The sequence below is a fragment of the Periophthalmus magnuspinnatus genome, chromosome 4 (genome assembly GCF_009829125.3).
Source record: "Periophthalmus magnuspinnatus isolate fPerMag1 chromosome 4, fPerMag1.2.pri, whole genome shotgun sequence".
Taxonomy (NCBI): Eukaryota; Metazoa; Chordata; class Actinopteri; order Gobiiformes; family Gobiidae; genus Periophthalmus; species Periophthalmus magnuspinnatus.
In genome coordinates this window covers 257,816-1,337,356 of record NC_047129.1, presented here as the reverse complement: position 1 = coordinate 1,337,356, position 1,079,541 = coordinate 257,816, and the positions used below count along the sequence as shown (strand labels likewise).

The following is a 1,079,541-nucleotide window of genomic DNA, read 5'->3' as shown; positions in this document are numbered from 1 at the left end:
CTTGCAAATAGTAGGCCTATCTGGAACTATGAGTAAGCCTTAACAATTTCTCACATGCGGTAAAATGGGCAGGGCTGTGGTTCAGACCAGCCCCCTAGAACTCTGCTCCCCACATTCCTGTGTCTTTGAGCGGGGCACTCATTTTGGGGTGGGTTAGTTTTGACCACCTCTTTGCCTTTATGCATACTTTGGTCCACTTCAAAGTATTTCTGAGAAAGGAAAAAAAAAGTTTTATGAAGGCTTGATTTGGCTTAAAAATCATTCGCATTCTTTGTAGACTTAGCTCAGTAATAATCACACAGTACTCTGTGCTGGAAGGAGTCAGGTGATCCACTACAGTTGAAGGAGAAAATGCACAAGGAATGAGTTGCCCTGGTTACTAAATTATATTCAATGTGTCCTTGCCTTTCCAAATTTTTGCTCAAGAATTACTTTTTCACATTTGTTTCATATGTATTTAGGTAGTAGCAATATATTACTACCTCATCAGTGACTGTCTGTATCCTCCTGCTACAGTGTTTGTACGCATGGTCAGTGCGTTTTGGCGTAATATTCTGACGGCAAAGTATTTTAAATGTATTCTAATGAGACTCCAACAGCGGCACCATCTGACATCTCTTTATGTCCATTGCTGAAACTGAGCTATGTAGGCTATAGCCCACGAAGTCAAAGTTACATTTCTATTCTAATTATATCTTTTATGTCAACATTTTCAGGATATTAACTTCAGAACCAGGGTAAACTCAGGGCTGCACTGAACTGCTTGTACAAGTGATGTGTGAATTTCTTTTCTTTTTTTTTTTTTTTGTAGCTCGTCTGCAGAGACACGGCTCTCCCTCTTGACCTCGGTCCATGTGATGCTCTGTTAGAGCCAGAGTGTCTCACATCAGCAGCCGCACACAAGACCAAAGCGCGCCCCCCTCCAGGGCATCCTCCTGCGCGCTCTCAGATCAGGCCCAGGCCGTGCACACCAGGTGACCCACGCTCTCAATGGACAACTTTGTGCTCACAGAATTCTGGGAAAGAAATAAAGCTAATTTAGGACTCTGTAATAGGTCCCTGTTACTACAATACAGCCTAGACTAGAAGTTTTTTGTAGACTACACGAAGACCACTTCAGCAACAAATTGACTATGTATACTAATTCCAGCTGGGTAATGTAGCTTCATATGTATGATAATCACTCATATGTACAGGAAAATACACTGCCTGACAGTGTATGTATGCTAATGTCTCATATGTATAGAAAAATAATATGTCCATCTTGAAAGAGCCAAGGTCATCAACTCATCTGTGCATAGAGAAATAAACGACCCACGTCCATAAGTTAATGTTAACTGTCTGCACTAAAGATGGGCTATTTGTTCATTAGTTACACCTGGTTTTAAATGAGACTGAAACTGATTATCACCATTGCAAATATAGCATTTTAACAGTCTGCTGAGCCGGGTGAGGGTGAGGCATATACTTTGGTGTGCAACTTTCAAGGTAAGTTCCCATCTTGTTCTTGGTGAAATGTTCCAGTGTAGTACTGATAGCTGAGATCTCAAATTTGATACCCCTAGTAAGCATGCAGTTGATTCATCTATTATAGAGACATGGGGCATTTAATACACATTACAGTAGCCTATATAGTATCCCCACAGCTGTACCTGAAATGTCCCAGATAGAAACCCTACATGGCTCAGCTCTGGTTCTCTGGTGGAACGCCTCTGTGGATGACCTCTAGTAAATAGTCCCTGGTCCTGGTGCTGTTTGACCCAAATACAGCCTGTAGAAGACCTGCTCCTGTCTGTCTGGCCCTTTCTGTGCTGCAACTCTGTAAAACATAGCCCTTGTTCTTCTTCCTTGTCTCAAGCCCAGCCAAGAGACATAGTCCCTCCAGCATGTCATAGGGCTTCCCTGGGGCAGCCTTCCAGTGGGATATGCCCAGAACACCTCCCCTGGGAGTCTTCCAGGAGGCCTCTGGAACAGATGCCCTCTGCTGGCTCCTCAGATGGGGAGGAACAGCGGCTCTGCTCCAAGCTCTTCCAGTGTAACTGAGCTACTGAGCTCCTCACTCCATCTCTAAGGGAGGACCCAGCCACCCTGCGGAGGAATCTCATTTTGGCGGCTTGCATCTGTGATTTTTTTCTTTGCCTTTCTACTCAGCTCCTTCTTTGCCACAACAGTCTGATACGTCTGATACAGTAATCTCATCACTGCAGATGCTGCACCAATCCATCTGTCAGTCTCATGCTCCATCCTTCCCTCTCTTGTGAACAAGACCTTGAGATACCTGAACTCCTCCACTTGAGACTCTCTGCCCACTTCGAGAGGGCAAGCCACCTTTTTTCTGGTCGAGAGCCATGGCATTGGATTTGAAGAAGCAGATTTTCATCCCAGCTGCTTCACACTCGGCTGCTACTTGCCTCAGAGCACGTTGGACGTCCTGGTCTGATGAAGTCATCAGGACAACATCATCTGCAAACAGCAGAGATGAGATTCTATGGTCCCCGAACTCTGGCCATAAAAACAAAGAACAGAACCAGTGACAAAGGGCAGCCCTGGCAGAGTCCAACAAGCACCGGGAACAGGTCTGACTTACTGCCAGCAGTGCAAACACAGCTCCTGCTCCGGTCATACAGGAATCGGACAGCCATTAGCAAAGGGCCCCGGACTCCATACTCCGGAAGTAAACGGGACAGGACACCACAAGGGACACAGGCGAATGCCTTCTCCAGATGCATAGATCACATGTGAACTGGTTGGGCAAACTCCCATGAACCCTCGAGCGCTCAATGGAGAGTATAGAGCTGGTCCAGTGTTCCGCAACTGGGACGAAAACCACACTGCTCCTCCTGAACCTGAGGTTCAAAACCAAAGCCTCAAAACAGTAAAAACAGTTACAGCTGAAGTGGAACTGTAACTGTGTTTGTGCCATAAAATAATTATTTACAAATTGCATTTTATCAAAATCACAGTCTATTAGTAAAAAAATATCACTTTGAAGGAGGGAGAGACCCAGGCAAATGCCTTTTGGGTCTTACACCCTTAAAAAATTCAGTTTTGTGGGCAGTCCTCCATGCTTGGTTATTTGCGTCTTCACACTTCAAGTTCACATTATGTTGTTAATACAAGAAAAAACATTAATTAGGCATTTTCCCCTAAATCTTTTGGCTCTAATCCTTTGACCTTTATTTTACTAAATCTGGATTAACCAACTCCCCCACTCACCTATATCCTCTCTGTATATGCAATTTCCCCCTTATCCCCAAACTTAGAATAACAAGATCTTTCTAAAAACATGTTAATCTAAAATATTCCTTCAGTTTATCATATTTCAAATGACTATATTATTTTAAGATGTTTAAGAAATCATAGTTTCTAAATGTGGCCAGAGCATGTCCTAAAAAGACAGTCTGTGACCTGTCTGACCTCTCTGACCTCTCCGCACCTTAAATCTGTGCAGTTAACTTACCCTGTGAAAGAGTGTCAGGCTCAGTGCTTCACAGAAGACAGATGTGCCTGGGAAATCTGGGAAAGACCATCTTTAACATTCAACCACTTCATCCAATACCTTATGTTTCAAGTCCTGTTCAAGCACACTCTACTCATTTGTCTGACATGGGACATGGACTTTGGGAAAACTTCAAGTTTGATGGTATACACGGAGATAGTAAAGTTGTATTTCAATTAGTTGTGGGACAATTTCCTTTAATAATTACAGCATATAACTCCAAAATAGGATTGTGCAAATAATCAAAATTTAATCAAGATTCAGTATTTTTTAATTGGCAATTTTTTTTTGTAATTTTAAATGAGACAATCCTGTCAGTAAAAGCGTGGGCAGAGGCATGACAGAGTTCAGACTTAAGAGGGAAAAAAGGGTGGGGAAAAAAAGAAAATTATGAGGAAAAAATATGATTGATTGTTTTTGTCATATTGCCCAGCCTTAGGCATATTATAATTATTGTTATTATAATATAACTACTTGAGTAAGGTTTTGGACATCTCTGACACCAGAATGAACTATTAATATTTCATATTTCACATTGGTTTGTCTGAAATACACCATTATCAAAACAGAGCTAATCTTATTGCTCCATACGTCGCCTCTGAGGTGTGTGAAGGAGTGGGAAAGTTCCTAATCTGCAGACTATGTGGGGCTGATGGTGCCACTCCCACCTCCTCCACTACACAGCTCACAGTGCCCTGACCATCTCCCTCCTTCTCTGGGGAGCACAGAAGAACAACTGCTCAGCCTCTCTCTGGCTCCCACTGTCAAAAAAACACCAGCTATTTAACTGCAGTACAATTCTGGGACATCTTTGGATATTATTGTCTTCACCACCTTTCATCATTCCATCATTATCTTCATTTGTAACCACACCCTAGTGTCTAAAGGTAAGTTATTTAATTGTATTATTATTATTTTATTTAAATTAAATTGTATGTCCTTCCATTGTGTTTCCAGTTTCATATAAGCGCTAAGAGGCTTCGGTTTAGCGGGTTTTAACCAGTCACACTGCCACATTTGAGCTTTACTTTGCAGCAATCTCCACAAATCCATTCACTTACTGTGCTCTTGAGCACATATTTATACTGTGTTAAAATAGTTTAGTTTTTTTCTTTCTTATAATTAGCGTTCAATCTAGCATTTTCATTACAGTGTCAAAAAAAATCCCAAATTTTTCATGTTTATTTAGATTAGATTTTTTTTGTCTGTTTGGGATTGAAGAAAATACACAACAGATCTGAAAATATTGGCCTGAAACTTTCACTTGACCCTGGCACTTGTTGCATGTTATCCATTCACCAAATCACTCTAATGGTAATTGTAATTTACACAGCTGATGCTGAGTTTGCGTGTTTAGATTTAACGCTGTGAATGAGAGTGGAAATTTAGAGAAAGCAAATCAACCTTGCCATCACAAGGTGCCCCAAGGCATAATGGGATACAGACAAGCCTTTCTTCTGTCTCTGTTCAGGACATCACAAGCGGCTGCAGGGGTGTTAGGTGAAATCTCATGCAAATCAGTGACGCACAGTGGATACATGGAATCTTAACAGTGAATGACTGTAAAATACTACTAATAACTTTGATTGTTTTAATAATGCTGTCTTGAGTATTTTCAATAGAATTTTCTAATGTCCAGATGTTGAATTTGATCACAGTAGACTCAACATCTATCATTCTGCAACATGTATATAACTACTTCACAAATTAACATACTAATATTGCCTGCCACTATCATCATTTTAACGCTATAATATTAAAAGGGAGCAGTGTGGTTTTTGTCCCAGTCACGGAACGCTGGACCAGCTCTATACTCTCCACTAGTTGCTTGAGGGTTGATGGGATGTTCTTTGTGGATCTGGAGAAGGCACTTGATTGTGTCCCTTGTGGTGTCCTGTAGGGGGTGCTCTCTGAGTACGGGGTCCAGGGCTCTTTGCTAAGGGCTGTCTGGTCACTGTATAATCGGAGCAGGAGCTGTGTTCATAATTCTGCCAGGGCTGCCCTTTGTCACTGGTTCTGTTCATTGTTTTTATAGACAGAATTTCTACGCACAAGGGCTGAAGGGGGTCTGGTTTGGGACCACAGGATCTCATCTCTGCTAATTGCAGATGTTGTCCTGATGGCTTCATCAAACCATGACCTACAATGTACACTGGGGCAGTTTGCAGCCAAATGTGAAGCATCTGGGATGAAAATCAGCTCCTCCACATCCGAGGAAATGATCCTCGACCAGAAAAAGGTGGTTTGCCCTCTCCGGGTGGGTGGAGCATCCCTGTTTCAAGTAGAGGAATTAAAGTATCTTGGGGTCTTGTGTACAATTGAGGAAAGGATGGAGCGTGAGATTGGCAAGCAGATTGATCTGCGGTGATGCGGTCGCTGTATCACTGTATCGCTGTGTTCCTTAGCGATAGGGTGAGGAGCTCAGACACACAGAAGGGGCTCGGAGTAGAGCCGCTGCTCCTCCATATCAATAGGAGCCAGCTGAGGTGGCTCTTGCATCTATTCCTGAATCTCCTGAATGTCTCTCTGGAGAAGTGTTCCAGGCATGTCCCACCGGGACCACACGGAAGACCCAGGACATGCTGGAGGGGCTATGTCTCTCGTCTGGCCTGGGAATGCCATGGAATCCTCCCGTAAGAGCTGGAAGAGGTGTGTGCGGAGAAGGAAGTTTGGGCCTCCTTGCTGAAACTGCTGCCTCTGTGACCTGGCCCTGGATAAAGTGGAAGAATATGGGCAGATATGAGAATTGGAGGTCAATCTCTGACTGCAACTATTATCTGAATGTCCTTTAGCCATCCTTCACACCATTTCACTCTTACAGCTTTCCTGTACAATCTATCCCATATAGAAAACAAAAAAACAAAAAACAAACAGTAACAGGTTTATGGTCATTTCAGCCCACAGTGCAGTGTTCCCCCATCCTACCCCGACACTACTGTAGTCTATGTCTGAGCTCTGAATGTCACACGTGAGTTCATGTGAGGAATAATCCTGTCATGTCCCTTTTGTGTGGACCACATGTCTGACCTCCTCCACTGACCTGCTGTTAATAGAGCCAGCAGTTCAGACAGCACTTCTAATGGACTCTGATGTTAATGCATAGACTGGAGCCGTGTATAGGTGAAGTGCACTCAGTTCTCACCAGTTACAGTGTGATCTGCATACCTCCTGGGTCATTAAAAACCGTGAGCTGGAACAGAGGGCCTTGTTCTTGAGTTTTGCCCATATGAAGAAGATGTTCGTGATGTAAAGAAACCACACAGTGTCCTTCCAGCTGTTTTGTATGGAGAGGTGTATTGGCATAATGAACGAGGCTCATGGGAACATTGGGCATTTTGCTATGGCTTCATTCAAATTGGATATATAATAATTGTTTTAGATTATACAATGTGATGATGTAATTTTTCAAGCACCAGATTTTAAAGATGTCCTGTGTAACTGGATTGGTACCTCAGAATTGCATTAAGCCTGTATATCTCCATGGAGATAAGCTTGTCACCCCATCAGCCCAAGTTACAGGTCAGATCTGTGGAAAGGCTACCCTGCTCACTCCAAGAATGCATGTTGTCAGTCAGTGTATTTTATTTTATTTTTTTTTATTTTTTGCATTAAAAACACCTTTAATCAAAAAAATGCAAGATAAATATGTTTGATGCCATACAGTGGAACGTACCTTTAAGTACACCTTTAAGAAATCTTAAAGGAAATGGGACAAGCTCATCATATATATCATTTATTAAATCCTTGAAATTGCAAAATGTGTGAGATAATATGAAAATTCAGTTAAAATATTCTATCTTCCTCAAAATGACAGTCCCATGACTGAAACCATATACAGGCCTCTAATGATTTGATGTCGCCTAAAAAGAATAACAATGCTTCTGGTGCATATGGGTCCCCATCTCTCTTATCACTAATCTGAAGCCCATTGTTATGACATTATTAGACAATCATTTTGACATGTTTTAAATTTTATATTTATTTGTCTTTAGGTATACAGAGGGAGGGATGTCCTATGTGCTTTTTGATCATAAATTGTCATCTAGGCTTTAAGAAACTCTGAGAAATACATCTGAACTAAACCTTTATGTCTTTTTCAGGATGTATCTGGAGAATAAGAGTAACCTGGAGATAGAGATGTCCCAAGCGTCTGCACAGGGACAGGGCCGCAGTCTGAGAGGTCCAGAGGGGGAAAACTTTGGGGAGCTGCGACTACTCCAGGGCATGTCCGACCGGAGGGACACCCAAAAGCTCCAGCAGTCTGGACAGTGTGTGATTCATGCAGAGGGCTTTGTGCCTGTGAGGCAGGAGGATGGGTGAGTGTGGCTCCTCTACCTTCAGGGCGAAACCGTCCATTGATGAAGACTGGGAATCAATGAGTGAACGTCATAAGACTAGACCAAACGTAAGCCAAAGCCAAAATAGAGCAGGGTTATGTGGCCTTTCCACCAGCTGATACAGTGACATACACAAGTTCATGTCACTAAAGCTTACTGTTGGAAATAAAACCGACTATTGTGCAGGGGTATGTCTGAAAGTTTCTACATGAATCTACTGAAAACATTTTTAACAGTTTTAAAATTGACTATCTGAGATTCTACAACAACATGAACATAACCTATAACATACTTTGTTTTGATTGAACACTATTATGGCACCTACTTCACAGATGTTTCACTGAGCAGTTCTGGATGTTTTAAGGAGTGTCACATGACCAAGCCCCCACTCTTCCTCCTCTTAAGTGCTGGAGTCACTGAGCAGCTGATGGAGTTTGTGCCACACGTGCAGTCACATTGCACATGGATAAATCTGCTTTATAAACATATGTGAAAGAGAGGAATGCTCTCGAGAAGCACACAGAAAGGGCTGGTCTCAGTCAAGGGGGGGTGCTAATCTCAAACCTGTGGTCATGACATTATCAGGATTAAACTGGGATTTCTTTTGCTCTGTGTACAAAGTTAGAGTTCACACATGATGTGCGGTTTTGTGTTTTCTTATTAGTTTGTTATAGTGGTGCTATCTGTGGTGATGTAGAATACAGAAAAAAACAAAAAATATGGGTATCAGGTGATATTATAACAAAATATTACATTGTAAGATTAAAAGGCCTCAAAATGGCATCCATATGAGGAAAAATGCATCTGACAATACATTTGAAAGCAACGGTGACAAAATCAGTATCATGCCAGGAGTCATTGATATTGGATTATCTCTATGTCTTTACCTTCCTGTCAAGTCACACAGAAGAGTTTGTACCTGGAAAAGCAAACTTTTGTAGAACCATAGACTGTCACATCCTCAGTCACTAGCCACACCATGGATTAGATTAGACCCGTTACTGCCCAGCTCAGATAGTGAAGGGGAAGTAACAAACAATGATGGAAAATTGTAAGACTGAAGTTATAATTTATTAAAGAATGTTAAAGTAAAACACAAAAAGGGGCTCAGAGTAGGTAAATTTAGAACTAAAAGTAATAAAGCTAACAAAACTAAGTATAGAAATTATAATAACGCAAAACAAACCAGTCTCAGAACTAAGTCACAAACTTACTAACTTACTAATCTTCAAAATAAGAAACACATGTTAAATAAAGAATGTTTTGTATTTTGCTTTTTTTTCACATTAGCAGGTAGAAAGTAAAATTCCTTAAGATTAAGAGATTAGCTAAAAAGACCTAATTTTTCAGAGTTCCTGCAGCTTGAGTTCTGACTGTGGGTGAGTTACAGAAGTATTCTTATAACATCTCTCACTGTTTTGGGTACAGAGACAGTTTAATTGTTTTAAATTTTGAATCTTCATTAAGAGTCTTTCATTATATCTCTTTGTAAAGTATGTACTATGTTGAGTAAATCAACTGAGAATCATGCATTTATGCATTATTTATTTATGCTCTACAATATCACATCTCAAGCCATTATTGGTTGGTCAGAAAAGGAGAAGAAGCATACATTATTGTCTTAGGTCACTGGGATGAAGTGCAGTAGCTGTACGGGGCTGAAGTAGGTTTAGTACACAAGGTGACATAATACAGTAGTACAGCATAGTACAGTAACCCAAAGCATGAACAGTAGGCAAATCTGTCCATTATGTAATCCTGATTGTATCGTGGTTCTAAATCTGGAGATGGGTCCCTTCCCCCGAGTTGCCCCTAGTTGTATTGAAGAGATTTTGCACAGATTTTATTGTGGGAAGTAAAATCATGTTTACAAGAATATTCACAGACATCATGACCACACAACAATGAAAAACACAATGGCCTTTCATTCACATTATCTCATACATTTGCCTTTCTGCTAGGTTATGTCACCAGTTTTATTAAATTAAATTTTCTGTATGGTAAAATAAAGTTAATGTGACAAAAACAAGTAGATACATTTAAGCTATGTATTTTGGAATATAGATTTAATTGAAATTATGTTTCAGATCATATAATTGTTAAAATGTTTAATTTTTACAATGATATTGTGAATAATCATATCTCTCAATTAACCAAATAATCTTGATATCCCTTGTCAAATGCAATATCGGCTCCCTCTGCACACTAAACTTACTTAGAATGTGTCAATTCATGTGTACTGCAAGTACCTATTAATAATTTATTGAAGAATATAGTTGTTAATATTATTGTGGTCCTGCTGTTGTCTAAAATAATAAATAACAACCATATTATATATTGATAAATATTATATTTATTGAGTGATTTGAGCTGAGCTGTTATGAGGCCTCAGTCTGAACTTCAAGGACATAAAAGAGTTACAGGGGGGTAAAAGTCACCTCTTTAGAAGCTCGTATGATCCACCCCATCTACTAACTCGCCCTCTGCAGGTGACAATAGGCATGACAGAGACAAGTAACGGCTCCAATCTGCCACACTACTCATAAGACTGTCCATTTAAAAGTTTATTGTGTGAGCATATGTAAAAGTACTTGGTGTAACTTTTGATGTTTTTGTGTTGCGTTCAGGCATAATTTCAGCATTGTTAACATCCTCAGAGGAAAGAATAATGCGGCCAACATCACAGAGAGATCTGCTCTATTGAGGTTCCCACAAGATGACAGGTGAGCTGGTGATGCACACATTTATTTACAATGGTGGAAAAATGTTCAAGTGAATATGGTATACTTTTCTCAAGGTCTTGGGGTCTGGGGAGTTTTTTTTAGCAGTACTAGTATGGTAGCAGTACAGTCAAGCAGTGCTCATAAAAGCTGTGATAGCAATAGTGTAGGTAGTAGTAAAGTATAATAGGAGTAGCCGCTGTAGTTGTTGTAACTGTGATAGCAGTAATGGAGGTAGTAGTGGCAGGAGTAGTTTACTTTACATTGCTCAAGTGGATTTATGTTTAGTACTGCTACTGATGTAGTACTTTTAACTTCTAGCAAAGCTTTTATTTGACTATAATTACCAAGTCAACTTACAACAAAAGTATTCATGCTCTAAAAGTGCTTTCCTACTATCTCTCTGCGGGTGCTGTCACATTTTATAGAGTATTACTGTATAGTTTTGAATTTACACCAGTCACAAATCCAAATAACATGACAGTGATGTGATTTAATGCTTGAATTTCTTCTAATATCATTGTCCTATGTGAATGACAGGTTCTTACAAATATGGGCCAATATTTTCATTTAAAGCATGCCAATTCCTGGTGAACCCATAGTGCCAATTTGTCAGTGAAACCATCTGCCAGGATGTGTGGTGATTGGCTGTTCTTTGGTTTGTGTCCACAGTATCACTTACATGACCGTACATGACCCTGGATTTGCCGGAGTGGATGAACATTGGGGCCACGGTTCTCTGGATTTCGAGAGGAGGTTCAGACTGGGCAGTGAGGTGACCAGTCTGTCCCTCTCCCGATCCAGCTCCTCGGACAAGAACGACTCTCACGACCTCAATCTCAACTTCAATCTCACACACAACATGAGGTGCGACCAATTTATTAGAACTGTTATTGTTTCAGTAGTTTTCAAATAATTCAAAGTATTATGTAGACCTGTGAAATTTGTTTTTGCATTAATCTTTGTTAAATACATTCTTGCATTCTGGTGTGAGGAAACACACCAAAGTTCTTTTGGTTGTTTATTTTCTGAACACAAGGGTTACTGCAGGCCATAACCCACACCACAACAAGCACAAAACAAGCACAAAACAAGCACAAAACAAACATAAAACAAGCACAAAACAAACATAAAACAACAGCAGTCTCAATTTCTGAAAACGTGTTAGACACTTTAAAAATGTGAGGAAAACTTCGGTGGACATTTCTGCTTTTAGAAAGAAAGCAGATCTTTAAGCCATGAAGACAAGTGTGACAATGGCCCAGGATACAGTTGAATCTTTCATTGAGCCCATCATTTTCTGTGTATAGAGGGATTATGTGGGTCTTGTTGGACCCTAGTGTTTCACACATAGCTGCAAAAATGTGTGACTCAAAGTTTCGCCACTGGTCTACGTGTATTGCTTTTGGGATCCCAAACCTATTGAACATTCCTTTCACTAAAGCATTATCTATAGTCTCTGCTTCCTGATCTAGAAGGCTGTACGCTTCAAGTTACTTAGTAAAGTAGTCCATCACAGTGAGGACATAGCAGTTACCCTTCTCTGTCAAAGGGAAAGGACCAAGAACATTAATCCCTACCCTTTCCATGGTGCAGCCAGCAGGAAACTGCTGAGGAAGGCACGAGACCTGTCTGTGGGCCCCTTGCGTGATGTGCATCGATCACAGTTGCGGCAATAGTCCACCACATCCCTCTTCTGTCGACATCAGTAGAATGCTTGCAGCAGACGGAGGAGTGTCTTTGTCACCCCAAAATGTCCTGTGTCCATAAGGCCTCCCACCTTCACCAACGTCCCTTAGTAGCTCTGGAGTGGGCAGCGATATCAGTTCAATTGAGTTGTTGGTGGTTTGCAATATATGTGAGTTTCAGGCTAATGTCATTGTCCGGTTCCTGTTGACGGGCCCACTCAGCTGTATTCACATCCACTAAGCCATGATAAGACAGTTCATCCAAAACAACAGTTGCACACTTTACTGCCTGCTGTTGCTCCAAGTTTTCCCGGGACATCCTTCTTTCAACAACAGGTTCAAACGATGCTCCGTGGTTTTAGGTCATTGAGTGATATACTGAGCAACTACTTTGAGAAAGTCATTTGTGCATTTGAATGGTGTGGTTGTCTGGAAAGATTAAGGCGCCTCGTTTTATGTCAATTCTGCAGTCCAGGGCCCTCAGGGTATTAAGGCCCAGTTTACAGTCCTTCACTCCGGGACAGAGAACCCTGGAGCTGTCCTGTGTCCACAGCTAAAGCAGTTGATGTCATGGTCTGAGTTTTTGTTTCTTTTTCAATGTGACGACACGCACCAGGTGAATAAGTTCCCTCAGCTCAGAGGTTTCTGACATGTTAGCCTCTGGAACACTTGTCATATTCACTTACACATTGTCCCTCAATGCAGCTGTCAAGTGCTCAGCAACTCCCTCTCTGTAGCAATGGTGGTTACACAGCTCTGAGCCAAGCATACTCGAGGTGGAGCAAGACCTGAACCTTCTCTTCAAAGCCCTGACTAAAGCTCTGAAGTGTCTCCAGACTAAACCAAGCATCCACAGTGAAACACATGTCTGATTGGAGAGCTCTCTCTTCCATGGACCATCGTGCAGCCTGGGCCAACAGTTCATACTGTGCACGAAAAGCTTCCCAGCTCAGCCTTTCCGTCATACCTCTGGGTTTTAATGGCACAAGCAGAAGCCATTTCAACATGTGGAGTGAAGTTAACATCCCTAGCTGGGCCACAGTGTGTGTCCTTGATGTGTTCCTGTGCTGCTCCGTGTAATGGGCTCAGACCGGCTTCTGTTGTGAGTCATTTGGCCATGTCTCTCACCCACTGTCTGTGATCTCCTGCTGACAATGAGGCAGTCGCACCGTAATGACTTAGCATGTCAGTCTCCTCCAGTTTAATCTTTGGTCACACAGACAAACATCTTCAACTTGGTAGCTCAGCAGAGTTGAGGTTAGCTTAATTAAGGAAGTTTGGCCTGTCACTTCTGACACCCATGTAGGGTCCTGGTATGAGGAACCACACCGAAGTTCTTTTGGTAGCTTATTTTACTGTAGGCGGTAACCCACGCCAACACAGGCACAAAAACACAAAGCAACAGCGGTCTCAATTCAGCAGCCACTCTCTGACCAACCAAGTGTCACATACAAAAACAGTTACATTAACAACAACACATAAACAGTTGCAAAAACAAAAGATCATTACAATACAGATCATTACAATACAACAATTAACATCTCAGAGGGTCACATCATTAGAATCTGAAAAAAAGTACCATAATCATTATACCTCCAATTGTGTCATTTCAGATGCTGCATGAAGGCTGCTAAAACAGCCTGTATTTTCACTATAGTAGTCCTCTGCAGTGTAAGTACATCTATGCTTTTACTTTATAAATATATATATATATATATATATATATATATACACACACACACACACATTGCTCTTTTTCAAAACATGCTTGATTGGAATTTAATAAACAATTTGATTATTGTAGGTATTCAAACACATGGCAATGTTGTTGTTTGTGCCTATATATATATTGATTGTCTTTTCAGCTTTTCTTCAGCATGTATCCAGACAGAAACAACCCCTGGAGGATGTTGGCCGTGTCACCCGCAGACAGTTTCTGTATCCTTCTCTAATGCATGATTTACATATATATTTGTTAAGGAGAAACATAAGCTACAATCAGCTGAAAAAGTTAACTCAGTCTATTTACAGACACAGAAGAGTTAAATGAATACTACAGTGATGGCAACACAATATTTTAAATTGTTCGGGTCAGTTTCCCTTGACAACACTGCACAGCCATAAACTTGACAGATTTCCATGACAATGCTCTGCTGAAGCTACAGGTAGCCGGGCCTTTCTCTCGAGGGATGGTGGACCTGATTAATCAGGACTACATCTTGATCCAGGTAGAACAGACAGACGAGCCGAGCCAGAGGAGGAGGAGAGCCCAGCAGGTAAAGCCACTGCTCCTCCCCTGTTCACTACAGCTGCACCAGGAGTGTTAACCTGTTTATATGTCATTGAGAAGGTGATTCACAACTGGACCATCCCTCTACACGGAGAGCGCAGTGACCAGACTGTGGTAACAAGGACATTTGAGATGCTCAGCAGGTAACAGAAATATTTTTATTTATTTTAAAACTAGAAACATGCTCAATGCTGGGACTGCTCAGTATATTGTCAATGTAGGTTACAGCCTACAGGTTATTAACCTGAGAATTATTATTCAACCTGAGAAGCTTAAAAGTACTAACTGTTATCATCACTGGAAAAGTTCAAAGGACTTCTTAAAGAACTGCCTTAACTCTTTGAGTAAGACATATGAATGTATAAGTCCTTCAGGCCCCAGTGACATTAATTCAGTTGGTTTAGAGTCTGTGGAGTTAGTCATGGGGTCCTGAAAAGTATCCTAGTTACTTTGAGCCTGAGGCAGTGTATGTGAGCAGACCATGCAATTTAAAAGACTAGATACAGTCATTCTTAGAAATGAGCCTGCAAATGTGATCTGATTTGTGGATTACAGCACCCCCTATAGGACAGCTCTGTTTGACCTGAAGAGGAAGCTTTAGTAACTCTCAGACACCATTACATAATAAAGACATCATCTCCAGATCACATGCACGACATGAGAAACAATTTATGTAAGATGCCTCAAAGCAGTACACTCAATACACTCTATATCAATCAATATATAGATATATTGATATCTATATCAATATGTTAATTAATGCAAGATGCTATGAATATTAGGGTAATCTCACAAAATAACAGAAATGTAATGTTTCTACAAATAGTAATATTTTGGGCTCTTGACAACTTCCTCATCAAAATGGTATCTCTGTTTTAGTTCTATGTATATTTATACTTTAATGATACTGAACTTATCTTGTCAAAACTGTATATCAAAATATTATTTATTTGCACTACATTATGGCCAGTGGGTTAGATTGCAGAGCGCATAGCACACTGACTGCCACAATGTCACTGGATTGATACTTAGTTTAAACAATTCTTAATGTCTCTCACCACTCCCTCTTTTGGCACTTTGCATGTTCCGTACAATAACATGCAAAATGTAAACATATCAATAACATAAGACACTATCTACTTGTTATTACAATTTTCAGACACCTCAGCTGTGTTTTTCTCTGTCAGTGACCCCATCAGCATCACAGTGCAGGCCTTCATGCAGGAGGAGGAGGTGGTGCCTCTGTCCATGACCCACCAGTCACTCTACGTCACTGTGGAGACACAGGTGGCTATCGCTGGTATCATCCTCACCGGGGTCTACATTCTCATCATCTTTGAGGTAATAGATATTTGAGGATTTTATCTTATGGATATTTTTATACATTGTACTAGTCAGAAATATGAATGTACAATGGCCTACATAAAGTCATGGATTATGTTATAAATGAGAACAAAGCACAATCCTACTTAAACAATGGTTATACCAAGTCTATGTTTTTGCACATTGCACTTATTATGTTAATGGTGCCAAAAGTCAACCAAATGCCAGTTTAATTTGCTAAGTCACTGCTGCGTCTAATAAGGTCATAAACACTATTAATGGAAATCATTTCAGAAAAGTAATTTTTCTACTCTTCAAAATACGCGTCATATTCCTAACATCATCTTAAATATCTTGCCTCATACTATAACCATTAACATGACTGATAGTGATATTATTAGGCCTTTATCACCATCAATGTAAAGAGGGATATGCAATGATTAATTTAGTCCACAAATTATGGTCTGTCGTGGTCATTTATATTCAACATGCAGTAGCCATTATTACACTCATTAAACTGGTGCATGGTAGGCTACATTAGTGTGTTCACACTCACTTCCTCATGTGCAGAATTCATTGATTTGAGTTGGGTTTAATTAGCCAGACTTATCTTTTGAGCTCGACAAGGTGTGAACAAACTGAACCAGACAATACCATTCAAACAGCAAAAAAGTGAAGGGGACAGTAATGCCCTAATGATCAGATGTTTTCTGCAGACCACTTATCTATTCATACTGGTTCACCCTATTGCTAGATTATTTTATGATTGTCTTCTTTTTGGTATCTTTTTGGATTATTTCTTTATTCAGTCAGTTTTTATGCCTGATACCCAGTCTCAAAACAGCCTCTGTGCAAACTGTCACAGGAGTAAACTGAATGAAGTGTCTTGCCCAAGGACTGTACTGGCACGAGGTTTGAACTGGTAACCCTCTGATTTGTGGGTATATGCTTAACAGTGCCACTCTAGTTGCTGCCGTGAATCTTGTCCAAAAATGTTATATTTATATTCCATATTGTTTCATATATTTGCCTTAAGGTTTTGTTAATTATTGTGTAAACCATTTTTATATTTTTTTTACTAATTTATTTCCTTATTACAAATCCTAGGCCTACAAAAGGCAGTATACCAAACTACTAAAAGTACTAAAAGCAAAAAATACGCAGTTATATTGGTGTTGTCTTGGCAATATTTGAACCACTGAAATAAGCCAAAAAGTCCTGCCTGTAAGACCAGAGTTTTTGATTTAAGCAGTTGTGTCAGGTCAATATGCATCAGTCACATTCTGTTATCCTCTTGACTGACAGGTTCACCCAACTTCACCTGAACCACTTTCTCTCATCCAATGCCATAGATAGATACACTTCCATTAATATTGCACTATATTTTACCCTCAGCATTTAAAATTAAGCACATGTTGACATACTGTGACATTTTTTTTAATATTACGATTTCAGATAGTTCACCGGACCTTGGCTGCCCTGTTAGGGTCCCTCGCAGCATTAGCAGCTCTGGCTGTAATCGGCGATGTAAGTAAATGTGTGGGACACTTATATGCAGTTTGAGCTCTCAGTTCTATAGAGTCTAGATACTATTGTGCTTCATGCAGAGTGTTCGTGGACACAATAATAGCTCAATTTGACCATTTTACTACTTCTGTTATGGGGGTTAAATTCTATATTTTCTTTGTCTTTCCACAGAGGCCAAGTCTTGTCACTGTGGTGGAGTGGATCGACTATGAGACTCTGGCTCTGCTGTTTGGCATGGTACATCTCAGATTTTTATTTTTTTTTACCAATTTCTTAACTTTTATTATTTAATATTAGTGTGTTTGTGTAGCAAATGTACACTGTCTTCTGAGATTTTTAGTTTTTGTTTATTTTCTATTTTTGCTTACATTGTTTAAGTTATTATTCCTCATAAATATATTGCTTTTGGTTGCATTTTGATTGCTTACTACCTACCCATCTTGCCAAGTGAATTTCTCCACTGTGATATCAATAAAATTCTTATATATCCTTTATTGTACCCAATTTGGGCACAAATTAACAAATTACCCCCCATTAAAGGTTCTCAACTTAAGAGTGCCACCTCTAAAATGTAAAACTGTCAGAAATGCTCAAAACCCAGTGGTCAAGTCCCTGTGAGCTGGTGAAACCTATATGCCCTTTAGGAAAATACTCTTCATATTGACTGCTTTATTAATAATTAATACAAGTTTATTTATACATGACCCCAGGTCCATTTCTTTATTAAAAAAATGGTGGTCCATAGCCTTATCTTATTCTTCATGTTGAATCCGGTTTCTTATTTCATTTTGTTGGCTGACCCTGTGTCCGCTTTTGAAATAATATACAGTCAAATCCTCTTTCATTTTCTTCTTTTCAGATGATTCTTGTCGCCATTTTCTCTGAGACTGGATTCTTTGACTACTGTGCTGTGAAGGTGAGGCTGTTGTGAATCAGAAGATGATCTTTAAACAAAAGTGACAAAAGATTGAAGATTTGTCTAATACCTAATTCTATTGAGGACGTTTTTATAAAGCCCCTTTGACTGTTCACCTTGTTCCGAGATGACAGCCTTTGAGTTATTTTGTGCTCTCTGCTTTTCAGACAGATTGAGTAAGAGATTAAATAAAAGTTATCTTTTTTTTGTCAAGAGTTGACATTACTTTTTTGTGCTGAAAAAGTGACCTAAAATCTTTGATGCTTTTGTTTGCATTGTGCTCAAAATATACTGTATCACTCTGAGAACATGTCATTATTGCACAAGGGCAGGACAGATAAGTAGGCCATTGCTTTCTCTTTGTATGTATAAAAGTGATTTTGGCATGGTATTGAACTACAGCCACAGAATAGAATCTTTTCTTAATTGTACAACTGTATTTTGTTCAGATTCACATGAATAGCAGCAGGATAAAGCAGACTTTCATTCAATTTAATCTAAGGATGAAAGGGAGAAAACGCTTTCAGTTTTAGTAATTAAAGAATTAGCAGTGTAATGTTAGTGGTAATGAAAGTACCAGAACAATTTAAATGTGTGTAAACATCATTAAAAATAACAAACATGGCACATTCATTGCATTTGGATGATTGCAACAAGAAAACCTAATATACAGATCTGCAAAGAGTAACCCTGGATAAATAAAATTGTAATTCTTAACTTACCTTATTTATTGATATTAGCTGGTATTAATCACATCATGTTCTATTTTGTAGACTCACTGTATTATTTAATGCACAAATAACTCCTCCTCCTTGTCCTTACATTACTGCGGTAGCTGGCCTGGTTATACCTGTCTTGCAATTGTCCTTGAATTTCCTCATTAACTTGGGATTGTCATTTCCCTCCTCTCCTTTTGCCCCTCTCCTCAGGCCTATCAGTTATCCCGAGGAAGAGTTTGGCCCATGATTATGATTCTGTGTCTCATTGCTGCCATTCTCTCAGCGTTTCTGGACAATGTGACCACCATGATGCTCTTTACTCCAGTCACCATCAGGTACAGTCTGTTACACTGCAGACAGTATTGTGATTGACTTAAAACATCTGGTCTTTTCTCAATATATGAATCCCACTATAGTTACATTAAAAAGCAAGTAAACATTATAAAAACATATATATTATCAAATACTGGTTGTGGTGGTGTCATTCTGGGCCTATTTTAAAACATGTAAAAAAGCAGAAAATATAACTTTGTAATAATTCTTCAAATAACAGGGGCCATTTTGCTGCATTTTTGTATATGTTTTTAACAAATGTGCTCACATGCAAGTACTCTGTGTTCTTGGGCAAACGTGTCTTTAGAGAATCTACAATTAACTATTGTGTTTTTCAAATGAACCGTGTGCTGCCTTTTTATTTCTGCCCCTTTGATTTAATTGCACGCTTTAAGCCATTATTCATATCTCAAAACACTTTATCTCTGTCAGTGGTCACAACATGCATGATATTTGGCCTTCTAAAAAATAAGACGTGTGCTTTATTAATGGATTAATAGAAATCTGTGTGTAAAGCTGTGACTTCAAGAAGATGTTCCTCAAGCTGTAGTACATTTACTTAGTACAGTACAGTTACTTTGATTACCACAATTTACTAGTAATAATACACCAGGTATTTCCACCCTTAACCCAAAATGTTTAATTGTGCAAAGACAAACATTTTTTTTGTAATAGATGTTTTATGGTTTCATAAAACCCTCAACTAAACCGCAACAAAAAGCAGTTTTCCTAACATACCCCTGTTGCTATACTTTCAAAATAGTCTCTTAAATAATCTCTTGAATACAAACATGTTATTAGTTAGCTACAGTCCTCTATTTTCCAATATCCTTTTTGCCCATGTATTTATCCTACCACCTGTTACCTCTAATCCTCCAAAAAAGAGCTAAAGGGCTTTGGGGGGTGTGTTTGTGATGTGATCTGTGGTCTGATATTGCAGGTTGTGTGAGGTGCTTAATCTAGACCCGAGGCATGTCCTGATTGCAGAGGTAATCTTCACTAACATTGGAGGAGCAGCCACAGCTGTCGGAGATCCACCCAATGTTATCATCGTATCCAACCAGGACCTGCGCAGACAGGTACGCACTCAAATACAACAATCGAGCGCTTAATTGGATCTGTGAAATTAGCAAATTTTATTCGTGGTTAACTCCAGGAATAATGTAGTATGTTGAAAGATCTTAGCAGGATGGGCTAGTGAGAGCTATTATATACCCAATGCACAATTATGTGTAAAGTTTTAAGTTGAAACAAAGAGGGTCCTAATAAATACTAAATCCTACTACACACACACACACACACACACACACACACACACACACACACATATATACGCACACACACATCCCCCTTTGCCCTTCAAAGACACATAATAACTAAACATTTATTCTGTAGAAGCATGTCACATTTCAAATGTTCAAAATGCTCTGTAATGAGGACTAGCTGTGGTTACACTAATTTACCACTGAAGCACATTGTAAGTGGGGAGTTAAATGGTTGGTCTGCTGTAGGTACTATAATATGTGGGTACATATTATAGTATGTGTGTTTGCTCAGTTGCATATTTAGGAGCATACCATATATGTATGATATTATTGATGTTTGTGCAAAGTGATAAATGAATGAGGACATATTGGCAAAGAACAGATTTATCTTCCTGCTTTAAATAATCATAAATCACAGAACTGACAACACACTGTGCACTCTTTATCAAGCTCTCCAACTACTGGAGCTACACCTTAATAACTAATGAGTTTTTATTTTTTGAATGTTGGTTGGATCAGAATATATCTATTGTTAGACTATCTTGTTAGTGTTCTTTCTAGTAGTAGCTCTAGGGGTCAATTTTACTTTAATTTGTCATCCTATCAGTATTATGTAGTTTCAGAATCCACTCTCCTTTGGACAACAACTAGAGATTGTCTAAGCCACTGACATGTTACAGTTACACAGTGAGATCAACCAGCTAACTAAGAGTAACTTTTAATCCATCCAATCCATTTTCTTCCGCTTATCCGGGGCCGGGTCACGGGGGCAGCAGTCTAAGCAGGAACTCCCAGACCACCCTTACCCTAGACACATCCTTTAGCTCCTCCAGTGGGACCACAAGGTGTTCCCTCCAGTGTGTCCTGGGTCTTCCCCAGGGCCTCCTCACGATGGAACAAACTATAGCTAACACAGAAGTCCAATAACAGAACATCGGGTTCTTCGCTTCACTTTGGGTGACTTTTAATCATTGTATTCAATTAGATAGATTATATTATAATCTGAATTTAAAACATGCTAGCTTTTTCAGTACATCTGCTAGTCACTTTAGTATTGATGTCATGGTACACCATCTGTGTTACGTGCACTTTTATACATACATACTCATAACTGTGGAACGGTAACACAGAAGCAAAGCCATAACCAAGACACTTTACAGTCAAACTTGCACTGTCACACCTTGAATCTGTATTGACATATCTAATTAAGTCCTTCAGTTCAGATGGCCATAAAGATGCTGCATCCTCATAACACACTTGACCTTCCCCTTTCAGTGGAGTGTGGAGTGTTCACAGTGACATTTGGCCCTCAGCAGCAGTAGTCTCCTCTAGTTCAGTCTGCAGTCTCTCTGTGTCCCGCTGTCCCGTTTGGCTTGGCTCTGTTCCCCAGTGACAGAGCCACAGGGGACCCAGAGCTCGTTCACTCATGTCTGTCGTCTGATAAGGACAGCCTGTGAGAGCATGCATGACTAGCTTGGCCCATTTGCCCATTTGCATACTCAGTTGTTTGTGTCAGGGGGATTTTGAGGTGAAATTTACAGAGTAAATAGAGCATCATTGTAGAGCTAATTTATATGGGTAGCACGAGACACAGTTCCTATGAGATGAGACAAGACATGAGATTGGGATGAAAGTTTGTAAAAAAAATAAATAAATTGTGCAATCCAGTTCACAATTTTGGTCTTACAATGGATTATTTATTTTGTATTTTGTTGTTTTGTTGTCATTTTAGTGCTCTATTTTGGAAATACAGCTTCTCAAATAAGTGTAACTCTCTAGTACTTCACCCTTTTTTTTGTCAAATTCAAATGTAAAGACAAGGAAAATGTTCACCGTCTTGTGGCAGTTTTGTCTCACAAGATTTTGTGGCACGAAATCTTGTCCCATACCTACTAATTTAGATTAAAAAAAAAAACATGTTAAACACATATTTACATATTTTTTAATATAAAACATTAAAAATAAAACTTGCAATCTATTTTATCATTACTATAACTGTCTAGATTATCCGTCCCAAATATACATGCATTTTTTAATTTCAGTTTTCTTAGTTTTATTTTGCTGTCATTTAGAATAGTAAGATTACTAGAAAGTAATCATCAAAATGTTTTTTTAATCTTCTGCTTAAAACTGTAATACCACCCTTGAGCAGTTTTCTTTGCCATTTTGAACGCTTTAATGCTTTCACTCTAAACCAGGGGTGTCAAACACATTTTCACCGAGGGCCACATCAGCAAAATGGCTGCTCTCAAAGGGCCAGATGTAAAATAAATCAAACAGATTTTTCAACTTGTTAATTAACTGTTTCTGTATTTATGACTTATTCAAGTTACAAATATTGCATATGCATTTGCCTAGATGTAAAAACATGGCTGTGTAAATGTGTATTGCCTGATAAATTGAGATTTTAAGACCATCATACCTTTTAATTTACCCTGTCGAGGGCCACATAAAATTATGTGGAGGGCCGCATTTGGCCCGCGGGCCTTGACTTTGACACATGTGCTCTAAACTCTTGAATACTTTTTCAGTCCTCTTTACTTCTACTTGAGTCATTTTACATTACACTAAGTGTTTTTAATTAACAGTGCTGGCCCTTATCTCTGTGTCCTTGTAATAAAATTTGATTTGTGGAAGACTTTCTGGTGCATAAATCATCCCTCCTGGTTGGTATGGTTTCTATTCAGCAACTGTCTCTGGCAGCTGAATGTTTTACAAAGACCCGTTGATATTGGCTTCAAATGAAGGACAGAATCACAATTAACAGACATACATTTCACTAGACAAATATCAAGTTTGTTACTCATGAACTTTCAGTGCAATACAGTATAGTACAGTAGAAATTTTGGGGTTATCATTTTTTTAAATAATATATATAATATAATCTCTTATATATTCTGTTCTGTAAATTAAAGTAATTCATAATCCTCATACTTTCACTGAACACTAAATGCATATATTGTAGGCTATAACATATATTTTTCTTTTTTGTAGGGGATAGATTTTGCCAGTTTCACTGGCTACATGTTTCTGGGAATCTGCCTGGTACTGTTGACCTCATTCCCATTTCTAAGGATGCTCTACTGGAACAAAAAGCTCTACAACAAGGAGTCTATTGAAATAGTCGGTGAGTGTGTCAAGAGCCTGTGAATCACAGGCCAAAGCTATTACCTTTACACAACAATGAATTATGTCTAGAGTAGAGGTGTCATTCACTCGGACACACAATTTCACAACATTTCAGAAATGCACCTGAACCAACATTCTATATGCATGTAGTGATCACAGTAGTGAAGTATTATCTGGTAATACATAGATATTGATATAAAGACTACATAATAATAATAATAATAATAATAATAATAATAATAATAATAATAATAATAATAATAATAATAATAATAACAATAACAACAACAACAACAATAATAATAATAATAACAATAATAATAACAATAATAACAATAATAATAACAATAATAACAATAACAACAATAACAACAACAACAACAACAACAACAACAACAACAATAATAATAATAATAATAATAATAATAATAACAATAACAATAACAATAACAATAACAATAATAATAATAATAATAATAATAATAATAATAATAATAATAGTAATAATGTTTGTCACCAAACAAATGAAAAGACATTGGAAGTGCTGATGCACATAATGCAAAAACATGTTTTTTCCAGGCATTGCCATGGCAACTCCGTGCAAAATACAAACCCATCTAAACCCATTCGTAGGGACTTTTCCTACCAGCTCTTCACTCTGAGCTCCCTCTCTCAGCTCAATCTTAGTGGACGTTCACTCACAAGATGTTTTGTTCCTATTACTTAGTGTCACCTAGCAACCTCTATGACAAAAGAAAGTATCTCCAGGCATTTGTTTCCTCACAGTGTTTATGAGCTTGTTTTTCCCTGGTCAATGCTCCCCTCATTCACCTGTATTATTCCCTGCATGAGGTTTACAATGATATGGACTGAGAAAAGATTAACTCTAGAGTGAGCGCCAGCTGCCTGACAAAGTGAACTACTCTTCTATCTAATAAAGCATATGAACTAAAAAACAAACAAAAAGCATTTCTGTTCAGAAGATGTGCCATCAGATGAAACAATGAGGAACTAGGTGGTTTGGTGAGTTTGGAATTTGGAGCAGGTCTACAGATGACAAGGCCACATCAAGCCAGGAGCCCACTCACAGTTTTGGAAATGGTCCTACTCATCCTCCTCTATTTTAATATAACTCTTGTCAAAGCTTTGAATTTTCTTGCTGTTTAATCTACTGTATGTACATTCACTTAACCTGCAGTGTTTAAAATGTCATGTTTGTTAATGTGCCCTCTGCTTACAGAACTAAAGCATGAGATCCTGGTTTGGAGACAGACTGCCCAGCGCATTAACCCTGCGAGTCGAGAGGAGACTGCTGTGAAATGCCTCCTAATGCAAAAAGTCCTCAATCTGGAAAGTCTACTTCGCAAACTGATGAAAACATTTCAGAGGTGAGCAGAAGAAAATAACTGCTTAGTGACAAGGAGAGTGCTTTTACCTTTTTATATAGTCCTCAGTGCTGTTACACAAACTACAAAATTTACAGAACTTGCATAAGGCAAAGCAGCAGCCATTTTAGGAATGTGTAGACCCTCTAAAAATCCAACAATTTAAACTCCTAAAATGCATCCCCATGTTATAATTTTAATGAATACATGCATTATATATTATTTATTCAACAGGATAATGATAATACTGACATAAGAATGAGTAAGGTGTGGTTCATTGGCACTTCATTTTAGTGTTGTTTAGTTTAGTTTTTAGACAAGCTCATAAAAAACAGATTATCTTATTAACTAGTTTTCATCTGCAGTCCCTCATTTTTTCTGGTATGTTATTATCAAACCATTTAGAAACTCAAAGTCAAACTTCTCAAGATCAAAACTTAAATCAGCATGTTTTTTTGTTCTGTTTATAATCCAAATATACATACAAAATGTCTTTTTGACAGAGAAATTTCTCAGGAGGACAAAAACTGGGAGCAGAACATACATGAGCTGCAAAAGAAGGTACACCCATCCCTCACCCCAGCCCCCTCTGCCGCCGGTCCAGATCTTATCACAATAATGAAATTCTTTGAAAGTTCACTTAAGACAAATGCAATGATAACATCATTCTTCCCGCTCCCTCTCAAATGAAATACAAATCTGTTTCAGCACAAAATCACAGACAAAGTGCTGCTGGTGAAGTGCATCTCTGTCCTGAGTGTGGTCATCTTTATGTTCTTCCTCAACTCCTTTGTCCCCAGCATTCACCTGGATCTGGGTAAGCCTCACATACGATTCATGGGTTTAATATGCAAAGCAATCCTCCATTTGCTGTAATTGGGACTTTGACTAGAGACAAATCTTATTAGGCCACACACTGACACAAAAATCACACTCTAGAATCAAAATATATAATACTTTAATCATTGAAAAATATATATTCACTATGTACTCTGAAAAATGTGATTTAATGTCTATTGATAAGTTCTAGTAGTTTTTGTTTCAGTCCCTCATAAAAAACAGTTGAGTTGCGTGTACAGACATGTATTCATAGTTATTAGTTCTAATCACTGAAATATATATCTTCAAATATATAAAAATACTTGTTTTTTGTTTTTTTTTGTGACCAATATAGTTTTATTTGGCCATGTAACAATACTTCTAAATGCTAAAACACATTATTTCCCTGTGGTCTCTCATTACTGCTATTATTTTGACACAGTCCTCTGGCGCTTATAGCTTCTGTCATGTAATTATGAGAATTGCTTCCTCTGTCTTTGTGTCTGAATGGGACCAAATAATGGGCTCAGTAGCAAAGGCCATCCGCAAATTACATGGAGACGACATTTAGACACGTCACCTCCATTCATGTGGCTTCAGAGGATAATAACTCAGTTTATATCTTCGTGGGGAAAAATTTTACATTTAAATGTTACAAATTCCGATTCACATGCCAACACATGTTTTAATGCTTATCTTAAAATTACATGTGACTTGACAATAAAGTTGGACAAGCATATTTTAAAGCTTTGTTTTCTCATTTCCTCCTTAAAAAACATGGTTGATGATCTAAATGGTCACATTTTTCTATAGCGCTTTTCTAACTTCAAGGCACTCAAAGCGCTTTACAACAAGGAACCACTCACCCATTCACACACACATTCACACACCAGTGTATGCAGACACTGAGGGCAAGGTGGGTTAAGTGTCTTGCCCAAGGACACAACGACAGCATTCATCTGTGTGAGTTAGAATCGCACCTCCAACCTACGGATCAGTGGATCTGACCGCTCAACCAATGATGTTTATGTCAAGAGCGGGATTTGAACCGCCAACCTTCGGATCAGTGGACAAAGCTAAAAGACTTTGAAAATTCCCAGTGAATGAATGTAGCAAATGGTTGTTATTTTCAATGTATATCTTTATGTAATTCATAATAAATGAACTATTTCTATTTGACGATACAACTGAGAACCGCAGGTCTTCAAACATTCTTAAATGAATTCTATATAATATATCTGAATGTTTGAAGATCTCCAGTTACAGTACGATTACTTTCTTGCTTTTCTCTTGTCGTGTCGAGTGTATCAGGTGAATGACCTGGACACAATCTCATTAACACTAACATAAGAGCTTGGAATCAAGATGGCCAACGTCACCATGGTTCCATCACTTCTGCTGCTGCCACAGAGTCCACTCAGTGCTAAACATGTAAAGTTAATTAGAGTGGGGTTAGCACACTCAGACACTTATTAAATGGAAATAACCCTCCAACAGTCTTTTTTTAGTCCCAGTGGAGAGGGGGAGGGGCTGTCCATGCCATAGCCTCACAGTATAGTCTACATTGACCTGTGTTCATGATGCTATTAAAATGTCATTAACTACAAACTGATTTAAACTGAACCTGATAGATGGGTGGAAGGAGTTTGACAATATACTTAAAATGGAGATCAGTTTTGGATAAAGAAATAATTGATTCATTTTAAGGAGCCATGTTATTTACTCATATTATCCTAACATATTTTACTTTCTTACACATTCTTGTAGTTATTTACTAGAATTTCCTTATGGAAGAAATGAATTTCCTTTTTACAAATGACACTTTAATACATTAATTAGTATCAGGAAGCGAGTGCCATGTCACGCATAAAGTGAACATGTGGTTACATTTTATTTCAGTGGAGATCTAAGCTTCATGGTCAGCCTAACAGAATAATAATGTTTGTCTTATGACTACATCAGTACCAAACAGATACCATTTCTCTGTTTTATAATTCCCTCCTTAAATTGAAAGCCAAACTGTCCTAAATTAATTTTCTGTGGGATATGAGTTGAGTTTTTATTTTGTTCATGCTTTTGTTCATATGTTTTTGTCGTCTTCAGGGTGGATTGCTGTCTTAGGGGCTCTGTGGCTCTTAGTACTGGCTGATATTCAAGATTTTGAGATCATCCTTCACCGAGTGGAGTGGGCTACATTACTGTTCTTCGCAGGCTTGTTTGTTTTAATGGAGGTAATGCATTTATCTGTGTTATTCACAGAATATATCTTCTTATGTTTAGAAAGATTAGTTACTTCAGAGTTCAAAGTTTATTGATGAACATGAAAAGTAATACACACATAAGTAAAGTCTGCACATTTTCACAACCCTTACAAATAAGCAAAATATTTTTTTTTTTTCTAATAAGTCATTCTCAATATCACATGTTTAAAATACATTTGACAAGTTTTTATGTTTTCCCAATCACTACTTGTTTGGTGATAATGACCATTTGTAAATATATATCTGACTGTTTAAAGATTAAATTAACAAAATAAAGTGTTGTCTCTAACTTTTACTTATGAAATAATAAGAATTATGTAAATTAGCCTTGGTCCTTAAATAGGTGCTAGATAACAGTTATGGAATTACTTCTATGTTTGTCACATCCACTACTCAAGTCCAACCAGAAAGTAAAATTAAAACTTTGAACACATGTTTTAAACTAAACTAGGCAAGAGTGTAGAGAAATCTGAGTAAAAAGAGTAGTCTAACCTGTCATTTGCACAGAAGTACAAATGTATAAGGTTTGCCTCAATTGTCAATATACAGTATGTCTGGACCTACTATGTCCATAACTTGAATGAATTATGTTTTTTTAATATAAATGTGAATTGTTGTATTATTTGGATAATAACAGTGTTTAATGTTGTCTTCTCACTCTCCAGGCTTTAGCACACCTGCAGCTAATCGACTACATCGGAGAACAGACCGCGCTGCTCATAAAAGTAAGTCTTGTGCTCTTTTTGTACTTTGCCACTTCACTCTAGATGCTTATTGGGCACAGGTGACGCCATCTTACATTTCATGCATATCAAACCTTCATGGCGCACTGCGTGGAATTCAATTATTTTGTTTACATCTGATTCTTGTCACCGGTTGCTTGAAGAGCCTGGGATAATTTTCTTCCATACACTTGGCTGGGGGTTTCATGCAAGCGAGGCGAGGCATTTCTTAGCAGCACTAATATAGGTACGTCAGTTTTTGCCAATTCCCTGGGATGTTATGCTGTTGGTAATGGGAGCTGGCAGGTGCTGTTTTGTTAGTGGTTCTAACCCTCAAAGACTGGACTTCATGCTGGGTTCAACCTTCCCCCACTGTCAAATTTGAAGAAGCTGAACAAAAATACTCAGCAAGACTGCTTTATCTCAGCAAAAAAAATCCCCAAAACATATCTCTATCTTTAGTCAAGCAAAGCCGAGTCACTATTTATGTAGTACAATTAAACACAACAGCTCTACCAAAGTGCTTCACAAACAGAAAAACAAAACATAATACAGTATAAAGATATAAAAACAACAACCAGACATTTGCAACAATAAGACAATAGTAAAGTAGTAGCACTAGTTAAAAGTCAGATCATAGAGATGAGCTCATTCCAAAGTTTTGGGGCTATGACAAAGAAGGCCCTATTGCCTTTGGTTTAGTCGACAGGATGGAGGAACACTTAGTAAGTGCTGTGAGGTTGATCTGAGGGACCAGAGAGGCAGGTAACCTGGGGTTCAAATGACTTAAATTCATCAATTCTTATTGTTTTCTCTTCTAAATTGAATTATCCTGTCAGTGGAGTTAGAAAACTGTATTAAGGCTGAATTTAATCCATCTTATTCAGGGGTACATAGCTGAAGGATTGTACATATTTTAGGTAGGTTTGGAAACACGAGCACCCAGATAATTTGCATAATATAGTTAACAGGCAAACTTCACATAGAAAGTCATCACTGGTCTGCAGTAAAATATAACATCTTTCTTGTAGTAAGCTGAGAATACTGAGTTTGCCACTGTTTTGTGTTACATGGTTGACATTAGATACAAATTTTGCACAGTTCTAGTAGTTCTCGTAGTTTCACACTCACACTGTGTTAGCGCTCTGGACTGGTTCAGAGCAGCACTGGACATAACTGTTGTGTTTGATATGAATCAGAAGTGTGCTGAGGGGAGAGAGAGTGTCTATAAAGAAGCACCTATCTGATGCCAATGTTATCTGTGCTCTCAGGCTGTGCCAGAGGACCAAAGACTGGCCATCGCCATCATCCTGGTCATGTGGATCTCCGCTCTGGCCTCTTCTCTCATCGACAACATCCCCTTCACTGCCACCATGGTGAGAGCTCCGTGTTTGATGACTCTGTTACACACTGACTTTATCAGTTTCATTTCACACAGAGCCATCAAGTTTTAATGAAACCAGAATTGGCTGCTTACAAATAGTTTACCATTTGCCAATTTCACTGATAAGAGCCAGAAGGACTACAGAAGCCAAGCATTTTTAATGAAACTGAGTAAAATCAGATTTTTCTGCTGCCAAAACTGTTGTATATCTTATGAATGTTGAGCTGTGTAAATGTTTGCATTGATATTTATGCATATATATGTATTTTTTACACAGATCCCAGTTCTAATAAACCTGAGTCAGGATGCAGACGTGAACTTGCCAGTAAAGCCGCTCATATTTGCTTTGGCCATGGGAGCCTGTCTTGGAGGTAGGTCTCTTGTTTTAACTTAACATTGTGTTGATGGTTAAGTAAGGATATTATATTTTGTTTTAAGAGATGATCCTTTTAATTTCTCCCACCCCAGAGCTTCCATGGTTTATCCATCAACACATCAGTCACACATTAATTCATTTTTTTTACACAACTTTCTCCTTGTTGCAATTAGCCAATATATAGAGGCTGGAGTGGGCAATTTAGCCAAATGATACAGTGGCAGATAGGCAATCATCTGAACCTGAGCTCCTCTGGTTGGTGGCCACCGTACCACTTACAGTGGGGAAAAAAAGTATTTAGTCAGCCACCAAATATGCAAGTTCTCCCACTTAAAAAGATGAGGGAGGCCTGTAATTTTCATCATAGGTACACTCTCAACTATGAGAAACAAAACAAGAAAAAAATCCAGAAAATCACATTGTCTGATTTTTAAAGATTTTTTTGCAAATTATAGTGGAAAATAGATGTTTGGTCAATAACAAAAGTTCATCTCAATATTTTGTTTCGGGGGCTGTCGATGGGCAACATGGACTTTCAACTCCCTCCAAAGATTTTCTATGGGGTTGAGATCTGGAGAGTGGCCAGGCCACACCAGGACCTTGAAATGCTTCTCACAAAGCCACTCCTTCGTTGCCCAGGCAGTGTGTTTGGGATCATTGTCATGCTGAAAGAACCAGCCACATTTCATCTTCAATGCCCTTGCTGATGGAAAGAGGTTTTCACTCAAAATCTCACGATACATGGGCCCATTCATTCTTTCCTTTACACGGATAAGTTGTCCTGGTCCCTTTGCAGAACAACAACCCCAAAGCATGATGTTTCCACCCCCATGCTTCACAGTAGGTCTGGTGTTCTTTGGATGCAACTCAGCATTCTTTCTCCTCCAAACGCGACAAGTTGACTTTTTACCAAAAAGTTCTATTTTGGTTTTATCTGACCATATGACATTCTCCCAATCCTCTTCTGGATCATCCAAATGCTTCTAGCAAACTCCAGACGGGCCTGGACATGTACTGGCTTAAGCAGGGGACACATCTGGCACTGCAAGATTTGAGTCCCTGGCGGCGTGGTGTGTTACTGATAGTAGCCTGTGTTACTCTTGCCCCAGCTCTCTGCAGGTCATTCACTAAGTCCCCCCATGTGGTTCTGGGATTTTTGCTCACCGTTCTTGTGTCATTTTGACCCCACGGGGTGAGATCTTGCGTGGAGCCCCAGATCAAGGGAGATTAGTGGTCTTGTATATCTTCCATTTTTAAAAAATTGCTCCCACAGTTGCTTTCTTCACAACCTGCTGACCTACTGCAGATTCAGTCTTCCCAGCCTTGTGCAGGTCTACATTTTTGTTTCTGGTGTCCTTTGGCAGCTCTGGTGTTGGCCATAGTGGAGTTTGGAGTCTAACTGTTTGAGGCTGTGGACAGGTGTCTTTTATACTGATAATAGAACTGATAGAGTTCAAACAGGTGCCTTTAATACAGGTAACGAGTGGAGGACAGAGGAGCCTCTTAAAGAAGAACTTAAAGGTCTGTGAGAGCCAGAAATCTCGCTTGTTTGTAGGTGACCAAATACTTATTTTACCGAGGAATTTACCAATGAATTCATTAAAAATCCTACAATGTGATTTCCTGGATTCTTTCCCTCCATTCTGTCTCTCATAGTTCAAGTGAACCTATGATGAAAACTACAGGCCTCTCTTGTTTTTTTTAAGTGGGAGAACTTGCACAATTCTTTTTTTTTGGCTTTTTTGGTTTTACTATAAGCAGCTACGTAACTTAACCAGTCATATTTGCTATTTAGTCTCTTTTTTGCTCACATTTAATGGATTACTTTTGCAAGTACAACTATTGTACAGCTCTTCTGGTAATAGCAGATTTTTACTACTGCAGCTCTAGTTTTGATTTTAATGACATGCAATTTTTAATTAAACATATTATACAAAATTAACCTTTCAAATGTTTTTCCCTCATCATTACCTGACTCAGAGTTATATTTCATGCATGTTTGAGTAATCCTTTTGTGGTAGTCCTAGTAGTACTCCAGTGTTATGACGTTCTTTTTGATTTGAAGTTTGAGAATTGCAGCCTAGTGTGGTTGGTTGATGGTCTGCCTTTTAGTGCCTTTAGTTGTTTTGTTTGTGTGGTCGGGGGACAGAGAGAGTGAGGAGAGCTGTCACAGTCTTTTAGCTTAATAATCAACGCCCTGACAGCTCTTATCGATCCTCTGTATGAAGTGACACAGTCCAGTCCTATCCCCAAACTGACACCTTTAGAAATGAGAGTGCTATTGACTTTTCGGATGGATACGTGCCATAACTGTCACCCGCTTGCCCACACTAGATTAAAAATACTAAAAGTTTATAGTGAAAGATTTTACAAGCTTGAAAAATGTTGATAGTATTATGGGTCATGGCTCTATGATGAAAAATTGAATATTTCCTTATTAATGTGTTGTGAACTTGTGTGAGGTCAACACTGGGTGAATCTGTAAGCTATTTTTAAATTTCTTGTTGTCCTAGTTTATATGATACTCAAATGTGAGTTTTTATTGCTAAACTGATTCACATGACAATCCTCCCCCTTTTTCACTACTCCCCTACTACTCTAATAAGATGTGTGGGCTGTTAATGGCTGTTTTTATGGTCCTATATTTAGCATTTCTATATTCTCTATAAATACAGGATACTTCTGTCCCCCACTCTTGCACTCTTGCTCAAGTCCTCCATGTCGAGGACCTGTCCCACACATAATGAAGTTTTTTATCTCTTTATGCACATTTTTTTCAGAGTTACAACCAATGGTCAAGGAATTAAATATATTTAAGATGTAACTATGTACAGTAACTTTACTGTTGGATTGTCCACCACCTGCTTGTTTCAATGTCATTGATTTGCCAGGAATGTTCCACAGTATGGCATCAAACTTATATATTTCCATACAGACAAGCAGATGATACCACCAGGTCAAATTATAGGTTTTATTTAGCAACTGAAAACCTACAAATGAATAAATGCAAGATTTATTTTTAATACAATACTGCTGAACATTCCAGGAAATGTCATAACCCTCCATGGAGTCATACAGGTGATGGTCTTTGAATTTCATTGGTTGTAGATTGGTCAGTTTTTGATGTGTCTTGTGATGTAGTATATGGAATAGGCCACAGTATAATCAGTCCATTTATCATGCATCTGTATTTTATCTTTTAGGAAATGGTACATTGATAGGAGCTTCGGCCAACGTTGTGTGTGCTGGCATCGCTGAGCAACACGGATATGGGTTTTCATTCATGGAGTTCTTCAAGTAAGTTGACTATATTCTCTCCAACATCTCTAGAATCAGCATTACATCAGTAGCATGTCAAACAGCCAAACACAGCACAGTTTTAAGACACTGTCATGTACCACGAGCTCCACACCCTGGAAGGGAATTATGGATGTTATTGATACTTATTGATGTTTTCATTCGAAGACAACACTGTGCTTGGCACTTGAACATGTTGTTGTTGAATTAGTCCCAAAACCAAGTCAACATCACACAAGCAAGAGTGCACCTGGATGTAGCCTTGTTTTGGGCTTGTTCTTGTCTGGTTTATTTGCCAAGCTTTGGTAATTTGATGTTGAGTGTCTGGAAAACTGCTGTATAAGACTAATGCTTTAGTATTGAACACAGTGTGTGTCTAAAAAGCAATTTTTTTTTCAACTTGTATGGCAGTGGTGACTTTGCTGCTGAGTCTGAGCTCTCCTGGTCTTTCATATGTGCTTGTGAGAATCTATGTATGTATATGTATCTGTTTGGAAACCTTGTGCTGACTCATTTAGTGCAACAGTGTTTCCAAAGCAAGGATTATGAAGTAATGCCCTTAGTTTGCACTTGTTACATTACAAAAGAGTATACAGCCAGGACACATCCAGTTCATAGATGATATTTCTCTGTGGTTATGGCATGATCCAACTATTATAGCATTTGTCCTTTAATATCATAATCTTCTCCTGCCTTGCACATCCAGAGTCTCCTGCCTCTCTTTATAACTCTAGGACTCATCAGGAAAACTCTTTTTTTCCCCTAATGTATAGTGCTATCTCCTTATCTCTTGAAAAAAAAAAAACAAAAAAAAACAAAAAACCTTCTCCAGTGTCACGTGAAAGCAAAATGGAGCTTTCATTGCAATCCCTTATGATAAAACCACTTAAAACCATAGAGGCTCACCATGTTTATAATGCATTTATTGTTAATGCATGTGCACTATTGGGTTCACTTATGTTCTAATGCTCTTATAGAAACCATGTATTTCCAAATAATAAGACTAATTATTTTTTCCCTTTCACTTAAGATCAACCTTTTTTGAGGTAGTAAAAGTAGCCTCCCCTTTTACACTGCAGTCTAGGCCCCTTCACTAAGTGCTTCAAGTGAGCTAAAAGTATCCTCAGACAGATATTGCGTAGATTGGATGAGCTTTTTGAACTCTGGTGCCCCCTCTCCCTCCCTGTGTAGTGGGTGTTTACAGTTGTCCACTGAAGTCGTGCTAGGGGTGGCTCCTCTGAGAGTAATTGGTTGTGTGTGTCAAAGGTCATAGGTGTGCAGAGGGACAGGTAACAGAACAGACAAGAAACAGAGAGTGAAGGCAGCTGGGGACGACGGCACAATATAGAGGAACATATGTGTTAATCCATTTTGAATGTAATCATATATGTCACTGTATATCTTAATCATTTAGGATATAATTTCACATTTAAAACAGAGCAGTTTTGTAATTAAATTTATTTCAAACAAACAATAAGTACGTAATTCCAAAGGTTTAAAGTGATAATCATTTATTTGTTATAACACTTGGTGAATAGGATTAAGAGGTTTTGTAAAGAGTTTCAAATGCATTTATATATTATGCAAAATGAATAAATACACCTGTCACTTTTACTTGTCTCCATGGAGCTATTGCTTTGCCTGAAATGTTCCACAATACGTCATTAAGCTGCAACAGAGACAAGCAGGTCAGACTGTAGAGAAGCGACCTCGCTCACAGAAGGAACAATAAAAGCCTTAATTTTAATAAATACAAGTTAGATATGTGTATGGCCATACTGTGAAACATGCCAGGCAAAGCAATAACATCTCCACAGATACTAGCACTTTAAGCACTTTAATAAAAATTGAGCATTTATTATGCCACATTAGGTGAGAAACCCATAGGACACTGAAAAGTCAAGGTGTGTCTGAACAAATAATAAAAACTCCCTTCAATCATCAAATTGTGCTGTTTTTCTAAGAAGTGATTTTCGGTTAGTTTATTATCAGCAGTCAATGAGCAGCTGAGAAAAAAATATGCAAAACCTGAAAAGGTAAAAGCAGTTTTGAGTGGCAAATCTTTGGTGCTGTTATCACTCACCACATTATAGTCAGAGGCAGTGGGGGTGTGTGTAGAAAATGTGACTAGGGCTAACAATTTCCTCATGCGTTTTTAGAAAAAGTTTTAAAAAAGCATGTAAAAATATGTAATATTCAAAGGCTTGGATATTGACAGGAAAAATATGAGCTGGAGTTAGAACTTTGAGTGATTTAGGTTTGGTTTTATGGTAAAGTGAATGAGATGAAAAGAGAAACTTCCCAAATGGAGTCAAACTAACAACCGCCAGTGTTCTTTGAGGATTCTGTTATAACTGTTACTGTTATAACTATCTCATTTGTAACCATTTCTTGCATCTCTACCAAGAATTTAAAAATGTCTTCTTTTTTTCCCCCCCCACAAATTAAATTTCAAAAGATTAGCATTAATATTTCTATGTGTGAGTAGTCAAAAACAGTTAAAAGAAATGCACCCATTTCTGCAGAAAAAACACCAGCACCTTAAAAGGGATTGTAAAGTAATTGGTAAAACTTAATATAATAACTGCACATTCAACTGTCTTAATAAAGCATATAAAAAGACAGGCTGTTCAGGCTTAGTAACATCTTAATTAGTGCCCTATCCCTCACCCCTTAATTAAGATGTAGTAGTTATTATAAAGTGGTATAAAGTAATTTAAATAAAGCTAAAACAAAACCTCATATCATTGTTGTTAGTATGTGTAATTAGCAAGACATGTTTTAGTGTAATCATTGAAGATCTGCTTTTTCATAGTTGTTCAAGTTGAATTTCAAAGCTTGCATTTTTCACCCTACATGGGATTAAATGCAAAAAAATAAAATAAAAATAAAAAATCAATTTTTTGTCTGTTCTCCATGACGATGCACATACCGTAAATTTCGGATTATAAGCCGCTACTTTTTTTCCACGCTTTGAACCCTGCGGCTTTTACAGCAGTGCGGCTTATATATGGAATTTTACTGGATAACGGCCCCTGGGGGGCGCTCTCTAGCTGTAAACATAAAAGTGAGACAGACGTGGGGAAAGATTCTGCTCTGAAGAATTCACTAGTTTTGATTTTGAACGATCATTTTGCGCATCATGAAATGGATATGATGCAGTTTTTAAGATAAAGAAACAGAAAGGAAACAGAGCAGGGGTCGGCCTTTAACACGCAAAGAGCCATTTGGACCCACTTTCCACATAAAATAAAACACTGGGAGCCGCAAATACTTTTTGACATCTAAAATGAAGATAACACTGTATAATAACAATAATGTAACGGAATAATGTAGGTTTTACTTTCACGGACAAGCCTTCTACACGTGGCAGATAAATATGGCAAAAACAACTTAAGTGCATTAAAAAAATACAACTCACCAAACCGCTGCATCATGCATCGCGCTGATTATGTGATTATGTCTACTCTACTCCGCAGTTTCTTTAAAAAAAACAACAACAAAAAAACTCGTAGCGTATCGTTTAATCCCAGGTGCTTATTCTCCATGTGCCAAAGCAGTTTTGAAGGTTTCATTGCCTTATTTGCTTTTCCCGTATGTTACGCAGAGCGGACTCTGTGCGTGAGAGTCACCTGCAGCGACAAACCCAGATTTTAAGTAGGCATTGTCTGTTAAATTTATCTTTCTTTTTCTTGGAGGTCGTAGTCTCCTCTTCTGGCTCCTCAGTTGTCCTTTTCCCCTTTGTTAAAAAGATCTCCAAAGACTTTTGTTTTGGCTCATTTTCACTCGCTTGTGGCTCTACTCTCTTTTGTGCGTCGTGTCTGATGTGTTATACGTGATACGTCACCGCGGAGACAAGAGCAGATAATAAACTTGCTACTACATCAAATAGATTTCTGTGGCGATTTCCAGCAGGATTTTCATGATACATCTACGGACGAGCTTATTAGTGTGTCATTAGGGACGGGCCAAAGTTGCTCCTGACCCCTGTGCGCACAGCGTCTGAAAATCAGGGCTCTTTACGCAGGACTGTGAGCTGTGTCTGTGTCAGTTCCCAAGCCACGCAGAGCCGCAGTATAAGGCTGAAAGAGGCGCATACGGCTCCGGAGCCGCGAGTTGCCGACCCCTGAAATAGAGCCACTGCACGTGAGCTCGACATCAATGAATCCAACTTGGTCAATGTAAAAAGACGACAAAAGTTTTCAGAGGAAATAAAAGCAGATTTTCCGTGTTGGTGCAGCTTTATTTTCTAAACCTGCAGATGTGTTCATCCCGTGTTGTTGTCGTGTTGGTTCCAATTTTTAGGCACAGTTTAAAAAAAAGCGTGTCGGTGCACCGTCTTTCTGTGTAAATATCTCATGTTACAATATGAAAACCTGCGGCTTTTATTCAGGTGCGGCTTATATATGTACAAAATTGATTTTCTCTTCAAATTTAGCTGGTGCGGCTTATATCAAGGTGCGCTCTGTAGTCCGAAATTTACGGTAAGTTGTCATTGAACTGAGCAGGTCATGCTTTGTCGCACAGTGCAACTTCCCATTCATTTTATCTGAAGAGAGTCATTGAGATTACATCAGGACTTTTCAAAGAGCCTCAGTCATTTGCAATTAGCCATGAGATTGCAAAGCATGATGGGAACTTTTGCACAAGGTGAAGCTGATCTCTCCACATGCTGTATTCTGGCCCCTGTCCCTCTGAGCTCCACCTGTTTCTGAAATATTGTCATTACTCAGCACAAATAGGATTTACCTGGACAGAGGTGACCTACTATAGATAACAGTGTAGACACAGACCAATTCATTTGCATTATACACAAATAGATGATTTCTTGTGTCCTGTAGCCACCAGCAGATTGGATTTAAATTGGAAAGTTAAAAAAAAAGCATACTTAAATCTCTACTCTCCCTCAGTATGATTCATGAAACTGTACTTCTGCTTCTATGATCCAAAATAGTCTGTGGGTCTGGTGCAGGAGTTTCCAACAGTCCCCTTCTGAGCCGTGTGTTTACTGTAGTTGTATAGATTGTGTTCAGAGTGGCAGGGACAGTCTCAGTAGGAGCTGTTTGCACTGATTCAAATCAATAAACTCACTGCTGAGTCTTTCTCAAGCTTCACAAGACCCGCTCTATCAACTTGTATTTGGACATCATTTCTTAGGCCTTAGTCTGAAGCTCTGTTCAGACCAGTACAGTGGTTTGAGTCAAGATAGTTACATTTACTAATACAACCTTTAGAATAAAACTAAGCTTGTAGTTGATATATGACTCTGTACTACTGGTTAATACTGAACCACTATTACCAGCAGTAGTCACACCAGTATATACATTCACTCAAGCTGAAAACAGCACAGTGAGGTTTTTTTTTTATTTATTTACATTGTCAATTTGAAGTGCAACCACTGAATAATTGGTTTGACCTTTATAATATAGTTCAACTAACACGATATAGGTACTAACGAGTGTAGATGTGAACAACAGACCTAAGACGCAGCATTCAGGCTGATTGAAAACGCAAACTCTTTCTACAACCTGGACCATATATAGGTGAAGCATTTACCTCTAAGCTAATAGTTTATATTATTGTGACAAGGACTCAGTGTGTTGGATTTGCTTGAGTTTCTGGTTAGTCTGTTAAGTTACAAAATAACAGTTGTTATTAGTACACAGTAAACCAAATGTATTGCTAGCCTGGTTTTTCTTTGCTCATCTTAAAATGTTATGACATAAAATACCTAAAATACCCTATTGTTATAAAACTTGTATGACTTTAGCAATTGATTAATTGGAAATTGGTGTCAAAATTACTAAAATTTATTCTTAACATAGTTAAGAATATAGTTACCATGGAAATCACTGATTTCTCAAAGTACTCAGACAGTACATTTGGTACTTACTATTCTCCAAAGCGTCTGTTTCTGGCGTTGAACCCTGTCTGGCCTCAGAGCCCATGTGTGCATATAGGACATGGTTTAGGTCCAGTGACAAGCCATCTGTGCATCTTGAGTCATCCCAGGACAAAAGCTCTGGAGAACAGCCTCACCATGGGATAATTAATACTGTTTAACATAGATCTGTGCCAGCAAAATTCTGCAAAAAGCCAACTCAATCCAATAATTAGTATCTGGTATTTTCCATCATGGCTAAAATTTTGTATTGTCAAAAGTTTGATTGAAAATAGATACTTTTGTGATGTGTTCCCAGCCAAAATATGTAAATGTCCCCTGATTTCCAATGTAGTGTTTAATTTTCTGATGATTAAGGGCATTGACGTCAAACAAAAAGCTGCTCTCTGCCAAGACAATGGGAGAAAATACAATGCTTAAATGTCAGGTCAGATTCATGCGCTCTCATAATTGTTTTAGTTTGATGTTGGTGCTTCAGTGAGGTTAACAGTGCCCAGTTTTATAATGGCCCTTAAATGTCCCATTGTTTGATTTCAATATGAACGAGAATGTTTTATCCACTTCCCAGAGGTCGGAGGGTCCTTCTGGCCGGTGTGTACTGGTGTTGTGTCCTTGGGCAATACAATTCACCTCCCTTCCCTATATATGTATATTTTGGGATGTGAAATCCCAGAACATTTTAAAGCATCTTCAAGTGTCTGGAAAAGTGCTGCAAAGGGAGTGTAACTTAAACAAATGGTTCTTATTCTTATATTGGTCCCTTATGGTGGAAGTTTTAGTTTTAAGTTTAAGTTAGTTCTTTGATAAGTCCTTGTTTTGACCAGATGTTTTTCATTATATGCTATTTTATAAATTAAAAACTTGTGCATAAATATTTTTATGCATTGCTCGTTTGTTATTAAAACCTGCCCAACCCTGACTATAGCTTGTACGACATATTGTACAGATGAGGTGGATTGCCACTGTGAAAATAATGGTGTCATGGTCCTATATTTGGACATTGCAATTTTCAAGTTGGTCACATGACTCGCAGCTGTATCTTGATGCTAATACTGCTGAGTCTCAGGGATGTGACCACCCAGTTTTTCATTTAAGAATGGGATCAAGTGTCCTATGCTCCATAGTGTACAGCAGACTCTAGCACAGCCACAGTGTTGAATACCAGACCAGATTATGTAAATGTGAATATGGCTCACAGATAAACATACTAAAATATTAATTAAAACCTCTTGTAATTGACTTAAGTGGTCTACTCTTGGAGCTATTGAGAATTATTAGTTGGCAAATGCTGTAAACGTTCAATTACACCCAGTTGTGTGTACTTATGTGATAGAAAGGGTGAAATACATTTTCCATTAAAACTATTTTTGTTGTGTATTTCCACAGACTGGGCTTCCCTATGATGATCATGACGTGTATGATCGCCATGTGCTACCTGCTGGCCACTCACATTGGACTGGGCTGGAACATGTAGACCTCCTCCAGTCTGCCGCCAAAGACACTTTGACCAGCCTCGACCAAGCAACTGGACTGGCTTCGAGACAATTATACGAGACACAGACAGATTTTGAACCAGGACGTTTAAGACCTGCAAATATGTCTAACACTGAACACTGCAAATATTATTGGACTCAGGTGATATTTTAGCTGTTATAAATCTGTACATTTGTTGTCAGCTAGTCCAAGGGAAAACCATCCTGCTCCATGGTGCTAGTGTCTGAAAATTCACAAATGATATCACATCTATAATAACCTTTGTTCAGAAAAGCAGCTAACTCCAAATAAAACGACTCCTTCTTATTGTGAAGTTGTTTGGCAGATCGGTGCCTTGTGTGTCCATGTTGAACCACTCCACCCGGTTAAAGGGATTTTATAATGTTCAATGTTGTCATGAGACATTTTATTAAGAAAACACATCAGAACGATTAAAACTGTCCTGCACCCTATTGTTATCTAAATTCAAATTATTTTCTTTTTTAAAATTTGGTTATTATTAAAAGTATTGTATTTATAAAAGACCCCCATTAGAGTCCATTGGCTTAAATAAACGTGTATAGACCAAGCTGTAGCTCAGTCCAGTATAGAGTCATGTAAACTGTAAACGTATGTTATCTAACCTCACCTGCAGAATGAAATGCTGGAAGAACCCTGTTTATCCTGAATCTATATTTATTGTACCGCCCAAAGACCATGTGCTCACATGATCCTTTCTCAGAAAAAGGATCCCTTGAACAATAAAGTCTCTGAATATTACATGAGAATAGTGTTTAAATACTTTGTTCTTGTTTGTGTTTTTCCTTGTACAAGCTGTGGTGGTTAAGGGGTGATATTACTCTATTTTTTATTCTATTTTATAATGTTGTTTCCTCATCAAAAACATTCCCTGCGTATTTAGGCTTTAGGAATTCTTCTCTTATAAGTAATACCATAAATATCACAATACAAGGTGACAATAAGCAATAAGCACTATATAAATCAAATGTATATTATAATTTGTACATTTTAAGAGCCTTTTGAGCACAAATACTTTAGATGAACTTTTGACCTGTTAACCAAACTTAAACGTTACTATAAATTGACTATAATGTTGCCAAGTCACTCATCAGTCAATACTAAGTTACCTCCTTAATCAGTACTGGTGGCAAATCAGTGAAGTTTGGGCTTAATTCCTTCTTGAATCACTCCAGTGTCGTAATTGTCTAACTAACAGTGAAAGATTGAAGACTATACTCCTGTGTGAGACCGGTCTATACGCACAAACTAATCAATGTAGTTTCACTTGTCCACTCTCAGTCCCTGCCCTAATCTGTGTTGTCCGTGATTCTACAATGTGCACCAGGCTCTGCTCCACAGCTTTAATTAACAGATCATTCATTTCAAATGGCTTTCCCCCTCTACCTCTAATGCATCATTCATGCAGTCCAGGAGCTGAATTTATGGCTAAAAGCTTGGAGGCTACTTTTGTCTTCTTCAGCAATAAAATGTTTTAATTGAAATGATTAAAACAGGGTATTATTCATGAGGGTTCGGCCTAGATATCATTTAAAAATTAGCACAGCACTATCCAATGCTCTGCAAACAGCTTAGTTTTAGTCAGGGAGATGTTTATATTTATAGTGACAAGGAGTACAATTTAGTGACAACAAAATCAACATTTTATATTTCAAACATGGAAATTAGAATGCCAAATCATTAGGGAAGGACTTTATTATGTTTTTTTTTTTTTTTTTTTGGTAAATTGTGCTATAAGAAGTGAACACTCAAGATGGTCAAGTTGTTCACGTCCCAAAATGAAGAAAACAATACGAGCTTCTCACTTTGGGTTGCCAGATGCTATGACTAAAACCAGTTATAAAGAAACCTGAAAGGATTTTCCTCCAACAATCTTTAATCAGTGCCAGAGAAGCCTTTGTAGTAGAATTCTGGAGGTTCTGAGCTTGTTCGTATAAGGCATGTTCATATACTAAGAATGAGAAAAACATGGTGGCTATTTGTCGTCATTTGGCGGGCAACACTGGCAACCCACAAGTTCAGTTGAGATTGTGGTACCTTTTTTTTTTTAAACCAGCAAGTGTGCAAGCTACATACCATAACTTTAAATAGGATTTGGACCAAACATAAGCAAACTTACAACAACAAGCTATTGGATTTTTCTAGTACACAAATGAAGGATATCGACACTATATAATTCATATAAATATTCTGTGACCTGAATACAACACTTTTCTGATCTCCTCAGAAAATAAACAATTTCTTCATAATTTTTCATGTTATAATTGAAAGTACCTGTCATTTTGTTCACCTTTTGTGTATCCTTGTCAAACCAATCAAATCGCTTTTCTGCAAATGCCATTCTCATTGTCACAAAATCACGTAATTACTTCAGCTCAATACCAGAGCACTCATTTCCTTCATCCACCTCTGAGCTTTCATTCATTAAGAGAGAATTAAAGCCATTGCAGTATTTCCGATAGAAAGTGACACAACAGCTCCTATCCAGCCACATAAAGGCGTGTGTGACCTTATCCGTAACGACAAAAATAGACACCACACGATTAGATGCTTCACAAAAGAGCTTAAAGTGTAACCTAGTTAAGTTAAAAGTACGCATTTGGAGTTAGTCACTGGAAGAATCATATGGTCCCAAATAAGAAAGCTGAAAGTGAATGCCATTATGTAAAGTTATACATGAATAGGCAGCAGTTATGTGGTTTGGATGCAGAGTGGTGCAGTACACTATGTATTTATTTTACATGATACTGTGAAGAGACTGTACAATGTGGAATCACAGGACAAACTGTTTGGCTCCACATGGCAGCTCGTCCACTTATTATTATGTCATTATTTGCTGTTTTATCAAGACTGGAACAGGAATGTGGCCCAAGTTATTTTTATGAAAGGCTGTGCTCCCTAGAATCACACAGTGCAATACTGACATCACACATGTTAGGTGTCTAATGGTTTGATCTAGAAATGTATATTAAATGTAAATGTTTCTATCATTTAAAGGGGACATGTTACAATGATCTTTAAAATTACAACATGCATTTTGAGTAATCCTGTATTGTCCTGTATTTGAAGCTTGAGATTCTGTTTTCACTTATGCCCATCTCCACCCACATCAATGTACATACTTGTGATTATTCAAAAGATTCAAACTCTGGGTTTACGTAGTCATTTTTAAACCACTGCTATGTTGACATGCCACTGTGACGAGCTGTAGACTTCTCACTTCTACACTTGGAACTCGAACTTCATGTTTCTGTTCCTAAGCAATAATACAGTTTACTGATGAACTAAGTGTAGATAATGATAATGATCTACTTATGTTATAATTTAATACTAAATACTCAGAAACAAGCTAAATATATCCTCTTTAAAGTGAATTGCCCCTGTTTCCTTTTATTCTTTGGGCGAGACTTTCTGCAGACTCTATCTGTACCTTTTCACAGTAAACCTATTTAGCCTCCTTAAACCCCATGAAAGAGGTTTTGTTGACCGCTGTGAGCCGTGATTGGGCTGTACCGCTCCACGAGTTTCCACAGGTCTGAAACAGCAGGGTTAGCTTTAGCATAAAACACACATTTTTCTAATCAGTTGTTTGCTTTAAAAAAATCCTCAACACACCAATCATGTTTCCAGCTGCGAAGTTGTAAGGCACCATCATGTTTTAAGGGAAAGTCATTTTGAAATCTTTGTACCATGTTAGAAAGTGGTTAACCGGTATTTCATTCTAAACATGCCTCCAATTGCGGCATTTCAATTTCAACATTGTGTTCCAAAGGTCTAAAAACTCGCTAGTTCTCATGTCCGTTTGCATACTGATAAAGGGGCGTCAGTGGACTTTTGTTTGTCGGTCTAAGATGAAAGAGGGGAGAGGAAGTGAGATGCTGAGGCGTGGACCTAATTATAATATTGTGGCTATAATTTTCTCTGCTCTCCCTCTACTGAGAGTTGGCTGTTCATTTTCAAACATCTTGTTGAGCTCCAGCTAAAGCCTGGCCAGTGGTGTGTCCCAGTGTTTTATGCAGAAAACCTGCTTTGAGCCCAAGTGACACTTGATTATTTCTAAAAGGAGCTGTTTCCATGACGGCAGCAGCAGCAGTGAGTGAGCGGTGACAGTGGCTCCTAAGCACCACTGATGTTGGCTATAGGGGTTCAAACATTTCCCTTTAATCCTGGCTTGTAACATTATCCAAAATCCTTGCTGGCTATGGTTCCAAGTAAGCAGATTTACATGAAATACCATGTTTATTGTTGCCAGTTGTGTATTGTGTATGTGGAACTGAATGTATATCCTAGGCTAGACCCAGAGCCTATTGAGCCCAGCAGTCTTAATTGGTTCTTTCATGATTAGAGCCTGGTTGGTTGCTCCAGAACCAGTGTGCAGTCACCTCAATTCACACAAGCGGGAAAAGGGCAAAATATGTCAAAGTATGAAAAAGGGGTTTGTAATCTATTGTGTACTGTGATATTGTGAAATCCTAATTAAAAAAGACATAGCAGATCAGACGCTTATAATTCAGTAAAACTTTATTTATCTACTACATTTCATAAATATAAAAACAGGTGACAGTTGCATGGACATAATCCAAATGAAAAGTGTTAAATAGCCTTTTTGACATCACCCCAGCCACAGGACGCCACATGAATCTTTTCACCATCAAACGCCATCTATGCCACAATGAGGCCACACAAAGCAGGACATGTTTACAGCTTGTAGTGATTCTGCTACATAAGATAAGACATGGAAACAGTGGACTTTGTATTGATATTGAGCAGATACATAATGACATAGAAAGGATAAAGCACTTTTTGGCCTCTTTCCCAACCAGCAACGACCACCTCACAGCACTTTACAATAAACACACTAATGCTTCATGTACAACTAAAAGTCCACACCTGTAAATTATTATATTGGAGAAAAGTTAACTGATTCACTTTAGCAAAGTCACAACAGACTACTCCCTAGAGGACCTGACCCATAAAATAATTGACAGAAACAGATGCCAGAGGTCTCAGAAATGTATGCATCTAATATGATACACTCTAGGTTGTATGTAATATAGAAAATAATGTAAATATTGTGTGAAATTATTGTTTTTGTAATTGCAGTTCTTCAGTATTCTTATTCTGTATCATAAAAATACATATATACATATTTTTAAGTCAGTACTATAATGGTGACAGACTCCTCAGCGCTATTCTGAAAACTACAAAACATACAAAAATATGACTTTTCCGAAATATTGTAATTTTCACCAGTATTTTCAGAAATCATGATATGTTTCATGCGGTGTTTTGAGTGTTATAGATCATTTCACTTCTTTGGAAGCCTATATTTTTCCAAATAACAGGTAAAATAAAATATAGTCATCCATCCATTTTCTTCCACTTATCTGGGGCCAGGTCACAGGGGCAACAGTCTAAGCAGGGACTACAAGACTCCCCCCCCCCAGACAATTCCTCCAACTCCTCCGGTGGGATCTCAAGACCTAGCGTGTCCTGAGTCTCCCCCAGGGGCTCCTCCTCATGGGACACGCCCAGAACACCTCCTCAGGGAGGCATCTAGAAGGCATAAAGAACAGATGCCCGAGCCACCTCAGCTGGCTCCTCTCAATGTGGAGGAGCAGCAAGCTCCAAACTCCACCCACCTGGATGGGGAAAACCACCTTTTTCTAGTTGAGAACCATGGCCTTGGATTTGAAGGAGCTGGTTTTCATCCCAGCTGCTTCATACCCGGCTGCAAACCGCCCCAGAGTATGTTGCAGGTCCTGGCCTGATGAAGCATCAGGACATCGTCTGCAAACAGCAGAGATGAGATTTGGTGGTCCCCGAACAGGAACACTGAGGAGTGTGAATCTCCTGTAGTTGGTCCCCCTTCTTAAACAGGGGGACCACCACCCCAGTCTGCCAATCCAGAAGTACTGTGCCCGATGCAAAAGTATGCCAGCCAAGATAGCCCCATAACATCCAGAGACTTAAGGTCCTCAGGACACATCTCATCTACCCCCAGAGCTTTGCCACAACCACCTCAGTAAAATATAGCAACTCAGTAAAATCCAAATTACTCTTAAATAATGATCCTGTATTGAAGTGGTTTTAATCATGGAGATGTTTGTACTTGTATCCCTTGATTGCCCCCTGTTCTGTTTATGGGATCACACTGTGGAAATATGTACTGTTCTTTTAGAAGCAGCAGTCACCAATGAGCAAAAACAAGAGTGTGAGGGTTCTGCATTTGAACAACACAGAGAGGAGAATAAAATAAAATGCTTTGTGGTTATGATAAGAAAAAAAGCAACATGTTCTGTCCTCCCTGTTTTCTTGATATCTTAGAAATCCTTAAAATTCCTTAAGCTTCATGCATACTTTTACTCATGCATTTACCAAGTGCTGGGTGGTTTGCAATAACGTTTGATCATTTAAAACAATCTAATAAAAGAAAGCCATGTTATGGAGATTATATATTCATTCAAAAGAGTGTAGTTATTTGGTGCTGTATATCTAAACATATTGTACACACACACACACACACACACACACACACACACCCCCACCCCCCCACGCACGCACACACACACACATAACATTAAAACATTGCTGGCCACCTATAACACTATAGGATGTTATAAGTGGTGATGTTATAACTGTGATTGGACACAGTTTAACAGTCAGGGACACAAAATTTGAAATTATCGCTTTACGTTATTCAGATGAAGAAGTTATTAAATCATAGCACCAGTCAAATGACCTTATTGCACCTCTTGTCTCTGTCAGCAGAAGGCAGTTTGAACAATGGTGGTTTAATGGGTTTGCATCATGCTTAAAAATACAATAAGATCCATTTGCACTCATGTTGAAGACAAAGGCCACATACAGAATAGAGCCACAACTGAAGGGAGGTATTCAATCAGTCAGCTGTAGTTACGAGGTACATGAACCATTTCATTTGGGACATCTAAACTAAGGCAATTAAGAGGTTTCCTGTAATGCCAAATCTCAACAACAAATAGAACAGTCGATATTAAAGTGGATGTTCGTGACAGTGAGTGGTAATGCTTCAATGTTTATTGCAAGTAGAAAGAGTCTCTTCATCTACACATTTCTCATTGAAGGTCACAGGCCCAACCCCCTTTGGGCCTTAGGCAGGGTCATCCTCATTACATTGTGTGTCAAATTCTAGCTGCTGTGCATCATCACTTGTTGGGTGTAATAGAGACTCTACAGGACTGGAAAAAAAAATGCATATTTTTAATGTGCCGATCTGATTTGATGTGGTAATATGTGGATTTTCCTTTAGATTTTTCAGTCTTTAATTTATATATCATCAATACAGAAATAAACTACTTGCTTTTGGTTTTAATAAACCCACCCAGGGAGAACATGCAAACTCACATGGCACACCCTCATGCTTTGAAAATAACCTTAGGCCACTTGTTTGTATGGCAAATTTGAAAATTGGTGAAGTTTAAGGCTTTCCATAAAAGATCCCTTATAGAGATACATATATTCGTTATAGTGTAAAACTTAGTCTCATTGACAAAAAGATGCAGACATTCACTGTGCTCAAACAATGGTGCAAAATATGACACTATATAACCGTGTTATGGTGAGAACAGCCATAGTCAGCCACTCTTCTCTGTAGAAATGGTTATTCCCTGATTATTGACAAAAATCAGATGTACCCCTCCATTGGAAGGCACTATGAATGCTCTGAATGTCCTTGGATTTTCCTCAATAGACTCATGGCTGGATAATATTAGACTCAACAACACATCTAAAAGTGCATTGTGTTTCTATGTTGCACAATCCAATATGTTCTTGCCTTGCTTTTCCTCTGTGCAATTGTAATAATGTTGTTCCTGAATAGATTGAGATTGTCCAAAGAGCGTCTGTAAAGTTGTGCTAAAGGTAGAGGTATCCGACCCAGTAGACGATGTTGAATAGTAGGAATGAAGTTGGGAAAAAGACACGTGAATAAGCATCTAGTTCCAGTACATCTATGTGTAAGCGCCCTCGTCTCCAGCCGCCATTTTTGCATTCCTCAAAGCAGCAGAAAAAGCTCTTACAGTCCTTTCCATCCAGGCAGTCGTAGGGGCATGTGTCGTCAAAATCCTGCCAGTAGAGGGAGTTGTTGAGTGCGATGACCGAAGGAGGTGGCCGAACATCCAGGATCGAGTAGTTCTGAAAAACACATATACATATAAACAAATTTCATTATGAAGAGTCTTGGGCCCAATGGACAAACATCTATTCAGCCATTTTAGGTCAATCTTTTGGGCCAAAAGTAGGCAGTGAAGAGTTTTATTACATTAACTGATTGGCTAAACCTAAGTTTATCGACACATTTTTGTCAGAGGTATATGTTATCACTTAAGCCCTTTCTAATCTTGTCCCCATCAGCGTCCCGGTTGTGTCAGTGGCTTTGACAAATGTAGATGCACCATTGATTTATGAAGCATGACACAGGTTATTCTTAGATGCATATTGTCTCGGAGGTTGTACACTTCTGTTTTCCTGATGAGAGAAACTGCAAAAGGTGAAGTAAAGTTGACATTGATATAGTCTTTGATTATACAAAATGGTAGGAAGGGTATTATTTTTACAACTTTAAAACAAACTTATGTTGCATTGTTTAGAGGGTTTCATGGACTTTTGTCTAGTAGCTAGGTATGGCAAAATAGTGTATAGTTTACAAATATGCCAAATAAAATACATGGTCATATCCAGTATCCTTTCTTGAAATGTTAGTAGTGTAACCCTTAATCTACATTCTGAGAACTTGATCACTGACTGAATCTTTATTAATTTTTTATTATTATTACTATTTTTTAACACAACAGAAGTATCATCTTTGTTGAGTCAACAATTGGTATTGTCATTTTAGTGAAGTGCAAATACATTTTGTGCATGACCCTCACCGTGACCCTCTTGTTGTGCATACAGCCGGGCCTGCGAGTGCTATAGGAGTAGAAGTTGAGTGTGGCATACTCCATCATTGCGGCGAACACAAAGAGGAAGCAGACAGTGACAAACAGGTCCATAGCTGTGACATAAGAGACGCGCGGCAGAGACGTCCGAGCCACTGTGCTCAGGGTGGTCATGGTCAGCACTGTGGTGATGCCTGTCGGACACACAGAATTAGGGTTATTGGTGGAGGCCAGTGGTATTTTCTTAAGAGATGCCCCAAACCTGTTAACCAATTATTACTTTAAATATATGCATTTACCAGTGGCAAGATCCATACCACACTATAAAATGATTACCTGCCCAGCCAAAACCACTTAACTTAAAGAAATATGTGGAACTGTATCCAGACCCACACACTCTTGTAACCAGAACCTCCACAGTACAGGGAATAATGACTGAGATTCACCAGAAGGCTGTGTGAATGAAAAGGTCAGGTGAGCACTGTACATAATGCTGAGGTTTAGCTTTATAAAGGTCACAAGGAAAAGCTGTGAACAGACAAGGCAATAAAACTTTTTAGGGGAATTAAGCCTGTAGCTTTTGTTTTACGACAATTTCTGTTCTGATATCTGTTGCACATTAATTCACTAGTCTACATTGATAAGACATACTACATGTTTTAACCATTTTATAGGTAACACAGAAGCAGACATTGTTTATTGTATTGCTCAGATACATACATGAACATACACTTCATTTAATGTCATCCTCTTTTATTTGCATATATTTATATAACGTGATAAACAGCTTGACATAGCCCATTGTAAAGACACATATGACACTAAACTCTGCTGTCCCACTTTGCCACATGCTATTTTGGGTCACGTCCTTTAGCCCCACTTCTCCACAGTGATTACCCAGAGCAGCCCTGAGAGGGATATTGGACACATTTTCCGCTCTTTCCGCCTCTAAACAATGAATCCAACAAGGAGACAACCAGGAAGCATTTATCTTCACTGACAGCTCCATCTGAACATGCTCTGAGGTGATGTATCTAATCTGTCGCAGTTAAAGAGAAAATATAGTGCAATTTAGAAAAAATCAGGACAGTGTTTGAAAAATATTTAAAAACGATCCCACTGAAATGCAAACTAATCTGGATATTCCCTTTAATAGAATAACAAAAAAAACCACATTGCATGTTCAGTTCAACTCGCAAGTTACCTCAACACTTCCGCAAGTCTCCTCCCTGCGCCAGTCTACATGAGAAATGAACAAGAGCTATATGTTCCAACGCAGTCAATTATGAGCAATCGGACAAACCACCATTCATAAAAGCAGGATGGGGAAGTGTCTTGCCTAGTGACACAAAATCAGTATGTAAGTGATCAGTGTTGCCCGGTTCCATTGCTGCATTCATTGTACAAACAATCAAAAAACCTTTCATTACGCCACTTACAATACCATGATGTGATCCAAAGATGCATTAAGTAAAAAGACCTGAAAAGACCTGAGAAGATGACACTTGAGCACTATTATCGAGCTCTTATTGGTGCAAAGTGGTTTTAGTCGTAGGATCTGTCAACCTAAAGTAAGAGGCTCCCATTACACTGAATGTAAAAATGTTTTGTTTTTTTTAATGATTACTTTCTACATTATATTATACACTTGGATTGGACATGTTTACATCATAGGACACAGATAGGTATTAAATTATTTTTATGCTATCTTTAATTTACAAAGATTACATGCAAACAGATCTTAATAAGACCTGGAATTAAATATGCAACATGAAGCCATGTAAGCCAGGTGATCAACGTGTGTCAGACAAGATTTGATCCTGTTCCCTGTGGTCAGAAGTAGCTCCCTTCATCAAAATCCTTGCAGCCAGAATGTTTCTATAACAGTCTCCTATGTACCACATAAAGCCAGAGGGAATTGTGGGGGAAATGGATGGCATCTTTAAAACGTCATATAACAGTGTATTTCCACAGAATTGGTTGGAAACGTGCTTTAGAGACACAGGTCACCACAAGGGAGAGGCCACTACACAACAAGCATTTCCATTAGTGACAGAACACAGGGAGAATCAATGTAAACGTGACTTCCTTCAACACAGATCGGACCGTACATCATCAGTCCTTTAAATGTTGTCAGCAAAATGCCCAAGTAGATTTTCTGTCACACTGAGATTACAGTGTACAATGTTTCTATGCTATGTTAAAAATTACCTGCTTTGAAATGTTCCACAAGACAAGCCGACATAAAGAGAAGAATCAAAACACAATGAGACAAAACAAAAAAGGAAATCAAACAAATAAAAATGCAGAGGGATATAGCGATGTAAGTGGATTAGTTGAATTGTACAGAGTGCTTTTATTACTTTAATAATTTGGTTCAGTGGACTTTGTTTTTTCATCGTTTATCTAGAGTGTTTTAGTTTATACACTGACAATGTCAGTGAATAGAACATTAAAAGTGTTTTGGATGAGAACACAACATTAATAACTCATACATGTTGAAAAAAATAAAGTAGGTAAAAAGCTAATAAAATTGTAACAACATAACGGCTTGAAATAAGCTCTATAAGTTGGCATCAATACTACCCCACACAGCACGCTTATAGTGGTATTTTTTTTACCTAAAGCAGTCCGAGCCGGAGTAGCGTCTTTCTTGATCCAGAAGGAGACCCAGGACAGGACTACAGTGAGGATACAGGGGATGTAAGTCTGAATGGTGAAGTAACCCATCCTTCTGCTCAAGTCAAAGTACACTGTCATCACCACATAGTCTCCTGGAACAGAAAGGATGCACCTTTGAAGTACATTTACTACACAGGTTTCCAGCCTCTTCACATAGCGTACCCCTCAGGAAATATATATATATCTAGTATGTTGTGGAAAAAAAAGAGTAATGAGAGACAGGAGGTTCTATATCACTTTTAGATCCCAACCCCTGGGTTGGGACCCCAAATTTGGGTCCCCAAAAATTCTCAGAAGGTCCCCAGGTGTTCTCAGAAAAGAGGGTCAAACTAGTTTGTGTGAATTTTAATGGAACATCTTATTTGTGCCTATGAGGTAACACATTGTGGGATATTGACATTTCATCTCTGCTTCTATTATATGGTGTAATAGAGCCTAGGATGATAGCGATTATAGACAGGGTTACCTTAAAGAACTATCATTGAGAACCGAGCTGAAGGCCGGTACGGCTTTGTAATGGAAAATTCCTCAGTTTTTAACAGACCAATCCAATTTACCTTTAAACCAAGCAAAAAGTCATCAGGTAAACACGAATGAAGACAAATAAATGAATGAAAGATGTGGATCAAAATCCAGACTGTACAAGCATTGCATCCAAGACCTTTAATACTGGATTAAACAATCACTAATATCCACAACCCAAAATCTTCAATTATGACTGAATAAGAACCAAACCAGGTCAGAACCAAACTTCTACAGCAAACCAGGACAAGGTATCTTCTTTATAAGTACTATCAGCATAAACATTATAAAAACAAAATATAATAAATATAATACATGATTAAAAGGCATTATACCTGATTTTTACTGTTTTAAAAATAGGACTAGTTCATTTTATGTGGTTTGCAGTGCTCCAAAATTATGCCTCACTTACCCTGAATCCAAATAATTCACTGTGATGAGTTTATGAGCTCTTCTCACAACTCTCAGAGACCAAAGTGGAGTTTTGCTACCAATAACTAGTAACGCAGACTTTCTGATTAATTCAATTCAATTCATTTTATTTTTGTAACGCCCAAAAGTTTTGGTTGATGTGGGAAACAGGAGTACCCGGAGGAAACCCATCCAGACACGGGGAGAAACATGCAAAACTCCACACAGAAAGGCCTGGGCGACTCGGGGATCAAACCAAACCTTCTTGCTGTGAGGCATGAGTGTTGCCACTCAGCCACCGTGCTGCCTACACACAAAAACAAACAGGAAAATCAAAGGAGGGAGGCGGCTGGAGGAGGGCCAGGCGGGGAGGAGGAGAGGGTCCGATTATCAAACAATAAATCTATTCATTCAATTCAATTCAATTCAATTTATTTTTCAAAATCACCACAACAGTTGCCTCTTAGGGCTGAAGATGAAGATGCAAATAGCCTGCAGCAGACAGCTTAGGTCATGAAAATATCTCTGGGTCACGGCTCTGGCCACATGTCTGTTATGTTTGCACCAGAGCGATTTTAATGACTTATTATATCAGGGGCTGAATATGCTGGAGGTCCAACTGAGATGTTATAGAGACAGGAAATTATTTTATCTTTTAAAATGATAGAAAGTCACTTTTATGAACCTAATCCAAGAAAGAAACTGGCCACATTTAAACTTGAAGGACAAGTGTATGAATGACGTTGCTTTGGGTAATGCACAGATCAAGAGTCTAGCAGCTGATGACACATACAAGTAACAATGTGGTGATATTAAATGACACCAAAACAAAGCTTTACAGAAGTGCTACAATATGTAAAATGTGTTGAGGTCAGCAATGCAAATGAAAAGAGATTGTAAGAGATTTAGAGATTTGCTGCCATGAACAGCTTGAGAGATGAGTGGTTGTGAGGTAGAGATCGCAGATATGATGTGATTGGTTGGAAGCAAAAGCAGTATCTTCTGTGTTGAATCTTGCTTTGAATGTCATCACTGAGGTTTCATTTTCAGTGTGTTTTTTGTAGTCTCATGAGCCCTCTTCCTACCTGCTGTTGTGCTGATGATGTCGGTGGTATTTCGGAGTCCCATGAAGTCAAACTGGTACAAACGCCAGGACTTCTGATCAGCTGCCTGCACTGAGTTCTTCCTCCACTTGTACACCATCTCGTCTCGTGGGTATCCATCTGCAGTCGAATGAATATAGATTAAAACACATGGTTAATGTTATTAAAATTCACTTATGCTTTTCACATTGTGATAAGACTTTTGTAACTTTTCTGGGGGAAGGTCTGCCACCTGCTTGTCTCCATGGTATTGCTTTTTCTGAAATGTTCTACAGTAAACGAGTCTGCCCAACAAGTACAGGTGCTTTTGTTGCTAAAAACAGATGCATTTTCATTGTAAGCAGAGTCACCTGTACACAGATCTGACCAATAACTTGGCCTTGTGGCAACAACTGCTTGTTTCCATGGAGGTAAATTAGCTGAATGCCATACTGTGGGGCATTTTTATTTCATCTTATGTACAGTAGCCAATAGGAGGTTTGTAATGAAAAATTAGGACAGAGACAAAAACAAGCTAAATTGAACTCTGGGTCAGTGGTGTTCAGAGTTGATCCCTGAATCATTACAAAAATGTTATTTTTGATCAGGTTAGCCTAATAAGCTAATATTTTCTATCGCCACTGATACTGACTGGGATCCTTGTAAATGCCTTTTGGTTCACATTATGATGATGATTCCTTGGAGTCATTTGATCCAAGAGGCTTTCAATTGACAAAAGTATTAAATGAGAAGATTTGAACCAAAGTGCTAGTAATACCCTCAAATATGACAAGGCAAGGCAAGTTTATTTGTACAGCAGTGCTTTACAGAATAACAAAGATATTAATATAATAATACAACAAATCAAAACATAAATAATCACAAATAAAAACTTTTCAGACATATGCACAGCTAAACAGAACTGTTTTGAGCTTGGATTTAAACATTGTCAAAGTAGAGGCCTGTCTCACATCTTCAGGAAGACTGTTCCAGGTTTTAGCTGCATAAAACTGAAGCACTGATTCCTCAGTGAAGTCCTCAGAGTGTGAGATGGTTCATATGGCACAAACCCTTCTCCAGCACATCCCAAAGATTCTCAATGGGGTTAAGGTCTGGACTCTGTGGTGGACAATCCATGTGTGAAAATGATGTCTCATGCTCCCTGAACCTCATTCTTTGAGCACAGACTGTTGCTGAATGTAGAATTAATAATCCAATAGGAGGCTCATACCTATTTGCTTAGTTAAATCCAGGTGGTGACTTTTTTTTGGCCAGGCAGTGTATCAACATCCACTTTATCAAGCTCGAATAATTGAACTCCCTTGTGAAGATTTCAGTCTGTTCCATTCTGATGTCCACAAGCACAATCAGCTGTTTAACTCCTTGGTGCATTGACAGAACTTTTAACAGGGGTTTTGTAATCTCAGAAACAGTGTAACTGGGATAGGACCATGTTTTAATTCCTCTGTGGCTCACATCTCTGACAGCACCATCTTCTAAAAGCAGGATGTCTCTGACCTGGATGTTTGGCGCAGATCGCCTGTTTGTGCTCTTTTGCTGAATTCATTGGTCTTGTTTTGTGACAAAAACCCATTTTCTTTTTCTATGTTAACATCAGTCTGTGACAGTGGTAAAAATAAATTTCTAGAGTGTATTTTGGGTGATGTAACTATATTAGCATTGTCTTTTATCACTTGTTGCGTTGGCTTGGCATTCTTGTCTTTACAATGTTTTTGAAAAGACACCGTATCACTCAGGTTTAAGTTGAAAGAAGCAGTTTTTTTCACCCTCTTCTCTGAAAGTAACTGTGAGCTGCTGACCACTGGAAGTCACAAGGAGCATCCGGTGAAGTCCTTTTTCAGATTCCTTTTTCAGAGCTACAGGCACAGATTCAGATTGTGCCTCTAGCTCATTAATTTCTTGTTGATAGTTTTGATAGCGCGCATAAAAAGAATTCCTTTGATTTCTTCCTCAGACATGTTGCTGGCTCATCAGAAATTTTGTTAAAAATGTAAAAATGTTGTAGACGTCTTGGTTTACTTAAAAGAAAATCAGAACTAAAAACATTTTTCAGCACTGGAAGAGGTAAAATGATTAAAAAGCAAAATAAAGAAGGAGGCAGCAGAAGCAAGCAAGGTTTGTGTCTGCACTCTTCAGAAGTTTAATCTGCCACACAGACGAGGACTACTTGTCACAATTTATATATTCAGAGTTACTAATTCACATGGTTTTCCAAATAAGGAGCTAAACTTTATGCTATATTTTAAACAAATGTCAAAGTTCAACCTACAGATGAGTGGGTGAATGATTCATTAAAGCTGGCTTTAAAGAAAATAATCAAAATAATAAAAATAGTCATTTAATTTAAGACTTGGTCCGTTTTTAATATTGAAACTTGTTTTAGACCTTATTTAGATGTGGTTAGTCTGGGTTTTTTCTTAGTCTTGTAGTTCTTGTGGATTTGAAAAGCCAAATTTTAGTTGTTGGTACATATTCTGCAGTAAGACTAATGGTCTAGGTTAGTTATTGTACATGAAAACTGTGGAGCAAATGTACAGGTCTCACAGAAAGGCCATTCCAGCTGTCAGTCATATGTATTTTTATAACTGTGGCATTTGTTTCATTCTGAGGAGAAAGATTGTGAGAGGTAAAGGGATAGTGTCATTTCATTCAGAATCATAATGGGAATAATGTTCATTTACAGTGTTATACAGAAAAATACAATTCTGCCTATAGAATAATGGTAAGGTAAAGTACATTTTATTTGGAAATTTGTCCTCTGCATTTGACCTATCCTTCAAGCAGTGGGCGCTGGGACCCATTTCCAAATGTTAAGCTAGGCTTGGTAAGGAGTACCTTAACTGGAGGATTTGAGCTGTTGTGCATGTTTTGGGTTGATGTAGAAAACCGGAGTACACAACAACAACAGCCTATAAGAAATCTTTTATCACTATGCTTTTTGGAAAGGCTCTTTTTATGAAATTGTGATAAGGTTTAACATAGTGAATACATCACTAAATGAAATAGAAATACAAAATTAGAATTAATGCATATGACATTTAGCATAGCTCCCCCTCTCTCTACGTATAGTTAAATAAGTGCTGCAAATGTCACTACTTAATATCGTAGCATTTCAATTCCTAAGTGGACACACAATTACCCTGCATACTTAAACACATGTACATTTAACTGCATGTATTAGTCCATATTAGAAGATCCATGGAGCAGAATAAATCAGAATAAATAGGTTTATCCTTGTGCACTGTTGCTGCTACTGATAATTAAGGCTTTAGATTTTTTGATGATAGAGAATGTCCCCTGCCTCCATATGCTCTCTCAAGACACATGAATAAAATACATTCGAACACATCGTCATGGAAACCAGTTGTGGTCATGTGGTGTGTGTGTTCAGGAAATGGGCCTTAATGGATCACAGCAGGTTGTATGTGCGAATGTGCGCATGTGTGTGTGTGTATAGAGCATGGAGTTCATATTAAATCAGAGGTTATTTTCATAAAACCACTCCACCTGCACAAGTGACCCTCATTTATATCCACTTATGGTATATAGGTTTCCTTTAGAAGTAGAAGGTCAACAATAATTCATCAAATGCATATTATGAAGCCATTATGTATTGTTTACAGTGCAGAATGAGGCTCTAGGCAATCGTCAAACTGGACTATAATCTTTCCTTGTTTTTCCATACCACCAAAAAACATATCTTGATCTTGTTTAGATTTTTGTTTGTTTTTCAGACTCAAAAAGTATGTCACAATTAAATAAAACTCGGGCAAGAAATTTTCATAGTTATACCTATTATGCAATGGTGTTTGTAGGGGTGTGCAAAAATATTGATATATTGTATTGTTTCATTTAATGATACAGTATCGATATCATGGGCTGTTGTATTCATACATCGCCAAGAGTATTTTTGTTTTGTACAAATTATTCTGTCACATTTGACATTTGCTTGACTGTTATGATTAAAACAAGGTTTATTTCATATTATCTTTGGTTTAACAAAGACTTTTAGTATCACAGTTGTGATTTAGTTGATATGTTGTGATCCTTCAGAGCCGTTAAACTGCACATGTCCCTGTTACATGTAAATGTGGAGCTCATATATCACTGTATCGCGATATGTATTGTATTGTGGCCTATGTATCGAGGTATGTATTGTATTGGCAACTTCTTAATGATATCCAGTGCTAGTCATAAAAATGTTCAAGATATGACGTCAATAATAGATTTTTGAGATTAAGTGTCCTGCTCATATTTTCAGTGGGATTACAAAGTGCAGTATTACAGACTGACCTATGAAACTGTGAGAAGCACCTCTTCACCACTGCCATGGTAACGGACAGAATTAGGAAAAGAAGAAGCGTCCATTTATACACATTTGAATGAGCTAATTTGCTTGTTTATTTAGAATGCAGGACCTGTGTCATACCTCGACTCATTTGTGCCACTTACAGTTTGTGCAGTGGAAACAAGTCAAGATACACAGACACAGGTTAAGAAGGGGTTAAGTTCAGATGGGAGGGTGGTTTACTGCCAGCAGTTTAACAACTGCAGCTCCTCACATCTGAGGAGGGCAGATGTCCTCTCCTCCTCGCTGTGGTTCAACGCTATGTTCAGCTCCTTGATGGTCTTCTGGTGGAGTGAGCTCTCCTCCACCATGGCCTTGTGGGTGGCGTGACATTTTTCCAGCACAGCCGTAAAAATCATCTTCTCTGAGTCCAAGTACTTATGAAGTATCTGAACTTTACTGCGTTCAATGTTCAGGCTCTCATCCAGCCTCTGTGACTTGTTCTGAACTTTTTCAGCTGTTTGCCTCTGTTCAGTGAGGACAGACTCCAGGGAGAGGACTCCAGGGAGAGAAGCTGCTTATTCAGGGTCTCTTTAGCATTCTGCCTCTCTGCTGCAATGGTAGATTCAAGGACGTCCAGGGCCTCTTCAGCTGTCCGCCTCTGCTCAGTGAGGGCAGACTCCAGGTTGGTGATCTTCCTCTGCAGAGCCTGCTTCTCCTCCTCTTCCTTCTGCAGGTCCTGTTGGGTGCTGACCAGAAGCTTGTCCTTGCTCTCCGCCACCTCAGTGGTCTCTTGTAGCGTTGACTCCAGAGCCCTTTTCTCTTCCTTATACAGTTCTAGTTTCTGGGACATTTTCATCTTGGAGGCGTTTCTCTATGGTGTCGGCATACTCCAGCTCTTCAAAGACATCAGCGCTGTAGTAGTGGCTGTTCGCCTTTTGTGTCTTCAGCTGTTCCTCGAGCTCCTCCACCTGGGCTTGGTACCTTAGGGCAAGAGTCTGCTGCTCTTGGGGGAACCTCTTGAGATTATTGTTCTCCTGGTAGAGGCCATGCACATATTCGTTAATCAACTGCCTACCCTGCTCTATCATTTGTTCTCTCTCCTTGTCTTTCTGTTTGGACCTGGACCTCCTCCTCCAGCTCTCTCAGTTTCGTCTGCTGTTTGGTGTTGACATAAACCTGCCCTTGAAGCTGTCATCTCTGGTCCTTCACCAGTGGGTTCTCCTCTAAAGAGATTTGAACTTCTAGTGGAACCTGATTTGCAGCCTCTACCTCCCTCGATCTGTGCTTCTGTTCAGTGTTGATGTGGAGCTGTTCTTGGTGGGCTCTTTGGACATGTGTTTCTCTGATGGAATGTTTCCATGGTGATGCAATGCACACGCTAGCAAACACAGGCTGATATGATTTTAGATATTTTACCAAATTATTCTGTCACATCGCTACAAAGCCGCTTTGTGTGGCTTGTTTAGAAGAAAGAATTTGATTCACTGTTTTGATGATTAAAACAGGCTTATTTCATATTATCTTTGGTTTAACAAAGACTTTTAGTATCACAGTTGTGATTTAGTTGATATGTTGTGATCCTTCAGAGCCGTTAAACTGCACATGTCCCTGTATATTTAAATGGAGCTCATATAAGCTGTGGATGAGTAACACTGGCCAATGTAACAGTCTGATGTATTTTTTTAGTTGGTAAAACACATAAAACAAAATGCACTGTTATGTTCATTAATCTTTAATAAATGGAAGCTAAATAAAGCCTTTATTTTTCACTGAATCGTATCGAATATATCTGTATATCTGTAGTGTAACAAAGTGCACTGCAATGAGATACATATTGTATTGAGGCCCATGTATCCAGCTGTGTATCGTGTCGGCAACTTCTTAATGATACTGTTTGGATTAGATTCTTAGATGGATCTGAGTGAGTTTGTGGCAGGTGCAGTGGCAGGTGCAGGACACTTACAGCTGGAGAAGATGAGAGGACAGGAGTGTTCGTCCATGGGGAAGTTATGAAGCTGGAGCTGGCATTCTGCGTTTATGGTGAGCCTGCAGAGAGAACAAAATAAAACATAAGGCTCTTCAAAAAACGATTCCAAGAGAACCATAAATTGAACCATATTGTAAGCGAGTCTGTATTTAGCCCTAAACAGTATAAAGTATCCACATTTAGCATTGCGCTTTACTATTGCACTTTTATCTCGATGCACAAATGCTACTTTTAATGATGGGGGATACCAGTAAGTTAAACACACATAGAATATAATAAAATACATTGTTGATAACTGTGAGTTCCTGTGGCCCTGCTGTGGCATAGGAGCTCACGAAGATAACACTATACAGGCCAAAAGATCCTCCTTCACACACACACACACACACACACACACACACCCCCACCCACACCCACACACACATACACACACTGATACACACTATAAAAATTGTAAACACACACTCCTCTTCAGGGCTCTCCTCTTGTGCTTTCTGGAGGGCCCGTAGCTATGCTGTTCACTTTTGCCTAGCTGCACTGTGGCTTTACCTATGTGAGACTCAATAAACACTTCTGACTTAATAGTTTTTTTGTTACACTGTGCCTTGTTGCCTGTTGTCTGTCCTGAGGCTGTCTGTCAGATCTGCGATTGTGTGGTCTATTGAAAGGTGAAGAGCTCACAAGAGTTTCTTTTGTTTATTTGACCCCTTGGACGTTACAGCTTTCCTAGACCAGATAACATCCATAATCTTACACACAAAAACCCTGCATATTGAGGCTGAAGTCTTCTCTCAAACCGGAAACACTTTGTTCCACCTTGTGATGTCACGTGGTAATATAGGAAGTGCTCAAATGTGTTTTTAAACTCCATGCACCTTCACTAGAATCATTTGGATAATTTCAGTCCTGGAATTCCAACCTTTACTGAGCTAAAGGTAAAAGGTAGTTGTTGATTTGAAAACTACCGCTTCATGACATCACAAGGTGGAACAGAGCATTTTGAGCTTTGGAAATGTAGACAGAACTAATAATAAAGGGTTACTCAAACATGTGTGAATGAAACAAAACATTACTAGGTTTGTTTTTGAAGCAGTAACAGCATTCTAACATGGCTTAAAGCTAGAGTCAATTTAAATGGCACCAGGCCCATCTCCACATCTTGAGCTAGACTTGGTCAGGACAAAGTTAGTTGGAAAATGATACCTATTGTGCATGTTTTGCATTGATGGGTTAGAAGCCCACTCACACATGGGAAGAAACATGCAAACTTTGCTCAAAAAGGCATAAGGAATCTATTCTAGAAGACTAAACTACAGAGATTGGATATTTTGTTCATTGGAGAAGACATTATACCATCTAAACAAATGCTTTTAAATTGACCAATTCAGAACATGCAATTTACAATCTTTAAGCCGTGTGATGATCTGCTGCTCTTTTAGATCATGCCAATCAGTTGTTTTGAGTCTTTCTTCAGGACATGCAGACAAAGACATCAGTACAGTCTGCTCTCAGGCCAAAGGAGCTCAATACTTCTGTTCCCTGCTCATTAATTGTAGTGGATTTCTCCTCACGGCTCTTTGCAGTGAACTTATTCACGCTCCAAAACAAAAGACAAAACAAGGTGGTTCATTTCTTCCTTTTTCAAACTATTTATCAAATTCAGGAGGTATCGATACTGAAAGGAATGTCTTACTAAATCAAAGTTTAAGTCTGACAAAATTGAACCTTTCCTGAAGCCTTTTAGAATGATACTGATCTGTATCATGAGTAGTAAGTAAGACCGCATGATAATATTAAAGAAACTAGAGCCTCTTTTCCATTGGCACGGTTTGCTCGGAGCTGCCTTGGCACAGGTCTGTTTGGTGCGACTCCCTCCAGCAGAGTTGCGTTTCCATGCTCCAGGCACAGCTCAGAGTCCAGGCTCCTTGAGCAACTGACCCAAACATTACAAATGTTACTAAAATCTAAATCATACCAAAATTATACTTGTAGTTATAAGGCCTCAGCAATTTGCAAAAAGATGTTTAGTAATTCCAAGTTTGTGGTGTTGTGACTGTTTATTGTCAGGTTTTTCTACATTTACAGTATTTCACTGTGTCTCTATGTTTATATTTGTATGTATTTTAACCTCCATTTATGTAATGCATTGGGTTTGGTGCATGTTAGATGCATTATGCACAGGAAATATAATATAGGGGGTACTATCCCCTAAAACGAGGTCCTACGGTTCACTTTACACAGTGGAGACACCAATCCGCTCCAAAGTGAACCAATGGAAATGAGGCATATGGCTATTTTGACTTGAACATTTCATTACTACTGTCTGATAAATCATGTTTTTCTATAGAATAGAATTTTGTAGTGAGTATTGATACCTGTCTTTAGTATCCAAATCAAGTTTGAAATTTTAGTATTGTGACAAAACTATCCCGAACTGACTATTTGTGCAATATTAATGGGAATAACATGTACCTATTCACAAAACATTAAAATAAAAAGCAAATAAGTTTAAAGTCAAACTATTAAATACCAACGAGACTTGTTACAAAAGAGAGACAGAAGAGACATCTTTTTAGTTTTCAGAAAGATGGATGGGAGGGTGTTTTTACTGTTAACACAAACAATATCAAACTACTTGTAATATTCACTTGTTTTAAAAGGCGGTTTTATCAATTCAGTAATTCTCTTAAACCATACTTCAAAAGCACTTGAAATAGTGCCACATTTTGCGGTAAACTCCATTCACGGAGCTGCTTATCATGTTCACATGTTGTAACTGCACTCATTTCCTTTAATATCTACAGATAAAGACAGTGACATATTAAGGTGTAATGGTTTGTCTGTTGTAAACACCGGTGACATTTTCAGATACCTGGGCCTTTTCTGCACAGTCTATTGTCCAATTAGTTTTTATAATACGCACTCTCACACACTAACTTCCATTTCCAGCTCATTTCTATTTCCATTTCTATCTCAACCATGTGAAAATGGGTTGTGGGTAAGCGTGCTCCACACTTCATTGTATTTTTGTAAGGTCGAGGGAGATAAGGGGCGAGCTCAGAGTGTCTTTAACAGTTTGTAAATGAAGGTCAACAACAGATGGGCTGCATAATCATATTCACACCAGTATACAGGGTGTCAGCAGCTGGGCACAGGCCAAACTCACATGCGGCAGTAGTAACCTGGAGAAAAGAATCCAGGTAAAAGGATCGGGCTTGAAAGGGAGTGGAAAGTGAGGATAGGCATTCAGAAAATGTACTCACACAGTTCTGACAAATTTTATATACTTTAACTGTGAGATCTTTTCACTAATACAATAAACTTCAATATAAATTAGTGGTCTATGTATAATCTAAATTAAATCAAATTCTTCATCAAAGTCACACCAAAGTCTGGAAATGTCATATTTATTTCCAACCCATGATGTGTTCAAGGTTTTTTATTTTGTTGTATCTAGATTAATATGTTATAACTGAATGTTCAACTTGAAAGAATTGAAAGGAGTAAAACATTTCTTAACTATTCCACCAAATCTGCTAAAGGTGACAAATGATACCCGCCTGAACACTGATGCAAGCAAAGTCTCAGTCTTGATCCTGTTAGATCTGAGTGCTGCTTTTCACCAGGATCGTGGGATCCTCTTAAAGACTAGAAGACTGGGTGGGCATCTCTGGTGCTGCACTAAACTGGTTGCACTGGTCAAGTCCTATCTAGAAGACAGGAAGTACTTTGTTAAAATTGGAAACAGTCTCAGATCACATGGCGCTAACCTGTGGAGTGCCCCAGGGGTCAATCCTGGGGGTCCTTTTGTTTAATCTCTAAATGCTGCCATTAGGCCAGTTAATATGCAGCAATAATGTGCACTATAGGTAAACTGTCAAAACCAGACTTGGAGAGATTTATCCATGTGTTTGTCTCCAGTAGATTAGACTAAGGCCTGCTCACTGGCCTTTTCAAATCAGCATTAAGACATCTGCTGTACATGCAGAGCACTGCTGCTCGGGTCCTGACTAGAATCAGGCATTACGAGCACAAGTCCTGTGCTCAGGTCTCTGCAGTGACTACCTGTGGCTCAGAGAATAGACTTTAAAGCAGCTCTGCTTGTGAACAAGTCTCCCCATGGCCTAACACCAAAGTACATCTCCGGCATGTTAGTGCCATATGAACCATCTCACACTCTGAGGACTTCAGGGACCAGACTCCTTCTGGCACCCAGAGTCAGGACTAAACATGGAGAATCAGCGTTTCACTTTTCTGCAACTAAAATCTAGAACAATCTTCCAGATGTGAGACAGGCCTCTACTTTGACAATGTTTAAATCCAGACTCAAAACAGTTCTGTTTAGCTGTGCATATGACTGAAAGGTTTTTATTCTGCACTTGTCTCTTTTAATGTTAATTTCATGATGATTATTTATGTTTTGATTTGTCTGTATCGAGATTTTAATGTCTTTCATATTCTATAAAGCCTGTTGAATTACTTTTTGTAGGAATTGTGGTATACAAATAAACTTGCCTCTCCTTGCCTTTTAACTTTCAAAAATATAATTTAATTCCCCTGATTGGGAAATTACAGTGATGTTTTAGGACTTGGCACATGTGAAAAGACCAATTACATGTTTTAGTATTTGAGATTTTAAGAATGAGTTTTCATGGGAAGGTACATTTTTATGGGACCATCTTTGAACGACCTCTAAAGACAATTAAAATGCGAGGAAGTTATGAACTATGGTATAAAGTGAGTAAAGATTGAGGTGCTTGGAGGCTGTCTGTATTAATGTCAAAAGCCCTAATTACCCAGAGTGCTGTGGGCCAAGAGGGTCTGAAGTTGAGCGGCAATTTGCACATACAAGTCTAATGACAGTGGGTAATTGCCTTCTCACAGTCTTTTTGGAAAATCACAAACTGTGTTTGTAAAATTCTCAGAGTTTAGGCAGCTCTGGTCTACTGCAACAACGGCTATTCTTTTCAGAGAGTCAAACGAGGCAAATATTTACTATGGAACAAACTTAGTTACTATTAAAGAGTCATTTACAATATCTACAAAGTCTTAGATAAGTTCTTAAAAAATCTTATGGCAAAAACAATGTATTCATGATGCATTCACAGAGTAAGGTTGAAAAGTAACTAGCAGTAAAAGGATGAGTTTACCTCTGCCAAGGCCCGGCTTGTCTCGTGCAATATTAAAGATACAGTGCCCAGACTAAAGTGCAGATATGTCTAGCTCAGTCTGTAGAGATTTAAACTGCAGGGTACATTGATTTTAAGTTTTAAGTCTTAAAGTGCAAAAAAGATATTTAGTTCTCTGCAAAGGACATAATAAAAGCTAATTACAACAATTTTGATTTTGTTTAGATTAATTGATTTATTAATTGTTCAGATGTAATCCACACTAAAGGGTTCTTGAATCAGGGTTCAGCAGCACAACAAATGTCAGTTTCAACGAGCTCTTTGAGTATGTCTTGGGAACTAAACTGCCAAAAGCAAGTTCTGACATAGTAAGTGAGAATGTACAATGGAACAGACTCTAAAGATTTTTGGCTATATTTAAAAATCTTTTGCAGTTGCTTACAGGAATTTGAGTTTGAAATGTGTATTTTGTAAATGTGTATTGTGTTTATAGTACTGGACATTACCGCAGTGTGTAGAGGATCTTGCCGTCGTTCCAGATGCGCAGCAACTGGTTGGGCATGGTGATCCAGTGAGAGTCTGCGCTCTTGGAGTTCCTGAAGATGGTGTCGGGGAGCCAGATGAGCCCCACCATGTTACTGTTGAGGGTCAGAATCTTCATGGTGCTGTTGTAACTCAGTCGGCTGTCCGTCCATGTCTGAGCAAAAATTATATCGATCTGGTACTCCTGAAAGAGACAGAGAGAAAGCAAGAGATATATTTGTAAACAACATAACAACTTGACAATGAAACAAGAACTAGGGTATCTGTTTTAAATCTGTTTAACGTGTCTGTAGCTCTCACAAACTCTTTGGCACATTGTTAATATGCACATGCACAAATTTCTGGCATGTACAGTTTTTTCAAACGGTAATTTGAAACACAGCCAATCAGAGTTCTCCACTTACTTCCAGGTTAATGAGAAATAAAAATACCTTATCGTTAGCTGAAAAAAAAGTTGGATACACCAGCTTTATGCACGTCACATCAAATCATCTGCAACCGATACGGAGATTCCTTTTGTAATATTACTGGTATTTGTTGTTTTGGAGACAATTGTAAGAACTGTAAGTGACAGGAGACTCAGATGACACAGGAGAGCTTTGTTTATCACTACTGTACAATGTATAACTCTGAAAAATGAACATACATTACATTGTGGTGTAGCAACAAGGCTGACAATGCTCACAGTGCAGGGTGTATTATATCCTACACACAGGGGCAGAGATGGAGGTGTCCTTGGAGTGGTTGTGCCATGTATAATTTCCCCACAATTTTAACCATGATATAAAAGAAACAAAACTCTCTGCCTTGTGCTCGGCATGTTGCTCATGAAGTGACACAACCCAGAGCACTTTAAAACCATTGGCTCTTACTAACCACGACTCCTGGTGCTGTAACCGGAGTGTCCAGAATGAGCCAAGTACAAATACATTCAAAAAGCACATTAGAGGCAACTAGAGAAGAAAGGAAAGAGGGCTTATGTCAATTCTTAGATAAACTTTTCTATTTGTATCAACCAAATGTTTATATGTTATAACATATCTAGTGTCAACATATTTTACCGCCTGGAAGTGTGAAGTGACCCTGGCCCATATGACCTATATAGTGACGTGCTTTCACACATGTAGAGCAGGGTGTACATGTTCATCAGGTCACAGCATGACCTCAGTGAGAAGGGGTCACAGCCTCTGCTCTTATTGAAGCCCTTGTATGGATGAAATGACACAAAGTGCATTCTCCTACACGCTGTGGTGTCTGGTTGGCCTGGGAACACCTTGGGGTCCCCCTGGAGGAGCTGGAGGAAGTGTTTGGGTTAAGGAAAGTCTGAAAGTCCCTGCTTAGACTGCTGCCCCCGCGACCCGGCCCTGGATAAGTGGAAGAAGATGGATGGAAATTTTATAATCATATAACGCCTCGCACAGACAACACAACTGCCACTGCTCTGTGGGCCCAGTATTCAGAGCCTGAGCTACGACCAGTAGACCAATAATAAAATAGCTGTGAAATAGATGGTTTTAAGCTTAAACTGTCATATACAATAAACCATGTTTCCATGTGTTTTCAGTCTGAGATTTTTCTATAGAGATGATTGATCCTGCTCCCTGCCACTGATGAAGCTGTTTATAGACTCACTCTGCTCTTCACTGTATGTGGCTCAGATGCCATAGTCCTGCGCTGCACTGAACACTATTCTATACAATTCTATAGAATGACATTGAACGGCTACATCGACTAAAAGCACTATGATCATCTGCTGTATGCAGCAAAATTATGGCTTTTATGGCTTGACATAAATAAATGTTAAATGTAGGGACAAAATATTTAAAAAATGTGGACATGGCATTAATGAAATGTTTAAATGTTATTGTTTAATCTTTTTGAAACTGAACACAAGTTAACTAATTGGCATGATATAATTTGACCCACATGAGCAGAATACTGATCAGCCTGTGGTGTATGCATGTTAGCCTAGGTTAAGTCTGGATCACTGAGTGTAAAATGGAGGTTAGTCAAAGGCCTTCAAACATTCCCCTTCTCTACAACCAAACTGCCCTCTCCACTGACCCCTGTGGACACTTATGCAAATCACACATTATCATCTACTTTTGAAAATGCTAATCATCTGAATACATTCATTTGCATATTTTGAAGGACCAAATACAACCTTATAAGCAAAAAAAAAAAAAAATCCCCAAACTTTCCCTAAAATATATAGTTGTAACTCCTTTGAAAGGAAATGTAATCATAATATATAACTAGAAAATTCAGCTTGCATTTATGTAATTTCAAGTTCACGTTGCATTGCTGTTACTCTGTACCAGCACAATGACAATAAAAGTCAAGAGTTACTAAAAAGGCAGGAAAAATACATGAAGTTATGGCTTGTAGATCTATAAGAAAGGGACTATGTGATTGCAACGCCACATAACCTTCTGGAGATGGCACATCATCAATCACCTACATGATTCGGTGCTAGTAAACCATACTTAGAACATTTTTCCATGAAGATGGTATGGTGGAATATTATAGCCAAAGGAAAACTGTTCCCATGGAGACAGCAGGTAGAAGTCCTCATCCAGGCCAAATAGGAGCCCAGTTTTGGAGGTGGAAGGACACGTGGTTTTCAAGCAATAAAAACATCCAAAAATGAAAAAAAAGGACTAAAACATTGCATAATTACTTTTTTTAAAGAATTAAATAAACTTAAAATGAAGTGTTGAAACCAAAACTGAATACAGTGCTGCCCTTATCAGACACTACGCTCAGTCTAAACATGCAATTTGCCCAAATATTCTCTTTTAATGGTAATCTTATGATGATTATTTGTGATTATTTATGTTTTGATTTGTGTGATTTTAATGTATTTCTTATTCTGTAAAGCACAATTTGTACACAATTACCTTGTGTACACAATTACCTTGTGTACAAATTGTGCTATACAAATAAACTTACCTTGCCTTGACTTGACATAAAGTTTCATGTCCAGCATCTAACATATTCTAATCTCCACACAGTATTTACAAACAGAATACCACTCAAACAAAATGAGCATGACCTTGAGGGAAACAATGTTCCTTAAAGTTCTACTAAACAAGCTCAAATGTACAAGTTTGAAGTTTGAGAACAATGAGTCATATGTATTTTGTCAGAGATTTGTGAGTTTGTGTGACGTAGATCTGACTCATATCCAGCCTATCCTTGTCTCTCCTTTTTTACAACTTTTAATCTAAATCTCCCATTGTACTTCTCTGACAACACTGCAGTTTAAACCCATGAAAATACCAACAGGCTATAGTGTGTAGAGATGTTAGCTCAATAACACCCAGGTTTGCAGTTTAATCCCCACTGCATAATGTTGTACTGTCCTTCAGCAAAACACTTAATCCACCTTGCAAGTATAGATATAAAAAATGGCCACTGCTTTTGAGCAATCCTTCAGTGCCACTTGGACAAACTGGAGCAGTGGATGAGTTACGTTAGGAGTATCAAGACAGAGGTTTGGGTTAATTGTGCATGGCATAGGTTGATGGGGAGAATTGGAGTATCTGGTGAAACCCAATAAAACACAAGGAGAACATGCAAACTTCACACAGAAAGGCCTAGCCACAGCCAGGAATCAAACGCAAGACTAGGAGACAAGCAGATGACTCCAAACAAAGTATTTTTTGCCAATAAGAAGGCTCTACCAATACTACTGAACATTCCAGACAAAGCAATAACCTTTCGAGACAAGTGACAAACCCTCCATCAGAAAACTTACATAGTAGCTTTAAGGCTCCAAATTTGAATACATTTGTTATTCCATGTTCTGTAAGAATACATTTTGAGTTGAAAACTGGTAAGTTCCAGGTGGTCAGTATAAACTGGGCCACAGCCACTGCAGCTCTGTTGCTGTGTAGAATATGTCCCCTCCGTTACCCACAATGCTGTGCTGTGTCCTCATTAGAACCAGTGCAGGTAAGTTTCTCCTTCAGGTACAGAGCCGGAGCCCTGAGCTACATCCCCCTGCCCCTCCTCACCCCTCCTGCTGCTGCTCTTTTAAATTTACATGAGGGAAAGTGCCAACTCAGCTTTTTCACTCTTTTTGGAGATAAAAATGGGATGAGGTTTCTTTGGGATTCTCTAGGATATAAAAATGTAGATTATGCCTACAAAAGAAATTGTGAAATAAATAATTTAAACAGTGCAAGGTGTTTGACAGAAGCAGTCCCAAATAGTAACACGCAGTTATTCCCATACGATATCACTCATTTAGAAGTAAATGTGCTTTACAAAAATATCACTTTCCACTATGTAAATAGCCTTGTAAAACATACAAATTTAACTACCTCATTACGACTACTGCTACCGCTGTTGGTGCTACTTCTACAGTTACAGCTATTGGCAATCTAGCATACTGTTTCCCTGTTGTATTGTGCCCGTAGCTTGTTGTGCCACAGGTGAAGTACCAGCATGAATATTGTATCTCCCCTGTATATACAGTGTGCTGAGATGAGAACTCTCTCCAAAAACTTTAGATAGACCAGGACAGAAAGGTTTTTTGGAAAGAAAACTCAGTATTCAAACAGTGGCATCATCTAGTATTACAACTGAGATTTAGTTCATGGAGCACAATTTTAACAGGAGTTTTAATACATCATAAATCTCAAATACAAGAATGTCATCAGAAAAGAGATATTTAATACATGGTGAGCAGGTTTTATAGCAAGTGGGGTTGCCATAGAAATCAATATCAATCTGTACAAAACCTAGTATCGAAACTAGTTTGAACAGGAAATGATACTGAAAAAATACACAAATAGAGCAAATTAGGAGCTTTTAGAATAATATTGATCTTTATCACTATAAGACCACATTTTGTGTTTACTCTTACATTCTATTGCCTATTCCTATTCTATTCTGTTGAGTGGTCCATTGTAGACTTAAGAGTATCAAAGCTTGCCCCTGAAATTCAAATTAAAACGTTACTATTGTAATTCGACATGCAGAACAGATTTGTTGTTTTGCAGTCTTTGTGATTTGCAATTTTGACCCAGTGGAGATCGGCCTTGAAGCCTCAGGACAGACCCTGGTTTATACAAGGTTTCCATGGATGCACAGCAGAGACTATTATAGGGCAGGATTGTATTTTAATTATACAGAAAGAAAGACAAGAAGTTGTGTACCTAACATACCTATTAAGAACTGTGTGTTTGGCAGTTTTCATTACCTCCAGACTTAATGAAGAATACATTCAGTATTATGTAAATATGGTCTTAAATTGTACTGCAAAGCTGACGTGTGCACTGTGTTATTAAAGATGTTTAATCAAATTACTTATGTTTTGCATTGTTTTACACAACAACATAAGGCATTGATGAAGAGATAAAAGCATTGTAGAGCAGTAAATCAAATACAGCTTATGGACAATTCTTTCTAATGGGCTATTGTACTGTGGGACTCAAGTGCACGTTTTAAATACACTGTACTTTTTCTAAAAGTTGTCAGCACTGCAGTAATGTACTCATATGTATGGTATGTTTATATGGTATGTTTTGAGTGTATATGGGGAATTTTTCAATACTTTTACCCTACTCAAGCCAGTGGCGCTGATGGGAAACATGTTCAGCACCATAGACAGTTCCAGAGCTTTACACAGGCACTGATATAACACAATGGTCCAAGTTAAAGTCCTTTCATTTTACAGTTTGTAAATAGAATAGTGACAATCGTTTTTCATCAATACTATAGATTTAGAAAAATCTGACAAAAACTCTATTCTTGTTGTTATTGTATTTTGGTGTAAGCTGACAGTTACACAGTTATAACCATAATACAGTCAACACTAGAGAACATACTGAATAGCCCTGTGGCACATTATGAGACAGCTCCATTATCTATCATCAAGTATATCATTTAACAGGGCTTCTGTTGTAGCTGCTACAACCCTGCAATTTGTGTCCTTTGACCTGCACATTGCTGAGCACTCTCCTGCCCCTCTCCTGGTTCATTTCTTCAGACAAAACTGGAGCTAAAACACTGCTGAGTCAGGTCTTTCTATTCTGGTGAGCGAGGGATGACCTGCCAAAAGAGATCAGGGAGCAAATGCACTGACTGGAGTTCCTATGATTCCCTATTTAAAGCTTCTTTTTTTTCCAATTAAGGGTGCTTTATTGACGTATTGCAAACACTGTTGCTAGGCAAAGCAAGAACATCTCCATGGGGACAAGCATATAGCAGACTATTGACCAGAAAAGTTACATAGAGCACCTTTATAATTTAGAGGTTTACACTAACTTGAGATTGTGTCTTGTTAAGCATTACTTTTCACATTGTCATGCTGCTGAGAAGACTATTATTTAGAAGTGATCCCCCAAAAAAAGGTCACACACTCTAATATTTCATTGCATTCGCTGTGGCATTGATTCAATTTCTCTTCTGCAATGTCACAAGATTTATTTCCATCCAGTGTTGCATTAATTTTTCACCAAGATGTTGCGTTGATGATGGTCGAGTCTGACCGCTGCACAAAGCTTCTCCAGCACATCCCAAAGATTCTCAATGGGGTTAAGGTCTGGACTCTGTGGTGGACAATCCATGTGTGAAAATGATGTCTCATGCTCCTGATCCACTCTGTCACAATTTAAGCCCGATAAATCCTGGCATTGTCATCTTGGAATATGCCCGTGCCATCAGGGAGGAAAAAATCCATTGCTTGAATAACCTGGTCATTCAGTATAATCAGGTGTTAGCTGACCTCATTCTTTGAGCACAGACTGTTGCTGAACCTAGACCTGACTCGTACCTATGGGCTCATATCTATTTGCTTAGTTAAATCCAGTTGGCAACTTTTTTTTGGCCAGGCAGTGTATATATTTTATCAAAAATGCCTGTTGGACATTTTGAGGTATATTTTAATTACAGTTATGCAAAACAACTAATACAAATGTCACAAATAAAATATATGTACAGACACATTTTAGGGTATTTAAAACTTTCAATAAACAGGAAAAACGTAACAGATGATTGCCCATTATTACAGATTATGGTGATGACATCTTGGAGCTGATCTTTAAAGAGACGTTTCCAGACCCAGCTGCACTTGTCCAGAAGATGCTACAGATCTCTATCCACCACCACTGTCCACAAACAGCATGCGGTAAATCATTTATTCTATGTATTTGTTTGTGTTTTTAGTTATTTCTTTTTAGAGTTTCGCTTGTGGTGAGACTAAAGTAAAAATATATATGTACAGTGTGCAATACTTGGTGTTTTTAAACTTGTTTTTGTGTAAGTGTGTTTGCAGTAAAGCACTAAAGTAAAAAGTTACAGTGGGCAATACCTATTGTTAAATATTTTTGTATTTGTCTGTGTGCATTGTCTGTAAAGTACTTAAAAATATTTATTGATACATATTTGTATACTGATTTTTTTTGTTTTGTTTGATTAAACTCCCAATGTAATAACTTTTAGCATTTGTTTGACCATTAATTTGCACCATAATCAAAAAGTCAATTGACTGTACCATTCCTCTTAGATGTAATGGTCCAAACTGTGCTGTACACGCTAATGGCATTTTGAAAGGAGGGAGTATATACTGAGACACACAGTCCTGGATGGTCCTCCGTGCATATGGGTTGGCAGGGCACTGGCACCTATCAGTAACTAAAAACATTTTTTCTGAAACAAACGCACCTTGGGGGTTTCTTGACCGCATCTATTTTCCACTCCAGTTTCAGATTGTAGCGCAGGTGTCATCACCACGATATAAACCAAATGAACTACAGCAATTGCACACATGAGCCACAATGACATACTTGATCCACAAGTAACATCAGATGTTCTGTTTCCACAAGGCTCTGCAGTGAAGTACGCACTTGTAAACAAAGTACATATGCACATGTGGTATATGGTGGAGTTTTATAAATGTGTCACCTTTAGCCGTATTTGATTAAACAGTATTATACAGCCAAGCAAACTATATTCTATTCATGAGCAAACTTCACAGATGATTTAATTTATAATAACATGCATCATCCATACATTGTTCATTGATGCACAAGGCTGAGCTGTAAGGTTCGTCTTGTTCGACATCTTTGTGCTCCAGGTCAGATTATTGTTCAAATGTGTAGGGTTGGACTGTAAAGTTTTCTTGCCATTTTCAATCGGTAGTTAAAAAGTATGATTCCATTATCTAAAGAACTACAACAATGGCTGCCGAGAGTGTGGCTCAGGTAGAAAAAAAACACTCCCAGGTGCCTGGAGGGGTGTGGGGTGTGAAGTATCTGATGTGCATTTAAAGGGGCCAGCGCAAGTCAGTGCTCTGAGCAAGGGTAGAAGATGGGACTCTGGAGCACAATTTATGAGAAATTAAGAGCATAGGATCTAATATTACAATTATTATATACCATACATACATGTTTTGGTATGTTATAAAAGCATAATATCTGTTCTTTAAATTAGGCTAAAAAGGCCCATGATCTATGAAGCCTTAGAAACTAATATTCCATAGTTACTAAGCCTTTGCACCTCTCATAATGTTACCACAGAAGTAATCTCAAGGTTATTAGAGGTTTCCCTCTCTTCTTATGTTTTGTTTGTTCATAATACTGCCTTCAGACAGATCACATACACAGACAGGAATGGCGTCATGCATGTCAGAAAAAGTAGTATTGAAGACTGATTCACTTGTCACTTGTCAAAAGCTGCTGAGCCAGTGCTACGTGGTGGACATTATTGCTGACCTGGTATTCTCCAATGCAACAGAGCACTTCATGTGGACATCATCAGCTCATGATATCTGAGGACTGAGGGCAAACTAGTTAAAGAAGACATACTGTGCTTGAGTCTCATATAGAGGTTTTATAATCTATGACTTTATGGGACATATAATTTGGACATTTCAAATCGCAATATTCATCTAAAACAACTTAATAAAAGAAACAAGATGTCCGCATTACAAAACTACGTCACCGTCAACATCAAAGAGTCACAACAAAGAGTCAGCGCCTCCGATGATAGTTGCAGATCATATAAGTGAGCAGCATAATCATGTCATTTTTTATAGGGAACATTTTTCTTTCCATTTGCAAACAGATTCATTTGGAGAAGGTCAAGGCTTGGTAATGGATACTACATAATGAATAGTAGTTGTAGTAGTATATATGGTGACACTACTGTATAGTAACTGTGGGAGTACTAGCAGCTGTACTAATTGCAAATACACTAAAATACAAATATTTACAGTGATATAAATATTTAGTAGATTTAGTTGTAAAGATTAATTCAGTAAAACATTTCCTTCTAATAATTTATAAGACAATGTAGACATTTTTAAAACATATTATTGAAATTATGGAGTCAAACAAAGCCTGTGTAAGAAATTTACATAACACCCTGGACGTCAAAGAATAAGAAATTCTTCTTTCTGAGTCTTTCAACTTCCAAAGCCGGACAGTTACAGTATGAACATATGACACTATGAGACTCAAACCAACAGCAGATCACATTATATTTCTGCACCAGCAGTTTTCCACATGTGGGGATTGAAGTATGTATATGGTAGAAAAAAAATTTGAGAATCATAAATGTAAAATCAATACATTTTATTTGATGTTTTTTGGTGTAAATAATAGTACTCCCAAAGGTTAAATCATATTTACAATAGAAAGACTAACCACCACAGTGCAATATGAGGGCACTATAACTCTCCATTATTAATATGAATTTAATATAAGCCACCTTCACCATAACTCGATGAAACCACAGTCCCTACGCAGTCTTATAGCATCATATATCCTTGTTGTATGTTCTAAGGGTCCTTGGTCAGAGACATGCTTGATGTCTCCTGTCCTGTGTGAATCATTCATCTACATTTGCACACACAGTTACACACCCGTACTGTTCCCAGATGGGGCAGATTACAGAATGACTTTGCTGACTCCAGGACATCCCACTGGAGCTGTCCACATCAGTCGTACAGTCCACGCGTTAATTTGACCTGTGTCCAATGACTTGTCTGAACATTATTTTACATTACAGGATTTAACACCAGCTTTGATGGATGTGCTGCAAATGTTTGGCTCAATTATGCCTCATTCAGAGTCACTTCAGCCACAGGTCGTATTTTAAAGAAAAATACATCATGCTTTATCAGTAGGTAACTTTCTTTTACTTTCTTTTGGAGGAACTTGCCCAACACTGCTCATAGAGAAATCCTACAGATCTTAAAAAAGTCATTTCCAGTTTTAGATAGATGAGCTGTAAGATGCAACTATGAGTGTGTGTGTGTGTGTGTGTTAAAGGACTCACCATGTTTATAGAGGAGACTGGTCCGATGCTGTTCACATAAATGTCCACATCGATGAGAGTGGGCTTCACTGTGAAAATAAACATGAAAAACTTTTTTTGAAGAAGAAGAAAATGCATCTATAATATGGAAATACAAATATGAAGCAACACACCATCATGATCTGCAGGTGTTGATAAAATGATAGCTAATAACATTTGTCTCACAACTGTCCCACACGTCTATGAAATCTTGTACTTCGGTAGATGGGGTAGTACTAGCTCTAGTCTCCCTTTCTGTGACTAGAGGAACATTTGCATGACCCAGTGTATTACAAAGACTGACCTTAGACTTAATGAAACATATGGAAAAAAATAGTCTGCATAAATAGTTGCCTGGAGCTGTCATTGTTGGCTGGAACCTACCTGAGCAAAGGATACAGACTCACTCACTTCATAATTCAGAATCACAAAAATCAACAAATACATAAAATAGAAATACGTGCATTTTTATTTTACATGTGTTTGAACCCTGTGTGTCACTACGTAATATCATTCTTAAATACTGGACTTATTGCTGTGATTTTGAGGTATTTCTCGGTGTGGCACATTTGATAATAACATCCGTCCAATGCAAATATACATGTTATTATACTGTATGCAGGTTTGGCTACTTACAACAAATGGCCTGTGACACTAAAATAGCACACTTTGTCGGCCATTAGAAACTGCTTTTACTGCTCATAATTTGTACACAGGGCCATCACCTGTGATCCTCCAGTCCATTACACAAAAGAAAAGTACTAATGACAGAAGAAGTACCACCGAGACAGCCCACAATGAGTCACTCCACTGTAACCACCTCGGAGTGATTCACAGATGACCACGACTGCATTCAACCCCCACTGTGCGAAGTAAAACCTCAAAATCTTGTATTGCAGTTCTACAATTCTAGACTGGAAAAACACTCAAAAGTTACAATAGAAAATGTGAAAGTGGAGCATTAATTTGGAAGAAGCATTGGAAGAAATGGAATTTGTATCCCATTTCACAGCTATCTATATAGTAAAAGAATACAGGGTCATTGTTCTCCTTTGGACATTTTTATTGGACAATTTGGAAGAACACAGTTAGCAAGTGCCATCATTTCCTTCAAACTTCAAAAGAAAATATCCTGTCTTTTTCTGCATATAAAACTGATAACCCTGTAGTTTAGATCTGTGCAAACATGTTCTGAAATGTACTTCTTGTATTAGTATGTCAGTTCAGATTTCAAACTGTTTGTCAGTTCTCCTGTACATGAAATATGAACTTGGAACATAAATCATAAATCTAATCACAATCACAGAAGAAATGCAATTAGATAGTTTTCCCCAAATTGTGCAACATTTCAACATGAAATCTGAGGCTTAAAAATCTAGTTTAAAAAAAATAATAAAGGTTTTAAGATGACAAACCTGCAGAAATCTGCTGAAAAAATAATAACAAAAAAACAAAAACATAACCACAAGCAGCAATGAGTGGCCCACATGTACTACACTCCGCCCATACAAGTCACACCTCACCCTCACTCCCAACCTACCCTAAACCCTAAACCCTAAACCCTAACTCCTAACCCCTAACCCCTAACCTCTGACCCCTAACCCCTAACCTCTAACCTAACCCTGGCATTTTTCTCACATTTTTTATGAGATGATTTTTTTTTTTTTAATCCAAGATGACATACCTATGGCTGTGCCATAATAAAAGATATTATTACTGCATTGCCGTAATAATATCTTTTAAATGTCTTGTCATGACAGTAAAAGTAAAAAATGTCCCCAAATTGTCACATATGTAATTGAAAATAAAAACTGTGAGCTACAAACAGCTGTGCAGATCTGCTTTCTTTTACCTGTTTTGATTTTTTTGGATCCAGCATACAGACTTAAAAGTCTGTGCCTGTTTCATTTTACATAAACTAATAAAATACAGGCTCTTTGATACAAGATACAAGAACAGTGCCTTGTTTTGTCTTGCCAGTGTTAGTGTCAACCTTCAGTACAGGTAGAAATAACCACTTCAATTAAAGTAGAATTTTTAGTTTTTGAAACCTGCAGACTGGCTCATTGTGCTTTTAGATTCAACCTGCTCTCTCTCTCCTGTGATTTCACACCGGTCGCTCCTTGGTGTCATTTAACCGTTGGACATTAGAGCAGTGAGTGGCAGCTGTGACAGATGGAGCCCTGAGCGTTCGCATTAGTGCAGACTTCCCCCATCACTTTACATTAGCTCTGTCCCAGTCCGAGTGTGTCTGAGGTTGTTAGTGCCACACGCGGGAGGTTACACCTGTCACACTGTAGTACAGCACACTATCACCATGACAACACCGCAGAGGACACCAGCCGTAATGTTCATATCACAGCATGGACATTGCACTGCGAGATTCATCACAATCAAATCGGAACTGCTCAATTAAACAGTATTTAGCTAATGAATTATTCTTTGGGAACAACAAATAATACCTTCTCTATTGGGTCCTATTTTGAAAAAACTGCTTTCCTTATTGATGACACATAGGACTGGGCACCGACACTTGGTTCAAAGTAAGAGCTGACTGAAGCTGATTTGGTTCCTTGGCTTTAAATGCCAGCGTCAATTAGCCAATATATGAAGGGCACAAACAGCACTCGCATTTTTTTAAAATAAAGAACCATTTAGGAATCAGTATTGAAAGCAGGTATCATTAAAGTACTGTATCAGAAAAAACAAAAACAAAAAAAAACCCGGTACCCAGCCCTAGTGACACATGCTTGAAAATAAAATAAAATAAAGTATGTGATCTTAATTGGGTTTAAAATGTGTGGAACTGCAGTAAGATTTGCTCTGCTTTTTGTCTCATATTGTCACTGTAATACCATTCCAACAATCTTCAGTGAGTATTATTTTTAAACAATTTTTATGACAACAAACTGAGAGGATTTTGCATGTTCTCCCTGTGTATGAGTGAGCTTTACACCAGCGACCTATAACATGCACAATAGGCTCATCCTCCAGGTAGGTACTGACCAGGGCCTGTGACACTGAGGGGTGATGTTGGGTGAATGGTCACAAATTTCCATGTAGGGACAAAATTGTAAAGAAGTGTGTTGAAAAGTCAATTTAAAGAGAGGGTGTTTTACATTGATGGGGGTATTAACTGCTAATACATAAAATATTTAGATCTCCATGCTACGGTTTATAGATTTGAAAATGCTATATACGCCAAAAACAATGTAATAACATGTTTTATGAGTTGGAGAATTGCTATGTTGGAGCATGGATGACGTAGGCCTGAGCATTGGACAGAATTTTACAACTAACAGTAAGGAGGGTCCGAATAGGGCACAGGAGAGACTGCTAAATTACTGAAACATGCATGGATGGTAAAAAGTGATTTTGCATAATAAAAAAACAGATGAACTTTTAATGTTGTTTCTTTATTTGAACGTCAATTCTCACCATAATTATTAAAACTATATTACTTTCATTTGATGACACAGAACTATGAGAAAAGCTCATTATTGTAGCACAAATGGTTTGATTTGATGAAGTTTCTATTTTAGCTTATCGGTAATATAAGCTCAAAATAAATGTGTGTAGTTTTAAAGGTGCAGGTTACATCATCAGAAGCACATTGTTCTGGCTAATATCACCATTTATATTTCATATATTTCCATTTATATATTTACAGATAAGTACATCCTTTACAGTGTATTACATTTCATTTGAGCAGAAACATGCACTTTTCACACTCAGAGGAGACGTGTTCTTCATCTTGATTACATGGCAAAAGAAATGGTAAGTAGACAAAAGATGTGGGTAGCAAGTGTTAAAAAGAAGTGATTCATACACAAAAGAAATGTATCATTAGACCTGTTATTAATCAGACAAAAGCTTGTATCTACAGCTGTGCACATGGAACCTGGAACAGGTTAAGGCAGGAAATCTATAATCTAACCTGCAGTCTCTCTCACATGCACCTACATTATCTGCAGTGTCTTTTGGTAGTTCATCCAAGATTTCAAAGTCAGGCTCAAGAGCAACTTACTCTGATGAGTCTTTGTCTCACATTTAATGCAATACTGGGAGGTTCTGCAATCTAGTAAAACATGTGATGGGTTTTAGTCAGCATATTCTGCTACACAAAGAAAATATATTTGAGTAAAACAGTATCTCAATTGTGTCTCTTGTAGGGCTGCAAGATTAATCATAATCAAATCAAAATTGCAATTTGAATGGATCCAATTAGCAAATCATAAAGGGTACCATTTTTGAGGAACTATAGTTTCCTCCATACACATCAAAATACATCTTATTCTGTATTCTGCTGTCCCAGCAGTTTAGATCTATAGAAAAATGAAAATGTATTAGTTTGTCAGTTCTTATTTCAGTCTTTTTCAGTGAATTCTTCTGTAAGCTTTTAAAATGTGAACTTTGAACAGAATCCTATTATTAGACTAAATCTAATCATAATCATAATTCTTGTCAGAAAAATTGCAATAAAATATTTTTTCCCAAATCATGCAGCTCTAACAAGCTTCACATTTCTGGCCAATAGCGACAAAAAACGCGTCTTATGCATCCATTAGTCGACTACAAGAGGATGTGGTACCGTCAAAACCTTTCAAATGTATTATGTATCTGACACAAACTGCGCCCGCAAGACCACATGCTCAAGGAAGATCATTCAAAAACAAGTATACAAAGAAGTACTTATTTAAGAACTGCATATTTGGATGTATAAGCAACTCAGAACTCAGGTTACACTTTCAATGAAACAATTTGTTGACTACGATCACACTGACCTGTTACTTGACTACTAAACGATCTTTCTCTCCATGAAATCACAGATTCACTAACCGAGCAGAAGTACAGCACATCCTACCCCCATAAGAGTAAACACAATAGCTGTAATGTGTGATGTGTCCACTTGACCTCTTACATGACAAGAGCATGAAAGAAGTCACACAGTGTGGTCGTCAAGGCAGCATGAATAAAAGATACAGATGACATTTTCCTTGTTAAGGCAGTGCTCCTGTTGGTAAGGTCTTATCTAAGTTAGAGAAGTACACACGACATATTATTTTGTATTTCTTCTGCCAGTCTCAGTAATGTCATAGACTGTATCCATGGTACAAAAGTGTATTTCTAACTGTGCATACATCTGTTCTATATTTATTCTCAGAGACAGGAATAAACCATGAGGTGTAGGCTGAAGAATAAAAACAATGGGTACTTGAGTTAATTATGTCTCATTGAAAGCCTTTCGAGATGAGTTATATTACTGTCCGTCTGCATTTTCAGTTCAGTTGCAGTTATACCTAGAAATCACTGTCGACTTTATATTTACAGATAACACTGCAGTTGCTTGTGCATCCAGAAATATAAGGTCAGTTGGTCATTCACTTCAAACCTCTTTCAGTTTATGTAAAAGTAATAGATCTAACTGGTGTATTTACATCTAAAAATGTTCCTTTTAGGGGCAGCTTTACTCCATGGTACTGCGTGTGTCCTCATAGTGAGTTAAGGTCGATTACGTGAACCATTTTAAGACATTTGCTAATTTCTGTCATTCTATTCCAACCTTGCTTCTTTCAACAGTATAATTAGATACTGTATGTCCTTGTCCGGTCAAATAGTGTTTAATGAAGGTAAAGTAAGATTGTAAGTGTAAGTATGAGAAATATTTTGTAAGTGATGCCCTCTGCTCTGCTAATCTCATATAAATGTCACTTATAAGCTATGTCTTTAAACACTTTTCAGTTTGACTGTCTGTGTCCTTTCCAAGGGGACCGCAGCCTGTTTACAAATGTCTGAAATATTGAATTTATTTAATATGAAATGACCATGTATTGCAACACCACCACAATAACTACTGCTTTATAAAAGTGCAGCGTGATGCTTGTAGTCAATGTGTTTGTTGACCTTATGAATCTCTTACCTCAACTTTTGGAAAGTCTGACCAAATTAAGTTCCATATAACTTATTTAATCCTTTGTTTATAAATAGGTTAAATCCTTGAAAAGCCAACAATTTTCTGTCTGATTGTGTTTTCATCCACTCACAAAATGCCTTAATAATATCTTAATTATTATTATTATAAGATGAAACATGACCAAACCAGAATTCAACAGCTCAAAACGCTTTGGACATATCTTGATCAAGAGTGTGTGTGTGTATTTAGTATTGCAGCCTATTTGAATTATTCAAAGTCAAAGTCAAAGAGGGAGTACTGCACTTCTACAGGGTATTAATTGTTGACCTATTTAGATCACCATGTTACCTTTTATTGTTTTGAAAAGGCTATATTCACCAAAAACAAGGTATTACAATTATAAAGTCTCCTGCCAAGCCACTCCCCGTTCAGAGTGCTAACACAAAAATCGGCATGCATTACACTAATGAAACTACTGCACATTGTATCAGGTTTGTGAAGCTGTAGTGCAATTTTGTATATCTCTTGTATATTTACAAAAAATGGCTGTGCTGGAGCATGGGTAATGTAGGCTTGTGGGCGGAGCTTTGGACAGGATCGCACTGCTAACCATAAGGAGGGTTCAAATAGTACTGGGGAGAGACTGCTAGATTGCTCAAACATGCATGAATGACATATAAAAACTCTTCAAGCATGTATTTTTGCTGAGGGAACAACATTATAACATTGTAGAAAGCGCCAAAAAGTCAATTTAGCATAATACTACCTGTTTAACAAATCTACCTGACTAATGTAAACTCAGATGTCTCTACCTCTCTTCATCTCCTTTCTCTCAGCTCCAGTGTAGTCTTTGGTGCTTTCATTAATCATCGGAGGTAACAGGTTGTCCCCATGACACACCTCTGTACATGCGGGACAGTCTATGCACGCTCCATTCTCCTGCGTCTTTCACACAGAGCCACAATGACTGATGGCACGTGGGCTGTACTCTGTGGTCACACTCATTACTGTAGAAGGAATGCTCAGAGCTCTGAAATATTCAAAATGTAAAGCAGATCTCCACCCAGGGGCTAAGTGCAACACTAACCACCGTCATATATCACTATTGAGCTTAAGGACATGAGAGGGAGCATGCTAACATTAATGATTCTATAGTCATTTTTATAGTGAAGATTCATTTCTACAAGAAGTACATGGCTGTATTATTAGCAGCATGGAAGCTGAGCAGCTGGCTTCATAGCAGAAAATTCCAAAGTTCGAGTGACAATTCTTATCCATGTGGAGTTTGCATGTTTTCCCTGTGTGTGGGTGGTTGTGTGGTTTTCATTCATCAATACAAGTGTCAAGTATCTGTTGGCCAATACTTTTTAGGGGTTTTAAATCTCCAGTAGAGGCCGATATTCTGTTTTGGCCAGCCTGCTTCATAAAGAGTACACACAAAGGTTTATTTTAAGACTTAAAAGAGAAGAAATAACTGCATGAAATGTATGGTAAAAAAGGATTGGGGGGAATTTTGAATAAATTTTAGTGACATAATAATCAAAATCGGCCCAATATTGGCAGTGCTTATTTGCCATTGGTTGCTCGGATTCTAAACAATCGGTATCGGCATTGGTCCTGAAAATACCCATATCGGTGGATCTCTAATAAATACACTTAAGACTTTTCTTTCCTTGCCTTCAAATTCCAAGAAAGGAGAAATGCATGCCAGTGTAATTTATTTTCTGACAAAGGTACTCCCTAATTCTGTTGTAATTTAATTTAAAATTTCTAGAGAATGGACATAATGAAGTAGGAATACTTTGAGGATCTCCTCAATCCCACTGTCACGTCTTCCGAGGAGGAAGCAGAAACTGGGGACCCAGAGTTGGACTGGTCCATCACCCTGGCTGAAGTCACTGAGGTGGTTGTCAAGCTCCTCGGTGGCAAGGCTCCGGGGGTGGACGAGATCCGTCCTGAGTACCTCAAGTCTCTGGATGTTGTGGGGCTGTCTTGGCTGACACGTCTCTGCAACATCGCGTGGCGGTCGGGGACAGTACCTGTGGAATGGCAGACCGGGGTGGTGGTCCCTCTATAAGAAGGGGGACCGGAGGGTGTGTTCCAATTATAGGGGAATCACACTCCTCAGCCTTCCCGGTAAGGTCTATTCCAGGGTACTGGAGAGGAGAATGCGACCGATAGTCGAACCTCGGATTCAGGAGGAGCAGTGTGGTTTTCGTCCTGGTCGTGGAACACTGGACCAGCTCTATACTCTCCATCGGGTCCTCGAGGGCTCATGGGAGTATGCCCAACCAGTCCACATGTGTTTTGTGGATCTGGAGAAGGCATTCGACCGTGTCCCTCGTGGTGTCCTTTGGGGGTTGCTCTGGGAGTATGGGGTCCGGGGCTCTTTGCTAAGGGCTGTCCGGTCCCTGTATGACCGGAGCAGGAGCTGTGTTCGCATTGCCGGCAGTAAGTCAGACCTGTTCCCGGTGCATGTTGGACTCCACCAGGGCTGCCCTTTGTCACCGGTTCTGTTCATTATATTTATGGACAGAATTTCTAGGCGCAGCCAGGGGCTGGAGGGGGCCTGGTTTGGGAACCACAGGATTTCATCTCTGCTGTTTGCAGATGATGTTGTCCTGATGGCTTCTTCGAGCCAGGACCTGCAGCACTGGGGCGGTTTGCAGCCGAGTGTGAAGCGGCTGGGATGAGAATCAGCTCCTCCAAATCCGAGGCCATGGTTCTCGACCGGAAAAAGGTGGTTTGCTCTCTCCGGGTGGGTGGTGAGTCTCTGCCCCAAGTGGAGGAGTTCAAGTATCTCAGGGTCTTGTTCACGAGTGAGGGAAGGATGGAGCGTGAGATTGACAGGCGGATCGGTGCAGCGTCTGCAGTGATGCGGTCGCTGTATCGGTCCGTTGTGGTGAAGAAGGAGCTGAGCCGGAAGGCGAAGCTCTCGATTTACCGGTCAATCTACGTTCCTACCCTCACCTATGGTCATGAGCTCTGGGTAATGACCGAAAGGACAAGAGCGCGGATACAAGCGGCTGAAATGGGCTTCCTCCGCAGAGTGGCTGGGCGCACCCTTAGGGATAGGGTTCTGGGCATGTCCCACCGGGAGGAGGCCCCGGGGAAGACCCAGGACATGCTGGAGGGACTATGTCTCTCGGCTGACCTGGGAACGCCTTGGGGTCCCACCGGAGGAGCTGGAGGACGTGTCCGGGGTGAGGGAAGTCTGGGAGTCCCTGCTTAGACTGCTGCCCCCGCGACCCGGCCCCGGATAAGCGGAAGAAAATGGATGGAAATGGACATAATGATTACAGAAGTGAAGTGAAGTACCGGTTGTGTGAAAGCTATCATTTAATCTCCTTAAATGTAGAGATGGTAACTGTCTGCAAACTACATCAATTGGACCAAACTGTGTGGAGAATGAAAGCTTGATGTAAAGCAGCACTAGTACATTTGTGGCTCCGTAATGGACTCAGAGAAAATCCGTGGTAATTATCAGCTGTGGTTTTACCATTGTGTAAAATGTCAAGAAACACGGCAGTGACTCAATAATAGGCTTTCAGAGGAAGATGGACGGATACACAAGTCAGAAGCGAAAAAAGTGACATAGGGATTTGAATAAAAGCAGTCAGGAACATAGTCAACTTAGTCCAAATAACTATAGACTCTTGGATTTCCTAAAGATAGACATTTGCGTTTGATAATGCAAAAGTTTGAGTTCTAGGAACAAACACGTTTAAAAGTTATAAAAATAAACAAAGGAAAATAAGGCGACAAGGAAAAATATGAAATTACAATATTGACTTAAAATCTGAACAATGACTATTACAGTTAATTATTTCTATTGTGGAATCATGCCATCTGTTGTGTCCATAGAGCCAGTTTCCTCACAATTCCACAGTATGGCATTAAGCCTAATTATCTTTCATTCATTAATTACAGGTATTCTTATTGTTTGAGAATGCCATAAAAAACATACATTCTTACTGTGAGTGGTGTCACCTGCTTGTCTACTTGGAATTATGAAGGTTTAATGCCTTATACTGGAACAGAGACCAGTAGGTGGTGTATGTTCCACTAGAAAAGTTACACAGTGTACTTAAGCAATAGAAATGTCAGGAAAAGAAGTAACTACAGTAACAAAATAGAACAAGATAATGGTGTTTTCTTCCACATTTTTAGAATTTAGAATTCTATGTGAAATCATTGAGATGTAAGCCATTATTTCACCTCATCTCCTGTGCAAGGATTAGTTTGTTCAGTCCTATTCTATCTCCATCTCTGCAGTCACCAGAACAGTGCACACTTCAGCCAGAGCAGGTGATTTCACTGACTCCACAATCACACTCACTATAGTATACTGGCCCTGTTATGTATGTATCCATATGCTTTAATACTCCAGGACAACTCACACTTTGCATATGTGGTAAGCTTGGAAGGTGAAATAAACGGGGATCATTTGTGATTTCTCCTCACACATGTCAACCTTTGGCATATTTCAAATGAGACAGGCAAATTTTTTGAGGAAAAGAACCATAAGAAAAACTAACTGTGACTAGGCTCTAAGACTGAATTATTACACTGTATAACGTTCTGGAGATGGAACATCACCTGCATGATTCCATGGAGACAAAGTACTGTTATACTGTTGAAAGTTATACCCATACTTTGGAAACATTCTCCATGGACATAGATTTGTTTTATGCCATTCTGTGGAATATTATGGACAAAGAAACTAAATTTCCATGGAGAGAAGCCAGTGGACACTTAAGATTTGTTATTTCAAGATAGGGCCAGCTATTTAACTATGTGTTAAGGAACACATGTGGTTCAATAGATAAGAGCAGTTACCCCCAAGACCTTTCTATAGCTGTGTATTATTGAGCATTATAAAGAAGTGCTATTATTTCCACATTAAGTGTGATACACTATGATTTTTAATGACACTATCCTATATGCACCTTGACACTCCTCGAGTATATGTTCTGTCATTTAACACAACCATAAATTACCCTCCAGAGCACTGAGTAATGCTGTTTTGAAAGACTGACCGATCACTACCTCCACTGCCCCTTCCACTAATACTAAAGAGGACAAGGTCAAAACCTTCCACAGCTATAGCCTATCAAAGAAACACCACTTTCAACAAATAGCTTTCTAATGTACTTATCTTTGCTCCAGAGCCGGGGGATTTTGGAAAAAAGGGTAATTGTTCCCAGCCCGATTTATCATGCTTTGTTACAATACAGCCGCAGGAGTTAGTTTAGCATTAGCTTTAGCAGAGAGAGACCATGGAGATGCATGTGTGGTACAAGAATAATGAGAGTGAGGGAGAGAGATGGATGATCGTCTGGACACTGGAAAGGTCACATCTTTATTAGCTTCATAGCATAGTCACTGTAAAAACTAAAAGAGGCAACAATAAGGAAGACTGACTTATTTAGGGTCTATGTGGCCAACTTTATTTTGAAGGCCTTGGGTTCAATTCCCAGACTATGTGGGGTTTTGAGTTTGAATATACTCTTCTTCCGAATGGCAGTCGAACCTCAGATTCAGGACGAGCAGTGTGTTTTTTTGTCCTGGTCGCAGAACACTGGACCAGCTCTATATTCTCCATCGTGTCCTTGAGGGCTCATGGGAGTTTGCCCAACCAGCCCACATGTCTTTTGTGGAGAAGGCATTTGACTGTGTCCCTCGTGGTGTCCTCTGAGGGGTGTTCCCGGACTATGGAGTCTGGGGCAATTTGCTAAGGGCTCTCCGGTCCCTGTATGACCGGAGCAGGAGCTGGGTTTGCATTACAGTAAGTCAGACCTGTTCCCAGTGCATGTTGGACTCTGCCAGAGCTGCCCTTTGTCTTGATTCTGTTCATCATATTTAACCACAGGATTTCATCTCTGCTGTTTGCAGATGTTCTTGTCCTGATGGCTTCATCGAGCCAGGACCTGCAGCAGGCACTGGGGCGGGTGTGAAGTGGCTGGGATGAGAATCAGCTCCTGGACGCCTCCATAGGGAGGTGTTCTGGGCATGTCCCACCGGGAGGAGGCCCCAAAGACCCAGGACACGCTGGAGGGACTATGTCTCTCGGCTGGCCTGGGAACAACTTGGGGTCCCACCAGAAGAGCTGAAGGACATGTCTGGGGTGAGGGAAGTTTGAGAGTCCCCGCTTAAACTGTTGCCCCTGCGACCCGGCCCCGGATAGGGGGAGGAAAATGGATGGATGGAATATACTCTTCTTGTAGAATAAAAACAATAAAACAGACCTAGGCCAATCCTCCAACAAGGCACTTTATGACCATGAACCTTTTGCTCGAGATTTGAAGGGTCCCATGTCACAACCCTTTGGTTAGTTACTCTTCCAGAGGTATTAACATCAAACTTCACTAATTTGTCTGTCTTTTCCAAATGACAGCACCGCTCGACTTGTGCAGTTAGTTGTTTTCTTTTTTTTTTAATAAACCGGGAGCTTAGTGTTTCAAAGTCACAGCTGAATAGTTTTACACATTTAAATTGTGCAGCGGAGCAGTGAAAAGAAGTTATGTCCTTTGACAGATAACATCTCATTTCATCATGGGATTTTCACAAGAATTCACTGTAGACACTTACGTGCTTGTCTACAGATAGTTAAAGTTTACTTTATTCTGGTCTTTATAAATTGCTTATGCATGAATATGAATTATAAGTGTTAGAAAAGAGACTTTGCATTAGTTTTAGATTAACTTTTGATTGTTATTGTTTACTGAAATATAAAACAGGTTCTAGACCTGCATATTAGTAAATTATTCAATTTACATAAAGCCTGTCTACCTCTGTTTTTGAATGGAGAAAGCAGGGTTAGATCAATAGCTAATCAATTCATTAAGGTGGCACAGAGTGATATCAAGGGCTAAACTGCAGAACGTGCCATCTCAGAGCACAGATCATATGATGGGCAACAGCAAGTCTTTTCCAAAATACTTTCTTTTTGTTTTTTTTACCTATTCTGTGTTTTATAGTGAAAATGACCTTTGTGTGGATTGTACAGGAAACTGATCTACAGATGAAGCAAAATACAATGGAACTGATTTAAAGTACACTATGTAACTTTTCTGATGAGGGGGTGGGAGATGCAGTTTCCATAAGCATTGTCTCCATGGAGATAGAAAAGATCAGTACACTACTGTGGAACATTCTAGACAAATCACGGAGACAAGCAGGTGATGGACCCTTCATAGTGTCCCTTTATGACACACAGGAGAGAGTATATGGTATTGGCAATTTAGATTTGATTGTGATTAATTTGGCAGTCCTATCTAAATTGTTTTCATCCCGTATATAGACCCCAGTTACATGGCAAGAAACAAACATAACAGTAATAGCCTTCTCTTCTCCTCTCCCGTTTGGTCCCAGCACACACCTGCACACTGTACCATACAAAAGCAATCTGACTTTGTGCACTGCAGAAAATTACATGTCACATATAGGGGTTACAGTATGTCCACTACAGCCCCTAAAGGATATGAATTTTTATGTGTTTTTGTGGGAATCAATGAAAAACTGCATACTAAAGATGTATCAGCAGGAAAGAAACATGATAAGCTTTTTTTTTTTTCCAGAAACAGAAAAATATAGGCTTTATAAAAATATCTTTATGCTTTGTGACCAAATACTTCAATCCTTTCTCGTATATAAGTTGAAAATGTTAAGCTGTGAACTCCATCTCCAATTGCCTAATATAGTCTACTGCTCTACTGTCACTAAATAATTGAATAAAAAGCTCAAATTGAACCTCACCTCCAATGTCTGGTCGCAGTTTCTTGTCGTATTCCTTCAGTAAATGATTAAGTATTTCCGTGGCGTCTGATTGTTGTGATTTGGGAGCCAGCATTTGATTCATGGTTACGTCCTCGTAGTCCTCGTCGTACTCCATTGTTAAACAACTAAACCAGGAATACAAGTTACAAAATAAGACGAACACGTGTAAATAGGGTGAAAAAGTCCTCCGTTACGCACAAAAAGAAAAGAAGTTTACGCATCGAGACATGAAGTTTATTTTATGTTGTTTAAACTTATATAGATGAGTTTAGTGTAACTTACCATGAGGGAAGAAGCCACAAAAGTAAAACATAAGGCAATATTAGGACTGGCATGTTGTTGCGCGGGTTAAGAGTGAATGAACGACGATGGCTCTACGATGCTCTGGAGACGGTGGTCACAGCGGCTGATTGGGAAACCCGAGCTCACAGCGCGCCATAGTTTGTAATCCAGTATAAATCTGAGTCATTGATGAAATCTGCGTTTAGAAATATCCCCAGAGTACGAAAAGAATTTAATGGACAATCCTGAACAGAGTTGTGGTCCTCGAGCGCAAACACTGCTGCCCTTACGCAGGTGCGCGCGGAGTGAGCCCCCAATTCATCTCGAGGCGACGTCACTGTGTCCCTCAAGACCTTACTGTAAAACAAGAGCCTCATGTCTCATCATGTGATGATTAAATAGCACTGAACATCTTATTAGTATGTTAAATGGAATACTGCAGTGTTGATGGAGAGATAATTTATCCAATACAACAAACACAGTTTAGTTTGTACTTGAGCTTTGAGCTTAATGTTCTAGTTAAGAGTCAAGACATTCTGCAGATGATCTTCCTTACAGTTTGTCCAGTGGTCATATACGTATCGTGAAGTGGTAAATAAAGCAAAAAAGTGAATCTGCTGCAACAGTTCCTGCTCTACTGGTGACCGCCAATCCTAAAATGGCAAATAATAAATAACTCAATTGGGAATAGTTATTTTCAACTATTAAATCAGAGGCGTCTGTAATTTTTATTTATTTATTTTTTATTTATTTTTTGGTGGAGAATTAACTTTTTCGAAGGAGGTTTCTGCTTCTATAAAGTATCCATACCGTGCAGCATCAATGGTTAAACACATATTGTTGAAATGTTACACTATTTTCTGATCTATGTTCTAATGTTGTTTCCTCATCACAAACAGACCTGGAGTTATATTTTGTTTCATTTGCACATGTTTAACATTCATGTTTTTCTCTCAAACAGAAAGCGCTCAACCTTGTGATGTCATGTGGTAATACAGGAAGTGCTCCACTGTGTTTTTAAACTCCATACATCTTCACTTCACTAAGCAAAAGGTAAAAGGAACTGTTAACTCGAAAACTACTGCTTCATTACATCAGAAGGTGGATCAGAGCATTTTGAGGTTTGCAGATGTAGACAGAGTAATAATAAAGTGTTACTCAAACATGTGTGAATGAAACAAAACTCAACTTCAGGTCTGTTTTTTTTAGGAGGTAACAGCATTAGAACATGACTTAAAGCTTGCAGGAGTATTTTTGTGTAATATAGGACCTTTAAAGGTCATATAGTGTTTTGTTTCATTCACACACATGTTTGAGTAACACTTTATTATTAGTCTGTTACATCTCCAAAGCTCAAAATGCTCTGTTCCACCTTGTGATGTCATATAGTGGTAGTTTTCAAGTTAACAGCTCCTTTTACCTTTAGTTTAGTTGAGATTGGCAACTACAGGGCTGAAATCATCCAAATGAGTCTAGTGAAGGTGTGTGGAGTTTAAAAACACAGTGGAGTACTTCCACCTCATCACCACATGATGACATCACAAGGTGAAACAAAGTGTTTTTTGTTTGAGAGAAGTTTGTGTGTTAAACATGTGTGAATGAAACAAAACACATCTCTAGGTCTGTTTGTGTTAAGGAAACAACATTATAACATAGATCAGAAAACAGCATAATATGAGACCTTGATATGTCAGTGTGTCATCCGTGTCATCTCTGTGTTCAGCTCAGTCCCATAATGCACCTGGACAGATAGCTGGTTACTGTACAAGCATTTGTTTCTCAGAGCTAAAGCCATAACCATCAGTGGGGTCATTCACAGGTGAGCGCCTACTGAAAATGCAAGAGTTATGTTTTTTAAAAAGGCACCATTTTGGAGGAGGTGTAAAAAAAAGATGTGGTGAATGCAGGAGACATGAATCAGAGTGGCTCCACTGGAAGGTCACACAGAGGTGGATGCTCTCTGCCCTGTCTGCATGGCTTCAGCTACAGCTCTGAGAGAAAACACAAGGATAACCTGACAAGAGCCATTTCATAGCTAGTTTCAATATCCAACCTGTGTAATACATAAGACGCCTGTCATTAAGTTTACATTCACAGTGCATAATAGATGAATCTTTCTAACAGATCCTCATAATCAGGGCAAGACCAGCCCATGTTTACAAAATTGTGTAATTGACAAATGGTTGCAAATGATGGGCTGGGCATCTAAAGTAGGTCACACAGAATTCATAAGATATTATTATTGTATAATTCAAGCAAAGCATGATTGTTGTAGATTTTTTTTTTCATATGGGTGAAAAAATATGTTATGGTTTTTTGTTTTTTTTTTTTTTTTTTTTTTTTTTTTTTTTTTTTGTTAATTATAGGCTAGCCTAGGAGAAGATGCAACACTCAAAAATAGGCCCAGCCACTGGTTAAACAAGAATCAAATGGCAATATTCATCATATATTCTCATATAAGGAGTCATTCAATTTGAATTAAATATAGCCAAGGTGAACTTCCTGAGCTGAGCCACAGGTGGTTTCTCTTTATTCAAAGCGTTCCCTGTTTGGAGCTGACTGCGGACGCCCTCTGCTGGTTACGCAAGAGTACAATTATTTATTTATTTATTTATTTATTTATTTATTTATTTATTTATTTATTTATTTATTTATTTATTTATTTATTTATTTATTTAGTTTGTTAGTTTGTTAATTATTTAGTTAGTTTAGTTTTTTGAGGTTATAGATGTAAACTAAGGTAAGCCATACATCCACATATATATTGTCTTATATATGCGGATACATGATATGATATAATTTATATCAAATCTCAATTACTTAGCACTTAATTTTATTTTATTTTTTCTATCTACAAATTTCATTTACAAAAAATGTTGCTTAGAGCTACTGAAAGGCCATCTCGAGTTATGTTATGCATTCACTTCAGTCACACACAAAGGAACAATAGTTCAACGGGTCAAATACTTGCAGGGTCATATATCTTTTCAGTAGACGTCATCATGTATAAATCAATGTGTACTTACAGTTAAAGTGCTGACTCAGCATTATATGAGTGTATGTGAGTTCTGAAGGAGTATCTGGACTCAACACTTTACCAGAGAAACAGACTGATTAGAATTTAGTCTCTAAGGTATTGCACTGAAAAAATATTTAATAATAATAATAATTATTATTAGTTGGTAAATCAGTTCAAACCCAGCCTTGAAACTGTATACTTGCCTTTACAAAAGGACACACTATTCTTGCAATGGTCTGCCAGAGGGCACTGCTCCTCCACACTATGTCCATCTCTCACACACACCATGGCACTGTCCCAGCCTCTTTAGTTCTTGTCTGCGCTTCTTACCCCTCTGTGATTGATGTCATTTGGAGGCATCAGTGTCAGCTTAATTTAGTGTAGAGTATATGGACTCGCTCAATGGAAAAAGCAACTTAAATGGAGCTAAATCCTTACAAACAGATGTGAGCCAGATGTCAGGGCTGCAGAGGATCCTGAGCTGGACTGGGTCAGATAGGAGCTGTGTGTGTATGTGTGTGTTTATGTGTGTGTACAAGTCTGTGTAATCAAACCACAGCAGCACGTGAAACCAACCTCCAATGTCCATCAACCGAGATTAAGGTTTTTGAATTTTAGCATGACTGCAGAGATGTCCACTCTATCAACCTGCCTTGTCCTACAGAGTGCACAAACATGAAGAATCAGGGATTGTTTGGGGAAGTGGAGTTGAGAGATACTGAGATAATACTTTACTCTATGCACTTATGTACAGTATATATGTATCAGAGTAAGGGCTGACTATTCATGCTACTACTAAAACCTGTTTCACTACTATAACCTTTGTTTACTTAAACAAAAAGTACTTGTTAATTTTAGTACTACCATTACAGTTATCAATATTATTAGTCCAATTACTTGCACAATTACTACATCTATTACGTTTAATAACTTTAATAATAAAATGGATGGATGGATGTTCTACTGCAGTTTTACTCACATGTAACTGGCAAGTACTTTTTTGCCTATATTGCAAATCCTTTCCACTTGCTTTCAAAGAACTCATTTCACAGTGAAGAGAAATGATGATAAAGCTTTATTTGAAGTCTAGTATGCAGAAACAATGTAGAGAAAAATGTATTAACTCAATACTGTCTAATGAGTACATAGAAAAGACAATCACCAAGTTGGACTTCTCATGAAAAAGTTATAATACTGACTCTAAAAACAGAAGTTATCATTCAAATGGGCATTATTGCTTTAGATAATTGCATTTAAGACAGCTCGTTCATAAAATCAAACCAATGTATTAATGCCAGGACACTATAACGTTGTATAAATAGTGGCAGGCCATGGAGAGAGAGGGTTAAGTTCAAGGTAAGCTATTTTATTGAAAATATCATGCGGGTCTGAAGTACATTTTAAAGTAGACTCAACACAACAAAAGCTAGCAAGTCACTTTAGCTTAGCATAATAATTAGTATACAAAGTAGCCCTCTTTCCCATTAATTTGTACAAGGGAGCAAACTGAAACTATCAGACCAGTGCCTTATCGTTATCATTTTAAACCAAAATGATACATTTTCCATTGTAACTCCCATTTTGTACTTATTTAACCTAAAAGACTTTACACTTTTGAACATAACACAAACATATTTTTAAGTAACCTGAACTGAGCTAATAATCTGGAATCTCACAATCATCCACCTCTGGTCTGCAAGGAGAAATGTTGTAGTTACATGGATTCTTGCCAAAATTAACAAAAGGCAACACAATATTTATCAACAAAAGAAGTGTGGTTACTCTTCATGCACAATGTGGTTTCTGGTGGCAAATGTTAATTATCTCACCTAAAATGTGTCACACACTAAAAGTGGCCCATAAAAGGGTCTATGACATCCATACAGACATTTGCTTTATGCTAAGATAAAGTAAGCTACAGAATTGCTAGCCTTGAGCACTATCATGTTTTTCCTGTCAAAATAATACATGCAGTTTTTAAAATGATACATGGATGTAAATTGTTACAAATGTTTCTGAGGATAGAAGTACAGTTTCATTATACAAAAACAAAAGTATGTCAAATAAATACTGTATTTTCATCAAAGCTTATAAAAACAAAATTCTAAATCAAACTACTAGTAAAAAACATAACATTTACCATCAAATCTGCGAAAGCTCAAGCGATAATACTCATGTCTCAACATCCATCAATGAAGCACTAGACTGAGTTACACTGTGGCTGCATTTGCGAGACAGAATCAAAACTTACTGGCCTTATGGTGATTGATGGTCCTATATACATTAAATTACATACATACAGTCCCTTATTATCCATCAATATAAAATAACATGGTATCCTAGCTGTTGTACAATAAAAAGGGAATATAGATTATGAATTGGCTTCTGAAAAAAGTAATTGCTGGAGATTTCAGTGCATTCATAATGAGTTCTCACACTCTGAAGGCAACACATTTTAAGCATGGCTATTTTCTTATTTCTGCTGCTTTTGACGAGAAAGTCCCACATGCCACGGTCCAAGCACAGCCCGACCTCCAGCCTCAAATTTGTACAAAAACACATAAGTTACAAGTACATGATACAAAGATCAAAGCCGGGGTTGAGTTTAAGCTTGAGTTTTAGTGTTTTGCATAGCATTTGGCCTCGCTGTACAATCTAACCAATTGTTTAAAAAAATGTAAATACCAAATGCCAAGATGCTAAGAAGCAGAGAAACAGGATGCAATGATATGTAAATTTCCAATGCTCAAGTTACTCACAATGAAAGAAAGTGTTGAAATTATATGAAGAATCATGGTATAATTTCTATGTCATAGTTTCACATGTGAAACAGTTGAGGTGCAAACACAAATTCTAGAAAAGCTACGAGTAAATTTACAAAGCATTGTGTTCTCTTTTTTACAACATTTCAATCAATATTCCAACTTTGTCACATATGGGGTTGTAAATCATTAATTTGTTGAACCTATTTTTAGTGGATTAAACAGAATTAGTTAAATATACAAACTCAAGGCAAACAATGGTGACATTTCTCAGAGCATTACACATGCAATGAAACAGACAGTTCCTATAAAACTCTATGTCTACTGTAAGTGCTTGGCACCAGATTGAATTCTGATTGCGTATAAGCTGCATTTTAAACAGCTCCTTTGATGACGGGCTCCCGGTTCAGATATGTGGCCCAGTAGACCAGGTTGAAGGTCCCAAACAGGACGGGGAACACTATCCGGGACATCTTGTCGATCTTGCTGACGCTGTTGTAAGTTTTTTTGGGGTCAGGGGCCTTGGACTCGGTGGGTTTGAGCTGAACTGCTGTGCTGTTGGAGATGGTGGAGATGGAGGCGTCTTTTGTCAGGTTGGCTGTGTAGTTCACTCCAGTCGAACAGGTGTTGTTGGGTTTCTTTGACAAAGCCAGATGGTCCTTTTTCTGTGGAGAAAGTTACATATTATATTACCTAAGTCATTAGAGGCTGGACTGAAACACCAAGAACTTTGGACCTGACAATGTAAAGCCCACAGTCACTGGACACACAGTTGTGCAGCCCTCAACGGTCAGTTTTTTTTACAACACTTGTAGCATGGAAGTAGAGAGGTTAAACTGGACCAGTCGTGATGTGTATGTATATAAAATAGACCTCTTTTCTCAAGAAAATCTTCACACTAACAGACATTAGTATTTACTATCCTCTAGTTATTTTATGCTCGTTATGATATGTGTTTATGTTCTCTTTTATGTCATGTTGAAGCTTTCACTTTCATGGCACATGAATCGTCATCAGGATGTACCTTGGGCTGCTGTGCCTCCATGGCCTTCTTGCCGTCCCAGGCCCAGCTCCTCTTTGTGAAGTAGTTGACTGTGGCAAACTCGATGAGTGCAGAGAAGACAAAAGCGTAACACACCGCAATGAACCAGTCCATGGCTGTAGCGTAGGCCACTTTGGGAAGGGAGTTCCGAGCGCTGATGCTCAGAGTGGTCATGGTCAGCACAGTGGTCACACCTACAGCAGGGGAAGTGGGTCAGGCTTCCTCTGGTCTCCACTCTCTCAGATTAAAGCCCAACACATTACAGCGCATTATAACATCAGGATATACATGCAAGCATTAGCATTAGCGGCTATCCTCTCTGTGCTCCCGTCACTGTTTCTAGGAACTCTCAGGCACATTCACAAAATCATTGTAAAGACATGAATAGTAAAAGACTGACCAAAGACTGTGCGTGCCGGGACAGACTCACGGTTGAGCCAAAAAGAGACCTGGGACAGAATGACAGTCATGAAGCAGGGCATGTAGGTTTGGATCACAAAGTAACCGATCTTCCTCTTCAGGTAGAAATGAGCCATCATCACTGTGTACTGCCCTGAAGACAGAGAGAGATGTTATTTAAAATATGCATTAATGTATACACCCAAATAATATATACATTGATTCCACATATACACAGTGTCAATCCTAGATAATGCCATATCATGCCAAAAATGATTGGGATAATGAAGAGTCCTCTAATACAATTAAATGTGATGTGAATGACAAAACAGTGATGCACATGTACCATGTGAGGGAGCTGGTGTACCACTAGTTGCACATGAGCCACAGATTGGGAACCACAGCTTAGAAGAATACACAGTGTAGTCAGTATTAACAGATATACTTAACCTACATTGTAGCAAGTTGTTTTTGTCTTTTAACTATCATTGCAAATAACAAACCCAACAACTTTATTGACACAAAATGTGAATGCCCAAAATATGTAAAAACTGGTTTATTATATATATATATATATATATATATATATATATATATATATATATATATATAAACCAGTTTATATATATATATATATATATATATATATATATATATATATATATATATATATATATATATATATATATATATATATATATATATATATATATATTATATATATATATATATTTTATATATATATATATATATATATATATATATATATATATATATATATATATATATATATATATATATATTTTATATATATATATGTATATATCTTGTTAACCAAGTGAAGATTGCATTTGAAGGATTTTTACTCAAAAATCCTGTAGAGCTGTGGAGTCCTGATAAACTATAGAAAATCCACAGATGACTGCTGCTTTCTCCTGGCAAAATCCGATTTTTCTGTCTCACTAATCCCTTGTCACAATCTGCATCCTGTAGCTCTCTCTCCCTCCCGCTCTGTCTCTGCCTCTTTCCTCGTCCCATTATGTCAGGCCAGGCCACGCTTGATTGGGGACATACATCCTTTTGCTGGAATCACTAAAAACAGGAGCAGAACCCTTGCTGATTACAGGTGCACAGATGATCGGAGCGGAGGGGGGCTGACCCTGGGCACTGCAGAGGAAAACTTTATTTGGGATTTTCTGTTTGGGACTAAAGCAACATGTCCTTAATGCGACGGACAGCCGCTCTCTCAGGGCGAATGGTCAGCTGCTTTGATCTGTGGTGCCAATTCTGAGGGCCTGCCCCAAACCTGGATGGGACTCTTGGGACTATCCTGAGGAAAGATGCGGCGGCTGTGGTGGATTTTACTGCTGGGCTTTTGGAGCGTGTGTGGGGAGCTTCCCTTCATAGCGGAGAACAACGCTGCTATGCTAGTCAACTGGTAAGTCCATGTTCTTGACCATCTGTTGATTCTTTATCCATAGTGTGTGAAGTACCACTGCTAGCTTAGCATTTCTGTTCACTTCCTATGGCCATATTGTCATTCGCTCCAGCTCAACCTGCAGAGGTCAAAGGCCAGGTATAGCTGGTGTGAGCGCGAGCTTGATCTATTCCTGGCTTGTTAAGGAGGGTTTGTACCTCAGATTAGTAATGCTAATTAAGGCCATGTTAGCTTGGTCCACCCACCTCCACTGAGACATTGAACCTGCTGCTAAAATGCAATACAAATTAAAATGTTCTTTTCTAAAACATACCATTTTGAATAATAGGTGTCAAAACAATAAACTTTTACTGTTTAAGGAACTATTTTTGCACTTGGTTTATAGTTAGTCTAATATCAGGAGAAATTACAAATATAAAAGTTGATCAACTTACCAAAATAATGTTTTAAAAGACACCTTTAGAACTTAATATCACAACTATATAAATTATTTTGAGTAATTAAAATCAAATTTCAATTAGAAGAACATTTGTTTGGAGGACTGTATTGGAGAGCCATTTGGAGGGCGTTTTAATGATATCACGTATTTAAAATATAACACTGAATCCTACAGTGCAACTTGTTGAGCCTTTCTAGTGGATTGAATGTGCAGAACGAGTGGATTTACTCTGGTCAGCTGAGGTTTTAAAGCAGCATGCTATAATGTTTAGTTCTTGTACATTATCCAGTCTATTCCTGGCTGATATGGGATAAAGCCATATCCCAGTATGAATTACAGATAGAGGGCCTCCCCAGTCATATACTCATAAGGTCCCAGTGCGAATGTATTATCATAGTTCTTTACATAACAGAATTAAGCAGATGCCGCCCAGGCCCCACGTGTCGCCTGTAACCGACCAATAGGAGCACAGTGACGTCACTCGGTAAAAGCACAACTGCGATGGGTGGATTAACTCTACAGGCCCAATGGCTCAGACCGCAGATGAGTGATTTTTTTCTCTCTTCCATCTCGACTTTAGACAGCTGGCGATGTGTGGGAGGCCTCCTCAAATCCTCATTCATTGTCTCTATCCAGCTTGATTTGAAAACATTTCCTTCGCACAGCATCTCGGGATGGGACACAGTGTGATGACGGGGGGAATATCAGGGCTTAGGAGGGGACAAGGAAGAGTGCAGGACAGGACAGAACTGCAGCAAGGGAAGGAAAACTCTAATGACATTCAAGTGAAGCTTTTACAAATCAGAAATATTTGTGCGTTATAATGTGCGTTATTGATATCGCTATGAATGAAGTGTGTGAGTGATCATTTGAAGGTTGTTGAAGAGGCCGTCAGCCCCAGGGCAGCTGTGGCTACGGTAACAGCTTCTCACACCATAGAGTGAAGGAACTGGTTTGTGGATTGAATGTAAACTGATATATGGGGAGGAGACTTAGTTCTTTCTGAGTATTTACAATAAAATAATATTGCTACGCTACAGTGCGACAGCGGTTGTGTGAGAGTACTGGTGCACCTCTGCTGGTGTATATGTCCTCTGTCCCAGCTGTCTGTCCGATCAGATGGTACTGGTTGAGGCGAGACCCCTCCTCTGCCACCACCACAGACTTTGCAGCTCCGTCCGTCCAAATGTAGACCACCTCAGAGACTGGGTACGCATCTGTGAGCAAAGCATATTTGTTAAAGATTCTAAGTCACTTTGACAGAACTGGATAAAGTTAATTATTTTATTTATTTGTCACTAGATGGCAGACAGGTGGGTCAATACTAAATAAGCTGTCAGCTGTTGAGCAGTGTAATGTAATAGCCAAAAAATTAACAGCTATAATATATTTTAAAACAGTTGTAAAATCATTGTATATATCTCAGTGGGAAAAGTGAAATGACAAAGTCGTCTGCACAAGTGGGTCAACGATTTGTCATAAAATAATATGGTTATTGTTATAGCAAAACCGCTGTCAACAAATTCCAAGTGAATGGCTTTCCATCATTATATACCACATGTCTTTATTTGACAAGCTACAGTCACTGCCTTAAAAAATCATAAAAAATAAATAAATTATTACTAGGGCTGTGGTCGACTAAAGAAATTCTTGGTCGACTAAAGAGAAGACCTGTCAACAGACTACAGTCAACTAAAAGAGGGTGTGTCAAAAACAATCTATTCATCTATCTATACTATTATGACTACAACTGTACATGAGTTCATGCAAAATCTATTATTTCATGTTAAAAGGTAAATAAACTCCCAAATCATCAGTTAACCCACACCATATATTTACTCCTTTCTGCTGCTGTCGCATATATAAATATAAATCTTTAAACTCTAAATGAAATAAATAGTCAACTAACATTTGTTTTGGTCGACTAAGACTCCATCTACCAGTTAATGGAATAAACAGCCTACAGCCCTAGTGGTTACATGACTGAATGAACATGAATAATATAAACCAGGGGTGAACTCCATCAAGTGCCATTAACTAGTGGTTAATAAAATGGCTGCATTTAGCACAGGTTAGAGTGAGTCGCCAACTCACTGCTTATTGGCTTTGTAAAAGGTTTAAGAATTTGCAATAAAATATGCAACTTACTGTTATGTTTTGGATGGCAGTTCAGCAGAGGTTAAGAGATGTGACTTTGATACATTTCATCATGCCAATAATTGCAACCATTAATAATAACACACAAGATTTTGGGTGTCGACCTCCTAAATGAGAGCAATGCATAAAGTCTGACACATGGCGTCAATCCAACCATGGTCAAAATGTTTACATGACATCATATAAGAGGGTTAGCTCTATGTTCCCACAGCCCAGTGTGTGTGTCGTAGAGTAAAGGTTAGGACCAGGGTGAGGGTCATGGATTTACTTAAAATATGTTTTAAATGTGAGAAAACAGGGCTGTGGGGATATAGACCCATGGGATCATAGGTACACTCCCCATATAGCTGGGGGGTCTCTGTTGCTAAAGCTAAATAGCGGTGGTGTTAGCAGTGACACAACACTTGACCTTTCCCCCACTTTGCTTCATTACACCCAGATTAAGTTGGTGTCAGTGCTAAGAGCGCTGCTGTTTGGGCCTCATGTAATCACAATATACAGATGTTGCTGACCATGCGCCGCATGTGTGAATGCTAATACTGTGGTAGAAAAGCCTTTGGCAGATTAATGTGTTGCTTATGGAAGAGTCAGGATTAGTTACAAGTGTCACTGTAAATATAATACATTAATGCATTTCTTTGAGGGCCTGTCTTTGTAAAATAACACAAATAAAATACTACTTTTCATTTATTGTAGTGGTGAATGTGTAGTTGTGTTGTATTGCAGAGTGCTGTCCAATCAAACAACAGCATTAATCCAGTGTTAGAGGCTCCACTGCAATTTAGAGTGACCCCAGTCAACTAGTCTGGATTACACTGCAACACACTACATTGTCTCACAGCTCTATGAACAGCTGACAGCAGCAGCAGGCTTTTGCTTCTTTGACTCAAGAAACATTTGTTGCATGAATAATATGTAAATTATTTCAGAACATAGCTGCGCACAATTAAAAAACACATGCTTTTGTGCTGTCTCTTCTGCGTAATTTACATAATTTGATTTAAATGGAAGATTGTTTTAGTTGTGATTGCACAAATGTTGTGACAGGGTGAAACTGAATATTGAGCAAACATGTACAGTAAAACAACAGGGAGTCATTTGTTAGAGAAATGTGTTAAAATAACCACAAGGTTGAGGGTTTGATCCTTGATACTGGAAATGTATATTGTTGTTGTGTCCTTTGGCAAACACCACATAAATGCTACAGAAGTGTCACACACCACCACTTTTGTGTCTGAGGAATGTAACATGCTTTGAGAAGCACAATACTGGTGGTGTACAGGCATCTGTGTTTGGATCATAGTTTCAGTGTTTGTTTATTTTCAGGTTCATTGTCTTGATGTTTTTGTCCTTCCTTCAGGTAGTTCTAGTCTGGACATGGTTTAGTTCTGTCATTTTGTTATAGACATGGTGAAAATACTGACACATAGAGCAGTTTGGATTTGGTTTAACACTTGGTCAGAACAACTACAAAACACCCCTTTAGGATTAAGTTATGCACATTTCTTACTTATGCTTAACTAGTTATATGTAACCTTAGCATTCCTAGTCATTTATGCCTGTCTGTGCTTAACAGAGTAGTTGTCCATGTTTATTCACCAGTGTTTCCAAACCAGGGGTACATGGAATGATTTCAGATTCAAAAGAAACATGAAATTAAATCATTGATATTCTTTGTAGTACTTTTTACATCCTTAACAGTGATTCAGTAGGATCATTTTGGGCATCAATATTATTAAAACTAGGGATGGGCCGATATATTTTTTAGACTATACCGATAGCCGATATTTGTTTGTTTTTTGTGACCTGTAACAGCTATTTGCCCATACCGGTATTAAGCTTTTAAGATTTTAAAATCCATTGCAAGGTCCAAATTTATGCTAAGTAATAGTGAAGTTTACAGATTAACCTTTCTCTCTCAAATGTATGATTACTAAAGAAACACTGTACACAATATAGGTGGTACTGGAGTGTGAGACTATGCTTAGGGTAATGTTAAGACAAAAAAGGTTGACAACACTGCTATTCACAGGTGTATCTGTTTGACATACTGTGAATGAGCAGTGGGACGTTAGTCTGTGCTAAACAGAGACGTTTTAGATAATTGTTGAATAAACGGTTGCGTGTCTATACACAGGTGGTATATTGTATATTATATATTTGTATTTTCATGTCTGACATACAGTATCTAACTTTAATCTGGTGTAGCCCACTGTGAGTGAGCAGTGAGACGTTTGTTGCGGCTGAAGAGCACAGAGGTGATTAACACGGCACAGGGCCGCTCTGACACAGCCTAAAGCCCCAGCTCGTGCTGAGTGCTGTCCATTAGGTCAACGGATTAGCCAGGGTTAATGCAGGCGCAGCGAACAGGAAACAGGAAACTCCATGGGACAGTATTTAACAGGGGTATGCTCAGAAAGGTGGGATTCATTTTTAATATGACAGAATGCATTCTGTTTTTTCTCAAATTCAGGGTAAATAATTTGAGAAACTATGGAGGATCTGGTAAATATCTGGCAACCATAATAATAGTGTATAATGGATATGCACTGATAACTAATCACTGTAATTTTGTATGACCCACTGGCTAGTGCTCTCAGAGATAATATGGGAGGTGTAATTATCTCAAGCAAGACCAATATCTTGAGAGTTGAGTTTTAATGTTCATACACTGTGTTGTTCCACCATTAAAAACATGTGAACTGATAAAATGGTGACTCTAAAATGTTCCCTTGTGAATGAATGTGTGACAGCCCTGAGACTATACATTGGCCAAATGAATGAATGAACAAAAAAGTCACTCAGTGATAAGTCACACATGATGAGAGAGGAACAAAAAACTAAGGCGTAGTACAGACCCAGGGCTACAGTGGTGTATTGCAACTTCAATTAAAAACATTTGGAGCCTTATTTCAGGCACCTAAAATAATGCCACTTAATGGAAGTGCATTATGTTTGCACCCCTTTGAAACTCCAATGCACACTCGGGCCTGCCGTGGTAATAAGATTTGCAGGCTTCACTCAGAGAGTTTAGATGAAAGATTTTCATAGTTTGGTATGTAAAATAAAGTTATATAATGAGCATGTTAACAGAGTCAAATATTTTCATACAGTCCCACAAGCCTCAATGCACTGTCCTCCATTGCACTGTTATACAGATAAAAACTCTCTGACGTATTTAATGACCTTTGTATTTTAAGCACTGTCTAATTGATGTGAAGGAGTTTGATCTCTCATCAACTTGGCTGGACTCCAAATCCCAGACTCCATCTCTGATCTTATCGCTCATGGCTGTGAGATGCTCTGAGTTCAGTGGGAGTGGCTGTGTAGCACTGGACAAGTGCTTTACCCTTAAGGGCAGAGAATCTATGTGAAAGTCTATGTGAAGCCAACATGGAGTCATTTCTTTTTCATGTTTAGTTATTTCACTTTGGATATGTGTTTTCACTGCCAAAACATGTAAATATTCACAATTAATGTAGAACTGACAGAAACTGTACATAATAAGTTATTATTATAAGTTATTTTTATGCCTAACGGAAAAAGTGCAGACAAAGCTAAAATTCTGCTCACATAAAGTTAAGCTTAAAAAATTGCACGTTTTGTGTATAGACTAATTCGTAATAAAGCAACAACAACACATTTATTTTGTCTGGCTCAAATGTGATCCAACAGTGAATGTGGCAAGAAGTGACTGAAAGTATGAGAGAAAAAAAATCTAGGAGCTATGAGAAGTGTCAAGTGATAGAACTGCCCTGTTTATTTATAGGCAAATAAAAGGAAAAGGAAAATTGACAAAAAAATCTGATAATCATTTGAATAATGTAACTTGCAATGATAAGTGACTTGTGCCCTTTAAATGCACAGCCTTTGCTTTAGTGTATGTCCACTGGCTCCAGGCCGCTCTCCTGCAGCTCAGTCAGAGATAGCCATCAGTACGTCACAAGGAGGACCTCCAGCTAATCTTAAGCTGGCGGTACAGGAGCTCCCCAGGTATTTTAGTCCCACACTGACAGGAAAGTTAACTAGCTTAGAAGGCAGAGGGAAAGCTGGACACTAAACGTAGGTGTGTGGGAGTAAATAGTTTCATAATGAGTTAATTAGAGAAACTAGAGTACTAACTACTTTACTTACAGAAATACTAGCAATTTTACAGTAAATAGTAAATGAGACGTATTTAGATGAAAACTGCTGATTTCCTTAACATTGATTAGACAGTATTGACACTTCACCAACATTGCCTATGTTTGAATGGGGTGGAGGTGGACATAACGTCTGTAGACACACACTGGCAGCCAAACTCCTGTCAGTCAACCTCAAGAGCTCTGGACACACAAATAGCTCACCACAACTCTTACAAGAAAGTTGTAAGAGAAGCAGTTTTATTTTGTGGTGGTATTGTCCATTCAAGTCTATTATAACCTCTGATGACGCAGGGCAGCTATAGGCAAAAAAGGTTAAGAAGGACCAAGCTGGAGGTGTCATGAGTACTGTAGGGAAGTTTAGGAAGTTGATCAGTTGCAAAGGCACATTTTATATTGACAATTCAGTACAGTGAGCATATTGAAAGCACAAATACAACAAGGAAGTATTGCTCAAATAGTTCAAATAGATGGTTCATGGGGAGAAGAGCTTATGAGGAAGTAAAGACATAAACAAAACTTTTATTTATTATCCATTATTAAATTACGCTCCATAATTAAAAGGTCGGTATTTGGTCTTAACCTTCTCCAGGGGTCATTTCCAGTCTAAATTATTTACAAACACTATTGGGGCCCCATATATAGCAGGTGTTACCTCAGTGTCCTATAGGTGTGTATTTCCTGTCTGATGTGGTGCAGAGGAGAATGCAGCAGAGTGGAGCTGACATAATGATGAATAGTTTAATCAGGAGCACAGTGTCACAGGCTGCTCCTCTGCTGTCCGCCCCACACCTGAGGGACACACATCCAGCAGCACTGGACAAGGTGAACCATAGCATAGAGGACGTTTACGGGGTAATTACTTGACTTTCATTATGTTCACATCACTGGCCACAATAACACAGAACAACACTGACCGAAAGTCTTTAAACAGGTTATGATGGGACCTCTTGTTAATTTCAGATGACCAAATGTACAGCACTTCCTGATCTGGTCCTCTTTGATATATCATTAGTCAAACTGCAAACATCTATTACCATTGTGTCATGGTGCAATGCAGGCTGTGCACATTGTGGTGAAACAATACCAAGGGCCACAGAATTTCAGGGAAAAAATAGAATTTGCAAATTGCAGTTGCATCAAGATTTACAACTTGTTTTAGGTTTTAGTTCACAGTGCACATTTTAAAAACATGCAGAAGCACTAACATTTAAATGAAGATATAAATGTAATGTACCAAAATAATTTCAGCCAATGCAATGTGACAATTGTGCAAACTGCAACTTTTATTTGATTACTTGTTTGGCCCTAGTATCTGGTTCAATCTAGAAAAAAATACTGGATGAGGAGTCCGGAAAGGATTAGTCCAATCAATTAATGTATTATAAAACCTTCTAATGTATTTCAGTTTATTATGATTTTGAAGAGTCACTTATATGTTCACTTTATTTTGAGGAATACCTCAATGCTATAATGGGCCTTAATATCAAAAAGTTCAAACGTGTGAATATGCACTGAAAGTGAATTCATGCACTGAAAACTTGTCTGCTTCCTTATTTTTTTCTTTTTTCTTTTACAAGTCATGTTGTATCAAATATGATTTATTCTTGATAAAGGTAAAATTCACTCACAACTCCCAAACTTAAGCGGACAGGCATGGGCATCCATAGGGAAATCCTCCAGTTGCATGGGGCACTCTGCTGAGATGGTTAGCCTGAAAAACAGAACAAATCTCAATTACTTCACACAACATTAAAATGAACTATTAACAGTACAAAACTGTAACATAAACTATCCTGTATGAACTCAATGAGGCACTATAATCGTCTCCATTAGGAACATGATCACTGCCTCAAACTGGTATTTCCCCTGATTATAACTCATTTGTTTCATTTACATGTGCTCAATTTAGTGTGCAGCCACAGAGCTCCGAATATAGTAGTTTGTCTTCATTACCGTAACGACAGGCTAAAGTGCAATTTACCCCACAAATGAGCAATAAGCAACGGAGGGGGGAAGGGGGAGTTTAGAAAAGTGACCAAATATTTTAACGAGGTAAGACTGCCATCTACTTGATTTGGGAGAAAACAAAATAAATGTGTCAGTCTTGTGGGATAAGCTGAGGCAGGTTCACAGGTTTGTGTTAGGGGGCCCTCTGCTGGCAGCATCTGTGCACTTACTCTATTTCTGTGGAGTGATACTGGTATTACAGATGTTTATTTCACCATTATATCACCATTTAAGACATTTTATTTATTGATTTATATCCATATTTATTTTGGGAAGTAGTAATTTGCTGTTGAATCTTGAATGAGAGTAACAGCACAGCACAGCATACTATTCAAACACACTTTAAACATAGCGATATATTTTGATTTAGAAAAAAATTTATTGACTTCACTTGTTTAATTGTGTAGGTTGAAAATTCAAAAGAAAAAAAAAAAGCCTTACTGTACATATACTGTATTTATTTATTATCATTTTTGCATTATGAAAATTTGTCCTGTCTTGTAATTTTTATGAAGAAATTGTGGCAATAATTTAAGATGGTTATTGCTTTACCTGGAATGTTCCACAGTATCGCATTTAATGGTATCTATATCCATGGACACAAGCAAATCACATGACAAGATCAAGTTATAGGTGATATTTATGGATAGAAGATGTCCACACTAACACTGACTAAATGCAAGATAGATACACTATTATGGAACATTGTACCTCTATTATAAAGAAGAAGGAAACTTAAAAGTGTACTATTTTGAATTTGATACGTCCATGGGATGTGTTTACTGGTGAGAGAAAGTGCTCATAAGATTGCATGCAGTTCTTCTGAGGGATTTGTGAGTGATGCCATCTGCCCCTCTGTCTCTGCCCCACTCCCCACCACACATCCAGAGCAGGATTACTCTATGGGGTAACACATAGACATAGACACAAGCCATTATCCTCCATACACGACTATTATGACGTACAATTTATTCAAGAGTAATGTGTTATCCTGTACCATCAGCCTTTTACTGCTATGGGCAGTTTGGGTGGAATGCTCCCTCTTGTGGGCAATTGGTGTCATAATCAAATTAGGCAGAGTTTCTGGTTCTGTCCTCTGCAGCTTCTATATCAGAAGAAGTGGACAACACAGTAATCTAGCATTCTCACTTCAGTACTATTCCCTCGAGGAGCCTTGATTAGAGCTATTTAACAGTTTTATTATTAGTAGCAGTTGCAGTACTACGAATAGATAGATCTGTAGCGTTATAAATCACGCATTTTTTTTATTATTTTAAAGTAACAATACATTTACTTCAGTGCCAGATTTGTTTACGTCTCCACCTCTGTCTAGTGTTTATGGACATTGTTCACATCAGCACAATGCTTATTTAGTATCAGCAGATGTTTTGAAGGTGGGCTCCTTAGAGTACAGGCACTATCTGAGCAGCATTAATTAGTGAAGGTGAATGCTTTTTACATGCTCCTTAATAAATCATAGCAGCCAATAAGGACAGAGAGAGATGACAAGACAAACGACCGCCTAAAGCTGAAATCATATTGTTTTACATAGACACGATCTTCTGGATGTTTCAACAAATTACACTGGTTTCACCAACGTGCAACTGCTTAAAATGGAGTTTATAAATGTATCTTGGATCGAAACTCATTCCTTTTTCTCACTCAATTCCATGGTACAATGGCCAGGGCTTGTGCTGTGAAAGTCCCATAGTGGTAAAGTAATGCATGCATAAAATGTTTCTCTAATAACTCGGTTCCCATTAGCGACCACAGCGTGCTAGCTTTAATGGCTTGCAGTGCGGTAGATTTGTAACAATTTAGAGATCAATAGACGTTTTTTGACAGTGCATTTCCTCTAGCATCTTGTGTGAATATTTGATTTTGAAGACGCTGATAAGATATGACACAGCATTGAAATAACAGTGAAAGAAGGCAGCTGAATTCACTGCAAAAATCTCTTATTTCAATACACATTCTATACAAATATATTCTAATTTTAAACAATTTGATATATTACAGTTAGAGCCAGCACAGTATTAAACTTCATATATAGTTTGGGTCTCAAATGGCCTATTAGTATAAAAAATGTACAAATATTTGACAAAACTACTGCAACTAATTAAAGGTATGTAACTTACTGGAGGGTGTCCGCTACTTGCTTGTCTCCATGGAGATTTTACTGATTTGTCTAGAATGTTCCGCACTATGGTGACGGTGATAAACCTAAATGTATCTTGCATTTATTCCATTACTGACCTCTACTCTCATCTGACATGTAACTTGACCTGGTGGTATCACTTGTTTGTATTTATGCAGATGTACAGTTTAATCTATACTGTGGAACTTTCCAGGTAAAGCAATAATATCGACATGCAGCAAAGCAGGTGGCAGACCCTCCTCCAGAAAGTTCCATAGTGCACCTTTAACTACTGCTGCTACTACTACTTTTACAATAGTACCGTATTAGATGCAAAATACTTCATATGGATTTTTTGCGAAGTCTAGTGTTTCATATTGTGGATTTTGAGCTGTACTTTTGATGATTACAATAACTGCCCTAAACCTTGTGAACAAAAAGCACTTCCATAAAATATTGAGATCACTTTTATACAATGGACACTACACTGTTTTCCTGATGCGCCTGAGCTCAGGGAGGGTCCGTCCCACACAGAGGAGTTCAGCGGCGGGAGTGACTGGGGGGTGCTATTGGAGCTGTGAGGTTGAAACATTTAACTGGAGTGTGATTGAGAGGAGACGCGGTAATAAGCAGGAAAAGGTCACGCACCCACGGAGCAAAGTAAAGGTTTCGGCGACGCGTAGACATGTTTAACAGTGACTGATGTCAATGTGAAACGCTCAACCCTCCATTTTGTGCAACATGGTGTCAAAGCATGTGGGCTAGTGTACCAAACAGTAAATGTGTACTACTAAAGGTTCAGATGACATCACTGTAGGGATGGCATGATAGTATTTTCAGATTTCGACACCAAGGGAAAGACTTTATACTTGATACAAATAATAGATAATAGATTATAGATGTTTCTCACAAAATAAATAGTATTTTCATATTACCATGTGATTTTACACTAGTCCTTGTAGTATAGACCTTTCCAGACCTATTCAACAAAAGGTCCAGTTTTGTCCTAATGTTTTTATTGTGTGTTTACTGGTTGTAGTATCGATTAGTAAGTACTTACTTACAAAGGAAATCCACAAAGGCTGAGGTGTACTATGATTCTGATGAGTCCACAAACTTGAAATTGTAATTTTACAGCTCTAATAACAAGTCAGTGAATCATGTTTGTGCGATTGCCTTGTGCTGACACAGAAGATGTTAAACCTTCTGCCTTATGTTTTAAGTTTATGGGGATAGAATGCATTTGACACAGATTGTTAAAATATTGTCTGATTGTTGTTATTGGGACAATGTTTTTGTCAGTATATCCCTAGCAAAGACATTTTTACAGTTACAATTACCAGCTGCCTCTATATCAACTCTCTAAGAGCTTTACGTTACAAACTTTGTTTAAAAAAAAAAAAAAGGATTACTATAGAATATAAAAGGAACCTATGCCCTATTGAATGAGATGGCATAAAAAGCAGCCCATTCTTTCATTATTTTGAAACGTTTCCATAGTGTAAAAGCTGTGATTACCTCATGGTGTACAGCAGCGTCCCGTCCTCATTCAGTCTCAAGAGCTTGTTGGGAGTGGTCATATTATGAGCAATGGACTTTTTCCCATTGAGAAAGAAGGTGTCGGGGGTCCAAATGTTACTGGCCAGTAGATTGTTGAGAGCAAGCTGCTTCATGGGGCCCTTAAAGCACAGACGCTCATCTTTCCAGCTCTGACGAAAGAACACGTCTATGGTGTACTCCTATGAGACAAACCCACAGATATTTTTACTTGTAAGATTTAAACACTTTTTGTTTATTTGTAGATGTAATAATGGCGGTAACATTTATTCAGAAAGCAAATATTAAAGAAGCCTCCTACCATTTCAGTGTCAGATACTGGACCAAAACTGGTGACAAAGATATTTGTCTTGATTTCTGTCACTTTTTCTGTAAAACATGAAAAAATTTACATTTTAGTTAAATAAAGTGGTCCAGCTTCAGTCTGGACCACAAAATTAAGAAACAAATAATGTCAAATATTACCTTTTACAGCAGGGGTGTCCAAACTATGGCCCGGGGGCTGAATGTGGCCCTGTGTGACTAATTTTTATTCAGGACTTCAGTTGAACTGACCCAACTGATCATAATCAGTACTTTTTATGGCAAATTTGAGTAATTCTACAAATATAACCTAAATAACATCACACTGCACTGTCACACAGACCTAATATTAATATTCCAAGCCTTATTTAAAGTATGAAGTCAAAACTATGTTAAATGCACTCATCTGAATTATCCACTGTATTGACCACTGGCCCTCCATGTCAAATATTTTTCAAGATGTGGCCCTCGATGAAAAGAGTTTGGACACCTCTGTTTTACAGCATTCAGAAAAAGAAAAACTGTATATACACAGATGTCATGTAAAGACAGCATGTATGAAAGTTGGTAAAGGATTTAGTTTTTTTTTGTCTTTTTCAATACTTTTGACTATTGTAAAAATCACAATGTTTCTTAATAATGACAACACTAAATGAATGTAATTAATGGCTCACTGTCCAGCAGCTACTCTCCCTCAAAAGCACGGAGCAGAGGATGAGCAGACACAAACTCTACAAATGACTTGTATTACATTATGCCTTTTCCTCTTCTGTGTAGGATGCACAAATATTGCACACAAAGCAGCGCTCTTAAGAAAATGAGAGAGATACACAGTGCTGATGATTAATGACCCTTCACTGCTCAGCCGCTGATACCATTAAAAAAGACCAGAAATACTGGATTTGGGCAGTGAGGAATAGTTTCAGAGCGTTTTCTGACAAATATTGCAAGCAGCAAATCTTAGGAGACTCTGGTCTATGTACCTGACTTTATTTTTGTAAATTAGTGAATTTAGGTTTGTTTTTTTTCCACCATAGAGTATACACAGTATAATGTAAAACCATTTAAGTAAAACTATTATGCAAAATCAACTTTTCAGAGCTTTTATGATCTTATAGTTATTGCCCTTCACTATTTACACTCTCCACGTTTCATCTGGAGTGATTTGTTCATATTCTCCCGTATATACTCCCGTTTTCACCGCCCCTGGTACACACCCACTTCTCTGTGCTTAGTTCATTCTCCAATTTTATTTTCTTAATCGGTGATACAAGCAGGATACGGCAGCACTGCATAGTCATTTTAGTACAAATGAAAAAAATAAAAAATCTGCTGCTCACTAGTGTGATCTGCAGCTGGCCATCGGAGGGGCCCACTCTTAGTTGTGATGATGCTTAAGATGATGTCCACTCCCATTGGGCAGTGCAGTTTTCTAATGCAGAAGTCAGTTTCTTTTAATCATTTTAGAACAAAATTGCAACTTAAAATATCCAAATTATGGCAGAATGATCCACGGCTGTCATACATTATAACTATATAGCAGACACAGCACAATATGTCCTCTTAAGTATTTTTATGGATTGCGAATCTAAAAGAAAGAGCAACAGTGAGGGTTTGTGAGCGCTAGGAATTATCTGAGCAGATTTAAGCGCCTGCATTCTGCTTCCACAGTTTGAAAAGTTTGCAATTGCAGCTTTAACATGATAAAAAAGTGAGAGTGACTATGTAATTGATAGTCACAGCTTTTTGATTAGAAGTCATCATCCCATTAAAGGAGATTTTTGTTATACTTGTAAATAAAATCTAATAATTCTTGCCACCTTAACTTGACTTACTCAAAAGTAAAACATGTTCTTTTGTTGGCACTTTCTGGTTTGTATTTTTCCTTTCTTTACGGTGGTGAGTTATTTATGGTCTGTCCCGATCCAGAGGAGGCTTAAGTCCATTGTAAATGTGTTTTGCATTCATAGCTCATTCCTAACGTCCTGCACCAGAGAGAGCTGTCAGCCCCAAAGGACAAACATCTGCAGGACAAGCAATGCACCCACACACCGCCGTACACAGCAAAATGTCAGAGGAAAACTAACTCCGCCATACCCCCTGTTAATGTTACAGACATTACAAAGCTGTATCCCTCTTTATGTCGAGGGCTCACAAGTTTGTGCCCTTTTCAAACTGGGAACAATTGAGTCGGTGTTAAATAGAGAGGAAAAATGGCTCCTTCAAGGTCGTGGCTGCAGATGTGGTCACCATGGTAACGTTAAATCATCTTTAGGAGATCCCGACAGGTGATCATGTCTTTGTCACAGGCCGAGATAAATTTAGACCCACTGCTAAATAAATGAGGGCAGGGAGCATTGTTCTACATATGGACTTATGGGTGTGATGATAATACGTGTCATCTTTGGTCTTATGAGAGGGGTTTGGGGAAGGTGAAAATAAGATTACAGGTCAAACTGGACAGACATTTTGATGCCGTATCATTTTAAAACACAACTGCAGTTTCCTTATTCTGATGTCTAAAAGGACCATAAATGGAATACAAAAATGTGACATCAGAAACATCTCATCCAGACCATAAACAAAACTTGCTAAACTTAGAAATACGGACAGATTTGCTACTGATTAAAGTTGTTCACAAATAATCTGACAGAAAGAGTCCTAACAAGCCATATTATATAAAAACATATGCAGTTTCTTCTCTCTCTTCTTAGGTATTATTATTACATTTGCATATTTAGTTATTTTATCTGTTATCAAAAGTTTAAGCCAGATGTCCTTCCACACACTATATATTGTGGCTGTGTTTCAAGTTTTCCATGAGTTTCAGAATAATGAACAAATTGCAACAAAACAAAACAGTATATAGTCCTCAAAATGTCACCTATAACAGGAAGCTGAAACCCACGAGTAGACCTTTACATCGTTGTGACGTCATCTAACCACACAAACTCTGTCTGTTTCGCCTATAGCTTAACATACAACCTTCACCTCAGAGTTTTTACATTTTTAGCCCAGCACAATGTGTTCTTACCTCTGGGCATAAATGGAGCAGTGCTAATTACCCCAGTGTTTTAGATGTAACTGTTTTGCTTGGTTTGAGCTGGCATCACAGCATTCTATGGAGGCCTGTAGAGTTCAATAGAGATAAGAGGCAGGCAAAGTGACTATTGTTTATATGGGTCAGCAGATTTTGTGAGATTTTTTTATATATACACACACCATAGAATCCGTATTGAAATAATTGTGTTTTGATAACAACGTTCTATTGTCTCGCCATCTTCAATTGATTTTTATCGCAAGATTTTGGAATAATGGACCTTTCTTTTATAAATAATAATTAGATTGAACATTTTTCCTCTGTATTTCTTGTGAAAAATACCATATTATAATTGATAAACTACTGGAATAGAAACGGAAACATACTGACATCATCGGATACTAAATGCTGAAAACAACCTATGCGTTCTTTCTTTCTGGGGCATTTACCTCCCAGTCCGGGGCGGAGTCGGTTGTCGTACCCATCCAACAGTCCATCCAGGATGCGAGTGAATATGGTAATGTTGTTATTGAGCTCGGCCTCACTGGCACTTCCTGCTAGATCCTGCGAGAGGCTGCACAAGACACAAAGAAAGAGGAGAGAAAGAGAGGGAGGGAAAAAGAGAGGTTGGCAACGATAACGACTTTGGACTCAAGGACGAAGCCATAAAGTGTATATAATAAAAGATACAGTCTAATAACGGAATGGTGTTTATGTTTTAAACGACAGACCATTAAACCTGTAAGAGGGTGTTGTCAAACTGTGGAATGGGTCCCATTTGTGGTACCCGTGGGCTTCTTCTCGTGGCACCCACGCGAGGCTTTTGTAAGAGAGATTTTGTGAGATTTCAAATGAAATTACAACTTATGGGAGACATTTTTTCGATTGTTTTAGATCTGGTTTAGTCTTTAGGGAGTTCTCATTTGGAACTGGATTTGATTCAGTTCAATTCAATATGTTTTCTTCCATTTATAGAAACAATACACATTAATGCCTGCTTTGGATAAGACCTAGTATAGAAGACTTGGTTAGAATTCCTGCTTGAGTCCTTGTTTAGTCAGACTTCAACCAGGTTTAAATGTTTTTTTAAGTCCTTTTCTTATTTAGCCCCGTTTGACGCACGGATATGAAGGTTCAGTTCTGATTTAAGGTTAAGATTTGTCTCGGTCTTGAGTAAGTCCTGCTTCAGTTTTAAATCCTTTTCTAGTCCCGGTGCTATGTCCTGGTTAGTCCTGGTCTATGGAGGACTTTGGTGCAGGCTGGTGGCAGGTGTCAGTTCTTACCTCAATCGGCAGGTGATGCTCAAAAGCAGCGCACAGATCCACACTCGTCTCATTGTAACGGCGTAGAGGCTCTTTCCATTGTCCATCCCTGAAAGCAGACACCACCACTTTGAAAATCTGATACAAGAATGAGCTCGATTGAATTACACTGACTGTCTATGCATGAAATTAAGTAGCGCTATTAAAATGCAGTTGAGGGGTCTTTCCAGAGTCACTGTCTGCCCTTTTAAGATAGCCACGGATTAACCATAGAAGCAAAGTTTAGAAAATGTGAGAAAGGCATACTACAAAGTCAGACTTAGAGGGCTTCAATAAGGCTGTTTTAAAAAGATATGTGATACACCAATCGCATTACAGAATAGATTTAAGAATATGTAAGCTTGTAGGCAAAGTGTAAACTACTTGACTGAGGAAAAAAATAAAACCACTTAAGGCTTTTTGTATCAGCCTTATTTAACAAATAATCAATAATGCATCAATCAAACTGTAGAGACTTCAATGTGTAAAACAAAAAACACAGCCTCCATAACACCATTATATGAACAATTTGAACCCTTCCATACTTAGATAACTTGTTCCAAACAGACACAGTTGAATTAAAGAAAAATAAATTAAACTGTGCTCCCCTGGCCTTAAGTTAACCAAAGAACATGGCTTCCAGACTTGGGCTAGGACCCTGCAAACTCTACCTGCATCCGTCTACATCACCACCGGGCTCCTATAATAATTGTCCCAGTCCACATGTGCCCAAACCGGCAGCAGCACAGTAAATCCCCGCGGTGCCTCGCTAAAGTGAACGCAGATCTGCACCGCATCCCCCTCATTTCATGACTCAGATCTCATTTATTACCGCCAGAAAAGCGTGAATAGCCCACCTCTCTTGTCTTTTCTCCCCTCGTCTCCTCAATGCAGTCTATCTAGATGCACTCCACTCCACTGCGTTGCCCACACGTCCCAGCGCATCTCGCCACTGTACCGTACCATACCGCTCTACTGCACAAGCGTCGAAAGCTTACCACACAAGAAGACGTTGCGCTAACTTCTCTCCTCCTCCTCCTCCTCCTCCTCCTCCTCCTCCTCCTCCTGCTGCTTCTCCTCTCGCAGCTCCGCGGGTTTTCTTCTCCTCCACTAATGACACCTAGTTCCTCTCGGCATCAAACGTGAGGGACGGCTCCTCCATCAGTGATCGCGCATCGGAAAAAGACGCACGGCTAAATTCACTGTCAGCGAGCTTTATTTGAGCCCAAAACGATTAAAAGGTTGTGTAGGGGGTTTAAAAAGCAATTCCCCACACTTGTGCTGACCGAACATCCTATTTAAACAAGTCTCAAAGGAGGCAGCCAGCAAGCTTAGCAAGAAATCACAAGGAGAACAAATCCGAGGGAGTATCCAAATAGTGCGAATTGTCTTACAGAGCAGCGTGCAGCCCGTGGTCACGCAGCCAAGAAGATCCAAGAGCAGCGATGGAGCGGAGGAGAGGCGCACAGATGGGAGGGGGTGGAGGAGGAGAGTGAAAAGTGGTCCATAGTAGTTATAAAGAGCGCCATAAGAGGGGTCTCAGCAAATACGCACACATCTGAGACACCACAATACAGAGTAGCAGGAAAAGAGGAGAGGAAGAGAGCGAGAATTCAAGTGGGTTGTTTCCAGAAGATATCCTAGTGATTGTGAAATGGTGTTCCACTGCGAGATAGGGCCACGGTTAAGTTCAGCCACAAGGGGTCAGTAGAGAACACCCGACAGCACATGAGAGCAGATAGGTTTCAGAAAATATAGCTGCTTTTTTTTGTCAATTGGCTTTGGAAAGAAGGATCTCTTGGGAGAACATCTACCATTTGGTACAGGGCGGATGGATAAGTAGTTTGTATGTAGTAGTAGTTTTTGAGCTAAACCAAATGATGCTGTTTGTCGACATGGTGAATGGTTCAGGGTGTGTTTTGTGACTTAAATGGGACAGTAACCTCCAAATTCTCCATCTTTCTTTATCATTCCAGCTCTCAAAGTCTGTCATAGAAGAAGCACACACGCAGCACGTTTCATCATTCAGCACAACACCATTAAGGCCATTCCACTGTCTCTCGCTATCATTAATCTTGCTCAGAATTTTGTCCTTAGCAGCATCTTTATGGACTTTGGCTGTAATGCAACTTATACATTTATGTGGAGTCATACAAACTAAACATGTTTCCTCTGTTTTCTTGCAGGAATGCAGTTGATGGTAATAAAAAGCTGTACGCAATCTACGATACAAGGTAAGAGTTTTGTGCCTGATTGACATTATATTAGTTGTTTAACAGAACAATAAAGACAAACACTTTTTATTTCTGTATTTTGTGCAATCAAAACCAAAATAGAGCTAAAAAGTTGCTGTAGATTAGACTTCATAGTGGCTGAAGAAAACACAATATGTATTAGCCAAATCCTCCATCTTGATGTATATTTAAGATCTGACTATTCAAACAGAATATACACAGAATATACGGTAATGTTAACCACCACAGACAACGTGTAGGGTAAATATACCTGTTTTTAAAGTGATAGAAAACAGACCATTATCGTTCAGATAGTTATGCCATACATGTGGGCCCTAGTGACACAAAATGTACATCTTTTTTGAGTATTCTGAGTATGATAATCAAAAGATATTTTGACAATCGAAATGGGCTAAATTATTAGTTGAGGTTTAAGCATTCAGATCAATTTGAAATAACTAAAATTACACACAGAAGTGCAGAAATATCACTTCATACTCATGTTTGAAAGACAAGAGTCGTTTTTATCAGCTAATTTCAACAGCATTTTTAGATTTTCTTTGTGTGTGAGTGATACACCCGATATTCCAATTGTGTATATCTTAAAAACAACAGGATTGATGTTTTGCAAACCTCTATTCACTCATTATTCTATTCTTATCAGGCTACATTGCATTTCTTATTTCAGTGTCATGGATCTCATACAACTGCCTTTTAATTGCAGATACAATTACTATCCATTTCCTTCCATTATACACTTAAAACAAGCAGTATTTTCATTCACTGGTGCAAAACTGCCAGTCCAGATATGTGTGTTGAACATGTGAATAATGCACTGTGCAGTGGCGTAGACTATCAGAGCAGAGATGAGCAGCAGCATGAGGACTTTAAGTGACACAGGAACGCCTCTGGTTTGACAAGGGCCAAATACAACATGACTGTGTCTCCCTCCAGCAGCAAGTCAAGTGTCTCTCAATATGTCTTATGATGACCTCAGACCACCTCATATCCTACCGCTTCCACTGAGTTAACCATTTGAACTTGTGCTCTGTGGTGAGACCTGAGTATATGTAGGGAGGAATTCATCATAGCTCACGTTTAATACTTTAATACTAGGGATAAAAAGTCTGTAAAGATTAAAATGTGTTGAGAGAAAATGTGGTGTTTCCTGCAGCGTGAAGAGTAGGCTATCTCAAGACTACCACCTAATAGTTTCATAGTTTGCTGCAAGAAAATGATTGGTTTTCATTATCCACAGTGTAGGCATACACTGTGGATAATGAAAAGTTAGTCCCAGCACTAAAGCAAAGTAGTAATGATCGACATACGAGTTATAAAAAGGCTCAACAGACTACTGATATTACGAATTATCATAGAAAAAAACTCCCCTTAAATACAATACCTCACACAATCCTTCAATAAAAACTCAGGAAGAAAAAGTTGAATGCTTTACTCCGGAAAGTGGTTTTACGCATGCGCACACACCTGCCGTGGACCTGTGGATCTCTCTTTGCTGTAAAGTGCTGTAGAGAGCTTACAGAAGGGCGTGTGACAAAAAAGAAAAGCGGCTGTCATGGAGAAATACAGACTAATGCAATCTAAAAGCTAAAGAGGATGGAGATACGGGACCAGTGGGTAGCTTGAGGTCCTCGGCAGAGTTTCCCTGAGCTCCTCTCCCTCCTGCCACACAAGTAAACGCACTGTCGTCTCTGCCCGATGAAGCATGTTCAGAGAGTCCGCTGCACTAGAGCAAGGCACCATGTGGAAGGAACCGTCTCACCTGATTTAGCGGTGCGCGTCAGGACCGGAGCTTCTCCATTTGCGCATTTGTTGAACTCTGGATAGCGGCTCCAGCGGCACTCAGACGCGCGCACAGACAAAGGGGGGATGCCGGGCTGGAGGCACGGGGGATCGGGGCTGTGGGACGCACTTTCTGTGGCGCTGGTGGTGTCTGTGATGTGTTGCGCCCAGAGGTGAGAGGTGGCGGGGTCCGGCGTCTGGGGAGTTTTTTGTTTTGTTTTTTTCCAAGCGCAAAAGTGGGTCTTGTCGTCAAAAAAATGGTCTAAGTGTTCTTTTTTGTTTGTTTTCCAGCGTTAACGAGCCCGGGAACATGTCCTTTGTCAAAGAGACGGTAGATAAATTGTTGAAGGGCTACGATATTAGACTTCGGCCAGACTTTGGAGGTAAGCAAAGGTTCCTCTTTACTTGATGTGTCCCACCCAAAAGTGTCCTCGCAAAGTTTCTGATTTATTGTAACCTTTTCTTGTGCATGTTCAGGTCCGCCAGTTGCTGTGGGCATGAGCATAGACGTGGCGAGTATAGACATGGTGTCAGAAGTCAACATGGTAAGTCTTTTATACCATGGACTATTGCCTTTTATATAATATAGACCTAAGTATTATAACTGATTATGATACTTAGGCCTATATGATTGTTCAAGAAACACACATCTGTTGTTTGTGGACCTTCATAACAAAAGTTTGCCATGTCTTTTATGCGTATTACTACTGCATGTGTGGTTCACTGACATTGTGACACAAATAAATCCTGCTCAAATTTAGGGTCACAGGATCACCTTCACTTGTCCTCATTCACTCTTTACAAATAAGGACCTATTTTTTGTGTAAATAAAAGTGTAATGTAATGTTTTTTTAATCTCTTGCGTGCATGCATATTGTGTTCACTGTAAAGCCCAAACAGACATTTTAGCATTTTATTAGAATCGTGACTAATGTTGAAAATGATTGTTAATTATTTTAATCAACCGTCATACCTCATTCCTATACAAGACATAACTCACCAACTAAATGCGATCAGCGGTCTTTGCAAGCACCCAGTCTGTTTCCACACTTTGCACTCGTCTCGTAGTGGCCACATTGCTGCAGCTTGTCTGACTTTACACCCCTGGTCCACTGACTGCTGCTGCTGCTGCTGCTTATTTGCGATGCCAAATGATCCTGCTAAAATATGGGGTCACCAAGTTATGCCTGCCATGTCCAATTCTGTTAAACTTGGGTCGCAACCAATTGTCACTCAGGGTTGTGTTGGCGTACCGCGGGGTCTGTAGTTTATTATCTATCTGGAATCTATCATTGGGATGAAGTGCTGACCGAGGCTGGCCAGTTGTATGCTAGCAGGAGGAGACGGCCCCTGACATGTTGCCCTGACAAGTATATGTGATGAAATGTACCCATGGTGAATTATAGTGCCCCTTACCACACGGATCACAGCTCACACTCTCACTCTCTGCTGCCGGTGCTTGGTATTCATATTTAATAATGAGCCAAATGAGTAAATTAGCCACTCTGACAGCTAAAATAGTGTGCAAGGGGACACTGGATTACTTTTGTTTTAGCATAGTTACTTTGGATTACATAGGCCTAGGGAAAGTAGCCTGTGTTTTTATATATGTGAACTGGTTAGGAAATGATCTGTTTGGCTTGTCTCAACAAAGAGAAATAAGACTCTCAACAAAATACACGGACATCCATTCTTACCATGAACAAGTTGATCTGTAATTTGACCTGGTGGTTATGTCATTTGCTTCTCACCATGAAGATGATTTGTTTAATGCCAAACTGTAGAACATTTTAGGGAAAATAATTACATCTCCATCGAGACAAGTAGGTGACAGACCCTCCAACAGAAAATATACATAGTATTGCTTAAAGATCTTAAAAGATTACTAGGATTACAGGTTGTACATATGAATCGTCAGACTAATATATTGATCCTAGCTGCTTTTATTAGAGGCTACTACATGCTTTTAACCTGAGTGTTTGCCTGTACAGCCGTATAAAAGGCTCCTAAGTGGTGATCATATCGTTTACTGTCTCAGGCATGTCCTCATACAGAGGAAGTATCTCTGCTGTGGCAGCAGTAATCAGGCACTGTCCCAGTGGCCTCAGAGCAGTTTGGTTTAATGATAAGCGGGAAGTCTTTCTGATATTTAAATAGTGGCATCCTTTATAAAACATGTTTAATTTAATTTAATTGGTAATGGTAAGGCCACTTTGACCTATAGCTGCCATTGAATTTCTATTCTGTTAAATCACTCTCACTAATATCACTGCTGTATTACTGTCACATTGCTAATACTGTTACCACTTACCTACTTTGCTGCCTGACACATATTTAATAGATTTTCATTTGTATTTGAGTTTCTTGTTCCAGGGTAATGAGAATAATGCATGTTCTTTCAAGTGTATGCTTTACATTTTAATCTTTACTTCTTGACTAACTCATCTCCCATTGTTACTCACGTACCTTTAATCAGCCAAAGAGCCAGACGATGAAACAAATGAACCTCTCCCTTTTGGTGCTCTATAATTATCATTGGACAAGCCTAAATTTGACACTGACACTAAAACAAACACGGCTGACAGTTGAGTGAGTGCTGTTTCCTGTATCCACTCACTTTCCTCCTTTCTCTTTCCTGATGTCTGTGAGAAGATGAGACCTGTCAATCATCCACTGTCCCACCTCCCCACAAATGTCATCCATCATTGCACCCACACATGGAGCTGAACTTGGCATTGCAAACTACTTCCCTGTTAAATGATTAGCTCTCTCCTTAATGCCCGACTCTCTGGTTGGTTGGTTAGGTTGGATGGTCGCTCCTAATGGTGTGTGTGTGGGTATTTGCAGTAGCTTTTAATCTGTTGATGGGATCAGCGAGTACATTTAGTGGAGTTGTTGGGTGCACATGCCCAGGCTGAAGGAGGAGTGTGAAGCAGACGGATTAGAACCGCAGTACAAGGCAGGTCTGTCTTTGTACCACAGACTACAACAAACAAGGCAACAAGAAGCTCCTTAGATAATCGGATTGTGTAAATCATATTGGTCTAAAACCAGGGTTGAACTAAAGTTTATACCACAATCAATTTAGATATCCCGGATTTATTCATACTTAAAGGTGCACTGTGTAACTTGTATGATGGAAGGTCTTTGTCTGGAATGTTCCACAGTATGACATAACTACAGTATTTAGAATTTATTTCATTATCGATGTTTTGTTGATCAAAAATATTTGAAAAACATGCATTCTTACTGTGAAAGGGGTTTTCCCTCTCCACATCGGGGGGGATGGGGGTAAATTGGCTTGGTAGTGTCATCTGCTTGTCTCCATAGAGATAGATAAGTTTAATGCCATACTATGGAACCTTCTAGGCAAAACTGTAATATCTAAGCTTTTGGCAGGTAGAGGACCATTCCACCACAAAAGTTACATAGTGCAGTCAAAACAGGATCTAATCTTCCAATTTATGCCCCAACCAGATCAGGACTAAAAGGTCGAAAGTATCAAAAATCAGATACTGATCCATACTAAAACTTGTATCAAAACTAGATGCTCGTTTGAGCAAGTATTCGTACTAAAAAAGTCACAATCACAGGACAGAAACCTTTCCTGAATAGCTTTAGAATGATCTTGAGCTGTATCAGAACAAAACCACTTAGAGTAGTATATGCCCATGGACACTATGGGACATACCTGGACCACTGAGGGATTACACAGATATAAGACATGATAATGACATTCTATTGTCTACATAGTGAGTGTTTTTTTATTTTTTTTTAATTATCATCGTGGTATTGGAATAGGTATTGAATCTCGAGTCTATTCCTTAGTATCGAAATCGAATTTGTATCGTGACAGCACTAGTACAGAGTGGTCTGCAAACCCCAGCACGAGCACCTTTAGCCTCAACAGCTCTTTTCTTATCAGATTTTGTCTCGTGAGGAGGAATTTATTTAGTGTCTGATTGCACTTTTCTAAAGGTCGATTTGTGATCAATTTCTCCTGGCATACAGCCCAGTACTTAACTATCTCATTTTAAAATCTGTTTCAATACATCTTCATTAGAACATTGGAATCAGTGTCACTACAAAAGCCTTTAAGTAGCTGCAGTGGTTGTGGTGCTGGTGTTTTCTTATTTGCTGACATAGGCAGGAAGTGAAGTGAAGAAGCAGGAAAAGTCCTGGCTCCAGATCAAATAGATCTCTGACTTTTAGAGGCATTTCACTCACACATGCTGAACTACTCTGCACTGTTTTGAAAATGTGATTATTTGTAAGATGAACACAATGCAGTCTAATATCAGCGGCTGTAAAATAAACTGGAAATATATGAACAATATAATTTATACTGTATTTGAATATGTAGAGAGTGTTGGCGTGTGGCGGCTTGGATGCTATAATGCCATGTAAATTGTCCTAAATTGTTAGATTGTGTATATATATTCTATTTGTCAACCTCTAACATTCTCTGAGTAACAGCCTTATTTTTCCTGCTGCAAAGTATAGGTTATAATGAATCGGGTAGCTTAAAAGTACACTATGGAATGTTTCTGGTGAGGGGTCCAACACCAGCTTTGCGTTGAGATGTTATTGCTTTCCTGGAATGTACCACAGTAGGGCATTAAACCTATCTGACCGTCCATTAGAAAAATTGCAGTGCCTCTTTCAGTTACCACTCAAAGGCTGTAATCAAGTTTATCATGAATTGTGACGTATAGGCTCTAAGAAAACAATGACATACATTTTTGGCCATACTGTCCACACTCATTGCATGTTGTTACATTTCCCAATACCTAACTTATTCTCACTTTATACACACATTTTGCGTGGTACAGCATGTGGTTAAGTTAGCTCTTCTCTCATTAATTATCAGAATTTGCTGGACAGATGTCTCAGTGTTAGACATATGCACAAAGCAATGGAAAAAAATGCTAATATTACATTTTTTCCCCTCTATTTTCCGTCTTTGTCAAGTCTCCAAACAGCTCTGATAGACCTATACAACACCTTAGCGTGATGCAGCGCGCCGGCTTCAAACGCTGCCAGTTCTCTGTTTACAGTAAAACATTGGAGTTGAAAGGACCTTGTTGAAATGAGTTTGGCTGCTGCGTCTGGGCTCTCTCTTCTCTCAGACTGCTTTGTGAGAAGAGGAGCACAAAAGGTGTCTGCTACAGTCACACCAGGTATACACGGGCCGATGCAGGCTGTGTGGGCGCGCTCTGCTGTTGTCAAGGAGATGGGATTATTAATATATTTCATACTCGACTCTATCTACACCTATTTTAGCTCCAAGACGACGTGTGCTGTGTTTTTTTTAATGTTATTTATAAGCCGCTTGACAAAACAGATGGACATGATACAGCTACAGTGGATGTGTAAATGAGAGTAGTAGAGATTGTGATGGTGTTAAGTGGTAGAGGAGTTAACTTTGCACAGTTGTCATAGCTGATCTGTCGGGCTACGTGATCATACATTTACACCTTGCAAAGAAATGTTGCCACGCATAAAACTCAGCATTTCATAAACTTCTTTCATTAAAATAGCTTAAACATAATAGAGCACTAACAACATTTTGTCAACATTTTGGACAGAAAATGACTGAATATTATAATCTCTCTAAAATGGCAGATGGAGTATTTTCTTTAGCCTAATAATTTTGGTCTCCTTATTTCCCGCTCTTTTCAGAAAATTTGTATCTATATAGAGAGAGAATAGAGAGTTCCCACAGTTGGAGTCCAGTTGAAAACATATCTATGCTGTGATATAAGACCCACTTATTTAGACCTGTCAACACTAGCTCCTGCCCAGAGCCACTGAAGTTTGAAACCTCTTAGTACAGATGTTCTCTCAAGTTTACACTGAGGAGCAGCTAAAACGTCAGCCATTTAAAAAAAAAAAACCTCACCTCCGGCCCTGACTATGTACAAGGTAAGGAGAACTTAACGTACTGCATTTTTCAGTACACAGCAATATCTAGGTTTCACACTGTGCATTTGGCAGCAGTGGCCACTTGCAATCCAATATTATAATCATATAAGAGGAAGTATAAAATCAAGCTTTGGAAACCTGTCACCCCGATCTGGCCTAGAAAATATATTTTGGCTTTTATTGAGTATGAATCTAATCTAATCCAGGGTTAAACCAAAATTGAAGCATGGCTATACTTTCACCCATATACTGTCTAATCTATAGCAAAAGAAAATTTCAGTTCTGTCAACTGCACAGAGGTACAATGGTGGATACATACAGGACGTGCTAGTGAAGTTCCTATGTGTAGTTCCTATAGCCATTAAAGGTTATTGCATTGATCCCTTGTGTCTTTGTACACTGGACTCAGCAATACAAATCAAACATGCACCCACTGGGCCACTACAGTTTATAGCGGTTCAGCCTATTGGTCCAGTCACCGCAAATGAAATTAATGAAATTATGGCACTTGTATTTTAAAACTAATTTCACTATTGTAAATTAAAGGTTCTATGTTACGATATTTTATGATCTCATGTTATATTGTTGTTTCCTCATCACAAACATGTCTGGAGTTGTTTTTGTTTCTTTCACACACAAATCATGCATATTTAGGCTGAGTTCTCTCATAAAAAAAAGAAAACACTCTGTTCCACTTTGTGATGCCACTCCATGCACCTTTACTGGAATCATTTGGATGATTTCAGCCCTAGAATTGCCAAACCCTTCTCAACTAAAAGTAAAAGGAGCTGTTCACTTGAAAACTATGACTACATGACAGTGGAACAGAGCATTTTGAGTTTAGAGATCTAGACAGATAAGAAAAGATTACTCAAACAAACTTGTGGTTGAAGCAAAACACAACTCTGGGTATGTGTTTGGGAAGGTAACAGCATTGTCAATTTTGTGCAATATAGGACCTTTAAAAGTGTACAGTGTGAAGGAATGTTCCTCAGTATGGCATTGTCTCTGTCTATCTTGCATTTAATAAATTAGAAGTGTTTTTGCTAAAATAATAACCAAAAAAAGAGATAGACAAGTTTAATGCTATACTGTGGAACAATCCAGGCAAAGGAATAACATCTCCTTGGAGACATGGAGTGGTGGACCCGCCGATAGTAAAGTTACATAGTACACTCTCAATATTATTTGCTATTTGAGAAGAACTGGTATTTCTTAGAAGGATAAAACTTTAAATTGAGATAAACCAAGCTAACTATGGATTTACTATGGATCAATACAATTCAGTTTGTTTAGTGGACTAGTCTCTAAAATAAGTCTCTTTATTTTGTTCTTTAAGAAGATGTTTCTTTCCCATTAAATCTGAATCACTTCTATCTTGTATAATCATCTCTTTTATGTTTGGTAAAACAGTGCACTTTAAGGCCAAACCAGGTTACAAATACAGTCATTTCTCCCTATAGAAGCAAAGCTGTAAAACTTGTAACAGGTTATGTGGGTGGATCCCAGGACTGGAGTTATTAAATGCTTGGTTTGTGAAAAGTCAGTTTCTGAATCCAGGGGGAACACTTATCTGTCTGATGCAGCGATGAAAAGGCGTTTTGTTACACGGGGCGGCCTCTCAAAGTGCTATTCTTGTATTCCCCGCTGAGATCCAAGCATTGTGTTGACGTCGGCACTTTGTGAGTGGCACACAGTTAAAACACGTCTCAGTGCAGGAGAGACTGAAGAAGACACTGAAGGTTCCCACAGGGCCTCATTTACTCTGTCCCAAATGGTACACCTGGGACCTGGCAACAGCAACTGCACCCATCATCTCTACCTGCGGTGTAGAGGAGAGAAACAAGTGAAGGATTTGGCAACATTTTGGACTGGCTTCGGTGAGCATAGCATGACATAAAATTACAAAGTATATACATGACTTTAGAACGGTGCACCATTCATTTTGACAGAGCAGATGACAGCAGTACTTACCAAACAATATTTATATGTTTGTTAACCTATTGATAAAATGATGTTTACTCTTATTGATTAGTCCTTGTTAATTAGCTAGTATAGTATAAGATTTCAATTCTATATTTCTATGCCTGATAGTATGTATGACAGTATGTAAATCATTGTTTCATATTTTTTGCCTCATCTACAATAATTTTAATGACTAAAACGGTTATATTGCTTGATTTTTTAATTATAAAATCAAGCCGAAATCAAAGTATCAGACCATTGTGATTCACTTTTTGGGGCTTGATGTTGTTTTTAATTACTGTGTACCTCATTTTGTTCATTTGCACTCCTGTGATGATTCAAAAGAAGACACATTGATGCCCGTAGGAGCCACATTTTGCCACAGCTTGTTGGTACAGTTTGTTTGAATCCCTTATAAAGGCCATGCAGTGTGTGCCTGTACAACATTAAAATGGTGGTCCAGGTTAGAGTGATACAGTGTGGTTATAGGTAGGGATACACTGATCCAACCTTTTAGCTCCAATATCGATACTTTTACTCCTACTTGATACCTGATGTCAAACAATATCGATGTAGGGACCGAAAATGGGACTTTTTTCCTTAAGACATAGTTAACGTATTGCACAATGGATCTGTTATTTATGCTTCAGCTACGGCAACTATTGAACAGCTTCGTATGAATAAAAGTTCAAACATTATGAGATGTTCATCCAGTTAAAGGCCCAATCACGATATTGGCCAACCTGATATTATGAAAACAATACCCGATCCAGCTCATTTTTCAGTATCAGTGCTGATATTCGATACCAGTATTTGTATAGGTACATCCCTAGTTCTGTAATAGGTTTCCAAAGCTGGTGATGTTTTAAGATGATTTAAGACTATGTGGATGTAGGATCTGAAGGTCTGCAGACAAGGAGAAGGTGCATCTGTGGTGATTCACTCTGGAAATACTGTAGTTCTTGATGTTTTTATCTGAGGAAAATGGGATGGGATATACCAGTAAAAGGAATATTTGATTTATAGTTATATTCTGCTCCACTGTACTGAATGTAGCATACTCCGATTGTATTCTTTAAATTATTTACAAACAATCAATACGAGATTACATTAGTCAGTAACTTTGTATGTGATTTTTTTTTTTTTTTTTTTTAATTTTGCCTCAAAACCAAGCTCTTTTTTCTATTTCCCTACAGCCCACAATGTACAGTAGCAAGTGTTAGAAAATAAAAGTACTTTTTATTCCTTATCAAGTCAGCAGTTTGTTGCGGCGAGACCCACAGGGATCTACGGTGACAATTAGTTTGGTGTTGAAACAGTAGGTATTGAATTTCTGTCTGATTCCTGGCCTTTTTTGAACACTTTATAATGAATATGCGATTGCACCAGAGGGGTAAGATGTAGGCATTTTCATTGGAGCCAAGTTTGTGTTTATTTCCTGTTTATTTATTTAAGAGAGCATTAGTCAGCAGAATGGGGAGCCTGCTAAGCCATTATAAAGGGAGAAAGCTTTTGTGTTCTTCTGATGGACCCACTCAAAGTCACTGGGAATGAATTATTGACAGCACAATGATACGCTTTGTCAATAGACTCTTAAACAAGTTCCACATCTAAAGACGTTTGGTGGCATTGTGTTACAAATCTAGTTATATTTTAATATACATTTTTAGCACTAAAAATTGAAAAGTCGCTAACATTATTTTTGCCTATCATTTGCCTGGCTGAATTATACATCAGTTTGATCCCCACAGCCTCTGGCGCTTAATGAGCCAGAACCAAGCATGTTCGTGCAATCATAATTTGTTTATTTCAGTGAGGAACAAAGTAGCTCATTGGTCAAATCAAACAGACAAACAAACAAACAAAATCACATTTCCCTCAACTCAAATTAAGTTTAGTGCTTTACTCATTCATTCTGCAGAAATCCACAATGTTTTTCAGTCCCCTGTAATATTTTTTTTCCTCCTGAGCAGCCATATTTGTTTTGATACGATGGACCATATGTATTCCTGATTATCTACCTGTCAATCATGCCCATCGGAAGTCAGGGAGATTGATTAGTGACTAGACTTAAATCTTCATATAAGAAACAATGTTTGCCAGAGTCTCTTCATTATTCATAATTTGCTATACTTGATGACAAATACTAATGGCTCAGCTCCATTAAAAAAGTGGAGCGTTTTTTCCTCTCTATTGCAGTTATATTGTTTACAAATGATAAACAGTTTGTATAAGCAGTGTTTTTCCTTTGAACCAATCCAAATGAACCACCTTCACATTTCTTTTTCTTGTAGTGGTAGTTGCTCAAAGTGATACATGGTTTTGATGCTGCGCTGGCAGTAAAGGAAATCTATATTCTTGATGCTAGTGCCAGTCGTGTTGGCAGAAGACATTTCTGAAATAGGGATGCTCTGGGCAGACTGATGGAGATCACAGTTGTTTGACAATTCTATAAATATCAACTTTTTAAAAATATCCTGACTCAGCTCTGGGCGGCAAGCTGAACCCGGTGACCTCTGAAAAAGAGCTGTTTTGGCTTTAAGGGATTCTTGGTGTTAAAAGCTATTCAGTGTATTACTCCAGGATAGTTGACTGAAGAAAGACGAGTATTATGTTCATAGTCTACTGTTAATGTGAAAAGAGAACACAACGGTCCTGGTTTTTCATCTCTCTAAAACTCATGCATAGAAACTGTAGTCAAATTATTAAACCCATTTTTGAGCCTTTTTGCTGTAAAGAATAAATGTGATTTATTATACATACACATACATACATTTATTTATTTTATTTTCATTTATGTATCTATTTTTATAGACATTGTGCCATTGTGGTCCATACACATTCAAATAAGATAAAACAATATAAAAAACAAACACTTAAAATACACATGAATCCACATAATGGAACAAAGTGTTTTTTGTGGTTTAATGGACTATAATATATGTAACAGAAATGATATAAAAACACTCATGTTTCTGTATCTGCTCTCTCCTCCAGGACTACACACTGACCATGTACTTCCAGCAGTACTGGAGAGATAAGAGGCTGGCGTATGCGGGTATCCCTCTGAACCTTACCCTGGATAACAGAGTGGCTGACCAGCTCTGGGTCCCAGACACGTACTTCCTCAACGATAAGAAGTCCTTTGTCCACGGAGTAACAGTGAAAAACCGCATGATCCGCCTGCACCCCGACGGGACGGTCCTGTACGGGCTCCGGTAAGGACTTTTAAGTATTGAGGGATTACCAAGCTCTTCTCTTAGTACCATAAAATACCAAAATCAGTGGTGAAGACCTACTGTCATAGGTTTGAAGTCAAGTTAAGGTTAATTTCATTGGACAGTGCAAGTCTAAAGTTCCAGGTCAGGTCTGTGGAGACTGTGCTTGAAAGAATGCATTTACTTTAAAGTATTTTTTTGGGCAGTACAAATATCTGTAATTGAATAAATGCAAGATAGTTAAATTTAATGCCATTCTGTGGAACATTCCAGGCAAAGCTTTAACATCTCCATGACCATAGAAACAGGTGGTGGACTCTCACAAGAAGAGTTGCACAATGCAACTTTAACAGTTACCACCAGTAACCATTCCCTGCTTTCCTTCCAAAACAAAAAAATATATATATGTTAAACCAATTCTGGAATAATGGCTCTCATTTCACAAGAGTGTAAAAGCTTCCCAAAATCCTGATAGTGCTATTAGTGGTAACTGAGAATGCCTTTTAGAGCTATTAATAATGCTATTGTATTTCTCAAACATTTCTATTTTTGCTTTTTGTGCAGCATAAAACATGATGTTTTTATGTTGTTTAGGATCACGACAACAGCAGCCTGTATGATGGACCTGCGGAGATACCCACTGGACGAACAGAACTGCACTCTAGAAATAGAGAGTTGTAAGTTTAAGCCTTGTACTGCTCATTTAGTCAGAATTTGAGAGATTATATTTGTACATGTAACTAGCGCTTATTTTATAAATGATAAACAAAAAATAAAAAATAAAAAAATCAATATAAACAACTCCCGCTCCAATGAGAATACAATGGAATATAAAATTCCTCAACCATGCCGCATGATTCCAATTGAGCCATGACCCAGGCCCGTGTCTTGAGCTTTATTATAATACACAGCACACATCTCCACTCTTTCATCAGTTAAATATGAAAAGTGATTGTCATAAAAAACTTCTCACGCTCGTCATGTCTCCGGCTCAGAAAGGGCCCTGGCTTCTGAACTGCTGTACGATTTATTAAGCTGTCAGGGCCGATGAGATTGCTCGCCGTTAGGAGCCACTGTCTCTGCCCTGTTGGGAGCAGACACAGACTCCCACAGCAGCCATAATGATCAGCTCTCCTTCATCAGGGCCCTGGCTCGGATCTCGGCTCGGTCCTCGCCATAAAACCATCAGCGCTTATGGATCCACGTGGTCGCAGTCTGTCTGGATACAGCGACACACAACTCGCCCAGATTTACGCCCCACACAATCAGCACTTAACAATGATTCATGGAGCTCACTGTAAATCAGATGCAGCTATTAAGCAACCAGTGATTTCACTCAAGCAAATAAAATACTTTATATCAAAATTGATATTGAAAAATTAATATATTGGTTATTTTAAGATTAGACTGCTATGACGTTCCACTCGCATATGGGAGGTAAGAGGCCAAGGGCAGTTTTCAGTATGTTATGAGCACCATTTTGAGGACTTCCCAATCCATAAGCGAAGACACATATTAGTAATTAAGCTCATGATCTCACTATACCACATAAAGAATTTACACATCACTTTAGCACATTAACAGTATTATTTTCACCTGGCCCCATCACTATCCATGGGTTTCAGAGTGATGAAGCATAAAAATATAATTAGAATTCATCTAGTCTATGGGGTAAAGTCCTCAAAGTTTAAATATAAACCGAAACCCATGAATAGGCTTAAAGAATGTCATAATGCCCTCTGAAGCAAATTTGTCATTATCAGAATATCAGTACATGAAATCTTCGTATGGCTAGAAGTGAAATGACCTGATTTAGTCTTTGTGTGGGTTACAGAAGGCGACTGTTTTAAAGCATTTTTTTACCTGGGTCAAAATGTTCTCATTATGAATTATATTTTCAGATGGATACACCACAGATGACATAGAGTTCTACTGGAAAGGAGGAGAGACCGCTGTGACCGGAGTGACCAGGATTGAGCTGCCTCAGTTCTCCATCGTTGATTACAAACTGGTGTCCAGAAATGTGGTGTTTTCTACAGGTAACATCTTCACAGCAGTCCGGTCGTCACAAAATGGAGGAGGTCATTAGTGGAGGTCAAAAAGAGATGCAGTTTTAGTTCCAGGTTAAGAGGCTGTCTGACTCAAATCAAAATGGTAGTAACACACTGGGTACATTTACATGGCCAATAAAATTGAGTTAGTTGTTTAGTTTGCATACAAAAGATTCCTGATCAGAACTACCTTGTGATATATATCCGTTAACCAATAGATTTTTAGAGTAACTTGGAAGATACAGTACAATAAAGCTTTTCAATCTTTAACATGATCTACACAGATGTGAACAATCAGATTACTCATATGATCAGATGTAACTGTTTACATGATATTTGAATAATCCAGTAACTCTAAATCAGATAATGATCAGATGTTTGATGACCTGACATTGTACTCTGAAGGTCATTGGCCTTTCATATCAATCTCATTATATTATATTTAGTGGCGGCAGAAATTTGTGTTGAAAAGGTTTATCCAACAAAAGAGGAATTGACTATAATGAAGCTGCAGATGCTAGCCCCTAGTCATCTTCAAAGTCTTTTGTAATTACAGGATTTTACATCACACTCTCCTCTTAGCCCTACAACTCCACAAGTCAGAATAATAACAAAGCAACAATTACCGCTGCCTCTCTGCAAGCAATATAAAAGAATGGGGGCGAGAGGGGGGCATTCTTAGTGTTTGTAAAGCATCAACAGCATGAATTATTCTGCTCCTAAACAAACACTCAAAAACACTCAAAAACAAAGGCGAGTCCTAAAGCGGTATTAATGCAGCTAGATGCAGGTCTATGGAGAGGTGCTTACAGCTCATTACTGTCAGGGTCAAATGTTGATACAAATAAAGTCCATAGAGTCCACACAGCTGGGAGCTCCGCCAGGGAGACGGATAGTAAGGAATAGTAATGTTTACGCACAATGCAATATAATGAAGTAAAGCTTTCTGTTTGGTTTACATGGGCACTATATTAAATTACACATTGTTATTCAAGTATGATTACTAACCTGCTAATGTGTATACTCCTTTAGGTTTGGTGTATGTATGTATGTGTGTATGTACCGGTATGTGTGTGTGTGTGTGTGTGTGTGTATGTATGTGTGTATATATATATAATCGGAGGTTAGGAAGGGATTTATGGACATTATTCAAAAGAAATTTTTACAAGAAAAATTATAAGCCTGGCAGCTTAAGTGGCAGCTGTGGCCATAGAAGAAACTTACTACCATCAAGTGTGTGGATTGAATAATGCAGTGTGTCTGAGTGTCTAAAAAGTGTTGAATAAATCTATAGCATTATAATTATTAGTTGCATTTTGTGTCCATTTTTCAAGCTGAGTTTGGTTCTTAAGTTTTAATACGCTAAAAACAATGAGGCAAACAGACCCTGGCAGCTGCACACTGTTACATCAGTAGTTGTACATGTTTTATTTATCAAGCGCAGCATGGACCAACACTGCTACATGTCCAGAGGCACAGCTATTTGTTCATATGGCATTTTTCTAATACAGTTTGAGTAGTACTTTAACTCTGGAGCATTTTGTTTGCCAATGATGAGCTCAAGGCCAGATTTCATCAAATGATTTCAGCCTGACCCGCACGTGCCTGTTTCCATGGAGACCAAATCTGTGGAGGCTCTGACTGTTGGGATAGTGCACAACTTTTTTGTTAAAAGCTCATTTGTTTATAAACATATAAAAAATGTGTGAAGAGCAAAGAAATTTGGCTTAAATCAAGCATAAGGCGAGAATCAAATAGAAATATAGAAGAAATATAGAATCCAATGTGGGCGGCGGCACTGTAATATGACACCCATTTGTATAATGATGACAAACATATGGATCAGAGTGATTTTGTAATATTACCTAAGTCTCCTCTGTGTTGCAGGTGCCTACCCTCGACTGTCTCTGAGCTTCAAACTTAAGCGAAACATTGGCTACTTCATCTTGCAGACCTACATGCCCTCCATCCTCATTACCATACTGTCCTGGGTCTCCTTCTGGATAAACTACGACGCTTCGGCCGCCAGAGTAGCTTTAGGTATTGTATGATGTCTATTTATTTGCTAACCAAGACACACCCCTCACAAACAAATATCAGTAACACTGGTCAAGGGAGAATTTTAAGGCAGCCTGGTAACATGTCCTTATTACAAAAAAACCCAAAACATTTTAATCATATGAGTGAGTCTCCAAAACTGCAACATTTGAGTTTGCTCATGGAAAGATCATTGTTAGTTCTTTGGGCTACAGACTGACTGTAGTTTTTTTTTTTTTTTTTTTCTTTAAAGCAATAAAACGCACAGGTGCATTGGGAGATCTGGTTTACCATAACATGACCTGGACAGGAACATCCCTAGTTACTTCTGACAGAAACACCAAATCTGACCTTTCTCTAATGTGTTTTCTATCCTATTTCAAGAGTGATACAAATACAATCCTAAGTGCACACTATTGTGGGTTAGTGAAGATGGTTGTAATAAAACTAATCTGTTTAGGAGTACCAATTAGGTCTAAAAATAGCCAGCAGGGGGCGAGGCATTTGGGGAATTGGTGTACATATTCCATTAACATTGCAGTGGATAAATATTAGATTATCCTGACAGAAGCTGAGAGACAGGGTTGTTAGTATTGAGGCATGCACTCTGTGATGTAATTTGATACTGGCCTTTGGGAACAAATCAGCCATAAGACCTGGTTTAACTCTGGGATATGGATTAGAATGAACCCTACCAGTTCATTGCTCATATAATGAATACCCAAGTGTATTTTGGGTGTGTAAAAGAAAACATAGAGGACTGTATACAACATAGATTATTACCAGTTCAGTTATAGTTCTAAAGAGATACACTTTTAAGTTGGATGCAAGTAAAAATAAAATATATAGCCTTTTTGTGCATTATTTCTTAACTTACAACATTTTTTTTTTCTATTTCTGTATTTTTCTTTCAAATGTAATTAGTGGGTCTTCTAAAACAAGTATTCATAGCAAAGGCTGCAACGGTGCAATTTTCTTGGTCATGCTGTGGCTGCTGCTTGCTTTGTTATGTAAAATTTCTCTTTTGCACTAGTAAATATTATGAGGGCTTGATTGCCATAGTTAATGTTGACTTAATGTGGTTTCCGCAGGCACAGGGATCATTTATTTTTTTCTGAAATGAATGCATGAAGCGAAATAAATGAACTTGTAACTACATATTAAAATAGCTCACAATGGTTATTTAAAACTTTAGCAATCAGTTTCGTTTAAAAGCATTCACACTCTCTATCAGTCATTATTCTTCTATGATAAATCGCTATAGGTTTCTTCTATGATGTGATGGGGATGTGATGCCCTTGTAGAAAATGCCCTAATACAGAGAGGAAATGCTCTAAACAATAGTCAGATAAGTAATGTTATAAGGAAAAGGAGATTTATGGATAATGTGCAGTAGATGCAAGTTTAAAATATGAAGTATAAGCTTAGACTGAAATACATACATTAAATCAACAATTTTCAATAAACAACAATCAACATTTTTTTTTACTTATAGCCTTGTTCAATTGGTTGTTTACAAATACTTAAATATCATGGAAACAGATATCCCTCAATTATAAGTCCTATGTCAAAGTCCATTTTACCACTACGTTCATACCAAAATATCTGAATGTTAACAGTTACCTCGCCCTCTCGGCCTGCACTACAGGCCCATGAACATTTAGATATTGCCTAAAGCATCCATGCAGTTCAAATGCAGTCTACATTCTACTTGCTGTAACTATTTTGAGGAACTCTTACACACACCGTGTGCTTCACTGAAATCGATACCATGTTACCACACTACCCTGACACTCCCACTCTCTCTTCTCTTACTCCTTCTCCCTCTCTTCTTCCTTTTATCTCCATGTCTCCCTTTCTCTCAGCTAAGAAGTTCAGGATTAATTATGTAAGCCTGTATGGACAGATATACTGTGAACTAGATGCAGATCGGTAAAACGCACGACCAGCACGCTGCAGTTATTGTTGATGGAGCATATTACTGAGAGAATGACTTCACTCTTGTTTATTTATTTGCGATATATGCTGAGTGTGTCGGCTACAAGAGCTGTAAACCAGGGCCCATTTTCTGCTTAGCAAAGCGGAGTTAATCTGACAAGTCTTCCACTGTGAGATATCCATCTATTTCTGAAGGATTTGACTTGTTTACTTGTGATTGAAAAATACAACTCATTTAAAGAGCGGGTCCTTGTCAGTATTATTGTTTGAAATGGCACCGTATTTGAAATCTATTGAGCATAGTAAAGACTAAATCAGAATGGAAGGTTATAGTCTGCAAAATGCCAATCTATTCAAACCATCAAATATTCATACGAACAATCTATCAAGTGTTGAAATTGAGATTTTAGCATTTCATAACATATAATTGCTCATTGTGGCTTTAATACAGTACCAACACTAGCCTGTATTACAGTTAATAGGAACAGCATGTCTCAAAGTGTTTATGGCACATTCAACAAAATGAATTACTGTTGAAATGTGAACCAATTACAGCGAGGTGTGAACTCTCAAAAGAAGCAGATAGCTTTAATTACCTCTTAAAGGTGATCTATACTGTAAGGTCGCTAATGACTCATGATATTATTCTATTGACCATAACCTTTTTAATTAAATTGTTAAATAAACTCCCGTGATTCACTTTGCTTGGTTTCTTTATCAGTCATTTTATTCATTCCCACAGTGTCCACAGACCTTGAATAGGCTGAGCCACTGTCCAGTAAATAACATGGGACTTATATCAGAGCGACTGGGGTCCACTCCTAGCTGACACTTCCACATATCACCACAGCGACCTTGGATACGTGTTGACACAGACTGCGCTAAACCACTGTTCATAGCTTCATGTAATCTTTCTCGTAGGATCAGACACAAGGAATATAACCATTACTATTAGCCCAAGAGACCTGAGGAATTTTTATATAAGGTTTATTGTTCTATTAAAGCGAACATCAGAAGAAAAAACACCCTGACCACTGCAATGAAATGAATAACAAAATACTATGTCGTAAAAATCTGGTTTACTAAGTTTTTAACACTATAGATTTCCTGTTTGGAAAAAAATATGTAAACAGGAAATCTAGAAATGTTGAGCCTTCTCATTATTTTGGGGGAATGGGTTCTACAAATTTACCGTGTTAATCAGGTGGCTTTAACAACTGAATAAAACTGAAATAGTCATAATAAATGTAACGAAATTGATTAATTACAACAAATATTAAACTTGAAACTTTTCGGTTCCTTTTTAATGGGTACATCAAATTCGCATTTCTCTCTTGCAGGTATCACCACTGTGCTGACCATGACCACCATTAACACACATTTGAGGGAGACTCTACCCAAGATCCCTTATGTGAAAGCCATAGACATGTACCTGATGGGCTGCTTCGTCTTCGTCTTCCTGGCGCTGCTTGAATACGCATTTGTCAACTACATCTTCTTCGGACGCGGCCCCCAGATGCAGAAGAAACTGGCTGAGCGGGCGCAAAAGGCCAATAATGACCGCAATAAATTCGACAGACCCAAGGTGAGACTCATTTCTAATACACAGGGAGGTGGCGTGACAGGAAATATATGAGGTTGTAAAGTCCTGAGAATGTGCCTATATAGTTTAGGGAAAAGAGGGTAGGAAATCATCTTTTCCTAATGACACATTGAGGAGGAGGTTGTCCCTTTTCGATTGACTGTAAAGTTGTTATTCTGTATGAAGGAAAGACTAGTGGTAACGACATAATAAGTAGCTACATCACACAAGTTTGTGTCTCCCACACATTTATAAAAAAAATACAATACTGAGAAAAATATCATAACAAAAGCTTTACTTATAAAAAGATTTGTATTTGCAGAAATATGTGGCTAATTCCTATTTTGAATATAAATGTGAAAGACGCGTAAAATATACAGTAGAAGCTTGAGCAGTATTTTGTAGAATTGGCTCTATTAAATATAACAGTAACAGCATTTATGTATCAATATTTAAATATTCTGATAATATACTTGCTATTGTTCCATACATACACACTGGCTATGTTTACATTGCACACAAAAATCAGATTATTATCAGATTCCTGATTCTTTACGATCAAACTCTGATGGGAGAAATCAGATGGACCATGCTCAGAAAGAAATCAGATGATTTTGCTTTTTACATTTCATTTTAATAATCTTATAACTCCAAGAATCTGATAATCTAACCACATCTGACTGTAGCTACTAACAACACACACATGTACTTGGCCCTTTGTTGAAAATAAATCTCTGCATATGCATAATGTGTCTAAAATGTAATGCAGTTATTTTCTGCTGATAATTTATATTTTTAAAAATGGGTAATTTTGTTGCCCCTTTTGACAAATGTATTCCATAAATCCAAAACAAAAGTCTTCATGAATCTTGTCTCCTCTGGTCAGTCGTCTGTGGACTCAGGTAACTGCAGGAAACAGTCCAATCAGTTTGAGGGTCGGCGTCACTCTCGAGGGGTGAGTTCAAATGCTGCTGCTGTGTGAAACTCAACTAAAACTTTGTCTTGCTGCAAAGTTTTACTAAGCAAAGACCTGCTTAATCTTACCCTGAACTAAACCAACCTCGCTTTCCTGTGAAACACTGACACCTCTCCTCTTGTTCTGTACCTTTTCATGCTGCTATCACTGTGGTTTTCCAATTAACACTAGCATCTGCAAAATATTGTGCTAATTGTGCAGAAAGAATAATAGAATGTGCTGCAGAATGGATAAGAGGCTATTGAATTGTTTATAACAGTCATAAAAATGCATTGATTTAGAAATGAGAGGGGGGAAAAAATAGATATATTGGATAGGATTTAGGTGAGACTGACTGGAAAATATGATGTTGTATCCTCATCAGAAAAATAAGATTTTGTATTAAAACTAGTATCAAAACAAGATACCCATTCAAGTAAGTAGCAACAGTGAAAATAAAACAACATCAACAGAACAAAATTTGACCTTTCTTAAATAGATTTAAATGGTCTTGATCTTATCAGAACTATTATAAGACAACATGGTAACATCTGTGTAATCTTCATGGTATTATTAATAAAAAAAAAATACTACTTTAAATACTATTGTGACAGCACTAATCTGTTTACAGCTGCAGCACTGCCTCGCTCATTTCTTATTTTGTATTGAACTCTCTTTATGGCAAACTATGCCTCGGAATTTCAGACATACATTATTTTAAGATTTATTATAGAAAATATCAAGTTTAAAAGCCTGACCAAAACCCTTTTTGACCTGCTCTGTCTGTATCTCCAGGTGGACTCCCAGGGAAACATTCTCCTCACCACTTTAGAGATCCACAACGAGGTGGGCACCAACGAGATCACCACCACCACCCTGAGCGACACGCACAACTCCTCCTCCATGATCTTTGACAGTGTGGGCGGGGTACAGTACAGGAAGCCAAGCTCGGCACGGGAGTCTGGGCGGCACAGTTTGGACAGGAATGCACAGCTAAAGAGGACGAGACTGCGAAGACGCTCCTCCCAACTCAAGATCAAAATCCCAGATCTGACCGATGTAAATGCCATAGACAGGTGGTCACGGATCATCTTTCCCTTCACGTTTTCTTTATTCAACCTCATCTACTGGCTCTACTATGTCAACTAAACTTTGTCTAATGGTTTAAAGACACTTTTTTATGTCAGAGAGGAGACTACGATGGCCAATGGGGAATCTCCAGTGTTTCGCAAAGACATTCTTGTAAATGACTGTTGACTGTTGGAACTCCCATGAAGACATTTTATGAGATGAACAAAAAACAGATCTGAAGTGGTACAGACATTGATATTATTTAATAGAGGCAAATCAACTGATGTGAGCAGATTACAGTGGCCCTGAAGGACAAGTTACAGCAATCAAAAATCATCATACTTTTTTTTTTCTTTTTACGTCACTTAGTCCTACTTCTCTAATTTATCTCAGTTTATCTTGTCTAGATGCCATAGCTGTCCTGTGGCAGACTAATGGAAACATGGCAATGATTCTGTGCCAATAAGCTCAAAGGCAATATGAAATGCAGAAGTAGAATTTAAACGTCTAATTTATCAAATGTGCAAATGTGTCTGTGATTAGAACCTTCTGTTTACTTTTTTATTGAAAACCAGAGAGTTTTTTATTACCAACCAACCCAATTGATTCTGATTCTGATTTTTTACATTTATCAAGTAATTTTTACTCATTCTTTTTTGTGGTTTGCTTTATTGTTTCTTGTCCAATCTGATTTCCTGTTGTGACTTGACCACCAGAGCCACCGTAGTCCACACATCTTTAACATGCATGGACCAAACATTACACATGTAACTTTGCCTTGATGCCGCTGCAGTTCACTTGTTTTGAAGTGAATCAAGAGACTGTTGTTTGACTTTTTTCAGGATGTCATAACTGAAGCTTGTTCAAGGGCAGTTTTTATTATAACAGTTTAAACCAGCATTTTATAAAATATGTCCAATCATCTCTGCCATTACCTACAAGAATCAGGAAACATTGTTTGTCTCGAGTACTGATCTGATTTGAAACCTTTTTAAGGCCAAGCATTTAAAGGGATAGTCCAGTATATGTAAAAGGATTTTTGATTTGTTTGAACTTAATTTGACAAGGAAAGTCACACTGAGGTTCAGAATATTTTTTGCAGTGGATTCCATTGTCATTGCTCCTGTCTACATACCCAAAGTTGTGACCATAATAACAAAACTATAATATCTAATACAATACATACATTATTTACATGTCTGTTCTATAATCCTTGGGGCCTAATGGATTTAGAGTACTGGTCTATCCCTTTAAGAAATGATACCAATGTAAGTTAAAGTCAGCCTGCCTTGTGTGTCTCAACTTTGACATGCTTCTTGGTAATTTGTTGAGATTTCATGCTAGGCTCTGCTAACATATCTGGTATCATCTATTTAACCTGTCACTCCAAGGCTCTGACTCACCTGTACAGTTGTGTATATGGTCAGTTTACACTTTGTCACTGTATTTCAGAGACTCTGACATCCTCCGAGTGAACACTATCACCAATCAGCCATAACATTATGACCACTGAATATCATTGTACTTGAATCGAGTAAATGTGATGGTTAGACAGTTGTATCAGAGCATCTTCAAAGCTGCAGCTCTTGTGGGTTGTCCGCAATGGCCAGCAGCAAGTGGTCCTTGGAAGGAGCGATATATTTTAACAAAGGAACTACTCTCATTAAAAAATGTGGTTAATGCCATGTTTTTATATAAAATCTGTTGCTTAAAATGTGGGTGGTCTTAGTGTTATGCCTAATTGATGTTAATTTATTTGTTCAACATCCTGGCATTTCTTCATTCTTTCTGAAAAGTGGATGTACATACTCTTTTAATTACACTGATTTGTTGTTGTTTTGCTCAGTGATTCAGGTCTCGCCATTCTAATTGTTAGTTTTCACATTTCTTATTTGTGTTGTAAATATAAAACTCTTACAACTTATATTATATTTTGTGGCAACTTTTTTATTTTGCTTCCATAATGTTCCTCTTCGCAGAATAAGTGAGACTTGTAGGGGGGCGTGTATGGAGTGATACATCAAAAAAACAAGTGTGGCCCCGGAGTGCGATGGCTGAGGACCATCTGTGTGGTCCGCTCGCTCGGCTCCATGCAGCGTGTAGGAGGGACACCACCTGTCAGACGTGCCACAGCTTGACAAGGACCAAAATCCCACAACGTAGAAAACACTCAACCAACACCCAGGCACAACTCAACATCCAACAAGTCCAAGGCCCCTGACATTAGCACAGAAAGCAGAATATTGTGAGAACAGATGACCTATAACACTAGCATAGCCTTAATAACATGTTTTTTACTCGCTCTCACAGTTACATTAGAGTGTTACATAAGTCTAATAACATTATACTATAAATTCTTCAAAATGGATGGTCTTGAATCGGGATGCACCATTCCAGCTTTTTCAGTTCCGATACAGATACTATAGCTTTAAGTGCCATTACCCAGTGCTGGGAAGTACCTGAATATATGTACTGAAAATACATATTCTAAGTGTTAGTTTTGACTGTATTCTGGTTCTGTCACTCTTTCATTCAGTTGTATTCTGAAAACAGATAACTTTTCTAAAATCAAAGATATACATTGCAGTACTCACGCAATTTAGGTTTCAAACTTCATAGTATTAGCGGGAAAAATAGAATACATAGCTCTTGTGGTGAGTGCATGTGCGATCCTTTGTGAAAGGAAATGCTTAACCAACAGTGTAACAAACAGAAAGCTGTTTATAATCCTAGTTCAATGATTTCCATCTGGAATTCTGGTAATTTATTTTTAATAGAGTTAGTTTTCAGACAAGGGTTAGTTTATTTTCATACCTCAGACAGTTTTGACTGCTCTGAGGAAAACCACTAGTGAGCAGCTGAAACTGTCAGGTATGAGCACACTAAATCTTGATCTGAAAAAAGAATCTAGTAAAAATAAAATGTTTACAATCCTATGTTCTAAGTATTCAGAAAACATTACTCTAATTGAAGCTTATATTGAAATACATTACAAAATAAATTTGAATGCAGGTATTCAGTATTCTGTAACAGAATACATTTTTAAAGTATTCTTCCCATCACTGCCAATACCCAATATCAACCAATACCAGTGCAGAGATTGAACAAAGCAATAATTTCCTTTAAACAAATATAAAATAAGACCAAACTGATGCAAATGTGTTATGTAACTGTTATTTATCTCTCAAGTAACTACAGAGCAACTTTGTATAAATGATCATTTAAACTTTCTGAGCCAACTACAACCAGTAAGTCTTATTACATCAATTTATGTCCAATCAGGATATCATCTGAGCCAATATTTGGAGGTCTCTACCCGATCGAGCAAATTTTTCAGTATTGGAACCAATATCTGATACCAGTATCAGATCATCAGCCTTGAATTAGTTGTCTATGCAAAGTGTCCCTCCCATCTCACAACCATTCCCCACCCTACTGGTCAACTTCCATCAAGCTCTGAGTGGCAGCTGGATTTAACAGTAAATGGTAAATGGTTACATTTTTATATAGAACTTTTCCACCTTCAAGGCACTCAAAACGCTTTACATCAAGGAGCCACTCACCCATTGAGGACACTAGGGGCAATGTTAGTTTAGTGTCTTACCCAAGGGCACAACGACAGCATTCAGCTGTGGGAGTTGGAATCGGATCGCCAACCTGTGGGTCAGTGGATCTGACCGCTCTACCAATGATGTTTACGTCGAGAGTAGGATTTGAACCACCGACCTTTGGATCAGTGGACAAACACTCTACCAACTGAACTGTGAACTCTCAAAAGTAGCAGCAAATGTTAAAAGTAAAAAAGTATAACCTACAAAAACAATAATCAAGATCTAAAACTATCTTTTGTTCTTTAAACTCCTTGTGATTTGAGGCAGAAATTTTTCTTTGAAGTAATTATAGTCCAGATGCAAACCTGGTTGGTGTTGTTCTAGTCTTGGTCAGCTTTAGCCAAATATGTACAGAAAAAAGTACCAATGCCAAAATGATTTTCATTTAGAAAACATTTTTAAGTGTCTGATAATAGTAGATTTCGTACTGCTCAAATATTGTTGGAGGAATATGTTTTTGTAACATAATTGTACTAATAAAGCTGGAAATTGCAGCAGCCAAACCACCATTTAAATACCAGGATGAGGTAACGATAGGACATTTTACTCAAACATCTTTCCACAGAAGTGTTGCATTGCATATTCTGTAAACATAGTTCATGGGTGTCAAACTCATTTTCACTGAGGGCCACATCAACAAAATGGTTGCTCTCAAAGGGCCAGATGTAACTGTAAGACAGTATAAATGTAACTAAATGTGACCAAATGTAATGTAAAATAAATGTAACTACTTTTTAATTTTGTCAATTAACCTTTTCTATATTTATTACTTATTCAAATTACAAATATTGCATATAGATTTGCATAGATATATTAAAATGGGTGTAACTGTGTATCTCCTGATAAACTGATCTATTAAGACAGTCATACCTTTAATTAACCTTGTCATGGGCCACATAAAATGATGTATCGGGCCAGATTTGGCCCAGGGGCCTGGAGTTTGACACATGTGGCATAGTTCCTTTGTTCAGTTTTTCACCCTACTCATCTTGTCTTAAAATTAAGTATTTTATATAAAGTAAAATTCCAATCTTTTCAAGGTTTATAGGACGCTGGCTCACCATTTAAAACTATGCTGACTATTTGCAGTTTTGCAGTCTGAAAAAGGCTGTTGCGTTGACAATAACCAGATGGTGGCATCTTCAAATGACTATTGTTGACAAATACACTGGGGGATGCTGTCTGTATTGACCCGCTGCAGAGTGCCCTCGAAAGAATCATCCAGATGTCTTTAGTGATGATATTTATTGAATGATGGAAGTGTGTTATTAATTCACGCACACAGCACCAAAGAGCAAAAATAACAGAAAACAGACAGGGTTCTAACTGGACACACAAAACAAGAGCACTTTTCTCTGCAGCCTCTACATTGGCAGCTCGAATCTCTCTGAGACCCGATACCTGGCCTCAGCCTTAGTCATGGTGGGTGGAATCAGACTCCTGATTTGTTGCTGCACAGTGTCTAGTTGCCCCCAGATTTCTGGTGGAAATCTGAACATCTGTCATGATGCCTGCATTATCTGTCTCCCTGTGTGCTCTCCCCCTCCCCTACCTGCCTAAATCCGGAGCTGGGCGGAGTTCCTACACCTCCTGCGCGCACCTGGAGCGCATCAGCATAATTACCACCACCTGCTGCCGAGTATATGAGGGCTCGGCAGAAGACACTCGGTGCCAGATCGTCCGCGTGTCCAACATTCCTACTCTCGCTCGTTCCTGCTCCTGACTCTGCGCACCAGCTCCGGTACAGTCCACCCCTTGTCTTCGCTTCCTGTCCTGTCTTGGTCTCCAGCTTGCTTCCCGTCTCCTGCCCTGGCTCCCGCTCTTTGGATCACTCCTGCTCGGTCCTCCCTGGTCTCGTTCCCAGTCCTGTCCTGCTCTGGTCTTGGCTGTCTCCGTTCCCGCTCTCAGAACGGAGCTAAGAAGCTCAGACTTTGGGTAAATAACCTGGGACAGTGAAGAGTCTGGGCGTCCTAAGGGCAGACTGAGCAAAAGGGTCCAAATCAGATATATTGGATATGACATAGCCAAGGGGTTTGGAGTTTAACATGCTCTTGACCTCCATAAGCACTGTCCATAGTACCTCTTCAGTCACCGATTGGGAGCTCACAGTGAATTGAAGCGCCTGCTTCAGAAAGCGGATCTTCCTCTCCCAGCATTCCCCAAAATGTGGTGCATTGGGGGGTTGAAGTGGAATTCAACCTGAACTTTGGCCAGCTATGCTTCCAACTCTGAATGTCTAACATAACTTATTCATCACTCATTCACCTCCCCAGAATTCGGTGCCCTGGTTTGAGATCAGCTCAAAAGGTCTCCCTCTTCTAGCTATAAACCTTTGAAAGGCCATCAGGAAAGAGTCCATGTCAAGTGAAGACAGCAAGTCTAAAATGACCTGCCCATGTTGTCAGGCATTTGAAAATAATGCCCCACGTTTCTCATTTCTTCGGCTTAAGGTAACACGGTAGGGCTCAAAATAGCCACACCCGTTGAATAAAACACTGGATTATACACCGCAGCCAGGAGGGTAGCAGATCTGCCATGCAGGGTACTTAAGGCTTGGCACACCTTTTTCGACACTCGATACATCCCTGCTGGTAGCGGCGGACAGCCTGTCTCCCTTGTAGAATTTAGAATTCCCAGCGAATCTCGGCAAAAACCCTCTCAGGGCCAGGATGTGAGTCTCTCATCAATATCCTTAATAATCAGTTGGCTAAGGGGGTGTTTATTTTCCACCATCTCTGAATGAATGGTATCTGAGCTGAGATACAGGCTGTGATGCAGGCGCCCACCAACTAGAATGAGTTGTTCAGAATCCAGTATCTCTGTGGTTGAGTCTGTACATAGAATGAAATGCCAGAGGGGTACTGTAAGTTCAGCGACAAGGACTGATGGCAGCTGGGCACCAGTCAGGGCAGCACAGAGTTCTACTTGGGGGATTGCAACACATGATCTGTCAGTGATGAAGGCCACTTCCACAGTACTGGTGCTGCTCTCAGGCTGCAGGTAGGTCACCAAACCATATGCCTTTTCTGAGGCATCACAGAAAATGTGAAGATCGTTGGAGCTGCATGTCAGGTCCAATCCTCTACTAGTTTATCAGTGTGGGAGCTGAATATTTGGCAGTTCTGGAAACTCTCCTTCCAGGTCTGAAGCAGGTCAACCGGGAGATCAGGGTCATCTCAATTTCTTGGCCCAAAGCTGTGTGGCCTGTGTGGCCAAAGCAGTGGGGCCTCTCACTGCTGACGGCAACAGAATACTCCGGGAAACACAGCCGAACGACAAGCAGTGATGGACCCAAAGCAGTTCCAGAGCAGCTTGTTGAGATTCTGTCCCTGGTATTCAAAGAAACAGTTGAACACAATTCTGTTCTAGCTGTTATGCTGAACCATGTGGTGTGGTATGAACCAGTTGGTGGGAGTGAGCTGTGAACCTGGTTTCAGTTCCACCACATATCCGGCATCTGTTAGTCTCTAAATCTCAGCTATATAGGCTGAGGCCTGCTCTGGGGATTTAGACAGTCTTTTTTCAGTATTTCCTACTGGGGGTCTGTCCACATACAGGATCTCATTTGGGATGTTTAAAAGGAAACAGTCCAACTTGCGCAACTTAGAATCAGACAGTTGTTAAGCGAGTACTTCCCATTGTCATAATAGTGGCAGTATTTCTTCCCTTTGGCTGGATTGGCACTTGATCTCTTTTCTTCGGTTCCAAGCAAAATAATGCCTGACTTAACGGTTAGTTTTGATGGTTGGTTGGGCTCCCTCTGAAACTACTGTGTGTGGTTTATCTTGATGCGTCCACTTTCTCCTTCATCTCAAATTCTAGCCAATCTGTGGCCTCCCTGGAGACGAGGTTCTTCAGTGTGATCTTCAGTCTAGCAAAATCCCTTGCGATTTGAGATGAGACGGCTGTTGATCCCCTGTATGACCGCTCCTGACCACTGACAGGGCAGGCAATGACAGCATGAAAGAACCTCATACTTGGCCTAGTACTGTTGGCGAATCTGAGGGGATGTAGCACCGTATCTGTCCCGGCACTGCTGTAGCGGCTGCTGTATCTCTCTGAAGTACGGTTGTACTGTACAGTGTGCTGAACATCTTGCTGGTGAGCCTTGGCGGGCAGGAGAGTAACAGTGGCGTCTATCTGACTCCGGGGAGGGACTGCACTGTGGTGATGATCAGTAGTGCAAATGGGAGTGTGGACTGAATGAAGAGCTGCACCTCTGACCTGGGGGGATTATGCCGTCATCTTGCACTGGACTGATCTGTGGGATGTGGCTGTAGCTGCTTCATTCGTCTATTCAAGTGTTTAATCTCTGCCCTCAGATTCTTACTCTGGGATGTGGCATTGAGCCGAATCTGCTCCAGCCTCTGTTTGCTCTGGTTCGCTCTGAGCTCGAGCTCTTGGTTCTGTAGCTGCAGATCTTTTAGAGCTGAGAAAGAGGCATTGTTCTGTTCCTCATCTGGTGGGAGCGTGTCCCTGGGCCTGGTGCTTGCAGTGTTGTAGTGGGCTGGGCCAGTATCTGGTCTGGTCCATCTTCTTGCACCACAGCAGGTGTGACGGTAGTCTGGCACCGGTCAGGTCGAAGTCCTTACAGTGCAGAGGAAGAGAGATGTGCCTCTTGGATTTTCTTTCATTTGACTTTGTGTTGTAGTAGGCCAATATCTGGCTCGAAGGACCATGAAAAGGGGTGCTGTCTGTATTGACCCACAACAGGGTGCTCTTGAAAGTATCAGCCAGGTGTCTTTAGTGATGATATTTATTGAATGGTGGAAGTGTGTTATTAATAGACACACACAGCAAACAGGGTTCTAACTGGACACACAAAACAAGAGCGCTATTCTCCAGTCTCTACACCCTCTCTCTGAACCCTAGTACCTGGCCTCAGCCTTAGCACAATACTGCTGAGTCATGGTGAGTGGAGTCACACTCCTGATTTGCTGCTGAACATAGTGTCTTTCTCCATGCGAAAGCACCTGAGGATGCAAGGCCTTTTCAACAATTGTTTTCACTCATAGCAGCATTAACATTCTCTTCTACCGCTGTACTGTACCTCTCCTTTTAGTTACATTTCAGTTCACTCCATAAAATATATTGCAGCTATGATGACATTTGCGAGCTTTAAACTCCACTTGAACCAGAGCTGCCATTTAACTTACAATCTGCTACCTCAACATTTCTGCTTATACTTCCTTTTTACACATTCCTCATAAAAAGAGCTTAAGTTATAGGCCATGCAGATCATAATGGTGAAGTTAGTAGGCTGTTTCTCTATTGTACTTTGTCAGCTAGAACAACCACAGCAGAGATGGTTTTACAGTAGGTACTGTTGATGTTGTGGTGTGTCTAGTTCCAGTAGAAAGGTATCATTCATTCATTCATTAGTCAACACATCATCGTTATTGACTTGGCTCCATTGAAATTGTCTGCATTGCTCATGAACATTTTACTGGCATGGCTTTTAAAATGAGAAAAAATACATTACTGTGGAGGGGCGACCCTGTTCACAATAAGAATGCATGTTTTTCAAGGAATCTTAATCAAGAAAAACATCTGTCATTGAATAAATACAAGATAGAGAAGTTTAATGCCAAACAGCACAAAACAATAACATCAGCATGGAGACAAATGCCAGAAAAGTTACATAATGCACTTATATTTAAATATTTTGGTGGCTATATTATGAAAATTACTCATAGGGTCAGATATCAGGGTCAGATTCAGAGTAATAGTTTTAGCAATTGGCAGACACACATTCAACATACTTTTTCCACTACATAAATATTAGACAGGTTACATGAGAACACTTTTGAGCACTCAGCACCGCCTCAGTATTATTCAAAGCTACATCTTATTTGCAGGATTTTGACTTGAAATGTGCATAAAAAGTGAATGATAGCTCATATCATGCATGGTCCTGAACAGGCTGATGAAAGGCTTTGTGCTGGTGACACGTGAGATTAATGACAGAGCCGCAGCACTTGGAGGATGTAATGACTAATAATGATTGAATGAAATGGGGATATTCTTGCTCACGCTGTAGCAGGACCTGAGTTTCATTTGTACAGACCTGGAGGCAATGGCTTCCTGTTATAACAATTACAGTTACTTCTTTGCCAGATATGTGTATATATTGTGAGATATAAGCACAACTCCTGAACTACAGGTAATTTGAGGAACAACAAGAGAGCACTTTGAGATCATTTTTTCCAAATCTAGAGCCAAAATAGTGCCTAAGTAGTGGATTAGCCAATTGCGCTTAGGTTCATCAAGATCCTATATGAAACCCACATAGATACAGGGAGAAAGTAACACCTATTAGTTTGCAGTTTCTGTTTGTTTTCTGTTCATTAGCTGGGTCTATTGAACAACACTACAAATATTTAGCATAGTGGTTCAGGCCCCCTCTCGCACCTATTAGCATAATCTAGGTCTGAGAATGGAGTCATAAATAAGAGATTAACAATGCTGAACCCCCTCATTCCTGCTCAAAGGTGGATTTCTTTCCTAAATAAAATTGCTTCTTTAGCAGCTCGGGACCCAAATCTTCCGTATATCTCCATCTCAAACTGAAGTGAATTAAAGAGGGAGTTTTTGTTAGGAAAGACAATCCATCTTTGATCAGGAATCAAGGGCTTAGACATCATTTATCTCCTATTTATACCTTCATCCTCAAATCAACACAAAGAAAACAAAAGTGATAGCCAGTATTCTAATAGGTATGAGCGCACCCATTAGGCCTGAATGATTATGCAAAATATGACTCACAGTTCACACTTAGTTTAGTTCAACAGACGTAGTTAACACACAGAAACTGTAAACAAATAGGTGTGTTAGTTTATTATTTAATGATTTATTTTGCACTAATATAATGTATAGCAATAAAAAGGACACAGTATGTAAAAAGCAGGTGCAGGAATAAGCAAAAAACTCAAAAGGGCTTATGTAAGTTTCTGTGTAGTTAGCTCCTACCTGGGACCTGCTGTAGCCACTTCCCCAGTTTGGGGGTCACTACCACAGGCATAACTGATACCTTCACTTTCAGGACTTCTCCAGCTCTTCTTTGAGCCCCTGGTATTTCTCTTGTTCCTTTTTCCTGATGTTCCCATCACTTATGTTATTTATCCACCACCAAAATGTCTGATCGCCATCACCGTTCTGTCAGGCTGTATCTGGAAGTCCCACAGGATCTTGACTTGATCTTTCTCCATGACCATTGGAGGTGTTTCCCACCTTGACTTTGCAGTCTCCAGTCCTTACACAGATGTTTCTGTACACTATGCCCTCTACGTTATGTCACTCCATGTATTCTTTCCCTGCCAGCATCTTGCACCCTGCAGTTATGTGCTGGATTGTCTCAGGGGCCTCTTTGAGAACACCTTTTCCACTCTCTTTTTCATGGGTACCCTGTTTAAAATACAAGCAGCAAAACAAAAACAAAAGGTAGCAGTTGGAAGAAAGTTTGCCCACTGACATAAAGGTTAGCAGTTCAATCCCTTCTTCTGCTGGTGCTGTGTCCTTGGGAAACACATTTCACCTGTCATGTCTTCAGTGTACGCATACACTAGCTCCTAATGTATGTGGAAAGTACAGACAATTTGCCATGTTCTACTTTTTTATATATATTAAACAAACTCAATCAGTCCTTATAAGCTTAGATGCACAGACTCCATGTTAGCTTTCAAATCAAACATTATACTGAAGTTGCTCCCTGAAAGATAATTTTGGTGGTTCTGGCTTACCACTGTGCATACAAGGCCTAACTCTCCTGTGCTCTGGTCCTGCTCAGCTCTGGCTGTGCTGCTGATGAGGAGAGAGTCTAAAGGAGCCTGGATCACATCATTAGTGTGCTGGCTCATCTCTCCATTCCTCTTCCTCCTCCACTTGTTGTTGTGTCCGCCTCCATTTTAATATCGCTCATTTAGTCGACTGTGAACACGTCCAACGTGTTTTCCTCATCATCACTATGTTTATTGTTGTCTAATTATCCTCTGAATTCAGACTCATCAAAGTGTGATTTGTTCTTTTATTGCAAACACAAAACTCCCACTGAGACACTCAAGCTCCAAATCCAATTTTCAAATCCAGAATCTGATTTGAAATTCTACAATATGATAATTCACAATTGTATGGTTCAGGTATGACCCGTTGAGGACGCTATAATCACAAGGACAGCTGAGCAGAGGGATAAGCTTTTGGCAACTAATGGGCAGGATAACAGGTGCCTGTGTCCATGCACTTTACCATTATAGCCCACTTAAATCACAATGCCAACAATTCTAATAAAAAAGAAAAGACATCCTTATTGATGTTTTTATAAAATAAATGTATTTTAGATAGAGGGCCGATGGTAATTGTTGTTTTTTGGGTTTTTTTCTTCATTTTTTTCTTCTTTTTATAAAAAAAAAAAGTTTAATATCTATTCTCTGGATAAATGCAGCACTCAAGTAAATGTCAAGCATCATAAAATTAACATTAAAGGAGAAAAGTGAATCAAAACCTTTCAGTCATATGCAGCTAAACAGAACTGATTTGAGCCTGGATTTAAACATTGTCAAAGTAGAGGCCTGTCTCACATCTTCAGGAAGACTGTTCCAGGTTTTAGCTGCATAAAACTGAAACACTGATTCCCCATGTTTAGTCCTGACTCTGGGCACCAGCAGGAGGCCGGTCCCCGAGGTCCTCAAAGCATGAGATGGTTTATATGGCACATGTCGGAGATGTACTTCGGTGCTAAGGCCATGGAGAGACTCTTCTGCTAATACTAAATTCACAACTACTAATTTTGTCAATATAGCCCAACCCTTTACACTTTTTATCTTTATCTTTTTATACAAAAACATCAATATTGCATTGTGAATTCGTAAATATTGATATAAAGTAGGAGTATTTGACCATACATGTGGGAGTAGTGAGGAGAATAGCTGATGAGGCAGTTTGCCCACATCAGAAACCCCCGTGTTAGTTCAAGGTCAGTGCTCCACGGCCCCAGCCAGTGTAGTGATAATAATTACATAAACTCACTGAAACGAGAACTTCATTCACTTTTGGTTACAGCGGATCAGACATGGTGGGCTAATAAAGAGCCTAAAATAGACAGTGTTAAAACAACGCGTCACACTGCTCCAGTTTTTATTGGTTTAATTTCAGATTAAAGACAAACTAGAATTGCACAGGTTGACATAAGCACTAAATAACATGCATTATTACCATTTTATTATAAAGGGGTACCAGGTTTGATTCCCAGTTTCCACCATAAAGTTGTAAAATGCACAATAGACTAATCCTCCAGTGGGGTACTCCAGACCAAACCTAGCTCATATGGGTCCCTATGGTGACAATAGTGTATACATTATTATGGTATAAAGGTTGGTTTCTTTTTAGTTTTCTCAGAGCCTTTCACACTGACAAAAAATTGAATCAGTTACAAAATTTGGAAAGGACAGCACGATGCAAATGAATGAAGTAATTCAGCACACATTTAAGTATGGACACGTCATCAGTACATTGGCAGGTATATATGGTACATGCACCAGCCAAAAATAGGTTGTGAAATTGAAATTCTGCCATGATTCCATAAAAATATACGTTCTCACCTCCCTGTATGCTAGAGTCAGCCAAACAGTGCACAGTCCCTGTTCTACCAGCCCCCTTAACCCTGCATGTAATGAGCCATACTGTAGATCATTGCAATGTCTCTAAACAATATTAGGGCAATGATGCTCCACTGGGTTTGGCAGGATGCACCACACTTTGGCCCAATGCCTGGAAAGCCTTTTAAATTAATGAGATGAGTACATACGCTGCACTCACCTGATGTGGGAGACACAGCACTCTGGCCCTGGAGATCTGGGACATCATTTACACCTCACTCATAAGGGAGGGACACATGGAGACACTAGGGACAAACATGCAAAAAGTTAAGAAAGTTTGTATTGTGAAAAAAACTTTTGGGGTTCAAATTTTTCTTCATGTAGTGTGGATATTTTTTGTTCATCACCTTCTTGCCTTCATGGAAAGATTATGATTTTGTCTGGAATGTTCTTCATAATGACATTAAACTTAAGGTTCATAAATGTATTTAATTACACTTATTTTATTTCTCAAAGAAAAATTGAAAAACGTGCACTCTTAGAGTGATCGGGCTTTCCTCAACACAGATCTGACCTTTAACTTTGTGATGTAGCTTGTCTCCATGGAGATAGACAAGTTTAATGTCATACTGTGGAACATTCAGATTTCCAATTAGTCAAATTAAATACATTTTGGTTGGACATGTTTTGTGCCTGAATGTCTCAAAATTATCATCATTTAATTTCAGTAAAAGCAATAACATCTGCGTAGAAAAAAGCTGAGGGCAGACACACCCCACCTGAGTGGCATAGTGCACATTTTAAGTCTTATTTAATTTTTTTCAATCTAAACTATGGCTAAAAGTAAAAATTCTTTCCTCAAATAACAATTACAAAAACTGGGGTTTAAAAGAAAAATGGGACAGTCTATGGGCATAACATTGAAACCTTCATACCTCAGTAAAAGCCAAAGTTAAATCTGTCAACTGGACAAAAAGTTGTGAGTGAAGACGTTTCGCTGCTCGTCCAAGCCGCTTCTTCAGTTCTGGTCAGATTGCTGGTGGACACTGCCTTATATCTGTCTGAAGGGAGGAGCTAACTACACTGAAACGGGAAACAGCTATTGTTTACAGCTTCTGTATGTAGGATAGATCTATTGAGCTACACTAAGTGTGCACTGTGCCTGAGACATACTTGGCATAATCACTCACTCTTAATGGGTCTACTGTCTAGCTCTGTAGTTCTCTTTGTTTCCTTTGTTTGGTTTGGGTCTGAGGATGGATTATAGATTGGGGGAAGATGATGTTTAAGGCCCCCATTCCTGTTCAAGGAAGGATTGTCTTTCCTAACAAAAATAGCTTCTTTAACTTTCATCTCAAACCATTTCTTTTCTCTGGCTCAGATCTGAACCTTACTATCTTCAAAGGAGTGGTTAGTGCTTTGAGAAGGAGACGTACAGCAGAGCACCTCTCATGACGGTGTTGGTACATTCTCTTATGGAGTGGCCGTTTGGTTTCTTCCAGTGTAACGCTCACTGCACTCTTCACTATGTTAAATGGAGTAGACACATTACTTTGTTTATGGCTCGGGGTTTTGTCCTTTGGGTGAACCAGTTTCTGTCTTAAAGTGTTTGTAGGTTGGAAATAGACCGGAATTACCATTACTCAAACTGTCTGAAAATTCTCTGAAGCTTTTCAGACACACCAGCTATTTAAAGAATAGTTACACATTTCCTTCTAGGCTCAGATTCCCTGTTGTCCTGTTTTTTTAGCTCTCTTAGATCTATTGAAGGCCCATTTTGGATATCCACAAGCAGAGAGGGCTTTCTCCATGTGTTGTTCCTTGTTCACTTTTCCCTTTGTGTTTGTGGGCACCACTTGAACTCTATGTTGTAGAGTACGGATCACTCCGAGTTTGTGCTGCAGTGGATCGTGTGAATCAAACAGTAGGTATTGGTCAGTGTGTGTGGACTTCCTGTAGACTTCTATCTGGAGTCTCTGGTCCTCTCCGATAGTTACTGCACAATCTAAGAAGGCCAGTTTGTTCTCCTCGGGCTCTTTCCGTGTGAACTTGGTGTTTGAATCCACAGCATTAATCTCTGCAGTAAAAGGTTCTTGGTCCTGAATTTTGATTTTAGTCCAGTTGACATCCACATATCGATACCAGTGTGTGGTTGGAGTGCCTGGAAATTAGGCCAATGCCTCCTGTTCAAATTGTTCCATATATAAGTTAGCCATAATAGGAGAGACCGGTGAGCCCGTGGGACAGCTGTGAATTTGCTTGTAGAAGTTTCCTCAAAACTGGAAATATGTGGTATTTAAACAAATTTACAGCAGTTTGTAAATACCTTTCATACCTTAGCACCAGAGAACTCCAGCCCAGCACTGAGATAAAGTTATATATTTCATTGGATTTAGCGTTTACTCATAAACTCACGAGATCTCACTGCATTTATTATCATTAAAGTCTTGTGGATCTATAGTATGTTATTTCTATGAGCAAAATACAGCATTTCATTCCTCATTTGAAGTGCTCTATTTCTCTGCTCCTCTCCATCTCTTCTGCACAAAGCCTATTACTAACCACAATGTCAAGTGTCTGTAAAAACGGCTGGATATTGCACTTCAATTTTTCATGCTTGTACAAATGAATAATAGGTGTAACATTCAAGTATATTACATCTGCAGCCCCTCAGTGAGATGGTGAGACACTTTTAAGCACTTTGAACATGAGCAGCCCCCAGTGCAGTGAAATGCTTGGTTTGCAGTGAGTAATAGGGACCAGAACTTGCCTTTGGGCTCAGTCTCTTTGTCCTCAATGCTCACTGAGCACAGAAGACACAGCAGACTGGGTCACACAGTGGAGGGACATTTGTTTAAGATGTGCACTTGCAAATCTGACTAATTTTTCACCTTTTTAACATTATTATTATGGCTGACATTTGGCAGCACGGTGGGTGTGTGGCCTCCAAGCAAGACGGTCACAGGTTCAACTCTCAGGCCTAGTGAGGAGTTTCCCCATCAACTCAAAACATTCATAAAAGGTTACATCCTCCAGCTAATGTGGTCCAGAACATGCCTAGCTCAAAATCTGGAGATGAGTCTCTGCTCTGGGTGGCTCATTGGTATTGAAGGCTGGGTCAAATCAAACACAGAGAATGAATTTCCTTCATGGAGGGATTAGTAAAGCATACCTTAACTTAACATATGAGTCGTGTTTTTGTTAATTTGCCAGGGGATGCATTGCGCAATTGAGCTACTGAGACAAGTAAATCTGCTTGTGGATTAACATAGTCTAGAGAGAAAAAAAGCATAACACTAACAATGCATTTTATACAGTTGACATTATAACAGGCCTAAGGGACCATCTCTGAAGTGCATGTGAATGGTAAAGTGCTACAGTCATTTAAAGCAGCAGTGAGTCCTGACATGACGGAGCGCTGGGTCACATGACTGAATTACCCCTGTGTGACCTGCGGCACCCTCCTCCGTCTTGACAGGGCAGAATAAATGCTACATAAATGGTCCAGATCATAAAAGACACATTAGGAGATTATATGAAATGCCTTCAGGAGAATTTTTACAGTTAACAGCCATTTTGACCTTGTGGTAAATAATTAAAGTACATGCTGTAATTTTTGTAGAAAGAAGTTCAACTAAATGCAACAATCAGTCAGAAAGAATGGATCCTTTTTAATTTCTTTATCCTTGAAGGGTGTAATGAAAAATACAGCTCTATGTAAGCCATTTAGTTGCATTGATGTTTAGGGGATTTTAATGTAATGTAATATGGGAGTTGTGTGTTGTTTCTTTCATGTAAGCATATTAAAGTAATCCTCTGTTCAAATGTGGATCCGATAAAGCTCAACTACTTCACTCCTCAGTGCACCAGCAGACAGGTGTCACTGTGCCCTCTGCTGGCAAGGTTCTGTTTAATACAGAAATCAGGTCATCACCTAAACATGCACTCAGCAATCACTGTACTGCGTAACTTTCTGCACGAGGGTATACCATCTGCTTGTCTCCATTGCGATGTTATACTTTTGCCTAGAATGTTAGCACTAAATGTATTTATTTCAACTGAGACAGGTGACAGTATCAGGAATCAAGAATGCAAGTTTTTCAGGGTATTTTTGAGCAATAAAAATGGTAATTTTAGAAATACAGTCAAACAATCCTCATCAAAGCAGTATCATAGACATGGACAGAAGCAGGTGGGGGACCCGGCACCAGAAAAGTTACATGTAGCACCATTAAATTTGTTTTTCATACAGTATTTTAAATCACATAAAAGCCACAGATAAAATACTTGTGTTTGATAACAACAAATTAAACCGCAACTATGCACAACCTCCCACGGGTCTACTCAATAAATTATGCACATTTCAAATATAGATTTAAGCTACTCTAAACTCTTTGATTGTCAGCTATGTAAAGTACAAAATGTGAAACAATTGATCCAGGCAAAGACTTCTACCATTGCAGCGCCTCAGGACAACATTAACAGCCCCACATTAAGTTTTATAAAGTCACATTTCTTCCAGGCGCGTAAGCTGCTGAAGAGCTAGCAGTGGTACGCTTTATTAGCAGAGAGCCATAATTGTAAACCTGGCGCCTGGGTTTGATTGGAGTTTAATGAGGAATCCCATAGAAGGAGGCGTTCCTGTGGGGTGTGAGGAGTGGGACAGTGCTCTGCTTAATTAAAGAAACATGTTTGCCATAATGATGCGGACGAGTTTAAAATTAGCATCTCCCTCAGTGACAAACCAGCGTGGGGCTTTTCAATGGCATGCTGAGAGAGGGCGCAGTGAAGCGGTCAGCTAATAAGGCTAATGTGGAAACAATGGAGAAATGGGATGGGCTAAGTGCTGTGCCGAAATAGTTATAATAATTAGTGTATAGGTATAGCTTAAAAAGATGCTCTTTCATTCACGATTGAACAACTGGAATATAGCCACATAGTCTCTAGTGAAATATTGTTGGTTTGCCTGAAATTTTTCGCAGTTTGGCATTCAAATGATCTATCTCCATGGAGACAAGCAGGTGACACCACTAGGCCAAGTTACACGTCAGATATGTGGAGTAAGAAAGGTTTAATGCCATAATGTGGAATATTACAGGCAAAGTAACAAAATACCCATGAGACAAGCAGATGGCAAACCCTCCACTAGAAAAGTTACATAGTGCATCTTGTTTTGCTGCACAGCCTTCTGAAAAAGAGAGGAGAATGGACAGTACAGAACGTGTTGGATAGAGTCGTAATGACAGAAACTACTGAGGTCCAACATTGAAGAAATGTAACTTAGAAAGCCTACTACCCACTACTGAAAGGCTGTTTGAATCGAGAGTTAGACGGTCTTGTAGGTAAGAGGGTTTGCTCTGTGATTTCCTGAATGTCACTGGGACAAGCTGACAGGAGCAGAGGGCGACACAAGGGAGAGCCTACAGGACCCTTCTCCACTTAAGCCAGTATCTTGGTCAGTACCTAAACCCAGTACCTTGACCACAGATGTAACAAAAATACAGGAAATACACTGGCCCCTCTGCAATCATTCGTTGCTGGTTTGCGAATATTTTAAAGTGATAGTATGTAACTTTCTAGAGGTGGAAAGTCAACAGCATGATTCCATAGAAACAGAAAGTTAAAACATACTTCAGAACATTCTCCATGGAGATACTGTAGATCAGTTTTATGCCACACTATGGAATTTTAAATTAGCCAGACGCTAAGGGAATCTTACTCCCCCTACTGTCCGACGCCTTCTCCAGGACTGTATCCCATGGGTCTGAAAAGATGTACGTTCCCTTGTCACGATTTATGCTCCATGGAGCTTGTTTACAGGTCCTCTTTGATACAACAGAGACAGTGGGAAATCCAAGTAAAGCAGCCTACAAGACACATCAATACACCATTATGTGATGCTTCTAACGAAGGCTACAGGCCACAGAAGAGTCAGGTTTGTGGAGATGCAAGCCCGTTCAGACTACGGACTCATGTTTTTCAGTGCAATAAACATAGTCATAATAAAAAACATGCTTTTGAGCGTACAGGATCTGGTAAGGCAAGGCAAGTTTATTTGTATAGCACAATTCGTACACAAGGTAATTCAAAGTGCTTTACAGAATACGAAAGACATTAAAATCACACAAATCAAAACATAAATAATCACAAATAATCATCATAAAATTAACATTAAAAGAGAAGAGTGCAGAATAAAAACCTTTCAGTTGTATGCACAGCTAAACAGAACCGTTTTGAGCCTGGATTTAAACATTGTCAAAGTAAAGGCCTGTCTCACATCTTCAGGAAGACTGTTCCAAGTTTTAGCTGCATAAAACTTAAACACTGATTCCCCATGTTTAGTCCTGACTCTGGGCACCAGCAGGAGGCCGATCCCTGAAGTCCTCAAATTGCGAGATGGTTCATATGGCACTAACATGTCGGAGATGAACTTTGGACCTAGGCCATGGTACAGGATCTTGCAATCAAATATGTATATTTTTGGCAAAAATTGCATGCTATGGCTTTAAAACTGAAAGTTATGAAAAATACTTGCATTGCATTTTCAAACTGTGAGTAATTATTCACATGCTTAGTTTTCTTATTACTGTTGATCCGTGGAATTTGACTGCACGAGCATGACCCAGTGCTTCTTGAACACAGCAAATAATGCACTCAGAAGTTCAGCACGGTGGCCCAAAAAAATCTAAGCAATTAAGTCCATAATTGATTTTATAAACTCTCCAGATAATATTCACAGCTTTTTGCTGGCTGTGCAGAAATGTGCTGTTGAAAGGTTCACACAAAGAAAGAGCAGGAACAGTTGGGGCTTACAGAGCCATGGGAGTATGTTCGACAAACTGCTTTACATTTCACATCTAACAATAAGGACTTTTGAGGCTTTAATCATGCTGTTCCATAGTGAAAAATAAGTATTAGCATGCGTTTAGTATCCCCATAGTTGTTTGGAGAGACAAATTAACTTTTACTAAATGAATTTCTAGATTAAAAGTATATATTCCATGTTTGTCTTTCTTCAGGCCGTGCTGGTTTCTGAGTTTAGGCTTGTCAAATCCAGCTTAGACTAAGCTTGTTAAACATGAAAATAATGTGAAATAGATTTTGTTGCTTTAGACTACCCACCACACTCAATACTTTACCTATACACCCATGTCCTTGTAAGTGTAAGTGATAGTGACTCATGCTGCCCACAGGTGAACTAAAGGTTATCATGAAAAATTCCTCAGTTCAGTGTGGCCAAAATCAATAGTTAATTACAAATTAGCAGCAGTTTGTTCTTGGGCGGTTATTGATCACATAGACCTGATAAAGAATTACTGTACCAATCACTCACAAGGCCTGCAGCTGCTAGGGCTGAGATGGATATGGGTATTGGCAAAGGGTGGTGGGTGTGAGAAGAAGTCTGTTAAAAGTTAGAGAAAGACATTTATACATATCAGTTAAGTGAGCAAAGTGTATTTATCACTAGTATTACCTCTTAATATTTGATTATATGCAATTCTGTGTGGTGACCTTAAATGTGAAATAGATCCTATGGTGGTGGAGCTTATGGCTGTACAGTACATGGCTGATATATTGCTTAATTCACTTTCTTTAAACTGATCAATGGGAACAGACCAAAGTCTAAAAGTGTCACATTTGTGGCTCTCAAAGAAAAACAACTACAGCAATTGAGCACTGCATATATTGTGGGTACTTAGCAAATTGTTTCTTGAGTAGTAAAAACACTGCTATAACTGGAGAACTACTGATATAAACAGAACTTCTTAATTACTTATAACTTTGCTGCTACTGCTAGAAAGTATAGTATTCTTTAAAAAATGGTTCAACTGCTACAATCAGCAGGCTACATCCAAAAAATGAAGTGAAAAATAAAATGAGTGAGAGAATGTGAACCAGAGAGAATAGTTAATCTTTCAAAACGATGTTGGGTTGGGTGGATTTGTATGGGATCCATCTGAACATGAGTGATGATATGATTTATATAAGGGTATGTCAGTTGTACTTGTACATTGTCATACATTTTTGCAAATTAACAACATAAAGGAAAACGAGAAAAAAACTCTTGACACATCTACTATCAATTCAAACAAAATGAGAGTATAATTACAGTATGGTCATCTCCGTTTTACCTCATGGCACTTTATATCAAATAGCCATTCACCTATTCATTTCACATTCATTCATTCATATACGAGTGTACAGATGTATAAGAGTGAAGTGTCTTGAACAGTGAAAGGTTTATAAGGAGATGTCAAGGTGGATCACATTCTCTAACAAAGTGAAAGTGGTTACACAAGCAGCTGGAATAACACATTAATGAAAAATGTCTTTTAGAGCCGAAGTCTGACTGATGCTTCTGTCCGTCTAACCAGGAAACCCAGTCAAAGTAAATGTCATTTGCTGCATTATGTTCCATCTCACACAAAATCTGACTCCCGCTCGGCACATGATGGAGCTGTCCTCCCAACATCAGTAATGAGTTGGAAATCCATGACTCGGGTCTGGGCAGCATCTACCGGAGCCTGCGGGGGTCATAAATCTCCAGTCTGCAGCAGCAAAGTCACTCCCTTGCCTTTACCATGCCCAACTACACCCCCCTATACTCAAACCCAGGGTAATAAAATAAACTTATTTCATTTAGGAATTTTCCAGGGAAGAAAGTAAAAAAAAAAAGTTTGGGTTTTGACATGATTCATCCTTGTCTTAAAAGGGCTCCAAACCAAACCAGGCTGCAACAAGACAAGAGAACCTTTATTTGTCCCACAATTGAGAAAGTCCACTGTTGCAATGCAAAGTTCAAGAACAGCTGGAGAATAGAAATATGCAATCAAAAATCAAGATAAAAAGGCATGGAAAATGTATTTCTAGGTAATCCATTAAGTAGATATTACAAATACTACAGTCTGGTTTTAAACATTATTTAATTAGTTAATATTTGGTGTAGTCATGGTAAAGTCAAGACCCTGTTTGGTCCTGGTTTAGATATGGTTTAAATCTGTTTTAGATCTGGTTTAGATCTGGTTTAGACCTGGTTCAATGTTTGTACAGTCTTGGTTTAGTCTTGGTTTATCTTGGTTTACATTTAATGTCTACCGCAGCCTGCAGGGGTCATAAATCTCCAGTTCAATGCAGAGTCGTACCACACTGCACTGGCTTTAACATGCTCAGCCACATCCTCCTGCACTCAGGTTTATTTTATTAGTTAGTGCAGTAGACCACAAACAACAGCAGGTAGACGGGTTATTTATGGACGACATGCATTTTATGCCTTGATCAGACGTGTTGGCCCAGGTCTCATTGAATGCTCTGTAAAGTTGGCGAACAACACTTTAAATAAATCTGTTGTGTTGCGTTTGTGTCCACAGTTTTCAAGCTGTCTTCCCATCTGTTGGTTAGCTTTGAATTGTACTATGTATGCGTCTTCCTATAAGAACAATATTAAACATTTATTGCCAATTTGCCATAACCCTTGCCTCAGTATATTCTACAGTGGATCTGCAATAGCACAGTGCCACAGTGGTGCTATATATTTTATGATTAAGTTAGATTGTAAACAGTTATAACAGTTGTAGTTAACAGTTGCATTGGTTTGCATATTGGAGATAATTAACAATATACGTCAAAACAAATAATAAATACAATGGCAAAGACAGTAATTTTTGGCCTATAACTTTACTAAGCAGAACAAGCACTTCACTTAATAAATGTAGGCAGCATGTGTGAAATTTGTTATAATTGCAATACTTTGCGGGAAAAGATGTGACATTCTAGCTGCAGGCTATATTTTAAAGCCATTTATCCTTTTCCAAATATATATATATATATATATATATATATATATATATATATATATATATATATGCTCTTCTATTCAGCTATTGGATGCTTCACCTCATCTCCTCATCTTGTGTGGAGAGTGTGCTCCTGTACACACACAGGGTCCCGTGTGTGTTTGTGCATTGTGCTGATGAAACAAAGCCGTGTGTTTTTCATATTAAAGGTCAGAGCTGCAGTGTATGGGATTTGGAAAAGGCCAGTGTCAGTCTCTGTGTGGATCCCTATAGTAAAACAGAGCCCATACTAACATGTGTATCCTTAGATAACCCACTGCTGCTCCCCTGTTAACTGCATTAAATATGTGGCCTACACTGCTGAGAATAAGCTGGTATATTCTGCATTGGTTGAGTGTAGTTTGTATATATTATCTTTCTCTCTTGTCAGATAAAGCGTATAAGCAGATTGTTTCTACCACAGCAGCAGTTACAGGAGCTAAAGTAATAAAAGCTGCTCTGTTCTTATAGAAAAGTACTGATTATCATGGCATTGCACTGATAGTTTCTGCTTACTAAACTAAAAGCATTTTCATAATGTTATTTAATTCTTACATATTCACATATAATGCCCAACATTGTATCAAAGTAATTGAAGGCAAAAATTATTTTCCAAATTGTTTGTTGAAATAATTTAGTAAGGTGCTATTGAATGATTATGTTTCATCTCAGTCTCAGCACATTATTGATCACTTTTTGGTTTCAAAAGTAGAACATGTCTAGGTGAGTGTTTGTGAATTCCTTTACCTTTTGACTAAATCAGAAAAGTATGTCGATATTATCAGCCTGACAGGAGGTGACTTTGTCCTGTGTCCCAGATTTACAAAGTTTACTGGTTCAAAAGTGAGTCTTCAGGAACAAAATTGGTTATTATTGGTTTGTCCCAGATAAGTGAAGCCCACAGTATATTCTCACTCTGCTACAACTTACTTGACAGATTATCAATTTCTTTAAATGTGAACTGTCATTTTAAATGCACAAAAGTATGTGCTGTCAAAGGTATCAAAAATCAGATATTAATTGACACTAAAAATTTGTATCAAAACTCTACATACTTTGAGCAAGCACCGACTGAAAAGTCATATTCACAGGACAGAAATGAACTTTTCCTGAACAGCTTTGAGCTGTATCAGAAGTATAAAACCACATAGACTAGTATACACCATGGACCACTGTGAACCTACCTGGATGACTGAGAGATTACACTGATATAACGCCACATGGGAATAGAAGAAAGTACTATTATTTAATTCTGAAAATTACATTGTATTGTCTAAACAAAAAGTGTTTTTAATTATCATTATGGTATCAGCATTGAGGATCAAGTGTATTCCTTAGTATTGAAATCAAGTTTGAAATATTAGTATTGTGACAACATTAATGCACATATATAAAGAAAACATTTACTAGTTTAGTCTACCTCCAAAACCACGTGGGTCAGGTTAGCCCATTTTGTTGGCTTGCATAATCGCTCTTCATCTCTTCATCGTTCAATGAATTGATCTGAACTGGACCTCTGCTCCAGCTGGAAACAACACAAACAAAACAGACTGTAACTTTCAAACCTCTGTTACAAAGCGCTGCACAAAATAAAGTGCAAGATCCCCTATGCACCACTTCCTCCTGCCTCCTTCACACCTACAGACACTTTAGACAAATGGAGGTGCCAAACTGTCTCCAGGCAACAGTCCACCATTCACACAACATCAACACTCACATAACTCTAAGCAAGTCTGTGCTTTTATATTATGTTCAAGGTCACACACTGCGCATGCTGATATCAAATATGCTATAAGGTCCAGTAAGGATCCAAATGAGAAGTGCAGTTTTATAGACACATATGTTTGATTGGACAGATTTGGCACACACCACCTACAGTAAAATTCCCCTCAGCTCCCACTCAGTACATGTGTGTATACAAACTGTAGTATTATGCCCTCTTCTGGCAGCTTGTTGATTCTTTAAAGAAATAGACAGTCTATATGAATTGCTGTATTTTCTGACTAGTGTCTATGGACTCTTTAATAACTTAAGATTTCTACCAGTAGGCCTACAAAATAGTGTTAAGACTAATCAGATAAGAAATCACAACACAGATGTTTAAGTGTAATTTTGCATTTAACATTTTGCTGTGACACAATGATCATCACTGGAGCACTAGCAGCATTGCTATCACGTTTTGTTAAAAGGAAATTTGCCAAAACCTTGTTCATTTAAAATGTTCAATTCCTATAGCTCACAAGTGAATGAACATAGAGGGACTAAGTTCATTATGATATTTTCTTTCTGCCTTTGTTGACATGGATGTTGTTTATATAATAAAAATAAACAAGGAACATTTAAACTCTCATGTTTCTGGACAGTTTGCAAATGCAGAACAACTTACAGCAGTGTATTTCTAAATAAAATGTGATATTGTGTGGTGGTTGCATTATCTTTTTGCGTTTTGTCATAGAATACTGTTACACATTGTACTATTTCATATTACACCAGGTTGCATCATTCCTTTTCTGTGTATATCGGGGCATATTGAATCAATGCTGTGAGGCTAAGGACATTGTTCAAAAAAATACAAGAATGGATGTGCCCACTCAAAAGGCAAGTCTTGTATTTACATTCAGCTATTATCTGGTCTGTGATATGGGCAGTTTATGTGAAGGACATTTGTGTGAAGTGGTTTAAAGTCAGCCATAGCGGAGTCAAATCACTTTATACAGTACAAAGACACCATAGAGACAATATAGAGCCCATTATTAAATGTCGAGCTTTATAAATGATACTTTTGGACATCTTACCATAGCATTTTCACATTTTTATAAATTTGTATCCATGGGTTTTAGAATGATTCAAATCTAGGATCATTGCCATAGGGCTTAACAATTTTAAACAAAATATTCTATATTTTGAATTAGAAAAAGTCCTCAAAATGTTGCCTATACCAGGAAGCTGAAACCCATGAATAAGAGACCACAAGGACAAGAGCTTTGGAGATGGAGACTCAATAAAATGGCTCACCATTTGCAAATTAAACTAACAAACTAGTTTTTTAATCCTTTTTTTTTGGTAGTGGCACAGATTTGTTGTTGACATGAAGTCACAACACAACATCCACTAAAATGTTACCAAAGTGTTCCATTTAGAAAAAAAGTCTGTCTGTGCCACTGTGTCTGGTTCTTTTCACTAAAAAATTAACTTGTATTTTGACTGATGTCATGCAGAGGCTCACCTTCACTTACCACATGCACTTCTGGGTACAGTTCTTGGATCACTTTTCATAGATACCGGTCACTGCAAGCTGGGAACCCACAAGAAGTGCACGAGATAACCATCCTGCACAGAACATGCACACTCCACTCAGAGAGACTGTGAGGTACATAACAACATCAGCATGGAACTTAAAAGAACAGTGTGCTACCTCAGACATGTGCTAATCAGTATAGTCAACCAGTATGGAATGCACTATACAAAGCAGTAATGGTCCTGCTCCTAAACAGAAGATGACTAAGTATCCAGCCAAAAATAAAGAAAAGTTACACATTTAGTCACAGGCTAACGAGAGGACAAAGCCAGGCAGCATAGAAAGCATCTTCATTGTTATATTTCACAGTGGAGGCATTAAGCATTTCCACCAAAGAACAAAAGCCCATGTAGTCCTTTCTCTCACAACCTGATTAAGTTTTTCTTATTGTTTACTGCAGTTTGCGGCCACATGCAGCCTCCTGTCTCACATCCGCCTCCCTGCAGCCATTCATCACAGGGAAATTGAATTGTTCTCCGAAGCCAAGATGCCACAGCGTACAATCAACCATTAGTTTTTCAGCCCCAACAGCTGGATGCTCCGACAGCAAATTGCTCCGTGCCGCCCCAGGATAGGCCTTTGTGATTTATCTCCAGGGATCACGCTGGTCTAAGTGGGTAGTCACTACTAGATGGAATAATACGTCTCATGTTCATTGGGTGTATCACAGCAAGGCTCATATATCCAGAAGTTTTAAGAATGTCTTTTGACATTGTCATTGAGTTGAAAAGACACTGAAGAAGAAATCAGAACAGGGCAGTTTGCTTATGGTACATGTCTTCAGATATATTATGAAGCATGGGCCATACGTTACTAAAAGGATCCCTGCGAAATACTGGTTGAGCCTTTAACTGGATGCAATAAGACTATTTACAAACTGATTTTAGCCTAGATCATAGTGTTTGAACTTTTATTAATACAAAGTTGTTCTGTAGTCATTTGAAAGATAAATAACAGTTACACAACACAACTGGGTCTTATTGTTATTATCAGATAATAAGTTAACTGTGTTGTAAAGAAATAAGTGCCATTTTCTGTCCCTATACTGATATCACTTAATAATGGGCATTGGCAGATATTTAAAGTCAAACTATCAGTGTCGGGGTCAGAACTGAAAAAGCTGGATCAGTGCATGTCCGATATATTACCCTTATAAAATCAAAGTGACAGGAAAGAATTCTCCCTGTATATGTCTTTAAACGTTATTCCTTTGACTTTCTGGACATTGCTGTATTTCAGACCTATACTATATACCTATACATGGAACACAGCAAAAACAACGAGGAATAACATAATTAATACAGATGTGATTCATTTCTGATTCAGGTGCACTCAATTGTCTCTTCTCTTTCTTTAATTCTTGCAGCGCCCCTCTACAGACCTGACCTGTAACTTGGCCTGGTAGTCACATGCTTGTCACCATGGAGACATTAAGTTAAATATGAAATTGTGGAACATTCCAAGCAAAGCAGTAACATGTTCATGACAAACAGGTGGCCTGACCCTCCTCTAATGCACCTTTAATGTTATGTGCATGTGCATTTTGTCTAATTGAAAACTCATCTCTCTCGCAGTAGTAAGTATTCCATGATTGTACTTACAGCCACTTCATCATTTCACTTCATTTTATAATAAAAGTTAATTGACTGTAAAAAGTTGAAAAATAAATATACAGTGATTTCCCGCGTGGAGCCTCTTCCTGTGGGACTGTATAAACTCAAAATTCCGCGTGGCACTTGGAGCCACAAAAAAACCCAGGTTTGGTCCGAGGAGGGGCCTGAGTGGGTCGGGTTTCCAGAGAAGTTCGACCCTTTGCCGAGAGCGACCATCCCGTTAGCGTCCTCCGTAGATTTATAAATCACCAGCCCCTTTCAGCCAATGAGAGCAGCGCTTCCGGGTGTTCTACGTATCTTCAGTTTGGCTGCCTTCTTCCGGTAGGCGGGGCAAGTTATGACTCCCTACTACCTCAGCATCCTTCCTAGCATTTGGAAAAAAAAGAAAAGCTAAACAAGCCAAAGTTTTCCTCCGAGTCGCGAAAAGAGGATCCGACATGGATGTAAAGGATATTTTTTATTGACTTAAACAAAAGGAGTGGCGGCTTCATCGTCTGCACGGTCAAAGAATGATCACATAGCAAGCGGTCTGGGTGCAAAGAAGTTTTAAAGAGTTAGGGGGAAACTTTTTTGAGGCTGAAAAAGCAGACAAGCTGGCTGTCTGGATATGGCGCGGGACAGAGGAGAAGAAGACACCGGCGGAACTAGTAACAAAAGTGCTCCAAAAGTCAAACAGAGGCAAAGGAAAAAGAAATCAAAAGAGAGCAAAACGAGGACTGTCCACGCAAACACACTTTACGACAGTGCGAAAGGAGAGGAAAACCCGAATCGCCACTATGCAAACAACAAAATCAAGACGACTAAATACACCCTGCTTTCATTCCTACCAAAGAATCTATTCGAGCAGTTTCACCGCTTTGCAAATGTTTACTTTGTCTTCATCGCACTGCTAAATTTTGTGCCAGTTGTCAATGCTTTTCAACCCGAGCTGGCTTTGGCCCCAGTTGTTTTTATTTTATCTGTCACAGCTATCAAAGATCTATGGGAAGACTACAGAAGACATCGGTCTGATAAAGAAATCAATCACATGGACTGTCTTGTGTACAGCAGGTAAGTTGTAATGTCTTGCAAAAAGTAACCTGCTATGTGAAGACAACTGTTGCTCTGAGCTACTGTTTGTTTTTCTGTACATCTTGTCTCTTTCACACATTATCCACAGCTGATAAAGCAGCTACTTCATTTAAACTTGACACTAATGCTTGGTCATGCACAAAATATTCACATAAAAAACACTGGATGAAGTTACAAAGATACATTTTCACAAAAAGCTGTCTGTTCTGTGAAAAGTGGACAGAACAAATGCCCTAGCAGACAGTTCAACTATATTGTCCACAAAGTAGATTTTTGTGAAGAAGTGACTCAAACTTTCTGTCAAAGTGGAAATTATTAGCAATGTATTCCCAGAGAGTCTGGAACCAACAACATAGAGGCAAAATTATGTCATGTTAAACAATTTATTGGACTAATCTCTGTGCTACAGTACTCTAAACATACATTAAATCTTGTTATTCTGAAAGAATAAAATGGCAAAGCAAGGGAAGTTTATTTGTACAGGACAATTCGTACACAAAGACATTCAAAGTGCTTTACAGAATAAGACAGACATTAAAATCACAATAGAAACAAATCAAAACATAATCACAAATAATCATCATAAAATTAACATTAAAACAGAAGAGTGCAGAATAAACCCCTTCCAGTCGTATGCACAGATAAACAGAACCATTTGGAGCCTGGATTTAAACATTGTCAAAGTAGAGGCCTGTCTCTCATCTCCAGGAAAAAGGAAGATCCAGGTTTTAGTGGCAGAAAACTGAAATGCTAATTCCCCATGTTTAGTCCCGACTCTGGGCACCAGCAGGAGGCCAGGACCAAACCAGGACTACATCAGGAGGCCAGTCCCTGAAGTCCTCAGCGTGTGAGATGGTTCATATGGCACAAACATGTACTTTGGTGCTATTTGGTGCTAAATGAAGCTCTTTCATAAAATAAGAATGGAAAGTAATTATCATTTCCTTCATTGGTAGTCATAGGTCTGTCACAGTAACTTATTTGGCAGTACAATATATTGTTACAAAAATTATCACAATATTATGAATTGGAAACCTTGAATCCTAAAGTCACAATATTGAAAGTACACCGAATGCAGGGTTTGTATCATCAGTAGTAGCTAAACCAAACCATTGACAACTTGCAACTTGCATTTAGTTCATGAACCTTGTCAAATGCACCTTGTATTTCTTGCTGATGGCAGAGTTAGTGCTTGTGGCTAATGAAAAGCATCACTGTCACTCATACACTGCAGAGTTCATGCTACTTCAGTTTGGCACATCCTCAACTATAAATGTATGTACAGTATCAATTGAAATGGGATTGGCTTAAGTATAAGAGATTAATATAAAACTAAACATATCAGGACCTCCAGATTAATACCACAGCTAATCCCTATTAAAGTCTGTTTTTTTTAAGCAGAGCCTGTCTGAATACCACTGTGAAATACCCATATACTACTAGTCACTACCCATCTCACACTTTGCGCTCCCTTGCACCACCAAACCATTGACAACCTGTTGCAGCCACACACATTTGGGTTTCCTCTGAAATGCACCTATTTTTCCTTAGGGCTGAGTTAGCGCATGTTGCTAATGAAAAGCAGCACTGTGGTCTGTGTACACTGCATAGTTCATGCTAATCAAAAGACTCGCTGTTTACGCTCCACACTTCATGACTCGTGTTGTTCTCAAGCCTTGGAAATAATTGAATTTCTTTTGCTATGGCGACACTGTACAAAACATGTCATTCTCATAGAGTCGTGGCAGCAGCTAGTTGTTTTATTATTGTGTTGGGCTCAAAGAGATTTTTTTTCCAATGTAGTGGAGGTTTTGAAATGATGTTCAATGTAACATGACATCCATACATGAAAATGATCTACATCTGAACTCAATCTTAACTAAAACACAGGAGTAACCAATTACAAATACTCACAAATACCACAATTGTATAGATTATTGGGGTAATTGTACTTTTTTGAGCAGGTCTTTGAACATGTGTATGTAATTGATTACATTTAAAATTATAGAAGCGACTGAAAACTACACCAACTCACAAACTGTCCCATTCCACAGTTGTCTCACGTTTGTCTCTACTCATTTCTATACAGTATTACAGTACTGCATCGCCTGCTCTGATTGGCCAGAACTCAAAGAATGTGCAGATTGTGGTTTAAAACAAGTTCATTCAGCTTTAAACTATTAAATTAATCCAGGCTTGTATAAAAGACTGAAATAAAATGCTACTAAAAATGTGTAAAAAAGCAACTAGTATGGTGAATTTTTGAGTACATTTTTAGCCATGTAAGTGTACTTTTTAAAGAACAAATATTTCCACCACCGATAAAATAAGACTAATCCAGGATCCCACTGGGACTAAATCACAGGATCCAGATCTAATCTAGGATCTAAAGTAGGTAAAACCCAGGTCCTGACAAACCAGCAGAACTAAACATGGGGTGAACCAACTTAATTGATAAATTGCAACTAATTGATTAAGGGGATAATCGTCAACTAATTTAGTAATCGAATAATCATTTCTTGACTATACACTATTCAAAACATGACATGTGCCAAGAGAACAGGTCTTATGACTCCAGCAAAGTAGGAATTACTTCAAAATGACACAAGAAACATTTAGCATTTGTGTTTTTGATGGAAAAAAGTAGTTTGTCTCATACTCATCCTTTTCGCAATTTAAACAATTAATCAAATCACTGAAAGAATAATCACTAGACTAATCGATTTAACAAAATAATCATTAGTTGCACCGCAACCGAAATCTTGAACCCTGAAGTCACATAAGTACAACTGTAGTGAAAGCCCATCGTCTGAACAGTCATGATGCACCACAGAATGAGAAACAATAAGGTGTTTGCTGTAGTTGTCCACACAGGAAGTTTCACGTGGGTGGTATTAGTTTAGATTCCAGCCATATCTCGATCCCTAATATTTACAAGTGCACCAGATATGGAGGGTCGAGTAAGGATATGTTTTTACTCATTTGTCAAACTTTATGCATTTCCTATGAGCAAAGGAAGAGTCAAATACAGATGTAGTAAAACAAAAACAAATGTTTTGGCTGTAACTACTGTCTTCATAATACTGATTTATGCATCTATCTATAAACTAAAGTTGTACTGATCTAAAAATCTACACATTACATTAAACTAAAAATAATCTAGTTTTTAATTAATTATTCATATTTCACATTTTAGCTCTATTGTCTGACCAATTGACAAATGTAAAATGTTGTTGTCTACATTTTAGTTTCTAAGAAGACAATTACATCCCGTTAACTAGATTATATTCTTATGATATCTGTGTAGTGGTCCCTTAGTTGTCCAAGTAAATTCCATAGTAGTCCATAGGCATATACTTGAAATGATGTGACATTTTTAATATTGTTACTTGCTCAAATTAATATTTAGCCTCTATACTAATTTTCGTATCAATTAGTATCTGATTTTTGATAGTTTTAATATGCCCAAACAAGAAGCATGTGGAAGTTGTTTAAAAGTAAAGAATATTAATCATATTTTGACATAGAAGTAAAAGTCTCTCGGGTTTTCCATTTGCAGTAGTATTCAGAACCATTATGATAGATATGCTTCTCTATGCGTGCGTATAATAAGGCATAGCATTTAACATAGTAACAAGAAGCAAGTGGCTGTGAGTGAACGAAAAATCCTTTGTCTAAAGTTACTCACTTTCTGATGTAGTATAGCATTGAACGTCTTGTAAATACTTGGAACTGTATATTTCTCCATTGCTGAGTAGAGTTAACACTTGCGGTTAGTCTTGGGTTGACAGGTATTGTTCAGAAAGTATTTTATTTTTGCAAATATTTGACTCTTGTACGTACGAGTCATACTCCTAAGTTTATATAGTCCTTGTTATTAAAAGTGGCATTTGGGTAATTGCTGTTTGCTGTCACACATCAGGACATCAAACCAAGTTTTTCAGGAAAGTTTTTTGAATAAAAAAAAATGAATATAATAATTATGTCTTTTACCCTTGTTTTAAACTTTTAACTCCAAAGTTTTTCCTGGTGCACAAATGTGATTCAGTCAGGAAATATTTGTCATAGTCACATTTGTTTTTGCTAAAAATATACAAAAAACTACAACCCCATTTACACCTAAAACCATTTATAGTTTATAGAACACAAGACTGTGCACTGATGAGTTGAATTGTGGAGGAAGAAAAACATGATTAAGCAAGTTATTTCAACTGATAACCCACAAAGTGTATGTCACGTAAAATATATAGATTAGAAATGTGCAACTGTAAGGTTAAAGCTACATATGTGAACTTCTTTTGACAGTGGGTGACAGTGATTTAGCAAAGTCTGGTCTTTAGGTTGTTCTCACAGCCGAGTGTTGTGTCACACATGTAAACCATGTTGTATTTGATAGTAGCCTTTAAACTTTGTTTAATTTTTTTCATATTTCTTGACCAAAGGGATGCAGAGGAAGGATCTCATCATTCTTAATAGTTTTGAGAGCTTTTGTTAACTACATCCCTACAGTCTTGACCTATACAAAAATGAGCCTGGAACAGCTTTGATTAACTAGTCCTCCTGACGACCTAAGATATAACAGTGAGACTAAATCTTTAATATCAAAAGTCAATGCACAAGTTGTATTTTACATATTATTATATTATCATTTATTGACTTTCATTTCATACAAAGTTGAATCAGTCACTGAGGTAATTTGTTACATTGGCCAGTAATGTGTATCTCTGGAACCTTAACATTTCAACACAAACATGATTTGATGAAATTGGATAAACACACATTAAACAGCGTGTGTCCACCCTCTGTGTTTTCTAAATAAACATGATTTTCACTCAGCTTAGAGCCAGTGCTGGTCCCAGTTTGACTATAGCCATTATGGTGTAGGGCTCTATTTCCTGCCTATTCAGCCACCGTTCTGGTCACGTTTAGAGTGTTTCCTTTAATAAACTTTGCCACTGTTTCCTGATCCTGTTCACACTACATTCCTCTTTTTTCAATTTCAATGGTTGTAACCCGCATATCACAAATGCCACATTACTTTAGGTAATGTATTTTCTTTATTTTAAAACATTTACAGTTAGATATTTCATAAAATCTTTCATCCCTATTTCGATGTATTCCTGGCATTACAAAATGTTACAGTTCAGGGCTCCAGAGTGCTCTAGTCAAATGAAGTTCATCGAGGTTAGCACTTACAGGGGCAAATTTGGAGCCAACTTCCATATTTGGAATTCAGAGCGTGAGTATCATAGCAACCAATGAGCCAATTCGGAGGCTGTTGAAGGTAACGCCCCTTCTTGCCCGCACCGCTGGCTTTAGCACGGAGTGGGCACTTAGCAACGCTGTCAATCAAACCTGTTGCTAACACTTGGGGAGCAACCTCGGGGAAAGAATGCACCCAATTTGTCTGTTATTAATGTTTATATCTTGATTTACTGACATAATAGTGAAATAAAAATACCAGGATTATGTAGAGCGGGTTAATAAGAACATTTTAAAACCAAAGTGACGAGTCTGAGAGCAGCAGTTACAGAGATCGCTTCCTATTTGCAACGCTGTGGCTAGCAGGTTACCTATGTCCATTTTATATGTACAGTCTATGGGTATGACTGTCTGCACCTGACAGATCCTCATCATATCCTCTCTTCTGTGTCCTTTCTTCCCATTATAAACATGAATTAAATAATATCAAACACACTTAAATAATTGTTTAAATTGAAAATTAAAAGAAAAAAGTATTAATTCATTCGTTCTGCCCTTACCTCTGACCAGACCACTAAAGACAGTCAGTGCTGCAGAGTCTCCGGTCACACACATAGAGCTAAACATGCGCCACAGAGCTCATTCATTTGTCTTTTTTCATCTATTTGTCAATGAAACACACAGTAAATCTGCAAATCATCCACATGGTTTTTAGTTAATTAAATGAGAATGCTGAAGGGCAAAGTGGGGAAAAAAACAAAACAAAACTAGATGGCAAAGATCCACTATTGAAATTGACATTGAGAGGGTTCACTCTGACTAGTTTTTGAAGCCAATGTTTACTTAATAGCTTTTTATTTATTAATTTAAAACAAAAAAAGTTAGTAAGTTTAAAGAAAAAAATCTTAATGTTATTTGATCACATGAACAATATATATATAATAAAAGTAACCAACCAAGTTATTTAGTCCTTAATTGTCAAAGCAATTTAAGGAAATATTAGAACTTTGAAAGCCTCAGCACCTGGTTTAAATGTCATACAAAATAAAAAGTCTCCTTGCTGGTAACTTTTACCGTCTTCTACTTCCTGTCTGCAGTGCTGTTTTTGCCTCTTAGCTCACAGTGATTCAGAAATATTATTTTTGGCAAAGGTTTGTTTCTGTTCCTGATGCACTCTCTCCATTTGGGCTCAGAACTAGAAATGCAATGTAAAGTCTAAGAGGATTATCTATTAAACTTTAATGGCAACAGATTTTGTTCTTTGTAAAGGACCTGTATGTAGCTGTGCTCTTACTGCTTGAAAATGGTACTACAGTCACAACTGAGTCTGGGTAGTCACCTGCCAGCACCTCAGCCTCCATATTGATGTCATGCATGTTCTTCTCATTCTCAGTGATGGATAAGCCAGGCCTCATGTGAAAGATCAGAACCTCCAGAATTCACTCACTGAGCTGCAGAGGCTGCACTAGCACTGGTTTCTGATTGGCTGCAGGTGCTGAGGTTTAGGTAATGACGATTCAGATCAGAATTATTTTAGATTAAAACCAACTGGATTTCAGCTTCATAACTGCCAACTCAAATGACAGACTTGTGAGGCTCATTCTGATTTCTGATTACATGATAATAAAAGCACAAAATTATAAGATAAACAATGCGGTCATCAGGTCCAGTGTTTTTGTAACTAAGAATAAGTGAGTCTTACCATTGTTATCAGTAAAAGCTATATTGAATTTGAATATACCCACCTTGTAGCTGGGAAACAGTATGGTTATGCTAATGGAATTCAAAATCAAAATCTTACATACGTTTCCTTTGATGTAGAGAGCATGCTGCCTATGAAGTTGAGAATTTCCATGTCGCCATTAGCATACAGGCCACACCAGTTACAAACCGCTATCGCTTTTACTTTTTTCTATAGTTTGCTCTACACCAATTATAGCTGTATCTCATAACATTTACAGAAAATAAAAGCATAAGATTTTCTCGCTGACTGCGCCACATTTGAATGACAATCTTCAGGGAAAGTGCTCTATCAAACACTCCGATATGAGTCATTTCTGTCGATGGAAGTCGTCATGAATAAATAAGCCACTGTTTTTCCTTTCACGTCCTTGCCTGTTGTTTTGAGCGTGGATTTATGTATTATTCAGCTGATTTGCAACTAGGAATATCCGAACCGTTGAGAAATGAACTCTGGTTACCATTAGCATAGCGTGGCTAAAAATACCAACATCACAAACTGAATCAAGTCATTTGAGTTAACACAATTTGGTGACAATGGAAATCTCTCAAAATTTTAGCTCTGGGTAAGCTGTGATAAAGCATTGTTATATGGATGTTAATGTGGCTGTGGATTTGAGTTAGACGCCCTACGTTGATGGATTTTTGTGGCTTTTCACCGAGATCATGTTTAGGTTTTTCATGCATTTTTGTTTGTCAAGTTTAATTGAAATATGCATGACAGGTATAGTGTTTTTTGAGAAAATATTCAGGTTTTGATCACATCCTTGTTAGGCATTGGCTTGTTGGTATAATGACTTTTTATTTTAGTTGTAAAACATGAAAAAGTCTGACCAATTAAATGACTGAAACTGGAACATGACACTCTGATGTTCATCATTAAACTATTGTCCTCTTTTGTAAATTTGTATGCAGCTTGAACCATCACTCACCAAATTAATTATATAATAGTTTGAAAACATAGAATAACAAAGACACTTTTTTTTTTTTTTAAGTATTTAGGTAACACTACAAGAACTTTTGCAATTAAATACAAGTAAGAAAACATATTTATCCAGTAACTGAACATAACACTAAAGCCACTCTTTTTAGACAATGAAAACAATAGCTGCCCATGTGTGATACCATAACTGTACCACCCTGTTATTGTTGTCCCAGGACAGAGAGGCGGTATGTGGAAATCTACTGGAAAGAGGTGCGAGTGGGCGACTTCATTAGACTGAGGTGTAATGAGATCCTGCCTGCTGACGTCCTGCTGCTGAGCTCCTCAGACCCGGATCGCTTGTGCCACATCGAGACAGCCACGCTGGACGGAGAAACAAACCTGAAACAGAGACAGGTGGTCCGCAGCTTCTACGACCTGGTGAGAGGGGCACACAATGATACACATACACACTGTATTGTATGGCTCTGCTGTGAGGTGAGCTGCAGTGCTGACTTAAGTGTACACTATTCCAGTCCAGTGTCAGCTAGGCACAATATCTCCCATTGGTGAAAACTGAATCACTGATGAAAAATTTGGGCTGCTGTCAAAGTGATTAATCATTTAAAATATTATATCTTTTGATTGGGAAAGAGTTTTCAAAATGTTGCATTTCACAGACCGCTGAATCCCATGACTAGAAATGGCTTACACAATATTCAACATATGCAATAACTACAGTTTATTAATAATAATATAAGAAGTTACTCATTGTATCCCTGGCTATGACAATATGCTGAATTTCTCAAAAATTTTCCCCATTTTATATTGCTCACTATTAAAGTTCAATAAAGCCTACATGTCAGTAAAATTTTTGCAGATGTTATAGCATATGTGCCATATTGTTTAAATCTAGCTAGTCCACAGTTGAAAGCTTTGGCCTATCATGTACTTGGATAGACAACCCAACTCAAGGCTACTCCTATTGGTTTATTGGTTTGTGTTTCTTTTTCAGTATTAAATTGTTGATTAGTTTTATTGAAGTCACATCCAAAAAAGTAATTGCTTAATGAAAAGACACAGGCTTTCAATGGTAAAATACACAATCATCTGTCTGTGTTGCAGGATTGTGACTTTGACCCTCTGAAGTACAACAGTGTGATTGAATGTGAGAAACCCAACAACGACCTGAGCAGATTCCGAGGTTACATGTGAGTACTGACCTTTCAACTTTGACCTTTTAATGAAACGTAAACAAAAACAGTTGCTTTACATTAGCAATACTGTGGATTGAAGTTATTCTGTAGTTTGATGAGCCACAAGGGATCCAGCTTATAATTATGGCTTAAACCGTTTTCCAATTCAAGGATATGATTCAGCATTGTGGCATGTGGTTTCAACCCTGTCTCTATTGGGGGTTGTGTATATGTGCAAATGTTTTATTGTCCAACTGAAACACACAACCTGCCATATTTACTGTGTAAGTGAGTTCATCAAAATCTCGAGTGTTACATGTAAAAGCCTATGTTGTTGTACTTGTAATTGAATCTCTTTACCATATTCATGCTTAGCCTCCAGCTGCTGTCAAGTGAATTTGTGAAGTTTCTATAACAGGAGATGAATATAGTCCCAGAGGTGTGTGGTGGACGTCCCTCTTCTTGTCACATGATTCAGACAGCTCCTCTGTGCTCCGGACCAGACCAGATGCTGTGGGTGTCTCTGTTGCCAGGCTGCACTCGAGCTGTTTTATTACATTACAACCAACAACAGAGGAGTTAATCTGTCTGCCCCTGGGTGGACAGAGAACTCCTTTGGTCTCCAAATATGATCAATTCGTCCTACAGTTTGTGAGCTATGAGATACCTGTGTTTGTACATTTTTAAGTGTTGTGGGGACTCAAACCTGAGTAGATATCTACTCAGGCCCAGTTTGGCTTTAGAACAGTAAGTGATGTGTTATGGGGTTGAAGAGCAGGTAGACACAAATTGTCAAAGCTGGGGATTGATTTTATAATACAGAAGTTGATGCTGTGACTGAAACTTTGATTTAAATTGAAATAATAATGAAATATGCAAATATAATAGCTTTGGCATTTTTATGTATTATCTTGGCATGTCTTTTACCTTCTTATCACTAGTAATAAGTCTGATTAGAGTTGCGGTCCGGAGTGAATGCAAAACCTTGTATTGTTGCCACCGAACACATGAATCAGTCGTGTGTGTATGAACTGTAGGCACTGGAGTCTCAGGGTCAGTGTAATGAATTTGTGCTGCTGCTGACGTGTCGGACATTGCTGCTGTCAGAGGCCAAAGGATCATTGCTCCTGTTTGTAAACAAGAGAAAAGCCAAGAAAGAGTGTGAAGGCAGAACTGAGCAATATAAAAAATATTAAGAACAAATGCATGAGATGCAACATGGAAACTCATTGAGACAAAGACAAGCAGTTCAGCATTTTGTCCTCTCTCACACTGATAACAATTTTGGATCCTGTACATTGGCTTATTTTCAAAACAAACCCACCGATTCTGGCATTAACCTAGGGCTAGGTGATATTGCAAAATCTTTTTTTGATTTTTTTTTTTTTTCATGTTCACAAAATAAATATTAAAAGCAGTTTTGATTTGTATTTCATAACAACAACATAACAGACTTTTAATTAGTTCCATTTAGCACAAAAAATATTCCGCCAATCTCTGAACCCTAAACAACATGCTTTTACAGAGGATTGGCTTTTGACCTGCTGATTAAAAAGCCCTGTGCTTATTATTGACATTTTGAAACAACTGGATCTCAAGTGAGCCCAAGCTAACAACAATTAACTCCTGTCATTAAACACTAACTTGATTTGCGTCACACCTCAGTTTTGCTTAAATGAATTTCCTGGATCGTTCCTCATAATGTGCTTCACTGTTATGGACATTATTGGCATTCCCTAAATGAGTGCTTAGACTGAGATGTTAGGGTCAAGTGGAGGCAGCAGTGGTCAAACCCAGGCCGTTTGTGCTGACAACAGGGCTCTACATGAGGCTTTACACTGTGATCAATAGACATGCCCAGAGGAGGGACTGACGATGTCTTTTGCACCAGTGGGATTCTCCCACTTTGTTGCCATGTTTCTGTCATTTTCTGTGCCTAATGATGTCCTGTAGCAAACCCTCTCTGCTGCTTTGAAAATGGTTGTTTTTGAAGTTGTTGTAAAGATTGTGTTAGATTAGATTACTGTCACAAAATATCTCATATTATTGGCTCAAACTTCAAAGCAAAACAATTTGCTGTTGAATATTGTGGAAAAGTAGACAATTACAGCTCACTATGATACTGTATTTGTTTTATTTTTAAAAGTGCAAAGTGGAAAAAGTATGCTCAATATTTTTTCTTCTTGTCTTTCATAGATGGCTCTGTATATGGGTTTTAGATATCTGTTCTAAATTTAGCTAATTGCTCATCAAAAGATATTTTTTTAAACAGGGACAAACATACAAGTCTATCACTCAGTCATCTTCCTCTCCCTGACAGAATCCATCGGAATGGGAGAAGAGATGCACTTTACAAAGACAACCTGCTGCTGAGAGGCTGCACCATCCGAAATACCGAGGAGGCAGTCGGGATCGTCATTTACGCAGGTCCCACCAACTACACATCTGTGTTATTAATGTCTATTTAGCCTTTAGTGTTCTAACCCTGTGCGTGTGCTCAGGTCATGAGACCAAAGCCATGCTGAACAACAACGGGCCGCGTTACAAGCGCAGTAAACTGGAGCGACAGATGAATGTGGACGTGTTCTGGTGCGTCATCATCCTCCTCGTCATGTGCCTCTTCGCTGCTGTGGGTAAGAACCTGCTCACTGCTGTCTGGGAACTAGGGGAAGGTTTTAGAGAGGCATCTCAAAATGTATCTTTAATTTTCGTTGTGATCATTGTTGACATTTTAAATGTTGTGACAGTCAAGTATAATTTCACATCATGCTCTGTAGGATATTGAATAGAAACTAAATTGCAGCAAATACCAAGGTAAACAAGGTGAGGTATAGAGCACAGACTTTTGTTTTTTGTCTGTGTTTAGCTTCCATCTAGTTCATCTGGTGATGACCTTTTTTTATACAGAAAAAAATACAGTCAAATACATTAAGAATTTTGCCCCCAAAATATAGAGAAATAAACTGGTTTCTTTTTCTCCATTAATCCATCACATTCTAAAGTCTTTATTCTTGTCAGGGGGGAAAACTGTCCCGCATGTACTGAAATGAAAATGTTATAATTGTGGGGAGATTTGGGAGTCTAACCTCATTAATCTCTTAAAACCTGTAAAATAGAGTAGTGGATAATCTGCAACTGTGGTTTGCTTTGCCTTGTTGACAAGTTACCTGATTTGTTTACTTAAATTGTAACATGCAAACTATCCCTCTAAATTAGAAATATAGTCCAAATACTACCCTCTGTGACCTTTGCCATTCTCAGTAAAATGTAACTTGTTTGTTTCTTGCTGTGAGTCCCAGTGTGTTTATATGTTCTGACCTTGTCGTGTGTTCATGCAGGTCACGGGCTCTGGATGTTTCAGTACGGCGATAAGAGACCAGTATTTGACGTCCTGAGTCCAGAGGGGGCCGACTTATCGCCCATAATGTCCGCCATCTATCTCTTTCTCACTATGATTATCGTCTTTCAGGTACAAAACCTAAAGAAAATGGCCACAAACAAAAGCAGCAGTGACTAAAATGAATGGGGTTATAAAACAGTATTAGAAGTGTTATCTTACTGTGTAGTGTTTAAGATTATCACTGGCCCAAGGGTGAGTTTGACCTCTAGATGAATATCTTTAAACCTGCAATGCATTCATACTGCACTGGACAAGCTATCTCAGAAATGTGCTCTACTATAAAATTGTGAAATAGAGCCACATGACAGTTATTGATCGCTGCTTGAGGCTTAAAAATGTCAAATCGTGAAGTACTGGGCAAGAGATAGGTTTCTGAGAGAAACTATGGCCAAAGGAGGCAGGACCAGAAAGAAACCTATATCATATCTTCAATCCATAGGAAGGGGGAGCTGTGGTGTAACTTCAACTGCATGGAGTGTTTCAGTACAGTGCCCTGATCGTCACAGACTAATTTAGGGGTTAATCCTCTTTCCATTGAGTCCAAATACCCTAATATCTCTTTATCTGTTACTTAGACTTTTTCATGACCAAAACAAAACTGGCATACTTCTTGTGAACTATATTTTCAACTCCTCCACAAAACCAGGACCCATTGCTGCATGTACAAATATAAGAATGTGTAAGGCCTCACTGGTATTGATTGTGGCTTTGGGCTTAGCTGTGTCAGACGCAGTGTCACCTTGTCCCATGTCAGTGAATTGAGTGAATGCCCCTAAATAAAGCAGGTTATGGACTGGCCACATTGGTCTTATACAAACAGCAGCATTGACCCAATCTGCTCTCAGTAAATAAATGATTTTATGTACCAGGATGGTCAAGCATAAGGCTGGAGTAGGCTCTCTAAAGCTATGAGTCATTTCTTCAGAACTCTTTAATGTTTCATGGAAATTCTCATTCTCCCCATATAAATAGGTACTGGTCAAATCCTTGCATTTTATTATTTTTGTAAAGCTTATTGGAAAATTATAATCACAGAGGTCTTACAATCTGGGAAATATTACACAATATGTACAGCTTATTTGTGCATACATTTGAATATTAATTTGCATTATGTTTTATGTCAGATGCATTTTCTGGGTTGAGAAAACAACATGGCACATTGAGGATTGTGGTAAAATAATAATAACAACGTTGTGAGTTAACTTCGCATTTTGTTTTTGTTATACTATTTATTTATGCATCACATTATTCGATATAAAAACTTAACACAATATTTCACTATGATTTCATAATTATCTAATATTTAACATATTTTGTGCTATCAAATACAAACTTTTTTACAGTTAGCAAAATTGTTCCCTTTAGTAGCTTTACATGTGAAGTTGTCTATGGTGTATTCTTACTTTGACCATACAATTTTAGTCTGTAAGAGATTGGGAAATAAAACTAGCAACCTTTAGCCGTTCAGAACCATTAACTTCCTCATTGGGTCTTGATTTAGTGATCCAAGTTCCAATCTCCTGGTAGTTGAAAGCACTCTGTACTTGTGTGCCTGTTTGATGAATGAGAAAGCCATTTCCCTGCTCTATCCCCCTGTGTCCTCTGCAGGTGCTGATTCCCATCTCGCTTTTCGTGTCCATTGAGATTGTGAAGATTTGCCAGGTTTATTTCATCCACAACGACTTGGAGCTATACGACGAGGAGACTGACTCCCATCTGCAGTGCCGGGCCTTGAACATCACCGAGGACCTGGGTCAAATGCAGTACATCTTCTCTGATAAAACCGGCACACTCACAGAAAACAAGATGGTGTTTCGCCGCTGCACTGTGGCCGGAGTGGAGTACTCCCATGACGCTAATGGTGGGAGAAATTTGATGAGTTAAAAACAATGGCAAAAAGTTTATATTGATCCATTTATATGATTGAAGAGCCAAATCCATGCCATGACCTCTTATTTCTTGGATGTATCTAAAAACAACAAACAACATTGTTAAACCTAGATAATTAAACACAATTTAACTTGTCTTTATAAACACTGTTGAGCCCAATAGTGTTCAAATTACCTTTATTTCAGTGTCATTCAATCTGTGCGTTTCCCTTGTTGTTTTCCTTTGTCATGGTGGAGTCAAAACAAATAAAAAACAACTTTAAACTTTCTAATGTGGTTGGTTAAGGAAAAGAAACCATTACCACAGTTGGGGCTAAATCACCAGTTGCAGCTGAATCATTGCCATCACTGGTGTAATTACACAACCACTGGTTCTTCTCTGTTTGCTCAGTGTAATCCAAGCCTGACTCATTTAAACCTCTGTACATTCAGACCATTTAGAAGTGTCTCCTTCATCTGTCTACAGCCCGCAGACTGGCCATGTACCAGGAGGTGGACTCAGAGGAGGAGGAGTGCATGTCTCATGGAGGGACTCTGCCCAGACGGGACAGTGTGACAAGCCACCAGAGCGCTCGCGTGGTCCTTAGGTCCCAAAGCACAAAGTCCCACCGCAGAACAGGCAGCCGAGCAGAGGCCAAACGCGCCAGCATCCTGTCCAAGCACACCGCCTTCAGCAGCCCTATGGTCTGTCTCATCAACCTCGTTTGATGCTTTTGATCATATCGTCCAGCCCTACCTCAAACAGCAACAAAGAAAAATCCTCACATTTGCCCAGTTCTCAATTCAATTATTAAAAACAATATCAATATTGATCTCCTGAACATACCTAAGGCAACAGCATGCTTTTACGAAAGCATTAGACGTGTCAGTTAAAAAAATATATATGTATATATTATTGCTAATTATAAATTATTGAATCTGGATCCCGATTAATATTTTGATTAATTTCATTGACCTAGTTTGAGGTATCACATTTCCAATACATTTTTTATGTAAACATTTACAAATGCACTGGTATCTAAGAGTCACACTTCTTGTAAACCTTTTGTTTTTCGAAGTAATGCATATTTCACATTATTTATCAGTCAAACAAATAACTGGTTTTATTCCCTTGGGCAATTTAAGATATAAATGTTGAATGCTTATTATAAATGATATGATAACCTATGTGACCCCAGAAGAAAAAAAACACAAAAATATGATGCGCACATTCCCCACCTGTCTGTCCCAAAGGAGAAAAATATCACACCGGACCCTCAGCTCCTGGACAAGGTGAACGAGTGCAGCAGTCAGATGGACTTCATGCGCTTCCACAGCCAGTCAATGTCCACGCTGCCCTCTGACCTCTGTGACATCATTGACTTCTTCATCGCACTCACCATCTGCAACACGGTGGTGGTGTCCTCTCCCAACCAGCCCCGCCAGAAGGTACCTATAAACACCTTTAAACAAAATACATTTACACTGCATTTACAAAGCACTTTTCAAGGTAATGAAAATCCATTAGTCTTGTAAATGCTTTTCCAGACATTACATTTTCGTAGATTATTTATTCTTTTCAGACCTGGTGGTGGTAAGCTACTATTGCAGCCAGAGCTGCCCTGGGGCAGACCCAGGGAAGGGAGGCTGCCAATCTGTGCCATCAGTCCCTCCGACCACCACCGACACTCACACCAACACTCACACACACCACATTCATATCCAAAGATGCTGAAAATTGTTTTCCAGTTTCAGCTGTCTGTTTTTTTCCAGAGTAAACAATGACCTCATCCCATGCTTGCTACTTTAGCTAAATAGTGGTTTACCTAAAATAGTATCTTCTTTTTGTCAAGTCATTACAAGTGAGCAGCACAACACTGGATCTTTAGTAAAGTTAGATTGTATATACAGAGTGTTTGTGCTGAATAAACATGACACATACTGAAGAGATAATATGTAGAATTTGAAACTGGATAATATTTTCTTTTTCATCCAACCACTGCAGATCTCCAAAGTAAAAATACAAGGTATGTACCACTAAAATGTTAGCAAGTAATTTGTAGAGTACATGTTCAAGGTGTGATCAAATTGAGAATTAGCTCTCTAAAACCTCAAAAAGTGCTTGCTATTTCACATCTCCATAGCTTATGTACATGTCTTAAATCGGTTATAATGGGTCTCAATGTGCCTTTATTTCAGATTTGTCTCAGTGCAATGTGTAACAACAAAGCGTCGGTAACAGTTGTATAACACTGAGCTGACTTGTCTCCAAACATTTGTACTCAAAGTTATTGTTTCTTTTCTTTTGAACTCTTCAGGAGCTGTTCCCATCACAAATTCATACCTCGTTACTTTGGCTTCAAAAAATGCTAAAATGGTCCAAATTTCTCCCGCTGGTGCACATAGCTTCCAGTAATTTGTGTCTAATGTTTGAAGTTCCATTCTCTCACTGCGGTGTATCCGTTTTTTGTTTTGGGACAGCCTGGGTGTGTACTGTCCTGTGCAGAGCTTACACTCACAAATCTTCATGAATTCAATACTGTAACTGGTGAGATAAGATGAAGGAAAATTGAAATGTGCACAGAAGGAGCAGTTTGTACTATTTATTATATTTTTGACCTGTGTTTGTTTAGAGTTACAGTTTCAGACATTTTAAGGTGCCCTTGTGGACATTATAAAACCTGAGTGAATTACACAGGGTGTGGGCGATTTCTGCACAGGCCAGACAGGACAAACAACGTCACTCTGTATTGTACTGGGCCACTTTGTGTTCTGTAAATTTGATCTTGGACAATTTCAGGATATTTCTACACTACCATCCTTGTGTCATTAATTGTATTAAGCCAAAAAGAATAGCAAGTACGGTAGTTGTTTAGTGTGTGTAGTGGAAGACAAGAGTACTGTATGATTAGAACAAGTTTAGTGAAAGATTATGTACTTAGTACTTACTTAATTCTCTCGAGTACCAGTGGGGACAGACTAAATATGCAGAATTACTAGCATGTGAATGAACCAAAAGGCTACAAACCAAAAGGTTAAACTCAGCCTACACAAAAGGCTGAGTTTAAACCTCAAAAAAGTGTACTTTGGATAATGAATACTTTCATCAGTCAAGAGTGGAGTTACTAAGAAACTAATCAATACTTTGAATTTGTGATATATTTACCCATTTCTCTGTAACTCTGTATCTTGTGTGTCCCAGGTGAGGATGAGATTCGAGCTGAAATCCCCGGTTAAAACCATCGAGGACTTTATCAAACGCTTCACCCCGAGTCGCCTTACCTCCGGCTCCAACAACAGCAGCTCGTCCAGCCTGAACCGCTCCAACCAGCGTGCGGGCTCCAGTCTGGTCTCCTCCCCCTCGGCGGATAGCACCCTCACCAAGCTGGACGAGGAGAAGAGCCACCCAGACCTGCAGCAGACCTTCACCCCTGTCCCACCATGTTACGACCCTGCAAAGGCCTGGAAACTTGATGAGGGGGAGCTGAGATATGAAGCAGAGAGTCCGGACGAAGCAGCGCTGGTTTATGCTGCCAGGGCTTACAAGTGTTCACTGGTGGGACGTCTGCCCGACCAGGTGACGGTGGAGCTGCCCCATCTCGGTAAACTGAGCTTCGAGTTGCTGCACACGCTGGGGTTTGATTCAACGAGGAAACGCATGTCTGTGGTGGTCCGGCACCCGCTCACTGACCAGATCACTGTGTACACCAAAGGAGCCGATTCTGTCATTATGGACCTCATCAGACCGCCCGATACAGGTGAGGACTCACTGCAACTGTCATGTGATTTAAACATATACTATTATAGAAGAATATATTATGAATATGGAAAGAGAATGTTTAATATCCATTATTGAAATTAGTGGATGAAGAAGCTGTCTCATCGCTCATTTAAAAAAAAAAAAAAATCATATGTGACTAATGCAATTCTGCTTGATGCTGCCTGCTGGCACAAAATGTGTTAGTTTCACTCCCTAAGGTTTCTATGACGTAGGTTCTTGAGCTCTATTGGGATACCAGAATAAGTCAGAAAGTGCAGACATTTGTCTTATCTTCAGATATTGCCCAGTGCTCACACAGGAACTGTCTGTCTTCTAATTCAGGGCAAAATACCTGTTATACACTTGATTTCAAAAGAAAATTGAACTATCTGTATTTGTTTGTTACAGGTGTATACCAAAATGTTATCAAATCAGCTTCTTTAAAGTTGCCTTGTTGAAACAAAACTTGGTGCAATTAAGTATTCAAAAACTGTTAAGAGGAACTCCTAGGCCAGCTGTTGTGTCTTGGCAAAGGATAAAAATGAAGTATTATTCACCTGTCACACTACTTGGTCTAATATTTTTGAACATTTTTTTCTTATTACTGGAACAGGATATATCTGTGGCTAATTTGGACCAGGTACTGAGACCAGGTTGAACAAGTTGAAACAATAGCTGGTCAGCAATGCGTTACCAAATACTTTCCAAATGTCTTTGTTAAAGTATAATTTATTACCACAGTGCTATTCACATACATACATCATGAAGTTGAATTTATCTAATCAAGCAATCTCAAGTGGTCAAGTGGTAAATCAGAATGCAGATTATGGGGGACAAAAAAGAAAAATATAAAATAAAATCAACAGAACTGAACCTAATATGCATGAAGTAACAGCTGCCCTGTTCATAACTTGAAAATACAGTAGTTCCCATGATGCATCTGGCTGGTATAGCAGCACAGCAGTCTCATGATGTGTTTCTTTGAGTCTGTCAGCTGACCACAAATCCACAAATCCTATCTGCTCATCTTCACGAGACACTGGACTCTTGCCGTGTCAGTGAATACTTGACATTCCTTATTCACTTCACTTGATGTGTATAGTCTTTGTTTTTAGTTGTTTTTTGTCGAACTGTAAACCTTTTTAATTTTTTTTAAAACTCCTACAGTTAAATTTTACAAAGCATGGATTAGTGAGTGGATTAGCAATTGCTCTTTCATGTTTTCATAAATTGCGATTGCTCAAATCGCTGGTTATTTTAGAAATATGAATTCAAACACAAGTTTTCTATTAGTAATAAATCATAAACCACCGCAGTTTTTTACCAGTAGAATTTCTGAAACATTCTTAACTGTTGCCTTGTAAAATTAAGAGGAAAAATGTTACTTCTATCACTTCTCAAAAGGCTCTGCATGTTTCATATAGTTCTAACCTCCTCTCTGCTGTGTATGTGAGCACATTTTGGGTAGTGCCTTCTCGACTGGACTTTTGTCATTTTCAACACACCCCTAACATTCACGTTTTCCACTGATGTAAAATATACACTCCAATGTTATGTAAGCGGCCGTGTTTTTATTTCTGCTTCTCTCAAAGCTCGCCTTCACCTCTCTCTGGAAAAACTCGTCTTTATGTGCTTGTTTTAAGGCCTGCTCTTTCTCTGGGTCTGTAAATGGTAAAGGTGTAGCAACTTGTTTGTATTCCAGGCACACACAGGGTCACAATGCCACCTTTTTCTAATGCTTTGTACATGGTCAACAGACGGCTTTACAGAGGTGCTTAGCCGAAACCGTTTCAGTTCACGAAGTCAAGCTTTTCTGACAAAACATGGCTTGTCTTGTGACAAAAAAAAATATGATTTTTGCGCAGTATTTCTGATGTCGTAGATGAAATGGGCAAAGCAGTTATTTTACATTATGAACGTGAGGGTTGTGTGGATAAACTGCATAAATATGATATGATTTGTGGTCCATGCCTTTCATAAGTAGCAATATGTTTAATATCTGATGATTAAGAATGTGGTTAGCATGAAGCAACTAAAGGATAACGGTGATGAGGTTGTAGGATTTCCCTTGGTTATGTGGTCGGCCTCTGCCATAATTCATGCCATAGCAGTCAAGTGATCCACCATAACCTACTACAGGAATAGGCATTTACCATGTAGTCTTTATTTTATCTTATTTAATTTTATGAATAAACAAGAGGAATTTCCCAGTTCAATTTATGGAACTACAAATGCACATATAGCCTTATGTCATTTACAAACATTAACCTATCTACCTGTCCCTCATATTAACCTCTATATGGAAGTTAATTTAGACTTATTGGGTTAAACAGCTGTTGTCTTGCTGTGTGTTTTATTGAAATGCCTTGTTAGTGCCCCCTGTCTGTTTATTAGAGGTACCTCATGAGGCGTTGGTCTAAATGACTCCACAGTGAAGCAAATTATGTTCATCTCTCCTGATTTGTTTTCATTTTTGTACCAATTTACGATATGATTCATTGCAGTCATTGCCTTACCTTTGGGTGGTATAAACTTTACTTGTGATTATCTGACTGAGCCTATGACAGATCTGCCTACTTTGAGAGCTTTCTTGTTACATTGTGATGTATTGTCTTCTACTTTTTCCATTCACTCCCTCTAATATCCAGCCTCAGTCATGTTATGATTGAATGACAGGGGGATTTAACCAATCACAGAAGTGTGGCCTGATCCTGACCCTGATCTCAGAATCCCACCTTATATTCATGTCTGGGCAGTGGACCTCATATTAAGCATGACCACAAATATAGTCCTAGATATAGTAGGTCTTTGTTGTACTTCAAGTTTAAGGTGCTCTGCTTAATGGATTTTCAAATGCTGCATTCTTCTCTGCTTTTTCCTCCTCTTGTACTCTCACACTTTTTCCTTCACCATGTGTTCAGTGTGGCCCGGCATTGAGTTTTTCTCTCACACAAGTCTCCTCTGTAAGTCACTAATGTGTGAGTCCATTGGTCAAATGCAGCAGCCACTTTGAGCACATTGGTCATGAACAGGCCTTTATATTGGCTCCATTCACACAGACAGGGAGTTGTTTGGTGCTGCTCTAATAACAGAGACATGCACCAGACCAAAGAGCCATGAGTCTTAGAAGTTAAAGACTGTAGAGCACATGTAACTTTTAAGGCCCAGGGATTGAGAGTAATATATGTTAGGGTAACTGATTGGAGGTGGTTGGAAGTGCTGTAGGCCTAGATTGACAGCCATGCTTCAGTCAGTCTGCCCAAGGCTGGTGTGTCTACAGAAGTAGATTACCACCCACTGGGGTGAGAAAAGTTATATATAGGATTAATGCATTAAAGGTATCTTGCTGAGATTTGAATATTACATATTTCATTCTTATTTAAATGGCATCCTCAATTTTAATCCTGGATATGTGGCTACATTACTACTCTTTATTTTTTCATTGCTGTGTAAATGCCTTCCTTCGTTGACTATTTTGGAGGAAAAATAAACAGCTGTGCTCACACTTACCCAGCTCTGAATGAACACTTGTTAGAATCAGCTAGTTATGACTAAAACTACAGCTGTTTGAAATGGTTTTGGGATGGAGACTTACCCAAAATCTTGCATGAACACACTTTTTTAGAAAGAAGCCAACTGAAAACAGAGCCACATAGTACTGAACAAAGTCTAAACTTTAGATTAGGGCTAGGGATGGGACAATAAATAATAATGTTGCTAACTGCGGTAAAATCTTGTGACAATAATTGTTTGCAGTACATTCTGTGTAGGCATAATAACCACCAACAAAGATAATTCCCATGACATTACAAGATTGGACCCAATTGTCAATAGGACTGCAAAAAACTAACCTAAACTTGACTAAAACAATGATTATGATTTTCCTTGTCTACTGGATCCATGTCTGTATTTAATTAAGTCAGTACAGTCTGAAAATAGCCCCTTATGAAATACCATTTGCATTCTTAAACATTTGGTTGAAGAACGGGTTGAGATGATTGACAGTTTTGCATTCATTTCCATTTTCTCTGTAAATGATTTTGTGTGGCAGCAGTGGCAGTGCATTGGATTGCTTTCTGTCCAAGCTGTTATGTTATTAGCAAGATTACATGACTGGCAATCTGAGTGTTGGCTGGTGCTTCTGTCAAGATAGCTATAAATCTGTTGCGTCCTCATGCCAAGAACATGTTAAAATCCCCAAGAAATGCTGAAAGGAGGTGTAAAACCAGACATCCTTCAAATGGTTACTTTTGGTATCTTAAAGGTCATATAAAAATGTATTTTTTTATTTTTAGTTAAAAGTTCATGTATCTCGGCGAGTTATGTAAAATATAGAGCCACATGGTAAATTTAGTGTGAGAACAGATGGCCCAATTCTTGTGATTCTTGGAGCTCGTCTTTTGCAATCTGGTGACGCTAAAACTGAAATATCCTGCAAAATAAAGATAGTTAATCTCTTTCTAATCTGTTTTTATCTTTTCAAGGAAACTCCAAAGGCAAACGTCAGAAAAAGATCCTCTACAGGACTCAGAACTACCTAAATCAGTACGCTGCAGATGGCCTGAGAACACTATGCATTGCTAAAAAGGTACAAGTTTAAAACATTGAGTGAGATGCTTTTAGATAAACCAGTGGATACTGTTGATCAAACTGAAAAATGAAAAATGGCACCTATACTGGACTGCAAGGTCCATTTGTCAAAATTAACATATTTGGTAGTGACTGATGGGTGGAATTTAACCAAATATTGATAAACTATTGTGATCTGCCTGTTTTCTAAAACACATCCCTACCAAGCTTAAAAAAATAGCATGATAAAATTACAATCCATCCTACTTAGCCCTCACCTTTTTATATGCAAATGTTATATGTTGCATAATTATTATTTTTTTTACTATTTATACACTTCTACTGCTATCTTTAACCATTCAGACACACAGTACCCATAGCTTATAAATATGTTGATAATTTGTGTTACTTTCTACACTGCCTAAAACGGCTAAAGTGTAACAAATTGGCTAATGTTTGTTTTAATTAGGTTGAGTTGGCTGTCCTATTAGCTGACAGTATTTGGTGGCTAGTATCTACTATGTCACACACATTTTGACGTTTTCACTTGTGGCACCCTCCTATCGAGCAGTCATATTGTTTACAAACATGAAGGGCTCTATAGATCTGGTGCAGAGGAGATGGTTGAGGATGTGTCTGTACCATCATGGCCGACTGTTCCACACGTTTTCGGTGACTCAGCTCCAATCTGTGCCACTCTCAAACACTGCTAATTTATGTCCTTGCAGCCGCCTCATTATATCCATGCTAGTGTTAACTGCTAAGCCTGTCACCAAAGCTAAACACTCTCTCAGCCTCTCACTTTGTCCAATGGATCACTGTATGCTACAGAGTGGAGCTGCATTATAAATATTATGCGGTGCAGATAATGAAATTAGTTCCCATAATTATAATTTGAACAAAAATATAAATCCATTGCAATAACATGAAAGTCTTCCTTCTTACAAAGATTTCTACAGTTTTTACATGCACACCATAGCATGAAATCAAGTTGTTTATTGAAAAAGTCTTGGGATAATGGTGATAATTCAGTGGTAAAGTAATGACTGAGGAAAACTAAACAACTAAACAAAAAATTTAAACAATCTTAATTTATATATTATATATTGTATATATTGTATATATTAAGAAATGTAAGGTGGCAATATATATTTTTCACACACCAGGTTCTGTCAAAGGAGGAGTATGCATGTTGGCTGCAGCGCCACCTTCAGGCAGAGACGGCCATCCAGGGGCGAGAGGAGCTGCTGTTTGAGTCAGCGCTGAGGCTAGAGACCAACCTTCACCTGCTGGGTAATGGTTACTTTTAAAATACTTACAACATCCTAAAGCTACAACTGTCTTGACGTCTGCTTCCACATTATTGATAATATAAGACCAAAATATATATTTAAATGGTAAATTGTGCTATTTAGATTATGCTAGTTGCTAATGCTTGCTATTTTTAAGATTTTTTTTACCAATTGCTTCTCTGGACATCAACTTATCCAGGCCTTGTCAGACTTCCGAATGCCCCACTCTTCACTCCATTTCACACTGTATTCTTTTGCCTAAAGAGCCTCTCCAAATATACATAACAAATCAAATGTGTTTTTAACTTTGAACATTAAGATTTTGTTGTTTACTATCCTATATTTGTTATGCCCCAAGTATATGTGTCAAGTACAAATATGTTGAAATTAAAGGTCATAGGCTATGGTTGAGTTTTCACAGTTGTGCTTTTTGACTCTCAGGAGCAACCGGGATCGAGGACCGCCTTCAGGATGGCGTCCCAGAGACCATTGCGTCCCTGAGGAGGGCGGGATTACAGATATGGGTGCTCACAGGGGACAAACAGGAGACAGCGGTCAATATTGCATATGCCTGTAAACTGCTGGACCCAGAAGAAGAGCTCCTCACTCTGAATGCTGACTCCCAGGTGACCCTCACAACATTTAAATGAGTTTGTTTTATGGACGATGAGAATGAATTTGTGCACTATAATATATGTATGAATGAATATAGAGTAGCAGGCTTTAGAGGCAAGCATAGTTTGTCAAAATGACTTGATAAATCTGTTTCTCTTTCTGAGCAGTTTACTTTGTAACTGTGCAGGTATTACTTGTCTGTGGCCCAATTTAATATTAACTTTTAACTATGGGGCACATTAGACTAATTGCAATATTCTATCTTTAAAATTTTTTACCAAAAGTTAATCAAAAAACAAAACATGTCCAGCTTGACATTTGCCATTTCCACAATATCAGCACTTTTATTTCCCTGAAATTCCAGCTCTAAACTTATCTAAAAAAGTTTGTACAACAGAGTTGCCTATTTAATTGTGCCTTAAAATGTTTTGGGGTTTTTTTATGGACAGACAACATACATTTTTACAATGGCTAATTATTCATTGTACCTTGCATATTTTTTTTATCCATAGAGAATATAATATGTTGTTCCATATACGGTCGAATTCATATTAAAGGCTGCTTTTCATGCAAACCTTAAGTTTTTGTGAAATGTATAATAAGTTTTCATTTCAATCATTTTTTGATGAAAATTGTATATTTATTTATATAATGCATTGCTTAGCCTCATCTCAAATGACTTTAGCCAAGTATTAACCACTATTTGGACTTCCGAAAAATAGTTGCCGAAGTAATTTGGATCATCTTAGACATTTTAGATTTTAGATTTTTTACTGAACGCTGGTGTAGGTGGAGTATAATATTTAGTTCTGGTCTGGTGCAGCAGCTGTTTGCCAGATGCTGCAGGTGCAGTGCAGTGCATTGAACTCCAATCTTCTTCCCTCGGTCCATCGCTGCCTGCCTCTGAATCAGGGGTTGCAAAATGCATTGCGGTATCACCTAATGTGCAATTTAGAAACTATTTTACAAAACCAACTAGTGTAATTATTCTTAAGTTGGTCCATCTAATATGGTTTTATACAATTTGTATAGAGCCTGAAATATTATTCCATGGTCATAATCTTTTTGGTTTATTTGTATTTGTATTTATTTATTTTCTGCACTGTTTGACTAAATGTAGAAATTTACATTTTTGCTTTTGTATTGAACAACTGCAATTCAGCATTGTATAGTCCCTATCTGGTGTGAACATTCAAAAAAACATTCAACTTAAAATGTTCATTTGAAACAGCTAATTAATCATTTGTTTTTCTAAATGAAGATGCATTTAAAAAAGCTTCTTAAAAGGCACGCAAATCTCCAATGCTAAGTAACAAACTAACTAACTAACTACTTAGTATACTACAAACCATGCACAATACTTCAAATTGATTGTGAAGTATTGTGAGCTGTAAATTGTGTTTTTTTTGTGTTTTTAACTGCATCTTTCCTTGTCTCTGCACCAGGAGGCTTGTGCTCTGCTGCTAGACGAGAGCCTACATTACATCCAGGCCAAATTCCTCTGCTCCTCCTCAGACCAAGCTCCTAAAGCTTACCTTTCCAACATGGCGGACAGTGATCTGTACTCCTCACTGCTTGTACATAGACTGGGTTTGGTAATAGACGGGCGGACCCTTGCCTATGCCCTGGACCGCACTCTGGAGGATAAGTTTCTGGCTGTGGCTCGGAGCTGCCGGTCGGTGCTGTGCTGTAGGTCCACGCCTCTCCAAAAGAGTATGGTCGTCAAACTGGTGCGCAACAAGCTCAAGGTCATGACACTGGCCATTGGTGAGTAACAGTACCTGTACTTGAAGAAGGGGTTCCTTTCTTTTACTACTACTTTATCTTTGCAATTACTACTTTATGCCTAAAGAACTACTACTACTGTTGAAATTACTGGTATTTGTACAAACCATACTTGACCTTATTGGCTTGGTTGTGAAGTATGGTTCATTTCTGTTTTTTACATCCAAATGCCACTGCTTCGTTGCCAATTCTATGAATACTATAATACTATATTTTTATACAATTACATACAATTAGTCTTGCAATGCTATTACACTGCGTTTTAAATTATTATGCAAATGATATTTTTCTCTGATTTTTCCAGATCATAATTTTCAAGTCATCAACCTTGTTATTGAACAAACATCCAATGATAACTGTATTTTTTCAAAAATAAGAGCTTAAAATACTGTTCCAAATGATTATGCACAACAGAGTTTCAATCCATGTTATTGTTGTAGAGAACATGCATGCATTAGCATATTACTGAACACAAAAACTATTTCAATCAAAACATCTTTACAGGCCAAGTTACATTTTAACATAGGACCCTTATTTGACAGAGACTTTACAAATGTCACATCCATTGAACTTGTGAGTTTGTGGAGAGTTTCTGCTTGAATTTCTTTGCAGACGTCAGAATAGCCTCCCGAGCTGCTGTTTGGATGTGAACTGCCTCCCGCCCTCATAGATCTTTGGCTTGAGGATGCTCCAAAGGTTCTCAATAGGGTTGAGGTCAGGTTTTCTCTTCTTTTATGCCCAAAGCAGCCAATGATGCAGAGGTATTCCTTGCAGCATGAGGTGGTGCATTGTCATGCATGAAGATGATTTTGCTACGGAAAGCACAGTTTTTCTTTTTGTACCATGGAAGAACGTGGTCAGTCAGAAACTCCACATACTTTACAGAGGTCATTTTCACATCTTCAGGGACTCTAAAGGGGCCAACCAGACTCCGCCACCTTATTGCCGACGTCACAGCCTTGTTGGGACATGGTGGTCGTCCACCACTCTTTCTACCACTCCATCCGTTTGGACCATCCAGGGTTGCACAGCACTCATCAGTGAACAAGACTGTTTGAAAATTTGTCTTCATGTCAACTGGACATGAAGACTAATTTTCTGGGCCCACTGGAGCCATTTCTGCTTGTGAGCTTTGGTGAAGGGTGGCCCAAGGGAAGGCTTAGGCATAACTGCAAGCCTCTGGAGGATCCTACACCATGATGTTCGTAGGACTCCAGAGGCACCAGCAGCTTCAAATACCTGTTTGCTGCTTTGTAATGGCATTTAACAGCTGCTCTCATAATCCGATGTTTTTATCTGGCAGAAACCTTCCTCACTGTGCCTTTGTCTGCACAATCCGTGTGTGCTCTGAATCAGCTACAAATCTCTTAATAGTACAATGATCACGCTTAGTTTTTGGGAAATATCTAAGAACTGAAGAAGCGGCTTGGATGATCAGCAAAACATCTTCACTCCTACAACTTTTTGTCCAGTTGACAGATTTAATCGCCTTTTAGTATGAAATTTTCATATCTTGTCCAAGGTATTCACCTATTTCACACTTTTCGGCACTAGAGAGATCCTTTTTCTCTCTCATTTTGCTTGAAAATAGTGGTCTGCTTAATAATGTGGAACGTCTGTCTTAAGTAGTTTTTCCTTTAATTGGACTTACTTGGCAAACTAATTGGCTCAAGTGTCTGAGATGGATTTCACTGACCCAAAGAGCCCTCAGACACAATACCATGAGTTTCACTGGAAATCAAACACATTTACTTTTATGACACTTAACCACAATGCGGTGTACATTACTGTTATGGTTACTACAACAAAAAATCAATTCTGTCAACTGGACAAAAATTTTAGAGTGAAGACCTTTTGCCACTCATCAAAGTGGCTTCTTTAGTTCTGGTCAAGAGCTGGTGAGACACTGCCTTTTATCTGTCTGAAGTAAGGAGCTAACTACACTGAAAAATGCCTATTTGTATATAGTTTCTGTTTGCTAGCTAGTTATATTGACCTACACTAAGTGTGAACTGTCCCCAATGATCTTACGCTGTAGTTCCAATAGACCTAGTGAACAAAGTGAAACTGTAAACAAATAGGTATGTTCGATATGAGGCAGTGTCCTACTAGAAACCTGACCATAACTGTAGAAGCTGCTTGGATGAGCTCCAAAACATCTTTGTCACTTAACTGTAAAACTTTTGTCCAGTTGACGTTGACAGAATTTAATTTTCTTTTGCTATGGACCTGGACGACTGAGGGATTACACAGATATTATGATTACTACAAACTTTCTACTACTACCTACTACTTTCTCAAATCTCTATTTATCGCTACTAGTTACTAACAACTAATAGACATTCAAAGAAGCAGAGTAATGTCTTCATTACAATCTCCACAAATGTAAATAAAAACTTGATATATTAATATTCAAGATAAGCTTGAGGCGAGTACCAGGTTGTACGATGTCACAGTGTCAAGACAAATCCAAACACGCTTCAGCCACAGTTTACAGACATGAACTGTGGAGATAAAATCATTTTGACAAAGTGTAAAAATTGGCTTTAAAAATAACATCAAAATATTTAAGGCTCTAAACATGTAGACACATCTAAATATTGACAGAGGTTTGTGTAGATTTTATTCATGTGGTACATGCATTTTCTGTAAAAATGCTGATCACTGGTTTTATCCCAGTATGAATTCTTGAAATCTTGTGATAAATTATAGCATCTGACAGGCACAATGGTAGCATACTGTATGCTGTTTTTGCTAATTTGGTGATTGCTAATTGGATTTTGGAGGTTTGTGCCTCTACTCAGCTGAAATACGCTGATCTAACAGAACTATGCACTAAATTAACTTAATTAAAGCTGAAATAAAAATCTCCCTAACCTTGGAGTCATTAGCCAGGCGAGCCAGATCCTTGTGTTGTTTTTCTTGAAACCAGGAGCAACTGGAGCTCTTTCTGAATAATTGTGCTTCCTGCTAAGCACTGCTTTGCTTGATTTTTAATGCAAAAGACATCTCCTCTTAAACATCCCTGTATTATTTAGGGCAAACTTCTCTCACCTCTGATTAACAATGTTACACTTCCTGATATGGCAGAAATCCACATTTCCAGTTTGCTAGTTTTGAGCACATTTTTTCAGTTTGATTTATAACCTATACTAGATTATGATAGTACTGTTGGACCAATCTACCATATGCATATATTTTTTAATCTGATGAGGTTCTGTTCATTTTCACTCAAATGTTTTCCAATGACTTCTCAAGTTCTGACACATGTATAAGATAAAATACATATTTAGTCACACAAAAGCCAGGACAAGTGATAATTTTATTGTCAGGAACTGGGCTGATGTCAAATTGTGTTCATATAATTAGCAGCCTCCCCTCTGTGCATCAGGGCATAACATTTCAAAGATGAATTTTCCTCCAAGCATTCAGTGTCATAAAGGTGGGCCTTGTCTGTCACCCCTGCAGCGGTGTCAATATGTTTTGACTTTGAAAGCTTCAATTTGATTGGGATATACAGTGCCACCCTGACTACAATTATACACTCGCTACTACAACATTTTGACGAAGCAGTCAGTCTGTCAAGAATACAAGTGGTTAGTACTCAGTTACATCTACTTGAGTTTTGTTTTTTTGTTTTTTTAAGAAATTGTACTTTTCAGACTACTTTTCTTGTAAAATACTTTTGCTCCTACCTAACTAATATTTTTATTAAAGTAACAGTACTCTCACTTGAGTAAAAGTTTTGATTACTCAATATAAATCTTTAAGTCAGGATCACATTTATTTATTTACAACTCCATCCTCAGACCTAAATCTAAACAAGGTAAACAATAGGGCGAGCCAATATGCTAATAGGCATGAAAGCACCCATTAGTACAGTCCAGTAGACCTAGCCAGCAAACAGAAATTGTAATTTGTAATTGATGTTAGTTTCAGTGTAGTTGTCTCTTTCCTTCAGACAGATATTAGACAGTGTCCAGCAGCAATCTGACCAGAACTGAAGAAGTGACTTGGATGAGCAGCAAAACACTCTAAAAAATGGTTGTCCAGTTGACAGAATTACATTTTTCTTCAAAGGATGAACAACAAAGTGAGAAAAACAAAATCATATCTGAAGGAGCGGTGCAATAAACACAAATTGTTGTCCACCTTTCCAACCTCTCATCAAGAGATGAGCGTATGTGAGAGTGACAGATGCCCTGAGCTCCCAAAGTACATGAACTTGCTAAATTAGTAGCCCTTTCCTTTCCCTGTTGGTGTCAATACATTTTGACTTTGAAATGTTTGAGGAAACTCAATACTCGTTCATCAACCTACACCTTTAGGACAAAAAGTCAGATGGGGTTATTTTAGGGCTGTATTCGTAATTACCCTTTCCCCTAACAAATGTCTATAGGATTTGGAGGTGACCTATGCTTGTCTTTCCCTGTTTACTGTTTATTTGTTGGCGCTGCGCTCAGGAGGGGCCAGGATTTTGCCCACTAAGCAATTTTCTGTCATTGCTTTGTTGGCAGTAATGTCGAGGAAATACATGCTGCAGCTTCTAATTTCATGTCTCTGTGGGTACATCATATCAGCACTGTGGACATATTAGGCAACAATTCATCTGTAACCACATTCAGCATCACTGTAAGAGCCACTGGAGATGGGCGTAGTAAGCATTATTATGGAGACAAGAGCCATAACAAGCTTGTGTGCTTTTAAGACGGTCATTTAGTCATTTGAAAATAATTGCACAACAATTATATAACAATTAACAGAATATTAAGCCATTTTTCATCCTGTAGCGGTGAGACCAGTTAGTTGTTTGAATTGAACTAATTAATGTTTTGCTGAATTGTTACATTTGTTTAATTGCCTGCTTCCTAACACTGGCCTACTTCATGATTTTCTTAGTTGCAAATCGGCATGCAAGCATGTTATTTTAATAAGATCAAATTGTTAATACAGTTGTTTTGAAAAATAAAGAGGAGGGATAGTGAATATATTCAGGCAAAGAGCCCCAGAGGCCAGATGAGATGAATAGGGAGAAAAAAAAAAAAAAATGTTACTATTTAGAGGCTAAATGGCCACTCTGGTGCTTGGTTTTGAAACCATAATGATCCACATTGTGTACTGCTACGTTTTGCTTCACAAGGCTACCTGCTGAGCTACAGTCTAGCCTTTAAACATTTACAATGGTACATTAAGCTGCAATCGCCACATACTCCCCATTATAACTCCTTTGTTCATTGGCCTTTATTGAAAATGCAGTTCTACAGTAACATTACCTGAATACATTTGAGTCCTAATGTTGCAATCCCGTCACCTCTTGAGCTCTTATCACCACCTACATCTCACATTCAGCCGAGCGTTTCAAAGTCGTGACAACAACAAAGTCCTCCTCTGCCCACCAGCTCCTCGCCGCTGCCCCTCCTGTGGTGGCACAAACTATCCACAGACAACAAAGCCTACTGGAGGCTAACAAGAGCTCAAACAAAAACGCTAATGGAGCAGCTGAAGAAACAGACTGGCAAAAGATGGTCTTTGTAAATACACAAAGTAGAATTAGCATTTTGAATGTTGTCAGATTCTGTAATGTGATGATTATGTGGTAATCTGTAATTATACAGTGTCTTTTGTTACGGATCTCCAAATCCAATCCAGATACTGTACTAAATGTGACCCAATCGGATATTTTTAAAATGCCTTGATCTGCAGCTCATCAAGGCATTTTAAAAATATCGGATTGGGTCACATTTAGTGACTCTATCGTGCCAATTCAATCTTCTCTACATCTACCCTGGGTCTATCAAAGCAACATTTAAGCCGGAGGAATTAATGCGAGTAAATGCAGTACACATTTTTGAACTATTGAAAACTTTATACATAACTTTTTGATGCTCAAAAAATCTTCTGCTTTGTGACAGTTTTCCTTTGTCAAATGTTTTCCAGGTGACGGAGCCAATGATGTGAGCATGATCCAAGTGGCAGATGTGGGAGTGGGCATTTCAGGACAAGAGGGCATGCAGGTAAAGTAGTACAAATGGAGAAAAGGGATAGTTAAACATCAGCAATACAACTGGAACATATTACCTCATGTTATGGAAGATCAGAATGTATTGAGAAGACAGACAGCATTTAGTGTGTAGCTTTTTTATTACAGAGATAGAATTTCCACTTTTTAGCATATCGGTTATCGGCCTTAAATCTAGAGCACAGGCCGATATTTTGTATCTAAAAGATGTGCCTAAAGAATAAGCATGAAATACATAGAGTACAAATTATGACTGCACTGCTCTATTATGGAGGTTGTGGATATGTATGTAAATACAAATTTCATCATTTGGGAAAAATTATTAAAACTCGCCCAATATATCAGCCAAAAAAATATCAGGTCATCAATTGCTCTAGATTATAAACGGTATCGGCATCATCCATAAAAAAAAAACAACAAAAAAAAAAACATTGGTCTATCTCTACTTTTTATGTGACTTTTTTGTCTTTTTTTAACTAAACCAACAAATTTTAAACTAAACAAAAATGTATATGAATAAATGAACGGGAACTTGATGTGTTGGTTTAATGTGTTTACATAATCATGATTTTATTATGAAGTGAAATAGTCTACACAGACATGAAGTGAAATACTAATTATTTATTACATAGCCTATAAGCAAGCCGTCACTATTAACTTTTATGAAATGGCAGAAGACATTGGCATTTGAACTCAATATTTGATTTAATGGACTTTGATTATGAGGCTGCTATCCCACACATCTTCTAAATGTGCTGCTTGGAGCTGCTGAGTCAGGCGTATGTCCACTGTTCCATACAGCAGTATGCACTTTATAGATGCTCTGGACTTTACCTCATCTCATCACCTTCTGCCTTCTCATAGTGGCTGGTGTAAGTTTTGGGCCTGAGCAAAGATAAATGCAAAGTGGTGATGGATATTTGTCTGTGCATGATTGTAAACTTCAGCGAGAGTTGGAAGCTTAATCAGTTTGAATGGCCACAATATTTGGGCAAATGTCTTTATCCCATACCTGCTAGCATTTAATCAGATTTGCTAACCCCGTAGTTTAGACCTTGTGGACGCATATGTTCAAGCATTAGTTGAGAAATTCATATTTCAGTCCCTATTCAAATGTACATGTTCCTTGATGTGTTAAAAATGTGTGACTCATGTTTAAAGTATAACCTCAATATAAAGGTCTAGCAACGTGTCCACCTTACCAGCATCTAAGGTCTAAGGTTCCATATCCCAAGAGCTTGGGATATGGACATTTCCCAAAAACATTCATTTAAAAATTGTATTTATGAAATGTCAAGTCAATATACAGGGTAATCTTCCTCTCCTCATCTCTCCTGAGCCCTCTTACATTATGTTGGTCTTAATGCATACTGATGATAGAGATCCCTAATTATTATCCAGGGGAGTCTTGACTGGCTGACTGCAGTGAAACACATCTGTTACAACCGTGTTTCCTGACTCTAACTTGACTAAAGCATTATCATAATCATTGTTAATCAAATTTGTCCTTAATGAAACAGTGAACATTGTTTCTGTAGTGTGCTGAGGTGCAGGTTTTTGAGACCAGCAGTAAATTATGATTGAGTGATTTTGGTCTATTGAACAAGGCACCACTACCGGTACTCCTGTCACTGTGTATCTAGTGTTTCACACCAAGTTTCATATCCAAAAGTGTTTACTTCCCAAAGTACCATTTATTTGTAGTGAAGGATTTATTCTGGTCTTAAATGACGTCTAAACCAGGTTTAAACCACATGCAGTTTTCTGAGCATTAACTCAAATAAAAAGAGATAAATGTGTCATAGTTATGATATAGCTGGCCATTTTATAGTCACTTTTCCTCTCTGTTGGTGGATGATAATGAATCCCACAAGGTAGCAAAAGCAAGGGAATTAATAAAAGCTCTTTTCAAGTTCATATTTGTTAATAACTGGTTGCCGATTGACGTACACAGAATAACAGAGGACTAAATGTATTGCTCTGATGTTGTGGTTGGAGATTAGCATATAAATATTTCTTAATTTTGAACTTTTGGCTAGTAAATCTACAATCCATTTCAAATTATCAGAAAAATATCACCTGCTCTTTCAGTCGTCAACATTGATGTAGCTTGAATTTGTCCAACCCTAATGCATTAGTCTATGAGGTTTGTTGTTTCTGTTTTAGGCGGTGATGGCGAGTGACTTTGCGCTGCCACGGTTCAGTTACCTCCAGAAGCTGCTGTTGGTTCATGGACATTGGTGTTACTCCAGGCTAGCAAACATGATCCTCTACTTCTTCTACAAGAACGCTGTAAGACTTTTTTTACTTGGCAAGCTCTCCATTAGTTGCTTATCTTCACCATAAAATGTATTATTATTATTATTATTATGTTTAAAAATTGCCTTTAAAGTTGAAAATCTTACGTCATGAGTCATACAAAAATGAATCACAAAGCAATGCCCCCCCTCCTCCCTTTGTGTCTTTCTCTTGCTCTCCCTCTCAATTAAACACCTCATTTGACACCCAATAACCTTATACTCACCCACATAGCCTCTACTGAATGTCACTTTAAAATGATCATCCTTGTGTATCTCCCTGTTCCTTCCTTTATGAATCATTGTGTTTTATCTGTTGTTTTGCAGATGTTTGTGGCCCTCATTTTCTGGTATCAGTTTTACTGCGGTTTCTCGGGGTCCGCCATGATCGACCAGTGGTATCTAATCTTCTTTAACCTCATGTTCTCCGCGTTTCCACAACTCATCACCGGTACCCTGGACAAAAACGTGTCGGCCGAGACACTGCAGAGGCTTCCTCAGCTTTACAAAAATGGACAGAACTCAGAGGTGACGCAACATGCATGAATAAGGGATCTTAAAATATAGATTTGTGCTGTCAATGTGCAAAGTAATGGTGCATTATTTACTACAGATCGACATTTCAATACATAAAATAACAGTAAAGCATTGACATGTTTATGTATTGTGGTTATTTTTGCTTATTGAGATCATTTATTGTTATTAATACCCCCAAAATATCAATAATAATAATATATATTTTTCTATGGCCAAGTCTATTTTACATAGTTTGCTGCAGTTGTAGATGTACGGTAGCTCAAACCAAACTTTACATTGAGTAGCCCATATATTGAATCACATATTGATCTTATGAGTGTTGCTTCCCAAAGTCACCCTTTAAGTTTGTCTTTCCAAATCTAATTTGCTGTGGTATCTCAGCTTTTTATTCCCTGCGTGAAGCACAACTCCAGTTTTTCAAAATCTACAAGCCAAAATAAATCAACCTTTGCGTGGGATATTTTTTGCTAAATATACATCTTGTCCTCTCTACCCCCAAAAATTGATCCTGCTGTTTCTCCCTCCTACTTTATTTGTAAAAAGAAATAAGCCATATACTACCTTTATAGCCACCAGAGTCTAACGTGCAAATTCAATACATGCAGCTGCTATAGTCAGCAAATATTTTTATTACACTTTAGTTCTTTTGTCACTTTCACAACAAGCTCAAGATTAAATCCACTGTCAATTGCATTGTCTTAGCTGCAAGGTGTACAAATCAAATTATATAATGTACTGTGAAAAAGATCGGGAAAACAATGGTGTATTAAAAATTCAAATCTGAAGAAGCATTAATAGACCTTTTGCAAGTGATGTTATATTTTATTTTCTCCACAGGAAAATATATCCTGTTCCTCTTCATTGCATTTTCTTTCTGCATTTTGAGTTTGTTTCAGAATAAGGGGTACCTAGCTGGAGGTTTAGCCGACTGTGCATGTCGATAGGTTGCAATGATAAAGGCCTAGTGGCCTTTTATGAGTCACAAATCTTTAAATTTGTATTATGATATTGGATCTTGTAAAACAGATTTTTCTTTTTCTTTCAATTAGTAATATTGTAATCTTAAAACAACTAGCTGGATTAACACTTTAATAATGCTTCTGTTTAATCACTGCTACTTCCAAATTTCAAAACCGGAATTAAAACAATTATTTAAAGGCTAAGTAAATGTTTTAACTTATTAAACCCGTATTTTCCACACTACTCACTACTATATTTCTTCATCTGTATCTTTTGTTTTTGCAGGAGTACAAGCCATACATGTTCTGGATGAATATGATCGATGCCTTCTACCAAAGCTTGGTGTGCTTCTTCATACCCTATTTTGTAAGGCTGCTTTCTTCTTTCTCTACTTCCTCTTCCGTTTGATGCAATATCTGATTCACCTGCTGTCCCCCCTGTATCCCTCAGGCTTATTCTGACTCAGAAGTTGACCTGTTTACATGGGGAACTCCCATCACTACCATTGCCCTTTTCACGATTTTGTTGCACTTGGGCATCGAGACCAAAACCTGGGTAAGGAGAGCTGTTTGTGTATATTTAAGAAAGAAAGTTTGAAAAGAAAATACATAAGAGGAAAATATCGCAAGTTGTTAAATAATAAATTACAAAGACGTGTTACTCCCTCTAAACTTCCATGTTTGAATTGGAACCCTTAATTACACTTAAGTCTAGCTTCATCTTGTTAGCACAGTTTTTTTTTAAGTAAAGGCAAATATTTAGGCACACAGTTTATAATTAATCCTCTCTAAAACTTACTGCAGCATACACACCCAAAATACTCCACATTTTTCTAACTAATATATTTAATTCTCAGGCTTGACAGCTTTTGAATAACAAGAATAATGCTCCTTTTTATTTCTTAACACACTATAGGCTATTCACAGTTACATTGATTCAACTGTATCTAAATATGGCAAGTAGCCCATTCTCCAACATAAAGCGTGATCTGTAAAAAAAACAAAAAAAAAGGAAAGTCAATTGTTGGCAGCTTGGTGTGTGGCTGCAAGGAGGTAATTAATTATGTGTGCATGTGTGTGTCAAACGCTACAATACTCCTCCAACTGTTTTCTGTCAGATGCCTATCACACAAACAGCGGAACATGAGAGTGGGTTTGTTACACACATTAGCACATAATAGTACAAGCTGGTATGGGAGACACAATGCACTTGTATAAGTCATGTAGAGAAGTCAGTTACATTATTTGCATTGAACTTTGTGCAACACAGCTTTTCAAAAGTTCTTTCTTAAAGATGGTGTTGGGAATACTAAGATTTAGATTATTTATGTATTCATCAAATAAAAAAAAAACTGTTACTACACATCATGTACAGAGAATTACATTTTTGAGTGAAATATTTTGAAGTTCCGAATGGTTTTTTTTGGGGTTTTTTGGCAACTTCAGAATATTTTCTTGGACTCAGCTGTGTAATGATGTGTTTGGACATAACTTTGGATACTAATGATAGGTATAAATGTAAATAAATATGCTTGATTGCTTGATAATGATTAAGTACTTACTTGGACAAGAGCTGTTTATACTGAAGAAGATGACCAATGCCCTTTCATAAACATTCAACATTCAAAAGATATATGTTTATAAGACACATAAAACCTTTTTCATTTTGAAAATCTGCAAGTGTTATAGGTCTACAAGTCTTATAGGGACATAATTTTTCCAGTAAAAATAGAAATAAGAAGTCAGATATTTTAAACTGCTCTGGTCCTGTCCTGTACTTTTAGACCTGGATGAACTGGTCATCCATCTGCTTCAGCATAGCCTTGTTCTTCACTGTGGCTCTGTGCTATAATGCGTCCTGTCCCACCTGTTACTCGCCCTCCAACCCATACTGGACCATCCAGAGGTTGCTGCAGGACCCCCAATTCTACTTCCTCTGTGTCATCACCCCCTGCTCTGCACTACTTCCCCGGTACGGACATGTACTTGTACACTATCTCTATCTCAACATTATGGAAGACACACATATTCCATATCCTTTGGTAAAAGTAAGTGATAAGTAAACGTTTTAGGTTGAGCTACAATTATAGTTTACTGCGGTGCTTGGATAGATAAAGACAGACCTTGAACCTTACCTTTGTATCAACTTTCAATCAAACACTTATACTTTTTTTTTCTCTTGCATTCCTGGTGTTATTGCATCCAAATGCCTTTCATGTTTGTCCTTGGCTTTAAACATTGTCAATGTTTTGCTTCCAGATATTTCTACAGGGCGTGTCAAGGCACTCTCTTTCCGAGCGTGGTGCAAGTAGGAAGACAGCTGGACAAACTCCCCTCCGAAACCCGCCAGAACATCCTCAGCCTTAGCGGGGTCGCTGCAGGGTCACAGCTCAGCCCACAACCTCACTTCCTGTCCACCAACAAGTCCCTCCCAAAAGACGGTGTGGGCAAAAACACTGTAGCTCAACTCTACCAAAAAGAGGATGCTGGAAGAGACAAGGAGACATGCAAAGACGTGTACTCTTTAGTTAACACAGAAGGCGACACTTTACCTTACACCAAAGATCTTCCTGGAGGACAGCTCAATATTTCAACCCAAAGTTCAGGGGGCCTAGTTAGGAGCGCTGAGGTGTCCCATGTGCTCCCCAATATAGACTGTGTGGAGCTGCCCCCGGAGCATGGGCCTTCCTGTGTCCGATACAAGAGGAGCCCAGAGGAGGCACTGCAAAACCGGACAGAGCACAAAATCCATGTGGCCTTGTGACAGGCTAAAGTTTAAAGGGAGATTTGAGGTTTTAATGTAGGGTTGTATGGGTTACTTCAGGATGGAAAAAACTAGTACTGCTGGGAGATTGTTGGAAAGTATACCCACCAGAATAGGTATTATTGGGATTTTATATAATTGCGTTTCTTGCAATGTCATACACCCTTTAAAACAAGGAAGTAAAGTACTATTTTAGTAAATATATTAGTACAAAATTTAAGTAGAAGCTTGAACTCATCTATGAGCTTTTTGGAGTGATATCGCAGTGTTTTGTATCTAGACCAGCAGGCTTACCAGTACATGACTGTGTTAATCTATGACAGTCTATGTAATCTATCCACAATGCCCTATAGAGCTCTACCTCAAAAATACCAAGCATCCCTTTAAACGCCAACTCTAATTTGCACAATAGTTTTATCTAATTTTATTGTATATTTCAAGGAGATTTTTTTATATACGAATAGGTACTTTATATTTTGGATTTAAAATATATATTTTGGAGAGAATGTCAAAGGTTTTACTCTGCTTTCATCTCAGTATTTAGTTTTAGTTTTTTGGTACCACAGCCCTGTTTGTGGCCTGGAATTTTTGTTTTTGAAGTCCAAAGGAATAACTGGTGTATCTCAACCAAAGGCAGCAAACATTGATCTCTGTTAATTTTTTATTGAAGAAATGTTGATCGTTTTTCTAAAATACATTCCACTGAATCATTGTTTAAACTAAATAATGGCATTTACACGGAGATATCATCTTTATATCAGAAATTATGCTTACTCCATGTGTGTGCATGTGTTTTTAAAAGTGCTGGCCAGTTTCAGTCTTTGCAAAAAAGAGCTACTGTTGCATATTTATCCCAGTGTAGCTCTCTTGAAGGTTCTCTTAAAAAAATATTTTCTGCCAGTTGCATTTGACAGATTTTACATTATCACCTGTCATTCTTGTTGGAACAGGATAAGCTAATAAATGTACTAGTACTAGTACTTTACAAGATTCTTATTACTATGTTTCTAGTTGGATATAAGCTCAAAATTGGGAATGTATGTCATGTTATTGACAAAATACCAAATGATTTAGTTGTAATAACACAAAGGCCTTGTCTTCATAAGAAGTATTAGGACTTCTCTCTCTAAAGTCCTCCAGCTTCTCCAAATTCCAAGTTTTTTCCAAATTCCTAATGGTGAAAATAAGTTCTACTTAATACAGAATACAGTTTATTACAATTTGTTATAATTTGTCACAATTTATCATGTCCTCATTCTTAGATGTGCTTTTGACTTTTTTGTACTGGTGTTCAGCTGGAAATCTTTTTACAGACTGTAAAATGAACATTTGCACTTTAAAAAGTTTAACTCAACATCAGAGAGTTGCTGGTGTAGCATCAAGTGCTCAAAAATGCTAACAGTGTTTAGTTTAAACTGTAAACACAGCCGCACCTTTAATATGTTATTGCAGGACATTTTACCAAAGAACAGTTATTGTTTTAAGCAACAGTTTGTGCCTTAACACTGGAAAAGTTTGTTCTGGTTCAGTGCTGTACAGTTTGATATATTTATGAGGCTAACGTGCTGCGGCTAAGTGCCTGCTGACTGTTCACACCAGGTGCTTATCTCTGTTGTTTATTTTGTTTTTTTAGTCTTTTCTCTGCTTTTAACCCTGCACTTTTGTCTCCTCGCAGCTGCATTCCTGAAATTTCTTTGTGAGATTCACAGCATGAACTCTACCTTTTTTGTATGGATGTTGTTTCTTAAAGCTAATAAAGTTGAGTTATGTAAAAATGATGACGGACCAAAGATCAGATATTTCATTTTTTTGTAATTTCAAAATTCTCACGTTTGTTGTACTTTGGCTGAACAGAGTAAAATAAAGTTTTTGCTACATTTTTCTGTGCAAGATCCCACTTTGTTTGCCGCTCAAGTATTTGTGATTATCGTGTGATTGATGTAGTTAACTTGTAGCCAGCAGTTACATTCAGATATTTAAGTGACAAGTAGAATGTGAAATTTAATCCTTTTGTTGTTCTTACGTAAGCTTTTTCCAAAATCTCAAACTTGGGTTGGCTGTTCTTGGGTTACCAAAGGTGTGAAGTAGCAGCTCTCACAAATATCTCTTACAAATATCTCTTAAAAACACAATTAAGAATGTATAAAGACTAGAAATGACTAGACCAGAAAATAATGCTTAGCAACAATCCAAACCTTTATCTGGTTTGATCTGGAGTGATCTGGAAAAAGGTACGACAAAAATGAAATCCAATTGTGCCTGGATGGGAAACACTCAGACCAAAAAAGTGAGAAAAATAAAATCTGAAGGAGCTGTGCAAGAAATCCAAACGCTGAAATAATTTTAAACTGTCAACATAAAACGTCAAATGTAGACTCACTGTGGGAAGAGTAACCAAACCCTTTACTCAAAGTACTGTTACTTCAAACTAGCCTAAATATTACTTAAGTAGTAGTAAAAGTACGCAGTCTGAAAACTCCCCCAAGTTACTTTAAGTTACTTAAATAAATGTATAGCTGATTTTCTTCTGCTGACTAAAAATATCACTAATGGCCCCTGTACCTTATTCTAGGAAACACTTTGGTCTCCCTCACTCCACACTCTTCCACATCAGCGCTACACCAGCAGGAAAAGTCACCTTCCCTAGTTCTCGTTGTGACGTGCCTATAGGATACACCCCGTGACAGGAGCAGACAGGCCTTACAAATATGGCCCTGGGTAGAAACGGTCATTTGTTTTCACTCGATTTGTAAAAAGACGTCACAAAACAAAGGGCTTTCTGACAGATCCCTCGTGTTCTGTTCTGCTATAGGCTCCTCCAGCTGCTCCAGTCCGTGTGAGAGCAGGGGTGAGTGGGGAAGATGGATGCTCTGTGGTCCCGTGCAGTGTGTGGCCTGTCACCGCTGAAGAGGGGGGAGGGAGGACATGGGGAGCAAAGCGGGCCCTTGTATACAGATGTGGGAGTAAAATGTAAGGAAAATACAATTACATGGGTGATGATTCATTTGTTTTAAAGTTTAGACTTAGACAACTTAGGGCAGAGGGACAATTTACTTACAGAAAAGGTGCCCAGACCAGGGTTAAATGGAAAATAAGGTTAGTGAACCGGCCCCAGTATAACCGGAGCAGGAGTCGTGTTTGAAGGCAGCTGGGATAAAAATGGGCTCCTCCAAATCCAAGGCAATGAAAAAAGGTGGTTTGCCCTCTCCGGGTGGGTGGAGAGTCTGCCTCAAGTGAAAGAGTCCATGTATCTCAGGGTCTTGTTCACATGTGAGGGAAGGATGGAGCGGGAGATTGACATGCGGATCGATGCAGCGTCTGATGTGATGCAATTGTTGTATCAAACTGTTGTGGTGAATAAGAAGCAGAGTCGAAAGGCAAAGCTCTGGATTTACCGGTCAATCTACGTTCCTGCCCTCACTTAAGGTCATGAGCTCTGAGTAATGACCGAAAGGACAAGATCGCAGATAGGCTAGGCGCTCCCTTAGAGATAGGGTGAGAAGCTCGGCCACATGGGAGGAGCTCGGAGTAGAGCCGCTGCCTAGGGAGGTGTTCTGGGCATGTCCCATCAGGAGGAGGCCCCGGGGAAGACTCAGGATACGCTGGAGGGACTATGTCTCTCGGCTGGCCTGGGAACGCCTTGGGGTCCCACCAGAGGAGCTGGAGGACGTGTCCGGGGTGAGGGAAGTCTGGGAGTCCCTGCTTAGACTGCTGCCCAGTGCCCCGGATAAGCGGAAGAAAATGGATGGATTGAAGTTAGTTATAATTTGCAATAGTAAAAAATTCTTGTACAACAATATCTTCAACAAAGTCCTTCTTTACTTTCCTGAGACCTGAGCTCTTGCATGAGATACTTAATTAATTTGTCTTTGTTATTTGGGCTGACTGGAACCAGATGAGTCTAAATACAAAGAATTATCTTTTTACATCATGCAGTTTCTGAGAAAAAAATATGTAAATCAAATGTCCTCATATGTGGACTTTTCATCATTTTGATAAAACATTTGAACAATGATTTGCAAAACCTATTTATTAAGACCCTGAAAACAGCAACATTTGTCCTGAATGTAAAAACAAAATGAGAAACAACAATTGTGTCTCTTGGAACAATGTGTCTCGTGTGAAGAGCTGCTGACAGGAGCAGGAAGAAAAATTTTAAAAAATTAAAATAAAATATTCTAAACATTCAACAACAAAAAACTGAATATATATAATATATTTGCATTGTTGTTGTTCTTGTATGCTGTTATTCTTCTTCTAAAAATTTGCATTGTGGCCTAGACAACCCAAAATGTGTTGTCCACATATGAGGACGCCAGGTCTCAGGAGGTTAATGGCAGTAGGATATTGTTCACAAAAACACAGCATTGCACAAGTTGTAAAATGCCTTTTGTTAATACAGTTTCTCATATCTAATGTTATTGGCTTCTATCCTGTGGGGAGACGCATGTGGGACTTTCACGAAACAACACGGTCACCCAATTTCCAAAAGCCTTTCCTCATCACCCACAGATAATGATGACTCCTCTACCCCACAGTGCATTGATCAGCTGTTTTTTTCTGCATCTGCCGCAAAGTTCGGTTCCATTGTGCAAACTAGCTTACATTTCTATGCCCCACCTGCTCTCAGTCAGTACAATAAAGGTGATCTCCACCTCCCCAATATGGTCTTTGGAGATTTTATGAAAAAGATTGATAACATAATTAAAGATGGCTCCCCTCTTTTGGTCTTCCTTCATCTTGTCTAATTGCTTTTTTGATTACTGAACGCAGGGCAGTCAGATGGGAGAGCCATTGTGCCGAAGGTAATAGACTTTGATTTGCATTTTATCATAAAGACCTCCATTGATTGTGGCCATTACAGTAGCCTTGGTGTGCTCCATGACCTACTGTTTAAACAAGTTCAAATCAAGGGCTTTTCAATTTCCTCTACTCCTATATGACATTTGGGAATCGTTCATGTTTTATTTGCACAATGTGTATTCACAAATAACTGCTCACAGGCTGTGAAATGGATGGATTAGGAAGTACCATGTCTATCATATTTTAACACTATCACATTACAGCGGCGGTGCACTTCACTAATCAAACTACTGCACGTTGGAAAGTGTATTGTTTTCTATCTGCTTTTGTATATTTATGAAAAAATGTAATGCGGAAACGTGGGTTAGGCAGGAGTGTGGGCAGAGTGTTGCACAGAATCTCTCAAACATTCATGGAAAACATTTAAAACCACTTCTGACATGTTTTTGATGAGGGAACAACGTTATTACACGATAGAAAGTTTTCACCTAATACCTCCTCTTTAAGCGTAACTGCAAGCACATGATTAACCAGAGACTATATCGATCAATCCAAAATGGTGTCCTCTAGATCCCTCACTTATTCTTTTCTCCCTCTCTCTCTCTTTCCTCTAAAAACTAATGTATTCTCATAGAGAATCCACGGCCATCTGTCCTGCAGGAGACAGGGACAATGAGACGCTTCTTCTCACCATGTAGCAGACTCAGAGCTGGGCTTAGAAAGACAGAGAGGTGAGGGAGAGGGAGAGAGAGACAGAGAGAGGTGAGGGAGAGGGAGAGAGAGACAGAGAGAGGTGAGGGAGAGGGAGAGAGAGACAGAGAGAGGTGAGGGAGAGGCAGAGAGAGAAAGAGAGAGGTGAGGGAGAGGGAGAGAGAGACAGAAAGAGGTGATTGAGAGGGAGAGAGAGACAGAGAGAGGTGAGGGAGAGGGAGAGAGAGACAGAGGTGAGGGAGAGGGGGAGAGAGACAGAGAGAGGTGAGGGAGAGGGAGAGAGAGACAGAGAGAGGTGAGGGAGAGGGAGAAAGAGACAGAGAGAGGTGAGGGAGAGGCAGAGAGAGGTGAGGGAGAGGGAGAGAGAGACAGAGAGAGGTGAGGGAGAGGCAGAGAGAGGTGAGGGAGAGGGAGAGAGAGACAGAGAGAGGTGAGGGAGAGAGAGACAGAGAGAGGTGAGGGAGAGGCAGAGAGAGGCAGAGAGAGGTGAGGGAGAGGGAGAGAGAGACAGAGAGAGGTGAGGGAGAGGCGGAGAGAGGTAGAGAGAGGTGAGGGAGAGGGAGAGAGAGACAGAGAGAGGTGAGGGAGAGAGAGAGACAGAGAGAGGTGAGGGAGAGGGAGAGAGAGACAGAGAGAGGTGAGGGAGAGGGAGAGAGAGACAGAGAGAGGTGAGGGAGAGGAAGAGAGAGACAGAGAAAGGTGAGGGAGAAGGAGAGAGAGACAGAGAGAGGTGAGGGAGAGAGAGACAGAGAGAGGTGAGGGAGAGGGAGAGAGGGACAGAGAGAGGTGAGGGAGAGGGAGAGAGAGACAGAGAGAGGTGAGGGAGAGATAAAGAGAGACAGAGAGAGGTGAGGGAGAGGGAGAGAGAGACAGAGAGAGGTGAGGGAGAGGGAGAGAGAGACAGAGAGAGGTGAGGGAGAGGAAGAGAGAGACAGAGGTGAGGGAGAGGGAGAGAGAGACAGAGAGAGGTGAGGGAGAGGGAGAGAGAGACAGAGAGAGGTGAGGGAGAGGGAGTGAGAGACAGAGAGAGGTGAGGGAGAGGCAGAGAGAGACAGAGAGAGGTGAGGGAGAGGCGGAGAGAGGCAGAGAGAGGTGAGGGAGAAGGAGAGAGAGACAGAGAGAGGTGAGGGAGAGAGAGACAGAGAGAGGTGAGGGAGAGGGAGAGAGGGACAGAGAGAGGTGAGGGAGAGGGAGAGAGAGACAGAGAGAGGTGAGGGAGAGATAAAGAGAGACAGAGAGAGGTGAGGGAGAGGGAGAGAGAGACAGAGAGAGGTGAGGGAGAGGGAGAGAGAGACAGAGAGAGGTGAGGGAGAGGAAGAGAGAGACAGAGGTGAGGGAGAGGGAGAGAGAGACAGAGAGAGGTGAGGGAGAGGGAGAGAGAGACAGAGAGAGTTGAGGGAGAGGGAGTGAGAGACAGAGAGAGGTGAGGGAGAGGCAGAGAGAGACAGAGAGAGGTGAGGGAGAGGCGGAGAGAGGCAGAGAGAGGTGAGGGAGAGGGAGAGAGAGACAGAGAGAGGTGAGGGAGAGAGAGAGACAGAGAGAGGTGAGGGAGAGGAAGAGAGAGACAGAGAAAGGTGAGGGAGAAGGAGAGAGAGACAGAGAGAGGTGAGGGAGAGAGAGACAGAGAGAGGTGAGGGAGAGGGAGAGAGGGACAGAGAGAGGTGAGGGAGAGGGAGAGAGAGACAGAGAGAGGTGAGGGAGAGGGAGAAAGAGACAGAGAGAGGTGAGGGAGAGGCAGAGAGAGGTGAGGGAGAGGGAGAGAGAGACAGAGAGAGGTGAGAGAGAGACAGAGAGAGGTGAGGGAGAGGAAGAGAGAGACAGAGAAAGGTGAGGGAGAAGGAGAGAGAGACAGAGAGAGGTGAGGGAGAGAGAGACAGAGAGAGGTGAGGGAGAGGGAGAGAGGGACAGAGAGAGGTGAGGGAGAGGGAGAGAGAGACAGAGAGAGGTGAGGGAGAGATAAAGAGAGACAGAGAGAGGTGAGGGAGAGGGAGAGAGAGACAGAGAGAGGTGAGGGAGAGGGAGAGAGAGACAGAGAGAGGTGAGGGAGAGGAAGAGAGAGACAGAGGTGAGGGAGAGGGAGAGAGAGACAGAGAGAGGCGAGGGAGAGGGAGAGAGAGACAGAGAGAGGTGAGGGAGAGGGAGTGAGAGACAGAGAGAGGTGAGGGAGAGGCAGAGAGAGACAGAGAGATGTGAGGGAGAGGGAGAGAGAGACAGAGAGAGGTGAGGGAGAGGGAGAGAGAGACAGAGAGAGGTGAGGGGTGAGGGAGAGGGAGAAAGAGACAGAGAGAGGTGAGGGAGAGATAGAGAGACAGAGAGAGGTGAGGGAGAGGGAGAAAGAGACAGAGAGAGGTGAGGAAGAGATAGAGAGAGACAGAGAGAGGTGAGGGGTGAGGGAGAGGGAGAAAGAGACAGAGAGAGGTGAGGGAGAGATAGAGAGACAGAGAGAGGTGAGGGCGAGGGAGAGAGAGACAGAGAGAGGTGAGGGGTGAGGGAGAAAGAGACAGAGAGAGGTGAGGGAGAGAGAGACAGAGAGAGGTGAGGGAGAGGGAGAGAGAGACAGAGAGAGGTGAGGGAGAGATAGAGAGACAGAGAGAGGTGAGCGAGAGATAGACAGAGAGAGGTGAGGGAGAGGGAGAGAGAGACAGAAAGAGGTGATTGAGAGGGAGAGAGAGACAGAGAGAGGTGAGGGAGAGGGAGAGAGAGACAGAGAGAGGTGAGGGAGAGGGAGAGAGAGACAGAGAGAGGTGAGGGAGAGGGAGAGAGAGACAGAGAGAGGTGAGGGAGAGGGAGAAAGAGACAGAGAGAGGTGAGGGAGAGGCAGAGAGAGGTGAGGGAGAGGGAGAGAGAGACAGAGAGAGGTGAGGGAGAGGCAGAGAGAGGTGAGGGAGAGGGAGAGAGAGACAGAGAGAGGTGAGGGAGAGGCAGGGAGAGGCAGAGAGAGGTGAGGGAGAGGGAGAGAGAGACAGAGAGAGGTGAGGGAGAGGCGGAGAGAGGCAGAGAGAGGTGAGGGAGAGGGAGAGAGAGACAGAGAGAGGTGAGGGAGAGAGAGACAGAGAGAGGTGAGGGAGAGGGAGAGAGAGACAGAGAGAGGTGAGGGAGAGGAAGAGAGAGACAGAGAAAGGTGAGGGAGAAGGAGAGAGAAACAGAGAGAGGTGAGGGAGAGAGAGACAGAGAGAGGTGAGGGAGAGGGAGAGAGGGACAGAGAGAGGTGAGGGAGAGGGAGAGAGAGACAGAGAGAGGTGAGGGAGAGATAAAGAGAGACAGAGAGAGGTGAGGGAGAGGGAGAGAGAGACAGAGAGAGGTGAGGGAGAGAGAGACAGAGAGAGGTGAGGGAGAGGGAGAGAGAGACAGAGAGAGGTGAGGGAGAGATAGAAAGAGACAGAGAGAGGTGAGGGAGAGGGAGAAAGAGACAGAGAGAGGTGAGGGAGAGGGAGAGAGAGACAGAGAGAGGTGAGGGAGAGGCAGAGAGAGACAGAGAGATGTGAGGGAGAGGCAGAGAGAGACAGAGAGAGGTGAGGGAGAGGCAGCGAGAGACAGAGAGAGGTGAGGGAGAGGGAGAGAGAGACAGAGAGAGGTGAGGGAGAGGGAGAGAGAGACAGAGAGAGGTGAGGGGTGAGGGAGAGGGAGAAAGAGACAGAGAGAGGTGAGGGAGAGATAGAGAGACAGAGAGAGGTGAGGGAGAGGGAGAGAGAGACAGAGAGAGGTGAGGGAGAGGGAGAGAGAGACAGAGAGAGGTGAGGGAGAGGAAGAGAGAGACAGAGGTGAGGGAGAGGGAGAGAGAGACAGAGAGAGGTGAGGGAGAGGGAGAGAGAGACAGAGAGAGGTGAGGGCGAGGGAGAGAGAGACAGAGAGAGGTGAGGGCGAGGGAGAGAGAGACAGAGAGAGGTGAGGGGTGAGGGAGAAAGAGACAGAGAGGTGAGGGAGAGAGAGACAGAGAGAGGTGAGGGAGAGAGAGACAGAGAGAGGTGAGGGAGAGGGAGAAAGAGACAGAGAGAGGTGAGGGAGAGATAGAGAGACAGAGAGAGGTGAGGGAGAGATAGACAGAGAGAGGTGAGGGAGAGGAAGAGAGAGAGGTGAGGGAGAGTTAGAGAGAGACAGAGAGGTGAGGGAGAGACAGAGAGAGGTGAGGGAGAGATAGAGAGAGAAAGAGAAAGAGAAAGGTGAAGGAGAAGGAGAGATAGACAGAGAGGTGAGGGAGAGATAGAGAGAGACAGTGAGAGGTGACGGAGAGGGAGAGAGAGACAGAGAGATAAGAGAGAGATAGAGAGTCAGGGAGAGGTGAGGGAGAGATAGAGAGAGAGACAGAGAGAGGTGAGGGAGAGATAGATAAATAGAGAGTGAGTGTCAAATAAGTGATGCTCATTAAGAATGTGGGTTTTTCGAGATATTTTTGAGCATTAAATATATTCAAATACTAATTCTACATATGCTACAAATGTTTTTTTAAAGCTGGACACGTGTAGTTTTTGTAAAGTCCCTGTACATTTTGCAGAGTTTACATTTCAATACAAAGCCATAAGCAAATCCTGGACGTCTGAATGCTTGTGTTGTGAGGATGCTAACACTCACTTTATGCTGAAGCGGTTGCCTCAAGGGGCTGACAGCGCTATTTGATTTACCATTCAGAGGTCAAAAGGTCAATTGTGCTGCTTGCATCAATGTATTAAGACAAACTTCCTTCATCTATTCTAATGTGCCCATGCCTTAAGTACCCACTAATGCTAATGCCTACCTGGCCTGATAAAATCACCTCAGCTGCACTACAAGAATCAACCTTCACTGTCCTCTCCTGCGGACATTTTCCCAAACAGAGTAACCGGGCTAATTGGGATGTGCCAGGAAGAGATGATCACTTTATAATGAATTCAAGAACCATTAGAAACAAGAAGACATTGAATCAGAAGGCTGAAATTGAATATGATTTTTTGACTTATGTGATGTTACCCTTAAAACATTTTTCCAGTAGGGTTGTTGGTTCAATCCTCGCCAACAGAATATACTGTTGGTGTGCCCTCGGGCAAGACTCTTCACCCATCTTGCTTGCAGCATGTCTCGATCAAAGTGAGAAGTAAATTGTTGCTGCTCCTACTATTTTTACTATGCTAGAAGAAGTCCATTTATTTCTACTGTTACCAACTCCTACTAAACCTATACAACTATTACAATCTTTACTTGCTAATACTGCTATTTCTGCCACTATTATATTTGAGTGTTACTTCAAATTGCTTTGCATTTGATACTGTGTTTCTCTATTGCAGTTTAACAATTCTTCATCTACATAATTACAGTACTTTCTGCCTCTGAACAAATGTAAATGCGGCTTTTGATTATAATGAGCCAATGTAGAAGTCTTGTGCAAATAAGAGCAGGTGTTCAGCTATTCACACCGCACAAAACAATACTGTATATAGCCTTAAGGTGTGAAACAGACTGATAATATAAAATGTGTTATTTCTGTTGGAGGCTGAGGACTATAGATAAACGTGCATTAAATAGTTATGAGAATGTGATAAATGAAGTACCACTATTTGCCTTAGGAGTTGAGCTGGTGCAAATTTACATGAGACTATATAAACATGGGTTTCTATATACAAATCTTGTGAAGAAAATTACACTGTCAATCAAGAATGCCCGAAATATCTTGGGTCAAGTGCATATTGTAAATGGAGCTCTAACTTGTATTTCAATAGATCTGCATATCCTTCTTCCAGCATTTTGTTTTGAATGGTGCCATTGCTTTTGATTCATGTTTTTCCAGTTATTGTAGCATTTGCTGATAAACTTCCAGCAAACTTTGGAAGTCTAATTACCTACATCTACAGCTACATTTTATGGCTGATAATTGACTGAAAACGTGCAATATATGTGGGACCCACAACATAGCAGTCGAAGGCTATTAGATTATTAAACTTCACTCACTAGTAAGATACTACTTCAACTACTTCATTAGGCACCTAGTTCATTTTCAACATTATCAAAAATTATAAATCTCCTGTAACAACAACCCTCACCCTTTTAAAATGTGGTTCTCAAATTGAGTACCACTGGCTCCTTCAGACTGACTCCTCTGCAATTCAAATATGTATTGAATTTGGTCCATTTAAGAGTGTAGTTCAATTTTAGACCTGATTTAACCCTAATTTCAACCTGCAATGGTCGTTTTAGACCTGGTTTAGATCTAGAGGTACTTAACTATCACTTATTGTGAAAAGTTTGAGTATCACTCTGCAGAATAACCAGATCAGAAGAAAACGTATTAAAGCAAATAAAACATAGGCTATTTCAAACAAAGAATGCATTGTACATTCACTGTAAATTCACTGCACATTCACTGCAAATTCACTGTATATTCACTGTACATTCACTGTACATTCACTGTATATTCACTGTACATTCACTGTAAATTCACTGTACATTCACTGTATATTCACTGTAAATTCACTGTACATTCACTGTAAATTCACTGTATATTCACTGCACATTCACTGTATATTCACTGCACATTCACTGTACATTCACTGTAGAGTCACTGTACATTCACTGTAGAGTCACTGCATATTCACTGTACATTCACTGTATATTCACTGTACATTCACTGTAAATTCACTGTATATTCACTGTAAATTCACTGTATATTCACTGTAAATTCACTGTAAATTCACTGCATATTCACTGCACATTCACTGTAAATTCACTGCATATTCACTGCACATTCACTGTAAATTCACTGTATATTCACTGCACATTCACTGTAAATTCACTGTATATTCAGTGTACATTCACTGTATATTCACTGTACATTCACTGTATATTCACTGTATATTCACTGTACATTCACTGTATATTCACTGCACATTCACTGTAAATTCACTGCATATTCACTGCACATTCACTGTACATTCACTGCATATTCAGTGTACATTCACTGTATATTCACTGTACATTCACTGTATATTCACTGCACATTCACTGTAAATTCACTGTATATTCACTGTATATTCACTGTACATTCACTGTATATTCACTGTACATTCACTGTATATTCACTGCACATTCACTGTAAATTCACTGTATATTCACTGTAAATTCACTGTATATTCACTGTAAATTCACTGTACATTCACTGTATATTCACTGTATATTCACTGCACATTCACTGTATATTCACTGCACATTCACTGTATATTCACTGTATATTCACTGCACATTCACTGTATATTCACTGTACATTCACTGTACATTCGTTGTATATTCACTGTATATTCACTGTACATTCACTGTACATTCGTTGTATATTCACTGTATATTCACTGTACATTCTCGTGTAGGTCTAAAGACTGACGTTTATTTAGGCCTGTGGCATAATAAGATTAAGAGCAATAAAAAGTTATAGTCTTATGGTATAGAATCCTTAATTGATAATACAAACGTGTACATAAAATAATAAAGGCTATACAGAAAAAGGCCAAACACTCAGTGAGATAAGCCTCATCTCAACCTGCTAAATTTAACCCAGTCCTTTTTGTGGAATTATGGCGACATTTAGTGGACAACAAAGTGTACTGCAAACAACGAACATGTGGAAATGAAACATAGTATTGAATTGTATAACCTTTAAATGCTGCTTATTTGTGCCTTACCTTGCTGTTAAACCTTACGCTTAAGCGCATAATGATTATTTGATATATTATTTGGCCTCACTTTATAAGTACAGGCCTCTATCAAAATGGGAGTCAAACTGTCATTAAAGCCTGGTCCCGTGGCTGGACGTAAAACTATACACTGGTGAGACGTGAACGCAGACAGAATAACAAACATCTCTGCAACAGCGTCAAGAGGAATGCGCATGGATGGATCATGCATAATTTAGACGGGCCTGTTGTTGAATGAGATGACAAGGGAGCACCCGCTGTACTTTTTATGCCTATATGATTTATGGATACTAAATATCTGGATGGAAATGAGAAATGCTTTGCATCTTCTCCTTCAGCGTCGTTGCTCTGCGACACCATTGTTTTAATTTATTATGATTCCCCACGTGGCATCCCCATTTCTGTTAATCATGTCATACTTTCACATTTATTTATGAAAAACTTCTCCAGTCCTGTCTTTGGGACACTTTGGCACCGTTTGATTGTGCATTTTAAGTAGGCTATTTACTGCCAATACTTCATAATTGATCAAAACATTTGGCTGGATTGGTTTCTTCTCAGTTGCTACAAAAGTTAATGTAGAAAATGTCTGTAGGTCAGACTGGACTTCTCCTGAGGTTAGAGTATGATGCACTGAGTGAACTGAACTCCTTTCTCCAAACCTAAGTGTGTAAACCAAACAGTCAGGCCTTTAGGACTGTCCTGTGGCTCACTGTTTTGGCTCCAGAGGAGTTCTGTGTTTCTTGCGCCCCCAAAATGAGGATCTGCCTCTAATGGGATTTTATGTTCAGTCAATGAATGAACAAATGTATGCACTGGATAAAAGATGAACGTGCACGTACAGACAGCACACTTAGGACCACCCTAAGGCCCACCCTAAGGCCCACCCTTAGGCCCACCCACGTGTCCATATTTGCTGTGGAGGTGGGGGCAGCCCGCGCTGCATGCTGGGATATATGCTCTTGTTTACAATACAGCAGCACAGAGCAGTAACAACTGTTTTATAAAGTAGCATTGAGAGAGTGTACATTTTAGTGTCGATATTCAGGGGAATCGTACAGTTTTAGCAGAGTATAACTAAGAGTTTCATGTTTGTGGCTTGACTAGTCGCTAAAAGCTGATATTTGACTTTATCTGAGAGGTGCTCGTGTGATTTTTGCAGTGTCACAGTCCTCACCGCTGTCCCAGCTCAGGTTGGTACATTCACTTTGGTTTAGGTTTTAACATAAGAGCTTCATCATGATTCTGTGCTCTATGTGTGAATAAAGTACATCCACAGGACTGCTGTCTGTGCCATGTGTATGTGCAGGGACAGGAGCAGCTCAACACTGTTTTGCAATGTCATGTGGATGTTGACACACTTTTGTTTTTATGTGACTTTGCTGGTTAAATAATTGGATCCAGCACTTTGTACATCCAATGGAAACACATAAAGGATAACACCTTTTTTATTTCTACATGGACGTTACTCAGTTTTATAGGTTTTATCCCTGTAGTTGTAGCAGTTATTTCTTGGCCTAAATGGCAACATTTTCTTAATTGTCTTTAAATGTATTATTTAAAAACAAAACTGTGTTTAAATGACCTGTTACTAATACTAGTTATACTATACTAATAATATATACTAATATATTACACTACACTATTACACTACCACACACATATGTACATACACACACAAATATACATATATACACACACACACACCCACCCACACCCCCCCCCACACACACACACACATATATATATTTTTTTATTTTTTTTATTTATTTATGTATTTATTTATTTATTTTTTTATTTATAGTAATAACAGATGTGTATTGAAAAACACATACATAAATAGAATAATACTTTGTTTTTCATTAACAGTGCCATTTCAGACCTACAGAAGTTGTATCACTGACAAGCTGAATGTAAGTTAATTCTTAACTTTTACTGTTTGCAAGACTTACATTCATGTTCTGCATTAGGGTGTAATTCTAATTAGCATTTTGTTAATGACAGCATACCCTTGACCTTGTAACCATGTTTGTTATTGCTGATTTAAAACATAAATTTACTCTTGCCCTTCCTCTGACAGGAATAAATCGGCTGCCAAGACTCTAATCGAGCGATACTTTCGTCAGCTCACAGACGGCTGTGGAAATGGCTCTTGCACAAATGAGTTCTGTGCCTCATCTCAAAACTTTAAACCTTTGGATAAAAATGCAGCAGCGGTCAAAGCTCTGGAGCTGTTTAAGAACAATGCCAAACTCTGCGACCTGCACATCCCCAAGAAAGACCCATCCTCCTTCTCTGGAGTGGACAGACAGATCAGCACTGAGGACCGTAAAGGCGACTTCTCCGGTAAGTGATATAAACCATAATAATAATAAACATTTACATTATCACTAGAGATCAACCAATATGTTTTTTTATGGCTGATTGTTTAGAATTCAGAGAAACTTATGTCCGATAAGTTCTGCCAATATTTTTGGGTGAAAATGTGGGACCAAATTAAATTAACTTTAGTTATGTTTTGTGTAGTTATTTTTTCAAATAAAGTTTTATGCATAGTCATTAGGCAACAGATTGACCAAAAAAAAGCATCAACCTCTGCTGGAGAAGGACAAAAAGTGCAAATATTGGCCCAAAATATAAGTTACCTGTCTCTAATTACAACAGAGTAAAGAAAAAAACAGAAAGTATGCTCTTATAAAGATTTATTTTGATTTTATCTCTTTTGATTTTAACAGTTGGCCAATTGGCATATCACAAAACCTAATATCACAATTAATTTTTTTTTGTTTTAAACTGCCCACTCTTAGGTTATCAATCAAATATATGAATTAAAAATGCCTAATATATACAGCTGTTTAATCTCTTTCACAAGATGTACGGTATATAAGCATTTATTTTTTTATAAATTACCTCTTCTTCCTACAGATATCCACCACCTGACAGAGAACAACATTTGTATGATACTACGTTTCTGCGAAGAGGCAAACGATTTTTCTGCCGCTGCTCAAGCCATTGGACGAGTTTTCTCCAACTCTGACTGTCTAATGAAGAGTTTTATAAGAGAGGAGGTCAAAAACACCAAACAACTACATCCCCAAAACCACCCAAACAAACAGGATGAGTCAGAAATGGGTGCTGCTGCTGCTATTCCAAACCAAGACACTAATGAAATTTTGGACTTGAGTGATATCAAAGTAGATATAAATGTAATTAGAAGAGTCTATGAAAGAATCTTATCTATTGATGAAATACAGGGTGCTCTTGTGGACGCGTTGATTTTCCTTACACCAAATTTGGAGCTGGATTTGGAGTACCTTGACGTGTATGAAACTAACCCTGACTACCTTAATATATTCTTAATAGTAATGGAAAATACAAACCTCCACAGCCCTGAATATTTAGAAGTCGCATTACCACAGTTTTGCAAAGCTATGAGTAAACTACCAGAGGAGGCACAAGCCCGATTAGCCAAAATCTGGTCCCAATTCGGGCTACACCACATCCGCCGCATGATGGAGACTTTTCAGCAACTCATAACTTTCACTGTAGTTAGCAACGAGTACGACTCAGACAATATAGTCAATGATGATGAGACAGTAGTAGCGGCAACTAAGTGCTTAAAAGTAATTTTCTACGCAAGTATCTTAGGAGGCGAGATAGATGTGGGGCATAATGAAGAAGAGGAAGAGGATTTTGATTCAGAGGAACTATCACTGCATGAGTTAATGGGAGAAGAGCGTATTTATAAGAGGGGACCAAGAGTGGATCCTTTGGAGACCGAACTCGGCGTGAAAGCAATAGACAGTCGAAAACCACTCATCCCGTTTGAAGAGTTTATCAATGAATCTCTCAATGATGTTTTAGAGATGGACAAGGATTTTACGTTCTTCAAAGTGGATGGGGAGAGCAAGTTTTCGTTTCAGACCTGCCCCTTTATACTCAAAGTCATCACTAAGAATCAAGGGTTATATTATGACAACAGGATCAGGATGTATGGAGAGAGGAGGCTGACCGCTTTCTACAGCATGATGCAAGGACGGGAGCCTACGCCTTTTCTAGAGCTAAAAGTGAGGAGAGACCATATTATTGATGATGCATTGATCAGGGTAAGGCACAAAAGTAAACTATATTAATAACAAAAAGTAACAATGACTAATAGTGTTTTATAATGTTTTAATTTTACAGTTGGAGATTATAGCTATGGAGAACCCATCTGACTTGAAGAAGCAACTAGTGGTGGAGTTCGAAGGAGAGCAAGGCATAGATGAAGGAGGCATTTCCAAAGAGTTTTTTCAACTGTTTTTGGAGGAAATTTTCAACCCAGATATAGGTGAGGTATAGTTTTGACTAGCATACACTAACCAGGTTAGTGGAGTTTTTTTCTACAAATGAACTCTAATTTGGTGTTACTACTTCACTTCACTGTAAACATCACTCTACATTACTTTGGACCTCTTCGTGTATGTTCTCACTTGATAAAGTTGGTCTCAAATATACAGTATGTAGTATATGTTGATGTTATCTCTCATTCATCCATACATTGTACAGTAAATTTAAAAAAAACTTAATATCTGCCTAAGATATTTATCTCTTTTCCAGAATATTTGACAACTAGAAAAAAAAACAGTTTGAAATGTTTTTTTGCTTCTTTGGACAGGAATGTTCAGGTACGATGAGGACACTAAACTCTTCTGGTTCAACCCATCGTCTCTGGAGAATGATGCCCAGTTTACTCTGATTGGGATCGTCCTGGGCTTGGCCATTTACAACAGCTGTATTCTGGATGTGCACTTCCCAATGGTGGTGTACAGGAAACTCATGGGGAAGAAAGGCACCTACCAGGACCTGGCCGACCTCAACCCAGTAATTATAACATGTCTCTATGGCACAGAGGGGGTAGAGAAGTAAGCAATTGTATTGAGGTATAATGATGAATTAAAAATGTTGTATTGTTTGGAAACAACATTTGCACATTGCTTGTATACCTCAAAGCTTAAATCTGATTTCCTGTAACTTTCATTTTAAGGTATTCATATTTTTACCTGTATATATATTTTTCAGGAAAAACAAAAAAGAAAAACATAGGTTGATATGCTTATAGTCAGCAGACATTTTAATAGATGGCAACATTTTTCTCACCTCTGAAGCCACACCGGTCTGGGGCCTGTTATGATATAAACCTTGTATTTTATGCAGATGTTATTTAGGAGTCTGAAGGATTTGCTGGAGTACACTGGGAATGTGCAGGATGACCTGATGCTGACCTTTCAGATCTCTCAAACTGATCTTTTTGGAAACCCAACTTTATACGACCTCAAGGAAAAGGGCGACCAGATACCAGTAACCAAAGAAAATAGACAGGTGAAGTATAATGATACAGTATGTTCACACTATTGATTTGTTGTTTAATATATTATGTTGTGTAATTATGCTTTTTCATTCCTGTAGGAATTTGTGGAAATGTATGCTGACTACATTCTGAACAAAAGTGTGGAATGCCAATTCAAAGCATTTAAAAAAGGGTTTCTAATGGTTACGAATGAATCACCACTGAAATATTTGTACAGACCAGAGGAGGTGGAGTTACTTATCTGTGGGAGCAGGGTAAAAAGTTATAGTTTATGTTGTTTCTCATAGTTTTAGGAACCTAATATGTGTTATTGTAACAAATTTGTTTGTATATTAGAAACTGGACTTTGACGCACTTGAAAAGACAACAGATTATGATGGAGGATACAGTAAGGACAGTCAAATAATTAAGTAAGTCTTAACAATTGTGTATAATTAATATAAAGCTTGTGGGCTTTGTTTTAATTGGTTGCCCAATGTTATTGACACAGAGACTTCTGGGAGATAATCCACTCATTCAGTGAGGAGCAGAAGAAGTTGTTTCTTCAGTTCACGACAGGGACAGACAGAGCTCCAGTTGGAGGGCTTGGAAAACTCAAAATGATCATCGCCAGAAATGGACCAGATACTGACAGGTACAAAGCCGCAAGATGCAAAAGATGTAAACTTTATGTTGTCAGCAATATTCTAGTGAAGCAGTTTGTTTTCCTGATTTTTCTTGTGTAATATAAATATATATAATAAAGTAAAATGTGCTTCTTGTTGTTGGCTAGGAATGCATTAGGAAAATAAGCAATACATTTGGACTGCTGCAAAAAGCTTATTATGAACTATTTATTTTTAAGACAGTGCATCCATACACATTCACTACACTTTCATTGTTCAAATTTAGACCACTAAACACTTAAACTAATATTGTCCTGTCCCTCTTTTTTGGGGTGATAAAAACAGCTTCATTCATCAGTGGACCAGCAGATACAGATGCAGACTTTGCACCCTCTGACATATTTCATGTCAATTAAGGCTTTGAGGTGTTTAGACACAAATTATACTGGACATATCAAGGCTATGGTTTACAAGGTAGTTCATATAATAGGACGTTTAAAGTTCAGCATATACAGTATTATTTTATGTTCTAATATTGGTGCCTTGAAGAGGAAATACGTAATCAACCCTAACTAATTTTGAATGCAATATTCAACTCCATATTTCTCATTAGTAATGTTGTTTCCCATTGCATTGTTTGCAGATTACCAACCTCCCACACCTGCTTCAATGCTCTGCTGCTCCCAGAATACTCCTCCAAGGACAAAATGAGGGATCAACTCCTCAAGGCCATCACGTACGCCAAAGGGTTCGGCCTGCTGTGAACTTTGTGAGGGGAAGTGTTCTCCATAAACACAACAGGGAATGAAATGCCTTTAGCCTGAATATACTACTATAGTGCCTAAGCCTTACAACCTCATGGTGCTACTTAATCTTTCTCCTAGTGGCCATTTTCAGTATTACACTACATCAGGTTTACCAAAGATTTTCTTTGCCTGTATTTAAATTCTGTTTATAGTTTTTTGTAGCATGACATTTTTGAAGCTGTGAAAGAGTTTTATTGTTTTAACAAGCAGACATTTTATGACATTTGTATTTATTTTTAGCCTTTTTGTCACCCATGTAGATGGGTGTTGGGTAGATTTCACAGTTCACAATGGAGCTTTGAATTCTGGTGCTTGTCATGATGCAGCTGTTGTTATGTGGTCATATAAGTTGCTTAATTCAATGCTATATAATGCAGTCATCAGAGGCTATGAAGTTCATACATTATATACACCAAATTATGAAGTGATTTGAGTGTGATGCCATTGATACATGCAGAGGTTTGTATTTTTTGTTTTTGTTTTTGTTTGCTGTGATCAAATTTTGCACATTTGCAGTGCCATTTTAGTAGCAATTCGACTCCTATAGTTCAGTCAAATGTCTCAGGAACATAATGCACAGATAATGCAACTCTATTAACTCAGCCACAGCCTACTGAACCCAAAGTAATTTATTTGCATGAGATGGCATTACCTTTATGTGTTGCTTATTCTAACAACATTTAAACTTGCACCTCACTTTTTTACCATTTTATTATTATTTACAACATTGCATATTTCCAATTTAGCACATTTGCTGACACAGAAAGTGGGCATATTCTGAATCAGTTGCTGACAAATTAATTGCTGTATACAATAGCACAATGGACAATCTTGAAAAAGTAAATTATTTTTGTGCCACAACTAAGCACATCTATTTAAACAAGTCTATAAAAAAAACTTTCCATTGTTTGGTCAACACTTGCAGGACATGAACCAACTCCCTTAATAAAGAATATACATCTGCATACACTGTACACATTTGACACAAGTTGAATGTACAAATTAAACATTGAAATCTGAAAAGTCTTTGCAAATAGTTTGATTATTGTACTTTTTTGTCCTTGTCAGCCACCACCTCAGACAAATCTTCCGGTTTTATAGATTTCACTTTTGCCTCCATGTCTGTGACCCTCTGCTTCATCCTAGTTTGTGTCGAAGTGAACTCTGCCATGAGCTGTGCAAACTTGGACTGCATTGAGTCCAAGTTAGACTGCAATTTCACAATCTTCTCCTCCAAATCTTTAGGGTCTGCTCCGGCGTTAGCGACTGCCTCATCAATAAGGTTATCTTTCATTAAAATGGCTTTACCTTTCTCTTCCAAGGCTTTTTTAGCTTCTGGGTACTCCGTTAAAGCTTCCATCAAATCATCTTTGGATAGGGCAAAAAGATCAGAGTATCCCACACTTCTGATATTGGCTGTTCGTCTATTTCCAGCTTTACTACCTTTGATTCCCAAAATACTAATTTCTCCAAAGTATGCTCCATCACTAAGCACTACAAACTGTGTTACCCCATCATCAGCTACCACAGCCAGCTTCCCTTCTTTGATAATGTACATTTCTCTTCCAATATCTCCCTTCTTGCAAATATAATCTCCAGGACTAAACACTTGTGGCTGCAGCTTAAGCACCAACTCAATCAACAACCCTGCTTCACAATCCTGAAAAATACGCACTTTCTTCAACGTATCCAAATGCACATTGATGGCGATTTCAGCTTTCAATTTATCAGGTAGGAATTTCAACACTTCTTTCTCATCGCATGTCTTCTTCTCTGTCCACAAATAGTCAAACCACTTGATCACCCTGGCTTCTAAATCCTTGGTGACTTTTCGAAACTGCATGTACTGTTTTATGGAGTCAATTTTGGCTTGAAATTCAGCACGGGAGGCATTCATGTTAGAAATCATAGCACCTACGTTACCGACAATACTGGCGAAAATCAGCACACCGGTAAGAAAATCTGCAATGACAAACAAAAACTCCACATCTTTGACTGGAGGCGGGGTCTCTCCAATGGTAGTGAGTGTCAAAGTGGACCAGTATAAGGAATAAATGTATTTCCTTGCCAATCGTCCATGTTCCGGGTGGCTAATATTGGGATAAACCCATGTGTCCGTCCCAAATCCAATTGTTTTTGAGATGGCAAAGAACATACATGCGTTCCAGTGGATAATAACCAGGATGTAAAGCACAAGGTTGCTAATTCTGAACATGTTTGGGTAGCTGGTTCTGGTCTCAGTCCGCTCAAAGAACTCAAAAAGTCTGGCCATTTTACAAAGGCGGTTGAATCGAAACTCTGGGTTGTTGTATCCGAACTTTAAAAACAGCAGATCGGTTGGGATCATTGAAATCATGTCGTATTTGAACTGAGGTGTGGTTCTGTATTTGGCTCGCAGTTTCTTGGCATCTTTCACCAATAGGCCCTGTTCCAGATATCCTGCAGAGAAGATTAGGGAAGATTAGACACCCAACAGACACAGTCAACAAAGTCTTCTTTTTTCCTTTCAGCCACTACACTGAATGACCTGCTCCTGTGCAATACTCTGCATCTTATTTTCTCAAACCAGCACACCTCATGTTCTCTTGCCACATCTATAAGTCCTCTCCTTAGTTTTATGGCTTTGGAAACACGTGCCCAGCTCCTATCTTATTCATGTTACATTAGGGCTATACATCCTGCGTAGATAGCAGTAGTCACAGGATTTGAGAGTCGTTTTATGAGGCAAAACTAGTGGCCTGTGTTCAACTTAGTACTTTCAAGACCATAGTAAGCAAACATGCAGTCAGTCCATTTAGAAGTAATTAGAAAGTTAAATTGTATTATAGTTTTAATCAATCTGTAATTTCAACATAAATATCCATGCAAATTGGATTCTTTAGAGATTTTTGTGAGTCCCTGGAATAATTCTTCCCTTTCTTCACTCGATTGTGTTGTGACTAGAGTGGACAGTGAAAAATAAGGGGAGTTGGAGAAGCATACTGTAGCCTACTCCAGTTTTATTATACATCTGTAATGGGCATTTCACCTAGGACACCATTAAAATCTAAAGCAAATGCATGGACATCCTTTCCCAATCCACACCTTGCACTAAACCTGACCACTGTGGCATTACAACGTATCAGTTTTCTATAGAGACTGACCTGTTCTTGACCGGACAAATGTATCTGTGTAATAGATGAAGTCTGAAGTGTAGTCAAGGAAAATCCACAACTTTGTGTAGGTGTCCTGTAGCTCGTTAAAACATGCTCTGGGAGGAATACAAAACAGGCCAATAAAGTGTTAAATGTCATCTTAAGTCACAAAAAATTAGGACCATTTTTTTTTACCTTGTTACAATCATGATAAGATTATAAAATACTGGTGCAGCGATGACAGTCAGCCATCTGTAATACATGTCTGCAGCTGGGTCCATAATCCAGATTTCTTTCCTGAAAATAACAAAAGCAGTCTATCTTTAAGTATCGAATAAGAACAAAAATAAAATTCAGTTCAAAATCTGAAAAAATTCTCTACATTTTGTTGATATTTGCTACTGAATGCATGGTACTTACGGAGGTTCCTCTTTCTTTTTATCGTCTTTTTTATCGTCTTTCTTGTCATCCTTTTTCTCATCTTTCTTATCATCCTTTTTCTCATCTTTCTTATCGTCTTTATTGTCATCCTTTTTCTCATCTTCTTTTTTGTCTTCTTTCTTTTCATCTTTTTTCTCTTCTTCCTTTTTCTCTTCTTTCTTAATCTCCTCTTTTTTGTCTTCCTTTTTGCTATCGATCACACGTTCAGTTTCATTTTAGACTTTGTGGGAAATAGGGATGAGGTTGTGCCAGGGGGCTCTAGGTTCATTATCACCACTGAGGGTCACTTGAGCTATTTTTGCTGTTCACCGTCCAACAATGCAGGTCATATCATGTCCAGCAGATGGCAGTATAAGGCCAGTGGTTTTTTTTTTGTTTGTTTTTTGTTTTTGTTTTTTTAATTATTGTACAGTTGATATAATATTAAAACTGTGTCCAAAAAGTATTTTTGTTTTATAAATGATCTGCATGCATTTTTTGAGTGAAAACAAGCAAAGAATGAACAGACAGGGGAAATTTAAAGAGGAACAGGTTCTAGGGAGGTATCTACAACAGTGGCTACCAGCTATAACACATTTTATTGAATTTATTCACTGGTTTCTATTTCTATAATCTCTATTCTCTATTGTGTTTTCCGCTACTTTTTCTACATTGTGCACACTTACTCATCTGTGTTGTTGCAATTATTCATGTTGTAAGCAGCCAGAGGCCACTTGTTTGCAAGACTTGGGGGAAAAGGAAAAAAGTAATGCTGTGTTTAAGATCTAAAGTGGATGATATGATTTAGTTTATACATTTAATCAAACTTGGTGTCTGTATTAACAAAGATTTATAAAATAGAAATTCTTCCTGTTGTTAATTCTGCAATAAGGATTCTGCTTTTACAATTCACTGTGGTTTGTCCCTATATACTTACACTTTTCATTCAGGGCAACACTCCACTATGTTGTAATTCCTCCTATGTGGCTCAAACAATATAAGACCTCTGAGGAGCAAGCTGCACGGATCACATTTTTACACTGAAATGTTCAGTTCCTGCTCAAAAGTTTCTGAACAGCCTATGTCCACCCACACCCATGTACTGACTATTCATTCCCGTGTACTCACTTCCTCTTGCGTACGGCGTCGTTGAGCCCCACAGATTGGGTGGCATTGCTCCCTCGACTCGCGATGTCTTGGAGCTCTGGACCTCGGAATCTCTCCAGAAATGAGTCATGGCGCTCCACCTCAGTGTCACCTCTGTGGATGACCCAGGAGCGCAGCATGAGGAAGAAGTGAGAAAGCCTACACAGTCAGGGCAGGAGACACACAACAGTGACACTAGCCTACACTATATTCAGCGTTATTCAAACACGTGTTATAACGGTGAGTTTACCGCGCCATCGCTCCAGCCCCAGTGAAGGAGGCTCGGGTGGACAATGCTCTGTCTGACTCCTCTTCACCACACGACAGAGCTCTGAAGGGTTTATACCATAGGGAAAAGGAAAGACATTGATGAACTACAGTAGTGGTCAGTATGATAACTAGTACAACTAAAAAACTAAAATTACATCTTAATCTGGTGATAAATAAATAAAACTTTAGATGCCTGGAACAACACTATATAAAATTATAGCCATTTCCTTCACAAACAATTGTTTTATGTCAAAATATATGTTTAATAGAATATATAAGATAACTATGATTGTGTTTTATGGTTCTACAATCTAGATAATGATCACTGGCACCAACAAACTGTTGTCCAGGTGATGATATTGTATAAGCATGACTGGTACCAAAAATACACAACCCACTGACATTTTTCATTAAAACTTCAAATTCCAAATGGTTTAGAGAAATGGCTTGCATCTCAATTCATTGGTGGTACAAAATTAATATATAATTATATATTATATTATAAGTATGGAGCAACGATAGCCAAAAATGAATTAATAAGCACGATATTTTCAATAATGCAGTTATATTTGGTAAACTATGCTTAGTGTCAATTCAAAGAGATGATATATTTGATTGGAACTCTACGGGAGATGTGTTAAAGGCTTGTAAAGGTAAACAGACTTGAGATATAGCACTATATCTGATGGAACAGTAGCACACACCTGCTGTCTCCATTCTCGATGACAGCCAGCTCTTCGTCTGTGGAGTGGGTGGACAGCCGGTGTCTCGTGATGAAGGACTTTTCACTATGGATTTTGGACATTTTCCTTCTGGCAGCGCTGTCCTGGTACAATAACATTAAACATTATTATTATTAGTGTAAAGACACCATGAGAGGGAAGGCTGTTTTGATTCCTATGGTCAAATCTGCTACCAAAGATACTTTCTCCCCAGTCACTTTTATTTATAAGATTAGAAAAATTATACACATGTGGCATAGAGATAACAATTTTATCTGTCAGCATATATTACCCCCATGGCATTATTTCTTTGCAGTCTTGATAAATGTTATTTTTTTATAATTTTTTATTCACACAGAGGACAAATCATTCAGCCACAGCATTTTACTGGTAGAATATGAACACAACCTATTCATGAATTATAATCAATCATTTTATTAACTTATTTCCTGTTTCAGTATTTGCCATATAAACTACTACACCTGTCTGTCTCGTAGCTCCTAAAACACATCTCCATTATGTCCTTAACACTAAACAGGATCAGTAGCTTCTCTCTGTCAACGATCAACTGCTTTTTAAAATAACTAAGCTATGGCTTATGTGTGCACCATGCTGCTGCTATGTTCAGTCATGTCTGCACAGGTTAAGTCCATTAGAGCTCCAGTAAAAACCCCAGAGTATATGGATACACTGACAGGCTGCACTGTTACTGTCCTCAAGCCTACTCACTGTTAATAATGCCAGATGATAATAAAGTCTACTGGGCCCTACAAATTTCTACTGTGTGATGCCATAAACAATTCTTCTTTTAGTACAATTTTATAGTTACCGCAGTTATGGTTATAAATGAGGACTAAAAACTTACCTTTTTACCTTTGCCTACAGATAAACACCGGCTATTGTTTTATTGCTTGTACACTAATTGTTTTCTTTTTTTAATGTTAATTGTCTTCAGTTTTTAATGTCTTTTTTTTTTTTTTTTGCACTGTAGCACGTTGAGATTTGTTGTTCAAATGTAAAGTGCGTTATAAATAAAATGTATTATTATTATTAATATTAAATGAATTTATTTATTATACATAAAACAAGAAGTGTGATTTGTTGTGCTAATATTTTTTCCAGACTGTCAGGAGAAAATTACACTACAAAGCACCATTAGACTTCTGTATTGATAGGAAACAATGCACATGCTATGCTAGTGGCTCCAAAACACTTTAGGGAGCGACAGAGATTACACTAATGAATTAATGCATGAATTAATTAAAGTGTACAAAAAATTATATTTTTAAAAATCAACATTTTAGTTTTATGGGATAATGGAAACCAAAACATACAGTCTCTACAGATTTCTAAACTAATGTAAGTTTTAGTTTTGTCCTTAATGCATCTGTGCTGGGCTCTTATAGTCCAGCAATCTACAAAGTGGGTGTGAGGGCTAAAGGGAAATAGTTTGAAAACCTACACAACACACTGTCAGTTTCTGCCTTGATATATAGAGATTTTTATATGAATTATTTGTTTGACATCATTATTGTGCTCTATTTTATCTCCAAAGGTAAAAAATGTCTAAAATAGCCTATAGATATGACTGAAAACACTGATTCATAAATGATTAAACTTAATTATTAAACAAATATATCATTTACACAGATAAATAGATGTGTTAACAGTGCAGGTGTAAGTAATGTCTGTGTGATCTCTGGGAAACACCAATGCTTGTAACACGTGCTCTTGTAGATTAGAGCTAATACCAGGGAGTTAACAGCCCCCTCTTAATCAAATCAGTGCAGCAGGTCCACAGTGAGGCTCAGGACTAAAAGTAACCTGTGTCTGTACCTTCTGTGACGTTACATCACCCTCAAACTACTGCCAGAGATATGCATCAGATATGGACCTACTTATACTTCATTAGCGCCGCACAACATTGATGTATTGATGTAAAACTAATGTAATAACCTCATAATAAAAGCCTACTATGAAGAACGTATGGAACTGCAGAAACAACCAAGAACTAAAACTCTCTCTGGTGTAATCTTTAGTGTGATCTGTTGTGATCTTCCAGTATGATCTTTGTTCGATCAACTTTGTCCTGTTCATAAGATTCTTCTTGGGGCCCTTAGTTTGCCAAAGTAGATCAGTTCAGCTGGATCAGCCATTTGCCCACCTTATTGATCCAAAGATCCCACAGAGCTCCGTGTTATTATACTCTCCCACAGCCTACTGACAGTTAAATCAGCTCCATCTTCTGTTCAATGAGCACTTGGATCAGTTTCCTCAACAGTGCTTAAAGGTGTTTTATTATTGATATTGCTGGAGATGATCTTTTCTGAGGTTCCCAGGGTCAAAACCCACTAAGAGGCTTGAGATTTACCCGTAACTTGTAAATGTAAAATGTCTTTTTCAAATCTTTATGTTGGTGTAGAACATTTAACACATTAGATTGATCCAAAAGACTAAACAGTGGCACAGCTCAGACCATTTACATCTCAATATTTCGTTGCTGTCGCTTGTCTGATTTAGTCTAATACAACAGGCGTTTTAGCTTAATAAATGCCGAACACATGCTAAATAAGAGACTAATGTTGTTTTAAGTAATTAAGAAAACAGCGCGTGTTCACCTGGAGGCAGCCTTCTCACGATGACTTCTCCAACTCTCCGAAACAGATCGATCCCATGTGACTCCCGTTCAACGCCATCGTCCAGAGCCAAATATTAGAATATCCCAAATATAAAGTCATCCTTTTATCCGCGCACAGGCTCACTGAAAAGGCTCACTGAAAAGGCCCGGGAAACGAACCATAGCTGTGGGCTGCTCAGGATGAACTGAATAGGAGCGGACGGTCCGGGAGGCAGGGGGAGGAGCCACGGACCGCTCTGATACACTGATGCTCCACTGATGCTCCAGCACTGATGCTCCAGCACTGATGCTCCAGCACTGGCTCCTCTGATGCTCCACTGATGCTCCACTGATGCTCCACTGATGCTCCACTGATGCTCCAGCACTGGCTCCTCTGATGCTCCTCTGATGCTCCACTGATGCTCCAGCACTGGCTCCTCTGATGCTCCTCTGATGCTCCACTGATGCTCCACTGATGCTCCAGCACTGGCTCCTCTGATGCTCCTCTGATGCTCCACTGATGCTCCACTGATGCTCCAGTACTGGCTCCAGCAGTGCGCCCAGGTCGGACCGAGCAGCCAGGCACATTCACTTCTAAGATGTATCACATACAAAGACATATTTGTATGAACTCCTACAACACACCATCCACTGCACCAGAAGATGTAGGTTTATCTTGCTTATATTGATTTAGGTTATTTGAACATGGGCACCTGCTAAAGCCACTGGCATAGCCTCGTATAGGCCTACAGCCTCCAAGTCTAATGTATAACTTACCAAGTAAGTCTACAATTAGGCATTATATGGAATATATATGGAATCCTCTTCCATTATATGGAAGAGAATTGATAGAAAGGAAGAGGTTAAGGTAAGATACTGTACATGTGGTTAAAATGTGGTATAGCAGACTACTCTTTCTCAGGCCTGGGCCATTCCTCCTAAGCATCACCCTGAGGCAGAAGGTTAAAAGAGAAATCCTTTTGCCGCACACAAGCCTGCTCTGCTAATCCCAGCTTAGACCTGAGAACTTGCTTCAGAGCCCTAATGCCCCCTCCTGGATATGTGTGTTCAAGTAAACACACATTTTAATCAGAATCATTAACAATACAAAAGATTCACTAGGCTATACCCCATGTTCAGTGTACAGCACTACTTTTGTTAAATAATTGTAGATGTTTTTATTTTCCCTTGTGTGTGTTGTTGTTCTCTAAAAGATTAACTTGTCTTTAGGTAGTCCTTAAATAGAATCTGCTGGGCAGAAAATAGTATGTGTGGGCACTAATAGACGCAATGAACTGACCCTATTTAACCCACAACCTAATTTAGATAAGATGAAAAATTTGTCACATTCTCATCTACATCTGTAGCTGTAGACTAAGAGAGAGGACAGTAACTGTCTTCCATCGTTTTGAATTAACTTGACTAAAATCATATAACTGATTTTACACTGATTTCTGATTATTGTGTCTCTGGATGCTTGGAAATCAACTCTAACAGAAGACCAGGTAATTATTAATATGCCCCGTGCTTCTCCCAAATCCACCATGACTCACTGACAGCAGAGTCTGTCATATCACATCACAAACACCACTGTTAGTATCTCTTAACCAATCACTCTAAGACAAAGGCATCTGTCAACAGCTGCAGCTCATACTTATTTAAACAAATGTAATAGCCTGTCTATTTTAGTCATAATGATTTAACTATTTGCAAACGTGCCGGTGTTTTACAGATTGAAGATGGAAAACACGCAGTAGTCATAATCAAAGACGCACCATTTGGTTAATTAATTCATAAATACTGGATTTGGTTTTGGTTCAGTATATCCATGGGTTTATAAAAAATTTTGAATGGGAAAAAGTCCTCAAAATGTTGCATATATAGCAGGAAGCTGGAACACATTAATTGGTTACGAGTCTATAGGGTCTATTGATTAGCTATTAAAATTCAAAAAATATTATTTATGATTATTACTGTGGGGAAGCAGGCACGTCGTGGTCAAAGGAGGAGGCAGACAAAATTGCCAAAATTTATTTCAAGCACCCTGGTAAAATGTGGACCAAAAATAATACATATTTACAAAAAATGTACTGTGCTCAACTTAACAAAGCAACAGAAACCAAGAAACTAAAGAGAAAAACCCACGTGTACCCTGGCTATACTGATGTCTCCCCTATTGTCTAAATGGCAACACACATGAAGCACCTCCCCCGGTATACATCGTATTCTTCACAGGTGGTGGGTATAGCTTTCACTGTACCTCTATAAACACTTAAAACATTGAAACAAAAGAAACAAACAAACTTAACCCACTTCTCCCCTCCACATGGTCCGGCCCACGACCACACCCAGGCCTATAAACATGGCAACATGGGGCACGCCCCCTCTGTGTCTGGACCATGTGATGAGTCAGGTAAGTGGATAAATGTATTAAACTGAATTGACAATATAACTGAATTCACTACATTTAACCAAATAAAATATCTTTAAAGTAACAAGTGTGTGTGGTGATTAAATTAGAAGGTAAACTAATTATAAAACAAAACAAAACCGGGATAGTTCTGATTAGTTATATGTTGAAAAAATGTTGAAAATGAACAAACCTGTGAATAAACAAAATGATGGTAATATTAAAGGGGACATAGGCCTACTTTGTCACAAGTATTATTATTATTATTATTATTAATAATATTATTATTATTATTATTATTATTATTATTATTATTATTATTATTATTATTATTATTATTATTATTATTATTATCATATATAAAAAGGACATTGTGCCAGAGTTAGAGTGTTAAAACACAAAAAGTATACATACATTAAAACTACCACACCTTTCCATACACTGAGACACACACACATTCATACATACAGAGCCTGAACCACTGGAGTCTAGAACTTGAAGAGATTGAAACCATATGGTTATGGCTTTGGGTGCTTTTTAAATGCTTTTTCGGTCAATCTTAAAGCCTTTGATTGTGACACATGACTTTATCGAGTCAGGCAGGCAGCTGAAATTAGTCATGCGATGTTTAATGTTTTTTGTCATGTTGATGTTATTTTCAGTGCAGTTTGCACTGTAGTTTATTAACTGGTTTTGCAGTTACATATAGAAATTATATTTTTGGATCTGATTGGATATGCACTACTGTTTAAAAGAATGACTCCCTAACAAATACTGGTTGATATCAGGCATCGATATTCAGAATCCAAGTATCGTATTCATATCTGAAGTGAAACATCTTTCTATCAGTGCTTGACTCTGAACCAGCCTAAGACTAGCTGCAGGCGATCATTTGCTTGGTTGCAATTATAGTACATGTTTCATTTTGACATGTAGCTTTTTCTTTAACAACATTAATATAGGCTTACTTCTCTATGTTAGACTGTGAATTCATGAATGTATTTTAGAATGAATAAACACGCCATCCGTGGCTGAATGTGCGCAACGCTAATTTAAATGGCCTCTCTCTTTGGTCTTCCAGCTGCAGTCGTGTGCTCAAGAGCCCTCAGCCAGCTCTCCTGGTGATGACTGCGCCCTGCTCATCAGCTCCAAACATGATTACATGTCCTTTGTTTTTATTATAGACATATTCATACCCTTTATCCTGTGCCAAACACTTTGTTGTCATGCCAACATCGAGTGGTGCAATGAGGTAAAATGCATAGCACATATGTGGATAGTTTACAAAGATGCTACGAATAGTAGAAGAAGTAGTAAAATTTTGAAAAGTTATTTGAACTCACAGAACTTGAAACTAGGACAAAGGTTTGGATAATAAATTATTTGATTTATTTTCTGTTAACCATATAGCCATAACAATTTTAAGTAAACATGGGATAAAAGTTGTGAAATATGAATTTTTATTTCAAAATGTCAAGTTGTTTGAAAAGATACTTGAATAGACCTAAATCTAAAGGCACTTGCACAGTAATGTTTATTATCTGTAAATTCAATAATAGTGGGATTATTATGGCCAATTATCTTTCTTAACTAATCATTTCCAAAATCCCAAGTACCTGTAATTGTATTGTCTCAAATAGAAACAATGACATAATGTGATTTTAGGCCCTTGAGTTGAGTGTCCTGATGTCATTCAATGCATCCTCCAGGCTGTGTACTGATGTGAAGAAAAACAACTTTAATCAGTTAATGGGGAAGTGAAATTGCAGCCATTGAGCAAAGCAATTTCTCTGGGTAGGTGGGTCATGGTTTGTAAGATAGGTGACTACGGAAAATGTTCGCAGTTCAGACTCAACATATCTTACCAGACTATGTCTTGCTTTTCAGTATAGTTATATGTTACATTCTTTATACAAATGGACGCTATTAAAAAAAATACCACAGACAAAATCCTGCGCAAATAAAAGTGTAAGTGCCCAAAGCTCTACTATTCACAACTATAGAAAATGTAGGTCCAGAGATGTCTTAATTCTCACATTTCTTTTTCAATGGACCAAGAGGATATAGATATTGACTTTACCAAGTAGGGTATTTATACTATATACAATAACAGAACCATCTACAAAAGTTAGAATGGACATAGCCACTTGTTTTAATTGTCTGAATTTAATTATATAAATAGGTTTATGTCTATCTTTTTAAACTTGAACATGGTATTAGAGCTTTACTAATCATATTATGTTGTCGTAACGGTGCGGATAGGACCAAAGGATGCAGACCAGAGCAGTTTTAACAGTGTTTATTTACAGCGGTGAAAATGCAGTCTTTAAACAGGTCACAAGAGCAGGTACAGGAACCGGGGAGCGGGAGACGGGTCAGGCGGGTGCGGTGCAGGTAGAGGCGGGCAGGACAGGACCAGGACGGGGATAGAAGCAGGTGCGGTACCAGGGCAGGCGGATCAGACGAAGACCAGAGCGGGGAGCGGGTGACAAACCGGAGACCAGGACCGGACAGGAGACGAGACGAGCAGGAGACGAGACGAGCAGGAGACGAGACGAGCAGGAGACAAGACGAGCTGGAAGCGATACCGGGACTGGAACGTGGCGGCAGGAGCTGGGCGAGTAGAGGCAGGAATCTGGAGGGTGCATAAATCCAAATGAGCATTTGCCGGAAAGTACCATATAACAAAGCTTAGCAAGAAACATTCACGTTTTACACGCGGACGGTCTGGCACCGAGTGTAGACTGCCAAGCCTTCTTGTACTCAGCAGCAGGTGGTGGTGATTAGGCTGATGCACCCCAGGTGTGCACGGGAGGAGTCAGGCACTCCACCCAGCTCCAGACACACAGGTAGGGGAGGGGGAGAGAGCACGGGAGGACAGGGAAAACTGACATCATGACAGTACCCCCCCCCTAAGGTCCACCTCCTGGTGGACCCCCAGGCTTGTCAGGATGAGCGCGGTGGAAGTCTCTCACCATGTCGGGGTCCAGGATGCGTGCCCTGGGCACCCAGGATCGCTCCTCCGGACCGTAACCCTCCCAATCGACGAGGTACTGGAGGCCCCTACCACGGCGACGAACGTCAATCAGGCGGCGGACGGTGAACGCCGGGTGGCCGTCAATGACTCGGGCGGGCGGTGGGGGATCGGCCGGAGGGCACAGGTCGCTGGTCCGGACTGGTTTAACCTGGGAGACGTGAAAGGTCGGATGAATCCGGAGAGACGGGGGTAACTGGAGGCGCACCGCCGATGGATTTATGATCCTCATGATCTTAAACGGTCCCAGGAATCGGGGGGACAGCTTACGGGAGTCCGTCTTCAGCGGGACCGTCTTGGCGGAGAGCCAAACCATCTGGCCAGGTTGGTATACGGGCGCCGGGACACGGTGGCGATCGGCCGTCGCCTTAGTGCGCGCTCCAGCCCGAAGAAGGGCCGCCCTGGCCTTCTTCCAGATCCGGCGACAGCGCTGGAGATGGCGCTGAACAGACGGGACGGCGAGGTCCCTCTCCTCCGTGGGAAAGAGAGGGGGTTGATATCCCAGCGATGCCTCGAAGGGGGACATACCAGTGGCGGAACTCACGAGGGAGTTGTGAGCGTACTCTATCCAGGGTAGGTGAGTACTCCAGGTCGCGGGGTTGGCGGAGGCTGTGCACCGTAGGGCCGACTCCAGGTCTTGGTTGGCCCGCTCCGTCTGCCCATTAGATTGTGGATGGAACCCGGACGTGAGGCTAACCGTGGCCCCCAAACTGTCGCAGAAAGACCGCCATACCTGAGAGGTGAATTGGGTCCCTCTGTCGGACACGATGTCCACCGGGATGCCGTGGAGTCGGAAGACATGACTGGTCAGCTGGTCGGCAGTTTCTTTGGCTGTGGGGAGCTTAGGCAGGGCAACGAAATGGGCGGCCTTGGAGAAGCGGTCCACAATGGTGAGAACCACCGTGTTCCCCTGGGAAGGGGGAAGGCCCGTCACGAAGTCCAAGGCGATGTGGGACCAAGGGCGACGAGGAACTGGGAGAGGATGCAAGAGACCAGAAGGGGGTGAGTGGGAGGCCTTGGCCCGAGCACATACCTGGCAGGCGGCGACATAAGCCCGGGTGTCTGTGTCCATCGTGGGCCACCAGAAGCGTCTCCTGAGGAGGGAGAGAGAGCGACCGGCACCAGGATGGCAGGCGAAACGGGAGGCATGGACCCACTGGAGCACCTGAGACCGGACAGAATCGGGAACAAACAGTTTATCTGGAGGGCCGTTACCTGGGTCGGGGTCGTTGGTCTGGGCCTCTCGGACGGTGTCCTCGATATCCCAATGGACCGCGGCCACCACACACGAGGAGGGGATAATTGTTTCTGCGGTGACCGGGCTATCCTCCAGGGCGAACTGGCGGGAGAGGGCATCTGGTTTGACGTTCCGAGATCCGGGGCGGTAGGTGAGGAGAAAGTTGAAGCGGCTGAAGAAGAGGGACCAACGAGCTTGACGGGGATTGAGGCGCCTGGCGGACTGGATGTACTCCAAGTTTTTATGGTCGGTCCAGACGATGAATGGTTGCTCCGCCCCTTCGAGCCAGTGGCGCCACTCCTCCAAGGCCAGCTTTACGGCAAGGAGCTCCCGATCCCCCACATCATAATTGACCTCGGCCGAGGACAATCGCCGGGAAAAGAAGGCGCAGGGACAGAGGCGGTTGTGGGGGTCGAACCTCTGCGAAAGCACGGCCCCCACTCCCGAGTCGGAGGCGTCGACCTCCACGATGAATTGCCGTGAAGGGTCGGGCTGGTGCAGGATGGGAGCGGAGGTAAATAGTCTCTTAAGCTTCTCGAAGGCTGTCTGCGCCTCAGGAGACCAGGCAAACGGCAAAGCAGGAGAGGTGAGTTTAGTTAAGGGCGAGATAACCCTACTAAAATCCCGGATGAAACGTCTATAAAAATTGGCAAAGCCGATAAATCTCTGGAGCTGTCTCCGGCTGGTAGGAACGGGCCACTCAGTGACAGCCTGGATCTTTTCAGGGTCAGCTCTTACTTGGCCCCGCCCCACAATGAAGCCCAAAAAGCTGACCTCCTCTGCGTGAAACTCGCATTTCTCAGCTTTCACGAACAGTTTATTCTCGAGGAGGCGCTGGAGAACCTGGCGAACGTGCTGATGATGCTCCTGGGGGGACCGCGAGAAAATCAAGATGTCATCCAAGTAAACAAAGACGAATCGGTTAAGGAAATCACGGAGCACATCGTTGATGAGGGCTTGGAATACGGCAGGGGCGTTGGTGAGACCGAAGGGCATAACCAAGTATTCGAAATGTCCCAGGGGTGTCTTGAAGGCCGTCTTCCATTCGTCTCCCTCCCTGATGCGCACCAGGTGGTACGCATTCCGCAAATCCAACTTTGAGAAGATGGTCGCACCGTGGAGGGGCGTAAATGCCGAGTCCAGTAAGGGAAGCGGGTATTTATTCTTTACGGTTATATTGTTCAGACCCCGGTAATCAATGCAAGGCCGCAGGGATTTGTCCTTCTTAGCCACAAAGAAGAACCCCGCTCCCACGGGTGAAGTGGACGGGCGGATGATTCCGGCAGCCAGGGACCCACGGATATAGTCCTCCATTGACTCGCGTTCAGGTTTAGACAGGTTATATAGCCTGCTAGATGGTAGTGGGGCACCCGGCAGGAGGTCAATGGCGCAGTCATATGGACGGTGGGGCGGTAAAGAGAGGGCCTTGCTCTTGCTAAAAACCTCCCCCAGGTCGTGATATTCAGCAGGCACCGAGGACAGATTGGGGGTGTCTGGGGACGGATCAGCGACAGGAACGGACCTCCCGGCCGGAGGGAGGGCGGACCGAAGGCACTTGGCGTGGCAATCGGGACTCCAGCCCGAAACTCCGCCCCTGGCCCAATCGAAAACAGGGTTGTGGGCGCGTAGCCAGGGGTAACCAAGGACCAGAGGAGAAGCGGAGGAGGACAGGACATGAAACTGACGGTTCTCTTGGTGGTTGCCGGACAGAATCACGGTGACAGGTTCTGTGATGTGAGTGATGTGCCCCAGAAAACGTCCATTGAGCCCCTGGGCATTTAAGGGGCGTTCGAGGGGCTCCAGGTAGACCCCGAGCTGCTCCGCGACTTGGGCATCAATAAAGTCCCTCTCAGCCCCGGAGTCGATAAGGGCGGAAACGCATAAGGTCTCTGTGCGAACGCACAGGGTGGCGCTGAGCCGCAGTCTATTAGAAGAGTCCAGGATGTGTTGCTCGCCCACCAGTACTCCCAGTGCTACTGGTGGGCCCCCCCTTTTGGCCGAACTGGGCAAGTGACCACATAATGTCCGCGCTCACCGCAGTAGAGGCAAGCCCCGGCCAGACGACGCCTCCGTTGACGCTCCTCGGTCGACACAAGGGTCCTGTCGAGTTGCATGGGCTCATCCGGCGGGGGCGGGGCAGCGCGTGGCTCCGGCGGGACCGGTGACCGGCGTCTCTCTCGGCGACGAGCCCGTAGGCGGTTGTCTATACGGTGAGTGAGGGAGATGAGGGTCCGCAGGTCGGGGGGTTCGTCCCGGGAAACCAATTCATCTTTCAAAGTCTCGTTCAGGCCCCGCACAAACACAGCCCGCAGCGCGCTGTCCGTCCAGTCCAGCTCCGCCGCATGTGTCCAGAATTCAATGGAATAATCCGCTACCGTCCTGGAGCCCTGGCTGAGAGTCAATAACCGGGAGGCAGCATTGTCCTGGTAGTGCGGGTGGTCAAACACCAGCTTAAACGTGGACACAAATTCATTAAAATCCAGGCTATCCACAGACGTCTTCATTAGGCGCGCCTCTGCCCACTGGAGAGCTCTGCCCCGGAGTAATCCACATATATATCGGATCTTGGTGGCCCCCGAGCTGAAACGAGAAGGGCATTGCTGGAACATGAACTCGCACTGGAACAGGAATCCGCGACAGAGGTGAGGTTGTCCAGCATACGGCTCCGGATCCGTGCCTCTCGGCTCCGGGAGGCATGGTGGCGCTCCAGCTGCAGCAGGCGGGGTGACGAGGAGCGCGGCCACCTGGTGGTTAAGCTGTGCCACCTGCTGGGACAATGTCTGATTTAGCTCCAATAGAGTTCGAATGGATTGTTCGTGCTGACCCAGCACCGCCTCGGGGTGAGAGTGCGTGAGGCGGCGCATCTGGTCCGGATCTGAGCCTGCTTGGTCCATAGTGGCCAGACCGTTCTGTCGTAACGGTGCGGATAGGACCAAAGGATGCAGACCAGAGCAGTTTTAACAGTGTTTATTTACAGCGGTGAAAATGCAGTCTTTAAACAGGTCACAAGAGCAGGTACAGGAACCGGGGAGCGGGAGACGGGTCAGGCGGGTGCGGTGCAGGTAGAGGCGGGCAGGACAGGACCAGGACGGGGATAGAAGCAGGTGCGGTACCAGGGCAGGCGGATCAGACGAAGACCAGAGCGGGGAGCGGGTGACAAACCGGAGACCAGGACCGGACAGGAGACGAGACGAGCAGGAGACGAGACGAGCAGGAGACGAGACGAGCAGGAGACAAGACGAGCTGGAAGCGATACCGGGACTGGAACGTGGCGGCAGGAGCTGGGCGAGTAGAGGCAGGAATCTGGAGGGTGCATAAATCCAAATGAGCATTTGCCGGAAAGTACCATATAACAAAGCTTAGCAAGAAACATTCACGTTTTACACGCGGACGGTCTGGCACCGAGTGTAGACTGCCAAGCCTTCTTGTACTCAGCAGCAGGTGGTGGTGATTAGGCTGATGCACCCCAGGTGTGCACGGGAGGAGTCAGGCACTCCACCCAGCTCCAGACACACAGGTAGGGGAGGGGGAGAGAGCACGGGAGGACAGGGAAAACTGACATCATGACATATGTTTAGTTAGGCCATACTGTGAGGGCGCTAATGGACAATAATTGGTATTATTATTATTATTATTATTATTATTATTATTATTATTATTATTATTATTATTATTAGCAGTAGTAGTATTAGTATTAGTATTTATTAGCGCCCTCTCGTGGCTTAATCAGGTATGTTCAATGTGCTACGTTAAAAGCAAATATTGTTATTTTAAAGTGGTCATGTCGTGGTATTGATATAGTAAAATATATATACATACATTTTACTTATATTTTCATTGCATTGCTTTTTATTTGATTAATTATTTTATTTTAACGTAAACAATTTGATGGCTGCTGTCGCGACGTTTCCATGGTAACCTCTAAACATCTCACGCTGCTGTCTGAAGAGCTGTCCTTTCACTCTACATTTCAGGGGAAGAATATATTTGAAAAAGAAGAAATGTCGTGGAATTGGAACAGTCATGGCCTGCCTTTTTTGCCTGGATACAGCTTTCAGGATGTAACAGTAAGAAAGAAAGAAAAAAAAACAACAACAAACAAACATAAAAGCAAAAGCTAAGATGTAAAAACAGAAACGTTTAGTCATTTGTTTTAAAATGTCTAGATCGTGGATTTGCTTAAACATTAAAAAAATAATAATAATAATAACAAGGTACCATTTCAGCAAAGTTTGTTTTGCCACTGCATTCCTTTAGTCGCAAGTGCATTACTTCAGTGTTAGCTTGTAGCTATAGGTGCTATAATGAGCACGAGCCCTGTGTGGAGGAGCAGGGAGTCGGCCATATTGGATCAAACCCTGGATTGATAAAATCATCATAATCTTTTGACTCCTGCAACAGATTTCCTCAGCATACTTTAAACTTGGAAAAAAGACGCAAAACCCATGTTTAAAGGTTATCAGTTACATTTTACATAAAACGTTGGGTATGGTCATGGTGATTTTTCAACGGCTCTATAGCGCCTCCTCCTTAAAGAATAACTCAAAATGATTTTACATAACGTCACCAAGAATCTACATTGCAGAATGGCCCAGTGGTGCCCTCTGGAAAATTAAAATACATTATTAGATGGGAGGTTCCAGAGCCTATTTTTTCATTGTGCGCACAGAAAACAGGTACATGGGCAGATACTTAGAGAATCCCAAGATGGACAAAAAATATATATTATGATCCCACCTCAAAACCTCACAGGATGTCGGCCATATTGGGTCAAATCTTTAATAAACTTGCATTAGGGTTTTGATCTGACAGACTCCAAACTGTGGCAGCATCATCAGGATATATCCCAGGTGAAAAATTGATTAAAAATGTACATAAGTCTCAGGATTTGGTCATACAAGCTCTTAACGAAGCAGCCATTTTGTAAGTATAAAAAGATTCAGATTCAGATTCAGATGGATCCATGGTATCATTCATGTATTTTGATTATCTGGACATAATGATGTGAATTAAACCTCTGTCTTTAAAAATGGCTCTCCAGCGCCCTTTGCAAAGTCATAATGGAACAGGTAAATTTAGTTTGTAGTAGACTAATGAAATTTGAAACACACGCCCTTTCTGTGATCCTAAGCAAAAAAGTCTATGGTGACCACACCATATCACTGACGTGAAAGCAGCCATTTTGAATCTAGAAACAGTATACAGATGTCCAAAATCTGTAACTGTAATCTGTAGCAAACACCATTGAATACAGACCAACCCAATGTAGTGTTTGTGCATTTTGATGACCTGGATAAAATGATGTGTGGTTTAAAATTCTATTCTTAAAAATGGCTTTCTTGCGCTAGAAACTTTTATTTTCTACATGACACCAGAAATATTGAATGATATATGAAGCCAGAGTTGATAGGCAGCTTTCCCACTGAAGTGTGCCCTTCCACGGTCGCAAGGGTTACGAGGGCCCTGTATCACTGCTTGGTGTTTTAATTTTAAACTATAAATGCAATTTTATACTATAGAGGACAAGATTCTTTCAGTGTTAGGAATCCTAAACTTTTGAACCTGCACATAGCATTACTACAGTTTAATTATTATTGAGCTTTTTTACTTTTTGGGAGTATGGATTGATCAATTCTGCTTCTAAAATTACAACAATTATACTTTTTATTTAGCTTAGAATTATATTGAGACCAGAATATCAATAATTTTTTCTACTTTGTCATCCATGGATTGTGTCCTAACACAGAAGCCAGCTTTTCACCGGCCTCAGACACTGGGGTATAAAAATGGCTATGCTCTACCTCGCCGGCCCACCATAGGCATCGGACAGAGTCCCCTCCTATCTGCTCAACTCAGACTACAGGAGCTCAACCAGCTACCCTTACAAGAACATGAGGCCTCCTACGACACCTACGACATTAGCCAGTGTGAGGACTTTATCCCTGCCCATGTGGCACTGGACAAGAAGGTACAGGATGCCTACAGTACTAGGACTGATCAAAAACTGTATGATTGTTTTTCCTACACTCTAAATTCTCTCCTTTCTCTTCTTCCAGGTGCTCCGTTTCTATGCGTACTTCACAGAGGATGTCTTGTACTCTCCAGAAGAGCACTACCGTATTCGTTCTGTGGTCATTCACTACTTCCTGGAGGATGACACCATGTGCATCATAGAGCCAGCCGTGGAGAATTCTGGGATACCGCAGGGCAAACGCATCAAGCGCCAGCGGCTGCCTAAGAACGAGTTTGGAGAGTACTACACTTGGATTGACTTGAATGTGGCTATGGACATGGAGGTGTACGGAGTCAAGTACCGCATCATAGACTGTGACTCTTTTACTAAGGTACAGTGTTAATACAGACAGAAATATATGATTTATTATACATAATATTATGTATTGCACCATAAAAATATCTGGAGTAGCTACATTTCATTCATGCAACAAAATGAAAGTCCTATACTACAATTTATTCAGGGTTTTTAAACTACTTAGACATCCTAATCTTGATGTTTGCTGTAGCAAAACTGTGGAAATAAACACAGTTTTACACTGCAGGCACTTAACCTGAAGAAAATGGCTTACTTGTTTATTTCATACAGGAGTTCCTGGCCAGTGAAGGCATTATTCTAAATGTTCCAGAGTCCATGCCCTCAGACCCATACACCACACACCGCACGAAACCCATACCGTGCTTCACCATGCCCTCCAAGTGTGACCCAGCCAACAAGTTCCTCACCATGGACCGCAAGGTACCAGCTGCACCCCGGAGTCCAGGAAAAGAAAACATAGGCTAGGGGAACGCTTTTACTTAAGTTTCACCATATAATAACTAATAACGTGACTACAATATGAAATAATGATATATCAAACAATGGAATAACAATATCATATACTATTTTTTCACTGAAAGTTTAAATAAATAAAAATAATCAAAATAAATACACACACTTTGAACACACACTTTCCCATACTGACGCTACATGTTCTCCTTCCAGTGCCCAAAGCCCAACTCTCTCTCCCTGCAGGTGCTGCGTTTCTTCGGGCTGTGGGATGACTCTCAGTCTCTTTTTGGAGACACGCACCCGGTCACCATTCACTACTACCTGGTGGACGACACTGTGGAGGTCAGAGAGGTGCAAGAGTCCAACAGCGGACGAGACCCTTTCCCCATCCTCATGCGGAGACAGCGGCTGCCCAAGAAGACCAAAACACACATAAGTAATATGCACTTATGTCCTACAACTCTCTCAGTATAGAATATTATTTATTAATCTTTTGATTAGTCAAGAGTCCTAAAATGGCATAGATACTGCTTTTGACAGTCGATCATAGCTTCCCCTTACAGGGACCAGAGAACGGGGTGGGCATCTCTGGTGCTGCACTAAACTGGTTCAAGTCCTATCTAGAATACAGGAAGTACTTTCTTGGAATTAGAAACTATGTCTCAGATCACATTGGCCTGGCCTGTGGGGTGCCCCAAGGGTCAATCCTGGGATCCCTTTTGTTTAATCTCTACACGCTGCCGTTAGGCCAGTTAATACACAGCAATACACCACAACTATGCAGATCTATGTCTCACTGGTAACAGGTGAATATAGACCAGTGGAGTCACTCTGCCACTGCATCCAACAGATCAGTGTGTGGATGCAAAACAACTTTCTCCAGCTACACTCAGACCAGACTGAAGTCATAGTCTTTGGCCCGCAGAAACAGTGTGGCAACGTGACACAACATGTGGCAGTGATCACCTTCAGTCACTCACTCTAAAACAAAATCAGGCAAGAAATCTGGGGGTTAATAATGGACTCAGACTCGAACTTTAACAGCCACATCAAATCAATAACATTTGCAATTTATCACCATCTAAAAACATTGCAAAAATCAAAGGTATACTGTCAAAAGCAGACTTAGAGAGACTTATCTATGCATTTGTCTCCAGGTAGTTAGATGATTTTTTTGTGAATATTTTTGTTTGTATTGTGATTTTAATGTCTTTCTTTGAAAGATGAATTGTGCTATACAAATAAACTTCCGAACTTGCCTCGCCAGGTCACAGGGAAGTGAAACCCGTCACTACTTTCTGCATTATTAGACATAGTTACTGGATATTGCATTCTTTTCCCTCATGCAGCTCATGAATATGGTGTCCTCTCTGCACAGGTAGCTTTCCCACCTGTGTCCTGGAGGTGTCCAAAGATGAGGTAGAGGAATACTACTCTCCACGGGACTTCCAGCTGGGGCAGAAGATAACCATGCTGGGGAGATGCTTTCTCCTGTGTGACTGCGATGACTTCACCCAACAGTACTACCAGAGCCACTACCCCGACATGGAGCTTAATCCAGTGGAAATGACTCGCCAAGAACCTCAGCCAGCAGACAAGAAGAAGGTACGCAGTAACACTGCAATTTAAGGCTATTCTTATAGGTATTATTTATTATGATAGTAATTGTGGATCAGAGTAAAAATTAAAAAAGCACAAACCAAATCAAAACAACATGAATGTTGTAATTGTGGTTTAATCAAAATTACAATTGTTATTACTAAAATAAATATCCAACTTGTTTTCTTCAAATCTGAGGACAGACATAGAGGAGTGGTTCTCAAAGTGCTGAGCCCCCTCAATGGCAGGTTAAGATAAGACAAAAAACAAAGTGCATTATTTATGAGTTTCCATAACTGAACAACAACCTAAACTACTACTACTACCTACTACTACTACTGCTTCTGCTGTGTTGATTTATACTGTTAAACAAGTCCCTTTCAAACAACATTAAAGTTACTGTTAGCCAACAGCTTTTCAGTCACTCAAACATGAATGCTTGTATCACAGGCTCAGATGTTGTTTGTTTTTTTTTGGGTTTTTTTTAGCTTTCAGATCATCTTCACTGTAAAAGTATTAATAGTTAAAAATGTGTGTATTTGTTACAGCTGCAGGAGGTGCCCCCGTATAATGGCTTTGGGACCCTCGAGGACTCTCTGCAGAACTGCCTGAGCCTTGTCCCAGTGCCTCCCAAAAAGAACCTAGTCAAACAGCTGGAAAACAACAACAAAGTGCTGCGCTACCGGGCCAAATTGGTGAGGCTAACTGGACCAGTGTGCTCAGGCAAACAGGGGCATTGTACTTTTTTGAATAGTATTTTGACTGCAACTTGAGGAATATATTTTACAGTGGACAGAAGACATGTATTCTCTACATACAGATACATGTCTATTATTATCTAATAACTTGTTGTGGTTAAAGTAGCCATTACCAAACATATTAGTTATAAATGCTTCTAACAAGCAAAAAGATTACCGGTACATCCTGGCTGCATACCATTTCTTGCCTGCTTTGTTTTTATAATTTTAGGAATCTCAGTTTGAAGTAGACGAGGACCGTACATTTGTCCTGTCCTATTATCTGGCCAATGACATGATCAGCATCTATGAGAAGTCCTCCCGGAACAGTGGGATCATTGGAGGGAAGTTCCTGGAAAAGACACGCATCCCCAAACCTGATTCCAGCACAGAGAATCCACAATTCTATTCCCCCACAGACTTTGCTATCGGCTCCACAGTGGAGGGTAAACTGGATTAAACATCTGAAAACTGGCAACATGTTAAAACTCCACTGGGTTAAACTGGAAGTTAAGTTAAGAAGAAATGCAATATAATTACTATAATTTCACTAGCTACAAGCCTGTATGAAATGTTATACAAGCCTTGTTATTGCACACACAAAATGTTGACAGTTTTCTTTTGTAATGATATTTGATTTTGCATAAAAGATAGAAGGATATATTCTGATATGATATATATCCGATTTTGTTTTCCAGTGTTCGGCCATCGCTTTGTGCTGACCGATGCTGACCGCTACGTGTTAACTTACCTGGAGTCCATCCAGAGCCAGGTGCCTACAGAGATCCTCAACTCTCTAAGGAGGAGGTTTGGACTGGACACATACACCATAGAGAAACACGGTAGGCCTAAGTAACAAAAATACACTAAAAATTATATCTAGTTTGAATACTTTTATACCCAATTTCTCTTTTTTCCAAATTTGTGAAAAAAGAAACCAACTATTTCCTTATAATTCCTAATTAAATATACTGAATTTTCTTCCACTGCGATTAACAAATGGTACACATTTTTTTAGCCATGTGTCTACTGTCTGTATAGCTTTATTCAACTTTATTATAGACTGCACTTACTGAGTTTAAAACAGTAAAATGAATCATCTCATCAAAACTACTCAATAAAAGTGATTGAACTTTTTTCTTCTTGTTTGTCTATAGGTGAAGATGCCGTGGTTGAACCCTCATCTCTGAATTGATCTCAGTTAAAATGCCTATTTAAGTAAAGAAACATTTCTGATTGCTATATACTGTATACTGTGAAATATGGAATGCCATGCTGTAATACCCAAGATGCATTTTAGTTATGGTATTATTTTGACTAAATTGGACATTCCAACAAATATAATTTACTGCTCATCAGATTTACCTTTTTGTTGATGGCTCATTGCTTGTGTTTTGTAACGAGGAAAAAAGAGACAGCACAACCTGGTACTTATGATGATAAGAAGTAGTCTAACTTGGGACTGTGGGAGATTATAGGTCTAAAGGTGATTCAAATCTCGACTTTGAGACGTAATATTTATTCCATGATAGTAAAAACAGTCATATATATATATATGTGTGTGTGTGTGATTACTGTTATCTTGTAAAAAAAACAAGCCATTTATCTATAAATTATATATTTATTTTGGTAACATAATTAAACTAACTTTTATACATTGAGTAGACTACGATCAGACAGTAATAATAATATGGCCTATATTGAGTGAATGTAGCGTATTCTGTCTCAAAGTTTTAACTATTGTGAAATACATTTCTCTAACTTGTTTTACTATATATATGTTAGTTCATGTTGATGCTTAATTCTTTTCATATGACTGAACAAGATTAGGAACTATAGGGCCATAATTTGACTTTCATGTTAAACTATATAAAAATCTCATCCTCACCCCCTTCGCAGGTGGTCTTATCCTTTTTTCCACTCTTGGGACCTTTACCAGACGCTAGGGAGCTTGAGGGTTCTGTGCAGTATCTTTTCTGGACTGAGATGTCTAAATGTTTTTTCCTGGGATCTGCTGTAGCCACTCCTCCAGTTTGTGTGTGTATCTCTCTCTCTCTCTCTCTCTCTCTCTATATATATATATATATATATATATATATATATGTGTGTGTGTGTGTGTGTGGGGAGGGGGGGGGGGGGGGGTGTGCGTGTGTGTGCGCGTGTATATGTATATTTCTGTGTGTGAAGGCATCCTTCACCAAAAACATTACATAGTGCACCTTTAAAAACACATGTAAATAGTCTTGTCTATTTGGTGAATTCATCCTTTGCACAAATTTTGAGGACATTCCTGGTAGTAGTAAAATTCAATGTTTTGGAGTGTTGCTTTGTGAAAGATGTCAGGCTGGTCTATGTCTCACTGTTGTCAGGACGGTGTAGCATGAGTCATTTAGTGCTCTGAAGAGCTATAGCAAACATACTTCATCACTGAAGCTCATTAAACCTGTCACATTCAACCTGAAAAGAACTGCCAATCAACTCACTTTTAAACTGTCTTCAAATACTTGAAAGAGACATGCTATCATCAGGGTTTACCTTGTTTAAATAAACTGACAAAAAACACAGGGCAGAAATTAGTACGTTAAAAATGTAGATATTATATATATATATATATATATATATATATATATATATATATATATATATATATATATATATATATATATATATATATATATATATATATATATATATATATATATATATATATATATATATATATATATATATATATATATATAAAATATTGGTAGCATGTTACACCTTTCATTACTAATATCTAAACGTATGTCCTTGTTGGAATAGAAACATATATATCTGTTGTTGTAAATATGTTATTGTCGTAATGGCTGGAGAATCAAAAAGTGTAGACGCAGGACTCAAAAATTTAACGGGGTTTATTTCAAGGAAAATACAAAGACTGGACGTGGGGAGCTGGGTCAGAGGCTGAGGTGATTGGTGGGTCCAAAAAACAGGATCTGAAGAAGACAAGAAAAAACACACTAAGTATTCCGAATAACACAATGAAGTGAACTGGGCCAAGCGGTTATAATACTACAGGAGGGTAAACTGACGATCTGGCAGCATGTGGAGAAATGAGCAGAGTCTTTGTAATTCAGAGGCTGTAACTTAATTGGTGATGGGCTGCAGATGAGTAGTGGGCAGTAACCATAGGTGAGGGTGGTGCCAGACTCTGCCCAGCTCCAGGCACACAGACTCAGAAGGGAGAGAGAAGACAGGACAAGAACACACAGGGAAAAACTGGAATCCTGACAGTTATGTTATTTTGTCTTTAAAAATATAAATTTTGTGTGCAGCAATTGCCTTCTAAATTTGCCTTATTTTTTAGATTCTATAAATCATAACTTATGGTAAAAAAAACAAAAAAAAACAACAACAAAAAACAAAAAACGGCAGTTCCTGGAAGTGGAAAGACATAACGACAAACTATATGATTTACTATCAGAGTATATCACAAATAAAAATGGAACCAACAACAGCCTTTCTAACATATTCTCACATGTTACAAATCCCCAAGTCATCGCTTAACAGTAAGAAGACAAATATACAATCTATTTGTGCACAAACAGTGAGTTCAAACTGTCTCTTCTTGATATCATTTTGTCTATAGCTCCCGCAGCTTCTGTGTTATCTTATCAACAGGTTTATGGTATATGGTATATTGACTTACAAATATAATACGTTCCATATAACTTACTTACTACAATGAAATGTCTCAGATATAATATATTTTAGGAGTATTATTTATTTTGCATATCACATATTTTGGTGATGAAGAAAACCTATTGAAGGTAAACTGCCAAAATAAATGTCTTCAAATTACAGTGTTTATTTCAGTATTGTGTGTTTGTGTTTTGGTTCTCAAGATAATTATCGATTCAAAAAAGCAAAATGTGCCTAACATGAGTCTTTCATCTGAGTTGTCAGTTTCTGAAATCCACTAGATTTATACCTAAAAGGACGCTCTCTCTAATCTGAATCCTCACTACCTAACTCTTAGCATCTGCAGCCAATCATTTATCAGTCCGAGTCCAGCCTCTGCAGCTCAGAGAGTAAGTTTTGGAGTTATACGTTTAAAAAAAAAAAAAAAAAAAAAAACTACAGCCAGGCTACGTACAGTTTCTTTATACAGTGTGTTAACGTTGTATTTCAGGTGAGTCTCTGAGCTGCTGTTTATCTGTCAGACAGCAGAGGGCGTTGTCTCCTGTGTGCGCTCCCCCTGACGCGGCGGCGCACGCGGCACCGTGCGGCGGAAGTGGACCGCAGCAGTTTCCTGTTGCAGTGGCTTTGGGCTTTGCTCGGTGGAGTTTTTCTTCGCTATGATTGACAGACGCAGCAGAGGTTTACACGGGCATGTCCTCACGTTCGCTCGGCTTTTATCGTAACTAAAGATCTACAGAAATGGCGAGTGAAGAAGAGACCCACAGTTCTCGCCATTTACTAACAAAAACGAGAACATCATTTGTCGCTTTGCTGCGGATGTTATTTATTGCTTTTATTCACACGACGCGGGCAAATCAACAAGGTTTGTAACGTTAACTTAGCTTTCACCGTTAGCCTGGGCTAACTTCCGTAGACATTTCTGGTGAAGTGTGGCTTGGGGCTAGCCTTCCCTTTAACGGGCCACTTTTACCACTTTTGCTACCCTCTCGCTAACATTATGTATTACAGAAAACCCCTTGCCTTGTGGTATTTTTTATGTTGTTCGCTGGAGCCTACAGATACAGCTATTACTGACTGTTGACAGAGATTAAAACTACCTCTGATCTCTCCATAAACCATTGCAATTTTACTAGTATTTCCTAAAATCTTGCATTGGACAACTTTATAGCAGTTTAACACCCTTATGATATAGCTCCATGCCGGTTATTTGCATGGTCTTACATCACTTACTGTATGATTTCAATCCATTGGAATGAAAAGTTGTCACACACTTGCAATAAAAAGTGACTGCTTCGTTGCTGTCAGTTTCTTCATAAAACACGAAACGTAAACGTGGCTATTTTTTGTGACGGGTCGAGTGGGCAAAGTGACAGGATCTTGTTGTTTATGTCAGATTTTCATGTCAGATCACTCTGATACACTCAGCAGCCCTCAGTAGACTTCTGCCATTCACTGACACCGCTATGATAAGATGTGCCAACTCTGAAACGTGTCTCGTGCCTTTACAATGTTTACTATAGTGCGAAAATGGAGCAATACGTCCCAGGCTCTTATCGATACTAGATATACTTCATAAAATGGCCCGGGACTTCTGCAAAATATTATAGATGTGGGAAACTTTGAATGTAGTTGTTAGAGTTGGCTGTTAATAGTAGGCATATCTGATAATCTACAATAATCCAAAAATTAAATCAGCCAACAGCATATACCATTTTGCCTTAGCCAAAAACAATATATATCACACTACTATGTTTGTAATGCTTTCACACTTGTTGTTGGTCTATCTATTAAGTAAAGTTTCTTGAAGTTACTCATGTGAGAATTTGAGATTGGATTTTGTTGGTTCTTGTTGGTACATTTTCCAGTTATGGTATTAGAATTGCGTTTTCTGTTTTAAGAGAAAACCCTAGAGTTTTATTTGCATTGTCGAAATCAATCGAAATCAATTCTGAAATTTTAGTTAACATTATCTTGCATTGTAAACTACATCAAAGATGTTCAGTACATATTTCTTACTAAATTCTTGATCTGAGGCTTGGTGGGAGTGTAGGAGACAGCACTGAAAGACTTCAGACTGAGTTCAGTTCAAGTTCAGAGATGCCACAGAGGAAGATAATGTATATCAGAGGATTACAGGTCTCTAACATACACACTGCTGTTCTAGCAAGGACTGGTTAATTCAATGTAGCGTTTCATTTGTCACTACACGTCAAGGCTAATTACTGGTTAAATGCTGGATTTGTTTTCAAACTGCGGTGTAAGAGCATTAATAGGGGGTTTTATGTCGCTGCTGTGGTGTCAGATAAAAGCTTTCCTGTTTGGTGAAAGCAAAAGTAATTATATTTTTAGTTTGTCTTAGCAGGAAGTTCTCATGACCTTGGTCCAAGCAATTTAGAAATGATGATTGTGGTTACAGGGATTATAAAATAAATCTAACTGTTAATATCAATTTGTCAGTTATTATTGAATTAAATTATGGTTCCATACTAGTATGTATTGCCCACGTGTTGCCTTGTTGTCTTAGTCTGGTCAGAAAGGACTCAAGATTAAAGTTCAAATGTACTCTTATCTTTTAGTGGCAATATTAGTGAGTGCCATAGATGGTCGCCTGAATGATGGTTGCGATAGCTAAAGCAGAAGTTACCAAATGGTTAGGACATAATATACAAAGGCAACACAGCCAACCTATTAGATAATGAAAAGTGCTGCTTTTCACACCAGGTAAATTCTCTAATATATCTTGGGCAGCTGCCATTACCTTACCCATTTTAGACTGTTCTTGCTTGTCTGAATGTTCAATGTCCGCTGAATTTCACAGTTTAAATCAAGTTGTTTCTTAAAAACAGGAACATAAATAGTTTCCACTATATAGCGGATGTTATATTTGACCAAAAACTATGGGGATATCAATGGTTGATCTCGTCAATTATTGATTATTCAAAATTGTACTAAAACCTCTCTCCTGTCTCCACAGCATTCATACAATCAGACACAATCTTAGAAGTTCTACATTTTGGTGAGGGGAGTCTATTACAGGTAATAATATGCTCTACCTTCTGTCCAAATTTGACTTGACCAGTTAACTAACCTAAGGTGTCTAACTGTTCTTTTTGCAGGCGGACTCCGACATTGATTTTAGTTTATATCATCAACAAAGGTGGGTGCTTCCCATATCAACGTTTATTTTCAAACTAAGTAAAGAAGTATTATTTTGATTGTGGTTATGGTTGTTGTTAACAACCATAATAATGTTGTTATCATTATTAATATGAATTATTGTATTATTTACGCTTGTGGTCCACCAACACTAGGGATATAAGTATTCGTTGATTTTACATTTGCACATTTTGCAGGTTTTTGTAAGAATGTTAACAGTATTTAGGACATAGGAATTAGATTGAAAGTGTAGGCATTGAAAGTCCTAATATGTTGGCTACCTTACGTTTATAAGATCAGGCTAATCCTCAATTTAAAATGCTGGTTGTGTAAATGAAAATGAATGAACAACTCTACCATTGACCTCGTCAGTGTGCAAGTGACCGTGATCGTATTGTCATGAAAACCTGTTTTTGCACACTTGTGTTGTATCATTACCTGCTGAGGAGCTGTAAAATGCATGAGGTTCTTAACACTCCAGATTACTCTTGATACAGGTCTGGAGCAGGTTTTATGATATGCGTCACATGTCAGTCTAGTACTTTCCTCATGACAAATTGGTCTGTTGTCTTTCTGAAAGGAGTAACACCTAGAGGACTTGGTGTACTGAGTTAGAGATAACATCATTGTATTAAGGCAATATTACTACAGGTGTAGCAAGAAGCTAAAGATGTTAGCTTTAATTGCATTAAATGCTTCACGCAAGAATTTTGTTCTAGACCCAAGTTTTGTGACTCTGTAGCTGTTGCAAGTTAAAACACAAGTAATAGTTTAATGTAGCAACACTTCAAATTTACTCAACTAAAAGTAGTTAAACAAAGAACTAAAATGAGACTAGGTCAGACTAGACAAACCAAATCCTACATCTCTTGTTTTCCTTGCTCCCAGTACTAAACTGGGACTAAAATCTGGAGTAAAACCCTACCAAAATGGGCCTAAACAGCAATAAACACTAAACTAGGGTGGGGATTTCCATGTGTTCTAGATGTTGGTACTGTAACTCCTCACTTGTTTTGTCTAATTGCAGTGTATGGTGTGTGCTGTATGTACACACCATGATCTTACCCATAAAAGGGTTATCTTGTACAGACATACCAGAACCACTCCCTTCTCTTCTTACATCCTTCATAAATTATGAATGTATGTCTGTATGAACTTTTCTTTTTCTCAAATCTCAATGTCTGTTCATAACACTATGTATTACTGTATAGCACATTGTGAACATGTAATTAGAATAACTGTGAGATAACGATTTTTATCACAAACACTGATAAAGACTTGTCAAATAGCAAAAGAAGAATATGTATATTGGATGTATTTTTGGTTAATACGACAAATTCTGATAAAGTATAATGAAATATGAAGGGAAAAAGAAAAAATATAAAAAGATATATTCATTAGTCAACATTGTCAATATATGTAAACAAATCAAAAGTCATTTCTTGGGCTGTTGGTTTGAAGCCCTATGTAAAGTTCAGCTTGACTCTGGACATAAGCAGCTGGAGAGGCCAAGAGACGGCATGATCTGCACCTACTCCAATTACAAGCCCAAAGCATTAGCTCCTCAGCGCTAACCCAACTAAGACTACACAGATTTTATAGCCTCGTGGTCCTGTCTATCCTAACGTGACAAATATTCGTCAAATTAAAAGGGAAAGTAGGAAGCAATTAAACATGTTTTAATATGCCCCTGTACATTTGTCTTCTTCTATTGTGTACATTGAAAGTTCAACTTTGACTTGGACTTGAGACAAACTATTGATCCACAAGTGAAATTATATGGATGCAGTAAGCCACAGCCTACTATGGCACTGCTCTTATGTTGCTCTTGGACTATATCAAAGATATTCTAGCGCAGGAGTAAATGAGCTTTTCTTGTCTTACAATGATGCAGAGGAAATGTGTCCAAATAAATAAGTAAAATAATCATATTGCTGTCACAGTCAAAAGTTCATTAGAATTCATGTGCATGTAGTAGCTTCATGTTGCTTTAAAGAGGCAACTAAAGCACACTCCTTCTGTTGGCCAATAGGAGAGTTGGGTGGGGCAAAGTACACGTCTGGCATGGTGTTAAAACATAGAGCTGCGTAAAACAAAATAACTGAATCACATTATGATCATCCAGAAAAGTATCACTGGGTCAAAATCTAAATTCAACTAATATTTCCTTTTAAATCCTTATTAAAAGATTAAATTCATATTTTTTTTGTTTTGTAGTGAGTGAAATTAGTATAATTTCATCAATATCTCCTTGACATATTACTGACCTTCTTGCCTTTTAAAAGCCCTCCTATTAACAGCATTTTTCACACCTCACTGTAACTTTTGCACTGTCAACTCAGGGACATGTTTAATCCCAAAAGAATGTCGTCGGTAGTTGTTTTATTGTGATGAGTGTGGGGTGGCATTGGTGTGTGGAGTTGTTCCAGTAGTGCCTCCCGGGAGAGAAATCCATCCCTGTCTACTCTGAGCTCAGCGGCTGTGGCCATTGTGTCCCCTGTACATGCAGACTGTGTAGTAAAGGGGTGAAATAGATATGAGTTGAGCATTTGACTAAAGGGTAATCTCAGAGTAGTGACTTTAGCAGTACAGAGATCTAATCCTGGCTCACCTCAATTTATTTCATATTTGTGGAAAAAATGGTGTTAAGTGGGATTAGTGCATAGTATTTTTGTTGTAGGGGATCTATTTTGACACTACTTTGATGCTTCACCGTCGTTTGAGTTTTTAAATTTGGAGAAAAACCAAGAGAACCACCTTATACTTAAATTACCAGTATTATGTTATTTGAGTTTGCTTTAAACTACATACACACATTTATGATTCAGTAGTGTTTGACCAATACAACTCTATACAAGTAATTATTTTCTCCCCTCTTTTGACTTTAATATTCTGGAAAACCACCACAGAGCACAGAAAATAATCTGCGCCATAGATTGCAGAAACATGTAAATTGAATAGGTTTTATACCTGATACCCTTCCATCAATCTCCTTCAGTATAGATGGGAAGGGCAATAACCCATTGTGGCTAGATTATAGGCCTTTAACAACTCATAATAATAACTAATACATGTCTCTATTATGAATATTTAGGCGTTGACCATTTAACTATGAAATGAATTGTCACTCTGAACTGTACAGACCACACCTGCATCATTAATGAACTCTTTCCATAAGATTTACATAAGGCTCTCATTACACGGAGTCTGTCCTACACCAAAGACAGGCCTGGCTCCTCTTCAGGGACAGCCCAGCCTATTGTTGCTCTACACCTGTCGTCCAACAGGTTTGGTGGGTTGTGTGTGTGTGTCCTGCACTGAGGGTGCACAGCCGATGCTCACTTGTGCGTCGCTCTGCTTTAAGAGGACTTCATACTGAAAGATCTTTGTGTGTTGTGTTGTTGTTTCACTCTTGCGATGGACACCTGTGAGGATTTTACATATGGAAATGGCGTACCATGCATGGGAGTGGTTCTTGGCTGTCATCGACACTTATAAAAAACAGAAAGAGAAAATTTTAGGACACAGTGTTTTTAGTCAGCATGGGTGCGCATTTTCCTACCATTCTCTTCTTCATGACATACCTTTTTCTGTCCCATAGCACTTCCCCGCATCGAGGGAACTGCCGCCCTATACGATTTGAACCTCCAATGTTGGACTTCCACGAACAGTGAGTGTTTTATTCTTCTATTTATTTGATTGTCTTAAAACATGACTCTGGGCATTATTGTAAAACGTGACTGAGCCACACCTAGTAGCCTGCAAAGCCAATGTGGTGATGGCATACCTAAAGCATTAACCAGATCTGTGGTATTCTCTGAACCAAACCCATGTAATGCCACGTCTAATGGAGGGGACTTAAGGTTGCCCGCTCCACCCTGACAGCCCAGTGCACACCTCCTCACCTCACCTGCATCTTTCTTTTACCTGTGTAACGTGCACAGCAGCTCTTTGGCAACATTTGTAAAAGGCCCAATATTCCATTCATTGTGCTTTAACCAAACTAGATGCATTAATGCTTGAGATGGCAGTGAAATGTACTGCAAACCTAAAAATCCTAAGAATCCCAAGCCCTTGACTACATGTTTATGGAAGTCTAAAGTAAACTATTGCTGGCTTTCAGATGACAACATCGCAACATTCTATAGGCCACTTATATTTAATACAGATGGGGTAAGCTGAAAATGAGTATTGCAGTAAATACAGCAAGTTCTAGATCTAGTCACTAATAGAAATGATCAAGTTAAAACATTTGTGATTTTACCTTTTGAATATTTATAAATGCATTCATAAATAATGTCATTAATGGGGAAAACTGACTTGGCTTCCCCCGATCTGAGAGTCATCAGATTCTGCAATCTGAAAACCACTATGAACCACTAGGGAGAACATTTTTTGAGGACATTATATTGCAACAGCAGTAGTGATTTGCTAATTGCAGCTATTTATTTTTTCATTTAATTGTGATTCATTTTGAAGCCATGCTCTACTTACAATAATTAACAAGTGAGTCCTGAATGAAGGAAAGACATAATTTAAATTGTGTTCTGATTGACAGCCATGCAAATTGTAGTAGGCAGAGTTGGTATTAGGGCGGAGTATGTGAAGGCCTTTTAAAACCGTTGACCTTAAATGAACAATCACACCTGCCAACTCTGTCACCGTGATCACTTTCATCTAATATACTATGACTTAAGATTTAGTTATCTTTAATTTATCCAAGGTCCAACATTAAACATGAAAAAAACAGAATTATTAGTATGTTTAAGCCGTATTTATAATATTACAACACAAGCTTTCAACAGGTAAAACAGTGGAAATCTACTTTCAATGGGTAAATATGTGTCTATTTATATATATATATATATATATATATATATATATATATATATATATATATATATATATATATATATATATATATATATATATATATATATATATATATATATATATATATATATATATATATATATATATATATATATATATATATATATATATATATATATATATAATCTCAGGTCCTATTATCCATTTGCCAATTAGTAATGCCTAAATTAAAAAAAAAAAAAAACATGTGAAAAAAAACTGTTTGAGCACTGAAGCTTGTTCTAACCTCATGTCTCTTGTTTGCAGGCCTGTGGGAATGCCCAAAATGGAGAAAGTTTATTTACATAATCCTAGCTCGGAAGAAATAAGTTTGATATCAATATCAGCAACAACAGCACATTTTCATGCATCCTTTTTCCAAAATAGGGTAAGTTCATTCTCACAGTGAATAAAGGTATTGTACTATCTGGGGATAGCAGTGCCATTAGACAAATTGCCTCCAAATCTAATATTAGCTTCATTTAAGAACCTCCAGATTGCCATCTTGTTTTTGCGTTAGGCACAAAGTCATGGGTTCTGTCACACACGATCCTCTCACACTGTAGATTTGCATTTGTTTTGCTTATTCTAGCACCACTTTCAACACCACAGCCCCCTTTTGTTTACTAAGAAGAGCAGTTGCATCGCCATTGGCTATAGCAAAAAGAAAGACACTCAATGCATTATCTTTTATATAGTACAAAAGTAGGGCAAAAAGTAGGGGGAAAAAAAATTAAAAATTCCCCCATATTGATCAGACTTGATTTTCGATTACATCCTCATCCATCTTATTGAAAACATAGACAGTTGGACTTCAGGCATAAAGAGCAGAAAGCCAGGATCATTGCAGTTTTTATTTCGTGTTGGTGGGATCAATAATTTCATAGAAATCTACATGTAAAGCCTGGCATTAGTTTGTGCAATATATTGAGCCTAGAAACATACACACTATACCGTTAGCAGCAGAAAGTCATGCACAAATACAGTACCGATATATGTACAGTGTCTGTGCACTAAATTATTCTCAAGTTTCACTCATAAATGGTGAAAATAATAGTTTACTTTTCATAATTTGGATTATAATGATAAGAAGCACAAGAGGAGAGAAAAGGGTGGAAAGAAGGTGAGGAGCTGCGGCTGAATCAGAGCGAGGGAGGGGGAGTGGGGCTGACGTCACTGCACACACAGAGGTAGAAGAAACTGAACACTGGCCACTGGAATTTTTATCAGATTGTTTAGATTTCAGTCAAAAGTTGGAGACATAGAGAAGAGATGCATTGTGGCCCTGGTGCTTTCACCTAAGCAAGCGAGCTGTGTCTCGTATTCAGAATCACACGCTCTTACTGCCACACAATTGTCTGTAGACCTGTTGATTAAAATGCGCTTGTCTTATCATCGAGATCGACCTAAGTTTAGATCGCGATCCATTAATCTTTTTGTTTTAACTTTTTTATGCAGAGTTGTTCTGTAGTTACTTGAGGGATAAATAATAACTACATAACACAACTTATTTTATTTTTGTTTAAAGGAAATTAGTGCTACTTCTAGTCTCTGAACTGGCATCGGTTGATATCAGGAATCGGCAGATATTTTTTAATCGAAATTGGTATCATAATTGAAAAAGTTGAATTGGTGCATCCCTACTTAATAGTTAACTAGTTGAAACCATTTCAGGATGTAGTGTCCACTGAGAATTCTGCAAATAGTTCACCTATGTAAACATGTATCTGGAAAATTAGACATGCAACAATATTTAGTGAAAGGAAATCTGGTCTTTGTCATAAAATGATTATTGTTGTTATTATTATAGTTTTATTGTTGATGATAATGATGATGATAATAATAATAATTACAACAATAACAATAATAATAACAACAATAATAATTTCAATTTCAAAATGTTTTTGATCACAGCAAATACAATTTTAAGTTGGCGAACACTCCCTTCTCAGGAAATACCTGTATCTTGGGGCATTCATTACTGCTTGATACACAGTGAGGTGAAGTCATTTAAAGAAGCTACTGCAATCCATGGCTTTTGACATGTAAACTGAACTAAAAGAGGACATATTTAACAGCAGATATACTGGGCTTGTTTGAGATATTTCAGTTGGAGGATATAGAAGCAAAACATATGTACAGGGATAAGTGGACTGTTGCTTAGGGATTTTCTTGTTCTTACAAATGCAAACAATATAGACATTATTTTGTGTGTATTCCCACCTCTAACCAGGACTAAATAAAACTATATTAACAATCTTTTTGTTTGAAAGAAAGCTTGAATTGGATTGAAATTAAATCAGGATTAAGTATACGTGAACAAAGTCATATTTAACAAGACAGAGAATAGACAACCTTTTTAGAGTATGTTTTGTTTTGAAGTTGATTATGTATCCAAGTATAATATGTCCAGCAAGAGTCCAAGGAGTATACTTAAGTTTACCCATATGATACTGTATTGAATTCTTCTCAGTTATCGGTGGCAGTGGTTACACATATTTTGTTTTAGATCTAGAGAAAGTTAGTTGATCTTCTCTCTTTGAATTTGTTAAAAAGTGCTTTGAAGTAGTGAGTGAGAAGGGCACTCCTGCTTGTTTGCCAAAGGATTTACTGTGTTTGCCACTTTGTTATCTCTGTATCAAGGACATTGTTTTTACTTTGTTCTCGGTAAAATTTTAAATGGCCAGACTCGAGTTCATTTTTTTACATTACCTTTTTTACATGACTCTAATATAATATAAAGGTACCAAATGCCATAGGAAAAAAAAACTTGCTATCACAATTATTGCTCCAATCAGATACAATAAAAAACATGATGTAAAGTGACATTACTAATAAATTATAACTAGATTTGATCTACAGGTTTACTTAAAATTACATAAATAATTATTTAAAATAATAACAGAATAATCAATTATTACCCAAATAATAATTTTTTTTCTTCCATAATCAAAAAGCTTTAATCAAAATCATCAAAGCCCAAGCATATTGGAACAGATTGTGATTAAGTTAACAATTTTGCTAACTAGTCACTCAAACACCATAACACCACTCATTCACTCACTAGCAGACCCCACAGTCTTTCCACCAAAATGCTAAAGTTAGCGCACAGCTGTAATGTGTTTGTATGGGCACCTTTAGGGTCAGGTGTTGTCTGGGTTGATTGGAGGTCACTACATTCTAATAATGTGTCTTTTCTTTTCTGCTCTTTCTACAGATAATTCCCCCGGGAGGAAACACGTCATTTGATGTTGTTTTTCTCGCTCGAGTAGTTGGAAATGTAGAAAACACTTTATTTATTAATACTTCGCATCATGGAGTCTTCACATACCAGGTACAATGTCGTTTTAAGGGTGTGTCTGCTGTCATAGATAGTTGTAAGTAAATGAATAACTATAATGAGGAAGTTAAATTAACTAGTCCACGTTATGCTTTTATGCATGACTAGCTGTATTGTTTCGGTTTCGGCTCTTTGCTATAAATTGCTATATATTGACACACCTCTGCAGACAGGACTACCTTGTGCAAGACCTTCTTATCAGCAACACTGTACTAGATAATTTAAAAAAACAAATATGTCTATATCTACCAGCACACCCGAAAAATGTCAAAGAAAAAGTAAACATGATTTCTATATAATTGTCCCTCTTATCTCTGTAGGTTTTTGGGGTAGGCATCCCAAACCCATACAGGCTGCGTCCGTTTATAGGGGCCCGCGTCCCGGTGAACAGCAGCTTCTCTCCGCTCATCAACATCCACAACCCGTTCAGTGAGCCTCTACAGGTGAAGCTCAGGCCTGCTTTATGTTGTTTAGAATAGAAGTGAATCATTGTTTGACGTGTTTCTATTTCTGCGCCGAAGGTTGTGGAGATGTACTCCAGTGGTGGGGACCTGCACCTAGAGCTCCCCACTGGACAACAAGGAGGGACTGTGAAACTATGGGTTAGTTATTGTTTATAAATGTATTTTTTATTTTGCAGTTTGACATTAATTGATAGCACTTTAAACATCATGAAGCCACTTGAAGCTACTGTACTTACTGAATTTGAAATTTACTTTAACTAACTTTAACTATATGTAGCACTGTACACTGTTGGGGAAATGTTCTCCTTTGACAATAATAATAAGCCTCATAGCCATCAATCTCTAAACTGACATTACACTTAGAGTACACAAGCTCATATCATTATTTTTACAATTTGCTACAATGCTGAATCAATTGATATAAGTAATCTTGCTAAATTGTAACTGTAACTGTGCTCAAATTGTGCTTATTACAGGAGATTCCTCCATTTGAAACAAAGGGAGTGATGAGAGCCAGTTTCTCATCCAGAGATGCAGACAACCACACTGCTTTTATCCGAATAAAAACCAACGCTGCTGAGGATCAGTTCATTATCCTCCCAGTGGAAGTGGAGGTCTCATCAGGTCTAAAGCTTTATAACCCTTTTACAAGTGCATAAATGCAATGTTGTGAGTTGAAACGATATGTAAAAAAAAAAAAGTCAGGAGACACACACTATAGTTGTACAACATTAGATAAATTTGATCTCAAGTTAAGAAGGGTGAACCAAGATTTAGAGAAGTAGAGGGCAACACAAGCATCAGAGGTTTTATTCAGAATTTGGCATTTCCACCTATACATGTATCCGTACATATCCAAATTAATTTAATAATATTTGTTAGACAGTAATTGCAGTAAACCTAATCTTTTAAAATGTGTTTTTTTCACTTTGTAGCACCTGGTATATACTCCTCCACAGAAATGCTTGACTTTGGCACACTGCGGTCACAAGGTATGGCCGCCTACAACAACTGTGAAACTTGAAAATGTCCTCCTTCAACTTTGTCTAATTTTGTGGTTTGTTCTACTTCCTCAAACAGATCGACCAAAACTGCTAAATCTACACCTTTTAAATTCAGGAACCAAAGATGTTCCAATAACAGTATGTGGCATTTTGATGACTTGTGAACATTCATAGCAGTTTATATATTTTTAGACTTTTTCTTTCTTGCCAATTTTTAGAGTGTACGCACAACACCGTCAAATGAAGCTGTCACAATAGACTTCAAAGCAGTAACACTTAAAGCAGGAGAAAGCAGATATACCAAAGTAGCAAGTATAAGTTTTGATGGTAAGTTTTTATCATATTAAATATTTCTAGTCATTTGTATAACCACTTCAGTTCTGACAGTGGCCCTTTTATGCCCTGGTTTGCGTGTTTGCACAACTTCCTCTTTTGTGTGGTGTTTTGCATATTTTTTTTAGCTCGGCTTATCTCCTGTTTCATCTGTCACTTTTGTAACTTTGCAGCATCTAAAGCCAGAAGACCATATCAGACTTCGGGTAGAATAACAGTAAAAGCAAAAGAAAAGAGTTACTCCAAGCTTGAAATCCCTTATCAAGCAGAAGTGTTAGAAGGGTGAGTCCTTTTGCACAATAACAGGTTTAGTTAAGAATTTGTGAAATATAAAAAGCATTACATGTCTTTGGATATATGAAATCAGACACTTTTTATCCTTGTTCATAAAATGGCCGTGCATTTAGGCTTTGGGTTTACATTTCTATTACCATTCCTCAATGACATCACTTCCAAAACGCTTATTTCAATATAATATTTTAGAAATAGTATTTGTGCTCTTGGGTAATAACCATTTTACATTCATTGTAGTCATAAAGTTACCATTGACAAAACCTAAAGATACATCTGCCGGTCTAGTGCACAGCCAGCATGCCCTATAACATAAGTGCGAGAATATTCTGCAGGTTCTCTGATGGACAGATTACATAATTTGCTAAAAATGGATTTGAGCCCTGAGTAGCAAGGCTTATTCTGGCCTTGTTTAATTTGTTGCCAAAAATGGTTGTTGTCTTTACTTGATTTAAAAAAAATCATTTTTATCAGTTAATTGGTTTAATTATTTCTGTTTGGGCATATTTTGATGACTTGCAGCCATAGTTCACACCTACTACTTAATTGTTGCTTTTAAATTTGTGATGTTTGGGCCGTTTGAATTGATATTTGCCAAATTTTTGCTGATACTTACACAAAACTGACAAAAACATCCAAATGTTTTCTTTTATGTTGACAGGTACCTGGGGTTTGACCACACAGCAACATTGTTCCACATCCGAGACAGTCCAGTCGACCCAGTGGACAGACCCATTTATCTCACAAATGCCTTCAGCTTTGCCATCAGGATCCATAATGTGTCGCTGCCGGACGAGGCAAAGACCATGTTCAATGTAAGACACTTTCAATGTGAACGCTTGAATTAATTGGCAACAGGGCCCTCTGCTGGCACCTTTGGGGATTTGTGGATTTAGTCAATTCAAATTGGCAGCATGGCTAATGTCAACATTTTAAATGTTTGATTTGAAATTTAATGAAGGTTTATGGAAAAAAATAAAATGACTTACTGGTTTCAATCATTTACATATTGTTGAAAGCGGTAAAAAAAAACGATGTCCCATTTAAATAGGATTCTCTGTTTAAGTAATTGAATCTTACCTGACTTGAACGGGTATTTCTCTTCCCGTCTGGTTTTCACAGATTTTTGAAGATTCTAGGTCAGCGGTTCTCAAACATCTCTCACCAAGTACCACTCAAGTTTGTTGACCCTAAAGATGAAGTTGTTTAACCAGGACTGAATAAACTATTTTAACTTATGTGGTGGGCTGACCTTTGGATGGCTTTCCATCTAATTCACAAAGACTGTTCTTAAGATCCCTTGAGGCCCCTTGTGTATTATACCTTAGCATTTATATGGCATATTACTTACTATTATTTACAATATATAGTTTATTTTATTTGCTAGCATTGCCACAAAATTAATAAAGGTTGCTTTGTTTACCTTCTGAAAGCAATAAAAGCCTCATGTCACAAGAGACCAAAAACCAGTGAAGAAACAAGTTTAGCCAATGGCAAAGTGAACCAAAATATCTGCCTTTTTTGGTCTAAAAATTAACTGAGTAAGACACTTTACTGTAAAGTGGATTACAGGAGCGGGCAAAGTAAGTAAAGTGGCAACAGGAAGCATCCAGTTTAAAAATTGGACCTTGCAACTGGTTCACAAAAAAAGATGACATCCAGTCATGCCCTGATTACAGTATTAAACATACATATAGCCCGGTCCTGATGTTAACACTAACCAAATGTTGGTAGTTTTTCTGTTTAGATATTATGCTGATCTTGAAAGCAGAGTTTGGCCAGGATAGTATCTGCATGGGAGACAGCTGGGAATAGTGGGTGTCGAAATGGGGCAGCAGTGGTTCTAGTGCATACTGGTGTTGCATCTTTAGGCAAGACACTTCACCTACCATGCCTAGTATGAGTTGTAGTGTGTAAGTGAGTCATTGTTTGTGGTTGGCACCAATGGTGCAGATTGGCAGCCTTGCTTTCAGTCAGCATGCTGCCCTAACATATTATTTACCAAAACATTACAACTTTAATTTTGATTTGACAATTGGAGTACTATTTCTGAACCTTTTTGTAACTACTCCTTTTGTTGTGTTCAGGTTCAGAACTTCAGCGCACCCATTGTCATCCCACCTCACGAGTCCCGGTACATCTTCTCCCTTTTGTTTAGACCAATTCGACCGTCCATTCACATTGACAGCAACCTCCTCCTCATCACAAACGCATCCAAGTTCCACCTGCCAATCCGGGCTTACACTGGCTTCCTTGAGGTATGTTTCAAACCACAGCAACTCCCCCTGTTGCAATCTTTTGAATTAGTATAATTATGTTTATGTTTGCTTGCTATATAAAAAATGCTTCAATGAAGGTGATCAGGGTAGTTTCCTTGAAATAATCACACACACTTATTTCTTACAGTGCAGGAATAAAATCTATTAAACTGGAACAGTGTTTACAAACTTAAAAAAAAAAAGAAGAGAGATCCATACTCATGTAACACGTGCCTTTGTTTGTGTACAGCCATTGGTCATGCCCCCCAGCCTGAGGGAAAACGTGCTGGACTTTGGCGTTCGCAGTGCTACAGACACCAGCAGCATCACGTTTGTTGTCGTTAACAGCAATCCTATAGAGGTCTGTGTACATGTTGTATGCCCCAGTCTTGCACTGTAAATATCTGAAATGTCTCTTTTGTAACATGTGTATGTTCATATATATAGATAAGGATAGAGATGCAGATTTTATTTTATGACAGACAAAAAATGGATACCATGTTCTGTCAAAAGAACTGATATTGCTTTGCCCGGAATGTATAGCATTAAACTTGTCTATCTGCTCTCCACAGATTTGAACTGAAACGCGGCCTAGGGACCACACTAGTTTGTCTCCATGGAGATGGATAAGTTTAATACCATATTATGGAACATTCTTGGCAAAACAATAACACATCCACAGAGGCAAGCAGGTCACAGACTGCCCACCAGCAAAGTTACATACAGCACCTTTATAAACATAATTTCTTCTTTCTGTGAAGCAAAGTTACCAAATTATATTTATTTTATTAATAATTATTTGGGAAAGTCAATTGGAGAAACTCCCTCTTTTTCATGAGTGCCCTTTTTGTTACAAAATACATATATTAGCACACAATAAATAACACACATAAAACTAAGATATGAAATGTCCAGCATTAAATCCATTTGAAATACAATAATTTTACATACACACACACACACACACTCACTTGCACACATATTCATGTGTATTCATGTATAATCTTTTACACAATTTATTCTGTTGCAGAAGACGAAGGTTAAGTGTGTCGACTGGACAAATTGTTGTAGGACCTGTAACAATTTCATTGTTGTCCTACAACAATTTGTCCAGTTGACACACTTAAACTTTGTCTTTTGCCATGGATCAGACCTGGACAACTGAGAGATTACACAGAATTCATTCTGTTGATAAATCTAAATGTTTAGTATATATATTTTCTGGAACCCTTTTCTAAAGCCCAATTGGCTTGTTCAGTTGGAGCTGAAGTCGTGGTTGGTGACTGGAGACAGCCTCTCGATGGAGTTGCTGAAGACAGAGAAGGGGAACACCACAGTCGCTCTGAGTCGCCTCCGAGAGCTGCAAAATGCCTCTGCTTCTCCACACAGAACGGTAACACAAGTGGGACTCCACTTTGATTCTTTTGAGGCTAATTATGCAATTTGAAGTATTCTCAATTGTGACAGACTAAAAAAAACTGGAGATAATTGCTGTTCATCCAGCTTTTCTTTTTCTATATATTTTTTATCTATTCAACATTTTTACTATTCAGATTTTTTACTGCAATGGACAAATTCAGTGTAAGTGGCTTTCAATTTAGTTTCTCTGCATGACCGTACATTCAGATTATAAATAACTCTAATTGACAGGGCTATACAGAAATTGTGATTGCTGAACACATGTTCCACAAAGCAAATGCAAACTGCGTCAGTGAAATGCAACAAAACTGGGTTGTAACTTAATAAGGCATCTGACTGTACAACCAATTTCAGTGCCAAATACATTTGTGTATAATTATCACAACTTACTAATCTTAACTCAAGTGGTACTTTTACACATTTTATGGCTTTTTGTTGCTTCCACTTCTTCAATCCATACAGTATGTTTTTAAATCAACATTTTAAGTCTAAAAGGCCCGACATCTCTTTTGAAGGCGATACTGGCGTCTGGGTATTATGCAGTGTTTCGAGTCACGCTGGTTGCCAAGGCGCTGGAGGGCACATACGATGGAGCTGTCCATATAACCACAGACTATGAGGTGGGTACAGTCTCATCTGCAGGAAATCTTTCAAAATGTTAATATTTCATCTAATATTGATTTGTTGTTTAATTTTTCTCTAGATTTTAACTCTCCCAGTAAAAGCAATCATCGCTGTGGGCGCGTTAAGCAGCTCTCCCAAACACATAGTTTTGCCACCTTCATTTCCAGTGAGTACTAAGAATTACTTGGAGTAGTGCAGTGAATTTCATCAGCAGAAAAGATTATTTGCATGAAACAAATAGTAGTCTGTGTAATTGCCCTGAAGTATTGATTTATCTTCACACTTGTGCTACACACTATATAGATATATATTGCATGGGTATGCTTTTTATCCTATCCAGCAAAACAGACTCTTGCATCTGAGAGTATACCTATAATGTTAATCAAACAAATAAAATTAAACTTATATTATTTTGTTTTGTTTTTTTTCAGGGCAAAGTGGTCCACCAGAGTATGAGTATCCAGAGTTCATTCACACAGAGAGTTCGTCTGCAGCAGATTCGGTCCCTCACTGAAGACATCCGCTTCTTTTACAAACGACTCAGAAACAACAAGGACGAGCTGGAGCCCAGACGAAAATCAAAGGTCTGTTTCTCCCGGTGAATCTCGAACGCCAAATTTGTCCCTAAGCATCGACTTATTTGCTCCACTCCATCTTTTCCAGGTGGCAAATATTTATTTTGATGCCAGCTTGCAGTGTGGTGATCACTGTTATGTGGGGCTGCCATTTGTGCTTAAATGTAAGTGTTGTTGGAACTGGTTGTGAAATATTAGAGCTGCACAGTATTAGACAACGTTCCATGTTATGTTAGTTGACCTCTGTTTCACCTTTGATGGTTATATTTTTTGAATGACAGATTTGACTGGTTTTCAGTAAACCATATTGGTCAGTTTAGGGTTTGCAAACAACATCAAAAAGATGTTCTCATGGACTAAAATCAAAATGAACTAAAAGTCAAGTATCTGACTGTCTAACTTCTACACAACTATACAACTACAACTATTTGTGTTCAGTATTTGGGTAGCAAATCATATTTTGCAGTTTAATAGCTTAGCTACGATGAAGATGATGAAGCCAGTATTGTTTTAGTATGGACAGTAAAAAGGATGTTATTTTAATCACCTTTATCACTTTCACTACTTTAGATAATTGTATTAATTTCAGATTCAAAGCATGTCTGAAGGCTACTTGGCTATTTGCATTACTACAGCTAACAGTAATTTTTACATATTGTGCAGCCCTAATTTGTCTCAAAACAAAGCATCAAATTAATAACATTTTGTTTCCACAGCTGAGTCGAAGCCTCACGAACTGGCTTTGCAGGAAGACATCTGGGATGCAGACGTTGACCTTCATCAAAAACTCCTGCGAAGATGGAAGGAGCTGAAAGAGCGCATGGGACACAAGTAAGGAATGTGTTCGTTGGTTCAGTGATTTAATTTTACTGTTAAATTGGCCACACCACAGCAGCAGACTATTTAATGACCAGTCACAGGATTTCACTCTTTGTTGTTCTACAGGATTGAGGCGGTTTTTGAAGTGAACACAGACCTGCAGAAGAATGTTCAGGCCAGAGTTACAGCTCATCTGACCTGGCCCTCGCTCGTCAACTCCTCACAGAAAATCACCTTCCCCCTCACCAACACAAACTCCTCCTCTGTGAGTAGACTATTTATATATAATATTTAATTCTTTGATATCTTTAGTTAGTTTAGTTTGTTAGTTGCCACTCATGGTCCATATTTTTATGGACTATATACATTTGGATCATTGCTACTCAGTCAATCTCAAAATTCTTTAGTGTTTAAAATAATGTGTGTATTTGTATGTGTTCTGCCTGCAGGATGAAGAGGTGATACTTCAAAACCCAGCGGATGTCCCAGTTTATGTTCAAGTCCTCCCTTTGGCCATGTTACCAAATCCCTCGGTGTTCTCTGGGAAACTGGCAGACAGGTGGACTGTTTACATTCATTTTAGTAAAACAAGATAAAATAGATTATTTTCTAATTGATTACAATCTAAATATCAGTACAGGATACTAAATATAGGTACAGGATGCTATAAAAATATATATTTATTAATTAACAAAATTTTGGCTACCGTATTTTCTGGACTATACGTTGCTCCAAAGTATAAGTAACACCAGTGAAACAATGGGAAATAATGAAGAAAAAAACAAAAGTCACACTGGATTATAAATCACATTTTTGGGTAGATTTATTTTACAAATCCGACAGCCAAGAACAGACATTTTATCTTTAATCAGACACGCTGCACTAATGTAACATATGCCATCTTGTCCGCAAACACGAGAGTTCTTTTCAGTGATGTTTACTGTGGTCTTACTTCATCACAGTTCGCACCGTAGAAGTAGCAAAAACATCAAATATAACACATGCCCTGGCTCATATTACATATACACACAAAACTGCACATGAACGCGTGGAAAATGAGACTTCACATTATCATAAAAGGCTGAACCTGAAAACAGGAAGTAGTTTGTGCGATCCTTAAACTATACTTATGATAAAATACCTTAATTGTTTTGTTTTCAGTGTTCAGAACTATCTATCTATCTATTGATCTATATATCTATATCTATATCTAAATAAAATCAACTTTTTTGTTATGTGTTTCAGGTTCCCTTTAGGAAACTTGTCCAATATCAACATTGATCTAAAAACACTGGAGTTCCAAGTTCATAGAAACCTAGTGAGTACTTCAAGACAATTTTGTAGCAATTCAATTGGACTTCAAGGGCCCTTACTCTAATTTCATTGCTAACACACAGTCACACAGTGTTATTGTTGCTGAGAGCCCATCGTGTGATAAGTATTTGCCACTAACTGTCTTTCTTTGTTCCTCAGACCTCAGTATTGAAGGGCAGCTCTGGGTTTGTGGAGGGATCGACCAAACCATTTGTTTTCAACCTGCTCCTGCTGCCCGGAGAAATCAAATCATTTAACGTTCGGTTCACTCCCATCAGTAACCACAGTGTCTCCTCCCTCCTCATTGTCAGGTATGAAGTGTGCTTGGGTTACTCTAACAGGATGCACCTCTACCAGCATGTCTTGACTCATTTTTCATTTGTTTACTCTGTAAAAACGAATTGTGCTTTTTATCATTTATTCCCTTTGTCTGCTCTCTAATAGAGAGAATTAAAGGTGATGAAGCTAATTTCAAAGATTGTACCTTGTACATTTGATCACCGATCAATTTCTAATATGAAATCAACTAATCAAACAATATTTGTTATGTTGACAAAAGCTGTCAGGACTTTCGTGCATTGCAGATGTTTGTTGTATTAGGGCCTGTGGATAGAGATTTGTCATGTCAAGTGCCTCTTGATAATAAGCATAGGATGATATTGAAATTTGGTGTCACGATTACATAGCCAAAATAATTGTAATTAATGATAATATGATGATAATTATTAAAGTTGCTGAAAAATATTATCAATGTGAATAATTATAATGTTAACATTATGAATAAGTTCCATATTTAAACTGCTATAGAGTTGTACTTTGTTAATAAGAATAAGAAAAAGTGAAAACAACAATGCTCCAGAAGAGATCATCAGGAAGTAGCTTTTTTTCTGCACATTTTGGTGGTGTAATGACAGTTATTTTGTTGGTGATTATTTTTATCACGATAAATGGTCCTCTGGGTAGAGGACTGCTGCTAGATCCCTCTGGGAATTGGCAGTTCTAAAATGAACCTTTCCCCCAAAACATCTCTTCAATTGCATTTATGTCGTATGTTTTGTATACTGTTTTCTAGTGTTAGATACACCTTTGGCACACATTAACGTTTCCTCTCTAAATTGTACTTTCTATATGTTTGTTCAGGAATAACTTGACAGTGATCGACACCATTGTGCTCCATGGACGCGGCACCACTGAGAGTCTGAAGGTAGCAGGAAAGGCTCCAGGACAGGGCAGTTTTCTGAGGTTTAAAATGACAGAAGGGCTGCTCAGAGACTGCACAGACAGTGAGTATGGGCTGGAACATTAATGACCCTGTTTGAGTTACCAGTTTCAGTAGACCTTTTTAGAGATGTATTTTTTTCAGCAGAATTTGTGTATCAGAAGGATTTGAATTTGAAAAAAAAGGTTAATGTGAAGACCATGACATTGTTTTTAAAATAATATATTATTAACAAAATAAAAAGGGCACATGTCAAAAATACATTGTGTTTTATTGTTTGTTCTCCAGAAACAAAAGTGAGGGAGCCAAACTTCACTCTGAAGCGGACCTTTCGAGTGGAGAATACTGGCCTGCTTCCAATCACCCTGAGGCCCGCCCAGATTAACGGACAGATCTGTGAAGGCTACGGCTTCAAGGTCCTCAACTGTCAGGAGTTCACCCTCAAACCAAACACCTCCAAGGACCTTACCATTCTGTAAGGGCACGGGCTGTTTTTCTATCAACTTTTACAGTTAGTTGAAAGAACCTATTTAAACCATCAAAGTTCAGTCATTTGTGTGTAATTGATACCATTGCAGCGACGACAATGCAGTGCACCAAACCTGTCCAAGAAATGTTTTTATTGTGCATGAACAACTTCTTATCACAGGGAAATATTTTTGCTATATCAAGAATAGATTTCCTCACACTGGCCAATTTTCACTTTGAGGTTCTAATTAAATTTAGCAAATTATGTTGTGTAGAGGAATCTTGTATTCCTGTGCGTAGGACTGCTTCCTCTCCTCCTACAAAGCCTGGTTCAAGCAATCATTTGTAAATTGCAAAAACTAAAAACTAGCTCATCTGTTTTGCTGTGGCATTAAGTAACATTCTGTCTAGAAACATCACACCACAAAGTAAGTAGCTCTAAGTTCCTCTTTTTAACACTAATGTTAACGATCTGACTTCAGGCAGAAATGGATTATGGCAACATATGATTTGAAAAATGCATGTTTTGTTTTTTCACAGCTCAAAGTTTCAAGTATGTTACATTAATATACTCTTTAGCATTTTTAAAAGTACTGTAAAAGTATAGATCTGATCATTTACATAAAACTCAAACTTGCAATATTTATTTATTATAGTAACATGGAACGTGCCCTGGATGACATTTTTAGTTGTACTATGTATTGTACATACTTCTTAATATTCCATACTATTTATTATACTTCTTAATAATACTTTCATTGTTGTCTGCTAAGCTCTTAATACTACATACAACACCCAACCCCCATGTTGTGGTCACATTTGTAACTTTTGAGTATTTGAAACTAGCTGACTTCCTCCTCCGTTGTGCAGGTTTACGCCTGACTTCACGTCATCTCGAGTGATCCGAGAGCTGAAACTGGTCACGTTGGGAGGCTCAGAGTTTGTGTTTGTGTTGAATGCGTCGCTGCCGTACCACATGTTGGCCACGTGCGCCGAGACGCTGCCCAGGCCCAGCTGGGAACTGGAGCTCTACATCATTGTGTCTCTGATCATGAGGTGAGGACAGGGCACTAAACACACTGCAACAGAAATCAATTACTTTCAATTGTTAGAACTAAAATTAGAATTGTATTTGATTAATGAATTAATGTAAAAAAAATATAGCTATTTTAATTTGCTTTGTTTGCAGCTCCATGTTCCTTCTGGTTATTGCTACAGCCTGGATTGAAGCTAAAAGCATCTGGGAGCCTTTTAAGAGACGGGTTTCAGTGGAGTCCAATAATCTGGAACCCGGGAAACCGTTTAATCTCAGGGAAATAGTGCACGACCACAGTAACTCACAGTAAGTCAGCTACTATGTTTTCACTAGTGATGATGCTTAAAATCAGCAGCTTTCTTGTGTAAAATGCCAAATAATTGAATAGGAATACTGGCTCCTTTCTCATGCCCTTAGTCATATAAATATACTAGTAAAATATAACTAGTATAATTGGTATAGTTAAACTTTGAAATGCATTCATTGTATTTAGTTTACACCTGGAGGACTTCACAGCTTAGAGAAAGCCAATGTGTTGCTTTGAGGTAAGCTGATGAAAGATGTGTCTTCAGGGCAGGTCTCTTTGCAAATATTTAGTTAAAATCTTGCATCATCTGCCTTAAGAGATTGACCTCAAACGTGTAGAATGTTTGTAGAGTTTGACAGTTGTTTGTATATTCATTATTCCTACAGATTGGGATTTTGTTGACATACCACAACAAATTCCCTGTCTGAATAATGGTAAACCAAATTGAGATGTTTGTTGCAGTTAAAATTGTTTAGTGTTTTCAATCTGTTCACTAGTAGTGACAGGGTGTCTATGTTTTTCAATATTGTTTTTAACTAATGCTTCTCTATGGATGCCATTGTTCCCAGCTGACATGAGGGATTGACACCATTACATTTGATCTATGACATATGATTCTGATCTCTACGGGCCTGTAAAATGTCATAACTGTACTTCGGCTACGTACTTTTATAATGGCAAATTGTAAACCAGGGCTTTGTACAGTGCTGTTTTATAAATTCAAGTTTGATTACAGTAGTTTAAAAGCCTAGTAGTTTAAATGTCTATTGTTTCTACAGTGACTTGCCCCAGAACTCCAGAGGATACTACGCAAATGGTTCGGCTCGGCTCGGTGGGCGGCAGAACAGTGACCAGAGGCACAGAACGGGCATAACCCGCTCTATGCCAAACGCCTCCACTCAGAGTGCCAAAGGGAGCACTCCAGACTGTCAGCTCACCAACCGCAAAAGCCGCTCCAAGCAGACTGAGGGCCAGAGGGGGCTCTGTCCTGATGAGGACTACGCCAGTCTGATTGGAGCCATGGACAATGACCTGGACCGGCCTGATGCGGTCAGCTCAGAGGCTCTACAGGACACAAACACTCAGCTACAAAACAAAGGTGAAAGCAACTCAAGGAACAGGACATGAAACACGAGAGTCTACAGTATAAAATAATATGCAATTTGTACTAAAGATATACAACAATACAGTTGCTGCATATTGGCTGCATTATTTTAGAACATGTAAACATTTCTCCGCAGTGGATAAGGATTCAAATAATTTATTTGTTTTAACATAAATTTGAACAAATAATTAAAAATGTAATACTCAAAACCTGTGTTTGCATATTGTAATTAGCAGAAATGACTCTGTCTCACTCTGTTTTTTTGTTCAGCTTTGGAATCCAAAGGGAAAATAAGAAAAACAAAGTCCCAAAAGAAGAAAGAAGAGAAAGAGAAAAAAGCAACTTTAAAAACTCAGGGAGACGATCTCAAAGATAATCTGGCTGATAATGACGATACCTCCTCTACAACAACAGAGACCTCCAACCCAGACGTGGAGACCAGCATCAAAGAGGTGCCATTTACACACAGGATACATGGACCTATGACTAACAATAATATTAATAATCATTTAATAGTTGTGTATTGTATTCAGTCTCAAAAGCTCAAAAGATGTGTAATTTAATGTATTTCTGTCTTCCAGGAACCAATTAAAAAGAAAGGACGATCAGTACCCACCACAAACGAAAAAGATGAATCTTCAAATTTTATACTTAAACCTAAACCCAAAAAACAAGGAACCACAAAAAAAGAGAACCAGCCTGAGAAATCTAGGTGAGATTCACAAATCCAGATTATCCATTTCAAGCATGACTGTATTTTGTGATATTAATAATTGTATTGTCTTCAGTTCTCTGGAGTTACCATACACTATTCCTCAAGAAAAACGCAAAAATTTCCAATCCAAAGGTCTGCACCCTTTGACCAACCTCCCCAAGCCCCGCCCTGTCCCAAAAAACAGACGTGAGTTACCTCTTTTACATTAATACTATTTTAATATATATTATATATTACTATAGTAATAGTCCACCATTCTTTTCTGAGATAATAATTAAGTTAGTTGATGATTATTGCAGTAATTATTTTGTCTGGATGAAGTTGTATAGCGGTTGCAGTCCTGGTGACTGGTGGACCGTCTTGGAACGTTTTATGAGCTTTTTACATTGTTGTCAGTTTTGCTTGTACATTTATTCACAATGTAAATTGGAAATTCAAATATTTTTCTATTCTTAGTCCAAATTTTACACAAGATATACCTCTATTCTGTCAATCTTTACGTATTCACAATATAACTTGACTTGTAATAGTTTTCCTGTCTGTACAAATAGCAGGCAATTGTCATAACCTCAATGAATTTGTGCCATCTATATTGTGTTGTGTAATCATGCTCTATCATTGGTAATACTGTATATATGGATAAAACTATTTATTTGCCTGTTCACTGAGTTTCCATGTGTCTTGTGTTTGTACAGAAGATGGGAAGTCTGAGGAAGCGCGCCCCTCTCTTTTAGCCAAAATGTTGTCCAGCAGCTCAGTGCCAGAGCTGGGCCACAGTAGTAGCTCAGAAGGGGAGAAGGAGTTTGCCTCTCCAGAGTGGGACATCCCAGAAAATAATATCCGTAAGACCAAGAACAATTATCCAATCACAGAATTTCATGTTATATTATGTATGTATTCATTTTATTTATTGTGTATTTGTAGAAGCTGGTAGTCTTCAGCAGATCTCGCTCCAGACAATCCACGCAGACCCATTTCTCAAAAGGGCCAACTGCTCTCCTCCCCCCACCTACAGCAGCGTCCTCAACAGGTCAGCCACAGAAAGGCACTGTGCCAAACTAAAACATAGATCATCAGGTTTAAGTACAAAGCCTTCTTAGACTGCAGTGGTACTGAATCTCTTGAAACCATTTCTTCTTGTCGGGGAAATTTTTCATAATAATAATAATGTCTCTCCTCACAATTCACCGCTATTTCACACAGCTTGTTTAATTTAAAAATATGAAGTTTAGTCACATACTAAATAGGATATAAAGAATTCCACTGTTATCAAGTGGATGTACTATATAAAACCTAAAAGATATCTTACAATTTTTCATAATTTAATATCTTCTTTTTCTATATGTATGCGAGAATTCTACAGGAAAAAGGTGTGTGTGTGTGTGTGTATATATATATATATATATATATTTTATATATATATATATATATATATATATAATTTTTTAATATAAAAAATATATATACTTGTTTGCTCGTAGTGTCTCACCACAATTGAATTATGTTCATTATTTAATTTGATGTGATGTTCTCAGTGACACCAGTCAAAAGAAGGCTCCAGGAAGTAAACTCCCCACAGCCCCTCCTCTCCCGGGAAAAAATGGAAACCCCACTTTTGCTGCTGTTGCTGCCGCTGGTTACGACAAGAGCCCGGGTAAATGATAATGATAATGAATTGAACTGTTTCACGATTGGTTTTGTGTCTGGGACACTGGTCTACTTTATATACCTAACTTAAGAAAAAATATTTTAATGCTGTGGTGTCTGATTTCTGTGTAAACAAATGAGTGATTGGAGAAGGAAGGAAGAGGTCTTTCAAAATGTACTTTCAGCCAACTGCAGATTCATTCAGGGACAACCACATGTAAAGCTTGTAGCTATAAAAAGTGAAATGCACTTAAATATTTTTATGTTTTTATCAGTATAGTTGAATTGCTTTGTACCAGAGATGTTCACACGGTATATACATTTTTTGGTATTCAAAGTTATAAGTTAGTTTGTTTATTATTAGGAATTATGCTCCTAAATACTGTAAGTAGTTTATTCTTCTATAAATGCCCTGTTAGCAACTCCCTAATATGCACTCTGTCTGAAACCTACTAAACTAATGAGTCAAACTGACCCTATCCTTTTTTCTGCCCTGTCAGGAGGCTCTGGTCCAGGGAAAGGTCTGAATCACATGACTTCAGTGGAGAGTGACAGCTCAGACAGGTAACTGTTCACATATCTTGTAACTGATATTGCTTTACTTTATTTTCATGGTTTATTGTTTATCTTATGCTACAAGCTAGATTGTTTGAGTTTTCAAATTCACCATACATCCATGTTCTATGGCTCCTGTTTATCCTTTCAAATCCGCACTCAGTGGTGTGGAGCAGAAATGATCGAATTTGGTTCAATAAAATGGCCACAGGCCAGATCAAATTTCAAAAGGCATATTTGGACGCCAGTTGAATAGACCAGTCTTAAGGAATACAAACCATACTATATTCTCACCAGATTGTACAAACTTGAGCAGCAAAAAAGGAAGCACTAATCATATCGATATAATAAAAGTTCTGTAGTCTTTAATCTTCTGGTCCCTGGATAGTTTGTGAGATGTGGGTCCTGTCTTGTTTCCAGCTCTGGGCTGTGGAGTCCCATTGACACAGTGAGCAGTCCAGGCATCCACTCCAACTCGTTCTCTGCCTTTGGGCCCAACAACAACTTCAACCTGACAGGAGGTAGGTGCATGGATCTGTGCCAATAAACCAGGAATGTAGTGGGACTAGACCAGAATACTACCAGTTCTATCCTTTGGCCGTGGTGAATGGAAATGTTTTCTTCTGTAATAATATTAATATACATTTATCCCACTTAAATAAGTGTTATTCAAATAGTTTGAAGGAGACATTCAGACAAAAATCCTTGTACATCACATATCTGCGAATGAAGATACATAGTAACTTTCTAATGAAACAAGGTAGAGTTACATAATGCTCAAGAGCTCCACAATTGTAATACTGGTTTTCATGTTTTTCTAATTATTAATTGGGTTGGTGAAATAATACCTGTGGTAAATATTTATCATAGTTTTACATACGTTCATCAGTGGTGTTTGTAGAAAAAAGTAGGAAGTAGTGGTGAGTTTTAAAACCAAATACCTCACAGAAAATTCCATCCAAAATTCAGGGACAAATTGCATGCAAAGAACACATTTTTCTGACTCTTGACAACACCTTTATTTTGATAAATTAATATTTACATTTATTTGTATTAGTCTTATTAAAACTATTGTGCAATTTAGACAATTTACCCTTGTTTACAGTATGGTTGCTTCTGGAATTACCTTTACATATGTCATATCTGCTGCCCATATCTATGTACCAGGAAGAAAATTATAAATGTTACCAAAAAAATAAAGGGGGGTTAGATAGAGCTAGATTTATTTATTTATTGCAAGATTTTAGTAAAACCTAAAAATGAATAGTCTAACCTGTCATTTTCACTGTTATAAACAAGCCAAAGTCGGTGCAGTTATCTGCTAGATGTCCACCATTGTTTTTGTGGCTCACCTCCCTCTACTGTTACTAAAAGTTGTGCATATTTTGTAGTTTTCAGTGGCATGAACCTTCCAAAGAACTCAGAGCCACAGCAACAGACCTGGCCCGACTTCACCCCTGTGTCCTCCTCAATCTGGGATGTCCCAAATAACGACCCCCTGCACTCCTGGCCTACCAGCTCCAGCTCGCCCACCGCCTCCACCACAGTAAGGCTACTACACACATATACACACACTCATATAAGACCACACTGAGACACATTTTTCTGTCACCAATCATTCACACTTGTTAAGGATTTAATTGTTCACAATACAGTAGTGCACGTTTTACTGAAGTGATGATTGTAACTTCTTCCTTTTAAATATTGCTATTATTGATTTTTGGCCATTCATTTGTTTTACTTTTAGAATATGAAAAATATTTAATAAAGAAGATGCCACTTTTTTAACTGATGCTGGCTCATCAATGTAGCATACCGAAATATTTGACTACTACATATTGCTCGACTGGGAACAAGAATATGCGCTTCTGTGTAGTGAAGCGAAGATGAGTCTGGTCATTAGTGAATCTCTCAGTTTTCAGATGCACGTGATTGACAGGTAGATTAGCCAATCAGGGAAATGTACGGTCCATCCATATCAAAACAAAATAAATAAAAAAAGAAAAGGAAAAAAGGGACTGAAAAACATTGTCTACAGAATTAATGAGTGAGGTACTAAACTGTTAATCTGAGGTGATAGAAATGTAAATTTAGATGACCGTTGAGCTCCTTTGTTTTACATGCATCACTTACACGATCACTTTTGCTTGCGACCAGACTGATATCCACCCGCATAAAAAAGCAGATCTTAAATAGATATAATTCTGGATTTGCTAGGCAAACATATTGCAAATAAATCACACAGAAATAATTAATCTGATCCAAAACAAGCATGTACTAGTAAAAAATGTATACAGTGAGGCAAATAAGTATTTGAACACCCTGTGATTTTGCAAGTTCTCCCACTTAGAAATCATGGAGGGGTCTGAAATTTTCATTTTAGGTCCGTGTCCACTGTGAGAGACATAATCTAAAAAAATCTGGAAATTACATTGTATGATTTTTTAAAAATAATTTATTTGTATGTTACTGCTGCAAATAAGTATTTGAACACCTGTCTATCAGCTAGAATTCTGACCCTTAAAGACCTCAGATACTTATTTGCCTCACTGTATAAGCCCAGTATGTTCTAGACAAAATGGCAGTGTAAATGTCAAAGTCCAACCAAATTTTCACGATCCCTCAGACCTGTTTGAAAAGTGACGTTTGGTCCATTTGTTATTACTGTGTAAACTCTTTAACCTCTCCTTGTTTGATTATTGTTCTTTAAACTGGATGACTTAAACACTGTAACACCTGATCTTAAGCTCTGTGTTCAACACAACACTTTTTTTATACGCTTTTATGACCCAATTTACAGAGATGTTCTGCTCATTGTCCGTTTAGTCAGACAGGGACTTTTAAACATTTAAACAGCACAATTTAAACTGTGGCCTTTTGGCTTATGGTTACTTTTGACCCAATTAAAGTTTTGCCATCACTGCTTTACAGCTCCATAGAATCTAGTGGTATTATCTGAAACTCTAAACACATTTCTATATCTCCATTCTCACCTCACTCTCTCTGCCCTTCTCCTCCCTCTCTTTCCCTCATTTCTCTCTGCTCTTAGTCACTCCTTAGCAGCGTCCGTAACCCCTGGTCCACCCCACCCGTGTTCGGCAGCTCCATCTGGTCAACCAGCGCTGACTCTGCTCTGAACCCCTTTCCCTCGGCGACATCCAGCGGCTCACCTCTGACCTCTGACCTGGTCTCTAGCCCCGCCCCCTCAAGTCCTGCCTCCCCAAACGAGCTGAGTCGCACCTACAACCCCTGGAGCATCTGGAGACCCACTCTGAACCGCCGCAGCTCAGAGCCCTGGCCCACTTCCAATAACAGCGAAAACTGAAAACAACAATATGATCAAGTGGAGTACTTTAACTTAGGGCTGTGCAATATGAGGCAAATGTGGTATTGACAACCAAAGTGTAATGTCCAATGTAAAACCATTCATTCAGAACCACCTCCAGGTAATGGAAAACTTGCTTACAAATCTAAGTTAATTTGGCATAATATTGACCAGTGTTTTCCATTAAGTGAAAACATTTTGGCAGTTACAAAATACTGACCTTTATATAGCCCAATATTGCAGTAAATTATTGATTTTATTTAAATATAATTTTAGTCTAAAATCAGTTATTTCTTCCAAAGCTTTCCAAATTAATTTACAGACAGAAGACATCTAGAAATTGGACGCAATACTTTTATTTAACTTTTAAATTTTTTACTTTACACATTCTTAATATTAGAGAAAAAAAATGAAAAAAATACATTTAACTGGGAGAGTTAATATATTTAGAACCATGACTAAATAAAGTCATTCACTTTCATTTGTTGATACTGCTAGAATGTTTTATAGTGTGCAGCCCTAATTTAAACCTTTCAAAATGTCTAGATTCCCCATCCCACAGCAGCGTTACCTCAAGTGTGACTTATTGGAAGCCACCAATGCAGGCGACTTTTGTTTATTTAGTTTCCATGGCTTTTTATTTATGAGGGCAATACATGCTGGCTTTTATTTTAATTTATTTTAACTGCTCGCCCCCTTCATAACAAATATTGGGAATACAGAATACTCTGTTATGGTTTCAGTACATGGTGATAAGAACACAGTAATGGCTACGTGTCTTGTTTTTCATATTAGATTTGGGTTTTTATTGGTCTGTGATTTCAAAATAATACAAAAAAGGATTATTTAAACATTATTTTAACTGGGCTAATCAAATAAGGGCCCAATAGCCCAAAGCCTTACATCTATTTGAAAGCACTCTCAGTTCAATATGGCCTCTGCATTTGGGGTTTGTATTGTACGTTACAAATATTTGTTAAGCAAATTTGAATAAAGTATTTCAGCAAGCAGCAACTGTCTTATTCCTTTTATTGAGTTTCTTTTGTAAAACATCTGGGCAAATTAAGTTGCTAACTAGTAGATATGATTTGTTTTACCCATCCTTTAAAAGTGCAACTGGCCAGATTTGTCATGTGCCAATGGTGAGCCACAACAGTATCCAAGGGCCCTTCTGTAGATCTGAGCTAGGATCTTGACCAGGTGGTTGTGAGCTGGAGGATGCTTTCAGGAAACCAGAGAATACACAGAAGGAACACACAAATGAACATATAGAGATCCACGGACGGGCTCCCTATGGTTTGAGAATTGAACCAGGACCTTCTAAATATTCTGACAAAATGAACGCACTGTAAGCATGTTGCTTTTATCCAATCAGAAGAATCACTGGAGACCAGAGAGTAGAATCACACGAGGTTTATTCCCTATACATCCAATCTAAAACAAGCCAGGCGCGATGCTGTCCCTAGTACTTACTAGTCATAAATTGCACACTTAAGTCTTTCAAATTCCTCATTGCTCTGTATTTTCAATCTAAGTAGACCACTAACATTAATGTCAAGCTCTACTGATTTAATTCAATACTGTACAAACTACAGAGGTGGATAAGTATTGGGTTATAGAAAATGTCCTATACATCTATGGAAAGGTGTTCAATAGTTTTTTGTTTTTTTTTGCCTCTAATGACCAGTATGAAGGCTTAACCTTCAAGACAATAATACAGATATGAAATGAGTAATGACCAAAGGCAATGCTTTGAGTAGATTCTAGTTTAATATCTTCTGGCAGCATAAGGGTATTGGAAACGAGGTAAACACAATTTTTTTCATAATTTACTGTACTAACCCTATTCTTTTAGACTGATGTGGTTATTGCTGGAATACAAAATGTATGATTGGTTTTACAATAGGTTTCATGACCATTAGACCTATAGGTCCTAAAATGTGGGGATAAATATAGTTTTATTGCATACATTTACAATGAATCCCTCAAAAATCACATATTAGTTTCCCATTTTGATTTCACATAAGAGTAACTAACTAATCACTTCCCCATTTCCAGCTACCAGTCTGTTGTGTATATTATGGCTGCTTGAGGGACATCATCAGTAAGTGTCCAAACTTTTCCACATCACATTTTTCGAAAACAAAAACCTTATGTGTCTTGTTGAGGTTATTTGTCTGATCTAGAGCCATCATTCCTCGCCCTATCGCCCCCTGCAGTTCAACACGGACAGGACAGTGAATGCTTTCTGTTACCACACTGCTGTCTATAAATGCTGCCATCGCATAAGCATCATATGACACAAAGCCAGGTCCAAAATACACATCCCGCTTGTTCTTCATAGACTCTTTGGAGTAGGCCCAGCACTGAGAGGTGATGGTCTTCATGAAACAAGCTGCGGGGGAATCCTGGTTTATCAACGCTTCAAAAAACTCCTGTCAAGGCAAAGATGTGGGTGAATTAAAATGGTAATTGTTTTCTTTTTCTTATTATCTTATCTTATTATTTTAAAGTATGTTCAAATGTTTATGTATGTATGTATATATGTAGGTATGTATGTAGGTAGGTAGGTAGGTAGGTTATTTGACAGGGACAATGCACATTAATTAACATTTCTGTAAATGCACCAGAATTAGCCAGATAGGCTATTTTTATCTGTAGGCCCTGGACCGATGGTAATTGATCATCCTAAAACATAGTAAAGATTTGAAAATTTGAAAATTATAAACAGTGCAAACTCTTTAAACTAATGTTTAAACTCTGGCCTTTTTCACATTAGTGTGCTACAGAGAAGAGTACTTTTTGTGCAACAGTGTATTTACAAATACAGCTTACAAAGTAATACAAATAATAAAGCTGCATAAATAGTCATCATTTGACTAGACAAAAATAAAGAAGTGACTGATTAAACCTACTCTAGACTATAGTAATTAGCCTGATATCTTACCCAGGTGAGCTTGTTCCTGCAGGCGTACTCCCAGGTGGCGATGTATGTGGTGCAGAGAAACTCCTCCAGAACCACATAGGCAGACTCAGGGTCCATCATGAAGTTAAACTCTGCACACAGTGTCACGTTTCCTTTTCCTAAGAGAGGTCACTGGTTAACTTAATTAAACTGCAAGGATTCAGATATTTGGGAGAAATTGCATCTATGGTTATGTCCATCAATAATACATTCACAGAAATTCTATAAAAACCTTTGAAATTTCTAGCCAGAAAAATGTTCACCCTCCTTGTTGCCTCCCATGATGTACAAATCCTTCAGTTTCTTTGGAAATTCAGGGTCTAGTCGTACAGCCATGGCTAAATTAGAGAGTGGTCCAAGAGCCACTAATGACACCTGGAAAAAAACAAAATACATTTTGAATGTTTTTAAACAGAGATGTAACAACATGATTAGGATATAATGTATGAACATTTTTATTGCACTATTGGCATGGCAATTACTCTGTGATCCACAAACCAAAAGATTGGTGGTTTGATCCCAGATCTGACCAGTGCATGCTGTCATTGAGTCCTTTAGCAAGACACTTCACACACACTTTGCCTACGTGTTAAAGTAGAGTACGAGTGACTGGTGGTGGTCAGAGAAGCCAGAGGGACAGAATGGCAGCCTCATTTTGCAGTGCATAGGCCTTTCTTATTCTGTAAAGCATTTGAAATTATTTTGTGTACGAACTGTGCTATACAAATAAACCTGCCTTGCCTTGCATCCATCAGTCTTTCCACCACCAAGTGCAGCCCAGGAGTGAGTGCCAATATGGTTATATTTCTATATAACAGTAATTTTAAATGTATAAATGGTTTGGTCCTACCTGGTTTGGGTGTTCTGTTACCAGTCTGATCATCGCATTGACTGCATGCTCTGTCTGGACCTTCTGCTCCCACTGTGGGTCCTTGTCTTTAAACACGTCTCCTAAACCATCTGTCCCAAAGTGATCACTGAATGGTTTATCAGCTCCGACCAGAGGCCCACCACAGCCACGAAACACTGGGATCTGTAGAGACTTGAGATGTAAGACTTTGTTGATTCACAATAGCTTCACAAGCCTCCACACATCGTATTTATCTATTCATAAGTACTTTACTATGGGGGAAACCTAATGACAAGTGGTTCAAACTTCACCCCAATATATACTGTTGTGTCACTGGACAAGACGTAGAGAGAGTTAAATTATGTTTGACCTGGTTTGCTATAATTTAAGTCTAGTTTAGACCTGTTAGTCTTTCTGGGTTTAGTGTTAGTTTAGTCCTGGCTTAGTCTTAGATACAAATGAAGAAGTATACATACTCACTTCCTCTCTGCCGCAGACAGACAGCACCCTGAGCACGTTCTGACACACACTGTTGACATCGGCGTTTCCAAAGACACAGGTGAAGCCCATCACCTGGACCTGAGGAGTGGCCAGTGCCATAAAAACAGCCTGAGCATCATCTATCCCGCAGTCTGTATCAACAATCACCAGCTTCTTAGACATGGCTCTGTAATGAGAAATTTATAGGTTCTATATAGCGCCATCTAATTTGATTTGAAGAGCTGTAGATACTATGTTAAGTGCATTTCCAAATATAGAGTTTAGAAGATGCAACTTCTGAATACTAGATTGTAAAGATGTCAACATGGAAGCTCATGTCAGCCATCATCGTGGCTAAGATAAGTGGGCACATGGCTCAATACATGAGCATAGCACAGAAGAGCATCGGAAAAGATACCAGGGGAGCCAAACACCAGTTCCTGGTAGAACAAACAGTCACTCAAGATGGCCAAACCTGTAAATCCAACCTGTGCATTGCCTGGATTGATAACAAGAAAGCCTACGACTCAATGCCACACACATGGATCACTGAAGGCCTGGAGCTGTACAACATCAACAGGACTCTAAGAGCCTTCATTGCAAACTCGATGAGGTTGTGGAAAACCACCCTTGAGGCCAATGGGAAGACACTTGCACAAGTGACCGTCAAAAGTGTCATATACCAAGGAGATGCACTGTCCCCACTGCTGTTCTGCATAGGTCTGAATCCCCTCAGCCAAATCATCAACAAAACTGGCTATAGACACGACTCAGGAATGGGGCTACCATCAGTCACCTCCTCCACATGGATGACATCAAGCTGTATGCTAAGAATGAGCGAGACATTGACTCACTGATCCACACCACCAGGGTCTACAGCACAGACAATGGAATGTCATTCGGGCTTGAGAAATGCAGCCAGATGGTGACAGAGAGAGGGAAGATAGTCCACACAGAAGAGGTCTCACTCCCAGAAGGAACAATAGCAGACATTGAGCTTGCTTATGGGATACAAGTACCCTGGTACCCACAAGCCAATGGCAACCTTGAAGGAGGAACAAGGAAATCAGCCACAGACAAATACCTCAGATGAGTATGGCAAGTCCAAAGGAGTCAGCTCAATGGCAAGAACAAGACCCAGGCAATAAACAGCTACGCCCTGCCGGTTATCAGATACCCAGCAGGAATCATAAGCCAAAGGAGGTACAGACCACAGATCTTAAGATCTGACCCTGCATGGCAGGTTCCATCCCAAATCCAGCACCCTGAGACTGTACGCGAGCCGTAAGGAAAGAGGACAAGGACTAGTGAGTGTGAGAGCCACAGTCCAGGATGAAACATCCAAGGTCCACAAGTACATCAAGGACAAGGCCCCAACAGATGACGAGCTCAGAGAATGTCTCAGACAGTGGAGTGGAGAGGAAGCGGTGCTGGAGGAACCATGATGGGAGGACAAGCCCCTGCACGGAATGTACCACCGGAACATAACTGAAGTGGCTGATATCAAGAAATCCTACCAATGGAGAAAGCTGGACTAAAGGACAGCACAGAGACACTCATCCTGGCTGCACAGGAGCAGGCCTTGAGCACCAGAGTGATAGAGGCCCAGATCTACCACACCAGACAAGACCCAAGGTGTAGGCTGTGCAAAAAGCCCCTGAGACAATCCAGCACATAACTGCAGGGTCTAAGATGCTGCCGGGAAAGCATACATGGAGTGGCATAGCTAAGTGGTGGGCATAGTGTACAGAAACATCTGTGCAGCGTACGGACGGGAGACCCCAAGGTCAAGATTGGAAACACCTCCAAAGGTAGTGGAGAATGATTGAGCCAAGATCCTGTGGGACTTCCTGTGGTGGTGGATAAATAACAGAGCAAAGCCGTTGTGGTGGACATCGAAGTACCAAGTGATGGAAACATAAGGAAAAAGGAACGTGAGAAATAGAGAAACAACAGGGGCTCAAAGAAGAGCTGGGGAAGGCCTGGAAAGTGAACGTATCAGTGGTACCCGTGGTCATCGGAGCACTCGGGGCAGTGACCCCCAAACTGGAGGAGTGGCTACAGCAGATCTCAGGAAAAACATCAGACATCTCAGTCCAGAAAAGTGCAGTACTAGGAACAGCAAAGATACAGTGCAGAACCCTCAAGCTCCCAAGCCTCTGGTAGAGGTCCCGAGTGTGGCAAAAAGAGGGGATGAGACCACCCGTGGAGGGTGATGAGATTATATAATCTTATCACACACAAATAAATAAATAAATAAATATATATATATATATATATATATATATATATATATATACACACACACACACACACACACGCATATAACTATTGTTTATCAGCATTTCTAGATGTGGCATGTGGAGTGAGCTCATCTGAATCAAAAACCTAGGACTAGATAGGTCTCATATAAACATATGTCAAAGTGGTGGTAGAAATGCCATCCAATATGGCTGACTTTCAGGGTAATATAGAGTACTCCAATTATGTTTTAGGGTTGTTTTCATGTGTCCTCTTACTACAAATTTCCTTGGCTTATGACAAAGTACATGTGTCTCACATCCCATAGAGGTCACTTAAAAGGTGACACTGTAGATACATTTTGCCTAAAATGGTAAACTCTGCCAATTATTGTGTGTTTTGGTCAATGTTTAGTGGGTATTTACACTTCCATTACGTGATTTGAGTCACAACGCTATTCACTTTGAATGGGCAATTTGGAAGACCCTAGAACAGACATGGGCAAACTATGGCCCAGGGGCCACACACGGCCCTTTGGGCTTATTAATCCGGTCCGCCGAACGTGACAAAATTATATTAAAATAGGTAAGGATAAACCTTGTTCAAAGTTTTTTCTGCTGTGTTTATTTAACTGACTGAAATGTAATAAATGAATTATTAATTTAATTAATGCATTTGGAAAACTATTTGTACAATGAGCCTTACATGTTACAGGCCAAATCTCCAGTGTTATACTATATATATATATATATATATATATATATATATATATATATATATATATATATATATATATATATATATATATATGTATATAGGAGGTGGCCCTTGCCCTAGAGCAGGGGTGTCAAACTCAAACTCACAGAGGGCCAAAATTAAAAACTGGAACTAAGTCTCGGGCCAAACTAAATATTTGTTGAAAAATTTTTAACACATCTGCATGTTTTTCAGAAGGGGTGGATTAAATTTGAGTGAGGCGACAGGTAGCAGATGCTAATGCGTGTCAACAGAAGTCATGGGGACCGGCGCCAACGTATTTGCAAAGCATTTTGGGATTTGTAGTATTAAAGGTGCATGAGCTATACTGGGGCGGGGCCAGCGGACCAGCTTTAGTACATATCTGATATGATCTGGCGGGCCAAATATACTTATATCGAGGGCCAAATTTGGCCCGTGGGCCTGAGTCTGACATGTCTGCCCTAGAGCATTATGTTTTCTCCCCAGTCCTACTGGAGTATTAAGTGTGAATTATGAATTTGATCAGTGTCAGTGTATCAAATTTCCACTTGGTCAGATTAAGTTGAAATTTGAAAATGGCATTTTTGAACCCCTGACCATCATGAAAAGTCTCACATAAGGGTATAGAGCAGTGGTCCCCAAACTACGGCCCGCCTCCACATTTGGTCCGGCCCCCTGAACAATACCAGAGATCATTTTGATTTTTTTTCATATATGTGTATTTGTATTTGATAATAAAGTTGGACTTTTGCAATAAAATGTTACTTAGTTATGAACTATTTTCATTAGTAACTATTTAGTTAGTAACCTTTTCACGCATGAAACTGCTGAAAACCCCAATGAGATCAAGATTGACAGATGAACATCTGCATCAGTGTTTGAGACTGACAGTGACTAAAATGGAACCTGACATTCAACTTCTCACCAGCCAGATGCAGGCCCACAGTTCACACTGATGAACATACAAAGGTAAGCTCACTTTTCTGACTTTAATAAGTCATTCTGAGTATAAACAAATATAATCAAAATAAGATCTACTGGGATAAAATCCATCTCCACAACCATACTGGTAGTGGTACTGGTTGTGCTGTGTAGGTGCTGTATCACAGTTTCTCAGCCTGCTTGCTTTGTGGTTTTCACAGGGAAGTTGATGAGAGAGAGCTGCAAACAGCAATGTCTACAAGCCTACTGGAACCTACAAAAGTATAAAGAAGGAACACAAGAACTTTGAGACACTGCTCATATGAGTCATTTAAGTAAAAGATTCTGCTCTGTCAACTAAGCTGAACTTGGACCTGTTAAGATTGTGCACGGCACAACAGAAAGTTTATGTTGTGAAAGTTTATGTAAAGGACTTTTTTCTATGAAGAACCCAGGGAGGGTAATTTGATTATTCTTTATTTCATTAATAGTGTTATTATTTATTTCCTGACTTTTGTTCTGTGAAGAATCCAGAAAGGGTTATTTGATTTTGTGTGGCTTTCTGGAAAACAATACATTTTAACGTTTAGGCACTCCTGCAATTGTCATACTTTTTCTGTTACAAACTGACCCCGGCCCCCCATCAGAGAAGCGAAAAGTTATGTGGCCCTCACAGGAAAAAGTTTGGGGACCCCTGGTATAGAGTCAACCGACCCCTGGCTTCAATACATTCTTAGGCATGTCTCATATCCTGTCCATGTCCTATCACTGTTCTGAATTTTGTGAGTTTATGCCAAAATTGACCTTCCACTTCTAGGCGGCGCTGTTAGAACAATTACACTTAGATACTTAGTAGTATCTAATATCCATAATGCGGTCGTTTTAAGACCAAAAAGCTCATTTTAAACGCAAGATGCGTTGATTTATTGATTTAGCGGTTTATAACGTTTCAGAAACAGATTTTAAACAAAGTTAAAGGTCTTGAGGTCATTAGTTACCACATAGCTGATCAGCCCTCAACAAGCTTTCAAACTTTTAATATATTATATAGCCTAAAAGAGAGGGATCTTTCCTTCGTTCTAAAGTGTGTCTTGAAAGAAATTTTTACTTAAATAACTTTGGCAAACAAATAATTAAATACAATCAAAGGCCAGATCACTTTCTAATCCTAGGACGAACCCTACTGAACATCTGATCTTTAACACATATGTGGAGTGAGATGTCCTCCTGAAGTTCAAAGTTGACCACACGGTCTATTTGCACGAGCACTAAACGTACAAAGCTATTTATTTATTTTCGTCTTGGCACAGGTAAACGTTTTCTCAGCACGATCGTTATAGATTTTTGGCTGAAATATTTTTGCATAAATAAGAGAATATTCAGAACTTACCACAAAACCTGTGACAGAGGTGTTGTGCAAAGCGCGTCTGTGATTGGTCAGGTTTAATTAGATACTTCCTGGTTTGACCAACTGAAGATGGGATTGTATTTATTTATTTTTTTTGGATCTCAACGACAATTCAAATCACAAAAATACACAATAAAACACTGATTTATGTTTTGTAAGGTTATGTGTTGGTGGCTGTCAGATTACCTTTTTAAATTTACTTTAATTATATTTTTCTTCGTGGTTTCCCCCCGTTTTTATACATAATGGTACGTTCCCTTAAACTGCACGGGTCAACGGAGCGACTCTGCTGTTGCGGTGTATTTTCTTTTTAATTTTATCAGTTTAATGGCTTACTAAGTCAATTGTTATGTGGCTAACTTGTACTTGTGCCGCTTGGTCCGAAGAGGCAATATCAGGTTCGTGAAATATGGCCATTTGTAAAGGCGTTTTCCAATGGGTGTGCTGAGAGCATCCCTGTGTCGCTATGGGCTCAACTGTCATAGCATACAGAGTGTAATGCAGGTGTAATAGGTCATTTATAAAGATTATGCCGTCTAATGTATAACAGAAGGGTTAGTTGGGCTTGGAAAACAAAAATCTAGTGTGCAAGTGATGTGAACATAAGGGGAAAGGCTGCAAATCGCTCTTAGATACCTCTGTTTTTGAGCAGTTCACGTGTTCAAGATTGATTTGCAACCATCACTGCATTATTTACGTACGGTCTTTATTATTTAACCTGGAACGTCTCAGTATACAACTAGTTCTGGAAGACAAGATAATAAGTGTACTGTATTTAATTTATAGATTAACTATGCTAAATTAAGCTGATGCAGCAAATACTTCATGTTAATTATTATTATTAATTTATTTTTAATTGAAGTTATTTACAAACAAAAAAAAGTTTTATTTTTATTTTATTTTTTTTTACATAAAATAGATAAACTTTATAATTCCGTATTTACTTTTTGTCAAAGTTCAGTTCTTAATTGTAGAACCTGGATTATAAACCTACTTACACAAGCTAAAAATGTGCTTTATACAAATCAGGGGGTTATTCCTTCAGTTAATCTTCAATTAAAATTGCATGAATAACACACAATGCAAGTAAGTTTTTGTAGTGGTGCTAGGTGATTTGTAAAAAAAACAACAATAGTTTTACTGATTATTGTGGCTGATTTTTATTTTTATTTTTTTCAGTGCATAATCTCTCTGTATTCCACACCAGTCCATTCACTGCATCTTGAACTGTGAGTAATGCCGAACACATCTGAACCTCCTGCTCCATCCCTGCCCGGATCTGTAGTGCAGACCCCCCTCCAGAGGACATCTAATGTGGGACAGGACCCTCTGCTCAGCCCTTTGTCCCGGGATGCCTCCAGAGCGAGAAGGGCCTCAAGCGCAGAGCTACACCTGCCATGGACCTGTCCTGTGACACACTCAAGGGAGAAGTTCTACACAGTCTGCTCAGATTACGCCTTCCTAAATCAGGCAGCCTCGGTGTACCCCAGTATCAGCAGCAGGACTGGGGCATTGCTCAAACCAGAGGATGAGCCACTCCTTCTTAAGGCCAAACCCTCACAGGTACAAAAAAGATGGGACAAGAATGACTATTGGGATATCTCAAGTCTCATAATACTGTTATGGAACATTTATAAGTAGATGTACCAAAATAATTAGTGTTAAAAATTACAAATTTAAGAAGCAAAAATATAAACAAATACAATTTTTATTTGGTAATAAATTAATTTATTATTATTATTAACTGTTATTCCCAGGAGTTCAGTCAGAGCAGAGGAGTTGAGTCAGATGAAGACTGCGACATGGAGGAAGTGTCTGCCAACACTAAACCTATTTTGGCCTGGGAGATAGACACATCTGACTTCAGAGCTGTGCCCACTAGAAAACTCAGAACAAGTAAGGAATTGTATTATTTTTAGTGTCTATATCATATTTAATTGTGTGTCATTTGCTGTAGATTGTATAAAAACAGATGATTTTATTGCAGGTTGTTTTGACACTGAACTCCCTGTGTTTCAGGCAATGTGAAAAAGTCCAGCACAAAAAAGATGAAGTCATCAGTCCGACCAATGAGAAACCTGCAGGACATCCCTCCTCACGCCTCATTAGATGACATCAAACAGAGGAAAGTGCTTGACCTCAGGAGATGGTATTGCTTTGTTAAATCCACACATGTCAGATGTTTAAAAGAATGTATTATACCAAAGTATAAATATATTTTGGAATTTTGTTTTTTTCAGGTACTGCATTAGTCGGCCACAGTACAAAACCTCCTGTGGGATCTCCTCTCTGGTTTCCTGCTGGAACTTCCTCTACAGTACTTTGGGAGCAGGCAGGTCAGCACGTCTATGTCTAATTTAAGTATAGTATATTGTATGCTTCAATATAAAATACAGTTGCAGAAAACAGCCTTGTCTATTTTCCTCATTGGTTTCCTTAGTCTACCACCAATTTCTCAAGAAGAGGCACTGCACATTTTGGGCTTTCAACCTCCTTTCGAAGAGATCAAGTTTGGTCCTTTTACAGGGAACGCTACTTTAATGCGGTTTGTCAGCTTATATCAATACAATTAAATCTGTTATATCTTGTCATAAAATAAAACTTTTTTTTTGTTTTGTAGCTGGTTCAGACAAATCAATGACAACTTCAGAGTAAGAGGGTGCTCCTACATTTTGTACAAACCACATGGAAAACACAAGACGGCAGGGGAAACTGGTGAGTCAAATGGAGTGGTTTATGAAGAAAATAAGAGCATCACTTAAAGGTACAGTACGTAACTTTCTAGACGAGGCACATCACCTGCATGATTCCATGTAAATGGAAAGTTAAAACTATACTTCGGGACATTCCCCACAAAAATAGGTGTCAGGTTTGTGGAGATGCAAGTGTGCTCACTATAAGGACACTTGTTTTTCTTAGTACTTCAGTACAATAAATACAACCAAAATGAATTAAACATGCTTAAAAGTTACATACTGTGGCTTTAAATGTTATTTTCCTAATTGATATATGTTTTTTTTTTTTTTATTTTACTTGTCTGATCAAGCTAGTTAAAACTATTCACGGGTTTTGGCTTCCTGGTTGTAGGTGATACTTTGAGGACTTTTTATCATTTAAAAGATGGAATATTTTGTTTTGAATTGTTAATGTTAATTCATTTTTCATCAGTCTGGAACCCTTGGATACACATTGAGGGGCTGAACAAATGTGAATGTAAGACTAAAATTTTGCTATACTTCCCCTAGCATTTTTGCCTTTTACGGCTTTGTCTCGGTATGTGCATTCAATCACATGTAGTATATACATTTATTTACAAGGATTAATCTTTTAAAGCAAAACTAAACCATTATAATAAAAATATAAAAACACTTATCATATGAATATATTGTAGCTGAAGGGGCACTGATGAAGCTGACCCAGGGGTTGAGGGATGAGTCCATGGCCTACATCTATCACTGCCAGAACCACTACTTCTGCCCTGTGGGGTTTGAGGCCACTCCCCTGAAGGCTGCCAAGGCTTACAGGTCACTCAAACTACTATCTAAATGTAACATTATTTTAGGATTACGCTTATACAAAGTTATTATGTTTTTTCAAGGGGTCCCTTGCCAATAACTGAGATGGAGCACTGGATTTTGATTGGTGAACCAAGCAGAAAACACCCGGCGATTCACTGTAAACGGTAATGCTCCGCTTCTTATTTTCTCATCTTAACCTATATTATGCTAAACTGTATTTTGAATGATCTTATTGTTCTCTCACCAAAACATACCCCATATGACAATGAATCCTCCTTGCATGTAGCTGGGTGGATATTGTCACTGACCTGAACACACAAAACCCTGAGTTCCTGGATATTCGTCATTTAGAAAGAGGGATCCAGCGCCGAAAAACTAAAAAGGTTTGGACAATAAACAAGTGCACTATTAAATTTTACTATTTTATATTTTTGTATACAATCAGTACATCTATTTAAATAAGTTCAGACCCATCTTTCTACTGCACTACCATCCAAGGTCCAGCTAAATGTTTATAGTTTAAAAATGTAATGTTTGCTGAATTTATATATTTTTTCATTAAATAATTTCAAATACAAGTATAAACAATACAATTACTCATCACGAATTTCATTTTTCATCATCCACTTCATAATTACAAAACATTTCTAACCACTCCATGTGCCTCAGGTGGGTGGCAACCTTCACTGCATTATCGCCTTCCAAAAGGTGAACTGGCAGAAGATTGGCCCCTGGGCTTTGAATCTGGAAACCCTGCAGCATGACTTCCATGCTCAGAACACTGAGGGGGTCCCAGGCAGCGAGGAGGATGAGGACCGCTCCAACAAGCGCCTGTCTCACCTGGGACGCTCCCACAGCACGGGCTGCCACAAGGAGCAGAGCTGGAGACGACCTCCCCACTCCGGGTTCAGACAGCGCTCCCGTGACAGTGACCTGGAAGAAGACATGGTGGACTAAGGATGCACAAATGCCACACGCAACATTCAGACTCTGGTAATAAAAGCTGAGAGGCTCAATATAAGCTGCTGACTACTGCAGGTTTATGTATAGCTCTTTTTCATTGTGGTGAGTGGTATGGGTCAGGTATGTGCTGCACAGTTATAAAACATTTTTAATTCAAGCTTTTCCAGCAAGGCTTGGATTTTTATTGTACTGTGTCCAGGAGATTTTGTCTGCTAAATTTTTGTGGTTCTGTGTCTTTTGCAATTTGCCACATTTTTACATTTTGTAAATGCAATAGTTTAGTTGACAAATTCAATGATAATCATGCTTTTTTATTAAATAGAAATACAAAACATAAAGAAAATACCTAAATACTAATGTTGCAAATCTCGGCTCTTCTGACCCTATTGGTACCACAGCAGTGAAAATAAGGTTTTATTATTGCTGGCCAGATAAGGGTTCTGTCTGTTTGTTTGGGCCCAGTTTTGAAACTGTTTCATGCAAGCATTTATTTTGAGATAGTTTCTCATTTGTCTGGCAGCTTAATACCAGCACATTTCAAGGCACATTTTGTATCTTTTCCTGACTTCAGTGCCATCATAGTCTAACAGTTATAATAATAATAATAATCATAGTTTTTATTTATAACTTTATATTTCCAGGAAATCTCAAAGCACTGTAACAGGTAGGCAAGTCAGAGTTTTAGAATTTAGAATTACACAATTAGCAGTATGATCATAAAAAAAATGCAGAAAATATTAAAATGGTCTTAAAAGTATTTTCCGGTAGAGGGAGTCAAGAGCTGAACTGTTTTATTTCCAAAGATAGATTTGGAGAAATAAAAAAACTTAAAAATAAAGGTTCACAACAAGATAGTTTGGGTAAGTGGATTGATATAAACTATACACATAAAGAAGGTGTCTAGTTATGTTAATCTGTAAAATTAGTGTATATTATCTGGAGTTATGCAATGAATTTTATACATAATGTAGGCCTTAAATTGGTGCATTACAACATGTTTTATTTAGATGGAGTAAACAAAGCCGTAAGTAGGTTTCAAACACAGATAGCACACTTTTGCTTTGGGAAAGATATTTTCCCATCAGTGCTGCTCAGAGTGGACAAGCAGAGGCACTCTGGAGTACATAGTCTGCATATCTTGTGTTAGCATTTATAAACTTCTGTGAATTGTAATGTGGAGGTTATTTCATGAAGCATTTTACCTGAAAAATTGGAGAACTCTTTACCTCATTTAATTGATTTGTTTGTGTTATGAGACAACACCTTGTCCCCGCTATAGTTCCTCAAACACAGGGTAGATTGATTCTGTTGGGCCAAAACAACTTTATTATTCATTTGTGATGATTCAAAAAAAAGTACCCAGTTTTAACGTGGTCACAAATGTTGCCCCTCATTCAGAACTGCAACTAAACTGCAACCCAGAAAACTGGGTTAAAGAGTAACCACTAGTGTGGTGTGACTAAAAAGTTTAAGGAGGAAGTCAGCTCTTTTATCCAGTTTTACTTCCTCGTTACAATAAACAAAGAGAACAGTGTAAACTTGAACCAGACAGTTGTTTAAAAACATTATTTAAATATATAATTTTCAATTTTGTGTTTGAAAACCTAGTTTTCTTTGTCACAAAACCTCTGTTTCCACCAGCATTGCATGTTTGTCTGTCATCTATATGACTCAGAACATAATGTTCAAATATTGACATTTTCAGGAAATACTCAGAATGGGCTAAAGATAGATTTTGATTAGTCTCCTGATGTAATGCATTTGAAAGAGAGTCATGTGTAATCTCAACCTAAGCCAGAAGAGGTTGTTAAAACAACATAAAAATGATATTAGGATTTTGTGGCTTGATTGATACAGCATTTACGCCTTTATGATATTATCCGTCCCTGGTCTGATATTGTAGGAATAACATGGCATTTGTTGCTTTAGTGACATGTGTAATGGGCTTTTCCAATCAGTGGTGCTGTAAACTGTGCCGTGAAAGATGTTTAGACCTTTTTCTTGTGTTTTCTGTAAATATATTCCAACAGAAATGTAAAATTGTATTTAAAAGGTCAGAGCGAAATGATTCCAAAACATGAAATTGTAAACTGCAGGTGAAAACTACATGTGTTGTTATTATTCATTAACCTTTGTTGAAACCTGTAATGCATTTATTATTATTTTTCAATAAAGTAAGATTTTCATAAATGAATACCAAACAGGCTTTCTGTCATTGCTTTCAGTCACTGTATGGGTCATTTTAATACATGCCGCAACTCTTCGATCTGCATGGGACCAATACGGCAGCAGCCCCCTGGAAGACAAAGACATTTCAAAAGGAATAGAAATTGAACACAAATATATGAGTTGTTTTCTCACCTATGAAGGCTGCTCCATGTTTCATCCAGCTTTCACAGAATTGAGAAAGAGATCCTGTTTTTTTTGCTTGAGCCAGCCATCTTTAAATGTAAAAGTTAGAAAGTTTTCAATACATTTTGAAGCTCATTTACAGAATTATTTACATCATATTATGTTGGCATATGTAAGGGAAGTAGAATAATATAATATAATACTGTATAACAAAAATTGTAGTTTAGTACCCTTTCTGAGTGTTCCACTCTTCGCCACTGTTGGGATAGGCCACGAAGCTCAGGTCTGGGTTCAGCAGAGTTTTGGCTGAGTCCAGGACTGGCTCTACCAGATCTGGAGAACAACAGTTAACTCCAACAGCCACAAGCTGAGGGCATTTAAGAGCCACTTGCACCGCATCAGAAAAGAGGCTGCCGTCTGATATACACTTCTCATCCTACAAGAAGTAATGCACAGAAAGGGAATAGAGGTTGCCACTTATGTAGCCCTGGTTTTGAAACAAACAAGACAGGGCAAAATAGTTGTCCAGGTGAGTAGTACCACTAAGACTGTGGGTTTTAAAAGGTTTTCAAAAACATTTTCAGATTTTCGCTGTGAGAATAAAGCTGTATATGTGTGCGTTTCATTAGTTGCAGTAGAAGTAGTGCAATGATCGACTGGTGCCCAGCCCATTGTTCACGAAATACCTTTATGATATTTACCTTGCAGGAGAAGGAGAGCCATGCTTTAGTGTTAGGAAACTCTCTGAGCAGCTGAACCACAGCCTCTGCTTCTTTAACACTGGGGATTGTCTCAAATGCAATAATGTCTGCTCCTGCAGCATTTAAACACTCCAGCTGTGGACAATGCCATGATTTAAGATGCTGAAAAAGAATAAAGCAAAAAAACTATCTCAAATACAGAATGTTTTTACTTTATAATTAATCCTAAATGATAGAAACTTTATACATAACACTGTACTAATTTACTAACGAATACCCTTTAACATAGTTTATCCATCTATGAACTTGTCTGGCCTCCAATTTAATCTCGTTGTTAGGGGGAGTTGCTGGCCAGGCTACCTAACAACCTGAGCTTTTATTTATTTTATGTTTATTAATTCTTATTTAGCCAGGATAGTCCAACTAAGATTTGGGATGTCATATTCAGAGGAGTCCTGGCCCCAGAGGGGATCCTATATTACATGTTCTTAATGTTAGGGACACCGGACCACAGGGAGTTAACTGATGCAGGCAGGGAGAGAACATGCAAACTTCACACAGAGAGGGCCCACGCCACCCAGGAGTTGAGCCCAAGACACACACATGTCAGGAGCAAAATATGATTGCAGTATGAATTTGTGCTGCCAAATGAGAAATGTGAACATAATGCAGCCATAAAAGAGAGTGTGTGGAGCTTGCCTCACCTCAACACTCATTTCTTTAGCGTAGTCCCCTGTGTACTCAGATCCATCATGAAGAAATGCCCCATAAGGTCCAATAGAGCCAGCCACTAATCCATGTGTTTGAACTGCAAAATAAATCAATGTACATATTCTACACACGCTCATGCAGTATATTTTATGGCTATTTACCGGTTTTATTTTCAGATATAAATTTCTGCAATGCATCTTTGGCCAGATGCACTCCAGACATCAGCAGCTCTCTGGCACGTTCACATGTCACTCCTAAATGTTGGACAAATCCTTTAACACTGGCCTGGTATGTAGCTGTGGTAATGACATCACTGCCACTGAGAAGAAATCTGGAAAATAAATAAATATCATGTAAAATACCTCACAAATCTTTATGTTGTTAGGTAAATCAACCTGTAATGGACATCTTTAATTGCTTCAGGGTTTGTGTGCAAAAGTCTGGCACTCCACAATGGGTCCCCCTGTGGTAGAAATAATCTTAGAATGATTGTAAGTAAATCAGAACTACATATAAGCAAACACATGTACATCCTTTATGAAGATGTTTGATTATAGGTAAATCACGGGTTGACATATTATGTTTTGGCTTAAATTTAACAATTTGTCTTTGGTCATGCTTTACCCCAAGCTCAAATCCTTGTGCCTCCAGCTGAGTTGCAAGACCACCATCCAAAATTAAAGGTTTATTCTCGTTAATAAAATCTCTCAAAGTAACAGATGAATACATTTATGAACAAAATTCTAATCTATATTCTGAAGAGATTTCAAGTTCTCAGAGTATCCACAATTACAATGCAATATAGTGGTTTTCAGATGCATTCAGATGTGAGGCGATCCATCCAAGAGTGTTGTTTTTGTTCCGGGTTATGAGCAAATGGGACGTTTGAGAGAACTCGGTTTTTATATTCTATTATATTAATACACCACTAGATGGCGTAAGACATAAACAAATTGTCTGTGGAGCTTTATAACGTTTTAGATGTTTGCATGTTAACTGCCCACATTGGGTTGCCCAGCTTATGGCTTCATAGTTTTCTGAATGAGCAAATTATTTTACACAGCAGCAACCTAATACAATAAAACTACCTCTTTTTTTATTCCAAAGGCTAAGATGTCAGATCCTCATACAACATATATCGTAAAAAATATACAAATTATAGAACTCCATGATTTACGAATCTGACAGTGTTACCTGAACTCCCCTCAGCTTGTCAGCCCAGTTACCATAACAACCATAAAATGAAGCGCGGAGTTAGCAGCTAGGTTGCAGTCATTACTTTTTAACACAACATCGAAAGGTTTTATGCATTCTCAAATATGGTGAGTGCAACATCACTCTACATCAGTTATGATACGTGAATATCATCAGTTTCTTTGGTACGCGACATTTGGAGGAATACGTGCGTTTGTTTGCTAACTTAGCTTAGCATAGCATCATTGCTAACCATAAGAACAGTACATCTGTTGAAGGAGAATATGAGCATATAGTTTATTTTATGCGTAACACAGAGAATAAGTGAATCGAGCTGTTTCGCTTCAAAGAGCATTGGAAATTTCGCTGTAAAGTAAAACAAAAAACAAAACAAAAAAATCCAAATTAGCCAATGTTTAGGTAAAAGTATCCAATTTTCACACTAACTAGTTAATAGTTGAAGCAGCACTGTAATTACAACTGTCTTTATGAATGAATGATAAACAAGGTTTTTTGATATAGTATTGATTTATGAAGTTACATACTTTATTTGAAAATACGAAAATAGAAGTGAGTAAATATTTAACAAACATCTTATAATGCCACTAAATCTAACAATTAAACAATAGCCAGAATTTCTACTTTCTCCCTATTAACAATTAGTAAGTAAATTAGGGTTCCTCTAGAGATGTCTTAGCTCTAAGCCCTGTGGTTACCTTGCCTACTATCAGTAAACATTACCATCAACGAATGTGTGACTGTATTAGTCAATTTATTGTCACTGAGGCAGCAAGGACAATCTTGCTCAAGTTAGATTGCTCTTATAGATAGACCTGCAGCGGCTCACTTAGGTGGACAATAATGGTCAATAAGAATGAAGTGTGCCAGTGAACACTCTTCTATCATGACTGCCATCGCTACTGATCAGATCTGTGGGCACAGTCATCCATTGCCAGCAGTTTAGTCATGACACAGGCATGCATGAAGAGGAAGCTGTTGTGCCATTGTTTTCACCAGATTTTACTGCCTTTGTGTGAAATGAGAATCTGTCACTCAACCTGACTGGGTTTATATCATTATAGACCATTAATGTGTTAGCCTTCATATAAAGTAACAACCAGCACTGTCTTAAAACAAACAGTACTAGAAATTCTTAGGCTTTTTCTTATGGTCTGTTTTCAGCAAGATCAATCATTAAATTATAAAATTTGGATTCAGACCTGCTTTACTGTTGGTTTAAACCTTGTTTATTGATTAAACAATATATTTAGTTATCATGCCATTATGTTTTTTCTGACATAAATGTTCACAATACCTTATTTTCTTTGTTTGTGTTCTAGGAGGACAGGTTTGCATTTTTGGCTGAGTGGTATGATCCAACGGCTGGTCTCCTGCGAAAGTACCAACTGCTCTTCTATCCCAGAGACAGCTCAGTGGAAATGGTGAGCACGACTTACCATAATCATGTCTCTGATAGTGGGGTCTGTAACTCCATTATTATTATTACTTTCCGTCAAATATCTCTGTTGTATTTTACTTTCATACATTTTTATTTAACGTGATTAAATTAGCTATTCTAGTACTTACCGCTGATGTATTACATATATATTAATTTTTTTTTTGGTGCATTTGACTGAATTATTCTGTGTTCTGCCCACAGTATGATGTGAAAAACCAGAGAGTGTTTTTGAGAAGGACTAAATATGAGGACTTGCACATGGAGAACCTTTTTGTGGGAAATAAAGTCAACGTCTTTTCAAGACAGCTCAATCTGATCGACTACGGAGATCAGTTTACAGCAAACAAACTCGGGAGCAAAAAAGAAAGGTGCGTAATATCACATCAGTGTTTCTTCTAGTATTGCCTATTTGCATACCTTATGCATGTAACCCATTTCAGCTCACCATCTATAAACGTCTCTAAAGGGCTATATTATGCAAGCATTACTTTCCTTAGCTTCAAATTTCTTAAGCCATATCAATATGTGGTATTGGTATTCTTTTTGCCAATTGTTGATTCAGTTTGTATTACATACAGCATTACACACAGATTTTGTCTTGTGGTGACAGACAGTGGCTCAGGTGTTAGAGAAGATGTTGTATAATTGGAAGGTTGATGGCTGATGGAATCCCAGCTTCAACCAGGTCATCTTGTTATTGTGTGCTTGAGCATGAGGTCAAGACATTTCACCCATGTTGTCTGTGCTTGAATGTGGTGTGGCTCAGTAAGTCACTTCAAAATTTGGCACATAATTTATCATTCATTCCCTAGTTTAATCCTGTAATTGCATATTTTGTATTCTGCATACTTTGACGACAACCAAACTAACAATCAAACACATAACTTGCAGAGGTGTATTGCTCAAGAACACAACCAAAGTAATGCTCCAGGACTTCTAAGTTTTAAAACAGATATACATTGCTAATCCTGCCAAAAACTCCATCCCTGTATTTTATTAGTCTGTTTGTTAATGTATTTTGTCCTCCACTGTTACAGAGTGGCATATAAATGCTCAGTTCAAGCCATGGCCACTTCTAAATGCATCAACAGATTTGATCTATCACGATGTACCAAGGAGGATGCTTTCAGGGCTAAATTAGATCAAATGTACCTGCATTAGAGCCAGCCACATGAGATTCAATCACTTTGTCCATATCCAATTGCAAGGTTAAAACACGGCCTTTGAATATATTTCCATATATGGGCCGTGTACATATCTCCAGTTTTTTTTCCTGTCGTTTATTATTAGCCATTATCAACTGTAAACCAAACAATAAAAACATATTATAGCCACTGATATTATCTATGTGTTTGCTGTACAGTGTGTCTAATGCCAAACAGTTTATCTGCTCTTCCTCCAGAACACTGGCTCTGATAAAACCAGACTCTGTGACTTGGATCGGAGATGTCCTTGAAACCATCTACAGGTCCAATCTGATTGTGACCAAAGCCAAGATGGTGAAGCTAACATGGTGAGTGCCTGTAGGCTACGAAAATTCAATTAAATTATAAATTATAAATAAAGAACTATGTCAAATACAGGCAGTGTCATTCTATAATATTTCTACATACCTGAGCATAAAGGGTCTGAAACGTAAGAAAAATAAAAGTGCTGTTGCCAAAAAGTTCTAGTAAGAAGAACTCCTATGAAATTGATGTACTTATTAATATAGAGCCATGAAAATGGAATGTCTCTGAAGCCCAAAATGTATCAAAAATGAAAATTAAAGGGACTATAATGTGCTCTTTTCTATGTTATAATGTTGCGTCCTCATCACAAACATACATGGAGTTGTGTTTGGTTTCTTTTGCACGTTTAACACGCAAACCCTACATACCCTACTATTTGAGTTCTTCTCTCAAATAGAAAACATTCTGTTACACCTTTTGATGTCATGTTGTAATACATCCACTCCATACATCTTCCCAAAAATCATTTAGAAAATTTCAACTCTGGAAATGCCAAATTGAACAACTGGAATTGCTCTACTGAACAAAAGGTGAAAGATAGCTCTTTACATGAAACTACCGCTACATGACATCAGAAGGGGGGAACAGAGCATTTTAAGCTTTGGAGATATAGACAGCAAATAATACAGAGTTACTCATGCATGTGTGAGTGAAACAAAACACAGCTCCAGGTACAGTTGAAACCAGAAATTTACAGACACTGTATTAAAAGACACTCTTTCTGTCTCATTGTCTGACATTCCTGTTTTAGGTCAGTTAGGTGCTAAATGTCAGAATAATGAAATTCTTCAAAGTCAGAAGTTTACATACATTTCAATAGTATTTGGTACCATTGCATTTAGACTGCATGACTTGGGTCAGATGTTTTGGATATCCTTCCACAAGCTTCTCACAATAGTTGGCAGGAGTTTTGGTCCATTCCTCCTGACAGAACTGATGTGACTGAGACAAGTTTGTAGGCTGCCTTTGCTGCCCAAGCTTTTTCAGGTCTACCCATAAATTTTCAATAGCATTGAGATCAGGGCTTTTTGATGGCCACTCCAAAACATCGACTTTGTTATTCTTAAGCCACTTTTGCAGATTTGCTTCTGGTCATTGTCCATTTGGAAGACCCATTTGCACCAGAGCTTTTAACTTCCTGGCTGAGCTCTTGAGATGTTACTTCGATATTTCCACATAATGTTCTTTCTTCATCATGCCCTCTTTTTTGTGAAGTGCACCAGTCCCTCCTGCAGCAAAACAACCCCACAACATGGTGCTGCCACCCCCATATTTCACATTTGGGATGATGATCTGGCCAAAGAGTTCAGTTTTTGTTTCATCAGACCACAGGACATGTCTCCAAAATTTAAGGTCTTTGTCCATGTGTGGACAAATGGTAATCTGTCTTTTTATGTTTCCTTTGGAGTAATGTCTTCTTCCTGGCAGGGTGGCCTATCAGCCCATGTCAGTACAGTACTGGTAAGTGTGTCATTATAGGACACACTCTTAACAGCTTCAGCAGCATCTTCACAAGGTCTTTTGCTTTTGTTCTTGCGTTGATATTCACATTTCGGACCAAAGCACGTTCATCTCTAGGACACAGAACCCGTCTCCTTCCTGAGCGTTGTGATGACTGGGCATTCCCATGGTGTTTATACATGTATATCATTGTTTGAAGAGATGAATGTGTCACCTTCAGGCATCTGGAAATTGCACCCAAGGATGAATCAGATATATAATATATATAATATAGGACCTTTAAATTATCCCAAAATTCAAAAGGAAATCCTGACTAAATCGAGACTTTTTTGCATTTCTCATTTTATCACAATACATTTTTTTCAGGAATTTCAGACACCCAATCAGCAAATATTTTATAGAATTCTACAACAACATACAAAGAAGACCTAATAGCTTCACAAAATTAAGAAAAAAATACATTAAAAAAAACATAGCAAACCAAGTATAGCAAAAAAACAACAACAAAAGCATTCACAAACTTAACTAGACTAAGAGATGGGCAGTGAACCAACAGTGCCAGCTTTCCCACACTTCCAGAATTGGTTTCTGGTGCATTTATTCACATGGACATAGACAGGCGCTGCCCATTCCCTGCCAAACAGATGGAGGATTTGCTGCGTCACATTCACGACATATGGTCAGCCCAGGCCCCCATCATGTTCACTTGACCGGATGCCTCATCAGGTGCTCAGTCATGGAGTAATCGTGTTATCTAAACCTCTCCGAAACACAGGTGCACAGAAACGGACTGATACTTTTCCATTATAAGGACTGTCACTTTAATAAAACTATTGTTGCTACGATAAGCTAGATGCATTTTACCTGAGTAATTGCATGTCATTTCACGTACAATTAGAATATTAAAGCATTGGTGTAGCACAGTTGAATTAGGGTTATTTTTTGTAAGTCGTGTGAAGATTTGTTATAGCTTTTGACATATCGCATTTTTATTCAATGAGGACATATGTAGTCAATACATACAGCAGTATTATTGTTTTAGCCCTTGAAATTAGTGCTGTCACAATACTAATATTTCAAAGTCGATTTTGATACTAAGGAACAGACTCGTTACTCAATACCGATTCTGATACCACAATGATCACTGCTCACTGTTAAATATAAAGTTTAGTTATGAATTAGCATGAATTAGTAATTAAATTGTACATTTGGTTAAGACACTGTATTCATTCAAAGCACCTCAACTATAGAAAATGGTATTTGTCTAGGTTAAGCTTTTATAATATGTCACCAACCACTCTCTTTTTCCATTAATATGCAGAAAGGGCGTATTAACTCATGCCCTTTGTGTGATACCACTTCTTCTTACACTGCTACAGTTCAATAGCAGTTTGCGGGGTCATAATAAAATGAGTTGATAGCGTAGCCACTTATTAACCTGTGCTGTTCTGGCTGTGTGACTTCACAGGAGCCAAGCATCCGACTTTTACATGGAACACCAGTCCAAACCTTCCTTTAAGTGAGTACCCGGTCAATCATTTACGAATTTAACAGTTTCAGGCATTTTCAGCATCAACCTTTACCAACCATCCCAATGACATTTAAGGGATTTCTACCATATCCCTACCAACTTCATTTCAAATAATTGAACTATAACCCTTTTGTTAAGCAGAATAGTTGTTAATAGAGTTTATAAAGTGTATTGGATTAAGTTTCAGGAAAGCAGACGTGAATTCCAATACCAATATATGCTTTCAGTTGTTTCTTGATGGGTTGACTTCAGTCCTGGTCAAGTCTTAGTTTAACCCTGGTTTGTCCCTGGTTTAGTTAAATCTGGGTTTGGTGTGGTTTATTTTGTGTTAGGTTATTTCTATTCCTGCTTTTCAATTAGTTCTACTGGAGTGTTTGTTCCTGTTGCGTGTTTCAGTAACCTGGTGCAGTTCCTATCCTCTGGCCCTGTGGTGGCCCTGGAGCTGATGGGGGATGAAGCGGTGTCTGTTTGGAGGAGGCTCCTGGGCCCCACAGACTCGGCCTTGGCCCGCAAAGAAGAACCCCAGTGTGTGCGTGCTCTGTACGGGACAGATGCCATCAAGAACGTGGGCCATGGCTCAGACTCATTTGCTACAGCAGCCAGGGTAATGCACTACACACTTTATTTGAGCTTGTTAGGCAGGGAGACGGTGGGGTCACTTTGAATCACACAAAAGCAATATACTTTTTAAATGAAATCAATAGATGACAAAAATGACAAGATGTAGAAAAATATAATCAATCCCAAAGCTATCTTGTTTGAGTAGGCAGGCTTTTACCACAAAACAAAGGATTAGAAAAAAAAAAAATCATCTTAATAAAATATAAGCTCAGCCTTAGATTCTCTCTGAAAATGGACCAGTTTATTGTGAAAATATCTGTGTAGTACACTTAAATTAGAGTACCAGCGGAAAAAAATGTGTAATAATGAAGAAAAAAACACATATGTAAGTCAGACTAGACTATAAATCGCATTTTTTGGGGAAATTTACTTTACAAAATCTGAGACCAAGAACAGACATTTTATCTTTAAAGGCAAGTTATAATAATAACAGTAAAATAGACAACAACAGGCCTAATAGCAGTACAGCACGCTAACGTAACACATAGACACAGACTGAATACATATATGTCTGGTATGTTAATGTAAGATATTAACAGTTAATCAGATAACTAAAGCATAAAAAACAAGCTAACAAGTTTACTCTGGATCTTACTCCAAATCACAAAATCCATTGTATTCTTCAACTTCGGTGTCGCTCCTGAACAACTCCGCCTGGTCGAGAAGTAGATGAAGCGCCACTTCCACGTGGCTGTCATACTGGTACACAAGTGAGAGTGCCCTCACGCAGTTGTCAGTGTGACAATAACCAAAATGTGAAATTGTATACTTTAATAATTTCACATATAAGTCGCGTCTGAATATAAGTCGCACCCCCGGACAAACTATGAAAAAGTGTGATTTATAATCCAGAAAATACAGTATGTAATTTTAACCATTTTGATTTAACATATGTTTAATTTGGTTGCAAATAATTTGCATTAATAATATTTCACTTCCTCACCCTTTTTCACAAAGAATTAAAGTAATGGTTAGAATTCAATCTGCCTCTTTCTCACCCACTGCAGCACCCACATGACCCTGGTAACTTATCCTATTAAAATTAGAGCTTTGTAGAAAGGCAGGAGCAGGTTTTAGCGGCTCATTATGTAAGACAGATAAAGTCTGAAAATCAAAAAGCAAATTATCGACATATAATTTTATACAGTAAAATTCACCAAGCTACTTACTACAAGTCCCACATGGAATACTTACAATACTACTATTAATAGGTTTCTACTTTGAATGTCCTTCAAAACAGAAAGAAGCCAAGTGAAACCCATTACAGAAAGAAGATTATAGAAAACACAATACAATAAAATTCTAATCTTTTTGGATTAAAAATATTGATCTCTATGCTGCTTCATTACATCACTTCAAATAAAATATGAAATCTGCTGCAAACAATATTGATATTTAAAATTTATGGGCAGAAACAAGCAAACAATTACTCAAAAATGCACACAAACGGAGGCAACTTGAAGTGGTTTGTTTGTTAAAGAATCAAGTAATAATTGACTTGCCTAATTGCTGAATCAGCCTGTGGACAACACTCCAAAGTCGAAAATCCTACTTCCGAGCTGTGCACATTCCTAAGAGCTCTTAAATGCAGCTTTATTTCTGGTTCAAAGTATCTGAAGAGGTTCTTTTCTCTTTTCAGGAACTAGAGTTTTTCTTCCCATCTACAATCGGCCATGGCCCCCAGAACACAGCCATCCTAACAGACTGTACATGCTGCATCATCAAACCACATGCCATTTCTGAAGGTACAACAGTTGGTTTATGTTTATTCAGTCTAAGTATTTACTAAATATTGTTCAAATTTAACCAGCCACCATTAGTAGTATATTTATTCTTCCATTTAGAAGGATAACGTGCTTGCACACATAGTTTAGATCCTGTATCTAAAGCAGTGTACTAGTGTTGTCCGCTTACTGTTGTTAAAGCATTTGTTTTTCTTGCCCCTTCTACAGTGCTCAAAGCTTACCAAATTTTGTTGGATTTTTCTCCCTTAATCCCAACCCTGATCCCTGTTGGAGAAGCATGCCTCTAAAGCTTTGACCTGTGAAATCTGAAATTCTCCACTCTGAGCCCAACTATGCACTGCACTTTGTTCAACTGCACTGCGTTTAAGCCTAGCGGAATACCATACCACAAGCCACAATATTACAATAGGACATGACTATATGCCTATTCTATTCAGTAAAATCAAGAAACCTACTTGTTTTTTCAATCTTAAAATATCATCACCTCCATATTATACAAATATGTGATTTTCAATACAGAATAATCATCAACATCATCATTTTTATTTAATTTTACTATGTGGTCATACTTTTGAATATTGATGCTTGGTCAAAACAGTGTAGTTTTGATATAGTTTTAGTATCGATTATAATGTGGGTGTTGATTTTTGACATCCCTAATAAGCAATTTATTCCCCTTCATAAATAAGTCAGAGTCAACAATACGAACAACACAGACTTGTATTGTAAATGACTGCTAATGGAAACAGTGTCCACATTTTTAAAATGCCCAAATAAAAAAAAAACAAAAAAAAACATCTAAATAATATTGTCCTCACAGGCAGACACAATTTTAAATTTTGAACAAAGCTAAATCTGCATATAAATCAATGCTTTCAGTTAGAGTATTAAGCTTTGATTTACCTCTTGGAGCCACACCTGGCTCTGGCTCTGTGCCCTCGTTTGCAGTCTTACCTCACCATCCCTGGGGGTGCCCTGTTTGGACAAGTCAAAAATCTGCCGTGTGAAAGTCTTATGAATGGCTAGATCATGGCCTTGCTTTGTTCAGATTCAGTTGCGCAACTGGTAAATAAAACTCCACTGCAGTTCACATGTTTGGACAAACTCTGGTTTCCTTTTTACAATAGTTCTCATGTATTAAATAGTTTAAAAGCAGAGGGTGAAACTTAGTCTCTAACTGCAAGTAACAACATGGAAAAGTACTAAATAAATAATATTTAACCAATAAGTGATTACTGGCTTAAAGCTGTCCTACAAGCTACAATAGTCTGTCATTTCAAGTATGTGAAACATGAGATTGTGAAGTTTTAAATAGCAGTATAAGTAACAGTAATATGTCTAAACAACAACAAAACAAATGCATCAAATATATATAATGTGACCTGTTAATGGTCACAAATTCTGTATTTGGCAATTTAGTGCTGTTATTCTGATGTTATAAATATTTATACCATTTTAAATCACAAAAGTGCAGATTCACAAGTTATGTGTGAGTGTGCAAAGCAAAGCTTTGGAGAGTGTAGTGTGTTTTTAAATGATTTAGCTCTAAAGCCCCAATTCCAATGAAGTTGGGACACAGTGTAAAACTTAAAAAAAAATACAGCATACAATGATTTGCAAATCCTTTTCAACCTATATTAAACTGAATAAACTACAAAGTTATGATATTTAATGTTCAAGCTGATATTTTAAACTTTATTGATTTTATGGAAATTTTCACTCATTTTCAATTTGATGCCTGCAACACATTCCAATAAAGCTGGGACAGGGGGAACAAAAGAATGGGAAAGTTAAGGAATGCTTAAAATGCACCTGTTTGGAACATTCCACAGGTGAACAGGTAAATTGGAAACAGGTGAGTGTCATGATTGGGTATAAAAGGAGCATCCCCAAAGGGCTCAGTCATTCACAAGCAAGGATGGGGTGAGGTTCACCGCTTTGTGAACATCTGCATGAGCAACTAGTCCAACAGTCTAAGAACAATGTTTTTCAACATACTATTGCAAGGAATTTAGGGATTTCATCATCTACGGTCCATAATATCATCAAAAGATTCAGTGAATCTGGAGAAATCTCTGCTCGTAAGCGCCAAGGCCGAAAACCAACACTGAATGCCCTTGACCTTCAATGTTTGAAGCGGTACTGTATTAAAAACAGACATGAATGTGTAAAGGATATTACCACATGGGCTCAGGATTACTTCAGGAAACCATTGTCAGTTAATGAAGTTCGTCGCTACATCTCCAGTTTTAACTTGCTCCATCTGCAAGTTAAAACTGTACCATGCAAAACGAAAATCATATATCAAGTGCCTGCTTTTCTGGGGCCGAGCTCACCTGAGATGGACTGACACAAAGTGGAAAAGTGTGCTGTGATCTGATGAGTCCACATTTCAAATTGTCTTTGGAAATCATGGACGTCGGGTCCTGCGGGCCAAAGAGGAAAAGGACCATCTGGATTGTTATCAGCCCTAAGTTCAAAAACCAGCATTTGTAATGGGTGATGGTCTGGGGGTGTGTTAGTGCCCATGGGGAACTTGCACATCTGTGAAGGCACCATTAATGCTCAAAGGTACATACAGGTTTTGGAGCAACATATGCTGCCATCCAAGCAATGTCTTTTTCATGAACATCCTTGCTTCAGCAAGACAATGCCAAGCCACATTCTGCACATGTTACAACAGCGTGGCTTTTTGGTAAAAGAGTGTGGGTACTAGACTGTCCTGTCTGCAGTCCAGACCTGTCTCCCATTGAAAATGTGTGGCACATTATGAAGCGCAAAATACGACAACAGTGACCCCGACTGCTGAGCAACTGAAGTTGTACATTCAGCAAGAATGAGAAAGGATTCCTCCTGCAAAGCTTCAACAATTAGTGTCCTCAGTTCCCAAGCGCTTATTAATTGTTGTTAAAAGGAAAGGTGATGTAACACAGTGGTAAACATGCCCCAGTCCCAGCTTTATTGGAACATGTTGCAGACATTGAAAATGAGTGAATATTTGCATTAAAACAATGAAGTTTATCAGTTTGATCATTAAATGTCTTTATAGTTTATTCAGTTGAGTATAGGTTGAAAAAGATTTGCAAATCATTATATTCAGTAAGTTTTACACAGCGTCCTTACTTCCCTGGAATTGGGGTTGTAGCTTGTTAGGATTTGTCCATTATGTCGTTTTCAGTGTTTGATGAAGCTTTTCCACAGAGCACACAAAGCACTTATTGCCCAGCTAATTCAAAAGGTCAAGTTACACCCACAATTAGTTTAATATGATTTAACTCTATGGCTAAAAGGCTTTTTCGCCCTTGGCCCTAGCTAGCCTTTATCTGACAGTTAGCGAGGTGTGGCAGCTTGTTCCACTGCACCACTGATGCTAAAATCTCCCTTAAAACAAGAAAATGTCTAAAAAAGCAACCTTTATTTATTTATAAAATCTATATTATACATTAATAAAAAAAAACAAAAAAAACATTTTTACTTTAAAAAAAAAAAACCCACACACACACTTCAAGAAAGTAAAACAAAATGAGGTTGAATTTGACCCAACTGAAATTGAACAATTTTGACCCTTGGAATCTTCTCTAAACTATTAGTAATTAAAAAAAACAAAAAACAACAACAACAATGTAGCCTTTAAAAGTTAATTAAGTCAAGAGCATACCAAGCACTTGACCTTTATATAAACACTCCAAATAATCAACTCAGTAAACACTCAAACCCTCATTATTTGCACTTACACAGAATTGCCTCTCCACAACTGTTTTTTCTGTGATGAGGAACAAACTTCACCTAAAAATAGCACCCTCCCTCTGTCCCACCAAGTGCCCCTGATTGCATGTTTACCACTTGCACACCTACAGCATCTAAGAATAGAATCCAAATGCTCTGGGTCAAAACAGTCCCAAATAGCATCAATAGCTCATTTAGAATTTTCCTTGAGGACCACTTGAGACACACCCACAAGGACAGACATGGCTAGGCTTGTGTTACGTCATCAAAGGGGCACCCAATGATAGAAGTGGCAGTGAAAAGGTGGCAGAGGCTATCAGACATTACTGGACATTACTGAGGCGATCATAGAGGTGACACCAAGCGGTGACGTAGCAGCGAGACATGACTAGAATAGACAAGCTTCTGTTGCCAAGCTCTTGAACACCATCGCTATAGCAACAACACCAGCTGATTTTGGAAAGTGTGTGTGTGTGTGCGTGTGTGTGCGTGCTTGTCCCGTGTGCATGGAAAGGACAGAAAGGACTCTAGGTGCTAATAGTAGTACCTAATACAAGTGTGAAAGGAGAGTAATTGTTTAGATCTATTTATAGCCTCCATAATTTTTTCTCTCCAGTCATTTCCTGTAATAGTGTTTTTCAGACATTTTTGAGGTGTGGTACACTTTTTTTTTTAATCTGCAGTGACATCCCCCTCCATCAAAACATTATCAAATTGTTCGGTCTTGTTAATGCTAGAAAAAAAAGAAGAAAAAAAATTAGAGATGGAAAGACGAGCTTAAGTTTAGGTAATGGAAACAGATGGCATCCAGCAGGACACCACTGATTCATGGTTCACACCAGGTAACTCTCTGTTTAAAGTTTTTTGGTGAAGGGTCTGAAACGTTGTTATTGTTTTGCCTGGAATGGAAAATGGCATAATATCCATAGAGACAAGCAAAGCATCTGTTGGCTCTGAACAGCTCAAAATGATTGCCCCCTGTTTATACAATTATATTGCAGTTTCTATTGCCAGGTAACTGGGAAAAAAATCTTAGTTTTAAGCTTGGTTTGTATTGATTAATCAGAACGCAAATGTGGGTACCGGGACTAAAAACGATGGATCAGTGCATCTCTAATCTATTTGTATGATTGATGCTTCACACTCACAGCGCTATCTGGATATTGTATATTGTCCAAATCCTGATTATTTTAGGAAAAATCCAAATCTGAGAACTCCTTGGGTTGTGGTTACAAGTTTGTCTAATAGAAATGAGCTGTTACCATGTTATTTATGCCAGTTTTGCGTCAACCTTAGCCAATAATGTAGACATTGTATAGGTGCAATCTACTATTATAAAAGTACATTACAATAATTTAGAGTGATATGTAGAGCAATATTTGTGTAAAATGGAGTTGGGCCCCAGGAGAATCCAGCCTGTGGTTTATCACTGTGTCAGACGGAGCTTATGAGACTGGCGCCCCTCGTTCAATTAGGTTTGTCTGCAGCACTCTGACCTTCACTGTCGCCGTGGCACCTCTATGCAGAAACACCATTTCTACTGTAACGGCCAACCCCAGTGACAAGAGCTACATTCTGTGAGCCCTCAGAGTCCTGAAATAAGGCCTGGCTAAAAATAAAAGAGTGTCCTCCCCTTTAATCGGAAGGACATGTAAAAGGCAGGACGTAGTGTGCTACTTTGTTAGGTGGCCAGCACTGTGTTTTGAATAGAGGGGAAAATTCAAGTGAAAATGACAGTATTAAACTAGGCACCCACAATGGAGAAAAGATCCATTTTTGTTTTCCTGTCAAAGATGTCATCGGAATCCATTTCATGTTTTTCCAATATTCCCTTGCTTCATGCTTCATTCAGCCACATGACTTTTTCCCATTATGGGACGCCCAAAGATATAAGAGTAATGTGTGGAATTGTTTGTCGCTATAGCTTTGAGAAACTTATGATGAACAATGGAACACTGCCTAATGAGATGCTGACCACATACTGTGAAGAAAAACATCCAAGATTTAAAAGAAAAAAATGTTTAATTGTTTATGAATACATGGACTGGCCTATGCCCATGGACTATGCATTTTTGACCTTGTGAGGCTTTTTAGTGTGGGCTTTGATCATCTTAAGCTACTTAAAGGTCAATCATAATCATAAATAATACTTACGTCATACACCATATTGTAGTCTTTGGGATTGCGTTAGGCTGCATATAGCTGTTTAAGTTTATTTTTCCCTTTTCTTTACTTATAAATTCATCCTGGGAATGTTCTGAAATGAGCGGGACATCTGACAGAGCATTCCAGTAGTAAAACTGTAACTTATTCTTATCTTATATTAGATAAGGGTTTTATTGCAGCTCTAAACACTGTGTCTAAATACACAGTGGAGATGACCATTATGACAATTAAAAGACTTTCATGTTTTCACACAGGTCTCGCGGGGAAGATCCTCAACTCCATAGCATCAGCGGGATTTGAAATCTCTGCACTTGAAATGGTAAGGGGAATTATAATATGAGCATAGCTATGCGTGACTACTGCTTATATGGGGTAATAGGGGAAAATGACCTGTTTATTCCTGAGAAAAGTAATGGGAATGTCGGTAACATTATAGATTATTGACCCCACCTCTGTTTCCCTGCTGCCCTGTGAGTTAGTGGATTAGCCTGTCTGTGGTACATGTAACTAATATGTGTCCTGTATTGATTGGCTGATGTGGATTGACCTCACGACTGTAGCCTCCATCATCAGAGCAGACACTGACCCCTCACACTCCATCCGTTTTGCTGCATTAGTCGCGATGTGTTAGGGGGCCAGGGGACAAAAATAAATCAATCCACTCACCAACACTTGGCATGTTCAGAATTAATGCAAAAAATACCAACTCAATTAAAATATTTTAGTTCTTCTACAGTATGTTAAAAAGAGTACACATTCTTCATCACTACAGGACGACTAATCCATATTTATTTATTCATTGCCAGTGAATACCAGCCTTTTACACTCAGAAAATGTCTAATCCACCACTTAACCTGAGCTTTTTTAGTATCTATTGATCATCATCTTTTTTGCATTCTTTCATATAATTAGCACATTTTCATAACATTCTGATATAATTTGGATCTTGCAATGTATGCGTTTGGCTAATAACATATAATAACATATAGATAATTTTATTTTGCATGTCCTTTCATTTGATTGCACGTATCTGGCTTTATAAATGTGTTATTTTCCAGTCTTGTATTTAATTATCTGAATCACATTTCCTACATTGAATGAAGTTTGCTGGTTTGTTTCATTTGTGTTACAGTTCAATGTAAAGCAGGCAAACGCAGAGGAATTTCTGGAAGTTTACAAAGGAGTCGTTCAAGAGTACACAGTATGTATCACAATGTTACAGGAAAATTGTATTAGATAGTATTGATCACCAAAACAAAAGCTCTTTATGCCACTTCTCATATGCATTATTATTTATAAGTAGTATTTGGAATGTGGCCAGGACATGATTGTATAAAAACTGTTAATGACAACTGAGATTGATCACTATCAATTCCAATAACATTTTTGTCTTCCTTGACCTTTGGTGAAAATGTCATCAAATTTTGACCTTTACTCTACCAAAACACAACAAAAAAATGTATGTGGTATAAAACTATACTATAACTATACTATACTATACTAACTATACTATAAAACTATAAAACGATCGTCCCTTCATTCTATCCCATGAAGCCTGAATACACATTGTTTGCTGAAGTTTAAATAGTGATTTCCCTCTTTTACAGAGTATGGTGACAGAGCTGTGTTCTGGGCCCTGTTTAGTTTTAGAGATCCATGGCACCAATGCTCCACAGGTGTTTAGAGAGTACTGTGGGCCTGCTGATCCTGTAAGTCTTCACTTTATAACACTTTTTAACACTTTATAACACAGTATTAAACCAACATTAAAACTAGGTAAACACAGTCCAAACCATAAAAGTCACAACATTAATTGTACTACATTAGCAGTGTAAAAAGTACTCTACCAACATTAGTAGCACCAGAAATCTCAAAAGATCAACATGCCACAAGATTCTTGCTTGAAAAACAATATTGTAAGGTTGTTTTTTTGTTGTTGTTGTCGTTACCACCAGTGTCACTATAACATGGCTTACATTGATTCCATTACATAAGCTTGCTGAGGGGTGCAATAGTCATAATCATAATTTGACATCTGACCAATACTTTTTTGAAAATAATGATTTATGAAAAATAAGGAAATAACCTGGGTTCCATCAGTCTGCAGCTGCATCTATAAAATTCAAAATGTCACTGCCTTCTAAAGTAAATATAAGGTTAACCAGTGGTATTGTTAATTTAAAAAAGAATATTACTCAATACAACTTGAAAAAAGTACACTTGAAAGTAAAAAGTACATCTAACTGCTTTGTCTCCCTGCATGAGAGAGTTTAGTGCTGCAGGGCTGTACTAGAGCGTGACATGAATCTAATGAAGAGTCACTTCTTATTGGGTTTAAAATGAGCTGCGGTTCCCTCAGCCATCAGGAGGCCACGACTCTGTGACCACTATCTCACTGACAGTTATGTCCCACCACTAAAATACATGGCTCTTATTAACATACAGTCAACAGGTCACAGTGTGTCCTGCTGTAGACAGGGCTCAGCCAGTTCAAGCTGGAGAAGCAGCCTGAAGAGCTTAAGAGTCTTCAATTGTGTCTATGACTTGAAAGGGTCATTTAACAATATCAAATGGAACTGTGTACTGACCCTATGACTATCTGCCAGTCTGCAGAGACTGGTGTCTTGTGAATGTGATTCTGTCTTTTTCAGCAGCTCTAATTGTAGTACATTTTCACATACTGTGACTTTAAAGTTCCGGTTAAATGTAAGTGAAACCAAAGGAAAGCCTGAGGATTTCCAGAAGACCTGAGTGGACATGCACAGCATGTGGCTGATTAGTTTAGTGACCTCCACAGATCAATAATGTGGGAGGGGTCTGGACTTGTTCAGTGGTGCACGGTCAATATGATACAACACTTTGCTCCTGCTAATTTTACACTATGAGATTTTTCATTGTAGACAATTGTGATGGCATTCTATTAGCTCTGCAACCATAACTGATTTAAATAAACTCCTTCATTAGTTTAATGATGCCAAAGGTATAAGGCCTTATCGAATGAGCCAATATTTACAGTAGCGTCAATTTCTTATGATAACATTCCTGTTCCTTTCAGTGTCTTTTGTCATGCAGTCACCCCTGATTGCTTCACACTTGTGCTGACTAACCTGCAGCTCCCAGTGCGACCTCAAATTCACCTTTAGATTATCTGACAATGAACCGCTCCCTTCAGCTGCCATTCTGCCCTGGCCACAGCCATACTGTAACTTTTAGGTTCAATACACTTTGAACAGTTCACTTTGAACTACAGTTTTTATGTTGATTATTTAGTTCTTAATTTGGTTCCTGTTATTATCCCCCTTATTTTTGTATTAATATATTTTCTCTACTTAACCCAAACATCTACAAATCCTTTTTTGTCTTTGTTAATATTGTATTAGTATAGAATTTTTATTTTATTTATTTATTTATTTTCTTGATCAAAACCAAACATAAAATGGAGGGGCAGAGTGTGGAGAGTCATTCAGAAATCCATTTAGCAAAACTGAAGCTAGCAAATTACCCTGCATATGTACCTATGTGCAGTACTTATTTAGATTTATACTCTTTTGTACTAAGAGTTAAAGGTTGTTTTAGCAATGGGTAAGAATCATTTTGTCCTCAAGAGCCACTGTCTCTTTTTTTTTTTACTCCTGGTCTGATGAAGACATTCCAGTAATCATTATATGTCAGATGGAGCAGAGCATCGCTGTAGCACCAGGCTGCATGGGAGGTCACATCTTCTATTATTAGTCCAGGCTGTGTGTGGGGAGAAGGAGCTATTGATTCTTTCCAAGGACTAAACAGGGATCTATAAACAGAATACAGCTTGTTTGGACACAGTGTGGATGTATGTGCTAGGTCAACATTGTTTACTTTTGTTAAACTAGGGAAGTTTTATTTTACATGAGAGTCCACTTAGCTCCACTGCGTCCCAAGAAAACCTCACAAATAAATAGACATTGAACCCCATTGTTATGGGGGAGCAGAAGCACAAACCAATTTGCTACTATAACCTGCCTTACCATACTCGCATAGCTCTGATGTAAAGTGCATTACAAAAGGTGCAAGAGCCCATCCAACTCCATAAATAAGGTAACAATATCAAAATCTCACAGTACAATATAATTTCGGTATGAACCTCACAGTATGATAATTACGGCGATATTGTGGAAGAGATCACGGTATTATATAAGGGCTCACGATATTGAGCATAGTAGCCATATTAGCCAGTTATTTGTCTTCATTTTTCAATTATGCCTTTTTTAAAGTGGACAATATCCGATTATGTTAAAAACAATTGCAACATGAACAATCTGGTGGAGTTGTAAAAAAGAATGTCCAAAGCAAAACATTGCAATTTTACAATTTTAACACTTTCTTGTTCTGTAATGCACTAATGAGCTAACCAATAAACAACACTGCAGTAAAATTTATAATCTTATTTTTAATCTTATTTGTTTTTGTTTTTGTTTTATTTTTTGTTGTTATTTTTTTGAAAACACGTGAATCTGGCTGTGTATTTTTGCAGCACTGTTGCTCTTAAGTCTTTTTGTTTAGACTGGTCTTTATTGTTGATGAATTTGTGGAACTTGTCACTTTGCCTCATGGCGAGTCGTCAGGGTGTTTGTATGTCCTGAGGAAACACACGCTCTGTCTCAGCAGAGTTAATGCTACTACGTTGCATGGAAGATCTTATTGTAGTTCTTATTATAAGTTCTTATTATAGATCCATGCTGCGTTGTTTTGTGTCTGTCTCCTTTTCTCTTTTAGTGCTTGGGGTCTTGGCAAAACCAACATCTGTATTTGGAACTTAGAAGCAGCAGGGGCATCATGGGTGTATCATGGGGGCATCATGGGGGCATCATGGGGGCATCATGGGGGGCATCATGGGGGCATGTCTCTGCTCAGCTTTCCTCTTTATCCATTCTCCATTTATCGCAAACGCTGCCATCCACGTGTCGTTGTGTTGTTGTGTGTGTTGTTAACATGCTGTGGAAAGTGTGCAGCGTGCAGTCCTATTGGCTCAAATACCAGATCTGACTGACGTGGCACGAACGGTCATGGTATATGTAGTGGTCTTATTTTTTTTTCCCGCTGACATGAACTCGACACTATTATTTTTGGCACAAACACATGCCGTTTAATGCCGACAAGAGACCACGACGATATCGGGATATCGCCTATATCGTTACATCCCTATAAATATCCCCAGTTCTCTTTTATAATATGCTATTTGATTACTTGACTTCCTTAAATCCAGAACAAACAATTGTACAGTGGCGCAATAAGTATGCTTGAATGATGTGGTAATATGTCTAGATAGCGTACATTATTTCCCAGGAAGAGCCCCTCCTTCATTCACACCTCCACTCTCCTCAGTCACGACATGAGGAGGTCTTGTGGTGTGTTTGCTATAAAAGCGGAGGTAGATAGAGGCTTTCTAAACTGCCCACTCTGAGCAACTCCTGTCTGATATTTCAGCACATCATATTACATCATTTAGTTCAGCCAGTTAGGCTATTAATAATATCAGCTTCAAGTTAGTAGTGCGACGACTGTTTAAAGGCTCATGCTTGTAACAGGGAATTATAGCCCTATCAAGAGGTCATAGGTCAATTGGATCTTATTGGTAAGAAGAGTCAAGCAATGATCATTATTAAATCATAATACTGGCCCATAGTATATCATTTAAAATGTATTCACTTTTTCTAGCATCCTTTGAGCCATTAAAGGTGGTGCACTCAGTTTTTAATCTAATACAGTAAAAAATAAATAAAAATAAAAATGTACCCCTGTATATTATAAAAGGGTAAAAATGCTGTGTGCTGTCTGTATTTAATGGAGCTCAACAGTAACAGCCTGCTCTGGTTCCACAAGTACATTTTCCATATACTTTTCCTATAGACTTTTAGAAAAATTCAAATATTAAGAGATCAAAGTCATCATAACTATACCCCGAACGCTGTTATTTCAAGTACGAAGAGGACATTTAAAATGCAACACTCTGCTAAATATTTTAATAACTTTGTGATTTATAAAGTTTCAGAAATAGATTATAGATATATAGATGTTTAGATATTTATTATTATTTTTTTTTCCAAAAAAGTTTATGAGAAAAATTAATGGGAAATTTAGTTACACAAACCAGGAAGGAACACACTAACTAATCGCTATAGATAGTTAGGGTGTTAACTATCCATAGTGACAGCAGCCTAAATACATGAAAGTGAGGAATACATTTGGCCCACAAAGCACATAAAAAAATAATTATTTTTACCTTTAATTTTTAGCTTCGGCTAGAACAAATATGGTGAAATATAATATGAATAAGGTGAAATACAAAAGTATTTGCAAAAATGCCCCCCAGAAATTGCTTACAGGTAATATAATTGACTAATTGTTTGTTAAAATGCTAAAATAAAATGTTATTTTTTTGCATCATATGCTTTGCAATCATCCATCTATTAGTTTTACAGAGTAACTCAAATATGCACTGGACATTGTTATTGTGACAAACACGTCACTTGCGTTGTCCCAAGCTCCAGAAGACGTCCAAAATGTCTCCTATGGGATTTCTAAATGTGCATGGAGGCAGTGGGTAGTTCATCCTGACCTTTTCCTCAGCTACACAGCCGACCAGCTCTCACTATAGGGACTATGGAATCAGATTAAAGCAGGCAGCCGCGCACTCATCTGTAACTAATGCTATTACATCCAGCAGCAGACTTTTGGCAGTATGGCAATAAATAACATCATGAGAATGCGCCTATTGTTTCTGTTCTAAAACAACCCTCGCTATTTTTTACTTAGTAGTCGATAGTGTCATCTACTACTAACATCACTAATACTACACTTGTTCCCCAGCTAACATTGTAAAAATTAGTTTTTAATGTTTCGCCTCATGAAAAAACGTTAAATAAATAAAAACTTGTAAATGCTGTTACAATTCAGCTACTTGTCACTGTTACTACAAAAACTGTTATTACAATTAAATACCTGTACTTGTATGTACTTTGGTTTAGAAATTAAACCAAAAAAATCTAGTAGTAGGCCCTCTGACTACTACTACTGATTTGAATACCACTATATCCAAATCTTTCTATTACTGTCCATATATGGGTCACATTTTCCGTAAAGTTGTCAAAGTAAAGTTGTAGGATATTATCTAGTCTTCAAAAAATGCGGTGCAAGTAACTTACTGCAGTTGCTCCCCCTCTGCTTTAGCCTTGGTCTGGTCTAAGACAATGGCAGAGGAGGGACTCTGGTTGTTTGTCCTGAATGAAAGAGTTTGAGGAGAATGGAGGTGTGACTGATGACCTCGAGTTAGATCCGGTCTTTTGTAAAACGTACTCATAAACCACGGCAGAAGAAAGGCTCTGTCATAGGAAATGTTTTCATGCCATTTTAACTTAAATTCTATAGAAATGCCCAATCAACTGGTCACTGGCATTATAATTTTGTCTATATTCTTCAGTGTACAAGACTCTTCTGTATTGTTAATTTTGTAGTTTGAAGAGAATATTTTTGAATTAGGAAATTAATCAAATCATCTGTTTCTAAAGTAGTCTGTCTTGAATCAGCAGTACAATCAGTTTTGCACATTTCTGTTAATATTATCCTGTAATGACACTGTCCGCATGCTCCCTCCTTAAGGCCCACTATCCAGCCTCCTTCAGTATTAACAGTTGTCCTGGTAAATAATTTATTGACACATTGTCCTCTATTACTGGACCCTGTGGGAGAGTTATGTTTCCTTGAAGTTGTGGAGACCTTGATTTGACCCTGATCAAAAAAAGAGAAAAGTTTAAAAGTCTTAAACCAACAACTAATGTAATGGTAACTTTATGGGATACAATTCGTTCATCTTGACTCCTTCAGATTGTTCATTGTAAATTGTGAAATGTTGGATTTGTTTCCATGATGATCAAAGTTGCTGAGTTTTCTTCCTCTTTTGGTCACATGCTTGCTGAGTAATCATTAGTGACATGAACCAGACCAGAAGGATGTCACTTAAACCTCAAAATCTCACTAAAGTGTGGCGTCTTTCTTGAGTTGTCAAAAGTAGAGACACAATTTTGAATACTACTTAAAGGTTATGCAGTTTTATTATATTGATACTTTGCAGCTGATGTCATCAGCATTCCCTGGGGTTGTGATGCTAACTGTAGGGACTGCTCTGTCTGAAGCTGTTACTCAAGTTAGACTTTAATCTGAGCTTTGTTTTAACACAATTTCAACATAAAGAACTGACTTTGCTACAAAAAGGAGAGCTGATACTGTTAAACAAGTCTCTGTGAAATAGCAGTACAGCCATGAGCTAGCTCACATTATCAGTTTTTCAGTTAGTCACTCTAACCTGTTTTGTTGACAATCAATCAGACTCCTAAAATGTGTTATTTAAATCAATTTTGTATATTTAATTGAGTTTTCAGAGAATCTAAAAACTTATTTCACAGTGTTTGCTAATGTGTACATTGTGGTCCCACAGTAATTGCTGAACATACTGCCATAGACATACATGTAGAACCTTCCAACATGTTGTCAGTGCAAAGTATCAGTTGTTTGCATGGCCTGCAATAGCTGAATGTATATTGGAATTGTAGTTAGAAGACCCCCCAGTATGGAGCCATGAGGCCGTCACAATTACTGATTTGATTATAGGCAAGGTGGTTGGGGGTTGGATTCTCTTAATCTCTTGGTTAGTGAAGTTTGCATGTTTTCTGTGTGTTACTGTGAGGTGAACTGGTGGTGATTTAATGAAAATTCTCTCCTCTTCTAGGAAATTGCTCGGCATCTCCGTCCTACAACGCTACGGGCACTGTACGGCAAAGACAAAGTGAAAAACGCAGTACACTGTACGGACCTGCCTGAAGATGGTGTGTTAGAGGTGCATACTGATATTTGTATTTATGTTATTTACCAAGGAGGAACCCTGAGAACTTGGGAACATTCATCAAAAGTTAATTTCAACAAAAGCTGTAATGCCTACTGTATCTGCTGATGAAAAATTATTTGATGGTAATTGTTACGCCAAAATACATCATGAGCTAAGATCAGCTTTTCAGTGTATCACAATTCAGCTTTAAACTGTTTTTATGAAACTACAAAACTACTGTAATTGTTTAAACCCACCTCACCAACTTGACAGAGGCTGACCAATAGTAGGAGTGCGTAACAAATTGTCTTTTGCTTAATCATAGGTCTGCATTAAACACATCACATTAGCGCCAAGCTTTTTTTAGAGCCTGGGTAATTGTATGTTTTTCATTTAACACCAGGTGGTTGCTCCTAAATCCATTCCAAATGCATCCTTCCCATCCTAAACAATACTACACCCCTGTCATTCATGTATAGTTCCTTTGATGTGTCTCATAATTCCTCCATTGTCTTAATGCTTAATTTGACATTCGGCCCCTCACCCGATGTGGTGGCCTGGGTCCCATGACTGTAGTGGGCCAGGCAGCTTCACATCACACTGGTCTGTGCAGAAGAATGGAGGGTGCGCTCAAACAAACCCGTTGTTGTAGCAGGGACTGGGTTGAGCGTCATTGTTCAGGGCACAACTCCTGATCTGCCCCGGGACAAATGCCTCTGTGTTAACCATTAGCTGTGAGCGAGCAGGCGGGCAGACATTTTCCCAAGACAGGACACAGCTGAGGCAGTCAAGAAGGAGTGCATTATTGACCTTCTTCACCATGGGCCGGGAGGGTGTTAAATTCACATTAGTTTAAAGTGGCTCATCACACTTCATTTTGTTTTGCAGGTGCAGTATTTCTTCAAAATTCTGGATGGATGAGAAGAATCTGGACTGGCCAAAGAATTCACAGTTGTCGTATTTTTCGTTTTATTGTTTCAGCCTTATGCAGATTAAATAAACAGGTGTTTGATCTTCAACATTGAATTAAGTATTTCACACCAACTAAACATTTGTACACTGGCACACTGCATTGCATCTGATATTCTAAACCAGCGCCTTTGGTATTGGATTTTTACATTACACTTTGAAAAAAATGTACAACTGCATAAATATAAAATTCTTCCACCATGAAAATGGCTAAAACATTCAATAGTAAGTTGCATCACATAATGTGACGTCTCCAGCAAAACAGATTTAAAAGCACTGAGTTGCTGCCGTTTCCATGGAGGTGACAGTCTTTAGGCTGGACCCACAAAGCTCTCTACACTATCATTAAGAAGAAAACGGATGTTAAAACAGAACGGATGCTAAACCAAAACTACAGCTAAAGGTGAACAAGAACAAAAAAGTACAACTGTGTCCTTCCACTTGGACAAAACCTGACAATAAACTCGGTCAAAGAAACACAAAGGAAGAGTCCATGGAGCGCAGTGTTAACTCATTCACGGGCCGTGGCTTCAGAGTACCATGCTGTATTTCGCACACACCTCACACACACACACACACACACAAACACACACAAACCTTGGACCACTGAAGCTGACATAAGACGAGAGAGAGGGGAAGGGGCAGACAGAGCGAGGGCTACGGCACGGAACACTCCAAAAAATATAAACCACATCAGGTGAGAGAGGCGGGACACACACGGCTCGCTAGGCGTCAGTAGTGGAATCGCAGATACAGTAATTGATGAAACACATCCCATGGCTCAAGGAATATCTCATTTACAGTAGAATAAATATTTGCTATTGCTACTCTGGTATTTTACATTCTAACCCTGGACACGCGCACAGAAGAAGCTAGTGTAAAGCACACAACAGATTAAGTGTAGATCCTGTATATCGTGAATGTTCAAATACTAGTGGTGTTTTTGATAATTCTACATGTATTTTTAGTTGCGGCTGAGGTCACGAGTTGATGGTGATCTTGACGTCGAAGCGTCCCTGGTAGCGGTCCTTTTCGCTATAGTCGATGTTTGCGCCGAACACTCTGCACTCAATGCGCAGCTCTTCCCCTAGTGTCAGGTTAGTGAACTGCACGGCCACCAGGGGCTGCAGGTACTGAGGGTGCAACAGCTTGCCGTAGTAGGGGTAGTACTGCAGGGCGAAGCCGGCACCCATACCATGGTATTTAATCTCGTTGACCTTGTCTTTGTCCTCATCCCTCTGCAAGGACATGATGGAGAATATTAGGTTTGAATGAGAAACATAAAGGCTCTGAAGGCTAAAGCTATAAGCTTTACCTTGTTCTTGCAGAAAATGGGAATCATGTTGGGTTTCAAATTTGATGCCACAGTTTCAGGGATGGAATCATTAGAAGGAGCCTGAAAAACAAAAACAAATGTAAAAATGACTACAAATGTGTCCAAATTGGAAAAATAAATGGAAATGTAAGCCAGGTTGAACTGTCTTCTACCCAGTGCAGTGCACTCAACTATAACATAATGGGACGCTATGACATTTTTAGAGTATGGTAACTGTGACCCAAAATGACTTAGGAACTACAAGGAACTTCTTTACCAAAAAGTATGATGAATTGCTCCTTGATGATGTGCTACTTTGCTTTGCAAATATTTGGTGAAATCTTTGCAATCCAGAGCAATGACTAGTATTCAATAGTCATTAGGTCTATAAACTAGGAAAGACATACTTGGATTGTATTTGACTTTAGATTATGCCTTGTTTATTAACTAAAAATTGTGACATAATAGACCTAGATATATGAAGGCTCATAATAATCATGTATAAACTGTAGTCTGTGAGAAGGGTAGTTTTTCCCACATACCTTGTGAAATAAATAAGCTATGTCAACACTGTTACTGGTATGGCATTTTAATACAGCAGTATACCGGTTACCCTCCTATCCCTAATAATGACACAATTAACACTTAGAACATTAATAACATTAATAACACTTCACGTGAAAAAATCTGTCTGTTCTGTGAACACATTATCAGAGAACCAGGGTGACGAAACGCTGTACACACCCGGGGTCTGAAGTTGACAATCCTGTTGAGTTTGACGATGAGGCAGGGTTTTCCGTCTTGGAAGCCGTAGTTAGGGTCCTGGCCAGAGCAGGGGCCCAGCCACGACCGTAAGAAGCGACAGGCTTTCCTCTGGCCGTTGTCACTTTCCACAGTACCACGCTCTTTGTATGGCTGAGGCTCCACTGCAACCACACATAATCCAGGCTTCATAAATGCTTCATAAAGGCTTCATTATATGAATTCAATCAAACCAAACCATTTAAAAGCTCTAACATATTTCAATATAAACATTGGCTGGTGTTTTCCTACCTCCACAGTTCTCAAAGTTTTTGTCCTCCGTCTGCAAATCTTCTTCATACTTTGCAAGCAGGTCTGACATACTCTTGATGTATTTCTCGAATGTAGATTTATCGTTCATATTGAAAGCTATTTCTGATTTGTCAGACCGTGGTGTGTGTGATAGACCTGCAAACACATTTATTGTTAAAAATGTGTAAAACATTGTAAGAGTAAAATGTTTGTGCATTTATGACAGCTAAAGCCGGAGAAGCAGGGCCTATTGTCTCAGGACCCTAGTTAGGTCTTGGGGATTTCCTCTGGTCCCTGTCTCTGTCAGAGCTGTAATTTTCCACAGAGCGTGCACATGCGGCCCTACGAGGCGTGGCTTCAGATGGCACAAGGAGGAAACATGACATTTATTAAGCCGTGCCAGCTGTACCACGATGCATTTAGCTCCTCTGAACATGACCAGCACTGGAGCCATTTGAGGGCTGCCGAAGAGCGTTTGGATTTCAGTGAAAGCTTGTGAAAGTTTCCCGTGCCCTGCCCCCAACCGGCTCACGTGTTCCTCTCACAATGGAAACTTTTAGCCCCAGAGTGAGAGAGGCGCACTGAGCTCTAGTGAAAAAACGTCTCTGTGCTTCCTTTATCATGCCACTACTGGAAATGCACAGCTCTGCTCCTGCTCTGCTTGTCTTTGTTATATGACATATGAAGCCACTTATTGACAATAGCAGCTAAAAATACCCCAGCGCCAGAGCAGGAGCGAGAGCTGGCACAAGGCGTCTGACCATAGCAGCTCTGAGGTTTACAGGAACCCTAAGACTTTCCATAACAGCAAGACTGCCATATTTACAATGTTTTTCTGAAGATTATGGATTAGATTTCAGCAGTACAAGCTTAGGGGCCTCAGTTATGACAAACTTCTACAATCGTGTGTTACACATGACGTGCAACTTGATCATGGTGCACATGAATGCTCTCTCCGAGAGGAGGGTGTGAACTGTAAACTACTACTGCTGTGGCCCGGGGGGAGTGCCATTGACGGGCTTAGAGCAGTGAAGGACAAAATGGCTGAACCTATCTGAGGTCAGGCAGGCTCCAGATAGAGAGGCACACCCCAACAGCCACTTTTAATATCTCCACAGGGAGCAGGGACCAAAAACACCTCTGAGTTACTGAGTAGGGCTCCAGCAGACAGCACTGAACTGCCCTCTCGTTCTCACCACAAGCTCCTCCTCACATACACTGTTCTATTGGACAAATGTATCCAACTCAGAAATAATCCAATGTCAAATATTAGAGAACTACATATTATGAAATACTGCACTTTTACCAATCTTACTGATGGCATAATCGAAACCAGTGAATTTCTTTTCATTGATAGATTTCAGATTTATTCTTGGGTTTCAAATGATGTAAAATCAGGACTGTGTCCACAGCAATAAACTTTTCAAAACATTCCTGTTCTATCTTTTGAAAGTTCATCATTAGTCCTCAATGGCATCCAAAGCCATAAATTACTTCTTACACTGTATATATTATAAAAAGTTATTATCATAATATAGTAGTCACATTGTATTATCTTGGTTTTATTAAATAAACTGACTCCAGTCTTACCTGGAGGTGCGACTCTGTCTTGATAGGTTGGTTTGTAGTTGCTTAACGTAAGCAGCATCGCCTGAATGGTCCCGATGAAGATCCCAGCCAAGCATCCATAGAAAATGATGTAGAACAAGGTGATTTTAGCTGTGGAGGGGAAAAAAACACAAAGTAAGTGTTTATTTTCAGGTCTTTTTACTTCACAGCAGATCAACCAGAGCACAGCTCAAATTCAACTTCCAACAAAAACAGAGTGCCTTTTCTTAAGTTTCAGAGTCCACACCAACTGCACCCTGCTGTGTGATTTCTTCTCTTCATTATCAGAGAAGTCATTGTGGAATAATAGTGATCTGGGGCTTCTTTTTTGCTCACCTAATTTAAAATTTATACCAATTATACAAGAGTAGGGGGCCTGCTGTTCCAGTAGGGCAGGATTGAGTCTCTCTCTTTCCAGCTTTTTGGACCCTTCCCCCACTACATGCTAAACTCACAACAGGTTTAGCATGTACCATGAGAACCCTCCTCTATGGGCAACCACATGATTCATCTCAAATCGAATCCAAATCATAGTTTGAATGGTTGCACGTCAGAAAGCCTGAAATGACAAGGGATATGTACTTTGCACACAACAGAGTATATTGTCTCCATATTTATGCATAAAATCTGCTAACCCTGTAGTTTAGAGCTTCACTAGCATGTTGTTTAGCAGTTTATACTATAGTCTCATATAAGTAACACTCCTGGACTTATTTAAAATGTGCATATACTGTGACTTGCGAATTGACCTTTGATGTTAAACAGCCACTATGCAAATAAATAATGATACAGAACATTAATAATACAATAACAACAGACTACGCAATGTTTCTGGTGAGGTTTTGGCACATGGTGGCCTCCATGCTTTGCCTGGAAAGTTCCACAGTATGGCATTAAACTACCTCAATGAAAACAGGAAGGTGACGATACAGGTGAGATCTGTGGAAAAGCAAGCCTGCTAACTTTACAGAACGCATGTTTATCAAGGATTTTTAAAAAACAATAACAAAATACAAAGATGGTTTTATACCATAATGTGGAACAAGCAAGTAGCAGACCCCCAACCAAAAAGGTTACATAGTGCACCTTTAAATGCATCCTAAAATCTACATGTAATATTTGTCATATTTGTCCATATCTAACCAAAAGGCTCCACTCTGTGCTATCTCTCCCAGTAAAAACTTGTTTCCTTATATCCACTATAGCAGTGTACAGACACGTTCCTGTGCTACCAGGCCACAAATGTAGAGAGTTACTGCCAAAACCAGTTTGTCAAGATACATGATTTAACCACCACACGAAGGTTGCATCAAATTCTGCCTGCTCATTGGTCGTGCCTGCTCTTTGTGACATGTGAAAGAAGATACTGTGTTTTCTCCGGTCTGCAGACTTCTTAAAACCAGATTTATTTCAAATTTAAGGTCCTACATGCATGCGAAAATATCAATTGTATTATTCAGGAGTTTCAGGCAGCTCCTTGTTTATAGCTGACATTTTAATTACTTTTTACTGTGCTAATATTCATAACTCTGAAATCTAAGGATAGTCTAATGTTTGTGTTGCATTCAAAGGGAGGGAGATTCAAAGGGAAATAGTGGAAGTAAGAGTCAAATACTGCTGGATATTTACAATGCTAAAATCCAACAAATCTTTATGTATGGGGGTTTCATTTATTACAGAATGACTGTATTTCTCCACCCGCTGTGCATGTGTGCCGAACTATTTTCTAATGAGAATATCGGTGACCAAAGCGGGCTGCTCCGAGATGCACCTGTTGAGACGCATTGCACTGTCGGGCTGCAAGTCGTGCTTATACTTGTCCTGCAAAACGTGCAAGTTTCCAAGAGAGAGAGAGAATAAATGATAAAGCGAATGGGAGCACTGGAGTAAGCATGTTTAGTAAGGCGGGCGGGGATTTGCAAAACAAATAAATGCATGTACAAGGTGTGGCAGCCCAGCATGTTGACACTGAACCAATTAGGGACATGCAGTTACCAGTCCACAATACTTTGGCCAACACTGAATGAATTACTATGACTTGTCTAATAAATAATTACATCATGTGACCAGGTTTTGACACTTAAAGTTGACTTTCTGGCATAGAAATGTAAAGAGGATCATTTGGTTTGTTGATCCCCCAGTAGCACACAGCGTATTTCCGCTGCTGTAAACTTAGATGAACTGTTGCATATGGCTCATATAACTATCTTACCTACACCAGATGTGTGGAGGGCTGTGTACAAAGCATGATGATAACAAGCTACCACGTCACTACTTATTGTTGGACAGTTGTGAACAGGCCTTTGTGTTTATCAAAACAGACAAAAACATCAGTTAAAGTTAGGTTGTGTGGAACTCCAGTAGTCACCTATAGACACTTCTTTATCTAGAATATTTTATCTTTATGTCTTCTTAATCATTATCAGTTTATGATTTGCTGGTACAGGTAGCTAACAGTGTTATCCTTTCACTATTCAGAAGTCAGATGTTTGGGTCATACTTTCTTTGGGACTTTTTGCCTAGAGAGGGGCAAATACACTTATTGGTCATTCAGCAATTTTAGGATGCACAATCAACTAATCAGTGTCTTTTCACTTTCAATATACAAACAGCTTATTATTATTTTATTTTTTTGCATTTACTCCAGTGTCCCAGGGTGTAGTTTTGAGTTTGAATGGACCAATCAGCGACCCTCCCCCACTCCCACGGGTCGGACAGCCCCTCTGCAGCAGCGTGTGGCGAGGCTCAAGGACCAACACATACATAGCACGTTCACATCACACTATAATACCCCATTTCATCCGTGCGTGTCTCTTTTACGACTTCATTTTAGCTGTCGCTGTTTTCCCCAACCTCATTTCAGTGTTGACACTAAAACGGCGCGAAATGCCCTCCATAAGGACACGCGCGATTAGTAACACCTTTCCCGTGAAAAAGCAAACGACACCATTTGAAACAGCAACAGCTCAATGGCCTGCGTTCATTTATTCACCTTTTCAGCGAAAGGGGAGAACAAACATGGCTACCTGTTGCTTGTAACGCAGTCGTGCTCAGTTATATCCAGTGTGCCATCGAGGTTTCGCTCCACATAGCAATTGTAAAAGACTATTATTTACAGTAAATAGACAGCACGGCTAACGCGGACACGCTAATGCTAATTCCGTCGTGTTTTTGTTTTCGGTACAAACAAACTACTCATGAATAATTACTGACTATTATGCTGAGATTTGTACGTAAAAGTAGCTATTTTGTTGACTAAAAGTTATGTCAGTGTTTAATTTGGTGAATATTTACTTTCTGTGCTAACACATCATAACGGCTAATGTCATTTTCTCTTTCAGAAGGAAAAGAGGTGGAAGAGGCGGCCCCTGAGACATGTGAGTCGTGATGTGTTCCTCAGCCCCGTGTTACCAAGCAGTTTGTGAAGCAACCCGGCTAGCCACACGAAAATCTCTTTTGTAACAACTGAACTGGATAACGTGGGTGTGATTAACGGTACATAACGCAGGTAGCGAGTTATCCCATCAAATGCCGACCGTATAAGCCGTGCATTGTCCGCCTTAAAGTAACGAAAGAGGGTTAAAACGATTAGAGTTGGCCGTGTGTTGAGCCTCTACGTACGAGCCAAAAGATTAGCACTCGGCTTATTAATGCAAGAATAAAATGTCCTTGTAGTCTACTCTAACCAAACCCAATAAGTAAAATGAATAGTGCTAACCTAACCAACCCAACTTTCACTGTTCAAACGGGCTGGAGAGAAACAAAAACTCAACCAACTGTCTGTCCTTCAAGATGACCTTTTCACGGGGACGTTTTAATCAATGCCCCCATATAGTCCAAATGTGAGTTAGTATACGCCTTATAACTATGTATTACGCCCAAAACCATCACTTATGCTAGATATTTCATTTATAGATTTAAGAGTAGCGGCCTGGGTTGCCGCCTGAAACGAGGAAAATCGTATTTCCAGTGATAGTTTTATTGATTAGTCTTTGATAATTAGCCTTCATGCAACCTTTACCGGGTCAGTGGGCTTTTCTATGGCGGCTATTCGCTTCAAATGAATGTAGTTAATGCAACTCCGTTCTCTTGGAGCAGCAGCCTCCATTGAAAGGCGAAGTCACGACACAGCCGTTTGACGGTGTGCTCTAACAGGTGCTGTCTGTAACCGTCTGTGATCAGGAAATGGCGAGAAAAACACAAAATCTTTCTTTGAACGGCAACACTGTATGTTATGTCATTGTAGTAACAAGTGATTCCAATAACTTTTACAAAGTCGTGCACATAAAACATTTACTCACCCCAACTGCCACCGGTACGTCCTAAGAACTCCTTCTTTTCTGAATTCCATACAAATTTCTTCCATCCGCCGTCATTTTCTTTAGTTGGCGACATACTCCCAGGTAAAATCCCCTTTGTGCGTTGGTCTGGGCGTCTTGATGGCGGATCGGGTAGAGTGCCTTGTGTGTTGACTGTCTCTTACAGGAAACGCAAAAGGACAGTCTTGTACCTGACTTCAGCAGTTGTAATGGTTGTTACACACGCACATACACCATTTAGCGCACAGAGAAACCGACTCCGCCTGCAAACTCGCCTAATAAGTTGCCACCCTGAGAGGGGAGGGCTCGCCACAGCAAATCACAACCCACCGTTTCTTTTTGCGTAAGATACCACGCTGAAACGAAGGGGGGTCTGTACTACGCAAGCAAAGAGCCCAAAGCACACACGAAGTAGGCTACGGAGGAAAGACTACTAAGTAGTCCTACATGGTATAATACAAACACAATAATACAATTAAAAAGGTGAAAAGCAGGCGGATTTGGCAACGTGGCGAGGGGAAAAAGTGTCCCGCGGGTTAGCTGACGTTTTTAATGATGCTGCCTATCTCCATGGCAACCATCACCGCACCCCTGAATAGGACAAGCTAGAGGTGACAGAGAAGTCATGTGAATCTGGCTAAAAGAATTAATTAAAAATGTAAAACAACCTACTGTCACTTGAATTGCATCAATGTCTCCTCCACTGTCTCACCAATTCAACAGTTTAACAATAATACTGGGCCTACAGTAGGCTTGCTGGTTGGTTATTTGCAGAATGATGTAACTTTTAGGCTAATTGAAATTGATTACCAGTGGCTTTTTCCAGAAAAGAAATAGGTATTTGGCTGAAATGAAGTAGGCCTACGATCCAATGACTGAGTAGTATGTTAGACTGTTGACAAAAACTAGTCCAGTAATAACAGAACACATCGTGCATGTGATGCAACATCAGAATTACAGTTTACAGTGCATTCATCAAGTTGTGTCACAATTTTCTTACCATAATTTGTAGTTCCTTGGACTGGAAGTCATATTTGTTTATAGAAAACCAAGGCTGCATAAGCTCTAAGACATCCTTTTCCAAATCACTCCGTCGTTCAATTCTGAACCAATGTGATTTTATGGGTTATCTGTGTGTCCACACAAAGAATAAAAGCCACAATTCCTAGCCCATTCAGTTAGTAGTAAACAATGCCACAGCCCCTTTTGTTGGACTATTGGTTGTGCTGTGATAACATGGCAGTTGTGTGTTGACTTTTGGATCAAGGGTTTGCCAAGATTACCAGGAGGTGCAGTATTCTGAGGAGGACTGTGGATTGAGTGTGGTATGCAGAGGCTGAACTGGACTTGAGCTCATCCACAATAGAGAGTCTATATACAGAGGCCTCCTGTCCTGGCTATTTGACAGCTCAGTACCACCACAGGCAAAACACCTCACTTCACCCCACGGCTGTTTGGGCTCCTAGTTCAAGTTTCGGTCGTTGGTCATTTCTTTGAATGAATTAAACTGATAATTCAATAACAAGCCATGGAAGGCAGGCTCTGCTCAAACAGAGTTTTGTTGTTGTAAAACTCTGAAGAGTTTAAGACAATTGCCAAATTACAGCTAAAATGCATTGTGTTCCCTCCTGTTACTGCAGTGCTGACAAAGGTCAGGACTCATTTAGAGGCAGACTCTGTTTAATGATCTGATGACAACAAACATAAATTCAGTCTGTAACATGTGGCTATATCGTGTGTCTCCTGTCTAGGTTTGGCATTGAAACACTCTGATTGGCTCTAACCAAAATGTTTGTTATTTTTCACTTTGATTTGCACTCCACAGGCACTGATGACAAATTTACTGTGACTTAGGGCTGAGCAATTAATGTAATTAAAATTGATTAATTTGTGGTTTTAATAATTGATATTTTGAATAATTTCCAAATTTTGAGGATTTGAGGATTATTATTAAACAAATTTACTTTTGACTTTCTTACTTACAAAAGAGAGTTATTGTGTAATTAAACAATTGACAAAAAAGCCTCATTCTAATTTAAAGAACAAATATTATGTTTTTAGAACTTACCAAAACATGTATGTATGGTATATAACAACTGTAATATTAGATCCTATGCTCTTAATTTCTCATAAATTGTGCTCCAGCCCCTTGCTCAGAGCACTGACTCATTTTGCTCTGGCCCCTTTAAATGCACATCAGATACTTCACACTTTTTTTACCTGCACCACACCCCCGGCAGCCATTGTACTCCTTTAGATAATGGAATCACATGGCGTAGAAGTTTTGCTGAAAGAAGAAGAAGAAGATTACTGATTACTTTTTAACTACAGACAAAAATGGCACAAGAAAACTTTACCGTCCAACCCTAGACGTTTGAACCAGAGTCTGACCTGGAGCACAAAGATGTCGAACAAGACGAACCTTTGGAATCTTGAATGAACACTTCTCAATGGTTTGTTGGTTAACTTGTAATTATATACTAACAAACGTGCATTTACAGCCAGCTCGAAATAAATGGTTTACTTTTAAAATACTGCTCAACCTTGTGCATCAATGAACGTATGGATGATGCATGTTATTATAAAATTAAATCATCTGTGAAGTTTGCTCATGCGTTTTCAAGCCTATTGACACGCTTGTCTTTTATGAGAAAGAAATTGAACAAAAATATAGTTTGCTTGGCTGTATAATACTGGTTAATCAAATACGGCTAAAGGTGACACATTTATAAAACTCCACCATATACCACATGTGCATATGTACTTTGTTTACAAGTGCGTACTTCAGTGCAGAGCCTTCACAATGTGCAAACATTACATTTGATGTTACTTGTGGATCGAGTATGTTATTATGGCTCATGTGTGCAATTGCTGTAGTTCATTTGGTTTATATCGTGTCTTTAGGTGCACAATATTTGGTAGATTTGAGCAAGAATGTAAGAAGGATTTGAGTCTCAGTATATACTCTCTTCAAAATGCCATTAACCTTTTCAAAGCAAAGTTTGACCCATTACAGCTAAGAGGAATAGTGGAGTAAGTTGACTTTTTGATTATGGTACAAATTTATTGTTAAACAAATGCTAAAAGTTACATTGGAAGTTCATTCAAATAAAAAAATATGATCATGCACACTGTATCAATAAATAGTTTAAAGTACTTTACTGACACTGCAAACAGAGACACATGCAAAAGTCTTTAAATAAGTATTACTGTAATACTTCTTTTTACTTTAGTCTCACTGCAAACACACCCAAAAACAACAAAAATGAATAGAATAAGTATAAGTATTTCACACTGTATATATAGATTTGTACTTTAGTCTCACTGCAATCACAATCCTAGAACGAAACTAAACTAAAAAAAACAACAAATAAGTTATTGCATGCTGTATAACTTTTCTTTTTCACTTGTTTCAAGCACAACCAAGATACCAATGTTACATGTGCTTCAGTCGTAGGAAATGTGCCTATAGAAGTTTCGTGTCATGGTGCTCGGGATGACTGGGCAGAGTTTGTGAGGTTCTGCCATCAAAGAGAAAGAAACAGGAATACCATTGCTACATAATTAAAATAATGAGGAAGTATTTTAAAAACACTTGTTTACCTGCAAAGCATTCCCAGGAAAGGAAAAGAAGCACTTTTTGGTGCAAAGCGTAAAATCACACTGTGAAATGATTCCATTGCAGTCTGCAAGTGCGAGCTCATCTTCTCTACATCCTTGAGGATCATCTAGTCTACATGATGCTGGTGTCACTTTCACCCTAAAATAAAAGATACATTTGTTAAATGGTTAATGCAAGTACATAGTATAGTATGCAGTACAATATATGCAATTAGTTCACCTGGTTTCAACCATTTGCTTTTGTCCCTTGTCGTCTGCTGTGGTTGTAAACACCGAGGAAAAGCAGCATCGTCATTCGTGTGTAGATCTCAGACATGGTTGATGACTAATATCCACTTTGCTAATCTTTCCTCTGGTGAAGCAGCTGTCCAGTAGATGGATATTTAGTTCTGTGAAGTCTTTGTTTTTAGCAATTTTTATCATGTTTTTAGAGATACCTGAAGAAGAAAACTATTATATAAAACAACCAAACAGAAATTGAATACTAAAATTCTGTTTATACTGTCATACCTTTCTCAGTGTGCCACACATCTGAGTGATGAATGATGTTCTCCTCCTTCAGGTGTTTTTGGATTTGTGGATGTCGGTCATTAATGTCTCCAGATTAATACCACGAGCATGAGCACGACCATGTCATAACTCTCTCCAACTTCATTACTCTGCAAATGCAATACAATAATGTTTTCAAGTTTTGTTATTGCTGGACTATTACATTTTATTTTAGGGATAAGTGCTGCAAATTAGCTGCAGCTGCAATTTCCGATTAGTCATTGCTTTGACTTACACCTCATCAGACACCTCTGACAAAACAGTCAGTAAATCTTCTGGATCGTGTATATAATCCTGTGAATCTGATGGAATATCCATTGTTGAGCTGTCTTCTCAGAGGTCCTCTGCTACAGTCTCTTCAAATCGGGATCTTTCCGTTACCTCTTCACAAATATCACCAAGCTTGGCCTTTTCGCAGGTGTTGATGTGATAACTGCATCTCTATGCACAAAGTCAGCAGTGGATGTACCAACAGGGACATCTGTGCACTGTGGGGTTATCAGAGTTCATATGTAAAAATATGTACAAAGAAACACTGATATTAGCCTTACAGTTCTTTCAGCCCAGCGTCTATAGTCCAAACTCACATAAGACAACAGTGTACTATTAATCTCTTTACCTCTCCTTTAATACTCCTAAAATGAGACTGGAGGGTTTTAGAGATGTGTCCCTGTTGTGCATGTCGTTATTATTTCTGTCTGGCAGCCCGTTGTAACAAACATGGCTGGTGTGCACTTGAAGTCCCCTAAACAACATGGCAATGTGCAATATTTAATCAATAAGCAACATTCCTTTAGTAGCCATTAGGTTTTCTGCTTTAAAGTCTGAAGTGTTTGTCCACTATACCCACTATATTTAGTGGTATAACAATGTGCGTTGGTTAATGCAACCAACAACTGAACACCTATTTTTATCAGTGTGCATTTTCTTCATCATGTTTAGGTTGGACCACAAACCCTAAACAAGATGGCGGACTCGGAGAGCAATTAGACGGACGTTATTGAACTTGTATGGCCTTTTATGGAGATTTCCTCTGAAAATCAGTGACACAACAGATCGAGAAAACGTAACAGATCGCAAAAAATGAAAACGCTGTATCTAAACTGGAACTGAAGATATAAAGATATCTTTACAGCTAATGGATGGTTTAAATTGAGCTTTTCTGAGTTAATACAGACCCTTTATACCCAGGAAAAGGCATCCAAAAGCTAAAACGTTAATTTAGAATAATATGTGTTCTTTAAACTGCTAAAAATAGATTACATATCTATACAAATGTTCTCTCTTAAATAATAGGATATGATAATAATGAAATCGTAAAGAGCTTCCCCTGTTTGAAAGACCAGCAGTCCCTGCTCTGACTTCAATTAAAATAGCTTAGAATTGTAAAAAATAAAATAAAATAAAAAATATTGTTGCAGCTTTGTTTATAGTAGAACATTACATTTCATGATGTGTACTATCTTAGTAAGAAGGAGATATTATTAAGTAAACTGTTCAAGATACAATCAGGTATTCACTCAAACCAGGACTAAGTCCACACTCCACACTGTTACCTCACAATTTATAAAACATACACATAGTTCAGGATTTAGATAGCAGCACGCAGGTTATCTGGGTCTTGAGCCTTACTGCTTTATGAACATATAACAGTAAAATAAGCCCTCAACAGACTCATTCTCTATGCTCACTGAACTCTGAAAGGCATGCGAGAGAAAGTGATAGCATTCTCGTTCAAAATGAGTATCTGTGTGTGGCCATAAAACATTTGGTAACACTGTCATCAAAAAAGGTAACAGAAGAGAACCGCACTTCACTCCCTGTGCATTCCTTGGGAGTCCACACAGTCCGGTCACATACAAATAAAAAGATAATAAAAGCTAATCGGGCAGATTTTTATGGTTCAAGAGCCAAATCTGTACTCCAGATTCACAAAACACATTGTGCAATGTACAATGTGTTTTGTGAATCTGAAGTACAGATACATTGTAAACATCTAAAGTGGGCACATTTTCCAGTAATGCATAATTCTGTATGATGTGGTTCAGATGTGGTTTAGTTCTGGATTAGTTCTGAGAATGTTCTGATTTAGTCTTGGTTTAGGTAATATGTTAGTTCTGTTTGTTTAGGTTTTTTTTTAATATGATTTACCTTCATTTAGTTTGGCTATTTTGACCTGGTTAGTTATGTTTTCTTAATCACTTTTCATCAACTGCTTTAATTAAAAATAAAATATAAATAATTAAATAATTCCCCATATTCATCATTTATGAATCAAATTATTATGTTAATTTGAAAGCGTTTTTGTTTTTTTCAGACTGAAATATTTGTCAGTCACTATGCCCTTTATGTGATTCTTCAACACATCTTTTTCTTTAGCAGCTCGAACAGCATGGAGGAGAGGGATTGGTGACCTCTGGGGGTAAGTTTGACCTTTGCATGACATTTGCTTTTATGGCTAGACCCTTTCCTCGCGTGCAGCCCCTTCTCTTAACGTTGTGACACAGGTGAATAAGCAAAAGTGACTGAGTACTCACACTGTGGACAAACTGACCATTAATGTCCCTGAGGCATGCCTCCGTAACCAAAGAAACCTGTTACTACTATCACAATTGAAACTACACATCAGAATGTAGACATTTGTATGGTCAAACAGGGAACTTGGACAATATTTAACAATGCTAATATAGTTATGTTTTTAAAAAGATTGTAAGCTTGTAAACTTGTCACCAAAACCTCAATTCTATTCATAGACTCAAAACACTTTAACAAGAAAGGGCTGACTCCTTATACAATTTTTTTTTGGTTAGAAAACATAAATTGTCAACACATCCAAAAGTGCCTACTTTGTCAAAATGTCCATAATGATTTATTTGAATTTCAAATTGCTAATGTCAAAGCCAATGAATACTTTAAAACAGGACTAACTCGCAACTTTATCTGGTTTAAACCTGGATTTGGACCTGTTTTTATGAAGGACTTATAAAGTCTAAACTAGGATTAAATCAAGACAAAACTAGGATTGAAGTTTAAGCAGCAGTAAGGCGTGGTTCTGCACCTCTTAGAAACCACATCAAAACCACAACTCCAAAAAAACACAAAACCTAAAATATAAATATAATTTAAAAAAAGGATTCAATAATGAGTAGCTTTGCTATTCTTGTTAATCACCTCAAAAATTGGTTTGGGCATGCTTGATGCTAGTGTTTCCAGGAGGCTCGTGGGAATGTTACGGAGGGCATCCACTGTCTGGAACTGGTGTCCAACTTCCCTTGCCAGACTCCTTTTGCAGGCTCTGGTGAATGTTGAAGCATAGACAAGAGTTTATTTCTTGCAAGAAATAGGTCCGACAGCATCTCCCCCTTATGTCAGATCCTGAATGCTGGAAAGCACCCAGTTTATATAGGTTGAGATGACCAGAGGACATACATTTCAAAGTAAGCATGTGACACTTCCAATGAGGGGTGGTCAGTCCAGCTCCTGTAGACCTTTAGGAGCCGGTTCCCCTCAGGAGGTAACATGTGGAGTAGAAACAATACTAGATGTGGAACACTTCAGGAGAGGGAGTGTGGTACTTCTGCTGAGGTGTGATCAGACTGGCTCCTGGACATATTCATGAGCTGGGTCCCCTCAGGGGGTCACTAAGGAGGGAGCCGACTGTATGGTCCGGTTGCATCTACTTTCACTTGCATTACAACACATCTTAACAAGTCTAGCCACCAAGAGGGAACAAAAGGGTTGACATGAAAGGTTTTTCTAACACTGTCTTTGACGACCAAACCAAATTAGTTTTAGTTACGAGACTATGTGATTTGTAAAAGGTAAAATAATGACACAATATTTAAATTTCCATTACACAACGTTCAAAGAGAGAAAGCTTTTTTGCCTTTGCATCAGGAGGTCGTGACAGTGTGGATACCTGACAGAAAATGACACTGAATCCACATTTTTGTGAAGATTTGGGCTTTTAAAGTTAAACTTTTGATCAGCTGATCAACAGCCTATTTCAGTTTAATGGTTGTTTGCAATAAATTGCTTACTTTTTTTTTTTTTTGTCTCACTCCCATTTCTTCTTTTTGCATTTTGAAGCACTACTAGGACCTCTTTAAGATCAACAGTGCAAAATGTGAATTCTTGCAATTTTTCAACTGGTCTTAAAATTTTGATCATGTCATGATGTCAGTTTCCCTGTCCTCCCGTGCTCTCTCCCCCTCCCCTACCTGTGTGTCTGGAGCTGGGTGGAGTGCCTGACTCCTCCCGTGCACACCTGGGGTGCATCAGCCTAATCACCACCACCTGCTGCTGAGTACAAGAAGGCTTGGCAGTCTACACTCGGTGCCAGACCGTCCGCGTGTAAAACATTCCTGCCTCTACTCGCCCAGCTCCTGCCGCCACGTTCCAGTCCCGGTATCGCTTCCAGCTCGTCTTGTCTCCTGCTCGTCTCGTCTCCTGCTCGTCTCGTCTCCTGCTCGTCTCGTCTCCTGCTCGTCTCGTCTCCTGTCCGGTCCTGGTCTCTGGTTTGTCACCCGCTCCCCGCTCTGGTCTTCGTCTGATCCGCCTGCCCTGGTACCGCACCTGCTTCTATCCCCGTCCTGGTCCTGTCCTGCCCGCCTCTACCTGCACCGCACCCGCCTGACCCGTCTCCCGCTCCCCGGTTCCTGTACCTGCTCTTGTGACCTGTTTAAAGACTGCATTTTCACCGCTGTAAATAAACACTGTTAAAACTGCTCTGGTCTGCATCCTTTGGTCCTATCCGCACCGTTACGACAGAACGGTCTGGCCACTATGGACCAAGCAGGCTCAGATCCGGACCAGATGCGCCGCCTCACGCACTCTCACCCCGAGGCGGTGCTGGGTCAGCACGAACAATCCATTCGAACTCTATTGGAGCTAAATCAGACATTGTCCCAGCAGGTGGCACAGCTTAACCACCAGGTGGCCGCGCTCCTCGTCACCCCGCCTGCTGCAGCTGGAGCGCCACCATGCCTCCCGGAGCCGAGAGGCACGGATCCGGAGCCGTATGCTGGACAACCTCACCTCTGTCGCGGATTCCTGTTCCAGTGCGAGTTCATGTTCCAGCAATGCCCTTCTCGTTTCAGCTCGGGGGCCACCAAGATCCGATATATATGTGGATTACTCCGGGGCAGAGCTCTCCAGTGGGCAGAGGCGCGCCTAATGAAGACGTCTGTGGATAGCCTGGATTTTAATGAATTTGTGTCCACGTTTAAGCTGGTGTTTGACCACCCGCACTACCAGGACAATGCTGCCTCCCGGTTATTGACTCTCAGCCAGGGCTCCAGGACGGTAGCGGATTATTCCATTGAATTCTGGACACATGCGGCGGAGCTGGACTGGACGGACAGCGCGCTGCGGGCTGTGTTTGTGCGGGGCCTGAACGAGACTTTGAAAGATGAATTGGTTTCCCGGGACGAACCCCCCGACCTGCGGACCCTCATCTCCCTCACTCACCGTATAGACAACCGCCTACGGGCTCGTCGCCGAGAGAGACGCCGGTCACCGGTCCCGCCGGAGCCACGCGCTGCCCCGCCCCCGCCGGATGAGCCCATGCAACTCGACAGGACCCTTGTGTCGACCGAGGAGCGTCAACGGAGGCGTCGTCTGGCCGGGGCTTGCCTCTACTGCGGTGAGCGCGGACATTATGTGGTCACTTGCCCAGTTCGGCCAAAAGGGGGGGCCCACCAGTAGCACTGGGAGTACTGGTGGGCGAGCAACACATCCTGGACTCTTCTAATAGACTGCGGCTCAGCGCCACCCTGTGCGTTCGCACAGAGACCTTATGCGTTTCCGCCCTTATCGACTCCGGGGCTGAGAGGGACTTTATTGATGCCCAAGTCGCGGAGCAGCTCGGGGTCTACCTGGAGCCCCTCGAACGCCCCTTAAATGCCCAGGGGCTCAATGGACGTTTTCTGGGGCACATCACTCACATCACAGAACCTGTCACCGTGATTCTGTCCGGCAACCACCAAGAGAACCGTCAGTTTCATGTCCTGTCCTCCTCCGCTTCTCCTCTGGTCCTTGGTTACCCCTGGCTACGCGCCCACAACCCTGTTTTCGATTGGGCCAGGGGCGGAGTTTCGGGCTGGAGTCCCGATTGCCACGCCAAGTGCCTTCGGTCCGCCCTCCCTCCGGCCGGGAGGTCCGTTCCTGTCGCTGATCCGTCCCCAGACACCCCCAATCTGTCCTCGGTGCCTGCTGAATATCACGACCTGGGGGAGGTTTTTAGCAAGAGCAAGGCCCTCTCTTTACCGCCCCACCGTCCATATGACTGCGCCATTGACCTCCTGCCGGGTGCCCCACTACCATCTAGCAGGCTATATAACCTGTCTAAACCTGAACGCGAGTCAATGGAGGACTATATCCGTGGGTCCCTGGCTGCCGGAATCATCCGCCCGTCCACTTCACCCGTGGGAGCGGGGTTCTTCTTTGTGGCTAAGAAGGACAAATCCCTGCGGCCTTGCATTGATTACCGGGGTCTGAACAATATAACCGTAAAGAATAAATACCCGCTTCCCTTACTGGACTCGGCATTTACGCCCCTCCACGGTGCGACCATCTTCTCAAAGTTGGATTTGCGGAATGCGTACCACCTGGTGCGCATCAGGGAGGGAGACGAATGGAAGACGGCCTTCAAGACACCCCTGGGACATTTCGAATACTTGGTTATGCCCTTCGGTCTCACCAACGCCCCTGCCGTATTCCAAGCCCTCATCAACGATGTGCTCCGTGATTTCCTTAACCGATTCGTCTTTGTTTACTTGGATGACATCTTGATTTTCTCGCGGTCCCCCCAGGAGCATCATCAGCACGTTCGCCAGGTTCTCCAGCGCCTCCTCGAGAATAAACTGTTCGTGAAAGCTGAGAAATGCGAGTTTCACGCAGAGGAGGTCAGCTTTTTGGGCTTCATTGTGGGGCGGGGCCAAGTAAGAGCTGACCCTGAAAAGATCCAGGCTGTCACTGAGTGGCCCGTTCCTACCAGCCGGAGACAGCTCCAGAGATTTATCGGCTTTGCCAATTTTTATAGACGTTTCATCCGGGATTTTAGTAGGGTTATCTCGCCCTTAACTAAACTCACCTCTCCTGCTTTGCCGTTTGCCTGGTCTCCTGAGGCGCAGACAGCCTTCGAGAAGCTTAAGAGACTATTTACCTCCGCTCCCATCCTGCACCAGCCCGACCCTTCACGGCAATTCATCGTGGAGGTCGACGCCTCCGACTCGGGAGTGGGGGCCGTGCTTTCGCAGAGGTTCGACCCCCACAACCGCCTCTGTCCCTGCGCCTTCTTTTCCCGGCGATTGTCCTCGGCCGAGGTCAATTATGATGTGGGGGATCGGGAGCTCCTTGCCGTAAAGCTGGCCTTGGAGGAGTGGCGCCACTGGCTCGAAGGGGCGGAGCAACCATTCATCGTCTGGACCGACCATAAAAACTTGGAGTACATCCAGTCCGCCAGGCGCCTCAATCCCCGTCAAGCTCGTTGGTCCCTCTTCTTCAGCCGCTTCAACTTTCTCCTCACCTACCGCCCCGGATCTCGGAACGTCAAACCAGATGCCCTCTCCCGCCAGTTCGCCCTGGAGGATAGCCCGGTCACCGCAGAAACAATTATCCCCTCCTCGTGTGTGGTGGCCGCGGTCCATTGGGATATCGAGGACACCGTCCGAGAGGCCCAGACCAACGACCCCGACCCAGGTAACGGCCCTCCAGATAAACTGTTTGTTCCCGATTCTGTCCGGTCTCAGGTGCTCCAGTGGGTCCATGCCTCCCGTTTCGCCTGCCATCCTGGTGCCGGTCGCTCTCTCTCCCTCCTCAGGAGACGCTTCTGGTGGCCCACGATGGACACAGACACCCGGGCTTATGTCGCCGCCTGCCAGGTATGTGCTCGGGCCAAGGCCTCCCACTCACCCCCTTCTGGTCTCTTGCATCCTCTCCCAGTTCCTCGTCGCCCTTGGTCCCACATCGCCTTGGACTTCGTGACGGGCCTTCCCCCTTCCCAGGGGAACACGGTGGTTCTCACCATTGTGGACCGCTTCTCCAAGGCCGCCCATTTCGTTGCCCTGCCTAAGCTCCCCACAGCCAAAGAAACTGCCGACCAGCTGACCAGTCATGTCTTCCGACTCCACGGCATCCCGGTGGACATCGTGTCCGACAGAGGGACCCAATTCACCTCTCAGGTATGGCGGTCTTTCTGCGACAGTTTGGGGGCCACGGTTAGCCTCACGTCCGGGTTCCATCCACAATCTAATGGGCAGACGGAGCGGGCCAACCAAGACCTGGAGTCGGCCCTACGGTGCACAGCCTCCGCCAACCCCGCGACCTGGAGTACTCACCTACCCTGGATAGAGTACGCTCACAACTCCCTCGTGAGTTCCGCCACTGGTATGTCCCCCTTCGAGGCATCGCTGGGATATCAACCCCCTCTCTTTCCCACGGAGGAGAGGGACCTCGCCGTCCCGTCTGTTCAGCGCCATCTCCAGCGCTGTCGCCGGATCTGGAAGAAGGCCAGGGCGGCCCTTCTTCGGGCTGGAGCGCGCACTAAGGCGACGGCCGATCGCCACCGTGTCCCGGCGCCCGTATACCAACCTGGCCAGATGGTTTGGCTCTCCGCCAAGACGGTCCCGCTGAAGACGGACTCCCGTAAGCTGTCCCCCCGATTCCTGGGACCGTTTAAGATCATGAGGATCATAAATCCATCGGCGGTGCGCCTCCAGTTACCCCCGTCTCTCCGGATTCATCCGACCTTTCACGTCTCCCAGGTTAAACCAGTCCGGACCAGCGACCTGTGCCCTCCGGCCGATCCCCCACCGCCCGCCCGAGTCATTGACGGCCACCCGGCGTTCACCGTCCGCCGCCTGATTGACGTTCGTCGCCGTGGTAGGGGCCTCCAGTACCTCGTCGATTGGGAGGGTTACGGTCCGGAGGAGCGATCCTGGGTGCCCAGGGCACGCATTCTGGACCCCGACATGGTGAGAGACTTCCACCGCGCTCATCCTGACAAGCCTGGGGGTCCACCAGGAGGTGGACCTTAGGGGGGGGGTACTGTCATGATGTCAGTTTCCCTGTCCTCCCGTGCTCTCTCCCCCTCCCCTACCTGTGTGTCTGGAGCTGGGTGGAGTGCCTGACTCCTCCCGTGCACACCTGGGGTGCATCAGCCTAATCACCACCACCTGCTGCTGAGTACAAGAAGGCTTGGCAGTCTACACTCGGTGCCAGACCGTCCGCGTGTAAAACATTCCTGCCTCTACTCGCCCAGCTCCTGCCGCCACGTTCCAGTCCCGGTATCGCTTCCAGCTCGTCTTGTCTCCTGCTCGTCTCGTCTCCTGCTCGTCTCGTCTCCTGCTCGTCTCGTCTCCTGCTCGTCTCGTCTCCTGTCCGGTCCTGGTCTCTGGTTTGTCACCCGCTCCCCGCTCTGGTCTTCGTCTGATCCGCCTGCCCTGGTACCGCACCTGCTTCTATCCCCGTCCTGGTCCTGTCCTGCCCGCCTCTACCTGCACCGCACCCGCCTGACCCGTCTCCCGCTCCCCGGTTCCTGTACCTGCTCTTGTGACCTGTTTAAAGACTGCATTTTCACCGCTGTAAATAAACACTGTTAAAACTGCTCTGGTCTGCATCCTTTGGTCCTATCCGCACCGTTACGACAGATCAGGAGAGTATGTAACAAATATTTCTTACATTTCTTACTGAAAGTTCTTCACAGTTTGTAAAATTTGACATTTTTTACTTCTAGGAGTTACACTTGGGCCCATTTTAATTGTATCTTTTTAGCTCTTATGATAGTAATATGTTTTTAGACTTGGTTGTCTCTATTTTTGCTATGTAATCAATTTTGTGAGTTGATTTCTTAATGTTTAATACTTTGAGTTCAGTGGTGATTTAGCTGAACCACACTGTTGCTGTGCTAAGCCAGAGCTATGGGACAGGATGCGATGGTGCCCTCCAGGGAGGATGGGGGAGTAGTACTTTGAGTTTCACAGTTAAATCAATAGGCAGCACGTCATGTTATTTTCCATATACTGTACTGTGACTACAGCGACTTCTCAGGCTTAGACTAGTTCAGACCTTATAATTCAATATTCAGTTGTATTGATGTATCCAGATGTTATGACGACTTACGCTGTTTATAGACCCACTGTGTGGTTTTGATGTCACCCAGGCACAAACAGGAAGCACGGAGCCACAGAATGATCATGTGACCTATGCCTGCCTGTGAATGTGGGATCACTTCCTGTTATCTCACATAACAAAAGGCATGCAAAGGAGTTTGAGTATGCTCAAAGCTTGATAGCTGGACTCCCATTTTTTGTTATCATAAAGTAAAGACAAAGAAGAGGACTGTCAGGCCAATTATGCATACACGTTTTAATACATAGTTTATACAAGCTTGCAGTTGATGTGCAGCATAAACAATTTATGTTAGCTTTATATACTAGATATAACAACTTTTCTGATTTTAAATAGACAATGCAAAAAATGCTCCCTCCTTATGGTTGCACAATTTTTTATGTATCAGAACTCACATCAACAAAGACATGTATTGTATAATATTTATTTTTAAACACAACCTTTTATTTTTAAACACTATAATCCACTTTTTTGCTACCAAACTCAGCATATTGTGTTTTAATAGCATTGTCTACTACTCCTAGTCGTTTTTGGCAATTTTTGTGCAAACTAGGTACATTTGCAGCTCTCTGGACAAAAATGGTCAGAAACAAAGTGTGCTGCCTTCAGTGGCCACTCCAGTGTCAAGTACTGCATGACATCACACAGGACTGCCCTGATTAGGTGAACAGGGGTAGAGTTTGAAGTGTGGTTACTTGTTAGACTCTGTTCTCTGCCCCTCTTTTCTCCTCACTCTAAGCTTTAGTCCTCCAGATACTGCCCAGTTTAGCACTTCTATTTGAAATGTGGTTGTGGGCCCACTTTAAGTTCATGAAATATTGGGCAGTGTCTTTTATTTTTAAGCTTTACATAGCATATCTAAAACTTATTAAAATTGTTGTACAAATGTGATTCTTGAATTTGTTTCAATCAAAATCCATACTCAAGCATGGTTTATGCATTGATGTCTGACATGTTTATAAAGTGAATGTGTGCATACTTGTATTTATGTGAGGGAGATAAAAGGCAGGTTTTATCAAAGCCTTTCTCCAGATGTACAGTGTGACCTGCGTCTGCTCTTAGATTGTCGTATCTTTAACATGCAGCTCTACTATGTCCCAGTCTGACCCACTTCCACCAACCCACGAACGAGACCCCAAACCAGCCCCAATGTGCCATAATGGAGGGTGGAAGGGGACTGTAGCCTAAATGTTGTTTTACAGGTTACATTGTGCGTGTGTGTGTGTGTGTGCGTGCATGTGTGTGTGTGCCTTAATGTCAGGCTCACCATAATTTCACAGTTGTGGAATATCCCAAAAAAAATAAATGTATCACTCAATTTCTTCAAATTCTTTTACTGGAGTAAAACTGAATTCAAAGGAGAACTATTCATTTCAGTGATAAGCTAAGGGCTACATTTAACTGACATGTTTCAGTTCTGCAACAGTACGTTTATGGTTTTTGGAAGAGTTCAGGATTTTTCTTTTCTTAAACTTAAACTTTTTGTTAAACTTTAGTTGACTTAGAGTCCATGTCATAGACCATAAACTTTAGACAGTCTCACCATCAGGGGATTTCAGACTGGAATATAAGGCAAAAATAGAATCACTTTTTATGTCAGTTTTTCCACGTTATTAAAACACATTGGCATTATATTTTTAACACACTTATCCTTTTGCTAAATCATTGATTCTGTTCAAGGACACAAGCAGTAGTTTTAGGATGCAAACTATATACTAAATACTGACTCCCCCACTGTCTTTACAGCATGTATGATCTATGTGAGCCATAAATAACACTTTTAGATTTAGATGTATTTAAAGGGACAGAGCATACTAATGAACATACAATGTAAATACGCCACAATCAGTCCAGTGGCTACTTTCCATCTGTAGTCCCTGTACACACATTCAGTAACACACAAATGTATGTAAATGTCCAATATCACACAAAATTGACTCTTGTGAGCTTTGAGACATATTAGAAAGTTGTTACCTCATACCTGGAGTTTTGTTTCATTCACACGTCTGAGTAATCCTGTATTATTAGTCTGTCTACATCTCCAAAGCTCAAATGCTCTGTTCCACCTTGTGATGCCAGTAGTTTTTAACACCTATCTTTTGTCTTTTGTTTAATAGAGGAAATTCCTGGGCTGAAATGATCCAAATGATTCTAGTGAAGATGTATGGAGTTTAAAAACACAGTGGAGCACTTCCTGTATGTTCATGTCATCACATGAACGAGTGATGTTTGAGAGTATAACTCAGTATAGTGCTCACTGCCGTGTTTGTGTGTTAAACATGTGTGAATGAAAACAAAACACACCTTTGGATATGTTTTTTGATGATGAAACCACATCATAACATAAATCAGAAAATGGCACAGTATGGACCCTTTAATGTCCGACAAATATATTTCATGTGACTATGTGACTATCATTAATAAAGACTTGTTTGAAAAGAAACCGTGACTTAATCTGTGGATTTGTGGATGTGATTGTGTTTGGTATTTGTCATAAAACAGACGTAATATTTACGCCATGTTATAAGTTTGGATGCTGTATTTAAAAAAGCAAAGTACTTTTCTAAAACCAATGCAAAACAAAACAAACTATAACAAACAAAATCGTATTTCTTGTGTCTTAAAATATTTTTGTACTACAATGCCATAACTTCCAAAAATATTCAAAATACATTCTTAAAACAACAGTTACGTGGTATTCTTCACTCATTTCAATGTAAGTTATCTAAGCTACTCCTTAACTTTTTAGTTGTTGAAAAACAGACAGAGTGACTCATAAGTCAATCATATGTCGTATTTTTACTGCAGTAAAAGTATTTGTAGCATACTTAGCAGTATGCTAGAAATGTGTTCTTGCTTTGCTCATAAAAAATGACTTAAAACGTCACACAGTACAACATGCTTTACAGAACTGTCATTTTTGTGAAGTGACAAACTAAAGCTGGTGTGCCCTTATTCTCTATTTGTTAACTTTTGTTTTGTAGCAGCTGAGGCATTATTGATTTTGCTACAGTAAAGTATTTTTTAAAGAAGTCCTGTTTTTATGTCAACAACGAAGATATCATTACAACTAAGTTGTTTGTAACTTTAAGTGCCGTGTTGTTTGTGATTGAGGCCACTGTTGTAGTTTGGTTTATTAAAACTAAGGGGTTGACTCTGAAGTCGGCTCCTTCTATTTTTGTCCCTCCCAGGGTACCATAGGCTCATCATATAAGCCACTACTGACCTTCTACTGCATGCATGTGAGTTTTGACACAGTATTTCTCCAGTTTTCAGCAGGGGTATAGCATGATATTTCTTGTATTTTAACTGCTCAGTGTGCCTCATCAAAATAATAAAAAAAAACATTACTGCCACGATCAGTGAACAGAATCCACAAACTAGGACTATACTAAATAAATAGTGTTTTAATTGATTGATTTAGTATTATACTGCAGAACACCTGTGCATGAAAATAAAAGCCCCAGGACATCATGATCCTAAAACTGTGGGGTGTGACTGTTCCCCTGTCTGTCCCATCACTGGAGCTGCCCTTTTATCAGAGCTGTCATTGGGGCTTATCAGTGTCTTGCCTCCCTGTCCCAACTCGGACATAGAGGCAGGACACTACCAGCCTCAACACATTGTTCTAATGAGGTTAGAGACCAAAGGATGACATTTGTTTTCCTCTGCTGTATTGTACTGGCCTTTTTGGATCGGCCTTTAATGTCACCAGTGAAGCGTTATAAACTGGAGTGGCTCATGCCAGTGCTGTCCTTGTCGCCTCTGTGGCAGTTACAGAACTCGCATACCAGGAATGGCTGAGTCTGTAGAGGGCAAAGGTCATGAAATTCAAGTTCAAGCTCGTAGCTTTGGTTAGAATTTGAACTTTTTAAATAAAAATTCACTTATTTTTCTTGCACATACTTTGGTGATATTGTTCATATAGTGATTTAGTGCTTCTCTGTTTGATGTGGCTCTAGGCTCAAACACACCAGCACATGGTTTTACCCAATCACAGTGAAATCTAATCTTTTACTTGCAAAGTTATGATCAAGGCATATCGTCAAAACACCCTTGTAAACATTTTTAAGTGCAAAGTATCATGTGTATGTGGCTAGTTGCAACAGGAGGGGCTCGGTTTGCATGGTTTTACCCTGGCAAAAAAGAAGAATTTTTTTATATATATATATATATATATATATATATATATATATATATATATATATATATATATATATATGTAAACAAGTTTTGTTGAAATTGTAGAACAATTATTTTTAATGTATTGTTTCTGATCTTCACAAGTATAAGATAGAATAATAATGGTAAAGTGTAAATGTATGCACAAATGTTTCACAGTACTCACCACTGATTACTGCTACAGTCACAAGATGTCAGCTTTGCACAGGCGAGCAGGAAGAGGACATTTTTCATTTGGTCACATCTGGAGCCCTCTAATTTACATACAAACATTGTTTTGCTTTGACATAATGAATGAGTGTGTGCTCGCAGACACAAACTGCTCAGGCTGTGAATGTTCTACATCCAGACTAAATAATTCATACCACATCGTAATAAATATATTTTACTTTTATTTCTGTTTGTAAGCCTTAAAGATAACTGAGAAAATGACTCTACTGCAGCATGAAAACAAAAATCTGAAAGTATCACGCAATCATGTTGAGAAACAGATACGAAGAGGCATGTGAGCATTAGCAACTGCAGCATCACCCATAGCACTTCCCATAATGCAGTGTGAGCTGCACATCTTTAAAAGGTGATGTCACTCTATGATTCAAGGATATCTGTAGTGGACACCTATGCCTTAATCCTCTAGGACATCAACAATCATTTTAAAATATAATCATAACATCTGTCAGAGAACTTGCTAATAAATCATGTTTTTAATCCTTTAGCCATGTTCATGCACTTAATATGGCCTCATTTTGTTACAATTCACTTCACATTGATGACTCACTGCCGTGCATTGTCATACTCAGGAACAAAATGTCCAAACACAGAGAAAAAGTGATAGGCTGAGATGTTGTACAGTCACTTCGACAAAATGAGATTAGAAATGAGCTGAAAAACCCCAGGTTTTATGAGCTGATGTTACTGATAAGTTTTCTAGTTTTGCTCCTACATTGTTAAATATCAAGCTTTGCCTTTATCTGAGGGTAATGTTTTGTTTGTTTTTTTGTTTGCTTTGTGGTTATTGTTTTTCACATATTAAAAAAACAATGCTAACCAAGTATAGAGCTGCACCTAAATGAATGATTTGTGTTCCTTTAAGTGCCAAATTTTAAGAGCCAGACTCCAATTGCACAACAGAAATAAATTATACTTCTTCCCACGAATGTTTCCAAAACAGCCAAAAAAGAAGGATAAACGCAGCTGTAAAATCTTGAAAATATGAAATTCTCAATAAATGTGCACATTTCCCATCAGTTACTGCTCCCATGACTCTAGACTAGATAGGAAGACAGATGTGACTTTTCAAAATGGCTGCCAGAGGGAGCGATGGGCCAGGACTGGATGTGCGTCTCTGTCCCGTTCAATGAGTAGCAGATGTGGACAAATACTTACCTTGAGAGGGGGTGCCAGGGTGTTGTTTTAAACTCTGTACCATGTGACTCCACTCCTATGTATCGTTTCACCAAATCAGTTTAAGATGTGCAGAGGTCAGACTCTACCATCATCAGTGCATCTTGGTGAAAAATTAATGCAACACTGGATGGAAATAAATCTTGTGACATTGTAGAAGTGAAATCAAAACAATGCCACAGCGAATGAGTGCTGTAATCAAAGCTAAAGGCAGAACAACCAAATATTACACTGTGTGACTTTTTTTTTTTTTTGCTGGCGACTTTTTTTTTTGGCCAGGCAGTGTATGATATTGACTAGCTGTTACGGAGACCCTCTTTATTTAGTGCAGAGTTGTCCAACTTTGTCAAGAAAACAAAGTGGGACTTGAGAGCACTTTTGGCATATTTGAGTTTGTGAAGTGCATTTTTAACATACTCTTATAGTTTGGCCTTTGGATCACTAGTTAATGTGCTACCTGGAGTTGTTGATTTGCATTGATTTAGCAAACAGATTCGTTGTGTTTTTTTTGGACATTTACCATTACAGACTTACTATGGCTCTAAGTTTGATTAAGGAGTAGCTTAGATAACTAGAGCCTGTTTTAGTAGTGGTAGTAGATGTAGTAATAGCTGTACGTGTAGGCAGAGGCTATAGACATATATCGACATATTACTGAATGCTTTTCCCCACTCTTCACCCCCTTCCAAAAAAGCCTAGGTTGACCAGTAATACACAAAAAGAACAACAAAAAGATTAAATATTTGCTGAAAATTCTTATCAATGCGGCTGCCTTATTATCTAAATGAAGATTGCCACCACTTGTGTGCATATTTGGAGAACATCTTCCACCTCAGCCATGACGCTGTTATGAATGAAGACCTTCGACATGCAGGTGCCAACAGCCAGCCTCGAAATAGCACCTGTATGTTTAACTGTGACTATTAATACATTTTGCTCCATTGGACTTTGGAGAACCTCCTCTCCTCGTCACTCTCACAGTTCCAAAACATGAGCCGCCGTCTATTTTTAGCTAAGATGATCTCTCATGGGATAAGATTTATGCACTTCTGGCCACGGTTGAAGAGAAAAACACTTGAGGCCTGAACTACAATTAGACGCCATCCTATATCTCCTATAGATTATGGAATTTCTAGACATAAACAACTTCAGCAGTAAAAATATCATATAGAAAGTGTATTTGAGAAGTTGCCACCATGAGAAGTTATGCCAAGAAACATGGCAGAATATATAGTCTATTCAGTGTTAATTTAAAAGTGCACTAAGTCATTTTTTCTGATGGAGAATACACCACCTTCTGGCCTTATTACTTTGCCTGGATTGTTCCACAGTATAGCTTTAACTATTATTTATTCAACACACATTTTTTATAGCTTAGAAATACCACAAAACATGCATCTTCATAAAGAGTGACGGGCCAGAAAAAGTTACCTAGTGCACCTTTAAAGGAGTTATCTTTGAGGTCCTTGAATGTTTTTGAATATTATATGATTATTATTTTTTTAATTCAACTTGTTTTTAGACTAAAAGATACAATTATGTAATGGGAAACACTGCCTATATTTATTGCTGCAAAAGTAGCCTAATAGACACTGTCACTTGTAACTTGCTGAAAAAAGAAAAGTGACAAGATTGTGTATGCAAAATTAAAGCCCTGGGAATGACGAGCTTGAATGACAAATTATGTCAATGACGCAAATGAGACTGTGATAAAGTGAGAATAAAGGAGCATGCGCAAAAAGATGTTAATGCAATTCTGAATATGATGAGAGTCCATTTTGCTTTTGGCTCTTTCTCATCTCTACCTTCTCAGTCATCAAAATATGGTTCACTTCATTTCTGTACAGTGCAGATAAAGTGTTCACCCCAGTCGTTCTATTGCTGCGGTAGTTTCAAATATAGCATTAGCATCATGACAAAGCAACAACACCTGCACTCATGATCCAAGTACGTCAGCGCGTAATAATAAATACTGTGAGTCCCACTCCCAGTGCAATCAGCTGTTTCCCCCCAGAGGAGAGGCGTGTCATCTCTGAGAGCTTTGGACTAAATATCATTACTCATGTGCACAATCAGTGTAGTGCAGACCAGTCCGGCAGAAATCCTTCATTACATCTGCGTGGAACTAATGGCCCTCTGCAGCTGCAAATGTCACTACGGTAATTATGATTATATATTCTGGTAATTAAATACTAGAATTGTTTTAGGGTTCATCTACATGACAGTTATAGAGTAGCTGGTTCAAAACATCACTCCAGTGCGCACAGTTTTTATGTATATGGGCAAGACACTTTACTTTACTTTGTTTAGTTCAATCATCATGGTAAAGGTTAAGATATACTTAATTAATCCTACATGTGTAATCCTCAGATCTTGAACTATAAGCTTGGTTAAGACAATCCTAGCTGGAGGATTCTACCTATTGTGCGGTTTGAATTAAAGAGGGAAACCGGTGTGCCCCGAAGAAACCCACCCTGATACAGGCGGCCATCTTGGTGTGAAGCCACGTAGCCACCGTGTCATCAAAAAGTGGATGCATTTTATCATCCATGAACCAGCACGTAAGACTGGTGAGTTGTTAGCATGCTAGTTGTTTTTAATCAACACAACATGAAGGCAAAATTTAGCTCTGGCCCCTGAAAGCTGTGAAACTAGTTGTGGTGAATAATAAGGATGCTAGGAATGCATTAAGTAAGTGAGTAATAAGTTTGGACAACTGCAAATGATTTAGAAGTAGAAGTAGATCTGCTTTTCAAGTTTTAGGACTATAAAACTCATTACGATTTTGAAATTACTGATATTTATTGTGGAGTTGCCTTATTAACAATATTAATGTCTCCATATGAGAGCGCCATGGACATTTTTAATACCAGGCAGTCTGCCATCTTTGCAAAACCTATCCTGCATGGATTGTCCTCCTGCATGGGATTTTTACAGCCTGTAAAACTTCACTGGATGAGAAGGGGCAAAAATAACTTAACTCTTATTTGGGTTGCTAAATTTAGAGCTTAGTGCCACGGCAACAGATCCTCACACACATGTGTTAGTGGAGATATAGCGTGACTTGTATGTGACATACGTTTGATGTAGTCATTTAGTCCAAGGGTGACAAGTATGTACAGACTTTATCACATTTTGCTACAAACCTTAATTCACGTTTGTTAAGGAGAGAGTGAATCTTGTTATAATACAAAAATTGCATAACAGGAAAGCTTACATAACTATATATTATGTTAGAAACTGATCGTATTATTAGTAATATTGTCAGTGGTGATTGCAAATTGCTCATTTTTTGTTGCCGTGCCTCAGTTGTTCACTAATAATTGCAGCAGTGTCTTAAATGCAGTTCTCACAAATGATAATAATAACTTTCAAGAAATGTTTGCAGAATGCAGAGTAAAATATGCAAGTAATTCACTTGTTGTAGGTGGTCTTGAGCCACAACAAAAGCCAAGCACATGCTTTGACCAGCCTAAACCCAGAACTTCCTTTTGGTTTTAATTAACAATATTTACAAAGTATTCCATGTTACGAATGACAACCCAAACATCTGACAACAGGATCATTTCTATTGCAAAACCAATACAAAGACAAATCTGCAGCAGAGACCTTGGGTTAACGCCCTGTCCAGCCTCTACCTCCCCACATCCAACTTAACTTGTGGATGTGTCCCCTGAGCTGCTGCAAATTACAGAGATGGGTGTTGGACATAAAACATCTGGCCCACAAGAGGATTATTTAAAGTCAGGCAGCTGTGACCCGCTGCTCACAGTCCATTGCATCTCTTGAACCATGTCTATCCCGCTCCTTGTCCTATCTGCACTGATGCTGGGGTCAGTCGCACCCCAGCACAACACCGACCACTACGACATGGGATGGGTCAACGCATATCGCCAAGGTTTCAACTTCCAGTGCCCCCATGGAGAGGTGCTGGTGGCTATACGGAGTTATTTCAGTGAAAAAGAGGGTTCAGATCGTCTGTGGAGCTTCGAATGTCAGGCCACACCAGAGGGTCTGGGACAACCCACGGACTGCTGGTGGGACGACATCAACCGTGCCGGGCTGGAGTGGTGAGTGCTGCTTTTTCAATCAGGTTCTAGACATGCGAGGCAACCCCCTGAGGTAGACGGGACAGCTGAGGGGAGCAGAGGATTCACATCAGAACAAATTATTTTTAGGCAACAACTGTGACGTGAATGGTATTTGTTTGTTTTTCACAATGTCCTGTCCCCTAACTATTATAACACATGTTTTCTTGTGTACAGTAAAACCTTACAAATCCTACTACAAAATTGTTTTGTAACCCACCACTACAATTGTCAGCTTGTAGTTTTTTGAAACAAAAAAAGAATTATATTTTGTAATTTAAAGGTAAACTATGTAATTTTTCTGGTTGGGGTTCCCCTGTGTGCCTGTTTGCCTGTAATCTTTTAAAGTACTGTATGGCATTAAATGTATCTATCTTGCATTGCATTCAATTACAGATGTTTTATGTCTCAAAAACACCTTGGCTAACATGATTACGGTGAGTGCGGTCACCTTTCCAAAGATCTAATTTGTAACTTGGCATTGTGGGGTCACCTTCCTGTCTCCATTAATATAGATAAGTTTAATACCATACTGTGGAACATTTCAGGCAAAGCACTCTCCATGGAGACAAGCAGTTGACAGACCTAGAAAAGCTACATAGTGTACCTTTAATGGCAGGGGGGTTGGGGGTTGCACTATTTTGAATATTATAGTGCAACCCCCATAAGAATTATATATACATACTAGAAGTGCAATAAACCAAATGACTTTTTCAACTGTAATGATTTCCATGAATAATGAATACCATTAATGTGACCCTACAAACAGTGTATTCAGCACATGCATGAGATGAGCTGGTGAGTCATGGATAGGTCTGTGTCCCATGTGATCTGTGCTTCAGATCCGTAAATAAGAATGAGTATATAAATAAACAGCTCAAGTCCAGAGCCTGTCCCGTGGCATTTGGTGCAAATATGTTCACCACATGTAAAGAGCCACTGATGGTTCCAATCTCCTGCACCAGTCCCATTCTGACTTTTATAGTGCCAGTAAACAACACAGTGCTTCATTAATATTGAATGGACAAAGTTTCCAGTAAGCAATGTGTGGCTTATACCAGAAGTACATGTGCAAGACTTTAGCAAATTGCCAGAGCCAGAAACTGATCTTAAAACACCGATTTACTGTGACTTGTAATTGGATTGGCTCAAATTTGTTGGATAAAGGATTTGCACCTGGTTCCAGACTGTGCTGGAATCAAACAGAAAGTAGGAGGGCTGGCCTCCAGGGCTAGACCAAACCGTCAAATCATTCATAGCACATGGAAACGTTAATATGTTACAGTTTTGATTTAGTGCTTATTTGCTTTGAAAACATGAAATTGTATCTTATCTTATTTTTCTGTATGTACAGCATAAATCCTAACACATTATTTTCATTCTCAGTAATGACAAGTGGTCTTATTGTCACTTCTTCATGCTAACTCCAGGCGTGCTACTTTTTCAATACCACAAGAGTGTAACAGCATGTACTATGGTAGCCCCCTCCTCCTCTCTGAACAGGAGATCCCTTTAGGTCCTGCGCGCTCTTTGTCCAACAACACTAATGTTAAGGTCGTTATTAGCAGAAGACATAAGCCCACGCAGGTGCTATTGTCATCAACAGCTGAACATCTAGTGTGAAGGTGACATCTGCAAACTTAACTAGGCCACAGTTAAATAAAGGTCTTTAAGAGCCACAACTGGATTACAAATTCACTTTCAATTTGGCTTGTATTTCCTTACCCAGAAATATCCATCTTTGACCATTCATGGAACACAGTTGATCTTCTTGATTATTCACAGTGAACAGGGGAATAGTTTTTCAACACGGCCTTAAACAACCTTGAATAATCAACCACATCATCTCAAATTACTGATTAGGGTTGACCCTGTCCAAAAACTACCCAACTTTCAGTTTGGTTTTAATAAAGTCTTCCAAAGAATTGTGCTGAATTATTCAATTTGTTTAATATTTGTTTATTTTCTCTTAAATTTCCTCACTTAAATTTTCAAATTATTTTACAATTATGCTCATTCAAAGGAACAAGGCCTGCCATTTTCTGTGTGCAGGACCTGTTTCAGCTAGTTTATTGATATCTCTATCTATCTATCTATCTATCTATCTATCTATCTATCTATCTATCTATCTATCTATCTATCTATCTATCTATCTATCTATCTATCTATCTATCTATCTATCTATCTATCTATCTATCTATCTATCTATCTATCTATCTATCTATCTATCTATCTATCTATCTATCTATCTATCTATCTATCTATCTATCTATCTATCTATCTATCTATCTATCTATCTATCTATCTATCTCTATCTATCTATCTAAGTCTGGTCCAACTGAAACAACAGATACTAATATTTGGGAACTATATATATATATATAAAAGATGACTTCTAAATGATTTAACATTCAACTATTGCAAAATAAATTTCAAGCACCATTAAGTCAAAGTTGACATATCACACCTCATATATTTCTTAACACACCATTTGCTCACAATAGAGATTTGGTAAAGTATGTCTCCACCCTGTGCCTGTGCAATCATTTTATTTAGCTGCGTTCCCCATGGTCAGACGCATAAACAATTTAGGCTAACCACCTCTGTCAGCTCCATAGAAAGGTTGATCTAATTAAAGGTCTCTGTCACCGATAAGAAAAGCGTATTGAAGGAGATTGTAGCTCTCAGGCCATTGTAAACTCCAGCATCTATCATAAAGAACCACAAATGTCTGAGTGACTCATATTTGATCCACAATATTGTTATTATTGTATGAAGTAGAGGTTATAAAACAGTGGGACTGGTATAATGCCAGAATACTGTTGCTCCAGTGGCATGAATGAGTGCTGTTCTGATTTGATTTGAAGCAAAACTATTAGTTTAATTTAAAAAGTTATATGTCACTCTGTCCAAGAACTGCTTAGTTCCGCTTTATTGACCATTCTTCAGAAGCTCTGTGTAACCTGTCGAGAACTGCAGAGCACAGGGCACCCACTGAAAAGGGAGAACATGCAAACTCTACATAGAAAGGCCCCACTCAAACTGAGAATCCTTGTATGCTTTTCCACGTGCCTCACAGCTGTGCCAGCCGCCCATCAGCCGTAATATATCATTTCTGAATCAGACCACTCAGGAGAGTGATCATCATTTTGTTATTTTTGAGATTTATTTGATATTACTTTTTGCTGTCCCTCATATCAGCACCTGTAACCTTCACTCTGCTCTTTGTCTGAGGGACTCAGTGGACCTGCAGAGATCTGTTGGATCTGTGTTGTGGGGACAGATAGTCGTATGGGCCATAAACACATAATCTGTCACCATAACACTTTTTCACTGGAAAAACACATGTTTAAAGCTATATATACTGATAGATGTACCTTCAAAGATCCCCATGGTGCTAGAATGGAGAAATCGTGTTGTCTGTAACAACTGGCCTAGTGCAGTATTTTGATTGATGTGACTGAGTCTTCGTTTGTCTCTTACAGGACATCCACCTGCTCTCGTAATGGTCTTGTTGCTGGAGTCCAAAGCAAATACTTTGAGTCTGTCCTGGACCGAGAGTGGCAGTTCTACTGCTGCTACTACACACGCCGCTGCCCCTACTCCTGCATGTATGCACTGCACATACAGTCATATTATTATGATAAAAAGATACTATACACAGTACACTGATATTCTGTCAACAGGAAAACCACAGATGTCCCAGAGTACTACAGGGAGGAGGGTGAGATGGTTGTGCCCAGTTATGGATACTTCATCAGAGGAGCTCAGACGACCTTCAGTGGCGTGCTCAGGTGTGTGTCTTATTCTTCATGAATAACATCTGACAGCTCAGTGAAATGTCACGGACTCTGCTCTTGTTGTGTTTCAGGGACCGACAGTGGAAGTACATCATTTGCAGGATGACAGACTTTGACTGTGACTATGAGAATTTATAAGCTGCACTTTATGTATTATAATACCCATTATATTCTACTTTGTACTTTTCACCTGTCAAAATATTCACTCAGCATTTTTAAACCTGTATCACAGTAGTTTCACAATGAGAGAAAACTCAAGGTAGTTGTCCTTATCATACACACATGTTATTTTTGCATTTACTTTGGTAGAGCTTCATTCCTTGGTCTTGTTGAGTATAGTTTTCCAAAGCAAACACTAATGGAACCTTTTATGCAGTCTGGATTCATGCTAAACATCACCTCAGTCCAGCAGGAACTCTATGGAGCTCTGAGATGTGGCCCAGAGCAGTATCCACACTTTGATATCATCCTCTCTTTGCATTCAAATCATGTAGCTTCAAGTGTGATCATAGACATTGTAGTAAACATCCACTACCTCACACATGAACAGAAGCTCTTAATAAAGTGTAAAAACATTTGACCTTTTGAACTGAACTACTAGATTAGATCCTTGGGAGTAATCTGCACTAAACGCCGTACTTCATACCAGCAGCCTCTGAAGGGACTAAACTCCCCTGAGGATAAAACTCTCTTTTGCCCAAACAGAGCTGCTAGTGTTTGACATCTGCGTCGGCCATTTTGGGTCATCTGTTTTGTGTCCACATGAAAATCTGTCTAAACACACACAAACATGTTACAGTGCAAGCCTCAAAGCCCAGTAATAAAATGTGGGTTAAATTCATTGGTCACATGACAAGTATATTATTATTAGACCATAGAAAAAATCTTAAGGTGAAAAGGACATGGGCTTTTTTCACTGTGTATAAACATTTTTAACCCGAGGAAAGTAGGTCACTGGTACTTTATTTGTGAAAACTTTGCCATAAAGAAAAGCAACATTAAGGTTTAGTCCATCCAAATCATAATCAGTGGTGTTTGCATTGCTCAAAGATAATACAATAATCAAGCTTGCCTGTCCACAGATCATGGTGGTACTACTTGTTTGTCTCCATCAAGACTGATAAGTTTAATGCCATATTGTGGAACATTCCAGGCAGAGCATTAACATCTGCATGGAGACAAGAAGGCTGTGTGCCGTCCTCCAGAAACGTGATAGTCTTTAATATAGTTTATGTACATTTTTTGAAAAAGATGCAGTTGCTCTTCGGACGGCAGCAACCCTCAACAGCCCCGTCTCCACCGCAGCAGCAGAACACTCAGTCACCTCAGCCTCTCCACGTCCTCCTCTTCAAAATCGCTTGTGTCTTGTTGCCCTTTAAGTCTCTCCTGGTTGAATTTACAGCAGTTTACAGTCTCTGCCAACTCCTAAACTTTACAGAACAAACAGGCATTGAGTGAACTTTCCACTGACTAATTGGCCTTTTCTGCTGGATCAAACAGGTGTTTTCACGGCCGGGACACTTGGAAAAACTGACTGTGTTGCCTCATTCCTCTTCTTTTCTGCAGCACTCTACTCTGCAAAGGCCTGTTTAACTCTATAGGGATTTAATGGAGTGAAGGGGTTGAAATGGCACAGCAGTGAAAAGGCTGGGGACAGGGCCAGTAGCTCTTTCTGTGCAGTATTTGTTTTTGGCGACTGCTGTGTTAGGAAAAAGAGCCAAGCATCACAGAGTCACACAGCTGTCCCTCTCGTCCCGCCACACGACTCTGGTCTCTGGGGTGCAATAGTGCTACCTAAGTGGATACTGTGGGGAAAGTAGCCAAAACGTGATCAAATAGTAGTAGTCTTGCTTTCATGTTCAGATCTATATCACAACATTTATGAAATACCTACACAACTATGCAAAAAGAGCCAACTAATGAAAACATGCTAAAGATTGAAAAAGTTCCAGGTGTTTTTGATGATCAGATTTATTTTGTGCATGCAAACACACACTAAATATATAATTATTGGTTTATCTGGTTAGTACTGTAAATATCCCCCAGAGAAATAGGTCCAAATAAGACAAAATATATGATGTTGTAGTAGCTGGGTTTCAGAAGACTTCACAATATTAGGAGGACCTGGTCATTAATTGAAATGAGGTTCCACTTTTTGCAACATTTTCCTTTTGGATATTTATTTTGAAAAAGTATCAAAGTATCAGAGTAACTGGCTCGAACCCCCATCTGGAAGCATTATTTCACTAATCTGACCTCACCAGCAGTAACAGTTGTGTTTAAGATTGTGAAAGTTACTGAAATAAACTCCTTACTTCTTACTAATGCTTTTGGCCTGCAGCGCTGGTGCATGCTGCTCCTCCCACGCCTCCTCTGGGCTATAGTTTAGATCATAACTGTCCACCACAGAACAATCTCAGAGCACATGTCTAAAGCCACACTGCTGCACTCCAACACTGTGTAATTAACAACCACATGAGTGTAGATATTTGATGAAAGATAAGGATAAAGTGATTTGTTGGTCTTATATGTATAGACGGGGAGAGGCCATGAGGGAGCAGGTGAGTATGTGTTTGTTCCAGAGACTGAAATAAGATGCTATTTGAGAGCAACTCAGGCTCCCTCAGTAGTGATCAGTGGGCTATATTGATGACATTATTGGTGTCATAATTTTAGATAGAGAACAGTGTGTAACTGTATGAGCAAATCACTATTTTTGAAAGAAATAACTAAACTAAACTAAACTATATGTTAATTATAGGCTTATATTTCTTTCTTAGACAGGTCCACAAACTTCTGTCAGCAGTCAAGAATCATACCTTTGTGAGTAAGTAATGCCACCACTTTTTAAACCTATGTGAAAAAATATACTTTATTAGGTTTATGTTTCGTGTCTGTCCATGCAGCAGTTTATAGATCCAAACCAAGTCAACCTCTTTATATGTTCGAATTCTAACATTCCCAGCCTATTTTAAGTAGGGTTTGAGGTCTCTAGAGGAATGTGTCATACTGTGAGCATCTGTTTGTGTGTCAGGCGTACCTCAATGTGCAGTGACCCTCCTCAGGCCCAAACCAACAGTTGGGACAGACTCTGGTTTACACTAAATCAAACTGCATCAATAATTTTTAGCCACAACTCACAAAAGGCACTTTTTCAACACATTTGACCTACTGGCTTCATGTAACACCTCACCTCTTTCCCAGCTCACTAACTCCAAAGAAAGGAGATACTGGATTCTAACAATAGGATCACTTATGGACTGTTTATTTTATCTTCCATAAATGGCCACATTTTTTAGCATTATTCACCTTCAAGACACACAAAGCACTTTACACTCATTCAAATCTCTAGGAGCTAGAATTGCACCATCAGCCTGTGAGTAAGTAGATCTGACCACTCAACCAGTGTTTATATTGACCTATTAACCTCTGGATCAGTAGACAAACGCTCTACCAACTGAGCCAAGCTACCCTCACCATCACACATTACTGGTGTCTATGTGGTAAAACTTTGATATTTTGAAAAGGTATTTGCAGATATTTAAGATTCAACTCCAAAGTGCACAGAGACAATAAGCATTTAACACTTTTATTTTGCCATTTAAGTATCAATTTACCATGTTATTAATACAGGCTGAGTTGTGTGATCTTGTAAGATGCAGGTTAAACTAAATCATGGCACAGTGTCTACCCAAGGTTCACTCTTGCTCTATTAACAGCAGACATCAGTTATTACAAGTGAAAATTATCCATCGTCTACATTACTCCAAAATTAGGCTGCACAGACTTTACCCCTTGGCCTGCCCCATTTGTGACAGATGTAAACTATCAAAGAGTCCACTAACTGATGCTTTGTAGTCCTCCTCTTCACTTACTGGCTTCTGGTCCAAATATTTGACTGGTACTCCAAAGCCTACAAAGAGCCCCCTTTAACCCACGCCAGGACTTACCATCACTGGCTGTTTACAGACAGCGACTGTTCGTGCAAAAATGCAGCAACCACCTGATATGCTGTCACTGATGCAAAGGAAAAAGCTTTACAGATGTGCTCTATGAACACTTTTTCAAATATTTAGATCCATTTCTTACACATCTTGAGGAAACAAATGTGAATGTCCTACTTGTGTATATTTTTATTCCTTTTATTTCTTCTCAGATTGTCTAACCGGTAAATGTCTGTTCACCTGAGCTGTCTTTATTTGTTTGAATTCTTAAAACTAAAATATAATATTGAACAAAAGAAAAGAAATCATGGCAAATCTTCCAAAATATGCTTCTTTTTTCTGCCTTAAAAGCTGATTTGAAATGTTTTTGTTTAGGAATTGACAGGGGAAAGCACATAGCTCTTTGTTTTGTCATGAAACGCTGAGGTATTATAATGACATATTGCATAACTTTGTCGAATGAGTCTGTAGAAATACTCTGCACTGGGGCTGTATGGCGTTTACCATTTGGGACGTGACTGGTTTCTACTTCAGACCATGGTGGCTCTCTGGTTTGTTGGGCAGGAAATTTTTAGCATGATTTCAGTTCTTGGGAGTTGGTTACAGGAATCCTATAAAAGCCAAGTGTGACTTTATAAGAGAAGTAAACATGTTTACACTGCAGCTGGGCCGACTGCTGTGGATCTGTGTGAGAGACTGAAAATGTGAACATTACCTCTGATTACCTCGCTGATTAATATCACAGTTTTTTGGTTGTTTTTTTTTTTTCCATGGAGGTAGAATTTTAACGTCAAATATTATAAGAAAGTAGAGTTTAAAGATTCAAGGCCTAAGCTTCAAATAATCAAAACATTTGAGCAGGTATTGATACTAAAAACATCACATTATTCATTATTATTGAAATGAACCTTTCCTGAATATGTTTAGAATGATCATAAGACCACAAAGATGACCGAAGAATTACATGGATATACGGCTACTTGGTAATATAAAAGAAAGTATGACTATTTAATGTTGAAAATAATAGTCTAGTCTAGAGAAAGAGTTTTTTTTATTATCATCGTGGTATTGGTTTCTGTCTGTATTTCTTAGTACTGAAATTGCGTTTTCAATTTTAGTATCATGACAACAACATACATGATTAAAAATACAAACTGGAAAAGTCAATCCATTTCTGACTGAATAAAAATATGTTTACCATTCCTTATTTTCGCTCCTGAATTGGGAATATCGTGACAGCACTAAACACAGCACTAGTTGTCTGAAGGCTTCATCAGTGCTTATTCTCACCCCCAAATCTTTTGCATTGTTTTTCTTCTTGACTGTTTTGATTGAAGACAGGGTCCCATGTGAGGGCCCTCTCCCCCCACTTTCCCCCCTGGGGCCAGCACACAGGGCCTGTTTATTTTAGGGAGCCTCAAGGACGAAAACAGCTGCCCCTCCTCATGTCTGACAAAGGGGGGCGCTCTCTTCCCCACATGGGACATCCAGATTCCACACATTATTACCCTACAGACAAAGTAAGGATCCAATATACTCTGGAACTTCCGTATTTTGGTCCTATGTGTTTTTATGTACAGTTGTGTGGCTGGCAACTGGAATCATACAGAACACGGGATATCAGAGTAAAAACAGAGGCTATATGTCTTGGTGAATATAATGCTATTGCTAATGCTCTACAGGTTGGTTAAAGGATCTCTAATGCCAAACTCAAAGCAAAACTATGGCTACATGTAGATTGACTTTAATTTAAATCACTTTCTTGTACATTAACCTCCTACAGAGAGTCTGAATAAACACATTTGTTTTTCTGAAAACATCTTGTCTCCCGGCAGCAGCAGCAGCACGAGTTGAGCACGAGAGTCTTCCAAACATCCAATCAGTCTTATAGGATTCAGAATGGAAAAATGACAGAATCTGTAGTGTGGGAATATAAAAATATAACAAATATTTCAAAAACAACAGGATATACATCTTATCATAAATAATTCTGTATTTAATTTAAGCAAAACAACAATGAGGGCAAGATATGAAAACACAGATTCCTTCATAGAATTGCACTTTTTCATTAGGACAAAACAGTGAACATGTATATGTGTCTAAGTCTACATATAGTTCTAATGTCTCTACTGAAGTGCACGCTGTAGGACACTATTGGGACACATTGGGCTCATGATTGTATTCTCCACAGTTGTGTGTCTGGAATGTTCAGTGGGAGCTCAGTCTTTTGTGTGAAGGAGCTGGAGTGAAAAGAGCCCGATGATGTGGTTGACTAGACCCACGTGTCCCGGGACAGAGAACAGCACGCACTGTATGGTGTTTAGTACTGTTGGATTATGTCTCTCATGTCCTGTAATGGCTTTAATTGGACCGACCGCACGTGTGGGACACAGAGAAAATAGACCTCATGAGCAGTAGGCTGTACTGATATTATTTTGAAGAGATTATTTCCTCTAGTTGTTGTAAACTGAAATATTCACGTCAGTCGTGTTGAAGCAGGAGTTTTTGGTGTCACCTGAAGCGAGATATACTGCAGTCCTGGGCCTCGTTCGTTTTCATTTCTCAGGCTTCAAACACTGCAGCCACCTTGTTCTCATACTGCACTAGGACACAGTCACAATCAGTTTGTTTACCTGAATTACTGCCCTTCTTCTAAACTGCATATTAACCCAAGACTCGGATTTGGAGGTAGTTATTTGAATTTCTTGTAGACAGCTTGATGCAACTAAATAAAGCAGTTCATACTCTGTGAGACGGAGAGCACAGGACAACAAACAGACAGGAAAAAAGTTTAGATCCAGTGAAATGATAACACATGCTTTCAACAGCAGTATCAATTCCCATCAAGTTTTGCAGCTTGGTGATTTAGGATGCAGCAGAGCATTGTGGGAAAAGGAGGTGTAAGGTTAGACTCTCCTCTCTTTGACAGCCTCACAAAAGCATGCGTCTGTCCTGGCTCTTGTCTGCTGAGCGCTCGGTGGAATATATTAGTCGATTTATGGGCTGTGATGGAGACTTTGTGCCTGTGTTTCAATTGGTGTTTTAGTTTAATTGAATTTCTGGAAACACATAAACAGATAGCACAGAATAATGTGGCATTTCTGGTGGGTGTCCATTCACGTGCTTGTTTCCAGAAGATATTACCTTTATCCATCTTACATTTACTCAGTTAAATGTGTTTCATTGCTAAAGATTACCTTAAAAAACATGCTTTCTTACTGTGAGTAGATTCTTGGTCTGGCAGTGTCACCTTGTCTTTATAGAGAGAAGTTTAATGCCATACTGTGGAACATTCTTGGCAAAGCAATAACATCTCTCTGGAGACAAGGAAGTGATGCCCCTCCTCAGAAAGATACATACTGCAACTTTAAGCATTTAAACTACCAAATGAGGAAGGTTAGATTCACAGTTTAATTAAACAAAACAACCAGTAATGTGTGTGAGCACATCTTGTCTGGTTTAGTACTGGTAATTATTTTGACAACTTCCTGGTCTAAACCTGTTTTGGTCACGGTTTAAACTGGATCTAAACAACTGCCTTTTCTGCTCGCCCTCCATGAAATCCACACAATTTAGTTGTACAACATGAGTTTTGACATAGTTATTTTGTCTTTGATGTAAGAAAGTGCACGCCTTTTTCATAGTTAAATCACATCTAGATCAGATAAATCAAAATGCAAATGAGCTTCTTTACAATTACCCAAATTCTGAACAAATGTAAGATAATAATAAGCCTATTCAAATAATTGTATTTGTTAAACAGATTTCAAGACACTCAAATCGTAAAACAGAAAAAACTACATAACAACCAAACAACAGCCATAAATTCCTCCACTTAAAAATCCGTCCACCATGACTCCTCTGCTCCTTTAGCCGTAGAGCGTGTGAGCGTGTGAGCGTGGCGGTGGCTCGCGGCAGGGGCAGCTCAGGGCTATGGTGTTAAACATGTAGCAGTTTGTTTCTGATGGTTGGAGCAGAGCCCGGGCTGAGACAGAGTTACACAAAACAAGGCTCTCTGCACCTCTCCACGGCAGGTTTCAGGGCTCACCCTGACCAGTCCTGCTGAGCCCCTCGACCAACACTCAGGAATCCAGTTACCAAGATATACGTGACAACCTTTCACATACTTTATACTGGGACTGAGATGGTTTTGCTACTTCAAAGTACTAATACTCAAGTAGAAGTAAAAAAGTTGTCATTCAAATAATCAGTTGCAAGTAAATATTTGATAAACGTTGTAGAGGAGGAGAATCTAGTGATCCATCTGACCACAGCTAGGCCTATAACAACGCATACTGAAAAGAGAAAAGAAGATGTGTTGTTTACTAGTGAAATGCTGAGCTGAGTATTATCAATAATTCTGGGCACTAAAATTCTCATAGTCTCAGTGATTCTCTAGCTAATCATTCCATTGTGTCATGATGCTGCATTGTCTGTCTCCCTGTGTGCTCTCCCCCTCCCCCACCTGTCTGAATCCGGAGCTGGGCGGAGTTCCTGCTCCTCCCGTGCGCACCTGGAGCGCATTAGCACAATCATCACCACCTGCTGTCGAGTATATGAGGGCTCGGCAGATGACACTCGGAGCCAGACCGTCCGCATGTAAACGTGAATGTTCCAGCTCAAGTTTGTATCCTGTACCTGCCTACTCGTGTCTTACTGGATTTAGCTGTTTCCCAGATTCCTGCTCCCTCGCTCGCTCCTGCTCCTGACCCTGCGCTCCTGACCCTGAGCTCCAGCTCCGGTACAGTCCACCCTTCGTCTTCGCCTCCTGCCCTGTCTTGGTCTCCGGCCTGCTTCTCGTCTCCTGCCCTCTCCGGCCCTCGCTCTCTGGATTACTCCTGCCTGGTTCCCCCTGGTCTCGTCTCCGGTCCTGTCTCGCTCCGGCCCTGGCTGTCTCCGTGTCTGCTCTGGACTACCCCCGCTTGGCTTGCTCCGTTCCTGAGTCCGATCCTGTCCTCGTCTGGTCCTGGTGTTCCCCGTTTCTGCTCAACACTCCGCACGCCTGGTTCGCCTCCCGTGTGTTTAATGAACTACTGACTCATATTATTTCACAAACTGTTAATAAACACTGTAAAATTGCCCCGAGTCTGCATTCCTTGGTCCGCTCCTGTACCTGCCGTTACGACACATAGTAAGCTGTAATTATACTTCATTGAAGCCTGTCAGACTTCAGCACAGTAACTGCAGTGGCCAGAGTCCTAACAGGAACTAAAAGAAGAGACCACATCAGTCCTGTACTAAAATATCTGCACTGGCTTCCTGTCGAGCTTAGAATCAAATTCAAAGTCCTCCTCCTGACATACAAAGCCCTAAACGGTATGGCCCCATCCTATCTGCAAGATGTTATTGTCCCGTACCAGCCAAACAGAGCACTCCGCTCTCAGAATGCAGGACTATTAGTGGTTCCTAGAGTGTCCAAAAGTAAAGTGGGAGGGAGAGCATTCAGTTACCAAGCTCCTGTGCTATGGAATCAACTCCCTGCTGATGTTAAACAGGCCCCCACAGTCTCTGTATTTAAGACCAGGCTTAAAACCTTCCTCTTCGGGATAGCTTATGACCAGGTTACATAGTTAGGGAGTGACATTAAAACCCGGGATAAGACAGGCTGCAGTAGGAGATAACTAGCTGGGGGAAGTATGGCAACCTGAGCACTATCCTCTGCTTTGTCCTATTTTCTCATCAGCAATGCTATTCACAAGTTGACCCCTGTCCCACTCCCCCTGTGGAGTGTACCTCTTTCAGATGCCCCGATGACAGCTGGACCCTTCCCTCCTCCTCGCCTGGCTCTCATCCTCCTCGCCCGGCTCTCCTCCTCCTTGCCTGGTCTTCCTCCTCCTCGCCTGGACGATTTTTCTTGTTTTGTCTGATTTTTCCTGTTGTTTTGTTTTTGTGTGTATATCACGGTGGCTGAGTGGCAACACTCATGCCTCACAGCAAGAGGGTTTGGTCCGATCCCCGGGTCACCAGGCCTTTCTGTGTGGAGTTTTTCATGTTTCTCCCCGTGTCTGGATGGGTTTCCTCCGGGTACTCCGGTTTCCCCCATCAACCAAAACATGAACGCCCTTCGAGACAACTGTTGTCAACAACACATCCTACAAACACTACCATAATCAAACAAGTTAAGATTATAAGTTATCAGATATATTTAAAAAAAACTGCAAATTGAGTGGTACAGTGGTCTAATTAAATTCACATTAAAGTGAGGTTCTCTGGAAAGCAGTACCATCACTCTGACTGTGGTCTGAAAGCTTCCTCTCCACGTGTTCCCCACTGTTTTTCCAAGAGTGCATTAGTGTAAACTCTGTCTGTGCCTGCTGTGCATCTGGAGATTATGGCTCCAACTTCCACCACTCAATCGTTTAAGTGAAATGAATGAAGAAAGCGTGACTGCACCATTAGGGTTGTTGTTTTGGTCAGTCTAGCAGTGGGATGTACTGATCCAGCTTTTTAACCAGTACTTTGGCTTTATGTATTTATTTCCTTAAAGATCCTATATTACACAGAAATGGGTTGTTGTAAGTTTTAAGCCATGTTATAATGCTGTTACTACATCAGGAACATACCCGGAGTTGTGTTTTGTTTCATTCACACATGTTTGCATAATCCTTTATTATTAGTCCATCTACATTTTCAAAGCTCAAAATGCTCTGTTCCACCTTGTGAGGTCATGAAGTGGTAGTTTTCAAGTTAACAGCTACCAGTACCAGCTACGGTGTGTGGAGTTTAAAAACATTGCGGAGCACTTCCTGTATTACCACATGATGACATCACAAGGTGGAACAGAGTGTTTTCTGTTTGAGAGAAGAACTCAGCCACATGTGTGGATGAAACTAAACAAAATTCCAGGTTTGTTTTGACGAGAAAATAGATTAATATAGAACATATTTCAAAATTGATCCAACTGTTATTTATCCTTCAGGTAACTACAGAACTACTTTGTATCAATAACAGAAAAACACTGGCGAGTAAATTTTATTATCTTATTACATCAGTTCATAAGCACAACCAGGATATTGGCTGAATTGATACATTTGAATCGGTACTCAATACTCAACTCACTGATATCTGGTAACAGTATTTGGTATTGGTGAAGTACATTAGAGTCTGTAATTCTTCTACCACATGATGATGCTGTCCAGGCCAAATAAAGATAAGGGGAAGGCTTTATCTCTCCACCATGTTGTAGTTGCCCTTGGGGTCCCCTCCTAGTGGGACATGTCCGGAACACCTCCCCAGGAAAGTGTTCAGGGGGTATCCGCGCCAGATGCTAACACTGCGTCATCCTTATCCATTTCAAAGAGCTATATGATATAATGTGTTGTATTGATATGTCTGATATGGTTGCTATTTGCGCCCTATCGTCTTCACCAGCGGCTAAAATTAGACCCTTTGTCATACTCTGAAGTCAATAGGTCTTTTCCACATGCGGCACAATCACTCTCTCCCCTTATGTACACAATCCCTTCCTCTCTATAGCAGTGGTTCTTTTCTTCACATTAAGTACCACCTAAAAATAAGTTGCTTTTTTAGTACCAAGAGATCTAAACCACCACCACCTAAATTAATCCTAAACCTGGTCTAAGTTCTGTTTGTGTAATTGTGCTCTACATACTACACATTTGCCTTTCATTGTCTCAATAAAACAGCCGCAGAGGGCCCTGTTTACCACCAGAGGCAGCGGGAGTACCACCACTGGGCCGTGTACCACAGCTTGAGAAACACTGCTTTAGAGGGTAGCTGTTTTTTTGCTGTGGTCTGAGTTAAACAGAACGCTCCTTTGTTCAGCTCTCAGACTCAGACTTGATTAATACTACTTTGTTTACGTACTTAGTGGTGATGCAAGTCAAATGTGTGCCCAGTGAGTAATGGAATAATCAAGCCAAATACTTTTGAACCACTTAACTATAATACTTCATGTTATAAAGTTTGAAATAAGTAGGCCTATATATGAACATGTCTTCTTGGATTGGATTGAGATATTGGATTGAGATATTGTTACTTGTATAATGTTAATATTGTTTTCTGTTTGTCTGTTGTGGGCATTTCTACACCTTACCCAGGGATTAAAGTTGAAAAAAAACTAGCCAATTTACAAAAATGTTCATTAATGTGCACTATAACAATGTAGCACAAATAAATAAATATTACATTCTACCGGGAACTGTGTCAAGTGAAGCCAATCGTGTGTCAATCGAAATGACTCATTAGCAGCACTGGTATTCGTGAAGCTTAGTCATGAACGGAACTAAAACATGAAAAGTCAATTTAACAAAGGGCTAATGATAACCCTCCTACTTCCACTTGAGCAGCATGGCCTTTGTAATGGAAAAGTGGAGTGGGTTAGACTGAGCATCTCTCCATCTGTCCTTGAAAACACTCTTCCCTTCCTCTTTCTAATGCAATCTCTCTCTCTCTCCTCTGCGTATGCCAGCGTTAGATACTCTCGTTATCTGGTCTGGAGATGTCTGCTGGCCATGGACTATAGTGCTCTCCCTGGTGACGAATCACTTCTATAGAATTAGAGTGAAATCAACCAAACGCAAAAAAAGTCTACTTTCCTTGCCTGGTACGGCCTTCTCCTGAGGATTGAGTGGAGCGGTACACTGTGGTCACCTACCGCTCCACCAACAGCACTGAAGGATGAGAAACACATAAAACAACAACTTAGAACTGACAGATCTAAAGTGTGTGTGATTTGATACAGGTCTTCTTACAAAAATATTTTTCTTTAGTAAGTGTAAAAAGCTATAGACAGGCAGTGCAAAGCAAGTAGATTTTGGGGGGTACTTGTACTTTTTTGAGAAGATTTTTAAACCTGTATACTTGTCTAACTGAATACAAGCCTAATCATGTCATTCCAAATAGCTAATCAGCCTGTTCGACTGGCCAGAGTTAAAAGAATATGCAGATGTTACTGACTGCACTTCAAAACAACAAATTAATCAAAAACGATAAAAGACCAAAATTGTGTACAAAAAGTAACTAGCCCTTTGAGTAGTATTTGGCAAGATGTAGAAAATTTGCCATGTACCTGTACCTTTACTTAAGTACATATTAGACTGAACTTACCACCACTGGCAATATGTTTTTGTATATTATTTATTTAAAGGTCCTATGTTACACAAAATTGACTCTTGTGAGTTTTAAGTCATGTCATAATGTTGTTACCTCATCAAAAACGTACCCGGAATTGTGTTTGTGTTTCATTCTCACATGTTTGCGTAGTCCTTTAATATCAATCTGTCTACATCTCCAAAGCTCAAAATGCTCTGTCCCACCTTATGATGTCATGAGGTGGCAGTTTTTAAGTTAACAGCTCCTTTACCTTTAGTTAAGTAGAGATAAAAAAAATCCAGGGCTGAAAGTATCCAAATGATTCTAGTGATATTGTATGGAGTTTGAAAACACAGTGGAGCACTTCCTGTATTATCACATGATGACATCACAAGGTGGAACAGTTTTTTTTTTCTGTTTGAGAGAAGAACTTAGCCTAAATATGCAGGGTTTGTGTGTTAAACATGTGTGAATGAAACAAAACACAACTCCAGGTTTGTTTTTGATTAGGAAACAATATAATATAGATCAGAAAATTGCCTAATATAAAGCCTTTAAAGAGACTTTGATTTAGGATTTATGAATTCAGCTCCTGCAGTTTCAGTTAAATGATCTGTCAAAGGAGGAATGACAACGTTCAGATGAGGTGGATTTAAATTGATCAATACAAATGAGGTAGGAGAAGGACACCGAGGAGCCACGCTGAAGATTTCCTGGAATGCCAAGAAAACATATCTGTGTTGCGATCTGAAATACTCTACTTCTCCTGCTAAACCTTTCAACCAGCATCTACCCAGTCTTCACCGCAGCAACAGAACCATCAGCCTCCTCAGCCTGTCACTCTCTTCCTCCAAATATTCGGCTTTGTCATGTTTTGCTTTTATAGCTCCTGTGTGGTGTCTAAAGAGGAGAGTTGAGGAAAATAAGCTTTAAAGTTTACTTAAGTCTACTTTTAATACAGTGCAATACTTACATGAATAATAAAATCAATTATTTGTCCTACTTTCTGCAAATGGAAAACAATTAGCAAACACACATGTGACAGTGGCTATGCTGGTAATAGGGGCAGTATGATTTATTTGCCCTCAACTATTTCAAGGTAAGCGATTCACAATAATACTATACAGGTGGTAATATACTGAAACGCAATATTGTTGATAAAGTGTTTTTTGTGCAAAATAAGCAGATATAAATATGTGTAAAAAGCTTACAACGTGGCTACAGCTAAAACGATAAGACAACAGGACATGGAAAGGATAAATTGAAAACAAATGCTACAGTTTTGCAGATAGGTTCAAGGGGACGGTGAGAGACTAAACAGTGGGTGTGAATACAAAACAGTTTGGTGGGAGCAGTAGAGTGTCCTGGGACGGTGGTGGCTCTGAAAAGATTTGGGTCAGGAGCAATCCAAGTTTGGCACCGACCACTAGTTTAAAGTTGCTGCATTTGACACAGAATATACTTTAACAACACAAAACATTAAGTTGTGAACCAATATTTGAATTAAAGGTGCACTATGTAGCTTATCAGGTCTTAAATCTGCCACCTGCTTGTCTCTATGGAGATGTTATTGCTTGAATGAATGAATGAATGAATGAATATTGTTTATTTGAGCATTATAAAAAAAACAAAAAAAAAAACAAAACAGTGTACACCCAGATCCCAAGTTTGTGCTCAAAAGGAGTAAGCCGAAGTAAAATAAGCCGAAGTAAAATACTTGTGTGCGCTTACCCCCCATACCCCCCATGTTATTGCTTTGCCTGTTAGGTTCCACAGTTTGACAATGAACATAATCACCTCACATTTATTCAATTACAAATGTTATTAATGCCAAAACAAATGCATTCTTATTGTGAGCAGAGTTGCCTCACCACAGATCTGACCTATAACCTGACCTGGTGGTGTATAGATATGCACAACACCATACAGTACATTCAAGGGAAAGCAGTAATATCTCCGTGGTGATAAGCCAGTGGCCTACCCATGTAAAAAGTTACATAATGCAGCTTTAAGCCTAGAAGGGCATGTGGCTTTTTCAGAATTCTAAAAAAAGAGTTCTAGATGTGAAAATGAACAAATTATAATAGATTTTTTATTAGCAGAGCCTTGTACTGGAACTCCCATGTGAACTTTTGTGGTGAATACGTTTCTTGTATCTTGAGTGGTGTTTTGAAACCAGGTTATTCAATTACATTTCACACGTAAAATACAATACATTCCTTTCTGACAAAGGCGATGTCTTTACCAATGTGTCAGACGTTTCCTGTTGTGACTGTGACTCATGTGCCTTTGCTTTCGTCCGGTAAACCGCTCAATGTCATTAGCATCACAGAACAATAGAAAAGTGACATCAGGAAGAGAGAGGCTGCTGTGTTTAAATACTGTTTGAAGTTCAATAAACTCTACAGATCACAGCTGGAATTTCAAAGATTTTACATCCGTAAAAGAAAATTCCTAAAAAGAAAACTTTTATTTCAATCATTATAAAGAAACTTGTCCATCAATTTCATTTCACAGATTTGATACATTTTAATTAGCAGTCAAATTAGGCACCATTTTCCTGTCTTTTGGCTTTTAGTTTTCATTTAGTTTATTATATTGTTTATTTTATGTAACCACAAATACTGATATGGGCGTATCTATTTTTAAATCTGTGTATCATCCCTACATTGTATTTCCTTTCTTAAAAACTCTTCCGTCAGTATGTGATATTGAATCCAAATGAATGAGCACGTGTGGTATTCTCTGACGCAGAAGCCTGTGCCGTGGTGCAAATAAACTTGCTCATATAAACAACGAGCGGAGCCAAGAGTGGAGTCTGCAGCAACAATAAGAACAGAACAGACTGTGTCCAAGGCTTTCCAACAATGCTGGACCCTCTCTTAAATTTCCAGAGATGGATTACTGTTGTAGTTTTAGACACCCAAAGCTCTAACCAACTTGTTCAGACCTCCAGCAGTGATTCAAAGTGTCTGAAATACTTTCTGGTTTGCATGGTGTAAATTGTTTATAAACCATGAATGTTTTACTCTGCAGCAATTCAATTTCAATTAAAGTTTACTCTTGCACTGTGCCGAAGAGTTTTTGTTGCAGCACATGGCCTATAGCAATGGGAGAGGCCACGAAAGAAGATTTGGCTTTCCGTGTTCCGTATACCACCAGAGTACCACCAGATCTAAATCCAGTCTATAACAGGACTAGGGCTAAACCAGGTCTAAAATGAACTACATCATTTACATCTGAACAATCTGAAGGAACTCACATACCACAGTTTGCTACTCACATACCACCTATATGCTACCATACCTCTCTGTCATGAGATCTATTCTGAATGTCTCTCCCAGCTCTATATGCCCATTTTTATACTACTTACACTACTGTCTATGGGCCAAAACATGTGTAATGTAGTGTACATAAAATAAATACAGGGATAATCCAATGAATAAATAAATACACTTAAATTGAGTTTGATTTTGTAACTTTCTAACTTGTGCAGTATAAAGTGTAAAAAACAAAAGTACCAGTGTAAAACAGAGGAATGGAGAGACTGGAGACTGGCGTTTGATGTGGTTCTGGTATGTGACACATGGATGAACAGTGAATTAGGAGCTGCCCGCATCTTCTGGGTCACTGAGATTCAGACTGAGAGGTGCTACTGCAGTGAGGTGCTGAAATGAATAATTCCCTCAAATTCACACTAGTCTCAGAGTGGTGACCCGTATAATGTGGTAGCACAGGGGTCAGAGGGCAGAACTTGCATTTGACGATTTTTTGGCTTCGTGAAGAGACTGTAGATTATTTGTACTCTTTATGCTGTTACGCGTCTATTTTTGGGTTTCTTCTGCTCAATTTACTTTGCAAAATAAACTTGCATAAATTCACATTGTGCGAACTATTTTAATGAGTCCAAATGAATTTAAAATCATTGTGGGTCAAAGTCATGAAGGTTGACAAGTAATTTATGAGTGTGTGCATTTCACTAGTGATTCATTTTTGATTAATATAAAAGGAAATTATAGGATATGTGATTAAAGATGACATTTTGGACAGTGCGGCCAGAGTTTCAGTTTGCCAACAGCGCCATCTGGGGTTATTTTTAAGCACTGCACTTCCGCCTTCACCGATGCAACATCCGGTTGTGCAGCAGCCATTTTGTCTGTTCGAACAAGTCTGCCCTGACGACAACGAACTGCAGTTCCACCTTAAAATAACAATTTAAAATGTTATTATCAAATTTCTATTCCACTTTAACTTGCACTTGATGGACCCATAAAATTCATAGCGCTTTACCGCGAACCTGAGGAGGCCTCCGTTTTACATGAAAAGCTGACAAGAGGTCATTAACGCGGTAATCTGAAACATGTCGTGCGAGGAAAGCTACTTGGCGATCATACGCTATCTAACCGACGAAAGAGAGCCGTACGCGCCGGGGACGCCTGGGAACACCAAGAGAAAAATACGCAAAGCCGCGGTGTGCTACGTAATGAGAAACGGCACTTTGTTCTACCAACGTCGACTCAAGGGCCAGGATGACTTTACCGAGCTGGAAGTAGTGCTGCAGGACGAGCGGAAGAAGGAACTTATCACCCAGGCGCACCTCAGCGACACCGGGGAACATCTGAACCAGCAAGCCACATGGGACACCATCTCCCAGAAGTACTGGTGGAGAGGTACCAGCTCTTAGCACATTATTTTTGGATTGATTACCGTGTCTGCAATGACGATGAAATAGTGCTTTAGTGACTCGTATTCACGCCGTGACCACATATTCGTTTGCGCCACCGGTCACCATGTAGATCTCTCTCCATCTAGTGGCTAAGAGCCCCCACTGCTTTTGTTTGTGGTTTTTTGTTTTTTTGTTGTTGTTGTTTTTAATTCAATTAATTGTCTTGTCTCCAGGAATAGTTCTAGCAAAGATTAAACTTGGAACAGTCATGCGTAAATCTAATAGGCTAATCTAACAATTATTTTCTTTTCTAACAATAATTAACAAAACATAACATGGACATTCTACCTCACATAGGGAAGTATATTCATCTGTCCCTTTTAATTGTTAAATGCATACAGGATATTGATTACATCATATTTTGTGCAGGTATCCTGAAGAATGTGAAGGACATCATCAGAGAATGTGCAGTGTGTCAAAGCAGACGCAGTGAGGAGGGTCCTGGTCGACCACTTGGACGTAGCCGACGCAAAGTCCTGAATGAGGAGGAGGATGATGAGGAGGAAGAGGATGGCTCCTTCTTCACTGAGCGATATAAGGCCAAACATGAACTTGTGTTTGTAAGTATTAAAGACAACATTGCTTATACAGGATGCCGTTGGACAGGCTAGGCTAGAGGTATAGTCAGAAATGATCACCTACGTAGCATTATTAGCAGCTGGTATCCAAGTTTTTAAGCTAAAATATCCACCATAGCTGAGGTGCTAATGCTTGAACTTTGGTTTTGTTTTATTATTGTCATTTAATACAGATTTCACAGGTACATTCTGCTCTTTTTTTATTGGGCGGTCTGAAGCCTATGTGATTAGAAAACCTGTCCTATTGGCTCCAGATTAAGAAAATAACCTCTTTATCTTAAACAGACCACTTACAAGAAAATATTCCACACAAGTGGAGTTTCCATTGAAGGCACTAATTAGACCACAAACAGTGCTCATTTGGTCTTATTCTTAAGCTAATTTTTTAATTAGCTTAAGATTAATTAACGGGAAATAGTCTGTTGTTTTTTGGATTAGAGTGATTGGATGGCCATAAATATTCTGATGTCCTGTCTGATACAGGTGGACAGTAAAGGGGTAGTGAACCAGTTCCTGCCCAAACACAGCGGGACCATGCTGGACAAACTGAACAATCAGCGCCTCAATAATCAGTTCTGTGACATCACTCTTCTGATTGAGGGGGAGGAGTTCCGGGCTCACAAAGCTGTACTCGCTGCGTGCAGCGACTATTTCCACCAACTGTTCTTCGAGAAGGGGGCAGCCACAACGCATGAGGCCATGGTCGATCTCTCAGGTCGGTCCTGGTTTCATACAGGAGGGTTGTTGGCTGTTTATATTTCCAGCTATTTTCTGCCTTTCTGTTATTATGTTGCCTTGGCTCTGTCCGCTCTGATGAAGTCTCCTTATGTCCTCAGGATTCACAAAGGCCAGTTTTCTGCCACTGTTGGACTTTGCCTACACCTCCTCTCTCACATTTAACTTCTGTTTCATGGCGGACATTGCCAATCTGGCGCGGCACTTGCTGATGACAGAGGTGCTGCAGATCTGTGAGTCCGTGCACAAAAAGGTGGAGGAGCAGAAGCTGACAGTGTATCAGAGAGGAGATGTGCACACTGTAGTGTCTGCTCACAGCGAGCAGGACCTGGACTCTGGACACGGGCAGGAGGAGGAGGACGTCCCTGCTGAGGCTGCAGATGCCACCTATGTAGTGGCCATAGACAGTGAAGGCAGTGCTGTGGCGGTCACTCCAGAGCAGCTCGCCTTTGTAACCAATAAAGACTTCATTCAACAGCCAATGGCTGTGGTCGCCCAGGGAAATGGTGAGGGGGTAGAACATGAGACAGTGACTCTGATCGCCCACACGCAGCCACAGCCCGGTGAGACAGTCACTCTGATCTCTGGAGCAGAGGCGCTGGAGGGCGAGGCCATGACTGTGGTGACTCACAGTGGGCAGGCAGGGGCCAGTGACTCCCTGGCTGTGGTGTCGGCCTGTTTGGCTCTGGAGGAGCAACCGGACGCCCAGCCCCCTGGCCAGGCTTACGTAATCAGAGTGGACTCAGACAGAGGGGTAGAGGTCACTCAAAGTGAGCCTGTCCAACCTCAGATATCTCCTAATGACACAACACACACTGAGCGTGCCATTCAGACGGAAGCAACGTCCCTGCCACAGAAGCGCAGAAGGGGGCGTCCAGCCAAAGTGAAGAAGGAGGTGGTGGAGGAGCCTGTCCCAGAGGAGGAGGAGCCTGTCCCAGAGGATGGCCCCGAGCCCCAGGAGCAGGGTGAGGACTCTGGCCGCAGGAGACTGAGGCACCGCTCCATCGCTGAAGGAGGCTATGCACGCCTGCACATGGGACTAGAGGAAGAGGAGGAGGAAGAGATGGGAGGGAGTACCACACCTTCTCAAGCCACTGCCCCAAAGGTACACACTGCACTGTGCTTACTCAGGGTCAGAATAGTGAAGTTGTACTAAACAACTGTCCTCTGTTGTAGGTGATGCGTTCAGGGAAGAGGGGCCGACCACCCAAACGGCCTGTGGAGAGATCTGCGGAGACCTCTGTGGGGGTCTCTGTGGAGGACGGTGTGACCACTGCAGAGGACCGCTCTGAGGAGGAGGGGGCGGAACCAGAGCCTTTAAAGCAGGAGGGCGCGCCTGACAGTGCAGTGGACGGAGAGCATACCTGCTCCGAGTGCGGCATGTCCTTCCAGAGGAGGTACTCTCTCATCATGCACACACTCAAGCATGAGAAGGCCCGCAGCTATAAATGCAGCGTGAGTAGTTATGTCCCTGGAGGGGCTTTATTCTACCCCATGCATGTATGTGTTCGTTTATATTGTGAATATGTTTGTGTTTGTGCATGATGCAGCTGTGCAGTAAGGAGTTCCAGTACGCCGCCTCTTTGCGCACTCATCTGGCCCGACACAAGCAGCAGAGCAGTCAGCGTGGCACCCCTCGTGTGGTGGAGTTGGGTCCTGAGTCCCGGGCAGAGGATGGAGAGGACAGGGGACAGGTGACTCACACTAAGAGGGAGTTTGTGTGTGACATCTGTGGAAAAACCCTCCCAAAACTCTACTCTCTGCGCCTGCACATGCTGAGTCACACGGGGGTCCGGCCACACTCATGTAAAGTCTGTGGAAAGACCTTCGCTCACAAACACAGTCTGAAGATGCACCGGACGCTGCATGATGTCTCCAAACAGTTCCAGTGCCAGTACTGCCACAAGACCTTTGTTAGCAAGAGGAGCATGGAGGACCACACCAGTCTGCACACTGGTCTGTACAATATCTTTATCCATGGGTTTCAGCATACTGCTTATAGTCGATATTTTGAGGGAACATTGAACATTCAAAATATATATTTTGTTTTTAATTGTTAATATCTAATACATGGCAACAGTGCTAATTCATCACTCTGACACCCATGGATAACACTATATGACTGATCCTATATAGACATATGTGTAATCTCTGCCCTCTCTGTGAAGGTCAGTCCAAGTACCTGTGCAACACATGTGGGGCCACCTTCCATCGCGCCTCTGCTCTGTGTAAACACATGAAGAAGCACCAGCCCAAACCTAATGAGCGCCCCTTCGCCTGCGCACAGTCAGTGCTCCTCAGTATTCACCACTTGAACGTATGACAAAGTACTTTTAAATCTAATGTGTGGTCCTGTTGCATCTGCAGTTGTGATAAGCGGTTCTTCGAGGCCAAAGACCTTCAGCAGCACATGAACAAACACATGGGGCTGAAGCCATTCCAGTGTCAGGTCTGTGGGAAGTGCTACAGCTGGAAGAAGGACTGGTACTCCCATGTGAAGTCCCACAGCGTTGCGGAGCCCTATAAGTCAGTGCACATTATTTTTATAGATAATATACCATTTTATGTGATTCAAATTTATATGATTCTCCTCGAAGCTCTATCTCACAATAGCCAATAAAAAATGTCTCTGGGTCCAGGTGTAATGTTTGTGGAAAGGAGTTCTTTGAGAAAGCGCTGTTTCGACGGCATGTGAAGAAGGCGACGCATGGCAAAAAAGGGCGAGTGAAGCAGAACTTGGAGAGAGAGTGCGGGCAGTGTGGCCGCAAGTTCACCCAGCTCCGAGAGTACAGACGCCACATCAACAACCACCAGGGTCAGTTCATTCAGGACAAGTATTGATATTTCAAATGAAATGCATGTTGGGATTCACTGACCACACTTTATATTAGTTTTGTGTCTATCTGCGCTCCACTGTAAATTCTACCACAACATTATGAGCTTCCCTAGACCTCTGTTAAAACAATGCGATCCTTGGAATGTTTTGACATCATCGTAAATGTAACCTGATCAGTTATGTTTAGAAAATGCTAATTATTCTATCCTCACCACTGCAGGCCCATGTGTTCTGACATCTTATATTGTTATATATATGATGTGTTGTTCACAGGAGTGAAGCCGTTTGAGTGCCTGACCTGTGGCGTGGCCTGGGCAGATGCTCGCTCCCTAAAGCGTCATGTGCGCACACACACAGGTGAGCGGCCCTACGTCTGCCCCATCTGTCAGGAGGCACACATCGACGCTCGCACCCTTCGAAAACACATGGGCAAATACCACACAGACAACTTGCCCGGGAAGATCATGCTGGAGAAGGACACGCTGCAATTCCATAACCAGGGTACACAGGTGGAGCACGCTGTCAGCATCCTGGCCTCAGAACTGCCCCCTGAGCTCCGGCAGCCACAGCCGCCCGGGGATGAGGAGATTGAGACCGTGCTGATCACAGAGGAGACTGTGGAGGCTGTGGAAGCAGTACAAGCTGCACAAGCTGTCCAGGCCGCTGCAGAGGGTGTGTCCACTCTGTCTGACCAGGGCATCATGCAGGTGGTCAACTATGTCTTGGCACAGCAGGCCCTGAGCAGCACTAAAGAGGACACCCCCGAAATCATCCAGACCATGGAGGTGGAGGTGGCCCATGTGGCAGAGGTCGAGTGAACTGTTCTAATGTAAAGAGACTGTTGGAATTGTACAGGAGGTTGTAAAATTGTGTTTTTGTTTTGTAAGTTAAGCACATTTTATGTGTAAATAATGGCAACATGTACAGAATAAAACATTTACATTACAATAAACATGTTAATGTAAAACACCTGGGACCTCCCTGTTCTTGTTCAGATGTATCATATGCACTGGTCTTCATAGCTATATTGATGTAATCTTTTAAAAAATATAATCTATTACATGATCAACAAAACTCTCACTTATTCTATAATTAATGTGTAATGTTTATATCTAATTTATCCATCCACATTTTCCTTAAGTTCAACTGAAAACAACATTATTTTCATTGAGACGTAATGACTTGGACGCATTAGTGATACAGCAGTATGGATATTTATTATTCAATTTATATCAAAATACCCTTGATATTTACAAAATTTGTACAAAAATAAGAAAATGCAGGCCACTGTCTGCCGCCTGAACAAATTTGAACTGGGCTCTGTGATAACATGCATGCATTATTTTAGTTCAATAACAAACATTGATCCTCCATTGATGGAGAAAGAACCAGGTTGTATTCACATATACTTGCACCAACATAATGGGCATCTATACAAATCTATATACACAAAGTAAAATGAATTGGTATCAAATGAAATGCACCTCTACCATAATAAACAATACTTGTGCTAGGCATCCACTGTATTTAAAGCCTTGAAAGCATCAGTCATCATAATATACAAAAACACTGGATCAAAAGCATTAGGCCTATATAAGTGGCTACATCAAATGAATGACCAGACATACTTCAAAACAAACATGGCACATTGGTCTCAAAATCATACAAAACAGTAGAAAATATTGCCCTCAAATAATACTTCTTAAAGTAAATGAATGAAATGTATACAATCAATGCTGACTCCTACCTCAAAACAAAACCAGTGTATGAGACACAGAGATCATCGGCAATGAATACAGTTTGCTACGGCCCTTTGCAAAAATATCAGCCCTGAAATAAAAAAAAAAAACCCTAATGTAAAGTTTTCCAGTCATGCGTTAAAATGGAATGAACAGGAACAATTAACTCCAAGCAGTCTAGAAATCCTAAGCGTTTCTTAAGTGCTCTGACGAAATTGAACTAAAAATGCACCTAAGCACTGACATATTAAACCCCAACAAAATAAGTGCATTTTGGCTTGTTTTTCAGCAGTTTCCGCACATATAAAAAAGTATTAAAAATGAAATGTTCCAAAAATGTAGATAGTAGAATTGGTTGACATATAGCCGCTGATTGTTTCTCTCACTCTCCCTCCTCTTTTATACGCTGCTGCTTATTGCGCCGTGAATCCAGGTCGAAGGAGAAGTCGGACCACTCATCTCGGGGCGGGAAGGAGATGGTTTGGCGAAGGGTGAAGCGGACAGCGTCGATAACCCGCTCCCCACGTGCCTCCGAGGAACCCACGCTCACGCTGGACGCATTGCTGGTGGTGCGCACAATGTGGGGCGGGGGCGAGAAGTCCATGGCCTGCCTGTGCTCCATGATGCCCTTCCAGATGAGGTGCTGGAACTCAGCGGGGATCTTCAGCCGCGACAGGTCCTATCACACCATTACACAGTAGCAGTTAGTATGGGGCCACAGCGGGACAGGTGGGGGTGTGGGGTGGGGTGTAGGGTGAGGCTTCGGGCCCTACCCCAGAGTGTGACTGGACTGGGATAGGCAAGGGCTCACCTCCATGCTATAGTTCTCGATCTGGTAGATGTTGGTTAGGCCCTGTGCGGTGAAGTAGTCCAAGCAGCCTGCGCAGCCCAGCCGAATGAGGAAACTGCGGGAAGAAAGATGAAACGTCACATACATACACAATTTATATGTACATTTTTCTAAGCTAAGTCATTTATTCAGTTCTAAAAGTCATGCAGTGAAACTCAAGTAAAGAAATTAATAACTCTGGTCTGAAGCTGACAAGTCTAAATAAACAGTAACCTAAACCAACTGATAATAATAATTAAAAAAAAATCGAGTTCAGATCATTTTTAACACATAATTATATATTTACTATGTATGAACATGCTTTAAAAGTCAGTCTGGGGGAATAATAGATAATAAAGTAATGAAAGCTGAATGTGCGTCTCTCCATGCAGTGTTTTGGGGCTTTAAATGTTCCTTTAATGTTGTTATGAAGCAATAGCACTAGTATTTGACATCCCTACTGGTTTCTATTCTGTCGGTTCCCCCAGTGTAAGCCTAGCCTTGGTTGTGCTGTGCTCGCTGTCCCTGCTTATGGTGGTGTGTCTGTCTGTGCTGGGGGGTACCTGGAGATGCTGCTGTCCATGGGGTAGGGAGGAGGGGGGGTGCAGTGCTGCGAGGAGGGCACCAGGGGGAGCTGTGGCTGCAGTGCGTGTGTGGGGCTCAGTGAGCTCATATCACCCATGGGGATGTGAGTGCCCATCATGGGAGTCACTGAGGAGACAAGAGGAGCCGCGTCAGCTCTGTGTATGGGGCTGACACTGACACTGCTATGGCTACTGCTTTATTATTGACGGGGTAGATTTGGAGCTCAATAAACCTACAATCCTACGGCCCATATTTGCGATCCTATTACCAAAATTTCAATACAATTTCAAAATATAAACCTGGGGTCCCCGACTTTATTCTAGTACATGCGTTTTTCCAACCATGTGTATATTGTAAAAGTGACAAAAATAGACAGGTGTCTGTATCTAACAACAATAATAATGTATTTTAACTTCAGCACTAGGATTGACTGCACTTGGGCGTTCTAAAGCTGTGCATGTAACTGAAATTTCATGTATGTGAATATTAGCAATGTGCCAAATGATTTTTGAGAGTAAGGGACAAGTTACAGAAATACATGTTTTCCTTTCACAACTTAACAAATGTAATGACAATATAATTTAGTTCTTTCATTTCATATATTTCTTTTTGAGTAAAATATTGTAAAAATTGACAAAGATTTGAACACATGTTGAGGTATAAAGAGGGGACTACAGCGGGACACTTACTGTCAGTGAGGCCGCCCGACATACTAGAGGGGGTCAGGTTGTTCCTCTGCTGGGGGTTGATGAGCTGGGACACCGAGGGCAGTTTGTTCACTTTGCCATGAGTCGGAGAACTAGAGCCATATGTGGGTTGAGGGGGCATCGGAGACCTGACAGAGAGGAGAGAGGGAGTAGAGAAAGAAAGGAGAAAGGAAGAGAAGAGAGAGTTAGGACTGTGACAACAAACTGGTGATGGCATGCATAAATCTAGACAAAATATGAGCTTTGTAATAGTAATATACATATAACAAAATACTTAAGAAATAAAATAGTAGCAGATTTAGAGGCACGTTTCAAGCAGAGGCATTTATTATAATCTGACAAAGTGCAGTAGCTACAGAAATATAAAAGAGAACAATAACATTATAGAGTTGACTTTGCTAAAGCTTTTAAATGAAACAAGACCCACACAAACTGTCCTGCAGTAACTACAAATGTCCAGCATTCAGCATTCTCAACACAAAGCACAAATAAAATAAGCTACATTCAGGAGTCCAGCTCAGATAGATAATGTACAATAACAGAAGATAACAGAAGATAGAAGTCAAGTAACAAACTGTCCAAACCCAGCCTTAAGATAGTGGCTGGTTCATGTACTGTCTCACTCTCACAAGAGGAGATGATATATTCAAAACCATGCACTTTAGTCCCACGTAGGACTGTGCGGCGTGTCCATGGTTCAGTTCATGTCCAGGGTCTCACTGAGTTGAGCCTGAAGGACCAGAGGTCGAAAAGGGGCCCACAGAGGTGAAAGGTGAAGGGTCAAAGTGTAGGAAAGTGAAAGAGAAGAATCTCAAGAGGAATGTGTTCAGCAGCGCCGGTGATGAGGCTCCGACGGCACACCCACCGACGACTTTAGCAGGCTGAAAGAGGACCGGAGAGAAGAGAGATCAGGAAAGAACAGACAGGACAGAACAGAGGAGAAAAGGCTATCCCTTTAACAATTTTGTGATTCCGATTAGATTGGCAATTTATGGTTTAAAATCAGTTCACAATGCCCATTTCTTATATGCCCTGAAGGCTTTAAGATTTGAGGAAAATGCTAAATTAATACAAGAATACCATACATTTCAAAACATGCTTGTAGAAAATGCTTGTGTATATAATAAGACCTCATGGAGATGAACTCGGCATATTGTGTTGTATGCAGAGGACATTTGAAGTTTTTTGTAATTTGTTAATTGAGACCATTGCAACTGTGATCAATTTTAGATTAAATTGCAATTAAGCTTACAACACAGCTCGTCTCAGACGAGACAGGACAGAGGACAGGGGATACAGAACAGAAGGGGGCAGCATAACCTCACTGATAATAGCGATCTCTCACATACTATCTTCACACAAGCTTATAACTACAATAATGCTACAGAATAACATTGTACACATAATGGTGAGTTTAGAGGTTGTAAACAGGATATAGATCTCATTCTATAGAACCCAGAGGAGATCTGAACATAATATCTAGACTGAGGTCTACAAGATACAGGTAGTGACCAGGAAGCAGAGAGGAGCAGAGGGAAGCAGCCCATGTGCGTCACTGTTTTAATGGGAAACTTCACATAAGTAATAATTAACTGTGGAACTATCATTTTGTGCCATGTACTTGTGTAGTTCTTTTCCATAGCTGACAGAGGGGGAGGTGGAGGGAGATAGCGCTCTAATTAAACCAATGCAAGAGGCCAAGGCAGTGACTGTGAAGAGTGTTGTGCAAATGTTGGCAGAGCACCCAAAGGCGTGACCGCCGAGATCTGGGAGATTCTCCTCAACAAAACACAGCCAGGTTCAATCGCCAGAGGAGAAAAACACACCCTCACATAAAGGTGGGACTTGGTCAATTAAAAAAAAAACACAACAGAACTATTTCAGAAAATGTTTGAAATGCTACAATAGCCAACAACAACTCAGCACTGTTCTGCTTCTTTCTGCTTTGATTTACTTTATACTTGGTGACTGCTTGTAAACTTGTCAATAAAAAAAAAATGTTTATGAATTTGAAAACATATTGTCAATGGTACCATTTATTACAACATCTGTATCACAAAACCACTCTGAGCTGAGATAATTTGTCCAACCAAAATAGAAATAACTGAAAATAAGTGACTACAAACTCCTCCTACTGGCATTCAACTTTTTACTGATCTGTGCCTTAGGGCTCAAATTTAAAATATAACATTTTAATAAAAGAAAGAACACAATTATTCAAGGACAAGACAGTTGCATTACTTCTAAAACAATCTAATTTTCCAGTCCACACTCACTGTTTCTGGATGAGGCTCTGCTGCTGCTGTCTGTATGACTCGATGGTGTGCTGCGGCAAGAACTGCATCAGCTCCAGAGATTCTTTAATTTTCACCAAAATCTCATAAATTTCACGACCTTTGATCTGAAACAAAAACAGAACCATTTTTAGTGAATGTATCAGTCAATCCAATCTTATTTTTATTGGAAGATAACATAAGAGATGAACCACTTACGGGCAAACAAAACACCTCCTCATCTGTAGACCTTCTCTTCTTGATGGTGGACATCTGGATGCCGTGGGACACTTGACGGAAAGCTACACATAATAAAACAGCATAAGTTACACAGTCTATGCCGTTTCATAGTGTAATATTAGACCTATAAGCCAGAGCAGACAGAACAGAAAGGAGATTTTGGCAGAGTCCTTTTTGAATAGAGTATTTGATCAGCCCGCCACCAGCCCGCACTACTTACGGCGCTTCGTACCCTCACTGCTCTTTGTGCCATCCGAGACGTTCTGTTTGCGGATGCTGTCCTCGTCGGCTTTTCGGTCTCTGCCGGGACAGGCGCAGATCCTGGCCTCGAAGCATCGCCTCCCCAGGACCTGACCACTGCAGCGGGAGGAGATTGTTAGGAATGAGTTTGGAGGAGTAAGGGGTAGTATAAAACTGATGGAGGAGTAGGTCGTACTCTCTTGTTTCCAGGGTGACGATGATGAGGATGGGCCTCCGGTTCATTCCGCCCACACAGCTCGAGTTACACATGAAGTTGTACAGGATGGTGGTGAATTCGGTTCCCACCTGAGACAAGACACAGGGAGTGAGTGAAAGACAGGGGGTTGTACTTTATCATTCTTATCTTCTCTATAAAAATCTCTATTGTGTGATTGTAAACATCTCACTTTTATCTGCAATAAGTGAACAAATCTATTAACTGAGTTGGTTTAGGAGACTTAAACAAGTCAACTTATATCATGAATTGCGTCAGAACACGGCTTGAAGCTAGTAGCCGAAACATGTCAAGGTAATTACATCTCACTTAAAAATTTGGTTTATGCTTACATGCATCTCCAAATTCTGATTATAATCAGATTTCAAAAAGTTTAACATTATTTAAATTTGATGTGTGCACATGTAACCGCAGCCACTGTCTGCCTAAAACAAATCAAGGTAAATCAAGTACTTTACTTAACATTGGCCTAAATAAGAGTGACTAGTGGTTCTCAAACATATATATCTAAACTGCTGTGAGACATGACTGCGGGTGGATCATTGTTTAGTTTGTCAGACCAAACCCTGACCTGTGGGGGCTCGTAGGGTACAAGCACGCTCTGTCGCCCTGTGATGGAATCCTCCACATACTGGGCGTGGCTGTTCCCCTCCACACGGATCAGGTGACTGGGAGGAGCGATCTGACCTGTAAAATATAAATATAATAAATACTGATGGTTTTATTTCAGGCCATCTAATGTTACCACAGTGAATAACGTTTTACTTAGTAGCTTTATAAATACTTATTTAACTTTCAACATACTTTTGTTTACACACTATGTCTTGTTTCTATTGCTTAACTTTTCTATTTATTAACTTGAATCTCTTTATACTTTTGTTCAGTTAACTGCTGTTTATAGACTAGAATGGCCCTTTTGTTGGCAATTTTCCCCAATAAACAATGAATTAACTTATTTTGCTGTAGCATTGATTAGCATTTAAACCTGGTATTGTAATAATGCTAAATTGTAAAGTTGACTGACCATCATTGAATTCGCGGCTGAGTTCGTGGTTGGGGCAGCGCTTCACCACCTCAGTCACATGCTCCGCCTTTTTGTACACTGGCATGGCTCGGATGACTGCGCCCTGTGGTGGGGGGGTCAGCACTTTGATCTGAATGGGGCACGTCTTGGCGATCTGACAGTATAACTTCTTCAAATCAGTCGAGTACTGAAAGAAAAGACACAGAAACAAAACTTATATAAAGTATATCACACATTATTATTTGGTGGTTATGCAATTGTTAGTAACACCTGTGTATATATATATATATATATATACACCCCCCCCCCCCACCCCCCCCCCACCCCCACCCCACCCACACACACACACATATGTGTATGTATGACATATCTTTTCTTGAAAACAGTATTTGCATAATTCCCAGAGGTTGGAGTTAACACCTGTTGCATGGACGGGGCACTTCTGTTTGTGCCTGGAGCCAAAGTTAAATGACAAGACTGTGATTATGACCTACTTAAATAAACACACTCCACGCTCGTACACTGAGGATGGGACAACCTCAAAGCCCTCTGTCTCTCTCTCTCTCTCTGAGCCTGTGGGGTGTCCAAGGACCGCAGTAAAAATGGAGCCCTCCAGCTGCAATTTAAAGTGGGCCTGGCTTTCATCTGTGGCTCTCCTCACAGAGAGAGGGGGGCTTTTGAAGGAGGGATGGAGGAGTGGGGACGAGTTCTCACCAGCTCTCCTCATGATGGTAGGGGGTCAAAATTACTTCTTCCTTCTTTCCACTTCCTTCTTACTGTTTTTATCTTTTTGGTATACTTTGTTTGACTTAAAATTATTCATGTTTTGTGAAGCATCTTTGACTGTCCTAAAAATCAAATGTTATTATTAGTAGAGGTGAGTAGTACATTTACTCAATTACATTTGCTTGAGTAACTTTTTGAAGAAATTATACTATTCAGAGTACTCTTTTAAGTAATATATTTTACAGTGTAACAGTACTCACTTGAGTAAAAGTTTTTGTTACTCTTCTCAAGTCAGCAGAGACAGAAGCTTAATTGATCATATCATTAATTGATTTGAACATTTGTGTTTGTGCAACTCTACACAATTTGTCCATGATTTAATATTTTGTGCTTCCAATTTCAGAAAGTTAAAATTACACTTTTACTACTCTTACTAGTACTTTCCTCAAACACATTTTTGTTTGTTTTGTTCTTTTACTAGAGTGATATTATTTTGATGTAACGTTGCTCTTACTTGAGTACAATATTTTTGAATACTCTACCCACTTGTAGTTATTAGACCTTGTGTTTTGGATATGTTTTACATCTGTGCCCAACTACATGAGTCACTTTGATGATACAATAATGCTAAGGATTGTAAATAATGTAAACTGTAAAGTCTAACACTTATCTTGTTTCCTTTGTTTAACATGTCAACATAATAAAATACATCATGTTTATTGTGGGTTGATAAATATAGGGCTTTACATTATTACTACTTCTGTTTGATAAAGACACAATCAGAGTTGATGCTTACTATAACAGACTTTAAAATACTTCAGTGTCTAGTATGTGGAAACACATCAATTCAGCTACAGTTTCAATGACAACCTGCCACATTACATTGAATAATTTCACTTTTTAATGCTGGGTCTGCACACAGGGGCTAATCCTACAGTCATAAATAATACATGTATGTTTTTCCCCTGGGACCCAAAGCAATACTAAAGTCTGAATTGCTGCTAATGGCCGTAACCCAACTGTGTAAACAAAGCACTGAAATCGTCTCAGAGCAAACCCAACTTTAAGCCCTCTATGTGCACAAGTCGATGGGCGTGGGGCAGCAGGGAAGTTTCTCCTGTCAGCTTTACTTCACCATGAAATGTGAAAAACGCTCGCAGCTCCATTTGAGAACAATGCACACATAAAATTTCCTCTTTATTAAAAGGAAAAAAAGAAAAAAAAATTGCATGGGAGAGATTGCACAAGCTTGGCACGGCTATCTGCGCCTCAGCTCCCCAGGCACTAGCTCTTCTTTCATCCGGACAAACCCAGAAACTCCATGTACTTTTTAGTCTAAATAACACTCGTAGAAATCAGAGAGACCCAAATTCACCACTTTCCCCCTTTCCTCAAGTGACCTCATTAGAAATGTTTAAAGCAGAGGAGGAACCAACAAAACACAAACCAAGAAAAATACAGGACCCAGGAAGTGTGGGGACAAATGAGATTTAAAATATAAACCTGAGGAACATAGCAGGGTTATGAGGGGTCGATGTTGTGAAAGATGTACATGGTCGACATAAGTCAACTGCCTGGAATCAAAGCAGCAAAGGAGGCAGACAAAGATGAATAGTTGCACTTTCATTGTCCCTGGCTCCAAACCTGATCCGCGCTGTATGCTTCTGTCAGTCAGCTAAATGAACTGGAGAAGCTGAGGAGAAGAGGAGCAGAAAAGGAGGAGAGCAAAGAAAAGAAACAGGATTATGAACCAAAAAAGCGGCGTCTACAGGGTCAGAGGGTGCTAAAATGACAGTTGCAGTCTATGAGCCATAAACCTGCTCTGTCTTCAGTAAGGCTTGTTTCCCTCCTATCCAAAGTGAACACAAACACACAGATGCCACGGGACGTCCCAGCCCTGCAGCTACAAACTTTAGCACAAGAATGGGCTGTTTGCTCAGAGAGAGCGCTGCTAAAGCTAACAGAGTTAGCGCAGGGCGGGGGACAGTTGACTGATGGATTCAGTGGCTCACTGGGCGCGGCTCAGGTGTTAACATGTAATTATGAGCCTTTCATTGGTCACAATGTCAATTATACAGCCAGGCAGCACTCACAATGCAAAACTGCTTATTCACAATCCTCTGAACAAAACTTATACTGGGCTGGAACCAAACGTGACTTTAACGGCTGCAGACAAAACAGTTACAGCTGTGTCTTCATGTGCACTAAACATCTAAAGCTGCAGTCACGTGAGGAGTGCATTATATGTGATCGTAAATTATGATTGTGTTAGCGGGTTCTATGTGATTGGTACAGTAGTGAATCTGTGCTTCTCAATCCCAGACACATCCCGTGTGCAGGTTGGAACAGGCCCACAGCTGGATCCCTCTCTCTCTCCCTGACAGGCGCTGCGGGCGCATGCACAGCTCAAGTCTTGACAAACATCGGGCCTTAAACAAGCACAGTTTGGCGCCTCTGGTCTTGTCTTCTTCATACCTGACATGTCATGTCATGCCTAGAGCTTCTCCCAAACCTGTTTAATTCAGCCATAATGTGCTCCCTGTTTCCCAGCTACACCCAGATATAAAACACCTGCACTTCACCAGGAAAAATGTGGAGATTAAATGTTTCCTCTTTCAACTAAATAATGGCTCTTTGTTATGCTAAAAAAAAAAACACACTCCAGCCCTCTGAGTGGCACCTGTCCCGGGACAACCCTGGTTTTGACTTGAGGAACATCAGCTGGATCTTAAAACCTCACTGCGTTATCTGTCTAAATATCACTTTTTATTGTGTTGTGTCTCAGCATTCTGAGTAAACACAGCATGGGCTCAAAGTTGGGTTCATTGTTGTAAAAGTACAAGAGAAAATTATGTTTTTTCCGTGACTATGAGGAAATCAAATCCCAGGTAATAAAAGTCTTCCTACTCTTCCTTTAAAAATTCCCCAGCACCTTTCCCATGTGAGGTTCAGGACGTGTCTGCTGTGATGAGGGGCGAGTCCCGACAGGCTTTCTGACACAAACAAGTCTGAGCCCCATCTCCGAGGCGTGGGACGGGCCCGCAGATGTTCCAGGGACAAGCTGCATCTTGCAGCCTTTCGCTGGAACACTCTTGTCTTTGAGCTGGCTCTCCTCCTCCTCTCCTCCTTCTCCTCCGGCGCAATGGGAGAGAAGAATCGGGCTTAACTTTGTAAAAGACAGAGCCCAGTGAGGAGCACAGGGTTCAGGAAAGAGGCAGTGCATATTTACACAGGCATTATCTACAGGCGCTCAATCCATTACAGTAATCCCCTCAGCTCTGCAGCGCCCAGTGATAGCCCCACGAGAGCATTCCTCTTCTTTCTCTGCTATAACCACTGGCAGTTAATACACAGGGCAAACACCACCAATCTTCACACACAATAGTCACCCCAGTGGGCAACAAAAGTGCCTGATGTGCGACACACCATTAATTTAGTAAGGTTGGATGCATAAAGCATCAGTAAGCCCTGCATTGGTTTGACCTGCCCCAAGTCAAACCATTACAAGAGTGACAGGGCAAAGGTGTGCCCACAAGGCAACTGTGTGGGAACACTTCGGGGAAGTGTTGACGTGATTCGCCTAGAATGTGTCACAGGATGTCCCAGACAGGAAGAGGTGAGTTGTGGCTATTGGATTAGACGTGTCTCCAGAACAACAAGCATCAAAAATATAGAACACTAAGTCTGAAAGATCTTGAAGTCTTTAAACACATTGCAGTCATTATCTTGACTAAGTGTCCAGCACAGTGGTCCATGAGGAAGCATCCTAAACACCAGTGTCAGTGTCCAGACCAGGGTGGGACTGTGAAGTAGTGTGGAGAAGCAGCTGAACACAGCTCAGACACAGACTTTTGGGTGGGATTTAGAGGATTTAAGTAAATGCAAAAACTATGATGAGAGCGTTGTTTAACTTGGACATTACATCAATAAAGAAAACAGAAAGATTAGTGTGTATGTTTGGGCAACCCTGCAGCAAGATACACTTAAAAATGGTACTACAAATGTACTTTAGTAAAATATTCTGGTGTAATATTTCCAAAAACACTAAGAGTAACTTTTTTTTTTGATAATATCAATGAAAATAGCATTGTGGCTATTAGTCTGGGTACTCCCTAGAAATAGCTTGATTGCAAGTTAACTTTATTGAAAATGTTGCTACCAGCTCACCAATATTTGAATTAGAAGAGCCAAAGTGTAAGAAGTATTAATGTACACAGTGTTTTAGGTACACTCTGTCACAGTAAGTATTTTAGGCCCATATTACCCAACCTTGATATAGCAGTCAAGTTGTGGGACACATTTGTGGGACAGTGTCTATTATACTTCCAGCTGTAGCTCAAACTCATCGGGCCGGTCTTGACTCATGTGTTTTGACGGCGGTGCTTTGGTGCAGTCATGGTGGTACGTGGAGCTCAGTTTGTGGGGCGTGTCCCATTACAAACAGTTACAGGTGACACAAACACTTTTGTTTTTGGGGCTGTGAAAATGTGAGGGAAGAGCAAGGCGTGTGGGAAGAGGCGAAATGTCACGGTCCCACAGTGGCCATCCAGCAGCACTCCCGCCATTTAGCACAAAGAAGGTAGGGCATGCAGCGTATGTATCACTGGTTTGACAAGGCCTGTACTCATTTTTTTGTGTAGTCCAATTGTAGTACTACATTGTTTACACAAAATTGTACGTACTTAATCCCCTCCAAATCCAACAGTAATTGTGAAATCTTTATAAAAGTGTATGATTACAAATACTTGTAAGCATCTGCTCACAATGAATTTATTGAGATTGGTTTAGGTACAAAAGACTATTGTTCTATCTATAGCCTATTTTTGGTGCGTTTGGCTATAATGCAGTTTGTAACATGATGATCAATGTAATTTGCATATTCTGCAGTATTATTGTCATGACAACATAGAAGCAATATAGAAATACTGGTTCCTACCCCCCTCTAAGTGTATGACATCACCATGCACAGAAATAACAATAGTACGCTGCTGTCATCGAATAGCGGTGTCACATCTGCCTCTACGCGTGTCCGCTAGAGCGCGACACTGGGCTGGGTTAAGGGTTTGTGACATTGTAGTCCAGATTAGGCAGTGAGCAGGTGAAGCGGTGATGTAACAGCTGTCCGTACACTGTGCTTTGGTAATGACAGAGCAGGAGGAGCGGGTTTTGTCGCTTTATGCAGCGTCACCACACCTGGACCAACGTCTGTTTACCTCTGTCATCAACACACCACAATAAGCTATGGCTGGCCAAGAGTGCGAGCGGGGAACTAAATGTGTCTCAAAAAAAATCTTGTCGAAATTTGGATTCCATATTAAACCTTTGGAAACATAGGGTATAGGGTATTTAGTTTAGTATTTTTAGTGGTGTATAAAATAGGTTCTTGGATAGGCCCAATTTCTCAGTCAAGATGAGTTTGTTTCTGAACGGCATGCACAGATTTCCTAGTCAAGCTGACACAAATAGCCTAACTGTAAAATGCTAATGATAAATTTGAATAAAAATCATTTATGGGTATTTGGCTCATGTAGTGATCTTAGGGTGTCACTTTAGTTTGCATATTGCAGCTTGAATCTGACTGTAGTTGAGCCAGTGTGTTGTAATGTCAAGCGTTAAAAAAAATACCTGGAGGGTTAGTCCTGACTCAGATTTACATCTTCAGTTTTTACAGGCAGATGCAGTTGTGCAATGTAGGAAAAAAGTGCACTTGAGTTTGCCTAAAGCGCACACACTCACATGGAAGTCAGGATTAGGGATCCTCTAGGACACATTATGAGTTTGACCTTTTAGGAATAGTCATGACTGACTTTTGATCAGGAATGAGATATTTTTCAATCCATGTACCTAAAGTAGGTCTATGTCATGTACTTATTACTTCATGTAATTAGGGATCTAAACATTATCTAAAATATTATCGTGGTTTTCTTCACTGTGCGATATTTATTTGAATCAAATTTATGGAATTTCTTTAAGATCTCTTCAATTTGGCTGTACTGGTATGTTGTAAAGGAAAATACAGTGTTCATCAACTACCCACTGCTTCTGACAGGTTGCCTCAGCAATGTTAAAAGGTGGGTCAAATGCAGATATAAAGTATATCTTAACCTTAACTCAGCATACAGACAGGTATTAAGCATAAAAACATAAAATCAAGTTTAGATCCAAATCACTGTGCCAAACAAGAAAGATCATTTGCTGTGGCGAGCAAAAAATAAAAACAAAGTAGAATTTAACACTTTGCTTAACCCTTAATCTGTTACTTTGTTGTATTCTGAATTTAAAGCCATTGGAGCTAAATAGAGCTTACCGTCCATGTTGCAGATTTGGCCGTGCTGGACTGCTGGAAGGACACGTCGAAAGTGTGCGGCCCGGCGTAGTCTGTATTGGAGGGGATGGCGGGAGAGGGCGACAGGGCATCAAACGTGGAGCTGGGCTGGGCATACGGAGAGGGTGCCGTCACATTGGTCTGAGCGTGGTCATTGTTGTACGGGCTGGTGTTCGTCGAGCCGCCATTTTGGATATTCTGGTCCATGCTGTTAAGGAGCCCCAGGTTTGTGTACTGCGACTGGAACAATGCACAAAGAGGAGAAATCGTGTTCGGTCACTCAAGAGGAATTTGAACTGCACTTTAGTCTGACTGACAGTAAACAATGTGACAAGAACAAGGTATTACACACAAAACAGTAAGTACTTTAAAAATGAAAAGTGAATATAATATAAAACCAGATTTTAATGATAAGTTTGATGCAGGTAGAGACCCAGTGTTGTTTTTTTTACAGAACTGATAAAAGCCACTTGGGTGAAAATGATCTTCTATGTTTTTACATTTGTCTTGGACGGGGAAAAAAAATGTTAACTTGAAAATGAAATTTTAAAAAAATTGTGAGGCATTTTTAAACTTAACTGCATAATTTCTTCATTGTAAAATTTATATGAAAATCTCTTTTTTTTTCTTCCAATCTTGCATCGTGTTTCATCTCATGGAGACTGTATTGTACCATCCCTACTGAAATTCAAAACCTACTGCTAATATTTTTTCACTCACTGAACAGTTCAACAATTCAGCTGATTTTATTATTTTTTATTATAAATAGTGACATCTGCAAGTTGATCAGAGTTCAGTCTAGTTGAATCTTTATTTACTATAAAAGACAGTCCAGGAAAGTGTTCTATAATCACTTTAAATAGCCTAATTACCATCTTTATCCTTTCATCTTAAACCCCATTACAAGCTGCCTATCTGACCTGACCTGGTCTTATTCCACTGCCTCCACTGTTTAGTCTGGGTTTTTAATGCACCCAGGTTGGGCCGTTCTTGGGGTCACAGCCAGTCCCTTCCGCTTGCTCCATTCACCCCATTCCGTTCCATTTATACCGGGCACATTCCTGGACGAGGTGCCGGGGCCCTTGCTCTGTAGACGCTCATTAATCTCTTCTGTGTTTATCCCTGGCAAGTCCCTCCACAGCTGTCCACCGCACACCCACTCTCCCCTGGCCAGGTGTTAGGATGACCAGTAAAAGGGGAAAAAAAACAGCAAGCTAGCTCTGTCAGCGCTAATAACCAAGCTAGTGAAATGTGAAGCGGCGTTTGGTATCATAGCTTTGACATATTCAAACACAGGTTTTCGCTAACAGAGGTCACCGGGGTCAACTCAGTCTACTTGTGTAACAGAGCCACAGGGGCAAGCAAGTCGTTAGGTTCAATGTGTTTGCGGCGTGGGGCTGCTTAACCCCTTTATGTTGGGCAGTGTTTTGTGAATGGGGTGCGCACACAAAAGGACAGGTTCATTCTGTTGGAAAGCCTCAAGCGCTCCAGCGTAGAAAAGCAACACAGCTACATACAATGAGCTAATAACACGGATATTGTAGAGGTTAAAACTCAGCTGGGAAGAGGAGTGCCACAAAGCTTTCGGTCTACACCAACAAAAACATGATTTACAAAAAAACTAAATAGCGCATTTAAGATATAAACATTCTTTTACTAAATACTGGACCCCAAAAGTCTGACACCGACTAAAACTACAAATAGGATTTTTTATTTTTTTTTCAACTATCTGGTTAGTTTAATCTGAATGTCTATACAGCTGCATTAAGTAGCCATCCTTGACTGACTAAGCTAAATATTGTATTAAATAACTACTACAAGAATGAGTCACTTGGAAACAGCTGCAGAAAGACAGAATAGGCTAGATGTGTAGAATGTAATAGTACTATAGTAGTAGTAGTCTTACAGTTAAATAATGTTCTATAAAAACCTCTTAACGTTTTGTCAAAGACTGGTATTGTTTAAGCATCAATAAAGTATCAATCTTATCAAAAGGGAAATATACCTAATGTTGTAAGTCCAAGAAGCAAGGTTAAACAACAGTATTGTAGTCATCCTAATTTGCAAACATCCTTTCTGACCCAATCCCAGTTTTCCACAGAAATTGTAAACTCCAGTGATTCAGACGTGACACAGGCTGATGCTGGCAGCTGCAGCGAGGGACATGACAGGCGATAATTATCAAATATTATTCTGAAGAAAAGGCCAAAATAGACAAAGGCAGGGTATAAAATACAGAATAAAGACCTTGATATTGAATACTTGAGAACATTCCTAGATCCACCTGTGTAGAATAAGAAATGGCATGATGTTTTAATGTTAAATTGAGTGGAAGTAGGATGTCAGCACAGTGATGGGGGTTTGGGTGTCTTTAATCAGATCTTATTCCACTATAATACAGCCAGAGCGTTTAATCACCAGTTCAGCGGCTCTTAAAAATTCCTTCGGTTTATGGCTGATGCTGCAGAGGCCTTCAGGACCTGTGGTAAATCAGGCGCTCCTGACAACACCAACGGTCTTTAATAAAGTTTCCAAAGGTTGGGCTGTCGACTGTGGGCCTTGCAGCTAATTTCCCTGTGAGAAATAGACGCTGGGGTTGACGTTTTCAAATAGCCCAAAATGGAGCGTTTTTTGTGTCACAAGGCAGAGGATAATGAGATATTTGCCAACATTGTGCAAACTAGTATTTAGCTTGTTGCATACCAGCTTTACCATTACGGTCCTGAGCACCTGTATTTACTTTTTTTATACAGTGTACAATAAGTATGGCTATGACTGTTCCACATAAATGACTTTGTTTGAGACAACCTCATATTAATATCTAACAGATTAAACAATAGTAAGCAGGAGAAACAGGTTAGTATTTAGATGATGGTGAATCATGGCATTGTTGATATGATTACAAATACACGAACAGTAAGCCTCTACCTTCTATTGTCTCAGGATAATGACATGTTATTGTTTTTTTTTAAAAATATGTATATATATATAAAAAAAATTAACCAAAAATTCCACCTTGAAATACCAATATAAAGCTACTCCGACAAGCTATAAAATACTTCTGTTTCTCTGGACTTGATTCGCTTAGCTATCTCTATTTGAATGGGATGCTTTGTCACATTTTTAACCAAACTACAATACTACTACATGAGCAAATTTAACAAGACTGAGACTTTTTAAAAAATAATCTAGAGAAACAAAAGACGATTTAATAAGGCTAAATAGTAAAAGTGCCCCCATAAATCACTTCTATTGCTTTTTGGTGGCCACAAACTTCAGATCAGCCTGGAGCCCTGAAAGACCACTGGATGACAGGAACCAGAGCAGACCTAGCCTTAGGGGTGGAATATCTTCAGTCCAATGGCAGCCTATAGTATGTGTTTTAGGACCCGCACCTTAAGCACATGGAGGGTCTGTGATGAGTGACCACAGGGTAGAGAAAGAAAGAAACCGGGGGAAGAGGGGGGAGCGCATTAAGGGATCAAGAGTGTGGGTGGGGGGGTTATCTCCACCTCATACCTGCTGGGGTGGGCAGAGCAGGTGATTGTATCTGCGTCAACACACCATTAAAAGCAATCAGGGACTAAACAGCAAACGCCTTAGCCAGTCTGCGGCTCCCAAGAGGCTATGTGGGTTTAGGCGGTCTAAAAGGGGCAACTTGATACCTAATGCGCTGTTAAGGGGGGAGATAGAGATGGCCGGACACCTCCAAAAAGACTGCGGACAAGTTAAAAGACAGGGACCCGACACACCTGCTATCTGCAACCTGCAATCTGAGAATCAGTCAGCGCTCGCTCGGTTGGCAAGGGGAGAGGACACGGGGTCTGGGGGCTTCAAATGTAAACAAAACTGGTAGAAAAAAAGGAAACTTAGACACTGTTCAAATGTTAAAAGTTCAATTCAAAATTCGTGTGTGAGATACAATACTATATGCGTTATTGTGCAGTGGAGATGTGACCTTTAGTTTTACTTAGGAGTAATTGAAATATTAAATCAATGGAGACTGGAAACTGTGTATTTTTAATATACATTTTGTTAACCAAAAAACTAAAAAAAATACTTTCAACCCTTGTACAACAACATAAAAACTGCCCAACAACTAATGGCAAGTCTTAATGGAAGAACAACTATGATAATAATATTTAAAACTTTTTTTTAAAGAAATACATGGCCATATGAATTTGAATTTCTAACAGTGAGGCAAACTCTTCCCAAAAGTCCACTACTTCTTAACATTCACAAACAAACAAACAAACTGAATGAAGGTCTCAAAAATCCAAAGCAGCAAACAAAATCCACTAACACCAGAAAGAAAAGAAACGACAAAAATATTCCTCCAGATGTTTGCATTCCGCTGCTTTCACAACAGGTAACCATGCAATCACCCCTGTCACATCGCCAACAGACCAACACAGCAGAGCCACACAAAATGAACAACAACTTTGCACATTCTTAGTAAATTTATAGCAGTAATACAAATTAATTTAATTTCTGTGTTTGTTTTATTTTTTTCTTAAATACAAACACACCTTAAGTAAATGAGTATGAATGATTTTGAAGTATTATAAAGGTCACTGTAAAGTTGTGTAATTGTTAATATCAAATATATGTAAATAAATGAATTCAAATGAATCTCTTATTTTTCGGTGTTTACGCAGGCCTTACCTCGGGGAACGACGTCGTGCTGCCTGTTTCCAGATACAACATGTTGGCGCTGAGGTTGAGCAGAGCAGCTGCTGTTTGCTCCACTGGCTCCAGGATTCACCAAATCTCTTTTTCTCACTCAAACAGGAGTGATGTGGGCTACAGATGCAAAGTGGCCTTAGCAGAAGCTTCTATAGGAGCCTATGGTACGGCCTATATACTGGGAGCAGAGGGGAGGGCTTTCTTTCTACCTGTCCAATACCTGAATCCACACCCAGCGCCTCACTCCTCCTTTGAAGATCCTCTGAGGAAGAAGTCAAGCAGCTAATTACTGTTTTAGCCTGTGACGCTTACTCAAACTCTGCTATTTTTACTTGTTTGTGGTAAATGAACGAAAGAAAACGCTGGTGAATGATTGCCTGCACCCAAAACGGGATAGATCTTGAAAATTAAGTACACTTAAAAATCTCAAAATTTTGATAAAAAAAACACAAAATTATATATGACATACAACACAGTGTTTTGACTTATTTGCCATGTTGCACTTTGTTTAGCAGTAATATATATATAATATATATATACACATATATATATATATATATATATATAATATATATATATATATATATATATATATATATATATATATATATATATATATATATATATATATATATATATATATATATATATATATATATATATATATATATATATATATAAACATACAGTATATAACAGAACATAATGACAATGTGAACTATGTTATTTTTCAATTTGGATATCATTAACCGACCGTGGTCTGAGTATTACCGTATGTCTTCAGGGTGTTTTTATAGTATATTAGTATTAGTATAGGAGTTGAATCTGTACTTCATGCTGATGATGCCGTGTCTGCAGAGAAGTGAGGGTCAGTCTGGTCTGAGAGTGAAATCTGTTGGTAAAGACATTTGTAAATGGTGTAGGGCCACAGTGATCCTTTAGCATATGAATGATGGGCCCTGCAGCCCCTCAGCTATCTCAATGCAGAGAGTCCCCAAATAACAATGTGGCTCCTGTAGGCTGCTTGTATCTATCACAGAGGCTGATGGAGATCTGTTTTGGAAACATGATTCTGTCTGAGATCCTGGGCCCACTCAAACTGATCACCTATGTCTGACCCAGGTCTGTGACAGAGCAGCAGACTGCTCATTGTCCACTGGGTAAAAAACAAATGCTGCACAATAAAATGTTTAAATGTACTTAGGAGTACAGTGTTTTTAATGTTGCAAAAATAACTTAAAACAGGAGAACATGTTTATTGCATTGCCTTGTAATATTTTGTTTTGTGCATTATTGAAATTAGTTGGTGTAACTTTCCTTAATCAACTTTTTGATTATTTTTAATGTCATTGTTATATAACTCAAGATGTTTGCATGGGGGCTATCTGAGGGACTTGTGTTAGGTCATTTAAAAAGAAAGATGTTTAGAGCTATATGTGTCCACACATTGTAAAAAGAAGCCAAGAAGTTTTTGGTTCTGTACAGAAAGAAAAAAGAGCTACATTTAATTAGCCAAACTATAAAACCACAAAATATCACATTGTGCATGTATCTTCTGTGGGCAATGAAGCAGAGCCATAGAGCATATGTGAGTGCGGACAGCGCTGGCAGATGATGAGGGAGGGTCCTGTTTGAAGGAGCAGGGGGGCATTGCTCTGCCCCCTGGGCACAATAGTTTAGAGCTGTCTGCAGAGTTAAGCACCAGAGTGTCCAGCCACACCCTGCTCAGGCCTGAGGGCAGCGGGCCACAGGTCAGCTCCACAACAAAAAGACAATCAGCACTTTAAAGACTGCAATTTAATGGGATCCTAATGTCTCCAACCACAACGCACACCTAGGCTGGCCATTTAGGTAATAATTGGCACAGCTAAACTTCTCATTAAGTTAAAACAACTTTGGCATCTGGAAGGAACTTAGAGCACCTTGTGTTGGAAGGACACAGAGGCTCAAGTGAAGGATACCAAAAATGAGACAGACATTAGGCTTTGAACAGTTTTCTGTCTATATTATATTGAATTTGTTGCATACAAAAGTGAAACAAAAACAGCGTGACATAATTTTTCCACATCAGTGTTTCCAAGTCAACAGAATTCTATTAAAAACAAAGGTTTGGTAAATATGCTGGTCTGGTCAATTCTTTTACTATACATTTTACTGTGAACTAACAGTTTATAAATGTTGCTGACATATTAGCAGTTATAGCTATGATATAACCTGATAAGACCTGATAGTGCAAGGCTTAACACTTGGGTTGCCATTGATTAGATTACTGAAGAGACAAACCATGGTCCTTAAGTCCAAATCTCAACTAACAGCTCTGCTTTAACTGTTGTACAAATCTAGAGGTGAGACAAAAGAGACTTCCTTAGGTGTTCTCCTTTAAAGATGCGGCTCTAAATCCTGTAGATTAGTCCAGTATCACGTGTCAGGTGCAGACACCTGTCCTCAAATGGCCTCAGCCCCCTCACATCTGCAGAGCATCACCTGGGTGGCAACAGCCAAATTCACCAAATCTCACACAGCCATGGTCCAGCCCACAAGAGCATACTTACACGGACAATTATTCATCTAACAATGACATATACCAAGGGCTGTAGAGGATGCTTACTATCTTGATCATCCTACAAGACATAAAATTCATAAAAACTACAAAATAATAACCTTGCAGAATAGTGCAAGTAATGGCACAAATTAAAATGATAACAGTTCCTTTGGCAGGATAAGGATAATGAGTATTCTCAGGAATACCAGAAGAATGTGCAAATTCTGTTTGAAGATTTAAAATTTCAGTTTTTTTATCAAGTCACTTCATAAATAGATATATATAAAACATCTCCTCATACTTACTTACAATGTCTCAACATGACCTAAACATTTATTCAGCACTGAAATTCATCAAAAGATATGCTTTAGCCTTATATCACACACATTCAACATTAAAGGAGGAACACTTTAGTTAGGTTACTGATCAATTTATTTGAAAATATGCCAAACAGATCAGTCTATTGTACAAAGAGTATCCAGTTTTCTTGTCCTGACTTTCCTCTAGTTTGTACTGAGGTGAACTGATGCAGCATGAGACAAGGTACTGCTTTGAAACAAAAGTGAGACTCAAACACAAACATATAATTCTAAACCTCGCCTGGACTCATCAGTGACTTTCTAATGTTCATTTAGTTCCCCTTCATCTCCACAGTGACCTGTCCTCTACACGGCCAGCCGATCAGAGGGTTATCAGGCCGTAAATCAGCTGTTTGTGGTAGGATATAGCGTTTCTCCTGCCACTGTTTCTGCTACATTCCTTCATGTTATTCTAGCTCTTCCACCCCCACCTCTGCACACACTCACTGATAGATGGGAGCGGGACCTCAGCTCAACAGGCAGGTGCTGCACTAAAGTGTTGCCCTCAAGCTACAAGAAAAAAGTCCAACAGAAAAAAAGGAATTTCAGATTAAATGTAAAGGCTACACGACAAATAAGTGTCCTGAGGCGCAGGCGTGTGCACTGTTAATGAGTCATGATGGGACACTCCTCTTATTGGTGCGAATGTGCCCACCATTGAACACAGGGGTATGTGGGGTAATAATACTCAGGGCAGGGCCATTGGCACAGGTCCACCACACAAAGCCTTATTTTGGATGTTGCCCCAGCGGTTGACGTGCCAGTCAGTGCACCACGCCCCTCCCTGATGCAGGAGGTGTGTAGTGGGGGTGGGCCCATTAATCACCAGTTCAAGAGAGTATATACCCCCCGGGGGGATGAGCAGGGTAACATTACTCAGCTCCTCAAACACAATTTTTATTTGCTATTTTTTCCACTCTGGCTGGACAACAGCATTCCTGCAGAGGGATGGGAGTGTGCTGCTCTGCATCGTCTTTCATTAGAAGTGACAAGGATGTGTCCTAACTGTAGCCACCACTGTAAACAACAACACTGTCAACAACCACTACAGACTACTGTTCAAACTAATATTTGTTTATGTGCATTACTATGCAAATGGACCAAATCTATTTCACTTAGGGTTTGTTCAAATGTTTGTTCAAAACTTTTCATACAGAATTTAAAGTGTTCCATAAATGTCAGATATTTTATCTACAAGAATGTGACACAGTGATATCAGCAGACTGTGAGTAGGACCTGTCTGAAGAGGCCACCCAGGTCAAACTCTGCTCTGATCATATCACCTGCAACTGCACAGACAACATCTCTACACAAACTACAGATGAAATGCAGATGCCCAACTTTCACAACTCTCCATGGAAAGTACCAATGTTCTCATACATAAAAAAATTGCATTTTGTTTTTGTACGTTCACCGGAATAAAGAAAAGTCCCAACAATTTCTGAGCTGCAAATAAGTCTAAGTCTAAGCCTAATAAGTCTTTAGTTGTTGCCTTTATAAGATTTAGTTTAGCTCTAGTCTAGATCAATGTTCATTTCATGTAGGCTTCAGGCCACACTGAAAACTTTAATTTGAATCTTGTAGTTTTTATACAGACAGACACATGTACTTACAGAAAGAGGCTCATCCTGCTCATGCATGGTGATACAGTCCATGCTGATCTGAATGGTATTTCCTGCTGATTTCTCAGTTGGAGCTTCAGTGAAGTTCAGTTCTATGGGCTGTACCGAGTGAACAGCAGACCTGAAACACAACAGCACCTTTTAAGTTCATGTTCTCTGCTTTGTCTACTGGTTTGTGTTGTGGCATTTACTGACTGGTCCAACATCTCCAGCAGCTGGCTGAACAGGTCCTGGCTGCACAGATCAGAGGTCTGCGATGACTGGGACATGTTGCTGAAGAAACGTGATGGAGGATCCCTGAGTCTGCACACAACAAGGAATATTATGTTATGGTTATTTATTTGTTTTGTTTTTTGTATCACTCAAATCAGCACAAACTAAAACAGTTTCAGTTATGTGCTGTGTACGTCAATATCAATTTAACTAATTTAACATGAGCATATTTGTTATATTATTTGCGCTTTTTACAAAATGGCTTTTGGCATTAGGTAACTATTCCTATTATGTCAAACAAAAAGCAAAAAAAAAAAAATCATAATAATTTTACATTGGGTTAAATCTACCGATTCCTTCTGAATAGTTCTCCTTGGTAGTCTTGCTATTATAACTTTGATAAAAATACACCAGGATATTACATTTGCAATGTCACCAAACTCCTAAAATTCTTGTGGATGAGTTGAAATGTGAAATGTGGCCACCCAGTCAGATGATAAAAGCGGGAGGAGGAGCAGCCACTCATGACTAGCACTGCCATTGTGTAGAAGTCAGCCTGCATTATGTCGCATATTTGTACCACACAGAACCATGATTATACACACGGACTACACACGCACTTTGACCATCTCCTTGAAACTTTACACCTGCCTCACCGCTGCATTGTCCCGCTGAAGTGTGGGGCATGCTGCTCTGCACTGGGGCCCTCAGCCACCGGAATTCCCCCCAGATCCGCGCAGCTCCTCGCGGTATGTGTACAGCTGGACGGGGCTCGGCGGAGGAGAGGGGGGAGAGAAGGAGGGGAGGCATAATCTGAAACTGGCACTATTTAAGGGTTTGGAATTCCCCAACACTGCGTGATGAATGATATTAATACCTGCCTCGCAAACACGGGCATATCTAATGAGACGAGCCGTTTGACTTATGCACCAGTCACACATGGGTCAGACTGCAGGTCACTGTCAATCACATTTACATGGATATGTGCGCGTCTATGTGCGCGTCTATGTGCGCATCTATGTGCGCGTCTATGTGCGCATCTATGTGCGCGTCTATGTGCGCGTCTATGTGCGCGTCTATGTGCGCATCTATCTGCGCATCTATGTGCGCGTCTATGTGCGCATCTATGTGCGCGTCTATGTGCGCATCTATGTGCGCGTCTACGTGCGCGTCTACGTGCGCGTCTACGTGCGCGTCTATGTGCGCGTCTATGTGCGCATCTATCTGCGCATCTATGTGCGCGTCTATGTGCGCGTCTATGTGCGCGTCTATGTGCGCTCTGTGAGATTAAAGAGGGGAACAACAGAATATAAAACGTCGTTATCAAATAAATAATATCTTATTATTATTATTATTATTATTATTATTATTATTATTATTATTATTATTATCAAATGCACATTGAGGCTTAAGAGTGTTCCTTCTTTGAGCACATGTTTGTCCAACAATTTAATTTATTTGTAAAAACTACATTTATTTTCTTTGGTATTCTAAAATCTACTACGTTGTTAGCAATGTTAGCTTCAAAGTAATGCTAGCACGTGATTTTCTTGTTTTTGGTAAACATTTGAAAATCTAGGCCTAATTACGATATAACATCATTTGAAGATAATCTATATTTGTAAAATCAGTAACAGTAGCGTTATTATCATGCAGTAATATTTAATGATAATAACGCTATTGTCTAATAAGCGCATGTTATTTACCTTTGCATTTGCAGGAGTTGAGCTCTAAATTACGTTAATTGACTTGGTAATCTCGCGAGAATAGAGTGAGGCACTTATCACCAAAAGTTGCACAAACAAAACTATTTATCCATCAAATATGGCTTTGACACTAGGCTTCATTTTGACTAATCTATTTTTTTAATATCTGTTATCAGTAGGCCTCATCACATTCTAGGCCTATTACATCACCTCCCCACTGCACTTAGAGTACTCATGTTTGGTATTTTATGGATTTCCATTCCCTATATCAGTGACAACAAAAGCAGGTGGTGAATGATAGGACACTGTAGGGAGCAGAGCAGGTGCCTTTGCCTTTCTAAGTGCACAGGGGTTAGGTGTGGTCCCTATACTGTCCTGTGGCTTAATTATACACAGTTCTTTAATTTAGTAAAAAAATAGGTCATTTAGAAGAATTTGTTCAGTCACCTAATCATTACTTTACTTAGCTTTTTGTTTGCCGATTTGAATAACAAAAGTTTTCAATCAAGAAAAACATGAGTCTAAATATGTATTAGAAATACATACTTATAATACTGGTCTTTATTGGTACGCTACTTACACTATACTTTATATTGTTCATTTGTGATTATGTCAAGATGCGTCACAGAGATGTTGAAGATGCTAATTTTAACAATATATTGTTTTGTTGTTTTTTTGTTTTTGTTTTTGTTTTTGTTTTGTTTTTCATTATTTTGTCAGACTTACAACATGCAATTTAATATGGTTCACTATATGTGGTGTGTTTTTGTTGGAGGCCACATATGAATGCATGAAGAGTAAAGCCTTTATCTTGAATTACAAGTTGCTCGTACAGAATTAATTATACACAACTAAAAATATTATTTTATACTAATTTGTTTCAATGTGATATAAAATAGCCTATATTTGAGGTCACAGCAAGTAAAAGGAACCATGAAAGCTACAGCAGAAATACTTTGCAGCATCTTCCTGTAGCATTCCTGATCCAACTAGCTCAACTTTTAACCAGATACAAATGTTAAACCCTGCTTTGATTTTCACTCAGGTAGATCCTATAGGTGTAGCCTGTCTGCTGGTGTCTGGTTACTCCTCACTCCCTCTTTCTCTCGCTCAGTCGTTTGGCTTTAGCCTGGGGCAGAGGCTGTTCAGCATCCACTTAGACACAGCACAGCCCTCAGACGGCAGCAGGCCAGGGGTCAGCTCTAAACAGGCAGCCCCCATTGTCTCCTGGCAGCTCGGGCACCGCCACCGATGAAAATGCAATCCAAACAAACAGAGCGGTGGATTGGGGACCCTTCTCCTGTGTCTCTATTAATCATGGGTTCAAAGCCTCCAGACCTGGCCGCCTCCATCTGTCAGGACAGCCCGCGAGAGGGACATGACGGCACAACAATAGACCACACCACAGTTTCTCTGCACTTATCCTTCACTTTATACAAAAAGTCTGAGAGCCAAAGGGACCTTCTTCCAAAGTCAAGAAAGAGAAAAGGCTATTGGACAATTAGTGTGATTTTCAGTTTAGCCATTGACACAGTTTGTTCAAATATATATGAAAAGTGTGGAGTTTTATTTCAAAGGCGACTAGAGAGAGTTGGCCCTTGGGGTAATTGATCAGCAATGAGGAAAAATCAGAGTTAGACAAAGTATAATTAGACCAGGCACTGCATTTTCTTGTTGACTGTAACAGCGCACAGTTCCACAATATCTGTGTCTAGATGTTGCAAGAATGGTTGTTTCTGGTTCATAGGTTTGCTCTGGGCACTCCAAAATTCCCAATTATTACATTTAAGGCCTGTGAGAATCAGTAAACTCAAATTGGACATTTTCTTCAAGTTCTCCAGCTAGTGTTTCATTGTGTTCCCCGGCACGCTGGTTTAATAGCAAGCAATTAGACAACTCTTTTTTATACTACACTCAATAACAACATAATTATAGATGGAGAATTTCACAAACAAAGACCTATAATCAGCATACACACTGGGAGAATGATCAGAATGCTGAATTACAATATGGTAACAATATGGTTTAGCTAAAAAATGGAAAAAAAGTACAGTTTTCAATGCATTATTTTTCTCTTTTTCAACAGCACCGTGTTCTGCATGGGGTAGCCTACTTCCAATGTATTTTCAACTTAACAGGTAGACAGAGTTACAAAATATTATGCAACTGTTAAATCTTGCTGTCAAACTCAAAACCAAATTCTATATTGTAGTACTCATGGATCCTCTCATTTGTTCCCTGTTTAAGAAAACCAAAATGTAAGAGTTATACTGATATATATGTTATAGAAGACATGTTTACATTTGTTTTACGTTTTCACAGCCCTTACATGAAAAGTAGGCTTTTAACACACACTATTGTCTTAAGTGGCCAATGTGATACTCTTATAAACATAAACTGAGGACAGCAGCTGAACGAGCCGACACTTTGAACTCTGAGACTGTTGGCCTCAAGTGTCTGGGTCAAAAGCAACAACCCAGACCACTGTTTCTCAAAATGTCATACAGGTCCAACTCCAGGAATACAGGCGTACTATTGGCAGCTATCCTGGGTTTCAGAGTAATGAGAAATTAGCACCGTTGTCATAGCGATTGGCAATTTCAAACAACAAACAGTGCTCAAAATGTCGCTCATAAACAGGAAGCTGAGACCTATAACTATATATTAGACCTGCACTTATGGACTACGCTAAAAGAGTCTTTGGCCTTCACTTCAGCAATGAAACCCTGCACTATGCATCTGGTGGGTTCAGTGACAAAATAACGAAGGATTCTTTGTTTTTCTCATATTCTTAATGTTAAATAGGAGTTTGGCTACCACAGTCAGCATACAATACAGTAATGTACAATTCACACTGGGCACAAGTTTAATACATACCTTTGAGTAAATGTAAAGACTAGGCCTATATTTTATTTTTCACTAGCACTTAGCAAGCATCATTTTTAGTGTCTCTAAAATGCAGTGTGGTTTTTACTGTGTGCGTGGTACTTACCGGTGAAAGGGGAATTCTGGGTAATACTGCACAGCTGTGTAGGGTGAATTCATGTTGTCATGCCAATGTCAAATCTTCCTCAATTATCAGCTGGTCACAAAATCAACGTCATTGGATAAATAATAGCGTAAACAACCGTAGTTCATAAAAAGGCCTGCATTAAAGTGCCAGAGGGTACAGTGCAGAGTGGGCTACGTCGGGAGATGTTTTGAATTTAGTATATTTTTTCTAGAGTCACAGATAGGAGGGGCCAGTGCCAGCTCTCTGACCAATCCCAGTCTATGGAGGTGTAATATTGCAGACACTGGCAGTTGCTAGGATATAGATATCAAGCAACTTCATCTGACCCCCCATAGTCCAAATATCATTCCACATAGATACCTCTGTGTTTCTGCGTGATATGAGTTTAGCATTTGAATCTTCATATTAATAGACATACTGTAGACATAAAGTTGTGACAATAGCATGTATTAAAGGAGATCTACTGCATATCCGGTCATATAAACAAACTGCACAGATAAAGATAGTTATGGAGAGTAGGCTATTTTTACTCATACTGTAACTTATAAGACATTACACCTTTACTGTACTGAAGGTTACTGGTAACAAAGGCGTAAATCATATGGAGAAAGAATATAGTACACAGAAAGAATATGGAAACTCCACTCTGAAAGTCCCGGTTTCAGGAATTGAACAAGGGACCTTTTATGTGAGGGAGGAAGGCCAACTTCTTATGCCACCATGTCATGTATTATAATATCTACTAATGTTCTGTATCAGTGTCAAGTGGGATGAGGTAGTAGAAAAAAGTGGTGATATTAATGGTATTTATAATTGTAATGCAGCTTGTTCCTAATGTAATAGAAGCATTTGATCAGCATTGTAGTAGGCCTATATTTTCTACTGAGGAAAGAAGCAGTGTAAGTTCCCCTCCTCTCCCCCCGCCCCACTTCTAATCCTCACATTAGCCTAGTAGAAACTGAACATGCAACTCTCCAATGCCACCTCCTAAGCTACGACAGCAGAGGGACACAGTAAACCTGGAGTTGTTGTGTGGTTTGTGGGAGATGTGCAGTGGGTGATTCAGAGTGTTAAAATACAGCACAGGGTCACGACAGGGGGAGTGATAATAAATAGATGTGGTGTATCCAGGGAACACAAACCTCTAAGCTGCTCTCTTGTACTTTTAATAAAGACATGGAACCACTCTCACCACGGACGGCCTGCTGTGAGAGAGAGCTGATCCGGCAATACACCTACACCATGACATAATACAGGTTAAATATATACTCTTTATGCTGTCATGCAAAATATATCTATAGCTTTAACATCATCCCGGACAAGCAAAGAAGGAAGTGCATGTGTGAAGAAGAAAAGGTCTATTTTACTAATGAAATAATTACAAAGATGAAATTTTAGAATACAAAGTCAAATTGTTTACAGGAGGTAACACTGTAAAATTATTTGCAAATTAATTTGCGATGCAACTAAGAAGGTTTACATAATCGCATAATCATATCTACTTATGTGTTGCATGAATGGGCAGTCAAGACAAAACAGATGCTATATACTTTGTCACATATCATGTTCAGAGGTGAGTAGTTACATTTGCTCATTTACATTTACTTGAGTAACTTTTTCACGAAATTGTAGTTTGTGCTTCAGGTTTAATTCTCTGTTTAAATTTTTGTGTCTATTCTTTGAAAATTACAGATTTTGTACATTATTTAAGACTTAATTCTTTTTTTCTTTTTTTGATAAAAATTGTAATTTCTTGGACCACTGCTTTATACGTCTACTTGAGTATTATTATTTTGAAGTAATGCTACTCTTACTTGCCTACTCTACCCACCTTTGGTCATGTTAGTAATGTTTTAGGAACTGAGTTTTATGTTGACTGTCAGCTATAATTCATGGGTGTTGTGCCCCAATAGAACATCCAACAGTGGGTGTTACACTTTTCTAGGGCAGAAATAACAACTAACTACTTTATTTCAAGTCAGCAGCCACAGCCATAGTTAGATCTACAACAGATATATGTCCACTGTTCTTCTGGTGTTTGTACTCATGCCTGTAGCTGACTGCACCCACTAAAATCATTTCTATGATGAATATAGACTAAGAGCAAAGAGCAAAGCACTATCTATCTCTGCATTTGCTCAATTATTATTTAAATTTTTCTGTCTGTTCTTTGAAAATGAAAGATTTTGTGCATCATTTAAGGTATCATTCTTTTTTTTTTTTTTTTGTAATTTCTTAGACCGCTGCTTTATACGTCTACTTGAGTATTATTATTTTGAAGTAACATGACTCTTACTTACTCTACCCACCTTTGGTCATGTTAGGGATGTTTTAGAAACTGCATTTTATACTGAATGCTAGCTATAATTCATCTCACTTTATTTATCCGTGCTTGGGACCAATCAGAGTTAGTGAGTCACTGGAGTTCCCCTGAAACTGAATATGAACCTGTAAGTTAAATTCTTCGCTGTAACCAGTAAACAATCCTCGCTAAGCTAACAACACAGCTTTTGCATGCTATACTGCTAATCTCTGAAAAAAAAAATTATTGTAATAATCTTACTTAACATTAATTAGGTACTTTGTTATGTGTGATTGTTAGACTGGCAGGAGCAACCCAAATATTTATGCAGCGATAATGGAATAGACCAAATTCCCTAAGCCCCAGTTGCTGCCCAACTACTCTTAAGTGTGAGTGAATAGTCCCCAAGGTCAGTGCTGTAAATACCGTCCGTCGTTAATCAGCTTTCTCCACTTTATGAAGTGTCCCAAGTGCTTGTCTGACGGCCAAATAACTGCAAAACCAGACACTCTAATAAAAAGATGAGGGACACCATATAGAAACCAATCGATAATTCTATCCAATAACACATTTGACACTTTTTGACCTCTATGGACCGCAAGGACAAAGTGACCTCCAAGTGTGTTTAATTTGATTTTCACAAGGATATTGGAAACCATTACATCATTAATTACTCCAAAGCTGAGTGTTACCCAACTCCTATTACCTCAGAGTACATGCATGTGTGTGTTTATGAGCTCGTGGCTACGTCAGGCACATCTCTGTGTATGTAACATTGTCATGATTCTCATATGGGTATGTCAACAAGCGCTAAAATAAGGTAATCCAGAGTCAAGCTGTCTCTATAGCCAGTATTTGTTGGTACATGCCTTTGGTTTGTTTAGAATTCTATAGAGGTAATCTATAATTGACTACCAAAAATAATTTCAGTGCAAATTCAGCCAACTGTATTTCCTATTAATTGTTTTTGCCTCACCTGCTGCTAGAAGTGGTAACCCATCACAACAAAGGCCTATATCCACACATCACCTCTCAATTAGTTCATTCTCTCTCTCCTCTTTTTCAGCCATGTCATAATCCTCTGCCACCACTGCAGCAGCAGAACCATCCTCCTCTTCATCTTCCCTCCAACAAAAACAATACCAGCAAATAATACTTACAATAAATTGATGTTTTGCCCCAATAGTACCCACAACAGTGAGTGTTACACAATTTTAGTGGATAAGTGAATAACTACTAACTACTTTATTTCAAGTCAACAGCCACAGCAATAGTTAGATTTACAACAGATATATGTCCACTGTTCTTCTGGTGTTAGCACCAGAGCAAAGCACTACCTAAGCGTAAGATGCAAATAAATTATAGATTAAGCATTCAAGTTCACTTCAAGTACAGCACGGTGTTAAACCTACCTCTGCATTTACTCAATTACAGGTGTTTTAATGCACAATTTTGTTCTCCACAAATCTGGCCTGTAGAGTGGCCTGGTGGCATCTCCTGCTTGTCTTGAGAATTCTCCATGGAGACAGGCAACTGGTGGGGACTCCAAGACTAAACTTACATAGGGAGCCTTTAAATCTCTTTATGCATTTAAATTTTAATTTCTCATTATGCAAGTGCATAGTGTGGCCCCATTCACAGGGCCTTATTACAGCCAGACGTTTACATAGGGCATGCCAGAGCGCAGTTGGTGGAGCAGCTGATGAAGAAGCTCAATGAAGAGATGCATTCTGGGTATCGGTCAGAGAGACAGTGGCCGGTGCCGTGCAGCGTAGGAGGAGGGCATGCGGACATATCTGTGTGTGTGACTAATGCAGGGGAAATCCAGAGGAGTCAAAACCACCAGTCCAGCGAAGAGTTACAACTATCGCTCTAAACTGCCCAGCAACTCCACATTGTTCAGAGCAACTCATGGGAAAACACTATCTTAAGAAAGAAGCTGTTAGAGAAGTTCAGAAGATTGCACAGGCAAATGAAGGCAAGTTTATTGGTATATCACAATTCGTACACAAGGTAATTCAAAGTGCTTTACAGAATAAGAAAGACATTAAAATCACTCAAATCAAAACATAAATAATCACCCAATCTGCAACTCTCTCACCCACTCGTTTGCCCCTTTAAAAACTCTCTCTCGCACTCTTTAAACACTGTCTTGCTCAGTTTAAGAACTTTCCCATTACTTTACAAAAAACTTTCCTGTCACTTTACTATGTCTAATAAAAGTCCATCAGTCCATGTTTCTTTTCTCATCATAAAATTACCATTAAAGGAGAAGAGTGCAGAATAAAAACCTTTCAGTCGTATGCACAGCTAAATAGAACCGTTTTGAGCCTGGATTTAAACATTGTCAAAGTAAAAGCCTGTCTCACATCTTCAGGAAGACTATTCCAAGTTTTAGCTGCATAAAACTGAAACACTGATTCCCCATGTTTAGTCCTGACTCTGGGACCAGCAGGAGGCCGGTCCCTGAAGTCCTCAAATTGCGAGATGGTTCATATGGCACTAACATGTCGGAGATATACTTTGGACTTAGGCCATGGAGAGACTTATACACAAGCAGAGCTGCTTTTAAGTCTATTCTTTGAGCTACAGTCATACTAAATACTGTACAACATCATCAGAAGGTTTCACTCTAAAACTGGACACACAGTATGCGCTGGACACACCAAAAATGGCAACATCAAGTTGTATATATGTGTATATATATATATATATATATATATATATCATATATATATATATATATATATATATATATATATATATATATATATATATATATATATATATATATATATATATATATATATATATATATATATATATATATATATATATATATATATATCTCCCATCCCATGATGGCTAATTTAATGAAACCTTCTAATTGTAATTGTATAATCGTACGTTTTCTAATGATGTGCTGCACGCACAGGAACCTTTGACAACAAGAAAATCAAACTAATCACTGTAAGAATATTGCTTTAGACACAAAGTACAACTTTCTGGCAGCTGTAATATATTACATTACCACTGCAATATCACACTTTATTTTACAGCATTTTGCTGTACTTTATTTTTATGTGCACTAACCCAAACAAATAAACAGGTGGACGTACTTTAATGGTGACATTGGTAGGTAACAGCACGGTAAAAACTGCTTTGCATATTGTCTAATTTTAATCTATGTAATTTAAATTCAAATCCTGAAGCGTGGAATATTTTCTCCCTCATACAACAGCCTCTATGAGAGCGGCAGATAAAGCGCTCCTGCTTTATGTGACCAGTCCGACCAGTCTGTGCCGTGATTCATGATTTACTGTAAGATCAGTCTCCCAGACAATTACACAGGGATTCCCACGCTGGTGTTCGGAGTGTCTTTTGTCACCCTGACTTTTACACCAGTCTTAAGGAGGCTGCGGTGTGTTCTTGGGAAAATCAACCTGGCCTGCAGCGCTGGAGAGGCACCCAGCCAATGTCGGATCACCCATATCCAGAAAAACTAGTGTCGGTTGGAGGTTGTTTGTTAGATCTCTGAGCACTGTGGGACTGATAATGAAAAAGAAGCTGTCATGGCAAAAGGACGAGCTGTGCCCAACTGTGTCTTTGCTTTTTTAAATAAAAAACAAAATTTTACAATGTTATAACACAATGGAAATGTACAAATATGACAAATTTTAACTATTAAACATATGAAAAATATGAATGTTTTGTAAAGAAGATATAATAATAATAATCTGGAAATAAATGCTCTATTGTAAATAAAATTGCTCAGTCCAAATGATTGGTGTGTGTGTATGTGTGTGTGTGTGTATAGTTTTTTCTTTTAATAATATAGATTAGCCATGTGTCACAAGTCATAAGTCTACACCTGTGCTGTATTTACCCAGCTCAAACTCAAGCATGTTGAGTCAGTGAGGACATTCATCTTAATTTAACTGTAAATATAAGATGTTAATCTAATAATGAGGCAGATAATGCAGCACTAAACCAGTCAACTTCATAAAAAGCTTGTAAACCTCATTATTACTGTCCATCAGCATATTTCATTGTGTCCTTGACAGTGGACAACGCCTTTGGACAGGGACTGTGATGGTTAGGGGAGGTAGGCCCAGACGCTTCCATCTGTTTGGCCCAGTGCAGATGTGGCTACAGATCAGTCTTACCATGACCGAATGCGAGGAGTGAATGAATAATGCATGAAATTATGACTTTAATTATCTGAACAAACACTAAATAAAACTAGTACACCTCATAATGCTATATTTTTGTTCAATATATTTTAGTGTGGTCTTCTCTCATTTTTCCTTTTAGAATAATCCACTGTCCATTTCATTTTGAATATAGTTGTAGTGGTAATAGTATTTGCACTACTGGAGGCAGTAGTTGCAGTTTGTACATAGTACACAGTAAACAGTCTTAATAATAAGCCATAATTAGACATTAAACTTCACTGCTAAATCCCCATCATTGACAGATTGCGTCTCAAATGCATCAGGGACATTATCACTGTGCTACAAGTGACAGGATGCTCATCCCAAAACCCCCTCTGCTCCTGAACAAGTCCCAAACAGCACTAATCATTTCATCAGCTGATTTATCAACATTAGGTGGTCAAGGTCTGGATGGAGAGCCAGGTTCAGGTTCGGGCGATGATACATTAACCTAGAGAAAGCAGGTGCTACCGGGACCTGCTTCAGCACTTCTGCGACGTAACCCAATCTTTCGAAGTCGAACTTTTGGAAATATAGTCCATGATGTAAAAGTTGTGGAGCGATGTTTAGCACCCCACAAAGAAAGTATCCAGGCAACAGGTTGACAAGTGCGATTGGCCCGTGCCCTCAGCCTATTAAAATACATGTGTGCATTGGACATAATGATGCCTAGACGTTGCTCAAAGATACTCTATAAGCTTGTGCACTAGCCTATGTGTAATCTAAGCGAGGGGTTGATGTGTCCTTTGTCACTGGATATGCTTTAAAAATAACACGCCGGGTCCATGTCCCGGGACGCTTCAATGCAAGTGGATCTTTCAGAGGCATTTCTTTGAGTCTCTGATGGATACAGTTCATCCGAAACCGCCACATACCGAAGCCATCCAACAATTACATGTCCCACATAGTGTTCATAACCAGACAAGAACATCAACAAAAAGCCAATAAAATGAAGGGGCTTTTTGTGTAAGGCTAAACTCACGCCAAATGACAGAGAGACAAGTGTGCAGAGAGAGGAGAGAGAACAAACCAAAGGTACAACCAGAGAAAGAGCTATGGAGCATGGTTAGAATATGGAGCTTTTGTTATGTAAGAAAAGAAAATGGGAGAAAAACTGAAGAAAGTCATGATTTTAATTGTGTTAAGCTCAGTTGGAAGCAAATAGCACATACACAGCCCAGTTCAACAGCTCAACTGGGCATTGTTGGTTTAAGTCCGGAGTTGACTCCACTATTTCACAAATGTCCACAGTACAAGAGCAAATCTGATAAATAATAACTAGAATAATAACTATACATAAAAATAAAAAAACACCAATTTCCACTGTTCACTTGGATCATTTCTTTTCACCATTCATTCGATATTTATTCTATTAAATGAAAACGCACTTATTTTATATCAAATATCACAAAAGTATTGTTAAAAAGTATATGAGCAAAAAATACACTCATCAAAACGGTTTCGAACTGCACTGATTGGGAAGAACCTTAAGACAATTTTATAAAAGAATTATGAATAAATAATGAAAAATAAAGACTATATAAGGTCACATTCCTCCACAGATATATAGCCCAGAGTCGACTCAAGTATTTGATACATTTTCGTCCCAGCTCTCGCTCCACAGTAGCGTTCATTCATCATTTCATTCTATCAGATATCACAAAAGTAGTATTAACATCTATATGAGCAAAAAATACACAAGATCGTTTGGTTAGAACAGCACTGCCTGGGAAGAACCTGGAGGCAATATTTCAATGACTGATTCACAAAAGAATTATGAATAAATAAGGAAACATGAAGAATAGAAGATAATTTGAGACCTATTATAACCACTAACGACTCACCCTAGATACAAAAGCACATCCCTCACCTGTGTACAACGATTTTATGAGCAATTTTCCACATGGACACAGTGACATCAGCTGTTAAGTAGGACCTCCCATAATCCTTTGCACTAATTGACAGGCTCAGAACATTTGGACTGCGATGACCACATAGGAAAACTGATCCGGGGGGAGCGAGGAATCTAGGCCATGTCAGGTACGCCAGGTTCCTCCAGGCTAACGTCATAGGGCCAATCGTGTTCTAGAGGGTTTGTGATTGTACGTATGTGTCCACTTAGGTGTGAGAGGGTGGCAACATCTCCTCTATCTGACTCTTGGCCGACACGATGCAGCGCAGAGGAGGGCTGTGCCAAAACTGAAACATACCTCAGGAGCTCAGGGTGCAGGTGCTGATGAAGGAGAACAGTTTTAAACCCAGAGCTCTGCAGTGGGCTCTATGTCCGGAGCGGAGTCATGTCATGGGTCTGAAAAGGAGGGTGAGTCAGAGGCAGTAACATCTGGTCCGTAGATATACAGCTTATTAACTTTTGCGTGGGTAGATTAGGGATCAGAGGGGCAGTTGGTGTTGAATCAAGAACAATATAGCGACATATTTTAAGACTATGTAATACAATGGTTTCCAAAAACGAATGACAAATGTGAATTATTGATGGGAAGATTTGAAGTTTGTTTGAGTGTTAATTATTTTTAGAAACTTCGTAATTTGGACCAGGTTCAACTAGGGTGACAAAAAAAAAGGAAAAAAAAGGACATGTTGAACGTTGTGGGGCATGGACGGATGGACTCAGGAATTTTAAACTCATAACTGCAATAATTCCATACGATTTTTAGTTTAGTTTAGTTGTTTTACGCAGAGATTTCTTGATTTCTTTGAATGTATAACTTTGTAAATCATTCTTTCATCTGGCTTTCAAGTGGCTTTACAGGAAACACAAAACGAAAAGTGGTCACCCTAGGTTTAACAATTTAAATTATTCATTTTATATTTATTTTATAATCTGATTCAAATATATTAATATTTTTAAGGATTGAATTGTAAACAAAATGTTTTCAAATCTGATAATTTGATAAGTATCTGATAAGTCAACACATCCACAGCAGATGGCACTGGCATGAGTCCCAACAGTTACCTAAGAGCATTGTTGTTTCACGGCTGTATTGTACTGTATATTACTCACATTAAAAGGCAAATGTCAACACCCAAAAACATTTCCAAACATTATAAATTATAAATCACAAATTTACTGACAACAAAGGTGAGAGTGCCAAAGTAAGTACTGAAGTTTCTATTAGTGAAAGTTATTTCCCATGAAAAACAAACACAAACTAGCATTTATTTCAAGCATGCATGTAGCTCAGTAGCAGCATTAGAGCTACATGACATGGCTGATGAGTTTTTGGAGCCAGGTAGTCTGCACTGTGGGGAATATCTGATGGATGTGGACAGAGATTGGTCAGTGCACCGTCCATCTTTTTGCTGTGTGCGCTTTGAGTACGACAACATCTGTGATCCGTCAGCGTCCTGTCAAAAAGAGAGAAGCCAAAACACAAGAGGCAGGGACAGTAGACCGGTGCGCTCTCAGGGCATCAGGAGTCGCAGGAGGTTGAGCGCAGTTTAGGAGTGTGACAACGTTCCTATTATTGTTTAAAAATGGAGTCTTGAAATGATCACTGTATGCAAGTTATGAAGCCACCACCATAAATAAACAAAAACAAACAAAAGAAAAGCAGTCAGCTGGAAATATCTCACTTTCAATATCTGATGTCTATAATGCCTTGTGTGAATAGTTATGATCACCCATTTTAGCTGCTCATTGCGACGAGAGCAGGGATTTCTTATGAACGATGCAACAACAGCGTGTTAACTGAACTGTCCTCCTCAGAAGTAAAAAAATATTGGAACTTGCATTACCTGTGCACATGTATATTGTGAATTATCCTCCAGTATGAAGTACATCAACACCGGATTAAGAAAATCTGTTATATCTGTCCCTAAAATAAAATAAATAAACACTTTTACTAATGAGACTCACTGTTATTGTCCTGCTTTGCCCTTTTGCCACGCCTTTACAACCATACAACAAAACATCACAAAGTACATTCCCCTTGTTTGTGTATGGACATTAACAGCAATAACTCATAATCATCATCCAAGAGCCACTGTAAACTAACAATATCTAGACTAGAGAAATACCTGAACTTGTCTGCATGTGGTTTGATGACTGCGTCTAAAGAGTTTTTGCTCCCCTGTTTTTCAAAATTAACAATGCAGTTTGTAAGAAACAGCCAAATAATACGTTTGAAAAACAAATCTCTTCTCCAGACTGAGGTGAGCTGGCTCCAAATCTGGACGGACTGGTTTTGGGAAAGCCTTAAGGCCCTTTGGATAACAGTCTCTACCTCTCCTCTCCTACCCTCTCTCTTCACTCAGTACATTTACACAGAGGCCTCCCAATCCACATGAAATATGCCTAATCCTGACATACACAGATAACTCAAGTGAACTCTGCCGTTGAAGAAACATGATGACAAATGTGTGACCTTTTGCTCATAATTCAGGCTCTGAATTTGGAGACAGAATGAGGTGTTTGAAAGTGGGAGTGGTGCATTGTATTGTTGGGTTTAAGGATTCATTCTTCCAGAGTTTTTTTTTTGTTTGGAAAAATGTTGGAAGAGAATGGAAAAAGTGAGGGATGTGTCATCAGCTTTTCCATGTAGCACACAGGAGCTGAAATGGCTGAACCCCGCCCATAACTGCTCAGGGAGGGTTGCCTCAGGTGGGCCGCGCTGACGTAGGTAAAGTGCATTGTGAATTTTAACTACTGTGATTATGACTGCAGTTTTGAGCTTTTTTTTTCGTGTTCAAGAAGCCAAATTTGTCATGCAGTAATCCCAGATGCCCTTTCTTTCACAACCAAACTGTGACTGAAGTGGGCAATGTGCATGTGAGCCCAAAAGCACAAATGAGAGTCGAACTGCAAACCTTCAAATTGGTCGGTGAAACCTTAACCCACTGTAGCAAAAGAAGGTTGAATGCCGTCAACTGGACAACATTTTTAGACACCCAACACCCATCCAAGTTGCTTCTTCAGTCCTGGTGAGGGACTTGCATATCTCTTTCGCCTTTACCACCCTTACCTTCTTTTGCCATGGGCCCTACCTGGACATCCAAGGGATCACAGAGACACATTAACCCACAGTAGAACCGCAAGCAATTCTTCAGTCTTTCAACAAGTCTGTTCACATTCAAGGGTCTTCCATAATTTCTGGAAACTCTAGCCCTTCCAATGGGATTTCTGGCATTGAGCTGATTTGCTGGCAATACATGCAATAAAGAGTACTTCAACTACTACTTATACTAGTTACCATTACTATATAGTGTTCATAATCTAGGTATTAAAGTAGTTAATAGCTACAGTTGTTCATAATTGAACCCGAAATAATAAGATACATAATAATAATAATAATAATAATAATAATAATAATAATAATAATAATAATAATAATAATAATAATAATAATAATAATAATAATAACAAAACTATTTTTTTAGTAGGACAGACCCCAGGTGGACGTCTAGCCACAGTTCACCACAAGTTACAGGCATTCACCCTGAGGAGCCAAATGATTTCACACACATACTCATACACATACACACACACACATTTAGTCACACATTTAGTCACACAGGCACAGGGGAGGTGTCATCTCACTCTTTATGTCAGTATTAGTGGTGACACAAAGAGCAGAAATCTGTCTTTCACCGTCAGAGGCCTCTCAAAACACTGCACTACTGCACTTATCAAAACAATCCAACAGAGTCTGAATGGAGCTCTGCAGCCGTCGCAGGAAGCACACACACACACACACACACACCCCACACCCACACACACACACACACACACTGTAACCGCTGCCTTAAAAACTATGGACATTTTCAGAAAGGAATGTCTAGGTTGACATTCTATGGGTTGTAGTAGCTCCGCCTTGTAACAGTTTCAGCTCAGTAGCTTAAAATGACATCCAGTATTTGAAAGCGTTATTATAGAAATATTTCTTCAGATAAAGGCTACATACATCTCACACCATCCAAATTTGATTATTGCCCCTCCAGTCACATTTTGTAGAGTGGTTAGTAGCTACTTACATGTTTTTGTTTCATGTCTTACTTTGTCCTTTTCCCTATGTGGTTATAGTTTAAAAATGAAAATATGCATGTGGCATCAAATCAGCTTTGAGGTGCTATAGTAGAATTTGCAAATGTATAGTCTGAATTATACACTGCATTATACACTGCCTGGCCAAATGATGGTAGATTCTGACGCTGCACAAAGCCTTCCAGCACATCCCAAAGATTCTCAATGGGGTTAAGGGGTTAAGGTCTGGACTCTGTGGTGGACAGTCCATGTGTGAAAATGATGTCTCATGCTCCTGAACCAACTCTGTCAGAATTTGAGCCCAATGAATCCTGGCATTGTCATCTTGGAATATGCCCGTGTCATCAGGGAGGAAAAACTCCACTGATGGAATAACCTGGTCATTCATCCCATTCTTTGAGCACAGACTGTTGCTGAACATAGACCTTACTCGTACCTATGGGCTCGTATCTATTTGCTTAGATAAATCCAGTGTAATAACCTTATAAAAACTGAAACAAAGTTGTATATCTTCTCTAAACGAGGCCTGTCATGATAACACATTTTGAAGCGCGATATATTGCTGAAGTAAATATAGACAATAAATGTTAATATTGAAACCAAATCATAAAGCTGAATTATTCCCAAAAGGTGAAATAGGTAGAAAAAGTGGTGGTACTCATGAAGACAAAATAGTTGTACTTTGTTGTTGCAACACTGACAACAGCTGTAGAATAAAAAGAATGTCTGGTTTGTTCAAGGATTTTCAGTTTGCACTTCAAAAATAGTAACTCACACAAACAGTATAATATTAGCTTCTACTTTCCATCTGAAATTTGAACATCATTCAGTTCTAAACTACTGATTTGTCTCTTCACTTGGAGTAAGATCAGAAATGGTGTTGTGGGAAAACATAGTGGACAAACATCTCTACCAACGAGCTACTCCTACTCCTTAACAGAGCTACTAAACCTCATTACTTATATATTCCTAAGTAATAACCATATTATAATATTTTGTGGTGATTGTGTTACCTTTTCAAATCAAGCTGTCAGCAGTCAGACAAGCCTCCTCGTCCTGTGTTTTTACAACTGTCCACACTGCAGCAACAGGAAATGCCTGGGCCTTGTCAATGGTAGCTCCAGTCTCTCATTCTGCACACAGGAGGAATGTAAACTGTCCACACAACATCTGACCAGAGAGAACAGCACCACAGCGCCACCAGCAGGATCAGCAAGGAATGAAAGGGACACTGTGGCAGAGGAGGTGGTGCAAGAAATGATTAGACAAAAGTTATAGATTCAGTTGGTCAAAACTGAAATTCCATTAACATTATATAACAGCTGACTACACAGGAAATACACAAAAAATGTACTAAAAGATCTGATAACCTTTGATGATTATGTAAGGTGACTTTGTGAGTCTAAATTGCCCATAGGAGAATGTGAGTGGTTGTCGTGTAGATATCTGAAAGCACATTTTGCAGATTATATGCAGATAGAGCTGTGGGTCATAGGATATATAGGGTGCAGTGGTTTTGGACCCATTTTTTTACACCAATGGACGATGGTGCGGGTGAGCACCATAGTCTGGAATGGTATTTGTGGTACAGTAAGAAAAATCTTATTAAAATAAGCTATTAATGACAAAATTATGGAGATACTGGAGACCATATGTGGAAATAAGTGTCCTCCTCAAACACACAATGACCAGAAGTGGTCTCTGCCCAGTTCCTTCTGACCTATTAGAACAGGGGTGCCCAAACTCTTTTCATCGAGGGCCATAACTTGAAAAGTATTTGACACAGAGGGCCAGTGGTCAATACAGTGGATAATTCAGATGGGTGCATTTAACATAGTTTTGACTTCATACTTTAAATAAGGCTTGAAATATGAATATTAGGTCTGTGTGACAGTGCAGTGTGATGTTATTTAGGTTATATTGGTAGGATTATTCAAATTTGCTATTAAAAAGTACTGATTATGAACAATTGAACCAGTTCAACTGAAGGTCTGAGGGCCAATAAAAATTGTTCTGATGGCCACATTTGGTCCTTGGGCCATAGTTTGGACACTCCTGTATTAGAAAAACATAAGCAGCATGGTGGTGCAGCAGTTAGCATTCTTGCCTCATCGCAAGAAGGTCCTGGGTTTGACTCCCAAGTGTCCAGGGGTCCTTCTGTCTGGAATTTGCATGTTCTCCCCGTGTATGCGATTTCAAATCTCAGCTGGACTAACCTGATTAAATAAAGAATAACAACTGTATTTGCTGTGTTTTTGCAACTCTACATCTATGTGAACCATCAGCTCTACTTTGATTGTAGATGCAAGCTAAGCAAAAAGTCTAGAATGCTCTGAATGTCAAACTGAAATAAGTAGCTGCTCACGGGGCACGCATGACCGTGTAACTTACTCCAGCTGTGGACTCTATCTGTCCACCTTTCACCAGTCCATGTCTCTGCTGTCCATCAAACTCACTCTAGATTGCTCTGGCAACGTGAGCTGTGAGCGGGACATACTGCCTCGCGCCCCAGACTGCAGAATCGTGTTGGGAAAATATTTACGGTGCATGTAAAACGGGGCCGTAGCAAAAGGTTAGCAACACGGCAGGGCATCTGGTGAAAGCATAGCCCCCAGCTGTCGCCTAAACTGACATCTCGTACACTCGCAAATTCATCCATGTGCCACTGGGACATGTGCGTACGACGTGCCTGTCATATCGAGGACATAACTGTGGAGAGAGAGGTGCAGAGAGGAGGAGAAAGGGAGGAGAGGAGGAGGGGAAGAGAGAGTGAGGAGGGGAGAGAGGAGAAAGGAGAGAGTGAGAGAAAGAGGAGACAGGTGAGGATGTGAGTTACATGAAAACGATGAAAGAAGAAAGGAGGAAGAGATGAGTGCTGAGGGAGGAGAAAGAGGACAGAGAGAGAGGAGGTGAGGGAAGAGAAAGAAAAGAGATCAAAAAAGAGGAGCAGATGAGGGCAGAGGAAGGAAAATGAGGAGAGTAAGAGAAAGAGAGAGAGAGTCACAGGAGGAAAAAGGAGAAAAAGGGAGGAGAAACAGAAGAGATGCAGTTAGAGATTGGGAGAGAGAGGCGAGGGTAGAAGGGGGAGAAAGAGAAGCGAGAAATAGAGAGAGTGGGGAGAAGAGGGAGATGGGAGGAGACAGGAGGGAAAAGAGGATACGGATGGGACAGTAGTCATTACATTCTTTCCATCTAAATGTACTTTTATTTCAACTCACTCTTCAATTTAATTAAGGAATAAGCAATACCCCAGTGCCAAAAATACTACTTCAATACCATAGTCCAGTTACTCTGTAATTTTTCACATCTAATAATCACATCTAATTATGTAAGAAAATGTTTGGCCTTGCACGTAGCCCCAGATCAAAACAGAACTATTCTTAAAAAGGGCTTAAAGGGGTCTAATATGGGACTACACAACTGATAGTTCTAAACAAGGACAACAACCTAAAAGAGGACAAAAATGTGGATCGAATTCACTCGTATACATAACACAATTTGCAAAGACTGCTGTACTCTATGCCAAATAAACAGGCACAATTCATGCAAAATGGTACAGCTAATTAAGGCTTGAGTAGATTATCCAGCAACAGTCACAAACTGCATAACAAAATAGTTTTGACTGGCAAATACTGACATGTGTGTAATACCAATGGAATGACAGAAAATATTTGGTTGTTTTGTTATTAAAAAATAAGCTAAAAGGCTATTGGATGCAGGCCTAAAAATATATTAATTAAACTGTACTAAAGTAGCAGCAAGCCAAGATGTTATAATCAACGAGCATGTAATTAAGTAGTTATCCTCACACCCTAAAACTCGGATACAGGTAATCCAACATACATCCCCTTTAAGTGCATTGGGTGTGGGTCAGAAATGGACATTCCTCTATGGGCCGGGGGCCATGCTGTGGGGACAGTAAAAAACAGGAGCTCCTTTAACCACAGGCTGGACTGACATCTTCACCTCTGAGTTAACCAGCTCCCCTCACACAGCCCTGAGGCACCGCGGACACTGCTGCGGCTGATACATTAACATTCTTACAGGATAATGACACTGCGTGGACATATGGGAGCTCAGGGTTTTGTTTTTGACTGGCTAAACTGCAATTTGGCCCGAGTCGTCTGGCTCGTCTAGAATATTTACTATAGTTTCCAGAAGGACAGAAGTATGCCTGTGTCAGAGGGGTCAGAGCGGAGAGGAGCTTGGTTACATTTTGTGTTGCCTTAGGAGCTGCTTGTTTGTGGTCTGTTGATAGCAATGAAGGCTATTTTTAAACTAACACTCACAAGTTTATCATGTTTGGTATGGGTTAATGTTGTCACGATACAGAGGAAATTGATTGATACATAACAATTTAATGTAATTTCCAATACAACGTAATTTATTTATTTTTTTATGTACATATAAATGATGTGGTCTTATACTAGTTTTGATATAGATTAAGACCATTCTAACACTGTTCAGGAAAGGTCCAACTCTGTCTATTCATCCATCCATATTCTTCCGCTTTATCCAGGTCAGGTCGCGGAGGCAGCAGTTTCAGCAGGGAGGCCCAAACTTCTCTCTCCACACACACCTCTTCCAACTCTTACGGGAGGATCTCGAGGCGTTCCCAGGCCAGCCGAGAGACATAGTCCCCCCAGTATGTCCTGGGTCTTCCCTGGGGCCTCCTCCTGGTGGGACATGCCTGGGACACTTCTGCAGGGAGGTGTCCAGGAGGTATTCTGGAGAGATGTCCAAGCCACCTCACCTGCTCCTCTCAATGTGGAGGAGCAGCGGCTCTACTCCGAGCTCCTCCAGTGTGACTGACCTCTTCACCCTATCTCTAAGGGGACGCCCAGCCACCCTGCAAAGGAAACCCATTTTGGCCGCTTGTATCTGCGATCTTGTCCTTTCGGTCATTACCCAGAGCTCATGACCATAGGTGAGGGCAGGAACGTAGATTGACCGGTAAATCAAGAGCTTTGCCTTTTGACTCAGCTCCTTCTTTACCACAACAGTCCGATACAGCGACCACATCACTGCAGATGCTGCACTGATCAGCCTGTCAATCTCACGCTCCATCCTTTCCTCACTCGTGAACCCAATTCTGTCCTATTTATGCAATTTATTTCAGTATACTGTTGAAATGAGTATATAAATATCATACAATTTGGCATTGACTAGTATCTGGTGTTCAATGTCTTAAGCCTGACTTTCTTTTACTTATGGTATTTCATAGGGCAGAAATCACTTTTTTCAGTAAACAAATAAGGATTGAATGAGCTTTGACAAAGCCACACCTTAAATCCATCACAATTTGTTTTCATTTCAATGGACTTCTGTGTAAGTCAACCATAGACCCATGGGCTACAGCCTTTATGTTTTTGCAGTGAATAAATGGTTGTCAAAAATGCACACGGCTTGGTTTGAGAGGCAGAGCAAAACATTTCTACAAACACTGACACATAATAAACTTGAAAAGAAAGACACAATAATAATAATAATACTACCATAAACTTGTATTGCGTTTCAGAGGCTCAAAACCCCTCTCAAAGAGCTACACTGTAGTCTGTCTTCATTCACTCCATGCCTGGGGTTGGTAAGCTAAGACTGTAGCCACAGCTGCCCTGGGACAGACTGACAGACATGAGGCTGAAGTGCATGCTAATTTGTGAGTGAAAGTAGGCCCTATAAGACATTTGCATAACAATTTTCAGGAAGAGAAACTTTGAGTTATGAGTCCCATATTGTTTTGTAAGCTAGTAACCGTTTTGATTATAGTTCAAACCCCACTTGCCAAAACACAATACTGGTGTAAGATAATAACGTGTGCTGATCATGGTGCTGTGGATACTATCCAGGAGGTGCACACGGACCATTGCAAACAGGTGTGTCCTGAAGGCTGGTCCTGGTAACAGCAAAAATATTTAGTCGTTCTCTAAGTCACTGAAATGTGAGCTGTGTGTTTTTACGCAAATGAATACTCCATTGTACTCCATAATCATGTACTTATTACTCATACACTACTACTACTACAAGGATGAAGTCATCGATGAGTGTATAATATGCAGCTTATGAATGCACATTTAGATGGAGTTTTTTCATGTTTCTCCCCGTGTCTGGATGGGTTTCCTCCGGGTACTCCGGTTTCCCCCAAAACATCAACGCCCTTCGAGACAACTGTTGTTGTGATTTTGGGCGTTACAAAAATAAAATGAATTGAATGTGTTATGTTATTCTGTGTTATAATGGACGCAGTAATGACAGGGAAAAGACTGCAGACTGAAGCTTTAGGCCTGAGGATGGGAACCAGCTTGGGTGCAGGTCTAAGAAAAAAACTATTCACTCATAGGTCACTTTGTATGGGAAAATGACAAGACTCACCAGTTCATAACGCTATAACACATTTAAAGATGCATTATCCAACTTTTTTGGTGGAGGGTCTCTATGGAAATGTGATTGCTTTGTATGGAATGTTCCACAGCAGGGCATACCCTCGATCAAAAAAATTGCATAGTGCGCCTCTAAACAGGAGAACTGTTAAATATGTTTTGATGACTGATTTTAATAATCAGAGAATCGTCCTTGCCTTGTACGACATTTCAGAAATAATAATGAAAAAAGTAGTTCTGATTAATTTTGCATGTTTAAAATGAGCAATCTTATTAAGGAATGGACAACTGCAAAAAGAACATACATTTGCAATGAATTTCAAACAAAAACTGAAAATGGTGCACAAAAATGAAAAGTGCTTCATTTTACAATCCAATCAGCCAAGACATTTTATTCAGGCACATTTTAGATAATTTCCGATAGATTGCAAGGAAAAAAACAACAAAAAACATTACCATTGTTAGGAGGAACCCAACTCCCAACTGCAAAGTATTCTACCTCTGAATATAAACAAAAGCTTTACCAGAACAGTCCATCTACATCAGGGTTGTCCAAACTTTTTTTGTCGAGGGCCGCATAACAAACATATTTGAAGCGCAGGGCCATACAGGGAGTCAAATTGTGCATGTAACACAGTTTTTAACACAGGTTTGACAGAGACATTGTACCTTTAATAAAGCTTTATTTTTAGGTCTGTGTCACAATGCAGTGTGATGTCATTCAGGTCTTCAATTTGTAGTAAAAAAAAATACTCCCTGATCAATTGGGCCAGTTTAGGAGGAGGCATGAGGGCCAACAAAAATGGCTCTGAGGATCTACATCTACTGTCTGCTTATTGTTATGACTGTGTATAACATGTGCAGGTCAGAGGGTTTGGTCCAGCTCATAGAAACACTGAATACTAAATATACCCATTGAGGACTGCGACCCTGTTTGCAATATGTTAATTAATTCTCAATGTCCTATGTATGCGATGCAGTATAAATAAATATTGTCACTAGCGTCTCCATACGGCAGTTATGAAGTGCATGTATATGAGGTTTCTGAGTGCCTTTTGCCCACTTCTTACTCTCTCACTCCCTCTCTCTCCCTCTCTTTCTTGTCATCAGTTCTTATCCTCTGCTTCTGAAGACTTCTCCATTGACTGACATGGCAACACAGCATGACTTTTATACCCCCTGCACCATCCGGAGTATGCCTGCTGCTGTGATGGGCCCTTAGTCAAGTTGAACCCAAGCCAGGCCACTGTTTTTATTGGTTACACAAGCTGCAAGTACAGACTGGAGCTGCCAGCCCCTCCACACTTTTATAGTATGTTCATAAAGTAAGCATTTATATATGTCAAGGGCAGTCATTATGGGATCAAGTCATGGTTGAAGTGGCAATTTCTAGTACCGGAGGCAGTCAGAAATGATCAGATTTTAAGATAACATGTCACTGTCCAGATTTGTATTCCAAACGCTCTACTTGTTGTTAAGTTCCTAACACAGCGACAAAAAAAAGATTTGAACTGGTTGACCCACCTCACCACTGCCACACTAAAGCAAAATTCTACGTATTTATGAGGTATAATGCTGTTGTGGGCGACTAAAGCCAACTCTAAACTGTATATCTGAGGCAGGACACAATCTGGACAATCAGGCAAAAACAAATGCTATTAAAACATGGCAACAAATCTCTAATGAGTTAATTAATATAATGTAAATTCCAATCAATGCAAGACTATTACATTTCACACAAGCCTATTTTTATTTGGAGAGATCTTCAAATAAGTCCACATTTCTCTAGATATATGTCGCTAACAATCATGCAGAAGTGATAAGTGCAACATAAAAATAATTTGGCAAGATCAGTTGTACAATTGTGCAAATGGGTTGTCATTTCGGAGCAGCTGTATGGAACTAGATATATCCCTTGGTTTAAATCTAGACAAAACAAATTCTATTCTATTGTTATTTAAAAAAAAAAAAAAAAAAAAAACTAATGGGGGCATCACTGTTACAAACTACAAACTGCAGGTCCACAACTATCAAAGTTGTTTGCAATGTTGACGCCACCAAAAACACACATATGCTATCCTCATGTGATAAAGTGACATTTTCACTGCTTCTAGTCCTGTTGTGACTGCAGTTTTCACAGGTAAACACCATCAGCAGCATGCCCCCCCGCTTTTATCCCGCTTTTGTTCACCGTCGCAAGAATCCAGGGCGTGTTACTGGGCTGCCACAACATTCCTCGTGGTTGGAGGGGTTCATGGATCTGACAGTTATCCAAGTGTCCCTTAGCCTCTGGTCCAGACACAACAGTGACAGCTGTGAGAGCGGGGCAGCGAGGTGCGAGATAAATAAAAACAGCCTGTCTCCATTACAGTTAGCCGTTAGCCGGTACACTTTGCCCTGCGCCTTCCATCGCACATTCACTGCTTCACACCTACTGTATCTGCTGCTACAAGGACAACAGATGGAAAATAAAGGAGCTAGACGAGACAATAAATGCTGTCGGACTTTAGCCCGTTAGCAACCGTTAGCATTCCCCAGACAGGTGTATGGTGTTTACCAAACAAACAAGTGCCGGACATGTCAAGAGGAATCAAAAAATGGACACTGGAGGTTGGGTATCTGAGCTGACGTATGAATGTAGACTGTAGGAGGAGATGAGAGGGCTATAGTGCGTGCCACACCAGGGTTGCAACAGTGTCACAGAGAATTTGTCTAATGTTACTTCCCCAAAGCATCCCGAGCAACTATGGTTGTTAGCTGGGGTCGCGTGGGGTCGCAGGCTCTGATGGCCAGTTTCTAAGCCTCTCACTTTTCTGATCACATTCCTCTTGAGGGCACACTGTGCGGAGGGAAGCAGCCACTCAGAGCTGTCCCGGCACATCCAAACACTTCCGACCGTATCTGCAGTTGAGCTTGACCTCCACAAATCCACTTCACCTGCAGTTACCAGGGGAAATACTTACATATATTTGTGGGTTTGTTTTCATATTGGTGTAGATTGGATGATGTTCTGACCATAGAAACCTCAGGCCTGTCAAAGGGTTGTTCTTTAAGCTAGAATAAAATGTTTACTACAGAAAAAAAGCTTAATGTATCAATATTTTACACGCACTAAGATAATCAAGACTTGATCTGTTGCAGTGGCAGGTCTCACACTCTTCACTAGAAATGTAGATGAAAAATTCAAATCTGCTTGTTCAGCATGAATCATAGGAGTATGGATCATATCTGGATGACTGAGGGATTACATAGAAAAGTTACATAGAGCCCCTTTAATTTTCTTACTATGGCACTCAACAACCACATAATGACAACACAGTATTTTTGCAGCTTTCAACTATGGATGTTATAAAGTGCTACTAAACTTAAAATAGGCTGACACATGTATATACAGTTTAGTATATAGCCCACATGTGTCAGCCTCAGTTGGCAGATTTGTTTTTAGTTGGGTTAAGGCCACATGTTCCTCTGACTAGTTACTCTGTCTGTCAATCTACCTATTGAAATTCTGTTTAGGAGACGTCACACTAACTTTATGGATAAAAAGATGCTTCATAAAACCTTGCACATGCTAAACATATGTAAGGTTTTATGAAGTAATGTGACAGCTACATGCATACATCGCTGTGATCATAAATGTAAACTGTGATTTCTACTCTGCGCTGAAACCTTTGCTCCTATAAGTTTGATGTTGTGTGGAAAATAATTGTAGTGAAGCGCAGCCTGATTCTTTAGCCCCGGGACATGAGTTACCTTTGCACAGAGGAATGCAATCATCAGCTTTAACTCATTTATCTTCTCAATCCTGCGCTTCACCACCACCCTTTTCAACGCACGTACTGCGAACCTTTTCTGAAAGAAGAGGAAAAAAACCAAACATTTAAACGTGATATTAAAGTTGTATTTATGATAAAAGATAAAACTTGCTGCTTGCATGATTTGCACAACCGTTTTTTAAACCTTTTTTAAATTTCAGGCCTATAAATTGTTGAATGGTTGCATTCAACACAGTATCAAACACATCTCAGAATTACAGACAAAAAAAATACATACTAAAAGAAAAAAAAATAACTGAAATATTCAGTTCTCAAATAAAGTGGACTCTATGAGTTCACCTTATTTGAGGGAGTCACAGCAGCCCCAGAGCCCTGAGGTCAGCTGACCAGCTCCTGCCGGCTGTACCCAAAGCCAGACTTATGAGGTAACAGAATCTTTTCTGTGGTAGTGCCCAGACTATGGGTGCTACCAGATCCTCTCAGTCTTTAATGCAGTTTAAGGATATCTTGGTGTTTTATTGTACTTGTTCCATGTATCGTGTTGTCTGTATATTTGTTTTCTGTTGACTTTTACGTGAAGCATGTAAGTCAGCTGAAGATGTTTTAAATGTGCTACATAAATAAACTTGAACTGAGTTGAACTGATGCCATTTTGTGGAACCGGAGGGTTATTTGTACAGTTAAAAAGTTGTGAATGTCTCTAAAGTCGCTGCTAGGCTACACAACAATAACAAGGAGTATATCTTAAAATAAGATTAAAACAAAAATAAATATTCATCCTTGTCAGTGTACAGATTGTAGACAGTCCCCAATTCAGTAGTCTGACATGGAATAACTACTGGATCTGAAAATTGTGCTTTACATTACTATAGCATCTGGAAAAACTGATGGAAAATATTTTTGTGTCACTGAAAAAAACCTGTAAATTATGCCTTTTTGACATTGCACCAAACCAAAAATGTGTAATTTCATCTTAAAGTAAAAATATTATTTGCATTTTAGTGTGTGCCCTGCCCCGAGAGTGAATCATCAAACTGCCTTTATATGAGCCTCAATAGGAGTTATTATTGAGAGAGAGAGTAGCTCCGGGGCTTAACATAATGATCCCTGAAAAAAGGAGCATCCAGGGACAAGCACAAATCAAAGTAAAAGCCTGAAGCTCCACTCCCTCTCTCCACAGGCACGCACCACCAGCACTTAGATTTAACCTATATCACTCCAGCCAACTGCAATGAGGACTTATGAAAATGGAGAAAAGAGATTGCAGCTTGTATAAATTATAAAGTGAACAAGATTGGACCTGTTGTTAGCATTGTGAACAGCAAACAACTTCACCACAGACTTTAAGCATGTACAAGTGCCTCATTATGGTGAATGATTTGTGACGTGGGTTAGAGAAATGGCTCTGAAACATTTACCAGGGTGATGTGATTGGCTGTTTATGTGAATGTGCTCCCAGGATGAAGAGGTTAAACAATACTGAAGAAGAAGAAAAAAAAACAATTACAGGTGGTGTCATCCATGGAGACCAAACAAAATAAACACCATCTGAACTATTCATGTCTGCGTTTGCTCCTGTTTTGTTTTGCTCAATTTGTGACTGTTAAGTAAACAAATTATAGGTGCAAAGAAGTGTAGATATTTCTTTTTTTACTTGAAGAAAAAACAAACAAACAAATCTGGTCTTTTAGCATTGTAGATAACTGGAGTCAATGCCAGTATCTTCACTCTGGACAACAACATTTGATTTGTGCACAGATGTACTTTATGGGTGTGTTTACACTGTTTTGGTCCTGTTTTAGCCCTGTGTCGATCTGGTGTAGACCTGGTGTAGACCTGGTGTAGACCTGGTGTAGACCTGGTGTAGACCTGGTGTAGACCTGGTGTAGACCTGGTGTGGTCCTGCCTGGCCCAGTTAAGTTCCAGATTTATCCTGCAAATCCAGCACCATCAGAACTAAGCCAAAACTTGAACATTTAAAATTGTAATAGCGACACACGCTTCATGGCGTATAGAGGTCTGCTCTAACCTGAGCAATTTAAGATGAATAATTGTGTCTGTATAGCCTGAGCTCACGGTCAGATCAGTTACTTTCCCTGTATTATTGGCAACCGTTAAAAGATTTGAACTGGTTGATAATGTTCTAATAATAATTTCTAATTTCTAATCATTTCTAATAACCAGTTCTCTGACATCTGCTATTCTTTTAATATATTCACATAGTTTATCAGCCTTTTAATGTTCCAAGTATCTATGAGCTAAACACTTCTCATTTATGGACGAGCTAATCCTCTTCAGTGAACACCTAACACATAACTACTACTACATAACTGAGCAGCTCCGGGCCAGAGGAGGACTTGATCCAGGATTAGACCCTGGCCTGGTTCTGGGCGGGGCATTTTAACCCTTTGCAGCCTGAGGTCTTGATACATGATCCGCACAGGGTGAACTTCACTTTAAAGGTAACTGTAGAGAGGCAGCTGTTTCCTGCCTGCAGGAGACTGGCCTCACTTAGGACTGTCACTGTGTCACTCTCAGGCAATTTGTGAACAAAGAGGACTTTTTCTCAAGGCCTTTGTGTCATATTGGGTCTAATGGAGAGGCAAATTATTGCAAGGTCAAATAGCTGCGGGTGTTAATGTGACACAAAAGAAAAGTAATTTAATAAAATAAATGACAGATAAAATAAAATGTTATACATACATATATATATATATATATATATATATATATATATATATATACACATATATAATAGATGCAAAAATAAGCACTATGTAAAGATGCACTATATAACTTTTTCTGATGGCGGGTCTGTATGGTCAAACATATCTAGCATTTGCTCAAATATATCTTAAGAATATGCATTCTTATTGTGAAAGGGGTCACCTCTCCGCAGATCTGACCTGTGACTTGGCCTGGTCACCTGTTTGTTTCTATGGAAATAGAACATTTAAACATGGACATAAGTAAAATGCCATACTTCTGGCAAAGCAAAACATCTGTTTCCACCAGTTTCATAGTGCAGCTTTGATAATTGAATTTATAACTACAAAGTCCTGCTATGTAATTCTTTACAAATAAAAATGATCAAAATAAATGAAAGATTATGGAAATTGCTGAGTAAGTCTACTTCACTGTAATTGTTGAATGACAGTAGTACTGGTAGTACTGGCTGGATTAGTATAATAAACTGAACATAATGTATTTGTACAACATTTTTGACTGGCTACTGTAGTATATTTATGTGTGAACTTAACCCTTTTAAAAAATGACATTTTAAATTTTGAGGGTGTATAACTTCTGACATCCCCTGGTTAAAAAGTTCACCACCTTGTCGTTCACTACTGTCACCTGATACATTTAGCCCGCTCTAAACCACACTACTCTGTACTGAATGATTTGCAGAATGTCAGTGTAAGAGAATATTTTCCCCTTTAAATATGTGCACTAAAAATAAGAGGAACACCTAACCCGGGATGTCTTGTTTGTGGCGTGCTCCGCTGACAAACAGATGTCAACTTCAACACACAGTAAACACACAAATCAAGGGGGAAATTCCACCGCTGTACGCACTGTAAAAATACACAGCGCCACATAAAACTGAACTGACAAATGTGGTCCCATGCTCTGGTGAATCTTTAAGGGGCTGAGAGGCTGGGAACGAGCACACCCAAGGGGGGAGGAGAGGGGAGGGAGGGTGAGGAGGTCCCATTGCGAAAGAGTTGAATTACATTATTATCCCTGAGGAGCTAAAACAAAGAGAGGCAGGAGATCTGTCATCTGCTCAAAAGCTGTGTCGAAACGTGGGTAGATCTGTGTCAACGCAGGCAAATAGAGAAATAAAGAGTAAATTCAACCATTAAGAGCATTAAGAGCATTAAGAGCTATTGTTCTGATCTCTCCTGTCACCTGTTAGCCGCTGTCATCCAATCACAGCCTGTTTCTGCTCTCTACCAATATCCAAGTCCCCATGTATACAGGATAAATCATCTATTTTAAAACAACAGTACGCCAATTCAAATAAAAGTATTCAGTACATTTATTTCTTTAAATGCTTTGTAGTACAAGTACTTTTTTGCAGTCGCATATGCACACAGAGTAATTTTGTACCACAACAATTCCCTTCACATATATATATATAAATGTATAGTATTGTCAATTTAAAATCATGATAAACATTTAAACGAGTCTTTAAGAAAAACATAAATGTACAATAGTAAACAGGAGACGCAGAGGGAACCACGTGCTTTCAGAGTTCAGAAGCCCAGGTTCCCGCGGGCCATGGAGTAGCCCAGCTTGTTCCCATTCCCAAGATTAGACATGGCGCCCACAAAAGCATCAATGTGCACCGGCTGATTCAGGAGCAGCACCCCGTTGGCTCGTCCCAGGACAGGCTTGGCGATGTTTTCCTTCTGCGCAGCATCTTGGATTGTATTCCGAAATGCCATGATCTAAGATTGGACAAAACAAAATCAGGGGTGGGACCAAGAGGCAAGTGTGCAGTGATTTCCAGGTATAATTGCCGGTGTGTTTCAGCAGAAGTTGCAGACAAACGTCTTTTGCTTGGAATGGTTTTGGGTTGCCTTTTCTCAGAACACATTTATCTTTTTGAGACGTGCAGAAGAATAGAACACTAAACTACATGTCCTCTGTTGTGAGTTTAACGTTATTCCCAAAGCATTTTAGGAGTAATCAGTCATTGGTGTCTTGGTCAACCAATATTTGTATTAGTCGACTAATCATTTTAATTAGATTATAAGGATTTATAGGTGACAACAGCAGATAGAAGAAGTTAGTTAGTAAGTCAGCTGTAGTACATCGTATCCTAGTACATTTCTGCATGAATAAATAGTTGTTTCTCCTGTGCAGGTGTAGCTGGGGTCACATACATAGAGATACGTAATAGTAGCAAGACTTGTTTTAAGTCAACCAACAATTTTTTAAATCGACTACAGCCCCAGAGTATAAATTTGTGTAGATCTGTGTAAATACATGTGAAGGTTTAGAACAATATTTAATTTACGTGCTACTGAACTACCACACTCTAAACAATATACAATGCAATGCAATTAAATGATCACAAGTAATGATATTTTGAAATCCCAATGCATTATCATATTAGTTTTGTTTCTGTTGACTGGTCTATTCAATTTCTCAGGTGTGTAACTAATGATATGTTACACCTTGTCATACACTATGATGTTAATTATAAAGCCAACTTGGAGGAGTCATGTTGAATGGTTTTTGCTTGGTTTTTGAGGACTGTCATAATAAGAGTCATCCTCTACAGCCGTTAGAACAATGACATGCCCGCCCACAGCCAGGTTAAGTCTGTTACGATTAAAAGAGTGACATCACAGCAGATTGCTTCACTCCTCAGTCCTTTTGGATGACTTATGTGTTTACAGTAACACACTTTAGGTCGTGAAAAGTCACCCGGAGCGGTCATTATTAACAGTGCAGTGGAGCGCAGCCTCTTATCTCCAAGCATCAGAGGAGAGTGTGGAAATGTGAGATTGTGTGGTTGTTTTAGTGGTGGAATACTCAGGAATCTGATCATTTCCAGTCATTGGAGTGAGTCATTCGCCCACATCATAACACCTCCCCTCATGTTTTTATAAAACCAAATAAAACTGTTGCAGTTTATTTGGCTGTGAATTTCAAAAAAGGAAATGAATGGATGAATTATGAGTAACCAGGAAATATCATGTTTTAAATACCATACTTAATTTAATGTCAAACATTTCATCAGTAAAAGTCGTTGCTGTAGAATTCACATATTTTGCTGTGGTATTTCATAACAAGAGCAGAGGTGACTTGTTCTGTTATAAATCATCTACAGTTTCAGTTGTATTAGTTTTGAAAAAAATATACATAACTATGATATAATTTTAGCTTAAACCTATAATTATGTTGTCAATACCAACAGGAAACTGTTGGAAACTATTTATAAGATGCTCAAGTCAAATTTATTTGTCGAGCACATCTAAAAACAACCACGGTTGACCAAAGTGCTGAAGATAAGATAAAACTACCATGATCGCACTGACTCTGATTTCCAAACTGGGGTGCACAGCCTCCTAGTGGGCCATAAAGGCTCTACAGTGGAGTCACATGACGACACTAATTGTCTATATCATGTAAGCAAATGTACTGCTAATGCTTAAATTTTAGAACAAATATTAGACCATATGACAGTAATAAGATCTGACAGCTCCACTTTGGAACTAATTAATGAACCTGGATGTAGCTTTAAAGGCAGAACACATGCCTTTGTCTTGACTCAATAATTGTACATGAAGTGTTGCCACAGCTGAAGCCCTTGGAGCACATTATTTCAGAGCAGAGAACGTTTTCAGTTCAGATCTGATGTGGTGAGATGAGAGATATCCCAACAACCCCGCCTTTGCCAAGAAGTGAAAACATTAGAAGAGTGAGATTGTTATCCAAAAATCCAACTTTTTGAATTATTGTTTCATCTTAATGACCATATTGCTACATATATAAACAAAGCAAAAAACATAATATGATGCATTTTGGGTTATATGGTTCTTAGACTTATTCTTATTGAGGCTGTTTAAACTACTTTAGACACTTCTACCTCAGCATTTCCTGTAGCATAACTTGAATTTATGTGTCTTGTAAATACCATACATTATTAGCAGTTAATCTGGGCCAGTTGAACTAACTTAATTTTTTAATTGACAGTTATTAGCACAGTTTTTTGTCTCATTATTTTGAACCCCACCCAGACTTCAGGTGCCTGTTCCTTTTTTAAGACGGAGGATGTTACACTCACATCGCAGAGGGAGGTGTAGGTGGGGCACAGGGTCTGGACTGGGTGCAGGGTGAAGGTGATGAAGGGCATGTCTGTGGCGAAGGGGTTCCACCTGGAGGTGAACGAGGGCTCCCTCTGTCTGTCCCAGTGTACTCGCACGCCCTCCCCCTCCCGCCTGCAACACACACACACACACAATTATAGGACACAAGGAGAAACAGGCATGGACAAAAGAAACACATATGTTGAATTTCTATTATCATTGTATCTTTCAATTTCTCCCTTTTGATTTGGGGGGCTTGGCACACAGCACTCATTTTATTAAGCTAGATGCCCTCCCTGTTGCAACCAACAACATACTGTACGTCGCAATTAGAGATTCTTGCCCGGGGCAGAACAATATGCTTCACAGTTAACTTCTCTACACAAATATAGTAAAAAGTATAGCAATGATTTTTCTATGCACAGCCCGAGAACAATATAGTTATATTTTATGCAGTGCCTTCTTCAGAACAAATGTATTTTATGTAGTTATAGTCTTTGAAGACAAATTTCCGCTTGGGGACAATAAAGGCCGATAGGAAATTAAATGTTGAAAGAATAAACAGTGGAGTGGTGTCATGAAAAGCACAGGGACATTAGCCAATCCAGATTTCAATCAAAAATGATGCCACTTTTATTACCTTGAAATAGTACAGTATTATGACCAAATTAACGTTGTTCATACACTGGCATAATAGTATAAGCTTTTGTATCTCGGATCTCACGTCATAACCAATGAAAAGCTAAGAATAATAAACATCTTTGATATGATAATGGCATTGTACAAAGATCACATTTAACTCCAAATGTCCTGCAGTAGTAACAGTTCATAGACAAACAAAGCCTTTGACGGCTCAGTTCAGTTACACCACGAGCTGCTGATGTGTTGTTTTGCTCTCTCTGCTCAGAGCTGCTTTAGTCGCCTCAGGCTAAACTCAAAACTGTGACATTGTTGTGGCTTCATCTCAAAGTGACAATTATCTGAACAGATTGTTCTGTAGAAAGCGTCTATCTCAAGCAGTAAGACAAGCAGTAAACTGGTGCTTCAAAGAGAAGTTTATGATGTTTATGATACATATTTAAATCTAAATAAAAGCGCACAATTCAGAAATATTAACCGCTGTGTTTGAGTTATAGCTTATTTTGTGAAATACAGAATACTATATTAGTATATTCCCTAGCAAAATACTTTCACTTCAAACAATATATAAACCGCACAAAGAAGTACTGCAGGTAGACCTGTCATGATAATTACAGGGTGTCCATTTAAAATTTAATTACAATTAATCAATTAATTAATTAATTTAATTTGTTCTATTGCGCTCAGTGGTTATAAAAGCTTTTAATCAATTTGCATTTTTGCGTGTCAAGCATCCTGTGGATTAAAGAGGTGTCCTTTTGAATAAACCCCTAAGAAATGGCCCCTCCTCAGGAGAAGGCACAATGTGCATCTGGGTTCTATGGGACTATGTTAAAGATATCATGTATCGAACAAAGATACGGGACATTACTGAACTAAAGCAAAAGATAACAGATGTGATGACAACCACTGATGAGGCCAACATGGCAAGAAATCGAGTACCACCTTGATGTACTTCGTGTGACTAGTGGAGCCCATACAGAGGTGTATGAAGCAACTTTGGAAACCACTGAGGACAATAGAACATGTCTGATTAAGATATCTTATCAACTGCTTCTGTAATATTTTTTTTATGGACACCCTGTACCCTGTTGTTATCACCACAAGCCTAAGTGCAGGGCTAGGGCTGTCTATGTTAAAAGTACATAATACAACTTTTCTGATGGAGGGTCAACCAGCTACTAGTTCCCATGTAGTTCTTTGCCTGGAACATCCCATCGTAAGGCATTAAAGTCATATTTGAAACAAGCCGGTGGTGCCACCAGGGCAAATTGCATGTAAGATTGTTGGAGAGACCTACATATTAAGAATGCATGTGCAAGATATTTTATCAATAAAAACACCTGCAATAGAATAAATCCAAAATTGATCAAGCAATGTTATTTCTATTTAATCAAAATGGCGCTGACAACGGGAGACATTTCAGATCAGCTCAACATAACATTTTATAGCCTATAAACTGTAACATTAAAACAACCCCCCTAAAAAACAATGGCAAAAAGTGTTGTGAACTTGCAGTGACCCACATTTTTCCAGCACTGTTCCAAGGACCTCCTAAACATGGCCGCCTCATTTCCCTAAACCTGGGATCAAATGAGCCATGCAGCTGTAAATCCAGTATTGTACAGATGTGTAGGAGAGACTTTCAGATTTCAAAGCATGGATTTTGGCGCAGCTCGGTGGTCTGTTTGTAGCATGAGAACAGATATGACCCGGGGCCCTTTCATTAAAGCTGCTGTTTACTTTGAAAGGAGCACAGACGAAAGCTAATATGGAGAAGTCACTGTAGATTAGCCCTGAACCCAGTAAACACCAAATTGCCCTTACATTTAGTGTGCGCCCCGAAGATGGATTAGTCGCACTTTTATTCTACTTGTTACTGTTGCCATGGAAAGTAAAGGTTGCCCTATTTAGAAACACTATTTGTTTGATGTTTTGTCACCCATAACATTGAGAAGGTCACAGATGAGTCAAATACATCATTTACTTAGATCTCTGTTGTTCAGATTCTTTACCATTTAGAAAGTACAAGGTAATCTATTATGTGCTAACACGCAGCTGATATGTGCTAATGTCTACAGATGATATATGTAAGAACTACAGTTTTACACTTTATTGCAATTTGATTTTTACTTAAAACATCTCTGTAATAATATTTCCTATGACTAAACTAAACAGCAAAAAGTGTTCAATCATGTGCAAATAAAACTGAGCTAATTCTGTAAGTGCAGATGCAGCTACACTATGATATGTTGCAAATAATGCAATTGTGAAAAGACAATCTGATGTTTTTTGTTTTTTTTTTAAATGCAATGTATTATACAAGTAAAATGAGGGTGTGTAGTAGATAGTAAGACATTTCCTTTAAAACTGCCTTTCAAAACCAAGGGCATCGTTCAAGAAATAATATTAAAACAACAGAATAAAACACACATTTCAAATCATGCATTTTGTTTGTATTTTTTATTTTTATTGTAATTATTATTTTTGTTAATTAGATCCGGTGTCATGGGGTGGAGGGCTCAAATTGGAATTTTGAAATGGAAAAAAGCCGTTGCCGACTCCGATCTAAATTGTTTTGTTTAGGCTTTTGGTTGTCGGGAGTAAATTTCGTTTTGCCAGACAAGAACTTCTGACGCAAATACAGCTCGTAAATGTCATGAAGGTCTGCGCTCCGTACTCTCAGGTCAGGTTCCAATCTTCATTTCAATGACATAATCTCTTCATGTATTCAAGGGGTTTCGCACATTCCAAAAAGATCTAATATTTAGTCGTTTTATCCCCTTTTTTATTTGAATTGCTCATTATTCATCTTACATTTTTGTTTTTTTGTTTTTGTTTTTATTTCACCTTTTTGCCCTTGATTTCTCAATCACAATTTTGAAAAGTGCTTTCTGGTCTTCAAGTCTCTTCTCCAGCTCTTTGACCTTTGTCTCTCTGTTTTTATCACTTCACTGCTGGTTCAACTCAGATCTCACCTTCACAACCAACATCTCCAGTGAGATGGAGTCTTTAAGTCATTATTTTCAATAATGTAGTTGTTTATGGTGATCTTAGATATTGTTGTCCAGGCGTTTGCATCTGGACCTAAAATGGGCAGTTGAGACATTTTGAATCACTGTTAAGTTCAATGTCCGGTTGAAAAACAGCCCAGATCACAGTTTGCAGGGTTACAGTAGGTAAAATTTGGGGGAATTTTTATAGACCTTTTCACACACATGGACGAGTCCCAATCATTACAATTTATCAGAGGTCCCTAGGTTAAACTAATCCTGTGCGAATTGGGTTTAACAGAGTAGGGTTAGGTTGGGTCTGTTTTTCACGTTTTTAAAACAGTGGAAAACTGTTACAGCACATTTAAGCCTGTCTTGCCTTAATACTCTTTACTATTATATGATATTTTGTGAAAAATAAAGGGAAAATCCACAAATGATCCTTTGTTTTAGTGGCACCACATCATAGAAAATGTTGGTAACACTAAACATAATAAAACACAGATACATCTTCACTTTTACTGGCAGTAGTCACCAATACACACAGGTGTAACAGGCCAAACGAACCACTGCCCAGAATAACCCCGGGTATAGTTTGGTCTAGGCCACACAATACCCCTCTGGACCACAATATTCCCCTCTATTTGTCTCATGCCTTGCCAATTAGTCCTAATGAACTTGTTTTTATATATTTATGTTTTTATGTTTTTATGTATTTAGGTTGAGAATGGATGGACATAAACAGCACCTGCTACAGAAAAATATTTGAGATCAAGTTACAAAAGCGTTCAGTGATCCTGTGATATACTCTGGACTGAGTTTTAGAATAAAGAGAGAGATTATGTCTAACTCAGGGGTGGGCAAAACTTTTGACACAGGCAACAATGGATTCTAAAATTTTACGGAGGAGCCAGGCCAGGATATATATATGTATGTAAATATTACATTAGAGATTTGGTCTGTAACATTTAGCAAAGCATGAATATGCAAGGCTCATTGTACAAATCGTTTTCCAAATGCATTAATTAAATTAAGAATTTATTTATGAAATAGTTAAATAAACACAGTAGAAAAACCTTGAACAAGATTTACTCTTATCTATTTTAATGTAATTTGGTCACATTCACCGGACCAGATTAATAAACCCACAGGGCCATGTGTGGCCCCTGGGCCCTAGTTTGCCCATGTCTGGTCTACATGTATGTCCGAATAAATGCTAAAAGAATACAAACTACTATTAAAAAAGGTCATTTTTAAGTCTAATGAACCCTAATGCAATTTTTGCTTTTAATTTGGCCATAACTATTTGTGTAGCATCAGATTTGTGCAAATACTATTAGGTTTGTTGCTTTTGTTGTTGAAATCAATTGCATGCGCTTGGTTTGCTGTGTGTTTTAGCTTTAGTTTTTTTTTTTTTTTGTAGAAACTATATCTTTGAGTTCCAAGTAAAGGCAACACCCACTACCTGGGAGTGTGAGAGAGAGAACATGTTAGAACTGCTACAGGACCTGGTTACAATAATTATTTATCTTACCAGACCTAATTTTCTTCTGGGGAAAAACTTTTACCTGGGGGTGTAATCTGGCCTGGGGGGTATAAATTGGCCTAGACCATAATATATATATAACTCCGGGTACAATGGAGCCTAGTCCCCTTTAACCCCAGGTATAGTCCAGAGAGGAGGTATATTTTGGCCAACAGTGCCACTTGAAAAGCATTCTACGCAAGTTCATTTTATACTATATGTCCTTAAGTTATAAGATTTTGTACTCAAGTATGCATGATTCAGGCTTAGTAACTACTTAATTGAAGGATTAGAAGTTAGGGTATTATGTAAGCAGTTACTAAGCCTGAATCATTCTTAATAAACAATTTGTTCGTTATGAATGAAGTCTTTGTTCATGCTTTATTAAGGCTATATATGCAGACATAAAGTTGGAGAGGCATTTTTCATTTAATCTAATACCATATAATACTGTGAGTTTCTGAGCTTCTTAAAGATATAGTTAAAGGCTCTGTACATTCTGGACACCACCTGTTTGCCCTGATTCCCCAAGGAGAGCCGTAACCAGGGCAATTCAACCCTGCTCTATCAGACTGCTCTGCCCTCCAGCCAGCAGTCCCTAAATAAACACTTCTAGACATAAACATTTTGGCATTTAGCATTTTCATCTCTACTTATTTCATGTTTGCCATACTACTGCATATAGAACAAATACAAAAACAAAATAACCAACCAATCATAATTAGTTTTAGTCTTGATAATACTATTTGAGTTGCATGTCTTCCTTTATTAACATATTGAATTTTCAGACCAAGTCGCAGTTTTTTTTTCATAGTTTGTCCGGGGATGAGACATATACTCACATGCGACTTATATGTGAAATTAGTCAAATATATAATTTCACATATTCATCACTGACAGTGCTTGTGTACCAGTGTGACAGCCACGCGGAAGCATCGCTTCATCTACTTCCAGACCTGGTGTAGTTGTTCAGAAGCGACACAGAGGATGAAGAATTCAATGGATTTAGTGATTTGGAGTGAGATCCAGAGTAAACTTGTTAGCTTGTTTTTTATGCTGTAGTTATCTGATTAACTGTAATACCTGTAAGAAAATGTATAGATTTCAGATTTAATTTCCCTTTCATTTATGAGACCATAAAAGGAGATATTTTTTCATTTGGAACAATATTGTAAATGTTTAGTTTATCATAAGTCTACTTTAAGGTCGCAAAAACTACTTCCTGTTTTCCAGTTCAGCCTTTTTTTCTTTTTTTTACACTAATGAGAAGTCTTACTTGACAGAGCACTATTTAAAAAAGAATTGAAAAGTAAAACAAAGTTTTGGGTTCACCGGTTTGTTTACAGACCAAAGTGGTACATATATTTTCCATGTGTTCATGTGCAGTTTTGTGTGTATATGTAACATCATCCAGGGCTTATGTTATATTTGATGTTTTTGCTAGTTCTACGGTGTAAACTGTGATGAAGTAAGACCACAGTAAACATCAGTGAAAAGAACTCCCGTGTCTCTCGTGTTTGTGGACAAGCCGCGCATTTTACGTTAGCGTAGCGTGTCTGATTAACTGTTAATGTCTTATGTAAAGATACCAGACAGTTCGATGTCTATGTGTTACGTTAGTGTGCTGTACTGATATTCAGCCTGTTGTTCTCTATTTTATTCTTATTATTATAACTTGCCTTTAAAGATAAAATGTGTGTTTTTGGGCTCTGATTTTGTAAAATAAATTTCCCCAAAATGCGATTTATAGTCCAGTGTGACTTATATATGTTTTTTTCTTCATTATTATGCATTTTTCTGCTGGTACGACTTGTACTCCAGAGCAACATTTAGTCTGGAAAATACGGTACTAGCAGTTGGTAGATTATCTAATCACAGCAACAACTAGAGTACAAAAGAGAATAAACAGTAGCCTGAAAAACCAGCACCAGACCAGTGCCACGCCTCTAAAGAGCATTAGAATATTAATACAATACAAATCAACTTCACAAGAGTTTAATAAATCACATCATTCTTGGATCAGAGTCAAGAATAACAGGACTAAACTGTCGGATACACATGCTTTGCTGTTTACATGTAACTTCTCTAGAAGCCGAAACGCAAATGCACAAACAACCTGCAAAAATTCTGTTTGGAAATACATTATGTGAGCTAAACAACATCCCACGTCTTTTCAATTTTTTCTTCTGTTTGTAATTTTAATTAATGAAGTAATTTCCATAGCTAAGAAACAAACAAAAAAATCGAATCATATTTTGTTTGCATATACATGGAAGGGACACCTAAACTCACCTAAACGCCAATGGCACCAATGACAACACAACCACTTCCATCTTAAAGTTACAAATCATGTCATGCATCCTCTAGAACATAGATTCAATTTGCAAACCAGAAAACCTATGACAATAGAAACTTAATAATAATATTATACTGTGCATTGATTAAAAAGTTCAACACACTTTCATTTGGGACTATTGAGTAATCATGTTCTCTTACAGTACCATGACTAATCTCCATTGGTAAATTTGACGACACTATTGTGCAACCAGCATCCATAAATCACACTGTGATTTCCCAATACAGCTCTGATAGTGTTTAATACTCCCCACTGATGTACTGTTGTATCACACACCTTGTGCAAGTACACTTCCTGCAGCACATTTGAACACCTGAGGCTAAACAATCCACTGGAGCTGGAGGTACGCCGTGGTCCAATGGGAGGGGCCCGAGAATAATGCAACCGTGGCACTGGGTTTATTCAAGGGGCTTCACGTGACAATACACTACTGCTGCTGGACAAAATGTGTGTGTGTGCTGGGAGGGAGTGGGTTTGGAGGAAATGGGAGGGACAGGACACAAAAAGAGGAATGTTTTAGCAAAGAAAAAAAGGAGAGAAAGAAAGAGAGTAGAGAGAGAGGAAGGGAGAGAGAGAGAGTAGTGTAGTAGTGTGAGAACGTGTGCATGTGTATACTGTGTAAACAAACAATATTCAAATGATTTATTGAAAAAGGAGTATTGCAAGTACAGAACAGCTATCATCTTTGCTAATAGTGACATCAATTGCTATTATTAACTACAAGAGTAGGATATTTTATGGCCTGAATTGTAAATAGTTCATTGTCGAGTGTAATACAATATATTAAATATAATATAAAACAATACCTTTAAAATAACTAAACTGGTTAAATAATAGGGAGACTGCTGGTTTCCAACTGCAAAGTACAACAGCTGCAGTAGAATAAATCCATACAAATCATCAGGAATATTAGTCATAAATTAGGATAAAGTTTGTCGTATAAAAAAAAAATCCAACTACCAACAGTATTTCTAATCGTACTGCTACTTCTATAATGTTTACCATTATTATTACAGCTACTACCACCATGTACTACTTTAAATATGACCACCACAACTAGGCCTACTACTGAAGCCTACTACAGAAAATACTGCTTTTAAAAAAAAGATAACTCAGAGTAAAAAGTATCTAGTTACATCCCTCCTCTTCTCCATTGTGACAGTAGAACGCTATAGGCGCTGTATAAATGTTGGATATAAAAAGCTGGTAGGATTCCACAGGTAAGCGATCAGCGAGCGGGACCGGCCCGAACAGGCAGAGCAGGGCTGGGCTGAGGAGGAGTGTTTATGTGAGAGAGTTTGGACTTTCACTGAGCTCACCTCTAAATATACAGAACACACTCCACCTGCTGAGGGCAATAATCAGAACTACAAGAAATGTTTTCTTATGCCCAAAAGATCTGAGTAAGGCGACCTATAAGAATGCTTTGCGTACATCTTCAGTTTTTACCCATTTTATTAAAAATAAGAATCTGTACAACTAAGCAAATAAGCATGCAATTTTTAGAAAAAAAATATTCTGTATTAATTTTACAACCCATCTCTTATAAAATGACCTTAACACTAAAGTGTAAACACAAAGCCATGACAGGGCAGTCAGACATGAACAAAAAGGAAAAGTAATATAGTTTAGAGAACAATCCCCCAATGGATAACAAACTTTGTTCATCTCACAATATGTAGCTTTCTGGTGGAGGGTCTGCCATATGCTCATCTCCAGGGAGATGTTATTTCTTTGCGTGGAATGTTCAACAGTTTGGCATTCTCCTCTTGTGTTTATTCAGTTTTATTGCTGAAAAAATACCTTAACATACTTGAAATGAGCCCAGATAAACCACAAAATAATCTTACCAACAAGCCTGTTAACTAAACATTAAAAAGACCTTGGCTTTCACTTTTCTTTTTTCTAGGTGCACAGGAGAGTGAGCTGGAGTTCAAAGTGATGAAAAGTTCCTCTCTTGGCCTGGGACTCATAAGTCAACACACAAGATCCATATCAGAGCTCCAGTCATCAAGGCAATTGTCCTGCATCATCTCAGGGTGCACAAACAAATGTGCTGCAATTACACAACAGGCCTGCAATGGGCCGTGGATCTGGATGGAAATGGTGTGTTTACTGAGAACAAAAGTGAAACAAAGGGAATGCTTTGGTTATATGGTAAAGTGGACATATTATATATATTTTTGTATTGTTAATGGCCTTTAAACACACTTTAGCACATTATTTTGAAGTAGCTGTGCTCTTCCGATGGGATTTAACGTTACTATGACCTAGTGCGACTGAACCATTGATTGGTAATGTAAGAATACAGTTGTAATGGAAGCAATGCAACAACTGAAATGCTGAGAAGGACTCTGGATGATTTACTCTATTTGTCTGTATGTGTAAGTTGTAATGGTATTAAATGCCTTCAATACTGTAGGCATACAAACATTCTCTTGCTATGGTCTAAAATCACCAGTTCACCTCTGCCTGCCCTTCATTTTCAAGCCAACAAGAAAAACCTTTAGCTTGTATTTTCTCTCCTGTGTGATGGGGTGGTCAGCCGTTTTACACATCTCTCCTCACCTCGTCTTTGCTATGACCTTTACATTATTGATTACCAAACGCCTCATGCAACCTCTGCCTTTACAGCCATGTGAAGTGTCATGATGCAAACACTGGGATCTCATAGCTGCAGGCTGTTGGCAAAAAAGATTTCCACCTTCAACACAGCAAGTCCACAGGTTCAGAGCCACTCCCAAGACACACAAATCTACAACTGCTCGCCCGAAACACTCTACATCTTAAGGTTTTTATTCATTTACACACTACCACAGCCCCCATAACCTCCACCAGACCCTCTGTGTTTGATTTAAGCTTTGTTTTTAATGAACCTATTTGTTATTTCTTACTCCATAGACAAAGCAGCACTGACAAGATGTAGTAAGTAAACACATGGGCTAACTGTTCATCACTGCACTTCTCAAATACTGGGCAACAAGTCAATATTTCGTCCATGTTTGTCAATGTCCACGTGTTAGAAGGGGAACTAATGGGGAACTATAATCATTTGTGAGCATTCCTAAACTACAACTTTGGATTGCGATGTTAGCATTATACAGTACCAGTAACACCAGCTGTCATAATCGAATGCTTAAATATTGTAGGCCACTTCTGAAGCTACATTTTAAATTGATCAAAGCTTGGGGATGGGTAAAGTTATAGGGAAAACTGCAGTGTAAAGAACGTAGGTACGGTTAGAATTAGAAAATAACTTCGTATAGTACAAAGTTCATAGTTTCCCCAGTGGATCTGAGTCTTGAAGGAAGATGATTTTTATTTGTGAAACGGCAAAATGATTTAAAGGGCTTGTACCTGATTTTAAACCATGAGTCAGGAACGTGTTTTAGTTTGCACCGCCCACTTGGTCCTTTCTTTTATACTGTCTGGGATAGTGTCAAGCTGTTGGTTTATTAATTGTTCTCCAATCTCTGCTTACCATTTGCTATTTTGTCTTGAAAATGCACTATGCCAGAAAATCAAGTGTCTTGGATAGTGTTAGGCAGTTGGTTTCCCATAATTCTTAGCAACAGTAGTGCTTAGTGCCTGAGTGAATGAAAAAGCTTCTATATTAGTTATCACCAGAGAAAATGCTATGCAAAATGAATAGATTATATTTTACAATCTCTGTTTTTTTTTTCATATTCAGCGGCTTTAACTATACAATGCATAACAAGACAAGAATAAGTTAAAATCAGGCGCATGGTAAAAGCTCATTAATGTTCCTGGGAATAAAAGCTGCGGTTAAACAGATGTTATAATTTCTCACTCAGTCATTTAGGAAGTCGAGTTTCCCAGGTCGGAGTGCTTTTATAGTACCAGACTCTGGTTTCAGAAATGCCCAAAGGCTTGATCCCATCACAGAACAACCTGAAAGTCAAACTGAACCGGATCAGGTCTCGCTCCCATTGGCTCCCAGTGCTGCACCTCCAGGACTCTGTCAAGTTTACCATCTCATGCTTTCCTCTTTGCTTTTCCCTCAGGGGTTGTCATAGCAAATCCTATGCCTCCAAAGAGAGCGGTGATTCACAAATGGATTTAGCAAGTCGATTATGCCAGATGCCCTACCTTTTGATACAACTGTGAAGTCGTAGTACTTATATCTGTGTAATCATCCAGGTAGATTATATAGTCATCCATGGGCATATACTAGTCTATATGGTCTTATGTTAGACACTATATACAGCTCAAGATCATTCCAAAGGTTTATTTCTGTCCTGTGAATGTGACTTTATTAGTACCGCCTCTGCTCAAATGATTATCAAGTTCTGATACTAGTTTTATTATCAATTAGTATCTGATTTTCTATACTTTGGACAACCCAAAACAATAATCAGGTTGTTTTTTTTTTGCAATCAAACAAAAAAAGTGCTAAAATTATCATAAAATACCCTTGTTAAAAAAAAATTTTTACAGAATTTTTTTAGTAACTTTCTCTTATTTCTTATGATGGATTTCACTTAATTTTGTAGACAGCATTTCACCCACATAATCGTCTTTGATTACAGAGCTGTATTAGAACACAAATCCACTCACATTTACCTTTATCCATAATATACATTCTTTATACAGTCTTTACTTGCAGATGTGATGATATAATTGGCATTCACTAAAGCTCTTTGTCTTTTTAAAGCCTATAATTTATTTGTTGTACTTTACTCCAGTGTCTTAATAAATCAGAAGGCTGCAGCTTAGAATAACATAAGAAAAACTGCTTCTATGACTATTCCTGCTGCACAATTTATGGGATTGGCCAGTGGCACTTTCCCACCAAGATAGTGCACCTAACTTATAACTTTGTAACTAGATGAGTACCTTCTCAAGTTATCACTGCTTTTTGAGAAATTAAACACTATATTAAAGTAAATTATTACATTAAATCTATTCATTTGACTGTTTTATCTGACTAAACTGATTTATAGATTTTTGAAAGGGCAAGGGGCTCTGAAGATCTGAAGTTGTGTGTGTAATATGCAAATATATTTTCTAATCAACTGCTGTGGGGTGGCTGCCCTCTGCTGGTCAAATAGGATATCTGCTTTAGCATTCAGACGAGTGGTCACAATGGACTACAAAAAATACATACACATATACTTTTTCATGTGTGATCCTTGTGGGTAGTATTTAAAGCAGCAGTACCTCATTTTTTTACTCACAAAGTGCTGTTTTGTTTACACTTTTGAGAAAAAACACAAGATACACTCATGTACAAAAGAAAAGCAAGAATCCAACCCTAATGCTTTGTAAAGGCATAACACCATCATAGGACTATGATTTTAATATTACAAGGATTATCACCTTTGCTTTTACTCCTGTATTTTCAAAATGTCAAAGGACCTGAGAAAATATTAGTTTTTTTGAGTACATCCAGATCAAAGGCAGATTTATAACAGGGTTCATAATAGGTGTAAATTATAGGGCAGAACATAGTCTGAAATAGGACTAAACCATGAATAAAGTACTTTTTATGTGAATGAAATTGTCTATATACACTGTAGTTAATGGAAACTAGACTGTAACATAGTCTGAGAACAATAGCCTATTGCATTTGGAATAATTTTAGATCCAGGTGAAGATAAAACAAAGCCTCAAGTGTTGGTTCAATTCCCAACGTTATCTATATTTTTCTGCATCACTGAAGAAACAAACAGGCCCACACCCTCTCTCTCATTCTCTCCCTCTCTCCCTCCTTCTCTCTCATTCTCAGGCAGGACTCAGAATTTGGATGGTGTTCTGGGTAATTAGTTTGTCTAGACGCTTTGGAAAGAAGGCACTTAAAACACATCTTTCCCCACAGATGCTGCTCTCAGGGGCGCACCTGGAGAGGGCCAACACAACAACAGATTCAACACTAAAAATATACTCCCCAACATTTTCTACTGGCACCTGACATCACCGGATGAGGCAGACTGATGAGGGAGATGGAGGACATTCATCAGTAGACCTCTTCCTGACAGAAGGAGGATGAACCAATTTACCCAACTATTTCAACTGGCTGTTCAATTCATGAGCACCCAGAGGATTGCACTGCATTGATAACTATTGAGAGCTATTCTGCAAACAAGAGAACCTGTTGGAGGGAAATGACCCGCACTGAGAAGAGGTGGAATGAGAGTATTGAAGGAAAACCTCCTCCATGCACCGAGGCACCTGTCTGGTCAGGGCCCTGTGCAGCCAGTGAGAGAAAAGAGGTATGAGAGAAGCATTCCTGCTGCGCCAGCCAGAGACCGAGCCAATGTGTCAGCACCACCAGCAGGAGCATCACAGCTACAACAACCACCTCTCCAAGTGAAGGAGTCATCAGCAGCACAACCTCTTTCCCGTTTCATCACCAAAGGCCCTCCCAGATATCCCTGCTCATCTTTCACCCAAACTCGCCCCTACTCCGCCTCCCCTGCCTGCAGTTATTCAAAGGAGGCACATAAATGATAACAGGTGCACTGTTCATGGAAATTATACACTTGTATCTCAAATGTCTCATGTTCTAATGTTGAGGATTTATTAAACTAACTTCAAGTGTTTTGAATGTTCTGGACACCTTTGCCCTGATGAAGGTTAAAATGGCTAAAGATAAGCAGAAAGCATTGTAGAAAGAAGATGACTCGGTGAGGGCACAGAAAAGGGAGTGCCAGACGGCTGAGCGGGAATGGTGCAAGTCAGGCTCCAGGTTCATTAAGACATTTACAGAGAAAAGATGCACATGTCCAACCACAGTTTATGCAGAACAAGGGAGAGCTATTTTTGTGACATTAATGGAAATTACAGTAAAAACTCCTGTGTCCTGTTTGCAACAGTAAACAGATTAACAAACCCCCCAGCTCAGTTGACATTAGAACTAATTTCCACATCTAAGTGCAATGAGTTTGTAGTATTTTTTAATGACGAGATCCAGGGCATTAAAAAAGGCCATCAATTTCACAATGCAAATAACAACCCAGCACCCACCTAGACACTTAGAGCTGACTCACTTTGCACCTGTAACTGATAAAACTGTCCAAGAGATTGTCACCAGTCTGAGTTCATCTACATCCTCGATGTGTTATCCACTAGATTTCCAAAGTTTTTTTAGACCCCACCACAGCACTCAGACGGCTCTTATCAAGGTGACAAATGAAATCTACCTGAACAACGATCACGGGATCCTCTTACACAGACTAAAGGATTGGGTGGTAGAGTTGGGCGATATGACGATAATATCATATACCATAGTTTTATCCAAGTGTTTGTCTCCAGTAGGTTAGACTAAGGCCTGCTCGCTGGCTTCTCCAAATGAGCCTTAAGACAGCTACAGTACATCCAGAACACTGCTGCTGGGTCCTGACTGAAACCAGGAAGTACAAGCACATAACTTTGGCTCCTGTGGCTCAGAGAATAGACTTTAAAGCAGCTCTGCTTGTGAACAAGTCTCTCCATGGACTAGCAGCAAAGTACATCTCTGGCATGTTAGTGCCATATGAACCAACTCGCACCCTGATGACCTCCGAGACCGGCCCTGGTGCCCAGAATCAGCACTAAACTTGGGGAATCAGCATTTCAGTTTCATGTAGCTAAAATCTGAAAAGTTAGTGAACTGGGACAGTGGAGTCAAAAGTTCATGTTTATGTGGTAGAACATTCAATACACATTTCATTCCCAATTGAGATTTAACAGAGACACTTCTATTTTGTCAGCCCTATTATGATTCACCACCAAAACTGGAGACACTGGATTGGTTGATATTTTTCAGCAAAGGAAAAGAATTGTTTGAGTTGGCCCGAGAGGGACTGCTGAGACATATTATAAAAATCAAAGTTACTTCAACTTTACACTGACTCACTTGACTGTCTAGTTGGCAGGAGTCCCCCAAAACAATCAGGGACAAATTATACAATTATTTGCATGCAAAACATTTTCATATTTGGCCCTTGCCTGCCTATTCATATTCATTTTAGCCCAGGAGGAAAACAACAGCCCTGTATTACAGTCCTGCTTAACATATTTGAGTCTATCCAAACATTTTGCACAAGGGGGCGCTATGGCAGAAACATCAACTGTACCTCCCTGTCTGATCCTGACTCAGTGCTGAACTAAATATTTACACATGAGAAAACAAAGGGTGTGTGTACAAACAGAGCACTGACTTCAAATGCACATATATCCTTGCTCTTACACATACCATGATCAGGGAAATGTCAGGTAAAAGCTTTGGGTCAGTTATTCATCTGCCAAATCAGACCTGTGTATCAAGCATCATTACTTTTCTGAATTCTGAAGTTTGGTGTATTGAAGGATATCTAGTCTGAAACGCCACACCAAGATTGAAGACAACTTACTATGGTGACCCCAAAAAGAAAGTAGGTGAAAAGAAAAATATTATAATTTAAAAGTACATTTGATTCAAGGCGAACATGAAGTGTTATTCGAAGTGTAATTTTTAGATCTGTGATTTAAAGTCCTAATGGAGGAAAATTACAGCCACTCCAAAACTAATCTTAAAAAACTTGCTAATGCACTAGATTTAGGCACATTATAATTTCCAATGGTGCACATGACCCTGTATATGGCTAATTTTCCTGGATATTAGCATTTAGCTTTAAGTATTGACATTTTCTGTCCTGTTCAAGCTTTGTTTCTTGTCCTGATAATGATGATAATTACAATCCATCAGATGTGAGGTAAAACATGGCTAAACGTCTGGATTGCAGTAATGAGAAAGGACTTTAAAATTGTAATAATAATGTAACTTTGCATTTCTTCAATATGAACATTAGCTTGTAGACACCACATTGCCTACGTCTACAGTGGACTTACTTGAGCAAAGAGTATTTGGGGAAGCTGAAGTTGCCGTGGGTGATGCGGTCCACAAAGTGCAAGGGAATTCTCTGCAGCTGCTCACAGTTGAACATGAGGAAGTCGTATTTGAAGACCAGCAGAGAGTGCTCCGCCACTATCACAAGACGCTCCTTCTCATTGTTCCAGTGGTCCACTCTGAAACGTAAAGGGGAAAAGAACTCAACTCTGTGTAAAAGAAGATATGGGAATAGACAAGGAAATAACATAAAACCAAAAATTCAAACAACTAAATGTTGAGTTGTGTTGTTCAGTATAGTCAGAATTATAGTTATGGGGCATAGTTTTGTTACATAGCAAGATACTGTATTTTGTTTCCATCTTTATCACTTGAGACTGCATTGAGAGAGCAAACTTACATTACAAGAGCATATACATTTGAATAGTAATAATAACTGAACTAGAATAAGAGAGGACCTCAGGAGTAGTGTTGGCAAAGGGCATACGTCTCATCCCTAGTATGCATAGTGTTTACATTATGAAAGGAAAAAATTGCTTTGTCCGACATGCAATATGTAAAGAAGATTTGATGTTCAACACATTTTTTGAAAACAAAGCTGTTGCCTTGTGTAGGAAGTGAGATTTCTATGACTTTGTGAACCTAATGTTTGTTGTGAACTTCTGTTCAAAGAAGGATGAATGAGGTATGGTGTATACACAAAATAATTTAAAACAAAGCCGCTCAATTATGTAAAAGAGTAGGAGTGAAAGGCTGAGATTCCCAAAACTGCCTTTGGCAAAGATCTACAATATGCAACAAAGCATCTCCAAATCCCTCAAGTGAAAACAATAAACAACTTTACAAGAACTCCTGTCTGAAGCTCTCAGATTTCAAAGCATGAATTCTTTTTAATAACTCACAGGATAATTACGCGCTGTACTCCTCCTACCACCTCAGAAAATATTTGACTTTCCAAGCATCAATGACCCCCGGCCTCAACAAACCCAAGACTAAACCAGGTCTGAATCTTGACAACAGGGTTAAACGAATCAAAACCAGAACCAAAAATTACAGAACTAATAAATGTCTAAACTGCAGCTAAACCAGAAGTAAATAGGATCATTCAGGTCTAAAATATGCTCAAACAGTCTTTACCTAGACTAAACAAGGTCTAAATAAGTGTGAACCTAGACCCGAAAGGACAAATTCACAGTTTTAGATCAGGACTTAAAAATGGCTATATTTGCATCCCATGTACCACCAGGGGGCCCCAAACCCCAACTTGCAGGTCTACCAGGATTTTAGTTGGCACAGATTTCCTCCAAGTGGCCCCATTATATTCCACTGATGTGAATCATATAAATGTATGTTATTAAGTCTATCATTTAGCTCAGTGTGCACAGAGGTGAGAGAGGAGAGAGAGGACTGAGCGGATGAAATGAACCAAACCTCAGTGAACACAGCAGAGGTGAAGACTGCAGAGGTGTTACAGGAATATAAGAGGAGACATGATAACAGCAGACACATGTCGGACAACAGTGACAGAACTGACTGCTTCATGGGAGAAGACGTGAACATCTGTTGTGTCAGTTGTGATGTTTAAACCCTGAATTAATAATTTTGCATGAAATAATTGAATTCAAATGACATTTACATATTATGTCAGATAAATTAACAATTTATCAAAAATTGCATATAAAATCTATGAGAAGATCTGGCATCATTCACTTTTGTAAAGCCACATCACACAAGCCTCTTGGAGCTAAACATGCATTTAGTCACAGTCTGCTCCCTGGGGCTTCTGTGCAGCCTCACTGTATTACCGTATAATGCCCTTATGTTTGTGTGTGCTGAGACTCCCACAGCAGCTTGTGCAGTGGCGATTACTGTGGGCCAAATGTAGGGCAAACATGCACAGTGTCGGACAGCGCTGCATAAATAAAAATGTTTTATTCATTCTCACATGGGCCGCCTCCTAAATGTTTCCTGAAAGCTGCGCCTGGACTGATAGAAGCTGACATCTCAAAGTGCATTCGGTAACATCCCTCCTCATTCTGCTCCGTGCTGCAGTCAGTTAGATCACTCGCCCTCAGCTGACTGAGTGCATGTTCTTGGAGGGTAGTGAGAGTGTAATTAAGGCCACACAGCACTGGGACATGACAGGAAATATTTCAGTACTGCCTACCTCTGTGCATAGTTTTGAAGATCAAAACTGGGCAAAACTGCAACAACTTTGTATATTAATAGTATATTGCAGATTTGTTTTAGATTGTTTTTTCTTAAAAATATTGACCAACAGTAAGTAAGTCAGAGTTTTGGGGACATTGTACTGTTTTGCTTAGACTCTAGAGACCTTTGCACCTACTGATCAACATCAACACAATGCTAGATGATGGTCATTGGGACAACCAATCAGGAGAAGGGACCCATTCTTCTTGACAATCTTAGTACCTAGCGTGAGGATTAGTCTGTTTCAGGTCAGAGAGTTTCATGCACTCACTGTCACAATTAGAGGTAAGATCTTAAGCCCGAGCCCGAGCCCGACCCGACCCGAATTTCGGGCCGGGTCGGGCCTAAAATGTCAATCATTACGTTCGGGTCGGGTCGGGTCGGGTCGGGCTTCTCTCTACCTGACTTTTTTTAAAATAAATATATGTTTATAAAAAAATGTATACTAAAACAATGTGTGGATACTAAACTTAGGAATACTTGTTATAAAAAAAAGTAATTTGGATAAAACAGAGAAGGCGCTGTAAGGTAATTGCTATTTAACTACTAAACAGGAGCCGCAGAGCCAGAGCATACTCTGCGCACGTGAACGCCCCCTCTTCCCCTCCGCAAGTCCGCATCTATTTTGACCTGGTATCCCTGGTATGGAGCAGCAAGAAGTAAAGGATAAACTAAAGACAGGGGAACTGAAAAGGCAAACACGCACCGGCAAGAGTGAGGTGTGGCTTCAAATTGATTGTTGAAAATGCTACAGAAACCTGCGTTGGCTTCGCTGAATGTAGTAAATGTGGCGCTTTGCTTTCATACGAGAGCAAAAAGACTGGCACCTCGACACTGAGCAGGCATTTAAACAGCTGTACTGGCAAAAGTGATGATCGTCAAACATCTATATTATCATTTGTCCCAAAGACGCACCTCTTCGCGCTAAGCAGACCATCACAGACAAGTGCGTGGACTTTTGCTGTCAGGACCTTAGACCATTTTCAGTAGTTAGTGGCGAAGGTTTTTTATTAGTAGGCTTATTTTTACGCATGTTTAACTTTGTTTGGTTCTTTATTTTTTTTATTTATCCTCACAAATAAAATATGAAATTTCGGGTTTGCTTCGGGCTCGGGCCTGCAAATCAAGTTAATTGGTCGGGCTCGGGCCGGGTCGGGCTTTAATACCCGCGGGCCTGGGTCGGGTCGGGCTGGATTTTTTAGGCCCGATCTTACCTCTAGTCACAATCACACTCTAGATCTCGTTCTAACCTACGGTATTGAGATTAATGATCTAACTGTCCTTCCTCAAAACCCTATACTCTCTGACCATTTCTTAATTACCTTTCAATTTATACTAAAAGACTATCCAGCCCCACAGAAAAAAACTAATGAAAAGAACATTATCAGATAAATCGGTTACAGAGTTTAAAGAAATTATTGAGCCATTACTAAAAGATATGTCATGTGACAATGAGAATAATTTTAATCCAATTGTCACTGATCAATTGGTTGACAGAACAATGCTCACCTTAAAATCTGCTCTCGATGTTGTAGCTCCGCTAAAACAGAAAAGCATTAAACCAAGACCTCCGGCTCCATGGTACACGTTACAGCTCAGGACACTCAAACAACATGTAAGACGCACAGAGAAGCTTTGGCGCCGCTCGCGCTCTGAGCAGTCTCTGAAGGCATGGAAGCTCTGCCTGCTCACTTATAAGGCCACTCTGCGGAAAGCCCGAACTAGATACTATTCAAATCTAATAGAAGTAAACAAAAATAACCCCAGATTTCTGTTCAGCACTGTAGCCAGGCTGACAAACTCCCACACTGCTAATGAGTCTCTTATCCCCTCGAACATTAGTTGTGATGACTTTCTTCACTTCTTTGATTACAAAATTACAACCATTAGAGACAAAATCAACAAAGCTACTCCAAAAATCAGCTCTGAGCAAATCCAGTCTGTAATGCCAATATCCCACATAGATCCTCTAATAATATTAGATAAATTTACTCCTGTTGATGAGGTGGAGATTACCTCAGCCATCATGTCGTCCAAACCATCAACCTGTATGCTCGACCCTATTCCAATCAGACTCCTCAAAGAAGCCCTCCCCCTAATAATAGATTCCATCCATAACATAATAAATATGTCGTTAGAAAATGGCTACGTTCCTCAGTCCTTTAAGTATGCTGTGATTAAACCCCTTTTGAAAAAACCTAACCTAAATCCTGATGAACTAGTCAACTATAGACCTATCTCTAATCTTCCCTTCCTCTCAAAAATTCTAGAACGAGTGGTGGTGAAACAGCTCTGCCGCCACCTGCAGGACAATAATATATTTGAAAAATTTCAATCTGGATTCAGAGCTCACCACAGCACAGAGACTGCACTGCTTAAAGTAACAAATGACTTACTACTAGCTGCTGATAATGGGCTGGCTTCAGTCCTGGTCCTACTGGACCTCAGTGCAGCGTTTGACACCATTGATCACAACATTCTACTGCAGAGGTTAGAATGTGACATTGAAATCAGAGGGACCGCCCTCAAATGGTTTAAATCCTATCTATCAGATAGGTACCAGTTTGTTAGTATAAACCAGAGCACCTCTCCCTGTTCTAAAGTAGCCTGTGGTGTTCCACAAGGATCTGTGCTTGGTCCAATCCTATTTACAATCCTGTTGCCATTGGGTAACATTATCAGAAAACATTGCATTCATTTTCACTGCTACGCTGATGACACTCAGCTGTACTTATCAATGAAACCAAATCAGACTGATCAAATAGATAAACTCAGTGCCTGTGTGAAGGACATCAAAACCTGGATGACCTTGAATTACCTGCTCTTAAATCCTGAAAAAACAGAGGTCATTGTCGTTGGTCCCAAAGGTCAAAGAGATTCTCTGTCGGACCAGATAATCTCACTCGACAATGTGAGTCTAGCTTCTAGCCCTACTGTAAAAAATCTTGGAGTCCTATTTGATCAAAATCTCTCATTCACAGCCCATATAAACCTAGCTTGTAAAACCGCATACTTTCACCTGCGAAATATAACTAAAATTAGAAATATTTGACCTAAAAACGATGCTGAAAAACTCATCCATGTATTTGTTACTTCCAGACTTGATTACTGTAATTCTCTGCTCGCCGCCTGCCCCAAAAGTACAATAAGGAGCCTCCAGTTGGTCCAAAATGCAGTGGCCAGAGTCCTAACAGGAACTAAAAGAAGAGACCACATCAGTCCTGTACTAAAATATCTGCACTGGCTTCCTGTCGAGCTTAGAATCAAATTCAAAGTCCTCCTCCTGACATACAAAGCCCTAAACGGTATGGCCCCATCCTATCTGCAAGATGCTATTGTCCCGTACCAGCCAAACAGAGCACTCTGCTCTCAGAATGCAGGACTATTAGTGGTTCCTAGAGTGTCCAAAAGTACAGTGGGAGGGAGAGCATTCAGTTACCAACCTCCTGTGCTATGGAATCAATTCCCTGCTGATGTTAAACAGGCCCCCACAGTCTCTGTATTTAAGACCAGGCTTAAAACCTTCCTCTTCGGTATAGCTTATGACCAGGTTACTTAGTGAGGGAGTTAGGGACATTAAAACCCGGGATAAGACAGGCTGCAGTAGGAGATAACTAGCTGGGGGAAGTATGGCAACTTGAGCACTATCCTCTGCTTTGTCCTATTTTCTCATCAACAATGCTATTCACAAGTTGACCCCTGTCCCACTCCCCCTGTGGAGTGTATCTCTTTCAGATGCCCCGATGACAGCTGGACCCTCTCCTCCTCCCCACCTGGCCCTCCTCCACCCGCCTCCCTCTCCTCCTCGCCTGGCTCTCCTCCTCCTCGCCTGGCTCTCCTTCTCCTCGCCTGGCTCTCCTTCTCCTCGCCTGGTCTTCCTCCTCCTCGCCTGGTCTTCCTCCTCCTCGCCTGGCCCTCCTCCGCCCCCTTCCTTCCTCCTCGCCTGGCCGTTTTTTCTTGTTTTGTCTGATTTTTCCAGTTGTTTGATTTTGCTGTTTGTTTTTGTGTGTATATCACGGTGGCTGAGTGGCAACACTCATGCCTCACAGCAAGAAGGTTTGGTTCGATCCCCAGGTCGCCCAGGCCTTTCTGTGTGGAGTTTTGCATGTTTCTCCCCGTGTCTGGATGGGTTTCCTCCAGGTACTCCGGTTTCCCCCATCAACCAAAACATGAACGCCCTTCGAGACAACTGTTGTTGTGATTTTGGGCGTTACAAAAATAAAATGAATTGAATTTGTCACTGTGTAACTTATATGCTGACAAAACTGCAACATACAGTGGCAAAGGTCTGACCTCGCAGCGACAAGATTGTTGGTTCAATACTCCATTTGTAGAACTAGGCTGACTCCATAAAGGTGTTGCCATTATGAATTTTGGAATAAAATTTAACACAATTTAAACAATTCAATAAACTATTGGACTGCTAAAATAATTCATTGAAAAGTGAGAAAAGTAAACATTTGTGTGAGATCATGCACCTACTCTGCCATAAGCCACACTCCGATGACGCTGCCGTCCGTCTGCTTGTCCACCAGCTGAGTGATGTCTGCGATGGCCTGGTTCAGAGTGCCGGGCTGAGGAGACAAAACACACCACTGTTAAACACTAATGCGAGTTTAACACTTTCACAGCACATCCACACAACCTTTACTGACAGGCATCAGGGACTAGTTTAAATAACTGACAAACAAAGCAACAATGTGCAAAACATGAACCAAGAATGACTGCAAATGAAAAATGCAAAGTAGGCAGCTCAGGCAAGGAGCAATATAAACAGTGTCAGCCCTAAGCATTGCACTTGTTTTATTAGAGGCTATATAATCAATATTCAACTTTTCACATATCTTATGTTCATATCATAAAGAAATCCTACATTCTGTTCTATAAATACAGGATATTCTAACAGCCTGTGACCAGACCCATAGTTCAGCCCTATGTCAGAGCCACATGCATTACTGTGTCAGAAGTCAAAGTATTCAAAACCTGCTACAAGGTACACTCCCAAGTGATTCTGTTTATTTTAAGAGAGGAGGATCTGCTGATTCACTACAGTGGAATTTATAAGGACCAATCTTATTTCTTATAGGGATTCACCATATGCTTTTCTCTTCTTTGTGGCCATGGCAAGAAAAAAAAGTAAGTTTTGATAATGTGGTTGAAAACCTGACTAAAAAAAAAGTTATTATTGTTAATAATAATAATAATAATAATAATAATAATAATAATAATAATAATAATAATAATAATAATATTACATGATATACCCACTGTAAACACACAGGATTGTTGTCATGGGCTAATTTGCTAATTTCTAGTTCTGAATTAGCTCTCACAAACACATTCATACACCAGTGTACTAAAGGAAAGGTGTGTGAAGAGTCTTGCCCAAAGACACAACAGCAGTATGTGCTCTAACCACTGAAAAACAGCTGTTCCATTATGGCAACTGCCACCTTTTATTCCCAACAGCCTCCCATCCCAGTAGTTAGCAGCCCCACCCTGCTGAGCTCTAGAGAGCAGACCTTTGGGCATTCTCAAGGTTGTATTTGTAATATCTGCAACAGGGCCCAATACAAATGAACGTGGCAATCAGCACAGGACAACTTCTGTAACTGATTTCCCAAAACAACATGACATCTTTCCTAAGAATTGAGACCAATAATGATGGGCTGTACAAACTATGCCTGAACTGAATGTATGGTGGGGCGATATAAAAAGACAGTTTAGGAAGAGTAGTATTCGTTTTTACCCTTAGCACTAGAAACCTCTTCATCTTGAACAGAGGCAGAGTTGTCTCTCCATCCGGCAGGTAGATTGCAGCGGTTCGGGGCGCTTTGCTCTCCTCGGGCCGCTGCTTGGTCTCCTCTGTGGCGCGCACATCCTCAGCCTCCTCTGCGACCTCCTGTGCGACCTCCTGTGCGACCTCCTGTGCGACCTCCTGTGCGACCTCCTGTGCGACCTCAGTCCTCGCTGTTGCCTCCTCCTCGGTGTCCATCATCATAGTGACAGGCGCCGACCGGAGTACCTCTGACAAGTTAAGTTTCCTTTTGTTAAGTTTCGTTTTTGTTGTGCGTAATTACGTATTTGTTGCAATGGCACATAATCTGCAAAGCTATGTTATATGTTTGCTAAAATGCAAAAACAAACAAATACAATATACTTACAGATGACTGGAAAGCAGGTGAAGAGAAGCAGAATAACAGGTGCACTTCCTTGTTCCGTAAAGCATGAGTTTTTCATGGGCGTAGACATGTGCGTCACGTGTTCAGTTGGCGCAGATTCTACTTGCGCCAATGACGCCCATGAGATAAAAAGCTACTAACTTAGCACATGAAGTTTTACTCAACTGGCACCATGGACCTTATTATATTTCCAGGATTGGCACCCCCATTTTTATGTTACCTCCAAGGTTCAAGTCATCAACATTTGTTACTAACATAATAAACTGTATGATCCCTTCATGTAGTTTAGTATGTTTATAACATACTAAAGTACAGTGATCATACAGTTTAGTATGTTTATAACATACTAAAGTACAGTGATCATACAGTTTAGTATGTTTATAACATACTAAAGTACATGAAGGGATCATACAGTTTAGTATGTTTATAACATAATAAAGTACATGAAGGGATCATACAGTTTAGTATGTTTATAACATAATAAACTATATGATCCCTTCATCTGAGTTAAGAGAGGCCAAGGATTTCAAGGGTGAACTAAAACATTTGTTGTGGACTAGATTGATGCAACATCATGACTGCATATTTAAATAGTGACTACAGTTTTAGCAGTTTTCTCCTCCTTTACCAAAAAATATTTAACCTTAAAGGTTAAACAAGTTTCAGTCTATTTTAATTCAGGTGACATAATTCACTCAAAGCAATAAATGTCTAAAAATAAACCTTGCACGTGCTTATTTTAGACTGTCAACAGCTGCCAAACCAGACCAGAAGGCCCGCTCAGGTAAACCTCTCATCATCTCGTCTGTAATATGTAGCCCTACTCAAACTAGTACTACCTGTCACCTATGTTTTCATTTTTTCCATAAACACAAAATGAAGTAGAACAGCTTTAACTGAAATATGTTAAGAATTTAAAACCATCAAAATATTGCTTTGTCTAAAAAATCTTAAACTAGATAAACTAGATCAGTGTTTCTGTTCTTATGTGGATCATTTCCTGTTTTGAGCGACAGTAGAAATGATGTAGTGCACTGTTAGACTCTTACACTGGACCTGGAGTAGACCTGTGACAGACCTGGTTTGGATCTGGTGTTACTCACGGAGCCAGATCATTTTCCACTGAGCTATAGATTTTTGTGTTCATCCTGCTGATACAATGGAAAAATATATGTTTGAGTGTGACAGGAACTCAAGGAATGTCCAGATAAATTCATAATATTCAATAAAAGTTTATATATTTGGTCCCATTTGGCTAAATTTGATTAAATCTGAGTATTTTAATCTTTCAGACTTTCACAATGTTTGTAAGTATTTCTTTTTTTGATGACATATTGACAAACAATTATTACTTGCAAAAATATAACTTGGTCAAAGTTACATTTTTTACACTGTGCAGCCTCTTTAAAACTGTGTGAATTTCCATAAGTATAAATGTGGCCTCATTGAGGCAGCTGTATTTAACCTCACACATTTGAGCATACAGGCTCAGGGCATAATTCATAATGATTATAAAAGGTTTATTCTTGTCTAAATCTTGTCTTCAAATCTTTTCCTAAAATACCATTCAATGGCATTCACATTTCAGCTGGGCCATAATGCACCAGTGTGTTCCACAGTGGATCAGTGTAAAGCCTCCCACCAACCCTGCAATAACAGCAGCATTTCAACATCAAACTGGCTCTACACTAATGTAGTCTTACAGAGCATACTGTTCGGCCACTTATTCCCAATCACAGCTCTGTCAGGGAGCTCTTCCCACATCTTGTTAGAAGTTTAAAGACCATTTCCGTCATAATCTGCTGCCGTCAAAGAAATTAAGAGGGATTTCTTAAAGGCCCTCTTTTGGCATGGCACGGCTACTTAAGCATACTCCCACGAACCCCCAGACTGGGATTGTTATGGTTTTTGCTGTCTGTGTGAATAGCCACTTGCATTCATAGCCTCCGGATGCTTTCAGGTAATTGCTTCATTAAACATGCAGTGTCTTTGCTCAAGTGATGGGTCTACAATGAAATAGCTCTAAATAGTGTCATAGCTGGAAGAAATTTGGACTTTAAAATCTCCCTATAATACAAAGTCCTGTTGTTTGTGGTGTTTTAGGATATATATATATATATATATGTTGTTGTTGTTTTTTTAACCAAAAGTTTACTTTTCTACTTTGGATTAGATAGATTTTAGATTTCCAATGTAGCCTCATATTTTGCCCTTTACATAGAGAAAAAAGCATTATCCTTTGCTCTGTGATGATGGAGAAAGTGGCCGATAGGGTCCGGATGAACAATGATGAAATGATGGAACTATTTGAAATATTTTTTCTTAAAACATTACATTCCAGGTAATCTCAAATAGTATGATGTCTGGGAAACTGATTTTTCTCTTCAAATCATTATGAAACCCCAATGCCTATTGTCTGCGGCAATTTAGGATTACATCTCAAATGAACATTTTCTACAACTTTGATTTGTTTATCACAGCATAATCTCACTCTAGTATCCCATTTTACACTTTACATAACCAACAAACTCAGAAAGCCCTTGCTCCACGATGCATCAAATCATTCAGGGAAGCGGGCATAAGAATAATCCATATTGTTGTATCTAGGCCAAGTTATCAACACTGCATAAGTGCAAAAGTGCTATGTTGCTCGCCTTAGGCTTTAGATTGGTGTAGTCTACTTACTGTATTTCTGCGAGTTTTTTTGTTGCTCTCAAAAGACATAGATGTTTACCACCAAAGGGATTTAGCATGAATTTTTGATACAGGTTAAATAATACATGTCACATATCCGGTGGATGTAGACACAGCGATGCATGCTCTGCATTTTAACTACAGAAAAAGTGAATGGGGAGGACAGAAGATACAAGCTCACCAGATCTGGATACAGGAAGTTTTCATTGGATGTTTGACCTTTGTAATGCAATGGAGAGTATATCTGAGAAGTCATGAATAAAGCACAGATATGGGGTAAAACAAGGCTGTTTGGCTATAGACTGGAAGTTTTCACATTTTCCATGGAAGAAAATGGTTTAGTACTGGCACAAGGTAATTTATACATTTATTTTTAGTTATTCATTTGTTATAAATACTGCTTTAGCCAGTTCATATTGTTATTGTGTCCTTGGTCCTTGTTGGAGAGACTACTGGTACCAAATAACAATCATATCTTTAGCAGTGTAAAAACAAGATAATGAGTTATTAACAGTTGTGGTAGTTGCAGGAGTAGCATGGTAAACTTTGATCAACCTAGTATTATTTGAGGTTGATGTATATTGATACATCACTATGCATCATACTATGCATGCATCCAACCTCTGGCCTGTCTGCTTCTGCAAAATATATAACATGAGATCAGCTGACCCTCAATCCTGTCCAATGTTATATATATGAATAAGTAATCCATATACACTTGTTTCTTTATAACATTATATAGTTGTACAATAGTTCAGATAGGATGACATAAGTTGACTTAACAGCTCAGTGATACACTCCAACATGTCCTGAGGCACACTTCCTTCATGTGTGATATTGTCAATACATAGACGTAATTCAGTTATGTCCTAACGTCTTTATGTTTGTTTACCCATAAAGGTTTGATGCCTGATTTCACTTTGCCAGGATGTAACAGTGGGGAAGAAGATGTTACGTAGACCCTTTTAAACTGGCCTCGTGCACTATTCTTTCTATTTGTAATTTTCTCACTGAACTGGTTGATAATTTTGGTTGAAATATGAAATGAATCCTAAAATCTGACAAACATATACACCCCAACCATGCTCAATAAGCTAATACTCCAGCTTGTTACTACTTACTATGATCCTAGCTCAGGATCTGGAGGTCCTTCTCTGGGGTTGTCCACTGCTTGAGGTTTGGTTTGGACTCCTTATACTCAGAAAGTATTTATGTACTTAAGTTACTATGTGTTTGGGTTCACTATGGGCCATTGATGTGAACTAATGTCTTTCAATGCAGCATTGAAAAAAGCTAAAATGTACCCAAACTTTTAATTTAGACTTTAGGATGGACACAAATGGACTCACAAGACAGTTGTTGCATCGCTGCATCTTAAAGGCCTGAATGAAAATGTTTTCACTCACCTTGAAGGGATTTCAGTATGAAACCTTCATATGATTACACAAAAGCAATGTCCAAGCAAAATATTTATACAAGAGGCATAACTGTGAATACTGCTACTGAAAAAACCTTTACATTTTCAAATACACTCAGTGTTAGAAGTGTGCAATATATCGATGTGTTGATAATAGACTACGTTGTTATCAAGATTTGTGAAAATGTAAACATTGGGTATATTTATAATAAATATTATCAAAATACAGCTAAAATATTTGATCAAATAATGAAGTTAAAAGTGGAACCTTGTGTTGTAATCTTTTAAACAGGAATATAAAGTGATATTTTTGTAAACATGTGTTCCCAGTAGATCCTCTGCCCTCTCCTCCTGATGGTCAGTCACAGCGAGGCCCAGGCTTTGATCGTGTGTTTGTGTCCAGATGAGTTGTGATGGGAGAACGGGCCAGGACCCACTGACCAGCAGCTGACCACTGTTTACTGCTGCAGGACGGCCCCCTCCAAACCACTGCAGACGCTCGCTCACACTGGACACTAAACACAGCAGTGACTGGACAAGCAACACTGCTAAAAACAACTACTGTGCAAGTGAAACTTACCAATTAACCTTGACTTGTGTCTTTTCATTACTCAGATGTATTTAAATGATCAGACCTATGTTTTCGACAGGTGTCATTGTTGAGCTCATCATTCTTGAGAGATAACCTGTACTTTCTCAGAAACCAACCCCCGTCAAACTGGTAAGAGAGCTGGAAAATACTGCCTAGAAATGAGCAGAGAATAAGATTCACTTATGGTTTCAGTGTTGTACACCATTTAAATAACATACAACTGGGTGTCATGTAATAAAAATGGGATCTGTCTAGATTTAGACATAGTTTAGTCTTATTTCAAAACCTTTTTCAAACCTTGCTGTAGTTGCACTTTTTTTTTCACATTTATTCTTTTTTGTGCAATTAATTCTCCACTGGCAGATAATTTAACCTAATTAAGAAAAAAATACACTGAAGCAAGTCAAAAATATCTTTAAATAAGTCCAGTACTAGACATGGGAAAGTAACTCAACCAGTGAATGGCTAAAAATCTAAATACAATTAATATTCTGAATTGAATCATAGAAAGTAAATAAGTAGTGATACCTTTTGCAGTGAAACAGGATACAGGACTTGTGTGGGTTCACTTTAGGACTCTGCTGGGGTCAAACGCTGAGTTTTAGTACTGTCTGAGGTGCCACAGACAGATAAATCACAGTGACATCAGGCTGTCTTTTGTCAAACATTAAAGCTGCAGCACTGACCTCTTCATGACACTGTAAAAAACTCAAGTCCAACGCAGTATTCCCAGAGTTCAAAGGTCACTCGGACTGCCATATTCAAGCACAGAGATAGCAACAGTGAAATATATATGGAGAAGTTTGAACTGTTAACTTGTGACTGCTTGAGACGTGATGCTTTGGGTATTTGACATTTTCATTTTTGTGGGATAGAAATATACCAGTGTTGTACTAATAGCTCCATCACATATATATATAGTAAATAGATTTTTAAAAAGATTACAAAAAGACTGATTCAAAACGAAATTAAAACAAACTATCAGTGTGTTTATAGTTGTCATTTCAGTATACTGGTCAGGCTAGGACTCTTTATAATATGAGTATCCAGGAGTCAGGGCTCAGAATTGTTCTATATTGAGTTACTGAACTGATATTGACCAAGGCCCTCCACTTTTTGACAATTCGTCTGATTTTTTTAAAGATAAAAAATATGATTGATGGTTTGTTTCTATACTTGATGTAAGGTTAGAATGACTGTGGATGTTGTTTACTATTAAATGACACTTTAATGCACTTAAGGAGAGCACTAAGCCAGCTTTTACATAATACATCAGTATAATTCAGCTTTAGTTCATTTTGCACGGACGTGTGTTCAGGTTCAAAGATTCAAACCGTACCTCATCCCAAACTCCCGTGTGCTCCACGTCTGAAGGCTCCAAAGGCAGTTTTAAAGCTCACGTGATGGGTTCAGCTCCGGTTCAAATACTAAGGGACCAGAGCACCTCCTGTGGGACCGGCCGCGGCCACTGTGGGGCAGTGTTGTCCCAGTCATCACACAGTAGAGCGGAGAGCGCGCGTGTGTGTGTGTACGTTTGTGGGTGGGGGTGTGTGTGTGTGTGTGTGTGGGGGGGGGGGGGGGGGGGGTGCGTGTGTCTGTGTGTGTGTGTGAATGTGTATGAGAGTATGTGAATGTGTGGGGGTGTGTGTGTGCATGTGCATGTGTGTTTATATGTGTATGTGTGTGTGCATATGTGTATGTTCGGGTGTGTGTGGGGGTGTGTATGAGCATGTATGTCGGGGTGTGTGTGTGAATGTGTGTGTATGTGTGTGTATGTCTGTATGTGTGTGCGTGCGTGTGTATGTCTGTAGGTGTGTGCGTGTGTGTATGTGTGTGTATGTACATGTGTATGTGCGTGTGTGTGTGTGGATGTGCGTGTGTGTATGTGTGTGTGTGTGTGTGTAAAGGTCATTTATAAAACAGTTGTAGTGTCACTTTCATTGAGAATATTATTGTTTATCACAGCTTTAATATTTATTCTTAATTCATGCTGTAGTTGTACTCCTGTGGTGATTTACAGTTGGGTGATCATTTGGATTAAAGTACCTGCTGGGGCTGTAGTCAGAATGGCCTATTGTTGTTGTGTTCTTGGGCAATACACTTCTACCTATTTATGGATGTGGTGTTTTCATCTTGCCTCCTATCTAGAAACAAAACCACAACAAAAAGTTAAGAAATGCAGCAGTTACAGTTGACCCTCACTACAGAATACAGCACAAGTGAACCAACCTTAAATGAAACAAAACAGAAAGAAGTGACAGGGTAAAATACACTTTTTTTTCTCCAGCAATTGGGACATTTAGGGATTCTGGATAAAAGTAGTTGAATAATTTGAATTGAATAAAATATAGTCTAAAAATCATCTTTGTCTAATCTGAAATCATCATAATAATATGTGACATCCGGCTCATCACACAGGCCTTGAGTGTGTGACTTTTGCTGAAAAATGTCCAGGATATGCTTTAAAATGTGCAGCTAACAGGAGGATGAAAGCTAACCATCTAAAGCGGCAACAGGTTTATTCTTAACTGCTGCCCTTGAGCAAGACACTGTGTCTCACCTAACATCAAACAGCTAATAATACACCAGAACACAGGGAGAAACAGCAGACGTGGTAGAGTACTGCCAAAAATTATACGAAAGAGGATTAATTCAAAATAAGAAAGGAGAAGGTAAGAAAGAAGTTTAAAAAAAAAAGGGAATTTGATGATAATAATAATACCAATTCACCAGATCATCAGCATTTTACAATTTCCCGCATTATTCGTTTACTTCCCGTATTTGAGGGCGGTAAACTGCATCTGTAACACAACAGCTCACGTTGGACAAACATCTAATCCTGTGGTGAAAAATGGGTAGGATGAAATAAAAATATGTGTATATGTAAAAAGAAGATCTGTAAAAATAAACTAAATGTGCCAGTTGCAAACGCTGCATTCACAAGGGTCTTGGTTTGGTCTGGTCATGATGTAGACTTGGTTTGGTCCTCTTCTAGTCCTGGTTTAGTTCTAGTCCTGGTTTAGTTCTAGTTTAGTCCTGGTTTAGTTCTAGTCTAGTCCTGGTTTAGTTCCAGTCTAGTCTTGGTTTAGTTCTAGTTTAGTCCTGGTTTAGTTCTAGTTTAGTCCTGGTTTAGTTCTAGTCTAGTCCTGGCCCAGTCCTGGTCTAGTCCTGGTCCAGTCCTGGTCCAGTCCTGGTCCAGTCCTGGTCCAGTCCTGCTCCAGTCCTGGTCCAGTCCTGGTCCAGTCCTGGTCCAGTCCTGGTCCAGTCCTGGTCCAGTCCTGGTCCAGTCCTGGTCCAGTCCTGGTCTAGTCCTGGTCCTGGTCTAGTCCTGGTCCGGTCTCTTTACTCTTGATGTCGTGTGTGTGTGAATGTCGTCCATATAAACGTTGGTCTAGTCCTGGTCCAGTCCTGGTCTAGTCCTGGTTTAGTCCTGGTCCAGTCCTGGTCCAGTGTGGGGTGTGTGTGTGTGTGTGTGTGTGTGTGTGTGTGTGTGTGTGCGTGTGTGTGAATGTCGTCCATATAAACGTTAGTCACTCCAGTCATCCTCCTTCAGATTCATGTTTGATATTTCATTCGTCCAAATCTAAAATATCAGCACTTTTTTTTTCTCTGGAAACATGAAAGACATGTAGATTTACTGCTCATTACATCAGCAGGTTTCACTTGGTCTGAGAAATATTTTCCTGGAAGCCTTGTCACTTCAGGAGGACGGAGGAGTGATGGCTCTGATTGGCTCCTGCGTGAAAGTACGGCCACTTCACGAGTCTCTGGACAGACCGTTTACACCTCAGTCTGAAGTTATCCAGCTGCATTTTTTCACTAAGGTTGAAGTTAATTGCAGGTTAACAGTTTATTATTTTTGTAGGGAAATTCATCCACTGCATTTGACCCAGCGAGGCTTGGTAAGGACGATTTTACCGATTTGTGGATTGTGTTTTTGGGTTTGGACTAATATCGTGATTGCATGTTCCTTGTCACAGACTACTACTAATACTTCAAGCTGTAATATTCAGTAGAAGTTAAGGGTTATTCTAAATTGCGTTTGACCCATCCTTCAATGTCTTCAATGCGGAAACCCACCTAAACACAGGAAAAACATGCAAATTTCACAGATCTCCATCCTCTTGCGACATTTTATCACTGTTTGAAGCTATAAACCTCTAGTCCCAGGCAATCTGCTACGTCTGTGGAGGTCAGACCCACAAACAACCCAAGCTCAGCAGTCACAGGACAAGTTCACAGATGTGTCATGCGCCCCCTATAGGAGAACGCTGCTTTTACACTGCTCCACCGAAGATTACGTTTAGCCATTGCATGACAGGGAATATGTTTTGTAACTGTACGGAGCAAAAAAGCGGTGGTGGTCAGTGGAGTTTGCATTTATCCTTAACCAAGTACGTCAATATTCAAGCGTGGGTACTAATGCAACTGCAAAAGAAGGGACCAGTGCCTTGGTAGAGGTCTTTCTCTGTTTGGGGCTGTGTATAGTTGTTGTTGATCGCATGTTCCTTTGTTTTGATGAACTTTGATTCACTTTTCTTTCTCTGACATCGCTGAATGTTCCATGATGCGCCGCTAACAAAGGCTTCAGTTATTTAATCCATTTCCTGACACTTTTACCTCTAAACGAATCATCTAAGAACTTAATTTGGAACTTTCTTTGACTCTCTCCTATAACCTACACAGTTTTCCTATGGGCTCTTGTTTCCTGTTTATTCTACAAACTTTTCCATAGCATGTTAAACCCGGTTTGGTCTGATTTCGTTCCTCCTCCATCTCCTCATCTTCACCCATACTCCACGTCACTTCTAAAACTGTGCCTGCAAAACTCTGGCTTATCACTCTGGCTTTGATAATGAAAGGCCGTGAATAGAAAAATATGGAAGTAAACGGAGCGGGTTACAACAAGGTAGCCACACACACGCATCCTCAGCTCTGCTCCAAACTTGAATCAGCAGCCCACTTTAGAACAGAGCGCTCGATCCTTCTGCCTATCAAAGCCCGAGGAGGAGGCACAGACCCCTCCCGTACCCATGTCCCATTCCCATCCCCTCTTCCCTACAGGGAGAGAACGATTGAAGCCACATAAAAAGCAAAGCGCGTTTACCGGAGCGCCCTATTCTCACCTGCTTTATTACCGCTATGTGGTCGCTTCATGTGAATTTGTGGTTTGTAGGAATAAATAAAAATAATTTGGGTGTGCAGTGGCTACTAAAAATACCTAATTTGACCCACTTTTCAATAGAAGACTGAAGAGAAGTACATCACTACTGCCAGTCATAGTTTGGGAGTTTGAATCGACTTTTTGCTAAAATGCTAAATATTGAAATTTGAATTATAATATTTAACATGATTATACTGACGGAAATTTGTGCTAAATCCTGGATTTTTTTTTCTTTCTTTCTTTTTTTTGCAGTTAGTTGCAGGTTTAGTTCTGACATATTACACACTTGAAATCTGAACTCTCAAAGTGCTTCAAGAACATTTTTATTTTATTCACTGAACTCTGACTGTGCAGTGAACGGTCAGATTTACTCCTTTTTTGTTCTCTGACGTACTAGATGTCTTTGAACTCTGCTTCAGGCCAGTCTATAAATCAAACTGACACGACACAATGAAAACTTCACAAACACACGAGCAGATCAGGAAATACAAATATTCAAAGTAACTATAAGTAGGACTCGGGACTGTCATTTTACTGTATTTAAGTTTGATGAATTCAATAGTACACTCTAGTATAATGTATAACACTTTATCCAAGTGTGGTTTGGGTTCACCTGGTGTCAGAATACTTTACTTTGACTCACAAATGTATATGCATGTATATTTTCTACTTATACTACACTACACTAATACTTTTGACATTTAGTATTTAAATATGACGAGTGACCTAAAGAGTATGATTATGATTCAGGCTTAGTAGCTACTTAGATTAAAGAAATTAGTGTTAGGGTATTAATTAAAAAGTCCCATCAGAGGAGCTGGAGGACATGTCTGGGGAGTGGGGACTGCTGCCCCCGTGACCTGGCCCTGGATAAGAGGAAGAAAACGGATATATGGTATTAAGCTTGAATCATTCTCTCTAAACTTTCAGGCTAATCTACAAACCAAAATGATGCAGCATCGCAAAATTTTCCAACACAAATCAAGGAATGCCAGATTCCAAAGAGAAGCCGGTATTCCACTTGTGCGCTCCTTTCAGACTCTTCGCATGTGATTCCTACAGCACAGGCGCTTTGCACATATGTGGTTTTCCTGATACGCTCGCTAAATCCACACTAGCGTCTTATGAGGGATGAATGACACCACAACAATAACACAATAGCATCGCATCCAAAGCTAAAACACGTCTTTAAAAGGTGAGCGGCTTGTGATCTAACGCACGTGTAAAATCCTGGACAACTCCCCTGACGCCAGCTGTTGCAAGATCTGAAGAATATCTTTCAAAAAATGTACAATAGCAAGCTCCTATGGCAACAGAGATGCAGTTTAAATCAAGACAAACAAGAGACCTATGAACTGCCACCTACGCGCGCCGCTAAAAACACAACCTCTATTCACCGATCCATCAATGCAGTAGATAGGTAACTTTGTAGAGCAGGTTGGATGCTAATGGCTCCTAGCATGCACCGCTAAAATAGGTCATGACTTGGAATAATTGTATTAACTTCTGTAAATAGAAATAAACAGGGGATGTGAGGAGCGCGTAATGGCTTGTCGGAATCTATTCGGAGGGAGGTTTTCTGAGAAGATGGAGCAGAGCAGAGGAGTCTTCAGGGACCAAGCACTCAATGTCACAATGTAACCCGCATCCAAAAAAGGAAGAATAAGTGCCATACTTAAGAAAAGCAATTATAAAAAGAGGAGCGCAAAAAGGCTGATAACATTCAATAGAAAATGAGCGAAAGATGTTCTGAATAACATAGATAAAATGGCTCAGTTGGCCTCACCTTTACATCCATTATAGAGCCATTAACAGGCAGCGTAAAGAGTGATTAAATGTAGAATAATGTGGAGATATGGAGAGATGACTGGGAGGTCAGGGGGTTTTTGTGTGTAAAGTTGGATCTGCCCTCCAGTTTGAAGGCCAAGAACGCGTCGTACTGACAGCAGGCTGAGGATGGAACAGGGCAGAGCACAAGAAATAAAGATGTTATTATGAGGCCTAAAATAGCAGAATGGTATTGATCAATGGTCCTCAAACATTCCAGACAAGTACCTGCTCATAATCTACAGGCTTTTAGTTGTCAGTGTACAACCGGGCAAAACTGAATCATAAATATCAGGACAACACAGACTTTAGATCAGAATTCAAACATAAAATTGGACCAAATGAAGCACCAGAACAACAACCTTTGCAACTGTACTGCAAGCTGTGGTACATCACAGTTTGAGCAACAAATGCAAAATGAAGGTTTGAGATGTGATGATGTTGTGAATATGTCCACATATTAGTTCACCTTGCACAGCGAGATGGATTCTCACAATATTCACAAATTCATGAGAATCCATCATGACATACTCTCACTCTAAGGTTCAAATGACAGAGCAGCAATAAGGTTTGTGTGGAAGCCAAAGGCGAAGCGTCCAAGCGAACCAAAACACATGGCGGCGCTGACAGATGTATTTCAGCCTATTTTAGAAAAATACTAGACTATTTAGTTTGTGAAAATGTGCAGAGGGTAAGTGCTTTGTCCGTTTGTGGACAGAGAAGATCTCTGTGCTTTTGTCTCAACTGGATGTAACAAAAGTTTCATGTTTCGTCTTGTTCCACAGTTGTCAATCTTTGTCCAATCAGAATAGTTTTCCCGATCACTTTCAGTGAGAGCCATTTCAGATAAAGATGATAAATGAGCTACACACATGAATCTGGTATGAAACAGGTTTCATTTTAGTTGATAACCATCTTCTACATATGTATAATTATAGATCTAGTTGTGTCGCTTCCTAAAGCTCTGAGTATTGTCATCACGCTCCAAGAGCTGTGTCTGCTCTGATCATTTTATTATGCAACATTTACAAATTAGTCATGACAGTTTTTCAATTCTTTAGGCTCAGAATTGGGAGCTGTATACTGATCAACACTGCTCTTTTTGGTAGTACTATATAACAACATAAATTAGGCTGTTATAATCTTTGAGGGAGCTTGTGTTTTTTATTATTATTACTTTAAATCATATTTTGTCTCATTCTAAACTTTCTGCCCTTGTGTTTGGGAGGTGCATTTCTCGACAGCACATTTGTATCATGGCTCTGTCCCCAGCTTCTCCAAAGAAAGAGAATTTTCAGTAAATGTTTCAGCTGCTCACTGTCTGAGGTAAAAATAAAAATGTTTCAGTTTGGCTCCAGGTCTATTCTTCACGTTTATCTTCCCCAGGACCACAACAACACAATAAGCATTTTTGGAAACCTGTTGAAAAACGGCCATAAAAATCGACTAAAAGCTCATTTGTAATTGTGAAATATCCAAGTCTTCTGTTACATATAATAACTTCATTTAAAGACAAATAGCAGACACATTTATAAAGTAGATAACAGGAGCTCACCTAATTGATGCAGTTATACTTATTTACTCCAACATCTGAGATATCAATAAGACAGAAGAAGAAAGTATGATAGCTTTTGTTTTTTAGAAAAATATAAGACGGTAGTGAAGGTGTCTAATTTTAATTATGTGAATGTGTTAATTATTTAAAAATTGTTTTGTCATAATTAGGGGGGGATTTTTAATCAGCTGTTTTGCCCCCTGAAAGTTGTGTGGCTAGAATTGGGACACAGATAAAATTTGAAACTCTTCTGTTCTATTCTGTTCTATTTGGAAAACGCTAAAAATTCAGTACAACCTTTAAGCCTCTGTGATACATGGCAACAGTGAAACAACTGTATTGTTCCGTGTCAAGGTTTTCCCATTGAATCAAATGGAGATGAGAAAGCTGAAACACAGGAAACACTAGGAAACACTACAGCTGCACTGCTTCTACGCTCCCATACGATTTAAACTCTGCACTTCTTAATTGGCATTGATTTCTTCAGGATCGCTCAAACCTCTCAGTCACATTTTGAGGTGTAATTCCGAGGCTAATCCGTGGATGCTTCTTCCTGGCAGGATGCTGGAATGTTGTCATGACGATGGGAGAAGCGTGCCTGTGGATTGAATGTGAGGTCTGACGTGCAAACCACGGCCGATACAAACATGTGCTAAATGTGCTCTGTGGTGTATCCTTGTGAATCATTTAGCTAACAGAGGAGGAGCGTGCTAAGTGTACCCAGGCTAATGCTAACTCCAGGGAAAGTAGTATTTAACATTTAAAATATCATGCTAAGGGTTCATAATAAAGATGAACAACAGACAATTTGACATTAAAGGTGTGTGTCATATAACGTGTAGCATTTAGACCTACTTCATTACACAAAACACCTAAGAATACACATGCATTCTTATTATGAGTGGGGTCACCTCTCCACAGACCTGGTCTAGTAGTACCACCTTCTTGTCTCCATGTGTTTAATTCCACAAAGTGAAAAATTCCTGGCAAAGCAATGACATCTCTATGGAGACAAGCAGGTGAGACAGAAGTAACACACATTTAACCGCTACAACGCACACCTTTAATGTCCTTATTTTAAAGATGAAATCCCTATTTTTCTTTTAATCAAATATTTCTTATAACAATGTCTCACAGTCTGTAGCTCTCTTCCAGATACTCAAAGTCAATTACAATTTAATCCATCCAACATCACCAGATACTCCAATATTTCATGAAAATGATATAAATCCATAACGGCACAGTGGCATTAGTGGCATTAGTGTAAGTGTTTGTAGCCTGTATGAAAGTAGGTACATTATGTTTGAAATTTAACACATCTACAGTTTTATATAGGCCAGCATAATGGAAACAGGGCCTGGCAATACCAGAAGCAGTGGGATATCTATCAATGAGAAGGAGATCATTCTTAAGTTTGATCACCTCAGTTAGGGAAAGAGAGTTGCTATGGAGACCACTGCAAAGCCAAACGTGAACATGAACCTTTCAAGACAAAATTATACATGGGTTTATAGTGCTTTTTTTTAACACAGTTCAGGCAAAAATATACAATTTCACAGATTGGTATATTAGGTAGAGATGATAAGTGCTATAGTGTTGAAATGTCACTGGGATTGGTTCAATTTAAGACATTTGAATTCTTAATTCTAGTCACTACTTTGCCACTGTTCACTCCATGTCAATTAAATACTTTTGTTTATGTGCTGTACCTGATTTGACCATGTTAAAATGTGAAAATAGAACTAGTTCATATTACATTCTTTGCAGTGATCCAGTCTTGTTCCTCACATCCCAGTTTATAAGTGCTTTTCACAATTTTTCAGAAACCAGAGTGGACATCACTGCTGAGTGCATACCAGCCTTACCTCCAGGTTTATGGACAACTAAAATGCTTTATAATTACAGCTACATTTACAATAGGAAATAGATTATATGAAAAATGGGTACAGCCTGTTTCATCTAAAGTCATTTCATGATGTTATGATGTGTATGTTTTTCCAGTGATGGATCAAATACAGCTTAAACTAAAGCTATCGCAGACATAATCAGCTGCCGATTACTCTATAAACCACTGACAAATAAAGTAAACCCAAAAGATATTTACTATTAACTTACACTTACTTCACCTGCTAAACCCAGGGCAGTTTCCAGCAATGTAGGGGCCTAGGGTAACATGCTGTTTGGGGGCCATTGTGCAGTTCCACCCACCTAAGTAATAGGCCTACCATAAAATCTGTTCTCCCCTGACCTTGATCTCTGCTCTGTGTGTATGTCGCACTAATGCTAATTGATGCTTAATCTGAACATGTGTGCTTTACCATATATTTGCACTGATTCTCACAAGGTCTTGTGGTGATACTGCCATTATAACAATTACAAACGCAGATGGCCCAGTGAAGGCTAACTCGCAAGGCCGTTTCATACAGTCTAAGCTCAAGTGGAGTGTAATTCCATTCTATCGATTTCTGCACATGTTTTTAAATGTTCATTCCTAGAGTTTTGTACGAGGATTTTTAATATTTACTTACCCAAGCACGCTATTTTCTTATAAGGCTGTTTCCTCGTTACAAACAAACCTGGATTCACACATGTTGAACACACAAACCCTGCATATTTAGAGTTCTTCTCTCAAACAGAAGACACTTTGTTCCACCTTGTGATGTCATCATGTGGTAATACAGGAAGCGCTTCACTATGTTTTTAAACTCCAAACACCTTCACTAGAATCATTTGGATCATTTCAGCCTTGAAATTGCCGGTCTGCACTGAACTAAAGGTAAAAGGAGCTGTTCATTTGAAAACTACCTGGAACAGAGCATTTTGAGGTTTGGAGGTGTAGCTGGACTAATAATAAAGGATTACTCAAACATGTGTGAATGAAACAAAACACAACTCTGAGTATGTTTTTTGCACAAGAGTCAGACATTTTACTTAAAACTAACTGATTACATGCGATTGTACTTATTCAATAATTTACTACTTGAGACTTCTGTTTATGCAACATTAGTAACAAAATAAAATATCCACTTAGATGAGACCTATTTTCCATACGCCCTGTTGACGCCGTCTGATTTAATCCACTCACAGTTAAGTGAATGGACATGATTGTACACAACCTGTGACATTGAGCTGTTTACACACAAATGTGGGAGTGTTAATCCTGAAAATCCTCCTTAAATCCCCTTAATCACAGCTGCCGACCCACCACCAGCACCAGCACCAGCAGCAGGACCACACTGAGGAGCTGAGAGGGGGCAGGGAGGGGCAGAGAGGGGCAGAGGGGGGTATGACAGGTTAACAGACACAGGTATCAAGCACATGTGGACCAACGGAACAGTCACTTTCACCTAAGGTCATATGGCCAATGCAATTCATTTCAATTTCAATATAGATCACAATAACGTGGCTATACATAGACCTTCACAAATATAACTCCATGTATTTTTTCTATAATATTAAAGTAGAAAAAAGCACTCCTAATCAAATTCACTTCAGCGAGATGGTACAATGACTCACACCTCACAGCAAGAAGGTCCCATGTGGATCCTTGTGTGAAGTTTCCATTAATCTCCTTGTGTCTGTATGGATTTATACTCCAGTTTCCTCCATCAGCCCCAGAACAAAGGTAATCCTGACGATGTTGAGCATAATTTGAGTTTAAAAGGCCCATATTATGTTATTTTCAGATCTATGTTATAATGTTGTTTCCTCTTGAAGAAAACATACCCAGAGCTGTGTTTTGTTTCATTCGCACATGTTTAACACACAAATTCTGTGTATTTAACCTGAGTTCTTCTCTCAAACAGAAAATAACTCATTCATTTGGATAATTTCAGCCCTGGAATTTCCAATCTCTACTAAACAAAAGGTAAAGATTAGCTGTTAACTTGAAAACTATCGCTTCATAACATCACAAGGTGGAAAAGAGCATTTAGAGAAAATAAAAAAGCTCAACTCAAACATGTGTGAATGAAATACAGCTTAACATGGCTTAAAGCTCACAACAGTCAATTTTGCATAATATTAAACCTTTGAGATCAGGAAATCCATCCCATGGACACCACACTGCGCTTGGTCACTGCTCCTGACAGGTCACTCTGAGGCTCTGGTGGAACAATGGGTCAAATGCAGAGGATATACTTCTCTAGACAGTACAATGATACATTTACTTGCAAACTGTCCAATAAACCTTAATTTAGAAAAACAGAAACATTCATTCAATGCACAAATGAGACGTGCATATACTGTACTGTTTGTACTGTAGTGTACTGTGCTTTTAGTGCTTTTAGTGCAGTAGTGTAGTACTTGTACTGCAGATGCTGGACAGTTTCATCATAATGGAGGTTGTGGTTTACAGCTGTGTTTCATCACTTACTGTTAGTGAACTAGAAACTTCTTTTTTTTAATAATAAATCACATCTTTTATTTTTTTTTTCAGCAGCTCACCGTTCATTTAGATTATTACATTGTGGCAAATATCCTTCTTTTTCAAAATGGGTTCGTTTTTTCCTGTTCAGTTAAAGGGGCCAAGCATTTAGGGCATTTCAACACTTTGAAATAATAAACTGTGATTTTCATTGTGAATCAAGTCTTCCTCAGAGCTTCATAAAGGCTAATTGGGTGTGGTTATTATAAAAGTAACACAAATTGCTAGAATTGCTAACCACTCTGCCACTATGTCCTGGATTTGAACAATTTCAGAACCTCTCTATACTAAACCTTAAAGAGTATTTCTCCAGCTTTAGTATATCTCCTATCAGCCGTCAGTGTCTTTTCTGATACTTTTCTTGCGAGATATAAAACCGCTAACCATCTATAAAGTTATGGGAAATGTAGGATGTGGGGCTCTCTCGTTCGGTGAAGGCTGATGAAATGTGCGGCCGAGATGTCAGAATCTCTCAGCCTGCGCTGCTTTGATTTGCTCATTTGTTTTAGCACGTGTCTCGGCATCGAACATCCAAAAAGTCTGAGATTTCAAAACCAAAAATACAGAGTTGGAGCAAAACTGTAACAAGGGAAAAAGAGAATGACACAAGTTGGGTTGGTGAATTATTTATTCTCGACTGGCTTTGTTCTGTGTCCAATGATCCTGGTTTTAAGTTTGAATCCTGGCTGGATTTTTTACTTTTCATGTGTGATCAAATAATTTACACTCAAGGGATTCAGTGCAAATTTCTAATAACATCAGACCAGGAGTAAAGGCCAAATCTCCAGCATTCACCCGCTGAATTTGAATATTGCAGCCATGTTGAAGTAACTCCAGTGACTTTAAAGGAGCTCTATGTTTCTCATAGAGGGTCAGTCCACCATCTGCCTGTCTCCATGACAATGTTATTGCCTGGAGTGTTTCACAGTATGGCATTAAACCTATCTATAGCCATCAGGTTAAATTACAGGTTTGATCTCTGTAGAGGCAAGTTCACCATTGCGTGGTAGCACAGCGGGGGGGTCACAGGTTCAATTCCTGAATCACCCTGGGGCTTTGATTACATCACATTTGCTGTGACATTGTTTCGATTTCGCTTCTGCAATGTCACAAGATTAAGATGTTGCATTGATGATGGTCGAGTCTGACCCCCGCACAAAGTCTTCTCCAGCACAAAGATTCTCAATGGGGTTAAGGTCTGGACTCTGTGGTGGACAATCCATGTGTGAAAATGATGTCTCATGCTCCTGAACCACTCTGTCACAATTTGAGCCTGATGAATCAGGGAAGAAAAAATCCACTGATGGAATAACCTGGTCATTCAGTATATTCAGGTGTCAGCTGACTTCATTCTTTGAGCACAGACTGTTGCTGAACATAGACCTGACCAACTGCAGGAGGGGAGGACCTATTTGCTTAGTTAAATCCAGGTGCCGACTTTTTTTTGACCAGGCAGTGTATTTCTCCATTTCTCTACAAAGGATCTCCAATTTCCTACATCAAACTACAAAATGCTTACCTGAGATCCAGAGTACACACTTCTTCAATACTTTATGAAGATGTGAGTCTGGTCACCGGTGAATCTCCGAGTTTTCAAATACACGGTGATTGACAGGTGGATTAGTGGATCAGGGACATGCATGATCCGTCGTATTGGAAATAATAAAGAAAAAAAAAATGTATATCACAGGGGGCTAAAAAACATGACGGATATCTGCAGAATCAATGAGCGAAGTACTAAACTGTTAATCTGAGATGAATTAGATTTTATTTTGTAAATCTGAAAAAAAACATGGCTTTGATTGCAAAAAAACATGGATCTGACATGGACTGATAAATCTGTATAAAAAGTACAGAGAGTCTTGATCTAGCCTCGCTCAAGATCCAACCACACTGAAGGACGGGTCAAATGCAGTGAACAGGTTCGGCTATAGGGATCAAGTAAACCTTAATATCAATGTATATTTAAAGGTATTTTTGAGCAATAAAACACCTGTAACTGAATGGATATGTTTAATGCAATACTGTGGAACATTCTAGGCAAAACAATAGCATCTCCACGTCCACAAGCACAAAAACGACACAAAAGTCAACATTATTTCACAAGAGTTTGCTTGTGCTTGTTAAAAGAAGCACAGTATGTGACAAATGCAATTTCAATGTCAAGACCTGCACGGACACAAAGAGGAGATAATTCCACCGTGCGTGATACAACAGTCACACCTAGATCTTATGTAAAGCACGAGCGCAGACTATTTTACAACAGTGCTGCCATGAGATAATAATGTGTCAAATTACACACAGTGGATTTATTTTGACCCAAAGAGCTGCTTACACAATATATCTGAACTGGGGCAAGATGCATTTTGCTTAAATACGTGGGGGAAAAATAGCGTACAGGACCTTTAAATGATCTGATAGCGCTGAGACGACCCCCACTATTCAAATGCACCTTCATCCAAACACAGCAGTGCCTGGGTTTAATGAGGGACTAACTAAACGTGACCAGTTGACCACTCGAGAGCCAAAGGAAAACACTTGAGGAGGTATTGCTTTATTTCCAGCGAGCTCCTGAGCTCTGACATCCAAAAGAGTTCAGAGGGTCATGTCCATCAATAAACATAAGCCCTGAGCTGTGACCAGAGCCGGATCTAACCTTCAAGGGGCCCTAAGCAAAATTTTTCTCGGAGGCCCTCGCTGCTTCAGTCCCACGCGGGCTATTGATTATTAACATTCCACAACATGATGCACTAAATCTGTCTGTAATACCCACATCAGACAGTGAAGTACGAAGGCTTTTATACAAGCTGAGAATGAAAAGCCACAACAAATAAGCACGAATAATGATCAAGAGGAGATCCCCCAGAAACCTTTTGAACATTATAAACATTTTCCCAGTTTTCTAGTGCATTTTAACGTATTCCAGTTAGCTAGTGTGATTACATTTATGGATTATGTATTATAAATGATCTGGTAGCGTCACACCAGGCTCCTAAACATGTACTAGGATGGTCTACAAATGATTACTTCAACATAACACTTTGATTTATTCATTATAGACCTAAATATTTTAAGCTAGGTTAGTTTCACTTCATTATCATGATATTTGTGTCCAATAAGTGGAGGAAAACTTCAAATCAATGCGTAAATAATTAGCGCGTGAGACAAGACACAAGCACATTTGCGGTTCGTTCACAGGTCATTCACTCGACCAGCGAAATAAATAAAATAAAAAAACTTCTCTCTTTATCAACAGTAACTCATGTTGTGAGGCAAAGACACGAGACACATGTAGTATATTAACATCATGATGTCTTTGTGCCGTCACTGAGATGTGTTTATGAAAATTGTGGATTGACAGACATAAATGATAAATCTATCGGGACTCGGAATGAGGGGCAGGCCCTGTGTGACTCGTCTGTGTGTAGGAAGATCTGGCCACGACTGAAGCTGCACATGTGAGAGAGGACTCAGAGTCAGAGAGCTCACTCGGAAATAAAAGAGACAGTAGCTCTTCTGGTGTGTAAATGTTTGAGAAAAAAAACAAATGATTCATTGTGAGATTGACAAATTGCTAAATGTCTTTCCCAACTCTCCACCCCCAATTCATGTGTCACCATGGTATCATAAACAAAATAAAAAGAAAAAAGCGATTTAAATGAGGCTAAAAACTTTTATTGATAGCAAGTTTGTGAAATGGAATGATCAGAATGGGTCTGGTGAATTTGTTAGATAAGATAAGACACTCAAACAGCTGGAGAATAGAAGTATTACCACTTGATGACATCATACAGTGGGTCTTTTGAGTTCCTCCAACATGCGTGAATAATACAAAACACAATTGCAGGGGTGTTGTGATGATGGTTGTGAGTTAAATTGCCCTCACCAAAAAAACTTCAACCATGTTAATAAAGTCAATTCTATTTCACCATGCTGAACTCAAACATGAATGCACTAAAAATGACTTATAATCTAAACTTAGTATAAGGAAACAATGTCCACTGTAGTCTATTGCAGCTGAAGTGAACAGCAGAGACAGTATAGACGACAGTAACTGTTATGTCATGTTTTAGCACATTGTGTTTATGTTTTAATTGAGCTGCTGCTGTTATCGGAGCACAGCTTGGATGAAGTGCAAAATTGCTTGAAATTATCCTGTTTGTTTGGACGCAGTGTTTTTTTTTTTGTGAGCGGTGTTCACATGGAAACACAGAGCCGCAGTAGGTCATCCACCAGGACCAGGAGAGGAGGTGGGGCTTCCTCTTCACTCAGCCCCTATAGGAAATAAGACAGCACCTTGAATCACTTTAAATTGACCCATGAACTCAAACCACAAATACTCAATATAAATTTCACAGTAGAAGATCATATTAAAAGTCGTTTACTATATTATTTTAAAATGCTCTGCTTAAGCTCCCATCTTGTAAGTTTATATCTGTCCCTCACTGTCAGCTTGCCTCTCAACCTGCTTTTACATTCTAGGTATTTTTGTGTTAGAGAAGAAAGTAACATGACAACCATTCACCTCTCAAGCATCCCATGTATATGCACTAAAAGCACTCTCCACTTTTTCTGTTTCAGCTGTGAAGCATCATCCCCCTCTGTCTCTATATCCTCCGTATCTATTCAAGAATCTGTTCCCCGCACTTTGCAATTATCTATTTACAACTCACCTGGTAGAACTACTAGATCATATGTGCATCTGTGTATTATCCTTTATGTGTTTATCAGTCCTGCAGTGTTCCATATAGTGTGAGAAGGAGCTACTTCACAGCGAGACGTGGCTTTGCTTTTAAACCCCGGTCGAGCCTGTGCCTCCCAGCCTCGGGTCAGGGGGGTGACAGCTCAAAGAGGGGCTGCCTCACTGAGAAGCGCATTACCTTCCCCACGCACCCACGATAAGTCCACAAAGTCTCCGGAATTATCTGGATCTGCAGTTTCCGACGGGGTGCATTCAGATCAGGGAGTACAGAGAGCACGTGTGGGGGCAGACACGCAGGAGTAGGGTGAAGGAGAGACCCATACACTGCAAAAAACAGCCTAGGAACTATAGGCTTAATAAATGCGATCTCAGTCATAAAAAATGTTCCTAAAAGTGGTTGAATACTGATATTTGGGCAGTTAATGCATGTTTCCTTTGGAGTTTACCTTTGTTTACATCAGCAGGTGGCAAAACAGATATGTAATAATTCGTTGCCATCACTGACCTACTGACCTTTCAGCGCTGGAGAGAAATCAGTATTTTCTGTTTATTTTCTGTTTATATATCTTTATATATATTCTCTTTTGTCCAGTCTTCTCGCTGGGATGTATATTGTTTAAGGGAATGGTACTGGCTTGATTTAGGGCCTGGTAGGCTACTTATTACGTCATGAAGCCTGTCTCAACATTTTTATTAGTAAATTAATCTTGGTCCAGCTGTTGGTCAGTTTTTTGTCCCAAAGTCAGATTCATCTAAACTTCTATTGGAATATTGAATTTTTATTTTTATTTTTTTATCTTATAAAATTAAACTCCAGCCACAAGTGGAAAGTATTCTTTTTCTTTAGTTGAGGAAGACTATAAGATTTCTGGCTGTTTGATTGTGCCTCTAAACTTGATGCTTGGTGGGACATCTGTTTTTTCCCATTGCGAGATGGGGCCGGTGCAGAGGTCCGAGGCTGGTGCACGTAGTCTGCCTTTCTCCTGATTGCATTTCTTTCAGATGAGCATTATTTAAAGCAGAGAAGAGCACTTTGGCAGCAGCCGCTGAGGTTAGCCCTGACTGAAACCCCATGTTGGTTTATTGATCAAGGCAAATGTGAGGTGCTTAAAAGAGCAGACTACAGAAATAGACATTAACCGTTGTGTCAGCATTAGCATGATATGAAACGCAAATCAGCTCCTATTCAAATGTGTGGGAGTCATGTAGAATCCCTAAGAAGCAACAGTAGCCTGGACACTGCCCTTAAAGCACTACTGCCTTTTGCAAAACATTCAAGTCCAGAGGTTTGGGAAGAGTGAATATTTTGTGCTTAACTTCTTAAAGGGGCTGTACTGGATTTTTTTCATGTAATAAAGTAAAATATGTTTTGGCCCAGTAAATATATATTGAAAATCATGTTCAAAGTAAAAACACTGTGTGCTGTTTGCATCTAATTATTAATCATTTTTTAGTCTAGAGTGCACAACTAGAGTGCATGGTTAGCATTCTAGTTGTTTGTCAGCATACAGTGATGGCAAAACTCAATTCTATCCTCTAAATGTTGTGAAAAGTATCACAGTGAATAACTAGAATATTAGGAATGTGTTAGGAAAAATGAGAAATAAGTTTGGAATGTTACAGACTTTAAAATGAACTTGTTCTATTTCCTCTATTTTGACTGGCACAGAAGTAGATAGAGGGAGCTTTATTTCACTCAATTATTCAAAAATAATTGAGTAATATTGTTACTTAGCCTAAGAACGCCTGGTTCTTTTCAGTAGCTCCTGACTTGGTACAACCAGTCGACCAGTTAATGGTTGATTGAAAACTAGATAAACACAATTATACATTTAGTAATGTTGTTATGGGCAAATCATTGAAGAGGAGGAGATGATGATGCTACTGCTGCAGTGAACATGATTGAGATGAAAAGGTATAGTGGCCTGTGATTGGTCCAGAGGAACACAGAGGGAAGAAACAGGGAACTAAAGGTTGTTTGAATTTACCATTTGGCTTAATAATGTCAGGAATCAAGACAAAATCACATTGGCGTTGCTACTGTGGCCTCACATTGGAGGTGATTTAATAGGTTGTTACTTCAAAATTTCACAAGTGAAGTAGAAGCAAATGTAAATGAATTTGCTGTTTCGTCTGTCCAATGTAATGAGGCAGTAGTAGTAATCAGCAGCAGGCTGAATGTGATGTGTCAGAAGTCATCATGCTAGAGCTCACACGCCCATACCAAACCAATTAACATTCATGTTTTAATCTGGTCCACACAGTACAGACAGAGGTGTTAACATAGAAGAGAACCTGTCCAATGAGCTCTGGAAGGAGGGAGGAACTCAACAGCAACGTGTTCATAATGTATAACACACAGGCAGGATTAATATGCTGGGGCTTATATTACATCACAACATCTTATAGGCTGATAATTATTTAACCAGCACATTCCTGAGATTTGGAATCTCTTTTTCAGGGGAGTGGGCCAGTAAATATATATAAATAATTACATATAGGCTGATAATATTTAAAAGAAGCAGTATGTCACTTGGTTTAAGGTCTCTTGTGTCTTCATGGAGGTGCTATTACTGTGCCTAAAATTTGCCACAATACGGGACAAAACGAATTTACAAAACATAATTTACTTTTTAAAAGAGGTAAATTGGTATCGGAAAAAATAAAAGGCTGAAAGATATTCCAGATTTCTATACAATCAATGAGTGAAGGACTAAACTAAATAAATTCAATTTTATTCATAAATCATTGGTGACCAATGAGCTCCTTTTTTTCACATGTGTCACTGAAAAAAAATTAATAAAAAATCTGATTGCACGATCATGTTTGACCGGGCTTGAGAGGTAACAGAGAGAAATATCATTCAGAATTTAGGCAGCAAATAGCAACAGTATGAATCCCCGACAGTCATCAGTGTAAGAGTCATCTGCAGAGCCACCAAAAGGTCGTGTGTGAGCCAGAACCACACACTCTCACAAAGAAATGTGGGTCTGGAACTGTGTGCCATCTCCTGAGTTCAAATGGGCATGATTGACAGGTGGATTAACCAATCAGAGAGACGCATGGTCCATTTGGTCAAAACAAACATGGCAGTTTACAGATAAAAAAGTGGAAAAAATAACACAGAGGACTATGAAACAGCATAGATTTCTGCAGAATCAACAACTCAACTGTTATTATCTCAGGTAAAAGAAATGATATATTTTGTTCTGAATGTTGCAAGAATTTTCATGAGGACAGTCACTTGGGCCGTCCTGTGTTAGGATGGAGGATTTTCACACTGGATTTGAACTGAATGTAGAGGGGCTCATCAGACAACAAAAAAGATGTACTATGGACCTTCTCTACAGGAAAATATGAAACCTGCACCTGCCTAAGAAGTGTTCCATAGTGCACCTTTAATAGTGAAAACAGGCCCTTCTGCCGTTCAACATGTTGTGTAGTTGATGCTGCAGGTTATGTCACAAGTCCAATAATTGTGCATAGATCAGAACATGCTTTAAATAGTAGAGATCCATGTCCACAGTAGAGTCTGTATGAGGTCTTAGCACAGCTGGGCGTCACTCTCCTCCCGCTGTGTTTCTTATGGACAGTCTCAAGGCACCTCAGATTCATTATCATCATATATCTCTCCTCTCCTGCAGGACCTAACTATAACCAGTATAATCTGCCATTATATCATGCAAATAATGTAATAAATATATACATTTAAAGTGCATATGACAGATAAGACTACTCATTTCACTAAAACATACTTTCTCACATTTTACTAATTTTACTTCCTGGTTGGACCCAGGTTTACACAGATATAACACTAGAGGTAATTCCATAACTGTTATATTGCAACCATAATGTTAACAAGGGCCAAAACCTGTTGAAATTGCACAAAAGGAATGATTTGACTAATAACAAATAATGCTAACCTTTATTTTGCTAAAAGGATTTTTCTTCTTTTCTTGTGCACAAATTGTGTAATGTGTTGTGCAGTGTTGTTGCTGATGACATTGAGGGATTCACTTTTAGAACTCACAGTCACCTTTTGTATTTGTGTACTTTTCTTCTCTTTAGCTCCCACATAACTGATGTAACTATGATAAATATTTACCAGGAGTACTATCCCACCAAAGCAAGTAATAATAAACCTGCCATACACACTGTAACCCTCAAAGATGTCACTGTTCAGTCACCTGTCACCAAATGTTTTAAAAAAAGACAACATAGTACTAAACCGGGTACATCCTGCTGGTGCCCAGAGTCAGGACTAAACATGGAGACTCAGCGTTTCAGTTTTATGCAGCTAAAACGTGGAATAGTCTTCCTGAAAATGTGAGACAGGCCTCTACTTTAACAATGTTTAAATCCATACTCAAACAGTTCTGTTTAGCTGTGCATATGACTGGAAGGGGTTTATTCTGCACTCTTCTGTTTTAATGTTAATTTTATGATGATTATTTGTGATTATTTATGTTTTGATTTGTGGGATTTTAATGTCTTTCTTATTCTGTAAAGCACTTTGAATTACGTTGTGTATGAATTGTGCTGTACAAATAAACTTGCCTTGCCATAGTAAAGAGAACATGCTCTGTGGGTCTTAGTAGATGATTTCATTAAATTGTGAGTGAAGCTGCTGGGGCTGTGTGCACAAGTTAAAGCACCATTTGTTGAACCATGAAGTTAAGGGCAGAATGAATGAAACAGCAGATGGCACAATCTTTTTTTACTTACATGTGTTGCTTTGGACAAATTATATTTAAAAGTGGGTTTGATGTATATATATATATATATATATATATATATATATATATATATATATATATATATATATATATATATATATATATATATATATATATATATATATATATATATATATATATATATATATGGCTACATAAACATGAGTGAGTCACAAAATAATTGTATTAATAAATGTGCATGCATGAATAATATTTTTATTTAATTAATTTGACAGTTAAAAAATATGGGTTTGCTATGTAAATGTGAGGACTGGGAGCAAAGAAGAGGAGGAAAGGCTGAAGAGGGCAATGGTTCTGCTTGTGGAGGGTGGTACATTGGTGAAATAGTATTATATGGCAGCAAACACTCTCACTGCAGCAAAAAAGTTCCAGGTTTTTCTGTGTGGAGTTTGCATGTTTCTCTCCACCAGTTTCCTCTGGGCACTCTGGTTTCCTCTAACCACCCAAAATATAGATCAAATCTTCCAACGAAGGTGGTCTTGACCAAACCTCAACATCTGCAGATGCAGTCCAGGGCATTGCACAGTGGCTCCCATGACAGGTTGCCCAGGATTATCTGACCTTAGTATGAAGAAGGGGCAGAAAGAGTGCATTTATATGAATGTGGTTCAGCCAGTGACTTCTCTGTTCAAAGTAAAAAGTTGATTGGCTGAAGAGTAGTTGAATTTATCCTACCCCTTCAGTGAACGCTATAGCAGTCTGTATGTGACATACAAGATCCAAAGTCAACATTGAGATTTTGGGTAAGTTGCCCTGGTGTTTTCCTCAGTACCATGTGAGCATAGTCCTTGACCCGGAGAGCGCCCCCTCCTCCCCCCTGTGTGCACATGCGCTCCGGGATGCATCCAACCAGGCAACTCTGACTCACTCATTACATCAGTGCCTCCAGCCCGGCCAAGGACGCGCAAAATCAATGCTCCTGATGCAAATGCTCACTGGGAATTCACTTTCAAGCTAATAACATTAAGCTGTGAGCCGTGCCATGTCGACCCACATTGTAATGTTATGTAAATCTGACCATATGACAGCTACATCTAAATCGGAGTGTGCTAGATTATGCGCGATAGAGGGCCCATTTCTGCTCTTCCCCTGGTAAATAATTCAGGCCATAATTCCGTGTATTACAAGAAAAAGACGTAGAGAAATGCCAAAGCAGGCCCCCGGAGAGTTGAGCGCTGAGGTTGTTTTAGGCGGAGGAAGAAATGGAGAGTACATGATGTTAGCTAGAGGGGCCATCACTCATCAATTTGTTTGTAAACAGCAGATTTGTGCGCGCTAAAGCCGGGGCCCTGGGTAAGCGCTGCAGGGCTGGAGCTCTCTTGTAGTTGTAATGGCACATACACACACACAGGGAGCGCCGCAAGCACTTTGAGGAAAAATAACCAGGAAATGGGGACGTTATCCGCATCCTAAAAGAAGAGATTATACAGCAAAACATAATGATGGTCTGAATGAAAGCCTTGTGCAGAAGGACACTGGTGTAGGCGAGGCTGTTTAAAGTGCATGCCAGGTTTTTCCAATTAGTACTATGTTTGATGGGATACTACTATTATAGTTAAGTGACAGTTTCAGAAGCACGCATGGGGTATCCCTATCAAAACTAATATGTCTGCTTTGAGCCTGATGGAGGGAGTGGGGACCAGACTCATATATCCCTTTGTATTAAAAAATATAGAGCAATATCATTTTGTACTTGCCAGGCAAAGGAAGTAGAGCTGCATTCTAAAAAAGGAATTATCGATATTATCAATACACAAAATTCCATCCAGAATACAGGGAGAATATGTTCTTGCAGTTTAAACAAAAATAGAAAGCTATATCAGACATGTTTTGTTGTGTTAATTAGGTGAGCTTTGGACCTTGTGTACAGTATGGTTGCTAGGTAACAGTTAGAATTACTGAAGGCTCTGTTCATGTCCAACCAGGAAGAAAATTATGAACATCACCAAATTGTCCAATCAGGTAAAACCCATTCTTTACACAAGTGCAACAACCGTGCATTATACAACTGTTGATGTAAAAACTATCCAAATAAATCTAGTGAGTCATAAAGTGTTAACAGCCACCGGTCAAGACATAATCCCCATTTTGTGACAAAGCAGTAGGTCTGAGACTTTTTTGGTCCTTAGCTGCAACTCATTATTATGTTAGTAGCCCACTATAGTCAGCATTTATTTATTTTTTGATTTGTGGACCAGACAAATGGTTATCTAATGTTCCTTTGAATTTACATCATGGGGCAGATTTTAGGAGTAAGGATGTTGAAAGATACTCACACGATACTGATGCCAATATTGATACAAATAAACATATGCACATTTTAATACTGTACATCTATTCTAGGGCTTTTGTTCACTGTTTTGTTAAAACACCTTTAGCAGCATTTTGGACTGACCCGTCAGTGTCAGGTGTTCTGTTCCTTTAGAGTCTATTTGAAGCCCCTTTGTGTACATATATTCACTGAAATGCCTCCACCCTTAAGGTCAGACCTGGGTGTGAGCACATGAACTATCACTATCAATATACTGTTAGCCGTCTAACATAGAACTTTATTCTAAAAATGTTTTCATAGATGTAACCTATATTTGCCAATATTAGAGATGATCTTTGCAGAGACAGAGTGGCATTCCAGCTATGACTGGAAAAGAAGTATGTGTGTGTGTGTGTATATATATATATATATATATATATATATATATATATATATATATATATATATATATATACACACACATACATACATATTTTTACGTTTTTTTACGTTTACGCTCTCTATAAACAACTATAGTGTGTTGGTTGTGAAATCCATGAAGTGCTGCAGAGACTTGTGCTCTGACCTTCCTCTGCACAGCGTCTGCAGATCAGGGCTGTATCTTCACACAGGACTGTGTCTGTGAGGGCTGTTTGTTTTTAACATAGTTCCACGAGTGTGGCGCTTATTTTGAGCGATGAAAAATAATAAAATAAAATTTGATTTTAATATTTCAAGATCACAATAATCTTCGAATTTAAACTACAATTTAAAAAGAACTAACACAAATAAAATACACTTGATTTAAATAGTTACAATTTATTCTCCCAAACCTCGCAGAGCCGCAGTGTAAGGATGAAAGCGCCGCATGTGGTGCAGACCCTGGCACAGGCACATTAAAAGCTGTTGGTGTGTGTGTGCTTTATTAAATATTTTATCATTCACTAACTGTGGCCCAATTTAGGGCCCTGTACCAGTATTTGGAAATCACTAATAAACTAGATAGATACTAGATCCACAATGTATATTTAACCAATTAGATGAGCTTTCCTCTAACATTTTCCATGCCATTTGAATTGATCAGTTTAGAAAATGAACTGCTGTGACTGTGAGCTGATTTGTAGTACAGAACAGAAGTAAAGATGACGAATGGAAAGGATTAAATCAAGCGGCTCTCGGGACGGCAACTGTAAAAAATAAAAATGTTTGGGATTTAAAGTCGGCCTCTAAATTATTCTAACAACTCCATCGGGGTAGGCCCAGTGCACGGCTCACAGAGTTTGCTGAGCTCTGTTTTGTACCAGTGTAATCAAAGTCCCAGTGGTGAACTGATGAGAAACACAAGAGCAGTGGAAATGGGGAAGTAGCGTACGTGGGGCAAAGACATATTACACAAGGACCCATTAATGCCATTTTTAGACTTGATACTAGATACTAAAACGAGTATTGAAACTAGATACAGTCGAAACCAGAAGTTTACATACTCTACATAAAAACCCATGTTTTTTTCCCTCACTGTGTGACATGAAATCAGACTAAACTTCAATTAGGATTATCAAAAAAATATCTGCCAGAATAATGAGAGAAGGATTTTTTTTTGTCATCAGTTTACACACATTTCATTTGTTTCTGGTACCACTGTCTTTAAACTGTACATAGTTGGCAAGAATTGTACTTGGCCCATTCTTCTTGAAAGAACTGGTGTAACTGAGCCAAGTTTGTAGGCCTTCTTGGTGGCACATGCCTCTTCAGGTCTGCACATACATTTTCAATAGGACTGAGATCAGGGCTTTGTGATGGCCACTCCAAAACATCGACTTTGTTATCCTTTAAGCCACTTTGTAACCAGTTTGGCAGAATGCTTCAAGTCATTGTCAATTTGAAAGGCCCATTTGTGCCCAAGCTTTAAGGTCCTGGCTGAAGTCTTGAGATGTCGCTTCAGTATATCCACATAATGTTTTTTTCCTCATGGTATCATTTATCTTGTGAAGTGCACCAGTCCCTCCTGCAGCAAAACAACCCCACAACATGATGCTGCCACCCCCGTATTTCACTCTGTGTTTTTAATTACCGTGGTATTGGAATCAGTATTGAGTGTTGAGTCTATTCCTTAATATCAAAATTAAGTTTGAAATTTTAGTATTGTGATAGTACTATTACGACTGCAACTAACTATTGCAACTGGTACTACCAAAAAGTACTGCCATAAGTTGGTTTGAAATACAACAGCCTTTTTGTGCAGCTACTTGAAGGGGCTGTGTGTAACTTTTCTGCAACCTGCTCATCATATTCAAGTACATGCATTCTTACTGTGAGCGAGCTAGCCTCTCCACAGATCACACCTATAACTTTGCCTGGTTCTATCACCTGCTGATCAACATGGAGATAGACAAGTTTAATGCCATACTGTGGAACATTCTACGAAAAGCAATAACATCTCCATGGAGACAAGCAGGTGGCAGACACTCCATCAGAAAAGTCACATGTGAACCTTTAAATAGCTATTGTTTTGACCCTAGCTATCTTTATGCAATCAGGAAGTGCTCCACTGTGTTTTTAAACTCCACACACCTTCACTAGAATCATTCGGAAACTTTCAGCCCTCCAAATTCCAATCTCTACTGAGAAATAGGTAAAAGTGGTAGTGGTTAACTTGAAAACTACCACTTCATGACATCACAAGGTGGAACGTCGCATTTTGAGCTTTGGAGATATAGACAGACTAATAATAAAGTGTTACTCAAACATGTGTGAATGAACAAAACTCTAAAACTCCAGGTGCGTTTGACGTAGTAACAATATTATAGCAAGACCTAAAGCGCACAAGAGTCTTTTTGCGTAATATAGGACCTTTAACACATAAAACCATGCTACCAAAATGATTTCTAAAACATAAAACTTGGCAGATGCTTTAAACTGCTCTTTGTTGTTCTGTGGTGGTGCTAAAGGAAAACCAGGGGCTAAGAATCTAAAAAAAAACTCACACAATTGACATGAATAAGGACCAGCGAGGCGTGAGGCTGATGCAAAGCTCTTTATTGGAGGAAGAAAGCGTTGACTACAGGCCCTTCCCAAACCCAACGTCTGAACAACAGAAGAGGGAGACACATGGATCTGGCGCAGGCTAAATCTGTATCAACTTTGGTCCAGACAAGTGAACAAGAGTGAAATACCAGGCAACAGTACACTCATTCAATACAAGAGCAGAGAACAGTGACAATATAAAACAAACATATTAGACCATTTTGAAGTTTTAGATCGTCACAAATGCAATGGATGTCTTCATAAACAAATATAGGAATGGTCAAACTCCGCATGTCAGGGGGTGTGATGCAAACTACGCTGAAATCAGGGTTTAAATATAAAAAAGCTATTTGATTTTGAGTTTGCCAATTTTGAAGCATTCTTGGACCTGTCCTTATTCTACAAATAAATACGAATGAGTCAATTGTGCATGTTTATTTCAGATTGTGCAAACTACTTAGTGCTTGGTACTAACTTTGCTAATTTACATTTCATTATGTAAGATACGTTATTAATATGTTTTTTTTTTCATGTTTACACATATAGAATTCTTGAGCATAATTTCCATCAGACCTTCAGCCTTTGTCTATTGCAAAAATGTTTTTCATATCTATTCACTGCATAGGCCACATAATATGAAGGTTACTCAATCCTACAGCTCATACAATGTCCATTTGAAACTCTTGGTCAGTCTTGAGGGATTTCATCTGGAAGAAATCACATCACTGAAGCTACTCACATCCTTTCAGCTGATGGGTTAAGATTATGGTTCCACATGTGAAAGCTAACAATGACAATTGTTACCTTTGCCACAATTACAAAGAGTGGCTACCTGCTCAGAAATGGCCTGCAGGAAATAGTTCTTCTGTTGTGTTCCTACGCTAAAAGTGCCCTCTGTCCACTGCTTATTGCAGAATACATTGAGTAACCCAACCAGAGCAGGACTAAACATGCTTAGCTCTTGTTAAGCCAGATCATAGTGTGCACTTGTGAGTCCATGTTGTTATTGTTGACGACATGAGTGCTCTTTGACGCCTTCCGCTGGAAGCCCAGCAACATGGGGCATAATGGACGTTTATGGTAGAGACCAACAAACAGTAATCAGGTAAGGCGATGTGTGTCACAAAGGATGAAGAGATATGCATCACACACTCAAGTGTGTGATGCATATCCTTGCATTGAGTTGCTTACAGTAAGGGGAGGAGACAATCTGAAAAAGGTGTTGGAAAATGGAAAGACTAAAGTTGTAATGGTCATCTGCATTTGACCCATATCAATGCTGTTGGGGTAACCTGTTAGGATCTTGGTCAGGAGTAGCTAGCTGGAGAATAACCAGTTGTGTATGTTTTAGGCTCATGTGGGAAGACATTTACCTGGACATGCAGGAAGAACACAAGCTACAAGGGCCTAGACAACATGGAGATCAAACATGGGACCTCATTACTGTGTGACAAAGTCCTTACCACTGTGCCACTGTACCTTTATGTTTTGCTACATTTTGTTTGTTTTATGTTTAAGGTACAGATCTACTTGATTTTCAAACCATGACAGGAGGAATTAGGTATTTATATCTGTCCAACTAGTTCCTAGAAACAGCTTTATGAGAGGGCGACACAAGCAGTGTTCACAATACACTTTTGACAGGGAAGGGGGGTGTACTCATTTCAAAAAGCAAAGCTGGTTAGCATTATTGATTTGAGATTTGTTGCAGACACCAAATTAGCATATTTGGTGCATATTCTATTGTCTTTGATTCATTAATAAAGTAGATGCAGCACTAAACTATATTGTTGAAGTTCTTTGTCTCCGCATTGAGCTGTTTACATCGAGGCTTGATGACTTTTTCATATCTCTAAAAAGTATCTGAAAGTCATTTGCCACAACATACAATATCTCCCTCCTATTTTGCGATAGGATTTTGTGCGTGACCCTTGAACTGGTCGTCTAAAATATGCGCTCCAAAATATCGATGTGAAATGTCCCGGGGCCGTAGAGTTTGGGTTTGGTAACCTCGTGTGCTCTGGCGCTGCAGGCACACACTGAGTGACAGCTGCATGCTCTGTACATAGTGAACACCACAAAGGGTCCCGCTCCTCCTCACCTTCAGACTACGCTACAGTCATTTTGGGAAGTGCATATATAGTACTGAAACAGATTTGGATTTGAGTGTATGTTTATAGGAAGAGTCAGCTATAGCATAGTAACAAAGTGTTCCCCCTCTGCAGAGTTTGACACAAAAAGTTGGTTTCAAATACTTTTTACATTTTATTTTGCAACTCAAATTCTTAAGTTGGACCAATGTTTATATTATAATTTCCATTCAACAAAAACAGATCTCTTTCCACAGCTTCAATGCTTTGTTTTGTCTTTTTTTGGTCTTTGTTTTGTCTATCTTGATTATAATGTTGCTTCCTCATTTAAAAAAAACAACAAAAACAACATACCTGGAGTTTTGCTTTGTTTTGTTTTTTTCATTCATGTTTGACACACAAATCCAGCTTAATTAGGTTGTGTTCTTTTCTCAAATTGAAAACACTCCATCTTTCGTTCCATCTTGTGATGTCATGAGGCAACACAGGAGATGCTCCACTGTGTTTTTAAACTCCACACACCTTCACTAGAATCATTTGGATCATTTCAGCCCTAGAATTTCCAGTCTCTACTAAACAAAAGGTAAAGAGGAGCTGTTAACATTAAAACTGCTGCTTCATGACATCACAAGGTGGAACAGAGCATTTTGAGCTTTGGAGATATAGACAGACTAATAATAAAGTGTTACTCAAACATGTGTGAATGAAACAAAACACAACTCCAGAAAACAGCATTTTAACATGGCTTAAAGCTCAGAGTCAAATTTCAGTAATATATGACCTTTAAATTTGAGGAATCATGCATTTAATTAGAATTAGAGTTGAAAATATAAAGTTATTTCAAGTTATTCCACTTATTTCTATTATCAGCAATATGAGCCTTTAAAGGGGCACTGAACAATGGAAAGACACACAATGATACAACATTTACTCTAACATTCAATTTGGCAAAAGGATCAATTTTATAAAATACTTGGGTTTGGCCAGAATGAGAATTGAACTCACAACCTCCTTGCTAAGTGGCAGGAGTGCTGCTGCTGTACCACTCATTTTAAAACATTTAATCACATCTTCCCAAAGAAGGTGAAGTCATACAATTACCACCAGTATTTCTAAATATCCAGAAAGTTTTAGAAATATGCAAAATGCTACTTGCATATATTAAAATGAATCAAATAATACAAATCCTTGTAACCTATTGGTCCAAGGATATAAATGGAATAAAATCTTTTATTACAACAGCTTGTATGGTCCCTTATTCACCTAATAATTATAAAACATGGTAAACTCTAGAGTGACGCAGCGCCACCAGTACCAGTCTGATTACAGAGGATATTTCAGTACAGGTAAAAAGTGTATTTTTCTCTTTCATATAAAGTGTCTGCAGTGGGCTTTAAGTGTTGCATAGATGTGGTGTGACTGAATAATACTAAATGTTCAAAATGAAATCTATAAACAAACTGGAGCACTAGTTCTCAAACAGTGTGACAGGGCCAAGTTTAGCCTGGAATGTTCCATAGTATGCCAGTAAACTTATATTCTTATCTATAATCTGTCTCCATGGAGATGAGAAGGTGACACACTACCAAGCCAAGTTACAGGTCACATCTGTGGAGAGGCAAGCCTACTCACAGTACAGATGCACGTTTTCCTATGTATTTTTAAGCAATAAAACAGCTTTAATTTAATTGGCTGGCAGATCCAGAATTAAATGTCACAGTATTTTTTAACAAAGGAGGTCACAGGTCACCTAGTTTAGTGCTTCCCTCATTAATTCTGCAAAGATCCGTGATGTTTTTCATTCCCCTGTGATATTTTTCTTTCTTTTTTCCTTGTTTAATATGGACAGATGATGCATGCCCCTGATTGGCTAATCCACCTGTCAGTCACACCCATCTAAACTCAGATTCACCAATGACAAGTGTGTATTCTAGATCCCAGGTAATAATTAAATAAATGCCATACTGTAGATTTATTTAAAGCCAACATATTCTTATATTGAGCATACTTGGTGTAAAATGTTTGAGAACCACTGCACCAGTTAAAGTATAAAGGAAAAATAGGAAGGTATTGGCAGCGTTTGACACTTATAGTAGCTGTTATAATATTCCCTGTGGCCCGTAACACTCTTCGCTCCTATTAAACCCAACAGTGGGCTGACAGACGCCTCTCTTTGGTGTTCCCGTCCTATTATTTCTCTCAAATAATGTAAATGGAGCTAGTTAAAAATACTATGTTGTTTTGAAAAATGCTCCTCAAACTCACACGCACGACTTCACCTGCAGGGCACACGTGTCACACAAATGGCATGTTTTTGCTATTACTATTTTAGATCACAGACTGGAAAATTCAGCAATTGTGCACGCAAAATGTGGAGCAGAACTCGAGATGAAACGGTGCGAAAAGATGAGTACATATGAGATTATAATACCGATGGAGCATTTAACAGCACTAGACTGGTTATGAGAGTTCAAAAGTCAAAAGTACAGTATAGGATATCAAAGGGAAGGGAATGCAAGCGGGTGTACACAGACCTCCTTCAGACCCTGCTTGGAAATATGGATAGTATGATTGTGACCAGCCGTAATGCATTGAAATTATATTCATGTCAATGTTGTGTGGTTTTTCAGATATGGCAAAATAAGGCATCACATGTTTAGGATTATATCTAAAGCATGAAAAAGTTGTACCAAGAACTTGAACAAAGAGACTACTACACTGCTACTCCAATGGCAAGTACTTTTACCATTATAAATACATTGTACCTGAAATCAGTAAAATCTGGTTGTGAGGAGACTGTACAAGGCAGTACAGGGGTAAAGAGTGGAAGAGACATTCAGCAAATTGTCAAAGATGAGACTTAAACTCCCAACACTGAAGCAGACATCTTGAGACCTGGGAGCGCCTTGCTTTCAGTTCACTATTATATACTTATTATTATATACCATTGGATGCTATATGGTGTAAAAAGAAGCCGTGCGCTAATAATATCAAACTCTTACTTCTCATAGCTTGTAGAAAATATATGAAATTCTAGAGATAAAGTTAAACATAAGCTGGTTAAAAAAGTGGTATCCATTTTGAGGACTGTTTATGTTAATATCAGGAAGTATGAATTCAATGCATTAGACTGGCCTCAAACAGCATAAATACTATAATGGACTGAAGCATAGTAAAATACGACTAGGGAAAACATATCAGATGCCGATGTACTCTGGAGGGAGGGTCTGGATGCTGCTCAGAGGTCATAGGTCACACAGGGTTCACAGGTCGGTGGTGGCCTTGGCGGTCAGAGCTTGGATGCGGTTGCTGTTACAGTTCTTGCAGAGCACATGTCCGTCCAGAGGGTAGCAGCCCTGGTTCTCTCCTTCAGATAGCAGGGAGCCACAGTCCTATAAAAAAAAAAATACAAAGAATACATTTAGATAAAGACCTCACACTCTTTCTTTATGTCTGTATCTCTTCTCATGAAAAAGCAACTCTGACTTAAGCTGAAGAATATAAGGAGGACACTCAAATGTAGAGTTGAAAGCAGCCAAAGCACAGGGAGCTATTTCTGAAAGAACTCACAAAAGTGCCTAATTTACTAAAAGAGAAAGGGGAAGTAGGAAGGATGCAATCTCCAATTCGCCTCTTATGACCCTCTTATCCTCAACCAAGACAGTAAAAAGTACATTTCAATATGCGTCTGATTACTTGCAAAACTATTATCGTTTATAATCATTAAATAATATGTATGTATAATTGTCAATATATATATAAAAAAAAACCATTTACCTTGAGGTTTAGCAATAGTATATGTATTTCTGTTTATCAAAGTTAATTACCAATGCATAAGAGAAGGAACAGCAGTAATTAGGTGTAAAAATATCAGATACCGAAAGCAGCCCAAGGTGAATCTTAAGTGTTGTTATTGCATCTATAAACACTATTTTTACATAGCTCCAATGCACTGGGCATTACGTGTTACCAAGGAACCAAGTGACTTGATAAACAGCAAGAGAGTAGTCACACTCAGGTTTGCTAACCAACAAACACGAGAGATAGAAAAGTAAGATGCTGTTTTGCCCATATGGTGTTTCGCTAATTTGAAAAAGGAGTGACTCATGGAACATTTGGGAGTTTACTGTTGAAAGAATATGATTTAGTTTGGCAGAAGATGTATCAAAACAAGTGATCCAAAAAAAGGCTGCTTAATTTTAAAGAGGGGCTATTACACTTCGATGGGGTATTAATCGCTAAAACATAACATCATTGTATTTTGTTGGTTTGAAAATACTGCATTTGCCAAAAACAATGTATTAAAAATTTGAACTCTTTTCAGCTCTCTGTTGTGTGAGGGGAGGGCTGAGCACAGAGGGGCCATGTGCCGGGAGCATGGGGAGAGCTGCAGAGAACTTCCTGGTTTATGGGTTTTAGACAAGTGATGTGGTATTATACATCTAACTGACAGGAGGTTTAGTGTCAGTGAGAGACCACACAATCACTCAAACATGCACACATGATTCAACCACTGCAGGAATGTTTTTCATGAGGAAGCACCATTAAAACAGTGTAGAAAGTTCAAAAAATTTGCATCATACCCCCTCTTTAAGGTATCAATAGAAGTACATTAAAATGTACAAGGTGCAGCCAGGGCCCTGAACAACAAGCATGAGCTGCTGACCCACCTCACAGCGGTAACACTGCACATGAAAGTCCCGGTCCAGAGCCACGATGCGGACCGTCTCCTCCTGCCCAGGAGCAGGCATGATGGGCTCATGGCACACGCAGCAACGGGGGGCAAATTTCCTGTTAAACAACGCACAACAAACATAGTGTTAAAACAAATGCTGAACGCAAACAGATGTTAAAATCCACCGACTACCTTAGCCATATAAAAAGGTCATATTCCATAGATATACAATACACACGGAAATGACATTTTGACATCTTTTTCTACAACTACTACAAACTACTACAAGATACAGCATCCTGCTGTACTTGAATTAATTTGATATAGTATAACTGTTGTACAGTGCAAACAGAGGTAATTCAAAGTGTGTAGGAGTTCATGTTTTTTTTTCTTTTTTGTGGGACTTATGGTAAATATTTATCACAGCTTTAAGACACAGATTGTGGAAAAACTTGAGAAAAAAAAATTGCAGGAAGTAGTGTAGCGTTCTAAAACAGAATACCTCTACCATCAACAACAAAAGTCCATCCAAAATGCAGAGACAATTTACACACAAGGAAGGCGTTTTTCTGAAGCATTTAACCATTATTTAACAAAATAGAGGTGTTGCTATCTATTTTTATTTGTCAAACAACTATGGAGTTACCTCTATGTTACCTGTTATCTTGTACTCATAAAATTATAAACTTCATCAAAACGTAAAAGCTTGAAAAAAAATAGACAATATTTTTGGTGCCAGTTTAAATATAATGGTGTAAAATGTAAAATAAGTAGTCATATGTGCTTCAATATATGCACAAATAACTTAACTGAATGAGTCAACACTGACATTATTATTATTATTATTATTACTATTATTTATACTATATCAATGACAGAATGAGAAGTATATAGACATTTCCAGTCATACGGAAACCACTTGTAACATATTTCATGACAGCTTTGAGAACAAGAATCAGGAAGTGGAAATGCTGCCGTTTTAAACAGAGAGAAAAATGATTTTTGCCCTTAAACTGTTCTTCGACAAAAGGCCCGCTACGCTCCTGAGGTCACACTTGTCACAGGGAATTAAACTACGGATCACTGCAGCTACGACCCAGAGCCAGTGAGCCAGACACTCCACTCTACAGACAGGCTCCTCACCTCTGTTCTGTTTAATGACACAACGGGAAAACAGAGATTGTGTAATGTGACACAATTCCAGGAATTAAGTAAGGGTTCACCACAAAAGAGCAAAATTGAGCAGTGTGAGTTTTGTGGGTTACCAAGGATGATATTTTTTGTGTATTCCAGTCATAGAAGTTGACACGTGACATAATGACAAAATTCACTGTTAGACAATTGGTGTTTCCCATAAAACTGCCACTGTAATTCTGAGAAAACATTTGAGATGTTTGGGTCTAGATGTGTAATTTCTATAAGACATTTTTTCATTTAACATCATTTGGGATGATTACTGTAACTCAATCTAGACAATATGGGGATTTGGGTGGGTTTATAATGATAACAATTCATTAGTCTTATAGTGCTTTTCCAGGAGCCTAATATGAAATATGTATTCAAAGTTACGTAAATAACATTTAGTGCATGCTCACTAGAATAGTTTGTACCTAGACCTTACAGAGGTACAGATGTACTATGTTTTTTCCCTAAATGTTTGAGTATCTCAGAAAACTTTTCCAAGCCCCTCATTTGAGAAACAATTAACACACGGTTTTGAAGAGTGACAAAAAGCCAGAAAGTTGCAGCTTTACACCATATGCACACAGAAACCATTAAAACGCTCCCACACATCAAGTTGCTTGCACATGTTCTTTTCAACATGAAAATTAGATACAGCTTTGCAAATATTTACTAATATTGATCAGTCTGGGCGTTAACCAGAACAGTTTGCCTACAGTTTTTGGCAACATCTCAATAGTGAAATGCAGCCAAACCAAATGTGATCAAATGCAACACAAATGTGTGTGGATAGAGCCATGTTTTTGAACTTTCGAGATGGGACGAGCTTTGCATGTTTCAGAGGACAGATGAACTGGAGGCTGGCGGTTAGCAGTTATTTCAACTAGTTTGTACATAGTCACAGATGCAGTATCGTCAAACTAAAAGGACACGTTCTGTATGTGGAGGGAGAACAGACCTGAATGGTTGTGAGTGAAACGTGTAGTTCTTGGGTAAATACAAATATTATGGGAAAATAGACCATTATATTTATGTATCAAATTGTTAGTAAAAGTTTTTTTTTTAGTTTTCCAGAATTGAGTATTTGTAATGTCATATCCACTCCACCAGCAGCTGTCCTAATAGAATAATATTTTAAAGCACTATGTAACTTTCCTGCTGGGGGTCCACATCCACCATCTGCTTGTTTCCATGGAAAGGTGATAGCTTTGTCTTGAATGCTCCACAGTAAGGCAGTAAATAAACATCTTATCACCTCTCCACAGCCTGTAACTTGGCCTGGTGGCATCCCATGATTGTTTCCATTGAGACACATCAGTTGAAAGCCATGCTGTGGAACATTCTAGGCAAAGCAATACCAGAGGCAGACCTTCCACCAGACGTTACATAGTGCACCTTTAACATGAAGTCACAAAATCTTAAGACCTTGTGTTGGGCCAGGCACAGTACATCATTCTCATGCAGATTATTTGAGAGATGATCTTATCATAAATACACAGCCTGGACAAAAAAAGAAGTGGCTACCTGGATTTAACTAAGCAAATAGGTACGAGGCTCCTGCAGTTGGTCAGGTCTAGGTTCAGCTGACACCTGAATATACTGAATGACCAGGTTATTCCATCAATGGATTTTTTCTTCCCTGATGACACGGGCATATTCCAAGATGACAATGCCAGGATTCATCAGGCTCAAATTGTGACAGAGTGGATCAGGAGCATGAGACATCATTTTCACACATGGAATATCCACCACAGAGTCCAGACCTTAACCCCATTGAGAATCTTTGGGATGTGCTGGAGAAGCTTTGTAAAGGTCAGACTCTATAATCATCAATGCAACATCTTGGTGAACAATTAATGCAACACTGGATGGAAATAAATCTTGTGACATCGCTGAAGCAAAATCAAATCAATGCCACAGTGAATGTGTGCTGTGATCAAAGCTATGGCAGTTCAATAAAATATTAGAGTGTGTGACCTTTTTTTTTGGTGGTGACTTTTTTGGCCAGGAAGTGCATAATCAAACATACTTTTTTACCTCTGTTTAAAATATCATGTAATCAACTTAAGAATTCTGACTTCTCCTCCAAACCTATGAGCGTGATATATTCTGAAAATTTAAAAAAAGTATAGACTGATGAGAGCATGTTACTTGTGGAAATCTTGGATGCAGTGGATTTGGTTGGAGGCGTCCACAGTGAAGGGCACTCCGTCCAGGCTGCGGTGACACACCACACAGGTGAAGCAGTGCGGGTGGTAGGCCTTTCCCGTGGCCCGCAGAATCCTCTCCATGATGGGCTTACTGCAGCTGTTACATGTCTCCAGGGTGTTCTGAAACACACACAGTCGACCATATGTAAGACAGAACCAGGATTTAGGAGAGGGCCACAATTAACTAGGGGAGAAGTGGTTTGTCAACTTTAATCAGTCAGAAAATACAGCTTTTAACCCACACAAAAATCATGAAAAATGGAAAATACCATAATTGCCTCTCCACAGATCTGATATGTAATTTGAACTGGTAGTGTCAACTGCTTGTCTCCATGTAGATAGATTAAGTTTTAGTTAAATGCCATACTGTGGATAATTCTAGGCAAAGCAATAAGAACTATGTGGAATAAAGTTAGTGCACCTTTAAGTAAAAGAAAAAACAAACAAACAAAAATGGTTTAATTAAACTCTGGGCATTCAAAGAAAGAGTTACAACATTTAAAGGAATTCTCATACTGGACAATGATTTTGACAGTGTGCTTGCTGAATTTTTACAACCGATCTTTACAGTGAGCCTAGATAAGTGAAGAGTTCCAGGAAGTAGCCTCCTCCGGGTGTCTGACTTACACTGTATGTGGACACAGTGTCCTCACATGCTCTGAGCTAAACCTGATTAGCAGTCGACTCAAACACAAACATCATTTTTCAGGGCTCCCTCTGCAGCCCTGTGCGCACAGAGCAGTAAATATCTCTCTACTTTGTGATGACTACAGGTCTTCTGCAGCCAGCCGCCTGGGCACCACGCCCGCACCAGGCACAAGACTTATCTGAGGCATCTCTTGCTGTAATATCTGCCACCACATGCCATTTGTTATTTCAATATTTCATAAATAACGACCTCCTCTCTAAACAGCAATGCAATTACGGGGGCTGGATATATCATGTGCTGGTGATGGATGTTTGGCCTGATGTATTTCCTGGATCTCCCTGTACTCTGCATGTGTTTCTGCAGGTAGTGGTCTCCAGCACTGGAAATAAGATGAATTAGTGACATTTTGTCTACAAAATACTAACATCCAAAACATGCACAAGAGCCTCGTCTACTGTAGGAATTTGGAATTTGCTGTCTATGTAAAGTGTTTAATGTCTAATGAAGAAAATGTGTTTATTTTTGTGTATTATTTAATTATGATCAGTTTAATATTAATAATTGTTACTGCAGACATCCAGTATGATGGGACAAATAACTGCATCACTGTATATTATCGACAACAATCTTCCAAGTCCTTAATTAACCTTGTTTTAGTCACGGTCTAAAAATGTCAAGTTTAGATGTGACATATTTTGACGTGTAAACACTGGGCTATTTGTGGACTTTCGGCCTGTTGTATTTCCTGGATCTCTGTGCCCCTTAGGTGACTATGTGTTTTATGTAAGTGTGCAGTGGGCCGGACTAATTCCTGCACGCTCCAACTGCCTCGATGGCTGCAGTGTGAGTGAGCGGCCTCTGTTTCCAAACATGAGCAGAGTGTGGAGTAACAGAGCTGCGTCAGCCGCTCCTGGGTGACTGTGACCAAGAACTCGAGCTTTTCAGGGTGTGTGTGTGTGACTGTGACCCAGGACCAGGGCTCTTCAGGGAGTGTGTGTGACTGTGACCCAGGACCAGGGCTCTTCAGGGAGTGTGTGTGACTGTGACCCAGGACCAGGGCTCTTCAGGGAGTGTGTGTGACTGTGACCCAGGACCAGGGTTCAAAAAGGTAGTGTGTGTGACTATAAAGTGAGGTGGACATATATGGACAGCTTCACACTGTAGGATGCTGGTAATAAAATTATTTATTATAAGTACCACTCATTTTTACTTACAGTAATAATTAAAGGTTCTCCATCTCAAATTATAGTTACAGTATTTACACTATATTAAGCTCTCATAGAGTCTCATGAATGGTTGGCGCACAACAAGAGGTTTGGTTTGAGCTGATGATTGATGCCCTCATCGGGTCTGGTTCTTTTTGCTCAGCTCTGTAGTACTGTGTGGTTGATTGAACTGTAATTGAATCATGATCCAGTCACTGACAGATCACAATGATCAGCTTGGGCTTTTTAATTGCAATGGTCTATGAACCTGCCCACAAGCAGAGTGTGAAGCGGCTGGAATGAGAATCAGCTCCTCCAAATCTGAGGCCATGGTTCTCAACCGGAAAAAGGTGGCTTGCCCTCTCCGGGTTGTGAAGAGTCTTTCCCTCAAGTGGAGGAGTTCAAGTATCTCGGGGCCGTGTTCATGAGTGAGGGGAGGATGGAGCGTGAGATTGACAGGTGGATCAGTGCAGTCTGCAGTGATGCGGTCGCTGTATTGGAAGGTTGTGGTAAAAAAGGAGTTGAGTAGAAAGGCAAAGCTCTCAATTTACAGGTCAATCTACCTTCCTGCCCTCACCTATGGTCATGAGCTCTGGGTAATGACCGAAAGGACAATGGGTTTCCTCCACAGGACAGCTGGGCGCTCCCTTATAGATGGGGTGAGGAGCTCAGTGAAGAGCCACTGCTCCTCAATGTCAAGAGGAGCAGCTGAGGTGGCTCGGGCATCTGCTCAGGATGCCTCCTGGACGCCTCCCTAGGGAGGTGTTCTGGGCATGTCACACTGGGAGGAGGCCCCGGGGAAGACCCAGGATGTGCTGAAGGGACTATGTCTCTGGGCTGGCCTGGGAACGCCTTAGGGTCCCACCGGAGGACCTGGAGGATGTGTCTGGGGTGAGGGAAGTCTGGTCCCTGCTTAGACTGCTGCCCCAGCGACCCGACCCGGATAAGCAGAAGAAAATGGACGGATGGATGGTCTATGAGTCTATCCTGAGGTAGTAAAGGCATTTGCTTTACAGAAGCAATCTGAACAATAAATATAATTTTATTTAGTGATTTTTGTTAAATGAATAAAAAACAAAACAATAAAACTTGAATTACATTGAAAACCGTACATGATGTAATGCAATGTATTATCGTCATATCGACAGAATGCACCAATAAAACATCATTGTGCAAACTGGAACAGATTGCATTTTATAATAGCACAACAACACAAAATAACCCCCAATCATTCTGCTTACGTAGGCATTTCCATGGAGACTCTCGCAGCTAAATAAATGAACTATTTTTGTAGCCAATTAACCATGATGCATAAGGCTCTTTTTGCTGACTTTTTGACATTGGGCGCATTGCATTCATGACCAACAGTGACGTAACCACAGCGGTCAAGTGTCAGTAGAGGGTAACAGGGCCAGAGCAGTGACCCAGCAGAGGCATTGGTCTAAAAAGAAGCTCTTTTCTTCAAAGCACTCCTGGAGAGGCAGTATTTAATGAAAAGCAATGTCGACAAGCTGCGCGCGTGCTTGTATTTCCCCCTGCGCCTTCAAGACGGTAATAGAAATAAGCAGTAATCCCAGGGCAACGTTTGTGTGTAAACAATGTCCATACTACGACGGTGCTAGAAGAGGAAAAGGGTTTTAATGAGCGGGCTGCACTGGGCCCGAGAGCCGCTGCCTCACACGCACTTACACATACAAGCTAATACGGAGCGGGGCAGTTCATTTAGAAACACAGAGAGAGCGAGAGAGAGTGAGAAGAGGTACACAGAGAGGGGAGGAGAAGAAGAGATAAAATAGAGAGAGGAAAGTGAGAGGTGGAGCGGGCAGAAGGAGGAAGAAAGAGGAAGGGAATGTAGAGAGAGACGACAAAATACAGAGAGGGATATGAGAGGGTGAGAGACAAGGACAGAGACAGAAAGAGAGAGAATAAAAAGAGGAGTAACAAAAGAGAAAGAGAAGCCACAGCATCCTAAAGTCTTACTCATAGTGTACATATACCTCTTACATCTCCTCCTCTCTGTCCTTAGCTTGACTAGAACGTATTATTCCACTCAACACTTTAGTGCAGTTTTATTTCTTTGCCTGGTCTTGGACATCGCACACCACTTTGTTTGTTCAGTGAGAAAAAAACAAAAGTATTTACAACAAGGCAAATATGCTAAATATGCTCAAGGAATATTTAGACTTTTTTTTATCTGGGCTGAATTACTATTAAATCATTGAGTTATGTAGTTTGATAGGAGTGAGTCATGCTTTTGTCATTATAATTTTATTTTACACTGGTCTAGGGTTTAACCTTAGAAATATAGTGTTGATCTTGAAGAAGTATACAGAAAGCATAGACCTCTGACAAGGCACTGGTCCTATCATTAAAGGGGGAAAAAAAAAAATGTGTCCAGATTTACCATAGATTAAAACTCAGATGTCAAATTGGGGAATCAACTGAGCTTTGTATTTTGTAAAGATTCAACAACAATTTATTTTTCTATCATTTTTGCAGTAAAACTATGCATTTGCAAAACTCTTTTCTTCCTCTTCCTCATGTTTGTATGACCTCGATTCATTCACTGTGCACCAAATCACTCCCGTTATGACCGCTTCCATTTGGTTTTAGGTAACACTTAGCATTTATTAGCTCACTTACACTGGAGCGCTCTCATCTCTCCTCTCCACACACACATTTTGACAGATTTTGGCAGACTCCAGCGGACAGGATTGCCACTAGAGGGCTCTGTTCCTCTGTACTGGTCTACGATACCACTTTTCCCTGCCTAAATGTGGTGTAGTCAAGCATATGTATTCTTCCTCTGCCCCCTCCCTCATACATTTCTCTAAGTGTTTGCCCAGAAGGCTAAACAAATGTCTAGGCAGATGAGGTAAAAGGGAATTTAGGTCAGACTGAACTGCGGGTGAGAGACAGTCTTCAAGTCAATTGTGGTTCAATTTTACTCGTAACAACTCATTTCTGGGTAATAACTTGAGATGGACCCTGGTCTTAAAGCTTGTGCCAGTGGCCTACAGCATATGTGGAGCTTAAGTAGTTTAATTCAGAGAAAGTTTAAATTCTGTTTAACAGTGTTTGGTTAGTTTCAATCACTTCCAAATGCATCAAGTGCTTAAAGGCCCCATTGTTTGCCATTTTCTCATCTATGTTATAATGCTGTTTCCTCATCAAAAACAGACCTGGAGTTGTGTTTTGTTTCATTCACACATGTTTAACACACAAATCTTGTATATTTAGGCTGGTTTTTCCTCTCACATGGGAAACACTCCACACTTCCACCTTGTGATGTCATACGGTAATACAATACTTGTGTTTTTAAACTCCATACACCTTCATGAGAATCATTTTGATGATTTCAGCCCTGGAATTGCCCATCTCCACTGAGCTAAAGGTAAAAAGTACCTGTTAACTTCAAAACTTCTACTACATGACATCACAAGGTGAAACAGTGCATTTTGAGTTTTGGAGTTGTGCACAGACGCATAGCAGGATTACTCAAACATGTGAATGAAACAAAACACAATTCCGGGTATGTTGTTAAGGAGGTAACGGCTATAACATGGTTTAAAACTCATAAGAATCCATTTTGTGTAATATAGGACCAGTTTTAGGAAGAGTTGTGTCCCAGTTTAAACCTGCAAATTACAAACTTGAATATAGACATTGTTAGCCTGGTTTGGTCCAGTTCTACCCTTGTTTAATCTGTGTTTAATTTGTGTTTACTTCTTGAATCGTACCTTTGAAGATCAAGTTTTCAAGGTGGCTGTTGGCGTAAAAGTTTGACAATGACTGCTGTGAAATGGTCTATATATTGTATGACTGTGTGTGGGAATGAGAAAAGAGTAAACAAAGTCTATAACAGTGGATTATGTGTTCTATGTGCAGCTTTGAACATGAGACATAAACACACATGAAAGAAGCCGCTTCACACACACATCAACAACCTGTAGTAAATGTATAGAGCTGAACTCAAGGCGAAGTGGGAAAATCTGTACTCAAATGAAACACTAAAATACAGGATTTCTATTTTTGACAGTTGCAATTTAAGGGAATTTTAAATAATTTTCCTATGGAACTGTAGAAAGACATTATTCTAGGGTAAAATCTGCACAATGTATCAACTAAATATGACTTAAACTATATAATTGTGCAATCAAATATTACACTGAACATTATGGAACATGAATTAAAATGTCCAAAACGTGATAATTAATTGTAATCCTTGAAATAAACATATCATCATCATCATCATCATTTGTTTGTATGTTTTTTAAAGGTTCTTTTGACTACAGTACAATTAAACACAATATACTTGGGGCAATGTGTCTAAGAGTCTTTGTAGTACAGTTACAGGCCAGACATTACACTTTCTGCTTGTAAGATCTATAACTGACTCTGCCACTATCTGATTTTAAAATGTAATTGACATCAGATAAGTTTGAGCTCTAATATTATCATTTATTTTTCAATAATAATTTAGATCTAGTTCAGGTTTATGTGAACATCGAGTTAGTGTAAGTCAGAGTGAGTTAGAGTGAGTTAAGAGTGACTTTGAGAGAATTGCAGCAAGTTGGAGTGAGTTGGAGAGGCCCCTGAGTGAAACAGCAGTGACTGAGCCCAGGGGGAACTGTCTGGGTTCATCAGTCTGGACTTAACCTGGACCTCAGACCTCAGACCTCAGACCAGAGCCTGTACCTGCTACAATCAGGACTGTCATCAAAACGACTATGGAGCCAAAAGAGGAAGGATGTCAGAGGAGTCAAATTACTGCTCAGAAATGATTATGAACATGAGCAATAGTATTCTATTGTTCAGTTCAGTAAAGAGGAACTGAAAAAGCGTGACATTTAATGAGACTTTACTTTTTTAACTTTGGTCCCGCCCCCAAGGAAAAAAAAAAAAAAAAGAAAAAAAAAAAGAAAAAAACCCCACACACACACATAACATTTTTGCTCATGTAATTTGAAGCTTCTACCAATGTTGTAGACTATACTGTATAACTGTTCAGCAAACTATTACCAAAAATATACTCCTTATAACAAGTCTTGAAAGACAAAAATACTACCACTACTACACTACTACACTACCAGATACTAAAAACACATATTATTCAAATGAATCCGTTCATAGGTAAAAAAAAAAAAGCACGTTCTCATCACACCAATCTGAAGTGAACTACTATTATATAACTATTATTATTAATGTACTGTAATCAAGAGGAAAAACTGTCTATTTCCACATATGACATGATGAGATTATAGAGTCTGAAAACTACCAACAGAAGGAAAGAATATTCTGCTTTAAATTGCATAATAAAACCCTATGCCCGACACAGTCCTAATTCATCCTCTAAGCATCACCAACAGAATACAGGCCTCTATAACCTAAACACTGTGTGTTTGGAGCGGCAGCAGACTTGTTCATAATCTCACTGGCTGCTGATTTGGCCCCAGTTTTGGGTTCATGAATATTTCAGCTCTGCCTGGCTCCGCTGCCTCGTGTCAGTGTTTACAGAGCCACACCACCGAGAGAATCCCAAATCTGGACATGTCTCCCACATGAGCAGTCACAACCAGTTCAACCAGAAGTAACGTGCTAAAGTATGCAATGTTTTGGGTGCATTTGAGGAAAAGGGCTAACTTACGGCATGCTGTAATAAGTGCAATGTGGGAATGCAAGAGGTAGAAGAGTAGAATTATTATTGGCTTAAATGAAGTAATACAGTATGTTTGTTATGGATTACATCTCCACAAACCTGACTCTTATTTGGCCTGGAGAAGGGCCTCCTTCTGTTTGTTTCCATGAAAATGTTCCACAGTGTGGCATAAAGCTTGTCTATCTCCATGGATAATGTTTTGAAGGATGGTTTTAACTTTCGTCATTTGCATGGTTCCATGAAAATAGAAAGTCCCATACTGTACCATTTTTGTTCCATAATAGCAGAAAAGACATACTCCAGAGAATGATTGGAACTGTATAGGTTTAATACAAAAGTATTATTATCTGAGCTAAAAATCCCCCCCCCCCCCCCAAAAAAAAAGGCTGTACAAATGGAGAGGATTTTTAGAAAGTTGTATGGTTATGGGTGGCTCAAGAAAACATCCAAAAGACAAGATAAATTAGGATAAAACTCAACTCATCTGTAAAGTCTAATGACAAATGATGTGACTTGAATACAATGAAAAACTGTTTCCATATTTCTTCTTCGAGTTGACAAATGCCAAAAATCAGCTCTGGCCTGGGTTTGGAATTCATTTAAATCCGACCCCACTTCAGAGACCAGACTGTGTACGTGGACAGACCTCTGTATTAGTCAAACTCTTTGAAATGACTTCCCATAGGCTCATCAGATCAGGATCATATGAGGCGGGTCCTGTGAAGTGGACCACCCTGAGGTCTCATTCCTTATCCCAGACTCCTAACAGAATCACACATGCACAGGGGTACGAGTGAGCGCTCCTGTCGCATAGATGATCACTTCCTAGAACGGACACTTCCTGGCAGCCATCTCTGTCCATCTGTCAAGAAATGAGCGACGCAAACTAAAAAGTATTCTAACGTGATTTGACTCTAGTATACAATATTGTCACTCAGCAATGTGTTACATGGATGGGACTGTTGTATAGAGAGGTGTGTGTAAGGTGTTGTAAGCAAACGTGTCAAACTGTACAAAGTAATGCAGGTAATGGCCACAGAGGCCAGTCAAGTTGAAACAAATAAATGTAGATTTTTTTGTCTTACTTAAATATGACAGTGAGTTTGAATTGGATGTTGCAGTGTGTGACTTGAAACAGACCCCAGCCCTGCATATCTACTGGAGGTCTGCTCTGGTTCAGCTACTTCTTGTCTTGGTAAGAACTATGGATGGTTCTTGGGCACACAACTCAATCTGTCATTAAGTCACTTTTTTGTTTACAAATACAAATGAATAAGATATACTTTTTATACATAGTAGTAGCTTCTACATACATACTATGTAGAAGCAACATTTATGAGCTTTAACCATAACAGTGTTCGTTCATAATCGCTTTACTATTTTGAATGTGTCATGCATGTACTAATCCTGTATTGTCCTGCATTTGAGGCTTGAATGCTCAGAATATTTTTCTGTTTCCACCTGTCCCCTATCTCCACCCACTGCTATTTACTTACGATTATTCAATGAGTTTTATTTTGTCTGTAAATAGACTTTTTGCCGTCTTGAGTTCTACATGTTAAGAGGGTTAGGCAAAATATGTGTAAACCACTTCTGTCCGTACAATAACTCAAGTGTTATGTGTGTTATTTTGGTCTTATTTTTGTGCTATTCATGAATCATGTAACATGATTAATGATTATGCTAACTGACTGAAGAAAATAAACTAATTCAGAGTGCAGGTCACACATGCAGGGTTCAAAAATGCCTTGTAATCATTCTTTAACAATAAAAACATGCATGGAAATCTGCTGCTTGCTGCAGTGAAATGCAACAAAGGCGTTTTTAACAGAAGTCACTTGTCCAGACTCTATTATTAATCCGTTTTATATCAATTTTGCAGTTTAAAATGAACAAAATGTAAAATAATGGTCTCTCTTTGAAAATGAAATATTGATGTTCAAGTGTAAACAAAAGACTGGATATTTTTTTTTATACATTTTGGTATTTATTAACCTTTATTTAACCAGGTGAAAACCCATTGAGATCGAAATCACGAAAAAATCATGACAAAAACATTTAAAGATTTGGACTAAAATAGAAACAGTATAATATAATACGGATGTAATACGACCTCCACCCCCCATTGGGGTCTTAGTACGTTAGGGCCACAATGATGAAGAATCTTAAATTTACATGCAGTTCATAAGCAGATAGGCAAATAACATGTTTTGTGTTGGATACTTTTATGTTTTACAGTAGCATATACATTCTACTAAACTAAAGTACTAGAATTGCTCTGTTTAGGCTGATGTCTAAGCTGCTTGATTTTATTTACTCTTTTCAGTTCTGAGAAACCAACATACTGACAGAGATTTGTAAATTCATCCGGTTCACTGGTGTCCATGTTTACTCATCCCGTTAACATGCATACAAGGGACAGTCAGGACATTCTACTCCTCCTAAACAATCCTTGGCGGCAGTGCGTCTGACGTCTGTGTACTCTATCGCTCTCTTCTGCGCCTTGCACTCAGCTCCCAAACTCAAAGTGACCCCTGTGCACTGAGGGCCATGTCTCCAGCTCCCCGCCCAGAGAGGAGCTGACACGGTGCCCAGCGGAGGTGCACTCGGGCTGGGACAGAGACTGACACTGTGGTGGGTCAGCAGTGGGTCACACACAGATCTGCTCCTGATGCTCCTCGGGGGTACAAAAGTGCTTGGACAAAAACAGCAGGGGATGAGGGCGGGTCAGCTGGTGTTTGGAGTCCTGTTGTCTTGTCTAAACTGTATTCTAATAACGCTTTGAATATAGACCAGAGTGAAGTATATAGATGTGCAATGTAACCTAGGTGTGTACCTGCAGAAAGGTGAACTAAATGAAACTAAACTAAACGCTACACTGGATCGTTTGTGCGGTCTGGATACTGGCTAAATGGAAATTAGGACTAAATAACAATGGAAGTCCATTATTATTTAGTCCTAATTGGCCATCTTTCTTAGTAATACTGACCGGTTACTTAAGTTACACAGATTTTTTAAATTATTATTTTGGATAGCCATCATCAATCATCAGCATGGTGGCATTGGCAAGTTTTTAGGGGCCTTTTATTGTATATAGTTATGCTTTTCCTGAGCAATTTATCAACTTGCTGAGTGCCTTTCCCTGACTCTTCACCTCTGTTTCATTGCTTATTACTGCCAACTGTGCCATATCGCAGTCCCTTGGGGTGTGGAGAACCACAACAAGAACAAATTTACTGATAAGAGTCCTATGAAGGGATGTCACTAAATAAAATTTTTGTGTTGCCATTAATGAAGACGCAGTACAATGACCAATTATTCACAGTTATTGACACCATGACCAAACAACTTTGAAATGCATCCATTTTCTTCCGCTTATTCTGGGTTGGGTCGCAGGGGCAGCAGTCTAAGCAGGGACTCCCAGACTTCCCTTACCCCAGACTGTGGTCCAAGAACTGGACCCCTCCAGCCCTTGGCTACGCCTAGAAATTCTGTCCATATATACACTGAACAGAGGAGGGGTCCAACATTTACTGGGAACAGGTCTGACTTACTGCTGGCAATGCAAACACAGCTCCTGCTCCGGTCATACAGGGACTGGACAGCAGCCTTTACCAAAGGGCCCTGGACCACATACTACCAGAGCACCCCGCAAAGGAAACCACGAGGGACACGCCCACACTGTAAACAGTGTTGAAGAACTGTTTCCCTTTCCTGAGGCATTCAATGGTTTGCCAGAATGTCTTTGAGGCCATCTGATAGTCCACCACCATGGCGTCCCTGAACTCCTCCCAACCCCGAGTTTTTGCTTCTGCGACGAGCCGTGGCATGCTTGGCCCGCTGGTACTCCTCAGCTGCCTCAGATAGGCTCGATAGAACTTTTCCTTCAACCCGATGGCATCCCTTACTTCCGGTGTTCACCACCAGGTTTGGGGATTGCTGCTGCGACAAGCACCACATAACTTATGACCATAGACAATAGAGGCGAAGAACATGGCTCACTCGGAATCCATGTCCCCAGCCTCCCCCAGGACCTGGGATAGGTCCTGGGGGATAGGATAAGTTTCTTTCTTTCGTTTTTTATTCTTTATTTGACAAGGACCATGTACAAATTCATTAATCTTACAAGGAAAAGGTGATTTGTACCAGATTTAGCTACTGCTACTTTCCATCTGCAGTCCCTGAGTTGAAGACCCCATTGACCGAGGGCTCTGGCAGACATTCCCAACAGACCCTCACACGTTGTCCAAGACATCCGGCTGGAGGACAGATGACACAACAACAAAGTCAACCTCCGACCTAGGGTGTCCTGGTGCCATGTGCACTGATTGACACCCTTGTGCTTGAACATGGTGTTCATTATCGACAAACTGCGGCTAGCACAGAAGTCCAGTCCAGAAGTAACAGAACATCGCTTAAGGTTCAGATCAGGGAGACCGTTCTTCCCGTTCACCCCCCTCCAGGTGTCACTGTTGTTGCCCATGTGAGCGTTGACGCCTCCCAGTAGAACAACGGAGTCCCTGGTCAGTGCACTGTCTAGTACCCCTCCCAGGGACTCTGCACTGCTGTTCGGCCCATACGCCGACACAACAGTGAGAGACCTGTCCCCGACCCGAAGGGGCAGGGATGTGACCCTCTCATTCACTGGGGTGAACTCCAACACATGGCGGCTGAGCTGTGGAGCAATAAGCCCACAACAGCTCGCCGCTTCTCCCCGCGGGCAATGCTAGGAAAATGGAGAGTCCAACCCCTCTCAAGGAGTTGGGCTCCAGAGCCCAAGATGTACATGGAAGTGAGGCCGACTATATCTAGTCATTAATGCTCAACCTCCCACACAAGCTCAGGCTCCTTCCCCCACAGCGAGGTGACATTCCATATCCCCCGGGCCAGTCTCCATGTCCAGAGATCCGGTCATCGAGGCCCCCGTCTTCGACTGCCGCCCAGATCTCTCTGCACCGGCCCTTCACGGATCCTCCTGCAGGTGGTGGGTCTACAGGAGAACGGCCCCACGTGGCTCCTTCAGGCTGTGCCCGGCTGGGCCCCAGGATCATTTGGGTGCTCAAACCCATCCACCACATAAAGGTGGCAGCTCACGGAGGGGCTATGAAATATATATATATTCGTAATTTTTTCATCTAAAATTCTCACAATATTTTATTTTTCTGGTTCTTACAATTATATTGTGACCTCCATAATCATGATTCACTGATTACACTGTGTGACTTTTTGTCAAACTACTACTACTTGAAAGCATTCATAACAACACTTCTGGGCACCATTTTCTCAATCTTTTTTTTTTTCAATCGTTCTTTACTTTGATAAAATACATTTTAAAAAAGCATTTTCTGCTTTTCAGATTTGCCCATGGAACGTTTTGTGCTATTGTGAGGTCAGTAATCAGGACCTGTGTGTTTTTAGCTGCGTCACTGCCACCGTACTGCACATCATATTCACTTGTAATTGTCTTGGCAAGCGCAGAGCCATGCTAAGATGTGAAATCCTATTCGTGCAAGTGCGATCTAATTGGTGTGCTCCTTTGAGGAATTAGACCGAGTTAATCATGTCTGAATATACAGAACTCAATTACAAGTGCTAGCTAATGCAGACAGGCATGAATATTTGATGACGCAGACAGCTCTTGTATGCAGTGGTGTATTAGTGTATGTGGGTAGTAGAGTTTGTGTGTAAGTGGTTGAACAGCAGCCTCACATCTGGCCTGATCATGTGACTGTGGGCATATGGGGCCCTGCCTACCTGTGTATCCATCACACAGCCTGACAGGTGAGGGGGCGCGGGCCTGTCAAATGTAGTTACTCTGAGACCATCACCTGGGCTGCACTGTTTAAATACTACAGATGTGACAATATTAGAATTTTACACTATAATAATTATATATATATATATATATATATATATATATAAAACATTATTTCATGATGATAAGATCTTTGTTAACTAATAACACACAAAATGTCAGAAAGCAGTGGGAAAGAATTTCCTATTCAAAAGTCTAAATGTAATGCTTTTCCTTGTATATTTCCATAGAATGTTTTAAAACAATTCTAAATGGCTAAATACTGATACAAAGTAATACATTCACCCAAATAAATAAAGCTTTTGTGTTGCATGAGGGTCCTCAGGGTATTATTATAGAAAAGGCAGTATTTTGTACTGTGGACTGCTCCACAATATCACTATATAAACTGTATTGAATTGTGACGCTTGGATACACTTTTACATGTTGACTTTTGAGATCGGGTTGTGTTGCCCTGTGTGAATGTGTGAGTGCAGACTACAGGCTCCTCTTGAGGTCTCCCTGTGTTTTGGATGTGTGCTGGGGTTCACTGATGGAAACTAAATATAGCATAAGAGCTGATGGCCTGAGGATGTAAAAAATTTACTACACTGTATTTAAACTAGTTTAAAAATATATATACTTGATTTGCACAAAAGTAAATAGGACAATAAGCGAATTTTTGATTTGTAAAAAAAACTTGTTCATATAGCACAAAAGTAAATAGGACAATAAGACAATTTTGATTTTTGATAGGGAGGCAAAAAGAAGAAAGCATTTTCCATTGTATTAACTCCAAAATGTGTGAAATATTTTAATTATTTTTGTAGAGAAGATGTTCGAAGTATATTTCTCAATGAGATCATTAGGTTGTGGAGCCATCATTTTTTTAAATAAGTGCCTTTTCTTCAAGTGCAGGATTTAAAATATAACTTTTTAAAGTTTTAAAAGTAAAAACAAACAAACAAAAGCATGTCTTTAAAAAAAAATGAATAAAAAGGTGATGAACAGGTGAATTACTCCACTGACATTGCTTCTTTCCAAAACAGTCCTACAGAGGCATTTGGAACCACATCTGTCAATCAAAAGCATTGGTTCCTGGTGACTTGCGGGTCACGCCTTGAGAGATGGCTTCTTCCTCTCATACAATAGACCAGAGAAGACTGAGTGGAGCGAGACCAGCCCGAAGACCATCACTTTGAAAAAGAGAGGCCAAAGTAGATAATAAACCTAATTACATTCACAGAAGTTGGTGTTCGTGACCTCAGCTTCACTCTGAAAACTGTCAAAAGAAGCAAGAAATAGATGAATCTTTTGTGGAGATTGCCATATCGTTTTATGATTGCCCTGTGAATATGAAGCCCAGCTCCCTTGTGCATGACCTTGCGTTAAAACTCTTAAATGTACTGCATATTAGAGCATCCAAGGCAAATGGTAAAAGAAAAAAAAACAAAACTGCGAACTTCAAAAGAGATTTGATAATTGTTTGTTAGTTGTTACTATTCAAAAAACGTGATGAATGAGTCTGTTTACAGTTACGCAGATATGGAGTAAAGGCCAAGTACGCAGGCTTTTTAAGACAAATTAACTAGATACAAAAAGTGGTCCAATGGCATGCCTTCGAAATATTCAACAAATATGACAATAATGTAAATGGGTTCAAGAACAGTAGCCCTGGTCAGCTATTAACTTGTGTGTTACCAACCCTCTCTGCTCTAAATGTATCCAAAACATACACGTTTGTGCTCCCGGTACAAGACCATGCACCCAAAAAGATGCAATGAAACAAGAGACGTTCACTAATGGATCTTATGTTGGTTTGTTATAGACCTAAGATAGTATTCAGAGTAAAAGGAAAGCTTTGATTTTGTAAAGCGCGATTTACACAGTACACAGATTTACGCAGTAAACACAGAAGAATGAGCTGAGTGTGGAGAAATATTTTATCTGTCATTGTCATGTAGCGGTATGCAACCTTGTGGGAGGAAAAAAAACAACCTCTAAGATGACTTCTATGACAAAGTCCAGATGTATATAGTTTAAGTTGCATATAAAAAGTGAGACTACTACTTAAAGCTACCACCTGTAATTAGATTGGCAGACCCAAGCATGTTGCATTCTCACATATCACCACTAGATGGTATCTACCTTGCTGCAGTCTGATAATGTTCCAGCTTTGGCCAGACAGAAAAAGACAAGAGGGCACAGGTGAGTCCAGGTGAGAGGAGGCAAAGTGGGGGAACAGGTTTCACAGATTTATATGATAATAATATTTAAGATTTTACTAAAAATCTTACTTTTTTTTCTAATTTTATCATTTTGCTGAAACTTATAATCTTACTTCTTGGTTGGACACAAAAAGCAATAATAACATGTAGAGGTAATTCCATAATTGTTACCTAGCAACCATAATGTTAACAAGGGCCAGGGTCTAAAATTCACAATAGTTATGATTACAGTAACAAAAATAAATGATCATTTCTTTTTGTTAAATGAAGGTTGAAACTGTCAGAAAAATGCCTTTCTTGTGCAATTTTCCCCAAGATGAGTAATCTTTCAAAGTGGACAATATGCAGAGGACGTGAAAATAACAATTACTGTTGTGCGTTTGTGAACGGCCCTGTTGTTTGGACAAGAACAAATCTGGTATTTTCATATGAACGTGATTACAAAGCGCCCATCAGTATGTATTCAAATAAACAGTGATATAAGATAGACGATAGCGGAGCGTTCAGGGAAGAGCTGAGAAGAGACAGAAGTGATGAAAACACAAGACTGATGCAGGTGCGCTGAGGGTGAGTCAGTTACTGAACGTATTTGATGATATCTGAAAGAAACATTTTGATTCAAATCGCCCCGAGTAACCAAGAGACACAACTTTCTGTATGTCTGTATGACCCAGGTGCAGAAATACAGGGGCTGGTAATGGTTATATGAAACTTATAGTATAAAATGAACACTTGCAGATGGCCTTGCTGTAATGGATGTTTGCATGGATCATAAGGACTATGCTTTGTACTACTCAAGGATGATTAATAAAGAGATTTTTTTTCTCATGTAAATGATTTTATGGTATGGTTATGGTACATTCAGATTTTTAATCCTGGCATGTTTCGAAGGTTTTCAAAGGCATCAGCTAACGGCATCTCAAGGTTAAGAAAAAATAATCAACAAAAGAACAATAGAGCTGTATGTTGAATTATTAAAACGCAATGTCACATACAGCATTATAATGGTTACTATATGAAGTAAAACTAACAGTTACTCTAGTGTGACAAGCAGCAGTCAAACAGTGAGCAGTTATTTGGTAAGGAAAGAAAGCTTGTTTATTTTATTTTTTGTTATTTTTGTTTGGTTTACTGAATTCCAATGTATTTTATTTATTTATGACAACTTGAAATATACTAATTTTGTAGCACTGTGTGACATGGACAAAAGAACTACGACAATGGCCAATGCCCAACTTGTTAATTTGCTCAAAAAAACAACAACAAATTGAATTGATGTATCACAACACTATATACTTTCATGTTTAGATTGACAGTTGCTGAATCTATAAGCTACATAGTGATGTTAGGACTAAACACAAAATGTCCCAAAAGCCATAACCCAAGTGTGTCGGTTCTGGCCTGTGGGACATTCCTAGACTGTGTGATTTGGAGTTAACTCTCTGGCTCCTCTTTTTCTCTCCGGGATGAAACGTTTCTCCAAAGACACAGCGCTCCCTAATGGCACTGCCACCACAACCCGGAGTATGGGAATTATAAAAGCAGCAGAAATTACTTTCATTAAGAAATTCAGATTTGCCCCACGCTTTTGATCTGGTGCCAGAAGAACATTTATGCTGATGAAATGCATACATAAAGTTCCTAAATTATCCGGCTGGTCCTTAGCGCATGTATCGGAGTTGGAGAACTTCCAGACAAGACAAGTACAATCTCTGTGAGTGCCTCGGAGGGGGGAGTGATTTAGAGGATGGCTCAAACGCTGGGAACGGGACACAGACGTTTCCTGCAAATGATGAAAAGAAAAAGAGGAAATGTATGCAGTTTTTCGGATGCTGGATTTTATGTTTGTGAATGGACTAATGGATGTCTTTAAAGCAAATATTGGATCGCAGGCTAACTGGATACATGAAGCATGGGCATTACAATCTACCTAAATATCCACAAGGAAAAATGTGGAAAATAGTTGTATTGTTTTTGTATTAACATTATTAAAACAAATATGACCTAAAATGACCTTTGTTATATATTCTAGGGATAGTACTGTGTTAAATTCCAATGAATCCAACAGTGAATAAAAAAAAAAAAATCTGGTAACAACATAATAACTACACTTTTAATCACTTTTCTAAAGTATAAACAAAGCCTATGTTGAAAATGAACAAATAGTTTATTAAGAATGATTCAGGCTTAGTAACTACTTAATTAAAACTATAACCTTCTTAAGTACATACTAAGCCTCAATCATTCTTAAACTATTTGTTCATTATTAATTAAGTCTTTGTACATGCATTTAAGTTTTATCCATGCTTTTAAAATCATAGGTAAGTTAATATGACCATAGTTAGTTTCATGACTGAGAAAGAAATGACTATGTGTGAATGTATTAACGCATGTATGTAATAACAAAACGTACAATCCAACTACTCGTTCCACAGCTTTGCCTCTTCGACTTGGTTGTGTAAGCATCCTTATAACTCAAAAAGAGAACTTGCTTTTAAAACCAAATACCGTATCTCCTAATTTGTCTATCAACTTCCTATTTTGCCTTGCATGAGTTTAATTTACAAAAATGTGGCTTTTTTTCCTGACATACGAGAAACCACACATCCGGTGGCAAACCAAAGGACAACTATAACATATTTAAATGTATTAAGGGAAAATAATTTCAATGCAACAATATTTGCATGAAGACATCCAACTTCAGACAAAGTTGTGCAAGGGCACTCTCACTTCTGCAGACGGATTTTCTTTTTCTTTTTTTTTTTTTTTTAGAATGGAGATATTAAAATAAGTTGGTCTGAAATAACTTGCTGGGAACATCCTGAGTGAGTTTTGAATGATGTAACGGGCGTCTGAAAGGGGAAACTGCTGTCTTAGTCTTATCTGATCCATTTAGACAAGTAATACCATGTTAGATTCCTCCACCGTCCTGACGGGCCTCGATAAGGGGCTGCATTTTAAGTCTATCGCCGCGCTTATCACCATTTAACTCCGAGATCGTTCTGCATCAAGCGCTCAGAAGGCATTCATCAAATAATTCACCAAGAAGATGATAAAATGAAATCCTCTCCCATAAAGAGACAGCTAATGTGGAAACAATGTGATTAGAATATGGGGAAGGCAGCATGACAAGTTTATCAGTTTGTCCAATACAAAAGACAGGGAACAATATGTATGAACTTACATAGGTATTAAGGCATAACCACAACACTTTGTAATTACACCAGTCAGCAAAGTAACACTTAAGCACAATGAACTTCTGACCAGTAGGGATATAGTCCTTTAGTTGTTTAGTCAATTAATTGGTCGATGAAGTCTTAGTTGACCAAAATGTATTTAGAGTTTAAGGATTTATCTGGGACAATAGCATAAAGGAGAAGTTAGTAAGTGAATTAGCTGAAGATTTTGTATTTTTTTGGTATTTATACATAAAAAAGCAGATTTAACTCATGATTCACATTTTAATCTGTCTTTATATACATACAGTGTTTCCTAGTATCTTTTCTGCATTCATTGATGTTTTTGCATGAACTCCTGTGATGTAGTCTTGTGAGTGCAGTTTGGGTCAAATACATAGATACATAGTAGATTTGAGACCTGCCAAGCTCCATTTCATTTGACCAATTGATCGGCAGAGCATGTCTTTAGTCATGTCGTTTTATCCTTGAACTGGCTGAACTTGAATAGTTTTCTATAGCAACATATTCAGTTTGAGAAACTTTTGCTTTTCATTGCGTTGTCAAGTTTTTGCCAAATCTAAAAAGAGCTGACCTTTAACCTGTAACCTGTCCAGTTCTCTTAACCCATCTATGTGTATTTTTAGCTGGTGAAGCTCTCAGGGTCACTGGTATTAAATTACCAATCGTGACAAGGCAGCTGTCAAAACTAATAGTTCTACCGCAAATTTATGTATAGCAATTGGTCAAAACTATGATTATTTTATTGATGCACACTGAAGACATGATGGATGAAGATGGTGGGGTTATAGTTCATGTTCACGTTTTTGTCTTAAAAGAAGAAAACACAAAATTAAGGTTTCTTGTCAGCATGGTGCTACAATATGCAAAGAGGAATGTGGGGAACACACATACCATCATGTAGCCACATGAATGAACTCATTTAGGTAGAGATCAGGTGATGGGAAATGGGTCATGGTCAAAATAATACATTGTAATGAGGATATCATTGTGAGATTAACAGACACTACACCAGGGGTGTCCAAACTATGTCCCAGGGGCCAAATGCGGCCCTCAGACCAGTTTGTATTGGCCCTCAGGCCTCCTGCTGAACCGACCCAACTGATCATAAGCAGTACTTTTAACAGCAAATTAAACTATTTGTACCACTATATTCTCAAACATTACATTGATACAGACCTAAAATTAATGTGTTTCAAGTCTTATTAATACACAGCTGCTCCGTCAAAGCTGTATAAAGCACCGCACTGCATTGACCACCAGTCTGTGGCCCTCTGCTTCCAATATGTTTTGAGATGTGGCAATAAAAACTACAACAACAACTAAAATAACAAATGCTTCTTAACTAGGTTTATATTTAATTAGTGAAAAAATACAGCAAGATTATTCAATTTGAGTAAGACTGGACATCCACAAACCTTGTACATACAACAGACTACAGATTCAGGAGTAGCTGAATATATAGAATGGAATTTATCTTATAATTATCAGCTTTGTGAATTTACCTTTGCATTTCTTATAAAAATACTATTGCCTGAACCTTTTAACAACTTGAAATTGGGTTCCTTCAAAAGCATTCTTACAGTTTAACAGCAGTTAATGGGGCTGTTCCACGACTCTTCTGTTTATATTCTACACAGTTTTGGCTCATACATTTCTATGGACAATGTATCCGCTTACAACAAAACAGAGGATTTTGCCAATTTTCTAATGCTTCTACCCACCCTCCCCTTTTCAGAGAGAGAACTTCAAGACTCGACCAGTTGTTTGTACTCACCACATAGCAGGGCTCGCAGTAGGCCTTCTTGTCCACTGCGTAGAAGGGCTTTCCGCGCAGTTTGCTGCTGCAGGTCATACACACGAAGCAGTCCACGTGGAAGACCTGGTCCATGGCCGTGCAGCCGGTGCCCTCGCCCACCACGTTCTCTCCACAGCTGGCACAGCGCCCTGGGGAGAGGGAGGGAAGAGATAGTCAGGCCAGATGGAGCACACACACTAACGCAAAGTGATTTATGTTAAAACAAGTTTAGGATTCAATCAATAATGCAAGTATATACTGTTCATGCACAAAAGAGATGTGCTGCTTCTGAGAATTCAAAGACAGAAAGATAGAAAAGATAGAAAAACTAAAAAGAACACGCCATTTTCACTGAATATATAAACAGGTAAGAATTTATGTGCGACTTATTAAATACTTATGGCAGTAAGTTGAAAGGAAAAATAACTACAATCTTTTGAGAAACTCCTAAGATTTCAGCACACATAGAAAAGCAGTCACAATCAAATACTGAACGCTCAACAATCTGAGGTACGGGCACAGTTTGTATTCATTCATTTTATTCATTAACACAATATCTGGTTTCTGAAGAGGATTTCCTTGCACGAGAGACCTTCGTTCACTATTTCAAGTCGTAATCCAAGTAGTAATGTAGATAAAGTGTGTCAAATATATAGTTTTATTTCAACACAAAAAGCAGTACATTAGTAATAGAGGTTAAACTTATTGCAGATTTTTTTCTTCAAGTGGAGTCAATATTCTTACGATGATATAAAGGGCTCTTTATTCTTCTCATTTTGGTTTGTTACACTGGCAAATGTAATTGAAAAAAAAAATACAATTTAATAAAAATAATTGGTATTAAGGGAATTGGTCAAACTAAATTGCACAGTAAATGAATGCATAGTATTCAATGTAAGTGTATTTCTATTACATTTAGGTCGTGGAAAGTACAGTGTTTGATGCCCAACTTTTTAACCGCAATTTCAAATAACTTTTACCAACTAATTCCTAAGGCACTCTAAAGAAGTAGTAGTCTCAACAGAACAAAGACTTATCAGATTTACCTGCTTCACTATATCCTGCCGTTCAATAAAACCGCGTCAGTGTCAGAAGTGCCTAATTTCCATTGCCATTTCTATTTCAAAACACAGATAAGCAAGGATTAAACTCTACAATTATTCCTCTTTAAAGATGCCATGTAGTTCGGCAAAAAAAGTCTGACACGGCAACATTATTTTCAAAAAGTCTCGATAAAAGGAAAACTTCACAAGTCCAAGTTCGTCTTTGTGTAAAAAGTGATACTACTATTGCGTGGAGAGGAGGCTGATTGCGCAGTGCGAGACATGGCAATGGGATATCTCTAATTGAGTGAGCGATATCTTTAATTGAGTTTAAGATGTCCTCCACTCAATGCATTTTATCTTCAACCCAATTAATAACACTGTCAATTTAATTACTGCTATCTCTACAATAATAAGGATTTCAAAAAGATTTTTATTTTTGACACATCTAAGGGCCGATGCAAAATGATACAGTATATTTAATTAATTCTTCTATGGATCTTTCGGGATGTTTTTTTTTTCTTCCTTGCTGCATCTAAAGACTGATTTGCAGTGATTGACATGGGCTGTTGTGAAGAGAGCAGTTCAAGCATTTTGACAGAGAGATATGCTATCTGATCTAGCCATTTTTTACACTTGTACTCTGCGTTTTTCAAATCAAAAACTCAAATGATGCGTGTCAGGTATCAGAGAGGAACTTTTATATGTTGAAGAGATGAGATTCCTGCATGACTGGAAGGCTTGCTAATGTCTTTCTAATCTAACATCACTTATTATCTTATCCAGGGAGACGGAGGAAAGTTGCTCACAGAATCGCTAGACAATTTTTTTTCAGCAAGTCTTACAAAATACAATGTTTGTGGATGTGTTTTGATATTTTACTGGAAGTGTTTGAAACAAAGAAATGAAGAACCTTCTTTAGAGATTTTAGATTATGGCCTCTGTTGTTGCAATGTAGGCCTTTTAAGGTGTAATCAGATCTACGGTGGGTGGTCGGGCGAGTTGTGCATTTAGGGGGTGATGTTAACCAAGAAATGTCGGTTGTTGTACAAATGGAAAGACTGGGACCTATTACATGTAAACTACCACGTGTTGTCTAGGGGCTGACAGCACAGATTAGTCGGCCTATAGTCAACTAAACAAACTGATTGAATAAAGACATGCCCTATGCATCAATTCATTGACTAAAAGAGTGGCAAAAGCTCTAAAAAACCTTAGGAACTTTGTATACAGAGAAGTACAAGGAATTAGCATCTTCATAACTGAAAACATATGTAACACTGCAGTCGCTCCATGGATTCTCTTTTCTGCTCTTAATCCTTAGAATCTTATAAAATAATGAATCAACCAATAAAAAATGTGTCCGACGAAGACGCCATCAACTAAAGGACTATAGGCCAAGAGATTTGCTCAAAGACACCTGAGGCAACTGAGATAAACAAACAAAATTGTCAAGTGATTTGGAAGTGGAAGGATGTCAGACTAATGCAACTGTAATTGTAGTTGCCGACCGTTTGTTTTTCTTGCTCTTGCTTCCATCTCCATACCATTGTTCGCGTATTGGTCTCCGACAGGCCTTGATTTCAACTGACTACAACACAAGTTTCCTGACATCGCTCTGCTCCCTCTAACATCTGTACCCACACCTCAATTACAAGCACGTTACCTTCTGTACGGGAGGCAGATTAAACAAAGGCACGTCTCTCGGGGCTGGGGGGTTGGTTGGGGGGGGGGGGGTGAGGGGCGCGCGTGGGTGTGAGCGGAAGGTAATCGCTTCAGAGGGCCCCAGGATCGCAGCGTGCCGAGCCTGTTAGCGCCTCCACATCACAGGACGTCCTTCTCTGAGTGGATGGGAATGCCAAACATATCCCAGAGGGTTCACACTTTAAACAAACCCAACCCGCCTCGGAAATCCTTTTGCTTTTGGCTGTCTGTGATCGAACAGAGCCCTCAGGAGCTATTTGAATAAACTCGATACAGCTCAGTAGATGAACACGCATGTACACAATGAGGAGAATCCCTTTGAGGCAGTGGGGAGCCACACATGTATGAGTGATGTCAGACCACACACAAGAGCATCATGTAACGGACCCAGACAGCAGGGTCTTTGTACCTCCACTGTGTGCACCATATATGTGCTTTGTGTTAGCTAACGTCGCACGCAACAGGTCACGGTCAAGAGGGGCAAACCAATTAGTCCGCAGTATAGAAAATGTCATATCACATCAGCCACAAATCTATTGTTGTATTTTACAGCTTTGAGTCACATCTAAAACTGAATGTATAGGCACTGTAATTGTATCTAATGGTGTTTGGTGAGGAAACATATATAAAATTGTAGTAGTCAACTAATTTTGTAATAAAATAATTATTATCTGGTGTATACATGGAAGAAGGGCTTACCATAGTGAGGGCACGAGGAGTAAAACCATATTTCTAGTGACAAACCAGTGCACAGTGATGGGGAAGATGTTAGGGAAGCTGCATTGCTGTGCTGTACAGAGAGCACTCACTGCCAGCTCAGTCCTTGTTATCCTGGCCTACATCATCATAGGTATAATACTCCCTCTGAAGTGTAGCCAGACTGGACGGCACTAGCCTGGAATGAACAATACTATTACAATGTCTTGAGGGTTCATGACTCCAGGTCCCGAGTCCTGAACGCCAGCATCAGGTCTCTTCTTTTCAACTCTTGGGCTACTACAATTTATTCTCCAACAGAAGACAGATTGAGTTTTACCTTTTACTTTTTACTCCAAATTTTGATGTTTTACCTAATACCTCCCCCTTTCACTCTTAGTCATAATTTCCAGTCACTACTCACAAGAACCAACTGCTTTTGTACCATTATTATATTGTGAAGTTGAACATTCCCAGACAATATCAGCATGCTCACCCTAAAAAAGTCTCTCTTTCTTAATTTGAATCTTACTCTATAATCGAAGAGACTATTGTTTTACAAGGACATCAATAATTTCACATGGCGCCATCCGAAGTGAGCGATTTAGAGTCACTACTTCAATGGACGTGCTGAATAATGGAAAGACACAACTGCAGCAACACAGTATTTACCCAGTGGAGCTGATCCCAAATACTTTCCAACTATTTCAGCCGTGCATTAAGGAATCATGAAAGGCCCGTGCTCCCCAGTGTCCCTTTGCGCCCAGAATGGAACCACAGTCTTAATATCCCACTTCAAATGGTTCCTGTACAAACCAATGCAATGGCGGCAGGAGGAGGGGGTTCATTTACACTTGACTCAGTCTCTTCCCTTTCATTGCTCAGCCTCAGAAGTGTCTCCTCTGTTACATGGAAAGTCAAAAGCAAAGTCTTTTCTTCTTCTCTTTTTAAAAGCTGCACATTCCCTGTGAGCTATAGAGGCTTCCAATGCTTAGACAATTTAATTGGATAAAAGGAAAAGATTAAAGAGGCCCTGACTGTGTTCCATAAATAATTGATTGCTAATGTATTTGTAGTGGCAGGGAGACGCTGTTGTTTGGTGAATGGGGGATGTTGAGTGGCAGAACGCCTCAGATTTCGCTCCGTCTTGCCGTCTTTGTTTTTTCACGCCGTGATGTTGAAGCAGCTTGAAAGGCAGAGAGGGAGCACACTTGCAGCTCAATTTGATCTTACATCGTCAGAAATCAAAGATCGTGCATGTAAAGCGGGATCGCAAGGAACTTTTTGGTGGGAGACCAAACTTTTCACACTATCTTACTAAAGAATACAATTCTGCTGGTGCAACCATTGCAAAGCCCAAAGGCAAAAGCAGCAACTGTAGTTCCTATTCAAAACTAATAAAAGATCCACAAAACCCACTCGGGAGCCACAACTTAAGTTTGTGTTGGAAGAAAACAGACGATTTCATGGTTACATCACCAAGTGTTTGACTACACAATGTTTTTTAACTATTAACACAAAGGATATTGTAATAGCTCCTGAGGTTTTAGTTTCTAGGGAACAGGAGTAAAAGGCTGGTCAAATAGAACACAAAGAGCTGAAACTTGTTCACACTTAATTAAAGCGAGGACCAACAGGTCAAACAGTGGTTAGGAGGAAGACGGTAGTTGAAGCCATAGCCCTGTTTGTTCTTCATCTCTGGTCCTGGTTATTGCTTTGTTGTTTCAGATAGGCCCAGGGCACCCTCACAATGCTGCGGCCCTCAGGACGACAGAAGAATAGCTGTCATCACTGTATTTCAGTCTGAATGCCTCCGCTCCTTGGCTGCTCTAATCTCATTCCCAGTGTCAGCAAATCCAGAGCAGAGATGTGCGATGGAGGAGGACGGCGCTGGGGCGAAACGTGCCATAAAGCATTAGCGCTTTCTGTCAGGGCCTCAGGGGCTGCTACTGTGCTGTACATGAAGGAGGAGCAGGTCGACTGGAGCAGAGCCAGGACCAGTGCAGGCTGGAGTCTGAACAGGTGAGTGTGTGCACACACATGTAGGCCTGTATGTGTGTACATATATGTGTGTGCGTATAGTGTGAGGTCAAAAGCTCACTCACAAATAAAATGCAGCAACGTGAGGCCGCGAACCTCAGCTGGGCTCACACGCAGCTGATCCTACAAGCCTCAGTGGAGCTGTGTGAACAAGGCCCGGGACAGGAGGGAGGGGCTGGGCCTGGGGGGCCGGTCACCTCACGTGAACCATGAGAGGAGAAAAAATAAAAGCGTTTCTGTTGGCGGGAGCACAGCATCACAGAGACTAGAAAGCAGCAGCAGAGGTCAGCGGCACCATAATGACATACAGGACTGTCTGTGTTTGAGTACATCTAACTCACTCTGATATCACAGAGTGCCACATAATAAGGAAGATGGTGACACAGCAGGAAAACTCAACCGTTTATTTGGTTGAATAGAGGCGTTTTGATAAGCCGCTCGGCCCACTCTGACATACAAAGAGCGTTTGTTACAAAAGGCAGCGGTGATGGATGAGCTGAGCCTATTGTGTGCTATAATCTAGTCTTTAGCTGTCATGTACTAATCCACTGTAGGTGGTACAGTGATACACAGGCTTTGGGTGAGTTACCATGTCACCAGACTGCTCTTGTGATGCCCCCTCCTCCTGCCCCCAGGTGTTCTGTGACCTCCTTCAGCAGCATTCTCCACAGTGTGCTCCTGACACACACACATGCACAAACACACACACACGAGCAGGGCCCCGCACCAGGAACAGACAGGAACTGCCGCTCTACAGGCTCTGTCTCACAGCGGGACCGCAGGAGGATGTCAGACAATAACTACAGGCACTTTATCATTATCACTGTGTCAATTGTGTGCAGAGGCACTTGTTTTCACTGTCACCTCGGAGCAGGATGTTTCCTGCCAGCAGCTTTCTGTGGTATCGGGTGCATGTTTTACCAAAGGCCTACACATCTATGAACTATCATGACTGATAAATGAATTGTTCTAGCAATCAATAAAGCAAGCCAATGAAACAATGAGATAAGGAACATTACAACATCAGGCTTTAACGGTTCGATATCAACCATCCCAGTGTCCAAAGTTGCACACTTCATTGGGTCAAAAGTGTCAAAAATATGGCTGTGTGGTGTTCGAAATCAGCGTGACATAAGCTGTCACATTCATGTCTAACCACTGTATTTTTCTGTAATTGCATTGCTGCGGTTGTATAAATTCACACATAAACAGCCAGAATCCTTCTTCTTAATGTGATTCTCCATGTATATGCATGCAAGGTATTTCAGTAAACGTCTCTTTTCGCTCATTGCTGTTTTTAAGGAATTGCTTATTTATGAGCTTGGTTTCTTTGCGCCGAAGAATTGAATTAGTTACATTTGAGCTGCGTTGTGTTTGTAGTTGCAGGGCTTTTCTTTTCTACGTTAAACGGAAACCTTTGCACTCTAAATGGAACCGGTTTGTTGTGGTGGGTGAGAGCGAGGTGCTTGGCCGAAGGCGCTGGGAGGGGGAAGTAGGGGCGGAGGTGGAACGGGGGGGTTGGTGCTCTGTGAAGTGGGTTCGCGGCTGGTGGGTGGGTGTCTTGGAAAAAGGTTCGAGTCTGACATGCATCCCACTTGTTATGACATGTAGAGGCACATTTGAAAGCGAACTCCTGAGAGGTTCCTTAGGGCGACCTCGCTAATATGCAAATCCTTTCAGTGGAGTATCTAAGACAAAGCACAAAGCTGTCTAAACTACGTGCCTATTAATACATTAACTTCATGGAGGAAATGAAAAAGAAAGATGAAGTTTGTTCTGACCCACTTACCTTAGCTGCTCTGCACAAGACACTGGCACAGACCATGTGCCTATGTTCTGTGTGAAGCATGAAAGATCTTAGCTACAAGGTGTACAAAGTGGGACTGTCCAACTCCGTTTTAACCATGTTGTCTCGGGCTAGTTTGTGCCTACATGCTTTTATCACTCCTTCTGACCTGAAGGTGCAGTGATTAAAACATATCACACAGCACAAAGGTCCAGGTGTGGATTCTCCAGAAGAGACTGAGTGTGTTTGCATGTTTTTGTCTACGTACTTTGATTTCTCCAACCGTACCTCTGATAAACACGCTGGTCAAATTGGCCAATAGTGGCGATGTGTATAGTTCAATAGTTGCAGAGAGAGAGATGCAAAGAGAGATAGAACTCTGTATTCAACTATACCAGAGTTAGACGTCGATGATGGATGCACGAGACAGTACATTTTGGGTTTATGGAATAATTTTGATGCTTTAATTTACTATTTTTACCATTGAAAGGTATGAAGGTATTGAGGTTCAATAGATAGCACTTGATTATGATGCCAGTTTTGGAGAGGGTCCTTAAGGCAAACTCGCTAATATGCACATTCTTTCAGAGAGCGTCTAGCACAAAGCACAAAGCTGTCTAAACTGTGTGCCTATTAATACATTAAGTTGATGTAGGAAATAAAAAGGGAAAGCTGAAGTTTATTTTGACCCACTTACCTCAGCTGATCCACCAACAACTCGAGTCTGGACCGTTACTGGAGCTCCTCTACAGTTTGCCATTTTGTCTCTTTTCCAAGATCTCTCATAAAGGTTTCATGTGAGGTGTCTTATAAATTATGAGGCCACTTGCAGCCAACATTTAGAGCAAAAAAATAGCTAAGACATTTTTTTCTTTCTACTCAACTTCTTCTAAAACAAAAGACTACCAGGCTTTTCCCAACAGTTCTGTACAGTACAGTAAAAGCCTATTTCTGATCATTTCTGATATGAACATTACAGAAACATTTATGCTACAGTCGGGGAATCTCTAAGGGAAATCTCAGAGTATAAATATTGATTAGGTATTAAACTTTCACGTGGCATATCTGTATTATTCTATAAGGCCGCATTCGGTACGTCAGCAAGGACAAGAAGAAATCCTTATCTTGTCATTTGGACTTTAAAAAAACAGCCACTGAAGTATCATGATTGCTAATTGTGAATAATGCAAAACAGCTCATCGTTTCAATTATTCAGCCTTATGTCCTGGTTTTTACTTGACAGAAATGTAGCGATGACAAAATATCCCAAGTTGCTGTCATGCTCAAAATGCCAAGACGCGTGTGTAAGAAGCGAGCCGCGCAGCTGTGTCTTATTAGATTTCCACAAACACAGTACACCTACGCACCAACCTAAGTGGATTACACATGACGGATGATGACATTTGGAGAATAGGCTCTTTCAGATTACTCCAATCTGATCTGGAACTCTAAATCAGGACTAATCAGCCGCTTTTCAAAGGGGGCCTCAATCACACGCAGTGCTTTTTGGCTCCAAAAGTGTGTTTCTCCAAGAAAAGCCCTCTTTTGTGAGGGATCATTTTTAGGTTTTTACAGGGGGATTCTGCAAGATGTGACAGTCATCGAAGGCTGACCTGTCAGTCTGTGTGTTAGACTGGGAATGTGCTTAAAATGCAACTCGGTCTGTTGGATGGCTTTGCTTTGGCAGAGTGGTAGACTCAATTCCCAGGTTAATAGATTATAATTTCTTACATGTGGGTAGTAAGCATGTCGCTTCTGTCCAAAAACATGCATAGTTACTCCCAGAAGAGAATGAATTTTAGAATGAATTCTACCGTCTATGTAATCCCCCTGAAGCAAAAAACATTGGAGATGCAATATGAAAAATTGTTTAGTTTCCATTTGTTAGTCTATTACAGCAGGCAAACTCAAAAAGAGATGGCTGGAATTTTTATTACTTGAGGGAAAAATATATGGGGTATAAAAAGGGTTTGTGGGTCAATATAAAGTCCTGAAACTTTTGGGGGGAAAACGCCTTGGTGGAGGTCCCTTGTACTACTAGTTGATAATGTAAAGTGGTGCAATGCTGCTAATAGAAAGTTGCCCGTGACATTACAGAAGCCAGAGTGTAACATTAATTCAAGTGAATGAAGCCCCTGTGGACTCTCAGGAGAGCTGCAGATATGGATGTTTTAGATTAGAAGCTCATCAAAGACATTAGTGACACCAATAAAAAGTTGGCTATAGGAAGACAATGATCCTGTCCAACGCCGTGCTTCAGACCCCACTTTGATTAATCTTGTTAATGACTAGCCCTAGGGTTTAATCCGCTCGACCTCTTCCGCGCAAAAAACAGAGAAGATTCTTAGTAATTAAAACAGGCTAGTGCACTGGGACTTTCGGGATTTAGTGGAAAAGGAAGAAAGAAGTCGGACTTGAGTAAAACCAAACATGTCTTGGGTGAGTTTATGGACAGTGTTGAGCGGGGGAGGATGCACAGAGCAGCACTGAAGCCTTTGCTAATGAGTCCCTGCAGTCACCTCAGCATCTCTCACTTAATTCAGCTGTCGTCTTGTTTAACCACATCATGACCCCCCCCTCTCTCCCAATCCTACTCTTGCTCCACGTAACACTGGGTACACACACGCTAGCCCTAATGTGTTATGGCTACCTCAGCTCACATATGACCCATTTATCAGCTCCCGTGTCCTTGTTTTAGCAGCCTTTATCCAGCGAGCGTGATGGCTGGCGTGCGGCGTACACTAGCGGGTGCATGCCAGGCCAGTGTCACATACACACAGGCTAAATTTAGGACACGCGTTGCACTTTGTAAAACACGGCGACACTTTGCAATAACGCATTTCCAATTTCCTTTTGGAATAATTTTTTATATGTTAACCAGACGTCTATGTTCAGAGACAATTTTTATGTGGAGTTCCATTACTCTTTGGAAGTATTACTGCAAAATACTCAATGTAACCAATGTAAATAAAAGTAAATAAATGACTGACTATTTTTGTGGTAATAAAATAAAACTTGAGTAACAATGTGAAGTATATTTTTTTGCAATGTCCCACAGCACAGTATGGCATTCAACTTTTCTTGAATTTCTTTACTTCTAATTAGTAACAATAGCAGTCAATTAGTAACTAAAATATTTTTTTAAATACATGAATTCTTTATGTGAGCAGGCTTACCTCTCCACAGATCTATAGCAGGTGGATATCAGGCGAGTGTCACACATACACATAGCAGCTAAATGCAGCCCAAGCATTTCACTCTAAAAAATTACTCCACTTTCCTTAAGCCAGCAGATCAGTTTGACCCGTGTCTAGTGTGAACCAATTAAGGTCTTTATACAGCGGTGGAGCACCAAATGTAGAGCCCAATCTCCCTTAATACCGGTTAAATACAAGTCCCACAGCTCAAATACACCTCCACACGCCGTCATGGTATGAGCCCGATTAAGTGATGATAGGCGGCCCACTGCTCCGGCCCATTCAAAGCATTGACAGAGAATCTAATGGGCATAAGAACTAATTCCAGGGCAAAGGAGATTAAAGGATGCAGAGGAGAGAGCAGCAATCCTCCTGTCTGCAATCCTATTTGGCAAAATAGTATTAAAATTATTTGGTAAAAACCTTGACAGTGTCTTTTTTTTCCTCAATAAAAAAAATCAACTGGTTCAGAATAAAATAAAATGAGATACAGACAGACAATCAGACAGCATCCAGAATTTTCTCAAAAAGAGGAATGTGCCATGTGTCCAAAGGCATTATCTGTCTCTCATTATATCATTGTGAGTTAGGCTCTTGTGCTTTGATCGCACTGATGCCCTGTCTTCACTGAACCTGTAGACTCCTGTTGGAAATTTGCTGCCATGGACAGACACAGTATTCTGAAAAACAGGAATAATAATAATAATAATACTGACGTCTACAATTACTTCATGTGTATGAATGGTGGCATGTCTATTACCTGGTAACCTGTAGCTATTATTTCAAGAAAATGAAGATAGAGCTGCATTTTAGTAAAAGACTTCCAATACACTAGCATGGTACATAATATTAAACCTGTAAGTGAACCATTAGTTCAGGGCTAAATGCTTGATAAATAAAATTTGCAATAGTAAATTATTGCTCCAAATCTATGTTGTGATTAACAGCCCCTTGAAATTTACAAACGAACTTATAAAGTCTGCAGTGGTTACTTCAGCTAATTTGGTTTGAATAATGACATAATAACATCGTATTGTGTTAAAAGTCTGTGAAAGACCTTGGCATAAAGTTGTAGGTTAGTGAACGGTTCTATACTCTCAACCTCAAAATCTAACTTTTCCAAGATGCCATTTTTAGCTTCCGTGCCAATCTACACTTGTTACACTTCCTCGGCACCTTCCAGAATGATTTTGGCGTGAACAGATGTGTTTCTAGTGATGTCGCCAGGAGTGATAATGTTTACAAAACTGCTTCAGCGATTTAACAAAAAGCAATCCAACGGATTGAATGTGCCTACAATTGCATCCTATCGTTAGTGACGTGTGAATCAGTGACTCACAGGTTAATTTTAGCCACTTTAGCAACTCTCACCTATGAGTGCTACATTGTGAAGTGACTGCTCTATTTTCAGAGCCACAGTGTGCACACTAACACTATTACACTACAGGCTATAATGAGACTGGCCTTTGAGCAGCGAATAGTGGCATCAACTTATAGATCAAATAGGAGACCTGAGTTTCTAAGGCAACAGGCCACCATCATCAGTGTGGATGAAAGGATAGTACTGCATGGTGGTCATTTTCAAGTACAAGGATTTAGGACAGACTTTCTGTATTATTTGGTAAGGTTGAACAAATACTTATGATTCAATTAGTTTGTTGTTGATAATGTCAAATTCATATTCTATATTTCTGTATTCAAATACAAGCATACATTATAATACACATTTTTCCATTTCTCTCAAGTTATTCCCTGTAATTTAATTTTGCTACATCAATCAATCAATCAATCAATTAATTGCACTTTATTTCTAAAGCCATTTCACACATACCATGTAAAGTACGACATACTAACATTATTGTATCAACTATTATTTTGTGTTAATTCTATTCTATGCAAAGTTTTCTTTTATCATTGCGGCAACAAAATTGGTGCTGGGTATCAGGCCTTTTACCTCATACTGTAATAGAGTTTGAAGTATTAGTAATGTGACAACACTACTTTGCATTTGACTCACCAAAGTACTCTTCAGATGGAGGGTGATCCATGTCATACAGCATCTTCTTAGTGAGGCGTTCAAGCTCATCTTCCGGGTGGGTCACGGGAGCACTGCCCTGTCAAGCACAAAAGTCACCTGATTTTTAATGTCTTAAAACTTGCTGCTTAGAGCGGTTTATGCATATCTCATATCATATCTGTACTGAGGCAACACAAAGTATGTTCAACTACACAAAAAAAGAAAAAAAAAATCAAGTACAGTCCTTTACCCCCCTCAAATCTGTGAACACTACTGGTGAGCTTGCATATATCCAGCTTCACCTTAAAACCAACTTAAATAAATCAGGCTGAAACGCTGTCTCAAGGTCAAACACATAGAGAGGAGTGTAATTAAGATGCACAGGACATTCCTGGCTCGGCTTTTCCCATCTGAGACTCCTGACCCTGGCTCAAACCTCGGCCACAAGGTTACCAACGTCCTCCTTTGCAACGCAAGTAAGAGTGGAAAGGTGTAACCCTGACTAATCCTTGTATTTACAAAAAGTAGAAGAAAGCTTTCCTGGCCTGATTTTACTGCTCGCACACCTTCGACATAAGGTCAAAAGCTTTATAAAGCACAAAGGACTTAAAGTAGGAATCGTTTTAAGGGCCTAATCTTTAGAGATGTAAGACGACTTTGGTTTCCTGGCGCTCCTCTTATTATAATGCAGGCGGCGACATCTGCCTGCTGTGCATTCGCTTGACATTTGGTGCCAATCATTCATACGGAGAATATAACCAATCCTATCTTAAGAGGTGTGTGTCCTTTGCAGACGCCCCAGAGACCTGAACTGGAGTCAGTGACACCGCTTTGACCTTCCCTAGATCTAAAATGTCCCGGATCTTTACTCTGCATTTGATTTTCAATATGGCGACAGGCCCAGATCAGAGTTGACCTTTGAGCCAGTCCTAATTGTGACATCAGGGAGCAGCTTTTGTACTCACTTCTCTGTAGTTTTGGACGGTGCAATATAAAGGATTCAGATTTGTCAATAGCAGACGGAATAAAATATGGTTTTATATTCAAGAGTGAAAGAGTAATTATAGAGCAGGTTACACAGCTAATCTGGGGGTATTGATAACGATTTGTTTTTGTCAAATGTTTTATTCATTTGACTCACTGTGTACAAACTGCTTTAATGATGGCCATGAAGATGAGTAACAATACTAAAATTATAGAAAGAGACATTGCTTTGTGAGTTCAGTGTTTGCTCATTGGGGTTGGTGGTTCAAATCTCATGCAAAACACATGCTGTCTTTGAATCACTTTTCAAAAATAGAAAAAAAAAGATACCCAAAACAGGCCTTCTCAGACGTTTACAAAAAAAAGCAACAGGTTTAAAATGGAGCTTTGGGGTACTCTGGATTTAACTGGTACCTCATTGTGGCTTTATTAGAGCAGTGTGAAATGATTAGTTCAGTAGTATAAAATGCACCAGGTACCTCTTTACATTCTGAACAAAAGAATTATCTACGAACTACATATAGCACCATCTCAGGGTGACCAGCACATCAGACATATAGATATCTGTATAACACCTGTAAATACACACAAGTGCATGGATTCTTTGGCATTTCATAGCCACTCAACCACATTGTGCACGTCTCATCATAGAGGATTATTGAGACATGAAAGAAACATTCTTCGGTGGCTGCGTATCCCTCTATTGTCACTTCAAATGACATGTTTTTTTAATAACGCACATTGACCAAGACATGTAAACATTGAAATCGTTAAATAAAGAAAGAATTTATATCAAAGGAGGCTGCCATCTACCATGGGCTCATTATGTCCGCGTCGTTAATTTGAGACTTTTAAAGAGCGAGATTTAGTACTGTTAATCTTAGCGCCACATCAAAAGCATGCGGGAGAGGAGAGGAAATGTTGCCATTACACAAAACAGACTTTTAAGTTTAAGCGTCATTTATAGCTTATCCATTCTCTGACACCCTGCAGCAACGCACTGCCAGAGAGTTTAAAGCACCTTGTTAGGGAGTCTTTTGTGGCAGCACAGAATAATTTTTCACTTGAATAAGAGAAAGAAATTGCTTCCCCGCGTGCTTTATGATTGCTTCGCAGTTCCTGTTCAGCCTTTCAGAAACAACAATGGGAGCTATAGAGACGCTATACATGGCACAGACATGATTTTCTGTTATGTGTGGCTCAATTCGGTAAATTGTTTAGCCATGCCCTTGGGAAGCACTTTGTATTGAAGTTAGAGCTTACATTTAGCATAGACCAGGTTAACACATTCTTTTATATCTACCATATATCTACCTTATTCTAAATATGATGACTATAAAAAGAAAATGTGATGTAGAGATTTGACAGGCTGTATATCAGAGGCTAATCATGACAAAACCTGGTTCCAGATTTGAACTAGGACTACAAGATTAAATCAAATCAAAATTACAATATGAATGGACACAATTAGTAAATTGCAAAAGCTGCAATTTTTGAAGTACCATAATTTCCTCCACAAGCAACAAAGTATTCTGTTTTATTAACCCTGTAATTTAGATCTCTACAAACATGCGCATTTGTCAGTCCATATTTCAGTCTTTTTGTAAATTCTTCTGGATTTGTTTAAAATGTGAACTTTGAACAGAATCCTATTATTAAAATATGAATCAAAAATCTAAACAAGACTGCAATGCTTGTCAAGAAAAAAAAAAAATCACATATATCCCTAGAATGGAACAGAAAATAAACCTATAGGCAGGGTCGAAAAAAATAGTACAAATAAAAAATAAAAATCTGATTGCAAAGTTGTTAATTAAATGACACATAAAAAGAAATCCACACAAACAAACAATGCAAAATAAAAAAAAAAAAAGGATGTGCCAAAGCGATAAAAATCAAGAGTAAATTCACAAAAGAAAAAGGTTTGGTGTTAGCTGAAGTAAAGGTGAGTGGACAGAGCGGCACTGATAGCTGCTGCCTGCCACATCCACAGATGCAGCCTCCTGTGCGCTGCCCAGTGTGGGATTGGCACGGTGTCGGCTCTGGTTAGGCCCGGACTCCTGGGTGGTGCTCTGATCTCTGCTCTGGCCTGGACGCATTTGTACACCTCCGGCTCTGTCTCTACTGCACTGATACAAGCTGAACTAGAGAGACAACTGCTCCCTGGGCATCACTTCCACCACTCAGAGCAACCAAAATAAAGGGCTTTACCTGCGCCACGGCTGTTATGTCAATGTGCCTCAGATGACACTACAACACAGACATGAGAAATATGCTGTCAAATCATATTCTAGAGAAGATGAGGGAAAAAGAGTAGTGTTTAGGATGTCAACTGCAGGAGAGTTCTAATTTTCCTGATTATTTAATTGTGCAAATTGTTTCAGTTTTGTTTTTTTTTAATACAATTTTGTTTGCTGGACTATCAAGTTCAACATCGCAAGAATTGAAGAGAACAGCCATCATTCTGGAGTTCTAACACAGGGGAAGTTTCTCTAACATCAGTATGGGACCCAGCACCCGGAGACATGAACCCTCAAGACATTATGATAGTATTGTCCATTCCAGTCTAGTGCAATCCAGTCTGGCTGTGTTTCAATGTATCACCTCTGGTGATGTAGGGCAAGATAACAAGGCAAGGCAAGTTTATTTGTATAGCACAATTTGCACACAAAAGAATTCAAAGTGCTTTACAGAATAAAAAATACATTAAAATCACAATAGAAACAAATCAAAACATAAATAATCATCATAAAATTAACATTAAAGAGAAGAATAATACAAACCTTTCAGTCATATTCACAGCTAAACATAATTGTTTTGAACCTGGATTGAAACATGGTTAAAGTAGAGGCGTGTCTCACATCTTCAGGAAGACTGTTCCTGAGTGAGATGGTTCGGATGACACTAACATGTCGGAGATGTACTTTGGTGCTAGGACATTGAGAGACTTGTTCACAAGCAGAGCTGCTTTAAAGTCTATTCTCTGAGCCACAGGAGCCAGTGCAGAGACCTGAGTACAGGACGCATGTGCTCGTACTTCCTGGTTCTAGTCAGGACCTGAGCAGCAGAGTTCTGGATGTACTGCAGCTTACTGCTTGTTTATAGGGGCCAGTGAGCAGGCCGCCGCAGTAGTCTAACCTACTGGAAACAAATCCGCGTATACACCTGGTTTAGACAGTATACCTTTAATTTTTGCAACATTTTAATCTATAGTAAAAAGCTTCAGATGTTATTGATTTGATGTGGCTGTTAAAGTTCAAGTTTGGCTCAATTATTACCCCTAGATTTTTATTCTGATTTGAAAGTTTTTTAAAGAGACTAGAGGTGACTGCTAACACTCTCTCTTTGTTTCTGCAGGCCAAAGAATATGACTTTAGTCTTGTCTGAGTTTAGCTGGAGAAAGTTGTTTTGTATCCACATGTTATTGGATGCAGTGGCAGAGTGAATCCACTGGTCCATTTTCACTTGCGGCCAGTCAGACGTAGATCAGAGTGTCATCTACACAGTTGCGGTAGGACACATTATTGCTTTGTATTATTGGCCTAATAGCAGCATGTAGAGACTGAACAAAAGGGGTCCCAGGATTGACCCTTGGGGCACTCCACAGGTCAGAGCCATGTGATCTGAAACACAGTTTCCAGTTTCAACAAAGTACTTCCTGTCTTCTAGATAAGACCAGTTTGAAACAATGTAGTGCTGTACCAGAGATGCCCACTCAGCCCTCTAGTCTCTGTGAGAGGATCCTGTGATTGCCAGTGTCAAAAGCAGCACTCACATCTAACAGGATCTGAGACTTTGGAGACTTCGGGGTTCGGATACGTCATTTCCGGGTGAGTGCATTCTGTTTTGCGAGTTGTATATCTAGCGTCTCTCCTGAAATTGTTAATCCACGAATCCTTACAGTTTTAAAAGCAGTTTTTAACATCTACACTAGTGCCTGAATACTTTGTTAAACCACCGAAGTTTTATTCAGCATCTATTGCTCTGCACTTCGTGGATTAAGCCCCTCTATCTCTCGGTTCAGCCTGAACTAGCCTAGCCGACCAGCATCATGGCTAAACCTTCCTCCGCTTCTCTCGCTCTTCCCTGCCCAGGTTGCCATATGTGGAGTGATGACCCTGGCTTATTTGACGATGATAGGGACAGCTGCGTTAAGTGTAGTGGCAGTCCTGCAGGCCAGGGTTTCAGAGTTAGAAACGCGGATCTGCTCATTGGAGGCTCTGACCCTGAGTTACAGTCAGGTAGCAGCAGTAGGGACTGCGGACCGCAGTAGCTTTAGCGAAGCTAGTGAGACTAGCCCCCCAGCGCAACCCATGCAGCCGGGATCAGACCAGGACAGGTGTGTGACAGTTAGAAGAAAGCGTAGGACTAGGACAGGCCAGGGACACAGGGCTGAGAATAGGACTGTAGCAGACCAGGGACATAGGGTTGAGAGTAGAGAGCTCCCCGTCCAGAACAGGTCCTGAGCTGGACACGGGACACTCTACTCCAGAGGTGCTCAGACTTTTTCAGTATGTGAGCTACTTTTAAAATGATCGTGTCTGGAAGATTTACCACCTAATACAAAATTGTTAAACATATATTTATTTGTAAATGTATTATGAATTCTTACATGTACAGTGCATTTTCATGTACCTTGCACAATGTCATGAGATAATACTGCACAACACAATTGAACTTCTTACATGTTCATAATTACTTGAATGATGATTACTGCTCTGACTTGCACTGAATGGAATCAGTGAGGGATGCATAGTTCGGGCAGTAGCTTCTGACAGCCAGCCAGGAGGAAAATTGCATTTTTCGTTTGAAAGCGATAACAGAGTTAATCATGTTGATTACGGTTTTGTCTTTTTTTTTATAGCCATAAAAATCACGTTAAACGAAGTATCAGAATTACCTGCATTTATCACACAACTGCTTCTATTTTACACATCCATCTGCATTTTTTCTTTTACGCATCGAATAAATGAGTGAAAATCCCCACAGCCCCTGCGCTCTCATTCGTCACCTTCGAGGGACATCAGAGGCAGATTACCGTAATGATGATAAAATATTTAGATAGCCCCATGTCTCCGCTTTGAGACGCCATTTGAATTTACATGAGAGCACGACTGGTTGCGGAGTTACGCTGCTGGAAAGTCCACAACCGCACTCTATCAGTGACGATAGGATCCGACGCTATAGGGTTAAGCTAACTCGCGCTTGTTTATGAGTGTGCAGCACCCATGATGTGACCCAGGGTCAGGTGTAATCTGACTGGTTGTCCTGTATATTAGTCATGTGACTGGATGGATGACGGGATGTGATCTACCCAAAATGCCTTCGCAATCGACTGGTAGATCGCGATCGACATAATGAACACCCCTGCTCTACTCATAGGGAGCTCCATAGTCAGGGACGTGGAACTGCCTGCAGCTTCCACGCGGTGTTATCCTGGAGCCAGACTGGGTGACATCGAGGGGAATCTTAGGCTCTTAAAGAAAAGTAAGAATAGGTACCGCCGGATCGTTATACACGCGGGGGGTAACAATACTCGCCGTGGTCAGTCAGAGGTGGTTAAGTTACAGATAGCTGCAGTCTGTGAATTGGCTAAGTCGATGTCGGAGTCCGTGTACTTCTCTGGCCCCCTCCCAACCTACACCAATTGTGAAATGTACAGCCGCTTTTCAGCAGTCAACCAGTGGTTGACCGCAGAATGGTGTCGTCTTCATAGATAATTGGAGGGCATTTGAGGGGAAGCCTAGGCTTATACGTAGAGACGGCATCCATCCCACGCAGGCTGGCTCCGCCCTGTCTAGATTGACCAGGTAAGACTAGCACGCAGAATAGCTCAGGGAAGCACAGTTATAGTGACGTTAGGGAGCAGTTTAGACCAGTGAAGCACAGCTCAGTCAGAGGGAACAGCTCCAAACAGACAGAGACTGTGTGTGCCCCACGTACAAAAAGCACAAATAAAACACCCCTAAACTCTGACAAGGAAGCTGTCAGATCTCATAACTTAATAAAATAAATAACATGGTTAAGTGTGTAAAATGTGGACTGCTAAACATCAGGTCTCTTTCTTCCAAATCCCTTTATAAATGAACTAATTGGTGACCTTAATATTGATCTGCTAACCCTAACTGAAACATGGCTTCGGGAAAATGATTATGTTAGACTAAACAAATCTACACCATCAAGTCACATGAACTTTCAGAGTGCCCGGAGCACAGGTCGAGGTGGTGGTGTGGCCATCATCTCTCATTCCAGTCTAATTCTCAGCCCCAAACCCAAATTCACACCTCTACACACCTCTCCTAGCCTAGCCTCGCACTCTCCATTACATGCCCCAATTGGAAAAAACAAAAAGCTGTGATATTTATAATAATTTCCAATCAACTCCCTGCTGATGTTAAACAGGCCCCCACAGTCTCTGTATTTAAGACCAGGCTTAAAACCTTCCTCTTCGGTATAGCTTATGACCAGGTTACTTAGTTTAATGTCACTCCGAACTAACTATGACCAGATTGGCTGGGAGTGACATTAAAACCCGGGATAAGACAGGCTGCAGTAGGAGATAACAAGCTGGGGGAAGTATGGCAACCTGAGCTCTATCCTCTGCTTCCTCCTATTTTCTCATCAGCAATGCTATTCACAAGTTGACCCCTGTCCCACTCCCCCTGTGGAGTGTAACTCTTTCAGATGCCCCGATGACAGATGGACCCTCTCCTCCTCCCCACTTGGCCCTCCTCCACCCACTTCCCTCCTCCTCGCCTGGCTCTCATCCTCCTCGCCCGGCTCTCCTTCTCCTAGCCTTGTCTTCCTCCTCCTCGCCTGGCCGATTTTTCTTGTTTTGTCTGACTTTTCCTGTTGTTTGATTTTGCTGTTTGTTTTTGTGTGTATATCACGGTGGCTGAGTGGCAACACTCATGCCTCACAGCAAGAAGGTTTGGTTGGATCCCCGGGTCGCCCAGGCCTTTCTGTGTGGAGTTTTTCATGTTTCTCCCTGTGTCTGGATGGGTTTCCTCCAGGTACTCCGGTTTCCCCCATCAACCAAAACATGAACGCCCTTCGAGACAACTGTTGTTGTGATTTTGGGCATTACAAAAATAAAATGAATTGAATTGAACTGAGAACAGAGTGAGACTATGCCTGCATCAATGTTCAGGTTTTTGCCATTGGTAAGAGCAGTCTCAGTGCTGTGATGGGGTCTAAAACTGACTGGAAAACATCAAGCAGTCATTAATTTGGAGAAGGTTAATAAGCTGTTGTTAAACAACTTTTTCAAGGACTTTGTCAAAAACGGCAAATTTGAAATGGATCATTAATTGTTCAGTACTATAGCATAAGGACTGCTCTTCTTTAGGAGAGGTTTGATAACCATAGTTTTCAAAGCTCTTGGGAATGTGCCAGATTGAAATGACATGTTAACTATGTGAGTGGTCATAGCAAACTGTTGAGCACAGACTTTAGAAATCTAGAGGGTAACACATGGAAGCAAACTGATGATGATATTTTGGACAGTTTTGTCAGTTACAGGTGCAAAGTGACTCAGTGGCTGCAGGGTTGTTATTTGCACTGTGTAATTTGTGACATCATCAATGCTCTGGACCTTGTCATTAAAGAATACTGCAAACTCAATACACTTAGATGTGGAAATTAGTTCTAATGGCAGCAGAGCTGGAAGGTTTGTTAATCTGTTTACTGTTGCAAACAGTTGTAGTAAAGAAGTCGAAAGGCGAAGCTCTGGATTTGCCGGGCAATCTACGGTCCTACCCTTACTTATGGTCATGAGCTGGGTAATGACCGAAAGGACAAGACGGAGGATACAAGCAGCAAGCAATGGGTTTCCTGCGTAGGGTGACTGGGTGCTCCCTTAGGGATAGGGTGAGGAGCTCGGTCACATGGGAGGAGCGTGGAGTAGAGCCGCTGCTCCTCCACATCGAGAGGAATCAGCTGAGGTGGCTCGGGCATCTGCTCAGGATGCCTCCTGGACGCCTCCCTAGGGAGGTGTTCTGGGCATGTCCCACCGGGAGGAGGCCCCAGGGAAGACCTAGGACACACTGGAGGGACTATGTTTCTCGGCTAGCCTGGGAACGCCTTATGGTCCCAACGGAGGAGCTGGAGGAGCTAGTTGTAACTGCAAATATAGATCCATCATAGGGCCTTAGGCTGATATTACCTTTATCATGACTGTACGTCCAGAAGAGGCCCTGTGTGTCCTAGGGAAGTGACATTGGTGATGAATTGTTTGTTGGGGAAGGTGGAGGTGCTGTTGAATCATTCCATAGGGGACGAAGAGGTGGTGGTGCTGCTGGTAATGGTCACCTGTCCCCTTCGCTGGGACAGGTGGTCGGGGTAGTTGTGATTCTGCTGCTGGTGGTGCTAACCCTTTGGCTTTGGTTGGCACAGCAGGAATGCTTCTCTAAGTCCTCTTTTCTCTCACTGGCTGCACAGGACCCTGTCCAGGCTGGTGCCTCAGAGCGTGGAGAAGGTTATCTGTCAGCACTCTCACCCCACCTCTGCTCAGATGCGGGCCATTTCCCTTGAACTTGTCCTCTTGTTTCCAGAAATTCAATGTAATGCAATCCTCTGGGCGCACAGGCGTTAAACAGCCACGTGTTCACCTGAAGCAGCTGGGCAAATTTGTTCATCTTCCTTCTGTCTATGTTAGAAAAAGGTCCATGGATGAATGTATTAACCTCCACTTTATCAAGCTCATCAAATAATTTAGTGAAATCCCTTTTTAAGATTTCACTCTGTTCCATTCTGGTGTCAACTGCACCCCCGTGTGCAATCAGCTGTTTAACTCCTCGTGTGTTGACATCAGCCTGTGACAGTGCTAAAAAGCTGTCTATAAGCTGTCTACTGTTTGATGTAACAATATTAGCATTGTTTGTTTTTTTTTAATCTCTTGCTGCGTTGGTTTGATATTTTGGTCTTTACAAAGTTTTGGAAAAGACACTATCACTCGGGTTTAAGTTGAAAGTAGCCATTTTTTCACCCTCTTCTCTGAAAGTAACTGGACTGCTTACCACTGGAAGTCACTAGTAGCTTATTTCTTTTTGATAGTTCTGACACCATTCAAAAGAATTCCATTGGTTTCTTCCCCTGGACATGTTGCTGGCTCATCAGATAATTTGCTAAAATTTGCTTTTTTTATTGTTTAAAAGTCTTGGTTTACTAAGAAAATCATAACTAGACAGATTTTCCAGCACTGCAAGAGGTAAAATGATTAAAGCAAGGTAAAAAAGGAGCAGCAAGGATAGCATCTGCACTCTTCAGAAGCAAGAAGCCAAGGGCTGAGCTGGCAGTGAGTGCCCTCAGTACAGCTCAGAAATACAATTTCTCTAACAATTACTATTCTGAGGGTAAGTGTTCGTCAGATTAAACCTTCTAACAAAATAAGAAAAGCATTAGATAAATACATCAATATAATTAGAAATCATGCAAAAGGTAAGGTTTAAAATGGAAATGTGCATTTATATTTGACTCCTTCACTATCATTGGAGGAAATGTTTAAGAGCCCCCAGTACAGCACCTTGGGAGCCTGGCTGGGTCAAGACCACCTTAGCTAAAGGACTTATTCAGCATGTTTTAGGTTGGGAAAACTGGAGATCCAGAAACAATAATGAATATACAAGCTCCACAGAGAAAGACCCCACCCATCTGTGAATTTAACCTGTTGTGAGGCTGGAGTACAAACAAGTCCGGCACTATGTCACCACAGAAAAAAAAACAGGAACACAAGTCCAAGACAGTGAATACATTAAACAAACATCTCATGGCACCATTAGATTCAACAGGGTCACTCTGATCATGGACATTTTCTAAATCAAGTTGCTCAAATGAAGCAAATACGTTTGGGCTAATTATAGTTTTGGACCCTGAGAACCTTCGTCATTAGCACACAGTAGGATTTCGATTGGTGCATTATGATGAAAAAAACAGAATGGATGATCAGGTGTTGTAACAGGTTTTGTTTGTAGCGAGTTGCCAGGTAACGTCACGAACATAAACTACACCAAGAGAAAGGGTTGAGGACGAAATAACAGCCCACAGCTTGGCATGCTCAACCCATAATACATTATATATAGGCCTTCATTATAACACAAAAGCAATGTATTGTGGGAATAATTTGAAAAGGTTCTGTATTATGCATTATTCTACCATTTTCAACTCCTTTCTGGACCTCATCTTTGTCTTGTATTCAGGTGCTGTTACTGCAGACCTATAAACATCTGGAAAAGATCTGCCACCTGCTTATGTTCATGGTTGTAGGTGAAATTTGTAGAGAAGGTGACCCAGCTCGCTTTCAAGATATTTTTTTTTTATCAATAAAACTGCTATATTTAAAAAAATGCCAGGTGTATAAATTTAATGCCATACTGTGGAACATTCCAGGTAAGGTAAAATTACATTGTGTACCTTTAACTGATGTTACTGAAAGCAAATTTTATGGGAAGAGAGTTCAGTTTCAACGTCAAATGTGCACAATTGTGAATTCTGTCAGGTGAACCCAGACTGTTAGTGCCAGCGCCTGAATTTTAGTCTAGTGCTTAGAGTGGAAACACACTGAATAAAGTCCTCAGTGTCCTGTGTAACCCAATGTTAAAAAGATAATTAAAAACAATGGGAAGAAATATTGATAAATAACATTTAAATATAAGTTCATGAATATGTTGATTAAATATGATAAGGGTTTAAAACGGATAGATCTATTTTGATTAACACACTGAGCAACGATTGTCAGTTTAGTCTAATGTCACATTAGCCAGTGAAGTCAAAGTTGAGCCCTTGCCATTGTGCACCCCTTCGTGCTGCTCAGACACTGACCAGAGAACTCCTCTCTCTATTTTTGTTGTTGTAAAACAATACTTGAATACATAGGAAAACTCAAAACAGCTCTCCAAGAAAGCTACAAGCGGGTTCACATTAAACCCTCAAAGTTAGAACCTGGCGACAGAGTTTTGGTCCGTGCAGTTCGGCTCAGGGTTTAACACAAACAAGCTGACAAGTGGGAGGCTGAGATTCATATTGTGGTGGACCAAGCAGGTGACTTATCAGTCTATACAACTGCTCACCATAGAGCTAACACAGCTAAACGAATCCTGCTGCTAAACACAAATCTGAGTGTAAAGCAGGTCTTGTTATTCTAATGCTATGCTCAACCTTAAAACCATGGCTATTGTCAGTCCTGTTACAATAGCCTTGTTTAGCATTTCCTGTAGGATCAGCACATACATAATCACATATTTACTCCCAGATTAAACACGGCGGATGGGATGATGGTCAATGGAGACGAATTTAAGAAAGAAGATTATGTCCGCTTATAATCTCACTTGGATATTTTTGTCACCAGCACAATGACTTTGTTTGAATTGGTCATTTAGCATTGGACAGGCTTATTAGGATATTACTAATAATTAACAGAAGATGGACTGCATTGGTCAGGCTTTGTGGGAATTATGGTATCTTATGTAATTGAAGTTGTGAAAAAGCATTTGTTATAAGGACTGCTAAATGAATGATTATAGAAGCTTAGCTAGTGTTTTAGCAAAGACAATGTGGGGATTGTTGGATCAGTCAGAACACAGTCAATACACAGACTTATGGCATGTGGCCTGAACACACAAATCCCTACTACCTGAAATTTGAGAAAGCGTGAATTCTTATGCAAAACTGACTCTGACTTTTAGCCTTCTGAACGTGTTGTAATGTTCCATCATCAAAAACATTAGACCTGGATTTATGTTTTACTGAGTCTGTGCTTGTTTGAATAATCCAGTATAGCAGTCTTCTCCACACAAAACGATGTCTTGGTCAAGTGTACCTGCTGGAACTGGAGGATTAGCCCATTTTGCATATGCAAGTTGATTAAATAATATTTTTTCCTAAGAAGGGTTAAATGGTAAAGCTGCTTGTATGAAACAGTTGTTAAATTTTAGTTAACTGCAAAGCCCGCTAAATGGTTATCTTTAAAAATACCATATTGCATACTCCAAAAGGCCATTTGTGAACAAAATGTGCAAAAACCGGAGCAGTGCACTTGAGTGGAGGCTGTGGAGAGCTCCTCATTTTTGTGCCTCATTCAGAAAAGTGAGCAACAGCACAAAAGTGCTCTGTTCTGTACATACTGTGTCCAATTCCACTTGTGAGGTCGCAGTGGGAGTTCAACCACAGGTATGTCATCAACAACATCATCTCTTTAGTAAAGATCAGCCAAGTGTAATAAGATTTTAAATAAGACTCTATTACTACATGGAAGTAATCCACTTCTGTAGTATAAGATACAGTTTAAGGCAGTGCATCTTTAACTTATCTCATATTACTGAATGCAACATTTCTGGCGATCCAATACCTGCTTGTCCCAATGGATATTGCTGTCCCTGGAATGTTCAACAGTATGGCATTACACTAACATATCTTACCATTTATTCAACTGCAGATGTTTTTATTACTCAAAAATACCTTGAAAAACATGAAATTTTACTGTGAGCCCTTTCACCGCTCCACAGATTTGACCTGTAAGTTACCCTGATGGCTTCAAAAGATTGCATGTCTCCATGGAGAGAGAGAAGTTTAATGCCATATTGTGGAACATTCAAGGCAAAGCAAAAACATCTTGATTAAGACAAGCTTGGTGGATCCGCTAACAGAAAAGTTTAAGCTGCTTCACCGCTGTTGGTTTGACACAGAATCATAGTTCGGTCCATGTAAAAACACCCCAAAGGTGCAAAGACATATGTTATTCAGTTCACCTGTCAATGGTCAGGATGTGATGACTGGTTTATAAATGCATCATTCGTGATTCAGAGAGGTGCATAAAAAGAAACATTATGTACTACATAATGCAGTAATGCATCCACTGTGTTGTACAGGTCCTCAATAATCTGTATTATAGCTCTGAAACACACTCTACTCCACCACAGCACTGCAAATGAGGCTCAAGGCCACCTTCTGAGGAGCACCCGATAAATGCACATTCTCCACAAACAAAATGGGTCATGCTGCTTCAGCTCCAATTAAACACGAGGAAAAAATAACATTCAAGAGCAGAGCAGATGAGTACCGAGCATGCTGGGAGAATTAAAAATTCATCAATGCCATAATTGACAATTTCCACAGTCATTGCAAGGGTACATAATAAGAAGATACAAATACAATACCATACCAAATGTGCAAATGACACAATTGCCAAAGTTGCCAACATTGCAAATAGGGAGACAAATTTAAACTATGACCTCTAAAAGCATGGACCTCTGATAAGGCAATCATATTTGCAATGGAAAAGGTATTATTCTGAAATATGGACACACACAAAAATACACCAAGCCACAAGATTCTTGCTGCTAGAAGTAGTTTTAGTGATGGAAGTAATCTTGATACAGAATGTAATAAAACACTCCAGATGTAGAAATGACACAATATTCACAAGACAATTTAATAATTTTGTCACAGTTGATTGCTACTGTGTCCTAAGACTTCCCCTTCTGCTGGCTAATCCTCCAGCTCGGTGTTCCTCTAAAAGATTTGGGTTTAAGATCTGAAGATTCATTTCGGACTGCTCCTGAGAGGATGAACAAATGACCTTACAGGAATGATCATGTCTACACACAAATACAGGAAACGTTTAAATGAATCAACCAACTAACACCCACATCTAAATAAATGACCATTGTACCAGACTCCTGAAAAATACTGTACACCCAGGTCCTTTTGGCACTTGTGCAATTGTGCTCAAGTAGGTCATCTACTCAGAACTGACACATTGGTATTGTGAGAGAGGAGAGGGATGCCACTAGCAATCAGGAAAAACAACAACAGCGACAAATGGTGGTACAAATTGTGAGGACAGAGATGGAGGTATTCTGGCATCTCGGTGTACAATTACAGAGCTGAAGATAATTGCAGGAAGCAGGTTTGGTTTGAGGACCATTTTCTTTTATGTGCTGTTGTTGCAGTGTTGTGTGTATATTTGAAGTCATGCGGTGGACAGTCTCACAGGTCAACTCCTTAAAAACCAAATCTGGCAAGGTACACTTCCCTTTCTGGTGTCAATCGACCAGCCAAGAATACCATAATATAGTATCTTCTTAGCACCTAAAGAGAATTATAGACGTAATCCAGGGCCAAAAAGTACTGCAGGCCAAAGTTACACACATCTCGGCCAATGGGATGCTTTTGGGATGGAAAAATGTTTCGACACGTTTCATCGAGTCTGAGCCAGGCGCTGGGTTGGAGAGCTCTTGTGGAGGGAATGAGAGGAAGAGAGGAACCCAGCCCCAAAAACTATGTGGACTTGTTTATGTACGAGTGGATAGTGTGACGGAGGTGTGGAGACCGGTGGGAAAAATGTGGTATATATGACAGTAGGGGGCGCTACTGTGAGGCAGGAGCTCATTCAGACTTACAGCAGCACTGCAGCCTGTATGAATGAGGGAAATTAGAGACTCAAAGTGGATAATGCTGGGTTTGACCTATTTTTCCTTTACTTTTAGTTGAATGAAAGTATGAGTATAACCAAAAGTTTGAGACATTTATAGACAGCCAAGTAGTATTAGTTAAGTAGTAATATTAGTGTGAATTGAAAAAAAATATACACTACCAGTCAATAGTTTGGACACGTCTTCTCATTTAATGTTTTTTCTCTGTTTACCACTTTCTACATTTCAGATACACATTGACATCAAATATATGAAGCTAAATGAATGGAGTTGTATAGGAAAATGTTTTATACACATTGTAGAATCAAATTCCTCAAAGTAGCCTCCCTTTTGGTAGAGATTGGGATATGAACTGACTAGAAGGTTGAAGACAACTAAAAGGACAAAATTCTTAAAATTACAAAAAGACAACAAAAATGTTTCAATGATAATATCCACCATTTTGTTTCCCTTTAGAGATATACTTATGTTGGCACCGAAATTATTTTATCCAAATTGCATGACATATCAAGACCTGATGTTGTTGATTATATATTTGCAAATTATTGAAATTATGTGTCAATTATTTAATTATTATATTTACACAACTAAGCAACAACTGATGAAATTACAAACAAGATCACCAGCTATTCTGTTTTTTTTTTCTTTCTACAGCTAACACAATCAAAAACAAAACAATAAAAACCTTCTGTTCCTCTCCTTTTCGCATGCCAGAAACTGTGTAGCCGAGGCTCTGTGACAGCCATCGATCCCGCAGTTATTTACCGTCTGCTCTTGGTCTCTCCGGAGGCAGCGTGGCACGACCCTCTTATTTACGAGCAACACTTCTGATCTAAGGCTGACCCAATGAACCACCACAGCTACTACTTCAGAAAGCAAAGATTTTTTTTTTTCAACAGTAAAGTGAGTTTTAACTTGGCAAAGAATACATGTTGTGAATGAGAGGGAACCAACTGGAGTGCTGAGGTTCGACGGGGTAGAGGTGAAGGACTTGAAGTATCAACAGTGCAGCTAGAATCAAAAGGAACAGTTGTCAGACGAGTGATGTTTTTAGGTTTAGAGAAACAGGCAGGGGGCAGTAGGGTAAAAAAAAAAAAAATAGAAAGCCAAGTACCAATTGATGCTAATCGATACTGAAAAACATGGTCTTGGTCTATCAAGTGGCCATACTGTCAATGCTCGATCTGGTCAGAGCTCTGAAGCTGATTAATGCTTGGATGGGAGACTGCTGGGAATAGCAGGTGCCATAGTAGGGCAGCAGTGGATCAGGACTAGTTTATCCAATTTGTGCTATGTCATATCAACAAAAAATTAATAAATATATACATACAATAAAATAAAATGGGGGTAGATGATTTGCTATGGCCAGAAACAACTGAAATAAAAGTGGCTTGTTTCTGATTTACACAGCCACCCACTACAGAGCATGTATTTAATATTGTTGCTCAGAAGTGCTGTGTATGAGAATGTGGAGAATCTGTTTGATTAATGACGCTGTGGTCCATAACATTGACACAATAAAGATTATGAGCTGCACCTGTGTGATAAGTCATTCTGACGACAGCAGACGGACTCACACATGTGCCCGAATACCAACGCACCGAAGGGACCACCACGACTACAAACATAAGAGAGGAGCTGTAATTTAACTCATGGCAAAGTTATTATTGGCAAAAATATTACTGCAAGTGAAATTTCTGTGATATTTATAGGGCTGTAGTCCTTTAGTCATTAAGTTGATTAATCGGTCGATGGTGTCTTAGTTGACTAATAATTTTATTTTGATTATAAGGATTTACACATGGGACAACAGCAGAAGTTAGTGAGCAAGTGAGTTAGCAGAAGATTAGATGTTTTTGGTATTTAAATGTAAAATGGCAGATTAAACTCATGATTCATACAAATATATTGTACATAGATTCCTAGTACTTTTTTCCACAAAAATACGTGTTTTTGTATAAACTAGCGTGTAGTAATGTTGTGAGTGCAGTTTGGATCAGGTACACAGAGATACCTTATAGTTTTGAGAGCTTTTGAGACCTTTTCAGTCAACTACTGAGTACATGCTTTTAGTCAACCAAGAATTTCTTTAGTCAGCACTAGATGCTTATCTGTTTACATTTTAATATGAAATTCGTCAAAATATACAGTATAATAAAGGAAAAATAATATAGTGTTTGGTTAATTTCTATATAATTTTCATTTCTGTATATATGACAATACATATGCAGTTGGTCAGTCTTGTCAAAATGTGTGCAAATGAAATAAATGCCTCTCAGCTAATTGCATACAATGCAATGAAAAACACCTTAAATATGTGTTGTATGGGCTATAAAGCAGAAATCAAGTTAAAGTGTTAACAACCATCCAAGAATACAATTTACACCACTAATTAGAAAAACAGGAGCTGTGCAGGAATAATCAATAACATCCATTGATAGCGCGCTATATTTGTCCATTACGCAGCCCCCTGGGTTCAACAGGATGCATTCACTCGCTGCTATATTTACATAAGGGATTGTGAGAAGCCTAGAAACAGCCTTTGGGAGCCTGAGTGAGACAGTGATATCCAAGAAGGCCGCACAGATAGGAGTTGCCGGTCTGACCTCTGTAAGCAGATCCACCATGGACCACCTTCAAAGCCTGTGTCATCAAAACACTCAGCTGTACGCACCGCAGTAATGTTATAGCGTGAGTAGTACAGGCATTTAGCACTTGGGCAATGCGGTTTGACCTGCAAAAGAGGCACGGCACACCATGAGACAGGTCTGACACACGGCGAGACATCTGTCCAGAGAAGTCAACGTAACTGGACAGTACAACTATGGGATATTTACTCACACAAGACCAGATATAATGTATAGGTCACAGAATTAATATAGTAGTAATGGTGGGTGGAAGAAAGATAAGCATTAAACATTTACATTTTACCTTTACCAATAGGGGGAGTTGTGAGCTATTCCATTATATGAGGTAATGGAATGGTTATTTAATGTATACATTTACACATTTTAAAAATAGGGCCTCTGGGTTTCAGTAAAAATGCATTTGGTTTCTGCAAAAACCTAAATGCACAAATCCAATCTGCTATTTCAGTTAATTGGCTACAGTCTTGGGTTGTCCCCCTAAAGCTCAGCACCAAAAATTACTCTGCAATTACTACAAATTGTATAGTCATCAGTACAAAATGACTTTAGTGTTACTCAGCAGCTACATCATGAAAGAAAATGTTGCCAGTATGCACACAGTGAGACATATCAGGCAAAAACTACACTATTAAATTATGTGCTTCAGACACAATAACACATGAAGAACAATGCTGGAATTACCTGGTGGAAAATTGAAGATTCCTGAACAGCAGTCGACCTGGTGGTGAAAAGCTAAAGCAGTGCGATAGTTTTATCTTAGTATTCTGGTTTCTATGAATGTATGCCACTTCACCAAATCTAAAATTTCCTTGTAAATGTGCTTTAAGGGCAACCCAATGTAATAATGACTTCTAATTATACGTTCTCTGAGACCCCTTTCATCAAAACAACACTTAAAGCATTATTTATCAGTCATCCTCCTGTAAAGCTCAGTCCCAGCCTCTCGGCACAAATCGCATAAAAAATAGACTTTATTCATTTGTGGCATGTGAATGGAAAAGGCGTATCAAATTGTGTGACAGTTTTTGAGTGTGCACTATTCTGAATTTGTCAGTGTCCTGAGGGTGATTTTCAAAAACTATTCATTCAATGCTTTCTATAAGTGGTGTCCCTCTTTCTAAATAAGCAATAACCAATAAGAGACAGAGATGAGCTTGTTACTTGAGGGATAAATAACAGCTACATAACACATTTGGATAACTTTTGTCTGAAGTTAATTTTGTTTTAAGGAAATAAATGCTATTTTCTCTGTATTGGATCAGTGTGTCCCTACTTTGATGTAAAAAAAAATGGTGAAAGAAGAAACTTTTGCACATTTGAGACACTGCATTATTTAATTGTTAGAAGTCGATAGAAAATACTTGATCCTAAGCATACAGTATATCTAGTTTTCTCTGTGTGCTGAACTGCCCTGTAATACCACCTTGTACTTGACTACTTGTACACAGTAACTTCAAATATAAACTATGGCCTTGCTGTAACCCCACACTCAGACTGGTGGCTTTTTAAAGATCTGTCCCACGTTCTTAGGTTCAGAGCATCTGAGGTCAAGTATGTGAGGACAACACACGAGTATGATGTTAAGCGGACAACTGTTCACACATCTTTCCAGACAGGGCAGAGTCAAGTATCAAAGGCGTACAAACATGACTCAAACCATTGAAAAGGACCAATCAATCAAAAAAAAAAAAATCTGCAACTACTTTCCCAACAAAATAAAAAATCTTGCCTGCAGCTTTTTATTATTTCCAACCGGAATCGCAAAGTACAAAACAAAGCATTATAATTATTTTTAAGAGGCATTTTGACATGTTTTATGTAAATCATAAATCAGACGCCGTTCCCTTTAAATGAGTAAACTTGGCAATCCTTAACAAATCCATCCAGTCTGTCAGCTTCAGCGCTCGTTTCACTTCCGTAGTAAAGATCTGTGGAGAGGCGACCCCGCTCACTTTCAATGTGTTTTTTGAGCAATAAAAACACCCATAATTACATAGTTGGAAGACAGCTAATAAAAGTTACATAGTTCACCTTAAACATTTGATTTTCCGTATACAATGAGTGCTTTAGAATGTATTGAAAAAATGCCTTAAAATGTTGGTGCTAACGGTGCTTTATTTACTCCCCATTATGCCCAACGCAACCCCAAAAAAGAAAAGGCACCTCTCCTTGACCCTGTTCAAATCCCCCATAGAAACAGCATTACGACTATGAAGGACAGATCCCAGATGACGCTTTGGACACTTTGGTAATCGCTGCATATGTAAATATTCATGCGCAGGTCAAAAAGGGGAAGTGTCCGGAGCTGTAAGGCAGAGTCATGTCACATTTTTAAATATGTTTGACAGTGGAAACCCTCGTTGACCTTCTAGGGGGCTTTAACGGGCTGCGGGGATTGAGCGGTTCAAAATAATCCTGCCCTGTCAACTGCCACTCAAGATCAGCTATAACACAAGTCATCATCCAGATTAGCTCCCTTCCCAATAAACTACCAAAACACATAGACTGAAGTGGCATGCTAACCGGCAGACATTCAGATTTTTTTCTTTCTTATTATTATGACAATGAAGGAGTGGATTTGGGTAATTAAGAGTCCTTGAGGTGTGAGTGAATAGCTGTACTTACACCTAGCTTTTGCGCTAAGGGTTAGAAAGGGGAGACGACCAAAGCTAGCATGACTAATTAGCCATAGTCCGCTTCCCTCTTAATACCTCTCGGACTTCTAATGACGCTGACCTTCCATGAATGCACTCCATTACGAGCAATAAACTGCTTAATAAAGTTCTCATTCAAAGTCACGTCCAGTTCACGGACCGCATGGAAAAATATGTCTGGTTCTTGTTGTGAAATGTGTAAATAACTGCTATAATTGACTGTGTTTAGGTTCATCTTTCAGCCGAGATTAAAAGAAGCGTGACCTCGGCCTTTTTAAGTAGATTTAACACCATTTACGCTTATGAACATGTCACATCGCAGGGAAAAGTTGACAGATTTTTTTCTTTTTTTTTGCTTTCAATTTTTAATCCTGCGTTTAAATAGGAAGCTCTTTCGTCATGGTTCTTTTGGCATGAATGTAGCAAAGATCAGATCGAGGCACGCACAAGTAAACAAAAAAGAATATAAAATAGATTAACTTATTTAAATGGAAATAACGACTAGTAATGTTTGGAAGCAGGGGTCACAGAGGAGGTCCTACCATTGAAAAGTGAGTGCATAGACAGCAAAGCCTCATCTTCACAGCAGGCAGGCGCTCTGTCCCTGGCTGTGTACTTTTCAACTGAATTAGGGGGTTAGTGAGGTCATTTCGGAGTTAAAGCTAGGTTTTAGTATATCAAAAGCGGTTTCTCTTTCTATCGAGGCAGATCTCATGAAAATGTAAAGCTTAAGAGGAGGTTAAGTTGCCAGAGACGATTGAACAGATGGATGGGCTAGGTGTGATGTGGGGAAAAAGACTGCAGCCAAAGGTGAAGCAAGTCAGTGTGATAGCACAAAGGAGAACGATGGAAAAGGAATATTTACTTGAACTGCAGTGAAAATGTAAATATCTGAATCAATATATAAGTTGTTCAGTAAAAGAGAACAACATTTATAAACTGTGAAGTTTGTTGCAATGTGGTGCAAGATAAAGCAATGAGTAATAATAGAACAAACTAATTTGCTGTAGCAAATATGATGTGAGTCAAACCAAGCTAATGTTGAATTGACTATTGATCAACTGCATGATAAAACCTGCTCATGTGGTTGTGACTCGCAGCAAATGTAACACAACAAAATGCAAACAAAAGCTTAATTCATAACATAGGTGTTTGGATACAAGTTTTAATTTGGTCCCACAATATTATTATCCACTGCAGATGAGAGAAAAATTACAATAATGGGACAATATATTTATACATTATTGTTTACATAGGCTCATTGGAATTATTTCGTAATAATATGTTGTTGTTTGTCCCACAAAAGCATCTCAGACGCATGTTAGAATTTTTTTCTTTTTTTGTCGTTATTCCTCACTGAAATACATTTGGATTTCAGGTCTAATAGTGATTTCTGGCAAGGATATAAGATGCAATGGAGTATAGATAGAGGGCTCTTCTCTGTGGCAATGTTCTAAAGTGTGTATAATTTATATATATATATATATATATATATATATATATAAAAGGAGCAGCATCTATAAAATGAATGTTTGCTTTTATCTGATATCAAAGAGCTGCACACAAACCTATTAGGCCACCTTTTTTGAACATACTACACTGGGACTGCAGCAAGCTTTTCAAGCAAAATGTAGACTTTTGTTTTGTACAAATATAATTAGACTTATTTTTAAGATACGGCTGCGATGTTGAAGCTAATTTGTATTTAGTAAAGTACAGTCCTTGATGAGTTATTCCCACAGGCAGTGAGGCCCAGTTTGTATTTTGAAACAGCATAAAATCCTTGAATTAAACAAAACTCAAGGGCCTTGCACTTTCCAGAGATTGTCGGCAGCTGGATATATTGAGATTATAATAGCTGTCTCTGTGGTATAGTTCTCTCTCTTGTAAGGGACCACAGTAATTTGTAATTTTTCTCAGTCAATATAAGCGTTCTATAAAAAGGTCTGAGGAAAGCAGTGGCACAGAAAAAGTGCATGAACAAGCTTCTCATTACAAAAGACATACTTAAAGTGATCAAACTACTGAGCAAAACTTGTGTTTATATCCACCTAAATGGCACGTCTCTTAAGGCATATTATGATGACATGAATTGAATATAATTGATTAATAATTAATTTATATCAGGGTAGCGACTTATGACAACCCTACCCTACAATCAAATCTGACAAATTGCTTTCATATATCTTGTAGTGAATCAATTTTAATGTAGAATTGCATTTTAAAAAAACAGAAAGGCCTGGTTGAAATAAATGTATAGTTATAGAACATGGCTTTACTGTATCCTGTAATGAACACGAGTGCCGTTTTATGAGACAAATGAAGTCAGATGGAAATCCCCAGCAGACACGATTGCTAAAAAATTCATAAAGGTTAAACTAACTGTTTGTTGAGAACGTTTCAATGAAAGATGGCATGCAGCTCCCCACTGTATACATCTGAGGCTGCAGAGGAAAACAAACACACACATACACACACTATATGGAGATTAATGTGCAAACCAGGAAGCACTGCACTCAAAAAACGTGTTGTTGACCCACATTGCTATTCAAATTAATTTATGCTTTTATAAATTGTGCAAAATGTCTACTGTTGTGAATATAGTGCTATGTGTAAGAGATCATTGATTATTAATAAAGAAATGGCTAGAGGCAATACGTGAACTACTGACATTTACGGTCATTTGCACACTTTTGATGCTTATTTGACTAGATAAATTGACTTCACGTAATGCAGAGCCCGATACACACAGCATTCACTGATATAACTTTGTCCAGTTAATATCGCGAGGTCCTGTTTGGTTATAGCATAGCAGCTGTCGGTTTTGGGAGAGGTAGACAATAGACTGACACAGGCTGTTACATGGCAAAGCGGTCATTAGTACTATTGGATATAGGTTAATTACTAAAAATATAAATACCAGCTTGTGATACTGGTATTTCTCTGCCCCATACAAGCTTTCAGAATTTTTGATAAACATGAGTCTAATGTTGTTGTTCACTTGGCAGCAGCTTATCAGCATATTTATGTTTTAACCACATTACAGTGAAATGAATCACTAAGTTATTATTAAACATATATTAGCAGAAGATGCACAAATAAATGTTTTAAAGAAGATACATAGTGCTTGAGTTTGCAATGTAGTTATAATCATTGATACCCATGGATCATTATATAATAATTTCAACTTTTAAATTGCAATATTGATCTAAAACGACTTCCTAAAATGAAGAAGACTGCTAACTTCCACATTAGACCATGACAGTGCCCAATGCCCAAAAGCTGACATCGCAGTAAATGTCATCACAATAAAGAGTCGCAAAAAGGTCGACACCTTCTATGGACAGCTGCAGACTACACTAGCAGGTAGCAGGTTGTTTTTCGTTGGCTATGCGACGCTGCCGGATCCTACGTGTATTTATGACTAAGAAAATAAAGTTGGAGCACAAAGTAAGTACAGAGAACTGGCCGTATACCACTGACGGTGAAAACGGGGGTTGGGATGATGTCTTGAATATAACCATTTAAAGTAGGCCTGTCACGATAATTACTATATTGAGTTTAATTTATGAAAGCTGCAACAATATATTTTTTGAGTCAATATTTATCGTGTGCACATTTTCTTTGCACTACTGGGTTTTGATTATCTTTGGGCTATATGATAAGATTTAAGCCATAAAAGATTGAAAGAGTAACTTCTATGAGTGCTTCTTTCTGCTGTTTATTTATTGCAACTCATAATTTTTTCACAATATTTTTTTTATAATTTTGTGGTTTAAATCTACTCTTGGGTAATTATGTCAGTGGCATAAATGCGCTTCAATAATGTCATTTATTGTCTATATTTACTTCAATATGTTGAACTTTAAAACTTGTTATCACAGGCCTAGTATAAAGGTTATTCAAACACACATGAATCACTTTAATACAACTTCAAGTGGGCAAATGAGAAGGAAAACAACTATAACATGGTTAAAAGCTCTAAAAAGTTAATGCTGCATAATAGGTCTGCTTTAAATCAAAAGACGTTTGGAGACCCCTGATGAATGTGTCAACAGAAATAAGTAACCATTCTAACCCAATTTTAACACACAACCAGTTATTTCAGATAGGAAACTTCTAATCGATTCAAATGGGGAAAAAAGCAGGTCTCTCCAGTAGATCAATGAGGGCCCATATCCCAGAGAGGTTTAGATAAGACAACTTGAAGGAAAGTGAGCAGAGTATTCCCTGTGGAGGTTTTCCAGGATATCTCACTCTGAAGAGCCTCAGAGTGAGCGGAGAAGGAGCGAGAGGATTAAACGTCCCAACAGGTTCACAGATGATCAGAGGTGACGGCAGAGTTAGACCAGAGAGACACCAAACGAGATGAGGCAGGGCTCCAGACTAACGATCGAGTGCACTAAGATTTTCATTTGGGTGTAACAGAACATGATTTGGGTGCATCAAAGCCCACCACTTATTTAAGCCTTCGTAAGATATTGCCCTTAAATTGCTTCAACAATAACAGTTTGCTACAGTAAGTGCAGAATGAGTCTTCATACTGTCAGTTTCAATAGTTGATCTGACATTTTTTGCCATCTAGTTTAATTTTCTTTTTCACCTCACACATCGGCAGCCTCATTTAAGTAACTAAACACAGTGTGGATGATGAGCAGGTTTGATGCTGCTCTTTAAAGGTAAATACTGTGCTTCATTCACAAATAGTGCGGTACATATTGCTCTGTGCACCAGAGCGTGACCAGAGGGCATTGGCCAGTTGGTCGCTTGAACTGGCTTTAGCAGTCAGGTCTGAGGTGAGAGGAGAGTGAGAAAATTGATGCTATTTTCTTTTAGTTGTCAATAAAACAATCAGTGTGTTCTATATCATGAGCCCACTTTTATAATGGGGAGGGATGACACATTAGAGGGGATGTGATAAGGGTCTGTCAGCTGCACCCATCTAAGGACAGCTTTTAATTTTTAGGCATATGGCTTCATTCTGAAGCCCTGTGCAGAAGAGTGCTGATACTTAATATTAGTTAATATTTAAGAACTTATCTAGAGCTATTATGTTAAATAAGCCAGAATTAAGGTACACAGTGGTTTTAAGATGTCAGAGTTTTTAAAAAAAAATCTACTGTGAGGTGGATGTATAAAAACTTTTTACCGAAATATTTGTTCATGATAATGAGTTAGCTTTGAGTACTTTTGATGTCGAGTGATTAGTGGCAGTCAGAGTAGCAGATTTGCAGCCTCACTACCCTCTTCTACCCCATGGCAGCTGTGGCTGGAGTAGTATGGGTATGAATGAAATGAACAATGCACTAAAGCAGTTTCAGTGAATGGTGCTATACAAAACCAATGCATTAGTATTATTCAGTAGGTTTGTCACATAATAACGCTGTTTGCAGTTGCTAAAAACAGACTGTGACATCACACTGTAATACATTATGGGATAATTATTATTAATAATTATTATTATTAATGATTGCCCCCTTAGACAACAATAGGACTATAGGTCATTGTAGATGTCTTCTACTTCTTCTAATTAATATACAAATGATGTTACCTTTGGTGGCACAGTTGGTCCAGGCGAATAGGGTGCCAGACTCGGGGGGACATCTGTGATATAGGTCTTCTTGGGTGCTGCTGGCTGGTACGCTTGGTTTGGGACAGGCTCTGGTCTTCGGGGCTGTTGCTCAGGATACCCTCCATGGCTCATGGGAGAGAAGCCCGGTTGTGGGGGTCCGTAGGCAAAGTCGGGACCCTTTGGCTGGGCGGGCATGTACTGGACCTGGGCTGGACTGCGAATGGGGTGCTGGTTGTACCCCTGCCCTGCTGGAGAGGGGTGTTGTTGGGGTCCTGGCTGGGCAGACCTCACCTGAATTTAAGTGAACGCTTTTACTGTCACAAATGAAAAAATCTATATGGAAGATCAATATATCCATGGGTTTTTGAATGATTAAAAATCTGGACCACTATAACATTACAACATGGTTAAAACCTTAAAAGCATTTGCATAATAATTGTCTGTTCATCATACATTTATTTATTTTTTTAACTAAAACACTGGTGTGGAAATATTCCATCCAGAACTCTCTAATACCTCAGGAATAACTATGAATTTTAAGAAAATCTGTCCTGAAAGGCATGAAGGATAAATTATGTTTAGCCTTAGGGCCTCTAAAACATTTCTGATCACAGGTGCCAACATGTGTATAGTGTTTTGTATATTGCACTGACAGCTTCAGTGGCTCACCTGCACATTGAAAGTGGGCTGGCTCGGGGTGGATGCAGTGGCATAGGAGGCAGGCACAGGCTGAGGGGCAGGGTGCTGTTGGGACACTGGTTTGGTGGAGGTGAGGGGAGTGGACTGGACCGCAGCGGGAGACTGAGCTTTGGGAGTGGACTTCTTGGTGGCGGTGAGAGGAGGCTGAGTCGGGATGACCATTCGCTTGTAGCCGGTGACTGGGGCATTTGGAGAAGAGGTGGCTAACGTACCAGAGTTCTACAAAACATAATGCAGATTATGGAAATTATGAATTCATTTCAGCTGTATTTTTATACAATTTCTTCACCTTGGTCTAGCTGGTGAGACTTCTTATTATTCTCTTAGTAAATGTCATGTTATTATTTTCACCACTCCCTACATCACACCTCAAGCCAAACTTAGACAGAGCTATGCAATCAGATTTGTTTATTTCAGTGATGCATGTGAAATGAAATAGCTCATTGGCTGCCTATCATTTAGAACAAAATCAAATTCATTTCACCTCAGATTTACAGAGTGATTTGCTCTCTGATTCTGCAGAAATCCACTGCATTTTTCAGTCCCCTGTAATATGTTTTTCCATTCTTTTTTTAAGCACACATTTTTGTTTTGATAAAAACAGGGGAGATAACCTGTAACCAGATTCACAAAAGTTGGAGGAGCAAGGATTCTAAGTACATAGAGCCTGATAGTCAATTGTCAGTCGTAAGGTTATCGTAACACACTAAAGCTACTTGAAATCCACCCCAATAGTAAATCATATGTTTTATAAATGTCAAGAATTTGAAGATACACTAAGGACAGGCCATTGCAGGGTCTGTGTATCTTAGATTATCCTTGAAAGAACAATAACCACATTACCACATCCAACTTCATTACACAAACACAGCCATGCAGAAGTTACCATGTCCGGGTCTATTAATTACACGGCTGATAATAATGAGACTGTTTTATTTACCGACAGTTTACCCCACAGTGACACACTTTGAGTCAATGCGGTTCTCCCTCGACAGCACTGGCCGTACACAGAGTGCGGGCAGCAGTAATCTATGGCTAATAAAGCAGGAGAGCAGGGCATAAATTGTGGGGCAGAGGGCGCCCTGACAGCGGATTGGCAACAGCACATGACACTTGTGCTGAGTCGGACGGCCCGGACGGGAACAGAGCTAAATCACAGAGATTTGTGGAGCTGCTGTTCCTGAAGAGAAGGCTGTAAAAGAGCTACACGCCACTGCAGAGAGAGAGAAAGAGGAGGGCAGGCTACAGACAAACACTGATTCACAGAGACTTTATATGGACTACGGAGTATTATAACTGTCAATAGGAACTGGCTTCAGGTTTAACTGGGTTTACAGGAATGATAAAAAACAACAATGTTCTTTTACTAAATAAGAGTGATGTTCATTTTGGTCAGAAGGACTATGTTTTGTCTATTATTTCCTTTTTTAAATGCATGAGTATATTCGTTTGATAGGGACAGTGCATATTAATGGACATTTGTAACAGTTAAAGTGTAAATATTCTAATTCATTATAGCAAGTAACATATAAAATAATAAGAAAACATTACAAAAAATCCTTATCACCTTTACTCTTTGTTATTAAGTTAATATAGCCTGGCAAAGTCACCTTTAATTCAGACCTTACACTTAATAACTGCTCCCACCTCCAGTTAACTGCAGATGGTGTTTTTGTAGCCTTTTGTCTAACTCTAGTGTCAATTTTAAAGCATTAAATCCCATTAACATCCTATCTGATCACATTCAAATGTCAGTAATTGGACTGGCCGACCCGCCCCTGTTGTATTCTCATATTTCACCACTAGATGCTATCTACGTTACTGCAGTCTGATCATGTACCAGCTTCTGGTCTGATAGAATAAAATCAGAGAGCACAGGTGAGCATGAACAAAGTCCAAGTGAGGAGAGGAGAGAAACAGGCTTCACATCTACTGTTAAAAAAATCAAATAAACTTACAAATAGTAGCTTTAAGAATACATCTCCAGTCATCCATGTGCAACTGGCTTTTGCATCTGTGCCTGTACATACTTTGATTGCTACTTATGTGATGCTTTAATAGACACACCTGTCACAATTCTTTGTATGGAAGTTTGAAATATGTTTATTCCATCTACCAAAATTACTATCAGTGTAGGGAAACAGTCTTGGCTGATCATGGCTAGTTTTAGAATAGGCCCCTATTGGAACAAATCTCTAACTTCAGTCTTGAAAAGCAGCGGACTCCTCTGACCCATTGTAGTTTTATGGAGACGTCAGCGCTGCGCCCCGAGTGTGTCTCATGTAAGTAATCATTGTTTTTGCCCTCCGCAGCACAAGATCGGTGTCAGACGTCGGGCCGCTCTAAAAAGGGTCTGTCATTAACCTTGGATGGCCTTATTAGGTTAGTGCCCGCAGCCAAAATTCACAGTCAATTACTAAATCTTCAGCACACAGGGAGCAGAAAGCCAGAATGGTACTGACTAGAGCCACTGTAATGTGTTTTTGTGAAGAGACGTTGTATGCGCTGGGACAGAGCAACAAACCATTGATTTTCCCTAACCTCCGATCAGAGTCGAACAGAAATCACTTAAAGCCATTTCTACAGCCGCATTCTCGAAAATGTGTGGAAACATGAGATTGTATGGCTTGTATTCAGATGGCAACGCAACATTTTAGATTTCCGATTCATGGGTTTCAGCTTCTAGTTATGGGGAATATTGTGAGGATAAAAGATATATGATTTTTTTTATTTTTATTGTCAGTTGCTATGACAATGGTCCTAACTTTTCATCATTCAGAAACTCATGGATACTTTAAAACTGAGATCGAGGACAACTCTGAATTCTATGGTTGAATTTGCTGTTTAACTCACATTGCGGAGTTGTTGACCTTGTTTAACACTTTTTTCAACTTTCTAAATGGGAAGTGACTTGCTCAAGTATAAATTTGTTGCAGTTCTCGTTTTTGGATTTTGAACTAGCAATAGGGACTGTAGTAGAAGTAAAAACAGTAGTACTATTGTTGGTTTTCAGATTGTAGGATGTGATTATGACTGGGGAAGGACAGTTTCCCCCCATTGATTACATTATATTTTGCCACGAAATATCCAAAAATTAAAACTACAAATGTTGAGCTTGATCATTTCTATGAGTGACTAGCCCAAAGAACAAGATATAATGGAACAAAATTATTGACCTATAGAGTGCAGTAATGTCATCTGAAACCCAACAGTTAGCAGAAAGAGTAAGTAGTACAAGTAGTAACAGAATGAATTAGTAGTATATGTTTTTAGGTTCCAGTACTACTACTTGAGTACAACTTTGCCGCACTTGTTATGGCTTCCCATAAACAAAAGTTTTGTTACAAGAGGTGCAAGCTTCAGCTTCATCTAAATCCCTAAATCTAATCTGAGTCAAAGGGGAGGCCCCGCGGACACTCTCCAGTTCACTAAATATTCTCCCCGTCTGATTTGTGTCTCGCTGATTAGTGCCGATGTTTATTTAAAAACTGTGTCTGTCTGCATATGTATGGCTAAATCTCCACTATGCCCTTTAGGAAGTGAAATTACTTCATTTAAATGTTTCATGGCTTTTAACAACTCCAGATTATTAATTTATCTGGAAGGCTTGAGAACCTACGCTAACATTTACTTAGCCGAGCACTAGAAATGCAAATTGGGCCCTCAAAATAATTAGACTGTCATGGTACGTTTTCCACAGATTACATTAAGAGAATGGATTCAGCCTGTTCACAGGGAGATGAGGCTAATCAAACGCACTGAATCTGCAGCAGTGTGGGGAGCAGAGGATTGTGTGAGCGGTGAAGGCCAAAACGGGATCCTATGCAGGCATTACCTACAAATGAATGAATATAGAAGCTCGAGTTATAGTTTCAGAACATGGTCAATGAATTTAACCAAAAATCTTAAACATTAATGCACCTTAATTAACTAGCCTTTATGAGAGCAAATTATTATTTCAAGGGAAGCATCAGCAATATATCATGACTATTACTGATAATTAAGCCAAACAGGTTTTATTAATGTTGTCATGATACTAAAATTTCAAACTCCATTTCCATACTAAGGAACATATTCGACACTTAATACAGATTCCAATTATTATTAAAACACTCTTTCTTTAGACAATAGAATGTGGTTTTCAACATTAAATCATAGTACTTTGTTTTATTTTCCCATGCGGCCTCATATCTGTGTAATCCTTCAGTGATCCAGGTATGTTCCATAGCAGTCCATGTGCGTGTACTTGTCTGTATGTCTGATACTTGTTCTGATAGAGCTCAAGATTATTCTAAAGCTATTCAGAAAAGGTTCATTTCCTGAATATCTTTATAATAATCCTGTGATTGTGGCATATTTAGTATCAGTACAACACTTGCACTAATGAGTATCTAGTTTCGATACTAGTTTTAGTATCAATTGGGATCTGATTTTTTATACTTTTGACAACCCTATGTCTTTTTTTACTTTACATTATTCATTTACCCTCCACACTGATAGTGCTAAGCTACTGTAGCCATAATTGCCCTGTGGCTCAATACCAAGAGACTGCACCAACGCGCGCACACACACACACACCACATCCATACATGTCCAAGATGGCAAAGTGTCTTGCCAAAGGAAACAACAACAGTGTGCACTGGCAGGAACTGGAATCGCACTTCTAACATTGCAGTTATAAGGCGAGCACTGTCACTATGGTTACTTAAGGCATCTTTTTAACTGCATGATTAAAAGATTAAACAAGTGTAAAAAAATAAATAATAGTTTTTGAAAATACGATTCATTTAATTAGTACATTGTAAAAGTGCAGCAATGTCAGTAAACACAGCCCCTCTCGTGAGGCTTAATGCGTTCCTCTGTCGTCTTTCTTAACTCGCTCTCCTCACAAACACGCACAGATCCAAACTTTCCCTTAGCCCCGGCTCCAGTCTAATGCAGAGTGACTTTACAAACAACATGAGTGTGAAATTTCACAGAGGCACTCGAAAAGCCTCTGACACATTCAAAAAGATTAGGAGCGACTATAGCAGCCTTGGGGGTCCGGCTAAAACTGTTAACTTTGCACTTCCAGCCACAAGGGCGGGAATTTTTTTATTATTATTTTTTTTTTAGGCGAGCTTTGGGAAAACCCCTGAAGAAATCCCAAGTTCTTTACAAACTAAAACCTTGGATTTTTCTTCCTTAACTTTAGTGCAAAATAAACAAAGCTGACCGTATTTGCATGTGTGGTTGGGGCAGGTACAGACCACAGAGAAATCCCTCTTCATATGAACGTCACGCTCCTATTCACAACAAGCTATAGGAGGACTACAATGGCCAACACAACATCACACACATAAGGGAAGTGAGTAATACCATGCTGTGTTTTGCATATTTTCACCAACCACCAACAATCTTTTTACATATAATAAATATACAATACAATATGCAATAAATATACATTTGAAATCAGAATTATTATTAAGTCAAATGTATTTTAATTAGGTATGGGATACGGTCTAGTGCTGCAAGATTTTATAAGATTAAATTGCTATATACAACAGTGCAAATGGGTAGAATGATCTCATAAAATGTTGTGTTAACATTTATCACTAACAAAAAAAGGATTAAAAACATTGTGGTTAAAATTGGAATCATTTATTCATTGTAATTGGGTCAAAATTTCATCTTGGGTTACTCTTGTGGACTCAATCTCACATTTTGTCTTGTAGTAATTGTGCCCCCGTGCTATCTGTAATATTCATCCATTTCTTTTAGGTAATTTTTTTCTATACTCATGGGTAGGACCACGCTATTTGACAATTTCAGGAAAAAAAGAAAACAATTGCATATCTAACTGCATTATACTGTTTTTGTAAAAATAAATGTTGGCTGTCTGAGTTGCTGAAGAGTATATCAACCATTGGCCTTTCCCCATTACACTGACAAAACAAAAACTAATCCACCTGCCTCACCTCTCGCCACAAGCTGTTTGAACACTTCCTATGGTTCTCGATAGAAGGTTGCCCCGGAGACGACACAACTCTCATGTAACAAAAAGCCCTGACGCTTCACTCATCCCGTTTCCTCCTCCGCTCCGTCTCACAATTGCGGGTATCACTTCTCCCCAAAATAGTTCCAGATAAGGCACATTAAACATGATTAAACAGCAGCGCGCGGGATTGTGGCGAGACCTCTAGCTGTTTTCAACTATCTTCACGTTTGCAGATAAAACCGGATACACACAGACACGCGGAGGGAACTTTTCTATCTCCAAATCTCATTCTTTTGGCTCCTTCAAGTGATAGTTGCATGAAAGCCTTGAACAAGTGAGATATTTTAGAAATGCTGGCAACTACATTTTCTATCAGTTTGAATGGTGTAAAACGTGCCCTCACATCCTAAAACTTCCACTAATTATCTGTGTGTCTTCTGAGAAAAGAGCCTTTGTTCTTGTTGGATTCATAATATTGAAACGGCCCTGCTCACTCAGACAACTCACAATAACAACTAAGACTAGGTCTCTCATGTATTAATAATATTGTTAATGTTTGGGGTTTTTTGGGGTTTTTTTTGGAAAATGCTAAATTTGAATATCAGGTTTATCATTTATAATTTACAAAAATGTGCAAAAAGGACTGAATTAAATACATATATATAGTCCTTTCACATGTCTTTAAATCTGTCAGTGAAAGTTTATTTGTTTATTTATTCCCCAAATATTGCCCACCCCTACAAACCAGAAGCAGAACTAAATGAACGGTAAATTTCATACTATACAATCACAACCAGCCATTCACAGCAACGAGAATGTGTGTCAGGTGTTATGAATGCTATGCTATGAACGACACCTTTCATTACAAAACATTATCATAAATTCTCTCTCTCCCCACCATGCTGCTACCTCTTTATCGTCTCCTCTTCACCACCACCACAAAGGAGATATTTTTCCTAACAAATCTACTACTTACTACTACTACTACCCATTAAAGTGAAAATCTAATCTGTTCTGCTCCTGTCCCAGTATTTGAATGACTGTTTATTTGGGTTGTTTACATTAAAAAATAATAATAATAATAATAAAAAAATAAAAAAATAAAAAAATAATAATAATACATTTTCTTCCTTAATTACAAACAAAAAAGCATAGGGCTGAAGCCCATCCTGACCATCACATGACAACTCCACAATACAGTCACAGAACAAAATCCATTTACTTTAATCAATATCTTAAACACAGATGTCTTGACTCATATAAACCTACAACAATCTATATGTATGAATTAATTCATGTTATAAAGTTTTTTGAATTTTAATTAACTTAAATTCATCATCAAGATCATTCCAAAGTCTTATTTCTAAAACAGACATCTTTACAAATGTCATTCAAATAAAGAATGAATCATTTTGGCCCCAGAACAGAATCTGATCAAGTTTGATAAAGTTTGATAAAGTTTTATGAAGTGACACTGCACCATTAATTTCTACATATTGAAGTCTATTGTTTAAGTAGCTTTTTCAATCAACTATTAACCACTCCTCTGATCCCATAACAATCACACTTCTGTAAGAGTAAATTATGGTCAATAGTAGTAAAAGCAAAAAATAAAATCTGTCAAATGGACAAAAAGTTGTGAGTGAAGACGTTTCGCTGCTCATCCAAGCCGCATCTTCAGTTCTGGTCAGATTGCTGGTGGACACTGCCTTATATCTGTCTGAAGGGAGGAGCTAACTACACTGAAACTGTTTGTTTACAGTTCCTGTATGTAGGCTAGGTCTATTGAGCTACACTAAGTGTGCACTGTGCCTGAGACATACTTGGCATATTCATTCAGCTCTTAATGGGTGCTTAAACACCTACTGGCATTCTGGCCAGCTCTATTGTTCTCTTCATTTCATTTGTTTGCTTTGGGTCGGAGGATGGTGCTATATATGGGGAAAGGTGTCTGAGGCCCCCATTTCTGTACAAGGAAGGGCTGTCTTTCCTAACAAAAAATGCTTCTTTAACTCCCCTCTCAAACCATTTCTATTCTGGTTAAGATCTATACCTCATTATCTTCAAAGTGGTTAGTGTCTTTGAGATGGAGATGTACAGCAGACTGGGGTCCTGAGCTGCTCTCTCAACAGTGTTAGTACATTCTCTTATGGAGTGGCCGTTTAGTTTCTCCAGTGCAACGCTCACTGCACTGCTCATTTCACTGAATGGAGTAGACCACATTACTTTGTTTATGGCTCGGGGTTTTGTTCTTTGGGTGAACCAATTTCTATCAAAGCCAAGCAGATTTTCTCCACGTATTGTTCCTCAGTCACTTTTCCCTCTGTGCTTTTAAGATAATAATTTTCCTGTTAAAATCATCAATACATGATCCTGGGTTCTATAAATGCAGCTAATCAATATACATGTATATATTAATTCATTTCTTATTTTCAACAGTAACGCACTCCATCAACTCATCAACAGAAAAAGTAATTTGTTCCATAATCTTACATTTTATACTCCGTTTACAAATAAAGCAACTCCCCCTCCCTTTATGTTTTTCCTATTTTGACTAAATACATTCTAATCTTCTAAACCATTATCCAGTTCTTTATTGTCACATAGCCAAGTCTCTGAGATAGCTACAATGCTAAAATTGAATTATTAAAGATTATTGAAATAATATTTTATTTTATCCATATTTATATAGAGACTCTTGCTGTTAAAGTGGATCACAGAAAATTGTTCAGTTGATGCTTTAATAAGATCTTCAGAATAATATCCACAGTCCAAATTTAAATCCTCAAATAACAATCAGGATCAATGTCTGTTTCTACATAAGTCATAAGACTTATAATCCTGGGGTTCAAAAGTATTAAAGTGTATAATGTTCTCTATTTTGCTTGACTAGTTTCTTCTTTTTGGTCAGCCTACTGGGTGTGACAGTACCAAGCAGTTCATTTTTGCAAGTCAGTCTTGTATTCTTACTTTAATTTACTTTAATACCTCTCCTTGGAAAGCCTCGCACTCTCCATTACGTGCCCCAATTGGAAAAACCAAAAAGCTGTGATATTTATAATAATTTATCGAACTCCTGGTCCATATGCCGAGTTCCTGACAGAGTTTTCTGATTTCATTTCAAGTTTAGTCTTGAATTGTGAAAGGATTGTTATAGTTGGAGATTTCAACATACATGTTGATAACGGCAGTGATTGCCTCAGTAATGCTTTTGGCGCGCTCCTGGATGGGATCGGTTTCACCCAGAGTGTGAATAAGCCGACTCACTGTCACAATCACACTCTAGATCTCGTTCTAACCTACGGTATTGAGATTAGTGATCTAATTGTCCTTCCTCAAAACCCTATACTCTCTGACCATTTCTTAATTACCTTTCAATTTATACTAAAAGACTATCCAGCCCCACAGAAAAAAACTAATGAAAAGAGCATTATCAGATAAATCGGTTACAGAGTTTAAAGAAATTATTGAGCCATTACTAAAAGATATGTCATGTGACAATGGCAATAATTTTAATCCATTTGTCACTGATCAATTGGTTGACAGAACAATGCTCACCAAATCTGCTCTCGATGTTGTAGCTCCGCTAAAACAGAAAAGCATTAAACCAAGACCTCCGGCTCCATGGTACACGTTACAGCTCAGGACACTCAAACAACATGTAAGACGCACAGAGAAGCTTTGGCGCCGCTCGCGCTCTGAGCAGTCTCTGAAGGCATGGAAGCTCTGCCTGCTCACTTATAAGGCCGCTCTGCGGAAAGCCCGAACCAGATATTATTCAAATCTAATAGAAGTAAACAAAAATAACCTCAGATTTCTGTTCAGCACTGTAGCCAGGCTGACAAACTCCCACACTGCTAATGAGTCTCTTATCCCCTCGAACATTAGTTTTGATGACTTTCTTCAATTCTTCGATTACAAAATTACAACCATTAGAGACAAAATCAACAAAGCTACTCCAAAAATCAGCTCTGAGCAAATCCAGTCTGTAATGCCAATATCCCACATAGATCCTCTAATAATATTAGATAAATTTACTCCTGTTGATGAGGTGGAGATTACCTCAGTCATCATGTCGTCAAAACCATCAACCTGTATGCTCGACCCTATTCCAATCAGACTCCTCAAAGAAGCCCTCCCCCAATAATAGATTCCATCCATAACATAATAAATATGTCGTTAGAAAATGTCTACGTTCCTCAGTCCTTTAAGTATGCTGTGATTAAACCCCTTTTGAAAAAACCTAACCTAAATGAACTGAACTAGCCAACTATAGACCTATCTCTAATCTTCCCTTCCTCTCAAAAATTCTATAACGAGTGGTGGTGAAACAGCTCTGCCGCCACCTGCAGGACAATAATATATTTGAAAATTTTCAATCTGGATTCAGAGCTCACCACAGCACAGAGACTGCACTGCTTAAAATAACAAATGATTTACTACTAGCTGCTGATAACGGGCTGGCTTCAGTCCTGGTCCTACTGGACCTCAGTGCAGCGTTTGACACCATTGATCACAACATTCTACTGCAGAGGTTAGAATGTGACATTGAAATCAGAGGGACCGCCCTCAAATGGTTTAAATCCTATCTATCAGATAGGTACCAGTTTGTTAGTATAAACCAGAGCACCTCTCCCTGTTCTAAAGTAGCCTGTGGTGTTCCACAAGGATCTGTGCTTGGTCCAATCCTATTTACTCTGTATATGTTGCCATTGGGTAACATTATCAGAAAACATTGCATTCATTTTCACTGCTACGCTGATGACACTCAGCTGTACTTATCAATGAAACCAAATCAGACTGATCAAATAGGTAAACTCAGTGCCTGTGTGAAGGACATCAAAACCTGGATGACCTTGAATTACCTGCTCTTAAATCCTGAAAAAACAGAGGTCATTGTCGTTGGTCCCAAAGGTCAAAGAGATTCTCTGTCGGACCAGATAATCTCACTCGACAATGTGAGTATAGCTTCTAGCCCTACTGTAAAAAATCTTGGAGTCCTATTTGATCAAAATCTCTCATTCACAGCCCATATAAACCTAGCTTGTAAAACCGCATACTTTCACCTGCAAAATATAACTAAAATTAGAAATATTTTACCTAAAAACGATGCTGAAAAACTCATCCATGCATTTGTTACTTCCAGACTTGATTACTGTAATTCTCTGCTCGCCGCCTGCCCCAAAAGTACTATAAGGAGCCTCCAGTTGGTCCAAAATGCAGTGGCCAGAGTCCTAAAAGGAACTAAAAGAAGAGACCTGACATCAGTCCTGTACTAAAATATCTGCACTGGCTTCCTGTCGAGCTTAGAATCAAATTCAAAGTCGTCCTCCTGACATACAAAGCCCTAAACGGTATGGCCCCATCCTATCTGCAAGATGTTATTGTCCCGTACCAGCCAAACAGAGCACTCCGCTCTCAGAATGCAGGACTATTAGTGGTTCCTAGAGTGTCCAAAAGTACAGTGGGAGGGAGAGCATTCAGTTACCAAGCTCCTGTGCTATGGAATCAACTCCCTGCTGATGTTAAACAGGCCCCCACAGTCTCTGTATTTAAGACCAGGCTTAAAACCTTCCTCTTCGGTATAGCTTATGACCAGGTTACTTAGTTTAATGTCACTCTGAACTAACTATGACCAGATTGGCTGGGAGTGGCATTAAAACCCGGGATAAGACAGGCTGCAGTAGGAGATAACAAGCTGGGGGAAATATGGCAACCTGAGCACTATCCTCTGCTTCCTCCTATTTTCTCATCAGCAATGCTATTCACATGTTGTTCCCTGTCCCACTCCCCCTGTGGAGTGTAACTCTTTCAGATGCCCTGATGACAGCTGGACCCTCTCCTCCTCCCCGCCTGGCCCTCCTCCACCCGCCTCCCTCTCCTCCTCGCCTGGCTCTCCTCCTCCTCGCCCGGCTCTCATCCTCCTCGCCCGGCTCTCCTTCTCCTCGCCTGGCTCTCCTTCTCCTCGCCTGGTCTTCCTCCTCCTCGCCTGGCCCTCCTCCACCCCCCTCCCTCCTCCTCGCCTGGCCGATTTTTCTTGTTTTGTCTGATTTTCCCTGTTGTTTGATTTTCCTGTTAGTTTTTGTGTGTAGGCAGCACTTTGGCTGAGTGGCAAGACTCATGTCTCACAGCAAGAAGGTTTGGTTCGATCCCCAGGTTGCCCAGGCCTTTCCCGTGTCTGGATGGGTTTCCTCCGGGTACTCCGGTTTCCCCCATCAACCAAAACATGAACGCCCTTCAAGACAACTGTTGTTGTGATTTGGGGCGTTACAAAAATAAAATGAATTGAATTGAATTAATTTGTCCAAGTCTTTGATTCCTCATATTGTCATTATTTTGGCTTGCTCTGGTGTTCCATTGAGTTCGATCATAACTTTAAAGTTCCTTGTCCACGTATCCTGGATCTTCTTCTGTTTCTTTAGTACTCTTGCCTGTCGTGCAGTCTTTGCATTTTTTTTTTTTTCCGAGAGGTGCTCATTTACATATATTGTTAACTTCAACTTTATGTTTGCGGTTTGCAAATCTCAAAATGACCTTGGGGCTATTCTCTTGTTTCAGAGGGGTAGTGTAGGGACAGCAAAGATGTTCCTTCTTTCTAGAGCGATGAGAGTGAGTTTTGCTGTGAAAGAAGTCAAGGATTTGTTGTTCAAGTGTGTGTAGTTCACCTGGTGGAGCGTCTTCACCCTCCTTGTCACCTGCTGCGGTCCGGGCAGAGGTGCAGTGTCTTGTCACCAGTCCAGATATCACCAAGTCATCCATCCTTGTGTATTGTTCCAAGTCATCCACTCTTTTTTTTGTAATTCAGCAATCTTCTTGTCCTTTTCCTTGATTATATCCCTCAGTTGTCTCACTTCATCAATTAACTTCAACATATCTTTACTCACATTACTCAACTCTTCTGTCACTGAGTTGAGTGTTTTTTTTTTTCACTTCCTCCATGTCTGCCATCTTCTTTGCCATTGTTATGTATCTTTTGGTTAAGTTATGTTACTGAGTTGTATTGCTGTGTAATCAAGCTGCCAATACATGTCATTCAAGTGACTCCCAAATGTGTGCCTTGACAAAAATTTTCCCCAAATAGGAGAAAAAAGTGCTTTGTTTAAAGCTTGAATAGCATGTCCTCTGGGTGATATTTAGTGGATTGTTCGAGCTGAACAAGCTGGCCTGTCACAGCAGGGAACTACTTTGTATATTTTTCAGCTTTTTCAGTCCTGATACCAATACAAGTATCTGCCGATGCAAGTGTAGAGATGCAAAATGGCACTTATTTTCTTAAAACACAGTTAATTTATTACACAAGAGATCCAATTGTTATGTTTCTTTCAATTAATCCTTGAAATAACTACTAAACCGCTTTGTACTGATAAAAGTTCACTCTTATGAGGCCAAAATCAGCCTGTAAATTGTCTTATTCCATTCAATTAAAGGCCTAATCAGGACAATAGCTGAACCGATAACATGAAATCAATACCCAATCCAGCTCATTTTTCAGTATCTGCATCAATAACTGATATTAGCTTTTTTCTTACCATGTTCAAACAAAACCTTTTAAGAGATTGGAAAAGCCATTAATTTCAAGTACATAATCACTTTTTAGAATTGTGGTTCCAAGTAGTTGACTTAGAAAAGCACTTGCCATGGTCCAAGTGCACAATTGCAGTCCTACTCAAATCCACTGGGCAGTTTATTGATGTTTTATTAAACCACTCGACTTTGTTGTTACTTAAAAACGTACAAGTTTAAAAATGAAAATATTCACAAAGTACATCCTAAAGTACTCACATGAGAGGGAGAACAGACAGGCGTTATCTAAGCATGGAAACTTTGTTCTGGTTCAGGATTATCGTTTCAGCCGTGTAGAGACGACTCGAGGGGCTTTCAAACCGCAACACTAAGTTCACATTTGAAATTACTTTGCCATTCTCAAAGTAGTTTGTCTTTATAGTATGTGTGTGTGTGTGTGTGTGTGTGTGTGTGCGTGTGTCGGGGTGTGTGTGCGTGTGTGCGTGTGTCAGATGTGATGAGTGCTGGCAGGTAAAGTTAGGACCAAATGGCAATGATGTTGTCGTGATACTAAATTTAACACTCGGTTTTGATATTATGGAATAGACTCGATACTCAATACTAATACTACAATGATCTTTAATAGACATTAAATAATAGTACTTTCTTTTATGTGGCCTTATATCTGTGTAATCCCTAAATCGTCCAGGATTATACTCTTATACTTGTTCTGATACAACTCAAGATCACTCTAAATCAAACTAGGAAAAATTCAATTCTGTCCTGTGAATAACTATTTTAGTACCAAAACCAGCTCAAATGAGTATCTGATTTTCAATACTTTTAACAGCTCTAATGAGAATACATGCTGTAGTTTGAGCTATTGACTCAATCTGATCTCAATCCCAGCAAATCCACTTTGATAATAAAAAGACTAAACAATAAATTTGAATTCCTCAAATACTATCCAAGCCCCCTTTAGTTCTACCAAATAAAGTAAAGTGAGCCATGTACTACACATTTTTCTGAAACTTCAAAGAGTAAAAAGGTTTGAAAAAATCTCCAGAAGTGCCAAAATTGTCATGTTTTATGTTACAAATATTAAGAAGAAATAAAGAAATGTTATGATTATGGTCATAATGAGTGACCCCCTGAAGAAAACAAAGCTCTCAAAATGCTTTATTCACCCAGTAAAGTCAAAAGTATGACAAATCTGACAATAAATTCCAAAACATCTGATGTACAAAAAAATAAACAAATAAAAACATGACTGAAAATGTTCCCAGTTGCATTTAAGCTGTCATGAGCGTCACTAACCTGATGCTCCTGAAGTCCTTTACTGCAGAAAAAAAAAGTCTAAATGTATTTTAAAGCTGAGACATTGTGTTTTGTTCAGGGAAAATGCCACCATGTTGAAACAATACTTTATAGTGACGGTGCACATGTCGGGAGCAGATGTTTTTCCATTCTGTCAGACTGCATTCATTTGAGCTCTTCTCATTACAAATACAGATAAAAGCAGAGGAGAGCAGGGCTGTGGATCCACCTCAAGACAATGAAGATGAACAGGTTCAAACTTCTCTTATGTAATCTCTTTATAAAGTGGGTTTCAGGAGAAAAGCATGTAATTTTTCCAGCATGATGTAACAACTTCATACAAAGTAGGGCGTATTACTTACTGATGCAACTAAAAAATCATTTTCTGGGCCTGTGAGTGCAGAAGTCCCTGTGTTCAGTCTCCAGTGGTGGTGCATGGGTCTGCGGGCTATGGGCACAAAAGGAGGAAATGTGGGTTTTGTAGCGGCAGAAGCTAATTGTTTTTGTGAGTTCTCACTGCTCTGAGCCTGAATCATGGCTGTAATGAGCTCTGTGCACTTGTGACCCGCTCTGCTCTGAAATACTGCCCAACAATGACACGTGTCCACGGATCAATCATTGAAATCCATTACCTGTGTGTACACCAAAGTACCACCATTACACCGAGAGCTGCTGACTTCCGCTGTTCAAATTGTACGATGTCAAATTTCAATGTAAAATATGCTCATTTAACTACGGATTAGACCTTGACATTTCTCTTTGTGTCGGTAAATAAAGAAAATAAAATAACTATCAGACTAAATACAACGTTTGAAGAGCAAATAGATTTGTTTGAAATGAAGTAAATTATAAATTCACCTCATTATTATTCTGTTGTTAAGTCATTTTAAAATGAACACTGCCGTTTACAATTAACAAAATGTCAAATAACGATCTATGCATGTTATAGTTTAAAAGCACTTCCTTTCACTATTGCAATATATGAACATTTTTGGTACAGACTGAATTTTGTCATTGGACGGTCCCATTAATACCAAACTAGAGGCGTGACAGGACAGTTTGTTTGACTAAACCCACAGTGACGGATTGCACAGAGAGCCTGAAGCCTCCACAGTGAGCTGGCCTTGTCAAAACTCAGGACCTGCTGCAAAATGACCTCTGGGGTCAACAGACGCCAACGGCAACACTCCAGCAACAAAACAATCAGTGCTGCTAAGAAACAAGGAAATGGAGCTGTGTTTGTGAACTGTCATTACTGCTCTAGTGGCCACTTCACACAACTGGAGACGGTTCATCCAAAAAGGCAATAGATAGACTGTTGTGAATTCTCTGTCAATGAGGCGGGTTTTGCTACTCTAACCATAAAGGCATTGTGTTTTATTCAATAGGTGTTTGAATGTGTTGCATGTAGTCATCATAATACAGTTTTTCATTGTATAGACTTTATATTTCTACATTGTATACACTTCATTTACCCCTACATGCATATACTGTAAACATGTATAGCAGAAAACATAACATATAAACTAAAATCCCACTATTTATTTGGGCTAGCTAGTGTTAATTTCCATCCCTGACTATACACTGGGTACATATTTATATAACACTTTTCTACCTTCAAGACACTCAAAGCGCTTTACATCAAGGACCCACTCACCCATTCATTCACCAGTAAGTGTCTTGTGAAAGAATACAATGAAAAAACGCTCTACCAATCCTTCCAGACGCCTTTCTGGCAGTTTAATTGAGTTACGAGATACTTCCCAACTGACAACAAAACAATAACCATCACACTAAAACAGAAAGTTACATAGTTTTGCTTTAACTGAGGCATTTTTGAACAGAAATTGAAGAGGTCACATTTTTGTTGACCAGAATTATACAGAGAACACACAGGAACGTCACAAATACACAACAAAACCCTGGTACCTATTCCTGTAATTAGAGTTACAGATGGTCACTAAACACAAACGAAGACCAAATGCTGTGAAGAAAAATCAACTTGAAACCTTGATGTGTTTAGTGTAAGAATAAAAGAAAGGGTCAAGCAAACAGGTGTCAAGCCAGAAAAAAGTGAAGCTAGAATTCCTGGGCTAACGCTAATCAACAAAAGAAAATAGACATGTACAAAACAATGTGGTATTCCCCTCCTCTTCACCTCTGAATTTACTGGACACCTAGGAACTCGGACAGATGAGATTGAAGTGTGAGTGCGAGCAAAGCCAAGTGAGAAGCATGCCCGTCACTTCAAAGAGATAACAAAAGCTCCATCGATAGCAGGAGAAAAGACTTACAAAGACTTAGGAAATCAAGGTCACAAGGCTCAAAGAGTGAGAAATCCTGTTGCTTCGGGTTTGAATTAGGGTTGTCAAAAGTATCGAAAATCAGATACTAATTGATACTAAAACTAGTATTGAAACTAGATACTCATTTGAACAGGTATCAGTATTAAAAGTGTCACATTCACAGGACAGACATAAATCTTTTCTGAATAGCTTTAGATTGATCTTGAGCTGTGTCAGAACAAATTTTTGACACTATTTATGACACTTCTGAGAAATAACATCCAACTATAACAATGTAACAGATGACCTGCCAGGTTTATGTGAATATGTTTGTCTTATTTTGGTGTCATTTCGGCTCCATAAAGTACGGTCACATGTAGCTCATTGCCTATGATAGACTGGAAAAGGCTGCAGTGAGATTATCTGGAACGGAAATGACAAAAAGATAAGGTAAGATAAGAGGGGTTATTGAAAGTTTCTAAAAGGCAAAGAGCATATAGTGTAACTAAACCAGTTTTTTGTGGTTTTTATTGATCATTCACCAACGCAGCTAAACACCGGGTTCGCCATATAAATTTACCATTAATTTTCCGCATAGACTTAGAAAAATATTTAAATAAAAGTTTGAAAACTAGCTCAATGATGACTACAGTGAAGACATGTATATTTTTATCTGTTTCTGAAAATGTATAAACTGTTCAGCTACAAAGTTTGAGATGGGAGAAGGAGAGAAAGAGAAGAGGGAAAAGAGGAGAGTATGGGAAGGGGAGATGGGAGGAGAGAGGGAGAGGAGGGAAAAGAGGAGAGAATGAGAGAGGATTAGGGAGGAGACGGTAACAGAAAAAAAGGGGATTGGGGAGGAGATATAAAGGGAGGAGAAAAGGGGAGATTAGGGAGTAGAGGGGAGAAGGGGAAGGAGAGAGAGAAAACATAAAAGAGGTGGGGAGAGGGAAATATTGTATAGGAGGAGGAAGAAGAGAGGGAAGAGAGGAGAGAGAAAAGGAGAGAAGAAGGGATATAAGTAGCAGACAAAAGGAAGAGAAGGAAAAAGACAGACTGAGTGGAGGAGAGAGGGAGGAAAAATGAAAAGGAGACAAGCGTAGGTAAGGAGTGAGGGATGGTACAACGCAGGTGTAAGAAGGAGTTCATCTCAGCTGCATCCAAAACACCAAACCGCAGCTAAACTGTCAACACATGTCAATAACACAGCCCAATGTGCAGAGTGGACATGACATCTGATCACATCCACCTCAGGCTGTTTGACACGGAGCACCCACAGAAAGAGGCTGAGCACACACAAACAGCAGCTACACCTAACAGTGACAGGTGGAGGAACAAACTCTAATGCTAGAACTTACTACCTACTATAACTAACACTAAAATGTTTTATCACACAAGCAGAAATAATATCATGTGAAAATGGGAAGCCAAAATTTAAATCAAATAAAGGTAGACTAGTCATAAGAACTTTGCTCTTAACACCACAGTAGACTTAATAAAAGTCTTGATCAAGCCTACAACTTTTGTTTTTTACATTCTTGGGCAGTTAAATGTGAAAGGTTTTATGTTAAAATTTGATGCAGCTGAAAAAAATTATATTAAAAATGGCTGAATAAAGACTGAGATGTTTGACATGGTGGGCCTTGTGAAACACATTTGATATATTCCATCATTGTACTACGATGTGTCCATATTATGAGTTTATGATATTATGAATTCTATATTGTAATCCATGTGATTACCATGCATACTGAGACAATTGGTTCCTTTCATCCACTTCTCTCTATACAAGATAAAACAGATGTCATCTTTAAGGGTGTATAGTCTATGACACCATGGATCATTATTTTAAGGTTTAAACATTTTAAACAACAATACTGTTGACTAAATGACTTTAAAGTTAAAAGTCTGACTTACACTGAGCAGTGAAGAATTAGGAACAATGCTAAATCTTACATGTATCACTGGACCATGAAGTAAAGAGCAGGGGGCATGTATGGGGTGGTGGGAGAACAGTATACACTTACATATATAAATATGGACATAGTTAACCTGCTAGCCGCTGTGTTCCAAACTTCCAGCGCCATTCACTCTGGCTCCAATTCACTTTAAATTGCCGCCCTTCTCTGCGTAACTGCTGCTGCCAGGCTGGTCATTTTAGTTGCAAAATGTTTGTATTGATCCACTCTACATGAGCCTGCTATTTTTATTTCCCTATTGTGTCCATAATTCACTTCTGCTAGCATGAGTAACAGGTTTGATTGACAGCGGTGCTAAGTGCCCGTTCCCTGCTAAACCAGTGGTAAGGGCAAAAAGGGGCGTTACCCTCATTCGCCTCACTCTGGATGATACGCTGATACTCGCGGTCAGAATTCCTAAAATACAACTTGGCTCCAAATTCACCCCTTCATTTGACCTGAGCTGAATGCTATGGCGTCACACTCACTTAGTCCATTTCTTTATGCAGTGCATGGAGAAAACGTCAATTTTTGGCCAACAATGCCATCTTGAATGCAGAAAAATCGAGGTTACACTAGATAAATGACAAGGGAAACCATTAGAACATAGTTAAAAGCTCTTAAAAATGGACCTAGCATACCACGACTCTGACTCTAAACTGTGATGTGTGAAGGGACTGTGTGAATGATTCTGTGCTCCCCAAAGTCGTTTTGTTGCCAGAAGGCTCAGAGTGACATTTGAATGCTCCTCTAACCCATCTGCACACATTTACCAACACACACCTCGGTAGAAAAAACACAAGTACACGTTTGGAGGGAAGTGAAAGTGCAAATCTTTTCGTCAGCGTTGAATATTTTATTAATTAGGCTGCACATTAGGGTTCGCCTGCGTGCGAGAGAGGCAGACAGGAGGAGCTTTTTAATTTCAGCTTAAATCTTATCACACACGTTAAGTGGGATCAGACCTGAGGGCAGCTCTAATGGAGGAAGCGCATTACAGTTCAGCTGGGACACCAAAGTCACTATTTACTTTTGTTTGTGGATGAACAACACAGGCAGCTCTCGCACAGCTGTGGGTTTTTAAGAGGGAATCTTCAAATACAGATACTGAGGTCTGGAAACAGGGTAGTGTAAAAAACATATGGTGTTTTATGGTAGCCTCAAGAGACATTTAAGATTAGCTTCTTATCTTATAGGTTAGCAACCACATTCAAAATTGGGAGTACAATGTATTAAAGGGTCTGTACCCAATTTTTATTTAAAAATATTTGAGCAAAATTTGGTCTTGCCCCAGATGTATCGTGTAAGTCTAATTACAGCATTTTTTGTCAGGGAATCAGGATGTGCCCTGTTGTTAGCTTCACCATGAAAGCAAACTCCGCTCTGGCCTCTGAAATTTGGGAAAAGTGCTTATAAACTCTGAAAAATGAGGATGTTCTGATTCCATAGGGTAAGTGAGGGATAACTTTGGACTACTGCAAATACTAAAATGACGTAGTTCTGGCATTAAAAATCAGGTATGGTGCCTTTGTTCTTTAAAAAATGCCTTGACAACATTTATAAGCAATAGATTTGCAACACTGCCATTCAAATTGTTAGAAATGATTCTCTCCCTCCCTAAAGCAGTGCTCTGGCCTAATAATTTCTTTTGTATTTGATTACTAGAAACCCCAGCAGTAGCAGTGGTAGCAGTAGTGTGAATGGTAGGTCATTGCTCTTTCCTGGTGTGTTTCTCCAGTGCAGAGCTACAGATGCTAGCCTCTTGATGAACGCACTATTTTGACAATCATCTGGGTCGGCTTGTTAACTCCCCCACAACAGATCTGATGCAGTCAGACAGGCCTGCGCTGCGCATTAGCCCAGCCGCTCCAATCGCGCTGAAGCAAACCTGAACGGCACGCTCTCCCATCATCACGCCAGCCGAAGAATGAAGAGACAAAAAGACTTGATAAATATTCGAGCAGCGGCCATGTCTGAAAAGCTTGGAGAGTCGAGAGAGGCGATGTCAGATAAGGAACTGTCCCCAATTAGCTGCAGCTCAAGAGTACAAGACAGACAAGCTGTAACAGAACGGGAGCTACATGTGTACAAATGTCCTGATGATGTTTGAGTGTCACTGAAGAGATAAAGTGATCAAACAAGCATTTTACAGGGGTACAGGATTTGAATTCAAATTACAGAATGCTGATTTTCTTTACAAAGTCGATGTGCTGTGTATAGACTAAACAGATTCTTCCAGTTAAATTGATGTTTAAAACAGAAACAATTTCTCATTGTTAAGGATGATAGAACAACGCCAGGACAAGGACACCTTTTATTGGAAAGAATCGCAGTATAAATATATTGTGTTATGTCTGTAAAGTCATTTATAGGGTTTGTGTGAATAAACTGAAGCTGCTCCAGAGTGCTGATGATGTGGTTGGAGTTGATTTCGCTGTCGCAGGATAAACAGACTTAGTTAAGTGTGTCAAATTACAAATGGCATCTAAGATGAAGCACAGAGAGAACAAATGGGGATTATATAACGCTCACATTTCATTAGCTGCTGTTGTGCCATAGAGAAAACCACTAAAGCTAACTAAACTATAGTGATGTGCCTTATGAATGAGTGAGCTCTCAGGCCTCAGTCCAGAAGCATCAGACCCCTCTGAGCTGTATAGGGGCAGGAGTAGGCCTATTGATTTTGAAGTGGCACTGGAATTGCTCATGAGGAGAAAGCAGTAAATCATGAGCCTAATACTTCTGTTTATACAAGCGGAAGATCAGAGGCAGCAGAGACCTGGCTTCTGTGTAGAATAATGCATAGACTGACAAGAGCAGCTGCCGAGGGGAAAAGGTCAACTCGAGTTAATCAGCTAGAATCAGCATCAGCTGAGAGCTCCACACATGCATGTGCATGTATATGTATATGTACACACACTCAACAACCCACAACATACACCCAAACAACATACTACATGCACACTCACACATGCTTTTTCAGAGCATTACATTGTTACTTTCATTTTCTATAGACTAACCCTAACCTTGCTATCACTTGCCTTAATATAACCGTTAACCTAACTTATGTTAACCTGTATCTGAATGTTATTGATCATATAATGATTTTTGTCCCCATAAGATAGGCAGGTCCCAATGAATTGCATGTATATAGATACTAAGGATGGGACGATATACGATAATATCGTTAATCGTGATAAAACAGGTCTGCAATTAATCGTTTGTGGCATTTTTTAATAATCGTGATCATCGCACACGATTATAATCGCCTTTACGGAACCACACTGCCTCATGTTTCCAGTTCCAATACAACGTTTAGATGTTAGTTCTGGTGTTTGCCCACTCTGTCATAACCATGACACTTGTAGCTTCTGTGCTTATCTCTGTCTGAACTATATTTTGGCAGATATCAACAATAAATAAAGTCTGGTCCATAACTCTCCACAGGAACGTACCAGTGCGCGCCTCACCCGTGCACAGATGAGATGCTAATGTGTGTACATCTTATATTTTTACCTACAATAATGCAAACTGCAGAATAAAACAACACAACACACAACACACACAACACAAGTGTGCCAGAGCGCATGGTCCGAATGTGCACTATGTGCACAGAAGCAAAGCTAACGATTATACACGGTATATTTTACCTGCAATTAAGTCAATAGCAGAATAAACCTCGCTTACCGATCGAGAACAGCATCCAATCCATCAAAAAATAAGGTCCTTTACTCCTGAGTCCACTGTGGGATCTTTACTCTTCACCATGAACCGCTCCAGGTCAGAGATGCCTCTAGTTTAACTTGTACAAACATCCACAGTGTCCTCGATCACGTACTCCCTTTGTTTTGTCTGTTTCGTCATGTTTAAAATGCAAAACAACAGTGCGTAAAATGCGCCATTATGCACAGATTTCGGCATCCGCTCGGCTTCGGCCGTTTCCCAATTCGCCAAAGTGCCTTAAATGCATCGTTCTAAGTGTTCATCGACGGACACTTGCATCACTTCCGGCGCGACAAGAACTGGTCCATTTCAACAACATGGCATTGAGGAGTACACATTTCTTCCGGGTACGTCTGTTTACGGAAAACCGTGGTCTGTCATACATCGTGTTCCACTGCTCATTGGCTGTAAGGGGAAAATGTCACTAAATGTGTGTGACGTAATTGGTTGATTCTACAAGGGGAAGAGTGGGGCGTAAACTTTCAGTCATCTGTAGCACTGATTCGCTGTCTGTGACAACCGTCACCTTATTGGACAACACTGGTGTCAATCACGAGCTAACACGTGTGTTTAGCACCGAACAAAGTTGGCGCTGTCAGACGTTTATTATGCCTGAAATCGACAAAAGAAATGCAAAGAAGTGACGGAGCAGATTTCATATTTGAGTACTTTCCCGCAGCAGATTGGACATGGAGGATCTTATTTTATGGAATTTCTTCACTGGAATATATTCTCTGGACCTTTATGGAACAAATGAGACCAACTTTGTGTGAATATGTTGATGTTTGACAGAACCAGAGCCTCAATGGTAAGTCAAGTCCAGATTCACAGTTTGACTTTTCTGTAAAAACGTCTTTCCTGTCAGCACTGTGGTGATTAGAGGTGAAAATGGTTTGCATATCCAGAAAGACAAGTGCCGCAGCTTTCATTTGATGTGTAGATTGTTTGTGTGGGTGATGCAGAAGTGTATGTACATTGCTGTAAAGTTGTAAACTAGGCCCGGGCCGTTGGAAAGTTAAAAGGTTAATAATTATTGTGATAATATCGTTAATTGCGATTATTTTGGCCACAATAATCGTGAGTCTAAAATTTAATATCGTCCCATCCCTAATAGATACACATACAAACTCTCAAACATACAACTTACACACTCACAAATAAACAACATGCGCACTCACAATCTACAGTAGAGCATACATCTACACAGCAGGGTCTAAGAGGCTGTAAAAGCAGCCTTGGATCAGCTCGGGGTGGCCTGCAGGTTAAGTCCACTCGCCGTCTGATACATAAGAGTTCATGTTTTAAACATGTGCATATGTGTGCTCACACACAGGTGCTCTAGAAATAAGTGCACTCTGACCCCACAGGTAAACTACATGCTTCACTTACACCTGTCAGCCATACAGGTGACATCAATATTTCATACATTGTGGACAAAAGCTTTCAAACTCTTTACTTTACATATAACCTACACAAACTTGTGCACTTAAACTATGTTTTATTTAGGAACAACTCCCTCGCATCTCCTAAAAAAGTCTATGTCCAGACATGCCTGCACTAAAGTGTATGTTTCTTTATACAGTATATAGTGTGTACAGTATAAAAGAGTTTGAAAGAGAACTACATCCTCATGGAGAGCACCAGAGGGGCCATGGTCAAGTAGTGCTCCTGACACCAGAGCTCCACAGACCATTATGTTGCTAATAATAGGTTTGTGGTTCTTTTTCAAATGGACAATAATAAAGTAAAGCATCAATAGGAGCACTGATGAGCCACTGTTAGTTTCAAAGCCACAAACTTATAGAGTGTAAATATGCCTTGACCTCTGCTGGAGCTTTTGTTTGCCCAAAGCCATGGGGTCACTGCTCAAAAACAAACACGGACACTGAAATGATGGCCCAAACATATGGACGAGGGCATCCTTCTGTGTAATTACATCTATGGAGCTTTATAACTCCAGTAATTGCTGGAAAGTTTAAGAAAGGCAAACTTAGGAAAACTGTGTACAAAATATTACAGCTGTTCCCGCGTATTAATACACTCAAAACAAAAGTAGATTTGTGCATACTTAGGTCGTTTTCACACATGTCAGTGCCCTCTGTGGACCAGCACTAGATTTACTTCTGTTTAATTTATTTTTGGGTTGGTCTTGTCCACATACAACATGCTTCATGGGCCCCAAACACGCACCATGACCCACGTGAGAGTCCATCAGCTGATCTCTGAACTTATTTCTCTGACACCAAGCTTCAAGTGGACAGAGCCCCATGAATATGTGTGCACGTGGTCATTTCCCCCAAACATGGTGGTCTTTTCTTTCACCTCTGGCTAAATAAAACATGAGGACCGTACTCGCTGGCAGCGGAGAAGACAGACCCATAATTCTGGTAGATGATGTAAATATGTTTATCAAATGTCATTGCTTTCATGCAATGACATTTTAGACAACAAAAATCCAACTGGCCTTCAAAGAAGTCCTAGAATATCTATACACGGTATATTACTAGCAAATATATACTTTCACTTTTTTATGTGACTCCCATAATGACAGATGTTCCTTCCTAGACCTCAACAGTGGCCCAGCTAAAATCACAGGGTCATCATTCACCATCATTCAGGGGTTGAGTGAATGATGTGAGAACTACTACGACTGTGTTCCTGAGTGGTGCAGTAATGTTTACTTCAGTACAACCACCTCACCAAGAAGAAATGGCCTAGTCTCTAGAACACCAAACCAATGTCTTTGTTCATCCTTCCACAATGCACACTTCCCCTGAAAAGTACAGTGCACTCCCCAACAGACTTTATTTGGCTCTCTGCCTGCTTCATCTCAACATGAAATCCGACATTATAGGTAAGGTCATGTAAATCCATATATGTACAACAGTATATGAGCGAACATTAAATGACTTGAGCCAAATCAATAATTTAGCATTTTAACCTTGTTTGCAGCCTCCTGAATGAATAAATGAAAGACTAAACAGGCGGCATGCAGAGTACAGAAGCCAAACAAAACAAACATTTAGATAGTTCTCACATGTTGTATTCTGATATCTTTCTTTTAAAACTAGGCTTGCCAACTGAAAATTATGAATCTATGGATTTCAGAATGTAGAGGAGCAAAAACAGGCTTCATGTAGAATGTCGTTTGCTGATATTATCTACTTCACTTCAACTTTTATCATTTAATCATTTCAATTATTCAAAATGAAACTTAGATATGATTTTTTTGTGTTTCTAACTGGTTGCAATGCTGTCGCTGAACAGTAAGAGCGTCAGACTAGTTTGGGGCCACTGCTTGAATCTCTCACTAGACATAACATCTGATCTGAATACTGTTGTAAACCCTGGAGTCTTTTCTCTCCAAACACAATCAGAGGATTTTTTTTATTATCTGCGTGTCCTACATTTATTGTGTGTCAAACTATTTAGTGAACTGCCCAAGGCCTTGACTTTTACAAGTTACTCTTAATATCATTTAATATCGACTAATGATATAGGTCAGGTCTGACTTCTACAACAGTGAATGCTTTGCTTAAGAAGTAATGATTTTATATTTATGAAATAGTCTAACCTTACACTTCTTCTTCTTCTTTATCCTCATGTAAACTTCTTATAGAATAATTCTATTGCTCAGTATTTGTTATTTATTGCCAAATGTGGCTGATCTTTGCTCTAAAAGTCACTATAGTAACTGTACAGTTTTTTAAATTTTCTCCCTGTTTCCAACTTGAAGCTCTGACAACTGTCTAATCCTTCAGCTAGGTTGTCCTGACCAAGACTGTGATCAAGATAAGGTTCCCAAGTCCTACACTGCGATCCTGTCTGATTGCTCTGGCAGCAATGATGGATGAATCAAATAATTCTACTTAATATGTCAAGTATATATTTTACATCTGTAGTTATAAAGTAACTGTATGGATGAGGATGGACTTTTACTTCTACTAAAACTCTGACTTGTATAGTGTACCTTTGTGTACTCCCCCTCTCTACATACAATGTGACCAGTGTACCTGTGCGGGGCGGGGCTTGTAGGGCGAGCTGCTCTCCAGATCAGCCAAGATACTGGTGAGAGAGTCAATCTCAGCGTCCAGACTGGAGCGCCTCTCCTCCAGTGTCTTCTCTGGAGTCCTCATCTGTGGACACATCACACACCAAGATCAGTACTCACCCCACAAGCTCAATATTTCAGAAAATATGAAGGTAAGTTAGAATCAGGACAGTGCAATTAATCACATTTTATTATTTCTTTTTAATGTCAATGTCTGTTTAATTAGAAGGTCCACAGTTACTCCCCTGTTACTAAAAGCATGTGACCAAAAATTTGACTATTTTTGGTGTTAAGTTGCAATCTTAAGAAATGACAAAAACAAAGTCAAAATTGTTTGTTTGTTGTTGTTTTTTTAACATATTGCCCAGCCCTATTTTAAACTGTCAAAATGCTGATATTTTGTCCATTCTAAATGCACTCCCCTCTATCATACTGTACCTACTGCCATCGTCGTCTTTACACTCCTGCCACAACAGCAAAACCATCATCCTCAATTTTGTCAAAAAAATAAATAAAAAAAATTCTCCCTCTTTAATACCCAAGCTTTAATATATATGCCAGCCATCCATTTAATAACCACATCTTACAGTTATGTTAGCCCAAGTTTCGCTCTGTTGAAATACAGTCTTAAGAGACACTTTGATTCACTTAAGTTAAAAACAGCCATGTCTATCACACCATGGCAATACTTGGCAATACTCAATACGATTCTTTAGACAATAGAATGTGATTTTCAATATTAAATGGTAATACGTTCTTTTATATTACCACGTGGCCTTATATCTGTGTGATTCCTCGGCCATGTTTGTAGTTTCCATAGTGGTCCATGTGTGTATACTAGTCTATGTGTCTTTTACTTGCACTGACACAGTTCAAGATCATTCTAAAGATATTCAAGAAAGCTTCATTTTTGTCCTGAGAATGTGACATTTTTAATACCAATACTTCAAATGAGTATCTAATCTCAATACTAGTTTTGATATCGATTAGTATCTGCTTTTCGATACTTTTGACAGCCTCAGTATTGTGTAAAAGAAAACTTTACAGACTTCACCGACTTTTCAAGACTGTTCTCACGTGTCCTTTTTTCCCAGCACACTTAGATTTTAGTCTCTTTTCTTCATGCATTATTCACCACCGTCTCATTCAGATGCATTTCAAACAAAAAGGTCAATTCCCTAAATTAAACTTGCATCTATTGTACTCCGTGTTTAAAAAGAGGCTTTGTAAAAATGAGAATAATGATTTCAGTTCTCTGAAATCAACTCTAAAAATCAGTCTCATACACCACATTTTACCTTGACTTACTTTTTACTTTGTTAAATTGTGTGCGCGCGTGTGTGTGTGAATACATTAATACATTAACAAACAGATACACATATATACAGATACACATATATACAGATACACATATATACAGATACACATACACACAGTAACACTGAAATAAGACAACAGAAAAATGCAATAATTGTAATTTAGATTTGAAGTTTACATCCAATGCAAATTTCTCAAATTTAATTAATGACCATGGCAAACAAATCTGATCATTGCACTCCAAATAAAAAAAAACAATGACTTAAAGATTTAAAATCATAAGAATAATGGTTTTAATTCTCACTAATGGGTTCTTTGGGCATGTGGACATTTGAAATCTAGATCGATTCATTTTTGCTCAAAAATCTGGAACTAAAAAAAATCCCGGGATTTTCTCTGTGGAACGCCAGATATATTTTTAGTCTTGTGAACTATGCTGCAACTGCAAGAAGACTTCTTGCAATTGCCTGCGGGGGCTTTGTGAGTTGGCTGGATCAGTGACTCGCTTCTTATTCTAATGTTATGTGTTTGGATTACCTGTCACAAGCCATTACAGGCAGCGCAGAGCCGACCGGAGCGCGCTGCTTAAAAAACATCTAAAGCAATCACGAGACGGGGTAAACAAAGCCGGAAAACACTAATGGCTCGTCTCAAATCAACAAAAGGAAAAACAGCTCCACTTGTTTAACCATTATAACGAGGAGGATGAAAGCCCATAACCCAACACCGCGTGATCTCTGTGATGGAGTGAATATTGCAACGTACAGTCTCGTAATACGAACAGTAATGAGACAAGATACGCTTTCGTTTTGAAGAACTTTTGAGCATTAAGTTGTCATAATTCAGATGCGTGTTGTCCTAAGCGAGAGTTAAAGAGATGTACAGGTTAATCTTTCATTTACTCATTTAAGGCACACAATGTCTGAGCTTTGCAGAAAACATAAGGACTCTCCAAAATACATTTGATGATGGAAAGCATTTGAAATAGACCAAGTTTACGTCAAAGTAATAAATAAATTCAACTAGCTCACAGGCGTCCTATAAAACAAAACTAAATTAATCATTTGAGAAACAGGAGAATAATGATTTGTTTTTAGCTTTTTGAAATATTTGATCCAAAAAGCTGTTTAATTCTTTCTGTGCTATTTATTGTATTTTTATTAATTTTGATCAGCACAGCCTCACAGCAAAAAGGTCCCAGGTTCCATTCCTGAATCAGATATCAGTCATGTCATCAGTATTAAACTTTTGAACTTTTGAACTGTTACAGGACGCCACAGAGACCAAAGCCCTTAAACATGATTCAAGAGTATGGTTCATCAGACCTTCACCCCTGCTCCACACAAACACGCTCACAAGATGCTTCTCATATTTGTAACATGAGCTTTTATTTCGGCTCTTCCTCTCCCTAAATGTGACCTGGGACAAAAGCCAAGTTTAAGTCAGTCACTGGGTTGACTTCACCACAGGGTTGAAAAATAACGGCTTTAGCAGTACACTGTCAAATCAAGTGTAAGTCCTTCATAACTCACACCACGTTGTGCGAAATGTTGTGCTAAACGGTTATCAAATCCCAACAAAAAGTAATACCTCATTTCACAGTGTTATATCAGTCTAATCTTTTGTCTAATGCAATATAATGATGATATATTCAAGTATGTTGCATTTGCTCTATACACGATGGTGGAAAAGGCAGAATAGAGTTGTAATAAAGTAATTAGCTACAGCAACAGTTGGTTACTTGAGTTCATTTGAGTTGAGCTTTCTGGATTGGACAGTGTTTGTCACAGTTAGATTCAGAGTCTAAACTACAGTGGAGGGATCTGTAAGGGCATTTGAGAAGAAACTTAAAAAGGATTATATAACTTAGATCGATCACATAACACACGATCACAGCCCTGCCCTGTGCCTACAAAGGAAGTATTCATTTAGGCCCTGAAAATAAGTGGATCTAATGAGGGGCAGAGAGAGACAGAGAGAGGCCAACAAAAGGGGGACAAAGCAACAGAATGAGAAAAAGATGGATTAGAGGAAGAGAGTGGGTAAATGAGGAAAGAAAAAGAAAGAGAAAGTGAGAGGCGGGGTATAAACAGCCATACCAGTGGGGGGCATTCTCCAAGGCAGACTCAGAATAATACTTTGAGGCATTACGTAAAATGTATTGGTTTATTGTGAATTGGTTTGCAATAATATCAACAATGTATCATCTATTATTAACAGAAACATATTTTATTGAGGACCACAAAACACATTAAGTATTGAGATTAACAGCATAATCTATATTCTTTGGCATTGGAGGCGTTGGATAGTCAGATATTCTTATTGTGGATACTAGTTTATAGTAAAAATGAACTGAGGTCGTTTTGTTGGTTTTAGTTTACACCAGTCCCTAGTTTCAATAACGTGTGATGAAGCACATGCAGTGTAAAACCTATGCCAAAAAACTATGCAAATCTGACAAGGAGTCAGATGAGTTACTGTGGCAACCCTGAAGACAAACCAAACAACGCTGGGGACTACTTTGTCAAACATTAAAATGCATTATAAGATTTTTACGTATACATATGCATTTTCGCCAGAAGAAGGGACATTTGCGAATGGCCTTTAACATATAGCGCTGGTCTCACCTGGTAGGGGTCGTAGGAGTTGGTTGGGGGTGGAGCAGAGAAGGTGCCTGGTGATGTTGGCAGAGTGGTTAGCTCTTCCGGAGGTGGAGGAGGGGGTGGGTAGTCTGTAACCAGAACCACACACAGATCAGTCAGAAAAACTTCTGCTTTTTTATGCAGAACGGCACTAAAATAAATGTTTTACCAGGAAATACATGCTTTAGTTCTCTATCAATTTACATGTTCAACCTCACATTAACAGGACAATCACCATGTCAATGCAAACAGGATGGGCCACTGCAAGATATTTCATATGTTTTTATTTTACATTATTTTAAAGGAACTGTATGTAAGATTTAGATTTTAAATTACGGTACATAATCATGATTTATGTGTGTCCCCAAATAAGAGGTAAAATATTCAAATCAAATATAGCTTTTATTGATTTATTAATAGTTAGAAAAACACTGGACATGATGGCCATATGGTTTATGTTATTGTTATAATTTGGTGTTTTGGTCCTCAAGATGATAATCCAGAAAGCAGAATGAGTCTTTCGTTTGGGTTTCAATTCTGAAATCCAGTTGGTTAAAACGTACTCTCTCTGATCTGAATCCATAACAATTTGGTGTTTTGGTTCTCAAGATTATAATCTATACAGAAAGCAGAATGAGCCTCACATGAGAATTTAATTTGGGTTGGTTAAAACCTAAAATGACTCTCTGATCTGAATCCTCACTACCAAACCCCCAGCTGCAGTATATGCTGTCCTTAAGAATGAGAAAAAACATTATGTGTCCTCTATAGGCAGGTTAAGGCTCTGGCAGCCCAGGTTCAGTTGTGAAGTACATACTGGGCCTTTCTCATACATACTGTACTAAAGATATGCACTAAAACTTTATATGACAATGCAGTATGTCTCACAAGATGTACTGTTACTTAAACGTGACGAGTCATGAGGCACTTGTGGTAAGACTGACTTCTTGTAAAAAGCAGGAAAAGTCACATTTGCTTCAACTTTAATCAGTTACTGTTGAAGAGTGAAGCAGGGTTTTTAAGGACAAGACAAATGTTATTATATAAAATAAAACATGATTTTCATAGTAAAAGCCTAATTTTAACTTGAAATTTTAACTTGTCGTTCAAGTCATCTGATCTTCTGCAAACATCCTTTATTTCACTGTTCTCTCTTGATTCTGTGTCCTTGTTTTGACGCCTCACTAAACCAAAAACTACTGGGTCAGTTACATTTGATTCATTGATAAGAGCTTTTTTGACACGGAACAGCAGTTAGTACTTAATGCTGTGAATATAGTATGTGTAGATTTATTCTCGTTTTCAGCAAATATAGCGTTTTCAAAACAATAAAAGGTAACACGGTGATCTACATATGTGTTAACAAATAATATCCCATGGAAGTGTAAACCCCTCTTCAAGTATTTAACCAAGTTTTCTGCAAGTGTAAAGTTTACAACACTGGGTTGTCAACAAAAATACCATATTTTAATAGTCACAACATGGAGGGTGCCTCCTAAACAATTAATTCAAGGGTAGAAATAAAGTTCTGTTATAAGTAATCATCTGCTAAATCAGCTGACTTCTAACAGTGAGGAGACAATAAGCTTTGTCATTCCAGTCAATAGTTGAACACATAATTGCTAAAATGTGTTTAACATAATCTGGAGCAAGCCTGTGTTTGTCAGATTAGGAATGTAAATGTTCGAAATGGATTAAGACTGGACTCGCTGTGCCAGAAGATGGAACAAGAACATGCCTCGTTAATCCAAGGATTGCCTCTAACCACATGTTTCTAACCGGATAAGGACTTTTGTGCCAAATTAAATTCTGATTTGTCTTTTTTGGTACAAGGCGGAATCGTTTCAACAAGTACATCCAAGTACCAAGCCGGACATGAGCTCTGCAAATTAAAAGCTTTTATGAGATGTAATGGGAATTTGTTTCAACGCCACGTCTTTGACGAGTCCTATTCAGAAATTCAGTTTGCTTCTTCTGCCTTTTATCTTGTTCATTAGAATCTAACTGGTGTCATCAGTGTAGTTTTTCTAAGGCAGCTGACCAAGTGAATTGAGCATGGTGCACTGACGAGCAGAAAGGGTACCACTATACAAGTCTGAGAAACATGTTGAAAGCAGTAAACAGTGGAAAAGAGAGCTTAGCCACCATGGAACTATTTATATGGTATCCTTTGACCTCTGGCTCTACTCAAAACTGAAGTGGTCCTTGTGGTTCTCAAAATGTGTTACAGGGAACTTGGGTATGTCCTGGCTACTGTCTCTTGGCCAATTCCGTTTTATTTATTGGTTTATTTTAATGTGATATTAAAATTATTTATTTATCTGGTTACATTCCAGTTTAATATATTTTAGTGCTGGTATCAATAACATACTTCATGGAGATTATGTGCTGGCTAAAACTTGTGTTGGATCAAGCCCGCTAACCACGCCGTTCCAAAGGGAAAGTGCTTCCAATTGGCTTCTATTGAAAAATCTGCACCCCTCTCTGTAACTGCTGCTGTCAGGACTCACATTCTGACCTTAAAATGTTCATATTAACTTGCACTACAAGGTCCTGATGTTTTTATTCAGGTATTTTGTCAGTAAAAAAGGATATGAATATAAATAGCCCAATCAGGTGCCTTCTTTCAGTCAGCTTCCGCTAGCATTAGCAACAGGTTTGATTGACAGTAATCATGCCATGTTGCAAAACATTGCTGCTTTGGCAGGGGAGAGTACCTTCAACAACCTCACTCCTGAATGGCTCTTTGGTTGCACACTCAAATTTCCAAATATGGAACTTGATGCCAAGCAGTTTTAGCAGCTAATCTGCAACCATTTGGTTACAATCACATGTTGTGGGTGAAGTCACACTCCCTCAGTCCACTTCTATACACAGTCTATGTTCCAATCTTGTTCAGTTCTTGTTTAAAGCAAGTTTTGTCCTGATCTATTTTTTCTAAGGTGTCAAATAGTATGAAAATTTGCAAATCACTGACCTATTGCACTGAACAGGATATAAGACTGTAATAGCTCCCTCCTGTCTCCCCACACTCAGGCTACAGCCAACTGCCTCCGTCCAAGTCTCATGTAACTTGTGGCTTACAGAGAATTAAAACATTAACTTCCCTGTTCATCTCATGAACATCAGAGCTGTTTTGGATTGATCATTTCAGGAAATACAGAGTGGTAAATATTTCAGAGCCACATGTTTTATTAAGAGAGGTCTCAGAGCCGGAGCAGCAGGGAGTGACTCAGAGCATCTTCACTCAGATCTTACAGACCACTTCACCCACGACCTCATTTAACAGCACTCTGCAATGAGCAGTCCCTTTCAGCTCTATAGAATATAGTCATATATGACAGGCCACTAAGTAGCAATCACTTGAAACTATGCACATGAACTTTATATGTATATTGGCTTTACCCACACATTCAGTTAAACTTTTTTAGGCTGATTCAGAGGGGATCTTTAGTGTGGAGTTTGTATGTTTTTCCTGTGTCTGGGTGAGTTTCCTCTGGTTACAATATAGGCTAACCCTACAGCTAGGTACTTCTAACCAAACCCAGCTCACGATCTGGACATAGGTACCTTGAGCGTAGCACTGCAGCGCTCACAGCTCCTGACAGGTTGACACTGACGTCATCTGCTCTCTGAATCATCAGTATTACATGCATTAACAATTACATGGACAGTGAAAACAAACATAAAATAAAATGCTGTATTTGAAAGGTTGTCATACAGATGTACTCCAGTTATGCAGAGCAGATGTGGCTGCACCTGCAGCAGAAACAGCCTGTGAAGACTAAACTGCTCTATCAGTTGACATTTTGTGGTGCCTTTAATTTGTGTCTCTTTGAACATTGAACACTGTATAATATGAACATCCATCTATGGTGTCCAGGACTCACTGAAGTTACTAAGCAACAACAGCTGGTTCAGACTTGTCCTCAGAGCCACCTACAGCACTTTATTCATGTAAGACCTGGAGATGAACTGCAATTGTTATGAATAGAAGAACATATCTACATCTATAGAAAACTATACTATAGCCTATATGGTCCTATAACATCCAGAGTGCCACTGGCATTGCAGTAAATGACGTGTTTGAGCTAAGTCTAGTGTGAGCGGCACAGCACTAACCACCGTGTGCCGAGCATGAAGCCAGCTCCATTTGTGACAATGGGGCGCTGCAAGCTCTGAGTGAGCACTAATGAGAGAAGCAGCAGGAACACCTACTTAACACCACAACTTCCCCTCTCTTTATTGAGCAATTACTTTTAAGTAGCAGCTTTGTGAACAAGGAATCCTAATCAGTGATTAAAGTGGCTTTGCAGCCCTTAAGAGGTGTAATTGGTTATGGGAACAAGAGTATGATCGACGCATGGACAAAGATCCAGCTGTGACTAGGGGACTAATATTAAACTGTACAGTTACACAATAAACACAGGCTCGTAGCTACAGAGCAGGTCTTATGGGGGCTAAAGGAGCAACAGCTTGAGCTACACCCATATTCATTTGAATTCAAAATAACATCACATTCAAAAACATAGCAGAGCTTTTAACATAAAACTGAACTTTAAACAAAACATTTAATGAGCTATCATCCAACTAAACAATCAAACTAAAATGTCTTTATATTCATCTTTACTGCTGTGCTGTAAACCAAAAGTGTACAGTGTATTTGGTGGCAGATGAGCTTGTTCTGCCTGGATTAGTGCGCTCTGTGGGGGAGGAAGGAAAAGTTGCAGCATATGTTTGCAGAATTACATATGTACAACAATATTACCGGTTATGTTTGCGCGTGCCATCTGGCCTTTGCGGACTTATAGAAGGAGCCTGGAACAGAGTACAACTGAAAACTACACAACGCCCGCAGCGCCAAAGCAGGAGAGGCAGACGAAAAGCGAGAACACTGAAGACCTAAAACACACAGAAGAGTTACAGACACAGCACAGTGTGAATGTGCCGCGACGTTGGTGGAGCAGAACTGGAGATATGGCTGAGAGCTGCAGAGGAGAGAGAGGGGGAGGGATGGAGAGAAAGAGGGAGTTTAAAATGAGCCAAAATCAGGGCATAGACTGAGACAGAGGGTCAGGAGGTGTCACATGATGCTCACAGCTCCAAAAGTAAAATCTGCTAAAATACACCACAGTGCAACAAGTTCAGACTCAACTATACAGCCGTTCTTTTGTTGGTGAGGAAAAAAAATGTATTTGAAAAGATCATTTTTAAATCAAACACATAACAAAATTAAAGGATAAGAATCAAAGGTTATTAATTACAGCATAATATGCCATTTATAAATTATAATTATGAATTATTATACACAAGAGATCCCAACGGAAGTGCCAGACTTTTCCATGAGTGCCATGTTAAAATACAAATACAATAACAATACAAAGAAAACACATAATTACATAGGTTAAAAGTGATTATAATTTCGCACCAGATTATTAAAGTGCATTAATGGCACCAGTGTATTCAGTTTGCAGTTTTTTGGTCCTAAATTGAGCCTTGGGGCACTACTTTGCTTGAAGTTAACCAAGTACATGGAACCAAGTACATGTAGCATTGTCAAATACAATATTTGCAGGTGCTTCAAAACGATTCTATGGTCGACTGAATCAAAAGCTTTAGTTTCAAGTTTAGTTCAAGATTGTGCAGCACACAGTCCTACACAATCTTGTTTGTCCAGGGACATGAATATGTCATTTAAAACTTTAGCGGTGCCAGTGACAGTACTATGCCCTTTTCTGAAACCCGACTAGACTTAAAAATGGAGCTTTTATTTAAATAAAGTGTGACTTGATTTGCCACTAACTTTTCTAAAACGTTTGCAAGACGTGTTAATTTAGATACTGGCTGGAAATTATTTACATTTTTTGTTGTCCCACCCGTATGTAAAGGCAAAACATGAGCCATTTCCCATAATTCTGGTATAACTGTCATTTGAACTGATAAATTAAAAATATGAAATAGAGGTTGAATTATATATGGGGCAGGTAGTCCTTCTTTGGGTCTATGGAGCAGAGTGCATTTAAGACTTCCATGTGAGTGAAAGGTTTAATGATGATCCTTGATCTTGTTTAAGTTGAATCTGACCCTCTGGCAGACAGTAGTCAGATTTTCTCTTTATTATCCAAACCATCACATGCAGAGATAAAATGCCTATTAAAAGCATCACATATTTCCTCTTTAGCATTTACAACAGCTGAATCCTATAAAATATCGGTTGGTAATGTAAGAATACTCTGAGAGGGATCTTACTGTCCTCCAGAACTTTGCATAATTTCCATCACTTCCTATCAGCGCAGACATGAAGTATGAAGTTTTTGCCTTTCTAACTTTGATAAAGATCTATTTTTTTAAATGAAAAAATGCCCAATCCAATTCTGATCTAGTTGCATGTGCAGTTTTTCTTTCTTTAATTAAACCTGCAATTTCTGTGTTGAACAAAGGATTGTTACAGTTTTTATTCTAGCTTTTCTTTTAGGCACATGTCAGTCTGCAATTTCATTAAATGTATTAATAAAACATGTAAGGCCACATCATGGTCGGAGAATGCTGATGTGAACCTGATTTCACTATAATACAGGTCAGAGATGAAGGCCTGCTCATTGAAATGTTTGATCTTCTCACTTTTACAAACAGATGTGTCTTTTTAACTTTTGTATTTCAAATACATCCAACTGGACAGTGGTCACAAAAATCCAATGGGAAAACACCATTTACCTTATAATTATGGGGTTTGTTCAACATTATATGCATGAGTGTGCCTTTATTTCAATTTTGAGGGTCAGGTTTAGTTGGAATAGAAATGAGTTGTGTAAGATTGAGGTCATTGCATAGATCTTTCCAGCGTTAGTTTGAGATTGTCACTCAACTCAAGTTTTTTCTGCCCCTATTTAGGTTAATGCCACTGCGGGCAAACAGATTATATGTCTTCCAGAATCCACAAAAATGATTCACAAAAGGAATTCCGAGAACACTTCAAAAACCCCTCAGCCAGGTGTGAAGTTGGCGGTTGTGACTAAACTTCATGTCACCAAAACTGGGATATGGAATTGGATGAGACATTCCCAACGTTAGCACTATAAGCAATTTGAAGTAACTTTCCAACAACTCAGACTGTTGTAGATGAATGTCCTTGGAGCGGATGTACACTATCACAGTGGATATGTCCTCACCACTGGGCATACGATGGACATGTGTGATATCTAAGCTCCAGGGCAGTGACAGTTTCCCTGGAGTTGAGAGTTGAAGAAGTTGGACCCGTTGGTTTCGCTGCACCATGACAACACCATGTATCATACCGAACGTAGGCCGAGGCTGGCTGACTGCTTCCCATGCAAGCAGGAGTGGAATTTAAACCAGGAACAGCTACCCCCACATCCAATTTATTCATCATGAAGATGGACATGGACTTAAATTTTCCCACTGGCCCCACCAAGTCAAGGAGCAGCTCGTGAGACTGGCTCTGGCTTTGAGTCAGTAGTTCAGTCATCTTCACTTCCAAGAGTGGACGGCTGTACTCTGCACTAGGTCCAAAGAAAAGCATCCACACAAGGCTAGAGCAGGACTGCACAACGACAAAATAGGAAGTCGCCAACAACAAGCAGTAGCAGCGGACCTGATGGAGCCAGTTCTGCCCACAAATAAATAAATATAATATAAATATTAAACTGTAGTCCTTAATGTCAATGCTCATATTTTATATTGTACAGAAATTGTAAACGTTTCGTGGCAGACAGAGGTTGGGAGCACATTGTTTTGACATAATTATGGGCCAGTTTTATTCAGCAGCTCAACCCTGCATTTAATTAGCATGATATGTATAGAGCAGTGATTTATGACTTCATTTGGTTTGGAGATGCAGGGCAGGGATTTGAGGTCTTTAGAGAGAGAGAGAGCTACTTCTTGTTTTAAGTGTAAAAGAAGAAGACTAAAATTGGCTTGTGCTACTCTGAGGAGAATTCCCAGCGGACCAGGAAGTGAGATCAGGAACAATAGACGGATTAGACTCTCTGTACAAAAGCAGACACAAATGCAGCGCAGAGGTGAAGCCTTTTCTCATTTTGGGGGGAATAGAAATGTCTTACAGGGATGAGAGGAGTGTGATCCGTCAAAGCTTCATAAAGGAATCCTGATGCCGTATCTAAACAAATGTCAAACTGTGTTGATGAAGCACGGAAATGTCAAAGGAGACAGTGAGCTGCAGTTTATGACACACAAGGATGAGCATAACTACAGTGGTTTAGTGGTTAGAGCTCTCGCTTCACAATAACAAGGTCCCAGGTTCAATTACTTTTATGCATTAACAAGAGATTCCACTTTCTTCTTGGGTCTGTGAGGTTTCCTTTAGCTGCTTTTGGACCCCACCTCCGATGTTGGGATAAGATAGACACAGCTCTTGTACTTTCCAAGGCACAACCAAAATAATCATTTCAGAAATTACAAAAAAACATAAAAATTACAAAAAATCTGACTAAACTGTGAACGTCCTTGTAAGTAACTGGGGTCATATATAGAGCAAACCCCATTTCACTTCAAACTCCACTCCCATTTCCAACTATGACTCTGTACATCTGTTGATTACATGAACATTGTCTTAAGAGCAGTCATAAGTGAATTTCTTCAGAAGATTAGGTCCCACACAACATCAGCTACATAAAAATAGCTTGCAAATATGATAAGGCGCAGACCATTGTTTATCAGAGGAACACACATTTCCGTTTATTATTATTCAGAAATTACAGCCTAAACTAGAACAATGTTTTAGTTTTTTTAAGTTTTTACTCTACCCACCACCTAATGTATTGGTTTCAATTTATATATTGATCAATACAATTTTTGACATTGTTTGGAAAAATAGAACTTAGTACAATTGTTTTCTAAATTTGTGTGCCTGATCATCCATTTATTTAACTTTCAACTATTTTTGTGATTTCAATTCAAACCAGGACTATTTAGAATTTCTTACTTTTGGCAACTGTAAGCACCTCTTCGACTGAGAACACATTTCTCTTACTCTCTTCTTATTAAAATAACAAAATAAAGTTAGTTTTAGTTTAGTGCGACACAGTCGTTATCCAACTTGGAGCAGTAGTAGCCTGTGGTCTCTACTGGGACATTGCCACAGCACTGGTGGTTTCCTGTGGATCCTCTAGGGGGCGACCATGAGGGATTCTGACATAAGAGCAGACCGGGAAACAGTTCGCCTCTGGCCCGTCAGGCGAGGAAGAGCAAATCGCAGCTTATGCACACATGGGATGCTATGGGACTGCTCACAGCACTAGCAAACACAAACTTAGTCAAATAAGTTTTAACTACAAGCAGCACTTTTGGAACATGTTTGAAAAAGTTTAGCAAAGTTTAGCAAAAAAAAAAACACTGGATACACTATTTTAACTAAGTATATTGAGTTGTAGTGTACTTCCCTATTTACTAACAAAGTATCTGTGCTACATACATCCAGGACTAAGGCAAGAAGTAGGGAAAAAAAAGAAAGTTTAGAAGGTCAAATTATGCAAAATCAAGCCTGAATAATGACGTCTAAAGACCTGTAACAAATGCAATTAAACAAAACTTTGCTTTCAGAAGCAACACCTTCTTTTCATTATCATCAAAAATAAAACACTATACAATAGCAAAAGAGGATACTCTAAAACTAAGTTTCTTTTCTGTATCCAGACAGTTTTATACATTTAGTAACTAAATGATGTTTATATGTCAGTGGAAATGTACTGGACATTTCTGGTGAAAAAGAGATTTCTCTAAATGAACCACTTCTCTTCTTTTTTTCTTTCTTTTTTATCTTTGAGCATAGATTTGACTGCAGAATGCAAAATTTCATTAGGATTAAATGTCTATAAATTGCCTGTCTTAAATCTGAACAGATGATGTGATTTTCATCGATATGGCATGCACAAAAAGGTTGCTCCTTTGCGTTCTCACCCATACTGTACAGCACTTGTCAGTTTTGTTGCTACTAAGATGATGAGCTTCAGAAGGATGTAGCTGTTGCATGGCTGTTGCACTGGATTGCATTCCTTTGTACAATTATTCAGGATATTTTCCTCTGTAGCATGTTTCACAGCGGCTCGTAGTTAAAACAAAAACTGAACCTTTCAGACAGTATCCAATTTAGTCTAGACTGTTAAGAGTGCAAACAAAGATGTGTTATCAGATGTGGAGGCAGTGGACATTGGCTGGTAGGCCCAGTAAATACTTGTACGCTCACATGCTGATGCACGAGAGTCGACACAAACAAGAAAAAAAAGCATCCAACCAGGTACAAGAATATGTCCACGTCTTAAACCTAGATGTAAAAGTGCCTAAACTCCTAGATCAGGCTTCCTGTGCAATGTCCTTAAATCTTGTCCAAAGGTGTATCTGAAGTTTTACCAGGTCACCCTCCCTGTCCTATGTCAAGACTGTCCCATGTCAGTAATGTCCCAGGACTGTCTCAGGACTGTCCCATCCCAAGACTCTCGTCTCAGGACTGTTCCATCCCAGAACTGCCTCAGGACTGTCCCATCCCAGGACTGTCTTTTCTCAGTACTATTCCATCCCAGGACTGTCCAGGACTGTCCAATCCCAGGACTGTCTTTTCTCAGTACTATTCCATCCCAGGACTGTCCAATCCCAGGACTGCCTTGTTTCAAGACTGTCCCATCCCAGGACTGTCTCAGTACTGTCCCATCCCGGGAATGTCCCATCTAAGGACTGTCCCATCCCAGGACTGTCTCGTCTCAAGACAATGCTCCCTTGTACCCCTGAGGGACACAAAAGCACAGCCGAGCCCAATGCCAAATAGACATGGTCAGGACTGTCCCATCCCAGGACTGTCTCAGGACTGTTCCATTCCAAGACTGTCTCAGGATTGTCCCATCTCAGGACAATGATCCCTTATACCCCTCCGGGACACAAAAGCACAGCACAGCCCAATCCCAAATGGACGTGTCCTTAATTTTTATGCTAATCCCTGATTCCACATCACATTTGATATAAAACTATATTAAATAAATAAAGAGCTTAATCCGTTGATAAAGACGTCTTATCCTGATGACACGTCTGCAGATGGCTCTGCACAGTGTGAGCACAAAGATGACAACACTCTTGGTGCTTAAACTTTGATTTGTAAAAGATGCTACACTCAAGATTATTGTATGCAATAATGTGTGCATATTAGAATTTTTCCATCTGTGTACAGCCACACTAAAGTATGCATTCTGTGACTCCTTTTTCATTTTTTTTCTTTTTAGAAGAATCATTAGAACAGTGTGTAATATTTAGTTTTTGATTCAGGTTTTGATTGGTTTGGTGAACTTAATTATTACTGTTTAACAGTAAGACTTGAACAAACAAAGTACGGCGCATCACTAAAAATATCAATGTTAATACTAATAGTTGTTTGTTGTTTTTTCTATCTTAATTTACGACAATATAAAAGAATGTGCCATAGAAAGACATGTTTTAATGAGATCAAGCACTTTGCATATAAATTAACACACACAACACGACTCCAACTGCTGCCCTGTAAACGCATTTGAAAGAGTTTTCTGAAAAGTTGGTATTTAGGTCAAGTAAGTTAATAGCATTGTTATCATTCAGCCTATAATCAAAGTACAACTCTGGGACAATAATATCAGCATCTCCACTCGGAGCATGACCCCACCCCCTTTATATTGTTCATTAATCCTCTTAAACTCTAACAATGATTAATTGTACTAAATAAAACCGTGGATTAAATACTGTATCATAAATGACTTATAGAAATGAAAAAGACTTAAATTAAGATGGCAGAAGCTAAAGATATAAAACCAAGGAAAATGTACAAAGCAGAGTTCTGGAACAAACTGTCAAGAGCAGCATGTTAGATAAACTGTACTGTACAGAAGTGTGGTAGTCAAGTCTCACACTAGGGAACAGACTATAGACTTGATACTTGATGCTCAATACCAATTTTAAAACCACAATGATGATTAAAAAAACACTCTTTAGACAGTAACAGTAAACAATAACATTAAAATTAAATCATAGTGCTTTCTTTTGTATTACCATGTCTGTAATATCTGTGTAATCCCTCAGTTGTCCAAGTAGGTCCATAGAGCCCCATTTGTGTATAGTAGTCTATCAAGAGCTACTGCAACAAAATAATTCCCTGATTAATCTTGACATCCCTTCTGCAGACCAGGACCACCCCATAAGAGCTGCAGCTATGGAAATGCTCATTAATACAAAACAGAGCTGGCGTCTCCATACAGGTGTACAGTTGGAAAACAAATTTGCTGTTTTGGAGCTGGTCTCAGGGGGTCGAAGCAACAGGTTTAGATAATGTTCTCATTACGAAACATACAGCAGATGAGACAGAATCCACTTTTAGCACACACTGTTCACTGGAGTAGGCACTAAATCATCATTACCGCCGTTTTGCAATATTAAAGGAACAGAAAGAAGAACAGCAGGCACCAGAACGGGGATCCTGAAGTAGTTTTCAAATGGCTGAAGTTATGGAGGCATAACTGATGTCGTCATTACAGTGTATTGAAACAGAAAAGGGCATTTTTTGGTTGTTGGTGGTTGTGTGGTTGTGGATATAGCTCTGGGTTTTAGGGTTGTCAAAAGTATCGAAAATTAAAACTAGTACTAAAACTAGATACTAGAATAAGTATTGATACTAAAAAAATCACATTCACAAGACAGAAATGAACCTTTCCTGTGTTTTTTATCATCATCGTGGTATCGGAATCAGTAGTGCAAGTTCCTCTAAAAACATTAAATTGAATATATTAATAAAAAGTGTATTTCAGCCTATCTGGTGAATGCAGAGAGTAAAACCAGAAAAACATGACTCTAGAGATAACTGAGGTGAGATAGCATACCATGGATAATTGTACATTTAAAACCACTAGTGACTCAACATTTTAAATACTCAATAAATGTTAACAGCTCTAACCCGTAACACATTACAGGATGAATGCTAAACTGAGGGCAAATCCAAATTCAAAAACACCATTAGAGGCACACAACTGCACCAGTATTTAAAAAAAAAAAGAAGCTAAAATCATTTCCCCACAGAGTCAAACAGCAGACAGCACCTTCCTGGTTTCTCACTCCTCACCACCACAAACCGTTTTAAACATTACACATGCAAATATAGCCCACAATGCAACAGGACTCATCGCCACAACAAGGCCCAGGCTGAAAGGAGGAAGATCTCAATAGGTTTTTGTATGTTTATGGGATATATAGATATATAGATATATAGATAGATATATATATATATATATAGAGAGAGAGAGAGAGAGAGAGAGAGAAAGAATTGGGTGAAGATTCTATTTCTAGTGAGATGTGAAAAATGTTTTAAATTAAGAATTTTAAAAAGACTGAATTGAATTTCTTATTATAACACTTAATTAAAGGTAAGTGCTACATTTGATTTGGAACCTTGAGTGAGGAACATGTTTTAGTAGAACAGTTAGCCCCGCCCACATAGTCCCATCTTGCATCAGCTACATAGATCTTATCTATTTTTATGCTCTTATCTGAACAAAAAGAGTGTAAACAGCAAGGGAAAACAAGTATTACATGTGGTTAAAAGCTCTAAAAAGTCAATTTTGTATAATAGGTCTGCTTTAAAACATCATTTACACATTTTAGTAGTAAAACAGTTGATTTAATGCTTACCTGACATAACTGGTCCGTTTCCATAGATGTGAACATGGTCATTTATACATTCTTGGTATGGAAATGTTATCTATTCTGTTATGGTTGATGAAGTTACCTGCTTCTGCCGGCGGTTTGTACGGGTTGAACTTGGGTTTTGGGGCAACCACAGGGGCGAACTTCTTGGGCGATTGCTGTTGGGACACGGAGATACTGGCACTGCCTATAGGGGGCGTGGTCTCCATCCTGGCAGAAACGTGGGCTGGCTGGTCTCCCTGGTTCCACATGGTTCTAATAACGACAAATGAACAACAGCCAATGGTCAAGAGGGATGTTTCAATACAGCTTAGTAACCATATTCCTTTATTTTCATCGGTCAATTGGGTAATAACAGGTCACCTGGTCTCCACAAGAACTACTTAGCAATGACATACACAGGTACATTATGCAGGTATAAGCACCGCACTGAGAACGCATTAACACACATTTTATACACAACTTCAATATTACACAAGCAGTAAAAGAATGGAGAATAAACAGTACTTGACCTCCGTTTAAAGGGCTTCAGATGGAACACATAATGGGCAAAACATTGTGGCATGATGTTGAATAATGCAAAGATGCAAGGATATTACATGTGTACACATAAAAATAGGGTAGATTCTGTGACCGAGGAAAATAAAATCAGCCTTGAGGGACAATAAAGTACATCTTCACTTGAACATGACCTTTCTTTATTTTAGGATATTATCATTGCTTTTTTATTCCTCCAGCTCAAGGTATCATAGGTTCAGGGAAACAGGTGCAATGCTCAGATGTTTTAGGTTTACAGCCATGTAGACTCTGGAAAATGGACATACAGTGCTTAATTACAGTGACAGTATGCAACTTTCTGAGGGTGGAAAGTCACTTGGGAACATTCTCCATGAAGATAGGCAAGTTTTATGTCACACTGTGGAATATTATAGCCAAAGGAAAGACATTTCCATGGAGACAAGCAGGTGAAGGCCCTCATCCAGGCCAAATAAGAATCCGTTTTGTGGAGATGAAAGCCCGCTCACACCAAAGATGTGTATTTTATAGTGCTATAAAACATCCATATGAAAAAAACATGTCTTTATATGGCAAAAAAGTTGCATACTGGGGCAGCTGAGTTGAGTCCTAAATATGACTTCTTACCGCTCTCAAAAACAACTTTTTTGAAGTTAAAACATCAAACTTCACAAAAGACAGTGATCTGACCTCTGTTGACTGTCAAATTGAATGTTGCAACCCCAGCGTAATACTTATAATCTTGAACCGGGTCAATGTTTTGTACTTGATATGAACTCCTCTCATTTTAATTGATCCAGCTGATGTGAGCTGTTGTTTGGCAGTGAAGATGTCTTTCTCTGACAGCTAATTCATTATAACCAGCGTGCTACTTTTCATACGTCTCCAATACAGGAATGGTGAACGTGGCAGTGCTAGAAAAGTTGGCTCTAGCTGAGGACACGAGGAGCCAGGATTTCACCAGCGAATGCATCCTCCCGAAATCATTTGAAACATTTGAACTATTCATGGTTTCTATTTCTCTTGTCTTTGTTTGTTGTTCCTTTGCTATGATGTTTACCTGTTATTATCCAGCGCCTGACTGATACCCGGTGTACAATCTTTCACCCACGCACAATCATATTTTAATATTGTCGGAAATCCGCGCTCCTCCTGTGCGCTTTCTACTTTGGATACGTTTGTTAATGCTACAATTCCAAAAGCTACCGCTGTCTCGCACACCCACCTGTCCTCTCTGTATCTCTGGGTTCTTTCATTTCTACACACGAGCACAAATGGCTTACAAGGCAGAAGAAAAGAGGTAGTTGAAAAGGAGAGCGGGGAGCGGCAGTGATCTTAGCGTGCAGACGGCGCACACGTGTTGAATAATGGAGTGACTGAAGGAGGCAAATCATTCGCAGCAGGAAGGCACTACAGCGAGAGAGATAGTGCATGGAGGTTCACATTGGGTAAGACAAGACGTCCACTTTGTTTGTCAACTCAGGAAAAAGATGTGAGATACAGTCAAATATTTGAACAATGTACGAAACAAGTTTGTGTGAAAGTTTATCATGTGTAAGTTTATACCATGTAAGAAATGTTAAACTTAAACTCTATAATATAATATAATATAAAAATCAAGCTCAGACTAAGACAGTACCATAAGGTTCTAAATTAAGAGCGCTTCAGTTTATGCAATACATAATCTTGCTGTCTGGATTAAAGGGCAGTTTAACAGGGCTGTAGGCCAGCTAGACTTAAAAGAAGAATAAAAGTAATTATTAAAATGAATAAAAGTAAAATTTGTCCTGACCCAGTACAGATATATTGCAAAACCAGCTCTTAAAATCAAAACATGACGTTGCGTACTGTCTGCATCTAATTATAAAGCATTTTGCAAATCAGGAAATGTGCTGTTAGCATACTAGTTCTCATTAGCATTAATTTGATGCCAAAACACAGCTCTGGTCTCTGAAAGTTGTGAAAAGCACTTATAAACTCATCATGGTATATAATTAGGCATTCAAAAAGTGAGAAATAAGTTTGAACAATTCCAGTTTTTTTCACATTTTTAAGATGGCTACATCAGGTACAGCACCTTTAATCTCTACAGGTTGTTACCAGCGTACCCCACAATTATGACTCATTTTTATAAATTTAATTGTTTGCTTAAGTGGAATCCTAGTGTCTCAGTAGTGCAGTGTGCATGGAGACAGAATAACTTGCTTATTTTAGTTCATGTGATGTGTAAATGTTATGTGTAAGATAAATCTCATCACAATATCTTCTATAAATACAACAATGTTTTATTTAAGCTTATGTTAATTATCTTGTTTCCATGTATGATCATTTTGGTTATCTAGAAACCATAACTTCATCTGATGTTCTTGTCAAGTCAGTGTTAAAGCATCAAACTAGAAGATGATTTTTCTCGTGTATATTTGTGAACCAAATCTACTGCTTTTGCCAAGGCGAATGTTATTTTTTTATTAAAATGAAGTATGTTTTCTACAAACCCCCATAACAGTTTAATTATGCATTTCTTACTTTCGATCTGTACCACTTTGGATTCATAAAACATTTTTCAAAAGCTGTAGAGCTGAGCCTAGCGACTGACAGCTAAAGCATATTGTCCTGGTTGCTGCCCCTTTTTTACGAGTACTCTTGAGGCAAGTAGTAACAGTTAAACAGTGAGATGTTGGCTGTCTGCTCAGAGCTGCTCTTTCACAGTTGTCATTGAGGAACTGCTGCAGGTGCCTGTCCCACATTAATCTTTCATATCCACCGAGGAAACTATCAAACATCCTTGGAGGCCCGCGAGGATCCAAAATGGCACCAGACAAGAGCGAGAGACACATTTTGGGAGAGAAAAAGAATGACAAGCTTTCGAGCAAAAACAACTTGGTAGGACCCGCAGTAAAGTACACAATAGAAAGACTTTGGTTTGGCTCTGTGGGTTTAAAATACTGTAGTGGTTTTCTTTGTGAGATGCTTTCTTCTCACTTTGTCTTGGCGTTGACAGACTTGCACAAAAGTTCAGAACATTATCACTCGGGTTTGTCAAAAAGAATCTGTCAAGATGCAGAAAACTGGTGGTTTTATGGCTTTAGTGACAATAGGTCAGGGACTAAAATAGATATACTTTAGACTACAGTTGCAGGGATAGAAAAATTTGATATGAGAAGATGAGATATTCAGTACTTTTCTAGCTCAGTTTAGCACTCAGAGGCGCTATAAATCAAGAAGCCGCTCATTATTCACACACGCTCCAGTCAATTCAAACACCATGTACAAGGTGAGTTGCGTCTTGCCCAGAGACACAACAACAGGACCGAAACACTGACCTTTGAAAACACTACTACCTGAGCTATACTGCTGCTATCAACAATAAGAAACAAGACTGTCCACAACACAGCCTTGTTTCTTACAAGTCTTTAACTGGACACGACAAGACTGAAAGAAAGCAGACAGAAGAGCTGTTTAAAGCACTGTTCATCCTGGATTATTAATAAAAACACAAATAAACAATTGCTGTGCACAGTTGCTAACGTTAGCCTCTTACCTCGGGCTGTTATAAGCTCAATAATTTCTACATCTCAGACAAAAAGCTGGTTAATCCAGTCCATTTACGTGAGCTTCAGCTTGACAGAAACTTGTATGGTATTATTAGTCCATAAATATTTGTGTGCCAGTCGAATTTGATCATTATTTATTATAGACTTCAAGTTTTATCAGAGTTTAGCTGAATTTTTTTCACCCAGACAGTAAAATCACATAAGCCAAGTAGTTAGATGCGTGTGTGAATGAGTGCATCATATAGTCCACTAAAGAGTGCGACTAAGTAGTCAATGAGGAGTTGGGTTCTAGGGTGGACATTCGGACACAGCCTTAGAGACATCACTTCACCATTTGAATGTTGTAATTGTTTTCTTTTCTCATTTATGCTCTCAAAGTATTTAGAGTGACACATGTAGGTTTGCTGTTTCTTTTAATAAGTCATGTTGGATCAATACAAAAGCAAAATAATGATCCAAGGGTTTCTTCTACTGACAACTGGCGGCAAAAGTGACATTTAGCCTGTTGATTAATCCTGGGAATAGTCATAGAAAACCATATACATAAAAAGAGCTACATTATAATGTATAAGTGCCTCACTTGTGCCGGTCCCCAGTGCATGGTTATAGTAGAGGGGCTGCGTGGTTGACTGATCACCGATTAGAACATCACTTTATATGTACACCTCAGCGACAACATAAAGACTTGACTACCGTGAACCCAAGCAGAGCAGCTGGGATTAGCACTCCTGGTTTGTGACGCCACACACCGCAGACCCATCCAAGCGGGTAAAAGACATTAAAAATTCAAAGTTTCCATCTGCAGGAAGTCGAGGCTCGAACTTCATCGTTGTTGTACTTAAGAGGTGCGCCTGAATGGCTGAAGAGGTTAATCTTATATTACACAAATACAAAAAGCTGCTCTCCATGTGGACCAGGAGCAGACCAGAATTCAAGTGGTCATTACAGGTTCGCGAACGTCTCCAGTGTGGGACGAATATCTGGAAGAGCTGGTGGGATGACACCGTCTTGAGTGTTGACATATTAATAAAAGCAAAAGGCTGTTTTAGACCTCTTGCAAGTCTTTAAAAATGAATGAGGAGTCAGGGCTTCAGAGGGCAGGCCAGTCTGACATGGTGTTCTGAAATGTAGCCACTGCAAACACAACAGCAGCTCCAGAGCAAAGAGAGTTGTTACTAAGATTACATTTTATCCACAACAGAACATGCTAACTCATGATCGAACTTAAACATGTTAAAAATGTTGGTGTGGCATCAGATAGAGATAGCCAACAGAGAAAATTATATTTTAATTGTTATTTGGAAGATATGCAAAATTGGTATAATGAGTATTGTCAATAATAAAAACAATTAAAAGTCACATATTATGCAAAGCTGACTTTTTTATTTAGCTTTTCACCATGTTATATTCTTGTTTGCTCATCAAGTATATGCCTGGAATTGTATTTAGCTTGATTCATGCTTGTTTCATTAATCCATTAATCCAAAGTTTTCTTCAGAGCACTCGAAAATTCTGTTGTTGCATTGTTGCATCATGATAAAATTACCTTTACAACAAACATATGGCTCTATTAGCATAGCATTCACAAGGCCTAAGAACTTTTACCTTATTCTCTTCGCTAACAGCTAAGGGAGCTCCAACTCAAAAATACCTATAGTTTCCAAATGAACAGTTTGAAAATGTGAAAATACTTATCCCAAAATGAGGAAAAGCATGTTAAAAGGAAACTAAAGCCACAAGAATGCCTAATATGTGTTCTTTAAAAGCCTGCAAAAAGAGCTGTTAATTTGCTCACTTGTAACGTGCAGTGTAATATTTCAAACAAGGAAATAATGTGATCTGTCAACACTTTGTGGTAACTTTAGCAATCCATTTACTTTATGTGCAATACTTGAACCTCAACCACATGTACAGGCTGGGCTGAGGCACATTTTAGCACATTTCTATCGTCATAATATCATCTGAATATTGTCATCTGTACAATATCCAAGAAACGATCAAGATAATATTTTTGGTCAATGTCGTCGTATCTGACACACATCAAGCTGGGTAAAGTGTCTGGCCCAAGGACACAAACAAATGCACTGGAGCTGAGATCAAACTGCTAACAGTCTACTGAGCCAGCACTGCCCAAAGTATCACAATGTTTGCATGCATGAAAATCTAAATGTTTAGAACAAGTTCATGTATTGTAACAGACACAATATAACTATATAACAATATCACACAGAATGCCAGAAAACACAAATATTGCTTTAGTGCTGAATAACATAAATTCATGCTTGATTGTATGAGGCTAAACAAATGTGTGCATCTTAAGCAAAAGTGTTGCTCTAATCTGTAATAAATCTGTTGATGGAATGTAGGGCTCTTTACACAGTGAGAGGTCTGAATAAATCCTTATTAGGATAAAGAAAAACACAGCTGTGAGTCTGTTAAATGTGGGAAAATAAAACAGGCACAACTGGAGAAGATTAGAGACTGAGACATGACATTTTATGACGGTACACAATCCCACAAATATATGACACAGTATACCATTAGTCAGAATCTTGGTCTAGAGGTTTTGGACTTTTGTCCTAAAAATTTCCAAATAATATAAATGTCACTTTTTGCCTCAAATCACAGGTTAAACATAGTTACTTCTGTACTTCTTACTTATGTTTATGCATAAAGTAAATGTTTTTTACACATTTTTTTTGTTCAGCTTAGACTATGGGGCAAAATGTGATCAAATTGCTCTCTAATGTGAAACACTGAGATAAAAAGGACCGTTGCATTTGCTAAATATCCAGAGTCTGGGCTAGGGAGAATATACATAGCTCTCTTGGTTTTGTACAAATGTGTTGACTTGTGTAGACAGTGTAAGTGAGTGAAAAGGAGCAGCAGTACAGGTCTCTGCAGATTTAAACAGCTTCACCTCTGCTCTGCTCAGTCTCACACTCTTCACGTTAACAGGTGCACTGGGTCCTGGCACTGAGAACACTAAGACGTCAAGACACCAGCCCTGCCAATAACAAGACAACTCTGGGTCCAAAAGGGAACCGACTGAAAAGGAAGTACAAATGGGAAAGCTGGGCAATGTGGAGGTAAGCCAGAATCAACTGCACATTCAAACAAAAGAAGTCGCAAAGGCTGTAACTATTTAGGTAATAGATTCTCCTCTGCAGACAACAAAATATCTCGTCTTTCACTGAAAAAAGGGTATTAATTATTTTAGACTTCTACAAAATGTTAAATTAATCTTTTATTAGTTTAGCAGTTAGGCTTACTTCAGTCTTCTCTCAGTCAGTCTCAAAACAAATAATGCTCCTGGGTGTGTAATACTTAGAAAAACAAAAAAGCAATTACAATTTTACAAAATCATGCAGCAATATTGTCATATTAGAGTATATAAATGTGTATAAAAGTGTATAAACAATACAATTGTACAGAAAATTGATGATCCATAGTTTGGACAGATTTGCAACAACAGACTATGTGCACTTGTTATTTCTCTATACATCATGTGGGAAGAGGTTAACTGTAGCTTAAAACCATCATAAGAATTACTAAAGTTAATTAAATTATTGTCCCTATTCAAGAATATAAAACTGAAACTTAGCTACTTTTATGTCTTTGTATTCGCTTAAGTAATTCTTTATAACACCAATTAACCAAAAGTTATTACATTTGTGATTTTGTGTTTCAGTCCTTATTAGAGATCGACCGATATGTTTTGTTTTTTTGGTTTGGTTTTTTGGTTTTTCATGGCCAATGCCAATGTCAATTGTTCAGAAAAGAGAGCAACCAACTGCCGAGAAGCCCTGCCGATATTTTTTGGGCTGATATGTAGGGCCGATTTAAATTTACTACACCCCAAGCTCTTTTTTTTTTTTTTTGCCAGAAACCTATAGGAGAGCTGTGTAGTCATGTTGTGTGCAGCTCTCTTCATATTAAAGTGTTAATATAAAGCTTTGCGCGTATTTTTGGGGAGCAGATCGACCAGAACAAAATATCAGCCTATACTAGAGATTTAAGGCTGATAGTCGATATGCTAAAAAGTCCAAATATCAGCCAAGCATTATATCGGTCTACCTCTAGTCCATATCCAACAGCATAACATCACTAAGTGTTTGAATAGTACCACCATTTTTAAGTTAAATACATATAGTTTTTCCATCCATGTATTTTTCTATGACTTGTAATTGTAAGTTAAGAACTGCCAATAACACTCAATGGTGCATCAGTGTCTTGTCATCCACCAGAAAGTGAAGCATGTTCCATTATACATTCAGCGTTTCCTAATGAGCCTAATTACACTCCGGGATAATAGTGGGGTTAATCGAACCATAAACGCCACAGACACGATTTGTTTTCCCCATTAGCCATTGTGGAGACCTCAGCCACATGAGTACCGTTACCAATGAGATTTAGAGTGTGACTACTACAAAGAGGAGACAGCAACCCCCACCAGCCCCCCCATCCAACCTCCAGCAGTTTAATGCGGGGAAATAATCTGAGAATATTCACAGCACTGAGGAAAAGACTGAGGAGGCAGAGCTGGAGGTATTGAGGTACTCCTTGGTGATGATGGATAGGATTAACTGTAGCAAAAAGTGTGAACCTTATGGCTTTGTTTACCTCTTACTGGTCCCATATTATTATTATTTTTTTTATCAAATACCTGGAGTTGTTTCTTATGTACACTGTTATGTTGTCCTGATTATTAGTCCACGTCTCTCTTCACTTCTCACAATGGTCTGCAGTCTAATTCTGAACATTTTGATGCTCACGTGCTTCAGTATTTAATCAAGCGCTAAAAATCACTATTATAAGTTTAGCATATACTGTTTTACACACCAGTGCACCCATAAGTATACATCATTTTAGGCTGATCTACCTGCAAGACTTCAAATGAACCCATTTTGCATCGTTTACATAATATAGTATTGTATTCATGGAAAACACGTGCCCCACTCTATACACTTTAAGATGAGAGCAGGTTGGCTTTGCTACACTCTATCTCACTTTGCCATTTGAAAAATATTAAAAGTAATTTTTCAAGTAGTGCAGGGGACATAAACTTGCATGGGAAGGTCAGCCTATCTAATTACAGGTAGCCTTAATATGTAATGAAAGAGGATGATGAGGATGTAGAAGTGTTGCAGGCAAAAGGTTTACTATAAAGATTCCTGAAAGACAGACATGAAAAGAAGAGGATCATTTAATGTGGTTGTATGTGGTAATTGAGTGGCAGAGAGCACATGCAGATAAACAAACATCCTTAGCCTCATTAGTCTAATTATCATCAGCCTTCACTGTGTTTCTTTACATTGAGTCTTTTAATAAAGACATAAACCTTGGCTCTCTCTGCTTCCAGATGACGACAACTACAGAACATACAGTCTATCAGTGTTCATAATAGGTTGCTAGGTGCAGGTGTATTTTTATCCAGAAAAACACCAAGGCAAAACACTACCATTGCATATAAAAACTAGGGCTGTCAATTGATAAAAAGTGTGAAAAAAAAACTGTGATTAATTGCATGATTGTCCTGACTTCACCATTAATCCCATTTAATTTGACTATATTTTTTAACAGTTTTAATAACACATTTTTGACCATCTTAAATATAAAGATATTATTAATATGCAGACGCAGTGACATCATGATGTCAGCATCCATTTATTTAATCACTGCTGTGCCTTTGTCGCGTCTAATGTGCTCTGTTGCTGACTCTTTCACAAGAAGACTGTTTCTGCAGCAGGAATATGCAGAGACTTTTAAGAGACACAACAGCAGCATTAGGTAAACTAGCAGAGCCTTGATACTTTAAACAGCGGATGAAGTTTTCATACTTTTGAAATGCTATTGTTTTGTATAGTTTCAATGACACGAGAGGACAGAGCGCACATTTTGCAAACATGCTCCAGGATTTAAACATGGAGACATGACACAGGAAGGTGGGAACGCTTAGCAACGCTTTTACAACAAGGACTGGACAGACACACTGCTCAGATCCTCCTGCTCTGTGTGTGTGGGGTAAACACATACGCACCTCTTGTACTCCACAGGCCTGGCACATGCACACATACACATGCGCACACACACACACACACACACACACACACACACCCCCACACACCCACACACACACACACACACACACACACACACAGTGGAGGAGAGGACCTCCTGCAGAATCAGAGCACAGAGGCAGCAGAGCACAGTCTGACCCAAACCCTCACTATAAGCTTGCACACGGTTTTGTATGAACCACTCACCTCTCTCCTCAAATTCAGCTGAGGATGGAGCGCACTGATGGACAAAATTAAGATGCAATTAATTTCCATCAAAAATGTATATGAAAATGAATTTTCATTTTAATTGACAGCTCCAGTAAAAATCTATTAAAACTGGTTCAAAAATGTATCTTCAACCTCGACAAACCTCTGGTAACAAACACTCAACAATACTCATGTATTTCAAAGTAATTTAAATGAACGCATTTTGTTTTAACTTGAAAATCATAGCCCACTGTCATAAAATTGGGGGGGGGGGGGGTCTATATCGCAATCCTCTATTTTACCAATAATACTTTTGCAATCGGTAATAAGTAGATGCTAAATTGTTGTTATATCAGTTTGAGGAGGAGGAGTTGAAGGCTTGTATAATGCATGAAAGAGGCGGAGCATCCCATGGATCCAAGGTCTACTCATATATGGGAAAAAAAATCAAATCAAATCAAATATGCAATTATTTGAATCCAACAAGTACTTGCACAGAGACAACATGTGCTCTGAAAGTGACTGTATTCTACAAAAAGCTACTTTTTCTCTCACACAAAGAGAACAAGAAAACAAACAAAGCAATGTTTAAGAAAACAATGGTGTTTTGTTTTTTTTCTTCTTGATTTTATTTTTGTAATTGTTGAAGATAATAATTAACATTAATCCAGCACAACCAGACACCTGAGTTTTTCCTTGGCCATATCAATCAAGTATCTATAGCAACCCATCTATAAAAAAATAATCCACCAACTTTCACCAGTTCGAGGTTTCTAAATAGCATGTCTAAAAATGAATTAGCATGACTTTGGTTAAAAGCACTGCAGTAGTTTACTTGTTGGCCTTTGCTCTCTTATGACAACAAGCTCAACTTTTTGGGTAAATATGTGCTCTGTGACTTTAAGAGTGACTGACAGCTGGTATTAGCTGGGGAGGTATCAAATAGAATTGGATGGCTTGCATGAGTGCGGTATATGTGCTTCTTGATATAGTGTAGCGTCTCAGGAGTTCTTATCTTATCTCAGTCTCTGGAGGGCCTTGAGTGACAGCTGTAAATATATCACAAGTCGACATGAAGAGGCGCGCTGAAGCCAAGTTCAATATATACTCACGTCAACAATAAGCAAAGTAAAGATGTGAGAGATTTAAAATATGCAAGATAATGTAGTTATTGTGAATTTTAGAATGGTAATGATACAACTGGCAACAAGTATGTTCATGATTACAAAGTTTAATTAGCTCTAGATTGTCTGCAGGTCAAAGCAAGTAGGGTATATGTAAATAAAATCAAAACTATTGTTTGAAATAAGGGGATAAAATAGTATTTGCAGTATGTAAAGTATGCAATGTGTACACTCTAAATCAAGGTTGATGTATGGTGAACAGCAGCAATTCAATAACTAAGATAGACCACTGTATTGGATTAAACATGAAGAAGATACAAGCAATTACAGCACAGATTATTATTGAGCTAAGTTTATAAGAAATGAAAAAAGCACTAGAGCCTAATGTTCAGACTTCAGCATTTAAGTGCTTCAAAAACCTGAGCAATTATTTTCTGAGAGAAAAAAGATGGAACCGTGAGTTCAGCATTTTGCTTTTATTTGTCCAAAAATTTTCAGAAACATCATTTCATAATATATAGTACATCTTGCTTGAGTCTGTGAGGAGCTGGAAATTGTAGCTACACGGAAGGCGACGAGTCGGTGCTATTCTTTTCCCCTTGATAAACAAATGATAAAGCACGTTATATACACAATGAAGAACTAAGTTGTTTATTCATTTGTGAGAAGTTATTTAATAATGGCAGGGAGGGCATCTGGCATAAATACCAACATATTTATGTAAAATTGTGAAAATATCATTTGATGTTTTAATTAGAGATAGGCCGATATGTCCGCCAATATTTGCACTTTTCGACTTTGGGCCTTCAATCTCCAGCACAGGATGATATTTTGTTTTGCTCGACCTGCGGTGCATAGTATACACACAAAGCTTTATTTGACCTTTTCAGTGTTAACTACACAAAACATAACTACGCAGCTCTCTTAAAAGTTTGTGGTAAAAAGGCTGTGGGTGAGATGGTAATACATTTAAATTACCGTATTTTCCGGACTATAAGTCACACTTTTTTCATATTTTGTCCAGGGGTGCGACTTATACTCAGATGCGACTTATATGTGAAATTCTTAAAATATATAATGTCACATCTTCCTTATTGTCACACTGACAACTGCACGAGGGCTCTCACTTTATCTACTTCCAGACGAGGCAAGGCTGAAGAATTCAGTGGATTTAGTGATTTGGAGTAAGATCGAGAATAAACTCATTAGCTCGTTTTTTATGCTTTAATTATCTGAATAACTGTTAATATCTTACGTTAACAAACCAGACACATATTCACTTTGTTGTTTATGCTTCATGTAGCTGGTTCATTATACACGTAACAGTTCACTTGTTTGATCACTAGATGGCGCTGTTGTGTTTGTAATACCTGTAAAAAAATGTAATTGACTCATTTTCTTTTATAGATTTCAGATTTAATTTCCCCTTACTTATTTCCTCTTCTTTTATATGATCATAAAGGTGATAGTTTTCATTTGGAACAATATTGTAAATGTTTAGTTTATCATAAGTCCACTTTAAGGTCGCCAAAACTACTTCTTGTTTGCTTTTTTATTTTTTTATATATTTAAGTCTTACTTGACAGAGCACTATTTAAGAAACAACTGAAAAGTAAAATATAAAGTTTTGGGTTCACCGGTTTGTTTACAGACCAAAGTGGTACATATATTTTCCATGTGTTCATGTGCAGTTTTGTGTGTATATGGAACATCATCCAGGGCTTATGTTATATTTGATGTTTTTGCTAGTTCTACGGTGTAAACTGTGATGAAGTAAGACCACAGTAAACATCAGTGAAAAGAACTCTCGTGTCTCTCGTGTTTGTGGACAAGCCGCACATGTTACGTTAGCGTAGCGTGTCTGATTAACTGTTAATGTCTTAAATTAACATACCAGACACTATTCAGTTCATGGTATATGTGTTATGTTAGCGTGCTGTACTGATATTTTATTGTCGTTATTATAACTTGCCGTTAAAGATAAAATGTCTGTTCTTGGTCTCGGATTTTGTAAAATAAATTTCCCTAAAAAATGCGACTTATAGTCCACTGCAACTTGTATGTTTTTTTTCACTGGTCCAACATACTCTGGAGCAACGTATAGTCTGGAAAATATGGTACATATTTTGGGGGGAATAATTAAAATCCGTCTTACATATCTGCCCAAAAATATCAGAGCTCATCAGTGATTGGTTAAACAAATGGTGGTGGCATCGACCATGAAAAAAAACATATTGGTTTATTTTTAATGCCAAAATGTGAAATAAAAGTACACAATAGTTTATTTACTTAAGCAACTTTTGATATTTAACTTTTCCTATGTATCAAAATGGGGCTGGTGCCCAAACTCCCCCGGTACATTTTAGGGACAACACTAGTCCTTGCCTGTAAATTCACCCAGCAGCTTCAATTAAATCAAATCAGAGATCACTGCACACATCATTGACGATGGGGGAACATTAGCCAACAGCAGCCAACAGCTACACTTACAGGTACAGCTAATTTGTGCCTGTGGTCTTTTGAACAGGGCAAGGCAAAGTCAATGGTAAATCAACAAGCATAAATTAGCACATCAGTGGATCATTAAAGGGCCTGTACCTGATTTTTTTTTCTCACCATGTATTTGAGCTTTTGTTTGCCCCATGTACAGATATATTGTATAAGCAGCCCCTGAGGTCAAAGTAAGTCTGCTGTGTACTGTCTGCACCTAATCTGAAAGCACTTTACTGACCAATAATCCATAAATGCACATTAGCATGCTAGTTGATGTTTTACCATTATGACAAAACTCCTCTATGAGCTGTAAAAGTTGTGAAAAGCGCCTATAAAGTCATCGTGGCAAATAATTAGGATGCTTGCTTGGAATGCATAATGTAAGTGAGGAATAACTTTGGACCACTGTAAACCATTTAATTTTTCTTATATAAAAAAAAACACATATTACTTTTTTGTTTGATGTCTTTGCTGGCTGCATGATTTCCAGATGGAGAGAGAAAAAAAATAAAAACTGCGTAGGGTAGACATGATTCCTTGATGTGTTAATTGCAGCTTTTAACATTTGCCAAAGAGTACTTCTCTAAGATGTATAGCTCACTAAGGGTCCACTGTACTTTCCATTTTTCCAACTGTGACACAAGGACACGCAGGTGAGGAGTAAGAAGTGCTGTTCTTACTGCAATTTCAAGAGCGCTATAGTCAGAATGAGAAGCGCTGATTACAGTAACTACACATCTTTTGCACATTGATCATCATTGTTTTATATTTTAGACAGTAGGTGCAAAGAAGTATCAACATGACTGCAATTTTGCTTCCAGTTTCCAAATAAAGCTGTATTGTACACTTGCAAGACACTACTTTATTATTTGTTACTTAACACATACACACAAGTTCCTCTGTAACCAAAAAGAGAACATCAAAACAATTTTCAATGACAGCTCAATTGCCCTTATACAGGTTGGGCAATTGATCAAATTTGAATCAAAATCAAGATTTGTTTATTTTCTTGAACACTGAAAATTGTGATAAAGCACAATGAGGAAAAATCTGACACTTTGATACATATCGCCCGGCCTCTATACTTATCTCACAACAAAATCCTACGGCCGAAGTTGCTGGAAAAAGAGGTGAGGAAAGTGTATGAGGTCTTGGACAGACAGAAGCATTTGTTCACAGGCGACGTCTTTCTTTGTATAGATCTTAATTATGATCTTAAACTCACAGTCCGGTGTTGGTCAGGTTCGGTCTTGTATGTGGGATGGATGAATTACGGTGCAGAGGAAGACAGCAGCTGTAATTTGGGGATAAGACCGTCACCTCCGCGTGTTTTCATAATGCTACGTGTGAGCTGTAAATCTAATGTGAATGCGTACTTTTATACACAAACTATGTCCGGTTTTGAAATGCTCCCACGTCCGCAAAGACAAAGTACACTCCTGAAAATCACAGCTATCATCCTCCTGTTTGTGTTCACAGTCATTAAAGTCGTGCTATTTTAAACTTGCTTCAACCAAAAAGTGCACAGTTTTATCGTCTGTTTTTCCATCACAACATCATGAACCTCCCCGGAAATCTGCATACAGTAAGGACTTGTGAAATTTGGGGGGGGAAAAAGGGGTTTCAGTTTGAAAAATTTGAGCTGGTTAAATATTTTCTATTCCCTTCACATGGAGTACATTTCCTTACCCCAACGAGAATCTGTGTACTGTCAGTAACTACAGAAGTGATCAAGAGATATATAGAGTTATTACAGTAAAAATAAAGGGATATTTAAGGACAACAATGGATTTTGAGCAATATCTACAACTATCTACACGATCCAACTGCTTCTGAATTACACCACCTACACCAAACAGCACATGCAGTATCAATGAAAACCAGCATACGCAAAGTAGTCCCGTTATTGTGTAAAGAGGACGTATTTTACTTCTAAGGGGTATTACCTGCCAAGCCAACATATAATACATTTAGATCACCATGTTACCTTTTATTGTTTTGAAAATGCCATATTCACCATATTTGTTTTTGATGCTTTGAGTCTCCCTTCCCTTTGCTCTCTGCACTAAGTCACTCCCTCTTCAGAGCGCTATCGCAACCCAATCAGCATGCGTCTGGCTTCTGAAACTACTGCACATCAGGTTTGTCAAGTTGTTGTGGATAATGTAGCGTTTGGACTGGAATCTCACCAACCGTAAGGCGGGTTCAAATAGGGCCCAAGAGAGATCACTAAATAACTCAAACATGCATGGATAACATCTAAAACCTCTTCAGGCAAGTTTCTGATTAGGGAAGAACGTTCTAATGCGGTAGAAAGCTTAAAAAAAATAATAATAAAAAAAGTAAAATTGCAGAATATCTCCTGTTTTGTTACAGTATTAGAAAAACAGTGATTAGTACATTTAGGAAAGTATAGTTTGTTTAAATAGATCACAGTGTACACTTACTCTTTTAAAGTTAGAGAAAACAAAATGTAACACTTGTAATCACCCAGACAACCAATTTTGTGGTTATTTTTAAAGGTAAAGTTTGCTAACATTAAAATTTGTATTCCCATAGAAGACACGATCATGTATTGAGCTGTTGCTATCCTGTTGAACACAGCTTATCCTTTGGTGCTACAATGAGCCACTCGCTGCTATGCCTCCATTCAAAGTCCTATCGGGCTCTGGCTTGGCGACATAATCCTCTTCCCCATCTCGCACACTGCCAGAGACACACACAACAAGCAGCTCATCAATAACACTTTGTATCCCAAATACAGAGGACTTCACCGGAGAATCCCCCTTTACATAGCTCAGTGTATAAAGATATCTTAAAGCCAGGGACATCTTAAAAGACTTGAGCTAGCGTTTACGCAATTGAGGGAGACAAGGATTTCTGGTAGCAATTGTATTAGAATCAATTTGGACTCCGGTTTGGCCTTGGTTAAAAAGAGGCAATGAGTGCTTTACTGTTTAGTCTTGCAACCATTTGAAAAGCGGATGGTCTAAGCTTAGGACAAATTGTTTCGTTGAGCTAACACAATTGTGGTGGACAAGCATTTTGTCTTGCAATTGTGTAAAACATCATTTGAAGTCTGTTAATAAGGAGCTGAACAAGACAAAACAAATGCTTTACTCCTGACTAAGCTTAGGACCGACCATTTTCCACCACGATACTTTACATTTACACAGTTTAATCTGGCAAGGATTTTATGTTTCTATTGTACAAAAGAATAATTTGGATCCTGCTTCACTTACATTGCAAAAAAGTGCGATGCCTTTTTTGGCATCAGTGTTGGCTTGGCTCAGAAAATGAACCACAGAAAAAAAAAAAAAACAGAAGAGATTTAGGACTAGAACTTTATGTTGGACCAGGCAAGGTTTCCCAATCCCAACAGCTTCTAAACGCAAGTGATTTCAAGGTTTTAATCCAGACGTGAAGGATTGTCATGAAAACTGAAATAATGAAGTTATTATAAAGTGATGTGTATATTGATGGGTTAGGTCCAGGAGGATTGAACCCAACATTTACAGACATAATAACTTATTAGTTTTTAGTAGAATAAAAAAAAAAAAAAAATCAAAAAGTGCAATAATAATCCCTGAATTAAAAGAATTAAGTTTGAGACCAGACCAAGGCACTATATATCTTGCATGGCATAGGTGTAGGTTCATTTTCTGAAACTAAATTTTATTATTATTGAAGACACAAAAGGATACTATCTATCTATAATACTCCAGACGAATACTGGATTTCAGGAGATTACTTTAGACATTTATGACATTTTCTGAAAGCTTTTGCTAACTGTAACTGCTCGATATTTTCTGCAGAACCCCTTTAGAACATTTTTCAGAATTGCTGTTATTACCAATAGGTAAGTGTAAAAATGTTTTACTCGTGTTCAACATTTGCCAGTTGATAAGAATTTGTTTTATTTATTTTATTCAATCAGTTAGTCTAGAATCCCCAGCAGCTGTTTTTCAAATTACTTTTAGTCTGAATGTGTGAGGTCCAAACTAACAACTTTTCAATTATAAGATGTTCTCCTTCACCGGATGATGACTTTGAAAACAGATTGTGAGAAGCTATAAACTAAGACACATTTGAGAGCAGACGTCTTATCTGCAATCGCATCCAAAAATATTTGTTCCAACTCCTGGCGAAAAACAAAGTGTACAAATCCTACTTGGCCTTCTGCGTGGCATCTGGCTTAATCTATCCCTGGTCTACTGCTCAGTCTTGAGCACTGACCTTTGTGGAGAGATTAAATCCAGTTAAAGTAGTTGTTTTGGATGACTTTATGTTTAATTGACTGGTGCCTTATTGCTGTTTATCCATTCCCGCTGAGTAGAGCAAATCCGTCCAGTGGCGCACATGGAGTCCCAGTCGGAGTATCTATGTCAGCCTCTTAATCAGCAGCACTCATCCTAATCCTATCTGGAAGTCCTAAGGATCCACTCTTAAGCATTGACTTGTTTTTGCATTTCACTTTTATTATTGACAGTGATTAGGAGTAAGATTACAGTTCAACAGATTCTACTCGTTTACCTCAGAGCATTTATGTGTTGTTTTGTTTTTCAACTGTTATGTGACGATGCAAGACTCTCAAATGAGGAGTCAATAGTTTTACATTGTTTAAAATGTATTTTGATTACATGAACCCACAAGTTTAAGTTGATTTTTAATTCTGGCGGCAAGGCCCATTATCATCAAAATCACTCTTAAATATTAAGCTTTATTAACTCTATGGTAACACTATTGATACTTTGCAGCTGATGCCATTATTATACCCTGGGGGTGTGATGCTAACTGCAGGCACTGCTCTGTCTGAAGCTCTGCTATTCAAGTTGGACTTTAATCTGAACTTTGTTTTAACACAATCCCACCATAAAAAACTGGCTTAGCTGGAATTACAACAGGTGAGATGATTTGTGCTGTTAATCAAGTCTCTCACACATAAAGTTACAGTCACAAGCTAGCATCAGTTTTTGAGTTAGTCACTCTCGCCATTTTCATTGAAAATCAAGCTCCTAAAGAGGACCATGAACAGGCTACTGAAAATGTGTGTCAGACTATATAAAAACTTATTTGACAGTGTTTGCTAATGTGTGCATTGTGTCTCTATGGCAACAGCAGAACACTATATAGACATACTTACCTACTTACCTGTACTAACTTTTAAAACATTTTACTAATTACCAAACTAACTTTTTATAATCTTGTATTTTATGTGTGGTGGCATTTTACATCTTGCCATAGGGACTGCAGTTGGAAACTAGCTGTATAGCTAATACTGGCGCATTTACAGAAATGTTGATTAATGTGCATTGTCCCTATTCAAATAAACTAATAAATAAATAAATAAAAATAAATACATGTAGTACACCCCTGCGTGATGTCACTGCAAAGGATCAATGGGCTTACAGAGGTACACGCCACACACTCACGCAGTGCAAGCATGAATTGAACTGCATGCAAGCAAATTTGTGAATTCAATGACATTTTCAAATATTTATAGAAAAATCTAAGACAAAAACTGATGTTATAACTTACCCCATACATATATAATTTTCATATAAAAAATATAATAGTTTAAGTATGCCTATCAGATACATACTGTAAAACTAAAGGGTTGTCAAAAGTATACAAATACAAACCAAAATTAATATCTGATATAATATCTGATTTGAACTAGCAAAGATACTGGAAAAAAAATACAAAAACAAGACCAAAGTTGAGCTTCCCAGAAAGGTTTTAGAATGGTCTTAATCTAGGTCAGAATTTGTAGAAGACCACAAGGAAAAATTCAAGAAACTACTATTATTTTGTGTTGAAAAGTATATTCTATTATCTAAAAATATGACTTTTTATTTATGATGCACGATAATGGAATTTTCCATCAATGTGATAATAGATCATTTGAAGATGTGTGTGATCGATAACTGATAAAGCAAAACCGATGTAGTAATGTAAGTTTTTGTTTATTTGTTTGTTTTAGTTCACAGGCCTAAATGTGACAAAAGAAGACCATAGAACACATATAAAGCCTTAAATATGACATTTACAAATATGAAGCAACAGTATTGGGTTGTAGCCTGCTCATAAGCTCAATATAAATTAGTAATAAACCTATGTAATATTTTAAACAGGCCTATGTTAATTTTTCTTGCCACATTGTAAATGCTGTTTTATTTTGTAATATTTCTTATTATTAACAATATGCTTCAGATAAGCCTTATTTCATCTGTGGTCTTATGCTTCCTTTGTGTGGACCCCACAGCACAGTGGCTGCTCCTTTAACATGAGATGGATTCAGAGTGACACAACCTCAAAGCAGCCACTGTGTATTGTGAATATAGATGGTGAATAAAAAGTTAGCAGAGACGGACACAGACAGTACACAGCCGGTCTGCATTGGGCCGTTTAGTGAAACGTGTCTGTGTGACACATGTGTTTTCGCCTCTGCAACAGGAGTTCAAGGTCACATGGTCACAGCAGGGGCTCAAACTGGCAAACTCCTCTTGCTGCACCACCCATCCTTAATTGTGAACTAAAATACAGCTAGATTCTCACACAGTTCAAGCTCGTCAGCATCTATGTCAAGCTACAGCGCTAATACACAGACTGTCGGAGTTTTGCCTGCCTCGTGTTTTTGGTGAGCAACAGTATCATGCATCCCCAGTCTATTATAAATGTGGCATCAGAATCATCAAGCCCTGTCCTTTATATCAAAATTGACTTTAAAATGTTGTCACTAAAAGCTAATCTGTCCATTCAAACCATTGGTGAGAGCTGAGTATTGGGTCAGGGTGATGACTTTAATTGGCCGAGGATTTATTTCAGATGTCGCTCAGACCACAGTCCTCAAGTTCAACACCATAACTCACAAAGGATCATACCCTGGGTTCAAAATACTGTAAATCAAGAACATTGGACTATGGAGAACAATGAAAAATATTAATTATCCTGTAACTAGAAGGGAAAACTATTAATCTTAGAATTCAAAATGTACTACTGTTCAGAGATATGCAACATATAAAAATGCATATAAAAAAATACATAATACATAAACACATAAAAATATATAAAAATACATGCATCTTCAATCAGTGGAAGGAGATATCTAAGCCACACTGGTAATTGACAAATAGCACACGCACCATGCTGGATTGATTTCAAGAAAAGCTAACCAAGGATACTTGTTTACACACCTTTGAGATTAGCAAGCAAGAAGTGCTTTGTATAGAGCTCTGAATCCAAAATGGTCTATTGATGTGCTGTTTACTTACACGTGGTAGAAGCCTGCTCTCAAATAATAATACTGGCAACAAATGTAAACAATTTCCTCAAAAGGGAGATATGCTAACATCGAAATAAACAGATTCGTCTTTTCAAATAACACACCAGATCTCTGCAGTCGGCCTGGGAAAATACTTAGGCATTTTCAATTCTTCCACGAATCAGGAGTGATGTTGAAATTCAGCTGGCAGCCGGCCCTGTCTGTCAATATGATGTATGCTTCAGAAAGCTGGACCAAAACAACCAAACCATGAGCCAAGAATTCCAACAGCGAGAGCAGCCACAGAGTTTGGTAAGACTGTTTCACACTGACCAATGGTTAAGATGCTCCCAGTAACTCCAGGTGTCAATCTAATGCAGCAACATAAACCACAGCATTGGGTATTTGTTGGTTACTGGTCATTATCACAGTTAAAAACTTTAAATAGAGTGATAAATTCAGTTACTGACTTTATTGCAACCTTCAAAACTATACCATCTACATTAGCTTCAGCATTTGTTCTGCAGGTGCTGGATAAATGGTCTGAAGCATGGAATCAGTTCCCTAGTTTTGAACAGGAAGTCAATGTAACTTTAATGAAAAAAGGTAAATTAATGATCAATGGATGCAATAGTTTATAAACAAGTTGACGGGAGAACATGCTAATAATGTTAGTCTTTATAACCCACAGCGAGGCACTCTTTGATAAAGCAATACAAACTCCAAGGTTCATTTAGCGATACGCACAAATAGCTGACCAGACAATGCTTAATTTCATTCAACCACAGGAGGTTTTCTGTTTCAGTACATGACACGTCTTCTGTGGTTTGGCCAATTTAGTCAAAGATTTAGCTGCTTTTTTTAATGTAAAACTTCACATATCTATGGGGAAAAAAGAAATTATCATTTACAACATCAAAGTTGGGTACTCAAGCTTAAAGAATACATCAAAAACAAAACAAAACTGGAAAGAATTTTATGAACTGTTGATTGACTCCTATTACTTTTTGAGTATGAATCAAGGAGGACACTGCAGGTATTAGATTAGCAGGAGAAGGCATCCAACTGCCAAAGTATCTTCTATCTCTAATATAAAGTGTTTAAGATGTAATATCCATAACTCACCTTAACTTGTGCACAGAGCAATGAGGGTCGTCAACTCAGGCTCCTAGAACACAACAAAACAAAATCAGTCAGTCATATAAAAGGTAAAAAAGCCATTACAGTCCAGTCCAGTAGTAAAAGCGTAGAGTTCAACATTATAACTCACTGGACAAAGATTTATTTGAGAGGGTGCAGTGGCCACAGTTCCTAATATCATAATTCATCCCTATCTACTTTAGTTGGACTGAACCAAAACACACCAAGTTACACACTGTCAAAAAAGGGAGGACACTTAACGTTTCAATACAACATGTGTAAAAAAAAAAAAGTTAAAAGAACTGGTTTAGTGAATATGGCCATATATGATATTATGTACAACCTTAGTTCAAAAGTAGACTAATAAAATAATACTTCTGCCCACACTTAGAGCATTTCCTATAGACTTCATTGACAACAGGAAGAGAAGATTTTTACAAACATTATACAGACCACAGCAGAGATTCTCCTCCGCTTTAGTCCCCACTTGCACACCGACACAGTTGTTCAGGTTTTTAACTCTTCCCCATCACGTTGTTTACTTTTAGAAAGTTACATTTCAAGACTTCAACACCAACTTTTGACTGCAGGGGATAAAGTCTAATGTTGTAATTGCGCGGGAGACGTCTATTTGCGGTTTTGTGGTGTCCTATATTCCATTTCGATCCAGGTAAAGGCGGTGGGGGGTGGGGGCCCTGTCTCCTGGGCCCACACACATGTATCTCTGCTTCTTTTGTTCTGATAAATTGACAGTCACATTGCCACATTACCACAGACTGTGTTATCCTATAGGGAGCAGTGGTGTGAAAGCACACGCCGCACACGATTGGCGTCACTCAATGTCACTAGTCTTGTTTATTCTCTTCTTTTGAGGGGGGTCTATTTTTCTAAATCTGAACTTCTGAGTCAAGGAAGCAGGAAGGAAGAGGAATTAATACACCTACACTGTCTGCTCCCTTTAGAGCCGTACGTCTCTTTGTACTCACAGTGTAATTACTGGTGGGCGCCAGTTTGGGATTCTTATCCAGGACTTCAGTTTTTATTTTATATTTTTTCCCACAAGTTTTATGCTGCAAACTACTAAACTTCACTTGAGTTTCTTTACACAAGGCTAATGTAAAGAAACAGACTTTTTCTGAGGGGACTTTCCTTGTTGTAGCATATGCTGTGTACAGAGCAAGTAGCCGCTGCTCTCCTCTGGGACACTTTGCTGATCAACTGTATTTTAAGTCCTTTTTACTCTAATTGGAAACTCACACTCACCTCTCACAGATGCAAACCAAACTGCGTCTTTCCTGAAGAAACATCCTGTATTTCCCTGAAGCGGAGTAGGTCCAGAACAGCCACATGTTCCTCAACACATGTGTACTTGTCCCGTAATTTCATTAAAAGCTGACGCTCCAACATAAGCACATAGACGGGTCCTAGCTGCCCTCCCGCTGTCACTCCACTGCTCAATTCGGATCCTTCATCTCACACAAACTAGCCCTGAATCTAGCTCACTGTTTGACTAAATGACTGCCTGTATTTCATTTAATCATTAAAAACATGAAGCTAAAAATGAGTTATTTTTAGACACTTGTGTTGAAAGTTGGCACTGCTATTGTCGTCTCCTGCTGCACATGTGCACTTACTAGAAATCACAGTTGTAAAACCACATGTAGACAGTGTGGCGTGGCATAGTCTCCATAGCACACATCAACAAAAATTAACGAGACGTTCGGAACCACGCTTCATGCAGTCTGCTCAGTGGCCAGTAGGGTGTACTAAAGGATACCCTGACTACAACCATGCTGCAAACAGAAGTGAAGGGAAAATGGGATAGTTTGGATATAATTCATGAATAATGAATTATACTTTTGGTGCACAATGATTTAAAATGTTATTGGACAAGCTCTGCTTGCTTTGATTGCACTGATCGCACACCACTGTGTAATAGCCAATATTGTGATATTGATATTTGGCAATATATTAAACTGTAGTAATGTTCAGTATTGGAGTGGAAGGTTTATAAAAAAATGCTAATGCTTGTTGCAAGTAATCCAAGTATCCAATAATATCCCCTGATACTCTACCTTCTTTAGACCTGGACAATGGACAAAAAAGCTCCACTTGTTCCCTAAATACAGAACCAAGGCCAGGCAAGGCTGCTCATCCCTGTGTACTCTTTTAATAGTGATAACAATAGGAGAGCATGTATGCTCACCTCAGTGCTTAAAAAATATCTTGAGTTACCATTGGAAACTGGCCAACCCTGAATTTGTACTTAAGAAACAGTGGATTTGCAAAAAAAAAAAAAAAACAGAACACTAATTTTTATATATATATATATATATAAACACACTTTATTACAACAATGGTCCAGAGTTTTCGACATATGTAAAACATATATACAACTGACTGGGATATAAAGCATTGTCTGGAACATATTGAGCAGCAGCTCCAGTACAGTTGTTACTTCAAGGACAACTGTTTCAAGCTCAAACATCAACTGCAAACAGCTGAAGCTATGGTTGGTAACTGTTAGAGGAAATGTATTTGGAACAAACAACGTTGATTAGTGTTAACAAGACAACAAGTAAATTATTCAATAAGACTTGAATAAATGGTGGTGGTGGGAAAAAAAAGTCTTTTTAAAGCAGGCCACTTTAATATCTGAAATTATTTCAGCCCTTCATGGCAAAAAAGAACATCACAATGAGTCAAGTCCACAAATTATCAAAGTCAAGTACTTCAGACCATTATCAGCCAAGTGCTTAAAACCATTAAGACATTTCTAAAGAGCCACAATCTGTCAAAGAAATGTAATTTAGGCTCTGAAAAGGCCTCTTTTCATCAGGTTTGGACGGACTGGAATGAGAAGGCTAAAACAAGTGGGTCTTACCCTTGAGCTAACCTTTAAACGCAATGATTCACTACATGTTCATCTAAACTCAAACCGCAGCTTTATTTGGCCTTTCACAATCTTTGACATCTACATTTAATATTACTAAATAGAGACTAACTAGGCCTAACCAAGGACTGAAGTCTGGCAAAAAGGACAATATCCAGACCCATTTGAAACTACATCAAGGTGAGTGAAACCAGAATCTTATTTATGATAAAAACCCTTGATGAGCCAGGAGAGCTACATCATGTCAAAACCAGATCCAAACAAGGACAGAAACTGGGTTAAGAATGGATAAACAGAACTAAACCAGTATATGGCTAAATCTAGGAGTAAAACAGGACTAAAACTAGATTTTTTAAAAACAGTACAAAACCAGACCTAAAAAAAAAAGCTGCTTTGAATCACAAATCAATCAACCAGTCAAAAGTGAGCTCCTGTTTTTCTTCAGATGCTTTCTAAGTGCACCCAGAAAGGACAGGTTGTTTGGAGCGTCAGATTTACGGCCTCAAAAGCCAAACCAATGAAAAATACATATCCCTCAATACACCTTGGTACACCTTTCACTCGCCTTTATGGACTATTTATAAGCCCATTTTTTACAGTGAAGTGGAGGCATGCACAGATTAAATTAGTGCCGGTTACTTTTACTGAGTGCACAGTGGGGTAGCTTCCACAGAGCCATTTGAGGGCACAGAGACTGAAGGTACAGAGGGGAATAACGTGGCTATGGTCTAAACAACTTTTGTATGTGTGTGTTTTGATAGAGAGAGGATTTTAACATTCTACATTTAAATTGGTTTCCTCCAAAACTGGGTTTTGGACTTGCTTTTATTTCAATAATAAATAACATGATTTCAGAGAATTATATATCATAAAACATACTAATTGATGAATTAACACTACACTTAAGTGGTGAGGGGGACAAGCCAGTTCCTCGTGTTACAATGCCAGAGCAGAGGCGGACTTCCAGCCAGCAGTGATTTGGGTCAGTAGGTAATTGCATTCTTGGATCACAGGGGACTGAGAGGCAATTAATCCATTCCTGCCAATGAGCTGTGTGGAATGTGCAGTACAGTGAGCCAGGAGAGAGAGGAGCCCAGCTGTGGCCCAGGCTGCCTCTACCAATGACACTGTGGAACCCAGTCAGATACACTGTTCAGTTAGAGGCAAGGGCAGGATACGCGTCACAAACATGTTGATTAGTGGTGAATGATAATACATTTATTTAGCATAAGTAGAATATGAAAACTGTGTATGGATGACTAGTAGATGTACAGCAAACTACTAACCATTTCATTTTATTTTAATTTATTTTAGAACATACCAAAAAACAATTAATGAAAAAAAAAAAAAGTTATAAAAAAGCTCTGAAGGAGCATCTCAAGCTCTAGGCTCATTTATCATCAACACCACAAGCACATTTGTTGTAACTGTCCTGCAATTCATTTGATTAACTTATTAAAACTTTATTTGCGTAAAAAACGAGTCTTTGCAAAAATAGATCCAATCAAATGTGTGCCGCAAATGTGAACTTTTAAATAACTTTGTGTCCTACTGAGGCGTGGGATGATATTGAAATTTGGTGCTACGATTATCATGGCCAAAATAATTGCGATTAACGATTATATCACAATAGTTATTAAAGTTGCAGACATTTTAAAGATGTTATGGGTGTGAATAATTCAAATGGTATTATTATGAATAGGTTCCATATTTAAACAACTGTTGTTTTGTATTGTATTGTACATAGTATTGTGAAAATAATGATCTAAAAGATCATCAGGGAGAAGTAGGTTTGTTCTGCACATTCTGGTGATATAATGGTGATTATCTTTGTTGGTCATTATCACAATTATATAAAATGTCCCATGAACGATTATTATCTGCCCTTTTTATCACAATAAACAATGATATTGTTTATTGCCTCATCCCTACTATTGAAAGCCATGGACTTCAAAATCAAAACAGCTGTGACAACAGCAGTGTTCCAGATGTGAATCCATCTATTATTGGTTTTATAGATTGTGCCCTGCAAAGACAAGCCGTTATCTGGAGTACAATTCTCAAGAACACACTTCACTTGTCCTGTTTACAACTGCCCCTAAAACTATTAAGCCATATCTGTTCAGGCATCATTAGTTGAGGTAATCCAGAGTTAGGGACGAAAACAGAAAGTAATCACAAGTGAGTGTCTAAATGAGGAGATAATCTGGGGTGGAATCCTGGCTGTAATTGCTCTTGTTAATCAGGCCTTAATTTGTTGACAAGATTCATTTGAACCATTTGTCCTGAAAACATACTAGCTCTCATTCTCAATCTGGAGTCATCTGTGTATGGAAATTGTGTTGTGATTGACTCATTTATAAATCTATCTATATATCTATTTATATCTATATATATATATATATCTAGAGCGAGAGAGCGAGAGCGATATATAAAAATATTTGTATCCTTGACTAGTTAGATTAGGATAATTAAATTGGACTATTGAATTCCAGCTCAGAATCAGCCTGCTGACTCACAGTGGGTCTAATTTAGAGATAAAAGTCATTGTCCACATTGTCCAATCTGGCCTCACCATCTGAAGTCAGCAGCGGCGGCCACCACAGCAGCTCAGGGCTACGTCAGATCATTTACCTCTTGCCTCGCCCAGAAAAGAAAAAAGGGAAACTGCACCTGCCACCGACTGTTTGAAGTGAGAGAGCCAGGAGGGAGCTTAAAGTGTTGAGGTGTAGCATCGGCTCAAGTGGTGTCTCCAAAATACAGAAATATCCAATGACCCGAGCTGGCCTGGTCCATACTGCACATACACAGCAGCACATGTCAATGACTCCAATTGAAAAAGCGTATTGATTACCAACAGCGAGCCAGACATCAATGCCCCACAATATAACCACGTGGATTTTGAATTACAACTTGTCTCAATTGGTCATTATAGCCAACGGGGTCAACAAGTGTGTGTCAGTTCCAAGCATGTATAAACAAAGACAGAGAGAGTTGTTTAGGAAGGGCATTTGTGACAACCCCAGAAGGGAATATCCAAATATGGTTGAAAGGGTAGCAGTAGAATAGCAGTAAAAAGCCAACTGAATAAACTATTTACTACTTATAAGGGTTACTCCTGGAAACTACTACAAAAGACAAATACATGTAATGAAAAAATACAGATTTACAAAAAAATATGCCAAGTTTACACAGTGTAATCTTTGTGTCCACCCCCAGCTTTGATAAATGAAACAAAGAAAAGAACAGCCTAAATACAAACTCATATTACAAGCTTCAAGTAAATTATACAATAGGCCTATCTGTACGCATTACTGAAATAACGCTACACACACTAGTACATCTAAACAGTAACATTAAAATAATACTCACAGCTTTTCTTCAGTTTGTTGAAGCACATAAAGACGCTATTCTCCCTAAATGTCCGAGTCTCTCTTGCCCCTAAAGAAAGTCTTCTGCAGCTGAAATGACTCACATCCCCTCAACCTCTGTCAACCATCAGGACGGCGCGGGTAAACATGTCCAAATAAGGGGAAAATATGGAGACACCATTCAGGGCAATATCAGTTTGGTTTTGCTTTTAGACTGGAATGCCACAGTCCCTGAGCAGAGCCAGTCTTGTGGTGCATACCTTTCAGTAGAAATAATAATGATGATTGTGGAGAGCTGCTGGTTTGGGGTACAGTCTGACCTAAGATGGGTAGAAGTACAGTGATGCCGTGTGAAGTCTGTAGTTGTGGTCTAATGTAAGAAAAAAGTGCTAAGTATATGCAATCTAACAGTTTAAGATCATATGTACTGCAATGGTATCAAAATCACAATTTGAGTAGGTGCAATTATAAAATCCCAAAGTCTGTGATTATTTAGGCTTTAGAATAGTGCTCTTTCATTTTAGAGCTCTACACACATGCTCTGAAATGCATGGGATTCCTCTATGAGTTTAGCAATTGATGTTTCAGTCTTCTCATATATGTTGTTGCTCCTGGACTTGTTTGAACAGCTGAACTGAATCCTTCGCCTCTCTGTATTTTTTATACAGACTGATATCAGTCACTTAACCCACCTCGCCCACAAGTGTTTGCATACACTGCTGAGTGAATGTGAATATGAGTGTGAATGGCTGTTTCCTTGATGTAAAGCATTTTGAGTGCCATCTTTGAAAGTGGGAAAGATAAAATATGTGACCATGACCATATGTGGCCAAGAAGTGTGTATCCTGGATGTCAGGCAAATTAATCCTACTTTTTAAACACAAATCACAGATCTAATCTCGGTGTGGTTAATAGCACAGCACTAAACAAAAATGCACACATTAACTAAACACCAATGTACCAAAAAGAAGACATATGAAAGAACCTTGGACTTTAAATGGAATCCACAATCTTAAAGCCACAGTGTGTAACTTTTAAGCCAAGACTCAAATGAAAGCATTTTTTTGGTGTTTATTGCACTGAAAAACACACATTCCTTACTCCTATATGGCCTGGAGGAGGGCTTGTTTCCATGAAAATATTGTTCCTTTGGCTATAATCTTCCACGATATGGCATAAAATGTCAAATCTCCACAGAGAATGTGTCATAGTATGGTTTTAGCTTTCTATTTCCCTGGAATCATCAGATGAGAAAGCTGCATACAGTAATAATGGCTTACACTTGTAATGCGCTTTTTCAAAGCCTCTCAAAGCGCTACACAAGTACACAGTACATTTATGCGTAATGTTTTAAAAAATGCATCTTAGCATGTTTATGTGAAATTGTCATATACTTCTTGTCAAGCACGCTGTCACTGTCCACTGCCCATCTAAGGCCCATAGATGTTGGGACAGACTGCTAACAGGAGCATACAGAAGAGGAATGTTTTTCAGCACATATGTATGACTTCATTTGGTGAATGGGGACAGATTAAAAGGTAAGGCTATAGCCCAGTTACCGCGAGGAGTCTCCTGATTGTCTTCAAGTGATTAAGGATGTGTAATTAAAGTTGAGTAAGTCCCTGTGAGCAGCGCAGGTCAGAGAGATCATGTAATATTAAACAGCCACAGAGACTGGAGCTAGAACTGGATGTGTGCGGAGGAGAGTCATGTGTTTCCTGAAACAGAACAACCCACTTGGTCCAAATCCCCTGAGGAGTGGACGCCTTTTAGACAAATGAAATACTTAAGCTCTTATGCGCCGTAAAACCAATGAGAAGACTTAAGAGAGAGCAATTACAACAGAGCAGGTGTCCACTGGCAGTTATGAAAGATTGTAACTTTTAACTGCAGAGGGTAGCTTAGCGTACTGTGTGGAAGTCAGGTTTTAATATGATCTGGATGAATAAAGATCAATTTAAAAATTAATAGAAATGGGTGACATATCAGTTCCAGTTTTTGTATCAGACAACATCATTATTCAATACCAATATATTTTTGGTGCCCCATTCTCAGAATGCCAATGTGTCATTCCCAGATTGTTCAAAAAGACAAATCTGGTGCACTGAGAACAGACTCATGAGTAAAAATGAAAACAGAAGAGTGTTATATGTTATATGTATATGTACACAAACATATTTTATATTCCAGATACATTTTGTTATTACTTTTTTTTTACAAAAGTGAAAAGTTAATTTGTGATTTGACTTCAAGTTAAGATAAATTTGTGGGCTTTGCTATGGATTTTAAAGCTCATATCACCCCATACCTACAAATTAATGGACTTTATAAAAGACCATTGTCACATCTTGTATAACAAAAATAGAAATACAGTTCCAAGGCCTGGGTCTTCTAGTTCAGGGATAAATTATTTTTATTGACCCATATTAACCCATCTCACAATAGTATCAAAATTTACAAATTTTCTACTGTAAATTTGCTTTTTTTTAGTAAATGAAGAATGCCCCTGTCTAAAATGGTACACAGTTGTTCAAAACAACAACCAAACTGCAACCTTACTTTTACTTCGACTCATTAAAGATATTAGACATCCCACACTGGTATAACATTGAACATCTTGACAACCATTAAAAAAATAGATATATTTATTACCTTATCTTTTTTTCCTGCGGAGTTTAAGAAGTCCAAGTTGAATGCTGAAATGACGTCTTGAAATCTGGTGAGAAATAAAGATATTACTCAAATGAACTGCACAAACACAAGTGCATGCAGTATTTCACACTACTAGGTATTGTAAGCATGAGGCCTTTATGGTGGCCTCCTGTCAGACTGAGAATCAAACTGCCAAGTGTAATAATGCTCCATTTTATGTGTAAATATGTAAAATAGAAATAATGGGATAAAAAATGTGTTATGGTTCAATTTACAGTTTACAGTCAAACTAAACTTCCTAATTCAGGGCTCCAGAGTCCTTCTCATGCATCGTCTGTCCTCATTATAAACACAGATTAAATGATATAAAACACACTTCAATGATTGTTTTAATTGACAACTAAAATAAAAAAACGTTAAATCATTTGCTTTCACCTCAACTTTAATCAGACCGCTAAAGCCAGTCGCGCTCAGGTCACGCTATGGTCTCACTCTGGGGCCCGAGTTATATGCACCACAGAGATCATAATTTTTGGCTTTTTTAACATTCATTTGTCAACTTAGACACTGTAATTTACCTTTAAAGAGCAGCATCAAACCTGCAGATCCTCCACACTGTGTTTAGTTACTTAAATGAGGCTGCTGATGGGCAAGGTGAAAAAGAAACTAAAACTAGGTTACAAAACATATTGAAGATCAACTATTGAAATTAAAAGTAAGAGGTCTCACTCTGCACGTGCTATGGAAAACTGTAAAGACCTCTCACTCTGACTAGTTTTCGAAGACAATATTTATTTAATTTGCTTTTTATTAATAAAACTTATAGGCTACCAACTCATTTTGTCATTATTGAGACTTTTTCTTTAATAAGTGTGTAGTATCAACAATGAATTGTATATTCAGGTAAAAGTAATTAACAAAGTTATATATTTAGCCCTTATTATTGTCAAAGCAATTTAAAGACAATGCATTACAATTGTTGGGCTTTGGTGCATCCAGATCCTGCTCTGGTGCACCCAAATGAAAATTTTGGGCTCACCAGTGCACCCAACTCTGATTGTTAGTCTGCCCTGTAATTTGCCAGAAGCTACAGATCACAAAAGTGTATTTTATTAGAAAACAGTGGGTCATAACATGAATAAGATCAACTATTCTTTCTTTCTACTGCCATTCATGTACAGTATTCATGGGTGTCTGTATTATCTAATGACATGCAGAGTGAAAACAAACTAGAGTTAATTAGTGGTAACATTAATGGTAATAGACAATGTCTGAGGTACAGAGCAATATTACAAATACATACACCCACACAAGAATATTTATGGTCCTCACATCAGTGACGTGAACATTCAAGCAAGAGAAACCTTTCAGAGACATAAAGCATATTTCTAAAACTTGTAATGCCCTTTGACCTTTCTCACTATCGGCACAGTCTGTGTTGTTTTCACTTGTACCGAGATAAGAGCGACATCTTTGCCCTGATCTAGAAAAGATGACATTTGCCCTTTGGCTGAGTCAGACATGTCATGACCAGAATTGTTCTATGTCTTAAATGTGATCAAATACACAGATAGATATTCATTTAACATACACGTTTAGAAGGGCATTGACAGTGATTGACATTTTTAATAAATATGACATATTTTGAAAGGTTTCACAAAGTTCTGACAGTGTTATGTGCACACAGAGCTCTTTTTGATTTCAACATTAAGAATAATACTTTGTACCGAGGATGTTGCTAGCTCAGGTTGGCAGGTGATTTCTGATGCAACTGTAATGTTATTTGGCTAAATCAGACGTACACTAAATCTGCTGCAATGAACCTGCAAACCTTTGCTGTAGCATGATATTATAGTTCTGAGCACTTTTATTTTAAATGTTTAAAAATAGCTACGCAACAAAAGGCAAGATGAGATGAGCAGGTGAGAGGGGAAAATAAGACTGGATGCTGACGCTGAAGGTTTATTCCAACTACAAGCAAGGCTAAACCAGGACTAAACCAAGACTGAACCAAGACTGAACCAGGACTGAACCAGGACTGAACCAGGACTGAACCAGGACTGAACCAGGACTGAACCAGGACTGAACCAGGACTGAACCAGGAAGGAACAAGTATGACTGAAATAGAATTAAACCAGTACTAAACCAGGACTGAATTAGAATTAAACCAGGACTAAAACAGGACTGAACCAGGCTTTGAAACTATGTTTGAACTTAAGAAGGACTAGAGTAGGTCAATGGGAATGAGAAAATAAAGATAAAAAAATATTTAAGTTGTCACCTCACAAACACGGTAAAGCTGTCTCAACAGCTGTCTTCATTAACAATTTATGGCTGAATGATTTTAGACAATACTCCAAAATACACAACCTGTTCTCTCATCATGAAGCAGATCAGAGGAGTGACTGGGCACAAAAAAGTAGATGGGCGATATATATTGGTTCCAGTACCAGTATCGGATGACATCAATCTCTGATCTGTGTGCCGTGTCATTTCCAGATTGTCCTCAGTGAATCTGATTTGGCTTTTTGAACACACTCATGAATAAAAATGGAAATGGAAGAGGGTTATATTTGTGGACCTTGCTATGGCTTTTAAAAGCTAATAGACATCGGCTAATATCAGTTATAGACCACAGCAGCAGGTTAAATAGCGATATCGGCCCATCTCCACACAAAAGAGAATTGACATACTGTAACTTCTTCTCCATATTCCAGTTTGAGGTTGCAACACAAGGAGCAGTGTTACAAACACTGAGCCAGAGAGCCACAGTTATCCACACAAACAGGAAGAAATGCAAACTGTATTGTGGCCACGACTGAGAGTCAAACCGACAACCTCAAGAGCACTAACCTCTCCAACCATCCACAGGAAAATTCACAGTTACACAAAAACAGAGCCAAATATTCTCTTGAATGAGTGTCACTGTACATAAAACTCTACAATTGTCTGTACTCACTTGGTAGATCTATGTTCTGTATCATTGTATATGTGTTTCTCAGTTTAAAGATCTGGGACACTTTGTACTCTGCTTAATCCATGTGAGGCAAAAGATGAAGAATTACCTCTTCCATTTATGAGCAAAGAGCCAAAGAATGAAGCGACCAAAAAATGTAGAGCGTGGTCCAGCACAGTGTCTCATTCATCACCATTTAATCTCAGCTGGAGCCACAACATGCATTAATATAAACGCTTTCACTGCTCAGAGAAAAGGGAGTTTCACAATGAACTAGAGCAGGTTATTTTCTATACACTGTCTACAAGGGTTGTCAAAAGTATCAAAAATCAGAGACTAATCAATACTAAAATTAGTGTTGATTAAATGAACTTCATCCTCGTTGAAGCAAGTATCGATACTGTAAAAAAAAATAAAAATCACATATCACATAACTGGATAAAATTTTACTTTTCTGGAACTATTGTAAGACTAGGCCTGTCACGATAACGAATATTGAAATGTGATATATTGAGCTAAATATAGACAATAAATGATCATATTGAAACCAAACCCTACAGCAGAAATATCCCCTAAAAGGTATTCTAATATGTATTCTATGTACAATATTGTAAAAAAAAAACAAAAACAAAAAAAAACACAACAGTTAGTTTCTATAATGAGTCATAGAAATTATTTATTCAACCCTCTACAGCTTAAATCTTATTGTTCCATCTGTCATGTATTGAACGATAAGTCAATATAGTCCCCATAGGCCTATGTAAGACCACATGGTATAAAATTGCAAGATTGTCTTTAAAAAAGCTTTTTTAATTATCATTTGGGTATCAAAATTGGTATTGGGTCTATTCTTTAGTATCAAATTCAAAATGTTAGTACACTTTTTTCTTTTGGTCTGCATTTAAAAATAAGGCTACACACAGTGGTGGGCGATAATTACAAAAACAAAGAACTCATTTTTTTAATCAATATTTAGACTATTATAGCAATCCATCCCAAATGAACTAAATGTGACTGTAAATGTCTTGATTGATGCTCACAAATCGATAATACACTGAACAATGAACCAAAAAGTGCAGAAATTAAAGTTTTTTTGAAATATTAAAACAGCAAGTTTATTTTGAGTTTGTTTTTAATCAGCTTTTAACAGCCTTTTGTAATAGTTTTTATGATACTTCTTGATATCTCCAAAATTGCACCAAAAAAAAACAAAAAAAAAACAGAGTACCTCACAAATCAACCAATAAGACTGTTATAGTCTTAAATAATACATTTAGAAACTTTAAGAAAAATGGGGTGTGTATTGAGGGTTTCAGGCCTCACACAGTCTTCATACAGTGTGCTCTCAGACAGGTCTTTATCAGTATGTCCTGGGTGTACAGTGATACATTAAACCATAACATGCCTATAGCCCCGCCCCCATCAGGAGAGCAGCCCTACACCCCAACAGGCCCCAACATGTCCAGCTCTCTCTCCCCATCAGCTAAGTGCAATCTCCTATGACACTCAGTCATGTAACATCACACTAGACCTGTGTTCTGCACTCTGTCTCCACTTTGAGCGCTATTTGACATTAAAGAATTCATTCAAATGTCACTCCGGGGGTTAGCTCAGATCTCCACCTCAGCTCCCTCATGTCAGCGCGTACAGCGGGGAAACCATTAAGAGTATTTTGGATTATAAACTGTCAGAGTACATGTTATAACTGCAATAAAATAATCAGCAGAAGATCATTTGAGTGTAAAGTATCAGTCCTCTACCTCTCAGGTTGTTTGGCTGTACATATGATTGAAAGGTTTTTATTCTGAATCATTTTCTTTTAATGCTTATTTTATGTTGATTATTTATGTTTTGATTTGTTTTTTATTATAATTTTAATGTCTTACTTATTCTGCAAAGCACTTTGAATTACTTTGTGTATGAATTGTGCTATTCAAATAAACTTGCCTTGCCTATCGTGTTCAAAAAATTGACTTACATGTACTTTTACTATAATTACTGTATTATACGGCTACTAATGCTAATATTACTAACTTCACAGGGTGGCAGTAGCTGGTGTGTGAATGTGCGTGTGAATGGGTGAGTAAATTCTTGATGTAAAGCTCTTTGAGTGCCTTGAAGATAGAATAAAAGACTATTTGCTTATTTTTGTATTGCACTTTACAAGCTTGATAGCCTTGCAAAATGCTACACTATAGTATTTTTTCATTCACTGTAGGTAACTTCTATAGCCACAGCTACCCTGGCTTAGACTGAAAAAAGTGACCACCACCAATCATTCATTTACACACACCACATTCATACAGACAAAATTAAACTAGTTCACTTTAAACTGTTTGCAGTGGTACAAAGTTATTCCTCACAAGCATCCTAATTATTCACCACAAGAGTGAAACAAGAGTTTCAGAGACCAGAGCGGAGTTTTGCCATAATGGTAAAACAACAGCTAGCTAACAACAGCGCTCATGATTATAAAATCATGCTTATACAATACATCTGTACTACCTCCAGACAAATTTCACTCAAAAACATTGGTGAAAAAATGGCTACAGGACCTTAAGAAAAAGCAAGTATCCTCATCTTGTCTTAAGTAGGTTACACTTGTTGTACACAGGTTTTCAAGCAGGTGACATCTAATGACAACTTTTAAGTTGTTTTGTGTCCTCAACATAAAAGGGCCCTTCTCATTAGCTAACATAAACAGTGAAATAAGTTGACTAACTGTACCAGGGGGCAGGGCTCAAAGGCAGTTTAAGGCGCTCCCATCCTGACTTTCCCATCATCAGCACTGTCACACCAGTCACTTTTAATGAGCACTTTTAAAGACACGGCGTTTAATGTCGCCTAAGTCAGAAATGTGACAGCAGATGTATTCAGTTTGATGACAGCCCTCTCAGGAGACACCGTGGTATTGATCTGAAAAGCTCAACCAAGTCAACATTTGAATGTGGGGTTTCTATGACAAAGTGCTACTACTTCACACAAGTTTATGTAAGACCCAGAAATAATCACTAGTGTGTGTGTGTGTGTGTGTGGGTGTGTGTGTGGGGGGTGTGTGGGGGTGTGGGGGTGTGTGTGTGTGTGTCAAAATGGAGGCTTGTTTCAAGATGTTAAGATAAACCCAAATTGTTCCAATCCTGTGCCACATAGCAATTCAACTCAAAATAGGCTTTAGGGAATATGACCTAGTTATTGTGACTGTTGACATCAGAGTCCTCTTACAGCTGCATAGGCTCAATGCCACAAACATTACGCACTGTATGCTCACATTAATCACGGTCTAAATTATTCAGTGAAATTATTGCCGAAGTGCACAGTTAAAATATAATTAGGCTATAAGATAACATAGGCTATATAGGTCTACAGGTATTAGCTATTTGCATGTGTTTTTCTATGATAGAAGATGGACTAAAGATTCTCCCGATGCATGTTACTCAGGCCCCTGATACAGTCCAGGCTGTAAGTAAGGCAAGGCAAGTTTATTTGTATAGCACAATTCGTACACAATGTAATTCAAAGTGCTTTACAGAATACGAAAGACATTAAAATCACACAAATCAAAACATAAATAATCACAAATAATCATCATAAAATTAACATTAAAACAGAAGAGTGCAGGATAAAAATCTTTCAGTCGTATGCACAGCTAAACAGAACTGTTTGAGTATGGATTTAAACATTGTTAAAGTAAAGGCCTGTCTCACATCTTCAGGAAGACTATTCCACATTTTATCTGCATAAAACTGAAACGCTGAGTCTCCATGTTTAGTCCTGACTCTGGGCACCAGCAGGAGGCCGGTCCCTGAAGTCCTCAGAGTGTGAGATGGTTCATATGGCACTAACATGTCAGAGATGTACTTTGGACCTAGGCCATGGAGAGACTTGTTCACAAGCAGAGCTGCTTTAAAGACTATTGTCTGAGCCACACGAGCCAGTGCAGAGACCTGAGCACAGGACATATGTGTGAAGTACTTCCTGGTTCTCGTCAGGACCCAAGCAGCAGTGTTCTGGATGTACTGCATCTGTCCTAAGGCTCGTTTGGAGTGGCCAGTGAGCAGGCCATTACAGTAGTCTAACCTCCTGGAGACAAATGCATGGATAAGGCTCTCTCAGTCTGGTAAAGTGACATCCAGCAAGCCTTGTACTGCCTGTGCAATAAAAACAGCCATACAATCTTAACAGCTAAACAGTGCAGATGAGGTCATAAGTCATTTAGCTGTGACAACAGGGACAAGCCACTTTTAGTCCCTAAACTACGTAAACAAAACGTATTCACACAACAATTACTGTATTACTGTCTGTTCTAAAACTTAACTGCTGAATGAATGAGACATGCAAATAACCACACTCAGAGCTTTATCTTTTACACGACGTGGCGAATCAGTGCAGCTATAAATAAGTTAGCCCCTGTCTCACTCACTCAAAACAAGGCCTGAACAGCGGAAAGCTAACTTTTACAGCTTCAGCTTCAGTCCTGGGACAGTTTCTGAATGGGTGCAGCAGCGTACGGGACGGGACGCACGTTCAGAGACACTTTAGCGGGCTTGGGGGGGTCTCTGGTCCCTCTGCTGACAGCGCTCCTTCCGCATTGCTCAGCTAAAAACAGACTCCAGCCAAGACGCCCCGGCCACCGTCGAATAGTTTTGCTTTTTTTTTAAGCTAGCGAAACTTGACGTTCACTTTGTCAAATGTTGTCAGGAGCTAAAAAAAAAGCGTCCCGTGAGTGTAAAGTAGGCTGGGTGTTCGGTTTGGGTCCCCGTGGTGAAACTTTAGCAGTCTGAAAGCATGCTAACTTCACAGTCCACGCCCTCGCTGTGAACTGGGGGAAGAAGCTACAGTAAAAATGCATATTACACATCGCTTTACAAGGCCGAACAAATTGAAATACCTTGAAAAATACCACGAGTTTTCACGCCGGAGGAAGTGGGGAAAGACCGCGTTCAAAGCATAAGCAGACCAACTCGACAATCCACTTACCTTCGCTTTCTAAGAATCAATCAGGCGGCTGCAAAAATCCAACCAAATTAGTGTGAAAAAGTTTCTTGGTCCAAAAAATAGTGGGACTGGGAGAGAACGTGCGGCGTGACGTCAGAGCGTGAAATTCCAGCCGTCGCAGTGAGTTCAGAGGTTTGCCCATGTAAGGCAGCGGGCCAGCGGTGTCACCCAGGACGAACACTGAACCCCGCACATACACCGGCCCCCCGCACATATACACAGGCCCCCGCACACACACGCATACACACACGCATACACACACAGCCCCCCGCACACACCAGCCAAGTCACAGCCCTTCTCCACATAAGGATGGAGGAGTGGGAAGTCTGGGGAAAGTGGAATTGTTTGGGTATAGTCGTAACTGTTGGACTAAAATGCTCTGTGAGTTTAATAATCGCACTGTCTCTGGTCCATAAATGGAATTGAGTGGGATAAAAGGAGTTTGTACACTTTTTTTTCAAATATACAAATATCTAAACAAGCAACAAGAAGCATTACATTACATTACTTTACATTAGATTACATTCACTTCATAATATCTGTACCATTGGCACTTTACAATACCATTCACCTTAATAAGCCATGTTTGTACTGTTGTTGCGATGTTGTATATATCTACCTCTAACTATCTTTTTAACTGTATCCATGCCCTTATTTGTACTTATTCAGTGTTTCTATGTTACACTTTATCACCAGAGAGAGTTCCTAGTTTGTGAGCTGTGTTCACTGACAATGGCAATAAAACAATAAAAAGTCTTCTGATTCTGATTTATAGGGCATGTGTCAAAATATTAAACAAGCGTACAAAACTAAATACAGTTGTACGTTTTATATTTTAAATTCTGTGCAAAGTGCTTTTGTTTTCAGGGCTTTTGGGTTTGTACAATAGTTTAGAGAAATTATACAAGAGGACTAAAGGGATTTAGGGGTTTCTGGTTAGAAAATGTACAACAATGAATATGATATTTTGATAGGATTATGATTAGATTCAAGACGTATATATATTTTTTCACCAGAATATCTTTTCGAAAACACCAAAGATTATATGTTGTAGCCTGTATGAATTGTTTCTGACGACGTCACAACATGCTATGGGCTAATAATATTTAATACAGATGGGGGCAGCTAAAAATACATAAGCCTAGTTATGCGTGATGGGTCTAGTCACTAATAGAAATGACCAGGTCCAACAGTTGTTCATTTCCCTTCTCTTGTTCTCGATCACATGTGTCAAACTAAAGGCCCACGAGCCAAATGTGGCCCGCCATGTCATTTTATATGGCCCATAACAAGGTAAATTAAAAACATATGACTGTCGCAAACTGCCAGTTTATCAGGAGATAGCAAGTTATACAGCCATATTTTTTTACATCTGTTGAAATACACATGCAATATTTGTAAATTAAATAAATAATAAATACAGAAAGTTTATGAACGAGTTACAAAAAGTAGTTACATTTATTTTACATTACATCTGGCCCTTTGAGAGCAACTACTTTCCTGATGTGGGCCTCAGTGAAAATGTGTTTGACACCCCTGTTCTAGATTAAGAGAAAAGACCATAACAAAAAACAAAATATAATGTAAAAGTACTGGCTATAGTAAGCTTCTAGGATTTACTAAGGTATAGGTTTTCTAAGGTATAGTAAGGTTTCTGTGGTTATTATTACACAGGAAGTCATGAAAATTGATAGATTTGTGTATGAACTGAAAACATTTCTGCATAGACCTATACAAATATAACCTCTATAATGTACATTTGAATTTCTATTGCCCTACAGAAATAAGCTATGTTGCTCCATCCACTGAAGTCACTATATGCCTAGAGAGTCCTAAATTAAAATGCACATAGGGCGGTGAGGAATCTTGTTTTGGATCAGAAGTGAGAGATCAGAGTGACTTTGATTCGGGGTTCAGTATTGGGGCAGTGGTGACAGCTCGGGCCCTGTTTTAGAGTCATGTACGGCTACCATCCAAGCAGGAGGAGTGCATGTGGCTCTGAGGTTTAACACCGCTACTGCATTAGAACTGCTGCTGTCTGCTTCATGTGGTGAAGATTTATGAGCCATGATTTGCACTGATGTTTAAGTTAAAGTAGTCATGTCCGAAGCCACCATATGGCTATATGTCAGAGCCCTACATTTATTCTGAAACCTGCTAACCTGTACAATCGATATAGGTCACATTCTATCTATTATTACAGCTGTACATGGTTGACCAAATGGACACAGATAAATTACATTTAAAATTCAGTTTTACTTTTTTACTTTTATATAAGCTATAAAGTGAAACAACCCAGAACATTCCAGTGTGTGGTGCATTGTCTATGTGAGCTACTCTGATGTAGTTACTGAATACAAGTTTACCAAAAGTAAAGTGAAATATGAATTATTTATTATTACGTATCTTTATGAAAGAAGCATAAAATGTAGAACTTGAGGTGTGCATCATAAAAGGTTCTAGTCCCACTTCATAAGAAAGTGAATGGGTCTGGCTGTCTGGCTGTTGGATATATGTTCAGTGTGCAGTATATTTAATTTTTTTTTATTATTATTATTTCAATGAAAATTATAAATTTTGGTCAATCTTTGTTTTCATTCAATCTTTGTTTTTTGAATATCACAGAAGTTTATTAACAAGTTTGTGCTATTGAAATGTGTTTTTGTTTTTTGTTTTTTCAGCTTCCCTCTTGTCCTCAGCCTTTCCCATGAACCCGATGGTGTGGACTTCAGACAGAGGCGTCACTTCGAGGCAAAACCAAGTTGTTTCAAGTGATCCATTTAAGAGGGCACAAGGGCTGGATTATGTAAGAGTTTGAAGATGATGTGTATCGTTTTATTTAATGGTCTCAGCGGTCACAAGATTGTTGATTTGTGAATGTCTCTAGTTATGTCCTGCAGATACTAGATTCTACAAGAATAATAATGCACTTTGTAAATGATGTTATCATGAACTATTAAATTAAATGTAGCTTTGATGTACATTTGGAAATGTCCCTTTTCTGAAGTGTCAAACATGTTTTCCCAAGTTGATTTAATTACAATTATTGGATTACAAGTGATTTAGTTTTGGTCATGTATCAGTGTTTATAAGGGCATAGGATATTACTCACTCCTTTACTAACATTTGATGAGGTGTGAATAGACAGGGGTAGAACAGGCAGGCTGTTTCTCTTTGACACAACTTACTATGAACTTTCAGAATGTGCCAAACATAAACAGTATTTAAGGAATACAATGTTCTGTTTCATTTTCTTTGCTCACTACATTAGTGTAAGCACAACACAGAGTGACGCAGATTGTGTCAACCATAACATCAGATGATGTAAATGACTCTATGGGGTATGTATGCTTGTTATTAAGTCAGCAAATGCTTTATTTGTTAGCAGGAAAACAATACAATAACCTTGATATATGTCATTTAATCTGGTACCTTCAACTTTTGATCACTTTGTGTTTAAATATTCCCTCCTCTTCCATTGGAATTTTGTGACTTTAGCAAATTCTAGAACATGACACAAAGTTTTTACTTTATTGATTCACAGGGATGTTTTGGGTTTTTTTGTTTTTCACCAGTAGCCAGGTTACTTACCTTCCTTTATTCTATTACATTTACATACTGTTAAAGAGCTCTAGTTCATCTTGTTTATGTTTATCTCATTTAGCTTGTGTGATTTCTTCTAAAGTAACTCTTATTTTATGACTCATCAGGAGGTCATTTTTTCACACTATCTCCGCAGTGTACGAGCTCATCTCTGCTTCAGCATTAATAATGTAAAACTATTTATTAAGACACGAACAGATACGTAGTGACCTGGATTTAACACAGTTCTTAATAACATGTCCTTTAATTACACCTGTTTCACACTAACGACATGTTCAGAAATGCAAGGTGCCGAGGAACTGTTGTGACAGCTGTGGCTTCAGACAAGAGTCCATTTAGAACTAATCAACACATGAAAATCTGCCTGTGCCTCAGTTCAGCCCTTCCCCTGTGATAACACTGCGCACACTTAATCCACCGAGCACCTAACCCCAGTCTAGAATGTAAACACTCTATGGTTTGCAAGTGTAAGATTTCATGCAAATTTTATAACTGCAACTTCCACAATTTATCGTTTTATTATCTCAAGCCACCGTGTTTGGAATCCATGTAAATTTTCACTGTCAAAAAAAACTGTAAAGATAAAATTGTCACATTGTTATATTGCTTTTCTACCTTCAAAATCTTCTAATTTTCAAATCAAGACAAACATTCCAAATTCAAGACTTTTTATTGAAGAAAAAACACATTTCTCAGAAGAAATACACATTTTTGTTATTTGATGTCAAACAAATCTCCAATCTTTTAGTGACAATTCCTACCTTACCAAGACCAATCACAATGTGCTCCAAGCTGCAAATGTTCTTTCTTCTCTCCTTGCACAGTGCATGAAGAACCATAAACAGCACTCAGATCGAGCTCACTGATAAAACCAAACATTTTGAGCTATTTTAGTGCCTCACCCGTGCATCCCTTGCATCTACAAGTTCCCGGGCACACTCCAAAAGGTAATCTTATTTGTAACGTGTGACAGCTTATTTCGCAACAAACGCTCACTGGAAATTATTTTTTTATTTTGGGAATGGGCCCGCCGGTAATTTCTCTCCCCGCACTTGCAAAGCTGATTTCAAAAAGATGCCCCCATGTCACATTTTTTTAGGCGACACTTTGCAATCGCCTGGGAACTCCACTTATCAATCACACACAAATTAGCACGCTGGATAGGATGAAGGCAACAGAGCTTTGATGTGGGGCAGTGAGGGAATGTACTTGTGCATGTCATTGGTACAAACAGGCTACGCTGTGTTAACCAGGGCATGTGAGACAGTCCACTGCTTATGTATCAGTAACAGCAGCGGTTTGTAATGTGAGAGTGAACTCAATATGAAGGTGTTCAGAGCAGCGCTTCTGAAACTTTGACTTTCCGAGTACAACCAAACTAGGTCTCTAGCAGGATACCAGGTCTAATTTATGACGAAACGGTTTAAAATTTCATTGTGTTCAACTTTGCGTATTTGTCATTCACTTTAAATGGACTACCTCACATTGAAACTAAACTAAAACAATAAAGCGAATAATTTAAGTCATGGAGAGAAAAATATGCCTTTATGACATGAGTATTATTTATCATGAGATGCAGCTAGTAATTGATTGAACACTATTATCAAATGGTGCATGACATTTCATTCATTTCAAATAAACCATGAGCCAAACCGCTGTGTAGGTTAGCAGACACAGGTAAGCATCAAGTCTCGTCTGTATAAATATAAACATTTGTCATATTTGTGTGTCACTTGTTCCAGTGTCGGATATCCTGTTTTATTTGCTTTCACCCCCACACCACTTCCTCTCAACAAGGTAAACCTCAGCTTCAACTCTGAAGAGCAGCTGCAAGTCAAAGAAATGAGAGCAGCACCTCCGCGTTCTAAAGGAGGCAGCTCATTCACACACATTTTTAGAGTTTGATCGGGGTCTTATATCTACCGAACTGGTGCGGTTGGTTGTTATAATGTTGTTTCCTCGCCACAAACAAACCTGGAGTTGTGTTTTGTTTCATTCACACACGTTTAACACACAAACTCTTTATATTTGGGCTGAGTTCTTCTTTCAAGCAGAAAACACTCCGCTCCACCCTGTGAACCATGTGGTAATACAGGGAGTGCTTCACCTTAACTAGAATCATTTGGATCACTTCAGCTCTGGAATTACTAATCACCACTGAACTAAAGGTAAAAGGTAACTATTAACTTGAAAACTACCACTACATCACATCACAATGTTGAACAGAGCATTTTGAGCTTTGGAGATGTAACAGACTAATAAAGTGTTACTCAAACATGTGTGAATGAAACAAACACAGCTCCAGGTCTGTTGTTGATGAGGTAATGGCATTATGACATGGCTTAAAGCTACAAGAGTCATTTTTGTGTAATATGAGACCTTTAACTACAGAGTAAGTTACTTCACCCACCTGTCAGCTAATTAAATAGCAGTGTAAGTCGTTTATTCAGTGTCCATTATAATCAGCTGTTATTATGTTTGTAACCTTCCAAAGACACATGGTTCATTTTGATGATCCACATTTTCATTTAGGTCCAGCAGAGCAGTGTTTTGGGACGACTCTGTGCAGCTGTAATAAAATATGTTACTATTTTAAGCTCTCTTATTTGGTGTCAGTGTCAGTAAACAATTAAATGCACTTTCTGAGCTGAAATCTTTCCGGTTGCCCCAGCTGCCCCGTGACAGATGTCTGACACTGCTGGCTCGCTGTGGCAATCCCAAAAGAGAAATGGGAGCAGAATTATTGTATAACTCTTGTCAGTGAGTCAAGGTGCTGAAACCTTTAGAGCAAAAACAAGTGAGGACCTGCGAGCCCTGTATTCTGTGCTAATTAAAGCCAAGATAGCCCCGATTAGTCTTCAAGCACAGCCACATTACAGAGAAACATGCCAAATAAGGAGAAAGTGAAGAGAGAGACAGACAGACTCAGCTACAACAACAATGTCCCAAAGCTACTAATCAAACAACTCCCCATCTAGATCTGCCCCTCCGATTACACTAATGAATTCTAATTCCTATGTTTTAGCATGTAAATATGTATTAAAGTGGCAGACAGTGCAATCCCTGCCTGAAGCTACGGATTGGAAAGTTGAGCTGGAATGATCTACTTTGAAGCTGCATGTAAATCAGCAGGATATTGTTGTTGTATCCTCAGATCTGTTTTATGGGTTTATCATTTGCCGTCTTTGATTTTTCAATAAACATTATTATTGACTTGTGAATATAAACGATGTACTTGCAAGGGACACCCAACAAAAGGTAATCAAATACTGAGATCCCATCAACCAAAGCACCCACAAATTATTACAGCATACTTGGATTTGAAGATATGAGTGGAGTTATTTCAGTTAGTTTCCTTTTGAGCAAATACTTAACAGGATTTTGCCACGTTGTCAGACAAATCGACACTATATAGAGTTAAAACGATTGAATGAGGTTCAGGTGCAGGACCACACCTCAACATCTTACTGCTCCTCTCCAGTGAACCACAGCTCATCTCAACCAGACCTCTATTTACCTAGAAGCCCGATTTATACAAGCCTATTGCAACAACACTGTTTGTCTCCACTCTCTTGAACGCTGCTGCTCGGGTCCTGACTAAAACCAGGAAGTACTTCACACATGTGTCCTGTGCTCAGGTCTCTGCACTGGCTCCTGTGGCTCAGAGAATAGACTTTAAAGCATTTAAAGGAAATATCTCCAACATGTTAGTGCCATATGAACCATCATGCACTTTGAGGACTTCAGGGACCGGCCTCCTGCTGCTCCCAGAGTCAGGATTAAACATGGAGAATCAGCGTTTCAGTTTCCTGTCTTCCTGAAGATGTGAGACAGGCCTCTACTTTGACAATGTTTAAATCCAGGCTCAAAACAGTTCTGTTTATCTGCATATGACTGAAAGGTTTTTATTTTGCATTCTCTTGTTAAGAGTTAAGAGTGTTGTTATTGTTATGATTTTTTTGTTGTTGTTGTTGTTGTTGTTTGTATTGTAATTTTAATGTCTTTCTTATTCTGTAAAGCACTTTGAATTACTTTGTGAATAGTGCTGTACAAATAAACTTGCCTTGCCTTTACCTGCCTCTTGTTTTAATTCTTTATGGTTCACTAATTGTGAATAGGCTATTGAGAGTTATAGTAATATGAATATGAATATAATAATCTGAAGTTTTATGCCATTTTAATTACAAAGCCACAACACAAACTCACAAACAAAAAAGTGACTCAAAAGTGACTTCCATGACAATGTGTCATAATACAATTATCAAGGATTATAACAAATTCAACATTTACAGTATATTTGGGTCACAGAGGAAGGATTAACATGTAATATTGGGACTGTAATCCCATATTACAACATTCAGCTCAAATAATTCAACTCCCAATAAATGTAAGTAAACTCAAATACATATCAAGGATAAAAAAATCTAAAAATATTTGCCTTAATAACACATGGCTATAGATTCATTTGCTGAAGTAACAGGTTCAGACAGCCTTGACAAATCCAACAGCATGCACACAGTGTACCCGGCAAATCATTATATAAACACGACTACCCTTGAAAGTCACCAAAGAAATTGGACATTCAGTCTCTAGACTTACCTTGAAAATTTAAAAACAGCCCATCATTATAATACCATTTGTTCTGCAATAACTACTGAACACAGTTTTTATGTTCAAAGAGCGGCAAAAGAAATGACTCGCTACTCCATCTAGTGGTACAAAAATATAACTAGAGGAAGTATGTGTGAGGGAAGGACTAGAGCATTTTGTTCTGATTGATCCAGGATAATGGGAGGAGACCGATACAATCACATCACTGCTTCAATCACATCAACACGTGAGGAAATAAGCCCAATTCTATAACCTGTTGTACAACTTAAGTGTGAACTACTGCAGAGTAGCACCCCTAAAAATACATATCACTGAAATGGAGTCGTCAGAGGACACACTTTTATGTAAACAGAAGGAGTGGCATGTTCACATTACAACACAAGGGTGGTAACTGTAACTGTGTTGTGACTGTACTGTGCTAGACAGCTACAGGAGCTAATGACTGTGGTTAGCATGTCCGTGAAACCTCATGATAGATTTGAACACACAGTTTTCTTGAATAAAGGGTGTGTGCATGGCATTATAACACTTGAGCATACAGTATATTTTGTTCACACTAGAGAAATTGTAAAAACATGAGTTATAGTCTGCAGTAGTGGTGGTTGTTAGTGGTTTCACATTGAAGAAAGTTATGATGTTAAGAGCTAGCTGCTCCTATTGATTACAATGAATTTACATGGAAATATTTAAAAGAATGATTCAGCAATACTGAGCCTGATCATTTGAATTAGTGACTACACCCAAGAACTCACTTTGTCACAACATAAATGTAGGTTTAACAAAATGTGTTCATTATTGGCCAATAGAATGTTGTGATGACAAAGGAAACCCTGCAATATATATATAGTCTAAAAAAGCAACTTTCAGACCCCGGGTTTGACATGGTATTTTTTAAATCTTACATATTTAACCGGGAGTCAGATTTTTTATTTAAGATTTTTATAGCATTCAGTAAGCACAGAGAAACAGGCGGAGATAGGAGGTAGGTCAAAACTGATATTTTATGACGACTCAAACCTCAAATTAAAGACAATATATCATATTCAAACATGCATGAATCAACCAAAATAGAACTTTGAGTCTTTATGTAACACCACTATTAAAATGGTTAAATGCTCATAAAATTCGATCAAATTTAATAACAATATGTCTCCATTCATTTATTTGTATCATATCCTTTTGACTGTGAACTCAAAACTCAAATGTCCATGCGCATATTTCAGAATATCCCAGCATGTCTCAGCATTTCCATCAAACTGACCATGACACAGACGCTATATAGAACACAGGTCAACAGCATGACAAAGCTGCTGGCTTGACCGCTTGACCGATCCAGTCCGTGCTTGTCTCAGAAGGTGATTTTTTCATAGCTCCATTATAAATACCACCAGCTAATGCAAACCATGAGATGAGGCTCTTGTGACCTTTATTAGAGCTGATATGACGCACAATGCAAAATACTGATTCTCCGATTTACATGATACAGACTGAAATACAAACAAGGAAGGACACTCCTGCAGTTTACAGTTTCTCAAATGCTACCGTACACACATCTATGGAGTAGTGATCATTTTCAAATCAATTAATAGATGGATTCCTTCCTGGCTCTATATTAGGTATCAAATGAAATGTGCATTGGTCGTATACACATTGCTTTCTTTTTTCAGTTGCTACATTCGCATACATGGCAGCCAATATATCTACGATGATCCATCTAACCCCTACTACCAATCACATCTTCACACACCACATAGTCAAGTTGGGTGAAGTGTCTTGCTCAGCTGCACAACAGCAGGATGCATCGGTTGGAGATGGGATCAAACTGGCGACCCTTGTGTGTGTTGCCGACTCTCAAGCCCCAGAGACACTAAGATGTCTCATGCTGGACCAGGTAAAACTCACTAGATTCATTACGTTCCCATTGGTCATAATATTATGGCTGATTAGTGCATAGGAAAATAAGATGCATTTATAACTTTTTAGCAACTGAAATACACCAACCCCTAAATGGGACATAAACATCAACAAACCAGGCCTTTTAGAGAATTTGCTTGATCCGCTTTTTGTTAATTTGGTGCAAGATGGAATCACATCAGATGACAGACTAATCCCAAATGATTATGAACATTAGAAACATCAGCATGTTCAACGATTTGGCCTGCAGCCCCAGTATAAGGATCATATGGATTACATGTGGACCCCGGCGCTTTTTAAGGCTTGGACGCAGCATTGACCACTGTAGAGCAAAGACCCAAATATCTCTGAAATGGTGCTAACATCCTCTTACAGGACTTGGACAGTACAGGAAAATGACCAGGTTTTAACTCCTATGACTAGAGAATTTCTAAGACTGCTAAAGAGAGCATATTCAAAGGAGTATTCATGTTAGAAATGGAAGAAAAAAGAAAAAAATGATCAAGATGGAAAAAAAAGTCAAAAAAGGAAACAAGAAAGAGAATGAAAAAGAAGAAAATGAAAAAAGGCTGAAAAATAAGACAAAAAAGAAGCAAAAAAGAAATGTTGTTTATTGAACGTATTTATCTTGCATTTATTCTATTTTAGGTATTTCTATAACTCAACAAAATATAAATAGAAAAGCATGCAATCTTACTATGAGCATGTTCTCCTCTCCACAGGTCTGACCTGTCACTTGTCCTGTTGGTGACACAGAGTCAGAGAAGTTAAATGTCACACTGCAGAACAGACATGCAGGCTCCCTACCAGAAAATGTACACATGTATAGACAACAATAACTGTGTCGGCTATCCACAACTACAGTATTTTCTCAAATCTATTAAAATTTTGTGTTCTGAATTCATTACTGGGCTGTACAGGGGAATCTGAAATCTTTTTCCTTCTCTCTCTCATTTCCATCGAAACAAATCCTCACCCTTTATTTAAATGACTCTAAAAGGTATCCAGTTGGCATTGACCTGTTGTTGGCTCTTGTATGTGTGTCAGTCCTGAGTTTAATCCAGCTCTGGTTTATCCCGGAATCACGTCGGAATCGCGTTGGGATCAGGGTGGGATGAGGCGGATGGGAGCAGCTCACCACTCATTTACCATCCCACAGCTCGGATTGTTCCCATGCAGCGCTTTATGCTCAAATACCATGGAAATGTTGGACTAATTTGGCTTTAGTGGGATTGGATATTAGTCCACTCATCCTCAGTGGATTATCCCAGCATGGTGTTGAACATACTGTCAAAGGGCTATCTATGCTAATGTTTAGCAACAGCGGTCAAGCCTTTCCTATTTATTAATTTAATGCTTAACAATGTATCTATGTCCATTTCAGATGTTTCTTTCACTTTGTGTTTGGGTTAAGGGCACAATGTCAGGTTACCAGTGCGTCGGTATGCATATGTGATACATTTCAACTTGTGCCTCTATAACAGTAGTTTTGCAACATGTTTTTTATTTTTATTAAAGCCCCATCATGTAACCTAATAAAACAGACAAAAATAAAAGCATGTTTTTGATGAGGGCTGCTTGTCTCTAAGGACATTTTTAATCTGGCTATAATCGTTCCACAGTATGCCATAAAACGTATCTATCCACATAGAGAATGTTCTGAAACATCATTTTGACTTTCTATTTCGGGAGGATCCTGCAGGTGGCATTCCACACCCACAAAGTTTCATAGTGATGTTTTAAACTGAGAAATATAATTAAAACTATATTTTATAACACTTCACTGTGAAAATCTTTGGAAAAATCCATGTTTCTTGTATGTTTTTTGTTTCTATCCATAAATCCATATTACTGGGTCTGGTGTGGGAAAAACATGCTTGGAAGCAAACTGCCAAAGGCTTCAAGGCAAATACTTAACAATTAGACCATAAAATGTCTGTGGCAGCACCACTCATTCAACTTGATCCTATGTTTATAATACCAGTGCATGGTTTTTTTTTGACTCTGACTATCTTGTAGTAAACTTGAACAATAGGAGCTTATGTGTGTACTTCTGAACAGGATTCCTCTGTGACATTATGTGTCAAAGCCTCAAGCACATTTCCAATACACTCAACAATAATTCTCTAATTATAATTCTTCAAATTAACCAGAACATTCCATGCTTAACCTGTTTGAATCCGTAGAGAAAGTTGGCGTGAGGTAAATGTGTTTAGTCAAGTTCCCTGGTCCTGCCTTTTATTCTACAATGGATTTATTGGACTAAATACAATTCCTATGACAAAGCAATATCTTCTTTTCAAAACCATGTAAGAGCTCACATTTCAACAGAATGTTCTAAAAATATAACATTTAATATAGAAAACCACCAGTTTCCTATGGCTTACATAAAAGTTCATCAATAACATGTAAATACATGCAAATTCAATATAAATGAGTGTAATTTGTGGACAATCAGATTAAACGGACTGCTTAAATTCTTTCTGCGTAGAGTGTGCATATTCTCTGGAAGCATCTATTTCCATCATCAATATAACAATAGGAGAATCCCCAAGCAAGATATTCCTGACAAGGTTGCACTGAAAGATGTGTCCAAAAATCCAAACTTGTGTACTTTAACTGTATATACTATGGTCATCTGATGGTTTTGTAAGCCTACTTTAAGCCCTGCAAGTACTGATCTTTTAACACAATGACGTCTAAATCCAACTCCTGCCGTTATGTAAATTCTTGTACTTCCAACAGAGCACTCCTAATTTTGCCAATGCAGCCACCCGTACCTCCACACCCTCCCGCAGCCTCCACCCGCCCCTGTTTGACCTTCCCATTGGCCACTAGAACAGTTTGGGGCAACATCTGGCGTGACGCAATCACCCCACCAGTTATAAAGAGCAATATCTGTGTATATCGTCCCAAAGGATTGAGTTAAGCTTAGGTAGATTAATGCCCGTCTGCCTCCTGAACACTCAAATGTTTGTAATATAAAAAGCTGTGTTGGTAAAACAATGTGTCAGACCTGGATATAAAAAAGTCTCTGGCAGATGGCTTATATGGGTGGTTCCTTGTCCGCGGCAACACTAGTCCTCACCCTACCCCTTTAACAGGATTTTCTAATGAATTATGTATATATAGTAAACTGGGATTATTTTTTTTTCTAATCTGGTCCTATTCCAAAACAGGAGTTGCAGCTGGTAGTATTCGTGGAAACTGGAACGGTAGACAGTGGCGACACAATCAATGGACAGCGTCATTGCATAGAACTGTGCAACTAAACCAGATGCCCTGTGGACCAGTGGCGTGATACGAAGCGTGCTCATTTGACTTGACTGGCTACATCCTCGCCTGTGCATCTCATCCCAGCTCGTACGAAGACGCGATCCATGCAAGCAAGCAGCTATAAGAAAGACAGAAGGAAGACATCGGTGCCCTTTAACATCCGAGAGAAGCTTCGACCCGCGAGCCTAATCTGCCAGTTCAAAATCAGGCGTAAACAGAAATCTTAAAACATTTACTGACTGTGTCTCGAAGCAGCAACATTGCGGAGGAGAAACGAAGGAAAAAAGCTGATATTTTAGAGACTTTTGATTGTTTTGGAAGAAGATTTGCAAAGGCCTACTCGCACCTTCCATTGACTGAAGGTTGAAGAAGTACACATCCCAGCATGCCTCACTCCTTTCAGCAGAAAAAAGGTAAGTGTCCCACCTATTTGTTGACGTAAGCGCAGTACAGTCATCTTTTTTAAAACAATAATTGATCCATTTATTAGTGAATAGATTTCCCACTCTCTACAAAGTCTATTATTAGAATTGAATCAAGTAGAAGTGAAATCAAGTAGTAAAAATATGCAGTGACGTGTTGACTGATATTTTATGAATGAGTTCACGGTTTATGACTTTTCATATTCAGTAGTTGTCATTTGGTCATCTATGAGACTAAAATAAAACCTGGCTTTTTTTTTTTTTGCTTTTTTTTAAACTACTGAATGTCTTTCTTCTCATTTTTTTGTGTTTGTCTTAAAAGATAAAAACAGAAAATAGTGCATTAAAATAATCCAAAAGGACTTGCACCACTGAACAACAAATCTGCTACAGTTTGAAGTCAGCAAGCATGGAGATTGACATTTCAAGACAAAGGGCACTGTCCCCGATAAAATAACTGTAATCTGATAAACAAATGAACTATTACAGACGATCAAGAATATGCGTTATGAGTGTCAGTATGTAAAACAGACTACACCCACTGTCAGAGAGTGACTGGCAGCCTACTCACCATTTGAAATATTTATCTTATTCTAGAGGCCTGGGTTAACAACTGTGGATCTTAACTTGAGCAATTAATAAAATTTGTATTGACATTGAGTCATATCTAATCGTCAGTGATCAAATTCAGTCAGTAAAACATGTGGTTTGGAAGAAATTTGACTACATTTTATGCCACTAAAAAGTCTGATTAAAGTCGATTAAAAGTCTATCTTGTTTATAATTATGAAATCCAAGCTGAAAGCAATTTTAATTTTGTTTTTGAAAAGAAAAAAAAATGAATAGAAAATGTTTATGTGTCAGGTTGAGACAAAATGGGCAAAGCATCTCTTTGCTGTAACTTTTTCTTAACCTAATGTACAAATTTGTTCGTTTTCATAATCACTTTAGTAGCAATAAGTAGCAGTAAAGATGCAGTCCTTTATTTTTTAAGTTTTTTGGACAGGACAGTGTAGCTTAAAATGAGGGTGAAGAGTGGGGAGGGCATTCAGCGAATCGTCAGCTCTGGGATGGATGTGGTGAGTACAGCCAGATGCTATACAACAATAGATTTAAAACTTTTACACAGTGATATATTATGGTTTTCTTTATAGTTTTATGTTTTAATATCAGTCTGACCTCCGACATACCAAATTTTGCTTCGTCTTTTAACACTTTGAACGTTTTTGAAGAGGATCCGTGGGCACAAAAGCTACAAGGGCAATATCAATTTGCCTATCAGACGCCTTTTCAGCAGAAGCACGCAGTTCTTTGAGCCTCAGCATCTACTGCATGTGGTGACAAGTGCATGCAAAGCGGAGGCAATCGTGCACAGTTTATCTCTGCTAGTGATGGAGCAGATAACAGTCAAATGAACGTGATAGCAGGATTTTTGAACACGGGGTTGTCTCTTCCACCTGCTCTCTCAACTCAAAACATACAGATTCAATAAATAACATAAATCCATTATTATAAACTTGCATATTAAAGATACGCATGAATAAAGATGCATTTGGTTGTATGTTTCTAGTAAATAAACAGTGGGCGGATTTATCTAAAAGTTCAAATGCATCAATAATGTATGGCTCCATGTGTGGGTGCTGCAAAATTATCATAATAAACCAAGAATAAAACACACTGGATTTCCGGATAGATCTTAAAAATATAGAATTGCCGTCTGGATAGATCCCTGTGCAGACCATTACTGTTATGTCATTGGGCAAGACACAGTATGAATCAATGACGTCAGCTCGTGAGGACTCGTCTAACCAGTTCTACAAACCATACCAGCGGTTGCTATTGGAACAAGTCACCTCCTTTGACCTCTCAGAAGGACAGTAGTAACATTGAAAAACAGTTATACACTTTAATTGGTTCATAGGCCGCAATAAGATCCAATTAGAAGTGAATGGAAAAGTACAGAGGCGGTTTGCTGTGTGAAATGTCAGGGCTAAACCAGTTGCAAATAGACACTGACTGCAGCCTGTTTACATAATATGATAACAGTATTAGAATGCTACATACTAATCTTGACTCGGTTAGCAATGGGACATTCCATTTGTGTAGCGCTGCAGCTATCAGTGGCGAATACTGATTTTAGGTTTGGTTTATTGAGATTATGTGATTATCTCCTGTTAAATCCTGCTTTAGTTTCGGCTAAGTCCTGGTTTAGACATGGTTTTGTTCTCAGTTTTGTTCTAGTTTACTCTTTCTCAGTAACACTTTATAATAACTACACCTTACGTAGTATTAATAAAGCATGAATATAGACTTAGTTCAAACCCTAAGCCTGAATCAAAGTGTTTGTTCATGTTTTTGTAAGGTATAGTATAACTTCTCTATAAGCAACTCAACCATTGCAGGCTGTAGCTGGACCGCCAAATATTTTTAGGTGTTATCTAACATTTGAGTATCAGTAACTTGGATACCCAGAGCTGGCGTGTCCTCGTCTCACCCTACTTCTGTTTACAGTAGTCACCATACAATTCCCAGTGGTAATATAATACTCTTATGTAGTCCTGTGAAACTCTGTGTTGGCTTTGTTTCTTTATTTCACAGCTAAAAACTCAACAATGTCCCGATTATGTCCATGCACCAGTGAAATGTTATCTAAAGGCTGGATCAAGCATGTTACCAAAGCAAGTACAGTATGGGTGGTTACGGGACAGGTCGTCTGAGGTCACGTCACAGTACACAAAACCGGCTAGGCAAAAATAAAAACAAACACACCGGATCAAGTTCCACTGTAAGGTGTGGATTCTCAGGGAGTACATAAACATACTCGATACACAATGTACAAGCTGGACATGTTATTCCTTTGCCTAAAATCTTCCCTAGTATAACTCAGTCAGATCTGTGGAGAGGCTCAGGACAAAAACACGAGTGTAAATGTAATGGAATCCATCAAACTCAAGACAAACAGGAGATAGAATACTGTTTTTGATAATAGGTACAGTGTTATAATGTTCTTTACGGGGTGCTATTGGCCAAAACAACCCAAACAGTAACCTTTTCCCTATCAGCTTAGGTCACGATCAAGGTTATTCAAAGGTCATGAGTTTACACACATGGACTAAATCAGATTGAGCTTCTAATCAGTGGAAAAGTTGCACAGAATTGAAATAACTTGTTGCGTTAATGTTTTTTAATAAGTTTGCGTGCATCAGCTAATGTAAAATGACTGCATATTGCCCCATAGTATATTATCTATTGCTAATGCTACTGTAAACTATAATATTTCTGTATTAGACAAAGCCCTCCTCAATATATGTGGACTTGGGTCTTACTCATAATATAGTTTACACTGGCTTTTGTTGCTATGTTTTACTTACGGCCCCACGCTGCGTTAAACTACTGATGGTGTTATATATCCAACACTGACAATACACAATTTATACTGAGTAGAGATTGTTCATACTATTTAAATCAGTGTTAAGAGACTGCTTTTGTTATTAAATACAGAAATGTGCTTTGAATTTAATCAAAGAAGAAGTTGTCCTAAATTTAAAATCTGAAAATCTCTTTGAACTTTTGGGCTCGTATCCCTGGACACACTCAAAAGAAAACAGACAGAACTTTTTCCAGATGATATTCAACTTAGGATGCTCTCAGCCAGGCACAGGCACTGCCCACTCACCAGCAGATGGCACCACGGCAGAAGTCTGTGCACCTTGGTATGCATGGAAAATTCCACATACTTGGATTGTGCCGTGTGCATTCCTGGCCCTGTGCTTTGGCCTTGAGAACCTCCTAAATCTACATGCTTTGATTCCTCCAAATTGGCATTCAGCGCGCCTCTGCTCCGGCTCTAACCTTAGCATGTAGTGTGCACCGGCAGAATGGTGAACTCAAGGTTACCCACACAGGCCCCGGACTCAGAGTTGCGCTGAAACTTAGTTGTGTGGGTGAATGTGGAAGTCCAAGGATCTGACCACCTCTGTACCCGCTCAAAGCACCTGCTAAACGCCTCTTTTGGAGATGAGAGGAGGCCTTTGATTCGCTGTTCCTTGGTGTCTTTAACCTTGTCAAAGAGGATGAAAGCAGACTGAGCAGAAGCGCAGACTGACACAGGACGTCAGGAGCGCGCTCACTTCTTATCGCTTAATTAGAACAGAAACGATGCGTGACCTATTTTTACGTCCACGCGACGTAACCTATTTAGACCTAGCGTTTTAAAACTCACTAGATCTTAAATGATTGTTCTTTCAGCGTTTTTCCTTCAGGGGTTGCCTCAGCATCTGCCTGTTAATGTACAGTGCCTCAGCATTTGACATCTTTGTTATAATTATATTATGCATATATTCTCTAATAGTTACACATTTTACTGCCTCAATATACAAATACTTTCCCAATATTTATTTTCATTGATGGCCTTTTATAAATGGATGGGAAATGCACAGGGATGATGAGCTCATTTGAACAGACACTTCTTCCTATATTACACTAAATTGACTCTTGTGAGGTTTAAACTGTTGGTACATCCTCAAAACACCAGAGTTGTGTTTAGTTTCACTCACACATGTTTGAATATCTCTTTATTATTAGTCTGTCTAAATCTACAAAGCTTTTTTTTTTTACCTTTTGTTCAGTAGATTGTCTGTTCCATGGCTCAAATCATTCAAATGATTCTCGTGCAGGTTTATGGAGCACTTCCTGTATTACCACATGACATCTCAGGGTTTGTGTGTTAAACATGTGTGAAACAAAACACAACTCTGGGTATGTTTTTGATGAGGAAACAACATTATGACATATTAGAAAATAGCATAATATGGGCTGTCTAAACATTTTGTACAAAGCTGTTTTACTACAAACATGAAATTAGCTGTGAAACAAAACTGTACGTTAGAAGGCTGTAAAACGTGATCGGTCATTCCAGTGATTTGCTTGGGATTGGTTTGACTTCAGGTGCCCTTCCAGAAACAATTCTGTCCATTTATCCAGGCCTGGGACTAGCACCTGTACACTGGTCTGCTTCTGGTTAGATTAACTGTATTTTCTTTAATTGGTTGTGTTAATTAAACATACTGTAGTATTTCCATGACAAAGATACTAGAGGAAAGAGTATAAAAGGACATGGAAGCAGCCATTTGTATTGACACACTGCAGCGCTGTTACAGTTAAAGCGCTGATTGTATTTGACAAAAGGGAACTTTGTTGTGGCCAAAAAAAGAGCAATGCTTCTGGGCTGTGCAGAGTTAAAAAAGTGAAACTTAACAATATGAAAAGAATTCCTTTTAAAGAAAGGAACTAAAAAGACCTCTGTAGCTAAGAGCATTATCTGTTTGGTGTTACAGCCTGGTTGCATCATGCCGCTCAGAACAAAACTCCACACTCACATCTTTGCTGACAATGAACACTGAAGTTGGCAGAAATTTGCTGTGAAATGAGACAAAAGTGTGCAGTTTATGGAGAAAAAAGTGAGGCAACCTCCGGGCCGCAGGCTGCAGTCAGTGGGCATCTCTATTCAGTGACCCATAGAGCAGACAGGAGCAGAGAGGAGCTGATGATACGGACATGTTCCACAGTCTGTCACCAGAGGAGTGGGGTTTTACACAGAACAGCTGTTTCAACCTGCTGCAGCTTCTTTGTCCACATCCTAAGTATAGTTTTGTTTCAACGCAAATGTGAATTAAAAGGTCACAGGGAGAAGGCGGGAATGTGAGGGTGCATTCACACTCGCACATAAACCACATCAAAACTGGAACTAAACTGGGAACCTGGACTAGAACAGAACCACATCAGCTCTACATCTGGACTAAACTGTGTTCAAACAGTCTTTCTATATAAAGGGGATAAGAATCGATATTTGGGCAACATTGTTCACAAGAAAAAAGATGTTATTCTTAAAATGAAGCAACATTGACCAGTTGCTCTGATGTACTTTTGTGATATGTTTTTTGCTTTGCTTTTTTAACACACCATACTGGGATTTTATGTTAATATTTTTACATGAATGTTCATTTAATTATGATGCAATGTAGTGCATTTATCCTCCCTTACTTTTTAGGTTTACTTCATGTTGACAGAGAAGGCATTGAACTTTGTACTGGTATCAGATGTATGTTGATAGGTCCAAAGATTGTTGCGACATTAACCATAAACCAGATCAGAAAACAAGATTCTAGATGCAGGTCTACCTAAACATCATCTCATTTAGTTTAGTATATTGTAAGGAGACCACATGATCAGAACCTATTTAAAAGACACTTTATTATGCACCTTTTGCTTTCTATCACCATATTGATACGATCAGACTCCTCTCTATATGTCCCCTTTAACTGGGTCACTTTATTTTTCACGTTGAAATGGTTAGGAGTAAAAGTTTGCCAAGGATTTGCGGTAATTATCTTGTTCTTCTATAGCACTGGCACAGCATGGGGGCCTGGTAAATTACACATCCCCTCTTCTAACTACTGTATATGCTTTACTGCCGTGCATTATGCATAAGTGTGCTGCCTTCAACATCCCCCAAGTGGATTGAAATAAAGTTGACGCGGCTCTTTGTTTGGGAGGCTGGTTTTATTTGGCATTGCTGATTCGGAGATTGCTGTGAAAAGGAACATGTGTCTTAATTATTTTGGAGTTTTTGTGTTCCCCGTTGGATTGTACACACCTGGAGTGTTTTGAGAGGGAGGCAAGAGTGGAATGGGCGGATGCTGCTAGCGAGATCCACTGGGAAAAGAAAGTGTCGTCATATAATGGGTTAAAAACAACATAACAAGGGAGAGCTGATTCATTTGTAAGGCTGTCCATAGGTTCAGAGTAACTGAATTAGCATGCTAGAAAACAACATAAGCTGGTTTATCATGGAGTGAGTAATTCTTATGAGTACAGTACATTTCATTTGAGCACAGTCAATTTTTGCAACTTAATTTCATTACATTTACAGTTTGTCCTTCACCCAGTTTTTCAATTAAGTCCTAACAATTTTTACGTAAAACAAACATTTATAGCAAGAAAATTGCTTCAGTAAATGTAAATTTGGTTTAGAGTTTTGATTCAAAGAGGTGCTTTGACCTGTGGCTACATAAAAAATGTGTAGTCTATTTGATACAACAGACCAGCTATTTTAAAACTACAACATTGTATTAAACTATACCAAATAATAATAATAATCATTTCCCTATATAAGGCCCATATGTTATTAATAAAGTGTATTGGTAGGGAAAGGCTTTGCAATGTTGAAATCAAATGTAATGTCTAAAATGTAGTCATTAAGTTAAAAAATAAACTACAAACTAGGGTATATGGTAAAAGAAGTTAAAGATTAAACATGATTTTAAATGCAGATTGTGCAAGTTTGAAGGTGTATTGTGTAAAAAGCTTTTGGAATTTTGAAAAGAAAGGTAAAATGTTAACAAACGTAGTCATTAAGTCAAAACATATAAATGTATGGTGATGTAAAAATGTAAATATGATTTAAAAAGGCAAAGTTTGCACTTTGCAGAGATTCAGCAAGCACAAATATTTACTTAAGAAAAATGTGGTTTCAAATTTCCTCTTTCTGTTGTTGAAGTGGGAATTTCTGTCACATTAAAAATACATCTTAAATTTGCATGTTTTAGTTTAAATCTGTTGATAAAAAACTTGTGTGTATTTCAGGTCAACAGATGCTGCTTGTTCCGGGAGTGAGAAAAGGGGAATCCGTTCTCTGGAATCACCACAAGCAGAGTTTCCAAGGTGAGCTCTGACGGTAACTGCACAGCCCTACATACAGAAATGAATGCAACTTTTTCACTTGTGGTCACATCATTTATTCAAACAGATAGAGCATTAAGCAGCAGTGAGTGAACATGTACAAGAGGCCCCTGTCTGTCTACAAGCAAATAATAATAATAATAATAATAATAATAACTCCCCACAAGCAACTGTACAAAATATATATGCTAAAAATATGCTCCTATAAATATATCATTAAATAAGCAACTACTATTTATGCATGATAATAACAATGTTGTACTTGACTCCAAGCCAAAGTTTAAAGTAATAGATAACTGTAAATACATAAAATACAAGGCTTAAGTGGACTGAATTAAAAGTGTTATAGACGTAGATCAGAAAACTCAAAAAGAGTCCCCTTCATTTAATAGAAAAAATATATATACTATGCAACACAATTTTCAATAATAATAAAAAAACAAACTATGTGCCCAGGTCCTCCGTGGAGCCTGACTCTGAATCCAATGTAATGTCAATGTTATAAAGATGTAAAAAAGACAGGCCAATTAAAAGGCAAACTGAACTGATTTTGTGGCAATTCTTCCACGAGGACAGATTAACTCTTTACCTAACGCATCACTTGTTGCAGCATTCACAGATTCATGTCCACAAACCCGCCGTGCGTCGCAGCGCTCCTGAGTAAAGTCCGGTACCGCCGTGGCTCTGCGCGCAGCTCATAGAGACGCGGAGAAGCAGCAGTCTGCTCGCCCTGTCCGTGTGCGCGCTGGACTGCGCGGCTGTGCGTAAAACAGGGGCAGATACGGCAGTCCACGGTCTATGGTCCATTGCCATAGAATATGAATTAGTTCTGAGAATTTCAGGGGGCGGGTTCAAGAGTGTGTGACGTCTGCACGGGCTGTCGTACTGTGTCTGTGGACGCGACCAAATATGGGGGGACCCAGAGTATCCATTGACACATTTTTGTATTATTTTACTTAATAAATATCGTTTATCCAAAAACACATTTTTTAATAAGTCGTTACTTACGCAGTAAAAGACTTGGTTGGCGGCTAAAGTCAATCTAAACTCTGAAAGAAGAAGTTGTTTGAGCTGTGACGGAGTAAACTCTCTCTCCCCTGCACAGAGAAAGTGGTACGGTCTCAGGCTCAAATTCCGAGAATTGAGCTGGTCTGATTCTTAGAACTGGGGTTCTTAGAAGTGGTGATGCAAGAAGTTTCTAGGAAAGCGCTACCAGGTGATTTTTAAATTCCTTTTTTCATGTAATTTGGCGCGAAGTTGTTAACTACTATGTAGAGGTTTTATTTTAGACGTGGATATTTTTTTTGATTTGTGCCGTTTGGAATGCTTGAGTGTGGGGCTGTGTGAGCGCATCTGTAGTGTGTTGAACTCTGGAGCGGTCGCTCTGACAGGCGGCTCTGACAGACAGTGTCCCGGCTCTGCCCCGGCTCTGCCCCGGCTCTGCCCCGGCTCTGCCCCGGCTCTGCGCTGGAGGAGCTGCGGGACAGCAGCCTCCTTCTGCCGCAGACTGTCATCCGCGGCGTGTTACTGTGTAATCACTGCTCTGGTGTGGCTGAACATCGGTGAATAAAATGTGAGCTGCGTAAAGCCCGTGCGCTCGTGTGAGGAGCCTGGTGTGGAGGTGTTTACAGGTTCATCGCGGCTTCCTGTATTTGTTTGTGTGAAGGCCACTGTGTTCAGGGCACACAGAGGAGGCGCGCTGTCACAACTTTGTTGGCAGCATGGCAGCCTCGGGTCCGGGTTATTTTTGCTTCACGGTCGCTGCAGCGGTAATGTGCTCTAATGGAGCGCAAAGACAGCGCCAAACAAAAGCCTGCTGTTGCCGTGACAGTGCAGCGTAATGTGTGTGTTAAGGGACTGTTTTCCGCGGCAGACTTCAGGACACGTCCTCTCTGTGATGAGCGCTGCCTACACCTCAGCCGCGCGCTGTCAGGGGCCACACGGCTGAAACGTGGGTTTGTGCGAAGTCAGTGTTGTGCACTTCATATATTTATTGCGTTGATTATCATCAGTGCTATTGTCTTGGCCATTTTCAGCTGTTAGTGTGAATAGTCGTCTTTGCTACAGCCTGATTTTGAAGAGTTTGCTGAGGGTGACCTGACAGAGGGCGTCACGGTGATGAGCGTAAAGTGCGCGCTTATTTTCGGACGTGTCCCGCACAGAACTCAGTCTGTGTTCATGAAAGTAGCGCGCTCGTGTGAATCTAAGTACATCGTGAGTTTACAAAACATTCCCATAAAGTCATTGACCTAGAAATGGCATCATACAGTGGCAAAGTTAAACAGAGCGGGCAGAGCTCCAAACACGCGCCTGTCACTGGGTTTGTGCGCGAGAACAGAGTTTGAAGTGTCTGTCGAAATTTAAAGTTAGAACATTTATTGAGTTTGAAGAGCAGATCCTTTGGTTTGGATTACGTAGAAATTCTTAATAGATATTATTAAGCTATAATGACTTTAATAATTACATATATTGCTCCACGAGGTTTGTGCTCCGGACTTACAGATAGTAAAGCTTTAAATTAGAACTCTTAAATATTATATATTATTATATTGACTCAATATTATTTTAAAATTATTTTTGTTTTTATTTTCTATTCCAATAAAAATATTGGTGTCTTTTGATATGTTCTGTTATGAGTTTGGTAGAAAAAAGTCATGTTTGAGTCGCGGTGTAATTTGCCAGATGATCTTTTCGAAACTCAGCTGTGGTTTGTGAAAAAGTGAGACGGACGCGCGCATTGTAATTTTTTAAGCAATGGCGCCGCCTTCTGGCCAAATGTTTTGTTGGTCCAACATAAATAGTTTTGGAGACTCAGGACACTTGGTGTTGGTGATTTGGCCTGACACATAACTACAGTGGTGCTCTTCTTTGCAGGACTAGACAAAATGGCCTGTGTAGCCGACAGCTGCATTCAGTTCACACGCCATGCCAGCGACGTGCTGCTCAACCTGAACCGAATGCGCAGCAGAGACATCCTCACGGATGTTACCATCCTGGTCAGCAGGCAGCAGTTTCGCGCTCACAAGAATGTGCTCATGGCTTGCAGGTGTGTCTCGGTTTAACTCAAATCCCTAAACGTGTCTTTTAGCTTTATTGACTCACCTTTGTACTGTTTGTGTGCCTGCAGCGGGCTGTTCTACTCCATCTTCACTGACTCACACAAGTGCAGCCTCAGTGCCATCAGCCTGGACCCTAAGGTGGACCCTGAGGGCTTTGCCATCCTGCTGGAGTTCATGTACACGTCTCGCCTCAGTCTCAAGGAGAGTCTGATCATGGCCATCCTGAACACTGCCGTATATCTGCAGATGGACCACGTTGTAGACACCTGCCACAGATTCATTAAGACCAGGTCAGTGTACACATCATCTATGTTCCACATGAAGTGTAGTATAGTGCATTAAAATGGCATTTCACCCTCCTATCTGCGTGTCTCTGTCTGCAGCGACCCAGCCAAGCTGCCCAGGGACGAGTTTTTGGTGAGCCCTCTGGTGCTGCCTCAGGACGTCCATGCGTTCCGACCTCATGAAGTGGTGGACAGTTTGCACAGCCGCGTGGCTCCGTTCAGGGACAGTAGACCCTATAGCTCTCACATGTTCAATGGGGTCACAACTCCCTCTAACTATCATCTCTACGGCCAGTTCCCTATGCCTGGGTTTCCCTTCCCACTCTGTAAGCTCACTGATGCCAAAAATGCTTTTGCGGACCTTTCAAGGAGCGGACTGCATCACAAGCATTGTGTTCCCCACGACAGCACTTTTAGGGCTGACTACAGCCGAGCGCTGGGCTCCGGGATAATCCACCCCAGCACCTATGCACCGCGAGAGGAGGAGCTACGCAAAGATAGCCATGACATGAGCCAGTCCATTGGTCTAAGCTCCAGGAAACGTGCTTTTCCGCTGCTCGGCCTGGAGCACCCGAAAGAGTCGTCCAAAGATCACGCTGCAGCAGAGGAGGAGCTGCTCCATCAGCACTACCCCATGGGCATCTCTTCAGGGCGGAAGAGCCTCCTGAGCAGCCCCCAGAGCCCACTCAAATCGGACTGTCAGCCCAACTCTCCCACAGAGTCCAGCAGCAGCAAAAATGCCAGTTTGTCCCAGAGCACTGCGCAGTCCCCACAAAACGCACAGGACCCCAAAGCACGCAACTGGAAGAAGTACAAGTTCATTGTGTTGAATCAAAGTGCCAAGGAAGAGGAGGTGGGGCTTCAGGATGCAGGGCTGAGCTCACCTCAGCGCCATGCTCTGCAGCCGTACCTTCACCAAAATGACTCAGAGAGTTTGGAGCCTCAGAACAAGAGCAGTGAACACAGTGAAGAGCTACCAGCTCCACAAGCCAGCCGCCTCAACAACATCATCAGCAGGTGAGCTGTGTGCACCACAGTCCTCTGAGCATGTTTGTGTCCTGTGGGGAAACAAAACCTGCTTCACTGTCGTCTTTATTGTCCCATAGAATATAGAGTAATATCAGTTTGATTCATTTTAAGCATTAAGTAAGTCACCTCACACCTGTCTCTTGTGTGCAGTGCTCTGGAGGGGTCTCTGAGGAGCGGGGACACGCAGCACTTCCTGTCCCGCCTCAACTGTTCATCGTGTGGGTCACAGTCGCCGCGGCACTCGGAGGTCTGTCCTAATCCCACTGCTCGCCTCACGGAGGAGATGGCTGAGCTGCACTCAGAGTACTCCGACTCCAGCTGTGGTGAGTTTGTCATAGTAGCACATTATTACTGTAAAAGTATAAATCATATCTCAAATTATGGTACTTTCACTTCCCTAAACAGAAAATGGCACATTCTTCTGTAATGAATGTGACTCAAAGTTTGCCGAAGATGAGGCTCTGAAACAGCATATGCTGCAGGTGCACAGCGACAAACCATACAAGTGTGACCGCTGCCAGGCTGCCTTCCGCTACAAGGGCAACCTCGCCAGTCACAAGACCGTGCACACAGGTACACACTGGCTTTAAAACACTGTTACGTACAATTCTGATCTACCTTCTATTTACTCTCATTTTCAACTATGGGCAGTTTAGAATGTTGTTGTTGAATGTCATGTGAACAAAGCCAGTATGAAACATGCATTTATTAATGTGCCCTTTATGTTTGGTTTTCTCCAGGTGAGAAACCATACAGGTGTAATATCTGTGGTGCTCAGTTCAACAGACCAGCCAACCTCAAGACGCACACTCGCATTCACTCAGGCGAGAAACCCTACAAATGCGAGACATGTGGAGCGCGCTTTGTACAGGTAACACTACAACAGTGAGCAGAATATTAGAATCACATGATCTATAAACACATTATTCAGATGTAGATGAGAAGTAACCAGTACATTTACTTCAGCAACATTTTGAGTGAATGGTACTTCTCTGAAGTAATGCTTTTTATGTAGTTACTCCCTCTTTAGTTAGTCAATGTTTACAATAATGTATTTTTAAATACCAAACCTTGCTTTCATAAATGTTATGGTGTTTCCCAAATGACATGCTCTATGCCTTGGAAATGCCAGAAATTGTGCATTATTTTTATTTTGTCTGTTAGATTACATTCACTCTAAATTATAAATTTGATGTTTTTTGCCAAATACATTTAAACTTATTACTTGTGTATTAAAGGGAACACTGTTTATTTTTCTTGAGTAATATTTTAAATTAATAGTACTAACTGTGGTACAATTAAGTCTTCTCTACCCAGCTCTGTCATACATAAATCATTGGTAATAACTTGTTTTTTTAATAACTTGTTTTTGTGTAGGTGGCTCATCTTCGGGCCCATGTCCTGATCCACACTGGAGAGAAGCCGTACCCTTGTGAAATCTGCGGGACTCGTTTCCGACACCTCCAGACACTCAAGAGCCATCTGCGCATCCACACCGGAGAGAAGCCCTACCATGTGAGTTCAACTCTGCAGTTATTTACACATGTTATAGTTGTTTTGTGATTAATAGAATTTAGGGCTATGTTTGTGATTGTGTAACAAGTGGCCATCTGACTTCAGTTTAAACGGATGCAGGCATTTAATTAATTTATATTTGTTTGCTTAATTAACATGTGACGATCTTGTCCATTTCAGTGTGAGAAATGTAACCTGCATTTCCGCCACAAGAGTCAGCTGCGTCTGCATTTGCGACAGAAACACGGAGCCATCACCAACACAAAGATCCAGTACAGGATGTCCACAGACATACCCACGGATCTGACTAAATCGTGTTGAGAAACGAGAAGGATAAAAAACTTTGCAACAGGCAATCTTGACCTTGGCATTTAAATACCCAAACTTTGTACAATCATCCAAAATTGTAGTGCCACACTGTGTTTATTAGACAATTAAATTGGCCATGTTTGCCACTCTAAACGGGTTACCACTACATGTGAACGTAGAGCCACTGAAGGCATTTTTGTCACTTTATTGTTTGTAAAGATTTAAATATATATGTATGTATGTTGGAGTGTTTCTAAGCTTTGAAGGTACATATATAAAGCTTTATTTTGTTGAAGGCTGGAATGTAAAGAAGCCGTCTTTTTGAAAATACAGTATTTTATATCAGAGAACTTACTTTTCTGAAAGTATTAAATTCAAGTGACGGGTGGTACATATATTTTAAGATATCTGAATTTCCGGCTGTACAGAATCGTCTCTACTTTTTATGTAGATGTACATATTGCACCATGTCAAGTTGCCATTCTCATGTGGGAGGAAAAACAATCAAATGAGCTCAACATATCAGATGACTGCTGCTGTCTAGATATGCATGAGGTACTTCTGTTGCTAGTTAAACATGAATTAGGCAACAGCATAAATATTGTGACATATTGTGTAACTATATCCCGGGTTGCTCTCTGCTGGCAGAGCCAATCTGTGACTTTGGTGTTTAATGCATTTCAAGGTACTGCCTTGGTAAGACCAAGAAAATATTTTGCTTCAAATGTATTTGTACAGATGTGACCTTTGTTTAAATGTTTGTTTGTTTATCATAAGTGGAAGTTTACAGTTTTGGTTATTGTTCTAGCGCCTACAGTAAAGTTGTGTAAGTGTCAAGGTTTTGGTTTGTACATACACTGTGTATTCAATGTGCCTTTCTCTATGGTGACCGAACTCCTCTCCATTCAACTGTTTAGACTCAAGGATGCTACGTGTCCTACATCCCTTTGTGTGTGTGTCATTAAGTGTACATAGATTTTTAACGCTAGTTACCAACCTTCTAACAAGCAAATGCATCATTGTAAATGACCAGGACTTGTTTTGGATTGGGCTTTTTTAAACTGCATTAAAGTAACTGTACGTTTAATGTATGAATGTAAAATAAAGTTATTGGATTTATATGTATTAATATGACTGCATGGCATTTTGTATAAAACTATTCTTTGGTGACATGTTCTTAGGCTTCTAACCACAGGCTACAGCCCATGTCTCTGGTTAGGCTTCAAAGGATGTTGCAGAGATAGACATTTGGTAGGTGTATGAAAGAATACAAGTATGAAAATAACCTCAGAGTTTTCTTTAATATTTCTAAGTCTTAATGGTATCATCTTTTAAAAATGGTGTGAATATGGGAAATCAGGGCCAGTACATTGCAGCAAACTAGCAATTTTAGCAGATTACCAGCCAAACAACGGAAGCTTATTAAAACAAAGTATAACAACAAAAAAAACAAAAAAAAATGCAATATGTGTGGACCAATTGTGCATAATCACTATTTAGCACAATAGTGTGTCATTTTTATATTAGGAATATTCAGTGTTTAATATTGATTTAAATCCATCATGTTTTAGATAAAGTGATGAAAAATACCAAATATAAATAAAATATTTTATTTTACGTTAAGTAAAAAACAAGTTAACATTTGTCATTGTACGTAATAAATCAGTGCTGATGCAAATTAACAGATTTTTCATTGCGCCCTTTGCATGCTTTTATTTCACTCCGCTTGCTTTATCAAAAATGTATTCAATATTTTTTCTTTAACAAAAACATGATAAATGAAGTCTTCTCAAAGGCCATTTAGACTAAAGGATTTTTTGCAAATAATTTTTCGATAAAATAAAAATGCAATTCAACAGGCATGAAAAGTATGGCCTTGAACACAGCAAACACTTAAGATACACAAGTGAGACAAAAATTACGAAAACCTACTTATTTTACAAAAACAATCCACCTCCCTCCCCAAACCCCATAAGCCCTCCCTCCGGCTCCATCACTGCTTCTGCTGCATGGCCTCTTTCCGAGCAGCGTCCTGGAGTAGCTGTGTGTCCACTTCATCTGCTGGGAGCTGAACGTACCGCACCACAGAGCCCCGGATAAAGCAGTTTTTCACAGACAACTGATGACAAATAGACAATGAAAAAAAATAAAGTACATATTTGACACTTTGGGTTAGTTGTAACAGTATGTAGTTAGCCCAGATAACAGGAATGGGCTGGGCTTGCCTGGCAGTGCCATCCCTCCAGTTCCTTGTATATTAGGATGGCAGTGCCAGGCAAGGGCTGGGCAGGAGGGTCATGGTAAAAAAAACGATACTGTTGTTACCATCAGTCAAGCTCTATTTGTAGTGTACTTTTATATAAATCAGATTAGGGTATCAATAAACAGAAAATAACATTTACAGTAAATTTGGTAACTGTTTAGTTATCCAGCTAAAACAGACACATTTAATGATAAATTAACACCAACTAATGGTGGAATCTCAGTCAGTTTGCTTCAACAGATGCTAATTCTGATTACTTGCACAGACACACATAAAATTTTATATATATATATATATATATATATATATATATATATATATATATATATATATATATATATATATATATATATATATATATATGTTCAGGTTTATGTTCTAAAAATAAAATCCAACATTAGACATAAGGCTGTTGGGTAGTCTTGTTTTTATATTTGGGGGCTGTGAATGTCAATGGTTGTTATTATGGGGGTTACAATAGAAAAAGGTTGACCGCTGGTCTAAAGGAGGTCTGTGGCAATCCGAGGGACTCACCATGTGTGGATACTTCTCTGGATCTGTGACATTGATGTCTGTGAGCTTTATATTCAGGTACTGCAAGGAAAAAGGAAAACTTAAAACAAACAAACAAAACAACAACATTGAGTGGTGAACACTACAGGACTTCCCTACCTGGTCCACCGAATGTAGTGTCCCACAGATGCTGAATGTGGAGAAATGATCATAGGTCAAAATAGCAAAAATAACATGTGAGATATGAATAAGGTGCAATCTGACAAAAGTGCGGTCAGTGACAGTTGCATACTTAATGTGTGCAGTGGGGTGTGCTTTCCGTGCAACTGGTCTTTTATGTCCCACTGACACCTACATTACCCATTTGAAGTGCTTGAATGAATTTGACTCCACATTTTAGAGTAGATGTAACTTAACAACAATGGATTTACCTCAGGTCGTTTTTTAGTTCGACCACAACATCTTTGCCCACCAGAGATTTGAAAAACGAGTAGAAAAGCTGTGAAAACAAGCAGAAAGACAAGGGGCTATTAGCCAAAGAGCGGCGGCTATTTCAAAATGCGACACGAGCTAGCTACACTAACAGCGAGCAAACAAACACGTGAACATTTACACTTTATAACACAGAAGCGTAACTTTAAATACATAATCTGCGTGATATTAATGCACTCATAAAATGTTATACTAAAAAAAGCTAGCTCACCATCTTCGTTTCTTGTGCTTTTTCGTCCTGTGTTGATGAGGTCACCGTGACGTAAGCTGCGCGACAACTGCGCGACACCTGCATGAGCGCGCGAGGGAGCCAGATGTGCGTGTGCTTAAAGAGAAGTCCTTTGATAAACAATACAAACAAAATAAACTAAAATCACATATTTATAGTTATAACTAAAGCGATCCTTCTCGTTTTATGCAGGGCACGGGCTGTGGGCTGTCAACGATGTGTAGGATAATCATTTCACACATCCGAGAGATTTTTTCTTTCATGATGTTAATTCTTACCCTAACCCTAAATTTCGATATGTAAACATATTTTAAACTCGATAATGTATGGATGTATAATACCTTTATAATATATGGGTAAATCTTGTATTTCACAGATTTTCACGTCACATTCTGACCGATTGCAGTACATAAAAAATACAGCAGATGGCGCAAAAAGCTAATAATCTACTGTAGACATCAGCGATGCTCCAAATGATCGATTAACAATGTAGTGATAATAATAATCTTATTTTGTGCTTGTTCTAAATTTAACACTCAATTTCACATTCATAACGCACAAAAGTAAACACACCAAAAACTACAATAAAATATTTTATTTTTATAGCCAATATATATATTTAAAAAACAGACCATGCTTGTGCAATTAATACTTTGTGGTACCTATTTACTAGCTTGACTAAAATAGTGTGGAAAAAAGAAATGTAACAGAAACTATCCCAAACCCCAATCTTCAGCGGGTGGGTATCATAAATGCACTGTCCAAAGTGAAATGGCTCCAACTTCTTGCAGGACAAAAAGGAACATCACTTCCAATGGGGCCACTCATTCCTGAAATTTCATGATGCACTGAAGAAAAACAGAAATAGTAAGAAATTCTTTACTCCACTTGGTAAGAAAACAATATAGTTATACATATGCCTTGTGAAAAATTGAAAATTGCAAAATATGTTTACCTTTTCAAACACATATGAACATGACCCAGTAAAACTAGAGTTTGCCAACTGTTCATTGTTTTTTATTTTTAATAGTCTGCGTTGGACAGTGCCGAGGTAGGTGAACTATTGCACTTGGTGTATAAATCATACTTTGTATTAGTTGTATAACAGTTGTGTTACTGCTTGCCTTCTTGACTCATAGTGTTGTGCCATTATAAACATCTATTACACACAGAACCATTTTCTTTGTTTGTCATTATTACAGCATTGAAGGTTATTGTATATGATTTTTTCCAGTATAGTCCTTCCCAACTGACAGAACAAAAAGTAACTCACAATCTTGGTGTCTGCCCAGGCCTGGTTGGTGCTTTTTGTTTCCCTGGGAGCTCTGCCGCCTCTCTGTAGTCTTTAAGTTTCACAGCTGGAGGTTCTGGGGGCCCTGGTCTGGACTTAACTGGTAAACGTGGCTTATTCACTGTGTTGCTATCGGAGCGAGAGGGCACCACTAATTTCTTGGCCTTGGCTTGGTGTGTGGTGGTAGGAGCTGTGGTTTGGGTGCTGGTTTCTGAGCAAGTGAAGGAGCGAGTGCGGGGAGTGGGCACTGGGGGGCGATCTGGGTCAATATCTGATGTTTTGACACACATGGTGTCTGGAGGTAATAGCACCTTCTGTTGGTCTTTGGAGCGAGAGTGAGATCCATACAGTGGGTTGTCGAACATCTCAGATCTCTTTCCATCCTCACTTAAAGCAAAGCATTAAACAAGATTGTGTTATTTACATTTTAATAATGTAATAATTACACTTTTCAAAGCGTTACACTATAGTCATTATTCATTCATTTCCACAATTGGTGATGGTAAGATACTATTGTAGCCACAGCTGCCCTGGGGCAGACTGACAGAAGCAAAGCTGCCAATCTGCACCATCAGCCCCTCCAACCACCACACCACACCACTTTCATACTAGGCAATGTGGGTGAAGTGTCTTGCCTAAGGACACAACAACAGAACTTGGTCCGAGCAGGACTCGATCCTCCAACCTGCGGGTTGGGGGACCAACACTCTAACCACTGAGCCACTGTCGCCCCATTTTGATTATATCAAAAACACAAAGATGTTAGTCAAAAAAATCAACAAAGAGCGTTTTCCCACCATTTAAATCCATTTGAAGGTATAAACTAAAAGTACAGTTGTAAAACTCACGCTGGCTGTTTCATGGTGGGACTGCGTGACCCCGGAGCAGGCTTGGGCTGCATACTGTAGCTCCAGCCCTTTTCCTTCATGTTCCCAGTTTTGTAGGGCAGTCCCATATAATTGGGGTTAGAGATGTCAAGAGCCTGAGAGAGACACAACCTAGAAAAATGTGATGAAGAGAAGAAGTTCAGTGTGAGGAGGTCTGCTGGCATCTCCCCCATACGCACTGTAGCAATACATATACTTATACTTTTTGATTGTTGTATTTCCCTTAAAATATGCATTAACTATATTTATATAGTATACTAAAGTGTTTAAATAATAAATAAAGACAGGTGTCCAAAATCTATGGTAAAGTGACTTTAAAGTGAGCATCTTACTTGTCTCCACTTTTGCCTTTTGAGGATGTAGGATCATCTCTTTCAACTTTGATGAAATCTGTAGACAAAAAAGATAAAATATTAAACTTATGTAATATATTTAAGTTTACTTGTCAGGCATACAAAGGAGGTTGAACATGAGCTCAATACAACTTAATACACTTTTTTGTGTGTGCCATTTTATAGTGGAAAAGTTGCAGTTCTAAAAGTATGGGCTTGCAGTCTGTTAAGTTTATACTCCATTGCAATGCAGCTCAAATCACGTGACTATGAGTAAATAGTTGATTTATTCAGTTTATGGGTCCACTAGACTTACCATATAATTTTTCTGTAGGTTTGCACTGCGTGGTGTTCAGTTGGATACCTCCTTTCAGAGTGCCCGTCTTCTCTCCGTTGTGAGTGAGAGTGATCTGAAACTCGGTGTAGGAAAACTGGGCTGCTCTGAGCGCCACACAGCCCTCACCTTTGAATACAAAAACGATTTATACTTAATACCACTTTATTATGTCATTGTATAATTATTACTTTGATATTAGATTTGTGTTAGAGTTACTGACCATAGGACTCATCACAGTCTGTGGACTTGATACAGATCAGGATGTGCTGGTCCAGAAGGTACTCCGGGTCAGAGATAATAGGAGTTAGCTGGAAATGTAAGAAAATATTCACTATATCTTACTACTGATGCACTGCATGATGCAAAATCAATTTGAAATCTATATGTTCCTAATCTACAATGCTACTGTAATTAATACATCATTGCTTTACCTGAACTTGGTTTCCAAACCACACTTTTATGAATCCATTTGTGTGTGGAGTGTTTTCTCCCTCTGCTGTTTTCACTGGTTCTAGTGAGAAAAAGTTATTTTGGCATCTAAACTTAAAAGATGTTTTTTTTTTTAATAATGTCATAAACTTTATTCATATTGATTGCACTTACTTTCTAAACAGCTTGAATGGAACTCAATGAAGAACCTTGTTTGTGATTTTGTCAACAGAGTGGCCATACAGTTCATGATCTGGATCCCGCTCTGTGGTGCAGTGTCTGGGTCTGGAATAAAAAGACTCAGTTGTTTTGACAGTTACGATGGAATCTTTTTGGATATATATCTCTGCTGTACCCTGTTTGGACACAAACTGTGAAACCACTCCCACTTCATATGATGCAAACACAGGTGAGTGGTCACTCGTCATGATGTCATTAGTGCAGCCTGTGTGATAAGTCATGACTGTTAGATAGAGTTATTAACTACTTTCATTCAAATGAAAGATAATTCTGCTACCGTAAGCATGGCAGTTAACATGAACCAAAGGGTAGGACTTTCGTAGTACTCGATCACACCAGGAAGGCAAATTGTACTTTGTCTGAAAATAAATAAATATATAAATAAACAACAAAATTACAAATTTTAATATTAATCTGAAACCACTTCAAATGTAGTATTCTATTTGTATGAAAAGACACAATATACAGCACTTACAGAACATAAGAAATCTACTTTCAAATACTTATTATCTTCTATTATTTTGAATATCTTTCTTTGAATAATGCACTGGTCACACTTAATCTCACCCCTGTGGCTTTGGCCTTTGTGTAGGCGTACTTCTCTCGAGTGTATCTCTCAAAGCGGTAAGTAGGTGCAAAAGTGATTTCCTCTTCATCTGGAAATAAACCCCTAGTATTTAGGTTAATGTAGTATTACAAAACAGGAAGGTTTGAAATAAATTTAACAGTAAGTCTCAAATATAGTGTTAAAATAGTTTGTTACTGTTATTATACTGAGGACCTCTCACCAAAATGTAGAAAGACTTTCCCATCACTCCTCTCCATGTTCAGCTGGTCTTTACCGAGCAGTTCCTGGTACTGCTGCTGCTTAATCTTTGATACTATGTACTCAGCTTCCTGTTAAGCACCAAGGACAAGATATTTTATTAGGTATTTTGATGAATTTTCATCTTGTGTTTTTGTGAAGTGAAGGAGCTTACAATGGCCTGCATTTCTACCCTGTAGTTGAGGTCTCCAAGCCAGAACAGGTGAGTGAACTGGTTTGTGATGTCAAATGGTGTTAGCTTCTTTTCTCCCAGGTTTAGAAATCGCAAGATTGAAATGTAGTTCTGATTTCGCCTGTAAATGCAACAGCCGAATTAAAATAGAACCTAGACACTAACACATCCTCGCAATTGGTACTAGATATATTCTCTATCAAATACAATTGCAATCAAGTATCACCACTAAATATTATATAAAGTGTGTAAAATGTTACTTTTCCTCGTAGTCTGTAACTTATTTGCTAAAATTGATAGCCCTATGCAAAATCACAGCTGCTATAAGTTCCTGCTGGTTCCTATGGCAACTTCCTGATTAAGGTGGCTAGTAATAAGGCCTTGTCTTATCATCTTAAATATGGTGCAGCAATCTTACCTGAGCTTCTTCTCACTCCCAGATGTCAGGTGACTGTTAACGAAACCAAACTTGGTCCCATTGAACATAAAGGATACACCCACTGCCCCTTTGTTTCCTGTAGAAAAAAAAAAAACAGTGGCATGGCATGTAAAACCCCTTTGAATACATGACTTTAACAGCATCATATAAAAAGATAGTGTTACCCAGTGTATTAGCGATCCCTGTCTTCACACTGTCTGAGAAGATGTGAGAGATCTTGTTTTCGTGCTCAGGTTTTGCTAACACCACAATCCTGATGTTCCACAGTGTGTGAATGGCCACCTAATTGACAAAGGATACTTCATTTATTCCAGCTTTATAGTTTGATGTATGAAACCATTTACTACTAAACCAAGACCAAACCAGGACCAAACTGGGACTAAACCAAGAGAAAAACGCCATTAGGAATAACTATATATTTCTTTGATCGTATTAGTCGAGGGGGTTTACCACACTGACATGGCTGCAGCCTTCTCTCACCTGTTTGAAGCTGATGTTGGTGATGTTCCTCAGGGTACTCTTGACTGTATCCACCCACTCCCTCTCCCCCAGTGGGTCCTCTTGAGTCCCCACCACATAGATGTCGTGTGGGATGTGCTCCGCTGTGTCGTCTCTGGTCTTGCCCTGGCCTTTGCACAAGAACCACGAGCTGATGTTGAGGGGCGGCGTGGCGTTTCCTATTGAGAGTTACATGTTAGATCTGTGGATAAATGCACTAAAGCACTTTGAGTTCCTTTGTGTACAGATTGTGCTATACAAATAAACTTGCCCCTATTAAAATTACACTTTTTTTTTTTTTTTTTTTTTTTTTTAATCATACCCATGTTCCAAGTTCCAACAAAAACTGTGATCATGTCTGGTTCAGGTTTGTCGGAGTGCTTGTTCTTCATCAGTTGCAGCAGCTGACAAAAACCTTCCCTTTTCTACAAATCATTTTATACATATAAATGTATTGATATTTAAATATACACATAAATATATTGAATAAAACACATTCATGTCTTGTCTTGTTGACTATACAAATATGAGGATTACCTTTGCATCTTCAAACACAAACTCTTTCCTCACAACTTTCTCTTTCTCTGTCTCCACATTAATGCTGATCTTGGCTGGGATCTTCTGAGATTTGACCAACTGTAAAACTGAAAAAACAAAAAAACAAAAAACAAACACACTTATTTTCTATTACACATATACCTAGAGTTCTTACATGTATTACATTTGATTGTAGTATTATTTATGTTAGACCTTTTTTAATTGCTGATGCAGATTGTGGTTTTGTGCAGCTTTAAGGACTAAGCCTGTCTGACAAATGTGACTTGTGTGGGGCCAATTGTGCATTCAAGCAGCAAATACTAGGCACACAAATCCCCCTTCCTATGGCAACACACAGCAGGTGGCTACATTACTATTATGATACTGTCCAAATATCCTTTCATACCATAAATAATGTGAATATAGAACCTTTATCATCTTACAAACACTTTTATTTTTTGGTGAAAAATAAATAAATAAATAAATAAATAAATAAATAAATATATATATATATATATATATATATATATATATATATATATATATATATACTTTAATAGAAAAAGGAAAATGAGAAATGTTTTAGAATTTGCTGTTAAACAGGAGTATCACAAGTTTTTAAGGGATCGAATGGCAACACACTCTGAAAACATACAGTTATTATTTAAAATGGAAACAAAAGTGATTTCTTACTTTTGTTGTGGACGTAGTATTTGTCTTCAGGGCCATCTTTAGACTTTTTATAGAATAACTTTCCACTCTCTACATCCACTTTGAGAAACATTTTTGTGGAAATACCAAGAGATTCTTGCTTAACCTACAGTTATAAAAAATCTTTACTCCAAATTGTGTCTTTACCTTTATAAAACTGAAAAAAATGAAGTTATTTGGTTATTTGATACCTCAAATGTTACAGCAGGTATAAGGGATTTTCTATGGCCTCCTTCATAACCAGCAGACTCAAATACTGCACCTTTGGCCTAAAAGAAGAACAAACTATGACATCATCTTTTGTTAAGCAGGAAGATTGTATTATTTTATTTTACCTTATCTTCAACAGAGTAGAGCAGTTTAGTCAGTTGCTCAAGTCTAAATGACGTGGACTGGAGTGAATCAAATGAAATCTGAACAACACACATTAAGTAACACTGTGAAAACATTCTGATCGATGTCATTTGAGTGAATGCAGTTTTTTTTAAGGCATCTATAAATGTACAAATGACACAGCAAAACTGTGAAGTGAATCTAACAAAGCAGTCACCGAGATTTAAACTTCTGATATGACTCAGGATCTTTACAGACATGCCACTCAACTGCATGACTGTTATTACTGTAGTATTCTGAAATGTACTCACTTGTCTGGACAGGTGCCCGATCCCTGGAGACAGCTGCTGGTCCAGGACACGGTTCACCATCTCCAGAGACGGCAGAACGCGCGAGATCTCACTATGTCCAAAACAAAAGCAAGTAGTAACTGTTGCAAATAATGTTACCAATGTAGTCTTAACCATAGATGGAGGATTTGTACTTGTTGAGATTTTTGCAGATTATCATGGTGAGTTTCTTCAGTCCGGGGAGGTTGGGGTTTCCATTTTGTACTTGTTCAACGTCTAAACAGATCGAGGTCCTGAAATACTCTTGGAGCGCCACCTGATGCTCCTCTTGTAATCTGAATCAGTTAGAACAAGAACAAAATATTTACAAGAAAAGACTTAAGAAGAGATTTGTGGAAGCCATAGTATTATTGATGCAAGAGTCAAGAGTGTGATGTGTACGTGAGATGGAGGTGATTTGCAGCTGAAAAGTTTTAGCAGCAGAAAGGACAATAAGACATTTATTCTTATTACAGTATTACAAAGATGTTAGGTCTTAATTAAAGCGAATGGTAATGTTCATCTCTTTTCTCTTTTAGTAGACAATGCAAGTTTACAATGCAAATGAAAGGGAAGTAAAAGGATTCTGCATAAATAAGTAGAACAATAAACAGAAGGACATAGTTGCGTCATTGTTCCAGCTTAAATGTACAAAGAAGTTAACTAGAATGCAAAACAAAACAAAAAATACTCAAACTGTGCATATACTTACATAAATACTAACAGCAGTGTGTCACAGCTTTTAGTCGTGTATATATAGAATGGAAAGTTGTGGTGATTTAAGATCTCTAGAGATAATACTGAACCACAGAACTTTTAAAGATATTTTAAAACAAAACTAATATGGACAGCATGCACTATAAAAACAATACATTAGACTTGTCACTTACTATTTTCAATCTGTTCTTAATATATCTAACATATATTTCTTCTAAATGGTTATGAGGTTGTTCTACTCACACAGATAGATCCATGTGCTGCAGTCTGCTCATGTACGTATCTAACAGAGACTTTGTGACTTGTTCTGTGTCTTTGGTGTCACTGGTTGAGAAATTTCGTGGAGGGAGTTGAGGAGGAAGGCTGGATTCTGCACAGAAAAGAATAATTATACTTTTACAAATTCAGCCGTGCAGTAAAGAAGTTAACTCACTGTGAGATTAATAGCACTAATTTGGCTAAAAAGAGTAAAAAGAGAAACAGTAACAGGCTCTCAATATCCAGTACATTCACTATTAAACTCTTTCTTCTCAGAATCAGAAGACTTTTATTGCCATCGTTTGTGACAGTTCACAAAGTGCAACATAAAACACACTGAATAAATACAAATATAAATAAGGGCATGCACAAAGTTAAAAAGATATGCTTAAAAAATTAAATAAAATACTTAGAGGTAGAAAATATATACAACAGCAGCATCAGAACAACTTCTCTCAGGTCTGTTGCTACAATCCCATTTTAAAGCAATATTTTACTGCAAAACGTTAATGTAATGATAATGTTAATTATTACACCTTATATTTCTTAAATGTGTTGCTTAAAAAGATACGTGGCTTAATGGTTGACACGTTTTGAAGATTAGACAGTGGTGCAGAGTGGATGTGATGGGAGTTCAACCACCAACACAGGCTCACAGTTTTAAACTTTCCTGAAATACATACTGTTGTTGTGTCCCTGGGCAAGATTAGAGTCACAATATTTGCCTGGTTGTGCATGAAGGGCATCTAAGTAAAAAAAAAAAGAAAAAAGAAAAGAATAAGTCCAAAATCATTGTGTCACTGATTTGCAAAAAGTTAGAAGGGGAAAACTAAAATGTGATATTATTGTTAGATATTAATTATTCTGTTATTAAGTGAATTATTTATTTAACCTATTCCTACCTCTGTATTTGGTGACCTTATATACCTTATATACCTTATAAGTGTTTACCTGTGTCGTCCTCCATCTCATCCTCTCTCTGTACGGGATACTGCAGATGTGTGACCAGGCCCATGCTGGGGTTGTAGTAGGCGTCCACCAGCTCAGGGAGCCCAGAGAAGAACCGAATGGGCACTCCCTCTGAGGCCTACGGAGAGTCACACATTACATTTACATTTCCCCATTCCAGAATAAAACTGACTTCTGTCTAGTGAATGAAAATGTGTTTTAGGGTTTGTCCATTTGACAATTTAAGTTTGTTTTATAATGGAACTTACATGGACGACAGAGGGATTACACAGACTCTTCTCTGTGAGCTGGCAAAGACTTCAGTGTAACCTAATTCTTACCGTAAATTTATTTTAAAATGCCTTTGTGGAGTTTAAAAAAGAATCCAAAACAACTAACCATAACCAAGATTTCATATTTGCCCATGACGAACAGTTATTATCACTTTGAAATCATGGACACTACGATGGGGAAACTACGATTAGCAGAAGCTCAGTTGGACCCATTTGCACATTAAACTGAAAGTTGATTGTTAGACCCTCACAACTGTTCCTGCACATTGTAGGCTAGACAATTCATCACCTTGTATGCGTAAATCTATTTGTGGGAGCAGTACAGTTCAGAGACACTGTAGGGCAGCTCTAATGGAGACTAAATAGTGCACTAAATTATCAAGCAACTTTAATTATGAAGGGTGCAGTCATCCAAATAATACAAACTCTCAAATATTTAAGGACATTCTTGTTTCTTCATATACATTTTTATAGTAGACATATGTTGCAGTAAAAATGTGCTTGAAGTTAGTGCAACTCATGATGTGATTGACCAAACTGCACTGCACAGTAAAAACACATATTTGAAAACCATAGTCAAATTAGGCCATAGCTGTACAAGAGGATGTATTAAATATAACCCAACATTCAAATATGGTGGCACGTTTACCCGACCTGCACAGAGAGCTTTTTGTCCTCATTGGGCAGGATCCTGTAAGTGTACACGCAGTTTTGGTATCTGCAAACAGAATGCACATTTTGAGTAGGGCTGCTAGATAGATCACAACTGAAATGATAGGGTTAATATAATCCTCTGAAACAAGTATTAAACCGTATAGATCGTCTCCAGCACACGCTCTGTTGCCTCCAGCAGTGGAGTGCAGCCTGAATATGTCAAAGTATGACACAAAATGACAGTTTTGACAGGTTTTTATAAGAACCTCTAAACGATTAAAATGTTGATTAAAATTATTTCTCACTGGAGAGCTTTAAAATTAGCTATATCACTGGAGTTACAGGTCAGATCTGTGGAGAGGCGTCCGCACTCACATCTTTTTCAAGTGAGTTGGTGAGGTCAAAAGGTGTTACTTACTTTATGCTCACTATTCAACTAAAGGGGAACTAAACTTGCAGTGTGCACTTGCATCTGTGAAGTTTAAAATTCACTTTTAACTGATGTTGCATTTAATTTTATGAATGTTGTTCTGTAACATTATAATATATCCATCATCATTTATTGATATGTTAAGCAATACAACATCATGATATTTTAAACAGAAAATGATGTTTGCTAAATGAAGTATTTTCAAATAAAACTGTGAAAATACTTACAGGACACAGAGGGCATATGCACCCTGGATGGACTCACTATCCCGAATGAGGAAGCTCCCATCTCGAGGTTCTTTGGACAGCAGGTCTTCAGCTCTAGACCGTGTTATCATGCCATGGTACCAAGGCTGGTAAGTGGGCATCCTGACTGCCCTCCAAACCTGCTTCAACTACACCTACAACTTTATCATCAAGTTAAAATCCTTTCCCCAATCAGCATCAAGCCCTATTTTATTTAATCATTGGTATCTTTGAGACTCTTATTCTGCCCTGTGTCAAAAACTGCAAAAGGAAGCAACTAGTGGCTCACAGTTTAACTTCCTCATTTGTCAGGCTGGAGGAGGAGGGTCCTATAGCTATATCTATAAACCCAAAATAGTTTTTCTGTTACACACTATCGACCTTTATCTCAGAGCAGCAATCATTAACCCAACACTCAAAATGTATTTGCTGCATGTGCTTTCAATTGTAAATAATACGTGCGTGTTATCAACATTGCCAGTTTCTATATAAAGGGGAAGTGGCCCTAAGCATGATATGATACAATGCAGCTTGGTACAGTTATAGCTATACATATTTGAACATACATATTTTTTTGGTTTGTTTGTTTTTTGTCTTAACAATGGACATCACAACTGCCCTATGTCCTGATGCATTGATAGATTTTATAATGGAAAACTTATATGTAGCGAAACAAGGAAATGCAACTTTACTGTGGTTGTTCATGTGATGGACAGGAAGTCTTGCTGAAATAAAGGGAGGAGAATTAAGGCAGTGCTCAAACCACAAGTTTGGTCACATGTACAAGCTCTGCCTGAAAAAGGGTCTAGCAGTCACTTTCATCTACACTGGAAAGCACTGAGGAACCAACTATTTTAGGATATTTTAATACAATACAGCTAGAGCTTTCATAAGTCCCTCTGTCATTAATTAAAAAGAATCTAACATCAAGCCATGAACTTTGAATTTCACTTTCACACAGACCAAAATGTTATGAAAAAAACTTTGAAACAATTATTTACATGTAAAAGTATTTTATTACAAAGATCATTCAATAAAAAAATATAAAAGAATAATAATTCATTCAAATACAGTACATTGTATTGAATGTTTAGTATTTGTCAGTGTTATTATGTCATGCCATAGTGCAACATGTGGGAGTTATAATAAATGCATAGCAATATGTGAGCGTCCAAACATGAATAAAAGGTCAAGCACAAACAATATAAACAATAAACACAAATTCCAGGTATATTAAAAGTCACACAAAATATACAACAAATGTAAAAAAAAGAGCAAAAAGTCAAATAAAATCATATTGTACATTTGACATTTAGGGTAAAAATACATGGATTCATTGGATTTAGACATCGGCCCTTTTTCTATTAGTATTTGAATAAAAAGCTCCAACCACCCACATACAATTACACAACAATTTTTCACATCCTCAGATACCTGTAAAAACAATATCACCCACACATTTGTGAAATGTGAAAATATTACACAAATGTAATGAAATTAGAAAAATCATAATGGTTTAGTAAGCGCTTCACAAGTGCTCTCGGTTTCACTAAAAAGCACCTTTTGTGTCATTATGAATCAAGTATAGTAGGTATTACTGTATGTGAGACTGTTTTAAACAGTTTGCATATGATAAGCTGTACAAAGCCAAGCCAGTGAATGAGGAAATGAGTACAAACAGAATGAGTCGCAATACCAAACATTACCACTAGGTGTTACAAAATCCTGCTCATGTTCAAACACAGCTGTTACTGATAACACTTGTAATGCTGATTTATTGTTAATTACAAAAACATTATAATGGCCAAGATTTTTATGTTATACTTTTGTGTTTTGGTTCACAAGACAAAATTATCCAATCAGAAAACATAATCGGCCTCAAATGAGTCTCTCATTTGGGTTGCCACTTTTAATGCTAAAATTCAGTTGGTTTGAACCTAAAATGACTCCTCACTGTCTAAATAACCTTCATAATCAGTGCTAGTGCAGCCTCTGCTGCAGTATATGCTGTCCATATGTTGAGAATGAGGAAAACTTGAATGTGTCCTTTATATAAAGGTTTGGGCACGGGCAGACCAGGTTCAGTTGATATTTTAGTACTTAAAAAAACAAAACTGTAAGAGCTGTAAAGCAACACGAAACAAAAACAGTTGTTGAATAAGAGGTATTTTGAATAATTTTAGGATTTTTAAATTGTTTTTCCTCTTAAAACTCAGACTTGGCACTGACAGAGCTCTCATGTGTTGCTTTTAGCTCTCCACTCGTTGCGCTGGACAAGTTGCCTTTATCTTTGCACAGCAGTCTGGTGAGCGTCCCTCGAAACTTCTCTGCCCCAAACAGGTACACCAACGGATCCAAGGCCCCATTCATACACGTGAGCAATGAGGTGAGGCGATTGGCCAAACTCAGCCCTCTGCGTGTCCCACATGAAATATCAGGGTGGTTGTATCCCAAAATGAAAGTCGCTCTACTAACGTGATACGGCAAGAAACATACTACATAGATCAGCAGGACTAGACCGATGGTGCGCAGGGCCCGGAGTTTAAGGGTCGGCTCTAGTCTTGAACCGTGATGCAAGCTTTTGATTATTAGCAGGTAGCAAGATAAAGTAGCTAGGAAAGGTGGTGTGAATGCTACCGCTAAGGAAATCAGAGCATTGCGCGTTGCCTTTTCGCGATATAGCTGTAAGCATACTGTCACACCATCAACTTCTGCAGTCTGTTGAGAGATGAGGAGGGGGGCCATGGAAATAGTGACCAAGGCCCAGAGCGAAAAGCTAATAATGTGAGCGTAGCGAGCCCGGCGGATTTTAAGAGACCTCACAGCATGGACAACAGCAAGATACCTATCTCCCGCTACGCACGCTAGGAAATACAAGCTAGCGTACATGTTGACATAGAACAAAAAGCCAGCCACTCTGCAAGGCACCTCCCCAAAAGGCCAGTGCCCCCCGGTGAGATGGTAGGTGGCACGGAGAGGTAAGATGATCACATAGGACAAGTCGGCAATGACGAGATGGACCAAGAAGACATTAGCAGGAGAGGAGGTGGTGCCACGTTGGTGCGAGAAGATCCATAATGCCAAACTGTTCCCATTCAGAGCCAAGAAAAAGACCAGGATGTAGATGAAACCAAAAATGGTGTTCTCGGTGATCATGTCCACAGGAGGGCAGCTGTCTGAAATATTGGAGACCAGCACAGGGAGTTCTGTGGAAAACTCCATTGTCCAGAGCTATGGAGAGAAGAAGAAGAGAAATGGAAGTTAACAAATGTCCAGTGTTGGATCATTTCAGTTGTCAAGTGAAATACTAAATATGGAATTTGGAGAAACTAAAATGCATAGAAATTACAGACAGAAGTTTTGACAATACTGTTTTATGCAGAAAACCTTACAAGTGAGGTGCAATGACACACTTTGGGGTTTAAACTCTGACCAAGGTTGAAATATAAGGTATGAAATGAAGAAAGAGTATTATGGATTTGTTTGGAGAAATATCACCCCCTCATGTCCACGCAGACTAGTGGTGAAGAAGAGATAGAGAGGTTAAGGTGGCAGATTTTTTTGTTTTTTTTGTTTAGCTGTTGTGGAGACGATGTCAGAGTAAAACACTACTCCAAACTCTTCAAGTGACTCTAGTGACTCTTGAAAAAGCAATGGTATTATTCTCATTTGATATCATTTCTAAAAAAAAATCTACATTACACAATAACATGTACTTGCAGTCTATAACTACGTAAGAGGATTGACAAGCGTGGTATTTGTGGTAGCTCTTGAGGCTGTATGACTTGTTGGATGTGAGAAAACAGTGGACCATTTTAAAACGTCCTTTTATGGAACTCATGCCCTTGGGTGAGCCATCGACCTTTGACCTCTCTGAGAAAGGCCGCAGGGCGTCACGAACACTAAGTCTCTATGAAGTGGCTAATATTTACAAGTGCACACTCCAGGATTTAGAGTCTCAAATGCACATAATATTGTGACATTTCACATGTGGATTACAATGGATCACTAGGATGTTAAGCTGTATAGAGCAGTTGTAATGGCGTTTTGTTATTTCATATAAAAATAAATTGTGATTTGTGAATTTCTATTTACTATAAACAGCAAATAGCACAGCAAATGTATGCAAGATTAGTATGTAAAGTTGGGAGTATTATGGTTATTGATTTGTTCCTAATTCTCTGCTTATAAACCAGTGGGTCATTATTTTCTAAGTAGTTTTTCTAATCTGTAATATCTAATATTTACTGAGCCAAAGTATTCTTTTCTTGACAAAAAAATACTGTAAATATTCTGTTTTGGTTTACATTAGGGTCAAGTATGCACTTTGAATATTACCGTTCTCAACATCAAACTATAACAACTTCCATAACTCCACTCAAACAATAGAATGGCAAGAATTAAGATGGCAAACACGGTGGGACGGATTAATACGATCATTTTAAGACCAAAAAGACGAACCTACAGCAGCGGTCACAGTGAGAGGGGGTGACAGTTTTTCAATAGAAACTGAACTGGAGCCAGAAACACACCCATGCTCACTTCCTCTTAGGATCATGGCAGCTAGCAGATTAGCTACGTCCATTTACATATACAGTCTATGATCTAGCCATTGCCCAACCAACCATACAAGACATACTAAAACCTTTTTTATAGTCATTTATCACAATCATTTTTGAACTGGCAACAACATTCATTATTGACAGAGGAACCAGTATTAGGATGTCCCTGCCTCCATAAGTGTAAGTGCATGATTTGAGGAGAGTGTTTTCCCGGTGGGCGTCTGCAGGTAACAATAGCTGTCAGTCTTTTGGCTTGTCTACACAGGGCTCTGCTGCATAATCAGTCCCAGTCAACAACTTCCTCCTCTCTGTCCACTTCTCCCCTGTCTGGGAATTCACCTCACTCAAGCTACATTTTAACTAGAGACAAATGCTTAAGTTATTAAAGGTTCAGGTCCATTTTTCTTCATGCGTTACTAACAGCAACGCAAAGATATGTCCCCAGTTTTTTTGTTTTTTTAATTAAATGAAATGAACACATCATGATAAAACCTAGAGTTGTTGATTTCAATTGAATTTCAGTGTTAAGAAGTTGAGGCCAAATTTGATCATGGTACAGAACTCAAAATGATTATAATCGCAACATAATTTATCTTCCAGGGGCCGCAAGGGGAAGGGGAAAAATCTCTAGTGTAAAACCTGTGCCAACTCAAAATGCAACACTGGAATGGCAAAAAAGATGAACTTATTACATGTAATTTTGAAATGTCTTATTCTTTGTAACTAGATTAATATTTAGGTATAATTCAATATCAAGATTAAGATTAAGATCTAAACATTTCTAACCTTTCCTTCATATTTTGAGACTCTATTCCACATGTGTCAAACTCAAGGCCCCCGGGCTAAACATGACCCCCCCCACGTCATTTTATGTGGCCCACAACAAGATAAATTAAAAGGTTTGACTGTCTTAAAATGTCAGTTTATCAGGAAATACAGTTATACAGCCATATTTTTACATCTATGGAAATGTATATGTAATATTTGTAACTCGAATAAGAAATAAATACAGAGACAATTAATGAACAAGTTAAAAAGTAGTTTATTTGCATTACATGTGGCCCTTTGAGAGTGACTGTTTTGCTGATGTGGCCCTCGGTGAAAATGTGTTTGACGCCCCTGCTCTATTCTAAACCCATCAATAAAAACTTGATAATAAAGTTTAGTTTTTGCATTAAGAGTGAACATTACTATAACTACTCTCCATATACTATGCTTTCTTTAGCTCTAAAATCTGAACAGTGCACTTTAGAAGTAATTGAATATAGGCGTAATCCCCTGTTTACTGCGAGCAATTCCTGCTAAAGCATTGACCCACACCCGGTCATAACGCAAGGAATTCACAACATTCCTCAGAGACAACAGTTTCATTTGAATTTTGACTTTTTAAGAAATACTGAGCGCACTGATGGAGATTTTGGCAAACTTCTCCCTCCACTCCTTCCATTGTCTGTTATTTATCTACTGATGAATCAACACAACCAGGACATTTTTATGAGGGTGGTCCTTTGTATCGGGACATATAAACAAGGCGGGAGGACACAAAATATTTCTATATAGTACAGTAATGTCTAAGCACAGTGTTAGAGTTAGTCTAAATTACAAGAGAAAGTGAAAGTACCACGAGCATGAGTATTTGTGCAAAATTTGTATTAACTTTCTATTTCTACTACTACTCCTACTGCTATTACTACTACTACTGCTGCTGCTGCTACTACTACTACTACTACTACTACTACTACTACTACTATGGCAACTGTCTTTATGTCTACCCAGCAAAAAACAGGGTCTATGTATTCATGGCCATACACACACATAATACACATACACTGTAAAGTAAAATTATTCAACACTATAAGAGGAAATGGTAGTTTATATCACAAAATAGTATAATATCACTAATACATTGAAAAGACAGAGCAGCTGCAGAGCATTACAAACTAGTCAAACGTAACAGTGACTTTTATCCGTGTCTTTCTAGTAATGTCGAGTGTTTTGGTGAGCTCTTGGCACTTGGCAGACAGAGCTCAAACTGTGACTATAAAGAGGCAAAAGGGTCTGACAGAGGAGGCACTGGTCCCTGGAGAGAGGACAGACCGGGGCACAACCAGAAAACAACCACAAAAAGTGTCTCCTCCTGGGGATAATCCTCCTTAGAGACTGGCCTCAAACATCCACCACAACAGGGCAGAGCGGAGCCACGCCAGCTTAAAACTACTCAAGCAAAAAAGTAATAGTATCCCATAGAAAGGATTCAACCAGGATTTGGATTGCAATTTGTTAGTTATTTCAGTATCTAATGACAATTCTGATTCAATTAATAATCCCAAAATCCAGAATTGTTTCACAAAATTAGATCATGTTATTATCAAATATCATGCAGTATCAAATAGTATAAGTACACAACAATATTTACATCAAAATCTAGGAATGTGCTTTGACGATTTAGTGCAACATAAAACAATTAATCATAGTAAAATATAAACTATAAAAACAATATAAAAATAAAGGCATAAGGTGTTAAATAAAGCTAGACTTCTAGGTTCTTCTAAGTTCTTCTAAATCAAACTTGAGCACTCACCGTACTTGCAGAAGTGGAGAAAGTCTGAGACGGAGTGGGACAATTGAGTTGCTAACACGGACAGAGCAGAGGAGGCTGAGTTGCTATCCCTAACCCTCTCCTCCCTCTCTCTCTCTCTCTCGATTCCGTCTCTCCTTCTCTCTCTCCTCCCTCCCTCTCTCTCACTCTCCTCTCCGTGACACCACACTGTAGCCCTTTCTGTGTCCCGGACAAATTTGATAACAGAGAGGGGGTCCTGTTGTGAGGTTTCGGTTTGAACTATGACCCCCACCCCTTTTTTTCTCCATCCCCTTCTCCTTCTGAGAGCCACTTGTGTTCCCCCACAATAGCGTGAGTCAGCCCGTGATGCAGATTTGAGATTTTTTTTGGCGGCGTCGAGAAGAATAGCGTACCACAGTTGCCCCTATTGGTCCACTATTACTCCATGGAAACTCAACTCTGCCTCCCCCCTCCTCTATCTCTCTCTTTCTCTCTCTCTTTCGCTCTCACTCACTCATACATAGAGGATGGGTTGTGTTGTTCATTTACAAGTTTATGAGTAAGGTCTTTAGACATGATCATTTTGTAGATACAGGGCCCCATGCACTATAGGAGAGAGTGAAAAACAAGAGAGGGAAGGCGGGCGGGGAGGGGGATCACAGACCAGAGACAGAGGCCCCTGTTCTGGGACACTTGCCTCCTGGGGACGACCTGAATTGGAATGCCCAAAAGAATCAGTCACATAGCTGCAGGACAGATGTGCACAAGGCCCACTGGTTTCGCTGGTCAGAGAATATTTCTTTCAGATCGCAGCTGCATCAAACACTCTCCCTTTATAACATAGATATGCAAATGACTGTGTAACAAGTGAATGGAGCTACAATCCAAACGGGGCGGGTCACGTGTTATACAGCCAACTGCTAATTGCGAAGGCCCACACTTTTGTTTTGAATCTTTTGAGCTCTGAAGCAAAAATGTCACTATAAATCACACATTCAGGATCATTGGTGCGGTGATGTTTGTTTGTGGTGTAATGTCAAACAGTAGTAGTGAATAGAGTAGCCAAACATTTGACTCAAGTAAGACTAACAATACTTGAAAGTAATATTACTCAAGTAGAACTACAACGTAAGAGTAATAAAGTATTTGGGAAACCTATAACTCAAGTAAGAGTAACTTAAAAATTAAATGTTGGGACGTAACATTGGGTTTATAATTTGAAATGAATGTAATTTGAAAGAAAAAAAAAACATTAAATGACGCACAAATGGTATTTTCAAAGGATAGAGACAAAAATAATAAAAATGAAATCATATTTGAAGGAGTCGTGCATGAAACACACGTTTAAATACCAAAGGAACTCATTGTTTTGCCCTTGACTGTTCAGTTGTGTTCTATGTGTGTGCAACTTACTGTTATTCACCATCATTAACTTTAGTATTATTACATGTTACGTTACTTTATTGCTGCTTTTTGAATAGATCATCTGTGAATCACCACAAATCATTTAGCTTCTCTGGAGTGCAAGATTACAGACTCCACCACGACGCTACACTGCTGTTAACTGTTATTGTTTTGTACTCTGACATTTTTAATCCTATATTTTACCACACAGTACTTTTGAATGTTAAGTACTTCCCTTTTGGTGAGCATTGTGGTTAAACCCTAATTAAGCAGTAAAAGAGAGAGGAAGACTATTGACTGGAGACAAACAGGGTCAATAACAGTCAAACACCAGCAGTAAACCTCACTCAGCGATCCTTCAGTGTGGTGTGGTACTGTAAGCACAAATACAGCGGATCTGAGACGGGTTTCCTCCTCACACAACGTTAAATCTACTGTGGAAATACAGGATGTCCATAAAGTCAAAAGATGCGATTGCAATCATTGATAAGTCTCTGCTACAGTCTTATGTGCTTTGTGCGACTAATGGAGCCCATATAGAGGTGGATTAAAGGAGCTAAAAATACACTGGAAACCACTGAGTACAATAGAAGTCTGACTAAGGTATCCTATCAATTGACTTTGTAGTATTTTTTTTTATTGTAAAGAGACTTTATGGACACGCTGTACGTTGTAGCGATGGTTCTGAAAGTAGGCACAGAATGAAAAGATAACAGGCGAATTGAGAGCAGGAAACTTGAGCATGTTTAAGCAATAAAATCTTATACAATGATCATACTCAGTGTACTGGAAATTACAATCAAGAATACTTGAGTTGAGAGTGAATTACAATGGTTCTAGAGTATTTATTTAAAGTATTAGACATTTGAGTTCTGTTGTTTTCTGAATCAAAACCTTTCTTCTGCGTTGTGTAATATAATACTAAGGATATAACTTTATAGCTCGTATCCATTAAACATTCAGATGAAAATAAAGTGAAGTATTTGTCTGATGACTGATGGTTGCTCAGAAGTTGAGGCGTGGGTTCCTGGGCTGCACAGCTCTTCTGTCTTTCAGATACATGTTCACATAGGATGTTATGAGGTCATCCATTTTGTAACCCTGAAGATAGACAAAGGTTTCAGTTTGCAGTAGATAATTATTATTGCATCCCAACCCATGTGTAATAGTGCATAACTGTATAAAATGTACAAGTAAGAAAAATGCTCATTCAGTCCACTCTGTTTTCATTCATATTTACAGTGGTGGAGAGTAGTACATTTTACAGTGGATACTTTTTACTTTCTACTCCACTACATTTTTGAACTGGACTGAAAAGTAGAGGTTTTTTTTAATTATTGTCTGAGACCTGCTCAGAGTTTATTTTTTATTACGTTCATAATTTGAGCAAACAAAAAATTTAAAACAAAAAAACAAAACAGCTAGGAAAAAAGATCAGTCCAGTGGTTTCTACTGAACATAATTCAGCTCAAATCTTTATAAAAAATCACTACATTTGAAGCCTTATAAGACTCAAAATCTACACGAAATACTTTTACTTTTTACTCTTTAAGTACATTTTAAAATGGCTACTTTAATACTTTTACTTAAGTAGATTTTTTCATGTGATACTTTTACTTTAGTATTTTCTTGCCCTGGTATCTGTACTTTTACTTAAGTAACACAATAAGTACTTCTTGTATCACTGCATATTATGAGCTTCACGTTTGGCAGCAACTTACAAACATCATTTTTAAATATAATTATAACATCTATGACGTTTAAACTTACCAGTGAGGTTTCACAGAGGAATTTGCTGCCTTTGACCAAGTTTCCGACAGTCATGTGGAAATATGTGCTTCCACTGCACCAGTTCGCAATCCGGTTGAACGGGTGATTAGCAAGAACCTCCTGCAAATGAAATGGTACATGTTACATACAATAGAATAAACTGACAAAGATGCATTCAATTTTGAAGTAGCGTTACCTTTGTTTTGGGGTGGATGATTGTTAGACCCTGTTTACTGATGGCTATTCGCACAATATCAGGAAAGTTTGGTTCAGATGTTTGCTGCAAAGAAACAAGTGAGGATATTGTTGTATTTTCATTCAGGTAGCACATCTAATTTGGATAAATAAGTCTCAAAAGAGCAACGTAAAGTATGAATTACCTTGACTTCAAAGAACGCACAGCCAAACGTAGGCCAGCGGTGAACCGTCTTCAGAAACGCAACTTTGGCATCGTCCACCGACATGGATCCTTGTTTGTTAAAGGCAGCAACTATAGTCTGAAGAAGTCCAAAGATATGATATATTTAACTCATATTGTCAAATTATTATATCAGCAAACAAGATATAAGGGATTAGAAGTTAACGTCAACGTGATATAAGATGATGATAAACTGTCTTCAGAGGTGCTCATGATTTGCGTTCACTGCCTAAAGCAAAACAGCACATAGTGGAAAGGTCAGCTACTTAATTCAAAGAACTTTAGCTAGAAATTTGGGAGTTTTAGGGGTATCTGTTAGAATAAAACATCACTTGCATCATAAACTGTTCTGAAAAGGAAAACGTTCGATTCAAGGGTTTCAGCTTTCTGTTAAATTCAACATTTTGAGGACTTTTTCCCATTCAAAAGATACAATATTTGGCTGTTAATCACTACGGCTATTTTTTTCATCATTCTGAAACCGATAAAGAGGCGTGACTACATAGCTTTTCCAATATCCAAAAAGTGTCCATGTTGTATGATGATGCTCAGAAAGTCAAAGCATCACCGAAGAAAAAATAAAATAAAAGCTCAAAGAAAAAAAAAAAAAAAAGATTCAGACCTTTTTCCATTCATTCTCAGACATGGCCTTGAGTTGATCCGCAGGCACCAGCTCCTTCAAAATCTTGGGGAGCGTCACTAACTGGTTCTTGTCATTGTTGATTTTTATTCTGAAAAGCAGAGCTGCGATAGACACCATTTCCTCTCTAGTGCAAACGTGATAACCTCTCAGGTACTTTGGCAGCTCCTGGAAAACACAACAAACAATGTATGTTCATTTTAGTATTTTTGTTAATTTTTTATACAACTTATTTATTTATTTGATTTTTTTTTATGCCCAAACACAACTGAATCAGCTAGTATATTATGGATACAAAAGGGTACACAGGCTGACTTCTTTGGTAAATACAATAAATCAAATCTGTTCATTCATCCTGCAGCAATCACAGAGACATTACAATACTTTTACTTCAGGAATAACGTGTATTACTGATACAAACATAAATGATTCAAAAGTACCTGAGGGAAATGGAAGATAAGGTCCGCCTCGAGGTTTCGTCCCGGGACTACATTAAACCAGAGCTTCCTCATGAAGAAGACAAGGTAGGAAATGTTCAAGGGTCCAGCCGCTGTATGCACACACACATACAGAGTCACAATATGGACAATAATGTAAACGTGGATATTCAAAATGACACTGTACCATCTTTGATCCTCTTGGCTTTTTTGGACCAGTCTGTGATCTGTCTTAGACTGTCGAAGAAATAGTCTGTCTCATTCAAACTCAGGACCTGAGTGATCCAGATGTTTAGGATTTATTGCACTTTTTTCACAATAAAGATTACACCAAATGAAAGTTTTTGCAGTACCTTGTCATGTGTCTTGACAAAGAGGCTGAATCCATCAGCTGAAGCTAATTTGAGTTTTTTGGCGATGTTTTGGATCAGGTCCTTGATCTTGGTGTTGGTGTTCACTTCAAAAAGCTGATGGGGAAAAAGACATTTGAATGAGTTAGCGTCCCTCGACTAAACTAAAATAAACTAAACTGATCTCCTCAATATTTTGTCAATTTTTATTCAATTTTGAATTACTAAAATTTATATTCTGTATTCAATTCTTGTAATCAAAGGTCTGGTGTATAGAGATAATGGATATTAAAGCTAACATTTTGATGATAAAAACTAAAATACTTTAACTTTTGATCTTTTGTGTGTGTGTGTGTGGGGGGGGGTGTGTGTGTGTGTGTGTGTGTGTGTGTGTTTGTTTTTTGTTTCATGCATCTATGCGTACTTGCATGTGGAGTTTCTGGAGACGTTTAGATACAGACCTCATCTGTGTCATTGGGGAATTGTATTTTGTGGAAGATCTGGAGACTGTTCTGCTGAATAGCATCGACCTCGACCTGATGAGGGGGCAGCTTCCTCGGCTCCATCCTAAAACACAACACACAATTCTTATCTATAACCATTATGTGTGATGTCACTTTGCTTTTTACAGCAAATAACTTCCTTCATTTTTATGTATTGATTTATAGTCCAAACTAATTGTGCAAATATTAATAACTAAATAAAGACATTTCTATTTTAATATGACATTGTTACTTTGAAGTACAATCCCCAAAACTGAAAAAAGCCTCCATATTTATCCATCTTTCTATCCATGTAGATCACTCTCAGACAGTGTTACATTAATAGTCTAATCTAGCCTCACTAAACTGACCCTAAATATAATAAAGTGAGTGAATAATGAAATACAAAACTGTCCTTAATTTGATGTCTTCACAGCTTTTATTTCTTTCTTCAAATTTTGTACCCTTAATAAGATCGATATGTCATGGTACATAAAAATCCTTATAGCTTGCTGCTCATAGGCTTAGTGTTGTAAATGGTGGTTGGCGTGATTGCAATGACTGCCCTTATGTCCCTGTGAACAAAGAGGAGTCCAGCCCGGGTACACTGGACTGGGGGGGGGGTCCTCAGTCACGAGTCTTTACCATGTCTTTACCCACATCAACAACACTATCACGAGACCACTACTCCCATAGTATATCTTTATTCACAATGCTGCTGCTTAATGGACTTATGTTCTCTGTCAGATCACAAGTGTTTATTTGTGTTGAGTTGAATGGTGAGGCCTACAATAGCACAGTGAGTTAGTAGTTAGCATATAATTTGTATTGAGTGAACTACAACTAAAACAGGATCATTTGAAAGTTTGTCCTTGCTTTACAGTGATTCAGTTTGGTTTGCTTTGCTTTTTAATCTTAAAGACGTTGTTTATGGCAAAGATCTAAGTCTTTTCCTACTTTACTTGTTCTACACCGGAATATTCCCAGGTATGCAACGCAATTGTATTGCTTTTAGACCTGGGTAGTTGTAATTTAGTCTAGCTTCAGTCAGTTTGGAATGTCAGATGTTATGGTGGTACAGGACGCAATTTACTAGACGAAGCATGTGGTAAAAGTCAAAATATGCCGTCAATTATAATAATACGTAATGGGGGCATGTTATGATAAGTAGTAAGCTAATTTAACCTTTAGTTCATGCATATTTGAGTAATCCTGTATTGCCTCGCATGTCTTCTTTAACAGTACATTACATATTGTTTACCGATGTAATTTATTTTGGATTTACTTCTGGACAATGTTATTATAACCATATTACAGTTATTCTGATGCTTCCCTCAGGTATTGTTTAAACTTCTTGTTGACTTCATTTGTCATTTATTGTATATTATTTGTCCATATTCTCTGACCTGAGTGAGTTTTGCATGCGCTGCAGACAGTCAGAGGCCAGTGTTTCTCTTTGTCGCGTTTCCAAAAACTTCTGCGCATGTTTGAGGAGGGACTGACCAGGAGGGAACAGCCCACAGCAGAGCCACAGCAGCTGCCAGCCCTGCTCCAAACTGAACCTGAGCACAAAGCAAAGAGGAAATGACTATTGGCCCTGTTTCAAAAAATATATAAGACAAAAGAGTTTCATTTCCTTGCACTGTGTCTGTGATGTAGCATTTGAGGCCTAATACTGCTGGTTTACTACTGTATAATAACACTTTTCTCTCTTGTCTTTATTTGGCACTCAAAGGAATCATTCAGTCATTCACACCAGCAAATTCTTTCAGAAAATAAATGTTTAGTTTGAATAAATGTATTATGTCATCTTCATCCATCAAATTATTGTCTGAAAACAAATTTAAGTAGATCAAGCATAAAACTGCCAAAATAGCTTTGCATTAACTTGACACAATAAGATCTCACTGCAGCGCACTCTGTTTGAAAATAACTTCCATGGCTGTGGAATACATCAATAATAAGATGACATTATACATTTAATTGAAGTCATAGTTTGTTATTTTAGTCAATATTTTTGTCTCTTGCCCAATGGCCCAACAGCAGAATGCACAGCCTGTAAAGCCAGTATCATGATGTATTATCAGAGTTGTACTAACCTGTTGTTGTTGTTGGTCATCTGTTTCATGATTTGGCAGTAGATTTCGTCCCGGAGCGGCTCATACTGGGTGGCAGGTCCAAAGATCTGGTCTGTGAGATCCAGGGGACTCTGGGTCTGTTTGGTCGGGTAGTCCCCCATGTACTTCAAAATAGGTGCACAGCAGTCAAGGAAAATAGTAAATTATAATATCTGGCAGTTTTAAGTATCTAAGGAATGAAATGTGATGAGCTCGTAATAGGTGACGTTCATAAATTAAAGACAGAATGAACCTTTACTAACTAACTAAGTGAAATATTTACAAATACATTTCACTATAATTTAACAGTGTTTTATATATATTTAACATATTGCCATTGGCTTTAATGTGATGCACTTTGGTCAGCTGAAGTAGTTTTAAATGTGCTAAATAAATGAACTTAAATGATCTGAATACATAGTGCAGTGCATTATGTTGTGTACGGGGCAGATATCATATTGTTATTTAAATGTAGTGTAAGGATATCAGTGAAGGCGAGGCAGGCTTTGTGGCTGAGGTCGGAGTTTCCGATGAGCTTGAGGAGCAGAGGTTGTCTGATGGGCTCTCGGGAGTTCACCCACAGACGCTCAGGAGCAGCGTTTCTGGAGATCACCTGTCGGTTCACGTCTTTAGTTGGCTGTCTGTTTGAAAAAGAAAAAAAGAAACAATATGTAGTTTTTATTGTGTGTGTGTGTGTGTGTGTGGGGGGGGGGGGGGGGGGGGTGTCTGTGTGTGTATATACTTTCAGTAAGGAGATCTATTATTAAATTAAAATTAATTTTTACGATGTTTTAGCCTCATAACAGTGTTCCTTCATCATAAGCCCATACTCAAAGTTGCAATGATTTTTAACAATCAGCTGACTGTCATTTATATCATGCTTCTCTGTGATTGTAATTATTTAAAAAATATCAGACTCTGGGTCATAAATATAGGGTTGTCACATATCCATTAAAACACATAGATGAAAATGCACTACTTGGTGAAATCTCACTGTGCTGTGTACTACTATACTACTATACTACTATACTACTATACTATGAAGAGGCTTGTCAGTTCTGTAGTTTTGAACAGGAAGTCACTGAACCTGTTTCTATTATTAAGGCGTTTTAGATACTGAGGTTTTACCAGGAACAAAATGTCTAATTTATGTATTTATTTTAACACATGGGACTTTAACAATGGGACTTAGATTAATATATTTAATATAAGTCCCATTGAGATAAAAAAAATAATGGTCTATGTATTTCTAGTTTGAAACTAAATACCAAAGAAAAGCATTATATGTCTCCTGTGCACTGTACAAACCTAAAATACTGGAGGGAGTATTCTCGGAGTGTAGCCGGAGCCACTCTCTCCACTGTCCCAGTCTCAATGGGAATGTTCTTCCTTTGGTTTGGAGGCAGATTCAGGAGGCTCTAAAGGACACATAAAAATAATATTAGAGCCTTGTTCAAACTTGCATTTTGTAAAACTTGAGTTACTTATCTCCTACCATGACTTCATTGGTTGGTTTGGTGAGTGTGGGTAAAATCAGAATTGCGTCTAAAGGCACAGCTCCCGTCTTTCCTGAGTTTGCATTCTGCCCCTTGATCCAACCACGCTGTTGTGAAAATTCATTGTCTTTTACTATGATAATCAGCTCTCCTTTTTTGAAGCGAAGTAACGTGGGGTCATCTGTTTAAAACCCAAAAAACAAGTTACAAGTTACAAGTAGTTTAAAAAGGGTCAGTTTCATGGAGATTTTGATGCTACCAGACAGGAAACACAGAGGAGATGAGAACAACCAATAAGAGAGGCCTCATCATTTCAATCTTAGAAACTTAATGCCCATAAATGACTAATTGAATTACAGGTATTTGACTCACCAAAAGATTTAATTTAATATAAATGTAATACCGTATTTATTTAGTGACGTAAATGAGTGAAATGCACTGTTGAGTTGTATTTACTGTAATACGTTTGCAATTATGGTTTTTAGCACATGGGTCAACCTTTACAATAAAATAAATACAAGATAAAGTAAGTGTATTGTGAGATAACAGAGGTATAGGATTGGCCAAAATAGAGGCAGATGATTAACTAAAAGCAACCAAATATTGAAGAGAAGACAAAATGATGAATAAATTGTGCAGTTGTAGTTCAGACCTGCCCTGTCCCCGTCCTTCAGAGCCACTGCGTACTGCGATCTCTCTGTTAAACCACTGAGGAACATGGTGACCAGCTCTGCCATGCCGTCTGCCCTGGATCCACTCAGCGTGAAGTCTCCTCTTAGGGTCACCAAACTCACTTTCTGACCTGTGGCTTTACCCTCCCTGGAAGAAAAAAATATATAGCATTATCGTTATATTTTTTTCTATACCACTAGACTAGACTATTGTATTTGTTTACTTGATGACATTGACTCCGGTGACTTCTGGGTAGGTGAGGTTGAGCAGCCTTCTCTCTCTCTCGTCCAGGAAAGTGATGCCCGTCCAGTTCACAGCTACTATAAACTTGTTCTTGGGCAAAGTAGGGCCTAAACATTAACAATATCTCAGAATTGTTGTTATAGTAATTCTAAAGCGTGTCTTGTTTGGACATTAGGCAGGTATTAAATCCATGTTTCATGCCACTTGTCTTCAGTAGAGACAGCAAAGACAAAGATTGTGCCAAAAAAAATGCTTTGTCTTTATACTAATTCCAACTTGTAAGCAAAATATGTCTCAAAGTGTCTCTAAACTTAAATTTCTAGATGTACCAACCAACCTGAGAGCTTCGCCACCTCAAAGAACCTGGAGAAAAGCATCGGCCACATGTTTCTGGCATAGTCCACCGTCTGGGCTTTCACCTCCTCAGCGCTCAGCTTTTGACGCGTGAATGGACCCTATGAATGGATAAAAGGCATTACACTCTTATTTCTGATTCTATTCCATCTTTTTCGTGTGACTGTACGTACCTGTGAATGTGCCGTGCTGACCATCTGTATCCACTTGGCCTCGGACTTGGCCTCCAGCAAAGTGCTATTGATGCACTCCTGAACAGCCTCCTTCACGTCGCTTGGGCTGCTGTTTGAGCCATGTTGGATGTACACGTGTTTGGCAGCAAGGTCAACGAGGTCATCTTGCTGTGAGACAAAAGTCAGCAAACACTAGAATAATTCAGTTTTAAATATTTTTTCATTTGGCAAAAAAATGTATTGATGTAATGTTTTCACAATGTACATTCTGTTTCTGGCTATTACATTCTGATACTAATTCTTAATGGATCCTCATTTGAGTCTGAACATTTTTTTTTTGTCAAAACTCCTGCTTCTAATATTTTATAGCCCAGTCTATAGTGTTTATCCTTAAATTGTCAGGTTTCCCCCCAGGATTTCTGGTATGCATACAGTGTTTGGACAACGTTTTCCACCTCAGCTATAAAAAAAATACTTTGTTGTGAATTAGTGCTATAACACAGTCCAGTTGAGTACCTTGGCCGTCTGGTACTCCCCAAACTTGAGTCCGTGTATGATCTGTTTGTAGATGAGGCTGGTGCTGACATCGTCCTGGCTGCAGTCGTGCCACGGAGTGAAGATCTCTTTTCGGAAGACCAGCCTCCAGGGGGCGTGCTGCTCCTGCCCGCCCCTGCGCTTTACCTCCTGCTCACACTGAGAGATCGCATCCATCAGGTGCTCCCGACCACAGCCCAGAGCGAACACCTAAGACAGACATCAACAGGGATGATCAGGAGTGGTACATAAGGTTAGCAACACTTTATAACATTGAAATTTGGTTAACAGATCTGGCTCAGCCCCTCCATCCTTTGGCTCCAGACTTTATCAGGATGCCTTCAGGGCGTCGCTTTTATGCTCCGATACGGAAAACAAATCGTTTTTCAAATTCTTTTGTGCCCTCAGCTATTAAATTGCTAAATTCTAAGGGTAGTGTTTTTTGAAGTTTTGCACTGTTTTTATGTATATTGTTCTTATATTGTGCTGTGAGTTCCACTTGTGGATTGTAATGGACTGACACACTGTGTGTTTGCGTGTATGTTAGAGTGAGAATTGCTCTGAGAATGCTGCAAATGAATTTTTTTGGTGAGTTTAGGAATACCTCTGCCTATATCATCAACAGGACAATCCATCCAAAATGCATGAATTTACACACAAGAAAGGCATTTTTCTGAAAATACAATCTATAATTTAACAAAATAAAGTGGTTGTCATTTATTTTTATTAGTCTAATTACCAGTATATATATATTGTGAAATTTTGCCCTTGTTAACATTGTAGTTGCTAGGTAACAGTTACGGAATTACCTTAACATATGTCATATCTGCTGCTTATGTCCAACCAGAGAGTAGAATTATAAACAGAATTTTAATTTTCTTAAAAAGCATTTAAACATTTTTTGTAAAATCTTAAATATAATTATGTTAACTTTGTTTTAGTGAAATGTGCAATTTAATCTGTCATATGCACCTTAACAGTACAGCAAGAAATAGGGAAGAAAGTAGAGAAAGACACTGCATGTGTGCTAGAGCTCTACCCACTGAGCTACATGAACATTTAGCAACAAGTGTATCTGAGTCTCTAAAATAGTGCTATACACATTGATGAATTATCAATGAGTAGCATTTAATTTTTTTTTTAAGTCTATCATTATGAGTCAAGTCAAACTCAAGTCAAATTCAGGAGTGGGGAAGTAGTTAACACATCTATTGTAATCATAAACATTAGAATAAGCAAAAAGTACAGGCTAAAAAACAAAAGCTACAGAAGAAGCATACCTTTTCATACAAGGCCACGTAGAGAGAAAAGCCAAATGTATCTTGGAGTTTGATTTTGTTTGCAACCATTTGGCAGATCTCTTTGGAGGTGGAGGCTGAGTCCACTGACAGTGTCATGGAGCGACCATCCAGCAACATCAGAGTCACAACGATGGGCTTCTTTGTCTTGGTCGCCTAAAAAACAAATGATAATAAATAAAATGCTTTATGTTAATCATGGGAAAATGGTATACAATTCAATTCAATTCATCTTTATTTCAGACTCGTGGTCCATTTTTAAAAAAACAGACAGACAGTAATAAAACAAACAATAAACATCTATGTTTTAAAAAGACAACCACACCAATGTCTCCACATTCTGGATTGGTAGCGAATTGCACTGCATCTTATGCTTGTGAGTGACAGTATAATTTCATTTTCTGACTTATTCAGTCTGCAGATAAACCTGTACATTAAAGTTCTCAGTGCAGCTTGCAACGTATTCACTCGTGCAGTGACAAACATTTCAACATTGGCCTCCTCAGTCGCACCCGCAACGCGTCATTATAATCCACCTGCAGCCTCTGGAGACTGGCTTTATTGTACTGAGTCCAGAGGTGGGCAGTGTATAGTGGTGTGCAATATGATTTAAATAACATTAACTTTACATCATCAGAGCATGAACTGAACTTGAACAGAAGAGTATTAGTTTGTGCATACAACATCCTGCACTGTCTATAAATATCATCATCATCTGCCATGTCCGCAGTGATGATACACCCAAGATATTTAATTTTAGCTGGAACATTCAATACAACATTAGACAGGCAAAAATCAGGATATTGCATGTGTTTATCCTCTTCAGTCCTACAAATCATGATCACGCTTTTAGTTGCGTTATACTTGATATCTTGCTTCACACCGTAAGCTGAGCAGATGTTGAGTAGCTGCTGTAAACCAGCGGTTCTCGGACTAAACACAACCAAGTCGTCTGCATACATTAAATGACTAAGGACAAACTTCCCAGCCACACATCCAGTTTTACATCTTTTGAGCTTTATAGACAGTTCAAACAGTATACGTGTATGTCATTTTGTAAATCTCTCTAACCTGTAGCTCTAACCAGGCGGGGGGCTCTGTGCGGACTCCGTTCAGGACAGTGCGCCTCAGTCTCTCAGCGCAGTACGATGAGTAACCACCAGGGGCAAACTGGATGAAACTTTGGAGGTACTGCAAAAAATAAGTTATTTTTTTGATTCACTGGGTTGGCACACATTTAATCAAAACACTGATTTAATGATTATAGTTAGGTCAAATCTTACTTTATTAAAATGTTCACTGGGAGGGAAAATGCCCAGACATAGAGAGAGCAAGATCCACCCTCGGAAATAACTATTTCTGTTGTTATTGTCTTGGAGCTGTTTACAGATCTGACAGTAAATTTCATCCCTTCAACAGAAGAACACAATATTAAAACTAATGAAATTAAATAACAAACAATTATGAAGAAGTAAACAACTGTAGCCAACCTCAGGTCACTTCTGATAATGCCATATCTCACAATGATGTGCAGTTTTTCCAGAGAGGTCAAAGGTCGGTCCAGAGTGGGTCCTTCTCCGATCAAAACATCAACACCATTTTGACTTCTTACATCTTTTCTTAGGCCCCTCTGAATGGAAAAAGCATGAATTACAAAAATAAATACCAAAAACAATAGTCGTAAAGGTTAGTGGTGTACTGTCTTTGCTTTTCTAATGTCTGTCTGTCTTAATTTTACCTCAAAAAATGTTTGGAGTACATTGAGGAGCAAAAAGAAACATAGGACTTTTAAAATCTTTGTACTGCTGTCCAGCTTGAACACTATATATTCTTACCTGATCCACTTGGACTGGGTTTTTTGGTTCTGGCAGATCCCCCATGAACCTGAGAATTATCCACCATACAGTAAGGGCAGCCTGAAACACAAAACACAAATATTATACACATGTTTTCCTCTTAATCATATATTTTTTTAAACGATTCAGTTTACCATCATATCTCCCTCGTCCTCATGGTACAGAAGTGGTTGCCGGAGCCTTTGCCGGATGTGCGTGTGTGTGGCTGCTCCCTGGAAGTACATGGAGGCGAATTTGGGGAAGGAGTATTCATCCAGGTCATCATAGTCGTCTAGGGGATCGTACTCCATCGGCTGGTCGTCTATATCGATCTCCTCAGAAATCAGTCTGGTACGCTCAAATTTCTGCAAGACACATGATCAGTAACATAAGTTTATGGAGACTTAGATTAGATTTCTCTTTAAATGACAATGAGCAGGATTAAACTAGAGGAACTGTTTATAATAGATGTTTTAGGCATGAAGTAAATAAGGACAGACTGAGATGTGACCAGACCAGGATGAGAATGATCTCGTCAGATCTTGGAAGCTAAGAAGGGCTGGTTTGGCTAGCACTTGGATGGGAGACTGCTGGGAATACCTGCCAGCTCCAGCAAACTGTTGTTGTGTTCTTAGGCAAGACACTTCAACCACTTTGACTATGTGTCAAAGTGGTGAGTGAGTGATTTTTTTGTAGAAAGGGCTAATGCTGCAGATTAATCTACCATAGGGCGGCTGTAACTACAATTAAATAATGCATCATAAAAGTGCCTCTAAAGGCTCTATTTAAATCCAAGACATTATTATTATTATTATTATTATTATTATTATTATTATTATTATTATTATTATTATTATTATTATTATTATTATTATTGTTATTATTATTATTATTATTATTATTATTATTGTTGTTGTTGTTGTTATTACTATTATTATTATTATTATTATATATCTAGAGGATTGGGGAATAGTGAACATAACACTGGTAGAGGAATGGGATGCAAATCGTTATGTCATATATATAATAAAGTGCACTCACTGTCTTGGGGCCTAGCTAACAGAAATGTGTCATTCTCTGACCACACCCATCATATTCACATGGGCAACAGTAGGGAAAGAACTAACAACCTTCTACTAACTGAGCTGCTGGTGCTATTACTGGGGTTAGAATGACCAAAGAGGAGTCATGAAGACCAAAGATAATATTTATGGATGTAGCGAATGTGAAGATAAAGTTAGTTGGCGTTAGAGAGGAAAGAAGCACCTCAAACCCAGCCGGTGCCTGTCCCTCTTGCCCCCCGACCACATTCTCGATGAAGCCAAAGATGCTGTCGACCATCTCCTGCTCCGTCAGTTTTTCTGTCTGCTCCTGCTCCTCCTCTTTACGCTTCTGCCTCAGGACCTCCTCCAAATGTTTCTGCTTCTGGAGGATCGCCCGTCGTTCGGCCTCTCTCTCTTTAGCCGACATCATCATCTGAAATAACATTTACTCAATTAATGCCATTCATTTATTCATTTGGTTATGTTAAATTGCTATATGGCTGTATTTATTTTTGTTTGTTTGCAAAAAGTCTTTTTATATTACAGATTTCAATCTTGATTTCAATACCAAGAAAAAGAGTCAATAAATCGATACTTCAGTGATAATAAAAAAAACACTCTTATTTATACAACAGACTGTAATTTTCAATACAAAATGATAATACATTAGTTTGTATTACCAGTGCACTCTATGGTATATCCCATTCTAAAACTATTCAGTAAAGAATTTTGTCCTTTTTATGTGATTTTTTTTCAGTGTCCATACTTACTTCTACTAAAATAAAGTTTTTTTTCCATCACCATTGAAAAAACAGAATGTGATCTATAGTTCTCTGGGAGCTTGTTATTTTTCTTTAATTAGCTGAATGACTACCTCTGGAAAGGTGGAATGGGTGTTGTCATGTTCGAAGTGCACAGTATATAGTTCCTTGTACAATAAAACCAGGTCAATAAAGGTTCACTCATCACACATCCCTCACATGTTATAGTTTTTTAAGGCTGAACTCACGTCTGTTTTCCTCTTCCTTAGAGCCTTCCGGGCCAGGGCTCCGCGGGTGTGGGCTTGAAGAAGAATGACAGCGTTCCTCTTGCGTCTCCAGTCCTTCCGGGCCAAATACCCTCTGATCTGAGCTTGAATCAAGATGGTCGCCTCTCGCTTCTTCTTGTACTGAAACTGCAGCTGACGCGATCGCACCTTTGCCTGGAGCCTTGCAAAGCCCAGTTTTACCTACAGCAGGGAACATAAGGATAAGCAACTATGAAAGAAATAAAAATGCATTTATTATACACCTATTAAGCATAAGCATGATCTGTCTATTTCTATATTGTCCATGATATTATTATGACTGTTTTCCTGTTATGTCTCCCTATTAGTATTTTCATTTTTAGTATTATCAGTCATTGTTAATAATGTAATGGGTTGTCGATGTATTTAAAATAACTTACAGCCCTGTAGAGTTTCCTCCCTTTGTGTCCTCTCCAGTATTTCTGTATGACGAGAGCTGCTGCCCTTTTTCTCAAAAATTCTTTCCTGAAATCGGACAATAACAAGCACTTACACATAGTTCAGGGTTACACATATATTATATTATTGAACATTGGTCTTATTAGCAGTACTGTACCTGTATTTGAAGCCTCGCAGAACCTTCTGAATCAAGAGAGCCTTTGTGTGTAGTGCATTCATCCGCTCCAGTTCAAGCATTGTGTCATGGAAGTCCTAAATCACCAAGATTAATATAATATAAAATAGGGACTGCTTATATATATTTATAACATTTTGATTTGATGCATTACTTTGAGGAAAATCTTGGTTTTTCCAGTTTTCCAGTCACCTTCTCCAGTGAGCACAGTATGACAAATGCTTTCACAACATTTCTGCTTACTCTCCTATAACAAAACAATAAAACAAAGATTATATATATATTTTATTATGTAAATATGACCGGGTTTAGCTCACCTTTTTGGGATCACAGACAGAGGATTTGAGCAGGACCCTGTATCTGTCCAGAAACTCACTGAAAGTATAGCGTACGGGATAACCAGCTTTACGGATGCGGATAGTCTCCATCATCCCGGAGTATCTCAGCTGGCGCATGCACAGGTCTCTGTCAAACAGCTGAAATGAAGCACTGTAAAGTTAAGTTTGTACGGTTTATTAAATGAGTGTGTGTTTTCAGTACCATAGGCTTCTTGAAGTCATTGGGTTTGATGCAGCGGATGAAGTACGGCTGACACACGGTGAGCGTCTTCATGAGTGAGTCCAGCGACTGTCGGAACTGGAAGGTCAGAGTGGGAACACGCTTCTTCCCGTCATTCATTTGCTGTTAAAGAAACACATGTTTAGTTATAGTTACATACATAGTGATTTTGTTTACCTGACCAGCCAGAACCACAGGCTTTGGCAAAACTTTACAAAGATTCAAACACAATGTGGAAGGGACTGGCTGGTCAGGATATGGTTTTGTATTTGTGTGTGTTTTGGAAAAATGATCAGTACGCAACTAAAATAAAAGTAAAAGTAAAGTAATACATTGATTGATTAATGGCCAATGAGTTAAACTTAAATCCATTGTCGTATTAAATTTATCACATACACATGCGGAAAAAAATATAAAATATTGTAAAATATTAAAAAAAAAATCATTATATACTAATTTACAAGGTGGGTCAAGGGTCTAGGTCTTGTTGAAGAACACAATGGCAGTATATAGGAAGGACTGAGTGATCCTTGTAGTGTATAAAGTAAGTGAAAGTCATCCCTCCTCTAATGACCAACAACCTTCTAATTGTCCTGCACAATATCACACTGACTAGTTGAGTCTCTTGTGTGACAGTTCTCCACCTGTACTGACCCTGAGGCTGCTCTTGCTGGCGTTAATGATCATCTTTGGGTTGGTGCTAGGTTTGGTGGTGCTGGTAGTCGACAGTTCGTTATGAAAAATCTGTTTGAGGAGTTTGTTTGCTGAAGTCTCCACCATCTGAATCAGATCAGAGCTCAGGGCGTCTCGGTTCTTCTCCAGAAAACCTACACAGAAGAATAACCAATCAAGAGACAGAAGAATAACCAATCAAGAGACAGAAGAATAACCAATCAAGAGACAGAAGAATAACCAATCAAGAGACAGAAGAATAACCAATCAAGAGACAGAAGAATAACCAATCAAGAGACAGAAGAATAACCAATCAAGAGACAGAAGAATAACCAATCAAGACAAGTTTTTATTACGACAGGATGATATGGTAAATTTATAACTAAAATCCATTTTACTTTATTTGTATTGGAATATTAAAAAGTCACATATAGAATTATAAAATGAAATAGTCCTTTTTGCTTTATAAGTCAACGTTACAAGCAGTAAAACTAAATTATTATATTTCTGTATTTCAGGAGGAGTTGTACCTTTTGAGTCGTAGAATACCTCCCCAGCAAAATGTGCAATTCCAAACTGCGTCTCATAGTTGTTTTTTGGAGGAAGAAAAACCCCTCCTTTTCCGTGGACTTGTTTCATCTTTTGGAGCATGGTTGTATCTGTGCCCTGAAAATAAAACATTCAAATATATGATCTACCCCTTATATCTGTATATATTATCCTCTGCATCATCGTGTCTCTCACACCAACTAATTCCGTGTCATCTTTCAGTACATCCATAAGTCTCTTTAGTCTTTCTCTAGGCATCATATTGGCAGTTCAGCATCTTTTTATCCATTAATGCTCATATCACTTCATACCAAATCATCTCAATCTGCACACACCTGACTGTATCTCCTAAATATCTACCAGTAGTTGTACTCATTCCTTTTCCTTTTCCTTTTCAAAACCCTCTTCAGTTCATTTCTACCTCCTCCTGTCTTTATCACTGTTTCTTAACCAATGCAATCTTTTAAATCTTGTATATTATAGTCTAAACTAAGATCCACACCTTGGGGAAACTGCTCTCCTCGTCGATCAAAGACAGAACGTTCATTGGTTTGGTGGCCAGTACGTCTAGGGTCTGCTGATTGTCCTTGTAGTCGATGCGTTCCCAGACGATACTTTCCCGTGCGTATTCATCTTGCTCCAGTTTGAAAACATGCCTCACAAAGAACTGCTGCAGCTGCTCATTGGCGTAGTTGATGCAGAGCTGCTCAAAACTGCAATTTTAACACAATGTATTCATGTTATATTAAATGCGTAATATGTGATACGATTTCAGACTCATGTACCTGTTGGTCTGAAAGTTTTCAAATCCAAAGATGTCAAGGAGGCCGATGGAGTGTGGGGCCCTGTCGGAATCTTCAGTCACAGGTTTGTAAATAACTTCATTAATTTTATCCACTATCCAAATGAATAACCTCCCATAGATAGCCTAGAAAATAACCACATAATTATAAGACAGTAGCTTTCAAATAGAAATATAAACAAATTACAGATGTTAACAACTGCGATATACAACTTTTTTTTTTTTTATTTATGAAAAAAGAAAAAAAAAGAAACAGTCCAGTACAAAACATAACAGGACTTGACAAGAGATAGAAAGATGCACAGGAGACAAGAAAATGATAAACCTGGTACAAAGCAAAGGACAACAAACAAATAAAACAATGATCAGAGTTTGGGGCGGGTTGAGGGGGCGGGTTGAGGGGGTAGGTTGAGGGGGCGGGTTGAGGGGGCGGGTTGAGGGGGCGGGTTGAAGGGGCGGGCTGGGGGCTTACAATGAGCTAATGTTCTATTATTGAGCAGGTAAAATGAATGAATGAGTGATTGAGTATCGTTGTGAAGTTAAAACTAGTTTTGACATTCAGTTTCAGGGCTCAGTCTCCATCCTCTTTTATTTATTTTTTTCCTTTTCTTTTCTTCCCTTATTATTTTCCTTTCCTTTCTTCCTTTTTTTCTGTTTTCCTTTCTCCCCCTTTTTCTTCTTCTTCCTTTTCTTTCCTTTTTTTCTCACCCCCTTCTTCTCTTCTTTTTTTTCTTTTTTACCCTTTGTCTTTTTTTCTTTTCCCTTTTCCCTTTTCCCTTTTCTCTTTTCTCTTTTCCCTTTTTCCTTTTTCTTTGACTGAATAATTGCATAACCTTCCCCACATCATTTTAATATTATACAACATTTAAATGCTTTTGAAAATATCTTTTTCACATTTGAGGTAATAAGATGTTTTATACTTTGAACAAATAAACACTTCAGTGTAATAATACCATCTACTATCTCCTAAAGCAGAAAGTGATTTCAGGTCCTAAAGATTTACCAATATTTGTTTCTTACATAGTTTTTGTCATGCTGTCTTGAATCCAAAAAATACTGTTGGTTTGTCTTTTCTTATTGATTTAAAATATTGTGAATTTTGACCTTGACAAATGCGTCCCTGCCGTCCACAGCCTGCGCAGACGTCAAAGCTCTGGTCACACTTTCTCTGTTGGTCATAAATGAGCGCTCAGTCAGACCTTTCTCCAGAGACTTGGGCTCCACCTGAAACAATAATGCCACAATAATCAATATCTCAGTTATAATAAGTCAGTAAAACTATTGTGAGATTCTTAAAAACAACATCTAAATTGAATGTATGAGGTTTAGACTTCAAAATAAGAAACCAATATATGAATCCTGTTGAAATAGGGGGGGACAATATTGACAAAATGAATACTACTACATTTTTTTGCAGTATCTTAATCATGTGAATGGGCCTTAAAAATAAACTCAAAAATGCAGAAATATCACTTTATACACTTGTTTGGGAGATTACAGTGGATGTTTTAGCTAATTTTATGTTGTAATTAGCTATTTTTGTTGTTATTTTCAATAGTTTTATAGATAAATAAATATATTTGATGTTCTACTTTTGCGTATCTCCAGAAGAACAATTTCAATATTATCCATTTTTCAATATATCTTCCTCCCCTATGCTGAAAGTTAGTCCTCCTCCTTTTCATTTCTGTGTTTGTTTGTTTTTTTCAAACTAGAAAGGGACTGTTTTAAATACCTCTAAAAGTTTTCCAACCATGTTGAAATGTGCAGATTTTTTAATGTCGCAGGCCTCCAGGTTATTCACGATGGTGCCTGAGTGTACACAGATAAATCAGTGCACCACATGTATACATTTGATAAGAATCACACACATATTCCTGTTACAGTCTGTACCCTCAAAGCGGACATTGCCGAGATGAAGGATTGCAGCCAGTAATTTGGACACTTCCCAAGAGTCATTTTCCGTGAACATGAGGATCTTGAGGGCAGAGCGGAAATGTGCGTACTCCTTTATGTCATCACGGCCCTCGCAGCTGGTGCACTTTCCCTAATAATCACAAATAGTGCAGAATTAAGAATAACATTAGTGAGTGAAACCAGGATCAATCTACTGCCAGCCCCTGTACCATTGTGAGATAGTTGTACTCAGCGGCGCTCCCTAGTGACAGAGTCTTCTTCTGGTCGGCCGACATCCCCATCAGCATGTAGTAGAAAATGTGGTAGTTCCTCTCGTCTGGTGCCTGGACATTTAAGTATTATTAGTGATATTTACATCCACAACAAAAATCTGACAATGATCTGATTTCTGGAGTTGTCACAGTGTGAACAGTTTCATACGAGGTGAGAATCTGTATTTGTTATGATTGTTGTCTAAAAATCTGACTTTACTGGCTATGTAAATATATATGTTTTACACCAGATGCCCTTCCAGCTACCTCCCTCTACATCTATCTGGGCTTGGCACTACCAGCATGAGGACTACAGTACACCCACTTCTCAGCTGGTTATGCAACTTCTGTAATGTTATTTGTGTTTTGAGGATGTGTAACAGTTCTCTTTACCTGATGACACACTCTGGACTTCTCGAGGAGATACTGATCTATGCGAGCTCCTTCGATGGCTCCTCCCTGAGTGAAGTTAATGTCAATATACTTCCCAAACCGACTGGAGTTGTCATTACGAACAGTTTTGGCATTTCCAAACGCTGAAAGAAAATACATATTAGCGGAAAAAATACTTACAAATTTGGGAGTTTTCATCCTTACCCTCTAGTATGGGGTTTGCCTCGAGTATTTGCTGCTCGATCCAGGAGTGCTGACCGCTGACAGCCGCTAAGAACTGCAGCATGAGTTTAGTGCTCTCAGTTTTCCCTGCTCCAGATTCACCGCTGAAAACAAAATGGGACAAATTAACACTATTCCGATGCTTTGAATATGTTGTACATTCTGTACATCGTAGAGGAGTACAAAATATTATCATGCACAATTATTTTATCTTTAATAATAACAGCAAATAAACTTAAAGGTGCAGTATGTAACTTAGAGGAATCTTCAACAACAGGGCCGTCAAACTCAATTTCACCGAGGGCCACGTCAGCAAAATGGTTCGTGTCAAATTTGCAAAGATATAAAAAATATGTCTGTGTAAATATGTCTTCTGATAAACTGACATTTTAACATGACATACATTTAAATTTACCTTGTCGCGGACCACATAAAATTACATCGAGGGCCGCATTTGGCCCCCGGGCCTTGAGTTTGACACATGCGTTCAACAACATGGCATTAAACTTATCTCGCTGCTAAGAAACAAGCACCCACTAGGCCAAGTTACAGGTCAGATCTGTGAAGAGGTGCATTTTTGAGCAATAAAACATCTCTAATTGAATAAATGGACACGTTTAAGATCATACTCATACTGTACTCCCTCCACTGGCTCCCAGTACGTTTCAGGGTTGATTTTAAACTTTTAATGTTTGTTTTTAAAGCTCTGCACAGTCTTGCACCTTCATATCTTTGCGAGCTGTTAATGGCTCATACGCCCAACAGAGCTCTGCGGTCGGCCAACACCTGCTGGACGTCCCCAGAGCCAAAAGGAAACAGTGGGGTGACTGCTCTTTTTCTGTGGCTGGTCCCAGACTTTGGAACTCTTTGGCCCTAGAGTTACGCTCAGTCACTACTTTGTCTCTGTTCAAAGCCAAAGCTAAAGACTCATTTGTTCACGATTGCCTTCAGCTAATGACTGCTTTTGTTGTTTGTTGTTTTGTATATAGAATTTTTGTTGTTGTTGTTTTTACATTTTACATTGTACATTTTACATTTTAATGCACTTGAAAAGCACTTTGGTTCAGTTTTTGCTGTTGTAAAGTGCTTTACAAATAAAGTTTGATTGATTGATTGATACTGGGGAACATTCCAGGTGAAACAATTGCCTCTCTATAGTGGCAGACTGCAAAGATTACATAGTACATCCTTAATTAAATAGTTCATTCACTTGATTGATTGCAAAAATATTATCTGATTACTGTTATGAAGAGAACCCAACTATGTGGATATATATAATAATCATCTTGTGTATTGTCCAATAAGAAAGCCTTCTCCATAGGATTAACACAGACCTACTCCAGCCGCTCACCTGATGACGCAGCACTGGCTCTTCTTGTTCCTGCGCATGTTGAAAAAGCAGCTGTCTGCGATGGCAAAGACGTGAGGGGGCAGTTCTCCGAGGCGGCGGTCCGTGTACATGTGCACATACTCTGTGGTGTAGATGGGCAGCAGCTGGTACGGGTTCACTGCCACCAGGATAGAGCCAGTGTATGTCTGAAATGAACATACAGTCACGTTTGAGGTGTATTTAAAAGCATGAAAAAGCACCAATGTAATATTTTTTTACTGAGTGAGTTAGGGTACTCGATATTAGACTTAAGTAAATGCGTTGGTTACTTTCACATTCTTCTTTTATTCATAGATTGTACTTGAGTAATTGTTCTGATCTACTTTTTGTGCTTAAGTATTAGTATTTAAAATGTAAAAGAGGGTTTCTGCTTATGTGTGAACTAGTCAAAATAGTTATTCCTATGAAATGTAGTGTATAAAAATGCACACTATCCTTCAGCTAGGTACTCCTGACCAAGAGGAGAACATCTGGAGCAACCCGGACTCTGCATTTTATGATCCACCTTTACATACCCCAGAATAAAGACAAAGAACAAAAAAAAATCCAAAAAAGCTTCATGACTAGATAATTCCTCATTGGGAAAAACAACAAGATAATAAATAATACACTAAAATAAAAAAGGAATTTGTAATAAATCATGTTGTCTTTTCAAATACATGTTATTGTCCCCGTATAAAACTAGGATTCTTGACATACAAAGAGAAGCCTGTCCTAGAAAAAGTAGCTCCAAGCATCAGTATATGTCACCACAAAAATAGCAGGATTGATAATTGGCGAGACACTGGAGAGATTTAAAGTGTGGCATAAAACGCTTCTTTAAACAGAACCACATTTATCTCCATGGAAACAAACAGCCCAGTGATAAACCAGAGTCCAGAGTCCAGGACACACAGGCCCAAGTGTTAGTGTATGTGTTACCGTAGCTTTATAATAGACATCATAAAACTAGGTCCAGGATTACGTAGTTTGGTCCTGGGCTAGACCTTGTAACTGCCAATGTTAGATCATGATTTCTCCTGGTTCAGTCCTGGGCCATTGTGAGTTTGGATCTGGTCAAGTCCTGTTTTAGGTCTTAGTTTAGACTTGGTTTGGAATGGATTTAGTTATGAGTGTCCTGTATTTTTTGACTTTGTTAAACTATGATTTGTGTCCATTTTCAGATCTAATGTAAAATTTTGTAATCCATGGTTTAGTTAGGCATGTGTCGGTCCTGCATTTGTCCTGGTTTAGGGATTATACCTGGGAATACCGTGGAAAATATTATTGAGTAGATCTGGTTCAGTTATAGTTTATCCATCATAATCCAGACCTGGTTCAGTCCTGGCTCAGTCTGGGTGCCGTCCTGGTTCAGTACTAGTCCAGACCTAGTTCAGTCCTGTTTCAGTCCTTGTTTAGTCCTGGTTCAGTCCTGGTTCAGGCCTGGTTTAGTCCTACACTTTAGCAGGATTACATACATAGATGATGCCCTCGTTGTGGCGCACTAGCAGGTTTCGGAGCAGGCCAGCCTCGTTCAGATCTCCCAGTCTGATCATGTCATCCACGCCCTTGATGGAGGTGGGGTGCATGGGTCGGATCAAACCCTCCTTCTTCTTATTGATCTTATGCTCCTAAATAAAGACAATCATAAAACTCTTAAAGCACAGTGCAGGACATGTTCAGTCTGTGGCACAATCTGTATTATATAATCATGCTTTTGGATCTTCTTTTAGAAGTAATTTAACCCCAATTTCTTTCTGAGAATACAACGCTGTGGTTGCCAGCAGAGGGCAAGGACTTGTTCTCTGCTGGTGTACAGAAGAGTGAAGCTGTTGAAATGAGGCTAAAACAATAGCTGCTAGTTTTAAATATGAGAAAGCAATTTGGTGCTAAATGAATTTGAATAAGTGAAGAGGTTGTATGGACTGTGCTTTCTGGATTATCACATATCATCACATTTACGCCAATATGTGTGATTAAAACTGTGGATATGTGTCTATTATTTATTTAAATGTTATCATTTTTTAATTTTCTTTTTCAATAGAAGATGATTTAGGACACATATGTCAAACTCAAGGCCCGTGAGCCAAATGTGGCCCTCTACACCATTTTATGTGGCCCTCGACAGGCTAAATTAAAAAGTATGATGGTCTTAAAATGTCATTTTACCAGGAGATACACAGTTACACAGCCATATTTTTACATCTAGGCAAATTCATATGCGATATTTGTAACTTGAATAAGTAATAAATACAGAACAGTGAATTAACAAGTTAAAAAAGTAGTTAGATTTATTTTTATATCTGGCCCTTTGAGAGCAGCCATTTTGCTGATGTGGCCCTCGGTGATTTAGGATAATGAAGATTTTTTATTTAAATTGTCCTTCATTGGTCAGTCCTGGTCTTAACCTTGTTTGGATTTGGTTTTGTTTTGATTGAGTCCAAAGTGGGACTTAATTTATGCCTGACTTTATTGTACACGGTTTAGACAGTTGTAAATTAGTTTATAGTTTAAAAAAGTTGTAAACTACAAAGAGCAGCTCTAGTTTTACCTTCCCCTCATCGTCGATCAGTTGAAGTTGTCCAGTGTCAGTGACTTTGACTTCAGCTCCAATGGGGATCCCAACGCCTGTGTCTATCCACACAAAATCTCCCTAATAAGAAAGAAAATGAATAATAGTTGAAAAATATGTTTTCAAAATAAGATGCAAATCTGCTTATCAATGTGTACTATGGAAGTTTTGTGTTGGAGGGTACACCACCTACTGATTCTGCATTTATTCAATTACAGGTGTTTTTATAGCTAAGAGAAACCTTATTTGGCCGGATGGCATCACCTTCATGTCTACATTGGACATGGATAAGATTAATGCCATACTGTGGAACATTCTAGGCAAAGCTATAACATCCCCATGGAGATAAGCAGGAGGCAGACCCTACACCAGAAAAATTACATGGTGCAACTTCAACATGAGCTGTAATGTCCTTACCTTCCCCAAATGCAGCATGGTGGACTCCTGCATTAAGACATAATCCATTAGTTTACAATGAAAATGTGCTCAAAGCAACAAACTTAAAAAATAATATGTACAACACTGCATCATATCATTATCATTATTTTACTTGGGTAAACAAATTATGAAAATCTTGTAATTCCAATTTCAAAGTAAATTTACATAGTTGTGGCACATTTGAATAACAATCACCACCACCACCAATAATTTATCAGCATTTACTTATTCATATCATAAAACAACAAAACTGAATATGGCTCCCCATAATTCAGCCTTATTCTTATGCTGCTTTGGATGAGATAGATACTAATAAATATTAATAAAAAAATAAATAAATCTTGCTTTCTCAAAGATTTAACTGAAAATACTTAATGACAAAAACTTTAACTTACCCAAAAGTGGTGATTTTGTGTGATGTGAGCCTGTGCGGTCGAGGTTAGCCTTCTGAATGAGGACTGAAGCAGGAAGCAGTGAGCCACCTCCACTTTATGGCACTTTGACTTTGATCCTGCAAAAGTGAAGCCACCCAAAGAGACTTAACACGAGATTTAGCCCTGAGATAATAACCAAAACTCATAACTGTGGCTATATTACTCATGTTAATACAAGACACATTTTTATATCGAATGATGGGAGAGTAATAACATAATATAAAGGCAAAGGAACATAATATACCATCTAAAAAGCAGGTTTAGTCCTGGTTAAGTCCTGGTTGAGTCTGATAAGGAACAATCCCAAGAAAATAGGCTACCAGTAAATTACTTCCTTGATTATTAAAGCCATCGTAGACATCACCCTGCCAAACCCTGCCTGCAATTATGTAGTAAACCCGACTGTAAAGAGAAAGGAAACTTGGGTGTACTGTTCTGTCACAGCACAACTTCGGTGAGTTTTATAAGAGAGTGCATTCCAACATTCATCAGGTATAATATTTGACTGGTGTAAAAATATCTGAAATGTTTCATTTTGGCTTATATATAATCATATTGTGGGGAGTATAGTAGATATGCCATTCCGCTCTCTCCCTTTGTCTAGTCAAAGGATTATGGACAGTCACTTTTTGTGTTATCTGCGCTAAAAGAGTAAAGGACGATAATAGTGTATGTATTTACCTTGATTTAAGCAGTAAATTTGGTTTGCCTTATAATAAATGGGAGACAGGTCATATTATTTTGGTTCACAGTGAAAACCTGTAAAGGCTGAAATTAAAGTTTACACCTTCTGAGGTAGAATTGTACTTTACAACAGAGAAACACAATAATAGATTGAACATTTTTGTAGAGAACATATTTTCTTACAGAAATACCAAAGTGTCATATGGTTGTTATATAATTACTGAACAAATATGTCATGGTAATACAGACCCTACCCTTTGATGATGACTATAAATTACCTGATATATGGTTAGTATTTTCTTGGTGTATAAAGACAGCGTTGAAAAGTACTACTACCTCCCTCATTATCACAGTAACCCTATTTCTATCCATGTAACCAAGTAAAAAAACAGCATTGTTTAAGTATCTTTACTATAATTACACAGACAAAAACATGTACAATAGCTGGATGTCTCAGGCGCACTTCATTTCAGTAAATTACACTTTCCAAAAATGAAGCATCACCATTCACACAAATATTCAGAGTACAAAACTTGAAAAGAAAGTTTGATGAAAAAAGAAACATGTACAGTGATTTACAATTCAATACACCATTATGACCACACTTGAATACTGGACCTTCTCAAAACTTTATCTCATATCCTTCAAATTTGAACGCAGCTGTTGATGTACTTTTGTTTTCATTAGGCATTTTATTCTAACATCTTAACTTAGACATTTCAGGTATGGTATAAAAAATGGGAAGCTTTTTAAGTCTATTTTCTTGGTGATATTTTGTATGTACATCAACAAAATGAAGGCACAGTTTATGAGAAGAGCACATCTGAAGACATAATTTTGTAACTGGCTAATCAAAATCATTATGTCCTTTTAACCTTGCATTCCAACTAAAGATTTCTAACAGGACAAAATGGCTGCCAGAATTTACAACAGGCACATTCATAGATATACTGTGGAAAAGTAACATTTTTATTCAGAGCACAATGGAGCTTTTATGTTTAGGGGGACATCAATCGGTGTTTTGTTGTGTCCTTGGGCAAGACACTTCCATCATTGTCAGGTAGTAACTAACGTCAAATTTATGCAAAACGGAGTTAAAAATATGCAGAACCTGACCAAACTCCTGGCTAAGATCTGAAAAAAGCTTCACTGGTCCAGGCAGGTTGCCCATGTAGCATCAAATGAAAATGATTCCCAGACTACCGGGAAAATTTAAAAAAAGTATAAATAAAAGTATCAATTTGAATGCCTAAAAATATTCTCAATACTAACTCTACCTAACATGTCTCACATTTTCTTTTGAAATGAATAAATTCCACTTTTCCACAACATTCTAATTTAGTGGTGCACTTGTATTTTTTAATAGATCCAAATTTGAACACAACATTGGGCCATTTCAAACATTTAAATGAAAATTCTGAAAATTAAATGGACATTAATCGAATGCTCCACACTTCACATGTGTACTACTGAGAACTTATTCGTCCCATAGTTTCTTTCCACAGTTTGTCTTTCCAGTCCTCTTTTCTGTTCAGGCAGGGTGCATGTGATTGTATACAGCAAATCATAGCACCAGATAGTGAGCAGCTCCTCCACTCCACAGCTAGAGGACGCAGTAGCAGTGGTATCTGCAGCCTATGCCCTCTCTTTTCGCTTTAGTTTGGAGGATTTCTTCACGGTGCCGTTTTTGTTGAGCAGCTTTAACACTTTGTCTTTGTGATCCAGGACTTTCATCATCGTGTCCCGCGCTTCTGTGACCTGGTCCATCACAAGTTTACACCGCTGCATGTTGCCCTGAAAAAGTTTAGATATAATAGAATATAGTTAGGAATGGTTTTGGCAAAAAAATGTTCAGACCAACTACAACCTAAGAAAAGACTTTGAGTCTCACCAGATGTAAATCCAGACCGTCAGGCTTAAACATGATCTAAAACGCATGTGTCAAATGTGGCCCGTCAGGTCATTTTTTGGCCCGTCAAGAATGTGAATTAAAAGGTAAAAGGAATATGTCTGTGAGCAGGTGTGCCTCGGCCAGATACAGACTTTTAAAAATGTCAGTTTATCACGAAATACACAGTTACACAGACATATTTTTTACACCTGTGCAAATGCATAGGTAATATTTATAACTTGAATTAGTAATAGTTAATTAACAAGTGAAAAAGTACTTTTATTATTTTAAGTACATTTATTTTAAATTACATTTGGTAACATTTATACTGCCTTACAGTTACATCTGGCCCCATTTTGCTAATGTGGCCCTCAGTGAAAAAGAGTTTGACACCCCTGATCTAAAATAAGACCGAACCCTGGATAATGTAGTTCTAAATAATGATTAAGCCAAAGGAGGATATAAAAATGTAAAGATTGTTTAAAAAATAAAATAAATAAAATTGCAAAGGGTCCCATATAGCACCAGATGCAATCCATGTACCACAGTTTGAGAAACACTCGGTTAGTTACTGTAAATGCACCATCTGCATATTATTTGGGAATACTTTCATTGTAGCTTGTAGTTAACTGATTACATTTTAAGCATTGGGTACATGCAAGAAAGTGAAAAAAAGCACACAAAAATCTACATAAACTTAGCATTTCATTTTCATATAGAGAGGCAAATACTATAAATCAAGCATTGCAGTTAGAATTTTGTTAAGATAAAGTTAATCTTACTTGTATGAGCTCATTGATTCTGTGGAGGTCATCATCACCTCCTGCTCTCTTCTTTGGGATCAGTCCTTCTTGGAGAGTGGACAGACGGCTGTACACATCATGTTCCAAATTTGTCTGAAAATCAATTAATTGAGTCATTGTCAAACATCACAAAAAACTAACCAAGCTTTTAATGGATTATGGTCAGCTAAAAGTATAGCTCTTACCAGTTGTCTGAGCTGAGCAGCACACAGATGGATCTTCCAGCCTTGAGCTCTGCAGGCAACTCCTCTCTGATTGGCCATTTCCTGTAGGCTCCCTTTCTTGTCCTCTTTAATAATAAAATAAACATTATATTAACATACTGGCTTTCAGTTAGCTCACAGTTCTTCCGCGCATGTGCAACATTCGGTGCCTTCAGCACAGGTGTCTGGGTCATCCGGGATTCACAGAACCATAATTATATATGCAACTTTTTGTTTTCCTCATATGATTGAACAAATGATAATAAACTGACCTTTGACCCGGATGTCGCTGTACCTCTGGAAGTGGTGGTAGGCAGCCTTCCAGGGGTTTCGGTAATGCCTCAGCAGGGTGACAGGAGGACGGGGCCGGACTGGGACGTAACGCACTCCTTCCTCATCTGAAACAAAAATACAGTCCAGATTTCCTGCACTACACATTTACACAAAGACAGACAGAGGCATACACATACCGACATATTCTCTAGGGGGGGACTCGCGCCTCTCGGCCCTTCCAGTGATAGGTCTGCCAGGGGCCTTCTCCTCATCAGTACTGTTGGTCTCCATCATCTCACTCTCCTCTGTGGAGATGACATGCTGCTGCTTCCGGGGCTTCTTGCGCGGAGAGGCCCCTGGGATGAGCTCCCCTGTGGCGGACGTGGTTAGGGACGAGGCCTGGGTGGTAAGTGCTGGAGCTGAGGACAAACTAGCATTGGGATCTACAAACAAGAAACATACATACTTTTAATTAGAAACCATAAATTTACATACACTATATAAAAAGACACGTACATTTTTTTCTCTCTGTCTGACATGAAATCAGACTAAACGTTTCCTGTTTTAGGTCAATTAGGATTACCAAAATTATTTTTATTTGCTAAATGCCTGAATAATGTGAGAAGGATTTTTTAAGACAATTTTTCATTACTTTCTTCAAAGTCAGAAGTTTACATACAGTAAGATTACTATGCCTTTAAACTATTTGGTAAAACCCAGATGGTGATGTCATGTCTTTGGTTAATTAGAGACACACCTGTGGATGTATTTGAAGGCGCACTCGGTATTCCAGAGATAAATGTGCTTTGGTCTGAAATGTGCACATCAACCCAAGAACAAAAGCAAAAGACCTTGTGAAGACGCTGCTGAAGCTGTTACGCGTGTGCCATTATCCACAGTGAAACACGTAGTGTACAGGGGCTGAAAGGCTACTCTGCAAGAAGACGACATTACTACAAAAGAAATAAAGCTAGATTCCAGTTTGCAAATGCACACAGGGACAAAGACATATTTTTGGAGATATGTCCTGTGGTCTGACTAAACTAAAATGTAACTGTTTGGCCATAATGAGCATTGTTAGTTTGGAGGAAAAAGGGGGAAGAGAACACCATCCCATCTGTGAAATATGGGGATGGCAGCATCATGTTGTGAGGTTGTTTTGCTGCAGGAGGGACTGGTGCACTTCACAAAATAGATGACATCATGAGGAAAGAACATTATGTGGAATATCACAACATCTCAAGACATCAGCCAGGAATTTAAAGCTTTGGCACAGATGAAATCAGACTAAACGTTGGACAATGGCCCGAAGCACGCTGCCAAACTGGTTAGAAAGTAGCTTAAGGATAACAAAGTCAATGTTTTGGAGTGGCCATCACAAAAACCCTGATCTCAATCCTATTGAAAATGCATGGACAGACCTGAAAAGGTATGTGCGAGCAATTCCTGCCAACTATTGTGACAAGCTTGTGGAAGGATATCCAAACTGTTTGACCCAAGTCACTCAATTTAAAAGCAATGGTACCAAATACTAATGAAATGTATATAAACTTCTGACTTTGAAGAAAGTAATGAAAACTTGTCTAAAAAAAATCCTTCTCTCATTATTCTGGCATTTAGCAAAGATACATAATTTTGGTAAACCTAACTGCCCTAAAACAAGAAAAGTGAGGAAACAGTGAGGGAAAAAAGTGCATGTGTCTTTTTATATAGTGTATGTAAAGTTCTGGTTTCAACTGCACATGCTTTATAACAACAGCAATAAATATTAGTAATGGTGCTGTCCAATATTATAATTTATACACGCGACATAAATTAGCAAATAATCCCTTCTTGACCTGGTTGTTGGGAGGAGGTATCCATTGGCTCCACCTCTTGTTTGATCTTCAGGTCAGGACAGGTGGAACTGGTGACACAGGAAGCGGTGCTACTGGCTGCGGGCTGAGTGGGTGATGCCACAGCGTTAGCCATAGAGGCGGGTACTGGAGGAGTGACCGCCATGGCTGCTGGCAGGGCAGACAGAACCGCAGAGGGCTGAGAGGGGGGCACAGGTCCTGGGGCAGAGAGCATGGTGGGGATGGCCTGGGCCATGTGCTGGGGGACTGTAGAGACAGTCTGCTGTTCTGGAGGCTGAGAAGGTAAAGCCTCCACAGTAGCCATGACAGGAGGGGCCACTGCCATGTGCACCTCTGCTTTGGGCTTCAGACTGAAACAGAGACAATGAAACACTAAATCTCAATGTGTACAATGTTACAACAGAATAGGGATTGCATCATTGTAAAAAATATATAATCTGTCACTGTCTGTTTATGATGTATTTGAGATGTTTACAAAGCCATGATCACAGAGTTAAAAAGTTATTTTGTAAACATTGTGATATAATTTATATGAAATGAATGCAATATAAATAAACATAAAAGCCACAACTTTGTCACATTGTGCCCCATCGCAAATAAGCCCTCTGTATAAGTCCACGACAAATAGATTATCTTAAACAAATTTTTAAAAAGAAAATTTGAAGAGAGTGCTAGACAGCCATTTTGTTAGATAGTGCCTTGATTTGCATATCATTATGTTCAGAATGCAAATATGCATCAACGCGGTATTGGCTTTTTCCAAACAAAAAATCTGTGAAAGTGAAGTCTTTTGTTGAAATTTTGTAAAATCCTCATGACCAAAGTCATATTCAAAATTTTATTGAAAATCTTTAATTGTACACGAGTTTAGTACCAAAAGCAGATCTCAAAGTGTTTGGACATTTCCTTGCACACATTTCATTGCAAAGTATGACAGTGTGTGCTTTTGCCATTCCCAAGTTTGACTTAATATGGCAGACTTCCTGTACAGTTTAGGGCAGAGCCATAATATATTTTTTTTCTTGGTTAAGACTCCCATTGGCAACTGGAAAATCTAAGTTTGAGGTGGCACTACTAAGTCGTCTTTCGTAATTTCTTTCTCGGGTCTTCGCTCAAAATTACAGCTCATCGAGTTATAATTTTTGACTGGTTACTGGCATGGTTTTGTTTACTTTATTTTTTGCAATTTTCCAAGCTCCAGGCATGGTTTTAATCTTTTTTATTACCCTGCAGGTCGGGGGGATCCTGCTCCTCTCACAGTGGTCTCCATTCTGGCCCCGCTCTGTTCACTGGGCTGTGCTGGAATCAGGGTTTTACGCGCACATCTGAAGTAAAAGGACACAATAAAAGTTTATTGCTAGACCTATATAAATAAAAGTAGTGGCATTAACATGACATCAAAATTTTATGACCTTTTAGCTCTAATGGACAAAATGTATATTTTTCATAAAGTCATAAAACGCTCCAGCACAATTATTTTCTAGTTTCTACATTTGAATTATCACAGAAATATTAAAAACAACACATGCAATGTGATTACTGTCTAGTTGAACTTGTTTGTTTGAAAATATAGCAGATGTTCTTTTATGGGTTTTTTTTAAAGCTTTTTGTTGAACGTTGATAATATAAGTTTGTGGCTCACGTTTCAGTGGCAGGCTTCTTTCTGAGGATGCTAGGCCGAGGGGAGGACACAAGAGTGGGAGCTCCTCCGACAGCTGCTCCCTGGGCGTGGGCTTGCACCATGGTGGCTACAGGCTGGGTTGCCCCAAACGTGGTGCTGATGGGGCTAGCTACGAAGCCATCTGCCAAAACAACTCCTGAAATCCAAAAAATATTTTAGTCTTTTATTTCAGAGTTTTCATCGCTGAGGTGTCAATAATAAATTACATTTAGTAATACGAAAAACTTGTAACTATTAACTAAACCTATGTAAAAAGCAGCTTTATTGTGATAAGTTGAAAAGTTTGGGAGATCGCCCATAATTTTCTTATTTGATTACCTGGTTTTGCTTCAGCCTGGGCTTGTTGCGGTTGCTGCTGTGGCTGCTGGGTCACACTTGGCGTCTGCTGTAGTCCTTGTGTAGTAATGGGGGCTGAGGTGTGCAGACCCTGGACTCCTATGGGTGCAGGCTGAATGCCTTGAGCAGCGATTGGTGCCGGCTGGATCCCTTGGGTGCTGATTTGAGCTGAGGGCAAACCGATTCGATCCACTGTCATCAGCTGCATGTGGTTCAGATGCACTGTAGTGGCCACCCCTACTCCTGGCTGAGTGGGCAGCGCTGAACTGGGGGCTTGAGGAGTAACTAATTGAGGAAAAGAACCTGTAAGTGACTGAATACATCCTAATATTTTGGTATGTTGTTTTACATTGTCATTTTCATCATTTTCAACTCAATTAAAAACACGAGCAGTGCTCGATTGGAAACAAACAATGATACTCAATAGAATGTAGCTGGTGTGTGTGTTTTTAAATTGGGTATGTCGTATTTCAATGCATTTCAATCATTAATCATAGAGTCAACACATAAAGTCAAGCTTGACTCTTGCCTAGTTAATATCATCTGACATTGGTTTATCTTGTGGCACTTACCAGGATATTGGCGAATGGCAGACACAGAGCTGCTGATAGGGGTATAGGTGTGTGTCAGAGGATAAGAGGACGAGTAGGCCGGAAGGAAATACTGAAACTGCACTGGAACTGAAGGTCTTCAAAATAAAAGAAAACTCCAAATCAGTGATGAACTTTAAACTATTATTATTATTACCTTAACAAATATATATATTTTTTGGTATTCTGTATTTTATGAAGAACCAATGCTTATTTCAAATGGTATAAACCCATTGCAAACCAATGTTGTATAAAGACCCATATTGAAAAATATAAAGGTAAAAAGAGTAACCTGTCACTCCTTGCTTCCATAGTGACAGGGTTCGGAGATGCCCGATGTCCAGGGATGGGAATGAGGCTGGTTCGTTCTCCTGAATAATCAGGCTGCACACGAGATGATGAATGGGCAATAGGCTGCGGAACCACTTTAGCTGCAAAGAAACCAAAAAGAGCATTAGTCATGAATGCTAGTGTGGAGAGACATAAAGGGACATAAAACACACATACCAACAGGAATAGTGGATGTGGTCACTGCAGTAGCATGAGAAGAGTGAGAAGCTACTGTCATGGTCACTAGTGTGTTACTAGTCATTTGAGTGTGAGGGACAGAGCCTGTATTTAAAAAAAAAAGAAAAAAGGAAGAAACATTATTAAAAAGATCAAAGTAGCTAAGCAAGGTCAGATGCAATTAAAACAAATGTGCTAGGATGTTATCATGAAACAACACTATAACCTAGACAAATTTAATATATAGCAATACAGCTAGTACTATGATTCAATCAGTATGAGGCTGCCTATCACAATAACACAATACGACTGGCAAGTAACATCATTTCTGACTCTAACCATGTTTTGAACTGTGAATATGCATTGCTTCCATCTGGGCGACGGTTCAGTGTTCCACGATTTAATAAGGTTAGGCTGAAGCATTCTTTTGTTTATCAGTCAATCCTTAAAATAAACAAGGAGCTTAATCCATAGCTATCAAAGTGCTAGAAAGTGAGTAAATGTATGTCACTTGAATTAATGTTTGTTTAGTGTCTGTGTCGCATGTGTTGTGATGTTAATGTGAAGCAACGGAGCCACTGTTTTTATGTGCAAGACAAATTTCAGATCTCTGATCTGACAATAAAGTATTCTCCATCTATCTATCCATCTATCTATCAATCAATGCACACATTTACCCTGATTGAACCAAAACAGTAAACAAGTTACCGGTATTTGCAAATGGTATAAACCAAATGCCAGTTGATTTTACAATTATACAGTTTAAATAGCCTCAACACTAAAACCAATGACACTAGTATTGCCAAAACAAAATATCAAGAAATATCGCTCAACAAATTTTCCCTTTGCTCTCAAGTTTATCTTATGTACCAGTATATACATAATAACGCAAAGTACCTATAGCGGTAGTTGATGGCACAGTGTTTGTTGCCACAATTGGGGCCACTGTTGCTGCAGCGACTGGTGTCACGGTGCTGAAAATAGATTTCTGTGGGTAGAAAGTCATTACAGTTAGCAATAAGCATATAAGCTAAATTAATTCTTAAAGTTTTGCAGCAGTTACCTGGGTCATGGTGTTGGGAGGCTGGGGTTTCTGAGTGCCTATTGCTGGGTGGGAGGGCAGTGTGATCCGGGTCGCTGTGTCACGTGATGTTTGAGGTCTCTGAATACTAACTGCGGCTGGAGGGGGGTGAATGGCCAGCCCAGGCCGTCTGAAAAGAATGAGTTGTATTTATTTTGTCTGCTTTGGTTAAATGTTGTTAAGAAATAACTCTGTGGTCTGCTACATACCCATGGGCTACATCGGTGGAGTGAGTAACCGCTGGACTGATGACTGGAGACTGAGTCCGACTGGCCACTACATTCGGGAGCACAGGCGTAGAAGTGGTAACTGGCGGACGAGACTGCAGACAGACGGAGAAGTTATGTTACTCTATGGATGTAAAAAATAAAAAAAATAAAAAAATGTTGTACCTGAATGGTCTGAATGATGTGCTGCACAGTGGGTTGGCCTGGGCCTGCACTTGTCCCAGTGGCTGGTCGCAAGACAGGTTTGGAGCTGGACATAACAGCTGCTGCAGCAGCTCCTATGGGTCAGAACACACTTATAAAAAACTGCTAGACTAAACAGTCAATACATTTACAAAATATTCTTACCTCGAGGTAAATGGGACGTGAAGGTTTGGGGTGTCACTGGAGGTGTCCCTATCTGCAGAGCAGGAGCACTGCCTCTAATGATCTGGATATTAGTTGGCATCAAGTGATGCAAATTACTAGAGTGACCCTGAAAGAAATATGTCAGATTAAGATCATTTAGCACATAAATATTTTCCTGTTGACAGTGAGAACTCACTTGTTGACCACTGATAGTCGCTACTGGAATGGAAGGGGTTGTAGCGATGCTGCTTTCTATAGTCACAGTGATGTGACCGGGGACTTTTGGGATGTGAGCTTGATTGGGGATCGGAGCTGGAGCGATGAGTCGACTTGGCATTGGAGACTTCAGCACAGCCTTAATTTCCCAAATATAAATATCAATATCAAAAATCTTTCTTATTATTTAAATTATTGTAACTGTGACACTTGGCAGAAATATGAGGTAATAGATTTTAACATATAAAAATGTACATATTTTTATTAATACAACCCCAATTCTAATGAAGTTGGGATGCTGTGTAAAACTTAAAAAAAAAACAATACAATGATTTGCAAATCCTTTTCAACCTATATTGAACTGAATAAACTACAAAAATGTGAAATTTAATGATCAAACTGATAAACTTTGTTTTTATGCAAATATTCACTCATTTTCAATTTGATGTCTGCAACACATTCCAATAAAGCTGGGACTGGGGCATGTTTACCACTGTGTTACATCACCTTTCCTTTTAACAACATTCAATAAGCACTTGGGAACTGAGGACACCAATTGTTGAAGCTTTGCAGGAGGAATCCTTTCTCATTCTTGCTGAATGTACAACTTCAGTTGCTCAGCAGTCGGGGTCACTGTTGTCGTATTTTGCGCTTCATAATGTGCCACACATTTTCAATGGGAAACAGGTCTGGATTGCAGACACGCCAGTCTAGTACCCACACTCTTTTACCATGAAGCCACGCTGTTGTAACACGTGCAGAATGTGGCTTGGCATTGTCTTGCTGAAGCAAGGATGTCCATGAAAAAGACATTGCTTGGATGGCAGCATATGTTGCTCCAAAACCTGTATGTACCTTTGAGCATTAATGGTGCCTTCACAGATGTGCAAGTTCCCCATGGGCACTAACAAACCCCCATAACATCACAGACGCTGGCTTTTGAACTTTGCACTGATAACAATCCAGATGGTCCTTTTCCTCTTTGGCCCGCAGGACCCGACGTCCATGATTTCCAAAGACAATTTGAAATGTGGACTCATCAGACCACAGCACACTTTTCCACTTTGTGTCAGTCCATCTCAGGTGAGCTCGGCCCCAGAAAAGCAGGCACTTGATATATGATTCGTTTTGCATGGTACAGTTTTAACTTGCAGATGGAGCAAGTTAAAACTGGAGATGTAGCGACGAACTTCATTAACTGACAATGGTTTCCTGAAGTGTTCCTGAGCCCATGTGGTAATATCCTTTACACATTCATGTCTGTTTTTAATACAGTACCGCTTCAAACATTGAAGGTCAAGGGCATTCAGTGTTGGTTTTCGGCCTTGGCGCTTACAAGCAGAGATTTCTCCAGATTCACTGAATCTTTTGATGATATTATGGACCGTAGATGATGAAATCCCTAAATTCCTTGCAATAGTATGTTGAAAAACATTGTTTTTAGACTGTTGGACTAGTTGCTCATGCAGATGTTCACAAAGCGGTGAACCTCACCCCATCCTTGCTTGTGAATGACTGAGCCCTTTGGGGATGCTCCTTTTATACCCAATCATGACACTCACCTGTTTCCAATTTACCTGTTCACCTGTGGAATGTTCCAAACAGGTGCATTTTAAGCATTCCTCAACTTTCACATTCTTTTGTTCCCCCTGTCCCAGCTTTATTGGAATGTGTTGCAGGCATCAAATTGAAAATGAGTGAATATTTGCATAAAAACAATAAAGTTTATCAGATTGAATGTTAAATATCATCTCTTAGTAGTTTATTCAGTTTAATATAGGTTGAAAAGGATTTGCAAATCATTGTATTCTGTGTGATTACCTTCATCTGTCCCTCGGTGAGCACTGTGGGCTGGGCCTGTGGTAGATGAACAGCTGGGGTAGGTACAGTCACGGGGGTCCCAGGCTGAATGGACACTGTCTGAGGAACAGCCTGAGGTGGACCAAGTGTCTGAACCTGAGGGTACGGTCTGACCACCATTGTTTCCTGTTTATCGTCTCTAAACGGGATGGGCCCTCCACCTGGAGCCGGAGGGGGATCCTGTGATCCATGGTCTGTATCACGATTACTGTCTCCATCTGGACCAGCTGAAAATAAATTTAAAAAATATTGAATTCTACAAGCTTAAGCCTGCACTTTACTGTACTGTACTTGTATAAAATCAAAGCTATGTCACCTGCTGGATTGGACGGCTGGGTGACAGATACGAGGTTCCCAGATGGAGGGATCTGCGGAGCTCCTCCCGTGGACGCAGGCAACCCGTGACGTGGAAATTGTTGGGAGCTCATTTCAAATAGACCAAATCTAAATTGCAATATATTGTATCGTCAGTAGATTGTTTTTAGTGCTTAAGCAAGATGGTTCATTGCCTTAGCTGTGGTGGTATCAACAGTAGACTCCACTAAGCAAAACGAATGCTAAAAAATAATGTTGCCTTAAACCGCATAAAAACGCATCGCTTTTAACCCCACCAGTAAGGATCAGCACAAACATCTGTACAACAACAAACACCAATAGAAGTAGGAATTTATATAAACTTATGCCCTTTAAAAACTAGTTACTGCTCGGTGACGCTGGCTATCTATCAGCCCTGCTTAGATCCGTGTCAGATTTGAGGATTTCCGTCAACTACGGTTAAATACACAAATTGTACACAGTTCAGTCAAACGGTGTACACACAATCTAAATTGCTTTACTATAAATGGCTACATTGTGAATTAGCTTTTTAGCGACCATTATGCTAACTGCTAACAGTAGAGCCGCCAACCTTTTCCTACTTAACAGTTTAACCTGGCAAATCTCCGCTAACTTTGCATGTGCATTTAAAATGTCTTTACGTGTGCATCGTTTTTACCGTATATGGAAGTTCGAAACCAATATTTGTTTTGAAGATTACAGATTTTCCATTCGCCTTTTCTTTTTTCCAACATGTAAGCCGGAAGAACGCTTCGGAAGATCAGGGCCGCCCTCTTTACAATTGTCCAATCACAGAAGGGTTTTCCATGTCTTTGGCCAATGAGAGCGCTCCAATCTGTCCAGGACCTACAAAAGGGAGGGGGAAGCGGCCAATCAGAGGTCTTTATTGTGGTCACATTATACTGGGAGCTACTGGCGCTTCTTCGACTACTGCACTGTTCACCATTGACAAAAATAGTCATCGAACGTAAACAAGGCTATATTGGTCAAGCGTTCATTAATCTATTAACAAGAATATACATTTTACAGATTGTGGATTATGACTGAAGCCTTGTTCTAATCCCGATGCTGATTACGTGGTTTATCTGTAGGGGCACATTGCTTTTACGTGTCATTTTCCCAAAAGGATATCTTTATTTTATTATGTCTTCGATCATGTTCAAATTCAGAGCTTAAATAAAGTTGATGAATGATTAATGGTGCAGGAATGGATCGATGTTCATGGGCCACACAAACAGGAGCTCACGTTGTTTGTGAGCCCTGAGCAGTCACATCAGAGCATGTGTGACCTCGCCTCCAGTACAGTGTGTGCGCCACTAGAGGGAAGCACTGCTCCATAATTGTACACAGAAGTGGACAAGGCAGCTTTGGTTGTCAACAGGTTTTGGGATAAGGAGTTTGGACGGCTGGTTTTGGGATAGGAATTTTTGGAAAAGTGATTTCATCTGATGTGATCTGTTTGCAATGGCATGCCAACAATAAGATTCCAATAACATTCATAGGCCTATATTTAAACTAAAGGTACACTATGTAGTTTTTAATCACAAGCTTGACTCCATAGAGATGTTAATGCCTGGAATTTACTACAGCATGGCATTAAAAATATCTATCAAGCATGAATTTCATTCCAAGTATATTTATTACCTTGAAAAACATTTGAGTAGAATCACCTCTCTACAGATCTGACCTATAACTTGGCTTGATTGTGTTACTGGCTACTCTACGCTGAAATATGTAGACTAAGTTTATTGCCATACTGTGCAGTCTCCGTGGGCACAAGCAGGTGGCATACCCTCCACCTGGAAAAGCTACATAGTAGGGTAGCTACATTTACAAAAAAATGTATGGCAAAACAACCTTTCTACAAATAGTTCCAGGCTTTTACCACTGAAAACTTAGGGCGGTAGTAAGATATTCTGCCACATATGTGTGTGTGTCACTGTCAGTTTTACCAGGCTAAATTAGGTTCTCTAGTCAATGCAATGTTAACATGAATGTGACTGAAAAAGATAGAGAACACTCACATGTGGATCAATAAAATTTGTCTAAATTTGTGAAACCCTCACAATATCCTTTGAAGGATAACTACATATTTCATCACTATCCCATCCCACCTGCTTTGTTATATAAAACTAATACAAGCTTTGACCCAGCCTTAAATTACCCAGCAGCCCTGACTCACATCCACATGTTATGTTCCTGGGAACTGTTGAAAGCCTGCAGCGATCATTCTTCGGATATCATTGTGGCCTAGTTAAAATAATGGCATTTTGAATCGTAAACTAAGGAATCTGAAGGAGGGATCAGAAGAGGTAGGTGTCACATTCCTAGTCTATCTATCGATAACTCATAATTAGTCATCATGCACTATAGACATTTAGGGCTAGACTTCAACAGGTAAGTTCACACCTGGTTGTGTGGTTTTACTGACTCAGCTGCAAACGTCTTTGTTAAGCCTGTCTACAATAGCATGTTTTTATTATCTCTTGACTAATTCATTCATGTTTTCCTGCACTACTAGGTGCAGTCTGGATTCTAAAGTATTGAATGGCTGGAAACTGCTGACAGACACTTGAGCTTTGAAGACTCGAATAGGCAAGTTTATGTCATCATGCATTTTTTTATTTGATCATCAGAGGGTGTGGTTCCATGCACACTCAAAATGTGATTAATATCAGATTATTAAAATGACATGTAAAAAGCAAAATCATCAAATTTCTCTCTGACCATGGTCCTTCTGATTACTCACAACTGATTTTGCAGTTTACATGACATTTATGTAATCTTAAAGGTCCAGAAATCAGATTTTAATGAGATTTTGGTGTGCATGTGAATAAGACAGTGTGTCTTTTGGCCAGTGATGGGAAGAATATAAAGGGATTTAACTAAGTAAATAGGTACGAGGCTCCTGCAGTTGGTCAGATCTAGGTTCAGCAACAGTCTGTGTCAAAGAATGAGGTCAGCTGACACCTGAATATACTGAATGACCAGGTTATTCCATCAATGGATTTCTTCTTCCCTGATGACACGGGCATATTCCAAGATGACAATGCCAGGATTCATCAGGCTCAAATTGTGACAGAGTGGTTCAGGAGCATGAGACATCATTTTCACACATGGATTGTCCACCACAGAGTCCAGACCTTAAACCCACTTAGAATCTTTGGGATGTGCTGGAGAAGCTTTGTGCAGCGTCAGACTCTATCATCATCAATGCAACATCCTGGTGAAAAATTAATGCAACACTGGATGGAAATAAATCTTGTGACATTGCAAAAGCAAAATTGAACCAATGCCACATAAATGTGTGCCGTAATCAAAGCTAAAGGTGGTCCAGCCGAATATTAGAGTGTCTGACCTTTTTCTCTGGTGATGACTTTTTTTGGCCAAGCAGTGTATTTCAATACGGTCCAATCAAAGCGTTGAATACTTTTACATCAAGTTGCATTTCACTATCAAGGACCCCGACACAACAATGGTTTATGATAAACCATTTTATTGATCAGATGAATAGATGTGGAAGCTGGGTAAAGACTCTGTCCCAGGCGGTTAGCCCAGCCTATTCATCTCTGTAGATGATGAGGTCTTCGGGCTGAAATAGGAATGCTGCATAAGAGACATGGGGTGGGAGGGAGCAGCCGAAAGAGCAGAGGCAGACGCTGTTGCTGGGATAGGCTTGTATAAATTGGGCTTCTGGGTAATTAGAGGAGTGGTTGAGGTGAGCTGTGGTTTGCTGGAAAGGACCAGAACGAGGTTGAGGCGTGGTCCTGCTCCTGAATCTCAGTTAATCATATTAACTCCATTGAAATTATAGTGTAAAAACGCAACATAGGATTAGAAAGAGCTTTATGTTTGTTTCACCGTTGTTATGCATGCCAAATCACACATGCACTCACCACAAGAACAGTGTTTTCTATTTTTCTCACTAATTATGTGCAGTTTGAAGCGTAAAATATGTGATCAAGTACTGCTATGTATTCCTATGATTTTTATTAAAGTAATTCTGAACACCACCAAATGAAAAAGTAATACTGCAGTTACTCAAAAAAGTATTCTGAATATGTATTTCCATTACATTGTTACAGCCCTAGGCCTTAAGTTCTTTTGTTGTTTGTGATTATACATTATGGGTTTTTTTTTTTTGTGTTTGTCCCTGAGTCTTCTTCCTTCCTCATAATCATGGCTGTTGGAGCCCTTGGATGTGATTGGAGGACTGTTTTCCAGCCCGGCCAATCAAGGGGCCCACTTTCAGCGGCCTCCCAAGTATTTAAGAAGATTGGGGACCCCCTGTTCAGGGCTGCTGGCCTGGAGTGGCCAGTCATTTGTGTGTGTCTCTTTTGTTCAAGTCACCAGTGACTTTTCGTGACACTTTGTCATCAGTACTGACTCTTTTTGTTTGTAAGATTTTGTTATTATGAAATTTGTGTTTTAGTTACCTTTACCTTTGTTTTTGTTTTACCCCTTGCAAGGTACCCTTTGTTTATATATGTTTAGTTTACCCTTACCATTCCAGTCACTTAAATTACTTCTTATTTTACTATTTCCCATCTTGGTTTTGTTTTTGTTACTGCCCTGTCCCCACATGAGCCTGGTCATAACATACATGTATTCAGTTACTCCCTAATATTAAATATTAAACCTAATATTTCCTTGCCAATACCCATGCTAGCTTTGAGGCTACAGTTGCAGGTAAAGTATTGTAAAAAAAAAAAAAAAAAAAAAAAAATCAGATAAATTAAGATACAATTTTGGTGAGTAATATCTTAATAGTGCATAATGTTAGGTAAAGATTTCAGGCCTCATAAATCCAGTTTGTTCCTTTATTTTGTGCAGTTATTCTCTGCAGTGTGTGATGGTGGTGGTGCCAGGTATTTGTTTCAATACAATTTATTTTTAGCCGTACCACATTACTCTGAAACTGCTGGAAATGCCCTGAGAGCACGGTTTGGCCACAGCAGAGGGGAAAATTCTCAGTATCATTTGCATTTGGCAGAATTTCGGATTTTTTCCCACTTCACTGCACCAGAATACAGCCAGAGGGCCATAGTTTGGATTCTGCGTCATGTTTCACTTTACCTGCAGCTCTGGCCACCATGCCAACTGGTTTAACTTACATTTTTGGGCTAAATACACCAAGATTCCCAGAAAAACAACACCGTTTAAGGTGGGTTAACACTGAATAACTAGAACATAAGCAATTTCAGTAGTATTTCAGTTGTGCAAACTGATACCTACGTCAGCAAAGAAAGAAGCAGGTCTATTACAGAAAATAAAAATAATGAGTTGTGGTGGAAAGGGTTTTGCAGATTGATTTTTAATGTCTGATGTTCAGCATGAGGGGCAAGTTCCAATAAAACAGCTAAATAATCTGCTGGCAAATGTTTTCTACCATGGCACTGAAAGTTTAACATAATGCATTACATTATACTTTAATTAACACAAAATACAGGCAAATGGTCAGTTTGCAATTTTGTAGTTTACATAACAACTAAAACGCTTATGTCTGTGTTGTTGGCAAGGTCTAAAATGTCCTATAAAACCAACACTTTGTACTAGGCTATGACATTACACGTTTCCCACAGACACACAAAGTATAGAGCTGTTTGTAAGATGTCTGGTATTTGGTCTCACCATTGGTTATAGGTGCAGGTATAGCAACTGTTTTTTTCAAGGGTCATATCCTAAGTAGGTCAAGTATTTGAGGCACATTTTTTGAGTGCCCATGTTATCTCAGGGGATTAGCATAAAGCATGCAACAACAAACAAGACTTAGAGAGGGATACAGGTATGCAGGTCTGTAGTTGAGGCTGCCACCCCAGGGCCTCATACCAGTGCCTTATAATATTACAACAAACGCATGGTGGAAGAAACTCAATTAATTGTGCAATACTCTGATAGATTAAACAATATTTTCACCTCTCTGTACTCATTTCTTGTATGGAGGATTAGCAGAGTTTATTTGCAGACATCACTTGTATAAATAAATCAACGCTTTTTATATTTATCGTTAAAAAAAATACAAGAATAAATAAATCATAACTCAAAAGGTCACAGCAGGGTAAGGTAATCAGATCTTGTGTTAGGGCAGTTTGAGGAGAGTAACAGCCCTCAGGACAAAAGTGTCCCTTCTCCATGTCCTGCAGCCTGGGCATCAGTCAGTGTCCAAAGGGAGCTAGGTGATAGCTGGAGACACATCAGGAAAGCTTTTTTCTAGGTTTATTCTTACTGCCGTTCTTGTTTTAGTTTGGCGTAATGAGACGGGACATTCAACTCAAAGCTCTGGAGGCTCTTTGGCCACATTTGTCATAGAAAGTCTTAACATAAAGGTTGTCCTATAATTGTCAGTTCAGTCCTTTGACACTTCATTCACCTCACCTGTATCTGATTGTGTGTTTTGTACTGGTCAAAGAGACCACTGGTTTATCTGCCCCTCAACATCTTTATTGACCCCATAGGGAATTTATCTTCTGCATTTGACCCATCCTTCAAGGCCACTGGGGTAACCTGTCAAGAGCAGTGGATCTGTAGGTCTTGAGCTATCTTGGTCAGGACTATCTTAGCTGGAGAAATTTTTGGTGTTTTTGGGTAGATAGGGGAAACCAGCCCTGGAGTTGAACTTGAAACCTTTTTGCTCTGAGGCGTGAGTGCTAGAATGCTGCATACCACACTTTTTATTAGTCAATAATCAGTTTATTATCCTCTTTTAGTTTGTTGTTATGATTATGACTTTGCACAACTGCGTAACACACTCCTTCTGTCCTGAGGAAGTTTCAGTTCTAGGGGCTTCATTTCATCATGTAAAATTGACAGAGCATTGCCTTGATTTGAGTGAAAAAAGAAGGAAAAATGAGGTGGGGGCACATTCCAGGAGCGCTGTAGGCAGGAAGTTTTGGAATCTCCATGGAAATTAAGGCAAAACACTGTGCTGCACTGTTATTTTTCCAAGAATTTCTCCCAGGCTCCATCCCAGCCAAAACGAGTTCAAATTCCTCAAAGGAAAAAAAAAAGGAAGATAATTTGTTCTTCTGTCATTGTTATTTTTCACTGTAGGGATTATGGAGAAGATTAAAGATGTAACGATTCAAATACCAAGCCGATGTTGTAATGAAAGCTGTGCCCAACCTGGATTTTTAGATTGTTTATATAAGCATTTTACTTATGCCATTGAGATCAACTGTATTCTGTGGTGAAGTGTGATTGGCCAAGGGCAACACACCCACAAAACCACTGTGTCAACCAAAGCAGAGACCAATGCCAGTTGATATATTGTTTCCATCATTGTTAAAAAGAGCTACAGATGTGGAGTAGAGTGGGTTTTATGGAACAATAGTGTATAGACATAAAGATATAACTGAACTCATACGATATCATTCAGCCCACGGATTTCCCAGCAATGTCTTTTCATATTCTTTATTTGAGTGTGCAGTACAACTTTAAATTTAAAAAACATGGAGGAAATACATTTAACATACATATTTTTTACACTACAAACTCCTGATCTGTAGCTACATTTTTAAACTAGATTGTTTTGTGTCGTGTTTGTGTTTCTAGTTTTATTTTTTCACATACATGGCAAAACTCTGAGGATTATTGGCCAACATCAGACTGAACTATGCACATGAGTCAGTCTTACCCTCAGCTTTGGTTCTCTGTCTACAGCATTAGTAAGAACCTGATCATCTCTGTGAGCAATGCTGGAGGGTAGAGGAAAGCTCTTACCAGCAGGGTTATAGAATAAATAAGTCAGCAGTTGACCCATTTTTGCTTAAGGACACACAAGAGGACTTAAGTTAACTTTATTACGTAGAGGGTGAGACTAGCAATAATGCAGTGGTCACTTTTGGGTTGAATTCCACTCAGACCAATGCATACTGTTGTGTCCTTAGACAAAACACTTCACCTCAGCCTACAGAATGTGGCGTGTGAGTAGGTGATTGGTGTGGGTCAGATTGGTACAGTCATTCATACATTCTGTTTTTTTCACATAAATATGGCAATATGCTTTGTGAGATTCGTTTTTATTTACGTAGCCTTAGAGAGAAACAATAAAGTGTATAAGGGTGTGTTCATGCTTGTTTGTTGGTCCTGGTTTTTAGGCCAATTTTAATTCAGGTGTGGACTTGGTTTAGTCTTGTTCCAGTCCTGGTTTTGTAAGGTTTAGTTCCGGGTCTATAGAAAAAGCAAAAGTTAAATCTGTCAACTAGACACAATGTTGTAGAAGTGAGGATGTTTTTCTGCTCATCCAGACCATTAAGGCTGAAAGTGTAAACAATAGCTGTTTACAGTTTCAGTGTAGTTAGCTCCTTCCTTCAGACAGATATAAGACAGTGTCCATCAGCAATCTGACCAGAACTGAAGAAGAGGCTTGGATGAGCAGTGAAACGTCTTCACTCCACAACGTTGTGTCCAGTTGGCAGATTTGACTTTTGCTTTTACTATGGATCAGACCTGGACGACTACGATTACACAGACTTCCGGGTCTATAGTTTTTACATGGAGGTGGTGGTTGTGGGATAGTGAGCATATATTATTTTGCACAAGTACTTGATCAGGGAGCCCTAGATGACTGTTAGGCCACTTATTCACCATTATAGACATTCTTTACACCAATGTAGTATCATTTTCTCCACCTTTCACATAGTGCACCTTTAATAGTATGTGATTACCTCTAATTTGGCCTGATTCAGCACCTTTAACTTTACCATCTGTTGTTGATTCACACTGCGCTGGAGTGAGAGTCAAAGTGGTGAAATCACAGCCGTGTTAAACCCAACTTTCTGACAAACGGCGTAACTTCTGCTCTGATCCAGATGTGTTCGGTATGCACAACATTCACAAGGCGATCAGGGCCCACGGGGATCCTCGGCTGCATGGGGAGAGGAGCCAAAAATAAGTCAAGTAAGAGTACTTTTACCTCAAAAGGATATTACTCAAGCCAAAGTAATAAGTATGCCTGAAGAATTACCCATGAAAAGCTGAAAAAGACTGAAAACAAACTGATTTATGTGTTGATGGGAAAGACTTTGTGAAATATTGTAAAGGCTTTGCACACATCTTAAAGGTGCACCATGCAACTTTCCTGGTGGGGATGGGGGTACGTTGTTGATGTTTTTATTTTTAAAAATACCTTGAAAACATGCACGGATACAAAGTTTAATGCCATACTGTGGAACAATCAAGGTAAAGCTATATCATCTCCAATTTAAACAATGAGGTGGTACATAGTGCATATTTAATATAAGACAGAACAATCCACTAGATCTAACATTGTCAATCTAAAATATTTGGCACTTGTAGACGAAACGTGGGGAGGGTAGCTAAACGTTTTACGCATAATATTACTTACAAAGTGAAAAGTATACCACCTCAAATCTATCAAGACTGAAGTAAATAAGCCAGGACCTTTGCACAATCCAAACCTTTACCCAATAACACAACATACTACAGAAGAAACGTCTGAAATCTGTCCAGCCTGAGGACTCAAGAGACAGAAATAATGCTGTGATTGTGCAACAGTTTTCCCAGAAGAAGAAGAGGAATGTGTATTTATCATGGCCGCCTTCAGAGCTGAGAAAAGTGCAGAGGGGCTACGAGATGCAGAGAGGGCGGCCAGGGAAAATGTGTGGTATTTAGGGAATGCCAGTCCTGCTAACAGGGCAACAAGCAGCCCAAAATATTTACATTAAAAAGGCTAATGCCAGTGTTTGCTCAGGGGTAGGCAGTTAAAAGCCAGAGATGAAAATAAACAACTCACAAGCTTAGAAAGCTAACATTTATCAATGCAAAATGTGGTTATAGTTTATCTATGCCCTTGGTCAATAAGCTGTAAAAAGATGACATTCCAACAATGGCTCATGTGTATTATAAGCCACGTTGTCTTTAGTGCTACACATGGCCAGATCCACAGCGACAGACTGACAAAACATGACTACCATTCTGTGCCTTTTGGGTTAATGATCAAAACCTATCCCTAATATCTGCAGTCCATCTTTAGTCATACACAAGTAACATTTTAAACATAGCAACTACTACAATCTTCCCAGCTCATTCATATTTCTTTTTGAATGAGTATTGTTTATGGTACAATTCTGAACTATATTTCTGATTTGAAATTCCCACAAGTTAGCGTAGCCCGCTTTACAAAGTAGGAGGTCTATAAAGTTTAACTGAGACATTAATTACAGATCAGCATTCATAATACAAATGAATTGAACATATAATGCTTCATCAATCAGTTCTGAATGACTTACGTTGTTGTAGTCCAAACCACAGGACAACAATGCACTCAGACTTGCCCAGTAATTTAACAACAAGTCCAGACCAGGACCCAGGAGTAAACATGGGAACAGGGCTATTACTGAAACAAGTTCAAGCTCACATATGACACCACATAGGGCTGTGTATAGCCTCCTCTTGTGTGAAAGTGGGTTGGATATCTCTATTTTAAAGATACACATGACTGACATTACTCACTGCATTTAAAGATAGATGTTTTCAATATAGTCACAATAGGCATGTCGTGCATACAGTACTCATAATTCATCCAGGGTGGCTTATTCTTGTTGTATTCAATTCAATTCAAGTTTATTTATATAGCACATTTAAAACAACTTCAGCTGTGCTTTACGTTAAAGTCAACAAAAAATAAATACAGATAACACGATACATAGGAAAAGAACAATAAAACACCAAGATATCCTGTCTAGCTAGTATTAAATGCCAGGGCGAACAACTGAACGAAGCTGGACTTTATGACAGAGCTGAGGTCCTCACTGCAGGGCGACAGTAAAAGGACAGAGGCCCAAGCAGTGGGTTATTATCTATTATCTATTAACTAACTTCAAATCAAGTCTCTGTTATTTGTGTTTATGTGTAATGAGCACTTTTTCTTAGCATATAAACTAACTAGTGCCCTACTTATAAAATAGTTTAAAGTAGGCCACTCAAATGGTAGATAAACCCCAAAACACAGAAAGCACATTTATGAGACATATATTAAATTTATTCTATTATTGTGAAATGTTAAGGCATACATACAGATGTCCTTTACAAAGGTTCACAGCAACATCAGAGCGGCTCAACCAGCAAGTGCCAAACCGAACCACAATCGTCCAAAGATATAAGTTAAACACAAAAAGGGTACATCTTTGGCACCATACAAACACAAACAGTAACATAACATACATAATAATAATAGTAAATAGATGAAAAATAATATATTAACATCTCTATCACTTCAAATAGCCATTCATATTGTAAACACATTCCAAGTCACAGTGCATTGACCAGCAATGCAAATACTAGACAAAACCAGCTAGGTAAAAGTGTTTCGGAAGTATAATTGAAATCGTCCAGTCTTAAAATTCCCAAAGCTGAACAGAAGTCGTGTACAATCAACAGGCTCTTACATTTAGCCGAGACTAATTCCTGGTTAAGTCCTCGGAAACAGTCAAATTATATAGAGATAAACTCCAGTTAAGTTTTAGTTGACAATTTACAGTGTGGGTGAGGCTTCGCAAGACAGGAATTCTTGTCGAGAATGCAGGTTATTTTAACAAGAAAGCAAGGGTCAGGTTTTTTCTTTAACGGGAGCATTCCCTCATTTAGGAATGTGAGAAGATTAGGATATGGAAAACTAGACCTCTGTGCAATGCTGTCAATCTGCACTGGGCTATTTTTTTTAGAAGAGAAAGTCCCAAAGACTTTAGGCAGGGCAGTTGCAGTATATTTTAAATAGGGAGGACAACTGTTAATTTAAGATAAATAGGGGGATGCTAAATTTACAGGATGCCACTAGAAAACCAAACATAGAAACCTAGGTCTATGCACATACTTCAACATCACATTACATATGAGCAGCTTTTACAAATATAAATAAAACATGTATAAAATAACATACGTTAACTGTACATCAGCAGTCATAATGCTGAGTAGTGTCCCGGTACCTTTAAGGACTCTTGTTTTTTACAAAATTGTGCAGAAAATGTGGAGGAAAGTCCAGCTCTCCTCTCACATAAAAGTCAGTCATTAGTTATCAATGGCATTTTGGGAACGCCGTTGTCTGATGTTTTATAAATCAGTCAAAATTTTGCTGGAGGGAGGAGTTCTGTCTTTTAAATAAGAATTTCAACCACTTCTGATTCTGCAGGCTTGGCTTTCGGCTCTTCTGTAGATTCTTCTGTAAAAATAAAATAAGGAAACTTTAGAGGTTGTTGTCACATTGCTGAGATACAATATTTATAGCCTGGTAAATACAAGAGCCAAGAAGAATTTGTGTATTTCATTTTGTATACCATGTTAAAAGACTAATTTTGACTTTTAACGTAAGTCAGAGCATTGTATATTTTGGTCACAATGCACTAAGCACTATTAAACAATGGTTAATAAAACTTGTAGCATCTATCCAAAAAACACCCACAAATTATACACATAGCCCCATGTTGACCATTCTGACCTTCAATTTAAAGTTGGACTTAAGAAAAGACCAGTGCTGATTTATAGATGCAGTATTAACACAGCTTGTCAGTAGCTTGTATTGAGGTGCCAAAGGTCGAAACATGCCACCCACCAAAAGCGTCTGCTGCCTCGGATTCCTGGGGCATGTCGGCTTCTGTCTCCTCGTGGGACGCCTCGCTTTGGGTGCCCCTGTCCCGTCTGAGAACTGCAGTCTTGGGTATCAACAGCAGAGCCCCGCACGCAGCACCTGTCTGGTCATCTGATAGGCTCTTGTTTGCTGCAAAACAAGACAAAGACCCGGTTCAATTATGCGTCCCATTTTTACTCTCAACATCTGCCTACACGATATCTTCCCATGGTTATTCTGGAGGGGCTATTCTTGAACGAGAGATGATATGCATTCCAGTTTAAAACGTCTATTTACGTTTGGGGCTTGTCTCCTAGTTCCTGATTTTTTTAGATGTGTACATTTTGGTCTGGCGTCTCCAGGCCGTCTGCCAGTTGTCGCTTGATACATTTGTTATAGTAAAAATATCCAAAATTCCCCACTAGTGCATGAAATATCAACCTTTAGACAACCTTCAGAGACTACTTGCCAAGCAGCATAAACTCAAAGTTATTTCATTTAGCATGTAGCTATATTGTTAGTTAGTAGTTAGTTGCTACTCCCCTTATTTCACCATTCTGTAATTATTTATTTACTGCTAATACTACTACTACTATACTGACCTTTGATCTCTGTGCTGCTGGACACAGTGTTGATGGATGGGACGGAGCGGGCCAATCGCAGCCCTTGTTTCTCGAGTCGCCCCTGCTCCAGTTTGGACCTCTGGTGCAGGACTTTGATCACAGCGTCTTTCTCCAAGAGCTGAGCATGGAGCGCCCGGATCCTAAACATAAGACAGGGCAAAATGTTTAACAAATGACCAATAATTCAAATTGTAAAAAGTATCAAGGTAGCGAATGTGAGAGCCCTATCAATACAAAGAACTAGTTTCACCTCTGTCTTACTGGATTACACATCATCGCTTGAAAATAGAAACACACATACCTGTTCTCCATCTCCTGGTTTCTGTGATTGGCCAATGGCAAGTCTTCATTGAAACTGCTGTTTGGTGATGTCCGAGGTGAATGCTTGATAATAGTAGTATCCCTGAAAACAAAATAAAATCAGTGATTTCGTACACCAATATATTTAAATCATATTTTGTGCAGTCAGAAGTATGGCGGTCTCTTACCTCTGTGCAGCAGCCGTAGCAGCAGCGTCCATGGCGAACTTCCTCATGGTGCTTTCCTCCAGGTATTTCTGCTCCCATTTTGTGATATCAGCTTCAAGGGCCAAAATCCTCTCCTCCTTCTCCCTCAGCTGCTGCTCCAATGTAGACGCACTGACCTCAGACGATGTGGTGGTATTTGTCTGCTTCTAAAAATAAAATCAAAAGTATATAATTCACGTCATTTATTTGAAAAAATCTATTACAATTACTAGTTTAACAATCCTGACCAATAACCATTATAACATGTATCTTGGACAAATATACTTTAGTCAATCCCATGCATTACGCCATTGGTTTTACCTGTTGCGCTCTCAGACTCTTCAGCTCCTGCTCAAGTCGTGTGCGCAGTCGTAGTTCCAGCGTCTCCCGTTTCTCACAGGCGGCCTGCAGTTGGGCCAGGGAGCTCTGCAGACCTTCTACCTTCTGAACGTAGGCCCTCTTCCGGTGCAGTTCCTCCTCCAGAAGTCTGTTCCTGGTCTGGGCAGAGGACAGGGCCTGCTCCAGGACATCCCGCCTCCTCTGGGCTTCCTCCGCAGACACACGCAGAGCCAGGACCTGCTTCTCCAAACGCTCCCTCTCTCGCTGCTGCTCCTCATCTGAAACACAAGAATATAGAGAAAGGTATTGTTAGTCAAATGTTGTTGAATTGTTGGATAGAAAGTGTATGCATAGTATATGGAATAACTGTCGCACAATGGATCGAGTGTTTGCCCATTAAGAAACTGGTTCAAGCCTCAAGCACATACTGCGTTCTTAGGAAAGACACTTCAGTCACATTACCTCTATAATCAAAATATAAACTGTAAAATGTATAGATGATGAATGGGAAAGGAAGGGCATCTGGCATTTAAAAGAACAAATTTGAAAAAAAAAAAGAAAAGAAACAAGTCCATCCAAAAGCTGAAATACACCTGCCATGCAAACTATAAAAAAGCTTTATCCTTGATTAAACTAATAGACACTAAATCCATTTCAACGGTGATTGTGCCCGTTTAAAATGAGGTTGATTACACAACATTAGTGCATGCCTGTGCGGGGGAATGCAGACTTCCTCTTATCCACTTACGCACACAGGCATAGCTTTGTGCTGCGAGCGACCCTGGAATGCCCCAAGTAAACAAGCAGCTCAAAATATAATTCACCTCAAGTCTGCCCTTAAGAAATTATATAAAGATTACATCCTATTATTGAAACAAAGTGTACACTGGGACTGTGCCAAAAAAATACAGAACATAAAGCACCTATAGAAGATGGTTGATACAAGGGAAGAAAAGGTAGTTTATATTGTATAGAAGTATGTTTGATGTTTGTGTAGTATAAGAAGTTGTGGTGTAGTAGCAGTAAAGACAAATCAAAAAGATACAGACACGTAATATGTTATAATCTTTTTGTATGAATGTAAATTAAAAAGCCCTATTTATCTCAGTACTAATTCAATCAATAAACAAATGTACAACATTATACAACCGCAAATGAACTCATTACAACTTGACTTATTGTCCAAATGAGTCCACATACACCTCAGGCTAACATTCCTCCACGCTTTGAATTTTCTGATTTTACTGTGAAGAGGACTAAAACCTTGGAAATATCCCTGGAGCACTCACACAGATTAACCCATTAGTCAAAGTGCAGCCCAAACAAGGACAGAGGCCAGGCTAGGGGTCATGCTGTGCTGGTGTCCCAGACAAATTAGTTCCCCCTTAGAGAAAGAAGTCAGCAGTGATCATGCAAATCAAAGAAGGGAGGGAGGAGGAGTGAGGAGAGGGGGTGTCACTAATGCTGGAACAGCCTGAAATACTCGCAAAAATCCCAGGAATTCAGGGCACATTTGTTTTTGCGATGAAAAGTGTCGAGTGAGATAGAGAAATGTTTGTGTTTGTAGTTTTATAACAGACTTAAACCAGAAAACCAATCAATGAAATCCATGATGTGTGAAACTGGCTATACTCATCTGAATAGGCTAATCATGTGAAAGTACATTGATGAATGAACTTACTTTGCTCTAGGAGTTTGACAAAGACGTGGTGCTTGGGGTCTGAGCTCTCTGCTTCCTTGGTCACTCTTTGCTTGGTTGCAGACTCCAGTTGTTCTGTGAATGTGATTAGATAATGGTCAAACTGTTGGTTTTCAGATTCTGCAATAGGATAATACCATTCTTTCATATGGAGACAAAAGCCAGGAATCCAGTGTCAATGATATTACAAAGCAAAGTCCATTTATTGAACCTGATCATTTACATTAGTGATCAAGTCTATTATGTCACCCTTTATATCTCCCAAAACACAAAATCAACATAATATCAAGTTTTTATCCTTCCCCGTCACATCAGTTTATAGAATGTTGTGCTGTGATGAAATATTAAGGTTTAGGTGCAAGTGAATAAAACCCCCCTTACCTCTCAGATCTCTGTTAAAGTCATGTAGCCTCTTGATTTCAGCCTCCAGTTTGTTTCTCATTGTTTTCTCCAGATTCTCCCTCTTGGCCGACCCCTTCATCAGAGTGTCATAGGCCTCAGAGATTCTCTGGATCTCCACTTCCAACTGCAAGACACAAGAGACTGGAGTTATCACAACACATCTAGACAGATTTTTTGTTTTTATCAATGAATGTTATGAAACTCATGAAAGTCAGTTTGTTTTAAAGCCTCCGGGCCAATGTCTTCCTCAGTAACTTATACAGGGATGCTACATTCCACAGTGAACACTTGTAAGCCTCAGGTGTCATGGCACAGAGCCGAGACGTTTTACAAGACAAAGAATGTGCCGAGGCTACAGCAGAGGTCCTGTGTCACAGAAAAGGGGTGTGTGTCTGCACCTCTCCACACAAACCTGCTCTATCTGCATATTTCCAAACAGTCGCTGTGACATTTTGAACATGTGTGAAAAGGAAGCACCCCACAGTCCCACACCTGTGACCTCACCTTCTGTAGTCGGGACGCCTTCTCTGTCACCACCTCCAGCTCCTTCCTCAGATGCTCGTTTTCCTTCTGCAGCGCCTCACTCTGGGGGGAGGGGGCCTGGGGGGGCTGGGCTGACACATACCTGTAACACAGAGAGGTGTTAGAGATTGTCTTAAGTCATGACACTTATGAGAGAAACCTGATTGTGCTGTACCTGTGTTGGGAATAGAATGGAGGTGGCTCTTTGTAGTACTGTCCCTGTGTTTCCTGCGAGTGGCTAAGCATGTATCCGGGCAGTTTGGTGGGACAGGGGTACTCTGGAGGGGGTGCTCTCTGCTCCACACACTGGGCTGGGATCCCAGTGCCGTAGAGCTGAGGATAGCTATGAGAGGACGGCATGGGCTGCTGTCGGGCAGCGTTCCTCTCCAGAGAGAGCTGCATGAGGCGCTCGCTGAGGGAGCGAACGTGCTCCCTCTTCACATCCCACTGGTCCTCAGGACACAGATCCAGGCCTTTCTGTGAGATGAGGAGTCGGGCCTCCTCGTATGTGGGCAGCTCCTCAGTATGGAGGTGATACAATGGGCTCTCCGACAGGCCCTCTCCCTGGTACTCTTCTCCCTGTGGCTCTTGCCTTGTGTTCATGTAAATGTATGGGCTGTCGTCCTGGGAGAGACTTTCCAGAGAGGACCGGGGGCTTCCTGTGCCTCCTCCACTACTGTTACTGCCCCCACGCAAGGCCTGCTGCTGGATGGCCAGCAGAGTGCGGGCATCGCTCATGTTGGCATAACGCAGCTGTTCCTGGATCAGCCGGTGCAGGACTGTGCCAGAGGAGTCCTCTGCTGTTCTCATGTCAGTGATGTTAACAAGGTGCTTCTACAGGAACTATGGTCAGACCTAAAACAATGATAAAAAAGAATCAGAAACTGCTCAGCATGTCACAATGCTAAAAATGAATATTTCTTTACATTTGTTTATGCTGCTATAACCCTATACAATATAGGGTATTGTGATATTTATCAATTTAATCTATTCACAAAAGTGTACTAAAGTGCACCAACAGAGGTGGTGGAGAGCAGCAGCCTTCAGCATGAATGACATGCTGGACAGTGCAGCGGTGAAGTACATGAGTTGTTTCTGGAAATACCCTTGTCAATGATGTCAACCCAGATCCTGTTTTATAGGCTAAGACTGCTCTCAGACGCATAACTTTATCCAGACCCACGCTCCTAATGCAAAGTCTATAAACATCACAGCCTCACCACATTACACGTGAATAAAACACTAATAACCGCTTGGACAGTCTTAATCCTCACACTGTCCATAATCTAAATCGAGTTCAGCAAGTCAATAAAAAAAAGTTAATGTAGCCTATAAGTAAAAGTATAAATAAAGAAAAGATACAATGAACAAGTAACTATACAGTTTCTTAGTACAAGTTACAAGCAAGCGCGCCACAAGAAACTGCGTTACGCATCTAAGACACAGCACAAATGTGTGGAAAAAACATGTAAACGTTACCTGTTTATCTTATAATAACATCCCCCGTCTGATAAAAGCCCGTATAATCTCCAACAATAGTTTCCTTTTCAGTTGAGGTAAATCCACGCAGAGCTCGCTCGCTGCTAGTGCTTCTTGCTCCGTATTTCCATGTACGTTGTGTGCGCGCCGTGCGTCCTGAGCAGACTGAGCAGCTCTGAGCCTCACAGCGCTAATAAATAACTGAGAGGCGATTGTTCCGCTGCGGCAGGAATGAGAGGAATGTGAGCGCTCCAAGTCCCCGTGGGATCAAAAGCAGCGTGCGTAAAGAGAGAGAGAGAGGGAGCGCAAGGGGGAGGAGGAGGAGCTACTACGGGGGGTGGCACAGCTCAAAAGCAGAAAAAATGGATGGAGAGAAACGGCAGTATTTCAGCTGGCAACTAGTGTCATGTAAAAGAGCCGCTGGTGGTGCGCTTTGTCTGTGCGGATTGTGCGTAAAAGAGATTTAAGGCCATACACTTTTAAATGTTGCGCAGGAATGTTATTGTGAGGGAAAAGGCAAGGAGAGGAGAATTAAAGCATCACCACGAAGTCAGCGTGTGTCTGTGAAGGCAAAAAGACTTGTATCCACGACTGTAAATAGCCTGTGACGTAAAACAAAGGCTCAAAACCCAACTGTAGTTTAGAGATTTCATTGTTAATTCAACGTGTTACTTGTGTTTGCATGTTTTTAATCTTATGTGAGGAATGAAACAATTATGAATTATTCTTTTCACTGGTGTGAATTTGAGTTATAGTTTTCCAAAGTTTGTTTTTACATTTATTCATATACATTCCTGATACTTTGCTTTGGATCTTTTCAACCATAGTCCATAGATTTTACTTCCAGGTTGAATTATAGTAACTCTGGCTATAGGTTGAAATGGCAAGGTCATTCACATGGGTTTCCTTGGGCCATCTGTGAGGGTTATAATTAGTAGGTATTGCACATTTTTGTTTTTTAATTGGATGTTGCTCAGGTAACTAAGCTGGAAAGGAAGCAGAGAATTAAGGCTTCAGTATGACACTGTTGAACGAATGAAACAACAAATTACACCGATCAGCAAAGTCAAATAGAATAGAAATGGTTGGATAATATAGGACAATATAAATTTGACATATTATTGTATCTCGGGTTGGTTTCTGCCATTGTTATCTATAGATATTCAAAGCAGAAAACCAGTTTGAAGATTAAATTCCCAAAATCTATACAAATGATGCCCTGTTATTCCCTAATTTACTAGATAAAAATGAACAAAAACTAAAGAACATTGTCTTTAATCCAAGACACATGTTGCCCCCCTTTGCCCTAATTGCAGTGATAACCATAATCATATAATCCAAACTGGATTATTGATTTTAGTGGCACATCCCTTTGTTTGCTGGGCTCTAGTAAATGTGTAAGCCGGGGCCCGTGCCGGATAATTGCGGAGTGTGTGTCGTTGAGCGTGTGGATGTGGTGGGAGGGGTCCTGCCTGCCAGCTGTCCCACTCAAATCCCCTACTCCCCTCCTTTAAAACACAGCACTGAGAGAAGCATTGTTCTGCCCCAAAAAGACAGACATGAGGGGGCTGCCATCTGCCGTGCTCCCCTCCACTGCTCCAGCTCCACACGCACAATTTAGATACACAAACATGAGTGTATGAGGCATCAGCTGGACCAGGGAGGAGGGGCAGTCACAACATAAAGTGCTGTTTGGGCAAGTTTGGGAGAGTTGTTTTGGGTGAACTGGACAGTCTTCCATATGAAAAAATGGCATTTTCTTGTGGCTTCATATGTATAAGATGACAAAAAATTAAATCTAAAAGTAAAAACAAAAGATCTCTATGAAGACAAGCAGATTCTGGACCCCACCTATGCTACTTGCTGACAAGAAATGACTATATACATGACTATATACCTGTTAAGTAATAAAAAAGGGCTATACTAAACATAATTACTAAAGGTTCTTTGGACAAAGTCTTCTGTCTACGCCTATCACCCTGTCCATACTCCATACATGCACATAAGGCATGGGGGTTGGTCCTATTGTCCTCATAATGGTTTTGTTAAGATCCGTTTGAGGAGGGTAAACAGAACTCCGCCAAACACAAACTGCAGGTGATCAGACACAGGTATAGTCCAGCTGCTCATTTACATTTCAGTTACAGCAGTTACAGACGGAAAACGCCCCACGTTGCTCTCAACAGGTTTGGACAATTTCTATATTTAGGTCACTGTCACAAGGGATTTTATACACCTGAATACTTGTAGGTTAATGTTAAACAAAGATGGCGTTTATGCACAAATGTTGTCCAATGAGAGTAAAGCTTGTAAGAAATAAAACAATGCAAAAATCCATTAATCTAATCTAATCTTCATATTATTCAAACCAGGTCCAATTTTGATCTTAAAAGTTTGCTTGATCATAGCATTACGATGTTAGAAGGCACTTTTAAAACATGTATAAAGTGATTAAATTGATTCAGTGTGTACTTTACTCATCAGATGTTTTTGGCCAGCAGATTTAGTTGGAGATTAAACATTACAGTGCAGTGTGAAATGGTGTAAAAAGCATGAAGTGATATTCAATAATTTACCATAATTTAGAATTAATGAATTAATCTCACTGTAATATACAATGTGTGTAACCTAGTCCTTATATACCATCTCGTAGCAGTCGTTTCTTTACTTATAGGACCGTCCCCAACTCCAGTCCCACTCATCTTTGGCCTCCACGCTGTAAAACTGATGAACATTATATAAACCATGGCACACGCTGACTCAGACATAAACTGGAGCAACACATTCCACTGATTCTCCTCTCCCTGTAGACAATATATCATTTTTTTTGTATTTATTAGATCAGAGTAAATGCACAAAAACATTACCCACAATTCATCACAATTGCAATAAAAATGTACTGAGTAGATTAACTCAAAAACTCAGCGTTGGATCAACATTAAATAGTTGCATCATATAAAGGTCAAACAATTTTTACAGTTTTTTTTTTACTATCCAACTGACCTGAATGTCGAAGGGAAAGCTCAATCTTATCTGTATTATTAGGGTATTTTGTTTTTAAATAAGCCCAATGTTTACATCCATGTTTAATGCAAATATATGCAAATCTACGGCTAATTAACTGTCCTATAGCAGAAGAACAGTGGGGAGGCTTGGGTAAACATGGTCAAATCTAATGAAGTAACAGCACACGGGCAAACAGAACTATAAAACATGATGTCAACAGCAGAGTCCTTGGTAAAGTGTTGGATTACTCAGGGCTAAAGTTGTTTAAGGGGTTGGGTCTTGGGTTAATCTTGGGTTTGGTCAAGTCTATAGCTGTTTAGTCCCAGTTTAGGATAACCCTTAATAACTGCACCTGCGCTGTACTCGATGTATTTGAGCTAAACTTGTCGGGCATATATATTATAAACAGCTCTTGACGTCAAAATGTCAGCTGCGTCGTTTCTGCATTTAATTATAAAGCATTTTATTGTCTGATTATCAGGAAGTGCACATTAGTTGTATGCTAGTTGTTAACTTTACCATGATGGAAAAACTCTGCTTTGTCTCTGAAGGTTGTGAAAAGTTATAAACTCACTGTGGTGAATAGGATGCTCACAATGCATAAGATAAGTGAGGAATTTTGGACCACTGCAAACCCTTATGTTTAATGCATTTTAATACGTAAAAATCGGGTACAGTACCTTTAATGCTGTAAATACTGTGGTTATCATCAAGTGTTACTTAATCTAATCCCTTTATAGTTTGCATTTTTAGTATTAGACCGTCTTTAATTATTATAAAATACTATTCCAAAACTTCTGCTTACTTGTTTTCTTTAGTTTTTTTTTATGGTATCACCAATTTTCCATGCAGTCAGTAGACTTTCTGTAAATTGTAAATACTTTCTTTAGAACACAGTCATAAAAAAAGAAAAAGAAAATGTCAAAAATACTCATACATTTTATCCATGATACAGAGTACATTCACGGTAAATCTCAAAGTGCTGTAACAACACAAGATACTGCACATTTTCATTTAAACTCCAGCAGAGAAGTGCGTATCACCCATGTCTGCAGTATTCCCAATTGTATCACCTCATATTGCCAGCACAACACATTCCCATCCCTCCTCTTTCTTTTCTCTGCCATATCCACAAATAATAAATGACCTATAGGCACAGATCCATGTGCAGGAAATGCCCTGGGCCACAGTTTAAACCAGTGTCATTTGAGCCCCTCTGAAACTATTAACATCCCGGGATGAGAGGGCCGGTAGCGAGGCAGGAGAGGTGGTTTTAAGGTGGGACCGTCCTGGCGCTGCAGCTCATCCCTTTGTTTGGATTCAGAAGAGGAAATGGTCGCATTCTTCGCATTAACATGACCATAGGCTGGAGCAGGCCTGCAGTCTGTTGTTTTTGTTTTGGGGGGGATACAGGGGTGCGACCACAAACCAGAAGAATAATAGGAGGAGGGAGAGCACTGAATATCTTAGGGTGTCCCGGTTCTTCATACATACATTCCTCAGTAAAATGGAGCGACACAAAACCAAATTAGAATCAAAAGCAATAGGTGAATGCAATTAAATGTATTTGAGCTAAATGTGTCTCCCCTCAGTACAGATGTATTGTATAAATTCATCCTCTGAGTACTGTTCTCATCTCATCAGGGTGAATAAATAGGATGCTCTGAACTAGACCACTGCAAACCATTTAAAACTAGTTCTGTGTTTCATATTTTTAAGACAGGTGCATATATGTCATCCGTAATGTCGCTTGTACTTTTACTTTCTTATTATTTGACTTTGTTGTATTTTTCAGTTTTGTTGGTATGTGTGTTATCTTTATGCAGTGATGGAAGAAGTACTCAATTTTGTTACTTAAGTAAAAGTACCAATAATGTAACAAAAAATCCTCAAGGAAAAGTAAAAGTATAACATGAAAAAATCTATTTCTAAAAGTATTAACGCATCCCTTTAAAAATGTACTTAAAGAGTAAAAAGTAAAAGTCACAGCTGTTTTTTATTCGTATATTGTTGTTCGCTTTAACCCCTCGGCCTTCATCCACTCTCAAAAAGTAATAAAAAATACTTCCAGTTTAAAAATGCAGTAGTAGTAGAAAGCACAGATACTGCTCTCAAATGTAGTGAAGTGAATGTAAAAAGTATCCACTGTAAAATGTACTTCAGTAAAGTACAGATACCTGAAATTTGTACTTAACGGCAATACTTTACTGCTTTTATTCTGTTACGTTCAGCCACTGTCTGTATGTTATTTGTATTTTCTATTTGTCGTATATTGTTGTTATATGATGGTTTAAGTTACACATATTGTCACTTTTTACATACTGTTGATCATAGAAAGGTCTAACACAAGTATAACACAGAAGTTTTCAAGTAAAAGTAGCCTTGTTGGTTCTTTTACCAGTAATTTCATGTAAAGACACAACAAATCAAATACTGCTGCATATCTATTTATTCCATTTATTATGCAGCAATACATATTCCATTGAGCAGTTGAGTAATTCACTTATCCAGGAAGCTTCAAGACAAAAGTCAGCCAATAAAAAAATCTAAAAACACGATAACTGAATCACAAAAACAATGTAAATACTAGATACTCATTGCATATAACGTGTAAGTACTTTAGACCTTTATTTATTTCCTGTTTGACGTATGTTAGCAGACTTGTTTGTCCCTAAACAGGAGCCTCCATCTTTCCCCAGAACTGACCGCGGCTCTACTCAGAACTGCTGCTCCACCTGTAGCTCAGAAACTCTCCGCTTCAGCAGAAAAGTCAACACAAGCCGTGGACAGTAAACACGAGACAAGACGGACGCCAAACAAGCAGCATTTTAAGAAAGTCTCCAGTTAGTCCTGAGAAACAACATTTTAAATCAAGCAATTTGAAGAGGAAAAACTTGTACTTGAAAGGTGTAGAACTACAAAACAAAACATGAACCGACAAAAAAGCTTAACGTAGTTCTGTGAAGCAACCGAAAGTCAAACAAGTAGCAAATGTCTCGTCACTGCTCTAGAAAAAACAAGTAACAAGTGGAACAAATAGGCCTGTCACAGTAATCACTATATCGACATATCATTCAATATATTATGCATGGAACAAAATTTTTGGGGGGTTAAAATGTCTTGTGGTTTATTTTTGGTTGTTTTTGCTACAGTACAATAAGATTTGAGCTGTAGAAGGTTGAATTATGAACTAAAATGACACAAACTAATGACTTAAGTGTTGCATTCATTTATACAGCTTGACAATTATTTAGAATTATTTTTTATTTTATTTTATTTTTTATTTTTTCTTAAAAATGTGTTATTGTGACAGGCCTGGTAACACGTATGGAAGTTTATGATTACGTCTTATCAACCTGTATAATGAGGAATACTGTGATTGTTGCTTCTAGTCACACTGTTCACAGATGTTAAGTGAAGTACATACATTTGAGGTTTGTTAAAAAAGTGAGTGAAACTTTCTTAGTCCTTAAAAGTTCTCCAAAGGCTGACATACCAATAGTCTTCTACACTCTTAAGGGACATTCTCTGAAAATAACCCTGTGGTCACAAGGTTGGATCTAGTGATACTACTGAAGTCCAAAAACCAATTTGCCAATTCGACACGCCGCTTGAAGAATTCTAAAAACTGCCAATCAAAACCCGACTGTTAAGTAGCCTTTTGGAAATGATAAATGTGAAAATATATAGTTCATTGAGGGTAACTGAGCCATGCTTAACACTGGAATAAGATATTTTTGTCATTTGTACAAAGAGTTAAGGCTACATGCTCAAGTAACTGAAATTAATTGACAGACAAGTTGGTACAGAACCCAACAGTAGGCCTAAATCACTTTAATGTTACTATACTTTGCATAGATCACCTCAAAATTTGATATAGGCCTTACATAGGTTCAGTTAGAAGGTTGTGAACATCTGCAGAGGTCACGCAGGTCTGATAGTTATCTTCGCTCTCTCTCTCTAAATTTGCCTAAACAAATTAGCACTGGCTCCTTCATTCAATAAGATGCTTTTAGTGGAGCAATAGTATTGACTTACACGGGCTGACACTGCTGGAGGATGATATTATCTACATTGATTTATATTGATCTGCTCAGTTGTGCTGAAAAAGGACACTTTAATTACAAATCCGGGTCTATTGTGCAAAATGTTAAATACTGAAATGTATACAGGTTTTGGTTATTTTTACCTCTGCTCTGGCCTCTGAAAGTTGTGAAAAGTGCTTGTAAACTCATTGTGGTGAATAGTTAGAGTGTTCAGAATGCATAAGGCAAGTGAGGAATAACTTTGGACCACTGCAAACCATCAACAGTGGTACTTTACATTATCAGTTCTAGCCCTAATTTTATCATCCAGATTATATTTAAAAATTTTCATAGAGCGAATGTTTTTTTTGTAAATAAATGCATTCACCTCAGTTCATCAGTTCAATTCAGCTGCTGCCTTCAGACAAACAGTCAGTGAATCTTTGGCCAACAGAATCAGCCATTGTTTGAAGGTGTAAATCACTTATTATTCTTCAAAGGCCTGTGCAAATGAACTGGGCTTGTCTTCACTTCACTCCTCTAACTCTTCCCACACACACAAACCCAGATACCAGATTAAGGTTTCAAAATAGATCGTACAGCTTTTGTTTATTTTCCTTCATTGTAAGAAATGAAAGCCATGTTATGTGATCACTGACGTCTATTATTGAGAAATCTCTGAGAGCGTAAAGTTAAATTTTCCTATTCAACAAAAACAATCGGGCTGTGTTTGACTCACAACAAGGATCTGTGTCAACACAAAACATTGGCTTTCTTTTAAATGGATGAGCTCATAGTTTGAATGCAGGTCTTGTGTTTATTGAAAATATCTTATCTGGGAAAAAAATCAGAGAAGAATGAAGTTCCAACTCAGATAAAGATTATGGAAAAATGTGCTTAAATCAATCAAACTACTACAACAAAACAACTACTAAAACTGTTATACTTTAAACTATTGCACCTCTTTCTTCAATGGTCATTACTGTTACTGCAGCCAAAAACATATACGGTCACACTGCTACTTATTACTTCATACATAACTGCAAATATAACTACCATCACTGCATAAACTGTACTTCACTCAACTGTTTGTTACCTTGTTTAACAGTAAACCTTTACTACCATCACTTCCATTACTATTTCATTGGTACTTGTACTTCGGCCTGCTACCATAAGTACTATATCAACTTATCGTTCAATATATGAAAGCTGGAACTATATATTTTATGCTCACTATTTACCATCTGTTCATTTTCTTTGTAAAAGTAGGCGGATTTTTGTTATTTTAGTTGTAATATGATAAGATTTGAGCTGTAAAAGGTTGAGTAAGTCACTTCCGCGGCCAACTGTTGGTTCATTCTGTTATTTATTTGACACAACTCATGCCTCTAAATGATACTGTGTGTAAAAATGTGTTTACTGGGATTATCCTGTCATCAAGGAATGGAACGGGCTTCCAGAAAATCTTAAGAACATAGCAGATTATCATAGCTTTTCAGGGGCACACTTGTACTTGTACACACTTGTACATTGTCTTTTGTATTGTACTTTTTATATGTGAATTGTTTTTGTTTTTTTTTATGTTTGTGACACCAAGGACTACAGATGGAAATGAGCATTTTGCTAAATCTGGTGCAGCCATCTTTTTTAATGTATCTGCACACTGTCCTTCAAATAAATAAATAAATAAATAAATAAATTGTTATTGTGTCAGTGTCATAAAATAGTTTCAATATTATTATTTATGGTTATATTTCTCTGTAGCAATACATTTTGCTTCAAAATCTGTTACCGTGACAGGCCTACTTGTACTAGTGCTACAGTACGACTACTTACCAAAGTTTAAATATATATTAGAATAACTTGCTTGATTTAATAATATACTTTAAGTGTAAAATAAACCTTTCCCTAAGATGAAATGGTGCTCCGTCTTTCTTACAGCTGTGTGAGTGAAATGTCTTGGTCAATGACAGTGTGCGTTTGGATGAGATACATTTTAATTCTAAATGTACTTCAAAGTATAAGGAGCACCTAATCCCGTAAATTTCAAACCATCCAAGTTACCCCACAAGACTCATGTTGTAACCTATGAAGAATGTGACAAACAACGCAGGCCTGTTTATTCAAGTCCATGCTGCAACCATTAAAATAAATAGCTGAGCCTGTTTAAGGTCGTGATATTGGATCAGATCTGCAGTAATGATGTTGCTATTGTGCGTGGGATCGAGCTGCAAGCTGTGGCGGCAGATGTTTAAAGGAAACAAAGCAGAGACGGCCTCTTCTGTCTTGCCCTGAAGCACAAGGGCAGAGGCACCTGTCAGCTCGCCAGATGGACACACTACACCCACCAGGAATGTGCGGGGATGCCAGCAAAGCAGCGCCATGCTAATCAACAATAGACATAGATCCTGCACGGGTTAGTGAACCTGAATATATTATTATGTGAGTATGTCGTATGTGTGATATTCAGTATATGCAAGTCCCAGGCTAGAAATAAGTTTAGCTAATTTATTTAACAAACACAGCACTTCTAAAACACTTAATAGACAACAGGCAATTTAGTAAAGGCAAATAAAATGTCCAGTGCTATTCCGAACAACAAAACGCACACAAAGCAATATTTCCAAATACAAAACACAGCAGATTAAATAGATTTATTAATAAAATGAAACATAGCAGTGGGATAAAAAACAAAGTGTGTGACAAATATAAAATCTGACCAAGTTTTTTCACCAAAGGTTGAGTTCAAAATGTTTGTACTCCTCTTTCTTTGAGTTAACACCCACGAATCAAGTGCTTAGTGAAACTTCTAACCATGTTGTGAACGGCTGGAGGTAGTTTGTTTTATAAAGAGCACAAGCTCTGTTTGGTGTCCATGTGCTGCAAGAGACAAACTGCACGGAGTGAAAAGCATCATTACACACGGCACTATGAGACTTCGCCTATGGATGGTCATGTCTACTCCTGCTACAACTTATCTCGTTACATATGAGCCATGGAAACACAAACAAATCTTAGTAAAATATTTGGGAAAATATGCTGGAGACAATTAGGTAACACACCCAGGCCAAGTTACAGGTCAAATCTGTGAAGAGGCAAGGCTCCTTACCCTAATAATATATGTTTTTATTTATGAGCAATAAAAATTACTTCGAATAATGTTACACAGTAAATCTTTTAAATATGAATGGGCATGGCAGGTATCTGAAGCTATCTATGGTGGTCTATGGTCTGGACATGCTTTTGTCCTGATGTAAAACCAGATTCAGCCTTGCTTAAGTTCAAATTCAAGTCCTGGTTTAGCCCTGTCTTCACATTAATTGTGAATATCAGAATTAAATAAGAACATTGATTGCAACTTTTACAAGAATTCAGCATTTTATGAAGAATTTCCTTTAAGCATCCTAAAGGTTTTTATCCCCAGGCCAAAAAATATGAGGCTGAGGACTCTGCTGCGGTTTAGACAACTCAGAGGAGAGAGAGAGAATGAATTCATACGAAAGGCGTGACGCGTGATTGGTTGAGAAATCCAATTTGGTCCATTTTCAGCACCACTGTGACCTTAACAATTATTCCCATTATCCCAATGCCAAACTCCATGTACCACCTGTTGTTCTGTATGTACAAGTGTATCCATCCTTCACTGGCATTGCTGTATACTCCTTTTATACTGGGAGCAGGTGTGGGCCCATTCTCCACTGCATCCACCACAGCTGTAGATGCCCAGACGGTTCCACCAAATGTATTTACCCTCCTGATTATTGCATTGTGCCAGATCAGTCACAACATGTCCAAACGCGAACCTCTGCTCGCTCACATTCCTGGTGCAGCAGTGGGAGCAGATGGTTGGCGTGTTAGGGACAGATAAGGACGTTTGGAACTGCACACATGTGGGGGAGCAGGTGTGGGCCGCTGGGCAGTCCACAGAGGAGCAGGGGTTAGACTAAGGGTAGAGTGGTGTGAAGGTGCTAACAAATGCAACGTTTTAGTTAAAGACACTCTACGCAACTTTTTTGACAAGACATTGAACTTATCCCTTTTCATAGAGACAAACCGGTGGACAAGTTATAGGGCATTTAACTTATCTGTCTGTCATTTGGACAGATGTTTGATAGATAAGTTTGCCTTACTTTGGTACTTTTGGTAATTCAAGCAGGTCCCACCACTAGAAAGGTTACATACTGTACCTTTAGGTCCTCCTCAGTCATGGTTTTTTACATGACTGGCAAATTGATTTAGGTTTTATGTTAGATTTCCTGCAAAACGTGACCTAAATTTATTAAGTAGTTGTATCTGGAAAGTGTCTTACCTTGTCAGTTTTTGCTAGCATAACAATTTTGGAATTTTTTGGGTGTCTTGAAATTATAATTTTTTGTGTGCATTGTTAATGTACAAAGAGAGAAATGTTAAGATGGTTAACATTTATATTGTTTTGTAATGCATTTTTGAACATAACATCACGTTGTTGAACTCATTGCCACTCCTGACCTTATGTAACAGCATAGGTTATTCTAAAATAACTCAATGTCTTTAGTTATACCTACATCTGTGGCACCTACTGACTGGTAGTACTGAGAGTACAAATACGAGAAACAATGTGTAAAATTTCCTGAATCAGGATTTACTGTGTGATTTGATTGTGCTCAGTGGAGCCGTAACCCAGTTCTGGGACTGAATGTGAGGAATGAGGAAATCCCACCCTGAGCAGGCAGATAATGCACAGGAAATGGTCCAGCAGCACAGCACCAGTTTTAACTAAGAACAACTAACGGTGCCTGTGTTTAAGAAGGCTATTGAATCATTTTGGGAAAGAAATATGAAGGTCATGGAAAACTGATAAGTTGCTACTACAGGAAATGTGGGTAAAACAAATAGGTAAAAATCAGGATTGCCACTTTTGTTTTATAAAGCCTTTTGATTTACTTTGAGTACAATTTGTGCTCTTTAAATACATTTGCCTGGTCTTGGTTGAAGTTTTCATAATAAAAGTAGGTCCCTGTAACAATGTATTTAAATCTGTTTTTATAATTGTATTCTTGTATTCTTTGTTAGTGTTTTTTTTCTGTTTCATTGTGTATTTTCTTGTCTTCTTTGAAATGTTTGTCCTGTGATTGTCTGATCCTCCTTATAAATTTTGTAAATAAATTAATATAGGCCAGAGAAATAGTAGTACTACAGCATTCACATTCAGTCAGGAAATAGTAAATATCATTTGATAACCTTTAAAATGCAGTTAAAATTCACAGTTCAACACTTTGAACCATTAGCATTATGTGTTTGTATAAATCTATCCTCAGTATATTACTATCCCAGGTTGTGGTGCTGGGCAGCTCTGACACAGTTTCCTCTGCATGTCAGCCCCGCTCGCCCCAATCGTCTGACTGCATGTTTCTGGACATTTGCTCCCATTGTCCCGGACTTCCTCTGGACTCAGGCTGGACTCACTCAGCTGCAAAGGAATGTGTCCGGCCCTTTCCCCAAATTACCCACCGTGTCCCCTTGGGTTTCAGAGGGCAAATTTATGCCCCTGTCTCTAATGTACAAGAGAAAGAAAGTGGTTCCATGCAGACCAGAAGGTTGACATGAAGCAGAGTGAGGCGTTTGTAATATAAATAATAAACTATGAATAATAATGAAATATTTCTAAACTCTCAATTCAAAATAGTCACCCAGCAACCATGAACAACAATAAAAAAGGGTTCTTGGCACATCAGGGCAGAAATAATGTACTAAGCAATAGATCCTGCCACTGATTGATTTTATAATGTCAATGAATTTCTGTTCTCTATAAAATCATTGACAACACACATTTTTAGCAGCTTTATTTAAATATACAACATTTGATTTATATATATAAATAAACTATATATATATATATATATATATATATATATATATATATATATATATATATATATATATATATATATATATATACACACTGCACAAAATCTGAGATGAAGAAGAGACATTTTCTCTTTAAAGCCAAGTTATAATAATAATAAAATGTGGACCAACAGGCTGAATATCAGTGCATGACGCTAATGTAACACATTTATATTTATTCAGCTCCATGAAGCACAGACAGAACTGACCACGTGTCTGGTTTGTTAACGTAAGATATTAACAATTAATCAGATAAATAAAGCAGAAAAAACAAGCTAACAAGTTTACTCTGGATCTCACTCCAAATCAACAAATCCATTGAATTCTTCATCCTTGGTGTCGCTTCTGAAAAAAGAGTAGATGAAGCGTGGCTTCTGCTTCTGCGTGGTCATCAGACTCAGCAGAACATCATTTTCTTTTAGGCGGCATTTTTGTTCAGTCTTTCTTAAATGTCTTTTAAATTACCATAATGTTGAATGTTTTCATTTTCAGGAGTAGTATCTACTATTCCTGGTACAGGAGTAGTATATACTGGTACAAAAGCCTAGAGTTCCAGTGTCAGTGTGACAAAGATGTGAAATGATATATTTCACATACAAGTTGCATCTGAGTATAAGTCGCACCCTCGGACAAACTATGAAAGTGTGACTTATAGTCCGGAAAATACGGTACAAAAAATGTAATCATTAATAAGTGCTAGTGCAGCCTCTGCAGCTCAGTGAGTGAATGCCGGAGATTTTGATGATTAAAAAACCTACATGTATCTTCTATGACGGTTAAGACACTGGCACCTGAGGTTCAGTTGTGATTCTTTCTTTTATAAGCCTGACCTGCCCAGTGGTGGGTCCAGATTCGCCCACTGTCACGCTCACCACGCCCATAAAAAATAAGATTATAGCAAACTCAACATGCCATTTATTTATGTAATCAGAGGAAACACAGAAGAACACCCAGCAAAATCATGTTTAGACTAAATAACAGCCACTCAAACAAAGAGCAAATATGTCCCTAAATGTCAGAACTGAAGTGCATTGTCAAATTCTAGCTTTTCTTGTCAAATCATTTACAAAACAAACTCTAATGCACCTGTATATTCAAACGTTATACATCAATGAAAAACAAAACATCCATTGAATCCATAAATACAATAGGTTTCAGTCTCCCCCCCAACTATCACCAAACTAGTCAAAAGATACAGAAAATACAGAAAAATAGGCAAAAAAAATGTCTCCCCTTTGTCTTCTTTCAATTAAAAGTTGCTTCACCAGGCTACAAAACTCTAAGTTTCATATAAATAATAATTACTACGGTTTGAGGTACTCTGATATTGTTCTGAGTGTGTGGCCCCTCCCCTGCAGCCCCACCCACATAAATTACACACTGATGGCCATTTTGCTGATGTTAGCATTAGGATCACTGTCATGTATATGTACATGTGCAAAAAATACAGCAAAAACATTTCTAGGAGAAAGGAGAGAGTGCCTGTCAATCTACCAGCGTAAAAATGAATTATGAAAATTTGACAATTAACAATGTTATAATTTATTTACGTTTAATTATATTTACATATTACACATTTTACACAGATCAAAACCAGCTTTATTATGGGTCAAATTGTGACACTAATTATTTAGAAATGTTTTATTTATTAGCTTTCTGAGTCAGAATTAGCATTTTTATCCCAATAATTGATTTATGCTGACAATATCCAATGCCAACTGGCACATGGGTGGCACATGGGTGGCACATGGGTGGCACATGGACACCTGGACAATGTAAAATTGACATGTTTTGTTTTTTCTGCACAAAATTTTCCACAAGTGACAATCTCATGTTGTTGTTTACCATTTATTGGTGTCTCAGAAAGTACCTATAACTTTTAAAAGGCAAATCTCTATTTTAATTTAGTTTTTTGTCATGGGGAATAAAAGGGTATTTAACTCTATTGCACTTATTCCTAATGTTTTATATTGTTGACATCTGATAGAAATCACAAAGACTTGATTTCAACACCAATCTCATCCATGTACAGGCTGAGGAAACTCTCAATTTATATGTACTTTTCCTTTCTGATGATTTGTCCAAAAAGACCTGTATGTTTAACAGGTTCAAACAATAAGAGCACAGGCAGTTCATTGTCTTTTATCACTGATTGCTGTTGGCCTTGGTTTGAGTTTGAAATCTAAACCATCTTATTTGGGCCATAAGACCATCTGGACAATAGACATTTTATTGCAAAACACACACTGAAAAATGAATGATCTCCTTTTGGATTTTAGAGACCGATACGTGTCCCTCACTCCGACGAGGGGGAGAGAAAGTGCTTCCGAGCAGACAGGAAGTTGGAGCTGCAGCAGAGAGGCCCAGACGACGCCTGCATAGATTATTTATGTCCAAACATCAAACAGGGTCCATGTCCCGTAGAAGAGGGAAATGCGCAAATGCATTGTGGCGGGTGAAGCATTAGTTACAACAATATTTTGAACACAAATATTGTTCACGTGCCGTCTCACCATGCTCACTATGCCAAAAATGTCAATAAGTCTTATCAGATGTAAACATATTGAGATACATGCCCAGTGCCATGTGACCTATATGTTGATTATAAGAAACTGGAGCACACAGAGGAAACACACAGGGAGAACATGCATACTGCACACAGACAAGGAATCAAACCCAAGACCTAATCACTATCACACATGGCCCTGGCACTTGTGGTCAGAGCTGGAGTGGAACCTACTCTTGGGATGCATGTTCTGCCACTACACGTTCGACATAAATCTTAAATAGTGCATTATCTTAAACTAAACAATATGGAGGCAAATGGGACTTGGTTCTCCTGATCTCAAATTGGAGGAAATGACTGAAAATACTGTATGTGAGAAGAGGCTGGAGACTATTTAAGTTTTTGTTATTTTATGCTGTTTTAGTTATTCCTTATTAAAAATGGAAAATGTATATTAAATATTTAAATGAATAACTGGTGGAAAATGGAAATCTACAATTAAAGCCAACAACCTAGTCCCGACTTTTCTGTACATAAACTTTTTTATTTTATTTTAATTTTCAAAGTGCTGTACATAGAATTGCACAAAATCAAAAAACAAACATCCAACAAATCAACTGCAGCAAAATAGTAAATAAATAAATGTAGCTAGCTCTGTTTCATCACTGCTAAGAGAAAAATATATAAGAACATAAGACCTCAAACTCCCTGTCTAACACTAAAAACAAAAACACTATGAATGAACGAATGATCTCTCAAAGAAGGAACTATCTTCTCTTGTTGATCACGTCCTACAAGACACCCCTTGATCACAACACATCCTTTGTCTATTTGTTTTCCTCCTCACGCCTTCTCCTCTTTTATACCACTGTTATTGTCGATCACACCTGTTACCATTGATGCGTCTGAATGCCTGTTTTGATTTTCACTCAAAAAGACCTCTATATACCCCCCCGGCCCATTCAATAGAAGGGCACAGAGGCTGGCCCGAGATAAGCACTATACCTCCAGATGGTAGACTGCATTTCAAGGCCTTGGAGCCAAAGGAGGAATGAGGAAATCCCATCCCTGCTCTGCTCCCGCACAGGGATGGGGGGCAGGAAGCGGTCCCATTTGCATACTCCACAGCGGGACAGCGGAGGGGTGATGGGGTTAAAAGCGTGGGAGGAGAGCTGCTCTACACTGATAGGGCAAAGGCAGGTGGCTGTTACGACTAATGACATCCACAGAACACATAGATAAAGAACAGGCATTTATTACATCTCTGTGACTTCTCTATCATTAGGCAGCAGCTGAGAGAGGAGCAGGGAGGATGCTGTGTCTCAAGTGCTCACAGCCCCGGAGCAAATATTCCAAACATTTGTAGGTAATTTTGAAATAACTTGGATGTGTTGCATTGCTGTTTTGGGAGGAATGGGAATGTACAGTGTAATGAGCCAAAACAAGCAAATAGCCTGCCATAAATGATAATAATGTGAGAGAAGAATGAATCCATGTGAAGTGAATACAAAAGGGTAAGTTTGATGTGATGTGAAGTATATGGTATCAACCCAAAGTTCTGACCAATGGAAATAGTGTTTTCAAGGATTTTATAATGATGGAAGGTTAGATAAACAAGCCATGGCCGCATTACAATAATGGCCAATAGGTGTGTTCTTCTATTGATACTTTGCAGTGACATCATGCCGGGGGTGTTCTTCCTGTATGTCTATGACTGAATGTTCAACGGTTATCATGGTGACACAATGCACACAATGCAGACTGTTAGAAAGCTCAAGTAAAAAATGCTAAATGTACTTCAACAACACATTTTCAGGAGGATGTGATCAATACAAGCGTTCATGGTCTCATTTAGGTCAGGTGACTCACTGAAAAACTGTTGGTTAATGCTAATTAGCTTGTAACTGTAATGTTATTTGAAAGGGACTTGTTTAACAGCACAAATCAGCTCACCTGTTGTAATTACAACTAAGTCACTTCTTTCTGGTAAGACTGTGCTAAAACAAAGCTCAGACTAAAGTCTAATGTGAGTAAGAGAGCTTCAGACAGAGCAAAGCCTCCAGTTAGCATCACACCCCCAGAGAATGTTGATGACACCAACTGCAAAGTATCAATTGTCTTGTTATCACTGAAAGATTGGACACTTAAACTAACAGAATTTGCTCACAGACAACGAAGCAATGGTTAATTCCATCTGAAATCTCCAAAAACATTTCAGTGTATTCTTTATATCATAAAAAAGAAAGGGCACTTAATATGTGGTGCCTTCATTGCAACTTATTTCTTCCTGTTAATTTTCTTAAATAAATATGGTTAAATCAATACAATTTTAATTGAGATCATGATTTAATCATTTCTAGTCATCAGTGATCAGCTTTGGCTTTTCAATCTTTTTAACAAAGTACAGCCAATCCTTTATCAGTAAAATCATGTGGAGTTCACACTTTGGAGTAATATTCACTTACTACTATTTCACTTACTTTCACTACATAACAAGGTCGCATGAACTTGAGCTACCCTCTTATGTCATATTGCTTTATATGCCTGTCTGGTATGAAAAATGTCTATATTTTTAGAATGTAACTACAACTAAAATGATATGCTTGATAACGACATAAAAAGACTTAGTTCACTAGGCATCCAACAAGAAGAAAGTGTCAAATAAACACTCACTTCATTAAACAGCACTTTTATCAGTGCACTTTCCACTGGTACAAACTCCAGCCTTCTGCAAACAATTCCCACTGTGTGTGTTGGTCTAAATGTGTATTTTAAGCCCAGAGTCTCACAGAAAAACACCGAGTTCCCGAAACATTTGCTGAGTCGACACACAGACAACAACTGCGAGAAAGTCCTGATTTATGCCCTAAACGTCACAAGACAGCGGAGCACAGGTGACCACAGTCCCCCTCTGATCTTCTAGTGTAACGACAATTTTATGATCACTAATTTAGGCCCTAACAACAGAGTCTCAGTTAAGTTGACCCAACCATGAAAGCACAAGGAAATATAGAGGTGAAAGGAATTTAAATGGGACTTTTCAGATTCCTAGTGTGCAGCCGAGGTACATTTTTGACATAGATATACTTTGGTGTCTAGAGGAGAGTGGCATAGGGCAGTGGGGGAGGGGTGTAGGTTTTTTGTGTAGATAAAGAAGTCATTTGTGATGTGTTGCGTGTGATAAGGCTGGTTTATCTGTTTAGCTCTATGCAGACAGCAGCTGCCCATGGGTAATGAGCCATGAAAAGACTTTCTCTTCACATCCACACAACATGTAGCACATATACAATGACTTTAAAATGAAAAAGAGAAAGAGGAAACATTTGCAACTATTCAGACCATTTTTGAGGCTAAAACTGTGCAATACCAGCACACAACTGTGCATTAAATATCAGGTAGAGTATAACTGGTGAAACAGCTGTCTGTATGTGTGTGTGTGTGTGTGTGTGTTTGTATGTATGTTTGTATGTATGTGTGTATGTATGTATGCGTGTATGTATGTTTGTATATATGTATGTATGTATGTATGTGTGTATGTGTGTATGTATGCATGTATGCATGTGTGTATGTGTGTATGTATGCGTGTATGTATGTTTGTATATATGTATGTATGTATGTTTGTGTGTATATATGTATGTATGTTTGTATATATGTATGTGTGTGTATGTATGCCTGTATGTATGTATGTGTGTTTGTATGTTTGTATTTGTATGTTTGTATGTATGTGTGTATGTATGCCTGTATGTATGTTTGTATATATGTATGCATGTATGTGTGTATGTATGTGTATATGTATGTGTGTATGTATGTATGTATGTATGTATGTATGTGTGTTTGTATGTATGTATGTATGTATGCGTGTATGTGTGTATGTATGTATGCGTGTATGTATGTATGCGTGTATGTATGTGTGTTTTTATGTTTGTATGTATGTATAAACCTGTATAATGAGACTCAGAACCTACATCTTTGGAAAGTTGACCAGACGTTTGTTGCCATGTCCAGTGAATGAAACCAAATATAAAATGTAGCAGTGTTTATCATTAGTCTTACATGCTCTTTAAAGCTCTGCATCATGGAAAGATGCCTCAGTTAAGACCAATGCAGGACGGGCGTCACTCCCTGGGGCTTTCTCTGCTGAATGTGAACAAATCAAAACATGCAGCTCTGTTTATGTCACTACAGAATAAAGAATGTAAACCAAAGGAGTGCAGAGCGTATCCAAGCACCCATGTGTATAGATTATTATCTGTTGTGGGTAAATGTAACAAGAGTATCACCACTCTTCCAGACAAAATAGCTTCATGTCTTTAAAGAATGAAAATAATATAGCTTTAGCAAATGAGTAAAACAGCTCTGTAAATAGGCATAGCTCTCACTTACTTGAGAAATATGTAGTATTAATTTAATTTGTTCGAGCAGTTTGAGAGATAAAATAAACACATCAATGTGCGGTAACCAACCAAATTAAAATTTCTTTTGCCCCAAAACCTGTCAGACCACTCTTGTCCCAGTACATGCATTTCAAAGAACAAATGGGTGCGAACAGGAGGCGACGAAACATTTAGGTGCGTTGAGTAATTTAGCATTAGCATTAAAACATTGCAGTGAAAATTGCAATGTTTACAATCATACGTATAACCACACTCTGCTGAGCATTTGATTTTCAGACATACTACAAACTGCATTACTTACAGTTTATGGTAGTTTTAGAAAACATAATATGGCATATCAATAAGCCTATAATACAAGTAATGTTGTTTGTTATGATGATTATTACCTCTCTTTTCCCTTCTGCTTATAATATATTCTCAGTACATGTACTTGACTGAAACCGTTAGTGTTCCCAGCCTCACTGTTCATACAGTACATACTTGTGAGGTTGCATCATTGCATCAACAAAAGCCTGTCAATCACACTCCTGCCTGCAGTTACACAAGTCAAAATAGGAGACTGAGACCGTCCTGAGCCGTTTGAGGTGCAGAGGAAACCTGTGCACCACTTCAATACTGGGGCTTTGTGAGCGGATGCCCTCATTAGAAGTGATTGGGCCAGGAATGCTTACATAACAGATCAAACTGTGGGCACCAAAGAACGCAACAGGATGCCCCACCATGTTCCAGGAATTTCTTTATTGACTTGTACTGACCAAAGTTTAGTGGGTTACATGAGAGGCAGAGAAATGAAGGAGCTCTTGGGAAAAAAAAAAAAAAAAAAGACAAGATTAGGAGCAATAAGCTCATTGGGTTGAGTGTTGTGATGACTGAAAAATTAAATTCTTAATATTCCTTGATTCAAAGTCTCTTAAATTACCATTCCATAAATGACATGTGTGACCAGCTTTATGAAATCAAAATTTCTGAATAATAAAGTAAAGTTAATGTGACTTAAACAGCCAGAGAAAAATGAGCATAGGTTGAAATGAAATTGCTTAATATTACTTCTAAAACTGGCACAATAATCTTTTTCTAGCTTATATCTACGATTATTTTACACACTGATTATTTATTAACCAATTAAATTTTACAAACTTAATTGCAACTAGACAAGCAACAAAGACACTTATGCACAACTGACAGTGTTGCCCCAGCCTGGCCAAAAAAAAAGTCACTGAAAAAAGGTCACACACTCTAATATTTTGTTGTTCCGCCCTTAGCTTTGATTACGGCATGCATTTCTTTGTGGCATTGATTCGATTTTGCTTCAGCGATGTCACAAGATTTATTTTTCATGCTGTGTTGCATTAATTTTTCACCAAGATGTTGCATTGATGATGGTCGAGTCTGACGCTGCACAAAGTCTTCTCCAGCACATCCCAAAGATTCTCAATGGGGTCAAGGTCTGGACTCTGTGGTGGACAATCCATGTGTGAAAATCATGTCTCATGCTCCTGATCCACTCTGTCACAATTTGAGCCTGATGAATCCTGGCATTGTCATCTTGGAATATGCCCGTGTCATCAGGGAAGAAGAAATCCATTGGTGGAATAACCTGGTCATTCAGTATATTCAGGTGTCAGCTGACCTCATTCTTTGACACAGAGTGTTGCTGAACATAGACCTGACCAACTGCAGCAAACACAACATATTTGTTTAGTTAAATCCAGGTGCCAACTTTTATTTTTGGCCAGGCTGTGTATAATATAGAATATGTGATATTGTGTGTGTAATAGTTTGAAAAAAAAACAAACATGATTTTTACTTCCACTCACTGCAATATAGTAAAACAGGCCAATGCCAGGAATTACTTCCCTATAAAAGACAATTAATTTATGGATAAACACCAACTGATTGAACTCATATTTGAGGGCTCAAAACGTGTACAGATTCTTCTTCAAAAGGTTACACCAAAAACTGTGGCATTAAGTGTGCTTTTCAGCACCAGATCTGTGAGAGTTTCCCCTCTGCTTCTGTCATTAACCAAAACAATGGTCTAACCCACTTTTTAGTGACCAAATTACTCAATTAAACAACTAGACTTCATCTAGGCAGTGTTTACATTCTGCGTCATGCCAACAGCCAACAAACAGCTCGTCCAGTGTATCCCAGAGGAATGTGCCTCGTTTGGCACCGTTCCCGGGCACGGAGCGGTTACGCGCATTCCAAGGGTCTCGCGCCGAACGTCCAGGGATAAGTCAAGCCGACCTGCTCCCACTCCTGATGGGGAACAATGAAACGCTCCCCTCCCATTAAAAGACAAGTGGGACACGGACACACGCGAGGCACGACAAGCATGTGGCTCAGAGGCGCTGCCAGGGAATGCGCAGCGGAGCGAGCAACAATGATGGGAAAATCTGCGCTTATCTCCGAAGGAAGTGCAAGTGCAGAGACTTTGCACGTCAGGTATGGGCTAATAGGTCATTATACAGGTCAGGGAGAAATGGTAAGCTCTAGAATAGGCCTACTAGAGTGGAGAGTTATTATGGCACTAGATGAAAAATCATGGGATGAAATGTAATGAGATAAGTGCACAGGCCAAATGCACAATGCAACATTCTACTTTGACCCAATGCATTTTTTTAAAACTTTAAAACAATCCAATATGTTCCTTTGATTCAATACGATAATGTAAAAAAACAACATAACAAGTGCTTTCATTGCTCAGCAGATTAATTAATTATAATTAATTGTCTCTGGCTCTGAGCACAAGGGTGTCCAGGGGCACTGTTATAATCACTACTTTATGCTTTGTTTCTTTACTATCATTTCTTTTTTGTGAGGTGTGTATTCATTTTTGTAGCACTAAAATGAATACACACTTCAGTTTTAATGAAGACAGTTTTTTTTTTGTCATATAATAGGGGTGATAGTATTTTTTTAAATCATAATAAGTATTAAAATAATAACAAACCACAAACCGAAAGTCATCTAGTCTACATATAAAAAGAGGAGTATTTTCTAAGTATTTTTCTTTTTATTGGCTGTTTATTTTATATTTTACATTTTAATACAAGTTTGTATAAAGTTTAGTTAGTTTTCACTTTCCCTGGATGCCTGTATAACTTAGTCCACTTTTACTATTTTTTGCCAACATCCCACTTCTCAGACACAGAGCTAAAGCCTCACTCAAACATCTATGTTCATTCCTTTTACGACAACTATATCTATGAGATGATCAGAATTCCTCTGACAAATACTTAACATTCACAGATCAGATGATACTGTGATGTGAAGCTTGTATGTATGAACACACTGATGTATGCACATATCATATAGGTGCATAGGCTAAGAACTGTGAGTAGTAGTACCTCAACTACTATTTTTTTTTAAAAATATGTACATTTTCATCTGCAACGTTTATTAGGCAGAAACTGGGAATGTGAGAACACCCTCTCCTGGCTGATAATGGTATTTTGTTTGTAAGAATGTATTCATTGACTCTATTGATTGTCTATTTGGAAATGATCAAAGCGTGTAATTACCAGCCACGTTGTTTAGTTTCAGATACATAAAAAGTAGATAGTCATCACACAAGAGACATGCCCTGAATGTCTAAAACGACACTTGCAATAGTTTTGCTTATCACAACTATTTCAAGTGTAATATTTGTTATTATTAGTAATTAAACAGATAATATTGTTCCACCTCGACTGGTGTGTTAAGGTGATGTAAGTCTTGCTTTCACAAGAATCTGAGAACACAAAGTCAGACAGTGTCAAACAATATTATGATTGTGGATTCTCTGCAGATGAGATACATTCCTTTGGTGCAGTATAATCTGTGAGGGGTCAAAAGTCTCCAGAAAGCAATTTGTTAGATTAAATTATTTTTATTAGGCCTCAAGCATAATTTCTGTTGAGTTATTACATAAAGTTCCAAGACTCCCAGGAATTGGACCATCCTCCCTCCCCTCCTGTTCCCCTGGTCTAGGCCTCTAAAAGGAATCTCCAAAACTCCCAAAAGAGCTGAGGAATGCCTGCCCAGTGAAATTCCATCATGCTGCATCAAAATGTGTGTGTTTAATGCAATCTAGGAGGTAGACAATATAAAAACAGTCAATTTGTGATAACTTCTGAATTACCCGATCTGCAATGTAAACTCCTTGCTTAGAAATAGACTTTGTCAATTTAATGTAGAGGCTGAACAAAGAATAAATTAATAAAAATACCACATCTCAGCTAAGACACTTGTCCTTAATAGGTAAAAAATATAGGGCTTATACATGGAATATAGTTCAGGGAAACCTACCTATTGATTGAAATCCTAAAAATCATTCTAGGACCAGTCAAGATTTACTTGCACACTAGCAGACTAACAAACTAGTTCTAATCATGTTCACCCCACAACCATGAAACAAACTGTACAAAAAACCTTCAAACCTGGGGAATTGTTCTTTTACTTAATAATAAATTGAAATGTAGATTTTTTTAATGTAACTTCATCACATCTTTCTATGTGAACTCTCTTCTACATGAATCAGTCTACGTCGGCATGTTCCTTTCCCCACATGGCCGATATTAACTCTCCTAAACTTCCTAATTATGAGGATAAAGCTGGAATGACGGCATTGGCACAGAGCACACATTCCTAGCCCCGATCCCGGCAGACGCTGGTAAAGAATGTACATATGTGGTATTTCTGCAGGGAGGACGGCCTTCTCTCCTCTGTGGACATTAATTTAAATTGAGGCTAAATTCTGGTCAGCTTGAAATATGTGACAAATGCAAGACTCCACTGTCAAAAGATGAGAGCTAATTTGCTTTTAGAGGAATTTAGCAGGACCTTGTGCGTTATGTAAGGTCATAAAATGCTAAAGGTTAATCAGGTTGACTTGTTGGATTCAGACTGACAAAGACACTTGTAGGCAGCAGAGGGTCAAGCCAAGGCAGGGAGCAGAGCTGAAGATGTTGAAATCAATTTTGCTCATGAATGGGACGGTATCAAATTTCAACAATACAATAACAGTGACCAAAAATATCACAGTCTGACGGTATACCATGGAGTTGTGCATTTTTATAATGCACAGGACTTAAATGATATATTGCTCTTTGATTTTGCTCTACATTAATGTGCAGAGATGTGCAGACACCAGATCAATTATCAGGGCCAAACAAGTAGCCTATAGTCATACTTTGGTACATAACTAGGATAAGCATACATTATTTAAAATAGACTTCAAACTATTCCTTCCTGATTATTTGCTTTATCTGCGATCATGATACTCGTATATTATGACCAAAAATACTCAATTCATGAACTCAACACCGTGAGGAGCTTTGAGTCTTATTTCACAGAACCAGTGAAATAAATGGGCTTTGTCAGAACCACCAGAAGCCCATCCTCACGGTATATATATCTTGGCATTTAAGGCCTATGTTATACCTTAAGACTGGCTATTGTCAATTTATCACATCTCTATACCTGAGGATGGATCAGAATAAACATGAGGACCTCAGAGTGTCCTTATGTTACATTTTTCAGAAAAGTGTCATACTGGGTACTGAAGGAATGCAGACAAATTTCCATAACTGCAGAAATACAATTAATGGTAAGTGTACCATAATAACCTCAAGAATATGAGGTACATGAATTTATGAAAGAGGCTAAGCAGAAAATATTTAAGCTTGCCAGAATCAGCGTAGAGGAAGATCAAGAAGTGATTTATGAAATAGGAGATAACATTTTGTGTTAAAGAAGAGAATGTATGGGATGAGGCTTCTTAAAGACTAACAAACACAAATTTTACTAACACAAGCATGTCTTTGACGTTCGTAGTGACAGACTCACACCACAGCATCAAATGGCATGTCTCTGCTCAGGTCACTCATGTCACCAGTTCTTGGCCAAGTCACTGCAAAGAATCTGGAATATTTCAAGCTTCTAGGTATAGCTTTTGACTCACACAGTATATGGCAGTAATGTCAAAGCAGTAAACAAAATAATGGGTGAATGAAATGAAATGATTTAGTGATTTGTGACTTAGTCCAGTAGATAGTTTAAGGAATTGTTTTTTAAAAATGTAAGATGAATTGAGCAGACAAGCACTGGCAAATGTTATTACTGCAAAATAAATAATTACTGCAAATACATTTGCAATTTCATATCTGTATGTTATAATCCACAAAGCATATTTCATTTGTGTTTTTGCCATGCTTCACACAACAACACTTGTTTTGGCCTTAAACTAGGCTGTTTCTGGTATGCCTCACAGAAGGATGCATTTTTGCCAACTTTTTTTGTGTAATTGGAACCATAATTTCTTCTCTGTGCCCAAAAACCCAAGCGTAATCCCCCAAAAATGCACATCTGAGTGTTTTCAAGTAGCTGTTTTCCATTTTAAGGCCTGAAATGTATTGAGTATGTGGCACATCTCTTCCAGGTGATGTATTGTTCTGGTTAGCAGTTGTTTAAAAAATGTAAGAATGTAATCAATCAGATCGGATTCAACAAAAAAAAACCAAAAAAAACACAGTACATCAGCAAATGCCAGATCCAGTGATTCAGGACCATATGGATTTATAATGGAATGTTCATTGAATTTCACAATTACTTGGGAAATATACATCACTTTATTATTAAGTTTGATAAGATAAAATTAGCAATTCAATGGATAACTTCATGTCTTAAGTATATTTCATTAGTTTAATTTACCTATAACCTGAAATCAGTTTACATTTGCAATGTGGCAATTTCCATCTTATCATATTATTAATACTAATTGTGGCATTGTCAAACTTAATACATTTTTTATTTTTATCTTTAAATATTGTGTACAATAAGTAAAAATACAATGATTAAAATGTAAATTATATTTCCAATATTCCAAGATAATAAACTACATGTATTAGGCACTTTCTTGACTTGCTATATTTCAGTCACTAACTGTTTGTAGAAGTAGGGTCCTGTGTTACCATGGCACTGGGCAGGTACTTGGACACAGTCCTCGTGTTGTTGTCCGTCATATTTTGGATATGAGAATCCAGTATCTGCAGCAGCTCCTTGGACCTCAGTGTCTCCTCCTCCAGGAAGCGAGAAACCATCCCACCAGAAGGAGATGGGGGCAAAGATTCCTGAGAAAAGAAATTAAATGAATTCATGTAAAGATTGAATTAGATAAGTAAAGACAGGTGGATTGTCTCTGTTGTAGAATAGTTCCCCATATGGCATAATTGTCGTCCATACTAGGACTAAAGATTGTGTTGTAATTTACAATACTTAATTTTCCTATTTTAATGCAGCACTATATATGCAGTAAATGTACATGCTTTTTTTAAATTGTTGTAATATGTTTTTGACTTCTATAAAATAACTGCAAAACTAGTGATACAGATATCACATTATATCAACCCTTAATAATATATAATATATACAAACGATGACAGTCTGGTCTTTATGTGCTCACTTTATGTGCAAGGATGTGCAAAATGGTAAGGATTTATCTTCAAGATTCAAGCAAAGTCAAGTTATTGTTTTCTTTTGTTCTCTTATATTAAATTAAAAAGGCAAAATGCCTTATTACATTGATTTGTTTGTATACTCACTGCTCCTGTGGCCCTCTCCCTTGTATTTGAATGTGTGGAGCCTGGCCCCTCAGCAGCAGAGTCACTGGAGGCTGAGTTCCTCCTGCCCAGGTTCAGTTCAGAGGAGCTGGAGGAGGAGGGGCGGGACAGAGCTGGAGACTGGGTCCGGCTGTCCTGAGAGCCGCTGTGAGATAGTCCTATGGAGGGATGGGGTTTGACTTGCAGTTGACTGAACAGTTTCTGGATCTCCCCCTCGTAGCTGGAGCCACTGCCTGGTTCCCTGGTTTTCATTTGGTCTGTTTGGTCCCTGGAGACATAGTAGTGCATGGTCAAAATTACGTTTAGTGTCCACCTTATACATTTAGGCTCTGCAAACTACTGTTGGACATCTTAATTTTGTTTAATCTCATTAATTAAAATTGTTTTATTGTTAGGTTGGCAGCCATGGTCTAACTCTTATGTGGAAATTACCTAGTAGGTAGAGTAGTAACTTGCAGTGTTTGACTATTTGAATTGGAAGCACCAAGTCGACTCTGCACGTCTCCAAGCGCCTGCCTCAACTGTAGATTCTCCTGTTCCAGACTGCTCAGAGACGAGATGTAACTGTCCCTTAATGCTGCCAGGGATGGGTCGCCTCTCTAAAGACAAGACATTTTTACTATTATTATTATTAAAAACTTCACTGACCGTTTGGAAAAGTGTAAAATACCTTGGGTGAACGAGAATCCTGGCGCTGAAGCAGACTTTTCAGATGTTGGTTCTCTCCTTTCAGAGTCTCTAGCTGAGCCTGAGTCATCTGAGAAAGTCATACACTCAGTGGCAAGAACGCTAAGCAATTAGGACCGTTGCCATAGTAACTGACAATTTATTACATCTATTGCTATATTATATCTTAAGAATAGCATGTAACAGAAAGCCAAAAACCCATGAAGAGCCATCACAGAGTCCTCAAGCGAAAGATGTAAAACATTTGGACTCTTTGGCCCTACAGACTTGAACTCTATCTGCAAATGGATGCGCATTAGTCCTGGACACATCTGCAACCTGTCTGTCCATGGGAGTGGATCTCTCCTTCACTGTGGTTGTCCTCGAGGTTTCTCTTTTTCCCACTGTTTTTTTTTTAGTTTTTCCTTGCCAAGAAGGAGGGTCTGAGGACAGGAGATGTTCTGAGACAGTTATTTATTTGCTTGTTTTCTGTTGGATTAATTTGTTTGTCTGTTTCATTGTTGATTTTCTAACTTTCTGTTGGTTAAATCAATTCTCATGTTTAGCCCTAAGACGCAACTGCTGTTGTGATTTTGGGCTTTACAAAAATAAATTGAAAACTGAATTAGAATTGAAATTTTAGTCACATTTTTTGTCAGATAAAAATCTGAAAAATGTGTGGATTAATGCACAGTGAGACTAATACTGGACAGAAATCTTGACTGCTCATAAAACTCTTTTCCACATTTTCATACATTTTTCAAGTTACAGGCGGATGCTTTGCTATCAAAGCCTCACTCATTTCTTTTATTATCAAAGCAAAAAATGTAGAGTCAAATTTTGCTTGCCCTCATATATTTTGACATGCTATGTTTGTACTTTGAGCTGAATGGTCCGCTGCTCTGTTTGCTGCTGCTCCTCTCTGAGCTGCTCCCGGATGCTGCACATAGAGCCGTTGTGTGAGGAGATGGCGCGGTCTCTCTGGTGGAGCTCACTGGTCAGTTTGGACACCTCACTCCTCATGCCCTCCACCTCCCCACTGTGAGTCTGCTGGGCCCGCTGAAGCTCCTCTCTCAGCTACAAGAATGCAAAAATTGTCAGGTCAGTTTCTACAATCTCTAATTAAAACAATGAATGAAACATTTCAAATAAATCTAATTAAAGATAGTTTAATTTGTGAGTTATATAAACCTTTTTCATTTCTGCAGTGCATGACTCATATTCAGCCTTGATACTTTTCAGCTCCTGCTCCGTCTTTGATTGGTCGTCTTTACGTCTGCTCATCACCTCAAGTCTAGATTGACATGAGCAGTTAGTAGTATACTTATTTGAACAATAATCTTATAAATAATCGCGTAGACAGCATGAACTCTTTGTGGTCTGATGTTTATATTTGTTCATAAAACAAAACTGTTAACACAAATTGAGAAAGTCCTTACTTCTCTTTCAGACATGACAATTCAGCCCTGAGCTCAGCCTCACTGGTCTGGGCAGACTGCAGTTTGGCGGTGGTCTTCTCCAGATCAAACCTCACGGTATCCACTCCTGCACTGCCATGAGCCGCCAGACAGTCCTCCAGAGAGCTGTGAAGAATATATGCTCAGCTATCATCATATCTCCATTGAAGGGGGTACATCTAATAGATCCATGTAGTACACCAAGGCTCTACAATTGTAAAAGGTAAACAGTGCCCTCTTGTGTAACATTTCAGTACTTCACTCTTAGGTTATTTTGTCTCTCACTGTATAACTTGATCTTTAGCCTGTAGCAGCTGTTTGAGTCTTTCAGCTTCATTTTGAAGCCTCTGCCACTCCAAACTGGCACGTCGTACAAATGAATCCTGTGAGTCCAGAGCATGAAGCTCCTTGCTTTCTTCTGCATGCAGCTAGAGAAAACAACCAAACTACGTTTTATCATTTAATCAGTCATCAACCTGTATTGCCAATATTAAAATTATCCTCTCCAAATCATTCATCCTGACCTTTTTCTCTCTCTGGTACTGTCCCAACCACACCTCCAGGGGGCGCAGTCGCTCCAGCTCCAGCGCTTGTGAATGAAGACTGTCCTGAGTTTTCTCCAGCTGAGCTTGAAGATGCTGCAGCTGTGAACAACAATCCTTGTGCTCTCGCTCCTTTGACAGTGACCACTGGGACTAAAATAAAGCATGTAGCTTTACATTAATAACACCTATTACATCTCATTAACAAGTACAGTGCAATGTAGGTAAGCCACAGGCACCGTAGGTATGTAATATTTAACATTGGATAAATCTTTATCAGTTTTTTTATATATATAAATAAACCCAAAATGACCACGTATGTGCATACATAATATAAAACTATGTTATATTTGTGTTTCTGCTACTAATTCTAATATGCAAATACATAAATGTATCAAATACATAACGACTTACTTTCAGAAGTGAGACTTCTTGAGTCAGACTCTTGTTCAGTGTCTCTATTGTGGCGAGTTGTTTTTGGTATTTGACACACTGTTGTTCCCAGTCTGCGGAGTGCCTTTGTTGTTCCTGTACAAATCATCATATATTAATACTGTAGTGTAATAACACAGAGGACAACATAACAAGAAAAGACCTTGCACCTCAATCTTCTCCTTGAGTCTGGACACTTCTGAATGGTCTGAGTCTTTTGCTCCAGTGCTATCCTGCTTCATATGTTTGCGATGAAGCTTCTGATAACTTCTTTTCAATTTATTTAACTACAACCACAAGACATAGATTATTAGATAGTGCAATACATCACAAGACTTAAGAGGACTCTATTTATTATCAAGAGATACATTTGCTTGTGTGTCCAAATACAAAATACACAGTTCCTTTACCTCTTCACAGACTTTTTGCAGTTGTTGTTCATACTTCGAAATAAGTTCTGCCTTTGTGGATTCTTGCTGCTTTTGAAGTATTGAAATCTGCCATACATTGTATAGGTTTAGTGATGTTATAGATGAGATACATTTAAGAAAAGCTAATATTGTCAGACCTCCAGCTCCTTCCTCTGTAGGAGCTCTCGGGAGGTGGACAGTTCCTCCTGGGCAGTTTTCAGCTGGACTTGAGTGGTCCAGATCTCTGCCTCCCACTGAGTCCTCTGCTGACTGATCATAATGTCAATCTGCCGCATCAGCTCCTGCAGCTCAGGCTCACAGGAGGAAAGCACCAAGCTGAGACGCAATGACAAGATTGATAACAGGAAAGTAGCTGTAAATGCTTCTTATTATAATCTAAACAGAATGTAAACAAAATCATTACTAAGCAGCAAATTTGAGAAACAAAATTCAACTCAACTTAAACAGTTCAACAAACCAACTTGAGGCAGCTAATGAAATTACATAACCGTCTGGCACATACCTCAAATCAGGATTTTGAGATCCCAAGGTCTCCATGTCCACCCGTTAACCAATCTCACCTCTAATAACAATACATACTTAAGATACACAACGGGGCAGCTATAAAAATCGGGGCAAGCCTAGCAACACATCTCCCAGTTTGGAGAGGTATCAACGATAACAACAAGTCAACAGGAGTTGGATGAAAGTGAAAAAATGAACTCTTTCCGGACTGCAAATGAGGTGGGTGCCCAGCTTCTTGATAATACAAAAAAAAACAAAACAATAATCTAATGTAGATATACTAAAATTATGAAATAATTTCTAAGTAATTAACTTCAAAACACAAGGCTCATGTGAATATTCTATTATTTCCTGGTTTGTGGCGGTAGCTCCTCCCATAATGATGATCTCATCACGTTGTGCGTAACAAAAAGCGGGCGGCTTCTAGAACGAACCATTAGAAGACGACGGTTTATTTATCAAAAAATCATCCTTGTAAACTATGAGCATGACTAGATAACGTTTACAGGTATGTTATATAAACGAAGGCCTGGAAACGTTGCAATTTAGTGCACTATGAGTGCAGTTTACAGGTAGCGATCATATACAACCATTTAATAATTTGCTAGTTGTGTCGACGTTTATAAGATAATACAGTAAGACGTACAGTAAAGACGTAAAAAGCAGTCAGACGATACGCGTGACCACGGTGTTACAGTGTGTTATAACACTTTTTACGTTACGTAGAGCACGTGGCTCGTTGGTCTAGGGGTATGATTCTCGCTTCGGGTGCGAGAGGTCCCGGGTTCAAATCCCGGACGAGCCCACCTTTTTCCCAAATGTAGCAACTTGGTCGTTGGTGTTATAGTTATATAAACCGTGTTCATGTTGCCTGTAATTTCCTTATGTTTTGAATTTTACACCAATTATTCATGGTATGGAATACAATTCTATTCTTAGGATATGCTACGTAGAATAACACAGAGGATTCCGTATGATAGCTAGTATCATACGATTATTCTAGAGATTTGTTTGTGTTTTTTTGTACATTTCATCATATCCTGTTAATATCAAAATATCAACTGCGATTACTCGTAAGTGTGGCTCGTTGGTCTAGGGGTATGATTCTCGCTTTGGGTGCGAGAGGTCCCGGGTTCAAATCCCGGACGAGCCCATCTTTTTCTGTCCTTTTTCTTACTCTGGCATTTACGATTCGGTAAGTTACTCTATATATCGGTACATAATACACTTACCTATTGAAATGTATTATGTTTTTGTTGATTATATGGCCTCGCTAAATCAATAGCAGACATGTTCACCTCCTGTCTTCAATCCCAAACTTCCCACGTCCGTTTCTACATCTGCCCTCTGTCAGACCGTGAACAAAGCGCGTCTCCACGGCTCTACAGCTGTTCTGTGTCATGTGCTTCCCTGACTGGGGGCTGTGGAGAGAGGGAAGTGACGGACGCTCCGGTCTGTCCCACCCCCAGGCACATAGAGCAGACTGGACTCTCTGGAGGCGCATAAGTTGGCTCTGCGGCTCTCCTCCTGCGTCAGTTCGAAGAAGGAAGCCGCGCGAGCTGGAAACTGGTCCAAAGAATGGGAATGGACTTAACTCCATCTTTATAAAAAAGTAAGTTAACAACCTGTTTACTTCTTGTTTTATTTTTACTTTTAGTATAAACACGGCCATTCTCACTGTATTTTATTCATTTATAAATAAGTAGCCTTTTTACTATTGTTTGTAAAAGATGTCTATTGTGCAATGAGCCTCTGGACCATGCAATCTATCTTATCTATCTTATGGATCTATGACATCTAACTGATGTTACTATGATTTTATGCAATTATGTATTCATTTTCTTAATTTCCTGTATTCAGATTTAATCTAATCCTTCAGTGTTATGCTAATATAAATCTTTTAACTATATACCGTTTAGCTTGGTGTGTCTTGTGTGCAACTAACCTACTGTGGCCATCTAATTTCCCTTGTAGATCAATAAAATTAATCTAATGCTGAGGGTTAAAATATAGGTCTATCGATAAATGTTTCCTCTGCTCCATTTAGGAGACCCATATTTTTAGAGCACAACCTTCGTTTAGTTTGATAAATTGTTTTGGTAGTTTTCTAGACATTTTTTTTTACTGCACTTTATAATCTATTTGTTTATACTGGTATAAACTATTAGTTCCAAATCATGAATACAAGTTTGTATGTTTCTAAAGTAGCTATTTCTTTACCTGCCCATCTACTTTTTACATTTTTTAGATTGTTTACTAAAACCTACTTTGAGCCATGGCTATGAAGTAGAAGTAGTAGTTGAGTGGTTATTAATAGGAAGTGGTGACAAAAGAAACATGAATGGGGCCATGTCATAATTACTTGTCTGATTCTGTTAAACCCTTTAAGCAGCAGCTGTCGTTAGTTGCATCTTTGCAAACATAAAACTATTGACCTAATAATGTGTATATTACGGGATAATTGAAAATGTATTCTGTTATTTTTTTTTAGATAGAAGCTTCCTGGTGCCTGAGAACTACTGTTTTCTACAATCATCTCTTCTCAGCATCACCTTGTGCCAAACAGAAGATTTGTTTTATTTTTTATTTTGGGACACTTTCTTATTGCACTTTATTAACTGTTCAAACCATTGTTTAAACAGTTTAAATACTTGATAAATTATACTTTGCATGGCACTTCTTTTTTAGTAGTACTAGTTGACTTGCACTATGGTCCTGTGTGAGGACACAGAGTGCAGCGTGTGCCTTTTACCCTACACCCGTCTGGAGCGCATCCCTCGTCTGTTGCACTGCCGGCACACTTTTTGTCAAAGTTGCTTGGAGACACTCTCTCAGTCTCGGGCCGGTCTCATCACTGTGTGCTGCCCACTCTGCCGCCGGGTCACCTGTGTAAGGCGGAGTCTCGGTCTCACGGGGGCGCTATGGGTGGACAGCACACTTTGGGACCAGATTGTAGAAGATGACAGGGAAGAAGACAAGTACCAGTTGAAACAGGATGGAGCCTTGGTTGGATTGGTGCAGGACAAGCAAGAATCATCGTGGTGGGTCTAAACACAACACCAGCATGCCGGCTTCTATTTCCTTCCCCAATGTTGACACTATCCATAAGGGAGAGTGCCTTTGAAACCTGCCACCAGGACTGTACACATATGACCCCATGATAAATTTAGCTGGTGACCTCTGACCTCTGAGTGTTGCCTAAACTTCCAAACTTTTTCCGTGAACACAAGAAACTGTTGCTGCTACTGTAAATTGAGTAAACAGTGAATGAGAGTACTTGTAATTGTAGTCAAAAAACTCCGAAAGAGATTGTGATGTTTAAAATGTAAGCAGGAAGACCGGCATAAGCTTTGTCCATGTCCAAACCCAAAACTACCAACAAAACAGACACAACATAAAATATACTATGATTTTTGCAGGTTATTATATGAAATACTACAACATTTTACACCACTTTCCCTACGACAGAAAAGGATTTGAATTCCAGTGGAACTTAAAGTAACTAAAATGTGTCTAAATCAGGACAAACTCAAACCAGTACGTCAACAAACCAGGTCTAAACCAGGATTAGGCATTCTCTACATGCCACATTCATTCTGAACAGGGCTAAAACTGAATAGGGCTAAACCTCACTAGGCTACATTAAAACAAATCACTTTATGATATGTTGCTGTTGATACATTTGATGCTTTAAGTGTTGACACAAAAAGCCACTGAAACATTGGCGATGAGGCGAAAGTGGAATAAACAAACACACTACATAATTCCAAACTATTTATCTACTTTATTGAACTTTCATTTTCTTTCTGGTACTACCATGTCATCAGAGTTCAACATTGTAGACAACAGCCTGTTTCAAGGCCACACATTTAAACATTATTTCAATGTATCTTGTTACTGATAGAACAAAGCGCATTTTAAGGGTTATGGTCAGGTACTCTTTCATCTCTTCATCATATCACACCAAGTAGTTCCATTACTTAGCATCTAACTTTTGTATTTATGTATCCAAGATTGTAAGGGTAACCAACAAGATTGTGATTGAAAAAAAACCCTAAATATATGGGTAACTGTAAATATATGGGTTCTGTTGAAAATAAACAGATTCACTTTTTCTTCCTCAGTCTGTCTGCCAGATCCTCCAGGACTAAGCTGAAGTTTCCCGCCTTTTTGAGACGCTTCAGTTTGTCAAGGCAGCACCAGGAGCAGATCATCCCTGGCAGTAATGTGTAAGTTCACACCTGCTCTCTGACCAGCACCTTTTAACAACCAGGAAGTCTATAAACCATATCTTTTGTACCATTTTATGTCCACAGGGAGATTAAATCCTGGCGCAGGCTTTCCACAGCAGACAGTTTTTGACACCTTTTGGTAAACTTTTTCATTTTTTTTTTTGTACTTTTACATGAGTCTCAGGACGTCCTGAGTCAACATTGAGGAGCAGTGGAGCAGGACCCTCAGCCGTTATGTGGATGATCCATTTGTATAGTTGTCAACAGACGCCATTGTTCCCAGCCAAAGGTTTCCCCATTATTTATTCGAGACTTAATTCTAGCAGCTGCTGCTTTGGGAATGGGTTCAGACGACACCCCAGACCACAGATGGTGTCCTGAGGACGCTCACAAATGAACTGTAATTATTCCCTATTCCATAAAAAAACAGCTGGTATAGTATTTAATAAAAGTATTTTTCTGGACTTGTGTATCCGTGTGCTGGAAGATTCAAAGGTGACATTATTACTATTTTAATTTCCCACAATGGAGATTTTAGTACTGGATTTAAAACATTATTAAAGAATGAGTAGAACTTGCCAATGTATTACTTACAATCAACCAAGAGTTCAAAGAGTGGTTTAATCCAAACCTGATGTATCTTTGTACAGTAGAAGTTAAACTAATAACAGCTTTTACTGCCCTGCTTTGTTTGATAGCTAGTCAGTACTAAAACTACTACTAGGGGTACAACTCACTACAACACAATGAATCATGTTTTGGCTTCATCCTTATCTTATGCAAATTATGACTTGTTAGTTACAGACTGTTGCTTAGTCTGAATATTAAACAATGGAGGCTAAGTTCTCAAAAGCAGCTATATATTTTTGTAAACATTCATAATGATTTTTGCTTGGTACAGTTTTGCACTAGTCTATTCTTGCTTTATGAAAATGACTATCAGTCAGTCAAGTATCTAATTTCTCCACTTGACAGTATTAATTACACAGGAGACATGTGGCCAGCGAAATCAGTGAAGGCAGTAGCATAAGTCTGAATGTCACAGTGCAAATATTACCTTTGTGTCCAAGATACAAAACAAACACGTCTCACAAAAGAGTCACTGGGGCGCGAAATCGGATTAAAAACTGCATTCATCGGGCATCACCGAGCATCTGGCAAATCTTCGACAACCAAAATATTAAAATAGTCCTCATCACTTTCAGAGGCGTCTATTGTGTTGCCATATGGTCATTTTAAATTCAGTGAAGACGACCTGTGGCCCTGATATGAGCTATATATGTTCAAATCAAATCTTTTACTTATTATATACTTATAATAACTGTAATACTGATTATTATCCTTGATTACAAAAACACAGGAGATGATGGCCAAGTTGTTTATTTTATAATTTAGTGTTTCGGTTCTCAACACAATTATCCAGTCAGAAAGCAGAATGACCCTCGCATGAGTCTCTCATTTTGGGTGTCAGTTGCTGAAATCCAGTTGGTTTGAACCTAAAAGACTCTCTGATCTGAATCCTCACTAAACCCTAGCACCCAGTACCTCTGCTGCTGTAGTCTATGTGTCCATTTACTGAGAATGAGAAAAAAACATCTGTGTACCCTCTATGTGCTGGTTTAGTGATTGTAGTTCCTTTAAAAAAGACATGTCTATGTTGAAAATCAATAGACACATTTCAAGCTTAATGTAATCTAGCTAAAGTGTTTTCAAAAGTTAACTTACTCTTAAAATGAAGTACCGTACATTCAGGAGTACAGGCAGAATTGTAAATAAAGAATACAAGTATAGTACATGTTGAAGAACCTTTTTGTCTTTAACAGTGTAAATGTTACTTCATCACCTCTGCTCTTCTCACAGTTGTATCCAGGTCACTGTTGTCTCATGTCCGTTAGTCGACACACTGGTTTGGGGCAGGGCCAGTCAGGACAGGAAAACACACCTCTCAACGGTCAAATACACTGATGCTGCTTTCTGTACACAGACTCTGCTCTCATGTCACAGTGCCAGTAGGAATGTTTGAATAGATTATTCCCATAGTTTCTGTGGATGAGAAAAGTTAAGCAGTAGTTCTGCTTTAGAGATCCTGTTGACTGTAGTTTTTGAGGTTGTAAAAAGCAGGTTTTCATCGGCCCATTAGCACCTAGTTAACAAAACCTGTGTGAACTCTGTCTGCTCCTCCACACTGGAGAAATGCTGGCAAAGCTGGTAATTCATAGATATTTTACATAAGAATCTCACAATTCATTCATTAATTAATACATTTATGTTTTAATATCAGGGACATATACATTTAAATTTATATGTCTCTAAATTTCTTCATTTTGTGGACATAATAGAAAAAAATACAGTTGGTTTTTGAACCAACCTGGATTTCTGATATATATTTATATATATTTCTTATTCAGATTATATCTTAATTTAGCTGTCCCCAAGGGAGAAAACATTATAAATTTATGGATGCAAGTTGATTAAAATAAATAGGCTAATAAAAGATGTTTAGGTGCAGATGGAACAGTTTTAACCATGAAAAAGGACAGTATCCAGGCAGGTCCCTCACAGCTTCAGTCTGCTGCTCCCTGTGGAGATCAAAGACACAACAGTCTTGGGAAAACACTCAAATGATAGTTTCTCTTTCGCAATAGATTTCTGCCTGTTGATAGACATGTTCCTACGAATCTCTTGATTAAACTGGAAAGCCACGTACACCCGCCCTATATGAAAAGATGAATACAAACATATGAGCTATATTCACTAAAATATTACAAAAAAGGTTTGTTTTTTGTTTCTGAGTCCCTAGATGACAACAGGACGCCCAGTTAAGAAACTGTTTTTAATCACAGATAACAGTTTTAAATGGGCACGGGCCAACTGAGTCTTTGCAGATTTTATTATGTTGTTAGATACATGTAGTGAATAGGGACTCCAATGCAAATAGATTAAATATATAAGATATCTATTAAATACGACATAGTGCCCCTATGATGTGCCCCTTAGAAGTCCAAATATCTTCTCAATGTGCTGGACCGCTTGTGTCTCGGCCTCTTATTTGTGATCAGGCTTTCAACTGTTGCATTCCTAAGTATTTGTGGATCATGTGTTCATTCATGTGGTGAGCCCAAGTCTGGAGGAAGTGTGCAACCAGACCATGGAGCAAGAGGATTTCCACATCACTGACCAATCAGACGACTAGTGTAAAATGATCTGCTCTAATATGAAAATCCAATGATGCAAAATATGATACAATATAGTATTAGTAACGAAAAGAGAATACTTCTAAACCTTTATAAACCATACCCTGACCTTTTGAGGACTTTTCTCATTTAAAGATATAATATGTTCAAGTTTCAAATTGTTAATCGCTATAGTAACTGTACTGATCTTTCATCATTCAGATCAATTACATATTTATTTCAAGAAGGATTACATTTGGTGACATTATGAAACACAAATATTTGGTTCAGTCCTAGTTCAGGTGCGGTTTAGGCCTGGATTAGTCCTGGTTTAGTTCTTGTTCAATCCTAATTGTTTGTTATTTTAATCCAGGTTTAATCCTTAGTGACAGGAGTTTTATTTCCCGTTTGCAGATGAAAGTTACCAAAACCATCCATGAAAAAATGAAACTATGATTTTTGTTATTAAGACGTCTTTATTATGAATCATTTGTTGAGACATGCCAGATTCTCTGTACAGGATGGACACAACAAACATCCTCGGGGAGACGTTGAAATGTGGCTCTGCGTCACGAAATCTCATGATCTAAATTGTTTACTTTATTTGGAAGAAAAAAACGCACCAATGCTGGGAAAAATACAAGGACAACTACGCAATACTCAATTGGGAAAGCCGCAACGTGTGTACCATCCCCTTTAACAACGTCAACTTAAGCACCTAAGAGTAGCTGTAGTTAGAAAGGTACGTGTATATGTATTAGATCATCATTTGGCCTTAAAGAACCGTGAATGTAAGGAGTGCTCCCCTTTTGGAAACAATTCATAAAAGCCTGACTATGTTTAAGACACAGAACTCCAAATATCAATGGAGTATTTTACATATTTATTTTAAGATTTACATTGTCACTAACTCTAAAACATCGTCATAAAAAGTGCAATAATTTCAAATCAAAAGGAGTGTTGTTCTTAACGCTGGCTCACGTTAACGTCAGTGAAGGTTAGCTCTATAAAACACACGGCAAAGTCAGTAGATCCAACTCAAGCAGCAAACACCAGGACACTTTACAACTGTCTGAAAACGTGGCTCTACAATGATGACCCAGGAAAAGTTATATGTGCAAAATTAGACTGTGGCGGTGGATTTAGTTACAAAGCACTGAGTGATAAAAGGCAACAACCAACACTGGCCACAAAAACACATGGAATAATGAGAAAACTAAATTGTGTTTAAAATGACAAATGTGCCAAGTTATGTAAACACAGAAAACAAAATATCAATGATGCTCTATTTTTAAAGATGAACTCTTCTGGTGGAGGGTCTATCATCTCCTTGTCTACATGGAGATTTAATTGCTGCGCTTGGATTTAAAATATTCCACAGCATGGCATTCAGGTTTTTGATCCTCATGGAAACAAGCCAAGGCATCCCGCTCGCAGAAAGAATGCATGTTTTTAAGGTATCTGGCAACTTAATATGTGCAAGATTATGGAACATTCCAGGCAAAGCAATAATATCTCAAAGACACAAGCAGCCCCCAACCCCCCCACCAGAAAAGTTACATAGTGCATCTTTAACCCTGGCACATTCTGCAAAAGGCAAAACTTATTTAAGAAGATTACCACTGCACAGAAGTACAGCAGGGCATGCAGGAATCTCTTATATCATGACAAAGAGCTATGGATCCCAAAGCGTTTCCTGTGAATAGTTTACAACATGGAGTTTAGTGATTTTGACACATTCAAAATGAAATACTGCACAGCTAATACAACATGATATTAGTTACAGCATCAAATATGTTTAAATGAATTAGTATGGACACAGCTGAACATGGGTTTGAAATTGAAAACCCACATGTACACGCAACAGGAAGAGATTTCAAGTCAAGTACAAATCGTTGAAACGAAGAGTGCAGTAAGTCACTGGTGTGAAATTTACATATTCAAAGTGGTGTAAACGGACACACTGTACCTAAGCTCAAAGACTAGGCATGCATTAGATACTCAACATAGTCTGTTGTCCCACTGGATCATTCTATAGTTACGAACAGCAAAGATTTGTCAAATATTGTACAGGGGAAAACCAAACATACAACTACCTGAGCTGCAGTTTTGGAGATTCTCTCTAACCCACCAAAAAAACCTTGAAGGATATATTTGGGGTCTTATATCCCACACATTAATACTAACAGTGAACTGTTATGCCTGTACCCTTGTCCCATGACATAGCAACACATTTCTAAAAACATTCTTTAAGCTCTAACACAGAGCTTTGATTTGCATCTTAAATAAACATTTTTACAGAGGGATTCCCTGATTATACAAAAATACAAATGAAAACTGATATAACATATTTTACTTTACAGACTGAACACGGATAATTTGAGTAATTTTGAAATGACTATTATTTGTAAATTGTCAGATATTTTGGCAAAAAATTCATATATTGCTAGTTCAAACTTTAGCTAAAAGTCTTTTTGAAGAGGCCAGATTTAGACGTGCAAAATCAGGTAAACCAATAGGAAACAAGATTACAAGCGTGTGGTGACAAGGTGATGTGATGGTGAGTATTAACAGGAACAGCCCCCTTCAGTCGTCTGTGGCTCCTGTGGTTTGTCCAGTTTGATGTCAATCACTGAAGAAATTGTTAGGGAAAATACATCCAGGTAGAATAAACATTAGGTAGTTGTTGACAATGTATTTAAAAGAACACCCATTAGAGGGCAGCATTTCACAGCGATGCTACAGGCCAACTGCACAAAGTGGATGTTACAGATAGAACTGTTTAAATACCATGACCATTTCTCAAAACACTACAAATATGGGAAGTTTTTTTTAGTAGTCAGCTAGTTAGACAATTATTTTTATTGTGCCTTGGTATTTTTAAAATACATTTTGTACACTTTAATTTAACTAAACTATGTCAAAATAGAGACGTTGTAACAATTTTACAAATTCAGGATATATTTTACTAAACATTACAAAAAAGTTATTCTTGTCTCATTTTGATTTAATACTGGTGCTGTTTTTGTGATGAAAACTTTTTTTCTAGCAAATGGCATGTATTCCAATCAAATAGTCAATGAATATTGCAGTAATGCTTAATAATAATTATTCTGATTATTGTTATTGTTGCAGACCTAGTTATCAAAGTTTTGTCCCAGTTATAATCATCTATCATTACTTTGACCTTTAGACTTTTGACCTAAAATGCAAATGAACTGAGTGCAAGAGAGCGATTCTTTTTATATGTGATATTAATGTGTGATATAAAGAGCAGTGTGACTGCTCCCTGCTCTCCCATCCACAGCTGGACTCAGGACTTGATCTGGGTCCAGTCTCTAAATGTGCTGCCTGTGATTCCACTCAGAGGTGAGACAGACTAAGCAACAGAAGTGCCCTCTATAGACCATGACATCTCACATAAAACACTATCCAAAATTAAGCTTAACCCCCCTTCAGTTTTTCCCAGAGCTCACAAAATAATCTGTCATCTGTCACAGGTGTGCACAAATGTGTTAATTAAAGGTGCACTATGTAGTTTTCTGGGGGAGAGACTGCCCTTTAAGCAATAAAACTTATGTAATTTGAATAAATACAAAACAAATATGTTTAATTCCATATTGTGGAACATTCCAGGCAAGCGATGACATCTCCAAATAAAGAGGAGATGCATTGTTGATGATGATTAAATTATAGGAACTGGCAAATAAGGTCAAACTATACTATTTATAGTCTAATATAATTCATAGTATGGACTTTTATTCCACCACAAAGCCAGCACATCAAGATAAGCATTTAAATTGGTAAATTGTTGACTCTCAATTGAGAAAGAATAGTTCAAAAACATTTTCAAACCTAAGACTGATAAATGATGGGATAGAACACGTGGTTTGCATTTACATTACATTATTCAATATCAAAATCAATTTGATTTCCCCATCAAATCACTTCCATCTGATCACCTCATTCTCCTCTTCAGGACAAAGCTAAAACACACAAGGGGAAATATGAAGGAGATTGTGAGTGTGAGTGATGTTATAACCAGGAAACATGACTGTAATAAAAGTCACAAGGCTAATCTCAGGGGAGCTATTAGAATGATAAGTATATGGTAGAGATTGTTCATTTTAAAAGGCAGGACCCTACAGTATCGTAACCATGGTACAGTCAAATGGAGGTGCACTCTTGGCGTACGAGGTAATACTAATAGATTATGGTACAATTGTAAGGTACCTTTAAGACAATGCATTTCTGATTTATACTTTAATTTAAGGGAAGTTTGTATTTTTTCAGTCCTATACTCAAGTTGTACATCAGATTAGATGATTAGTTTAGATTTATTTCATACTGTTTTGTTAATCTTTTGTAATGTTGAGTCTATTCAAAGGTGTCAAAGTACACCCTTTGACTTTGTTCTAGTGCAAAGGATACTTCCTTCTTTGCTGGTTTCTTGCATACTCTCCATGCCGGGAAGAGCCGCTGCCACACGTCGAAACAACTGGAAAAATAAGACAGAATATCAGTAACTATATACATGCAACACATCACATTAAGATTGTCTAAACGGAGGGGTCTATAATCTTTCATATGTTTGTTAGTGTGCTATGTTGTTTTGTGATTCATGTGACAGTTATCATGGTGATAACAGCCTCCTTTGTGAACTCCACTGCAGCTGCACCATTCACACACTGCAGACACAAAGCATCACTTCTAATGAACCCAATGAACACTAGCCGTTTGTGCAAATGTGTTACTCTAAACAGATTGGCTTTTGTGGTTTTGGGCAAACTGTCAACAAGTATTTAGCGACATCTAGAGGTGTGAACATGTAAGTGACTAATACTCTATCACAATTTGAGAAAGTAAAGGAGAAAAAAGATATTTGAAACAATCACATGAAGTAAAATTTGAAGTATTTAATAAAACAGTGGCCAGACTCACCTGTTTGACATTGTAGCCTGTTTTGGCGCTGGTCTCAATGAACATGACACTCAGTTCTTTAGCTCTCTGCTCTCCTTCTTCAATTGTTATTTGTCTGGAGAAAGATAATAATAACAAGAATAATATTTGACCTGCTCGCTTTCATATTGTAGTTGCCATAGAAATACAGTTGCATATAAATTAAAATGACTTATGTACTAAACTATGACTGGAATGGGCAATGGCAGTATGTGCAGCCACTGGACAAACAGGATCAGTTACATTAATGTATAGATTTAATTTCCCAATGGGGCATTAAATTACATAGCCAGGAATCAATTCAATGTAACCTTTTTAAACGGGCCAGTGAAATTTGATATTATAATAAGGCACATACAAAAATAATAATAATAATATGTGTAACCAAAGACGTCCATTTACCACATGCTTTCTTACATCATTATTTTAATACTAATTTCAAGCTTTATTCAAATTAATGCGCTTTACGTCTTCTTTTTGAATAACCACACTGTAACCACCTTTCAATAACTTGTTCTTGATCTGTCCCAGTGACGTGTGTATTTAAGTAGAACTATATTTGCTAAATGTGTACCTCTTATCCGCCAGATCTGTTTTGTTGCCCACAAGCATAATGATGACATCACTTCCTCTCTCTGTTCTGACATCATCGATCCACTTGGTTGTCTGCTGGAATGAGTTCACATCTGTAGAAAAGTCAACAAAATCAGAGAAACAATCTATAGTCATAAAACACATACAAATAGAAAATTGTATACATTTTATATACAGGAAAATGTCAAATGTAGATAAAGACAACACGCTGTAGTAAATATAAATAGATCAAACTATATTTTCATTTATTTTATACATATAAAGTCTTACAGTACTATAGAGCCTGTAAGATTTCAGAAGCAGAGCACCTTGACCTTGGCGAGCTCATTAAGTATGCAGTCATGTCGGCATGTTTCTTATTCTTGTCCTGGGAGTTTGATGGGACGATCCTACGCCCTTTCAAGGTGAGGGGAATGTGTGCTTTGATTTCCATAATCAGCAATGAAATATATTCTCTGGGAAATACTTTAAAGTCTATTTAACTGTGCAGCGGTTTATATGTAGCTGTATCAGTCACATGTCATGCTAAAAGCAACTCATCAAATGTTACATCTACAGAGCTGGTATATGGAGTTTATACAGGATCTGCATGACAGTGACATTTTACTGAAATGAATTCCAAACTGATTCTTCTGTATGCACCGTCTGATAAACTAGGGTTAGACGACAATTGACTAAACCAGACTAAACAATTAGAGCCAGTAATTACTATTATTTACACAAATGATCATGAAGTAGTATTAAACAAGAAAGACAGTCACCAGGGGGCAGCAGCAACATACAACATGGTCTAATACAGTCAAATGGACTTCCACAAACAATGGACAGTAATGGTAAAATGGAGCAGATTTGTTCATTAAACTGTCAGGAATTATAAATATCAGAGGAGTTTCTCAAAGCGTTTTTTCAATAGATACCTTCAAAACAGCTGCAGTGAAAAAAACATAGCGTGGATACCTTAGTAAAATAGAAAAAGAGTTGCTTATACAAATGTATCTATTTAAGTATTTAACACTGACTTGTAATGTCATAGACCACCACGGCCACAGTGGAGTCGCGGATGTAACTGGGAATGAGGCTCCTGAAGCGCTCCTGTCCCGCTGTGTCCCAGAGCTGCAGCCGCACCTGGGGAGGAAAGACAAAGAATACAATGTCAGACTAAAATAGGACTAAGATAAACAAAGTCTTTGACACTACTGAACTAACAAACCAGCCAGTAGTATACAATAGAAAAGTTACATTGTGCACCTTTAATTACCTTTCGTTAAACTGCTTACAAACTTACAGTTACAATTTAATAGGCTTATAATTTTGAGGGGATAAAATCAGGTTTAGGAAGAGAGAGATAATTGTATCTCAGAACTAAACCAGAACTGGACCAGGACTAAAAAAAAAACAATACTAGGTCCAATAAAGTCTAGTTTAGAGGGACTAAACCAGAACTGGACCAGGCTTAAACAAGGAGGTAACCAGGTTCAAGAGAATGGATGAACAAACCAGGACTATTTAAAAATCAGGAGTAGAACTAGCACAAAGTAGAGCTGCACAAGAAATGGCAATTTAATCAAAATCGCAATTTGAGTTGGCACAATTATGAAATCCCAAATGCTGCAATTATGTAGATGATCAAATGTCCCCTGCAAAGAACAAATTATCCAGTGTTTTTGTAGAAAAATCTTGTTTTAAATGCAGTTTAGACCTGCACAAATATGTTCTGAAATGTAGGAGATTCTTGGATTAGTTTATGCTTCTGTTTTCTCTCATAAATACTTCTGGAGTTCTTTTCAATGTGGGCTCGAAACAGAATCCTACTTTTTAAATATAAATTGTAAATTCAGACCCAATTGCAATGTTTTTTTTAGTTTTGTTTTTTTACCAAAATCATGCAGCCCTAAACGAAAGGTAACTTGCATAGCGTTCCATCCTGTCCCCTTCCAATCTGAAAACCACTGACTTAAGGTGCATTCAAATTTGCACAAACACCACGTTAAAATAGGGACCAAACTAGGACTAAATCAGGAACTAAGCATGGACAAGGTCAGGGCTCAACGAGCACTAAACCAGGACCAAACCAAGTCTACATCAGGATTAAACTGTGCTCAAACCAGGACCATAAATATAAAAGTGTGAATGCACCAATAGATTATCCAGGCGATTTTACAACGCACACATGCAACACAGATATCTCATCCATCAGCCATAAACCAGATGCCCCGTGCCATCGCTCTGAGCAGGACCCCCGATGAAACCTCCAAGGTCAGGGTGCTGGGGGCTCGTCATGATAAAGAGCTCTGGGACAGCTCCGATTATTACCCACATCATGTATACACCACACACACTACTGTACGTGCACATACCGTCCGGTCCTCCAGGTACATGGTTTTGGACAGGAAGTCAATGCCGATGGTCGCCTGGGTGAGGAAAACAGAGAGAGAGGAGGGTAAGGGTCAATGATACAGTTTATACACTTGAGTGGTTAAATGCCACGGAGGGTAGGGAGGGGACAACACCTCAAAAATTGTGAATTGTAAACTGAATCGCACAATTTATACATTAGGAAATCTGTTCAAATCTTGTCTTGTCTCATCCTTGGAGGGTTTCTAGTCATACACTGTCTTTGGTTTTTAACGCAGTTTGATGGTTGACTTTCGTGGATTTGCAGCATGTTTTTGTTCTTAAAATGTGCGCAGTTCAAGTTAAAAGTTTTTGTTCTGTTTGACTTTTTCTCCCATTTCTAGATTCACTGTAAAAATATCCGAAATGCTCTACATGACAGATATTATAACATAAATATTGCACATTGCCAACCTCAGAATGGTGAGATTGATCCCTGCTTTTACGCAATTTTACTGAACTTTAAATGAGTAAAAAGACCTTTTATTATCCAGTATATTCATATTTGTGCAGAGCAGTGACTTGCAGCTCTGCACTTTTATCTTCTTTTGGTTACGTTAATCTCTATGTGACAGTGACCTCTGTTAAAACATGTGTTGTGCTAATCAAGCTGTGTGTCCACATACTTTATGCCTGTGTGGTTTTCCATGTGCAAAATAAAGGTAAACAACATCATGCAACTATTTCACCAGAAAACAGAATAATAATGTGACTTATTATTATTGTCCTGGGTTAATTCGGGGTTTTTGTAGGCCTCTTCTTGTACTCCAGTCACATTTTAGTGCTGCATAACTCCCGTAGTTTTAAAGCTTTCTTAGACCAGAATGTTGTCTTGTTTAGTCATGATGCTCTACACAGCAGATCCTTGTGTCCCATCTGTGAAAGCAGGTGGGAGTTTTGGATGATGGTCGTCTCCGCAGGGTGGAGGAAGAGGAGGGGGGGTGTATCTCTCTGACAGTTCTGACGTCAAACTGTCCTCGCAGCACTGGACCGGCTCAGACTGGCACATGAGGTGAGCTAAACCAGAGAAAACAGGCGGCAAACTAGGACTAATCCCAGTAGTAAATCAAGAAAGCACAGTGCACTTTTGACAAAACCACCCTGAACTAAAATTAGAGATAAAGGAGTAAAGACTAAGAACTAGACACTAAAGCACTAAAGCCACTACTAAACATATCAAGATACATTGGAATACAACAGAACCAACCCAGGACTAAACCAGAACTAAAAATGCCCTCTGCACTGTGGATAGTTAAAAGCCTTACAATGTTTGACTTTTCTAATAGCAGGGACGTTATATTCTGCCCTCTAAATTTAGCATCCCACACAGACGTCACATGAAAAGATTAGATGGAGCAGAAATTATTCATGTAACTTTTTAATTATTAACCTGCGCATATCTTTAGAAGAAAGACCTCGACTGTAGCACACACTGGAAATGAGTGGGACTAATACCTTTATCTTTTTTCCGATTATACTGAATTATAATCTATTATTATTAAGTATAGGGAAATTGAAAGATTTTTTTTCTGTTTTTAGGTGAACTATTCTATGTTCTGTATTCTAAAGCAACTAGAAAAAGTCCATCTGGAACGGGCATTCATATAACGTTTCGAGTCAGCTAAGTCCCCACTTTTGATGAGGAGGGTCTCTCATGTTTGTCTCCATTTAGATGTTATTGGTTTGTTGGGAATGTGTCACAGTATGGCAGCAAATGTATCCATCTCGCATGTACTCAATGACAGGTGTTGCCTAAAAGTATCTTGAAAAACATGCATTCTTATTGGGGGTCGCCTCTACATAGATCTGACCATCCAGAGAGATAAGTTACTGTCATGGAACATTGTAGGTATAGCAGTAACATCTCCTCCACCAGAAAAGTTACATATTGATTGTTAAGATTTAGTAAAAAAAGCCAACCAAAAATACACTTTTTGTTCAACTGCACAAAACCATTATACATAATATGGAATAATGTTTAATAAAGCATGATGTTTGATTAGGAAACTTTCAGGTAGTATTCAGCTTGTTTTCGTGTTTGAAGGTTAGGAGTTTAGCATTTGAATATGTCCTCTTAAACTGTGATATATATGGGAAATACCAGTGGGATTTAGTATACAAAGCTATAATATCACAAATAGAAACGACTCAAGCCTTCACGATTGACAAAGCCAAATTGACTTCATGCTTCATTATTCTTCTGTCATCTCGCACCGTGACAGAGCTGACACTTTAATTGCTGCCCCATGTCTCTAACTCCATGTGGAACGCCTCACCGGGGCCGCTCTCAAGCTTCCGACGCCAAATGGGCTAAATGTAATTGGAATCTTACAGGGAAAATTAATACATGGACTCACTGACTTGTAGGTTTGGAGAGGGTGGTTCAGCTGAATAACTAAATACTATTATTGGACATTAGAACTTTAAAAAGCAGCTGTGCTAAAGGAGCGCTATGTAAATTTGCTGGTGTGAGGTCCGATACATGCTTGTCTCCATGGAGATGTTATTGCCTGGGATGTTTCACAGTATCGCTTTACGCCAACTTGCATCTATTCAAGTAGAGGAGTTTGTATTGCTCTAAAATACCTTGAAATACTTTAATAACCTGGCACCTGCTTGTTTCTGAGGAGATAAATTCATGGCATCTCCAAAGAATCTTCATAGAGACAGTCACATAGTTACACATCGTCACCTTCTTCAGACACCATCAATCATCAATCTCTTGTACACATTCTAGTGAAGGGGGAGTGAATTGCTCAAAGTCACAACAATAGTACGAACAGGCAAGAACAGGACTCCTATTATTTTTGGTTGATTTGGTATAAACTGGATGCCCTCCCAGTCACACATACTTGGACTGGAGAGGACACAATGACATTTAGCACTCGAGTAGACAGGTTTTGAACACTCAACGCTTTGTGACACTGTCAACCCCTATTGCAGTCACTGAATAAAATAGCAACAGTTCTGGTAGTCTTCCTGGGGAGAAGCAGACAGATGTGTCCTGGGATGCTCTGACTGACAGGTTCTCCAGTTCCCTCCGGACCCCATTTCTTTTTAACATGCTCTGCCTCCCTCTCTCTCCTTCTCCCTCTCTCTCTATCCCTCTCTCTCCATTCACCACTCCAGCGGGCAAAATGGAGCAAATCAGACCAGTGGCATGCTTACTGGCTATCCAGATGCACTGTGGATTTGGCAGGATCTGTTCTAGTCGGCTGGATAAAACAGAAGCATGCATCACAAAAGTCCCTTGTCCCCCACGGTGATACATTGGAGCGTTATCTTCTGCTCACTGGAAAATGGAGCGTCCCTCTGAGCTGTACAAACAGTGACGGTGAGCTCATGGAGGCAGACTTTTCACTTAGACTCAGCTTGAGTGAGTTTAGTGGGGATTTAAAAAAACAAACCCTTCATGCATTACTGAAGCAGATTCTTGATTTACAGTTACAAGTTTAACATTTACTGGGTTACTGTATTTATATTTTATTTGATGTTCTTTTGTTCAGCCAGAGTTTGTTTATTTTACCTGACCATTTCAACTGCTCAATGAAAGTTTTCATGCGACATTGCTATGGCGTGTCTTGTCAGCTGATTTCCACAGGTTTTGGTGCTGTCCTTCTATCGGTTGGGGCATAGTGTTGTCCTGTGTCAATGATGTTTTCTGCTCTAGCCCTGTCCATAGTTTGTTTTTCTCTTTTGCACTGGTCAGAAATGGTTGATTTGACTTATTTCTGTTCTGTTCTACAACTGTGAATGAGCAGCTGAAAGAGTCAGATCAACAAACTCTGGTCTGATAAATAATCTGTTAAAGTTAATTATCAGAAAACCAAATGAGCCTACAAAGCAGCCTATCTGCATTACTGTTCCACACAGTTTAATACATTTCGGAATAGTATCTGGTCTCATTTCAAACTCTGATAATCTTCTCCATACAAAAAAGAACAGGGAAAGCTCATGGACTCTTCTTTGTTCTTTAGTCGCTGTTATGAGAGACATTAAACCACATATGGACCTTTATTGAATTAGACAGAAGATACAATCAGCAAAGCTCTGGGCTTGGCCACTTTAGGAAGAAAAGCTGAGTAGCATGTTTGAGACATTAGTACGGCTGGTATTGTCCTAACAGGCAAATGGGCTATAACAAAAGAATAACATACATTTCATAAACAATTAATAGAGGTAAATGTTAGTAGTGGTTGTAGTGGAATATAGTAGTAGTAGCAGCACTGAAATACACAATGATACAGAAGTAAATTGAAGATGCAATGTTTGTAAATGTTACTCAAACAATAATTTTGATGAATACAAAATGAATACGAAAGCTTAAGTAATATTACAAACTAATTAACAATACTATTACTGAGTTCTTACAGTATTCAAGCACATTGTATTCAGTTCAGTATAATATCTTAACTGTTTATCTGCCTTGACGCTAAATCCATCTCTGTGTATTTGAAGGTACGGCGATGTCCATGAAGCCCGATGCAGTGAAAACAACATCAGACGCCCACATTCACCACGCAAAAGACAGAAATAATGGGCTTTATAGTTCACTTAGAGACATTCAAACTCAGTGAACCCAGGGGAACATAGGCCTAGCTCAGAGAATACACAAAATGGTTAGCAATCCTAGCAGAACAAATAGCAGATTAACTACACAAATCTGCAGTGATAAAATAGATGTCTGACACAGCAGAATTTCAGTGAAAGAATAGAATTGGGATAAAGGGGATGTGAATGCACTAAGCTAACATAAGCCATAATCCACACACAACAACGTAATCTGATTACACCACTACAGCACACAGGAGTGGTCTGAAATACATGGAAATCAAGGTTCTCTCTTTAAAATGAGGTTTATAATGCAAAACTAACAATGTTGGTAGTTTATTCCTTGTTTGAGAATAATTTGAAGAGAGTGGTTTGTAATAAAAGGTAAAGGGAAATCAAATCCATTGCAAGTTACTGTAATATGGACCAATGTTGTTTTTCAGCTGTCAACAAATTATGAAATGTAAGGATATATATATTTTTTATAGATTCTTTTTCCAGACCAAGGTTTAGTTTGTTTTCATACCGGACAGTTTCATCAGCTCGCTAGCGCTCTTCCTCACAGTGATCATGCGATGCTGCTGTGACATGTCCAGTCAGCTGATTTCAACAGGGTTTGGGCCTGTCTTCTACCAGTGGAGGCAGGACAGCAGCGCCATCCACAGTTCAACTTGTTCAAGACAGTATCTCAGGTGTCTGTGTAAAAAAAACCTCCTCGCTTTAAGGTCCCGTGGGCATGTTTCCGTATTTCAATTGCTTCCTTAATACATGTTTGTGATTATTTATGTTTTGATTTGTTGTATTGTGATTTTAATGTCTTTCTTATTCTGTAAAGCACTTTGAATTACTTTGTGTGTGAATTGTGCTATACAAATAAACTTGCTTTGCTTTGTCCTCTGTCCCTGTGATGTTTGCTCCGTCCCAGTCCTGAATGTGGTTCTCTCGTTTACAATGGTCAGAAATGGCTGATTGGAGTTGCTTCTGTTCTGCTTTGTGTTTTGTTGCTCATGTGCACACCTTCACTGTTTCCTTCTCACATTCTGTCCTATGTTCCTTTTCCGTGCACTGAAAGCCCTCACTGTTTCCTCGATATGTTTTATTACAAGACAAATTCCATATATGAAATTACATTTGTGCTCCAGTTCTATTTTATCTTTTGCGTGGACGAGTAGTTGCCTGAGTTGTCTGTACGATTTTACTGGTGTTAATGGTGTTTTTTCACTGCCCTCTGCACTTTCTATGTATACTCCTTTATATATACCCTAATTTACAGTAACTCTACCATGGCTACACTCTTTAATTCTGTTTTATTTTTATTTTTGTTGCTCTGCTTTACCTTTTCCGGGACTTGTTATTTTAGCTCCAAAACGCTGATAATCAGATTTTTACAGCGAATGTAACTGCAGCCAATTCTAAGAAGGCCTATGTGTTTAAATATTTACTCATTTAGACATAGAACTAAATCAAGTTTTTGTTGTACATGTATGCTGGAGGTAGAAGAAAACTGAGCAGTATAAGTGTAAATAGTACTTTCACAAAAAATGCTTAGTATTTCATTTTTGCAGTTGCAGTTTTTTTTAAATTTGCGTTTGAACTGTTCAACGGTGAAGAGTGAATAGTCTCTGAAAGACCTCCTCCAGCTTTTCTTGGACTCCTTACAGACTGTCCTGTTGTCCTGTCTGTAGCTGGGTTGGTACATTCCCCTCTGCTCCTTACTGTTAGCAGCGTGCTGATAAGCAGCACTTTGGTTAGCACCTAGATACAGTGGTGCACAGGTGGGCAGGACCCACAACACCCTTTCCTGGGCTCCTAAGATGTTGACTTTAATGACCAATTTGTGTTGTTTGGTCTGAATTGGTCTGAATCGGTCTCTTTCTCTGGACCTTCTTGTGAGGGACTAGCTGGCTCTTGTAGTTGTTCACCAAGTCCTCCTTCTACACCTTCCTTGAGTTTTTCCTCCAGGGTTGACTGGGTTTTTGGTGTTTTTTGAAGTATTCTTTTTGGACCACAGCCTGGAGGATGGGATTGTGCTGCTGGACACTGGTGGTCCTGCTGGACACTGGTGGTCCTGCTGGACACTGGTGGTCCTGCTGGACACTGGTGGTCCTGCTGGACACTGGTGGTCCTGCTGGACACTGGTGGTCCTGCTCTCCATCTCTGGACAGTTCAGTGCAGGCCGGTAGACCATGTTATTTTTGAGATTGGCGCCTTCACAAATTGTCAGGCGAGCCATCCCAGATGTGATCTCGTCCATCATCTCTGCCATGTTGTTTTTCAGATGCTCGGCAGGTGGGACAGAGGTTGGCACTGCACTGGGAGTCCTTCTGTTTAAACCACTCCTCATTGGTTTAGATCAGGGTTTTGGGTACAACTCCCTCTGACCTCTCTGCTGGTGCGCTGACGGCATCTTGTTCATGTGCTCCATTGTATCTGTTTTCTCTTCTGTTGAGTCCAAGCTCTGAAATGTGTGGGAACAGGTCTAGAAGATGGCATAATGACTGAGGTCACTGCAGTCCAGGCAACACCATATATGACCCGTACCAACCGAGCCACTGGTACGGGTCATATATTTATATGAATATTGATTTACATTTGAATGTATTTTCATTTTATTTATTTATAGACTTCAGGCAAAGTCAACACACATTGGGAGCACTGATGCACAAACATGAAATAACATGGTGTGTTCAGGCATGGCCATGGCACCATGTGCAATATACAATACATTTTAAATGACTATAAAAACTGATTAGTATCATTTAAGAATGTGAAATTTGGCACAGTGACTCTTCAGGTGATCCAAAAGGGATAGAAGATACATAGTCTGAAAAGTTATAGCCATCAGTAAACAGGAAAGGTCACATTGTTTTAATTATGGCAAGAAGCTGGGCTAGACAGTTAACCCTTTAAGGACTGAGCACACTATAGACAAGTACAGCTCAACTAGACTTTTATTCTTTTGTAGCCATTAAAAGCATGTTAAAGGAAGTAGCAGAACATCTGTAGTTTTTCTTTGACACATTGAATAAGTGACTGGGAAAATCCCTGCGGCACCTGCCGGCACCATTTGTCATCTTTGAGGAACAACGGAGGCAGATTACCGTAATGACAGTAAAATATTTAAAGAGCCCCATGCCTCTGCTTTGAGATGCCGTTTGAATTTACACGAGAGCACAATTGTTGTTACGGTAATGGAAAGTCCGCAAGCGCGCTCTATTGGCGACGATAGCATCTGCCACTATAGGGTTAAGTCATAAGTAGTTTGAGTATAGATTAACATGTTTTTCGATACTTTTGATAACCCTACTGCCAATTACATACCAAATTAACATATTTGTAACATTTTGGTCTTTCACATACTGTATGTTTTTTTTTTTTTATATCAAGCATTAAATAGGGGGTTTATAACTGAAAATATTGGATATCCCTATGTTATTACTCCTCTATAAAGTCACCCAATCATAAGGTAGAGAAGAAAATAGTCTTAAAGTGGTTTAGCGTCTCATTTTGTTTTGCCTTGTTGTTGCTTTGTGTGTGTCTGTCTATCTGATTTCATATACAGCACACAGCCTCATATCCTGCCCATTTCACATAATACAGTGGGTTATTTTTAATGCCTACTTTATTGCTCTGAAACAAGACACGTTTTGCTTATGAGGCAATAAGACTTGAGTTTTATTTATGGGCCCTCTGCAGATGTGAGCAAAATGCCTCCGAGCAGCAAGTTCTGTTTCGGTCGTGACAAAAAAGATTAGTGCACAGTGATTGGCAAGGGTTAGTACTGCTCTTGAATGTGGATCAAAGGCGCCGTTTTCACTATTTCTCTAGGCTAAATGATGCATACTTAAGTTGAAGTAAAAACAGTCATCCAATTCACTAAACTATGACAAATCCACGTTTACACTAACTTGGTAAGCATTAGTTTTGTCACGATACTAAAATTTCAAACTTGATTTCGATACTAAGGAATAGACTCGATACTTAATACCGACTGTGATACCACAGTGATAATTAAAAACACTGTCACATGGTCTTATGTGTGTGTGATCCCTCAGTCATCCAGGTAGGTTCCATAGTGATCCATGGACATGTGATCTTATACTTGTTCTGATACAGCTCATCATTATGAAGATATTCAGGAAAGGTCCATTTCTGTCCTGTGAATGTGATTTTTTTAAGCATCAATACTTGAGTATCTAGTTTCAATACTAGGTTTAGTATTATTTTCAATTTGATTTGACAACTCTGGAAAGCACATAATTGTTTTCCCATATTCTGTAGGAATCTTGGCATTTTTCCAACACCAAAAAATGTTGTAAAAAGATCACAGTAAAAACAACCATTCTAAACTAGGGGGAGAATACTATAATGTACAGTTGTGCTCATAAGTTTACATACACTGACTCTTCCATTTTTTAGAGAATATGAATTACACAAAAAACTTTTCTTTTACTCGTGGTTAGTGGTTGGGTGAAGCCAATTATTATCAAACAACTGTGTGTACTTTTTCAAATCACAATGACAACAGAAACTACCCAAATCAAAAGTTTACTTACTGTCTTTTCCCCCTTTAACATCAATGACAGCTTGAAGTTGTTTGTGGAAATGGTGGATGAGGTTCTTGATTTTCTCAGATGGTAAAGCTGCACATTCTTCATGGCAAAAAGCCTCCAGTTCCTGTAAATTCTTTGGGGAGATCTGAAACATGCAGCTCATGCAAGCCAGCCAGAGCCTTGACTTTATTCTGCTGTAGCCAATGGCAGGTCGACTTGGCCTTATGGATCATTGTCATGTTGGAATGTCCAAGTATGTCCCAAGCAGACCTTTGGGCTGATGAGTGCAAATTCTCCTCCAGTATTTTCTGATAACATGATGCATTCATTTTGCCATAAATTTTGACTAAGTTTCCTGTGCGTGTATAGGTCACACATCCCTATAACATCAGCGATCCACCTCCATGTTTTACAGTAGAATGGTGTACCTTTCATCAGGCCTTGTTGACCTTTCTCCAGATGTAATGTTTATGGTTATGGCCAAAAAGTTACATTTTGGTCTCATCACTCCAAATGACTTTGTTACAGAGGTTTTGAGGCTTGTCTCTGTGCTGTTTGGCATACTGTACACGGGATGCTCTGTTGCATTTCCATAATAATGTCTTTCTTCTAGCGACTTGACTGTGCAGTCCATTTTTTGCATCATATTGTGCATCTTGAAACAGCCATACCACTTTTTTTTCCAGAGAGTCCTGTATTTCTGCTGAAGTTATTTGTGGGTTTTTCTTTGCATCCCAAACTATTTTCCTGGCAGTTGTGGCTGACATCTTGTTGGTCTACCTGACCTTGGCTTGGTTTCAACAGAATCCCCCATTTTCCACTTCTTAATTAGTGTTTGAACATTTCTGATTGGCATTCTCAATTCGTTACATATCTTTTTATATCCCTTTCCTGTTTTATACAGTTCAAATATCTTTTCCTCCAGATATTTGAACAATTCTTTTGCTTTCCCCATGACTCAGACTCCAGAAACGTCAATGTAGCACTGGATGAAAGATGCAAGGGTCTGTCAGGAGCCCAGAAACTTTTATGCACACACACTGATCACAGGCAAACAGATCAGAGGATGTTACCTTTAGCAGCCATTCAAACCTATTTGTGTCAACTTTTGGACATGTTATCCGCCAATATTACCGGGGTATGTAAACTTTTGATCAGGGTCATTTGCGTAGTTTCTGTTGTCATTATGATTTAAAAAAATGTCTGATAATAAATGGCTTCACCCAACCACTAACCATGAGTAAAAGAAAAGTGTTTGTGTTGTGTTATCATTCATATTCTTGTGCCAGAGTATGTAAACTTATGAGCACAACGGTAATACTTGGAGTAACGTCCATAAAATCTGCCCTTTCATTTTATTATTAATGTGATCAGACAAAACAATGCAGATGAATACATCATATTTCTAAAGGGGAAAATAAAAGTTTATAAAAATGAATTCAAAACTACAGGCCCATACCTGATACGTGTTGTCAAAGCTGTCATACATAAACCGTGTGATGAGAGATGTCTTCCCAACTGCAACAAATGAGAGAGAAAGACAGTGGTTAGTCAAAGGGAACTGCCATGTTACAGCCTCAGTCCGGACACTATTGCTAAAGGCAGCAGAAGAGGATTGTGGGTAATGCAGGTTTGTGTCCTGGTTGCTGCTGCCTCTGCCCTGCGAGCTCATAATGTGTGAACGGGGGACAGAGAGGTCAGATCTGACATACGCTCCACTTGTAACTACATCTGCAGCTTTAGGCATCATGTTCTGTGCAGTACTGTATCTAAACAACAGGGTGTACTTGTTTGCTTATATAGGCATAAAATAATAGGAGACATCATATAGGCATAGGGTATGTAATATCGGTCTTATATTGTCCAACATAATGGGACAATTTGGTGTGAACTTGTGAACACTCAATTTTCCTTTCAGACAATTTCGATAGGAATTGTCATAAATCAAAATTCTGATAGTTTTCGGAAGTTGTTAATATCCATTACTTTATTGGTGATTTCAAGATCGGCTTTTACAATGTTTTTATTTTCTCCTTTTCATTGGCGCCCTGTTCAAATACAGAAAACACACACAAAAAAGAAAAAAAAGCTAACAAATAAGTACATGCGTCCATTTAAAACATTAAAAACAGGTGCAGGTGTGAGCAAAGATGTTCCTCACCAGATTACCAAACTACATTTGTGGCACCAAAATATCCAGTTTTCATGTCCTTGGAATATCTTTGGGAAACAAAATAACCAAAAGCTCTTCTTCCCATTTCGGTGCTGGTGTATCCAGTTTTTAGACTTATACAATCATGAGATGGCGTATTATAAGTTCCTGTATCAGTGTTCATGACTTCCTTCACCCCAGACACCTTCTACAGCTCATGAGACCACACAGAAGCTTTAATCAGTTCCAAGTTTGATAAGGATTTTTCCTGGATGATTAACAGTACAGTACACTCACCAGCAGTAAACCACTTCTTAACATTCAACAAATGGGTCCTGATATAGTGAGAAAGTGCTTAAAGGTCCTGTACCTGACTAGGCCACCTGCAAAACCAAAATACACTGGGCAATTCCCATTGACGCAGTTTGTTGTAGAGCCACAGAATTCGGTACACACATCCGTCAATCCGGAATAAAAATTCCAAAAGTCAGCATTAAGTCAGCATCTTTCCTGACGTATTTTAACTATTTCCTCCGAGGGTATTTCAGTGACAAGCCTGAAAATCACTGTATGTCATCTAGAGAAGTGGGACATCAAAAGTTATCCAATTTATTTTGAGAACTATCACGTTTTAAGCATGGCAAAGAAACATTTCATTTTAATATTTTTTTAGCTCCAAAACTGATGACAATCCGATTTTGAGTGTGCTTGTAACTGCAGCCATGTATGAGTAGGCATGCATATTTAAATCTCTACTCATTAGGACAAAGCACATGTAACTGATTTCATTTTTGCAGTTGTAGTTTTTTATTTGCATTTGAACTGTGCATCACAGTGAAGAGTTAATAGTTCATAGACCTCAAAGACCTCCTCCTTTTCCTGGACTCCTTACAGACTGTCCTGCTTGTAGCTGGGTTGGTACATTCCCCTCTGCTCCTATTGTAATGCTTCATAGAGAGTTTGTCCATGACCGTGTCCCAATTCACCAGTGCCCTTAAATGTGCCCTATGTTTCCATGGAGATTGACCGTAGCGAGCATCCGAGTACACTTCGCGTACTGCTATATCCCATTCAAATGTAAGTACTGGTTTACGTCACCTACAATAGTGTGACATGAAACTGTTAAAATCTGAGTAAAGATCTATATGAGGTGACTCAACCTTAGTGAAGTCCTGTTAATTTGCGTTTACAGTAATCACTGTGTAACTAGCGAAATGTTGATTAGCAGCATGATAATTAGCAGCACCTTGGTTAGCAGCATGATGATCCAGACCACTGGATGTTGACTTTAATGACTAAATGTGGCCAACTGTTGTTTCAGACTGGCCTCTTCTTCTGGACCTTCTCGTGAGGGGCTGTCTCTTCTACTGGTTCGCCATGTCCTTCTTCCACGCCTTTTATGAGTTTTTTTTCCCAGGGTTGACTGGGTTTTTGGTGTTTTTTGAAGTATCCATTTTGGACCAATGCCTGGAGGATGAGATCGTGCTGCTGGACACTGGTGGTCCTGCTCTCCATCTCTGGACATTTCAGTTCAGACCAGTATAACCTGTTATGATTGGTGCCTTCACAGATTGTCAGCATTAGCTCCATCTTTAGGGAGTACCAGGTTGGCAGAGTGGCTGCTCGATGCTGCTTGCGGCTTTAATTTTAATATACTCTTGTCAAGATAAATGCTCTTTACATGATCCATTGTATGGTAAAAAGCTGTGAAATATAATCTATTCATTTTACATAATATTTTCTCAGGTAGTAACTAATTGATTGCCAGGGTTACCTTTTTCTTCCAATCTGGAACACAATTACAAAGAATCATGGGAAGTCAACTTGATTCTCTGCATGGTAAGTTTTCAAAAGTGACAAAAATTAAAATAGTAGCAAATGGTAGAGATTGGAGAACAATAAGGAAACTGTATGACACTATACCAGACTGTTTCTGAATGGGTGGCATGGTGCAATATCATTAGAGTGGCAGAAAAGAGTAAGTCGGTGGGGCTAAACCTTCAAACTAAAATATGTTCCTGAGTCACTGCATTACGCCATAGCCAAAAGATAAAAGACTGTCCAATGTACCAAGTCGATCAAACCCAGAGACAAACTACAGTCAAATAGAGAGAATCATTATAAAGGGAGGCCATGGTCGTCACTGACAAATCACTTTCAGTCATGCTCCTAACATGTCTGTTCAACAATAATTCATCATTTGGGCCTAAATAGATGTGCATAAGAGGAGCGGTGCTGTGGTTGGACAGGGCTGAAGTCTTGACAAATGACTTGCGTGGTTGGAGATTGTATTTTGCCTGTGGTTTATTAATGATCGTATGGGGAGAAAGGCAGAGCAAGGAAAACACAATGACTATCAATCAGATCCTTTTATATACATTAGGCATCTGTAGCAGAGACAGTGTGTCCATATAAGTCATTTTAAACTGATTTCACGCAGATACAGATAGTGATGATGTTTAATTATAAAGGCTGCCACATGGAAGTACACCAGTTATCGTATAATTACAATCCTCGAAAGTGAATTATTGATCAAATTTATGTATGTTCTGCAGCGATTGAAAGGCGTTTAAAGGAGAACTATGTAAATTTTCAAGTGGAGGGGCGCTAGCATAGAGATATTGCTTTGTGTAGAATGTTTCACAGTATGGAATTACAATTTATCTTTTATTTTGGGTAGTTTTAATGCTCAAAAAAACCATCCAAAACAACAAAGTACAGTAGAAGATTCCAGAGAAAATGTCAATGTTGTGATGTGTGTGGGGGCAGAGCCGGGGCAGAGGTTGCGGAGCTTTGGTATCAGTCTGTGCATATGACAGCGGTGAGACAGTGCATTGATATGATTTAGTATTCCTCATTGAGTTTATGCTCCAGCTTCATTAGTGTTAGCAAATGTCTTTTAATTTTAGACTAATTGCCTGCGTCTCCACTTTGCTTTATAACAATCACACTGTCTGATGCACCGTTGTCATTGTGCTAATTAAAAAAAACACATCTTTATTTTGCACATTCATTCACACATAGGAGGATCATTTAACACATCACAGGCTCCATTTGAGTTATCATCACCATCAGGACTAATGAGACAATCAGACACAAAAGGATAGTGCTTTAGAAAGATAATGAATGAAAGACAGTTATATTCAAGAGATTACGAAAACAATCATTTTCCACTCTACAATCTTAACAGTCAATAAGATATTAATAGCCTCCTACATTGTACAATATTTCAAGTATTAGAATCCCTGAAATATTGTGCGCATTGCCACATCGTGCTACCCAGAATACTTCAACAAACAATGTCCTACTTTTTAAAAGTGGCTTAACTTCCTCTATCAGTTTGGCCAGATTTGAAAACATAGGACCCATTTAGGTCAGGTTAATATGCTGGATTCATCTTGATAAAGTCCATGTTTAGGCTAAATTTAACCTTGGTTTAGTCCTGGTTCAGCCCTGGTTTAGTCCTGGTTCAGCCCTGGTTTAGCCCTGGTTTAGTCCTGGTTTAGTCCCGGTTTAGTCCTGGTTCAGCCCTGGTTCAGCCCTGGTTCAGTCCTGGTTTAGTCCTGGTTTAGTCCTGGTTTAGACCTGGTTTAGACCTGGTTTAGACCTGGTTTAGACCTGGTTTAGACCTGGTTTAGACCTGGTTTAGACCTGGGTTTAGACCTGGTTTAGTCCTGGTTTAGTCCTGGTTTAGACCTGGTTTACCCCCGGTTCTGTCCTTGACAGGTCCCATTTTGTTATAGTCCCAGGCTTTTATTCTGATTTAGTCCTGAGTTTATCTTAAATGTGTGAAAGCAGACTATTTTCTGAATTGGCACTTGTTTTACTAAGTTGGCCAGTAAAGTGTGTGTGAGTAGAACATGTTAAGAGCTGGAGCTGACTCATCCTCCACAGGACACTGTCTCTGAGGCTTAGAGAACTGTGTGTTTTCAAGTGTATTCTTGAGTGAATGAGGACTATACAAAAGCTATGAATAAGGCCTCAACAACATGCATCACCTGTACAACCTTTTAGCTAAACCAGGTCAAGAATACTAAAATTTCAAACTTAATTTTGATAAGAAATAGACTTATCCAATATTGATATCCAATCGCAATTCAGATACCGTGATGATAAATAAAAACACTTTTTTCAAAACTCCGTACCTTTGCTGTAGGACCTGCCACCCTTTTTTATAACCTACAAAAAAAAAGAAAGTGAAAAAAAGAAAAGACAAGAAAAAAAAGTCATCAATCAGCTGTAGCTACTGGGTCTACTGAGCTGAGACAGTCTCCCTAAAGGGTCAGAGGATTGCCTCACTCACAATTGTCATCCTGATCAGCACCCCCTTCAGGACGGGACCAGGAAGACGGCCCACTGCCCTTCACTGTACTGATTCTATCTGGCAAAAACAATTAACAAAGAAAAGCAAAGGAGCAACAGAAGGAGAGGGAAGGAAGGAGAAAAGGGAGTATATTAAAAAAAATAAAGAAAATGAAAAGCTAAAAAATCTGAACTTCACAATTTTTTTCTCTTTTGTTTTTTTTTCTTTAGTTTTTTCACACACATTTACACTCCTGTATAAGAAGATAAGAAGAACAGACGTCATTCTTATTGTCTCGTCACCCCCTTCAAACCTGGATGTATGCACCTCCTCTTCCCTCAAATTAAAATGTCTAATGACTTTTATTGTTTGTATTGTCTCTAATACCACAATTAAAAATACATAAATAAATAAATAAATAAATAAATAAAAACAAACTCTTTAATTAGACAATAGACTATGATTTTCAACATTAAATCATAGTGCTTTCTTTTATATTAGCACGTGGTCATGCGTGTGCAATACTTCAGTGGTCCAGGGAGGTACATAAAGGTAGAGCAGAGCCAAGTAAAGAGTATTTTCTCTCAATTGAAACATGAATTTAACCAGAAACACAAAGACTAAACTAGATTAACTCAGATCTAGAACTTAACTGTGTCTAAACTGATTCTCCATTATCAGATAAAATGGTTCCTTTAATCCAATAAGTATTTTTCTCTAAGCCAAAAAGACAACTGCATTGATTATTAGAGCCACATTTTGCCAAGACAACACTGCAGGCCCGTGGTTTGTGAAAATGTAATTAAAGAAAGACGAGGACGAGGCTCAGTTACGCTTTAGGCTGAAATGATTGGGGAATCGCTCAGTCATGGCGGCCTAATGAGAACTAATTAAAGAGGCAGATTTGTGATTACGTTTCAGAACACCTCCCTCTGCTGGAGTAAGGATTAACATGGATTTAAATAATAAGCAGCCTTAGTCAGACAGAAAGTTGTCTTATATACTGTAAGAGTAATGTAGCATTTTAAATACTACACACTGAAACAGGCTTCAACAAGCAGGAGAGGTGGTTGTAGTTTTGACGATACTTGTACTAAATACAAGTACACACCAGTTAAAAACCTAAACTAAGCCAGAACAAATATATGACTTAACCAATTCCAGACCTAAAACCAGTACATAAATCAGAAGTAAAACAGGGCCAAAGTCAAACAAAAACTGGACTAAACAAAGACTAAACCAGGGCTAATTCACTGCTAATTTAACCAGACTGCAAACCCTAATTAGACCTGGATGAACTAGGATCAACCAGCAATATAGAGCAAGACCAAACTAAACCAGATCCAAACCAGGACCAACTCCAGTGCTACCCAAGATTTGACTAAATATTGATTGACACAGGTACATGATTTTTTTTTTTGATTTTTTTTTAGAATAATTTAGCTCTGTACTTCCTGTCATTTTCAACTTTTCTTTACAAACTGTCACAGCACTGGTGTGAAAATATAGGATAAATAATGACCATATATATAATACAGGATAAATAAAAACATGAACACATGTCATATGCACTTTAACCAGGACTAAACCAGGGTTATCTGAACCAGGACCAACAGGAGCCAAAATCCAGGACTTGATCAGGACTAAAAAAATGCTTGGTGGGCTGGTTATTAGACTTGAAGCATTGGTGAAGTATTTCTCAGGTCTTAACCCCATACAGTGACAGTCTTTTCCAGTGTGGGCAAAGCAGCTCTTATTAACCACTCATCTCTGGTGGCGTTTAATGACTTCTCCCACAGAGCCCTGGCCTGTCGCAGAAATGTCTCATCCTGACATTTACGCACACTGGAGCTTTCTCCTCAGCGTGACCACCTATTGATTACTGTTTAATTAATGCTGAGCAGGAGCACGCACACCAATGATGGGTCTCCATGCTTCTTGGGGACTTATATTAATTTCCTGGAGACTGATGCTTACCATAAACCCATATCTAAACTTTAAATCGTGTTATTGATGTAATAGTACAAAAATGTTAACTGTGGACTAAAGTATTACATGCATTTCAGAACATGTTTGTAGAGGTCGAGAGACTAGAGATTTTTCATGACCAATGCCATGACTGTTGCCGACACTACAGAACCCCCAAATTATATGATTTAAAATCCCAACTAACTCAATTACTGTCCCAGTGCACTGCTTTGCATAATAAAAGTAATAATAAAGTATTATTCATAGAAATTATGTTTAAACATCCACAACTTTTTCTACTCACTGACTAACTAGGGAGCATTGTGACCACAATCACATTTAGTACAGTGCCTTCTTCACACTACAGTGTGCTTGTGTCTTCTATACAGTTCTGACACCTGTGGATAATTATGTTCTAATTTGCACATTTTAAATCGCAATTAACATCTACAATCACTCAATAAACTAAACAGTCTGCTGACTTCCGTGTTAGAAAACTGCAGTTCCCAATGAGTGCTCGTCACAACAAAGAGCCGTGTGGCTGTCGGCTCTTCTTATGGATAACTGCAGATCATGCTAGCGGAGAGCAGATTTTTTTTTTTTGTACCAAAATGACTATGCCATGCTGTGAAAACCTACGTGTATCATCAATTAAGGAAATAAAATTGAAAAACTAAGTAACTACAGAGCAGTGGGCATATGCCAGTGGTGAAAATGGGCACTAATCGGCAACATTCCATTAAATATTGCTCAAACATGCACGAATCGCTCCAAAAACAAGTTCGAGAGGTTAAATGAAAAGAGGAAACAATTATAACATGGTTAAAAGCTCTGAAAAATCCATTTTGCATAATAGGTTTAAGATAAAGCTTTATGTCTGTTGGACAGTATATTGGTCTATGTCTAGTCTAGACTTCTGAGATGTTGCGGCTTTATCAAGACTCTATGACTGGATATTATGCAGACATCTTTGTGCTACCAGTGTAATAATTGCAGCCTTTGTGATTAGCTAATTGCAACCATTCAAATGATTATTTCCACTCTAACACAATAGAACTTGTAGCCCTAAGCAATGTCCTTGATTGAAATATATTCAAACAGTAAACATTATTATTCCAAATATAGTCAATGATAGAAGTCCTGTGGCAGCACACACAGAGTGGACCATGGTGCAGAGTTATTTGAGGTGGGGTGACTGAGGGTGTTTCCATCACACTTACATAAGCTCTTAAATCTTTAACCTCCTCCTGAGGCTGCTGATGCTGCTGTGTGAACTCAGTGACATCTGGGCCTTGTCCTCGACCTCAGCCACTTGTGAGTACAGAGAGACAAGGACACAATGATGCTTTGATTGCAATTTTAAAAAGGAAAAACCTGAACAAACATTCCTAGTAATCACTGTCAGCACTGTCTATTTGGATCAGATACACCACCTGTGCCTTTTTTGTGTAGAATCTGAATATAATTTTAACTAAACAAAACAAACAAAGATATAACAAAATATGCACATCTACACTCCAAAGCTGTTGAAAGTTTTTATAATGCAAATTAGTTGAATTTCAGATTTCCATGTAAATATGGATCACAAATTCAGTTTTGTTTTAAAATGTAGCTATTAATCAATGACTCTACTCTCATGGTGGTAGGTTAACTCTGTAGCCACAGCTGCCCTGGAGTAAGCTGACTGAAGCGAGGTTGTCAATCTATGCCATTGGCCTCTCGGATCATCACTAAGCTCTAACACACTCATCACTCTTTTAGCTGCCACATCACTACAGTGGTAGCTGTGGTTATGTTTGATCACCCTTTTATTAAGAGTGCCTTAATAAAACTCCAGCCCAGAGGCAGCAGCTCAATGCTCACTTCATGAAACAGTGATTTATAAACATAGACAGTTTTCTCTTAATAAAGTCTCCATTGGATGCACTCTTTCAAACTTGGAGTGAGTTAGCAACATGTGGGCCAATTAGCAGAGAGGAGCGTGTCCGTGAATCAGCCGTACGTGCACGCTCCTCAGCAGGACTCCTCATCAGAGCGCCCTCTAAACACTGCTTTATGGTGCGCTAAAGGCCCTTCACAGCTGCCAGCGCATTAGAGCGGGCTGCCTCCTGTCGCTCCTCTGCTTGGCTACAGAAAATTATCCAGTTAAGGAGCTCATCTCAACCACACTGTGCAACAGAGAAGGAAGGAGGAGGTGAAAAGGCCAGGGCGAAATTGGAAAGGGCACAGGTGGAATTGAAATAGGAAACTAATCACTTCTAATTTAACATGAAAAAAATTATTAAAAGTTGTCTAGGATGTTCACTAGGGTTGCAAAATATTTGTATGTTTTAAACATATCCATAAATATATTGTAACAGCTATTTTTGTTTAAAGGGAGGGTTTGTAGAATATTTATGTCAAAGTTCACAAACATAACCTATCTGTGTCCCCAGATACAACATAGACCTGTTCAAATGTAATATAGATTTGTGTTGGTGGATTGGTAGATTTCTTAATTACAAAAATATTGGACATAATGGCCAAATAGTTTATGATATCATGAGGATAAAACCCTTTCTCTCGACATATGGTCCAAATCTTCACCGGTGAGACTCGCTTGAACAAAAAATGCTTTAAATATTGATATATAATATTATTGTAGTTTATATTTTAACCTTTGAGTTGAAAATTACACAATTTTAATTACACACATAATGTGAAATGCAAAGCAGATTATTTTGACCACTTTTATTGCTGCCTGGAACCAGTCAATAATTGGGAGGAACAGCAGTTTTTGTGCATTTTTTTTTTTTTTTTTGTGTAGTATCAAATACTTATGTTTGTGTCACTGAGGGCATAAAATGCAGCATTGAAATCCATTCAAACTATTGTTTGGCGTGTTAACATAATATATGCATTTTTATATATGCATGCTTCTAACTGAGCTTCTGATTTAAAAGTGATCATATTTACTGTTCTCTACCAGGTGACACCTTTTTGAACATGTCCAGTCTATGGCAAAGTAAACCTTTTCCCCATTATAATCATATGAGGACATCCCATCAGGTAGTGTCATCACAGAGGCTGAAGGTGGGGTAAACCTGTTTGTTTGAGTTGCAGAACACTCTGACTGTGCTTAATAGTACAAATGTGATTTTTTTGAGAGCTGCCAGAGGGTTAATCAATATAACAGTGTGAATAACTGACAATACCATAACCACAAGACAAGATTTGGATATTGTCCCTAGTTACGATGTCAAGAAATAAGGAATAATGAAGAATGCAAAAAGTACATGAACTGACTGGAGCAGTAGAATATTTGAAACACCGGTGCTTCTAGTTAAAGACAACTGCTCTCTCCTTCTCATACTAGACCACCGGCTCACTTTAAATAGTTCCGGTGTTCACGCTACATAAAATCAATATATGCCCTCGCTGAGACACACCCATAAACATGATAAAGTTACACCTTATTCTTTAATGGCCATTTAAGTCTGATCATATCAAAGTGGTGTTGATGCTTGGGGCTGTAGGCCAAGCAGCAGGTACCATCAACCAATCAGAGCGTAGCAAGCTTCCTATATGCCCTACAGAGAGGAGGATAAAAATAGGGAGTTTGTTCTTTGCACAGGATGGCAGAGTGGATCTATGTAATATTTATCAATGACTCAACTGCAGAAGTGAACATTTATAAGAGGAAAGGGTTTGGAGCAGATACAGATATGTGGGAGACTTTGAGTTTATTCATAGTTCCAACAGCAGGCATTGAAAACCCAACAGGAGGATGGCAAACAGCAGATGGCATAAAAATATAGAAGTTTAACCAAACTGCACATAGAAAGACAAGCAAGTTTATAAACAGCAATACAATACAACTGAACCGGAGATGCCATTAGCTGTCATCATACACAGAGGACACATAAAGAGCCATGAGTCAGAGCTAATTCTGCTTTCTGACACAAATGAAAACATGAACAAGTCCTACATTAGGCTTGGGTTGATCTTGGTTTTGCGCCAGTTTGATGAGTAAATGAAGGCATGTGCATTTTTTGTTCATTAACGGAGCATATTGGGCCAAAAAGTATATTCAAATATCACTAAAATATCATTATAGCAATACAAAACAGTTATTCAATATTGCACATTTTTCATGTTGCCCTAATTGTGAATAATTTCAACATTATTGTAGTTGACAATAGAGCAGATTGGCACTGTATTTCATGTTAAATCTGGGTTTGGATGTGAGACTTAATCTAGAAACTCTTTCAAACTCAGTGATAATTTACCAACACCGGAAAGGCAAGAAAACGTACCCCTATGCCACACTCTCTAAAGATATTAGAAACAGTGTCTTAGCAACTGGCTGCCTCTTTTAAATAAGAAAAAGTCATTATTTTTATCTCTAGACTGACAGGCTGATATTATGAGCAAACAAAGTCGTTCCCAATAGGCCGAGTTATAACTTTTTTATTAAATCCACAACTGAGTTCAGCCAGACTAAGTGTGGGGGCTGCAGTGAGCTGTGATTCAGGGTTAAAATGCAAACCAGTGAAGAGCAGAGGAGAGACACAAATGTAAAATGTCCATGTTCTAAATGAGCTCCAGATGACTGATGAACTCTGGGACATGGACTGATCATCACTACCAAAATATTGATTTGGAGAAGTTTAATATCTTACCCACTTATGTTCAAGTGAATGTACGGGGTACTGGGGAGATATGATTTGTAATGTGTATTGAAATTTTCAAATACCAGAATTTTCAGCAAACTGTGTGCTTATATTATGAATTTCTGTTGTTACTAGAAAGTTACGATACAAGGAACAGGAACAGACTCGATACTAAGTACCAATTCTACCATGGTGATAATAAAAAAAATACTTTACTTGGACAATAGAATGACTACATTCAGTGATAGTATTTTCTTTTATATTACCATGTGGTCTTATATCTGTGTAGTCCCTCGGCCGTGCAGGTAGGTTAATTCATTCAAAAGCTGTTACGATATGCATCTCGATACAGTGCACTTTCAATTCAATAAATACGATACAATATATTTCCAAACAATTCAATACTATTCAGGGAAAAATAAAGACTTTCGGGACCCTTAATGACCAACCCCATTTTACACAAAAAATAAACATTTTAATGGCGCAATTATCTTGTATTTAATGAAGATGAATGAATTTAAGAAGGTGCATTTTGTTTAATGCGTTTTACTAATCAGAAGAATATATCAAATGTTACACTGGTCAGTATAATTCATCCACAGCTTATACAAGCTCAATATTTACATGTACACAGGGACATGTGCTGCTCTAAAGGATCACAACATATCAACTAAATCACAACTGTGATAGTAAAAGTCTTTGTTAAACCACTATCTGTGCAAATCTAATATAAAATACATCTAATTTAATCATCAAAACATCATCAAAGTCAGCACCTGGATTTAACTAAGCAAATAGGTCCTCTCCTCCTGCAGTTGGTCAGGTCTATGTTCAGCAACAGTCTGTGCTCAAAGAATGAGGTCAGCTGACGTCTGAATATACTGAATGACCAGGTTATTCCATCAATGGATTGTTTCTTCCCTGATGACACTGGCATATTCCAAGATGACAATGCCAGGATTCATCAGGCTCAAATTGTGACAGAGTGGTTCAGGAGCATGAGACATCATTTTCACACATGGATTGTCCACCACAGAGTCCAGACCTTAACCCCATTGAGAATCTTTGGGATGAGCTGGAGAAGACTTTTAAGGAAACACTGAATTAAGGCAACACTGGATGGAAATGAATCTTGTGACATCGCAGAAGCGAAATCAAAACAATGCCACAGCAAATGTGTGCTGTGATCAAAGCTAAAGGCGGTCTGACGAAATATTAGAGTGTGTGACCTTTTTTCTTTGGTGGCTTCTTTTTTTTTGGCCAGGCAGTGTGTCTGTTTTTTCAATACTTTTCACAACTCTAGTCCCTATGACTGCTTTTCATTGAATGTAAATGTACCTGCTGTGGAAAGTCGTCTGAAACTACACTGAGGCTAATTATAACAAAGAATTACAGGTGACACAACAGTATCTACAACGTCTTTTTTAATTGAATGTTTTGGGAAATTTGCTAAATTAGACCACTGATTAATATGTCAGAGAAACCAACCAAAACCCTGCAAAGAGGATGAAGAATGTGAAATCAAAAATAAAAAATGTACAATTTTGTAATTTATAGTACCCTTTGGTTTTCAGTAATACAATAACCAACAAAAAACATCAGCTCAAAAGTATTTTGGCACAAACCCAGCTTTCCTGTACATCTACCCAAGATAAAAGATAAAAGCCCTTGTTAAGAAGCCCCCATAATGCACATTTGAGTCTTGTCCTTAATCCTGATTGATTTTCTATGCGTCTCACCCGGACAGCACCTGAACAAACTGCCAAATGAACTCTCTCCGTTCAGGACACGTGCGCTCGCTTTGAATAATAGATGGACATGCTTTCAAAGTCAACAAAGGCCACCCTCTGCCCACACAGTGCACTCACAAACCCATTTGGTCCTGTCTGAGCCTAATGAGGCGTGTGCCTATCCCCTCAGCAGCACAGGTGGAGGCAGAGGAGAGGGAGAGACTTCTGCCCCAAGAAACAACACAAACTCATCCATATCTGCTCCAGCCCCAAGGCTCAGGCACAGAGGAGACAGTTTAATGTTGAAATGAATTGTGTTGTCTCAGGGCAGAGGGGCCAGAGGGCAGGACTAATGAAAACAGCAAGTGCAACCTCAGGAGATTGGACTTCTGTAGTGCAATCGACAATTAAAATAAAGCTAAATCTTGACTAAACCATAGAAAAATCATGACTAAACTTAACCCACATTGTAAGGATTACGTAAACCAAAACCTCAATCAACACAGGAGAGGGTTAGACGCATAGACTGTATCCATCGACTCTGACTCATTTCACTTTCTATTGAAAAAAAAGTCATCCCTCTCTCTGTAACTGCTGATGTCAGGCTTGTCATTTTGGTCTCTTTGTAAGCCACTCCATCCTGGGTTTTTAATTTTGCCATTTTGTCCCTAAATCATGACATGAACATTAATAACAGACAAATCAGGTGCCTTCGTTCCCCAGGGTTTCTCCCACAAGCACTAGCTGCAGGTTTGTCCCCAGCCAAAAGAGCGGTGTGGGTGGGAAGGAGCGTTACTTTCAACCATCAGGCTCCTGATTGGCACTTTGGTTGCTATAGTAACAAATTTGGAATCGAGTTCTATATTTCAAGTTCTGGCTGCGAGTGTTATAACTACCAACCTCCATAAACTTCATTTGGCTGGAGCTGAACGTCACTTCACTTCTTTATACAGTCTAGGGTTAGGAATAAGTAACTTTGGGGGTTTACTGATAATATAAAACTGGACCTGGTAGATATGTAACATGTAGTGAAGTTTACAAGGTTGTTGAGTATGTAGACACACTCGAAAAGCCCATGGCCAGCTTAAACTTAAGACTTTCAATGTAAAATATTACAAGTATCTAAAATTGGAATTGGAAATGCAAAGATTACAATCCCCAAAACATATAGTTTGAAACACACGGATCTTGTCTTAAATGGGGCACTTGTCCTCTCTCTACACGATAAAGGCAACAAAATCACAGCTTATCTCTAATAAGGTAAACAAGCGTAATATGATGAGTGGATGTGCTTAGTCATGGTGTAAAACAGGTGTTGTGTTCTAAATGTGTGGAGACGTTAAACGCTGCTGTGTCATTGGGCCCACTCTCAAAATGTGATTAGCCCCGCCCACACAGGATCAATACTGCAAACTGAGAACCACGGTGACTCAACCTCCTCTGCACCAAATATCACAGCTTGGGACTCAAAAAGGATGCAACACAGGAAGAAGGGGAGAAATGACATAATCAGTTTGACCACAATACCGCTATTTTAGTTAGTTTGACATTTTTTTCAAAATATAAAGCATTGTCAAGTATTTTCTGACTATATATAGAAGCATAAAGTAGACCGAGGCCAAATTAAAATAAAACTTGGACAAAATCAGAAATCAAGAATTAAAATCAGTATTACAACTTAAGAATCAAATCAATACTTAAAAGGTACACAATGTAACTTTTTAGGTGTGAGGTCCACCGCCTGCTTGTATCCATGGAGATGCTACTTTGCTTTATCTGGAATATTCCTCAGTAAGATATTAGACTCATCTATATCCATCTCCATGGAGACAAGCAGCTGACACCACTATAAGTTAAATCTGTGAAGAGTCGACCCCGTTTACAGAAAAAAATACAAAAAAGGAGGTATTTTTTAGCAATGAAAACCGTTATACTTGACAGATATATTGTCATTAACTTATCTGCATTTTGCATCTGCATGTAAACAGGGTCGCCTCTCCACAGAACTCAACTTGGCTTGATGGAGATAGATATAAGTTTAAAAAAGCAAAATATCAACTTTCTGTTGCTTTGAACCCTCCCTGGACAATTGAGGGATTATACAGACATAAATTTAATCTCTTATAGTGAAGCACTCCAGCAAAACAATAACATCTCCATTGAGACAAGTCAGTAGGAGACCCTCCTGCACATGAAAAGTGACATAGTGTACTATTATGTTTAATATGCTTTTCAAATATGGATACAGATAGATATTAAGAAATATTCTATTTTTGACAATGCAGGATCATCTCAGAGAGACTAAACCAGTTTTGCAGGACAGTATCATTTGTTCACATTGAAAGGCAGGCTGCAGCATGACTCAGCCCGGTGTTTGCTTCTGTCCTAATGATTTCTGTTCAGCTCAGTTTCAATTGGTCTGTGTTAAACATTATCTCTGGGGACAACTCTCTGATCAGTAGCTCTCCGCCCCCAAACTGCAGCACACTCATTTGTAGATTATATAAACTGCTCTTTAAGTCTTATCCAACCATTTAATGGCGACTTTTAAGAGCTAATAACCATGCACCATGTTATGATTTGATTATGATTTTTTAAAAATCATTTATTCTGAGTATGAATCACTCATGTCTGAGTAATCTTTATTATCCTGCAATGCCATTCCTCAAAAAATCCTGTTTTCCTCTACTCAACATACACGCCTACTGTTCTGTACGTCTGTTCTTCAATTTTCTTGCCGCAGTACAGATATATTGTATAAGCAGACGTCAAAATAAGTCTGCAGGAAGTGTGTGATTAGCATGCTAGTTGTTACTATTACTAATGTAACCCTGGTTTAGTCCTGGTTTAGTCCTGGTTTAGTCCTGGTTTAGTCCTGGTTTAGTCCTGGTTTAGTCCTGGTTCAGTCCTGGTTCAGTCCTGGTTCAGTCCTGGTTCAGTCCTGGTTCAGTCCTGGTTCAGTCCTGGTTCAGTCCTGGTTCATCTCAAGACGTGGCATATTAAAACAGGGAATGCTGATTAGGTGGATAAATATATAGTGCATTAATGTCACTGTGCATTCTGCCATACTGATATAAAGCCATAAAGTCTATTCACACACTTTCACACAAGTCAACATTAGGTCTCTATCAGCACAAAGTAATAAATGAAACTCGATATATGCTCATTGACCTTGTTATCAGTGATACACAACATCGATGATGACTTTAATAAAATGTAATTAGCCAAGCTGCTCCATCAAATGCAATTATAACAGCAAATTAAAAGACAAGGGAGCGCACATCTCTGTAAAATGCAATATATTGTGCATTAATTAACTCAGGTTTGAAGCGTAACAAATCCAGATACAGGTGGTTTAAGACCATCACTCTTTTGGGAAAATAATCAAATTGAGATTTCTAATCAAAAGTATCGTGATTAAAAATGCAATATATTTTTAAGTGCACAGGAGATTTAACATTTGTCAGAAGACAAAAAAAATGATAAAATTACAAAATTAATAAACGTATACAAGGGTCATGTTTGCAAAGGTCTAAACTATACATTATATTATATTGTCCAATCCAAAGACAGAGTAGTTTGTTCTTTGCAGAGGACATTCTATAATAAACAATGGCAGCATTTGCAATTGAACAATGGAGCTCAACAATAACCACCCACCACTTGGTTTGGAAGTAAACTTCTTAATTTATTTTTCTCATAGACATTCTGGGAAAAAAATGTAGATAAGGTTGTGGCAGATCCTCCACCAGTTACACCTTAAATTACAGGAAATAGCAACTAAGCTTACAAACCTACAAAACACTACTTTGGTTAGATGAACATAATTTAAATGTGGTCTGTCAGCATATTAACTGTATGACACTACTACCACTGTAATTTCATTCAAAAAAGTTCATACTTGCACATAATCAGGGTCGAATAGTCAGTGTTAAATTGCCAATCAGTGTTTTATGCTAATTGTATCATTGGAATGTGCATTGTGTGACCTAATTTGGCACAGCACTGCAGCTCCATGACTAGATGAAGCTGATACTTTAAGTCCCTGCACTGCACAGACTCAAGGCTATTTCACAGTTTTTGTTTCTAAGTCCGTACCGTTACATCTGAGCTCCACGGTGCAAACAAAACCACTATTGTGGCGATTGTTTTTTACGGATCAAGGCTTGCTTTGCTTCAGTCTTGCACCAGGGACTGAGGATTGATCCATGCAGGAGCCAGTCTAAAGAGAGTCATTCTGGGTTTGAAAGAATAAACAAGGAGAAAAAGAGGGCTTCCTATGTCCAACCAAGGCCGGCTGACAGGAGGAGACAGACAGTGGAGGATCGGCTGAATACATTGGCATAATGAGAGCGAGTGGGAGAGGTTTTACTGCTGCTGTACCACCTGGTCCCTGTGTCTGTGTTTGTCAAGGAAATGCATGCTGCCAGCCACTGTGGACACGAGCAAGACAGGAAAACATTCTTTTGTCATTCAGGAGTTGTGAATAGTGTGTAGAAAGATATTATTTGTAAATTAATGCCATTCCCATTTCACGAGTCTGAAATGACAAGACAAATGAACTACTGCTTTTGGGATGCAGAGGTCAGCAATTCATAATTCAGTGCAGCTTCTGACATAGCAAATTGGTAGAACAATCAGATCCAGTGACCCACAGGTTGGCAGGTTCCATCCCTGTACATACTGTCATTGTGTCATTAAGCAAGATACGTACCTCGTCCCCAGTTTCTAGGTACACCGGTGTATGGATATATGTGTGAACAGGTGACTGGTTCCTTGATGTTAAGCGCTTTTAGTTCAGATTGGAAGTAGAAAAATGCTATATAAATGTGATTATTTACCATTTTGTCCATTTTAGAGCTATGTAAGTTTACACTTCTCTGTGATTGGTTAATGCCACCAGCTCAGAGAATTACAAAAGCTGACCAATAGGAAATGAGTGAGAAAATAAAAAGTATTAGTCTAATTGATCTACTGAGTGACTCCAAAAGTATAAGATAAACAGCATCTCTTTGACAAAATCAGAGCCCACCAGCTTAGATTCTGTATTAAAATAAATGAATGTACCAGAGTTCATGTAGACGTGAAAGAAATGATCAAAGGTCATGTAAAGTTGATATCAATATTACTAACAAACCTAATTACCAAGCATCAAATCGATCTGAGTCAATCTCAAATAAGCCTTGTATCCTTAAACAGTTCGATCTATTTGATATGCAAAACTTCAAAACAAGGAAGGAACTGGGAATTATATGAATGTATGTATTATCATATCTAAATCAGATTACATTAATGTCTGGGCAAATCAGATCCAGATACATTTACATTATCGGAAACCTGGCAGAAAAATAAAATAAGTGATAATAATAATAACAACCATCATTTTTTATTTCCTTAAGTGTTTCGTTGTGACAGGCAATATAAAGGTGGTGTTGCCATTTATATCAAAGATCACTTGCCAGTGAACTTTCTGTTCTCCTGCTCAAAGTTGAATGTTTTGAATACCTGTCTCTATTTGTTAGCTATGAATGCTAATTTTTCATCACGATCATCGTGATAAAAACTGACCTGTATTACAGTGATATAGAGTTAGCATTGGCATTTACTGACCGTGATGTGGCCTTACATTTTTTTATTTACACATTTAATGAAATTGCAGAACGACATGCACCTAAAAGAAACTAGAATAAAACTATAACAATCCTTAAAATCAACACAGAAATTGCTACTTTAATTAGAGAAAGAAAGACTGCACACACAGCTAGATCAGATTTGGATTCGACATTTTTCTTAAAAAAAATATATATATACAAATAAAAAACTGAAATGTGGTCTTATACTTGTTCTGATACAGCTCAAGCTCATTCTGAAGTGATTCAGGAAAGTTTAATGTCAGCTCAAATGAGTATCTAGTTTTCATAGCTTTAGAATCGATTAGTATTAGATTTTCGTTACTTTTGACAACCCTAATCTGAAGTATGTTGAAACTAGTTTGTTTCCATTATGATAAGATCTGTAATATATATATATATATATATATATATATATATATATATATATATATATATATATATATATATATATATATATATATATATATATATATTCTTGAGAGGGGTTGGACTCTCCATTTCTCTGGCGTTGCCCGCGGGGAGCGGCGGCGAGCTGGTGTGGGCTTGCTCATTGCCCCACAGCTCAGGCGCTACGTGTTGGGGTTCACTCCGGTGAACGAGAGGGTCGCGTCCCTGCGCCTTCGGGTCAGGGACAGGTCTCTCACTGTTGTGTCGGCCTACGGGCCAAGCAGCAGTGCGGAGTACCCGGCCTTCTTGGAGTCCCTGGGAGGGGTACTAGACAGTGCACCAACCGGGGACTCCGTTGTTCTCCTGGGGGACTTCAACGCCCATGTGCGTAATGACAGTGACACTTGGAGGGGCGTGATTGGGAGGAACGGCCTCCCCGATCTGAACCCGAGTGGTGTTTTGTTATGGACAAACTGATTAGCACAGAAGTCCAATAACAAACACCATGTTCGAGCACAAGGGTGTCCATCGGTGCACGTGGCACCAGGACACTCTAGGTCGGAGGTCGATGATCGACTTTGTTGTCGTCGTGACATCTGACCTCCGACCGCGTGTCTTGGACACTCGGGTGAAGAGAGGGGCTGAGCTGTCAACTGATCACCACCTGGTGGTGAGTTGGATCCGCTGGCGGAGGAGGAAGCCGGACAGACCTGGCAGGCCCAAGCGCATTGTGAGGGTCTGCTGGGAACGTCTGGCGGAGCCCTCTGTCAGGGGGGTCTTCAACTCCCACCTCCGGGAGAGCTTCTCCCTGATCCTGGGGGAGGTTGGAGACATGGACTCCGAGTGGGCCATGTTCTCCACCTCTATTGTTGATGCGGCTGCTCGTAGCTGTGGTCGTAAGGTCTGTGGTGCTTGTCGCGGCGGCAATCCCCGAACCCGGTGGTGGACACCGGAAGTAAGGGATGCCGTCAAGCTGAAGAAGGAGTCCTATCGAGCCTTGTTGGCTCGTGGGACTCCTGAGGCAGCTGATGAGTACCGGCAGGCCAAGCGTGCCGCGGCTCGGGCAGTCACAGAGGCAAAAACTCGGGGTTGGGAGGAGTTCGGGGAGGCCATGGAGGAGGACTATCGGACGGCCTCAAAGAGATTCTGGCAAACCGTCCGACGCCTCAGGAGGGGAAAGCAGTGCTTCACCAACACTGTTTACAGTGCGGGTGGAGAGCTGCTGACCTCGACTGGGGATGTTGTCGGGCGGTGGAAGGAATACTTTGAGGATCTCCTCAATCCCACTGTCACGTCTTCCGAGGAGGAAGCAGAAACTGGGGACCCAGAGGCGGACTCGTCCATCACCCTGGCTGAAGTCACTGAGGTGGTTGGCAAGCTCCTCGGTGGCAAGGCTCCGGGGGTGGATGAGATCCGTCCTGAGTACCTCAAGTCTCTGGATGTTGTGGGACTGTCTTGGCTGACACGTTTCTGCAACATCACGTGGCGGTCGGGGACAGTACCTGTGGAATGGCAGACCAGGGTGGTGGTCCCTCTGTATAAAAAGGGGGACCGGAGGGTGTGTTCCAATTACAGGGGAATCATACTCCTCAGCCTTCCCGGTAAGGTCTATTCCAGGGTGCTGGAGAGGAGAATCCGACCGATAGTCGAACCTCGGATTCAGGAGGAGCAGTGTGGTTTTCGTCCTGGTCGTGGAACACTGGACCAGCTCTATACTCTCCATCGGGTCCTCGAGGGCTCATGGGAGTATGCCCAACCAGTCCACATGTGTTTTGTGGATCTGGAGAAGGCATTCGACCGTGTCCCTCGTGGTGTCCTTTGGGAGGTGCTCTGGGAGTATGGGGTCCGGGGCTCTTTGCTAAGGGCTGTCCGGTCCCTGTATGACCGGAGCAGGAGCTGTGTTCGCATTGCCGGCAGTAAGTCAGACCTGTTCCCGGTGCATGTTGGACTCCACCAGGGCTGCCCTTTGTCACCGGTTCTGTTCATTATATTTATGGACAGAATTTCTAGGTGCAGCCAGGGGCTGGAGGGGGCCTGGTTTGGGAACCACAGGATTTCATCTCTGCTGTTTGCAGATGATGTTGTCCTGATGCTTCTTCGAGCCAGGACCTGCAGCAGGCACTGGGGCGGTTTGCAGCCGAGTGTGAAGTGGCTGGGATGAGAATCAGCTCCTCCAAGTCCGAGGCCATGGTTCTCGACCGGAAAAAGGTGGTTTGCTCTCTCCGGGTGGGTGGTGAGTCTCTGCCCCAAGTGGAGGAGTTCAAGTATCTCGGGGTCTTGTTCACGAGTGAGGGAAGGATGGAGCGTGAGATTGACAGGCGGATCGGTGCAGCGTCTGCAGTGATGCGGTCGCTGTATCGGTCCGTTGTGGTGAAGAAGGAGCTGAGCCCAAAGGCGAAGCTCTCGATTTACCGGTCAATCTACGTTCCTACTCTCACCTATGGTCATGAGCTTTGGGTAATGACCGAAAGGACAAGGTCGCGGATACAAGCGGCTGAAATGGGCTTCCTCCGCAGAGTGGCCGCGGAGGAAGCCCCTTAGGGATAGGGTGAGGAGCTCGATCACACGGGAGGAGCTCGGAGTAGAGCCGCTGCTCCTACATGTTGAGAGGAACCAGTTGAGGTGGCTCGGGCATCTGCTCAGGATGCCTCCTGGACGCCTCCCTAGGGAGGTGTTCTGGGCATGTCCAACCGGGAGGAGGCCCCGGGGAAGACCCAGGACACGCTGGAGGGACTATGTCTCTCGGCTGGCCTGGGAACGCCTTGGGGTCCCACCGGAGGAGCTGGAGGACGTGTCCGGGGTGAGGGAAGTTTGGGAGTCCCTGCTTAGACTGCTGCCCCCGCGACCCGGCTCCGGATAAGCGGAAGGAAATGGATGGATGGATGGATGGATGGATAGATATATACCAGGTCACATACACATACAGTCTAAGTTCAAACTGTGACTATGCTAGAATTCTTGACAGTCCCATTATGTCCAGGCTGCTGTATAATATAGAGGATGCTGTCAGAGTGTTCCAGACGCTGGGCTCGTGTGTGTGTGCGTGTGTGGGGGTGTGTGTGCGTGTGTGTGCAGAGAGGGCAGACAGAGGCAGGACTGCTCAGCTCAGTCAAGTGTCTCGTCTCACACAGCACAAACCAAGGCTCTAGGTTTATTCAGGCTCTTTCTGTTTGAGGCATGGGATTAAGTACAGACTCTCCATCTCTCTACTTCACCGATCTCACTTTCAAGCATCTATTTCAAAGATATTATTGACCAGGGCTGCCTAAGTTTATACTATGAAGTTAAAGGTGCTGTACCTGATTCATAGACATGTGAAAAACAGTCCATTTCAAACAGTCTGCTGTTGTCTAAATGCATTCTTCACAATATGTTTATAAAGGTAGTTTTACAACCAGAGCTTTAAAATCACAATAATGCTAACAGTCCCTTTAAATGTTAAGGTACACGTTTTTGTGCCTCTGGGGGAAATTTGTCCTATGCATTTGACCCATCCTTCAAAGCCACTGGAGCATCTCTTCAGGAGCAGTGAACACTACAGTGGAGGGCTGATGGGGGGAAACCAGAGTGCCTGAAGGAAACCTACCCAGACACAGGGAGAACATGCAAACTCCACATAGAAATGCCTGGAAATCGAACCTGGAACCTTCTTCCTTTGAAGTGCGAGTGCTAGCCACTCAGCCACCGTCTTATTTATTAGTCCTGAATTTCTTAAGATGTCATAAAAATGTTGTAATTGATGAGTATTTTATTTTAACAGTGCATTTTTCTATAATGGTGTTTGTAAGAGGAGTTTTTAGTGCTGAGTGACACACAGTCCTTTACATTGATCCTGCTCCCATCTCCGTCTCAGTCACTGTATCAGATCTGTCTCTAATCCACTCCCTGTACACTGTAGATCACATGCAGCTCCTCATTTTGATGCTGACTTTTCCTGCAGTGAATAAATGGGGCTTTGGGAGAGCGCGCCCACTCAGCTGCGCATTATCTTTATTTATATAGGTTTATGTATGTCCTGTTGGTAGCCTATATGTGTGTGTATGGTTTACTGGGGCGCTGTAACTGCTCCTGCACCATCTTTGCACATAAAAGAGGAAATGTACACTTTGTGCTGATCACACACTCTTAAATGGGTCAATCTGAAGAACTACTTTCTTATACCTTCAGATGAGAGGGAAAGAGTATTTGGTAAAACTGTAGGCTTAACTTTATTTTCTGATCTATTTTATAATGTTGTTTCCTCATTACAAACATACCTATTTAACATAATATAGGATTTTTAAACATTCCACAATCTATAATCCTTCACTTTTATTATTCATCTATTTTAAAGCTTAATGCATATACTTGTTTACCATTCACTTACTCCACCTCTTTAAATGACCAAGGCTCCCTTAAAACTTCACTAGTCAATTGTCAAACAAATACAATTCCAATCCACAACATCATAAATCATTTCTTTTTAAAAAATAAAATCAGAAATAAATACAAACCAGAGGAGCACATTGCCAACTAAAACAGTATTTTGAAATCTTAGAGACAGTAATGTTAACGATTCTGTCTACATTGACATTGCTTTACTGAAACTGCAACTTAACCAGATGAATAATTATGTAGCAAGATCATTTAAAAGAAAAACTCCTTGACAAATCATTTGGATATCTAATACCAAGATGTGACTAAGCACCGGGGATAGCAAGAGTAGAAGAAAGAGGCGTGCAGCTTTCTGGAAATGATGCCTTTGGATCAATTGTCCACATTACTGGGCAGCAGAGTCAGATCGATAGCAGGTCAAAGCTGTCAGGCTGCAGCTTCTCCCCACTGAATCCAAATGGATCTCCCAAGTTAGGCATTGAGCAGCGTGACAGTGATTATTGACCAAATTTTTTATCTTTTCACAGCGGGCAAAGGTGTAAAACTATTAAAACCTTGTTGTTGTTTCTGACATGGGGTATACAGGGGACCTAGACGAGCACTGGGTCTTCTTTTCTCCCTCCTGTCCCAGCACGCAAAAGACAGCGCCACCGTGGGGTTGTTTTAAATGTGTGTGTACAATGAGAGTCCCTTTTTGTCACTGTCACCCAAACACCAGTCCTGTCCGGTCATGTATCACACCCTGCGCAATAAAATGTTTCAAGTCCTTCTGTGCAGAGTAGGAAATCCTAAACATAACGTTAATAGATGACGTTTTTGGCTCTGGGAAACAAAATTAAACGCTGCGGACATCAGATGGGAGATGACAATAGTGAGAGAAGAGAGAGACGTGGCCGTCCAGAGCCCCGTGCGTCAGATGGAAGTGTACAGAACGGAGGGGAGAGTACTGAAGAAACTGGCACTGAGGAAGGGCAACAAAACGGAGGGGCTACCACATTAAAAGGTCTATGTGACTGTTTTGTGTGCATTATGGTGCACGTGCATTGAGCTGTGCGTACCTTCCCAGAAAATCCTAAAAGCGCACCTGCTTCTCCCAATCCATTAGAGAGGAGATTAGAGCCAGAGGAGAGTGAGACGAGAACCAGACAAGTGACTGAGTGCTTATGGACAGACACAAACCATATCTACAAATATTAGAGAAGAGAGAGAAGGCTTCAGTAGCGAGCTCAGCTGTAAAGATGTCACTAACAGGCTCGTGTTGGTAAGTGCTGATACAAGAAACAGCTTAACCTCCGTTCTAGTCTATGAAGAAAAGAAAAAAAAGGGTATGGTCATGTAAAATTCTTTTTCTGTATTTGGTTAAATTCACTGTAAAAGATGTTGAAAGTTAAGGCATTTTTTGCAGATACTTTCTAGATCTGAAAAGCTTGTACAGTGAATGTTCGGTTATGTCCAAACATGGTGAGTAAGAGAATGATTCATTTAATTCCTTTCAACATGCATTTAGTCTTTCAAAATGTAACCAAATCGTATAAAAATAAGACACCTCCTCACACCGTAATACAGCTATGTCCACTCTGCGAAAAAGGTTTACAATATGAATACAGAAATATACAATAAAACCAAATCAGGCCATTAAACAGAACACTCCAAAACACCTGTCACAGTAACTGGTTATTTCTCACATCGTCATAGTTTCTCAGCACAGAAGCAGGTGCAAACTCTGTGCACACACAGCACCGGAAGTTAGTACTGATGGCTGCAAATCAGACCAAAGGAAGTTATGCAGAGTCTAAAACAATCCTGTGGTTTTCAAGCACAAATACACCTCTCTGATATAGTAATATTAGTAGTTGACTGTTCGGACTGGGTTTGAGACCTGGCTTCTAGACCTGATTAGCCCTTTTGCAGTTTTGGCTTAGTCACTGTAGCCCTGACATTCCTGTAAGGTTGTCAAAAGTATTGATACTCATTTGAAGTAACAATATAAAAAAAAAATACTGAAAATTTGACAAAACTGGACCTTTACTGAATAATTTGAGAACTAACTATCTATGCAGGGTGAATTTCAGATCACTGTGGTAGTCAAATTAATTTCAAGTCAAATTTTGTAAAACTTGGGTTACTTCTGGATTGAATGTGGTCTTAAGTTACATGGTTTTAGTTCATTCTGACCTGGTTTAAAGGATGTTATAATAATAAAGATTTCCAATGTTCTTGTTGCACAACGTCACTGTACTAGTTCAAACTAAATCTCCAATTCTCCACCTGAGCACAGTGAAAGTGTCTAAAGGTGTATAAAACATAGCCCCATATCTTTTATAGACTCCAGCATTAAGAGGCACTGTGCCAGCTGTGTTACTGCTCCGCTCTGGCTTCATTCACTCTGAAAGCTGTTTCCTGGAGTGATTGATGTTTCCCATGACCAATTAAAAACTGCTTCATTTGAGCTGCACCAGTGATTCAGCAGTATTCTGAAAGTGCGGTTATAGTTTGAGCAAGACCAGTCCGAGGATGATGAGATGGCATTTGGGTTCTGTGAGCTGAATCCCCTGCTGAAACCACCAAATGCACCCCCATCTGTGGGTCTGCAGGGAAGCGGAGCGGAGAGATGCGGATTTCCTCCGAACAATTGGCTCCAACAACAAACACATCAAGATTGGTTTCTTTAAAGACGAATGTGGCGTGAAATGCACTCAGTAGTGCAGGGAGATGGTGGAGGAGGTTGTATCAGAGATAATCTAGGCATTGTGGGGTTCTAACTGGATATTTAATCTTAAAAGGAAGAGGTCGAGGAATGTCTGAGCAGGTCCAAAGCCTGGACAAATGGTCTGGGTCGGGTCAGGAGAGGTACTATGTTAAAATGTATGTCAAATTAAAATGCAAATCACTGTAGTTGATTTCAGAAATGCAGTTTGAGCAGGACTATTGGCCAACAATCTGTAAGCCATAAAGCAAGGCTGAACGATTCTGAATAAAAATCAAATTGCATTTTATCATATAGAGCATATGAATAGACTTGTGATTTTCTTTTTTCAAATCAAGATTAAGATTACAGTGCACAGTTTAAAATAAAAAGAATTCCATGCATCTCAGAACATTTTGTAGAGGTCAAAACTACAGAGTTAATAAGTCAGCTTTTCTCTGCAGAGGTCTTAATTGCAGACATTGAAATTAGATAATTGCGCCATTACAAATTTCAATTTTGATTCAATTCCTATACTATATATGCATACATAGCTGTACCAATCTGTGTACACAACAGTAGTAGTGGTAGCTCTAAACTCTTTAAAGTTGCTCTCCAGGTGACCTCTTTGTGTGAGTCATGTAGAAATATCCACAGGAACACGCTGAGAACTTCCTGACAGTTCATTCAACATTCCTCTCCCACTTTTCTGATGTAGCTGGTTCTTTTTTAACTCACTAATGCTAACTTTCCTTTTTTTTAAACTCTCTTAGCAGCTGCTCCCACATCCTCAGCTGTAGTGAATAGCGAGGATGTGAAGAAAGTCTAAATAAATGGTCCTGTGTGCTCTTGACATGGCCCGGTCTGTCCATTAATAAAAGATAGTAGTAGTTCTTTCCCACCTGAGCTCCGGGCCCAATTACAGCCGACGTGAGAGTAACACTATCAGGAGGAGAGCTGCCGTAGTCACTGTCAGATGAATCAAGTCCCCACTCTCACAAAAGAATGTGCACTATATGGGAGAGAGAGTTATAAGGCACATTGTGGAGGCAGAAGAATCAGGGCACAACCAAAAAAAATAAATACTACTGCGTAGCTACAGAAACTAAAGTGTTCAATTTACAATCTGAAATGTATCTATATATTTTTTTTTGTATTATTGAGCCAATTTATGTTTTAATCCCACAGGAAATGTTTCAGACCTTTATACTCACAATAAGAATACATGTCTTTCAATGCAAAATAGACAAGACAGACAAATACTGTGGAACCTTCCCAGCAAACCTCTACTAAAAAGTTGCTTAGTGCACCTTTAAATCCAGATTAAATGCTCCCTTTTTTTAAAGATACCTCCACCTGGTCTTTTCCTATGGCATAGTTTTAGTATTTTAATAATACCTGCTGTAGGACTTTGAGATTTTCTTGAAATGCAAAGTGCAATATAAATAAATGTATAAATGTATTGTTCTTCTTCTTCTTATTATTATTATTATTTCGTTATAACCTCATCTTGCAGTGACGGGAAATAATGTTAAAATCCATTAATTGAGATTTAGATGCATGTCATAACGTTGCAGTGATACCTTCCTCTGGTACAATAATATTCTATTCTTATCACACTGGAAAAAATCTTAAGACAGCAAAGTCATCTTGTGTCATACCCAACAGTATTTGAAATCTTCCAAAGACCCTGTAGCAAAATAATACTAAATCTGCAAAGACGAAGGAAAGCAGCAAACTCATTCACTTCACACCGCGATAGATTTTATCCATAACATGCAATTCAAAAAGCCATGAATCACTGTCTATAAAGAGGAAATAAAACCTACTCTGTACCAGATGTTTAATGTACTGCTCAGTGTAACACACATTTTCCTCTGGAATAAGGATCAAATTGTCCGCCACATTTACAGAACAGCCTATAGGAAAAGTGTATGAGAGTGATATTATAATGTGCATGGAATGTATTGTGCTTGTAACTCAGTGAGAATTATATCAGAAAAGAGGTAAAAGAGAAAACTATACTTATTGCCATTTGGAAAGCTAAAACAGAGCGGGGCAGATTATTGAAATATTATGTTTAAAATGATAGTACGTAACTTTCTGGGGCTGTAAAGTCAATTGCATGATTCCATGGAAATAGAAAGTTAAAACTATAATTTGGAACATTCTCCGTGATGATTGACACATTTTATACCATGCTATGGAATATTATAGCCAAAGGAACATTTCCATGGAAACAAGCAAGAGGCCAAATAAGTGAAGGTTTGTGGAGATGCAAGCCCACTCACAGTAAGGATGCATGTTTTTTATGTTTTTCAGTGCAATAAACACAGCCATAATGAAAAAAACATGCTTTTATTTATTTATTTTCTATGTTTGGCACAAAAAGTTACATACTGGAGCTTTAAAAATGCTTCAAAAAGAGATGATTAAAAAAGTATGTGGTAAAGTTCCAGAAAAGGGTATGCAGTGATATTTATGCAGACTTCACATTTCACTGTCATTTCTCATTTGTTAAACATTTAAACCCCAATAATACATCTGAAGCACATTTCTGTTGTAGCTGACATAATATTGTCGTTATCGTTGTCATGTCAGTATACTCAAATATCAAGATATTTATTTTTGTCTATATTGCTCACCCCAAAGACAAACTCTCCCTATGTCTATGAAAAAAAGAACATGACTATTAAATTCAGCTCAGTGATAAATAAAAAAAAATCACATCATCCCAGACAAAAGGTTGCACTTGGTACATGTGGGTTGTTAAATATATCATCAGAAAACAAGACCATCACATTTCTCTATGGGGAGCACACAGTCATATAAACTGCAGGACATCTTCAAGTGTCAGTACACTGAAGCACCTGAAGCAGACAGCACAGCCATCTTTAGAGCACTGTCACAGAGCCCAGTCCACCTGGAGCTTTGGAACATAAATCTATGTCTGTTTAGGCTCTACTCTCTGCATGTGGAATGGGACGTTATGGGACTAATGCATGACCCTGTACCAATCAATAAAGTCTTCAGAAGGAACCAGCCGTGACTAATGTGGTTTGTTTGGATGACACAAGACCAAAACAGAAAAAATTTGAAAAAGAAAATAGAAATGTATTAATGTGATGTTTATATGCAGTTGTGTTGTGGTCTGCATACATGAGCAGGATACCTGTAAATCACTTTATAGACTCCCATTTATGATTTAAACATTAGTAATCTCAGTAGGATTAAGACAGGAGGCAGGTGAAGTGTCTTGCTCCAATATATTACTCAATAGCAGTCTGGACTCTGGGTTGGTGGGCGCTGGGTGGTGGTATTGAACTGCCAACCCTTAGGCTGGGTGAATGGTCAAACGTCTTAAGATACTTCATTTATAAAGTAACTGTAAATGTAATGTTAATGTGATATATTATGATTATGAGAGAGGAAATGCTCAAAATACAGAAACAAAAGCCATTTCTTCTGGTTTTGGTACAAAGGAGTAAGAAAATATAGCATAAAGTAGGGTTGCCAAAATCTTTTCTAAATAAAGTTTTTTCTCATCTTATTCATTTATTTGAAAGTGACATTGTGCAATAAATGGAACGCACATAACAGATTGAACTGCCTTTGGGCAGAGGCAAAGTGGCAGCAGGTTAACAGTGTGCAGGTACTTCATAAAATGGCCCATGTAACATTTAAAAATACATATCATCATGACAGAATTGATATCAAATCTGTTCCTTTGTATCGAAACTGAGTTTGAAATTTTAGTATCATGACCACACTCCCGTAAAGATCACAAGCTCTCATTTTGGGAAACAGCTTTCTACTTTTGTTTCCTTTTGTTAAAAATGTGAGTTGTGAGCTTTTGTAATATGAAGACGTTACTGTTATTTAACACCCGGATGCAACTTATGCATGAAAACCAGAACTAAGCAAGCAATGATGATAACAAAATGTTGTAGACCACTGATGACAGACTAGAATCATATTTTATCCTAGATTTCAGTTAAGTACTAATTAACCGACCTCTTTTGGGATCCACTCTAGATATAGTGAAGAGCAGAAGACAACAAATATTTCACAAAGCTATATTTTCTCCACACAAGGCCATGCAAGTATAGATCCAGGGTTAACCACACATCACCAAAACTGCAATACAAAGGAGCTCAACTTCATCTCATCTCTTCTGTCCCTGGCTGGGTGTGTCTCAAACAGAAGTTCATCCATCCTACCATAACAGAGACGGCTGTAGGCTACTACCACATACACTGATAATAACCACAAATTCCATGTTTGTCTGTCATAACAATGGAATTAGTAATAAAATCCATGATAGTCACTTTGAGTATCAAGGTAAAAACATTTAAGCATTGCTCATTCAAAAAGTTATATTTCCAATCCTCGTCAGGTCCTTGTTTCACTGTCACTACTGGATATTCAGAAATGACCTAATGCTTTAAGAAAAGATGACTTTTACAGGGATTTACCAGTGAATCAAAGTTTAGGTGCTGTAGACATCAGTAGACAGTAGTGTAGTATGCAGTATGCAGGAGCAGGTGCAAACAATTGAAATCACGAGAAAAAAAAACACGCGCAACAAAATAACTCTCTTCTCGTAATAACATTTTCTTACCACTTTGTTCTCCCAGAAAGACGAGTTTGAATTTTCTTAGAGGGTTTCCAAAGTCGCTGCCCACGGACATTTTGGGGGTGCGGGGGGGTACACGACAGGAGTAGCAGTAATATAGTCCCAGTCGTTCCCAGTGCGTAAAAGCGGCGGAGATGGAGAGGTCTGCGGAGTCTCTTTTAGAGCAGGCAGGCAGTGCAGCAGTCCGCCCCGGTCTCTGGTCTTCGTGATGGGAACAGTGCCACCGCCACCGCCACCGCCGCTGCTGCACCGGTCCGTGACGCTCGGGTGGGTTTTTGAGCCGGGGAGGGCGGTGTGCGCATGCGCAGTAGAGACTCACCGCTCCCCGTTCAACGAGCTGATAGAAAATGACGTCAGTGAGTTGGCGGAGACTGAGTGGGACAGGCACTGAACAGTTGGCTGCTGAACTGTCTGTAAACTTGCCTGTTGTGTTTTTTTTTCCTGTGTGTTCTGTTATCCACCACATTCCACTTTGTACCGATGGTTGTGCAGTGAATCCCGCACTATCCATTGTCAATTTTGTGTGAGGATAACTTGTAGCAGATATGATTTATATAACTGGACCTCTTGATATTTAATAAACATTCAAAAAGTGACACATTTGGAACACGGGAAATATTCTTTTTTTGAGTGCTCATAAATATTTACAGTAGAGCCCATTGTTTTTTTTTATATGAATACATCTTAATTTATTTACAGGGAACAACATACAATCACAACATCAGTACAGGACGGGAGATTTATTATTTGATTAAAAACAGATACAACAGTAAAAATATAAAACATTATATAGGCTACACGTGCTGTTATTAGAGAGGAAATGTGTCTCACTGTAAGAGACAAAACACTAAAATAAAACTTAAATATTAAGCTATACAAACTAGTTACAAATCGGTTCCCACTGCAGGATGCAAATGGAAATAGTTCTGTAGAAAATTCCACATGACGTCATATCCAATGTATTATTGGAGATTAGGTCAGTTTAACCCACATGACTGTGGTTTATTCCCTTTAACAGCAGCTTGATTGAAGATGCAAAACATCCAAAGTGATTCTTAAAAACCACAGACACTGAGAGTGAACCATGTGCAGTGCAGACCAGGACGGGACCAGGACTAGAACAGAATTTCACAAGGATGAGCTGGTTTTAATCAAGACTACAGGGGTCCTTCTGGTCTCTTCTCCAGGTTGTATTCCTGAGTCCTCTTCACCTTCCAGCCTAGCAACATGAGAAGCACGATGCCCATGATCTTATACCCCACCTGCAGGCCCAAGTACCTGCAAACATACAAGGACTTCAAAATAATGCTTTCTGTGCAATATACTATCATTTAAAAGCTACTAGATTTAATCCTATGAATTCAAACATATACATTTCAAGCAACAGCCCATCAGTTACAAAGTTGCCTATAAGTTGCCTATATTGTGAGGCCAACAGATAACATATGTTTTGTCCATTTTTGCTAGATGTTTTATAAAATATTTCTTGGAGTGAATAAAACAATACTTTATCTACATAAGCTGTACTTCATATAGCTTCATATAACCTCTTCACAGCCGACTGTAGGGACTTGACCCAGATTTTAGGGAACCACTGGAGTAGATTTTTATATTACTTGAATATTGATGATAACTGGACCACATACAGAACTGAATACTTGAATAACGGTAGTGGACTTAAAGCAAATGGGGGAAGACAATGCAAGGCAAAATGTTGACCTCATTCATATAGTATCACAGACAGAAAAAAATAATAATAATGTAATGTGTACAAGAAGATAATGCTAGGATAATGTTATTGAATACCTGTTTCTTAAAATATCGTTGTCGTAGTATCCACAGCTGAATGTCCTTCCACACATTCGCCTCCACCAGATGCAGGACGTGTCAATGGCCGTCCCAAACAGGGCTGGGGCAGGAAGCCAAGCTAAAAACAAGAGAATCACCAGCAGAGGGCAGCGTTACTAAATGAAAATAAAAGTATCGATGTTTGTAATGGAAAAAATAGGTTATTAGGTGTAGGTGAAGATTTATATCAGAGTATAAACATTTCAGCAGTTAAGGTTATTATTTACCTAACACTCTCATAAGCAGAAACTGTATTCCTATGGCGAATGATTTTTCTTCAGAGGGAACCGTTCTGCAATGATAAAGATATTGTTGTTATGCCATAAGAACAATGAGAAAGACTAGCAATTCTGTAGCATTTAAAGTGTATATAGTATTACCTGAGCACCATCATGTACATAGGGTTGTGGGTGAAGCAGGCGATGAGAGCAGCCACAGAGATGACAAGGATGACGGGGAGGAGAAGGTGGGGGCAGCTGTTTGGACAGGGGGTGGGATGAGCATGGCCCTGGGAACCTGAGATACACCTGCAGTTTGTATACATCTGTGGAGAGCAGGAGGGATACAATACAGTTAATTCATAGTTTATTCATTGGTAAGGGAAATTATACAAACATTATGGGAATAGTGGTCTGATTTGATAGAATGCTTTTAAGAGCAAGACCAATATATGCTGACACTAGGCTGCTATTCTAAGCCTTTTCAACATAATCACACCTTCCACAGCTTAAATGTAGTATTCAGTGCTGATAATGGCATTTGATTTTAATTAGCATTGTCTTCAAAATGAGTTATTGGTCTCACACATTGCTTCGTTTTCCCCTACCACTAAAACATACACAATAGTACATTCAAGGACCAGCACTTCCTTGTAAATAGATTCTGAATCACAGCGGACCTTTCACATTTAAATAAACACTCACCTGGACTTTGTGTGTGTTGTTGGGGTCTTTGGTGAAGTTGGTGCAGCCAGCATGACAAGGGGAGATATATTCTACACCGTCAGATCCACAGACTGGATGGAAAGCACTCGTGGGACAAGAGCAGTTGGAGTAACACTTGGGCATAGACCTGAGGAGGGGGGGTTATTTACAGTTTTATAAGGGTTTGTTCAAATATTGTATTGTATCATAGACATCGATAATTGTAGTCTTTACTGACCCGTCCTGACGTGTGTTGACCTCCGATACTTTTTGCGTGGGACAGCCCATGAAGAAGAGTGGGACGCAGACGAGCGTGGACAAGACCAGCATGAACACAGAGAAACGGGGGATGTTTTTTAGAGAGAGATTGGCCTTTTTCATGATCACTCCTCCAATCAACATCCCCACGGCAACAGAAGGCAGATTTACAGCACCTGGGAAGAAAGAGAGGGAATAAATAAATAAATAAATAAAATTTTATATATATATATATATATATATATATATATATATGTATATATATATATATATATATATATATATATATATATATATATATATATATATATATATATATATATATATATATATCCTGCCTCAAGTGGAGGAGTTTAAGTATCTTGGGTCCTGAGTGAGAAAAGGATGGAGTGTGAGATTGACAATCATCTGCAGTGATGCGGTCGCTGTATTGGACTGTTGTGGTAAAAAAGGAGCTAAGTCAAAAGGCACAGCTCTCAATCTATGTTCCTAGCTTCCCCTATGGTCATGAGCTCTGGGTTATGACCGAAAGGACAAGATCGATACAAGCGGTCGAAATGAGTTTTCTTTGCAGGGTGGCTGGGCCCTCCCGTAGACATAGGGTGAGGAGGTCAGTCACAGAGGAGCTCAGAGGAGCTCAGAGCAGAGCCACTGCTCCTCTACGTCAAGAGGAGCCAGTTCAGGTGGCTTGGGTATCTGCTCCGGATGCCTCCTGGACACCACCACTGGGAGGAGTCCCTGGGGAAAACCATGGGACATGCTGGAGGGACTATGTCTCCCAGCTGGCCTGGGAATGCCTCAGGATCTCCCCGGAAGAGCTAAAGAAAGTGTCTGTCAAGTGGGAAGCCTGTGCCTCCCTGCTCGGGCTGCTGTCTCGGTCCGGATAAAGCAGAAGAAAATGGATGGATGGATAGTTCAATGCATTATTTCAAAAAGAACACCTACATACAGTATAAAACACTGCTTCCTCTAGTCTGCTTAGTCTGCTTATACAATATTCAACATACAATCTAAGACACAGCCAGTATCCCCCACCACCATCTCTTTTCATCCATAAAAGCAGAGGTTGTATGGTATATAAATAAAGTCCTATGTTCAAAGCTAAACATACCTACTAGCAGGCTGCTATAAGCCGGTGCGGCGCCGTACTGACGCTCCAGGAACTTGTTGAGGAAAGTGGCGAGTCCCGCGATCACAGAGGAAAAACAGCACTGGGCCAGAACCAGGAGGAGGAAGAGAGGGCTGAGGAGAAGGTGCATGAACATCCGAGGGAACACTGACCCAAAAGAGGAGAGAATTTACATTCAGAAAGCATCTTTATAGTTCTATAGTCTATAGTTAACTTTCAGATTTTTAAACTTAGGATATAAGTGGCTTTTGAAGTATCTAAAATAATTAAAATGTGTCAATATCTGGACTAACCCAAAGATAGATGATTTATGCTTATTCCTTAGAAGTTGTGAGTTGAAGCCTGTTAGAGCAGCTAAGGGTGCGTAATATCAGTCAGGTTTTTAACTTACTTTTGAGAAATTCCAATAAAGACACTTCTGGTTTCTTCAGATCGCTGCTTACATCATTTTCAGGTTCAACCACCTAACAAAAAGAAACACTTGGTTAAAAGTCTAAAACAACACTACATCAGGTCTAGACTAAAGATTAAACCAGGACTGATCCAGATACCAGACTATAATCATGTCTTTACTTTGTTGTTGTATCTGCACTTGCCCAATTCAAAGCCTGTCTTCAGACCCTGCATGTTCCCTCCTGCTCAGTTATTCCTCGGGTGATTGGATTTGTCAAACAGAAATTCTTTTTACTCTCTCTTTTCTGAAGTCTTTTTATGTTGCATTCACCACGACACAGTGACATTTGACTGAACTAAAAAGCTCAAAGCAATAACTGCACCAAGCGGCCTGTGCTATCAAAACAGGAGCTGTCAAAAACATAATTGGGATTTTCAGCAGTTGACTCCAAAAGCGTTCCTGAATTTTTAAAGACGGTTACAAAAGACTAGGAGATTTCACTATTGAAATGACACAGCAGCATGCAAAGCTATAATGTTCAAACCATTACAGGATTAAATAAACAGGAAATTGCAAAACCCTTTTCAACAAAACCTTTCCACTTGCTTGGAAGGGATCATACTGACAATTTTACATGATTTTGTGCATTCATCTAACACTATCATCCGTATCCTCTCCAAGTCCTCTTTCACTACATATTAAAACATCTTGTTTCATGGTTTGTTATACATTTATTTATCACTGATTAGAGATGGAAAAAGTAAGATGAAGGCATGACATTGGAGAAGTTTAATATCAGTATGGAAACCAGCACTCGGAACCTTCAAGACATGTTGTAGGTTGTAGGGAGTATTATACCTCTGATGACATAGTCAAAGAGTCTGAAGTGCATAATCAAGAACCATGATGTATTCTTTTGACTTAAAGAAAGAAAGACCTGTACTCTGTACCCACCAAAACTTGTATCCTGAATGCGCATTTTTGGTACTTACAAGACTTACAAGATATTTAAACTTAGGATATAAGTACTCACACCTCACAAAACTGATAATTAGATTGTAGTCAATAGCCCTGCTAGTTTCAAATAAGAAGGTAAGCAATAGAGTTTCAACTAGTATTGTCTTTTCTGGCTAACTAAGCATTTTAAACTTTTTAAAGGAAACCAATCATTCACTTCTCCTTACGTTCCAGTAGAGGTCAGTAGAGCTCGAGAAATACAGACAAGCATCCATTGAACTAGAGCTAGTTGATCAGGACATCCTAGCATGTTTTAGGTATCTGAAATTTGTATCTTATTAAAACAAATACTAAAACTGCAGGAGACCCTGAATACCACCAGAAGAAACACTGTTCTTAGGAGCATTTATGCACTGAAAAACATGGACATACATTTTGCACCGGAGGCATTCTGCGAGGGAAGAAGAAGTATGGCAGAGAGGTGAGGAAGAGGCAGCCTGAGGTGATGAGGAGGCCCATCCACCAGGCCCCGACCCAGCGTGGATCAGACGGACTCAGCTCCAGCTCGGCCTCTGAACAAGAGGAGAGAGAGGAAAGGGTGGGAGGTGGTTAGATATCACACAGCAGGGAGGGATGAGACAGAGAAGGTAAATAAAGTATTACCTAAGGATCTGTTGAAGTCCACGTAGATACGAAGCATAACAGAGCCCAGCAGGAAACCGAAGGCGGGGCCAAACACAGAGATGGCAAAAAGGATGGCTAGGAAAGAGTGGACAACGTGTTCAGGAATATAGACACATGATATGACCTTCAGCACTGTGCACATATATACATCAGCGTGCACACACACACACACACACACACATATATTGCTACGTGTGACAATAGCAAAAACATGACTAATAGTTTGACCAGGTTTAATTTCAGTTTACAAATACACTGGATGTGACTGTAAATGATTGAAAATGGGATCAGGTGGTTGTGGGAAGTGAGGGAATTTATTTTAATTATCTATTTAGAAATAAAGTTTGATCTATTGATTGAAAAATAAAATCTAGTTAACTGTACCAAGCAATTATGATAACTACATCTACAGTATTACTAGAAATAGGCTACAACTAAACAACTTACTTACTAAATACTGCATACTCATGTAATGTTTGGACATCAACTGCTGCAGTCCATTGCATTGAAAAACAAATAAATATTAATGCTACTAAAATGATAAGCTATCAGGCACAACTAATGACTCATGTTTTGATCCAAATAAAAATGAATTCAACTTTTACACATACAAGATACACCAGTATTGAAAAGCTATTGTTTATGTTCTTGTTCATGTTCTTAATAGAGTATGTTGTGACCATTCACCTATATAGAGAGGGGAGTTCCCAGGACGAGCAAAGTCGTCGATATAGGAGATCCCAAATGGCTGAATGGGCACTGACCCGACCCCGAACATCAGCTGAGCGATGCCCATGAGCAGCCACAGGGTGCTACTGTCGGCCAATCGCCTCGTTTCGTCGCGACCACATGACTCAGGGCGCGTGGAGTTGCTGTGCAGGTTACAGATGTCATGGCGGTCTGAAGAAAATAGAGTAAAATTGAGTTTAAATAAGTGCAAGAGCTGTAAAAGTCAAATGGGTTATATTATGCAATTGATTTGAGATTTGCTCCTCAATCTGAAACTATGTCATTCACGTCAGAAATCTCTAAGTAATGACTTTCTCTGAGCACCCAATGTTTTGTTTCCCCTTAACTTTTACTGCTAACATGCTAACAATTTGTGTCTCATTATCGCAGTATAAATACTACAATATTAACTTCAAACACTACTATACACTGTAAAATGCTCTATGTAGTAGAAAGTACAACCAAAATATGATAGGATGTATGTTTAAAAATACATTGCAATTATTTAATTTAAAAGCTTGCTAAAGAAGGATGTGGTTCTTGTTTTAATTTCCTGAAGGATGTCCCACTGGAGGAGGTAGAAAGACGAGATCTAGGAGCAAAATAAAAATGACAGGCGAGAGAGAGATGTGAAATGAAATCCCCTGGAGGTGGCTCTCATTTTGGAGTTAAAGTCAGGGAGATGTAATCCTGTTAAGTAGAGTTCACTTGGGGAGCACAGACATGTTTTAATAAGGCATTTCCTAGGCTAAAAGCAAAAGTCTTCACATTAGATTTTTTTGGCTTTCCAAGTATCATCTTCCACACATTACAAAGTGCTTGAATAAAGACTACATTGTGTCTATACCAAGATTTGAGTAGGTAGTTCAAGGACTTGATCCAGTCTTAGTTCCAGTAAATATCTATTTCAAATCCAGACTACATACCTGTTCAAAAACCAGAACCTAATCAGGACACAACTAAACCAGACTTAACTTGGATTAACTAAACCAAGGCCCAACCAAAACCAAACTAGACCCAATAAGAATAAAACAGACTGACTAGATTTCAAAATCATTATACATTTGCATGGTTGTATTTTTTTGTCCAAACACCAGCTCCAGACTTGAATCCAAAGAGCAGATTTTTTTGAGGCTACGGCTGAGTGCTATGGAGAGGGACTGAGGAGGTAGTGCGGTTAGGTTCATAAATATTTCAGGCTGATTTGTTCATGTGGGATGGGTCACACTGTCACTGTGGTGCCAGAGGCTTCAGCACAGCTCTGTGAGAAGTCTGAGCTCACTGTGGAGCTGCAACATCAGCCAGTCAGAGGAATTAAATCAAGAATGCAACAATATTCACATTTTGGGCAAGGGTATGCTGCTCGTTATACTCACTCTGCATTTTAAATGTTAAGTTGCAAAATGCCACATGCAAACATTAGACATATGACATATTTATATTGTGATAAGTGTGAAGTAGACATACACTATGCACAAATGTAAACTCTGAAAATTATATCAGGATATATTTCAGTCATTCTCCATTATAGGGACACTTCACAAAGATTTTTGATCAAGGGGAAGTAGTATTGCAACACAGAGGTATCATATGTTCAGATGATATAATTTAGTCCTAATTAAGTGTCTATTATTGGTGGTAGTCAGTACAATTCACCAGTAATACTCCCTTGGCCTGTGTCCTCCACTGAGAAAGATATTTACGCCATTACCAGAGCTGGATCAGAACTGAAGAACCTGCTTAGATGAGAGGCCAAACGTATTCACTCTAAAAACATTGCAACACTCACTCACTGCCTGAAATACACACATGTAATCCACTTTACCGGTCTGTTTTTGTCCAGAGTCATTGCATTTGCTCTTTAATGCATTTCTACTGAAACTAATTTAACCTGTTTTTGATTGAACCAATACTCACTGTGCAGCACGGAGTCGTAGTCGTAGGGCTGGGACATAAAGTGCGGTAGAGTGAGGATGAGGGCGCTCACTGACATCAGCAGACCTCCCACTCCAATGTAGCGCGGTCTGTGGACTCTGTGCCCAAAGTAACTCACGAACACGATCAGGACTGTGTTACTCACCTGAATGAAAAACACACAGACACATAAGAGAACATACTTACTAATAATGTCTGCATAGAAGAAAAGTAATCAACGTAATCAACTAAACTACAATAGTAAAACCAATCAGCCAATGGGATTTACACGTAAGAATGTAGTTCATTTTAGAAGGTTCCTTTGTGAGTTTAGTAGTGATAAAGGAGCTCTAAAACTGCAATAGTGTTAAATAGGTAAATATTGTAAAAGTATTAGTTGGGCTGGGCAATCTTAAGCCAAAAATGTGGTAGGACAAACAAGACGGAGCAGTGAAGCTGATTTCCTAAAGATATTTTTATTATTATTATGATGTAACAATTTGAAAAGCCAAGAGTCACATCTGTATTTTGAGTTTAACCTAATCATGTAGCTAGGCTGATGTTATTGTCGCTCAAAATGCATGGTTATTGTCAATGCAGGAGAGAACACAAAAACAGTAAGACATTTCAAAATACTCAGTAGTGTTTTGTGTTTGCTTAGATTTCAAAAGCTGTGAAATAGACAGATCTGGAGTTGTAACTTGATTCTCCAGATGACGTCAGAACTGTCAGAGAAAAGATGCTGAACAAAGTGTCAACACAGTGATTTCATTTGCAGTAATCAACCTGTGACCAACGCTCAGAATCAAAACATGAGTCATTTTGATCTTGCACAAAAGCACGGAGGACTACAGCTCATGCAGATGAATAAAATATGGTATACTGTACAGGACAATGTACCGTAGGCCAAAGTTTGTATTAGTTTACCCTGGTATTGACCTGGTTTATATAAAGTTGAGTCTTGATTTAGCACAATTTAAATAAAATACACTATGTCGTTTAATGGATACCTAAGATGTTTTTATTTCTGAAAAATTCCGTGAAACGCATGCATTCTTACTATGTGCAAACTCTCCACAGATCTGACCTGTAACTTGGCTAGGTGGTGCCTATTCTCCATAGAGATAAGTTCACTGCCATACTGTGGAACATTTTCAGCAAACAACATTTCCAAAAAAGTTACATAGTGACCTTTAAACCTTATTCCTTAATTGATTTTCAGCGTGCAGAAGTACAGCGATATGCTCCAGTCATTTTCCTCATTAAACAACACCGTGTTTATTCAGCAATCAAACTTTTCCAAAATACACAGAGCCCGCTTGTATGTGAGGAAGTGCTGCCTGTTCTCCAGTTCCTCTGTTGTCATCGGTAACCTTGAAATAAAGCTATCTCTGTCTTGGGAGATGTTTGTGTTGGCTCTTGACCAGCTGAGATCGAGTTTATGGACCTGATTCAATATCGGTTTGATTAGAATTCAGTTTAACAATGATAATATCCTAAAGGCATCAACCATCTGGTACAGCCACACTTTCTCTGAGGTTCATGGAACAAAACAAAACATCAGAGAGGTCACTGATGCAGTTTGCATCAATGACCTCTCTGACCACTGCCAATCACCCACACTCAGCATTCACACAGCAATTTGTCTTGCCCAAGGACATAACCACGGCTTAAATGTTCAGCCCTGGTTTAACCCTGGTTTAGTGCTGGTTTAGTCCCGGTCTAGTTTCTCACCTCATGCAGGGAGGAGATGGTCCCAGAGGAGTAGCTGCTCAGGCCAAAGCGTCGCTCGATGGTGGTAATGGTGCTCTTGAAGTAGGAGCTGTAGAGGAGCTGAGAGAGCTGCAGGAGGCCATGGCACAGCACAAAGAGCTGGAATGCAACGCAGAACATTTAATTTAAACATTTTTAATTCAACATAAAACAATGGATTTAACATTTACAATACATTATTATTATTGTTGTTGTTGTTATTATATATTTTATGAGTTAGTAGTGGCTCCTATAATTGCTAGAAGAACATATGTCAGCAATGAAATGCTAAACCCAGAACTAAACCTGAGCTAGATCAGGACTAGAACAGGACAAACCAAGTCTACATCACAACTAAACTGGGCTCAAATCAGGACAAAGCCAGCACAAGTGTGAGCGCATGATATTACCTACAACAACTTGTTAGTAGATTTCTATTTTTTTTTTTACATGCAGGGTCTTGTTATAAATTAAGTACAAATTTGCTACTTAATTTATATAACCCAATGGTGATTCGACCCAGTGTTACTCTTTCATTCTGAGTGAGCTGTGACAAGAAATTGAAAGACAAACATATTTGGCTTTTGAAGCTTGAGTATACGCAACATCAATCACATACAGTGAAAGAGATCTGACGTTATATAAATTGAGCTGAAAGCCTGGACTCGACGGACTCTGGTGAGGTCTGTACGTGCTTTGTGAGCATTCACAGACACTAGGAGAAGACAGCGCTGGCTTTAGTGCTCTGAGCCAGTGAATGCATGAGTGACGCTGAAGATACTGCTCAGATTAGGATGGATTTAACTGAGAAAACAAAGGCAAATCCAGCTCTGAGTCTGTGCTTCTGCAGGTCGACCCAGGCTCTCTCCGCTCAGAACAGTTAATGCTCTGTTAAACCCAGCTTTGTGCTTCACTAAACCTCACACAATAGACCTTTACACTTGTTAATATTTCATCAGGAATCTGTACCCAAAAGAGTCCAGATCACACGCAGTCTTTGTGATAAAAAAGCAAATAGAACCATCAGTTTATTTCACAAGTGTATATAACAAGCCTAAGGTCAACTTCAAACAGACCAATCAGAACAGAGCGACCTGCACTGGACGAGGACACACCTCATGTCTGCTTCTTCTAATGAGCTTTAGAACATATTTTAATCTCTGTGGTGGTCCTTCCTTTAGGGGATGAGAGGCACCAGATAGTTAGATTAGATAATTCAATTTTTATATCAGATTACAGCGTTGGTATCATGGTCCGACCTCTCATACAGACCTTCTAGAAACCTCCATGTCACATTTGAAAAAACAAACAAAAAACAAAAAAACTCCCATGCACATCATAACTATTGTTCATTATACACACACTTTTTTTTATTGTTGGTGCTAAATAAATAAATAAAAAATAATGTGGGAGATACATACAAAATAATACTGAAATAGCTGTTTTAGGGGTATGTGAAATAAGATAATGTAGTACATTTATATAGTTAAAACTATTTAAATACCTAAAAAAGAGACATCTAAGTAATCACCCCAACGCCCAATAAAAAGTGATATTTCTGCACTTTTGTGTTATTTAATAGACCAATCATGAACCTCAACTATGACATTTATAGGACCATTTTAGTACAGGACTGATGCATTGTTAAAATATTGCCTGAACAGCATTACTGAGATGCAAAAACAAATTTACCAGATATTCATTTTTGTCAACCCACCTCTGCATCAGATGCCCTTTTTACAGCCTCATATACTCAAGTCAAAATCAAATTGATTTCAGATAATTCCTGTGCAGCCAACCATCTTTGACATAACAGCTAGAGTACTTCTAGGACCTTTAAGTCGTTCTACACACTGTCTATCTAGTCTGCTAGCATCGACTTAAACCAAGGGAAAACACCATAAACTTTAAATGTATGCTCACTTTTTCATGCAGACCACCTGACATCGGCTCGAGGAGTGGGGCCTAGTGTCACGTTCAGCTCTGAAGCCTGATTTATTGTTTCTATTGAGTTTCAAGATTATTTATAGCCTGATGTTTGTGAGTGATTGTTCCTGTACACTCTCCTGCTGCGAACGCAGAATCAGGGGAAGTTAAAAGCACAAATTCAGAACTTCAGATGTGTCTGACGTGGGAAGTGTGACAACTGTTCAAATAGACTAAAATACTAAAAGAAAAAGCTTGAGACTAATTCTATACTTTTGGCTGCAGTCCTTTAGTTGTTTAGTTGATTAACTGGTCGATAGTCTTAGTTGACCAAACTTTGTGTTAGTTGACTAATAATTGTGTTTAGACTATAAAGATCTATGTGAGACAACAGGAGAAAGGGGGAAGTTATAGTGAGTGAGTTGGCTGAAGAGTTGGTACTTTTAGATTTAATCTATCTTTATGTAAATATAGCGGTCCCTCGCTATATCGCGGCTCACTTTTCGCGGTCCCGCTGTTTTGCAGATTTTTTTTTTGTACAATTTTGCATGTTTTTTTTTTTTTTTTTTTACAGTGTATGAAGGTGCGTGTTCTGCGTCCTGATTGGCTCAGGGACGTGCCGTGTCTTCTGTTGGATGCTAGCAGTGTGACTCTGGTGGTGTGTTGTACAGTACAACTTAATTATACTGGACGTACCGGCTAACACAAAGGCTAGTCACAGAGACACAGACACGCTGCAGAGCTGATCACCTCCACTGATGGGTTTTATGTAATAAATACACTAAAGCCACTCTCTCAACCTGGTCTGCAGCGTTCACAAAGGCATAGGAAAAACTAAACATCCAAAGGCACGTGCAGAGCGCAACGGACGCTCTGGACACGCATTAAGATGACGTGTGTCCAGAGCGTCCAAGATGCGCATCGGGACTGTCTGTCGTCAGATGCAAAGGCGTCGCCAAGAACACCTTATGGTGTGAACACACGCCTTGGACGCCTCTAGTTGGACACCTTTGCTTTTGAGGACAGACGCCTCCGACGTGTGTCCATGAGAGACTTTGCATGAACTCGACAAGGAGCAAAAAGGGTTGTAACCATCGTGCGGATGGAGTCTGCTTTAACTCTGTGGATCAGTGACTGCAGGAAAAAGAACATTACGAGACATTACAGCAGAGCGGCGCCAGGACGAAGGGGCGTGGTCAGAGGAAGAGGCGGGGTCAGAGGAATAGGCGGAGTCAGAGGAAGAGGTGGGGTCAGAGGAAGAGGTGGGGTCAGAGGACCTGTGAAATACGCGTGAGTCACATTAATCATTTCATATGTGTCAAACCTCGTAGGTTGATCATTAAAATTACATTTGTTACAGTATTTCTAAAAGCTGTGATTTTTATTTACAGTACAGTATAATATTTGGCTTTGTTCTATAATACTGTGCTTATTTTTTTTAAATCTACAAAGATTTGAACTTTGAAGAGAGAAATGTGAGAAAACGTTAACGCCTGTGTGAGAAAAGTGTATAAAGTGTGTGATGAGGGGTTTTACAGACAAAAACATATATAATAATTGTAAAAAATAAAGTCTTCTACTTCACAGATTTCATTTATCGCGGGTTATTTTTGGAACGTAACCTGCGATAAACGAGGGACCACTGTACATTGATTCCTAGTAATTTTTCTGCATAAATAGTTGTTTTTGCATCAGCTTCCATTTAGTACATTGTGAGTGCAGTTTGGGTCAGAAATGAAGAGATGCATTATAATTTTGAGAACTTTTGCTCTGATTTCCTCTGGGCAGGACATGTCTTTAGTTGTGAATACAGCCCTAATGCAGTGTACTGGAATAAGCCCAAAGTTCAGATGTACTGGAGTATCTTGAAACAATGTACAAAGTAAATGGTAGATATCAGCAAAATAAGTCAAAAAATAATAAAACTAATACAATGGAATTCAACATTCATTTTCTGAACTTAAACAATTCAATCACTGTCATTTAACAAAAAAATTGTTTACCTCCAAATTTGAAACTTAAACCACATGATCTCACTGATGATTGGCTGAACGCTCGAATAAATGTAGATGAGCTGGATAAGACCGGGTTTCAAGTAATCGAGACAAAATGCTCCAAAGTCCCAAACAAATGCTCATTATATTGGCTCTGCACAGTGGTGTCATGACCAGGAGATTGAAGCCAGAAATAAACAGTGTTCAGACGTCAGCCCCATGTCTGCTCTGCTTTAGTCTCACCTCAAACTACCACTACAGAGCGTCGAACGGGGCTCTGGGTACTACTGACCACAGGGACGGCTACGGGAACTAACAAGTCTAATGCACTTCTTGTTCTTTGCAGTTTTAACAACAAAATGCCAAAGTTTACATTAGGATAAAATAAAGGTTCAAAAGCGATAGTCCCAGTGTGAACCGTAGCTAAACAAGGACAAACCCATACCAAACAAATTTATCTGCAAACTCATTAGTCATTTACAATTTATGTCTTTATTCACAATAAATGCTACTGCCAATTTAGACACACATTTTTATCTGTTTTTTCATTGGCCAGTTATTCATTCTTTTTAAGCACAATCTAATTCTTTTCATAAGTCATGCTTGAAATCAAAAACGTCATCACTTTATGATGCAACAGTGAAGTAGTAAAAACACAAACATGTCCTGAACAGTGTGTACAGCTGCCAGGGAAAAGGAATTATGGGATGTGTCCAAGAAAGACAAATGTTGACCCAAGTTTAGGTGGAGCAATATAATGAAGATATGAACCTGGAGTGACGAGGGTTTGGCACAAATGAATCCTAACTGCAACATGCAACGTGCAAGAAGAAGAAAATAACCTAAGTGTACCCTGGTTCAGACGAACGCCTTAGACACAAAGGTAGACATGTGTAATCCCTCTGTAACCATCCTCTGGGTCCTGATGTTCTGGTTTTAGTAACGGGTTAAGCCCTGGTTTATGAAGGCATTGGTTTAGCCCGTAGTTTACTTTTGATTTAGTTCTACTTAAGACCTGATTAATTCCTAATTATTCTTTAATTCATTGCATTTATCCCAATTTTGACCATGTGACACAAGAGGAAATTGAAAAATAACTTTGCTAAGGTTAATGCCAGTCTTCTTGGCTTATACAGTACATATAATGTCTGCTGTATTCATCAGAATGGATTGGAACGGAGTGAATTTAGAAATGCTACAATTATTTAGATAATGTAATCTAATAATAAAACAAGAAAATATTTGTAAGTAGATGTTATTTTTCCAGACTTGTTCAACCTTCCACCAAAAATGAAACACTATGAAAAATAGATATTTCCTTGAGCAGCCCAGTACATGTCCTCCTCATAAGTGCTAAAGCCCTGACCTCCTCCCTCTGTATAAACAGTAGGACAGAGGTGCGCTCCTGCTGTGTGGGATCGGTCACATTACACAGGCCAGATCTCCTCCCCTGCTCAGATTTACACACCAAGGTTCAAACATGACCAGACCCATTGCAGTTTGTAACATTTCACTAATGTAAACCAATCTTTAATTCTAATATATATATATATATATATATATATATATATATATATATATATATATATATATATATATATATATATATATATATATATATATATATATATATATATATATAATCAGTTGACAGATGAAAACACTTTTTTTTTGTTAAAATATCTTTTGAAGCTGCAATTATTGACAGTAAATTGTATTAAGAACTTAATAATCATATTAAGAAGTACATATTTAGATGTGTACTTGCCTTCTATATTTTTATTACTATTGCATTTTTTCACACTTCCAGTGTTCAGATGCCCCTGCTCTGCTTAAAGCATTTAAGGTATTCTCATCATTACTATAGTTTGCACAATTTCTTATTTCCTTTTGGTAATCTTACTTTTTTACTATTTTGTCCAGGTGCATTCAAAGTCAGCTTCATAAACCACCATTTGGCAGCAGTCTACATTTATCTCATGTTCTTATTGTTGTACTGGACCAATTTATAGAGCTAACATATTAAATCTACTACATAATTATGAGGCAAATGATCTTAATCTTCTATTGTAGGCCCAGGATCAGCAGACAACTCCACAGAGGATTTATTTGGAACTTGAGAATTTTAGCTCCAGGCGACAATAATTCACATTTTTGACATGTGCACATGCCTATAATTACTTATGCAATGTCCTAGAGATAAACCTCTCCTGTTTTTCCCCAACGCAAACGCTGTAGGGTTAAGACACGAAAAAAGGTTTAAAAGCAGACCAAAGGAGCTGTAAACTAAGTTCATCATTCATCAGAACTGAAAACACGATTAAACCACGTCTAAACCAGACTCAGATCAGGACTAAACTGCATGTGAGTCAAAGAGCTGTGTCCATGTTCTTAGTCAGTGTTACCTTGATGCTGCAGCCCGGTGTCCGTGGTGTCCGTGGTGTCCGTGGTGTCCGTGGTGTCCTGACGTCCTTCGGTGCGTCCATTCCGCCCGTGTCCAGTGCGCACAGTGAGGATCACCTCTGCACACTTTTTGGCCTGCCTTCCTCTCGCTGCTCTGCTTTTGTATCCGTGTCAGTGCTGATGTAAGAAGTGCACTCAGCCCACGTCTCCTCCACTCCACGCGTGTTTTCAAACTTGTGAATGGTGATTTCTGCGCAGAACAGTGCGTCTTGTTGATTGGCTGCGTCACTCACCTGCGCCGGCGTGCACAAACTTGTTATAAACGACAATGCAGCGTAGAACAAACTAAACTTAACCTGGTAAACAATTAGTCATGTTTGTACCGTGATAGATATGAGAGTTCAAACTGTTCTGAGGGTAAATGCTTCATTAGTCCCGGTATGTGGCCCCAGACTGGCCCCAGACTGGCCCTGGCCGGAGCGAGAGCGCGCAGAGGATAATGACCGCTAATGAGCGCACACACGAGCTTTTTAGAACTTTGTGCACTTTTTGCGTCACAACAATTTACTCCAGGTAGAAGGGAGAGGCAATAAAAGATAACGTGGCAGTCAAATATTTAGTCTTATTTTCTGTAAGCCAATTAAGGCTGTAATTAAGACAGTAGACCGTAGAATAATGGGCCTTTAAGACTAATAAATAAATCTGGCAAAGATCTCATTTCCATGCCACGTAAGGCCCATAATACAGTTTAATTGCCTCATTTCATGGCCTCAGCTACTAAATATCTTAATTTTAGTATAAGTAAACAGTATTACACTAGCAGATGTTTAAAAAAAAAGTTATATTGGCCATGTTTATATGTTCCTGTAGTGGATTTCTGTTCAAAAATGTCTTCAATATCAGCATCATTTTCTACAAACATGAGCATTGTCCTTAGTATGATCAAATTAAAGAAAGAATTGAATGCTTTTGGTCAGTTGTTTTTGTGATAACCTGAGCAGATTGAATACTGAAATCATTTGTATCTTGTAAAATTGCAGTATGTTGTCTTCTCCCATTATCATCTCCGTTGACTAAATACCTTCCCATGTTGCTTGGTGCCCGTTTGCAGCAGAGTGGATTATTGCCAAAGAATTCACAAGTGTGTGGTAAACATGACTCATGGCATTAAAAGTAACATCCAGTCTGTCGTCCTTCCTCTAAAACATGGGTACAGAGGAAATATCATGTGAATTGAAGCTGCTTCAGTGATTTACACAGAAGTGTCCGGAGTTAGTCACTGGTCCTGGGATGGGACAGAGGGGAAAGTCTGTTTGGGTTAAAGGTATGACCCTGGCAAGAGGAAGAGCTCTGGATGTTACTAAGCAAAAGGGAAAATACCACACACACAATAACATACCATTTTTGGAATAATGGATCTTAGATTTGCGGTTAAACCCTTACAATGGCTTCAGTAGGTTTACTGACATGTTTTAATTCACTCTTTTAATTACAGTGTAGCTAGACTAAATTTGATCAAGTTTTATTCCTAGAATTCTACACCACTGCAGATTCATCAGATTTCTTGGTCCCCGAAGAGTTATAAAACAGTATACTCAACATCTATCTAGGAACTACACAGAAAATAACTCCGGTTAACTCTGGTTTACTTATTTTCATTGGTTAAAATACATCCATCCCTGAAATAAATACATACATAATTTTGAAAAATGTATAAAACTCTTCTGTATCACTATCTTCCTTTGAATGAGTTCAGATTTGGATACTTATGGTGTTACATAATAATGTGAGCCACTAAATTGTCACAGATGACCATAGACCTGCAGTGACGTAGCAGCAGGCTCTTTCCGTGACCCTGTGGAGGAACAAACGTAATGTCACTTTCAGTTTGCTCAACTTCGTTTCACTGTGGTTTATCATAACTGAAGAGTGCGAGGCCAAGAGTGAGGAAACTCAAGAGTCCACAAAAACCTTTAACACTGGCATTTTCAGTAGTAACTAATGCAAATGTGCCATTTTAGATTTATACAACAAACTTGAGTTCAACACTTTTTATGCGTAATACCGTTTTGTTGATAAGTTGCCATAAGTCTACGGTCAAGAGGATTATAATGTTATCTTATTTGCTTGTTTTTTGCTGTTTATATGGCTTTTCAGTTGCTACAGGCTTTTTCTAATTTGTTCCTAGATAATTAAAATGCTAGGCTCCATCTTTAGCCAAACCTGCCACGATAACTTGTGTTCCAAGGAGATGAAACTTGGACTTCTACACTTTTAAGAGTTGTCATAATGAGCGCTATATAAATTACATCAACAAGAACAATATACTCAAGACATACAGAATATGTTTAAAGACAAGGCAAACCAAACTTGAAGTTAAAAGAGCCAATTTAATTTAGTTATGTGATTTCAGGAACAACCTTAAGTCAACATGCAGTGACCATGAAGACAAAGATGCTATTAGGCTCAGGTTCAACATTAGACTGTGGTTTTAAATGATCTATTTTTAACAGTAAATATTAGCATTCACAAATTTGAAGTTTAGTTTTAAATCTTTACAGGGCTGTTCTGACACAGAACAATCAAAGCTTATAAGATAAAACATGTACTTGAGTGGAGACAGTGATGCATATAAAAACATTAGGCTGGTGGCACAAATGTCCAAGGTCCATATGAAGCGCTGCATTTCAAAATGTTTCAACATATTCTGACACTTTCTTCCAAAACTTGGCACAGTTGACAAAAAGACATTTTGCAGTACCACTGAATTGTCCTGAAGACTCAAGTCTCCAAGTCAGATCTCGTACCATGGATTGAGCTTATTGCATCAAAACAAAGTTGGCATTTCCGCTCTTAATTTTCACCAAAAGTCTTGTCAATCTGCTGGCTTTCTACCTGCAGCCAACCTTAAAACCATATTTAAAAATGCAAAAAGGTCCTCTGAATGAGCTGTACAAATGTCTCTTGTGGTTGTTGAAAGATTGTTTTACATGCTCTCAACGCAAAACATCATATTACAAATTACGATCCATTTGGTCAAGCCATTTGCTATGTTGTAAAAATGTATTTCAGCTATATAAAAACTTTAAAAGAACTGTACAAGATAAAATCAGTGAGTTCAAATGTGCTCTTTCTCCTGTAAGGCACAGTCTGAGTCACACATTTCTTGATTTGTCCTTAGATCAGGATTTTGGCTCCAAGTCTGTCCAGTAGCTGTCTTTAGTCCACAGGCCCTGGTCCCTTGTCCTTGTCCCAGGTGTGGTCCTGTTCTGGGGTCCTCCTCACACATAAGCCCCCAGGGCTGCATGAAACTCGGTCAGACACTGGACCAGCTGCTGGAACTTGGGCCTCTCCTCTGGATCCAAAGCCCAACAACACGCCATAACCGCAAACCTGCAACAGCCACAGGGAATATGTAAAGATTAATGAAGTGTTTTTGTGTGTGTGTTTAGATTTTTCATCTTTTCTTGGAGGGCAAAGTGCAAGTTGGTTGACGGAGAATGGCTTGAGAAATGCATACTTTTAGATTGTATAATATAAAACTTATAAGATCTTATGTGTGTCAAGGAAAAATATTTCTAGGTAGTTTTGAGCAATAAAAACACATGTAATTAAATACATTCAGTTTAATACTGTGGAACATTCCACATAAAACCATAACATCTCCATGGAAACAAGTAGGTGGCGGACCTACACCAGAAAAATTGCACAGTACACCTTTAAATAAATAAAAAATAAAAATAATAAATTTTATCTTATTTATAGATGTTTTTATTTTATTTTTTACAAAATATCAAAAGGTTTCATGGCCCTTGGCCCAGTTCTAATGAAATGTAGTGTAGCCGGATCTGCCTGCAACGCACTGATACAAACCAATCAAGATATAATCATTTCTTAAACCATGCATGTGTTACTTTGCGTTCATATTTAGGAAGAGGAATTAGGTGGTTATTTTACCACCTATTGTATTTATATAATCAGCCTTAGCGTGCTCACACTTGTATTTCAAGAAAAACAGATGTAAATGCAGATTGAGGGGCTTTCCAAGTTCTATGGATTGTGCTTAAGGGGGACTCTCAAGGTTGAAGTCCAGACGACAATTAGAGGCGTGAAATTTGTAGGAGTATTTGCTGTAATTTATGAATACGGAAATCCACTCTTCTATGAATCTTATCTACATGAAAACTATGAGAATACCTGGTAGCCACAACATTTCTAAGAATAAAATTAACTGTTAAGGAAATAGTAGACATCGAGTAAGGCAAAGACCATATCTACAGATGTTATAAGAACCCACTAAAAATCTAACCAAAAGGGATCAAATTTAACTGACCTCTGGTGCCAAAAGTTGGTATTGTGCAAATAATTATGCATGGACGATATAGTAAGTCATCTTTATTGACTGAGTGAAAACATACAACTTTATTGGAGGTGAATATGGCACCTTACTGCTACGGCAGACTCTGTTGTTACTTGTAAGAAAAAAGTGACACATTTGTACTGAGGAAAAGAAAAGTAAATTATAGTTGATGCCATGGGAATATGTAGTGAGGGCTTGCAGGATGTTGATAAGCAGGGCATCAAGAGGTTCAACCAGGAGCAATGTCAGTTTTAAATATGTCAGGCATCTACAGTATTCCCTCCTTAAATTGAGTAATGTTTTGGCAAGTGTATACACATTCTGGAGATAAACAACAGAGAGGTCAGAGAAGTTCTTAAAGCATACCTGGTTTATGATACTGGCTATTCTATTTATCATAGTATCATAGTCATTGATCATTATTATATGAACTATACAGATCCTGAAACATATGTCAAAAGACATCATCATCGGTAATACATTTCAGTCACCACATTCCAACCTCTTTTGGGTTTGAAAATTGAATTGAAATAATCCTTTAATGAGCCAACTACTAAAGAAATTGTTATTTGCAGCTCAAATAATTTAATAAGAATGCTATGCTATAATTAGTAGAACCATAAAACAAAATAGGAATGTTTATATAAGCAATAAAAGGGTGGCTTCTAGGCATTCACAAGAAAATAAAAATGTTTTGTATCATCTTTCAATACCATCTATGTTTCAATACCACACTACTTTGTCCATATAGTGGATAATGGATACATAAAGCATGAACAGACTTCATCATAAGAAATAAATAATGATTCAGGCTTAGTAACTACTTAATTAAGTGGTTAGGAGGTAAGAGTTAGTAATTGGTTAATGAATACAAGTCTGAATCAAGTATCTAACTAGCTAGCTTAATTAGGCTCAATAAAACAGGAATAAAGTGCTACCCATTTATAAATATACTAACAGGATAAAGTTAAACATGCCCAGCTGGTTGAATTGCTATTGCACTCTCTGTGTGTGATTGTGAGTATTACTTACAGCTCGTCTGGGCAGTTGATGGGTTGTGCTATCCTGTACCCGTCCTTCAGGTAGGCAGACATCTCAAACGGATCAATGTCCACATAAGGAGTTTGTCCCAGAGTCATCAGCTCCCACAGCGTCACTCCAAATGCCCACTGGAACAAAAAATAATGTGATGATCCGGTCAGTTTATCATTTATGAAGTGTGCATATGGAAGAATAAGAACTATGTATTGTCATGTCAATGCAACTGTTAATGCTGTAGTATAATACTTTTTGTTTTTTATATAACATTTTTTTTCAAGCATTGCGATGAGATTTTCCATCCATCCATCCATCCATCCATCCATTTTCTTCCGCTTATCCGGGGCCGGGTCGCGGGGGCAGCAGTCTAAGCAGGGACTCCCAGACTTCCCTCACCCCGGACACGTCCTCCAGCTCCTCCGGTGGGACCCCAAGGCGTTCCCAGGCCAGCCGAGAGACATAGTCCCTCCAGCGTGTCCTGGGTCTTCCCCGGGGCCTCCTCCCGGTGGGACATGCCCAGAACACCTCCCTAGGGAGGCGTCCAGGAGGCATTCTGAGCAGATGCCCGAGCCACCTTAACTGGTTCCTCTCAATATGTAGGAGCAGCGGCTCTACTCCTAGCTCCTCCCATGTGATCGAGCTCCTCACCCTATCCCTAAGGGTGCGCCCGGCCACTCTGCGGAGGAAGCCCATTTCGGCCGCTTGTATCCGCGATCTTGTCCTTTCGGTCATTACCCAGAGCTCATGACCATAGGTGAGGGTAGGAACGTAGATTGACCGGTAAACCGAGAGCTTTGCATTTGGGCTCAGCTCCTTCTTCACCACAACGGACCGATACAGCGACCACATCACTGCAGACGCTGCACCGATCCGCCTGTCAATCTCACGCTCCATCCTTCCCTCACTCGTGAACAAGACCCCGAGATACTTGAACTCCTCCACTTGGGGCAGAGACTCACCACCCACCCGGAGAGGGCAAACCACCTTTTTCCGGTCGAGAACCATGGCCTCGGATTTGGAGGAGCTGATTCTCATCCCAGCCGCTTCACACTCCGCCCCAGTGCCTGCTGCAGGTCCTGGCTCGAAGAAGCCATCAGGACAACATCATCTGCAAACAGCAGAGATGAAATCCTGTGGTTCCCAAACCAGACCCCCTCCGGCCCCTGGCTGCGCCTAGAAATTCTGTCCATAAATATAATGAACAGAACCGGTGACAAAGGGCAGCCCTGGTGGAGTCCAACATGCACCGGGAACAGGTCTGACTTACTGCCGGCAATGCGAACACAGCTCCTGCTCCGGTCATACAGGGACCGGACAGCCCTTAGCAAAGAGCCCCGGACCCCATACTCCCAGAGCACCCCCCAAAGGACACCACGAGGGACACGGTCGAATGCCTTCTCCAGATCCACAAAACACATGTGGACTGGTTGGGCATACTCCCATGAGCCCTCAAGGACCCAATGGAGAATATAGAGTATAGAGCTGGTCCAGTGTTCCACGACCGGGACGAAAACCACACTGCTCCTCCTCTCCAGTACCCTGGAATAGACCTTACCGGGAAGGCTGAGGAGTGTGATTCCCACCATGCGATGTTGCAGAGACGTGTCAGCCAAGACAGCCCAACAAAATCCAGAGACTTGAGGTACTCAGGACGGATCTCGTCCACCCCCGGAGCCTTGCCACCCACCTCAGTGACTTCAGCCAGGGTGATGGTTGAGTCCGCCTCCGGGTCCCCAGTTTCTGCTTCCTCCTCGGAAGACGTGACAGTGGGATTGAGAAGATCCTCAAAGTATTCCTTCCACCGCCCGACAACATCCCCAGTCAAAGTCAGCAGCTCTCCACCCGCACTGTAAACAGTGTTGGTGAAGCACTGCTTCCCCCTCCTGAGGCGTCGGACGGTTTGCCAGAATTTCTTTGAGGCCGTCCGATAGTCCTCCTCCATGGCCTCCCCGAACTCCTCCCAACCCCGAGTTTTTGCCTCTGTGACTGCCCGAGCCGCGGCACGCTTGGCCTGCCGGTACTCATCGGCTGCCTCAGGAGTCCCACGAGCCAACAAGGCTCGATAGGACTCCTTCTTCAGCTTGACGGCATCCCTTACTTCCGGTGTCCACCACCGGGTTCGGGGATTGCCGCCGCGACCTTACAACCACAACTACGAGCAGCCGCATCGACAATAGAGGTGGAGAACATGGCCCACTCAGAGTCCATGTCTCCAACCTCCCCCGGGATCAGGGAGAAGCTCTCCCGGAGGTGGGAGTTGAAGACCCCCCTGACAGAGGGCTCCGCCAGACGTTCCCAGCAGACCCTCACGATGCGCTTGGGCCTGCCAGGTCTGTCCGGCTTCCTCCTCCGTCAGCGGATCCAACTCTCCACCGGGTGGTGATCAGTTGACAGCTCAGCCCCTCTCTTCACCCGAGTGTCCAAGACACGCGGTCGGAGGTCAGATGTCACGACAACAAAGTCGATCATCGACCTCCGACCTAGAGTGTCCTGGTGCCACGTGCACCGATGGACACCCTTGTGCTCGAACATGGTGTTTGTTATGGACAAACAGTGACTAGCACAGAACTCCAATAACAAAACATCGCTCGGGTTCAGATCGGGGAGGCCGTTCTTCTCAAATAACGCCACTCCAAGTGTCACTGTCGTTACCCACATGGGCGTTGAAGTCCCCCAGGAGAACAACGGAGTCCCCGGTTGGTGCACTGTCTAGTACCCCTCCCAGGGACTCCAAGAAGGCCGGGTACTCCGCACTGCTGCTTGGCCCGTAGGCCGACACAACAGTGAGAGACCTGTCCCCGACCCGAAGGCGCAGGGACGCGACCCTCTTGTTCACCGGAGCTGTGGGGCAATGAGCAAGTCCACACCAGCTCGCCGCCGCTCCCCGCGGGCAACGCCAGAGAAATGGAGAGTCCAACCCCTCTCAAGAAGTTGGGTTCCAGAGCCCAAGCTGTGCGTGGAGGTGAGGCCGACTAGATCTAGCCGGTAACGCTCAACCTCCCGCACAAGCTCAGGGCATGAAGCCCCCGACAACATAGCTCCCAGGATCATTCGGGTGCTCAAACCCCTCCACCACGTTAAGTTCGGCGGCGGTTCGGGGAGGGGAGATTTTCCATTTAAGTTTTCAAATCAGGATTCAGCTTACAATTAATCACCCATGAGTATTAAGCTTTCAGAGAAAACTTGTGACATGCATGCAATTCTTGTACTGGTGATTCATGTTTCATACACAGAGGCCTCAACTACAGAGTTAGGGGTTATGCAGGATTTGCTATGTGTTAATATATTAAATGATAGCAATTAATTTCAAGGTTATGTTCCCATTAAAAACACGCTCAGAGTTATGTTGATAGTTATATTACAGTAAAATACCAGCACTAGCAGTGAGTTGATTGGACAAAAAACAATGCACTTTTTGTTAACATTTGTGATAAAATGTTTGTACACAATTTGAGGAAGTAGTGTTGAAAAATAGTGTCAGGGGGGCCTCAAACATTGGTCCCAACCCATGTAGGACTTTTAGAGAGATCTGTAGATGGATGGTTACTAAAAACTCATTTAAAAGTGTGAATAAATTTGTGAAAACGAGTAGAATCAGTTTTTCAATTATCTTTGCGCTACCGTTTTCCACTGTTTATTCCCAACAACCTAAACAGTAAAAAATGCATAATAAGGCTAAATACGAGATCCTTGGCCGGTTCTACAGAAGGGTCTCCTGCTGTGGGTGGTTTGTCGTGCAGCTGACAAATAAATGCAGATGTCAGTGAATTATTAAAATGCCTACAAAAATATTTTGCTTTTGATGTAATATATTAGGGATTCCAATAAGTTGAAGTGAAGTGAAACTATAGCTCATGTCCTGATGACGTCCTTTTGTGTCCCGTGCTACCGGTTAGCAGTTACTTTTGTAAATAAACTTTGACTAGTACTGTACAACATATTAGTGATTCAGAGGCATTGACTTGGGTGGTATCGGGCCTTTAAAGGAAGAGCAGCATGGACATACCACTCCTGTGAGATGCTCATTTACACTGGATCATTATAAAATGTCAGTGGATTTGTAAACTCAATGCCAGAACACTATAGACTTATGTTGTGCTGCCATGACAATGTTTAACAAACCTGCATTTACAGACCTCCCCATATGGCTGACTAATTTGTTCCAACTACATAAAAACTATGACAGTACCATTAACTTTTTCTGACCTTTACCAGTAAATTTCAGTTTCAGTAAATTAACCATTGCATTTTTATCTATTTCTTTACGTTTACACTGTTGACCAATGGTAGTCCAAATTTGGTCATACTTCAATACTACTTTAGCATTGCGTTAATCTTTTGGACCAAGGTTCGTACTAGCATAACCTGTGTTTGTTTATAGATGGGTTCCAGTTCAGCTCTGGTTTAGCACGTATTTCCAAAATTGGTCCAAAACTGCAGTGCAAAATGTGAACTGAGGAACTGGAAGATGAATTGTAAATTGTAGTGGAACTGGTCTGAGAGGCATAGTTCAGAGAAAGAGGGGGGCATTAAGTTCATCCTTAATGCCGTTTCTCAGTGCTGGTACTCCTCTGGACTTTCCCTAAAGCTTAACTTTGAGCTGTCGAGGTAGAGAAGGGTAAGGAAGGGATGAGGGAGGGGGGAAGGAGGAATGCAGAGAGGTGGGGGCTGCCACTTGTCTGTCTCTGCTTCCCAACTGTCTGTGCCGCACCCCAGTTCTGATCCTGCCACGGGAAACTAAAGTCATGCAGGTCATATCCAACCACCTTGACCTGTGAAATTTGGTCCAAGAGTCTAAGAATGACTATAGTGAGTCACTGGGCATTCCTGTGCACCCTGTCCACTGAATGCAATGCCAGGAGAATCAGTGCTTGCCAATGATATAAATAAAATAGTTGAGGATGTCTTCATTGTCCACTCCAGGAAGTTTGTTGGGAGTAACTACCTACTGTGCATGTTTTAATTTTATGAAAGAAACTACTGGTACGTGACCCAAAGACATGAATAATCTATTTCATTCACAGATGTCTTATACCTCCACATTAGAGGTATAAGACTTACTTAAGTTCTACAGCATTACACAAAATCCCTAAAGTCAAAAGCAAATAATTCCTAATAATCAACAGGATGATTCAAATCTGACACATTCAATCTTTGGATCTGAAGTTTGAATCACAGACCCGATAACCTTGCCACACTTTTCTGATCTGACTTGTATCGCACCTTGTGCAAACAAGAATGTTGCGCAAAAACAAGAGAAAAAAAGAAAAATAGTAGTAGCAGCCATGAGGGTGATGATATTAGCAGTTGACAGTGGTGGATTTTGTTAAAAGATAACTTTAATAGTGTAAATATCTGCAGCACACCTTTACGGCTTTCATCACTAACCACAAAATCTGGGACTTTACTAAATCCACTTGTCTCTTTTTAATAAAATGGGTTTATTGTTAATCCAGTTCTCACCACATCGCTTGCACTGGAGAAGTCATTGTTGAGGAGACTCTCTAGCGCCATCCAGCGAACGGGTCGGTTCTCATTGTCCCCCAGACAGTGGTAGTCCATGGGGAACAGGTCCCGGGCCAGGGCGTTGTCTGTGATCTTCACTTGCATGTTGTCATCAATGCTGGAGAAAAGGATAAGGATGCTGAAGTAAATTGTTAAATATATTGTTACTTTTTTTTATAAGACAACATTTGTCCTAGTTTAATCCTGAAGTAGGTTTGGTCTAGTCCTAGATAAGTAAATAAATAAATAAAAATAAATCTTTATTATAATTTTAGTTGCACTGAAAAGGAACTAAGAGCATGGTCAATGTGGCTTACTAGTTATTTGTTTATTAAGGCAGGGGAGCTCAAAATTTGCTTTCAGATAAACAAATAGGAACACTTTTTATTCTGTGAAATCGAGTATTGTTGCACACTTCAATATTTGTGTATTTCTAAATATGTATAGTTTTTATAATTTGTTTTATTTGTAATGAATGTTATAGCCCTGAAAGGCAGACTGAAACTGAAATATCTATTATTAACAATTAATTGCAGACACTTACACACAGTTCCTGGCAGCGAGGTCTTTGTGGATGACTTCTCTTCGGGCCAAGTAGCTCATGCCACAAGCTATCTGGATGGCCATGTACACCAGGTCCTGCTGCGAGATTGCCTGCACAGAACCACAACATGGACATTGTAGTTAAAAAAAAGCAGAGAAAGAGCAACAAAAAACTGCTAGTACAACTAGTATAGAAAATCTGGGTAAGACAATTCATTGAAAAATGTGTCTAATAAATAAAATATTTTATCTTTCCCCACTCTAAATGACTACAATCATAATTAAATGTAAAAAAAAAAAAAAAAGTATTTATCCATAACATACCTAATCTCAATCAACTGTATAAACCTCCAACAAAGTCTTTAAACAAAAACAATGAAAATATCTAGGTTCAAAACACAACCTTGACTTCTTTCAAGGTGTTATTCATCAATTATACTGTATCTCTGCCTAATAGAGACATTGCTGATTTCTTAATCTTATCCGACACTTGGCAAAAAGCCAACCTAATTAATTAGTCTCAGAGAACATGGAAACACAGTCTTGGCAGAGAGCTTGCTCAGATAAGATGTCAACATGCAGAGGAAAACACTTTAGTCCACAGACATCTTTAAATGTGTGGAACATAACATCTTTTAGAAACAAAGTGTGTATTTAGCTACAGTTCAAAAACAGATGGTGCCCATAAAATGCCTGTTTCCTTCACACACACACACACACACACCCCGACTACTTGGATACAGAGTGTGTGTTTTTTTTATTTCCTCATCTTTTTTCCTTAAAGTCATCAGCTGAACATGAACCTTTTACCTTTTCTTTACCTTGACTTTGATATGTCCATAGTCTCACTTAGAGTCAGAATCTCTATAACATGATTGTTCTGGCCACAAAGGTACGCAACTGTGCATTGTTGGTGGAACTTGAAATTTTGACAATTAGAAGATCACTTGCAAGTTAAAACATTAATCTTTTATAATCATTGAATCTCATTCTTATTTACAAATTTTCAGCCTGTAAAATGTGTAGAATGTGTAATTCGTACAGTTTTTTTCAGAGAGCTCCTGTTTACTTCACTTGCATCGCTCAATGACTGGCTCTTTGTCTCGCACAGGTGCCAGAGGTCTAAGAAATGATCCTGACGAGATCCGAGCCGCGATGTGTTAGCAGCGCTTTCACAAAAGAGGGTTTGATAAATGTAAACGGTGGCAAGCTGCATCTTGTGATTGCTACATCTGTATTTTGGAGCTGATTGAGTGGTTTGGGGCCGTGCTGTTGCATTGCCAAGCACTTCAAACACTCCCCTGTACAAAAGTCATATTGTCTTTATGCACTGAATGAAAATCTCTGCCTTGAGCGCTCCTTCATAACTTTATCAACAGGCCTCTAATCAGAGCGTAAACAGTAGTTAGATTGAAGTGTGAGAAGACCGGTGTGTGTACACTTGTCGCCTTGCAGACTTTTTCATTTGTTTTAACAGCTAACAAACCCCAAGTGTATTTATGATGTACAGCAAAGGGAGGATGGTAATGGTTTTGAGACTCATTTTGTCACAATTCATGTGGTTTATCTTGTCTTAAGAGGCCATAAAAGTTGTTCTGTTTTCACTAAGAGGTCACACATCACTGGGATTGGTTGAATTCACATGTCACTCACTGGGAAGATGAAGGGGTCCATTTTGTTTTATTTAGCCATTATTTTACCAGGAAAGCTTCAAAATGTTCAGCATGATTGTTTGCCTGGCAAATACTGAATGATATTGCTCTGGACTGATGTCCCTCTGTCTTAAAAAAACTAATCTGATTGCACAATCATGTGTGGTTCTGGCTCAAGATGGGACAAAGGTGTGGTGACTGTATTTTTAAGTGATGCACGTGAAATGAAGACCCTCAATGGTTACCTATGATATTTTTTCGTTTTTTTCCCTCATAAGCAGCCATATTTATTTCGATAAAGACATGACCATGCATACACCTGATTGGCTAATCCACCTGTCAATCATGCCCATGGGACATTCACCAGTGACCAGACTCACATCTTCTCTGTAAATTAATATTGAAATATCTATTCTGGATCCCAGGCACCGTGATTGTATTTGATACTGAAAAGAACTGAATCATACATAATGACTTGAATGTACATCATATCTCCCTCCCACTGACTCACCTGTGGGTTGTTGGCCTCTGCAAGTTTGCATTGACGCAGGAACAGCTTGAGGTTGCCCCAGGCCACATAAGGCAGCAGCACCATTGGCTTCTCCCCGTCCTCTGTGCACACGTGACTGATGGGCAGCAGGTTTCTGAGGGAGAAAGAGGAATGTTGTAAAGTCCTGATACTAACATGTCATAACATCTAGGATTATTCATTGTCAGAGGTCTTTAAAACCTTTAACTACAAAATCATTTCTGAAAGATATTACTGCCATTTGTAAACGATTTCACTGTTGGTTGAATGTGGGCTAAAAGATCACCAGATTAACCAGAGAAAATCAGTTTTTCAAGTGTGATTTGATCATTTTTACAGTAACCTTGTCTACACTGATGCGAAACTAGAGTGAAACCAGTCTGTACCACCTTACGCAAATACTGAAACCCAATACATGAATAGACATTTCTTTATAGCTGTATTAAAACTCTACCGAGCCCATAAAGTTATTGGCTAATAATTAACATTCATTTCAATCTACAATTTCTAGCTGAGCCTTTTGTTTACACTTACCTGTGATGAAGTCCACGAAGCTTACAACTTTCTGTCAACATCATGGTCACCTGAACTTCTGATGCATGATCTACAAAACAAAAAAATGTATCTCACCAATTTTATATTTTAAATTTGGATAAGGGACCAAAGCAGCAGTCTAATGTCCAGACTTGAGCTCCAAAATATATTGTCCCCTCCAGCAATATGCAAATGTCAAGATGGCCAAATAATATACTCAACCACCAATCACTCACTGGTATGAACAAATCCAAATTTAAACAAGGTGTGTTAAGTATCATGCCCATAGAGAGAACAACAGTGTGCACCGGCTTGAATACCCCTCTACAAGTGTCGCACAATTTATGTCATTTGTAATACTACTTTACCCATCACCTTTTGACCCCATGCTGAATAATTAAATGAAATACATAAATGCAGCAGTCCAAATCACAACTTCAATCTTATCACTGGCTTTTATTTGCTTCCTGTCTGCCGTCATGCTCAGTGGAAAGTGCGAAGGAAACGAACAAATTGTGCCAACCCAAACTCATTGGGGGTCTATTCTGTAATATGTGCGTGCTCCGCCTGCGACCCGTGGAATAAGGGCATTGTTCACTTCCCAAAAGGGACAAGAGAAGGAAGTCAGGGGGGGTTGTACACAGCCCAGATTGGCAGGAGGACTGAGGACATTGTTTGGGTGTGCGGTATCCACCCCTTCCAGAGCACATAGGGGAAGTGGGCAAAATGAGCGGATAAAATGAGTAGTAATTCTTTGGAGTTCAAACAAGGCATCTGAAAAAGTCTTGGTTTATGCTTGCGTACACCACTATCCTTCAACTATAACATAATAAAAAAGAACATTTGTGGCCTATGACCACTGTTAGTAAGTTCCCAGTGTTAAATGGAAGAACATGATGCATTCATAATATAAATTTTACCTACATAAGCTAAAATAATGAGCCTATCTGGCATAATAACAGACAGTGACCCGGAGTTCTGTTCAGTAGCTGTAAAGATGTGTTTTGTAATGATGTAGATTATACGTTCTTACCCTTTACTGTCTTCACAAAAACTTGCTTTTCCTTGGTTGGATCCTTTTCATCCAACAGAACTCCATGGAAGATGCGCCCAAATGTGCCTGAAAATACAACATGTATTTAGATGGAGGCCCAGTTCACACATCTTAACAGGTAGAAGCTGATTGACATTTCTAATAGTTATTGTTGACTAGATCATAAATATATCCTGACCTGGACTCAAACTCTTTAAAACATGATCTAAATCCACATTAAAATAAAAATATAATTTTATTTTTTAAATTAAAAAACTTGATTCCCAAGGGAAATTCATTTGTTAGGGTTGTTCAATTCTACAACCAAAACAACCTTAAATCATCAAAGAACACTTTCCCCCACCATCAGGAAAACATACAATTTACCCATTTAAAGCAATTGAACACTTCCCCCAGCATCAACTTTGATGTTGCAAGCCTGATAAGCACAATCATCATCTTCTTTGTCTAAACTGTCAGAGCTGCCCCGGGTCGTGAGCGAAACAAAATACAATTTGAGAAAATAAACTCTCGGCGTAAACTAAGGCAAAACCACAGCCCCCAGGCCAACCACAGAGAGGAGGCTAAACAACAGGGGTAGTGTTGTTAGCGGCTGCCTCCTGCTCCCATCGTCTCCTCCAAACCTGTCCAGACACGCACCCCCTTAACACATAGGAGCCGTCTACCCAGGTCAACTCCAGTCAATGCAATCTATCTCAATTCAACGGCTTGTATTTCCTGGTTAAATATTAGTTCAGTTTTTGTTACAGAGGACAAGAGAGGCTGCAAGGCACAAATGTCTTTTGTTTACTCCAACTATTAAGCAATATTTTTGGTCTGGTTTTAACAAAGAAATAGCTTGTTCTTACTAAATGTAAACAGAAGAGCACCATCTGTCATAGCATTATTTAAACCTGAATCTGAACAATCACCCTGATCAACTCTGAATGCCAAAAAATCCAGTGTTGTGCTAAAACACTTTCTTCCTGAAAAATCGTCAAACCATACCAGGTTTTGATGATCATTTAGACAGGATTAACCTCAGAAAACAAACATATGTGCATTAGAGACTTCACTAAATAAACCAATACCTGGAGAAGGGGGCTCAGAGTATACTTGATGTGTTGTAATAATTTTGTATTAATTTTTAAATGTGTTTGGGGCATACATTCAGTACTTGTTATGTTCTTGTTTAGATTAGTCTAAAATACTGGCATGATTGTTTAAATAATCCTGCATATTTAATTCATCTCCCTCTACAAAGAACAATTGCACCTCGTCACAGAATAGTAATCTGAGACTAGGAGCTGTGCAATATTTTACATTTACATTCAATAGCTTTGCTCTAATAATTTGCTTTAATTGCTTTCATATGCTTTCTAAAACATATATTGGTTAAACAAAGGTAATTGGTAATTTTGTTTAAAAAGCCAGAATAATGCATGAAAAAAATCTACCAATCTGTCTCCCAAAGCCGCCTAAAGTCACCTGAGTTAACTGAATATTTCAGGAAAGCGGAAATGAAGTACTACTAAGGTCAACAAGGCCCACATAATTATGTATCTCACATCCAAAAACATTTTGTGCAAAAGTCCAAATGTGAAGCGCTGTGTTCTTTAGCTCCACGACACAATGGTACAACGAACCATCTACAAAACCACTGGCTACAAGAAACTGTCACTTACGCTGAGAGCTGTTCAAACTTTGATTCAGAGCCAAAAGGAAGAAAAAGTCCATGTTTAAACCACTCCAGAGAACACAAACATTTACTATTTTAGATTTGATGAGAAATGATGAGGAATAGTTCGCATGGCAAAAGGCAGTCAATACAGTTGGCAAGGCTGATTGGTAAAATACTAAATATCAAAATTATGGTATATTTAAAAAAAATAAAAAATTCTTTGCCAATAGTACAAGAAACACATCACTTTATGAATAAAATCACAAGGGCACAGTACAGACTTAAATATGTTTAACATGTTTTTAAGAATGAAAAAAGTACTAAACCTACTACACCACTGTAAGAATAACTTCATGTGCTCTAATAAATTAAACTACTAGTAGAATAAATGCATTTAATGTGTGATTTGTAAATAATTGCCCTCTACTGCTTGAAAACATTCCTTCTCAAAAGGCCAGAGGTCAAACTCTAGTTGAGGATATGAATAGTAAACAGTTGTCATGGTGCTTCTCAGACTTAAAACCTGTATGATTCCAGTCATAACAATATGGTGGACATGTGGTTCATTGATATCCAAACAGATCTGAGCTGTGGAAGAATCTTGGGTGTTCTGCTCCTCTTCACTGGTACTGGACTGGAAACTCTTCTCATAAACAACACGAGCAGTCCAACTTTTGAATGGGACAAATGCCAAAAACAACAACAGTATTTTTTGTTGCTGTACCACATACACAGAGAAAGTCAGAGAGCATGTTTCAAAGTTTAAATTTTATTCAAAAGATTGTGAAACTATGTGAGTGTGTTGCAGTTATGTTGAATTAAGGGTTAGTTGAAAATTTTGCACACTCTTTACTCCTGACACAACCCTTTGGAATTACCTGAGCTGGTACAAAAGCACATGCACATTCCTGAAGTTGCTTATGAGTGCAGAGCAACCACAGATAAACAACAAATGAAACTTGTGTGTTATTAGAACAAGATCTCAAGAATTACTTTTTGACCTTCCCATTTTCTAGTCATATAAAGCTCTCACATTATGCATTATTCCATCAAACTACTTGAGACACGAACCAAGCTTCATGGAACTTGTCACTGTTCTAACGGTCAATTCACTCTTTATAGCACTTCTTGTAGTAGAAGTAGAAAAGGTTATTATTTAGAACATGTTTTATTATTATTGTGTGTGTAAAGGATTATATTAAACACCTTAAACTTAAATGACACAATAGTTCTACTGGAGCACAAAGATACAGAACAGCTTGTGGAACATATTGAAAAGCAATGTAGGTAAAAGTACCTTCTTGGAGGACGTCCCGTAGTGTGACCCTCTCCCTGGAGATGGCGATGTCTTTCACTTTGGCTTTGGCTTCAATGAGAGTGACACTCCTCAGGTCGTTCTTCTCGATCCGCAGAGATGGGTAACCTGCATGAGACAGGCACACACAGGTTTATGGGTCCCACTGATGGACAGCTCATTTAGACAGGATTAACCTCAGAAAACAAACTTATGTGCATTACAGACTTCACTAAATAAACCAATACCTGGAGAAGGGGGCTCAGAGAATACTTGATGTGTTGTAATAATACCATTCTTGTAATTCATTTTTAAATGTGTTTGGGGCATACATCCAGTACTTGTTATGTTCTCGTTTAGATTAGTCTAAACTACTGGCATTTGTTTTTCATCAATAATTCAATTGTCTGCAGTTTATGATACATTTAATTTGAAGCCTTACTTAGGACTCACTGGCCTAAAATAGAAAAGCTAAAACCATACTGAAACCAGGACTAATCCAGACAAAACAGAAATATCAAATAAAACAGGGGTGTCAAACATCTTTTCACCGAGGGCCACATCAGCAAAATGGCTGCCCTGAAAGGGCCAGATGTAAAATAAATGTAACTACTTTTTTAAACTTTTTAATTAACTGTTTCTGTATTTATTAATTGCTCAAGTTACAAATATTGCATATTCATTTGCATAGATGTAAAAATATGGTTGTAACAGCATATCTCTTGATAAAATGACATGTTAAGACTATCATACCTTTTAATAAACCCTGTCGAGAGCCACATAAAATTATGTGGAGGGCCACATTTGGCCCATGGGCCTTGAGTTTGACACAGGTGAAATAAAATGACCCAAGGGGTAATTACAAGGCACATATCTTGCACATATGCGGTAGACATATTTGAAATTTTCAAATAATGCAAAACGACTCAAACACCATAATTTGCCAGTGTTTGCCAATACCCCTCTAAATTTGTCATGTACCGAATAGAGCAGCCCAAATTCAAATAACTTCAGCATTTTAAAGAAATCTACATCCTGCTTTCAACCTCGTCCCCGATTACAGCAGTCCAGTCCATTACATAACACTGTCTATGCAAGAGGCACAGGCTGAGCTTAAACAAACTGTAGCCTCTGCATAAACTTACCCAATGTACATGACATAAAAAATAACAACATCTAACTCTAAACTACACTTCTAACTGAAAGGTTTGCTTTGCACAAAAAATACAGAATTTGTACAAGCTTTTAAACTGTTACAACCATTTAAATGAATTCTATAATCTATGTGAGGTTAAAATTACATTATATTACTTCACAGACATATAGGCCTACCAAAGCAGCCTAAGACTACTTTTTAAAAGTGAATAACATTGGAAGACAATGAGATAGAATATAATACCCCCTGGTGGTTTAAAAGGGCATGTCAAAAAGTTTCAAAGCATTCAAGATACTTCTTGCTGTTGGTTTAGTTGGTATATTTTTACAATTTAAATATGTCACACACTGGTGTATAATGGGAGTAATTAAAATGGACAACATTGAAAAGCTGACAGACAGCGGCAGAAATGTTAGTTAAAGAAGCAGGTGATATGGACAACTTTACAAACTACTGACTAGTGGCCCAAGCAGATTACTGCTTCTACATATTAAATGCCATTGGAGCAGTAGATTCAGTTATTACTGATATAAAAGGCATTGAGCAGATAGTTTTGTTGTTGTTTATTTTGGAGACCTGACTAGCACTTACTTTTAGGTTCGTGGGGGGGGACACCAGGATTTTGGAGGGAGGAGGCAGCAAGCTGGTGAATGGGTGCAGAGCCAGGGTGATTATCTGATGGAGAGGAAGAGGTGAGGGAGATCAGACAGGGGTGGATTAAAAAGAGTGATGGGCAGAAAAAAACAATCACAAATGCAGACATACAAAAGGCAAGAGAGTTAAACAAATGCACAGATATGACACGTATTATCCACAAGAGGGCACCAGCACATCATTGATAAAGTAAAAACTTTTTTTTTGGAGGAATAAAATATGTTTTCAGTCATCTTAAGTAAGCTAAATGGTATACATGTCAATGGGACCTTCCTGTTTACAATACTCTTACAATGCCCCAGTAAAGAATTGTCTTTTAATAGCTCCACTCAAAAGCAGATTTAATAAACTTCAAATCATTCCATAACGCAGAGGAACACAGGAGGCATTAAGTGATAATTATTTGATTGGAGAAATCGGGGCTAGTCTTGTGACAGTCAAGAAAAGGATTCAATGTTTTCCCATTATCATTCAGTCCTAATTATGTGATACAAAAAAATACAAATTTAGAATAGAAATGCTCGTTTCACTTAATCTGGCCTGTTCTAAATAAACGTAATACAGAAAATTATCTTTCCCAGTCATAGTAACTCTACCTTGTTGAACTATGTTGCATTTCACTTTTTTTTTTAAAAATACATTTCTTGCATTTTTGCTGTGAGAAATGTATATGCAGTTATAGCAGTTTAGATGTAATGCTATACAGTTACAGCTGGTAGATTTCACTTTTCACATGCAGCCTTTTGATATCATAAACTCCTGTGGGGCCAGGATTTTCTTGAAAGTCGTGCCAGATTATGTCTCCTTTGGCTTAATACAGCACAGTCTTGCCCACAATTACAGTAGGTACTAGCCAAGAAATGCTAACAGAACTTAAAGCCTTGAGAATTTATTTTTGTCAGGTTAATCATGAAAAAAGAATATATATATATATATATATATATATATATATATATATATATATATATATAAACTAGTAAAGATTTTATAGAGATTGTAAACACTAGATTTATACAAACAAAATCTGAATATATTAAGAACAAAATTTTAAATCTTAACTTCAAATTCATAATTTAATACTTCAAACTTGACCAAGACCGAACCAGAACCAAATAGTGTTACAATTAGATTAAAAAGATGAATGTTTTCTGTCATTATGGATTTTCATTTTATACTTGGCAACAATCAATATCAATCTATCCTATCTTTGTTATAATAGATAAGGCATTAGCTGATACTGTACCTAAGCCAACTTTGCATTAGATAGAGAAGCATGGCTTAAAATACAATACAACTAAACTTCTGCTATGGTGCATATCAGAAAGTAATGAATGCCACAACATGGCTCTAAAGTTGAAAACAGTTTTTATCTAAATCTCATGACACCATTATATTGAATTAGGGCATTCACAGCCTGTTATCACATTTAGAGAGGCATGCAGAGCTTTTACTGCCAGAGTGAACGAAAAACTATATTTGTGCACCAATGTTCCTGCTAACCTGCTCTAATATTAAATGATTGCAAATGTGCATTAAACAAATACAGCAGTAAAAAATGTAGTTTGAGAGGTTAGTACAATGTGGTGGTATGGAGTGGGTGGTCTTACTGGTGACTGAGGTTGCATTGTTGGGAGTGTCAGCGCGGAGGTACTGCGTAGTCTGAGTGGAGGGCTGGGACAGGCCCTGTGAGCTCCCACTGTCACTGACACTGGAGGAGAAAAAAATAAGGCTATTAATATCTTTAGTGACAATCATTATATACGGGGTGTGCCATTGGGGTTTGGATAAGCTGAATAATCATGTCACATTTTTTCTTTCATTTACACTTAACATCATTATATTGAGAGGTAACCGAAGTGATCTGCTGCGTCTGAAGAATGACAAACAGTGGTTACGGTTACATGCACTCTCAAAATTTGTTTAACAGATTTGTGGAGGTCTCTCTAAATACTCATATCAGATTTTGTGGTTTACATGTTATTATTAGTATTATTATTAAATACCCTTAAAAGACACAGAAATCAGATTACAATCAGCTTTAAGTGTGCATTTAAACATAGCCAATGACACATAGGGGGAGTGGGATGTTTGGTCTGTGCTTGACCATAAACGACTTTATGGAAGTATCATCAAAACAACCATACTGTCAAAGAACTCAGATCGCAATTCTATTTTAATTGTCATATTACCGAGGCCTATCTTACATTGCCCTTTTTTTACGAGCCATTATTTTTCCAAACATTACCTTACAATCTATACAGTGCATGTGAAATATATCACCATTAACATGATACTAAGGTATGCCATAAGCTGGAGAACATAAGCTACCTCATGTTTTCTGTACAAATTAAATTAGCGTGCCGTGGGTGAAGATGAATCTGTGAAAATCACATTTAAATTAAGTATTTTTTGAAAGAGGAAGTTTAGAAGGAAGGATGTGATCTGATTTCCCGCTATATTAAATAACACATTTCCCTGGAGCCTATTGCACTTTAATTTCAGTATACTAAGCATTTTAACATGCTTGTTCAAACTCGCTACAACACACAGGTGACCCATTTTGGAGCTTTGGGAGTCTGAAATCTGCAGTAAAGTGCGCCGCACCTGTCCTCCATCTCGACCCTTTTCATGCTGTGCAGGTGTAGAATGGCCAGAATAATAGCCACCAGGAAGATGACGATGCAGCACACGCTCACACTGATGTAGAAGACCTGGGTGGAGGTGGTGGGGGTTGTCACATCTACTGAAGGAAACATTTAAAAACAAACAAATAAGGAAAAAAACAATGGTGATGGTGTTTTCTGTTTGTGCCGGCCCCAAACAGACAAATACATTAAACATAAATACATTACATTACATTAAATAAATACATTATAAATACATTACTTGCAGTCAGTTTGTTTTGGGGGCATTTTGAAAAGCTTGTTCATTTTTATTCATTAAATGTACTCAAATTACCAAATTATTACTTTGTATCATAATCCTTAAACTATGACAACATGAAATAATGATTTCAGAGCATTTAAGAGAAAACTATAGCTAGGTGACAGAGTTCACGCCAGGCTGTGGTTGGTTAAATCTTTACTTGAAGGCTGACTAAAAGAATGGAAGAGTGGAGGCAGCATGAGTATCATTTGTATCATTACAAATCATTATATATGCACTTAGTTGGAGGGCTTGCATATACCATCTATAAATGTATCTATTACAAATATAAGTGTCCAAAGAAGGTCCTGTTAGGGTTAATGGATGCCTAAAGCGAGACTCTTAGAGATGGGCCAATGAGAATCTCTCTCATTGGCCCATGTCTGAAAGCGTTTCTCATTACCTCCTCTAATACAGGATCCTCCAAGGGCCCCAGGTTCCTTAGGCCTACCCAAGCAGAAAGACAGCCCACTAATGGCACTTTGTTACTGGGCAGAGGGCTTACAAAGAGCATGAATAACCCCAACCCCTCCACAACCGGCACAGGGGGAGAGAGAGGTGGGGGGGCTGACCCTGTTCCATACAAAACCAGGACCCTCTTGGCTGCTTTAGTTGTAGGAGGAAAGGCAGCTGGGGTTGATCTACTGGCACTTCACTCTAATAAATAAAGAGAATTTTTTTCAAGAGTAGGTAGAGAGAGAGAGACGTACAGTCGGATCTTGGCAGCGTGCTGTTTGGGAGAGTTGGACGGTTTGGATCAGGATCTATTTCTGAAGACAAAAAAGAGAAAAGATATTACAGTACTAATAAAAATGAGATTGAAGGATGGATTTCAAGTGACTTAATTATATGGTCAGAGGTCAATAAATGCAATAACAACTTAATTATATCTGAATAAGGCCAGCACTTTAGTTTTATAGTGTAGAGAGCATACGGACATCATTGGATATAAAGTGTCTTGTTTCTGGCTAATAGGCAGTGGCATTCATATAGAGTGGCATATACAAAGTACAAAACAGCTGTAATGGCGGAGTCTCTACTGGCACATGTAAGACTTATTTTTACATTCCATGTTATTACTATACATTATTATCATATAGTGAAATACTGACTCTTGTAGCACATTTTCCTCCTCTTGAAGTTGAGCACTGTGTAGTTGTTGGTGTGGACAGTCAGATTGAGCTGCACAGTCACCACAGCCTCTCCGTCCACCTTCCCCGAGCAGAACAGGTCCACTCTGAACACTGCATACAACACATATGAATTAGATGAATTTATATGCAAGATTTTTGTTGAAACACTTGTAATTTCAGAGTATAATCATTTTAATATTGGCAAAACATTGACTGTATGACTAGCAAAAATAAATGCTACACTTCTGCAGGCTATGAGAAAAAACTACCAGACTTGATATTGAAATTGACAGTTGAAAACATTTACATTATGAGCATTTGGGTCTTTTGGTTATCCCATGGTTAGTCATAGTATAGACCTGGTGCCTCATTCATGAAGGATTGTGTAAGATGTGGGGATGTTTCATTATTCTACTTTATAGTGTCACAGGGCATTTTGTTTGAGCTATTGTGTTTTTTGTAATGTCCCAACTTTCCTGTAAAACTTTTTGATCTTCTCATTGATTGTTAAAGAAATAGACTTCAAGTGAAAGATTGATGCAAGTATTGGATTAATATTTTATAACTGTAAATAAATACATTTGAGAATCCAACAAATTTGTTACATAAAAGTAATTTGATACATAGACGAAATTAAACAATGTCTGCTTATGTCTAATTGTACAAACAGAAGAGATTGACAAACCAGATGGGACACGAGGGAGCTCTCCCTGACTGGGGATGTTGCTCTGTGGTGCGTTCATGGCCATAGGATTTTCCACCTGGTATGCCAGTCTGTATTCAACCTTTAGAGACATCACAAAATCATTACCGTAACAATACCACACCACTTCTATAGGGGCATTTAAACGAAAACACCATACCTTTGTTTTGGAGTGCCAGGTGAAGTGCAGGCTGCTGGTATCACTGGGCACTGGCAGAGTGAAGGAGAGGGCATAATAATTCACCACGTCGTCTCTTACATAGTACAGCTCTGCATCAAGACCTGAGGGAAAAAAGAGGGACAAATGCTATTGAGTTTTAGGAGTAGAAACAAAAATAAAAGACAGGAATAATTGGTTACAATTGCCAATTCCTATTTTAGAATCCAATTTGATGCTGACTACCTTTATGCAAAATCCACCATTATGAGGTTTTAACCATGTTATAATGGCGTTTCCTTGTCATAAGCTTGCCCGAAGTTTTATTTCAATTGATTCCAGCATGTTTGACTGATCCTGTATTTTCACCTACCCCCTATCTCTGCCCACTACCGTGTACAGGATTATTCAGAAAAAATTACACTCTGGGTTATACACGGGTTCAAAAATGCTACATCATTGAAGACTAAAAATGAACAAAATGTAAATTAATGATCTATGTATGTCATTGTTTAAAACTAAATATAAAAAATATGTCTTCTTTAAGATTGGTAAAATTCTTTCCATAACCAATAAATACTCTCGTTTTATACTTTTTTTGTAGTATGCATTCAAGTAAGTAAAAGTATCAGGCCAATTTAAGTGCTGCAGTGAGTGGGATGAAGTGACCACATCTGTAAGCACTTGAGCTCTCTTAGTGCCTAAAAGAGAAACTTCAAAACCCTTCAAACACTGAGGTTACAGCTAAAACACACAGTCATTTTCTGTCCAGGAAACAAAAAAACATGGGGAGATGAAGGGTTAAGAGGGAGAGGAATGTTTTTAATGTAATTACAATGCATTGAGAATTAAAATGTCAATCTCAAAAAACTGCACTTTTTGGAGCACTGGTACCAAACTTGTAACAACACCTAATGTTTTACTGACGGAATTGGCTGTGGACGTCTTGATTAAAAATACACACACATATCACTGATAATTACAAATGACTGAACCTGACTGAATGACTGAAAATTACAGTAACTGCTCAGCCCAAATTTGCCTGTTTCTCATTACAAACAGAAGATATTAAATACTAATTATCTGTTAAATCTAAGTTGGTATTTAAGTAAAGTAGTAAAATAGTTTTGTTCAACCAGATGCATATATTCAATAACTTTCAGAGTGAATATCATTTTGAAATTCCAATCCACTTATTCAAGTAGAATTTTGCCTTGTCCCACCCACATCTCTTAACCTAAAATGTGAGTTGGTTTCATTAAAATTCATGCTGTAATCGGAGTATATTGCTGAAATCCCCAACTGTGGCCCAGGGCAGTGCTTTCAGAGGTTGAAAGCATCTCGGTGGTAGAGTGGGTCCGTCTATCAGTCTGAGAGGATCTAGTTTAAAGACTGTGGAGGAATGTGCCCAAGCGCCCCTCCCTCCTCCCTCCCCCCTTACTCTGCCCCCCTCTGTGCCCCCCTATGCCCCGGGCTGTCCCGTACACCTCTTTCACATCTTCAATTAAAAACAGTCCAGGCCGCTGCCAGCTCAACACCAGGAAGAGTCACAGCTACAGCAGGACAAAGATAAGGCTGCTACGGGGATGTTGCTATCCTGGTAAAGTGATGTAAAAATAACTACAGCTAAATGTATTCAATTTGTATTTCTTTTGATGCAAAGACTTACTGAAGACACAAGTCCAGAACCTAATATGGAAAAGGGGCAAGTTGTGGTAAGCCATTTTGAACAGTTTGAAATATTCCAGATGCCGTTCCAAAACTCTCAAACAGTTACACTTTAATGCATTCATCACTTAGGCATGGATTTGGTGGTAAGGTGCTTGACAATATGCGATCAATGCCAGAAAAAAATCATGTCAAATGCATCCATACAAAACCATCAGAAGGTTGCAAAAGATTTGCCAGACAAATCTTTTGCAACCTTTGCATTAGGGGGAATTCTTTACCAACTGAATTTCTGCCGCTCAATTGGAACATTCAGACATTTTATTACCAAGTAGGGCTGCTCTGGATTAATCACATTTTGGTATGCAATGTGTAAACCCAAAAATGCAAACAAAACACTGCAAAGTCTCCCAAAGGCCCAGTGATATAGACCTGACTCATGCGTCTGCCTCCCACAGATTTAACATGAGTACTAAACAGGAAGCTGAGCACTGGTCTGACAGCGCGGAGGGCGGTCCTCAGGATGCCCTATGAACCAAGGCTCTCTCACTAAGTTTACATGCATGCAGGGAAACCTGGCCTAGTCCACTTTAAAACTATTTTCAAAATGCATGTAAACCTGGGAACTACGATTTAGATTTGATTAACGACACCTCAAAGATCCCAATAACACATCAGGAGAAGCTGGTACGTACTCGGATACTGCATGTAACAGTGCAATAAAAACTATGTTATTACTTGCCCTTAAATCCTACTTTAGCTTTGTTTGTAGCTTTGTTTGTATTAGTTTCGTCTCTAGTAAGTTTTTTACTTTGACACATTTGAAAAGTAAATCAAGGCATAAGAGTCATTTTATAATTAGGGGTTTATCTCACTTTAATAAAAAGTGGTAGGTATGTTTAAAATATGAAAATAGTTGCTAATGCCACCTGGGGATGATGTTCCAATGTAAAAACTAATTATTAATAAAATAATTACACAACTGATACAGCCAGCAGACATAAAATGTAAATGTTTTTTTCTATCACACACTGATGTCATTTTTAGTATTAATTTGCTGCTCCAGGCCCATTTAGAGTCTGAAGAGTTTAGATCTGGGTTAGTCCTGATTCGGCTAAACGCTGTGACTCACTCTGCTCTATTACCCTGTAGCAGCTGCAGACCATAAGCAGGATTCCTCTTTCTTGAGTGCTGGCTCATAAGAGGAGGTCCGGTATGTATACTGTACTATGTTACATACACAACAGAAGGACAGAAGGAGTGGTTTTAATGTTTAATGCAGTCCTGCTAATGTTGTTCTGTTGTTTCCGGTTTGAGCTTTCCATTTTCCTGGGTATTTAGCGAGTCATTAACTAAAAGCAGACAAGACTGTAAAACTAAAAGCACATCAATAAGAATGTAAAACCATTAAATATTTCCAAAAACATTTCAGGCACAATTTTGTCTAAAATATACAGTCCTACAGCAACTGTTAACTCGGAGGCATTCACAAAGCACACGCCATTGAAATGCTGGCAGCCATGTGTTTTGGGGATCAAGTACATGTGTATCAAATTGTGACTAATTTAAAATTTAATTGTGAACACCCTGTATCAGTAGTTTTTTTTTGTAACTCTATGCATAATTACACACATACAGTATTTTCCGCACTATAAGGCGCACCTAAAAGCCTTTAATTTTCTCAAAAACCCACAGTGCGCCTTATAATCCGATGCGCCTTATATATGGATCAATATTGGTCAATTATGACACCCGTAGTCAGGAGGCGTCTCCGAAGTAATAGCGGTAATAACCCTTTAAGGACTGAGCACACTATGGGCCAGTATAGCTCACCTAGACCTACACTTTTATTCTTTTTTAGCCATAAAAATCATGTTAAACGAAGTATCAGTATTTACTGCATTTTTTCACACAACTACTTCTATTTTACACATCCATCCGTATTTTTTCTTTTACGCATCGAATAAATGAGTGAAAATCCCCGCAGCCCCGCGCTCTCATTCGTCACCTTCGAGGGACATCAGAGGCAGATTACCGTAATGATGGTAAAATATTTAGATAGCCCCATGTCTCCGCTTTGAGACGCCGTTTGAATTTACATGAGAGCACGACTGGGCGCGGAGTTACGCTGCTGGAAAGTCCGCAACCCGCTGTATCTGCGACGATAGGATGCGACGATAGGATCCGACGCTATAGGGATAACGGGGAGACGGGGAGACAGCGCCGGGCGACATACGCCACAATCTACCAATGGATTGCGGATGCCTGGGCTGATATATCAGTCTGAACTGTGGTCCGATTTTCACGAAGGCAGGAATTGTCACTGAACTGCCAGACAACAGCAGCGACACGGATAATGGCGATTTTGACGAGACAGAATCGGGCACTTTGAATGAGCTCGATCAACTGTTCAACTCAGACACTGAAGAGGAAGAATTCAACGGATTCGTGAATGAGGAATGAACTGAAAAAGTGAGCTTTAGTGTTTCTTTAACGTGTTTACAACTACACAAGGCTGGGAGATATTGTGAATATGGACATTAACGTTTGAACAACGTTGAGTTATTGTTATTGCGTTGCACTATTTCGAGAGTTACTATACTTGTTTTGTGAGTGAACAAAGTTTTCAGAACGTTTTTTTATTCTATTAATAAAGTTTGACTGACATATTTGACTGTTTTGTTGACATTCCCTTTAGCACAGCTCCATCTCGTGGATGCATAACACAACCTCAGCTACTACAGTAGTTTATATTCTATGCGCCTTATAATGCTGTGCGCCCTATATATGAAATTTGTTTTAAAATAGGCCATTAATTCATAGAAGGTGCGCCTTATATTCCGATGCGCCTTATAGTGCGGAAAATACGGTACATACTTTTCATTCTCTGTCATGCTCTGAATAAGTGACAGGTGGATTTAACAAATCAGTGGAATATGAACTCTCTGAAGTATCACAACTTGTGACCAAAATTAAATTGTGATCTACTCAGCTCTACAAAAATTTTATGATGTGTTTGGCTGTGGCGATGGAGGAGACATAAGTGCAGACTAGACAGTGAAAAGCCATTTGTCCTGGATTAGCCTAAACACAAAAGCTTCTCCATCTTGACACTCACACACGGACGACTATGTTTAGATAAGAGGTGTCCTTGACATTCACTGTCAGCAGAGATGGGACATGAAGTCACAAAAAACATTGGTTAGTCCAGAGACACACTGTATAGTTTGTCTTTTAAATATGTATGTTAGGAAAGGCTCGGGGTACCAGCTTCATGTTTGTCAGGATTACAGATATTGATAGGTATCAAATAAAAAAAAAAACTGTCCTCATTCAATTACGGTGTTTTTATTGCTGAAAAGCATGCTTTCTTATTGTTAGTGGGGTAGCTTCTGAACAAATCTGACCTGTAGCTTGATCTGGTGGCATCAGTTGCTTGTCTCCATGGAGATAAATATGCTTAATGCTACGCACTGGATTCCAAATAAAACACCATCTTCATGGATAAGACCAGGAGGTGTACCCTCCTCCAGAAAACTTCCATCATTCACCTTAAATTATAATAAGACTTTTTATTTACCATCCAATAATCATACTATTACTGTTCTATACAGTTCCCACTATGCAATAATGTATGTTGTGGTTTTAACTCTACCTGTCATGATCCACCATCCTCACTGTGATTTCTGTGGGTACTGGCACACACTACTGGACATAAAAGCACAAATATATATTACCATTTATTTAGAATCTAGGTCCCAATTTTAGTTTCACCATGATTGAGTATATTATTATTATACATTTCCCCTTCCTTTCACTTAACTATTGTACTACTCATACATTCCCACAGCAATGTCCATCATTTCCCATCACTTAACAGGCCAAAATCAAGCCCCTCTTAACTGAAATATTTGGTGGCGTCTGCAGTGTCTGGCTGATGGGGGATCGTGTTGCAGAGTGGGGAGAAGAGGGGAACAAAAGGTGGCACTGGCCAGGTGGCACGTCCCGGGACAGAGACTACAAAGACCCTGTTGTGTTTGGAATGGTTACACTGGCTCCCAATGGGTGCACTCCTGAGCAGGCCGCTGATAAACACTGCCCCAGAGACACAGGGAGGAGGAGACCAGAGGGTTTTAGAGCACAAGAGGTAACAGGCTCAACAAGGACTTCTGTACAAGACGAAGAAACAATGCAATTCTGTAACAGTTATTGAGACCATGAGTGAGTAAAATTCTAAATGATATTTCTACTCTTGTGTATGACAAACTGGGCCAACAGGGTCACAGCACCTGTCACATTTACGTTATATTAGGGAAAAAAAGGTTAGAACTTAGGTATAAAAGACTTTATCAACTTAATCATCATTAAAACAACAAGGCAAGTGTAAGTAGCAAAGCACCAACTATAAAGATATTTAATTCATAATTAACAAGCTGAGACTTTCTGGCAAAAAGTCACCTGCTAATCTTCCAACTAGAGCAGTACATCTAAACTAAAACCAAAACGAAAAAAACGCAGTAAATGAAGCCATTATTGAGACTATTAGGCAGCATCCCTTTCCTTAATCAGGACTGTAATGAGGGAAGAGGAGGTAACTGCGAGATCTTAAGGGAAGCAGTGTGTAATTATGGGTGTGGTGGTAGCAGTGTTACAGGAGAGCACTAGGTGTGAACCAGCACTCTTGTGCTGAATCAGGTGTAGACAGACAAATAGCAGGGTTATACTTAGAAATGGTGTGTTCTTCCAGGAAGCTGAACTCAAAGTAATTATTAAAATGAGTTAACTTAATGTCACAGTGGAGAAAATCAACTGTCAGTTTCAGCTTTCAGCTTGCAGACAAATGTATATGTTGTAATATCAGTTTATTGTTCTAGTAAAGGCTTCACAAGTGTTTTGATAACTGTCACACAGCTTTAGTGTTGACAATATCCAAAACATTTTTTGATATATTTTTTGCTATTTAGAAAATGTTCACTAAAAACATTTAACTGAAAAATGTACAAGCTGCACCATTCTGACACAGTCCTGAGCCCTCTGAGGGTCAAGGCACGAATATACAGTTATATAATTTAGGTATGTCTCAACTTTTGAGACATACCTAAATTACCTTTGGAGTGAAGTATCTATTGTGTAATCATATCCAGCCACACAAAAATAAAGCCTGTAAAATACATGACGTATAAAGTATTAGCACACTATTGCCTCTGCAATAACACAACAATGGCACCAACAAGTTTACAGAAACAACAGCTAAATGCTAACAACTAAATCCTGCACTGCATATGAAACAATACCAGTACATGGCGTGGACTGGTTCTGTGTGTATTCATTGTTTATGCCACATGACCCTCTCTCCAGCCCCTAATATCCCGTGTCCATTTCCTCTGACAGACACTCACATGGTCAGTGCCTGAAAACAGGATCTGAGCCAAAACCTGCTGCAGTTCTCCAAGAGGCTCTGATTTACTCTCTCCATTTAAGGGTCTGTTCTGATTATAAGCCTTGGTTCAAATGCACACAATCTGTCGCAAATTAATCTTGAATTTCCAACCTTTGTCCTTATGTCAGATCAGGGTTGGATTTTCTTAGTCGAGCAACTTTTTCCCTAGCACATTTAAATGCAAGGTATTTGCACATTTTCAGCAAATGACAAACACCTGACAAGATCACCAACTGTACCCGTTTAATTTTGCTGTTATAATAATGATAACACAAACATTCTAATAGTGGACCAGCGTTACATCCTGGTTTGATTAAAAAAGGAGAGTGTCAAAACATCTCAAAACTATTACGTATCTCTATGTATCTGAACTCAAACTGCACTCACAAGACTACAACTGCATAGGGGCTCATGCAAAACAGCCAATTATGCTGTGCATTTATACTAAGACAAGTACAAGTTTTGGTCCTCTAAGACACCACTGGCCGATTAATCGACTTAGCAACTAAAGGATTACAGCCCTAAATTAAGATGCAGACAGCACACAGAGGTCTCACTATGACCCTTAGACCAATACCTCTGTGCAGGACAAAATTTTACTTTATTACATGAAAAAATTATGAACACATACAAGCAAGAAAAGGGACCATTGGTGATGTTTCCTTTGTGTGGGAGAGGTGCTTTTAAGTATGAAAAAAGTAGTGGATCTTTAAAGTCACAATCTTGGCGGTTTTCTTTCATTCACTTCAAAGCCAGTGTGCATCAGAAAACTTCCTTTATCCCTAAGAGGCCTGAGGGCACATCCCATAATAACCTCTTTATTGATAGTTATTTAGTGCTCAGAAAGGCGCCAACATGTGTTTACTCCACAAATATGACTTTAAAATGCTTATCAGTTTGTAGTGGTGGATTTCATGGTGAGGCAACTGAGAGGTCATTTAAACGTTGTCACACCTTTATATATATATGGTATATTTGGATGTGCACATGGTTTTATGAGCTTGGAAAGGCAAATATTCGTGGTAGTTTGAGGTTAGCAAAGTGTATTTCTGAAAATGTAAGTGTAAAATGTGTACAGAGGGCTGTTGTGTATCAGGTTTCCAAGTTTACTGCCCCAACTGTGTCTCAGCATGACATCATAGTCCAGGCATCTCATCAGGCAAAACACTATACCCAAATACATGCCAAACTATACTCTATAATCTATAATGTCATCTAATTCTGTGGTTCCATGTTTGCCTGTTTATTATGGTGTGAAACCTAATACATGACAACTAAATAAAAAGAAGAACATTTTAAATTTTAAGACTAAATCAGTGAACAAGGTCAAACTGACTGCACAGAATCTCTGGCAGGAATAAACATGGACAACCAAAATGTTTGAAGAGGGACTTAACCTGCTGATTCCAGCAAATACTTGAATCACAAAATAATAGTATCTGTGTACTGCAAGTGTACTGACAAGCAGATATCAAGCAAATATCCTAGCCATAAAAGTGTTACATTTTGTTGCAGTCATCCAGAAGAATTAAGCCTTATACCAAAGAAAGCAGTGCCAATCACTTCTCAGTCCAAAAGGAGCCCAAAAGGAGCCCAAAACACACAAAGACCTGCCCAACCTCTCTGTCAAATTTCAGATAAGAGGAATTGTCACACAAGTTGACATGTTTAGATTTAACAACTGGATCACAAGCCACCTTGGGGAGTCACGAGCCAGTGTCCATGCATTTATAACAGTTCCATCTCTGAGCTTAATCTAAGATTAAAGCCGCAAGCAGCAATGATGGCCATCACCACTGTACACACATCCCACCTATGCACGCGCCACAGACTCACAAACTCACCTGCCAAGCCGCAACTTTGCACTTTGCATCCGTAATTCATAGAACCATAGCTGTATACGTAACTCTCATTATACTGATGGGTTCCATAGCGCTGAACCAGCAACCTTATGACTAATAAACATATAGTGCAATTGAGTTTTTCAATCTGAATGTCCTAAATAATGCTTGTGTCAATTTTCAATAACTTTGCATTTCCCTCTCTGTATATAGATTTGGAAAGTCCAATATGAAAAAGTTGAGGTTTATGTTGCCAATCTACATGATAAAGAATGTGATGTTAGTCCAATTGACTTTTTTGCATGTTGTGGCAAATTGAATTAATCCCACAGGTTTTGTGATAATTGGATAACTTTGGATTTTTTATGTATATTGTAGGGAGCACTATAGTCATCATCCTCCTATGAATTTCATCATTTTGCACCAAGCTTGTTCACTCTGCCAATCTGATGTGTTTCTGTTCAGGTTTAGTGGATATTTTCCTCTCTATTGTGTGATTTGAGTTATACGCTGTGTTCCAAATTATTATGCATATGATATTTTTCTCTGATTTTGTCAAATTGTCAATATAAATGACAGTGATCACAATCTTCAAGTCATCAACCTTTAGAGTACAATGTGAATGTTATTGTACAAACCACTGACTGATAACAGTATTTTTACAAAAACAAAAACTTAAAATACACTGTTCCAAATTATTATGCGCAACAGAGTTTCAACCCATATTATTGTTGTAAAGAACTGAAAATGGTCATTTGTTTATTTTTTTAATAGGATAGGAGTTTCTTTGCAGGATGTCAGAATAGCCTCCAGAGCTGCTGTTTGGATGTGAACTGCCTCCTGCCCTCATAGATCTTTGGCTTGAGGATGCTCCAAAAGTTCTCTCTTTGCTACAGATAAGACGGTTCCCCATATAATTTACAGAGGTTATTTTCACACCTTCAGGGACCCTAAAGGGGCCGACCAGCTCTCTCTCCGTGATTACGGCTCAAAACATGACTCTGCCATCTTGTTGCTGACGTTGCAGCCTTGTTGGGACATGGTGGCCATCCACCAACCATCCACCACTCCATCCATCTGGACCATCCAGGGTTGCACAGCACTCATCAGTGACTGTTTGAAAATTTGTCTTGATGTATTTCTGGGCCCACTGGAGCCATTTCTGCTTGTGAGCCTCTTAAGGGTGGCCCAATAAAAGGTTTAGGCAGAACTGCAAGCCTCTGGAGGATCCTACACCTTGATGTTTGCGGGACTTCAGAGACACCAGCAGCTTAAAATACCTGTTTGCTGCTTTGTAATGGCATTTAACAGCTGCTCTCATGATCTGATGTATTTATCTGGCAGAAATCTTCCTCAGTGTGCCTTTATCTGCACAAATCCGTGTGTGCTCTGAATCAGCTACAAATCTCTTAATAGTATGATGATCACACTTAAGCTTTTGTGAAATATCTAAGGTTTTCACCTTGTCCAAGGTACTCAACTATTTCACGCTTTTTGGCACTAGAGAGATCCTTTTTCTTTCCCATATTGCTTGAAAATAGTGGTCTGCTTAATAATGTGGAATGTCCTTCTTGAGTAGTTTTTCCTTTAATTGGACTTACTTGGCAAACTAATTGAAACAGATATCTGAGATTGATTTCACTGACCCAAAGAGTCCTAAGACACAATACCATCCATGAGTTTTACTGTAAATGAAAAGTTTTTATCTTTATGACACTTAAAGGTTTCGCCCCTAAGTGAATTGCACTCACCACCATGTTCCAAATTATTATGCAAATTGTGTTTATCAGTATTTTTGCCAGGGAGGTTGATCCTATACCCTCACGTGAGACTATTCATCAATGTTCAAAGGGTCAAAAATGCTACTATTTTGGTCAGGAACAATGCCCCTTAATTTGTTAGTGGCCTGGGCAAATAAGTGCCAGGAAAATACATCAGTGAGAAAAATCTTGAGTAATTCAACCACTGCTGATCTCGTAAGGAAAAGTAAAAGGACCTCATTATTAAAGGCAATAGCCCCAAATCTAAATATTTGCTACTGACTAAACCATTTCAGAGGATGGTGAAGATGCCAGGAAAAGTCTAAGATTTCCAACAGGAGGGTTTAGGTCCAAAATGCTAAAGCTAATGTAGCTTTCTTATGCTTAACAAGCAAACAATGCCAGGAACAAATGCATTTTTCAGATTTCTCTTTATCACAAAGCACAACATAACTGCTCCAAGATAGGCTCACTAATCTAATTGAGAGCGTCTCAAACACAATTGAGCGGATATAGGAGTCGAGGCAGGAATGCATGTGGGAATGTGGAGAGGTCTGGAGATGAACAGCTCTGCACGGCCCTGAATACATTAGTCATATGCAGAAACAATCAGAGCTACAGCCTGGGTTTCATCAAAGACTAATGAAGGCTAAAGTCAAGTCACAACTCAACCGTGACACTGCCTTCTCTGTCCACTCTGGGGAAAAAGGGGGAATTCTAAAAGATGAGTGTCTGTTTGAAGATCTCAGACATGTAGAAGTGAGTGGAAATGCAAGGTAAGGGTTTGATTATGTTTAGTCCAATGGAAACATGAATAGCATCTTTGCCTGATTCCTATGTAGACCCACGTTAACAGAACAAGGACATATTCAGTGCAATTGTAATGGCAATGAACATGATCAAACAAGAAATGATTCTAGATTTTTTTTGTTTTAACCTCAACAAACATTTGATCATTTTTATTAGTTGAAGAGTAGTTTTACTTAATTTTCCAAAACCATACAACCCAAATGCACAATCTACTCCAAGTATGCTAAACTAATTTGAGTGTTTAGATAGGATGAGGAAAAGGAAATGGCTAAACTTTGAGAAATCCCACAATGCCTCCAAGAATCAGGCATGCAGTCATGCAGCCAGATTTGACAAAAATGACACCAGGCAGTGGGAAATGATCACGTTATAAAAAGGCAGTGGTGACTCAAAGATGACAGGGAGTTATTGCTGCTCAGATGCTCATGTTAACCTGCTTATTAAGTCCAGGTCACAGTTTTCATAGTCCAGGTGTGGTCACCTTCACTAATGAGCTCAGTGGCCAGCTGCAGGAGGACAGTAATCGGGCTAATAAACACAAAGGACCTGCCATATGTATTATTATGCTTTTACTGCGTGATTGGGGTATTATATTTTAGCTATAAAAACTCAACTAGTCTTTCTTCCTTCCTTCCTAAATCCAACCCTCATCTTAAAAGACAAATTTGTTTTAATGTGATGCATTTGATTTTCTTCAATATTCAATATCAACATTAAGTGGCTGAATAAATAATCTCATCAACATTGAAAGCCTGGCCAAAAATCCTATTACATCCCATTTGTCATCCTTGAGTCCCTCTCCACACTCTGATGACCTAACACAGGCACCGCAGACATCGCTTTACATGCTATACATTTGGTGGCTGCTCTTTTTCATTTCACAGGAAATGGTTGGCATACTGTACAATGGTGTGTATATAGTGTGGGTACCAAATTGGCACAATTTAAAAATAAAATTAGCAGCTCCAAGGTCAAGTGATTCTGCAGCAGCTTCATCATCACATGTTTCAGCTCTACTCAGTCTTTAAAGCATTTTGAGATGTCCTTGTTCAGCGGTACAAGATTACGGAGTGAACCACAAAAGAGGCCCAGTCTAAAGCATTGAAAGAAATCAGGTCAGAAAAAATGGGAACACGACGGTACAGCATTATGATTATAGAGAGGAGTAAGTCAACATCTTGAATACAAAAAGTAAAGCTAACCATGTCACCATTTCGGAAATGTGAACTTACTTTCAACCAAAGCAAAATAGGCCTATAGTTTGTTAATGTCAACGATTACTGTCCAGTCAAATAAGAAATCAAAATGTGTCACACCAGGCAGTACAAAGCTTGCTTTTGAGCTTTCTTCAGTCTTGCATTAAGTTTATTTTCATTATTCAACATTTTGTTTACAATACTGACTTAAATTCAGTCAAATATTTACATGTAAAAGGTTCATACACACATTGTATTTTTTTTTCACAGTAGTGGACCAATTTATAAAAGTCCATTATCAAGCTGCTGGCTATAGACTGAATTGGCACAACGAGTCCATCTGGTTTTAATGTCTTCTTGAAATGGTTTTTATAAAGATTGATTTTGGCATAAGAATATTTAGGTTAAAAAACTATTCTCTCAACAATCTTCCATCCTCTGTCAAACTTCACCTACTTTATATTTGAGTCTGGGGTCTGGCAGAGCACACGGCACAGCAGCAGCAGCGGCACAGGTGGAGCGTTCCCAAAAACTCTCTGTTCAGAGAAGCCTGTGCGGTGAATACTGATGTCGGCTGCAGACCTGCTCCAAAATGCTGATCACAAGCTTTTTATTTGTGGCCCTCATCAGTCAATGGGAAAGTGCAGCACAGGCTTCCTCTGTGTTCAATGTCATTATGTCCCATTGCACCTCCACACCATTTATGAGACTGCAGTGACCACAATTTTAATTAGTCAGTTTAGTAGTTGAGTTTATTACATTTTTAATTAAGTTAGTACCACTGGTCTGCAGCAGTTGGTTCAATTGTTTCATTTTCTACCAAACGCATCATCAGATCAAACTCTTCCACTTGCATATTTTGTGCTACTAAGCATAACATTTCTTCACCCACATTGTCAATATAAACCTACAGAAATATGACAGCAACAGAAAAGTATCCAGTAAAAAAATCTGCCAGATAAATAGGTGATTGCTGGAAACACCAAATAAAATGTAGGGTATGAAAAACAAGGACAGAATGCTAAATATGGTCCAAAGTAGTAACAATTCCTCTGAAACACTAGTTGATAAGTCCCCCAAAAAAAACGTGCTGACACCAGAAAGATTGAGAAGTTCTGATTGCAGCCTTTAAGAAAGTACTTTTAGATGGTTAAAGCCTGGTTAGGTCACTTCCTCCTCTTCACTGCTGGTGGCATAGCAGCCTGTGATGTGGTTCCATCACAGACTGCTATGCTTTCCACACAGTGAAGCTTAACATCCACCACTGTTTAAAAGACAGTGCCAAGGACATGTCCAAGTGCAGTTAATATGAGAAGCAATTTGGACTAAACTGTTTTATCTAATAAATTGGACTGGAAAGTACCTTGACAATAATTGCATTATTATATTTCTTTAAGACTTTTGTTACTATTTAAGGTACACGTTTTAAATGGCATCATGATGCACTGAAAGGTCACATGAAATCTGTAATAAATAACATATTTACCATAAGTTATGGACGGATGTGTCACATCTATTGCCCATATCTACTGCAGAAGTGAATATTCTTTTGTATTGTAATAGTGAGTGTGTGTAGGTCTATTATGCACTTTTGTCTGATTTAGATACTACACAAAAACTGAAATGCTTGACAAAGTTTAAGTTCAACAGCAGCATCTCACTATTACAGTCTTCAAGGCAAAAGATACGTGATACACTTTGGAAGATGAATTCATATTCCCATTTCAAACCAGGTGCACACAAAACTATTTTCCTGAAGCATCCCTTAACAACAATGCGATACAAATGTAGGACAGTGAATAATGTTAGGCTCAACAAATGAACTTCCTAACTAAGAAAACTCTTCCAATCTCTGCTCTTTTGCAATATATTTTCCAAGGCCAGTTAAGCCCTAATTAACATGAACACGGTGACAATTCATTTTAGAATGAAATTATACATGTACAGTGACTACAGCGTCTACTTTTCTCTCAAATGCATTCCTGCGAATAAAAACTGGGATATGTGCTGTACCGTATCATTTTTGTTGAACGTGGAAAACCTTATTCTAAATCTGTCTGTTTCCCCATCTAAACAGAAGCACCTGATCGTCCCCCTGGGTTAACTTCACATACTAAGTTACAGCATGTTAAGGAGATGTGATACAATTTGGAATAAGGTATAATTTGACTAAAGCATTCCTCAGTTCTTTTAGGCGATATCGAAACATCCCAATCCAACTCCATACAACTCACAAGATCCATTCCCAAACATCTGCAGTGATGGTGCCCGTGTCTTACCCAGGAGCTTCTTGACCTCCTCCACGCTCATGTAAATGTTGACATGGGGCTGGTTGTTGTTGTTGTTGCTGACGCCTGAAGGATTGCTCGGACTCGCCAGACACCCGGCCCCCTCCAGCAGCAGGAGCAGGCACAAGCTCCCCAGTCTGCAGAGCACCGACAGCGGCCAGCCCGGGGACCCAGAGCCCGACATGGCACTGCTCCGCTGGGCTCGCCTCCTCCGCGCACTCGGTGTTCCTCCTCCGCCAAACGCTGTCTCATCCGTATCGAAAGTTAATCCCTCGAAGCAACATAACTACTTAGTTGAGCTCCAGAGTTTAAAATAGTCGATCCTTGTTCCAATGCGCCGTTTTTGTGCCTTCTCCCTCGCTTTAGCAGACGCAGGCTAAGTTTGTTAGCATCAGCAGGCTAACTTTCCTTTGCTAAGTTCCACTCCAAGCTTTTACGCGCACTAAAAACACTCACCAACTCCCAACCGCCGACATTTGGTCACATGTACGCGACGCGGTTTATTCACGCACACATATCATTGTAATAAGTGAAATAGCGTTTAAAAAGTCGCTAATACATCCAGACTTGTTCCTCCATGGTCCCGTCCCCGTTGGTTTTTCTCACTATCTCAGTTTTCACTCGGAGAGAAAGGAGGGGGCGGGGGGGGAGGGAGGGGGGCTTTCAAGGACTGTAGGGAATATATGAACCAACCGGAATGAACTACGATCAATTTAAACCAGCAGTTTTAGTCTCAAAGACGCAGAGTGTACATTTAAGTAGTACCAATACTTGTAATCACTGCTCATTTTTAAAAACTTTTAGCAGTCAGTATTCGGCTGTATGCGTGCTGACACATGAACATGCACGTAGAGGTGTGACATTCCGTGCGTCAATAAACACAACTTGAGTTTAGGAAATTACAATTGTAATCTTTACCAAATGCAAGGATAAAAGTAGCCTTAGCCTATACATTTCTGATATGTGAAGCAAGTTAATAAAGAACAATTGTTGTAAAACCAATGAATATGCGGTTGAGGCAACCTTCATTTTGAATTCAGCTTATTTTGTATGCTTGGTGGTCTTGGGGTCACTTCGGTCAGCGGTCTTCAATCATGTGCCACAAGTGAAATGCAAGGTTGTGCCCCACTGCCCTGCCCTATTTAAATCTTGGGTGCGAAGCAGACCTTTATACAATGAAGGATATAGACCTGCAAGAGAATATAAGAGATGGATTGTTTCATAGATTTCTGTTATTTTACTTTGAGGGCAGAGTTACTTGGCCCTTGTCTGTCTCAGTTCTGGTTCGTTCTTATTGTAACCTCTTGGTTCAGTCTCTGAACCATTGAGACCAAGCCCATCGTTTACTACTTCTATTGAGGAATGCTAATTTTCTCTGTGTTGCATGCCTTTAAAAAAAAAAAAAAAAAAAATCAGGACAATATTTCCCACATCCAAAACCAGACGAGACACACATGGAAAGACTCAAAGAAAACATTTTAAGATTTTTATTATTAAAATAGTCACCTACAAAACAGCCTATTAACACTATTTACAGAAGAGCAAGCAAAAGTGCCTGCTAAGACACAAAGTGAGATATTTTTTACAAAGACACCACTGTGCGTCATTGTCAAGAACAAGTCCGGATTTCAAAATAAGATGCGGTGGGGGCACACTTCCCTGAGGGACAAACCTGCTCCTGTGTCAGCACTGACGTGGACATGAGGTAATATGGTCTACTTTCTATTACGGACGGTAAAAATTTGTGATTATCAGTTGATCTACCAATAAAGAATAACTATTTCCACACCATGTTAACTTGAGAGGGATCAAATGCATTTGTGTGTTTTTGAAATAAAAGACCTTACAGTGGGTTCAAAAGCACAAAATGTCCATAATCAGTCACTTCAAGTAGAAGATTATAAACAACAAAATTGAAGTTTGGAGGTTTCCGCATGACAGTGACGTCAGTGCTTCTGTCAGAATCTGAGTGCTCTGTAGAAAGAATAAAGAAACATATATGAATATTTTAATCTTTAACCACAGCTTCTAGATACAGCACCACAAAATATATAATTCACTTCATTAGCAAATAGTCGTACTGTACTTCTGTACTACTACATTACGACCTGTTAAGTAAAAGTATTTAGTTATCTCTAATAAATAACAACATCGTCATACAAACCTTTATTGTTGCCTGTTTGTTCTTCTGTCTGTAAATGTAAAGATAAATTATATTAGAAAGTATAAATAATATTGATGTGGAAAATGGATTCATGTTGGAAAACAGTGTAAGAAAAAACACTTACTCTGATTTTTCTTTGGGAGTGACGGTTCACAAATCTCTTTGTAGCACACATCCTGCTGAACCTTATATGCTCGCTTATACCTGCAAATACAACATGCTAAATGCATTGCTCCAAATTCAACACATGTTTTTTTAATCAGTTCCAAGGCCACAGAAACCCTACAGTATCTGATGTAACTTACAGGTAATGACAAACTCCTCCCTCCCAAACTGGCACACTTTTGGTTTCTGAATATAGCCGAGTGCATGGGTGTGGAACTCTTTGGCACACTGGAAAAGATGAAATAGAAAGAAAAAAAAACACTATTTATTTGTTGCTATGAGGGGGAAGTGTGTTAAATGGTTTAGGGGTCTTTGGGGATCTTGTGGGATGGGCTGGCTGGGTGATCCTGGCCCGTTGATGGATGATTTTAGGAAAGGAATGTTTAAACAATCTGTTGTTGATGTTTAGGTGAAGAAAAGCGCTTGAGAGGAGAGAGAAAAGTACAGTGACACTTTGGTCCCCTTAAGGCAATGAAGGTCCGGGATAAGTCTATGTAATGTCTATCTATGGTCAAAAACATGTAGCCTTAAGAATTACAGGTAGATGTTAATACTCAGCATAGGCTTTAACATTCAGATTGCATGGTTAGTCTGAATGTAGCATATGTATTGGTTATCAATGTTTTACTTACATTTTGAGTAAAAATGTAACTTATTTCTTCCAATTAATATTTAAGGAGTACATTTTGAACAGTAGTTATAGCCAATTATGTTAAACAAGAAGCTAATTTATTTTACCTAATTAGTGTTTCTCTATTGGTGCGAAACACTGGCCTAAGGAGCCATGTCCTAAAAATCCAAGTCACCAGGACTGATCTAGTTCTAGGTCTTCGTATTTGTTTTCTGACACAAGTGCTCCACTTACAAGTCTATAAAACATATTAATGTAAGTTTGTTTGTTAAAGAAAGTATTAGTGATGATGCTCCCTGAGGCACTGCACACTTTACCACATGTTTTACACAGGCCTGATAGAGACAGCAGAGCCATCTTTTGTATCCAGGATATAGAGAAGAAAAACAGAGGTTATAATGTAACTGGGGTCCTCGCTGTGGCAGCGTAGGGAAAATAATGTTTCTTTGTGCCCCTTTCAACAGGAGCGTGTATTCATGTTGTACATTCATGCCTTGCAGCCTTTAAGTTAACCAGGCCATTCATAAGTGTCATTGGAGCAAGTTTCCTGCTTTTAAGAGAAAGAGCTGGAGGCGTGGCACTCTTCAACCCATAGCGCTGCCTATAGGGCAGGGTACATCAATGGACCAGAATACTCAACTATGGATTGAAATATAGTAATCCCTTCCCAACATTCAGGTACATCAAAAATACAGAGGGAATTTAAACATTTATAATTATAAGCATAAGGGTTTCAATACATTGCCAGCTATTGTGTTTTTTACTTTATTTTTTAGAAAGATTTCAACAACCAAAACAGAAAAAAAAATGGTTAACCACTAAAACATATGTCATTTAAATCCATATCTTCATCTATTTTATATTTACCATTTGTACTTAAAACTTTGACTTTTCTAAGAATTTTCCGAGAGCAGCTGGAGTTTTATTGCATTATAAGATTTTTTTCACTCAAGTAAGATCCATTTGATTGAGTGTAATTCTGGTCACACCAAGATGTTTTGGAATAATGCAATTAGAATTGGTCACTGTGGACCAATTTAACTCAAATGAACACTGAGGCCACTGATTCAAAAAGTGTAAATCCTACTAAAAAGCTTTTTCCTTTTGCATTGTTTTACTTATTTATTGTATGCCTATTTATTGCTGTAATTATTTGTTTCCTGTGAAACACCTTTCACTATAAAAGCCACAATATAATCACAATAAACCGATTACAGGAGAATCTTCAGGCAGGTCTGACTCAGGGAAATTGCAAAACAGTCCCAGGAACACACACATTACATCCTATTATAGTGACATATTCGCTAAATCCTCCATGTCCTGTACCCATCAAAAATGTGAGAAAATGAAATGTGTTCCAGCAGGGGCGACCAAAATAAGCAGTGGCACTGTCCATATAAATTGTAGCTGCTGACATGTACAGTATGTGTGTGGACACTCACAGAGCTCACACTGCCTGCCCTTGAAGCCTGTGGCGCAGTCGCAGATGAAGGCATCCCCCGCGCCTACACATGTGCCCCCGTTCAGACAGGACAGGCGACGGCAGTCCTGGGGCAGCTCTGGAACAACAGCTGCAATCAACATCCACACAGCACAGGGGCTCCGGTTACAAAGACCAAACATTGTTTTTGGTCCCATCACATGCACAGTTAAAGTTACGGGCTGTCTTCAAGTATACCCATGACTTTCAATTATTATTGTTCACGACTCACATATCAAGTGTATACACTAACAAGACTCATACTTGATACATGTTAGTGTATTCAGCACCGATCCAACACTGGTATTGGATATAGGTGCTGATACAGAAACATTTTCTGAATCTATTGGAATAACTGGCTGTAGCTAGCCCAGAAAGTCTCATGATGTATGTATTCTAATTTATACAAGCTGTTCTATTGTCACTTGAGAAATAAATAACAATTTGGATCAGTTCTGACTTATTTTATTTTTGTTTAAAGGAATTAAATGTTGTTTTCAGTCTCCACAATGGTATTGGTTGATATTAGATACTTTATCATATCTGAATCGATATCAGAACTGAAAAAGATAGATCCCTACTTGATAGAATGTTAAAATACATTTATAAAGAGTTACTGGATTTTAGATTACATCACAACATTCAATAATGTATATTATTTGGTTCAACATGTCTGTATTTTGCTATTAGATATTATTCAGGAAAATAGGAAACACTGTTCGTTGTAACCATGAGGAAGAGTAACAACTAGTTTCTAGTCTGAAGACCGCCAGTTTGTTTAAACTTATATTTTCATCAAGTGACTTATATATTGGTTGTCGTTTGATGGTTGACCAAAATTAGAAATTTTAATAGCAAAATTTGTAAATTTCATTATGAAAAAATAGATGATATCAGTCAAGTTGATTTGTTGACATAATATCACATCAGATTAGAACATTAAGATCTTTATTGATTTTAAAAGGTTTCCGTCTCAGTAATATTAACCTATTATTGTTAATATTATTCTTGACACATATATTAAGGGGGTGACAGTGGCTCAGTGGTTAGAGCTTTGGAAGGATCGAGTCCACCTCGGACCAAGTTCTGTTGTTGTGTCCTTAGGCAAGACACTTCACCTACATTGCCTAGTATGAAAGTGGTGTGTGCTTGATTGGTGTTGGTCGGAGGGGCCGATGGCGCAGATTGGCAGCCTCGCTTCCATCAGTCTGCCCCAGGGCAGCTGTGGCTACAATAGTATCTTACCATCACCAAGTGTGGAAATGAATGAATAATGACTATAGTGTAGAGGCCTTGAGAGGCTTTGACAAGACTGTAAAGTGCATTACAAGTATAAGGCATTAGTAACTGAAGGAAGGAAGTGTGGCGTATAAGTAAGGGGACATGGGGAGACTTATGATCTCCAGTACTAGCATTACACCCTGTTATCCTTTTTTAATAAATGATGATCCTATAATAATAGTACTAGTATTAGTTATTTATTTGTCCACCATCAAAATGAAATACGTATTAAACCTTGGTAAAACTGTTTAGATATCCAATATATACATAAATATTTGACTCCTTACAATATATCTGCCTCAGTAGAGTTTGTGCGGTGGATCAGCTGTGCCCTTAAACACAACCAGATGTGATAATGAGAGCCATCTCCAGGACACCTACCAGGCACTGTCCGCACGCTGTCCTCCTCCTGAAGCTGCAGAGCGAGGCTGATTTTGTTTGTTGTCTCCTCCATCTTCTCTAATCTAATTGGAGGGTCAGGCTCTGCAAGGCAAAACATTTCCGCACATTAAACACAGTAATAGGTCAAAATTAAACACAGACAGACGGGATTGGAATTGGGGGAAAGAAAGACATTGTGCTATCAACATATTAAGTAAACAATTCAAACACGTTAACAATAAGTATGCGTATAGGTATAGAGCGTCACTCAAACACATCATAGCACGAGGAGATGGTTTTAATTATTACCAAGCCTACGACTATAACCCAGTTGTCCATAGAAAAATTTGTTGTATTTTAAAATTATGTTTCAGATGTTCACCAAGGGGAAAATATTTTGAGCTTTTGGGCTCAACGAGCATCTACCTTTGTTGAGTTTTTGGTACTTCAGTACTGGAACAGTTGTATTGTGAGATATAGGGACAAATGCCTTCAAGCACATTTCCTTATACAGTATTATAGTGAAAATGAAAGAAAGGCGTACAAAAATGCAATGATAGCACAAGCATAAAGACTTTAAATGGAAAATACAATGCATGTGTTTGTTGAATATTATGGTTCATATTACTCGTTGGCAGAACTCTGGTTTACAAAATATTTGGTCTAAAATATTCCATCTGCAACATGACATGAAAAAGAAAGCCATGTTTAAACCAAATCAAAACAGTTGTGTTAGGAAAATACTTTGAAGCAGAACAAATGTTTAAATATTAATACACAAAGGCTTTACTAAATATTTGATGTAAAACGTCTGTATATTTAATCTTTGCTTTTGACTTGCAGCGCACAAACAAAAACATCATTCCAGTGTGATCATACAGAAAGCAGTGGATGACAAAATAATGCATACATACATTAAGTCATCTGGCCAAAGCTTTATTTACTTATTTACTGGGGAAATGTCAAGAGGATTTCTCTCAAGAAATTATGTATGATTTTGTTTACATAAAAGTTTAAGCACTTTAGATTTAGAGCTGTCGTTTTGTGACCTTTATACAGTGAATAAAATAAATATATGCGTTTTTGGGAGGTCTAGAAACAATTTCATGTCTAATGGCAACAAGAATAATCTCTCAAAATATTTGGCTTTACAGTCACAATTTGTATCATATTAATATGATCATGATTAGGAATTTATCTAGGTCAAGACCAAATGAAGTTTGTTAAAAGATCAGGTTTAAATCAAGACTTAAGCAGGATTAAAGGAAGTAAACTCGATACATACATTAATACAGTATACAGGCTGATTTGTCCAATGTAATGACTAAGTATGTCTTCTTTAAGTAAATTACTGTACAGTCAGTAACTTACTTGTTCGATGTCGTATTGCTTTTCTGGGCATATTAGTTAATCTAGTTGTTATCTTCCCCCTTCTATCAATGAGTTCTGTGTATCTGTGGAATCAAATAGAGATTACATTATCTTAGCAGCGGATACCCATCACATATCCTGTAGTATAGTGCTATATTATTGTTGCATTTTGGACCCACCTGGGTAGTTCTTGTGAGTTTTCTGTATCTTTATTCATTACCAGGTCCTGTGTGTGTGAAGGAGGAGCTGTTTGTCCATTATAGGCACCCTTAGCTCGTAGCCTTTCTTCTCTTCTTCTGCCTGATCTACTTTGCATTGGTACTGTGGACAAATAAATAATGACCAATAGTACATTATTTGGTTTAATCAATTCACTTTGATAGACTTTGGTTGGAGCTTTCAGAAGAACACACAGAGACTTACATGTAGTGAATGTGAGGTGTTGGGCTGCACTGTGCACCTGATCGTGGCCTGTATTTTTGACTGAGGTGAGGGACACATAGTACAACTGTCCCGGAGTGAGCTCTCTCAAAGTGTACAGCTGTAGTTTTCCATTGGGCAGAAAGCGGCTCCTCGTGTTCAGTCCCCGTGTCACGTTCACCACAAAACCATCGGGGAGCATCCTGGAGGGGCGTGCCCAAGTGATAAGGGCTGAGGTAGAGCTCACGTGGGATAGGGACAAGTTCAGAGGAGGAAGGGGTCCTGAGAAGATTTACATTATGTTAGATGTTAGATAGTATTTAAACTATAGAACACAAAAACCTGTGAAGCATCAGTTAAATGATTTTAAACTGATTATAAGTATACTGTCAACATTAATTCATAAAAATATTTGCAATCACTTATTAATTACTGCTTAATGCTGGTGATTTGTGCATTTCCTCATTTCTGTTTCACTGCTTATATCATTAACAGATTAATAGCAGTATCTAGTATTTACCTTTTATCAATATACATTTTTCAATTGTAAAACTTAAAAGTGTGGCATCTTACTTGTCCAGAAGCTCAGCGGTCCAGCGGAGTGGCTGGTGGAGGGAAACTCATCAGACCTGACACCACTTTGAGTCAAAACATCCACTGTGTATTTGTGACCAGGAAGTAATGAACTGGGAAAGACAAACAGATTTGACTTGAAACTCAGTACAGGAGTGAAAGAGTTCATTCAACAGAGGTCGATTAGTTCCATCCAGTGGTGAAAACATGTACTGCATGTGTATGAAAGCACCAGCCCAGTGAGGGACAAGAATGGTAAGATGGAATGAGCAAGTTATAGGATTTTTAAAGATGCAAACAATGAAATCCCCCAAACTGTGATGTAATGACTAAATAATGTCAAAACTGAAATAAAATTAGAAAGAAAGGGGGAAAAATCATATAAATACACATAAATAGGTAAGATAGTACAGGTGAATTTACAAATGTATATGATTGTAGAACTTAATACTAGTTTTGAATGGTTATGAGTAATATCATGTTTTATCTCTTGCCCAAAAATATGGATTTGTCTGTCCCCCATTTGAAAAACTGCTTTCTTCCCATTGTCCCCACCTGAAGCTATATTCTGTGGCACTGGCGTTCAGGACAACAGACACCGGCTCCGTGTGGTTTCCTGAAGGAGACACAGAGACCAGGACTTGGCTCACAGCTGCATGTCGAGCTCCCTGCACCTGCCACTGCAGCCACACGGCAGAGGATGACACATTGACCACAGTCAACTGCTCCACTCGCCGTGGCCCTGAAGATACACAGACAGAGGCGCAGAGAGATGTGAGAAGACAGGTGATAAAGCATACAATACATTTGTGTGTTGATTTCTGGTAATTTCATAGTTATCCAAAGGTTTTTAGTACAGCCCTAACTAAGTTGCTTAAAGAAACATTATAGTGTCTTACACTCTTGTAATCTATTTGGATTTTTAATATTTCATCTATTTTCACATTGTGCCTTTGTCTTTTTTATGAGGAGCAGATCCTTCTGTCCAAACATAATTTCAAGGGGGGCAAATACAGGAAATGTAATATGTTTTATTAATTCATTCGACATTCAGTTTTGATTTATTTAACCTATTTAACCATACTTATCTTACAGTAACTACCTGGAAAATCTGTATATTCATGTGTAAGCTACCTTCTACTATCCTATACTTGATTGATGTTTATTTTGTATTAATAAAATAAGTGAAAGCTTCTCACTGGTTCGTATGAGTGCGGTGGCAGGCCGGCTGTAGTCGCTGTTGTTGATGTTATGTTTGAGAGAGAGGGTGGAGATATTATAGAGGAGCCCAGGCAGCAGACCTCTCATGACATGGGTGTGCTGTCTTCGGTCCAGCAGGTCAGTTTTTCTACTGCCCCGTCCCAGAGGAGCATACTTCACTGCAAACCCACTAACCAGGCTCTGAGAGGGCTCGGGAGGGTCCCATCGCAGCTCCACCTCACTCTCCTCCACACGGAGCACGCGGAGGCCAGAAGGGGGCAGCAGGTCTGAGGACAGGGGAGACATCTTCGTTCCAATACTGGTTTATTTTTATAGCACTACTTACAATAGTGTGCTCACAAGATTAAATACAAAAAATACCTTTTAACAGTCTGAAGAGGTATTGCAGTCAACAGATAAACCCAAATAAAAGCAATTATAAATATATAGAATCTAAGCACAATTGCTCATGACTTACCCCCCGGGACTATCTCACTATATGATTGTTTTGTGATCAGCTCAGACAGACATGGGAGCCCAGTGATAGTGTACATTTACCCACCTTTCTCACAGTCCTTCCCTGTGTGCCCTACGTTACACACACAATTGTAGTTGCCTCTCTTGTCACTAGTGCACAAGCCGCGGTTTCCGCAAGGGTTGAGCACACAGGGGTCTTCCACTAGGTGGAGACAAACACATACAATTATGTGAAAGATGGTTAATGTAACTATGCATTTAGGAGATTCCCTTGCCAAATTTGGAATATTTCACATTAGGTATTGGAAATAAGTAAAAAAAAAACTAAAAAACTAAAAAAAACACATTTAAATCATATTATAATATATAAATATAAACAAATAATCCAAATGAACAGGGTGTGTGACAGTATTATTAGTATAAAATTGACATCAATCTGTATTTCTCTAGGTGAGCAGTGTCTTGTCAAACCAAGATATGAACACATACAACCATGTAAAGAAGCTGCTTACACATTTGGCACTGATCTCCAAAGAAGCCCTCCTTGCAAAGACACAAATAGTTTCGCCTGTAGCTGCGACACACACCTCCATTTAAACAGGGGCTGGAGTCACAAACATCCTGCTCTGCACAAACACAAATAGGACTCATCTGTTATCTTTACATCTTTAAACAAGATTTTCAGATATCTATAGTAAAGCACTGTACCTTTTTCACAGTGTAATCCTTTAATTCCTGCAGGACAGTGACAGAAATAGGAACCAGATTTGTTCTCACATGTGCCTCCGTTCTTACATGTGTCCGGTGAACATTGACTGACAGCTGCAGTAACAGTAATTCATAAATTTCTTTCTTTGGAATATAATAAAAGTCTCAATTAACCTTATACTGTACCATTTTGACAGTGGTTTCCACTGAAGCCTTTGCCACACTCACAGAAGAAGGATCCTACCTGGTCCCGACACGTACCTCCATTTAAACAGGGCTGTGAGCGGCATTCATTGATTTCTATAAGGAAACAAACATCATGAACAGGTCTGAGGACAGATTAATAGTACCGTATGTACTAAAACAAAGGAACACAACCTGCTGCGAGGGGACCTTATTTTGTGTCTTTTCTGGTATAAAAGTGCGTACACCTCTATACATCTGTTATTTTTCTAGTTGTTCATTACCTGGTGCAGTTGAAGGCCTATCCATGCTTAGAGTATGCTGTATATGTGTAGCAGTACTACTATTAAGTTGTGCTACTGTAATGACATATATTCACAAAACAAGCCTCTCTGAATGGAGTTCTGGATTTACCTTATCATTAGAGCATGGCAGTAATATTTTTCCTTCATGCAGGTAAATTCATTGAGTTTTATTGTATAAACAGACCTTCGCAGACAGGGGGCTGACTCCAGTCGCCCTGAAGTCCACAGATGCTCTGAGTGGCCCGGGGCACAGGCAGGAAGCCCGAATGGCAAATGTACACAGCCATGGAACCTGGGGTGGTTTTGGAGAAGTGGACATCAGCATGCTCAACATGTGGAGGGTCCCCACAGCCCACATCTGAAACACAGCCAGATTTCTTTAATCAGTGCCATGAGATGCTAGGTTTGGTAATTGTTGTAAGGGTTAATAGTAACCAAAGAGAATTGCTGGGACATGCATACAACAATGATGCACAGGCATAAGTTATCCAGACCAAAAAGTTGTAATTTCTACAATGATAATCTTAGCTTGAGACACAAATTGTTTGAGCATGGCAGAATTGTCATTTTAGACATTCATTGCAGCAATATCAAGAAAGTCATTCAAAATCTAATGTAACTGATACAAAATACCCAGTCTCACCAGCGGAGGCGAGTGTCAGACTCATGTTGATCTCACAGTGTCTGCCAAAGAAGTCCTCTGTGCACTCACACTTGTACTTCCCGATGTAATGAAAACACGTTCCTCCATTTAGACACGGGCTGGAGGAGCAGGGGTCTGGTCTTCCTGAAGGACACAGTACATTATGGACTGTAGGCATCTATCCACAGAAGATTACAATAGTTGGGTTGTAGAGGTGGGTGAGATTCTTTCAATAATGATAATCATATATTTGCACTCAGAAATAAACTAAAATATGCCAGGAAATGTCTTAGTTGAAGTTCAAATACCATGCAAACAGTGACTGTACAACAAAATAAGCCTTTATCAACTAGTTTAGAAGGTTACACACAACAACGTCCAATTTATTTTTGAACACTTATTTTTTGAAAATTTTATAAAAATATGAACATGTTATGGCCCCCGGGCCTCCAGATCCTCCTTTGTCAAGTCCATGCTGCTGATGTCTGGCCATGTTTGAAGAAGCAGGTTAGGCCAAAGTTAGACTTTGTCAACCCTGAAAAGAGGTCAACTCAGAGTTTAACCTAAAACCTGAGTCAGTCACCATGGTAACTCTGTGAGCCTAACCTGGTCCAGAGCAGGTTTTATTCTTTTAACTCAAGTTTAACCATAGTCTTCCCCTGAAGGAGAGCTCTGATTGGACAGTCACAGATGGACCAGGTGAACTTAATTAGAGTTTAATGACTGGACTTTTATTTATTTATACTTTACAGTTATTTTCCTCAAATGACATAGAAGCCTGATCTTTCATCTTCTTCTGCACTTAAGTGTGTTGGCAAGTGCAAATCATTTGTTCTTTAATTTATGTACAATTTTTATTTATGTCGGATACATACAAAACTCAATGAAAACATCTTAGCTTTGCAAAAGATGGTAATTGATTAATTAACTCAAAATCTGAAATCAAGTATTAAAATTGTCATTTAAAACTTTTTTTTTAAACACTTACAGTAACATTATTTGAATCTTCATACTAAAATAAGATAAACTGATTTACTGATTTAAACAATGTGCTCCTCCACATTTTTTTCATAATAAACCTGAGCCACAGTCACATGACTTCTCTCCGCTCTAAGATGGATGCCTCTTTTGGTTTACTGTTACCATGGTGAATCCTCTTTTCTGGGATCCATTGATAAAGTCTTGTGCCCTCTGCTAACCTCAAGGTTTACTATCTCTGAATTTTCTAACTTTGCTCCAAACCTGTTTAACGAAACAGAAAACTCTGTCTCAGGGAAGATTAACCCTGAGTAAACTCCTAAACCCAAAGTTAACTGAACTTCCTGTTTTTTATTAGTTTTACCTTAGCATCACTTTAAAATAAATGATAACTTTAGTTTTTACCATTTTCCATCTTGTTTTTTTGTTACTTCTCCTGTCCTTGGCTAAGGTTAGTCATAACAGCACAATGTTCATGTTTGCATACCTTAAAAGCAACTATTTTGATAATATCTTTATGGTTATATCGCCCACCTCCACTGGCAACTTTATAATGAAACATTTTGAGTCTGCAGCCACTGACCAACTTCACAGTGCTTCCCAGTGAACCGGTATGGACACACACAGTGGTACATGCCGTGCTCTTCCTTACACGTGCCTCCATTTCGACAAGGCAAAGCGGCACAGGTATTGAGTCTAACTGTAAAAAAAAAAAAAAAAATCAAATCAAATATATTGAATCACACTAAATACATCTGTTTCAGTAAATTTAATCTCAAAATCATAATTCAAGGAAGAAGCCCATAAGTTACTCTTAAGTACTTATTAGCATAAGCCTTTTAGCTATGGAACATTTCAAACAGCATTACAAGTTATGGCGCGCTTCTTGGTGCATAAAACTAATGCTAGGGGTAAGCCTGAGTTATAGCCCACTATAACTGGCCTGGAGACATTTTGGAGTTTTTATTGAGTTAATTATGTTTTTCCATTGTCATATTTTTAAGCATAAATAAAGTACAAATCACTAAAAAGAGATCAAAATTAACTACTCTATATAGTAACATTAATAGATTCTCCCTCAGTAAATGGTGCAGAATACATGCATATCTTTTCCTCGTAAGAAGTAATGTGTCAGCAAAATGACATCAAGTATTTATCACTAATGAGTGGTTACCTTTCTGGCAGTGCTTGCCCCAGTATCCATGCTTACACTCACAGCTGTAGCCACCATCACGCTCGTAGCAGTAGCCTCCGTTCAGACACGGAGACGAGTCACACACCGACTGGGGCTGTACTGAAAAACACACAGACACTTGACTGTGTCCCCGGGCTTTGACAAAACAACCCTAATTATATAAACCAAAAGAATACATTAAATCAAGTCAATCAGTATATTCAGTCATATCAGGACACTATAGGGCAAAGTTAACAGTGATTTCAAACTGATGGGATGGGACTCAAATGAGAACTGACAATTACATATCAAAATATCTTGTTGAACAGTAGTAAAACAGGGTTCACAAATGGTTGGGTTTTTAATAACATCTGAAAAACATACTATTGAATTGTTAAGATGGAAAGAATTTGACTTTTAGCTGTCATAAGGCTGGAGTTTTGACCTAGTTTATGGTAAACCTATCTAAAAATAAGGTTCATGTTGTTTTTAACAGTCTTCTCTCTTCCAGCAAAAGTGAACTAAGGTCACTGAAGAGACTTCAAAACAATTAATGCTATTATTTGTGGACATCCTCACTCTATACCCTATAATATCAGAACAACAGCTCCTGTTTGGATCATGTAAATGGCGTGGAACCATTCCTAAACAGAAAGTGACACCAGGTTTAAAAATGCTTTGGTTGCTGAGGCCAATGACACGTATGTGCAAAATGCCCTGTTGTTGTGTTGGTCCGAGGTCCTTACCATAGGGGTAGTAGTCTTTGTGGTCTAGCTCGGGCCCGCTGGTCTGACATGTGCATAAGTAGGTCCCTCCATACTCCAGACAGGGGCCGCCGTCGGGACAGGGCCGGCTGTGACTGCACGGAGTATGGGTTACTTCTGAGAGGACACGATTGTGATGTTTTGATCAAAGGTGTAGTGAGATATTTGAGAGGATAAGTGAAAGACTGTGAGAAGATAATACCCACCGAACTGACAGTAGAGTCCAGTGTAGCCTGTGGGGCATTCGCACGTCCCATTGAGGTCCACACAGATGCCACCATTCTGACAAAGGCATTCTTCTGCATAGCGACACATAGAGAGAGAATATGCTTTTTAGATAGTCAGTGTGCACTGCAGTTGCATTGCAATTTGTATAGTTTGACAAGTTTAAATGTATTTACATTTTGGATCTAGATTATTTGATTATTTTACAATGTTTATTATGTTTCTTATTTCAATGTAAATGATTTGCCAATATTCAACTGTACTTACACAAGAAAGTACATATAAATTATTCACAATTTGTTTATCTTTGATGACAATGAGGTAGAAATTTAGGAAATGACTTGAATAATGTGTGTGGATTTAAATAATAATAATAATAATAATAATAATAATAATAATAATAATAATAATAATAATAATAATAATAATAATAATAATAATAATAATAATAATAATAAATATACAAATAGATGTCTAAGCTTGACTCAAAGGTGCATAATGTCATTGTTAATGTAGATGTTATTGCCTTGCATGTTACACAATATGGCATTAAACTTATCTTTCTCCATGGAGAAAGTGGAGAAAGGGACTCAGCATGTTTTTCAATGTATGAGCAATAAAAACACCTGTAATTGAATAAGTGAAAGACTGATAATGCCATTCCATGAAATATTCAAGAAGTATGATCTCTATGGAGAAAAGCAAGTGGCAGACTCCCCACTAGAAAGTTACAATGTGCACCTTTAAGTGCACTATTTTAGTGAAACTAGCCTCTTTTGTTGAATGTTACGTTTTGGGGGTTGGTCGTAGGGTAAACATACACAGAGAGTTTGCCCCGTCAGCATAAGCTCCAGATGCTTCGTTTCTTTCATCTGCTCTTCTGTAAACTCATATTGATTCACTGTCATCCTTCTTTCCTTCATCTTTCTCATCAAAGTTCACAAGAGCAGAAGATTACAAGTCAGCGCAATGCACATCCGCTGCGTGCAAATTGTACGAATGTTTTTATTTTCCTCTACTTCCTAATTGCAGCAGTGGATCAAAGGAGGCAGCCGTATCACAGCTAAATGCCTTTTGTTTGAAGTCCCGGCAGCGTGGTGGAGGGTATTATTTTTCTGATGATAAAGAGCATATTTTGTGACCAACACGCAAGACCTTGGGGGCAATAAATGCAATGTTAATTTGCTAGAGCCACTTTTCACCAGCCACCTGTGTGGGTTGGCCTTTTGATCCAGCCTGATTAGGAGCTCCTGTGACCCACAACTTTCTCTTCCTCAGAGGATGGTGTTGTTTTTCCGCTGTGCTGTCCAAGTGAGCCAGGCAGGAAAGTATGTGGGGGATTTAAGAGAGCCTATATAAGCAGTAATAGTTATTTCAGCTCAAGGGTGAGAAGCAGAATACATTTGCAATTGCTCAAATCCTATTAAGGAGATTTTGAGGGAAACTGTAATCATAGCGTGACAGGTGCATTATTAAAAAAAATCTAGCTATGGTTAAAGTGTCCTGAATTAAAAATAATATTCTTGATTTGAGTAGTTTGTCAGTAGCAGGAGTTTTGTTAGATTAATGACATAGAGGTGGGAGATTAGTCAAAAATGGATATCACAATTGTTGTTTTAGAAACATATCAGGTATTTATTCTAAAATCACAAAACTGTTAAAAAAGGCAGCAAAGAGAGCTACTAGAAAATAAAAAGAAGAGAAACCTGCAGAGTAATCTTACTAACAAAGGTATATAGTAAAATTTCTGCAGTGTTTATTTTTCTGCTCCATTCACCTTTTGTGCGATGCTTAAACATCTACATTTACATAGACATCTGACACACTGATGGATCATTAGAATCTTTTAAACATTGTTACCAAATGACATTTTAAAACAAGTCAAATAGTGTCAAGTAAATACGTCTCTTGCTGTGTATCTCTTACAACTCCACTGGTACTTTCCAAAAACAAGCAAGCATAATGTCCTAATGTAATGTTTTATGAATGGAAGGTATGAGGATTGAGGTAGAATAATAACATACCTCATATTTGTGAACAAATTGTGCAATGATTATGCAAGCACAGCTGTGTTTGAAAGTGCAATGCCATGGCCAACTTCCAGCAAGTAAGCAGCGGTGTGCAGCATGCATATTTCAGCAGTTCAGTCCGCACAAATAGCCTGAATACCATAGACAGGCTTTGACTCATAAACGGCTACCTAAGTCTAGACAAAGCACTTCCTCTTTGTTGGTAAACTAATAAAATGTGCTAATAAAGTGATTATTTGCAACATCAAGCGGCTGCTGCTCCAGGTTGTGGTAGTAAACTGGGTGAGGCCCTGTCAGTTTTGATAATTACAATAATCCATCAGCACAGCAGCCTCTTCCAGGGCACCAGGCCAAATTCCTGTGGCATAACACGGCTCCTCTCCACATACCCGAGTCTGCCTGCTACCTGTGCCTCTGCAGCAGAAACTGTCCTTGTGCCTAAGCATCAAAACTGTCACTAACTCAAGTCACAAAGACAGTAGCAGGCAAAAGTGCTTGTTTCAGTTGGTAGTTCTCAGACTGTAGTTCTGGTCCAAGTGGTGGCTACCGGTGATAGTTATTTGGTGGTATTTCTTTAATATATTGTCAAATAAATTGGAACTTGAGCAATAAAGTGCATATTCCAGGTTTTCATGTTTTCATGTAATTATTACTTAATTTGGTGGTATAGTACCTGTGGTAAATATTTGTCATACTTTTACTTCAGTTAAGTAGTTTGTGGAAAAAAGTAGAAAAAAGAATCCCTCTACATATGCCATCAACACTGACAATTCCACAATTCTGTCCAAAATGCAGCGCAATTTACATGTAAGGAAACATTTTTCTGACAGATGGTGTCATCTATTTTTATTTGTATAATCATAACTATTCTGCAATTTAGACAAGTTTTGGTCCTTGTTAAGATTACGGTTGCTTGGTAACAAAACTGGAATTACCTCTACATGTCATATCAGCAGTCCATGTCCAACCAGGAAGTAAAATTATAAAATTCACCAGAATAAAAAAATACTGTTAAAATGATGTTAATTATCTTTTAGTGAAGTACCCTAATATGTGCCCTAATTTGATTCACTGAGAGATTAGAAAGTAAGAATTATTGATTGCTGGTGCCAGCACAGTGAAAAGTGAGGGGCAAAGTCTCTGTACTTGTTTTTACCTGTTTGGTTATTTGCTTCAGTCGTGTTCACCTCAGGTACTACAAGCTCTGTAAGGACAAGCAAAAAAGTGTCATTCAAATCAGAAAATGCTTTACAACAAACTTTGACCGAGAAACATTAGCCATGGCATTATGTGTGAGTAAAGTAAACAAGTTTTATCATAAAACAGTATTTTATCAGCTATTTTGACATCTTGTTGGAATAACATTTTGGCAACCTCAACTGAACTTGTAAACAACTTATAATTATATGATCGGAAAAGGCAAAAAGTAAAGGCCCAAATCCAGTAATCTTGTATAACTAAAAAAAATAAATAAATTGCAGCCATCAATGATACATAGACATCATGTGACACTTAATAATAACTACACCATAATTTTCCATACACTGCAGCTCGTCTGCTGACAAAAACAAAGGAACAAAGAGAAGAGAGCTCCCTATTTCATATTGGGTGCAATTCAAAATGTTATTGATTGTGTTTAAATATCTGCACTCTATGGGTCCTATACTATACTCCACCCAGAGCCCTGAGGTCAGAGGTCAGCTGACCAGCTCCTGCTGCTGTGTCCAAAGCCAGACTCACGACCAGAAGTCACAGAGCCTTTTCTGTAGCAGTGCCCAGACTATGGAACAGCTTCCATCTGCCTGTCAGTCTTTAACGCAATTTAAGATTAGACTGAAAACCCACCTTTTCCCCACCTGGCATTTAATATGAGCTAGACATGGTGTTTTATTGTACTTTCATGTTATCGTATTATCTGTTTTTGTTGCCTTTTATGTGAAGTACTTTGGTCAGCTGAAGTTGTTTTAAATGTGCTATATAAATAAACTTGAATTGAACTGAATAATAAAGCATGAAGAAAAACCTATGAATAGTTTAATAAATAGTTTATTAAGAATGTTTCAGGCTTAATAATTACTTAATTTATTACCCTAATTCCTAAGCCTAACCCCTAAATTAAGTACGGTAGTTACTAAGTTGAATCATTGTTAATAAACAAGACTGTGAATAGTGTAGTTATTAGAAAGTGTCACCAAAATACCACTAGAGAAAACCATATAAGAGCTCACCAGTCTCACAGTGGGGTCCTGTGAAGGCTGCTGGACATACACAGGTAAAGTTGGTCACATGGTCGATACACTCTGCTCCATTCAGGCAGGGATGTGAGTCACATTCATTTATGTCTGTAAGAAACACAAATGTCCAGAGAAAAGAAGAATCTGTCAGTTCACTCTCCAGGTCTCTGGATTAAACACTATGAGCTTCCCTTCAGAGAGCATTGAGTTTCACTGACCAGGTGTGCTGTATTAGGACTAATCCGGTCTCATGTACGAACACGGATTCAAGGCCTGATCAGTTCATTCCTCTGGGAGGCTTGGGTTTCATTAATAACTCCATAAGGAGCTAGATAAAAGATGAGGTCTTGGAAATATTACACCAAGTAACTCACTGCTGCTGCTCTATTTGACCCATGGAAATAATATGTGTTTATCAGCTCAGCCAGAATCTCTAATGTATCAATGCATAGTTACAATGTTGAAAATGAATCCCCATTAAGAAAAAAAATATGCTGATGGTTTGACAGTTTGTCAAATAAACTTTTGGTCTTGCTCTCATTGGAATTTACATCATTTTTTCAAAATGTATTGCAAACACTTTGTTTTACAGTGTGGTGAATATCACATATCACATACTTGTCTCAGTCTATATTTGAGAAACACAGGCAAATGCAATACTGAAATGACATCACAGTCAATGAAATGTAATACTATTTAATAATATAAATATAAATCTATCTATCATACTAACCAATCTCACATAAGAGCCCAGTGTATCCAGGTTCACACATGCAGGTGAAGCTGCCCACTCCTTGAACACACTGGGCGTTGTTGAAGCAGGGTTTTTCTTTGCACTCATCAATGTCTGAAACACAGAGGTAGAGAATATTTTCTCTGCTGTAGAGACTGGGAGCATCTCTACAGTGCAATAGAAATAGGTATCCACTTTATCTTTAGAATATTGCCAATACAATTTTTTCAGTGACGCATGTAAAAGGAAAAACCTCACTGGTCACTGATTATTTTGAACAAAATGAACTAAAAGAGTTTAGTGCTTTGCTCACTGACAATCCACAATCCAAATCCACAATGTTTTTGAGTCCAATGATATTTTTTTGCCTTCTTTTTTCCTCGTAAGCACCCATGTATGATTTCATACTGACAGACCATGCCTGTTCCTGATTGGCTAATCCACCTGTCAATCATGTCTATCTGAACTCAGAGAAACTCACCAGTGACCAGACTCACATCTTAGTAAAGTATGGAAGTCTGTAATCTGGATCCTAGGCAAAGCAGACATTGACATCCAGAACTATTAATAATTGAAATTACACGCATGTTAAGCTGTAGTAAGGCTAGTAAGTAAGTTAATTAAATTTTAATCAGCCATTTGTAATCGGCAGTGTTTGGGTCATTTTAATAGTCTATATCCAATCCTCTGTGAGTAAAATCATGTGATTGGAGCTTTATATGTAAAATGACAATGACTAAAGTGATCTTTAGTGTCACATTCACCAGTTTCACAGTGGATCCCAGTGTATCCCGGTAGACACTGACACACAAAACTGTTAATGAGGTCTTCACACGTCCCTCCGTTTTGGCATGGGTTGGAGGCGCACTCGTTGACATCTAAAACAGAATAACAAAGACCCAATAAGTCCTTTTTAATTAACAAACATCTGACCAGGTTGAAGGGTTCCTAGAAAGTTCAAAAATGCAACTGATACTCTGCAACTATGCAAAGCCTTTGGAAAAGTCTATGTGTCAATGTGTCCCTCTGGCAAGGCACACAAAATCGGTCTGTTTTTACAAGCTGATAGTATTTTTCCTGGCTAATCCCATTTGAAACATCAGTATCCATTCACAGTGTGTAGTGTGTCAAGTTAAACACGGCAGGAAGTAGCATTAGCCATAACTCACCGATCTGGCACCTCCGCCCTGTGAATCCGGCCAGACAGGAGCAGGTGAAGGAGGGGTTTCCAGTGATGCAGTCATCGATGCACTGACCACCATTCAAACAAGGACGCAAGTGTGGGCAAACAGAGGCTGTGGAAAAATGACACTGTTCAGAAGTAAAAGTGATGTTGAAGAAGATGATTCGCTGCTGATCCAAGCCACTTCTTCAGTTCTGAACTGAAGAACTGAAGAAGTGGCTTGGATGAGCAGCAAAATGTCTTCACTCCTACAACGTTTTCTCCAGCTGACATTTTTAAGTTTGGCTTTTACTATGGATCAGACCTGGACGACGGAGGGATTACACAGACACTGTTCAGAGTAATCTTTCAACGTCACAGATGATGCAAAAGCAAAATCTCACAGATGATTAGACGAGTAACTTCTTATTTTGCCCATGGCAATCTTAAAACCTCGATGAATCCAAGTCCAAGAAAAGGTTTAAAATTTGTGATTTTTTGTTATGTTATACTGTGCAAAATATTATGGCCAATCATCAGTCATAGTTTGAAAAGTTTGCATCAATATCCAGATCCTGATTCCTAGTATATAAGTGTCCACAAAACATCACAAGCAGTCAGATGTACACAGCATCCAGAATAGGATCGTCTGGGTCTGCCTACCCGAGTTGTTGCAACTGCCCACTTCCACATTTGCGTCATCAATCCGAAATACCCATCTGCCAGGGAATCCTACATTAGTGGTGCCTTCTACGTCTACAATGTCAGCTGTGCGAGAGCCAGGGATGTTGAAGTAGCGCTTTCCGTCACCAGCGTTAAAACCTGCCTAGGAAAAGAGCAGCACAATGAGAGAAATAAAATTATTGTTCTAATGATTGCCTCACTATCCATAATATTTAGTATAACATAAGGGCTAAGTAGTAAGTAGTGGTCCGTCAACGAGGATCTAGTTGAAAAGTTATACCATACATTTTCTTAATTCTTCTTTTCTGTGCTCTTACCTGTGCTGCAATGCCCCCCAGTCCCACCCGGTTCCCTCCACTGGTGGCGTGCATGCCTGTAGTCCACGTGATGTTGTGGTACTGGAATATGGTGAATGAAAGCTCTCCATCTGTTATGAGCACCACTTGGAATGTATTGACCTAAAAAAGAAAAAAACAAGGATCAGCTCATTTCTGACAAATCAATCAAGATCTCATATAGTATGTTAAAAATCCAGTACCGGTGTTTTTGAGTTCCCTCCAAAGAAAGTAACTGTGTACCATGTGGAAATGAGGACCCATGAAGCATTGAAGTTTGGAAACTCAGAAAAGTAAGTCCTAACGTCATTAGAAGCTCTATTCAGAATGTCCGACTCCAGGCTCTCTCTGTAAAACACTCTTCCAGCGCGACGGTTGTCTACATCAGCCCAAAATGGTGCCACTACCCTCCGGTCTCCAGAGATGGGAAAAGCTACAGGTGTGAACTGAGAAACTTCCCTCAGGAAAGACACGAGGCCATTGTTGTTAACCTGGAAAGAGGGCAGTATTAAGGGAATAGATTCACAATGAATTAAGACCTCAAATGATGTAAATTCAGAATTGATATTTCAATACAATGAAAGCATACACCATATTCTTGGTATGTAAACTTGCACTTTCATGCACTATGTAACTTTCCTGGAGAGTACTACACTTTTCTACATAAAGATGTTATTGCTTTGCCTCTAAAAATCTACAGTATGCCATTAACCCTTTCTATCTCTATGAAGACAAGTAGGTAACATAATCAGGCCAAGTTACAGGTTAGATCTGTTGAGAGGCGATTCTGCCCACTGTAAGCAAATTCATGCAAGATTGGTAAGTTTAATGCTACGTTGTGGAATATACAAGGCAAAGCAATAACATCTCCATAGAGACAAGCAAGTGGTGAGACCCTCCACCAGAAAAGTTACATTCTGTGCCTTTAAAATACTACCAACCAAACTATTTAACTGTATATAAACTGTTAAATAAACAAAGTGACACATTTCTATTATCAATAGATAGAATATGGGTTCCATGATAAAGTTGGAGAAGCTTTCACTGACACATGTTAAAAACAAATCAAACATGAAATCCAGCATTAAGACACACAAAAACACTGACAGTATGTTCACTAAAACATTGACATAATATTACTTAGAAAAGTGGTCAAATGGACTGGCAAACTGCGCTGTGAGGTTCCCATAACGGATGTTTGCACTTCCTGTGTAACAAACAGACTTGACTTTTTTTCGAAGAAATGAGCAAACCTGGCCTGAGCTGCCAGGACACCTGTGAAGTCATGGCACTGGAGAGGACCTTCATGGACCTTTAAATCCACAGATGTGTGCTAACAGCAGAGTAACCAAATAAACGCACCCATCCTCCACTCGCCCATATGACTGCTCTGTGAGAAATGCACTGTTAGCAGAAGAGCAGAGCAACAGGCAGCTTATATAAAGGCAGGATTTAGCTTATTCAGAGAACTTATCAACATTCACAAGGGACAATTGTTGGAATTGTAGCTTCTTTCTTTTGGATGTCCATTAAATTAATAATAATTACTTAAGATTTACATGGATACCTTGTATACCTTGTATACCTACCGCTCATTTGTTTTAAGCTCTAGAACTTGTGGTCAGATTTAAAAAAGAGTTTTGAACTGACTGGATTACAATGAACCATTGTAAAAAAAAATATACATATGTGCTTTCTATTGTGTCTAATAGATGCTGAAGATAACATGCACACAACCATAGTCTAAACCAAATAGAACTGCAATTTCACTATCTGCAATTACTGAATCTGAGACTGTAATTATTGAAGTAACATAATTTCCTATGTAAATGACAAAATATCGTATGATATTATAAAACTGTATCAAATGTGCTGACCTTGTAGTTGACTGTACAAACAGGTTTTGAAATTAATGTGATTCTTTCAGTTTAGCAGCTATATTTTATTCTTTTTAAAATGTTAGTGCTCAAAAAGTGTACAGTATAGAATATTACAACTGAAACACTGCGATGCATAAAATATCTAAGTTACATATTTATTCCAAAATCATTCAGCCATAGTAAACGATGCCATTTAAAAATATTAAACAATATTATAAGGTATATTATGGCTTCTACACTGCAAATGGGAGGATCATAATTGTGATGGGATCATCTGAGGCCAATTCTAGTATCTTCTGGGAATCATTTGGCCCTATTCAGTGGTTTAACATTTCTGGAATATTTTCAACAGCAAGGAATCTGTCTTAGATTGGAGACTGTATTTAGCTATCTCCTTCAGAAGAACTGACAACACAAGTATCCAAAATAAGGTGTCAAATGATTTGAGTAGTGAAGAATTATGTTCACAAAAGCCTAAAGTGCAATTCTTAAAAGCTATTCATTCACCATCTCTGTCTTTTACAAGCAGCATTAATCCCACTCTGGTAGTATCCAGTTTCTCCTGATGTCAATGTGCCCAATGTTACGGTGACAAAGCAACATCAGATGGCCTGGCCTTTACTTCCTGAAAACATAATTTGAAGGATTTTACAGTAAAAACAGAAAAGGAAGTTTTTCTTGGCACAGCAATGGAGCTCATTTAATTGCCCGACCACAGCCTTCCCCTCTGCATCAGCGCAAATGTGGCGAGAGCGTGGCCCAATGTGGGTAGAGGAGGTCCAGTCCAGGGGTCAGCCAAAACACCATCTGATACAAAAACATAGGGGTGGGATGGATGAAAAGATGTCCGTGAAGCGCTAACTCCACACACCCACACGCCACTAATGAGGGACTTGTGGTGGCAGCGGTTGGGAAAGCATCCATCTTACAACAGAATTAGTGTTAAGAGATCAAGCTCTACAAGACATGCACTTCATACTCCGATCTGGGGGTACATTTTATTGCCTAATCCAATTTCTTGTAGCATCTGGGGCTGTTTAAATAAAAAAAAAATTTCAACACTGGTTTGACCTTGTGGTAATACCTTGAATTTAAAATGCCCTTACATTACACAAAACCTTAAGACAGTTCCTATTTATTCTAAGTGCTAAGAGAGAAGACTATTACTTCTTACATTTGTTTACTTAATTAGGGTCACTATTTACTCAGATCCTGCAATAACCAATATTTGTCAGCATTTACTGTATATAAAGATTTTAAAATCCTAATGTCTATAGGTTAAAGTAAAGTTCACAAATTAACTTAACAGCAACATGTATTTATTTAAGATTTTACTTTTTTTTTTCTTTGTCAGCCTAATTGTTCTTTTGTTTAAATGTTTACTTATTAGTCTGTTCAAAATTGAGAATGACACATGAGTATATGGACACTGGTTTTCAATACAGGGCCAATGCCAATATCTGGGAGAAACCCTTCGATATTTCCGATACCAATATTGGAACCACTATATGTCCCATCTTTATTACATAATATATTAAATCTATATTTATATTAAAAGCACAGCACCCCATGATATTGTTTACATTCCAGACATAGACATAGGCAAAAGAATAAATAAATCCTTACAAGCTCGCCAGTACAATTGTCTTAATAAGTATTAGTGTCTTAACATGTTTTAGGAAAGAGCAGGTAAGTACATTAGAAATATAATGGGCAGTGTTCTGCTTTTTACTACGCCATTATGGCCAAGGTCTGAACCTGGGTGTGAACTGTCTACCAGCACAAAGCATCACTCTCTCCATATTTCATGTTGCCCTTTCAATCCACAACACCCTTGTTATGTCTGGGGAATTCTTTGCCGGAAATATGCAGGATTTTGCTTGGGTGGTTTTCTTAAGAGCCCAGCAATTTATGGGCTAAAATAAACTTTCATCTGGCTAAACTCAGGCCAAAACAAACCTCAATGAAAAGGTGCCCATGGATCAAGTCAGGAAAACATCAGTCTGCCTTGTCAAAAAGGAGGGCTCACAGTTACCAGCTTGTCCAGTTACATGACGAAGAGATCAGGCCCTGACAGTCTGTGTGCACTTAACCTAGGTTCACTTTTATCAGCCATAAATCCAGTCCAACTCAGAGGGAGTGGAGAACAGGCTGAAGTGGAGGAGCAAATATGCATGTTTGCAATGTAAACTTTTCAAAATCAACTGGAAGTAGAGAGCCCTGACTAAGCGTATTCCAGGATGATTGCTTAAAAATGTAGTTTTTGGTGGCTGCACACATCAACAAAATCAGGAATAACTGAATGGAGGGAAACTATCACAGACAAACTCAAATCATGTTGTTGAGAAGCATGATCAATAACCACCCAAAGTTTATAGAAAAAAATCAAATGGCCCAATATCAAATCACTTTTACACCGTACCACTTGGTCTAAAAAAGGCAAAAATAAAAACATAGAGACAACCAACAGCTATATAAATATACACTAAAGCCTGCTTCTACTGAGTGTGAGGAATGAGTGTAATGCCTGAGAAATATAAAGCACATTTGAATAACTGAGTGCCATACAAGACAAAGTATTTTAATTATGACATCTCACTAACAATAAAATATCATCATATGGTTTACAGTACAAATTAATGTAGTTTCCGACAAAACACAATCTTGACTTGCACTACTCACAGCAAGAAGGTTCTGGGTTGATCTGTGAGTTTGCATGTTATACCCTGTGTTAAGACGGATTTCCTCCAGGCACTCCGGTTTCCCAAATCAACTCAAAACCTGCACAAAAGGTAAAATCCTCCAGCTAAGAACAAGCCTAGCTCAAGATCAGGAGATGGATTCCCAGGTACTCTTGACAGGTTGTCCCAGCGGCATTGAAAGAATGGGTCAAATGCAAAGGACAAATCTCCCTGCGGGGTAAATATCTTCACTAGTTACTCTGAATACCCCTTAGAGAGTAGCAGAGGATTATATTCTTCAAGTCTGTCTTGCGTTATCCATACGTTTAGCAGCTAATCGTGCATAGCATACCACAACCTCAGTTCTGAAGCATCTGATATAAACTCCATCCTACCATGACCTGTAAAAAGTGATAAAATGATAACATATTATGGGCACATGTGTCTTCTGTATTGTGAACCAGCTCTATGTGCAAGTAATAGCATTCATGTCATTCATCTGGTGAATAAAAAGCACTCAAGCAGAGTACAAAGAATCATGAATGCACGCATCCTTGGCCCTATACTCAGTGGTGACGAGCTGAAGTGAGTGAATGAAATTGCACAAGTGTTGGAGATCTGGAGTGAGGCACATGAGCACTAGCAGATGTTCCCAGCACAGTTTACAATTGCACATTCTTGGCACAAACTTTACCTTTGTTTACATGTAGCTGCTTGATTCAAAATATACAACTTTCAGATATATAATTCAAATATGTTAATTTTTTTTTTTAAACTAATAAATTGGAGGGAACCCATAAATTAGGAGAACTTGATTTGATAAGATTTTCTTTTTTTTTTCATTTGACAATAAATACCTTTGATGATTTCTCTGCTCACATCTGCTTTTAAGCTTGTGTTCCTTTCTCTCTGACCTCGGATGTCCTCCTCCTTGTTCTATACATAAGTTGGAGTTTATCCGGTGTTGTTTGGAAACTCCTCTTAAACATACATCTGCGTTGTGTTAGGTCGATCGGTCATTTCTCAGATAAAGCAGCTGGGAAGACCCTCGTTGTCCTGTCAGATGCGTAGGAGTGAGGTGAACAGAGGGGGGTATATGTGGTGATAACAGGCTAGTTAGCAGTAGTGGAACTCGTTGTGCTTGGAAAACCACTTTAGAGGTTGGCTAAAGGACATTGTAACATAATGTCAACAATAAATCTTAAACTCTGAGTAAGAAATAGTTAATAATACCAATTACGGCATTCATTGTCACAATCACTGACAAAATGATGTGCAGAGGAAACACCAGGTCACACCAAGAAATATAAAATAAACTATTCATGGGTCCTGTTTAAAGGTGACATTTTTTGTTTTGGATTTGTTTGTTTTAATTGCTCTAGCAACAGTGCTAAATATTCATCACAAATGCATGGATAGAAAAAATCCACTAAGCCTATGCCAAACTGAACCCAAGGTCTGAGGCTAGGAGGACTATAATGAACTTAACCAGGACTGAACCAATGATAGAACTAAGCCAGTGCTTTTTAAACATTTTTATTACCAACAGTATAGTGAAAGGTAGGCAACTCAACTACTTACATTTTCTCCTTAATTGCAGACCTTATTCTAATGATTGCCTATGCGTTGGGGAGCTAGCTTAGTGGATCTAATTGCAGTTGAGAGGGAAAGAAGGCATGCTAAAGAGGTATCAGTCAAAGTAATACCATGAGACAGCACCCGAAACCCGTCCACAATTAGTCTGGATGTGCAGCTTCCATGTGGCTGCCGTCCACTTGAACCAAAATCCTCAGAGAAACTATTCATACAAATTTGCCTCTTAGCACTGGCTGAAATATTGCCTGTTCAAAGCAGTAAAGGCTCTCTCGTGGCAGAGATCAACATGTGGCCGAGCTCTTTATAGCAGATGTTTTAATGGATTCAGGTGAGGCGTTTCAATGAGCGTGACTGTAATTTCAAGTGCCTGCCACAATCTGTTATGCCCTGCGTGACTACAAAGTTACAGCCCAATGAGATGCAGAGCTAAGGAGGGATATCACATCTCAAGCTGCACAGCATTAAGAGCCATTGTATTTTGATTACCTGAACATTTGATCAGGGATTCACAAGAAAAACAATCTGTATCCTGTCTTGTCTTGTCTAATTGGATATCAGATTTATTATAAGAGCAGGAATTTTGCCATTCACGCCAAAACACATGCCAATGCAAATGAAGAAAATTAGTTATAGTGCACAGCTGTGTTACAGTCTTTGAAAACAGGGTAATCTGCATAACCTAGTATAAATGGTGTAGCTACAATCTTGAAAATTCAAGCTTTTGCTGGCACATTTCTTAATTATAAACAGCATGCTTGTGCCTGAGGTTTTAGACCATTATAGAATCAATGTCATTGACACAGATGGACAATAGGACAAATGGTTATTCTAAGGCCTTAACAGAACATGGTGTAAAAAGTGGTTGCACAGGGTTAATAGACCTTTTAAAATAAAAGTTCAAAGATCATTACACTATGCGGTTAGGTGAATAAACAGATACTACTGAGGGGTAAAATATGTTTGTAGTAGTTTCTAGATATATTTTTACCTCTCCTTTGTTAATATTTAGCATACCCATATTATGCCATTATGTCAGCTGAATAAGTGCCAATAATAGAAAGGCCATTGACAAAGGTTAGAGAGTTGAGACGCCTGAGCACATCACCACAGTGTCACTGTACAGAACTCAGTGTGAGGGTTCTTATTTGGAAGAGTGACTTCATTCTATTGCACAAAAGCTCAGATTAGAAAGTTAACCCTTGACCGGGCTATTGTTGCCATGGATCCTCTGCCTCCCCTGGCTCAGGGAAGGAGGAGGTGGGGGATTCGTGGCGCGCGCACGGGATGCATAACCACAACAGGTGGTGTTGATTTAAGGGAGTTCTGCCTTTCCCCGAGCTGGAACAGAACCCAATACATGACAAAGGCAGATCAAAGTGTGTTTCATTGTGGTGCGCGAAAATCCTTGTCAAACCATTGGGCTTCCTCCCATGAGCGCTGTTGCCTCTCTCTCTCTCTCTAGCGTGCATACTTTTCCCCTCAACTCTGTGAGAACCAACTGCTCACAGATGCTGCGCGGCAACAGAGCGAACACAAACTGTCACTTCCTTTAACAGCTCTTTGTAGACTTATTAGACCAGGACTAACCACTGTTCGCCTAATAGTCCTGCTTTACGCTCCCACTGCGAGCTCTTTACAGTGCAGGAAGAGCAGATGTAAGTAAGGAGAAGGTTATAGATGGTTATGACTCCAGCCAAGGGGGGAAAATGCGATATTCTTCAAATGGGGTTATACACACACATGCACTCACATACAAACATATACAAATTCTCAAAGGGCAAAGCCATGTAGTATTTGGCTGCATGCCCACTTTCATGTCCCTGAGGCTCTTATACAATCCCCACCATGTCAGTTTCTATTTCCCACTGCCAGAAGCATGCGCACGCTCATAAACGCTGACACATCCAGACACATGCATAATGCGAATGTACGATATAAAAATAACGCAACTTTTTGGGATACTCTGATATGAATAAACTTATTAGATATTTCAATGTACTGACAATGTAAAATACAAGCTTTCAAAGCTATGGTTAGAATTTCTATTATAAGATTTAGACATACACCAATATAATAGTGGACACAGTCTAAACCATGTCTGAACTTAAATGTACAGTTAAAGGTGCACAATGTAACTTTTCTGGTGGAAGGTCTGTCACCAGTTTGTTAGATCTATTGCGTTGTCTGTAATGTCTCACAGTATTGAATATACCTGTCATTTATTTCATTACAGGTTTTTGTTGCTAAGAAATACCTTGAAAAACATGAATTCTTACTGTGAGTGGAGACACTTCTCCACAGATCTGATCTGTAATTTGTCCTGGAAAGGTTATCTGCTTGTCTTCATGGAGACAGATTTAGAAAACAATAACTTTCTCATAGAGACAAGCCGGTGCCAGATTGCTGAGCAGAAAAGTTAGACAGTGCACCTTTAAAGTCAGTCTCAACCAAAATTTGAATTAATGATTGTTTTGACTGTTAAACAGTCACACAACTTACTCCCCACAAACTATATACTATGTACTTACATAGAGTCCTGTGTGTCTGTCTCCAAAGAAAGGAAAAGCCACTGAAATCTCCACCAAACGGGACCCTCCATCGTCCTGGGCCACGGTCTGGGAGTCCCCCCTGTCTGGTCCGAAGGGGTAGAAGTCCTCCAGGGGCACGGCCGATAGCACCCCGGGCGGTGTCAGCAGGGAGAGCAGGGTGCAGAGGCAGGGCAGCAGAACCACCAACACCATGGCCCTATCCACCCCTGGGATGATGCAGCGCTGATGGGTGGGAGGGAGGAGCGCGCACCTGAGGCAACAAGAGCAGAGTGGCACAGGCAGAGAAATAGTATGTTCCTCTACTCTCAGACACGCTGCTGTGAATGTTCCCCAGGCTGCTCTCTATCTCTCCACACTGGTTCTTTAAAAGTCAACCGAGCTTGTGTTGTCAAAGCAGGGAATACTGGAGATTCCTTGCATACTGCCTGCTGCTGCATGAGGTCCACTCCCGACTCACTGCAAGAATGAAAAAAGCAGGGTAAGCGTGATTCAGCTGAGGAGTTTTTCTTTTTTTCTAACAATCCACTGATTTGGTCCCTGATGGTCAAGCTTAGAAATATCCTCAATAAAAGCTCTATTCTGCCTGCCAAAGAAGTTCTTTCAGTTTTGGCCCCACCTCCCCCACAGGGATTCACTACCTTGCATAATTAGCTCTTTCTAGCCAATAGCTGAAAGGAGGCTGGTAACTGGATAACCGCTGGGTGGATCTATGATAATCAAAGGGCTGCTTTAAAGAAACTTTGACAGGATTTTCCCCCCGGTTCAAAACTCTTACTATGTACAGTTGCAGCGGTGTACAAGGTAACACAGTGAGAAGACATGCAGTGCTGTAGGGGAACCACTCACAGCTGAAATGGAGGGAGAGGAATGAAAAGTAAATACTTACACATGATGTTTAGGCACTTGGGAAATAGCGCTATCAGTGCAGGGAAGACCAAATATCTCTGAGTTTTGGGGTCATTAAGGGTAACAAAGTGACTGCCAGAAACATTTTTAAAGGAATAGGGATCTTCACAGACGGTGGAGTGAATCTGCTGGGAGACAACACTGGAGACAGCACTGGCAACAGAGAGCGAAGGTCATCTTCTCACCCACAACACTAAATCCACAAAGGCTTTTTTAATGGTGTGAACCAAACACATGCCTCCAAAGGGCAGTGCTGTCTTTCACAAAGTTCACAGACAAACTCTTTCCATAACACAGTTCTGTGGCCAGCTGAAATGTTATTGATTATCACACGTCAACAAGCTTTAAACAAAAACTGCTTTGATACACCCAGCTTTATTAAAAACAATCATACATTCACCAGTAATTAAGTTCATAAGTATGAAAATATGCAGGACCCTGTTACCATAATAGATCACATAAATGGAAATTCATGTTGCAATTAAAATATAAATATTTAGCATATTTGTTGATCATAAATGCCATTTGAAACATGATTTGAAGATGACAATAAGTCAAACAAAACAAAATGTTTCTGTTGAATTAAGCTCCATCTAAGGAAACCTTTCATCACACGATTTCCTAAAAAATTGACACAGCATAAACAGACTTAGAAGCACCAACTGTAGAGAGCCAGAGGAAATCCTTAAACAATTTGGCACATCCAGTCCAGTCATAAACAAAACACTCATTGTTTGTTGTTGTTAAGTTTTGCTGCAGATTAATGTAATCCGTATGCACATGTGCATGGGTGGGAGCAAGTCCCGAGGGCTGTTTGTGTCCCAAATGTGGATGTAGCTCGTAATGTAGCGTTTTTGGGAGTCTGCCATAGGAACAGTGAGTGTGGCGTCAGGGGTGCTACATACTTTCTGCCTACACGCCGGGCTGCAGCATCTGATGAAAATAGGACTGTCGTCTACGTGTCTCCTGATCGAGTTGCTCTTTGAGAGTCAATACCTGAGCGGACAAAATAAAAAACAATGAGGTTGGATTACAATATTTTAATGGCAAGCACCACTGTTCTTGTTATGATACCTGCTCCTCCAAGCATCTGACCCTCTGGCGATAGGCCTTCTCCCGGCTCTCTAAAACCTGCTCTGCCTGGAGCTGGCTCGCTCTCAGACGCTCTGTCTCCAAGTCTAACTCCTGGTGATGCCGTGCTGTCACCTCCAGGAGGTGCTGTGCATGAGAATGCTCCAGCTGGGATATATGAGCCTGGATACACACACATTACATACATGCATTTGTGCACATGAATTACAACAAGTAAAAATAGAGCAGTGAAAAGGCTGAACACTGTCTTCTGTTGTTGCTGTGGAGGTGGAGTGTAAGTGGGGGGTGTTGGGGTTACTGAGGTCATGAACCTGGGTTCAACGGGTTTCTCAGCTCAAACAGATATGTGAAAGGATACTCAGTGTATATTGTAGACTATAATCCACAAGCTGTCTACAATAAAGAACAACCCAACAGTGGCATGACTTGATAAAACTTCAATAGTAAATCGACATGTGGGAACATCAATGATTTATTGCTCTCCTGGATTTTGCAGTGGCTCACTGTGACTCACCTTCTGCTCAGCAGCTTTGCTACAGTCTCTAACCTCCCTACACTGTTGGAATTCCAGGGGAACATATGTCTTAATGTAAGATGTTTTAAAGTAACTGGTTAAACTCATTTAAAAGTATAGTACATTTAATTTTGTCCCAGTCTAACCTGAATTTCCCTCTGCTTTTCCGTAATCTCCTGCTCCAGCTTGTAGACAGTTTCCCCCAATCTCTGCTTGTCTCTGGTCACTGCTGCCGCCTCCTCCTCTTTCCTCAACCTCTCCATCTCCACCTGACAACAGCGACACAGTGACACAACTTGAACGACTTTACCATAATCGCCCTGCTTTTATGTCCCGTCCTGTAATGCATGTAGCAGAGACCAAGCAAAGAGCTACTTCTCAAAGTCCACCTACATGTTTCCACCACTGTGTGACAAATCCTATTAATATGAAGTAAATCAGATGTGATATCCAAATGATCTCCTGCTGTCTTGATTTATGTAAGGTAAATGGTCATTTCTGTGTGTTAATGCTTTTCTAACGACACCAAAATGTGGCAAAATGACTTCTGACTGCTTTAAATACATATATTACTCCAGTTCTGGCTTCTTTGCTTAAAAGTGTTTCCAACAGTTTTAGATTTGACATTAAGATGATTTTATTGCATTTAAAGCCTTTTGTGGCTTGGCTGAATAACTTTTAGTACCTCAGATCTTTTACCTCATATAACTCTATGGGAGTTTTCAGGTCTCTTCAGGACTTAAGGCCTGGTGCTTGTCCTGGGACTCAGTGTACTGTTTAAACCATACAGTAGCAGTAAGAATCCATCTTCCACTGTGGCTGCTGTCACGGCAGCAGAAACAGCTTTGTTTTGGTGTTCAGAACTAAATACAAAACCTGGCTTTCCACTGAGTGGTAAAGCTTAGGTCACTAAGGGTCAGTTTGGAAAGACAAAAATTTCTCATTTCAGTTATACACAACTTGAGATACTGTGTCAGTGTTAATATATAATTCACTACAAATGAAAAACTTAAGTTGTGTGGTGATTGTGTGACACAGTAATATACCAGTAATCAGGATTCCTTTAATGGGACTTGGCATCCCCTGCTGGACAACCTGCTTAATAGGTAGACAAGACAAAAAGATTTAAATATAAAATATTATATATTCATGTAAATATGGATATAAATAGTCAGTCTATCATTCCTCTCTGTTAGAATGGTCAAAACCCAGTAAAGTGACAAAGGTGACTAGGGTAATGTGTTTTAATAAGTAAAAAAAAAAAAAGATATTAATAATAATTTTTAAAATTCTTTGTTTTGATCCACTGCATGTTGCTACATGTCTGACCTTCCCCAGGGACTTCCTCAGGGCTGATGTGTCTTTACTCAGACGTGTAACTTTCCTCTCCATCTCTGTCCTCTCACTCTGAACATTTTTCAAGGCGCCTTGGAGAGCATTTATTTTCTCCTGCAGATCATTCTTCTCTTGCTGGAGCTGCTGTAGTCTCCTTTGGCCATCAAGGTCTGCATTTTGTCGCTGTGTCAAGTTCTGGAACACAAAGTGTAGTTAATATACATAGTCTAAATTTGCACATTTACCCTGTTTAAATTACCTCCTTCAGTGTGTTATGAAGTCTTTCCAGCTCTGAGTATTTTAGCTCTGAGTCTTCCTGGCTCATTTGAATGTTTTGGGTTCTCTCTGTCAGAGAGTGATTCAGCTTCTTAGACTCAGAAAGAGCTTCTCGTGTTTTATCCAGATGTTCCTGTTGAGCATGAAATTAATTGACCTTTAAATATAAACTTAATTGATTCACTCCATTCTTTCTTATGTATAGTGTCTGAATTCCTGATCTGAATAACTTAACTCACTTTTCCTGTGAAACCCAATGTAAAATGATAGATTTATGTTAAGTATTGCATGTTTTTGTTTGAACAATATCCCTGAATGTGTAGATCCAAAGCTCTCCCGAGAAGAGAATTAATGAGCTGCCCAAACATTTTACTACTGCATGTGTAAGGGCCTTTAGGAAAACTTCAGCTGTAATGTAAATAAATATGGTCTGTCTGGAAATGAGGAGGTTACGTTATGACACGGTAAATCAAATCAAGTTCAATGTTCAATACAATCCTAAACGGACGATTTTGTTGAATGAGTTAATAAATACTTTGACACAGTGTTCTTGTTGAAAGAATCCTAGCCTGCTGTACCTGTAGTGTGCGCCGGTCCTGTTCACTTGCACTCAGTGCTCTCTGTAACTGAGTGATCTGCTCCTGTAGAGGTTGTGTGTTGTCACTCACAGAGGAGGACAGTTTGTGGAGCTGCTCCCTCAGCTGAGCCTCCTGTGTTTCAGCTCGAGACAGTTGCGTGTTAAGTCTCTCCTCGCTACACCTCAGAGTGGAGCACTGTTCCTCACTATCTCCTAGCCTCCTCCGGAGCTCCTTTAGTCTGAACTGCAGTGCTCCTGCCTGGGCCTCCTGTTCAGCTGCTCTGAGCTGAGCTCTTTGGAGCTCTCCCTCCATGGTGCGCTGGGACAGCTCTAGGCATTTCACCTGAACCTCAGCTGCCTCAAGGGCCTTTTTAAGCTTCTGCTGTTCAGCATTAGCCCGAGATCCTGAGCTCTGATACAGCTCCAGTTTGTCCTAGGTATAAAATTACTCATTGAATTAAGGCAAAAGAAATAGTTTATTTCACTTTTTAATATTCAACATTTACGCTTACTTGCAGTGCCCTCGACTCTGATTCTGCTGATTGTAGAGTATTTTTAAGGTGAGTCAGTTCATCCTGAAGGCCTCTTTTCTCTCTTTCAGTTCGATGTGCTGCTTCCTCCTGAAGAGTTAAAGAAGCCAGAGTTTTGTGCAAGTGCTCTTCCACCTCCCTTTTTCCTAAAACATAAAACCGTTTATTCAGATGAAGAGACAGTGGTTAAGTAATATTGACTTGAATATCACAAAGTTTACATACCAGCCTCAGATTGTTTTAAGGACTTCTGGAACAGTTCAATTTGACTGGAAGATTTTTTAAGGTTGTCCTGGAGTTCTGTCAGTTGAGATCTTAAATTGTCAATTTGAGCCCATGCTTCATCCTACATTTGAGGTTACAGTATAATAATATAGAATGAAGAGCTGTGCTTTAGCATAGTAAAATGAATGTTAATGGTATAACTATATTTTCACAGATTCAACTCACCCTGTCTCTCCGCGCCTCTTTCAGCTCCTTCTGCAGTTCCTGGAGTACAATTTGCACTGTTTCTACATCCATTTCCTCAGCCTCAGTAGAACTCCACTTTTCTCCATTAAGATTTTCTAACAAAGAATATTTTGTAATTCTATTCAAATAATACAGAAATATATTACAAACAAACACTTGTAGAAATACTTTTAAAATGGTTTCTCCATGGAGACGGGGATCTTCTGTGAGAACCATTGGTGGCCGGTGTGTGGTTAAGAACAGTGCAGCGCAGGGCTGAGTGCAGCCCAGCCAACTGTGTCTCAAGATCTCTTCTTCTAGTATTGCCCAAGCGGAGCTGCTTTTCCAGACCCTGTGTCTTATTCTCACTGAGGTCGCCCTGCATTGAGAGCTGCCTGATCTGGACCATAGCATCCTCTAGTGCCCCCTCCAGCTGGGCAGTGGCCTCTCTGTGCCTCTGCTCACGTTGCAGTTGACTAGACTCCAGTTGTAGCACAAGTTTTTGGTTTTGATGCTCAGTTGTTTCTAGTTCAACCACACGCCGCTGCAATCCTGCAACCTGGAGAAAGGACCAACATTGTAATAAAATCCTCTGGCACCAACATATATCCCTGAATGTGCAGCCCCATTCACAAGTTCATCCATCAACTTCAGTGCAGAAAGAAAGTTTTTTTTTTTGTTGATGGAAATTGTTTAAACTTGGAGACAATTTATATTACATAATTCTTTTAATACATTTTGGAAAACTGCATTCTTGTTGTCTGTAACTTTCTGGGAAGAAAATGTATCATCAGTGTATGTCTTTGTAAGGTTTTGGGCTAATAAACAAGTAAGCCATAAAACTGACTTGACGATCCAAACTGACAATATCCTGCAGTTAAAGCAATAACATCTCATGGGAAAAAAGAGAGACTTGGCTGGCACCCCACCAGCAAACTCAAAATAAAATACACCAATTAAAGCACATTTAAGACTGCTAAACTGGAACAAAATATAAACAATGTTCGTCTTGTAATATGCATATATCCTTTTATAGAGGCTCCTACCTCACTGAGTGCTGCGTCTCTTCCAGCATCACTCTCCAGCAGTCTCTGTTTTAGAGTGAAAGCCTCACACCGTGCCTCCTCTTCTTTCTGCTCCTCTTGACAAATACGACTGTAAAGCTCCTTTAGCTCCTGTTTCTGCTGTTTGTTCTCTCCATCCAAACTCTTCACCTGGATGTTATACACAATGGCACATTTATACATAAACAAGACAATCAAACAATTGATATTTTACCTGTCGGCGCAACTCCTGCAGCTCCCTGCGTGTTTCCAAACGAGATTTCTCCAGCTCTCTCAAAGTGCTCCGAAGAGTAGAGGCCTCCTGTTGAATTGAACTTCTACATTCTTCTAAGATGGAGACTTTTTGTTCTCTCTCTTCTGCATTCCGTCTCAAACTTTTAATACACATCAAAAACACAATCACTTTGTAGACACCCACACCAAATACTAATGTTGACAGGCTCACTTTACTCCTAAAATTCCTCAATCGAATAAATTTACCTGCTATTGTCACTTTCTGCTTTCTTGATAAGAATCCTCAGCTCACCGTTTGTTTCTTGAATGGCCTCTTTTTCCCTGGTCTCATCTGCCAAGAGTCTTTTAAGATCCAGCACTTCTTTGTGTTGCTTGTCTCTCTCCTGAACACTCTCCTGAAGCTTTCTATGAGCCTCAATCAGCTCTGTTCGGAGATGGACAACTTCATCTTCAGCTTCTTTTAACTGCCAGCAGAGGCCTTCTACCTGCATGTTCAACAAAAAGATTCCATTTTGTGTTAAATGTATGTGTCAATGTATGTGTCAAAAACCTCCATCTGTATGTAAGCCTAAAATTTCATTGTACAGTTTATTTTAATCATAAAAGTGTCTCATCATCTGCACTTCACTATAGTGGCAGGTGCGGGTGAGTAGACCTTCACAAAAGAGGAGGGGAGGAGGCAGAAGCAAAAAGCCCTTCCCTAGGGCCTGTAACAATTACTCTACAATTTCTAACTCTTATTTATAAATTCTTCCTGGGTTATAAGCCTTTATTTGTTTAGTCACATAATCGGTCAGTCTTATTTGACCAATTTGTTATTTGTTTTTGTTGACTAATTATCTTATTAAAATTATAAAGGATTTCAACTGACTGCAGCAGAGAAGTGAAAGAATAAAAATATGGTAATAAGTTAGCTGGAGATTTAGGAATGTACAGTGAATTCAATGCACAGGGCAAGTCTTTAGTCTACCAAGAATTTCTTATGCATTTTAATGTAATTAGGTGTCTCTTAAAAGTCCAAATGCTGCACAATCTCATGCTACTCTGTGACCTATATTCTGTTTTAAGGCATTATGTTTAGTGTGAGGAATAGGGAGGACGGAGCTTATCTTGGCATGGATAAGAGCCAGTTGGGCTTAAAGCCAGGTGCTGTCTTTCCCCATCTCTGTGCTGCAGCTTCAAGTGTAAAGAATCCACAGAGTGCAACATGATAAACAGCAGCCCCCCACCCTGGCAGGGAGGAGTGGAGGGAGGGTGAGGAGCAGGGCGAGGAGGAGTGCTGTACTCAGAGGCCACACAAGATGCTTTTTCTTCTCATAAACTTTAATGTGAGAAAAAACAAGCCAGTGCAGATCCAGCCAATTATACTTTATTTTATCTGATTCTTTGTGGAGGGGAGTGGGGGAAGGGGCAGAGAATATGAGGGCAGCAGTGTTGTGTTATGTGGATGAGACAGAGGGACCTGGACTCCCAGTGGAGCCAGCCTCTCGCTGCTGCAGGGGAGAAAATAAACACTCCCCCACTGGCTTATTTACACAAGGGGTTAACTCAAACTTTGATTTCATATTTTGGTACCAGGGACCATATCCTCCCATCTTGTTCTCACTCTTTCCATTTGGTTTTCCCTTCCTAAATGCTCTCTTGAAGCGCTACATACATTCACACTCCTCCTTTGTCACAGCGTGACATGAGAATCCTGAGATGGGATTAGTAAAAATAATTAAACAGTGAATAGAGTAGACCTTGGCAGCAAAATCCGACAGCGTCACAGAAGCATGACTTGATCTACAGCAGAACGCAGCGGTTCAAACCTCAAACTCTGCTGCTGTGGCTCCACACAGCCCCATTCACTACAATCTGACAAAACTAAAGAGACAGAGTGAAGACAGGACGATGCTCCATTTAGATTTTTTTTTACTAAAACCAAACTGATAAACAGTCCCCTGGTCCTGACTTTTCCGTCATTTAGACCAATACTTTACAGCTCTCCCTGAGTCTAATGAGGTGACTCTGAGGTTGTTGTTTTACTGAAACGCCCAACGACCCTTGGCCTGCTTTTCTGACCTCAGCCAACCCTAAGAGATGAGATTTACTGCTTTCATTTAACTTGGAGATGTATGTCACTTGGCCCAAATTGTACTGTAATTGCACTCTTCTGTTTATATTAAGGTCAGCGGAGCTAAAATTTATACTGGGGAACTTTGCAGAGAGAGAGCGTGCAGCGGGAATTTGCCTTGTAGATTATGGCCCTGCGGACTACACACCTGAAGGCGTCCTGATGCTAGTAAAGCTCTGCGGCACAGGCCAATGTCAACAGTGGTCTTTGGTAAATGGCTCTCCCCCACTCTGTACTAATTGGTACAAACTCCCCCTCCTCCCAGCAGAGGCAAATCCAAAGACTTATATTTACGCCAAGTCAAACACGGCTGTAATTTCCCATCCATTTCCATGATTGTACAATCCCTCAGTGTCATTTATTAGGTGACTTGAAATCTGCAAGGACTTTGATTTGTTTGTTGATTTTAATGTTTAAGAGTAGGAAACAAGTTTGGTTTAGATTAGATTGGTTAGGATGTATGCATTCAAACAAAAGAAAAAAATAGGAGTTTGAATACTGCATTTCCCACTGTAGTATGGGGTGAAAATGTTTGAAATATTCTCACCTCCATCTTTGCTCTTTCCTTTTGTTCATTCAGCTCTTTTATCTGCTCAGTCAGACTCCTCTTGTCAGCCTCATGTGCATTCAGTGACTCCTCAAAGTGAGCATGTAGCCGTTGCAGCTCAGAGCGAAGGACAATCAGTGCATTCTGAAACATTTATTCAATATTCAAATCAAAGTATATCAGTATATGATAGTATATTCAGTACACTATGTACTTCAAATAAAAACTTGGTGGTCTTTTTTACCTTGTCCTGCTCTTGTTTGCTGTGAGCCTCTCTCTTAATGCGCTCCAGCTCCATCTCTGCAGTGGCCAGGTCCTCATCCAGAGCTGCCAGCTTCTCAGCGAGGGCAGCCTTCTCGGCCTCCATCTGGGATAGAGCCTGCACAGAAAAACAAAGTCAAACTCTATTGGAAAGAAAGCCCAATTCATGTTATTCTAACTTATTTACTCTTTTACACACCAGGCTCTCTGAAGCTTGAAGAAAAAAGGGTTAAAGGGAAGTAGGGCTGGTGTTTTTGGAAGAAAAAAAAAAGAATTCTATAATCTAAATAAATGCTGCCTTTGCGATTTGATCATTGCTCCATATTGTGTCATTTGTACTGTTTTATCACAATTAGTTTTTATGTAAGTATTTTTTTTCAAGGCTATGAAGAAAGATCAAATGTCCAATGTTTTAAAATGACTTACCGAGGCATGGATTCTATCAGGACTTTGTTTGGCATGGGTTTAGTTTTGTTGAGGTAAAAAATAACTACCAGGAAAACTGTCATGTTTTTATGTTTTAAGTTTCATGTTTCCCTGTAGAACATTATTAAGATCAAGTTTCAAAAGGGGAAAGTTGGCAAAAATCAGGCCAAGAGTAAAGTTTTTAAATAAGTCATTCTACAAGTGCCCTGAACCAATCAAATATGTTCCAACCCCTCCCTCACCAGAAAATATATATATATATTATTCTATTTAGAAGGGCTCATAAACTACGAAGAATGTCAAACCACACACATGCTGCTTTTCGCTCTCTGTGTTCAGGAGGCTTTGCTTGGACTCATGCTGAAGTTTGGCCAGGTCCTCCTGCACCTGCTGCAGCTCCTTCCGACTGAGCAACTGCTGCTCCTCACACTGTCTCCTTAGCTGCTCCTCAACCTGCTCCCTCTGCGCTGCGAACTCAGCAAACTCATGCTCCTGTACATGAGATTATACATACTTACAAAAGGGTTAACCACAAATACTATAAAGTACTCCAAATTGAAGCATGCCTTCTGCTTTTGTTCAGCCTCCAGTTGCTCTTTGTGACTGTGCTCTTTCTGTTTCAGAACTGCTTCTGCGTTCCTTTCCATCTGGGCCAACTTTTCCTCCAGTTTACAACGTTCTTGTGTGGCTGCATCAAATTGACTCTCAGAATCTGCACGCATGCCTGCTACTTCACCTGGAAACAAAAATGCATTCATGGTCCAGTCACAATGCCAAATTTCACCAATATTGTTTAGTTCCCAATTGCTGATGCAATGAAAAACTAAATGGTGATGTTATTGGTTTGCCTGGAATGTTCAACAGTATGGTATTAAACCTTTGTATCTCTGTGGAGAAAAGGAGGTGACACCACCAGATCAAGTTACAGGTCATGTTCAGGACATTTTTCATCTTTTTTTTTTCTTTAGAAAAATAAATACAAGACTGATACACTTATTGTTATACTGTGAATCATAGAGGCAAAGCATTGAAGTCTTTGGAATCAGAACCTGCTGATCGATTCTCAAACTAGTTTGAGGACTGATCCTTCCCAGCTGTTGCTCATAGACTATGGAAAGATCTCCCTACGTTCACTTGACTCTGTAGTGTTGATGCCTTCAAAAGTCAACTCAAGACTTTGTCATTTGGTCATGCTTTTTCATTACAACAGTTTCAGTTTTTTGAATTATTTTTGATGAACTATTTGTCATTAAGCACTTTGTGACTTCCTTGTCTGTAAAAGGAGGTATATAAATAAACTTTGCTTGCTTGCTTGTAAAGCAATAACATCCCCATGGAGATAACATAATAACCACCAGAAAAGTTACATATGCACCTTTAAATAATCAGATTAAAAGGGATAAAGATTTTTCTTCTTTTTTACTATGTGCCACTACCATAGTCTTCACAATAGCATAAAATAGGATTCAAGATTATAATGTAAGCATTCAGTAGTAGTAATTCACGTTGTAGAACTGAGAGACAGAATAATTTGACATAGTTTTGTACTTGACAATGGGTAGTTCTGGCAATAACACAAGGTTGCTTTTTCATGTTTTAACAACTCTTATCTGAACCATGTGTGTTAGTGTGGAGGTGGGAGCATGTTCATCTTGAGGTCCAGCTGCTGTGGAGCTCACACATGAAATATGGCTCTCCTGTGGGCTGCTGGGACGGGGGCTTGGCACAGAGGACAGAGAGGTCTCAGAGGGAGCGGGCTACTCACGCGTCAAGGCCTCGTTAGCAGCAAGTAAACTGTGCCTCTCCCCATCCATCCTGCAGCACTCGGCCTCCAGAGAAGAAACAAGCTCCTGGCTCTCAAACAGTGAGGTCTCCAGCGACTCCTTCTTTAGCCTGATCAAAAAAACACAGCAAACAAGGATTAGCTCTCAAATGGACTGAATCACCAGGTGTATAAGACCATAAAACGCAATAATCCAAACATAACTATTTGACTGGAAACACTCAGTTGTTTTCTTTGGCCTAATCAGACATATGGGCTGGTAATTAAAGTATGAATGAATCCTAGCAACAAACATAAGCGGGATTGTGGTTCTCTCTTTTACTACTTGTTAGCTACTAACCTGTGGTCCCTAAACTAAAGTGTTACCAAAAAAACAAAGAAACATTTCTACTATTGCAAACCCATGATCAAAGAAATAAGGAATCTACATGTGGAGAAGGTTCAAATGGTGCTACTACACAACAGTAGAGCTTGTCCTAGTGTAAATGTAGGTCAGACCACATGAAAAGAAGCACACAAACAAACCTAAGTGCTGCCAGTTCCTCCGTGAGGTCGGAAAGCTTTCGCTCGGCAGTGCTCAGTTTGACTTCCAGAGCAGCCCTGTCCCTGGCCAGCTCGTCCCGTTCACTGGATGCTCTCTTTAAGGCCACGCTCTGAGTCCCCAGCTCCCTCCTGCATGCACAGAGCTCCTCTGAAACACTCTGCATCTGCTTGTTGACCTGGAGACAAACACAAGCACAAATACACTTCAGCATACTCTACTACTGTAAATGAGAAGATGGAAAAATGTCTGCGTAATCTTTCTGTGTTTTTATAAAGAGTTCAAAAAACATGCACAAATATCCCAAACACCTGGACCCAAGTGTGTTTATAAAGGTTTTAACTGCTCTACGATACAGATTCTAGTACACTGTAGATGTAGTATGGCCTCTAATCTGACTATTTTACATCCATGAAAACGATAAAGTGAATGTCAAGATTTGTAGTCATAGCTATGTGGGACTACAAACAAAATGTACAAAAGCAGTACCATAAGAATCAATGGAAATACATTTCTTTATAATCAGTAGAATGGATTCTGAACTCAAATAAAACTATTTACATTGCAAGGGAAAAATTGCTGCTATAATTGCGTCATCAGTGTACATTGGATAAAGTATTACCATGTACCCTTTATTTATGCAAGAGGAACTTTGTATACTAATGCCTCGCATATTATTTATGTACCATTAATTAAACAAAATACAAGGCAACCTAAAGGAACTACAAACCCATTGCAAAGGGACAGCCCCGAGCGAAACAAAAATGATTGGTGGGGTGCAATTTATCTTTCCAACTACAGCTTAAAGCCCAGAGCCTATATTTGGAAAGTAAAATAAAACAACTCTGCACATGTGTAATTCATGTGTACTGCGCGGAGAATGTTGGCACTTAACTCATAATAACTGTGAGGCAATTAAAACTAACTGACCTCAAACTATTTCCTGTGAAAATAAACCTGCACTTGAGGTTTTGAGTCTAGTTTGTGTATAACTACAAAACGATTAGGTTTACAATATATCAATGCATTGTGTTTCAAAGTCATTGTAATGTAGAAAAATGAACTCACTTGACTTAGACTCACAATGACTTAGTCCATATTAAATACTTTGACCTCAGTACATAGTGAGGAGGATAAAGAACAGTCCAATGTTATTTTAAGTGAGTACTGTCCAATAATATATGATGAAACATGAGCATCGTGCAACAGAGGCCATCCCAGGGCTTGTCTCTGGCACAGTACATTTATTTTTGCAGATATCTTATCTAAAATGTTTAGGTAGAATTTGTCAAATTGTTTAGGTTTATAATATTCTGAGCTGGGAGAAATGTGGGTATCCCAGCTTCACATTGGGAACAGATAATAAAACATTGGATTCTTCTCATTCTTTGAAAGGCAGGGTAATTCTGGACGTGTTAAGGAAGTACTTTGGGTGTTCAATTCATCGTGTTACACTAAACCCCTCAGGATATTATATGCCTTTCTATTTATCATTTCCATTTCACATTTGTTCATGTAAATCCCGTGCTTGTTAGGTCCCAAGTTGCCCATAAAGCACTTAGTAAGGATACAAATGATCTGCATATCCCTGGAAAGACAAAAGACAATGCAGATGTGTCCTGTGTGTGCAATTCATTTTAACATGACAACAGGCCCCACAAACGTGTTGAAAGCGATTCATAACACTGGGCTAGCTGTCCCAGGTGTGAGAGGCTGAGGCGGACCTGAGAAAGCTGCTCTGTGGCCTGTGTGTTCTCTGTGTGCAGCAGCCTGAGCTCAGCCTCCAGCTCCTGGAGCACTCGCTGCATGTGGCTCAGGGACTTCTCCAGACTCTGTTTCTCTGCCAGCAGATCCATCATGTCCTGCTGCAGCCTCGTGGCCTCCTCTCTGGCTGCAGTGCGCTCCACCTCAGCTTCACGCCTTCGCTCTCCAAGTTCAGCCTTCTCACTCTCTGTCTGTAAGGGGGGGAAAAAAGTTTTTTTTGTTGTTTTTACTCTCTTAAATAGTTCAGTGACTGACCTGCAACAGAATCCGGTTAAGTTCAACCTTGTCTTTGGCTAAGCTTTCGCTCAGAGTCGCCATCTTCGACAGAGAGTCTTGTAGTGCAGCCTCCTGATTCTGCATTTTGGCAAGAAAAAGCTCCTGTGTGGTGCACTGGGACTCAATCTGAAAATGTTATTGATGAAACATCATTACAAGGTGAAATAAATGAAAAGAAGGATCCAAAAAGTATTTTGTTTACCTTACTGAGAGCCAGAGCGAGACTAGCCTTGTCATCTTCCAGCAGCTCTTTTTGAAGAGTCATTTGACTCAATGCTTCTTTAACCATCACCAGCTCCTTATGCACATCAGAGTGCTTAGATTCAAGCTCCTTAAGACTCCTCTCACTGAAAAACACAAAAATATTTACCAATCTCTTGCCCCAAAGTTTGTTGGTTGGATTACATGTGCATATTCAATTTCCCACGAATCATTTTTTGCAAATGAAACCTGAGATGAAAAAACATCTTTCTTGCATGACTGCAGTAATGTAATGTAAATGATTTATGTTTGAATCCAAAGTGGTTGTGTGGCAGACCAGTGACATGTGTTCCTGATCTGTGGTGTAAACAAACAGAGTTTGAGGACAATGATTGGTGACAGTGCAGAGTGCAGTACTACCTCCTCTGGGCCTCTGTGTGCTGTCGTGTGAGCTGCAGCTGGAGGTCCCCTCTGTGTTGTCTCAGGACGTCCCTCTGTCTCTGTAGCTCCTGTGATGAGCCCCTCAGTCTGTCCAGCTCCACCTGCTGGGAGTCCAGGTCTTGCTGCAGTCCTGACACCAGCCTCTCTAGGCTACTCTTCTCACTGGGAGCATTAAAAGTCACTGTTAACAACCTGTTATGGAAGCACTTAAAGCTTACTATGTTCAAATATTCAAATGTTCCAATGTACAGTGAACCAAGCATGATACGCACCTGGAGATGAGCTCTTGTGAGCTCTGGACTTTCTTACTTTCCCTGAGAGTTGCCTCCAGAGCTGTTTGGGCCTCTTGACTTTCTCTCTGAGCTTCCTGGATCTTCTGCTCTAACACTTTCCTCCTGACTTCATTCTCCTGAAGTCTGACAGACAATGTGCTAACCTGTTCCAAAGCATCATCCAGACACCCACGCAGATCCTTCATAAAGAAGATACACTGAATATTGAATTTGAGGATTGTTCGACTCTTCCTTAAAGCAATACATAAGGCTCACCTGTGTTTCCTTGTGTTGTTTAGAAAGAGCACTCTGAACAGCTATCAGCGTAGGGTTTCTTTGAGGAGACCAACCATGATGAAGGAAGTTGGATGTACTATCAGGACTGTCATTATCATTGTCACTAATCACCATCTGGATATATTATACAAATATAAAGAAATGTAAGGAATCATTGAGTGTCTTATATACATGAGTGTTAGACACACCACTCCAGGTGATATTAACCTTAACAAACAGTTATGTTAATTCAGCTCATGTCTGACCTGGTGGATGTGCCGTATGACCTTCTGCAGAGCTTGGGTTTCTGTTTGTAGTGCCTCCATCTCTGCTTTATCCTCTGCTCTCCTCATCTCCTGAACAGGAAACCAATAAGGTCAGATAAGCACACATACAACTCTCCTGACATTGTCCAGCTGGCAGCTCTTGAGACAAGGAAGTTATGGACTTTATCAAACTTAAACCCAAAGTCCAGACCAGAGCCAAATCTGACCCCTTTTTAGCACTGGTTTATCTGGCACCTCCCTGCCCTGATTACCATCCTGTGCAGGCTGATCTGCATGGTGTCCAGGCTGGCGTCTTTCACACTGCTCTGGGTTTGTAGATGTTTGACTGTGTCGCTCAACTCCAACATTCTGAAATATTCAAAGTAATTAACAATTTTACAATACAAGCAAACAAAAAAGGCAGGAATAAGAGGATTTACATGGTTTAACATGAACATAATGTTCCATGCATTTTCTAATAATCTTAGTAATAGTATTGGCCTAAACTTGATTACAAGAAATACAATTTGTTCTGATTTTTATAATAATAATAATTCTCTAATTTTTTTTTTTTTTTTTTTGGAGTTTGTCATCTTCTTTCTACACATTTTTGGAGCCTGAATGAATGAAGTAGCAACATATCATATGCATTCATATTCTTTAACCCCGACATAAAGCTTCATCAATTACTACTTAGGCTCTGATCCAAGTTTTCAGCTCCAAAGACCTACACTATCATTTTCCCTGGACACAAACTGAGCAATAACTCTCTGACATGGGAGTTATGATCAAAGGAGATAAAGGTAATCAGATTTCATGTTTGAAAAGCCCTGATCCTTTTGTGCTGAACCACATCACCAGTAGTTAAATGAGAAGATGAACAGAGCTGTAGTGATCAAAGTTCCCTAATGACAAGAATGTGGATTTTGTAATTGATCTCTTTGAACTTGGACGTCTAAGCTTATATTTCAGAGTTTTGACTTTGCACAAAAGACTGGCTGAATATTTGAAAATGATATAATTATGTGATTATTTATAAGGACAGCCCCTTGAATTTATTTGATAACAATTCAATTTTATCAACTAAAAAATCACAAGATGATTCTGGACATACTATATAATATTGTCGTTCTTGTTTTTAAATCTGATATCACAGTTATTTTATGTTTACTGAAGTTTACTTAACATTGCACTATGGTCTTCCACCAGCTTGCCTCCACTGAGAGTAGATAAGGGGAACAGTGGAGACCCCCCACCAGAAAAGTTATACATTGCACATTTAAAATATGATTTAGAGAAACGCAATATAAAAAATATGAAGATTTTATTAATTGTATACCTTGAATTCAGCTCCACTTTCTCTGCGTCGAATCTGCCCTGTAACTGCATGGCTTCTTTAAGTTTGTCCCTCAGTTGTTGCTCCACTTCTGATTCCTCACCACGTGGGGCACTCTCCTGTGTGACTCTGGCCTTTAGGTTCATGCAGACACCATGCAGTTCTCTACTGACAGCTACACACTCCCCACGCAGCTCTGACAGGGTCCTGATCAAAACAGTCACAAATAGGACATAGATTAATATAAGTAAAAGATAATCTGGTTTCACTCTGGTTCAGCTCAAAGTGTACAAAGTCATTAGTCTGTTGAAAGCCAGTGTGTTTGTGTTAGTAATTGGATGGATGTCTGGACTTGAACTCCCTCTTATGTCTGGTCTCACTCTATTATTGTCAGAAGAAGAGAAGGGATGAGCTATTAAAGTTAGCTAATTACTTTTCATCAGTGCTTACAGTGGCTTAACGTGAGCATAGCAAATTCTCAAAAACGCTCTAGGACCAATCTGACAGATGATTTCAACACCTCCAGTCCCCCCAGTGAGGAAACAATGAAGCGATGCGGTGTGCTGACCTCAATGACCTGTTCCTTTTTGATCCCTGGCTCGGAGATGGATTGTAGTTTTATGTGTTAGAGAGAGATACGGCAGGAGAGGAAGGGTTTCTTGAGCAATAGCTGACCGCCGGAGGGGTTCTGGCAGAGCGCCGCACTCACCTGTCAGTGAAAGTCCTTAGCTGCGTGAAAGTGCTTCGCAGGGAGGCAGCCTGGCGCCACAGAGCCCTGACACGGGCCTGCTCACGGCTGAGGCGGGAGGCGCTGGTCTGCGCACAAGAGCACAATGTGATGGGACCAGGTGGTAGGGGGCTGCTTACAACACTTCACTGCACTTCTCCTTTTACAGTGATACCAAACAGATGCAATACTGGAACTGCTGAGTACTGGCCTCTCGCAAATAATTGGATTTCTCTGAATCAACAGATGTGGCCATTTTACAACACGAACGAAAAGATTGTTTGGACAAATTTTTTCTTCCCCTTCAGCAGTTGGAATGTTTTCACAGGAAACAACAACTCAGAAATCATAGCAAGGAAGGGAACAGGGAACGGGGATGAATTGATGAAACTGGCTATGAATGGAATTCCAACCTCTAGTGAACTCTACACAAGTTTAATTGTACAATTTCAGTAGATTCAATAACTTTTAGCGTAGCCTCATGTGATCTGTGCAGTTTTTTTCTCACCTCTTGCTCTTTTCTCATCTGCGTTTCACACAGCTCCAGATCTGCCCGGGCCTTCAGCAGACTCTCCGTGAGGCCCTGGTTTACGGTGCCAGCCTGCTCCAGTTGGTCTCTCAGCACAAAGTTAACTTGGCTGAGACTGGCACACCTGGCAATAACAAGCCTTTTGAGTATTCGAGATCATTTGGCATTTTTTGGCTGACAGACAAATGTCACAAAAACAGCGCCCGCCCAAACTCCACTTGGCATCATTTCTTTCTCTGATGTAGATCCACCCTCACCAGCCACACAGCGTGAACATGTGTGACAGTTTTATAAAGCCTGTCACAACTTAGTTTTAATTCCATCCAGATTTGCTTGTACTGTACAGCAATTTAGCAAAATGTTTATATCATTCTTACTCTGAACACACACCCTGTTACTGTAAGCGTGTTTGACGAGAGGCCAAACCCATGTAAGGGGTTATGGAATGAATTTAAAACTAATAAGCCTTAGCAAAAGTGCAATGTAATGCACTTTTGCTAACGTCCGTTACTAACCATTAAACAAGCACTTTTTGTAAGTTGCTGTACAAAATGTGACTGAGGAGTAAATTATCTTTTTTAACTTACTTTTCGTACCAAACTTTGGTATTGGACACCGCAGTACATTTTACTAGTACTAAGCCCTAGCTTTGATAGCCTATATAAATCCTCAATAACACACCAACGGAACATAATATTATCATTAGAAGTAGCCTCATCTTCAGATTTTCTGTATTCTCAATCATATTTCATTTGATTTAACCCAAGCTGATTTTGACTCACTTCTTTTGCTCCTCCTCTAGCTGAGCGGCCTTCCTCTGGATCAGGAGGCTGAGCTCGTCCTCTATGTGCTGCTGTCGCTGGGCTGCGTCCAAGTGGCTCTGCAGCTGAACACACACACTATCACTACAGGCATCCCAATAAAACTGTACCCTGGGAGCAGTGCTGCGTAAAGCAGTAGCCTAATATTTACAAACCTTTATAATTACAGTGAAAATCTGCTAATTCAGACTTGTGGGCAAAGTTCAGCCCAAAATAATATTTGCATGAATCAGTATAAGCACAAATCTTGCTGAGCGTCAAAAGTTGAAATTGCAATTAACTGTAAACATGGGATCATAACATTTTGAACAACAACACTATGGTGCAACAAAAACATTACACAATGCTTTTCTTTTTGTCTTAAATTAATGTAAGTAGACCTGAAAGGGTTTTGTCCTTGAGGAGTCTTTAGGTTTACAGATAAAGATGACACAAGACTAGTGACATTTTAACTTATTACTTTAAATATGTGCATATGGCCATTCTCAAGTATGTCTGAGAATAGCTAATAAAAATCCTGTAGTAATAAACGTTGTGTTTCAAATGGCCTTATAAAACATACTGGGACAATGTTTTCTTTATATCCACAACATACATGTATCTAAGCCCACAGCCGGGTCACAAATGCACAGATGCTCAACATGTGGCTGCTCCTCAGTGCCTTAAATTTACAAGATGGATGAAAGACTGTGACAAATGCGACCACAAGAGCGTGTGACCGAGTTAACTTAAGGATAGGAGAGTTTTTATGTAAAGCCTATGGAATATGTTGCTCCTGGACTTTCCCTTCATTAACCATCTTTTCTGTTCCACGACAACACATGCTGTTTCTGGGACGGCAAAGGCTAACATTAATCAGCTATATCTTTTCAAATCTTCATTCAACCACAAGCTTAATTTTTACCACACTGACATTTTGTTTATAGCCAGTAAATACAAACTTTTCAATGAGCAAGTTGTTCTTATAAGCATGTTGCATTTTGTCATATTTTGTTGTAACCGATAATTGTGCCATGCAAAAGCAATTTGTATTCAATTCCCTTTTTGTGGTAAAGTAAATTGGTTTATTTGAATTGTCATGATAAAATAAGGGATGTTGTGTAAACTATATTCCATACCAGCAATCTCATTTTTTCTGACTCTGAGGTCTTCTGCAGGACCTGCACTTCAAGATCCCCACATCGTTTCTTGTACTGAAGAACCTGGTATTAAAAAAGCACCAAACATATGTAACTATGATTCTCAAAAATACGGAAATTCTTGATTTGGTTTTGAGTTACCTTGGCCTGAAGTTTCTGAACGAGCTGTGCCTGCCTCTGCTGAGCTTCCTGGTACAGCTGCAGTTTTTGCCAGTAAGTCCTCTCCTGGCTTTGCAGATGTAGATTTCCTGATGAGCTGTCTTGGTCAGAGTCCACCGATGAGTGCAATTGAAGCATCTGGTCAAGCTGGTGCAATAAACAAAACAAGAGGTTTGACTGGAAATGACACTTAATCCTTTAAATATCAATACATATTTCTTTAATTTCTTATGGGGTTTATTATGTTTATTTGTGTCTCAGTGTTTCCACAGGCATAGTGCATCTGAAACTAGTCTTAACTTTCACAAGAATGTATTTATTTGGTTTTAAAATTATTTTTAGTTTTAGTCTAACTAACTAACTATGATCATTTCCTATGTCATTGCTTTGTGGCACATGCTCCTTGAATATTGAGAATGAATATGGTGCATTTTGTGGATTTTGTGAAGTTTTCAAGTGGATCTAGTCTTCACTTGTCCTTTCATGTATTTATTTTTATATTTTTGTTTTGTCAAATACCAGTACTTTACTCAACTAAAATTGTAACTGTAGTCATAGTTTGAGACATAAGGGATCATTTACTTAGTCAGCAAAGTATTAATGAACAAAACTATGACAAAATATTTTAGTCACCAAACTAAGCACTGTCTAAAACAAGCAAAGGCTTATAGGCCATTTAAATATTTTCATTAGGTCTCATATCAGAAAACCAAATGTCCTGTAACCTCTCAACTTCACACAACCGCCACTCCCTATGCACCACCCTCTCTCTCCATCTCTCTCCATCGCTCTCTCTCCTTCTCTCTGTGTTGGTGCCAGACTCTCTGTCCTGTCTAATACAAACCACATGGCCCTGCGCAGCTCTACAACACTGCGTGCCTCCAGCCTCCAGCTGCCCTTGCTGACTTCTCATTTAAAAGAAAGGAAGAGAGGAAGAGAGCGCAAGTACGGCAGCCCCCTTCCCCTGAAGCGCACTGCAAACCCCCCCGTACCTCATCTCCTCACTGGGTGCTTAATCTCTGCAGCAGGCTCCAGCGGGGCCAAGACAATAGTCCCACTGTTCAGCGCTGGACCGGGCCACTTTGCCACCATTATTAACACATTTTCAAATGGCCTTTTCAGAGTTTTATACTACAAACATCGGTGAGCATCAAAAACCTGGCTCAGAGCTGGTGGTGTGGAGTGGTGAAGCTGCTGTTAAGGTGACAGCTTTAGGGACCAAGAGGGAGGAGCGGTCTAAACAGTCTCAGCAGCTGTGTTTGAAGGGCTCCTGGAAACATCTGCATGTACTACCTTAGTTATTATGCATCAAGTATTTTGGAAAAAACACAGCAAAACAGTGACTCACGTACAAGCATGTATTGCATAAATGCTGTCAAAAAGAGGACATTGGAGTAATGGGACATTGATAGAATTATTAGGAGGTTAGCATGACTAAATTCCAATACACATTTCAGGCCACAGAGAAAACAGTGACTAAAAGTGATGAAATTAGATTCTTCTCTTTCAATTTAAAGCTTGTCCAGTTGTGCTATAAACAAGACGCTAGGCTATAATTTATTTTGGTCCAAAACCTCCCAGTTCTATGAAATTGGTAATGTGGAAGAGCTTCTGACTGAAGTCCATTGTACACTGTTTTCTATGATCGCAAACTAATTCCATATCTCACAAAGTTGAAAATGGCAACATGTTTTCAACATGCTCTGAATCCATTTCACTTACGCCAAAGGTCTGCTCTACAAATATTTATAAAAATCTATTCAGAAATCCACATGTCTTTGACAATAAAAGAAAAACAATTTATATAGAGTGGATCTTTGTGAAATCTAGGGAGCATTTTCTGTAACTTGTTTTAAACAAATGTGTGTGGTCTTTTTAGCTAAAAGCCGTACAAAATTACCTGAAGATTTGAAAGTATTAACTATACATGATACATGCTCTGTACCTTTCTAATATTTTCCACAGGTTGCTCTTACAACTCCAGTAATGGTCATTCCTCATGGCACACTCACTAACCAGGTGTTGCTGGCATATGCTTAAAGTGTGCCCCTTAGCCCCATGGGAACTGCAGTTTGTACCTTTTCAAAAGTAGTGTGTAGCTCAGAACCAGAGCCTGGCTCACTCCACTCACTCCAGAGAGAACGCGTTTATACTTTCCCGCAGTCAGCTGTAAAGCACCAGGCCTCAGGCTGCTCTGCATTAGCCATGCTTCATGCTGGTCGCTCCCAAGAGGGCGCCACAACCATCACATGTGGAGGTCCCCACGCAAACTCAGATGATGTTCTGATTCATGATTTGCATCATATGATGCAAGACATGTTTTCTATTTTCAAAAAGAAATCTAATTATCTATTAACATATTTAGAGAATAACAATTTTAAAATGGCTTTAACTTCCACTAAACATGAGCTGAAAGAGTTTCCAGGTCAAAAAGGCATTTTTTGGGTTATGATTTTTAGAAGTTGTTGCACCAGTCTGCATCATGAAATGCCATTGTAGTGATCTTCACCCAGCCTTCAGTGGTGACAGCTCAAAGCCAAACCCAGTCTAATCCCAGGCCGGTCTCTGGCCTGACTCCGGGGCTTACAGAGGCTTATGAGCCTCGCTGTGCTCACTGTACACCCCTATGTTTACGAGGGGCCTCAGCACAATCACTCGCCCCTAAATGAGCCTTTGTCCAATCTCAGTGTGACTGAGGTCATCCACTGCAATTTTGCAATAATCTTCAGGATGACATTAGTAAAGAGAAAACCTCGGGGTATGTTTTATGCCTCCATATGGTGACTAGGACTGTTTCCCTTTTTTATTCCCACGTATCCGTTTCTTGAGCTCAGCTTGTGTTTCCAAAGTGAAATACTTACTCGACCCTTTTATAAATGTGCTTCAAATTAACTTTTTATATTTCTTGATATTTATGATTTGTGCCACTCCTCATATTGTCCCTTTTGATAAATATTTCAAACAACATCAAGGGATAATCTTTGCTTTGATTTAACTGCCAATGAGCAACAAGAGAATAGTTTTCAAGGCTCAAGTGCTGTACTTTGGAGTCTGGGCCAGCACTTGCTGCCTCACTCATGTGGTTTATCAAAATCTAGTCCATATCGCAAAGTTATGATTGCAAATATCATCCCCAAACTGTCTCAATGTTGCACATACTGAGACATATGCATATTCTGTAGAATATTGTTCCTCACCTGCAATTAAATGTAAAAAAGTTACTTGTTCTCATGTGACATCTGGCCATGAGTACATGGTCCAGCCAGCATGTGAAGGGTTACAGCTGCAAACATTTTCCCTGGCTTTGGCCTGGACCCAGAGGCTTAATAAAGGGAATTAATGGAGTGCACTATCTGTCAGATTCCTAAACACAGCTGGAGCGGATGTCCATCGCCCCCAAGCTGCGCCAAACTTACTATCCTGATTCCTGCTTCCACAACACTCTCCCCCCATGTTACCCCCTGAGCCCTGCTGACTCTATCCTTACTCTGTTACTATCCTGAATCCTGCTTCCATAACACTCTCCCATGTTACCCCCTGAGCCCTGCTGACTCTATCCTTACTCTGTTACTATCCTGAATCCTGCTTCCATAACACTCTCCCATGTTACCCCCTGAGCCCTGCTGACTCTGTGAAAGCGCCCCAGCTGATTGTGAAAGCTATGTTTGTATCATCATGGCTGTAACTACACAAAGTGGGATGAAAAAATGGGGACAGTTAGAAGGGGGTGAGGTGGGGGATCTACTCTAAACTTTCTAGTTATGGGGACAGCTGCTGTGAGGCCAAATAATGAGTGATAAACCATACAGCATCACAAGTTAATGTGTAATATGTGACTACAGCATTGTGGAGCTTAGCACAATAGCCTCAACTAATGCACTTTCCCAAACTTTTCATACTGCAGAGATCCTAAACAACCTGGGACCCCCACTACAAAAAAACTGTTCATAATATTATTGTCTATTGAATATCAATTTCTTTTTTCAGTTTCAAACCAGAGTTTTAGGTATCATATGCTTACTTGAATTAGAAAATAAATGTTTTGTTTTTTTGTTTTTTTTTAATAGCCCCATTTTGTAAGTGAATGCACTGAAACCTATATTTAATTCAATTAATGCTAGAATACAGAAACAATAACATCATCATACTGTCATTCTAGCGTTTATCTCAGTATTCAACATGCTTCAGTAAGTCCACAAAGATCATGTTTTTCCAATACTGGGCAGACCTATACACATACACCCCCAACTTGATGTAAAACTTCACTTTGAATTACACACTAGTGCCATCTGAAAAAGAGCTGGGCTTAATGTTGGCCTTTAAAGTCAGGTAACATGAGCAGCCCAATGTCAGATGTCAAAAGGTTTAATGGGAAACTTTCATCAAAAATCTAAGCCCATATATTCCTTGGGGAAGGCAATTAATTTTTACAATTTCATGATAGTTGAGGGAGTCAGACTTTCTGGCGGTGCTCCAATTAAACAGCAGTCTATACGGCATGAACGGGCCGATGCCAGGCGGAAAAAAATACTAAAAACAGAGGGTCGTACCAAGGGACAGAAATACAATCCTTTCTAACAGACTTTATCAGGGTCCCAATGCAGAGACCGTGGGGACTTAAGATTACAGAAGCCACTGGCAAATGCAGCTGGTGTCAGAAATCATTCAGCACAAGTTTATCTTTATGGAGTAGCCTGCCACACTGCTGTATTGTGCAGTCATCGGTGTAGGCAGCGGACTATGGGTGTCTATGTCTGAGAAAGCGCACACTGGCAAAGCTCCAAAGGCAACACAGAAGGTCCAGAATTCACCCCAACATGGTGTCCAAATGGTGAGGCCGTCCCAAACACGAACCAGGTCAGGGTTTATCCCGGTTCAGGTGTAATTTACTGGGGTCAGCGCCAGAGAGCACCCTGAGTGACGGAGCAAACCACAGGCTTCAGCAGTAACAGCGTCTGTCAGGACAAAGCAGCTGAAGTCGTGTCAGAGAAAATAGGGGATTTGGGATAACCATGGAGCTGTCACACTTTCTGTGGCCTGGCTGACATTATAAGCCTCCCGTGGATTTAGAGAAACACTAATTTAGGGATTAAATGACATGTAATATCCGCACACTACTACACAACATGTAGGCAAAACTACCTTATTTGACAAAATTTAATATACACAAATAAAAAGTAATACTCACAAGCATTTATAAAGTTAAAAAAAGCTTGGGGTCGCACATTGAATGAAGGTTAAAAATTTGGATAATATAGAGATATATTTGCAAAACAGTGAAAAAGTAAACAAACGTCCTATGGAAACAACCCATAAGCTGCTGGGTTGCTATGGCCAATATATACTTATTACACTATAATGTAAGAATACTTTGAGAATGAATACTAAGTTAAGTATCCCGAGTTACATTGGTGGCACGATACGTTGCTTTAATTCAGCCAATGTGTGTCATTTCATGTCAACTAATGTAAAACAATATTTTTCACTAATTAATAAAATCTGTTCTTAAATGTTGATTTTAAAATATAACTAAAATGTCAAAATATATACAAAATAAATAAAATAAAAATAGCTTTAAGTGGCTCATAAAAGCACCTCCATCATTCTTCACCACTCAGGTGAAACCCTAAGATGTTTGCTAGACCAATATTTTTTTCTGTTTAGTGGCTTTCACACATCTAAAAATATCAACAAAATAAATATGCTATATTTAACTCCAAAGCTAATTGAGTCATATTTTTAGTTGTGGTGTTAAATTAAGTTTGAGGGGAAAGCTAAGCAGAGGGAATCACTGGACTTCTGGGGCAGAATGAGAGCACTGTTATTACAAATGGCGGCTTTGTGCGCCTTGAAAAACCAGCTTGTTCTACAATCTCAAGGGAGGAGGCCGGTGACCTTCGCGTTTTCCCCAAAAAACTGTGGTTGCTACATGAAGACGCAGCCATGGGGGGCACAGGGCCTGAACTGGACCACCACAAGGAAACCCTTCAGTAATCGTGGCTCTTATTTATACCAACAACATGCATCACTCTACAGTTCACCACTCACTGTAATGTGTAAACTGTACTTCAGGAGATATTACAAAGCATAAAAACAATTACATTTACTCATTCAGGGCCCTGTTTTCTGTTAAATTACATTTTTGAACCCTCGTGATTTGTTTGTTCAGACCCAGAAGGTTTTCCCTGCTCTCCTCGCTCATGTTTACTGTAAGCATGTTCCACTTTAAACACGTGCTGCTGCGTCGTGAAATAAATGCTCCACTGTGCACAGCCTTGATCTCATCTCCAATCAAAACTTCACCAGCTACAGTATTAGTCATAATAAAGTTTATGATCTAAATATGATGAGAAACTAAATACAAAACTAACTCATGCAGCACCATAAACTTTAATGAGATTTAAAAATAAATAATAAAACTAACTGCCACCTTATTACATAGCACAGAATATACATTAGTGTAGTATGAAACTTTCTCTTTGTAAAAAAACACAACCAGGCCCAAGCACAGACCAAACTTCAGGGTATATTCAAGTTTCAAAGGGCTGCAAAAATAACACGCTTGCATTAAAATGCATTTATTCAGACACCTGAAATGAGGGTGGAAACATTTTTAAATGAGGTTGCAATGCACTGTTTCGCACCCCTGGAGATTTGGACCTGCACACAATAATGGTGATCACTGTACCACTGCTGTTTATACTCAGAGTTGAAATTCACAGGTCTTTTCTAATAATAGAGCTAAAAACGTTGGCAATCTTCCATTGCTGCTTGACCTTCAAAGTGAGTGCACCTGTACAGTATATGTCACTCATACCTTGTTTGTGAGGCTCGTCTTGACTAACGGCTGGTCACAGTCTGGAGGGCTCAAACAAAACTGCTCCCTCAGAGCCCTGCAATCCTCCAGCTCACTGACCTCACAGCTGCCACCTGAGATTTGAAAACAGATCATGCATACGGAAGTGACACTGCTACCAGTTTACACACATGCTCAGCTGATGGGGACAGTACCAGAGGTGCGTGGGGCTGACTCTGTCTGAGGGCTGGGCTCCTCAAACAGGCTGTGGGTGATGATTTGACGGATGCGGCTGGACAAGGGAATCGGTGAAACAGTGGATTCCAGGTCATCTCCTCGAAGTGTCAAAGCCCCCTCTCCGGAGCTGCCCTCCGAAAGAAACGACTGCTCCAGCTTCTAACATTATAAATTATAACATCAGTGCTTTTTAACAATGAATGACTAATTGGTAATGAAGCATGATAGGTAAGTATTTAGCTGCCAGGAAGCAGTCTTCAATGGGTATTGTCCTTTGTTGGTTTAAGTGACAATATGGCACTGCAGACAGTAACTTAATACTCCTGAAGAGCAAAAGATCACTGTGACTGAATGTAATTAAGACTCATACAAGTTATAGCTCCAACCTAATTAATTTAATGTCCCATCTTTAGTATTTTGTTGCACTAGCAGTAGGCTATAATACAGTACTTAACAAATTAACAAATAAATCAAGAATCATAGCATCAGCACCTCACTGCAAGTCTTCCATTGTTAGACCAAAACAGTATTTGATCCATTTAACATTCAGTCTCACAAACGCCTGCAATGTGTGAAGCTTGGTCAACACTAACTGCAATGCAATTTAACTCTTCAAATAAAACAAGTCAATATTTCATAGAGCACGTCAACAAAAGACACATTTTTAAGTTTTTTAAGATTAGTTTGAAGTACCGTTGTAGTCATTATTTTTAACGTTATGCAAAGGAAGAGGAAAGACCAGGTACTGACCCGAATCACAGCCTCCAGTCGAGGTGAATCTGAACTTTCTTCCCGCTGAGAATCCATTTCAAATTAAGCGCGTAATGACCAATTTGGCTAAATTAGGACACCCCAGCTTAACGCTAGCAGTTAGCGCGTGTCATTAGAGTGCAAAAAACTGCGCCGTAAATATCTGAACGTGCATTTTCGTCAACAGCGTTTTAGCATAAAAAAAGACTTAGCAGCGTAAAAGAAAACAGGAAATGCAGTAAACTCTTATGATCAAAGTTTAGAGCTGGCTAACTTTATAAAGCAGTGCAGCGCTCTCTGGTCCCAGTGCACGTTGCCAAGGCGACAACGCGCTTCCGGTGTTTGTTGCCTTGGAAACAGAATGCTGGCGTGCCCATTGTCATGGAAACGCAAACTTCACTGAAGCCTGTCGATTCCGACGGGTTAATGATCTGAGGAGAAGAACCCTTTCCAAATGCCATCATTTTATTGCACAGCCTGTCTGTACAGAGTCATACAGGCCTAAGGACTCTGACAATGCACAGCCACACAATTTAAGACCCACATTTAAGTTTTCCTTCTAAGCAGTTTGGTCTATGGTAAAAGAAATTAATTCTGACAAATCCTAACAAAATGCTACTTCTAAAGCTAAAATATCTCTTCCCTTCCAGAAAGGATTTCCTTTTACAAAAAAAACAAAACAAAAACAAACAGTAGATTTGAACATCAGCTCAGTCCACAAACATTTAGCATTTCACGGTTTGAGTACATAATTAATTCTATCTTAAACATGGTTGTACAAGTGTAAACAAAGACACACTGAGCTGCTAAATTAATTTCTCTGCCACACAATCAGGAATACCCAAGGATTATGTGACACTATTCTTGGACACAGTGAAATCCAGGGATAAACATACCTTTTGCATTGCACAAAGGTATTATTAAACTCATTCTAAAGTTAAATGAAGAAGACTACTATGTTGCATCTACTGGGAAGGTGTCGGGCCATTGGGACGGGTCTAAGAAGATGGTGCAGAGTCCAGTGTAGAACCACATTCGGGGGAGGGTGCCCTCTATGTCCCAAGAGTTTGAGGCGCGGCTATACACCTCCACTTCCACCCCATAGTCTCCCTCCATGCCCTTCCAATGTCCCCCTGTTACAAAGAGTTTACCATCCAGTGTCACCATTCCACCGTTCTCATGGAGCATTTGGAGCAGTTGGACCTGCACACAAGGAAGACAGTACAACAGACACGTTTAAGGTTCCAGTAAAAATGCCCTTGTTAAGATTTTTTATACATCACACCAACTCTTCAAACTTGAAACTATCAGCACAAGTGGCAGCCACATTACATCCTCACTTGAAAACCCTTCTCCTGAATTTTATTCAGGATTTCATAGCCCAGTGGTTCCCAAAGTGGAGGTGGTGAGGCACCAAGCTGGGGATCACAAGATGACTTGGAATTTTTTGTGAAATTAGGTAACTACTCAAATAAACACAATTAAACCCGTTTTTAAATGTTTTGCAAGTTGAAATGATCAAAGACATAATTTTCATTCCGCAATTCGAGTGACGCAAGTTGGTTGATTGTCTATTTTGTGAGTCCCTGCCTGAAAAGTTTGGGAAACCCTGTTTAAGCTCCATGGTCAATTGTAGATATTCAGGTTGATGGTTGGAAAGAGGAATACTCACAGAAACTCACTCAAAAAGAAGAACACGCAATCTCCATACAAAGACAGTCCTGTGTTTTTATTGATATGTTAGTAGGCTAATAGGCTAATCAAAAAATATATACGGTCAGAGTTGCATTAAAATGTATATATTTAGTCACAGATATTCCTCTAAGAAAGAACATTTCTCACCTTCTGCCATATGTTTTCCTCAGGGTCGTAGGAGTAGACTTTCTTAGTGTTGTCAGCCACTAGATAAATAACTCCATCCATACACACAGAGCGAGGTGATGAGAGGTACTTTGGGATGAACGGAGAACATACATTGATCCAGCTATCTGTCAGGACAACATTATATTAAAATACATCACTTTTTTTTGTTTGGGATTTTTATTTCTATGTTTCATGTATTTATGTGGATAATGGCAAACTCTGTTTGACTATGACTTTGTCTTGTATAGTATTACCCTGCTAATGTCTAACATCTTGATTACTCACACAGACATGGACAAAAGTTGAGATACAAAACCAGGTTATTTACCCTCTATATAACTTGGAATTTTAAAAGCACCATTCAACATGTTATGTCAATTAAAACTGTATTTTAAATGTCATGAGGTCATCTTTAAATGTACTTTAATTTATATAGAGATCAGCTTGTAGTGGTCCCATGTAATCCCTTAAGCCCCTTTAAGTTGGCTCTTTCTTATGTTGCATTTAGGTTTCTGTAATGAGATGCATTCTTACCTATGACGGGGTTGTAGCACTGCATAGTCAGAGCATTGTACTTGACTGCACATGAGCCGATCACATAGAGCTTCCCTTGACAAGCTGTGGCCGTGAAATTAGTGACATATTTCAACGCTGGACAAGTCAGGGCCCAAGAGTCAGTGTATGGGTCATAATGTTCCACTTCAACGCGATCTAAGGTTGTTCCTGTGATGATAATACAGATACAAAAATATATTAGTAAAATAAAGTCATCAAAAGTACATTTCTTAAAAGTGGACTAGGTCACTTTTTCTGGTGGAGGGCCCACAGCCTGTTTCATGGAGATGTTATTGCTTTGGCTGGAGTTAAACCCAAGTTACAGGTCAGATCTGTAGAAAGGAGGGTCCACTCCCAGTAATAATGCATGTTTTTGAGCGATGAAAACACTCGTAATTGAATAAATGGGAGATAAATACAGTATGTTACTATGGAACATTTCAGGCAAGTGATACAATTTCAACAGAAACATGCAGATGAGCAAACCCCTTTTTTTAAAATTATTAAGCTCTTCTAACCTCCAATGACATAGAGCTCTCCATTGAGTGTCGCTGAGGTGTGGTTGGTTCGAGGCCGGAGCATCGGTGCCACAGTAACCCACTTTGCTTCTCTTGTGATGTACTTCCAAGTCTCTGTGGTTGACCAGGTGTTGGTATTTGAACCTCTTGAGCCACCTGAAAGAGAAAGAAAATACAGTTTTTGCTAGTCTGCCTACACTTGTTTGGAGAGGGTGGAATTAGAGTGCAGAGGAGAGATAGTGAATACATGAGTACACTAACACTTATAGTGGAGGGTACAGGAGTTTATTGTCTCAGTAGAGACTTTGTTGCTTTGCTAGAATGTTTTATTGCATTCAACTCAAAATTAAACTCATATCCATAGAGACAAGCAGGCAACATGTTTGGGCTAAGTTCCAAGTCAGATCTGTCTTGAGGCAACCCCTCTCACATAAGAATGCACGTTTTTCAAAGGATTATTAAGACATAAAAACAACTGCAATTGAACAAATGCATGATAGATAACTGTGGAACATTCTAGGCACCACTATAACTTCTTCATGGAGATAAGGAGGTGGTGGACTGTGCACCAGAACCATTACAAAGTGCACTTTTAAGTTAGTTGATGTGAGAGAAAAGAAAGGTTTATACAAAACAGTTTAAACTCACCAGTAACATACACGTCGTTGTTTAAAGATACCATGGAGTAGCCCCACTTGTTTGGATTGGGAAAATTGGGAAGCTGGTGCCACTGCTCTGTCAAGAAAGACAGAAGAAAATATAGTGTTGGTAAAGACAACTGGCCTAAAATAGCAAAGCAATGTGGCAGAACTTCTCAATACTGCAGCCAAGCATGTTAAGCGCTGACATAAAAACCCCACAGAATCTTTGAGTAAGTTACAACAATTCGTTCCATAATAAAACTGTGGACAGAGATGGCTTCTTCCAGCTCTGTGCAATAAAATGCTCATTTAAGATGGGAGAAGATGGTCCAGTTTTGTCACATCCAGACCGCATTCCTCAAAAATCAGTTTTTCTGTCAACACTGCATTTAATGGTTCACACAACATCCAAAAACACCCACAATATGTTTTAGGGAATCACAGGAATATTGCTCAACAAATATGTAATGTAAGATATAGCCAACATGTACAACTGTGTGCAAAAGTGTTAGACTGGTTTTAAGGCTTTGAAAATTACAACAAAAATGGAAATGTTAACTTGGAGCAATCTGTAAAAACAGACTTCTGCCAAGGCACTGACACTGTGTTGCAATAGTAGCAATGGTGCCCAGACTGGAAAACAAAATCAAACCATCAAGCAATTTTGGGGTGAATGCCTTTTCCAGTCAACCATATAATTGACTTACAATCTTAGGTCCATATTTCATCATAGTCATCGATCAAACAAATCTGATTACCCGTCTAACCCTACATTATTCTACATTATTGACTGATACCTGCCGATAGCAAAGTATTTGAGTATTGCATTTTACTTGTTTTTGTGTTGTAGAAAGCACAGTTTTTAGGTGGGGGTCGCTCGAGTCTCGGGTCACGGTCTTCTTCATCCGAGTCTTCTTCATCATCTGAGTCGTCCAGCGCGCGGCCTCCCATCACAAAAAGCACCTCCTGAAGGTTCTGGTGAGGACTGTGAGAACTGGCCCTGTCCAGAAACTCAGGAGCCAGACTCATTTTCTGTATGGAAAGGAAAAGGACATACAAAAGATGAAGATTTAGGAAGTACGGATAATGCAGTAGCACAGTACGCCTTTGGTTTTGTGTGTGATTTTGGGGCTTCTAACAAAATATAGGCTATAATTTCTTCTAATATCAAAATTTAAATCCCACAGCAGTAATTTATGAGCATGCTTGGGTTTATTGATAACATAGGCTGTGTTGTATTTGAGTTTATAGTGTGTAGTATTTTTAATTGACAAAATAGAAGCAACCAAATCATGCAGACAGATTAGATGACAGCTGAATGAATGTGTGGCCAAAGGCAATGACAGGATAGAGAATATGTTTGGATTAACTGGAGAGAGCACATAAAGTCAATGTGCTAAAAGCCACTGAAAAGCCAAGATATCAGACAATAAATGTTTGTGGCTCTCAGTCATCCATATAACTATGTCCAGGAACCTTTATTGAACCCTTTATCCATCATACTTAGGACCTGACCTCTAGTTCACCACAATGATCAAAACTAGGCTAGAAAGAGAAATGTGTCACGGGTTAGGAAAAGGCTAAAGTCTGCACTCACTGACCTCTCTGAGAATACTTTCCACAGCTTCTCGGCAGATGGTAGAGGCCTGTACCAAACTGTCCTTCAGCAGCTTGTCATTGAGATAGTCCACACTAAGTAGAGAGAGCCTGCACAGGGATAGCAGTTCATGAAGATGACAAAGCCTAGACTCTCTGCAATATCCAACCCATTTCAAGATGGCCTCCACGCGGGTGCGCTCTGCCCGAATTTGCAGTCCGTCATTTGACAAGCATTTAGTTAGCTTATCTTTCACTATTGTGAGGAACTCTTCACCGTGTTGCACTGCTTCAAAATTCTCCAACAGAAATGCCCATGCTTTGGCTACTACTTCGGGACAACCGTGGATCTCACCAAACTCTAAAATACCCAGACAATTAGTGGCATCGATTTGGTGTTGTAAGTATCTGCTACAAACTGCCCTCACTGTTTGAAATTGCAACTGGCTGGATGTACAAATTAACCCTTCGACATTGCTTTGGTTAATGGTGAGTTTCCCAGAATAGGCAAAATCAAGAAGATGACCAAGGATGTCAGGGTCTACATCATGGAGCTCCACTCGGGCGGCAATGCTTTCAACAAAATCCCCTGAAAACATGCAGCGAAAGTAGGTACTGCACAGAGCCAGGACCCCCCGGTGGCAGGGAAAGTCCCGGCCACCCGCGACCAGGGTGACGTCGATGAGTTTGGGGTGAGAGCAGAGGGAGCGAAGGCCCTCCAGAATGCTCTGAGGATGAGAGGAGAGGCAGAAGTCCAGGTCATCCACGTTACGCACCATGGTGGAAGTTTAACAAGGACAGGCAAAGGGAGGTTTATCTGCACAAAAATAAGAAATGTTATCAGTTGTTAGATCCTTACATACAACATAAGCAAGCAAAACACATTACATTTTGTTCAAATACTATATATTCAGTAGCATGTCTTTACAATATCATGAATGACTGATAAGCATATCCAGTTCTGAAACTAAACATTGAAGATTTTATAAAAGGAAAAAAACAAAAAAAACTATTACATTCTACTATTACATTAGAATATGATATTGAAATCAGTTGCTCCTGTCTTGAATTAAACTAAAAGTAATTAGTGTATTATATTGTTTCCTTCACAATGACTCTGCATGTTTGATGTTTTCTAGACCCCTCGTACTAAGTGAAACAACAACACTACTTATATACAGCCACATATTCTTCTCAATCCCACAAAAGCAAAGCAAACACATACAAACATGTAAGTAGCTTAAAACACTCACCACTTACAGAGAGAATGGAGAAAACTCTTCATTGTTGCTTCCAGTGTGTAGCGTAGCAGCTGATCAGAAAGACTGGGGAGAGTGAAGCGGCATGGCGAACCAGCTTCTGCCAAGTCACTGGGACGTCCCGCTGTCACTCACTCTGGTATTTTTAGCCCTTAGTCTGACGCTGAGCTGGGGCCTGGCTCTAAACAACCACCATGGAGGCCGCAGCTGCTGTTACGGACACATGTTTGACATTGTAATGGGCCTGCTCAAGCAAATGCACTTTAAATACATGAATCCTTTTCAAAGATAAGCCACTCATTGTTTAACAATCTTTGGACTTTACTTTGTGTTAGCAAAAAGTAAGGTAAGGTATAATGCGTAAGGCTGGCCAGTTCCACAACTGTATCACAGATTGTATCTAAGGTAAACAAAAAAAAAAAATTACATAAATTATTCTCGTGAATATTTGTAAATACTTAATAAATAACAATTATAAATAATAATTATAAAAACGTATAACTTTTATTAAAGGTCCAATATTGGGCAAAACTGATTCTTGTGAACTTTACAATGTTGTTACCTCATTAACTCAGACCTGGAGTTGTGTTTTGTTTCATTCACACATGTTTGAGTCACACCTTATTATTAGTCTGTTACATCTACAAAGCTCAAAACGCTCTGTTCCACCTTGTGATGTCATGAAGTGGTATTTTTCAAGTTAACAGCTCCTTTTACCTTTAGTTCAGTAGAGATTGGCAATTCAGGGCTGAAATTACCCAAATCATTCTAGTGGGTGAATAGAGTTAAAAACACAGTGGAGCACTTCTTATATTGCCATGTGACATTACAAAGTTTTTCATTTGAAAGAAAAACTGAATGAAACAAAACACAACTCCAGGTATGTTTTTGATGAAGAAACAACATTATAACATAGATTAGAAAATAGTGTAATATGGCCCTTTAAAGTAAATGCACAATTAACTCAAGTAGTTCAACAAGAAAAAAAACAAAGTAAATACTAAGAGGTCAGAAGCATATACGTGCAAAGTTTATTTTGAAAATCTCTTGAATAGGGAAATACAGGTGCTGATTATCATTTATGTACTCAAACAATAATAAACAAAACATCACACAAATACACTCATTTATAATCAAATACACTCTGGCATTTGAAAAAGGGCTGGGTATTTTGGAAGTACTATTAGTGCCAATGTAAACCTGGGTTCCATCATAGTTAAACGCAATTCTTTGTTAAAAAATTCTTCAAAAATGCCAGAATACAAATCATAACACAGTCCTGGAATTATAAACAAGTAAACAAACATTTAGTATAAACTTTTATAAATATATATCGACTTGTTTGGTGCCCAGCCCTTAAGTTGTTACTAATCAGCAATAATATCAAAATGAAATCTACTCAAAATCAAAAATCTCTGCTTCTCTCTCTTTCCAAAAAGCAAAACTGCGGTCAATGTATTTACAAATCTCCTCATTGCTGAAACTGGAAATGTCAGTCCCTTTATATAGAATTGATTCGTCTGGTGTTGGAGTCTGGACAATGACTTTCGGGACCTGTCTAACTTCTGGAAGAGTATGTTTGACCACCTCTGTGTTGTTTTCAGATGGACTCACTGCATTTCCAAAGAACTTGACTTTAATGTCCTCAAATCCATCTTTCCACTCCCTGTTGCCGGCCTCTATCTCCTGAATGACAGCTTTGTGGAAGTCCCGGACTGTCTCCCAGGGAAAACTGCCCACGTGATCAAACACCTCAAAACAGAGAAGGTGCCTCATTTTACGCTCATCCACAGGTAACTCCAGCTCCAGGATGTGGAAGTAGCCTAGCATGAAGAGGTCAAGGGTCAGTTTGTCGTACTCCACGGGAACGCCGTCCACTCGGGGTAAGAACTGTTCTGGAGAGTACAGGGCCTGCTGCTTGTGAAGTCTGTGGAAGACAACATTTCATCATGTTATTTACTAAATTAATGTTGGCAACACACAAACGCTTTTATTGTGTCTATAGACTGATCAATACATACCACAGTAGAAATAAAATGATATTTCTTTCTAAATACACTTCACATCTCTGCTTTAGAAGTTGATATATTGGGTCTTTGGGGTCTTGAACAAGCTGGCTAAATAGATCAGTCAAGTACCTATTTAGCCAATGCATGGATTTAATTCTGATCTAAATGATTAATTATAAGCCCATCTTTTTCTTTGTCTGCCAACCACACACCCCTTGCTTTTAAACTTGTAATAATCAGCATTTCTGGTCTTTATTTTTTGTACATTCATCAATCAGTCGAAACTTATTTATCCCTGACGGGTAAATTATCTGTATATTTTCTATACAAAAGGCTGATTAGAGCCACGGTCCACCATCACAACCTCTTCAACCACTGCTCACCTGCGAATCTGCCTGGACGGGACACTGGAGATCATGTTCCTCCAGCTTCCGAGCATCTTGTTGACGGCTCTCCTCTGCTGGAAGAAGTGCCCTAGTGAACTGTTCATTATCTTTGTGTTCTCCATGCTTCCACTGCGACTCAGAGCAGTCTTATCATCAATGGTCAAGTTCCCTGCATCGTTTTTCCTCTCCTCTGTATCCTTATTTTTTTCCGCTACGGTGTAGGCCGACTTCTTCCAATGACCCAAGAACAGCACTACAATACGCTCCTTCCTCAGGCTATTTGTTTCTTGCACATCAGAGAGATTGTCGTCTTGGTCAATCCCAGAGTCACTATTTTGATCCATTTCGGGGCATGCACTAAGTGCTTTTGGGAGTATTCTGAACTGAGACGCTTGGAGTAGTGAGCAGCTAGTTCCTATAATGGGCTGTTTCTCCTGTTGCTCTGTTTTTTCCGTTATCACCTCTTCTATTTTTGTTTGTGTCTCAAAATTTGACTTTAGGTTCCTCACAGAAACGCCAAACTGTTGAATTTCACCTTCAACCCTCTCTCTGCTCTCTCTTCGCCCCCTAGTAGAGTTCTGCCTGTCTGATGTTTGAGAGAACACAGTGGTAAGTTCAGTATTAGGCATTTTGCAGTACGGCTGGTCTGTTAAATTGGTCATAAGAAGGGACATGCTTTGGACAATGCCTGAAATTCGGCCACACCATACAGGTAAAGGGATTTGACTGGGGAAGTTTCTGAATTGGGTGTTGACAGTGATGTTGACGATGGGGGCTGGCAGGATGTGACGTAGCTCTTCTGCAAGTCGGGCTAGCTCCAGCTCATAACCGGCACAGTTTCTCTGCATTGAAACATTGGCAATTTGTTGTTCCAGATAAATTAGGTCATCCTCGGTCAGCAGTTCACCAGAGGGACCCAGGATGGCATTGTGGGCTTGGGAGAACCTCCAGGTTACTTTGGCAAATTTGTTCCCGTTTTCCTGAAGGAGAGGATATGGTGAGATGTTAAGGCAAATTTGTTAAACTGATACAACCTAATTGTCATGGCAATTTCTTTATGAAGATTTTCTGGAGGCGGCACGTCACCTGTACCATGGAAATTCAAAGTTGGAGCATTTTCCATGGATATCAGTTTTAGGGCATACTCTGGAAGATTATAGCCAGTGGAAGAACTGTCCTTAGACACATGTTTTTGTATGTTTTTCAGTGCAATAAAAGCTTTTATTTTAGTCTATGTTTGGGCTAAAAGGTTACATACTCTGGCTTTCATATATAAAACCAAAATACCAAAATGTAAAAAAGAAATATGGCATAGAACCCAGTTTTCTAATTAATACATAAATAACCTAAATAAATATTGTAATAAGATTTAAGCAGCACGTAAAATATTTCTATGTCTGTGTTCATTTTTGTTGTGTCAGCATCACGGAGCAGAAGGAGCAAAGCTGTATCTACAGTATGTAGGTTTATTAGATTCAATCACTGCAAACCAGGGGTTATTGGGGTCTTATCATATCTGGTGGACATATTTCTTGAGTTACTAATTTCTACCTCCCTACTCTCCTTTTGGCTGATCCTGTTACATCCTTTCTCTTATTGGGTACTTTCCAAAAGATTTTTCAACGTAATGAGCAAGTTACATACTCATTTAGGACACTTATGTTAACATTTCTGACAGATTAATGACATTTAGATAAAGCAAACAGCATTTCTCAAGTTTAAGTCTTTGAACCTTACCTTCCTCCTCTGGTCCTCCTCGTCAAGCAGCCTTGCCTGCAGCTGTCGAACCATCACCTGTCTCTTCCACTCTGCGATGGGACGTCCCCTCTCATCGTGGGTGGGCACCAGGTAGTCGATATCAGACAGGTTAGCCTCCTCGGTGGGCAGGACTACCATCTTATTCTAGATCATAATATTTTGTTTTTATTAATTAATATATTAAATCATTCATTCATTCATTCATTAATATTTTTTATTTTGTCTTGATGTTATATTATACAAGAAAGGTAAGTGAACAAGCATATTATCAAAGAGGAATGACAAGATTTGGCAATTTATAGTTTCTTGTTTATTTCCAAAACCATCTTTTAGATTCATAAAAAATATAAAAATTATTAATTTATCTGGGGGGCAGTTTTAAATCACTTATAAAAATGTACTCAGGACGGCTTATCTGCTTAGCCACAGTTTTTTTACTTACAGCTTGTCCAGTGAAGGCTCCTGACAGCCCAGATTGCTTGAGGGAAGTGATAGACTTTCCAAGGAGTTTGTTTCCCCCCAGAAGGCACGCATCAGGGCGCTTATCCGGAACAGTCTTCTCACTCCCATCACTTTTGGGCAGATTAAAACCTTTAATAACTGCAACACAAATCAAAACCAATCACATTTTAAAAGCCACCACCACACACAAATGTTTCATTTATACTATACAATTATTGCTTCTCGTTGGTAAGACGTTTTGGGGAGTTCACTCACCAGCTGTGGAAAATTGAACCTGCTCAATTTTGTTGGAAAATGTTTTCTCGAGCACAACGCTCCCAGAATCAGCAGAACCAGCAGAGGACTGGGGGTACCTGGCCTGGGGGGAGTCCTCACTCTCAGGTTGCTGGAATAAATTACAAATATTCTCAACTGATTCATCTACACTTAGACTAATATCCATTATTTTAGTGTGTGTATGTGTGAGTGATAGAGTGAGGGGGGGGGGGGGGGTACATGTGACTGTCTGTGGTTTAGTTGAAAGTTCATTCAGGAATGATTTGAATTGTCTTTGTAAAGCACTTTTGGTTACATGCTACGTATGAAAAGCTTAATTATCCAATCATATCTACAGAAGTGTTATTATAGGATGTTGGTAGTTTTGTAGGTTGCACGCATAGACACATTATATCAACACCTAGTCTGATATTTTACATCTGAACAGTGATATAAAACACTAGGTGAAGATGTGTTTGGACTTGAAGGTACATGAATTACAAAAAAAAAAACAGCTTTTAGAAAAGGAAAACCCTTTAATTTATGTGACACTGACTGAGATGTAGTTTATAACTGTTAGACGACAAGTGTTATAAGTAAAATTGTCATATGAAGAAAGGAAATATTTAAATTTGGATTTGTTTGCACAAAAACAGAAATTCAACCAGACCATTCTAAAAAGTTACCTTTAAACTATCCATGGGTTTGTTGTTAGTGTTATTGTTGCCACATGTGTTTCCAAGGGAGCCGTAGTAGTCTGCTCTGCTTTGCTGCACTGAAACTGGCTTGGACTTCACTTCCTCTTCTGATGGAGTAGTGACTTCAACGGGTTTATCAGTGCACGAGGCCTGAAAAAAAAAAAAACACAGCATAACATTACTGCATTTGTGTTACATGGAGTTTACTGTAATTATGTTTTCCATACTCCTATCATGTTATGGTTTTCAATGTTCCACAGAATCACAGACTGAAGTAATTGCACAATCATACATTAAATCAAATGTAAGTGGGACCAGTCGAAGCTTGTCCTGAACTCTGCATTTTAATGGTTATGGAAATGCTCTGATATTTCAACATTAACAGTAGTAGATAACATTTGGTATCTAGTCAGTGACCCAATTCATGCTAAAATGGCATGTTCGGAGGGATGGTGTGCTGTGATTGGTTTTTCGGTTATTTTTTTAAGTTAAAAAAAAAAAAAAACAGGTCAGATTAAGGTTAGGGAAATGAAGGTTAGGGTTTGGTTAAGTTTAGGGGCAAACTCATGTTAAGGTGAGGAAAATGTTTTGGGTGAGTTAACATAGCAGCAGAAGTAACTTTAAAAAAATATATTTTCCACCTACTAGCCTTATCTCAACGCATTATATCATAATATAAAACATAAAACTGTAAAAGAAATATAATATTTTAGACCTATTTATAGCTACGGAAGCTATAACATTACCGTGGCAACTAGAGCTATGTGATCACTTCCGAAACCAAAGCAGCCAGCTGTGTAAACTGGCTGATTTTCACACAGAAGGAGAAAGTTAGATGTGTAGAACAATTTAAATCCCCTGTAATAAACCTTCATTGTTGTAACTCCCTACACAATAAATGCATATGAAGGTTAGGCCTCAGAGGACATTATTAGTAAAATCCAAACTTCAAAGATAGTTTGATGCAGTGCTGATGTACTCTGTAGAGCTGTGTGTCAATGAGAAAGCCCCTGCTGTTTCCTCTCACGGCACTTTGAAGCCAAAATGATACCAAGAGTTCTCTCTTGAGCGAAACATAGGGAGGAGTTCACAAAAGTTGAGCAATCCAGAAAATATATAAACATGGGAGTGGGGAAGTTAGGAGTTTGATTTTTGTAGGTGGCTAAGGTCTTATTAAAACCCAAGATGAACTCGTCTTACCAACAGTACACTGCAGAATTTTGAATGAAAACTAAAAGATTACAATCATTTGTGGCCCTTATCAGGTTTGCTGATTATAGAGTAAAAATCTTCTTTTATTTTTGGATCATTACCACAAATCCACACAATCACACAAATGTATAGTAAAATAAATACCAACATCAAAATTATGAACCTAGAAAGCAACATATTTTTATGTGTTTCCACTACACCTACAACTGATAAAGGCAACTTTGCTGTTGCAATAAAACAAAGATAGCAGATAATTCTAAAAAAAAAAAGTGTCTTATAGTGTCTTAAATATTCTAAATGAAATGCGAATTTGTGTATTTTATGTAATCAAAATAACAAGAGGTCACATTGTTGAGCAAGTGGTGGAGAATTAGTCACAGTTAACTGTAAAAAGTCACCCAAAAACATCTGCTTATGTTACAGGAAACATTTACTTAGAACAATAATTACCTAACCCTACTTCCCGAAAGAAGCACAAAGAGTTACTTAATTTGCAATATAAAGTCTACACAGCGTAAGACAATTCAAATGGCATATGGCGATTTTCCATAAAAGTAAGTCATAATTAGCACTTCCATGCTAATGTAGCTGTAAATGTTCCAGTATACAACAGCATTTGCCTTTCTCTTTTTTTAGTGTAGTCCAAGTTCGAAATGAACAGTGACAAAATAACACAAGCTGTCAAACGTGATCTGCTAAAAAAAGACACAACTTACTAACAATACAGATGCAATAACCACAACTTAAAAACAGCTAAAACTCACTGCAACAGTCCCAGGCCGGTCCGTCTATCCAACCCAGTGACCAGGTCACACCAAACCAGGTATCTGGGAAAGCCACAACTACCACAAGAGAACTCGACACTATCTCGCAATCGCCGACCACTCCTTTGACACCATCCCGTACATCTCCGCCTCTGTCTAAGGGCCGCTGCGCAATAAACAATAAACTCAGATAGGAGAATGCCCTGAATTATTTAGTATGGGGGATTGGGTGGCCCGCTAATGTCACTAATGCATGGATGGACAAACCAATTGCCATGTTGAAGCACGAATGGGAGCGGAAGACTTGTCAAAGCAACTGGAAAAGAGACATTTTATCCAACTGTGGCATATTGTATTTTCCATTTGGAGCAAGTGGAAGTCCATTTTTAAATGGTTTAAATTGAGGAGTTTGCAAAGGTAAAACTGGGAAGGAAAGATGAAGCATTGAGTGAAAACTGAATGCACATTTTATCAATGTAGTTTATATCAAAGAAATTGATCTGTATTTGGATAATTGGCAATTGGCTCACCTTTGGACCCCTGGTTCACATTTTGGGAAGCACTGTTGTGAATAATACAAATTAAATCTAACAATATTTAACTTTGGTTGGAAATGCCAAAAAAAAATGCTTATTTTGTTTATCTGATCTAACATTAAAAGTAGTGTTAGATCAGGAAAACCAAACGATACTCAAATAGTATTGAATTATTCAAATCTGTTGACTATTTTAGCTGTCTAAAATAGGTAAAAAAGGTTGAAGCCTTGTAACCCAAAAGTGATTAGTTAAATAACTTGTTTTCTAATGTACCTGCAAAACACTAAGTAGTAAAATGTTTTGCGTCACAAAAATGAAACATGGTCTGTGTGTCCCAGTAACACACTGATGCATGCGTTTCTAAAAATAGTACAGTGTCTTCTCCTGTCCCTGCCCGGAGCAAAAAGCAATTCTAATGCCAGGATGCTGTGGGTTTGTTTGCAGCTGTTTGTGGAAATATAAGATACACAAAGAGCGCGTGAGCCAGTGACCTGTTTGTGAGAGATCGAGAGATTTGGAAACAAGTCAAAAAAAACAAAAACACGAACACGGGTCAGACTAGTGCTCAATGCTTTTGGGTCAATGTCCGGAGATGAGTCAATCTGACACTTGAAACTCATGATCAAGATCAAGAGAGTACTGCAAGGATGTAGCAAACAAATGTAATTAAAACGGTGCTAAAAGAACAAGGTGCAGAAAAAGATTAGCTGGGGTTAAAACAATTGGATGTTAACTTTGAATTGGGTATTTTGTTAAATGAATGCGAAATGTAACTTTTATTCTACCACTATAGAGGTTTTGACCAACTATTTTCATACAAGGGATGTAGTGTCTTGCCCAAGAGCACAACACCAGTATGCAATGCCACTAGCAGAGACTGAACTGCCAAAAACTCAAACTCAATGTGTTCTATTATAAACACAGGCACAAGACATTAAGCAAGACACTGACTTGATTAAAAACATGGCTTAAATATCCACTATGAGTGAACCAGGACAAAACTCCGGTGACATAATCTCTATCTTAATCCTCTAACTTACTTTTATCAGCAATTGCATAAGTGTATATCTCATAATGTGGATGCTGTAACATAATGCACTGGACAATACTTTCCCCAAAAGTCATCAGTAGGAGCTTTCTCAAATGTGACCTTATTGCCACACCACAGTGAACCTTACTACTTATTGCATAACATGTTTTCTCGCCCTCTGCTGCTCAGCCTGTCTACAGTGAGTGACAATCATTGCACTTCCAGGTCTCACTGGAAAAAACATGACACACAATCAAAGTGACATCCTGCTCTCCAAATCCCCCATGTATTGGATTGCCAGTTCCAGGCATCGAAATGGTGAAAACGGTGAAACATAAGCTTGTGGATCCCATAACGGACTCAGGCGCGGGACTTCCACCTGAGAGGGGTAACCGATAGGGCCGTAGCTTTGGCTAGCACCCATACCTGTGACTGATTAGCTCTCATTGTTGAAGGTTGATTATATTTGCAGCTTCCGATCATTATATCTTTGTGAATGCACATCCCTCTGTGACTTATTCATGCTTTGCTTCTGGCAGACACCTTTCATTAGTTTTGTGAATATTAATGTCTGTTGGTCTGGGCTGTTTAGGTGATGAGTGAAGTGTGATATGGGAATGTTTCAACAGGTCTGCTGACAGCGTGTCCCCACTAGACTTTTCCATTCACAAGTTGGTCCCTTTAAAATGACTACAAACGACCAACAAAATTATGTGTTAATTCTAAGATGCTATATTTTCATGACAGAGAAGTTTCAGACAGTTGTACATTTAAAGGTCTGTGACTGGTTGTAGTAATTATATTGATAGGTCAAAGATTGAGTAGAAAGGTATAACTCATTAACAATGCCCGTGTAATTGTGCATTTTTATCAGAGTTTTGAAGATGCATATTATTGTTGCACTCCAGGATGCACACATTATCAAGGGTAGAAAAAAGCCTTAGCCTTTTACTGGATTTGCAGAGCTCCATATTGATAGCTGCAGCTAAATGGGATAGCAACTAATCAAGTTGTGATTTAATTAAGCTATGATTGTATTTTTTACATTGATATTGTATTTTTTTATTTGGTTTTATTTGAATGATGCTCATAGCAACTCAAAAACTGTACGTTTGTGTATTGTCACTTAGCATTATAGTCTATTAATTAGACACTTAGCATTAATGTCTATTGTACAAAAATAAAATCACAAACTAAAGTTAAATCAATGTTTTTTGTGTGTTTACTACATTGACATGAGTGATTTAGCTTGCTACGTGGCTAGAGCACATCATGTTTTCATTATTTTATCAATTTTAAATAATTTTAACTGTCAATATCTGTAAACGTTATAGGTACAAGGCTTTATGATGAAGTGTATTTCTCACAAGCATCTCCAGAGACCCTTTTTGAGGATATAAGGAGGTGAAAAGTAAACCAGATGTCCAGATATTGCAAAGTTAGGTCTAAATCTATTTGATCTATACTCTTTAAAATAAAACCCATGCATGTCACTAATTATGATTAGTATAAATCATTGTCTATGATTTCATTTACTGACAAAAAACACTGCTAATTCACCACAGTCAATATGGCATCCGTATCTATAGTGTAAGGATACTTAAACTAAATTCTAAATCCTAATAGCTACCCCAGAATGATTAGTGTCTTGAAGACAAATTACCAGTCTCCATTAGAAATGTCATACCCTCATTATCATCAATTAAAGCAGTAGATTATTTGTCTTCCTTGTGTCCTTTAGTGACCCTGACACTGACAGCACAAACAGGGATAACACTGAAATATTCATTGATTGCATTAAGGCACGTTGTGCTTAAAGAACAAAAGATCCAACAGTTGAGAGCCCTCAGATGAAACTGAGAAGAAATATCCTGCCCCATCAACATGTACAAATTTGATTAAGAAGAAATAAATTGCTTTAATTAGGAAATTAATGAATATTTATTATAAACATTCTACAGAGTGGTAAAGAGATCGTGGAGAACACATTTTGATTACTCTTTCCACAATGGAACACACCAAGCCAAACGATCAAAGATTCACAAATACGCTGTCAAATTGAAAATTGACTTGACTTGAGTAAAATGTTGTGGACCAGTGCAGACACTTACTTTGCTTTCTGTGAAGCGCAGATATCTGGCACATTCGCTGTGGCCGTTGTACTCTGCCAGGTCTGCAGCAGTGAAGCCATCTACGTCCTTCTCTGTGGGGTCTGCTCTATGGGTCAGCAGCAGCTTACAGCACTGTCAGAAGAAAAGGGTACATGTTTCTGCATCAGTTTAAAAAGGAAAAGAAACCTTCATGTTTTAGTTTGTCCTTTGATTTTTACAAAAGCAAGTTTTTTCATTATGGATGTTTTTACTGCACTGAAAAGTAGAAACTGCTTGTTTCCATGAAAATGTTGTTCCTCTAGCTATAATATTCAATGGTATGACATAGAACTTACCATTCTGCAATGAGAATGTTCCATAAAGTGTGAACCTAACTTCCTATTTCCATGGAATTGACTTTCCATCTCCAGAAAGTTACATGCTATCACTTTAATCAAATAAAATTACTGACAAAACAGCAATAGATGTTTACATTTTCTTATTGCATGGTCTGGGTTAACAAGAAAAAGATACCAAACAACAAAAATGTATTAGTTTTCCAGATGCTTGATTCACAAATGTGTACCATTTAAAAGCATTACAAATGTTTACCTCAAGCTCTCCATTCTCTGCAGCATCATGGAGTGGAGTCCCTCCCCAGTAATCTTTCATGACCTTTGAGCCCACATGTAGCAGCCTCTCCAAGATACAATAGTGCCCCCTGCTGGCAGCAAAATGTAGGGCAGTGGCACCTTCTCTGTCCTGAGCGCAGAGGTCCACATCGGTACAGGTCACCTAGAGGTAATCATGAAAGAGGAGCTTGTGGCAGGATTACATCCTACAGGCCTGTAGTGTGTAATGGGGTGTGTTCGTGTGTAGAAAATATAGCTACAGAAGAATAATGCAGTGTGAAAAGCCTTGAGTATATTGAAAGGTACTATAGCAGATAAATCTATGGCATTATTATTACTGCTAACTTATAATTTATAATGCTATTAGAAAGCAGGACAGACACCTGGTCCAACATTTGTTGATTTTTCCTTCTCTATAAAAATACCACTTCATAAACCCTTAAGCACAAGGCTACTGGTTGGTTCATGCTCCCATCTGAGAGCAGACCATCATCACATTCTACATCTGACAACCACCACGAGAGTCGCTACTAACCAGCCACAGCACGATGTCGCGGTGCCCCAGGTGAGCAGCAGCGTGCATGCAGCTCATCCCATCATAGGCCCTGAGGTTCACGTCTGCTCCACATTCCTCCACCAGAAACTGAACTATGGGCTGATGTCCCTCCTGACAGGCCAAGTACAGAGGAGTGGCACCCAAGCCTGTCTGACAATTCACTGTCCTGAAAAAAAAAGTTTAGGTAATAAAAATGATAAATGATTCAGTCATTGCTTGTCGTCAATTCTATGGTTTGTGGCTTGTGTATGTGTACTTTGGAGGAAGAAATGTATCTTTTTGGTGTTAAATTGCAGTGATTAAATGTATGGATTGTTTATGTTCTCAAAATTAAATTTAAAGCTTTTTATTTGAAAATTGTATTTGAAAATCACTACTCAGGTTTTCGTCATATCACCCGGCCCTAGCTGCATAGTACAGTTAATTCCTACATACCTATCATACATTACACATTTTTGAATGTTCTTTTTTATTTGACATATGTAACTAACAGTACAACTTATAAAAGGTAACTGGGACACAAAAACAACTAGCTGCCATTGTACTATGGTTGGTAGATAGTAAGGTTAATAGTAAGGTCTTGTTTGTATGGAGTTGAAAGTACAGTGTATCACTTTCCTGAAATGCTCTGTTGATGTGGCATGACGTAGTACAGTAGTACAAACTGGATAGGCTGCCATATGATCAACCTGGCTTGTATATACATTATTAACACTGTGAGCTGATGGTCACATGTGATTCCTTGACCTACACATGTACCAAACTCTAAAGTAAGGAAACACATGCCCCGACATCAACTTTATCCTCACATCTAAGGCAATGTGGTATAGGGATCATGTTGAGCTGTAAAGTACATTTGAAGTGCCTGGTGAGGATTTTAGATTTCACTTGCCATTTGTATGATCTAAGCTAAAAGTCTAACTAAATATAAGTTTACAGCCATTCAAAGCTGGCACCATGCACTAACTCGATTGCCCACCATGTGTGAAGTGAAAAGTGGCAATAGACCAGTCCAGAATGAGAACAGTCCAGGGCTAATAGGAGTTTAACAATTAATTTATAGCATAATTACATTAAATATAGATTAGTTATAAAATATTCAATTGCTAAAAATGTTTTGGGTTTTTTTTATGATTATTAGTTGTGATTATTTATGTTTTGATTTTTGTGATTTTAATGTCTTTCTTATTCTGTAAAGCACTTTGAATTATTTTATGTATGAATTGTGCTATACAAATAAACTTGCCTTGCCTAATGTCTTGCCACAAAAAGGTCAAGTGTTACTTTTAACTGAACTGTATTTTAAATAATCTACATGCGTCACATAAGCATACTTACAGTAGTGTACTTTCATTACATTGAATTTTGGATTGGATTAAGAATCGCTGAATTTGCCTGACTAAAATCAAAAACTGAACATGTCCTTGCTATGTAACAATGTGTAAAGATGCTTTGCATTGCAATTGACAATTGTTTAATAATAAGTATGCGTTTTTCTCCCATTACTTCCTTCCTCCACATGCTGTTGAAATAACTGGGGTGATTAATAAACACAAACCTGGGTGCCTGTTGAATAAGTAGTTTTAAACAGGTGAGGTCTCCATTGGCTGCGGCGTAGTGAGCAGGTAATGCCCCACAGTGGGACTCGGCCTCTGCTTCTGCACCTGCCGACAGGAGCCACTGGGTCACATCCACACACCCGAACCGAGCAGACAGGTGCAGGGCGGACGCACCCGCTGCATCTCTGTCCTTTGAGATGAACATATGGGGTTCAAATAAAAACTACAGAACTTTAGAAAGTATTATATAAGTCACTGAGTTTGCATAAAGATTCAATATAAGGTCATCCATGGAACTACAGATGGGATGGAATAAGCTCAGCCTCAAAGCTGGCATATTCTGAACCATACTGTACTTACAACTCGAGTTACACAGTGGTTTTAATTTAACAAGGAAGTGACATCATCAAAAGTGTTTATGATGAATGAAGAAATATTACAAACTAAGTTAAATCTTGTAAATATGATATATTAATATTAGATGTTGATTTCAAAAAACAATATTTTGATGCATAATTGGACATTTTGATGTTAGTTCCTTTTTAGCCATGGCACAGGCTAAATTATGCTGTATTATAAAATATATTTGAAATTGTGCATAACATAAAACTTACCAGTTCAATATGTTATGATTTTTTTTTTTATTCAAATAAGTTAGCAATTCTAAGAAAAATGCTGAAATGTTAACTTTTATTAAAATGAGGTCAGAAACTATAACACATTTAGCATCTGGACATAATTACACATAACTACAGAACTATGTCGCTATTGGGGATCCAGCATGACAATCCTACGTAATGTACTGACCCAGTCCTACATGTGAAAAGATGGGTGTAGCACCTTCTACTACTTATGTAATTTCTCTGAGGGATCACTTCAAATGACCCTTCTTAAGCCAGGGCCTACATTGAACCTCAAATGATAAAGAAACACAGGTCATGTGGTAGGCTACTTTTTCCTGGGGCAATTGAGCTGAAAAGCCCCCCCTTACCTCTATATGACATCCTCCTTGTTCTATTAACCACTGTAGCTCTCTTGCATGTCCAGTCGCAGCTGCATCGTGCCCTGGCGTGGCAAGATTCAAAGCCCGGGCATCACCTTGAAGACCAAATTCATTGACAAGATACTGAAGACACTCAAACTGTCCACATCTCGCAGCATGGTGGACCGGCCCAGCCCCTTGTGCATCTACAATTGCAGTAGAAAGATGTCCACAAGATGCAAGTTCCTTCAAGGTTGAAAGTTCCCCAGCTCGGGCTGCCTGGATAGCTCTATGTAGTACCATTACTGGAGGCTACAAGGAAACTATGGCATTAAAACAAGTTCCATGAAAGCTTTAAAGACGTGACCATCTCATACAATAAAAAAAACTCACCCAGGGCCAAAGGGAAAGCGACACCGGAGAGGGAGACAGATGGCAGGCATGCTGAACTGAGAGGAGGGGGGTGAAGGTAGTGAGATAGAAGTACTTTAGGTCTATTTGGGTACCACTTGCTACTTGTCTGGTGCACTTCAAGACAGTCTTTTTGGCTAGAAGATAGTTGGTGAAAAATGTTTATCTAGTTAAAGATCTGGAGAGCTCACTGAGCAGTGCATTTAGTGCAGTGCACACTCCTCCTAACTAGTTGCCCCAGTGCAACATGAGTCAAATGAACCATAGCCTTTATACGCTATAATAATGAGAATATATTTGCAATTTGAGTTTCCATATTCTTTAATAATGTTTAACTGGTTGGAGACAGTTATTTTCAAGATGAGAATTTGGCTGGCTTATACAGTCAATTACATCCAATAGAACTAGTGTGTCTCAAATTATTTATTTATATTTTTCCATTATTACATTTACAAACCATATAGCAAAAACTAAATGATGAATAGAGTACCATGAAGTACTCTCCCACATAGTAGTCTGTTTATAGAAGAATATAACAGACAACAATATACGTGCATTTGAAATACACTTAATGCATTCCATGGATGTTGAAGAGCGAGTAATGGAAGCCCATAGAGGATGAAGGTAATGAAACACGTGTGTTGAGTCTTTGTAGCACTAACCATCTGCTAGCACCATGCATGCTTCACTGGAGCTGGGAAACATAAGCACTAAGAGAGTCGAGACACACTATGCTACAAAGAGACAAAAGTTTTAGTAATGTTACTAAACAGTAGCCTACCATGAGTGACCACTCATTCGGTTTACGTTTGAGATGTCCAGTGTTTGCAGCTCATCAGGGAAAGTGTGTGTCTGGATCTGGTTTCATAATGCATTTAGCTGATTACAAACATGACCCAATGGAAAAACAACCTCATAAAAGCCTCCAGGTCATTCCAAAGTCATGGCCTTTTATTATTCATGATAAATATTTTATGAATTTACATAATACCAAAATGTAATAAGGAATGATAAGGTACTGAGGTTGCCCTTATCCTACATTTGCATAATTTCAAATCATGCAAATTATGTGAGTAAGACAGAACTTGGAAGCTTACATCAAACTGTGCCGGTATATCTGGACAACACTGACCTCCCACTTTCACATTTTTAGTCCATTTGTTCTAAGAGTTCCACCACTTTCCTCAAATCCTCCACCACTGCATCCACGTCTTCTTGGGTCGTTCCTCGCCCCACGCTTATCCTCAAAGCATTCACTGCCACGCTCTTTGGAACACCACAGTTCAAGAGAATATGGGATGGCCTGGACAGAGGCAAAATAAAATAAATATGACAGTCTTTCTTATCATTAATCCTCAAACAAAGTACATTTTACCTGTCTCCTCTGTCTGAGTGACAGGCTGCACCAACGCTGGCCAATAGACATTCACACCTGGATAGTACTTTCCAGCCTAAAAGTAGGAAGGGTATAAACAACACTGACTTTGAACTTAAATAATGCAAGCACTCAACTTTGGTGATAAAAAAATGAAAAAAGGGTAAAAAAAAAAAAAAAAAATACTATTCAATCCTCCGATTTAGTGTGTGTTAGTACTGACAGTACAAACATTTAGTCCTAACCTTCTGCTTCAAGCTAGACTGTTGCAAAGTTTGCACTTTTTTACTCAGAAGAATCCATCTTGTACAGCTCCTGACTGATCCACTTTATTAAGCAGAAAGTGTATATTTTTTGACAAAAACATTGTATTAAAACGTGTTAATCAAGTACGATGAGTATGAAATTAGGTATGATGCTACACATTCATTTAGCCAAAAAACGATATCCTTGTAATATCAAAGCATTTGGCTGAAAGTCCCTCTTCTATCAAACCATTCTGGATTGATAATGAAATAACTGGTAGAACTCAGTTAAGAATGCTACATATATCAATCTGGCATTAATCAGGTCAATTTAGTTTGTGTTAGTCTAGGATTACTACTGTTTTGTGCCAAAATAGAGGAGAACTCACAACACAATTTCTGAAGGTAATAAAATGTTTACTATTTCAGAGTAATATTTTTATAATGGTGTTCAGCTATGCTGGGGAATAGTAGTTAACATTTTACTACAGACCCCCTCCCTTTCTTCAACTGGAGGGGCATGAATGATTTAAACGTTTGTGTTTACAAATGACCCAGCAGCACGGGTCATGAACTAACATTTGTGCAGAGTACAGGGGCAGAACAGAAAGGAGACAGAGGGAGCACCTTGTAATTTTGGACCCAGGATGGACACGTTGCATGTGTTGGGAAGGACCTCGGAGCCCTCAAAATGGTTGTTGAAATTTAGTTTTTTCCCAAAGATGTGCTGAGGAGTAAAAAACAATTTGTTGTTTACACATAACTAAAATAGAATACATAGGAAATTATCTGTGCAATTATTAAATTACAATTATAGCAAAGGCACAAAACTGACAATACTGTCTAAATACCTTGAGTCTATCCTCCAGGTAAAGTTTGACAATTCGCATATGACTCTCGTACTCAGCCAAATTAGATGACACCAGATCTGCAGCCTGACAAAAACATTGTAAATTAATAATCGTGTTTGCAACAACTTGTGAAAATATTATGTTAGTGTTAGATTCCAATGTCCAACAGAGAGAGAATAGCCTTTTCTGCATTCAAGGAAAAAATATCCGATGGTATTTAATATTAGGGATTACATAAAGTGCTTTCTAAGATTATATAGAAAATGTTCGCTAGAGACCATTTTAATCAATGGTTGACTGAGGCAAATATTACCTTGATATCTTAAATAATTTACCTTTCCTAATCCTGCAATCATTGGTGTGTTTTCTGTCCTGCAAAAGTAAATCAGCATATTTAGATTTTATATTCCAGAACATGATTATGAAGGCATTTACTTAAAAGATCATTTTTTACCCGGGTCTGAAGTTTCTTTCTTGTCCTCCTCCAAAGAGCATTGGATATAAAGGTGCTTTATCTTCACTATTCACATATAGGGCTCCGATCCGAGGTGCATAAAACTGCAAATTCAACCACATATTTAACGTCTAGAAGTGTATACATTATACATATAGTTACAACTAGATTTATTAGAATCTATCATTTTAAGAAGAATTACATTATCATTATTATTAACAGTAATCTGTAAAATTATAAGTAAATATCTTTTCAGGTAACACCGCAGCTGGTCATACACTGAAGATTTTTTATCGATACAAAAAAAAATTAAATTGCTAAATTAATGAAGATAATAATTGTATGCAGATATGTTATGGTGTGTTAAGTGAATTGATCGTAGACGTAGATCACTGTGCACTGTGTGGTGATTGTTTGAACCTACACAAATCACTCAAAATACAATCCCAACTAAGCAAATGATAAGGCAAAACAATTATAACATGGTTAAAATCTTTTGATGTTTCTCATAATATGTGTCCTTTAAACGCATATTATGAGTTACATGTTTTACAAACAAACTGTTAACCTTGTGTCCGACAATAGTGAGATAATCCACTCCGAGTGATGGAGCTTCCACTTTGATTTTGCCCAAAGCCTGAGCTGCGTCTGTGTGCAGCAGGATGCGCCGCCGTGGAGGCTGGTTAATCTTATCTCTGATTGTCCCAAAGAGCTCTTTGATGGGCTGTGAAGAAAACAAGCTGTTATCAAATGGCAGTGGGGTGGAGTATTTGACATTTAATACTACGTCATTTTTCTGGTGTGGGGTCCGCTGCCTGCCTGTCTCCATGGAGATGTTACTGCTTCTACTGGAATATTCCTCAGTATAGCATTACTTATCCATCATTCTGTTACATCTGTTTTATTTACTCCAAAAACACGCATTCAAACTGTGAGCACTCTCCGGAGATCTGACCTGTAATCTGCTTGTCTCCAGGGAGATAGACAAGTTCAACATCATACTGTGGAACATTCCATGCAAAGCATCTTCATGAGAAAAAGACATCTGCTGGACTCTCCAGGTAAAGGTACATAGTCAGTAGTAGTACTACTGTAGTAACGTTGTAGTAAGTCAGGAAGGAAGGACTAGATAAAATAAATAAAAGGATTAGATAAAATAAATATACTGTAATTGCAATGGTAGACATTGCATTGAAGCTGTGTTAATCGAATTAGACTTTCATCTGAGCTTTGTAAGGCAACGTGGCCATAAAGAACTGACTTAAAAAGTCTCCTTCAACCTTGGCCTAAAAGTATCTTAAAATCCCAACTTTGTGAGGCTTCTCTATAAAATCACAACAGAAAATATTCACTACACCATCTAAAGTCCCACAGACATGTTTAGGAAAAATTCAACACTTGATGCGCTCTAAGGTTTCAGTTGAGAGAGGAACTGACTGAGCGTGAACATAAAAGAGCTTTACAAGTCATTATTTCCTCTCACCATGATGACCCCCGTCTCATTGTTGGCTAACATAATGGAAACCAGACAGGTGTTGGGACGCAGTGCACTAAGAACATTTGCCACCTCCACACGCCCTGTTACCTTAGACACTGGGACAAAGGTAACATCTATGGAAAAAAACAACACAACACACACATAAACCTATTTCAGTATTTAAGGAATATCTTAATATAATGGTCTAAGTGGTAATATACCACAGCGGTACTAATACAGACTAATATAAGCATACTCCTAAACTGAATTACCAGTAAACTGGGTGTAAAATAGTACACGTCACAACTTTAAAGGACAGAAATACTGAAATGAAATTCAAAGCCTAAATAATTAAAATTCTCAATGTGATGTGGTTAGTCTCATTGAATACATTTTGAAAAAGTGACCTGAATAAGTAACTTGTATTATTGAGCAAATATTGGTGAGTCTCTAATCCACTAATAATGAATTACAAATCAAAGCACTCTGCATTGTTCAAGGATCAACAGTGGCCTAGTGCAAAGTGCCATGTGTGTAAATGGCAGCCTCACTTCCCTGTTACCCCAGGGCAGCAGTTGGTGCAGCCATTAGCTTACCATCACCAAGTATGGAATGACTGAATAACACACAAGTTGTAAAGCATTATATAAGGCTAATGCATTATTAATGAAATAATCTGTGCATTTTTGTACAAACCTGCCATGCCCTCCCTCTGCAGATGCTCCAGCACTAGTTTGATTGAGTCGTGCTCCACGTTTGAGGTGACGAAGTGTGGGAGGCCTGGGCGTCCACTTGAATAATCTGTATTGTGTTCAGCAGCATCACAGCTCCTCTTGAAGTACTCTACTGCTGAATAGATGACCATGTTATTTGCCTAAACATCAAAAATAAAAGAATAGTAACATAGCATTATCTGTACATTATAGTGCCTTTATTTTTTTAAAGATCCTACAGCCTTGATTATTACCTCAGTTCCACCTGAAGTAAATATGATGTCCTCTGCTTTACCTCCAACCATCCTTGCCACATTTTGTCTGGACTCACTGATAATGGCTTTGGCTTTGACACCTGATCATAAAAATAAAATCTAAAGTCTGCTTGAATACATATATGCTGAGTTTCCTGAGTTTGTGTCTCACCTGCAGTGTATGTGCTGCTTGGGTTTCCCCAGGCATCATGAAGAGCATCAGTGATGGCCTGGATCACCTCTGGATCCAGTGGGGTAGTGGCATTGTAGTCCATGTATATTCTAAACCACAAACAACATGAGCTTTTTTGTACTTTTGATAAACATGCTGTATTACATTTATGATGGATAATTAAATACCTATTTTGACTCATGCTTTCTTGGAGATTTGCCTTTGCTGTTAACATATAACAAAATAATTAAAAACAAAACATTCAATGGCATTACTGACGGAAAGGAACTTAAATGTATTTTTGTATTAAATGAGAAGTCTGTACATAAGAATCGAATAGTTTATCACTGCAATCAGACAGAATCATGAGTTGAATCCACTCGTTGTGTTTAGTGTTCTGTGTCATTCATATCATGGTAAAGGTCCAGATCTTGCGTGTTTAAACCACATGAATTTGATGGTAATAACACTAACCTTACCTCCTTATTCGATCATCGGATGATCCTGACTTGTGTCCTGATCGCTGACAGTTGTCAAACACAGCGTTAGCTAAAACTTCTCTTCCTTGTTGTGTATGCTTAGCTAACGCTAGCTATCGGCTATTTTCAAACACATTAGCTGTTGTGGGCTACATTAAGGATAGATAAGGCTTCTTTCTGACCTTGGGAAGTTATGCACAGGGACAGTCGTTTAAACTGTATTGTATTTTCAGTGTGTTTTTCTTTGGCGGTAGCACACGCTCCAAACAGGCGCCCACTGTGTTGCCAGATAGAACAGGAAAAGTCCCCAGAACTGTTTAAATTATTAACTATTTATTTTTGATAATAAAAAAAACAAACACTATAGACTAAGTCTATAGACTTTAGATTAGTTTGAAATCATACATAACAATTCTAAGCAGAATGCTGTGTTTAACAGAACATGCTCTGATTCATCCACGCACCTGGCAACATGTTTGGCTCTTTCTTTTTCATACTAAAGGCGCATTAAGTCACTTTTCTGGTGTGGGGTAAGCCAACTCCTCATCTCCATGGAGATGTTATTGCATTGTCTGTAATGTTTCGCCGTATGGTATTAAAAAAATATACCTTCCATTTAAACAAAAGCTAAAACCTGCATTTTAAAAATGTGAATATCATTATAAAATGAGTATAGTTCTTATGATATAATCCAATCGTGCAAAACATTAGTCCTGTCCTTCTTCCGTGCAGTCCACTCAGAGGCTCTTATGGCTAATGATTAAGTATATTTTCACATTTATTAGGCTGATATGTTTTTTGTAATTTATCCAATAAACAATCTTTACAGCCTATTGAAGAATGACAAATTTAAACAAACGAAAGTGTTGAACATAAGTAATGTACAATGTCCTTAAAATGAGTGTGGCAAGAGCTCAAGTAGGATCTCCCATGGTTGAATAAATTTCATGTTTATTTATTATATGACAATGTGTCCAGTGTACACAAACATCTGACGCAAAACCTCAACACTCAGAGACACAACTACAGCCCATTTTCACCTTATCTGCACATGGGTCCCTTTATAATACACATGTCACAGCAATCATGTTTATATACAATGCAAAATCATTTCAAAAAAACATAAACAGCAAAATGGTACAATCTGACAGTGCCAAAAAGATTACTTATGGAAGCACAAAACTTTGAGAGGGGTAGCATAGAAAATGTACGATACGTGAATATAGGTGTATAGATATTGAAACGAGTGAAGTGTGTTTGGTAAGTAACCTCTACATTCTTACTCTGTACAAGATAAGCCTAAGTGGGCCATTTATGAGCTATTTATGACTCCCTGATATTAACAAAGTACAATCAATTTTGAACCAGTGTAATGTTAAAAAATGAGTAAACATAATATAGAAAATACAGTTTACATTCAGTGTTTGACTTGAAAGGTTTGTTCAAAAGTGACAGGGCCAAAAAAAAAAAAAAAAAAAAAGGAAAAAGAAGTTTGCATAAAATCAAAACCCCACGTTCATTAGTCAGGGTCAAGGATTATAGGTGCTAAAACATACTGACAAATATTGCTTCTTTCTGATTCATATGATGCTTTTTAGATTTACTAATTTACCAATCATCTCTGTAAAACAGAATTTAACCCACAACCATCTGACAGAGGCTGGAGGACACACTCTGTCAATATGCTACAATCTATCAAGAACAATTGAATTGAGTTTTTCAACTAATAATGCATTACATAGTATTGAATATTTTTTTAATTACAATATTTTTGTTTATAGTGAATTACACGTTGACTCTGAAATTGCTCTCAAGGCTGGTTGACCTTTGGCTTGCTTCAAAATCAACTTCACTAAACTTTAAGGGATATTTATAAATTTACTGTACAACTTCATATTGAAATAAAACAATTATTCATATTATCTTTTCTTTTATCTATTTGGTCATTCACATTTAGTAGATGTAAAATGTGCTAAACTATATCAATGGAAAATGACAGATGGTGATTACACATTCATAACTGTGTACCTGATTACTTTGTTGAAAATAGAAATACATGGTCTCATTAGCAGAGTACTTTCATTGTAGCAGCAAATGGGAGCTGTTTTAAAGCAAAGGTTGTAGATTTTAACATGTACAATATGAGTAAAAGATAGGCACTACTTTTTAATTTATATCACTCATAAAACTAGTTTTAAGTCAGTTCAAGATAAATTATATTATTTGGGGTATTCATCATTTCATCAACATTTTTTCTTCTCTTTTAACATTAGTAGTACTTGTATTTCAAGTAATTTTATTTATTTTTTTGCTAAATTGTAGGAGTAGAAGGGAAGAGGTGGTACCATTCTCAAGAACATATTAGAAAGTGCAGTGTGCAGAAATTGCACTGTGTTCTACAATAGAAATATATATGTCTTTGAAAATAAATACATGCAGAAATAATAAATACTAAAGTTGTTATTAAAAATCTAAAAATATCACATTTTGAACAAAGGAAAATGAAAGAGTGAAGTGAAAGAGGGGAGGTAATGATAACTGATTTGCAAAAACATGGAAGAGAAAAGATTGAATAATGCCGTATCAGAAGCTTTAAGAGTAACTCGTCCCTAGCTCACTGCCAATATTTTAGTAAGGACAGGGCCAGACAGGGGTGGGGAAAAACTTTGACTGACAGCCGGGACATAAGCGTTAGTATGATTACATTTGGAACATGCTTTTTATGCTCGAGTGCTAAGTGGACACATTTTTATTTTAGCATTTTAAATAATAATTCATAGCTTGTTACTGAACTGTATAATAGGACTTCTAAAGCATATTTATAGGTCTTTAATTTAGGAGTAGAGGGATGAGTTACTCTTAAACAAAGGCATTCTGTTCTTTTAACCCTTCGACTTGTAATGTTAGATGATTGACAACCTTTATGGACATCTAGTGCGATATACCAATACTGTTTACTTTGTTTTCTTAATATGAAGCAAATTACATTAGATTCACAGACCATAGAAAATATTCAGAAATAGCCTCAGAGATAGCCTCCATATTATTTTTTTCCCCGTAGTTATTGTCAAGCTGTATGCGTTATGCAAACCGGTGAATATTTAGCTGTAGAATTTTCATATTTTCTTGATAACATGGCAGCAGTAAGTGAAAGCTAACTATCTCTGCATTAGAAGAGTCAATGTAAAAGGCTCACTGACAATTACGACTACAGCACATTAACATACATGAGTAATTTTGACTTTTGAGATGCTACTGCTTCCATATTTTTTCTTTTTTCCATTTGTCCATTTGTAAATATCCTCCAGTATGGAACAGTGACGGCGAGACTCACAGCGCAGCAAATGGTGGATACAGAAAGGTGTTGCTGAGGACACGGCAGACAAAGTAAAAACATAGTAGTAAAGTAGTTTGTTTGATGATGATGATGATGATGAAGAAGAAGAAGAAGAAGGTGGTTGGTGATGAAGAGGACGCAGCTCAGCACAAAAAGAAGACACAGATTTATGTACATCAAGTCTTTGTGATATTCCAGTTTCACATCCTCATCTGCCCAACTCTTCTTCTTGACAGTTTTGACCTGAAAGACAAAGCAATGTCAATGTTTTTTTTACGATAAGATTGGAGATATTTAGCCTTAACTGAACAGATTGACAGTATATCCTTAACATGACTATCTGTGCTACTGTTAAAAATGCAGTACCTGATAGTTCCTGCGAGAAGAGGGTTGAACGCATAGAGCCAGTCGTGCATGTCCTTTTCACTGTTGGCTTGAAGTAAGATCCCACGATGTTCTGTACACACGGCAAATGTGTTTGGAGTCTGTGGAGACACCAAAGCTTATTTTAGCACCTTTGATTGCTTCATTATTAAAGGTACGCTATGTAGCTTTTCTGGAGTAGGATCCTCCACTTGCTTGTCTCTATAAAGATGTTATTGCTTTGCCTGAAATGTTCCACAGTGTGACATTAAACTTATCACTCTCTATGTAAACAAGCATGGCCATCATCGGGCCAGATCTGTTGAGAGGCAATCCCGCTTACAGTAAGAGTGCATATTAATGAAATGTAATGTAGGATAGAAATGCAACACTGTGGAACATTCTAGGCAAAACAATAACATCTCCATGGAGAATGTGGGCGACCCTCTAGCAGAAAGGTTACTTGGAACTTTAAACTATTCTTCACACCTCACTCAATCAAGTCTTTCCTGGTCTATAAGAATAGCACAGTGCATTATGGGATTGGATGTACCTTAAGCATGGCTTGCTGATCCTCGCTGTACTCCACCTGAGCAGAGGAGAGGTTGAGGATGGCTCGCTCCACCCCGTCTCTGTCCGAGTTGTAGATGTAGACGTAAGGCCTCCGCACCACCACGAAACGCTTTATCCACCCGTTTGTGTGAGGCTCCAGGAAGTTCAAGTAACCCTTCTTTGATACTATGGGACTGAAAGAAGAAGACATGGGCTGTTTTACATATATTAATAGCATAGAATTTTACATTACTTTAAGTATTGGTATAAGGTCTGTTTTATTGTTGCCTTACCAATACCACTGTACACTTTCACTCACATTTTTAGATATAAACCATGTAAACCATGTCCTCCTGTTCTGTACAGATTATGTATCTTTGCTTGTACTATGTCTTCTCTGTGTTGTGATGTGTGATTGATGTGTGCCCTGCCGGGACAATAAACAAACTAACTATTATTGGTAATATACCTGACTCTGATCTCCTGGATGTCAGGAACAAATCTTCTGCTGCGTGGTTTTGTGTCAGGGGGGGCGCTGTGGGGCTTCCTTTCCTCTGGGTCAGGATGTAAGTCTGGACTGGGACTGACTGCACCACTGCGAGGCATGGGAGGTCTGAAAGTAAAGAAATGAATGATTTGATTTGCAAACATATGCTTTCCATGTGGTTTTCAGTGATTTACAACATACATGTCATTATACATGATACTTTACTATTTTTGTTTTTATAATTTGAAAGCAAATAAAGTCAACATTTTATCTAGCAAAAGATGGGTCTGAAAATCCTCCTATTCTAATTTATTTATAGTTCACTACACTAATTATACATGAAAGAATGCATACAACAAACACAACAAATGTAATCTATACTGGTCAAGAAAAAGTATTTATTTGCAAAGACAGAATGGATTTGATCAAGAAAGAATTACTTTAAATTGCACTTATAATAAAATGGTAAATACCCTTTCAGAACACTTTCTTTTAATGGCACATTTTTTGGCACAATTGTTTTGTTCACTGTTGTTTGTATTTGTTAAATGAACCAGACAGACAAAAAAGAATGGACTACCTGAGATCAGTGGGTCCAGAGCAGCCCTCCACCAGTGAAGGACATGTCGTTGAGGGAGCAATTGTGTTAAATGTGGGCACTGAAGGGGAGTCTTTGAGAGTTGTGACTAACATCTCAGAGATCTGAAACACACAAACATCAACACAATAGTGGGAATTATTTATGTGTGAACAACCACTAATTTTACAGTGTTCAACGCATACCCTGCTCTCACTGGCGCTGATACAAACATGGCTGTACTCTCGGTTGAAGGAGTGCATGAGAAGCCGTAAACACTGAAGAGACAAAAGAGATAAATGTCAATACCAAAACTATTTAAAACTGCAGGAAGATAATATGTATTTACTATCGATAGTTTAATGAAGTGTGTTGCCAAAAAACAGGAGTTAAGCTTATAACCTTACAATAAATGGGGGTGTATGATTTAGAGGTTCCCACATATTGCAAAAAATTACAAGAAGAAATTACACCTACTGAGTGACAACCGTTTGAACAAATCCAGTGACTTTATATTTGATATCAAACGAGACCACCATTACTGTCTCTATAAGTGGGAAAATGCTGGTTACTGACCCTCTCTGCGAGCTCCCTCTGCTTCTCGGTGATGATTTCGGAGCAGGGTGCAGCCTCATGGTCCTCTGAGGTCTGAGGGGTTTCCATCAGGTCCTCAGTCAAACAGGACTGAACTGGGTCTGGTCCTGTCATGAGATTAGACTCCAGCTTCTCCCGCAACAGAAGAAAATGCTTTGTCTTCTCCACCTGAGGAGCAGAAAAACAAAACTATAGATTGCATCCATGAACAAAAAAAGGATAATGTTTTTAGTCTAGAATAAAAAGAATTACACAAGCACAATACAATATTTTTTATTTCTTTCTTTCACAACTTCTTTCTGGTTGAATTCAAATTGTAGGACTTATAAAAATACTTAGAAAATCATAGCATTTGTTTCTCTTGAGAGTGGGTACGGCTATTTGAATCATATTATTATATTTAATTATAATGTAAAAACATGTACCTCACAATTGTACAGTTTTTAACACATTTAGGACAATATGTAAAGCATAATGTATGTCCTTTTAAGCACATTCACTGCTGACCATGTTTTTAGACTCTGAGAGAGGCCACCATAATGTATGGAAAATACTTACAGGCAACACTTTACTTACATTTTCTGGTGGAATTCAAATTACGAGGCTATAATGTACTGTAACATAATAAATTATCTTTCTACTACATATTCTACTACATTTCTAAGCACATCAAACACAAAGCAATACTGGTATCTCAGTAAACAACAGTGCACATACATCTTGCAGGAGGCTGAGTTTCTCCAGCTCCCACTGATGCTCCAAGATGAGGCTGTCACTACGCGGTCTCCACCCAGCCAGGTTCTCCTCTCCACGGACATACGCCACCGAGGTGTCCAGCACCCGCCTCCGCCTCCTCTGCATACCTGCATACCAGGGACAGGACTGAAGATATAAGCAAACTTTTATACTTTTAAAGTTGCACTGCTAATTCCACACCCTCATGTTTAAAAGTATGGAAAACGAACGTACCGATGAGTTCCAGAATTAAAAAAATTAAGTTTATTAGGGGAAAAAAATCTTTATTTTAAGATAGTACTCCTCATATGATAATATATTTCAGAGTATCAAATAAAAAACGGGAACATATTTGAAATAGACACTATAAAAATTACCTGGGCTTCCTATATCTGCCAAGTTACAAAGACTAGCTTCATAGACTCCTGTTATTCGGTTCCTATGAAAGAATACAACAGTTAATCAAATATATGCCACTATAAACTATACAAACATCCAAATATGTTGAACGCACCCATCTGCTGCTCTGAGACTGCCCGTCCCAAACAGGTTCCGAATGGAGCGTGAGGCTGAGAGCTTAGTATCCCGAGAGTAGAAGACCATACAGATGTCTTTGGTAATGACTGCAGGCTGAGAGCAGTTCTCCATCTGAAATATAGACAGGAAGACAAATACCATCAGCCATAACATTAAGTCCACTGAAAGGTAATTCAAGTCTTCTTTTGTCTCAAAAGTAGGATAACTGGCAGGTTTTATGAGTTGAGAAAGTTTGATAAGGACTAAGCAGTGATGCCAAGACAATGGGGTCCAATAATCTCACCAGTGGAAAACCGGTAAGTGAACTGAAACTGAAGTCAACCTGTGATTAACTGAAACACTTTACCTCTAAATAGGCTGATAGGGTCATGTAGATCTTCTCCCCATTTGGAGTTACTCGGTTCAGTAACAATGAGTTATGCATTGAGCTGTCCCACGCTGCCTCGAAGCGATAAAACGTCCTGTGGTGGTCCAAGAAATACTAGTTTTTAGCAATCCAAAATATAGATTCTAAACACAGATGAACCCCATGCTCAACGCAGCCATACATTTGAGAAAGCAACTTAATAAAAATAAAGTAGTATTACATGATATTACCCCCCAAAAGAAAAATTTGTTCAGCCATTCTCAAATTAGGTTGATGTTTTGGCCATATTTTCCTCTTAACAACAAGGCAGCACTATTTTTGCAACAATAATATATGCTTATAATATATATAATGTTGGTCATTTACTTATTACTTATTTTTTACTTTTACTTATACAAATTACACCAGGTGTCCTGACTGACATTTTCTGCACATGTATTAACACTTTCTATTGTTGGTGCCTCATTGTAAAGTGGTTCAAAAGCCTTAACATTGTAATATATTTGCATGCAAATGATTTGATGGTGAAAGAAGACCAGAAATAAATGGGATGAAGGAACAGCAGGGTAGAGAGCTGGGACAGTGAAATACCTATGGTCCCTTTCCAAGACGATACTGTAGAAGACGAGATAAGTCAAAGAATAAAAGAGTCAAGAAGTGAGTTGCGGTCATGCACTGTTTGGAAAGTTTTACTCAGTGTTTTTATTCAAGTCACTTTGTCAGCTTTGGGTGGTTGGCATAGATAAAGAGAGACAAATTGAATTATCCCATGATATTCTACAAAATGTAGAGCATTTTTTCTCAGCTGGGATACAATTCAGTTGTGCAGCATCTTAATAATTCACTTAAATATTTGTGTTACTTGTCTATTGTATTATCTATGTATCTATCTATAGTTGAACACAGGCCTATGTATTTATTTTTCATAATTAAAATTTAAAAAAAAAATCAAAAGACCATTTAACATTTGCACATGAACCAACCAACATTAAGCAGTAATGGCAAAGAACAAAAAAATAATGCAGAGATAAAGCTTTTATTATCTACCAAACCTACATATATTGTGCTGCTAAAATGACCTGCAAGTAACCTAACCGAAAAATTGAAATGAGTAAAAAAAAAAATTAAACTTCAAATCATCAAGAGCACATAACAAAAACACCTGTGGTTTTATAACATGAACTGATGCATTAAACATTTGTAAAAAGGAAACTATTCCCTAGTGTTACATCTACATTTGCCACTTTGTGTTTTACTGCCTGCTTAAATCTCAGAGCCAGGACTGAAGTCATGTCACTGGCACCACATGTAACGGGACATTTGCCTTTGGAGTTTGGCAACACTTCAGGGCGGGACAAGAAAGACTTAAAAATATTCACAACATCACAGCAATTTGACACAGGGTGCTACTGGTGAGGTAATGCACCCCTGGATTAGTTTTTAATAGCAGTATTTGAAAACAGTGCCAGGGCTGTACTGTAAATGATGCAAGCTGTTGAGTTGAGTGTTTCTGTTAATAAGCAGCGGCTGCTAATAGAAAACTGTAATAATCATTAAAATATATCTTCAATGAGGCCTAGAGTCACATATAAAAGCGTTGTTGTAATGTAGACCTAAGTGTGTTTTACCTCAACCAAACATGCAAAGCATTTATGAAAAAAAATACAATTAACTTTATAATTAGTAAAGGTGCTAAATTGTCTGCTTTTGCAACTCCTTAAGTAATATTCCATTTCATTAACAAATTCTCTAACAAAAAAATGTAAGCGTAACATCTCCCTCTAGTGGTCATATATGATACAGGATAATGCCTATACCAATTTAATTTGATAATTTTCCGTGTTTCTGTGGAGTATTTAAAGGGCTAAAGATTAAAATTTTTGTACTAGAACTGGCTCCACGACACCTCCTCGACCAAAAGCTGCACATGAAGGCAGCCATGCACACCCTTGTCTGTCATAGAAACGCAGTGGACACAGAGTCAAAACAACCGGACAGCAGCAGAAAACATGCAAAACCACAGCTCTCACTTCTGATGAGGGGTACAACACAAAAGAATGGCACAAAAAGAGCAGGAGCAAGGGGGAAATGGATACAGTACGGTAACAAGATGGAGTTAGTGTGCATTGGAAAAGCCCAGGGAGGCAAAATAATATACCTAGGCATGTCCGAATCAAGAAACTGTCTGCAAAAGCAAAAACAACATTCAGTTAGTAACCCAAAAGTATGATTAGGATTTTTAAATATTTTCAAGGTTAGGGGATTGCAGGGGTGGGCAAATGCCATCATGGACACCAGCAAGCTTCAAAACAGTTGACAATTGGCAGAGCACTGGTTACTAAGCAGGGATAAAGAGCATTCAGCCAATCGGATTCTTGATTTTTCCAGGAAAAGTATACACAATTTCTCCAAAGGGACATGAAGGTGAGGTGTTTTTAAGAACGCTGCTGATAAATGCAGATAAATTAGTCCAATACATACAAAGTTATAAACTTTAAATATTTAGATAACACCATAGACAATGTATTGATTGTACAGGAAGTCACTCAAATTGTATGGTTGTAAGGAATAACAAGTCACATATCTGAAATAACACTGCCCTCAACTGGCTGACAACAGTACTACTATATATGCACATGAGCCACAATTATATTGTTCATTTGATGGGATGTTACATATATAGTTAAATGTGATATTTATATGTGAATGAATAAAATCAATATTATGCCTTGTCTGACATAATATCATATTATGGTTTATATGGGTTGTTTTTTATTATTATTAAACTGAGTGACTCAGAAATCAAAAACATAGCAATCGTTAGTGGAGTATTTATGGGATACTATTTTGTCTTAAATAGATTATCAATATTAAATGAGAAGAGTGGGGTGTTTTATAAAATGGTTTAAATTAGTAGTAACTTGATTATTTCAGCGAACATACAAGTAATGTTGTGAAATGAAACATGAGAATGCAATTGAGACATAACAATGACAACATTAAAAGCCATGAACATTAAGGAGGGTCGTACAGCCAGCAATTAAATCAAACATTAATTCAGAGGCAATATTTAATCAAAGTTATGGCTTCTCACTTCTTAAACCTGACTAAATACCATTATTTATGAAAAATATTTTCTTGAAAGGTTGTGCTTCAAAGCCAGATTTGACCTGCGCATACGGCCGGCCACTGGCACTTCACCCACCTTGGCTGTGTTAATGTGGTGTGAGGAGGCTGAAAAGACTGCAGCCACATAACTATGCTATAGCTGCCGAAGTGGCTTACCTCTATAGACATTGTAATTTACTAAGACAGATCGCATTGTATGATTTTGCTGCACTTGGTCATGTTCTATGTTCAGTTACAGTAAAAAAAAGAATAAAAATAATAATAAATTGTCATCTATATAAGTCCCTAAACATGATGAATGTACTGTAATAAAACATGTAGGTCATGTTAGTAAATATTAATGCAATAAATTGGTCTGAATAATTGAAAAGAGAAATAAACAAAAGTTGCATACCTGTCTTCTGGCAATGGTCGCACATATCCCGCAGACAAAATGTTCAATGACAAAATATTGGGGTCTATGATTGTCTCATCTGATTCTGGTGTTGTGCGGAGACGTCCTAAGAAACAATCAAGACCATCTTTTTAAAACTGAAAAAAAACAACCCCTCAACGCAGTGTCAGGTGTAAAATACTCAATGCAATAACTCACAAAGAGCAATGCTTTGTCCTTAGGCTCCCCCATTTTGGCTATAGTAAGTAACAACACTGCTAAAACACTTGAATCTTAGCTCACCTACTACAAGTTCTCTGATATCTCTCCATTCAATGTCCCCTGTAGATTCATGAACTATAGTAACAGCAATTCTTCTCTGGAGGCCCTGAAAGTAGTGGAAAACACAAACACGAGTAAGAAGAGCAAATCATGTTTTTAATGAATATTTAATCCAACAAGTCTATTCCCAGCATGAGATAGACAGTACCTGGTGAAGAAGGAACGTGCCATGGCAGGGCATCCCTCCTCTGTGATCCACAACTGCAGGGATGTAGCTATGGAGAAGATATTTATCAGATTTACAGTTGTATGTTAAATGTAAATTAAAACACAGTAAACATTTATAAATACATAAAGTTTTACAATACCAGATTTAATAATGACACAATTTTATTTGAAATTCAACCATTTAATTTTTAAATTAAATCAGATGGTAGCAAGACAGAAAGAGCTGAAAATTATAGTTAGTTGTCCTAAGTGGTAATATACAGAAACAGCTTTCAGTAAAAAGCATTTCTGAAATGAAAAAAAAAAAAGAAGATCCATCTGGAAATTGCCTATAAATCGTTTTAATATACCGTACTGTATAAAAAATTTGCCTATATGTTTATGAAGAAAAATGTAGGCCTGTAAATTAAAAGAGACATTAGGCTCATTAGCCCAACCTTTTGTGAAAGTGCATTCGTAAAGGCAATTTGATTCTATTGGCTATACTAGGCTTAGTTTTTTTTTTTTTTTTTACTTCATACTCACTCTCCATTTGCCTCCAGTTCACAGATCTCAAAGAAAACCATGAGGTCGTATTTGCTGTGACAGGGTCCAGGCTGCGGTCGGGTGAGTGCAGACAGTTTTGTGGCTGGGACTGAAATGAAACAAGGACAAACAGTTAAAAAATGGGACATTTTTACACCAAGGAGAGAGACCAGGTCTATCCTACAGAGGAGAGATGGAGGGAAGAAGAGAGGGCTGTGGAACGACTGAAAAGACAGCACCCATCATGTCACCAGGTTTAAATTTGTAAGAAAATGAGAGATTTCATGGATAAACCCTTCAAGAAGAGATACTGTTGTGTTTCAAACTTAGGGCCAGATCTACTGTGTAGTTTTTCAAAAGCAATGCAAATGTATGTTCCATAACAGTGAGCAGTATGTCTTGGTATATCTAGTAATAAAACCATGCTAGAATATGTGCTTAATGTGAGCTTAAGACTGTAGATCTGACCCTAAACATTTGATAAGACATACCGTAATGAATATTTCACCTATAATAAACAGTGACATGCATAATATGAACAATGTAATGTAGGCTACTATAGGTTACACATAGTCATTGGTCATTGGAAAAGTATGTATTATGCAAAAACGCTGTATACAATAATTCAAGTTTAGGAGTGCAAAGAAGGAATTGCAGGGAATCCACCACTCAAGTTGAAAGACACACACTGGGGTCAATCCAACCGCAGGATCCTGGATTATTTGTCTTTTAATACCACAGACTCACTACAGTACTGTGTTTTTAAGGTACTTAAATACATTTGTCAACAACAATGTCTGTTATTTCCAAAAAATGTACCAGTATTATTAAGTTTAAGCTTGGCGTTTTTATCATTATTTATTACATGTATAACATAGATTTTTTTTAAACATTAACTTGATCAACACTACTTTGAACTTAAAATATCATAGCTGGATATAAAAAGACAGTGAGTCCCAGGATCCTGTTGGATGTGACTTGTTTAAAACCAACCGGGCATCTGTGCTTTTATAACTGAACAGATAGAGATGGGTGGAGCAGGGAGCTGGGCCCGTTCCTGTGCTTCTATGATGAAAGAAGCAGCGAGGCCAGCCGCTGAAAGGGCGTGTCCTGACAGAGAGTCCACTAAGGCCCCGTTCAACACGTCTGGAACAAGGTAACGGATCAAGTCCAAGGTTTTCTCACGGTCCGGGGAGGTCTCGGAGTCTGCTGCTTGCGCCCAACAACATGAAGCTAACATGACATGACTTGAAGCAGGACAGCAGTACACAGACATACATTTAAATACATAAATGAGGATGGGACAGAGTGAAGGAGTGACGTACCGGGTTTAGAAAGAGGCATGACCCGAGGGAACTGTCTCCTGCAGGGCCGGAGAGGGCTATGTACAAGATAATATAGAAATAATATTAAAAATCCATTACATAAATACAACACTCCTAAAACATAAGAAAAAAAAAAAAAACTGTCTACAAAGGTCTGATTCATTTGGCTAAAAGTATCTCATCTACCATGTGTAATTTCAGCTAATAATTTAATTAACTCTATTCACTCTATGAGGTTTTCTACTGTTAGTGTAACTGTATATTAGGTTATAGTGTGTTTTATCATAACCATTACGTTAGCAAGCATTGTCATAGTCTGATCTCTAGGCCAATGATGATTTATATTGGCCTAATAAATAGAAAATAGACCCAAATTTGTTGTTCAGTACCTCATAACATCTTTGCAGAGCGGGAGGAAAGGCTGCTTCTGATAGTGTCCAAAAACTTCAAACACGATTGGCTGAGTCTTGATGTAGTCGACAAATGATTTGGTAACTTCAACAGCAATCTACATACAAATTGCAATTTTAGAAAAGGAAACAATTAAGGATGAAGTATTGTTTTTCTATTCTTTTTAAGCATGTCTTACATTCTGAACATGGTAAAAGCCTAGAGGTGGGCCACGACCTGTGTTCTTTAGGGGTTCAGTTGAAAAGGCTTCATCATGGCGGTGGATGAAACTGTGGAAAAAAAAGAATAATTAGATCAAAACAGCACATGTAAGTTAAATTCATGATAACTTTGAAATACTCACTTGAATTGGCAGAAGATGTCAGCATACTCTGCAGAGATGCTAGAGGCCTGGAGCACCGTGACTCTGAACGTGAAAAGATTTCCAAGCTGGAGATGCTCCAGGCTCGCCTCCTCCAGTCCGGCCTTCGCAGGGCCATCGTCATCTGCATCAGCTGTGAGGAAAAAACATTAGTTTGATTTTTAAAATTTACATGCTATGCATTTTATTGTCTAGACAGAAGTATTAGTGATACTGTAGCATTATTGTTTTCTGTGATGTGATTGAGCTGTGTTGGCCATCTGGGCAAGAAAAAAATGTGTATTTACTATTACTGTCAGATAAAAGTATTTTCAAATTATCTTTTTAATTTGAATCAAGTTATTCCTACATCAAAATCTCCAAAAATATAAATATAGTATTTGTTATAGAATAATTGTCTATAGCTATAGGTTTTTCACTTAAAAGTACATTAGTGAACATAAAACAGACTTACAGACTGGACTTGTCTCTCACATCTAAAATAAAATTACCCGCACATGTGTTGTTGTTCACTTCATCAGCTGAAGGTCCCATCTCCGTGCTCTGCCCCTCTCCCTCCACGATACGTAGCTCCTCCTGGGACACACCTTTACGGGATAGTCCCGCAGAGCAGGACTCAGACTGGAACTGTTAAAGCCCAAAGCATAATCATTTATAGTTTGGTGTGCAACAACACATGCATGAAAATATATCAATATTCATTTTTCTTTCTAACTTTGTATCTCCAATGCACACAGCTCAAATAAATTTCCCATGAATAGTAATATGATATATGTATATATAATATTTAAAGAAAAGCACAACAGAGACTGAATGGTCATATTTTACTACTTCACTAGCTCTGAAAGATTAAGAAAACTCACGTACACTGTCTCACTCATTACTCTTGAAGATCAGAGTTTCGTCAACGTTTTGGTCCCTCTGACCTTCCTCAGGTTAAACCTGAGGAAGGTCAGAGGTTAAACCTGAGGACTGAAACTTTGTGAGAATAAAAGTGAGTCAAGAGTGAGACAGTGTGCTGTCGCCCAGTCGGGTGTGCAGAGTCTACACAGAAACGACTACTTCACGAACTACAATAATAGCTTACCACCACCAAGTATGGAATGAACAAAATTTGTGCTTATTAAAAAAGCTATATAAGAAATAAAAATGCATATTTATGCATTCCATTCCATTAGCCTTCCATTAGCTTTCATAAGACCTTTTTTCCCACCAAGTTCCCACCAACTGTATGTCTGTAAATTCCCTCAAAAATTAGTTTGATTCATAGACAGATAGATACATGAAAGTTGTGTGAAGTACCTTCTCATACTGCTGGTCCTCAAAAGAGATCTTGGCGGTGCCGGACTGCCTCACTCCTGAGCCATAGTCTGGGGCCTCTTCATCGGCTGGAGGGAAACACAGAGCACCTTCACCTCACTCCCTCAAGAAGTCACACACAACCTGTACTTTATGTCCACTGTACAGAAATCAGCCAAAACAATATGACCACCAACTGACCGAAAACTCTTAAATAAATAATATCAATGAGGAAAAGCAGGTGATGCTTGTCAACTGGGTCAGAGCGTCTCCAAAACAGCATCTCTTATGTGTGCCCTGTGCAGATGAACTACAACAGTGTTTCGCAAACTATAGTGCATGTGCCAATGGAAGCATACAAAAAGTGCAGCTCATCTGCACTTCTTTCATTATTTCGTAAATTTTGTCCTTTGGGTTAGTCCTAGTTTAGAACTATTCAAGTTATAGCATAGTCCTGTTTTACAGCTGAACTAGATCTGGTGGTAGTGACGAATATTTTCTGGGGTGAATAGTTTGAGAACCACTGAACTACAGCCACCGAAATGACCAAAATGCTATTCAGTTTCAGAGGGAAAGGCGATGTCTATTACAAGAGGCTGTGTATTGAGCAGGTGGTTATAATTTTTTGTCTGATATTATGCCTAATAGTACAAAGTCTAAAATCCTTACCTGATATGGCCTGCACTGCCACTCTCAGAAAGCCCTTGACTTCTCCCCTCTCATTGACAATGGCAACGCGGTGAACCAAAGGAACCGGGTACAAAAGATTACTTAGATACACAAATGCCCTGTAAAAACATAGACAAGAATGGGAAATACAATAAATATTGCTGTCAAAATTAAAACTCCATAGTGTGCAATTAAAAAATATTATTACTGGACTGGACAACAGAACATAGAGCAGCAAAGCAACTGAACAGAAGCTGGAACGGCTCTTGCGATGGCCATGGATAAACCCTTTACTATTGTTACTATATGGGGGCTTTCCTCACCGTTTAGTCAATTGTATTATCAGGACAATTGTGGTAACATGCAAATTTAAAAAATGGACATTGTACTGATAAGGTTTGATGAGGCTAGGAGCTACTGAACTAAATGGACAAGAAACCAGCTCCTATTATTTTTGTTTTTAGATTGTTCAATTGAAGATTGTTATCAGGCCACATATAATCAAGATTTCAACTTCATCATTCATGGACCATTCAAGGACTAATCATTTTGTTGAAGCCAATAAACATTTACAAATGAAAAGTGTAAATTAAGGGAACAAGGCATATGACAAGATTGGTGAGGTGCAAATAAGGCATGCTCAGGACAAAAAAATGTAAACAAAAATCATTTTAATACTTCTGGACTCAAAGGAACCATAAGCAAATGAAAAAGAAATCATCACATGTTTCAGCTGTAATAAAAACTGCCAAAAGCTCTAGACTGGACAAAAACCACATCAGAAATCAAGGTGCACCTCGTGATGGGCACTGAACATGTGGACTTGAAGCTAAAATTCATTTGAAAAATAAAAAAAATGCTAGTGCTCTGGCATGCCTAAAAGAGACCGCTGCAGTAGAAACCAGCTCTTTCAACTTGAGATTTTTACTTCAACAATTTAAACAATTTTGAAGGAGTAGTCATCTATAAGACATGTCAGTGCATATGAACAGGTTTTAAATAAAATATACTTCTACCCCTACAAGTTAAACATCTGTGACACAAAAACAAGCAGATGCTGAGCATCAACATTGCTTGGACCTTTAAGGAAACAAGTGCTGATGTAAATAAAGTGGTGGGCTTGATGGCAAAATGACAAAATGCACTTACTGTAAACAATGTAAAAAAAAACTCAAGAATAGTAGACTGGCCAGTCACCCAAGTTTAATTCTTCAATTAATACAAAAATGTGTCTGAACTGAGTGTCAAAGGGATCGCTTTCACAGTGAATAAGTCCAACTGGCCAGGCTAATGAGTGGAAATTTTGATGCCAACATGGGTTTATTAACAACCACATGGTAACTGCTAATCAACAACATTGCTAAATAAAAAAGGAAAAATAAATAAATAAAAAATATAAAAAACTACTACCACAAATCTGATGTTAGTTTGTGAAAAGATTACTTCCCGATGTGAAAGAGCTAGTTTCCTCTCAGCCTGCTCCGAGACCTCACCAACCTGCCCACTACACTGAACAAAGGAGCGCGGTCGTAAAAGGGGTCCAGGCCTTCGCAGGAGCCTCGGCACACCCCTCTCTCTTCATCATCATCATCATCATCCAGCTCCAAGCACGAGTCATCCAAAAATATATCCTGATCGAGATCATCCAGAGCCTCCAGCTCGTCCTCGCCCTCCGCCCCGCGCCCGTCCCGCTGTGTGTCGGCCAGCTCGGTGACCTCAGATGTGGACGGGGTGGGGGACGGGGTGGGGTCGCTCATGCGCTCACTCATGCACGTGTTGAATAGAGGGTTTCTGGTGTAGCCACACACAGAACTGGGTTAGTACAGTGAGAGGCAGAAGCAGCAGAGGCGCAGAGCTGAGGGCTGTACACAGTGAGTTAATCATGGACAATACGTGACAGAAAGCAGCAAGCTGCAAATGCTGTCCTTATTGTGCTGCCATTCACAGCACTTCCACCATTGGGACAGGCAATGTTCCACAGTTATAAGACAGAGGGCAATGTCCACTAAGGCTTGTATTTCAAGCATTCATTCATTAATATGTGTGCACAGGGCTGATTGATGTGAAAATAAAAATTTAATTATGATTGCTTCCCTGTAATTATGTTATCTTGGTGATGTTGTCATATGATTGAGTGCTTCTGTTTACACTGACACTTTTCCTCACACACACCCCCCATAAGTTATTTTCTGTTTCAGTTTCTGATGCTAAATACAATGAATTGCTGTAGGAGAATAATCCTGACAAACAAAATACTGCTGAATATGCTTTATTTTAAATGTAATGCTACCAGCATTTTTGAATACGTTGAGATTCAATTAAATGTATTAAAAATACAACACTTCTATACACAGTTCTCTGGTTACAATCTTTTTGGAATGAATGGTTTGTATGAATTATTTTTTGTCACAGGTCATAGAAGGTTTACATTAAATCTTATGAGTCAGAGCAGAGATTAGGAGATACAAGGGCACATTTCAAATGAACTTCTTCCTGCATAACAATGAGCTGAATGAAAGGCTCACAGGCTGCTACAGTTATATAATCACAGCTTGTGACTGTGTAGGAGAGATTAGAAGGCCAGATGCCAAAATTTGTATGAAAAAAAATCTGCAGGTTTTGAGTGGGAGGCAAGAACAGAAATCCTTCAAAAATATCTTTTCTCCAATCCCCAAGTCATTGCTACAGTGAAGACTATATTATTCATATGATCCATATTTATTTAAAGCACAGTCAATTGAAAATGTTGTAATTACATGTATTTTCAATATTTACTATATATTATATATATATTCCCAATTAATGTGCTTTGATATTGAATGCACCAGTAGCAGCTACCGCCCAGTGTTATAATTGGACTGTCCTTTGGGGAGTTCTTTGGCTCGTTGACCCTGATAAAAAACTCTAATTTCTCTCAATGTTTCTTGTTTTGTGGCATTTACCTCCCAACCAGCCTGAACCAGGGGAAGCGGTCGTAAAAGGGGTCGCCTCCGGTCATGACGTTTTCACTGTCCTCTGTGGAGCTGTTCGGCACTTCAGCTGCACGATCGTACATGTCCCGCATCAAATCAAGCCTTTGTCTACAATACAAAGGAGCAATTAGCACTTGTGCATTTGAGTAATTAGTGCTGTTAGTGCAGTTTAATTTGTATTCTTTCTCTCAATCTGACCCTGTCCTATGCCCTATTTATCCTTTTTCTTCTCTAATACAATGAACTTCATGCCCTTTCACTACATCCATAAATCCAGCAAGGTCTTCACCTAGGCACACAGCTCTAGCCTCAGCATCCATCCATAATATATTCACTCTCGCTCTACAGTACATCTAAACCAAATCAGTCTGGTAAAATATGACTTTCTCTCCAAGTGATCTAACTTGAATTGTCCCTCTAATGTACTCATTCTTAAGCCTATGCATTGTTGTTATGAATAAAAATAAGGCCAATCTCAGCTATACCTCTAAAATGAAATTTAGAGATATATTTTTGTATACAATGTATATCTACCTGAGTTTTTCTAGGGTCCAGTAATGTGTGGCTCCGTTCTTCTGGTCTTGCACCTCCACAGCCACAATGGTGCGTGGGAACTGGTGCTTCTCTCTGTCATCATTTGCCTCTGGGGGCAAGAAGTCCGGGGGCAGGGGCGAGTACAGCGAGTCAGTCAGCAGCACAAACTGAAACTGTACCTAAAAATGACAACAAAATAAGATTTTAAAAATGCATGGTTAGTAGCTTGATTCAATTTGTTTGCAATAGATCAGCAACAGGGTTATAAATACTAAAATTTTACACAGTACGCAAGATTTAATAACTAAATTCTGAACCTTCTTCTTGAGCTCCACACTTATAGCATTGGCCTCTTTCAGGAAAATGGCATTGCCCCATAAGAGGTCACGCAGAGAGGTGAACTGGTAAGATCTCCACTTTCGGAAACTCCACAGGGCCAACTCTCTCTCCCTCTCAGTCCATTGAACTGAAAGGCAAAACCATTATATTTATTTAGCATTAGCAATAACTTAACACCCCTAATAAAAATTGTACTGTGCAGTTTTATACCTTCCTCCTCTGGCTCCTCTTCCTCCTCAGCAGCATCTGGGTAGCAACGGTCCACTTGTTTTTGAAGAGCCTCCAGTTTACTCTCATAATCCTACACAGTTCATAAAATAATAAAAGTGACAATAAAGAATTATTTATGAAGTAAATAAAGAATCTCAATTTCATAGGAAAATAACATCTCACTCCAATCCAATTATCACACACACACACGTAATTTTTTTTTTCTAATCGTTCATGCTAATTAGTAGCACAAATCCAGGGTACATTTAATTTTTAACAGCTGTTCTGTGTTGTCATGTAATTCAAAGAAGCCCAATAAATGATAAGAAAATGATGGGTTAGTCAGTAAAACCTAGCTTGCCATAGGTGATCATTATCCAGAACACTAAATATATAAGCAATTTGTAATGGCAATACAATCTGGTCTACTTTATATTACTTATATTGTAGACAAAGTACCAGTCGTTGTTGTTCCAGTAGGTTGTTTGCCTCTTCCCTCTCTTTGCGATACTGTTCCTCCAGCTCCTGCAACCTGAAGACACCAACAAACAAAAAACCCATTTAATCATTTACCTCCTCATAACTCACATCACTTTATTTCCTCTGACACTTTTCATTTGATAATATTGTTGAGTTTCAGTTGATGTCACAACATTGTATAGACTGTATAAAGAAGTGGACCAAGGGAGTGTAACGTCACCCAAAGAGTTTGGTTCCAACCAAATTAAGCTCATCGAGGCTAGCAGTTATAGGGCCGAATCTGGAACAGGGTTCCATATTTGTAAATACGACCACACGCATCATCCAAAGAGCCAATAAGGAGCGAGGATGTTGAAGGTAATGCCCCTTACGGCCCGCAACGCTTGTTTAGTAGGGCGCGGGCACTTAGCATGGCTGTCAATAAAATCTGTTGCTACCGCTAGCAGGAGCAAACTTTGCGAAAGACAGCAGCTCATTGATCTGTTATCAATGTTCATATCTTCATTTACAGACAATATAGTGAACTACAAAGCACATTACAAACATGTTAATACCAAAATGACTAATCTGCCAGCAACAGTTATAGAGAGAGGAGACGTTTTTTCAATAGAAAGTGAACTGGAGCCAGAGTTAATGGAACCGAATTTCCCTCATGCTCAATTCTTATTTGGAACACAGCAGCTAGCAGGTTAGCTATGTTTATTTATATATACAGTCTATGGTCTTAACTGAGATTTGATGCAGGTGAATGGAAAGGTTTTTGTGATTATATATAATAGAAAGGATCCTGGGCCCATTATAATAAATGTTCAACATGTGTGTGAGAAGCACTTCCAAATTTCAAAACTAAACTTAAGTCATATTAGGATCATAACCATGTAGTTAGAGTTAGGGTTCCTTTAAATTGTAGGCTGTAAACTTTTTTTTTTGTAAATATATATTGAATTTACAATAATTTTCATTATTGAATGTCTACAAAAAGTGGCTAATAAATTAATTATACAAGTCTCCCCATTTTAAAATACCTCTGCTCCATCTCTTGCTTCATGTCGATGCCCTGTTTGTCTAGCAGCTCCCTCTGAGCAAAGGCCCAGTCCACAGGCTCCGAGGGGGTTTCTGCGCAGGGCGTTCTCTCCCGCTCCGCTCGCGCCTGCACCGGGTGGTTAAACCGGAAAACATGGCTCTTACCAAGAATGATGCGGTTTCCTAAAGGGATTCAACCAGTTGTTGGTTATCTATAAAGTAGTCTTGATAATCAAAAAAAGAAATGCACATATAGTTCAATATACAGTAGGTTCATATATTTCTTAGCTGATAATAATAGATCATTTCTGACCTGATCTGAGGACAGTGGGCTCAGTGACTCTCTTCCCATTCACATAGGTCTCTGCTCCTTCACACGGCTCCAATATCACAGCTGCATGCACAGACAGAGGCAGACAGCAGTAAAGGCTTAATTTCCTGTCTGTAAACACATGGACCAATATATAGCACAGGAGGGTTATCTCACTTTCTCCATTGGCGTCTGATGAACTGGTAAAGGTGCAGTGCTCCTCTTTGATAAAGTGTCCACTGAGCACTATGTCCTGACGGCTGCTGGCATCTTCACGCCCAACTCTGTAACATGACAGTTTGTGAAATATAGTGCAGCAAAAAAGTTAAAATGCATAGTGGATGCCGAATGTGCTCCAAAATGCAAAAATTTAGCATTTACATTAAAGGGGCAACAGTGATCAGATGATCCCAGCTCTGACCAATGCATACCCTTTGTGTCCTTAGGCAAAACACTTCATTCACCTTGCCTAAATGTGGTGTATGAATTGGTAAGGTCTGACAATCATCCATAATATATAAAAATGTATGCAAATTTGCGATGTGGATCGCAAAACAAGAGGGCCAGAATTTTATGATTACTTTCTTCCATCTGTATGTGTATCTCACCTGGTGATTCCATCTTTTATGTAGTACAGGAGGCATTCAGACATCAGAGGGTCTTCATTCAGATTCACCAAATGTGGAGTCTGGGACAAAGACACACATTAAATAACTAGAATTAATAAATAGACCATTTTGATGTGCCCATATGTTAGGGACTATATAGCATTTGCCTCTCACACATCAGTGCACAGGAGAAACATGGACAGGAGAAACATCAAACAATTAGAGATAATGAAAATCATGCATCTCCCCTGCGTGCATGCCCCCTTTCACTGTGTTTGAGTGTTTAAAGGCTAAAACTAACAACATTCAATCTGAGAAACAGGGACAGAAGCATTATCAGTTCATTACACCCAAACCTCCAGTAGGGCCTTGGGTGCCTGGAGTGATTAGATAATGCAGAAGAGGATAGCCTAGTTTTTAATCGGTGCAAAGACTGTAGTAGTAAGTACACCCACAGATTCATAGTTTAATCAGGACAAGCTCCAGATAAAATATTTCACCGAAGGAGAGGACACAACACTTCAGAGTCACAAACCTCATTGGGTGAAAACAGCCCAACTGTGTCGATAAACACAGGCTCTGGTTTTCTAGGACTATCTGATGGCTTTGGATCAAATTATTAAAACAATATTAGGATAAATATTTATTAAAAACAATATAAGGTGTGTTAAAAACACAATATACAATATATAAATAATATATATATCATTATTTTTTAAATTATTATTATTATTATTATTTTTTAATTTATTTTCTTACCTTTTTAGGTGAAAATACTCCCAGTGTCCCACCATCCTCTCGCATTGCAACGCCCATCTCTGCTAGCAAAGCCTCTCTACATAAAGGGAACAGAACAGACATTTTTACACACAAGTATATGTCCATACTGATTTAGCTACTATTGTTGGTTCACTTGTGTTATGAGCCTTAAGGGGGTTAGAGCCAATGCTGATGAATTCCTGTCACTAAATTAGATTCTTATTGGAAAAACTGATTCTTTTCTAAGAAAGTTGGGAGCCCCAGACAATCTTTTTTTATTGATGGTCTTACAAATTACAGTAACATGTATATATTGCATGTCATGGAAAATAAATCCAGAATCAGTACTTAAGTAGCAGTAACAGTATTTAGTAGTAGAATGTGACAGCCTGGACTATACTGTAAATGTACCAAGGGAAGAAATATAAAGAAAACATGGCTCTGGGTGTGGGGGGGCTGTGAGGGTTTGATTGACACATGCTACTGTAATAAATACTCTCCCCTGTATTATTTTACACTTACAGCACTGTAAAAACAATTGAACTGGTTTGCATTACCGCTCCATTCTGATGGCTTCAGTTCTGCGAAGTTTCTCCTCCCAGGTCTCATTGAGTTCAGCAATGATTTTCTCTGTTTCCTAATATGAAACAGTTTAAACAAAAAGATGAATGTCATATATCAACATATTGTCATGATGTCAGTTTCCCTGTCCTCCCGTGCTCTCTCCCCCTCCCCTACCTGTGTGTCTGGAGCTGGGTGGAGTGCCTGACTCCTCCCGTGCACACCTGGGGTGCATCAGCCTAATCACCACCACCTGCTGCTGAGTACAAGAAGGCTTGGCAGTCTACACTCGGTGCCAGACCGTCCGCGTGTAAAACGTGAATGTTTCTAGCTAAGCTTTGTTATTTGGTACTTTCCTGCAAATGCTCATTTGGATTTATGCACCCTCCAGATTCCTGCCTCCACTCGCCCAGCTCCTGCCGTCACGTTCCAGTCCCGGTATCGCCTCCTGCTCGTCTCGTCTCCGGCTCGTCTCGTCTCCTGCTCGTCTCGTCTCCTGCTCGTCTCGTCTCCTGCTCGTCTCGTCTCCTGTCCGGTCCTGGTCTCTGGTTTGTCGCCCGCTCCCCGCTCTGGTCTTCGTCTGCTCCGCCCGCCCTGGTACCGCACCTGCTTCTATCCCCGTCCTGGTCCTGTCCTGCCCGCCTCTACCTGCACCGCACCCGCCTGACCCGTCTCCCGCTCCCCGGTTCCTGTACCTGCTCTTGTGACCTGTTTAAAGACTGCATTTTCACCGCTGTAAATAAACACTGTTAAAACTGCTCTGGTCTGCATCCTTTGGTCCTATCCGCACCGTTACGACAGAACGGTCTGGCCACTATGGACCAAGCAGGCTCAGATCCGGACCAGATGCGCCGCCTCACGCACTCTCACCCCGAGGCGGTGCTGGGTCAGCACGAACAATCCATTCGAACTCTATTGGAGCTAAATCAGACATTGTCCCAGCAGGTGGCACAGCTTAACCACCAGGTGGCCGCGCTCCTCGTCACCCCGCCTGCTGCAGCTGGAGCGCCACCACGCCTCCCGGAGCCGAGAGGCACGGATCCGGAGCCGTATGCTGGACAACCTCACCTCTGTCGCGGATTCCTGTTCCAGTGCGAGTTCATGTTCCAGCAATGCCCTTCTCGTTTCAGCTCGGGGGCCACCAAGATCCGATATATATGTGGATTACTCCGGGGCAGAGCTCTCCAGTGGGCAGAGGCGCGCCTAATGAAGACGTCTGTGGATAGCCTGGATTTTAATGAATTTGTGTCCACGTTTAAGCTGGTGTTTGACCACCCGCACTACCAGGACAATGCTGCCTCCCGGTTATTGTCTCTCAGCCAGGGCTCCAGGACGGTAGCGGATTATTCCATTGAGTTCTGGACACATGCGGCGGAGCTGGACTGGACGGACAGCGCGCTGCGGGCTGTGTTTGTGCGGGGCCTGAACGAGACTTTGAAAGATGAATTGGTTTCCCGGGACGAACCCCCCGACCTGCGGACCCTCATCTCCCTCACTCACCGTATAGACAACCGCCTACGGGCTCGTCGCCGAGAGAGACGCCGGTCACCGGTCCCGCCGGAGCCACGCGCTGCCCCGCCCCCGCCGGATGAGCCCATGCAACTCGACAGGACCCTTGTGTCGGCCGAGGAGCGTCAACGGAGGCGTCGTCTGGCCGGGGCTTGCCTCTACTGCGGTGAGCGCGGACATTATGTGGTCACTTGCCCAGTTCGGCCAAAAGGGGGGGCCCACCAGTAGCACTGGGAGTACTGGTGGGCGAGCAACACATCCTGGACTCTTCTAATAGACTGCGGCTCAGCGCCACCCTGTGCGTTCGCACAGAGACCTTATGCGTTTCCGCCCTTATCGACTCCGGGGCTGAGAGGGACTTTATTGATGCCCAAGTCGCGGAGCAGCTCGGGGTCTACCTGGAGCCCCTCGAACGCCCCTTAAATGCCCAGGGGCTCAATGGACGTTTTCTGGGGCACATCACTCACATCACAGAACCTGTCACCGTGATTCTGTCCGGCAACCACCAAGAGAACCGTCAGTTTCATGTCCTGTCCTCCTCCGCTTCTCCTCTGGTCCTTGGTTACCCCTGGCTACGCGCCCACAACCCTGTTTTCGATTGGGCCAGGGGCGGAGTTTCGGGCTGGAGTCCCGATTGCCACGCCAAGTGCCTTCGGTCCGCCCTCCCTCCGGCCGGGAGGTCCGTTCCTGTTGCTGATCCGTCCCCAGACACCCCCAATCTGTCCTCGGTGCCTGCTGAATATCACGACCTGGGGGAGGTTTTTAGCAAGAGCAAGGCCCTCTCTTTACCGCCCCACCGTCCATATGACTGCGCCATTGACCTCCTGCCGGGTGCCCCACTACCATCTAGCAGGCTATATAACCTGTCTAAACCTGAACGCGAGTCAATGGAGGACTATATCCGTGGGTCCCTGGCTGCCGGAATCATCCGCCCGTCCACTTCACCCGTGGGAGCGGGGTTCTTCTTTGTGGCTAAGAAGGACAAATCCCTGCGGCCTTGCATTGATTACCGGGGTCTGAACAATATAACCGTGAAGAATAAATACCCGCTTCCCTTACTGGACTCGGCATTTACGCCCCTCCACGGTGCGACCATCTTCTCAAAGTTGGATTTGCGGAATGCGTACCACCTGGTGCGCATCAGGGAGGGAGACGAATGGAAGACGGCCTTCAAGACACCCCTGGGACATTTCGAATACTTGGTTATGCCCTTCGGTCTCACCAACGCCCCTGCCGTATTCCAAGCCCTCATCAACGATGTGCTCCGTGATTTCCTTAACCGATTCGTCTTTGTTTACTTGGATGACATCTTGATTTTCTCGCGGTCCCCCCAGGAGCATCATCAGCACGTTCGCCAGGTTCTCCAGCGCCTCCTCGAGAATAAACTGTTCGTGAAAGCTGAGAAATGCGAGTTTCACGCAGAGGAGGTCAGCTTTTTGGGCTTCATTGTGGGGCGGGGCCAAGTAAGAGCTGACCCTGAAAAGATCCAGGCTGTCACTGAGTGGCCCGTTCCTACCAGCCGGAGACAGCTCCAGAGATTTATCGGCTTTGCCAATTTTTATAGACGTTTCATCCGGGATTTTAGTAGGGTTATCTCGCCCTTAACTAAACTCACCTCTCCTGCTTTGCCGTTTGCCTGGTCTCCTGAGGCGCAGACAGCCTTCGAGAAGCTTAAGAGACTATTTACCTCCGCTCCCATCCTGCACCAGCCCGACCCTTCACGGCAATTCATCGTGGAGGTCGACGCCTCCGACTCGGGAGTGGGGGCCGTGCTTTCGCAGAGGTTCGACCCCCACAACCGCCTCTGTCCCTGCGCCTTCTTTTCCCGGCGATTGTCCTCGGCCGAGGTCAATTATGATGTGGGGGATCGGGAGCTCCTTGCCGTAAAGCTGGCCTTGGAGGAGTGGCGCCACTGGCTCGAAGGGGCGGAGCAACCATTCATCGTCTGGACCGACCATAAAAACTTGGAGTACATCCAGTCCGCCAGGCGCCTCAATCCCCGTCAAGCTCGTTGGTCCCTCTTCTTCAGCCGCTTCAACTTTCTCCTCACCTACCGCCCCGGATCTCGGAACGTCAAACCAGATGCCCTCTCCCGCCAGTTCGCCCTGGAGGATAGCCCGGTCACCGCAGAAACAATTATCCCCTCCTCGTGTGTGGTGGCCGCGGTCCATTGGGATATCGAGGACACCGTCCGAGAGGCCCAGACCAACGACCCCGACCCAGGTAACGGCCCTCCAGATAAACTGTTTGTTCCCGATTCTGTCCGGTCTCAGGTGCTCCAGTGGGTCCATGCCTCCCGTTTCGCCTGCCATCCTGGTGCCGGTCGCTCTCTCTCCCTCCTCAGGAGACGCTTCTGGTGGCCCACGATGGACACAGACACCCGGGCTTATGTCGCCGCCTGCCAGGTATGTGCTCGGGCCAAGGCCTCCCACTCACCCCCTTCTGGTCTCTTGCATCCTCTCCCAGTTCCTCGTCGCCCTTGGTCCCACATCGCCTTGGACTTCGTGACGGGCCTTCCCCCTTCCCAGGGGAACACGGTGGTTCTCACCATTGTGGACCGCTTCTCCAAGGCCGCCCATTTCGTTGCCCTGCCTAAGCTCCCCACAGCCAAAGAAACTGCCGACCAGCTGACCAGTCATGTCTTCCGACTCCACGGCATCCCGGTGGACATCGTGTCCGACAGAGGGACCCAATTCACCTCTCAGGTATGGCGGTCTTTCTGCGACAGTTTGGGGGCCACGGTTAGCCTCACGTCCGGGTTCCATCCACAATCTAATGGGCAGACGGAGCGGGCCAACCAAGACCTGGAGTCGGCCCTACGGTGCACAGCCTCCGCCAACCCCGCGACCTGGAGTACTCACCTACCCTGGATAGAGTACGCTCACAACTCCCTCGTGAGTTCCGCCACTGGTATGTCCCCCTTCGAGGCATCGCTGGGATATCAACCCCCTCTCTTTCCCACGGAGGAGAGGGACCTCGCCGTCCCGTCTGTTCAGCGCCATCTCCAGCGCTGTCGCCGGATCTGGAAGAAGGCCAGGGCGGCCCTTCTTCGGGCTGGAGCGCGCACTAAGGCGACGGCCGATCGCCACCGTGTCCCGGCGCCCGTATACCAACCTGGCCAGATGGTTTGGCTCTCCGCCAAGACGGTCCCGCTGAAGACGGACTCCCGTAAGCTGTCCCCCCGATTCCTGGGACCGTTTAAGATCATGAGGATCATAAATCCATCGGCGGTGCGCCTCCAGTTACCCCCGTCTCTCCGGATTCATCCGACCTTTCACGTCTCCCAGGTTAAACCAGTCCGGACCAGCGACCTGTGCCCTCCGGCCGATCCCCCACCGCCCGCCCGAGTCATTGACGGCCACCCGGCGTTCACCGTCCGCCGCCTGATTGACGTTCGTCGCCGTGGTAGGGGCCTCCAGTACCTCGTCGATTGGGAGGGTTACGGTCCGGAGGAGCGATCCTGGGTGCCCAGGGCACGCATTCTGGACCCCGACATGGTGAGAGACTTCCACCGCGCTCATCCTGACAAGCCTGGGGGTCCACCAGGAGGTGGACCTTAGGGGGGGGGTACTGTCATGATGTCAGTTTCCCTGTCCTCCCGTGCTCTCTCCCCCTCCCCTACCTGTGTGTCTGGAGCTGGGTGGAGTGCCTGACTCCTCCCGTGCACACCTGGGGTGCATCAGCCTAATCACCACCACCTGCTGCTGAGTACAAGAAGGCTTGGCAGTCTACACTCGGTGCCAGACCGTCCGCGTGTAAAACGTGAATGTTTCTAGCTAAGCTTTGTTATTTGGTACTTTCCTGCAAATGCTCATTTGGATTTATGCACCCTCCAGATTCCTGCCTCCACTCGCCCAGCTCCTGCCGTCACGTTCCAGTCCCGGTATCGCCTCCTGCTCGTCTCGTCTCCTGCTCGTCTCGTCTCCTGCTCGTCTCGTCTCCTGCTCGTCTCGTCTCCTGTCCGGTCCTGGTCTCTGGTTTGTCGCCCGCTCCCCGCTCTGGTCTTCGTCTGCTCCGCCCGCCCTGGTACCGCACCTGCTTCTATCCCCGTCCTGGTCCTGTCCTGCCCGCCTCTACCTGCACCGCACCCGCCTGACCCGTCTCCCGCTCCCCGGTTCCTGTACCTGCTCTTGTGACCTGTTTAAAGACTGCATTTTCACCGCTGTAAATAAACACTGTTAAAACTGCTCTGGTCTGCATCCTTTGGTCCTATCCGCACCGTTACGACACATATAGACAGTAGGTTGCAAAATGGGAAATACTGAAAGGCCCTGGGTGTGGCGATAAATTATATAAAGCTAATGTTACTCGCTGTAGACATATCTTGTTTTTGTAGGAGCACTTTGCTTAAGGTCAAATTTATAAAGGGGTATACACTTGTGAAAAATCTGGGAACCATGCATGTGTATTTTTTTTCATTCTATTATACTTTACCTTTAGCCTCTCGATGGCCTCTTCGCTACCGGGGCTAAACATGATGCGGTCGTGAAGGCTGGCAATGGACCCAGCTCGACTGGACAGGGCAGAGAGAGAGGGCGAGGGGCTCATCCCAGTCATAGCATTGGTCACTGTGGAAAATCCCTTATTGTTATTGTTCTTGAAATTGGACACGTCTGTCAGAACAGGACAGGGGGTGCATATGGACAGAATAGGAAAAAATACATTGAAAAAAATAAAGTATAGACGATAGTCAAAAGAAAGGGGAGAGAGGAGAGAAAGAAGATATGTGTCTTGAAACAAATCTAATTGACAGAGTGAAATTTGATCGGAGTGGAAACGAGCTCGGGCGGTATCAACAGAAAGCCAGGCAGAAGAACCAACTTAAAAATAAAAGAAAGCCATCCAGTTTAGCAAGACAAAGCACATATGACCCACGCCAAATGCCATATTATGCAGGGACATTAATAAGCAATATTTATTTAAAATGCTCTATTCTTTTTATCATAATATAAACAACACAGAACTGAGACAATTTATGTTCAAATTTAATTCAAGCTTAGAAAAATAGTTTTAATAAAAGCTTTTGTTTTGTGCATTTTATCTTCTGCATAATTTATGAATAATAATTTAAGGGACTTTTCAATAATTCTAAGAAAGCAACTTAGAGCTAATGTGTGGTGATTCACTCTGTCTAAACGTGTCATTTACTACTATGCTTTTACAGGCACGTCTTCTAAAAAGCATAACCAATATGCAGTGTGACTCACAAGTAAATGCCAAAATGCAGTGGTATTACAAGTTTGCAAACCAATTTATAACCATTATTGAGTAACCATGACTCAGCATTACTCAACAACCACAAAGCCAGCATCATCAAATAACATGCAAGAAAGTAATTATTATATACAGAGTCAAATATTCAACAATTTGTAAATGTATAAATTCATAGCACATTCTCCCCGAGCATTCTACATCATTTACATGTATTTTATTTATACTTGGCAGTGGCATCTCAAGTCCAGTACTAGTATAGATTACTCATCTTAAGGCTTGCAACATAAATGTCATAAATAAAAAACTAAAACAATTTTTGCAAGATTCACCACATAAATCAAGACTGTTGCATTTCTGTTTCATTTCACTATCTACTTTCTAATGACAACAACCTTATGACTGTCTCTTATGTTTCAGGCTTATCTTGCCAGGACACCTTAAAAGCTACTTCATCTGTGTTGCTATGGCAACACAGTGCAATAAAATGGGAAAATCCTATCACCGTCATCCATCTATCAAAAAGGACCCAATATTACAACTATCTCTGAGCGATAAATGAAGTCATATGTTATGGGAGGACAGTAAAAATGTAATGCACAAAATGAGACCTCAAACGACCAACAATATGCAAGTAAATAATGATCTCTGGGTGACTAAAAGCTGCGCAATCACATGTTAATGTTAAAACAGGGGGCGTTAAAGCTAAACGGAGCAGGTTATGCCAAAGATTTCAATGATCTAATGATGGTGCTAGACTGTTTAAAGCAAAAGCCACATGCCTCTACAGCACCATACTGTAGCATAGACTACATTTAATCTGCAAGAATGGTTATCCCGGTATTTATTTGACAAATTAAAATATGCATATTTAAGTTTCATAGCCATTCATTTGCCTGACTGTGATGAGTTGTTCATGTTGTTTAAGTATTATGTCATAAACAACATGCAGTTCTTCAGGAGTCATGTCATTTTTAACTAACTAACTTAAATGTACTTATACTTAACTATAAATTATGAAGGGGAAAAGCTAAACCAACAATAACCGATATTGTGGTGCTGCAGAGAGGATAAAACATTTGCTGCAGTAACAAGCTCATAATAATTGCTTGGGTGCCACAGGCGCAAAAGCAAGAAACACCCAAATAAACACACATTTCAAACCCTCCAGGTCAGCACCAGTGCCTCGAAATGCTGGAAGAGTGAAGAGAGAAAGGAGTGAGAGAGGAGAGAGAGAGAGAGGAGAAAGGGAAGACAGACAGAGACATTCAGATGCCAATAAATGCCATGAAACAGGCCTTCTTTGTGTGATGTGCTCTGCTATTTTCCTTAAGCACTTGAGTGGGTGGCTATTCTATTTTGACTTAGTCTGCAGTGGGTAGATTCATGAAAATGATACTAATAATAATAATAATATGTTTTTTACATTGGTTTATTTGGTTTGCCACCCAAATGTATGTGTCAAATCTATGATGCTACAGTAGATTCAATTGTCAGGTTACATTGTCACTTTTACCATGCAGTGGTTAATTTGAATGTGCATTACCAAAGTCAGAAGTTTCTAGGTTTAGTATAACCACATATGTATTTGTACATGTTTTTGTTGCCGTCTATCTGACACATACAGATAAATAATAGATAATACTAAACACAAATAGCACTGAACAATTTTCAGATTTCCAGGCCTAGCTGCATCAGAGTCATGTAGCTTATTCGCCAGTACAGATGAATCCTACAATACTTATGATGATGTGATTTTTCTTACTCTCGATGATGTCGCCCAAGCCCTGAGCATAGAGCAGGTCTTTGAGGCGGGACACTTCCTCCTTCAGCTCTCGGACCAGGCGGTTGTTTGGATCCTCGTTGATGACGGCATTACAGCGGATCTGTTTGGCGCGGTCTGCATACCTGTAAGGTACGAAAGGGCAAAACATCACATTAACTTGCAATATAAATGTATATAATATAATCGTATTTGTTATAATTGTGTCCAAAATTCAAAATGTGGTGTAAGATATTAAAAATTTGAGCCTTGTGCTTATTTAACCTATGACTTGCGTATGGGAACTGTACAATTTTGAAGTGAATTATAATTATTCTCAATGTGGCCAATCTTGTCTCGCTTGTTAAAATTTGTTCAAATAAAGATTTAATAAATACTCTACCTCTATTCAACTTGGTCATGGGGAGATTAAATAACATATGCCATATTGTTATTGCATTATTCAAATCAGTTAACATATTTTTCTAATACAGCTGGTTCAGTCCCACCACACCCACACACACAGCAGCAGCTGCAGAAGACTGATTGAAGTGTGAATTTGTGCAATCCCTTTAGGTGCACTTGTTACATAACGCCGTGTCATTTTTGCACACACATTAATAGGCTTTACAAGGAGGAAAGTGTGCCATTTTTTTCAACCTGAGAGTGCTAAGAGTTTCATCGTAGTTTATGTCGGCAGGACTCAGAGCTGCCACCATCGCTGTTCGAGAATTCCCACCTGCCAAAATGCAAAAATACTTGATAAGACACAGCAGAGGTGTTTGATTTATCACCTACAAAGTAATATTGAAATTGTACTTTTGAAGATATGCAAAATGGAAAGATTAGATTAAAAAGACCATCATTACCCAAGTTTTCTCTGAGGAGCCATGTTAGGACTGAATCTCTGTAAGGTATAAAACTTTCAACTTTCTTCTTCTTTTTATTCTGCAGAAATCAGAGTAAACATTAGGTATTGTTTTTAAGTTAGCATATGCCTACGTAAAATCATCATACCTTATTTGGCCCAGAGTCCTGAAAAGCATAGAATAGAATGTATGATGTAACATGTTACTTACAATATACAGTTTTTTTGTAAGTGCACACAAACGTACCACTTCTGCCAATGCTGAGATGACTTTTCCCAATGTGGTGAGAGATTTATTAATATTAGCTCCTTCCTGTAAATTATATACCAAAAGTTAAACGCATTAATGCCATAATTTTAACTCAGAAAATATAAAGCTGTACCTTAAGTCTTGTCCCCTTTGCTCCAGTTGAGTCCGCTCTCTCACTGCCGGCCAAATCCACCAAACTGATTTTGCTGACCTGAAATAAAATAAAATCAAATAATGATAGAGCTACAAAATATGAAGAGATTAAGAAATATATTCAATCTGCAATAAAATGTTATTAAAAAAACGTCTGAAAAAAGTCTGAATAAACAATATGCAAATGAAGGCCTTGCGAGTACACATTAATGTAAAATGTAATTGTATTTTGTCTATTACTTTGTTATTATTACTTTGATTACTACATTGATACAGATGTTTTAAAATGTGTGGGTATGTCTTTTTTTTTTTTAATCTAGCACTTCATCGCCATACCATAATTCATAGTTTTTATTGTACATTCAGTTTAACGTAGTATCACTCTTTATCAGCATCAACATCTGCATGTGCTCAACAGGAGATGACTTGCAAAAAATATTCTTAGCTTTTAGTCACCTGATATTTAATGCTACGCTGTAAAAATAGATAGAAACATTCCTCTCTCTACACAGCCACAAACATAAGAGTGACACAGGATCGAGAGAGTCACTTAGAGAGTCCACAGTTTTGGACTCTCTAAGTGATACAAACTGAAAAACAAAAATATATAATGGCTATACAATTAAAGTATGACATATACTATTTTGTTACCTTTTCAGACACATTATCGGTGTCAGCATCATGGCGTCTCTGTGTGAAGATTATATTGAAGACGGCGTGTGAGCGACTACTGGTTTCATTCATGTTTGTAGCCGCCACAGTCCTGCAATGTAAAGAATAAAATATAACAACATTTTCTCAATAAGTTGTGTTTTTGTGAGGTCAAAATATTGCCTAGATCTTAAAAATAAGGTGAGAAGCAGATAAAAGTTGTGTACCGAGCCTTGTTGCCTGAGTCCATCAGGTCCTGGATGTCATTATAGGAGGTGACTGCGAGTTTGGACAGGTCTTCCACATAAGGTCCCAGCAGGGGGTGCTCACGGACACGAAGATTCCCTTTGTTTTTGGGGTTTAAAAGGTCCCGCACACGCTCACAATAGATTTCCATGTAGCTTACCTGAGCATAGTTAGATAAGGTCAGTATGCAGGCTACAAATGTTATGCAATCTAAAATGAATGAAAGTGGATTTACCTCAACTGAGTAAGACAGGCTGTTGTCTGTGTTTTCATTGATTTTACTGAAAAGATCTTCACACATCTACAAAGAGAAAAAAGCTATGGATCAGTATTCTTCAGATGGTTTCCGGAAAGCATGAATTGGGTGGATTGTCTATTGGTCAGTACAAAATAGACCCATGAAGTAAAACATAAGTAATCAGGTTTTATATTGTGATTTACATTTCACTCGATTGACCAGTCTTTTTTATGTATCAAAACAAAATTCCATAATTTTACCAGAGGGATGATTCCTTGCTGATCTTTGACGTCCTGTTTGCCCATCATGGTATAGGACTTCCCAGCTCCAGTCTGTCCATACGCAAAGATGCAGACATTGTATCCTTCAAAGGCATGAAGCAGCATCTCCTCCCCGATGTCTTTGTACACGAGCATCTGAGAGGCATAATTAACATCCTCTGGCTGCAGGCACAGATCAATAATCAGCGTTATAAATCTGAACCAATGTTGTAAAGCTGACAATCTCAATACAAAGGACTGCAGTTAAGTATACAATGATCAAGCATAACCATTTGAATTACAAAGATTTTCACTTCATCAGGATGAGAAACTTGCAAGTGAACATTTTGTCCTCAAAGGTAATGTGTTACATGAACGGACATCAGCATATTAGGAATTTGAGCTAGCTGTTTTTTGTTCCAGAAAATGAGTTAAGTCAATCAATACTAAGAGAAAGGTTTCAGTTTCTTGCCTGTGGAGGTAGGCATTAAAATTATAATCATTTTCATTCAATATCATGCTTTAGGGAACAAACAACACTTTCTGGAACCATACTTCGAAACATTCTCATTGGACGTCAAGATGCAAACTTCCTCACAAAATGAAAAAAAACAACAACTTATATTTTATCCTATTTTGTGGCTAAAATATATGCACTCTGGGGTTAATTAAAAAGGAAACACAGTTAGACATGCAGTTTGCTATTATGATGGGCTTTTGCATATTGTTTATTATGGAGTTACCGTAGTGTGGGACCAGTAGGAGTAATCAAAGTTGAAGCTCTTGTTGTCTTTGGCCTGTTTGGGGTTGATGATGGCTGAAAGACAAAGGACACAAACACAGGTCAGAGGGAGGCACAGCTGACGACAGGAAATGTTATGGCAGCAGCTGTAGCACAGAGAGGTCACGTTAACAGAGCAATAAAATGAGTCACATTGCAATAAGCATAGGTCTATAAAACAACTAGATCAAATCTGGGATAGGGCTAGATCAAAATGGCACAAGATTTCTCATCTTTTGGTGAATGGTTTTCAATTTGTTTAGCCTCCCAGTCAGCAAACATTATATTATGGTGTTTAGTTTGATTTTGTTTATTTGAGTAACTCCCTACATTATTATTTACATATCCTTAGACAGTGTTAACAAGGAGAAGCTTAAGCCATAAGTAGCTTATGTGCACTCATTTAAAAAATATGTATTGTTATATACTATTACACGTGACTTGTCTCATAATTGAGCTCGGCTGTAAAACTGGTATTATGTAAACTTGATTTACTACATGATTTGGAGAAAGTCTTCTTCCTCAATCATGTTCATTCTCTGTTATCAGAGCATGAGAAATCGTGACAGATCAATTTGTTTTGTGTCTTGAAAATAAATGTTCCCTGAGCCATTTGCTGTATTCTCATTTGTAATTTGTCACTTTGGGGCCTCATGAAAAAACCCATTATCCAGTTGACTTTCGACTATTATAGCTATGAAGCGTGAATGTGGAAATCAATAAACTAATGAAGACAAAGCATTTAACTGTGGTGGTGTATCGTGAAAATATATCAAATGGAACCTGTTGAAAACTGCAGTTAAATGATTGATTTTACATTTTAAACATATCAGACTAAAACAACAATGCTGAGTCCAATCCAAGCCTAGTGGAGAGTCTGCCAGCTTCTTGTTTCTATGGAGATTTGGTGTGGCAGAGCTAAAAGCCAAAGACCATAGTGAAAAATGTAGGAAATTACTTGCCATATGATACGAAGTACTACTTGTATGAGTACTACACCAGGCCATATCAAATTGTGGTTTTACTGATGCCAGCTACAAACTGATTTCCTCCCTCTCTCCTGGTGATCCAGATCATTTGGTCACTAATGCAGGTGCGGTCAATAAAGGAGGAAAGGGCCCTGAGCAAAGTGCACTCTGCAGTTAGTGTGTACACAATTATATTTCCCCTCTCCCCTCATGAAATACAGGCGAGTTTGGCAGGGTAGGTTTAGTGTTTCAAGGCCATGGTGATGACAATGAGCTGGTGGGTTCATGTTAAAATGCTCTAACGCACCCAGGACTTTGGCAGCACTCCAGAAAAAAACATGGTACATAAAACACAGTTTACTCAAGGTCTGGTCTGTCTATAGTGTATTTTAAAAAGGGTAAGTGTGTTTTTTCCACAGAATGTCAATCACTGCATTATTTAAGCTAAATCTATACAAAATAATTGTATGACATAAAATAATTGTAATAGTCAAATGAGAGTTATCAAATCATGTATAATATTTTGTATGGTATGCCAGTAATATTTCTTTTTTTTTTTTCATTTTTAGATACTCATCACATTACATATATTTTCAACATAACATTGTCTGAATGGAAGGGAAACTACAGTATTACAATCTGTAAATCAATTTAGTTCTGCAGTAAGCATTTTATACCCGATAAAAATGCTTATAACTGTTAACAATTCCATATTAAATAGCCTTGACAACATAACCATTATACTGCTCACAGGTTGTCACGGCCGTTCACAAAGATGGGTCAAATGCAGAGAAATAATATCCTTTTTAAGTTCGCATAAACAAACCTGATCTTGGAGTTAGCTCATATTGAGTAAACTCACACCAACCTCTCATTTTGCCTGTGTTGGCCTGACATCTTTTGCTTACTTATTCCCGATTTAACAGTGATTCATGCAAAATGGTCTCTCTAACCTCCGCCACCGGAACACACACCTCCTGTTCAGATGGAGTAATCACTTTAGAGTGGCACACACTGGCAGCGTTTGCGAGACTCAACGGGAGGGAGGTTTTGGTGACGTTGCTAGCGCTTGATGTGAGCGCGTGGGGAGTTATCTCCAGCCGAGATAACCCCCACATTTAGCTTTTTTACAGACAACAAAATGTCTCCAAATACCTTTATAGTCTCTTTCCTATCTGTCAGGTTAGTTTATGACATTAATCAGAGTGGACTGAAAGGAGAGGTCTGATTTTTACTAATTTCCGTCACTATTTTTGCTGGTCATGGTATTATAAAGTTAGATTTTTATGTCTACAAATTCTACCTTATTTTATTGAGATTTTACATAGATTTCAATCTTTCTAGCAAAAATATGCAGACTAATAAAAGACCAAAAGTCCAAGTCTGGATATAGAAAAGACAATGTACAAAAAACAACAAAAGCAACACATTTGGTCAGTCAACTACTTCACACATTGATATTAGAACCAGTTGACCTGACAAATGTGAGATACTCTTTGGTGGCAAACACATTCATTCACACCAATTACACCTCAGCCCCTTTCACTGTTACAGGCATTTATTGTCTGACATGGTGGCATAGTAGAGTGGAGTACATGGAGTTTTTGGTGTGGAGTTTTCATTTTTTGCATGTATGTAGCTTTCCTATAACATGTATCACAATTTAACACCACAGGCATAAAATCTGGAAAGATTTGCAGACCTTAGGCAGAGTGCACCAGGCCAGTCACAGAGTTGACACACACAGATTGAACAATTTCCCTCACACATTAACACCTCTGGACGATGGGAGAAAGAGCAGAACACAATAAAACATGGAGGACGTTTGTATTCAGCCAAGGTAAAATGCCCACGTCAGCAAGATGAACTCAGTGACTGTGCGTGGAGGAACAGTTATGACGTGTACATAACTGAATATAGGAGTTAAATTTAGCATCTGTGCTAGTCCAGCATGCTACGTAATTGGCTGCTTCGTTGTGTACACTGGTTTGTTGTTGCCTTAACTGTGCAGTTGTGAAATTAAATGTATGTTTTTTTCATGTGTTTAGTTTTGATTGGAGCCTAAACATTGAAAAAAAAAAATGGGGCTACAAAAGAACCAGGACTTTACAAACCAAAACTTTCACCCTAAACTAAAACCTAAACTTTTGCTATTTAAATATTATTCATTGCAATTCATTCTTAGCATTTTTACCCTCAAAAGCTTTCACAGTCTGGACCTAGTTTGTTATTTAGGCCCATCCTGTCTCATGCATCTTAATTAATTCTAGATTGGGAGGGGCGCTCGCACACACATCACATTACTGCATTCTCCTGTTGGTGGGAACCAGGCTCTTGGCACCACACAAGTGTCAGAGCACAAAGACTGACCCAGGCACACACAAAATACTACACAATTCTTTTTCCTCTTTTCGTCTGGGTTTGAGAAGGACAAGGCTGGGTTTTATACCACATTCTTGAAACCCATTTGAGGCCATTGGGTTTTTTCTTTGCATCAGAGAGCTCAGCCTCCAGCTAACATCCACGGACATTCAAACAGAACAATGTAGTCTGGTCAGAGCACTTCCCACTCACAAAACAGCTGCTGGTACAATATGGAGAATCTAGGCCAAAAATATTGAGGCTAGAGGAAAGGACATTATGCATACGTTTAGAAGGCTATTGCAACTACAGATGTCACACTGTCAAAGTTCAGTAATTAGTAATTAGTTAGTAATACGTTCAGTAATAACTATTTTATAATAATTTATCTCAGTTGGTAGTGTTAGTCCACTGCTCCGAAGGTTGGTGGGTCAAATCCCACTCTTGAAATAAACATCATTGGTACAGTGGTCAGATCCACTGACCCACAGGTTGGCATTGTGATTCCTGCTGCCATGAATGTCTTTGTGTCCTTGGGCAAGACACTTAACCCACCTTGCCCCTAGTGTCTGTGTACACTGATGTATGAATGTGTGTGTGCGTGTGTGTGTGAATGGGTGAGTGGTTCCTTGATGTAAATCGCTTTGAGTGAACATAATTTACAAATATTGACCTGATGACTAATCATTATTGAAATCATCTTCACTCACATAGTCCAATAAAATACCATTCCTCTATTATGAGACCAGCTTTATAGATGATACAATAGTTAATATGACAAAATAAAGGTCAGGATAAAAAGCACTTCACTTGAACCAAGAGCAAGCTTACCACCTCAAAGGAGAGATATTACACAAAATCAGATTTTTTGCCACTAGGCTTTCAATCATCATTAACTTGTACCTTCATTAACTCACACATGAGTAATCCTGCATTTGAGTCATTGAGTGTTCAGAAAAACCACCTCTCCCTACCCATAGCTCTGTACCAGGGGTCGGCAACCTGTGGCTTTGGAGCCGCATTCGGCTCTTTCATCCTTATATTGCGGCTTGGGAAAATAAATTATTTAATTGAAGTGTATATTATTTGTGTTAGTTCTTTTTAAAATTCTAGTTCTAAATTGGAAGATTACTGTGATCTTGAAATATAAAAATAAAATTATTTTCTATTATTTTTCATCACTCAAAATAAGCGTCACACTCACAGAAGCGAGCCTTGAGCCTTGGTCCAGGAGCAGAAGTCCCATTAACCAGGTAAAATAAATATCTATGCAGATATTTTGCAAATATTAATTTTTCATTGTTTAGTGACATAGTGCTTTTTTCCCAATTTAATTTATATTTAAAATTCAGGTCAAGGCTCTGCTGTGCGCTCCGAAAGCCCAAAGGCGAAATAAAGGTGACGGCTCACGGCAATTTTTGTTTGCTACATTGCTACACAATTTAAGTTCAGCTTTTTAATTCATTTGAAACTGTGGGGTGCGGTGAGCTGCAGTTGCTGTTCCACTGGCCATCTGCAGAACAGGACAAAGGGCTGAAGCGTTTTCTGAAATTCCCTTCTTCACAGAAAAATACCACTCCAAGGAGAAGACAAGGTGGCTATATAACTTATACTACTAGAAATAACACTACTAATAATATGTGGAAGGTGAATGTGATTTTATCCTTACTGATTTTTTTTTTTTTATGTTCAAAATGTGTTAATTACATAAATAAAATTCAGTTTTCTCTGTAGTACTTCATGGATTTCATAAGCAATACACCACAGTTGTTTATATAAAGTGTAAAGTTAAAAAACAACAACAATATATACAGTGTTATCTTCATTTTAGGCCTTAAAAAGTATTTGCAGCTCCCAGTGTTTCCTTTCCGTGGAAACCGGGTCCAAATGGCTCTTTGGGTGTTAAAGGTTGCCAACCCTACTTGATACTAACTTGACTGATTCCTCAAATCATATTTGTGTAATTTCAAAAAAATGTTTAGGCAAAAATCAGGGGTATAAATAATTGAATTTGTACAAAGCCATTTTTTGCTTAATCGTAGTTCATATTAATTCATTATTTACAAATGCTTTATAGATATGCCTTATTATATAGTGTTATAGCTTGGCAGTTTATGAGAGGAAGGACATTTGTCTTCTGGCATCCTTAGTTTTGCTATTATATATTTTAACAGTAAATAGTGCCTTCTGACCTGAACAAACCTGCACAGAGATTAAACATGTTTTTACTTTGAGGTTTCTGAAAATGTGTTGCTGTTCATTTAAACCAAACTCAAAAGAGTTGCGTTCAGTGCACTGTATTCTATTATCAGGATGTTACCTTTCTTTACTTCTGAATACCATGTGTGTCTCTTATCTGGTCCTGATCGCACTGACTTAAGCCACTCCGGTTTTTTCTCATGCTGCTCTTCCCACGTGCGCAACACAAACTCCTTATTCAGGTTGTCGTTGTAGCAGATTTAATTGAACAAGTTGATAAAAACATTCACTATCATTTCGTATTATTCAATGAGCATATTTAGTGCGTGCTTCTGTCTATTCCCTTCCTGTGTTAAACATAAAAAAAAGCTTGAATACATATTTTAGTCCTCGAGCATGAGCTGTATTGTCTATTCACATGACTGTGTTAATGTGTTTCCGCTTCTTCAAATTTAATACCTTAACTGTATGCAATTTCATGAATTAAAGGAACACATACGCCCAAGAACCTTTCAGTAGAGGGTTTAGGGCTACACTCCTTCATAATACATTTTATGAGCTAAAGTGTTAAATTTTTGCATGGATTTAGAATGAACTAGCTCCTACTAATTGCAAATCGTGTAGTGAATAAGGTGCTAGATTAAAATGGTTGATGATTGTGCAGGGCTTTTCCAAGGACATTATAATGGCTCAGTGATAACACGCTCCCAATGGATCCAGATGCAGATTTAGGGTTACAAAGAGGAACTGCTGAGAATATGACTTCAGCAGAGCAGAGAACAGAGATGCAACACCTCATACAGAATGTTGGTTTATAAAATTTTATATAAGAATATGAATTTTAATATATCACAGAATTATGCTGGTGGTTTAGAAAGAACAAACATAGAAAGGAAGGAACTTAAAATGTCTAGGCCAATGTAAAGGAACTAATGTCAAAACAAACAAACAAAAAAAACATTACCCAATTCTACCCATTTTCTTTCATGCAATAAAGTTAATTTGTGAAGTTAATACCAGAAAGTTGAGAAAAGCACTTAGAAACACTATATGTGTTAGGAAACTGATGATTTTTTTTTATCATTTTCACCACTTACTAAAAGTTTTGCACTATTTAAAATACACAAAACAGAGCCACTCGTGTTGTCTAGTCACCCATGACATGAGGAGGGATGGAAGGTAGTTAAATTAGGCCAAACGGTAAATATTTCAGAACATTTCATGTATTATTGATGAATGGCTTTACCTTCCAAAGCAGAGAACAGATCGTGTGTCTTTCCAGTCCGCACTTTTGTACACCCTCAACTAAAGGAATGTGGTCAGGGATATTGGGCTTATGTGGCCCACAATTTGTGACATTTTATACATATACAGAATATGTTTTCAGATGTAATTCATATTGTTTAAAAAAAATCTATATATTTTATATAATATGATGCTCTTTTATACCCTCTCATCAACACTAGATACTGACTGGAAAGCACAATGTGGCTGAAGTGTCTTGCCAAAATGTAATAAACAACTTAACAACTTAAAAAGTAAGAAATATGTTGTGTGGTTGCTAAAAACACATATTTTTTGTCCACTGAGACTGTTATAGTTCCTCCTTAGTTTCCTCAAAGCATTCTTAATGTCATGATGTCAGTTTCCCTGTCCTCCCGTGCTCTCTCCCCCTCCCCTACCTGTGTGTCTGGAGCTGGGTGGAGTGCCTGACTCCTCCCGTGCACACCTGGGGTGCATCAGCCTAATCACCACCACCTGCTGCTGAGTACAAGAAGGCTTGGCAGTCTACACTCGGTGCCAGACCGTCCGCGTGTAAAACGTGAATGTTTCTTGCTAAGCTTTGTTATATGGTACTTTCCGGCAAATGCTCATTTGGATTTATGCACCCTCCAGATTCCTGCCTCTACTCGCCCAGCTCCTGCCGCCACGTTCCAGTCCCGGTATCGCTTCCAGCTCGTCTTGTCTCCTGCTCGTCTCGTCTCCTGCTCGTCTCGTCTCCTGCTCGTCTCGTCTCCTGCTCGTCTCGTCTCCTGTCCGGTCCTGGTCTCTGGTTTGTCACCCGCTCCCCGCTCTGGTCTTCGTCTGATCCGCCTGCCCTGGTACCGCACCTGCTTCTATCCCCGTCCTGGTCCTGTCCTGCCCGCCTCTACCTGCACCGCACCCGCCTGACCCGTCTCCCGCTCCCCGGTTCCTGTACCTGCTCTTGTGACCTGTTTAAAGACTGCATTTTCACCGCTGTAAATAAACACTGTTAAAACTGCTCTGGTCTGCATCCTTTGGTCCTATCCGCACCGTTGCGACAGAACGGTCTGGCCACTATGGACCAAGCAGGCTCAGATCCGGACCAGATGCGCCGCCTCACGCACTCTCACCCCGAGGCGGTGCTGGGTCAGCACGAACAATCCATTCGAACTCTATTGGAGCTAAATCAGACATTGTCCCAGCAGGTGGCACAGCTTAACCACCAGGTGGCCGCGCTCCTCGTCACCCCGCCTGCTGCAGCTGGAGCGCCACCATGCCTCCCGGAGCCGAGAGGCACGGATCCGGAGCCGTATGCTGGACAACCTCACCTCTGTCGCGGATTCCTGTTCCAGTGCGAGTTCATGTTCCAGCAATGCCCTTCTCGTTTCAGCTCGGGGGCCACCAAGATCCGATATATATGTGGATTACTCCGGGGCAGAGCTCTCCAGTGGGCAGAGGCGCGCCTAATGAAGACGTCTGTGGATAGCCTGGATTTTAATGAATTTGTGTCCACGTTTAAGCTGGTGTTTGACCACCCGCACTACCAGGACAATGCTGCCTCCCGGTTATTGACTCTCAGCCAGGGCTCCAGGACGGTAGCGGATTATTCCATTGAATTCTGGACACATGCGGCGGAGCTGGACTGGACGGACAGCGCGCTGCGGGCTGTGTTTGTGCGGGGCCTGAACGAGACTTTGAAAGATGAATTGGTTTCCCGGGACGAACCCCCCGACCTGCGGACCCTCATCTCCCTCACTCACCGTATAGACAACCGCCTACGGGCTCGTCGCCGAGAGAGACGCCGGTCACCGGTCCCGCCGGAGCCACGCGCTGCCCCGCCCCCGCCGGATGAGCCCATGCAACTCGACAGGACCCTTGTGTCGACCGAGGAGCGTCAACGGAGGCGTCGTCTGGCCGGGGCTTGCCTCTACTGCGGTGAGCGCGGACATTATGTGGTCACTTGCCCAGTTCGGCCAAAAGGGGGGGCCCACCAGTAGCACTGGGAGTACTGGTGGGCGAGCAACACATCCTGGACTCTTCTAATAGACTGCGGCTCAGCGCCACCCTGTGCGTTCGCACAGAGACCTTATGCGTTTCCGCCCTTATCGACTCCGGGGCTGAGAGGGACTTTATTGATGCCCAAGTCGCGGAGCAGCTCGGGGTCTACCTGGAGCCCCTCGAACGCCCCTTAAATGCCCAGGGGCTCAATGGACGTTTTCTGGGGCACATCACTCACATCACAGAACCTGTCACCGTGATTCTGTCCGGCAACCACCAAGAGAACCGTCAGTTTCATGTCCTGTCCTCCTCCGCTTCTCCTCTGGTCCTTGGTTACCCCTGGCTACGCGCCCACAACCCTGTTTTCGATTGGGCCAGGGGCGGAGTTTCGGGCTGGAGTCCCGATTGCCACGCCAAGTGCCTTCGGTCCGCCCTCCCTCCGGCCGGGAGGTCCGTTCCTGTCGCTGACCCGTCCCCAGACACCCCCAATCTGTCCTCGGTGCCTGCTGAATATCACGACCTGGGGGAGGTTTTTAGCAAGAGCAAGGCCCTCTCTTTACCGCCCCACCGTCCATATGACTGCGCCATTGACCTCCTGCCGGGTGCCCCACTACCATCTAGCAGGCTATATAACCTGTCTAAACCTGAACGCGAGTCAATGGAGGACTATATCCGTGGGTCCCTGGCTGCCGGAATCATCCGCCCGTCCACTTCACCCGTGGGAGCGGGGTTCTTCTTTGTGGCTAAGAAGGACAAATCCCTGCGGCCTTGCATTGATTACCGGGGTCTGAACAATATAACCGTAAAGAATAAATACCCGCTTCCCTTACTGGACTCGGCATTTACGCCCCTCCACGGTGCGACCATCTTCTCAAAGTTGGATTTGCGGAATGCGTACCACCTGGTGCGCATCAGGGAGGGAGACGAATGGAAGACGGCCTTCAAGACACCCCTGGGACATTTCGAATACTTGGTTATGCCCTTCGGTCTCACCAACGCCCCTGCCGTATTCCAAGCCCTCATCAACGATGTGCTCCGTGATTTCCTTAACCGATTCGTCTTTGTTTACTTGGATGACATCTTGATTTTCTCGCGGTCCCCCCAGGAGCATCATCAGCACGTTCGCCAGGTTCTCCAGCGCCTCCTCGAGAATAAACTGTTCGTGAAAGCTGAGAAATGCGAGTTTCACGCAGAGGAGGTCAGCTTTTTGGGCTTCATTGTGGGGCGGGGCCAAGTAAGAGCTGACCCTGAAAAGATCCAGGCTGTCACTGAGTGGCCCGTTCCTACCAGCCGGAGACAGCTCCAGAGATTTATCGGCTTTGCCAATTTTTATAGACGTTTCATCCGGGATTTTAGTAGGGTTATCTCGCCCTTAACTAAACTCACCTCTCCTGCTTTGCCGTTTGCCTGGTCTCCTGAGGCGCAGACAGCCTTCGAGAAGCTTAAGAGACTATTTACCTCCGCTCCCATCCTGCACCAGCCCGACCCTTCACGGCAATTCATCGTGGAGGTCGACGCCTCCGACTCGGGAGTGGGGGCCGTGCTTTCGCAGAGGTTCGACCCCCACAACCGCCTCTGTCCCTGCGCCTTCTTTTCCCGGCGATTGTCCTCGGCCGAGGTCAATTATGATGTGGGGAATCGGGAGCTCCTTGCCGTAAAGCTGGCCTTGGAGGAGTGGCGCCACTGGCTCGAAGGGGCGGAGCAACCATTCATCGTCTGGACCGACCATAAAAACTTGGAGTACATCCAGTCCGCCAGGCGCCTCAATCCCCGTCAAGCTCGTTGGTCCCTCTTCTTCAGCCGCTTCAACTTTCTCCTCACCTACCGCCCCGGATCTCGGAACGTCAAACCAGATGCCCTCTCCCGCCAGTTCGCCCTGGAGGATAGCCCGGTCACCGCAGAAACAATTATCCCCTCCTCGTGTGTGGTGGCCGCGGTCCATTGGGATATCGAGGACACCGTCCGAGAGGCCCAGACCAACGACCCCGACCCAGGTAACGGCCCTCCAGATAAACTGTTTGTTCCCGATTCTGTCCGGTCTCAGGTGCTCCAGTGGGTCCATGCCTCCCGTTTCGCCTGCCATCCTGGTGCCGGTCGCTCTCTCTCCCTCCTCAGGAGACGCTTCTGGTGGCCCACGATGGACACAGACACCCGGGCTTATGTCACCGCCTGCCAGGTATGTGCTCGGGCCAAGGCCTCCCACTCACCCCCTTCTGGTCTCTTGCATCCTCTCCCAGTTCCTCGTCGCCCTTGGTCCCACATCGCCTTGGACTTCGTGACGGGCCTTCCCCCTTCCCAGGGGAACACGGTGGTTCTCACCATTGTGGACCGCTTCTCCAAGGCCGCCCATTTCGTTGCCCTGCCTAAGCTCCCCACAGCCAAAGAAACTGCCGACCAGCTGACCAGTCATGTCTTCCGACTCCACGGCATCCCGGTGGACATCGTGTCCGACAGAGGGACCCAATTCACCTCTCAGGTATGGCGGTCTTTCTGCGACAGTTTGGGGGCCACGGTTAGCCTCACGTCCGGGTTCCATCCACAATCTAATGGGCAGACGGAGCGGGCCAACCAAGACCTGGAGTCGGCCCTACGGTGCACAGCCTCCGCCAACCCCGCGACCTGGAGTACTCACCTACCCTGGATAGAGTACGCTCACAACTCCCTCGTGAGTTCCGCCACTGGTATGTCCCCCTTCGAGGCATCGCTGGGATATCAACCCCCTCTCTTTCCCACGGAGGAGAGGGACCTCGCCGTCCCGTCTGTTCAGCGCCATCTCCAGCGCTGTCGCCGGATCTGGAAGAAGGCCAGGGCGGCCCTTCTTCGGGCTGGAGCGCGCACTAAGGCGACGGCCGATCGCCACCGTGTCCCGGCGCCCGTATACCAACCTGGCCAGATGGTTTGGCTCTCCGCCAAGACGGTCCCGCTGAAGACGGACTCCCGTAAGCTGTCCCCCCGATTCCTGGGACCGTTTAAGATCATGAGGATCATAAATCCATCGGCGGTGCGCCTCCAGTTACCCCCGTCTCTCCGGATTCATCCGACCTTTCACGTCTCCCAGGTTAAACCAGTCCGGACCAGCGACCTGTGCCCTCCGGCCGATCCCCCACCGCCCGCCCGAGTCATTGACGGCCACCCGGCGTTCACCGTCCGCCGCCTGATTGACGTTCGTCGCCGTGGTAGGGGCCTCCAGTACCTCGTCGATTGGGAGGGTTACGGTCCGGAGGAGCGATCCTGGGTGCCCAGGGCACGCATTCTGGACCCCGACATGGTGAGAGACTTCCACCGCGCTCATCCTGACAAGCCTGGGGGTCCACCAGGAGGTGGACCTTAGGGGGGGGGTACTGTCATGATGTCAGTTTCCCTGTCCTCCCGTGCTCTCTCCCCCTCCCCTACCTGTGTGTCTGGAGCTGGGTGGAGTGCCTGACTCCTCCCGTGCACACCTGGGGTGCATCAGCCTAATCACCACCACCTGCTGCTGAGTACAAGAAGGCTTGGCAGTCTACACTCGGTGCCAGACCGTCCGCGTGTAAAACGTGAATGTTTCTTGCTAAGCTTTGTTATATGGTACTTTCCGGCAAATGCTCATTTGGATTTATGCACCCTCCAGATTCCTGCCTCTACTCGCCCAGCTCCTGCCGCCACGTTCCAGTCCCGGTATCGCTTCCAGCTCGTCTTGTCTCCTGCTCGTCTCGTCTCCTGCTCGTCTCGTCTCCTGCTCGTCTCGTCTCCTGCTCGTCTCGTCTCCTGCTCGTCTCGTCTCCTGTCCGGTCCTGGTCTCTGGTTTGTCACCCGCTCCCCGCTCTGGTCTTCGTCTGATCCGCCTGCCCTGGTACCGCACCTGCTTCTATCCCCGTCCTGGTCCTGTCCTGCCCGCCTCTACCTGCACCGCACCCGCCTGACCCGTCTCCCGCTCCCCGGTTCCTGTACCTGCTCTTGTGACCTGTTTAAAGACTGCATTTTCACCGCTGTAAATAAACACTGTTAAAACTGCTCTGGTCTGCATCCTTTGGTCCTATCCGCACCGTTGCGACACTTAATCAATCAAAACCGAGCACACTAGAGAGGCACATACTATTCAAGTAAACGCATTTATTTTAATGGTAGATTCTCTTATACTTTTATAAGTATAATCTTATACTCATCATGAACAGAGTAAATCTCTAAGGTGAAAGTCCACAAGAACCAGCCTGAACCATCTGCTGTGTCTATACCACTGCTCTATATCCAACAGTGTGGCACTGGAAAGCACATTGTATGACAAAAGAAGATTAAGGCGGACTGGAGGACTGGCTAAACACTTACTGCTGCTGTTAAAGGCATACAATTAATGAATTATCTTTTCATTTTTAGAAATATGTACAATTGTTGGATCAGTATTATCAATATTATAGTTAAATAGTCTTTATTAATGTAAATGTCAACTTATAGTTTGAAGATGACAGAATTTAAGATGTGTTGTTTCTGTGTAACATGAAAAGTCATGTTAACAGTGCAATGAATAAATATGAGATTGGATTTTTTATGTTTAACTTTGCCAAGAAAAGATAAGCTTCCAAATATCAAGTAAAACTTTTGCTAGATCTATGTACTGAGATAAATATATATCTTTTAAACCAACTACAAAAAGTTCTTAACTACAGGGTTAGTGGGTTACATTATGACACAAATCTATTAATTACTGTTCCAGATTAAAAGAATAGTTGATGATGTTCATGGCTATACCAAAGACAGGCTGTGTACTCACTTGTAGTGTTTCCAGACATCTGAATGATACACTTGCTCTCACGGCTGATCTCTCTGGAGTTGAAGGGGCGGACTCTGACCGCCACCTTCACCGACGCCCCTGCCATGTTGCTGTGTTAGAGGGGCACCTATGAGATGTGACAGAAGCCCGAAACAAGGGGCTAAGGCCTGCAGGAGAGAGAAGAGAGGGATTATGCTGTTGTCACTGCAGTATTACATAACCTTACTGGGTGAAAAGGAATCTAATAGTAGTGATCTGGACAACAAGGAAAACTGGTTGCACACAAGGCTATGTTCAAACAATACAGCCAGATACTGACAAAAATTGAACAAAACATTCTCAGTCTGAGCCTATGACCTGAAAATAAATATTTAACTTAAATGTGCACTATATAAAGGGGCTGGGGGAGTTACAGGTCAGAACTTTGGAGAGGAAACCCTATTCACTGTAAGAATACATGTTTTACAGAACAAGGTAAATTAATTTAATACGAGACTGTGGAACAGTCTACGACTGATCGCCCCACCCACAGACCAAATGTAATAGATATGTACAGCTTCCTGAATACTCCCAACCTGGTAGAGTGAGGAGTTAGCATTTCCAGGCTAAACTTACTCTATAGCTTATATTGCAATGCTGAGCAACCTTTATCCCAGGAATGTTTAATTATCCCAGGCTGGATCTTTTCATTAAAGATGCATTTGTTGGAAGAAAGGAGGTGGTCTTTAGGTGATTACAGTTTCCGGTCGACGCGGTCAGCACAAAGCTCATTGGGGCAGGGCTGTGTATGCATGGTCAGCTCCTGCTCCACAGACAGACACACACAGACATATTGAAGCTACAGCCATAACAATAGAAGTGCACGAGCAGCTGAATGCCTCGCCATTTCCAGGGATTACAATGAAACCAGTTACGATCCAGAGTTGAGCTCCCTTCAGCATAGGGCTAAATGATTTTGGACAGTGAAAATAGCTTGGGAAAAAGAGTTAAGTGTCTTTAGAAACTGTCTGTAGGGGATGGAAAATGTGTGGACAATATGTATCTGCAATTGTTGTAACAAATATTTTGAAGGTGATTGGTTTTACAAGTAATGTTTTGCTGTATCTCCTTTAAAATCAATATTTTGTTAGTTTTATACAAGTCAAGGAGCAATATCATTAGAGAGAAGACTACTCATGTTTCTAAAAAAAACAGGGCTAACAGGTAGTCAGTGTTGTGGATGCACATTTTTTTTCTTCCAGTAGATGAACTTAAAATCACAGAAATAGCCAATTTGCAGATTTCTGTTAGATAAATGGTTCCATCCTGGAGGGATTAAAACAGTGAATGAAGGTGATGGGACAGTGGCTTGAAAAGTACTTATTATGAATTCAGTTTTGTCGTGAGCCAGCATCATCACAGGTCCACTGAGGGCTGCAGTGAGTCATCTTCTGGAGTGCTTAAATTACAATCAAGTCAATGAGAACATCAATAAGAATTATAGCTGGAAACAAGAGACAATCTGACCTTCTAGAGTTTTATTTTTGTGTGCAGCTTATGAAAGGCATTGAAAGCTTGTATCATAGAACAAGCAAAAAAATTAATTTGGAGAACTAACTTCAGCTAAGGCTAAGTAAATCTACAAAGGTATAGTACCCAGACTTGAATTTTCAGATTGCCGTCGAGAGGAAATGCTCTTTCAATTGTGCCTAGCATTATCTTAGGTTATAAAGATGAGAATTAACTGGTGCCACAATTACATACAGTGTACATATGTCTATATTGTCTCCATTCAGTTATTAGACTATGGTAAATAGTCTGAACAAACCATTAAGTCACTTTGTTTTATCTGCTGTTTATAAACTGTATTTTTTTTCATTGCGATCAGTCAGTCTATGTCTAGTTGATAGGTCTGGGCAGTGCAACATGGCTGAGATAATGAGATGATTGATGCACCGGCAGAAGCAGTTGCAGAGTAGTTCACCCATAAATCTGCTGTGTCACCCGCCTTCCAGTAACAGGCAAGATGAGCAGAACAGAAAACAGCATAAACGGCACAAGAACAGGAAAATATCTTATAATTCAACATTTCTGTCATAGCCTTATGGCAAAATTCTCTTTTATGTTGAGAAATGATGCTGGTTGTTGTACAATAGTACAAGAACCAGCATCACCGATATGTGCTAAGGTGACAGTAAAACAGTGGCACTTAGACTATACCATGTAGTAAATAGCGAAATTTGCTACAGTTGATTAGAAGTGATTGATGCTATAGACTAGAAAGATACTTGGTATACTTCATTATTAAAGCTGTGTCAAGGACTTCAAAGACCAAATGCAAATATGGCTTAATCCCCTCACAGGGTGCCCAGTCCAACTGGTGATGTGGCTCAGCTGGGCGTCCACCATTTTCCCAGTGACCAAAGCTAATGTCATATCATAGGGTTATGGTCACTGTGCCCACAGTTAGTGAGAACTCACTACTGTACTAAGCTTAATGTCCAACCCTGACATCTAAGCCCTAATAATTTATAACACCATTTTATTCCATTAGGCTCAATGGCTGATCATTAAATAAGGGGGGAAAAATACATGTCCTTGTAAAAGTAATAGCTTATGAAACACTACGTCCTAAGGCTACGTACTACCTTCGCTTCACCTTTTTCCCCAGAGATGTATGTATAACCGTCGCAGTTCAGATGTTACGGTCATGACATTATTTTAAAACTAAAACGTCAAATTAGGTTCGTTGGCATGCCAATACATGTCCAGTCCAGACGTCTGTAATGTCATCGTCTCCGTATTGCATCTCTACTATTCTTTACACTTTCCAATGGCCGCACCCAATACCCATCTTTTCCCAAGAGATTTAACGCTAAACAAACACGATCTTGCCTCGTTACAACAGCGTTATCAAGCTAAGAAATAGTAAGATAACACAGCTAGAAAACTCACCTCTGCAGTGCCACCTAATGTCCCCGCTCCCGGGTTTTCGCGCTCGTCTCTATCCCGACACACTTCCACCTCCTCGGCTGCTCTCCTCCAGGTCGTGCCCCGCTAGCAGCAGCCTCCTCTCGCCATGAAAACAAGGTGAAAACGGCTCGATGCGGGGATGACAGCGGGTGTATCCTGTCCCTACCCACCCCCACTACCCTGCCCCGGTTAGTCAGGTGTATCCGGAGAGGAGGTGATGTCCCTGGGGTCGATTGGATGAACGCGCCCCGGCCCTTTACTGTCTAAAATGGCTCTGTCTGTGTCGGGTCTGTGTGCGCGAGGACAGAGGGAGGAGGATGCTGCCGCTGACGTCACCGCGCAGGGAGGTGAGCTCGCGCCGATGCGGCGATGGTGATGCGGGATGAAGGAGGAGAGAAACAGGCTGTACGAAGGACTGAGACTGGGAAGATTAGAGGAATAGTCGATTCCTGGTGGTGACATCAGATGTGCCTAGAACCACGTTGATCGATTGTCAATCGTTTTTGTTGATAATTTATTTAGGTTGGGGCAAGTGGAAGGAAACACAAAGATGGACATCCGATTCTACGGTATATTATCACACATTTGTTGTTGTTGTTTTTGTTTTTAGGCAACTTTTACGTTATGTTTGAGAATAGAAATAAAGTAGACTTTATATCCCCAGCAGACATTCCCCAGACAACAGGCAACAGTGTCCTTTAAACAGGTAATTCCGAATATGATAAATCAGGCAATAAACAACTGAGGAATAATGTCTTGTTTAATGTCAACTAAAATCTTTTCCACAAAGGGAATGCAATAAGGGGAAAAGGCTAGGAGAATAAACTCAGGAACAGATAACTCAAACAGGGATAAATGCAGGTTCAGAATTGCAGAAATGTAAACAGTAGTTCAGATATAGAGCTTGAGTGTTGCTCTTAACTGGTCAACAATCTAGCAATGACTGACTGAACAGAAATAGTATATATAGACTACCCTGGGCTGATTAACAAAATGAGAGGCAACTGCTGGGAAAACAGAGAGGTAATAACAAAAAAAGGACCAGAACAGGTTGGAAAACAGAGCTGGATTGGGGCTAAACATGTAAACAGGCAGAACTGCATTTGGATTAGCCCACATAGCCAAGCCAATATAAAACAACAGATGACATATCTTCAAATAATTTTCTGTCAGTATCCCATATTTTCTTAACTATAATACAAGTAGGGCCTAAGCTATTTTTAAAAAACAACAGCACTTTAGGGTAGGCCTATCAGTCTAAGATCAGGTGGATGGGTTGATATCCAGTCTCTTCTCAAGTGGTCTGAGCAAAAGATCAATATTATTATTCTCTGTTTATAATATGTGACCTACTTTAGCAGCGAAACACAATCTCTTTATGACAAATACTGACTTACATAAGCTACATATAGGCTTACATGACACATCACATCGTCAAGGTGTGGTCATTGAATATAGCATAACATTTGAAATTGAATAAATAGAGAAATATAGTTTCACTGATTGCAGGTGAAATCAAAGAATCGATGAAAGCCATGAGTAGTCTAAGAGAGAGGGTGCTTGATTAGAGGGGAAAAAACATACCCACAAACTCATTTATAAGCAGCCCCTTTCTTCCTGTAAAATGAATGACGTCATAGGTCACCTGCACCAGCAGTATTCGTCATGAGATGGATGACCGGGGGAGAGAGAGAGAGAGTGTGTTGCATGTATTGATCCAGTCTGACTCCCCTCTATAAGCTGTCCTAAAGGGTCTCTGAAGTGTCCTAGGAAGGTCACCAGCCCAAGAGCACAAGGACAGACATTAAGAGCCCTCATGTCTACATAATCACTGTACTTACACTACAAAAGTGCTTTACCTTTCAGTCGTATTCATCTTTCAATCTATGCCATAGTGATTTACATCTGGAACGTATAGGCCAGGAATGAAAAGATGTTTTAATGATTTATATAAACAAAAAAGTATACATTGTCACATTTCATTGTAATCAAATCTAATCTAACATCTATTGATCGACTGTTGCCTTCACTGGTCGCTTAAAGACTTCCACTGATTTTAATCCAAGGTTAAAAAGACCATACATGTCTATTTAAGTGAATAATTAGATAATGTTAAGTCTAATTGCACATGTGCCAGTTCCAGTGCAGTCTAGCTGCTTTATAAATGTTGGGACCCTATAGTCTTAAGGCAATATGAGTTAAAGCATTACCTTTGGTGCCGCATTGTTTACAAAAGGTTATGACATAACTAGTATTCTGACATAACTAGTATTCTGACATAACTAGTATTCAGAGCAGTGTGGGGTTGAATGGATGGCATAGGTTGTTACACATAGTGATGGGGCACTGGTTTTAAGGAAATGAAAAATAATACAGTTGAAACCAAAAGTTTACTTACTATAATATAAAAAGACACTTACTCAATTAGGATTACCAAAATTATTTCTATTTGATAAATGCCAGAATAAACAATTTGGGGGAAAAAACCCAGATGAGGATGTCATGTCGTTGGAAATTTCTGATAGGTTTATTGACAAAATTTGAGTTAACTACAGACACACCTGTGAATGCATTTGAAGGCACATCTGAAACACACTGCTTCTTTGTGTAACATCATGGGAAAGTCAAAAGAAATCAAAGATCAGGAAGAATTGTGGACTTGCACAATTCTCATTTATATGCAATTATACGCAAGTATAAACACCATGGAAATGCCCAGCGCACAGGAAGGAGCAGAATGATGGCTGGGTGCATATCAACCCAAGAACAAATGCAAAAGACCTTGTAAAGATGCTGGCTGAAGCTGGTAATAGTGTGTCATTATCAACAGTGTTCTGTTCTGTACTGTACTGTACAGACATGGACTGATAGGACACTTTGTCAGGAAGAAGCCAATACTACGAAAGAGAAAAAAGCATGTGTCTTTTTATATAGAGTATGTAACTAATAGCTTTATTGCAGTTGGAGTTCCAATAGGGTCCAGTTGTTAAATCTAATTTTTGGAGAAGGCCTAGTACAAACATAGTAGGCCTATTATTAGTTTGGTTGAAAAATTAGTAGTAGTAACTTGGAAGTTGTAGTAGTAGATGCACGACATGAAGCAATATAAAAAAAATCGAACTGTATCAATGAATCCTTATCCCTCTAATATTATTTCAAAGTACAAGCACTTTTTTCTCAAGGAACATCTGCCCATAACACTCAGCAGGCTTGTAAACAGGAATTCTTGAGGAGCTAGGATACGTCCCACTCAGGTTTCAGCCCCAGTGAAATACAACGCAGTTTAGTGACCTTCCTCAGGCCTAGCTGCTTTCCTGCTCTCTCTCCTTGCTTCATTCAAACACATTTGCTCCATGTGTAACAGCTCCCTTGAAGCTTTCATTTCTGATGCAAATGCTTTATTCATTCAACATTAAGGTTTCAGAGTAACTCTACTGTATGCTGCCATATTGTATGGACTGTATCCCTTTAAAAACAGGCGTTGGTCTCGCCAAGTTGCTGAACTGTTTCTTCAAAATACTGATACTCAAGTAGAAGGGACCAATGACCAAATTATATAAATAATATAAATGTAATATTTTAACTCCTACAGTCTACTAATACAATCTTTTTACCAACAGTTAACTTTATATATATATATATATATATATATATATATATATATATATATATATATATATATATATATATATATATATATATATATATATATACCTAATTTTAGTAATATTAGTAGCCGTATAACATTAGACTATCACATTACTTTGCCAGTTACACAAACAACTCAATTATGATGGTTGAAAATACCAAGTCACTCTGGTTTGTGTCCAGTATGGCTGTGCTGGTGTGGTTCTAGCCCCTCCCAGTACTCTCCGCTGTCTAAAGCCAGTGGCCCAGGGGTCTGAATAATTGATAGACTTGAGAGAGCGCTGCTTCAGCTTCAGTATAAGACATGCTTTCTTAACAGGGGCTTTGAGTTCAAATATATTAGAGCCAATTCCCACTTTATCATGTCCCACTGCATGAAGGCAGTATCATATTTACATAACGTGGACTGACCAGTGTGTAACATTTAAACCAAGTGGATTTTGCAAAACTAATTATGTATTGTAGAAATGTAAACATATGATGTTACTCATAGACAATAACAGATACAGACAGTGTGGGGAAGTAACCAAATACAAGTACTGGAAATATTCAGAAGGCTAATTTTGAATAATTATAATCCAGTACAGTTACTCTTTCATTATTAATACAGTTACTTTCCACAAATCAAAGGAATCCATGGCTCTGTTTGATCATGCAAGTTAGGCTTCAAATTGTATTAGTAAGGAAAAAAAAGACAATATTTCTAGTGGGGAGTTCGTGCAGAATCTTTTTAGCTAATCAGTGATAAATTAATGCATAATAAATGGTGCAAAAATATAAAGCTGTTTTAATCCTATACTGTATTTTTTTTTTTTTTTTTTTTTACATTACAGCCCAATGCAACTCAGTGTGAAAGTATTCTAAATATTCAGAATACGGTACTCTGATTTTTACCATGTAACAGAATACATTCTAATTCAACTATTCAGAACTGATTTGAAAAGTATTCCTCCCAACACTGGTGTCATATATCTAAAGTAGATACCTGCCAATATTGCACAAGCTATTCACTCTGCATGTTGTAATAAATGTAACAATTTACTGAACAAAATGCATACATTTAATTTTGCAATCAAGTTATTATTAGTTTACCCCTTGTAAGATATGTATGCTTGGTCATACAAGCTGTAATCAATATAGTGGCCTACAACCAAACGGAATTAAGGCATAGGGAAAATGCAACACACCCTTTTAGATGGTTATCTCTGTGTGGTCTGGAGCGCTCTCTAGTGGCGCCTGATCAAACTGACAGTTCATATTAGGACAAAAGCAAAATCTTAGTCTGTTTGATGCTTGTAAACTCTATTTTTATTTACATATATAGCTTAAAATTGCAATTTAAGAGAACGTGCCATTTGTTCACCATGAAACTAGAATGGACCAATTTCTAAGAGAATGACATGGGTGTGGTTCCCGAGACACTTCAATAAACACACATTGGTTCTGACTTGGTTCGTTGTTTTATTGCTGGTAAAAGTAATATACTCTATTGTTTTATAAGGGTTTTTTTCATGTATTCATGTGTTTTCTGTCTTTGTAAAGAATATTTTACAATTTCAATTCCAAAGAAAAAAAAACAAACACTGATATTGTTCAGGGTAAATTTCTACTTATCATTCAGTGCACCTGGCCAAGTGTTGATGTGATGAGGCACTTATCTAACCAATATTGTCTATGTTCTATTTTTCTCTTCTCAGCACTTAATATATTCTATACCCACCATTTTCAACAGCTACCTTTCTGTCAAGTTAATTTGTGGATTAAAAAAACTGTAGGTAACATTTACGTCAAAATATCAAATGGAGGGGTGAGCCTATAGCAATTTTGTTTTTGCATAGCATTTGTGTCTATTGTGTGTAAATAATTTCAAATATGTTAATTTATGTTGATAGAGAAGACATTGTTACCAGTTTCATGTGGAATGTCTCAGTAACTGCACAAATATTAACCAAAAACATGATAAACATTCAGAATTTTGACAGTACAATAGCAATATCCTCCATATAAGTCTGTATTATAGGTTTGTTGAAAATGAAATTACTTGAACATGAGTTTAATGTCTAATTTAATTTATTCATAATGATGCATGTATTATAAAGCAGACTTGACCTTCACCGTGACCCGGAAAAATTAGGTCATCAAAAAATATATAGCCTTGTGGATGATGTTGTTTTAGTGCTAAAAATGGACAAAAACAAAGCTCTGATTGTGATGTAAGAGATAATGGAATATTACATTTGGGTCTGGGATTAAATAAATGATACTTCTTCCCACTCCCTTTTTAGGTGGAGATTTTGATCACAGTTCATTATCACAAGGTAACAAGAGCTATCTGTTGTGTGAGAGAGGTCACATTTGGTGAACTCCACCTGTCACCATAAACAAAACCTCATCATCAAATCCACGGGTCAGGCATGGAGGAGAGCTGGAGGAGCTGTCCACGGACCAGTGCTGCTGACCTCTGCTCCTATTTGTCTGCACCCCAGTGTGTCTTCATAATGAAAACCATATCATATAGGTCTCTAGTTTGAATCGCACCTTAGCATAGCATTATGGGAGATTCAATCGGGGCAGTAACTGAATCTGTATCTGAAGACCTACATTGCTTGTGTGACCCCTCTCTTTCTCTTTCCCTGCTCTCTTGTATTTATTTACTTTTATTTTAGTTGCTCTTTTTTTTATTTGCTCTCTCATTTGACAATGCTTTTCATTTATTGCTAGTCACACATCTGTCTATATCATTATGTTTGTTAATGCCATTAAATGTTTCCTTTCTCTGTGTCGTAACGGTGGGTGTAGCGGACCAAAGAGTGCAGACTCGGGGAATATTTACAGTGTTTATTGTACAGATTGAGACAAGATACAAAACTGAGGGTTGATCTGATGGTGAGCAGGAAGCCAGGTGCGGGCCAGGATCCAGGAACGTGGAGTGCAGGGAAAAACCAAGACAGTAGCAGGGCTGAGGAACAGGGTCGAAGCAGGGTCGGAGCAGGGTCGGAGCAGGGTCGGAGCAGGGTCGGAGCAGGGTCGGAGCAGGGTCGGAGCAGGGTCGGAGCAGGGTCGGAGCAGGGTCGGAGCAGGGTCGGAGCAGGGCTGAAGGCACAAATAGGATCCGGCACCAAACGCAGATAATCCAGAACGGAACAGGGTGAAGCAACACAGGCACGACAGGAACACAGGGAACGACAGGCATGAAGGGACGACAACGATCTCACACTGAGTGTCTTCTCCTAGCTCCTCTTATCCACAGCAGGTGTGGTGATTAGACAGATGGACAGCAGGTGCGCGCGGGAGGAGCCGAGAGCTCCGCCCAGCTCCAGATACAGACAGGTGAGGGAGGGGGAAGAGCACACAGGGAGGAAAACCAGGAATGGAAATACCCACATCATGACAGTACCCCCCCCCCCCTAAGGGGGGGGGGGGTACTGTGGGTATACGCCCACCCGTATCAAAAAATTGATACGGGTGGGCGCAGGGGAGCCGGACGGCGGGAAAAAATGTCACTGGTGCTGGCCGGTAGACTGTCCAGTGGGGCAACAATGGTCCGGGCAAAGGGCGGACGACACAACGAGGTCCCTGGATGGAAAGCTTTGTCCAGCGGAGCTGCGAGGGTCCCACCGAGGGGGCAGAGGACTCGAGGAGGTCCCTGGACAGAAAACGGTGTCCAGCGGAGCTACAACGGTCTAGGCGAGGGGCAGATGACACGAGGAGGTCCCTGGACGGGAAACGGTGTCCAGCGGAGCTACAACGGTCCAGGCGAGGGGAGGACAGGTTGGGAGTGGCCCGGTTGGGACAGGACAGCAAGCGGGGAACAGGCCCGTGAACAGGAGACAGACAGGTAAGCAGGGTGGGCAGGTTGTATGGTCCGATGAACCCCGAGTCTGCTTGGTCCATGGTTGGCGAGATCGTTCTGTCGTAACGGTGCGGGTTAGGACCAAGGGATGCAGACTCAGGGCAAGTTTACAGTGTTTATTGTACAGAATAGTGAATTCTAGTCTTTATCAGTTCATTCAAACACACACGAGGAACCAGGGAGCGAGAGGCAGACCAGGCGGGCGGAGTGCAGGTCGGGGACGGGAAAGCCAGGGCCGGAGTTAAGACAGGAGCGGGACGAGACCGGGGCAGGCAGGGCCGGCTTAGTCCAGAGAGCGGGACCCAAGACAGGAGGCAAGCAGCAAGCCGGAGACCCAGACAGGACATGTAGCAAGACGGAGGGATGACTTTACCGGAGCCGGAGCGCAGAGGCAGGAGCAGGAACGAGCGAGGACAGGAATCTGGAAGATGACAAAATCCAGTAAGAGCATGCAGACGGGCAAAAAGATACAAAAACTGAGCTGGAGCATTCACGTTTACACGCGGACCGTCTGGCTCCGAGTGTAGGCCGTGTCCCAATTCGCCAAACTGGCCTTAGAATCACCATTCGAAGTGTGCGTCAAAGGGCAGTTACGTAATTTCCGGTGCGACAAGGGCTGTCCCACTTCAACCCACCCTACTGAATGTGCCCGACAAACCTGCCCTTCCCTTTCCACCGTTTCCATGGAGATCGGACGTGGTCGAAGCGTGCATCAGTGCACACTTCACGCCCTTCTATATCCCATCATGCACCACGGCTACGCAAAAAAGAGAAGAAAATGGAGTCCGTTGCGCAATACACATTCAAATGTTCGTACTGGTTTACCTCATCTACAACAGTGTGACATGAAACTGTTAAATCTGAATAAAGATCTGTACAGTGTGTTTGATGATTAAAAAGGAGGAGAGTTACATGGAATAAAGGAATGTACAGTTATTGCTAGACAATAAGAAAACATTATTATCATTAAAAAATATTACTGCAATAAGAATAATGTAAGAATGTTTGTTTCTATTGTGTCAAACACCAAGAGACTGAAACATAAAGTCAGAAGAGTTTAATGATCCACACAGGTAATGTGAACAATGAAGCAACGGACACTCAGGAATGGATAGAAGAGAGTCCTGAGTTCTGTACATTCCATACGTCTGCAACCCCCTCGTGGGCACGTGTCATTTACCTTCGTGTTAGTAAATCAAGACACTTAGCTTGATGTAGCGCTGCACTGCTAGAAAATACCTTATAATAATCAGATGAAAACAACTGGCACAGCATAGAAGGGAAACAGTGCCCTCTACTGTTATTAAAGTGGTGTAGCAACGAGCCAAAATACCAAACCATTAAACTGCAATATCCCACTATATGTACAACTAATCAGTGTTCTCTGGTTTATAGACTATGAATGAAAAAATTATATTGTTACCTGTGTCTAACCCACTAACACTGTCTCTGTTATTACGTTTTCACAAGGTATATTTTGTTTAAGTTATGAAGTAGCTACAATTGAGTAAAAAAATCACCTCGAACGTTATATTTGCCTATTGATATTCAATCTAAACAGAAAGAAACGGCTGTGACGACGACATCTTGACTTTTTTTCTATTAAATAATAAATCATTAAAAATAACGTACGTAATGTACGTATCGTACGCTCAAAGACAGCGGTGGAAGTGCGGTCCGTGGTGTGGGCCTGTCCCACTTCAGCAAGATGGAGGCTACACTGAGGAGGGCAGATTCTCGACCGGAACCTTCAAACTACACTTTGAAGAGTACTTCGAAGGGACCCTTCAAAGGGTGCTTTTGGCGAATTGGGACACGGCCGTAGTCTGCCGAGCCCTCGTATACTCAGCAGCAGGTGACGGTGATTGTGCTGTTGCGCTCCAGGTGCGTGTGGGAGGAGTCAGGAACTCCGCCCAGCTCCAGGCAGACAGGTAGCGGAGGGGGAGAGAGCACAGGAGGACAGGAACAAACGGGCATCATGACACTCTGTAAAAAAAAAGTTTATAAATGTAAAAAATGAATTTTAAAATGTATTTTGACATTATGAGACTATAAAGTTAATCGATAACCTATATTATTTTGGAAATAAGTTATGTAGGCTACATTACTTGCAGTTTTTATGTTTAGTCAATGAATTTGTTCCACGTGTCACTTTTCAAAAAACAAACAAACAAAAACTGTTACTTGTACTGTATACAGCGCAGTATACAGGTGTCTCAACTCACCAGCAACAGAAAGTGCAAGTGCGGACTAAATTATTATCAGTACACTTTCTAATACTTTCTAATAGGATGTGGAGATTTGGGTTTGCCCACTAACTTGTCGACTGGTGGGACACTCGTACTTCTCCTGTTTAAGTGTTTTCGGAATATAGGCTATTGTACAATTAGTATACAAGTAGTATACAAATAACTAATATTATAATACTAATATTAATATTATAATGTATGTATAATGTACTAATACTAATATTATAATGTATGTTATGTTCCTATAAACAGTTTCTGTGGAGACTGTACTTTTACTTTATAATGACTTATAACTTGTGGAAATTTAGATTTGTCCACTTACTTGTCGGCAGGTGGGAAACTCCCTGCTTCTCTTGTTTGAATTGAATTTTAACTGTATATAATGTTTACATGATAAAACATTGTACTTGCTTCTTCGCACAGCATTCTTTCCACAGCATATTTGTACAAAAAAGCCTCTGTTTTTACGGTTGTTCATTGAAAGAAGGCCCTAAACCAAATGGCATTTCTGTAGGCTAGTATTTGTGGATTTGTCTCATTGGCGGAGTGTGAATGTACACTTAATGACTTCCTCTCAGTTCCATAAAAAGGGCTTTGATTGGCAGGTGGGTCACTGTATAAGCTGAGAGTCGACACATGTCGTTGTATTTGTGCACGAACTGACTGAGGACAGATAGGCTGAGCCTTCAGTTCAACAGCACTGATGACACGTTTATTATTGAGCCTGTTTCATCATGAAATGTCTTATATATATATGCCAAGAAATGTGATCCAGACTGAGGCTGGAGTCAACAAGCAATTGTAAAGTAATATTTTTATTTATTACCATAGCTGTTGTTCACTTTTCAGAGAGATGTCTCTCAGATGGAGCAATCCATGGTATCATCCACACAGTGCAGTGAACCACCAGAGGGAGCACTGAATGTTAGCGCATGACTCAACACAGTGAGAAGGTATTCTGAGAAATAAGACAAATAATGACATAATGAGAAATAATGCGTTTTGTAACTGAAGTTATTGCACATTTAGGATCCATATGGAGGACTATAGGACTGTCGCTGAATCCTGCCAAACTCAAATCTTGGCAGGATGTTATCAATCATATACTGCACATCATTAGTATAAGACTTTTCAGTAATACTTTATAATGACTACACATATTTATGCCTTAATAAAGCATGAACAAAGCCTTGATGATTCAGGCTTAGAAACCTCTTAGTTAATGCTCCTAACTCTTAACTCTAACCCCTTAATTAAGTGGTTACTGGGAGTGAATGGTTTTAATAAACTATTTATTCATTCTCAGTTAAGCCTTTTTTTTTTCTTTTTTTTTCATTTTCATTTAGGGAGTCCATGTCCTAACTTTGAACGGTGCATTTGGCGAATTGGGACACGGCCAAAGACAGTGGAGGTAGTATGGTCCGTGTTGTAGGCCTGTCCCATTTCGGCAAGAGCTAGCTACACTGAGGAGTACACATTTTCGGCCGGGTATTTCAAAGAGTACTTGGAAGAGTATGCATTTGACGAATTCAGACACGGCCTGTCTGTGCACTTACGTTACGTCGATTACGTTATGTCGCCTAGCAACCATGACGGTTGTTGACTCATGACCAAAACATGTGGACACTGAAATAATTACAGTTTTACTTTTAATTCTTTATTATTTCATAGAGGAAGAGTCAAGGTGTTGTCGCAGGTGTTTATTTCTGTTTATATTGAAAGAAGTAAGGAATTAAGCTTTCCCTTTGAATATCAATAGGCAAATATAACGGCATATGTGTTTTCTTCCCAATTGTAGCTAGTATTACATAACTTTAAGAAAATATACATTGTTTCTCCCGTAGAAGAAGACATGTGCGGTGCATGATGGGATATAGCAGTGCCCAAAGTCTGCTCGGACGCACGCTTTGTTCATGGCCAATGTCCATGGAAACGCAGGGGACATTTGTCGGCTGCATTCATCGGGTGCATGAAATGGGACAGGCCTTGTCGCGCCGGAAGTGATGTAAGTGCCCTTCCATGCAAGTGCGTGTCTTGTCCACCTGTCATCCACGCCCATCTGAAAATGGAGACTCACCGGTGTTGAGTCACATCTTCATGAAGGATTGGGAAGTGTGTCTTCTGGATCCCAGGCAATTAAAAAAAAAAAAAATTTATAAAAATATCCAAAACACCGCAAAATAAAGGGATACATTTTTACAAATCGGGACCTTTTTTATTTTTTATTTAGGATTATTGGGATTATTTATGTAGCCTATATATTTTATGGGAAAATATTAACTGATGAAAAATGTGTAATTATGTAGGCTAAGTAAACAGGTTTCAAATTGATATAGCAAAATTCAAGATTTTTTTTCCTATTTACCTCACCTTGTTTTAGTTTTTAGCCTATTTAATCAAACTTAAATATATTCAAAGGCAATATATATCCATGCCTCTTTTTTCTTCTAAATTATTTTTCTGTATTATGGGTAATGTAACATGTGTATCCTTGGTAAATTAACCACCTTCTAACCAAACAGAGGACACGTGCCAGAGTAGTGGGTGATGACCTCAAAGGTGTTGTGCAAACTGTGGAAATACTATGAACTAGTCACCTGGATAAATCTACACTATATACCTCTGTATTTTTAAACAGGGTATTGGTCTGGGCACCACTCCCTCGTCGTGCCTCGAGCCAGATAGTAGGCTACTGTGCAATCAGATTTGTTTATTTCAGTCATGCATAAATCAAAGTTGCTCATTGGTCACTTATCATTTTGAAGAAGAAAATTCTCTCACCTCAAAGTTTAGAGTGTTGCTCATTGAAACCCACCAAGACACGGGGAGAAACATGCAAACTCCACACATAAAGGTCCTATGTGCAGTGTACACAAATGATACAACAGTGATTCTTAATCAGGAAAACCAGGTAATGGAAGTTAATGTAGTTTGTAACTTTTCTATATATTTCACAAGAAATACTCTACTGAACAAAGTGCATTGAACACAAAGAACAAAAACTGTGAACTTTATTTTAAGTATCTTTATTTATTCTCTCAATTGGCATTTGGCAAAACTCACAAAAACAGCAAAAACAGCTTTAAGAATTTTGTTTAAAAGATGAATTTGTTTGTTGTCTTAAGCTTGGTTAGTGAATCATCGGAACATATTGTTTTGAACATGTTTGGGAGGGGGTAGCAAAAGGCATGGTAATTTAGCTCAGTGCTTCTCAAATAGTGGGGCACTATTTTATTTCATTTGAATGTATTATATTGATATTTATTTCATTTGAATGTATTATTTTGATATTTATTTCATTTGAATGTATTATTTTGATATTTATTTCATTTTAATGTATTATTTTGATATTTAGGTCATTTTAATGTATTATTTTGATATTTAGGTCATTTTAATGTATTATTTTGATATTTAGGTCATTTTAATGTATTATTTTGATATTTAGGTCATTTTAATGTATTATTTTGATATTTATTTCATTTTATTATATTTTATTTTTTTCAGTATCTGTAATCAGTTGGTTAAAAAATATCTATAGTTTAAATGAGGATTACATTTTTATGAATTTCAGGGAAATGTATGCATTTTACATATTTTCTGTTATTAAAATAATGTAACTTTTGTTGTAAGTTGATTTATATTTCTTTTTTTTTTGGTTTTTTTTTTGTTTTGGGGGGTGGCACTGGTCTATTTGCATCCATCTTTCTCCATCTCTGCATGGGGGAGCTTGGTCTGGTCTACTGCAGGACGAGCCCTCGTCACCACCTCTGTAGCTCTGTAGGAACAAACACAAGAAGAGGGGGAGCAGAAAACAAAATAACTGATCCCTAATATTTTATTTATGTTTTTTTTTTTTTGTTTCAAACTAAAACACAAGAACCACACTATTTAAAACAAAACTTTTTTTTTTACACACCTATGTACAATATGATACAGTGTCATAGTTGGGATCTGTGGAGTGCCAGGTCAGAAATGATAGAATACAGGAGATGAATGGTCTGAAGGCCCTAGCAATAGCAGCTGGGAGCGTAGCAAGAGGAGCAAAGAGGGTCTTAACAGGAGGAGAAGAGAGGACCTTAGCAGTAGGAGCAATGCGGGGTTTAGCAAAAGGAATAGGGTGGAGCTTAGCAAGAGGAGCAAGGAGAGGCTTAGCAAGAGGAGCAGGGCGGGGCTTAGCAGGAGGAACAAAGAGGGACACAGCAGGAGGACCAGAGTGTACCTTTGCACGCCTAGCAATAGAGGGAAAGAGGGGCATGGGAAGAGGATCCAAGAAAGGTTTAAGAGGAGGAGGAGGGGGAGGAGGGGGAGGAGTGAGGAACTCAACAAGAGGAGCAGTGAGAGAATTTACACGAGGAGAAATTATGAGCTTAGGAAGAGGAGAAGAGAGGTACTTTGGACTCCTAGCCGGAGGAGCAGGGGGGAGCCTGAGCTGCCAACGAGGAGCAGAGTAGGACAAAGCAGGAGGAGCAGGGTCGGAGAGAGAATGAGAAGGAAGGGGTGGCATAGCAGGAGCAGCAGGGAGGGGCATAGCTGCAGCAGGGAGGGGCATAGCAGGAGGAGCAGGGAGAGGCTTAGCAAGAGGAGCAGAGTGGAGCTTAGCAAGAGGAGCAGGGTGGGGCCTAGCAAGAGGAGCAGGGTGGGGCTTAGCAGGAGGAGCAGGGAGAGGCTTAGCAAGAGGAGCAGGGAGAGGCTTAGCAAGAGTACCAAAGGTGGGTGTAGCAGTAGAAGCAGGGAGGAGCATAGCAGGAGCAGCAGGGAGGGGTATAGCAAGAGTAGCAGGAGGAGCAACGCAGCGCTTGGCAAAAGGAACAGGGCGGGCCTTAGCAAAACAAATAGGGATAGCAAGAGGAACATTGCGGCGCTTAGCAGGAGGAGCAGGCAAGGGCATAACAGGAGCAGCAGGGACGGGCATAGCAGGAGCAGCAGGGAGAGGCATAGCAGGAGCAGCAGAGGTGGGAATAGCAGCAGCAGGGAGAGGCATAGCAGGAGCATCAGAGGTGGGAATAGCAGCAGCAGCAGGGAGAGGCATAGCAGGAGCAGCAGGGATGGGCATAGCAGGAGCAGCAGGGAGGGGCATAGCAGGAGCAGCAGGGAGGGGCATAGCAGGAGCAGCAGAGGTGGGAATAGCAGAAGTAGCTGGGGCAGCAGGGAGGGGCATAGGAGGAGCAGCAGAGGTGGGAATAGCAGGAGCAGCAGGGAGGGGCATAGCAGGAGCAGCAGGGAGGGGCATAGGAGGAGCAGCAGAGGTGGGAATAGCAGAAGTAGCAGGGGCAGCAGGGAGGGGCATAGCAGGAGCAGCAGGGAGGGGCATAGCAAGAGTAGCAGGGAGGGGCATAGCAGGAGTATTAGGGAAGAGCATAGCAAGAGCAGCAGGGAGAGGTATAGCAGGAGCAGCAGGGAGGGGCATAGGAGGAGCAGCAGAGGTGGGAATAGCAGAAGTAGCAGGGGCAGCATGGAGGGGCATAGCAGGAGCAGCAGAGGTGAGCATAGCAGGAGTAGCAGGGAGGGGCATAGCAGGAGCAGCAGGGAGGGGGATAGCAGGAGCAGCAGGGAGGGGCACAGCAGGAGCAGCAGGGAGTGACATAGCAGGAGAAGCAGGGAGGGGCAAAGCAGGAGGGAGGGGCATAGCAGGAGCAGTGAGAGAGGAAAGGGGTGTGTGTGTTTGCATGAGTGCGTGAGTGTATGTCTGTGTGAGTGTGTATCTTTGTGTTTGTCTAAATGTGTATTGGAGTGTGTCCATGAGTGTGTAAGGACTTAGCTCCAGATGTGAGTACGTGTGCAGGAGGTCTAGACGTGTGCAGGAGGTCTAGACGTGTGCAGGGGGTCTGGATGTGTGCAGGAGGTCTGGATGTGTGCAGGAGGTCTGGATGTGTGCAGAAGGTCTGCTGGGCTTTGGTTCACACAGATCTGTGGAGAGAAACATTTGTGTAAGAGACTGATGCTGCAAACAGGGCTCGCATACAAGAATACAGCAAACCCAGAGAGGACAACAAAACAGGCCTCAATGACACAACTGTAGAGACCAAAATGCTTCTCACGTCTGTTTCATGTTTTCATGTACTTGGCCTCTCAGTTTCTAACTATGTCTGCAGTACTAGATCAACAGTGGTTTTGATCAACAGTATTTTGATTGATTTATCTAACTCTATGTATTACCCTGAACTAATGTAGTGAATTTGTCATGTTTTAAGGTCAATTATATTTGTAGAGTGAAGACATGTTACAATGCATTTATGCACAGAGATACCCAATTAGTGAATGCATCTGTACTTCAATATACACAAGAGCACAAGAACACCTATGCTCGGCTCCTCTTTGTAGACTACAGTTCGGCTTTTAACACCATCCGGCCATATAAACTTCCGTCCAAACTCCACCAACTGGAACTCAACTCCTCTCTGACACTTACTGAGAAAGTCCACAGTCCAGTTGCACAGAGTGGGCAAGAATACCTCCCCCACCCTCGTTGTCAACACTGGGGCCCCTCAAGGGTGTGTTCTGAGCCCTCTACTATACACTCTCTTCACCCATGACTGTCTTTCCTCCTCCGCGTCCAACCTCATCGTTAAGTTTGCCGATGACACCACAGTGCTCGGCCTCATATCCGACAACGATGAGGTTAACTACAGGAGGGAGGTGCAACACCTAGAGTCATGGTGCCACCACAATAACTTGGTTTTAAATACTAAAAAGACCAAGGAGATTGTTGTGGATTTCCGCAGAAAAGGTCACAACGACCACCTATTTCTCTTCATTGGCACCGAGGCGGTGGAGAGGGTGAGCAGTTTTAAATTCCTGGGGGTAACTGTGACTGAGGACCTGTCCTGGGGCAATCATATTACCTCAGCCATACAGAAGGCCCAACAGCACCTTTACTACCTGAGGAAATTGAGGAGTGCCCACATTCCCAGACCTCTGATGTTGAACTTTTACAACTGTGCCATCAGCAGCGTTCTGTCATATGGTCTTCTAGTGTGGTTCTCCAGCTGCACTAAAGCTGACCAGCAGGCACTCCAGCAGGTGGTGAAAGCAGCTGGTAGAATCATCGGAACGACTCTGCCAGCACCATCTACTCCACTCGCTGTCTGAGAAGAGACAACATCCTGCGGGACCAACATCACCCTGCATACAATCTTTTTCACCGGCTGCCTTCAGGTAGAAGGTACAGGTCCATGCGGGCCAGAACATCCAGACTGGCCAACAGTCTGTACCCACAGGCTGTGAGGCCCCCCCCTCCCCTTGGTCCCTCTCTGCCCCCCTCTCACAGACAAAAAAACATATCCAACTCTTAATAACACTGAACTGGTTACACTGTTGGTTTTTTTGTCATGATTCTCAGGTCTCTGTCTGAATGTCCCTGTTTGTGCACTTTACTTCATCATGCTGCTATAAGAAGTGTCTTATGTTGTACTGAGGCCACACTGGGTCAATGTTTACACTGGGGTTTAAGGGGTATCTATTATTTATGGTTTGTACTTTATGGGATGCTCCAAACGCAATTTTGTTGTTCTTCTGTGACAATGACTAAATAAATAAAATAAAAATAAATACCAATACCATTCATGTGACACACTGTGTGGGCCTCAAAAGTGTCCTGTACAACACTTTATTCTCAGCCACTGAAAGGCAACAATGCAAAAACTAGCAGGTGAAAACATATGGTTTTCTGGTAGTCTAAGAAGTCCAGAAGGTTAAAACGTTTGTTTTTTTTAAAGGACAAAATATCTTAAGGAGTATTGCAAGAAACACAAATGTTAAAACAATGTAGTACTGTATTGTCAACAAAAACTTGTAATCTTACTCACAGTGAGAAGAGAAAGTAGCCAAAACTTTTGAAATAACAGTACTCTGTAAGACTACTGTTACTTCAATAATAAGCTATTCCTCAAGTAAAAGTACGCTGCTAGAAAAGCACTGTAAAATAACTATAATTTCTTTAAAAAGTATATTACACACACACAGCCTGATCATTTTCATGTAGTATGAAAAGGAAATCATAAACTCACAAGGGCACACATTTCTTTGAATACACTCACTGTAAACATGATCTGGGTTTTGTTAAAATGTCATTTTGATATATTGGTTGGTTAAAACAAAATCACATCTGAAGGAATATTGCAAGAAACACAAATGTTCAAACAATGTAGTACTGTATTGTCAACAAAGACTTGTAATCTTACTCAGTGAGAAGAGAAAGTAGCCAAAACTTTTACTCAAGTAAGAGTACTGTAACTTCAATAATAAGCTATTCCTCAAGTAAAAGTACACTGCTAGAAAGACACTCTGAAATAAATACAATTTCTTTAAAAAGTTACTAGAGTAAATACAGTAGTCTGCTGTATCTGAGTACTGATTACTACCAGCCTCTGTGGCCTATACACACAGCCTGATCATTTTCATTTAGTATGAAAAGGAAATCATAAACTCACAAGGGCGCACATTTCTTTGAATACACTCACTGTAAACATGATCTGGGTTTTGTTAAAATGTCATTTTGATATATTGGTTGTATTCAGTGTAATACCCCATAAGGACTAACATGAACATGGAAACTCACAAACCTCACGTTTTTTCCTCACAAAAGTCTCGTAGTCCGAGTCAGGCGGCGGTCAGTAGAAGTCAGGGTGAAAATGTCCCAAAGTTATGTCTCTTATCCGAAGAAAACGTCGAATGAAGTTCAGAAATGCAAGTTTTTGGCGCAGCGAGGTTCGCAAAGTTTGCAATGACGCAGAGCGTTTGAAACACGTGCTTGGCAACAACAACAACAACAGCGTGCACGTACGCGCTGACGTCAGCACGCGCGCATCTTTGCGTGACCTATAACCCACAGCCTGAAAATTATGATCTATAGCGATTTAGCATTTTTTGTTTTTTTTAATCAAATTGAGATTACCTTTAAATATCGTAGGATTACTGTCGCTAACTGCTGCTAGCCTGTCTGACCACTTTCATCCACACTACTGCACTTTTCTACGTAAACCTTCAGTATTTGTAAAAATGCAATAATGGCCGAATGGGCAGAACTCCCCTCGAAAATGGGGGAGGGGGGTCTTACTTTAGTTTGTGACGTTAAGTTTATCTAAAGTATGAAACAATGCATGAAGACCCCAGATCGGAAGATCGTCGTCTCACAAGGGACAGGCTTACCATAAATCACATGAATATGATGACAATGTATGTTGTAAAAAAATGTCGAAGGAGGATGAAGCTGTGTGACCTGAGGATTGAGCTGTGTGACCTGAGGAAAGTGGGTGGTGTGTCTCTGTGGTGTTCAGCGGTGGTGGAGGCCCCTTTAACAGAGTGTCCAGGGGCAGAGGATGGAGCCGTGCGGTCGGTGTCTCCTCCAGTGGTGGCCTGCGCGTCTGAACTGTGAGTAATATCTGACTGTGTTGTATTTTTTAGAAAGGGGGTCTGTGTGGGGTTAGGGGGTGACTTTAGGCTCCTAGCTTGTTGGACGGCTAACATTAGGCTCAACAGAGAGGCACGGCAGGTTTATATGTGTAACAGAACTGTTAAAATTAAGTAAAAAATAAAAAATAAATAAAAGGAGCGATGTGTTTTGCTTAGTGATGGATTTATTGAAATGACTATGGTCAAAATATTAATAATCACACGTAAAATGAGGCTGACATCGAGGCGTCAATTGTCATTGTGGTGCTTCTTGGCGGGAAGAGTGTTTGGGTTCCCCGCGGTCTGAGCTCCAGGCGTCGGAGCAGTTGCGCGGGCTTGAGGCCTGATTACAACATTTTAATTCCCAGTTTGCAAAATATCCATACAAAAGTATTCAAATTAAGTAATTCAACAATAAAATTAATAACACTATGGTAGAAAACCATTTGACTGTCTCTTTGTGCGCTGCCTCCTCGGCTCGTGCTGTTCTCCCTCATGCGCACTCCCGCGGTTAAAGTGACACATGGAGTACCAGGATCAACAGCTGGACTCTGGGGGGGAAAAAGAAGTAAAGGCAGCTGTACTAATCTCTCTTTCTCTCTCTCTTTTTTTCTCTGCAGGATCCTGGATTTAAGAGGAAAAGGCCAAGTGACCACCCGCTATGACTTACACCACACACCAAAAAAATGAGAAGGCTATCGCCGGGAGGCCGTGTAGCTAAATGTGGGCAAAAGGTGTGCCCCGCGGACAGGAGGAGCGGCTGTTTGTGCAGCCACTGCCCAAAGACTTTTAAAACAAAGAGAGGACTGTCGCAGCACCAGCTGAGGGCCCACCTGGAGCTCTACATGCCGGGAGTGAGGTTGGAGCCAGGTCTCCCGGCGGCCGGGGACAACACTGAGGGACAGGCCGAGGAGGAAGACGCGCTCCTGCGGGCAGAGGTCAGGCGGCTCTACAGTGTGGAAGTGGAGCCGCCTGCGGAGCCAGAGTCCCAGCTGGAGGTGTTCATGCAGAGCTGCGGCATGGAGAAGCTCCCCTCCATGCAGCAGATCAACCAGGATGCCCGGGACCTGGTGAAGACAGTCAAGAAGAGGTTCGGCCTCAGGGACACCCGCGTGAAGGGCCTCACTCTCCGCCGCCGTCTCCCGCCCGCGAGGGACAAGAAGGCCAGGTACGCCCGCCTTCAGAGGACCTGGAGGAACAACACCAGAGCAGCGGCCAAACTTGTCCTCGACGGAGAGTCGAGGCCCTGCGAAATCCCGATGGAGCGGGTGTCCCGTTTCTACAGAGAGATGTGGAAGGGCAGGGCGGAGGTGACGTCCCTGGCGGGCTTCGGGCGCCTGCCGTCGGCGGACAACACCAGCCTGATGGTCCCGGTCACTGCCAAGGAGGTAAGATAAGGCAGATAAGATCTGCCTTTATTAGTCCCACAGTGGGGACTTACACATAGGTGTTGGTTGAATGACCCGTGTTCAGTGTTAACAGTGTTCATTGTACAGGTGCTGGAGACCCTGCGGCAGATGAAGGCCAGCAGCAGCCCGGGGCCCGACGTCATCCGCCGAGCCCACTTCAGCCTAGTCGACCCCGAGGGCACAGCGTTGGCGTCCATGTTTAACGTGGATGGCCCGCGGGGTCGCCCCGAACGTCTTCAGGAGCAGCCGCACGACGCTCATCGAGAAGGCGGGGAGCCAGGACGCCACGGACATTAAGAACTGGCGGCCGCTGACCATCAGCTCGGTCATCCTCCGCCTGTTCTCCAAGCTGGTGGCCAAAAGGCTGGCGGAGGCCTGTCCCGTCCACCCGCGGCAGAGGGGCTTCATTCAGGAGCCGGGGGCATCGGAGAACATCACCGTGCTGGACGGTCTCATCCGGGTCAGCAAGAAGAACAAGACCGGCCTGGCGGTGGTGTTCGTCAACCTGGCCCGGGCGTTCGACACGGTGCCCCACGGCCTCATCCGGGAGACCCTCAGAAGGAGGCAGGTGAGCCCGCTGACGGTGGACCTCATCACCAGCGCCTACACGGGGTGCAGGACCGTGATCACGTCGGCGGGCCAGACCTCCAGTCCCATCGCGGTCCAGGTGGGAGTGAAGCAGGGTGACCCGCTCTCCCCCCTGCTCTTCAGCCTGGCCCTGGACCCGCTCCTGTACGCCCTGGAGGAGAGCAGCGTCGGCCTGGCACTGGGGCAGGACCTGGAGGTGACGTCGATGGCCTACGCCGACGACCTGGTGCTCGTCAGCCGAGACCACGGGGGCATGGCCAGGAACCTTGCGATTCTGGACGCGTTCTCGGAGAGGACGGGCCTGAGGGCAAGCCCTCGCAAATGCTCGGGCTTCCTCCTCTCCAAGAAGGGCAGACGTATGGTCCTGAACCAGAGTCCCCCGTGGAGGATAGCTGGAGTGCCAGTTCGTTGGCTCGGCGAGAGGGAGACGGTGCGCTACCTGGGCATCGACGTCCACCCCTGGAAAGGCGTCTGCTGCTCCACGTCCGTCCTGACCACGCTGGACGGACTCATCAGGCGAGCGTCTGGGGCGTGCCTGAAGCCGTCACAGAAGCTCCACCTGCTGCGGACCCACATCCTGCCCCGCTTCCAGTACGTCTGCGACTTCTCCGGCTCCAAAGCGGGCGACCTGAAGGAGGTGGACATCCGGGTGAGGCGTGCGGCCAAGAGCTGGCTGCACCTGGAGCACTTCACCACGGACGGGATCCTGCACTCGGCCTTCGCAGACGGCGGCCTGGGTCTGCCCAGGTTCGAGAAGCAGGTCCCGGCGTCCAGGCTGCGGCAGCTCCTGAAAATGATCCGCTCGTCCGACGCGGTCACCCGCGAGGTCGCCCGACTGACGGAGCTGGAGCGGCAGGTGGAGCTGCTCTACAGGACGGCGACCGGCGCGGACCCTCCAGAGGACCCCATCATTGTCATCAACCTGAGGCTCCTCTCTGCCCAAGCTCTGAAGGCCCATTCCTTCAGCAATTGGGCCACTCAGCTCAGCCACGGCAGAGGGGTGGCCAACTTCAAGGACGACAGACTCTCCAACGGTTGGTGCCGAGACCCGACTGCTGCGGGTCTCTCGGAGTTGGAGTTCATCACGGCCCTGCAGCTCCGCTCCAACACCTTCCAGACTGTGAGAAAATATGGGTCCTCGGCAGCGGCGGCGGTCTTTTGCCACTGTCGTCTGTGCGGCTTTGCGACGGGCTCCCTGGCACACGTGGTGGGCAACTGTCCTGCGCTGAGGGAGAACCGCATGCGGACCCACAACGACGTGTGCAAAAGACTGGCTGACGTGGCCGAGGGCAACGGCTGGGAGGTGTGGAGGGAGCGCAGGCTGTGCGTGGATGGGGCAACGGGGGTCCTCCACAAGGGTGGCGTGGCCCACATAGTGGATGTGGCCATTTGCTTCGAGCAGAGCCTGACCACGCTCAGTGAGGCCGCAGACAGGAAGGCGGCCAAGTACGCGGCCTTCCAGGGAGCGGTCATGGCCTGGCTGGGAGTAGCAGTGACAACGGCCAGAGGGTTCCCCATGGGAGCGAGGGGAAAGTGGTACCCGTCAAATGAACAAATACTGAGGGACCTAGGGGTGACGACCCCGGGACGCCTAAAAAAACTCAGTACCTCATTTGTGAAGACGGCCCTTGGCGGGACCATAAGACTGTGCCGGGCGTTTCGAAAACTGTCCCCCCCAGCTGAATCAAATGACTTTTAATGAACTTTTAAAGAAAACATATGTATATATATTTTGTAAATAGTTGTTGATGATTATTATTATTATTGAACTTTAAAAAAAAAAAAATGATTTGTAAATACATGTTGATTATTATTATTATTATTAATTATTACCTGTTATTATTATCATTGTATTATAGTTATCATTGGCATTTTTAATTATTAATATATTATACTTATAACATCATTATTGTTGTTGTCATTATTATTATAGTTATTATTATTACTGTAATTATTATAGTTGTTATTATGATTATTGTTATTATTAAGATTATTATTATTATGGTAATTATTATAGTTGTTATCATTATTAATATTAATATTATAAAAAAAATAATACTTAAAAATAATGTGTCATCTGTAGTAGCGGGGGGTGACTTTGTTGACCGTTGCTAGGTTTATGGGTTCTTATAAATCTGTGCGCTGCTCTGAGTCGCCAGTTGAAAAAGTTTTTGAGGAGGAGAAGACAAATGAGAGGGTTTATTTGCTATTTTATCCGTTGGTGAATTAACGGAACCATTTCCACGGGATGTCCATGAAGAGGATTGAGCTGTGTGACCTGAGGAAAGTGGGTGGTGCGTCCCTACGGTGTTCGGCGGTGGTGGAGCCCCCTTTAGCCGAGTGTGCAGGGGCAGAGGATGGACTGTGTTGTTTTTTGTTTTTGGAAGGGGGGTCTGTGTGGGGTAAGGGGGTGACTTTGGCGGTTAGCTTCAGGCTAGGCTCCTAGCTAACCGGCTAACGGTTGGCTCAGCAGGCGGGACAGAGGCACGGCGGGTTTATATGTGTGTGTGTATATATATGTATATGTGCAACAGAACTGATGAATTAAATCAAAAGTTGAAAGTGGCGGGGTGTTTTGCTTAGTGATGGATATATTCAAATCACTCGGGTCAATAATGTTGTATGACATTGAGTTTTGTGTTCATGGCTGTTTCACGTCTTTAGCTAGGTGTTGTTTCAGTTATTTGATGCATAAAGGTGAAATGATGCATAAAAGTGAAATGTCAAATGGTTATGCATCAAAATGTGATGCGTGATGTGTTTGACCCCCGCAGTCTGAGCTCCGGGCGTCGGAGCAGTTGCGCGGGCTTGAGGCCTGATTGCAGCATTTTAATTCACAGCTTGCAAATATCCTTACAAAAAGTATTAATTGAAGCAACTCAATAAATAAACAACACTATGATATAAAATTCATTTGGCAGGGTCTTGTGCGCTGCCTCCTCGGCTTTACAGGATTTCACAGCTCGTGCTTTTCTTACTCATGCGCGCTCCCGCGGCTGGAGTGACGGTATTTGCGTGTAACTTGAACAATGATAATCCCAAGATATTTGCCAAAATCTACTTTAATGCCATTAAACTGGTATGGCCTATGCATATATAACCAAATATTAAAATGATAACAACATGACTACATCTATCAATATAACCAAATATTAACATTAAAACAACATAAACTACATCTATCAATATAACCAAATATTAACATTAAAACAACATAAATTACATCAATATAAACCAAATATTAACATTAAAACAACATTAACTACATCTATCAATATAACCAAATATTAACATGGGGCACGGTCTATTAATATGAAGCATTAGCTTATATATGAATATGAACATTAGCTCGTATCGGTTGTAAGAACTCGTTTGGCAAATTATGTTTCTATGTGATTAACATTAATCTACAACTTGATTCTGGGGATGTTAATGGAGGAAATTCCCGTGTTATGGAGCCAGACAGCTTTTGCTCCGAGACTGCGGGTCTTTCAGCGGGACGGCCGTCTAGCTGCGCCCGGGGATGGTAGCTCAGATGCGGAGAGGTTATTAGCGGCTGATGCGTCAGCGTTTTATTCTCTTATCAATAAACACACTTGTTAGACATATCATAATGTCTCTTTGTGATTTACATTTCATATACAACTTAAACTGGGGATATTAACGGAGAGGATCCCCGTCTATCCTACATGAAACTGTCCTACATGAGCCTGTCCTACATGAGCCTGTCCTACATGATTCTGTCCTACATGAGTCTGAGTCTGTCCTACATGAGCTTGAGTCTGTCCTACATGAGTCTGTCCTACATGAGTCTGTCCTACATGAGCCTGTCCTACATGAGTCTGTCCTACATGAGCCTGAGTCTGTCCTACATGAGCCTGAGTCTGTCCCACATGTGTCTGTCCTACATGAGTTTGTCCTACATGAGCCTGTCCTACATGATTCTGTCCTACATGAGTCTGAGTCTGTCCTACATGAGCTTGAGTCTGTCCTACATGAGTCTGTCCTACATGAGTCTGTCCTACATGAGTCTGTCCTACATGAGCCTGTCCTACATGAGTCTGTCCTACATGTCTCTGTCCTACATGACCTACATTGTGTCTAGTTGGACGATGAGGGGTTTAGGTAGTGACCATTCAGATCAGAGAGAGTCCTTTTAGGTCTAAACCCACTGGATTTGAGCATTGAAACAACACAAATGAGAGAGTCATGTGAGGCTCATTCTGCTTTCTGATTGGAGAACTGTCTTGAGAATCAAAACCCCAAATGAAAATATCAGCTTGGTCAGTTCAATGCTTTTGTAATTAAGAAAGGTTAATTCCAAAGAATGATCTTTGTAATGATTGTGTGAAAGAGCAGTATTTGATTTAAACATGCTGACCTTGGATCTGGGACACAGATGGGTCATGGCTCTAAAATGTTTTATACTAAAGATACTTTTATCTAAATGTTTTTGTCTTTGGTCTCTCACAGCTGAGTGCACTCAAATATTAATGAGTGACATCTGAAACAGCCAATCAGATTAAAGCTCCCTGGAGCATCCCGCCTTCTGCCATTATCTGAAATGTGATTGGTTCAAAGTATCAGCCACTGCCATTATTACTCTATAACGTTATACTGCTGTGTCTGTTTTTGTGTGTAAGTTCTATGGTTCATATTATATCTATAAACATCATAATAAAATAGATGTGAAGAGATTAGAGCAGCAGGGAATGTCCTGGACAAGTTTTGCACAATTATAAACTGAACATAACTGTATTTATTAAAACAGTGACTCAAGTTTCTGATACCTTTTGTTTGTTTGAATTATGTTGTGTAATAAATGAGAAGCGTGTTTGAGTCCACTTTTCTCATGAACAGAAAACTACTATCCAAAAAAGAACAAAGATATTCAGATTTATACAGTACTTTACAAACTTCCTCTACTGTCAGATAATACGCTCAGGATACAGTCGTAAAAGAGCCTGGAAAAACAAACTAAAGGATCATTTAAAAGGTCATTTAACTCAAAAGCTGCATGGTGTCAGTTTTTTGCAGAGTTTGTATCTATGGAGGTGATACTGCTCAGCCTGGTGGTGTCTCTTGCTCATCTCCATGGAGATTAGCTTTATTGTGGAACATTCAAGGCAGAGCAATAATAGGATTGAATTATTTAAATCAAAGTTGAATTTGGGACTATACATTGTGTTTTTATTAGTTTCATCAGTGATATTTCTACCAAAGGGAGCTCCAAAGATCCTCTTGTCCATAAAACTGTTGGAACATGTTTGTGCTGCTTCTATTTAGAGAACAACAGCGTGGCGCCCTCTGCTGGAGCTCAGTGATACTGCACCTGCACCACTGAGTTTTTCTTATGATTCATTTATAAAGTATATATAAGAGTATATTTTAGTCTCTTCTGGCTTCTGTGGAATCAGTGATTGTAAAAACATCAATGCTCCTTCTGTGATCACATCCACTTTGATTGGCTCTGTGCACAGCGGCGCCTGGACACTTCAGTGCGGCGTCACTACTGTACAGTTCTGTCTCTATGAGCTGCTGAGCCACGCTGCATTTAAAGTAAATATTTAAAGACAAAAGAATGGACAGTGACGTGAGGGTGCATGTCTCTGACAACATGTTAAAGACAAATGAAAACTTCACCAGCACATATGTTTGTGTGTCAATACTAATGCTACTTTTGAGACATAAAAAGATGAAAATAACACCACAACCTGAAAAATCTACAGATAGAACAATCAAATAGTATTTTCATAGATCAGTTTTAATTTCAATGGGTAGTTTATTTTATTATTTATGCTTTTAATGAAAGTTAGCATTAGCTTGGAGACGCATTGAGCTAGCTAGCATGTGCACAGAGCCAATTAACAATAAGCAACATCCAAACACTACGCAACTTTATACATTTCCCTTGCAAATTATAACTGATGCACTGGTGCTATTAATTATTATTTCAAATATTATTTTTGTGTTTTTTATTATGTAATTTGAAAATTAAATGTTTTTCTTGGTGTAAATATATGCTTAAATGACTAATTACTCAAGATTGCAGCAAATCCAGCAAAGCCATGTTCAGATTACAGGAAATGTCTTTAACACAGTGAAAGGTCGGCCCCATGGTTGATGTAGGAATCAAAAGTGATGCTTCATAAAACGTTCTTTTTTAATATTATTTGCCCCACTTTGCCACATGAAGGCTTTCCACTCCACAGTTATTCCACTGCACTGTTAAACAGATTAAGAAGAAGAATTATAAAACAATCAAAGTGCATCACCATGTTTGGACCAATGATTAGAATTTAATCAAAGTATTGCAGGCTTCACTGTACTCCCCTCCCCGTCCAGCACACACTTTTGTTTTTGAGTTTTTTGAACATGGGAAGGGGGATGAGTGCACTATGTAATGTTATTATCACTGGATTATAAATTGAATTGCCTTCCTCTAAAGTAGATAACCACTTGTTTAAAATGTTTTGCGTCATGTAAATTGAATGAGCTTCACTATGTTTTCACGTCTTTTACTCATATGTATTTGTATTTAATTTGTTTGTGGTTAAGTCACTTCTCTAGACAAAAACAAACAGAAAACATACAGAAAATTTGGAAATTGTCTAAGACTTGGAGCCAAGCCCATTATGGTGCCTCTATTTTTAATAAAAAAATGCTATCACAAATATATCTTACTTTTTATCAAATGATCACCAGTTCGTGCCTTTATATAATGATCTTGGGGCATTTTCCAACATATTGCACTTTACAAAATTTGACAATCCTTTAAAATAGTGAGTGAATGAAAATCTTTATTGCCACGAGAGGAAGTTAATGTTGTGAAAACTTTGAACAATCCCTACAAAATTCAACCTTTATGAAAGCTGTAGCCCTGTCAGCCGAACACAGGCAGTTTGATATCACCCCCCACATGTAGGTATTATTCTTTTACATAAACTTTTTCTACTGTCAGTGTGTCTGGAGAGTAGCACGGGAACATTTCTACCCATTTGGAATAAGCATCAATAATTACTAGACAATATTCTAGATTTCTAAATTTGAGTTGAATGAAATCCATATGTATAACCTAGAAT

General features: G+C 39.3%; 37 protein-coding genes and 2 non-coding genes across 60 annotated transcripts; 14 read left to right on the top strand and 25 right to left on the bottom strand.

Annotated features, from left to right (window-relative positions):
* Window positions 1–7,600: 7,600 nt before the first annotated feature.
* On the top strand, window positions 7,601–41,808 carry oca2 (oculocutaneous albinism II). 2 transcript variants are annotated; one of them, XM_033965427.2, is made up of 23 exons: window positions 7,601–7,815; window positions 10,464–10,559; window positions 11,229–11,423; window positions 13,858–13,915; window positions 14,110–14,182; window positions 14,363–14,520; window positions 14,595–14,677; window positions 15,722–15,875; window positions 17,313–17,384; window positions 17,556–17,621; window positions 18,244–18,300; window positions 19,230–19,354; window positions 20,293–20,431; window positions 23,612–23,744; window positions 24,987–25,134; window positions 25,635–25,692; window positions 25,840–25,948; window positions 28,054–28,181; window positions 28,877–28,936; window positions 30,205–30,309; window positions 30,595–30,688; window positions 33,897–33,990; window positions 41,279–41,808. In XM_033965427.2, the coding sequence occupies exons 1-23, from the start codon at window positions 7,601–7,603 to the stop codon at window positions 41,364–41,366; spliced, it is 2,508 nt and encodes an 835-aa protein (XP_033821318.1). In that variant the 3' UTR covers window positions 41,367–41,808. The 2 variants fall into 2 exon arrangements, with proteins under 2 accessions (XP_033821318.1, XP_055077203.1); XM_055221228.1 differs by lacking the exon at window positions 10,464–10,559.
* A 7,445-nt stretch (window positions 41,809–49,253) lies between these two features.
* Window positions 49,254–91,329, bottom strand: LOC117369755 (gamma-aminobutyric acid receptor subunit gamma-3). Its single transcript, XM_055221328.1, has 9 exons — window positions 91,277–91,329; window positions 90,974–91,179; window positions 77,284–77,351; window positions 66,957–67,177; window positions 61,298–61,380; window positions 55,026–55,163; window positions 52,947–53,099; window positions 50,317–50,519; window positions 49,254–49,579 (listed from the first exon to the last, which is right to left on the bottom strand). The coding sequence occupies exons 1-9, from the start codon at window positions 91,327–91,329 to the stop codon at window positions 49,301–49,303; spliced, it is 1,404 nt and encodes a 467-aa protein (XP_055077303.1). The 3' UTR covers window positions 49,254–49,300.
* A 4,019-nt stretch (window positions 91,330–95,348) lies between these two features.
* Window positions 95,349–118,457, bottom strand: gabra5 (gamma-aminobutyric acid type A receptor subunit alpha5). 2 transcript variants are annotated; one of them, XM_033965151.2, is made up of 10 exons: window positions 118,021–118,457; window positions 117,005–117,092; window positions 116,171–116,295; window positions 112,680–112,747; window positions 112,340–112,560; window positions 108,306–108,388; window positions 101,449–101,592; window positions 98,500–98,652; window positions 98,082–98,293; window positions 95,349–97,722 (listed from the first exon to the last, which is right to left on the bottom strand). In XM_033965151.2, the coding sequence occupies exons 2-10, from the start codon at window positions 117,088–117,090 to the stop codon at window positions 97,432–97,434; spliced, it is 1,383 nt and encodes a 460-aa protein (XP_033821042.1). In that variant the 5' UTR covers window positions 117,091–117,092; window positions 118,021–118,457; the 3' UTR covers window positions 95,349–97,431. The 2 variants fall into 2 exon arrangements, with proteins under 2 accessions (XP_033821042.1, XP_033821043.1); XM_033965152.2 differs by lacking the exon at window positions 118,021–118,457 and adding an exon at window positions 117,880–118,003.
* gabrb3 (gamma-aminobutyric acid type A receptor subunit beta3) lies at window positions 99,550–143,721 on the top strand. 4 transcript variants are annotated; one of them, XM_033965150.2, is made up of 11 exons: window positions 99,550–99,936; window positions 119,209–119,256; window positions 121,348–121,439; window positions 121,534–121,601; window positions 131,944–132,164; window positions 132,759–132,841; window positions 134,066–134,203; window positions 136,103–136,255; window positions 139,531–139,775; window positions 140,659–140,727; window positions 141,523–142,058. In XM_033965150.2, exons 1-11 carry the CDS (start codon window positions 99,839–99,841, stop codon window positions 141,874–141,876), a joined length of 1,569 nt encoding a protein of 522 aa, XP_033821041.1. In that variant the 5' UTR covers window positions 99,550–99,838; the 3' UTR covers window positions 141,877–142,058. The 4 variants fall into 4 exon arrangements, with proteins under 4 accessions (XP_033821041.1, XP_055077218.1, XP_055077219.1 ...); XM_055221243.1 differs by lacking the exon at window positions 140,659–140,727; XM_055221242.1 differs by lacking the exons at window positions 99,550–99,936; window positions 119,209–119,256 and adding an exon at window positions 120,837–121,229.
* Window positions 143,722–170,122: 26,401 nt separating this feature from the next.
* atp10a (ATPase phospholipid transporting 10A) lies at window positions 170,123–211,595 on the top strand. Its single transcript, XM_033965063.2, has 21 exons — window positions 170,123–170,793; window positions 178,915–179,119; window positions 179,804–179,889; window positions 182,195–182,301; window positions 182,376–182,507; window positions 183,213–183,343; window positions 184,883–185,135; window positions 185,630–185,847; window positions 186,397–186,591; window positions 188,345–188,900; window positions 193,387–193,490; window positions 194,638–194,764; window positions 195,205–195,389; window positions 196,824–197,145; window positions 203,101–203,177; window positions 205,349–205,474; window positions 205,807–206,007; window positions 207,262–207,342; window positions 207,427–207,531; window positions 208,760–208,947; window positions 209,235–211,595. The coding sequence occupies exons 1-21, from the start codon at window positions 170,351–170,353 to the stop codon at window positions 209,737–209,739; spliced, it is 4,347 nt and encodes a 1,448-aa protein (XP_033820954.1). The 5' UTR covers window positions 170,123–170,350; the 3' UTR covers window positions 209,740–211,595.
* A 12,249-nt stretch (window positions 211,596–223,844) lies between these two features.
* On the top strand, window positions 223,845–230,690 carry ube3a (ubiquitin protein ligase E3A). Its single transcript, XM_033965482.2, has 11 exons — window positions 223,845–224,098; window positions 224,775–224,818; window positions 224,986–225,251; window positions 225,831–227,011; window positions 227,091–227,235; window positions 227,563–227,768; window positions 228,102–228,266; window positions 228,354–228,509; window positions 228,592–228,665; window positions 228,746–228,889; window positions 229,504–230,690. Coding segments are annotated over exons 2-11 (2,460 nt in total). The 5' UTR covers window positions 223,845–224,098; window positions 224,775–224,816; the 3' UTR covers window positions 229,625–230,690.
* On the bottom strand, window positions 230,684–238,038 carry cnga3a (cyclic nucleotide gated channel subunit alpha 3a). The gene is made up of 9 exons (XM_033965710.2): window positions 237,977–238,038; window positions 235,341–235,462; window positions 234,617–234,697; window positions 234,349–234,525; window positions 233,907–233,966; window positions 233,221–233,430; window positions 232,996–233,097; window positions 232,810–232,916; window positions 230,684–232,105 (listed from the first exon to the last, which is right to left on the bottom strand). The coding sequence occupies exons 2-9, from the start codon at window positions 235,439–235,441 to the stop codon at window positions 230,709–230,711; spliced, it is 2,235 nt and encodes a 744-aa protein (XP_033821601.1). The 5' UTR covers window positions 235,442–235,462; window positions 237,977–238,038; the 3' UTR covers window positions 230,684–230,708.
* Window positions 238,039–248,647: 10,609 nt separating this feature from the next.
* On the top strand, window positions 248,648–254,971 carry efhc1 (EF-hand domain (C-terminal) containing 1). Its single transcript, XM_033992124.2, has 10 exons — window positions 248,648–248,723; window positions 250,403–250,624; window positions 250,713–251,000; window positions 251,258–251,407; window positions 251,684–251,876; window positions 252,819–253,045; window positions 253,594–253,734; window positions 254,009–254,222; window positions 254,475–254,618; window positions 254,934–254,971. Exons 1-10 carry the CDS (start codon window positions 248,658–248,660, stop codon window positions 254,969–254,971), a joined length of 1,683 nt encoding a protein of 560 aa, XP_033848015.2. The 5' UTR covers window positions 248,648–248,657.
* Window positions 254,972–258,068: 3,097 nt separating this feature from the next.
* Window positions 258,069–288,985, top strand: tmem131 (transmembrane protein 131). Its single transcript, XM_033992090.2, has 41 exons — window positions 258,069–258,322; window positions 260,435–260,496; window positions 260,577–260,617; window positions 264,218–264,286; window positions 265,756–265,876; window positions 268,706–268,822; window positions 269,149–269,271; window positions 269,350–269,430; window positions 269,769–269,916; window positions 270,228–270,284; window positions 270,373–270,434; window positions 270,515–270,623; window positions 270,803–270,911; window positions 271,582–271,735; window positions 273,008–273,178; window positions 273,429–273,539; window positions 274,437–274,571; window positions 275,113–275,217; window positions 275,301–275,387; window positions 275,653–275,805; window positions 275,885–275,960; window positions 276,513–276,627; window positions 276,742–276,880; window positions 277,065–277,174; window positions 277,861–277,933; window positions 278,089–278,240; window positions 279,070–279,212; window positions 279,437–279,623; window positions 280,487–280,672; window positions 280,806–280,958; window positions 281,739–282,058; window positions 282,335–282,516; window positions 282,646–282,776; window positions 282,853–282,965; window positions 283,475–283,621; window positions 283,704–283,809; window positions 284,315–284,433; window positions 284,927–284,990; window positions 285,402–285,502; window positions 286,373–286,527; window positions 288,031–288,985. Exons 1-41 carry the CDS (start codon window positions 258,199–258,201, stop codon window positions 288,304–288,306), a joined length of 5,187 nt encoding a protein of 1,728 aa, XP_033847981.1. The 5' UTR covers window positions 258,069–258,198; the 3' UTR covers window positions 288,307–288,985.
* A 720-nt stretch (window positions 288,986–289,705) lies between these two features.
* Window positions 289,706–297,932, bottom strand: si:ch211-201h21.5 (uncharacterized protein LOC555526 homolog). The gene is made up of 6 exons (XM_033964982.2): window positions 297,892–297,932; window positions 292,602–292,788; window positions 292,122–292,304; window positions 291,535–291,646; window positions 291,254–291,390; window positions 289,706–290,741 (listed from the first exon to the last, which is right to left on the bottom strand). The coding sequence occupies exons 2-6, from the start codon at window positions 292,782–292,784 to the stop codon at window positions 290,385–290,387; spliced, it is 972 nt and encodes a 323-aa protein (XP_033820873.1). The 5' UTR covers window positions 292,785–292,788; window positions 297,892–297,932; the 3' UTR covers window positions 289,706–290,384.
* Window positions 297,933–298,147: 215 nt separating this feature from the next.
* LOC117370326 (basic immunoglobulin-like variable motif-containing protein) lies at window positions 298,148–304,591 on the top strand. The gene is made up of 11 exons (XM_033965723.2): window positions 298,148–298,307; window positions 299,089–299,472; window positions 299,667–299,805; window positions 299,929–300,058; window positions 300,150–300,245; window positions 300,350–300,454; window positions 300,530–300,624; window positions 301,301–301,433; window positions 301,508–301,591; window positions 301,714–301,810; window positions 302,097–304,591. The coding sequence occupies exons 2-11, from the start codon at window positions 299,146–299,148 to the stop codon at window positions 302,382–302,384; spliced, it is 1,494 nt and encodes a 497-aa protein (XP_033821614.1). The 5' UTR covers window positions 298,148–298,307; window positions 299,089–299,145; the 3' UTR covers window positions 302,385–304,591.
* zgc:172121 (uncharacterized protein LOC337599 homolog) lies at window positions 304,570–307,028 on the bottom strand. Its single transcript, XM_033965077.2, has 8 exons — window positions 306,779–307,028; window positions 306,550–306,617; window positions 306,316–306,485; window positions 306,148–306,251; window positions 305,444–305,605; window positions 304,973–305,178; window positions 304,752–304,831; window positions 304,570–304,686 (listed from the first exon to the last, which is right to left on the bottom strand). The coding sequence occupies exons 1-8, from the start codon at window positions 306,881–306,883 to the stop codon at window positions 304,628–304,630; spliced, it is 954 nt and encodes a 317-aa protein (XP_033820968.1). The 5' UTR covers window positions 306,884–307,028; the 3' UTR covers window positions 304,570–304,627.
* Window positions 306,326–331,444, top strand: nme7 (NME/NM23 family member 7). Of its 2 annotated transcripts, none has more exons than XM_055221494.1 (12): window positions 306,326–306,442; window positions 308,689–308,790; window positions 309,009–309,175; window positions 310,210–310,320; window positions 313,248–313,298; window positions 313,707–313,914; window positions 315,571–315,676; window positions 321,823–321,887; window positions 322,701–322,769; window positions 323,176–323,277; window positions 330,330–330,437; window positions 331,314–331,444. In XM_055221494.1, the coding sequence occupies exons 1-12, from the start codon at window positions 306,413–306,415 to the stop codon at window positions 331,344–331,346; spliced, it is 1,152 nt and encodes a 383-aa protein (XP_055077469.1). In that variant the 5' UTR covers window positions 306,326–306,412; the 3' UTR covers window positions 331,347–331,444. The 2 variants fall into 2 exon arrangements, with proteins under 2 accessions (XP_055077469.1, XP_033847854.1); XM_033991963.2 differs by lacking the exon at window positions 306,326–306,442 and adding an exon at window positions 307,368–307,476.
* Window positions 331,371–339,947, bottom strand: atp1b1a (ATPase Na+/K+ transporting subunit beta 1a). Its single transcript, XM_033991964.2, has 6 exons — window positions 339,672–339,947; window positions 335,353–335,481; window positions 333,763–333,918; window positions 333,454–333,635; window positions 332,710–332,790; window positions 331,371–332,632 (listed from the first exon to the last, which is right to left on the bottom strand). The coding sequence occupies exons 1-6, from the start codon at window positions 339,763–339,765 to the stop codon at window positions 332,375–332,377; spliced, it is 900 nt and encodes a 299-aa protein (XP_033847855.1). The 5' UTR covers window positions 339,766–339,947; the 3' UTR covers window positions 331,371–332,374.
* A 23,317-nt stretch (window positions 339,948–363,264) lies between these two features.
* On the top strand, window positions 363,265–367,704 carry dpt (dermatopontin). The gene is made up of 4 exons (XM_033965139.2): window positions 363,265–363,646; window positions 367,150–367,275; window positions 367,351–367,458; window positions 367,536–367,704. Exons 1-4 carry the CDS (start codon window positions 363,369–363,371, stop codon window positions 367,600–367,602), a joined length of 579 nt encoding a protein of 192 aa, XP_033821030.1. The 5' UTR covers window positions 363,265–363,368; the 3' UTR covers window positions 367,603–367,704.
* A 16,913-nt stretch (window positions 367,705–384,617) lies between these two features.
* zbtb11 (zinc finger and BTB domain containing 11) lies at window positions 384,618–889,721 on the top strand. Its single transcript, XM_033965008.2, has 11 exons — window positions 384,618–385,132; window positions 385,558–385,748; window positions 386,250–386,481; window positions 386,603–387,606; window positions 387,678–387,956; window positions 388,052–388,457; window positions 388,670–388,787; window positions 388,869–389,027; window positions 389,141–389,316; window positions 389,611–390,298; window positions 889,705–889,721. Exons 1-10 carry the CDS (start codon window positions 384,823–384,825, stop codon window positions 390,153–390,155), a joined length of 3,420 nt encoding a protein of 1,139 aa, XP_033820899.1. The 5' UTR covers window positions 384,618–384,822; the 3' UTR covers window positions 390,156–390,298; window positions 889,705–889,721.
* tp63 (tumor protein p63) lies at window positions 390,532–418,554 on the bottom strand. Of its 8 annotated transcripts, none has more exons than XM_055221488.1 (14): window positions 418,381–418,552; window positions 413,665–413,772; window positions 413,461–413,590; window positions 404,243–404,500; window positions 397,210–397,396; window positions 396,757–396,872; window positions 396,147–396,256; window positions 395,931–396,067; window positions 395,690–395,772; window positions 395,474–395,598; window positions 393,180–393,325; window positions 392,469–392,616; window positions 391,888–391,981; window positions 390,532–391,755 (listed from the first exon to the last, which is right to left on the bottom strand). In XM_055221488.1, the coding sequence occupies exons 1-14, from the start codon at window positions 418,431–418,433 to the stop codon at window positions 391,459–391,461; spliced, it is 1,992 nt and encodes a 663-aa protein (XP_055077463.1). In that variant the 5' UTR covers window positions 418,434–418,552; the 3' UTR covers window positions 390,532–391,458. The 8 variants fall into 8 exon arrangements, with proteins under 8 accessions (XP_055077463.1, XP_055077464.1, XP_033820924.1 ...); XM_055221489.1 differs by having other exon boundaries at window positions 395,943–396,067; window positions 418,381–418,550; XM_055221490.1 differs by lacking the exon at window positions 392,469–392,616 and having other exon boundaries at window positions 391,630–391,755; window positions 418,381–418,554.
* Window positions 445,149–472,692, bottom strand: tprg1 (tumor protein p63 regulated 1). The gene is made up of 6 exons (XM_055221496.1): window positions 472,614–472,692; window positions 472,199–472,474; window positions 470,932–471,023; window positions 464,241–464,417; window positions 447,874–448,027; window positions 445,149–445,525 (listed from the first exon to the last, which is right to left on the bottom strand). Exons 2-6 carry the CDS (start codon window positions 472,448–472,450, stop codon window positions 445,331–445,333), a joined length of 870 nt encoding a protein of 289 aa, XP_055077471.1. The 5' UTR covers window positions 472,451–472,474; window positions 472,614–472,692; the 3' UTR covers window positions 445,149–445,330.
* On the bottom strand, window positions 505,032–659,158 carry lpp (LIM domain containing preferred translocation partner in lipoma). 2 transcript variants are annotated; one of them, XM_033964915.2, is made up of 13 exons: window positions 658,865–659,158; window positions 650,932–650,995; window positions 642,001–642,043; window positions 619,738–619,910; window positions 605,955–606,058; window positions 601,973–602,095; window positions 575,167–575,415; window positions 574,477–574,788; window positions 548,211–548,307; window positions 535,707–535,876; window positions 515,139–515,317; window positions 511,801–511,921; window positions 505,032–510,522 (listed from the first exon to the last, which is right to left on the bottom strand). In XM_033964915.2, exons 4-13 carry the CDS (start codon window positions 619,904–619,906, stop codon window positions 510,394–510,396), a joined length of 1,653 nt encoding a protein of 550 aa, XP_033820806.1. In that variant the 5' UTR covers window positions 619,907–619,910; window positions 642,001–642,043; window positions 650,932–650,995; window positions 658,865–659,158; the 3' UTR covers window positions 505,032–510,393. The 2 variants fall into 2 exon arrangements, with proteins under 2 accessions (XP_033820806.1, XP_033820807.1); XM_033964916.2 differs by lacking the exons at window positions 650,932–650,995; window positions 658,865–659,158 and adding an exon at window positions 648,281–648,392.
* On the top strand, window positions 672,071–687,769 carry bcl6aa (BCL6A transcription repressor a). 2 transcript variants are annotated; one of them, XM_033991953.2, is made up of 10 exons: window positions 672,071–672,699; window positions 680,353–680,430; window positions 683,323–683,494; window positions 683,576–683,797; window positions 683,891–684,808; window positions 684,971–685,143; window positions 685,226–685,393; window positions 685,561–685,691; window positions 686,198–686,335; window positions 686,516–687,769. In XM_033991953.2, the coding sequence occupies exons 1-10, from the start codon at window positions 672,672–672,674 to the stop codon at window positions 686,654–686,656; spliced, it is 2,169 nt and encodes a 722-aa protein (XP_033847844.1). In that variant the 5' UTR covers window positions 672,071–672,671; the 3' UTR covers window positions 686,657–687,769. The 2 variants fall into 2 exon arrangements, with proteins under 2 accessions (XP_033847844.1, XP_033847845.1); XM_033991954.1 differs by lacking the exons at window positions 672,071–672,699; window positions 680,353–680,430 and adding an exon at window positions 681,604–681,664.
* smx5 lies at window positions 688,239–690,187 on the bottom strand. The gene is made up of 5 exons (XM_033991955.2): window positions 690,124–690,187; window positions 689,852–689,919; window positions 689,580–689,610; window positions 689,442–689,501; window positions 688,239–688,763 (listed from the first exon to the last, which is right to left on the bottom strand). The coding sequence occupies exons 1-5, from the start codon at window positions 690,124–690,126 to the stop codon at window positions 688,638–688,640; spliced, it is 288 nt and encodes a 95-aa protein (XP_033847846.1). The 5' UTR covers window positions 690,127–690,187; the 3' UTR covers window positions 688,239–688,637.
* inpp5d (inositol polyphosphate-5-phosphatase D) lies at window positions 690,722–701,357 on the bottom strand. Its single transcript, XM_033991952.2, has 27 exons — window positions 701,030–701,357; window positions 700,373–700,436; window positions 699,429–699,564; window positions 698,463–698,589; window positions 697,658–697,798; window positions 697,485–697,575; window positions 697,176–697,253; window positions 697,032–697,109; window positions 696,823–696,946; window positions 696,130–696,236; window positions 695,915–696,017; window positions 695,575–695,771; window positions 695,259–695,376; window positions 695,074–695,170; window positions 694,638–694,776; window positions 694,446–694,554; window positions 694,225–694,313; window positions 693,935–694,016; window positions 693,773–693,862; window positions 693,592–693,702; window positions 693,420–693,499; window positions 693,209–693,296; window positions 692,968–693,114; window positions 692,652–692,709; window positions 692,281–692,430; window positions 691,415–691,819; window positions 690,722–690,989 (listed from the first exon to the last, which is right to left on the bottom strand). Exons 1-27 carry the CDS (start codon window positions 701,167–701,169, stop codon window positions 690,980–690,982), a joined length of 3,159 nt encoding a protein of 1,052 aa, XP_033847843.1. The 5' UTR covers window positions 701,170–701,357; the 3' UTR covers window positions 690,722–690,979.
* gpr17 (G protein-coupled receptor 17) lies at window positions 702,149–708,294 on the bottom strand. Its single transcript, XM_033965590.2, has 2 exons — window positions 708,191–708,294; window positions 702,149–704,278 (listed from the first exon to the last, which is right to left on the bottom strand). Exon 2 carries the CDS (start codon window positions 704,267–704,269, stop codon window positions 703,253–703,255), a length of 1,017 nt encoding a protein of 338 aa, XP_033821481.1. The 5' UTR covers window positions 704,270–704,278; window positions 708,191–708,294; the 3' UTR covers window positions 702,149–703,252.
* LOC117370197 (unconventional myosin-VIIb) lies at window positions 709,612–735,264 on the bottom strand. Its single transcript, XM_033965586.2, has 47 exons — window positions 735,214–735,264; window positions 734,798–734,824; window positions 734,360–734,461; window positions 733,287–733,439; window positions 731,791–731,975; window positions 730,422–730,543; window positions 730,218–730,360; window positions 729,783–729,896; window positions 729,550–729,703; window positions 729,392–729,468; window positions 728,761–728,880; window positions 727,640–727,782; window positions 727,357–727,567; window positions 726,836–726,971; window positions 726,288–726,460; window positions 725,616–725,756; window positions 725,393–725,551; window positions 725,230–725,322; window positions 725,058–725,152; window positions 724,882–724,966; window positions 724,445–724,663; window positions 723,659–723,868; window positions 722,548–722,757; window positions 722,393–722,473; window positions 722,048–722,187; window positions 721,841–721,967; window positions 721,629–721,748; window positions 720,540–720,713; window positions 719,242–719,469; window positions 718,726–718,893; window positions 718,536–718,653; window positions 718,179–718,305; window positions 717,936–718,102; window positions 717,283–717,464; window positions 717,096–717,205; window positions 716,274–716,428; window positions 715,770–715,923; window positions 715,077–715,232; window positions 713,650–713,755; window positions 713,192–713,305; window positions 713,026–713,113; window positions 712,842–712,951; window positions 712,384–712,569; window positions 711,724–711,840; window positions 711,540–711,623; window positions 711,344–711,463; window positions 709,612–710,674 (listed from the first exon to the last, which is right to left on the bottom strand). Exons 2-47 carry the CDS (start codon window positions 734,813–734,815, stop codon window positions 710,579–710,581), a joined length of 6,291 nt encoding a protein of 2,096 aa, XP_033821477.1. The 5' UTR covers window positions 734,816–734,824; window positions 735,214–735,264; the 3' UTR covers window positions 709,612–710,578.
* On the bottom strand, window positions 736,331–748,922 carry sap130a (Sin3A-associated protein a). Its single transcript, XM_033965587.2, has 21 exons — window positions 748,803–748,922; window positions 748,125–748,252; window positions 747,770–748,035; window positions 745,929–746,087; window positions 745,733–745,859; window positions 745,550–745,662; window positions 745,367–745,479; window positions 745,140–745,287; window positions 744,974–745,064; window positions 744,077–744,181; window positions 743,862–744,000; window positions 743,552–743,667; window positions 742,962–743,264; window positions 742,605–742,779; window positions 742,189–742,287; window positions 740,945–741,312; window positions 739,304–739,549; window positions 739,106–739,231; window positions 738,816–738,919; window positions 738,610–738,723; window positions 736,331–737,730 (listed from the first exon to the last, which is right to left on the bottom strand). The coding sequence occupies exons 2-21, from the start codon at window positions 748,234–748,236 to the stop codon at window positions 737,572–737,574; spliced, it is 3,183 nt and encodes a 1,060-aa protein (XP_033821478.1). The 5' UTR covers window positions 748,237–748,252; window positions 748,803–748,922; the 3' UTR covers window positions 736,331–737,571.
* Window positions 759,125–766,576, bottom strand: amotl2a (angiomotin like 2a). The gene is made up of 11 exons (XM_033965588.2): window positions 766,298–766,576; window positions 764,994–765,673; window positions 764,801–764,921; window positions 764,276–764,420; window positions 763,877–763,969; window positions 762,178–762,473; window positions 761,839–762,023; window positions 761,652–761,753; window positions 761,330–761,490; window positions 760,713–760,877; window positions 759,125–760,322 (listed from the first exon to the last, which is right to left on the bottom strand). Exons 2-11 carry the CDS (start codon window positions 765,626–765,628, stop codon window positions 760,258–760,260), a joined length of 1,968 nt encoding a protein of 655 aa, XP_033821479.1. The 5' UTR covers window positions 765,629–765,673; window positions 766,298–766,576; the 3' UTR covers window positions 759,125–760,257.
* Window positions 792,644–798,131, bottom strand: cep63 (centrosomal protein 63). Its single transcript, XM_033964859.2, has 14 exons — window positions 797,749–798,131; window positions 797,384–797,561; window positions 797,226–797,312; window positions 796,986–797,102; window positions 796,798–796,911; window positions 796,366–796,536; window positions 796,127–796,269; window positions 795,824–795,967; window positions 795,576–795,678; window positions 795,264–795,461; window positions 794,389–794,475; window positions 794,151–794,317; window positions 793,701–793,986; window positions 792,644–793,229 (listed from the first exon to the last, which is right to left on the bottom strand). The coding sequence occupies exons 1-14, from the start codon at window positions 797,781–797,783 to the stop codon at window positions 793,038–793,040; spliced, it is 2,022 nt and encodes a 673-aa protein (XP_033820750.1). The 5' UTR covers window positions 797,784–798,131; the 3' UTR covers window positions 792,644–793,037.
* trnap-cgg (transfer RNA proline (anticodon CGG)) lies at window positions 798,484–798,555 on the top strand. Its single transcript has one exon. It is a non-coding gene; the product is annotated as a tRNA-Pro (tRNA).
* trnap-ugg (transfer RNA proline (anticodon UGG)) lies at window positions 798,832–798,903 on the top strand. Its single transcript has one exon. It is a non-coding gene; the product is annotated as a tRNA-Pro (tRNA).
* On the top strand, window positions 799,106–803,774 carry im:7152348 (uncharacterized protein LOC559250 homolog). The gene is made up of 4 exons (XM_033964857.2): window positions 799,106–799,362; window positions 800,242–800,791; window positions 801,875–801,979; window positions 802,067–803,774. Exons 2-4 carry the CDS (start codon window positions 800,460–800,462, stop codon window positions 802,110–802,112), a joined length of 483 nt encoding a protein of 160 aa, XP_033820748.1. The 5' UTR covers window positions 799,106–799,362; window positions 800,242–800,459; the 3' UTR covers window positions 802,113–803,774.
* Window positions 806,025–855,014, bottom strand: rab6ba (RAB6B, member RAS oncogene family a). Its single transcript, XM_033964856.2, has 8 exons — window positions 854,713–855,014; window positions 823,666–823,724; window positions 813,066–813,119; window positions 811,728–811,833; window positions 810,689–810,800; window positions 810,097–810,190; window positions 809,587–809,653; window positions 806,025–807,787 (listed from the first exon to the last, which is right to left on the bottom strand). The coding sequence occupies exons 1-8, from the start codon at window positions 854,780–854,782 to the stop codon at window positions 807,723–807,725; spliced, it is 627 nt and encodes a 208-aa protein (XP_033820747.1). The 5' UTR covers window positions 854,783–855,014; the 3' UTR covers window positions 806,025–807,722.
* On the bottom strand, window positions 855,399–871,901 carry slco2a1 (solute carrier organic anion transporter family, member 2A1). Its single transcript, XM_033992091.2, has 14 exons — window positions 871,641–871,901; window positions 865,298–865,435; window positions 863,567–863,729; window positions 861,608–861,820; window positions 860,900–860,995; window positions 860,669–860,808; window positions 859,277–859,349; window positions 858,868–859,032; window positions 857,737–857,932; window positions 857,499–857,646; window positions 856,956–857,119; window positions 856,803–856,867; window positions 856,534–856,654; window positions 855,399–856,005 (listed from the first exon to the last, which is right to left on the bottom strand). Exons 1-14 carry the CDS (start codon window positions 871,719–871,721, stop codon window positions 855,885–855,887), a joined length of 1,884 nt encoding a protein of 627 aa, XP_033847982.1. The 5' UTR covers window positions 871,722–871,901; the 3' UTR covers window positions 855,399–855,884.
* Window positions 874,009–912,166, bottom strand: ryk (receptor like tyrosine kinase). 4 transcript variants are annotated; one of them, XM_033992092.2, is made up of 16 exons: window positions 911,530–912,166; window positions 896,539–896,660; window positions 896,361–896,460; window positions 895,655–895,786; window positions 895,253–895,312; window positions 894,222–894,360; window positions 893,225–893,325; window positions 891,555–891,638; window positions 889,811–889,936; window positions 886,833–886,919; window positions 885,800–885,869; window positions 885,248–885,380; window positions 883,086–883,195; window positions 882,500–882,659; window positions 877,031–877,167; window positions 874,009–875,031 (listed from the first exon to the last, which is right to left on the bottom strand). In XM_033992092.2, exons 1-16 carry the CDS (start codon window positions 911,720–911,722, stop codon window positions 874,920–874,922), a joined length of 1,866 nt encoding a protein of 621 aa, XP_033847983.1. In that variant the 5' UTR covers window positions 911,723–912,166; the 3' UTR covers window positions 874,009–874,919. The 4 variants fall into 4 exon arrangements, with proteins under 4 accessions (XP_033847983.1, XP_033847984.1, XP_033847985.1 ...); XM_033992093.2 differs by having other exon boundaries at window positions 894,222–894,357; XM_033992094.2 differs by lacking the exon at window positions 891,555–891,638.
* Window positions 912,167–913,045: 879 nt separating this feature from the next.
* sned1 (sushi, nidogen and EGF-like domains 1) lies at window positions 913,046–943,609 on the bottom strand. Its single transcript, XM_033965401.2, has 31 exons — window positions 942,525–943,609; window positions 934,043–934,330; window positions 933,822–933,962; window positions 933,484–933,646; window positions 932,828–932,953; window positions 932,423–932,536; window positions 931,659–931,772; window positions 930,920–931,033; window positions 929,848–929,895; window positions 926,643–926,735; window positions 926,419–926,553; window positions 925,673–925,792; window positions 925,082–925,198; window positions 923,521–923,664; window positions 923,062–923,235; window positions 922,576–922,689; window positions 922,390–922,503; window positions 922,194–922,307; window positions 921,767–921,883; window positions 921,204–921,491; window positions 920,560–920,746; window positions 920,005–920,117; window positions 919,435–919,713; window positions 919,191–919,332; window positions 919,012–919,094; window positions 917,641–917,742; window positions 915,941–916,069; window positions 914,008–914,095; window positions 913,827–913,906; window positions 913,703–913,730; window positions 913,046–913,512 (listed from the first exon to the last, which is right to left on the bottom strand). The coding sequence occupies exons 1-30, from the start codon at window positions 942,735–942,737 to the stop codon at window positions 913,705–913,707; spliced, it is 4,080 nt and encodes a 1,359-aa protein (XP_033821292.1). The 5' UTR covers window positions 942,738–943,609; the 3' UTR covers window positions 913,046–913,512; window positions 913,703–913,704.
* A 330-nt stretch (window positions 943,610–943,939) lies between these two features.
* crocc2 (ciliary rootlet coiled-coil, rootletin family member 2) lies at window positions 943,940–971,244 on the bottom strand. The gene is made up of 36 exons (XM_055221327.1): window positions 971,188–971,244; window positions 970,416–970,596; window positions 970,222–970,334; window positions 963,387–963,551; window positions 963,225–963,308; window positions 962,068–962,171; window positions 961,265–961,409; window positions 960,739–960,845; window positions 960,033–960,236; window positions 958,966–959,062; window positions 958,694–958,783; window positions 958,428–958,562; window positions 958,152–958,351; window positions 957,859–958,041; window positions 957,440–957,584; window positions 957,217–957,363; window positions 956,922–957,152; window positions 955,182–955,375; window positions 954,639–954,766; window positions 953,440–953,609; window positions 953,186–953,365; window positions 952,431–952,565; window positions 952,187–952,330; window positions 949,770–950,008; window positions 949,504–949,663; window positions 949,272–949,439; window positions 948,403–948,784; window positions 948,226–948,341; window positions 948,001–948,121; window positions 947,758–947,921; window positions 947,247–947,678; window positions 946,652–946,801; window positions 946,387–946,587; window positions 945,204–945,326; window positions 944,526–944,705; window positions 943,940–944,447 (listed from the first exon to the last, which is right to left on the bottom strand). Exons 1-36 carry the CDS (start codon window positions 971,242–971,244, stop codon window positions 944,364–944,366), a joined length of 5,859 nt encoding a protein of 1,952 aa, XP_055077302.1. The 3' UTR covers window positions 943,940–944,363.
* A 675-nt stretch (window positions 971,245–971,919) lies between these two features.
* klhl30 (kelch-like family member 30) lies at window positions 971,920–977,715 on the bottom strand. Of its 2 annotated transcripts, none has more exons than XM_055221423.1 (8): window positions 977,621–977,715; window positions 976,366–977,177; window positions 975,598–975,796; window positions 974,772–974,858; window positions 974,124–974,279; window positions 973,585–973,773; window positions 973,030–973,175; window positions 971,920–972,390 (listed from the first exon to the last, which is right to left on the bottom strand). In XM_055221423.1, exons 2-8 carry the CDS (start codon window positions 977,137–977,139, stop codon window positions 972,142–972,144), a joined length of 1,800 nt encoding a protein of 599 aa, XP_055077398.1. In that variant the 5' UTR covers window positions 977,140–977,177; window positions 977,621–977,715; the 3' UTR covers window positions 971,920–972,141. The 2 variants fall into 2 exon arrangements, with proteins under 2 accessions (XP_055077398.1, XP_033847907.1); XM_033992016.2 differs by having other exon boundaries at window positions 971,935–972,390; window positions 977,614–977,710.
* A 1,205-nt stretch (window positions 977,716–978,920) lies between these two features.
* Window positions 978,921–993,032, bottom strand: espnla (espin like a). The gene is made up of 12 exons (XM_055221315.1): window positions 992,942–993,032; window positions 992,558–992,871; window positions 991,566–991,756; window positions 989,987–990,173; window positions 989,432–989,614; window positions 988,841–988,972; window positions 983,176–983,337; window positions 982,490–982,619; window positions 982,215–982,372; window positions 981,752–981,916; window positions 980,012–980,994; window positions 978,921–979,546 (listed from the first exon to the last, which is right to left on the bottom strand). Exons 2-12 carry the CDS (start codon window positions 992,849–992,851, stop codon window positions 979,015–979,017), a joined length of 3,117 nt encoding a protein of 1,038 aa, XP_055077290.1. The 5' UTR covers window positions 992,852–992,871; window positions 992,942–993,032; the 3' UTR covers window positions 978,921–979,014.
* A 1,070-nt stretch (window positions 993,033–994,102) lies between these two features.
* Window positions 994,103–999,263, bottom strand: scly (selenocysteine lyase). Of its 3 annotated transcripts, none has more exons than XM_033992017.2 (13): window positions 998,980–999,263; window positions 998,689–998,725; window positions 998,501–998,610; window positions 998,329–998,429; window positions 998,058–998,235; window positions 997,368–997,495; window positions 996,453–996,608; window positions 995,885–995,988; window positions 995,766–995,802; window positions 995,431–995,514; window positions 995,207–995,306; window positions 994,335–994,410; window positions 994,103–994,262 (listed from the first exon to the last, which is right to left on the bottom strand). In XM_033992017.2, the coding sequence occupies exons 2-13, from the start codon at window positions 998,700–998,702 to the stop codon at window positions 994,109–994,111; spliced, it is 1,242 nt and encodes a 413-aa protein (XP_033847908.1). In that variant the 5' UTR covers window positions 998,703–998,725; window positions 998,980–999,263; the 3' UTR covers window positions 994,103–994,108. The 3 variants fall into 3 exon arrangements, with proteins under 3 accessions (XP_033847908.1, XP_055077292.1, XP_055077291.1); XM_055221317.1 differs by having other exon boundaries at window positions 999,162–999,179; XM_055221316.1 differs by having other exon boundaries at window positions 998,975–998,993.
* A 1,646-nt stretch (window positions 999,264–1,000,909) lies between these two features.
* kif1aa (kinesin family member 1Aa) lies at window positions 1,000,910–1,051,484 on the bottom strand. Its single transcript, XM_055221175.1, has 51 exons — window positions 1,051,305–1,051,484; window positions 1,048,371–1,048,537; window positions 1,034,818–1,034,891; window positions 1,034,075–1,034,257; window positions 1,033,812–1,033,877; window positions 1,033,558–1,033,736; window positions 1,033,331–1,033,442; window positions 1,032,660–1,032,737; window positions 1,032,524–1,032,589; window positions 1,032,426–1,032,443; window positions 1,032,278–1,032,356; window positions 1,032,069–1,032,147; window positions 1,031,412–1,031,554; window positions 1,030,802–1,030,840; window positions 1,028,870–1,029,003; window positions 1,022,923–1,023,002; window positions 1,022,366–1,022,441; window positions 1,021,607–1,021,686; window positions 1,021,176–1,021,282; window positions 1,021,002–1,021,082; window positions 1,020,691–1,020,871; window positions 1,019,645–1,019,717; window positions 1,019,186–1,019,276; window positions 1,018,954–1,019,102; window positions 1,018,637–1,018,815; window positions 1,018,073–1,018,210; window positions 1,016,628–1,016,921; window positions 1,015,131–1,015,249; window positions 1,014,465–1,014,550; window positions 1,013,654–1,013,789; window positions 1,013,145–1,013,295; window positions 1,012,980–1,013,070; window positions 1,012,780–1,012,898; window positions 1,012,391–1,012,446; window positions 1,012,059–1,012,274; window positions 1,011,066–1,011,174; window positions 1,010,521–1,010,587; window positions 1,010,334–1,010,418; window positions 1,010,052–1,010,157; window positions 1,008,687–1,008,713; window positions 1,006,508–1,006,622; window positions 1,006,139–1,006,272; window positions 1,006,002–1,006,063; window positions 1,005,607–1,005,752; window positions 1,004,872–1,005,057; window positions 1,004,502–1,004,573; window positions 1,004,299–1,004,420; window positions 1,003,701–1,003,844; window positions 1,003,233–1,003,425; window positions 1,002,683–1,002,801; window positions 1,000,910–1,002,559 (listed from the first exon to the last, which is right to left on the bottom strand). Exons 2-51 carry the CDS (start codon window positions 1,048,474–1,048,476, stop codon window positions 1,002,517–1,002,519), a joined length of 5,589 nt encoding a protein of 1,862 aa, XP_055077150.1. The 5' UTR covers window positions 1,048,477–1,048,537; window positions 1,051,305–1,051,484; the 3' UTR covers window positions 1,000,910–1,002,516.
* Between the last annotated feature and the right edge of the window lie 28,057 nt (window positions 1,051,485–1,079,541).

Excerpts from the sequence above, each read along its gene's own strand:
- oca2 (XM_033965427.2), top strand. The coding sequence starts at position 7,601 with ATGTATCTGGAGAATAAGAGTAACCTGGAGATAGAGATGTCCCAAGCG. Across the intron at positions 15,876-17,312 it reads ACATTCTCATCATCTTTGAG|ATAGTTCACCGGACCTTGGC; the intron begins GTAATAGATATT and ends TTACGATTTCAG. Across the intron at positions 25,949-28,053 it reads CAGCATTCACCTGGATCTGG|GGTGGATTGCTGTCTTAGGG; the intron begins GTAAGCCTCACA and ends TGTCGTCTTCAG.
- LOC117369755 (XM_055221328.1), bottom strand. The coding sequence starts at position 91,329 with ATGCCAGTCCTAATATTGCCTTATGTTTTACTTTTGTGGCTTCTTCCC. Across the intron at positions 77,352-90,973 it reads ACTGCGACCAGACATTGGAG|TGAAGCCCACTCTCATCGAT; the intron begins GTGAGGTTCAAT and ends TTATTTTCACAG. Across the intron at positions 61,381-66,956 it reads AAGATCCTCTACACACTGCG|GCTCACCATAAACGCAGAAT; the intron begins GTAATGTCCAGT and ends TTCTCTCTGCAG.
- gabrb3 (XM_033965150.2), top strand. The coding sequence starts at position 99,839 with ATGCGGCGGCTGTGGTGGATTTTACTGCTGGGCTTTTGGAGCGTGTGT. Across the intron at positions 99,937-119,208 it reads GCTGCTATGCTAGTCAACTG|GAATGCAGTTGATGGTAATA; the intron begins GTAAGTCCATGT and ends GTTTTCTTGCAG. Across the intron at positions 121,440-121,533 it reads ACTTCGGCCAGACTTTGGAG|GTCCGCCAGTTGCTGTGGGC; the intron begins GTAAGCAAAGGT and ends GTGCATGTTCAG.
- gabra5 (XM_033965151.2), bottom strand. The coding sequence starts at position 117,090 with ATGGACAATGGAAAGAGCCTCTACGCCGTTACAATGAGACGAGTGTGG. Across the intron at positions 112,748-116,170 it reads ACTCCGCCCCGGACTGGGAG|AAAAAGTGACAGAAATCAAG; the intron begins GTAAATGCCCCA and ends CATGTTTTACAG. Across the intron at positions 112,561-112,679 it reads CAGTATCTGACACTGAAATG|GAGTACACCATAGACGTGTT; the intron begins GTAGGAGGCTTC and ends TTTGTCTCATAG.
- atp10a (XM_033965063.2), top strand. The coding sequence starts at position 170,351 with ATGGCGCGGGACAGAGGAGAAGAAGACACCGGCGGAACTAGTAACAAA. Across the intron at positions 194,765-195,204 it reads GACCAACCTTCACCTGCTGG|GAGCAACCGGGATCGAGGAC; the intron begins GTAATGGTTACT and ends TTTGACTCTCAG. Across the intron at positions 207,532-208,759 it reads GCATCGAGACCAAAACCTGG|ACCTGGATGAACTGGTCATC; the intron begins GTAAGGAGAGCT and ends CTGTACTTTTAG.
- ube3a (XM_033965482.2), top strand. Across the intron at positions 225,252-225,830 it reads CCGTAAAGGCGACTTCTCCG|ATATCCACCACCTGACAGAG; the intron begins GTAAGTGATATA and ends TTCTTCCTACAG. Across the intron at positions 228,666-228,745 it reads AAGGACAGTCAAATAATTAA|AGACTTCTGGGAGATAATCC; the intron begins GTAAGTCTTAAC and ends TTATTGACACAG.
- cnga3a (XM_033965710.2), bottom strand. The coding sequence starts at position 235,441 with ATGTCCAAAATCCATAGTGAAAAGTCCTTCATCACGAGACACCGGCTG. Across the intron at positions 233,098-233,220 it reads AAAAAGAAAGAGGAACCTCC|GAAAGAAATCTGGATTATGG; the intron begins GTAAGTACCATG and ends TGTTATTTTCAG. Across the intron at positions 232,917-232,995 it reads CTTATCATGATTGTAACAAG|AGCATGTTTTAACGAGCTAC; the intron begins GTAAAAAAAAAT and ends TATTCCTCCCAG.
- efhc1 (XM_033992124.2), top strand. The coding sequence starts at position 248,658 with ATGTCGTGGAATTGGAACAGTCATGGCCTGCCTTTTTTGCCTGGATAC. Across the intron at positions 248,724-250,402 it reads ACAGCTTTCAGGATGTAACA|AAGCCAGCTTTTCACCGGCC; the intron begins GTAAGAAAGAAA and ends GTCCTAACACAG. Across the intron at positions 254,619-254,933 it reads ATACACCATAGAGAAACACG|GTGAAGATGCCGTGGTTGAA; the intron begins GTAGGCCTAAGT and ends GTTTGTCTATAG.
- tmem131 (XM_033992090.2), top strand. The coding sequence starts at position 258,199 with ATGGCGAGTGAAGAAGAGACCCACAGTTCTCGCCATTTACTAACAAAA. Across the intron at positions 260,618-264,217 it reads AGTTTATATCATCAACAAAG|CACTTCCCCGCATCGAGGGA; the intron begins GTGGGTGCTTCC and ends TCTGTCCCATAG. Across the intron at positions 279,624-280,486 it reads TCCAAGGACCTTACCATTCT|GTTTACGCCTGACTTCACGT; the intron begins GTAAGGGCACGG and ends TCCGTTGTGCAG.
- si:ch211-201h21.5 (XM_033964982.2), bottom strand. The coding sequence starts at position 292,784 with ATGTCTAAGAAGCTGGTGATTGTTGATACAGACTGCGGGATAGATGAT. Across the intron at positions 292,305-292,601 it reads CTGTCTGCGGCAGAGAGGAA|ATCCCAGTGTTTCGTGGCTG; the intron begins GTGAGTATGTAT and ends AAGTCTCTACAG. Across the intron at positions 291,647-292,121 it reads TAACAGAACACCCAAACCAG|GTGTCATTAGTGGCTCTTGG; the intron begins GTAGGACCAAAC and ends GTTTTTTTCCAG.
- LOC117370326 (XM_033965723.2), top strand. The coding sequence starts at position 299,146 with ATGCCGAACACATCTGAACCTCCTGCTCCATCCCTGCCCGGATCTGTA. Across the intron at positions 300,059-300,149 it reads GTGCTTGACCTCAGGAGATG|GTACTGCATTAGTCGGCCAC; the intron begins GTATTGCTTTGT and ends TGTTTTTTTCAG. Across the intron at positions 300,625-301,300 it reads CAAGACGGCAGGGGAAACTG|CTGAAGGGGCACTGATGAAG; the intron begins GTGAGTCAAATG and ends AATATATTGTAG.
- nme7 (XM_055221494.1), top strand. The coding sequence starts at position 306,413 with ATGTTGGACAAATCCTTTAACACTGGCCTG. Across the intron at positions 322,770-323,175 it reads GAGTCGTTCAAGAGTACACA|AGTATGGTGACAGAGCTGTG; the intron begins GTATGTATCACA and ends CCTCTTTTACAG. Across the intron at positions 330,438-331,313 it reads CTGAAGATGGTGTGTTAGAG|GTGCAGTATTTCTTCAAAAT; the intron begins GTGCATACTGAT and ends TTTGTTTTGCAG.
- zgc:172121 (XM_033965077.2), bottom strand. The coding sequence starts at position 306,883 with ATGTATTCATCTGTTACTTTGAGAGATTTTATTAACGAGAATAAACCT. Across the intron at positions 306,486-306,549 it reads ATTAAAGATGTCCATTACAG|ATTTCTTCTCAGTGGCAGTG; the intron begins GTTGATTTACCT and ends TTTATTTTCCAG. Across the intron at positions 305,606-306,147 it reads CTAAAGAAATGAGTGTTGAG|CATCTTAAATCATGGCATTG; the intron begins GTGAGGCAAGCT and ends ATTCTTTTTCAG.
- atp1b1a (XM_033991964.2), bottom strand. The coding sequence starts at position 339,765 with ATGTCGCCAACTAAAGAAAATGACGGCGGATGGAAGAAATTTGTATGG. Across the intron at positions 333,919-335,352 it reads AGACAGAGTCGCACCTCCAG|GTCTATCACACACACCACGG; the intron begins GTAAGACTGGAG and ends ATGTGTTTGCAG. Across the intron at positions 332,791-333,453 it reads TTGTCAACTTCAGACCCCGG|GCTCCTTCTAATGATTCCAT; the intron begins GTGTGTACAGCG and ends TTTGTTTTTCAG.
- dpt (XM_033965139.2), top strand. The coding sequence starts at position 363,369 with ATGTCTATCCCGCTCCTTGTCCTATCTGCACTGATGCTGGGGTCAGTC. Across the intron at positions 367,276-367,350 it reads CGCTGCCCCTACTCCTGCAT|GAAAACCACAGATGTCCCAG; the intron begins GTATGCACTGCA and ends TTCTGTCAACAG. Across the intron at positions 367,459-367,535 it reads ACCTTCAGTGGCGTGCTCAG|GGACCGACAGTGGAAGTACA; the intron begins GTGTGTGTCTTA and ends GTTGTGTTTCAG.
- zbtb11 (XM_033965008.2), top strand. The coding sequence starts at position 384,823 with ATGTCGTGCGAGGAAAGCTACTTGGCGATCATACGCTATCTAACCGAC. Across the intron at positions 387,607-387,677 it reads CTCAAGCCACTGCCCCAAAG|GTGATGCGTTCAGGGAAGAG; the intron begins GTACACACTGCA and ends CCTCTGTTGTAG. Across the intron at positions 388,458-388,669 it reads CCACACCAGTCTGCACACTG|GTCAGTCCAAGTACCTGTGC; the intron begins GTCTGTACAATA and ends CTCTCTGTGAAG.
- tp63 (XM_055221488.1), bottom strand. The coding sequence starts at position 418,433 with ATGAATTCACCCTACACAGCTGTGCAGTATTACCCAGAATTCCCCTTT. Across the intron at positions 404,501-413,460 it reads AGCAGGATGAGCCTCTTTCT|TCGCAGTACACAAACCTGGG; the intron begins GTAAGTACATGT and ends GCATTGTTCCAG. Across the intron at positions 395,599-395,689 it reads AGGAGGTGTTTTGTTTGCCC|ATCAAAGGTCGTGAAATTTA; the intron begins GTAAGTGGTTCA and ends TTTTTGTTTCAG.
- tprg1 (XM_055221496.1), bottom strand. The coding sequence starts at position 472,450 with ATGATGATGGACACCGAGGAGGAGGCAACAGCGAGGACTGAGGTCGCA. Across the intron at positions 464,418-470,931 it reads GGAGTGTGGCTTATGGCAGA|AGTGGACCACTGGAACAATG; the intron begins GTAGGTGCATGA and ends TTTACGTTTCAG. Across the intron at positions 448,028-464,240 it reads CCCAAATACTCTTTGCTCAA|GCGGGAGGGGGAGGGCGTGC; the intron begins GTAAGTCCACTG and ends TGTGTGTTGCAG.
- lpp (XM_033964915.2), bottom strand. The coding sequence starts at position 619,906 with ATGTGGAACCAGGGAGACCAGCCAGCCCACGTTTCTGCCAGGATGGAG. Across the intron at positions 548,308-574,476 it reads GACCAACTGTGCCACCAAAG|GGCAGTGCTCCCGTGACCCA; the intron begins GTAACATCATTT and ends TGTGCTTGACAG. Across the intron at positions 515,318-535,706 it reads ACTGCGAGCCCTGCTATGTG|AACACCCTGGAGACATGTAA; the intron begins GTGAGTACAAAC and ends TGTGTGTTTCAG.
- bcl6aa (XM_033991953.2), top strand. The coding sequence starts at position 672,672 with ATGCCTCACTCCTTTCAGCAGAAAAAAG. Across the intron at positions 683,495-683,575 it reads AATGTGCTCATGGCTTGCAG|CGGGCTGTTCTACTCCATCT; the intron begins GTGTGTCTCGGT and ends GTGTGCCTGCAG. Across the intron at positions 683,798-683,890 it reads CACAGATTCATTAAGACCAG|CGACCCAGCCAAGCTGCCCA; the intron begins GTCAGTGTACAC and ends CTCTGTCTGCAG.
- smx5 (XM_033991955.2), bottom strand. Across the intron at positions 689,611-689,851 it reads GAACTAAAAAACGACCTGAG|CATCTGTGGGACACTACATT; the intron begins GTAAATCCATTG and ends CTCCACATTCAG. Across the intron at positions 688,764-689,441 it reads CAGAGAAGTATCCACACATG|TTGTCTGTGAAAAACTGCTT; the intron begins GTGAGTCCCTCG and ends ATTTGTCATCAG.
- inpp5d (XM_033991952.2), bottom strand. The coding sequence starts at position 701,169 with ATGCCCACTTACCAGCCTTGGTACCATGGCATGATAACACGGTCTAGA. Across the intron at positions 693,115-693,208 it reads AGACTGTGATGAGTCCTATG|GTGAGGGCTGTGTGGCGCTC; the intron begins GTCAGTAACTCT and ends TTGTATTCAAAG. Across the intron at positions 691,820-692,280 it reads CCCACCATGAAACAGCCAGC|TGAGGATGGAAAGAGATCTG; the intron begins GTGAGTTTTACA and ends CTTTGCTTTAAG.
- gpr17 (XM_033965590.2), bottom strand. The coding sequence starts at position 704,269 with ATGGAGTTTTCCACAGAACTCCCTGTGCTGGTCTCCAATATTTCAGAC.
- LOC117370197 (XM_033965586.2), bottom strand. Across the intron at positions 718,654-718,725 it reads TCAGCACGGCACATTCACAG|GGTCCATTCACGCGTCAAAA; the intron begins GTACGTACAGTC and ends ATCCATTCATAG. Across the intron at positions 718,306-718,535 it reads TGAGGTGGCGAAGCTCTCAG|GCCCTACTTTGCCCAAGAAC; the intron begins GTTGGTTGGTAC and ends GTTAATGTTTAG.
- sap130a (XM_033965587.2), bottom strand. The coding sequence starts at position 748,236 with ATGAGCTCCCAACAATTTCCACGTCACGGGTTGCCTGCGTCCACGGGA. Across the intron at positions 745,288-745,366 it reads TCCACCGATGTAGCCCATGG|ACGGCCTGGGCTGGCCATTC; the intron begins GTATGTAGCAGA and ends CATTCTTTTCAG. Across the intron at positions 744,001-744,076 it reads CACATCCACTATTCCTGTTG|CTAAAGTGGTTCCGCAGCCT; the intron begins GTATGTGTGTTT and ends GTTTCTTTGCAG.
- amotl2a (XM_033965588.2), bottom strand. The coding sequence starts at position 765,628 with ATGAGAACAGCAGAGGACTCCTCTGGCACAGTCCTGCACCGGCTGATC. Across the intron at positions 761,491-761,651 it reads AACCAGGAGATGGAGAACAG|GATCCGGGCGCTCCATGCTC; the intron begins GTATGTGTGTTT and ends TCTTATGTTTAG. Across the intron at positions 760,323-760,712 it reads CGAGGCAGCAGACGCTTTTG|AAGAATCTACAGAAGAGCCG; the intron begins GTGGGTGGCATG and ends TTATTTTTACAG.
- cep63 (XM_033964859.2), bottom strand. The coding sequence starts at position 797,783 with ATGGAGACCTTGGGATCTCAAAATCCTGATTTGAG. Across the intron at positions 797,103-797,225 it reads TGCAAAAAGTCTGTGAAGAG|TTAAATAAATTGAAAAGAAG; the intron begins GTAAAGGAACTG and ends TTGTGGTTGTAG. Across the intron at positions 796,537-796,797 it reads AAGAAGTCTCACTTCTGAAA|TCCCAGTGGTCACTGTCAAA; the intron begins GTAAGTCGTTAT and ends GCTTTATTTTAG.
- im:7152348 (XM_033964857.2), top strand. The coding sequence starts at position 800,460 with ATGGTCCTGTGTGAGGACACAGAGTGCAGCGTGTGCCTTTTACCCTAC. Across the intron at positions 800,792-801,874 it reads GACAAGCAAGAATCATCGTG|TCTGTCTGCCAGATCCTCCA; the intron begins GTGGGTCTAAAC and ends TTTCTTCCTCAG. Across the intron at positions 801,980-802,066 it reads ATCATCCCTGGCAGTAATGT|GGAGATTAAATCCTGGCGCA; the intron begins GTAAGTTCACAC and ends TTATGTCCACAG.
- rab6ba (XM_033964856.2), bottom strand. The coding sequence starts at position 854,782 with ATGTCCGTGGGCAGCGACTTTGGAAACCCTCTAAGAAAATTCAAACTC. Across the intron at positions 810,801-811,727 it reads GGTGGTCTATGACATTACAA|ATGTGAACTCATTCCAGCAG; the intron begins GTCAGTGTTAAA and ends ACTTTTCTACAG. Across the intron at positions 807,788-809,586 it reads AGAAACCAGCAAAGAAGGAA|TGATTGACATCAAACTGGAC; the intron begins GTATCCTTTGCA and ends CAATTTCTTCAG.
- slco2a1 (XM_033992091.2), bottom strand. The coding sequence starts at position 871,721 with ATGGACGCACCGAAGGACGTCAGGACACCACGGACACCACGGACACCA. Across the intron at positions 859,350-860,668 it reads GAATGCCTCCGGTGCAAAAT|GTGGTTGAACCTGAAAATGA; the intron begins GTATGTCCATGT and ends TCTTTTTGTTAG. Across the intron at positions 856,868-856,955 it reads ATGTACATGATGGTGCTCAG|AACGGTTCCCTCTGAAGAAA; the intron begins GTAATACTATAT and ends TTATCATTGCAG.
- ryk (XM_033992092.2), bottom strand. The coding sequence starts at position 911,722 with ATGTCGGGCTCTGGGTCCCCGGGCTGGCCGCTGTCGGTGCTCTGCAGA. Across the intron at positions 895,313-895,654 it reads GAGGAAAATGTGCTACAAGA|AAATAGATCCTGATCCAAAC; the intron begins GTCAGTATTTCA and ends TTTTGTCTTCAG. Across the intron at positions 889,937-891,554 it reads CCCCCCCCACGAACCTAAAA|GTTACCCATCTCTGCGGATC; the intron begins GTAAGTGCTAGT and ends TGTCTCATGCAG.
- sned1 (XM_033965401.2), bottom strand. The coding sequence starts at position 942,737 with ATGGTGTTGGTGGTTCTGCTGCCCTGCCTCTGCACCCTGCTCTCCCTG. Across the intron at positions 934,331-942,524 it reads ACAGACACACAGGACTCTAT|GTTAACAACAATGGCCTCGT; the intron begins GTAAGTACATAG and ends CCCTCTTTCCAG. Across the intron at positions 926,554-926,642 it reads TGGACTCTACTGTCAGTTCG|AAGTAACCCATACTCCGTGC; the intron begins GTGGGTATTATC and ends GTGTCCTCTCAG.
- crocc2 (XM_055221327.1), bottom strand. The coding sequence starts at position 971,244 with ATGGATTCTCAGCGGGAAGAAAGTTCAGATTCACCTCGACTGGAGGCT. Across the intron at positions 957,585-957,858 it reads CACACAGAGGCCCAGAGGAG|TGAGAGGAGTCTTAAGGAGC; the intron begins GTAGTACTGCAC and ends TGTGTTTTTCAG. Across the intron at positions 944,706-945,203 it reads AAAAGCAGAGGGAAATTCAG|GCTCATATATCCCAGCTGGA; the intron begins GTTAGACTGGGA and ends GTGTGTATCCAG.
- klhl30 (XM_055221423.1), bottom strand. The coding sequence starts at position 977,139 with ATGGTGCGTAACGTGGATGACCTGGACTTCTGCCTCTCCTCTCATCCT. Across the intron at positions 975,797-976,365 it reads TGGAAAGTATTCTCAGAGAG|AAAATGAGTCTGGCTCCTGA; the intron begins GTCAGTGAGTGC and ends CTTTCCATACAG. Across the intron at positions 973,176-973,584 it reads GTGCTACAACCCCGTCATAG|ATAGCTGGATCAATGTATGT; the intron begins GTAAGAATGCAT and ends TTGTCCTGACAG.
- espnla (XM_055221315.1), bottom strand. The coding sequence starts at position 992,851 with ATGGTACTACATAGAGCTATCCAGGCAGCCCGAGCTGGGGAACTTTCA. Across the intron at positions 991,757-992,557 it reads AAGGAGGATGTCATATAGAG|GACAGAGATGCAGCGGGTGC; the intron begins GTAAGGGGGGGC and ends TTCATCTCAAAG. Across the intron at positions 979,547-980,011 it reads CCGTCCAGGCAGATTCGCAG|ACTTCACAAGCAGCAGGCCC; the intron begins GTGAGCAGTGGT and ends TGTCTTCCACAG.
- scly (XM_033992017.2), bottom strand. Across the intron at positions 995,989-996,452 it reads TCACTATTGTCGGACACAAG|TTTTATGCACCTCGGATCGG; the intron begins GTTAACAGTTTG and ends TTGAATTTGCAG. Across the intron at positions 994,263-994,334 it reads CACTCAGACAGAGGAGACAG|GCCATCCCATATTCTCTTGA; the intron begins GTAAAATGTACT and ends GCCTCTGTCCAG.
- kif1aa (XM_055221175.1), bottom strand. The coding sequence starts at position 1,048,476 with ATGGCAGGGGCGTCGGTGAAGGTGGCGGTCAGAGTCCGCCCCTTCAAC. Across the intron at positions 1,033,443-1,033,557 it reads GACTCAGGCAACAAGGCTCG|GACTGTGGCGGCTACAAACA; the intron begins GTACACAACTTT and ends TTTACATTGCAG. Across the intron at positions 1,010,158-1,010,333 it reads TATCAGAGAACTTGTAGTAG|GACGTCTCCGCACAACACCA; the intron begins GTGAGCTAAGAT and ends ATTGTTTCTTAG.